Consider the following 1,153,433-nt stretch of genomic DNA (forward strand, 5'->3'; position numbering starts at 1 on the left):
GAAGCCTGGGTCTGGAGTTCTCCACTTTGCAGTATATCATTTCTGTAAACTTCTTACTTAAGACTGTATGGAAATGCAGAGTGAGACAGAACTAAAGCTCACTAGTCTTAGTCCATAGGGGAGTAGTAACTACCCAGGGCTTGGTAAGTGCTCAGTAACGTTTGTTGAAAGATGAATCAATATTTCAATGCTGGGGCAAAGCAGTGAGAAACTGGGGTATGTCCAGGAACCAGCCATCAGGATAAGGCAGAACTAGAATGAATGCAACAGTCCTCACTGGTCCACCAAGTCAACAACAGAAAAATCCAAAGCTAAGATGGCTCTTGTTTGATCAAGGACCTCTAGTACACCGACCTGTTAGGCTGTGGCACAGTCAACATGGGAGTTGTAGACAAGCTACTTGAGAGGTTAATGGTAGCAGTCAGGCATTTGGAGCTGGAGACAAGGCTGATTCTCCTCAGCTAGTATTATATTGAGCGGGGCCTTAAAGCTTCAGAAGTCTGAGCAGAAAAGCTGAGACCAGGCTCCTTGGGACAGGCTGTTGATATGCATGATTGCGTTTCAGTGATGAGTCTCAGAAGGAAAAAGTTTATGCATGTTTTCCTTAAAAATATATTCACTTATATTTAGAGAATCCTTCAGATATCTAACCTAAATATGTCTGTACAATTTAGTCTCATTCTTTTTATGACATTATTATTATAATAATGTGAATAATTCCCAGTGGACTTACTTCCACACTTCCTTCAAGGATTCTCCATTTTATTTCATACTTGAAGACTGTTAATAAATCACTCTCTAGCTAAGAACAAGTCAATGCTAAAGCACTTAGCTTATCTGACCTTCACATTAATTATTTTTATGACAGCAGCAGGAACTTTCAGCTGCTTTTCCCCCTTCCTTATGAAGCCATGTGGCCCCAAGCAGACACAGTTCCCTTACTACGCTTAAGGGTGGGCTTCTTAGACCTGTGCATATCTTAAAAGCTTTCCCTTGAATGTGTCAATCCAAACTCCAAGTTTCCTCAGCAGATTTAAGGGGCTTTAAATCTACTTGAGCATGAGTGTTATGAGATGACTTTGAAATTCTTACAAAAACTGAAAGTGAAATGAGGAAGACAGATTGAGCAATCCAATCGGAGGGTAAATGCCAGCAAACCTACTGTACAGTAGGGGTAGAGATGCAGAAAGGCAGAAAGAAGAAAATTCAGGAGAACTCTCCTGAGCGGTGAGCCAAGCCCTGCCATGTAGTGCACGCAGGACATCAACAAACACAGATAACAGGAAATGATCCATTCCCTGTGGTCACTTATTCTAAAGGCCCCAACCTTCAAAGTTCAAGTAGTGATATGGATGACTCCACAGAAAGGGAGCAGTCACGCCTTACTTCTTGCCTTAAGAAAAGAGAAGAAATGAAACTGAAGGAGTGTGTTTCCATCCTCCCACAGAAGGAAAGCCCCTCTGTCCGATCCTCCAAAGACGGAAAGCTGCTGGCTGCAACCTTGCTGCTGGCACTGCTGTCTTGCTGCCTCACCGTGGTGTCTTTCTACCAGGTGGCCGCCCTGCAAGGGGACCTGGCCAGCCTCCGGGCAGAGCTGCAGGGCCACCACGCGGAGAAGCTGCCAGCAGGAGCAGGAGCCCCCAAGGCCGGCCTGGAGGAAGCTCCAGCTCTCACCGCGGGACTGAAAGTGAGTTTGCAGCAGCTGCAAGACACAGGCAAGATCCTGCCTAGACTGCTGCCTCTCCCTCGCCTCAGCTGTCTTTCTAATAACTTGGAGTTTTTCTGTTCATAGATCTTTGAACCACCAGCTCCAGGAGAAGGCAACTCCAGTCAGAGCAGCAGAAATAAGCGTGCCATTCAGGGTCCAGAAGAAACAGGTATGTTTTGGGCACAGACACTTTTAGGAGTCAGGGATTAGAGAAAAACATCCAGTCTGGGGGAGATAGAGGTGAGTATCCCCTCTATGAACCTATTAAATAGAGCCTATGAAATTTGCCATCCAAAGCAGACATTGCTTTAGAGCAAAGCCCCAGCGCTGGCAAATGTAATAGGCTGCGTGGGTGTGCTTTTTCCTCCAATGAGCAGATCGTGTGAATGGAAGCATTTCTCTGTGCATGTGTAAGTATTTATCTGTGCATTAAGCACAGAGGAGATAAGAGGGCCATATGTGTTTCCTCAAGTAGATAATGCCCTCCCATGTGAGAAGCATTATTCATGGCTCCAGAAAAATCAAAAAAAGCATTACATGTTAGAATTAGACTTAGCTTACTACCTGGGTTATAGAAAGTTAAAGACATCTATTTTCTGAATGTGCATTACATGTTGTGAAAGCAGGTAAAGGTTGTAATGAAAGGTCCTGTATGTTGTGCTTTAATTTTGTTTATTTGTTAAAAAGGTTATTTTACACACACACACACACACACAGATTTTAAAGCTTTTCTTTAAGGTATGCTTTTCCAGGAGATCCATGCATTTATCATCTTCTTATAATCGTCCTTTAGTGATTTCTGACTTTCTTCATGTTCTGCTCATTCCACGGAACTTTACAGAGTTGGTGGGGCCTACCAAAATGATCAATTGTAGTTCTTTCATTTGAAGGTGAAAAAAATAATCTTTGTATACATTTATTAAAGTTATAATATAACAGATTCTTAATATTATTGTCCTTTTATTAAATATACTGAATATTTTTTGAGCACCTGGAACGTATCGTACAGCTATAGACCAGAATAGGCATTTTCAAACATACTATTTCATTTAACCTTCACAGTGACTCTATGAAGTCCACAGAATACGTGCAATAATTTATGTATATTTTCACTTCTGAAGAGAATTGCATAAGAAACGTAGTGAGAGACCAGGGACTCTTCTATCACACACACACACACACACACACACACACACGCATGAGGTACCCTGACTATAAACTTATTTTTTGACTATATGCTTTATTCATAAATAATTATTTCTTATTTTATAAAACTGTAATTTTTGGTATCTGGTTATTATATCTTTGTACCAGTTATCAGAAATAACTGGGCTTAAACATTTTTAAATTAGGAAACATGGGCATTTTTATTATTTTAACACATCAATTATTTTTATCGTTTGCATTTTATAGTCTGTATTTCCTACATACTTGAAAATAATACGGAATATATACTATGACATATTTTTTGTTTTGACTTATGCAATAAGGATTTTTCCTATTTCTAAGTATTTTTCATGTGTCTGTATTAATTTATCTAACAATTGTTTTAAATGGTTATTTCCATTCTCTTTGCTATAATACAACATGCAAAACTTTTGCACAGAACTCTTTTATTTCTGTGAAATTATATATTCAATATAAAATTCATCTAGTGAATATCTGAGCTAGGGAGAAGAAACATCTTCATCACCCTTGTTTCCGACTGCCATATTGCTTTCAAAATGAGTTATACATGCAATCAAAAATGTGGCGTTCCGGTTCTCCACATTCTTGCTTGCATGTTATTTTTAAAGTGTATTTTGACTAGTTTAGTAGTTGTAAAACAATATCTCACATTTATTTTGATGTGTTGCTTGTTTCCTAATATGAATAAACTTTCTGCATATTTTGATTATTTATAATTTTATCTTTTGCTAATTTTTATTTATAACTGTCTCCACTTGTCTGTCCCATGTTTTTATAATTTTGGATAAGCTCTTCCTAATTAGACATATTGATTATTGATCAAAAGTTTGATGTAAATATTTTAACGGTTTTGCTGCTTTTTTTACTTGAACATTTTGCATTTCTCTATAGTAAAGCGATAATCTTTAAAAAATTTTCCCTAATATTAAAGCTAAAAATACATTTGTTCATGATTTCTTAAGTAGTTGACTCCCTGCCACTTTGACTTTTTCATAGCTGAGTGTTTTGTTTTAACTTATTAGTCCTTCTGTTGTTTATTTTGATGAATCATCTCACATTGGCTTTAACTTCCCCCTCTCTCTTTTTTCCTTTCAAACTGCTCTCTCAACCAAATGTATTAAATAGTTCTTTTTAACTCCTTGGTGTTGAAAAGCTTACTGTGTTTTATTAGGTTCCTCATAAGAGTTGAATCTATTTGAGACTCTTTTTTTTTCGTTGATTAATTATTCTATTTATATGCTTTAAATAATATTTTTAAGGTAATTTGTATTATAAGAGGCTTCAATAACTAGTAGGGTCAGGATCCTTCAATCTCCTTAACCTTCACTGCTAGTATCCCCGTTTCTAAATATTACTTTTAAAAATTAACTTTACAATAAAAAAAAAAGATGTAGACTCATTTCAGCAGATTTAAGAAGAAAAGAATAATAGAGTAGGAAAGAAATAACTTCTTGGGTCACGTTTTCCCAAAATTCTCCTATTAATACTTTTATGTATTTGTGTTTTAATGGCGTCCAGGAATAGTATACTGATGAGAATCTTTCATCAAATAATTTGCAATTTGTAGATTCTAATAAAGTGAAAAAAAAGATTTGCCCAGATTTCCACAGCCCAGAAGTAGCTACTATTACTATTTCATGGTTTGTCCTAGACATTTTAATAAACCTTAATACAGTGTGCATATAGGTATATATTGCACACAGTTGAGCCTTGAACAACACAAGTTTTAACGGCATGGGTACACTTACAGGTGGATTTTTTTTTCAATAAACCTATTGGAAAATTGCTTGTAGATTTGTGATAATTTGCAAAAACTCATGGAAGAACTGTATATCCTTGAAATGTTGAAAAAATTAAGATTAATTAGCCATGTCATGAATGTATAAAATATATGTAGATACGAGTCTATTTTCTTATTACTATCATAAAATATATACAAAAGTTAAAAATTCTCAAAGCATATGCATACAAACAGACTGTACATAGCACCATTTGTAGTCTAGAGAAATGGAAACAAACAAACATGCAGTATTAAGTCATCACTGCATAAAATTAACCGTGGTACATACTGTACTACTGTAATAATTTCATAGCCACCTCCTGTTGCTACTGCAGTGAGCTCAAGTGCTGTGAGTATCTGCTTAAAACACGATGTGATGCTAATCATCTCTGCGTGAGCCAGTTGTTTCTCCGATCAATTGGGTATTGCAGTAAAAATGATTTCTCATGATTTGTGTGTATTTTTCATCTTGTTTAATGCAATATCATAAACCTTGAATAACACCATGAAACCTATAGAAAGTGTGACTAATGATGCTGGAAATGCTCCCAAGAAGCAAAGAAGAGTCATGACATTATAGTTGACCCTTGAACAACACAGGTTTGAACCGCAAGGGTCCAGTTTTATGTGGATTTTCTTCCACTTTCCTTGAGACAGCAAGACCAACGTCTCCTTTCCCTCCTCCCCCTTAGCTTACTCAAAGTGAAGAATGAAGAACTCTGTAATGATCCACTTCCACTTAATGAATAGTAAATGCATTTTCTCTTCCTTATGATTTTTTAAGTAACATTTTCTTTTCTCTAGCTTACTGTATTGTAAGAATACCCTACATAATACATATAATTTATGAAATACGTATTGATTGAGTTTGTGTTATCAGAAAGGCTTCTGGTCAGCAGTGGGCTGTTAGTAATTAAGATTTGGGAGTCAAAAGTTAAGCACAAATTTTTGACTGCATAGGATCAGTGACCCTAATTCCTGTGTTGTTCAAGGATCAACTGTGTTTGTTCATACATATATATGAACAAATATATATATTTATACAAAAATATATATACATATATATATATAGTGTGCATATATGTTATGTGTATATACTCAAATAGGACATAGTAAACACACTTATAACATTCATAAATCCAAGGTGGGAGGTTTGAAGATAAGAATCTTAATAACAGGTGATGTCTACTATTCCTTGTTAATAAAATTAGGAAATTTATTCAAATGTTGTTCTAGATACTATTCTTTGGTGGAGGGAAAGTTTATTTTATTTAGCATACTCCAAAATTAATGTTTATATTCCCAAAAAAGTTGTCTGTAACACAAGGCCTTTTTTTAGTAGAAATTTTTCGGCATTGAGAAAATTCTATGCAGCTTTCTTTGATTTTTGTTTTCATTCAAGTTCTGATTTATTTTCAGTAGGACTCAAAACCTTAAGTTGTCCTTTTTACTTTTAAAGTGTTTATTTATGTTCATATTTATTAATTGTCTACATGTTTTGGAACCAAGTATTTTTATTGGAACTTCACACAAACTGTAGATGAAGGGAGGGGAATTACCATCAGCCAACATGTCCCGATGATACTCTCTTCCAGGCATCCCATGGGTAAACAGTGGTTTTACTTAATTTTTTAATTTTAGAATTTAGTACTTTGGCTTTAGTTTTGTTTTTCTTGATTACTTTGTGTTTCAAACCAAAATCTCATTAAGCTTAATGTATTTCATAATATCATTTTTGACTGTAGTATAATAAACAGAAATGTGGGGAAATCCAGGATTAAAAAATTGCCAAATAGCTCATATTAGCCAAAAATTCACTTTTAAGCCCATAACTGTGTTTGGAGATATTCCCAATTTAAAAATTAACTAAAACAATATGGCTTTGAAAATATTACATAATAAAATTTATTTACAAATGGAATCATGAAGATCCACATTTTGAACGTCACTTAACTATGATTTTATTAATTTTAAGAACCTAAAGATAAATGTCTTTAGAGTCTATCAAGAAAGTGAATTCTTTCAAATGGGTTATCACTGACCTAAAAAGGTTCATTGTTAAAATTAGGTAACCTTTGTATTTTCTTTCCTGTTAATTAATAACTATTAGAAATTTATGTGTTTTAGGTTACAGAAAGACAAAATTATTTTTATTGATAATGTTTATTATAATTATCTCAATTGTAATAATAAAATAATGGTAAAAATATGAACAATTCAAAGTAATGTAAAGCAAGAATAGAAAAAATTGCCCATATTTCACCTTCCAAATAATTATCGTGACGTTTTTGGTCAATCTACTTTAAGTTGTATTTTTCTTCATTTTTAAGTGAGCTTGGGATTGTTTAAGAATTACACACAGCTTGCAAAGAATACAGTGTGTTGGCATGTACCCCTATCCAGCTTCCCTAATCCTAACATCTTATATGACCATGGTATTTCATTACAAAAAGGAAACCGACATTGAGACTTAACTATTAGCTGAATTCTAGACTTAATTTGAATTTCACGAGTTTTTCTACTAATGATTTTATGTTTTAGGATCCATCAAGATATCACATTGTATTTAACATTTTTTAAATTAAAATTTTGAATGTAGCATATATAAACACCTAATATTATACCTTAAGTTTTCTATAGGATAAACCTTTCTAATTGCTAAAAGTAAAGATATCAATACTATTTTTGAGTCTTTTTTGAAATCCAAAGTCCAACTCCTTTGCAAGGAAAGATGAGATGTTTGACAAGTCTGTACTGTCCAGTCTTTGCCCGGTTGGTATTTCTGGCTTAGCTGTGAGTTCTAGGCTGTAACATGAGTGTTGGAAGCCTGCAATGTAGAACTTGACCATCCAGCCCTTATCAAAATTAGGCTGACTTGAGCCTCTTACCCAGCAAGGGTGTGTTCCTTCTTGGAGCAGAACCAGCTGGCTGCTGCTTAGGCGATCTTTGACCAGAGCTTTCCCTGAGAGTTATTTTTTCTTTCTCCCTGCTTCGATAGTGAGACTTTTTTTCAGTGTTGCAAGAACTGACTTCTGTTCAACTTCTGGAAAAGTATTTAAAATTGAAAACGTTGACCTTCCAATCAAATCTTTGACCTGTTCTTGTTAAGCTTGAGATTTTGGGAAACGGAAGAGCTAGGAAACAAATCAGTCAACACAGCCAAATGTGATATTGTGTCTCTTTTACACAATCTTACATTATTGTGAGTTGAAGACAAATAGAAAAATGATAGTACATGTAGTTAATTAGCAAATTAAAATACACAAAAAAGGTAAATATGTTGAAAAAGTGAAAAGGTTAGGGAAGAGGAATGAGTATCAGGAATGTGAAGGGTGAGGAAGGGAAGGAAATGTGTTTTCATTTTGAATGGAGAGGCCAGGTTCATTAAGCCCTTTTATCTTTTCTTGAAAGCTCAATAATTCTTTATACTTTTGACTTTTTTTTTTTTTACATTACAGGCATGGGTAGGTGATTTTTAAATAAATTCAAAATGTTTATGCCTGTGTTGTTTTTATCAGTAATTCCATATGAATAGAAAATGTTAGTTTTAATGCTTATTCTTTTTATAGATCAACTCCTACTTAAAAGAACTGCATTGAGCAGCTGCATTTTTGTTGTGGTGATATTTTCCTTTAAAAGACATTCCCATTTCTGAAGAGTTAGAGAAAGAGAAGGTTTCTCTTCAAATAGATTTATCACCCACTGTTTCTGCAAATATCTGAGGTAGGCACTCCATAATATACAGAGAAGAGGAGAGCAGAGCTAACAATTATTAGGCGTGTTTCATGTGCATACACTGTGTTGGGCTCTGGGAATGTATGTCATTTACTTTCTCAACAACTCTGTTAGCTGGGCATTATTGTTTTCATTTTAGATGGGAAAACCGCAACCCAGAGAATCAATTGCCTCTCTCAGCAAGCTAATTATTTAATAGTTGGAGAAGTTAAGCCAAATTGATGCAAAATTTAAAAGAACAATAAAATGGATAAGTTATTTACAATTCATAAAACACATCTAAATTATGACTTCAATCTATTTTCGCAACAGTATGAAATGGATATTGCTATTCCCGTTGTTACAGGACCCAACATTTACCCAAAGTTAACCTTTGGGTCAGGGGTTTCTGTACTATATTCCCTTCTGTGGTCGCCAGAGAAATGTTACAGGAAAGGAGTCCCAATCCAGACCCCCAGAGAGGGTTCTTGGATCTCACGCCAGAAAAAAAATTCAGGGCGAATCCACAGAGTAAAGTGAAAGCAAGTTTATTAGGCAAGTAAAGGACTAAAAGAATGCCTAAACCATAGACAGGGCAGCTAGTTGCCCATTTTTATGGCTATTTCTTGATGATATGCTAAACAAGGGGTGGATTATTCATGCCTTCCCTTTTTAGACCATATAGGGTAACTTCCTGATGTTGTCATGGCATCTGTAAACGGTCATGGCGCTGGTGGTAGCGTAGCAGTGAGGACCACCAGAGGTCACTCCTCGCCATCTTGGTTTTGGTGGGTTTTGGTTGGCTTCTTTACTGCAATCTGTTTTGTCAGCAACGCCTTTGTGACCTGTATTTTGTGCTGATCTCCTATCTCATCCTGTGACTTGGAATGCCTTAACCATCTGGAAATGCAGCCCAGCAGGTCTCAGTTATTTTACCTAGCTCCTATTCAAGGAGTTGCTCTGGTTCACATGCCTCTGACATCATTATACAGATTTAAAATGCTTCAAAATTAAGTGTCAAACTCATGGTTTGACAACTAATTGATAGGAGAGGTAAGGTTTGAATTCATTACCTATTGACTATAAATTCTGATTTTTTTCAGTGATAATAGCTGTACATGCTTAATTTTCAAGTGTGACACCAGATTTGAGAAAAAATATTGGTTCTGACAAGGCCCAGGATATTATGATTATTGCCAGTGAGAGAGACATCAAGTTAAGGAATGAGAGAATGTTGTTAGTGGCAGAGATCACAGACTGCGAGACTATCTAGACCGTGGTCAGGAGAGCTGAAGTGGGTTTGAAGATGGAGCCGACTTGGGTAAGAGAACAGAATATCTGAGGTTATGAGGATAAGGTAGAAATAAGAAACAGAAATAATTCAAGAAAAGGCCTTGTTTTAGTAGGCATAGAGGCTTATCTCATGCAAACATCTTTATATTATCCCTTTCCTCTTCTAAATTTGTAAATTTTTGCAAGTGCTGATCTGTTGAAGTGTTTTTGCAAATGCAAACTTTCTTCCTCCCCCCTCCTCTCCTCCTCCTCTTCTCCTCCTCTGCTCCTCTCCTCCTCTTCTTCCTTCTCCCCTTCTTTTCCTCCTTCTCTTCCTCCTCCTCCCCGGCTCTCCTCCTCGCCTCTCCTCCTCCTCTTCCTCCTCCTCGCCTCTCCTCCTCCTCTTCCTCCTCCTCGCCTCTCCTCCCCCTCTTCCTCCTCCTGCCTCTCCTCCTCCTCTTCCTCCTCCTTCCCTTCTCTTCCTCCTCTTTGTCTTCTCTTCCTCCTCCTCCCCTCCTTTCCCTCCTCCTCCTCCTTCCCTCCTCTCCTCTTCCTCTTCCTCCTCCTCCCCTTCTGTTCCTCTTCCTCCCCTTCTCTTCCTCCTCCTCCCTTCTTCTCTTCCTTTTCTCTTCCTCCTCCTCTTCCTTCTCCTTCTCCTCTTCCTCCTCTCCCCTGATCTCCTCCTCCTCTTCCTCCTGCTCCCCTCCCCTTCCTCCTCCTCCCCTTCTCTTCCTCCTCCTCCCCTTCTCTTCCTCCTCCTCTTCCTTCTCCTCCTCTTCCTCCTCTCCCCTCCTCTCCTCCTCCTCTTCCTCCTCCTCCCCTTCTCTTCCTCCTCCTCCGCTTCTCTTCCTCCTCCTCCCCTTCTCTTCCTCCTCCTCCTCCCCTTCTCTTCCTCCTCCTCCCCTTCCTCCTCCTTCTCCCCTTCCTCCTCCTCCCCTTCCTCCTCCTTCTCCCCTTCCTCCTCCTCCCCTTCCTCCTCCTCCCTTTCTCTTCCTCCTCCTCCCCTTCCTCCTCCTCCCCTTCTCTTCCTCCTTCTCCTCTTCCTCCACCTCCCCTCCTCTCCTCCTCCCCTTCCTCCTCCTCCCCTTCTCTTTCTCCTCCTCCTCCCCTCCTCTCCTCCTCCCCTCCTCTCCTCCTCCTCTTCCTCCTCCTCTTCCTCCTCCTTCCCTTCTTTTCCTCCTCCTCCTCCTGATCAGGTTATTTGAGACAGGGAAGGGTAAGAGAAAGGGGAATAACTGCAGTGACAGCTCCTGACAGCAGCTGTGAAGTCTCACTTTCAGGCCTTTTTCTCTTCTATCTGCCCCACTGGAGCCTCTGGAAATTACAAATTAAGACATTTTAGGAAAATGGTGCACAACTACTTACTTTAAAAATATTATAGAGTGCTACACTTCTGTGGATAGAGATTCAAAAATGTATTATTAAGGTTTTGTCTTGTGGAAAGTGTTTCCTGTATAACTGAGGGTTCAAAGCCTATTACGAGAGGGTCCACAATTCATGGAAATTGTTTTGTTTTATGGAACCCCTTTTCCCTCAAGCATTGACTTAATTTGATTTAACATGTTTCATAAAGCTGGATTTAGTGACTGGTTTTTAAGAATTGTTTGGAAAAGTTGAGTGCTATTTTTTATGTAAATTTTGTTTCATATATTATTCCATGGATTTTTTTAAAGTCTGCTGTAAATCAGACACTGAAAATTTGTGAATGATTGTCCTTAATATCAAGTGATTCACAATCTAGGGAGAGAAACAGTTACAGAAACAATTGTGTGTATAGTAACATATATTTCAATAGATGATATGCAAAGTATAGTGGGGTCAAATATTTAGCTAGAAGGATTGTAGAAAAAGTTTGTATTTGATTTGAGTACTGAAGGATGAATGGAGTTCCACTGGATAGAAGGTAAAGTATATTTAGTAGGAGGGAACAGCAGGCATACAGTCGTGGAAGCATGGAAGATGACCTCTCATTCTGAGGTGTGTTTAAGTACAACTGGGTGTGGGTGGGTGACACGCATGAGACTGTGAATGTTGGCTGGGCCGGGGCATGGAGGAACTGGTTTGTATTCCAGGGAGATGCAGTGAGTGAATTATAAGCATTAGAATGAGAAGAACAAATTTGCACTTAGAAAGATAATTCAGGAGGAAATGCAAATGATGGACTAGGAATTGTGGAAAACAGACACAACTTGATAGACTGATGGAATTGTCAAGAATGTTGAGGTAGGGATCTGAATTTAGGCTGCTGTGCTCCTCATCTTCCTCCCTCTCTCCCTCTGTGTCCCTCCCAACATCACCCTCTGCATAGATTCATGAACTGTTAATTTTGTCCGTGATGCTCCTATTGCTCCTCTTTTTTTCTGATTTTAATTGAAGTGTCACCTCCCAGAGAAGCCTTCCTGACTGGATCAAATGCCCGGCGCGGGCACCAAGAATTAAAGTTGAAACTTTAGTTCTGTCTGTGTGATGTTGAGTAATACCCATTTCTTCCACTGGATTGTAAACTCCCTGGGAGCAGGGATGGCGTCCGCTTTTTTTTTTTTTTTTTTTTTTTGGCTGTTCTTAGCACAACACCTGACATAGATTAAGTCCTTAGTAAATTTGTTAAAATGAAATGGATGAGAGACGGAATCTAAATTGAACAAAAGTTAAAAATTTAAACCATTCAAACTTGATTATTAGTTGAACTCCAAGATTGAGAAGGGAGAAATCAGGCACATTTATAAAGTTTGTAGCTTGGGCAACTCAGAGGATAGTTATATATCCACTCAGAGAGAAAATAAGTGTGCATGAGAAAAATAAAGAATTATATTTGAGACATGTTGAATTTGAAGTATCGCTAAGGCATCCAAATGGAAAGGTCCAAGGGGAAGGTGAAGATTTAATTGCTGATTGTGCAATTCATTAGTAACTTTATACAGACATTCAACTGTATTTCTATTTTTGGCTTTATCTTCCTTGACATCAGGTTCGTTTACATGTAATATCATGAAGCTACTGCTCTTCACTGGCAAGTTCCTGAAATTCAGTGCATTCCGAGAATACATTATTAACAAATTGAAATATTCTAACAGAATTCAGTGAAGTCATGGAGAAACACAGATGATTCAAGAATAAAATTATCAATTTAAAATTAAAATATTAGATGAATAGTAAATTGAAGCAGCATTAAGTGATGATAATGCTTTTTTTTTTTTACTCTTAGTGCCTATGAGGCAATGCAAAAGGCTTGCTATTTTACATCTCCTATATTGCTTTAAGCACAAAAAAGTTAAAATATGAGTGGATACGTGACAATGATCAATTAGTGCTTAAGATTCTGTCTATACAGCCACATACACACACACACACACATGCAAGTTATAGAAAATTATCATTTCAGGCTGGGCGTGGTAGCTCACACCTCTAATGCCAGCACTTCAGGAGGCTGAAGTAGGTGGATCACCTGAGGTCAGGAGTTCAAGACCAGCCTGACCAACACAGAGAAACCCTGCCTCTACTAAAAATACAAAATTAGCCAGGTATGGTGGCACATGCCTGTAATCCCAGCTACTCAGAAGGCTGATGCAGGAGAATCATGTGAACCTGGGAGGCGGAGTTTGCAATGAGCCAAGATTGTGCCATTGCACTCCAGCCTGGGCAACAAGAGCAGAACTCTGTCTCAAAAAAAAAAAAAAAAAAAAGAAAAGAAAATTATCATTTGAAGTATTTGTCATTATTCCATCAGCTATGGTTATTTCTATTCTATCAACTCCTTTCCAACACCCCCTTCCAAAAAATACCCAGCACCCCTTTCTTACTTTCTCAGGAACGCTGTAGTGCTATTACCTTTCTGAATTCTCCAAAATTAAAAACTTATTTTTATTATAAACTTTTAATTCTCTTTCAAACACACATAACTATTGGTCACGACTTCAATTTTTCTTCACAATGTATCTTAGATGCTGCATTTACATAACTGCATTTGAGACCAAATCATCCTCACCCTATGTCTTTTCCCAGTAGATGACTGAGACCTTTGCTGCCATCCTCCCTTCACAGGAGCTCGCTTCACACACAGACACGAACACTATTTTCCTCAAGCACAAGGTCTGTCAGGCAGACCCCTCACAAGATTGAGAACTCTACTTACAAGAATTTCTAGTAGGCAAATATGTACTTCTCAATCTAGTTCTCTCAAAATTCAAAGTTCTCAACTTTTACTACTTTAAGCAACCAAAGCAAACTGCTTATCGTTGGTCAAATAACACCTTATAAACTAGCTTCCCTCTTCTAAATTCATGTATTTTAATTTCAGTGAAAATGTTAATTCAATACCATGATTTCCCCATTTTCTTCATAAGTCTATGTCAAATATTAGGTCAATATTGAGATCTTTAAGTGTTTTTTTTCTAGTTAACATTTTTCTGCCACTGATTATTTATTCAAAGCTAGTTCAAGAAAAATTAAATGGCTACATTTGTCATAACTTATGTCTACCAAATGATAAGTTATGCAGAAATGAAAGTGAGGTATTGCTGTCCAAGATCCTCCTTCTTTAAAAACATATGGTGCAATAAATAAGATGATAGGAAAAAAAAACGCACAAAGACGTAAGGGAAGACGCAGGACACACATCTCATCCAGAGTGAAAGCTGGAGGAGGCTTCTTGAATGAGATGAGAAGCACTATGAAGAATCCGTGGGTACACGTGGGATGGATGGGATAAACGTAATGGGAACGCTGTGTGTGTAATGTTTTTCATGGGAGACACATGTAATCTGCAATAATTGCATTATTTATGGTAGTTCATATTAGATTTAGCTTTGTTGAAATAATGTATAATAAACCAGTTTCAAGTTTTAATGGATTCAGTTCTAGTACAGAAAATAGTATAACAGATATTAACAATTCTCTAAACTTTCAAATCACTTTTTCTGATTAAATGGTATTTAGACATTATACTTCAAAAGGTGGCCTTTCAAACTATAAAAATGTTTCCCATATAGTTAGTATTTAAATTACCCTTTAATTGTGAAGTATTGAATTTTATTGTGTCAAATATTGATCAATAGCAAATTATTTTTGTCCTTAAGTTTCTTATTTTGGTAATTTTATTTTGTAAACATTTTTGTCATCATTATAATATTTTGTTTTAGAACTATTTTATGTGAAGTTTATTATGATGAATAATTTTCTTATGCTGTAAAATGGCGTTTTATAAGATTATGTATTTTACACATTATTACGTCATAATCCCCAGAAATGTATATTCAGAAATGTGTCTCCATAGGCTCGGAAAGGTTTTAATGTATATTATTGCCTTGCTTAGTTAAAAGAAAGAACAACAACAAACATAAAAAAAAAAACTAGTCTTAACCTCTTGTGTAATTCCGTTCAATTGTAGTAGAGGGAGAGATGTGTGAAAGGCATTTGAGAACCAAACAATAATCAATTAATATGATAATTGCTATCAAATTGTGTTTCTTATATTAGACTACACATTTTCAAAACTCTTGTGGTTAGATATCTAGGTTACTGGAAGATATTAAAAATAATATTGCCTTTTTTGCTCCTCTGTTTGTGAGGCAAATCTTTAGCTGAGCACTAATCTCCAGCCTAAGACCAGATCTATGTTGAATGAGAAAGAAAGTCTTAAAAGACTGAATAGCAGATAAGTTGATAATAGCTGAAATAGTTGAAATTCGATAATAGCTATCAAATTTCCTAAAGCAAATTGTCTTGGAAAAGCCGAGTAACTTTGTCTGGAACAAGGACAATTGTTCATTCTGCATACATTCTTCATCCCTAGGCAATTTCACCATTGTGCAAACATCAGAGCCTACTTACACAACTTCAGTGGCTGTAATTTAAACCTCATTATTGAAACGTCAATTTTATGTCTTATTTTCTCTTCTGAAGAACAGTTCTTGAAAGAAACTTTTCTCTTTAAAGCACATTTTCTGCTAAATGTTAGATTTCTGCTACTACATGAGAGAATCGACCACTGTTTTTCAACGTGTAGGTTGTGACGAAGTTTTAATTGGGCTGTGGAGACTCAAATGGAGACATATTCATAGTGTCAAGTCATTACTTATTAGGTAAACTTCTCTCTGACTACATAGAGCATCTAAATCTGCCTTAGTTCATTCAAGGCTGTTATAACAAAATACCATAGACTGAGTGGCTTATAAACAATAGAGATTTATTTCTCCCAGTTCAGGGGGCCGGAAGTCCAAGACCAAGATGCCTGAAGATTTCAGTATCTGATGAGGACTTGCTTCCTGGCTTGTAGATGATGCTTCCTCACTGGGTTCTCACTTGGGGGAAAATAGGGCAAGCTAGCTCTCTGGGATCTCTTTTATAAGGATACTAATTCCTTTCATGAGTGCTCTGCCCTCATGGCATAATCACCTCCCCAGAGCCTTGCTTCCTAATACCATCACCTCAGCAGTTAGGTTTCAACATAGGAATTTGGGGGCAACACAGACATTCAGACCATAGCCTTCTCCTACTGTAAGTTTTTGGGAAACAGAGAAAGGGTTTCCTGTCATGGCCGGGCGCGGTGGCTCACGCCTGTAATCCCAACACTTTGGGAGGCCAAGGCGGGCGGATCACGATGTCAGGAGATCCAGACCATCCTGGCTAACATGAAGAAAGCCCGTCTCTACTAAAAATACAAAGAATTAGCCAGGCATGGTGGCAGGCGCCTGCAGTCCCAGCTACTCGGAGAGGCTGAGGCTGGAGAATGGCGTGAACCCAGGAGGCGGAGCTTGCAGTGAACCGAGATCGCGCCACTGCACTCCAGCCTGGGGGACAGAGCAAGACTCCGCCTCAAAAAAAAAAAAAAAAAAAAAAAAAAAGAAATAGGAAGTCATACATTCTGGTATTTCTTTAGCCTTCATCAGCTGCAGTTGGGTGGCATGTTTCCACAGTGTCCTTCCATGATGTTTTCTGAGTTATTTGCCTTTTAAGAACGATAATGCTAACACCACTACTGATACAAATAGCCAAGATGTATTTATTTTGCAGGTGTTATGCACTGAGTATAGCGCAAAGTGCTTCGCATGCATTATGTCATTTACTCTTTACAGCATATGTATAACAAGGGAAAGATGCAAAGTTTGAAAATCTGACTTTGACTTTCATCAACATCCTCCCTTGTTTTTGATGTAGGGGAAGGATGAGAGCTTTGTATGCTCTGATTGAACCTAGTGCCAGTCACAGAAACCTGTCAGGGTGCCTTGTGAATAATAATTACTTAAGAAGGATTTGTTGGAAAAATAAAAACTCTTTTAAAATGGGTTGAATGTGGCTACTACTGTACTACTATAGAGACTGCGCGCTTGGGCTTTAGTTGCCTCCGAAGCTTTGTTATTCCTTTCTTTCATGCTGTCCTCATTCACTACCATTCTTCCTGTTAGGATGCTCTTCCATACTTCCGGCAGAAGAGAGTCTGCCATAGTGACTAACGAATCATGTTTTTCCTGGGGCGCAGGCATGGCTACCTTTCTTGTATAAGATCAATAAAATAATCCTCAGAGTGGACCAAAATGCTCTGTTCCTATCAAAATATCTGAAAATTAACATAAACATGTGTTAGAAAAGCTTTATAGTTATAAAGGAATTATAGTTTTTAACAATATGTTTTCATCTTTAAATACCAAGGGGAATTTCTTAACAGATTTTCTTACGTTACCACACCCTTTAATAGTATATATTTATACAAACTCAAACTTATTTAGTTACTATTATGTTATTTCAAGTTTTAAATACATTCATGTGTTGCTTAATAACAGGCATACAGTCTCAGGGATACATTCTGCATCTTTGGGCAATTTCATCATTGTGCAAACATCAGAGCATACTTACACAAACCTAGGTGGGGTAGCCTTCTACACAACTAGGCTCTGCAGTACAGACCATTGCTCCCAGGCTACCAGCTTTTACAGCATGTTACTGTATTGAATATTGTAGGCAATTGTATAATAGTGCAATGGTAAGTATTTGTGTATCTAAACATAGAAAAGGTACAGTAAAAATTTGGTATTATAAATAATCCTATGGAACCACCATCAGATATGCAGTTTCTCATTGACCTAAATATTATGCAGTGCATGACTGTATTAGAAATTTTTCAGCTAATCTCCATACAATCACCAACTAATCACAATAGAAGTTCCCTACTGTGTCAAGTTCATAAAATGTATACATTGAGAAGCATCTTTAAAAGTATTACTTTAACTCTGAGTAAAATATTTGGTAGATAAAAAACGAAACTAATATTTTCTTAATCTAAAACATGCAAGCTTAGATTTGTGTTTCATATTTTTCACAGACATTTACTGCTTTATTGTATCTTCCCTACAGATCCAGCAGGTGTACTTAATTTGCTTTTGCCTAAAGGCATTTCTCCTTATTTAACGCAATGTCATTTAGTTTCTTAAATATTGACTGGAATATTCTACATGTAATATGTGATGTGAATTGATGATTTCAAGAAGCTTTACTGATTATATGCACTCTCATGGAAGTCTTCCATTTTATTTGTAAAAGATGTTCTATCTCTCTTTCTCTCTTTGGTCCAATATATTTTACTGAAAGCTTGACTTTGAATCCAGAGTGAAACAGGTGGAGTTGAAATTCTGGTCCCATCACTTTCTGTCTCTGATTCCTGAACAAGCTGTTTACACTTTCCAAGCCTTAGTTTCCAATATCTAATTTTTAGGATTCTTGTGAGGACAAAAGGAAGTGATATATGCTGTCTTGGTACACTGTCTGCACTTGAATCTGTTCAATACATATTAGCATTTTTTTTTTTTACTTTCAGAAGTGTCAGAAACAGTATGTTCTGTAGTAGTAAGTCATTATGTAATGTTAGATTTTTTTAAAACCAAAGATTGTTTAGAATGATCTTATAAGGTTAACTGTTTCATGTATTTGGTAGACTTGCAAAACAAATGATTAAACTTGCTTTCTCTTCAGCCATTTCTCAGAGCAAATTAGGTTAAACCGTATGGGTAATATACTTATCATATTTTAACAGCACATAGAGCTTTTCTGAAATGTCATGAATTTCGTATATATATCATATATATAAATCAATGGGTAAATATAAAATAACATTAAGAATAATATCATGTAATCAATGTAAAAAGTATAATTGATGTAGTGTTTCTGGAAGAGTGGGTTTCTAGCTTTGTGTTCTCAGTTTTTTTATTATTTCTACTCAAGTAACTAAAATGATAAATTTTTGCTTTTTAGTCACTCAAGACTGCTTGCAACTGATTGCAGACAGTGAAACACCAACTATACAAAAAGGTAATATAGCAAAGACTTGGAACCAAGCCAAATGTCCATCAATGATACACTGGATTAAGAAAATATGGCACATATACACCATGGAATACTATGCAGCCAAAAAAAATGATGAGTTCATGTCCTTTGTAGGGACATGGATGAAGCTGGAAACCATCATTCTCAGCAAACTATCGCAAGGACAAAAAACCAAACACCGCATGTTCTCACTCACAGGTGGGAACTGAACAATGAGAACACATGGACACAGGAAGGGGAACATCACACACCCGGGACTGTTGTGGGGTGAGGGGAGGGGGGAAGGATAGCATTAAGAGATATACCTACTGTTAAATGACGAGTTAATGGGTGCAGCACACCAACATGGCACATGTATACATATGTAACCTGCACGTTGTGCACATGTACCCTAAAACTTAAAGTATAATAAAAAAATAAAATATCCCCAGTACTTTTCCACTTAGAATTCAGTCCACTCCAAATATTTGTAAGTTTCAGGTCTAAAGACTATTTGAATTGCATCTAAAATCAATCATCCATCTCAAAACTTCTTATAATCAGGTAAAAAATAATAAACTTGCATTTATTCAAAATGACTTGAGAATAAATAATTATTAAGGCTAAAGTAATAATCTAATAAGTAGAATGACCTTAGAGGCACTAATACTTAGAAATGTTAAATAATTAAACTACAGTAAAATAAAAATCAATACTAAATCGAATTTCATTTTTATTATTTAGACAGCATTTTATCTTTTGGAATGACTCAAGACCATCTTCACAAATATGAATTCTCCTGTTATATTCACTTGTAAAAATCATAGAAAGAGGAAAATAAAACTGAACAGATTGTTTAAAAACTATATTTTTAAAATAAATTTCCAATGTCAAATTATTGCTTGATAATTTACCATTTTCTCACAGAGGTAGAATGCTTTACATTTTTCAGTTATTTGAAGATTTTTTTAGTTTTAATTTTAGACAAGTAAGTGTTTTCCGTAATAGTGGCCTGAAACCAGGTTCACAAACAAACAACTTTTAATGTCATTTCCCAATATGTATCCCCCAAATATTAATCCAGAGAAATGGTCCTTGAAATAAGAGTCTCAGTGTCGAATAAGTTTGGAAACACAACATCTTATACAGTTTTCTTTGAGTCACAAGGCACATTAGCAAGTTATTGAATCTAAGTAGTCCTACTTTAAAAACTATTTGTTTAACTTTGTTTCATCCAGCTTTTCACAAATTTTTGTGACTATGCTGCATTATCATGTATCGACCTCTCTCTGAAAGCAAATGGGAATTGCTGCTCTATAGTAGCGTTTGTTTATATAAGATAACTAGTGAACAAAAATGTACTAAAAAAGAACCATTCGTTCACTCACACATTCATTGATTCATTTATTTTACATTTATTAAGAATATATAGGCCGGGTGCGGTGGCTCACGCCTGTAATCCCAGCACTTTGGGAGGCCGAGGCAGGTGGATCATGAGGTCAGAAGATCGAGACCATCTTGGCTAACATGGTGAAACCCCGTCTCTACTAAAAATACAAAAAATTAGTCGGGCGCAGTGGCGGGTGCCTGTAGTCCCAGCTACTCGGAGAGGCTGAGGCAGGAGAATGGCGTGAACCCGGGAGGCAGAGCTTGCAGTGAGCCGAGATAGTGCCACTGCAGTCCAGCCTAGGGGAAAGAGTGAGACTCCGTCTCAAAAAAAAAAAAAAAAAAAAAAAAAAAAAAATATATATATATATATATATATATACACACACAATATTTTAATTACTGTATGTTTACTGGGTTTATCAGTGACTGAAATATGTACAAATGCCCCTTGGCTTACAATGGAGTTATGTCCTGATAAACCCATCATAAGCTGAAAATAATGTACATTGAAAAAAGCAGTTAGGACATCTAACTTACCAAATATCATAGCTTAGTCTAGCCTACCATAAATGTGCTCAGAACACTTACATTAGTCTACAATTGGGCAAAATCATCTAACATGAAGCCCATTTTATAATGAAGTATTGAGTAGCTCATATTATGTTTTGAATACTGGACTGAAGTATGATTTCTCCTGAATGTATGTGGCTTTCACACCTTTGTAAAGTTGAAGAGTCTAAGCCAAACCATCCCAAGTCCATGTGCGTGGTTTTCTGCTTTGAAAGACCTTAACCTCTTGATGAGGAGAAAACAAAGGAAAGATCCAACAACCCACAAATGAACAAGTAAAATGTAAATGAGACGAAATGCTGTGGAGGGCAGCAAAGCAGGCGGGGGCAGGAGGAAGTTTTGTGTTGTGACCCAACTACGAGTTCAGGAGTATCTGGAGGTTAAGCTAGGCAATGAGGAATGAGCAAAACAAAACTAGCACAGATGATGAATGTGAGTTGGCACTGGTAATGATTCCCTGGCATGCTCTTTTCATCTGTGTTTTTTTCTGTGTGACTTTAATTGTCCTAAATGCAACACAAGTACTAAACTACTTGTAAATCTATTATTTATTGCTCAACATTTTCCTAAATCATGTTTGCAACTTTTAATAAGCAGCACACTGTTTCCTAAGAAGTAAAAGAAAGCCAGAAGAAGATCTTAAGGGCCAAAGTTATAGTTTTTAAAAATTCCTTGGAAAAGGTTTACTTTACACATCTCCCCCCCACCCCACAACATGCTATAAATTGCACCAAATTATGCAGCTGCTATACTCCAATGTGTGTGTGAACTGGAGAGTATGCTGTGATCTTCCTGGAGTGGTGACTGCTTCTCACAGATCCAGGGGTGCTGAACTGGGATGCTTACCTGGGATGGTTGCTTGCAGTGCTCCAAACTTTAGGACGAACAGGTTGCCCTTGTGATGTCAGCAAACCCTTGACCAGTATATAAATGTTAGTGTGCATGGGCATTTAGCAGGCAGATAGAGGTAGGTTGCATTTTGTTAAAAAATGTTGTACTCAATGAAGCATTTTACTTGCACAGGTCCATAAGAAGACTTCTGGGAAAAGATAATAATATATTATTAATATTATTAGCATATTAGATATAATTACATACTATATAATATATAATGTATTATAATAATTATATATAATAATTTATTATCTTCTGGGGAAGAAAATATATATAACATGATATATATTATATATCATATAACACATGATATATATTATATGTAATATATGTGATATATTATTTATTATATATAATATATTACATATATTATAATATGATAGATAATATATCACATATATTATAATATGATATATTACATATTACATGTAATATATTATATATAATATATCACATATATAATATATCATATATAATATATCACATATAATATATCACATATATAATATATCACATATATTATATATTATATATCACATATAATATATTATATATCACATATTACATATATATTATATGATACATATATTGCATGTATACATATATTACATACATATATAAATATATTACATATAATACACACATATATAAATAATTACATATAATACATATATTACACATAACATAAAATATAATATATAATATATCATATATATATATATATATATAATATATCATATATATATATATATATATTATAATATATTATTAGCATATTGTATATATTTTCTTATTGTATTATACATAACATCAGGTCTTGAGATGAAATCATATTATGTATTCCGGAGACATGGAGGTTCAAAGGAGCGGGGCTACGTCCATCTGATATTTTGAGTTCCTATGCTTGCTCTGCCCCATACTTCTGTCCAGACAGTGAGGGCAGAGGTAAACTTCACAAAAAAGAAAAAGTCAAGAGGGGTTTATCAGAGTGCAGTCTCATGTCTTTTCTGTTCATTTGTTTTTTTGAGTTTTAATCTAGATTTTGAATAGGTAATGCATTCACATCTTGCAAAAAATAAAGAAGCACAACAAGCGTGGATTGCTCCTTTTCCCATCTGTTCCTGCCCACACTCACCTCACTTTTAGTTTCCTATGTAGACTTCAGACTCCCTCTATGTTAACACAAACAAATGCAAATGTAGCTCTGCTTTCCTCCTTTCTTATAGTAAACACTTAAAAACCATATTTGCAATAGGTATGATTTGAAAATGAGATTGCAACCTGCATTCTTTACCTAACAATGTATATTGCAGACATTTTCATGCCTGTGTACAGAGTTCCTCGTATTAAAAAAAAAGCAGTATAGTATTCCATTGTATGAATTGAATGTATTTAACCAGTCTCCTACCAATAGACTTCTTGGTGTCCATCTTTTGCAATGCAGGTGCTTCAAAAAATAATTGTGTGCATCTGTAACTTCTCATATGTCAGCCTATGTGTGGGACAGATTTTGAATTTTGACAGTTATTGCTAAGTGGTCCTACAGGGGTTGTAAAATGTTATGCTATCACTGGCAGCAGAAGAACATCAGGTGAAAAATAGCATCTCTTAATTTGCTTTCTTTCAAGCCATTCTTTTGTGTGTTTTAAGAACCATTTGTATTTCTGTCTTTACATTCTTCCAATTTTTCATTTCTATTTTTATTTTTTTCTGTGAGCCATCTGTTCATATTTTTTTCCATTTTTTCATTGGACTTGGTCATTTTTAAACTGATTTCTGTGAGCAACTTATATCTCAAGCAGATTAATTCTTTATATTACTAATTGTAAGCATTTCCTCCCATGCTGTCATTTGTCTTAATTTTGCATACATTTTTTTCTGTCAATTTTATCAATTTTTTTAAAGGATTCTGGATTTGGGGTTGTGATTAGAAAGGCCTTTTACACTTAAACGTATTAAGGAAAGATCTCATCTTCCTTCTGAAACCTTTATAGTTATTTTCTACCTTTAAATAATTTATCTATTTGCAACTTATCCTAGTATGTGAGGTATGAAACCAACTTAATTTTCCCCCGTGAGGGCATCACAGTTTTTTTAATCGCCCGTCTTTTCCACACTGCTTGAAGACATTAACTTTAACTTTTATTAAGTTCCCGTGTTTAGTCTATTTTTTTTCTGTTTTTAAATACTTTTCTGTTATATTGACTTAATGTCTATTTATGCACCCCAGTAAAATGACATTTTGGCTACTAGAGCTTTGTATTATTTTCTAGTAAATTTAATTCACTCATTTTTTCTTTTTACTTCTAGAATTTTTCTGTTTTTTATTAAATATAGGAACTGTAGAATCAGCTTACTTAGTTAAAAAGAAAAAGAAAAATGCCTGCTGATATTTTTGTTGGATCTCATATTTATAAATTAAGAAAAATACCCTCATGATGACAGATGTACAAATCCAATCCAATCCAAGAACATGATATATATTTATATTTGTTTAGTCTCCTTTCGTTTCTTTTAGTATGTGTTACAATTTTCTTCAAGAAATTCCTGCATTTTCCTATTAATATCATTACAAGGTGTTTTACCTTTTCAAATGCTATGATAAATAGAAACATTTTCTTTTATTATATTTTCCAGCTGGTTGTTCTTTTTGTGTATAAAAGCCTTGAATTCCATGATATATCTTTTCAATATTAAGGTTGAAATGTTTTCTTTTATTTTTGGATTGCATTTCCCTAGCATGACTTTGCCCAGAATTTTACTTTTAACTTCTCTGAAATAATTTTTCTGTGTTTCCCATGTGTGCAAAACAGAGTTGCTCTTTGTTTTTTGATCTCATCTTAAAATCATTTTCATTTATTGGGTGATATAAATCAATTTCCATTTACTTATTTCAGAAATGTATTTGGCTTTTATTCATCATATTGTGCTATACTGTGTATTGTTTTTTACATTAACAAAAGAGTTTCTATTTTACAGTTTTAAAGAGGTTGCTTACTATGCAGCCTATTTGCTTTGTTTTTTCTGTTAGCGTAGACTTCTAAATGCTAAATACTGGGGTAGCTACCTTTTCAGTTATATCTTTTTATTGAAATTAAATTCATATAACATAAAATTAAATGCACAATTCATTGTCATGTAGTATTCACAATATTTTACAACCACCAACTCTCTTTAGCTCCAAAATATTTTCTTCAGCCCCAGAGAAAATCCTGTATCCATTAAGCAATCAGTCACCATTTCTCTGTTTCCCCACGCCCCTGTACCAGCAATCTGCTTTGTGTCTCTGTGGATTCATCTATTTTAGATGGTTTATATAAATGCAGTCACACAATACGTGACTTTTAGTGCCTGGCTTCTTTCACTTAGCATAATGTTTTGAGGTTCACCCATATTCTAGCATGTATTCATACTTCATTCCTCTGTATGAATGTATATCATTCTATTATATGTAAGCCAGAATTTCATTAATGGGCATTTGGTTTGTTTCCACCTTTTGGCTATTGTGAGTAGTGATCCTGTGAACATTTGCATAAAGTACTTCCTGAGTGCCTCTTTTCAATTATTTGGAGTATACATCGATGAATCGATGAGTAGAATTGCTGAGAAAACGTCAGCCTGTTCACTACAGTACTGCACAATTTTGCATTCCCCCAGCAATGTACGAGTGTTCTAATTTTTCCACATCCTCACCGACACATCTTATTTTCAATGCTCTTATTATTGCCTTCCTATTGGGTGTGAAGCCATATCTCAGTTTGTTATTTATTTGCATTTTCCTTATGACTGATGATGTCGAGCATCTTTTCATGTCCTTTTTGGTGTCTTCTTTGGAAAAATGTCTATTCAAGTACCCTGTCCATTTTTTTAATTGGGTTGTTTGTCTTTTTTGTTGTTGAGTTGTAAAACTTCCTTATATATTATGGATACAAGACCCTTATCAAATATCTGATTTGCAAGTATTTTCTCCTATTTTGTGGATTATCTTCTTACTTTCTTGAGAATGTCATTTGAGGCACAAGAGTATTGTGCCTCAGATAAATGAAGTAAAATTTATCTTTTTATTTGTTTCTTGTGATTTTAGTGTCATCATTGAAGAACTCATTGCCAAATTCAGCATCATGATTCACCCATGTGTTTTTTTCTAAGAGTCTTGTAGTGTTATGTCTTATGTTTAGGTAATCGATCTATTTTAATTCATTTTTGTATATGGTATGAAGCAGAGGTCCAAAGTCATCTTTTAGCATCAGGATATCTAGTTGTCCCAACATCATTTGTTGAAGAAGATGATTTCTTCCATATTGAATGGTCTTGGCACACTTGTTAAAAATGAGTTGGACATAGATGTATGGGTTTATTTCTGTACTCTCAATTTTATTTTGTTTGTTTATACACCCTGCCTTATGCTGGACCACCATACTATTTGGATTACTGTTAATGTTATAGTAAATTTTGAAATTTAGAATAGTGAATCCTTCAATTTTGTTATTTATTTTTAAGATTGTTTTGGCCATTTGATACTCTTTTGCAATAACAAATGAATTGTAAGGCTGGCTTTTTCATTTTGGAGAACAAAAGGTCACTGAAATTTGTATATGGATTAGACTGAATCTGTACATAATACTAGGTATTACTGCTATCTTAAACTAAATCTATCAATCCATGAACACAAGATATCTTCTCTTTTATTTATATGTCCTATCATTTCTTATAGCAATCTTTTGTAGTGTTCAGTGTTAAAGTGTTTTATGTCCTTGGGTAAATTTACTTCTAGGTATTATATTCTTTTTAATGCTGTTTAGTCAGTTCAGTTTGCTATAAAAAATTACAGTAGACTGAGTGGCTTAAACAATAGAAATGTATTTCTCACACTTCTGGAAGCTGGAAAATTCAAGATTAAGGTGCCAACATATTTGGTTTGTGAATGGTGGTCTTTTCATTGTGTTTTCACATGGCTGAGAACAGAGACAAAAGCAAGTTCTTGTGTCTTTTCCTATAAGGACATTAACTCATCATGAAGGCTGTGCCACCACGACCTAATTATTTCCCAAAGGCACCACCCCCTGATACCATCACATTGGAAGTTAGAATTTCAATATATCAATTTTGGGTGACAGAAATATTCAGTCCATAACAGATGCTACTGTAAATGGGATTCTTTTTTAATATTTCATTTTTAGATTATCCATTCCTGGTATATTGAAGCACAACAGATTTTTGAGTGTTGATCTTGTACCCTGCAACTTAACTGAATTCATTGGTTAGTTTTAGTAGATTTTTTTGTAAATTCATGGAATTTTTTTTTTTTTTTGAGATGGAATTTCGCTCTGTTGCCCAGGCTGGAGTGTATTGGCACGATCTCGACTCACAGCAACATCCGCCTCCCGGGTTCAAGTGATTCTAGCACCTCAGCCTCCCGAGTAGCTGGGATTACAGTCGCCTCCCACCACACCCAGCTAATTTTTGTATTTCCAGTAGAAACAGGGTTTCACCATGTTGGCCAGACTGATCTCGAACTTCTGACCTCAAGAGATCTGCCTGCCTCAGCCTCCCAAAGTGTTGGTATTACAGGCGTGAACCACCACACCTGGCTGGAAATTTTCTATATATAGAATTATGATATCTGCAAATAGAGATCATTTTACTACTCTCCTTGCATTTGGATTTGTTTTTAAATTTCCAGTATATGTTGAATAGCAGTGGTAAATGCAGGCATAGTCTTGTTTCTGATGTTAGGGTAATCTTGAGGATTATTACATTTATATTCATGGTTGATTCTGGCCTGTAGTTTGTTGTGGTGTCTTTGTGTGGCACTGGTATCAGTGTAATTCTAGACGTACAGAACAAGTTAGGAATTGTTCCCTTCTGTTTTACTGTTTTTTGGAAGAGTTGGAGAAGATTGATGTTAATTTTTCTTTAAATGTCTAGTAAAATTCACTAGTAAAGCCATCTAGTTATGAATTCTGAGGGAAGACTTGGATTAATTCAAACTCTATACTGGTTATAGGTCTGTTTAGGTCTTTTATTTATTTTTGAGTCAGTTTTGGTAGTTTGTGTGTTTCTAGGTATTTGTCCCTTTCATCTACATTATCTAATTTGTTGGAATACAATTATTATAAATAATAAAAAGGTATAAACATTTTATTTCTAATAGGCCATTAATAATACCTCCATTTTCTTTAATGATTTTATTAATTGGAGTATTTTTTCTTTTATTGGTCAATGTAGCTCAATGATTGTCATTTTTGTTCATATTTTTCAAAAAACCAATTTTCAGTGTTATTGTTTCATCTTTATCTGTTCTATTATTATTATTATTATTATTATTATTATTATTATTATTTTGAGATGGAGTCTCTGTCACCCAGCCTGAAGTGCAATGGTGCGATCTCGGCTCACTGCAACCTTTGCCTCCCAGGTTCAGGTGATTCTCCTGCCTCAGCCTCCCAAGTAGCTGGGACTACAGGCATGTGCCACCATGCCTAGCTATTTTTATTTTTTATTTTTTTCTGTATTTTTAGTAGAGACTGGATTTCACCATGTTGGTCAGACTGATCTCCAACTCCTTACCTCAAATGATTCACCCGCCTTGGCCTCTCAAAGTGCTGGGATTACAGGTGTGAGCCACCGCACCCAGCCCTTTTTCTATTCTTTATTCCATCTACCTTCCTTATTATTACCTTCTTTATTATATTATCTGATCTTTATTATTTTCGTCCATCTGCCAATTTTGGGCTTAGTTTCTTGTTCTATTTCTATTTCCTTAAGCTGAACTTAGAATATTGAATTGAGATCTTTTTTAACACAGGCATTTACAGTTGTACATTTCTTTCTGAGTGCTACTTTCACTGCTTCCTGTGAATATTGCTATGTTGTGTTTTTATTTTCAATCATCTCAAAGTATTTTCTATTTTCTTCTAGGATTTATTCGTAGATCAATTTGTTGTTTAAGAATTTGTTCAATTTTCACTTATTTGTGAGTTTTCCAATTTTCCTTATGTTATTGAAGGTAGCTAGAATCAATGCTTCCTAGAGATTCATTTCAGATTGAAAAACATAAACAGGTTTCAAGGTCAAAGGATGAAAAACATATCTTTTTAAAATACAAGATATTTGTAGAATTCAAATATTTTTAAATTTAATGAGAATTATTTTGTTGCATAACATGGTCTATCTTGGTGAATGTTCATGTGCATTTGAAAATATGTATTCTGCTGATTTTAGGTGGAGTATTTTCTATATGTCTGTTAGGTTCAGTTAGTTTACAGTGTTGTTCAAGTTCACTATTGCCTTACTGATCTCTTACCTAGATGGTCTAGCTATGATTTCAGGTGAGATACTGAAATCTTCAGCTGTTACTATAGAAATGTCTATTTCTCCTTTCAGTTCAGCCAATATCTGCCTATATCCTTGAGGTTCTGTTGAGTGATGTTTATAATTATTAGGTATTCTTGATAAATTGACCCTATTATCAATATTTAATACTCTCTTTGTCTCATAAAAATTTTTGGCTTAACATGTATTTATTCTGATATCAGTATTAGCCATCCCTGTTCTCTTTGGCTGCTATCTGCAAGGAGACATATTTGTCATCCATTGATCTTGAAACCTTGAAACACAAAAACCTGTTTGTGTTTTTGAATCTGAAGTGAGTCTCTAGTAGGCAGAATATAATTAGATCATGAGTTTGGGATTTTAAAAAATTTATTTTGCCAATCTCTGTATTTTAGTTGCCAAATTTAAATTTAGCTCATTTATATTTAAAGTGATTACTGATAAGGAAAGAATTACTTATGTTGCTGTTTGTTCTTTTATAGGTTTTGTTCCTCATTTCTTTTATTACCTCTTTATTTTGTTTTTAATAGACTTTTATAGGTACACCATTTTGTTTTTCTCTTAATTTCTTTTTGTGCATTTTTAAAAGTTATTATCATAGTTGTGATTCTGGTGATTACAGTAAACATCCTAAATTTATAACAATGTGGTTTGAATTGATAACAACTTAGCCTCTCTCTTATGTTGTTATTGTCACAAAATATACACTTATACATTGTAAGCCCTTAACATAAATTAGTAATTATTATTTTATGTATTTGTCTTTTAAATAGTATAGGAAACAAAAAGAGAAGTTAAAAACTAAAAATACACTTACAATGGCTTTTATATTTACCTATGTATGTACCTTTACTTGTATTCTTTATTTCTTCATATGTCTTTCAGTTCTCACTTAGCATTTTTTTTTATTTCTCTGTCCTTTAGTATTTCTCACAGGGTAAGTCTGCTACCAATGAACTCCCTCAGTTTTTCTTTATTTGAGAACACCTAAATTTTTCTTCACATTTTAAGGATATTTTCCCACATATAGAATACATGGTAGACGGTGTTTTTCATTCAGTACTTTAAATATGTAATTCCCCTGCCTTCTGGCCTCTATGGTTTTTGATGACAAATCAGCTATTAATCTTATTGAGCATATTTTACATTTGATGAATTGCCTCTCTTTCTGCTTTCAAGGTCTCCTCTTTGTCATTATCCTTTAATAGCTTGATTTTAATAAGTCTTGGTAGGAATCTTTTGTGTTTACCCTTCTTGGAGTTTACTGAATTTTTTTAGATGTGTACGTTTATGACTTTCTTCAACATTGGAAAGAATTTGGCCATTATTTCTCCAAATATTCTTTTTTCAAATTTTCTCTCTCTTCTCCTTCTGTAACTCTCATAATGCATATGTTCATCTGCTTAATGTCTCCTGGGGGTCTCTTATAATCTGTTCACTTTTCTTTTTTCTTTTAACTTTATTTTTAGAGCCATTTTAGATTCACAGAAAAATTGAGAGGAAGGTACAGAGATATCTCATCGACCTCATATTCCCTACTGATGCATATCCTCCCCCATTATCAAAATCCCCCACCAGAGTGATACATTTGTTACAACTGATAAACCTACACTAATATATCATTATCATCCAGAGTCCACGGTTTACATTAGGGTTCACATTAGTGTTTTACTTTCTATAGGTTAGCACAAATGTATAATGCATGTATCCACCATTGTAATATTAGAGTATTTTCACTGTCCAAAAAATTCTCTGTGCTTCACTCCAACTACCTTTCCCTTTCCGCTGCTTATCCCCTGGAAATGGCATTTTTTAAATGTCTCTATAGTTTTAACTTTGTTCCAGAGTGCCATGTAGTTGGAATTACACAGTATGTAACATTTTTATTTTCACTTCTTTTTTTTAGTAATAGCAACTTAAGTTTCCTCCATGATATATCAGTGTAGGTTTATCAGTTGTAACAAATGTATCACTGGTAGGGGATTCTTATAATGGGGGAGGATATGCATCTGTAGAGAGTATGAGGTCTATGAGATATCGCTGTAACTTCCTCTCAGTTTTTCTGTGAATCTAAAATGGCTGTAAAAATGAAATTAAAAAAGAATAACGAAAAGTGAACAGATTATAAGAGAACCCACAGGATACATTAAACAGATGAACATATGCATTTTGAGAGTCACAGAAGGAGAAGAGAGTTAAAATTTGAAAACAGAATATTTGGAGAAACAATGGCCAAACTCTTTCCAGTGTTGAAGAAAGTCATAAATTTACACATCTAAAAAGTTCAGTAAACTTCAAGGAGGGTAAAGACAAAAAGATTCCAAATCTTATTAAAATCAATTATAGTAAGTCTTGAAGTAGAGTGGTGTTAGTTCTCCCACTTTGTTCTTATCCTTTAATATTATGTTGGCATTTCTGTGTCTTTTGCTTCTCTATATATTCTTTAGACTCAGTTTGTTGATATTCAACTTGCTTTGATTTTGATTAAGATTACATTGAGTCACCTGGGCACGGTGGCTCATGCCTGTAATCCCAGCACTTTGGGAGGCCAAGGTGGGATCACGAGGTCAGGAGTTCGAGACCAGCCTGGCCAATATGGTGAAACCCCTCTCTACTAAAAATACAAAAATTAGCCCGGTGTGGTGGCACGTGCCTGTAGTCCCAGCTACTCAGGAGGCTGAGGCAGGAGAATTGCTTGAACCCAGGAGGCAGAGGTTGCAGTAAGCCAAGATGGCGCCCCTGTCTCCAGCCTGGGCAACAGAGCAAGACTTGGGGAAAACAAAGAAACAAACAAACAACAACAACAAAAAACATTGCATTTAATCTACAGGAAGAACTGACATCTTGACAATATTGATTCTTCCTGTTCATAAACATAGAATAGCTCTCCATTTATTTAGTGCTTTAAATCTTTTACATATTTTGTTGGATTATTCCTAAGTATTTCATTTTTTGAGGTAATCGTCTACATGCCATTATGTTTTTAATTTCAAATTCCACTTGTTTATTACTGGACGAAAAGTGTTAGATCACTGGTAGAAAAGTGATTCGCTATTGAGTATTAATCTTGTAATAATGACTTTATTCTTTTGGTCCACTGAATAGTTCATAATTTTCTCTTTCTTTGTATGCCTTGAAGTTTCTTCTTGAAAATTGAACAGTTAGGATGTTACAATGTAGCAAATCTGAAAATCAAAATTACTCCCATCCTCAGGGTTTTCTGTTGTTAATGGATGTGGACTGCAGTTGTTCACTTCTTTAGTAATTTTTCCAAAATACTTTTTTTTTTTTTTTTGCCTAGACTCTATTCCTTGTCCTGTGTGGACACAGGAGTCCTTCTATTATCTCTTTTATTGGCCTGATAGAGATGATTTTATCGCTAATCCTCATCCTGACAGAGATTTTGTTAAACATTAGAAGTCAAAAAATAAAAATAAAAATCTCTCTTGGTGTTTACAAACAGCCTCTGAACCGGGATATTTCTTCAACCTTTCACTAGGCTGTCTGCAATTAAACTTAGTCTTTACCTCCTGTTTGCAGAGAGCCCGGGTAGGTATGTGGATGTGCATATGTGTGTGTGTGGATGTGGAAGGAATAAAGACAATAAATAAAAATAAGTAAATATGTTCTCTATCACTTTAATAAGATTATTGCCAGAAAGAGATGATAAAATGCCTAAATAAAATATTAAGAGACAGTAAGAATAGAGATCTACTACATACTTGTTTTATTTTCTATGCTGACAATACACCAGTGACATTTACTAAGAAGTGGGTCTTTAATTTTATAGATATAAATTTAATGTAAAAAATCTAACAAATCAATCTAAATTATTATAAAATTTTAGTAAACAAATATCTCTAGCTGGAATGTAGACAAGTCGTTTTAGAAATTTGTATTTTACTTCAATTTAAGAGAATATACTAGCTCTATGATGGAAGGCATTTCATTACCAAGAATTTCAGTAACTTGGTAGCAAAATGCTTTAAAAAAAAGTTGAATACCTGTGATTAATTTTTACAGTACATTGCTATTTTGAATTATATTATGTTTAAATTTGAATTCATTAATTTAATAAATATTTGCTGCATGTCTACTGTGGGTCAGTCATGATGTTAAGCCCTGGGAAAATGACAGGGAACCAAACATAAATGGCCCTTTAGCTCAGAAAATTTAGTATCTCTCAAGTGTATTATTTTTTTAAAAGCTCTCTTCACTCCAAGCATCAAATGAATATCATTAAACTATGAAAGCAACTGCCTTGGTGAAGTCATCAGTTTGTGTTTTACAATAATGACAGTAACTGTATTAACTCTTCCTCACTTTTCAGCACTCCAAAAAGTGCTTTGCATACATTATGTCATTTAAAAAAATTAAAAACTATTTTATTATAATCTTTTCACTGAAATTATATCGTAAAAGAGGTGATGATGATTTTGCATTTGTAATTTGTCATTGAGGTGATCTTGTGTTAACTATTATTATACAAGAGGACTTTTCTTTTAAGGAAAGTGTTCCCTTCTTTGGGAAAAGCCAATTAGACCTGCGTATGTCAAGGCACATTCACCCTTGGTGAGAGACAGTGACAGAGGTGGCTCCTGGGAGTGAGCAAGAATCACAGGCCGACAAAAGCATGTCTGAAGAAGACCTGGGAAGTTTCTTGATCGACCCATAGATCCTCCATCCTTCCTCCCCACTCTCCCTGACATCTTTCCTCCCTCTGTCCATGGTAATAGGAACTCAAAGATCTGACTAAGGAAATGTTATTTATTTCAACTTGAATTTGCAATGTAATTTGCTTTGTTATCACCTAGGATTCTTACTCCTTAGAAACAATCAGAAATGTGTTATTTTATATTCTTCCCTCAAGAATCTTATTTGGAATGGGAATATAAATTAGTGTAGCCATTATGAAAATTAGTATAAAAGTTTCTTTAAAAATTAAAAATAAAATACCATATGAGCCAGCAATCCCACTACCAAGTATATATCCAAAGAAAATGAAATCAGTGTGTCAAAGAGATATCTCTCATCCAAGTACTAACCATGCCCAACCCTGCTTAGCTCCTGAGGTCAGACAAGATAGGGTGCATTCGGAGTGGTGTGACCATAGAAGAGATATCTGTACTTCAATGTTTATTGCAGAATTATTCACAATAGCAGGATATTAAATCAACCTAAGTGTCCATCTGTAGATGAATGGATGAGGAAAATGTGCAATATATACACAGTGGAATACTATTCAGCATAAAAAGAAGGAAACCCTGTTGTTTGCAGTAACATGGATGAACTTGGAGGACATTATAATAACAAGTGAAATAAGCACAGAAAGACAAATACTACATGATCTGACATATATGTGGAATATAAAAAAAGTCAAATTCAAAGAAGTAGAGAGTAGAATGGTGTTGACCAGTGCCTGGGGTGGTGGGAGTGGGGGTGAAAAGACATTGATCAAAGGTTACAAAATCTCAGTTGGACTGGAGGAATACGTTCAAGAGATCTCGTGTACAACATGGTGACTACAGTTAATGAAAATGTATTTTTGAAAAATGCTAAATGAGCAGATATTGTGTTCTCACCACAAAAATGACAACTATACGAGGTAACGTATATTTTAATTTGCTCAACTCAGTCATTGCACAATGCCTATATATTTCAAGACATCATGTTGTACATGACAAATATGTACAATTTTATCTGTCAATTAAAACATAAGATCAAGAAAGAATTTTATTTGGAAAAAGTTTAAATATATTTGGTTTGCCTTGGAAACACTATGTGAAGAAGGCACGTACAGTTGGCAGTTGTATTTACAGAATGTGAACACATTGTTAGCTACCATATCATCCTGTGCCCCTCATGAAGACCCACAGAAAAAAATGTTCTTTAATCTCAATTCTAGAAAGATTGTTATCTTCTTGGGCTTCTAGCCTACTGTCTGTTGTGGACTCTGCATTTTATTATCGATTTTGTTTTCATTTTTGCTGTGATCAGGATGAAATTTGGACACAGGTATGGTCCACCATTACCAATTATATAGGGACATTTGAAGTATGATTTTAGACTAACTTCCATAGCTCTATTTTACTATTTTATCCTTATATTACAGTCCCCCAATCTTCTTTTTATTCATTTTACATCATTTAATTTATACTCCCCAAATTTCCCAATCTCCAGCCTCAGGGCTCACCCTTTACTCGACACACCCATGAGAAATCCAGGGCATGTAAAGTATGAAGTCACAGGAAAGGAGTGTCTCTGCTCTCTTAATGGGTTCTGATGTCCGAACGCACCTACAGGTTCTGGCTCAGCAACGTAGTCCCCCATGTGCCTACTCACTGATAGCTACTGTCTTCTCTCTGTCCCTTTCACCTCACCCTTGAGCACAGTGGCCTCCTTGTCACTCCCCAAGTGACTTTTGATGGGTAATGGAGGAGAATGATCACTGAACTGAACAGAAGCCATTGAAACTCAAATATCATAGATCGTTGTTACAAAGCTCCTTGACCGTTCTTAGTAAAGGTTGTGTCTGAGTCACTTTCTTCTTTCTTCCGTAGGCTCCCTTCTGTTGCCACATTTGGGCCAAGGAATGGAGAGATTTCTTCCTCTGGAAAGCTTTTGCCAAACTCTTCAGATACTCTTTCCTCTCTGGGAATCAAAGGAAAATCTCTACTAGTGTGTTATTCAGAGAAATTTTGTCCACTCTTTGCTTCAAACTCTCTTATCCTGATTAGCCTTTATTATGAAATAGCTGAAATATAGACCAATAAAGGGAAAACCCAGACATTCATATAAAGGGTTAGCTCTCAGGTTCTTGTATCCAATATATTAACCCAGGTTAACATATAAGTGATGGCAAAGAATCCAGTGCAGTAATGTGACTTGTATTCCTTTTTCCTTCTTTTTTTCTTTTTTCTTCCTTTTTTTTTAGGATGGAATTATCTTCTATGTTTCAGAGGTAGCTTAACAACTAAATGGAGGTGAAAACTGCTTTTCTTGGCTTCTTTCCTTATAAATGATTCTTTTCATTGCAGGATCTTACACATTTGTTCCATGGCTTCTCAGCTTTAAAAGGGGAAGTGCCCTAGAAGAAAAAGATAACAAAATATTGGTCAAAGAAACTGGTTACTTTTTTATATATGGTCAGGTAGGTTCAAACCCTAATTCTGGTTTTACTGTTCAAAGCCTCCCATTTTGTGTTCATTTCTGACCAAGTTTTTTGGTTTGTTTCTCAGGTTTTATACACTGATAAGACCTATGCCATGGGACATCTAATTCAGAGGAAAAAGGTCCATGTTTTTGGGGATGAATTGAGTCTGGTGACTTTGTTTCGATGTATTCAAAATATGCCTGAAACACTACCCAATAATTCCTGCTATTCAGCTGGTAAATAATAGTTCTCACACCCTGCTAATTGTGAAATGAAAAGAGTTTGATGAAAAATCTGAGCTGCAAAATGCGAAAATGAAAGGATGGTGCCCTAACATACAAATAGACAGAAAGACATTCCTCAATATATTGTGTTTTTTAAATCTTGAATGATAAGCTAGTCTGTTTTAATTGAGAAAGATGGAATTTTTACTAATAGTTTTACCATTTTTATATGCATTTAGAAAGGGTAGTAATTTCATAGCAACTTCTACATTGTACATAGTACATGGTACGCAGTACTTCTACATAGTAACTTCTACACTGAGAAAAATTCTAATATTTTTTTTCAACACTTAATTACAACAATAATAATATCTGACAAGGATAGAGTGATTACCACTTGCCAGGCACTCTTTTCTGCATTTTATATATGCTTGCTTATTTCCTCTTCCCATTTAAGGGAGTTAGGATCTAGGCACAGAGAAGTAACATAACTTGTCCCAGATTACTTACACAGCTACTAATTTTTAGACTTGGTTTAAACCAGCCAGTCTGGCTCCACACTGGGAGCAACCAAAACTCTTCTTGCATACTGTGGAAGAAATGCCCCGGCCGGGTTTGAGGGGAAGGGAAAGTTGTACAAGGGCTTCTTTCTCATACAGGTGACATCTTGTGTCAATGGACACCAGACAGGTGACTTAGGAATGTGAAAGTGTAGGCGCAAACCTACCTTTGCACCCAGGAGCAGTGAGAGGCAGAGAGCACGGCAGGTTTTTTACACCTTAGGTCCGTTTCAGCTGTAGTTGCCAACATTTCCTTCGTTTTCTTTTTCAAGGGTGATTTAAAATTAATCCAGGCTGGTTTTGAAGAAAAATATTTACCTTAAGCACATTTATTTTCTCTGTTGATTTTGTAAAAATCCAGAACCCTGAGGAACGGCTTCAGTTCCAGATGGTTACCATGAATGACCGTGTGACACACAGGAACGGAGGCTGGCTATGCATTTTGAAAAACTGTATTTCAAAGGCATTTACAAACAAATGCCCAATAAGTCAGTTAGAAACTAAGGAAAATAGTTTCTAATAATAGAAATGACGTCATTCTGGATCTGCAGCCACAGATAGCATTGGTGGGGAGATGAGGAAGTTTATAAAATTAGAATTCCCTAATTTTCATAAAGAGATGTTTCCTTTCACCCAGTGCTGACTAGTAGTTTGGAGCTGCAAAATATTTATAAACGGTAAGACTATTCCAATCTGTTATTTATTTATATTTATTAGCACTCAAAATTTTACAAGTAACTCTTTAAAACGTTTTTCTAGTCATCTGCTCCTCTTACACTTACTTGCTCTTAGAGGACTCTGCTAGATTTCTTAAGGTGTCTTACTTTTTAAGAATAATTCACCGGACTTCAAAAATATTTTTCGTTACTAGTAGCTTACTGTTGCATATGAATACCATCCTCTAGGAAGTTTCAGGTTTGCAATTTTAATCTGTTTTAGGGCAAATTTATTTAAAGCCATTTAAAACCACACATTAGAGTATAAGTACATAAAATGTTTCCATAGTAACCTGAAAAAATGTAAATGGCCAACTTAAGAAACCCAACATAATACCAAAGAACCACTTATATACCTAAAGCTGAATCTTATTATTTATTGTATTAATAAAATGTTTATTAGAAAAATTATACCTGATTGCTGTAATCTGGAAGAATTGAAATAGCCAATAACTTAGTGTTAAAATGTTAAATAGACTCTATCATTGTTCACACCCACCTCATCTTTAGAGTTAACATTACTTAATGCTTTGTGAGCTATGGTCTTTGTCAAAATGTTAGGTCATTTCCAATCTCTATGAAAACGACAAGTCTGTTCAACAAATAAATCTCAATCTTTTTGTTCTTACTACTTAAGGTAGTCCTCAAATACTTTGTCAATTCTAGAAAGTGTACACATAACTTTTAATAAGTCCTAAAAAACTTTCTTTTGTTTGTATTCTGTCTTTGCCCATTACAAAAAAGCATACCCAGTGGGGATGGAAATTTTGTCATCCTTGATCACTGCTGCATGTTTGTCTAGAAGGGTGCCTGGTACGTAGTAAATGTTCAATAAATAAACTCCCCCTGGCTGCTGCCTGAGCAAATTTGTAAGCTTTGGGCTTTAGGTTAGAATAGACATGAACATACATGTGTTTATGTAGGTACATTTTCACTATGCTAATGAAACAATGCAACTATTCTAAAAATAGCCACAAGTATTGACAATTCAGATGACAGTTTTATTGTTTGTTAGTTTCTTTATTTCTTCTCTTCCCCCGTTCCTCTTCTTTCTTCTCCTTCATATTTTTCCTTTGAGGTGGGGTAAAGAATTACCTGATACATTGAGTGTAGTCCCTGAATGTATTTTGTATTACTAATTCACAGATGCATTTGTCCTTGTAAATTAGTTGCACTCTTCATTTTTGAAGAGTTAATTACACTGTTGTTTTTGATTATAAAGACAAACGTGGTCATCTAAGAAAACAAAATATAAGAGGTTGTGAAAAGTTATCCAGCTAATGCTTAAATCCATAGTCTGGACTCTCAAGAAAAACATATTAATGAATGTGGTATGTTAAGAAATGGTGTTTTCTTCAGTTTTTAATATTTATGCTTTGCATTTGTATGTTTAAAACTATAATTAGGAATATCTAGTATGTATATGTGTGTGTAATTTTTCACATTTTTATTTAACATTATTATAAAAACTTTCCTTGTCAACAAAATTAAACAAAACTCATCACTAATCATTTAATATTCTATCAAGGGATGTTCCATGATTTACCTAACTGTTTAAAAAGTTATATATTGGGCTTCTTTTGGGGAACTCCATTTTTTAAAGAGTGGGTGATAAATGCATACATATCTGTTGTAACTCCTTTTGCTTATTTCTTCTAAAGTTTTTTAGGCTAAGATAATTGTAATGGTTTAGAAGTCCGTTGGTGTATTTTGAAGTGTGAATGCCTATGTTAACATTTTTTTTTTTACAGAACAAAATAGTTTTATTTAAGGTTCTTTCCTTTTCTGTTGTATAACCACTTACAGTTCTTGTAAATCATTTTTTCCCAGGCATTGCAAAACTGGAAGAAGGAGATGAACTCCAACTTGCAATACCAAGAGAAAATGCACAAATATCACTGGATGGAGATGTCACATTTTTTGGTGCATTGAAACTGCTGTGACCTACTTACACCATGTCTGTAGCTATTTTCCTCCCTTTCTCTGTACCTCTAAGAAGAAAGAATCTAACTGAAAATACCAAAAAAAAAAAAAAAAAAAAAAAAAAGAAAGAAAGTAGTTGCCATTGCCTTTTCTGTGAGCTATTTGTTTTGGTTTGCGGAAACTAGTCCAAAACAGGAAATTTAACAGACAGCCACAGCCAAAGAGTGTCATGTGAATTACAAGAAATAGAGCCCATTTACGGAAAGATAGAACTAGAAAGGCTTTTCATTATAATTCCATGTTGAACAATTGAGTCATAGCTTCTTATCTTGGAGGAAGGGCACAATTCGAAGGGGCAGTAAGGATTTTGTAAAATGTGGCATCCATAATTTACTATGGAACAAGTGCCCACATCTCTAGGACATTAAGACATTTATGAGAAATCTCAGGAGTCATCTTCTGTTTTTATGTTAAATGCACTCCCTCCTTTTCAGTTAACATTATAAAAAGTAAAAAATAAAAATTTTAGAAATCTTGCATTAGATACATGAAAAAAATAAAAGTTTAAATTTAAATATGAAACAATTTGGCTGAAAATAGTATCCATGTACTATTTAAGTGTTGTATGGTTATTTCAAGTACGCAATTTCTATCTAGAATGTAATATATTACCCACACATTTTTTTCACAGGAGAGAGAGAATATCCTCATTTGTTTATGCTCGTGTGTATTTTCTATAGTGAATTTCAGAAACTTTAATTATCAGGTAATTTCAATTTATGCATATAAAGCATTGATTGAAAAGTAACTGTAATTGTGCATATGTAACAACATAATCTCCAACAGAAGTTACTGAATACATTCATAATAATGTAATGTAATTTCCCTTTATTTCTTGCTCTTCTGTTTCAAACTGCTGCTATTGTAGTTTACATATCCCAACCTTTAAAAATATTCCTCTTATTAGCTTTATATTCACTTTATAGAAGTTGAGTTTTAATTAAAATTCTTGGCATCCTGAAGTATGTCACATACCATGTGCTCCTTATAAATATGTTGATATCTCAGAAGACATCATCCCAGTTTTCATTTTATAAAGTACCATACTTAAGAATGCTGTCATACTTATCTTTTATAACATGTTTCCTTTGCTTTGCTTGTCTTTTATGTCATTGGTTTTAACTGTTTACTTCATTTAACAGTTTACATCATTCAACAGTTTACTTCATTAAACAGTAGGTGGAAAAATAGTTGCCAGTCTACGAAAATGTTCCCATCTATATCAAAATACTTTTCAAGGATATACTTTTCAAAACAAACGATTTAAATTTTATGTTTAAAATCTAAACTTTAGATTTAAACTTTATTTAAATATCTGGTTCCTATGATTTCGACTTCAGTAAGTTCAAATAAAATATATTTTGCAATTCATTTTGTTTTTACATTATCATTTTAAAAGAAGAAGCGATAAGTGGAGTCAGAGTTTTAACGCTAGGCGGGGTGATTAATGATTTTTCTGTTGTTGCTGCTAATGTGGATTAACAAATAAAAACATTCATTGCCTTTTGCCTCATTGTCTGACTGAGTTTGTCTAGCAACATCCACCTTTTGAATTCTCGCTGTGTAATTAAATGTTATTTTTTAAATTGGGTGAAACATGATAAATTAATTTGTGTTAGGATATGATAGTTTGGAAATGTGACTATTTTCCATATCTGAAAAAGGATCTGTTCACATCTGTATCTGTCTAACTACCTAATTTTAAACTATTTAGAAGCAGACATCAGTTATGTTATTACCTTTAGAGTTGAATTTATCCAACAGTACAGTATATTTTGTGAGATTTTTAGTACAATATTAAGTATATATAATTGGTATAATATCAAGTATTTATATATTACTTATAATATTAAGTAGATGTATAACTGAGAAAAGCTAATAGCAGGCCAAGCATTCTTCTCCTAAGGAGCTGACTATGGGGTGGTAAAATTCCACCAGGACAAGCATCTTGTAGGGATCATGAAAGGCATCATCGAGGGCAATCTCATTGGCAGCAACCTCTTATTACATCTTGGGCCCGACCCCCACTCTGCTGTAATTAGAAGGTTGTATTAGTCTGTTTTCACACTGCTGATAAAATCTTACTCAAGATTGGGTAATTTATAAAGAAAAAAGGCTTAATGGACTCACAGATCCACATAGCTGGGGAGGCCTCACAATCATGGTAGAAGGCAAAAGGCACATCTTACATGGTGGCAGGCAAAGAGTGAATGAGAGCCAAATGGAGGAGGAAACCCCTTATAAAACCATCAGATCTCGTGAGACTTATCACTACCACAGGACAATATGGGAGAACCGCCCCCATGACTCAATTATTTCCCACCAGGTCCCTCCCACAACACATGGGAATTATGGGAGCTACAATTCAATATGAGATTTGGGTGGGGACACAGCCAAACCATATCAAAGGTGCAGTGGAGAATTCATAATCCTCACCATTTGAGGTTTGATGATGGTGATGAAAGGAAGACAACAGGTGGGATTATAGATAGAAGGGAGGGAATTCTTTACCATGGAGTTAATCACTTTACATGTTTTTAAAACTTTTTGACTTTTTGTTCTGAAATAATTTCAGACTTTTAAAAATATGGGAAAGAGAAGTGCAATGAAACCCCTTATATTCTTCACTTATATTCCCAGTGTTAACATCTTACCACACAAGGGTAAAAGTCAAGACACTAACATTAAGACAGAAACTAATACACAGACCCTGTGAAGACTGACCACACACTAAGTTATAAAGCAAGATTTAGCACATTTTAAATAGTTGGCCTTATAAAAATTACAGTTCCTCTACAGCGTCATTAGTAAAAGAAATCGGTGATTAAAAAGTAAGGAAAATATGCACGTGGAAATTAAAGTGGAGAGAAATTACTTCTAAATAACTTATGGCTTAAACAGAAAGCATATGGAAATTAGAAAATGTTTACAACTAGATGACAAAATACTTCACAAGAAACCCTGGGGTGTAGGAAAATCAGTGCATACATAGGGTTTATAAACTTAAATACTTATATTATATAAGAAAAATGACTGAAAGTTATGAACTAAGCACCAACAGCAAGAAAAAAACAAAAGCAAGACAAAACAAAAGCAAGGTAAAAACTAAACAAACAAAAAAACCTAAGCCAAAGGAATAGAAGAAAGCAATTAAAGATAAGAGCAGAAATTCAGAAACTGGAAAAGGCAGGTAATTAAAAAGGTCAATAAGACCAAAAAATTTATACAGAGGTAAATATAAATATAGAGATAAACAAATATAATGATACTTTAATCATAAAAATAAAGTATTTTTATTTTATCATATTTAAACCTCAAAGTTTCTTGTGAAATATTTCATTATCAAATTTTCAAACAAAAATACAGCAAGCCAGCATAAGCAATATTAGAATTGAATATGGGGACAAAAGTATAGATGCCAAACAGAAAAATGAAAAAAAAGTACTAGGAACGTTTTGTCAATAAACTTTAACAAATTAGATGACAGACAAATTCCTAGATAGATATAAACTGACAAAACTGATCAGTATAAAAGAGACAAAAATGAATCCATTAGAGATGTTGAAGTAGTCTACAATTTACACACACAAAAAATGGTCAGGCCAAGATGGGAAAATTTTCTCAAATATTCAAGGGGCAGACTACTTCTACATTATGTAAATTATTTTAGAGAACAAGAAAAAGAGAATGCTCCCAAGTTCAACTTGTATTTCCCTCTATAATTTTGATACCAAAACATTCTGAGGGCAGAATTACAAGTAAAAATTACAAGCCAATCTTACTCATGAATGTAGATGCAAACGTCTTAAAACATTAGCGAATTGAACTCAGCAGTATATTGAAAAAGAGCATGCATAATAACCACGTTGGATTTGATCCATATGTGAAAATTTATATTAATAATAGATGTAAGTGATTATAATAAAATATTAAAGGAGACTGTCATGTGATCACCTCAGTAAATCCAAGAAAGAAAGAACAATTCAATATTTATCTATGGTAAACACTTTTAGCAAAGTGAGAATAAAGAAAACTTTAAAAATCTTGTGAACTTGGCAACCAGAACAAGATAATTATCCCTGGATTATTATTACCACTTGTATATTATACTGAAGGGTCTAGACATTTTAGCATTTATTCAAATAATATTTATTGAATGTCTAATATTTACAAGGTGATATTCCTGGTAATTATTTAGTGGGAAGGGGGCAAAAAAAAAAAAAAACAAGCAGGACATATGGTTTGCTAGATGGTAACAAATACTATGGAGTCCAATCAAGTAGCAGACATAAGGCATTACTGGAAGAAGATGTGGTGCATACTTTAATAACAATCATGAATATTTATTAGGTATTTATATTGTGTGAGAGACTCTTTTGGGTGTTAATTTATTTCAATTTTCCAGCAACTCCAAAAGATCAAGCCACTATTAATTTCCTTATTTCATAGATGAGAGTTATTTCATAAACTTAATTCATAAACTCAGAGTCTACATAGATTGCCCGTTTGCTGTAAATGGCAAGGCAAGATCTGAACTCAGGTTCTTTATTTGTAAGTCCTTCAACCTCAGCACTATGCCGTACAGGCTTCAGTCAGGGAAGGCCTCACTGAAGAAGGGCGTGGAGAGGGTAATGTAAGTGATAGGGGTTTGCTGTGTCCCCACCCAAATCTCATCTTGAATTCCCATGTGTTGTGGTAGATCATTGAATGAGAGATAATTGAATCATGGGGGTGGGTCTTTCCCATGCTGTTCTTGTGATAGTGAATTAGTCTCTCGAGACCTGATTGTTTTAAAAAAAGGAGTTCCTCTGCACACGCTCTCTCTCTCTTTGCCTGCTGCCATCCATGTAAGACATAACTTTCTCCTCTTTGCCTTCTTCCATGATTGTGAGGCTTCCTCAGCCATGTGGAACTGTAAGTCTAATTAAATCCCTTTCTTTTGTAAATTGCCCAGTTTTTTTTTTTTTTTTTTTTTTTTTGAGGTTCTCTGTTGGGTAGTCAATTGCTCCCAGTCCTTGGGTAGCTTGCTGCCTGTGATACAGGCCAGCTATTTTTTTTTTTTATAGGTTTCATGTTCTTTGATCGTGATGGTCGGAAGTGGGGGGGAGGCGGGTGTATCAGCAGCGTGAAAATGGACTAATACAGTAAGACTTATGGGGAAGAGTATTTGAGAGAGAGGAAATGGAAAGCAAAATCCCTTCAGTGTGTTTGTCGAGGACAGTGGTCCCAGGATGCCTGGACCACAGTGATCCATGGAGAAAGTAGAAGATGAAGTTGAGAGGTAGGGAGGGGAGGGCACTGAGCCTGCAAGAACTTGCTGTGCATTGGGAGGGAATTGCTTTTAGTCTGAGTGAGAAAAGAAACCCTAGAAAGTTCTGAACAGAGAAGTGATGTGATCTGACTTACTTGTAAAAGAACCACTTTGGATTCTCTACTGTTTAGTCTGCACGGGAGAATGGGTGAAAGCAGGAGACTAACAGGGGTCTGTAGCCATAATCCAGGCAAGGAGTCATGGTAGCTTTGACTAGGGTGGCTGAATTGTGTGTTCTGTGTTTAATAAAATATTCAAGGATAATATCACATGATCACTTCAGTAGATCCAGGAGGCAAAAAGTACAATTCAATATTTACTTATGGTAAACACTTTCAACAAAGCAGGAATAAAGAAAACTTTTTAAATCTAATAAACTTTGCAACCAGGAAAAGATAATTTTATCACTGGATGATTATTATCACTTCTACATTTCCCCCAAATATTTGCTCAAGTCCCAAATCCTGATACCTGTAAAGGTGACCCTTTTTGGAAATAAGGTCTTTGCAGACATAGTTAAGATGTAACTTAAGTGAAGTCATACTGGAGTAGGGTAGGCCCCTAAATCTAATGGCTGTTGTCTTCATAACAGGAGGAGAAGAAACAGAGACATGCACACAGGGAGAAGGCCATGTGAGTATCAAGGCAGAGATGAGAGGGGTGCTTTTACCAGCCAAGAAACACCAAGGATTGCCAGCAACCACCAAATGTTAAAAGAGGCAAGGAAAGATTCTCACCTAGATCTTTCTGAGTAAGCAAAGACCTCCCAACACCTTGACCTCAGACTTCTAGCTTCCAGAACAGTGAGACGTACTTGTTTTCAACCACCCAGTTTGTGACACTTGGTTATGGCAGGTCTAATAATCTAACACAGGTGTTGACAATGAGAATATTGAAAATGGTCATATTCTGTATATCTTTAAAAGTGTAGCCCACAATATTTATTTATTCTCTAAACATGGGAGCAGGAAGATAAAAAGAGAGTCATGAAGGATAACTCCCATGTTTTAGCCAGAGTAACAGGAATAATGAATATCCCCTAACAGAATGAGGAAGACTAGAAGAAGCAGCTTCAGAGTGGGCAGGAAGGGAGTTCAATTTTGAACATATTAAATTTTAGTTGAAAGGTGAACATCGAAATGAGGCGCTGTCTACGAAGTTGGGAATAGAAACCCTGTATGAGATCACCAGGGGTGCAAGTCCAAAGAGCAGAGAAGACAGTGAAAGTAATGGATTCTGAATGTCAACATTCAGGAGTCCATGAGATGAGGAGGAACAAGCAAGGGAGACTAAAAAGAAATTACAATTAAGAAAGAGTAAAAAGCAGGAGTCCTGAAGCCAAGTCAAAAGAAAAAATCATAAGGGAAGTTTCACTCAGCCTGTTAGTGCTGTTAAATTGCATGAAAGAGGGCAGGGAGGGCATGGTCGGGGAGCAGACTGCAATTTGCATAACACCAGGAAATACCCAGATAGGAAAGTGGCCTATATACAAATACTTGATTATATGATTTGGCTGTGTCCCCACCCAAATCTGATCCTGAACTGTAGTTCTCACAATCCCCATGTGTCATGGGAAAGACTTGGTGGGAGTTAATTGAATCATGGAGCTGGTTACCCTCATGCTGTTCTCGTGATAGTGAGTAAGTTCTCATGAGATCTGTTGGTTTTTAAAGGGGCTTTCCCCCTTTTGCTTGGCACTTCTCCTTGCTGGTGCCATGTGAAGAAGGACGTATTTTCTTCCCCTTCCACCATGATTATAAGTTTCCTGAGGCCTTCTCAGCCATGCTGAATGCTGAATCCATTAAGCCTCTTTCCTTTGTAAATTACCCAGTCTCATGTGTGTCTTTATTGGCAGCTTGAGAACAGACTAATACACTTGAGGATGAAGGTGCAACCTCACTGGAGACCTGCCTTACACTAGGGCCACAGAGAGAAGTTGTGAGGGGTGGTCAGGTTCTGTATGCATTTTGAAGGTAAAGGAAGCTATCTTCTAACATAAGGTGTGAGATTCACTCTCAAGTTTTTGGACTCATCAACCGAAAAGGCATTATTAACTGAGATGGGGAGGGTAAGAATTGGAGAAGAAAAAAACATAGATTGTTCTAGCAGGTTTAATTTGGAGATGCCTGTTAGCCATCTGATGGAAATGTTGGGCAAACAGTATTTGGCCAGGGATACAGGCATTGTTTCTTTTTTCCTTTTACAATCAATACTCCTATATGCATTCTTGTATTTGTGTCCTCGTGTGAATATTTAATTCATTCCAGTTCTCATCACTCCTGGGAACATGGTAGAATGGCACAGCCTTGTCACTGAATGTGGCCATGTGACTATTTCTGACTAATCTGTTGTGAATTGAGCCCTATAGAATACTTTTTTCTCTGTGATCCATGACCAAAAAATTTCAAAACAGTGTATGTTTTCCCTCAGCCTGGATCCCTCAGAAACTATATTGAGCAGAGAACTCTCTCCCCCTGCCGCTTGCTCTGTGAGATTCATGATGGAAAGGCAATGTGAACAACAAATACATTTCTATTGTCCAAAGTCACTGACATTACCGGCATGTTTGCTTCTGCAGTGTAATTGAGCCCATCTTGACCGATACTTTCCAGAATTAATTTTATCCTGCCATACTCATTCAACCTCCTATGACTCCCATAAAACAAACACAGCCAGGGCATAGAGCCCATGTATTAATTTCCCCTTAGATAGCCCATTGCCATGCTCTTCCTTGACAACCCTGACGTTATCTTCCATATCAGATACTGCTGATCTGAGCTTTGTTCTCAGTGCCCTTGGGCACTGTGTTCTCCTGGCCAGACGATACCCCTCTTCCTCAGGGACAGCTTTATCTGCCCATGCCCTGCTGCCTGAATGAGCCAAATTACAGTAAAACTCATCCCGTCTTAGGTGTAATAATTCCCTGACTTCCACTGTCACCACACACATACAAACAAAATGTACAGTTAGAAAGGAATGTTTGAAGACACAGCTGGTTTCTTGGTATGCCACCTGTGCCCAAGGACCCACACTCAGAAAGGCTCTGTGCTTACTTTAATGCTCCGCTGTTGCCATCTTGGAAATCTTAAGCATTTTTGAGCAAGGGTGCTGACATGGCTTGGCTGTGTCCCCACCCAAATTTCATCTTCAAATGTAACTTCCACAATTCCCACATTTTGTGGGAGGAACCCAGGGGGAGGTGATTGAATTATGGTGGCAGGTCTCTCCTTTCACTGTCTTCTCTGCTCTTTGGACTTGTACCCCTGGTGATCTCATACAGAGTTTCTATTCCCAACTTCGTAGACAGGGCCTCATTTCGATGTTCACCTTTCAACTAAAATTTAATATGTTCAAAATTGAACTCCCTTCCTGCCCACTCTGAAGCTGCTTCTTCTAGTCTTCCTCATTCTGTTAGGGGATATTCATCATTCATGTTACTCTGGCTAAAACATGGGAGTTATCCTTCATGACTCTCTTTTTATCTTCCTGCTCCCATGTTTAGAGAATAAACAAATATTGTGGGCTACACTTTTAAAGATATACAGAATATGACCATTTTCAATATTCTGAATGAATCTCATGAGATCTGATGGTTTTAAAAAGGGGAGTTTCCCTTGTGAGCTCTCTTCTCTTGTCTGCCGCATGTGAGACATGCCTTTCACCTTCTGTCATGATTGTGAGGCCTCCCCAGCCACGCGGAACTGTGAGTATATTAAACTTCTTTCTTTTGTAAATTGCCCAGTCTCGGGTATGTCTTCATCAGAAGCGTGAAAACAGACTAAGACGGGCACCTACACTTTCGTTTAGTGCTGGGCCCTGAAAATTAGGTAGCAGTTCTATTAGAAGATAGTAGAGAGAAGGAGTAGAGGATAAGTTAAGAGCCTCATGTCTTGTGCCGAAGGCCTAGCATTCAAATCCCAAGTTGTTTCCTAATTTTATAACATTAGTAACACTGAATTTGTGAAAAAAATGCACATGTAAAAACACTCAGAATAGTACCTTGCATATTGTGTGCTAAATGCTTTTGCTTAAAAGATACACGTGCCTATACCCACATACACAGACATAACAAGAGGAATTTGAATTTGAATTCAAAAGAAGGAAAGAGAAGTGTACTGTCTGGCTTCGTTTTAGCAATGAAAACCAATCTGAAAGCTAAATTGGCCGGAAACTGAGGAATATCTGGTTTTGTTATCTTGTATTGTTTTGTTTTAAGATATCTTGGGTAGACAGGAAAAAAAATGAGAGAGAGAGAGAGAAAGAGAAAGAGAGAGAAGGCAGAGCAGCACCCTGGAATTTAGAACACCGCTCTGCTCCATCCATCAGTTCCCAGAATGACACCCAGCAGTGCGAATGAGAAACAAAACAGCTCTGACTATATCCCACCCCACAGGCTACATATTTCCAAGATGTAGACAACTGGGGCAAAGACTTCAGCATGAGAGCAGAAGGCTGCCCTAAATTTAACCTTGCAGGAGTGAAAGGGAGCCAGGATTCAGGAATTGGGTGGGAGCACCAAGAAAACAGAATAAAAGGGAGATGGATGAGGAAGAAAATGTGCAGGAGGAAGATCATTTCTGGGGTCTGGGCATGTCCATATGGGACCATCCTGGAGGTGTTAGCTGGGGATGAGTAGGGAAGACAGGGCTGTTTGGTCTTCACCCCTCAGGCCACTCACACCCCCACCCCACGGCCTCCCTTTACAATGATAAGAAGCTGGTGAACCCTCACAGGGGCTTTTCCAAGGGAGGGAGTATATGGTGGAGGCTCCCGCTTGCCCATGGAACAGGAGACGCTGTATGGAAAGCACCGCATAAGGAGGGATGGTGTAGAGAGTTTGTGAGAATAAAAACACTGCCATGATTGTATTTGCATTTCAGATAAGACTACTGCATAATACATGGCAATCTGACTGTCTTGGAAATTAAGATAAATTGTTTTAATTTTTTCTCAAGCATAAGCCCCAGAATTGACAATCCTTCTAGATAAGAGTCCAAAAATCACAGCGAAAGTGAGTAAGACATTTCTCAAACAACAAACTGCCTAATGAGGAATCCCCTCTACCCCTCTGGAATGTCATCACCCAGTTTCAGAGTGGACATCGCCAGAGGTGACAACCTATCTTCGTGTTTAAAATCTGTGTCTCACGTACATAACTAAGATGTGGTTTGTACACTCAAAACCCCATCTCACCATGTTGTAGGAAAGGAAATCTAGTTCAAAATAAGTTCCATTTAACCTACATTATCTGAGTGGATGCAAGACAAAGAGATAAGTTCCAACCACTCATGAGTTTGAGAGGCTGTAGTCATTTTCATTTATGACACTGTCTAATTGGAATTGTAGTGATTGCCTGAGTATTAACTCCAGGAAGGTACTTGATATCTCACCTCCGCGAAGTGTGGTGAAAGGGACCCTACACTTCTTAATATGAATTACACTTGATGACTTTTCTGCAGGAAGAGGGGTCAACAAACACTGCTGATTACCTGCTCCATTGCCAACACATTCTATTTTAATAACCACGGTTGGTGCAGTGATAAACAAAAGAAGGCTCTTGCCTTCAAAAATTTGCATCACCCATTTGTTAAGCCATATTTGCAAGCCATCCTAGATAATCTCATGCCCATTACTAAGTGCCTCAGCAAATGCCACCACTTGTGTTTCCAAAGTAGACTGTTCTTGTTATTTTTACAAATTAAAGAATTAGAAAAACAATGCAGGCAAAGGACTTCACATATTGATAGTTCATGCTAATTTTGTCCACATATTATAACTACAAATTAAGGCACTATGTTGTAAATAATTCTTTATAGATAGGCAGTAAATTTTAGTTTATAAGAAGACAATGAGCAGAGTGGTTTATTGATTACATCAATGAAAAACAGGTTGCATGTTTGAGATCAGGGTCCTGGGCTTTCTGTTAAATAGTCTTTTTAAAAAAAATTTATAAATTTTCATCAAATCAGTGACAAATTCTGCAATATCTAAATAATTTAATGAATGACAGAATAATCTATTTTTCAGAAGTTTTTTTTTTTACATCATTAACTTTTAAAAAATTTATGACACTTCTGTTGAATATATTGCAGATAATAGTTATCTGTTTTTTTCTTTCCAACTTTTAGGTTCAGTGGCTACATATGCAGGTTTATTGCACGGGGAAATTTCATGTCGCATAGGTTTGGTATGGATTATTTCATCACCCAGGTAATGAGCATAGTACCCAATAGGTATTTTTTCAATCCTTAGCCTCCTCCCTCCATCCACGCTCAAGTAAACCCTAATGTCTATTGTTCTCTTCTTTGTGTCCATGTGTACTCAATGTTTAGCTCCCACAAATAAGCGAGAACATGTAATATAGAGTTTTTTGTTCTTGCATTAGTTTCCTTAAGACAATGGCCTCCAGCTTCATCTATGTTGCTGCAAAGGACATGATTTCATTTTTTATGGCTGTGTAGTATTCCATGGTGTATATGTACCATATTTTCTTTTTTTTTTTCTCTTTTCTTTTCCTAATTTTTTGTTTTTTGTAATGGAGTCTCACACTGTCACCAGAGCTGCAGTGCAGCAGTGTGATCTTGGATCACTACAACCTCTGCCTCCCGGGTTCAAGCAATTCTCCTGCCTCAGCCTACTGAGTAGGTGGGATTACTGGTGCCTGCCACCATGCCTGGATAATTTTTTGTATTTTTAGTAGAGATGGGGTTTCACCATGTTGGCCAGGCTGGTCTCGAACTCCTGACCTCATGATGCACCCGTCTCAGCCTCCCAAAGTGCTGGCATTACATGCATGAGCCACCATGCCCGGCCCCCATATTTTCTTTATTTAATCTGCTGTGGATGGTCATCTAGGTTGATTTCATTTCTTTGCTATTGTGAATGGTGCTGTAATGACCATATGTATGCATATGTCTTTATGGTAGAATGATTTATATTCTTTGAGTGTATATCTAGTGATGGAATTGCTGGGTGGAATGGTAGTTCTGTGTTAAGTTCTTTGAGAAATCTCCAAACTGCTTTACACAGTAGCTGAATTAATTTACATTCTTACTAGCAGTGTATAAGCATCCCTTTTCTCCTCAATCTCACCAGCATCTATTGTTTTTTGACTTTTTAGTAATAGCCATTCTGACTGGTATGAGATGGTATTGTAGCAGGACAAGCCACAGCAAAACCCCTCAGACACCAAGTTAAAGAAGGAAGGGCTTTATTCAGCCAGAACTCACGTCTGTCGGCAAGACTCCAACAACTGAGCTCCCCGAGTGAGCAATTCCTGTCTCTTTTAAGGGCTCACAACTCTAACAGGATCCACGTGAGAGGGTCGTGATCAATTGAGAAAGCAGGGGGTACGTGACTGGGAGCTGCATGCACCAGTAATCAGATCAGAATGGAACAGGGCAGGGATTTTCACAGTGCTTTTCTATACGATGTCTGTCATCTATAGATAACGTAACCGATTAGGTCAGGGGTCGATCTTTAACTAGCAGGCCCAGGGTGTGATGCCGGGCTGTCTGCTTGTGGATTTCATTTCTGCCTTTTAGTTTTTACTTCTTTCTTTGGAGGCAGAAATTGGGCATAAGACAATATGAGGGGTGGTCTCCTCCCTTAGTATCTCATTGTGTTTTGATTTGCTTTTCTCTAATAATTAGTGATGAGGAACATTTTTTCATGTGCTTGTTGAGTACATGTATGTCTTCTTTTGAGAAGTGTCTGTTTATGTCTTTGCCCACTTTTAAATGGGGTTGTTTGTTTTTTTGATTGTGGACTTGTTTAAGATCCTTGTAGATTCTGGATATTAGACCGCTGTCAGATGCATAGCTTGCAAATACTTTCTCGCATTCTGTAGGTTGTCTGTTTACTCTGTTGATGACGTCTTTTGTTGTGCAGAAGATCTATGGTTTAACTAGGTCCTACTTGCCAATTTTTGTTTTCATTGCAATTGTTTTTGGAATATTTGTCAGGAAACCTATGCCAGGCACATGTCCAGAATGACATTCCTTAGTTTTTCTTCTAGGATTTTTACAGTTTTAGGCTTTATATTTAAGTCTTTAATTCATCTGGATTTGCTTTTTGTATATGGTGAAAGAAAGAAGCCCAGTTTTAATCTTCCACATACTCGCAGCACCATTTATTGAATAGGAACTCCTTTTCCCATTGCTTGTTATTGTCAGCTTTGTTGAAGATCAGATGGCTAAAGGTGTGTGGCTTTATTTCTGGGTTCTCTTATTTATTGCTTTGGTCTATGTGTCCATTTTTGTACCAGTATCATGTTATTTTGGTTATTGTAGCCTTGTAGTTTATTTTGAAGTCAGATAATGTGATGTCTCCAGAATTCCTCTTTTTGCCTAGGATTGTTTTGGCTAGTTGGGCTTTTTTTTGTGGTTCCACATGAATGCTATAATAGTTCCTGCTAATTCTGTGAAAAATATCATTGGTAGTTTGATAGGAATAGCATTGAATCTGTAAATTGCTTTGGTTAGTATGGCATTTTAACTGTATTGATGATTCCTATCCGTGAGCATAAGTTTTTCAATTTGTTTGTGTAATCTCTGATTTCTTTCAGCAGTGTTTTGTAATTCTCATTATAGAGATCTTTCACCTACCTGGTTAGCTGTACTCTTAGGTGTTTTGTTTATCTCTGGCTATTGTGAGTGGAATGACATTCTTGATTTGGCTCTTAGCTTGGATGTTATTGGTGTATAGAAATGCTATTGATTTTTTACTTTGATTTTTTATCCTGAAACTTTGCTGAGGTTGTTTATCAGATCTAGGAGCCTTTGGGCAGAGACTATGGGGTTTTCTAGGTATAGAACTGTAAAATCTGCAAAGAGAAATAGGTGACTTCCTCTCTTCCTATTTGGATTCCTTTCATTTCTTTCTCTTGCCTGATTGCCCAGGCTAGAATTTGCAGTACTATATTGAACAGTAGTGGTGAGACTGGGAATCCTTTTCTTGTTCCAATTCACAAGGAAAATCTTTCCAGCTTTTGCCTGTAGATAGGCTGTGGATTTATCATAGGTGGCTCTTGTAATTTTGCAGTATGTTCCTTTGAAGCCTAGTTTGCTGAAGGTTTTCAACGTGAAGAGATGTTGAATTCTATCAAAGGCCTTTTCTGCCTCTATTGAGATAATGATGTGATTTTGTTTTTAGTTCTGTCTATGTGATGAATCACATTTATTGATTTGCATGTGTTGAACCAACCTTGCATCCCAGGGATAAAGCCTAATTGATCGTGGTAGATTAGCTTTCTGATGTGCTGCTGGATATGGATTGCTAGTATTTTGTTGAGGATTTTCGCATCTGTGTTCATCAGGGATATTGGCCTGAAGTTTTCTTTTTTTTATTGTATCTCTGCCAGGTTTTGGTATCAACATAATGCTAGCCTCAAAGTATGAGTTAGAGAGGCCGGGCGCGGTGGCTCACGCTTGTAATCCCAGCACTTTGTGGGGCTGAGGCGGGTGGATCATGAGGTCAGGAGTTCAAGATCAGCCTGGCCAAGATGGTGAAACTCCATCCCTACTAAAAATACAAAAATTAGCTGGGCGTGGTGGCGGCCACCTGTAGTCCCAGTAATTGGGAGGCTGAGGCAGAGAATTGCTTGAATCCGGGAGGCAAAGGTTGTTTTGAAACACTCTTTTTGTAGAATCTGCAAGCAGTGAGCTGAGATCGCGCCACTGCACACTCCAGCCTGGGCAACAGAGTGAGACTTTGTAAAAAAAAAAAAAAAAAAAAAAAAAAAAAGAATGAGTTAGAGAGGGGTCCCTCATCCTAGATTTTCTAGAAGAATTTCAGTAAGATTGGTACCAGTTTTTATTTATACATCTGGTGGAATTTGAGTATGACCCTCTGTGGTCCTGGGCTTTTTACGGTTGGTGGGCTTTTTGTAACTTATTCAATTTTGGAGCCCCATATTGGTCTGTTTATGGTTTCCATTTATTCCTGGTTGAATCTTGGGAGGTCGCATGTTTCCAGAAATTTATCCATTTCTTATATGTTTCCTAGTTTGTGTGCATAGAGGTGTTCATAATAGTCTGTGAAAGTTTTCTTATTTCTGGGAGGTTGGTGGTAATGTCTCTTTTGTCATTTCTGATTATATTCATTTGGATCTTCTTTTTCTTTAGTAGTCTAGCTAGCCATCTATCAATCTTCTTTATTCTTTCAAGAAACCAACTTTTGATTTTGTTGATCTTTTGTATGGCTTTTCTTGTTCCCATTTCATTCAATTTAGCTCTGATTTTGTTTTTTTCTGTTCTTCTACTAGGTTTGGGGTTGGTTTACTCTTGTTTTTCTGGCTCCTCTAAGTGGATGTTAGATTGTTAATTTGAAATCTTTCTAACTTTCTGATGTGGGCATTTAGCATTACAAACTTCCCTCTTAACATGGCTTTAGCTGTGTCCCAGAGATTCTGGTGTATTGTATCTTTGATTTCACTAGTTTTGAAGAATTTCTTGATTCCTACCTTAATTTCATTGTTTCCCCAAAAGTCATTCAGGAGCAGATTGTTTAAATTTCTATGTAGTTTCATGGTTTTTAGTTATCTTCTTGGTATTAATTTCTTTTTTTAACTTTTAAGTTTAGGGGTACATGTACAGGATGTGCATGTTTGTTACATAAATGAACGTATGTTTTGGGGGTTTGTTGTACAGATTATTTCATCACCCAGGTATTAAGCCTAGTATCCATTAGTTATTTTTCTTGATCCTCTCCCTCCTCCCATCCTCTACCTTTCAATAGGTCCCAGTGTGTCTTGTTCCTCTCTATGTGTCCATGTGTTCTCATCATTTGGTTCCTACTTATAAGGGAGAATATGTGGTATTTGATGTTCTGTTCCTGTGTTAGTTTGCTAAGGATAATGGCCTCTAGCTCCATTCATTTCTCTGCAAAGGACATGGTTTCATTCTTTTTATGGCTGCATAGTATTCCATGGTGTATATGTACCACATATTTTTTTTATCCAGTGTATCATTGATGGGCATTTAGGTTGATTGCATGTCTTTGCTATTATGAATAGTGCTGCAAGGAATATATGCATGCACGTGTCTTTATAAGAGAATGATTTATGTTCCTTTAGTTATACCCTATATCCAGTAATGGGACTGCTGGGTCAAATGATAACTCTGTCTTTATGCCTTTGAGGAATTGTCACATGTCTTCCACAGTAGTTGAACTAATTTACACCCCCACCAACAGTGTAAAAGTGTTTCTTTTTTTCTCCACAACCTCACCAGCATCTGTTATTTCTTGACTTTTTAATGTTAGCCATTCTGACTGGTGTGAGATGGTATCCCATTGTTGTTTTGATTTGTATTTCTCGATCAGTGATGTTCAGCTTTTTTTCATATGCCTTTTGGCCACATATAAGTCTTCTTTTGAGAAGTATCTATTTATGCTGCACTGTGGTCTGAAAGTGTGGCCGGTATGATTTGAGTTGTTTTTTTTTTTAATTTGTTGAGGATTGCTTTATGGTAAAGCATGAGGTCAATTTTAGAGTATGTGCCATGTGCAGATAAGAAGAATGTTATTCGGTTTTGTTGGGTGTAGTGTTCTGTAGATGTCTACTAGGACAATTTGCTCAAATGTTTAGATCCTGAATATTTTTATTACTTTTCTGCCTAGAATATCCACCTAATACTATCAGTGGGGTGTTGAAGTTTCCCACGATTATTGTGTGGTTATCCAAGTTTCTTCATAGGTCTCTACGAATTGTTTTGTGAGTCTAGGTGCTCCACTGTTGGATGCATATATGTTTCGGATAGTTAAGTCTTCTTGAATTGAACTCTTTATCATTATGTAATGCCCCTCTTTGTCCTTTTTGATAGTTGTTGGTTTGAAGCCTTTTTGGTCTGAAATAAGAATAGCAACACCTGCTCTTCTTTTTGTTGTTGTTTTCCATTTGCTTGATAGATCTTTCCCCATCCCATACTTTGAGCCTATGGGTGTCATTGCATGTGGAATGGGCATCTTGAAGACAGCATACAGTTAGGTCTTGCTTCTTTATCCAATTGCCACTCTGTGCCTTTTAAATGAGGTGTTTAGCATGTTTACATTCACAGTTAATATTGGTGTGTGTGCATTTGATCCTGTCATTGTGTTGTCAGCTGGTTGGTATGTAGAATTGATTGTGTAGTTGCTTTATAGTGTCGACATACTTAAGTGTGTTTTTGTGATGGCTCCTATTGGTCTTTATTTCCATGATTAGCACTCCTGCAAGGGCCACTTGTAAGGCAGGTCTGGTGTTAATGAATTCCCTTAGCATTTATTTGTCTGAAAAGGTAAATAATCATTTAAGGTAGATGAATAGAAGACATGACCAATAGTAGATAGTAGTATATAAAACCCTGATTTAAAAAAAACCACATGATTTCAAAACCTAGAACCCAGCTTTTTTTTTTTCTAAGTTATTTTTAAAGGTAAGCTTGATCTAAACTTGTGTTAGTCCATTCTTGCATTGCTATGGAGAAATACATGAGGCTGGGCGCGGTGGCTCATGCCTGTAATGCCAGCACTTTGGGAGGCCAAGGTGGGTGGATCATGAGGTCAGGAGATCGAGACCATCCTGGCTAACATGGTGAAACCCCATCTCTACTAAAAATACAAAAACTTAGCTAGGCGTGGTGGCGGGCGCCTGTAGTCCCAGCTACTGGGGAGGCTGAGGCAGGAGAATGGTGTGAACCTGGGAGGCAGGGCTTGCAGTGAGCCGGGATTGTACCACTGTACTCCAGCCTGGGTGACAGAGCGTGACTCCATCTTAGGAAAAAAAAAGAAAAAAAAAAGAAATATGTGATACTGGGTAATTCGTAAAGAAAAGAGGTTTAATTGGCTTACGGCTCTGCAGGCTGTACAGGAAGCATGGTGGCATCTGCTTCTGGTGGGGGGGGGGTGGGGGCGCAGGGCACTTTTATTCATAGCAGAAGGTAAATAAGGAGCAGGCATCTTCCACGGCAGAAGCAAGGGGTGGGAAGGGGCGGTGGTGCTACACACTTTTAAACAACCAGATCTCCTCTGAAAACTCACTTACTATCATGAGCACAGCATCAAGGGGATGGTGCTAAAACATTTATGAGAAACATCTCCTGATCCAGTCACCTCCTACCATGCCCCATTTCCAATATTAGAGGTTCAAATTTGACTTAAGATTTGGTGAGGACACAGATCCAAACCATATCGAGACTCTTACTTTTTCTGAAATAATATAGCAAGTAAATGTTGTGACTTTGAGTCTAAAGGTTAGGCTCAACCTATTGTATTATGTTTCTCCTTCAATTTCTAGCACTGTATTATCAAGAAGGGACAATGTTTTTCTCTTATGTTAGAAATAACATTTGAAACTGAAAATAAGACTTTCACTTTAGAACCAATTGATATATTGCATTCAGAATGGGTCACAGATGTAGATGTTTTTTCAGACTTTGGGACTTGTCTAAGAGATAATGACCTGACAGTGAAAAATACAGAAACTGTTCAAATAATAAAATGTAAAGACTTAAAAATTTCTCTACAAAAAGAAGGACATCCCCCTCTCAAATAAAGAATGCAAAAAAAGAGAAAAAAGATGGAGGGGAATAGTTGTGATATTTAAAGAGCAGCAACATGAGAGGATGAAATTAGAACCAATTGATAGAACTTACAGATTTTAAGACTTTCTTGAGATACAATACACATACTGTAAAATTTTCCTATTTTAAATGTAAAATTAAATGATTTTAATATGTTTACAAAGACGTGCAAGAAGTTACAGAATTTAGTTAAAAATGTTAGGAACTTGATATTAGAATCCTGGGAAGAGAGGACTTAAAGGAATATGCAAAAGAAAGGAAGAATGGAAGAAAGAAAGAAAGAAAGACAGAAAGAGAGGGAGAGAGGGAGAAAGAAAAAAGAAAAGAAAGGAAAGAGAAAGAAAGAAAGAAAAAAGAAAAAGAAAGAAAGAAAGAAAAAGAAAGAAAGGTTGAGAAAAGTCTTGATGCGCCCTTTGAGAGAACATGTCAATTTTAATATCTTTTCAATCTTAGAATATATTTAGATTTACAAAAAGTTACAAAACTGTACAGATAGTACCTATAATTCCTCACCCAGTTTCTCCTATTTTTAATACATTACTCACAAAATATTTGTCACAGCTAAGCAACCAACAATGATACATTCTTATTAACTAAACTCCATACTCTATTTGGATTTTAATAGCCTTTCTACTTATGTTCTCTTTCTGGTCCTGAGTCTAGTCACCTGTACCTCATTGCATTAGCTGACATATCTCCTTAACATCCCCTGGTCTCTGACAGTTTCTAGTCTTTCCTTGTTTTTCATACCTTGACAGTCTTAAGGAGTACCGGGTGTTTTATTGAGTCACTCTCAGTTTGGGTTTATCTGATATTTTTCTTATGGTTAGAAGGGGGTTATATGTCTTTTGGAAAATAGTATCTTACATATTTCATCAAATCAGGATACATGATCACCTGGCCACATAGTATTTGCCAAATTCCCAAGAGATCACTTTGAAATTCAGATTTTTTTCTTTAGTCATGAACTATTTAACTGTACATGCTACATTAATTTGGAAACAAACCCACAAAATATTCAGGTTAGACAATGTAGCCTATTCCTTCTTTCACATTGATGTACGTGTGTATCACCACTAGAGGGAAGCACCTGAACAACTAAAGTGTACAGTCTGGGTTATTCTTAAACGCAATTAAATTAATGATAGGCAAACACCAAAATTTATAAAACCGTAAACTGAAGGAGTATTAAGAGACCAAACAGATACCTTTAGAGTTTCTTCAAACCATATTCCGTGCCTAATGAAAGTTTACGACATGGCAGCTTCTACTTTTTTCCTATTTGTTGGAACCCATGGTTCCAGTTCAGTTCCAAATCAGTTGTGTACCTGAGGACTTGGACACAGTTACAATCTCCAGACCTTGGGGGCAAAGAGAAGGGATGATGGCAGATAGCGGCTGCAGAGAGGGAGGTTAGAGGACAAGGTCTACCCTAAATGGGTTCAGTCTTTCTAAGAATTTCTTACAGTTTTTGACTTTAAACAGCTCCTCCTCATATTAGCCTGGATTTCCCAGGAAATGGTTACTGAGATTTTTCCTCGGTCTGACATAATTTTTTCTGGTTCTTCAATGTCTTGACTTCCTAATCCTTTTCTAGATTGTGAACTCTTTTTTATCTTCAGCCCAAAATATGTACATCCTTGACTGATGTACAATGAGATACATACCTGCCCTTTGACTATTGTTTTTATTGCTATATCCTGACACCTACACACAGCACATACTTGTCTCCTTCTGTTTATGTTTTTAGGCTATTTATGTGTCAGTCACCGCTCTAACACAGTTTCATCTATTATCTAATTTAATTTTTTAAACTTAATTTCTTCAAACTAGTCAACTTTAGTTTTTTAGAGAAGTTTGGGGTTTATAGAAAAATTGAGCAGAAAGCACAGGGTTCCCACATACTCCCTGTTTCCTAACCCCACCATTTCCCCTATTGATGAACTCTTGCATTAGTTTGGTACATTTGCTATAATTGATGAACATTTTTATGTTCATTGAAAAACATTGATGTGTTAACTCAAGTCCATAGTTTGCATTAAGAATCACTTTGTGTTGTACAGTTCTATGAGATTTGACAAGTGCATAAAGTTCTGCATCCACCATTACAGTAATACAGAATATTATCGCTGTTCTAGGTAGCCCCTGAGTTCCACCTCATCATCCTCTCTCCTTGCATTCAAACCCATGGCAATCGCTGATACGTTACCGCCTCCATCATTTTGCTTTTTTCAGGATGTCATACAGTTGCAATAATCGTATGTAGCCTTTTCAGATTGTCTTCTTCCACTTAGCAATCTTCACTTAGTGTTCCTCCATGTCTTTTCACAGTTTGATATCTCATTTCTTTTTATTGCCAAGTAGTATTCCATTGTGTGGATAATCCACAATTTGTTTATCCATTCACCTGTTGAAGGACATCTTGGTTGCTTCTAATTTTCAGCAATTATGAATAAAGCTGCTCTAAAGGTAGGATTTTGTGTGGATGTAAATTTTTGACTTATTTGGACAAATACCTCATACTGTGTAGCACGACTGCTGGGTCAGATGGCCAGACTATGGTTAGCTTTGCAAGAAACTGCCAACTTGCCTTCTAAAGTAGCTGTATCATTTTGCATTCCCACAAGCAAGGAATGAGAGTTCCCACTGCTCCACGTGTTCACCGGCCTTTAATGTTGGTGTTTCAGATTTAAGACATTCTAACAGGTGAAGAGAAGTGTTTTATTGTTGTTTTAATTTGCAATTCTCTAATGACATATGATGTTAGCATCTTTCATATGCTTTTCTGCCATCGGTATATCTTCTTTGGTGAGATACCAGTTTAGATCTTTTACCCACTTTTTCATTGAGTTGTTTTCTTATTGTTAAGTTTTAAGAATTCTTTGTATATTTTGGAGGCAGGTTCTTTGTCAGATATGAGTTTTGCGGACATTTTCTCCTCATTCATGACTTTTTATTGTTTAAATCTAATTTTATTTTTGTAACAACTCATTGGGGCAGATGCTGTTATTAACTGTATTTTACAGATGAGGAAATAGTGCCATAGAGAAGTTATATATCTTGCCCAAAGTCTCAAAAACTAGTGTGAAGTGTATCTAGAATGCAGAGCCAGGCAATCTGAGTGCAGTTTGTTAAGCTTTCTGCTTCATCACCCTTGTCCTAAGCACTCATTAGCTTTGCATCGCAGGCCTCTCACACTCAGCTGGGACCAATTATGATCATGAGCCCCTGATATTGGTCTATTTTCCATTTGTGTTACTCTGGACACTAATACTTACTTAGAAATGCAAGGAAAAAGAAGTGCCATGGGCTAGCCATAGTAAATGCTTAAGAACAGATTTTAAATACTGTAAAATCAGATACAGCCTTAAAAATGTTTGACTGAGACCAATAGGAGGTGATTTTTTACTGTCAGTGAATAATGAGATGGTTTCTCAAAGAATCACATTTTAAAATCTGCTGTAACTTTCACATAGAAAAGAATTTTAGCTTTTTCTTTTGTGGAAGGGAAAATGAAACTTCAGGAGTGAGATCTAGTGTGCAACTATCCTCATTTTAATCACTTTGGCCTAGATATGTTCCACGGAGAGAGAAATAGTGTTCTGTAGTATGCTTAATCAAAGGACACCCACAGAAGAAAAGGTGTATGGGTGACACTGTGGGTGCCTTACCAACGGAGCCAGTCTTTCTCAAAATGTGCTATCACCAACACCTTCTAATATCAAACTATCAAACTGAATGACTTCTTTCAGGCCTTCCCTAGCTTAAATTCTGAAACTTTTCATGATGTTCAGAATCTTCTTACTATTCTTAGGTATACATTAATTTCCAATACATCTAGGTCTAATATAGTGATAGCCATTTAACTATTGATCTGTCTGCCTCTCATCAACTCATCTTTCCGTCTGTCCGTCAACCAATCCATCCATCTGTATGCCATCTGGAGCCTCCCTGCCTTTCAGAAATTGCGTAGCTTTTCCGGAATCTAATTCCATGGTCCCTAACATCCCAGTGCTCTTCCTCATCATGCTTCCTTTTGCTTCTATTTTTCCTTGTCATAACACTCTCTCCTTCTCCTATTGTAGCCTGCATGCAGGGCTTAATCTCACTCATCAAGTTATGTTTCAAATCCACCATTCTTAAGCATTTTGTGATGTCTTGTTTTTTTTTTTTTTTTTTTTGAAAATTCAGAGGATCATGAGCGTTCGTGACATTCCCAGATGACAATCACCTCTACAGACTGGTGACCCACATCTCCCTCTCTTCTTTCCTCACTTTATCTCTCTTCTTTTCCCATTGCCTCCATAGTCTCCAGGGTATCAAGGCAATCACTGGTCTTTTGCTTTGCAGGATATGCCTTTCACCATATCCTGCCCTGTCGGAGTCTCACCAGCCAACGTTTACTTACATTTTTTTCCCACCAAAATATTTTTGTGTTTCTGGCAGTGGTTCTGGGAGGAAAATATTCATACTTACACACACACACACACACACACACACACACACTCCAGTAAGCAAATATCATTGTTGACACTTCCATATCACCATGAATTTGATGTATTAGACAGTTCATCACTTATGGCTACCCTATTTTGCCTTGAAGTGGCACATTTACAGAACTACATAGAGATCAAAAACAGTGTCTGCAGAGTGTTTTAAAACTGTCAAATGCTAACCAAACATAAATTCTTACATTTGTTCTCACAAATGAATTAAATATATGAATAATGATTATATAACATACTCAAATGAAGAAAACAGCTCCCAATTCTAAAAGTGCTTTTAAATTTTTCCTTTTCACATATTATACTATAAGAAACCCTTCTAGGCACTCAGAGATTGTTAATCATTTTTGTTCTGCTGTGGCTGTGAGTTATTTAAAACAGGAAGTATTTTCCACATAGGGCTATAGCAAGGGGGTGGAGGGTGAGAAGCAAAGACATATTTACCTAAGAAGACAAAGCAAGGACACTGCAGTGGCAGCCTCTGCGTGTCGGCCTTTGGTGAGCCTCCTGACGGGATCTGCCGAGTTTCATAGTGTGCTCTGAAGCTTAACGCTTAGTACCAGTTAATCTAATTCCTTAGCCACTCATCAAATTAATTTTAGAATAGCCATGTTCAGTAAAGCTTTTGAGTTGGGGATACAAAGATGGTGAAGACAAGGTCTCCACTCGCAGGCAGTTTGAACTGAGTCTTTCTCACTTCATGTCCATCACCTCTCTTCTCACCTCTTTGGAAATGCAGGCCATATCCTGCTGTTTTTATCCTCCTATTATTATTCACACCAATTAGGAGAAATTTAGGGCCAGAAACTGATGATCATTTAACTGCAGAAACATTCATTCATTGGCAGCTTGCTGGCCAAATGGCTTTGTGAGCTCTATTATAGGGAATTACCTATGTTTTACATCAATGATAACATTCATAATAATTCAAATAGGAAGAAAAAATGCTTGCTTTAATGCCACTCCTTGTTTTCTTGATTGCCCTCATTGTCATGAGTTGCTTTGTAAAATCAGCTAATAAGAGTGCATTGTGTTTATACTGTATTGTATGGTATATGTATTCATCTGCTAATTCTGCCATAACAAAATACCACAAACTGGATGGCTTAACTAAAAGAGACCTATTTTCTTTTTCTTTTCTTTTTTTTTCTTTTTCTTGAAACAGAGTCTCTTGTTTCCCAGGCTGGAGTGCAGTGGCAAGATCTTGATTCAGTGCAACCTCCACCTCCCAGGTTCAAGCAATTCTCATGCCTCAGCCTCCTGAGTAGCTGGGATTATAGGCACCTGCCACCACGCCTGGCTGATTTTCGTATTTTTAGTAGAGACGGCGTTTCACCATGTTGGCCAGCCTGGTCTCAAACTCTTAACCTCAAGTGATACCTGCCTCAGCCTCCCACAGTACTGGGATTACAGGTATGAGCCACCATACTCAGCCAGAGGCTTATTTTGTCATGGTTCTGGAAACCAGATATCTGAACGCAAGGAGTCACCAGGGTTTGTTTTTTTTCTGAGACCTCTCTCCTTGGCTTGCAGATTGCTGTCCTCCTGCTGTGTCCACAAAAGGCTTTTTCTCTGTGCTGTGTCTCTGCTGTCTCTTTCTCGACATTAATCCTATTAGATTAGTGCCCAATCTTATCACCTTTAACCTAAATTACCTCTTTAATATTATCATATTGAGGTTTACAGCTTCAAATACGGATGGGGGCACAAATCGCCCCACAGCAGTATATCCATTCATGTGGGTTCCTGCTGCATACACTCCGGAGTTCTGCTTCTGCTTACAACCTCCAGGGATTTATTTCCTGGCTCCCAATGTCAACCTTGAATATCAGGAGTTTGCAGCCACCACTATGGTTTTATTTAGTGATCTATTATGGATCTACTATCCATTAATTCTTAAATTCTTTGAAGCTCTTTATACTGTCGGCTAATGTTTTCTCTTGGGTAATAAGTTTGACATGTTTTTTTCTAGAGGAAAATGGTGGCTAGGAGGCAGGACTAAATTGCAACTCCCACTCGCATGGAAAAAGCAGCGCGTGGAGACTCACATCGCGAACTTTTGCTCCAATAACTACCACAGGAAAATACCAAGAAAGCCGAGAGAATCCACAGACCCTTTGAAAACAGCAGATTGCTCCTGCAGGCTCCGGGAGGCAGCCCCTAAACTGTGAGTACCCAAAGTGTGAAAGTATAGAAGGGGGCCCGCCCATCCCCAAACATGCACCCTCACTGGGGAACCTGAGGGTCCAGATCACGGAAGAAGGATTTCACCTTTCCTAAAGCTGAGACAATTTCGAGAGCTGAGTGAAATACAAAGGGAGAAGAATCAGCAGAGAGCACCCTGTGGGCTCTCTCGGTCCCCAGGGAAGCCATCTCTGACTTTGTCTCACAGAGGTCTTTGGGGAGGGCTGCAAGAAGAACTGGAAAAGACCACAGGGAGAAGGAAACTTCCAGCTGAACTTTGTAACAATTTCGATGGAATGCAAAGTTTCCTGGACAGAACTCAGGGAAGGGGGTGAATCAGGAGTGCAGACAAAGCGCTGAAGCTGCGGTAGGTGGGGAGACACAAAAGCTGAAAGCCCTGCTTGCTTTCACAGCCAGGAGGCTGGTAGCCTGAGGCAAGTTCTCAGCCCTGCTCACCCACTGTCTGGAAACAAACTCCATGCTGCTGAGGGGAGCACAGTAGGAATGAGACCAGCCTTTTGAGCTGCATGGGGAGCTGGGTGAGGGCTGTAATTGCCAACTTTCCCCACTTCCCCAACAGCCTGCATGACATAAAAGAGGCGGGCAGAATCCCCCTGGGAGCATAACTCCATTGGCCTGAGGAACCACGCCCCCATCCACCACAGCAGCCACAGCAAGCCCCGGTCAAGGACAGTCTGAGCTCAGGCACGCCTAACCCTGCTCCCACCTGTTGGTCTTTCTCTACCTGCCCTGGTAACCAAAGACAAAAGACTTATTCTCTTGGGAGCTCTAGGGCCCCACCCATTGCCTGATCCTCCCTATAGTATCACAGCTGATGCTCTCTTGAAGGCAACACCTACTGGCAGGAGGCCAACCAGCACAAAAATAGTGCAATAAACAAAACTACAACTCACAGTGTCCACTTCATTCCCCTGCCACCTCCACCAGAGCAGGCACTGCTATTCCCAGCTGAGAGACATGAAGACAGTTCACATTACAGGACTCTGTGCAGACACCCCCTAGTGCCAGCCTAGAGCCCGGTGGCTCCTCTGGGTGGTTAGACCAAAAAGAGTCATATCAATTACTACAGTTCAACACGCAGGAAGGCACATCCCTAGGAAAGGGGGAGAGCACTACATCAAGGGAGCACCCTGGCCGGGCGTGACGGCTCACGCCTGTAATCCTAGCACTTTGGGAGGCCGAGGTGGGTGGATCATGAAGTCAGGAGATCAAGACCGTCCTGGCTAACACAGTGAAACCCCATCTCTACTAAAAAAAAAAAAAAAAAAAAAAAAAAAAATACAAAAAATTAGCCTGGTGTGGTGGGGGGCACCTGTAGTCCCAGCTACTCAGGAGGCTGAGGCAGGAGAATGGTGTGAACCTGGGAGGCGGAGCTTGCAGTGAGCAAGATCACGCCACTGCACTCCAGCCTGGGCAATGGAGCGAGACTCTGTCTCAAAAAAAAAAAAAAAAAAAAGAGACAAAGGGAGCATGCTGTTGGAAAAAGAAAACTGAACAGTAGCTCTTGAGCTCCAGATCTGCCCTCTGACGTAGTCTACCCAAATGAGATGAAACCAGAGAAACATTTCTGGGAATATGATGAAACAAGTTCTTTAACACCCCCAAAAGATCACACTAGCTCATCAGCATTGGATCCAAACCAAGAAGAAATCACTGAATTGTCAGAAAAAGAATTCAGAAGATCGAGTATTAAGCTAATCAAAAAGTCACCAGAGAAAGGTGAAGTCCAACCTAATGAAATCAAAGAAAGGATACAAGATGTGAAGGGAAAAATCTTCGGTGAAATTGAGAGCATAAATAAACGGAATCACAACTTCTGGAAATAAAGGGCATGCTTAGAGAAATGCAAAATGCACTGGAAGCACTCAGCAATAGAATCAAACAAACAGAATAAAGAACGCAGAGCTCGAAGACAAGGTTTCCAAATTAACCCAATCCAACAAAGACAAAATAAAAAAGAATTTTAAAACATGAACAAAGCCTCCAAAAAACAACCAGACCTAAGAATAATTGGTGTTCCTGAGGAAGAAGAGAAATGAAAAAGTTCGGAAAACATATTTTCCTTGAATAATCAAGGAAAACTTTGTCAGCTTGGATAGAGATCTAGACATCCAAATACAATAAACTCAAAGAATACCTGGTAAATTTATTGCAAAAAGATCACTGCCTAGGTACATAGTCGTCAGGTTATCTAAAGTCAAGATGAAGAAAAGAATCTTAAGAGCTGTGAGAGAAAAGCACCAGGTAACCTATAAAGGAAAACCTATCAGATTAACAGTGGATTTATCAGCAGTAACCTTACAGGTTAGAAGGGATTGGGGCCCTATCTTCAGCCTCCTCAAACAAAACAATTATCAGCCAAGAATTTTGTATCCAGGAAAACTAAACTTCATAAACGAAGGAAAGATACAGTCTTTTTCAGACAAAAAAAATGCTGAGAGAATTCACCACTACCAAGCCAACACAACAAGAACTACTAAAAGGAGTTCTAAATCTTGAAACAAATCCTCAAAATACATGAAAATAGAACCTCCTTAAAGCATTAATCTCACAGGACCTATAAAAAATACAATAAAAAATAATAAAAAAACCCCCAAGGTGTTCAGGCAACAAATAGCACGATGAATAGAACAGTACCTCACATCTCAATACCAACATTGAATGTAAATGGTCTAAATGCTCCATTTAAAAGATACAGAATAGCAGAATGGATAAGAACTCACCAACCAAGTATCCACTGTCTTCAGTATCTGCTGTCACCTGACACGTAAGGACTCACATAAACTTAAGGTAAAGGGGTGAAAAACGATATTCCATGCAAATGGACACCAAAAGCCAGCAGGAGTAGTCACTCTTGTATCACAAAAAAAAAAACTTTAAAGCAACAGCATTTAAAAAAGACGAAGAGGGAGATAATACAATGATAAAAGAACTAGTCCAACAGGAAAATATCACAATCATAAATTTATGCACCTAACACTGGAGCTCCTAAATTTATAAAACAATTACTACTAGACCTAAGAAATGAGATAGACAGCAACGCAATAATAGTGGGGGACTCCAATACTCCACTGACAGAACTACACAAGCCATCAAGACAGAAAGTCAACGAAGAAACGATGTATTTATACTACACCCAAGAACAAATGGACTTAACAGATATTTACAAAACATTCTACTCAACAACTGCAGAATATACATTCTGTTCATCAGCACATGGAACATTCTCCAAGATAGACCATATAGTAGGCCACAAAACAAGTCTCAATACATTTAAGAAAATTAAAACTACATCAAGTACTCTCTCAGAACACAGTGGAATAAAATTGGAAATAACTCCCAAAGTAACCTTCAAAACCATGCAAATAAATGGAAATTAACCTGCTCCTGAATGATCATTGGGTCAACAATGAAATCAAGATAAAGATTAAAAAATTATTTGAACTAAATGATAATAGTAACACAACCCAGTAAAACCCCTGGGATACAGCAAAAGTGGTGTTAAGAGTAAAGCTTATAGCCTTAAATGCCTACATCAAAAAAAGCACAAATAGACAATATAATGTCACACCCCGAGTAACTAGAGAAATAAGAACAAACCAAACCCAAACCCAGCAGAAGAAAATAGGTAACAAAGATCAGAGCAGAACTGAATGAAATTAAAACAAAACAAAACAAAAAATACCAAAGATACATGAAACAAAAGGCTGGTTCTCTTTATGAATGAAACTGATAGACCATTAGTGAGATTAACAAGTAAAGAAGAGAGGAAATCCAAATAAGCTCATTAGAAATGAAATGAGAGATATTACAACCAATACCACAGAAATACAAAAGATTATTCAGGGCTATTATGAACACCTTTGTGTGCATAAACTAGGAAACCTAGAGGAGATGAATAAATTCCTGGGCATATACTAGCCTCCTAGATTAAATCAGGAAGAAATAGAAAGTCTGAATGGACCAACAGCAAGCAGCGAGATTGAAATGGTAATTTAAAAAATTGCCAATAAAAAAAGTCCAAGACCAGATAGATTCACAGCTGAATTCTGTCAGACATTCAAAGATTAATTGGTGCCAATTCTATTGACACTATTCCAAAGATAGAAAAAGAGGAAATCCTGTCTAAATCATTCTATGAAGCCAGTATCACCCCAATACCAAAACCAGGAGAGGACACAATAAAAAAAGAAAACTACAGACCAACATCCCTGATGAACATAGATGCAAAAATCCTTAACAAATTACTAGCTAACTGAATCCAACAGTATATCGAAAAGATAATCCACCATGATCAAATGGGTTTCATACAAGGGATGCAGGGATGGTTTAACATACACAAATCAATAAATGTGATACACCACATAAACATAATTAAAAACTCAAATGGCATGATTATCTCAGTAGATGCAGACAAAGCCTTTGACAAGATCCAGCATCACTTTATGATTAAAACCCTCAGCAAAATTGGCATAGACGCAACATACCTTAATGTAATAAAAGCCATCTATGACAAACCCCAGCCAACATCATACTGAACAGGGAAAAGTTGAAAGCATTCCCCCTGAGAACTGGAACAAGACAAGGATGCCCGCTGTCGCCACTTCTATTTAACACAGCACTGAAAGTCCTAGCCAGAAAAATCAGACAGGAGAAAGAGGAAGTCAAACTGTTGCTGTTTGCTGATGATGTGATTGTGTACCTAGAAAACCCTAAAGACTCATCCAAAAAGCTCCTAGAACTGATAAGTAAATTCAGCAAAGTTTCAATGTAACAAAATTAATGTGCACCAATCAATAGCTCTACTATACATCAACAGTGACCAAGCTGAGAATCAAATCAAGAACTCAACTCCTTTTATAATGGCTGCAAAAAAAAGTAATAAAATAAAATAAAATACTTACTAGTATAACTAACCAAGGAGGTGAAAGGCCTCTACAAGGAAAACTACAAAACACTGCTGAAAGAAATTGTAGGTGACACAAACAAATGGAAATACATCCCATGCTCATGGATGGATAGAATCAATATTGTGAAAAAGACCGTACTGCCAAAAGCAATCTACAAATTCAATACAATTTCCATCAAAATACCACAAGCGTTCTTCACAGAACTAGAAAAAACAATCCTAAAATTCATATGGAACCAAAAAAGAGCCCACATAGCCAAAGCAAGACTAAGCAAAAAGAACAAATCTGGAGGCATCACATTACCTGACTTCAAACTATATTGTAAGGCCATGGTCACCAAAACAGCATAGTACTAGTATAAAAATAGGCACATAGACCAATGGAACGCAATAGAGAACCCAGAAATAGAGCCAAATGCTTTCAGCTAACTAATCTTCAACAAAGCAAACAAAAACATAAAGTGGGGAAAAGACACGCTATTCAACAAATGGTACTGGGATAATTGGCAAGCCACATGTAGAAGAATGAAATTGGATCCTCATAGCTCACCTTATACAAAAATCAACTCAAGATGGATGAAGATCTTAAACCTAAGACCTGAGACCATAACAATTTTAGAATATAACATCAGAAAAATCCTTCTAGACTTTGGCTTAGGCAAAGACTTCATGACCAAGAATCCAAAAAGCAAATGCAACAAAAACAAAGGTAAATAGCTGAGACTTAAACTAAAAAGCTTCTGCACAGCAAAAGAAACAATCATCAGAGTAAACAGAAAACCTACAGAGGGGGAGAAAATCTTTGCAATCTATACATCCGAAAAAGGAATAATATCCAGAATCTACAATGAACTAAAAGGAATAAGCAAGAAAAAAACAAACAATCCCATCAAAAAGTGGGCTAAGGACATGAATAGACAATTCTCAAAAGAAGATATAAAAATAGCCAACAAACATTTGAAAAAATGTGCAACATAACTAATGATCAGGGAAATGCAAATCAAAACCACAATATGATGCCACTTTATTCCTACAAGAATAGTCATAATCCAAAAATAAAAATAAAAATAAATAGATGTTGGCATAGATGTGGTGAACAGGGAACAATTTTACACCGTTGGTGAGACAACCACTATGGAAAACAATGTGGAGATTCCTTAAAGAACTAAAAGTAGAACTACCACTTGATCCAGCCATCCCACCATGAGTATCCAGAGGAAAAGAAGTCATTATATGATAAAGACACTGGCACAGGCATGTTTATAGCAGCACAATTCACAACTGCAAAAATATAGAACCAGCCCAAATGCCCATCAATCAACGAGTGGATAAAGAAATTGTGGTATATATATATATATATATATATACCACAGAATACTACTCAGCCATGAAAATAAACAAAATAATGACATTCAAGGAAACCTGAATGGAATTGGAGACCATTATTCTAAGTGAAGTAACTCAGGAATGGAGAACCAAACATTATATTTTCTCACTCATAAGTGGGAGCTAAGCTATGAGGATGCAAAGGCATAGAATGATACAATGAACTTTGAGGACTTGGGGGAAAGGGTGGGAGGGAAAGTGAGGGATAAAAAAGTACAAATGAGGTACAGTGTATACTGCTCGGGTGATGCATGCGCCAAAATCTCAGAAATCAGCACTGAAGAACTTATTCATGTAAACAAACACCACCTGTTTCCCAAAAGCCTATGGAAATAAAAAATAAAATAAAGTATGTTTTATTTAGAGAAAAAAAAGTTTGACAGGTTGTTTTCTTCCAAAGATGATAAGCTTAACATTGGAGGATATAGACATTGATGCTGGACTTAGATGCTCACTAATTTAAGGAATCGCCATTAACAAAGAAGGGAAGAGAGAGAAAAGACTTGGGAAATGGGTTTGATGGTTGGTGGAGGAGGCATGGGAGTTATCTTGAATATTTGAAATGCTGTCTTTAAGAAGCAGCATTAGCTTTTTCTGTTCTGTATCTACTAGGCTCAGGTTGAGGCTTTTTTTTTTTTTTTTTTTTTGGACAAGCGGGTTGTTTTTCTAGGAAGTATGGATGAAGTGTAACCAGCTACCTTACCATTAGTCAGAGCATTCTGGTGACATCAGCATTTCCCTCACTAAATATGCTGCAGAGCCCTATCTACCTTCTCAACATTAAGACCCAGCAACGAGGAGAGGAGAGAGGCCTGGGGAAGACAGCCACCACCAAGTGCACAAAGGTTGAAAGAGGACATTTGTGGGAAGTAGACATTTGTGAATGTGGATTTAGAAGATTTTTCCCGTGATGAGCTGAGTCATGGGTGAGAGCTGGAGAAAACAGAGGTAAGGCACATGATTTCAAGTGGTTTGATGGCAAAAGGTAACATTTTTCAACTGATTTGATGATGAAGGAAGTAGGAGCAGTAGCTGGAGGGGCATCTCTGGCACATTAACAGGCTGAAATCAGGAGCCAGAGAAGGGGTTTGAAGATGGAGAAGAGGGAGGCAAGGTGGGGTCCTGGAGGGCTGGAAGGGTGTGGACAGGCAGTGTGAGGACTGCTCTAGCTGAGGCAGGCTGGAAAAATCTCAAGATGGCGCAGAGGTCAAATATAGTGAAGAAAAGTACAATGACCCTGAGACTATTTCCTTTGTAAGGTGTGCTAGATAAGTTTACTGACTGCACAGAGTGTGCTGGATTCAGGGCTAAATGCTCTCATTCTCTTTCGGCTCCTTCCTCCTCATGGAAATTTGCCTCAGATCTCTGTGTTGCTGTCCAGGAATAACTTATGCCATGTGCAGTTTGATTTCTGTTGCCAGCAGTGAGTCCCTTCTCCTCTCTTTCTCCACCCTTTTTCCAGCAACACAGGCAGCCCAGGGGCTGAGCAGGTCCTCCTACCTGATGCATCCCTCTGTCTGCAAACTCTCCTGTCACAAGTGAGTGGCTCACAGCCTCCAGAAAACACCAGTCAGTTACACTGTGATGTGCAGTCTGGCCAGGGCTCAGGGGAGAAGCCCACACCCATTTATCCATCACTGAATGTCGGTTGTGCCTCAGGAAATAGTCTAGTTGCCAGATACAGACTGGCCAAGAAAACGGACGTGATTAGTCCTCTTTTGGTCCGTATAATGTGAAGACAGTTATGTGAGCTAACGTGTGCTGAGCAGAGAGAGGATTTCGATTCTTTTGCTTTGTCGGTCAATCCTCTTCTCCCATTAAATCAATGTGGAAATCAACAGAGTCCCAATGGTCTTCTTTGGTAAAGCCCTTGGTAGTTCTATTTTTAAGCAGTTTAATAAAGACCACAATGAATGAGACTACAGGTAATTAATGATTTAGTGAACTGTTTGCGGTACTATTGAACATGAGCTGCAGAAATTATGAAATGGTAGGTTGGTCCTTCCCTACCTCTCTCCAACACCCCCGCCCACCACCTGAAAACCCTCACTCCGCTGCCTGTGAGCCAGTATGAGAGTTTGGGAGATAGATTTTCAGAGCCTCATTTTCTGCCCTTTGAATGGTGAAAAAGCATTTTCTTTAAACTGAATACTTGCAAGCCTCAACTCATTGAAGTTTTTGGATGAGAAGCCCCGTTTAAGCTTAAATTATTAAGGCCTTCACATTATTTCCTAAACCAGCTGCTTTAACTCAGGGTGGAAAATGCATCTACATTTCTTTCTTTCCATTTCTAATTAGATTTTGAGTTTAATAATGAATTAAGTTTAATAGGCCCCGAGCCCTAGAGGCAGCCTTTTTGAATTTCGCTTGCTTTTGTTTGAACTGGAGTAGCCGTGCATCACCAGGAGTAAACGAATTCATCTGTATTGTGAATTGTATTAATAAAAAGCCATGGAAATGGTAGAATTTTAATGATTAGGTTACTATTATCTAGAAATATTGTAACTTTAATGATTGTGTTATTTTATTTATCTTAAAGTCTCAGATCATCATTTTCTTTTAAATTAATGCACCAGACCAAAACAGTGTGATGAATCAGGGAATATTTGATATTTTAAGGACCATCCACATTTTACACTTTAACTAGAAAAAGCTTTCTGTAAATCTTCACCCACACACTTTTCTTTGAACTTACCAGCTATGAATTTATAATTGCGGAGAAGCATGTATATGTATCTAAAATGGCAGTTGGGGTGGAATAATTAGTATTTGATTTTGATTAATTTCAATTGGACAGGAGTATTTTTGCTTATATAGGAAATTACTTTCTTGGCCATGAAGATTTTGCAAATCTCTCTAATTGGAGTCCTTTAACCCTTCCTCTGAAATGGCACAGGGCTTTACTTTTACATATTTGGTGTATCTTACGTGCTTGAAGAGCAGCTTTCTATCCTGACAGCAGCGTGGGAGCTAGAGTCCAAGGAAACTGGTTTGAATTCCAACTGTGCTCATTTTAGATATGCATACTTGAGCAAGTGCTGAAATTTCCTGGGTCTCAGTTTCCTGATCTGTGAAACAGGGATACTAATTTATAGGAGGGCTGGTGTGCAAATGAGAGACAAGCTGATAAAACACGGAGTTCGCTTCCTGCGTACAGTGGTCAGGCAATTATCGTGCCGATGCATCTGCCTTTGTCACTAGACAGGTGCTGATCAGGGCAAAGGCTATTTCTGTCTTGTTCACTTTTCTGTCCTCATTCCTTAGCACGGTGTTTTACTTATGAAAGAGATCAGTTCATGTTTCTTGATTGAGAAAATTAAATAAAGCCCATCATAAACTCTAACAAGAAAATCTAAAAAGTTGTGAAATTCCTACTTTCTTGCCCTACATCAATTTCTTTCTATATGTGATGCTAGTTTGTAAATAGATGAAGGCACTTACATTATGCATTAGCTAAGGTCTTATCTAGAGGGTAAAATCATTTTCACATCTCAAGTAAACAGAGAGCATTGAAATGGCTTCAAAGAATTTGTTGCGCGTTCTGTGTTGTTTCCTATATCCGTAATTCTCACTGTGTCACATAGTGGTTCAAAAGAGCTTGTCAATAAGCTTAGTAAATACTCCACATAAGTTACAATTCAGAGAACAAAAAGTTTGATGTAAAGATGCTATTTTTTTCATTTCTCACGGGTAGTCATTGAGAGAGATTGTGACTTCTGTTTAAAATGTAAGACTTATTTTCTAATACCATGCCCATATGAATTTAATAAGTACAGTTATTTCTCCCATGCCGGTTCTTGGATTCAAACATCATAGAACATGACTAATTCGTGGAGTAATATAATTAGCTACATGTTTTAATTAAGAAGTGGGGGCACATGCACTTTGCTTTTTTTTCCCCCCATCTATAGTTTATATATTTTTTCCTTTGGAGATGTATGATAGGATGAGAGTTGCCTGTCAGAATGAGAGTTGGAGAACTTCTGCTTACAGAAGTCAATATTAAGTGTCTACTAAAATGGACTAGATCGCTACCAGACAAAGCTTCAGAATAAAATAAGTGATAATAACTACAAAAGCTGGACATGAACAAAAGCCGCAACCAGGAGGCCCTGGAGGGTGAAGAGAAGCAGACAAATCCCCAGGGGAGAGCAGGCTTGCTCAGAGAAGGGGAGGTAGAAACTCCTTAAGTTATGTGGGAGGGTGGCAGGGGGGCTGAGGCTGTAAAATTACCTGTTGGGTGCAATGTTCACTATTGGGGTGACGGGTACTCTCCAAGCTCAGACTTCAATATATCCATGTAACAAAACTGAACTTGGATGTATTTCCTAAATCTATACAATTTTTTATAAAAGAAACTCCCTAAGTAATTTTTCTTTGGGGGTTGTGGGGCACATGTGAAAAAAATCTAGCATCTTTCTGCTAGATAAATAAGAAACCAGAAAAGAGCTATTGAAGAAACTAGGAAATTCTCAAAGGAAACAACCCAAGAATGGATGTCCAAAATCAACCTACCCACAGCTCTGACTGACCCCGAAACATGCATAGGAAGAATAAACTCAAAGTATATCAGCTAAGGACAAAATATCTGGACTCAGACTAGAACTGCTGCCCAAGAAACTGAGTGTGCAGCTCAAACCCAGCTAACAAAACTTTATATAATTACTGAAATATATAAATCCACATACAAAACTGTAGATGCTTTTGTATGTAACTATTACATGTATACAAAAAGAAATAATGAAGGTATGAGGATCATTTAAGTTATAATACTAATTTAAGTATAATTACTAATTTTGTCTATTTTGTAGTTTTACCTATTTTCAACTAATTTAATCTTTTATTTTTTTCAACAAGCAGCCGCAATGTAAAAGCCGTATCATTTTGTCTTTTTAGATTTTCATTGCTAGTTGTTGGTAGATTTAAAATTTGTGAAACCGTCTTATTTCTCTCTGTATATGTATTTTTTGATTTATTTATGATTAGCATAATTGTAAAAAGCATTTAAGCTTTGCTCACTCTCTTAGATTTTGAAGAGCCCTTCAGTATTTTGTGTTGGCATATTCAATCATTTACTTCATCCCTTAATAAATTAAACCTTTCCTGAGATAGATATACATCTGCTGGAAATGGGCCTAAATGAAATTGGCAACTCACATGTGTCATATCGTTTTTTATGCACTTCAGTAGTTACTAACAATTAGAGGTAGGCAGCCCACCCCTGACCCAGCAAACTGTCTACCAGGAGGTGCACTGCAAAGATGAGTATTGCAGTCTGCATACAGACATAAAACCAATTCTCTGTCCTTTTGTGTACTTTGGTAAGTAGTATGTATGAAAGATTTACTAGGTGCAAATTCGAACAGTTCTGAAGGTAGAATATACCAAATTGTTTGAAGTTTTAGGCCAAAGGATTAACCAGAGGTTTAGACCTCTGGCACCATTTTAGAAGGTTAATCTGCTTACTCAACAGGCTTTATACACTTATCAAATGAGCCAAGAGAGATACATAACTATCCTCAGCAATCATATATCATGTACACCACTCATTTCTCCGATGAAATGCGATTTGTACCATCCCTTATGCTAATTAATAATTTCTAGTACACGTACAGATTGAGTTATTCCAAGGGCTTTCTATGACCCTTTAGATGGAATCCTGGCTCTGTCTTTCTCTCGCCTATTATCCGTAGACCATAGACTATGGATAATAGTCCATAGTTTATTGTCCATGGCTGACATGTGATCAAAGGTCCCCCTCCTCAAAAGCAGGAGGTGGAAGGGCAAAGAAAAAGTAAAAGTAGGAGTCTTCACTCTCCTAGTTAAAAATAAGAGAAAAGGTTACTGACCACCCCACCCTCATTGTCTCAGAGCACTTTGTTCAGAAAACTTGTATATTCTTTCTCTGTCTTTTCTAAAGATATGTAAATATTTTTAAAAGCTAACGTGGCCAATTTCACAACCTGGGAGTGTCCTTCTCAAAGACCTAGGAGCCATATCTTGGAAATGTAAACAACAAAGAAGATGGCGACCCTGTCTCTCATTTGCTGTGGTGGGGGGGTAGGAGTTTCATTTACGGGGGTACCTTGTTCCAGGTTGTAAAACTGCTTCCGGTCATAAAGATAAGAGAGTTTATTTTTCCTTTATATAGAGCTAATTAAATAACATAGATGGTCACCCCAAATACCAGGTGATTTAAATGAATTACGTGTAATAAATGCTACCACCGAGCCCTCTTACTTGAAGACTAATGGTTGTTATGCTGGAGAGTATGTAGGTTATGTATCCTTGACTATACAAAAGGGTGAGGTTTCTTTCTGTCTTTGCAATCTCTTAGCAGATTACCTGTCACGTGCATCACTTTCTCAATTAATGCTCATTCAATGATTAAACCTTTTTTTTTTTTTCTCTCTACTAACTTTGTGGAGAGGATTTCTTGGTTGGATTCAATTCTGGCTTTTATATTCCCCAACAAAGGCTAAAGCTTGGGGAACTACATGATTTATTTGTTATTTTTATTGCATCAGGAAGATGACAAGATTTGTTGCTAGAACATTTTTTCTTTGTTTGTAGAAATACAATTTATTTTCTAGTGGAGTGAGTGAGCAAATTAACCCTCTCACCTCTGGTGGAATACTGTAACTCAGTTGCCTCTTTCAGTCACTGTTGAGATCTCCTATCAATCTAATGGTTTTCTCTAGCTGAGCCCTAAGGCTTTTCAGTTCATCCCAGTGTGTCCATAGGTGATTTGATCAATAGTGTTTAGTCAAGTGTAAACTGGGCCCCAAGACAATTTAGTCAAAATAATAACATACGTATATATTCTCTGAATAGTGACTCTTCCGGTGTGTCACTAGAGTTTGTAGCTCTGTATTTAAACAATTTCAACAAATTTCAGATCTTTATCAGTATCTTCAATTTCTTTTTCAAAAAAGAAATTTAAAAAACCGATTTAATTTTAGTTTTTCTAGATTGTAGTAGAGAAATAAAATTATCCACCTCTCAGAAAAACACCCACAGTACTAACTGCCCAGAGATTCATACTTCCCAATATTTGGGCATCTGAGTATTTTTCACAATTTTGTTATTGCAAAGGGAACAAAGCAGCAATAAATGAATATCCATTAAAAATACTTTTAGAAGGAATAAAGTAGAAATCGCTCCCTCCAAATTTTTACTAGCACCTACATATTTTTAAAAAATCATTTTTACAAACACCGTACTTAAAAAAAAAACACACCATTTGAAGAATACTCATTTTCAATTAGGTTTTATGTTGAACATCTTACTATCAGTTCAATTCCAATAAGCCAAATTGCTTTCACTAAATTGCTTTCAGCCTAATCATATGCTATTTCTTAATCCAGCGCTTCTTATAACTAGCACCAATTAATTGGAGTAATCTTAAAGAATTCATTTTCATTATTGGAGTAATCATAAAGAGTTCTTTTTCATTAGAGAGGCTGTATTTTAGGATAAATTAATCATTTGCTTGGGATTTATAAGAAAAGACATTTAGGATTTAAGAACAATTTCCGGATTGCAGGACATTCCCCATATTCTGTTACTTGTTTAAGAAGTGTAAGCCCTTAGCAGCGCCTGAACAAACAATGGGCCCTTAGGCCAAACATCAGTGTCAGTAAAAGGTTACTGAGCAGAAATCTAACTTCCAGTATTACAAAATTGCAGCAAAGATAACTTTTTCTGAGAAGAGGGATGGGGTACAATAAAACGGAAGTAATTATTTATTTAAACTAATTGTGAGCTCTGATGACCTTTGACAATTATCTCTCAACTAATTTTAATATTAGAAGAAGTACTTCCTTGAGCATCGGTCTTGAACTTCACTCACCCAAATTCCAATTGCTTAAAAAATTAATATACTTTTTTATGTGGCTTAATTTTTAACAAAGAGCAACTGAAGGCATGAGAACATTTGGCTTCAATCGCATCCTGATTCTTAATTTTGAACACAAAAGGCTGCTTTATTTCTCTGCAGTGATTACCACTAGATGGGGCAAGCCAGCAGTGACTCTTCCGACTCCTAAGTAGCCCATACCAGAAAGCTTTTTTCTCAGGAACTGCAGTCATCTCAACCACTGATATCATATATTAATTGTCTCTTTAAAAAGAGAAGATGGTAATGTAATTGCGATGAAGCCTAGCCTCATGTTCTACCTGTTTTGTGCTTTGGGTAGCCCTGGGCGGGGTCCCTGTTCCTTCCCTTTCCTGACACACTTGTTTCTTCTAAGGAACTGAAGGAAGTCACCAGGCCTTTGAGGTGGTTAATTTCGGCAGAGCAAGGATAATGTGAGTGCTGATGATTTTGGAAACCAAGGAGTATAGGAGGGTATGTAGTATTAGAATCTTAATATTTTATCTTAAAGGTCAGAGAAGGGAGACCTGAGCTTTCAAAACTCTCCAAGATGAAGATCAATTTTGATATCTTGTCCTTGTTACCTAGGAGAGAAAAGGAAAAATGGAAGCATAGAGGAAGGAACTGAGATTTTGGCTGACAATGTAGAAACAAAAACTGACTTTGCCTTGCTTTTGCTATGACTAAGAACGTCCTGGGCCGCAACAGTCTGAAAAAAAAATACTGTGTACCTTGAGAAAAGCCAAGAGATAACAGATCATTCTTACTGGTTCTGATACCTAAAATAATAAAACCTTGACTATTTTGCATAAATATGGACTTCATGATGAAACATTTTATTCTTGATTTTTTACATATTGATATCCGAATATATATTATGAACTTTGTGAATATCATAACTGCACGAGAAATTGCTTTTTCCGGAAAGTGTAGACTACTATAAACTTACTAAACATTGTGATTTGCAACTGTTAAAAATATTTGTTATGTTTTATATTGTTGAGCCAGGTTTTCTGAAGTCTGACTCCCCTAGAACTCCTTGCAAATAAAACCTTTTCTTTTCTAAGTGACTCTGCCTCTGAGTCTTCCTTTGACAACACTTTCAACACATACACTGCATGCGAAGATGTTCGATAAAGAAGAAATCTTGCTTTCAGAAATAATAATCAGATTTGATGTAACCCTCAGGTTAGACAGTTTTTCCTTTGATTTATTTAAACAACATCTTTTTAGAGTCTTTTTATTGTTACTTCCAATCAAAACTCAGAGACCACAGCCTATAATTCTGGAGTATTTTCAGCCTGGCACATTTTGCTAGGCAACTTCCAATATCCTTTCTCTTCTTCTTTTTTGGTGACAGAAGTTTACACCAGGTTAATTACTTCTCAGAAGGTTACACTGCTCAGTATCCCACCCTGAAGATGGATGTGGCTATTTGATATACTTATAGGCAACAGAAGGTAATGGAAAATGTGAACAGTTTTGGTAAAACTTCCCTAAAAGGTGTCTTGCTCCTGTTCTTTACTGTTTTCTTCTTTGCCCATTACCATTTCCTGGTAGCTGGAATAGCGTCATGGCTGGTGCTGGAGTCATAGTTTTTTTGATTTATGAGATGAATTTGGAAAAGATAACCATGCACAACTAAGAAAAAACAGAGCTTGGCTCTCTGAGCATATTGTAGAACAGTAAACCAGCTGTGGCTATATCCTCCCTGAATTCCATGAGAAAGAATGAATTGAATTAATTTCATTAATTTCTATCTTGTATAAATCACTGTTTTCTGTTTGTTTGTTTGTTTGTTTGTTTTTTTGAGACAGGGTCTCACTTTGTTGCCCAGGCTGGAGTGCAGTGGAGCAATCTGGGCTCACTGCAACCTCCACTGCCTGGGTTCAAGCCATTCTCCTGCCTCAGCCTTCCGAGTAGCTGGAATTACAGGCATGCTCCACTACACCTGGCTAATTTTTGTATTTTTAGTAGAGACGGGGTTTCGCCATGTTGGCCAGGCTGGTCTAGAACTCCTGACCTCAAGTGACTCGCCCGCCTTGGCCTCCCGAAGTGCTGGGATTACAGGCATGAGCCACTGTGCCCGGCCCATTTTAGGCCTTTTATGAGTTGCATTTTATCCCTCCAAAAATGATCTGGTCAAGGTCTTACCCCACTACCTCAAGATGTGCTCTTATTTGGAGATGGGGTCTTTACTGAAGTAACCAAGTTAATGTGAGGTCGTTAGTGTAAGCCCCAATCCAAAAAGACTGATGTCTTTATAGAAGGAGAACTTGGACACAGATGCACACACTGGGAGAATGCCAGGTAAACATGGAAACAGCTCTCTACAAGCCAAGAAGAAAGGCCTGAGACAGAGCCTTCCCACACAGCCCTCAAAAGGGACCACCTTGACACCTCAATCTTGGATTTCTAGCCTCAAGAACTCTGATATAATACATCTCTGTAGTTTAAGCAGCCCAGTCCATACTTTCTTATGGCAGCCCTAGAAAAGTAATACAGGGCCTGAGTATCAATAAGCGTTTTTCAGGAATCATTCTAAGTGCTTCAAGTTGAGAGGATTTAACACATGAAATGGAGGTTAGAAAACTGTCAGAATGCCTGGGAAAGTAGACAGAAAGGAAAATGGCTGCTGGTTTCAGGAAGTCAAGAATCACAGGAACACATGGCTAGCTGATGATCTCGGCTACCTCTGGACCAAGGCAGGTGATCCGCAGGAACCTCCTCGGAAGCTGCAGCTTCCCACACTCCATATCCACTGGCTGTGGAAGCTCACACATCTGCCTGCTCCTGATGGAACCATAGAGGCTGCCACTCCTCTTCTTGCTTCTGATGCCTGAGTGGGTGCCTCTTGGTGGTGCAGTCTAAGTTAAAATCCTGCTGGCAGCTGGAAAATGTAGCTTTCAGGGTTTCAGCCCCTGTAAATACAAAGAAGAATATAGAAGTGGGCAGAAGTATTCCTGTGATGGAAACAGAAAATCCACCACAGCCTCCATGACTCATAAATACAGCTAATGAAACTTAGTAAATATTTTATATCTACAAAAAACTCTGTGTTCCCTTTCTCACTATGTGACCCTTTGGCAGTATTTACAAAGTATAACTGTGAAGTCAATTTCAAAAGTATGCTTCATATCCTCCAGTTCCATGGGCAGGCTTTGTAATCAGCCAAATGAGATCAAACCCAGATCCTTAATTTACCAGCTGCATGACTTGGGAGACTCACTTAAGCTAGGTGTGTCACCGTATCTATAAAATGGTACTACTAACAGTATATATCTTCAATAATTGTGAGGACTGAATGGCATGAAATATGTGGAATAATTTTCAGTGTGGTCCATCCTAAGTGTTCCATAAATGTTGGATCTTTGTGTTATTGCTGTGATTTACTTTATGCCTTTGGTGTGAAATTAGTTGTTTATGTATCAGCCTGTCCGCTGAGACTGTTGAGCTCTCCTAAGGTCGGGAGTCTTACGTTTTATATTTTATCCCAGTGAGTGGTAGGCAGTGTATTATTCTCAAGACACTGAGGTGGTTCTTATCTAATATCTGTAATCCTAAAAGTTTTCAAGATTTTTAAATTAATTCAACCAACCATTCTTTCAACAATGTTGAGGATAAAACTTCTAACATATCCTTGATCACCTCAGTTCTGGTATTTCTATATTCCTGTACAAAAAGAAATTTCTAGACAATGTGGTGAAACTTTACAAAAGATTAAGTGTTGGGATGGGGAAGGGGAGGCATCAAGTAGTAAGAGGGCTTAAATCTGCCTGGAGAAGGTGTTTATTCATTATGTCCTCATATGATATGTTAAGGAGTTCAACCTTACTGGGAGGCAATGGGAATTAAATAAGGGATTTATTTTGAATGATAAAGTGATATTATTACTTTTACTATTTTTTTTATTATACTTTAAGTTTTAGGGTAGATGTGCACAATGTGCAGGTTTGTTACATAGGTATACATTTACTTTTAAGATTACATTGGAATCACTGCCATAGATGGTTTGTAGGGGTGAGAAAGGAAAAGAAAATTAGTTAAGAGTGCTTGAACTTTGGAGGTCATGGAGAGAGAGGGGAGAAGTGAATGGGCTGTGCAGATGCTGAGCAGGCAGAGCTGACAGGAAGGATGGCCCTTGGGCAGGTGCGGCAGACCTGGTGACGCAGAAAGAAATGTGAAAGGGAGGCGTGTAACTCAGAGAGAGAGCAGCCTCGGTGAGGGCCACGGTTTTACTTCTTACAACCCATAACTGGAAAAAAGTAGTAAGTCTTCAGGTCTGGGCTTCCCTGGCTCGTCCAGGAGACCTTGACCATGGAACTCCCTGCATGCCTCCTTGAGGCCTTGGGGAGCAGGAAACATCGTGCCTGCCTGAATCCTTGGCCTTGTTTCTGTATTCAGCAATAGCTTGTTTACTGGCTCCATGGTAAACTCAAGTGGAAACAACCTTACTTCATGTCCCAACTGTTACTCGCATCCTCTTTGAGCCCTGACTGGCTTCGGTCTCTGTGCTACCATGTCAAAACAAGATGGACCAAGAAAAGAATAAGCATCTCCCAATACACTCCAGCAATTAAGACGTCGTGGTTGACCTTCGTGGGGGCAGCTTCAATCCTGCAGGCGTGTAAGGCTGATTGCTGGAGATCAATAAATGCATGGAAGATAAGATAGTGGGGGTATTGAGCAGATTTCACTTCATTCAGTAAGTTTACCTGCAAAAGGAAGAAGAGAGAAAACGCAGCAGTAGCATGAAGATGTGTCTATTTTGTCAGTTGGAGTGTTCTATATATTCCGTTTAATGGATGGCACTTTATTTTACTGCTTAACTATAAAAGCCATTGACTGCATGATTAAGTACATAATGCCAATAAAAATGACCTTCCATCCTGTTGTTTTTTAAATCACCAAATGACTCCCTGGCTGCCAGTAATAATGAATCCATACACACCAACAATAACAAAATGTTTATTTAGGACATGACCTCATGTGAGGCCAGCCTTTCTAAGGAAGTGAACAGTTACCTGCTTTGCTCCTAAGGAAATGTTTGCAAAGGGACCTCCTACCTTATCTCTGACAGACCAAAAACTCCTTTTCAAACAAAAAACCTGGGCATATTTTGCCAGCAACAAATCCGGAAAAATATCTTAGTAGGAACTGGGAGACACTGCATTAGAATCTGAACCCTTCAGTAGCTCCAAGTCACCATGCTTTTTTTTCTTTATAGTATAATTTATTTTTCAGAACAGTTTTACATTTACAGAAAAAAAGAGAAAATAATATAGTTTTTATATACTCTGCACCATGTGTTACAAACACTAAAGCAATGTCGATATATTATTATGAACCTTTTTTGTTTTATTATTATACTTTAAGTTCTAAGGTACATGTGCACAACTTGCAGGCTTGTTACATAGGTATACGTGTGCCACGTTGGTGTGCTGCACCCATCAACTCGTCATTGACATTAGGTATTTCCCCTAATGCTGTCCCTCCGCCAGTCCCCCACCCCCCAACGGGCCCTCCGTGTGATGTTCCCTGCCCTGTGTCCAAGTGTTCTCATTGTTCGGTTCCCACCTATGAGTGAGAACGTGCGGTGTTTGGTTTTCTGTCCTTGTGACAGTTTGCTCAGAATGATGGATTCTGAACCGTATTTCATCTTTCACTCGAATTTCCTTGGTTTCTACCTGCTGTCCTTTTTCTGTTCCAGGATCCTATTCAGGACACCACATGGCATCTGGGTGTCTGTCCCTTCAGGCTCCTTGTGGCTGTGCCAGTTTCCCAGATGTTCCTTGCTCCTTGTGTGCAGTGACTTTAGTGGTTTTGAGGAGTACTGCTCAGGGATTTTGCAGGATGCCTGCTATTGGGATTTGTCTGATGTTTTTCTCATGAGAAGAGTGGGGTGAGGAGTTATTGGGGGGAAGACCACAGAGTAAAAGTCGCACTGTTTTCACGTCCTGTGCAGTGCAGATATTATCAACATGATTTTTAACTCTTAGTGTTGGCCTTCAGCACCAGGAAGGAAGTCACTAAGTGCAGCCCACACCAAGGAGTGCGAAGTTAGACTTCACCTCTTTGCGGGGATGGGGGACCGGTATCTACATACATTACGGGAAATTTTACTGCACGAGAGATTTGTCTCTTCTCCCATATTTATTAATTTATTCAACCATTTATATCCTATGAATCTGTGGATGTTTGTATTTGGGTTATAATCCGACACTACTTACTGCTCAAAGTGTTTCAGCTTTGGCCTTTGTTGATCCTTTCAGCTGGTTCCTGTACTCTTCTGACATGTCCTATTACCCTGACACTTTCTTTTCTTTTCTTTTTTTTTTTTTTTTTTTTTTTTTTTTTTTTTTTTTGAGACGGAGTCTCGCTCTGTCGCCCAGGCTGGAGTGCAGTGGTGCGATCTCGGCTCACTGCAAGCTCCGCGTCCCGGGTTCACGCCATTCTCCTGCCTCAGCCTCTCCGAGTAGCTGGGACTACAGGCGCCCGCCACCACGCCTGGCTAATTTTTTGTATTTTTTTTTAGTAGAGACGGGGTTTCACCGTGGTCTCGATCTCCTGACCTCGTGATCCGCCCGCCTCGGCCTCCCAAAGTGCTGGGATTACAAGTGTGAGCCACCGCGCCCGGCCTTCTTTTCTTTTTTAATGCTTTGTTACTTTCTGCTCATAGTTTATATGGGTGTGTATGTCTCTGTGTGTGTGTGTGTCTCTCTCTCTGTGTGTGTGTGTGTGTGTGTGTGTGTGTGTGTGTGTGTGGTTAAGGGAGGGACTGTCTAGACTTGTACTTGGGGCTCTTTAATACCCTTCCTTATTTTTTGTCCATCTGATATCTCTCGCACCGAGAATATGTTTGTGTCTATCAGTCATCTCTCGTAGTTTCCTCTTTGTGAACAAGTTGATGTGTTACTTGGTGCATAAGTATGAATACCTTCTATATATTAATGTGAAATATTTAAACTGATTAAATGGTGTTTAATTTGTCCCACTTAATGTTTTTACTCAAATTCTCTTCTGTGTGCTCTCAGGACCACCACCCCGACTTTCTCATTGATTCCATTTGCTTTGTGCATTTTGTAGACCCTTTAATCTTTCTGAGTCACTTTGTTTTGGGTGTGTCTCTTGCGTGTAGCATGTGGTTGGCTCTTGCCTTGGGAGCAAAGTTGAAAATGTGGATATGATGGATATGACCGGTTTCAGCTCTGACATATTACTATTGTTGAATTTGCTGTGTTTTCTATTATGTCATTTTTCTGAAGGCATAGTATTAGTGTGGTTTTATTTGTTTTTGCTGGTGATCTATACAGTGTTTTGGAGGATGTGTAAAGTGATTATAGTTAAGTGATTGTCAGCCACCAAGAAATTCCCCACCACTATTTCTTTTTAACATTTATTGTTCTTTCGTTGTTCTCAAAAAGCTATAAAAAGGCAAACGCCCTTAGGATGTCCAGAATGGCTATGATTTGTCATGTCCTTTTGGCAAAAGTATTAGTAAGGCTTTTAATAAAGAAATAATGTATCTGACATTTTCAAAAAGCTAGTCAAGATTCAGAGCATTATTTATACCTCAGCAGTCAATTCCCTCAATATTTATATGTAAATTTAATGAAATTACAATTAAAATCCAGCAGAGTGTGCCTAATTTAGAACTGAATAAAATGACCTTAAAATGCATATGAAAAGTCAAAGCTTTGGGAATAGCCATGACAATGCTTTTTAAAACATATTTAACAGATGTCAGCAAATACTATAAAGCCACTGGAGTCAACTTAATATGACATTGGGATAGATAAATAGATTAGTTTAACCAAGTAGTAAACCAAATAGTTTTAACCAAATAGAAGCAAGGACCAAAGCCCAGTATACATGAAATAAAATATTAGACAAAAAATTGTATTCTAGTTCGGTGGCAATGGGTTGCTTAATTTTTTTTTTTTTTTTTAAGACAGAGTCTCTGTCACCCAGGCTGGAGTGAAGTGGCGAGATCTCAGCTCACTGCAACCTCCACCTCCTGGGTTCAAGCGATTCTCCTGCCTCAGCCTCCTGAGTAGCTGGGATTACAGGCATGTGCCACTATGCCCGGCTAATTTTTTTTGTATTTTTAGTAGAGTCGGGGTTTCACCATGTTGGCCAGGCTGATCTCGAACTCCTGACCTCAGATGATTCGCCTGCCTCTGCCTCCCAAAGTGCTGGGAATACAGGCGTGAGCCACCGTGCCCGGTGAGGGTAGCTTATTTAACAAGCGGTCCTGGCTCACTGACTTTCTATATGAGGGAGACTATTTAAAATCTCAGGCAGGAGTGAAGTCCCATCAGTGGTCCCATGTGTGTGGGTGGTTGGCAAGAACAGAATGCAAAGGGATAGGCTGGTGAGTGAGGTGGCTTTTTGACTGTGACCATCTTTGCATGTCACATAAGGAGTGTAAATTCAACCTTGTGGGGAAAACGGGGAGCCAGTTGTTTTCTGTTTGGCTGAAGGATGACAATTGTCTATATGTTTGAGGAAAAAGTTGGCAGAAATGCAAAGGCTTTGTTGAAGGGGAGAAAAGTAAAAGTGCTGAAGGTAGCTAGGGCGGTAGAGCTTGGGGAGGCAAGGCATGGAAAGACAGGGGGTTCTAAGAACCTGTGAAGAGCTCTGGTTCCTGAGGAGGCAAAAGTTGAGGTCAGGCGTGGCCTGCTTGATCATCTGCCCAGAGCGACCCATGCCTGCCATGTGCATTGCAGATATTAATATGTTCCCGGCCTCATGTTCTTTCCTCTCCTGCTGTACAGTTATAGTGAGGCAAAATGTGCTGTTTGTTTAGCTATCTGTGGTTTTTCTCTCACACCATCGTCCTCCTCTTTCTCAGCTCCTGGCACCAGTGCTCACTGTGTGGACTTTCCATCCTCTGTATGGTAATCTGGTTCACAGTCATCAGCTCTGCAGCTTTATACTCACTCAAGGGAAACTGGAGATCTGTAGCTCAAAACGCAACCCAGAGTGTTCCCAAGTTGATGGAGTAGTCAACAGGGAGTGGCACCAGGGGAGGGGCTGCGTTTCCGGGTGTGCCGTGACCCTCAGCTGCTGCTTGCCTAATGCAGCAGGTGGAGCTCAGCCGGGCCACAGCAGACATACCGCTGTTCAATAAGGATGACTGGGGTGTAAACCTTTTTAAAAACACACGCTAGATTAGCTGTGAAGTCTAATGAAACTGTGTAATGCAACATGTCTTTATTAAAACACAAAACATAGATAAGCCTGAATGCAAGAGTGAAAATAAATGTCTTCACACGACATGTGTTTTAATGAGGATTTCTGTTTTACATTTTACAAGCTCTACATTGACTTGGAAGGTCTAGGAAGCAGTGCCTTGCTTTATTTTTTTTTCCTGAGGCTGTCTGTTATTATGGTTTCTATTGTTATGATTGTATATTATTCTTACCTTAGTTTATGTGGTAAATATTTTGTGCCAGGTATTCCAAGAGGAATATTTATTCTCATTTGATTCTTCATTCTCAAATCATTTTATTTTCAGAGCAATCCTTATTTTATCAACTAGGGCTCTGAGATTTCAGCAAGATTAAATAATTTTCCCAAAGTCACACAACTAGGAAGTCAAAAATATGTAGTTTAACTCAAATGTATATGATTCAGAGGAACCACAGCCTTCCCACATTATATTTCTTCCTGAATAGGGCCAAACAACTAATTTGAATAGAGAGAAGTGAAGGATATTTTGGGATATTTTGGCAATGTATTTTGCCTTTACTACAGTTTGTGTTTGTGCCTATAATCTTTTTCTTTCTTTCTTTCTTTCTTTCTTTCTTTCTTTCTTTCTTTCTTTTTTTCTTCCTTTCTTTTTTTTTTTCTGAGACAGAGTCTTGCTCTGTCACTCAGGCTGGAGTGCAGTGGCGCGATTTCGGCTCACTGCAGCCTCTAACTCCCAAGTTCAAGCAATTCTCCTGCCTCAGCCTCCCAAGTAGCTGGGATTACAGGCGTGCCTCACCATGCTTTTAGTAGGGATGGGGTTTCACCACGTTAGGCAGGCTGGTCTCAAACTCCTGACCTCAGGTGATCCACCTGCCACAGCTTCCCAAAGTACTGGGATTACAGGCGTGAGCCACTGTGCCCAGCCTCTGTGCCTACAATCTTAATTTAATTGGATAATGCAACTCATCATTTTAATGTGAGCACTGAATTTAAAGAGGATGAAGCTGGCTTTTGATCTTTTCCTTATACCCTTAATGACCAGGTTCAGAATCTGATAGTCACTAGATGTTATTTAGGACAAGTTATATAAGTTTTCTAAAGCTCAGTGTACTCGTGTTCCAGATATTAAGTAAAAATAGATGAAAACATATCTAAAGAATAACAACCAGCAAATAAGCAATATCTCCTTCCTGTCTATCACACTCTCTCCCTCACATCTCTAGTGCTTTAGACCCATAAAAGTTTACACTTTAAATTTTAAATAAAACTCCTGTAGTGAGGATAGCGTTTAACCCAAAGGATACATATCTCATAGTGGAATTTTACTATTATGTTAAACAAAGAAAAAAATAATTTTGTGTTTTAGGATCTTCTTGGAATACTCTCAAATCTCAGTAAATTCATGTCTGTTTCTTTAAAATGCGCTCTGAAAATATAAGTTTTGGCTAGCATTCATTGGCAAAGTTAGGCATAAAAAAAAAAAAGGAAGAAGTGTTTGGAATGGAAAGAACAAGACCAGCACACAAAGAAGTTAAGACAATTAAAAAATTTGAAATGAAAACATACAAACATTGTCAGAAAATAATGGAAAATAAATCACTGAATAACCATTTTGATAGAAAGCTTTGAATGTTGTGAATACTCAACATTGCCATTTTTATTCTTATCATGTTAATAATATTTTTTTAAATCCATTTGGTTTGCTATAAATCCAAGCATCACTACAAATTATCTAAGCTGGAGAAGCTAAAGTTGGAGCAAAAATAAAGAATGACCTTCAATACTAAAGAGCAGAAGCTGGCTGCTTTCACTGTTAAAGATGACAGAACAAGAAGAGATTCACAGAGAATGTGGTATTCAAGTTCTATTTTCCCTGAAAGTAACAGATGTGCATTGTGACTGTTTGCTGAGGGAAATTGTGCAATTTTTTCTCTAGAGAGTTTGATATGGCTTTGCCAGAAGACAATGTATTACCTGACTATCACAATTCATCCCCTTGCCTGCGGGAAATATAATTCTTTATTTGAGAGCTCGAATTATCTTCTGTTGTGTTTCAAAGAATCTGGAATTCTATGACCACCATAGAAAAAAGAATGTCATTCATTTCTGGAATTTGTTACACTGGAAATATAACTCAAAGTCTTTGCCAAGAGTACCTTTTTCTGAGCGAATCCTCTGATGGCCGTTACATTTAAAGTGAAAATAGACTTTTAACTTCTCACTGGAGACTCTCAGAGGTCTCTCAGCTGAGGAAGGCACTTATGTCCAAAGTGATATACACAAATGGTCAAAACTATGTAATGTCAACGAAGACAAATTGTTGGAAGTACCTGAAATATTTTGAAACTTGATGTACAGAAAATAGGGTAGTAAAAAATGTCTTGTCATTGAACTAGGTAATTGAAGAATCACTGAGTGGAAGCCTGAACGGAAAGAAAGACAGGAAGATGAATTTAGCTTTCCTCTTCATCAATATAATATTGACAGAGTAACTAACGGTATAGCTCTTGTATGAAGAATTGTAAGTAAGGCTGACAGATATACTGGTGAGGTCTGTTCACTTCCTTTGTTCTAATGGGTTTACTTTGGGGACCCGTCAGCTTCTATTTAAAATATTAAATAGAAAATTGAGATGCAGTAGTTTGTTCTAAAAGCTTTACATATCTCACTCCATAAATGATCATTTTTTTGAGTACATGCAAGACAAATGTCAGACTCACAATATTCAAAGATGGGGAAGATGTGGGGCCTCTTTTCAATAAACTGTCACTCTTCAAGGTTGCTGGAGTCCATCTCTACAGAGGGAAACTGGGTAGATATTAGTTAAATTTTAATCTACCTCTTTACTGTGCATGACCAGCAACTAGGGAGTAATTCCTGCAGTACTGTTTGGCTCCCCTACACATTTATGTTATTTTTTTTTATTTTTATTTTTTTTCTACAGATGAAACCAGAGAAGGGGTCATGCAGATGGTAATAGCCATCCAAGGAGGGCGATGACCCCTTGTTAGTATTTAACCCATCTTCTGAACAACAGGCAGTGTGGTACTCACAAGGTCACCGAACATTTTCTTCAATGTGAGGAATGGTTGCAGCCTAGGGCTCTCAGTAGTGAGGAACTGCATTGTGCTTTTGTATTTTATGACAATGCTATGTTAGCCATCAGAGCTGTCACTGCACATTCATATGTCCAATATCCATATTGGAGAAGCTGGTATTTCTGTTTCTGACCAACAAATGATATTTAAGAGACTCTCATTGATGAGAAGATGACTCTAAGTTCACGTAAGATGATCCATACACTACTTTGCTGTATATGCTTTTGTTATATAAACAGATCATGACTCAGACATGCAAAGGGGCATTTAGTTTATGTCTCCATAAGCTAAGTTAGCTGATCCATGCATGGATTTCAATATGAGAATCAACTTTGTTTCTTTGTTCATTTATTTAATTGAATTTACTTCCTTGATATGCTCTTTCGGTGTTGCATGTGCAAAACCATTATCTTACGCCTTCCTGCCCAGACTGCAATCTTTGAAGACTCATCCCAGAAGGACTGTGCAGAATTGTGAAACAGATTTTAATTGGTGGCTATTATGTTCTGGGTCCTGTTCTAGTTTTAGGAGATGCAGTAAGCAACAAAACATACAAAAATCTCTGCTTAGGGAGCTTACATTTCAGTGGAAGAGATAGAAAACAAATAAAACACACAGCACGCGCAATAATGGCAAGCACTTAGGAGGAAATGTGGAAAATGGAGCAGGCATATGAAACGTCAGAGTTGGGGAGAGGAGTGGGTGTTGACATTGAGGTAGCATGGCCAGAGAAAACACCAAACAGAGGGTGACTTTTGGGTGAAAACTGAAGGAAACGAGGGAGCTATGCATGCAGCTAAGAAGAATGAGGGCAGAAAGGAAGCAGGAAGTAGAAGAGCATTGGGGTGTGGGTGCCCAGCATGTCTGGAGAGCTACAGAGAGGCCAGTGCACCTGGAGTGCAGAAAATGAGGAGGAGGCTGAGAAGTAAAGAGGTCAGGCAATGGGGAGCCTTGTAGAGCCTGGCTTTTAATCGGACATGAGAGTCTCTTGTGGAGTTTTTCACATAGGAGGGATAAGGTACGACATGTGTATAAGGTTCATCCTGACTGCCGTGTTGAGAATGTACTACAGAGAAGCCATGGTAGAATCCGGCAGAAAGTTAGAGCAATACCTAAGGGGAGAGTTCATGGTGGCTTTGATAAAGGAGTTGACCATGAAGATAGTAAGAATATACAGGATGATGTGCTGCTGTAAGGAACGAGGAGGTGAGAGGAAGAGAAGACTCAGGAAAATAGAGTTGCTGTTACTTGAGTTTGGGAAGATTGTGGGATGAGATCGTGTGGGTAGGGATATGTAAATTTGCTTTAGGGCCTAAGTTTTTGGTGCTAGTATGATTCCAAATGTGGGGATCAGTGGACAGGTGGATATATGTTTTCTGGAGTTTGGGGAAAAATCTGAGCTTCAGATATAAATATGAAACTTGTCAACAAACAGGTAATAATTAGAGATATGATACTGAGTGACATTGACTAGACAATTAGTAAGATTTTTTTTTTTTTTTTTTTTTTAAGCCCCATGGAAACAGGCAGAGGGGCAGGACTGGAGCAGAGGCTTGGTCAACGTTTGAGGTTCCTCTTAGGTCTGTGGTGTTTACTAGATGTCAGAGGAATTCCAGTCCCACTTTTGGGAGCAGCTTCCATTCAATGCTCACAATGAATCGCCTGACTTGGTTAAAGTTCAAACTTGAGTCTGAATATTAAATAACCATAAAATCCAAGTCTTCAGTGTGTAAAGAGGAAAAGGGTTGAAGTAGGCAAAAATGAGGTATTTAGTCCTTAGTAATTCTGCTGATACAAATATTGTTATAAAATTAAGTATATATTTATGTATATTAAAATACTAAATTAATATTGAATATATATTTAAAAATTTAAAATTGCAGGCATTGACACAATTTTGGCTAACTTTCTCAAAACACTCTCAGAATAAGCAGAAGTTATCATTCTTTGGCCCTGAAGAAAGTCAACAATGAAAATGCCTTGAGCATCCCCAAGAAACTATTGCCATGACCTTTGCTTTTGACCCGTCTGCTTTTGCTTTGACTGGCCCACTTCCACCTCTCAGTAGCCATTGCTTTGATTATGCTTTGCCTTCAGGATCATACTGGTAAAGCCATGTTTCATCTTCTGTTACAATTCTTCAAAGAAATTCTTCAGGATCTTGATCCCCCTTGTTTAAAATTTCCATTGAAAGCTCTGTTCTTGTCTGCCGCTGATCTGGATGCAAAAATTTTGGTCATTAGGTGGAGAGTTTTCTCAACTTTAATTTTTCGGAAAGAATTGTGAAAGCTGAACCAAGTGAGATGTCGGTGGCATTGGTTTGTGTTTCTGCTGCTAATCGTCAGTCCTCTTCAATTTGGGTAAAACAATAACATTTTTTCTTTGCAAATTGATGTGAATGGTCTGCCCATGCAGGCTTCATCTTCAATATCATCTTGCCCCTTATTTAAAATGAGTTGTCCATGTACAAACTGCTGATTTCTTTGGGACATTGTCCCCATAAACTTTTCATAAAGCACCAGTGATAGCACCATTTTTCCAGAAGCTTCCTCATAAATTTGACATTTGTCCTTGCTTCAATTCGAGCAGAAGCTATGTTCCTCTGATAGAGGATCTTTTCAAAGTGCTTTCTTCTTAGTACTTCAAACTAGATCCTGTTCAGACGTATTATAACAAAGTAGTGCAAGTTTTATTTTAGCACAAAAAAGTTTTGAAATCCATGCATATTTTTTTCATCATACACATTTTCCATGAGCCTTTTGAACACTCTTTGTGTATGTATATATATTTTTGGTACACATATGTATTAAACTAAAATTGACTATTCATCAATATTATATCTGGCATCTTGAAATTATCAATAATCAATGATTGTAAGAACATACATTTGATTCTTAAAATTATTTACCATTCTAGCATATTACTTGGAATTATTGTTAATATCTTATATCTTAAGAATTTTTCTTATAGATCTCAAAATATTATTAATATCTTAAAATGTATTATCAACATTCATATCAAGGTATTTTGGCTGTAACTCAACATGAGCATCTCCTTATGTATTTCATATATTGAGATTTCTTAGTTGAAATATAATTACATACTGTATTTATTATTGCAAAAGTCAAATGCAATAATGTGTGATGATGGTAATTTACGTATAAAATAATTAGGAACTTTCAAGTAACTAACAAATATACATAGAGATTGAAAAGTGAGAGCAAAAGTAACTGCAAATGCATTAGGTAGATATTGCTGGAATGATCATTGTATAATTTATAAGTGGATATAAATTAAAAATTATTTAAATTAAAATTTAAGTAATATTTAAGGCAGGATAATAAACATTAGATAATATCACAAATCCAAACTTTGAAGAAATATAAGTGGTATTTATAACATAAAACAACATAAATTTTAAAAGCTGTATTTTTTTAATCCCTAATTAAATGCTGACTTGATCTTTTTTTAATCCTTCATTAAATGCTGACTTGATCTTTAATTTTTCTAAATAAAAATCCTATCTGGGCATTCTTGACATCTTGTAAAAGTGAAGTAAAGGTAGAATATCCACTTGGTGTCTTCAAAATTTAAAATAAAGAATATATCCAATAACATCAGTGATTACCAATGGAACAACATCAGTGATAACACCACATAAATAACATCAGTGATTACCAATGAAAAATACGTAGATTAAAATCATGGGAAAAATATGTAGATTAAAAATCATGAAAAGCATATTGGAGAGAAATAGGGTACGTGGATATTGCAAAGGTGCAGTACACTGATTGTAGCAGACATCCAATAGCTGAGTGTGCAGAAGGGATTATTCCTGTGGTTCAATGTAAAACCTTTAAAATGAAGCCACTCAAAATGTTAAGAGTAAAATGTTTATACTTTAAAAAATAGATATATTAGATTTATTCCTATATTGAGAAGTTAATGCTATGATGACATTAGTCTTTGGTGGAATAATGATTTTAAGACTCGGCCATTAAGAATCTGGATAAAATATTATTTGAGTGTCTTTTTCTCTATGTATTAATTCATTCATGTGTATTTACATAAATTGTTTTCCTGTCTGTGTGTCCATGTTTCTAGCAATCAGTCTTTGAAACATAATGTAATGTTTTTCAGCACTTCAGATTTTTCACTGCTGAATCCAGGCTGCAGGTGCTTCTTTTTCTCTAACTTTCATTTTCCTTATTTTCCCCATAATTGATAATTTTATTTTGTTCTTAATTGTTTTATTCATTTCAGGCTAGATTACCAACTAGATGGAAAAGTGGCTTGTTTTTTTTTAACAGGGAAAAAGGACCTAGAAAGCACTCAAAAAATACTTTCTTGTTAAGTGATACTAATTTTATAATCATTTCTTTCTTCTCTTGGTGGAAATAGTCATGGTTCTAATTGTAGACTACAGAATTTAAAGGGAGATGAGACTATTGAAAGTACTTTTGTAATTTAAATTTTCAAAAGTGTATCTTTGTGACTACTTATTGACTTTATCATAAAGAGATATTTGTCAACTCCATTAGGATTTAGTTATTTGCCAAAAACAAAAAAAAATTTTAAAGAAGAGAGAAGAAAAGCAATTCCGTTATTAGAATCTCCATAATGGTATCATCTTTTAACTATATTTTGACTACCACCTCCTGTATTTAGAGAGTGTGATGCTAAAAATACCATCTGGGACAGCTGGGTTGTAGATTACAGAAACTACAGCTGTTCTGGGGGTAAACTTTGATCAATGCCATCTGCATGCCAGTTGTTAATTACTACCATAGCAAAGCTTTTCTTTTTCTTTTTAAAAAATGGAAATAAGGCCACAGCATTAGACCTTTCATGCAGCATGGAATTTCTTTCTAAAAATCCTCAGAGTATGGTAACGTAGTGTAATGAAGTATATAAATGATGTGTTTGAATACAGTGCCACTAGAGGGATTGACAGCAAAAGGCCAAATATATGTAGCTTAATTCCATAAACTGCTGGAGATAGATACGAAATCTGCAAGACAGGAGAAAATCTTCATTAGGTTTATAAATTGCATTTACTAAATAGTAAAATACATATGGCCAACACAAGTGATGATCCTTCAAATTCAGCCTTATTGATTTGACCTGGGTCCTGAGTCCAGGTGTTGTGCTAGGCACTTACACATCAAAATCTCATTTAATCCTTGTAACAATCTTTGAAATGCGTATTATTTTTAACCTTTTGTAGGTGTAGGGAATAATGCTTACCCAGGACAAAGTACTTGCCCCAGATCACCCATTGATTCTTGTAGGTTCACAATATAAAATTAAAAGTTAAAATTGGAAAATCAAATCACAAGGAGTGGAAACTAACAAAGGACAATGGAGGTGAAGGAAATGTACATGGGGTGATCTACAAATCCATCCACACTGTCAAAGGACTCCCAGGGCCTACCCTCCCAACAGTAGGTCAGAAATCTCACCTTCATTCCAGAATGGCAGCACATTAAAATGAAAAGACTGCGATTTTAGAATCACAAATGGACTGGCATTACTATTTTTAACCTCTAAGTGGAGGTGACAATGACATCCTCTGTAGCACATTATTCAGAAACTGTTTTTATAACTATGAAAGTATATTCCTTGCAGGCATTTCAACAACTGAAAAAATTAAGAACAGTAACGCTTTTTATAGGGTGCCCATATATCTGCCCTAAATTAATTCCTGCTAATGCTATTTTGCTGAGATGTTAATGAATTCTGCTAAGGTGAAGGTGCAATATAGAATGACACAGTGGCAAGAATTTTCACTGATAGCTCATGACTTCTCTTGTGTTGTCCCTAACTTTGATTGGCCTTTGAGATAATGATGACAAACCTGACAAACATGAAGAAATAGAGAAACAGAAATCACAAAAATGGGTCTTACAGTGAAAAACAAAGCTCATCATTCATAGGTAATCTACGGTTGAGCTATAATGAGGTCTGGGTAGAGGTCGCCACTCTCACTGTCCGCCTTCATGTATGAGAACAAATGTGACCTGGTGGGACATAATGACCTTAAATCGTGAGACTTGACCCCAGTCCCTGCTTTATGTCTGTTAACTGCACAACCCAGTCTTTCTGCTGAAGTTTCTTACTCTGTTAGAAAGAATATTATTTGTCTGACTACTTCTCAAGGACACGGTGAAGGTCAAACGAAGGAGTAAGGGGGTGAGAAAGAACTCTGTGAGCTCTGAGGGGTGATGTGATAGGAAGGCTTTCCTCCCTGGCTACACATTGGAATCATCTCGGGGGAGGTAAAATTGCCAATGCCAGGGCCACACTCAAGAACAATTCAATTATAATCTTTGGGAATAAGACCCAAGCATTAATGCATTAATTTTTATTTAAAGCATCTCAGTGGATTCTCTTTGGTAGCCTAGGTTGAGACCCACAGGATTATGGTGATGTTAAGAATACTGCTAAATGCACAATGTACTTGCTGTCTTCCTCATTCTGAAATTCCCCACACAGCCTCTGTGGCAAGCCTGCTGAGCCCAGAAAGCCACAGTTTAGCGCCTTCGTTACTCACACCCAGTGCTGTAAACCTCCCTCCAATAGTTGGGCTACTGTGAGTAATAGCTCCTAGCTGTGTGCTAACTAGCTATGTGCTAATACAATCCTACAGTTAGATTAGAAAATAGTATGGACTAAATGACAATTTGAGACCTAAGGAAATGAGTTAAAAAGAATTTATAGCATGATGTTATGAGGACAAACACCAATACAGAACACATTTCCCCCCAAGATACAGAGTATCTAAATACAAATTATCTAAATAATGAAATATTTCTGAACCATGGTAGAAATAGTCATTTATTCAATTATACAGGAACATCTCAAGTTGAATTGTTTTTAAATAGGAGAAGTGTTTTTAAATGATATTCCCAAATTACAGTGGAGATATTTGTAATAAATTAAAATGTAGAATTTAGAAACAGATGCGAACTTGCTGATTATAATTATGCTTGCTCTAAGATGAGGAAATTATTCTTTGGATGGATATGGCAAGCTATCTTCATTGGATTAGACGCTTTGAATTTTTATTTCCTGTATTTTTTTGAAGTGTTTATTCACCTAATCCTTGAAGGTCCACATGATCCAAGAATCTTTTAAGAAATGTGTTTGATAAAGACCAACTTATTTTTGCAGAGTCAGCCAACAGTTACTTACTCCTCAATGGAACAATTAACCGTCAGCGGCCCCATCGTACCGCACAGAATTTTAACAATACCATTTCACGGTCACTCTGAATCTCTCCAAAAAGCAATCTTCACTCCAACTTGGCTTTTTCCCTGTCATGGCTTACCAATTCCAGCAACAGTATTCATGGAACTTGTGTATGTAGCATAAACTCAAGCAAAGAAGGTTGTCAATTTTAAGATATCAATTGAGCAGAGGTCTATCATTAATCTTTGAATTTTATTTTTGAGAAGATTGAACCACACGGTAATCATAGTGGTGACCGCTGAGTGCTTGAGACATTGTTTATACACGTCCCATTTAAGAAAAAGCAATGCAGTCTTATGAGCTATGATAAGCCTGTCATATATCTTATACCTGCCTGTCAGCCACACGCCTGACAATTCCTGTTTGCTCTGAAACAATCAGATGACAATTTAGTTGGAAATTATTTAGATAATCCAGATACCAACGATTGAAGAAGGCTCTGTTTCTGAGTCCTGAGTTGTTGTTGTTGTTGTCTAATTATTATTATTACGCTGAGTAAACTGATTCTTTCACAACGCTGATATTATAATTCCCACGGAAGCTTAGGAAAATGAATGAATTGGAACGCCTAGCTTTTATACATCCTGTGGGAGCACGAAGAGGAGGAAGATATTTTTTCCAGGAATTAGTCTGAAAATGTAAAGAGTTAATGCAATTTCTGCTCAACAACAAAATGGTTAGCCACCTTCTCGGGAAGAAGGCAAGGTCAAGAAAATCTGAAACGGAATGAAGCCAACTTCAAGCAGGATCGAAGCCAGCAACGATGTGGGGAAGTAGACAAGTGGGGGCATCGGCTGAGGCACATGTGAACTTCCAGACGTGCTGGAGTGACCGGGTCAAGGCGTTGGCCCTGTGTTAGCAAATCTTGCAGCTGCCAAGCTCAGTGCAGGGTGACAGCACCAGTTGCTTAGGATGACGCGGGGAAAAGATCCAGGCTGAGAGAGGAAACAGGTGCAGGATGGCTCAGGACAAGGCTGGGACGAATGAGTGTCTGTTGTTTGACCGCCATCAGGTCTCTTTGGTATTGTTGTCAGAGTCAAAGGCAGAGCACAGAAAGGAATCAGAATTATTTTATTCTTATTTACCTAACTTCTGTATCCACTGTACTGAAATATTTACAAAAAATGGATATGTGTTTATGCACCAATGAATATTTTAGCCTGTGTGCTAATACAATGCTACAGTTCCATGAAAGGATCCAGGAAATGTTTAATGAACTGCCTCAGCATCACTGTAAAAGCTCATTCAGGTCAGTATCTGGGTTTGAATCCCTGCACACCACTTTCCAGATGTCTGACAATTCCTTCACCTTTCTCTGCCTCAGTTTCCTCCTATGGACCATGGAGATTATTCTAGTCACTACTTGATTCCACTGTTGGGAGGATTAAATACATTTGTTCTTGATAAAAACACTAAAACACTAAAAAATAGCAGCTATTATTTTCTCAAAAGTCTTTTACACAAATAGTCTAAATATACATCCTGGCGAAACCACTGAATTTGTTAAGGTTTTTTGCATCCTGACTCGCTGTGTTGAGTGAATTAGCTTGGAGGCAGAGGTATGACTCTCAGAGCAAACTTCAATTAATGAATTGAATTCATCTCGTTACCAGGAATACAGCAAAAAAATTGAAAAGCTTGAAGTCATTTTTTAAATATAATCAAGAGACTGTCAAACATTTGTACATATGTTTTAAGAAGCAAATAGAGCAGAAGCAATTTTAAAAAACATGAGGTCCTGTTCCATCATTTTCCACTTGGTTTACTGCCCAAAGTGGAAGTTCTTTATGTAATTGAAGAAAAACATATATGTACATAAAAATGCACAACTTATAGATGTACAGGGTGCATTTCTGTAAAGTGAGCCCTTTTATGTAGCCACTGCCTGCATCAAGCTGCAGAGATGTGATGTCCAATGCATGTGGCTGTTTAGCATTTACCATGCAGTTACCAAAACTGGCTATTTTTATGTATTGTATAACTTTTAAGTATATTTGAAACAACTTGAGCATGTGAATTTACTTTTTATCTATAAAATTTATAAAATCTAAGTACACATCAAGAACTTCTGTTGAAAAATTAACATCTGAATTGAGTTGTAAAAGTAAAATACATAACTGATTGGAAAGACTTAGTACCAGAAGTGTAAAATACCTCAATAAATTCTGTATTTATTCCATATTAGGTTAAATAAAATATACAAAATATATGATCTGTATCCTTTTGCATTTTAAAAATGTGGCTACCACTAACCATTTCATCACATGTAGCTTCTATTCTATTAATTTTCAGCCAGAATATTCCTACCCTGATGAGTACTTTGTGCCTGTACCTAGCAGTAGTGGGAATCTTCTTAGTACTCTTTAATTTCCCATGGTTTGAGAATACCACCATTTGTTTATTTACTCATTCTACTGGTCATTTCGTTTATTTTTTTTTCTTTTTCTGCAATTTGGCTCAAGAAACCAAGCTTTTCTAACCCTTCAGAACTCTACTTTGTATGGAATCTCTCTATTCCTAACATTGTTGCATGTGGTGTCTCCAATTCTTTCTTGAGGTCATTTTTTTTCTTATACTGTGTAGTTAAATGCAGCCTACTGGACCAGCACACACTTTAAATTTTTTTATTTTCATAGATCTTAGGAGGTACAAGTGCTGTTTTCCAACCTTTCATCTAGATTCACGGCAACAGAGGCTCTACTCTTACAAATGCTTTCTCATTGCGTCACATGTACTTCCTGCAGTCTACCCTGCAAAATTGTTTGCTGGCTACTACACCCCATTTCAACACCAAGACCACATATTTTAGATTTTTGTTACAGTAGTAGCTCAAGTCAAGGTACCAATTTCCATTTCAGTCAGAGTGTATGATCTGCCAAAAAAAATTACCCAGAATCTCAGCTTAACATAGACACAGTTTATTTCTTGCTCATGTCCCCGTACTGACTTCATAGTGGGTAGCTACTGCTATTCACACATCAGTCATTCATGAACCCAAATTTTCTTCAAATGCCTTAACCATTCCAAACTTCTCAGTATCTGAATGGATCATCTGCATTCAGATGACAAAGGAAGATAGACCTGGGGGGAGAAGAACAGTGTGGCTCTGAAACACAAACATGGTCTGGTGGAATATCCCAGGGAAAAAAGCATAGCATGGGTGATATCCATCCCAGCCCTTCTCCTCTGCAAAGTCCTTTTCAATTTCCTGTGGTGCCTTCCTCGTTAAATTCTTCTGATCTCCAACATTGGAAATTAACATGTATCATCTTTAATAATGTATTTTCCTCATTTTCAGGGGAATCATTATAAATTGTACACTATACCTCCTATATAGATAGTCTACATTGCTCATCTTTTCATGTCATTTTTCTTTTTTTCTCTTTTATTGTTCAATTCATATGCACCTTCCAATTGAAGTTTTGTGGGTTTTGTTGTTGTTGTTTCTTGTTCTTTGACTTGTTTTCCTGGGCCATTTCGTTTGTCTTTGGACTTTCCTCTTCCTGTGACAGAAGTTCTTAAAATGACTTAGGTTTCTTGATTGCTCACATTTAAGAAACAATGACAGAGAAGCTGAATAGGAATTCTGTATGTGTTGGTTAGCCTGTGACCTGGCAGAGTGCACTCTGTGATGATTGGAAATGAGCCAGCCAGTGAGCTGGAGCACCCTTGAATGTGAAAATAAGTCAGTTTTATGCTAAGATTTCGAAGCCATCTCCAATTTCCTTGTGTCCCCCTGAACACGTCTTCGGAGAATACCCCCAGGAGTTTATAGTTGTTTTATTTTGCTTATGTTTTAGGTGTTACCTGGGCACATATGATGCTTGAGAGGTGGTTTTAGAGAGAGGATATGGATCACATTCTCCCATCCTGTCTCTTTTCATGCTTAAAGTCTCTCCTGGGCTCTGCCCAGCAGGTAGGCTCCTGCCTCTACTCTCTAAGACCAATTTTCAGCCTAATTCATCAATAGAGAACTCTGTCTACTTTCTGTCTTCCAAGTACAGTTGACCCTTGAACAACACAAGTTTGAACTTCACGTATCCATTTATACTCAGATTTTCTTCTGCTTCTGCTATCCCTGAGATGTCAAGACTAACTCCTCCTCTTCCTCCTTCTCAGTCTTCGCAATGTGAAGATGATAAGAATGGAGACTTTTATGATGATCCACTTCCACTTAATGAATAGTGAGTGTATTTTCCTTATTTTCTTAATAACATTTTTTTCTCTAGGTTACTTTATTGTAAAAATACAGCATGTAATGCATATAACATACAAAATATGTGTTAGCCTACCATTTATGTTATCAGTAATGTTTCCAGTCAACACTAGGCTATTTATTAGTAGTTAAGTTTTGGGGAAGTCAAAACTCATACGTGGTTTTTCAACTACGTGGCAGTCATCAGCCCTAACCCCCGAGTTCAAGGGTCAACTGTACTTATCTCCAATCACCATCTGATGGCTCTTACGTATCTTTTCCTTTTTATATGCTTGTAGACTTTTTTCTTTATTTTCAATTACATATATCAGATTTGGGAAAGGAGAGAATATTCTTAATCTATCATTTGAACAGAAGTTCCTGGTTGTTACACTTAAATTGAACCAAGAGAGGGTATTGCTTTTTCTGGAGGCCAATTGAACGGTAAAATGCAGTTGCAAAGCAGTCGGCAGCATATTGATTTCACTGGACTATTTAAGGTAAGTGTGTGGGACAGGAGTTCCCTGCTATATTCTGGGGATTTTCAGAGTCATGGCAAGATCTAATCGATGGAGGAGCCAGGAATCTGCTTTATTTTTCTCTCGTAGAACTCAGTATTAGTGTTGTATCAAAAATGTCATTGACATTTCGTTTTTATAGATTTGTTTTTCTTTCCCACTCTCTCTTCCCCTCTCCCCTTCTCAAAGCATCATAAGACATTTCTTCTTGATATATTGATTATATGGAATTCTCCAAAATTTTAATGATTAAAATGTGATCCAAATTTTAATTGATGGTTTAATATAAATTGCTATCAAATAACAAATAGGGAGTATTTACTTAACAAGATACGAAATTTTGTTTTATGTATTCTATGCTAGAAAATATATTTTGGTGTTAGCTCTTCTAGCTAGTGCTTATTGGATGCCAGACAGTTGATTCAGGGTTTTACATGAATTATCTTGTTTAATCCTCTCAATGGTCTTATAAAATAAAAATACTATTAACTCCATTGTAAAGATGGTAAAATTGAGTACTGAAGAGTTTAAGTTTTTTATCTAATGTCTCGTGGCTAACCAATATCAAAAGCAAGATTGAAAAATAGGAATTCTGATTCAAAGTCTTAACACCGAAACGCTTGACAGTTAATGCACATGTTCTTCCACTTTGATCATTTCATACCGTCATTATGATTTCTGCCACGTCCACGCCTCACCAAGCTGTGTCTTCATGGTCTTTGGCCATATTGATGTCCTGCCAAATCTATTGTTTATGTAATATTGGCCTTTTAATGCATTTACTTTTCTATTTCACTTAAATTCATTTTTTTAAAAAAACCTTATATTTCAAACACAAAAGGAAAACCCTCGTTGTTTTCTGTGTTGTACCAGAGTAGTAGTGTGGTGTAAGGGTGAGTGTGCAGTGTGTAGTCTGAAGTGTTACAGAAAGACACTGACAGACATGAATAAAGGAGTGAAATTTTATTAGCTAAAGATTAGAAATTTTATTAAATGTTAAACCAAACAAAAGACAACTCAGCATATTCACAAATGAAGGTACACCAACTTGCTGGCCCTCACAAAATGTCCCAGGGCCTATGAGGATTCTGTCAGGCATTAGAATCTCAGATTTTCTATCCTGGTCAGTCTGATTCCCATGACTGTTTTAATATCCAATTTAGACTTAATCCTCACCATTACTTCATAATTTTAAAGAGAACTGAAGTGGGAAAAACTTCACTTTGCAGTAAAGTGATATTGAACGTCCTATGTGGCTATCACCTACATCAGTTGGAGTATAACCTGTCTTCGACACTTACACTTTGAGAAACTCCACTCAGTGATACTGCTCCTAAATCAATGAAAGTTTTGTTACTAAACCTTTGGCCAGTTTAATTAAGATGCTCTAATTCTTGTTGTAGAGCTCTTTCACCTCCCTGGTTAGCTTTATTCTTGGATACTTTATTTTTTGTGTGTGGCTATTGTGAATGGGATTGTGTTCTTGATTTGGCTCTGAGCTTGGACGTTATTGGTGTACAGAAATGCTACTAATTTTTGTGCATTGGTTTTGTATCCTGAAACATTACTGAAGTTGTTTATCAGTTCTAGAAGTCCTTGGGCAAAGTCTATGGGATTTTCTATATATAGATTCATATTGTCTGCAAAGAGAGATAGTTTGGCTTTCTCTCTTCCTATTGGATGTGATTTATTTCTTTCTCTTGCCTAATTGCTCTGGCTAGTGCTTCCAGTACTACACTGAATAGGAGTGGCAAGAGTGGGCATCCTTGTCTTGTTCTAGTTCTCAAGGGAAACGCTTCCAACTTTTGCCTGTTCAGTATGATGTTGGCTGTGGGTTTGTCATAGATCAATCTTATTATTTTGAATATGTTTCTTCAATGCCTAAATTCCTGAGGGTTTTTAACAGGAAGGGATATTGAATTTTATTAAAGGCCTTTTCTGCATCTATCAAGATGATTGTGTGATTTTTGTTGCTAATTCTATTTATGTGGTGAATCACATTTATTGACTTGCAAATGTTAAACCAACCTTGCATCCTAGGAATAAAGCCTACTTGATCATAGTTCATTAATTTTTTTGATGTGGTGCTGGATTCAGTTTGCTAGCCTTTTGGTTGAGGATTTTTATCAACTAAGATTCCCATCAGCAGTGAACTGGATAAAGATGTGGTACATATACACCACAAATCATGTCCTTTGCAGCAACATGGATGTGCTGGAGGCCATTATCCCAAGCAAATTAATGCAAGAACAGAAAAACAAGTACCATTATGTTCTCACTTATAAGTGGGAGCGAAATATTGAATACACAAGGTTGCAGATATGAGAACAATAGATACTGGGGACTGCTTGACAGGAGAGGATGGGAGGGAGGAATGGGTTAGAAGGCTACCTATATGGTACTATGCTCACTATCTTGGTGATGGAATCATTTGTACACTAAGCCTCAGCAATGTTCAATTTACCCATGTAACAAACCTGCATATGTACCCCTGAACATAAAATAAAAGTAGAAAAAATGAAATTTAGAAATTCTTAATAAGTAAGAAAGGAAGTGAGTAGAAGTGTAAAAAAAAAAGAGAACTGTTGTAATAAAAGGAAGAAGCAAGAACCCACATGCTATTTGCGTAAGATGGCTATGTTGTCTAGGAGACAATGAAGTTTGGTAAACTATTTTATTTAAAACAAAGATACTCTAGCAAGCTGGTTAGGTTATCAAGTTCTTTCCTGATATCCAAAAAAGTAATATTGACTGTTTTATGTGGTTCTATGAGTTTTAACACACATTTAGATTTGTGTTAAAACCACAATAAGGATAAATAACAGTTCCATCACCCCCTAAAACTTACTGATGCTGCTCCTTTGCAGACAAACTTCCCCTTACTCAAATGCCTGGCAATGACTAGCCTGTTCCTTGTCCCTTTAGTTTTTCATTTTCCAGAATGTCATATAAATAAAACCCTACAGTAGGTAATATTTTGAGACTGAATTATTTCATTGGATGTATGTCTTTGAGATTCATCTACATTGTTGAATGTCTCTGTAGTTAATTCATTTTTATTGGTGAATAGTATTCCATCCTATGGATGTACTACTGTCTGTCTATCTATTCAGTAATTTGAGGACTGGAGAACATTTGGTTGTTTTTGTGTGTTTTTTTTTTTTTTGGTCCAGTGTGAATAGAAAGGTTATTAACATTGATATAGTTTGGCTCTGTGTCCCTCCCCAAATCTCACCTTGAATTGTAATGATCCCCACATGTCAAGAATAGCAACAGGTGGAAGTAATTGGATCATGGGGGCAGTTTCCCCCAAGCTGTTCTTGTGATAATGAGTGAGTCTCATGAGATCTGATGGTTTTATAAGAACCTGGCATTTCTCTTGATGGCACTCATTCTCTCTCCTGCAGTCCTGTGAAAAGGTGCCTTCCACGATGATTGCAAGTTTCCTGAGGCCTCCCCAGCCATGCAGAACTGTGAGTCAATTAAACTTCTTTTCTTTATAAATTACCCAGTCTTGGGCATTTCTTCATAGCAGTGTGAGAACAGACTAATACACTCATCACAAGTTTTTGTGTGAATATAATTTTTAATTTCCTTAAAATAAATCCCTAAGAGTAGTATTCTGGTCATAAAGTCAGTGTATGTTAACTTTTTAAAGAAACTTGCAAACAGTTTTTCAGAGAGTGGCTCTGTCATTTTTTTTATTCCCAGGAGGGAATTGTAACTATGCATGTCAGGAGAGCATCTGACACTAATGATGATATTCCACATGCAGAGATTCAGAGATTAAGGTGACTCTTCCAGTGAAGACAGATGAAAGCCATTTGGCATTGTACCTTTGTTGATCTAAACTAACCAAGGATATAGGGGTGTGGGTGTGTGTGTGGGTGTGTGTGTGTGTACACATACATCTATAGGCATGAATGAAACAAAAAGCCACTGACTTGTAGCTCAGGAAACCTAAAGTCAAGTTTTTCTTTTTACTCTGTAGAACTAAAGTGTGTAAAGTTTCAAGTTTTAACTAAAAATCGTCCTAAAAGACCACCAATGTTAAACAAGTGTTTCGCGTATAGTAGATGCGTCTTTAAGCAATAAAAATTCCAAGAGCTGAATAAACGAAAAAAGGGGGGGGGGGTATGAGGATTCCAGGTGCTCTGCATCACCAGCATTTGGGTTTGTCATTGATTACGCCTGTAATCTCAGCACTTTGGGAGGTCGAGGCAGGTGGATCATCTGAGGTCAGGAGTTCCAGACCAGCCTGGTCAACATGGTGAAACCCCGTCTCTACTAGAAACACAAAAATTTAGCTGGACTTGCTGGCAGGTGCCTGTAATTCCAGCTACTCAGGAGGCTGAGGCAGGAGAATCGCTTGAATCCAGGAGGCAGAGGCTGACGTGAGCCGAGATTGTGCCACTGCACTCCAGTCTGGATGACAGAGTGAGACTCCATCTCATAAAATAAAATAAAATAAAATAAAAATAACTGGACATGTGCTGGCTTACACCTGAAGCCAGCACAACAATGGGTCTCACCTAAGGCCTCTGGCAAGTACTATCTGGCTACTGCTTGTGTTTATTCAAGGCCCAAGGGTTCCTTAGTCAGTAGGTGATAGAGCCTACCAGTACTGGATCCTTCCCTTCAAGGCAGCAGGTTCACTTTGGGACCAGGGTGTGTCTAGAAATGTCATCCAGGGGCTAGGACCTGAAATGGGGACCACAGGACTCTGCCTGGTGCCCTATTCTACTGTGGCTGAGCTGGTATCCAAGTTGTAAGGCAAAGGCCCCTTTATTCTCCCCTGACCTCCCCTGAAGCTGGGAGAAGGCGTCTCTCCTGGAGCTGCAAGCTGTGCTATCTGGGGTTGGGGGATGGATGATGCAAGCCAGATAGTACTTGCCACAAGCCTTTGGTAAGACCCAGTGATGTGTTGGCTTCAAGTGTAATCCAGCGCATGCCTAGTTTTGGCGGCTATTGAGAGAGACTCCTTCTGCTTGAAGAAAGGGGAGGGAACAATAAAGGGGACTTTGTCTTGCAAAATGCTTGGCTGCCCTGGCTGGCATCTCACTAGGTTGCATACACCCCAAGTACACTGGCTCTGAGCCCAGCACAGCACTAGGACTTGCCCAGGAATTGCAGTTTTTGTAGCCTAAACTGCCTTTTGTTTACTTAGTACCTCAGAGTACTTTAGCCTGTGGTGGTGGTGCTATCTGGAACTCAGGTTCAGACTGCTGGGACAGATGAATCCCCAGTGACTAGGGCTGGTCTAAATACTCCTTCTGTTGGCACTGGCAGAATTCTGTCCTGACGTGCTTTCCACTGTGACAGGCAGTACTGAGTTCCAATGCAAAGGCCCACAATCACTGTGCTATCCCTTCCCCAACTACATAGATTCTCTCTCCGTGCCACGTGGCTACTACCAGGGGATGGGAGAGGAGAGGTGTTGATAATTCAAGATTGTCTTTTCTTTCCCACCCTCTTCAGTGTCTCTTGCTTTGCCGTGATGTTAAAACAAGGCACTATGATTGCTCATCTGATGTTTGATTCCTCTGAACATGCTTTCTTGCATGGATAGTTGGTCAATGTGGTGTTCCTGTGAGAGGGACAATCTCTGGAGGGTCTTATTCAGCTATCTTGTTTCACCTCTTCTTATAATTTCAGCTATCACTTACCTAATGGCTAGAACTATTGAGCCTTTTTGCACGTGTTTATATATTCATTGGAAAAGTGCCTGTTCAGATCTTTTCTCATTTTTACCGGATTGTTTGTTTTCTTACTCCTGACATTAGCAAGTTCTTTCAATACTCTAAATAAAGTCATTTGCTACATTTGCAATTTGGAAATATTTTCTCCTCATCTATAGCTTGTATTTCCATTCATTTAACCACATCTTTCAGAAAGCAAATATTTTCAGTTTTGATGAAGTTTTATTTTTTCTTTTATCTATTATGGTTTTGGTGTTATATTTAGGAATTCTTTGCCTAACGAAAAGTCATGAAGTTTTTCTCTATGTATTCTTTTAAAAATCAATTTTACCTTTTCAAGTATTTCTATTACATATTTTGAGTTAATGTTTTATATAAGGTGTGAGGTTTATATTGAGGTTCATTTTGTTTGTTTGCACATAGATGTCCAATTGCTCCATTGTCATTTGTTAAAAAGATTATCCTTCCTCCATTGAATCTCCTGGATCTCTATTTTGTTTCATTGATCTATGTGCCTGTTCCTTCACCAATACCATAGTCTTACTTATTGTAGCTTATAATGATAGTTGTAATTGAGTAGTGTGAGTCTTCTATTTTCTTCTTCTTTTTTTTTTTTTGAGACAGAGTCTCGCTTTGTCACCCAGGCTGGAGTGCAGTGGCCCGATCTCGGCTTATTGCAAGCTCCGCCTGCCAGGATCACACCATTCTCCTGCCTCAGCCTCCCGAGTAGCTGGGACTACAGGCGCCAGCCACCACGCCCAGCTAATTTTTTTGTATTTTTAGTAGAGACGGGGTTTCACCATATTAGCCAGGATGATCTCGATCTCCTGACTTCCAGACCATCTCCACCCACCTCAACCTCCCAAAGTGCTGGGATTACAGGCTTGAGCCACTGCACCCGGCCTATTTTCTTCTTTCTTTGCTCAGATTGTTTTGGCTATCACAGTTGCTTTTTATTTTTTTGTAAAAATTTTAGAATCAATTTGTCCATACCTACAAACCAACTCAAGAGCTCAGATCTTCATTTGTGCTTGATCTGCAATGACTTATTCTCAATAACAACTATCTGATTATCCCAAATTTCCAAATGGAAACTCCAGTTTAAATCACAGCCTTTCTTTGGGTTGCCAATATCTTGTATTGAGAAATACCTAATATTTATCTAGAAATATCCTAATGACTAACATCTAGTAAGTTCTATCTGAGAGGGCAGGCCTTCTCCCAAAGTGACTCAGTATTTGGCACCCAGGGGTCTGAGTGTGGCTTTTCAACCTTAGCTTTGCTTGTTTCTTAAAAGGTTTAGAGAGAAGAGTATTTGAAACTTTTTTTTTTTTAACGTTTATGTTCAGGGGTACATGTGCAGGTTTGTTATATGGGTAAACTTGTGTCATGGGGGATTGTAGTACAGATTATTTTGTCAGCCAGGTACTAAGACTAGTACCAAATAGTTATTTTTCTGATCCTCTCCCTCATCCCACCCTTCACCCTCCAATAGGCCCAGGGTGTGTTGTTCCCCTCTATGTGCCCACGTGTCCTCATTGTTTAGCTCCTACTTATAAGCAAGAACATACAATAATTAGTTTGCTAAGGATAATGGCCTCCAGCTCTATCCATGTTCCTACAAAGGACATTATCTTATTCTTTTTTATGGCTGCATAGTATTCCATGGTATATATGTACCACGGTTTTTTTCAGCCAATCTGCCATTGATGGACATTTAGGTTGATTCCGTGTCTTTGGTATTGTGAATAGTGCTGAAATGAACATACACATGCATGTGTCTTCATGGTAGAATGATTTATATTCCATTGCATATATACCCAGTAATGGGATTGCTGGATCAAATAGTAGTCCTGCTTTTAGCTCTTTGAGGAATTGCCAACTGTAAATGGTTGAACTAATTTACACTTCCACCAACACTGTATAAGAATTCCCTTTTTCTGCAGCCTTGCCAGCATCTGTTATTTTTTTGACTTTTTAACAATAGCCATTTTGACTGGTGTGAGATGATATCTAATTGTAGTTTTGATTTGCATTTCTTAAACAATCTGTGATATTGTGCTTTTTTTATATGCTTGTTGGATGCATGCAGGTCTTCTTTTGAAAAGTGTCTGTTCATGTTGTTTGCCTACTTTTAATGGGGTTGTTTTTTGCCTTATATATTTCCTTAAGCTTCTTGTAGATACTGGATATCAGATCTTTGTCAGATGCATAGTTTGCAAATATTTTATCCCATTCTGTAGGTTGTCTGTTTACTCTATTGATGGTGTCTTTTGTTCTGCAGATCTATAGTTCGATTAGGTTCTACTTGCCAATTTTTGTTTTCATCGCAATTGCTTTTGAAGTGTTTGTCATGAAATCTTTGCTAGGCCCTATGTCCAGACTAGTATTTCCTAGGTTTTCTTTTAGAGTTTTAATAGTTTTAGGTTTTATATTTAAGTCTTTAATCCATCTTGATTTGCTTTTTGAATACGGTGAAAAAAGAGGTCCAGTTTCAATCTTCTGCATATGACTAGCCAGTTATTCCAGCACCATTTATTGAATAGGGAGTCCTTTACCCATTTTTTGTTATTATCAGCTTTCAAGATCAGATGGTTGTAGGTCTGTGACCTTATATCTGGGCTGTCTATTCTGTTCCATTGGTCTATGTGTCTGTTTTTGTCCCAGAACCATGCTGTTTTTGCTACTGTAGTCCTATAGTGGAGTTTAAAGTCAGGTAACGTAATGTCTCCAGCTTTATTATGTTTACTTATGATTGCCTTGGCTATTTGGGCTCTGTTTTGGTTCTATATGAATTTTAAAATAGTTTTTTCTAGTTCTGTGAAGAATGTCGTTGGTAATTTGATAGGAATTGCATTGAATCTGTAAATTGCTTTGGGCAGTATGGGATTTTAATGCTATTGATTCTTAAAACTGACAAAGGGGATGTTACCACTGACCCCACAGAAATACAAATAACCATCAGACACTACTGTGAACACCAGAGCACACAAACTACAGAACCTAGAAGGGATGAATAAATTCCTCAACACATACACCCTCCCAAGACTGAACCAAGAAGAAATTGATTCCCTGAAAAGACCAGTAATGCACCATAAAATTAAATCAGTAGTAAATAGCCTACCAGCCAAAAAAAAAAAAAAAAAAAGCCAAGAACCAGGCAGATTAACAGCCAGATTCTACCAGATGTACAAAGAAGAGCTAGTACCATTTCTACTGAAACTGTTCCCAAAAAATTGAGGAAAGATTCTTCTTTCCCAACTCTTTCTATGAGGCCAGCATCATCCTGACACAAAAAGCTGGCAGAGACAGAACAAATAAAAAGAAAACTTCAGGCCAATATTTGTGATGAATATTAATTTAAAAATTCCTCAACAAAATACTTGCAAACTGAATCCAGCCAGCACTTCGACAACCTAATCCACCATGATCAGGTAAGCTTTATCCTTGGGAAACAAGATTGGTTCAACATATGCAAATCAATAAATGTGATGCATCACACAAACAGAACTAAAGACAAAATTACATGGTTTTCTCAATAGATGTAGAAAAGGCTTTCAATAAAATTCAAAATTCCTTCATGTTAATAACTCTCAATAAACTAGGTATTGAAGGAACATACGTCAAAATAATAAGCGCCATCTATGACAAACCCACAGACAACATCATACTGAATGAGCAAAATCTGAAAGCATTTCCCATGAAACCCAGCACAAAACAAGGGTGTCCTGTGTCACCCCTCGTATTCAATATACTATTGGAAGTTCTGGCCAGGCCAATCAGGCAAGAAAAAGAAATAAAGGCATCTAATTAGAAACAGAAGAAGTCAAACTATTCCTGTTTGCTGATGACATGATTCTATATCTAGAAAACCTCATTGTCTTATCCCAAAAGCTCCTTCAGCTAATAAACCACTTCAGCAAAGTTTCAGGATACAAAATCAATATACAAAAATCACTAGCATTTCTATACACCAAGAACAGCCAAGCCTAGAGTCAAATCAGAAACACAATCCCATTCACAACTGCCACAAAAAGAATAAAATACCTAAGAATACAGCTAAGTAGGAAGTTGAAGGATGTCTACAGTGAGAATTACAAAACACTGCTTAAAGAAATCAGAGATGACACAAGCAATAGTTGAAACTATTAATATAAATCACATATTAAATTTACTATGAATTTTAGTTATCCAGGTATCAATGTCTATTTTAGTTACTTATTTTTTTATTTTTATTTTTTTTGAGACAGAGTCTCACTCTGTCAACCAGGCTAGAGTGCAGTGGCACGATGTCAGCTCACTGCAACCTCTGCCTCCCAGGTTCAAGTGATTCTCCTGTCTCAGCCTTTCAAGTAGCTGGGACTACAGGCATGAGCCACCACACTCGGCTAGTCTTTTGTATTTTTAGTAGAAACAGGGTTTCGCCATGTTGACCGGACTGGTCTCTTCTCAAACTCCTGACCTCAGGTGATCCGCCAAACTCAGCCTCCCCAAGTGCTGGGATTACAGACTTGAGCCACCGCGCCCAGCCTATTTTAGTAATTTTTAAAGAATAATTGTTTAACTAATGACTTTATTAAGTCTGAGGAATCAGTGTTGAGGATTTTTGTTTTTGTTGTTTTTTTTAAGTAGCTCTTAGAGTCACACTTGAAATATAGCAAATGGATATTTTGACCAGGAATTCCAAGCTTGTGGATGTAGGAGATAGTACGTCAACAACCAGTTCAACTTTATTTAAACCAATAAAATATGATATCTGTGTTTTTCAAGTTCAGTTTTATTTATTTTTTGTTTATGCTTCTATGGGGATTAGCTCGTTACGATTACTTGTTAATGAGTTAAGCATCCCCCCACCTCCTATTCTACACATTAATCACATATGCATTATGGAAAAAAATACCAATGTGATAACCAAATTTTGTAAATACATCATATTCACACACTCTCTCTCTTTTTTTTTTTTTTTTGAGACGGAGTCTCGCTGTGTCGCCCAGGCTGGAGTGCAGTGGCGTGATCTTGGCTCACTGCAAGCTCCGCCTCCCGGGTTCACGCCATTCTCCTGCCTCAGCCTCCCGAGTAGCTGGGACTACAGGCACCTGCCACCACACCTGGCTAATTTTTTTTTTTTTTTTTTTTTTAGTGGAGATGGGGTTTCACCGTGTTAGCCAGGATGGTCTCGATATCCTGACCTCATGATCCTCCTGCCTCGGCCTCCCAAAGTGCTGGGATTACAGGCAGGAGCCACCACGCCTGGCTAATATTCACACACTCTAAAGTTGGCCTGGGAACAATTTGACCTTCATTTTCAGGTAACCAGATTAGTGTGCTGAAGGCTCTACTGTAGTACAATCTAGGACCAGGTATTTCTGAGAAGCGCCACTTACTGGAAAATCCCCATGGATTATCTGGTTGTCCTCTTTTTCATGCTTGGATACACAGTCATGTTTGCTTGAAAAGAAGCAAGGCCAACATAGGAATCACTTATCTCTAGATTTCATCTGAAGCTCCTCTCGTTGGGGCTCCGGGACTTGTGCCTCCTGGGCTGAGTTGCTATGGCTGTGAATAAAAGTGTCTTTTTATATTGCTGAACTGAATTGTTTCTGCAGCAGTTACTTTAAAGGGAGGACTATTTCACTTCCAGTGAACCACAGGGGCTAGATGATATGAGTCAGAAAATTGGATGTAAAATGCACACAATTTTATTTCCCCAATGACCACATGCTCCTCTAAAATTTTCTCTCTTGGAATCTTTATTGTCTAATTTGCTAAGTAGATATCATGGGTATTTTAACTAAGTCATAGCCTATTAACTGACAATAGAAGAGTTTATATTTTAAGAATTTGAAAGATTTTACACAGTTTCACTTAGGTTTATAATTCAGTTAAATCAGGTTTGCTCAGCTGTGGGAGTGCTGACATTTTGGGTGGATAATTCTTTGCTTTTGTTGGGGGCAGGGGCTGTCCTACATGCTATAGGATGTTTAGCAGCATCCCTGGCCTCTACCCACCAGATGTCAGCAACTCTTTCCCTCTAGCTCCAGTCAGAACAATCACAAATGTCTCCAGACACTGTTACCTGACACTGGGGACTAGGAAAGCAAAACTGTCCCTAGCCGAGAACTACTGAGTTAGAAAACGGTAGCAGTAAGTAGCAATGTATGTTTGCAGTGTTTGTGACTTCAGTTTGGAAATAAAGTCTTAATTTAAAGACCAAAAAAATTATATTTTGGAAAAATTATGTTAAAGCCTTCACAGTGAAGGCGAGCTATAAAATGCATTGGCCTTTATATTAAATGGATGTATTAAAATAGTCCAATGTCATAAATTTCCCAAGTCCCCAATATCTCTTTTCAAGCACGGATGACATAAAATCGTGAGTTGCACGTATGTGTCAAATTCACTTACTTTTGTGATTTAATTTTGCCATAAAATATTTACTTTTCCTTTATAGACAAGTTTATTCTTCTGGCTGTTGGATATTTGTATTTTATGGTGAACTCAATGGACTATAATAGAGCAGCTATTTGTGGAATCGTGTGAAAATATTCATGGCATTTTATTTTAGAATCACACATCTTCATATTTAGTGCTGCAATTTTATGCAATTCACGTATGAAATGAATATGTTTTTCCTGTTTTTAAAACTTATTTTCATCCTTCTAAGTACCTCAGCAGGAGGTCTTTAATAGCTGTGATGTACTATTTTTCTGTTTGACTTTGCTTGTCTCTCTACAGAAGGCTAGTAACTAGTCACCTAATGCTACCTCCTCTTCTCTCTATTGTGTGGTATGTGAAGTCAGACTGATTTTTCTTAGATTTAAAATGGAAGATAGAATTAGTCTCTTGAGACAGTAACTCTAAATATTTTCATTCATACGAGGACTGTTTAAGACTCAAGGATATGAATGAAAGGAAGTAGCATGATTTGTTATGGGGTAATTTTTTATTAGGAAGTAAAACATTTTAAACAATAACATTTATATCACATAATTTAATATTTCTACTCCCAGATAAATAAAACTTAGGTAATTCAGAAGTAGTAAGGAATGTTTCCACAATTTCAAAAAGTGTTATTGTAATATAACTTAATTATATGTAAAATGTAAACATTTTAGTTTGTTCTTTTTAATAATCACTTATTAAAATGGTAAGGAGATCTGGTATTAAAATAAAACATTTATTATACTGAAAATCCAGCTGAAAATGCTCACTTCTTTCTTTGGAAAGCATTGTTTACAGAATTGTAAATAACATAATGACAGTCTAAAATAGCCTTTGCAACTAGAAACATAATCCATCTTTTTCCTGTCTTTGCGAAGGTGACTTTCACCACTGTATTTAGACGCAGACTAGCTAGGTACTGCAAGGGATTACATGTACATATATATGTATATATTTAGAGATGGAGTTTCACTCTTGTTGCCCAGTCTGGAGTGCAAAACTAAACAAAGCACAGACGCAAGAAAATAACGTGACTTTTAATTCCTCTGTAGCTTGAGAGCGTAGTAGTAGCTTCATTCTTTCTGTATGGGTATAAAGCTCACCAAACAAGTCTGTTCCAGGGCTCGGAGTCATGAGACACAGTGGTGAGGCTGCTAACTTTGAAGCCCATGACCCAGGGAGGCATCAAACCATAGGAGGTTGGAGTGGGATGGTTTTTGGGGAAGCACTGCTGGCCAGTTTTGGGAGTAGGGGTAACCAGGAATTTTCAAAGGTTTCTGTTTATTTTCGGCACACTTTACAATACTACTAGTTTTCATGTAAATATCCCAAGGGATTAGCAGACATGAACAAAACTAACTTGGTGCCCAGGGATGACAGCGCACTCACTTACCTTATGTAAGCTCTTAAATCACCCATAAGGCACCCCAAATACACCATTCTGTTACTTGCCTTTCAGTGCTCAGCAGTTTCAGTGGAACTGTTTCCTGCCTTCTCAGTGTTCTCTCATTGACGCCCATGACAAAATTCATGAACGCCCCAGGAGACATGGCCATTCCCAGCCTGCCGCCCCTGAGCTCCCAGCCCACAGCATCAACTCCAGGCCAGCCTCATGAGTTACTCAGCTGAACGCTTGCAGATGCTGTTCTGTATCAGGTGAGCAATGATATTTGCTCGCCCACTGAGCCCTGTGAAGAGGCTCCAAGCCCTTCATCTCATCAAGGGGCAGTGAACATGGATCAGTCCATGAGACAGTGCTCCCTGCCCCATCCCTGCACGTGGCAGTCATTACCAATCCATCGGCACAACAGTCCCAGTGAGTGCTTGGACTTAGTCCTCCCTCACATGTGGCAGACATTACCATTTAACACACTATTCCCAGTGAGTGCTTGGACTGAGTTCTCCCTCACACATGGCAGACATTACCAACTAACACACTATTCTCAGTGAGTGCTTGGACTGAGTCCTTCATCAAATAGCCCAGAGGAAGCCATTGCTAATTTATTAAGTTAGGACTATAGTTGAAAGCTTTATACCATCCTTATTCTGATTCTCTCTTTGTCACTGTGAAGCGGTGTCATCTTTGGCTAACTGCACCTATTGATCTTGAATTTTTCATCGGTAAAATTAAAAGGGACTCATTTTTCAATTCTACCATAATTAGCCTGACTGAAAGAAGGAAGGTGGACTATATAAAATCTGATACTTTTTCCAATTTATTATTCTATCATGAAAAACATATGATGTTAGGTTGCCTGCAAAAATTTGAACACTTCACTTGCTTATTATGACTTATACATTAGCAGGTTACTTTATTATAGTTATTGAGAAACATTTGTAACAATTCTATTTACAAAAGAAACCTAGATTATTACCCAGAAATTATTTTTCAGTGATGACCAAGAATTCTGTAAGTTAAAGCCAAGCAACAGTACAATAAAATGTCTTTTTTCTTAAAGAACACCTTTTTCCAGCATTTTTCTAAAAAGTTTCATGTCTTCGTAATTAACTATAGCTTCCAATTAAACCATTTTTAGCACTCAGTATTCACATGAGAACAATTCAACCCAAATTCACTTAACATATGGAGCTGCGGCTGTTACAGAAGAATGAGCTGAAGAAAGCGCTGAGGTTCTCCCAAGTCCCAGGTGTAGTCACTAAAACACCAAACTGAGGGTTTCAGTCAGCTTCCAGTGATACAGCATGAAAAGAACTACCTTTGCTAGCAATTTGATTATGTAATAAACATTCTCTTTGGAAATGGCTAGCTTTTGGAGGAAGGGGCAGAACCGTACTTATGAGGCATGAGATCACAGTACTTACAACTATAGCCTCTGGAGACAGCTGTCTTGGTGAAGGCAACTTGTGTGACCTTGTGTGACCTTGGGAGGTTATAGGACATCTTTGTACCTTGCTTCTGCATGTGTGAAGAAGGGGTTGCCCTAGGGCGCCGTGTGCTTGTGTGGCTAACTTGGCTAATATATGCACAATGCTCGGGATGCTGTTAACTAGTAATGGTCCACTACATGTAAACCATGATCCTTAACAAAGAAAAGTGTTCCAGGTTGTCAAGTGTCCCTGCTGTGAACAAACACTCAGGAAGCAGCTACAGCGTTCAGAGTTGTTGCCTGTCGGATATGATGAGGTCACAAGCTGGGTCAACGTGGCCTTGGGGTCAGAAAACAAGACTGTGCTGTCAGAGATTTGGACATCCTGAAGCAGGTCAGTGATGCTGAAGCCCATCAACCTTCCATTCCCCTTGAGGATTTTAGGCTCTCAGCCCCAGAGCCTCTCACAGTGCTGAGGACAGGGAGCCAAGGAGATGCCGGCTTTTGGAGACCTGCTCTTGTGTTTCTGGGCTCTCTCAGGTGAGGTCTTTGCTTCCTCACTCACCAGTGAGGAGTCTGCAAAATGAGCCTGCCTCATCTGCCCACGACAGGGCTTGGCACGTCCTCCAAAGTACCGCTGAGTTCACGGCACCATCGCCAGGCACCATTCAGGACCATCCTAATGATGCCTGGTCTCTGGGACAAGTCCTTCACTGCTGCGATTGTCTTCAGGTCCAGGGCCTTCTCCTGAGTTCTGCATCGTCAGGGGAAAGTGGAGATCTTGGTTTATAAATGGGGACCCAAACCCTGGCCACCCAAATACTCAGGCTGCACACCAGACCAATGAAAATTAGAATATCTGGCATTGAACCAGCACATCAGGATTATTTTAACTTCTCAGGTTTATCTGATGAGCAGTCATGGCTGAAGACCACTTCTGCTCCCCCAGGTGTGATCCCAGGCTCCTGTCACCTGGGAGCTTGTTAGACATGCAGACCCTCAGGCCCATCCCATGATACTGAATCAGAATCCACATTTTCATAGGCTCCTCTGATGATTTGTATGCGTATTAAGGTTTGAGAAACTGTGGTTTAGAAATTACACTGTAATTTAGTAGTTCTTGGCCCGCCCTCACATTCAATCATTCCGGAGCGTTAAAAACAAATTTCTGGCTTTCCCATCAGCTTTGATGGGCCTGGAGTGAAGTATGGCATAGATTTCAAAATGCTCCTCCCAAGACTAAGAACCACTACAACTAAACTGTGCTACATCTTTGTATTTTACATCCTTATAAACAGGTATGATTAGTAAGATTGCATTTATAAAACAACATGTTCAAAAAGAAACTTTGAAAACACAAAGAAATATTTTTTACCTTAGACTTCAACCAAGGGCTTCATTTCAAGCCTCAGAGCTGTCTCTTTCTACATTTTAAATGGTGATTAATTACTACCTCACTCAATAATTTATGCTGGACAATACTTAATGAGTTTTGACTTTTGGCTACAATATATACTTTTAGGAAAATGTATCACATAGTTTTTATTTTTCATGTGCCAAGTAATGATATTGATAGGTCCCATAATTGGGGGCTCTAAAATAAATGTTTCTTTTACCTAACAGGAAAATAAATTCACTTAAAATTCTGTTTTATTCGGTACAACCCTAAAGAGAAACTGCACCAGACAGGGTTAAATAGGTAAAGAAGACTTTATTCAAGACTGGTACAATTGACCTAGTACAGTGGCTTCAGCCTACAATATCATCTATGCAGGAGACTGAGGCAGGAGGATCCTTTGAGGTCAGAACTTTGAGACCAGCTTGAGCAATGTAGTGAGACTCTGTCTCTAACAAAATTAAAAAGAAAAATATTTAACTGGGTGTGGTGATGTATGCACACCTGTAATCCCAGCTGCCAGGGAAGCTGAGCCAGGAGGATCCTTTGAGCCCACGAGTTCAAGGCTGCAGTGAGCTGTGATAACACTGCTGCACTCCAGCCTGGGCAGCAGAGCAAGACTCCCTCTCTTAAAAAAAAAAGAGTATTATAAAAGGGAAGAGAGAGATTGAACTGAACTCTGCTGAAACAAAAGATAGAGAGTTTCTTTTTGTTAAATTTTATTGTTTGAGTCGGAGTCTTGCTTTGTCCCCCAGGCTGGAGTGCAATGGTGTGATCTCGGCTCGCTGCAACCTAAGATGGAGAGTTTCTAAGCACTAGAGCGAGCCAGCAGACAGCTGTTGGGGACCTCATGGTCAATGTGATTAGGCCATTCATGTTTAATTGTAAGATAGGCCTGTACTGTCCCACAGAGACTGTGAGATCTGGCCCCCTCTTCTTTGATTATTACATTTCAAAAGGATGGCTCCTAGGTCTTTGAGAAAGACATTGCTGAGTTTTAAAGCTGGCAAAAAGCTTTCAAAGAGATTTACATGCATTTTCAGGTAGGCAAAAAGGTCAGCTTGCTGTGAGTGGTTTGATCTCTGGGCTCTTTTTTAGTCCTGTTGCTGCACAATAGTAATGGGTCCAGTCTAGGACTTGAGCCCTGACAGGAGACTTAGCCAGCCTCCTCCTTTTCTCTTCTTTTTCCATGGGAGAGCTCTCATTGGTGGGGGGTCTGAGCTCTTTGGTACATTGGTGATGGACTGTTTACACGATTTAAATTCAGCTTAGCAGAAAGGAGAGGCTATGTTTAGGCCTTAAAACTAAATTACATCCTCCATTTCTATTGGAACCAAGTATCAGGCACTTGAGTAATGAATGTTAAAGAGAAACTTTTCTATTTTCCATTTTTCTTTACATATGTCATTTTTGGGAACCATGCAGGAAGAAGACCTGATCCTTAGAAAGAAATTCTCACACTCCTAGGTGCATGCTTTTATTACTATTCAATACATTTCAAACACTATAGTCACCATTTAATAAGAAACTAGACTGTAGTGTCAACTGAACAGTAAACTGAATGGGAAATGAGTTAAGGAATTGGCCACAGTGAGTTTAGTCTCGTCTCCCCAGAAGCCCAGCTGGGAGCAAGAGCAATTAGCCTCTTTCAAATGTTCCTTCTAAGGACACCAGTGACTTTTATTTGATACATTTCATCATGATTATCAGTCATTTTACTTCACCTACTGTTGACTAACTGCTTCCCCTTCTCTATATTTTGGGGACTCACCCACATCTTCAAATATAGGAATTTGAAAACCTTCTACATCCCTTTCTTTCTATAGTACCAGCATCCGATCAATTACCCAATGCTGATGACTTCTTATTATAATTACGTGACACATAATATCCTATCCTCCCCTTTTCATCTTCACTAGCACCAGCTTAAGCTATACCCACCTTTTCTCGATCCTGAGTCATCCATCAGCCTCCTAAATGGCTCCATGTCCCATTCTCTCATTGATGTGTCTCACATTATCCACAGACCGATTCTCCTAATGTAAAAACAGTTTTACAAGATGTAGCCTAAAGGGAAACTTGGGGAGGGGGTAAAAGGTACATGGGATCTCTTCATATTATTTCTTTTTTTTTAAATTATACTTTAAGTTCTGGGATATGTGTGCAGAACGTGCAGGTTTGTTACATAAGTATACACGTGCCATGGCGGTTTGCTGCACCCATCAACCCACCATCTACATTAGGTATTTGCCCCATTGCTCTCCCTCCCCTGGCCTCCCTGCTACAGGCCCTGGTGTGTGATGTTGCCCTCCCTGTGTCCATGTGTTTTCATTGTTCAGCTCCCACTTATGAGTGATAACATGAGGTGTTTGGTTTTCTGTTCCTGTGTTAGTTTGCTGAGAATGACGGTTTCCAGCTTCATCCATGTCCCTGCAAAGGACATGAATTCTTAAAATTAAACGTGAATCAACAATTATCTAAAAATTAAAAAGTTTAACTGAGAAAAACCCAGCAACTCCCCTTTTCTTGTCAGGTTCTAAAATATTTTCCTGAGTTTTCACATACCTTTCTAAACTGGTCTCTTGCCTTTTGTCCAGCCTCACTTCCTGGTACATATTGTCATCATCCTTTTTATTTAGCCATATGGAACTACTTATAGATACCAGAATCTTCCACTTTCTCTCACACTACTGTCTTGTAGATGATGTTCCCTTTGACCTGGGTGTCCTCTGCAACCTGTTAAGGGAAAAACTCCTTTTTATTCCACAAACCTCTTCTTAGTTGCTGCTTTCATACTGAGGCCTTTCTAGATGGCCCCAAGCTAACCACAATGTTTCAGTCTAGACTGTAGGCCACATGGGAACCCCTTTTGAACTTGGGGCCTACAGTCCAGTAAGTAGGGAGATATGCAAAAACCAGTTAGTGTCTAACAAGCATTTGTTAGTAAGTATTTGTTACATAAATGCATGTATCTTGCTTTGATTGACAGACGCAATTTAAAATGTATTAATGTCCCCAAATGTCACTGAAATATTTATTATGATATTTCTGATGCTTGTTGTCCACTCTGAAAATTATGTGAAAGTTTGGGAAAAACAAACAATCTTTTGTGCTGAAGATGAAAACGTATTGAAGATTAAAGGGTTGAAAAAATATTATACAATCAGACCACATCTTTCATTCCAAACACCTAAGTCAAATAAATAAGTAATTAAACCATTTTCGTGAATATTTTATTGAAAAAGATGAAAACCATATGCTTTTTAGAGTTTCCATCTTTCACTTAGCTGAAAAATTTTCATATGGAATAATGAAAAGTAAACCAATTTATTTGTAAGTTGTACAAGAGTTAGTGATCAAGGTATTGAGAATTAAATACAAAGAGTGGCGGACAGGTGTGGTGGCTCATACCTGTAATCCCAGCACTTTTGGAGGCCGAGGCGGGCGGATCACGAGGTCAGGAGATACAGACCATCCTGGCTAACATGGTGAAACCCCGTCTCTACTAAAAATACAAAAAAATTAGCCAGGCATGGTGGGGGGCGCCTGTAGTCACAGCTACTCGGGAGGCTGAGGCAGGAGAATGGCGTGAACCCAGGAGGCGGAGCTTGCAGTGAGCAGAGATCGTGCCACTGTGCTCCAGCCTGGGCCACAGAGCGAGACTCCGTCTCAAAAAAAAAAAAAAAAAGTGGCTATGCAAATTACCTTAAAGCATATTTAAGGCATTTAGCAGTATTAAGGAATGTAAGAATATAAGATTTTCACTGTGGATGAAAAAGGACGTGGCCCCTGAATGTGGATATTCAGTGAGTGACTAAGATATAACACTCAAGGAGATGGGCATGGCAAGTGGACCAAAGCCTTGAAGACCATCACCCAACTCCCCTTGTTGTACTGGCTTCCATGAGACCTCATCTATGAGGAAAGGCTGACTTCTGGGGAGCCCAGGCATCTCATCCACTTGGTAGGCGAATTTTCATGAAGGTTTGAATTTCAGCATTGTTTGTATGCTGGACCATGACGACCTCTCACTGCAATAATAACCACATTAATGAGCCTCCAAAAATGAAAACCACACCTGGAATTAGATGATTACACCAGCTTAGCACCACCCTCACATCACCCTTTCTGAGTGTTCAGAAAAGCTTGATTTCTTATCACAAAACTTTTCACAACTCTGATGAGCAGATCACTAATGTGAGGTTTCTACTGAGCAACTAAAATAATGAAAGTGAAATTGAGCAGCTTAAATTAAATCAAATTTTTCCCATCACTTTTAACTCATTACCTTATTGTCCACATACCAGGATATTTGATTACAATTGTTTTCTTCTTTTTCTTCTTAACTTGGACATTTAGAATGAATTATATCGTGCATTAAATTGATATTTTACAACTGAATACTTTGGTTTTTAGAACACATAATTTAATTCAAATTAGTTTATATACAATAATGGCTTTATTTAAACTAATGAAACCTTTATATATGTTTTTAATATAATTTAAAGCCAAACATAATAGCTTAATTGTGTCAGGTTATTACAATAAGTCATTCAAACGAATATAAATGTAACACATTCTTTTTAAACATTATAACTAATTCCTTACAGGCTATATCTGAGTGAGAAACAATTTGATGTATTCCCTATTTATATAAGGGTAATTTCTTATAAACTATTAAAATTATTGGTGGATGTTATTTGCAAGAATGAATTAACTTCTTTTGAGGACAGTGGCATACATATATCTTTAAAAGATGCCTGATTGACAAAACTTCATGAAATTATGTTTGATGGAAGAAATTATTTATTAATGTACATACTATATGTATATTACACACACACACACAAACACACACACAACACACACACACACATCCCTGCGCCATCAGTTCAATGAAGCATGGTGGGTGGATGGTGCTGAGTGTTGGATAATTAGAATAGCTGGTGATCTGAAAAATTAAAACAGATTGTCATCAGCTGAGCTACATGTTTTTATATGCATGCTAGTTAAAAGGAAAACTAGTCAAAATGTCTCGTAAAATAACTGGAAGGTGTTTTGGGAGCTTGATATTCTGAGATAGATTAAGGATTTATTAAAATAGTGAAAAAGTTAAAATTGCTGTTCAATGTTGCAAAAGATGAAAAATCACTATTGGATAATTGTAAAATAGGCATAATATTGACCCTTTCATATATCTGTAGCTTTTTTCAAACTCTTTAATGCATCTGAGTCAGTTTCCTCATCTTTAAAATGGGATAATCAAACTTCAACACCAGAGACAGGCCTCACTTTCAGGGACTCTCCCCACTTGGCAGAGAAAAGTCTCACCATCCTATGTTCTGTATCTTTTGGATTTCTATTATTACACTTAATATTATGCCCACTCAACACAGACACACACACCAAACCCACACACACACACACACAGGCACACACTGAATTTAAGTGTTTTCAAGGGAAGTGTATTTATTGCATTAAACAAAGAGACTAAACATATTTTTGATATCATCCAGTCTCTTTCTAAATAATAAGTATTGGTTCCTTAGGAAAATTACATATATTAAGTGAAATCCTTGACACAAATATATCAAATGATGCTTGACACAATTTAGTGCTCCATAAATTTAGTGTTTCTATTTTAGTTTCCAAATGGTGCAAAATAACCAGATCCCAGCTTCACAAGATTTCAGGCTATGCAAAATTCTCCAAGCCAGACTCAGATAGAGGCATTATGGGCATAAAAAAGTGAAATGCAAAAATGTGAGAAGGAAGAGAAGCAGAGCTTCAGACTCCATGGGAGTTTATGGATGTGTCAGTCCACAAGGTAGTGGTTGGCCCAGAGAAAGTGTTAAATTCATTTCACGAATATCACCAGCATCATCATCGCCTGCCTCATCTTCACCGTTGTCTGGTAACCACCATCAACCTACCAGTAGATACCTATGAAAGACACAGAAAAGTAAACACCCTTTATCACCATGGAGAACTGAGCTGTCAACTCAGAGACAGAATCTGGGAAGAATTAATTTTAATTATAGGGTCTGTGATGGGGGCTGGAGAAAAACTAAGAAGACATGTTGGCTTCTCTTCAGGAAGCGGACAACATCTGAGAAAAGATAGGAAGATATTTTCTGTTATTTGCAACATTTTATTTGTGACTCAGACACCTGACAAGGAGATAATTAAGTGTTTTTTTCAGGCCCAGTAATACAGTCAGAGATACTGTAAATCTTTAAAAATAATGGACAAAATTTAGAGCCCAACTGGCAGTGTTATGGTGCACTCTGAGGGGTGTAGGTCCCCCAGATAAACAACATCTGCAGGGGGCAGACTGGCAAAATCTTGGTAACAGGGATGGCTGTGAATCTCTGTTTGCTTGTGCTCCAATCTATTCCCTGTGCCAGTGGGTGTGGAGGGCTGTGTGGGTTGTGAGGCAAGAAGACACCGTGAGAGAAAATCATAGCCTGTTGCATGTTGGACCTGGGAATCAGACTGAGGGCTTTGCACACCAATCTGCTTTTCAGCAGCAGATATGAGAAGACTCAACCATGATTAGGCAGAACATCAGGGCCAAAAACTAATTTTTTATCCTAACATATGTCAAACATTATGCCTTGTTCAAGGCTGAGTTATGAAATCTCCTGCACGCACGTACACACACACAGCAAATGGCATCTAGAAAGAAGTACTGCAATGTAAGTGCCGACAACGTAGAAGAGTAAATGTATGATGAATATACGCATGTTCGGACTTTTGCTCCAGAGATTACAAACTTTTATACACGAGTCAAAGGATATTGTCAAGGACTGAATGATAATTGGCACTGCAGGAAATGATGGTAACCTGGAGTCCACCTGCTCTATTTTAAAGTGAAACTGGACACCAGCCCCACTGCTTGTTGCTGGGTGGGAAAATGATCCCAGTACCAGCCGGCCCAATTTTTTAAGTAACGCTGAATCTCTAAATTTTTAGGGGTGCCATCCCAATATTTGTAGCATTGTGTGTGCCAGACCAAACATGCCTGTGGGCCCTATGTGCCCCAGCAGAGCCAATATGTTACCTCCTCGGTGCACTGAATGAGAACGCATTAAATAGTGAAGTCTGACAATGTTAGAAACACAAAGGCTTAATTACCATAAATGTAATATTTTACACTGGCACTTTGTCAGATCTGGTAATACTGTTTTAACAAAGTCGGGGCTAGAGTTGGCTCAAAGTGGTCAGGTTATATGAAATCTTCCGGGTGTAAGCCGGAAGGAGGCAAAATACAAATAAGCAAACAAAAAAGTAACAGAACTATACATTTAAGAAATTAGGACACAATGAAGTTTATTTTGGAAATGCAAGTTTAGCTCATCACCAGGACATCATAAGTGATATAAAATTAACTTTTTGACAGCAAAAAAGCAGGTAGTAAAATTCCATATTCATTCTGTTTTTTGAGTATTAAGTAGGAATGATGCTTTTAAGGATACTATCATAAAAATGAAAATAAAATCCATGGAATGCAAGAAAATATTTGCAAGTGATATATCAGATAAAAACCCAGAATGTATACGGAATCTTACAACTCAACGACATAATAAAAAATAATCCAATAAAAATGTAGCCAAATAATTTGAGTAGGCATTTCTCCAAAGGAGATATACAAGTGGTGAATAAGTATTTGGTGACTTAAATTAGTCATCAAATAAATGCAATCCAAACCACAATGACATACCACTTCATACCCTCTAGAATGGATGAAGTTAACAAGGCAGGCAACAAAAAGTGTTAGAAGGAAGGGGAAAAATGGAAACCCTCATATATTGCTGGTGGGAATGTAGAATTCAGCCACTTTGGTAAACAGTTTTGTAGTTTCTCGAAAAGTTAAACAATAAGTTACTATGTGACCCAGAAATTCTACTTCTAGGTATATATCCAAGAAAATTGAAAAACTTTGTTTACACAAAACGTGTACAAAAATGTTCATAGCAGCAATATTCATAATAGCAGTACTCATAAACCCAAATGTTCATCAATAAATGAATGAATAAATAAAATATGGTATATACATACAAGGCAATATTTTTCAACCATAAAAAGAAATGAAAGTGCTGATTCCTGCTCTAACATGGATGAACTTTGAACAAAATTATAAGCAAAAGAAGCCAGACAAAAAACCAGTTACATATTGCACAATTCCATTTACATGACTCTGGATGTAAAATATTCAGAATAGGTAAATTCATAGAGATAAGAATGGGATTGGTGATTCCTGGGGGCTAGAGGGGAGACGAACGGGGAGTGACTGCTAAGGGGATAGAGCTCCTTTTTGGGGTGATGGCAATGTTCTAAACTTAGATCGTGGTAATTTTCGCACAACTATGAATGTACTAAAACCAACAGAACTGTACACTTTAAAACGATGCATTTTATGTATGTAAATCATATCTCAAAAACAAGTTACAAAATAGTAGGAACAGGAAGATTCTTCTGAAATGGTACAGATTCGCAATAGGTTTTCATTGTCTTCTCTTACCAAGCCCCCACTAAAATGATAGAAGAAGGAAACTAACACAGATCAGGTGTTACAGGTGTGGCCCACAAACTACACTGATGAGAGACGTGATAGTTTTAAATGAGAAGAGCATCTCCTAATGTCACGCACTCCCCCACACTGCAAACCCTGGAGGTCCTGGCAGCAGCGGCCCACGTTCTCACGTGGATGCTGTGGCTGGGGCTTGGTGGGCTGCATGGCAGCCACGCCTTCAGGTGGAAGCCTGTGCTCTCCAGTGCACTGCAGTCCCTTTCAATTCCTAGGCTGGTCACCCGGTCCATGTCACTCATGAGCTTTACTTGCTTTATCACATATGTTTATGACTTCTGGCATGAAAGCACAATCCTAGAATGAGTGAGAAGCATGTCTGTAAGCAGCAATTTCTGGAAGTCTGGATGTGGTTGGAGGAGACGTACCTAGTGAACTGGAGAGGAGGAAACTGCAGTCCAGAGCAGCAGCTCTCAAAATTGCTCATTCTTTAAAAACAAACACATGAAAATCACTTTTTAAAACATCACTTCGAGGCACCACCCCCAGAGACTCTGATTCAGTTAGGTCCAGCATAGGGTCAGAGAATGTGGATTTCTATCAGCCTCCTCCATGCTTGACCCGCAGACCACACATGGACCAATGCAGGTCTAGAGTACGTAGGAGGTGGTCATGTCAGAGGAGGGAGACAGCTGCAGAACCCCAAGAGAACACCGGGCCTCAAAACCAGCATTTACAAAAGAGTGCTGGAGAGAGGCTTGGAGTAGAAGATAGGAGGAGTGAACGTTGGAAAGTTGTTTTTAGATTAGCTAATACAATCCCCCCATATGTCCCGGCACCAAAGTGCCCACCCACCAGGCAAAAAATTGTATAGGTCTTTCCTCTAGGACTTTGATCTGGACCAAGATGCTCACATGACAGCCCTCCAAGTTACTTTCCTGCTTCCTTAATCATTACCCTAAAACAAGGCTGCTAGTTGACAAGACTTGACCATACAAACAGAGCTTACAGGCAGCTTTTATTTTTTTCATCTCAAACATAACTGAACCATTGAGACCTCCTTATATTTAGTGATATTCTTGTGATGTAAAAGATACAAAGATTAACAACTAGAACAACTGATCACGGAAGCATCCAAAGATAGATGAAACCCAAAGGGTAAACCAGTGTCTACTGAGATATTCAAGAAAACAGTTCATCCATAAAATAAGAACAAGATACTTTTAAAAAATGAAAGCAAAAAGCACACTCAGACAATTAAAACTATGATTTGAGAAATTTTAGAATATTTAATCACTGGTAGGAATTTAAAATCAAAGAAATAGCCTAGAAAGTGGAACAAGAATCAATGGGAATGAAAAATATGAGTGGAAAGAAGAGATATGCAAGATTATTCCAAGAAATTGAAATTCAACTATTTCTAACTAATAAAAATTATTGAAAGAAAGAACGGAGAAAGTAGATGGGGAAATGGTCAATAATCTAACAAAATTATTTTCCTAGAGTCAATGGCCAGGGGTCTATAGATGAAGTAAGCTTAACAAATCTCCAACGAAATGATTGAGAATAGATGCATGTTAAGTATGCCGTTGTAATAATTGAGAACAGAAAATTTAAAGAGAAGTTCCTAAAATTTCCAGAATAATAATAACCACAAAAGGATAAGAACCAGAAAGGCATCAGACCCTCCAGAAATAACAGGGAGAACTGCAAGTCAGAGGAATTATGTCTATAGAATTTTAAGTCATACAATTTTTTACTTAGAATTTTGTTGCAGCAAGACTTTCCGTGAAGTAAAAATAAATAAAAAATTTGGATTACAAGGAATCAGAAAATTTATTTCTACTCATCTTTGTGTTATGGTGTGCACTGTGAAAATAAAGGATAGTTCCTAAAAATGGAATTGATAATTGAATTCAAGCATGAGTAAAAAACATCTTAGAGTAATAATGTAGGAACATAAAATAAAAACAGATGGAGAGTAGACACAGATAATTTAGAAAGTAACGGGAGCGCAGAACACTCGCAGAAAGTTAGAGTGAAAAAGGGCAATCCGAGATGTGAGATTTTTGACACTGTATTTGGAATATCTAATAAACAGTAAAGGCAGATGATACCAGGAAGAAAAAGTAACCAAGCTTGAAAGATATCATAGTTATAGAAATAAAGATTGTTCTGGAGAAACAAACAATTGTATACACAGTAACTAAAGATGAAAACTCTCTTCATAGATAGATAATGATACATAGATAGACAGATGAAAGATAGACGAACAGATGATACATACAAACAGATGATAGATGTAGATAGATAGGTAGGTGGATGGATGATAGATAGATGATAGATAGATAGATAGATAGATAGATAGATAGATAGATAGATAAAATAGACAAACAGATGACAGATAGACAAACAGACAAACAGGTGATAGGTAGACAAACTGATGATTGATAAATAGATAAATAGACAAACATGATAGATGATAGATAGATAATAGATAGATGATAGATAAATAGATGATAGATACATGATAGAGAGATACACAGAAAAATAGATTTCTTAAATAATGTTCGGATCTTCAATTCCACAACTTAGGATTTTTTTCTGTAGAGACATAATTTCCAACTTTGTAACGCCATTCAATTTACTGAGCTAAGTATTGAATTGTAGATTGTCAGCAGTAAAGTATTTTTGAAGGAAAAGGTTATCATATAGAAAGTGGATTGTCCTTTCTTTAAGAGACCTTGTTTTTCTTTAGTTTTATATTTCTCATCTTTCCAGATAATGAGAACTTTTGTCCATAACATTTTTGATTTTTGTGACATCACCAGATTTTTTTCACTGCCTCTTCTCAGGAGAACAGCTAGCCAATTTAACAATGTGAAAACCCAACTTCTAGTTGAAAGGTATTCATACAGCTTCAGTCATATAATAAAAGGTCATGGTTTAAAATGTTGGTTACTACCAATTTGGTCAGTTCAATAGAACAATGGTAGAACTGACTTTAAAAATATCCTGTTGTTAAATTGCTTAGCACTGTGATGAGCAGTAACCTCATTGTATTACTGATTTCTCATCTCTAAATTTTACATTAATGTCATGTTTTCTTAGTCATAGAAAAGTTTAGATCAGTTGAGCTTTATGTTTAGGATACATTCATACCACATTTGTGTGTACACCATCAAAGAAGAAGAATTATAATAATTCAAAGATATTAAATATACATTCAAATGGCTAAGGAGTTGAGTTTTCAGTAGTCAGAAAATCTGGGATGAAATTTGCCTAATTGGTAGTCATTTGTTTATACTTGTAAAAAAATATTGTAAATATAAAGTGACATGCATTAGAGTCAGAAAGAAGATCTGGCCAAGAATATACTGATGCAATTTTAATAAAGTAATTTTTTAGAATTTCTTCTGTTTCTCTTCCAACTAGAGTTACACACACACACACACACACACACACACACACACACGTGTTTTCATGTTTAGGAGCTTTGTGAGGTCATACTATGCATATTATTCTATAATTTTAGGCAAATTCAGCAGTGACAAACACCCCAACACTATAAAAACAAGGCCCCATAACACCTGCCTCATCCTAGAATCTTACAAAATATCACATTGTCCAACAGAAATGCCACCAGTTTGTAACCTCTGCTATATAATGAAAGATCAAGTTTGACTCCATAAAAATTTACAACCTGTCTATAGAAAGTACATGAGACAAAGTAAACAGACAGGTGAGATTTCTAATTCTAACATATGGCCAATCAGAAAAGGTTAACAACCTTTCCACTAAAAAATGCTGAAAATGTGCTGGATAATAATTTCAAACATCTTCTTAAATGCATGACTAAAAAGATAGGTAAATATGGAAATTTCTTAATTATCAAAATTGGGCAAGGACAGAAATCCAGAAGTCTAAGCCAGCATCGATCCTGCCAGCTGCCCAGGAGCCAGGAGGGAGGAGGGGCAGAGCCTCCGGTGTTGGCAGGAGGGCAGATGAATGAGGGGCTCTACAGGGAGCAGGACCCCAGAGGGCCACTTGCTCAGGAAGGGTGGGTGTGGTGATGTCCACAACTGAACACCTACTCACGAAGGGTCCTGACTTGCCTTGGGAAAAGTTCACCCCCGACATTTCCCCCTGACTGCATCTGCAACTACAGGTTGCTCCTCCCGTTGCAGTCGGGCCTGGATCCACACCACCTGTGTGCTTTTAAATTCGTGTTCCTGAGGAGCATACACTGAGCTCATTTTATGGAGGTTGATTTGGCAAAAGCAATTAAAATGAAAAATGTATCTTTGAGCCAGGAATTCCACTTCTAGATTTATCTATTCACATAGGTGCACACACGAGACAATATCTTCAATGATGTTTTTAAAAGTGAAAAACAAAGAAAAGAAACAACTATATGCCCACCAATAAGGGTATACGACAATTATTTTAAACAGTAATAAATAATAAGCCACTAATAAAAAACAACTAAAATAATCAAAATAAAATACGACTGCAGTTATCAGTGAACAGTTTTTAACATCTTTGAATAGATCAAGATAAATGATGGAAGTCACTGTGTTCCTTGTCCCTCATTCTGATTTCTGTTATCTGAGAAAGATGCACTGAAAATTACACTCCATTTAGGAAGATAATTCTGGAGAAAACCTGCCTGTAGCCTAAAAAAGTGGAAGTGAGGAATAAAACAGTACAAATAAGTAGAATGTTGAGGGCAGAAATCAACAAAATTCAATACTTTTTATAAATATAGCTGATATAAATCTCAATCCACAAACTCAGGTCGGCAAGGTATATATATTTATAAAACTTGGGCATCCAAAAGTTTTGACTCCGAGCAGAAAATAGAAAATTCAACTTTATTTTCAGGCCCTGAAAGGTACGGTCCAGGGCCGTACTGAACATCAGGCAGTGGGAAGCCGTTCTCCTTGGACCGCCCAAACCACGGCGACCACGCTTCTTTCAGGCCCACGTGTGCCCGTGCCATGCTAGCTTGCTGGGTGACACTGGGGACCTGCATTCTTGCCTCTGCAGGTGCACAGCTGGAATTTCCAATGGGAGTCTTGCTGCCTGAAGGAGCTCCCAGAATCACCTCAAGTCCCATAGCTCAATCAAGGAGATCTAGAAGCAGCAGAGCCCCTCCGCCGAGAGACCCTGCTCTCAGGGCCCTGCTTAAACGCCCACCTCCCCTTCTTGGTGTCCTAGGATTTACCCCCATCCCTTTCCTGGCTCCCAGGACTTTTCTCCTGCACAGACCCTCCAGAAAACCCAGGGTAATCTCTACAGGGGGTGTAGGCCTTTACAAAAGACAGGGAGAGACAGACTGCTTTCATCCCAGCCAAAAACCCCAGAGGAGTGGGGGTGGAGGGGGGATTTCTAAAAGAATTACAAATCCTGGCTACTTGCTTGAAATGAGAAGGAGAAAATTCCGGGAAGTACAGAAACAATGTACTATTTCAGTAACGTATCTTGGCCACACAAAGAAAGAGGATTTAAGCATGTCCAATTTAAACCGCAATGAAAATGCTTACGGCAAGAAAGCATCAGAGAAAACAGAGGCTTATTGTCTAGTTTAAAATCAAATTTTAAATAAAGTTGTAACATCAAATTCAAAGACAAAGGCAAACAAGTCTTTGGAAGCTATGAAAGCAAACTAACATAGACGGTTTAAAACCTGCAGCTTAGCAGTGTTGCTTCTCTGAATACAAAGGTGCCTGGTCCACGATCTCTGTTCTGAAGGGGCTGACACAGAAGACACAACACCCAAAAAAGGAGAACAGGAGTTCTCCAGTCTGCTTATTCAGCCCTGGGGGAAGTTGTCCTCACAGCAGCTAGAGATGTCCTGGCTTTCACAGTGAGGCCACTTGCTCAAACAGATCAAATTCACCAAGATGCCCCTGCAAATAGACATTGTTCCCTTCAGATTCCTGGCTAAATAGAGAGCAGGTGGTAGTGGTTCTCGTCTTCTAAATCAAGCTCATTTTCAAGAGCAATCGTATTTATCCTTGCATTTTCCCTACATTGTAAAATGTTAACTGGAATATGTAAGATGATTTTCTCTCACATTTCACCATCCTGATTAACATTTGCTAGTAAACAAACCAACAAAATGTATAAATGCATTACTGGGAGATAATGAATGAAAATATCTCCTAGAGTTTTGTTGTGAGAAGAAACAGAAAACTGGGTTGGTTGTTGGAGATGGAAAAACTACAAGTAGAGATTTGTGGTTTTTTGTTTGTTTTATTTTTGCCTCTTTGGGGGAATTGATGTGTAAGCGAATGGGTATGATACCATGAAAGAGGAAATGATGAAGCAAAAGAGGCAAGAATTGCTAGCCCCATCTTTGAGGAGAGGAGAGGGAGTAATTCCCAGTGGGTTCCTGGAGTAGTTGGCCTTAGCCAGGATCATGTTGGTTCATGTAGGAACTGAAGGATGCGGAAGATGAACACTGATGCTGGACACTGACGGAGGGCATCATGGGGTCCAAGAAGTCTTCTAGTTTCTCTTTGTGAATGACAAGCAAGAGCATCAGATGCCTCCCAGCACTTCCATAGATGCCATTGCTTCTCCTTTTGTGTGAGTTACTTCTGAAAAACTCCTTTCTCCTACATCTTTAACCTCTTTCTCTCCATTGACTTCTTCTCTTCCATTTAATGGCATTTTTTAAGTTTGCCCAATCTTAAACAATAACAACAATTCTCCAAATTTTCTCCACTTTGGCTACTGTCATTCAACAAATTCTTACTAAACAGCTGCTGTTTGCCAGATCCTGAGCTGATGCTAGGAATCAGAGACAAATACAAGGAGATTCTGTTTCTTGGGAACACTAACCAGCTACAAGGCGTGTCCTCTCTTTCTCCCTTCATAGAGAGGAATCCGAGGATAGTTGTTTATAATTTCTGTCTCCATTTTCTCACTTCTCATTCTATCTTCTGCTTATTGGAATTTGTTTCCTGCCTCAGGAATTCACTGAGATTCTTCTAGGGTCCAGTGATCTAATGACAAAGCAATCCCTGAGTCATTTTCATGCCATATTGAATGTTGTGTGCACACTCTACGGGAACCCTCAATGATTTCCACCTCCCAACATTCACATTCTTCTGTAACCCACTCCCTTAACTGCAGAACCTGTGACTTGCTTCTAACCAACAGAATATGGCAATGGTGATGGGATGTCTCTCCATAGTTATGTTAGAATATGTAAGACTCCATTTGGCAGACTGGAGTGAGAGATTCTCTTTGTCAGTTTGATAAAGTAAGCAGACGTGGAGAGGAAGGCCACGCAACAAGAAACTGTGGGTTTCCTCTAGGACCTAACAGTGGCTCCAGCCAACACTTAGCAAAAAGTGGGCCATTCAGTCATATAGACACAAGGAATTATTAGGCTGATGCAAAAGGAATTGTGGTTTTGCCATTACTTTTAAAAATCACAGTTCCTTTTGCACCAACCTAATGTATACCATGACCTGAATGAGCTCAGAAGTGAATCTTCCCTAGTCAAGCTGAGAACACAGCCCAGCCAACACCTTGGTTGCAGCATCCTGAGATCCTGGGCAGAAGGCCCAGATAGGTGATACCCAGACTCCTGACCCATGGAAACTGTGAGAGAACGAATAGATGTTGTTTTACGCTTCTCTGTTTGTGATAATTTGTTAGGCAGAATCAGAACATTACTGCATTGTATGAGTTAAGAAACATTTGTTAACAGTTTACCATTTTCTCCCTCTAGAAAATTTCTTCATCCTCTTTTATCTGTATCATTTCTTTCTGATTTTACTGTTTATTCTGCAAAAATTTATTCCTACTCTGGTATGTGAGCTAATCTCCTCTCAGCTCACGTTCCCCTTAACGCTAACATTCCTCAGGGCTGCTCTCTCTGCACACGGTGGTGGCTTCCGGATTTGCATCTCTAACTCCAATTTCTTAAAAGCCAAAGACACATATTTGTGATTTTTTAATGAACTCAACAATTCAACCTGAACATACCTAAACCCTGATATGCCTCCTGTACAACCTAACTAGAAATTAGACATCATCACTTAGTTAATCCGCCAGGCCAAATTTCCATAAGCAACCCTCTAGTTCACTCCCTCTCTCTAACGTGCCTCATCCAAAAATTCTGATTAGCCATGAGTTCGTTGATTTTAAGGTGTAAGTGTCTCCATATCTTTCCCTCCTCCCTATCTCTACTGATAATATCTTGGTGTGGAAAGTCATTCTTTCCTGGACTATTTCAACAGCACCATAATGGGTCACAATATTCTCAGCTTGTTCCCAGTCAATGGTCAGCCCAGTATTTCTTGAGCATATACCATGTGATGCGGTCAGGGCTGAGAGTAGCTGTGGAGTACAAGACACATCTGATGACACCCTTATGGAGCTCACTTCTCTACCATCCAAAGACACTTATTGCTCATCAGGGAACTATAGTCTCACCTCTAAGCAGTGCTACCCAAGGTACTGGTCTACAAAGAGATGAGGAGCTTGAGTCAGGTTGTAAATTAATGCATTACTATCTTCTTCAACAAAGTGTATTTTTTAGAAATCAGCTGAGCTAAATGAAGTGCACTTCATGAAGTAGTTGATTGACATTCTGGAGCAAGGTTCTTAATGTGTCTGAGGCCAGAACAAATGGCCTGCAGACTGGAAGAGGATTCAGAGACAACATTTGGGTAGGAATGGTTCCGTGCATCCCTCACTGTTGTTAAAATAACTTCTGTAAGAATGAATGATTTTCAATGCCTTTCTCTATAATTGGATTCAATGGCTCTCTTTCACTTATTAGATAATCTACAAAGTCCTATTATTAGCACAGAAAAGACCTTAATGAAATAACCATTGCCTCCCTCTCTATTCCTAACTTTATACAGTTTATTATGCGTCTAGCATACGAAGCAATTTGTATCTTTTTTTTTACTTTGACATATTCTCTCCATTACATTGTAAATTATTTCTTCTATATAAAAAGTCTTTCACTTTCTTATCTCTTTGCTAAATGCTACCTCATTCTTCAAGATTCAGGCCTGATGCCAGCATTTCTGTGAACTACATTTTGCCTCATACTATTTTGTATATACCTCCAGTTTATATTTTATGCTATCTTTGAGGATAATTTTCACCATTCACTAGATTGAGTTCTTCAGAGGTGATGATGATTTTGTTGGAGTCATACATGTATACCCAGAGCATAGGACAATCCCTGGAGCTTGAAATATATGTGCAAAACAAAGCAAATTAGTCTTCATCTCAATATCTTCACCCTTGGAGCTATTTGTTTTCTAGGTATTCAGTGCTGTCATCTGGTAGTTAGCAGCAAAACATCCCATATATGTCTGTCTTTGAAAATTTATTTGTCTCAGAGATACTACATTAATGTAATAATAACAATAAAACCTAATTATTGAAATTGCAATGTTGTGGCACACTACTGGGAATGATATTTTTGTGGCTGATAGAATCTCATAAGTTACTTAAGCTATTGACTCATATCTGCCTGGCCCGTCCTGCCCATAGGGAAAGTTTACTTGGGTAATAGAAAGAGTAAAAAAAAATAGAGAGAGAAAGGAATAGATTTGGAGCAGAGGTGAGGACTCATTTGTCTCTGGTGTTTATTTTTCTTTCTTTTTTTTTCTTCTGGAGGCACTGCTTTTTTTTTAGTTCTTTTTTATTATTATACTTTTAGTTCTGGGTACACGTGTACAACGTGCAGTTTTGTTACATAGGTATACATGCTGGAGGCACTGCTTTTACCTTTTCTCTGTTTACATCAGTAGGTTCTAGGTTGAAGAGTTTGAATTTCCCCAGATAAGGTGAACGACACTTCTGATGAGAAGGCAGTTGCATACAAGGAGGTGTTTCTTCCTTTCTTGGTGTGTAGGGATTATTGCTGCATGGGGTTTCATTTATTGATAACGTACTCACCCCAATCACACTTGTTATGACCACACTTTTCTTTCTCAGTATAAGTAGAGTGAGTCTACCATTTTGTAACGACTATTCCACTATAATCGTTACCTACTTCCTCCTTTTGCACTGTGAAACTTTCATGCTTCTCATATATCACTTCTCCCCTCTACCAGGCAGAATAAATTGCTTTCTTCCAGTAATTAGTCTCAGTGGAGACAGAATAAACACTGTCTTTAAACAGAATACTTTGCAGCCTAACATTTTGTAGTAATTTGTTTTACTGATTTTGGTTACCTATGCATACCCTTAAACAGCTAGTCAATTGAATCGATTTGATGAGAAATATTAGTCAACCTAATTGTCTTTGAGTCACTAGCATCACAGTGGAATGCTTTAGATTATTTGGTTTTAAAAGAAAGGAATGAAATAAGAATGTCAATCAATAACCAGATATCTTTTCACTTCTGTGAATTGATTCACTTTACCCAATTGATCCACAGATCTCTTATTCATGAACTAACTTATAATGTTTTAAAAGAAATTAATACTATGACAGTGAACTAAAGCTAAATGACACCTTTCTTTTATTCGGGATTAAATCCATTTGAAAGAATAAAATTTATGGCCACATATTTTATGATTTCGTTTCTATGAAATGTCCGGAATGGATAAATCTACAGAGACAGAAAGTAGATTAGTGTTTGTGTGGAGCTTAGGGAAGAAGGAAATAGGGAATCACTGCTAATGGGTGGGGTGTTTCTTTGGGATAATGAGAATGTTCTGGAATTGGATTGTGGTGATGGTCGCAAAGCTCTAAATGTACCAAAACTACTGAATCCTATATGTTAAAAGGGTGAATTTTATGGTGTGTGAATTATATCTCCATAAAAAATAATATATACAGATGGTGTTATCTATATTGTATTTTAATTTCAATGTACCTCTGTATTGAAAGCACAGTATTTTTTTTTCTGATTACTCCCGTTGTTTCAAGAACAGAAACACTGACATTTTCTAGTTGATGAGATATCTTTAATTCATGGAGTATCAGATTTAGGAGTTCTTTATTGGCTAATACTTTAATTTTTACTTTTTAATGGGGATATCTCTCCCTGAATAAATTTGCTAAGATTTCCCCTGACTGGCTGCACATCCTGGCTCAGCTTCCTGCCCCTCCCTGCAGCTGCACGGGCAGCTCTGGCTGGTCTCAGAGCAGAGGAGTAGGGTCTGCAAGGCACTGAGAGACACCATCAGAGGCTCAGACCCTCCTCCTCCTCTGAGAGAAACATAGCCCATTCATGCATGCCTACTTAAAGTAGTAGTGTATCCCTGATGTTCTACTTACTGCTCATGCAGTGTCTACAACTACAGAAGGAACTCCATTCGGTCTCCCAGTCACTTATTGAATGACTTTCCTCAGTCTTAACAATAATAAGTAACACTGAGGCAGGAGGCTCATTTGGAGGCCAGGAGTTCAAGACCACCCTGGGCCACATAGCGAGACCCCATCTCTACAAAAACTTAAAGCAATTTAAAAAATTAAACAACAATAAATAAATATTACACAAAGAAACATAAAAACCGAGAAACCTCTCATGGGCAATTTTACTGTGCTGCTTTCACATGATTCACCACCTACGTCATGCGAGCAGCTGATTCTGGTATAAATCAAGTCTTATAGTGCAGATATCCTGGTAACAATGATTATTTTTAAAAAGTGAAAAGACTTTTGAGCCCAAATTAATTGCACAACTCACTTATTTTTAGCCTTTCTCGAATCAATAAACTTCTATTTAATGATCACTTAGACATTTTCTTTAAAAGATTATTTAACAAGGGCTTATCTATACTTACAACCTGCATTTGCAATCAGTTTATGAAAAGATGTGGTGAGCGGCCCAGTAGCCCCTGATTAGTGGCTGGCGAGTCCAGCAGGTTTGTGCTGTTGTACACAGATAAACAAGACCAAGAACAAACGACATGTTCAGATTTTTCTCTCCTCTAAAGGCAACATAAAAGATTCAATGAGCCTGTTTTGTCTGTTACTAATAAATATCTTGATTATAAATTTTTAAAAATGTGTTGTACAAAAATTGTAAAATTCTTATACCTAAGTACTTTAACGGGAGGGATAGCATTAGGAGATACACCTAATGCTAAATGACGAGTTAATGGGTGCAGCACACCAACATGGCACATGTATACATATGTAACAAACCTGCACATTGTGCACATGTACCCTAAAACTTAAAGTATAATAATAATAAAATTAAAAAAAACAAAAAAAAACAAGCCAGGCATTTGAAATATTAATTACAAAATATTTTTTAAAAGAATATGATAAAAAAGAGACACTTTAAACATTAGTATGTTCCTACTACTAGATAAGATCTTTTTGGTTTCCTGTTCACTTGAATTTAAAAGGAGACTTTAAAATAAATATAAAACATGCACACGAGAAGTTCTTGCTACTATAATGAAATCAGCTCCTTTTTATGTAGAAACTGATAAGTCTTTTGCTACAGTGTCTGTACCTGCTATCTTATGTGAATTATATTTTAGTTCAGCATTCTTTATAAGCTGCAGGAAAAAATGGGCATTTTATCATAATCTGTGTTGGCCGTAGCTATTAGTTTTTTTTGTAAACCTGAATCCAGGACTTAGCATATATTTCATCATCTGATGAAAAATGTTTAAAAAAGATAAGAAAATGAAAAGAAATGTAAATTAGATTTATTGTGTGAAAGACAATTATTCTTTTATTTTTATAATATATTCAGACTCTGCGTGGAGAGGAAACTAATTTTAGCTGAATTCTTAAGAGAGAAAAGGCACCAGCAAAGCTTCTTAAATTAGAAAAAATCCTAAAATATACAACTTCTTTCTCTAATCCAGAATTTGTTAGACTTATTTGAATATTAATACCAACTGATGGTCTTAATCAATACTTGCATACTCTTTTCATTTTTAAATGGTTTTACTCCTTTGTTCTGCTTATGGTTGTCTCTGAATTAAAATTTTAGAAATATTCTACAGAGATGCACTATTTCCCTGCTATTTATGTATTTATTAAGGCCAAACATTAATCAATCCATCCTAGCAGAGCAAAGGAACTTACTTGTTCTCAGAAACACAGCACCAGCAGGGCATGTGTCTTCTAACACAGCAGTCCCCAGCCTTTTTGGGACCAGAGACCAGTTTGGGGGAGGGCAATTTTTCCACGGACTGGGGGTTGTGGGGATGGTTTCACAATGATTTAAGTGCATTGCATTTATTGTGCACTTTATTTCTATTATTATTACATTGTAATATATAGTGAAACAATTATACAACTCACCAGAATGTAGAACCAATGGAAGATTCTATACAGTTCTAGAATGTAGAAGCCCTGAGTTTGTTTTCCTGCAACTAGATGGTCTTATCTCAGGATGAGAGGAGACAATGATAGATAATCAGGCATTAGATTCTCACAAGTGGCATGAAACCTAAATCCCTCACACATGCAGTTGACATCAGAATTTCAGCTCCTGTGAGAATCGAATGCCAGGGCGGATCTCACAGGTGGTGGAGCTCAGGCGGTTACATGAGCAATGGGGAGCGGCTGTAAAGACAGATGACGCTTGCCTCGCTGGCCTGCCACTCACCTCCTGCTGTGTGGCCTGGTTCCTAGTAGGCCATGGAACTATACCAGTTCATGGCCTGGGTGCTAGGGATCCCTGTCCTAATGGGTGTTCCAAGAGACATAAAATAGTTGCTTCTTAGGAGCAAAAGATTCAGAGATCAACTCTGCCAGGAACTGTGGAGCTCAAGAGTGAATCAGATGCACTTTGCAGAGGGCTTGGACAGCAATGGGGTCACGAGGGAGCAGCAGCAGAGGCTAAGACACTCCTCCAAGAGAATGGGGGAGTTGTGAGGAAAGATCGTGTCTCATTAACTCCTGCATCCTCAGTGCCTAGAAAACTGTTTGGAACATATCAGGTGCTCAGTAAATATTCATGGAATTAATAGTATCTTTGGGCAAATTATATTTTTGAAAAGATTAAGAAAATCTTTGGTGTGCTATTATTTAAATACATAATGGAATCATTTGATAGAGAACTGACATCAAAATTCCCTATGCTAGAAATGTGGGACAAAGCTGTCTTTTTCTCTGGGAGCTCTTTTTTTCTTGTTTATGTAATGGTTCTTTGGGTGGTTTTATGATTGCTAAGACTCACAGGAAAAAGCAGTTGCCTAATGATTACCCATAGTTTTCCTCATTTGGGGGCTAATATTACTAAAAACCATGTTGTTTTGAGGTGTTTTTAACCTAATCTTTTTTTTTACAAAAACAACTCTTTTTGCCACTCCAGTGTGTGGTTTTATTTGTGTCTATGGGAAATCAACAGGAAGTGAAAACCCCGTTTCTGCTGTGGTATCTATTCACCTTTTAGAACTATTGAATCAAATGATTTTTTCTATTCATTAAAAAATAAATGGATGGTTAACCCTTTTAAAGATAATTCTGGTTGCAGAAGCATATCAAAGATGTATGCAGTTAAATACCATTTAATACTAGTTGCATTCAAATGGCCATTTGACTTGGGGATATATATGGTTCATTGGTTCTGATTATGCTGACTTTTAATATTTCCTAATTCAGCCTTAGTGTACTCTACTAAGTACTAGACTTTTAATATTTCCTAATTCACCCTTAGCACGCCCTACTGAGTACTAGACTTTTAACATTTCTTAATTCAGCATTAGTGCATTGTATTAAGTACTAGTCTAATTGGTGGAGGCAAATTTGCATGCAGGACACACCTTCAAGGGATTCTGGAAAATGTGATTTTAGCCTTCTTACCTTTCTAAAAAGAAGTTTGGAATGGAGTTTCAAAGAGCCAATCCAGTCATCAAACACATTCATCATTAACTGATTGAGAGACAATTGCCTCCAACTCCAGGCATCACCTCTGTGTCCAAGGCAAGATGAAAGTGCAAGGCCCAGTGAAGTTCCACTTGTCATTTGTCTTTCCCTGATACCACATCCTGCTTCCCAGCAGTGTCCTGCCTGTAATTCATTACTCGTAAAGGTCTCATAAGGCCACATCTAGCTGCAAAGGAGGAAGACAGAGGGCAGGAGCTCTGAAATGCCTTGACCAGCCAATATGTAGTGCCTGCTTTATCCACTCAAGTGTCATTCAAGAATCAAAATAAAGAATACTTTCAAGAACTCATGCTTTTAGGGACCACACAGTCTTACTGAAAAAAGAGCACTTGATAATAAAATCAGGTATTTAAGAGCTGAATGAAGATGCTCGGCTTACAGGATTAATGGTACGTGTTGAATCCAGTATTAAAGAAAGGTATGGAGCAGGAAATAAATGGTGTAAATATCGTAACACCAAATCAACTCAGGCGGCAGTAGGAAAGGGAAGAGGAGTAGAAGAGAGAAGTGTAAATATTTGTATCTCTCATTGTGAGGGGTCAACAGAATCACCTAAAGATAATAACTTAATTGAAGTTTAAGAGCATAGATAAATTAAAAAACAAATTGTAGTAACATAATCAAATATATTACTGATATAGGGAAGATGAAAGGAAAAAAGAATAATTTATAATTTTTTAATGACTCCATCTGGAACTTAAAGAAAAGCAGAGGTGAATATATCTTTATTTTTTACTTTTGTTCACCAGTGTCCACTGCTGTTTTTTTTTTACTTTAAGTTCTGGGACACATATGCAGAATGCGCAGGTTTGTTACATAGGTATACATGTGCCATGGTGGTTTGCTGCACCTATCAATCTGTCATGTAGGTTTTAAGCCTCATATGCATTAGGTATTTGTCCTAATGCTCTTCCTCCACTTGTCCGCCACCTCTCAACAGGCCCTTGTGTGTGATGTTCCCCTCCCTGTGTCCATGTGTTCTCATTGTTCAACTCGCACTTATGAGTGAGAGCAGTGTTTAGTTTCCTGTTCCTGTGTTAGTTTGCTGAGGATGGCTTTCAGCTTCATCTATGTCCCTGCATGGAACATGAACTTATTTTTTGGTTGTGTAATATTTGTATGGTTGCATAATATTCCACGGTGTGTATGTGCCACATTTTCTTCATCCAGTCTATCACTGATGGGCATTTGGGTTGTTTCTAAGTCTTTGCTATTGCAAATAGTGCTGCAATAAACATACGTGTGCAGTGTCTGTATAGAATGATTTATAATCCTTTGGGTATATGCCCAGTAAGAGGATTGCTGGATCAAATGGTATTTCTGGTTCTAGATCCTGGAGGAATTGCCACGCTGTCTTCCACAATGGTTGAACTAATTTACACTCCCACTAACAATGTAAAAGCATTTCTATTTCTCCACAGCCTTGCCAGCATCTGTTGTTGCTTGACTCTTAAATAATCGCCATTCTAACTGGTATTAGATGGTATCGCATTGTGGTTTTGATTCGCATTTCTGTAATGACCAGTGATGATGAGCTTTTTTTCATCCATTTGTTGGTCACATAAATGTCTTCTTTTGAGAAGTGTCCGTTCATATCCTTCACCCACTTTTTGATGGGGTTATTTATTTTTTTCTTGTAAATTTGTTTAAGTTCCTTATAGATTCTGGATTTTTTAAAAGAATTGCACACATATTATTAATATTTAAAAAGAAATTTTTAAGACAAAATAAATCCAGACTATCATCCTTCTAAACACATAGAAGGAAGGCACAGACACAAGCCCCAAATTAAAAACATAGAGAAAAATGGAGAAAAAGAGAAAAATTGGAATAATTAATAAAAACGAAATGGCTTTGGGAACCCAAGGGCAGAGGATCACTTGAGGCCAGGAGTTGAAGAGCAGCCTGGGCAATATAGCAAGACCCTGTCTCTACAAAAAATTAAAAAAGAACTTATGGAGGTGTGGTAGCCCTACGTGCAGTGCCAACTACTTGGGAGACTGAGGCAGGAGGATCACTTGAGCCCAGGAGTTTGAGGCTGCGGTGAGATGTGATGGTGCCACTGCACTCTATCCTGGATGACAAAGCAAGGCTCTGTCTAAGAAAAAAAAAAGAACGAAACAAAAATAGGAAATGAAAAAATATATAATGAAGAAGACAAAGCTGAGATCAAAGTCACTTGTCATATCCATAAATGTAGATGAGATAAGACAAAAAAATTAGAGGAAAACTTTTCTGACTTTATCAAATATAGAAGCCAAACATTTGCACACAAAACAATGAATTCTAGAACATAGTTATAAATAAATACTGAGGATAAGAGGAAAGAAAAAGAATTAACAGATAAATGTATACAAAATGAATTCAGGTATTATAAGATTAAGTCATGCACGGTTAAATACAAGGCAAAAATATTAAAAGACATAAAGAGATACTTTATGTTGATTAATGTTCAATATAAGATAAAGATTTACAACCATCCTGAATCCAGTGCCATCAATATTGTGCATGTTGTACACTGAATTCCAAGAAAACGTCTCTTTCAAGTGTTCTGCTGTGGGCTCTGATATATGTGAGATTTTATTTTGGCTACTGCATACAGTGAGAGAGCCAGAAGACAGGAGACTTAACCTAGGGCCATCAAGGGTTGGAAGTCTCGTGGGAACTCCTTGAATAGAGCTGGTCCTAAAGACTTAGCACTACTCTTTGTACAGGAAAGCAATAAATAAACCTGCTGAACAAAAGGGTGCAGGAAGGAAACTCACCTGTCATAACTTCAGCATTGAGTGATCACATAATTTATCCTCCAAACTGGGACACTTCTGAAGGGAAAGACACACTTCTTATAATTGCACTACAACAAAGTCTGGGATAGGAACAGAAATAGTCTGAGAATTCATAACCACAATACAGTTCTTAAGCCACTTTTCAACACAAATTCACATGACCTGCATGTCTGTGCTGTGAAAAATCTATGCAAACAATTTAACTTAAAGTAGTCTCAAGGAGGTAGTAATCCTTGGAGCCTGGTAAAACAAATACCATTCCTCTTTGAGGAATACAACTTTAAAACAGGCCTAAAAGGATTTTAGAAAAAGTTGAATATGAGCTTAAGTATCAGGAAACATGCAAGGAATAAAATACAATTTGAGTGAAAGCAGCAGAAATCCCAACTGTAGAATGAGACCCTTATTCGAACAATTAAATAATTCCACAGAATTCAAGACAAAGAGGCAAATATAAAAGCTTCAATTAATTACCAAACTCTATAACATACAATTTAATAACTGGTCATTTGTGTAGCTACAATTAAGTAATTAGCTTAAACACAATAGATGAAAAAATACATAAAATAAAAACAATGGCAAATAAATACAAAAATAAATGAAAATAGTTATATGTGATTACACTGCTAAACCCTAAGCTAACAATTTGAAAATCAGATTAAATGATAATTATTAGGAAAGATTAAATGTCTAAAATTGATCTTGAAAATATTTAAAATCTGTACACTCTATCATTGATGGGCCTTTGGGTTGATTCCATGTTCCTGCTATTGTGAATAGTGCTGCAATGAACATACATGTGCATGTATCTTTGTAACAGAATGATTTATATTCCTTTGGGTAGATACCCAGTAATGGGATTGCTGAGTCAAATGGTATTTCTGGTTCTTGCTCTTTGAGGAATCACCACACCATCTTCCACAATGGTTGAGCTAATTTTTATTCCCACCAACAGTGTAAAAGCATTCCCATTTCTCCTCAATCTTGCCAGCATCTGTTGTTTCTTGACTTTTTAATGATGGCCGTTCTGACTGCCATAAGATGATATCTCACTGTGGTTTTGATTTGCATTTCTCTAATGATAAGTGATTGTATTAGTCAATTTTCACGCTGATAAAGACATACTCAAGACTGGGCAATTTACAAAGGAAAGAGATTTAATTGGACTTACAGTTCCACTTAGCTGGGGAAGCCTCACACTCATGGCAGAAGGCAAGGAGGAGCAAATCACATCTTACATAGATGGCAGTAGGCAAAGAGAGTTTGTGCAGGGGAACTCCTCTTTTTAAAACCATCAGATCTTGTGAGACTTACTCACTACCACAAGCACAGTATGGAAAAACCACCCCCATGATTCAGTGATGTCCCACCTGGTCCCTTCCATAACATGTGGGAATTACAGGAGTACAATTCAAGATGATATTTGGGTGGAGACACAGCCAATCTATGTCAATGATGTTGAGCTTTTTTTCATATGTTTGCTGGCTGCATGAGTGTCATCTTATGAGAAGTGTCTGTTCATGTCCTTTGCCCACTTTTTAATGGGGTTATTTGCTTTTTTCTTGTAAATTTGAGTTCCTTGTAGATTCTGGATATTAGACTTTTGTCCAGTGAATGGATTGCAAAGATTTTCTCCCACTCTCGAGGTTTTCTGTTCACTCTGATAATAGTTTCTTTTGCTGTGCAGAAGCTCTTTAGTTTAATTAGATCCCATTTGTCAATTTCTGCTTTTGTTGCAATTGCTGTTAGAGATTTCATCATGAAATTTTTGCCTGTTCCTATGTCTTGAATGGTATTGCCTAGATTTTCTTCTAGGGTTTTTATAGTTTTGTGTTTTACATTTAAGTCTTTAATCCATCTTGAGTTAATTTTTGTATAAAGTGTGATGAAGGGGTCCAGTTTCAATTTTCTGCAAATGTATAGCCAGTTATCCCAGTACCATTTGTTGAATAGGAAATCCTTTCCCCATTGCTTGTTTTTGTCAGGTTTGTTGAAGATCAGATGGTTGTGGATGTGCAATCTTATTTCTGAGTTCTCTATTCTGTTCCATTGGTCTATGTGTCTGTTTTTGTACAAGTACCATGCTCTTTTGGTTATTAGAGCCTTATAGTATAGTTTGAAGTCCAGTAGGGTGATACCTTCAGCTTTGTTCTTTTTGCTTAGACACCACAGAATATTATGTAGCCATAAAAAAGGAATTAGATTATGTCCTTTGCAGGGACATGGATGAAGCTGCAAGCCATTATTCTCAGCAAATTAACACAGGAAAAGAAAAGCAAACACTGCATGTTCTCACATATAAGTGGGAGCTGAACGATAGGATTACATGGACACGGGGAGGGGAACAACACACACTAGGGCCTGTCGGGGGATGTGGTAGGGGGAGTGAGAGTATTAGAAAGGATGGCTAATGCATGTGGGGCTTAATACTTAGGTGATGGATTGATAGTGCAGTAAACCACTATGGCACACATTTACCTATTTAACAAACCTGCACATCCTGCACATGTACCCAGAACTAAAAATAATAAGAAGAAAGAAAATATTAAAAATCTAAAAAAGAAATGACCAAAAAAATGTTTTGAACTTTTATTTTAGGTTCAGGGCTACCTGTGCAGGTTTGTTATGCAGGTAAATTGTGTGTCCCACAAGTTTGCTGTACAGATTATTTAATCACCTGGCATACTTCAGTATTGTGTGAAGGCAATAAGCATAGTACCTTGTAAGTAGTTTCTTGTTGCTTATGCTCCACCCACCCTCCACCCTCAAGCAGGTCCCAGTGTCTGTTGTACCTTTCTTTGTGTCCACATGGGCTCAATGTTCAGCTCCCATTTGAGAGTGAGAGCATATGGTATTTGTTTTTTTGTTCTGCATTAGTTTGTTTAGGAAAATGGCCTCCAGCTCCACCTGTGTTCCTGCAAAGGACATGATTTTCTTTTTCTTATGGCTGTGTAGTATTCTATGGTGTATATGTACCACATAGACAAATAGCTTTCTTTTAGAAGTAAACGAATACATTGTAACTATTAATATATCAAAGGAGAAAAAGTAATATCTTGATAGAAGCTGAAAATCTAATTGATAAAATTCTACTTCATTCATGAAAAAAGTTATTAACAAATTAAGAATTTAGGAGTACTTATATTGAATCAAAACCTAGCATAATGATTAATGGTAAAAGACAAGAGCCATTTTTATTAAAGTCAGAAAATAATCAAGAGCACCAATTGTTCTTTATCACGGTTTGGGACAACTAGCTAAAGTATTGCAGCAGCTGGAAAAAAGTGCAATAACATTTTAAAGCAGGAGCACACAAGATCATTTGAAAATAATGAGGAAAAATCCAAGAGAATGAACTGAATGTATTTAATGAAATGAAAAATAAGGAAGCTTAATAAGCTGACTGGTTGAAAAATTAATATATGAAATTGATAGACTGCAAATATACAAACACCATCCATTTAGAAATATAATGGTTTAGAATAATTACTTCCAAAAGCAACATGAAAGAGAGAAGAACAGGAAGAAGCACTTTTCCTTCTCACTCAAGGTTGGACTGTAAGTAATTTTAACAACTCCTGTCTGCCCCACGCCTTTAGACAACAGCAATTTGCAGCTCTAGGGCTGCTTACGTTGCAAAGTTCTCTATTCTCTTCCATCCCAGAGACAAACTCTCCTGTCAGTGTGGCTTTGCTGAGAGAAATTAATTAATGTGTCTATTAAAAGACTGCATACAAATTTTCAAAGCATCCTTATTTATGAGAGCCCCAAAATGGAAATTAGCCCAGTGTGCATCACTGGGAGAATGGATAAAAACTTGTGGGATGTGATACAATGGAAGGCTCTTCAGCAATAACAGAAAAAGGAAATCGTGATTGTGACATGTGCCATGGCTGAATTTCATAGCAACAAGGATGAGAGAAATGCTAAACATAAGAGAATGCTGCTCCAAGTTTGAATCTGAACTTCTTGCTTGCTTTGTTTACCAAGCCATTTTTGCCCACATCCAATCTCCAATATCGTTCTCTATTTCTTAAGCCTTAGTCTTTTCCAAGTGGAATGACATGCTCAAATCAGTTTTCCAAATATGGTTAATACACTCATATTGGTGACTATGGCTATTCATTAACTTAGAAACATTTGAATGTCTGTGCTAGCCATCATACTGATACAATGGTGATATCATAGTGAAGAAGAAAACGCAGTCTTATGGAACTCTGGGAGGGATGAAGGTAGAAGCTATGGGTCATGCATCTTATGCATTGCTGGATCTCTAGTCCCTGAATCGTTGTAGACAATTGATAGACTTGTTGAATTGATACATGAGTGCATTGATAAGCAAATTCATTTGAACAGAGCAAAAGATTGAGATTGATTCGGTTATTCAGTTGAAAACAATTGAAAGGCTCTCTGTGTGGCAGTGAAAGACATAGAACAGTCCCTCCTGCCAGGGAACTGCCTTCAGTTGTGCCGAGCCAGACAATAAATAAATAGGCGATGTGTCAGAAAGGGAGGAACACCATAAGGTAGGGAGGAGGAAGGTGGAGTGATGGAGATGGGGATGCTATTTCATATGAGTGTCCAGAAAAAAACTCTCTGACAAAGTGTCATTTGAGCAGAAATCAAAGAAAGGGAGGGACGGATCCCTGCAGGTATCTGGTGGAAAAGCATTCCAGGCAGAAGGAACTGCAAGAGTGAAGGCCATGGGGTGACAGATGAGGCTGATGTGTTTTAGGAACAGGAAGCCGGGCAAGAGCTAGAGTCAAGTGAGCAAGGAAATGGTGAGCGGATGGGCCAGAGAAACAATGGGCAGCCCAGTCATGAGGAGTCTGAGGCCATGGTGATGGGGCTGGTTTTCCCATGTAGCCAGCAGAGCCCACCACTGCCATCAGCCTGACCTGAGGCTGGTCCGCTCTCTGCTGTAGTGTTCGGTTACCTGCAGCCAATGTCGTTCCTGCAGCCTCGCCAAGAACAACTGGACATCTCCCAGCATGTGTGCCTGGGTTCCTCTGACAGTGGTTATCACCTATAAACACACTATCGTGACACTTTTCCTGGCTGCAGTCTGGGATTCTCCTGCTTAAGTTAATGTCAAGGGGTCTTCTCACAGTGATAGACGATGGTTATTGGAGCTGGCTTGGGTGGCTCACTAGAAGCGACTATCAGTGTTCACCCCAACTTGGTGTTCACTGGTGTCAAACTGACAGAAATCAACCACAGTGGAAATATAAATCACTGCTTTCTCCCCTCTCCCTGAGAGTTGGTTGTTAAACCTTTACTAGCACGTGACCAACAATATGTCTAAACAACAATATGTCTGCATTCCTCCCAATCTGCCGTCTCTTGATCCCCAGAATACTTTTTTTTTTTTTTTTTTTTTTTAGAAGGAATCTCACTCTGTTACCAGCTGGAGTGCAGTGGTGCCATCTCGGCTCCCTGCAACCTCTGCAACCTCTGCTTCCTGGGTTCAAGTGATTCTCATGCCTCAGCCTCCGAAGTAGCTGGGACTACAGGCACACGCCACCATGCCTGGCTAATTTTTGTATTTTCAGTAGAGACAGGGTTTCACCATGTTGGCCAGGCTGGTCTTGAACTCCTGACCTCAGGTGATCTGCCTGCCTCAGCCTCCCTAAGCGCTGGGATTACAGGCGTGAGCCACTGCAACCACCCTTGAACCCCAGAATACTTTTAAACATACCATTTGGTAAATGTGACCAAGATAATAAAGCTCTGACTGACAAAAGGCTCACCAGAAGCAAGGGAGATTTCCATTCCTCTGGGAATAGATGGGGATGGATTCCTCCTTGCTTCAAGAGGAATTCTTTCCTTGGAACTTTTGCCTGCTCTGGGGCCTATCCCACTCTTCAGTTGCTTGCAGATGCTGAAACTCAGTGGTGTCGTTTGTCCCTAGAAAAATAAGCCTGATGTTTTATTTTATGCTTTCTCCTCCCAGTGTCGATCCAAGTATCTCTCATGCCACACATGACATATGTAATCCTTAAGAGAACCACAGTATGCAAAATTGCACAGTAAAAACCACAGGGCTAGGGGAAAAAATTAGGTTAGGGATACAACACTCAAAAACTTTGTCAGTGACACAGCAAGGAAAAAAAAGATAAGAGCCTAACAAGAATGAAAGCACAATTTTCACATGTTAAATGGTCAGGACTAACACAATCAGTATGACACATTAAACTGGAAAAGACCCCAGGTTGCTTGTGGAAGGGGTGTAGAAACCACCTCAGCTTGTGAGATACTGCGAAGTCGTTGCAGTATAGGGTTATTTGAAACTGGAAGAAAGTTGTAACAACTGATGTGATAGGTGCGGCTCATCACATAAGACAAACTGAGGTTGCTGGTAGATTTATGAAGTGTGTGCATTTTGTGTATTTCTACAGAGCTCTGTATCTGGGTGCAGTTTTTTACATACATCTAATATTTCTTGCAGACAAAATCAGGCATAAACAAAACAAAATTCACATTGAGCACAAATTGTTTTCAAATACATTAGTCGTATAGGAACAAACTTGAGTTTTTCTCAACAAATGTTACAGCAGAATTGACTGCTCTTAATAATCTTTAATCGTCTTGACATACACTTGAATATATGGCACGACATCTGTTTAGACTAGTGATTCTCGACCTTGGCTATCTATTAGGTCACCTAGGGACCTTAAGAAAAATATCAATGCCTGTGTCCCCTCCTCGATGACTTAGAGCTGTCTCTTAGTATGTTGGTCCGAGTACATTGTTTTATGCTTCGATAATCCTAATGTCTAGTTAGATTAGACATTAAGATTAGACTAGTTAGATTAGACATTATGTAAATTATAAATATAAACACATGACACTATGTAATTTCCTAACTCATATATGTATTTATGCTTTCTCCTCCCAGTGTCAGTCCAACTATCTCTCATGCCACATGAGAAATTGTTGATTTAGAAAATTATATATAGTGTATGATTTAGAAAATTATATATAGTGTATGATTTAGAAAATTATATATAGTGGCCAGGCGCGGTGGCTCACGCCTGTAATCCCAGCACTTTGGGAGACCGAGGCGGACGGATCACGAGGTCAGGACCATCCTGGCTAACAGGGTGAAACCCCGTCTCTAATAAAAATACAAAAAATTAGCCAGGTGTGGTGGCGGGCGCCTGTAGTCCCAGCTACTCGGGAGGCTGAGGCAGGAGAATGGCATGAACCCAGGAGGCAGAGCTTGCAGTGAGCCGAGATTGCGCCACTGCACTCCAGCCTGGGCGACAGAGCGAGACTCCGTCTCAAAAAAAAAAAAAAAAAAAAAAAGAAAATTATATATAATGTTATATTATGTGTTTACATTTATAATTTACATAAATCGTATTGACTATAAATCTCATGGTTTTTTCTTTTCATTTATACTATATCTGATTGCTCTCCGTGTTTCTATCTAATGAAGTACTCATGAATGTTTTACTTATAGTAACCCCTTGTATGCATCTCCTAAATTTTGCTTATCTATTACAGTAGTGAACATCAAGTCACCTCAACACTTATGATCACAAAAGGAGCTGGGTTCCTCTCTCCAATCTCCCAAGGAGTGAGGTTCCTGGTTCACGGAGTCCCACAACTCAATTTCACTATAGGTGTCAGATTGTTCTCTGGAGTGGCTACATGTGTCTACATCCCTACCTGTTAAAAATGCCCAAAGGGTGTCTGCAGCTTTGGAATCAGGGGCAAACTTGACATCCTAACTTCGTTACTTTTTTTTTTTTTTTCACCTCTGTCAATTTTGTCCACTTTCTTAGGAGCCATAGGTATGTATTTAAAGATTTACTTCAATTTATCCCACATTTCCAGTTAGACAGTGGGATTGAATTTTAGAATATCCAGGCCTCCATATTGCTGGAAGTAAAATTTTAGAAACAGTTTGTCCATTGCCTTTGAAAATTCTGTTAGGATTTGCATTGCATTGAGGCCTTAATTACGGAAGAATTCACATCTTTACCACACTTCCTCCTACGAAGTGGAAAACCCCTTCATCTGTTCAGGTTTTATTTTTTGTCCTTTAGTCTAATTTTAGGGTTATTTTCATAAAGGATTTCTTCAGGGTTTGGTAGATTCATTCCTAGACATTTTTAAGTTTCTGAAGCTACTCCAAATGTCCTCTGAGTTCCTGTTTTATTTTCTAATTGATTATGGCTGCTTTAGTGAAACACAGCTTATTTTGAATGTCGTTCATGCCTCTGGCAATCTTGCTCAAGTTTGATAATAGTTCTAGAGGTTTGTTCGTTAATGCTTCTGGGTTTTCAAGGTAAATATTTACATGATACCATCTGCATATATGAGGGGACTTTAATCTCTTTCCTTTAAGGGCGTCAGTCTCTTCCTTCATTTTCTTATAATGTGTTGCACATTATTCACCTGTAAGAGGAGCGTTTACTTTCCTTCAATCTTAGGGGGAGTATTTAATATTTATCCAGTGTTTTCATTAAATGTAATGTTTGCTTTATGTTTTGAAATTTTTATATATCGTATCACAAGTTTAGAGGGAGTTCTATATTTGGCCCCCTAAAAACACGTTGTTTCCCACTTTAATAATGAAGTGAAGATTATCAAATTCCTTTTTGACAATATCAAGATGGTAATTTTTTTTCTGTTTGAATTCATTATTGATATATGTACAATGTGAAACCATCTTCATTTCTAGCAAAAACCCTATTTGATTGTAATATCATTTTTGATAGAGTATACATTTGCTTTTGGGTATCAAATATATTTTTGGTAGCTAATATTTGACGTAAAATTGTTTCACCTATACAAATATACCAACATCAACTAGGATTTTCTTTACTTTTTACCACCCTTGTTTATTTTTGGTGTTGGCATTCTGTCTTTTCCCTCATTTTCTATTCTCTGGACCATTTTATCTTCTTTGCCATTTTCTGTAGCCACTTGCATAATATAGGAATTTCTTAAAACTTTGGCAGAATTCATTTGTAAAAACACATATGCCTGTAACTATCATGCACACACATGTGAGTGTGTATGTGACAGAGAGAGGAGAGATGCATGCATGTTCATGTGTGCAGGCTATTAGAAGGAAAAGATTGGCGGGGCACAGTACCTCACGCCTGTAGTTCCAGCACTTTGGAAGGCCAAGGCCGGGGGATGTCTTGAGGTCAGGAGTTCGAGACCAGCCTGGCCAAAATAATGAAACCCCGTCTCTACTAAAAATACAAAAATTAGCTGGGCGTGGTGGTGGGTGCCTGTAATCCCAGGTACTCGGGAGGCTGAGGCAGGAGAATCACTTGAACTCGGGGGGCAGAGATTGCAGTGAGCTGAGATGGTGCCATTGCACTCCAGCCTGGGCAACGAAAGTGAAACTCCACCTCAAAATAATAAATGAATAAGTAAAAATCACACACACACACACACACACACACAAATAAAATAAAAATAAAAATAAAATATTTTGAACAGCATTATAAAATTATAAATTATTATTGACCATGCCACATTTCTTTATTTCTCATTATGCTGTTATATATTTTATGTTTTTGAAAAATTTCACCATGTAATTTAGGTTTTCAAATTCATTGGGGGTATCATTGTACAGAAATTTCAGACTATATTTTGAATCTTTAAAATTTTGAGTCATTTTGATAATTTTACCCTGTAAAATCTGTTTCCTGCTTATTCGCATAAAATTTAAAAATCAGTAGGTAGAATACTTTTTCCTATATCATTAGTCTTCTATAAGAAACATTTTTTTCCAGTTTGGTAATTGAATTTATTGTATTTCTATTGTATTTCATTTTTGTCTTCTCTTTAGTATTTTCTTTCTTGGTTTGTTTCTTTATGTTTAATCTGTTGACATTTTTCTTGCTTCTGAGTTCAAGATGAGTTTATTTCCTGATAAATGTTTTAGAAGCTGTATATCATCCTCTGAATTCTGTCTGCATTCCACGCATTTTGATACCAGGAACTCACACTTGATGTCTGATGCTTGATTGCTAGTTATCGGGGGCCATCACTCCAGAGCCTTGAAGCGCAGTCTCCCTTTAGATTTCCTCCTTGCTGTGTGATGTGTCATATGTCACTGCCTGTCAAGAGCCAAGCTCTCATTCCAAGGAGACATAACTAATGGTGAAGTAATGAAGCGCTGAAACAAACAGTCACATTAAATACCAAGCCCCACATTTCCTCAAAATTTACCTACCTTTTTCTTCATCCATTCAGGCTAATATAACAAAATACCATAGACTGGGTAGCTAATAATCTAAAGGAGTTTATTTCTCACAGTTCTGGAGGCTGTGAAGTCCAAGATCATGGTGCCAGGAGGTTTGGTTTCTGGTGAGGAGGGCCCACTTTCTGGTTCATAGGGGGCACTTTCTAGGCATTCCCTCACATGGTGTAAGGAGCAAGGGAGTTCTCTGGGGTCTCTATTATTATTATTATTATTATTATTATTATTTTGAGAGAGAGTCTTGCTCTTGCCTAGGTTGGAGTACAGTGGCGCGATCTTGGCTCACTGCAACCTCCGCCTCCCAGGTTCAAGTGATTCTCCTGCCTCAGTGTCCTGAGTAGCTGGGACTACAGGCACGTGCCACCATGCCCAGCTAATTTTTGTATTTTTAGTAGGGATGGGGTTTCACTTTGTCGACCAGGCTGGTCTTGAACTCCTGACCTCGGGTGATCCACCAGCCTCAGCCTCCCAAAGTACTAGGATTACAGGTGTGAGCCACCGTGCCTAGATGGGGGGTCTTTCTTATAAGAGCACTAATCTCAGCCATAAGAGATCCACCCTCATGACCTAATCACCTCCCAAAGTCCTCATCCTCCTAATACCATCATCTTGGGAGTTAGGATTTCAACATAAGAATTTGGTGGGGACACAAACATGCAGACCATAGCACCTTTTCACCCCTCAGGGCTTTATGGTAGCAAAAACATTCATTAATTCCTCAGCTATAGAGTGAGGGTACACCAGGTACAAATCTACCACAACGAGCTTTCAAGATAAACAATCAGTGGTTCCTTCCCCTTGAACCACACAGTACTTGTATTCACAGTAGGAACAGTAGGGACAGAGAATAAGGGTTCTAACATGACCTAGCAAAATTAGGCCACCATATTAGTAGTCACATTAACCTAAGAAAAGTTGTCTTCTAATGTAAGTGCTATTATGACATCTAATGTACATTCTAGGTGCCACATTCAATCAGGAATTTAATTGATATTTTCAGTTAAGAAATGTATTTTTCTGCCTTGTGGATTGACTGATCATCCTGTTCCTCTTTGATTCCAATTACATGATGTTTTCCACACTAGTGTTTTCACTAACTGATAGCTAGTAGTCTGATTTTTGTATTATTTTATCTTTAACACAGTAAATCGTAGGCAAGATTTTAAAGAGAATAAATAATCTTAGATATTACACAAAACTCTAATTGGGAACTTTTGCTGGTGCACATGATGTTATGGGTTAACTATTGAATTAATATATTTCTGATGATAGTTTTGCTTTCTTTGATGTATTTGTTCATTCTCTCAATTAAATGATGAAATACTATGCATGTTCACCTAAGTTGTACATTGCAATAACTTGACAACCGTGGCCTGTGTTGTCGTCTTGTTTATGGTATTGGCAATCCAGATGTGTGGAAGGTTAATCAGGGAACATCACAGGATATTTTGAGACTCTCAAAGAAAAGTCAAAAAGACAGTAAGCATGCTTAAGGATAAGTACTCCCAAAGAAGTTTAAAGAGCCAGGGTATTTAGAATACTGTAACCACAAAGCAAGAAAGAACTCAAACAGAAAACTTGGGGCATGTCAAAAGGACCCAGCAGCCAGCCTGAAGGGGCTCCCACTGGCCAAATTTAGGACTGCACTCTCGACTGAAGGGCAAATCAAACAAAATAAAAAGTTCTGCAAAGAACATTGTTGAGATATCTGACACATTTGGAATGTGGATGTTAAAGTATCATACCAAGGGTAAACCTTCTGATTTTGATAACTGTACTGTGGTCACATAAAATAAGGGGAATGCCTCACTCTTAGGAAATACACATTGATGTATTAAAGGATTGAGGAGAATGATATATCCAACCTACCCTCAAGGAGCTCTGAAGAAGCAAAAACAAACTGTGGCAAATGTTTAAAAAAATGGTGGATCTGGCTAAAGATGATTTGGAGGTTCTTTACACTGTTTTCTAATTTTCCTAAAAGTAACGATTTCAAAATAAAACCAAAACAAAAAATTGGGAAAATTGCCTTACCTTCTTTTTCCATGGTATGAAAAGCAAGTCACAGAATCCTCACCAAGGGAGCTGAGTTCACAGTTTGCTGAGTCAACGTGTGAGTGTCACCAACATGACACATCTGCCCATGCACAGGAGAGAGGCGGGAAGCTGGCAACTGCTGCAGGGGATCCAAGGCTTCTTTATGCTTTATGTACCAGCAGAAACGCTGTTCTGCTGACAGACACAGCCTTTATTTAGTTCTTGCATGATTGGTGAAATTGATCAAAAAGTCTTTAGTTTTTAGATAAAGTGAAGCTAAATAAAATAGTATAGATCCCTACTATGCAAAACACGTGTGAGTGAGTGTATCTGGGTAATGCTCTTCCTATATCTTTCTGGCGTGCTCTTGCTAACTGTATAGGTAATTTGGTTAGATGTCACCTTAATCTGGTTGACAACCAGTTGTTGCCTGATGGTAGCTAACCAGAGATGAAGACAGTGTAAGGAAAAGAGCTTAACCAGCTTTTCTAGGCCTCCTGGACAAAAGACAACTCTTTAGCTGGTAATGATAGGTCCTAGTGATTTCTCAGAATCAAAGACTTTTCTTTTAAATTCTTAACCCCCAACTTTATGTGTTACCCCAGTGTATTTGCAGCAGGTCCTTGTATTTGCAGCAGGTGGTTTCCGGGTTTTGGCAGGGGCTCTAATCTCCAAGCTTAATGTAAGAACAATGGTGGTAAAAACATGCATATCCTAATAGCAATGCTAGAGATGGAAAAATTGTTCCGCCAGCCCATCACCCACTTTGTAGATAAGAAATTGAACTGGAAGGTACAAGAAAGCAATAAAATTGTGAGAGTGTTATGGTGTTTCTATCTTGTGTGAAAGGTGGGGGGGCGGTTTCCTCCCAGAAAGCAAATGAGAAAGGGCTCTAAGAGCGTCTTCGGAGGGCTTGGCGCATGTCCCTAGACTGAGAGACATGGAGACCGATATTTGACTCACAGTTAAAAGTCTAAAGGCAAGCAGCTAAGACCAGAGCTGCCGCCTGAATGCTTGAAAAGCAAAGCAAAGGGCTATGTGGGGACCAGCTACACTTCACAGTAACAGGAAATGTTTGAGTTTTGGGGGAACCAAGTATGACCCTTCTGAGGGAGGCTGGCTTGAAGTTTGCTTAAAAGGGATTCCACTCACGATAGGTGGAACAAAGAGACCCCCACAGAAGGATGGACTGTCCAGAGGCTAAAGGGTGAGTTGGAAGCAATCAGTAATAGAAACTTGTGCCAAACTAACTGCAGTGGGAGGATCCCAGCTAAAGGTAGCACAGCCAGCAAAGGGCAGCCAAAGAGAGGGTGAGCTGCAGAAACATCCCTCGTGTTTGCTGAGCAAGGTCACAACTCCTGACTGCATAAGATGGTGCCATGCCCCCCAAGCTGTTCCCCATCTGGGCCTCATCCTGGGGCAGTCAAAAGTGGAAATCAGAAGACCAGGAAGGAGAAAACTGTGAAGAAAGAAGGGGGCCATCCCGCCTTCCTCCTCTACGGACTTCCTGAAGCGGGACAGAACTGGGGCAGGGAGCAGTTTACACTGGACCAGAACCTGGGATTCTGATTGTATACTAGGGAGAGCTCTTTAAAAGCTGAAATGCACTTGTGACCAAAAGAAACTGGGAAAGCTAGAAAGCCTGCCTGAATTTTCTCCTGGCAGCCTGGGAGAATGGTTCTGCTGGGTGAATTAACGGGGAGGGGTGAGAGAGTAGAGCGGCTTTCTGCTTCCAGCCTTTGGGATCCAGCATGTTCCATAAAGTGGTTTAATAGTTAATATCTTCATTTGGAGAGTCCCACAGAAAATTCAACATCAGGATTCCCAGGACTGAGCTCTTCACTATCTAATCTTATCCTCCTTTTGTAATCCCTGTCTCGGCAAACAGGACCATATCCCAAGCCAGCACGGGATGCTCCATTGCACCCCCTGGTGTTTCCACCTCCAGCCTCATGAAACTCACCAGAGTTATCTTGCATACCACTGAAAGGCCATACAAAGAAATGAGTTCATACACATTCTTTTTAATGTATCACCTGCGTTTTAGCCTAGGACATGGTACCCTTCATGCCAAGTTTCTACACAGCTGTCTCATGTAAACTCTCCTCCTGCTTGAACCATAGGCATCTACACTCTGAGAGAGGCATTGTACAGCCACTCTGAACTACTAAGGGATCGCCCAAAGATACCGTTTTTCATCACTCTGAGGCATCATCTCTTCTGTTGGCATTATCTAAAATGGTATCTCCTTCTCCAAATTATATTTTGTCCTACAAAACTCAGGTTAAACATCACTATTTCATAAACTCTTCTCCTTGCACATTCTAATTTATGTGATCTGCCTTAGTCCTCCCCTCATAATCTGCAGTTTACTGTATCAAAGCCCTTATCATACTTGGCCAGGAGAGCTGACTTATTTATTTTCTCTTCCTTACTGTACTTCGCACTCTTGTATGTCTTGTTTGAGATTACATTTCAGCACAATACCTGACGCCAATTACGTGTTTACATATTGTTTGTTGGATAGATAGAAAAAGAAATAATAGGTGAATGGCTGTCTTAATGCAGTATATTATTATTATTTAAACCAAAAGCTTATGTTCAATAATGCTTTGCAGTTTGCAAATTGTTTCCTATGTATTATCCTATTTGTGTCTTACTTTACCCTATACAAAAAGAGAATCCAAAGTTAAGAGAAGTTAGAAAACTTCGACAGGTATCAAACAGTATTTCTTTTCTTACTTTTCTAACAATTGCAACTTGACAAAAGAGTTGGAATTGAAGTACAACATCTTTTTTTTTTCCAGAACTACTTGAAAGTCAGTGGCCAATCCATTGCCCATGAACACCAAATACTTTAGTGTTCTAATAAGGAAAATACAAGGCAAAGCACAACCGTCAAAATCAGGAATTAATATGGATAGATGACTACCTTATAATCCTCAGACCCCGTACAACTTTTGCCACTTGTACCAATGATATCTTTTATATCAAAGGGTCAGAGGTAAGCATTGCAGTTGGTCTCTTCAGGCTTTTTCAATCTGGAAGAATCCCTCAGTGCCGCCATCCCTTGTATGTCATGATCTTGATGCCTTTGCGCAGCAAGTAGGGTATTTCTCAGTTTGGACTTTTATGCTGCTTACACGATTTGGTTAAGATTATGCATCTTTGGCAGAAGTGTCACAGAAGTTGCACTGTTTTCTTCTCATCCGTTTTTGGGTGGTACATGTTGTTGATTTGTCCACATGGATGATGTTCACTTTAATCATGGATGAAGGTGTTGTCTTCCAGGATTTTACATGGCGAGGCTATATTTTCTGCTTTATAATTAATACATATTTTGTGGAGCTATATTCTGAAACTATGTAAATATCCTGTTTCTCATCATGCCTTCAAATTATTAATTTATTTTCATCTGTATGAACTCAGGATTTCATTTTCTAGTCAATGGGTCATAATTTTTTACTCTCATTATTTGCTTTGACTCTCATTATTTACTTTGATGCTCCAGTTGTCTTTGAGTTAACCAGGGCACTTGTTCAAACTGACATGAGTTCTTTTGACATTTCCATCATACTTGGAGCATTTCTTTGTCTTTTGGCAAAACAAGATATTTCAGACTCACACCCGCTGCACCCCAACCCCAGCCTTGAGGCTTTCTCCTTGGTTCTTTAGTAGAAAATAGCTGCTAAGTCTGCTTATTTCTTTGAGGGTGTCATACCTTCAGTCTCTCTCAGTAGACCGAGCTAGTGGAACGCATATGTACACACACATTTACACTTATATTTATGTCTATATCTATCTACATACTCCAAAAACCACCAGTTCTCACCAGTACATCCAACTCCAATCCAACATCACAAGAAGTTTATTCTCATCTTCTCCTTTCCCATTTTTTTGTAACACTTTTCTGTGACATTAAAAAAAACCTACTTTGAATCATCCTTAAGATACTTACTTTTTTTATTATTCTCCCTGTATATAATCAACTTCTCCACTCCACGGCCACCTGCTGCTTCCCTACACCAAACTGCTAGGGCTTCAACATCTGGGCAGGCCGCCCCTCAGAGGGTAATTTCTTCGCACTGCTGGGGCTTTGTCTGACACTGTGACAGCCAGGCCCTCCCAGGTGAGCTTCCCCCAACCTCAGGCTCCCACAGCTGCCCGTTCTCCGCTGTCACAACAGGCACCTGCCTTGCTTTAGCTCACAGTGGTGTAGAATTAGGCTTGAGTTATTCAGCACAGGAAGGACAGGGAGGAGGAAGAGAAAGAGGAGAAGCAAGACCTATTGGGCAGTTTTAAGTAGGAGGACAAATTAAGAAATGTGGAGCTTTCAGTTCCAATTTGATTGCTCCTCAAACAACTCCTTGGTATCTCTTTGGTTGTAGAAGCTGAAGGGCTACAGCTGACTTCAGCTGGTGGAGCATGAAATGGCCTCTTTCTTCCTAATGGGCTGAGGGGCTAGGATCAGGTACAACAAAAGACTACTTGGGTTTCTCTTAAAGGGATGTGGATATTGAAGAGGTTCAAAGCATTAGTTACTTATGTTCTTTCCAATTTTTCTTTGATAAGTAATGCTTCAATGAACATTCCTGTAAAAAATATATGATCGTTTCCTTAGGATCAATTTCTAGAATTGAAATAAATTGCTGGTTCAAACACTGAATAATTTTAAAGCTACACATATACATGCAGATACATACATACACACACGCACATAAAACTGTCCTAAAAATAAACTAGCTTTTTACCATATGTAATATAGATCGTAAAGCAAAGAAATACAAGAACCATCTTATAACACAAAGAGAAGAATCATGTACCTATATATCTGTACCTCTACATATCCCATAAATAGATTTACTCAGGATATCTAGAAGCAGGCCTAACACAGAGTAGACATCCCCAAAATTTACTAAAGAAATGGTGCTTTCAAATGTATCTGTATCTATATTCTTTTCTGGTTATTTGAATATTTTCTTTAGATAATTTGATATAGATGATTTTTGTTCATTTTCTATCTTTTAATGAATTGAAAGAGCTTTAAATTTATTAAGTATTAATTAACTTTTTCTTACATATGATGTAAATATGTTTTTATTTGCTTATTACTGGTTTTCTTTGCAATGATAGACATAGAAAAAGGAGTTTAAATGTTTAAATGCTAAAGTCTGTCAACCTTGTGCAGTGTTTAAATGGCCTTTTTTCTTTCCAAAATAGTATATAAATATCGACCTATTTTTTCCAAACAATTTTGTAGCAATTTTGGTATAAAGACGATGATATATATAGCCAATTTCCCTCCAAATTGCCAGCTGGTTTTGACAACTCTGTTTACAATCCATCTTTTCCCTATGGATTTGAAGTGACACTTTTATTATATACTAATTTTTTCAACATGCTCAAAGCCACTTTTGAATATCATCTCTGTTCCAGTAATCCAGTGTGTTATCTAGTCCAGGCTTTAATTATAACATACCATAATATATTTTGATGTCTTATAGGATATTCATCTTATTTATTTTTATCTTTTCTCATGTGTGTTGTTTTAGAGAATCTTTAGAACCATTTCTAAAAAAAATGACACTGGTATTTTTATTGGAATTGTGGGAAATGTATATGTTTTATTAAGGTTTATAGAGGTATCCTTTATTTTTAATATTCTTTTATGCCTAATAAATTCTCATACAAAAATGTAATCAGTCACACAATATTAGTCAGACATTTTTATGTTAATATTGTTTATGGTTAATTTATATATAGTGTGTATATATATATTTAAATTCATATATTTTTTTCTATTCTAACTGAGCCTCTTGTGCTGAATATGTGTATTGTTGGTATAAGTAAAACTACTGATTATATGTATATACATTTTTCACTAGTCTCCTTACTGAACTCAGGCATTACTTTATGCATGTTTAATTAGATTCTTTGGGTTTTACAGGTAGCAACTATTCCTATGTATAATGTAACTTATCTCCTTATTTCAAATATTATATATTACAATGATGAATGCTAGTAATCTGCTCACTGTCCATACCTCTCCTCCACCCCATATTTTTTAGCACTACGACACTGATTTTTGTTAGGAATGACAAGTCGAAAATACACAGCTTCTGAGATGAAAAGACAAAATTCTAGAAGTGGAAACATGTAGGAAAGTTCCATACACCCTTTTGGCTTTATTGGCTATGAAGCTTTAGCAAGTTATAACATTGTCTAAGGAGACCCCGGGGACACTAGGTGACAAGAGAGAAAACACGGAAAACCTAAACTTCTGCAAGAGTTGTCTCTTGGGGAAACCAAAGGCATTTAATAAGCTGGGATGCATGTGAATTCTAACAATGCAGCAGTTGACATGTTGATACATGTTTTCCACCTCCTGGTGGAATCTTGAGAGGCAGGGATGAAGGGTGTTTCACTACCATGAAAACAACCCTCGTGGTCTAGAGCTGTTCCATAATGCAACTGCTTACAGCCTAGACTAGAAAAGCATCCCATACCTTGGAAGAACCTTGGAGAAAATGCCACACCATAGTTTTCCACACTCGTGAATAAAATGGATGCCTTCTAAGCCAAAAACTATGGTCCTGTTTCTTAAAATGTTGTTATGTAAGTTTCAAAGTTTTATTAATTTTATGAGTGACTAATATGGTTTGGCTGTGCCCTGCCCAAATCTCATCTTAAATTGTAGTTCCTATAATCCTCATGGGTCGCGAGAGGGACCCAGTGGGAGGAAATTGAATCAAGGGGGTGGTTCCCCCGTGCTAGTCTTGTGATCGTAAGTTCTCATGAGATTTGACAGTTTTGTAATGGGCTTTCCCCTTTGCTCGGCCTCACTCTTCTCCTTGCTACTACCATGTGAAAAAAGACGTGTTTGCTTCCCCTTCCACTATGATTGTAAGTTTCCAGAGGCCTTCCCGGTCATGCTAAACTGTGAGTCAATTAAACCTCTTTCCTTTATAAATTACCCAGTCTCAGATATTTATTCATAGCAACCTGGAAACAGACGAATACAATGACAAAATACAAAAATTATCTATATTAGAATATAAAACAGACTTTTTTTTTATTATTATACTTTAGGTTTTAGGGTACATGTGCACAATGTGCAGGTTTGTTACATATGTATCCATGTGCCATGTTGTTTTGCTGCACCCATTAACTCGTCATTTAGCATTAGGTATATCTCCTAATGCTGTCCCTCCCCCCTCCTCCCACCCCACAACGGTGTGATGTTCCCCTACCTGTGTCCATGAGTTCTCATTGTTCAATTCCCACCTATGAGTGAGAACATGCAGTGTTTGGTTTTCTGTCCTTGCGATAGTTTGCTGAGAATGATGTTTTCCAGTTTCATCCATGTCCCTACAAAGGACATGAACTCATCATTTTTTATGGCTGCATAGTATTCCATGGCATATATGTGCCACATTTTCTTAATCCAGTCTATCGTTGTTGGACATTTGGGTTGGCTCCAAGTCTTTGCTATTGTGAATAGTGCCGCAATAAACACACGTGTGCATGTGTCTTTATAGCAGCATGATTTATAGTCCTTTGGGTATATACCCAGTAATGGGATGGCTGGGTCAAATGGTATTTCTAGTTCTAGATCCCTGAAGAATCGCCACACTGACTTCCACAATGGTTGAACTAGTTTACAGTCCCACCAACAGTGTAAAAGTGTTCCTATTTCTCCACATCCTCTCCAGCACCTGTTGTTTCCTGACTTTTTAATGATGGCCATTCTAACTGGTGTGAGATGGAATCTCACTGTGGTTTTGATTTGCATTTCTCTGATGGCCAGTGATGATGAGCATTTTTTCATGTGTTTTTTGGCTGCATAAATGTCTTCTTTTGAGAAGTGTCTGTTCATGTCCTTTGCCCACTTTTTGATGGGGTTGTTTGTTTTTTTCTTGTAAATTTGTTTGAGTTCATTGTAGATTCTGGATATTAGCCCTTTGTCAGATGAGTAGGTTGCAAAAATTTTCTCCCATTCTTTAGGTTGCCTGTTCACTCTGATGGTAGTTTCTTTTGCTGTGCAGAAGCTCTTTAGTTTAATTAGATCCCATTTGTCAATTTTGGCTTTTGTTGCCATTGCTTTTGGTGTTTTAGACAGAGCAATCAGGCAGGAGAAGGAAATAAAGGGTATTCAATTAGGAAAAGAGGAAGTCAAGTTGTCCCTGTTTGCAGATGACATGATTGTATATCTAGAAAACCCCATTGTCTCGGCCCAAAATCTCCTTAAGCTGATTAGCAACTTCAGCAAAGTCTCAGGATACAAAATCAATGTGCAAAAATCACAAGCATTCTTGTACACCAATCACAGACAAACAGAGAGCCAAATCATGAGTGAACTCCCATTCACAATTGCTTCAAAGAGAATAAAATACCAAGGAATCCAACTTACAAGGGATGTGAAGGACCTCTTCAAGGAGAACTACAAACCACTGCTCAATGAAATAAAAGAGGATACAAACAAATGGAAGAACATTCCATGCTCATGGGTTGGAAGAATCAATATCGTGAAAATGGCCATACTGCCCAAGGTAATTTATAGATTCAATGCCATCCCCATCAAGCTACCAATGACTTTCTTCACAGAATTGGAAAAAACTACTTTAAAGTTCATATGGAACCAAAAAAGAGCCTGCGTCACCAAGTCAATCCTAAGCCAAAAGAACAAAGCTGGAGGCATCATGCTACCTGACTTCAAACTATACTACAAGGCTACAGTAACCAAAACAGTATGGTACTGGTACCACAACAGAGACATAGATCAATGGAACAGAACAGAGCCCTCAGAAATGATGCCGCATATCTACAACTATCTGATCTTTGACAAACCTGACAAAAACAAGCAATGGGGAAAGGATTCCCTATTTAATAAATGGTGCTGGGAAAACTGGCTAGCCATATGTAGAAAGCTGAAACTGGATCCCTTCCTTACACCTTATACAAAAATTAATTCAAGATGGATTAAAGACTTAAATGTTAGACCTAAAACCATTAAAATCCTACAAGAAAACCTAGGCAATACCATTCAGGACATAGGCCTGGGCAAGGACTTCATGTCTAAAACAGACTTTTTAACCAATGTAACTACAAAAAATGGGAAATGTGATCCATGTGTAAACCAATCACACCACCTGATGCTCACAACAAATTAAGTCAATGGCCTAAGACAGAAATATACGTTAGGATTTCTGCCATTATTCAAACTTAAAACTGGACTCAGTCAAAGGTGAGCAAGTATTTTTCTTACCAAAAAAATCAGGATATGTGATTTCAATCTGAATATTTATATCAGCATCTCTCAATGACTGTCATCAGACGATAGAGAACTGATGCTAGAATCATATTCCCCTTTCTGCCTTATTCAACCATCCCCTCCCTGACTCCTAAATTGGGTAGCTTCCCATAACAAATAAATGTTTATATTTTCCATATTAGTAGAACTCATATGTTTCTATTTTGCTTTAATTGAAAATAAGACAGATGCATGAAATATAAGAATTTAATAAAAGGAATGCAGTTAGTACATAACGATACCAGTAGATACTGGGAAGAATTTAGAAAAGCCAAGAATGTAAGTATCCTGGAGCAAAACTAATAAGAATCTATCTCAACCGTGATGCTGTGTGATTAGGAGTGGGACATCGCCCAACTTGAACTTCTGCCATTGGTAGAGAAGACTGGAACAGTTTGAGATAGAATGACATTGGCTCAGCCCTAAGTTTTTGTGGAATAAATTGTCAATGAGTGGATTCAGTTCTCATCCTCATCCAGAGGCTTTGATGAACAAAACTGATTTGTCAGCACATGAGCTACTTGTTCTGTTTGTCTTTCAAGTATATCGCAAGTTTTTCTGTATTGCTTGGCAATGCTAGCAACTCTCTATTTTTGCCAAGTTTCTGCCTTTTTAAAAAAAAAAAACTAGCACATTTGTTTTGTAAACATAATTGTGTATTATTGTAGATCTAGCTACTTATTAGTTTCTGTCTATCTTATATTTGAATTCTAGATGGGAGTGGAAGCCACAGCCCTAGAAGAAGGTGTCTTTCGGAGTAGATCAGCTCCTGGCTGAAATTTCTATTACAACGGAATGAGATTAAGCCCACAATGAATTTGTACTGAGATAACCTTGTCGCTTCTCATTACCTAATTCTAAACAGTTATGAATAAGTGAAAGCTCCCATTGTCCTTCCTGGATTATGTCAATGTCAGAGAAATAAACACAGTATCTATACCAAATTGTGCCATTATCACAGTGCCTTCAGCAGTTAACAGATTCTATTTCAACAAGATTGATAAGCTATTCTCAGATTTTCTGTGGGACCAAAAATAACCAGTCTTCTTTGTTGTCAGATAGGTTGGAATCCACTCTTCTAATTAATCTGCAGTTGGAAAATTTAAAATTTTCATTCACTCTAATGAAATGATGATTTTCTTAACTGCACAGCACAGATGCTAACACTCAACACAGCAGCTCTAGGAGCCAAGGCAGTGGTATGATAGACATGTAGGCTGTAAACAAGAGGCTGAAGCCTACCTTACCGTCAGAGTAGTTAATGCAAATCATGGCCATCCTCAGTCAGCTCTGGGGATGTGTCTTTTAAAATCCCCTTTTCAGCAGTATGTTCATTGGATATTCTAATCATTGAAAATTATTTATTAGCTTTGAATATTGAGAACAGTCATATAATGCCCAAAAACTATCTTTAATGAAGGCAGCAGTTTCTTAACATACTAGATTGGGAGTCAGCAAACTGTAACCCATAAGCCAAATCTCAATGCCTATTTTGTACAGCCCTATTTTGTATATGAGCTCTGAATGGTTTTTACATGTTAAAATGGTCAGAAGAAAATCAAAAGAAGAATAGCAGTTTATGATACATAAAAATTATGTGAAATTCAAGTTTCAATGTTTGTAACTAAAGCTTTATTAGCATGCAGCCATGCTCACTTGTTTACATATCTGTGGCGGCTTTCGGGCTACAAAGGTAGAGGGTTCCAACCAAGCGACTGAACCAGTCTAGAAACAGAATAAACCTTCTGAGGTTGTCCCCATCCAAGCTTTGCCAAAAGACATCTGATCATCATCGTTGCTGTCTCTATGATGAGCTGAGCTTCAGGACCATTTCAGGTGATGGTTAATTAATTATAGGTGTTCCTGTGTGTTCTGAAACTTGAAAAATGTTATTAGGTGCTGCCACCCTGGTGACCCACACATCCCCGAGATAGAACTGTTGACTGGGAAGGAGGCAATGGTGGCTACTATCTTCAGAAACTCTCTTTAAGCAATTTTTTTCTTACAACCAGATCATTTTGTTATGGCCAGATGAATAGTACATAAGATCAAAATTCATGTTTGCACCTTTGTTTCAAGAAGCAGTTACCTCTGACTTACGAATCTTTTCTCAGAGTTGCAGATGCATTCGTCACCGCCACACGTCTGCACAGTGGTTTTCAATTTGCATAGTTGCTGATAATCATGATCCAGTGTTGACTCCACCAATGCGTTCAGCTAGTCTTTGGTTCATTTCCTAACTCATGTAAAACCGTGGACTAGTTTTCAGGGGAAGGAGCTGAGCAGAGATGGGCATATGTTTGGTTTATGACACAACACAGCAATTCATGAAAAATTGCAAATCTAGGACATACCAACTCCTTTTCCTTCTGTCCTTTTCCAGTGCTTGTTACTGTCCGTGTTTCTATGTACGTGAACTCCAGGTCTTTTTATAATTTTCTAAACTCCAAATCAGAGACGAAGCAATAATGAATCATTCCAGAGATAGCACGACCCCCACACCTTACCCACCCAATGTGAACAGGAGCTCGGGGACCTCCACATGCCTCTATTTGGTTATCTGTGGATGACAGACAGTTAACGGCCTGACAAAGAAGTCCGTCCCAGTTTGGTTGTCTTTAATTATTAGATGCCCTCCCCACACTTTTTGTGGAACCTCATAGGTTTCTACTTCTGGACCCTGAAATGACCCGTGATTAAACATGATCCCTTGTCCACAACATGCTCCGCCATCATATGTGAGGCGATTGTTTCTCTCAATTCCCACTTCAAGTTCAGAATTCCCTGCTTCCTTCAGCTCTTCCTAGTAAAGACCCCCTTTCAGTTCCTTCAGCAGCTGGTCTCCCTGCCTTTGGACACAGGGCAGACTTCACATGTAATATGAGTGGTTTAGATCACAACTCCCTGAACAATAATTATGCTGACACTCCTTCAATGCAGCATTAAGGATTTTTCTTAACTACATACCTTCTCAGCACCTATTTTCTTGGCAAAACACTAAAAATAAACACAAAGACCAATAAAGCTAGTGCTTTTTGGCATGGAAGTTTTCTCATAAACTCTTTGCTCACTTACAGAGAAAGCTGACTTTGAACTCATTCTTTTACTATCTCATGAAAACGTGGTACAAAGTATAATTCAAGGTAAAAACAAAATTCTTATTTTCAAAATATTTCATCAATGTTAGGTCCATTTTGTGTAAGAAGATAGATTAAAAAAGTGAAATTGGTTCACCACTACTTAGTATTGGAGAGTCAAAACCTGAAAAATTCAACGGAGTTGTGGTGTTCTGATTTCAGGATAGCTTACTATTGAAGACCCACAGGGAAACACTAAACTGAATTTATTATGCATATTTATTTTTGGCTTGGAAAATGAGGACAAACGGCAATTCCTTCACTATTTCTGAACCAATTCCAATTTAGAAAGTGTTGTAAACATCACCAAGCTTAAAATGCACATGGGAAATAACAAGGTAATGTTTAGCCTGGATAATTTGAGGTAATAGATCTAGAGAGTAGCAATCCTGAGCACAGCCAGTCAACTGGGAGCTGCTGAGAAAGCCATCAATGTTAGTGCTCGAAAAGACCTTTTAGATTGCAAAACAGATACGGTTTGCAATAGGAGACAGGCAAATCCAGAGTGACTTCAGCTATAACCAAGGAATCATCATACCCTGAGGTATAATCTTTCTATCTGTCATACCAACGAAGCTGGAAAATTCTAAGTGCAAAGAATGAACTCTGTGACATTCAGTGCACCTCAATGACATGAAGATATGATAAAATTTGAGAGGATACAGGAAAGTATTCGAGGAAAAGATAATTTTTTCCAAAAGTATTTTAAACTAATAGGAATCTGTATGAATATTCTAGCCTCATGCTTTATGTGTGATTAAAAACATAGTGAAAATTGTGATTTTTGGGGGGTATGTTTATACAAATGCATATTATGTGAATCATGTAATTCCATGCAAATAATAGAGACAGACTCAGAGCATAAGCAATTTCAATTCCTGTCTCTAGATGTGAGGCTTCTACTTGGAAATACTGGAAAGATGTCAACAGGAAGGAGGAAAAAGGGTTGATTCAAAGACGTACAGGCAGAATCAGTCTGAAATTCAGAAATGGCGACATATTGAGATTGTATGTTTTGGGATACATGGTTTTAGCATCCTGCCTCATTTCAAATATATAGCAGCTTGTTCCCATTCCCCTTTAATATCAAGAGGAGCAGAGTGCAAGACAGATGGCCCTAATGGCCTGTAATGCCAGTATTCGAAATTCCCTGCCCAACTGTAACAATAATGTCCTTTCAGATTTTAATAACACCTGTCACCCAAGGGACTCATGACCCTCCTCGAATTTCATTATATGCAATGTTTCCATTAGGTTGGTTGTTTGTTATTTTATACCAGGGAAGAATCATATTTGGGGTGTGAAAATCGGCTAATGTTGTGATTCAGATTGGTTAATACATTTTTAAAGTCTCGTATAATAATTGGACTCACAATTTCCTTCACATTGGTTTACAGCATACCTAATTGCTGTATTAATTTTAGCTGAACTGCACCTTGAAAATTAATGTGTTTGGAGAAGATGAAATTTAAATGTGTGTTAAGTATCAAACATAAGTAAAAAGTAGTTTCTTCTTGACATATTTACTCCTTCTCATGTATCTTCTTGCATTTGAGAGACAAAGGAAATGAGGACTAAGTAGATTACTCACATGGGGATATTTAATAGGATTGCAGGTCCATGGATTCATTGAACAAAAACGTTTCTATTGAAAGTTAGAGAGAGCAGCGCGGTCTCCACAGCACTGTCTGCTTTTGTCAAGTGTACTTTCCCATTCCCTTGTCACCTGCCTCACCCTTACTCCAAAGACCCCAGGGTTGATTCCTTTCTACTTTCAGGAGAGTCTGTTGTTGTTTCAATGGCAAAATGAACGTCTATCTACATTCCACTGATATTGTAAATTTCAAGTTTTCACTGCCTTAAATATTAATATGTGTGTATGTGATTTATCTAGGAAGCATTCAACCAACTGCTCAAATCAGTCATTTCATTGAAAATGTAAAAGGTAACCTCCTGTCTTTGACTGATTTTGTCACTTTTACATGTGCAGCTTGGTGATTGAGGAGTGTTGGTGACAGGATTTTTGGCAGCTTAGACTGGATTAATTTTTCCTAACAGTTCAACAATAATAGCAACAACAACAATAACAGTAGCTAACACTTATGCTGTGGTTATCCTGTGCCGGCTCTGGGATCAGCACTCTGCACACTTCAGTGTATCGAAATCCAATGAAGCAGGCTCTATCACCACCCCATTTTAGAGATGACGAGGCAGAGGCCCAGAGAAGCTAAGAAACATGCGCAAACCATACAGGCAGAAGGTGGTACAGCCAGCGGAGCTCTTAACCCCTCTGCTAAAACAACCACAGAAAGAACATTCACCCAGGCCCCTCTTTATTGATCATTACATTTTGTGGGACCCCTCTATGCAGAATTGACTGCAAAATTTGCAGGGCCCAGTGCAAAATGCAGTGAAGGGCCCCTGTTCAAAACTTACTAAGAATTTTGTGGCAGTGATAGCAGAGCATTAAGTTAAGCATGGAGTCCTTCTAAGTGTGCCCTGTACAACAGCATAGCTCTCTCCCCCATGAAGCCAGCTCTGCCCATAGGCTTCAGTTTCTCCAGCTAGAAGATGAAGATGTTGACATAGGGTAAGACCCTCTTACATTCAGTGATTTTGTAGCGGTGAGCACTTTCTTACCTGAACCCATACCTGTCATTAACTCAGGAGAAAAGAGGGTCTGCATTTCCTGAATCAACAGATACTTCAACTAGTTTTATTCATTTAGATAAAATTTGGCTTCACAGGTAAGTTATATCCTTAATCCCTATGCAACCTTGAAATTACCTTGGTTGATCCTTTCTCTGTATGCACACTCACAAACATAATCACTTTTATCAGTGTAGATTGTCATTATCAAAATGAATCTGCGGCTTCTTTCCCTAAGTATGAAGACATGCACCTTCCTAAGGAGTATGACAGTAAAAAATCTCCAGTGCTGGTAAGTCCCCAAAGAATTAAACCCACAAATCCTTTGTTCCAGAGCTTTCAACCGTTATCCTTTTCAGGAACATCAGTGACAGGGAACTGATAGTTGTATATTTTGATAAATGCAATTTATAATGTTTCTCATGAAAAATGTCTATTTATATTGAATGGTACTGTTTGTGCCTGACATCTCATTCAGACCTCACATCCAGAAAGTTAAAAGTGAAAATTGACCCAGACTCTTCACTTTCCATGTCATTTCATTGAATCATGAATTCTCCATCTGTCCCCTTAAACTCAGAATCTAGGAAGTATAACCCTAAGCACTTATCACCCAGCTTAATTGCTCCTGTCTTCACTACTACAAATAAGAAATTTCACCTGCCTTATAAGGGTGTGTTTATGCTTGGATTTGCTTAGATAATTTATATGTCAAATAGGCTTTAAACAATGTTTTATACCTTATTCTGTCAAAGTGAAAAAAAAATAGTGTTTTTCCCATCTTTCCTTCACTTTCCCCTACTATAGTAGAATGCTAAAACTGGGTTCTCGCCTGTGGATACTTTTAATTCTCATACTTATATGAACTACTCCTCATATTTATTCTGGTCTTAAAATTTCACTTAGAGAATTACAAAAGTAGCTCATTTTACTTGACAAACTTCAAGATATTTCAAACACTCAACTCAAAATTAATTCCACAAAAGAAGATATTTAAACAACATACAAAACTCCCAAGTTAATTTAACCTTGAGCTATTTTTATAATGAAAAGAGACAGATGAAGTATGTTCACCTTGATAATATAAAGGACACATTTCAGTCTAATATTGACAAAAGCTAACATTTTTAAAAGAAGAAACATATCTTTATGGTTGGCTATAGGTCTTAGTCCATTGGTGCTGCTATAACAATACTTGAGACAGGTTAATTTATAAAAAACAGAAATTTATTTCTTATAGTTCTAGAGGCTGGGAAGATCAAGGTGATGGCATCTGGTGAGGACCTTCTTGCTGCATCCTCACATAACAGAAAGTGAAATGACTGAACTTGCCCTCTTATAATGGCATTATTCCTACTTGTAAGGATGAAGCCCTCATGGCCTAATTTCCTCCAAAAGGTCTCACCTCTTAACACCACTGCATGGGAGTACAATTTCAGCATGAGTTTTAGGAGAAACAAACATTCAAACTACAGCACTGAGGCAGTCAGCTTCCAAGATGGGCTCCAGTTGGTCTGCAGAACACTCTTCTGTTGTCCACATCCTCATGTTGAGTATGGGCTGAATTTCTTGACCTCTTCCTAATATTAGAATAAAATACAGGTGAGTGTGACCCAGAGACTAGGTGGTACATGGCAGAGTGTACTCTTTCTTTCTCCCACCTCACTTCCTGTGGTGGAAGCCAGTGGCCATCTTGCTGCACATGCTGGCAGACTATGGTGAGACTCCCATGGCAAGAACAGAGATCTCCAGCCAAAGAAGGAGAGAGACAAGGGCCTCCTCACACCATGTTAGGAGTTTACAAGCAGGTCCTTCAGCCCAGTTGAGCCATAAGATGACTGCAGCCTCCTGAGCAATTCCCAACTCTCAGATACTATGTGAGATAATAAATGTTTGTTGTTTTAAACTGCTCAGTGTCAGGGCTAATTTGTTGCATATCAATAGCTCACTAATACACTGGCCCAATATGATTATACACAGAAACTAAAGAGAATAACATCATAGCCAGATATAAATACCACAACCAATAATTTTATTTCATGTTCCTTATTTGGGATGGTTTATTTTTATTATTAGAAAATATATAAATCAAGAATAAACAAATTGATGTAGAGATAATTACATATATGACTTAGATATCATTTTCTTCATTACAGCAAAACCCATCTGCTAAGATTTTAAGGTCTTTTTTAATCTGGTCCTGTCTTACCTGTTTAACTTTATTTTCTACCACTTTTTAGCAGAATCTAGGGTCTAGCCTGGCTTCATTCTATACCAGGAAGATAATGCAGTCATCCCCCTTCTCCATAGGGGATGTGTTTCAAGACTGCCAGCAGATGCCTGAAATGTCAGATAGTACTGAATCCTATGTATACTCTATTTTTCCTATGCATACATGCTTAAAATGATGTTTAATTTATAAATTAGGGACAGGGAGAGATGACAACAGCTAATAATAAAGTAGAACAACTATAACAGCATACGGTGACAAAAGTTACTTGACTGTGGTCTCTCTCTCTCTCTTTCTAAATATCTTATTGTACTGAACCATGGGTTACTGACACCACAGCAAGGGAAGCCACAGATAAGGGGGACTACTGTTTGTGATATAATGTTCTCACTTCTTTGTTCCCCTGGTATAAAATTTGAATTCTCCTTTAATGCACTGTTCTGATGTCATCTTGCCCACTTTAGTTGGGGCTCCCTTCTTTTGACTGAATTACTAAATATTGTACTTGTTTCAAAACTTTTGATGATAAACTTCGTCCTGTGCACTTAAATTTTATGTCAAGATTTTTGCTGAAAATGTCCATGTTTCAATTTCCGGTGAAAGCAGTTTAATTTTGATCACCTGAAATTCTTGTCACTTTCAACAAGAAACTTTGTTCGTGCAAGTCAATGGCAGACTTTTCAAAATAATGTGTTACAGCCATTTAAAAATGTCGAAGTGTTAAAATTACACTGTAGAAATGGAAATGTATTTAAAATTCAAGAAAACTTTCAAGTGAAGTACTTTGAAATAATGAAGAATTTATTTATAGAAAGCACAACCTAGCTTGGATACTACTAAATGGGCTCATTACCTGTAAATCGGCAGCAGTGTCTGATTTAAAGACCAAAGCCCCCTCCTCATCTCCTAGATGTAATTCACTTGTTGACTTCTGCTAAACAGCTCCATCAGGCTACCCAGAGGGCTAAAGGTATCACTATTTTAAGACACATGTGTAATCCATTTACGGAACACTCCCTTTAAAGTTTCTCATTAGCTATATGAATAAAAATTGATCTAAGAAAAGTCAATCCAAATTTTTAGGATCTTAATTCACTATCCTCTTGTCAAAGGAAAACCATACTTTACTGATAGATCATTGTGAAGCCTCTGCCTCCATTGCACCTGGATCTCCTCAAAGGCTGACGTTCAGAATCCTCTGACAAGCACACCCTCACCTGTGGCTGATATCATGTGCCAAGGCTTGTCCACCTGGTCATGTTCCTGTCTCAGCCTGCCCTCTGCCTTTGGACTTGAGTCTTAGTGTACTCTTCCTTCCTACAGCCATGTCCCTGTCCTGGAGGTGTCCTTGTTTCTGTTGTCCATTCCCTCTCCTATCAGCTTCCATTTGATAATAATCTTTTAGACTGCTGAGGCTTCAGCAGAAGGTTTAGGAACATCACTAATACTGATGGGATTGTTTCTTATATTGATGACAGGACTAGTAAAAGCAGGGTGAAAGGAAAGCAAAACGAAAGTCAATCCATCAGAGACAATGTCCAAATCAATTGTCAAAATAAAAAGGATATAGAGAAGCAGAAACCAATAGAGACAGTTGGAATAGAGGGTCATGGGACTGGGCAGTTGGGGGAGTGGGTTACTGTTAAATAGGAGAGTAGCCTGGGACTTCAGGTTGGATGGTTGACAGCCTCTAGCACTGACTTCCAAGTGGCTCTGGGACATTTGGAGCACAGTATGGAAGGGTTCCCTGTGTTTCAAAGGCTAAGAAAGGGACAGGCAATTTCCTGCTTCTTGACCTACAACTTAAGGAGAGCTAAAACTTATTCCTGCACCTTGAGAGCAGACATTTTTCTTCCTATTTCCAGTTTGTAAAAAATATCCCTTTTCTCATTCACTCATAAATTCATTTGTTTACCAAAAATCCGTTAAACAGATAATAAATGCCAGCCACTTAGGCTACAGTGGTGACTTGGATAAAGTCTGTGTCTTTAAAGAGTTTCCAGTCTAGTGAGATGTACAAGGAGATTCACAATTTCCATGCAAAATAATGTATTGAGAAATTATACTGAACTTGAGATAAATTGATAAGAGAAAATGTTTGCACTAAAGGCATTCTTAGTTGTATCAGTTATCTATGCTATAATAATTGCTGAGTAATAATTGACTCTGAAATTTAATGACTTTAATTAGTGTGCATTTAGCTCATGAGCCCGTAGGTTGGTGGTTTTGACTGGTTTCAGCTGGTGGTACTTCTGATCTCAGCTTGTCTCGCTCACATCTGTGGCTGATCCACGGTGGCCTTATTTGAATTGACTCCATGTGTCTCTTATTCTCCAGTGATCTAGCCTAGGTATGTAGTCTGCCATGGCAACGGCAGAAGTGAGAAAGATTCAACACACTGAGCTTTTCAAGCCTCTGTTTGCACCACTTTGCTAAACACCATCAGCCAGGACATGTGGCCAAGCCAAGAGTGAGAGTGGGAGGACCTTACAAAGTTATATGGCAAAGGGTATTAAATTGGGCCATTGAAGCAATCAGCGTACCCCACCATCCTGCGAGGCAGCAGGCCACTGTCTTGTTCCTCTCATCAGCTCCCAGAATGAAGAGGCGTTTTCGTTTACGCTATCAACGAATAAGATACTTTAAAACTTCCTAACAAAACAGATACAGGTCTAAAACCTAAAATGGTTTGGCTCTATGCCCCCACCCAAATCTCATGTTGAATTGTAATCCTCATTGTTGGGGGAGGGACCTGGTGGGCGGTGATTGGAGCATGGGGGTGGGTTTCCCCCTTGTTATTCTGGTGCTAGAGTTCTCACGAGATCTGATTGTTTGAAAGTGTGTGGCAATTCCCCGTTTGCGCTCTCTCTCTCTCCTGCTCCACCATGGTAGGACGTGTTTGCTTCCCTTTTGCCTTCTGCCATGCTTGTAGGTTCCTGAGGCCTCCCAGCCATGCTTCCTGTACAGCCTGCAGAACTGTGAGTCAATTAAACCTCTTTTCGTTATAAATTACCAGTCTCAAGTAGTTGTTTATAGCAATGCAAGAAAGGACTGATACAGGACCTGAAGTGTTCATTCTTTATTCAGCAAAGCCTAGGATGTATCGTTTAAGCTGAAGTGTCTTCCTGGAAGTTCTGATAATCTACTGTTTCATGCGGACTTACCCTTTGCCACACGATTGAACTCCGCTGCGTATCACAAGGGGCGGAGCAAGGGCTTTTACTGGGCAAGTGGGATGGAGCAGTGGACAGAAAGGACCCAGCCACAGCTTCCAGGCGTCCCCATCATTGACTTATCTCATGCTATCTTTGAATCATGCAAGGCACTGATAAGAAACAGATCCTTGCCACCCTAGGAGAATTAGCGCAGCTGCTTCTCTGCAACCAAGAAAAGACCACTGCCATGACAACACCACACTAAATGGGTCTCCTGGAAAGGAGGGAGCCCTTTACTGTCGGTCTGCAGATACCACAATTAGCTCAAATGAGATAGAGAGTGACAGGACCGTGGAATCCCAGATGGGTCTTTTGTCATCTGCGGAGAGGCTAAGCTGACTAATTATCTGTGAATGGAGAGCAAAGGTAGTGCCTGCCCCCTCCTAGATTCAAAACCACATCCATCCTTGAAGGAGAATAAGCATCTCAGTTGCAACTATTCAGTAGTGTAATTATCCATCTCAGCCCCATTGCATATTTTCTACTGCTTAAAAAAATTTAGTTTATTCAGAGATTCACTTTTTCTCTCTCTATAAGTTCAATCGAATTAACCCATGATTCTTATAAATATCTTTTAATAATTGGGCAAATAAACTGAACTGACTGGACTGATTTACCTAAAGGAAAGTATGTTTTTTTCTCTTTCTCATTTCTTAAAAAGAAAGCAGATTAATGCAATTAGGGAAAAATCTATTGCCAATATATAACTTCCATAAGTAGACAGCATGGTAGTTAAGATGACACGATCAGTTGTATGTATTTTGACAAGTTACTTTTATTTCTAATTCTCATATGGCAGTCTAAAACATGGTGATATTAATTATACTCATGCAGATGGTTATTTTGAGAATTAAATAAGTTAATGCCTGTAAAAAGCTTAACATAATTCCCAAAACATTGCACTGAAAATCACTGTTGTAATTAAGAATCTTCTATTAACTTGATAGTTCTGAGGTTGGAAGTCCCAATCTTTAATTTTGAAAAGATTAAGTATCTCCTCCATGCAAAAAAATTCTACCAGATTCTGGAGGGATATAAAAATGAAAGCAATATATACTTTGCTTTTAAGGAACTTATAAGCCAATAGAGGTTGCTGTCACATATGTGGAAAAGAATATAATGAAATAATGTAATGAAACAAAAACCTATGAAACTAGACAGAAATAAGGGTGGGCATCTGAGAGGAGGTGGGGCTTTGAGTTTTCTTGCAGGGAAAAGGGGGATTTTGAATAGTGAAAGGATTCCAGGCAGAAGACTACTAAGCAGATTTAGTGAAGCCGGAAAAATCAAGGTGCATTTATATTTCAATAACCTACTGAAATGTCAGAGAAATGTATTATATGACATTATTATAATTCACATTATGTAATTCACATTGTGTAATTCACATATAATTACACAACTATATTAAATATAAGACCTTACAAGATCATGATTATTTAAGGGTCAACACATACTTCTATGGTTGCATAATGTCTTCATTAATACTGAATATTGACCATAGTAAATGAATCCAAACACCATTTCTTCATTCATTTAATTAACATTTATATTGTGCTTACTATTTGCCAGGAGCTGCAAGTAGGACTAAGAACACAAATCAAGTAAGATTCACATTGAGTTCTCAGGAAGTGTGAGTAGATGGAGGGAAGAGTTGACTTAACAGGCCGTTACAGTGTCATGAAGCAGTGGCTGCCCTGGAGCCCCGAGAGCTCCTAGGAGGGCGATACAGCTCACACTGTGGGAAGGGGAGTGAGGAGGAGAGTGGCAGAGTTTCTGGAAGAGGTGACACGTGGGCCTGATTGTGCAGGATGACTAAGAATTAGATAAGATTAGATAAGAAAGGAGGGGTGGTTCATATCAGAGGCATTTTTTTCCCTACATATTAACCAGAATTTTAATTTCTTTTTCTATGTATTATTTGTTCATATACTTTGCTAGTTTATATTGTGTTGTGTATATATAAAAATGCATACATACACACAGTCAATTTTGTAAATACTTTTTTAAAAATTTTATTTTAAGAAGAGTCCCAGGCCTTGCGCAGGGCTCACACCTGTAATCCTGCACTTTGGAAGGCCAAGGCAGGTGGATTTCTTGAGCCCAGGAGTTCAAGAGCAATCTGGGCAGCATGGTGAGACTCTGTCTCTACCAAAAATACAAAAAAAAAAAAAAAATTAGCTGGGTGTGGTGGTGCGTGCCTGTAGTCCCAGCTACTCAGGAGGCTGAGATAAGAGGATGACTTGAACCTGGGAGGCACAGGTTGCAGTGATCTGAGATCACACCACCGTACTCCAGCCTCAGTGAGAGTGAGAGCTCATCTCAAAAAAAAAAAAGTGCCATTTTCTCTCATATTAGCTGCAAGTATTTGTTTTTGTCCTTTTCATCTTTTACTCTATATAAGTATAGTTAAATTTATCAATTTTTTCCATATTTATTTATTAAATAGATGTATAAAGTTGTATGTGTTTATCAACAGATGAAAGGATAAACAAATGTGGTATAGAATACACAATGGAAAATTATTCAGCCATAAAAAAGAAGGAAATCCTGTCATTTGCAGCAGTGTGGATGGAACTGATGGTTATTATGTTAAGTGAAATAAGCCAGGCACAGAAAGACAAATATGGTGCCTTCTCACTCATATATGGGAGCTAAAAAGGAGGATCTCATGATGGTAGAGAGTAGTTTAGTGGTTACCAGAGGTGAGGAAAGGGGAAAATGGGGCAGGGGGGGAATAGAAGTTGGTTAATGAGTAAAATAATACTGTTAGAAGGGTTAAGATTTAGTGTTAGGTAGTTCAGTTGGATGAATAGTTATCTAACTATAACTACTGTTATAGTTAACAATAATTTATGGCATGTTTCAAAATAGCTAGGAGAAAAAAGTTTGAATGCTTCTAACATAAAGATAAAAGTTTGAGATGAAGAATATCCCAATTAACCTGATTTGCTCATTACAAATTGTACACATGTATCGAGGTATCACATGTAACCAAATATGTGTAAACTATTAGGTATCAATGATAAAGTAAAAATATACATACTTATCATGTACAGCATAATGTTTTGAAGTATGTATACTTCAAGTGGTTATGTCTAACAAATGCATTACCTCACACAGTTATTTTTTGTAACAAGAACACTTAACATCTACCCCTAGCATTTTTCATGGATACAATCTATTGTCATAAACTACTCACCATGTTGTACAATAGATCTCTTGAACTTATCCTTCTTCTCTAACTGTACTTACATATTCTTTGACAAACATCTCCCCTAACTACTACTACTTCAAACCATACCACCCTCTGGTAGCACTTATTTCACTTAACATACCATCCTCCACGTTCGTGTTCATCCATGTTAGCAATAAATGACGGGGTCTCCTTTTCTATGGTTGGCTAGTATTCTACTGTGGATATATGCCACATTTTCATTATCTATTCTTACAACGAACACTGAACGTGGATTCCACATCTCGGCTATTGTGAATAGCACTGCAATAAACATGGGGGTACAGATATCTCTTTGACATACTATCAAGATACTATAACTTCCCTTTTTGGGGATATTATACATCTGGTATTTTCTTTTAATTAAAGATAAAAAGAGTAAGAATTGCTTCTGTGTGGCTGTATTAATGGAACCGATCTCTTTCTGACTTGTATTTAATGGTTTTTATTGTATTTGGTGTATTTGTATGTTTTATTTGATTTTGTTGGATTTAGGTATAGAATTATTTCACCTACAAATGATAATTTTTCCATGTCATTTCTCATTTTACAATTTCTTTCTTTCTTTTTTATTTTTTTTATTTGTCCGCTTGCTCTGGCTAGTCCTTCTGAAAAGACTTCTAAGTGCTGATGCTAGCAGTGAGCCTTCCTACCTTGATCTGGCCTACACAGAACCACTTTTAGCGTTTCTCCTCTAAGTATCATACATGGCTTGATTTTACCGTTTTTTTTTTTAATCAAGTAAAGAAATATTTAACTGTTCCTATTTTATACAAATGGTTTTTTTTTTCTGTTATCAGGAAGGGTATTGAGATTTTTCAAATGTTATTTCTTCATCAAACAAAATGATAATATTTTTGTTTTATTTAAATTTATAGTTTACCTAATCTTTAACTATAATTGCATTCCTGTAATAAATCTGTTTTGTGTAGGCTGTTATTTTTTTAATGTGTGTTGGGTTCTATTTTGTTTTGCAAAAAAATCAAAATTTGATGTGTTTCCTTTTTTATGCCATCTTGAGGCTTATTCAGACCTTACTTTGCTCTGGTATGGCTGCCAATTTACAGTAGAAAAAAATTGCCCCCCTCCATCCCCTGCCTACCTCCTCCATGCTCCCAACCTCTCTCCTTCCTTTCAAATCTAGAGTGAGACCCTCTTACTGATAGGCTCTAAAATCTGAAATCATATTTAGGAGAGTATCTTGGAAAATGTAGCTTTCGTATTCTTTCTGCAGTGGAGACAAGAATTATTTATTTATTTATGAAATGGAGTCTCACTCTGTCCCCCAGACTCGGCCCACTACAACCTCTGCCTCCTGGGTTCAAGCGATTGTCATGCTTCAGCCATGGGAGTAGCTGGGATTATGGGCACCTGCCACAACACCCATCTAATTTTTGTATTTTTAATAGAGATGGGGGTTTCACTATGTTGGCCAGGCTGGTCTTGAACTCCTGACTTCAAGTGATCCCCTGCCTTGGCCTCCCAAAGTTCAGGGATTACAGGCACCAGCCACCATGCCTACCAGGAGACAAGGCTTTAGAACATGATGGTGAAACCCCTGGGGTAGACAAGAGGCAGTCTATCAGGGTTGTCAGAGAATAAATTTTTTACTTTACTTCTCTGGTATGCCTTATGCCCCATTTTAACTTCGAATTTCTAACATACTTATTTTGGTTTTATATCATTACTTCTTTTCTTCTCCTTTGTTTTATTTTGGCATGCTTTCACTAAATTCCCAGGATATACGTTTGTTTAATTTAATTCATTCTTTTTTTAGTGACACAAATATTTAGTTTCATGTATTTGACCTGAGTACTGTCTTACCCACATCTTAAATTACTGCCATATAGCCAAATATATGTATTTTCCTCTCCTACTACGAAGACTACATGGCTTCCAAATTTCGTCACAGTAAAACCAGTTCCTATGAAAGACATAATGGTAAATATTTTTAGTCTATGTCAGTGGGAGTGTGACTTGAGAAAACCTTTATTTATAAAAAATGTTGGCTAGACATATAAAACGCATTTAAAACTTTCATGTGTTTTAACTCAATAATCAAACTTCTAGTTTGTCCTAAGGAGATCATTAGTGATACACAAAAAGCTTTATGTGCAATGACGTCAACCCCAGTTCTATTTACAAAACTTCAAAACAGCAACAATGTCAAATAATAGAGCAGTGGTTAAATATGAGTTTTGGTATATTTATGTGATGGAATATTCTGCATCCAGTTTTTTTACTCTAAAAATATTAAACCATTAAAAGTGATTTTCTTGGAGAATATTTAAAGACACAGGAAAATTCTTATTATTATATTTTGTAGTATAAAAAAAACACATCTAGTAGGAGCAATATGTCTTTAATTTTGTGAGAGAATCATTTGCAAAATACATGCCAAAATGTTTATAATGATGATTTCTGGGTGGTAGAGATATAGATAACTTATATTTTTAATCTTTTTTCCTTCAAATTCTCCATATTATGCATGCATTGCCTTTATAATAATAGAGAAAGAAATGATAAACATTAATATACTACATGGGAGATAAAGAATCCCAATTTAGGAAGTAGCCTGGGCATACAGCTCATCATATAAAAGTATCTGAAAAGCAGCCTGGTGCTACTTTTGTTCCAGAATATAAACTTTTAAAATTTTCTGGATCTCAAGCAGTGATCAAATATTTTGACTTCCAAAATTATTCCTCAGCACACACATTTAATTGTTAACAGAAAGTGTGCCAAATAAAGAGAACATTTCTGGACTCATGTTTATAAGAAAGAGCAGATGTACTTGCTTAGAAGCAGGAGAAATGGAGCTGCTATCCTCCTTTATCATTAGCTGGACAAGCTTCTCTAATACGTCCATAGAAAGTATTCAGACATTCATATGGCTTGGATATTTGTCCCCTTCAAATCTCATGTTGAATTGTGATCCCCAGAATTGAAGGTGGGGTCTTAATGGGAGGTGTTTGGATCATGGGGATGGATCCCTCATGAATGGCTTTTTGCTGTTCTTGCAATAATGAGTGAGTTCTCATTCTATTAGTTCAAGAGAGATCTGGTGGTTTAAAAGAGACTGACACCTCCTTCCTTCTCTCTTGCTCCTTCTCACCATGGGCTATGCCCTCTGTATTAGCCCATTTTCATACTGCTGATAAACAGATACCCAATACTGGGCAATTTACAAAGAAAAGAGGTGTAATTGAACTTGCAGTTCCAGTGGCTAGGGAAGCCTCACAATCATGGTGGAAGGCAAGTAGGAGCAAGTCACTTCTTACATGGATGGCAGCAGGCAAAGAGAGCTTGTGCAGGAAAACTCCCCTTATAATAACCATCAGATCTCATGAGACTTACTTTCATGAGAACAGCACAGGAAAGACCTGCCCCCATGATTCAATTACCTCCCACTGGGTTTCTCCCACAACAAGCAGGAACTCAAGATGAGATTTGGGTGGGGACACAGCCAAAGCATATCACCTCCCTTCACCTTTCACCGTGATTGGAAGCTTCCTGAGGCCCTCACCAGAAGCAGATGCCAGCACCATGCCTCTTGTACAGCTTGCAGAAGTGTAAGCCCAATAAATCTCTTTTCTTTACAAATTACCCAGCCTCTGGGATTTATAGCATTGCAAACCAACTAATGCAGGGACCCAAATTATTGACAGGTAAGGTTATAACTATGGACCCAGGTTAGGGTTGTTAAATACTTTATTTAAATACAAGAAACCAGAAAAGTACTTAATGTTGAATCAAAGCTGTTCTCATGAATACTATGCACAACACATCACCAACAAAGAGTGAGTCAGTGCTTCTTTAGGATTTAAGTTGGTGGATGGGGTTTCTTTTAGATATCTTTTAATGAAGCATTCTGAGCAGGAAAAGGCAAAACAAAGACCTATTTTAAAGTGTGTTTTGATCCTGTTTTGGAGACTATGTGGGAATTACTGATGTTTGGAAACTATTTCTGTAAATCAAAACTAGACCATACAAATGAAATTTATTTTTCTCATTAGAAAGGTAAGATATATTTCATAATCCAGTTGCAAATAGAGCTGGCCTTCCCCAACCAACCTATCCAAAGAAGGTCTGTGTTGATAATGTTCAGTTTCTTTCTTTCATCATCCTGTTCTTTCTCTCTCACTCTCTCTCCCTTCCTTCCTTTATTGCTCTTTCTCCCTTCCGTCTTTCCTTTCATTGCTTTCTTTCTTCCCCCCTTCCCTCTCTTGCTCCCTCCCTCTCTTGCTCCCTCCCTCTCTTGCTCCCTCCCTCTCTTGCTCCCTCCCTCTCTTGCTCCTCCCCTCTCTTCCCCCCTCCCCTCTCTTCCCCGCTCCCCTCTCTTCCCCGCTCCCCTCTCTTCCCCGCTCCCCTCTCTTCCCCTCTCTTCCCGCTCCCCTCTCTTCCCCAGTCCCCTCTCTCCCCCCTCCCCTCTCTGTCCCCCTCCCCTCTTTGCCCCCCTCCCCTCTCTGCCCCCTTCCACCTTCGAGCCCTCTCTCGCCTGCACTCCTGTCCTCACTCTTTCTTTCCCTCCCTCCCTTTTTTCCTTCCTTCCTTCCTTCCTTCCTTCCTTCCTTCCTTCCTTCCTTCTTCTTGCTCTCTCACACTCTCCTGCTCACTTGCTTGCTCTCTCTCCCCCTCCCAAGATGTTCCTTGATAAAGGCAGCTTCTCTACCTCATAGGTTGTGATTATGTATCTGTTCAACGAATGAAGACACGAATGAATAATTGGGTTATGCAGTAAGCAACATTTAAAGTCTGTTCAGATAATTACATGTATAACTGGATTATTTTCAATAACAAGAAAAAACTGGTTTTGAAGTATGTGATTGGAGAGTAATAACCTTATTTCATTTTTTTATGACAATCTCAGACAAAAGACGTTGCATTTTTCCTTAAGTGGGGTTTAAAATTAAGTGCTGGGGGATTGTTTATGATCCAAAATAGCTTCTCTTATACTACTGAATGTAATATTACTTTCTACAATATATTTTAGAGGTGATAATGACAAAGAAAGTAGGGGTGTGCAATTCCATTATTTTTTACTTTGAAACATAAAGTCTATTCTAAACTCTGATTCTTTTCTTTTTATGAAACAAGTACCAAGGCATGACAATGAAATTGTTGCTTCTAAATACGGCTTAAACGTACCTTCAAATTTTACTTTAGTTAGAAGGCTAAGCACTGTGTGCACAGAAGCACTCTGTCATGAGATTTGTTTCTCCATCAGTGACTCTACGATTTTGATGAAAATTCCTGCTGTGTCTCTCAATTCCAAGTACTTACTGAGAGTGAGTTTGTGGTATTGTTTAAGATGAACTTCATGTCACATTCCTGCAGTTGGAAGCTGTGTGACCTTGAGCAATTTCTATGTAAGTTTCAACTATAATATGAGAATTAGCAATAGTGCCTGCTACTATTACTTTCAATGGTGAAGACTACCAATACTATGGCACCAACCTAATATTTTGATTAAGTGTGGAGTACATTTGTTGGTATAGTTAGAACTATGCCAGTTACATGGCAACACTGCTCCTGCTACAGTTATTTTTATCATTAACATTATTTAATGGTCTAGGAAGCCACCATTGACCTTGAGAGCTGACTAGATGATCAAAGAACACACGAGCTGAGCTATCTTTAGGACCTGTTCTTAGCATTTGCTTTTAGGATTTCCCAACTCATTGCTGGTTTCCATTCTCTTGCATCAGAATGTTCCCAAACCTGTAACTACTCAGTCATGTTACCTCTTCTCCCACTAGACACTACAGCAGCCAGGACTCACAGTGAGGAGATTAAGTGAGTTGTTTTCACTTAATGTGTATTTCAAAAAGAAAGAGCTAAGAAGAGTGAAACTGTCTCATTGACAATCACAATGTTTTCTGTGCTGGATAAACAGCAGTAGAATTTAGCATGAATTTATGGAGGTTAAAGGATCATTTTGTAATGTCTAGGAATCCTGCAATAATCATAACATAATACTAGTTTCCATATTTAACTTTCACAGGCATGCTCTGAGGGCTTTACATTGATTAATTCATTTGACTCTCTTAACAAATTTACAAAATATTAAGTTGCTATTATTCTGCCCATTTTACAGATGAGCAAACGAGGCACGGGTGATTTAAGCCACTTGCACCAGAACACACTGACCTTTGGTACTGTAACTGTGGAGCCACAGAGCATATCCATAACCAGTACATTGCAGCCAAAGGCATGCACTTACAAAAACTTTAAAATGTGTTAATTTGGGATATTTATCTGCTTAAACTATCTCAGGAGCATTATGACGTTTATTGAACACTTGTGCTACCTTACTCTTCTTCCCAAAGAAAGTTGGAAATCTCATGCAATGCTTTTCCTCTGTCTCTCTATTGTGTGCAGTGTCTGCCTTTTAGATGTATTCTGACAGCTTCATAACTAGTAGTTTAACTTATTTCTCGGTTTTAAAATTAATAGTGATTTGAAGTATTTCCTTTGAGTATTATGCCTATCACAGGCCACACCCAGACTCTTTCCTCTGACAATGAAAAAGGACTGAAGACACAGTAAGGAAGGAAACTCTGAAGTAACCAGGTTGTGCCAATGTGGCAAGCAGGAAGGCAGTGGGTGCTACACTAACTGCCATCTGTCCTAAACGCCCTTGGCTAAAAAGCAGTGGCACCTGCAGTACCCACCTCACTCTGGACTGGGGGATTCCCCAATGCATCAGGAAGGAATTTATCAGGAAGGAGGAAACCTCGGGGAAGCCCACACATGGCACCATATATTCGAGACCTCCCAGGGGTTCTTTGCACTGTGAATTAACACATTTGATTATGATACTAAGTGGAAGTGACACTAGCCAAGTTTGAGTTTTCCCGTTGGTCCTTGAGCTGAAACTAGGCTTTGTGGTTTGGCTTTGCTCAAAGGTATTACTACTTATTTTCACTCTGAGCTGAATATAGTTAAGTGTTTTGAAAGGTAAAAAAATATATATGGCAGGTCTTTATCATACATTATTGATTATCTCCTTAAAATATTACTGAACCGAATTTGTTTTCATCAAGTAAAACAAATCGCACACTCCCCCAAATGATGGTTGTGTACAAATGTGAAATAATCAAGCTCTATCATTGTGAAACTAGAATCATTGCAACTGGGTCACTGAAGCCCTTTTAAATTGTTCCACATTAAAATTAAATGATCATTAAGTGTAAAACTGCATTGAATTGTAGTATATTATCTGGAGAGAAGTTAGGGCCTGACTAATCCAGCAAGTTGATCTTAAGTTTAGAAGAGTCATTACATTTTCAGTTTTTTAAAAATGGATAACTCCAAATATGTAGTTGTATGAGTTCTTACATTAAATATACTCTATGTGTGTGTGTGTAGGGGGTGTGTGTGTGGGTGTGTGTGTGTGTGACTAAAGTATAAAGATTATGGCCTTTCCTCATTCCTCACAAAAATGTTTCAATTGGTTAATTGTAAACTGAATTTCTTTTTTTTTTTGAGAAGGAGACTTGCTCTGTTGCCCAGGCTGGAGTGAAGTGGCATGACCTCGGCTCACCGCAACCTCCGCCTCCTGGGTTCAAGCAATTCTCCTGTCTCAGCCTCCTGAGTAGCTGGGATTACAGGTGTGCACCACCATACCCAGCTAATTTTTGTATTTTTAGTAGAGATGCGGTCTCACCATGTTGGCCAGGCTGGTCTGAAACTCCCGACCTCAGGTGATCCACCCACCTCGGCCTCCCAAAAGTGCTGGGATTATAGGCATGAGCCACCATGCCTGGCTGCAAACTGAATACATTTCTAAAGAAAATGTGATGCCTGATCCTCTTTTCTAATCCAGTAATATCCATATGAATAGAGATACTTCTGAAACCACTCAGAAGCATTGATTTGTGGTTTTCTACTTCACTTTCCTTCACTGAACCATTAGCTAGAGTGTGGTGGAAAAATAGAAGATTCTACATTCTCCCAAGTTTTGAGTAATCGCCAAGTCCAGAGCAATGAGATGGCCCCCCAGACATTGGGGCCTCTAGAGGAATCAGAAAACCTTTGAGTAGGTCCTGCTTGGGTTCTGCAGATCTGCTTGTCTGTTGCCACCCATCAGGTATCACCAGGTATTACTGCCAATATTGTTGGCATTATCAACACTCTGGTCTTCTTACTAGAGACCCAATGTGTGGCCTGCACCCTGAAAAATGCGGGCTTAACCTGCTGCAAGCATCACAGAGCCAGAAATTCCTACCCAAACTAGGACTTGGGAGTTTCATTCATAAATCTCATATGACAGACTTAAATGCTTTCCTGAAAAAATACCTTGCTAAAATGAATATACAGTATATGGTTTGGGTCTACACTATCCATATCACATTATGAAGAAAGGAACTATGGCCAGTTTGGGTTATCTTGGTTTTAGAGAACCTATTTTGGTTCTGGTTCCCAGCAATTATTTCCCTTTTCAAGTAATTTGCTCACAGGGAAGTAATTGATCCTCTTCTCCATGCTGAGATAAAGTCTACATCTCACCATATAAGACCAGATTGGTCATTTTAATAGTCTTCTGTTATTTTGTTTCAGAGTAGTTTTTGAAAAAGAGTGGTGATAAACAACTTAATAATTAGTGGGAGCCAAATCATTTTAATTGTGTACATTTAAAGTCTTAAAAAAATATGTAGAGAAAATGGCTGTGCAATAAAACATTGTGCTTTTCAGCCAAATATAATTAATAACTAACAAATTTATAAATTACCAGAAAAGAAAATTTGCTGATTTTTCAGTGAAAATGAACATGAAGTGGAGTTGAACCCTAGTAGGGAACTTTCACTTTGGTGTTTAGGCTAAGAAATCCTGTGAACCTGTTGAAAATATGGGTTCCAAGAAATAAAGAATAAAAAGACAAAAAAGCTAAGCTCTGAAAATGAGTGCTAACACTTTTGTAAATCTGCCAAGAATCTCAATACAACTGCCAAAGTTTTGATTTTCAGAAAAACACAGTGGAATTAACTAACATGCATGCTGTATAAATGACTATTCATTGAATGAATGCTGTAGCTTATATGTGACTGCTTTCCCTGGCTGACTAATATATCAAGCATGGTACTTGTTTTGTGCTCTGAAAAACTTTCTCCATTACCATAGTAACCTCTTACATGTTGGCGGAAGCTGATGTCATTCAAGGTATTATTCATTCTTAGTGGATTGATACTCAGAGTGCTAATAAGTCTCAGAATGATAAAAAGAACTAAGTATACATACCGGTTAAACATTACTTAACCCTTTCACCCCATGAAGTCCCCAGATGTCCACTGAGACCATTACCGAGAATAGTTTAGAATGCTTTCTGTACTCAAGATGGTTATTTAGCAAGAGTCACTGTTAAATTATAGCTTACTTTGCTCAGTATATTTGCATCATTGTATTCATCTGCTAGGGCTGCCATAACAAAATATCACAGACTATGTGGCTTAGGTAACAGAAACTTATTTTATCACAGTTCTGGAAGCGAAAAGTCTAAGATTAAGGTTCTGGAAAACTTGCTTCCTGGTGGGGCTCTCTTCCCTGGCTTGCAAACAGCTACCTTCTCACTGTGCCCTAACATGGGAACCAGCAAATGGAGCTGTTATCAAGAACAAGTGGAAAGAAATCTTCAGAGGAGGAAGGGCTCACTGGTCTGTTGAACATCACGTAAAATAAGCAGAAAAAGCATTTCTTGGATTTGGCAATTTAGAGATTATTGGTGACCTTGGAAAGTGACATTTTAATAAAGGGGTGGTAGAGATGAAACCATATTTCAATTGCTTGAGGAATGCACAGGAATGAGGTAGGAGATAGAGAGTTTAATTTCCAGTGAGTAAAAATGGCATACAATGATAACTTAGAGCGGTGGCCAGAGACTGGAAGATAATTTCATGGGACATATTGGAGTATATTTATAGGCAGACAGAAAATAGCAAGTAGAAAAGAAGTAGAAAAGACAGAGACCTTCACGGAGCAAGGTCACAGTGAAGGCAAGATGGAACAGATTCTCCAGCAAAGAAGGAGGTGACAGTCTCAGAAAGGCACAGGATGGAAAAGCAATATGCAGAGTTCTCAAATAACTAAAATCAGAACTAATATCCAAGCCATCAGTTCCATTACTAGGTATCCAGCCAAAGGAAATTAAATCACTATATGAAAAAACACACCTGCACCTGTGTGTTCATCGCAGCACTATACATAACAGCAAAGTCATAGAACACGTCTATCAGTGGTTGACTGGATGAAGAAAACGTGGTATCTATACACCACAAATACAATGCAGCCACAAGAACAATGAAATCATGTCTTTTTCAGCATGTGGATGCAGGTGGAGAATATTATCTTAAGTAAAATAAGTCAGTACAGAAAACTACCACATTTTTTCACTTATAAGTAGAAGCTAAACAGTGTGTACACATGGACATAAAGACAAAAATAATAGACACTAGGGTCTCCAGAAAGAAGGAGGGTAAGAGGCGGGGGGTGAGAGTTGATAAATAACCTGTCAGGTACAATGTTTACTATTTGAATAATGGGTACAATAGAAGCCCCGTCCCCATCAGTATGCAATATACCCATGTCATGAACATGCACAGTTACCCCTGGAATCCAAAGTAAAATTAAATTTGAAAAAACGGCAGGAGCATTCTCAAGAGGCATCTGCTATATTTAGCCACTGGGACTCCCATCAAGTTGTAGAGGTTTTGCCCTGCATGAGGGTGCCTTGCAGCTCAGGGAGTTGGACAGGTAAGCTCTATTTGCCAAGCTTTGTGCTTTGGGGTGCTGGTGTATCCCCAAACCAGGGCTTTTAGTAATTCAGATATTATATATGTGTGTGTGTGTATGTATGTGTGTGTGTGTATGTGTGTATATATACGTGTGTGTGTGTATATATATATATATATATATATATCCAGAAAAGGTGCTTTTTAAGTCCTCTCAAAGTAAAAGTATGCATGTAATCCTACACACAATAAAATTTTACTTTCTACTTCTTAAAGAATTCCTATATCTATTATATCATTTGATCTTCATAATTTCCCTGGCCCAAACCCATATTTTTACTGCTATAATGTTGCAAATTTACAAATGAGGAAAATGAGACTCAGAGAAGTTCAAAGATATCATCAAGGCCATACAATTACAAAGTGGAAAAACAGAATGAAGCCCACCATCTATTAATATTAAATGTACTTTAAGTGATATTTTACTATACTAGGTGTAAATACTACTTAATAGCAATATTTGCTGAAGAATTTTGAACTTCTGTGACTGTCTTTCTATTCCCTTTTCCATTCATATTGGAAGGAGAGGAGAACATTAGGCATGAGAAAACGAATTTTGAAATTAAAACTCGTCTAATCTTGAGCACTTTTGTATCCCATAAGAAAAAAATAGGGTCAAGGTATTATTTAGATTACACAGTACTGCAATGAAAAAAAAAATAGTTGTATTAAGTTGGAAGCTGATAAAGTTTTTGGAAAACATTGAATCTTTAAGCTGAAAATCATCCAGTGTCAATTATGGGTGGGGGTGACAGTCACATTTTGCTTACACTTTGAGCTTAGGTTTTGAGCTTTACTCTTAATCCTTCAAAAAACTGATGAAGTAAAGGGAATAAGGTCTTTTCTATATTCTCTACAGATGTGTGGTGGTGATGGCACTGAAATAAATGTTTAAAAAATTTCAGGAAATTGGAGCGCAGCCTTTAATTTTCAAGAAGAGATGTTTCATGATAGTGGAGTGAATGAGAGGGAAAGTCCCTGGGTGCATGACTCATTCATTCAAAAAATAATTGAGCAACAATTAGGAGCACCAGTCACAGCAGCCATAGCAATGAACAAAAGGAATCATATTCCTGCTTTTATGGAACTACTTTTTCTTATGGGAGATGGAAATCCAAAGAGTTAATGGATAATACACCAGGTGAGGATACTCATCTTGAAATATAGCAGGGAAAAGGAGAAGTGCTGAGCACGGCATGCTGTTTTAGTAGATGGGCAGGAAGCCTCTTTGGTAAGTGGCATTTGGAAAGGCACCCAATGGAAGTGAGGAGATAAACCTTGTGCATATGGGGGAAAGGCAGAGAGAGAGCTCAAGGGACTGCCAGGAGACCAACAAAGGAGGGAAGGAGGGAGGTAGGTGATGAGCATGAGGAGGTCCATCCAGCAATGCTCATGAAAGATTCAAAATAGGCAGGAAACATCGGAGAAAATGCGAAACAAGCCCTCCTTGGGATTTTAAAAGGATCATTCTAGCTACTGTGTAAAAGAAGTACAGTCATGAGGGCAAAAGTACAGAAATTCCAGTGCAAGGGCTAATCTAACAGCCCAGCTCATAGATGACGATGACTTGATCCAAGATAACAGCAGTGGAGGTGATAAGAAGTTATTGGATTTGGTGTGTAATTTGCAGGTAGACCCAATCGAATCTGCTCATGGATTATCTGTGCAAAAGAGGGAAGACCCTAGGTTGACTCTAAGGTTTTTGGCCCAAACAAGTGGGAAAAATAGAGTTCCCCTATTTTTGATGGGTAAGACTAGAGGATGATAGAAAACAGCCTTGGACAAATTGGTAACTAAGAAGTAGGTCTGAGATAAACACTTATCACTAAACAAAAGTAGAATTAAATCATAGTATTTAAATTACTGGGAAAATATTAGTGTACTTTATTAAACACAATATTAAATTAGCCAGGAAACTGTTCTCACAGTGTTAGATAACAGACATCATGGAACAGATTGAGTCTTGAAGAGTTCCCATCCCAAACTACCCACTATTTCGTTTGTTTGTTTTAATTTAATTTAATTTTTTTTTTTTTAAATGGAGTTGCACTCTTGTTGACCAGGCTGGAGTGCAGTGGCAAGATCTTGGCTCCCGGCAACCTCCGCCTCCCAGGCTCAACCAGTTCTCCTACCTCAGCCTCCCAAATAGCTGGGATTACAGGCATGACCCACAATGCCCGGCCAATTTTTGTATTTTTAGTAGAGACAGGGCTTCACCGTGTTGACCAGGCTGGTCTTGAACTCCTGACCTCAAGTGATCCACCCACCCAAAGTGCTAGGACTACAGGCACGAGCCACCGCGCTAGGCCCACACTATGTTTTTAAATTACCATCCACAGAAAAAAAAAGTTTCACCTAAACATGAGTGTACATTCAATTTGTAAACCAAATTTTCTGGCTTAAATTTTAACAGCCATGTAAGAAACAGTTTTAAAGGCAACTTGGGAGCATCATCATATGCCCGCAATACCTAAACATTCTGGCAGAGACTTTCTCCCTGCACTGTACTGTGTCCCTTTCTCCTCTGTGGAGAGTTACCAGTCACTCAAACAAGTATCCCCGCATTGATTCTGCTTCCTGGGAGCCTGACCTAAATACATAAACACACAGAAGGCCTTACCAAGAGTTTATGCATCTGATTGCCTCAGAAATAAAGCACTGATTTTTCTTGTATGAAATAAAGATGACAAAAATTCACTTTTGCACTCACCACCACAGATAGCTACTATTAGCATAGTTGTATGCACTATAAATCTTTTCAATGTATAAAAATATGTATATGATTAAATTTCAGTACTAGCTATACAATTCTACATTTGCTTTTTCACTAAACAATATAAGCTTTTCCAACCTTCCCTGCCATTACACATTCTTTTCAAACTTAATTGATAAGGGCTGCGTAGAATTCTATGATTTGGACAATTGAAATAGCAACTGGGGTCACCCTACTTCCTAAGCTGTAGATAAGATTGCCTCAAAATCCCACATATAATAGATTGTAGAAAGTTCAATGCCCTCACTAGGATTATTATACATTACTGGAGATGTTCTTTTTCTCACCATCAGTCCTGGCTCTCTGTTCAGGCTTCCATTAAATTAGTTTTCTCTTAGAATCTTCTTACTATCTCACATAAAATTTCCTTGTCTGTACCAGACTGACCTAGGTATGAATTTTGGGTATTTTCCTTAATAAAAATCACAGAAGACATTTGTGTGTGAGACTGAAGGTTTGGCGAGAAGAAGGGGTTTACTTTGCTGCAATGCAAATAATCTAAAAACTAGCATTAGACGTCACTCAATCCATTTTTTGGTGGAGGAATTTTTTAGAGGCTTCTATTTTATGCTTTGTTCTCAGCATGTGTCTCCCTCTTTCCCCTGCGCTTCCTTTCATGCATGTGTGTTCGCTTTTCTGCCCCTTTCTTCTCCAGAGGTAAACTGAATTATTCCTTTACATTTAGAAAACAGTGTGGCTTTCAGTAGTATCTGTCCTTGAGCTGAGTTCTGGCCCTTTGATTCTCTTAGAAGAGAAACTTCCCATTTTCTTCTCTTAGTTACCATGGGGTAAGAGGTGGAGAGACTGACATTTTTCTGTTTACAGAGGGATATGCTATAATTCCTCTAATGTTTGATATTTTCAATGTTTCCATTTTTTTGCTGATATAAATAATAATTCTGTGATAAATAAAACAATTTAATAATAATTTATTTTAATAATTCCGTGATAAATATCTTTGTGGCTAAATTTACATCTATATTTGATGCCTTGTTCTAGATGTCTAGAATTACGATTTCTGAAGTCTGTGGACATTTTCTAAAGCGTGTCATACTTATTGGTAACTTGTTTCTAGAAAAGCTATACCAAGTTTTATTCCTATTAGCGGTGTATGTGGACACATTTGTCTTCTCTGGTGGCTATAATTCTTTTTAATTTTTACCTACATGATATTTGAACATATATTCTCACTTTCTAATTTGCATTTCTTTAACTGCAAGTATAGTTGAATATTTTTTCTGTATGATTGGAAGAAATGTGAATTTCTTTTTTTCTAAATTGGCCCTTAGTCTCCTGGAAGCTCTTTTTAAAAATTTAATTATTTTTCTTAAATTGATTTTAAGGGCTGTTTGCATATTTAGAGTACTAACCATTTCCTCATCAACTGTTTTATTTCTTTAGTCTGTTAAGTATCCTACAGTTTTAAAACCTGCAGATGCATAAGTGTTCTAAGTAGCACCTTGAGAAGTTCACATTTCCTTTATGCTTCCGCCTTTGAGATGTGATAGGAAGCTTTCAAGAGGACCCTGAGGAACACCAGTAAGAACCACCAAGCTAAGCCCTTCCCAGTTCCTGACCTATAGAAACAGATAATACATATTTATTATTTTATGCTGCTAAATTTGGAAGCAATTTGTTATACATCAATAGATAACTAAAACAGTGGTTATCCTAAGTCTTTCAACCAAGTATTATGTAGAAAGTTACCCTCTATGTTATCCTAGTTATGTTATTGTTTAATTTTAACAGTTGAATGTTTAACCCATTTGCCATGTACTATTGTGATATGGTTTGGCTGAGCCCCCACCTAAATCTCATCTTGAATTCCCACCTGTTGTGGGAGGAACCTGTTGGCAGGTAATTGAATCATGGGGGTGGGTCTTTCCTGTGCTGTTTTCATGATAGTGAATAAGTCTCATGAGATCTGATGGTTTTAAAAATGGGAATTTCCCTGCACAAGCGCTTCTCTTGTCTGCTGCCATGTGAGACGTGCCTTTCATCTTCCGCCATGATTGTGAGGCCTCCCCAGCCACGTGGAACCTCTTTCTTTCGTAAATTGTCCGGTCTTGGGTATGTCTTTATCAGCAGCATGAAAATGGATTAATATAGTAAACATGAGGAGAATTACATTAAAAAAGATGTTTTTTTCTTTATTTCGTAAAATGAGGATTACGCATCTCTATCTTCCTTGTAGGAATTTGCATTGATCAAGAGAAAAGTTATTTGTGAAAATGCTTTGTAATTATAATTTTGAAACACATTATTGTGGTTATAGACAATCAAAGAGCCTTTTACATAAATGCTTTCATTTATCTATACTGTATTAATCATGCCTTTTTATTTTCTATATTTTTAATTCTTTGACATCTTGGAGCTCTGCTGACCTGGAAAGACTGCCTTTCTCAGGAGATACAATGATGGTACAGGCGTTAAGCAAAAATTTACATTCCAAAAGGGAGAAATTGGCTAAAAGAAAGTATTTTGATCACAACCATTTAACCAGTCTCTAAGAAATTACAAACTTTCCTTCATCTTCCTGTTTTTTTCTGAGACCTGAAAACTCTTCCAAACTCTGCATGTTACCCAGTTCCAAACCATGTCCACATCTTCAGGTATCTTCAGAGCAACACCTCACTTTTTGGTAGCAGTTTTCTGTGTTAGTTCATTTGCATTGCTATCCAGGAACACCTAAGACAAATTTTTAAAGAAATGAGGTTTATTTGGCTGACAATTCTTCAGGCTGTACAAGAAACATGGTGCCAGCATTGGCTTCTGCTGAAGACCTCGGAAAGCTTCCAGTCATGGTGGAATGTGAAGATAGAGCAGGCACATCCCATGACAAAAGAAGGGAGCAAGAGAGATATCAGGCTCTTTAAACAACTAGCTGTTATGTGAACTCATTACTGTGGTGAGGACACCAAACCATTCATGAATGATCTGTACCTGTGACCCAAACACATCCCACCCAACCCCACTTCCAACAGTAAGGATGATATTTCAACCCGAGATTTGGAGGGGACAAATATCCAAACCATGTCAATATGTATGAATGTGTATATGTATATATATTTGTAAACTATATAGTTGCTTGTAATTTTAATAAAATTATATTTTGGACAGGGAATTTTGTTATTATTGTTTTGTACCTTCAACGCCCATTATACTTTTTGATCAGATGAACAAATAGCTGAGGAAATAAAAGACAGTTTTTGTAGTACATGATATTTCTGTATAAATCTTCTTTGATGAGGACAGACCTTGTTTGTAAGCTGTGTTTCTTTAATTACATTACTTACGGACATCAAGTGATACTCACCAGATTTACAGTGTGGGCGTATGAGAAGAGCTTTACTACTCTTCACTGAACTACCACCTTGCTATCATTGAATACCATTGCAGTTTTTTCTCACTAAGATTTACAGTGATTCTTCTGCTAACGGTTGCCAGTCATACCTTTTCAGCTTATCATGAAATAATACTTTCACCATCATTACCATCTTGCAACATTTATGGATATGCAATGTGCAGATGGCACCTTGAAGGACAGTTTTTAGCTGAATAATCAGCCAAATATAAAATATTCTTGCTACCATGATGAAGGCAATTTTCTAAAAAAAAAAAAAAAATGACCATGGTGGTAAAGTTTAAAACAGGAGATTAAAGAACAAACACATTTTTTAAAACCCTGACAAATTGCATTTCTCTCAAAAAGAAAAGAAACTACACATAATTATATATTTTCTACCACTCTTCTAACCATATAGAAAATTATCCTCTTATATAACTTTAATACAGGAAAAAGGAGGTGAAATCAAAGTTAGATTAAAAGATAAGGAAGGACTGAGATTGTAGTTAAATGGCAGCCAGGAAACAGATGAAGTTGAATGAAGTCTAAATGAAGAGTGACAGGAGAGAGAAATGCATGCAATGAGTGAAGAGCAGCTGCTCCTCCAGCCATCAACTGAGACATGGGCTCAGAGCAATGAGCCAAGACCTAGCACAAATCTAACTTACTCTTGGGCTGCTAAGGGAGAACATACCCAGAAAGCAGCACCCAGCCAGGTGGTGCCATTGCAGGTTTGTCTTGCAGGGAAATGAACTGGAGCTTGTGTAGCAGGAGCTAGGAGATGCTTCTGAGCCTTTTTGGCTTACAACTGCACCACTTTGCCAACTCCTGCATTTGCTGATGCACAGTGTCCTGGTATAATAGTGTAAGATAAAGTATCATAGCACTTTTTCTAAGGCAGTGGTGAGATGGTGGAAAGAGCTTTCAAATCAGAAAACCAGCCATTAATGTGAATTTGTAATTGCCTTTCTAGCAGCTGAATGGTTCTGAGTACTCACTGACCTCTTTGAAAGACTCAGTTTTATTGGTAAAATGAGATCAATAATAGCAATTCATAGCTCACACACTAAACAAGGTTGCTGTGAAATTCTCCAAGGTAACATTTTATACTGAAATCTGTAAATTGAAAAGAAGTTGGGAACTACGCAAACCTACGGAGAGGGAAGCTCCAGAGATCAACTTGGCATTATGGAAAATGCAATGAGAGATGCTGGTGCCTGGCACCACCCCCCAGCTGCCAAATCAGAATCTGTATCTAACAAAATCCCTGGGTGATTCATATATACATGAAAGATAAGAAATGATATTTTAAGTCACCTTGGTGAATGCAAGAAACTCAACTTATTTTTCATACTCAAGGGAACTCCTTAAGTAAAATTTACCTACTAGTTGATATGGTTTGGCTCTGTGTCCTCACCCAAACCTCATCTCAAATTGTAATTCCCACGTGTCGAGGAAGGGACCAGTAATCCCCACGTGTTGAAGGAGGGAGGTTATTGGATCATAGGAGCAGTTTCCCCCATGCTGTTTTTCCTCACAAGATCATCTTTTTTTTTTTTCTAACATTTTTCTAGATTTATTTAGCAGTGTCACAATTTCAATTTTATATTTGAGTATATGATTATTTGATTAATATTTTCTTTTTTATTTTATTTTTTTTTTTTTATTATTATACTTTAAGTTTTAGGGTACATGTGCACAATGTGCAGGTTTGTTACATAGGTATCCATGTGCCATGTTGGTGTGCTGCCCCCATTAACTCGTCATTTAGCATTAGGTATATCTCCTAATGCTGTCCCTCCCCCCTCCCCCTACCCCACAACAGTCCCCGGAGTGTGATGTTCCCCTTCCTGTGTCCATGTGTTCTCATTGTTCAATTCCCACCTGTGAGTGAGAACATGCAGTGTTTGGCTTTTTATCCTTGTGATAGTTTGCTGAGAATGATGTTTTCTAGTTTCATCCATGTCCCTACAAAGGACATGAACTCGTCATTTTTTATGGCTGCATAGTATTCCATGGTGTATATGTGCCACATTTTCTTAATCCAGTCTATCGTTGCTGGACATTTGGGTTGGTTCCAAGTCTTTGCTATTGTGAATAGTGCCGCAATAAACATACGTGTGCATGTGTCTTTATAGCAGCATGATTTATAGTCCTTTGGGTATATACCCAGTAATGGGATGGCTGGATCAAATGGTATTTCTAGTTCTAGATCCCTGAGGAATTGCCACACTGACTTCCACAATGGTTGAACTAGTTTACAGTCCCACCAACAGTGTAAAAGTGTTCCTATTTCTCCACATCCTCTCCAGCACCTGTTGTTTCCTGACTTTTTAATGATGGCCATTCTAACTGGTGTGAGATGGTATCTCGTTGTTTTGATTTGCATTTCTCTGATGGCCAGTGATGATGAGCATTTTTTCATGTGTTTTTTGGCTGCATAAATGTCTTCTTTTGAGAAGTGTCTGTTCATATCCTTCGCCCACTTTTTGATGGGGTTGTTTGTTTTTTTCTTGTAAATTTGTTTGAGTTCATTGTAGATTCTGGATATTAGCCCTTTGTCAGATGAGTAGGTTGTGAAAATTTTCTCCCATTTTGTAGGTTGCCTGTTCACTCTGATGGTACTTTCTTTTGCTGTGCAGAATCTCTTTAGTTTAATTAGATCCCATTTGTCAATTTTGGATTTTGTTGCCATTGCTTTTGGTGTTTTAGACGTGAAGTCCTTGCCCATGCCTATGTCCTGAATGGTATTGCCTAGGTTTTCTTCTAGGGTTTTTATGGTTTTAGGTCTAACATTTAAGTCTTTAATCCATGTTGAATTAATTTTTGTATAAGGTGTAAGGAAGGGATCCAGTTTCAGCTTTGTACATATGGCTAGCCAGTTTTCCCAGCACCATTTATTAAATAGGGAATCCTTTCCCCATTGCTTGTTTTTGTCAGGTTTGTCAAAGATCAGATAGTTGTAGATATGCGGCATCATTTCTGAGGGCTCTGTTCTGTTCCATTGATCTATGTCTCTGTTGTGGTACCAGTACCATGCTGTTTTGGTTACTGTAGCCTTGTAGTATAGTTTGAAGTCAGGTAGCGTGATGCCTCCAGCTTTGTTCTTTTGGCTTAGGATTGACTTGGCAATGCGGGCTCTTTTTTGGTTCCATATGAACTTTACAGTAGTTTTTTCCAATTCTGTGAAGAAAGTCATTGGTAGCTTGATGGGGATGGCATTGAATCTATAAATTACCTTGGGCAGTATGGCCATTTTCACAATATTGATTCTTCCAACCCATGAGCATGGAATGTTCTTCCATTTGTTTGTATCCTCTTTTATTTCATTGAGCAGTGGTTTGTAGTCTTAACAAGATCTGATGGTTTTGTAAGTATTTGGAAGTTCCTCCTTTGCTCTTCTCTCTCCTGATGCCTTGTGATGAAGGTGCCTCCTTTCTGTTCCACCATGATTTTAAGTTTCCCGAGACCTCCCCAGCCATGTGGAACTGTGACTCAATTAAGCCTCTTTCCTTTATAAATTACCAGTCTCAGGAAAATTCTTTATAGCAGTGTGAAAATGGACTAATACAATAAATTGGTACCAGGAGTCGGGTACTGCCATAAAGATAACCTGAAAATGTGGGAGCAACTTTGGAACTGGGTAACAGGCAGAGGTTGGAACAACTTGGAGGGCTCAGAAGAAGACAGGCAGATATGGGAAAGCTTGGAACTTCCTAGAGACTTGTTGAATGGCTTTGGCCAAAATGCTGATAATGATGTAAACAATAAAATTCAGGCTCAGATGGTCTCAGATGGAGATAAGGAACTTCTTGGGAACTGGAGCAAAGATCACTCTTGCTTTGCTTGAGCAAAGAGACTGATGGCATTTTGCCCCTGCCCTAGAGAGCTACGGAACTTTGAACTCAAGAAAGATGATATGAAATTGGAACTGATATTTAAAAGAGAAGCAGAGCATAAAAGTTTGGAAAATTTGCAGCCTAGTGATAATGATAGAAAAAAAAATTTCTGGGGAGAAATTCAAGGAGGCTGCAGAAATTTGCATAAGTAATGAGGAGCCAAATGTTACTAGCCAAGACAATGGAGAAAATGTCTCCAGGGCATGTCAGAGATCTTGGTAGCAGACCTTCCCATCATAGGCCTGAGACCTAGGAGAAAAAATGGTTTCATGGGCCAGGCCAGGGCCCTGCTGCTGTGTGCAGCCTTGGGACTTGGTGCCCTGCATCCCAGTCACTCCAACTCCAGCCATGGCTGAAAGGAGACAATATACAGCTCAAGCCATTGCTTCAGAAGGTGCAAGCCACAAGACTTGGCAGCTTCCACATGGTGTTGAGCCTGCAGATGCACAGAAGTCAAGAACTGACGTTTGGGAACCTCCAACTAGATTTCATGGGATGTATGGAAACACCTAGATGTCTAGGCAGAAGTCTGTTGCAGGGGTAGAGCCCTCATGGAGAACCTCTTCTGGTGTGGAAGGGAAATGTGAGGCTTGGGCCCCCACACAGAGTCACTACCAGGCCACTGCTTAGTGGAGCTGTGAGAAGAGGGCCACCATCCTCCAGAACCCAGAATGGTAGATCCACCAACAGCGTGCACTGTGCACCTGGAAGAGCCACAAGCACTCAATGCCAGCCTGTGAAGGAGCTGTCCAAGGCCATGGGAGTCCACTCCTTGCATCAGCATGCCCAGGATGTGAGACATGGAGTCAAAGGAGATTATTTTGGAGCTTTAAGATTTAATGACTGCCACTGGATTTTGCTCGTACATGGGGCCTGTAGCCCCTTTGTTTTGGCAAATTTCTCCCATTTGGGATGGGAGCATTTACCCAATGCCTGTACCCCCATTGCATCTAGGAAGTAACTAACTTGCTTTTGATTTTACACACTCATAGGTGGAAGGGACTTGCCTTGTCTCTGATGAGACTTTGGACTATGGACTTTTGAGTTAATGCTGAAATGAGTTAAGACTTTGGGGAGACTGTTAGGAAGACATGATTGGTTTTCAAATGTGAAAAGACATGAGATTTGGGAGGGTTCAGGGCAGAATGACATGGTTTGGCTCTGTGTTGTCACCCAAACCTCATCTTGAATTCTAATCCTCACATGTCAAGAGGGGACCTGTAATCCCCACATGTCAAGGGAGGGAGGTGATTGGATCATGGAGGCAGTTTCCCCCATGCTGTTCTAGTGAGTTTTCACGAGATCTGATGGTTCTATAAGTGTTTGGAAGTTCTTCTTCGCTCTTCTCTCTCTCTTGCTGCCTTGTGAAGAAGGTGGCTGCTTCCCCTTCTGCCATGATTGTAAGTTTCCTGGGCACTCCCAAGCCATGTGGAGCTGTGAGTCGATTAAACCTCTTTCCTTTATAAATTACCCAGTCTCAGGGAAGTTCTTTATAGCAGTGTGAAAATGGACAAATACACTAGTTATATCCATCTCAATGCACTAAGACCTACTTACTTACGATCAAAATTCAGAAGAAAAATTTTTCAATGTAAACTAAAAACATAAGTGACATGCTCAGGATAAAAATATAACATCCCAAATTCAAGAGAGTTAAATGAAAATGTTATATGCAATCATGAAATCTGAATTTGAGTCCTAAATGTTTCCCTCACCGGATTTGGGAAAGAGCTATGTTCAGTAATCTCAGACATTAAATTGAAGTAATGAAATTAATGGTTTCCAAGAACCTTAAGATTACAAGAACTATTTTATATAGAAGTTATTTTAAGCTATATAGCAATTTACAAATGTTAATTATTTCTGTTTAATTATTTCTTAAAGGGTTTAACATCTTCTACACCAGAGTATCATGATAGGTAAAATTAGCTGCAATCATTCTGTAAACACTCACTTTGACAACCTGGTTGTGTGTGCCTATAAATAAAAGGCTTCATTGGAAAATATTTTTCGCAGACCAAAATAACAAGAAAAGAAAGCATGCCATTGCCACAGCAAGTAGCACACATTTGTCTTGTGAAAGATGCAAATGTTGAGATATATGCTTACACTCACTTTTACTGTTGATCATTTCTGAAACAACTGTGAGGTCCAAATTTAGTGGCCATCTATGCTTACTATATTTTAAATCAGTCATTTATTATAGATGCCATTTTATAAGACTTCAATACATATGCTATACATCAATTAATTCTCTCATCTTAATGTTCTACCTCTATTTGTCTTTTGCTTTCATTTCTATGCCTATTCACTTCTTTCTACAGCTGCTCTTTGAACAACAAAAGTTTTGAACTGTGTAGGTCAACTTATATGCAGATTGTTTGCAATCAAATGAAGCTTGAAAATACAGTATTCACGGGATACAAAACCTGCCTATACCAAGGGCAGACTCTTCAGATACACAGGTTTCACGTGGCTGACGTGGGGACTTGCGTATGGACAGATCTTGGTGTACTCAGGGATCCTGGAACCAATTCTGTGTATAACAAAGGACAACTGCACTTTATATCTCTCCTCCTCTGCTGTCTTATATTCTTTCAGAAAAGAATTAAAAACAGATATTGTGGAATGCTATTCATAAGCAAATTCTGTTTGAAATGTACATTATATACCTGTATATACATGATATATATGTATATGTATAATTTATATTTTAAGATTTAAAAATGCATTTTATGTTGGAACCAAATTTAAGAATGTTAAGGAATAATCATATATAACAATTGTACTCAATATTGTTAGACAAGATGTCATTGTTAAAAATTGCAGTTTTGAACATTGTGTTTTCAGAGACCAATGATATTTTTGTTTTTACTCTTGGTAATTTTTTAAAACACAGGAATAAGAACAACCACATGAAAATTTAATGGCTAACATAAACCACTTCAGCCTCTAGAGATTTATTTGAAATGGCGACTCATTTTTTTAGGCAAATATATTCCGGTACAAAGAAATTTCTAAAATGCCCAGAGGTGATGCATTTAGGCAGCTGATTTGAAACAAGGCAAAAAGATTAATTGCAGAGATTTCAACATTGAGATAAATGGAGTCAAAGTGGCAAACTGGCATTCGCATTTAAGATGTAGGCTGACTGAAGAGGGATCTGATCTTCGTTGGTAATTCAACTTCTAGTGTCTCAGTCTTCAGGCAGAAGGTGGCCCTCCGAGATTCACAGGGGTGGAAGTGCTTCCATGACGAGCATCTATTTGCCCTATTCTCTTGACTGAGAATAAACTAGTAAATTATAAAATCAGAAAGGCTGGTCTGGGGAATCTCCATTCTTTATTTGGCTTCCTTCCATCCTTGCATTGTATCTTGTCTCTTCCATCCCCAATAAGTGTATCTCATGACTTTCTAGCAAATGGAAAATATGCTGTATCATCATTTCAACAGACTAAAAACGCATTCTCTGTCCTAGGTCAGCTCCACCTCTCTCAAATATTTTTATTTTTAAATATTTTCATGTCTATAAAGAAAGAATTTGTTGCTAAAAATTTCAGATAATATAAAAGTTAGATGTTTTTCCTAATAGAAAGAGGATGATATTCTTACTTAAGATATACTTAAGCCCTGGCCTGACATTGAACCTGCTTCTTTATTTTCATGGCTCTGTAAGGAGGAAGCAGAATCAAAACGGTGTGCAACTGACCACGAGAGTCCTGGGGCTTTACTTCTCCTTCTTCTGCCTTGAAATGATCCACTCACTTCACTTCTCCCAGACCCTCTTCAGATACTTAGTTTCAGAATCAGTTCTCAGAGTGGCCTCTCCTTTATCTGGAGCCTTAGCTTCCCTTCTGTGCCACGTGGCAATTATGCCGTCATTTCCCAGCATGCTATTTCTGCCCTCTCGGTGCCCACAGTTTCTGAGATACATGACATGACCACAGAGACCAGGAACAATAGCTTAAGTGTCTATCAGTGTTTGGGGGGGCTTGAGAGAAGATTGTGTAGATGCTTGCAGATGAGCATCTATGATCATCTAAGACTCTAAGATCAAGATAGAGGTAGGTTCGGGACAGAAGACACGATATTGAAGAATAAATAGGGCCGGGCATGGTGGTTCACACCTGTAATCCCAGCACTTTGTGGGGACGAGGCAGGTGGATCATGAGGTCAAGAGATCGAGACCAGCCTGGCCAACATGGTGAAACCCCGGCTCTACTAAAAGTATAAAAATTAGCCAGGCGTGGTGGCGTGCACCTGTAGTTACAGCTACTTGGGCGGCTGAGGTAGGAGAATCGCTTGAACCTGGGAGGCAGAGGTTGCCGTGAGCCAAGATCGTGCCACTGCACTCCAGCCTGGGTGACAGAGCAAGACTCCATCTCAAAAAAAATAAAATAAAATAAATATCAGCCAGGTGTGGTGACAGGTGTTTGTAATCCCAGCTACTGTGGAGGCTGAGGCAGGAGAATCGCTTGAACCCGGGAGGCAGAGGTTGAAGTTGGCCAAGGTCTTGCCACTGCACTGCAGCCTGGGTGACAGAGCAAGACTCTGTCTCAATCAATCAATCAATAAATAACATAAAATCTAATTGATATGCCTTTCCTCCTATTAATCTGTCTTTTGGCTGGGCACAGTGGCTCATGCCTATAATCCCAGCACATTGGGAGGCCGAGGTGGGTGGATCAGCTGAGGTCAGGAGTTTGAGACCAGCCTGGCCAACATGGTGAAACCCCATCTCTACTAAAAAAAAAAAGTACAAAAACTTAGCCAGGCATTATGGCAGGTGCCTGTAATCCCAGCTACTGAGGAGGCTGAGGCAGGAGAATCCCTTGAACCCAGGAGGTGGAGGTTGCAGCGAACCAATATCATACCATTGCACTCCAGCCTGAGCAACAAGAGTGAAACTTCATCTCAAAAAAAAGAACAAAAAAAAGAATATCTAAAACCTTTTTCTTTTAATGTCTAGTGTGTCTAGTGGTGATAATTTTAAATAGAAGACTGTAGCTATTATAAAAAATCCTATTTAACTCATTTATAAACGTAAGATTTTTTTTAAAACAGAGAAAAATTAAAACTGCTTTGGTCGTTAGAAAATACTGTTAATGACAACAATGTAAAACAATGACTTACCTTTCTGATCTAATTAGTACAAAGCATAATAATAATTACATAAATTATTAAATACATCAGATTCAGCTGGCTGAAAGTGTTTATTGCAATAATAAAGTCAATATACCATATTATAAATTCTCAAGAATTGTGAAATTGTAATAGAGCTGCATGCTCACTTATCCTAGTTTTCTAACCATACCTGTAAAAATATGTAGCTAGCACTAATGAGAAATGGAAAAGCATCTTGCCATCTAGTGTAGGCTGGCAATAGAATAACAGTTAAGGTGCTAGTGTCAGAGCAGATATGACACAGAGAGTTAGAGCTTAAGCAGACAGAATAATGTTGGAGACAGAATCGGTTTCAATATGACAGCATTGATCTAGGGAGGAAGTTTTACTACAAATGAAGACAGGGCTCAGAGACTTAGGCTTGGGAAATGAATTTCATTTTAAATCAGGGTGTAAAAATTCTACTTTTATGAAAAGTTACTGATAACTGGGGGAGTAATTAAACTGGAATCAAAGTCCACATAGCCATAAAGCCTACGTGGGACTAAGCCTAAAGTAATAAGACCCAGGAGACTCGTATGTGGAACACAACAAGGATCCAGGGAGGAGAAGGAGCCAGTGCTGCTTGTGTGAAACGCGTCCTAACTTCAGAGCTCCTGTAATAAAAGTACTGTGGGGATATCATGGTTGTAAAAGTTTGATGCTCACACTGGGAAAGTAACCTGACATTTGTCTGATAAAGTGACAAGCTGCTCAGTCATTAATCCTTTGATACAGCTGAAGTAGTTTTTATTTTTATGCAAAAGTATTCCACATTTTGTAGCACTGCTAAATTACATTCTTCCGACAATAGAATTTAGCAGAAATATGTTTCCCTTTTTTCTTTTCTTTCCCTTTCTTTTTTCTTTTCTTTTTCCTTTGCTTTCCAATCTGTTCTGTTCCGTTCCATTATTTCTTTTTTTCCTTTTCAGAGACAGAGTCTTTCCCTGTCTCCGAGGCTGGAATGCGTGGCACAATCATAATCTTCTTTCCTTCAGGGGTTTTCAAGGCCATTAGTCATTGCTTTATACTGATGTTAGAAACTGATATGAGTGAGTGAACAATGATAATTGGTAATTACATTAAAGATAAAACATATTCAAATCAAAGTGAAGCAGTTATGCTCTAGAAAGTAAGAATATTTTAAAACAGAAAATGTTCCAGATCATTCTTAAGCTTATAAAATTGTAAACATGAAAAACTCATAGATTTATAAATAGATTTCACACTACATATGTGGACTCAATAATTGCTACACAATATTTAAACTTTTCTAAATCACATCTTACTTGTCCTTAAGCTTGTCATATACAAATGACATTAGTGTATCCATGATAACCAAACAAATTAAAGAGGTAAATAGCTTAAAATCAGAGTGAAACTGAAAAGGTAAAAAAACATGTATTAAAAAAAAAACTATAAAGCCTGTAAGGTAGTACCCAGTGCTTTTGTGAAGAAGCGAAGATAAATTTTTACAATTTAGGAGAAAATGGAAACTTTACAAATGTTGAACCTTGGGGTTCAGAGAATTTGAAAGCATCTTTTATCTCTTACTCGTATATGGCACAGTCTTTGAAATGACTTATTAAATTTCAAAATTGTCTAAACTTCGGGTGATTGTCTACTATGAAGGAAAATATTAATTTCAGATTAGTTTGAACTGAAATTTAGAATGCCTCTTAGTTGATTATGTTTACAAGATGATGTTGACAATCGTCTTATAATTTACTCTGGGTATTTTCCTATGAGATACACTTGAAGTAATTCTTTTTAAAATACATATATGTATATATATGAATTTCTTTGCTCATTTTGCTTTATAAGAAGTTTTCACATTTGAATCAATTTCCTTTATTTCCCTTAATATCTTTGAAATAGCCATGGGTGGTTAGTGATTTTTTAAAGAAATTCTTACAAGTGATTTGATGATAGCATTAAAGAATACATAAGCAAAGATTTTCACTTCTTAGAATTTAGAATTTTTGCCATTGAATGTAATGGCAAAACTGCAATTATTTTTGCTCCAAGCTATCGTATATATTTTCCACATTTTAAAAGTTCAATGTTGGCTGGGCGCGGTGACTCACGCCTGTAATCCCAGCACTTTGGGAGGCCGAGGCGGGTGGATCATGAGGTCAGGAGATCGAGGCGGGCGGATCACGAAGTCAGGAGATCGAGACGGCAGTGAAACCCTGTCTCTACTAAAAATACAAAAAAAAAAAAAAATTAGCTAGGCCTCATGGTTGGCACCTGTAGTCCCAGCTACTCGGGAGGCTGAGGCAGGAGAATGGCGTGAACCTGGATGCTGAGCTTGCAGTGAGCTGAGATGGCGCCACTGCACTCCAGCCTGGGCGACAGAGTGAGACTCCGTCCCCCCAAAAAATAAAAAAATAAAAAATAAATAAAAAATAAAAGTTCAATGTTTAGGTATGTTCTCTAACCTTGTTTCATATAAACAGTGGTCTCTAGCAGCCATTTTTTATTGGATAATATATGTTATACTAGTTTTATTGGCCACCTGATTTTATTCCTTGTAAAATTATTTCTAGTTAGTACAGAGCTTAAGAAATATTTTAAAAGAAGAAAGTTCAGAAGTTTTGCTTTTGAGTTTCTATGATTTTCTAAGAATCATAGCAAAATACAAATTAGTAATAAATCTTATTGATTCTTGCCAGACCAATATATTTGAATAAATTTATAGTTAATTCATGTGATTTATGTGGCCCTCAGTCTCTTCGTTAATAAAATACCTTACATTTATACATTTTCAGAATTATAATTCTGTGTTTTTGTGAAATATGAAAATTTTCATGAGCTATTAAATTGAATTCTTCATAAGTTAAAATTCAAAATTAAAGCATTATGTTATACTATTGCAAAAAAGCATTTTAACAGCATACAAGTTTTAAAATAGTGCTTTAATTACTTGTAAGACTTTGTAAATGTTTTAAATGTTTCATTTTCACAGAATTTATTTCAAAATTGTATAAGCTTACTTACTTCCAAAATATAAATACTGTACAACTTACTGAAGCTCCATTACGACCTTGAAGATGTAGAGAGACATCAGCATGTGCTACAGATAACTTTATTAGAAATGCTGTAATTTTTCTGCCTATTCAAATCTGGGCTGAATGTGCAGAACAATAATTGCAGAATAGACATTTAGAACTAAGAGCTGAAGTAATTTCATAGGCTCAGGTCTCTATTTTTTACACACATACCCTTTTGCCAATTTAATTTAACTGAGTAGCTGTGTTCCCACAATTCATGCACAAAAGTGAAACAAAGGTGAATTTGTTTGTGCAGGGTTGATACGTACAGGTGTTGTAGTTACTAATTTAAGATATATAGTATGGCTCATATATAGTTTTTGTAAAGAAATTATATTTTTATACCACAGTATTTGTCATTAATATGTTATATTCTTTTGAAGAAAATATGCAAATGGTTAGGTGCATAATGAATGTTTTCGTAACTCTAAGTGCACTGCCACAGTGTGGCTAGAACACCTTTCTGTGGTTATATCAATCCTAGAGCTTTGAATGTGCACTTTACATGCAGTGTTGACAAAGAGTATTGTTGGCTTGCTCCGCCAGCATCTGAGTGAGTCCTGCATTCTGCATTTGTTGAACTCATATGTTTTGCCTTCAGCTTATGACTGCTTTTCTAACTGATAAAATTTTAACTTACCTCGTTATTATGTTTTAAAATCATTTACATAGACACATTTAATCAAACTAATAAACTAATAACTAAGACATATGCTAACACATTTAATGAAATGTGTCTATGTAAATACACTGATATATACTAAACAAACACTTCGCCAAAGTTAAAATAAATGGCATAGCGATCAAGTTTGTACATACTAAATGCTAACCCTTGTCAAGTGCATAGTTGCATTTAGATTAAAAATATGAATGTAAAGTTGTAGTAAGTATATGTTTGAAGAACAATGATTTTAGTCACCTATTTTTATTGGAGAAAGACTGAATATGTAATACCTTATTCTTCTTAAAAAGCAAGAAACTAAACCATATCACCAAAGAAAATAGCCTTCCCTAAAAGCAAGACAGGAAAGAAGAAAGAGAAGACCACAAAACAACCAATCAATGTGATCAATTGTATGAACAGAATGAAGGACGAAACCATGCAATCATTTCAGGTGCTGAAAAAGCATTTGATAAAGGTCAACATCCCTTCACAATAATAAAAAAAAAAAACTGCATATAGAAGGAACATACCTCAACACAATAAAAGCCATATGTGACAGACCCCCAGCTAGTATCCACCGAATGGAGAAAATCTAAAAGCCTTTCCTTTAAGATCTGAAACACATCAAGGATACCCAGTTTCATTGCTGTTATTCGACATAGTATTGGAAGTCTTAGCTAGAGCAACAAGCCAAGAGAAAAAATATAAAGGACCTCTAAATTGGAAAGGAAAAAGTTGAATTATCCCTGTTTGTAGATTCTATAATCTTATATTTGGAGAAATTTAAGGGCTCCACAAGAAAACTATTAGAACTAAGAAACAAATTCAGTAAAGTTTCAGGATACAAAATCAACATACAAAAACCAGTAGCATTTCTATATGTCAACAGTGAACATTTCTGGAAAAAAAATCCAAAAGTCATCCTATTTACAATAGCCATATATAGAATTAAGTACCTAGGAATTAACTTCATCAGAGAATCTAAAGATCTCTTCAATGAAAACTATAACACACTGATGAAAGAAATTGAAGAGGACACACAAAAATGGAAAGATATTCCATACTCAGGCATTGGAAGAATCAATATCGTTAAAATGTCCATACTACTGAACACAATCTATAGATTCAATGCAATACTATCAAAATATCAATGACATTCTTCACAGAAAGACAAAAACCATCCTAAAATTTATAGATAACTTCAAAAGACTGGGATTAGCAAAAAAGCTATCCTAAGCAAAAAGAACAAAATTGGAGGAATCACATTACCTGACTTCAAATTATACTACAGAGCTATAGAACCAAAGCAGCATGGTACTGGCATAAAAAGACATATAGATCAATAGAACAGAATAGAGAACCCAGAAACAAATCCATACATCTACAGTAAGCACATTTTTGAGAAAGTTGCCAAGAACATGCACTGCGGAAACGACAGTCTCTTCAATAAATGGTGCTGGAAAAACTGGACATCCATATGCAGAAGAATGAAACTAGACCCCTATCTCTCACCATACACAAAAATCAAAATGGGTTAATGGCTTAAATATAAGACCTCAAACTCTGAAACTAATACAAGAAAACATTGGCAAAAATCTCCAGGACATTGGACTGGGCAAAGATTTTTTGAGTAATACCCACAAGCACAGGCAACCAAAGCAAAAAATGGACAAATTGGATGACATCAAGTTAAAAACCTTCTGCAAACCAAAGGAAACAATCAACAAATAAAGAGATTACCAACAGAATGAAATAAAATATTTGCAAACTACCTGACAAGGAATTAATAACCAGAATATATGAGGTGCTCAATCAACTATATAGGAGAAGAATCTAATAGTCTGAATTAAAAATGGGCAAAAGATTTGAATAGACATTTCTCAAAAGAAGACACACAAATGGCAAACAGGCATATGAAAAAGGACTTTGCATCATTGATCATCAAAACAATCATGCCACTACACTCCAGCCTGAGCAAGAGCACAAGACTCTGTCTCAAAAAAAAAAAAAAAAATGTAATGAGATGTCATCTCACCCCAGTTAAAATGGCTTTTATCCCAAAGACAGGCAGTGGCAAATGCTACAAGGATGTGGAGAAAGGGGAACTTTCATACACTTTGGTGGGAATGTAAATTAGTATAACCACTATGGAGAACAGTTTGGAGAATCCTCCAAAAACTAAAAATAATGCTACCATATGATCCAGCAACCGCACTGCTGGGTATATACCCGAAAGAAAGAAAAGGAGTGTATCAGAGAAATGTCTGCACTCTCATGTTTGTTGCATCACTGTTCACAATAGCCAAGATTTGGAAGCAACCTAAGGAGCCTTCAACAGATGAATGGATAAAGAAAATGGTGCATATACACAAAGGAGTACTATTCAGCCATGAAAAAGAATGTGATCTTGTCATTTGCAGCAACACAAATGGAACTGGAGTTCATTATGTTAAGTGAAATAAGTCAGGCAAAGACAAACTTTGGATCTTCACTTTTATCAACGTGGGAAGCTAAAAACCAAAACAATTAAACTCATGCAGATAGAGAGTAGAAGGGTGATTACAAGAGGCTGGGAAAGATAGCAGACAGGTTGTGAGGAGGTGGTTAATGTGTACAAAACAATAATTAGAAAGAATGAATAAGATCTAGTATTTGATAGAACAATAAGGTGACTAAAGTCAATAATAATTTAATTGTACATTTTAAAATAACTTAAAAAGTATAATAGGATTGTTTGTAACATAAAGAATCAATGCTTGAAGGGATGAATACCCTATTTTCATGATGTGATTATTACACATTGCATGCCTATATCAAAGTAACTCATGTACCGCATAAATACATACACCTATGTATCCACAAAATTAAATATTGAATTTAAAATTTACAAAGGAAGTATGTAACAATTTAAAATATTTCTGCACTGAAAAGGGAAATTTTCAATACAAAAGTAAAAACTGATTGCATTTTATATTCCTCCAAGGAGGAATATAAAAATTCACAATTACAGCTGGAGATTTTAACACCCCATTTTCATTTCTAATTGATAAAATAGACAATAGGTATATAAAAGACTTTAATAACTCTATCAACCATCAACATAATTAACATTTATAGTAACTCCAGCTATAAACAGCAGAATGTGCATTTCCTTTAAGTGCATTTGTCATATGGTTTGGCTCTGTGTCCCCACGCAAATCTCACCTTCAATTGTAATAATCCCCACGTGTCAAAGAACAAGGTGGAGATAATTGAATCATGGGGGTGGTTTCTGCCATGCCTTTCTCATGATAGTGAGTTCACACAAAATCTCATGGTTTAACAAGGGGCCTCCGCATTTCCTCCACCCTCATTCTCTCTCCTGCCACCCTTTGAAAAGGTGCCTTCTGCCGTGATTTTAAGTTTCTTGAGGCATCCCCAGCCATGCGGAACTGTGAGTCAATTAAACCTCTATTAAACCTCTTTTCTTTATAACTTATCCAGTCTTGGGTATTTCTTCATAGCAGCTGTGAGAAGGAACTAATACAGTAAATTGGTACCAGTACAGTGGGGCACTGCTGTAAAGATTCCTGAAAATGTGGAAGAAACATATATATATATATATATACATATATATATATATATATATATATATATATATGCAGAATAGAGTATATATATGTATATGCAGGATATATATATGCAGAATAGATTATGAGTGTAATATATACAAATAATTCACTTTACACATGTTTCCATTAGATGAACTTAATATTTTGTTTCTAAAACTGATACAAACTTCAATTCAGAATGTTGTTATAGCCATCTTCTTTGAGGTTTCTATTTTAGGTAATCCTCTTTTACTATAATATACCTCATATGGCTGCCAAAACTGGATAATACATGCTTCTATCCTAGTAAAAAATTACTATTTCAGAATTTGATGTCTACAAGTAAACAGAAATTACCAATGACAAATGAGCATTCATATCTCACTTTAAAAAGAAAAATTACCTTTGGGAACTGAACCAATATTGACATTCTTAATAATATATTGTCCATATGCTTAGGTTGCCTAGTGATTTTTTCACACCTTGTCAATTTCAATTGTGTATTTCAGCCCACTGTAATCACTACCTGATGCAGAATGTAACGGAAAAGCTAGAATGCAAACATGATTTTCTACTTATGACTTTTGCTATTTTCTTTACATGTTTCGTCTTATCACCTGCTAATACAGAAACTTAGATATATGATATGAACATATATCCAATATATAACCCATATTTGAGAAACGTGCACTGTAGCAATACAAAGCCTGAACTCTCCTGCTGACCACATTAGGATTTTATCAGGCACCTCTACCGTTTGATGTCTGTAGAGCTTTAAAGATTGGTTACCAGAGCTTAACTTCTGGTGAGCTAAATATGTGCAAGCTTCTTCTATACAAATCTTACAATATAAAGAGAAACAGAATGATTTCAAGTATTATGCAACACGATAAACATAAAAATGGGTAATATGGCCGGGCGCAATGGCTCATGCCAGTAATCCCAGCACCTTGGGAAGCCGAGGTGAGTGGATCACCTGAGGTCAGGAGTTGAAGACTAGCCTGACCAACACCGCAAAACTCCATCTCTTCTAAAAATACAAAATTAGCCAGGCATGGTGGTGGGCACCTGTAATCCCAGCTACTCGGGAGGCTGAGGCAGGAGAATTGCTTGAACCTGGGAGGCAGAGGTTGCAGTGAGCCAAGATCATGCCACTGCACTCCAGTCTGGGTGACAGAGCAAGAATCTGTCTCAAAAAAAAAAAAGGGTAATATTCCTCATATCACATTTATATACATTTATATTTGTCTGGCACTAAATGTGTAAAATGCCAGGAAAACAATAAGGTGCTGAAATAATTACTTTTAATTCATAGTCAATCTTGTTAGCCTTCATTATTTTATTATGATTTTGTAAATTAATAAAAACGAACTCTGACGTAGACTCCATTACATTATATATGGAAAACATCATCATATAGTTTCATGTTTAAGCTCAATTAGTTTAATTAAGCCCATCTTAAAAATCACAATACATTTCAAATCACCTAAGATATAATATAAATGGCAATCAAAAAGAAATATAAATGGCAATTAAAAAGCGGTATCTCAAGTCATTATTTAATCCATACTTGAAAATGCAGCCTTATAATGTCACCTAAGTATGAAGTTTGAATTTCATGCAGAAAACTAGCTATAGAGTCTCTGTTTTTCATATATCCATGTATCATACAATTTATCCAGACATATCCAATAATTAATATGGTAGTAAACTCATCTGAAGAAAGTTACTGAGTGTGTACTATGTTCAAGAACCTCTGCTATCATGTATATGTATATGTATACATACACACATTATGTGATTATATATAATCACATATATAATATATAATTACAGTATATACATACGTTATATAATCACATTATATATTATTTTATATATACATTACATAGATGATATATAATATATATTAATGTGTACAATATGTATATATATAATCACCTATACAGTCATTTACTGCATAAGGATGTTTGGGTCAACAACTGACCGCATGTAGGAAGGTGGTCCCATGAGATTATAATACCATGTTTCTATTGTACCTTTTTCACGTTTACATAGGTTTAGATATACAAATACTTACCATTGTGTTATAATTGCCTTTGGTATTTGGCACAGGAACACGCTTTACAGGTTTGTAGCCTAAGAGCAATAGGTTATGTACCATATGTCATGTGTGTGGGTGAGGGGCGCGGAGTCTCCTGTCTCCCAGGCTGGAGTGCATTGGCGCAATCTCGGATTTAGATTCACTGCAACCTCTGCCTCCAGGGCTCAAGTGATTCTCCCACCTCAGCCTCCTGAGTAGCTGGGACCACAGGCCGTGCCACCACACCCAGTTAATTTTTGTATTGTTGGTACAGACGGGTTCTCGCCATGTTGCCCAGGCTTGTCTCGAACTCCTGAGCTCAGGAGATCCCCCCGCTTTGGCCACCCAAAGTGCTGGGATTACAGATGTGAGCCACCGCGCCCCGCCTGTACACATGTCCTAGGTGTGGAGTAGGCTACACCAGTGAGTTCTGTGTAAGTCCATCCACCCTATGATGCTCGCACAGCCACACAATCGCTAAGGACACATTTCTCAGTACCCCTCATTTCTCAGAGCGCACCTCTCTGGTAAAGCAACCTATGACTGCATGTCTTCATTAACCGCAGAATTAATACAGCAAATAGCCCTCCTGGCGAAATGTGGACAGGGAACGCGTTTACACAGCCACCCAAGAACAAAATTGGGGGCGGGAGTAAGCCTTCCATTTTATCACACTGAATGCACTGGAATTGTCTGACAACTGTGACGGAGGAATCTCCTGCAGACAGGCTTTTTCTGGCACATGTTCTCTGGTCCAAGGCTGAAGTTGATTTTTGGAGCCCAATTCAGAAGGCTCTTGAATTACCAGAGAGGGCGAAGGACTGTTATGGCCTCTGTAGCTTTAAAAAGGGTCATTCGTTTCATCTGGTAACCACTGCCACAATCCCTGCGATGGCCTTTGTTCTGTTCGGACTGCCCAGGGGGACCTAGGCTCCAGGTCACAGCTCTGGGCACTCCCTTCCCCTCCTGCTCCCAGGATCTTGCTAAAGTGGAGACGGAAAAGTTTCAGGAGTGGGCTACGTTCTTAGAATTGTAGCAGAGAGAGAGGCGGGAGAGAGCAGAGAGGATCGGAGGGCAGGAGAGGAGAGAGGCGCGGTCTCCTGGAACGCGCGGGGGACCCGGAGGGCTGCCCCAGCGGGGATTAGAAGTGAGGCGGGTTCAGCGTCCTGGGCGCGGCAGGAAAGTGACCCGCAGAGCGAGGCGCGGCGCCCCGGGAGCTGGAGCTCAGCCCCACGACCCGCGCTGCGGCGGGCACCACGCGGGGGGCGCGCGGGGAGGGGAGAGGCGGGGCTGGCGGGGACTGTGTCGCCGCCGACGCCGCGGCTGCGGGTCGCAGAGGCGGGCAGAGAGAGCCGCTGCCGAGCGGGTGGCGGAGCCGTCCCCATCCTCCAGCCGGCCTGGCTGCGCGCAACCGCGCCGGCCCCGGGCACAGGGGTAACTGCCGACCCCTCTCAACCCGCCGCGCGGGGCTGGTCTCTGAGCCGAGTCCCGGCCATCGCCGCGTTGCCTGGCTCCCGGCTCCGGCGGACCCTTCTCCGGCAGGTAGGGGCGTCGGCGGGGCGCTGCGCGCGGTCCCAGCGCGGGGAACGCGGCGGGGCAGCTTCTCAGAGTCTGGAGGCACGCGGGGCGCAAAGGCTGTTCTGCACCGCCGGGCTGGGGACGCCGGGAGGGTGCCCGGGGTCGGACCTGCGGCGCTGGGTCCCCACCCAGAGGTCCCGCACGACGAGGGCTGGACGCGCCTGGGGGGCGTGGAGAGGAGGCTTGTCGGTCCCTTCCTGGGAAAGGAATCGCGGGGACTTCCCAACCGCTAGGACGCGTAAGCCGAGGCCGGGAGTAGAAGCCTTCTGAACTCTGGACCTACCCCAGAAGGAGGGGGCGAAACTGGCCATATCGAGGGACGCGGAAGCCCGGTTGCTAGGGGAGATGGGGGAAGCGGCGTGGTCACCTACACAACCGCTCCCAGGCGCGGTGGGGGCTCTGCTTCCTCCTCCTCTGTTTCTTTGGGGATGGAAAAGAGAGCAGAACAAAGATGTAGGGTGAAGGAGGGCTCCCCAGCTGTTGCCTCTTCCGCGGATCCTGCTGACCCCTCTGCGCGACCCCCCTGGGCAATGTCAGCTCCATTGTCTCAGAGGCCGGCGGCCAAGTGAGGGACCGGTCTCACCCGGCGGGCGTCGAGCCTCAGCGCATCGCCCCGTCTTCCCTGGCTGCAGAAAACCACTAGGCCGGTGGAAATGCTCCCTTTAATTGGTCCCTAGTACGCCCCCGAAAGGAAATGGAGACGATTTCCGTCAAGTTCTCTTAGTATTTCTGTCATTTACAGAAAAGCAGTAGCTACTCACATGTGGCTCAGATGTCTGTGTGGGGTTGTGAGCCAGTGCACTAAAATTGGGTGTTAACCGTTTGCCACTCGGAAGAATTATTAGCCATTGGAGGAGCGGTTTCTCTTGCTAAGCAGGGTCGAGTGAAACTTGGCTGCTCTGAATTGGCCAGAGGAGTAAATGAGCAGAGGGCTGACCTGCGTCTTCCAAAGGCAAAAGCGCAGGGGAAGCCCGGAGCCTCTTCTGAGTTAGTGGCTTTCTCTGCGAATCTCATGCAGTCTCTGGAGTCTGTGTTGGGATGAAGGTTAAAGCATTTACAACACGCGTTTGCCATGTGTTCTTGGGAGTATTTCTGACGCTCCTGCGGTCTATCCATGCATCTCCCAGTGCTTTTCACTTAGAATCTAGAGGAAGAACAAGGGATCCCAAAGTCGTCAATGAGATCCTGAGATCAAAGCCACATGACTGAGGAGGGGCCAACCACAGATCCGCTGGGACAACCAGCTTCTTTCTTGTGGGATTATTGCATAGCTACCAGAATAAATTACATTTTCCTCTTAGTATTTTTAATTTGTAGAAGCCTCGAAGGTAATTTGTCATCTGTGGATTAAGGGTGCTCTAAAACACGTCTATTGTTCTTTTTGAAGTTATTTTAGTTTGTTAATATTAAACAAGCATATGTGACATATACTTAACACTGTCACATGTGATTAACGTTTGTAAGCATATGAGGTTTACATTTGATGGACGTTTTGAAAACAGTATATACAGCAATGCATTATAGAGAGCATATGTTCCAGGGACTATACTACTTGCTATAAAAATCACCCAGAGTGTGATATTTATTTACTGAAGGAAAAATATATGTAACCAATACAATTTTATCTAGAGGGCAGAATGCTATGGTTGGGTTTATCTGTGTACTATGAGAATTGGGAGGGGAAATTTAATATAGTAAAATGTTTTGTGTACATTAAAATAGCTCAAATATTTTGCACATCCAATTAATACTATAAAGGTTTCTGCCCCTCTCCTCCACCCCCCTGGCCTGAGAATGCTTGAAGATACAAGCCCTACCTGCTGCTGTGCTGGGTCATGAATGTAATCTGTGGGTAAGTTAGTTGCCTGTGGATAAAGGAAAGTGTACAAGTTGGCTGCAGAACCCCAGTGTTCTTGAAGAAGACTGAATAAAAATAGAAATATTGCCTTCTCCTTGAGAAATCAGAAAATAAAATCTGTTGGGTAAAGCCACAATCATACATAGAATCATATATGATCCAAATATATATGTATATGTGTGTATCTCTATGTGTGTACATAACTTGCAGATCTTAAATGTGTTAAAACATTTGCATAAGTGAGAAGAGATACGGCATTGGAACTGTGATATTTGAAAATGATACTTTAAGCCTGTGCTCAGCTGAGCACCTCAAAAATGTGTCTGCCCTTTCTGGATCTCATCACCAGGGCAAATCCAGGCCAATAAAAACACATGTTCATAGAACGAGAAAATGCTGGGGTAGAACGGTACTTTCAAAATGTTCTGTTCAAGCTTGCTCTACTCCAAGTGAAGGCAAAGAGGTCCAGAAGACTTAGGTAATTTTTTTTTTCAAGATCACACAGCTAGATATTGGCAAGGATGTTGGGTCTTGCTGTCTCCACCAGACTGGAGTGGTAGATGTGTAGGGAGAGAGAGTGATTTGATTACTTTCTCCTGAGAAAAGGGCTGGCCAGTGAAACCTGCCATAGACGTAATGCCTCGCTCTCCTCTCCTTACTCCCTCCCTGTGTGATTCTCTGCCCAGCAACCTTTCTTCTACATTCTGCTCTGTACTAGAAATAACTCATTGTTCTTTGAGATTTCCAGAGAGCAAAGAGTGAGCATATGAAGAGAACAAGAAAAAAACTTACTGAGATTAAAATGCATACAATTTAACCAGGTGGACTTTAAAAATTTAAAAAGCCAGGCAGTAAAAGCAGAGGATTTTCACCTGAATTCCACTGAGGCAAGGACACAGTCCTAGAGGGAGAAATGTCATCACTCTCAGAAACTGAAAAGCTCACAGTAACAACACCTTACCTGTCCCGAAGTTGCTTTTCCATTTAATATCTCATTTGAGCCTCACAAGTGCCCTGTCTAGATGTAGGGCAGGCACACTCATTCCACATTGCCAATTTCCTGTGACTGAATTCTGGTCCTTCTCCTTCACACAGGTGTCCCTAGGCAAAATTAGGGGCTCCTCTGGGGCTAGGATACCTGTGGGTGATTAGCACCTTGTAAAATCTATTGTCTTAATTTAAGTCTATTTTCATCTTTGTATCCTAATAGCCTGCCCTGGATGTGCTGTTCAGCAGGGATTCAGTCAGTGCTTCCAGAACGTGGTTGACTCATGAGTTAACTGAGATCAAACATTTATACTCAACTTGCCTGTTTTAAGCATGGGCTTTTTTTCAAGAGAATGTGCTAAATAATTTTCAGACAATGTAAAATTATAAAAATTTATTAACAATTCTGTAGTGACATTTCCTGAAAATGAGTAGTCATTCAGGTATGCAGGACCTTGACTTTGAAGATTGTAAACTTCTAAGGACTGGCGAGGTGCGCTCCTTGGGATGCCAACTCTAGATGTTCTGGAGGTGCCCAATAGGAAGTAGATTCCCCGGCCTGTCCCAGGCCTACAGAATCAGAATCTGCGGCTGGGACCACAACCTTCCCCTGAGTCATTTACAGGAGCACGCTGCGTTTGAGAACACAGTGGATGGTTTTTCAAAAATGTACGCTGGGCACACCCCCAACCCCCCATCTAGCTAGAGCCACTTCTCTTTCCCATTTATATAGGAATCTGCAAAGATTTTCTTCCTTGGTTAGTTTCATGTTATTATAATAACTAGGCAGACGTGACAATAAACCAGGCCATTAATTCCAAGGAAGTTTAGGTTTACATTCTCAACTGTGACTGAAAGTAAACACGGATGAAATGTTGGTAAACTTTAAGTGGTAGGATCAAATCAGCTCATTTCTTATATATCCCACACAGGATTACAATTCTTTGTATATAATTATGTTTCTAAAAATAACTATGTTAAGTGACTTGTTCTTTATAATTTCTGTGATGTGCTTATTTCTGTGGCCAGAGAAGAAGCCTGGGCAGAGGTGTCTCTGTTCCCTCCCTCCACTTCATGGAAGTCCATTCCTGAGCTCTCCTCAGCCTGGCTTCTCTGACCCCCTCCCTGGCATGGCCCCTCTCTCCCTCTGCTCTGGTGGGCCCTCTGTGGCCTCGCTTTGGCCCCTCTCTTCCTTTCTTTCCTGTGCTCTCAAGTCCCTCCTGCACCTCTTGGTGGGTGCATGTGCCTGGGCATCACATCTGCATCTCCAGTCCTGACCTGGAGGTTCCATACCACAGCTGACTCCTCACATCCACACTGGAATCCTAATCTCGATTGTTCTCTCTAGGCTGGCCTCTGTTATTCCCGTTGATTCCTGTTTTTTGTTTTTTTTTTTTGTGAGATGGAGTCCATCACCCTGGCTGGAGTGCAGTGGCACAATCTCATCTCACTGCAACCTCTGCCTCCCAGGTTCAAGCGATTCTCCTGCCTCAGCCTCCCGAGTAGCTGGGATTACAGGTGCCTGCCACCATGCCCAGCTAATTTTTGTATTTTTAGCAGAGATGGGGTTTCACTGTGTGGGCCAGGCTGGTCTCGAACTCCTGACCTCGTGATCCGCTCGCCTCCGCCTCCCAAAGTGCTGGGATTACAAGCATGAGCCACCACGCCCGGACTTGATTACTGTTTGTTGGTTTATTTCCTGCTGTTTTTCTCCTTCTTCCTTTCCCTCCCCCACATCCCATTTTCCATTAGTCATCAAGTCTTTACAATGTGTCTTATAAATATGACTGAGATGAGTCTTCTTTATTCTGACCTTTGAGGACTGCCCCGGATCCAATCTTCATCATGCCCTGCCAGGGCTAAGGGACCAGGCCCTAATTCATCGTCCTGCTCCAGTCTTACAGTTGCCAGAGTGATTTATCTTAAATGCAAATTTAGCCATGAAACCTGTGGCTTCAAAGACTTGAATGATTTCCTATCATCTGCAGCATAAAGTGCCTGCTCCTCCCCATGACAGACACCTTCTTGACCCGCTCCCTGCCCAGCTCCTGCCTCCGCTGACACCTCTCCCGACTCACATCCCTGCGTTTCACAACACCGAAGTGCTTGTTCTCTACGTGAAACTTAGCATTTCTGAATACACTGACTTTATTCATCCCCCTGCACACTGGGCATGAGCTGCTTCTAGCTTTGTTCAGCTTGAATCGAATCCAGATCATCTTCCCCCAAACACCCCACTTCACAGAGCTCCCTCTTCTGCCTCTTTTGCTGCCTGCCCATCTTCGCTGTTAACCCTGAGTGTATCGCACTTGTTGAAACGCTGAACTTTCCCTGGCACTGTGGTTACTGCTTCTTACTCACCTCTGTGTGTCTGGATTGGATTGGTGTTACACGAGGGATATGAGCACAGCAGAAGTAAAAGCGAGCTGCCCTAGAGGCAAGAGTGCCTGGGGGAGATTCTAACTTCAACAGCTCCCTAAAGCTCTGCCTAGGGACCCTCTCTCTCACCTGTTACTGTGTCTCTCCTCTGCCGGTAACCCCGGATCCCACCATATTCATCCTCTGACTCTCTCTCATCTGCTTCTCCCTTCCATAAAAGACATCTGCTCCTTCTACAGATGAGGAAAAGAAAACTCGGAGAGACTGAATCATTTATTCAGAGTTACACTGCTAGCTTAACAGAGGTCCAGACTTGCAAAAAGGGCTGATTATTTACCCTGTGCTCTTAGCACCTTTTAAAAGAAGAAAACTGGCTTTTTAAACAAGCGCCATATAGAAAACCATCTATAGCTGGAAACAAGAAGCCACCACCACCAGTGGGCCAGTTCCAACCTTGGCCTGTTGTGTACAGCCTGTAAGCTAAACATGTTCTTTGCACTTTTAAAGTATGGAAAAAACCCAAACCAAATAAAGTGTGACCAACTGAGACTCTGCAGCCCATACAGCCTGAAGTATTTACTCTCTGGCCTTTTACAGAACATGTTTGCTGAACCCTGATCATTGGAATAATGAGACCTGAACATGATGTGTAGTATAATTTATGAGGTAGCTGACTTAGGCAAATAATTGTGATGCCAGAAAAGACTGGACATATAAAAATAAGTTGTAATCCCAGCACTTTGGGAGGCCGAGGCGGGCGGATCACGAGGTCAGGAGATCAAGACCATCCTGGCTAACCGGGTGAAACCCCGTCTCTACTAAAAATACAAAAAATTGGCCGGGTGTGGTGGCACGTGTCTGTAGTCCCAGCTACTCGGGAGGCTGAGGCAGGAGAATTGTTTGAACCCGGGAGGTGGAGGTTGCAGTGAGCCGAGATTGAGCCACTACATTCCAGCCTGGGTGACAGAACAAGACTCCATCTCAAAAAACAACAACAACAAAAAAAATAAAATAAATTGTAGATTTATTGAATTTTAAGAAAAAAATGAAGGGAAAACCCATAGTATATTTAAATACTTGATGTCATATTTATTTCTTATTTTTGATGCTTATTATTTATCTACAACTATTTAGCATGATCGACTTAATTTTAAGTAATGTAAATAAAGTTAATTCCTCATCAAATCACTCTGGGTATTTTTGGTTAAAAATGCTTGAAGGTGTAGATAACAGTGAGTTTGATGTTCAAATTATCATAAGCTGAATTGAATTATACATAAAAATTGATATTTGAATATCCTCTTTTTCTATAACCAAAATGTTGAAAGCATTTTAATGTCATTTTTATTACTGAAATTAGTTGATATTTTAAAAATAAACCCAGGAGGCTAAAAACTATAGCATGTGGTACTGTGTGCCTTTAATGAACACATTTGAAATATTAAATAATTTCTTTAAGAATGATAAAGTCTTATTCAAGCTTACTGGTTTTTTTCTAATTTAGATTATTGGTTATAAGCAGCTGAGTAATATGTGGTTGGAGTCCCTGGGTTGAAATCATTTCATGAGCTCTCAAATCTTCTTTTGAAAAGTCTATTAATATACCTTTTATCTTTATTATTTGGAACAGAGCGCCATTAACTTTACATTCATTTCAGAGATTTAAATCTATATGCAAGAGCAAGACAAATGAAATTTGGCCTAAGAAATAAAGAAACTTAGTAGAACAGAATACTGAGAGTATATTTTTATATTGGGTGTAGCTCGCTATTTTCATTTTATAGTGTGTAGAAACAAGTTTTCTGGAGTGAACCTAAGATATGTTATTTCTAAGGAAGGGAGTTTGCTAAAGCTATAGATGTATAAGCATTCAGATCAGGATGATATATGGGGTTTCGCTAATATATACTATAAAACAGACATTGAGGCAGGAAATTGCAATATAGTATAATATGGTCAATAAGAAGGTAAACATGAGGTGGAGAAGATTCCTGTTCTGCATCTAAATTCTCTGAGATGGTGAATATGTGGAAAACCCTTCCTAGGCCTCATTTGTGAAATGGTACAGGCACAGTGCAAGCAATAAGAGCTGCAAGGCAGGGGCCAGCCTCTGCCGGGAGCCAATGATATAAAAACCATAAAGATGATTTCAAAGCGGAACTGTTCTTCATAATTTTGGCCCCAATTTTCTTCATCAAGGAGAAAAAGCTCAAAAAAGGTTATTTTGTTTGTTTGTTTTGTTTTAAATAAAAGGTCAGAATCTTGGATTAAAGCCAAAGATAGGTGAGGAAATTAAAACAAAAATTCATTTAGCTCTTTGAAGATCATTCAAGTGAGGCTCAAGTTAATCCCATGCCAGGAGACTGAAAGAATTGCAAATGTGCCTTTGCAGGTGCTACTTGTAATCTTTGGGACATGATGGAGAATTATAGAAATGCCAGAAAACAGGGTAGGTCAGATGAGCTGCATTAAGAAGCATCCTCAATGATAGGAGGTGTTACATAGAATCACATCAAAAATAAATTATATATGTAATATATATGTGCACATCACAAATACTTTTTAAACCTTTAAAACATGAGGAGCTAGAATATATCACAAAAGTAAATCATTGCAAAGTAACCTGATACCTAGTCTTTAAAAAAAGCCAGATGAAATTGATGTGAGAGTTTGCTTATCTATAACATTAGAGATCCGAGCTAATTAATTTCCAGGGTTCCTATGTTTTAAGAATTTATCATAGGTTTTACTATTTTTTTTTGCCTTTACTTGATGTCAGTTTTTTTTTTTAAGTCCAAGTTTAAAACCTTGAATCTTTTTTTTAAATTGTACTTGAAGTTTTAGGGTACATGTGCACAATGTGCAGGTTTGTTACATATGTATCCATGTGCCATGTTGTGCTACTTGGTGTCAGTTTTTTTAAATTGTGGTAAAAAACACAACAAAATGTATCATTTTAATCATTTCTAAGTGCACAGTACAGTGATGTTAACTATACAGGCATTGTTGAGCTACAGATCTCTAGAAGTTGTTGTTTTTTTGTTTTTTTTTTTTTTTTTTTTTTTGAGATGGAGTCTTGCTCTGTCACCCAGGCTGGAGTGCAGTGGCACGATCTCAGCTCACTGCAACCTTTGCCTCCCAGGTTTAAGTGATTTTCCTGCCTCAGCCTCCCGAGTAGCTGGGACTACAGGCTCATGCCACCATGCCCAGCTAATTTTTGTATTTTAGTAGACTAGAGATGGGGTTTTGCCAAGTTGGCCAGGCTGGTCTCGAACTCTGACCTCCGGTGATCCACCCACCTCAGCCTCCCAAAGTGCTGGGATTGTAGGCGTGAGCCACCGCGCCCAGCCCAGATCTCTAGAAGTGTTAATCTTGCAAAGCTGAAACTCTGCACCCATTGAACAACAACTCTGTATTTCCCTTATAACTCAGCCCCTGGTAACCACATTCTCTCTCTCTCTCTCTCTCTTTTTTTTTTTTTTTCCCTTGAGATGGAATCTCTCTCTGTCACCAGGTCTGGAGTGCAGTGGCGCGATCTCGGCTCACTGCAACCTCTGCCTCCTGGGTTCAAGTGAGTCTCCTGCCTCAGCCTCCCAAGTCGCTGGGACTACTACCGGCGCACACCAACGCGCCCAGCTAATTTTTGTATTTTTAGTAGAGATGGGGTTTCACCATGTTGGCCGGGATGGTCTGGATCTCTTGACCTTGTGATGTACCCACCTCAGCCTCCCAAAGTGCTGGGATTACAGGCATGAGCCACCACGCCCTGCCGATAACCACATTCTATTTGCTGTTTCTATGAGTTGACTCTTCTAGGTACTTCACATAAGTGGAATAATGCAGTATTTGATATTTTGTAACTATTTTTTTCATTTAGCATAATGTTCTCAAGATTCATCTATGTTCTAGTCTATGACTAGATTTCCTTTACTTTTACAGCTGAATAATACTCCATTGTTGTGGGTAGGCTACATGTTCTTCATCCATTTATTTGTTGAGGGAAATTTAAGTTGCTTTCACCTTGGCTTTTGTGAATAATGCTGCGATGAACATGGGTGTGCAAGTATCCCTTCAAGATCCTGTTTTCAATTCTTTTGGATTAAAACCCAAAGAAGTAGGATTCCTGGATTATATGGTAATTCTACTTTTAATGTTTTGAGGAACCCCTAAACTGTTTCCCACAGTGGCTGTACCATTTTACATCCCCACTAAAAGTGCACAAGAGTTCCAGTTTCTCCATATCCTCACCAGCACTTGTTATTTTCTGTTTTTTGTTTGCTTGTTTGTTTGATAGTGGCCATCCTAACAAGTGTAAGGTCATATGTCATTGTGGTTTTAATTTGCATTTTCCTGATGATTAATGATGTCAAGCATCTTTTCATAAACTTTTTGTTCATTTGTATATCTTCTTTAGAGAAAGGTTATTCAAATCCTTCGTCTGTTTTTTAATCAGGTCATTTTGTTTTTTTTGTTACTGAGTTGTGAGAGCTCTTTATATATACTTGATATTAAATTTTTATCGGATATATGGTTTGAAAATATTTTCTCCCATTCTATATGCTTTTTTTTAGTCTTTTGATCATCTCCTTTGCTGCACAGATTTTTGGTTTGATGTAGTCCTATTTGTCAATTTTTGCTTTTGTTGCCTGTGCTTTTGGTGTCATCAAGAAATCATTGCCAAATCAAAGTCACAAGGTTTTCTTCATATGTTTTTTTCTAGATGTGTATGGTTTCAGATCCTCCATTTGGCCTTTAATCCATTTTGAGTTGTTTTTTGTAGCATAAGGTAAAGATCAAATGTCATTGTCTTGCAAGTGGATATCTATTTTTCCAACACCATTTGTTGAAGATTCTGTTCTTTCCCCATTGTGTAGTCTTGGCACTTTTGTTGAAGATCATTTGACTTTATACACAAGGATTTATTCTGGGCTCTCTGTTCTGTTCCATTGGTCTTTATGTCTGTTTTTATGCCAGTGCCATACTGTCTTGATTACTGTAGCTTTTAACATGTTTTAAAAACAGAAGGTATAAGGCCTCCAGCTTTATTCTTTTTTCCTCAGTATTGTTTCGGATCTTCGGGGTCCTTTGAGATCCCATGTAAATTTTAGAATTTCTTTTCAATTTTTGCCAAAAAATGCCTTTGGGATTCTAATAGAATTATGTTGAATTTGTGTCTTACTTTGGATATTACTTGCATCTTAACAATATTAAGTCTTCCAATCCATGAATACAGGATATCTTTCCATTTATTTCTGTCTTCATAAATTTCTTTCAGGGATGTTTTGTAGATTTTAGTGTATAGGTCTTTTACCTCTCTGGTTGAGTTTATTCCTAAGCATTTTATTCTTTTTTGATGTTATTGCAAGTGGCATCATTTTTTAAATTTCATTTTTGGATTCTTCATTGTTAATATATAAAAAGCAACTTCTTTTTGCATGCTAATTCTGGATCCTGCAACTTTAGTGATTTCATTTATTAGTTCTAACAGTTTGCAGATGTATGTGTGTATGTGTGTGTGTTTGTGCATAGTCTAGAATTTTCTACATACAGAATTATATGTTAAAGGAGATAAGTTTACTTCTTCCTTCACAATTTTAATGTCTTTAGTTTCTTTTCCTTGCCTAGTTTCTCTGGTTAGGACTTCTAGTACTATGTTGAATAGAAGTGGCAAGAGTGGGCATCTTACCTTGTTCCTGATCTCAAAGAAAACACATTCAGTTTTTCACTGTTTTCTGCATTGAGTATGATGTTAGCTGAAGGCTTTTCATATATGACCTTTATTATGTTGAGGTATTTCCTTTCTAGTTTGTTGAATTTTTTTTACCATGAAAAGGTGTTGAATTTTGCCAAATGCTTTTTCTTTATCAATTGAGATCATGTAATTTTTTATATCTCATTCTGATAATGTGATGTTTTACACTGATTTATGTTTGTACGTTGAACCAACCTTACATTACAGGAATTAATCCCACTTGATCATGGTGTATGACCTAATCCTAACCCTAACCATTCTTCTCTTGTCATGTTGGGCAGCAGCAGTGAGCCACAGTTCTTAGCCATGAATCCTTGACTTAAAATATTTTCGACTTACAGTGGGTTTATGGGACTATCATAAACCAAGGAGCATCTGTGTATTTAACTTTGCCAGAGAGCTTTATATTTTTATAGGCTTTCATATTGCTATCTAACACCTTTGCATTTCAGCTTGAAGGGACTCCCTTTAATGTTTCTCTTAAGGCGGTCTGGTGGTGATGAACTCCTTTAGCTTTCTGTTCTGTAGGAAAGTTTTTATTTCTCCCTCATTTTTGAAGGGCAGTTTTGCCACATATAATATTCTTCCTTGCTAGGTTTTTTTTTAAAAACCTTTGAATATATCGTTCCTCTCTCTTCTGGCCTGTAAGATTTCTGCTGAGAAACCCACTGATAATCTTCTGGGAGCTCCCTTTGATGTACCAAGTCACATTTTCTTTCTGCTTTCAAGATTCTTTCTGTCTTTGACTACTGAAGTTTGATTATAATGTGTCTCTGTGTCATGTTGGATTTATCAGAGTTGTAGTATGTTTAACTTCTTAAATTTGGATGTCTATTTTCATCCTCAGATTAGAGAAGTTTCCAGCCATTATTTATTCAGATAAGCTGTGCCCCTTTCTCTTTCTCTTTTCTTCTGGGTCTCTCATAATGCATATGTTGGCCCAGTCAATGATGTCTCATAAGTATCTTACGATTTCTTCATTTCTATCTGATTGTTATTATAAAAAGTAATATCACTTATATTATTATCTACCTTCTGATTAGATAACTTCAAATGACTTGTTTTCAAGTTCAGCATTTTTTTTTCTTTTGCTTGGCCAAGTCTGTTGTTGAACATTTATAGTGAATTTTTCAGTTCAGTTGTTATATACTTAAAGTCCAGAAGTTTTTTTTTTAAATGTCTAATTCCTATCTCTTTGTTAATATTCTCTTTTTGTTCACACATACGTTTCTGGATTTTTTTCTTATTTGTCTATCTGTGTCTTATTTAAACTCATTAAGCTGCTATAAGATAGTTATTTCAAATTATTTGTTACATAATTCATAGATCTCGACTTCTTTCAGGTTGAATTTTGGAGACTTATTTTGTTCTTTTGATTGGGCCAAGTTTCCCTTTTTCTTTGTATGCCTTGTAATTTTTTGCTGAGACTTGGGCATTTGAAGAAAAAAAAAAAAAGCTATCTTTCTTAGCCTTTATGGAGTAGCTTTATACTGAGGAAAACTTTCTCTAGTCAGCCCAGCTAGAGATTCTGGAGGCCTCTCAAAGCTTTTTTGGGGATGGACTTTCTCTGGCTAGTATGTGTAATTTTCCAGAGAGATTTGCTTGTTTCTTTTCTAGGAGTTTGTAATCTCCTGCTCCCTCTGGTGTTTATCTTTGTTGCTGCTTCAGCAAGCCAACAGTTCTCTTTTGTTCTCAGTGGCTCCCAGGGATCTAAAGTATGCAAGTTTTGTCAGTATTCTAAATCAGGTTAAAGAGAAATCAGTGTCTTGGTATCTCCTGAAAGCCCTAACGTTGGATGCACTTTTCTTCCTTTTCGTTCCCTCCTGAGTGAGAAGCTATGAGTTGAGAGTTTTCTCCCAGCTGTGCTGAGCTCTGCTAGCTTGGGGTAGAGGGAGGGAGGGTAGAATGTAAAGGCTTTTCTTACTCATTTCAGTGCAGATATTCTTGAAGTTGCATTCCCTGAGGGTACTGCAGCTTCTTCACTGGTTTCTGGATTTCTCGTAAAGGTGTTTTGGCTCATATGCTGCTTTTTAGACAGTGTCTTTTTGGGAGAGTGAGGGATGGAACTTACTATTTAGTTATCTTGTTATCATCCCATAGACTGGAGTTTAGTCTAATTTTAACCAGATGTTCTGCAAACTTTCCTGGATTTTCCAGAGGACACCATTGCTCTCATCAGCTGTCATTCCTATTTGTGGACAGGAGAAACTGAGTAAGATGAGGAACGTTGAGCTAAACCAAGTTGCTTTAAAACAAAATACTTAATAAACCAGTGTTAGCCTTAGACCATCAAAGATTAATTTTAGTAAAAGATAGTTAAAAGAACAGGCAGAGAGATCTGAAACCTTCAGGGAGTAATATAAGTAGAGGATTGATCAAGTTCAAATAATGAAAGAGCAACAGAAACGGAATTGGAATCCCAGGTAAACATCAAGACCAGTATGATACTTGCACAATCTGAAGAGTATTTTTAAGTGGAGATTTCTCTCATACAGAAACTAGAGAAAGGGTTGTTGGTGGTTAATAGAAACATTACAAAGTACAAGTAATTCAAAAGAAAAAAATGAAAGAATTCATAATCCTACTACTCTATGGAAAGCTACACTTTACACTTTGCTGTACATCTTTCCCTAAGGTCGACTGTAGGATTGTGTATACATGTGTGTGTATGTGTGAGAATATACAAGTTAGCATTAATTCCACTCTTTCCCCATAATGCAGTAACCACATGGTTTGAATGAGATTGGTCCAACTCAAGCTCTAAAAGTGGGCTATGATTGGCTTAAGTTGATCAGCATAATCTTGCTTGCTCTGATGACTTTATTTTACCTTTGATAATTTTTCAAGTTTAAGAATAGCATTAGGAGATATACCTAATGTTAAAAGGCAAGTTAATGGGTGCAGCACACCAACATGGCACATGTATACATATGTAACAAACCTGCACGTTGTGCACATGTAGCCTAAAACTTAAAGTATAATAATAAAAAAAGAATGTGACCCACCTGAGTGTGGCCCAGGACTTTTCCTGCATCATGGACTCTCTCTTTGTTTTCCCCCACAAACCCCAACATTGTTTTGCTACAGTCATGTTGCTGTCATCCCAGAAGCCGTTTTATTACTGTCATTGGTACAAGATACAGCAGAAGTTGACTAGGTTGAGTGAGAAGAGAAAGGGGCTAAAGCCATGGTCAAGTAACACCTGAAATAATCCCCAATATTAGTTCTGCCTTAGAATGCTTGTGGATTGCAGAAGGATAGTCATGATAGTTAATTTTTATTTTTCGTTTGTTTGTTTTCGTTTTTTGTTTTTTGAGACAGAGTCTTGCTCTGTTGCCCAGGCTGGAGTGCAGTGGCGCAATCTTGGCTCACTGCAAGCTCCGCCTCCCAGGTTCACACCATTCTCCTGCCTCAGCCTCCCGAGTAGCTGGGACTACAGGCGCCTGCCACCACGCCCGACTAATTTTTCTGTGTTTTTAGTAGAGATGGAGTTTCACCGTGTTAGCCAGGATGGGCCCAATCTCCTGACCTCGTGATCCATCCGCCTCGGCCTCCCAAAGTTCTGGGAATACAGGCGTGAGCCACCGCGCCCGATAAATAATTTTTGAGAATTGATCTTAGTCTTTTGATTGAGAACTATAACACATACAGAGAAAAATGCAGGTAATATACAGGCAAACGCAAGAAATTAGTATAAGGTAAACATGTATCAAGAAATAGACTATTATAAACCATTCCACCATCCAGCAACCTCACTTTCATAGTATTTATTTATTTAGTTTGTTTTTCTCTATTGTTTTGTCACCTAAGTACACATGTCTAAATGCTATAATTTTGTTTTGTGTGATTGTGAACTTTATGTGAATAGAATTATTCATTTTTGCTGTATAGTCTGCAGGTTATTCAGTTTTGCTGCTGGGTACATTTATTCTTGTAAGTATACCAGAATGTATTTAATCATTCTGTTACTGGGATTTTGTTTTCTTTTTTTTCTGCCATTTGAGTAATTGTTTTGTTTTGTTTTGTTTTGTATTGTTTTGTTTTGTTTTGTTTTTAGAGACAAAATCTCACTCTGTTTCCCAGGCTGTAGTGCAGTGGTGTAATTGTAGCTTCAAATTCGTGGGTTCAAGCAGTCCTCCCACCTCACCTTCTGAGCAGCTGGGACTGTAGGCATGCACCACTATGTCCAGTTATTTAAAAATATTTTTGGAAAGATGAGATTTCACTATATTTCTCAGGCTGGTCTTAACCTTCTGGCTTCAAGTGATTCTCTCACCTTGGCCTTCCAAAGTGCTGGGATTACACACATGAGCCACTGCATGTGGCTGCGTGTTGTGAATAATGCTGCAATGCGGTGTCCTGGAATGCCCCCTGGATACATATGTGTACATGTGTCTGTAAGGAGTGTGCCTAGAAAGGGAGGGTGAAATCATATAAATGAATATCCTAGAATGTAAACCTTGGTTCTAAAAGTCCTGACAGGTTAACATTTCAAGCCAAGAATAACAAGAGGAAATTTATTAGGGAGAACTGTAAGCCCTGCCGGTGAATTCAAAATATCAGTGGCACATGTTCAGAATGTCAAGGACCTGTCTTTACAACAGACACTTGGAAAAATATGTGGGTATTAGTTAACTAATATTCAACATAATAAGAGCAGCCTCACCACAATTAATGTAGATATACTATTGAAATTGAAATACAATGTCTAATATCCCAAGTTAATGATTTTACTTTTGGAATAATATATTCATGTCGGGGAGCCATCTGTAGTTAAGAATTTTATAAACTGGAATACTGCCTCAGTATTTTGTTTGCTGCTCAGTATTTTGTTTGTTATTATTGTTTGCTGGCTGCTGTAACCAGAATACCTTAGACTTGCTAATTTATAGACAACATAACTTTAGCTCTGGGGGCTGGGAAGCTCAAGAAAAGGCACCAGCAGATTTGGTGTCTGGTGGGGGCTCTCTGCTTCATATGTGGTGCCTCGATACTGTGTCACTGGTACAAAAGGCAAGGGAGCTCGCTCCAGCCTCTGTTATGAGGCACTAAACCTCTTCATGAGAGTGGAACCCTCATGACTTAATCACTTCCCAAAGGTCTCACCTCCTAATGTTATCCTGTTGGGTATTAGATGCCAACCTATGAATTCTGGGGGGACACCAACATTCAGACTGTAACAAGTATATACAGAGGAAATAAACTAGAATGGCTAACGTCCAGAAAGAATAATGTGAAAAGTTTATCCTGGGAAGGTTTACCCTGTAAAAGGGTAGAAAAATGTGGTAGCTTTCACATAGAAAAATGATTGTGCATAATTTTTTGTCTATACAGTTGACCTCTGACCAATGGGTGGGGTTGGAGATGGTTGCATTAAGGCATCCTTAATATGACTCATAATTTAACATAAATTGGATTCTAATAATTCCAAGAAAAGGAAAATGAGATCTTACAACACATTTTGATACATCAAAAAGATGTTCCAACAGAAACAGGAATAGCATCTGCCTGAGATGTCTAAGATGTCCTGAGTTTAGTTGATGATTTTTTAGGGTCTTCTAAATATGTCTCCCTTTCCAGGAAGGCAGGAAGAATTTACAGCCTCAAATAGCAAAATCCTGGGTAACCTTTAAAATATCCCACTGGAAGCATTTTTAAACTTTTTGAACAGAGAAGTGTTTCTTAGTCCTAAATTATAGCTTCCATTCACCATGCGTAATGAGACTTAGACAATTGCACCAGTTTTCCATACAAATAATTACTACTTGAAGAAGTGATAAAGTCAAAACAAAGGAAAAAGTAAACTCTAAGGACAGATATTTAAAAAAATGTTGGGCAAAATCACATGCCATAGTGAATAACTCTTAGTGTGGTCTGCTATATAGTTCTAGATTACCTCATTAAAACAATTTTAATGAGTAGAAAGAAATATGGTGTGGAGGGGTACTTATTGAGAAAAAAAGAATATCAGAAATAAAAATGCTTTAGAAATTCATGATTATTTTAATTTTCTAAGATAATGGAATTATAAATCTCTATCATGCCAAAGGATGCACATAAATTTAGTAATGTGATCTCAAATTAACATACTTTTTCAAAAGAATAAAGACACCAACTTTAGGCATCTTGGAATAGATGCTGCTTTAAAAGTGTTGAAAATAGAAAAAAAAAGAAATTCTATTATGTGGATATTTCCATAATTTTAAAAGATCAGTAGCATAAACACATTTCTTGAGTCTGAATCTTGGTCATCTTACCAGAGGCAAGAAGTCCAAATTTCACACAGGTGAGCACAGAATAGTTTAATCTTGCATCACAGATGGCTCCAGGTCAGTGGCCAATAATGATTTGTAACATGCCAATGATGGTGTAGGAAAGCCAGCTCTCTCCACGGAGTGCAACCTGTTTTATAAAGTAAAACAGGCTGGTGACTTTTTCTGAAGGGTGGAACTCAAAGTTCCCTTTTCTCTCTTTCTTTGTACTCCCACCCCTCTGTTTTTTCTCTTTCTTTCTCTGTTTGTTTCTTCCTTTTTTCTATTTCTGTCTTCTAATTTGTGGAATTGACTGCATTTAGTGGTTCTGTTCTCTTGATTCTGTAAAAGTACTGCATGTATAAGCCAATTGGAAACTTATATAGATATCATACATAAATTTGAACACTGGAAATAATGGAAACAAACACAAGATTTGCTTGGCCAAAATAAGCAATATGCAAAATATACACACACACACATACACACACACACACAACACCAGAAAAAAAACAAACTTTTGCACTAAGTCCACACATTCTTAAGAGTTTACAAAGGCTATCTAAGCATTATGCAAAAATAATGATAGGAAGACCATTTGTAAGAGTCAAAGTAAATGGACCAGGGAATGACTCCTTTATGTCTTGTTTGCCTTAGGAAAAGGAATTGAAATTAGTGACATTATATAAAAAAACTGAAAACATAAGTTTTGAGAAGTTGAGTACTTGTACAGTTGAATACTGTTCATGTTTTAAAGAAAAAATTGTTTTAATATCATATCTAGAGGAAGCTTATTTTTTGACCCTGAGACTATAACCCTGGGGCCATCAGTTTACAAGATAGCAACTTACTAGAATTATTTTTGAGTATATTTTCACTGAGAAAATAATAAATGTGAAGATAAAACTTTTAACATTCATTTTCTCTAGTTATACTTTCTTGTCTCCTTCCCTCTCTCCTCTCCTTTTTCTCTCTCCTTCTATGTGACCATCATTTAATATCACCATCATGGTGTTCTAATTTGTAAATTGTATGTCATAAGATCTGTCTGGTCTGCTTCAGTTTTAGTGAGAATCAAATTATGCATGTGAAATTATTTACAAAACGATAATATGCACACTATAATAGATGCATGCACAATTATATATCTCTGAAGGTAAAATATGCAACTGAAATGGCAATGAAACCCCATGTCATTTTATTTGAAAAAAAAATCCAATTTTTGTGTGATTAAAGATATAATCAGACCATATCTGGTTTTTAGATATTAGAGAATATTTTATCCCTTCATTGTGAATTTTAATCTCTCAGTTTAGGACTTTGCAAATAACTACTCACTTGGGGAATTATTAATCTTGATTCATTGCATTAATAAAATATGGCACATTGAACAAAATTGCCATTTGTCAAGGAGAAAATTGGTTAGTTAAATCTATTGACAATCTGATACATTTTTACAATTTATTAAGTTAATACATTGAAATTTTTATCAGTCTCAGATACATTCAAGCCAGTAAACTTTTAACACACCCTGACACACCCTGTAGTATGGATGCATACAATTTAAAAGCATAGAAGACAAATGAGATTACAATAGAATCAAAGTGTGCAGTGATCACATTGAACTAAATTCCATATGTATAGACAGTAAGCTTTCTCTTCCAATGATAACTCACAGTGGATGTTGCCGATGCTTCTCTTCTCAGTCAGTAGAGGATTGGCATTAATTACAATTTAGGCTAAAGGGCCTCAAATGAGTCTGTGCAATGGGTAATTCCCATCTTCCACGTGTTCTTTCCTCCCACGTCCCCATCCCTCTTTTTCCTTCTTTCCTTCCTTCCTTTCTCCCTCTTTCCCTCCTTTGCTCTTCTTCCTTCACTTCCTCCATTTCCTTTCTTCTTCCTTTTATCCAAAGTGTATATAGTTCTATTTTGCTAGGTATGAGATGAAAGCAGCACAAGCTATATTCTCCAACCTTCTGCAGTCAAACTGGAGAGGCTGGAAATGAACAGCCTATCTCAGGACGGGGAGACAACAGAAAGTGTTAGAGAAATTTAGGAAGAAGCAGATTAGTGAGACTAGAATAGATAAGGAGACTTCACGAGGGTGTTGTACTTCTTAAAGGATGCCTGAAAGACAGATACAATTAAGTGATATAAGTAATCAATACAGATTATATAAGATTTTATGGTTTATTAAATATTATTTTGCAAGTCAGCACTGAGTAGCAAGGAGAGCAAACAATGGAAACTTTAAAAATGAATTCCAACTTATTTTAATTATCTACAAGGTCTATTTCCAAAACAGCTATCTGTTAGAGGAGAAGAGTCTTGTTTTTTAATTCTTTTGATCTCAAACATAATTGCCTATAATATAAATGTATTAGGTGCCTGCATACTCCTTACTGCGGCCACTTTTTGTGCAGCTGCCTGGTAAATAGCACTATTCAAACTGATAAGTGTGCTCTTTATGTCTGATAATCTACCTCTGAATCTGACATTTGGGACCTTAAGTAGTTTTGCTTGTAAATGTAATTATATTTAATGACCTGTTTTGTAAATAGAATGACTTTTCTTTCCCGTGACTAGTCAACTAAATCTGAATGTGGAAAAAAGTAACAGAAGAAATGGAGCATTAGATATTTCAGAAAAGTTCCTATTTTTTATACATTTTATACTTTCTCTAGATGTGCATTAAGTACAGTTTCATCATTATTAACCTGCAATGATAGAAATATGACTTGAATTTATCTAAACATTGGTTGGAGGCAGACTGAATTTGTTGACTTTGCAATTTTCCCAGTCTTTCTTCTCAATAGAATATTTCTAGTATTGTGTACACAGGTTTCCCAATAGTTATTAATTATCTTCCAAATGTGAAAAACAAATTCAAGGTCAGGAAGGGAAGATTAAGTACAAAGACTGTTTTGCACAGCTATTGTTCATGTCTTGGAAAGGAATCTTTTTACCATGCTTTGACGTAGCCCAGAACTGGGCCAGAATCTTGGAGACCCCCAAATTCTTTCTTGTTCAGAAAGCAATGACTTCTATGAATTATAAGATTCAACTAATATGCTAAAAAGAAAATCTGGCAAGTCTATTGCTATTTGTTTACTGAATAATGAACAAATAACTATATAACTAAATTACATTTAACATGTTCCTTTTTTTCCCACATGGATTTACAATTGTATTTCAGCGAAGAGTCCAGTTCTTGAATCCTATACTTTCTAAGAACATAGCAATATCTCACTTTTCATGAGTATATAATTTTCCTAGGGCTAGCATGACAAAATCCGCCAAACTGGGTGGCTTTAACAACATAAATTTACTGTCTCACAATAAATTGACTCCAATAAATGTGGAGATTTATTGATTCCCATGAATCTTGGCATCTAGAAGTCCAAGATCAAGATGTCAGCAGGGTTGAGTCCTCCTGAGGGTGGTGAGGGAAAATCTACCCCATGCCTCTTTCCTACCTTCTGGTGACTGCCTGGCAATCTTTGATGTTCCTCGGCTTATAGATCTCTGCTTTGTCTTCACAGGATGCTTACCGTGTGTGTGTGTGTGTGTGTGTGTGTGTGTGTGTCTGTCTGTCTCAATGTCTAAATTTCCACATTTCATAAGGACAAAAGCCCACTCTCATAACCTCATCTTAACGAGGTATATCTGCAATGACCCTACTTGGAAATAATTCCAGATAGGGTCATATTCTGAGGTACTGGGAGTTAGGTCTTCAATATATAAACTTGGGGCAGGGACACACACTTTAATCCATAACAAAGAATGCCATAGAAAAGCCTCAATCCTTTCTACATAGAGCGATTTAGACAGAAGATAACATTAAATATGGAAATAGACAATACAGGGACTTAGTGAAATGAAACGAATGCCGGGGTGGATGAGGTCTCACGTGCAGTGGCCCCAGTGACAGTGAAATAGATGCATCTGCTTGGTGCAAATCAGGGTTCCCAGGGACCTACCAGGGAGGAGACAGCTTGAGAGTGAAAAGCATGTGGACCTTGCTCAACTCCAACCTATCTAAGAGGAAACAGATTTCCGAATAAACTTGCACTTTTCCTGAATTCCCTGGAGCCAGTGGAACCTGATTCTGCCCTCCTCCATCATATCTGTTTCCATTGCCACTGCCCAGCTTCGGGCCTTAGTTTCAGATGCCAGTGCCCTGGCCAGCAGTCTCCCATGACGTTTCTGGCAGTAGCATCTTCCCTTTATCATCCTTCCTGCACATCACTACCTGATTCATCTCTTTAGCACCAGTTTGTTCATTATTCTGCAGACCACAAACCTTCAATGTCTTCCCACCACCTTCCCATCTTATTCAATCTTATTCAAGCTCTTGACCCCAGCAGTCAAATCTTTTCAAAACCTGGCCTGAGCCTCCATTTCCCATGTCAACATTCAGTAAAGTTAAAGGGTCTCAGGTCTGGAAGACTTTAGAGGTCATCTGGTTTAACCCTGCACCACATGCACCAACCCTACAACATCCCAGCCAAGTGTGCGTGTCTTATTTCTGCCTCCTGTTCCAGGAACTTTGCCTTGTTACCCCACTGACCTGTGTGCATGACATTTCAAGTGTTGATATAGTGTAGATATCTGTCCCCACCCAAATCTCACATTGAGTTGTAATTTCCAGTATTAGAGGTGAGGCCCGTTGGGAGATGGACTGAATCCTAGGCGTGGATTTCTCATGAATGGTTTAGCGCCATCCTTTTGGTGCTGTCCTCATGATAGTGAATGAGTTCTTGCAAGATCTGGTCATTTATAAGTGTGTGGCACTGGCCGGGTGCGGAGGCTCACGCCTGTAATCCTAGCACTTTGGGAGGCTGAGATGGGCGGATTGCCTGAGCTCAGTTGGAAACCAGCCTGGGCAACACAGTGAAACCCCGTCTCTACTAAAAATACAAAAAAATTAGCCTGGGATGGCAGTGTGCGCCTGTAGTCCCAGCTACTCGGGAGGCTGAGGCAGGAGAATAGCTTGAACCTGGGAAGCGGAGGTTGCAGTGAGCCGAGATCGCGCCGCAGCACTACACTCCAGCCTCGGCAACAGAGCGAGACTCTGTCTCCAAAAATAAATAAATAAATAAAAAATAAAAAATAAACTGTGTGGCATTTCCCCTGACTCACTCTCTCTCTCTTCTGTTTTCGCCATGTGAATTGCCTGCTTCCCCTTCACCTATCACCATGATTGAAAGCTCCTTGAAGCTTCACCAGAAGCTGAGCAGATGCCAGCACCTTGCTTCTTGTAAAGCCTGTAGAACTGTGAGCCAGTTAAACTTCTTCTTTCTAAAAATAAATTATCCAATCTCAGGTATTTCTTTATAGCAATGTAAGAACTGTAAGAGCAGCCTAATACAAGTGTGTGAGCGTGCTTTCTCATTTCTGTGTCTTTGTGCCATGATCCTCTTTGAAACACCTTCACCTCTGCCTTACCTCACCAGTGGATTTTACCCCCATCATTCTCCACTATGAAAAATGATTATAACCTCTGGAGCATGGATTGGGATTGTGTCTGATGACAGGGGTAATGACATATATGAGATAAATGATTAAGAGTGAGATGTTAATAGAAATAAGAGAAAAAAAACAAATGGAATTTGGATATGCAGGTTTGTTTTGAAGGGTTGGATGTTTTACATAAAATTTATTTTTGAAAATATAAAGATGGGCTTTTAAAATCATTTGCTTATTTAATATTATTTCTGATTTCAAGTTAAAATGATTGCCCTATAATTTGTATTTTTAAAACTCTTTTAAGAAAATCAAACTGTTGTAAAATAATAGTTCATATTCAGAACTGAAATAAGAGAGTGAAGAGTCTGGGAGTGTGGGGACTAGAGTCCACTCAACACACAGACTTGACCTCTGATTCCCAGCGAGAACAACCATTCAAAATCACCTAGGACACCACGAGATAACGTGTGATGAGTGCTTACAGGGGAAACCAAACTTACTCACCTCAAAAACACATTTGATAGTAGTGCATCATTGCCTCAAAAATAATTTTGTTTTATGTATAGACTAGGATGCAATAAAATCCATAGCTAAATTATTTAGCTCTCCCCAGTTTGAAGTGCACGTCGGGTGTTAGGCACCTAATGAAAATAATTGAATTAATGAAATGACGGATACCATTCACTAAGCATTGTGAAGCTGCACTCTGCTCACAGTCCTCGAGCCATGTGGGGAGGTTGCTGTGTTTTATTATTTCACTTAAATGTGCATTTATTTGCTGTGGGGATGACCCTGTGCATCTGGCCTTTCCCCTAGATGATAGAAGCACACACTACCCCCCGGTTTTGATAACTAAAAATGTCTTCAGACATTGCTACAATGTTTAGGGGGCAAAATCACCTGAAGTTAAAAACCACTGATCTTGATAGTTAGCACCAACTGCATAATCTACTTTTCGCTTAACCGAGTGACCGAACTCTTTGTGGACACTTCCTCAGTGGCCCACTGGCTGGTGGCCTAGCGTGCCAGGTAGGTGTATGAGCTGGAAGAGGGTTTCACGAGAATCCTAAAAAGAAAACCCACACATTTTGGATTTCTTTAATGAATGTATTGCACTTAACTCCAATGATCAAGAATTCATTAACTTTTACTCATTTTACACATTGTGTGTGCTTGAGCAAATGATCCTTTTTTTTTTTCTTGTTTTAAGTGTGGCAACAGATGCTGCTCTTCATCTTCCTAGGTCTGATTTTTTTTTTTTTTTTCTGGGGAGAGGATAGGGAGGAGAGATGGGAAAGACACCAGCTGGTGAATGCAGAATTAATTACAGATTGTTTCCCTCAAAAAACACATACATGGATGACCAACCTCTAATGACTTTGGCAGCTGTTTCTGCCCTTTTAAGATTACTAGTAGCTGGACAGATACTCTATTCTTTTTCTTGGAAGCGTATGTTGCAATTCTGGGGAATTTGGAACAGTAGAAGGTTTGTTACAGATACTATATCTGATGAAAAATTTAGACTATGCATGCATTTGCTTGCAAAATCAATTATAAAACTTACTAATTTACTAACTTTTGGTAGAACTTGAATTTTTGTGACATAAAAATGAATAAATACATTTCATAAAAAGGCTACCTTGGAAGTCACCATATATGCCTTAAGAGAAGAAAACTTTCAGAGAAGTAAAAAATGATTTTTTATATTGTATTTGAAAAATAATGACCTCAACAATATTTAAGTGATCCTTAAGATTTGTTGTTTCCATGGCAGCAGTTTTGTGGGGGCATCTTTTTTCCCCAAATGCTGATTTGTTAATGGTTTAAGCGCATTGAAATAGAGCCTTTCAGGAAATGCTTGGGCAAAACAAACAGGATTATTACCGAACGAATAGTGCTAGAATCTTTACAAACGAAATCATTTTAATTTAAACTATAGTTAAAAAGAAGAATTTTAATAGTCTCAAAAATACAATTTACATATGTTCTCCAATTTCTTGCTTTCCATTTATTCCTCAACCTACCAAATTTGAACTTTTGTCAAAGTATGTCATTAGTAAATACATTGTATCTTCCTGTGAATATTCTGTTATTTCTGCCTTTTTCTGTTGGTCACTACGTCTGCTGATTCTACTGCTAATATTTCTCTGTAGTCTATTACTTACTTTTTATGCAGAAGCAGAGTACTGTCAGGGTTAAAAGCACAGACTTTTAGACAAATTGCCTAGGTTTGAATCTTAGTTCTGCAATAGGCTGATCTTGTGGAAAGGCAATAGAATCTGCTATCTTTTTCTTTCACTAACAAATAAGGTCAAGTCATTAAATTTGGATGAAGTTACAAAATACTGTGTGATCACAGATGGTGAGTTAATTATCATGAGGTTGGTGGATAAAATCAACTTTCTATGACAAAATGGTTCATAACTCTAAGTGAACAAGCATGGCTTTCTAAGACAAATTTCTAACAAATGTAGCTTTTTGCAATAAACAATCATAAACAGAGTCCCTGGAACTTATACATTATTAAAACAGATTTTTCAATATTTATAGGAAGGGTTTTTTTTCTCTTAGCAAAGGGATTTCATTTAGAAACTCAAGTTCATAATGACAAGCGGCAGATTAACTGTAGAGTCAAGTTTGATCATATCTACTAGGTATATATTGCCAAAATTTTTCTTGTTTTTTAATAAGATGTAATGGTTAAGTGCATACTTTGATTTAACAAATTCCTCATATCAACAGTCTCCAAATTATTTGCATGACTCCTTATTAAACTGTTAATGAAGGCTTGTAATCTCTGGCTTCAGTTATAGTTTATTGTAATGGCTGAGTCAAATAATATGAGGCTTATAATTTTCTCTTTCTGTGCATACTCATTAAATAAATCATTTTGCAAGGATTCCTGTAGCTGCTCAAAATTGTTTGGTAATTTGAATAATATGAGTGATCATTTTATATACAGCTGCCTTTCTAAAATCTCTGTGGTAATGGTATATGCCAATAAAAGGATTCTTTGAAAATAATAGGTTAGTTTCATAACTTATTTATTTAATTTGTAAGGATTATTAATGTAGGAATTTCAGTTCAGTAATAACTCTGTTTGTTTTGTCTACCTTATTTTTGAAAGTGCATTTTTTTTTCCAATTGGCCTTTCTAACATTTCTAAGTTAGCAGTATGCCAATGAAAGGATTCTTTGAAAGTGAGGGTGTTAGTTTTCTATTTAACAAGGACTTTCCAAATGTGCCCCTTGTTTCATGATCTGGTATCTGCGTATCTCTGGTGTAAACATGTCACTTCAGTGACAGTTCACTCTCTGAAACCTGATTCCATTCAGTTTGACACTGGAAAATTGGTAACTGAAGGATCTCCAGGCATTTACTGAAACATGAGGAAGTAAGATTATGGAAAATAAGATAGATACAGAAAATAGTGACAGGCGTCTACAGAGGTGAAGCTTTAAGCAATTAAGTGGGATGAATGCTTCATGAAAACAGATTAGCACTTGTATTTACAGTATCTGACAGCCTTTTGTTTATATGGCATTTTAAACCAAAGCATTGTGAATGAGCTGAAGGACAAAATCTCAAAAAGGAGCAGACCCCATCAACAGTTTACCTTTTGGCCAGATGGCATAACTTAGGGCTATTTATCTGGCTGTGAGGATAGAATTTGGGATGACGAACATTAGGTCTGATGCCAAAAATAGGACAGGAAACTAACACAGTGAAGAGACATGGAACTATCTGTTCTAAGTTAATATAGCATGATTTAAAGTGCAAATTCTTGTATTAACTAGAAAATATTAGTTCCCTAAACTGTACTTGAAAAATGAGAGTAGTTTCATTTTATTTTGTCTCTCTTCTCTCCTCTCCTCTCCTCTCCTCTCCTCTCCCCTCTCCTCTTCTCTCCTTTCCCGTCCTCTCCCCTCACCTCCCCTCCGCCTCATCTCCTCTCTTCTCTTCTCCTCTCCTCTCCTGTCCTCTCCTCTCCTCTCCTCTCCCCTCACCTCCCTTCCCTTCACCTCCCCTCACCTCCCCTTTGCCTCCCCTCTCCCCTCCCCTCTCCCCTCCTCTCTCCTCCCTCTTCTCTCTTCTCTCTCTTTATTTTTTCTAAAAATGAAGTTTTTAGCTTTTGACGATGTGAGAGGAAGAAAAACTGACAATAACTGAGACAAATGAAGGAGTGGGGAGGAAAAAAGGTAAAGGTTTAGACCAGTGTAGGGTTTAACTTTCCCCAGGTTGGAAGTGATTACTTGATAGCAACATTTCAGGTCCCAGAAAACTGCATACTCCTTTTAACATTCCCTTTCATCTCTCTCTTTACATTTCCAAATCTTTCAGAACATAACCTAAGTATCATTTCCTCCAGAAAGACTTTCTTACTAATTCACCCCAACTTGGAATAATCTCCCGCCTTCCAAACACCAGTACTAACCACCAATTGTCCTTATGGTTTTAACTATATATTTCCTTATATTTGTTATTGTTAGCATAAATATTTTCTTATGTATTGTTTTCTGATCTTTGATTCTCATCTCTCTACTGGAGCATGAGGATTACTAGGGCATTCAGAGCACGTAGAGCTACATGCATGCTTTTCTCACTCCAGAACCTAGCATGAGCCTTGAGGAGAGTATACTCTTCATTGAACACTTTACTTCTTCATTTGCTGAACTGCCAATCTGGATATCATGTATTCATACTTTAAAGCCATGTTTTTTTATCTTACTAAAGTGGTCTGTTTTGAAAGCACACAGGTCTTCCAGTGTTTTGGATTTGTGTTTTCTCTATTAAAACCCCACCAGGGCAAGCTTTGCGAGAGCTACCGATGTTCCCCGTGCACATGAACTAAAAATGTTGGGTAACATAAGATGAAAAACATAATCAGAGGCAGACTGGGGACCCGAGTCTGGGTTATCTTCAGGATCAATTCCCCTTGAACCTGACGTTAATTACGAAGTGCATAACTGGGTGGCAGAGTAAGTTACAATGATCTTTCCCAAAATTACAGCCTCATCTTGAAGAGTGTTTCTTTAATTAATGCTGATTTGGTTAACCACAAGGGTTCTCATTTACAAATCCTTGGGAATGCTGAACATCTCTTACGATCATCCTTGGTGCAATAGAACCAATTTTATTGTGACTTCAGCTATGTTGAGCTGGTAACCCACTTGGGTGCCACTGCCATTGCCTTTGATCCACTCTGTTAGAGCACAGGGGCAAAGTGAGGGATTTGACTGAAGAATATTCATTTGATTTATCTCTCACTAGGGTTTTCTAGAACCCCAAATAGTTCCCACCAATTTCCTGCCATTCCCACAGTAAACCTCCCACCTGGCCAGGTGGGTCCGTGTGCATTCCCAATTCCTTCTGCTCCCAAGTGAGCTCAGGGCTGATGTCTCTCTGCATTTTCTGCTGCTCAGACTTTCTAGACACTTCTGTAGTCCTTCCATTTCTGCTACTTCCAAGTCACTTCTGAGTTCTATGGGGGAAATCTAGAGAGAGAAGAACTGGGAGGGTGAGAGTCCACTCTACTAACAACCAGGTATCAGAGTCAGTCGAAGGATGAATTACTGGGAATCAAAAGCAAAAGAGCAGATGTAGCATTAAGGATGCTGACAAAATGAGAGACTAAAAGGATAAACAGGGCTAAAAGCTGCAAAGAAGAATGGGATGATGATTATTTCAATGTTTGGTGTGACAGGATAACACCAGTTGTTGATTTCTAGAATTATTTCTTTCAGAGAAGACAGATTTGAATAGATCAAACATTCACCTAGGTTACTTCCTTTAATAATAGCACTGCAATTAAAAAACCAGCTCTTTAGTTTCATTATGTTACTAACATATTAATTCCATGTGATTATTTGGTTAATGGATCTTGCTTCGCTAAAGTATAGGCTCTGTGGAGACAGAATATGTCTGTTTTGATCACTGCCATATTCACATTTAGCTAAGTGCCTAGCTTATGGTAAAAACTTAAGTTTTACTTGTGTTTATGTTCAAAATATAACAAAATGTATCATATATACAATATAATGTTATGTTATGCTTTTAATTACTATTGAGATTTGAGATTGTTAATGACTATTAATCACTATATTTCCTATTTTGGATAATTATCTTTACCCATTTATTATTTTGGTTTTAAAATTTTTTTATTGATTCACATGATGCTATCAACTCTATCATGAGAAATCTTGTCAATGTTTTCTAAGTTTTTGTTGCTTTTGTTTATGGTGTTTTTTTCAAATGGAGACAATTTAATTGTATTACCTTCATAGTTATGGTTCTTTTCTTTCATGACTTTTTTTCACTGCATTTAGGTTTAGAAAGTATTCAGGATGCAAAAATCAACCTTGCTGGTAGAGAGAATAGCATTTGTGCAAACGTGGAGTTGGCCTGGTGAGGTGGTGTCCAGGAAGTAAAAGAAAGTCAGTGAGACTGAAATTCACAGTGGAGAAGAGGATAGTTTAAGGTGAGGTTGGAAAGGTTAGTCCGAGGTCAGAGTATGCAGGGCTTTGAAGCTGTATTAAGGATTAGTGTCTTTGTCCTTAGAGAAATGTGTAGCCCTTGAAGGGTTTTACACATAAGACATTAAGAGCAATGTAAAGACCACTCTGGAGGAGGAGGAAGAACATCGGGAGGAAGCAGAACAAGGACAGTGTGCAATGAAGATAGTCTTAGCAGTTTCTACTGAAGTGAGTGCTTTGCGGACCAGGTGGCAGAAGTGGATGCATTTCAGAGATCTATTTTAGAGGTAGATTTAGACTTGAGATAGGTTTAAAGTGGGCTTTGGGGGAAGAGGAAGATAGGAATGAAGATGACCCTGTTTCTGATATGAGCAGCTGGTGGGTGGACATACTCATTACTGAGACAGGAAACATGGAAGAAGATACAGCTGAGCCTAGAACGTGCTTTCTTATTTTTTTTTTTTTGAGAAAACTATGAGATATTCAAATGAAATGTGAGTCAGACAGTTGACATATGCTTTACAAAGCTCACACAAGGGACAGGGCCTGGAAATAAAATATTAGAAGTCACTGGCTAACAATTAATGAATATAAATATGGATGGGCTCACTTAGGGATAGAGAAGAATGAGAAGAGAAAGACTGGTTCTAGACATTGAAGAACCCCTACATTTAAAGATCCAACTAACAGCACAATTAGGCCAGAAGAGTCAAGGGATATGTAAAAGAGTGTGAGGTCATCAAAAGCAGAAGGCCAGGCCTGGTGGCTCACGCCTGTAATCCTAGCACTTTAGGAGGCCAAGAAGGGCAGATCACTTGAGGTTAGGAGTTCGAGACCAGCCTGCTCAACATGGTGAAACCCTGTCTTACTGAAAATACAAAATTTAGCCAGGCATAGTGGTGCACACCTGTAATCTCAGCTACTTGGGAGGCTGAGGCAGGAGAATCGCTTAAACCCAGGAGACAGAGGTTGTTGTGAGCCAAGATTGTGCCAGTGCACTCCAGCCTGGGTGACAGAGTGAGACTCTGTCTCAAAAAAAGTAAATAAATAAAATAAAAATAAATAAATGAAAAATAAGAGCAGAAGAAGCAACTACTTCAAGAAGAGGGGTAATTAGCTGTGTAAGATCCCACTATGTGGTAAAGTCAAATGGGGAACAGTATTAACAACATGGAATTTATTGGTTATCTTCAAAGGAGCTGTTTGAACAGAGTAGTGATATTAGGAGAAAAAGAGGGATGAGGAGTGAGAAAATAACCATCTTCTGCTTGTTTTTGAGAAGAGAGAGTGTGGTAACTAAAAGAGATGGGAGAAATGAGTGTTTTTAAAACAAAAGAGGCCGGGTGTCATGGCTCATGCCTGTAATCCCAGCACTTTGGGAGGCTGAGGTGGGAGGATTGCTTGAGCCCAGGAATTGAAAACCGGCTTGGGCAACATGGCGAGACCCTATCTCTACACAGTTAAAAAATTATTTGGGCACGGTGGCACGTGTCTGTGGTTCCAGCTACTTAGGAGGCTAGGGCAGGAACATCACTTAAACCTGGGAGGTCGAGACTGCAGTGAATTATGATTGCATCACTGCACTCCAGACTGGATGATGGAGCAAGGCCCTGTATCAAAATAAAAAAATATTACAAAATAAAATGTTTTAGAGAAGGTTTGGATATGAGAGGACACATCCAGTGTGAAGGATTGCATGACAATGCAAGAGAAAGAGGCCCCTACCTTAGAAAGTGAGGTCCCTAACAAAATGGAAGAGAATGGCACCCAGGACAGCAAAAGCCAGCTGGCCTCCACTGTGAGAAGAGATACCTGCTTCATTTAGATGGAAGGATGAAAAGGTGTGGTTTGTTGATGGAAAGACGAGTGGATTCCCATCTGATGACTTCTGTTTTCCTTTCAAGTTATGAAGCATGGTTACTGGTGAAACTGATTTGGAGTGGTAGTGAGGGGAGACCACATTGTGTCACAGAGAGGACCATTCATGTTAGGCTAAGGGGGTTTACATAGGTATTAGCAACCTGTGTAGTCAAGGATTTGGCTTCATCCAAAGAGAAGTTACCTCCTGAGAGGTAACTATTTAAGTGTTGGGATTTCTGAAGTGATAGAAGTGTCTTTGTTGTACATGGTATGCCTCTGGGACCATACCTGATAGTTTAAGGCTAACAAGATGACTCAGAGTGGGGCTGGCCCAACCTCATAATCTAGGGGTGGGAGTTGTCCATGCCATCATATGATTAGGTTACATGATATAATTTGACCTAAAGACCGAGTTCAGCCATGTGGACAATGCATCATCAATCATGCTTTTTTAGTGAAGCCTCAATAGAAACTCTGGACACTGAAGCTTGGGTGAACTTTCTGGATTGGCAGTGCTCTTTGTGTGTATGCCACACATTGATGCTGGGAGTGCAGTGTCTTCGAGGACAATAGAAGCTCTGCACTGGGATTCTCCCAGACTCTGTTATATGTATTTATCACTTTTTCTGGTTCTAATTTGTATGCTTTCCTTGAAATAAGCACAGCAAATATGTATTTAGTCAGAAAAAAACAAAGATTTCCATTTGGGATGACATTCTATTTCTCATATAAATAAATTATTATTAAATGAATTAAAATGGCCTTGAAGGGAAAAATGCAGATGTTCTTTTTTAGTGATTTCATCTGCATATATTCAGTTGAACATATATAGCACCCTGCAGATGGTTCTCTGATTTTAATACTGGAACATTTTTCCTTACTGGAAATTTTATATCACCTTCCTCTGCCCCCTTAGTTTTGCATAGTTGTGAAAGCAGATTTTTTTTATGTTTGCTCAGATAGGCTGGATATTACTGGAAGTGTTACAGCTCAAGCTAATTACTATAATCATTACGCAAGAATTGAAATGGTGCTTGTTCTGGTTCTAAGAGGTTATTTTCTTGCTTTCAAGTTCTGGTTTAACATTTTATTTATCCTTTAATTGTACTTGTGTCTAAAAATTGTTTTTATTGCATCAGCTACATTAATGGGAAATTTAGAAGAAAGCCTTCAAACAAGAATATTATTTTAGTCATCTTTTAGGATCATTCTTAGAAACCATTTCTCTCCCTTGGACCACCATTTCTACATATTGTTATTGAAAGTGGAAAGTTTCATCTTGACTATCCTAAAGCTTCTAGGGAAAGTTATCTTTAGTTTTGACGTAATATTCATTAGCCCCAGAAGAAACCCAGTGCTCAGAGAATCCCAAATTTACTTGATTGTTCTTAGGTTTGGTAGACACAGCAAGAAAAATGGGTCATGCTGCTGTCAAAGTAGCTGAATCCTGGTGCTTTTCCTGAATGTCCACACATAAGATACTAAACCTTTTACGAAAAAATTGCAGTTTTTTTTTCCAATTCCACCCAGGAAGGGTGAAAGTGGGAAACACAGAATCTCTACTCACTCTGCTTCTACATTTAAAAAAAACACTCAAAGAGGAATCTCTGCTCCTCATTGGCTCGTTTTGTTGACTCTGTAGCCAACTAATCTCTATAGGTGAAAAGTAATACCTGACAGTTCCTTACTACTGCTACTACGACTCCTCCTCCTCCTCCTCCTCTTCTTCCTTCTTCTTCCTCCTTCTTTCTTCTTCTTCTTCTTCCTTTCTCCTCCTTCTCCTCTTCTTCCTTCTTCTTCCTCCTTCTTTCTTCTTCTTCTTCTTCCTTCCTTCCTCCTCCTCCTCTTCTTCCTTTTCTTCTCCTCCTCCTCTTCCTCCTCCTCCTTCTCCTCTTTCTTCTTCTCCTCCTTCTCCTTCCTCTCTCCCTTCTTCCTCTCTTCTTTCTTCTTCCTTTTTTTCTTCTTTCTTCTCTTCTTTCTTCTCCCCTTCCTTCCTTCCTCTTCTTCTTTCCTCTTCCTCCTCTCCTTCTCCTCCTTCCTCTTCTTCTTCCTCCTCTTGTTCTTCTTCCTCTTCTTCTTCCTCTCTTCCTCTTCCTTCCCTCCTTCTCCTCCTCCTTTTTCTTCCTCCTCTTCCTCTTGTTCTTTCTTGCTCTTCTCTTTTTAAAATGTTTTTTTTAGCAAAGAGGAAACTCTTTGAATTGGGAAATAATCTGCCAAACATCAACAGCTCTCAGTTCTGTTCACTTGTATTACTTAAGTACAGGCTTGGATAATGTGACAAACAAACAAACAAAAAAACACAACATCTAAAATACCAATTGTCTCAATAATATAGATGCTTATTTTTCTTTCTTATCTGTTGACTGACATGCACAGCTTGGGGCTGGCATGGTGGTCCCATGATCATTCTGGACCAGAATCCTTCTATCTGGTGGCTTCCCATAGTTCAATATGTTAGCTGCAGCTCCAATGAACATTCTCACATTTTAACTTTCAAGGTTAACACTATTAACACTATGAAACACTATTATTTGAAAAATATTATTGGAAAAATAACAAAATATGCCATTTCCCTTTCAGAGAATAGTGTTTAATATAATAATTCCCTGTCAGGGAATCTGTGGAAAATTGCATTCATCACATTCCCTTGAACCCCGTAGAATGAAATTTACTCTATGGCTTTACTTAGCCATAGAGTACTACATAATGGAATATGTAGTTTTTTTTCTTAGGAGTCCACATGTCAAACCAGAATTCAAGAGTGGTATTACTTCAATGTAGTTTCAATAGGCTAGAACCATGCCTTGTGCTTTAACTATAGACCCAGCCGATTCCAAAATACTAAGTACTTTTCAGTATTTTACTTAATGTTGATCATTTTATTTGTCTTAATACCCTTTCTTCTGAAAATCTGGAGTGGGGATATTTTAGGAGATGTCCAGCTGATAAAAGAAAACTTCACTTTTGTGGAACTCCACATGTTTAGCCTTTCTGTGTTTTATGTCTGTGTGTATATGCGCATACGTGTGTGTGTGTGCCTCTGTGTGTGCACGTGTGTGAGTGTGCTTACTTTGGTTGGATACAGGAACATTGCTAGATGCGGTAATTTTTAAAAATCAATGCCATTAGAATATATAGTGTAGGTTAAGTGAGAGTATTTATTAATTCCCTAGTGATCTGCTTCAGCTCAGCCTTAACTGAGTCACTTGGAGAAGAGAGAAACAATTTCAGTTTTGATGTGATCTCTTTAGGACCAGTCATCAGAGAGCTACAGATTTACAACTGACTCCTTCTCAGGGATTTAGTTTTGCAGTGACTACCCTGGACATTCACAGTGGAATAAGTTTATTAGATTATTAAAGCTGAGGAGGGGACAAGTTGAAAATGATGTCGCAAGAGAGAGAAAACAGCTTAAGTTATGAAATACATGTTTCTTATGAAATACATGTTTCTTATGAAATACGTGTTTCTTATGAAATACATGTTTCTTGAAGCTGTATTTCATGTATTCAGGAGTCAGGGTGGGGGTGGGGGTTGAATTTAACAATAACAGTAACAAGCTCTGTAACCTTAGACAAGTTACATAACCTGTCTATATCTTAGTTTTCTCATCCACATATAGGGAAAATGAACGTATTATACACTCATCACTTAATAATGAGACTCTCAGAAGTGAATCAGTCAATTTAATGACGTGACAATAACTTTGGAAATGTTAATGAAGGAAAATCTAAAACTTTTAGTATAAACTAGATTTGAAGACTTTTCTTATTTCTCACCTTTTCTGTGTGAGAAATAAGATATGTCTATGCAATAAGACATTCAATAGTTGAATGTCTTAATGTATTATTATAAAAATGGAGGGAGTAAGAAATATTTAAAATCTAAACCTGTCATTTTACTAAGGAGACGGAACAGGATACCAGATAAATCCAACCTTAAGTCCATCATGACAAATAGTGTTGTTGAGATTACTGGAACTAATGTCTGGGGTTTCTGATGTCAAGTATTGTGCTCTTTTTTTATTTTTATAGATGAAAGAGGGCACATGTGCAGGTTTCTTACATGGATACCTTGGAAAATGGTGAGGTTTGGGCTTCCAGTGTACCCATCAACTGAATAATGAATAGAGTACCAGTTGAATAATGAACCATGTACCTAATAATGAACAGAATAGGTAATTTTTCAACCCTCACCCACCTCTGCATTTTGGAGTTCCCAGTATCTATTATTTCCATCTTTATGTCCACGTGTACCCATCGTTTACTTCCCACTTATAAGTGAAAACATGTGGTATTTGATTTTTTGTTTCTGAGTTATCTCACTTAGGATAATGGCCTCCAGCTCCGTTCATGTTGCTGCAAATGACATAATTTTATTTCCTTTTTATGGCTGCATAGTATTCCATGATGTATATTTTCCACAGTTTCTTTATTCAGTCATCAGTTGATGGACACTTAGGTTGATTCCATGACTTTGCTATTGTGGATAATGCTGTGATAAACATATGACTACAGGTGTCTTTTAGATATAACAATTCTTTTCCTTTGGGTAGACATCCAACAGAAAGATTACTGGGTTGAGAAGTAGTTTTATGTTTAGTTTCTTGAGAAATTTCCGTACTGTTTTCCATAGAAGTTGTACTAATTTACATTAACATTAACAGTGGGTAAGCATTTCCTTTTCTCTGCATCCTTACCAACATCTGTTTTTTTTTTTTTTTTGATGTTTAATAGTAGCCATTGTGACTGGTGTGAAATAATATCTCATTGTGATTTTAATTTGTATTTCTTTGATGATTAGTGATGTTGATAATTTTTTCATGTACTTTCCACTTGTATGTCTTCTTTTGAGAAATGGCTGTTCATATCCTTTGCCCACTTTTTAATGGGATTATTTATTTATTTATTTATTTATTTTTCTTGTTGAGTTGTTTAAATTCCTAGTAGATTCTGGGTATTAATCCTTTGTCAGACACATAGTTTGCAAATATTTTCTCCCATTCTGTAGTCTGTCTGTTCATTCTGTTGCTTGTTTCTTTTGCTGTGCAGAAGCACTTCAGTTTAAGCCCATTTGTCTATTTTTGTTTTTGCTGCGTTTGCTTTTGAGATCTTAGTAGTAAATTCTTTGCTGAGGCCAAGGACCAGAAGAGTTTTTTCTAGGTTTTCTTCTAGAATGAGCACTTTCTTTTTCTATTAGCACAAAATATATTTATATATGGGAGATAATCCATGAAAGTAGATAGACTAATAAAGAGAATGTCACAGAAAGAAAGGTTCAAGGTAGGATCAGAACAAACAAGAATATTTAAAGGGTACAGAGAGTAGAAAAACTATGCAGATAGGAGAAGTAATCAGAGACTAGAAAGATCACTGAGGAATTATAATATCGTGAGAAGGAAAACCAATGTTAAACAAGGCAAGTGAGCAAGATTTTTCACTTTCGAAATTAATTGATTATTAGTGACTTCATCAAGAGAAATTCCACTGGTGGTTGTGGATATGGGATAGAGGGATCAAATCCAGAACATAGTGGGTCTGAGAGTGAATGTTGGGGTGACAAAGTGAAGACAGCAAATCCTGCAAATCCTGATTATTCCTCACCAAAGCTGAGCTCTGAATGGAATGAAAGTCAAGAGGTAGAGGAACCTATGGGTGATTTTTTTCAGGGAGGCTTATCATTCTGGAGAGGTAGGTGCTAAGATTAATCCCTACTGGTGTAGTATCCCTGCCTCCCTCCAACTTCACTCTGAAATATTACACAACAGGTGCTCTTTTTATTTATTTCTGTGTCCATAGTGTTTAGCACTGTGGCTAGAAAACTCAAAATCTGGTTGTGGAATGAATAAAAAATTCTCACATGGCACTCTAACATAAAGTTAGTTTTTGTACCATGCCAGGCACCAGTTGCAAACTTGGATCTGGCACCTGGTGTCTGTAAGAATATTCAAGTTAGGTTTGAAAAGAAGCAACAGAAGTTTTAAATCTTCCTTTTTTGAGTTCTCCCAACTGAATAGGGTGTACCACTCAGTCTTGTCTATTGCATTTTTCTCCTGTGTTCACCTCTGCCTTCACCTAGTGCTTTTCCCTATGAGATGCATCACCCGCAGCTTTCTTGCTGCAGCACCAGATTTAAAAAATAGACTGCCTGAGTTGTTATTTATCAGAAAAATTGCTTTCCAGTGTTTCATGTCCTGTATGCGAGTTAAGAGGGATGGTTTTTATCAGTGTTTTCCAAAAATTCTGTCAAAGGAAATATCCTTTTTAACGTTAATAATTTACTGCTCAGACACATGGTGTTCAATATCTGCTTTGCAGAAGAGTAAGCTGTTTTTATAAACCCAAGAACTCTTCACCACTGTACATTGCAAAGCAGGACAGGGCCCACATTTCAATGGTATTGGTCAAATATCAATCTGCATGGATGCCCTCTCCATTCAGTTTTCAGTTCTTAGAGAGCTGGCATTTCATTCTTTGAGCAAATGAATGATGAAAGATCTAAAACATCTATTACACTTCATAGTTTGTCTAGGAAACCAGGGGAAGAAGGTGTGAATTGATGATGAACCTGCCTGTGGGACAAATAACTTATGGTCTGCCAAATAGTAGATAGAAGGCTATGGCTAAGAAGTAATATTACAGTAGTTGTGTGCAGATATTTCTTGCATTGAAAAATGGGTTGATTAATGGCATGCTTATGGAGAAAGCTCTAATCTGGGATTCTGTTACTGTATTTAATTAACTAGTCAATGATTGAAGATCCATGAAGCTTAGGTCTACAAGTGAGAGATAATCAATTTCTGATTTTGCTCTGTCCACAGCTGAGGAGAAGATGGTTGCAAACCTGAGAAAGCTCAGCCAAAAGAGTAGATCAATATTTCATTTTGTCATTGTTACAGGTCATCTAATGGGAGGAAATGCACTTATCTTTTCCTTACTTTTTCCTTGGCTCTACGCTTGCACAATTTTCAAGGAGCTTAGAAATGTGAGTTGGAAAAAGAGTATTAAATTATTAGTGTCATTGCAAATGATGGTTACATGCCAAGGTTATGCAGTCAATGTTTGTCACTAAAATTAAAATTAATAATGTAATAGGAGAAGTATATTATCAGCAAACCTTAAGAGAATGATTCAAGATTTTTAGGGATGATCAGCTTGATTTCTGTAATTATATGACTAGCTTCTCACTTTTCTTATGCAACTATTGAATGAGTGAGAACCGGAACAAACTATACTGTAATGAAGGACACTGGTGGGAAAATATTTGTTATTATAGTAATATATGCATATTCATGCCATGAGCAATGTAAATGGTAGAAATGTCAAAGGCTATGCCATATGAATTTTAAATGACTTATTGTTATAGGTTTTACTTTGTCACAAAGGTTGTATTTTGTAGAACTGTAAAAGAACAGTGGCTCTTGTGTCAAATGAGAATATTGGAAAAAACTTTTTTTGGCCCATATGGATCAAGCCTTTATTTTACTCGCAGTGGCACTTTAAGATGCCATCCAGAAGAAGTGAATCTGGTGTGACTCAGGAACACACTGAATGATTGTATGGTGTAACTGATACTGCCTTTTCACAAGGAAGAAATTATTTAGAACTTGGGTGATTATACATAACGATTTTCATAGGTTCAGTCTGTTAAAGCCTGGAACGTTAGAGATCTCTTTGCCACTCACAGAAAATAAACAAATAATATGAATAATTTTTGTTGGAGTATAAGTTCCTTAGGTAGGAATACAGCACACCAATTTCTTCAACTGCTTCCATATTCACCGTAACATGAGTGCTGCAAAGAGCCCATTTCTGAAGAGCCACTCTCACAAGGCACAGTTTGAAGAGCTTAGTTGGATCAGAAGTGCAAAGCTTCATGTTTTTCTATAGGCAGAACTATTTTGAGACAGTAACCTCAATGTCAGCCAAAAAAGAGAAAGTCCTGTCTTATTCACAAATATATAGCAAAATTTTAATTTCTAAGATGTTGAAAATTATAAAACTTTATTACATTGATCAGAATGCACATGCTAAGTGTTGATTTAAAGATTCGGAAATACTCTTAGGTGACATAAATATTGGGACAGAATGAACGTTGTTTTCATTTGACATGACCTGAGACTTTCCTTGCAGGAAGACCACAACAGTTTCATAGGGCAGTTGGCTGTTACTGAATGTTTATTACTCAATATGCCTCAGTAGCCCTGGATAACCCCTTAATATTGGCTATTTGTGACAATATTTTTTCAAATCAATATGGGGAAATTGAACTAAAAATTTACATATTCTCTGTAACTGACTTTAGAGACATAATTTATATATTACATTATACAGCTAAATTATGTATAAATGTGTATATATAACATCTATATTATATAGATGCATGTATTAATTCATAGATATAGGTATAATTATGCATCTATTTATATATTTGTTTTATATATACATTATTTTTTATATTTTATAAATATTAAAATAAAAATATGTATTCACAATATTCTATAAGAAATACACTTTTTGATGCACTACAATATTGAATAGATAATTGATTTTAACTTACAGACTATTATATTTCACTCTTTAGTTTTTGTGCTTTAAAGATTATGGGTCCAGCATTTCTTTTCATCTTTCTTTTAAACATTTTACCATAAAAAGTTTTCATTATACTGAAAATTTAATATAATAGCAGGATAAAACTTCAGATACTCTAGATTCAACAATATTTATTCAAAAGAAGACCTACATGTGGCCAAAACAAGCATATAAAAATGCTCAATATCACTAATCATTAGAGACATGCAAGTCAAAACCACAATGAGATCCCATCTCTCAACAGTCAAATGGCTATTATTAAAAAGTCAAAAAACAACAGAAGCTAGTGAGCTTGTGGAGAAATAAGAACCCTTATACATTGCTGGTAGGAATGCAAATTAGTTCAGCCGTTGTGGAAAGCAGTGTGGTGATTCCTCAAAGGACAAAAAACAGAGCTACCATTTGACTCGGCAATCCCACTACTGGGTATTTACTCAAAGGAATACAAATCATCTTATTATAAAGACACATGCATGCTTATGTTCATTGCAGCACTATTGACAATAGCAAAGACATGGAATCAACCTAAATTCCCATCAACACTAGACTGGATAAAGAAAATGTGGTACATATACACCATGGACCATGGAATACTATATAGCCGTAAGAAAGAATGAGATCATGCCCTTTGCAGGAATGTGGATGGAACTGAAGGCCATCATCCTTAGCAAACTAACACAGAAACAAACAAAAAATATCTCATGGTCTCACAAGTGGGAACTAAATAATGAGAACACAGCGACAGAAAGAGGGGAACAGAAAAAACTGGGGCTTACTTAAGGGAAGAAGTTGGGAGGAGAGAGAAGTTTAGAAAAAAAACTGTCAGGTAATATGCTTAGTATCTGCATGATGAAATAATCTGTACACCAACCCCCAACCCTCGTCACAAGCTTACCTTTATAACAAACCTGCATCTGTACCCCTGAACCTAAAATAAAAGTTAAAATATTTTTAAAAAGAAATAGACTGGGGTTTTTGCTTTTGTGACTTTCTTTGGTGTCTCAAAATCCTATGGTATTTATTGAAATGAGTTAGACATGCAAATTTATCCTTGAGATTAGCCTTTATTTGGAAATCTTACATACAAATTCTCAGGAAGTAATAAATGCACTGGCATTTATATAAATGTAGCTATTGATATATGGACTAGGTATTGGAGGATTTTCCATAACAACAGAAAAAAAATTGATTTTCCCTATAGTTTTGAAGAGTGTTCTTGAGAAACAGAGTTTTCTGTAACTGGAATAAAGCCATGAATCAGAGAAAATGTGAGAAAGCCCATCTGCATTTTATTCTATTATTAATTTTAAATAAACCATGTTCATTTATGGTTTGTTTATATTTATTTATAATAATTTATTTTGTAATTGATTATAATAATATGATTTTATTATTATGCTACAGTTATGGTTTTTTAAATGAATATGTCAACATCAACCTGAAATTGAATACAGATAAGACACAGTTTTGTATTCCACAGAAATTAGGTATTTGATTTCACCTCAAAATATTCTGCTTATTTATTTTAATAAAACACATTTTCAATATCAAATATAACAAGTCTTTCGCTAAAGAAAATATCAAATAAATATTTGGGAGGGATAAGGAATGTAATTTTTAAGTGAGTAAAATAAAGAATAATTCTTTGATGGTTTGTTTGAAAAAGAGGTATTTCCAAGTATTCAAGTTTGATTATAATAATTTATGTTCACTATGATTGTAAAATGCACAGTAATATCCAATAGGTAATTTCACATATTTTAAGGATAATATACCTTTATGAAACAAGATTTTATCCTGGTAAAATAGAATCCCAGGCCGGGCGCAGTGGATCACGCCTGTAATACCAGCACTTTGGGAGGCCGAGGGGGGGTGGATCATGAGGTCAGGAGATCGAGACCATCCTGGCTAACACGGTGAAACCCGTCCCTACTAAAAATACAAAAAAAAAAAAAAAAATTAGCCTGGCGTGGTGGCGGGCACCTGCAGTCCCAGCTACTCGGGAGTCTGAGGCAGGAGAATGACGTGAACCCGGGAGGTGGAGCTTGCAGTGAGCTGAGACCGTGCCACTGCACTCCAGCCTGGGCGACAGAGCGAGACTCCATCTCAAAAAAAAGAAAAAAATCCCAGATTCTCTTATTTGACCAAAGTTAAGGTACTAGGCAAATCAATTACTTTCCCTTAATTGTTTTCTTTTTTTAAAATCACACAATTAAAGAGCATGATAAGGCTGAGTACGGTGGCTCACGCTTGTAATCCCAGCCCTTTGGGAGGCCGGGGCGGGTGGATCACCTGAGGTCAGGAGTTTGAGACCAGCCTGACCAACATGGAGAAACCCCCTCTCTACTAAAAATGCAAAATTAGCTGGGTGTGGTGGCACATGCTTGTAATCCCAGCTACAAGGGAGGCTAAGGCAGGAGAATCGCTTGATCTTGGGAGGGGGAGGTTGTGGTGAGCCGAGATCGCACCATTGCACTCCAGTCTGGGCAACAAGAGAGAAACTCCGTCTCAAAAAAAAAAAAGCACGATAATTTATTTTGTTTTTTATTTATATCCCGTACTATACAATGTTGGATATTTACTGCTTTTAAGCTCTCATGTCTTAATATGTTTAAATTAATATTCCAAGTTGTGACCTAATTTATTCTAGGTGGAATATAGCCATCAGTTCTCACTCTCAATTGATCTTCGTTTAATCAGGAACAGTCACCAGATGTTGTACAATCACATAAAACCTTAGATATCAGATGAGAAGTGAAAGAATTCATTGAGCCATATTTTACTTTTTTATTCACTAATTTGTTTAACTTTTTAAATTTTTAATTTCTGTGGGCACATCTTAGGTGTATATATTTATGGGCTATGTGAGATATTTTGTTCAGGCATGCAATGCATTAATAATCACACCATGGAAAGTGGGGTATTCATCCCTTCAAGCGTTTATCCTTTGTGTTACAAACAATCCAATTATACTCTTTCAGTTATTAAAAGAGTTATATAGTTATAAAAGGTTATATAGTTATACCTATCTAACTTTCTATACCTATATAAAGAGCTAAATATACAATTAAATTATTATTGATTTTAGACCCCCATTATACTATCAGTTACTAGGACTTATTTATTCTTTAAAATTTCTGATACCCATTAACCATTGCTAACTCCCACCTACCCCACCAGCATGCTTCCCAGACTCTGGGAGCCATCTTTCTGCTCTCTATCTCCATGGGTTCAATTGTGATGATTTTTAGATTTCACAGTTAAGAGAGAACATGCCATGCAATGTTTGTCTTTCTGTACCTGGCTTATTCCACTTAACATAATGACCTCCAGTTCCATCTATGCTGCTGCAAATGATAGAATCTCACTTGTTTTTAATGGCTGAATAGTACTCCATTGTGTATAAGTACCACATTTTCTTCTCTTTTTTTTTTTTTTAAATTTTACCTTTTATTTTAGGTTCAGGGGTACACGTACAGGTTTCTGATACAGGTAAATTATGTGTCACGAGTGTTTGGTGTGCAGATTCTTTTGTCCCCCAGGTAATATGCCTACTGCCCAATTCATGTTTTTTCAGTGCTCACCTGCCTCCCGTCCTCTACCTTCAGGGATGCCCCATGTCTGTTGTTCCCTTCTTTGTGTCCATATGTACTGGATGTTTAGCTTCCATTTATAAGTGAAAATGGAAAGTATTTTGTTTTTTATTCCTGTGTTAGTTTGCCTACAATAATCGCCTTCATTTCCATCCACGTTGCTGCATAGGACATAATCTTGTTTTTTTATGGCTGCATAGTATTCCATGGTGTATATGTACTACATTTTGTTTATCCAGTCTACCATTGATGGGGATTTAGGTTGATTCCATGTCTTTGCTATTGTGAATAGTGTTGTGATGAACATATGAGTACATGTACCTTTATGGTAGAATGATTTCTATTTCTTTGGGTATACACCCAGTAATTGGATTGCTGACTTAAATGGTACTTCTATTTGAAGTTCTTTCACAAATTGCCAAACTGCTTTCCACAATGGCTGAACTAATTTGCATTCCCACCAGCAGTGTATATGCATTTTCTTTTCCTCACAACCTCACCAACATCTGTTATTTTTTTTTTTACTTTTTAATAATAACCATTCTGGCTGGTGTGAGATGGCATATCATTGTGGGCTTGATGTTAAATCAAAGGAGCAGGGAAGAGGGATGGAGTTTGACTTATACCTTGAGGGAGTATTTGGTAACAATGAAGACCTTGGCATGTTGGAATCAGAACAAGGCTTAGTTTCTGCTTTTGATATTTACTGTGTGCTTGGACAACCTCTCCTATCTTCAGTGAAATGGAGATAACTCACTCACAGTTTCTGTGAGGACCACATTTGAAAACTGTGGATAGGGTCTGCCACATCACAATCTCTCAGTCTATACTACTGACTTGCTGGTAAATTTGCCATCAGGTTGGGTCAGTGACCTTTGGCCATGTGGTCCAACTTCTGTTCTAGCTGGCCTGTGGCTGCACTGTTCTGCATGAGTGCAGACCCTCAGGGATATAAGACCCCCAGTTCTCAGTGTGTTTTGACGGTCTATGATACAGGAGAGACAGACAAAAGTGAGGTCAGGGGCTACGTAGCACAGCCTAGAAGTGGCCTTGGATAACTGGGGTTTCCAGAGACGTCAATAGCTGCTTCTGCCAGAGGCCCTTAGGGTTGCGTTCTGAGCACATCATTTCCAGAAGGCTGCTATCCATTTTGTTATAAGTGAACTGAAACTAGGGAGCTTTTCTGAAAATAGGCTCTTCTAGGGCAGTTGGTTTTAAGGGTATTGAAACAAGATCAAGAGGACCCTGAAGGTGCATGTTGGCAGTTTAAAGTGTGTAATGTGGCAGTGCAATGTCTCTGGAGAAGAGATTTATCTTTAGAGAATCTATTTCTCTCTCCTCGTGACACACACCTTCCACTATATATATATATATATATATAGCTTATGACAAAGCTTGGCTGGCACTTTATGTTTAATTTCCGCAGTTGCTCTCTGAATGTTTATTGTCCTCATTCACTTTCTGAATTTTTTTTTTGCTGAGAAAATACTCACTACAATAGCATTTGAGGGATACCTGAGGTCCAGAGTGCATCATTATAGAGAGTGCCACGGTCCTCACTCTTCCCATCACAGCATAGATGCAACACAGAACCCCCCAGTGGGGCACAGAAACCCTGTGTTTCCTCTTCTCACTTCATTCTTGTTTGTCAGTGTAGTCAAAATAATAACATTTTGTATTTGCACAACATATTTCAGAACAGATCTTCAAATCACTGCACAGAAAATCATATGAGGTTGATAAGTGATGAATGGTAACCATTATCCTTCCTCCAGGAGAAAGGCATAGAACAGAATCAAAGCTGTCTCAGAATCAGCTTGTATCAGCGCTAAGAATAAAACTCAGGGCTGGGCGCGGTGGCTCACGCCTGTAATCCCAGCACTTTGGGAGGACAAGGCGGGTGGATCACGAGGTCAGGAGATAGAGATCATCCTGGCTAACACGGTGAAACCCCGTCTCTACTAAAAATTCAAAACATTAGCTGGGCGTGGTGGCGGGCGCCTGTAGTCCCAGCTACTCAGGAGGCTGAGGCAGGAGAATGGCGTGAACCCGGGAGGCAGAGCTTGCAGTGAGCCGAGATAGCGCCACTGCACTCCAGCCTGGGAGACAGAGCGAGACTCCGTCTCAAAAAAAAGAAAGAAAGAAAGAATAAAACTCAGGACTGTTGAGCACTGAGCCCACTGTCAATTCACTGGTACCCACAAGCAGTGTGCACAAATAATGTTTAACACTGACTTTAATGAGGTTGGGTGTGGGGCCCCTGATTGTGACATTTCCTGGTGTCTGCAGTGTGAACATGCCCTTCATGGCTGATTTCAAGCTACCAACATGATGTCACTGAACAGAGTTGGGAGAGATGTGTACCACTGGGTTTTGACAGCGCACACCACTCTGTATACTACTAAGCACATCTTCTTGGATATTTAGTTAAAATTTATTGGATCATTATTAGGCTATTTCTAAGTGCAACATAATGTACTATGGCAGTTACAAAGAAATAGGCTATAGGCCATTTATCTAAGAGCTTACAGATAAAAATGATGGATGAGATGCTGTTAGGCATTGGTTGTATAACAATTGCCATGGAAGTGCCAAGTGAGTAAGATCACTTAAGACTGGAGGAGTAGGGTTTTGACTAATAGTATGTAAATAAAGGAAATCTTCAGTGTGCATACTGATTAATGAAGGCAGTCCCTATCCTCTTATTCTAATATGGACCATTCTTTTGAATTTGTCATCCCTTCCCTCTAGTTAAGATACAACATTTTGTATACTTTCCAAAAGACAGTGCGGTTTGGTGGAAAAAGCCATGATTCATCAAAAAGTTCTAGGTTTAAGAGCCAATGTGTTACCTTCTAATACAAGGTGTTGGGAAAGTCTCCTAAATGCCCTGACATATCTGAGTCCATGTTTTCTTCTTATATGAAATATATGAGATAATACTTTAAAATCTTTTGATCTACTTAGCTAGTTTTTTTAAGGATAAATGATGTATTCAAAAGGTAAAAATTAGTTTACAAGTGTACCATGGTGTATTACCGCTGCTGCATATGATGCTGCTGATGGTAATGGTGGTGGTGGTGGGAATGAGGGTTAGGATGATGATGCTGGTGGTGGTTAGGATGATAAAAATGGTGATGATGGTTGTTGTGGTGGTGATGATGAGAATGATGATGCTGACGATGATGATGGTGGTAGCAGTCGTGGCAATAATGGTGAGGATGATAGTGATGGTGAGGAGGAGGATGATGATGGTGGTGATGGTGAGAATGATGGTGGTGGTGGTCTTGATGGTGAAGACAATGATGATGCTGGTGGTAGTTGTGTTGGTAATAAGGGTGAGGATGATGATGGTGGTGATGGTGAGAATGATGGTGGTGGTGGTCTCGATGGTGAAGACAATGATGATGCTGGTGGTAGTTGTGTTGGTAATAAGGGTGAGGATGACGATGGTGGTGGTGGTGAGAATGATGGTGGTGGTGGTCTCGATGGTGAAGACAATGATGATGCTGGTGGTAGTTGTGTTGGTAATAAGGGTGAGGATGATGATGGTGGTGGTGGTGGTAGTGTTGAGGATTATGATGGTTGTGGTAGTGATGATGATGAGGAGGATGATGCAGTGGTGAGGATGATGATGATTATGCTGGTGATGATGAGGATATGATGATGGTGGTGATAAGGATATGATGATGGTGGTGATGAGGATATGATGATGGTGGTGATGAGGATATGATGATGGTGGTGATGAGGATATGATGATGGTGATGATGAGGATATGATGATGGTGGTGATGAGGATATGATGATGGTAGTGATGAGAATGATGATGGTGGTGATTGTAGTGGTGAGGAGGAGGATGAGGTGGTGAGGATGATGATGATTATGATGGTGGTGAGGATAATGTGGTGAGGAGGAGGAGGAGGATGCGATGGTCAGGATGATGATTATGATAGTGAGGACAATGATTTTGATTGTGTTGAGGATGATGATGGTGGTGGTGCTGAGAATGATGATGGTGACTGTAGTAGTGGTGAGGAGGGGGAGGATGATGTAGTGGTAAAGATGATGATGATTATGATGGTGGTGAGGATAATGATGATGATGGTGATGAGGATGATAATGGTGGTGAGGATGATGATGACGGTGATAGAATAGGGGTGAGGAGGATAATTATGATGGTGGTGGTGGTGGTGGTGATAGTGAAGATAATGGTGTGGATGATGATGATAGGGTGATGATTATGTTAGTGTGATGGTTTGGTGGTGTTGATGAAGGCAGTTTTGATGGTGGTAATGATGATTATGATGATGAATGGTGATGATGATAGATATATCAATAAATACACTCATTTCAGCTGCTCACTTCAGTATTTTAGGTTCAAGATTAGCAAATAGGGTTTGCTAAGAATTCATTAATTATTGCAACTAGCCTTACTAGTAAGAATCAGTAAAATGAGAAAAGTCAATGAATGCCAACACAGACATTTATCCTTGTGCACAATTAATGAGTCCTTTTTCTCCATTTTGGGGAGGATGGATAGATATATCTATAGATATACAGATCGATAAAGAAAAGAGAGAATCCCACAGCACTGTGTTCAGATTGCACTGAACATACATGAGGACAGGGATTTGGAGAGAGTCTTACTGATTGTTAGATTCCCATATGTCGTAGGCAGAATAATGCTTCTTGAAGATGTCCATGTCTTGATGTCCAGAAACTTTGAGTATATTACCTCACATTGCAAAGGTGACTTTGCAAATGAAATTAAATTAGGAATCTTGAGATGGGGAGATTATTTTGGGTCATCTGGATGATCCCATATGATCCTACGAGAGAGAGATTATAAGATACTACACAGCTGGTTTTGAAGGGGAAAAAGGGGCTACAAGCCAACAAATGCAGGCACATCCAGACGCTGGAAAATGCTGGAGAACAGAGTTTCCTCTGGATGCTCTCAAAGGAGCACAGTGCTGCTGACACCCTGTTTCTGTATTTTTTTTCCAGTAACACCTATTTTGGACTTCTGACCACTGTAACTGTAAAATAATAAATTTGTGTTGTCTTAAGGCACTGTTTGTGATAATTTGTTACAGTAACAATGGAAAACCAATGCAACATAAATAGAGGAAGGAGTTAGTAAATATCTAATGTGTAAGTAAATGAAAGATAGAATGAAGCTTATTAGATTTTATGTTAAATGCATGGGTGAAAGTCAGTCCTATGGAGATGGAAAGACAGTTATATTTGGTGGGTTAGTGGGAGTGGGGAGAGTGGTCCTGGTAGCTATTTGAGATGAACAACTTTCAGATTATGGTAATAATATAAATAATCAGAAAAAGAAAAACAAACCCAGCTCCTCCTGCACGAGTAGACATTAAAAAGTGATTAAAAGTTTAAAAGACCCTAATATGTTTCACTTAAAATGGAAGCTAATTTTGGTAATAATGCAGAGCAGAAGGAGTCATAATGAATTCTAATTGTCTGAACTGTGGTGCAGACTTTCTGGCCCCTGCATGGGCAAGATACTTTGGATTTCTGTCCTCCATGATCTGCCATACGGCTGGCACTGAATCCAGCTCTATTTCATCTCCATAATGTTGATAGGGACAGCTGGCTGGCAGACCACACAACTGCCTTTGTGGACCCATGGCCTGGATTGCAGATGGGCAAGAAGTGAAGCATCTGAGCAATGCAGAGAGACAGTGGGCCTCAGAGACACTTCGGCCACTGGCGACATGATTCCTCACCCATCTGCTCTTTGACACAGCTGCTGGGGGTGCTACTGCTACAGCGTCAGCCATTTGGCAGCTGAGCACAGAGTCTTGGAAAGAACGACAACCTTTGCAATTGTCTGGTAGTCCTAGCCATGCTGTACCCCTGAGCTTTTAACTTGAATATCACTTGTGGGTAAAACAAAGGACAAGCATGCTCAAGTCATGTCAGAAACTCAGCCTCCAAGTAGCGTTGATGCTTTACTTAGACACCTTGGACTTGAATCTACAGTCTTTTGTTCCTTAAAGAAAGTATGAAAGTAGTTTCTCTTTTACCTGCTGGAGTACAAACAAAATTAAAAATAGAGAAGCAAGCTGGTGATGTTTGTTTTCTGGTTTGTATTCCTTGGTGATTTTTAACTAACGCAAATAATACGGAATGATTTATAGCACTTTGAGACTGATTTAAGTTATAATGTCTGTGGATCTGCAATAGAAATAAACTAAATTGAAAAAGAAAAGTAATGATTATCATTTGTCTTTTATTTTCCTATACCTACCAAAGCTATCCCTCTCTTTTGGGAAAAAACAAAAAACAAAAAACATGTATTGAATCCCTGCTAATATTTTGGAACTGAATTATTGCATTTGGGAGAAAAGCATTATATATTTTATTTTTTCTTCTTTGCTAGCAATGGTAACTTGCTCTTTGACAGTGTGTCTTCAAAAGAAATATCCACAGGCATAATGCATGATTAAAAATGCACCTAATATTTTACACTTTTGATAAACATTAAGGTCAGGAAATCAAAGTTTTGCGGCACTTGGTATTATGCCTCGTGCCTTTTTATAGAAACTTCTTCCTTTGTTTTTATGATACTGAAACAACATCGTTGCCTCCGATATAGCATGTCCTCCTTGCTTTCCTTCACATGCACATTATAATCTATACTTTTCTTAAATACGGGGGTTCTAAAAAACTCCATCTGTTCTATCTCCATTTGTTTTCATGCTACACAATCTCCCTCAGTAATTCCTTCCTGTGCCCTTGGCTACGTCTTTCAGGTATACCTGGTAACTTCCTTATTTACACCTTCAGCCCCGGTCTTTCCCCCACGTTTCAGATGTAGCCACACAACTGAAGAGTCCCTCTTCCTGTAGCTTGCTCCCTAAGTCTAAAGTTGAACTGGCTCCCGAAACTGAGGCTGCTTCTTCAGTCTGCACACAAGTGACTGGTCCTGCCTGGCTATGTCTCTAAGCCTCATTTTTATTTCTGACATTACCTTGACTTGTCCACTTGCCATTTCTTGAACCTGTTTGCATCTCACCAGTCCTACAGTGAAGCCTCTGGTTTAGCCTTCTTTTATTTGTTACTTGAATTGTGCAGTCCTATCTTAACTGTCCTATCTACGTATCTCTAGAATGCTTCCTCTCCAATTCATTATCACAGTATTTCCAGAATTATTCCAAACATGATCATATTTTTTTTGCTCCATCAAAATCTTACGAGGATTCTGCATTGCCCAGGGGATAAATTTTCACTCCCAAGATTTATAGGAAAGGCCTTTCATGATTTAATCCATGTCTATTTCTCTCAACTTGTCTCTTATCACTTCACAACTAACATCTAATATTCCCGGCATACTAAAGTTCCTGTGGTTTTCTCATGGTAACTGTTGTCTGGGAAATAATCCTGAGGCAATGGTAGCTTCCAAATACACTACCAGTCAGGCTGTTCTAGAGGTTGAAAGACAGAAAATATCACACACCAAATTAAAACGAATGAGTCACTCTATCTACTAACTTAAACACATAGGAAGAAGCAATGGGAAAGAAATGGGCAAGTTAACTTTTACAGAGCAGGCTTCAGGCTGGCAGAAGGACCATATCTCCCTGAGTCTAGGGACACTGATGATGACGATATGGTTATGAGGACCCTGACTGAGGTTTGAGTGAGGGGCCCATGGATAGAAGGTGTTTTGGGCCAATGATACATGCTTTCTCTATGGGAAAACAAGGTCATCTGGCTACAGGCATCCCTTGCACCTTAGCCTCCTGGACAGCCATGGTTTTCGTGTACTTTTCTTGGATCGTGCATACGTGGGACCAAAATGGAGAATATGCTGAGTGTTACCAGTGGATGGCTAAATTTGGGTGACAGAGCTGTCAGCCTGGAGGTGGCAAGATCATGACTTGGTGCTTCTGTCCTTTCTGTCTATAAACATTTCTTTTTTTGTTGAAATGTGTTTTATTTTATTTATTCTGTCTCTCCTTGGCATGTCTTACAGCTCACTCACTCTCTTCTAAGCTCTGCATGAGGTGCAGGAGCTCCCTGTTTACGCATCATCCATACTGAACATTTTCCCTATATCTTGCAAACTACCAGCTTACCTACAGCTTATGTTCAACCCTTTTTATGAGTGCATCCAACCTGTTTGTGTACCTTGCCTTTAAGCAGAATTAAATATTCTCAAATACATTCTCAGATGAGTATCATCAAATTTATACATGTGTTACAGTTATGTGCTGTGATATACCCCATGACTTCACTCCTTCCTCCTGTTGTATCTGTCTCAGTCTGTTCTGTGTAACTACAACAGAATACCTGAGACTGGGTACTCTGCCCCAGAAATTTACTGGATCACAGTTCTGGGGGCTAGGAAGCCCAAGGTCAAGGTAGTGCATCTGTGGAGGGCCTTCTTGCTGTACCATCACATGGTAGAGTAAGAGAGGATGAGAGAGAGCTACAGGGGACTGAACTTGCCCCTTTTAGAGCAGCACAAATCCCACTTATGAGGGTGGAGCCCCCGGTTTAATCCTCTCTGAAAGGTCCCAACTCTTAATACTCTTTAATACTCTTTTTTTTTTTTTTTGTTTGAGACAGAGTCTTGCTCTGTCGCCCAGGCTGGAGTGCAGTGGCCCAGTCTCAACCCATTGCAACCTCTGCCTCCTGGGTTCAACCGATTCTCCTGCCTCAGCCTCCTGAGTAGCTGGGATTACAGGCGTGTGCCACCACGCCCAACTAATTTTTGTATTTTTAGTAGAGACGGGGTTTCACCGTGTTGGTCAGGCTGGTCTTGAACTCCTGACCTCATGATCCACCTGCTTCGGCCTCCCAAAGTGCTGGGATTACAGGTGTGAGCCACCGTGCCTGGCGTTAATATTCTTACAATGACAATTAAGCTTCAACGTGAGTTTTACAGGGGACAAACATTCAAACCAAAGCAGCATCTATCAGCCTTCCCTTTGATAGGCTCTTTTATATTTACCCTTCAAGACCCAATTCTCGCATCCCTGGGAAACTTCCCTGACCCTACCAGTCTGGGTGAGAAGCCCCAGAGATGATGTTTATTTTGTCTACATCTGTCATGGTATTTAATCATACTTTACTGTAACTTCATGTTTACTGTTTCATTATCTCACATTACACTGGGAACAGCTTTGAGTGGAAATTCTGGTAGAATCTTTTATGTGTTGTTCCTCTTAGTTATCCCAGGCTGAGTTATTCCCACGGTTGAAATATGAGGTTATGATGTTGACAACAAATAGTATATTTCCAGTTTTGCCTTCACTTTGGATTGCAAATATTCTGGTGCCACTTCAAGACTGTGTCTTCCCCCCGGTATTTTAAGAAATCTCAAATGGATGTTTCCTGTGTCTTCTTAGCACAGCCTTCTCAGCTCCCACCTGGGGTCAGTCATCAAACTTCTTCTCTTCCCTTACCTCCTCATGTTATCTGCTGCTGCCGATGCCAGTGCCCCAAGCGAGAAGAGAAAAGTGTGTTGGAAGCGTGTGCCTGTTCTGTAGCCTGTCTTCCCCTGTGCTGCTTCTGAAGTCAGCAGGCATCCTCACCAGTGCACTCGGATGGCCCAAAGCCAGGCGCTGTCTCCACGTTGCTAAACCGTGTGTGTTCCTTGATGTGCCATACGTAGCACCTCGGGTTCTCTGATATTTAGGGCAAATACTCTGTCTTCATTTTATACTCTGTTTCATGGACCAAGTTAATTCTGCCTTAACTTAACAACAAATTACAGAAATTGTACACTGTGGAATTGCTTTTCTTCCTGAAATTTTTCTAGTCTGAATTCTGTGTTACTCTGCCTTAAAAAAAAACAAACAAAAAAAAAAAAAAAAAAAACTGGCTTCCTTCCCTGAGTCTTTTTCTTGTGCTTTTATCATCAACAAAAAACAGAAATCCAAGGTCAGCACTGGCCTGCCAATCGTTTCTATAAATACCTGTTTGAGAGTGTTCATACATTCATTTCCCTTGAGTTACTACCTTTATGATGTTGGCTCCAAATGCTTAAACCTTTAGCTTTGCCATCTCATTCAAGCACTGGCCATGTTCTTATCCTTGTCAACTTCAGCACAGAAGTTCTGATGTTTGCCTGGTTCCGTGAATTTCTCAAATCCACATTTATAATATTTTATTTGAAAACCATCTGTCTCAGCTGGGCGTGGTAGCTCACGCCTGTGATCCCAGCACTTTGGGAGGCCCAGATGGGCAGATCACAAGGTCAGGAGATCCAGACCATCCTGGCTAACACGGTGAAACCCTGTCTCTACTAAAAATACAAAAAAATTAGCCAGGCGTGGTGGAGGGCGCCTGTAGTCCCAGCTACTCGGGAGGCTGAGGCAGGAGAATGGCGTGAACCCGGGAGGCGAAGCTTGCAGTGAGCTGAGATGGAGCCACTGCACTCCAGCCTGGGCGACAGAGAGAGACTCTGTCTCAAAAAAAAAAAAAGAAAAGAAAATCATCTGTCTCTACCCATCTTTTAGTAGTGGTCTTCTGTAAACTTGGAAGAGATCTGGATATAATCTAACCAATGCAAACTTCTCAGATTATACAGAAACCTGATTTATTTATTTATTCTATTTTACCTGTTAGCATTGGAAATCTAGCAGGTATTTAATAAGTAGTCATTAATTGGCTAGTCTCAAAATAGAATTATTAAATATTTGGGGCTGTGTGTCTTCTTTAAAGCAATTATTTATCATTTTATCTAATCAGTTAACAAGGTTTTATTAGGTGCTCATTGTGAGCTGGGCAAAGAACTGAAAGTAAAGAATCACAGGCACACAGGTAAGCTGAACTCAGATGATATCTGCCAGTGTACATGCGAGATGCAATAGATCCCCAAAGGCCACTGGCTTTCTGATTTTTAAAACAGTTTTTAACGTTTATTTTCTAAATTGACAAATAAAAATTGAATGTGTTCATTGTGTACAATATGATGTTTTGAAATAGAATTTGGAGCCAACATCATAAAGTAGTAATTCAAGGGAAATGAATGTATGAACACCCTCTAACAGGTATTTATAGGAAAGATTGGGAGGCCAGTGCTGACCTTGGATTTCTGTTTTTCATTGATGAGAAAAGCACAAGAAAAATATGCATTGTGAAATGGCTAAATCGAGCTAATTAACATAAGCATTGCCTCACATAGTTATCTTTTTTGGTGTGTGTTGAGAACACCAAGTCTACTGTCTTAGCAATTTTCAAGAATACTATAATTTGTCATTAACTGTAATTACCATGTTGTGTAGTAGATCTGTTGAATATATTCTTTCTACCTAACTGAAGTTTCACATCTTTTGACTGACATCCTCCCAACTCCCTCCTCCTCCTCCCCTTACCACGCCTTCCACTGGTCATTATTCTACTCTCTACTCCAGTAAATTCAACTTGTTTTGATTCCACATATAAGTGAGATCATGTGGTGTTTGTCTTTTTGTTCCTGGTATATTTCACATACCATAATGTGGTCCAAGTTCATTCACATTGTTGCAAATGACAGAATTTCCTTCTTTGTTGTTGAATAGTATCCCATTGTGTAGATATATCATATTTTCTTGTATCCATTCATCTGTTGATGGACACTTAGGTTGATCTATATTCTGGCTATTATGAATAATGCTAATGGATACTTAGGTTGATAATATATCTTGGCTATTACGAATAATGATGCAATGAATGTGTTAGTGCAGATCTGTCTTTGACACACTGACTTTATTTCTTTTGGATATATATCTGGTAGTAAGACTGCCAGATCATATGGTGGTTCTATTTTTAATATTTTCAGAAACTTGCACACTGTTCTCCATAATGGGTGTACTAATTTGTATTCCCACCAACCATGTGCAAGACTTCCCTTTTCTCCACATCTTTTCTGTCACTCTTTTGATAATAGCCATTTTAACGGGTATGAGGTGATATCTCATTATGGTTTTAATTTGAACCTGATGATTAGTGAGTTTGAGCCTTTTTTTGTATACCCGTTGGCCATTTGTATGAATTCTTTTGAGAAATGTCTGTTCAGATCCTTTGCCCATTTTAAACCAGGTTATTTGTTTTCTTGCTATTGAATTGTTTGAGTTCCTTATGTATTTTGGATAATAATCTCTCATCAGATATATGGGTTGCTAATATATTCTCCCATTCCATAGGTTTTCTCTTCACTCTATTGATTGTTTCCTTTTCTATGAAGAAGTTTTTTAATTTGACACAATCCCATTTGTCTAGTTCTGCCTTTTTGGCCTCTGCGTTTGGAAATCATTGCCCATGTCAGTGTCATGGTGTTTCCTCTATATTTTCTTCTAGTTGCTTTACAGTTTCAGATCTTGAGTTGAAGTATTTCATCCATTTTGAGTTTTTTTCTTTTTGTATGTGTTGTTCGGTAATATCCATAGCTTCATTCTTCTGCATATGGATATTCAGTTGTCCCAACACCACCTACTGACGGGACTTTTCTTTCTCCATTGTGTGTTGGCGCCTTTGTCAATAATCAATTGACTGTTATTGTGTGGATTTATTTCTGGGTTCTCTATTTTGTTCCATTAGCCTATGCATCTGTTTTTATGCTGCTACCATGGTATTTTAATTACCATAGCCTTCTATTATGTTGTGAAGTCAAGTAGTGTGATGCCTCCAGCTTTGTTTTATTTGACCAAGATTGCTTTGGCAATTTGGGGTCTTCCGTGGTTTCACAAAAATTTTAGGATTGTGTTTTCTATTTCTATGAAAAATATTGGAATTTTGATAGGGATTGCACTGAATATGTAGATTACTTTCAGTAGTATGAACAACTTAACAATATTAATTTTTCCAACCCATAAACATAGGATTCTTTTTATTTATTTGTGTCTTTTCCAATTTCTTTTATCAAAATGTTACATTTTCAATGCACAGGTCTTTCATCTATTTGGTTAAGTTTTAGGTTTTTAGATTGTAATGCACATTAAATAATGCATTTAACAGGGCAGCAAACATTTTGTTGGTGCACAAACCACATAAACATCCACACACTTGTAACTGAAAAAACCGTATAACATATAACTGAAACAAAAGTTTCACAAAGCAGTATTTGTCTTATTGTATGAGATAGATTTTGAGACTTTTAAGCCTAAAAACAATGCTAGTTGTTATCCTCTGAACTGGATCCTTGAACCACAGTTTGAACAGAATTGCTGTGGTTTACTTGAAGACAATTGGCATTTATTTCTTTCCTCAACATAGGAAATGGTATGTGTATTATAAAACCTTAAAAGAAAATAAACATTTTAATTATATAAATATAATGAGTGAAAAGAGGTCAATATTTAGTTCAAAAGAAAGAATTGAAATACTCATTTTAGCACTAGACCTTTTAAAGGCAAAAAGGGGTTATACAAATAAAAATGAACATTACATATGCATTTCCTTTTTTATTAAATTATATTGTGCTATAGTTATAGAAAATGTATAACATTATATACATATAGATATGTAGGTGATAGATACACACACATACACATATACATTATCACATAGTGAGGCTACATAATAATTGGAATTAAGCAACCATTATCAAGGAGCCCTGAGAATAATTAAGGTAATCCTTTATGAAAATTTTATTTTCAATTTTCTTAAAGAAAGATTAAAAATTTGAGGGGCCTTACAGTAAAATGAAAAACAAAATTAAATATCAATTTTCTACAAACAGTGCTTGAATTTTTCTCCTAGCAAAGATAAAGGTGCCAGAGCTTCAGACACATGCAGATTCTCCCCTTTTTATACAAGGTATTCACTGTGCCAAAGTGTGGCCTGCTTTACATGGAAGTCGCATTGGCTTTGGTGATGCCTGCTGGCTTCCCCACTTCCACTGAATTTTGCCTTGGGAAATGTCTCCTTGTCTTTTTGCCTCTCATGTTTCCAGGAGGGCTTGGCACATCAAGAGGCATCATCTTTGCCATGCTTCCTTAGGTCTGCTTTGAATCAAGGGGTAAGACATTGATGACTGACAGTTGAGTGTCCTGAGTGTGGGCACCTCGACTGGGTCTTTTCACAGAACATTTGCAACTGTGGTGATGAGCATACAGTGTAGGGCTCTATCAGGTGTTTGAAGATGAAATCTCCCTGAGGGAAGTGAGAAGAGGATGAGGCCTTTGCTGTCTCGCAGCAGAAGCCTCCTCCACTCACCTCAGCTCCTACGAATGGATTATAAACCCAGGTAGGCCTTGGAAGTTTTTCCAGCACCAGCTAGCAGAGTTGTCTGCCCTTGCTCCTGCCGCCCCCTGTAACTTACACATGAGCACCTGCCACAGAAAGTCCAGGGTTATGACCTTGGCTACAAGGATCTGCAAGAGAGCAGTTCAAACTCTAGGCAGGTGTAATATCCCTTCCTTGGGTATCTGTGTGGAGAGACATTGACCTTTTGTATTATTTTCATGTCAAAATTCGTTTCAAAAACCCACCATTTTTGTCATTCGCTCATGTATTGGTGAGCACAGCTCAGTATTTGTGGATGCCTCTTCACACAGATGAATGAAGCAGTGAACTGATGAGCTGTTGATTTTTTTTTTTTAAGTTTTGTAGATACATTTCCTCAATAGCACTGTAATGGGTTGAACTGTGTCTGGAAAATGTTGAAGTACTAACCCCTGTACCTGTGAATGTGACTTTATTTGAAATTAGACCTTTACAGATGTAATCAAGTTGAGTTCATTAGGGTGAGCCCTAATCCCGTATGACCATTGTCCCTACCAGAAGAGACACAGAGATGTACACAGAGAGGGAAGAGTGTGTGAAGATACATAGGGAGCACTCTGCGTGGCCACAGAGGCAGAGACTAGAGTGACTGACATATCTATATGCCAAGGATTGCCGGGAGCCCCAGAAACAAATGCACGGAGCAGGTTTTCCCCTAGAGTCTGCAGAGAGAGCATGCCCTGCCAACATCTTGACTTCCATTTCCGGTCCCCAGAACTGTGGATGATTACATTTCTGCGTTTTAAGCGACCCAGTTTGAGGTATTTTTTCTTTTTTCTTTTTTCTTTCTTTTTTTTTTTTTTTTTTGAGATGGAGTCTCGCTGTGTTGCCCAGGCTGGAGTGCAGTGGCGTGATCTCGGCTCACTGCAAGCTCTGCCTCCCGGGTTCACGCCATTCTCCTGCCTCAGCCTCCCGAGTGGCTGGGACTATAGGCGCCCGCAACCACGCCCAGCTAATTTTTTGTATTTTTAGTAGAGACAGGGTTTCACCATGTTAGCACGGATGGTCTCGATCTCCTGACCTCGTGATCCGCCCGCTTCAGCCTTCCAAAGTGCTGGGATTACAGGCGTGAGCCACTGCGCCCGGCCTTGAGGTCCTTTTCTATAGCAGCCCTAAAAACTCATGCAAGTGCACAATCACTGTGCCTGTAAAGATTCTATAAGGAAAACAAGGTGCAGGAACACTGAATTTTCCATACCTAGAAATCAGAAGCTTTAATTTTAGACAACTTCCCTGTATTTAAAAGTATAGCACTGTGACCAGATATTCAGCCTGGAAATTAGTTACTTAAAAATTGTTATGGTAGACTAAAGCCCCTCTAACACCCTTCCTAATGGTACTGCAGGTGGGCTCATGTTTTTTTCTTTAGAGCTTTTAGAAAATGTTAGATATGCACCTGCAGTGTTCTCTTCAACAGCAAGAATTAACCAGAGATTTTCTTTTCTAATGTTGAATTATCGTTGCTTGCAATTAATATTTCAGGCTAAGAGTAAGCTAAGATAAAAGAACTCCTATCTATGAAGGCACATTGCTGTCTATTCATATGATGCAGTTCACCATACACTGGGACTTGAGCAGCAGAGCTTAGCTGGCGTGTTACCATGTTGCAGAGTTGCCATGGCAATATCAAACCAATGAATGGACCACCTCCCAGAGACCGGGTGGTGAGTAAGTGTGAAATTGATTCAGTTGTACACAAGGATACGCTCAAGCCAAATTTGTCAAGATAAAATTTCTGGTAGGAAACTGCGTTTTAAAATAGACATTATGAGTATGATATTAAATATTTACTTTGGATATTCCAGTAAAACGGTACTTGAAAATTAAGTGTATTATGCTAATTTTATGCTTTTCAACATACTGTCTACTTTGTACTTATTTCAGATAACACTGATTTTCTTTCCACTTATTTAAATTTGGATATCTAAAGAAGAATTTTACACTTTACATTAATATTTTAACTTATGTGTCTTTGAAATTAAACTGGTGTTATTTGCTTATTTTATATTAATGTGCTCAGGGAAATGAATTTTTAGGAAATACAAACAAAAGTTATGCATATACATTTATTTTTAGATAACATTTAAAATTACATTTTGCATTGAATAGTATAAATATTATAAGTAGTTCAAATCAGACAAAAATAACCAAGTTTTAATATTTTAGTACTTAAGGAGCCTACGGTTAGGCTTTACAAAAATAATGTATTCACGTATTTTATTGTTTTCAGAACTTATTTTTAGCACTCCATTGTTATAGAGTTATTAGATATTAAGTAAGTCTTGAACTTGGTCACCATAATTTTATGATAAATTTTTATTTTGAGCTACTTGATAAAATAGATGTTATTTGCTTCCTGTCTTTTCTTACTTATGATACATATACAAGGCTTTGTCTGTCCCATAAGGTTGCTGAACCACTGAAGAACAGGACGGGTCTGTCGGTGATGTGTCAGTTACCGAAATGCCTCTCTCAGATATTAAATGCGGTTTATATTAACAAAATACATTGATCAAGTATTATCAGTTTGAAATTAGAAGATGACTAATCTCAGGAGACCCTTACATACTAAGGACTGTCTCTTTCCCATTAGTTCAACTTGTAGAACAGAAGAGCATGACTTGTTTATGTAACAGAAACCAATATTTACTCTCTTTTATTCTCTTGGCATAGACTTCCAAGGGCAACGTTTGCCAGATCCTGGCAAAACCCTTGCTGACAATGCATTTCTTCTTGGGTAATTAAATGGAACTCTCTAAACTGAAGCAATGCTGCTTGAATATTTTTATAACTTTCTAATAGTTACATGTGAAAACCTTGATTTTTTTCTTATAAAAAGTACTAATGTTTTTAACTGAAACTGAGGTTAGGAATTATAAAGTGTGTTCCATTTTGTGTCTTAATCTAAAACTGTGGTTTTACATTAATGTTTATTTTAAGGCACTAGCACACTAAACTGATGCTATAGCTTAAATCAGACTTTCTATTCAATCACACAGATATCTACTTGTAGCAAATGCTATTATGTATTCTTATTTGTAAGCCCATTATTTCTTATTTGTAAACCATTCTTAAGGGAGAAAAATGCATATTCAAAACCATAAATGAGATGAGCTTCTCAAGTGAGTAAATCAAATAAATCCTCTTGCTACAAAGTATTTTTAGAAGTAATGGTCTATCGTATGACGTTAGTAAGCCTATTCAAACTGGACTCTCAGTAGACAAGGAGAATGTTTATAAGGACATCATTCCATCAATACATTTAGGTATTTATGAGCCCGCACTCTGTAGCCAATCAAACCTTCGAGTTTTACTTTCCCAAGTAAGCTTTTTCACAGCAGGTATCTGTCTTAGCTTGGGCTGCTCAACAACGTATTGCAGATTTTGTTTATGGACTTTATAGTCAACACAAAATAAAAAGTCATTTCTCATGGTTCTGGAGATTGGAATCTGAGATCAGATGCCAGCATAGTCCATTTCTGGTGAGGGTCCTTTTCAGGGCTGCAGCCAACCACCTCCGCAAAATCATCTCACATGACAGAAATAAAGCATTCTGGAGTCTCTTTTTAGAAGGGCCCTGATCCCATTCATGAGGGTTCTACCCTGGTGACTTAATCACTTCCCCAAGGCTCCACCTCCAAATACCATCACACTGGGGTTAGTATTTCAACACAGGAATTTTTAGGGGGTACGAACATTTAGTCCTTTGCAGAATCCCAGCTGTTGGAGAATATAAGAAAATGTAGGAAGAGTAGAAAAAGGGATGATTCATTTTAGAATCACTGTAACATGCACACTGGTACACCATTGGATGCAGGTTTTAAGGATGACATATTTACATAACAGAGTCCCACTTCTGGGAAACTTACTATGCAAACTGCTTAGGGTATTTCCATTTAAAATGGCTTTATACACAATTGTGATATGATTTTGGCATAGATGCAGTCACATGCCACATAATGATGTTCTGGTCAACAATGGTGGTCCCATGAGATTATAATACCATATTTTTACTCTACCTTTTATATGTTTAGAAATACAAACACTTTTCATTTTGTTACAGTTGCCTAAAGTATTTAGTATAGTGCATGTTGTACAGGTTTGTAGCCTAGGAGCAACAGGCTATACCATATGGCTTGGGTGTGTAGGAGGCTGTCACATTTAGGTTTGTGTACGTGTTTAATGACACTTTTTCAGAATGTATCCTCATTGTTAACAGACACATGACCGTGTTTGTGATATCCATATGTATACATATGTATAAATATGTATATGAACCAGTGTTGATCTGTGAAATTTTGTTATTAATCTCTAATGAGTACAGGCATTGACAGGATGTATCCAGAAGTATTTAGACCAATCTGACATTGCCGTGACATCCAAGTGCCTGACTAGAAAACTCATTTCACTGACGTGGACCAGATAAGGGAAATGCTTTCTGTGTTTTGTTACTGGAGTTTTAAAAAAAAATCTTACTTTTTTAATGTGAAATATTTTATAACAATGTAAGTATTTTTAAAATTGTTTATTTTTAATTTTGTGGGTACACAGTAGGTGTGTCTATTTATGGGGTTTTGATACAGGCATGCAATGCATATAATCACATCATGGAAAGTTAGGTCTCCATCCCCTCAAGCACTTATCCTTTGTGTTTCAAACAATCCAATTATACTATTTAGTTATTTTAAAATGTACAATGAAATTATTATTGACTATAGTCCCTCTATTAGGCGATTAAATACTATGTCTTATTCATTCCTTCTAACTATTTTTTGTACCCACTAACTCTCACAACCTCCCCCACACACACTCTCCCACCACCCTTCCCAGCCTCTGGTAACCATCCTTCTAATCTGTATGTCCATGAGTTCAATTGTTTTGATTTTTAGATTCCACAAATCAGTTAGAACATTTGATGTTTGTCTCTCTGTATCTGGCTTATTTCACTTAACATAATGATCTCCACTTCCATCCATATTATTGCAAATGACAGGATTTCATTCTTTTTTATGGCTTGAAGAGTACTCCATTTTTTATAACTACCACATTTTCTTTACCCATTCATCTGTTGATGGACACTTAGGTTGCTTCCAAATTCTGGCTATTATGAGCAGTGCTATAACAAACATGGGAGTGCAGATATCTTTTCAATATACTGATTTCCTTTCTTTTGGGGTATATACCCAGCAGTGGGATTGCTGATTCATATGGTAGTTCTATTTTTAGTTTTCTGAAGAAGCTCCACACTGCTCTCCATAGTGGTCGTACTAATTTACGTTCCCACCAACAGTGAACTAGGGTTCTCTTTTCTCTACATTCTTGCCAGCATTTGTTATTACCTGTCTTTTGGATAAAAGCCATTTTAACTGGGGTGAGATGATATCTCAATGTAGTTTTCATTTACATCTCTAATGATCAATAGTGTTGAGCAATTTTTCATATGCCTGTTTCATTTGTCTATCTTCTTTTCAGAAATGTTTATCCAAATCTATTGCCTTTTTTTTTTTTTTTTTTTTTTTTTTTGAGAGAGTCTCACTCCGTTGCCCAGGCTGGAGTGCAGTGGCACCATCTCGGCTCACCACAACCTCCATCTCCTGGGTTCAAGCGATTCTCCTGCTTCAGCATCCCAAGTAGCTGGGATTAAAGGCACCCACCACTATACCTGGCTAATTTTTGTATTTTTAGTAGAGACGGGGTTTCGCCATGCTGGTCAGGCTGGTTTCCAACTCCTGACCTCATGATCTGCCCATCTTGGCCTCCTAAAGTTCTGGGATTACAGGTGTGAGCCACTGCACCCGGCCCCTATTGCCCATTTTTAAATCAGGTGATTAGATTTGTTTTTCTATAGAGTTGTTTGAGCTCTTTATGTATTCTGGTTATTTATCTCTTGTCAGACGGGTAGTTTGAAAATGTTTTTTCTCATTCTATGGGTTGTCTCTTCACTTGGTTGATTGTTTTCTTTGCTATGCAGAAGGCTTTTTAACTTGATGTGATCCTATTTGCCCATTTTTGCTTTGGTTGCTTATGCTTGTGGAATATTACTCAAGAAATTTTTGCCCAGACCAATGTCCTAGAGAGTTTCCCCAATGTTTTATTTTGGTAATTTCATAGTTTGAGGTCTTATATTTAAGTCTTTAATCTGTTTTGTATTGATTTTTGTATAAGGCAAAGATGGGGGTCAAGTTTCATTCTTCATTCATATGGATATCCAGTTTTCCCAGCACCACTTTTGAAGAGACTGTCTTTTCCCCAATGTATGTCCTTTGCACCTTTGCTGAAAATGAGTTCACTCTAGGTGCCTAGATTTGTTTCTGCATTCTCTATGCTCTTCCATTGGTCTATGTGTCTGTTTTTATGCCACTACCATAAAGTGGCATACAGCATGTATGCCACTAGCAAACACATGCTGTTTTGGTTATGATGCCATTGTAGTATAATTTGAAGTCATGTAATATGATTACTCCAGCTTTATTCTTTTTCCTCAGGATTCTCTTGGCTATTCTGTATATTTTGTTACTCCATATAAGTTTTAGAATCTTCTAATTCTTCCAAGGATCTTCTATTTAGATTCTTCTTTTTCTCTGAAGAGTGTCTTTGGTATTTGGACAAATATTACATTGAATCTATTGGTTACTTTCAGTAGTAGGGACATTTTAACAATATTAATTATTACAATCCATGAACATGGAATATCTTTTAATTTTTTGTGTCCTCTTCAGTTTTTTCATCAGTGTTTTATAGTTTTCATTGCAGAGATATTTCATTCATTGGTTAAGTTTACTCCTGGGTATTTAATTCTATTTGTGGTTATTGCAAATGACATTACTTTTTAATTTCTTTTTCAAATTTCTCACTCTTGGCATATAGAAATGTAACTGATTTTTGTTTGTTGATTTTGAATCCTGCAACTTTACTGAATTTGTTTATCAGTTCTAGTCGTTTTGTTTGGTGGAGTTCTTTAGGTGTTTTCAAATGTCAGATCGCATTATCTGCAAACAAGGATAACTTGAATTTTTCCTTTTCAATTTTGATACGCTTTATTTCTTTTCTCGTGTCTGATTGCTCTAGCTAGACCTTCCAGTAATACATTGAATAACAGTGGTGACAGTTGGCATCCTGTTATGTTTCAGATTGAAGAGAAAAGGCTTTTAGTTTTCCCCCATTTGGTATAATATTAGCTGTGGGTCTGTCATGTACAGCTTTTATTATGTTGAGGTTATGTTCCTTCTATACCCAGTTTTTTGATGGTTTTTATCATGAAGGGATGTGGAACTTTATCAAATGTATTGTTGAATTTGGTTTGCTAATGCTTTGTTGAGGATTTTTGCATCAATATTTGTCAGAGATATTGGCCTGTAGCTTTTTTTTTTAATGTGTCTTTGACTAGTTTTGTTATCAGAGTAATACTGGCTTCATAGAATGAGTTTGGAAGTATTCCCTCCTCTATCTTTTGAGAAAGTTTGAGTAGGATTAATATTAGTTCTTTAAATATTTGCTAGAATTCAGCAGTGAAGCCATCAGGTCCTGGGTTTTTCTTTACTTGGAGAGTTTTTATTATGGCTTCAATCTCGTTGCTTGTCATTGGTCTGTTCAGATAACAGATTTCTTCATGGTTGAATATTGGTAGATTGTGTGTATCTAGAAATTTATTTGTTTATTCTAAATGTTCTAATCTATTGTTATATAGTCTCTGATAGTAGCCACTAATGTTCCTTTGAATTTCTGCAGTATCAGTTTTAATGTATCTGTTTTAATCTTTGATTTTCTTTATTTGAGTTTTTTCTCTGTTTCTTAGTTTGGGTAAGGGTTTATCAATTGTATTTATCTTTTCAAATAGCCAACTTTTTTTAGCCAGGCATGGTGGTGGGTGCCTATAGTCCCAGCTATTCAGGAGACTGAGGCAGGAGAATTGCTGAAGCCTGGGAGGCAGAGGTTGCAGTGAGCCGAGATCACACTGTTGCACTCCAGCCTGGGTAATAGAGTGAAACTGTGTCAGAAGGAAGGAAGGAAGGAAGGGAGGGAGGGAGGGAAGGAAGGAAGGAAGGAAGGAAGGAAGGAAGGAAGGAAGGAAGGAAGGAAGGAAGGGAAAGAAAGAAAGGAGGGAGGGAGGGAGGGAGGAAGGAAGGAAGGAAAGAGGTACTTAATTGAGTGGGTGTTTAACTTTTGATAAGTAAGTAGGTGATAACAAGGAAAAATAAACTTCCAAGTGGAAGCAAAATGTTTTCTACAGGCTATCAGCTGTGTTTTGGGTTGATAATTAGAACAATTTGACTAGAATAGAAGCATAATGAATGTTGAGTACTTGAAAGTAACATGGACAAATGTGGGAATGTGACCAGTAGATGGAGATTTTTAAATGTCAAAAGATTGAATATAATCTTGTAGGAGGTGAAGATCTATTGAATATCTTTGAGCTGAAACATTCCACAGAAAACAACAAACTGTAGGAATTTGTTTGCCATATAAGTTGGAGAGAGGAAGAACTGTAGGCAGGATAAAAGGTTTGGAGGATATTGAAGTAGTTTAGCCTGGAGATAACAAAGTAAAGAATCAGGGTGATAGAAGTAGAAATAGGAAGGGAAGAGCAGTTAAGGGAAGTGTCAAAAGAATGAATAAAACTTGATGCCTGGTTATGAAGGGAGAGAGAAATATAGATACTAACTTTAGAGCTTGGAGCACATATGCTTGGAGAAAAGAAGATTTCTTGACTGATAATTGAAGTTGATAAGGGAGAATGACTTTGTTAGCCCAGGTGATAAGATTTCATCATACCCGATTTGAGATACAGCAAATAAAAATGGCCAACAGATAGTTGAAAACATGAGGAAATATGGGAGTGCAGAAAGAATTCAAAGATACATTGCAATTACCTGAAAATTACTAAGAGAACCACAAAGAGGATACTCACGGCATCTCTTTGCTTTGTGTAATAAAATGAAGAGAACTTGGTGATGTAATGATGTTTTTGAAACGATGTCATGCAGCACATTAAAATGTGAATGAGCATGGCAAAGTCAACTTCAGTTTTAACATCTTTATTGAGATATAGTTCACAAAGTATAAAATTCATCTTATTAAAGCATACAATTCAATAATTTTGAGTACATTCAGAGTTGTGCAACAATCACCACAATCATCACCCCACAACCCACCCCCCTAAAAATACTCTCTGTACTCATTAACAGTTACTTCCTATTTCAACTCACCTGCTCCACCAGCTCCTGGCAACCATGAATACGTTTTTTCTGTCTCTTTAGATTTCCTTGCCTATACTGAACATTTAATAAAAATAGAATTATACCTGTGTGTCCTTTTGCGTCTGGCTTTGTTCACTTAGTATAATGTTTTCAAGGTTTATCCATGTTGTGGAATGGATCAGTACTTCATTTCTTTTTAACACTGTACTCAGTATTCCATTGTAGAGATATAGCATATTTTATTTTCCATTTATCAGTTGATGGACATTTGTGTTGTTTCTACTTTTTGGTTATAATGAATAATGTTGTGAGCATTCATGTATAAGTTTTTTATAAATGTAGATTTTCATTTATTTTGCATCTATGAGTGCAATTCTTGGGTCATATGATAACTCCAATTTTAACATTTTGAGAAGCTATCAAACTTTTTCAAGTGACAGTGATACTTTAAATTCCACCAGCAATGCGTAAGCGTTCCACTTTCTTCTTATCTTCATCAACACTTGTAATTGTCTGAGTTTTGATTATAGCCCTCCTAGTGAGTGTAAAGTATCTCATTGTGGTTGTACTTCGCATTTTCCTAATAACTATATATTCAGCATTTTTTATGTGCTTATTGGCTGTTTGTATATCTTCTTTGAATAATGATCTACCCAAATTCCTTGACCATTATTTACTTGGGTTGTCCGATTGTTGAGTTGTGAAAGTTCTTTATATATCCTGGAGAGCAGACCCTTATAAGAAATGTTTTGAAAATATTTTCTTCCATGGTGTGAGTTGTCTTCTCACTTTATTGGTTTTATCAACTCCATGACAAAAGTTTTAAATTTGGATATAGTTCAGTTTATCTACTTTATTATTATTATTATTATTTTTTGCTACTTGTGCGTTTGATGTCATATCTAAAAAACCATTACCTAATCCAAGGCCACAGAGATTTACCCCTATATTTTCTTCAAAGAGTTTGTGGTTTTATCCTTTAGAATTGGGTCTGGGACCTATTTTGACATAATTTTTCTGTCCAATTTTCTCCTTGTACATATGGATACCCAGTTGTTCCAGCACTAATTCCTGAAAACCTATTATTTTCCTAGTTATACTTTTTTTTTTTTCAAATTTAATTGACCATAAATGTGAGTGTTTATTTTTGGAATTTAAATTCTATTCTTTTGATCTGTATGTCTGATTTTATGCCAACATCTCACTGTTTTGATTATTGTAGCTGTTCAGTAAGTTTTGAAATTAAAATGTGAGCTGTTGTCCAACACTGTTATTACTTTCAAGATTATTTTGGCTAGTTTTGGTTCCTTGCATTTTCATATACATTTTATGATCAGCTTGCTAAATTTATCACAAAAGTCAGCTGGAATTTTGATAGGGTTTGTATTATGTCTGTAAATCAATCTGAAGAGTACTGCCTTCTTCACACTTTTGAGGCTTCCAGTCCATGAATGTGTAATGTCTTTTATTTATTTTGATATTCAATTTCTTTTAGCAATGTTCCATTGGTTTTAGGATACAAATCTTCTACTTCTTTTGTTAAATTTATTCTTAAATGTTTCATTAGTTTTGATGCTGTTGCCAATGGAATTGCTTTTTTAATTTTACTTTTTATTTATTGTTAGCATATAAAAATACAATTGATTTTTTAATATTGATCTGGTAATTTACAAACTTGCTAAACTCAATTATTAGTTCTGATAGATTTATGGTGTATAAATTTCTAGTATTTTCTATGTACAAGATTATGTCTTGTTTGAATAGAGATAATTTTACTTCTCCCTTTCCTCTAGATACCCTTTATTCTTTATATTATCTAATTGTCCTGGCTAGAAACTCCCTTCAAATGTTAAATAGATGTGGTAAAAGCAGATGTCCTTATCTTGTTCTGATTTTAACGATAATATTTTTAGGCTTTCGCTATTAAGTATTATATTAGCTCTGGGTTTTGTGTAGATGTCCTTTATTGGGTTGAGAAATTTCTCTTTCCAGTTTATTGGGTGTTTTTAACATGTACTATTATTGTCTATTGAAATAATTGTGTGTTTTCTGTTCTTAATACTATAAATATGGTATGTTTGATTTTCATAAATTAATTGTTGATTGATTTTCACATATTAAGCCAATTTCACATTCCTAGGATAAATCCTAATTGGCCATGTTGTATACTACTTCTCAAATGTTCCTGGATTTCGTATCCTTGTATTTTATTGAAGATTTTTGCTTTTCTAATCATGAAAATTATCTATATATAGTATTATTATGATCTCTGCCTGATTTTGGAAATACTTGCCTCAAATAATTACTTAGGGTGTGTTTTATTTTGTCCTGCACTTTGGAAGTGTTTGTGAAGGGCTGGTCTTTCTTGCTTGCTTGCTTCCTTCCTTCTGTTCTTTCTTTTCCTTTTTTTCTTTCTTTCTTTATCCTTTTTTTTTAATCTTGTTCTATCACCCAGGCTGGAGTACAGCGGTACAATCATAGCTCACTGCAGACTCAAACCCCTGGGCTCAAGTGATCCTCCTGCCTCAGCCTCCCTTGTAGCTGAGACTACAGGTGTGCACCACCATATCTGGCTAATTTTTAAATTTTTCATAGAGATGGGGTTCCTACTATTTTGCCCAGCCTGATCTCAGACTCCTGGCCTTAAGCAGTCCTCCCACCTTTGCCTCTCAAAGTGCTGAAATTATAGATGTAAGCCATCATGTCCAGCCTATTTCTTAAATGTCTGTGGTAACACACCAATGAAGCCATCTGGGCCTGAGAAGTAAACATTTAAAAGTAGCATTTCTTACCTGTTTGCTTACTCTGGGTACAAGTGTCTGAAATACCTTATACTTTCTACTAAATCCATGCATATTTCTGAGTTAATAATTCAAGACGTCTTTTTTTTCAGAACTGTATACAGATTTAAAAGACTACACTGAGATTGAGCAAATCAGTTCATGATTATGAATGCCATGGTGTAGCCAAAAGCCCTGCCTCTTTGCTGGCCAGCAATACTATGATTCTGTTTTTGAGCTATGCTGTTTAGTGGTTCTGTAGAGAGATTAATGCTTGCCTTTGGGATGGCCATTATTTTGAATTAAAACATCTCTTGAGTCTATTAGGCACTTACTGAAAGTTAGCTTTAAGGACAAGTAATTATCAAAAACATCCTAAGAAAATCTAAAGTAAGACTCACAGGTTATTGTAAATCTGGGTTTTTGGTATAGGTAAGTTTGAGTAAATACAGATCAGATTATTTTAGGTTTTGATATTACAGAAGGAAAAAGATAACAGAAGTTAAGCAGTTTGTTCTGCAGTTGCCATTATTATTTTTTTCTTCGGACTCTAAGAAAATACCTTTTTGATGACTGAATCTCTGTGAACTGTGGAAACTTAGGAATTGGTTCACTGGTTAAGGATAAGAGGATACAGTGAAGATAAAAGCAAGGGATCAGAGGATGGCTCAGGACTGAGGATTAGCCCCGGGATGAAAAAAAAATAAAAGACAAAATTGTCAAGATTTGTGGACCTTTGAGAATAGAAAAAATAATACAAGTGGTGCTGAAGTTGGCAAGGACTACAGGTGTTTATGTCATGATGTTGATAACTGATTTTAGAAATTTCTAAAATCATAAGAGGCTAATCATGAGTATTGGAGAGAATTCTAACGTAAGGTTTTTGTTAGTTGTATACCAATATTAAAATGTATTTTTTAAAATGTCAAATGTGGCAAATGTGGAAGAAGAAATGAGAGTGCAGCCACTGCTACCTGGAGCCACTCTCTTTGAGTGAAAGAAGCCTTGTGAGCAGGAAGTCTGCAGGTCTCGTGGGTTCTCTGGCTGCAAATGGCGTTTTTTAGGGTGTTAGCCTTGCCCCTGTGTGTGCATGACCTTGCATATGTGTGTGTGTGTGTGTCTGGATAGTTCGAAACAAAACCAAGTAATGGGTCAAGGGCTTTTCTATATTTGAAAAAAAAGTTGGCTGACTGTGAGTTCCCATGTATGTTTTGCATGTAAGTCTTCCTGGAATTGACTGGAGAAAAGTTTCCATGAAAGCAATCACTGACACAATCCCCGCATCAAGTTTTGTTGTTGTTTTTGTGTTGTTTTTTCTTTTTTTTTTTTTAAACAGGGTCTTACTCTATTGCCCAGGCTGGAGTTCAGAGGTGCAATCACCCTCACTGCAGCCTTGACCTCCCAGGCTCCAGCAGTCTTCCTGCCTCAGCCTCCTGAGTAGCTGGGACTACAGGTGCATGCCACCATGCCCAGCTGATTATTAAAAATATATATATATATTGTAGAGTTGGAGTCTGGCTATGTTGCCCAGGCTGATCTCAAACTCCTGCCCTCAAGTGACCCTCCTGCCTTGGCCTCCCAAACTGCTGGGATTACAGGTGTGAGCCATCACATCTGGCCCCTCCATTTATTTTACTACCTTTTTCTTAATGTTGGCATTGAGCTTTACAAACACTGAAGTTTTACTAAGGCCTATTGTCTATAGCCCTCTCCCACTAGCCGTTGGGTATAATCTTTATCATTTAAATAACTTAAAATCCAAGCGGTACTTGTTTTATTTGGAAAAAAATACGATTTCTAATTTTCAATGTATTATAATAAGTAAAGCATGGAAACCTGGGATGTGGAGGGCCATCAAGATTATCTGCTCCAGCCTTCTGAACAGTGAGTGAATGCTTGTAATAAAAAGTGGTCATCTAGTCGCCAGGTGAATCCATCTTATTTTGGTAGATCACAATCTAGGAAGACAGTGCATTCTATATTTTTGCAGCCAAAACTGTTGCCTTGCTTTAGGTCCTTCCCTCTCCATTTTAAAAACGTCAAGTTCCTTTATCGTATTTATGTGACATAGGTTACTGAAAATGTTACTCTTCTGATTATATTCCTCATGATTTGAACTTGGTGACCTCTACTTAATGGTATGCTTTAAACATAGATCTATAGGTATATTTGAAAATACTGTTAAATTAAATGGTGAGGGGAGCATGTTAATAGTGGTTTTGTTAACCAGTTTTTGCTATAGCAACAGGCAACACAAGAATATTCTGTCCAACCATAACAAGTGCTAATTGCTGAATGACCTTGCGTGAGGACAGTGGGTGTCCGCTACAGATAAACTGGTTCAGCCTCATGGGTCTTTCATTCTGGGACTCAGGCAGAAGGAGGAGCTACTATCTGGGGCCACTCTTCCTGGGATGAGACAGAAGCCTAAGTGGACACGCAGAATCTCTCAACGCCTCCTCCACTCTCTGGCTGTAACTAGCATGCTTTTCATCCCACCCATATTCCATGAGTCAAAGCAAATGACATGGTCAAGGGTAAAAGGCCTGTACTTGTTGAAGCAGAGGTCCAAGAGAGAAGATGCAGATGCAGAAACCAGCAACAAGGGGGAGGGATGGTTGTGTGCTTTCACCCAGTGCAGTGGTTATCTTAGATGCAGATTATAGGTGATTTTTCTTTTCTCAGCTTTTCAGTTTCATTAACATTTTTGCAATAAATATAGGTTACTTTAGAAGTTGGAATATAATGTCATTTTTTTAAAAATAAAATTTTTAAAATGTCGGACTTTAAAAAATGCTACTTAAGCTCGAATATCTGTATATTTAAAAATTAATTGATATATAATTTGCATATACAACATTTATACTGTTTTGATACTTCTAGCTTATTAACTGAATTATTACCTGCATAGCAAAATTATCATGGTAGGAAATGGGAATCAGAGAGACCAGGGATAGACGCGTGATCGATTCTAAACAAGAAATACAATAGGATAAGGAGGTCAGTTTTCTCCGTTGTGGTCTGGGAGTAGGGGGAGGTTAGAGATGACACCGAGCAGTTTGATCTCCTCACCTGACTTCACGGGCTCAGAGAAAGTGTAGCAGCCTCTCAGACTTTCATATTCTGCTCCTCATCCAGATGCACTGTTTTCCTATTTAAAAGTCAAACTAATAAATACAGTCATTTACAGTCTTAGAAGGTCAGGTTCAGTATTTTTCATGAGCCCTGACGGTTGGATTTCTTATTTATTTATTTATGTTTAAGGCAGGGTCTCACTCCATTGCCCAGGCTGGAGTCCAGTGGCACAATCATGACTCACTGTAGCCTGAACCTCCTGGGCTCAAGTGATCCTCCCACCTCAGCCTCCCAAGTAGCTGGGACCACAGCACATGCCAGCACACCCAGCTAATTTTTTTTATTATTATTTTTGTAAAGACGCGGTCTCCCTGTGTTACCCAGGCTGGTCTCAAACTCCTGGCTTCAAGCCATCCTCCTGCCTCAGCCTCCTAAAGTGCTGCGATTATAGGCATGCGCCATTGCACCCAGCTTAATTGGTCAAGCTTCTCTTGCTTGGATTTGTCCTGAATACGTCAACAGCTGGCTGGGCTTGCTAATGACGTCCTTCATGGCTTGTGTCTCTTGTTGGCATCCAGCTTTCTGTAGTCCTAGGGGAAAGTCAGGAAACTGTCTAAAAGCTCCATGGTTATATAAAGTAAGGAAATGGGATGAAGATCTATTACCTTTCCTTTCAATGAGCTTTTTCTAGTTGCAAGAGACAAGCATACCTGTGGTATCAAGAGTCTATTGGTATATGGGTTTCTTGATAGAAAATCATGAAATAAATTTTAAAATAAACTTTATTTCTTATAGAACCCATTAAACATGCTCAGCGAAGATGGCACTAACTTTTATGTAATAAGAAGAACTCTTATCTCTTTAATTCTCAATAAAGCTTCAACTCAATAACTTGAAACGTCCAGTGTCTGAAAATCCTCAATGTTTCTAATATGATTTAAAGTTAAAATCTTCTCCCTTTCTACAGCAGGGGCCCTACCAATAACAATTTGTGTGTGTGTGTGTGTGTGTGTGCTTGTGTGTATTTGTATATGTATGAGTGACAGAATAAGAGATTCTTTCTTATCCTACCAAGCATTTCCTCTCCCTCAGATTGTTAAACACAGTTGTTAATCACAACAGGGTCAAAGTTAGGTTAGGAAAAAAAGGAAAACTAGATGGGGACGTTCTCACTTGACTAGTTCTAGTAGAAGGTGTACTCACACACTCCAGTGTGACTAGTTCTAGTATAAAGTGTACTCGCACACTCCAGTGTGACTAGTTCTAGTAGAAGGTGTACTTGCACACTCCAGTGTGACTAGTTCTAGTAGAAGGTGTACTCGCCGGCTCCAGTGTGACTAGTTCTAGTATAAGGTGTACTCGCACCCTCCAGTGTGACTAGTTCTAGTAGAAGGTGTACTTGCCGGCTCCAGCGTGACTAGTTCTAGTAGAAGGTGTACTCGCCGGCTCCAGTGTGACTAGTTCTAGTAGAAGGTGTACTTGCCGGCTCCAGTGTGACTAGTTCTAGTAGAAGGTGTACTCACCACCAGCTCCAGTGAAGGTGTACTCCAGTGTGACTAGTTCTAGTAGAAGGTGTACTCACCGGCTCCAGTGTGACTAGTTCTAGTAGAAGGTGTACTCGCCGGCTCTGGTGTGACTAGTTCTAGTAGAAGGTGTACTCGCCAGCTCCAGTGTGACTAGTTCTAGTAGAAGGTGTACTCGCACACTCCGGTGTGACTAGTTCTAGTAGAAGGTGTACTCACCGGCTCCAGTGTGACTAGTTCTAGTAGAAGGTATACTTGCCGGCTCCAGTGTGACTAGTTCTAGTAGAAGGTGTACTCACCGGCTCCAGTGTGACTAGTTCTAGTAGAAGGTGTACTAGCACATTCCAGTGTGTAGAGCTAACGCTGTCACACCTGAAGTGTTCATGTGTTTATCAGATGCCCTCTATCCTACGATGACCTTTGAATCCTTAGACATATTGAACAGTCTCTATTCCTGGGTTCACTTCTGCAGCCCCAAGAATCTGGTGATTCCAGTCCTAGCTTTTCATCTGCTTAGAGCTTGTACATCTCTCCAGGCTGCATAGAGAATGAGATTCAAGATGACCAACTCACCAGCTCTGTTTCCTTCTTGACCCGTGCGGGTCCTAGGACGACATCATACATCCTTTGCCTGCACAGCTCTAGGGAGGCTGATAGGTCTCAGTGTTGCAGACCTCAGGCCCTTCTCTGCGGCCAAAGGGACAGCTAGTCCTTTTTTTGCATTCTAGATGGCTGAAGGAAAAGCCGAGGCTGAGCCCCAACATCCGTTAACTCTGTGAAATACAACAAGCTCTCGGTCCCACAAAAGCCTTTTGAACCTTTCTCCCTTAGGGGAGAGAGGCACAGACCCATAGCACACTAGCGGTTTTATCCTAATAAACTCTCTTCTGAAATTTTCTCTCCCCTGCCGATACCGCCCTATGTCCTTTTGATGTGAGATTTACCAGTTATTGGTATTCTGCTTTCACTTTGGTTACGAAGGTATGCAGTGGTCCCGTGCCCGCTCGCGTATGCATTTCCTCTCTCTGTTCATTGTTTCTGGCCGCGGTGTGGTGCCTACACGCTGGTTAATTCTGTCTTTCCCAGCCCTGTACCCAGAAAGGCTAATAATACCTTAGGAAGTGCAGGTGTTGCAGAAAGATTCCAACCTCATTTCCAGCAGGTGAGTGGATATGCCACAGAGTTTAAATCCTTCTAGGCAGACCCTTTCAAGTCTCAGCAACTGAGGGCCTACAAGATAATGTCTAATATCAAATCCAGCTGGGGCTGGAAGGGATAGAGAAAGGCCAGGCCAAAAAGCTGATTGGCAAGCACTCAGGGCTAGCACCCTAAGACTAAAGAGAAAGGCAAATCTGGAGACCGGATTTGAACATGTAGGTCATGCTCAGAGAAGCTGGTAAGCCGACCTGCCAAAACTACAGAAAGGACTTACACATATGAGAGTGCAAGATAATGAAACAGGTGGCAGATATAGCACTAGAGACAGGTCAGATGTGGAAATTCTGCATATTGGACCTAGAATGAATCCTGGCTCCTAGAAGGAGGAATCCTCACTTAGCCACTGCAGTCTTTGAAATGCAGCCCTGTACATCCCTGGAAGGATGACCTTGGGGCTTCCACATTGTAAGGTTCTTTTGGGAGGTACTGAAGCCTGAGAGTTGGTGCATTGGCCACTGTCACACTGAGGAACAACCAGCCGGTAATATTGTCTTCTGCTATGAACTGAAGGAGTAAAATGGAAGAGTAAAATGTGGGATGGAAAACAATAGTAATTATATAAAGCATTGTTATTTATTCAACAAACAAAATGTAAGAATCTATGCTATCCGAAAAATAACATCTTTTAGCTAATTCTTTTTAATTTTGAAAGTAACTGCTCTTAGTTATAAGAGATTTTATTCAAATAATCCATTGAATTATGAATATAAAAGTTATTGTCCTTTTGGCAAAATTGACTGTAACATATTTTTAGTAATTTTAGGGGCATTTCAGCTTTAAGTTGAATTCCCAGTGAACTTTGCAGTGTTTTTCCTTTCTTTCTTTCTTTCTTTTTTTTTTTTTGAGACAGGATCTCGCTGTGTTGCCCAGGCTGGAGTGCAGTGGTGCAATCACAGTTCACTGCAGCCCCAACTCCTGGACTCAAGTGATCCTTCCACCTCAGCCTCCTGAGTAGCTGGGACTATAGGCATGCACCACCACATCTGGCTAATTTTTAAATTTTGTATAGAGACAGGGCCTTGCTATGTTGCCTAGGCTGGTCTTGCACTCCTGACCTCAAGCACTCCTCCTGCCTCAGCCTCTCAAGGTGTTGGGATTACAGGCGACGGCCACTGTGCCCAGCTTGCAGTACCTTTCCATTTGATTCAAGTTTTCTAAAATTCCCCACCATACAATTTTCTTGAATTGTCCTTTTCATGAGGCGTTTGGTCATTTTTTGTTTAATGCAATGTGACGTCTCACTAACTTTTAACAGCTGGACAAAAATGAGTGAGAAATGCCACACTGATGTAATTAACCTGTCCTTGGAGTGTGCCTTCAGGAGAGTAGTGACTTAGGGGAGGGAATGGCTAAAGGCTGGATTCTCGAGGCAGATGGCCAAATCTGGCTATTAGGGAGCCTCAATGTCTCATATACAGGACAAGGATAATGAGAGATCTCCCTACCATGTTGTTGTGTGCATATAATACACACAGTAGAAGCTCTCTCTGTGCTCCAGCACCGGGCACCAGCACAGCGTGGTCTGGTTTATTATCTTCCTGCCTTCATGCCTTTTATTTCTGCCTCTCTCCTCCATCTGGAACACCACATCCAACTCTTCCTGCCAGCATCAATTCTGCCCTACCCTTCAAGGTCTCACTCATGTCCCATTCTTCCTGGAATGCTTCCAACCCACTGTGTGCTACATGATCACTTTTAATATCTATTCCTGAAATAGTGTTTTCTCTCCATCACTTGGTATTAAAGTTGTCAGACACCTTGCACTGACTACAAGACGTACTTGTAGTCCCATTTACATTGTAATCATTTTGACGTTAGAAAAGGGGATCCAGAAGTCTTTTATTGACAAGATATTTAGTAACAGTTTTTTAAATGACTAATTAACAAGAAAACTGTGTATCCATATATTGATAAAAATCCCCAAATTGCCCCTTTTACCCCACTCTGATATCTCCTTCTGATCATCTAATTCTATTTTCATTCTACTTGAGGAGTTTTATTTGAGTAGCTTAATCTAAGAGATAAAATAGCCCAATCAGTGATCTTTTATCCCTTTGCGTTTTGATCAAAAGATTAGTTTTTAAGCAGATCTGGAAAATAAAATTTTCAGGATTAAATTACTTCTATTTCTTTGTTTTTTTACCTGGCTTGAGAAGCAGTTACCAATATTAAGTTTGGCTTTAAGGTAAGTATTTGACTTAATATTTATTCGACACATAAATAGCTGCCGTCAGTTGCCAGAATTTGTGCATTTGTCGGAAATGACTTAGTAAAGCTGGGAAATCTGTGTAGGCTTTTCCCATGTTTAATTCAATAATTAAAATACTAAAAATGTTATGTAAACTGCCATTTGAAGAGTGAAAACCAGATAATGAGAAACGTGTTTATACAACAAAATATCTAATTGCAATCCATTTCACAGTTCCTATTTTAAACCCAAATGGGAGCAATTATGCAAAATTAAATATCGAGGTAATGGCAGTGCCAGATGCCCATTTGAGGACTTTAAGACTAGAAATGACCACTTAGAAAAGGCATGTTATAAACAAGGCATCTGGCCCAGGATTCCATATCCCTTTTTGTGTGGTGGGTGCTGTGTATTTATAAAGACTCTCCTTTTGCAGAAAGCCGCCAGTGTCCTTGCCGGGAGTCCCACTCTTCCCTCCTTGCCTCATCTTCCCCACTGGGATGTCTAGCTGGAAAAAAAAACCCTGGCATCCCGGTGCCCATACATTTCTCATGTTCAACTTCAGAATACGGGTACTGTTGGTCGAGATACACATCACTAAGAGCACTGCGACATTTTCACATCCCCAGGTCCTTTTCTTTCTAATTGGTCTTGTGGTGTGTTCATAACTATGGACTGCACGTGGACCGTAATAATTATTGGGAATACATTTTTAGCTCACATATATATTTATTATATTATATATGTATTATGTATTTATGTATTATTACATATCTTTATTATTATATAATAAATACATATTTATTTTATATATACAGTTATATTCGAGTGTCAGAACATTGTAAATATAATGGCTGGGAAATTATATCTTTAAAGTCTTATTATATTTAGGACCATGGAAAATTTGAAAGGGGTTAAGAATATGATATTTTTTCTTTGTAGGGGATGTTGGGTTGAAAGACCAATGGCATCTTCAAAGGCTGCTTGGCCTCTTGTGGAAACTTGGACAGAGCGGTGGCCCACGCCCCGTGTAGTTATTTGCAGTTAAGGTCGTGTGTCCTTACCAATGTGGAAGTAACTTGTATCTTTTGCCTGAGTCTCTTGCAGTTTTCCCACCAGTCACCATTGCCTTTGCAATAACCTCAGTAACTAAAATGAAAAGCTGTTAGAAATTTAGTATCTAGAAGGATCATCCCAAATATGACTGAGTTAGAGCCTGGAAGAGAAATCTGTTTGAATGCATTCAGGTCTGAAGCATTAATGCTGATCATTGAATTTCTATAAATGCTAAAGGCAAGTTTTTTTTTTTTTTTTTTTTTTGAGACAGAGTCTCGCTCTTTCACCCAGGCTGGAGTGCAGTGGCGCGATCTCTGCTCACTGCAACTTCCACCTTCCGGGTTCAAGCAATTCTTCTGCCTCAGCCTCCTGAGTAGCTGGGGTTACAGGCACCCGCCACCACGCCCAGCTAATTTTTTTGTTTTCAGTAGAAACGGGGTTTCACCATGTTGGCCAGGCTGGTCTCAAACTCCTGACCTCGTGATCCACCTGCCTCGGCCTCCCAAAGTGCTGCGATACAGGTGTGAGCCACCATGGCCGGCCAAGGCAAGCTTTCTTTTTTTTTCTTTTTTCTTTTTTTTTTTTTTTTTTTGGTATCTCCAAGTTAAGATAATTCTGTAGAAAAATAAAGAGCCATGCCTATTGTTTGGGCATTTTAATTAATACATATAGCTGGCCACTTCCTAAATAATATTTCAAACTGCTATTTACAATGACTGCTATCTGTTAAGTAAGAAACCATTTGTTAGGTGATTTGTGATCAGCTGTTTTGAAATTCATGATAATTTATAGATCCAGGGATTCCTATGACATTGACTAATTGACTACATTTTCCTGAGTGGCAAATAATATGATTAAGATACATAATAAATCAGTGTTTGATACTTAAAAATATAGATGATAAAAATAAATTTAAAAATGAAGTCAATAAAAGAGTTCTAATTAATGCCATGGTTTGCACATACTGAAATACTTAAATGTGAACATAAACAGAAGCGTTTTGATGTACAGCATCTCTGGATAAACATCTACAGATTAGAGGTCCAGTGTCTTTCTTTACTAAATCATATCCATAATGCAAACCCTGAGATTTCTATGCTTAAAATTCTTCAGGTTAACCTAGAACCAAAAGATAGAGGTGCAAGAATTTGAGTGCAGAATCATGCTATGTTTTTCTCGACTTACCAACCTCAAACATTTAAAGTTGTTTATCCTCCAACTAATTGGACAGTTCTTTTAAGCCACTTAGTGTTTACGAAGCATTAATCTTAGTGTTCCTAGTAACAACTCTCTCTTTTTGCACTCAATTTATCTGTTTATTTGGTTAAATTTAAACTGTAACAAGTAAAACTGGCATATCCATGTTTGGGACTACCGGAGAGTGCACTCTTGGTAAGCTCACATCTCTACAGGTGGAAGTGGAATGCCCCACTCACCTGGAGATGAGCCCAGTGGCTGGCTGTGCTGGGGATGTCACTCACACTGCTCAGAGTACTTTACGTGGGACTGGAGGACAGCCAGTAAATAGAAGTCAGTTGAAAACTTTTGGAGTAGCTACTTGTTTTGCATAATTTAGCAATTCAGAAAATAGCATATATAAATACATGTATCACTTAGACTGAATAGACCGTCTAAGAATATTGAGAAAAATGAAAGTACATTAATTGTTTTAGAAGCCTTCAGCAAGCATGTTTCTTTCTATAATGAAATGTAAAATTATGTTTTTTTCTTCTGTATGGAAGAAGATGTGAATGGTGATTTAATTACATTAACTTCAAATACATTGAATGAATACATGCTGCCACGTGCATGCATACGATTACTACAGTACATGTAAACATTTTAGGATAATATTTTTTGAGTACCCATTTTAGAAAAGTGAAAAGCGATATAAGAACTTATTAAGATGATTTATGATTCACTAAAGTCATACAGCAAAAAGAACAAAGTATGTTACCTAATACAGAATTTCTAAATGTAGAACCATATCCTGGTAATGTGAATATGATTAGAGATTCCAGGTGGAAATCGTTTTTGACTGTCAGAATCTTAAATCATACCCAGATGATATAGATGTGTAATATGCAAGCTACATTGAACATCCAAACTCTATTACTGTCTAATTCTTTTTCAAGGATGTTCGCTAATAATTGAGGTATCTTTTTTTCTACTAATATCCCTCACCCTTCTTCTTGCCCTTTTTTTTTTTTTTTTTTTTTTTGTATCTTGCCTGTATTTCTCTTCATTGTGGTTCCATTAGGGTTTACTCTATTCCTGCTCTCTAACATTGGATAGCCCTACGCAATGTTACAAAGTAGGGGAAGTGGCCAGGTGCAGTGGCTCATGCCTGTAATCCCAGCACTTTGGGAGGTGGAGGCAGGCGGATCACCTGAGGTCAAAAGTTTGAGGCCAGCCTGGGCAACAGAGTGAAACCCCACCTCTACTAAAAATACAAAAATTAGCCAGGCATGGTGGTGGGCACCTGTAATTCCAGCTACTCGGGAGACTAAGGCAGGAGAATCACTTGAACCCAGGAGGTTGCAGTGAGCTGAGATCGTGCCATTGCACTCCAGCCCGGGCAACAGAAGTGAAACTCTGTCTCAAAAAAAAAAAAAAAAAAGAAAAAGAAAAAGTAGGGGAAGCAGTGAAACAATCTGGATTTTTACACATTGGGAATGTGTTTATTGAGCTAATGTATATTCATTGCTTCATTTGAGAGACTGCGTATTATTTAGGTACATTCAATAATGTATTTTCTATGTATCATTAAAGCCATTTTGCAGAAATATGAAGAAAAGATTTTCCTAATTTGAAAATATTTTTATGTCAATTAGTTCAGATTCCCCAGTACTTTTCATTGTGATTGTTTGATTTTTGGGACCTTCTCTTGACAGTTTGTGACTGTTTCAGGTTTGCAGAGGTAATGAGAGTTCTGTGAAAGTATATTGAGCTGGATGATGAAACACCACCAAGTCATTTACTTTTTTCCTCTTGACTTTGCATCTTGATTTGGTACAAGTCTGCCCAGTTCCACATGTATGTGTTCAGTCCATTCCATATGACACATTCTCTCAGGTAATGGAAACACAAAGTAAAAATACACACACTTCTAAACCTGAGATCTTTAAGTAAAGGATTTTCTGACCAAGAGTGGCAGGTAGCACAACCCAGCTGAGCACCCAGCTCACCCAAACCCAGCCAGGGGAACCAGAAAGATATCTAAGCAGAGTATTTGAATTCATAGTGTAAGTTCCCGGAAGCAGTGCTGCAGGAAGAGAAAACAGGGCAATTACCAAATGGTCTTGTGTCTGTTTTGGAAATGGCTTCCATGTTAGGTGAAGATTGAGTTGAATCTTGAGAAGACTGGATATATGAGTAGGGACTGGACAGATTGAGGCTGTGGGTGTGTGTTTTGGAGATGGGGTGGGGTTTAGGATGAAGATGAAGACCCTCTCTCACAAAAGGAAGACAAAGTATTGCAGTTAGGAAGTGTTAAGGCACATGGGCTGGGTTATTGTTTAAAAGTTTCCGAATACTCCTGGAAGGTGGAGAATGATAAAAGTATTATCTTCTTTGCTGACCTCTGAGGATTATAAGGCCATTCAGCCCAAATTGGGGTTATGAATGGAAAATCAATTTAAAGTCACAAAATTGTAATATTATTATAATATTCAACTTTAGCACTGATATTTTAGATTCAGAGAATGCAACAGATAAAGTTTATGAGTAAATATTAGAATATTTAAAAATAGATTCTATCAAAGAGAAATAATATTTGTAGATTTATAAAATTACATGGAGTGCATTTTGGCTGTTACAGTTTATATAAAATCATAGGAGCAAGAATGATTATCTTGTTTTCATTTCTACTTAAAAAAACAAGCTATGTAGAATTTTTTTGTACGCATTTATTTTCTTTATATTTTTGATTAACAAAGGCACTCAGGCTGTGATATAAAAACTACTTTTTGGAACATATACGTAAATCATGCTGGGGATGGAATAAAGACGCACGCATCAAGTAGACAGGGTTGATGGCATTATCCACACAGAATTCCTGCATTCGGATGCAAAGGGTGCTAGAAGAGACTTTGCTTAGACAGAAAATCTTCCCTCGTACGTGATTCTAATATGCTTTTGGGTTGCTAACATGGAGTATTTTAGTACATTGCTAAACCTCATATTTCGATAGTAGGAATACCACAAGTATGCATAGAGGACTTGGAATATTATAATCCAGTGATATATTATTTTTTAATAATTTTAGAATTATTTAAAATGAAATCATAGCATGTATTATTGCATTTATATGGGTAATTCTGGGAGGAGATTTCAATGCATCCATTGACAAAGTGCTGGAATGATAAATGATAATAATTTGCTCATTTTTGAATTTTGTATTACTCAGTGATTTTTCTAACTTACAAAGCTGATTCTGGCACAAGGTAGAATATTTGGAAAGCAAGATAAGCAAAATGAAGGAATTAAATCCACCTTCAATATCATCAGGCAGAAAACAATAACTCCTAACTTTCTAATTCCTACCTACTCAGTCTTTTAAAACTCTTTTGGAAAGACATTATCAAAAGATTAAAAATTAAGAATCCAAAGCAAGGCGTCTATCTTTAAGATTTACCGGTTAAAGTAGTTTTTTGCTTTTTGTTTTTGAGATGGAATCTCACTCTGTCACCCAGGCTGGAGTGCAGTGGCGCGATCTCGGCTCACTGCAAGCTCTGCCTGCCATGTTCACACCATTCTCCTGCCTCAGCCTCCCGAGTAGCTGGGACTACAGGCGCCTGCCACCACGCCTGGCTAATTTTTTGTACTTTTAGTAGAGATGGGTTTTCACCATTTTTAGCCAGGATGGTCTCAATCTCCTGACCTCGTGACCCCCCCACCTCGGCCTCCCAAAATGCTGGATTACAGGCGTGAGCCACCACACCTGGCCTAAAGTAGTCTTTGAACCAATTTTAATTTATGTAATTGGATAAAGTTATTTGCATTATCTATGATTTCTGGTCAAATGCTATTGAAATCAGGTATTTTTTATTGGTACATAAAAATTGTACACATCTATGGATACATGTGATGTTTTGACACATGCATACAATGTGTAATCAGAGTAACTGGAATATCCATTACCTCAAACATTTATCTTTCTTTGTGTTGGGAAACTTCCAAATCTTTCTTATAATTATTTTGAAAAATACAATTTTTTTTTATTAACTATAGTTACCCTACTGTGCTGTAGAACACCAGAACTCATTCCTTCCATCTCACTGTATGTTTTTGCCCAGTAACCAGCCACTCTTCATCCCCTTCACTTGCACCCCTGTCAGCCTCCAGGATCCAACATTCTACTCTCTACCTCCATGAGTTACACTTTTTTAGCTCCCACATATGAGTGAGAACATGAGATATCTGTTTTTCTGTGCCTGGTTTATAAAATCAGGTACATGTCTGTTAGAGCAACTTTGGACCAAATATTTTGATGTACAACAGTTATTACCATTACACATAATTAGATTTAATACCTTTAAAGTTGTATTTTTACAGAATAATTATAAATTGAAATCTGATCTTAGAGTTGGCCCAATAGAAGTATAATTTATCAATATGATTAAGACAAAGTTGGAAATTCAATGGCTTTCCTCTTTTTAGGCCCATAACGAAAGTGTAATTTAGTTATGAGCAAGATCTTATTTTCTTGTGTAGTTAACTGAGAGTAATAGTGAATTATTGGGAAGATATTCTAAGTACTATCATTCATTATATTTACTAATTCTCAGATTTTGTTGACGAAAGAGTCAAACTCTGTAAAATATTTTAAGAGATTTATTCTGAGCCAAATATGAGTGACCATGGCCCGTGACACAGCCCTCAGGAGGCCCTGAGAACATGCACCCAAGGTGGCTGGGGTACAGCTTGGTCTTATATATTTTAGCAAGGCATGAGACATCAATCAAATACATTTAATAAATACGTTAGTTTGGTTCAGAAAGGCGAGACAACTCAAAGAGGCAGCTTCTAGGGATCTGGGATCCATAGAAAGGAATGCTCAGGGCGAAGATAAAGGATTGTGGAGACCAAGTTTTATTGTGCAGAGGGAGATCTCAGCTGACCTCAGAGAGAACAGTTGTAAATTGTTTCTTATCAGACTTCAAAGGGTGCCTGGCTCTTAGCTGATTCTCTCCTGGATCTGGAAAGAAAGGAAGGAAAACAAAGGGGGAAGGGGATTCTCTGTAGAATGTGGGTTTTTCCCACAAGAGACTTTGCAGGGCAATTTCAAGCTATGGCAAGGAAATATATTTTGGGGTTAAATATTTTTTTCCTTGTTTCATAATGTCATGCTAGAGTCAGATTGAAAAGTAAGTCACAATATGTAAGGTCAAATAAAACCCATCTGATGAGAATTTGTGGTTTATAGGGCATAACTCCCTAGACCCCTTAGGTAGGAATTTGGGCAAGAAAAAAAATCAGAGCTTAGTCCTCAATTTATATGTAGATAAAAATATAAATAATGGTTTTCCAAAATTATAAGAAATTAAAAGATGGAGAAATAACTTGTTTGCTATTTATTACAATGTTCAATCTTTAGCAAAATATTTTAACCTCCCCAAGATTTGATCTGTAAACTAAGATGGATGAATTATTAGAAGTTTCAGTAAGTTACCATATAAATGTTTTTAGAATAGATCTTGACACAGAGTAGGCATTCAATTAGCATTAATAATTTTAAATGATATTATATTTATGAGATGCATACATTATATACATTCATGTAATTTATGCATCACACACACACACATACACACATGTATCCCAGATAAAAAATGAAGAGATCATTAGAAAAACATGCTAACTTAAAATAAATGAATACAGGAAAAATACACAGATTTTAGCTGAATTAATATTAACAAATAATATTTATAAATGATAATTTTACACTGAATATAGAGAAATCACCTTTTTGTATGAAATATCCTTATTCGACTATTTTTTAAGAAATATTTTTCTTCAGAACCTTCCCTCATCTTTATAATATATTAAGTTTAAAAAAATGTATAATGGGCTGGGTACTACTGAAGGTCCATTTGGTAGGCTGAGGTTCAGATATGCTAAGTAGTGTATCCAAAGAAAAACAGCATCTAGAGATTTTTATTGCTGCTAACTGAATCTCAGCTCCTTCCCTGGAGATGAAGGCAGGTCACTGCAGGGCAGATGCAAAGTGGTCACTTTTAAGGGGCTGTATTTGTCCATTCAAGGTAATCCTTTTAAGCATCAAATGTCATGTAGGTGAAAAATGGGTCAGGTACTTTAGAAAATGGTGGAGTAAAGCAACTGCCAAATTCAGGTAAGAGATACTGGTTATTACGATTTAACAAGTGGCAGGATTCTTATGCTGACTCTCAGAGCAGACAACAGCTTCTTCTCCAGCTTGTCTGTCCTTAACCCCTCAGTCTGGAGTTACTTTCAATTTCTATAAGGACCCTTTATACCCTGTGATTGCATTATTGTTCCACAATATTCTGAAAAGTGCCAATTTTCCTATCTTTCAAATGAGATCCCCAGGAAATTTGAAGGCAGGAGTTTTCTTGGTTACCAAAAACACCAGGGGTTCACTCTAGGTTCTGCAGCTTGCTGCACAGAAAGCCAATCACTGAGACAGCAAGTGTTGCTAAGGAGGAAGGCTTTATTGGGTGCTGCAGCTGAGGAGATGGGAGATCAGTCTCAAATCCGTCTCCCTGACCAACTGAAATTAGGGGTTTATATAGCAGGGAAGAAATGTAATCTTGTGTGGGAAAACAGGAATTAGGGAGCCGTGAGGAAGAGGAGTTGGTCAACAGGAAGCAGGTGGTCAGTTAAGTGATTATGACCATGACAGTGAGGAGTCTGGCATCTCATTGTCCAGATGCAGTGATTTGGTGGGTTTCAGCTTATTGATATTATCTGGGTGGACTGCTGGCTTTCTGAGAAAGGAATTCAGATAAGACAACTGTAAGTTTCTCAGGTTTTAAGGCTAACAGTGTCAATTTCTATGTTTATCAAAGGAACCATAAACATCAGTTCTATGAGACAATTGGGCTAGTTTCATTATCAGGGGCCATATGATATTTCACCACCTTAAACTACCACACAATGTTATGTCAGAAATGTTATTCACATTTTGAATTCAACAGCAAGTTTTAGCAACAAATTTTGATATTCTATAAATTAGGAATATGATTTTAATTGAGATTGACAAGGTATATTTTATGAAAGATTATAGGATGAGGTTAGCATTTGCTAATTTTTGGCACCACTGAGAAGAAAAATTCACATGAAATATTTTTCCACCACATAGCGTTATATATATATAACAAACATTTTTCACATGAAGATTCTCCTCAAGAAGGGGAATGACCTCCCAAGGCATCAAACTCTACTTCTAAAACACCAGCTTATTATAGCCATACAATCAAGTAGTGTTCTAAGAGTGACCTAAAGTTATAATACATCAGTGAGCAGAAGCTAACATCTGGGTCATAAGTTACCTTCTCAGAAAAGACAAATACATCTGAATATAGCCATTACATGAAGCACTTAGTTCCTTTTCCCCAAAATAATATTTTTTTCTGTTTGCAAATGTAATGCAAGTTTACTGCAGAGTATCTGGAAAACAAAGAAAATACCTAAATAAGGAAATATGTTTTTAAAAATGAACTCTAATACTATTTCTTAGGAATAACACCCTTTAAAATATTTTTTCAGAGTTTTTTATTATTATAAACACATCTTCAGTTAATGTTGTAGAGATCATCCAATATATTGAATTTTGTGTGTGCCCTCTACTTGTGAGAGTATTAAATGCAATCTACTGGTATTTCTGTGTCTTGAAAGAAACTATATCTATATGCCACAATCAATGCTGCCTATGTGGGAAAGGGAAGTTTCCCTTATTTGTACTTTGACAAATGTGGCTATTTCCTAGGCTGTACTGGTCACAGAGACTGTGCCAAGGACCTGCATCATTACTTGCTCAGCGCTAGGTAGAGAGGGTAGTATGGAAAGTGGGGCATACGTAAAACATGGTTTCCTCTGCAGCATCTTTGAAACCAAGAGCAGATTTAGAAACAGTTTTTAATAGACTTCCCCTCCTCAAAATAGAAAAGGAAAAATACCAAGGAAGGTATTTATTAAGAGCCAGGTTCCAGAAGACATTGAGTTATGAAGTTATTTTTATGGTAAACATTCATTATACTTGTAAATATTTCCACTTACCCCTTTCAGAACTTAGGTAGGATTGCATTTGGGAGTCTTTTCATGGTTGAGTAGTACTGTGTGATTAGTTATGGTGAATTGGATATGAAAGAATGTGTTATGTGTCATTGCCAAGGCGTGACACACACTGTTGGTGAGAGGCCTTGGACATCCTTTCATTTTCCTCGGGTTCCATGATTGCCAAAGTTCCAGGCTAGGCTGAACAGAGACCCCTGCCTAACCATGATGGGCAGGTAACCTGAGAGATAAATATACTTTGTTTTCAGCCACCGAGATTTGGGGGCTGATTTTTACTGCTGTATAGTTTAGCCTGTTTTTACTCTTAATAATAATTGAGTATTTGTGGACCGTGTGTACCACACATTGGAATCGGTGTTGAATAAATGAGTACTCCTTCCTATTTGATCGTGGAAAAGACATTAGAATGGTATTTCAAAGACTAAAGCAGTGGCACAGGCAAAGGTGAGCTGAGAGCAGTGGTGGGGTGGACTAAATTCATAGTGGCTGGCAACAGTCTCTGCTTACACCTATTGTGCTGGAATAATTTTTAATAGCAACTTATTTTTTCTCAAGGGCCCTGGTTTGGAAGATAAATTATGTCTTAGTTTTACATAAACCACATGTTGACTTCTTTATCCTTACCCTTTCCTACCGAACAGATTTTATGATCTGATTATCATTATTAACCTGATTGCTGTGTTTTGGTATATTTTCATATTACAATTTAACTTCTCACATTTTATTGTGCTACATTTCCCAGTATAGCCCTTGATGTTTTCATTAATGTGTTTTCCTTTCCCCTGGATTATAAAATATCGTATTAATTTAGCTCTCTACACTATCTTGTAATAAACACAGTGAAATTTATTGTTTCATGAAATTGTTATTACTGTTGATTCAGTACTCACAGAAACAACAAAGCAAATACCAACGCAGAACTGTCTTCAATCCAAAAAAGAAAATGACATCTGATGCCCCAATATTACTTATTTTACCTTTTCCAAAGTCTTGTTTAGGGCTCCAGGTATAACCATATATATATTGAATGGCTCATTATTGTCTTCTCTCTCTCCCTCTCACTGTCTGTCTCTCTCTCTCTCTCAAGCAAGTAGTGGCATCAATCTGTTTGAAAATTTAGAGACCATTAGCAAATGTTTCCTGGAATCATGTGTCTGGAAAATTGGTGGCAATTGGAGAGAATAGTTCAAAAACAGTTCGATTTTCTAGTTCCTTCGGAGCAAAATTACACATATATCACCATGGGCAAGTCTTAAGAAAGGTGTTAAGATGTCATTAATTTATTCTGATTGACTTTCCTGGCTCAAATTTCCTCAGTTTAATTCTTTCATATGTACTTTCCTGTTTAACCCTTTGCCTTTATTTCTAAATGTGTGCAGTGATATATATAGGAATAAATATTTCATAATCCATATTATACTCCTTTTTTTAAAAATCAAATTTTTATAATCACCTCAATGAGAAGAAACTTTTGTTTTCTTGAAAACCATTATCAAAATCCTGTTTTCTAAACAGCATAATTCTAGCATAGATTAAATTACCAGTATATTTGCATACTAAAAAAGCAGACATTCCATTTGGAAGTACTACACATATTCACCAAGCTCTGTAAAATCTGAGTCTTATGCAGTGGTTCTCAAACCTTGGTATGCACTATAATTATTTGGGAAGTTTTAAAGAGTAGTAATGCCTGAGTTTAACCCTAGAATCAGATTTAATTGGTTGTAGCTGAGTATTGATATAATTGTGAGTTCCTCGGATGATTCTAAAGTGCAGTCAGTATGAAGAAGTACTGTCTCAGTGGATCCCAGGCTTTGCTGTGCACATTTTGGGTTGAACTGTATCCCCCAGAAAGATATGTTGAACCTGTAATCAATGAGACCTGCAAATGTGACCTTATTTGGAAACAGGGCTTTGCAGATATAATCTAGTTAAGATCAAGTCATATTGGAGTAGGGTTGGCCCTAAGCCAATGACTGACATTCTTATGAGAGGAGGGGAGTTTGGACACAGACACACACACAGAGAAAACACCATGTGAAGACACAAGGGTATAGAAGACACAAAAGAGAGAAGGCCTTGTGAAGACAGAGGTGGAGATCGGAGTGATGCATCCACAAGTCATAGACCACCAAGGATTGCTAGCCACCACCAGAAACTGGAAGAGGAGAGGAAGAATATTTCCTTACAGCTTTCAGAAGGAGCACAACCTCACCCCCTTGATTTCAGAGATGCAGCCTCCAGCACCATGAGAGAATATATTTCTGCTGTTGTAAGCCACCATGTTTGTGTTACTTAGTCACGGCAGTCCTAGGAAATTAAAACAGTGCATTATGATCCTTTGTTGAATACACAAAAGCCAAAGAAGTTCAGTCCTTGTGACACGCAGACTTAACTGAGTTTCTGGGAGTAGGTCATGGGCGGGCTGTTGAAATTCCATGCAGCTCTGTAGGCCCTTGTGGTCCCCAGCCTTGCATCCTTAGAAGTCCCAGGTCCCTCACCTGATCTCCTGACTCTTACCTACGTTCGAAAAGGATCACCAGGTGACTCCCAGGAGTCTGTCCTGCAGGCTGAGAAGCCCTGTCTCCGGGGTATCAGGAGGTGCCCCAGGGGTGAGCTTGTTTGCTGCAGCCAAGAAAATAATTTGTAAGATGTGTAAGAGCTTCAGTCTCCCAGAAATGGAGTTAGTTGTTAAAAACACAAGTTTTTCCTAAACATGAAAGAGGAGCATTCAGTGTTTCTTTGAAAATCTAGTTGAAAATTGAGTTCAACACAAAATATTAATTCACTTGCTCTTTAAAATAAAAAAGAGTCAGGCTTATAAATGGTTAATGTCTCCATCCTTTCATTTTGAGTGCCAGGCTTTGGTTCTTTTCTTCTTTCTTTTCCATTTTTAGCTTACAGTCAATGGGTTTTCATAATGATTGGAAGGAAACACAACAAAAATCAATTTCATGACTTATTTTTCCTAACAATAGTGGACAATGTGCTTTAGAAAAAAAAGTATTTGAAATAGGGTTTTACTGTTGTTGAGCCTTCATTTTTATGTTAACTGTTTTCTCTCTTTTCTTCCTTGTCCTTTTCACTGTGTAAATGACCTACTTTGAAGTTTCAAATAAAAAGAAGTTAAATAGGCTTTTATTTGGCCCTTGATTCTTTTTCTAGCAAATTTGGAAAAGGTCCTGACTTTGAGTATAACATGGCTGAGTGTAGAGAAGGAAAGAAAGAGCTTACCCTGACTTGTCTCTTTTTCCTGGTATGCTCAGGAGAACTTTTCTAGCGTGGAGACTAAGCAACTAACCTGCCAATATTTGCACTCTATGAATAGAAGCATTTGGGTAAAAAGATACAAAATAGAGGATGTTTATCTGCTTTTAAAGACATAAGATAAAAAAAATTTAATTATATTGTGTGTGGGATGTGTGGGGGGGTGGGGGTGGAGGTGCGGGGGGCTGTGGGGAGGGTTTGGGGTATGTATGGGAGTGAGTGTGGGGGGCTGTGTGTGGAGTGTGTTTGGGGTATGGAGGGGTGTGTGGGGTGTGGAGGGGTGTGGGGGGTTATGGGGGAGTGTGGGGGTGGGGGGAGCTGTGTGTGTGGGAGTGTGGGTTGTGTGAGGTACGTGTGGGTGTGGGGGCTGTGTGTGGAGTGTGTGGGGGGGAGTTGTAGGGGGTGTGGGGCATGTTGGGGACTGTGTGTGTGATGTGTGTGGGATTGTAGGGGGTGTGGGCGGCTATGTGTGGTGTGTGGGGTTATGAGGATGTGTGTGGGATGTGTGTGTGGCGGGTATGTTGGGGGTATGAGGGTGTGGGGGGCTGTATGTGGGGCTTTAGGCGTGGGTGTGTGGGGGCTGTGGGGTGTGGGGGTTGTACAGGGGATGGTGGGTGGGGGAGATGTGGGGGTGTGGGGGTTGTACAGGGGATGGTGGGTGGGGGAGATGTGGGGGTGTGGGGTGTGGAGTGAGGTGGAGGCTGTGGAGTGGGTAAGGTGTGGTGTGTGGGGGTGTGGAGGGGCTGTGTGTGTGGTGTGTGGAGCTGTGTAAGAGGGAGTGTGGAGTGGGGTGGGGCTGTGGGAGGCTGTGTAGGGTTTGTGTGGTGTGTGTGGTGTGTGTGAGGGTGGCTGTGTGTGTGGGTGTACACGTGTGTGTGTGTGTGTGTATAGTTAGGGACCTGGTGTGTGGGGGGGTGTGTGTGTGTGTGTGTGTGTGTGTGTGTATGGTTAGGGACCTGACATTCATTCTCTCTTAGAAGCTTTGATACCAGCACAGGGCCATTCTCAATAGTATATGATGACAATTATTGCTTTCTAATTAAAAAAAAAATTATATGCAACTCCTGAAATAAATTTTTGGTGTAATTATTTGTTAAAATTTGTATGACATTGTACTCTTCTCCACAGAAAATTGCAATCACGGTTCCTTCCAAATAAAATTCCCTCTGCCACCACACAGTTTGGTGAACGCCTCTCTAGTGTTCGTCCCTAGGAGTGCAGGTGGAAGCACCTCGCTGGCCTTGGGTCACCAGGAAATGAACACTTGTACTGCCATTTCAATGTCATCTATGAGGGGCCTGTTTTCTCTCTTGAAAGCGATGAGTAAATGAAGCGTAGTGAAGCGGGGGTGAATATCATGCTTCAGAAATGGAAAATTTGTTAGCAGTCATTTAGTATGAACACATAGCGGCATTAAAATAAACTAAAATACTCAAATGGCTCTTCTAAGAGGAATTTAAGATGGAAACGTAAGCGTCAATGCTCATGTGAGTTAACCTGTATAAAAGGTGCAGAAGGCAGGCTGGAGTTGGGTTAATCCAACAGAACAGAGGTTTCTGGCAAAGGATTCTGGGAATCAGTTCCCGGATTCTGGCAAAGGATTCTGGGAATCAGTTCCCGGATTCTGGCAAAGGATTCTGGGAATCAGTTCCCGGATTCTGGCAAAGGATTCTGGGAATCAGTTCCCGGAGGGAGCTGCCAGTAGGGGCAGGAGCTGCTCTCAAGACTGCAGTGTTTCCTTCACCTGGACGCACCTGAGACACCACCTATGGCAGGACGGTGCAGTCTGTGCTTCAGAGTACGAAGCCCCACAGACGAATCATTTTCCTGTGTATTTTGAAAGTGGGAAATAAAGACTATGGTTTACATAGTGGTGTATCTCAACCCATGACATTAGGAAGCTGTTACCTGGAAAACTAGACATGAACAGATGTGACCAGCTACTGAGGGTGTGGATACGTTTAGCCCCAGGCTCTGCCTTTTTCAGAGCCTCACCTATGAATCCACTAAACACACCTTTCTCCAAGGCCGAGGTCAACACGCCAGCTCAGATACCCGTGATGAAGTCGCACTTAGAGTCTCCTCTGTCTCTCCCAAGCCCTGTTAGCATATCACACCCTCTGTCCCGGCAATAATACCTCACCTGCTGTCCTCCTCTGAGAAGCGCAGAACAGCCCCTGACACCCAGGATGGTGCAGCTGGCAGACACAGCTGGCCCATGGCGTTCCACTGAACATAAACAATTTTTCCAAACCTCAACCGTCAGACCAGGCGTCTCTATGCTCCTGATGGAACAAGACCCCTCTGTAACATACGAACACAGACAAAATGTGATTATTATTCAAGCCACCCAAACACGGGCTGCCCAAGACACCCTTGCTGGCTAACCTGAGTGATGCTGCCTCTTGACCAGTTCCAGCCTTAGCCTGGCTCTTGTCCTCACTCCTTAGAGATAAGATTTACCATGAGGCCAATCATAGAAATAATCCATGTCCTGACAGCATCCAACCCACAGAATATCCCACTTCCTTGAACATCCTCTAAAATTACCCAACACAAGTCCACATCCTGTAAGTCCCTCTTGCTGAGATGCCCCACAATGCCTCACTGCCTGCATTCTCCCTCATTGCAGCCATGGTAACCCTAACTTGTTTAGCCTCAGGTGTCCCTGCAGGTCGCAGGTAGTGGTGGAGAGCACTGGCACTCTTTCCCGCCTTCGCAATGCCTGCTTCCCTCATTCTTTGCCTAATAAGTCTTTCTTGAATCCCAGCTGGTTATTCTAGCTCTTGCCAGCTGCTCTCCTCCCTAGCCGGTGATTATTATGTTGCCATCTTTTAACAAATATTTTGGAAACCGTATACTGGAGGACGGGCCTCAACTGACCTACACTGGAATTCCTCAGTTCCCCTGATGCGGCACTTTGGTGCTGGACAGTCGCAAACATCCTGAAAGCGCTACGCAGGGAAATTTCTTTGCATCCTTTGTTGCAATCCCTGGAGCTGGCTAGGTTCTTGTAGCCCCCACAGCCCAGTGTTGTTGAGCGAATGACAGGTCTTGTACCATTGCCCGCTTGATATGTGACATTCTTAGAAATATTCAGGCATACATTTGCTGGATCTCTGCATTGGGAAATGAGTGTGAACCAGTCGTCAGCAGCACTCTTGTAAATAGAAGTTTCTCTGATGATACGATTCACAGAAGCTGAGGGAGAGGAATAATTTTTTGCCTCTTTATCATCAGTTATGGATAACTTTTGCTGAAGGGTTAAGACACAGTGAATTCTGGCTCATACATATCAAAAGCGAATTTATTCCTTTCCTGACTTTAAATTATTAAATATATTCAGTCTACATATTGCATGAGTATTTTGACTGTCTGAACTCTAAAGTGAAAATGTCAAAATCTTGAATTCTGTGGTGAGTACATGGTGTCTCTCTTCTTAAATTAGCTCTAATTGTTTTATAGATACGTATGGATTTCTTTCAGGGGCCAGTCACAGAAGCCTGGAATATCCAGATTGGAAATTCACAGTTTATATTGGCTTTATTAGTTTTGCTCCAGTTTTCTTGGTAGTAGTAGGCTTATTTAATTCATTCCACCAAATTGAATGGATTATGGAATCAGGTCAAATCTCCCCACCCCACATGGCTGGAAGAGTCTGACTCTGATATGTTTTATAAAGAGCCCGACTTACAGCTTGCTCTTGAGTTAAAAAAAAAAAAAAGTTCAGAAACAGTTTTGCATATTATATAAGGTTACATCCTTAAGTGATCAACTAGTGCAGTGAAGGTAGTTCCGTTCTTTTAGTGGAAGGCTAATCAGGTCTCTAATACCCCAGGCAGCCGCTCCCCTGCAGATGCTCAAGTCCCTCTTGGCTCTCTAATCACTGGACAGTCAGCCCCCTCTCCACCTGCTGGGAGTGTTTTGACAGAAAGCAAGGACTTGGCCCTAAGCAGCCTCTGATCCCTCCAATAAATAACGCTGCTGATCTTCACGCCTCCTCTTCCGTCTGCCCAGCTTTAACTCCAGTCCTTCTGTGTAAACCTTTAACTTTTTTTATTGTATGGATTTTAATGTTCATTGTGGTGGCTACTTTGAGTGGTTTTACAGATAAAAAGGAGTGCACATGTCAGAGTTCAATGCGAATTCAGAAATTAAGTCTTTTTTTTTTTTTTTTTTTTTTTTTACCTTGAGCAGGCTAAGGCTTCCCTGTTAATTAAAGAGCTGCACTCCAGCTCTCCGGTCATAAAAGGACAGCAGCCAACCGCTGTGGGCTGAATTCGGGGCTGCCTTTGAGTCAACCTGAGCTTATGTGTTTTCTGGAATGACTTTTTCTTTTTTGAAGTCGATCTACAGGAATCGGCCTCATCAGCTGTGTGTGTTGAGAGGTGGGGACGGGGGAGGGATGTGTCAGACTCTGAGCGTGGACCAGAACTGCGCTCGGAGACTTTCAGTGAAAGCAGAGGAGAGATTTCCAAAGGTTGTATTTTCCTTCTGGCTGGAGCCTCTCATCCACATTGTGGTAAGTGGGTCAGCTCTGGTTCACTCTTCCTTTTAGAAGAACAGGAGAAATCCATGCAGGATTAACTCTGCATTTTCCACAAGTGAATTTAAGTTCGCTTGTTTTAACTTTAAAATGTGCATATGTCAGTATCAAAACCTTTTTCTTTGCTTTGGTTTTTGTTTTCGCTTTCTGATAGCTAGATTCAGCTCAGCCTAATTCAATCATTCTCTTTAAAATTTTAGCTCTAATTAAAGCTAAAAAAAGTCCAAATTCTGAAAGTCTTCGTGAGTGAAGAGGAAATATTGAAAAGTTTTGAAAGACAGACAAAAAAAGTGATTTTTTTCAGGTATAAATGTTTTAGCAAAGTCTTGTGTACAATTTAAGATTGAAGCTCATAATAGAAAATAGCATTTTTTCTTATTCAAGAACACATACACATACATTTTAAATGCCTGTATGGTATGTGTCATACAATTAAAACTGACACCTTTTTTTTACAATATGTGATGTGTTTTGCGTATATCATATTTCACAAAACATAATGTACTTTTGGTAAAAACAGTGTATCTAGGTTGTCTGAATCTTTCAGCCTTGACATTTTATTTCTACAAAACAATCACTACCATTTGATAGAAGAAATAAAACCTAGTGTTAGATAGATCAGCAGGGTGACTAAGGTTACAACAATCTGTACATTTCAAAACAGAAGAGAATAATTAAATGTTTCTAGCATAGAGAAAAGACAAATTCTTAAAGTGATGGATCCTAAGTACAGTGATTTGGTTTGTAAAAATTAGATGAATGTACTAAATTATCACATGTACCCTGAAACCATATACATCTATTATGCATCAATACAAATTTTTTAAGTTAAAAAATAACAGCCATCATTTATGAATGCTTCCTTTACTCAGATGTTAGTTCTTCATATGCATTATTTCACTACATGCTTACAACAAGCTCATGACTTAGACATTTTTGTTGCTCTCTTAAGATATATATTTATAGCAAAGTGATAAATACACATGGTTAAAATAAACCAAATGATACTGAAGGTTCATAAGGAAAACTTACAATCTCCCTGTAGCTATTCTTACCTAGTTTTGCACCCCAGAGCAAAACATTTAACTATTTATGTTAGATTTGGGAGGATTTATCTCCAGATTCCTAAATAATATGTCAAGTCTGCAATTTTTTTAGGTGTTGTCTTATTGATATCCTGCTATTATGGATAGGGATTCAGCTCATCCTACACCACTCTCCATCTCCTATCACCCCGTTGTGTTTAATATATACACGTAACTTTTAGTTTTTCTCTTGTCAGTCACCTTGGTAACTTCAAAAACCCTTAAGCCTATATTTATTGTTCTATCAACTATAGACAGTATTTCTCAACTCATTTTATAAAATGCAATTGGTAGTTCTTCTGTCTTCTCCTGCCCTGCTGTTCCCCTCTACTTTCTAATCTCTGTCAGCCATGGTTTGCTTTTGATCAGCTTGAAACATACAAAATTGCCCATGTGTGATTACTGGTGGTTTCATGCGGTCATGGTCAAGGTAAAGAACATTAGGTTGTGTTTCATAACCATTGTAAGGTCTTCTATATCTATGGGATGGTTTCAAGATGGAAAACCAATTCATATTATTTATAATCTTGTAACTCTATATGTGTGTTTAGAAACAGGGATATGCAATAGAAAAAGATAACTTTTCCTGCTTTACCAGCCCTTATTGCAAGCGAGAAGTTGCCTTAGAATAATTCTGCTTTTGAGTGGTCCACCATTCCCTATCCACAGCTGCTCCACTGCTGAAAATACCATTAGTACTGAAAAGGTGAATCACCAGCACCTTGGAGATAGCTGCTTTAGTGAGACATATGGGAAAGGGGGCAGAGATCAATATCAGCATTACTTTCATTTGTTTATTCCACAAATATTTATTGAGCACCTGCCATGAGCCGGAGATTGTGCAACAGGGCACAGAACAAATCACACAGCGAATCTCATTCCTGCCTTCAAGTTGCTGACACTCTAGTGGTAGTAATTTGCATGTGGCTTTCCACAAATAAACATTGGAGTGATAGAGAGAGAGACAGACAGACAGAGAGACAACACTAAACTTCTCCCCTCTAATACAGAAATAGTAAAATTCTTATTTGTGTTAAGTGATCTGGAAGATTTTTCATTTCCATATTTTTAAGAATTAAATTGAAATTCATATAACAAGCCAAAAGCGAATTGTCTTTCCATGGTAGAACAGTATTTTTAAAGGTTGTTATTCAAGTGATAGGTTGAGACTTTTTGTTTTGTTTGTTTTTTAGCTGCTACTGACAAATATGAGTTGAAAGTGTCCACTTCCTGTTACTGGGCTTGCTACTTCATAGAAAAAAATCGTTTCAACGGTGGAATAGGCAGGAATGAATAAGTACGTGTTGAATTCTTATGTAATTCATAAGGATAGGTATGATCTCCTCTTGCACCATTTTTATTCATTGGAACATAAAACTGCTTTGATTGAGATCAAGTGCAAGAAATCCATGTGTATGAACAACTGGTGTGCTGAACAAAATTACCTGTGGTTTATTTCTCCTTGTGTAGGTATTCTTTTTCATAAATACCTTGGGAAAACAAGAGTTGTGTTCACTCTAGGCTGTTACTTTGTAATTCAAGTATCAGTCATAGGTCACAGTCTGCTTATAGCAAAGAAGGATATGTACCATATAGAAGAGGGCCTGGGTCATAGCCCTCCATCCGTATGTTTAGAATCAGTGAAGAATTAGAACTATCTCAAATGTATTAAAAAAAAAATTCAAATGCCCGCTGTGAGGTTTCTGTGAATTCCTAGGGAGCTAAAAATTTTTATGATTCCTTTTGGCTCTAAATTACTCCTCCACCAATTACTACAATTTTCTGTCTGTCTCACAAAACTCACATGCTTTCCCAGTTTTGGGTTGAGAGAGCTCGGACATGAAATGAGGTCCTTTCTTTGTACCCTTGTACAGGCATGGAAAGAAAAGTAAACAACCGAAAATCCATTCACAAAGGCCATTTGTGAGCATAGCAGATTTTATTCAAAGTTTGGGAAAATTTTCTTCAGTTCCACGTCCAGTAATTTGGCCATCCATTTGCACAGTCATCCATTGTATTTTTAGACACACCCCCAGGACTTATTTGTACAAACAAAATTATTCAGCTGAAAAAAATCAGCAGTACTTCTCTAATTACTCCTATTTACCTAATCCTTGACTTTTTAAGATTACATTTTCTTGGACTCTGATTCTGATGCAAACCTTTTGCCAACACTGCTCTGAGAGAGTGTAAGGGTAGGGGAAACTGATGAACAAAGGTTGTTCAAGAGTTTCTGATTATGTCAGACAAAACTGCATTTGTACTTTGGCTCTGATATTTACTGATCATTGGCATGGCTTAATTTGCTGAACTTCTCTCTAAGCTGCAGCCTTTTTGTATGAAATGTGGGTAATTATAACATTTTACCTACTACATAGAGCTATGAGCATTGAAATAACACAATGCATCAAAGGTGCTTAGCATAGTGTCCAGTACCTTGTAAGAAGCCAGTAACTTTCCTTTGTTAACATTCTATTATTAACGCTGCTACTTTTGACCCTTATACATTCAGAAGACTTTAAGTTCCATCAATCATCTTTAGAAATTTTCACTACTATAGAATTTACTACATTTAAAAATAGTTCCCTAGGAGAGAAGCAAAACTAAAAAACAAAAGGTAAATGGTGGGGAAAACCATACCCTAGAGCTAGTGTCACGACTGAACTATTTCACTTTCTGTTAGAAATTCTAGGATTTTGAAGTGAAAATGCTTTGAAACTTAGCAACCATGGTATGAACAAGAACAGTATTTTTTATTTCATTTTACGGTTGCTTTTGCAAAATTTAGTAAATGTGGCCCATAACAGACCTGTTAGTGATAACGGTCTTGCCTTAAATGCCAACCATTTATTTATTTTACTATGGTTTTTTAAAAGTAAGTTTTTCCTACTTTATATTTTCCAGCAGGTCTTATTGAAAATGGGCTTATTTTTATGTCACTTTTCCTCATGAAGATTTTTTTTTAATTTTACAGAAAGAAATATGAAGAGAGAGAGAAAAAAGTAATCCCAGGTCCTTTTTACTTGAGGGCTTCTTGTGTGGCTTTGAAGTCAGCAGGTAGGGTGTTTTGACCCATATAAAAGCCTTACAAAGGGGCCACTTTTTTGCGAGGTAGACAGAGATCACGGTGGATGTGCTTCATTCAGTGCATCGTTTCCCTTTGCAGATTTGTGTCCCATGGAGCACCGCAACTGAATTTTAAGCTTTCAAAAGTAACATCTAGTATTTGATGAATTTGGACTGTGTTGTGAGAAAGTAGAAAATTAGAGAGCTTCCTGAAACCTGTTAGAGAATTTCCTGTTGTTTATTTTAGCTGTACACCACTAGCAGAGTAATTATTTGAACTTTCAATAGGTTCATCCCAATAGATATTTAAAAAAATGAGAAGGAACATAATTTTAAATCACATATATATATATAAATTATATGCAGAGGAAACCAAGGGGAAAACCAAATTAGTTCTTCTCTACTTAAAGAACTATATATGGTCATCTAAAAGTCAGATTGGGGACTAGACAGTTTATTTCTTTTTAAAGATGGCAATACAGTAATTTTTTTTCAAATGTCAAGATGATTCTAAATTCTTCCATGCAGGGTATAGGAGGAGGCTGTGTCCAGAGAAGTTATAAGATAATCCTAGGGACCCAGAGGCTATGCACATTCACCTGCATCCCAGACCTTTGTCCTAATCTCCAACCCTGCCCTGAGCCTAGTCCTTCATATTTCTAGTCCTTGTATTTAGAATAAGGCAAGGCAGGCAGTGGGTGAACACTGCTGTGTGTTTGTTTATGTGACCTTTATGTTGTCTGGAAGCAGTTTACCAAGACGTTCAGGAGCCTACAACATTTCCTCAGGCCTCTCAATTTGGGGGAGTGTGACTTTGAAATTGGTGCTCTCAATTCTTTCAACCTGCTGTGGACTGAATGTTTGTGATGCGACCAAATTCATACGTTGAACTGAAATCCTCAGTATGGTCATATTAGGAGGTTGGGCCACTGGGAGGTGAGGAAGTCATAATGGTGGGGCCCTCATGATGAGATTAGTGCCCTTATAAGAAGACACACTAGAGTTTTCTCTCTCTCTCTCATTGTTATGTGAGGATATGATAAAAAAAAAAAAACAACAAAAAACAGCCCAGGAAGAATTCCATCACTGGACACCAGGTCTGCTGGTGCCTTGATCCCGGACTTTCTAGCCTCACAACTCTGAGAAGTAGATGTCTGTGATTTAAGCCACGTGGCCTCAGGCATTCTCTTTTAGGCCTCTGAATGGACTGAGGCACCACCCACACAGGCATACAGCATTTCATCAGTTTTTATAAGATGTAGACCTCTTGCACCTTTGGTTCTTCATAGGCTATTTTTCCTTTCCTTAACTCTTGCCTCTCGGATGCACTCTTTGCTAGTCATTTTCTATATAATTGCGATCTTAAAAGAACATGTGTAGATTTTTAAGATATTGGTAGGAGTTTTGAAGATGTTTTGACAGTAATTTAATTTCTTCTTCCAAGGGAATTTTTTGAAAATCAACATAGTCATAGAATATGTCACTAATAAATGAAAACATTAAAATGTAACCAAATATGGGGAAAAATCACATGGTATGTTGCAACTGTGGCCCAGAGCCTTGCTTTTGAGAAATCAATCTGTCTTGACTTTGAAATATTAAATAAAGGCTATGTTGGAAGTGGGTTGTTTGGTCCTGCAATACTCTGGACAATACTGAGGAATATTTTCACTCCAGAAAATAGTTCGATATTTGTAGAAGAATCTTCATTTTTAAACTACCACCAATGGAATCCATTTTCCTTCCCTGCTCCTGCAGCTTTCTCTTATTGACTAAAAAGTTTCTCATGAATTTAGGGCAAAACTAGAGAAAATATAACACTTGCTATGAAGTAGTGGAACAGGTATGGAAAAGCATATCCTGAATTGAGGGAACATTCCTGGAGAAAGAACCTGGAAAAGTGTCCAGTTTCCATTTAAGCCCGGGTTAAGCAGTATGTGGTTTGAAAGTGAAATAATGAGCATATTGAAAAGTATGTAATAAATGAGTATTTAGACTCAAAATCTAAAATGAATTGTAAAGTATTTGCTCTTTGTTTTAAAAAATATATTCCAAGGGAATATTTTGAGATATCATGAAACACGTGTCTCGCCTAAAAACCAACTGAGAATTAGATTTGATGTGTGTCATGATTGTGTTGGGGATGAACGGACAGCGGGAGAAGCCAGTTTTGCTAATTAGGAAAATCCTTGGACATATTTACATCATCTTACAATGTTTTGATCAATCTTAGAGGCATTAAATTGACTACTTTTCCTAATAGCAATAGTGCATGTGTTCCGAGTTGTTAATTGGCTCTAAAATTAGTTATAATTTATTTCTAAATTGAACCAAAGGTGGGAAAAATTCATGGACTTAATCTGAAATATGTTATTCATCAATTTCATATACAACTTTGGTTTTTTATGATTTTAGATGTCGAATCTTTGAAATAATATTTATATTATCTAATGATAATGTCTGATATTTGGATAGGTCGTTGTCTTTACATTTTAAATTTAAGCGACTTTTTTTGCTTTCAATTCATGTGATTAACTTCTTTGGATGAACTTGTTAATTTTCTCTTACTCCGAGTTTACTTGAATGGCTTATTTTGTCACTTATAGCACTATCTATATTTTGCTATATTTAGCAGTTTGGTGGCTGTGATTGTATCAGGTTAAATGAACAAAGGCAGTTCAATTAATCATCCTGTTACAGCTGACACATATGCTTATGTTATTTTCCTGTCTCTCAGTCAAGTCTTAATGGGTTACTCTTTTCCAAATCTTTTTTTCTTAAACACTAATGATCCTTGATCAATAACAAATACATTCAATAAATATATTGAGTGCCTGTATTAGTCTGCTATTACACTGGTACAAATAAATAGCTGAGACCAGGTAATATATAAAGAAAGATTTAATTAACTCACAGTTCTGCTTGGCTAGGGGGGCCTCAGGAAACTTACAATCATGGCAGAAGGGGAAGCAAATATGTCCTTCTTCACAAGGCAGCAGGTGAAAGAAATGCAAAGCTAAGGAGGAAAAGCCCCTCCTAAAACCATCAGATCTTGTAAGAACTCGCTCACTCTCACAAGAACAGCGTGGGGGAACTACCCCCATGATTAATCACCCCCATGAGGTCCCTCCCCCAACAGTGGGGATTACAATTTGGATTGCAATTTAAGATGAGATTTGGGTGGGGATACAGACCATATCAGTGCCTATACTGTATATAACCTAATGAGGCATACTAGGATATTTTGGTGAAAAAGACATCCCTGCACCAAAGAACTAAATCTGAAACTTCCTTTTGGGAAGCCCAGGCAAGGACTAAAATACTGACTTGTAGTATTTGAAAAAAAGAATGCAGTAGTAAGACCAAGAGAATGAAGTAACATTTAGAGAAGTATAGACAAAAATCATAGTGAATGGGGCCATTTTTTGCAATGGAAATAGCACAAAAGAACTAGCAGAATGATCAAACCAAAGTTGAGATGCTAGTGGAGAAATTCTTGACAATACTAGCTCAAATATTAACATTGAAGTTGACTTAAAGTTTTGAATTATTGAAGTCATCTTTAATGTATAAGTTCAGGTCCTGGATTCTGAACTTTTCTATTGTAAATGTTAGTGTAATGCTTGATTTTTCTGACTTCGATGAATATTCCTTTAGCTGATTTTTATTTTATGGAAGGGTTTTAAATAAGCACTTACCAACTTAATTGCAACTATGTTTCTGTTTTCCTCACTACATTGTCAGCCTTAGAGGGCAGGTACAATGTCTGTTTTTCCACTTGTATACCTCTGCACAGTTCATGGTAATGGGTACCACATTATTGAATAAATGGCTGGATGCATAGATGGATGGATGGATTTGTGGTTGTCTAGATGGATGAATAGATTTGGAATGCCCCAGCAGGATGATCCACTTTTGAAATACTCTATCCACGTGTAAATATTTCTACTTTTTCGGGAATTATCAGTGGAGTGTTCTGTGGGAAACAAGCCATATCTGGTAGTGGCAATGGGTTCTGATAATAAGCAAAGCCCTTATATCTTTTATCATAGTTCTGTATCACAGTTACATGCTTGTTCAGTTTTATATGATCATTTCTTAAAGGACTGACTCTTAGACATAGTATGGACTCCTGTGAAAGAACTATATTTGAAGCTAAATACAGCCATGAGTGCCAAAAATATAATTACCTCTGCTTTTAAGGAGCCCGTCTTAGTAATCTATCTTTGTTTATCTTACAGGAATACTCATCATCTGATTTGCTTCATGTGAAAAAAAAATCCCTTCCAATGTCCAAGTATCCTGCAATGTTGTAGGGTACTGATATGGTCTCGCTCTGTGTCCCCACCCAAATCTCATCTTGAATTGGAATCCAAATTGTAATCCCCACATGTTGAGTGAGGGTCCACGTGGGAAGTGATTGGATCATGGGGGCGGTTCCCCCATGCTCTTTTCGTGATGGTGGGTGAGTTCTCATGAGATTGATGGTTTTATAAGGGGCTATTTCTCCTGCACTTTGCGCTTTTCTCACATGCCATCATGTGAAGAAAGACTTGTTTCTTTCCCCTTCTGCCATGATGGTTAAGCTTCCTGAGGACTCCCCAGCCAGGCAGAACTGTGAGTTAATTAAACCTCTTTCCTTTATCAATTTCCCAGTTTGGGGTATTTCTTCATAGTATCGTGAAAATGAACTAATACAGTAAATTTGTACCAGGGTAGTGGGGTGCTACTATAAAGTTACCTGAAAACGTGGAAGTGACTTTGGAACTGGGTAACGGACAAAGGTCGAAACAGTTGGGAGGGCTCAGAAAAATACTGGAAAATGTGAATTGTTCTGACCAAAATTCTGATAATGATATGGACAATGAAGTCCAGGCTGAGGTAGTCTTAGATGCAAATGAGGAACTTCTTGGGAACTGGAGCAAAGGTCACTCTTACTATACGTTAGAAAGGAGACTGATGGCATTTTTCCCCTGCCCTAGAGATCTGTGGAACTTGAACTTGAGAGAGATTATCTGAAATTGGCACTTATGTTTAAAAGGGAAGCAGAGCATAAAAGTTTGGAAAATTTGCAGCCTAATGTTGTGATAGAAAAGAAAAATCAATTTTCTGGAGAGAAATTCAAGTCTTCTGCATAAATTTGCATAGGTAATGAGGAGTCAAATGTTAATCACCAAGACAATGGGGAATTTGTCTCCAAGGCATGTCAGAGACCTTCTCAGCCCCTCTCATTACAGGCCCAGAGGCCTAGGAGGGAAAAATGGTTTTGTGGGTCAGCCTCAGGGCCCCCTTACTCTGTGCAGTCTCAGGACATGGCACTAGATGTCCCAGCTGCTTCAGCTCCAGCCATGGGTAAAGACCAAGGTACAGCTCGGGCCTTTGTTTTAGAGGGTGGAAGTCCCAAGCCTTGACAGCTTCTGCATGATATTGGTCCTCTGGGTACACGGAAGTCAAGAATTGAGGTTTTGGAACCTCCACCTTGATTTCAGAGGATGTATGGAAATGCCTGGATATCCAGGTAGAAGTCTGATGCAGGGGTAGAGCCCTTGTGGAGAACCTCTGCTAGGGCAGTGTGGAAGGGAAATATGGGGTTGGAGTCCCCACACACAGTCCGCATTGGGGCACTGTCTAGTGGAGCTATGAGAAGAGGGCCACCATCCTCCAGACCCCAGAATGGTAGATCCACCGATAGCTTGCACAGTGCATCTGAAAAAGCAACAGACACTCAATGCCAGCCCATGAAAGCAGGGAGTGGAAGGGGTGGAGGGAGCTGTACCCTGCAAAGCCACAGGGGTGGAGCAGCCCAAGGCCATGGAAGCATCAGTGTGACCTGCATGTGAGACAGGGAGTCAAAGTATACTGTTTTGTAACTTTAAAGTTTAATGATTACCCCGTTGGACTTTAGACTTTCATGGGATCTGTAGCCCCTTTGTTTTGGCCAACTTCTGCCATTGGAACTGGTGTACTTACCCAATGCCTGTATCCCCATGGTATCTAGGAAGTAATTAACTTGCTTTTGGTTTTACAGGCTCATAGGAGGAAGGGACTTGCCTTGTCTTGGATGAGACTGTGGACTTGGACTTTGGGTTAATGCTGGAAACAGTTTAAACTTTGGGGAACTGTTGGGAAAGCATAACTGTGTTTTGAAACGTGAGAAATATGAGATTTGGGAGGAGCCAGGAGTGGAATCATATGGTCTGGGTATGTGTCCCCACCCAACTCTCATCTTGAATTTTAACCTGGATTGTAATCCCTACATGTTGGGGGAGGGACCATGTGGGAGGTGATTAAATCATGGGGATGGTTCCCCTATGCAGTTCTCATGATAGTGAGTTATGAGATCTGATGATTTTATAAGGGGCTTTTCCTGCTTCTCTTAGCACTTCTCCTGTGCCATACGAAGAAGGACATGTTTCCTTCCCCTTCTGCCATCATTGTACATTTCCTGAGGCCTCCCTAGCCATGCACAACTGTGTGTAAATTAAACCTCTTTCCTTTATAAATTACCCAGTCTTGGGTATGTCTTCATAGCAGCAGGGAAATAAACTAATACAGTAAATAACAAACTAATACATGTACTTGCTCCCAGACTCTTAGTGGGGTAGCGTTGGTATAGAAAGAATGGAACCTCCACACCATTGTCTTTTGTGGAGCTTTTTGGGACTGAACTCAGTGTGCTCACACTTTCTCCAAAGCCAGCCAATAACACAAGGGAGCTACGTACCTTGTTACCCTCTACAGTCCTTCCAGCTGCCATGCTTCTGCTAAATCTTAACTACTGGTTGTTCTCTTAGGGCTTCACCCCTCTCTTCTCTCTTGTTCCTGTTCTCTGATCCTACAATGCTTTCCCTCAGCTCAATCTCAGCATGTCTAAAAACTGCCCATTTTAAAAATAGGCAGTGTAAACATCATCAAGCTTCCCTTGATTTTCTCAGCTAGTTGGGATCTCTTTCCCACAGCACTTTGTAATTCTAATGATCGATAATTATCACTTTCAGTTTTGCAGATTTCTGGAAACTCTGATTTTAGTTTCCGTCACTGTTTTGGAAGCTTCACATGATCATTTTAGTTGTGCAGATAGGCCTAGGGTGGCATCTAAATGTGACCTTTACTGCATGCATCAGGGGCCTGTTATCCAGCCTTTGTAGCTCCTGGTAGCATGGCTTCTGCCTTTGCCCTGCTCCCCTGTAGCTATATGGGTGTTTTCTTGGTTCCTCCACTAATAATTTGCCATTATATACAAGTGACCCATGCTGCACGCTGTGCCTAGGAGCCTTCCCCAACTAATGCTGATTCATCGTGTACACCTCGTCTTAAAGCTTTCTGATCAGACCTAGCCAGAACCCTCCCTCGCACCCCCACAGCTAAATTACAACTTTCCTGTTCTTCTCTTTCATCTTAACCTATTCCTGACTTTGATGGTATTTTTCACAATTGCTATATGTACGTTAAACATAATAAATACACACACATGTATATACACACACATAAATATATATCTGTGCAGAAACAAATAAATATCTGAACCCACTTACCCACAAATGATTTTTTTTTCTTTTTTGAGACAGTCCTGCTCTGTCGCCCAGGCTAGAGTGTGGTGGCACGATCTCAGCTCACTGCAACCTCCGCCTCCCCTTAAAGCGATTCTCCTGCCTTGGCCCCCTGAATAGCTAGAATTACAGGCATGCACCACCATGCCCAGCTAATTTTTTGTGTTTTTAGTAGAGATGGGGTTTCACCATGGTGGCCAGGTTGGTCCCAAACTCCTGACCTCAGGGGATCCACCCACCTCAGCCTCCCAAAGTGCAGAGATTACAGGTGTGAGCCACCCCACAATGATGTTTTTGAAACTAAATCCTTGTAACCAAAATCAATGTAAAACTTTTTTTAATCTTTATTTCTCAAAGGACATTGAAAGGGACCCAATGTGTGACCCCAGCAATACTCTTCACAATCTCTCTTCCTCACTGCCTTATTTTCCAGAGGCGGGTTCAGCACCTCTCACTGGCCGACAACCCAAGCCTCTCTGTAGGCCAGCCCAGGAAGCTATGGAGTCCCTGGAAGGTTCCTCCTCATTCTTCTCATGGCCTTCTCCTGTGCTTTCTCCTTGATCTGCCCAGCCTTTCTTCTTATTCTGTATCACACACAGCTGGGGCTGCAGGCTTTGTACTGGGGAGAAAGGGCTAGAAATGGGTGCAAAGACAACGGGGGCTTCAGAAAAAGGGAAGACAGTGGGAGTGCTCTCAGGTCCCTGGGCCACCATGGTTCCTTAATGCTTAGCCTTTCTCTAGACTGTGAGTCCCACGAGGGCAGGGCCCAGGTCTGTTCTGTTCACGGCACATACACCAGTGAGGTGCCTGGTCCCAAACAGGTGCTCAATGATATCAGCCAAGTGAATGAATGAATGAACAATTTTGAAGTCATTAAGCTGATGAGTAAATGTAGTACTGAACGAAAGACACTAGAGGGAGATCAGAGAAGGACTTTAGCAACATGAGCTCAGCAGAAGCCAAGATTCAGCTGTGTTTGATAGTGTGGAAATTTCATTTCTGCCTCTTTGTCTTCAATTTTAAAAGTTTTAAAAATAAAATAAAAGTAAATTTTATATATAGAGAGATTTATTTATTTATCTGAACTGAATCCGACACAAATCCTTTCTGTTTTTAATATAGGTCATGATGGCCCTACCATTTGTAGAATAATGTTAAGACTGTAGATAGACATTCTAAAAAGATACTTATTTGAGTAAAAGCCTCATGGAATGGCCCTGCATAAACAGATTGGCTAGAAGGAACACCACTAACAGTCATCTGAAAGGATGAATCATGGACACTTGAAAGAGCTCTGGGGAGGAAAACATTGGGCCCAAAAGGGAATTGTCAGACCGTCCTGACAATTTCATAAGTATATAAGAGAAACAGGAAATTATTTAGGAATAAACAGAATAAAGTTCATGTGAAGCTCTGGGACTGACTGACTGTTACATCTGAAATGGGTATCCAGGCTTACTCTTTCTTCAACCTTGACAATCCCCTCTCTAGACATTGTTTGTCCATCTGTAAAATGGACTAACAGTAGTACAGAGTTTGTAGGATGAGGAGGTGGCAAGGATTAAAGGAGAGAGTGCACATAAGGACTAACACAGGGACTGGACCAGCACACACATAGTCAGAATGTACTGTGTGTGCTCCGTCGATGCTTTTCCATGAAATTGATGAAGTCTACTAACATTTGCCTGCCTCAGCCATTTCCTTTCTTGGGCTCTTTTTTAACAATTACGCTGCACTAGACATTTTTTCTTGGACTGTACTTCAAAATATTTGGCACTGGAGTGCTTTGTGGGCAAAGGTACTCTTCTCTTATTGTTGAAATCCTCCTGCGTGTTGGTTCATCTGGAGAAATAGAAAGACAAGGGCCCCGCCCTTGATTATGAAGAAGCATAGAGCACGGTGCTACTCTAAAATCATTTCAAATTGCATGCATAGGTGCTGATGGAAGCGTGCGATGTCGAAGTTATACAAGCATTTTAAGTTCAGCCACATTCACGCTGCCATTTATAGTAAATCCTCCTTCTTATATTTGCTTTATTCTTGGCTGCAGTATTGCTGAATCTGGCAGAGGCTCTGATAAGCAAATGGCCAAGAGCTGTCTTGACAAGGAAGAGGTGACCTTGAGGCAGAAGAGAGGAGGAGAGCTGAGAGAAACAAGTAGATAGAATTGCAGAATGGTTAAAAAGAAAAAAAGGAGCTTTTGCCTTTACTTTCAGCTTGTCTGTGTTAGTGCTCTTTTTCCTCTGGATACATAAGTCTACCGGAAGTTCATTTCCAGATGCTTCAGCAAAAAATTAAGTTGACTCATAGTAATAAAAGAGATGACAGGAAAGTCTTCAGTGGGTGCAAAAGCCATAATGTTTTGAATGATGAATTCTTATATGAACTTTAAAAATTAAAGATCTCCATTAGTTATCACATATATCATTTTGAAAATGATGCCATGTATTCTGCCTAAATTTGAAAGAGGTGAGGTATCACTTCAAAGATTTGAGTCCATGTAATTTAGCTTTCCATAAACAAGAGTAAATCAACATAAAATATAAGGAGACAATGGCATAGTAAGATCTTACAGCCTTTTAATTTTAAAGACCTGGGTGGTGGACCTGCTCTATTGTTTTCAGTTGCGTTACATCATAATAAAAAGAGAAAAAAAGGACCTTAAAAAGTGAATCAAATTAATCATTTTAAAAAGTTCTAAATTGGAAGTCACACTGAAACAAATGAAAAAGGAATTAATTTGGAACTACTAGAAAAATAACATGTAGCCAGTATTGGATTCAATTCAATTTCAAATCAGAACAACTTTTATGTTTTACCATCTGCCTCACCAAGAGCCTTATAAAACTTGAACACTACAGTCTTTAGAGATTCACATATGAGGAAAGCTTTTTAAAGACCATTTGATGAATATAAAACCAGAATAAATAATGTTGGTTCTTGTCCATAAATAGAGTTAGTAATTAGTGATTACTAAAAAGATAAGTCACATCTGTCATATCATGGGCTCAGATATTCCATTTGAACTTCTGCCTTCTACACAATCCCACAGTCGTCCAGTTTAATGGTCTTCTGACCCATGGTAGGTAAGCAAATTGAGACTCAGAGAAGACAAGCCAGGGGACTGTGCTCCTCCAACTTGTAAATTGAAAAAAAAAATTGAATTGAAGCTATGGCTCTAAACTGTTGGATTTAGGCATAATACTTATTTTTAAAAATAGGCAAGGAGCATGAAACAGAAACAACTTATTTCTGCAAAATGCTTGTGTTCCAGTTGTGTATTGAGATGAGCTAGACGGAAGGCAGGTAATATTCTGATAAAGTAGACTCTTTACTTTCTTCACATATACATGCATGCACGTGCGTATTTGTAGAGACTTGAATCGCTTGTTGGCTTTACTTTATGGATAAGATATGAACATTTTATTTGCCCATTTAGTTGACTCTTCTGCAGCTCCTCTGGACATATACCGTAACATATGTGCCTTTACAGTCCTGTGTCTTGCACGTTGCCTGCTTAATGAGTTAGTGAATGCTTAAGGAAAGGAATCCTCAACAAGACAAAAGGAAAAAGAGAGACAAGATGCTAATACTAGAAAAGAGTAATAATATCATTGAATCAAGGTTTTACCAAAGCTAATCATTTTAAGAAAATATAAGATTCTACAGGAGACAGGATGCTTGGGTGGTAGACACTAATAAAACAGATCCAGCTACTGTCTGCACAGTCTTGACAGAAATGCCTTCAGGTTTAAAAATACTAAATCACTAACTGTTTATTGATTTAACATTTAACATGTGCCAAGTACTCTGACTAGGTTAAAATGTCAAACAAGACGTGGTCCTTGCCCAAATGGAGTTCACAGGAAACACTCGAGGAAATAAATAAATGGACTATAAAGTGACAGGTGCTGAGATAGTCCCTGCACTACACAAAGCAGGGCTCGGAGGAAGGGGCACCATCTATCAGGGTGGAGTTGGGAGGGGTAGGCTCTGACTTTTGACAACCCATTCCCATTACCTCCTTTCAGACCGTGAGAAAGGTAACTCATCAAGAGTGATACCTAGTTTACACTCTTGCTGCCCTGTTAGTAGAGCCTGCCTTCCCTGCTAAATGAGAAAATAAACCAAGAAAATTATTTCAAGAACTAGGTTTTGAAATTAAACCAGTATGCAACTCGGGGAGATGTAGCCAGGTTAAGGAGAAGGGGTTATTCCAACACAAAGACTCTGAAGCACGAAACAGCACTTCATGTTTGAAGATGATATAGTGTTTAGGGGAGTGGAGCTGAGATGAAAGAGACAAAAGGTAAAGCTAACTGAACTTGTAAAATAAAGTTTATGGCTTGGAAAGATGGGATTGATTATGGCCACACTTTAAGGTCAAGAAAACAAATTGGGCATATTGTCTTAAGAGGGCTAAAGTTTAATTAAATTTGATTAAAATATAAAAAAAAGAATTGATTTCAGCGTTTTCTGAATATGGTAGGGCTCATTTGTGTGTCTGGGAAATCTACATAATCTTTCTGGATTTGACATTCTGTCTGCCTGTAAAAACATTGGAAATATGTAAATGAGTGATTGTATCTAAATGTGTCCTCAATTCTGGATATGCTTAAGACATTCTAAAATTTATCTTTACTTGTCTCCTCTTTTTATTTCTTAATATCTAGTTAGGCAACATGCCCTCCTGGTTATGCTCATGGAAGTTATCCTTTCATGTGTAAGAAGCCACCTTCAAAACTTACTGTCATAATAGATGAAGAAGGAACACTTCCCAATAATTCTATGCAGCCAGAATGCCCTTATCCCCAAACCAAAGACATTCCATAGAATCTCCAGACAAAAGTCTCTTATGAATATAAAAAGCAAAGTATTCAACAAAATACTAGCAAACCCTATGCAGAAATATGTAGAAAGATTTATTCTCTGTGACCAAGTTGGACTTATGCCAGGAGTATCAGGTTGGTCCAAGGCATGAAAATCACTGAATATAATATATCATATTAACAGGAAAAGTATTACAAAAGACAAATTAATAGGTAAAGTAACACAAAAGCCAAATGATCATCACAGTAGACTCAGAAAAATCACTTGACAAAATATAACTCCCTTTTATGATAAAAACACTCAGTAAATGAGAAACAGAAGATGCTTCCTGAACCTAATAGAACTTTATTCCTAAGATGAGGAACAAGACAATAATCTCTGCTCTCAACACTTCAATTCCATAATGTACTGAATGTTCTAGCCAGGGCACTTACATAACAAAATGAAATAAAAGTAATTTCAGATTAAAAAATAAGAAGCAAAATTATCTATTCTTAGACAATATGATCTTGCATATAGAAAATTGTAAGAAATCCATATAAAATGTAGAACCAATAAATGAGTTCTGAATGTTTACAGGATACAATATCCACAAACAAAAATCCATTGTGTTTCTACAAACCAGCAATGAACAACTTAAAAATGAACTTACAAAAACAATTCTAAATGCAAATAGCATCAAAAAGAATAAAGTGCTTAGGGATAAATTAACAGAACAAGTGCACGATTTGTACATTTAAAACTATGAACTATTGTTGAGAGAAATTAAAGAAGCCCTCAAAGGGAAAGGCATTCTTTTCCATGGATTGGAAGACATTATACTGGAAAGATGGCAATACTCCCCCAAAGTGGCCTACAGATAAAATGTAATCCCTATTAAAATTATAGCTGGACTTTTTGCAGAAATCGACAATCTGAGCCTAGAATTAACACATAAATGCAAGATATCCAGATAACTAAAAACTATCTTTAAAAAGAAAACAAAATTATAAGACTGACATATCCCAATTACGAAATTACTACAAAGCTACAAAATAATCAAAACAATGTGATACTGGCATAAGGCTGGATATATAAATCAATGAGATATAATTAAGAGTCCAGAAATAAACACTTACACTTATGATCAATCAATTTTGACAACGGTTCCAAGACTATTCTATGGGAAAAGAAGAGTCTATTCAACAAATGTTGCTGAAACAACAGAATATCCATATGCAAAAGAATGAACTTGGACCCATACTTCATACCATATACACAAATTAACAAAAAAATAGGCCATGGAACTAAATGTAGTTGCTACAATTGTAAAATTCTTAAAAGAAAACACAGGAGTAAATTTTTGTGACCTTGGATTAGGCAATGGTTTCTTAGATATCATGCCAAAATCACAGTGACAAAAATGGTAATTTGACCTACCTTAAAATTGATAACTATTATGTTTTATAGGTCGTCATCAGAACAGTGAAAACACAACATATAGAATGGGAGAAAACATTCAAAAATTTTATATCTGATATGGGACTTTTTTCTAAAATATTTAAAGTGACTCTTGCAATATAACAATAAAAAGACAACACAATAATAAAGAGTAAAGGATGTGAATCGTATGTTTCCAAACAACATAAACAATTGATCAATAAGGAGAGAAAAAGATGATCCAAATCATTAGTAATTAAGAAAATGCAAATCAAACCTACAATGAGATAAACTTCATACCCATAACTGGCTAAAATAAAATGTCAATCTGACAATAATAAGTGTTGACAAGGATATGAAGAAATTGAAACCCTAATACATTGGTAGTAGAATTGTAAAATAGTAAGCCCTCTTTGGAAAAGTTTGGCAGTTCTGCAAAATTTTAAATGTAGTGTTATAACATGATCCAGAATTCTACTCCTATGTATGGACCCAGGAGAACTGAAAACATATGTCCACACAAAAACCTGAACATGAATGAATATTCATAGCATTTTCATAATAGCAAAAAGCCTAGAAACAACCTAAATGTCCATCTACTGAAAGAAACAAACAAAATGTGGTATACCCATGCAATTGAATATTATTCAATATTAAAAGGAAGGACATATTGATCCATGCTGTCAGATGTATAAACCATGAAAACATGCTAAGTGAAAACAGTTAGACACAAAAGGCCACATATGGTATAACCTCATTTGTATGAAATGTCCAGAATTGGTAAATCCCAGAAACAGAAAGCAGATTAATGATTTCCAGAGGCCTTCAGATTGTTCTGGGTTTTGTTTCCAAACTAGCTCATCTACAACTGTCTACCTCCATACTAAACAATCCATTAGTATAAAAGTGAAATATGCATTTTTTTCTTTCCTGACCTGTTTATACCATTCTATATTGTGAATTTTCTTGCACACCTTCCTTTCTCTGCACAAATGCAGTCCCTTATATCCTGAAGTAGAATGCATCACCCGGTATTCACTGCTCCCATGGCACTGCAGAAACACTTTGATTTGGCATAAACACTTATGTTTACATGTGGTTGATGATTTTCACAACCGCCCCCCTTTCTCCGGGAAACTATAAGTTACTTGAGAGTGGGATGCATGCATTTTTCTTCATTATCTTATCCAAGTCAACTTTTATGAAAACATTTTGTACACACTAGTCTTTCTATAACTATTTATTAAATTGAATATTTGAAGAGTAGCATTTTCAAGTAAAAATGTATATATAGTAGACATTAAGGAGAAAACATGTTCACTTTCTTCGTATTTTGTGCCTAAGTACAAAAAAAGTTAAGACTCCTTCAGAGCGAAATGCAATGTTCTGAGTAAGTGCAATCCCCAGCTTTCTTGGGGATTTGAATTCATTCACCATCTTGGTCCATGCTTGAAATCGTCGAGAAAACTGTGGATGGCATCAACTCCATGTTCTCTTTTAGCTCTTACTCGGCCATTTAGCGATGGGTCATATGACGATTACTTGGGAACTGAACCATGGGCAGTAATCCTTTTTCCCTTGTTCATGTGTAAACCACTCTGTCAGTGAATCAAGCTGAAGATTTCTCTCCGTGCCCTTGAGATATGCTTCTAGGGAATTATGGCATTCTTGGTCTGGAATTTGAATTCCTTACTTACTGTTCTAAGTGCATTAAATGTTGCAGTATTTTAGAAACTACTTATTGTTTTAAGAAAGTTGTTAGAATCCATCAGTAACTCAAAGCAGTACAAAAGTGTAGAAAGAAAGGAGTTGTTAGGACCTATTCATTTATCTCCCTATGTCTTAATTGAATATGAAAAGATAGGAAAATGTTAGAGGAAAGATAAAGTATTGTGTACATTGTCCACACTATAACAAAAGTGATCTGCCTATAATTTCATTTCATTCTGGGGCTTGAAACCTGCCAGTGGCTCCCTCCCCAGTATCGCCAAGATAAAATTCAAATTGCTCCAAACCATTTCGTGACCTGATCTCTGATTCCATCTCAGCATCCTCTCTCATCTGTTTGCTCATCCTTCACTCCAGACTCCAGCCATCCCTGAACGTCTTCATTTACACAAAAGAAAGCCGTTTTCCATTCTTTCTTGCCACAGAGTGTGCCATTTTCTTCAGGTTTTTGTTTTCCTAGAGCAGTGATTCTCAGACTGTGTTTAACAGAGAGCCATCTGGAGGGCCTGTGAGATCCCCAAGAGCTCTGGACCTACCCCAGAGATTTGGATGCAGCACCGTTTGATGGGAGCACAGAATCAAACAAGTTATCTGGGGAGGCTGCTGCTGGTCCAGGGGCCACCGTTAAAACCACAGGACTGCATCACTCTTTCATATGCCCTCGTTCCCTCATTCCTTCTATGCATTCTACAGATTTCAGCTATGATAGCTCATTTCAGCCAATCTTATTTGATCCCCAGCAGTTGGGCAGAGGCTTTTCTGTGTATACCTGAGTAGTTTTACTCCTCCTCACTATAGCACTGAACAACGTGTTGTTGTAAATGCCTAAATAATGTCATTGAAATAGTAAGCTCTTCACAGGCACGGGCTTTCATCTGTGCCGTGTCTGTCTCTCAGGGCCTAGCGCCTGCCTGATAGTACAGGCTCCATAAACAAAATTACCAAAGGAAAATAAAGAAGAAATAAATGGAGACTAGGATCCATGTTCAGTCCATCTTGTGTTCTCTCTAATACCAGCAAAGGCTGTACATAGCAGAAGCCCTGCACACATAACAAGGGATGGTTTTACAGGGATCCAAGGACAAGACTTATTGAGTACCCACTAAACGTACTTATTTATTCTATTAACGTTTCCTAGATATATCATACCCAGGTAATAATTGATTGTCTTTCCCTTAAACCATCCCCTTCCTTTTCCACTCTGCTTCTTCCTCCGCCACTCTCCAACCTCACCAGATAGGCAGATGGCCTCACCAAACACCCAAGCACCTGGAAACCTGGTCTCCTCTCTCATTTCCCGATCCTGCCAGTCTCCAAGCTATTGCTTCCTGAGAATTTACCCAGTCTACTCTGTCTTCACTACCATGACTCCATTTCAAGCCCTCATGCTCTCTCCCCTGGACTATTATAGGAGATTTTTAAATAAGTTTCCTTGCTGTCCATCTTGTCTCCCTCAAATCTGTTCTTCACAGAGCATCACGATTTAACTCCTCTGTTTAAAATCTGCTATCCACTCCCCATCTGCTGCAAGAGTGGTCTTAATTTTTCAGGTCAGGGATCCCTTTGAGTAACTACAGACTCTCTCCCAAGATTCTGTGGAAGAGATGCATGTAATTCAGGACAGAAGAGTACCTGCAAAAAGAGGAGAAAAGACTTCCCAGCAGGAAACACCTCCTGCAAGGCATTGTGCATTACGGTTGTGGTGGCAGTAGGTGTCCTGGAACATTTGCATTGCAGATGAGAAGCAGCTAGAGTTGAGCCTGTAGAGACAGACAGGAGCACCTCACAGAGGACATTGTATATGGTATGAAGGAGCCATTGCCTGGGCCAGCCACCACCTCTTCTATGCCTCCATCTTGCTTTGTCTAAGCTTACCTTTGCATTTTCCACACTGTGTTATAGTGGCTGATTTGCTATGCTAGGAAATCACTTTAAGGGCAGTGACTGCCCCTTATTTGTATCCATATGCAAAAGTACAGTAGCCTGTCAGTCAATAGTTGTTGAATGAATGAATGTAGAATGAACCAATGCTTCTGAGTTAGCTTAGTTTTACACCCTTGGAAATCCTTTTCTCACTGTGTCTGTTGCTGCTATGTTAGGAACTCTGTCACTATTTACAACACTTAAACAATAGATTATAATTTGCATATGGCAAAACACATATATATTACATGTACAATTCAACCAATCTTAATGTATCTCTCTATATTTATACCTGTGCAACCACCACCAGATCAAAATATGAAACATTTCCATTTGTTCTAGAAAGTTCCCTAGAGCCTTTTTCCTATCAATAGCCCATTTCCCTGACTTCTGTTATCATAATTTTTCTCTGTTTTTGGATTTTATGTAAACAAACAGAGTCATAAATTTGACACTCTCAAAATATCCCTCATCAGACTCATGTAAGACTTTTGGTGATATTTCTCCACAACCATCGCACTACAACTTACCTTAATCCACTCAACCAACACCTACATATTTGGCTTTAGAGATGTACATCAATATCTTCTGTGGTCTGGAAATAATTCTTATCATATTAGCACCTTAGATGTAATTGCCAGTGTTCATATGTTAAAAGATTATTAAATGTCTACTAAATTTGCTACAGCTTAGCTACTTCACGAGAATCTAAAATTCGATTCCCTGCTATACTCTTAAATTTCAAATATAAACATATCTACCTCTTCCCTTGATAAAGGCTTACTTCCGATGTGTATCTTTTCTTGATACTTTCCTTCTCTTGACACTTTTGGTTGACTAGGTCTGTATGTTGCAATGTCTGCCTTGATAGATACTGGAGGGTGTAAAAGTAAACATCATTGTAGCAGCGTCATGTCAGCATTTTGAGAGAAAGCCCATGCAGGATGTAAATCGGCAGTAATAGGATGTAGCATCAGGAGGTATCACAGCGATACATCAGTGCAGCTAACCTGACCAAGAAGAAAGGGGAAGGGGCTGAGCGGGAGGCACTTTGCCCGCTGTGACCCTCGAACACTTATTTCCTACCCATTTTACACAATCCCTTCCCTTCTCCGCCTTCTCCCCTCCAGATGTCTCTCCTATGTGTGTCTTCCCTTCTCCCTCTCTCTCCCTATGTACACAACACCAACATGTAGGGTTGAAGTTCATCAGGCAAGGGATGATGCGCAGTGAGGAAGGTAGAAAAAATGTGACAGACAGAAGAAAGGCCTATGCTAGGGGTTGAGGGCAAATGGCATACTGGAAACCTAAGCCTAAACCACCCAGCAGGAGGGGTATTGCCCCATGATGAAAGGTATGGTAGACTCTGTAGCCTGAATGACTTCGTCAACAGACTCATGTTCCTTTATGGCCGAATGATCTTGGACATCTTGCTTAGTCTTTGTGCCTCAATTTCCTCATCTGTTAAAAAAGTATTAGTACCCACTACATTGTTCTGATTCTTAAATGAATCGATGCCTATGAAGATATTATAATAATGCTTACCACATAATAAGCACTTTTTAATTGTTTGCTGTGTAAGTTGGAGGTCATTTCCTAGAAATATTCACTTAGAAGCTTATTTATGACTTTCTTACTTTTTGAATAATAAATCTGAATATTTATTCTGGAAAGGGAATAACACTAACATATTTATTTTTTGACTACCTGAGTTTTAGGGCTGCTCTTATGTTTGAAGTTGAAGCCACGCTGAAGAAGAGGGGAAGCAGGGATGAACCATACTAAGAGCATGCATTCATGTTACTGTTTTCAGGCATCCCAGACTCATTCTCTTGATGTGAAGTCTATGGGTGGAACTTCTAGATTTTTGGGCTTCTAGGGATGAGATGTTTCCAGTATTGGCAACATTAGATAAATTAAGGAAATATTGCATTGGGTCCGATCAAGTCCGCCTTTATGAGGAAACTGTGGAAAGAAGGAAGCAGAGATAGGGATGGAGATTTCAAGACAGGAAGAGGAGTACTTACCTTTTGGTCAATGATGGGATGTGCTGTCCACTTCCCACTTGTCACTGCCTCTGCTCTGGCCCCAGTGCCTCGTCCTTGGGGGACTTAAGTGGCCTCCACTTCCCAAACACACTATCCTCTTTATTTCTCCTGCTCCAATAATTTCCTGTGATATTTATGCATTCCAGATCTAATCATCCCACTCCTCTGCATTAAAAGTTTCCTTGTCTCTATATGACTCATGAGAAGGAACAGAGCCTCCCACCCCCACCCCGCAGCCTGGCCTCTACTTACCTCTCTAACTCACCCCTCAGCTGGCTGTGCCAGGTACTATCCTGTAGCCTTGCCAAACATTTCTGTTTATTTCTTGAAGATGTCATGAAGACACCACACACCTCTCTTCTGCCCACCTGCTTTGCCTGATCTCTTCCTACTCATCCTCTGGTGTCTGCTAGGCACCACATCTTCAGAAACACACTGCAAACCCTCAAGCTTTGGGTGCCTGCTCCATGATGCCATACATTTTCTAGTGTAGTCTCTGTAATTCTGTTTCCCAGTGTATAATCTTTGTAAGCTCCACAGGGTGGGGTCTAGGTCTGATTCATGCCTGTTGCACGTCAAGTGCTCAACAAAGACTTCCAGGGCTGATAGAATTCTATGGTAGTCACCCCACTTATTTGCAGTTTTGCTCTCTGCAGTTTCAGTTAACCATGGCCACCTGCAGTCTGAAATATTAAATGGAAATGTCTAGAAATTTCCATTTAATATTTGTATTCTATTTCTAGAAATTCATTAATTTTAAATATCATGCTGTTCCATGCATGGAGTAACATGATGAAGTCTCATGCCATCCAGCTTCATTTCTTTCTGGACATGAATCATCCTTTTGTCCATTTTATAAACACAACATGCTTCCTGCTCGTTAATCATCCACATCGTCTACTCCTGCCATCCAGTCATCGACATTGTCATGGCTCAGTGATCCTGGGCCATCTGAAGCGGATGATCCTCTCTTGGCTGCGGTGTTAGGTCAATAGTAGCCTGCTCCGTACTAAAGCCTATGTCATTCCCCTCACATCAGGCATCAGTAGGCATTTTATCATCTCACATCATCACAAGAAGAAGAGTGAGTACAGTACAGTAAGATATTGTGAGAGAGAGAGAGACAATGAAAGACAGCACATTCACCTAACTTTTATTATAGTATTTTGCTATAATTGTCCTGTTTTATCATTGTTGCTGTTAATCTCTAAATTAGGCTGTGCCTAATTTATAAACTAAACTTTATCATAGGAATAGCATAGAAATGTATAGAAAAAAAAAACAGTGTATATAGGGCTCCATATTATCTGTGGTTTCAGGCATCCACTGGGGATCTTGGAAAGTGTCCGCTGCAGATTGGGAGGAGACTGTATAATGTTTAGTTGTTTAGTACCTGGTTCATGGGTAAACATGGCATAATTACTGTGAAGGGGTTTCTATCAGTCATTGATACCTGCAAGACTGTACTAAAGGCAGTGATGTCTTCAAGGCAGATCACGTAATAAATATTTTCATGAATATAAAGATAGCATTAGATCAATACAACATCAGGGGTGTGTGAAATAGTTACATCGTGATGGTTGGAATTTTACTTGTTGAGCACCTAGCTTGTACGGAAGAACCCTGGGCACTTGGCATTATTGCTGCCATTTCTCATCACAGGAATTTGAACCTCAACGAGGTGACCTGACCTTTAGGGAGTGACAGATACAGGATTCATATCCAAGGAAGTTTACTGATGTAGAAGTAAGGACCCACTAGAGGAGCCTTGGTCAGGGAAAGGATGTCCCAGGCTTCTAGGGTTTCATTAGCCTCATGCACCGTGGCCAGAATTTACCTGTGTCTGTTGCTTTACTCTGAGAAGTCCTTCCAGTTATTTATAGGAGTGTTAAGTAAGGAGAGAGAGACAGGGAGAGGAGGAAGAGAAAAGGAGGAAGGGGGAAAGCAGCAGATGGTGGGGGATGGAGGGGAGGAAGAGGAGGTAAGAGGAGAGGACAAAAGAGGCTAAGAGAGATTCTGATGGGAAACACGAAGTCGTGGATCATGAATCAGAGGCGTGGATCATGAATCAGAGGCATGGATCAGAGCACGGACCACACTCACAGAGCATCCTGGCACTGGTTTCCAAAGCCCCACTATTCAAAAAGCAATGGACGGAAAGCCTGATATTACCCTACAAGGGTAGTGGAATTGTAACACAGGAGAGGAACTAACGAGTTCAAGGACTCTAAGCTTTTATAAGCTGTACATATGCCCATTTGAGAGAAAGAGTGAGAGAGAGAAAAGGAAACAAATTTTCTCTTGGAGAAGAAAAGAGAAAGTCTCCAGGCTTATCACCCTGAAATATAAGCCCATGGGCCTGGGAGGTAATTCTCCAAATTGCTTCAGAGCTACACACACGATGTCCAGCTTCCAAGGCATGCTTTTATGTAATCACCATTGAACCAAGGTTGCCAATGCTCTTTCCTCTGACAGCCCAAACTTTGTAGATGGGATAAAATATTTATGGAGAACAATATCCTAACAATGAGGGCTATTGAAACTTATCCAAAAGGCCTGAGACTTCAGTTTGGAGAAATAATTTAATGTCATTTGTGAATCTGGATATTTCAGTGTACATTTCTTTTTCTAGAACACCTTAAAATATTGTTAAATTTGGGGAACCTCTCTAGTGACTATATTGTATCCATTGTCACTCAAAGAAAATTAGCAACAATGGAATTCATTTAGAAGAAGAAAGTCAAACTTGCACCCAGATCTCCCTATGATCCGTTTTAATGGCGCCTTCATGGGGAATATTGAAAAACAATATATACTCAGTCTACTTGTACCTACATGTTTGAATGAAGAAGGGGCTATACTTCACTTCATTTCTCCCTTCTTCTCCTGTCATGTATGATAAGTTATGTTTACTTAAGTGTTCAATAATCCTGCCTTTAATGAAATATTCCTCAAGACATTCTATGTCATGCACCGGAAAATGCTTTAGAGCAATTCTAATTCTCTGGCTCTCCATTTATTGATCTCTGAATGTTCACTAATATTTTGGACTTCATAGGAAATAGGAAAAGTAGAAGGTTTGAGACTCAAATAATGAGTTACCTACCTAGGAAGAGCCTTCCATATGATCCTAGTTAAGAAAAATGCAAAGCATTGCATTATAAATGCTGGATTGACTGGTACATGAAAAAATGAATATAGGGTTTAGAGAAGGTCAGGAATAATTTAAGCAATAAAAAAATCAAGAAGAGTTTGTAGATTAAATGGGCTTGAAGTAAATTTGAAGAATGCATGGAATTTGAATAGGTAACTTAGTGTGATTAAATTGTAAGTAAGAGCATGATTCAACTAAAGAGGCATATTTTGCTTAAAAATATGTATATCAATGGGAAAAGTATATGAGGAAAAGTATGAAGGAGAGGCTTCTTATTTAATTGCCTCACAATTCGTTTCATGCTTTTCAGGAAAATTAAGAATATCTTTTAGGTCATCAAAAAACCTTCAGATATTGCCTTCTAAATGACAAATTTATAGAGATCTGTTCAAACATTTCAGCCTGGTGTCCCAGCTGCCTTATTTAGGCCATCAGTAATCTCTAAACTTGCTTCATCATCAATAAAAGTTTTTTTATCTGCCTATTCCTGGTAACTGGTTGCAGTATACTATTTATTCCCTCAAACTGATTGAAGAACAAGGCAAAGAATACTTAATTATTCATGTGCTCATATCCATCCATATCACACACGTGCACACAAACCTAGGTAGAGTCATACAGACATGAAACAAAACTGTCTGTTTCTTATTCACCATTAAGATATGCAAACTTTTGTTCAAGGTCAAACATCTGAAATGGAAAAGTCCTCCTAGATAGTTGTAACACATATGCTGGAAAGATTTCAAAGTGGTTGTTCGTATTCAAGTGAAAAACCTTACAAATGCTTTACAAATGTCCTGCTTTAGATACCCAGTTTAACTGGTCCTCACTAGAATTTAAAACATTTCATTTTGATTAGGGAAAAAAATCACCAAAGGAAGTGGGTGGCCAAATGCCCTTAAGGAGCAATTAGAACATCCCATATAGCCTGTGTGTGTGTGTGTGTGTGTGTGTATATTCATATAGCCATATCAATGCACATGCATGTATTTGCTATTATATTAATCTATCTTGTATTACAGAGAGTAATTTTCAGTCTTTTTGAAGCAGTTTTTAAAATTGCATTTCTTTTCTACGTCAGTACTCTATGAAAGTATTTGAATAATCAGGGATATTTTCTAGCCGTTATATGACAAATTCACTTTTAGTCACTAAAGCAGTGCTCAGCTGGGTTAGCCCTCACTGCCCTCTGACATGGACAGGGCAGTTCCTATTAACCCCTACTTCTTTCCAACTGTGCAAGTCTGTATTGTAAATTTCTTCTTGTTTACTTCACAATTGCCCACATCTAACTTGAATGTCCATTTGTTCTGGTTGGAGAAATGTGAGACTATGTGAAGCTGAAGTGAACACACAGCCCTATGGAGTCCTGAGTCTGAGAGCTAGTGGTTTCATAGGCAGGCCAAAATCAGGAACAACCTCCACAGTCACTAGACTGAGATCAGGTACTTTATCAGAGAGTCAAGGATGTTCAGTCATTCAAGGTAGGCTTGATCCTGGTCCTGAGGCACCAGAGGTTGACCAGAGGCTGATTCTATAGCAAGAGCTGAGTGTATTTATGCCTTATATTTTGACAACTCGGATATTTTCTCCTCTGTAGCCTTCAGCCTCAAAGGGCCCTAAATTATTAGACCAGAGTTATGTTCCCAGGAGAGGTCTTGACTCCATTCACCCAGAAGCAGTCAATATTTATGATAGACGACATTATAAATTTAGCTCTCAGCCATTGTGTGTGAGACGCTTGTGGCTCAAGGTCTCTAAATGTGTGTAATTTACTTCATCAAAGGCTAATATTTACAAGCCCCAACCTATTCACAGGGCAGAGGCAATGATGCCCCATCACAGAGCTTAAATTTGCTTTACAAAAAACTGTTGTGATTTATATCTTCATTTAGAATTTTTGTCATGACCTACTGTTAATATGTACCTTTCCTAAACTGATGATGTTTGCAAACTTTAGTTTTAATTTCTTCATGTAATAAAGCATGACAATGCAGGAACAATTAGATTAGGAATTATCTGTCAGCAGACTGGCATTATGAAACTGCAGGTTTTACATTGTCCAAATAGGGTTTTAAATGAAAACATGAAGTAGTATCTCACCTGGAGCCTTTTTGGAGCTGTGTCTCATGTATCCCATTTTAAAAGATATTTACTAAGCAATTTCTAACTTTTGAATGCTTATCTCTCATTAGAATCATTGAAGTTTCATTTTTTGTTTTTGGCTGGGAAATAATTTCGCCTTATTTGAAAAAATCTGGTGTATAATAATGCTAACATTTAAGAGAAAAAAAGTCATGTGTTCATATCAGAAATAGTGTGAATAATGAGCAGCTGTATGGTGTATAAAAGAGAAAAAGGGGTTTCTTGATTATTCAAAAATGAGTTTGAAATATTATGCATTCGTATTTGGAAAGAACAATAGTTCATTGTAATAATTCTGAAAAATAATAAAATAATTGTGCTTTATTTGTTTGAAAATTTTCTGGAAATGAAAAACAATACCCTCTTTCAAACCCATGGATTTAATTTTGTTCTTAATGACCATATTCTGCAAAATAGATAAATTGCTAACAATATATTTAATTTAGGCTTGGTCATTTCCTGCTACTGTCATCAACTCTGATACCATATTTAAAATACAAGATTCAGCCGGGCATGGTGGCTCATGCCTGTAATCCCAGCTCTTTGGGAAGCCAAGGCGGGTGGATCACCTGAGGTCAAGAGTTTGAGACCAGCCTGACCAACATGGTGAAACCCCATGTCTACTAAAACTACAAAAATTAGCTGGGCATGGTAGTGGGTGCCTGTAATCCCAGCTACTTGGGAGGCTAAAACAGGGGAATTGCTTGAAACCGGGAGGCAGAGGGTTGCAGTGAGCCAAGATCGCGCCATTGCACTCCAGCCTGGGTGACAGAGCGAAACTCCATCTCAAAAAAGAAAATAAAAGAAAAGAAAAAAATATATACGTGTATATATATGTATATTATATATGTATATTTTATGTATATATGTATATTATATATGTGTTTATATATGTATATTATATATATATATATATATATATATATATATATATATATGATTCAAGGAGTCCTGAAATAATTGTTCTGACAACCCAACATTAAGTTGAGTTTATCAAGGATGGATATAGATGAGGAAATTTTAATCAACTTCAAGTTACCATTTTTAAAAAATTTTATGAAGGAAGTAAAGTTAATGGAGCCAAAATTATTTTCCTCAGTATTAATGCCTGCATTAGAAATTAATTTTTGTTTTGTAGTGATGAAATATATAAATAAGTTTAAACATAGTTCTACCAGTGTTTAGAGCATGAATATGTGGTTTCAAAGACAAAAGGGCTTCTTAATCTGGGGAAATTATATGTAGATACAGTTTATACATAGGAAGCACATTCTAAATAGTTTAAGAAATCTGTGAATACATTTCTCAGTGTATCCTCCTTCAGCTCCTCGAAGTGGATTAGATGTTGGCCCTTGTTGTTTTAGAGGTCTACGTTTGCAGTCTTAACAATTTCTAGAACACCGCACTGTGCTGTCTTGATTGTCTCTATTTCATCTGACGATAAGCACTTTGAGGTCAGGGAGTCATGTTTCTCTTTTAGCACAAAGAGTTGCCAAATGTTTATGGAATGCATGAGTAGATGAAAAATAAACACATTTGAAAATGAGCCCCTGGAGATGAGATGTTAATTCTCACAGGGTACCTTGGTTAAAGTTCTTATAAGAAATGCCTTAAGTTATTAAAAAAATGTAGGGCTCAAATCAATTATATTTTTAATAACATATTTTCTTTGTCAAGTGCACAGCATGCCCCTCTGAGTGTTATGCTTTTTTTCAGTTTAAAGAGTGAATGGTATCATTAAACTCAATTGTCTTAAGATGTTTGCTGAGTTTGTATATATGCAGAGGCATGCAATTTGCAGAAAATTAAGACATTCAGACATTTAAGGAAGGTATATAGGCAACATACTATTTATCTGGCATTGTATTAACAGAAGGGGGTAGGGACATCTACATGGATACAACCTTACCTGAGGATACATTAGATAACATTCACATAAACTCACAGTTATTTTATGCACATGTAAAGATTTGTATTGATTTAAAGAGGAGAGAGCTTTACTTCCTGTGTTGGAAACAGATATAGTTGTCTCTTACAGTTTTATTGAAACATTACAAAACATCCAAGAAACCCTTTAAAAATACATTATAGATTCCTGGTATATAAAGGCTCTGTTTTAGACATATTTTATTCCTGAAAAGCACCCAAAATGGTGACTTTTGCGACAGTGATTCTCAATAATTAATTGTGGAATCAATGAATAAATGAGGAATCAGCATTCCTGATGAAGGCTGCAAATCCTCATTCTAATTTTTGGAAAAACCAAGTTAAAGTGTCCATAATCATCATTTGGTACATAAATAAATTTTTTTCCTTGTTAATGTTGTGACAACTTTTCATTGAACACCAACAACAGAAACCAGAAATTTTATGTGTATTATTTCTAACCTTCAGAATAAAGATTAGGAATTATATTTCACATGCATAGATGAGGAAACTGAGGCTTTAGCAGGTTAAATAATGTGTTTACATTGATACTCTGGTAAGTGGTAGAACCTGGATTTGAAATCAGGCTGTTCTGCGTGAAATCTTTAACTTATTATTTTACATCACGCTACTAAAATGTGTTAGAATATTATTCAGTGAAAATTTAATAGTCATGGCCCCTTGTATAGATTTGAATTTCATAATTTTCTAGTTTAATAAAAGCACTGCTCTTTGAGTTTTGCTCAGTAAGGAATACAAAATTATGTTACTGCCATGGAAGGATGGTGCACTTAGCATATTGTTCATGTTTACCTTTCCAATAACCTCAAACCTGAAACATAAATTCTAGACTATGTCAACTTGTCTTTGGAGGAGATCATCATAAAAATGTATCAATTTGCAAAAAAATGTATCACTTTGAATTTGTAAACAACTTAAAATATAACCTTTTGGTTTGCTACCATGGCAATTGCATTATGAGTATGATATTCACTTTTATAACAATAAACCCTAGCAGACCATGTATTTCTTTCTGATTCCAATTCAGTCAGATTTACTCCATCCAATTGGGTTGTACAGTTAAATTCATTGCAGTCTGCAGAGGTAGGAGAATCCTAAATTTTAAAGCTATGCAAACCAAAAGCTTTTTGTGGATAATTTAAGTTTTACATTCTGCACAGAAAAGCAGAAAGATGTGTTCTGAAATATAATGCAATTTTTTCATTACTAGGGACAGATCAAAGATCTCTGATTCTAAGAGGTGGCTATTTTAAGCTCCTGCTATCAATTTCCTATTCACACACAGCAACTGGTGGCAACTAAAAATAATCTGCTTTACTACCAGCTAAGAATCTGGTCATATGTGGCTGATGGACAATGTGCACGAAGAAGATTTAGGATCCCTCTATCCGTGGCTTCTCTCCAGCCCACTCATCAGCTTAGTTTGCTGCCATTTGAAAGCTATTGAAAAGCCATTAACAGGCAGGACCGGGAGAGCCGCACTGCAGCACACCTCCGTGCAGCAGAATGTGGCTGCATGTGAACACCAATTAGAGCTGACTATTCCCGGGATTGTGGTACTCGGGGCTGTGTCAATCAAGGGTGTTACAATAGCACGTGCAGCAGTGGTGCCTCAAGACCCACCGGGGAGAGGCTTATCTTAACTCCAGCTGCCGAATGAGAATGAGTTTGAAGCTTTTTGCAGGATCATGGAACAGAGCCTCCATGCAATAGTGCATCCTGAGGTAAACTGTTACCTGAGCAAGGGCTTTAAGTAATGCATTTCCTGGGAACGACAGTTGTGACAGAAGAGAATGCTGGAACCCGTAGAAAGATTCCTGCCTGAGATGGAAAGATGTCTCACTATCATTTTATCAAGTGCTGTAAGTAAGCTTGATGTTTTGCTCATGTGGTTATTTGTCTTGTTGAAGTATTATTTTGTGCAGATGCCAAAACTAAGGCAGGTCTCCTGGTATACCACATTCAGATGAGTGGCATAGACTGGTGACTTAGAAGAATATTTTATAGGCTGGATATATTTCCTTTTGATTTCAGATTGTGAAATAATTCCAGTGTGATCCAAATGCTAACAGCACAGAGATCTTTAAAACTTTAGCTTTTCAAAAAAAATGATTCATAGACACAGAAAAAAAAAAACCAGAAACACATGGAAAGAAATTACAAAAGCATATGTTTGCTCATTGGCACATGTTAATAAAGTACATAAAAACTAAGTTTATTAATATATGGCTGAGGTCATTTAGCTAGTATTTTAGTCTCAAGTTTTACTGCTTAAGCCTCTATTCAATGCTTTTTTAAGTGTGATCTTTAGGGTTTTCCTTGACTGTAAACTTTTGTCCTTGTATCATTCACCTTGCGGTGCTTAGGGACTCCAGGGACTCTGTACCAAATGCTCTCCACTGATGTTCATATGGTGAAATTTAGTTTGTCACCAGCTACTCTGATGGGCTTATCAAGGGTTTCGTTAGTGTCTGAAATTTTGGCAGAATTTTCTGAGCTAGAGAATACTTTCATCTAAACCAACTCTGGATGGTAATAATGAAGAGGAAGACATATTTATCCAAAAATGGCTTGCTGGATATACATTTTTGTCCCCTGCAGCACTTCTGAAAACTTCCGTACATATATATCATGATCTTAAAGTGACAGATGACATTTGTAGAAAATGGTTTTCTTTTAGGCTTAAGGTTTTGCAGCCAAAGGACATCACAATGTTAAGTTGAAGCAGCATATTAAGGGAACACATGTGTTGAATGAATCTTGAGCTTTGCACTAAAGGAGACTGAAAAAATAATGATGATTGAGACAGTGAAAATATTTACCTTTCTCTTATTTTTGGTAGAGAATGTATACAGGAATTAAAACTATGATTAATGGAAATAAAAATGCCTTACTCTTAAGCATTGCCAAGAATGTCATGCTTTCATGTTGCGGAACAATTTTAATTCCCAAAAGTATTCACTGGTCATCTCGTAAGTTTGCAGATCAGCTCTTTAACTAATAAGAATTAGAGGCATGCAGCATGTTTAAGAATTTTGAGAATAGTCTTCTGTTTTAATCTGTTAAATCTTGGGGTTATTTTCTTGGAGAAATAGACATAGGGCAGTACTCTGACTGGTTTTTGTATTGCCTCTCATGTTTTACTGCACTAGCAGAATGTCATTATTTTCCTTTCTGTGCCTCTGCAGAGGAAAAACTCTGCATCTTTCCTACAAGGAACCTGGATGCTCATTAGACACATTGCACACACCTGGTGGAGGGCAGCCATGGAGCACGGGCGGAAGCACAAAGGGACAGTGACATGGACGTGAGAGATTCAGGGAGCAGTTGGTCACCAAACACAATACGAGTCTGCCCTTTCCTGCCTTTTGTTCTGTTTTAGTTGAATTTTTTGATTGTAGAATTTTGGAAAATTATAGACATTTCAGAAAATTGATGATGTCAATGGGAGCCTGTGAGATATTTATTTTAGCATGCTAGTATAAAAGATGAAATCTAAAATTAATGAATTTAAACATTCCTGATGCATTTCTGAAAGTAATTAGCAACTACTTACTAAAGATCTGACTGCTTTCTAAGCTTTGAGTGTGACAGTCTATAAAATGGAAAGGAAGCATGAATATTATGAAATGCTAACTTTACTGGAGAAATGGTGCGATGTGTTAAGGAGTTCAGAAATTATACTGCATTCTGTGCTAGTGAAGGGTGTTTTATGAAAAGAATGCATCTTGAGCTATATCTTGGAAGGATGAACAAAATATAGAAGAAGGCCGGGCGCGATGTCTCACGCTTGTAATCCCAGAACATTGGGAGGCCAAAGCAGATGGATCACCTGAGGTCAGGAGTTTGAGACCAGCCTGGGCAACGTAGTGAAACCCTGTTTCTACTAAAAATGCAAAATTTTGCTGGGTGTGGTGGTAGGAGCCTGTAATCCCAGCTACTCGGGAGGTTGAGGCAGGAGAATTGCTTGAACCCAGGAGGCGGAGGTTGTGGTGCGCTGAGATCGCGCCATTGCACTCCAGCCTGGGCGAAAAGAGCGAAACCCCGTCTCAAAAAAAAAAAAAGTGAATGCCTTCATGGTATCCTAAGGGTTTATTAATAAGGATCATAATTCATGGTTTAGTGGTTGTTCCTGATGCGTAAGCTTTTCCCAAATTGTTGTCTCCCATATTGGGCTGATCTGCTGGCGAGGTTCATTGGCCTTTGTCACACTCCATTCCTTCTTTGCCTGTCCTGCATTTCTACCACATATCTGTCTTTCATTCTGAGCCAGATTTATCACCATAGCATGTTCACTTTCAAGCCAGGCAGCAGTGCAGGAAGTGAATGAATTCCAGGGCAGGAGCAGGATCTTCTGAAATGCACAACATTAGCATCCCATGTGCTCCTAGTGAATCACAGGAAGCCTTCAGGTGGGATGTTGGGTGACCAATAACTAATGCTCGACAGGAACTTTTAGTCACCTGGGAAAACACTCATCATCTAAGGTGAAAAAGTTATACACTTCAAGGTCGAAACTTAATCTAACAATTGTTATCTCCAGTTTATGATATTATCTGTTACTTTGTAAAAATTTTTTACCTTATTTTAGAGAAGGGTTAAAAACTAGAGTATAAAAATTTACTGTGGAAGCAGGATGTAGCAGGAAAGTGTAGGAACACCACAGCAAAAAGTGCGGCCATTTCATGTATCTTGGTAGCTGAGAAGTAGCTTTAGACAGATCTGCAGTGAGAGCCAGTCTCAGAGCCCCATGCCTCTTGAGAGGTAACACGTGAACATGACCAGGCCCCAGCTGAGGAGCAAGCAGGAATGAGAAATGGAACTCGAGGGAGTAATGCATTCACAGAACTTTAAGGCCATGTGAGACTTGAAACTACTTTTGTTTTAATGAACTGAAGCGGAGGCTTGAGGTCTACCTGTGCAGTTCCCTTCACGTGCCTCTAGGGGTGAAGCGTTGCAATAACTACACCTGGCCTATTTCTCTCCTGGTTCAGCTCTTCTCTAAGCATACGGGTTTGGGGCAGCATTGTTTGCAGCAGGAGGAAGGGTAAAGTTATTTAAAATAAATATTCTCCAGAGCTGCGGATTCATTTACAACACCTAAGAATGAATTGTATCAGAAAATCTGTTACTTTATATGTTGTATTAGTCAGGGCTTTCTTGAGGGACAGAACTAATAAGATAGATGTATATATAAAGCGGAGTTTATTAAGGAGAATTAACTCACACAATCACAAGGTGAGGTCCCACAATAGGCCATCTGCAAGCTGAGGAGCAAGGAAGCCAGTCAGAGTCCCAAAACATCAAAAGTAGGAAAGCTGACAGTGCAGCCTTTAGTCTATGGTCAAAGGTCCAAGAGTCCAAAAGCAGAAGAACTTGGAGTCTGATGTTCAAGGGCAGGAAGTAACCAGCATGAGAGAAAGATGTAGGCTGGAAGACTCAGCCAGCCTGGTTCTTCATGTTCCTCTGCCTGCTTTTATCCTAGCTGCACTGGCAGCTGACAGATGGTGTCCACCCAGATTGAGGGTGGGTCTGCCTCTCCCAGTCCACTGACTCAAATGTTCATCTCCTTTGACATCACCCTCACAGACACACCCAGGAACCATACTTTGCATCCTTCAGTCCAACCAAGTTGACACTCAGTATTCATGATCACACATATTAAACATGTTTTATGATACCAAGGTTAAAACCCATTTTTTTCCTCAAGCCACTCATGCTCATGAACACCACCTCCAGCAAAATGCTTTCCTGACTTTTCTAGCTATTGCACACGCTGTTCACTCATTCAAGAACTTTCACTGAAGTGGTTCTGCAATGCACTAACACACCCAGAAGCTGCTCCCTCCATGTCCTCACTCTCCCATATCCTGCTCTCTGCCTGGTCCAGCGCCCACAGTCCATTGCTGAAGCCACTTCACTCCTTGCCCTCACCTCCCTCTGTTCCACTCGAGTGACGAATACCTACCCAAGGTGGAACCCCCCTTTCCAGCATGTCTGTCCTTGTCCCAGTGGAGCTGGATGACCCTTGAAGGAGGACATCAGAGCAAAACCTGACTGATTTCGTTTAACATCATGATCAAACATCTCGCCCAGGCAGGCAATACTCTTCTGTACCCTCGTCATGTTTCTATGGTAGGCATGACTGCTCATGCCTAGAGACCCCTTCCTCTAACTCCAATCTCCCAGGCTGAGGAGTTACAAACCTACCCTCCCACCATTAAATCTGCAAAGTGTCTGCACATGTATTCCTCTTTGCCCACTTCTCACCTGCAGTCCTGAATTTCCTCTTATGTGTCCAAGGCCAGTGTGCTTGCAATTCTGGCTCCTTCTGCCTCCTCAAAGCTTGCATTTCCCTTCAGCTCTCCCCTTTCTCTCCTGCATCAACTTCCATCAGAGTGAATATGTGGCCAATCCATCCATCTTCCAATCAAGCAAACGTCCCCCCCGTTCTCTCTTCCTTCGGGCCACCACCTCATTTCCTTGTTTGCAGGTCATACCTTGAAATGATTGCCCATGCCCGTGGCCTCCGACCCTCATCTCCTTGTCTCCTCTTCCATGACTGCATCCCACTGCTTTCCTTTCCCACTCAATGGAATCCACTTTACTTAAACCACCTTTATGTGGCAAAACCCAATGGACACTAGACCTGCCTCATGTTCCTTAACTTCTGATGTGATTACCACCTCTTCTTCTGCAGCTCTTGGGGGATTTCTCCTAATTCACTAGCAGCTTTTCCTCCACCCCAGTTGCTGGCTTTCTCTTCTGCTTCGGGCATGGCCCTAACACTTTCTTTTGACAACCTCATCCATTCTCATGGCTTTAAACATCATCTATATTTTCCCACATATGAACCTTTAGCCCAGATGTCCCCTTAGGCAGCCCTCCCTTCTGTCCCTTAACAACATGGACATCTTTTCTGGAAAATTATATATCTAGGCATTGTTTCTTGATAGCTAAGTATTGTAATAGTCTATAGCATTTATTAAACCATTTATTTATTAAACTCTTCTTTTTTGACAGGCATTAAGACATTTTGTTTAAGTATTTTGCCTCATAGGAATATTGATTCACAAGAGCAGTAACACTGAATCAAATGGTATGTGTAGTTTAAGGTTTTGTAGAAACTGCTAGATTTCTTTCCAGTGAGGAGTAGCACTTCAGATTACCACAACCAGCAAGCAAACAACATGCATCCCTGCACCTCAGTCAACCCGGAAACGTGCCTTCCTCACAAAAGGATGTCAACTCCATCGTCGAAATATGGTTTCCTGTGAGGCTGTCCATTTTGTGTAATAAGTAGTTAAGGGTGTTCCCCCATTTTTAACTAGTCCAATTTCTTCATGTCTGTTTTCATTATTTACATTGGGTTTTTAATCCTTTTACTGATCAATTTCATGTAAACTTTTATGTAAGGAAATATTAATGTTTCTCTTGATATGAATGTGGCGAAGACGGTTTTCCTATTTTTTTTTTTTTTTTGAGGGAGTCTCACTCTGTCATCTAGGCTAGAGTGCAGTGGCGTGATCCTGGCTCACTGCAACCTCCGCCTCCCTGGTTCAAGCGATTCTCCTGCCTCAGCCTCCCAAGTAGCTGAGACTACAGGCACGTGCCAACACACCTGGCTAATTTTTTATTTTTAGTAGAGATGGGTTTTCACCATGTTGGTCAGGCTGGTCTCGAACTTCTGACCTCAGGGGATCCACCCACCTCAGCCTCCCAAAGTGCTGGGATTACAGGCGTGAGCCACTGTGCGCAGCCAGTTTTCCTGTTTTTGACTTTTGCCTTTGTTTTGGGTGTTTGATGGTGTCTAATTTTTTACTAATTGTGTAGAAAAATATGTGTCTGTTTTATGGATTTTGGTTTCATTTATTGCTTTGGGTAGCCTATTTATTCTAAAGCTAAATTAGTTTTCTACATCTTAATCTAAACTTTTATTTTTGTATTTTAAATTTTAATTCATGTGGAATTAAGGTGTATGTGTGAACAAGAGTTACTTCTTTCTGCCTTTCATTTCTGCATGCACAATACCTACTGAATTGAAATTTGCCTTTATCATATTCTAAATTTCTAAATATATTTGCATCCATTTCTGGTCTATGTTTTGTTACACTGATCCATTGATTTAGTTTAAGGTTATACTGTATTCATTATCTTAGCTCTTGATAACTTTTGAGATATGACAAGGTAAATCTCTCCTGATTAGTGTTCATGACATTCTTATTCTCAAATATTTACTTTTCTCTTCAATATTAAAATAATTTCAACTAGTCTTAAATGAAAAAATATTTCCCAATTTGTGTGTGTGTGTGTGTGTGTCTTGTTCTCTCACCAGGCTGGAATGCAGTGGCACAATCTCAGCTCACTGCAACCTCCACCTCCCAGGTTCAAGCAATTCTCCTGCCTCAGCCTCCCGAGTAGCTGGGACTACAAGTGCATACCACCACACCCAGCTAATTTTTGTATTTTTAGTAGAGACAGGGTTTCACAATGTTGGCCAGGATGGTCTCGATCTCTTGACCCCTTGATCTGCTTGCCTCAGCCTCCCAAAGTGCTGGGATTACAGGCGTGAGCCACCGTGCCCAGCCTCAAGTTGTTTTTTTTTGTTGTTGTTGTTGTTTTTGTTTTTTTTTTTTTTTTACAAATGAACCCAGTGTTTAAAAATGTATTATAATAAGATCTAGAGATTTATAGTACCTATATTCTACTAAATAAATTAGTTTCAATACATAGCGTGATGACTCCAAACTGAGACTAATCTTTATGACACTGTATCTCTAATTATAGGAATCTTATATTACTCTTACACACACTGTTTTATAAATAGTGTTCAAATAAATGATGTCCTCTACTAGTATGAGGTCTAGGATGTATAAACATAATGCAATTAAGAGAAAGATAGAAATCATTAAATATGCTGCTAAGGGAAATCTTTAACCTCAGATATCCATATCTGTGTCCATATCCAGATCTATTCTATGCCTCCCTCTCTATGTATGTATGCATATATACACACATATATGATATATAAAATCATAAACTTATAGTATATGTCTCTTGTTCAGCCTTTATACATTTGACTTTTATACAGACTTCCAAGAACATCATGGGCTGCTTGCGTGCTGATGACCTAACGATATATCTTTGTGTTTTGCTGCGTGTTGACGTTGCATTATTTAAGGCTTGCCATTATATCTGGAGGGTTTCACACTAACATCCTTACTCAGCATCTGTTGTTCTACTTGGATACCCTACCTTTTAGGTGGTTTGGTGAATGGGAGAGGATTCCTTATGCTTTCAATGGTTGGCCCAGACTCAGTATCACATTAGAGACATAAACATGCCACAGTAACTTAACTTATAGATCTGGATAGACTAAGTCAATTTTAGTTTCCTTTTATTTTATTCATTTATTCAGTCTTTAATTCATGTATTTATTTATTCATGACTTCAAGAAATAGTATTTAACTTCTGGTCCTTTTCAAGGACTAATCTAAGGGCTAAAGATACAAAGATGGCCGGGCACAGGGGTTCACGCTTGTAATCCCAGCACTTTGGGAGGCCGAGGCAGGCAGATCACTTGAGGCCAGGAGTTTGAGACCAGCCTGACCAACATGGCAAAACTCCATCTCTACCAAAAATACAAAAATTAGCTGGGGGCTATGGCACATGCCTGTAATCCTAGCCACTTGGGAGGCTGAGGCAGGAGAATTGCTTGAACCCAGGAGGTAAAGGTGGCAGTGAGCTGAGATCACAACATTGCACTCGAGCCTAGGCAGCACAGTGAGACTCTGTCTCAAAAATAAATAGATAAATAAATAATTAAAACTAAAGATACAAAGATGAACAAGCAAGCTAACGTTCCTACGCTCTTGAAATCACCATACCAGTGTGTGAGACAGAGTAGGTAAGTAAAGAGATGTTATAAGAACTTTTGATGGCATCAACTAATGTGAGAAAAATCAAGGTGTTTAATGAAGTACTAAGTGACCCGGAAGCAGAATGGACTTGAGGGGTCATTTTCAATAGGTTGTTAAGGGAAAATCACTCTCAAGAAGTGGTCTCTAAGTTACTGAAAGGAGTGAGTGAGTCAGCAACTTGAAGACCTGTGGGAACAGTGTGCCACACAGAGGGAACAGCAAGTTCAAAGACCCTGAGGCAGGAATGAGCATGTTCCACATCGTTAAGCCAGAAAATCTAGGCTGTCAAAAGTTACGTTTTTTGTTTCACTTTTTGTTAATTCTTCCCAAACTAATAGGTCAATACTACTTTTTATTTCGGAGTTACTTACTCAAGCTAATATCCCCGGGCTCCACTTACCTTTACTTCCAAACTTTTTAAAAAATTCATTGCTTCATGCTCCTCAAATACCTTTCCACTCAAATATAGCATTTTATCTCCCACACTGTTACTGTAATGAAACATCAAACTCTTTTTTTGGTTCCAATTTATCTCAAATTATTTGCACATTTTCACTCAGTGACCATCTCTAACTTCTTAACCTCCGCTGCTTGCTTTTCTAAAAATAATTGTCCTTGTAACACTGACTTGTTTCTGTCCCTCTCACTTTTCCCACCTACACCCATGTTTTAAGTTTTTTAATCATTCACTCACGCCAGACATTCTGCTATGCACTCAGTCTAGATGTATAAATAGAATTTTTTTCTACAAGAAATTCACAGTCTAGAGGAAAAATTGAAAATGAATAATGAATTTTCAATTTCTATCTGTAAGTCAGTATTATGAGACAAGACAGAGAAAGGCACCCAGTTGTGCCCTGAGGAAGGTGTGCGCGGAGCCGGGGCAAGCTCCTCAGAGTGGGCAGAAGGCATTTCAGGACGAGGAGGCATTTACTGAAGATCAGTGGGTGAGGAACCCAGGGAGGGAAGAAGGCCTGCACAAAGCACCGTGTTGTGACCGCGTGCTGCGTTCAAAGCAAAGAGATGGAGAAAGAAGAACAATGTGCCGTAGTTGGACAAGTCTGATGTGTTTCTGTGTTACTCATTATGCAAGGGAGGGAGTTCCTTGAATGATTTTCAAGAGTGAGAGATGTGATCAGCTTTGCATTTTAGATCTGTCACTCCGATGGTACCGTAGAGTGTGGATTAAAGGAGAGACTGAAAACGGGAGAAGCCTTGAAATAGCCAGGTGACAGCTTAAACCAGGAGGGTGGGGCGGGGATGGAGAGGCACGGTTGGACTAGAGAGGTATTTATAAGGTGGAATTATCAGAATTTATTGTCTGATTGGTGAAAAATTCTGTGTGTTGCTTTGCTCTTTTAAAAACATACATATCCTATGTAGGGTAATTATTTCATCTCCAACATCTTTGTGGCTGGGCTCCAGGAAAATCTATCAGGCTGTGCCCTTCATTGGGATCTCCTGATTGGCACTATTCAAACCCAAGCAGACCCTGTATCCTATCAGCACTTCAAACCTGCACTGTCCAGACTGAATCTATGCTCTTCCTTCCTCAACCTGAATGTCTTGACCCTCAATGACATAGGAGCCATAGGTCAGGTTTAGAATTTTCTAAGGACTTTTTCTGAAAGCAACTGGAATCCACTAAGATGGAATTCTTAGGAATTCCTAAAAGTGCAAAGTAAAGATTTGTGTTAGAAAGATCGACTATAGAGAAGAAATGGGAGGGAGCAGTGGTGCAGTCTGGGAGGCCAGGTAGGTGGCTCTTAGGATGACCCACATGAGTGAAGAGTTTGTGTTGGTGATTGGCCTGAGCATGGAGAAAACTGGAGGAATTTGAAAAAGACTTCAGTACCAGGACCTTAAGGCCTTGGGACAACTTAGGCATTGTGGAGTATACAATAAACGGAGTATTCAAGGCACTTAGGTTTGTATGTGAACAGCTATGTGTGTGGTGTTACTAAGCTTCAGATGGGAAGGACAGGCTTGGGCATGCCGAGTCCCATGATATCCAAGAAGAGCTGTCCAGTATGTAGCCATAGACACACACCAGCAGCTCAGGTGAGAGACGTCTATTTGAAATAGGCATGGGAGTTGTTAGCATACTGGTTTCATTTAAGCCACAGGAAGAGTGGAAATAGGTGACAAGGAAACAGATGGCTCAGGTCAGAAATTTTAGAAGGGCAGATAAAGGATAGGTGGTTCGCAAAGGAGTTAAGATGTCTTCAATCAACAGCTCAGGTAACACTATTTCAAGAGGCAGGGTCTGCTAAGCAGCCTGGCATGAAGTGAGAAGATCACAGTGCAGGCTGGAGCAGCATCCTCTGGAGTAATCGATGTGGAGGCCATTAGTGATGTGGACACAGAGCAGGGCCCGGGGAGAGGAGGGCGGAGTTCTTGCAATGACTTGAGCTGCAATTGGAAGGGAATGAAGAGTATAGAACACATATAAGCTTTGGCTACTAAAAGGAAAAATACACAGGGCAGTTGGTGGAGGAGATTGTGCCACTCCAAAATGCTTTTTTTTTTTTTGAGAGGAAACGCATGAGCAGTTTTAAATTTACTGTAGCAAAAGTAGGTCTCATGTGTTGATATGTGCATCTTCTTCCTCATCTTTGGAAAGTGAAACCCACCTATCCTTTCACATTCACCCTCTGCCTGTGGTCCAAAGCCCTCAACAATTTGTCCTATATTTACAGAGAGTGAACAAAAAATCATCAAAGGCCACGCGTTGGGTCTGGGTTTTGTTTTTAAAACCTTTGGCATCCTACAATGATTTGAGAAACTAGAATAATGGTAACAACAACCATAAGAACAACAAGACAGGTTTGGTTGAGGTTTGACATAAAGGAAACTTTGTTTTTCACTAATTTTCATAAATTAATGCTAGAATAGAACACACAACATCATGGTTTAAGAGTGACTGTTCTGTCAAAATGAGCCTTCTTGGCAGTACTATGAAAACCTGTTCCAAACCACAGTTCAATGATGCTTTGCCTTCTAAGGAGAAAGCTTCATACTGTGGAGTCCGTTTAAATAATTCTTAAACTGGAGTTTTAAATTGACTTGTGCATTCAGAAAATGCTCAAGAGGTCACTGTTGAAATTTCAGTCAATATGTCATCTCCACATATATTTGTGGTTGCAAAAGCTTATTGGACGCTGCTCAATACTTTAAAACAAGATAAGAATGCAAATGGAAATTGGAGACAACCTTGTGTGAATCAATGATGCATTCTAACTACTCTACCTTTTTGGTTAGTTCAGCTTAACACAGTCTTTTGCTAATAGAAAGGGGTTGAGAGAAGGATAACTAAAGGCAAATAGCTTCAGAGTCTTCTGAATAAGGAAAGGTGAAAGAGACTTGAGTTATTGATTATCTGGAAATGAGACGTGACAGGAAAGACAGGCACAAATTAGCGAATGGTTTTGTGGAAATCAATTGGCCGTTCTCCATTCAAGTTATTAGCAGAAAAAGAGGAAGAGAGTCGTTGAAGTGGGCCAGCAACAAATATAAGGTTAATGAAAGACATTCCTCCTGCTGCCTCCTATTTTAACTACATTAAAGTCATTGCTGCAAAGTATTATTGGGGGGAAAATGCCATTCAAAGGTTAAATTATTTCCTACATGTCTAGTTCATTATTCTCTACTCTGAACAGCTTTACTTATTAGGTTTATCTTTGGAGAACCGAGTTGAGATTGAACCCCTTCCACACAGCACTCATGAGCTGAATTTATGCAGGGCAACATTTTGCTTCACCTTTTCCATTCTTAGGGAATCCTAAACAAGTCTTAATTTCCCTTTCATCTCACAGTGATACCTAAAGCACATCACCTGTGATGTACCCACAAAATCAGTTGAAGTGAAATTCAGTAAATCATGGCCTGGCATACTTGGCCAGTGTGAGCTGTGATAACAAAGGCAGTCATGTAGGTTGGACAGGGAGGCAGCACATCCCTCCATGATCATTAGGGGAGACTCCACTGCTACTTATGGGACCACAGGGCCAATCCTAGGGTCTCTTAGCTACTTTGCAATTTTTATCATCACTTAACTCTTCTAGGGCTTGGTACTTGATTTCCTTATTTGAAAAAGGAGGCCAATGATAGCATACCAATTCATTTCTTAGGTAGCTGTGAAAGTCAATCAATTTATTAATAACTTCTCCCTACCTTTATTCTTTCCTTTATCCATTATGCGGTCACCCAACTATGCAGTCAGCTCTTACTGAGCCACTGCAGGATACAGTGCAGGCACAGGCACTGCCCGTGGCATGAGACTGTGGATGTGAAAGGACGTATTTTTTGACTGAACCCCAGTCTGCAGTCTAGTGACAACATGTGAAAGCTCTTGGAAATGTGTGATGCACCATACAGATTGAGAGACTAGGGCAGGAATGGAGTTACTATGCTCTTCCCCACTTTAATCAGACACCTTGGTAACTTTGGGTGTTTTTTGCTTGTTTGTTTTTGGAGATGAAGTCTCGCTCTGTCACCCAGACTGGAGTGGAGTGGCGTGACCTTGGTTCAAGCGATTTTCATGCCTCAGCCTCCCGAGTAGCTGGGATTACAGGCATGCACCACCACGCCCAGCTAATTTTTGTATTTTTAGTAGAGACAGGGTTTCACCATGTTGGCCAGGCTGGTCTCAAACTCCTGACCTCAGGTGATCTGCCCGCCCAGGCCTCCCAAAGTGCTGGGATTACAGGTGTGAGCCACCACGCCCGGCCTTTGGGTGTTTCTTTTATCTGACTCCTCTGATTTATAGCAAGTGACAGAGGCTGGCATCTGTTCACAAGACTTCTTTTCCATCATTTAAAAAATAATTAGTTTTATTTACTAATCATACCCCCCAAATTTTGTCTTATTAAAAATGTTCATTGTGACAGCACATAACTGAATCCCCTCAGTATTTTGTAGATTTATTTCAACACTTCGCCTTTTAACTTTCTGAAAGTCTGGTTCTAAATGTAACTATTCCATTATTGTTTTGGTCCATTTTGTTAAGTCAGGTTTATGGAGGTATAATTTACATACATAACTTATTTTTAGGTGTGTAGTTAAAAAAAATTTTGACAAATGAAAACCACCAAGTAAGTGACCCACATTGAACGTATAGAATATTTTTCTCATTCCAAAGAGTTCCATTGTGTCCTTTATATTCAATCTCCTTCCATAATCACTAGCCTCTGCCAATCACAGATCTGATTTCTGTTTTTATAGCTTTGCCTTTTCCAGAATGTCATGTAAATGAAGTTGTACAATATGTGATCTTCTGAGATTGGCTTTTAAAATTCAACATCATGCCCTTGAGATCCAGCCAAGTTGTTGTCTACCAATGCTTCTTCCTTTTAATTACTGAGTAGTGTTCGGTGGATGCACCATGGCTTGTTGAACTATTCACCTATTGAAAGACATTCTGGTTGATTGTAGCTTTTGTCTATTACAAGTAAAGTTACTATGAAGAATCCTGTACTGGTTGTTGTGTGGACATGAGTTTTCATTTCCTTTAGTAAATGTTCAAGAGTGCAATTGCTGGGTATGGCAAGTGTGTTGTTTAAAGAGACTGGCTTTCATTCCTTAGCATGATGCATCTGGCAATCACCCATGTTGATGGGTATCACAGGTTTATTCCTTTTTATTGTTGAGTAGGATTCTCTCTTATGGATATATCACAGTGTGTGCACCCCATTCACTAGTTTGTGGGCATTTATTTGTTTCCAGTTTGGGACTATTATGAGTAGAGCCTTTATAAATATTCAAAGACAAGTTTGTTTGTTTTGCATGGGCGCGTGGTTTTATTTGCCTCAGGTAAAAACTACTTAGGACTGGGATTTTCCTTTATCTTGACACACTGAAATGCCTGGCCTGCCATGGAGGATTTCACTAGCAGAAATCATAAAAATGCTGTACTCAAACCACTGTGATTTAATTATTAAGCCATGGGATGGGAAATATTAGATAAACCATTCTACTTTCAAAAAATCTCAACTGGGCAAGTTCAACACAGAATATTTCTGGGCTTTCTCCTTCCACTGCGTCCATTATGTCCTGGGCCCAGTTTCCTAGGTCCAGCCTGGGGTTCCTCTTTCTTTACCTGGCTCTTGAGTTTCGGATCCTCAGCTCTGAGACTGGGAGAAATTCCTGAGCTCATTCTGCTTACATAATAGGCTTCTGGTTTCCATGGCTGTGTGGTCTTGCAGTGTCAGCCCAGGGATGCTCCCACAGTGTCACTTTTGATGTCTTCCAGTTTCTGATTTCCAGGGTTCTTGCACTCCCACCACTCCACTCCCTTTCCAGATACCTGGTCTAAAACGGTTGGAGCATTTATTCTACCATCTATCTGTCTGTCTGTCTGTCTGTCTGTCTATCTATCTATCTATGTATCTATCATCTATCTAGCATCTGTTTAAATGACTGCAACCCATGAGCTGAAATAATAAACCTTAGTCCTATTTAACTCTGTTAACACAATGAGAAAGCTTTGCTCTTTAAATAGTTAGTAGCAATGGTGTTTTTTAATGGAAGACCCATAGTCTGTTTACATCTCAAACTGCTTTGTAAAGAAGAAATTCTTAGTGAACTCAAGCTCCAAATTTTAATTAACAGTCTCTAAAATGCATAGCATTTAACATCTTTTTTTTTCTCATTTTCTTACCTTACATTACCCTTATCTTCATCATTGATTCAAGCATAAATGACATTTCAAAAGTATATTTAAATAATTGGTTTTCGGTAGTGTCAATGAAGGCCATAGAAAGACAAATCTGTGTTCAACCCTCACACCCATGAACAGGCCAGAAGACACTGGTTTAAAAATATAGTCTGGAGTATAGTCTGAAAATATTTTTAGGATGTTTGGTTAATAATGTTTAATGAAGTTAATAGTGGCAATTTTATTCCAAGAGTATAAGTAGGATAATACCAGAAGCATTCTTTACTGGTTTTCTGAAAATTTAGATGTTCCAGAGTGTTGTTTTGGGCTGGTTTCTAGCAGTTCTGTGCCTTATCCCTGTAACCCCAGGAAACAGTAGCAGAGACATCAGGGGTAGGGACAAGAGAAGAGGCAGTGGCCATGACAGGTCTCCTGAGTCTTCCTCACTCATGATGAGGGCTTACTTTGGACCAGATCTAAGCTAGGTCTGGGCCGTCAGGCCAAGACTGATCATACAATAAAGCTGGTTTGGAGTTAAAACCAAACTTACATTGATAAGATCTGACACATTTTCATGCTACTTAACAATAGTATTTGGTAAAAGAGATTGAGTCATCAATAGTAATCAGTACACATAAAAGACGGTCATAAATGTTCTTTAATGAAGTCATGTTTCAGCAGTTCTTTTCTTGATTCCCCAGTGTCTACGATAGTTTGCGGTGTTAAAAATGACCCCCACACCTTGTAAGTTTGGTATGTACACTGTCTCCTGTAGCTTTAAAAAGGCTCTTAATGTGATTCCTAACATTCAGAGAACTCAAACTTGCCTACTCTGTGCCCCGATCTCCTTCCACCAACCTCATTCCACCTCCCACAAAATAAGGAATATGGTCTCATTCACCTACAAGGATTCTGGGGAAAAGATCGCCAGTGGTTTTCCCCTTACCAGCTGTGACTTTGCTGAGGAAACACACTGAGTTGCAGAAGATGATGGATCAATGTTGGCTGGAATTGCATGGAGGGTGATAGATCAGGAGGAGGCTATGAGTGTCTGAAAGGAATGCATATGGCCTCAGGTAGTATTACTGCCCAACACTGCCCATCCCACCTGTTTTATCCTCCACATCTACCTTGTACATCCTCCTCCTTTCCCTATGCCAAAGAGTTGATGCTTGATCCACAGAGGAAGTGGAATCAGTACCTCCAAGTTTCCCAGCTTAGACTAAACAGAGCATAAGTAGCCCTGCCCCAGGGCGCGAGAAGGTGGGGACTCAAGAGCCAGGCGGGAAACCCTCTTAGAAGTGCTTACAAGGTCATGCACTTACTCCCAGCCCTGCCTCAGCTCTGCCCAAAGTTCAGGCTGACTGTAGGTTGCCCCTGTCCCCTGAGACACTACATTTTCCCTGGTTCCTTAGTTTGTGATCAAATGTCTGCATAAGGAGAAAGTGGTAGCTCCCACGAAAGGAAAGTAAGAAAAAGGAGGGCTGTTTTTGTTTGTTAGTTTGGTTTTCTTTTTTTCCCTTTTTAAAATTTTCTTAATATATCTGGATTATATCATCCATGATGTAGTTTTTAGCATGCTTTTCTTTCTGTGTTATTCAATTAATTTTTAACACATGACCAAAGATTTTAGAGGCACACAGATGAACCACATAACCCCATTTTATTAATATATTTGGAAAAATATTTTAGTTGACTCTTGATTCAAAATCAGCTATGAAATTGTTGTATTAAAGGATAGTAATCAAAGTTATGGAAAAAAATCTGTTATACATTAAGATAATTCCTCATGTCTCTCTTCAACTCATGATTAAGCAATTTATGTCATTCTGTAGAATTTGTAAATTGGCATTAAGCATTCATCTTTGATTTCAAAATTTTAGCCTTTATCAACTTTCAAATCAAAAGGCATGAAATCTAACTTGACCTTCTCCAAGCACTAAATTTTCCTTCCATCTGAGTGAACTGAGCACTATATCTAGTCCTCTCCTTTAGATATAGGTATATTTAGGCCATTGTGCTATGAAAGTATTCTGTGACTAATATAATCTGTCAAAAAGAGACAATATTGGTAATTTTGACTTTATTTAGAAATAATTAAATGCATCCCTTTGAAAATCACATATTGCAATATTTTCTCATTTTTAGAGCTTTAAAATATATAATAGGACTTCTGCTTGTGTGTATAAACTTACAGCTAGTTTAAAGAAATTGTATGCAGCTAATATCTGTAAAATATTCCAGTTGCTTGATAGACATTTCCTACTTGAAGCATTGTCAGCGAACACTGTATATATATGTATTCTGATACATATGAATTGATAATTGATACATTAGTATCACAGTCATATGCATGCATATATTTGCTCCTCTTCTAAATCCATGGCATTTTCTCTTGTTATTGATGGTTTTGCCTTTATTCTTGTCACTGCAGTTTGAAAGTTCAGAGACCTTTCTTTCTCTACCTTCTGACTCCACTTTCTCCCTTGTCACCCAGTAGGGCAATTCACCATCTCTCAAAGGCTCTTCCTCTTCATAATCCCTATCATTTACCCTGGCATTGCATGTTTTTTATTCTAACTCAGACTCTCCTAACTTTCACCCAGAATTAGTGCATATGCTTCAGGAAGATACTCCCCACCGTGTCTCTCTATCAGCTGCTCTAGAAGCCTCCAGATTTTTGATGGACTCCACTATTTTTTTGTAATGCTGTTTGCAAATATTTAATGGTTCCCTGTGGCAGAACTAAAAATGATGAAACTCTTTTTATTCTCTCAGAAATGTGGAGATTCCAATTCTTGTTTTAGCTTTATTTTCAACTTTTCACCCTTATGTATCTTCGCTTCTGCCAAACTGATAAGTGTTTGAAATTATCCTATAACTTCTGCCTTTCTTCCATTTTTTTCTCAACTTAACATTGAGAAATTTTTTCTCATCTTTGAATTTAAAATTTTTAGCTGTGATTAAATTTCAGATCAAAAGGCACAGAATCTCTAAGTACTAAATTCTCTCTATATCTGAGTTAACTTAGCACTTTATCCATTCCTCTTCTTTAGATATAGGTATATTTCAGTAACTATCTTCTTTATCCTACTTGGTGAACAATATCAATGCAAAGTAACTGATTAAACTTGTAACCATCAAATGTCTAAATACAAAGGTTTGCATATAGCAAATTCTGAATAATAGATTTGAATGATTGAATACATTAGCAGATGAATGAATGAATGAGTGCCTTTAACATGACAGGACCCTTGATACACTCTGTAAATGCAACTGTAACCAAAATAGAGATGGCCCCTGTATTCATGAAGTTTATGGTCTATAGGGCAGAGGAAAAGGAAGAATACTAATTAAAGTCTCCCTTTCATCATAAGAGCATAATTATGTGGTGAGCCAACAGCTTTACATCAACTTTTCAGGCACATTCAGATATTAAAAGGAGTACAGTGCAAGAATTGGGCTCAATGGGCCATAATGGGACAAAGACGGTTAAACTTAACTTTCATGCTCCAGGAATACGCTCTCTGGTCCTTCTCTGGCTTTAACATTCCCTGGGCATGGTCAGTGGTGTCTCCATATCCCAGGAGGAGAAGCAATGAATACTGATTTTCATTGCCTCTCAACTCTTTCTTACATGTGTGCACACTCAACCCAATGGTTATGTCTTCATGACCAGGGATTTTATCTTCTACATTTTTATGTCTTAGTTCACAGCCAAGTGCAGAGAGGACATTCAATGATTTTTTGTTTATGAAGAATCGAGTGACTGAAGGGAATTGTTGTTCTCATTGTAAGCACAGCACATACTGAACACAAAATGTGAAGCTTTCTGCTATTAGAAAATGTATTATTTAAAAATAAATAATATATAATAAATATTCTATATAATACAAAATATAAACTCTTGTTCTACTTGTGGAAACAAGCTATACATTCAAAAGAGGACAGAACTAGTTATGCCAAAGACATATGTCCTTTGGCACGAAGAAATCGATCATTATGGATTTTTATATTACATGAGTCACTTGGTTGCCACTGACGGAAATCAACTCATAATGGTTTAAATATAAAGGGGAATGTATTGGCTTTTATATTTGGAAAATGGCCCCTATACTCATAAAATCTGAATGCCAATGGCTTCATGTATTGCTGGATCAGGGGTCAGGGGATTTGACTGATATTTTCCACTCTAATTCTCTCTCTTTCTCTCTCTCTCTCTGCATCTGTTTCTCTCCCTTTTTCTGTCTCAGAAGAGATTGACCTTGACAGCAAATGGCTATATCCTCATGGGCTGATATTAAAACAACAGAGAGGGCATTAAAAGAATATTCCAGTGTCCATTTATCAAACTCAAAGGAAAGATCCTGAATTGCCCCACTAGGGCCATGCCCTACACTGGAATCAGTCATTGGTTGTCAGTATCAGAGCCATTATGGTGGGCCCAGCCCACTTCAGATTTCCAGTCCTGTGGGCAGCTGACTTGGACAACGTTTCTACTAACTCTCAGGACCACATGGAGGGACAGATATGAGGTGATTCTCTAGGGGAAGGATGCTCCCAGAAAAAATAATGGACCACTCTAGACGGTTAATGAAAATGGCAGAATCTGTATAATGGAGTAGCAGGAAAATAGGAATAAGGATGGAAGATATATGGAAAAAGCTGACTTTATTTGGAATACAAATTAGTATTAACCTTCAATAAGCAAGGTAGAACCATTGACTATTTCTATACCATTTCTGTACCATTATTTGCATACCATTATTCTGAATTAGTATAATAGCAAACATGTTTTTGAAGTCTACCTAGTAGAGTGAAGTGGTGAGAGAATAAAGCCAAGGGTGTTTAATGCAATAATTAAGACTTGTGATGAGAAGCGTTCTTATGTTGGACACAGAAAAATTTATCTGTGAATTGGTTTCTGTGTTCTCGCATTGATCTTTAAATTGACCTTGCAGAATTTCTTTCATCTGAATGTGTCTTAGAAATTAATAAAAAGGGCAATGAAAATCATTAAAAACTACAAAATATATGTAAAACCTAAAAATGACAATAGAGATTTTAGCATCTGATTTTTCCCAAATGTATTTACAGTGAAAAGGAAAATAAAACAGGCATTGTAAAGCCAAAATGTAATATTAAATGTGAACTTTAGTTTTGTCTCAGGCCTGAAAATGTTTTGTATCAAAAAATTATATAGCAAATATTTTATATCAAAATAATATTTTAAATAAAGTTATTGTCAAGACACAGGAAAATCATGATTTTTTTTCAATTTTACTTGCAATCATGAAATTTAAGTTACATACATACATACATACTTTTAAATTAAAAACAAAGGAATTTAAGAGAAATTATTAATATAAAGTATATGCTCGTTAGTCTTGTATCTAAAATGTGTAATGTTCATTTTGCAATGTTGCTTCAGACTCAGACTAAAGGCATCCAGGAAGCTGCCTGAATGCAGCCAGCAAGGGCTTCTGTTTCTAGAGGAGGGAATCCTGTCTGAGACTGTCTGAGCACCAGAGAATTTGTCTATTAAATACCTTTCTGGCAGGAACAGTGAGCTGAGTCTCTTCCAACCGGAATTGAAGATGTTGATTAAAGATGAAATATGTAGATATGGATTCAGAGCAGAAGATTGTTCAACATTTGAGGGCTCAAAAATGTATATTTGGGGTAATGCATCTAAATTTATTTTATTGAGTATAAAACCAAAGAGAACTTCTCTTTTGGGATATAGCCTGTTTGGGCGAGGAATCCAAGCTTGTCTGAGACTGTCTTAATTCCAAAGCATCATCCTCTCTTGGAAGAAACAGAGCAACAATTTGAGCTCTTAAATCTTGAAAACACGCAGTAGTGGAAGCAGGGTGTTTAGAATGACAGGGGCATTTAGGAAAAGACAGGTTCTGCTGTCCAGCATATGACGCTTCATCCGAAGGCATCTGGAAACAGCCATAGGAGGCAGTTCTGATCTTAAATGGGCCAGATTTTTTAGAGAAATTGTCATCTGATAAGTCAATAGCTATGACGGGATGTGCCAGACCCTTGGCTGATGCTTCACATGCATTTTATCATTGGATCATCCCTGTGAGGTAGACATGAGACACAGAGAGGAAAAGGAATCTGTCCAAAGTCACACAAGCAATAAATGGTTGAGTGAAGATTTGACACCATGCAGTTGGTTCCCAGGGCAGGGCTTCAAATCAGCAGGCTCTCCAGAGTCTGGATGTAGCTGGCTGGTCTCTGCAGGGAACCTGGCTGGTGGGTGCCCTGCAGCATTCTTTGCACTGGGGCCTTAGCACTTGGATATGACTTTGGAGCTGTCTGTGGCACAACCTGCAGGGCATAGTACACTCCGTCAGCCATAGGTTTGACTGGACATTTGGGTCTACTGGGATAATGAAGCAGAAACATCACATCACGAGGAGAACCTTCAGTTTTATTATTACCCTGAAACGAACCCTAGAAAGAATTATGACTGTAAATCTATATCCACTGAAAGCTTTTTATCATAATCAAATCACTTGTTATTTAAGAAATATGGTAAAGGAAATATTAAGTGTCGGAAAGCATAGATGGATGTGCAAAAAGTAAATATACCTTACATTATACAGTAATTTTTATGTCATGTGTATTTGTGTTATTTCCATTGTAAAGAGAAAATACTTATTACATTCTCTCACTAGATAAACATGCCCAAATAATTGGATGGAAACACAAGAAATGGCCTCTTGATACATGATTTAAAGAATTAAGAGATAGCTGTAAACTAGCGAAGTGAAAAATATTGTTGACTTTCTTGAGAAGAATTTAAATTATTTAAGTTTATTTCTCTGTCTTTCAGAGAAGTGTTTAAATGCAGGATTACGTGTGGACCTAAATCCTCAAATATTTTAGGGCATAGCATCTATATCTTGCACAAATGTAATTTCTTTCAACTATTTTTTGCTCTATAAAGAGGGATATAGACCTGCATCTTGATTACAAAGATGGTAAAATCCAACACATTTTAAAGACTTCAGTGCTTAAGGAGGCTTTTTTTTTTTTTTTTTTTTTTTTTTTTAGGCTCTGGGGGAGTGGGTTGAAATTGATTATACTCTTGTCTTTGAGAATCCACATTGTTCCTTTGTTTCATTGCCATTGTATATGCAGTAAAAAAAAAAAAGTCTTTGGAAGAGTGTTATAACAATGGATTCTGAGAAGAAAACTTCTGCTAGAGGAGTTGTTAGGAGCACAAATACCAAAGTGTGTGTGCGTGTGTGTGCATGTGTGTGTGTGTGTGCATGTGTGTGTGTGTGTGACTGTGTCTGTGTGTCTACAGCACCTGCATGTAAGCATGCAAATTCCTGAACAACTATCTTTTAGCCTCTCAGAATTCCTAACAAACACTTCTATAAAATAGGGTAAACAATAAGTTTGTGCTTACATTATTTGTGAAATGCTTCAGATATGTATGTATGTTTTTAAAGCCCCATAATGTAGCTGCTTGTGTCTTATCACTTTCTTTCATGTTCCTATAGTGGTAAAAACACATAACATAAAATGTACCATTGTAACCATTTTTAAGTGTACAGTTCAGGAATGTTAAGTATATTCTCATTGTTATGAAACAGATTTCCTGAACATTTCATTTTGTCATTCTGAAGCTCTGTACCCATTCAACGTCAACTCTCATTTTCCCTCAGTCCCTGGCAACCATCATTCTACTTTCTGCTTCTGAGTTTGACCTCTTTAGAAGCCTCATATAAGTGGAATCCTACAGTATTTATCTTTTAATGATCAGTTTATTTCACTTAAAAAGTGTCTTCAATATCTATCCATGTTGTGGCATGTACAAAGAACCTCTTCCACTGTAGGCTGAATAATATTCCATTATACATGTATACCATGTTTTGTTTATCCATTCATCTCTGGACATCTGCTTTCACTTCTTGGCAATTTTGAATGGAGCTCTTGTGAACGTGGGTATACAAATATCTCTCCAAAACCCTGCTTTCAATTATTTTGATGTATACCCAGAAGCAGCATTGTCAGATCATGTGATAGTTTAATTTTTCATTTTTTGAGAATACTCCAAGCTGTTTTTCACAGTGGCTGCACCACTTTACAATCCCAACAGTGATCAAGTGTTACAATTTCTCTACATCCTCACCAATGCTTTGTATTTTCTGTTTCTTTGATAGTAGCTATTCTCTCAGATATGAGGTCATAACTTGTTGTGGTTTTGACTTGCATTTCTCTGATGATCGATGATGTTGAGCATATCTCTATATGCTTGTTGGGAATTTGTATATCATCTTTGGAAAAATATCTGTTCAAGTCCTTTCCCATTTGTAATCAGATTATTTTGAGTTTTTGTTGCTGAGTTCTAAGAGTTCTTTATGTGTTCTAGAGATTAATCTCCTATTAGTTATATATGGGTAAATATTTTCTCCCATTCTGTAAGTTGCCTTTTCACTGTGATGCTTATGTACTTTTATGCACAGAAGTTTTTAAGTTTGATGTAGTCTCATTTGTCTATTTCTGCTTTTTATGTCTGTGCTTTTGGTGTCATATCTAGAATTCATTGCCAAGTCCAATGTCATAAATGTCATAAAGATTTTTTCCCTGTATTTTTTTCTAAGAGTTTTACAATTTTAGGTCTTCATTTTGAATTAATTTTGTATATAATATAAAATAAGTCCAATTTTATTTTTTTGCATGTATCTTATTTTTGTTCTTTTTTTTTTTGAGATGGAGTCTTGCTCTGTCGCCCAGGCTGGAGTGCAGTGGCGCAATCTCGGCTCACTGCAAGCTCCGCCTCCCGGGTTCACGCCATTCTCATGCCTCAGCCTCTCCGAGTAGCTGGGACTACAGGCGCCCGCCATCACGCCCGGCTAATTTTTTTGTATTTTTTAGTAGAGACGGGGTTTCACCGTGGTCTCGATCTCCTGACCTCGTGATCCGCCCGCCTCGGCCTCCCAAAGTGCTGGGATTACAAGCGTGAGCCGCCGCGCCCGGCCTATTTTTGTTCTTTTATTAAAACTGGTATTATTTGGTATGTTCAATCTTTGATAACATTTGTATGTATTAAAATATATTCTTCCCCCTGGTGTAAAACATGAATGTTATTAGAAAATGGAAGAGGATATATATGCTTATATGCGCGCACACACACACATGCATATACATACATATATATACACATATATATACACATATATATACACATATATACACATATATATATATATATATATATGTATTCTTATATAGATTGTGTCCCCTAGAAGCAGAGAATGAGGAGTCAGGTGCACATTCCTATGTATTGAGACAGCTCAACAGAGAAAACCCATAAGGGAGTGAAGGAAGCAGGGCATAGAACAGAAAAGAGCAGAAAAGCTATGCAGTCTTTGGCAGAGTCTATTATTCCAATCCACTTTGCTTTAGGGTACAAATCACAGCATGGAGTGTCTCTGCTTGAGTCAAGGGGACATGTTTTTGTATCCTTGTGTAGGTCTCTCAGTGACTACGGCTTATGGGATGGGGTTAGGATATTCCACTCCCTGGGAGGCTGAGGCTGACAGGGCAGTTGTCTAGAGGAGGGGAAAGCTGTGAATTCTTCCAGCCAGTACCGAGGTGATATGGTTTGGCTCTGGGTTCCCACCCAATTCTCATCTTGAATTGTATTCCCATAATTCCCACGTGTTGTGGGAGGGACCCAGTGGGAGATAATTTGAATCGTGGGGGCGGTTTCCCCCATACTGTTCTTGTGCTAGTAAGTCTCACAAGATCTGATGGTTTTATCAGGGGTTTGCATTTTTGCGTCTTCCTCATTTTGTCTTGCTGCTGCCATGTAAGAAGTGCCTTTTGCCTTCCGCCATGATTCTAAGGCCTCCCCAGCCATGTGGAATTGTATGTCCAGTTAAACCTCTTTTCCTTCCCAGTCTCAGATATGTCTTTATCAGCAGCATGAAAACCGACTAATACAGTAAACTGGTATCAGTAGAGTGGGGTGTTGCTGAAAACATACCCGAAAAAGTGGAAGTAACTTTGGAACTGCATAACAGGCAGAGGTTTGAACAGTTTGGAGGGCTCAGAAGAAGACAGGAAAATGTGGGAAAGTTTGGAACTTCCTAGAGACTTGTTGAATGGCTTTGACAAAAATGCTGATAGTGATATGAACAATAAGGTCCAGGCTGAGGTGGTCTCAGATGGAGATGAAGAACTTGTTGGGAACTGGAGCAAAGGTGACTCTTGCTATGTTTTAGCAAAGAGAATGGTGGCATTTTGCCCCTACCCTAGAGAATTGTGGAACTTTGAACTCGATAGAGGTGATTTAGCCCATCTGGTGGAAGAAATTTCTAAGCAGCAAAGCGTTCAATAGGTGACTTGGGTGCTGTTAAAATCATTCCATTTTAAAAGGGAAACAGAGCATAAAAGTTCAGAAAGTGTGCAGCCTGATGATGCGTAGAAAAGAAAAACCCATTTTCTGAGGAGAAATTCAAGCCGACTGCAGAAATTTGCATAAGTAACAAGCAGCCAAATGTTAATACCCAAGACAATGGAGAAAATGTCTCCAGGGCATGTCATAGGTCTTTATGGTAGCCCCTCCCCTCACAGACCCAGAAGCATAGGAGAAAACAATGGTTTCATGGGCCAGGCCCAGGGTCCCCATGCTGTGTGCAGCCTAGAGACTTGGTGTCCTGCGTCCCAGCTGCTCCAGCTATTGCTAAAATGGGCCAAGGTCCAGCTGGGCTCATGGTTTCAGGGAGTGCAAGCCGCAAACCTTGGCAGCTTCCACATGATGTTGAGCCTGCAGGTACACAGAAGTCAAAAATTGGAGTTTGGGAACCTCCACCTATATTTGAGAAGATGTATGGAAATGCCTGGATGCCCAGGCAAAAGTCTGTGGCAGGGGTGGGGCCCTCATGGAGAACCTCGGCTAGGGCAGTGTGGAAGGGAAATGTGGGGTCAGAGCCTCCACTGGGGCACTGCCTAGTGGAGCTGTGAGAAGAGGGCCACCATCTTCCAGACCCCAGAATGGTAGATCCATCAACAGCTCGCACCACACACCTGGAAAAGTTGCAGGCACTCAATGCCAGCCCATAAAAGCAGCCAGGAGGGGAGTTATACCCTGCAAAGCCACAGGGGGTGGAGCTGCCCAAGACTATGGGAACCTACCTCTTGCATCAATGTGATGTGGATGTGAGAACTGGAGTCAAAGGAGATCATTTTGGAGCTTTAAAATGTGACTGCCCCACTGGATTTTAGACTTGCATGGGTTCTGTAACCCCTTTGTTTTGGCCAGTTTCTCTCATTTGGAATGGCTGTATTTACCCAATACCTGGTACCAGCATTGTATCTAGGAGGTAACTAGCTTGCTTTTGATTTCACAGGCTAATAGGCAGAAGGGACTTGCCTTGTTTCAGATGAGACTTTGGACTGTGGACCTTTGGGTTAATGCTGAAATGAATTAAGACTTTGGGGGATTGTTGGGAAGGCATGATTTGTTTTGAAATGTGAGGACATGAGATTTGGAGGGGCTAGGGGCAGAATGATATGGTTTGGCTGTGTCCCCACCCAAATCTCATCTTGAATTGTTCTCCCATAACTCCCACATGTTGTGGGAGGCACCCAGTTGGAGATAATTTGAATCATGGGAGCAGTTTCCCCATACTATTCTCATGGTAGTGATTAATCTCAGGAGATCTGATGGTTTTATCAGGGGTTTCCATTTTTGCATCTTCCTCATTTTCTCTCACCACTGCCATGTTAAGAAGTGGCTTTTGCCTCCTGCCATGATTCTGAGGCCTCTCCAACCATAATAAACTGTAAGTCCAATTAAACCTCTTTTTCTTCTCAGTCTTGTGTATGTCCTTATCAGCAGCATGAAAATGGACTAATATACCAGGTTAGCGGGGGATGGGTAAAGGGCATTGGGCAGCACATCAATAGCATCCACTTCCATATTCCAAATGTCTGAGGTCTTTGATATAAAGCATCTCTGAAATTGAAAATATAAGGAGAAGTGATTGAAACATAATTCATCCACATCAGATAAATAAATATACATTCTTACTCATAAATGATAAAGTCAATTTTATTTTCCTTTACAGAAAATATTCCAACAGTTATTTTATTTCCTTCTGTTGATTCATTTTCCTTTTGGAAAAAAAGCAGGGCAATAAGCAGTTTATTTTCATTCATGCCCATAATATATTGAACCTTTCACCAGAATCTGCTTCATTCTCAGCTTTTTGAGTTCTACTCATAAAGGGTGAATAATAACCAATAAAATCCAGTACAAAAATTAAAGAAAAAGCAATCAGTGAAAACAGGTACTCCATTCTAATTGTCCTGCTTCCTTGGTGCTCCATGGAGACAGCTGACTCAGCAGCAGACAGCAGGCTGCCAGTGTCCACCACACATCCCTCTAAGAGGCTCACCTAAGAAGGCACATACGCCTGCTGCAGCTGAAGCTTCCAGGCCTCCTATGTTGAATATCATCTTGAACGGTCTTAATGAACCACATAATTTCATCTAGAAATGTTACTATATACTGTAGCTAAAGAAATCACCAAACCATTTTTCTCAATAGCTGTAATATTTTAATTGTAATCCTAATCTGAATATGCTCCCCCCATTGGCTAGCTCTTTGGACCTCTGTCACCAGACAGGTGGCTGTGTTTGTGTAGAGCTTTTGCTTTGTTCTGTGTTCCGTTCCATTGGTCTAAGTGTCTATTCCTCTACCAAAGCCACAGTTAGGAAATATTGAAGAGAGAAGGTGACCTAATAGATTTATATCCTCCAAAAATAGAGGAGAAGTTATTTGAAAGGTTTATTTTTGTTATCTGTAATTTTTTTAATGAATGCTATATTATTTTGTGTTTGTTTAATTTTATCTGTAGCATATTTCAAGAGGTGGAAGAAATATATATCTTGGTTGTAGGAAAGATGGTTCTACATGTTACTAAATATTTCCAGTTTGCTTTTTAATTGTAATGACATTTGTAAACTTAATCAATGATTTTTTTATTTTCTTACATTTTCCTATACGTTAATAAGGTGGAACATCTTTTGTTAGGTTTGAAAATGTAGCTCTCTTCTTCTGTGTGTATTTTGACTTGCATTCAGCAAAGTTCCGGACTATCACTCCTAATAGCTGACTCATAGGGTGTATTGGTTTCTCTATGTAGCTAACAGTATTTACAATAATAACTGATTTTTTTCCTCTTCCTACCCACATTTCATGTTCCTTATTTATTTTTCTATTTTTTTCTACGGTAAGACCTTCATTTTGAGGTAGAATAGAAGCAGCAATAAAGGGCCTTATTTTTCTAAATTTTAAACACAATTTAATGTTTTAAAATAAGCCACCCTTTCATTCTGCTGACAAACTATACACTCATGGGTTCATTTTGCTAATATGTATGCACTTAGGCTATTTGCATGTGTTTATACAAGAGATTGACCTGTAATCTCCTTTTTGGGATGGCCTCATTTTGGTATCAAGCTTATGCTTGTCTCAGAAAATGAACTGAGGTAATTTTCTTCTTTTTCTATTGTACGAAAGAACTGGATGAAAATGCAGGTTATCTCTTCCTTAAAGACAGGTTAAATCATTTGGGTCATTTTGTTTGTTTGTTTTTATTTCTGGTCTATAGATTGTTAAAAACTGATTTAATTTATACAATGATTGCATAAATTGGTTCATTTTCCACTTCTTCTTGAGTCACTTTTTGTGAGTTACATTGTTCTAGAAATTGTCAATTTCTCACATCTTTCTTCGCCTTTCCTCTTTTCTTGTTTCATTTCTATTAATGAATAGCATCATTTTCTTTTCTTCTTTCTTTTTTTGTTTCAACTATTTGTGTGTGTGTGTGTTTTCTAAATTCATGTGCCAGATACTTCACTTATTGACTTTAAAACTATATTCTTTTCTAAAATGTATTTAAAGTTATTAATTTATTTCTGTGAATTGCTTTAGTTTTATCCACAAAATTGTGATGGATCTCCTTTCATCAATGGTTAATTCTAAAAATTTATTATTTCTGTGATGTTTTCTTCTCTGAAACATGCTTTATGTAGAATTGGCTTTATAATTTTCTGAACATATGGGGAGGTATGGTTTCATTTCTGTAGTTGATATATCATTTTCAATTATGTTAAGAAAACGCCTGTGTAATTTTGGTTCCTCAGAATTTATTGAGATTTGCTTTGCTTTATGGCCTAAGACACAGTTAATATCATAAATCATCTATGAATTCTTGGAAAAGAATATTTCCTGCAAATTGTCTACAAGTTTTTATAAATGTACTTAGATCAAATTTTCTGTGCTCTTAGTAATGTTTTTCCTCTTTAGCAATCACAGAGAGATTTGCTTAAAAATCTTGAACACTGAGTGCACCATGCCACAGGAAGATTTTTATTCTAGATGACATGGGGCATTTCTGGTAGTTGTACAGCAGAATAATTTTATGCATTCTTTTTTTTTAGTTCGTTTTCCTCTTCACTTTACTCTGTATATATACACACACACACACACACACACATCTATTAAGATGTCTAGGTATAGATATATATGTGTGTATATATATATATAAGTGTATATATATGTGTGTATATATATATAACTAGATGTCAGATAATTGCTGGCTTTCAAGTTTAGTCCTACAGAGATACACATTCGCTGAGCAGGGGCTTCTGGCTGTAAACTTTTATCTGGAATTGCAGGATAACTATATATGTAGGATCCCTGCCACCTCCCTTGCCCCACTAAAAAAGTGTAACACTGGAGATAAAGAAATCCAATACAAAGATGAGCTTGATGACACTGCCTCAGGCCAGATAATTCTGTAAGGAAGAGCAGTTAGATGAGAACACGGTGTCATCTTGCATTTCTGTAAGAGCAGGACTAAGCATTTATCTGCCGTGTGTTAAGTGCTGGATTCGGTCCTAATAAAGTGTGATATTTCTGCCATCAATGTAATTGTCCATTCTGCAATTTCATCCAATAACAACAACACAACTATTGACTACATCCTGTTCCAGATGCTGAAAGTAAGCAGGGGAAGAAACAGCCCAAGTTCCTGCCTTTATGGGGCTTACAGAGCAATAAGAAAATATATAGAATTTTATTTTAGGAAATTGACTAGTATAGATATTAGTATAATATACAGTTGAAGCATAGTAATTGATATTGTAGGAGAGCCAAGTGTGGTGGTAAATGCCTGCAGTCCCAGCTACTTGGGAGGCTGAAGTGGGAGAATCGCTTGAGGCCAGGAGTTGGAGGCTGCAGTGAGCTATGGTTATGCCACTGCACTCTAGCCTGGGCAACAGAGTGAGACCCCATCTCTAAAATAAATAAATAATTAGATAGATAGCTACTGTAGAAGTATAAGAGTGATAAATACTAAGGAGAAAAATAAAGCAAGCAATAGGAATTGAAGTGTTTTTCAGGGGACATTTGCCTTGTTAAAAAGGGATTTTGAGTGACCACCATGAGGAAGGGTATCTGTTGACCAGTCTTAAGCTGTCAGAAGTCCATTTGTTCCAAGGTATAGTTTAAATCCATTGTTTCTTTGTTGACTTTCTGTCTTGATGACCTATCTAGTGCTGTCAATGGAGTATTGGAGTCCCCCACTATTATTGTGTTGCTGTCTAATTTCTTAGGTCTATTAGTAATTATTTTATAGATTTGGGAACTCCAGTGTTAGGTACATATATGTTTAGGATTGTGATATTTTCCTGTTGGACAAGGCCTTTTACCATTATATAATGTCTCTCTTTGTCTCTTTTAACTACTGTTGCTTTATAGTTTGTTTTTTCTCAGATATAAGAATAGCTACCCCTGCTTCCTTTTGGTGTCCATTTGCACGAAATGCCTTTTTCCACCCCTTTACTTTAAGTTTATGTGAGTCCTTATATGTTAGGTGAGTCTCTTGAAGGCAGCAGATAGTTGGTTGGTGAGTTATTCTACATTCTGTAGTTCTGTATCTTTTAAGTGGAGCAATTAGGCCATTTACATTCAATGTTAGAAATGTGAGGTACCATTGCTTTCATCATGCTCGTTGTTGCCTGTGTACTTCGGTTTTTTTTTTGTTTTTGCTTTTTAACTTGTATTTTTGTTTTATAGATCCTGTGTGCTTTATGCTTTAAAGAGGTCCTGTTTTGATGTATTTCCATGATTTAAAGCTCCTTTTAGCAGTTCTTACAGTGGTGGTTTGGTTATGGCAAATTCTCTCAGCATTTGTTTGTCTGAAAACAACTGTGTCCTTCCTTCATATATGATGCTTGATTTCTCTGGATACAAAATTCCTGGCTGACAGTTGTTTTGTTTGAGGAGGCTCAAGATAGGTCCCCAATCCCTTGTAGCTTGCAGGATTTCTGCTGAGAAATCTGCTGTTAATCTGATAGGTTTTCTTTCTTAGGTTACCTGGTGCTTCTGTCTCAGAGCGCTCAAGATTCTTTACTTCATCTTTAGATAACCTGATGACAATGTGCCTAGGCGATCTTTTTTGTGATTAATTTCCCAGGTGCTCTTTGTGCTTCTTCTATTTAGACATCTAGGTCTCTCTCAAGGCTGGGGAAATTTTCATCAATTATTCCTCCAAATATGTTTTCCAGGCTTTCAGAATTTTCTTCTTCCTCAGGTACACTGATTATTCTTAGTTTGGTCATTTAACATAATCCCAGACTTCTTGGAGGCTCTGTTCATATTTTCTTATTCTGTTTTCTTTGTCTTTGTTGGATTGGGTTAATTTGAAGACTTTGTCTTCAAGCTCTGAATTTCTTTCTTCTACTTGTTCACTTCTATTGCTGAGACTTTCCTGAGCATTTTGCATTTCTAAAAGCATGTCTAAAGTTTCCTAAATTTTTTATTGTTTTTCCTTTAAGTTATCTATTTTCATGAATATTTCCCCTTTCATTTCTCATATCAGTTTTTGGATTTCCTTGCATTGGGCTTTGACTTTTTCTGGTCTCTCCCTGATTAGCTTAATAACTATCCTTCTGATTTCTTTTTCAGGTAAATCAGAGATTTCTTCTTGGTTTGGATCCATTGCTGGCGAACTAATGTGATTTTTTTGGGATATTGAAGAGCCTTGTTTTGTCATATTACCAGGGTTGGTTTTCTGGTTCATTCTCATTTGGGTAGGCTCTGTCAGAGGGAAGGTCTGGGGCTGAAGGCTGTTGTTCAGATTCTTCTGTCCTATGGGGTGTTCCTTTGATGTAGTACTCTCCCCATTTTCCTATGGATCTGACTTCCTATGTGCCAAACTGCAGTGATTGTTGTCTCCCTTCTGGGTCTAGCCACCCAGTGAGTCTACCCAGCTCCAGACTGGTACTGGGGGTTGTCTGCACAGAGTCCTATTACGTGAACCGTCTATGTGTCTCTCAGCTGTGGATACCAGTACCTGTTCTGGTGGAAGTGGTGAAGGCTGCAATGGACTGCATAAGTGTCCTTAGCTTTTGTCGTTTAATGTTCTATTTTTGTGCTGGTTGGCCTCCTGCCAGGAGGTGGCATTTTCCAGAAAGCATCAGCTGTAGTAGTGTGGAGAGGGACTGACAGTGGACGGAACCCTAGAACTTCCAAGATTAATGCCCTTTGTTTGCCACTACCAGGGTGGAGAGGGAAGGATCATTAAGTGGGAGCAGGGCTAGGTGTGACTGAGCTTAGACTCTCCTTGGTTGGGTCTTGCTGTGGCTGCTGTGGGTGATGGTGGTGAGATTCCCAGGTCACTGGAGTTGTATACCTAGGAGGATTACAGCTGCCTCTGTTGAGTCATGCAGGTTGTCAGGGAAGTGGGGGAAAGCCAGCAGTCATGGGCCAGGCAAACCTAAGGGCCGATCTCACTCCCACCGTGCCCCACAAACCAACAGCCCTGAGTCTGTTCCCAGGTGGAGGGCAAGATGGGTTTGAAAACTTGCTCGAGGCTATCCAACTTCCAGCTGCAAGAGAAAAGGGCTTGAGTTGTTTCTCCGCCTGTGAAGTCTGCATGCCTGATTCACACCCTCCCTCGAGTTCTGGCCAGGATGCTTCTCATCCTGTTCAAAAATGTTACAAAGTTCAGCTAGAGAATTCCTTCTCCCTCTGGCCACCCTCCCAATGGATCCCTGTGGTGCCAGGCAGGAATGGGCTGCTTGGGGACCCAGTGAGCCCCAGGGCCTTTCTGCTGCTTCCTCTACCCATGTATTTTGCTCAGCTCTCTAACTTGACTCAGCCCCAGGTAAAGTTGGAAAATTCTCCCACAGGCAGACCTTCACCTTCTCCAGTGGGGGTGTGTGTTTGGGAGAGGAGGGTCTCTCTTTCCCACTTCTGCAGCTGGGGCACTCATAGTATTTGAGGTTTCTCCCAGGTCCTGCAGGAGCAGTCCACTTCTTTCAGAGGATCTGTGGGTCCTCTCGGGATTGCTGGTTTCTTCTTGAAGTAGATCTGGAGCTAAAATTCACAATGCAAGCCTCTACATGCTGCTCTGTCTGCAGCTGCAATCCAGTCCTGCCTCCCGTCCACCATGATCCCCTGAATCCCTGTGTTATCTTATAGATTCTTTATTTTTTTCTTTTTTTGAGATCAACTGGTCGCATCACATATCTTATTGATTCATATACATATACATACATGACACAGCTGACCCACTTGGACTTAGATTAAAAGAAAGTCAAAATGCCCAGTAAATTTTCAGATTACAAAAGAATCAATTTATAAACTAATGTTTTAGATCCAAACATGGGGAATTATTTAACAAAAATGCATTAAAAATCAAGATTTGAGACATGAATGGATTTAAAATTTAGCAATCATGGCCTTTGAATTTTCCAAATCATAAAGGAAAATAAGAAAATTAATTTAAGAGCCACCTTCTACATTCCCTTTTGACAGCCTGTGAGGGATAACTCAATGAATCATGATCTGTCACTGTGGATTCCTTAAAAGTTAATTGAAAATTTCACCAAGAGACCCTTCTTAAGAGTTACAAACTAGAGGACTGCTGTGTTTATTCGATTATCCTCAGCCATCAACTGCTGGCTAATCAACACATGGCACTCTGCAATGTTATTTGTTTTAATTCTTTAGGCTTTTTTTTTGTGTGGCCCTGTTGATCCCCTGAGCACCTAACGACAAGCCAGGAAAGTCACAGAAGTCGAAGTGTCACAAGTATCAAAGTCAATCAATCAAGCCCTGTGCAGTTTTCTACACAGATGTGAAAGCAGAAGACTTTTATGGTTCTTTATTAATGAGCTTTCTCATACAATCTGTTTCTGGCAGTGATCATAGCTTTTATCAATAAGTGTACTCCAGAGCAATTTGTCATCATTTCAGAACCGCTGTTGTCTATTTGTGTTTAGGTCACTGGAAAGGGAATCTTTTATGTATAGCTAGTTGATATTTCTCACATCACTTTTATGAATACTTATGAAGAATCTTATGAAAACGTATGATACTAAAACGTATAGCTTTTGTCAAATGCAAATAAATGAACACAAAATCCCCCAACACGGCTTCTTTTTCTTCCTACATCTTATGTAAAAGTACTTATATATTCAATACCTGGCATTAGAGAATCATGGTGCTTTGGTTTGTTTCTTCTCTATGGAGAATTTTTTATTCTGTTTGTCTAATTGTCTCTTTAATCTTAGACAAGTCACAGCCTCTCTCATCTTGGTTTTCTTTATATGCTAAACAGGGATGTTTATGCTGGTGCACCTGGGGGCTGTGAGAATAAAGACTTGGAAAGTGTCACAAGAAACAGAAGTGGAAATAGTGTTGTCATGACTTGTTGTTCCTTCAAAGGACCAGGGCATCCTTCCAAAGATGAACTATACCCTTAGTATATAATCTTCTCAGATATGGCATATGATCAACCACATTTTGTGCATGCATAGTTACTTTAACCTCCTTGAGACCTGATATCATAAATAGCTTAAGAATATATAAACACATCTGAATCTGTGTTTGCAAGCCAGCTTCTAGAATTTTTAGTGCTTTAACATTGATTTTCTGCCAATAGTAATATTTCAACCTGGTAGTAAATATAAGTGTTTGTACAATTCCATTACAGGTAATTTGACTGGTGTTTATAGGAAGTAGCCTTTTGAAACAAGGGGGATATTTTAAGTTTCAGAAATGGGAATTCAGTTTGTTAATCACTATATAAATAAAACAAGAACCGTAGCAGCCAAAATTCTCTCCACAATTTTGAGAAATATCCCTGTGCCAACCCTCAGTCTTTATACTTAACCACAGGTTTCTTGGAAATGAATGTCACTGATTACGAGAAAAAGAGTTTAGCAATAAATTAATGAAAAATGTCCACTGTATCATATAAGGAGTTGATAGCACATATATTCTCCTTTTTTCCCCACTCTGTTGCCCAGACTGGAGTGCAGTGGTGCAATCCTAGCTCACTGCAAACTTAAACTCCTGGGCTTATGTGATACCCCACCTCAGCCTCCAAGTAGTCGGGACTACAGCCACATGCCACATGCCTAGCTAACTTAAAAGTTTATTACTTATTTATTTATATATTTATTTATTTATTTTTGGAGAGATGGGGTCTTCCTATGTTGCCCAGGCAAGTCTTAAACTCCTGGCTTCAAGTGATCCTCCCGTCTCAACCTCTCAAAACACTGGGATTACAGGCTTCAACCATTGTACTTGGCAGCATATACATTCTATTACATTAAATTAACAGCGTCATGATTAGTCACCATGATATGCAAACGCAATTCTATTAGGTTGTTCTGAAAAAGTTAGAATGATTTTATGCCAACATTTAACATGTAAAATTAGTATTATTTAATTAGACAGAAGGAGCTTGACACAGTGGTGAAATCTGGAGACTTTTGGTATGGATTGAAAGAAACAGGAAGGGATGGATGGTTAGTAATTGTGTTGAGCTTAACTACATATGCATGTCTAATTATATCATTTGTTTTATTACCACAGAATCTTGAGGAACACACGAACTATTTTTCCCCAATCTATAAAAAGGGCTTTGGATTTGCAATATCAAGTGCAAGGAGAATTGTTGCATTTATGACCTGTGCAATGGACAATATAAAATCAAGTGTGCTGTGGTGCACACTTATAGTGGTTATAATAATAGGTCTGGTGACGCTCCCCTTGCATTTCTTCCAGGTTGCTTTCAGCTATGTAACGTTTTTCGATCCCATGAGATGGAAATCGACCAGTGCTTGCTAGAGTCCCTTCCCCTTGGCCAACGGCAGCGTCTAGTGAAGCGCATGCGCTGTGAGCAAATCAAAGCCTACTATGAGCGTGAGAAGGCTTTTCAGAAGCAGGAAGGGTTCCTGAAAAGGCTGAAGCATGCGAAGAATCCGAAAGTTCACTTCAACCTCACGGACATGATACAGGACGCGATTATCCACCACAATGACAAAGAAGGTACATGATAAAGAAGGACCCGTTTTCTGATGTGTTTTTCATGATTGATTTTAGTTGGTTTGTTGTTTTTTTTTGATGGAGAGATGGGGCAGAAAAGTCCTTTTAAATATTGGAGGCTACTATCTTTTAACTGTTTGAATTATTCAAGAAAAAAACGCTCTTTGCAAAGAACATCATTAAAAGTCCTGCCACCTAGTAAGATAAAAAAATGTAAAAATTGTGGTGAAATTGTATTTTTTTTTTTTTTAAAGAATTACCTATCAGTAAAGCAAGTGAGTTCCTTTCAAATTGTTTAATTCTAATTGTTAGGGAAACTTTTTATCAATGAATTTTTTTTTCTATTTAGAAAATTTTTATTGAGACAGGGTCCCACTATGTTGACCAGGCTGGTCTCGAAATCCAGGGCTCAAGCAGTCCTCCAGCCTCAGCCTCCCAGAGTGCAGGAATTACAGAGAATTGTTTTTCCTGATGATGATTTGGGAATGTGGAATTTGTTAATCCTTAGCTCATGCTTTGATAGATGCAGCAGTAATGTCACTTTCCCCGACTCTCAGGAGTCAATTTCTTTCTCCCTTAAAGTTGTTTGGCTTGTGGTATCACATTTTTCTAAGATTACCCAATGCAAATCTCAATTGTCTTCACAAGACTGTTAAATTTGTTCACTTTTTATATATTCTTGTATGTGAATTTTTCTGTTTTCCTATATAGAACCCACTTTCCCAGTTCAAATGTGAGATAAATGTTCCAGCTCTGGATGTAATTGTTGTAATTGTACAAGGCTTCAAAGAAACCAATATAAATCAGTTTACCTTGACTGGTTCTCAAATCAGTTTTGAATGAGTCTAAAATGAGCATCTTCACAATTCATTATTCACAATTTGAATCCAAAAATCCAAAAAGCTCGGAAGCTTTTGATAGCTTATTTAGTGGCAAAACTTTCACTAACCTATTTATGGTTTATAACCTGTTCAGTTTGGAAAAATAATAAATTCAATAACATATGTGCTTTGAAGGCTTTCAAATGAGGATTGTGACTCTATAGCTAAGAAAACCTATAGCACATTATATACAATAATAGTTATACATGGTAAGAAGACTCAAGTCGTTTTTTTCATGGTTTTGTGTGGGCTTTTTCTAGTTAAACTGTAATACTCTGAGAATTTCTGATTTTTTTTTTTTTTTTGTCTTAAACCGCAATGCTAGTAACAGTGAATCTTTGAGCTGGAAAGTACCTAAAAACATTTGGTGTGATCCACATACTTTATCCATGAAGGAATTGAAATTCAGCCATCGTATCATATTTTCTGGAAAGCTGTCCGGAGCACTCTGACCTTTCATTTTATTATTCTCTTCTCACCTATGGCTGTTCATTTAATGGCCATCTCCTCTGTGAGTCTGTGAGCACATTGAAGGTAGGGACAATTTCCATTAGGGTCATTGCTCCCTCCTGCCCATCTCATACCTTCCAGCAGCATTGAGCAAAAGAGAGTAAAGTGATCAGTTCTTGTTCAACACATAGTAGTTGTTACAACAAACTTAAATGAGAAAGCAGATCTTAAAATTTAAGCCCTATTTTGATTTAAAAGTAACAAAACTCAAAAAATAATTGGTGCCAGGTGTGATGGCTCATACCTGTAATCCCAACACTTTGGGAGGCATAGGTGGAAGACTATCCTGAGGCCAGGAGTTTGAGACAAGCCTGGGCAACATAGCAAGACCCCATCTCTACAAAATATTTTTTAAAATTAGCTGGACCTGGTGGTGCATGCCCAGCTACTCAAGGAGCTGAGGTGAGAGGATTGTTTGAGCCTGGGGGTTAAGACTATAGTGAGCCATGATGGTGAACTGCACTCCAATCTGTGAAAGAGGGCAAGACCCTGTCTCAAAAACACTTCTTTTAATGTATTGGAAATGTTTTAAAATTTCTTGTACCAAATACCTACAGTGCACCATTATGTTTAGGTTAGGGTTAAAAGAAAATTCATAGTAGTAAATTACTAACTAAAAAGCCAAGAAGCAGTCATTACATAAGTTACGTTTCCCCAAACACTCATGTCATACAATCTGAATTAATGCTTTCTAAGCAGATGTTGTAGGTGTGAAACTATGCAACCTAGTTTCTAGTGGCAAGCTAGGCGAGAGATGATGGTGGCTTGGACCCAATGGAGCAAGGGTGTGGTGAGAAATAGTCAATTTTAGGATTTATTTTTAAGATAGAGCTGACAGGAAATGCTGATTACCTGGCTATAGGGAGTGTATTGATTTTCTATTGTTACCAAAACAAATTATCACGAATTTAATAGTGGCAAACAGCATAAGTATTATCTTACAGTTCTGTAGGTCAGAGGTGAGGTATGGGCTTCAGTGAGACGAAAACAAGGTGTCATCAGCACTGGTTCAACAATTCTAGCTTCCAGAGGCCACCTGCCTTCCTTGGATCAGAGCCCCCTCCTCCGTCTCCAACATCAACAGTGATGGATATGGGGCAGGGACAGTGCTCCTTCTCATGCTTCAGTTTGCCTGTTTCTTTGTCCATCCTTGTATCTGACTGAATCTTCTGCCTCCCTCTTGCACCTTTAGGGGCCTATGTGATGACACTGGGCTCTCCTGGGCTATGCAGGTTCACCTCCTGTTCCAGAGGCAGCTCACTAGTAACCATACATCCCTTAGTAACCATGCATCCCTTTCTCCAGATATCTTGCATAGTCGCAGGTGTAACTCCAGAGGGTGAAATTGGGACTGCCAAAATACGCCCTACTACAGGGAGTGAGAATTCCAGGATAAGATCAAGCTTTTGGGGCCTCAACAACTAAAGAATGAAATGCCATTAGCCACAGTAGGAGTGCCTCTAGGAGTTGTGAATGAGATGGGGTGGCATCCTGGCTGGAGACGTAAATTCAAAACTCATGAGCATATAGATGATACCAAAAACCCCAAAAGTGGTTAAAGTGATGTAGAGGAAGAGTTTAGGTAAAACGATAAGAAGTCTAAGAACTGAGTCCCAAGGAATTCCAATATTAAGAATTCAGTGAAATGAGGTCCAACCACAAGGAATGACCAGGAAGAAAGGATGAAAATGAGGGAGGGTGCTTTCTTGGGAGCCAAGATGAGAAGTTTTCAAGGAGGAGAAATTTTTATTGATCAAGCAGGAGGAAGCCTGAGAACTGACCATTGCATTTAGGAGTATGGAGGTGATTAGTTTTCTTGACTTGTTGGGAGCAAGAATTTTAATGGATTAGGTTCTGAACAGAGTAGGAAAACAGGAATGGACACAGAAAGTATAAAGAGCTCTTTAAAGGAGATTTCTGTAAAGAGGAGAGAAATGGGAAGACTGCTGAAGAGGGAACAGACATTAAGAGCTTTTTTTAATGATGGGAGAATTAACAGCAAGTGTAGGTGCTGATAAAAATAATTCATTTGCATTTCTCTAATGACCAGTGATGATGAGCTTTGTAGGCCACAAAAATGTCTTCTTTTGAGAAGTGTCTGTTCATATCCCTCACCCATTTGTTGATGGGGTTGTTTTTTATTGTAAATTTGTTTAAGTTCCTTGTAGATTCTGGATATTAAATGTGGTACGTATACACCATGGAATACTATGCTGCCAGAAAATAGAATGAGTTCATGTCCTTTGCAGGGACCTGGATAAAGCTGGAAACCATCATTCTCAGCAAACTAACACAGGAACGGAAAGCCAAACACCACATGTTGTCACTCATAAGTGGGAGTTGAACAATGACAACACAAGGACACAGGGAGGGGAACATTACACACCAGGGCCTGTCGGGGGATGGGGGATAATGGGAGGGAGAGCATCAGGACAAACACCTAATGTACATGGGGCTTAAAACCTAGATGATGGGTTGATAGGTGCAGCAAACCACCATGGCATATGTATAACTATGTAACAAACCTGCACTTTCCACACACATATCTCAGAACTTGAAGTAAAATTAAAAATAAAATAAAAATAATTCATGTGAGAGAGAAAATCTGGTGACACTAGAGTAAGAGAAGGCAATTGATGGAGCAAGCCTGTGTACATGCATAATGTGATGAGTTCAGCTGCCCACTGGAAGGGCTTGGCTTCAGCTGGGATCACCTCTAGCAGTCATTCTGAATCCTGGCTGTATAACAGAATCACTGGGAAGATTTTATTTTTTAATTTCCATGTCTAGGACCTGCCCATAAAGATGCTGACGTAATCAGTCTTATGTGGCACCGGGATGGTTTTTAATGGTGCCTAGGAGACTATGGTGTACAGAGAGAGCTGAGAACTTCTAATCTAGGGAATGGCAGATGTGGTATGAACCTGTGGTTATTCTCCTCCTGGTTTTGACACTAATCAATGAAAGAACCATGGCCCTTGGCTAACAGTGAGGGTGTGGAAGATGAACTGAAAGTAAAGCAAAGAAGTGAACATGCAAGTATGGGAGAACAAATGGACCAAGGCAAATACTGTATATTTTTAAATGGGACCTATAGAAAAAAAGATATAAAAAATAAGAACAACAAAGAAGGATCAAATATGATTCAAGAGTTTCAGTAATGGTTTGGCATGGACTCACTGCTCCTTTGTCCTTATTCTTAGAACATGAAGAATTTCCCATCCTGAAACTTCCTATAGTTTCTAGAATACATCTGTCCTTGATTTGCCTTCCCAGAAATTATTTCACATGTATATATGGATGCCATTTTGGTGGAATATAATATAATCTTATCAATAGGGAGTCAATATTTGTTACATAATTAAAATCTGTTGATAACCACAGATGCCTGGCAAGGATTTCTTAATATGTATTTTTAAGTGTAATAAATGGATAAGTGTATTATGTATAGCAGTTTGTATTATGAATATTGGTATAGAGACACTAAAATCTAAGCAAGCAGTCAGATCTGATTTTTCAATTCAAAAGAAGCAAAGAGTAATTTTTTATTTGAATTAATACATGATTAACTTTTAGTTGTGTTTTATTTTATTTAAAAAATTGCTTTTTTGTGTGTTTCTTTTTTGAATGGCAAAGGAGAGAAAGGACTGGATAGGAAAGTCTCACATTTTGCATGGTGTAATGATCATGTTATGGTGCTCAAAGTGATAGGAACAACAGGAAGCAGACAAACATAATCACCCACACACAAACATACACATGTGCACACACACAATGTGTTTTGCATGCTTTCTCTGTGTACACAGCAAACTGTATACACCCTTCCTATATGCTGTATTGTTAATGCCTTGTGAGAGGAATAACACAAAAATTTCTGAAGATATTGGAGGGAAATATCCTCAGCAAGGCAACCTATATAATTTCATCTCTTTTAGTGAATAGTTTCCATTACTAATGGAAGCAAAAGTGATGGACTATAGTGAAGGTCATCTTCAGCATCAAATGATGAAGAAATAGTTGACTCCTAGAACTCAGTGAAAGAGTCTGAATATGTAACAATTATTATAATTTCAAATGCATTCTTGCAATGTAAAAATTAAAATATTTGGCTCTAGAGGGTGTCTGTTCAGCTCAGTCTGCTATATCAAAATATCATTGACTAAACGGCTTACACAGCAGACATTTATTTCTCACAGTTCTGAAGACAGGGAAGTCCAAGATCAACGTACCCAGCTTGCTGACAGCCACCTTCTTGCTGTGTCCTCACATGGTGAAGAGGAAGCTCTGATTTCTCTTCTTTTAAGAGCACTAACCTTATCATGGGACTTCATCTCATAAACTCATCGAACCTAATTCCCTCCCAAAGGCTATAACTCCTAATACCATCACATGAGGGTTAGGGCTTCTACGTAGGATTTTTGAGGGAAAGGAACATTTAGTCTGTAATAGGGCATATTTATTTGGTACTTGGAGCTGACCCAAGTATAAAATAATGGATATACATGTATTACTTCCCTTGAGTTTCTCATCTACCTTGGAAATACCCTTGTGAGTACTCATGTACCTCACTGTGCTAGGGGAAAAATATGAATTTCTTACAATTTAAGAAATTTGGATTGCAAATGAAAGTAATCTCTTTAGAAACAGTATAACGTCTCTAGCATATGTATTACTTCTCCCAAAAATGCATATAAGAAAAAGTTTTCACTTCATAGTGGTGATATTTGTATTTATCTTTAAGCTATTGAAATAGTCAAATGCACTTGTTTATGCAATTGAGAAAGTAAAAAAAAAATTGCCATAAGAAAAAAGTTTCCATTTAAATTACTGTTTAAACTTGCAGATTGTGTATTTGTATGAATAATTTTATCTCTTATTTCCAAGTACTTTTATTGGCTGGCTGAGTATAAGGAATCAAATATACTTTTTCAAAGGACAACATGTCTGTGGTTTTTTTTATGTTAAGGTTTGTAGTATGTCATTTAAAAGTAATTTAGGATTTTTTTTTGCTTTATAAATGTTGTATTTTTTTGTCAGTGTAAATTTAGCGTCTTCGATGTTTTTATTGTTCTCTTCTGGGAGTTGGTGATATTTCAGTGTGCAATTTGTCATTTTAATATGCTGCATCAATCTAAAATGTGTTCAACAACTCTTTTTCCCTCTAAAAAGAAAACTGTCCTAAATTTTCTTTTCAGGCTGTTAATTCAACTCTATTTGAGTTACACCACATGAAACAAAAGGGAAGTCTGAAGGAGAGAGAGATAGAGAAATAGAGTGAGTGGGTGACTTAAAAATCAGAGAGGAAGTACATAGGGAAAATTTAAGAAGAAATGTGAATTCCCCTATTGGAATTGCCACTCCCAAATATTGCTTCATACTAATTAGTCCACAATGTGTTTCCATTAAAAGTAATTGCTGATGTTATTATCTGGTGCCTTGCAGGTGTGTTCTGTACTCTCTGAGCTTTACATGCCTTGACTTACTCCTTTCAATAACATATGTAGTAGGACATATGCTATTGAAAGTAGGTAGGACAGGCACCCCACTTGGTGGGTGAAGCAATGGAGTCTTTGAAGAAGAAACTGCTACCTCAGGGCTTCCTGAGTTGAGAGACCATGTTTTTATAGACAACATCGTACTGCGAACTGATTTATGTGATATAGTTAGAGAAACTTTTATCTTCACAGGTTGATTTACATTCCTTGCCATTTGAAATTCTTTCTTCCTTCTTTCTAGTGGAGCTCTCTGCCTGCTGTCAAGGGAATGTCCAAAGGCCAGGAGAAGTATTCTTTATGCTTTGGGGTTTTCCATCTTCTTTCCCTGATCAATCCCTCCCCGTTCTTCTTCCTTTTTTTTTTTTTCAAAAGCAATGCTATTTATTTACTACTTAATATGCCAAATGTTTACTAAGGGCCTGTTTCAGTCCAGTCACACAAAGAACTTGTAAGCATATTTACAGAACTATAATATCATACTTTATTTATATCTCCATTTTATCACAAAATTCTAAGTAATCTATTAGGAAAATTGAAAAATATCAAAATATAGCACTGGGATACCTCTGTTTTCTTCTCCTACTCCTCAGATCCTTGTACCAGCTTCCTTGGTTGGTTACCTCTTCTATTGATCTCAGACCCTGATTCTAACTCTCTTTCTACCTATCTTCCCTGGAAGATCTCATTTTCCCCCATTGCATCCACCTCACCCACTCTAATTATCCTAAATCTGTATCCAGACCTTTTTCCTGAGTTCCAGTCTTAACTTTTCTGGTGATGTTGCCTTTATTAATTGTCATGTTCAAAGCTGAACATATCCACCCTCATCTTCTTCCCAAACCAAAACTTCCTCTGTGATTCTCCATTGATGTTGCCATCACTCCCCTCGTCTTCCAGGACAGAAACCTTGAAGTCACTTTGATTTTTGGTGCAATTTTGTAAAGTATTGATGGCTTTACCTCTTCTGAATAATCTACAGGAAATATCAACTGTCTGCATGTCATTCAGAGCCCTCTAAATAGATGCCTAAAATATGTCGATGATCAATATACGTTGGATGATGTATTCATTGATAGGCTGGACATCTCTTCATTTAGAAGTTCGTAGGTAAATCATTAGGACCAAGCTTTCTCTCCCCTATGTACCCCATTCCCAAAAGTGTAGGCTGAGGTCAAAGAACAAATTTCATATATGCCTTAAGTGTTTTATACATAAAAAAGTGAAATAAGACTGCTCATTTAATTGTGATTTTTTAGTCCAGCTGTTTCCTTGTATTTACTAGATTGTCTCAGAAGTTAAAATTCTACAGTAGTTGGTTATCAAGTAAGCTTATTTAAAAAAAAAATTATCTCCTAGTATCTAGGGTATAAAGATAGAAGGAGCCTGTTATAATTTTCACAACTAGCATTTACTGAGTGCTGTTTTTATGAGTGTGACCCATCTGGGCTGGCACTGCTTCCACAGGGGTGGTGATGGCGTTTTATTGGATGCAGCTTTACCCTCTCTCCCTGACCTCTCACAACCAGCTACATAAATTGGCACTTTGAAAATGTAACGCTCGATAAGCGGATTTAAGCTGACACCTCAGAAATTGAAATCAGAACCCTGACACCTTTAGAATCCGTCAAATCTACTAGGAACATGACCAAGCCTGGATTCATATATGCATTTTTAAATGAACATTACTGGATGCGATGTATGTGAAGTACTCTGCAAGGATGACTATTTCTCCAACTCAAAATTAGGAGTATATTTGACATGGAATATATGTAGACTCTCCCCAAAAGAGTCAGATTTAACCACTACGAATGTCTCCTATATTAGATACTTCGGGTTGTAGAGCAAATATAAAACATCAGCCTGTCCTAAGGAAGAAATGGGGAGGCAACATTCCCAGCGAAAAAGCATTGACAACACGGTGCCGTCTGCATCTTCCCTGTTCCAGAGTGGCACCAAGCCTCACAGAGAGAGGGAAGTGGCAGCTTCATCAGCGTCACTCCCATTTCATTAACTGCTCAATAGGATGGGAACATACCACCCTCTGAATGTGAAGCTGTGGATTCATCCTTTCCTCTAACTTAGCACAGGAGGGGAAGGATGCAGGAAGAAGTAGCTCAGATAAGATGTTTGCCGGGGCAGCTACGAGGTACAAAAGAATGACTTCTGGATTTTAGACAAAAAGGGTGAGTTTTCCAACTCCACATACATACCTACATCAGAGATTTATATGGTTAAATATGTAGAGTGCAGGCACATGCTGACTGTAGCCCTCCCGGGCAGGTTAGAATTTCACATAGATACATTCAGTGCGTTATGATGCCTTCAATTAATAGGTAACAGCTGCTAGGTAATTAAAGGTGCCCATTTCCAAATCAGATATAAAATTACAAAAGGTTGCAAATTAATTACATTTAAATTCTGAAGGATTCTGTGTGAAGTGAATGTATGGCTTAATATTTCATGAACACAAATTCATATTTCTGAGAAGTATTATTTTAATTGTCTGCTATATAGTCACAACTTTCATAGGTGTTGTGAGAATAATTGAAAAAAGAGGAAAAAAATATATCTAGATGGAAAGATGCACCATTCATTAAAAGGGAGTTGCTGTGGGCATTCACTGGGGTGAGGTAGGATGACATGAATCTGAAACCGTGCTCTCTTCAACATTTTATGAGTTTGGTAGGAAGAGAGAAAGGGACTTTTTGGCTGTAATCAATAGCGTGAGGGCAGCGATGGAGCCAGAGGAAAGCAGATTTCTGATATGAGAACATCATAATAGAAGCAGCACTACTTAGGTTTAGCATCAAGGGTCTAACTCTGGAGTTCAGTCTCCGGGTTGATCTGTACTCTGATACTTAAGAGCTGTCTGTCCCCAGCCAGGGCACTTTCTGCACCTCATATTTCTGCAAATAAGGTTATGAGGTAAGTGGTCATGAAGGTTAGTTGGTTAGATAATACATGCAAATACCTGCAAATGGAATCTGCCATGTATTGCCACATGCATAATAAATGTTAGCTACTATTATGATTTGAATTAAGAGATATTATCAGAGTAGTAAAGTGGCTAAATAATGACATTGTTATATAATCAGTGATCGTCACTGTGAGTGTAAATTATAGGAATAACAACATAGCTTTAGGAATGTTTCAGGCAATCATATTTTAAATTATAATAAAATGGAAAAAGGCTGAAGATAGACACTTAAGCTAAGGGCACTGATGTAGACAAGATAATGAGAAACAGGAATTTGATAGCACCTTTGGAAATGTATTAAAAGGGAAAAATTTACATTATTAAGGAGCACTGAGCAATATTTTTATTCATTGTTTTCTGCTAATGTGTGATTATATGTACGCGCGTGTGTGTGTGTGTGCGCGCGTGCGCCAGCCATCTCTCTAAACACTTTATACATATTGTCTCATTTAATATGAAAATAATCCTATAAGGCACTGTACTGGGTTAAAAATTTATGTCTACTGAGAACTTATATGATGTTATTTGGAAATGGAGTATTTGCAGATGTAATCAAGTTCAGATAAGACATCTGGATCAGGGTGGGTCCTCATCCAGGGACTTGTGTCCATTGAAAAGAAGGGGAGAATGTGGGCACTCACAGAGGGAGGACAGTGGGAGAATATGGACCAAAGCCCATGTGGAGTGAGTGACACTGCTGCAAGTCATGGGACAAACCTCAGCAGCCCCAGAAGCCAGAGGAGAGGCGTGCTTGATTTCTCTGGTAGTCCCAGGGTCAGCAGTTCCCAGAATGGGAAATGTACTTGCTTTCTGCTGTGTCTACTGTGTCTTTGCTCCAGGGATTCCCCAACCTGTCCGGAGCACCCTTCCTGCATTCCTTGCAGATGTACCTCTCCTCTCCCCTGAGGAGCCCTCCCCAACATTCTCAGGTGAAACACACAAAGCCCTTCCCCTGCAGCATTGCCAACACGAATTCCTTGATGTGTAGTCTCTTGTTTGCGAGCCCATATCTTTCACTAAAATGTGTGTTATGCAAAGAAGGGGATCAGGATTCCTTCTTCATTCATTCATTCATTCATGTAGCAAATGTTTATTGAATCCTTGTCATCTTCCATGTACTGTTCTAAGTGCTGGGGATGTGCAGAAGGAGGAGGGGATTCAGGGAAGAAAGAAAAGCTTGAGCAAAGGAACAGTGAGAAAGAATTTTTTTTCCTGCCCTAATGAACTTCATAATATTTCTATCTCTATTCTTAGCACAGAGACCATGTGTGAGTCAGAGTTCTCCAGAGAACTAGAACTAATAAGGTGCACATGCATGAGTGTGTGTGTGTGTGTATAAATGCATATATATATATATATATATACAGGTATATATATATACAGGTATATATACAGTGTATACATATATATTCAGGTATATGTGTGTATATGTAGGTACAGATACATATATACATATATGCACCTATGTATATATGATATATATGTATATATACTTACATATACCTGTGTGTATTTATACATGTACATATATATTTATTTTAACCCAGTATTTTTGTATATTTTAGGGAAGGGGGAAGGAAGGAATGAATAATGGGCTCTGCTCTTTATAATTAAAAAATTGTCTCCCGATTTTGTAGTGTCACTTCCTCTGTGTCAATTTCTTGCACCACACAAAATTATTTCTTAGAGCTGCTCCCTTCTCATAAGCCAGATGTCTAATAAGGATTAATGGCAGAACATGAAATCTGTCATTTCTGTCTCTTCACCGTCAAGTTTTGATTAAATTGAAACTGAAAAAAAGCAAACATTTTAGTTAGCTGAATGAATGCTACAGCTCAGGTCTCCGATCCATCAAGTTTTAGACAGTATTGCCGTAGCTAGTATAAACCTAGAGTTCTCTGATTTATTGTGCTCACAACAGTCTATGAGAAAGAAGAAGAAATGACTGGTAATTTTCATAGGAAAAAGGCACAATCTGTCAGCAGCCCGGACTGCTGCTTAGTGTACAAGTGCAGCTGGAAAACAGTCTGTAGATGATCGCCGCCTCTGACAGTGCCACCACAGTACACACAGAAGTAAAATGTTCTACAGGGAAGATGTCGATGTGCCATTTATAAGATCAGAGAAATCACTTACTGAGTGCAAGAATGGACAGAACGGAATATATTTTCTGGGTTTTTTTCTGAGCCTTTTCAATACACAGAGAATTTCTAAAACCGGACATGCATAAACACTGCTTCATAAAGCAGCATTTGCAAACAGTGTGAAAACTGCCCCGCTGGAGTGAATGCCTCTGACCTTTTCAAGATCATTATGTTTTCAGCCTTTCATGATCCGCAGAACAGAATCATATCCACAGAAGGGGAAAAGAATTTTAATGTTTCCCAAAGTAGAAAGAAAAGAAAACCAAGCCACCTCCCCTTCATTTCAGTTTCCCTCATAACCAACACGCCTCAGAAGGTGTCTGTCCTCATGAGTTCGACATTCTCTCTTCCATTGTCTCTTGAAAACACCCCTACCAGGCTTTTCCCCGGTGATTCCACCAAACCTGCCTGTAGCAACATCTCCTCGTTGGCAGGCTCAGAGGGTACATTTTTAGTCCTTGTCATATTCATCTGCAAGCATCATTGACTCCATTATTTCTTCCTTTTCCACCGACTTCTTTCACTCTGTTTTCTTCAGTTGACTTTCCTTGGTTTTTCATCTGCTTCACTGATCCTTCCTTCTCAGTCTCCCATGCAGGTTACTCTTCACCTCTGCAAATTCTAGAGATGGTACCTGTATTGGTTTGCTAGGGCTGATGTAACAAAATGCCACAGGCCCAGTGGCTTAAACAATAGCAATTCATGATCTCAAAGAGCTGCAGGCTGGGAAGTCCAAGGCTGGGGGTCTGGCAAGTTTGATGTCTGGTGAGGGTCTGCTTTCCAGTTCATCGATGGCAGCTTCTCACTAGGTACTCACAGGATGGAAAGGGCAAGGGAGCATTCTGTGGTCTCTTTTATAAAAGCATGAATCCCATTGATGAGGATTCTACCCACACCAGGTAATCACCTCCCAGAGACCCCACCTCCTAGTACCATCACATTGGGAATTGGGCTTCAACATAAGAATATTTTCTTTAAATACCTCTAGCTTGCTCCTGCCTTGGGGTCTTTGTACTTGTTGACCCAGATTCTGCATGGATCACCATTTGCATCTGTCAGCTCTCCACTCAAATGTTGCCTAATCAGTGAGGCTTGTATTACTGACCTACATCAACCCAACCCTCTCACTGTCTCCACTCACCCGCTTCCTTCTTTTTCATTGCACTTATAACCTTGAAGCAAATTCTTTATTTCCTTGATTTTTTATTGTCTATCCCCTCCCAGTAGACTGTAGGTTTACATGAGTAAGAGCTTTCTTTGCTTAGTTTAGTACTGTTCCCTGGCTTCTAGAACAATGACTTGCACAAAGTAGGTGATCAATAATATTTGCTCAGTGAGCAAATAAGTAAAGGGAGCCTCTTCCTAAGCATCTTTATTATACGGGGACCCTCAGTCCCCGCTGTCATGACATGGTTGTGGCCACCATAATTTTGCATCTGGTTTATTGCAACTGCCCCTAAACTGATCACATTATCTTCAGTCTTGTCCTCCCTTAGATCCATTCTTCTCTCTCTAAAGAAGATAATCCTAAATGTACTGTTCTTGGTTCTGCAAAATAATATAATAATAAATAAACAAATAAAAATAAATAAAAAATCTGGTAATAATGCTTAGTTTCCAAACTTCTCTTCAAGAGAGTAGTCCTTGTTGATCTTTAATCTTTCCAGAATGATTGTTGACATAACCAGACTTCACCCTTCCCATTTCACACCCAGCCCACCTCTCACACCAGCACTTCCCATTGTACCTAGGCTCATTCAGCTCCTCAAGCCTCTTCTGCCATCCCCTATCTAGAACTTTGTATGTTCTAGTCCCAATTCTTGCAGCTCTTTCTGTGTGGATAATCCCCATTCATCACTTAGATCCCAGTTTCTGTCTGAGCTCTGAACCTAGAGCACTTCTTCAGAGAAGGCTTTGCTGCCTCCCAGGTTGGTCCCACAGTGCCTGGAGCTGCTCCCATCCCAGCGGATGTCACAGAGTGTATCAGGGCATTGAACATTTGCTTCATTGGATCCAGAACTCACAGCGGGCTCCATGAGAGCAGGGCCTGGCTCTTATCCAAGTGGCTGGATCCCAGTGCCTGGCGAGTGTAGTTGCTCACATATTACAGATATTTCAATTACTGCCCATGTTATTTTTTGCATATTTGTTTTGCAAATTAACATAAGATGTCAATTTCTAGATAGCTAGCAACGGTTTCTACAATGCAAAAAAAAAAAAACACCAATGAGTTTTTTCCATTCATCTTATTGAATATCAGATTGCCAGCTGTCTAGTCTATTATTTGCCCACATATCCAAGGTGTCTGGATTTACCTTTCCAAAACTCTATAATGCAGGCTTTGCATAGAGTTTGGCATGTTTTAAAAATCATCCACATAGAGAAGCAAAATTAGCTCTATGAGCACAATCAAGAATGCCACTTTTTAAAACACCTTGAGGCACTTTTTAATCCATAGCGTATGTTTCTAGTTATTATACACACGTGGAGAAATTGGTCTTACTACTATGCCATAGGACAAGGACGCATAAGGTTGGTAAGAACCCAAGTTTCTTCATTGCATATCTCCTCTCACCATTGTGGACCCCCAGTGGATCCAGCCTACAGATGGGGAGATGAGGGAGTGCATGGGAGAGGTTCAGGGCTTTATTAGGACCCCAGATTTCATGCATGAACAATGGTGTTATAGCTTATATTTTGCATTTGCGTAGTGACTTCTTATACATATATAGTGATTTTATTAAAATCTCAATGGCTATTAACAAATTCTTGCCAATATGATTTTTGAGTCAAACATGTTAAATGTCCTTCTCATGGTCTTGGTCTCTTTCACGGGATCATATCCAAACTTTATTTTTCCAGAGTCTGGTCACTGCTCTAAAATTTCCTCTTGCATTTTTAATCAAAAACCATGCAGGCATGTAAAACCATTTATGTCTAACGTGAATGTGTTTTTCCACACACCCACTCTTCCTTCCGCACAAAAATATGCTTCTCTTTCCCAGATGTGTGTGTGTCAATAATATGGCCATTTTTTTCTAGAAACTTCAGTCTGAAATCTAATAGTTATATTTGATATTCTCTGTGTAAACTGACCATGAGTCTTTCACATCTCCCTTCCAGACTCCACTAAGGAGTTTCAGTAAAAGGCTAGGTGGGAACTGAACAATGAGAACTCATGGACACAGGAAGGGGAGCATCACACTCCTCCGGGGACTGTTGTGGGGAGGGGGGAGGGGGGAGGGGGGAGGGACAGCATTAGGAGATATACCTAATGCTAAATGACGAGTTAGTGGGTGCAGCAAAACAACATGGCAATGGATACATATGTAACAAACCTGCACATTGTGCACATGTACCCTAAAACCTAAAGCATAATAAAAAAAAATTCCAAAAAAAAAAGGCTTTGCCCTTCACCCTGCATGTGACTTTGTGCCTGAAGTGATGTTTCTAACTTTTACATCATCCTTCTCCATCGCCTACTCTTCACTTCCAATGTTGTTTCAGCTCTCATTCATTCATTCGTTTGCCAAATATGTTTTCTGTGGCATATATGTGCCCAGAATTGTGTTGTATGTGGGAGGTTGTACTGGGCCAAGGCAGGTGAGGTTCTTGATTCGTGGAGCTTATGGTCCAGAATAAACACCCATCCCATTGGTCTTGTTTTCTCATCTTCCTCATCTTTCTTTTTTTTCATCAAGAAAGTGAACATGTGCTCCTTGTTATTACTCTGCTAGTAGCACTGTTCCACAGCTATGGGGGGGTAAATAAAGAGAGACAGAGCCAGAATTTTTTTCTCTCCTAAGAGATTTCTAAAGCCATCCATGTTTCTCTTTTATGTTTCTCTCTAAGTCTTGAATGGAATGGTAGAAATGCAGTTAGGCATTTGACCTCAGAGACTCCTTATCCCTATAACTACATTGGTATTCATGGTCCTCCGCAATCTTATTATTCCAATATGACTTTCCATTTCTCTATGTTATACTCCATAAACAGTGGTGCCCCAAGACTGTTCCCAGGACAGCGGCATCCTCCTCATCTGAGAACTTGTTAGAAATGTAAATGATCAGGCCCCACACAGACCTGCTAAATCAGAAACTGGAGGGTGGGGCCAGGAATCTGTTTCAGTAACTCCCACCACGCTCCAATTTGAGTTAGATTCTAGTGGTTTTCAACTTGACATATTTGCTAAATTACTCTTGGATACCACTGATATTATCTGTTCAGGGGATAGACATGCTAAAAATTGTGCAGTCTATGGTACAATGCTAAACAAAAAATGCTTGCCCCATTCCAAATGCCTCAGTCATCTCTGTTGAGAAACACGATGAACACGATCTAATAGGGACCTTGCCATTCCTTGAATACAGTGGTTGATTTTCTGCCTATTGTGAGCAGTGCAATGTCAGAGATAACAAGAGGCCCAGGTTTGTGTCTTCCCACAATGTCAGGCTTTTATTGACGTTACTTCAATCACGGGCTGCATGGAATTCCCAAGGAGACAATTCTCGGTGGTGCTTCCCATTCACTCATAGTCAGAGCCGCGGGCACACAGGCTCAAGCCACTCCACACATCAATCAAGATTGCAAACCATATATACTAGTATATTTAATCAATAGATAAATGCTATAGATTAAATATTCCACAACAAACAAAGTGACATTTAACATCAAGGGGAAAGAAAAAGGGTTAAGGACCCAGTCCAGGGAGAGAGATATAGACAAAAAGAATATCCTGGTCTGGCCTGGGCAGACCATGAGTCGTGCATGGAAGGGTCAGTGATGTGGGCAGAGCCTTCGGTGGTAGATTCTGGGTGCTTATCACGAGGGACAGTAAGATAGTGTCTGTTAAGAGGCTGTTTTGAGCTGCTGAAGTCTGTCTCTTTTTATGGGCGAGAGTCTTCTGGTTAGGACTGATAGTGGAAGAATGTGCTTGGTCATGTCTTTATCTGGCTGGATGCATCTTTATTGATCAGGCAAAATATCTGATCCCTGCTGGCAACGTGCCTTATGAAATGTAAGGTAGAGTCTTTTTCTAAGATGGAGCCACTTACGTCGAGGGTGCTGTATAAATGGCCTCTGTGTGTTTCCTCTTTCTGTTTCTCATCCTTACCCCCATCTCAAAATATCTAAATTCTATTCATCTTAATGCCTGAATTAAATAGTACCTCCTTCAGAAATCTCCCCTGGTTTCCTCAGCTGAAAGAGTTATATTTCTCTTCTGTACACCCACAGGCGTTTTATCTGTGGATCTATAATTCACTTATTTATACAATTATGATTCAATTCTCGACATAAGTGCCTTATCCTTCCCACTTTAAGCAACTCAGATGTGAGATTATGTCCTCAATCATTTACAATCTCCAAGCAGAGTTGCTGGCTTGTGATAGGCTCACAGGAGAAGCTTTCCTTTCCTTCCTTCCTCCTGTTCTATAGTACTTTGACCACAGACAGTAAGAATTACTGATTCATTTAGCAATTTGCCAAAAAAAAAAAAAAAAAAAGAAAGAAAAAAAATACCCAAACCTTATAGTCCATGACCTAACTCTCATGGGAAGCATTTACAAGCAGGAAATCTGTGTCTGATAAATGAGCCACTTTATGCAGAATTGGCGTGTGATCTAAGAAGCTGTAACTGGGCTAAGCACTGCTGCGTGATTGTGGAAGCCATTTTTGAATACCCTAGGGCAACATAGATTTGACAACTGCCTCTGTTTCCTTCTCAATTGAAAATTATTCTATAAAGAAAAAGAATTACCTTCTTGTTCTAATAAAAATAAAGATCACAAACACAATTTTACATCCCATTTGAATCGTAGAAAGATAAGGTTTAGCGTTAAGCCTGAGAATCCGGGGCCCTGGTGTATGTCCCATGAACTTCTTTTTTGAGTGGGACAGATGATAGGAAGAAACATGTTTTATGCCTCTGGCGATTCTGGAGAAGTAAGATGTGTTGCCTTCTTTTTGTTTTTAGAAACAGAGTCTTGCTCTGTCGCCAGGCTGGAGTGCAGTGGCGCGATCTCGGCTCACAGCAACCTCCGCCTCCCGGGTTTAAGCGATTATCCTGCCTCAGCCTCCTGAGTAGCTGGGATTACAGGCACGCACCACCACACCCAGCTAATTTTTGTAATTTTAGTAGAGACGGGGTTTCATCATGTTGGCCAAGATGGCCTCGAGCTCCTTATGAACTGCCCACCTGTGCTGGGATTACAGGCGTGAGCCACAGCGCCTTGTCAGATGTGTTGCCTTCTTAGATGCCACAGGAGGGGTGTGCAGGCTGGATTCCAAGCAGGGGCAACTCCTAGGGCATTCTCTTCTCTTTTCATCTTATGAAATTATTTCAAGCATGAAAGGTGTGTTTTGGCTTGTGTCTCCTTTTGGCAAGCCTGGGTTAGTTTGGATTCACTGAGAAGTGAACACCAAGGGGAGGTTAGATATACAAGAGATTTGTGAGGGCAACACCAGCAAGAGGAAAGGGGGTATGTGTTATTGTGATAGAATAAGATATATATCTCTTATTGTGTGTGTATATATCTATATCTATGTCTATTTGTGGATCTGTGGATCTGTATATATATTTGATCTCTGCCCTTAGTTTCTGACACAGAGTTCCTACCTGAGGCAGCGTTCCTAATCCCTTGGAATTTCCTGGGTGATAGGGACATGTTTTGTTCTAATAAGGTAAGCCCTGGTGACTCCTGGCTGGGGGCCGGTCACCCAGCCATGATTACGAGCTTGGAATTCTCAACCCCAACCCTTAACCTTTGGAGGAGGAAGAAAAGTTGGATGTTGAGTTTATAAGCGATCATGCCTATGTAATGATGACTCCATAAAAACCTCTGAACTATGGGGTTTAGAGAGTTCCCAGATTGCTGAACACACTGGGGAGCTGTGAGGGCTGCCTGGTGAGCCTGGAAGCTCCACACCTGGCCCCAGACCTGCCTTATGTGCCTCTTTGCTAGCCGTTCCTCACTCTGTGTTTTAGTACCCTTTATAGTAAATGGTAAACGTTAAGTCAAGTGTTTCCCTGAGTTCTGGGAGTTGTCATAAAAAATTATTGAACCCAAGAAGAGGGTCATGGGAACCACCCCAATTTTTTTTTGTTGTTGTTGTTGAGATGGAGTCTCAGTCTGTTACCAGGCTGGAGTGCAGTGACACAATCTTGGCTCACTGCAACCTCCACCTCCCGGGTTCAAGCGATTCTCCTGCCTCAGCCTCCTGAGTAGTTGGGACTACAGGCATGCACCACCATGCCCAGCTAATTTTTGTATTTTTAGTAGAGATGGGGTTTCACCACGTTGGCCAGGATGGTCTTGATCTCTTGACCTCGTGATCCACCTGCCTCAGCCTCCCAAAGTCCTGGGATTACAGGTGTGAGCCACTGCACCCAGCCGGGAACCCCAATTTATAGCTGGTTGGTCAGAAGTACAGGCCACAACCTGGGGCTCAGAACTGGCATCTGAAATGGGAAGAGTCTTCTGGGACTGAGCCCTTACCTGTGTATTTACCTGTGTTAAATTGAATGGAATTGCTGGTGTCCACTGGATGATTGCTTGGTGTGGTGAAAACACATACACATGTGATCACAGAAGTGTTTGTGTTGAGTGTTTTGGGTGTAGTAGAAGGAAAACCAGTTGTTTGTTCTTGTTATACAAGGAAGGTCCCTGATGAGGCTGGGAGGGCCTTCAAATGCCCCATTCTGGTGTGATCCTCGCTGACGGTCTATATGGCTGTGCAGACTGCTATCACGAAATACCACATCCTGGGCAGCTTATACAGCAGGCATTTATTTTCTAACAGTTCTGAAGGCAAGAAGTCCAAGATCTAGGTGCCATGTCAGGAAGTTTGGTTTCTTCTGAGACCTGTGTCCTTGGCTTGCAGGCAGTAGTCTTCTCACTCTGTCTTCACTTGTGCATCCTCCGTCCTTGTGTGTCTGTGTCCTAACCTCCTTATTTGTGAGGGCACCAGGTATATTGATTGGATTACAGCCCATCCTAACGACCTCAGTGAATTCTCATGAACCTCCTTAAAGACCTTCTCTTTGAATACGGTCACATTCTGAAGTTGCTTCAATGTAGGAATTTTGGGAGACACAGGTCAGCCCATAGAGCAGGAGAGAAGAAAGCAGCAGACGTGGTAGGAAATGTTTCAGGACATAGAGCTCTAAGAATTCTCCAGTAGGCTGAGAGGTAGTCCTCATCCAGGCAGAATTGGCTATGGGAGGATCCCACACCTGGCAGGAGTGGGGCTGTGTTGATGAGCATCCCTGTTATACTCAGTCGAGAGGGCTGGGAGCAGCTGGTGATGTGTGGCCAATGTGTGACTTGCACAGCAGCTGGGGCCTGGGCCACTCACACTTTTTGCTACAGGAGATTTAAGTAGGCCTTTCCATGAGCAATGCAATCCTTTTTGTCATATTTTAAAAATACTTTAAAGATATCACACGTATTAAAATATCAAAGTATTTTAAAGACAAAGGCCTGTAATATTTACACTGAGAACTGAGATCCAGGTAGGAATATAAGGGCAGGAACTGCAATCGGCACATCCAGCGAAGGAAGCTGTGATGACACCAGGCCAGAACAGGGTCAGGGTCCCAGCCAGGGGCTATGGAGGTGATCACACATCAGCTCTGAATACTCTGATTCAGAGTCACAAAGAAGAGACAGGCAATGATTGTTCCTAAAACTAGTTGAGGGCTTAAACCAGAGGACCGAATGTCTGAACCAAAATAATTCCCTAAATTTTTATTTTTACTCATAGGAAGTCCTAACTTCCTGAAATGTTACAAAATTGGTGCTGGAAATCATGACGAAGAGAAAAGACAACAATTTTCCTGGTAGATCTGGATGTTCAGCAGCCTGACAACAATGTGGCAGCAGTGGGAAGAGGGGTGGTGTGTTAACTGGGGAGTGAGATGCTTCCTGGAAAGTAGTTTATTTGCTGTGAAGGGAGTGCAAGGCATGGGTCATGGGTGGTACAGCCAACAGCTGCAGCCCAGGCCTAACAGGGTCCTGGAACAATGGCTGCTTACCCCATCAGTCCCCTAGGATTCCACCATGGTCAAGAATAATTATCAAGTTCATATGGTTCTGCTTTGGTTTGGCTGCCTATTCTAAAATTTAAAAGGGAGCTATATAACTTTGCATTGTTTTCAGATAACCAGGATTTGCATATAATGACTGATTCCACACAATGGAAGAAGATTATGCAGTTATTAAATATGGATTTATGTTAAGCATAAATATATGCACAGCAAAGTATAATTAGAATATAAATCTCACTTCTCTGTAGATTAGTAGACTAATTGCAGTGCAGTGTCTTCTCACCAGGGATTTGATAAATAACACTGGCAGAAATGGTATGGATAAGCCCCTGGTTCTGGCCTCGTGATTTTCAGTATCCTACATAATTATAATCACACAGTCTCTCCTGTGTGTTCCAGGCTGACGTTTTCTTCACCTTAAACCAGACCAGGCTTGTCACTTCTCCCTCCAAAGCTGATCTACCAACTGCAGAAAAATCACAGCCTCTCATAGTTGCACAAATTCTTTAAGGTTCAAAATTCCTGTAGCTTCCTGGGTTCTTGCTCTGCATTCGTTTTAAACCACTCATTTCTGGGCTATATACATTTTCTAAGTCTGTAGCTGGAAGAAGTGGAAAACACGTTGAATGTAGAAGGAGAATCTAAAAAGAACTTGATTTATTTGAGCAATGCACTTAACCCACGATAGAAAAATGAACAAGGGCAAATGTGAATTCCAAAATACTGATTACTTAAATAATTTACAAAGTGTGATTTTTTGGGAACAGTGTAATATGAGTGCTACCCTTTCCCAATAAATAAATCCAAAGTTTTCATTGGTAGAAGTACATTATCTAAAACAAGGGAGGTGGAAGGACTGGGACAATAAAATGTAATTTGAGAGCCTTGGTGCATCTAGCTTTAGAAAGGAGATTCTAGGACAAAGGACATTTGGACTATGAGAAAGATGAGGAGCCTAAAACCATGTTACGTGAGGAAGAGGCAGAGTGACTATGGGTTTTTCACTCAAAGAAGAGAAAAGCTCAAAGCAAAATAGCTTTGAGTATCTGAAGCATTTGCCATGTAGGGTTTACTCTTATAGCTTATTCTTCTTATTGCGACTTGGTTTGTTCGGTACTGGAGCTGGGTAAAAGAAGGCCCTTGTAATTCTTTCTCTTGTAAAAAAATAGGAAATTATAAGACCCTAATTACAAGGGCCCTAATTATAAGGGGCTTGTAATTTTTTTCCCTTGTAAAAAATTACAAGAGAAACAGAATGTAGCTCCATGCAAGGAAGCAGATTTACACATAGAGAACAGGATGCCCTAGGAGGTCATGAGCAAGTCAGAAACGTTAACTAAACTTCCTAAACTTTCTCATCGGTAGGAATAGTACCGATGTGATAGATCATATGAATATGAATTTGAGGCTTTAAAACTAGAAGTTATAATTCTCATTATTATTTTATTATTTTGTACATAACTGAATTAGTTCATCTTTAAAATTCCACCTGCTATCATCGCCATCCTATTCTCCACGTTCTTTATACTCAAATGATTACATGCTCGAACTGGAACTGCAGGTTGAGCTAGAGCTGCTCCACAGTTCCTGAGTCTGTCAGGAACAGACTTCCCATAGGTTTCATCATAAATAGACGTTATTTTCAGTGCAGAAGTAGGAGTTAATTTAGGCAGCAAACAGACTTCCTATGAATGCTTCCTTCTTTTCTCCTGAACTTTTTATGCAGGTGGGCATTTGAAGGGCCGTGGATTAAAGAATACACAGTTGTATAAACTTATTAAAGTGCTTCATGAAAATATATTTTAGAAAGATCGTCAATTTTGGAAGCAGTGATGTATGAGTTACAAGTGTCACACAGTGTTTTTATGTGTCCTAATGGCATCATGCAAGTCAAGTTAATGTCTTTGAACCTTGGTTTCCTTACTAACTAAGTGGAGTTAGTACTGGTTCATCAGCTTGTTATAAAGATTTGACATCAGCTAGATAATTGTTAAATGGTAGCTTTCTTATGAATAAACTGTCAAAGGATCACTGTAAGTATGTATTATCTTTATGTTTAATACAAATTATAATTATTACAAGGAAGAGATGATTAAACTATTGCTGTAAAATACTGTGACAATTTTAAAACTTTAGGCGATAATCTTTAATAACATACATTGTTGATATGACAACAATTTACTTTTCAAATTGAATTTTATTTTCATAGTTCAAATGGGTTTCAAATCTGCTAATCGTAAGAAATAGTTTGTATTTTGAATTTTCCAGTTTTTTAATATACCATTATTTTTATCACAAAGAACCTTCAAAAATGCGTTGTGGACATTAAAATACATTAAATAGTATAATTATTTAGCTACATTAAATAATTGTACCTTTAGTTATCTATGTCCAGGTTTGCCTTTAAATACATATACAGACATTTTTAATCATACTTGCTAATTAAACTAATAATTGTAAAGGAACCCATTTTATTATGATATTGTATTATAATAGTTAAATCATCTTACTTGAATGACCCATAAGGATTTCTAAGTGAATAATAGACTTTTTTATTATCTTTGCAATTATCATATTTAGTAAGAATTCAATTAACTTTCATTGTCAAAACTTAGCTATGTTGAACTCAGACAAATAATCTATTTCCTTGCCTAATTTTATTAACTGCCATTTTGTAGAAAGGTAATAATGTGCAAATAGAGTCTCTGAAATATAAAAGATAAAAAAAAAAATAGCAGCAAAGAAGTTACAGCTGAAAAGCTCAAACAATACCAAACCAGACTTTTAAACTTCACCACAGCCTACATTTTTCTAGTTGTTTCATTTCCAGCAGAAAATAATCAATTAATCAAGGAATGATATGTTATAGAAATAGTATTCAAAACGAGATTCTACATCTAACAATTTGTAATGGGAACTGTGGTGTGTCACTTGCTTTTCATATAATACAATGAGTTGTATATGTACCTAAGTTATTTTTTTATTTATTTTTATTAATTTTTTTTGCACACAAAACAAACATTTTCTGAAAATACATACAAACAAAAAGATGCATATCAAACATATTAGGAAGGTTGCACATGGGAAGACGGGGAATAGAAATGGGGGGTGGGAATTAAAGAAAATAAATGAGAGAGGGACTATGTATGGATCAATGATAATAACTCAATCCTCTATTTGACAAAGAAGAAGGAGAAGGAAGAGGATGAAAAAGAAAGTGGGATAAAGGATCAGAAAGGGAGGAAAATAGAAAAAATTAGAGGATGACTCCAGGGTAGACCTGTTTTGTTGTTGCAGGGTTGGTTGGTTGGTTTGTCTGTTGTATTTTTCATATGTTTCGCCATGTTGGCCAGGCTGGTCTTGATCACTTGAGGCTAGGAGTACCTAAGTTATTTTACCAAACATGTATATGAACCAGCTCTCATCTGATGTCCCACTACTTTTCCCACTTACTGTATAAAAATCCTCATTTCTCACATAAGTAAGCCCAATGCCTTCCGCCAGATACTCTCAAATTCTGTTTAGCATGAAGGTCGAACTCAGTGATTCAGAGGGTGGATACCATGCAAAACAAAACAAAAATGCACTTGTGCAAGCTTTTGTGAATCCTTCAGACTTCAGTGGGAAGATTTGGGAGCTGCAACCATCAACAACTGAACAGCCATCCTTTATTCTTTTCTCACCTTTTCCTTCTTTTCTTTATTGTCCTTTGCACAAAATTAAAATTCCTGCTATTTTCTTTTGCAAGTTATTTCCAACTTTTCATCTTACTGCCCAACTCATTTCCTACTTAAGAAGAGGAAGGGCTTGCATATAAATGACTGATTGAATTTTTAGCCAGGGTCTTTTCTTTTTCATCAGCTTCTGTTTAGTGGAGATTATTCTTTCAGAATATACATGATCTCATTGATTCTTCTAATTAATGTCTTCATTTCGAAGTCTGAACTTAATGAATCTCAATGAAAACTTGATTAATGAGTCACAACTATATTGACTTAACGTTTATGTTTGAACGATACTTGTTCAGGACTGATTGAGTTGGGCAGACCAGAGTTTTCACCAAGTTGGTGAAATGTATTAATCCTCTACCTGGTGTTTCTACCTTTAAAGTTTCTTTTTTCCAATCTGTCATACCCAGCAGCGTATTAACACTATTTTAAGAAATATCATTTTTACCATATTATTCTCATTCTATCTGTCTTCCTTTGCCCAGCACGATGAGGGATCCTTTCTACATTGCTTAGTTTCAAGATTTTTGTAAGTTGACTTTACCATATTTTTCATCCTCTCTGATTTTACTACAATGAATGTTCCTGCTCTAGTTCCTCTGTCTGTAGTTCTTCAAATGTATTTGCCTTTTCTTGTTCCATGGCTTTCTTAATAATATTAGTTCCACTCAAAAGGCTTTCTTCAATCCTCTCAACCTCTGCTCTGAATGCCCTGTAAAGAAAAGGTCTGTAACTAAAGCTTTCCAAAAACCTCTCTACTCTCCTGTCTCTCTCTCCCTTTTCCTCCAGACATAGTAAAAATTACCCCACAGATTCTCAAAACTTATGACAGTATTTTTTTCTTGATTTATATACTTGTTTTTATGAATTGCTTTAGTCTACTTTAGTTTTCTATTGTCCTATAGTAACTTAGCATGTGCCTTCAAATGCACATTTATCACCTCAGTTCTCATGGGTCCAGAGTCTGACGGTGGCTTAGCTGAGCCCTGTGCTGAAGGTCTCAAAAGGCTGCAGTGAAGGTGTTGGGGCGGCTGTGTTCTCACTTCGGAGGCATCAGGGGAGAAGAATCCACTTCTATTTTTTTTTTTTCATAAGAAAGAAAATTTTTAATATGATATCACAGTTTCATACTTCACAATAGGAAAAATATATTTTGGGTTGTTAAAATACTTCGATTTTATCAAGATGAGAACAAGGAAATGAGACTGAATTTTTTTTTCTTTTGGGGAAATAAACTTCTACTTGCCTACAAAATCCACTTCTAAACTGACTAGGTTGATGATAGAATTCTTTTCTCCATGGTTCAGGACTGAGGGCTCTGGCTTCCTGCTGGCCATAGGCCACCCTCAGCTCCCTGCACCCCGGGCCGTGCAGTGTGGCTGATTACAAGGCCAGACCCTAACAGAGAGGCTCCAGTGTGAGTCCGCCAGCAAGACTGCGTCCTGGGACCAACGTCCCACTACCTTTGCTACGTTCTGTTGGTTAGAAATAGGTCACAGGTTCTGCTAGCACCCAAGGGGAAGGGATCATAGAAGAACATGAACACCAGGAGGTAGGACCCTGAGGAGGGGCACGCGCATGCGTATCCACCTCCTGCACTAGTCTGTCTTCTCTGTGACTGAAGCCTGGTGGAGAAGAACTGCACAGTGTCCCCTCTTATCTGAGGAACATACATTCCAAACCCCCAGTGGATGCCTGAACCCGAGGACAGCACCGATCTGATCACCGTCAATCAAAACACATTTCTATTCATGTCTTTGACCCACAAATGTAATGCCTTTTCTATCTTGACTAAGCACTTATTACACATCGTGGCTGTAACTTTTGCAGGTTGAAATGTAACCGCCAAACTAGAATGAATTTCTTTCTCCTTCTTCGCATTGTCACAGATAGAAGATTCATTTCCATTGTTGGTCTTAGCTACCTCTCAGCATATGGGTTTTTTCCTGTAGTCGAGAACTCTCACCTTTCCACTTAAAGGAAGCGCTTTACAGCTTCTCTTTGGCATAGTTGAATTGCCAGCATCACTACTCTTGCACGTACTCTTAACACAAGCACTGAGATACGACAGTCAATCTGATTGTCGCGGTGGCTCCTCATTGACTAATGGGTAGATACTGCAGAGTGTGGACAAAGGAACAATTCCCATCCCAGGAGGGACAGAAGGGAGCTGCTCTGGATGGCGCAAGATTTCATCATGCTACTCAGAATGACACACAATTGAAAACTTATAAATTGTTTATTTCGGGAAGATTTCATTTAATATTTTCAAACTGTGGCTGACATCAAGTAACTGAAACTTTGAAAAGTGAAACCTCAGACATGGTTTTATGAATCTAAAGCCTTCTTTATAATTAAAGTTCTTTAAATTCATTTTATGTCAACTGTCCTTAATTGCTAAATAGTTTTTAAAAGATCCTTCAGATTTAAGTGAATTAAGTATGATTCACGGCATTTTAACTTATTATAAAATGGTTAGAGTATAGGTGCGATAGCTCATGCCTGCAGTCCCAGCACTTTAGAAGGCTCAAGTGGGAGGATTGTTTGAGCCCAGGAGTTCCAGACCAGCCTGGTCGACATAGTGAAACCCCGTGTCTACAACTTTTTTCTAATTAGCCATGGGTGGTGGTACACACCTGTAGTCCAGCCACTGGGGAAGCTGAGGTGGAAGGATCTCTTGAGTCCAGGAGTTCGAGGCTGCAGTGAGCACTACCCTCCAGGCTGGGCCACAGAGACCCTGTCTATAAAATAAAAATAAATTAAAAAATACTTAGCATATAAACTTTGAAAGAAAGTTCCATTACCCAGTATAAACCATTTCCAGTGGACAAAATTGTGCATGTATGCACTGCATTATTTTTCATTTTTATTTTAATAGGTAAATATAATTTGGAAAATTCAAATTAGATAATTGACACAGTTTACCACAAAGGATTTACAACTATTATCTATTATCCATGCTATTTTTAACCCGGGCTATGGTTATAGTCTTCTTATACCAAAATACTTTAAATAAACAGTTATTTTGATGTTGATTCAGAATCACCTTTTTACTATTTTAGATCTGTATTATAAAACTAAAGGAAAAAGTTCCATTGAAAGTAACAATTACAGGATACTATGTGTGATCAAGTTAGAAGATTAAACAAAAACTCTTTGGGAAGAAAAAGGAAAATTTGAAAATATTTTAAAGTATAGGCAAGATAGGTAAGACTGGAATATTACACATGTATGCCAAGGATCTCCTTAACATATAAAATCTATTGACCCAATTAGCTAATCTGTATGATAGAATATAATCACCTTTTGTTCGGCATAAATTTTGTTCTGCATGTGCTCCCTAAACTTTGTTCTGTGTGTAATCACACCAATTTTCTAATTAAATAACTTGAACTGATTGCTTTGATAATCAGGAGCGATTGTAATCAGTGAAATTAAGATAATCATATCAGGACAAAACACTGCATGCCTCTCCCTCTCCCTCTCTTTCTCTCTCTGACACACATACACACACACTCACACATGCACACACACACATTCTGTCTCTCTCTCTTTCAATTATGCTCTGAAATACCATGATTGGACTTCTGTGCTAGGAGATTTTATCTTCAGAGATTTCTTCCATCATTGTCCTTTGTCATCTGTGGTTGACTTTGCTGGTGGAGTACCCATTACTTCCTCTCCTCCATGGAAGCTCTATCTGGTGATCCTATCACTTGGCTCACCTATCCTGCTATTGTACATCTTCCTCTATCTCTATATCTCATTGCTTCCCTGATATCATCTTGGTCCTTTAATTCTGTAGGGATGTTGCTTGCCTGTTTCCTTTCAACTCATTCTTTAGTCCCTTACTCTTCTAGTCAACCGTCTATCTTAACTGTCAGCTGTGGTCTAGACTACAGCTTCCAGTGCATTAAATGTTTCAAAGTTAAGTCTTTTTGATCTAATCAAAATCAAAATCATTATCTTCTTCTTACTTTGGTGCTTAAACATTTTTTACACATATAGAAACCATGGATACATTTTTATTATAAATTCCTTTTTACATAAGCTTGGGTAGGTGATTATAGTCTAAAAAGGTTTTTTGATTATTTGAAAATTCAAGGTTCTAGCTTAGTACAAAAATGAAACCTTTCATAATTCCTGGAGCTAAGCTTTAAATGTAGCACACAAGTATATAAAATAATGATAAACTAGATGGGTAAAAATTGTGAACATTGTTTAAGTAATTATTATGAAATGGTGTTTATTAGACCTGAATATATGATAAAGAATTTACAATACAGGAAAAGTGAGATGGGGTTAGTTAACAAATGGAGCAGGATAATGGACTAATTTGGAAAAAATAAATCAATTTGTGGTGATATTTTTTGATTACTCAAATAGCAAAGGGGAATATGTTGTGTAAGAATTTCTTACGAGTTTTTTTCAAAGTACCCATTCCCTCCTTTCTGGAATTTTGTGATGTCTCCTTGGTGTTGCGGTACTCAACGTCATGCTGCCACCATGAGCTATGGGGGTGTTCTGGAGCAGAAACAACATTGAGAATCACAGTACATTTTATGTCATGCTATGGCCTTAATTAAGTTGCAGCTGTATTCATAAGTTTAATGTAAAAAGGACTTTTAAATATAGATGTTTAACTGACTTTCAGAAGGGCAAAATCTTCCTAAATAAAATTGAATAAATGCTATTTATTTATTTTACTTAAATTTCTATTTTAAAGTTGGCGGTGAGTCTAATATTTATGCAACCATTTGTCTCCAGCACATTTTTAGGTAATAAACATCAGTGTGGCCAAATGTCACCTCATTCCACTTGTGTGTCAGTGACAAATATTGATAATAGACAATGTTACTGAAGAAAGTATAAGACTTTTCTTATAATTATTTTGTTTCTAAAATAAAACACTATTTTAAAAATAGTATCATAGCCCCACAAGACACATTCCAAAAGGTATGAAATTTGTGGAGATGGCAGGTAGGGGAAGAGTTTCGGTTCAAGTATATTAATTCCTCAGATTGCTAAGGATCATACCTTAATACCTAACTGTGATGCAACTAAGCTTCTTCATGTTCTGAGTCACCATTCTCTCCTGTTTTAAAAATTATGATTCTTATGGTAGAGGTAGATTTTGATTAATTTTAACATGGCAACAGATTAATAAATCATTATTGATATGGGCTTTTCAATTTGCTCTTTCATGTGTCCCAATTAGAATTAGCCTCAAATCTTCACAGCATGTAGCCTTGCAAGGCATTGGCCAAAGGTCTGTTTTTTTATTGAATGGAATATATGCTTATGTAGCCTAAGTACGTATGAAGCTCGTGAAAGTGTCTCGGTGCCACTTCATTTACTTCACTTACTCTTTACACAAAGGTTTTATTTTATGAGCAATCTGCCCGGTTTTTGCCTATTAGATTGTATTTTAAATAACAAGAAAACCCAGAAAACCAGGGTCATCTGAGTCCTGTAGATAAATTAGAGGTGTTCGGGTGTGTTTGTGTCTGTGTGTGTGTTTGTGTGTGTGTGAGGGAGAGATAGAGAGAAATATTAAGAGAGGAGAAAGAGAGAGAAAAAGAGTGAGACATTTATACTAGAAACAATTATTTCCTAGCACAAATGTACTGTTTACTTGCTTTTATGTTTTGTTTTGTTGTTTTCTTTAGAGACAGGGTCTCACTGTCCTGCCCAGCCTGGAGTACAGTTACGGATCATAGCTTACTGCCACCTCGAACTCCTGGGCTCAAGCGAGCCTCCTGCCTCAGCCTCTCATGTTGACTTGTAAAATAAGGATTCTTTCCATCTGAATTCAAAGGGATACAGGATGTACTTATTCAGTAATACTTGTCACTTGCTTAGTCACTCTGATTTCTAGCTCAACCAGTTCTTTTGGGTTTAAAGCAAGATGACTTTTTCAGTCCAAACTAATAGTTGATGATATATTTGATGAACAGAGGTAAGCCAGAAAAATAGCTGGGACTATTAAAATGGTCATATTTCTGAATCTTTAGGAAACCATTCTCTATATGGGGCAAGACCTTGGTTTAGAGGTCACAGCTTGGTGACAACACAGGAAGCGCCCCCTTTCCCAACAAAAGCAGATGCATTTTTACTGTCCTTAAGTTGACTGAAAGACTTCAGTTCCAATAACAATATTCTGAAATCTTCCTAAAGTCTGACTCATTCCCTCTGATGTTTTTGACTTACTGTTTACATTTAATCGTGAACTTTAGAAAAAAGACGTCATGCATCAAATGTACATCTTCAGTATATTTAAGCTAATCAGACTTGGGCACCAGGAAAATATTGCTCTTGAACCAGCACTGGCTCTTTAAAGGATGATCTTTATTGTGCAAGCTTTCTATTTCCTTGATTTTTCATGAAACAGAAATGTCCTCAGCACTTCTGAGACTGACTGAGGTATTTGGTATTCATCAGTATAACCTAGCTGGTTCACACAAAATGGGATTTTAAGAAATGTTTCAGGTAAAAACTGAAAGTGAGTAAATTAAAATAAAATACTCTTCATTCAAGGACATCAAATACTGTTGATTTTGCCTTTGTGGGTCAGTTCTCTCCTGTCAAGGCCTAACTCTGACAGATAGATTGTTCCTGCAGCTTCTGCGGTCTTGAGCAGCCTGGGAAGGAGTAGTCTCTGGCAGTTTTGTTGAATCCTGAAGCCCCTGGCAAACGTTGCAATTGGAATTGATAGTGTCCTAAGGGCCAGCATTTATCTCTCTTCCTTAATGTGTCACATAGTGCATGTCTTTTTACATGAGCTTCTCTCGGGACAACAGTTATGAATGCTTAGTGGGGCATATGTCTGAGGGTTGAAAGAAAAATGTGCTTATGAATGAAGTACAAAAAGAAGGATAGTTGTTGAACTAGGAACCTGGGAAATAACTGGGTCAATTGTCAACTTCCGATAATGTGACTTATCTGACTCTGAGTAGAGACCCTTAAAAGCTGATGTGCACACTGTGGATGAGATGTGAACTAGCTCCATCTCCATGGCGTCATTCTAAGGTGATCAGAAACCATAGCAATGAACTTAAAACCACTCTCACGACTACATGTACATATATTTTGCATGTCAGAAAAGAATTCCAAATGAATATTATACAGATAAGAAGGCTTAAGTATCTCCAAAGTTGCTGTCTTTATACCTCAGAATTACTAAAAAACACGAACAGGATTTATGCAAATAAAATTATTTAACACTAGATTTTCTATACAGATAGTCTTATAAAATACAATGATAATAAATAATATATGGCTTAAGAATTTTATAAAGTTTAAGAACATCAGTGTCAGGGAATTGTGGCTCTTTATGGTGGTAAAAGACACCTAACATAAAACTCATCACTTTGACCATTTTGAAGTGTATAATTCAGTGGCATTACTACATGGAGAATGTTGTGCATCCGTCACCACTATCTGGCCCCAGGACATTTTCATAGCCCCAAGTAGATATATTGTGCCCAGCAATTAGTCGCTTTTCATCTCCCCACTTCCTCTAGCTTTTGACAACCACTGATCTGCTTCCTGTCTCTGTGAATTTCCCTACTTTTGATACTTTATGTAAGAGAAATTACACCATATATAACCTTTGTATCTGGCTTATTTCACTCAGCATATTTTTAAGGTTCATTCATGTTGGAGCCTGCACTGGTACTTCATTGTTTTCTTGTAATAACGTTCCATTGCATAGATACAAAAAACTTGGTTGATGCATTGATCAGTTCATGGGAATTTGGTTTGTTTCCACTTTTGGCTGCTGTTGATAGGGCTTCTATAAATGTAAGTCTTTGTTGGACTACCTGGTTTTCTTAACTTTTAAGTTCAGTGGTCCGTGTGCAGGTTCGTTATATAGGTGAACACATGTCATGGGGGTTTGTTATACAGATTATTTCACCATCCAGGTATAAAGCCTAGTAGCTGTTTTTTTTATTCTGTCCCTCTTCCCACCCTACACCCTCCAGTTGGCCCCAGTGTCTGTTGTTCCCCACTATGTGTCCATGTGTTCTCATCATTTAGCTCCCAGTTATAAGTGAGAATATGTAGTATTTGGTTTTCTGTTCCTGCGTTAGTTTGCTAAGAATAATGGCCCTCAGCTCCATCTATGTCCCTGCAAAGGATACAGTCTCATCCATTTTTATGGCCACATAGTATTTCATGGTGTACATGTACCATATTTTCTCTATCTATTCTACCAGGATGAGCATTTAGGTTGAAGCTATATCTTTGCTATTGTGAATAGTGCTGCAGTGAAAATGTTCCTTTTTCTCCCCAACCTCACCAGCACCTGTTATTTTTGACTTTTTAATAATAGCCATACTGAGTGGTGTGAGATGGCATCTCATTGCTGACTGCCAGTTTTTAATTATTTTCAATTTATAGCCAAAAGTGGGATTTCTTTTCATATGGTAATTGTATGTTTAATGTTTTTAATAACTACTAAACTGTTTTCTACAGTGGTGAAACCATTTTACATTCTCTCCTGCAATGTAAGAAGGTTCCAATTCCTTCACATCCTCACCAACACTTAATGTTCTTTTAAAAAATTTATTTATTATAATCATCCCATTTCCCAAACATCTTTCATGTCTTGTTGGTCGATTTTATCTCTTCTTTAGAGAGAAGTATTTTGTCTATTTTTGGTTGACTTTTTGTTCTGCAGTTCTAAGAGTTCTTGGTATACACATTTTATATACTAGACCTCTATCAAATATATGCTTTGCAAATATTTTATCTCATTCTGTGGGTTTTTAAAATTCTTTTGATAGTGTCCTTTAATGCAAATTTTTTAAAAAGTTTTGATGAAGTCCGATTTATACATTTGTGTTCTTTTGTGCTTCCGTTGTTGGTATCATATCTAAGGAACGATTACCAAACTCAAGGCCATGAGGGTTTCCTTCTAAGAGTATTAGAGTGGGCCAGGTGCCATGGCTCACGCCTGTAATCCCAGCACTTTGGGAGGCCGAGGCGGGTGGATCACCTGAGGTCGGGAGTTTGAGACCAGCCTGATCAACGTGGAGAAACCCTGTCTCTACTAAAAATACAAAATTAGCCGGGCGTGGTGGCACATTTCTGTAGTCCCAGCTACTTGGAAGGCTGAGGCAGGAGAATCTCTTGAACCCAGGAGGCGGAGGTTGCAGTGAGCTGAGATCGCACCATTGCACTCCAGCCTGGGCAACAAGAGTGAAACTCTGTTTCAAAAAACAAACAAACAAATAAACAAAAAACAGAGTATTAGAGTTTAAGGTGTTATATTTATGTCCTTCATCCTCTTTGAGTTATTAGTTTTATATATGTTGTGAGGCAACATCCCACCTTCATTATTTTGCATGTGGATATCCAGTTGTCCCAGCACCATTTGTTGAAGACACACTTCCTTCCTCATTGAATGATCTTGGAACCCTTGTTGAAAATCTGTTGAACATTGACATATGGGTGTATCAGTTCTGAATTCCTGATTCCATTTCATTGGTCTATAGGTTTATTCTATTTCAGTACCACACTGTTTTCATTAATGTAGCTTTACAATAAGTTTTGAAATCACGACGAGTAAGTCCTTAACTCTATCTGTCTTTTTCGAGATTGTTTTGGTTATTCAGCATCCCTTGCAATCACATATGAATTTTAGGGTCAGCTTTTTAATTTCTGCAAAAAAACGAAAAGTTGTGGGGATTTTGATAGGGTGGATCATGGCTTTTTTCATGGTAAGCAAAATATATTAGTTATTGTAGGTCAATTTACCAAAAAATGGTATTACTTAGTAAGCAGTTACTTACTAAAATATTAGTACTCATTATTTTAACAGTAATATAGCAAAAAATTTTATATTCACTTGGTATAAATAAAACACATCAAAAATTCACCAAAAATGTGTAACTATGATTTATCAGGAAGTGAACATCATATAACCACCACTGAGGAAACAAAGTAGAACACTGCCAGGATCCTTGGAATGAAAGGTTGATTTAACAGTTGAAAACGAATGTGATTTTCTATGTTAACCACATAAAGGAGAAACAACCATGTGCAACTGATGCAGAACTTCTAAAAATCAGAAAGAAAAACAACTACTAAAATGTTCCATAAAATATTTAACTGCGTGTTAAAACCACAGAGTGGCTTTTTCAATTATTCGAATTTTAAAAAATAAGTATGGCTTCATTAAATAATCAATAATCAATGGACAATAGCATTGCTGTGAATGTGTAGCAACTGAAATTCTCTTGTATTGCTGGTGGGAGTATAAAACAATACAGCCACTTTGGAAAGCTGTTTGGCAGTTTCTAATACATTTTAATTTATACCTATGTTCCAGCAATTCCACATCTAAGAATGTGTCTATACAAATGATTGCATGATTTTACAAAAAGACTTGTGCAGAATGTTAATAGCAACTTTATTTAGAATAGACAAAAACTAGAAACAACACAAATGTCTACCAGTGGGGAATTGGATGCACAAAGTATGGTATACTTATATAATGGAATCCTACACAGCCAAAAGAGGAAGACAAACTATTGCTACATAGAACAATATGGATAGATTTCACAAACATGAGACTGAAAGAGGCCAGACACTCCAAAGAGGACATGCTGCATTTTTCTCTTTAAATGAAATTCCAGTGTAGGCAAAACTATTATCATTGATGGTGGATTTCTTCAGAATAATGGCTTGTCCCTGGGGATACCTGCGGGGAAGGACCAGGAGGGAACTTCCTGGGATGGTGGAGATTTCCTTTTATCTTGAGCTGAATGATAGTTACACAGGTGTATATACAGATAAACATTATTTAGATATATGTTTAGGATTTGTACATTTTACTAAGTATAAATTACACTGTACCCCAATTGAAAAACAAAAGACTGCTTTTCGACTACATGGAACTGCATAGTTGCAGGAAGTCAGAAGACCCTACCTGTGTGGGCCTCTTTCTGGACCTAATTGTTTCTTTCTTCTAGTTGTCTGTTCTTGGGTCAGTGCCTAAAAGTTTCAATTGCTGTAGCTTTCTAATAAATCTGATTTCTGGCCATGTAATACTTTGCTCTATTTTTAACTCACGGATGAATTCGAGCATTAAAAAAAAAAAAAATTACCCTGCCCTTCTACTCATCTTCCATGAATCAGTTGACACAAAGCATGTAGTCTGGCAGGGCAAACTTTGCTCCTATGAAATTTCAGTTTTAAAATGAATTTAAATGAGTGAATATCTGTGATGTATCCTATACTCAGTGTTGTGTCTGTCCATTTACCTGGTGAGGAAGACTTGAGGACAACAATAAAAGAAAAGTAAACCAAACAAGAAGTACTCCAACAACAACAAATCCATGAACGTTCAATACATTATCCACGTGGCTCTCCTCCCTTCATTCTCTCTTGCTGCCAGATGCCCTTTCTTTACTTCCAGGACCACCCACTCCCCTCGACAGTGCTTCTGTTTACCTCCCACTGTAATCACGAGGTTGGCTAAAGTCCTACCCCCAGCTATCTGCAGAATTCCACCCAAAAGAGGTCTAGAGATTACTCAGCATGGGAGGCCATTTCTTTTCCAGGAATTTCAGTTACATCTTGAATTGAAGTTCAACTGTGTCATTGATTGTGACACAAAGTTCTAATGTAGAACAAAGGCATTAGCTCACATGAAAACTGTATAGAAGTTTTGATTTAAATTTATGCCTATCACTGTTGCTGATGAAATAAAAAGGAAAATAAGAGTATTTTTAAGTATCAATTTGTATGTTTTTACTTTTAGTGTCTGATTTATGATCAGTTATATTGAACTTTATTTACAAAGGGATGTGTATTATTCTTTTTTTTTTCTTTTTCTTTTTTCTTTTTTTTGAGACAGGACCTCACTTTGTCACCCAGGCTGGAGTGCAGTGGTGTGATCCCAGCTAACTGCAACCTCTGCCTCCAGGGTTCAAGCAATTCTCCTGCCTCAGCCTCCCGAGTAGCTGGGACTACAGGCGTGCACCACCACACCTGGCTAATTTTTGTATTTTTAGTACAAACAGAGTTTTGGTATGTTGCCCAGGCTGGTCTTGAACTCCTGGCCTCAAGTGATCCACCTGCCTTGGCCTCCCAAAGTGCTGGGATTACAGGGGTGAGCCACCGTGCCCAGCCAGGATGTATGCCACTCTCATACCAGATTAGTATCTATGTCACTCTACTTGCTCTTGAATAATATTTTTTATTAATTTGTGCCAAGTGTGAAAAATGGACGGAACAGTTTATATAACCTAATAAGGTAATATATTATTCTCACTTTTATCAAGAGACTAGAGCTATAAAATTCTTATTACTAGTTTTTTAATCAGGATTTTAAACATTTTTTCTTCTTACAAGAAACAAGAATATCTTCATTTTATTTTGTTACTATTTGGATGAGTCATAACTATAGTAAAGGTAAGTGTGTATATTTTATAACAAATGAAAAGGAAATGGATAAAATTAACAAAAGTTATGGTTTGATAAATATAAATGTTTGATGTGCCACAACTTTCATGTATTTCATCATTTACTTAACAAAGTTGCTCTAAATAAAACATTCACTTCCATAAAAGATACCCCTTTAGATTTTATTGTGATATTTTTTTAATATAGTAAAACCAAAAAATGATTACATTAAACTATATTATACATATTGCACATTTGGCCTCATCATGCTCACTCATATCATAGAAGTGGCTGCTGTGACATTTCAAACCCACTGCAAGGTAGTGAATTTTCGAAAAGTAACTCCCACTGAAGGGATTTAAAGCACATCAGCCTGTTTTTTGCCACTCCTACCATTGAGGCTTGGAGTCTACATCCTTTCTCCTTGCACTTTGGCAGGTCTTTTTGGTTGCCAATATACAAAACAGAACACAGCCCATAGGTGCTGCAAGACTTCCAGACTCCATCAGAATCTGGGCCATTTGCTCTGTGAGGTTCCAGTTGCTGTGCAAGAAGTCCTGACTGCCTAGAATCACTGTGTGGAAACTGCATAGGTAAAAACAGGTAGAGAGGCCAAGGCGGGTGGATTGCTTGAGCTCAGGAGTTCGAGACCAGCCTGGGCAACATGATGAAACTATGTCTCTACCCAAAATACAAAAATTAGTTGGGTGTGGTGGTGTGTACCTGTAGTCTCAGCTACTCGGGTGGCTGAGGTGGGAGAACTTCTGGAGCTCAAGAGGCAGAGGTTGCAGTGAGCTGAGATAGCGCCACTGCACTTCCAGCCTGGGTGACAGAGCCGGATCCTGTATTAAAAAAAAAAAAGAAAAAAAAGTAGAGGTGACAGATTGTAGATGGATAGATAAAGAGATGATAGATAGATTAGATAGATAGATAGATAGATAGATAGATAGATAGATAAACAGATGAAAGATAGATGATAGATAATAGACAGATGGTAGGTGATAGATGATAGGCAGGTAGGTAGGTAGGTAGCTAGGTTGATAGATACATGATGATAGATAGATAGATAGATAGATAGATAGATAGATAGACAGACAGATAGATAAAAGAAAATCTCTATCTCTCTTGTGTTCATGGGGCCTCAGCTATTCTAGTCCCTAAGTTTTCTCAGGCCAGCCTGTAATTGAAGAAACATTCACAGTGACCCATCCCCAGCCACCATCTGACCACACCACATAGAAGACCTTAAACCAGATCTGGTCAACATAACCCCATCAAGCCCCAGATGTGTGAGCAAAGTAAATGATTTTAATTTCAGCCACTGTATGGGGGTCATAAATTACATAGCAACAGATAACCTACTGTGACCCATCTAAATTGAAAGCTCTTTCACAATCATCTCCCAGTTCAGAGCCTTCACATCAGTGTTTGAACAATGCAAGATGGCTCTGCAACCAGTTACCTAAACATATGGCTCAGTTATAATGAGAAAGTCGGCTTTGATCTCCACATTATCCTGGCTTGGGCAATGAGTTATATGGCTACGCTAGGAATTAACTACAGATGTATTGCCTGAGTCAGGGAGGGTTTTGTTTTTAAAAAACAAACCAACTCATGTTTACTAAAGTGTACCACTTAAGAATAAGGGAGTATCCCACTAATTTAAATAAAAAATATGAAGTGAGACCACCCATGAAACTGAACATAAAACCCAGGAACTGGAATGTAGGTAGGACATCTGCTTCACTTTCTTTCTGCTCTTCATGCCCTCGAGTGAGGAGGCTCACTTTTGTTGTTGTTGTTGTTATTGTTGTTGTTGTTTGAGACAGAGGCTCGCTCTGTCTGCCAGGCTGGAATGCAGTGGCGCCATCTTGTCTCACTGCAAGCTCTGCCTCCCAGGTTCACGCCATTCTCCTGCCTCAGCCTCCCGAGTAGCTGGGACTACAGGTGTCTGCCACCATGCCGGGCTAATTTATTTGTATTTTTCGTAGAGAGGAGTTTCGCTGTGTTAGCCAAATGGTCTTGATCTCTTGACCTCATGATCCACCCACCTTGGCCTCCCAAAGTGCTGGGATTACAGGTGTGAGCCACCGGGCCCAACCTCGCTCTTTTCATTCTCCCTCTGCCTTCATTCCTTCTCTGCAGATTGGGCTCTCATTTGCATGTAAGCTATTATGGCACTTAGGTCACCTTCCATGTCCAGCACCCATAATTACGTAACTAGTCTCTGCGTCCCAGTTCCAAATTTCCAGCTGGAAAATCCATCATGCCCAACTGGGGTCAGATGCCCAGATCCACTCAGTGGTATTCGGAGAATAAAGATGCTAGATATGCATTAGGACCCCTCTCTGAACAGCTGAAGGAGGTAATGTTCAGAAAAGGAGTATGGACAGATATATACTGTGGTTATTAGAGAATAAATGAGATAAATAAAACTTGAGATGTGATTTCTGTTCCCAATTTGAAATGTATCCTTTGGTAATTCACATGGTGATTGTATCTTATTCCTGACAGATTGGGAAATCTTGTGATCTATGGATTTTTCTCAAATCTCACAACAGACAAACACACAAAGTCTATATGAGCACTAAGACTCCCCGATTAATTAAAACCTGACTAGATAAGGATGTCATAGAATTATCTAAGATAAAAGGAAATGCATGATGAAACTGCAGGGTGGGGTGTGACCTCAGTTCCATAATGACATTTTTCAGATAGGACTAAAAGACATGTTTGAATGGAAAGGAGAGTGAGAAACAACCAGTCTAACCTGCAAGTTCTATTTGAGATTTCTACCACAGAAGCTTTGCTTCCAAAGCCACATGCTCAATAACTCTCACCTTTTTGAAAAGCTTTCTCAAAGAGTGTCTACTGCCTCCTTTAAGCTTTCGTCCTGTCCCCAAAATTGACTAAGCAATAATCATCCATAATATTTATATGGTACCTCATTTATCACAATAATATAGTGCTTTCATCACAGTTTCACAAATGAGGGAACTGAGGCCCACCCAAAAAGTCAAAGAGCATAGTAAGTCCCACAAACAGCACTATGATACAGCCCTTTTGATTCCCAGGTTAGCTTTAAGGAGTGGGCAGTGACATACTGAGATATTTCTGTCCCAGTTGACTTATTTTAAAAGACTCTCTCTATCTCTCTCTCTCTATATATATATACACACACATATATAGTTATTGCATATATATGTGTATGTATACCATATATACATATATATACACATATGTATATAAGTATATATACTATATATACACACACATACTATATATACATACACATATACATATATATACTATATATACACATATACATATATATACTATATATACACATGTACATATATACTATATATACACTATATATACATATACATATGTCTATGTGTATTTATAGTATATATATACACATGTATAGTATATATACACTATATATATACTATATATACTATATATGTGTGTATATATGGTATATATACTATATATGTGTGTATATATGGTATATATACACAGACATATGTATATGTATATATAGTTGTTACATATATACATATATATGTATTTATGTATATATAGTTATTACATATGTATATATAGCTATTACCAATAACATTTTACTCGCATTTTAGTAACTTCCACAGATATTGGCATGGTGTTCTTTATTTTTGTGTTTATTATCTCAAGATACAAACAAAATTCCAGATTAGTAGTTATGTCAGTTCTTTTTGTTTATTTGTAAAAGTGAGTCATTTTTTGAAACTGTTTATTTCTAAAATTCGGCATAAAAAAGAGCAATTTAAACTTACATAACATAAATTGTCAGAGAATTACATAGAGAGAAAATAAGAAGTGAAGCATGTATTCATATTGCATGCATCCTGGATTTACAACTTCTACATGAAGAGCTAAGGAAATATGCTATCAAGTTTATGATGTTATAATACTGTCACTTTACATCTGTTCTGGAATATATAGAGTCAATGATTTATATGACTGGTTTTGGTAAGCAGACCATTCCTGATTCCCGCCAGACAATTTGTACCACAACTGGGTATGTTAAAAGTTCTGTAGAACATGTAAGTTTGACAATAGCCTTTTGAATATTGTTTCTATCTTACAGAAACTTGGAAATTTCATCTTTAGCAAAAAAATAATAATTATTACTATCAATCTAATGTTAGCTAATTTCTTCTTCTCAATGAGAGATACATATTTTTAGGGATTCTTCTGTTAGTTTTAAGATAATGGGGGAGACTGCTCCTGGAGTTACAGAGAGACGACCACTGAAAAACGTGTCCGTCATAAAGCACTGAGAACACTGGCACTATCAACTTTTTCAGGACTTTGGAGATTAATCAAAGGCTTCCAACAATCTAAGAAGCATTTATAGGCCGGGCGTGGTGGCTCACACCTATAATCCCAGCACTTTGGGAGGCTAAGGTGGGTGGATCACTTGAGGTCAGGAGTTTGAGACCAGCCTGGCCAACATGGTGAAACCCTTTCTCTACTAAAAATAAAAAAAATTAGCCGGGCGTGGGGGCAGACTCCTGTAATCCCAGCTACTCAGAGGCTGAGACAGGAGAATCTTTTGAACCTGGGAGGCAGAGGTTGCAGTGAGCTGAGATTGTGCCATTGCACTCCAGCTTGGGAAACAAGAGCGAAACTCTGTCTCAAAAAAAAAAAAAAAAAAAAAAAGAAGAAGGATTTATTCAGGAACAAATGGTTGAACTTCGGCAATAGCAGTGTTTTGTGGTCCTTTGACTTTTGTAGCCACATCCTGTCTTCCCCAGCTCTATAGGAGCCCTAAAACCCAGCAGCCTTGCAATCTTGGCAGCCACGGAAACCAGCAGCCTCGGAGCCACTGGAGGCTGCAGACTGGGTTTGGATCTCCTCCAAAAACACCATTCTTAAGAGAATTATCATTTGACATATCTGGCAACTTCCACTCACAAGATTTGTTTTTACATAAAGCGACTCAGAATAAGCTCACTACAAACCTTTCCTCTGGGGCATTTGTAGAAAACAACCAGCAGGAATCCTTTAGCATTGCAACAATTGGTACAAAACAGGAAGCTGGCCAAAAACACTTAGAAGGAAAACCTGGAAAATGAGAGGTCCATAGAGTACTTCGAAAAACTGCAATGTGTTCCTCAGGATCTAGAAGGCTATGCACATGTTCAGAGCTGTGGGTATGCTCATAAGATACCTGGGAAGACCCCAATTTCTCTCCTAGGACTGACCTTAAGGCTTTGCACAAGTAGGAAGTGCAGACTAAGGAAAACTGCAATGTAAACTGTCTCCAAGAGCACCACAGGAATGCCCCAGCACAGAAGCGCCCCAGCACAGAAGCCCAGCTCTTAAGCGAAGGCTGAGAGGTTTATTGTTTCAAGCCATTTAAGGAAATATGTTTACTCATTGACTACTACAATAAATGAGCAGAGATTTCAGTGGCTACACATGACACACAATATAGACGTTGCCGATTCAGTTAAGAAAAGTAATGAAACAAATAAACAACAATTACAAGCAGAAACAATCTATCCTGGAGCGGAGAGTGAATCTGATTTTCAAAGTCTCCACATTTTATTATTTATCATGTTTAGTGCTATGTTTGGAATGTTTGTCACCCCCTGCAAACTCATGTTAAAATTTAATTGCCATTGTAATAGTAATAAGAGGTGATTAGGCCATGAGGACTCTGCTCTCATGAGTGGTTTAATGCTGTTATCACTGGAGTAGGTTTGTTATCGTGGGAGTGGCTCCCTTCTAAAAGGATGAGTTTGGTCCCTTTTGCCCTCCCCTTCTTCCTACCTTACACCATTGGATGACCCAGCAAGAAAGTTCTCACAATATGCTGGCCCCTTGATTTTGAACTTCTCTGGATATAGAACAGTTAGAAAATAAACTACCATTTTTAAAAATAAACTAACCAGTCTGTGCATTCTTTTATAGCAGCACAAACCAAACTAAAAAACATAGTTGTCAACAAAAAATTATGAGACATTCAAATAAACAAGAAAGTGTGTTCCACAGAGAGAGAAAAAAGGAGTCAACAGAATCTGTGTCTGAGAGAGCCCAGATATTAGATTTACTGGAGAGGGATTTTAAATAAACGATCATAAAAATGTTCAAATAACTAAAGAAAATTATGTCTAAATTGCTAAAGGAAAGTATGAAAGTGGTATCTCCCCACATAGAGAAGAACAACTATAAAAACAAACAAATGGAAATTCTGAAGTTGAAAAGCACAGTAACTAAATTAAATATACATTAGCAGAAGTAAAGTGTATTTAAGCTGGCAAAACAAGCAGTGAATTTAAAGATAGATCAATTACAATGATCCAATCTGAGGTAGAGAAGAAAAAAACAATGAAGAAAAATGAGCACAGCCTAAGGGGTCTGTAGAGCACCATCAAGTGTACCAACGTACATAATGGAGTCACAGATGAGAGGAGAAAGACAAGGCAGAAAGAATATTGGAGGTACTAATTGGTGAAAACTTGCTGAATTTGGTGGAAAATATTAATCGACACATCTAAGAAGCTTCTTATATCCCAGGTCAGATAAACTGAAACAAATCCATACCTAGATAAAAAATAATCTAACCGTGAAAAGCCAAAGGCAAAAAATATCTTGAAAGCATAAATACAGAGGTTATGCTTCATGTACAAGCGTTCCTCAACATTAACAGCTGACTTCTAATCAGAAACCATGGAAGCCAAAAGGCAGAAAGATGACAAATTCAAACAGCTAAAAAGGAAGACTGCCAGCCAAGAATTCTATATCCATGAAAATGACTTTTCAAAAATGGAGTAATATTAAGACATTCATGACAAACAGAAACTAAGAGAATTTTTTACTAACAGATCTGCCCTTCATGAAATAGCAAAGGGAAGCTTTCAGGCTGAAATGAAAGACATTAGACTTGAATTCACATAAAAGATAAACAGCACTTGGAAGTTAAACACATAAGTAAATATAAAAAAACAGTATTGCCTATTTTTGTTACTCTAATTTTTAATTATATTTAAAATATAATTACAGAAATAAATGAATATAAGTCTGTTACAAATGAGAACACAATGCATAAAGATGTAATTTGTTTAAGCATAATGACCCAAAGTTAGAAGGGTAGTAGTGGTAGACGGCACAGCTGGCTATATAAGAGCGAAGTTTTTGTACACTCTTGAAATTTAGTTGGCATTAATCTGAACTAAATTATAAATTAATATATTAATTGTAATCCCTAGGGAAATTCTGGGAAAATAAATAATATATGAAAATAAATGCTTGAGAATCAAAATGACATGTAAATTAGTACCTATTTACACAAAAGAAGGCAGCAATGGGGGCATAGAAGAATGAAACAGGTATAATACACATAACAAACAAAAAGCAAAATGGTAGGCATAAATCCTACTTTACCAGTAATTGCATTAATATAAATGGATTTAATACTGAAAAGGCAGAGATTAGTGGAATTGATTAAAAAGTCATCCAGCTATATTTTTGCCTGTAAGAGACATCTGTTGGATTCAAAGACACACATTGTTTGAAAGTCAAACATGGGAAATCATATACCATTCAAAAAGTAACCCAAAAAGAGCTAGAGTACTTATGTTAATATCAGGTAACTCAACTTTAATGTAAAAATTGTTATTAAAGCAAAAATAAGGACATTACATAGTGATAAAGGAATTATTCTATCATGAAGACATACAAATTGTAAATATATATGTGCCTAACAACAGGGTTCCAAAATACATGAAGCAAAACTGACAGAATTAAAAGGAAAAATAGAGCATTCATAGATATTTGAATATTTCAGTACCTTTCACAGCAATGGATGGAACTAGACAAAAGTTGAACAAGAAAAAGAAGGCTTGAACAACCATATACAGCAGAAATTTATCAAACATACTATTCCACAACAGCAGAACACTCCTTCTTCTGAAGAGTGCATGAAACATTCTCCAGGACAGACCACATGCAAAGCCATAAAACAAGTGTCAATGAATTTTAAAAGAATTAAAATATTACAAAGTATGTTCTCTCACCATAATGGAATGAAAATAAAAATACTTAATAGATGGAATGTTATAAAATTCACTAATATACAAAAATTATCTATTATGGGCTAAATTTTGTCCTCAATTCATATGTTGAACCCTTAGCCCCCAGTAACTCAGAATGTGACTGTATTTGGGAACAGGGCATTTAAGGAGGCCAATAATTTAAAAAGAGGTCATTAGGGTGGGTTCAAATCTAATATGACTGGTGTTTTAAGGAGAACAAATTTGGACACGCACAGTGTGTGCCATCAGAGAGCCACATGTGAGGACACAGTGATGACACAGTGAGAAGGCAGCCATCCGCAAGCCAAGAAGAGAGGCCTCAGAGGAAATCAAACTGCCAACACCTTGATCTTGGACTTCTAGTTTCCAGAACTATGAGAAAAGAAATTTCCATTATGTAAACTACCCATCCAAGGTATCTTGTTATGGTAGCCCTAGCAAACTACTACATTAACCAGAATACTCCTAAATAACCAACATATCAAAAAATAAATCACAATAGATATTATAAAATAATGCTAGATAAATGAAATGAAAATACTACATACTAAAAGATGTAAGGTATAACTAAAGCAGTTCTTAAAGAGAGTTTTATAGCTGTAAACATTCATCTTTCTTTAAGAATTTCGTTTTTGCTGAGAATGATGGTTTCCATGATGAGTTAATGGGTGCAGCACACCAACATGGCATATGTATACATATGTAACAAACCTGCACGTTGTGCACATGTACCCTAGAACTTAAAGTATAATAAAAATATATTTTAAAAAAAGAATTTCGTTTTTAAGAAAAGCTTTAGATTCACAGCAAAATTAAGGGGAAGGTACAGAGATTTTCCTATAGCCCCTGCTCTGACACATGCGTAGCCTCCCCTGTTGTTAATCTCCCCCACCTGAATGGTACACGTTTTACAATTGATAAACCTACATTGACACAACCTAATCACCCAAAGTCCATAGTAATAAATGCCTATATTTAAATAAATAAAAGTATCTTAAATTAACCTAATTTTTTATATTCAAAAATGAGAAAAAGTAGTAAACAATATCCAATGCCAATAAAAGGAATGGTATAATAAAGGTTTGAGTAGAAATAAAAGAAATACAGAGGAAAACAATAGAGAAATCAATAAAGCCAAAACTTGGTTCTTTGAAAAGATCAACACAATGAAAAACCTTAGCTAAACTGACAAAAAAAACCCAAAAAAACCTGACCAAACCAAACCAAAACAAAAATTACTAAAATCAGGAATGAAAGAGGATACAATAGTGCCCCCTTACCCATGATTTTGATTTCCATGGTTTTAGGTACCTATGATCAATCCTGATCCAAAAATAAAAAATAGAAAATTCCAGAAATAAATAATTCCAAAAAGGTTAAATTGCACAACATTCTGAATAGCATAGTGAAACCCTGTGCCATCTCATTCCCTTCCATCTGGGACATAAATCAACTCTTTGTCCAGCATATACACTGTGTACACTACCTGCATGTTAATCATCAATATCATCTGCTCTTGTCATCTAACCATTGACGTCATCATGGCTCAGTGATCCGGGATCACCTGGAACACAGGAACCTTTTCTGACCTATCATCAGAAGGTCAGTTGTAGCCTAATGCAACATCGCAGTGTCTCTTGTCATACAGGCATATTATTATCTTACATCATCACAAGAAGAGTAAGAGTGAGTACAATACAATAAGATATTTTGAAGAGAGAAAGAGACTACATTCATATAACTTTTATTACAGTATATTGTTATAATTGTCTATTGTAGTATTGTTGTTAATCTTTTGCTGTGCCTAATTTATGAATTAAATTTTATCATAAGTATGTGTGTATAGGAAAATCATAGCATATATAAAATTTTGTTCTATCTGCAGTTTCAGGCGTACACTGGAGATCTTGGACGGTATCCCACAGAGAAAAGGGAAGTATACTCTATATTAGAATCAAACTTAAAATGGGTTAAAAGGTAATACTAGTAAAATTATATGCCAAAAAGTTAGATAACCCACATGAAACGAAAAAATTCCTAGAAAGACACAAATCGTGATAGGCTTATATCGAATGGATTTAATTAACAAAATCTTTCCACAAAGGAAAGCCCAGGCACACGATGGCTTCATGGAGGATTTCTTCCAAATGATTAAAGAAGAATTAATACTAGTTTTCATAAATGTTTTTAAAAATGTGAACAGGAAGGAGTACAGCCTAACACGCTCTATATGACCAATCAAATAATAATAATATCAGTAACAACAGGCATACCGAAATATAAGATCAAGAGAAACCATAGAAAATTGAAACTGACTCCCAGGTGATGCACATGATGTAGTTATCAGAGTTGATTTCATAATAACTCCAACCAACATGAACAAGAAATAATGATAAAACCTTCTACCACGTAATTAAAATCTATATGAAAGTATCAAATGGAAAGTGTAGGACTAAAAAATAATGTGACAAATTAAAATTGAATTGATGGGTTGAACAGTTGATTGTACATGGCTGAAAAGGATTTCATATTGTGGCAGGGCAGTAGAAAATATCCAGGGTAATATATTGAGAGAAAGCAAAGAAAGGCCTGAGAGATATAAGGAACAAGATGATAATGCTAAACATATATCTCAGTGTGATCCTTGAGGAGGAGAAAGAATGACATGGTTTACAAGTAACATTTGAAGGGAAAAATGGTAATTCAGTTTTCAGAACAAATTCAAGATATTTAGCCAGTGATTCAAGAAGCACAGCAAATCCTTCTAATATGTGATTGTGATCCCTTTTGTCCTCTGTCTTCTCTAGTACCAGTGTCAACTAGCTTATACACTCTATGAAGGTAAGATTGTTTTCTATTTCTTCTCTGTACATCTACACCTCTTGGGATAGTGCTAACTATTAATACACAAAGGACGCTCACTAAATATTTGTTTCACTTGTCATAACTACACACTGGATTGGGATTGGAGAATCTGGGTCAACCTGGCCGTGAAGACCTTGAACTTGGCTTACAGTCTTCAGGATTTAGTCAGGTCCAGTTTTGATCAAGTTGAGTGGGAAAAAAGAAATCTGAAAGCCATGGCCAAAGTGACATGAAACGAATTTTAACTGGTTGAAGACTATGAGGTCTCTGGGGCTAAGGTGGGTCTCAGCTACTGCTTGATTCCAGGGTGCTTCAAGCTAATTGGCCCATAATTCCCTTGCCAAGGCTGGAACCTAATGCAGCCTTGACTTCATGCCCAGCCCTCATGGGTCTCCTTGACCAGGAGGGTGGCTGGTAACAGTCTTGAGCATCCTGTGAGTGCATGTGGATCTGAGTCAAATCAGAAGTAACCAGGAAAGGTATGATTGAGCAGCTTACTTGAATAAAGACTTCAGGCAGAGCCCACCAAAGCTGTTAACAACCTGGCTAGACCCTCTTATCATGACCCTATTGTTTCCAGGCTGGACGGAAACAAGCTAAACAGTCCTTGGCTGCTGATTCCCATGGCTGTCTATGCTTCTCAGTATTATAGGAACTTAGGGATCAATGGAACATTGGGATCAATGATCTAGGGATCAATCAATGACATCAAAGAACATAGGGATCAATGGACACATCTTTGACTGCCTGAATTTAATAACCTGGTGACAGAACAATTTGTATCTTTACGAAGTTTGGGTAAGGATCTAAAGCATAGTGAGGGTCAAGGGTCATTGCCCAGACTCAGTCTCTGACTGCAGGCCTCCCCATCCACTGCGGCCTGAGACCCTCCTGTGAGCTCACCCTGATTATTCCGGATCCACGTAATGGAGGTCTAGCTTAATATGCATGTATTGAGAATACTGTGTGTCCTGAGGGATCCTGTGGGATATGTGGCACTAGGGGCCAAAGTCTCAATGGCAAATTAATGGGAAAGGATCTTCTGTCAAGTCTTTGCCTCTTACTAATTCTGTCTCTTCCAAATGAGGCGTTCAGAGGTAATTTCCTGAGATTGTAAAATCTTAGCAGTTTTTCTCAGAATGTCTTTAAGGGACCATCTGCACCAGAATCTCCTGCAGTGTGTGTGCATGTGTTTTTTTAAAAACACAATTTTAGATCCCACAACAAAGCTCCTAAATCAAAGGATTGAAGAGATGGGACCTAGGGCCTGATTCTAATGGGGGCAGAAATAGCTCCCAAAGGTGCAAAAATGGGATTTTGGAGGACAAAAACTCTTAGCTAAAGCAGTGGTTTTGTGACCCTCCATCCGGCCACATTCCATAAGCAGATATCCCAGCCTGTGTGTATTATTACAATTTCACAGAGGGTGATAATAAAAAACAGATTGAGAAGCCCGGAACTAGGAACGTTCATCTTAATAAAATCCTCAAGTTATTCTTATACGTCCTAAAGTTTGAGCTCTACTTAGGAAAGGAAATCTGTATTTCAGCAGCATTGCTGTGCAAATAGATGTTTCTGTGGTGTTGATAACATAATTTCTATATTCCTGCTTCTTGCTTCTCTTCTTGATTGACATGTTAATGAGATAAGATACAATTTTCAAAGGCTTTCTCAAAGGACTATCAACTGTATGGAAATTCTCAGGCATGTGTTTTCAGAAGTCTTCACATTGATGTTTTCATTATCATTTCAGGAGGAAAAAAATGGCACTGGCTTGGTACTTTGTTGTTATTCGTGAAACTTCTTTATTTAGAAATAAAATCAAACTTACAGAAAACTTTCCCAGGTAACACAAGAACTCCCATATACCCTCTAACCAGGTTTACCAATTGCTAACTTCTTACCACGTATGATCGTCCTTCCTCTGTCTGGAAACCATCTTCTGCAGGGCTTATAACAGGAACAGAATTGAGAAGCCAGGTATGCTTAGTTGTATCTTCCTTTCCTCCGTTGATGTTAAATGTAACACCTTTGTGAATACAACAGCCACTGTGGTGGAGATTGTGTGAGAGTAGCTATAGACTGCTATGCAGTCACATGGCCACACTAGCTAATGGGGTCTCCAAAGACCTTACAGATAAATGGTTGCAATACAGTATCTGGAAACACAAAATAAATGCTGACAACCAGGTGGACTATTGTGTTTCGTTATTGTTGGTGATGGTGGGAACCAGCTGCGTAGTCTATTAAAGCCACTTAGCAAATTTTATGATATATTTTAGTCCATTTTTTACCCTAATAGCTGAAAATTTGGAGAATGAATGTTTCTTTTTAAATATCAAATCATGCCCCCCGCCCCCTCCCACAGGCATCTCGATGGAGTTCTGCTGCAGCTTGATGATGAAGCCACAAATATACAATAAATGCTGAATCCCTTCCAAGCGGCAACACTATAAAAGGAAGCCTGCACTTCGTTATTCTATTTGGTCCCCAGATGGCTGTTTTCCTTAGGCTTTTTCCTTGCAGATTTTGTCATAACAGAAAGATTCAGAGTGGTGCTGCCGTTTCACTTGACTGGCCGCTCCAATCATGTTATTGCAAGGTTGCCATGAACCCGTACCTTTTTGGATAAAGTATTTTAACAGAAATTTGGGTAATTCCCCACACAATTAGTAAATCTGAGGCCAATAAAATGGACCTTGATCCTGGCTGTGATTCTGAAGTTTTACTCTCTGATGCAGTTTGGGGCTAAGGGCACAATCACTGGAGTCCTGTCACTACACTTAAGTTCTAGCTCCATCATGTACCTACAGCTTCAGGGAACCGAGTAATATAACAGAGCCTCAGCTTCCTTGTTAGTAAAAGAAAGAGTGACCATTATAGTGCCTGTATTATAGAGGTGTGGAGAGAATTAAAGTAATTCTTACATGTAAGGTACTTAGTACAGGGTTACACCAAAGATGTTCAACATGTATTCGTTTCATAATTTTCTTCTCAAAATTGTTATAAACTAATTATTACGCAAATGATATTTTCTTCATTATGTCTTCACATTTAGGTCCCTTACAATTCCAGTTTTTAACCCTTAGCAGAGTCATAGAATTTAGCTCACACTACTATCTGTATGTGCAAAGAATAACCCATTTCTCTAATTGGCCAGTAGTTGATTTTGTCTTATTCTTGAGTCCTTACTCATGGTAATGATGGGCAAGCCAGTTAATATCGAGTCTATCATTCTAATATGGTTCTATCTTGATCATGCAAACAGCCCTCTCAAAAAAACTGTCCTATCTAGGACAAACAAAACACAGATTGCCCTTTTCTCACTAGGATGATGCCTGGCTGGATGGAGGAAGAAGCTTGTCTTCCTCGCCTGTTTCCCTGTGATGAAAAGGACCTTCCGAGAGCTTGAGTGTAGCCCTGCTCTCATTCCCGGGCCTTCCTGGGCAATGTTCTTTATGAGTTTCACGATTGCCCACTGGAGTGATCTGGGGCTCTCCCTTGCCAGCTGGTGAGAGCCGACTGGTAACATTTCAGGAATTTTGTGAGTTGGTTGTGAAACAGTTAAATAGTACCTATATTAACAATTAAATGACATGACCTTACAATGCAGTAGATCGTATTTAAAGCAAAGGTAATAAAGATTCACTTTCTCCATGCTCAGCATTCTCTTTTGCCTTGTATATTTCCCCCTTTGTTCTACTTTTGTTTGATAAATTATACACTCATCCTCCAGGTTAATATGCTAAATTTGCCTCACGTATATTCTGCATTTAAATTCAACATTTAGTAACCAGAAAGTTTGGAAAACATTCAGAATAGATCTTAAAGTGTGGATTCTATTATATGTTATTGTGGGGTTTTATTGCATGTAGTCATTCCAGTCATTTATTGATCCTTAAGAAGTGCCGGGAGCATGCTACATATGTTGTCTCATTTAATTCTCACAAGCCCCCATGAAGTGAGTACAACTGTCCATTGTTTTACTGACAAAAAACTGAGACATAAAATTCAGTAGCTTTCCAGGTCTCATGCTGAAACCTGTGTAACCCCAAACCCAAAGAATGTGGATCACTGATTTCTTTTATGTATAATTCACTGTGTATCTGCATAAAAATCTGATTGCATTTTACTAATATTATAACATGATACAATCTACTTCACACTATCTTTGTAGTGAGATCACACTTGTGCTATTTCTTTGCAGAATATAAAAAATCAATATTAGTTAATTCATGATGGATAATTTCATTTGCTAAAAGGATAAATACTAGAGTAAAAGTGCTATCTATCACCTGAGGAAACCATTGGCAAATATATGAAATGAACTTTCTATCATCATGAAAGGGATTTTAAACACTAAGAGTAGTGAGTACATGAGTTTGCAAGAGGTGCCTTCATTTATTCTATATATATATATGTGTATATACATATGTGTATATGTGTGTGTATGTATGTGTGTGTGTATATATATATATATATATAGAGAGAGAGAGAGAGAGAGAGAGAGGCAGAGAAAGGGCGGGAGGAAGAGCATCTCCATACCATGAAACAGGACCATTCTTAGAAATACAGTGAAGAACAAGAGAAAAATGGCCTTGGCCTCCTCAACTTCTTGTAACAGCACAGAAAGAAGATAACCCAGTTGGCAAATGAATACGACACGAGCTGTCAGGTTACAGCTGATCCTACAAGTTTGCCACCTTTGAGAATGTTTTTGTAACACACTACTCAATGTTAGCAGATTCTAGGCTATGAAAATAATTAAATCCTTGATTGCAGAAAGAGCATCATCAAAAGAAAGTCCCTTGGCAATGAATAGATGTGAACATGCTTCTATTTAGGAACTTCCTCTGGATGTACTCCAAGGGTGCACTGATGTAAGGAAAGGGTGGCCGGGACACACGGGGCAGGGCAGGCTGACCTGGCTCACAGGTGGAGGCCTCTCTCCCTCATCACACCCACTGCACCCACCGTCAAAGAGCTTGGCCTTCCTGGAGAGGAAGCTTCACATAGTCACGATATCTGCCAAGACTCATGCTGCCTTCTGTGATATGCAGTTAGATCTGGGGAAGATAGTCATAGACTAGACATTGAAACACGTAAAAGAATTGGAGTGCCATAGGAAAGAAGGCCCCTTCAGACAACATTTCACGTTACAGATAAAGTTAATGGGAAGACAGTATGCCTCGGTGAGGTATGAGTTTGAACCTGAGCCATTTGTACAGTTCCGTGTAATAATGAAATAAAAGAGTAACTGTTGCTTTAATTTTGTGTGTGTGGAAAATGCATTCATGATATTTTATTAAAAGTATGATATTGCTATTAGTAGTGGAAACCATTATAGTGCCTTGGGGGATTGAAGAACCTTTCTATGGGGCTTGTCTTACAGCTTCATTTTAAGTAGCAGAGAATGGAAAGCAATCAATCAATCTCTTAATACTCTGTGGCATTCTGTGTACTAATGAATTCACCTTTGCTGTTCAAATGGAAATACAGGTCACCTTTCAACTGTGGATTTATTCTAGTAATTGGTGTATAGTTTGATGTATTTGACTTAACTAATTTGGATATATGTGGCTTTGTTCTGAAGTGCTTTGTGAGAATGGTGGAAACATTGCCAAGGACTAATGGCACCAGTGGAAGGTTAATGTGCAAAAGTAAAGTTTTATTGCTTTAAGCCAATGGGCCTTAATGAATTAAACAATAAACATAAAAATTCAGTGACCTAATGCCCATGTGAACCTAGCGAAGTAATTTCTTTCATTTTGCTTTTTTGTTCTACAATGGATGCATACACCAGACACTTGGAAACAGTAAACTTCAAAAAATCTGTTTCACTTTCTCATTAATTTGCATGGTTGTAATAGGAAATTATGTTGCCCAACCATGGAATAAGTTTGAAGATGACAAGAAACACCACCAATCATCATAATAAAATAGGGTCAGATGGCACAGAAGCTGTAGTCTTTGGTTTTCACAGCTGTTTGCATTTTAGATATTAACGAAAGGCTACACATTTGGTTCCACACGTGGAAGAAGGACTCTCTGTAACTCCATTCTCCTCTCTGTTGTTTTCAGTGCTTCGGCTCCTCAAGGAGGGGGCAGACCCCCACACCCTCGTCTCCTCGGGAGGGTCCCTGCTCCATCTGGTAAGAACCGCGACAATCAGTGCCAGTGCATGGGGACACCCGGGGGAGAGTACATTACAGGTTCAAACCCAGGAACGAAATGTACATCTCACAGATGATGATCAGAAAGATGATGTGTTTCTAATTAACAGGCTTGGAAAATAAGCTGCAATTATTATTAATTACGGTATTGAAGTTTGTAAAAAATCTTTAATCAATGAAGTTAGAGTTTCTGCCCTAAAGAAATCACTTTTAAAAAACTAATAGCATTCAAAATAAGTGAAATAATATTGTATCAATTATACAGTATTAGGCAATCATCCTTTCTTTTTACCTACAAATTGTCCTTATTCCTCTAATGAAATTTTACTATACTTTGCTCATGATCCAGCTCTTATAAATGCAAATACAGCCTGCCTTGTAGTATTTTAGAAACAAAGTAGGGGGTAAGTGAATAAACAAATAACTACATTAAAAAATATTATATTATAAATAACTACATTTAAAATATATTAGGTTCGTGTGCAAGAAATTTTTGCTGGTTCTGTTTGGGGCAAAAATAAAGTAAAAGTCAACAAGTATTTGATTTGGTGGTGTTTACAACTAATTTAAAGGTAGAAACTTAATTTTGAAAAATGTGGAAATTAATGTAAGATATCAATCTAATTTATGATTGTCTGTCAAGACAAAAAATAATAATGTTATTTCTTCACATTATAGCAAACTGTAGTAGAGGGGGTCATGCCCTTAACTTCCAGAAGCTCCTTATCATCACATAAATTTTCAACCTTGATTGCACCTGGGAATCACGTGGGTGTTATTAAAATACAGACACCTGACTCCCAACCTGAGTTGAACCCACAAAGATTCTTACTTACTTTTTCCGGGATGTAGCTTGACTGCTGGGAGTTGTTAAGACTTCCCAGGTTATTCTAATTTATGGCCAACATTGGAGAAAAACTGCATGAAAGAGAAACGGGTGTATACCAAAGGCTCAAGAGATCCGGAACGCAAGTTATTATATAGTCAGCAGAGCAGAAAAAGAACAGAGAATACTGTGATAGAAGACAGTTTGCCAAAGAATATAGGCGTTTTCTCTCTAGCATTGGAAATGGATACAAAGAGAGGTTTCCAGGTAACGTTTTATTCTCTGGAATGTTTTGGTTCTGAAATGTCTCTCTCTTACACTCAGATCCTTATATGGCTTCCATGATATTTTCAAGGAGCCATGCCTCATTAGTCCCTAGATCCTGGGTTTAATTTTAAGCAATCCTAGACTAGGCACAGTCTGCTAAGAGTCTTCCATAGATTAATATGCTCTTCATGGCAAATATCATAAGCCTTTTTTTTGTTTGTTTGTTTTTGTTGCTGTTGTTGAGACAGGGGCTCACTCTGTCGCCCAGGCTGGAGTGCAGTGGCGCAATCTCAGCTCACTGCAAGCTCTGCCTCCTGGGTTCACGCCATTCTCCTGCCTCAGCCTCCCCCCAAGTAGCTGGGACTACAGGCACCCGCCACCACGCCCAGCTAATTTTTTGTATTTTTAGTAGAGATGGGGTTTCACCATGTTCGCTAGGATGGTCTCAATCTCCGGACCTTGTGATCCACCCACCTCAGCCTCCCGAAGTGCTGGGATTACAGGCGTGAGCCACCACACCCGGCCCATAAGCCCGTTTTTCAGGAGGTCTAGTTATCAGCATGTTTGCACATCCCAGTAGAAAACAGACCTCTTCCATGAACAAATCAGTGCAAGTCATTGTTGCTGTTACTAGGAAAGTGTTATTTCTGTGTATTTATGTGTGAGAGAGAAAGAGGAAGGAAAGGAGAAGGAAGAGGAGAGGGAAGGGAAACAAGGGGCACAGGGAACAAGGAGACACTGTCACTTCATGTATGTGTGTCTGTGTGTGTGTGTATATATATATATAGAGAGAGAGAGAGATTAGATTGATATCTTATGTTAATTCTGATATTTTTCAAAATTAAGTTCCTATCTTTAAATTAGTTGTAAAGAGCACCAAATCAAATACTTGTTGACTTTTACTTTATTTTTGTCCCTAACAGATATATATCTATATATAGATATAGATATAGATAGTATCTGACTTTTAATGAACACATACGTCACTATGCTCCCAATCAACAAATCAGCAGTTGCTTTCTTGATCTTTGAAATACAGCCACACCACCACCATCTCTCATCCCCTCGACAGCTGCCAGCTGGTTTTAAACCACCATCCCTCTTTTCTGGATAAACAGCTTTCTCACTCTTCTCCCAGGTTCCATCTTTGCCTACACTATACTGTTTCCCATTCACAGCCAGGTCATGTCACTTCTGTATCTGAAATGCTCCAACAACTTTCCTTCTCTCATAAGTAAAAGCCAAAGTCCTGCTTATGGCCACACCATGATCTGTCTCAAGCCCCAGCCCACAGCCATTGCAGCTTCTCCAGTCACTTTCCCTCTGCACCCTGCTCTGCTGACACCGGCCACCTTGCGGCTCCTTCAGCGCTGGCTCCTGCTCTGTGTGCTCTTGCCGGGTTTCCACCCAGCACATGCCTCCCAGATGTACACGGCTCACTGGCTGACTCGCTGTGGGTCTCTGCTCAATGTGATCTAAAGGAGAATCCCTCCCTGGCTTGCCTTATGGGCTATAGTAACTCACCACTGATGCCCCACAAGCAACTCCACTTCCATCCCTTTATCTTGTTCTTTCCCATCTTTTATAGCACACTTGTCACCAAACCCATCATAGGTTCCTGTGACTATTTTCTATTCCTAGAATGTTAGCTCCATGAGAGACAAGACTTGTCATATTTTCGTGAATATTATAATGCCCAGGAGAGTGCCTGATACTCGGAGATTCTCAGTAGATTTGTTAAGGAGATAAGCTAATTAATTAATGTTACTACTTAATTAATATCTGACACTGTGATAGATATTGGGGTGAAAAGATGCAAAATGCATATTCTGTGTCATCTGAGGGAGACAAAAAATAAACCACTGATTGCAGTGGACTGGAGAGGGATAAGCAGGTGACAGTGAAGGAGGCGAACAATGGGGCCACACGGCTGCTTCCGGGCATCAGTTACAAAGGCTTTTCTCACTCTCCTGGTCTGGCTTAATAACCCTTTTGTCCAAGCTCTCATAACATACACTCCTTGCTTCTCTGTAGGTATTGCCACAGTGGGGTATAATTAATGGAATATGTAGCTTCTTCTCTCTGCTAGACTGAAATCTCAAAAACTGTGACTGTCTTGGATACTTTTCTTAGCAGGTGATGCATAGTGAATACTTGTCCAAGGTCTCATAACATACACTCGTTGCTTATCCGTAGATCTTGTCACAATGGATTATAATTAATGGGATATGTGGCTTTTTCTCTCTGCTAGACTGAAATCTCAAAAACTGCAGCTGTCTTGGATACTTTTCTGTTCTTAGCATGTGATGCATAGTGAATACTCAATACATAGTCAATGAATGAATGAATGAGCTCTAAGGATATAAGGGTCTCTTTGGGTGAAGACCTAGATAAAAGTATACAGAGTATAATCTAAGCCTAGGTGACAGAGTATAAAGATTCAGAAAGGGTAGCATCTGCAGGAAAAAGAAATGAGAAGATTAAACTGATGAGGTAGATGGAAAGCACTTTATTAACTCCCAACCCAGTGCAAGGATATTGTATTTTTATGTTGTTATGCAAAGGTTGTGAGACTAAGACAAAGTGGAGGATGAATCTGGAGGATGGATAAGGAAACCTCGTGGCAGCTGAAGGAGGAGGTGCTCAGTGCTGAAGTCTCCTTTTCCTGGGGTTACCAAGTAAATAAAAACAAATGAAAAATTGCAGCTTGCTGGAGAGATGAAATTACAGGGTTTCAAAATGTCTTAGGTACTGTAAAAGGCAATTTAGCCATCTAAAATGTCAAGTGTGAGTATCTGTGCTGTTTGCCTCACCTTTTGGGTGTCCCATATTACGGAGCCTGATGCTTCATCAGCACTGAGCTCTAATTATAGACAATCGGCGACTTTGAGGGAAAGGCAGAATGCATTTGTGGGCATCAAGAATCAGCTGCAGAAATTACTGAGTTGTGTTTAACTCAATTGTTAGTAAAGGTGGATATTTGAGAAGCTTATTTTAATGTTTTGGCCATATAACATCTTTAGTTTTATCTTATTTTTAATAAAATTTCAACAAATACATCTGAATTAATCTTTTTACCCCACCATTTATTGAATGTGTGTGTTAAACATATGGCAGGTATCGGGTACTCTGACAGACAGAAGGGGAATCATAGCAAAAAGTAACAATGTCTGTATCCCAGGCAGTTGGTCTCATGAGGCCAGTATAGAAGAAACGTTAGACTTAACTCTTTGCAAAAAACAAATTACATTTATGAAGTAAAAAAACAGTATTACATAGGCTTTGCTAAAATGTTGTCCAGGGTTTTGTTATTACCTTTATTTGATGAGCAATTGAGAAGGAGCTCCCAATGATAACTGAACCCTCAGCCTCAGACTATGGCCAAGTTCGGGTGAAATATTTTAGAAATAAGAAATACTCTTTCTTTGATCAAGTGAATTCTAGCTGTAACATAGATATAGGAATTTAAACAGCGGAATTCATGTAGCTGTTAAAAATATTGAGCCGGCCAGGTGCGGTGGCTCACGCCTGTTATCCCAACACTTAAGGCGGCCAAGGCGGGCAGATCACGAGGTCAGGAAATCAACACTATCCTGGCTAACACGGTGAAACCCCGTCTCTACTAAAAATACAAAAAATTAGCTGGGCGTGGTGGCGGGCGCCTGTAATCCCAGCTACTGGGGAGGCTGAGGCAGGAGAATGGTGTGAACCCGGGAGGCAGAGCTTGCAGTGAGCTGTGATCGTGCCACTGCACTCCAGCCTGAGCGACAGAGCGAGACTCCGCCTCAAAAAAAAAAAAATATTGAGCCATAATATATCTGAAATTATGTCCAAGACATGTTATACATGCCCAAAGCAGGTTACAGAATAGTGCATATAGCACAATCGGATCTATGAGAGAGAAAGAGAGAATCCTTTTAATAGCCAACAGGAAGACCAGATAAGCAGTTTTCAACAGTGACTCAGGTTGGGCAAAGGGGACCAGGTTTTTAAATTATTTTCTGTTTCCTTTTACAAATGACTTGAACATTTTAAATAAGAAACGTGTGTTTCATATAATAAAACCAACATATAAAACTAGTTAAGACTATTTTTATTCAAAGTTTAAATTTTAAATAATTTAATAATTTTGCTACTCAAACAAGAAAATGTGCTGCCCAAAACCGAGCTGCTCTTTGCTCTTCACCATCAGTTTCTCTAAAGGCTTGGATGCTATAAGAAGCAGATAATAAGCAACTTACTACAGTAGAGGTGGTTCAACAGCCTACTGTCTTCAAAGTCTAGCAGAAAATAATGTATTTTGTAAAGAGGCAGAATATCAGGATTCTAGAGAAAATGCCTAGAGAAATATCTTATTTTTTAAAATGTCTAGGTGTTAAAGAACAAAAATAGTTGGTGTGTGGAAGTTGCCCACCAGTGACCCTGCCCACCCACCTGGACATTGGCCATTGAACTCCAAGCCCCTGTTTTGCTTTCCTAGAAGAAAAAGAGCAAGAGCTACAAGGGCAGACTCTAGCAAGAACATCGATCACAGCAGAAGACAATATCCCCTCTGCACAGGAAGGTATTCCACACGGGGCCCCCACTCCACATCCTCCAAGGACCTCACAAGGGCTGTTCCTGCATGTTCCTTGGAGGATGTGGAATGGAGGCTGCACGGAGGATGCAGCAGCAGGAAGCAGGAGACAGGCGAGGGGCAGGGAAGAGAGCGGGCACAGCCAGGCGAGTTGGGTGATTCTCATGTCTGAGGGTGAGCGCTGCAGGGTGTTGCCTGGCACTGGCAAACAGGCAATGGAGGGGCCACAGACTGTGAACTAGAGACTCTTCACATAACCCCAGGAGTGCAATTCAAGATTCAAAATCCTGGCTGGATGTGGCTTTTTTTCAAATTCAATGTCTTTTGGGTCCTTGAGAACCATCACATCCATAATTGGAAATTCCCTGGTTCCGAATTTTAGATCATTAGTGAAATAGCCAGCTGAATCTTGGATGAGAATCGTAACCTTGAGCTGCCTGCTGGCGTATTTTTATCATGACTCCCTGCATGCATGACTTAGGGGGCAAAAGGGCAACAGAAGAGCACATTGTGATGATGCTTTAAATGCTACCAGAAACCCAATGGATGAGTTTTCCATTTTTTAGGAATACACCACACGGGCCTGATTTGCTCCGCATCAAATGATCTAAGAAAGGCCCCAGTGAAGTTAGCAGCTAGATTTTGTGTTTCGTTTTGTTTTTATATCTTTGTAATAAGGATCTCAAATTATTAAGGATCAGAACTCTTTCCTGACAGGGTGAATGCAGATAACAAGGCATTTTTCACAGACGTCTTATAGAATTATAGCTCCCCTAAGGAAACTTGCAGACATCCACCTTCAAAGCCACTGGTAACAAAATCTTTCCTGGAGAAACTAGAGTTTTGTATCGAGAAAGCGTTTCCTTACTTATCAGCCTGAAACTCACCTACTTAGAAAGTCCTTCTTTAAGCAACCCTAATAATTTATATTACTCTCTAGATGTACCAAACTGCTTATAATTCCACAAATGGCTGATCTCATTCCTCCTCAATATAGCTCAGGCCCTTTCTTACTTTGGGGAGCTCTACCAAGACAGGCCAGCAGCTCACCACGGTCCCATCTCAGCTTTCTGCCTGCATCATCCCCCAATTGTAGGTTGTTGGTCCAGAGGTGAGTTCTTGTTTATAATATCAGCCCTCTGGCTTAGCACAGCACTGGGCGCATAGTAGTTCCTCAATGAATATGTACGTTTAACTAACAGATATATGAATGTCTCACCCCAGGCCACACCCACCTGCTCAATGCCTCCTGATCCTTCAAGACTAGCTCCTGTGTTCCCATATTCAATTATCCAATTCCTATCAGGTTGTTAGGTACCTTCTGCTGTGACTCTGTAGAGTGCTATGCATACCCTTTATCATAAACTTCACAATATCAAACAGCGCTATTTCTTAAGAGTAGTTACTATGTAATTCACCTTTATATATACCTTGCCAAGTACAGCTGGAATATAGTGTTGCCTAATAAAATCTAGAGAATTTAAAATGCAGCAAACCACTGCTGCTGATGAAGGAGAAGGGTTTACATTCACTTAAAAGGATAACAGTTTTTAGGATTTTAAAATTTCTGGATGTGGTTCAGTGTTTAGGGACTGGTTCAATTGGCTGGAAGCTGTGGCTTTCTGCAGCGCAAATAGAAATAATAAATATGATTCAACTCACAGCATTCTGGGTAGTTTATCTACGGCAAGATAATCTGGAGGATAACATTTGCCAGAGAGAAGATCATGAAAAGCAAAAATAAGTATGTTCAAGATGACACTACAGTGAATATGATCCTTCAGTGTGACATAGTGGCGGAGAAGTGGACGTGAGTTTGCACAGATGCAAGCACAGGCTGAAAGGGCCAGTCTGCGGTATTGCTGTTGAATACAAACGAGCGTATGGAAGTTCCAGAATGATGTTAGATTTTGAGAAATTGCAATAAATTTTAATTTATTTTGCTACTGGTATAAATTTCTCTCTTTTGTCCCCCACTTGTCTTCTCTCTCTGTCACTGTTTCTGACTTTCATTATAGAAATGTTCTTTGAACTACTGAGAACTCATAAACATAGGACAAAAACATGGACTAGATCTCATTCAAATTGTGCACCTCACATCGCTGCTTCTTCCCCCATAGCTACCTAAAAGTTCAGAGTTGGTTTTTTTTTTTTTTAATTTACTGGTAGAATTGCGCCTGGCACATGACATTCACCAAGACAACCCTGGATCAAACTGGATGCTTTCCTAGTAATTATTTCTCTACTCCCCTCTGCCATGACTGCTCCATAATCACTACAGAGAAGAGAAGGGGAAGCTTGCATCGTAAAACGTGTAGACTTATGAAAAGTCATGTTAAAATAGATCCAACACTCATTTTAAAAACTGGCGAAAGATAACTCTTATGTATGAACCACAGAATTTGATTTGAATCTTCAGACTTGATGTGTGATTTGTAAATATTTGTAATGATTTTCTGATTTACTGAGTGATAGATTTCAGGGTCATTCATGATATGTTCATTAGCCAATCAGAAGGGCCAGAATCCAGAAACCACCCGTTACACCAAGACAGAAAAAAAAAAAAAAAAAAAAAGGACAACACATTTTAAGTTCCAAGTTCCCTTTGCTTGCTTGTCATTTGGTTCCTGTGATTTTCAGTACTTTCAGATGAATCAATAATGTGCATTGTGATGAGTTTGTATATTAAGACATATTACCTTTGTTTAGAAAGTTACAAATGAGTGAAATAGTGCAGTATAAGAGAAGCTGTGAACTGCTGATGCTGTGTTGAAAAGATTTGTTGACACATTCTAACCACACAGTCAAAGGTTTGGACAGCCTTTGAGGAAGGACTTGCTCTCTCATCACTTTGCTCTCTCAGTTTGTCTTAGGAGGCAGAATGAGGTATTGTTGTCATAGATTGGGATGCCAGAATTTAATATTTCAGAGTGAAGCCAGTCTTGCTAATACAAACCAGAGGGGTGGATAAAGATTGGTGGAGTCCAGGAGGGATGACATTTTGGGGTTCTTACGTGGAGTAAGTGGTATTGTTAATGCTTCCTCGGTTGATGGTGTTCAGGAGGGATGACATTTTGGGGCTCTTATGTGAAGTAAGTGATGTCGTTAATGCTTCCTGTGTTGATGGTGTTGTAAGTGGAGAGAAGGCTGCCATCATGGTCCCCAAGTCTTCCATGACAGAGAAGAGTGACCAGGTTGGGAGATGAGGTAGTACGTAAGGATTGGGTAAATCTTAGAAAGAAGCACATCAGTGTAAGCGTTCAGTGATCCCAGAAGAATCAATGATAAGCTCAGAAGATAGCCAAGCTTTTTTAGTGCTCTGTGGAAGAATAAGTTTCCCTACACTGGACAAGGCTGCAGGAGAGGTGGTGTTTCCAGGGAGACTGACTTCCATTTAGGTTCTCTGGACATTTCCAGAAGTGGAAATTGGGCTGGGTTCCCATCATTCCGTAGAGGGGAGTAATCTGTGGCCATGAAGGAATCTAGGAGCTTAGTCGATTAAAGGGCTTGGTAATTCAGGGCAGGTGTCACAGGCAGGTTACCCATTATAGTTACACGGGGCCTTCTTTTCAGAAAGATACCATGCTTGGTTTCACCCTCTGATATCACTATCTTGAAACTGTCAATAATTTTAAAACTAGAAGCCACGAATTTTCATTTTGCACTGGGTCCCACCTTAACTAGCTCTTCTTGGCATTTTGAGAGGTAAATGAAGGTGACAGCAGGTGCTTGGGGACCTGGCTCCAGGCTGCAGGTGGAGGACCTGGTGGTGGTGGAGTTCTGCTGGGCATGACAGAATGTGAGTTCAGTCACTTTCTTGGTGCCATAAAGTGTCACCAGAAAGTGCCTGACATAAGGAAGAACAACCTGAATTGGGAGGAAGATTTCCTGGCTTGAAGAAAATTCTTTCTAGGGAAATAGATTTACTACATAACAATATTATAAGAACATTGTAACAGGAATGTTCCACCATCATAATCTTTTCAGACAAGAGTGACTAGAAAGTGTTTATTGCTGTCAAATTATTATTCATAATCCTCTGAAGTGTGATTCCCAAAATTATATCACTTGAGAGGGGCTGATAACACTTTCAACACTGGATCTAATTAACTCTGTTTGGTGAAAGACAGTGAAAATCCAAGCTTCAGGTATCTGAATATAAATGTAGATTCCTGAGGTGCAGGTCGAGGATATCTTGACAGGCACAGAAGGAGGAGGTCGCATCTTTATTGATTATACGCTGAGCTATCACAAAGCTAAAGAGAGTAGAAAAGGAATTACTTGCATATGAATCTCCTAAAATGAACTGGATCCGGGCCTCACATTCTAACATCAATTTATTGAACTTTCATACTGTGCCACTCACCTTCTGTGTCCTTGTACCCAAACCTGAAGCTCCAGGGGATGGGGCCTCAGTTCATATGGTCAGGGCACTGAGTCTAGTGACCGTTTTTTTATTGCTACGCATCACCCAGAACATCAGATACAGAAAGACCTTAGTTCAAACTCAAAATTATTCTGTAAGAATTCACATATTTCATTGCACCTATTGCTTACTTGAATCCTAATAATGATGTCTGCTAATACATTCCTCCATACTCTTCAGGGACCTCACATCGTGCTTTTTCACTGTGGTTGTTGTACACTCTTGAGACGATCTGATAATAGGGGATGCTATGAGTATTCAGTTAGTGTATCATGATTGTGAACCATAATTTGAACAGCCATTTGTTTGGTGAAGTGAGAGTTTAAATATTTTGCCGAATCTTTGAAGCTGTTTGTTTCTTTTTAAATACTGAATTTTGAGAGTTCTTTGTATATTCTTGATAAATGTCTTTCAACAGATGGGTGTTTTGTGAATATTTTGTCTTAGGTTATGGCTTGTCTTTATATTCACTGAGAAGTATCTTCTGAAGAATAGAGGATTTTTGTTTTAATTAAATTCAATTTGCTAATATTTCCCCTGATAGGATGCATTTTTAGTATCATCACTAAGATTTTCTGTTATGTTCTTTTTAGAACTTTTGTAACTTTTGGTTTTACATTTTTTGCAATTTTACATTATGAGTAATATTTGTATATAGGACAAAATATAGGTCAAAAGTATTTTTATACATGTGTACCCAATTGTTTCAGTATAATTGACTGAAAGAACATTCTTTCTTCACTGCATTGCCCTTGCCACTTTCTTGAAAATTAGTTGTCTATACATGAATTGATCTATTTCTAAATTCTCTATGGTGTTTCATTGATTAATTTGATTTTATGCCAACACCACACTGCTTTGATTGCTATAACTTCATAATGAGTCTTGAAATTAGTTAGCTTTAGTCCATTAATTTTGGGTTTCACCACCCTAAAGTTTTTTGGGCAATTTTAGGTCCTTTGCATTAACTTATGAATTTTAGATTCAGCTTTTCAATATCTATTTTAAAAACCCTTCTGGAATTATGACACATTTGGATTGAATCTACAGATCAATTTGGGAAGGACTGGTTTCTTAACAATATTGCATCTTCTGACCCAAGAACACACTAAATTTCCATTTATTTGGGTTTAAAAAATTATCTCACTAAGGTTTTGTTGATTTTGGTGTGCAGGTCTTACTGATATTTTGTCAGATTTATCCCTAAGTATTTCAATATTTGTAATGCTATTTTAATTTAAAAATTATTTTTCAAAGGCTTACCACTAGAATATAGGAATATCTTTGTTTTTTGTATAGTGATCTTGTATCTTTCAACTTTGCTATCTTAATTATTGGTTCTAATAACTTTGTATATTCCATTATATTTTCTACATAGATGATCATGTCATATGTGAAGAGTGGCAGTTTTAATTTTTGCTTTTCAATCTAGATGAATTTGGTTGCTTATTCATTCCTTTTTGCCATGGCTGGAACTGCCAGTGGAATGTTGAACGGAAGTGGTAAAAGTGAACATGCTTGTCATCTTCTTGGTTTCAATGGAAAGGGTGGAGGGTTTCTTGGAGACAATTATTAGCTCTTGCTTTGTTATCCAGTCTAATACTCCCTGCCTTTTAACTGTGTCATTTAGAATATTTGCACTTATTTATATGGTTACTTATATGTTTAGGTTGAAATCTACCATCTTCCTTTTTTTTTTTAGTACTTCTGTCATTTGTTTTTCTTTCCTCTTTTTCTGCCTTCTTTAGGTTTGAGTATTTTTCGTGATTCAATTTTCTCTCTTTAGTGGTATTACACACGTGCATGTTATTTTGGTGGTTGCTTTAGTATTTTTAGGATACATCTTTGACTTAACCCTCTCTCGTTTCAAGTGGCATCCTATCCATTCGCATGTAGCATAAAAACATTACAATATTATGTTTTCATCTCTCCCCTTCCTGCCTTTGTTTTATTGCTGTGACATATTTTAATCTGTATATATTATAAGGCTTATACTCTCTTGTGATTTTTAAACAATTATATTGTAAATATACTAAATGAGAAAATATATGTAACTCACATAGTCACAATTCTCAGTGCTCTTCATTCTGATATAATCTTTTAAAAAGATCTCTCACAGATCACTGATGCTCTGCCATTTTTAAAAAATCATTTTTCCTTGCAATAGTTTACTGAGAATGATGATTTCCAAACCAAACACCACATGTTCTCACTCATAGGTGGGAATTGAACAATGAGAACACATGAACACAGGAAGAAGAACGTCACACTCCAGGGACTGTTGTGGGGTGGGGGGAGGGGGGAGGGATAGCATTAGGAGATATGCCTAATACTAAATGACAAGTTAATGGCTGCAGCACATCAACATGGCACATGTATACATATGTAACAAACCTGCACATTGTGCACATGTACCCTAAAACTTCAAGTATAATAATAATAAAATAAAATAAAATCATTTTTCTTTTCTTGTCATATTTTGTTTAATTTATGTTGCTGCTTTGAAGTTCATTAATCTTTTCTTCTGAAATATCTAGTCTGCTGTTGATCCCATCTAAGCCATTAAAGGTCTCATCTCTGAAAGTTAAATTTGAGTCTTTTTAATATCTTTCATGTATGTACTTAACATCTTCAATAGATCCCCTCACTTTTTGAACATAGGGAATATAGTTATAAATATGGTTTTAACACCTGATTTGCTCATTCTGACAGGTGTATCTCTTCTTGGTTTGTTTCCATTATCAATTTTTCTGTTCATTGTGGATCCTATTTTCCTGCTTTTTTGTATACTTGGCAATTTTTTTGTTGGATTCTAGACACAGTAAATTTTGCCTTGTTGGGTATTCAATATTTTTGTAAATAATCTTGAACACTTTGGGGGGCTACTAAGTTATTTGGAAACAGTTTCATCTTTTCAGGGCCTGAATTTGAAATTTTTTAGTTGGGAACAGAACAGCATTTAGTTTAGGACTCATATTTCCCTCTACTGAAGCAAAACACATCTAGTACCCTACCCAGTGCCCTGTCAGTTAGGCGGTTTTCAGTCTGCCTGGCAGGAACAGGCACCATTTCTTGTAATTTATGAGCCCTGAGTCCTCTTTCTTTTCAGGCAGTTCTTTGCCTGACCTTGGGCAGTTTCCTAGAGTGCATGTGCTGATCATTATTCAGCTGAGCACTTGAGGGAGGCATTCTTTAGAACTTTAAAGTTTTTCTCTGTGCAGCTTTGTCCTCTCTGCTACTCTGCTCTGTGAAATTTAGCCACCCTGGTCTCTCAAGACATTTCAAGAGCCGGCTCTGGTCAAGCCAGGTTCTTCTCCCTGTGCTGTAGCTTGGGAACTCTCTCAAGGTAGGAGGCTGGAACAATAGCAGGGCTTATCTTGTTTGCTGCCCGTCATTCAGAGGTCATATATTTTGTTTTTCTTTTTCAGTTGATTCAAGCAGAAAGGTACATCTGGTCTCTGTTACAGGGAAGCAGAAATTCTGCAAAGATTTGTTTTTAATGGTACTATCCAGTAAATTGGTGGGTGAATTTGTGTGACAGTGCTTCCAGTGGGATATTGATTGGCATTCCTTTGGGGAGAGAAATCTGTTCTATACATACACATCACAGAAAAAGTATCTCATAACCCAGAAATTTTGCTGACCTATTTAATAATAGGTTTTTAAAAACTAATTGTACTAATATGCATTTAGCATTGTGTAACTTATAGACGTAAATATGAAAAATACTCCTAAGGCCGGGTGCGGTGGCTCTTGCTTGTAATCTCAGCACTTTGAGAGGCCGAGGTGGGCGGATAACGACATCAAGAGATTGAGACCATCCTGGCCAACATGGTGAAACCCCATCTCTACTAAAAATACAAAAGTTAGCTGGGTGTGGTGGCATACACCTGTAGTCCCAGCTACTCAGGAGGCTGAGGCAGGAGAATTACTTGAACCTGGGAAGTGGAGGTTGCAGTGAGCCGAGATCGCGCCACTGCACTCCAGCCTGGTGACAAAGTGAGATTCTGTCTCAAAAAAAAAAAAAAAAAAAAAAAAAAAAAAAAAAAAAAAAAAAACAAGAAAAGAAAAAGAAAAGTACTCATAAAAGGACTGGATGATTTGAAAAGGCCAATGCAAATAAATATGTGGGACTTTTCAAAAATTAAAAATTCACGATGGTAAAGGCAGAACATCAAGGTACAGGACTCATTTAAGTGCAGTTGCATAGATTGTACACCCGTGATGCCAGCCCTGACTTATATATACAATATTTACCTGAGCTTGAACTATAAATAGCAAATAAAGTTAGGTTGCTAGATGGTTTGATTTAGTAAATTATTAAACATATATAAAATGGAATATTATAAAATCATTAAAATTCATTTTAGGAGACTTAAATTTCAGCTGTTAACTCTTACAATATGACATGCTGTGAAACGTGACTAGGGTAAAGGTTACAGATGGGAATGTTGAGGAATTAAGTTAGAGGGATTCTGAAGGGCCTTCTCTATCTTGTATGCAATTAAATAGTTACACTTTATTCTTTTGATAGTGACAAACAATGCATGTTTTAGAGTAGATGGGTCCTATGATCAACTCTGTATTTTTAGAAAGATAATTATTGTAAATGGTTCAAGTTTTTTGTTTAATAATCCTATCTACAAATGAAATAAAAACCAGTAAGTGAAGTACTTTTTTGGACCTTCCTACTATCTACCCTGATTTTCTTCTTTCTGTCTGCTGTTCCTTGACCCAGTTCCCCAGAAGTCTTGCGTATGTTCTTTTCCTTGTTGGTTAGTTGGGGAAATACATCTTTTCTCAGGTTAGCTTCACCTCTCAACTCCCAAAATTGGCATTGAAGTTTTTTTTTAAATCTGTGGACATTTGAAATAAGCCATATCACAGTTTGTAATCATTTGATATTTCCTTGTATTCTTTCTTTTAGTGTGCTCGGTATGATAATGCCTTCATTGCAGAAATTCTGATTGACAGAGGAGTCAATGTCAACCACCAGGACGAAGACTTCTGGACGCCCATGCACATTGCCTGTGCGTGCGATAACCCTGATATCGTCCTGCTTCTTGTATTAGTAAGTAAAGCAATTCAGTTTACCATTTGAAGATCTGATGGCATGTAAAAGGCTATATATTTAACTGATGATATTTTATAATATGTAATATTTTGGTTGAGAAAAAATCTGCATATGTTATCATGTATCTCCCTAGAATACAAGATAATTAGAGACTAAGGTTGTGGGTCACATAGTTTATAAAACAAATTGTGCAGATACTATGCCAAATGCAACTTCTCTTGGCTTTCCTTGGGAATGATATGCCTTGATACAAGTCAGTTTCAACTAAAACGGTTTGATAATTTTGCTTTTCAATTCATTCTCATTTTTAAATTTTTAGCCAAAGAGGCATAACATTATATGGAGATATGGTTTATATTGAATCCTTTTTTTTTTCTTGGTTACATCTAGTAAATAAGTGTCTACAATGTTTGTTTACAGAGAAAACAAGAACTTTAAATATAAAAAGCATTGGAGTTTGTTGTTTTGGTTGTTATTTTCAGTTAATCTTACATCCAGACGTTGATCCTCACACATACTTTATTTTGGAATAGTGATCTCTAGAAAGTATTTCAAGAAACTGCTTACAATTTTTAGAAAACACACTGGAATATATGAGTAAGAATGATTTGCTTTTAGTTTATTTATTTAAAAAATTAACTTCTTAATGGCTTGCTATTATGCACCTGGATTTTCACATTTTTTATGTAAGCTCTCAAGAATTTACACAAAAGCGAACCGATGCTCAAATATATTAAACAACTTGCCCTAAGCCAAAAGCAAACTATAGTTAAGAACTCAAGTTCATTGTCAGAAGTCCATTTTTTGTCACTGAGCCATGCTAACAATATTAGATTCCCGTGCCTGCCATACCAATTACCACATAGCTGGTGGCTGAACACAAGCACAGTTGTGGAGGTTAGAAGTCTGAAGTCAAGGTGTGGACAGAGTCGTGCTCCCCCTGTAGGTCCTTTCCTTGGTGCTTCCTAGTTACAGTGGCCCCTGCAGTCCCTGATGTTCCTCAGATTATAGCAGCATCACTCCAGTCTCTGCCTCCATCAGCACATGACTTTCTTCTGTGTCAGTGTGTCCAAATCTCTCATTCTTTCCTTTCAGAAGACACCAGTCATAGGATTTAGGGCCCACCCTAAGACAGGTGGCCTCATTTAACTTGATTACATCTCCAAAGACCTTATTCCCCAATAAGGTCACATCTACAGTACTAGGGAGCGTAGCATTTTCTGGAAAACATTTTAAATATGCCATACACCCCCTTCCCCTCTTTTTAAAATTATGAACAAAAATATTTTGGGATTAAAGGCTGTACATGGGGACCGTCTTAATCTTGTATGAGGTTGAATTTTGTCTAGTTTTCTCTGATTTGTCCTTCAAGAATATGTATACTTTTTTTTTTACAGAAGAAATATATGTCACTAAAAAATGTATTTCTTTCAAATTCTGGAAGATGGAGGGTATATTAATAAGGAAAGACAAAGGAAATAAAGATTATTTAGCTTAAAATATAAATTTTTAGAGGGCTAGTACTGCACATAAAAAGGCATGAAAAGCTACCTGACTCATTTATAAAACAAGATTTTTTTTTGTAGATACAGAGCCTAAGAGGCACTAAATTGCCAGTTCACCATAAAAGCCATAGAATTTCTCCAGAATTGAAAAAAACTATAAAATATATTACAGAAAGGAACCAAATCACCTTTCGAGTAATGCTGTGACCTGATCAACTTTAGACATCTTTAGAATGCTGACAACTCATAGAGCACTCAGCTGGGTCATTTAAGGAGGAACTACGTTCATAGTAGTTGTTTGATACATTTTTTGATAGTTCAACTAGCTGCTTTAATTATAAAAGAATGAGATAGAAAGGCTTGATTCATGGCTTTTGCCGTTTTTCTATGTTCTGATTTCTTTTTTTCTAAATACTAGTTTTAATTTTTTTCAAAGCCCATCCCTATTGCTTTTCTCTAATTATTATTAATTACATTAAGCCGTGCCAAAAGAAGCTCTTTCTTCCTGCACGCAGAATGGCCATACTTATTCTCACAAATGAATATTCATGTGGTTGTGCTTAAAATTTTAAAATCCTTCTTCCATTTCCTCAATGCAAATGTCTGGACACAGGCGTCAGTTTCTTGCGTTCGGACGGGTTTGTGAGATCTCAGTTTCACTGCCAGCCAGGATTCCCTTCCTCCATTCTGAATGTAGCAGTTTCTTATTTCTGATGGGAAAGAGCAAGAGGACCTGCTTTCTTTCTATAGTCTCTGCTGAGTCTAGATCTTGGTATCTCACATGATACTCACAATTAAATATTGCAGGAACAGCCCTGAATTGATGAACCAAATTATGACAAAGAAAAGAAGAGTTAGATCTGAGTTACATTTCAAGCAAAATAGCTCATAAAATAACAGTGTAGTGACTCAGGTGCAGTATCTGTAACTACATGAAATGACTCCCCTTCAGCATCTAGGAGACTGGTATCACAGATAGCACATGATAAGATTCGGCTATGTCCCCACTCCAATCTCATCTTGTAGTTCCCATAATCCCCACATGTCATGAGAGGGGCCCAGTGGGAGGTAACTGAATCATGGGCGTAGTTTCACCCATGCTATTCTCGTGACAGTGAGTTCTCATGAGATCCTATGGTTTCATATGGGGCTTTCTCCGTCGCTGGGTTCTCATTATTTCTCCTGCTGCTCTATCAAGTGGTGCCTTCCACCATGATTGTAAGTTTGCTGAGGCCTCCCCAGCCATGCAGAACTGTGAGTCAGTTAAATTTCTTTTCTTTGTAAATTACCCAGTCTTGGGTATTTCTTCATAGCAGTGTGAGAACAGGCTAATACAGCATGATTGTCAGAACTAGCATTTATAGTCTAGAGGTAGCAAAACACTTAGACCACCCTGAGCACAAGAAGGAGGCATGTTTATAACCAGAGCTAGGATTGGGGCAGGCCACCAGGACTGGTATCTGGGGTAACAACATAATTATAAGAATAAATTAGATATACTGGCAAGTTACTCAGCCCTTTCCTGTGACTCCTTGTGTGACTGAGGTAATAGACATTAGCCTTCTTCATGTTGAGGCTAAGCAGCATCTTCCAAAGGAAATTTGATTAAAAAAATGGCACCAATCCTGGTTTCCTAAATGAATGTTTAGAAAAAGGGTAACAATTTGGGGAAGTGTTATATTATTGTCCTAATTAGGAATACCCTCACGTCATTGTCAGACTCAGCGCTAAGTTCATTGGGATGTGGAGAGTTCTAGACACTCCTTCTCTATACTTTTATTTTATCTTCCTATTCTTTGATACATGCCCACATTTACTGTTAAGATGACCAGTACATTATCTGTGTTCCTTGATATTTCATCCCATTATGAATATTATACCCGTTTAAATAATGACTTATTTTTCTCTTTGTTCTTATGAGATACAGTTTCTGTAACTCCTATTTGTTCCCATGGCAACAACCCAATCGCAATAATGGCCAGTTGCCTTTAAAATAAACATCTCTTCTGCCTGGAACAATTTGATGTATATTCAGTAATTCTTTATCTAACTAACACCAGCTTCAGGTTAGGCATTTAATAAATAGTTAGCTTCTAGCAAGTCACAGAAGTAGTTAGCACATGCATGCATTGCTGTTTGTTAAAACAGTGCTAGCACTTGATAGATGCTTAGTGTATGCTTGAATATCATCTCTCAAGCTAAATGTATGAATCAACAAATGAACGAAAGAAAGCAGGCCAGTTTTTTGGAATTCAGCCTGAAAAATATTGACAACATTAACTCATATGTAATAAAAGCTGTTGTATAACCACATCCATCCTTTTACATATTCTAGACTTCTTTACCTCACAAGTGTATTCTACACTTGTATTACGAGTGCTTGCTTTAGCACACAAATTATCTCAATATCTGATGAGTTTGCTTTTCCTTACCAAACAGAATTGAGGGGGAAAAAAACTAGTTGTGTTTCATGGATGATCATAGAGTTAAATCTATAATTTTCAAATTATTAGCAATATTTTCATGGCTCAGCAATGCCCTGTTTCTCACAATGTAGAATAATCCAACCTAATATACAAAGTAATACATCTGTTAGTTGCTCTCATTCAGTGACTTCCACTAACCAATCATCATCTTCATTCACTTAATAAATATAAATTATCACCAATTATGTGTGAACATAAGGCCTGCCCTAAGGGAAATTACAGTTTGTTAATTCATTCATTCATTTACTAAATATTTATTGAATGACTACTATGTTTGAAATGCTGCACAGTGAATGAGAAGATATTTTATACTCTACAGTAATGGCGAAAACAAACAACTCAATTAATCAAATGAACCCTTGGGAAATTTGATTAATGGATTAAGCAAATCTGAGTAGCTGTATTCATACCGTGTTACAGCCAGCCTAAGTATCCATCCACAGAAGCAATTTACTCTAAATAAATGTTGATAAAATATGTTGTCATAAAAATTCTAATTACTGTAAAAATACATTCCTGCCAATAACCTCAAAAGATAAATGTATTTTACTTGCCAGATGAAATGCTATTGTCCAATGTGGAAGGCTGCATGCTCCATCTTCTTTCCATTTTCCAGAGCTTGATGATGGGCCAGAGAGACTGTGCAGCATTGATTCATTTATCAAATCTATGGCAGTCGCCTGTGTGTACTCAAGGGAGTCAGCAGTGAGCACAAGCAGAAAAAGCCCTGCCTTTTAGAGCTTACATTCTATTAAGGAAAAGCAGATAAAACACACAAATGACTAAAATTTATAGTATATCAACTAGTAAGAGGTTTTGGAAAGGTCAGGAAGAAAGGAACAGAGTATTAAGGATGGCTTCATGAAAAAGGTGACGTGTGAGCTGGGAGCTACGTGGATATGTGGGCCAGAGGGGACGGTACATAGAAAGCTATGTGGCAGGGTCTATGCATTGGAGGGACAGCAAGGAGACCAGCACAGCTGCAGTGAAGTGACAGGGGCCAGGGGATAGATGTACTCAGAATGGCAGGGTGAGGTCAAGCCTTTGCAAGGACTTGAGAATCTACTTTCAACTAGGTGACTAGGGAAGCCTTGGGGAGAAGGAGGTGAGGAAAGAAGTGACGTGATGGCTTAAGTTTAAGAGGATCACATTTGCTGCTCTGTTGAAATTCTACAACTGAGAAGAACAGGGAACATTTAGGTATCTATTGTCCAGACTGGAAGTGGTGGAGGTGGCAAGAAGTGGTTGACATCTGGATATACAGGATTTTGAAGGCAGGGTTGTGGGGGCAGAGGGTGGAGAGAAAGGAGTCACAGATGACTTCCACTTTTTTGGCCTGAAATCTGAAAAGTTGACATTGTAATTTTTGTTTGCTGAGATAGAGAAAGTTAGAATAGAGTGAATGGCAGAAGATTGGGTTTAAAAATGAATGAAAGATATATTCAAACCACATTTTTCAAGTTCTTCAGGAAGTCATCTATAAAAATAATTTTATTGATGTGTGAGATGATTTATTGTGAGTTGCTAAGGAGAGACATGTGAGTGTGTGTGGAGAGGGGGCATCATCTACTTAACAGCACTAGAACAGTGCTACTTGAATTGAGCCACAAATGTGTTTTGTTTTGGAGGAGGCTTAGCTACTGAGAATGAAAACTCTAGCGGATACTAACAATTAACTTTTATGCAGCCCTCCCTGTGCAGCAGGCATTTTTCACATGCTTTATAATTAGTAACTCCCCTGATTCTCACAGAATTCTATTACGAAAGTGCCAGCATTTTCTGCTTTATGTAGCTGAGGCTACTGATTCAAAAATGAGACAAATCTACATGCTGAAGGCCAGATAGTATTAGTCATAGGGACAAGATTTGATCCCATAAAGGCCAGCATCAGAACTTGGACCGCTGACCACTCTGATCTGGTGCTATATTGCTTATAATTCATTCAGAGCTAAGAGTCCCTAAGCAGGCTAATAATATCATGATCTTCACTGTAATATTATCATACATTTATTTTTAAAACACAGCTTTTTAACTTGATTATTTAAAATTGGGGAAGAATATTAAGAAATATTACACAGTAGAGGGCCGGGCACGGTGGATCACGTGTGTAATCCCAGCACTTTGGGAGGCCGAGGTGGGCAGATCACGAGGTCAGGAGATCGAGACCATCCACCATCCTGGCTAACATGGTGAAACCCCATCTCTACTAAAAATACAAAAAATTAGCTGGGCATGGTGGCAGGCACCTGTAGTCCCAGCTACTCGGGAGGCTGAGGCAGGAGAATGGTGTGAACATGGGAGGCGGAGCCTGCAGTGAGCCGAGATCGTGCCATTGCACTCCAGCCTGGGTGACAGAATGAGACTCCATCTCAAAAAATAAATAAATAAATAAATAACAGAGTAGATTCTTCTTATTTAAGGTAGTTTGTTCTATGGAGTCATTATGAGCACAGATACTTAGCAAATACTGAGCTTCGCTCCTAGAGGAAATACAAGGTTAGGTTCCTTCAAATCTCTGGTCATATTTTCATAAACAGATCAGCATATCACCAAATTTTATGTGTCTGTTTACAGGCACCTTATTTAATATACACTATTGCTTTTTTTTAGCACTTATACATATATTTGTTAAAAATCTTTGATGCAATAAGACAAAGGCAGCATAGTAAATAAAGACAAAAGCATTGGCATGTTATACATCATACATTTGTAATAGGAGGAAGTTTGCAATTAATTTCCATTTACCATCCCTTCTTCTTTAGAAAAATTGATATCGCTTCCTCACAATTTCAGCAAGATGCTTGTAAATTCCCTTGGCTTGCTTATAGAGCATGTTTAAAGATAATCATATTTTCGACATATTTTCATCTCTAGGAGCTCCTCATGCCATGGGCTCCCCACCTATGTTGGACAGAGTTTTTACTAGTAGGCAACAAAATCCATACTAGTTAGAATAATTGGAAAGGGAATTTAAAAATCATATTAGTTTGCTTATAGGATCTCCAGGGAAACCAGGGAATGAACTTGGCTGCCACACAGCCAAGAAAATTGCCCAAGCATACACAGAACTGTTCTAGCAAAATATCAATGCTGCCACCACCCACTGCTTGGCCGCATGGCACCAGGGCACTCAGAATTCCATCTCAGCTGCTGAGAAGAGTCAGTTGCTTCTGCAATCAAGCTTTCTGGAAGGTACCATGTCCCATGGTGTGGCCAGGGCCTCTTGCTCTTCACTTCATTTTCCAGTGTGTCAGCTTGGTGGCCACTAGGTCACGTGTGGAATTCTGTCTGTAGTGGAGCCTGGGAAATGCAGTTTCTAGCCTCCTAGAAAGTCCAGTGATAAGGAAGTTGGCTACAAACTGCACACATGATAGGAGAAAGGTAGTTATTAGCTAGAACCCCATGCCACTACTCAGCTGTGACTTTTTGGATTAATGTGTTCTTGTGTCCCTAGCAGGACAATAGTCTTGAGAGCCAAGATGTGTAGAGAGAGAAAGTATCTTATAAGTTCTTTTTTATTTATTTATTTTTTATTATACTTTAAGTTTTAGGGTACATGTGCACAACCTTCAGGTTTGTTACATATGTATACATGTGATATGTTGGTGTGCTGCACCCATTAACTCGTCATTTAACATTAGGTATATCTCCTAATGCTATCTCTCCCTCCTGCTCCCACCCCACAACAGGCCCCAGTGTGTGATGTTCCCCTTCCTGTGTCCAAGTGTTCTCATTGTTCAGTTCCCACCTATGAGTGAGAACATGTGGTGTTTGGTTTTCTGTCCTTGTGATAATTTGCTCAGAATGATCATTTCCAGCTTCATCCATGTCCCTACAAAGGACATGAACTCATCCTTTTTTATGGATGCATAGTATTCCATGGTGTATATGTGCCACATTTTCTTAATCCAATCTATCATTGATGGACATTTGGGTTGGTTCCAAGTCTTTGCTATTGTGAATAGTGCTGCAATAAGCATACATGTGCATGTGTCTTTATAGCAGCATGATTTATAGTCCTTTGGGTATATACCCAGTAATGGGATGGCTGGGTCAAATGGTATTTCTAGTTCCAGATCCATGAAAAATCGCCACACTGTCTTCCACAATGGTTGAACTAGTTTACAGTCCCACTAACAGTGTAAAAGTGTTCCCATTTCTCCACATCCTCTCCAGCACCTGTGGTTTCCTGACATTTTTTAATGATTGCCATTCTAATTGGTGTGAGATGGTATCTCATTGTGGTTTTGATTTGGATTTCTCTGATGGCCAGTGATGATGAGCATTTGTTCATGTGTCTATTAGCTGCATAAATGTCTTCTTTAGAGAAGTGTCTGTTCATATCCTTCACCCACTTTTCGATGGGGTTGTTTGTTTTTTTCTTGTAAATTTGTTGGGGTTCTTTGTAGATCCTGGATATTAGCCCTTTGTCAGATGAGTAGATTGCAAAAATTTTCTCCCATTGTGTAGGTTGCCTGTTCACTCTGACGTTAGTTTCTTTTGCTGTGCAGAAGCTCTTTTGTTTAATTAGATCCCATTTGTCAATTTTGGCTTCTGTTGCCATTGCTTTCGGTGTTTTAGACATGAAGTCCTTGCCCATGCCTATGTCCTGAATGGTATTGCCTAGATTTTCTTCTAGGATTTTTATGGTTTTAGGTCTAACATTTAAGTCTTTAATTCATCTTGAATTAATTTTTGTATAAGGTGTAAGGAAGGGATCCAGTTTCAGCTTTCTACATATGGCTAGCCAGTTTTCCCAGCACCATTTATTAAATAGGGAATCCTTTCTCCATTTCCTGTTTTTCTCAGGTTTGTCAAAGATCAGATGGCTGTAGGTGTGTGGTGTTATTTCTAAGGGCTCTGTTCTGTTCCATTGGTCTATATCTCTGTTTTGGTACCAGTACCATCCTGTTTTGGTTACTATAGCCTTGTAGTATAGTTTGAAGTCAGGTAGCGTGATGCCTCCAGCTTTGTTCTTTTTGCTTAGGATTGTCTTGGCAATGCGGGCTGTTTTTTGGTTCCATATGAACTTTAAAGTAGTTTTTTCCAATTCTCTGAAGAAAGTAATTGGTAGCTCAATGGGGATGGCATTGAATCTATAAATTGCCCTGGGCAGTATGGCCATTTTCACGATATTGATTCTTCCTATCCATGAGCATGGAATGTTCTTCCATTTGTTTGTCTCCTCTTATTTCATTGAGCAGTGGTTTGTAGTTCTCCTTGAAGAGATCCTTCACATCCCTTGTAAGCTGGATTCCTAGGTATTTTATTCTCTTTGAGGCAATTGTGAATGAGAGTTCCCTCATGATTTGGTTGTTTGTCTGTTATTCATATATAAGAATGCTTGAGATTTTTGCACATTGATTTTGTATCCTGAGACTTTGCTGAAGTTGCTTATCAGCTAAAGGAGATTTTGGGCTGAGATGATGGGGTTTTCTAGATATACAATCATGTCATCGGCAAACAGTGACAATTTGACTTCCTCTTTTCCTAATTGAATACCCTTTATTTCTTTCTCCTGCCTGATTGTCCTGGCCAGAACTTCCAACACTATGTTGAATAGGAGTGGTGAGAGAGGGCATCCCTGTCTTGTGCCAGTTTTCAAAGGGAATGCTTCCAGTTTTTGCCCATTCAATCTGATATTGGCTGTGGGTTTGTCATAAATAGCTCTTATTATTTTGAGATACAACCCATCAATACCGAATTTATTGAGAGTTTTTAGCATGAAGGGCTGTTGAATTTTTTCAAAGGCCTTTTATGCATCTATTGAGATAATCATGTGGTTTTTGTCTTTGGTTCTTTTTATACTGTGGATTACATTTATTGATTTGTGTATGTTGAACCAGCCTTGCATCCCAGGGATGAAGGCCATTTGATCATGGTGGATAAGCTTTTTGATGTGCTGCTGGATTCGGTTTGCCAGTATTTTATTGAGGATTTTTGCATGAATGTTCATCAAGGATATTGGTCTAAAATTCTCTTTTTTTGTTGTATCTCTGCCAGGCTTTGGTATCAGGATGATGTTGGCCTCATAAAATGAGTTAGGGAGGATTCCCTGTTTTTCTATTGATTGGAATAGTTTCAGAAGGAATGGCACCAGCTCTTCCTTGTACCTCTGGTAGAATTCAGCTGTGAATCCTTCTAGTCCTGGACTTTTTTTGGTTGGTAGGCTATTAATTATTGCCTCAATTTCAGAGCCTCTTATTGGTCTATTCAGAGATTCAACTTATTCCTGGTTTAATTTTGGGAGGGTGTATGTGTCCAGGAATTTATCCATTTCTTCTAGATTTTCTAGTTTATTTGCAAAGAGTTGTTTATAATATTCTCTGATGGTAGTTTGTATTTCTGTGGGATTGGTCGTGATATCCCCTTTATAATTTTTTATTGCATCTATTTGATTCTTCTCTCTTCTTCTTTATTAGTCTTGCTAGTGGTCTATCAATTTTGTTGATCTTTTAAAAAAACCAGCTCCTGGATTCATTGATATTTTGAAGGGTTTTTTATGTCTCTATTTCCTTCAGTTCTGCTCTGATCTTAGTTATTTCTTGCCTTCTGCTAGCTTTTGAATGTGTTTGCTCTTGCTTCTCTAGTTCTTTTAATTGAGATCTTAGGGTGTCAATTTTAGATCTTTCCTGCTTTCTCTTGTGGGCATTTAGTGCTATAAATTTCCCTCTACACACTGCTTTGAATGTGTCCCAGAGATTCTGGTATGTTGTGTCTTTGTTCTCATTGGTTTCAAAGAACATCTTTATTTCTGCCTTCATTTCGTTATACACCCAGTAGTCATTCAGGAGCAGGTTGTTCAGTTTCCATGTAGTTGAGCAGTTTCGAGTGAGTTTCTCAATCCTGAGTTCTAGTTTGATTGCACTATGGTCTGAGAGACAGTTTGTTTTAATTTCTGTTCTTTTACATTTGCTGAGGAGAGCTTTACTTCCAACTGTGTGGTCAGTTTTGGAATAAGTGTGATGTGGTGCTGAGAAGAATGTATATTCTGTTGATTTGGGGTGGAGAGTTCTGTAGATGTCTATTAGGTTTGCTTGATCCAGAGCTGAGTTCAAGTCCTGGATATCTTTGTTAACTTTCTGTCTCATTGATCTGTGTAATATTGACAGTGGGGTATTAAAATCTCCCATTATTATTGTGTGGGAGTCTAAGTTTCTTTGTAAGTCTCTAAGGACTTGCTTTATGAATCCGGGTGCTCCTGTATTGGGTGCATATATATTTAGGATAGTTAGCTCTTCTTGTTGAATTGATCCCTTTACCGTTATGTAATGGCCTTCTTTGTCTCTTTTGATCTTTATTGGTTTAAGGTCTGTTTTATCAGAGACTAGGATTGCAACCCCTGCCTTTTTTTGTTTTCCATTTGCTTGGTAGATCTTCCTGCATCCCTTTCTTTTGAGCCTATGTGTGTCTCTGCACATGAGATGGGTCTCCTGTATACAGCACACTGATGGGTCTTGACTCTTTATCCAATTTGCCAGTCTGTGTCTTTTAATTTGAGCATTTAGTCCATTTACATTTAAGGTTAATATTGTTATGTGTGAATTTGATCCTGTCATTATGATGTTAGCTGGTTATTTTGCTCGTTAGTTGATGCAGTTTCTTCCTAGCATTGATGGTCTTTACATTTTGGCATGTTTTTTCAGTGGCTGGTACCGGTTGTTCCTTTCCATGTTTAGTGCTTCCTTCAGGAGCTCTTTTAGGGCAGGCCTGGTGGTGACAAAATCTCTCAGTATTTGCTTGTCTGTAAAGGATTTTATTTCTCCTTTACTTATGAAGCTTAGTTTGGCTGGATATGAAATTCTGGGTTGAAAATTCTTTTCTTTAAGAATGTTGAATATTGGCCCCCACTCTCTTCTGGCTTGTAGAGTTGCTGCCGAGAGATCAGCTGTTAGTCTGATGGGCTTCCCTTTGTGAGTAACCTGACATTTCTCTCTGGCTGCCCTAAACATTTTTTCCTTCATTTCAACTTTGGTGAATCTGCCAATTATGTGTCTTGGAGTTGCTCTTCTCGAGGAGTATCTTTGTGGCATTTTCTGTATTTCCTGAATTTGAATGTTGGCCTGCCTTGCTAGGTTGGGGAAGTTCTCCTGGATAATATCCTGCAGGGTGTTTTCCAACTTGGTTCCATTCTCCCCGTCACTTTCAGGTACACCAATCAGATATAGATTTGGTCTTTTCACGTAGTCCCATATTTCTTGGAGGATTTGTTCATTTCTTTTTACTCTTTTTTCTCTAAAATTCTCACTTCATTGCATTCATTTGATCTTCAGTCACTGATACCCTTTCTTCCAGTTGATCAAATCGGTTACTGAAGCTTGTGCATTTGTCACGTAGTTCTTGTGCCATGGTTTTCAGCTCTATCAGGTCATTTAAGGACTTCTTTACACTGGTTATTCTTGTTAGCCATTCGTCTAATCTTTCTTCGAGGGTTTTAGCTTCTTTGTGATGGGTTCAAACTTCCTCCTTTAGCTTGGAGAAGTTTGATTGTCTGAAGCCCTCTTCTCTCAGCTCGACAAAGTCATTCTCTGTCCATCTTTGTTCCATTGCTGGCAAGGAGCTGTGTTCCTTTGGAGGGGGAGAGGCGCTCTGATATTTAGAATTTTCAGCTTTTTGACTCTGTTTTTTCCTCGTCTTTGTGGTTTTATCTACCTTTGGTCTTTGATGATGGTGACATACAGATGGGGTTTTGGTTTGGATGTCCTTTCTGTTTGCTAGTTTTCCTTCTAACAGTCAGGACCCTCAGTTGTTGGTCTGTTGGAGTTTGCTGGAGGTCCACTCCAGACCCTATTTGCCTGGGTATCAGCAGTGGAGGCTGCAGAACAGCGAATATTGCTGAACAGCAAATGTTGCTGCCTGATCATTCCTCTGGAAGCTTCATCTCAGAGGGGTACCCAGCCTTGTGAGATGTCAGTCTGCCCCTACTGGGGGGTGCCTCCCAGTTAGGCTACTTGGGGGTCAGGGACTCACTTGTGGAGGCAGTCTGTCCGTTCTCAGATCTCAAACTCCATGCTGGGAGAACCACTACTCTCTTCAAAGCTGTCAGACAGGGATATTTAAATCTGCAGAGGTTTCTGCTGCCTTTTGTTCAGCTATGTCCTGCTCCCAGAGGTGGAGTCTACAGAGGCAGGCAGGCCTCCTTGAGCTGCGGTGAGCTCCACCCAGTTCAAGCTTCCTGGCTGCTTTGTTTACCTACTCAAGCCTCAGCAATGGCGGACGCCCCTCCCCCAGCCTCGCTGCCATCTTGCAGTTAGATCTCAGGCTGCTGTGCTAGCAATAAGTGAGGCTCTGTGGGCATGGGACCCTCTGAGCCAGGTGCGGGATATAATCTCCTGGTGTGCCGTTTGCTAAGACTCTTGGAAAAGCGCAGTATTAGGGTGGGAGTGACCTGATTTTCCAGGTGCTGTCTGTCATGGCTTCCCTTGGCTAGGAAAGGGAATTCCCTGACCCCTTGTGCTTCCCCAGTGAAGCAATGCCTCGCCCTGCTTCAGCTCTTGCTCAGTGGGCTGCACCCGCTGTCCTGCACCCACCATCCAACACGCCCCAGTGAGGTGAACCTGGTACCTCAGTTGGAAATGCGGAAATCACCCATCTTCTGCGTCACTCACACTAGGAGCTGTAGACTGGAGCTGTTCCTATTTGGCCATCTTGGAACCACCCCCTATACTATTGCTTTTTTAACATTGAACTCATTAAGTGAGTGCTATGACTCACTCCGAATGAAGACTAACGTGTAGTTTCTTCATTAAAGCACATCAAAGCCTTCTCAATTAGGAACACTGGATAGCACCTTAGCAGTACACTTGGGGGCCACCTTTAAAAGCTCAAAGATGTGGAAAAAAATGGCACTACAAAGACCACAGAAAGGATACTTGTTTATTCTATGAGAGCTGAAACAACAGGCAGTTTTTTAACCTCAAAAAAGGTGTATTATTGGATGTCAGCTGTGGATGTGAACCCTGGCTGACTAAAATTTTTCATCATTCTGTTCAGGCTAACAAATTACCACAAAAGTGCCATGAGAAATTATTTTGGGGTTACAAATAAATATTACCAAGTAAGTAAATCTGCAAATATGGAATGCATGAAGAATGAGAATCAACTGTATTTATTATTAAACAAAACTATTGACACTTTTCTGAGTTTTAAGTATGAAATAGAAGTCATTGAAGCCCAATATACTTTAGGAATTGGAGTGGGCCAAAAAGTGAGGGTTTCTACAATACATTTTCACAATTTGAGCAAAAGTGGGCCTCATTATAATTTACATCATATTGTTGAATAGGGCTTTGCAGATTGCCAGCTATATTATCTCATTGGGTATGAAGAATGCTTCTGTGCCATAAGCAATAAACTTATAATCCTTATTGTTTCCTTGTCTGTTTGTTTTTGAGACAGATTCTTACTTTGTTGCTAAGCTGGAGTGCAGTGGCATGATCTTGGCTCACTGAAACCTCCGTCCCCTGGGTACAAGCAATTTTTGGGTCTCAGCTGCCTGAAGAGCTGGGACTACAGGCGCATGTCACCACGCCCAGCTAGTTTTTTGTATTTTTAGTAGAGACGGGTTTTCACCATGTTGGCCAGGCTGGTCTTGAACTCCTGACCTCATGTGACCCAGCCAACTCAGCCTCCCAAAGTGCTGGGATTACAGATGTTTGCCACCACACCTGGCCCTAATCCTTATTGTTATAAAGAATCTAATATCGGAGAGATTGGCAGTGGTGTGAAATCCCAAATACAAATGTTTTGGCCCCTCGAAAACAATATTTTAATGCATGATAATTTTTATATGTACTTAGTTATATGATTATATAATTATATAAAATTTGTCCAATAAGAATTTTTTCACTTACATTTTTATTATTTGAGCATCTCAAATACATAATTTTTATTCTACAGTTTATATAATTTAATTTTTAAAATATTCTCCAACTTGCACCACATCCAAGCACCAATGCTCTATAACTCAAATGTGTTTTTCTGGTTTTTAAAAAAACAATTCCAAGGTATTTTACTTATTCTCAGATTGAGAAGCCTTTTTGTTATTCAAGATTAAATTCACAAAGCTGAAAGTGATTTATTCTCTTACAAATCTTGACTTCATGTTTATTTCAGCATGTACATATTTATATGTATTTATTTCTAAGATGCTGAATCAATGAAGCTATGCCCTGAGTTAAATGCTTGTAAAATATCATCAGAATCTGCTCAGTCACTTGCTTGCTGAGAGGAACAATGGACTTTTCTTTGTTATTTTGGATCATGTGGTTTTTATAGGGAATGGTCTCTGAATAGCATTGCTCAATTCTCACTTCTTTTCTGATACAATTTTAGATAAAAGGTTTCCATTTTGTCTTCAGCATGCCAGATCTAAATTTTCACATTTAATTTTACGAAGTGGCCACAGTTGCTAAGCTATTCAGTACAGTTAGCAATTCTAAAGCTGTGACAAATATGCACATTTCAATAGTTGCATTTCAAACCATAAGAAACAAAATACTTTTATGTTGGTATTAATTACTTTAAAGGGGTATTAATTTCTTTAAATTGCGTAAACCACCTTATGATGCTTGTATTTAGGAAAATGGTCACCAATGTTACCGACTCACCTTCTCAGGCCTTTTCCTTTTTCTTATTGAAAAAAAAAATTGGGGGTGGCAGTAATTTGATACTTCATGTGTCCTGGAGTCATTCACTAAATTTTTCTATAAAAATCTATCATACATAATTTCAAAAAATTGATACTAGAGAACTAAAGGACAAAATATAATTTTAAGTAGTTTTGTTTTTGAAAAGGGTGATAGGGAATATCAGATTACTGAATTCTTACTATTACATACAATGAGAAGCTCTTTAAAGATTTTTTCACTGCTTGAAATCAGAAGTTGTAGGAGGAAATATTAGCCAATGTATAGTCATTTGCTGAGTGAGGTTCAGCAGTGACATTAGCACTCTCTTACTTCAGTAACAATGGATTGATTACTGGAAATTGCAGGGAACATTTTCTTAATCCTTGGCCTTTTGTGTTTGAACATCTGATATTAGTAACGTCTTTGCCTGTAGGGTGGAGTGTGCCCTGTTCTGTAAGTAATGGACAACATGGAACTAGATCATTTTAACAGGTACTGCAGGCAACTAATGGAACCAAAGCATTCTGTCATAGCTACACATTTTGTACACATATGGCTTACTCTATATGAAGTGGCTTACATTGATAGATCAAAATCCAATCATTCCAAAACTTGACTCATTAGTTGTTTAGACAATTCCTAGGTTAAATACTACTACATAAAATTGTTTACAGTTTGGTTATAAATTACCCTTTTCATCACTTCAATTTCTTACCTATCAAGACACAAGCTGCCCTTGCTATGTCAGGTGATACCCTTTCGTAGAAAATAAGTATACATTTAAATGGTTCAAGGTAAGTCTAATTTTCCTGTGAACTGTGGTAGAAAATCCTGGCCAAGCACCTGAATATCGATTTTTCATGTAAATGTCCACACATACAATATTTAATATCTTTCTCATCAGTTGATCTTGCCTTTGACTGCGCTGAGAAAATTGAAGTCTTCAGGCTTGAATGCCTTCAACTTCCTACTAAGAAACGATTGATTTTTTCCTATTTATTTGCTGCCTTTTTTCCATTCTTAAAGAGGTATTTATTATCCTTTTAAGCTGAATGTTTTCACGTACTTGCTAAATTCTACTCACAGTCACCTCTCCAAGGATTTCCCCTTGTTCCTCCCTTGTTTTCAGTCATTCTATTAGTCTTTTTCTTTAAAGTCATATTTATGTCCCAGTATCTTTCATTAAGTTAAAAAAAGAAAAAATAAACTTTTTCTTTAGTTGTTGCTTTATTGTTCCTCTCACGTTTATACTGAAGCTTCTCTGAAGAACAGTATGACTCTGCTGACCCCAGTTAGCAGCTCCCAGACAGTTCTCAATCCAGACAATCTGACTTCAGCCCACTGGAGCCTTTCAAACGGCCTCGGCCATGGACACTTTCGATACTTTTGTGGTGAAATCGGTGACTGCATCTTCATTTCATTGTTTATCTTCATATATCTCACTTGATCTTAAGGCAAGTTGACCATAGAAGGAAACTGGGCAAACGTCCCATTTTTTACCCACATTCATATATTTTGGCATGAACAGTAAAAATTTGAAAGAGGCTATTCAGTCTCCTATGCTGTTAGTGGTCTTTGATGACAAGAGCCTTTTGGTTTTTAGTTTTTGATTTTATAAATCTGCTGCTACTGAAACCTTACCATCACTAGAATCTATAGTGGAAAATTATTTTATCTTTGGTGAAAATGCTTACTTAATATTAACAATGATTAGAACCATAATATTAGATTTTAGAAGATAAGCAATAAAGTGTCACTGAAAAAAAATAAATCTGTAAGATTTCTAATTTCAAACCAGCTTCTAATTGTCACTCCTGTCTTAACAACAAGAACAAATCTGAACTGATTGAAAATCGGTGACGTTTCTTGGACCTGTCAGAGAACTAAGTTTGTAAGAAAAATCCTAACAACTCTAAAATCTGAGGGGATGCAGGTGGTCTGGAGGGGAAGCACAGGAGCCCTATACTGGTAGGAATATTTAAATGGCAATGTGTTGACTTGATGGAGGCTGAGTGCAGACTAGTATGGTGTGAGGAAACCCTGGGGGCCACAGTCTTAGGGGGCCCCACATTTTCATGGATTTTACCTCTAGGTAAAACAATAGAGGTTCTCTCAAGGAACTCACCAGGTTCCCACAAGGAAGATCTGAGAGAGGTCCTTTTATGGATAAAAGGATTTTATCCATAAAACAGATGTTTTGCAGAAAAGTACCTGGAAGCACAAAGTCAAGAGAGAGACAAAAACAAAGAACTATTGGAAGCCTCTGGCTCCTAGAGTTACAACAAACATTAAACACAGCTCAGGTACTAGCCAGATCAAAATAGACTCTCACTTCCTAGAGCTAATGACCTCAGTTATACCTAATATCTGGCTTTCAATGAAAAATTAAAAGGCATGTCAAAAGGCAAGGAAAACACAGTTTGAAGATACAAAAAAAGCATCAGAACCAGTCACAGATATGACACAGATATTAAAATTATCAGACAGGAGATTTAAAAGAACTATTATTAATATGCAGAGGATTCTAATGAGAAAAAGTAGACAACTTACAAAACAGATGGACAATGTAAGCAAGAGATGGACAACGTAAGCAAAAGATGGAAACTCTACTAAACAAACCAAAGGAAACTCTATAAATCAAAAGCACTGCAATAAAAATGAAGAATGCCTTTGATGGGATCCTCAGTAGACTGGACATAGGCGAGGAACAGTGAGCCACCTCTGACAGCCAGCAGGACTTTCTAAACTGAAATGCAAAAAGAACCAAGTGGTAAGAAACAACAGAACTGTAGAGTAATTTCAAAAGGTTTGACACGTGTAATGGGAGTACCAGAAGAGGAAGAGAGTAAGTATACACTTTGATAGAAGAAATAAAATGTAGGCTGGGCACGGTGGCTCACGCTTGTAATCCCAGCACTTTGGGAGGCCGAGGCGGGCAGATCACTAGGTCAGGAGATCGAGACCACGGTGAAACCCCGTCTCTACTAAAAATACAAAAAATTAGCCGGGCGTGGTGGCAGGCGCCTGTAGTCCCAGCTACTCGGAGAGGCTGAGGCAGGAGAATGGCGTGAACCCGGGAGGCGGAGCTTGCAGTGAGCCGAGATTGCGCCACTGCACTCCAGCCTGGGCGACAGAGCAAGACTCTGTCTCAAAAAAAAAAAAAAAAAAAAGAAAAAAGAAATAAGATGTAGTATTTAATAGATTAGTAGGGTGACTGTAATTTGCAATAATCTATTGTATATAACAAAATAGCTAAAAGAGAAGAATTAGAATGTTTCCAGCATAAAGAAAAGATGATATTTAAGATGATGGATATCCCAATATACTGATATGATCCTTACAAATTATATAAATTTATTAAATTGTCACATATACTCCCAAAATATGTACATCTATTTTGTATCAATTAAAAAAATAAAATTTAGAAACAAAAGAAAAAGGCAGAAGACATATTTGGTTTAGTAATGGCCAAAAGCTTTCTGAAATTCATGGCAGACACCAAGCCACACAGATCCAGGATGCTCAGAGAACACCAAGCAAGATAAACATAAAAAACAAACAATGAAAAACCAAAAAACAGCTATACTTAAGTATAGCATATTTGAAATGATGAATACCAAACAAAAAGAGAAAATCTTGAAAAATGCTAGGCAGGAAAAAGTACCTTATTTATAGAAAAAAAAAAAAGATAAGAATCACAATGGACTTCTCTCTAGAAATCATGAAAGCAAGAAGAGTGGAGTGAAATACTTAAAATGCTAAAAAGAAACACTGCCAACATGGAATTTTATTCCCAGTAAAATTATCCTTCACATGTGAAAAGGAATAAAGTTTTCTCAGACAAACAAAAGTTGAGCCAATATATTGCCAGCAGACCTCCAACCTTGCAAGAAATGTTAAAATAAGTTGTTAAAAAACATAAACAGGAAAATTGTGTAGGTCAGAATCTTTGACTACATGAAGAATAGAGAACATTGAAGAAGAAATAAAGACAAAAAATAAATCTACATGACTTTTGTTTTTCTTATTCTAAATTCATCTAAAAATGACTATTTAAAGTAATGATAACAATATATTGGGTTATTATAGCATAAGGATAAGTAAAACGAATGACTGTAATATCATAGTGGGTAGGGAGGAGGGTGTGGGAATGCCGTGTTATAAGATAACTGTACTACATGTGAATTTATATAGTGTCATTTGAAGGTAGATTTGGATTAGTTAAAAATGTATATTGGAAACTTTAGAACAACCAGTAAAAATTTTTCAGAAGTATAATTGTCGTGCTAAGACAGGATATAAAATGGAATCATATAATATGTTCAATTAAATCAATGGTGGCAGAAGAAGAAGAGAAAATAGAAACAAAGGGCAAATGTAGTGCATGGAAAATATTTACAAACACATGGATTAACACAGCTATGTCAATAATTGCTTTAAATTGAGTAGTCTAAACACACCAATTAAAAGACACAGATCATTGGTATTGATAAATATAGATGACCCAACTCTAGGCCATCTACTTGAAAACCACATTGAATATAAAGATGCAGACAGGATAAATGTAAATGAAAAAAGATCTATGATGCCAATATTAATCAAAAGAGTAGCTATATTAATTTTAGGAGAAATAGTCAAACCCACTATTATAATGATAGACTTCACTACCCTTTTTTCAGGAACTGATAGATCAAACCGTCAAAAAGTGAGTAAATGTCCACTTTCATGAACAACAGCAGAAGTCAACTCTACTGAATTAACATTTACAGAATATTCCAGCCAACTGCAGCAAAACACATTCTTCTCAATCTCACAGGAATAATTCATGTCAAGATAGATTCTCCTGAGCAATAAAACACATCTTAAAAATTTTAAAGCAGAACAAATGTACAAAATATGTTCTCAGACCACAGCGAAGTTAACTAGAAGTCAGTAATAGAAAGGTTTCTGGAAAATTGTCAAATATTTGGAGATTAAACAGCACACTTAAAAATTAAATGTAGCCCAAAGAAGTCTCAGGATTATTTAAAATATATTTTCAGCTAAATAAAAACAGAAGTACAACTTATCAAAATGAATGGGATGCAGCAAAATCAAAGCTTAGAGAGAAATTTATAGCATTAAATACATGTATTAGAGAAGAAGACAGATATAAAAGCAATAATCTAAGCTTCCCCCTTTGGAAACTAGAGAAAGAAGAGCAATTAAAGCCTAAATCAAACAGAAGAAATAATAATAATTGGAGCATAAATAAAAATAGGAAAAAATAAAGACATTAAATCAATGAAACCACAAGCAACATTAAAAATGCTTATTATAAAACTACGGTAATCAACATAGGTTTTCCTGAAAGAATAGAAGGTTTTCATAGAGATCAATGAAACAAGGGAGAAAGCCCACACGTAGACCAATATAAATATAGTCCAGTGATCACTGATGAAGAACAGCAATGCAAAAGAGAAAAAGTAGATTTTTAAATAAACAGTCCTGGAACAATTAGTCTTCTCTATGCAAAAGAATGAACCTGGAAACACATCTTAAATCTTTCACAAAATTAACTCAAAATGGGTCATGGACTTAAATGTAAAATATAAAACTTTAAAATTTCCAGAAGAAATTACATGCAAAATCTATGCGACCTGTGATTTGGTGATGAGTTTTTATATATATGTTAATATCAAAATTGTAACCCATGAAGGAAACATTGATAAGTTGGACTATGATATGTAAAATAAGTATCTGGTAATATTCTTTTTGGGGTTTGGCAGGGCTTTTTTGACATATAAAATTGTATATATTTATAGTGTACAACATGACGTTTTGATATATGCATACATTACAGAATGGCTAAATCAAGCTAATTAACATATGCATTCCCTCACATACTTATTATTTTTTGCGGTGAGAACACTGAAAATATTAGCAATCCTCAACCATACAATATATTGTTATTAACAATATATAGTCACATGATATGTAATCAGTCTCTTGAATTTATTCCTCCTATCTGGCTAAAGTTTTTTGTCCTTTGACCAACATCTCAATTCCCCCAACTCTCAGCCTCCAATAACCACTACTTTACTCTCTGTTCCTACGAATTTATCTCAGAAAGAACTTATAGCTAAAATATACAAAGAACTCGTAAACCTCAACAATAAGAAAACAAACAACCCAATTAAGAATGGACAAAAGATCTTAACAGACACCTCACCAAAGAAGATACACGGTGGCAACTAAGCATACAAAAAGATGCTCAGTAGCATTTGTTATTAGACAGTTGTAAATTAAAACAAGATCCAGCACCACCATATACCCATTCCAGTGGCTAAAAGACAAAACAAAGCCAAACCAAACCTAGTAAGACATTCAGAGGCAACGACATGGAGCAACAGGAGCTCTCATTCACTGCTGGTGGAAACAAAATGGCACAGCCACTTTGGAGACACTTGGCAGTTCGTAACAAAGTTAAATATAGTCTTACAATGCAATCCAGCAATCATGTTCCCGGGTTTTTACACAAATGAGTTGAAAACTTATGTCCATTTAAAAGCCTATACTCAAATATTTATAGCAGCTTTATTCATAATTGCCAAAACTTGGAAGCAGCCAAGATGTCCTTCTGTAAACAAGTGGATACACAAACTGTGGATCATCCATGTAATGGAACAGGAGTCAGCGATAAAACAGGACTGGCTAACAAGCCATGAGCAGACATGGATAAATCTTAAATGCATATGCCATCCAAGTGAAAGAAACCAGTTTTAAAAGGCTTCTGGAAAAGGCAAAAGCTATAGAGAGAGTAAAAAATGTCAGTGGTTGCCAGGGATTTGGAGATCAAAGAGGAAGGGCGAATAGGTGAATGAAGCTTAGGGGATTTTTTAGGGCAGTAAAACTAGTCTGTATGATATTGTGATAGCGGATACACAACACCCTGCCTTTGTGAACAAAAAAGAAACTTATAGCACAAAATGTGAACCTTAATGTATGTAAACAAAAACAATCATTTAGGCTGTCCTGGGATCCAAAGGTGGAATACAGAATTTGACAAGATAATTTAAATGTATTGCAAACCTATGAAACAATTTTGCTGAAGAGGATGGAAAAAAGAAAGATGCCAATAATGAGTGGGCTCTGTAAGACTAAAGCCAAACGTCTTTATGTAGCATTCTACTTCAATCCACAAAGTTACTTCTCGTGGAGGTATGAGTTAACAAATCTGGGCAGGGCACAGTGGCTCACGCTTATATTCCCAGCACTTTGGGAGACCGAGGTGGGCTGATCACTTGAGGTCAGGAGTTCGAGACCAGCCTGGCCAATACAGTGATATGCCATCTCTACTAAAACTACACAAAAAAAAGAAAAAGAAAAGAAAATTAGCATGGTGGCTCGCACCTATAATCCCAGCTATTCAGGAGGCTGAGGTGGGGGAATCACTTGAATCTAGGAAGCAGAGGTTGCAGTGAGCTGAGATTGCACGACTGCACTCCAGCCTGGGTGACAGAGCAAGACTCCATCTCAAACAACAACAAAAGAATTCTGATACTGCCACACATGTATACTGGAAGTGGACAATTACATAAATGGAAGTTGGGAGCCAGCTTTCTCATTGATGCAGTGGGAATTTGCAAATAAGCAAGGGGAGGAGGCTAGAGTGACTCATATGGTGATGGATTAGAGTTGACAATATCAGTATGAACTCATGTTTAGCTTAATAGGGTTACAGATGGTTACGCATAGAAATATGTATGTATATATATATATATGTGTTATATATATATATGTGACATATATATATATATGTATGTGTTAACAAACACACACACAGACATACATTTCCCTCCCCTGTCAGTTGAGAGAGGCCAAATCCATGACACTTTCATAGCGATAAGCACACTGACCTCCAAAATCTTGGTTCCCCATATAATTCTCCAATTAAAAAACAAACAAAAACAGGGATTTTTGGAGAAATGACTGAATCTAGGTCTTGCATGAAATTTACAAGACGAGCCTGCATCAGCTTGTAGTGCTTGAAACTTGGGAGGGGATTTTTTTTTTTTTTTTTTTTTTAAGGAGTACATCAAAGAAACTCAGAGCCAATTGAAAGACCAATGGCTCACACTGGAACGATTTAAGCAACATGATAAAATAGTAGTATTGGATTATTACTTAAATATGAAATAAATATTAATCCACAAATAATACAAAGAAATGCGGTAGAATACACAAATCTACTGTGCTGAAGATTTCCAAATAAGTATGTAGCTTCTACATCCTCAGAGAATTTTAGTATAAACCCCCACTCCTGAAATAGGGGCTGCTCCAAGTGACTTGTTTCCAGAGTTTACAGTATGGAAAGGGAGAAAAACAAGTGACTTTTCAGGGGAGAGGCTTGATAAAGACTACGTCAGTCAGGCCTCAAGAGTGGCGAGCCATACCGATACTACATACCCTTCATGTGATGTCACGGAAATGGCATTCTACCTCTGTGGGACACCTCCAAAATCACACAGGCACAGTCTGACTGTAAGAAAAAGTCATCAATACCCCAACTGAGGGTCAGTCTTCAAAATTCATCACTAGGGCTCCTCAAAAGTGTCAATGTCATAAAAAACAAGGTCAATCTGAGAAACTGTCACAGCCTAAAGGAACCCAATGAGACAGGACTAAGAGATGTAATGTAGTATCCTGATGAGGTCCTGGGACAGATATAAGATAAGATGTAAACCTAGAGGGATTTGCATGTAGTCAACACTTCGGTTCATGATAATGTATCTGTAGCAGTTCATTAATTATAAGAATTATACCATACTAATGTAAGAATTGGGAATTGAGGACACTGGTGTGAGGTATATAGGAACACTCTGTGGTATCTTCACAATTTCTTTTCAAGTTTAAAACTCTCCTCAAATAAAATATTAATTTAAAATATTTTTTAAATGTGGGTTTTCCAAGAAAAATTACATATAATTTTATGTTTCAGGAGACCAAGAAAGACCAAGTCTCATTGTGACTTGAAGAAAATATTATTGAAGTCACTATCTGTAATTTATGTTCTTTTTCAGAAAAATTCTATGAAAATATCTGTACTAGGTTTCCCTATATAAACAGTCACCTACAAGCTATTACGTATGTTTATATCTATTTGTTAGTAAGGGGCACAGATTCGTACAAAGGTTATACTTAATTTCATGAAGCAGCTATAAAGACAGGACTATTAAAATTCCTGGGATAATCTGTAAGTGCAAATGTTATAGTCATTCGTCACTGGCAGAAATCCTAAGAGACATTTCATTAACCCACTGCTCATCGACATTAAGAAAGCATATGCCATTAAACTTTTATGAGACTGGAGATTACCCTTTTGTTTTGAAAGATTATATGTTCTTAACTTTTTTTTTCTTTTCTTTCTTTTTTTTTTTTTTAAGACAGAGTCTCACTCTGTTGCCTAGGCTTGAGTACAGTGGCATGATCTCAGCTCACTGCAATCTCTGCCACCAGGGTTCAAGCGATTCTCCTGCCTCAGCCTCCTGAGTAGCTGAGATTATAGGCACCTGCCACTGTGCCCAGCTAATTTTTGTAGTGGGTTTTTTTTTTTTAGTAGAGACGGGGTTTCACCATGTTAGGCTGGTTTTGAACTCCTGACTTCATGATCCACCCATATATGGCCTTAACTTACAGATGAAAATGATTATGTAAAACACTATTAAGTTTTTGTATATCAGAAATGTATTAAATATGTTAATAAGGTTGATGTAAGAGATAGGATAGATTGGACATTGCATTCATATTTATACTCAAAAAGATAATAATGAAAATTTAGTAACAATAAAATATCCTGTTTCTTGGGAGGATTATATGTTTTTTGTATTTGTTAAAAGGAGTCTGTCTCTTTATGAGGGTTTCTTTTTGGGAATGGCTTTATTGACTCATTCCGTAACCAAAAACATTAAGAGGATTCTACAAGAGATATGATCTTGGTAATAATATCAATTCATATGCACTCAAGGAAGCAAAATTGATTTTGACCTAGATATTAATTAAAATGTATTTGCTTTTTAAATTCTAAGAAAATATAGAAAGTATACGATGTGTTTAAGTCTGCTACTGAGGTGCTTCTGGAGGTGCTCTTAAGGTGCATTTCGAAAAATAAATTATTTCTGGGCCATCAGAATGAACTTATAAAATGACAATTAGCTGGAAAAGAATCAAGACCTACACTAACTTGCACAAAGTAGGAGTTAGCACCTTTTAAATTCTGCTACCTAAATAAGTGGTCACTACAAAACATATATAAAAAAAGAGGCTATACTTTGAGGATTTGGCAGATCTCAGACAGTTGATGATGTGTGTGTGTTGATATTACAATAGATTTCATATCACCTTCTCACATCACCCGCATTTATATAATAAATAAGTGAAGAGATCAACAGTGATTTCTGGTAAAGCAGTCATTGCGTTCTAGTAGAACCGTTGCTGTCACAGCACTCTGCTGTAGCATGCAGGACAAGCTGTAGCATGCAGGACAAGCTGTAGCATGCAGGACAAGCTCTAGCATGCAGGACAAGCTGTAGCATGCAGAACAAGCTGTAGCATGCAGGACAAGCAGAGAATATCTAAGAGATTGCTTAGGGAGAGGAAATGAGTGTTTACAAGCTGGCCCAGCCAATAGTAAGGAATAAATTAATGCACAGATTATTGACGTACATAGCTCTCTGACGGAAAACTATATTGACATACTGAACAACATTTTTGAGCATGAATAAAACTGCTAGTTACAGGTCTTGGCCTGTGTGTGTGTGTAATAAAAATGATAAAGTCTTAAAGTAAAAGAAATAGATTAAAAAATGGTTTCTTGACCTTAAGGTGGAAGTAAAACATTGTGGCAAATGGCAAAGATTCTAGAGTTGTATCCTCCTTAGTATAAATCCCAAATAGTCCTCTTCCCAGCTGTGGGGCTTTGGTAAATTATGTTCTTATAAATAAGCTTCAAAAAATCAAGAACTTTCTTGTCTGCCTGGTTCTGCCCCTGCATCCTCCGGCAGTGGAATGTCACGTGAACTCCACTATCCCTTTCCTCAATAAGCATTTACAGTGTACATGATATTAGTTTGGTATTACACTCTGCAACTTTAGTAAAGAATAAAAAATATAAAGAACATTCCTGTGTTAGGAAAACACAGGAGGACCATATACACTGTAAATATGTAATAAGTATGATGAATATATATAGAAAGAGACAGACAGAGAGAATATGTGGTTAATGTCATAAAAAGTTATAAAAAGTATAAAGTCTTGATGACAATAAATGTGAGACAGCATTCAGGAGAGAGGGGACTCATGCATACAAGTGATCTAGAGCAGACATAGATTGGGAGAGAGGGGACTCATAATTTAAGTGAACAGATCAACAGTGATTTCTGGTAAAGCAGTCATTGTGTCCCAGTAGAACTGTTGCTGTCACAGCACTCTGTGGTGTAGCATGCAGAACAAGCAGAGAATATGTGAGAGATTGCTTAGGGAGAGGAAATCAGTGTTTCCAAGCTGAGCCCAGGGGACTCATGCACCACAAATGATCTAGAGCAGACATAGATTGAAATTTTGCTGAATAAATAAATGTGCAGCATTGAACATAGTGCAAATCATTCTACAACTCCTAAAAGATTTCATTTTTATGAGATAATTCCCAATACAATCTTAGATCCTTTCACCTTACTACCAGTATATTTTTGAGTAAGAAAACACACGATTTTATCTTAAATTTAACATAATTATTAACAACAAATAGATGTCTTGCTAATCTGTGAATTTTCAAATTGCCAAAAAAAAAATTCAAAGGAATAGATCCTAAAAAATATAATTGTTTTAGTAATATTTATGATTGGTGTTTTGTTCAAATGTAGTGACACTATATTTAACTTCAGAAAAATGAAGTAATTTTAAAGAATGGCTGGATTTTATATTCTTCAAATCTGCTTTTTTGATCATTTATTATGATTGCCAACATATTTTTACTTAAGTTACTACGTGAAGTGGTTTGTGGCTAATGACACGTCAGTGCACTCGGTAGTGACTCAGCAGTGAACTCAAGATGTTCTTAAAGTGCTGTAGAATAAAAACTTCAAATAGACCATCTTGTAAAGATGTATTAAATATTCAGGCATTTTCTTTTTTTTTTTTTTTTTTTTGAGACGGAGTCTCGCTCTGTCACCCAGGCTGGAGTGCAGTGGTGCAATCTCGGCTCACTGCAAGCTCCGCCTCCCAGGTTCACGCCATTCTCCTGCCTCAGCCTCTCCGAGTAGCTGGGACTACAGGCGCCCGCCACCACGCCCGGCTAATTTTTTTTTTTGTATTTTTAGTAGAGACGGGGTTTCACCATGGTCTCGATCTCCTGACCTCGTGATCCGCCCGCCTCGGCCTCCCAAAGTGCTGGGATTACAAGCGTGAGCCACCGCGCCCGGCCATTGATCGCCAGGGTTGATTCGGCTGATCTGGCTGGCTAGGCGGGTGTCCCCTTCCTCCCTCACTGCTCCATGTGCGTCCCTCCCGAAGCTGCGCGCTCGGTCGAAGAGGACGACCATCCCCGATAGAGGAGGACCGGTCTCTTCGGTCAAGGGTATACGAGTAGCTGCGCTCCCCTGCTAGAACCTCCAAACAAGCTCTCAGGCATTTTCTTAATCATGGTTGCCAATGTTAGAGTAGTAATACATTTTGAAGTGCTTCCGTTGCTTCTGTGTTATATTTGTGGCACAAAACTTAGCATTATAGTCACGATACTTTAAGAGGAAAATTGTCTTATTTTGTCCATGATTTTTTATTGTCACTGAGTTCTCTAATTTTATTTTTCTACTCAATGTAAGGTGTTTACACATGAAAATAAAAGGCTTGTATTTTCACATAGCATATGAGTTAATTTATTATAACATTATTCACATTTTTAAAGACTTCCAATATTTATGGTTAAGATTTTCTTTTCTAGGCTTATTTTTCAGTAGAAAAAAATGCTCTTTAAATATAAGAGCATACAATTCAAAAATATGTACTTTATGAAGCTTCTATAATTTTACATAAAATCCTTTGAATTATATATGTATGAGAAATGTCTACATTGCAGCATTTCATGGGCATCTGATACAAATGTGGGCAAATGACATTTTTACCTGGGTTTAATAAGTTTGAGAAACACATCTGTACCATCTATGCCCAAGGTCTAAGAAAAACTTTCTGTGATTTACTGTTTATTTATTTATGCTTTTATCTTTAATAAATAATATTCCTTCTTAAAAAGTGTTTTTCAAGATAATAGTTTTCATTTATATTTTCTTAGAGGAAACTTTAAAATTTGAATCATTTATGTTAATATTGTAAAACACTTACATTTAATTTTTGAAAATTCTTTTTGTAAGATGTTTTGCTTTCCCAACTACAGAAGGAATTCACATTTATTTTAAAAGCATTGCAAAATATAGAAAAAAACAAAGGAAAATGAAAAGATGAGGGCATTCTGTACTCAGTCTATGGATCTGAATGCTAATCTCCCCAGAATCACTCTCATAGACACAACCAGAAACAACGTTTTACCAACTCTCTTGGCATCCGTAGCCCAGTCAAGTTGACAAGAAATTAACCATCATGTATTCTATGGATAATTTTATAGAGTTTATATATGGTATCTATACTGTTTTACAACACAGTCTGTGGGATGGCTTAATATGACAACTTGCTGTACTAAAATTTATTCAGTAGCCCTTGGTGTATCTATTCTTTAAATCACAACGAAGATGTTGAAATAGAATGACATGATTGCTTTTGATATTTTTGCAAATTTCTAAAACAATGATGATTACAAATATAATGATAAATTTAACTTTTAATACTAACTTCAAAAGTTCTCAGGAACCTAGAGTGCAAAAGGCAAATTCTACCTATTGAACAAAAATGAACATTTTATCATGGTTCATAAAAGCATTTTAATAGGATATTTATTGCCAGGAAAATTCTGAGAGAAATATATTTATTCACTTCCGAGCACGTTATGTCGGTGATAAATTCACCATGAGAGGAGTGCTTTGAAGTTTTGATCTTTGAGTTGTCTACGGAATATTTTATTCCTAATGCAGGAGAATCATTTATAACAGGAGTTTCTAACACGTCCTTGATGGTTTGAAGGTAGAGATAGGTCAGAAATACCTTTCATCTGAAGACTTACAGTCATACTTAAAGTTGTTTTTATGACCAAGCTAGTTTTGTTTTAATTATACTTTAAGTTTTAGGGTACATGTGCACAACGTGCAGGTTTATTACATATGTATACATGTGCCATGTTGGTGTACTGCACCCAGTAACTCGTCATTTAACATTAGGTATATCTCCTAATGCTATCCCTCCCCCCTCTCCCCCATCTCACAACAGGCCCCGGTGTGTGATGTTCCCCTTCCTGTGTCCAAGTGTTCTCATTGTTCAATTCCCACCTATGAGTGAGAACATGCGGTGTGTTTAGTTTTTTGTCCTTACGATAGTTTGCTGAGCTAGTTTTAAAGTTTGATTATTTTTCAGTGTTTCATTTAGTTATAGTAACATATTCACTGCACCGTCAGACCACGTAGCTACGTCATATGAGGGCAGTGCTACAAACAGAGTCCTGCAGATATGTATGCGACACAATGCCTGGATGCCATGGTCTGAATGTTTGTGTCCCTAAAAATTCATAGGTTGCAATTCTAAGCTCCAAGGTGATGGTATTAGGAGAGCCTTTTGGGGGGTGATAGTCGTGAGGATAGAGGCCTTCTAATTGAGACTATTAGTACCCTCATACAGAGACTACAGAGAGCTAGCTGGCCCCTTCTGCCATGCAAAGATGCAGCAAAAGGTGCTAACTGTGAACCAAAAAGCCCTCACCAGACACCAAATCTTCAGGCGATTTGGTCTTGGACATCCAGCCTCCAGAGCTGTGAGAAATAAATTTCTGTTGTTTATAAGCCACCCAGTCTAAGGTATTTTGCTATAGTAGTCCGAATAAACTAAAACACTTGACTATTGGGGTTTTTTTGGTTCAAATTGTATTTTTTACATTTATGTTTCCTATGTCAATAACCAGAGTCACGTGTGGATTTGCCCAAGGTATGTGTCCCCTAGGTAGAAGTTTTTTTTCATAGCATATTTTACCACCAGTGACTTTTTATTGAAACATATCTGTAAGAGATCACTGTTATCAGGACTATCAGGACTGTTCAGTTCTAATATTGCTTGATTTTCACACATTGTTTTCAGCTAAAGGGAAGAGAAAGGGAGCAAGTCATTCCCACGTGCACAGGCAGATGGAGAAATGCTGGTCTTTCAATTTCAGTCATCAATGATCTCTCCTTTATCTTTTGACTCCATTAGAAGAACAGACATGACTGTCACGCTAGCTGTTAGAGTAGATGAGAGTGTATGTTTTATTCAATTTAGAACTCATCCTGGGGAGTTGAGTGGCATGTTTGTTAATAGATCAAGCTACACAAAATACGATGTTCATACACATTTAAATTCAAAGAATCATTTCATCTGAAAGCCATATTCGAAAAGCATGTTATAATATCAGAATATTACATTTCGAGGACTCAGAAAAATATCTGATACTGAATAGTGGACATTCCTGATGTACGATTTAGTGTAATATCTTTTCCTTCTTTCAGAATTCTTGACATCCTTATTTCTTTTAAAATATTGTATCTATTAAAACTGCTACATTTTGGTACTTTAATATTAATAGAAATGTTAGGTAATTTATTTTTTAGCTTTTTATCATTTTCAATGAAGATATTATGAAATCTGAACTTTTCAGTAATTTACTTTAGAAAGCCTGAGCCAAATGAAAGGACTTGTGAAATGAAAATCACTCTTTGACAAAGATTTTGTGGACTATCTTCTTTTAATTATTGTAGTCTGTTAAAAAAAAAAAGAGTAACATCTACACCTTCTAAAGATTTCTACTTTAAGAACTGTATAACTAGAGCAGATGTTTCAACAGAATTATGGAATTCTGTGTTAAAGTGTGAATAGTTATCAGTTGTGTTTATGTAGATGCGAGAGGAATTACTGTTTTACAAAACACACACATCATTCTGCTGTATTTATAATACTATTCCTGTACTTTTGGTATTTTGTCTTGTTGGCATGTGTTATTATGTACTGTTTGTTAAATCATTGGCAAGTTAAGACGTGACTCAGGAGAAACGTAGCAATTCCTATCTTCTTTGAGATAGGAAATGAGAGAGTATTATATGAAAGAAATGAGGTGAACAAAGTGTGATAAAGAACATATTTGGGCTGGGCGTGGTGGCCCACACCTGTAATCCCAGCACTTTGGGAGGCTGAGGTGGGTGGATCACAAGGTCAGGAGATCAAGACCATCCTGGCTAACATGGTGAAACCCCGTCTCTACTAAAAATACAAAAATTTAGCCAGGCGTGGGGGCAGGCGCCTGTAGTCCCAGCTACTCGGGAGGCTGACGCAGGAGAAGGGCATGAACCCAGGAGGCGGAGCTTGCAGTGAGCCGAGATTGCACCACTGCACTCCAGCCTGGGCGGCAAAGCGAGACTCCATCTCAAAAAAAAAAAAAAAAAAAAAAGTATCTGAATTCAATTTAATTGGACTGCTCTAGGGATATGGAATATAAAAGTCAACAGTTTGGAAATAATTTGGTAGACAAAAGGGCTTATACTTTTTTATTGACATATAGTAGTTGTTCTTATTCTGGGGATGCATGCGATGTTTTGATTCATGTATACGATGTTTAATGATCAGATCAGGGTAACTGGGGTATCTGTCACCTCAAACATTTATCTTTTATTGTGTGGGGGAGATTGAAATTCTTCTCTTCTAGCTATTTTGAAATATACAGTAAAGCATTGCTGACTATAATTTCCCTGCTACACTGTCGAATACTAGAATGTACTCCTTCTACCTAACTGTATTTTTGTACCCAAATCTGTTGGTTCTGAGAAACAGTTAAAGGGTGAAACAGCAGCAATTTAGGCTGGACCTATTTCTCACAGCTCCTTAAGAGAGCTCTATGGTGGGCACTCTTACAGGTATTTTATCTCCTTTGTCTTGTGTTTCCTGGCAGAGTTATCTTATTTCTACCACTAACCTTATAGTCACATTGACAACACCATCATATGCCTCTTGCTTCTGTTACTTTTAGAAAACTTATAAATCTATTCCATATCTGCTTCTTCTTGGCTGACAGTAAATCCTTAATGATAACTTGGGTTTGTTTGTTTGTTTTTTTTATCATTTTGGCTTTTTAAATTTCATTTACTTTCTGGGGCAGTAAAAATATTTTTACTAGAAATATTCTTTATTTATGTGTTCATTTCCACCTGACATATAATCTTTGAAGTTCTAACCCAAAGTTTTTACTAAAAGTCCTTTAGTCATTACAGAAAGAAGTATAAGTACTTTTAATGCCATATGTTCTCACTCATATGTGGGGACTAAAAAAGTGAAACTCCCGGAGGCAGACAGTAGATTGGTGGTTCACAGAGGCTGGGAAGGGGAAGAGGAAGGAGGAGGTGGCATGAGAACTGTTTGTTTGTACCTATTAATCAATCTCTTTTTATCTTCTCTCCCACCCTTCCCAGCCTCTGGTAGCCACTATTCTACTCTATACCTCCTTTAAGATCAACGTTTTTAGCTCCCACCTATGAGTGAGAACATGTGATATTTGTCTTTCTGTGTCTGGCTTATTTCACCTAATAATTTCACCCAATATAATGACCTGTAGTTCCATCCATGTTACTGCAAATGACAGGATTTCATTCTTTTTTGTGGTTGAATAATATTCCATTGTGCACGTGTGCACACATGCACCACACACACCATTTTTTTCCATTTTATCTGTTGATGGATACTTAAATAAGGAAACCAATAAATGAGAGAGATAGTAAAGGGTTTCAGGGCTCCAGGCCAAGTGCATTCTATAGTGACCTTTACAGACTGTGCCTAGAACTTGCCTGCTGAGCCCAGCATTGCCCAGAGCATTTGGATAAGCTCATCTGACCTTGACCCTTCCCAAAATACAGAGACGCGGCAGTGATCTGATGTCTTATGCAGTCCTAAGAGACACCTAGAGTACACAAGATTCCGCAAACAGATTTGATCATGGACACTAAAAAAGAAAAAGAAAAAAAAAAAAAAACTCTCTTACAAAGATGGTGTACCAGAAAATGCAGATAAAAGCTGAGAAAACTTATTAGTGAAGCCCAGGGGGGAGAAAGAACACCTGTTATCATTTCTGTTGCCATCTATGCACAGGGTTTAATAGGTAGTGAAAGTATAGGAGGGCAGCATGTTGGAGACTTTCAAACTGAGATTGGGAAGAATGACATGGAAGGTCACCAGTAAAAGGAATATCTTCACAAAAACAGGTTTCAAGAAGGCATCCGCTTGAGTCTCATTTCAAAGCGAAATGACATTTGACCTGAATATTATTACCCAAGTTTACACAGGTAGTAAAATGTGAGGGCTGGGATTCACCGAGGGATCGTCTATTTCCAAAGGTCATGTTTGTCCCCACCTCCACCTTCTCTCTGTTTCTGTTGCCTTCCTTTTGCTGGTTGATACTGATGGGGATTATTCTGTAAATTTAACTAGACTCTTCTGGTAAGCTGTAAACATTTTTTAATTGTATACATTTATGGAGTACAAGTACAGTTTTGTTACATACGTTGATTTCATAGTGGTGAAGTTGTGGCTTTTAGGGTATCCATCACCTAAATAGTTTAAGCTGTTATTCGTTAAGTACTTTCCTATCACCTAGTCCATACCTTCACAAGCCCCCAATGTCTATCATTCTGTACTATATGTCCATATGTACACATGAATTAGCTCCCATTTATAAGTGAGAACTTGTAGTTTTTGACTTTGTTTCTGATTTGTTTCACTTAAGGTAGTGGCCTCCAGTTCCATCCATGTTGCCACAAAAGACACGATTTCATTATTTTTGTGGCTGTAGTAGTATCCCATGGTCTATAAATACCACATTTTCTTTATCCAACAGTCCAGCGATGGACACTCAGGTTGATTCCATGTCTTCGCTATTGTGAATGGTGCTGCAATAAACATATGAGGGCAGGCATCTTTTTGATATAATGATTTGTTTTCCTTTGGGAAGATACCAAGTAGTGGGATTTTTGGATCAAATCGTAGTTCTGTTTTTAGTTCTTTGAGAAATATCCATACTGTTTTCCATAAAAGTCGTACTAACTTGCATTCCCACCAACAAGGTGTAAAAATTCCCTTATCTCTGCATCCTCACCAACATTTTTTTAAACAGTAGCCATTCTGACAGGAGTAAGATGATATCTCTTTGTGGTTTTGACTTGCATTTCTCTGATGATTAGTGATGTTGGGCATTTAAAACTGAAAATATCTCGAAGGTGGCATCTTTGACTTAGAGTTCTTATACCATGTTTGCATTCTCATTTGAAAACAGCTGATAATAAAATGTGGAAGAAAACCTCAAAAAATGCAATAACCTTCTGGAATTTTAGAATTTGGCAGGGATCTTGTCCTGTTTTCTCATTTAAAGAGAGACTTGAACTGTCCCAGTTAAAACAATGTTTAGGGGCTAGGTTTGGAGAAGAGCCGACGTGGTAACCTACGAGAACACCATTGGTAGATGTGGTCTTTGCATTCTGAGGGGTTTACCTTTTTCCCATGGCAGTCAAATTTACCTGCTTTTCAAAAGTCCCAACTTCTGAATTAACATAAACACCAATTAATGTTTTAGAATAAGAAATTCGTCCACAATGCATTGTAAGAAAGTCTCTAATCTTTCTCTCAAATTCAGGACAATACTGGGAATATTATTTTCCCAAATAACTCCAGTTAAATTATGATATGAATTCTTTAATTTATTTATTCTTTTAACATCACATATTCTTTATTGAGGGTCTGCTATGAGCCAGGAACGATGCTTGCTCATGAGAGCACAAGAGTAACCAGGGAACATGGTGCCTGTCTTAAACATTGATATACTTATGTGGTATACTAGTTCATGGAATGGTATATACGCACTAATGCATTTCTACAAATATTTTTATGCATGTCATGCATAAAATCTTAGCTTTCAGTGAGTTCTGTGATGGAGTAAGTAAACAATACTATAGAAACTCACATGCGGGATGCCTCGCCTAGTCTAACAGACCCTGAGAGCAGTGTGGAGTAAGATTGCAGGGGGAATCTGCAGGTTCCGTCCTTGCAAGAACACTGCATAAAATCCCGGAAAGGGACTGTGGTGTTCAGAATGGTGATGAAGGAAATGAAGAAAATATTCATGATAGAATTTGGAGTTGAAACCAGTAGTAATATTGATATTTTAATATAGATGTTAAAGAAGATGGAGGGCAAGTTTAAGAATGACTCCCAGCTGGGAAGGATGGTGCAGTTTACCAAGAAAGCAAACACCAGTAACGAAATCTTTTTATGTGAGAGGGCCACGAGTTCCTTTTAGGATGTGTTAGGGTCAGGGTCCCTAGAAGACATCCACTTTGAGAAGTCTAAGAGGCAGCTGGTCCTGGAACTCAGGGGAGAGAGAAAAGGCATTGTGTGTGTGTGTGTGTGTGTGTGTGTGTGTGTGTGTGTGTGTGTGTGTGTGTGTGGTGTATATATAGTGACAGAAGTCCTGGAGTAAATCAGATTAACCCATGAAAATGTGTAATCTGAAATAAGAAAGAAAATTTGAGATGGTCCAAAGCAAACCAATTAAGAGATTTTTCAAGAAAAAGATAGGCTACAAAAAAGACCGATAAGGAGAAACTCGATTCAAAAGGAAAGCCAGATGTTTGTATTGTCATGAAAGTCAAGAGAAAAATAATTTGAGAGTTTCTTTGTGGAAATGGGAGTGATATCATTCCAGGAGAAGCTAGCCATTCCAGCGCAGAGACACAAACTCTAAAATAAAGTTGCGAACTGCAGCCTCAGCACAAACATGAAGACAGATTCAACTTTGTGTGCTTTCTCCCTCCTATGTACATACATTTTACTGTGTGAAACATTATAATAGGAAAAGAATGTTTTAGACTAAAGAAAGCAAAGGAAATATAGGTGTTGGTGCCATAATGTGGTAGAGATAAAGTACACATTCAGGACATCAATGTGAGACACTGAGAGACAGGAAATATCAACTGCTCATATTTTTAATTTGTTGGTAAACAGACCTGGAAAAGGCTGTATATCCTCAGAGCAGATATAGAGTGTCCATATTAGAAAAATATGCTTTGTAAAAAGCATAGTAAACAGACTGCTATTGAAGAATAATTAAATGAATTATTAATAAGGTAAGTGGGCACTGGCTGGTTTCATTCAAGGCTTTAGTCAATAAATAAATAAATACCAAATACTTACCTGTGGTGCGTATCAGGGGAGATGACTGGCTTGGTAGGAAATGCAATATAAGTGACTCAAAATTATGTTGAATTTAGCCTAACCGTATGCAGCTCTTTACTAGCCCTGGAACCCATGATTTCTTTTCTTAGCTTTTTCTCAGAAGTACTTACTCTGTAGACTTCCTCGTGAAATTGTATATTTTAATTGGATAGTTGACCTTTAATTATATTCTGGCCATTAATTGATTCAAATGTCACTCAAACTGGCTCCCCAGACAATCCTTCGCTTGTCTAAAGTTTTACTCCTCACCTCTGAATTTAGTAGATTTGAAACTTGAAACTATAGACACAACAGAACAGTCATACACTTTCATCTTGTTTCAGTTTTGTTCATTTTGAGAAATATTTTCTCAATATAAATATAACATGTTTATTACAGAAAATTGAAAAATACCTAAACATGTAAATAATACAATTTAGAATCACACATAATTTCATCACATAGAGATAATTATTGAATCTTTTGATGTATTTCTTAATCAGTCTCTCTCCGCTCTTCCTCTTCCACACACATATAGGTAAATCGTACAAAAAGTAGGTATCATGCATATCTGTATAGCCTATCCTTTCATATGCATTTTCTGCACTTCTCCAGGCCTTAAGATTTTCTTCTCAACACGATTTTTAATGGTATGCAGTTGCATTATATAAATATCATTAAGTATTGTTAATTAATAATTTTTCACTTTTATATACATTTTTACTACTTTTTTCCTAATGTCATTACACTATTCTATTATGACAAAACTATTTTCACACATGGTGTTATTGCTTTTCACTTCAGATTTTTATCTGTCATGCACACCCACGTTCTAAAAGTTAGGTCATCCCCAGAGCTTGTTGGAAAATAGCAATACTCCCTTCAGTGCTTCCCTTCTGAATTTTGTTTCTAGATACAGTAACTTTCAACTCTTTTAGAGGGTTCTCCTGGGTTTTTTGCTCATTTTACACTAAATAATTATGCTTCTGTTGCTACACCATGACTTTCTGTCTGCAGCATGGAGGATGGGATGGCTCTGTTCACACATCTCATCCCCATCAGATACACACGCTTTGCCCGGGGACCCATCCTCCCCTTTTCACCATGGCAAACGTTTTACTGTCAATATGTGGGGACTTCTGAGTATGACTGTAAATCCTCTTTGCACCCTACTCACTTAGGATTATTCCCTTTTGTTACCTTTTCTTTCTTACACATTTAGTTTTGTTATTTAATGTGGCAGCGTGTCCCACATCAGTATTTATGTTTCCTGAGGTCGTAAGTACTGACCTCCGGAAGTTTACGAAGGGAGCTTTAGGAGTGTGTTCAATATATAATTCAACTGTTATAACATTTTAAATGGCTGTAATAAAGGTTTTACATTTTTATGACCATAAAAATGTGTAGTCACAAACATCTCAAAGTATATTTTAGCCATTTATTATGGATAAAATTATTATTTATTAGGGCTTGGTACATGGTTCCTTAATGAATAAATGGACTCCCCAACCATATAACCTCCTCCATTTTCTGCCAAAAATCTAGAACCTAAAGGAATACTGTGTGCTTCTAGTTTTTTCTCTGTAGAAACAGTGGGAACCTGCGGGAAGTCTCTGTTAGAGACCAGAGAGGCATGACTTTGCTCACTCCCTTGTGCTTCTGGATCACGAACAGATGGAAGCTTAGCAGTTATCTGGTTGATTTGACTGAAGTACGATAGAGATAGCCTGTCCTGAGATGTTCATTCACTGCTGGTTGTCAAGAATAATTCCCTCGATTTTTTTCTGCAGGTGCACATGCTACCTGGCAGCCTCTCCCCTGACTACCATGGGGCATTCAACTGTGACATGTCATCTGAGCTTTGGGAAAAGAGATAGCAGTTCAATGGCTTTGGGTAGAGAGGTTTAAGCATTTCTTTACCAGTTCCACTTAGTGGCTTAAATTTCAGAGCAAGGGGGGGTGCTTTCGGAATGACCCTTATAAAATTGCATTCATACCAATTGCCTACATCGACAACAATAAAGAATGTAACATTTTACAAGGCAGAGGGGATAAATAGCACCCAAGAAGATGTGCGTCTGTTATTCCTTACTGCATTTGGTTGCCTTTTGGGGTCTTTGTCTAATATACATTTTCAGTCATTTCAGGGTTTTTCTTTTAAAGACTCATGGGTTTGCTTGTCTTTTTATGAAAACAGTTTGCTGGCTTTGGCCTGATTCATTTGAAGGTTTAACAGCTCTTTGGAGTTTGTCCTTGAAGATAAAGGGCAGAGCTGTGAAAAATGCTCTTTTCATTCTCACAGATTTGGTTGTAAGCAATAGAGAAAGCTCTGCAGTGCTTTTCTGGGTGAGTAGCTGTGATACACACTTTAAAAACTAAGTAGGGAATTGCTTAGAAATAGATAAATTGAATACATGTTTTGGAGATGTCCTTCAGAGGTACCTGCAGGTTTCTACTTGAACTTTCGTAAATATATTTTGTTCTTGTTGTATCTGGGTTTTTTGTTTTTTTGTTTTTTTGTTTTTTGAGATGGAGTCTCAATCTGTTGCCCAGGCTGGAGTGCAGTGGCGGGATCTCGGCTCACTGCAAGCTCCGCCTCTCAAGTTCACGCCATTCTCCTGCCTCAGCCTCCCTAGTAGCTGGGACTACAGGCGCCCGCCACCACGCCCAGCTAATTTTTTGTATTTTTAGTAGAGACAGGGTTTCACCATGTTAGCCAGGATGGTCTCGATCTGCTGACCTCGTGATCCACCTGCCTCAGCCTCCCAAAGTGCTGGGGTTACAGGCGTGAGCCACCACACCCAGCCATATCTGGGTATTTTAAGAAACAGATTTATAAAGGGCTCTTTTATACATCTCAGGACATGGTGCATTTTTTTCAATAAAGGTAGTGATAGAGGGCGTGCTGTTATTTGTTCTGGTCTGCTGTAAACACTGCACTAGAAATTGTTAACATGGTTGGGCCTCAGTATTCTGGGAATACCATTTTACAAGCATTTCTTGCCTTTAACTGAAATTATGTTATTTCCCCATTGCCAGTTTTTTTAAATGCATTGCATGGTAAGAGTGAAGGGAAGAAGGCAGGTAATCAAACTAAATCTACTGCCTTCAACATTTCCTAGAGCCCCAGGCTGAACATTTTCCATTCTCCCTTCCTGTTTTATTCCAATACGTGTTTTTCAGAATATGAATTTTTACGCTTAGCCCCAAAGTGTGCAGTCAGAGAGGAATGTGTGGTTTAATATATTAGTTCATGATTGTCTTTGCAAAAATACGCTTTAATATGGTATTCTTTCCTTTACCACTGTTTTATTCATGTAGCAACAATTTGTTAGCTGTGTACTGTATTGCCAAGTAATGGGCTGGGTATTTCATGGGCTTATACTGACGATTTACTGCAATATGCATTAAATACTAACAGTTGTCTGTAGTTTGCAAATGGAAGCATAGAGTGAAGTGATTTTCTCCGATTGCAGAACCAGTGAGTAATAAACGTGAGATTCCAGCCCAGGCTTCTCAGACTCCAAGCCTTATTTCTTTTCACTATGCCACGTGGCATCTTCTCCCTCTTGTCCGTTTGAATCTTTTCCTATCGCCCCTGGCTCCAGCACTCCTCAGCTCCTTTGTGTTCCTATTACTCAGTTCTTGGAGTTTCAATATTCCATTTTCTAATGGTTTCATCAGCCTACTGCCTTGATAAATGCAAGGTCGTAGAAAATACAAGATGAAACTGTTATGAGCTGCTTCCATGGAGGAAGCTCACTTAGACTTCTTGCTGTCTTCTAAATAGCTGTTCCTTTCTTTGGGGTCTGCATTTCTTATAGAATGGCAACATTTGTTGTTTAATTAATGAGACTCCCTGAATAGCTGAACAGTGAACATTGTTGCATTTCCAAAACACAGAATAATTTTGGTCAAATTAATTTGAAAATATAATATTTGAAAATATCTTAAACTACTTTTGTAAGTTCAGGGCTTCTGAGACCTTAATATGCTAACATGCCCCAAAACCTTATAGGACACGGACATAGTGTAAAATATTTTCCAATATAGATCTTTGAATGAGTTTTAATAAAACAATTAATGTGATGCATTTGATGATCATATTTGAGGAAAACATAATGAAAATGAAGTTAAATTATATTCGTCTTTTATGGTTTATAATGTTTGAACACTCAGCCATTCCAAACAGCTTGGGCTAAAAGTTGACAAGTACTTTTTAATATTAGTAACAAGCACAACCCTAATGTTTAAATAAATAGCCAAAACCCTTGAACAGATAATTTGTGAAAGAAGAAATCAAATGGCCATGAACATGTGAAGAAATAGGTAGCTTTTCCTGGAATTAAAGATGCTAACTAAAAACTGTTCTAATATATTATCAGTAATAGAAATATAATATTTAATATTATTAATAATGTATTCACTTACAGTTATTTCCTCACCACCCAAAGGATATTCTCTCACAGATCTTGCAATCCAGGAGGGTATATTATCAGTTAGTAAACATATGTGTGTTTAAAACATTGAATAGTAACCATCGCAGGGAGGAAATGAGAATGGTAAGGGAATATGAAGTGAGGTGTGAGGGAAAGAAGCTCTTGGACAAGTGGTTCTAGGAAGAAGCTGTAAAGGAACAAGCCATTCCAAGACACCCTTGGTGGCACCAGGATGGCCTAGAGAGGTTGGGACAGAAGGGACAAAGTCACTGGGAGCCACGTGTGTGAGGGACAGGAGAAGATCTGTGTGGCCAGAATGGAGCGCACTAGAGGCTGGTGGAAGTGTGAAGCTCAGAGAGAGGGTTGGGAGCAGAAGGCTGAATCCACAGGGAAACTTAGAAATCAAGGGAAAGAGGGGAGCTTTCATTGTGGGGATCATGGTGGATTTTGACTGAGAGAGGGAGTCTTTTAAAAATCCCTCTGGCTATTCTGTGAAGAATTAACTCTGCAAAAGATTTTGAGGTGGGGCTGTGGTTTTCATAAACTAGAAGCAAGTAAACCTGTTAAGCGACCACTAGAGCAATCTGAGCAAGAACGGGTAGTTCTGGAATAACGGATTAGAAAGACAGTTGGTGAGAACGGTCAGATATGATTCATCAAGAAGGAAAGAGGCGGCCAAACTCGCCAATTGATTTGACAAGTATGGCAAGAGAGAAATGAAGAATTTCCTTATTTGGGGTAAGTAACTAGGTAGTTAATAAGTCAGTGAGGCGGAGTCACTGGAGCACTTAAGCAGAATGTATTAAGTACCCTAATAATTTTATATGATTTGGTATAATAGTAATTCTAGTGATGCAAACGCTTTAAATGTGGTAAAGGGAACTCTTGCCTAGATTTATGTATAATAATGTTATTTATAATAGTGATGTGTAAAAATAAAATGGCTAAGTGAATTGGTATATAAATGGAATGGAATGTGGCGTAGTAATTTAGGTACTGCCTAGTGACACAGGAAAGAAAATGTTGATGATAAACTACTAAAAAATGATGATACAAACTATAGGCATGTAATGTTCTCTGTTTTTAATAAATGCACTCATTTAATGAATATGCATTGAATGCTTACAGCATGTCTCTGAACATATAAAAAATAAACTCATTGAAATATTAATAGTATTTACCTTTGATTGGAGAGATTGCAAATTTATTTTATTTTATTTTTACTGTCTTTAAATTTTCAGAGAACTGTATTAATGTAAGAATTTTAAAAGCTTTAAAAAAGCAATATTTCAATAAAAGCAAATTATATAAACTGGTAATTTTTCTAAACCTTCTGTAAAATATATATGAAATACATAATTTCCTCATCTGGATGTTTTTAAATTAACAGACATTCGTGCCTTTTTAAAAATCTGTGAACTCTTCCTCAGCAATATCTCCCAAACGGTCACTTTGGCCTCTCTGATCACGGCTGCCTGCATTTTCCAGTTCATATCTTAAAGCTCAAAGTTACCACCTCATAACACTCCGTGGGGGCATGTACATGGGAAAATGAAGCCACTGAGGAAAGAGAGCCCAGGTGAGAAAGTAAGAACCATTTCCAATATAAATTCCAACATAAAGAACTTTTCTCACATAATGACAACCACTACGCATTCGAATGTGGTGAGATCAGCCCCTACCTAGACAACAAGTGTAGGTCATCCACTGACCAAAGACCACTCTCATTGGTCACGAAACAAGTTTTCGAGAATAGAGTGAGCTATAGGCTAGTGGAAATGATGAGGTTGGAGAGAGTCGGGTCCAGATGATGTGCGTACTTGTAAACCTCTAGTATCACAGTGCAATTCCCCGTGTTATTAACATAAAAGCTTGCAAAATGCTAATGGCATATTTTCTGATCTAAAGTGTATATATTTAGGACTATAAACAAACGAGAGGACTGTAAAAAAAAGAGGACTGTCCTCTCAGTGGGGAGAGGTAGGGCGTAGAGGATAGTTCTCACTTTAACAGTCTATATCTATATAGATATATACACGAGGGGAGAGGGTAGTCCTCACTTTTTTCTACTAGCACATGAATACAAAATTTGCTGTGGAGAGAAAAAAACTATATAAACATAAAACATCCACTTATAGGGCTTATTTTCTACTTTCCCTTTTATGTGAAATGCCAGCATTTATTTAGACATTTTTTTAGAGCAGTTTTAGGTTCACAGCAAAATTTGAGAGAATGATACAGAGATTTCACACGTACTCCCTGACCCCACACATGCACAGCCTCACCAGTTCCCAGCATCCCCACCAGAGTAGTTCATTTGTTACAACTGATGAACCTACCCTGACCTATCGTTATCACCCCAAGTTCATAGTTAACATTAGGGTTCATTCTTGGTGGTGCATATTCTATGGATTTGGACAGATACAATGACATGGATCCAGCCATACAGAAATTTGCGGAGTGTTTTTACTGTCCTAACAACCCTCTGTGCTCTGTCCGTTGATCACCACCCAACCCATCTCCTGACAATTACCAAGCGATCTTTCTATTGTCTCCATAGTTTTATCTTTTCCAGAATGCTATGTACTTGGAATCATACAATGTTTAGACTTTTCAGATTGGCTTTTTTTTTCACTTGGTAATATGCATTTAAGGTTTCTCCATGTCTTCTCGTGGCTTCATAGCTCATTTTTGTATAGCTGTGAATACTATTCTAATGTCTGGATGTACCACAGTTTTATTCATTTAGCTACTAAAGGATTTCTTGGTTGCTTCTAAGTTTTGGCAGTTATAAATAAAGCTGACACAGACATCTGTGCGTAGGTGTTTGTGTGGATGTAAGTTTTCAACTCCTTTGGGCAAATACCAAGGGGCATGATTGCTGGGTCATGTAGTAAGAGTAGGTTTACTTTGTAAGAGATTACCAGGCTGGTGTGGTGGCTCATGCCTGTAGTCCAGCACTTTGGGAAGATGAGGAAGGGATTGCTTGAGCCCAGGAATTAGAGACCACCTGGGGCAACATGGTGAGACTCAGTTTCTGCAAAAAAAATATTACAAAGAAATAGCCGAGCATTGGTGGTGCACACCTGTGGTCCCAGCTACTTGGGAGGCTGAGGCAGGAGAGCCTGGGAGGTTTAGCCTGCAGTAAACCATGATAGCTCCACTGCACTCCAGCCCGGGAACAGAGCAAGACCCTGTCTCAAAAGAAAGAAAAAAGAAAAGAAAAGAAAAGAAATTGCCAAACTGTCTTCCAGAGTGCCTGTACCATTTTGCATTCCCACAGGCAATGAAAAAGAGCATCTGTTGCTCCCCATCCTCACAAGCATTTGGTGCCATCAGTGTTCTATATTTTGGCCATGTTAATAGGTATGTGGTGTTGAAGGAGACTAAAGAGAAAGGACCTTGAATGCAATGGGTGATCCTGAATTACACCCTAAGCCTTGGGAAAAAAAATGCTATCAAGGGCATACTTGGAAAAAAAATAATGAAATTTGAATATTAACTGTGGTTTAAGTAATTCAACATGCTAATGTTGAATTTTCTGGTTTTGATAACTGTTGTGTGAGAGAATATGCTTGTTCTTATACGTACTAAAATATTTAGGGATAAAGAAGCACGATGCCTGTAACCCACTTTCAAGTGGTTCAAAAATTGCGCGTGTGTGTCGGGGGAGGATAAAAAAGAAAAGAGAGGAGGAGAGAGAGCATGAACAAAAATAGGGGAAAATATAAATGATGGGTGAGTTTGGATGTCTTAGTCTGTTTGGGCTGTTATAACAAAACATTATAAACTGGGTGGCTTATAAACAACAGAGTCTTATTTCTCACAGTTCTGAAGGCTGGGAAATCCAAGATCAAGGTGCCAGATTTGATGTTTGGTGAGAGCCCACTTCCTGGTCTTCAGAGTTGGCTATCTTCATACTGTATCCTTACATGGTAGAAAGGGTAAGGGCACCCTTTAGGAGCTCTTTTATAAAGGCACCAGTCCCAATCCTGAGAGCTTCACCCTCATGACTTGACCATCTTCCAAAGGCCCCACCTTCTGACATCATAATCCTGGAAGTTAAAATGTTAGCATGTAAATTTGGGGCAGTATCTCTATATATGTAAACATATAGTCCATTGTATTAAATAAAGAGTATTGTGATAGTTTCTTAAGGTTGCCATAATAGAATACCACAAACTAGGTGGCTTCAAACAATAGAAATTTATTCTCTTATAGTTTTGGAGGCTAGAAGTCTGAAATCAAGGTGTCAGCACTGTGATTCCTCTAAAATCTCTAGGGGGACTCCCTCTCTCACATCTTCAAGATCCTGGTAGCCCCAGGTCTTCCTCAGCTTGTGACGGCCTCACCCCAATCTCTGCCTCCATCCCCACGTGGCTGCCTCCCTTCTGTGTGTGTGTCCATTTTCAAATTTCTCTCTTCTTACAAGGATACTAGTCAGATAGGATTAAGACCCATCCTACTCCGCCGTGACTCATCTTAACTAATTACATCTGCAGTGACACTATTTCCAAATAAAGCCACATTCACAGGTACTTGGGGGTAAGGCTTAAATATATCTTTCTGGGGGAAACACAGTTCAAACCATAACAGGTACATAGGGGTTCTTTGCATTACTCTTGCAACTTTTCATAAATTTGAAATTATATTTTAAAAAGTTACCAAAATGTGTTAGCATGTAAAAAAAAGAGTAGCCTTTGTTTACTAAAATGCCATTAGATAGATAACTCCCACTTAAAATGTGATTATTCCAGCCTGGCCAACATAGCAAAACCCTGTCTCTACTAAAAAATACAAAAATTAGCTGGGGGTGGTGGTGAGTGCCTGTAATCCCAGCCCTTGGGAGTCTGTGGCAGGAGAATCGCTTTCACCTGGGAGGAGGAGGTTGTAGTGACCCGAGGTTGCGCCACTGCACTCCAGTCTGGGTGACAGAGCGAGACTCTGTCTCAAAAAAAAATAAAAATAAATTACAATAAAATAACATGTGAGTATTAATGTGTTAGAGAACTATAAATAAATGAAACAATTGACAAGTATATTCTTTGAGATTAAATTGTTATGTAACATAAACCAATAAATTCTTGGGGAAATATACACCTCTTGGTTCATATGCCATATGGCATGTGGTAAATTAAATTTCCGTTTGTAGGGAATGATATATTTGAGTTTCATGTGGGGAATGATATATTTGAGTTTCATCTCCAACACTCCAGAAACATAGTTTAGGACAAATTGGATGTTAAGCAGTCTTCCACTTTCAATAATTAGACAAGAAATTTGCTCAGGGCTCCCTGTAGGAACTATGCAGCCTTCGACTGCAGAAAGTATTTGAGGGGTTGCATTGATTTTGCACATATAACATTGATTAATTTTATTTCTCTGCTGAAAATCAATTATGATGTGATTGATTTTCTTTTTCGGGGCCAAACTTAGAGACGTGCCTTACAGTCCATGTTGTACAAATACAACATTTTTTGTTGAGCTGCATATGATTTTTCTTAATTTGGAATTCTTTCACTAAGACAAAGGCTAATAAGTACTGTCAGTATGAGAAATTTCACATCTAGTGATTAGATGTAAGAATATATATTATGAAGATATTACATGTACGTTCACATGCACGTGCACAAACCCTTAAGGATTAGGCTGTTAGTGGGCACCAAATATCAATATGTTCTCTTACATCAAGAGAAAGTATATATGTTTTTCATTTATTCTCACTTTCAGTATCCTTTTCACACACCCCCTTCCTAATCCATATGTTCGTATAAAGTACAGCATTTAGTCGTTTAAAAATATTACTTAAGATTTAGAAAATGTAGAGTGATTGCTAACGCTGTTTTTCCTGTATTATGAAGTAAGTTTAGGCTTGGATATTTGTTTTATATTTGAAAATCTTCTCTAAAACCCTCAACTCCCCCTGCTTCTCATCCTCTGAAGTAAAACAACCACGTGTACAGTCGAATACACACACCAATACGTGAAATTAACATCAGTGTGAATGTTTAGTGTGGCTCTTCATTCTGCACAGAAAATATTGATCCATTTACTCAAGGAATCAATATGGACAGTGATTCAGGATCATTTTTCTCTCACTTTTTTTATTCATAGCTGAAAAATTATATGCTGGAGTCTTTCTTCAGAGGAATGAAATTTGAAATGTAAAAAGAACATTTTTAAAAGATATTTTAAAATATCAAGTTTGTATTTTGGAAGAGAAAAATTATATTGTAGAACACATAGATTTTTTAATTCTCATTATAAATGGGCAATGTCAAAAGGAATTATCGAATTTGATTGTTTTCATTTCACAAAATTTAGTAAATAGGTTTGCTATGCCCGAGTGGTTCAAAATGGAGTTTTTTTTTTTTAAATAAAAGCTAACATAATACCTTATAAATGCTACTGATTCCTAATCTCGTGGGTCATATCACTTGAGTGGTTCAAAATGGAGTTTTTTTTTTTAAATAAAAGCTAACATAATACCTTATAAATGCTACTTATAAATGATTCCTAATCTCGTGGGTCATATCACTTTTGATATGCTGAAAACTAGATTTTCTGAGGTTTCCTGACATTTTGATGAAGTCTTGCTTTGCAACTCATCAGCTCCTTAGTTCCAGTGGGATCCATTACCAACTAAAATTGCACATTTACTTCTAAGTTAGATGGACTGATGATAAAAATCAGCTGAGTCTTCTCAGTGGTGTACACAGTAATCTTAATGTGCAGTAAAAGTAAGGAATCCTGAAATGAAATTAATTCATTCAAAAGGAAGAATTATGGTGTTTGCACGTTTGTGAGTGTGAGACACTAATCAAGTTTTCTAGGGCTCTTTGGAGTATTCGAAGCACATCACCTTAGCTTTGTCCTCTATCATGCCTTCTTCCAGTGCAAAACTGGGTTTGAAATCCCTGAGTCTCACAGGGGCAGGTTTTGCCTATAGAATTTCCGTGAATTGTTATAATCTGAGAAGCAGCAAAAGCTTCACTTGCTAAAATATTTTACTCTAGCCTGCCAAGGAATCTACATTCCCAGCTTCAAAGAATCCCCTTTGTATCAAGGTGTTATCTCCAAATGCAAGTATTTTACACAATCGTGGGAAATACCATGGCCAGCTTTCCTAAGGACACTTACCTTTTTCACAACAGGTCATGGGAAGAGTCTGTTTTTATTCATGGAGGCGAGACAGAGGACTCTGCACATAGCATGAATTGGGAAGTCAGGGGCATCCAGAAAAAAGCATGGGAAATCTAGCAGAAACAGGGGGTAGTTATGGTGGGACTAGAAGAAAATAAGTAGCCTCTTTCGAGGCATTTTATCCAGGTGAAGTCATCACAGTTTTTAAGTAACAATGGGACATCTCCTCAATCACAGGAGGTCAAGCTGCTTCCCCTGGCGGGGAAGACTCAAGGTGACTTGAGGGCTCAAGATTGTCTGTTTCTAGGCCGGGCGCAGTGGCTCACGCTTGTAATCCCAGCACTTTGGGAGGCCGAGGCGGGCGCATCACCAGGTCAGGAGATCGAGGCCACGGTGAAACCCCGTCTCTACTAAAAAAATACAAAAAATTAGCCGGGCGTGGTGGCGGGCGCGCCTGTAGTCCCAGCTACTCGGAGAGGCTGAGGCAGGAGAATGGCGTGAACCCGGGAGGCGGAGCTTGCAGGGAGCCGAGGTTGCGCCACTGCACTCCAGCCTGGGTGAGAGAGCGAGACTCCGTCTCAAAAAAAAAAAAATTGTCTGTTTCACAGCCAGGCGCAGTGGCTCATGCCTGTAATCCCAACACTTGGGAGGCCAAGGCAAGCGGATCACTTGAGGTCAGGAGTTCAAGACCAGCCTGGCCAACATGGTGAAACCCCATCTCTACTAAAAATACAAAAATTAGCCGGGCGTAGTGGTACGCACCTGTAGTCCCAGCTACTTGGGAGGCTGAGGCAGGAGAATCGCTTGAACCCGGGAGGCGAAGGTTGGCAGCCGAGATCACGCCACTGCACTCCAGCCTGAGCGACAGGGTGAGACTCCATCTAAAAAAAAAAAAAAAAAAAAAAAAAAAATTTCTGTTTCACTGGAGTCTAACCAGGTATTGCCATTTCAGGTCTCAGGACACTAGTCCGTCGCAATTAACGAGAACTTTCAGAAAATAATTTGATAAGACAATGAATTCACCAGACATTGTACTTCAGCAACCTATACAATTACATTAAATTTTGTGTTGAACAGTCAGCAATATGAACTCTCAATATGAAAAATTCTTCCAAGGCTGGCATAGAACCTCTCTGGTTCTCTGGTTCTCCTATTATGACTTGAGCTTATGGTTAAAGGACTTGGCCTTAGCTTATTTGTTGTTTCTTTGTTGTTTGTAAGACTTCCCCTGCGCTCGTGGGGGGGATTCCATGACACACCACAGTCCTTGTCATCATTATTTCTGCCGTAGTGGCCAAGTGCCAGAGTCTTGGCCACTACGGCAGAAATAACTCCCGAGACACTTGTTTCAGTTTACCCTTCAGGACGGTCAACCACAGGTAACAGCTTGATTACCTTGATTATTTTAGTAATCCAAGCTGGGGTTCCCAAGATCCTGTTTCCCACTGACATGCGTCTCAGCAGTGTACCCACACTAGGCTAACCACACCCCTCGCCACATCCTATCATTGAGGGCCTGGAACCACCCCGTTCTTGAAAGGTGTCTTATTAGCATCCAGCCAGGATCCAGAATTGCCACCAATCATTTGAAAAAGAAAGATTGACTATAAATAACTACTAACTAGTAAAAAAACAAACAAAACTACTTAATGTGATCAAGATAACTGAAGAATGCAGGAATAGCAGATTCAGGGAGCAGATACTGCTTCTGGGGCTGAAGGAGACAACTTGGTGGAGGAGCCTTCTTGGAAGTGACCGCTGCCCCAAGGCTGAGAGTCAGACCTCACTGGAGAGGCTGCAGCTGTGACCACAGGGTGGCCAGAAGCTTCGGGAGGTGGCTCAGGCCTAGGCTGCAAGCAGGGAACAGGTACCAGCAAAATATGCTAGGAAGCTTCTCGCTGGGAGACTAATATAAATGGGTGGGCCATTTGCTAGGATACAAGAGAAACTTGGCATTGGGCTGCTAGGGAAACTCGCCCAGGGACGTGCACCCCTGGGTCTCCCACACGCCAGTGACGAGGAGACCTTGGGGCTCTCTGGCAAGAACCACAGGAAGCCCCTTCCTCCTGCTGTGTCCCTCCAGGGCCCTCTACTGACAGATCCAACACTGTTCCAGCTGGTAAAGGAGGGCCCTCCAGAGGCCCAGCCCCAGGATCACCAACACAGAGCAAAACATGGGTGGACCTGGAGTTGATCCTTAATTGATGATGGGAACAACATGGAGCCTGAAATCATTTATTTCATTTTCAAGGTTTCAGGCTTTCTGACAGAGGCAAAGCACCTAGCCATAAATTGCAGAAAGGCTTCATTGACCACGGATTACCATGGTGTGGGGTAAGAAGAGCAAAGCGTCCTCTCCTTTTGTTTAAGTGTCATGTGTGGCAGCTCAAATAAACAGCAGCAACATTATTTTTCATTTTTTGTTTGGCCAAAGTTTGTGCCATCACAAAGGCAGTATGAGAACCAACTCCCTGCACTTAAAATTTAGAAGAAAAATGAAGATACTTTAAAGTTAATGTGTATAGTTTAAAGAATGAAAGCAAGGCATTTTTTTTTTCAATGTTTGGAAAGTTAATAATTACAGAAGATTGAAGAACATGAGCTCTCAGGTATGTTAGTCCTAAAATTACTGACATCTGAGTTAAATAAAAAACAAAACTGCCCAGTGACCGACTCAGACATTAGGCTTTTTGCATCTCTTCAATTAAACAAAGAAAGGGAAAAAGAAAAAGGAAGAAGAAAAAGAAAGAGAGGAAGGAAGGGAGGGAGAGAAGGAAAGAAGGAGTCTCTCACAAATATCATCTATCTGGAATGATTGAAGGTAGGTAAGATAAGTAGGAGTATAGTGATTTTGTAACTATATAATCCCTTGAAAATAAAGGTCAGAAAATTTAGTTTAAAAGAATTGCTATACAAATTATAATTCTTTGCCTCTATTTCTAATGCTTAGTTTAAGTTCAGTTTTTGACTATTTTTGAATTTGTTTCAGTAAATCTTTTCTAGCACCTCATATGCACCAGGCACTGTGGTAGGTGTTGCGAGGAGAAAGGAGATGAAAACATGATCTGTGAGCAAGAAAGTTAGCAACTCTCAGAAAGGCCGGCTTCTATATTGGGAATAATACCAGGTAACTTAGCAGCACAGAAGAGTGAGTGACTCATGAGTTGAAATTTCAGTAATTGACCCCAGCTAAATTATTCAACCCCACGCTTCAGGTGCAGAATTTCTCTGAAAGAGCCTGATGACTTCTTTAAGTACAGACAATATTCTTTCTAATTATGCATCTCTTTCAATGCCAAGTTACTTTTCTATTTGTTTTGTTGTAATTAAGAATACATGACTCCTAATTGTATTCACTAGCACCTGTGCCCAGGTGTTTCACATACATAGGATTTCACTGGGAACATTTATGAATTGGGAAGGATTCTCTACCACTGATAAGTGGAGTGCAGTAGATTTTACAATTAATTATTGGAAACAGTAATGGCATCCCTGCAGTTCTGTCTGTTGTTAATTGATTGTTTAGCAGTTGATATTTGAACAGGAACTGTCAAGTTTAAGTCCGGGTTCCAGCCCATGCCGAGGTTTGAAGGGAGTGGGTAGATGAATGGCAGATAGCTAAAAGAACACTAGGGAGGAGGGGCAGCGTAGGTAGGTGAAATATGGCTTTATTCAGCAGCACTCTCAGCAGTAGCTCTCTTACAGTTTGCTCTGTCTCAGCTGCTTGGTCCAGCCAACTCCCATGCACAGCTGCACGGCCGGTTCTCCCTTGCCTTCAGGGTCAGCAGCTTAACTCTTTCTCTATCTGGGCATGAGTGAGCCAAACTTGGTCCTGGCTCCCCTCTGTTCGTCTCCAAAGACAGAGAGCTCTGGCTCTTTTTCTGTCTTTCTCTGGGAGCAAGCATGCCTGATATGGTTTGGCTGTGTCCCCACCCAAAGCTCAATTTGAATTGTATCTCACAGAATTCTCACTTGTTGTGGGGGGGGACCCAGGGGGAGGTAATTGAATCCTGGGGGCTGGTCTTTCCTGTGCTGGTCTCATGATAGTGAAGAAGTCTCATGAGATTTGATGGGTTTATCAGGGATTTCCGTTTTTGCTTCATCCTCATTTTCTCTTGCCACTGCCATGTGCCTTTTACCTCCTGCCATGATTCTGAGGCCTTCCCAGCCATATGGAACTGTAAGTTCAATTAAACCTCCTTTTGTTCCCAGTTTCAGGTATGTCTTTATTAGCAGCATAAAAACGAACTGATACAGTAAATTGGTACCAGTAGAGTGGGGCATTGCTGAAAAGATACCCAAAAATGTGGAAGCAGCTTTGGAACTGCATAACAGGCAGAGGTTGGAGCAATTTGGAGGGCTCAGAAGAAGACAGGAAAATGTGGGAAAGTTTGGAACTTCCTAGAGACTTGTTGAATGGCTTTGACAAAAATGCTGATAGTGATATAAACAATAAGGTCCAGGCTGAGGTGGCTTCAGATGGAGTTGAGGAATTTATTGGGAACTGGAGCAAAGGTGACTCTTGTTATGTTTTAGCAAAGAGACTGGTGGTATTTTGCCCCTGCCCTAGAAATCTGTGGGACTTTAAACTTGAGAGAGATGATTTAGGGTCTCTGGTGGAAGAAATGTCTAAGCTTCAAAGCATTCAAGAGGTGACTTGGGTAATGTTAAAAGCATTTCATTTTAAAAGGGAAACAGATCATAAAGGTTCAGAAAATTTGCAGCCTGATGATGTGGTAGAAAAGAATAAACCATATTTTGAGGAGAAATTCAAGCTGGCTGCAGAAATTTGCATAAGTGGCAAGAAGCCTAATGTTAATCCCCAATACAATGGGGAAAATTCCTCCAGGCCATGTCAGAGACCTTCACGGCAGTCCCTCCCATCATAGGCCCAGAGACCCAGGAGGAAAAAATGGTTTCATGGGCCAGGCTTAGGGTCTTCGTGCTGTTTGCAGCCTAGGGACTTGGTGCCATGTGTCCCAGTTGCTCCAGCCGTGGCTGAATGGGGCCAATGTAGAGCTTGGGCCATGGCTTCAGAGGGTGGAAGCCCCAAGCCTTGGCAGCTTCCATGTGGTATTTGAGCCTGCGGGTACCCAGAAGTCAAGAATTGAGGTTTAGGAACCTCCACCTAGATTTCAGAAGATGTATGGAAACACCTGGATGCCCAAGCAAAAGTTTGCTGCAGGAGTGGAGCCCTCATGGAGAACCTCTACAGCAGTGTGAGAGGGAAATATGGAGCTGGAGCCCCCACACAGAGTCTCTACTGGGCCACTGCCTAGTGGAGCTGTGAGAAGAGGGCCACCATCCTCCAGAACCCAGAATGGTAGGTCCACTGACAGCTTGCACCTTGATCCTGGAAAAGCCACAGACACTCAACACCAGCTGGTGAAAGCAGCCAGGAGGGAGGCTGAACCCTGCAAAGCCACAGGGTGGAGCTGCCCAAGACCATGGGAACCCACCTTTTGCATCAGCATGACCTGGATGTCAGATGTGGAGTCAAAGGAGATCATTCTGGAGCTTTAAAATGTGACTGCCCCACTGGATTTTAGACTTTCATGGGTCCTGTAACCCCTTTGTTTTGGCCAATTTCTCCCATTTGGAATGGTTGTATTTACACAATGCCTGTACCAGCATTATATCTAGGAAGTAACTAGCTTGCTTTTGATTTTACAGGCTCATAGGCAGAAGGGACTTGCCTTGTCTCAGATGAAACTTTGGACTGTGAAATTTTGGGTTAATGCTGAAATGAGTTAAGACTTTGGGGGGACTGTTGAGAAGGCATGATTGGTTTTGAAATGTGAGGACATGAGATTTGTAGGGGCCAGGGGCAGAATGATGTGGTTTGGCTGTGTCCTCACCCAAATCTCAACTTGAATTGTATCTGCCAGAATTCCCACATGTTGTGGGACAGACCCAGGGAGAGGTCATTCAATCACGGGGGTTGGTCTTTCCCATGCTATTCTCATGGTAGTGAATAAGTCTCATGAGATCTGATGGGTTTATCAGGGGTTTCCGCTTTTGCTTCCTCCTCATTTTACTGACACTTGTAAGAAATACCTTTCACCTCCTGCCATGATTCTGAGGCCTCCCCAGGCATGTGAAACTGTGAGCCCAATTAAACCTCCTTTTGTTCCCAGTTTTGGGTGTGTCTCTATCAGCAGTGTGAAAATGACCAAATACAGTGCAGCAGGGCAATTATATGTTCTACAGACAATAGTGATGTGGGGCCAAGGCATGGCCTTCCCATGTTATGGCTACATGGCTGTGATAACAAGCAGAGTTATATGCCTGTGCTGTGCTCTAAACTCACTGAGTCACTCTCGATGTTTACCTCGGCCTGCCTATCCTTGACCAAAGCACTGCCATGTTTCTTACAGGAATGCAAAATCTTATTCTTGTAGCTTGGAGACTAAAGGAAAAGAATCATTAGCAAAGTCTACTGAAGAATATCCCTGAAGTAAGGTTTTTTTTTTTTTTTCGAACTCTGAATAATTAAAATAAAACTAAATGCACTAACGAGATAATTTGAATCTTGAGGATCTTAAAATTATAAAGGTCCTTAGATAAGTAAAACATCTGAAATATATGACTTGCTTTGTTCAGATAAAGTAATATCTTTACATGGTTATAGAAAATATAACATAGTACACTCAGTATAATGAGGTAAGAAACTCAACTTATCTTGGGGGAAAATGATAAGATATGGAATATTTTACCACTTTAAGCTACTTTTTTGTTTGTTTTGGGTTTTTAAAAATAATATATTTAGAGCCGTTCTTTGGAAATCTGTGCAGACTTGCTAAAGTATAGAAAATCTCTTTGCAAATAAAGAATAATAGAAAAAACTCTAAATATTAACATAAAATTTTAAACGTGAATCATATTTTATGTAAAGTTATAAATTGGGATATAAGAACTATGCTAGTGTTACAACACAGAATGCTATTTTGTAAAAGGAACAGGGAAAATCTTTCCTTTGTCTGGCCTGAGTTTAATGACATGTTACTGGGAGGTGTGTGGGAAATCTTGGACAATGGGCATATGTTCACGCCATGCCCTAGAAGAAGTGTTGTTAGCCATGCCTGATAAATTTTTATGGAGCTCATTAGGGAATGTGGGGCAATGGAGACAATTCATGTGACTGATTTCTGAAGAGTGCAAGCAAATCTCGCATTGTATTGAAGCTGAGATGGGCAACGGGTGAAACAGGAGTGCTCAGAGGTGCTGGGCTGATGAAGGGACCTTGGAGGCTAAAACATGGAATAGCCATGCTTAATACAGTCAGCCCACTGAGGTTTACAGATCATGCCTTTTGTTAGAAAATAGTTGCTGTAAATAGAAAAATCAGCCTGTAGTCATTAACACAGGCCTTGATTCAAATGTAGTGTGAGAAGAGCTCCCAGATGAGTTTCTGTGGAGAAAAAGGAGGTTAAAGATTTGATAGGACAGATTGGGGAACTTTGGCCAAAGTTCAGCTTGCTCCTTGAAGAGTTCCTTTAGAATCTTTGAAGGCATCAGACACCTCTATTATATTAGAAACAAGACAGGATATAGGGAAGCCAGCACAGAGGCATGGGTTTGCAGCCACACACTAGAGATGCTGGGTTTAGCAAAGGGGTGAGGAGAGGCAGCTGGGGCCAAAGTTTTGCAAGAGTCAGTGGAAGGTTTTCAGAACATTAGTCTCCACAAGTTATTTAATATATTTGTCTTAAAAGATAATTCGAGCTTCCTACCTGATTCTTCAGGGTGATACCTACCGTAGACTATTTCTGCATCTGTTTCCCAACTAAGATTGAAGTGCAATTCCTAATCTGCTTTTAATTTGAACAGTATATATGATGTTATATTTTTTTTCTTTTTATCTAGGCTGGAGCCAATGTCCTTCTCCAGGATGTGAATGGAAATATCCCATTAGATTATGCTGTAGAAGGGACAGAATCCAGCTCTATCCTGTTGACCTATCTGGATGAAAATGGTAGGCAAAACTTTTAAAACCATAGAAAAAAATAGATTGGGAGAATTGTAAGTGCGTTTTCATTTTCACAGGTTTGCTTACATGATTTCCGACGGATGTAGTTTCCCCACGTGGTGTAGAAGATGGTATTTCTTCCCCTCAGCTTTCCATTGCTCTCACTGCACTGCATTGTGGTTTAGTCAATGCTGGTGTTTTTTGCAAGTCAGCAGAAATCTAGAGGCCAACAATGAAGGGACATTTTAACAGCCATCTGAAGTCCATAATTAGTGGGACTGGGTTTGTAATTATAATCTATTCTCCCCTGGGAGGGGAAGGGAAGTCAACCAGCACAGCTGAATTTTGAGCTAATGAGAACAAGGTCATCTGAAGTATATTCTCTTAGAAGCAGGTGGTCCTAGCTGGAATTAGAGGCAAGGAAGTGAGGGCTTAAGTCAAGGACCCTCGTCTGCAAATCGACCCTTTGTGACACTTAGAAGACAAAGGTCATCAGAAGAAAGCCCTATGGTCATGATGCTAGCCTGTAAAGATGAGGCTGAGCCCCTAAATGCATTCACTGACAAAGGATGTTTAATTATACAGGTCCAGCATATAATTTCATCAGTAAGTGCAGCCTTGGGAAAGTGGGAGGTATGAGAATCCCTGAGCCCAATATAGTATTAAACTAAAGAATTATGCCCCTCCTTTTTTCCCCTGCTGTTTAGGTGTAAATAACAATAAAGAAATTCCAATCCCTTCAAAATGACCCTTGGCCAGAGAAAAGTTTACAGTTTTTAAGAGCCACACGGAGCTTATGCAGGTACTCTTTTTGCCTCTAAGAAAACCTCACATCTGCCGCATTGTTCCCTTGTGCTCTCTGCCTCCTCCAGATGGCTTTTATGAAAAAGGTTTATTCTGAGGATGGCTTAGAATAATAATAATTAGCACTTAGCAGCAATGAGTTCTCAGCTAAAATAGTCTCATTAGTTGTGAAAGCAAGGTAGGTGTGGTTACCATGACAGGGGATGATGTGAGCATGGCCGTGCTGCTGAAGGTCACCAAGTGGAGGTCTCAGGCAGAAGCAGGCCAGGTCAGGCTAGCAGTGCATTCCGTTGACCACTCTGCAGCTCAGTCGTGCCTGGGCACTGTCACCTGTGGGAACGCTCACTCACTTTCTCCAAGTCTTGTTAACTGTGCCTTGTGGGAGGCAGATTCCATTACTTCTAAAGGGACTGAAGCTTGAAGTTACACAGACTTCCTTGTTGGAAAGTTAATTATTTGGATCTTTGCCAGACTTCACATGTAGCCTGCAATTCTGAATTTACATGAAAAACTTGGCACAATGGTGCCTATAGTTAATAATACTGTATTGCATACTTTGAAATTTGCTGAGATCACAGTTTGTATGTTAAGTGTTCTTATCACCAAATAATAGTAAAAATAACAGTAAATAAAGAGTGTGGGAGGAAATTTGGAGGTGATGGATGTATTTATGGCATATAATGTGGTGATGGTTTCAGGGATGTATACTTATCTACAAACATCAAGTTGTATAAAATAAATATGTGCAGCTTTGGTATGTTGATCACACTGCAATAAATGGTTTAAAAAAAAAACAGTGATGCCAAATTTTTAAAAAGTACTTGACCATGTTTTGTTCAGCTGTGCCAGTTCTACATTATTATTTCCTGCTTTTTCTGTTGTTCTGAATTTTTAAAAGCTACAATAATAAATGGTTCTTTTAGAAAATAAAATGACATTTATTTGCCAATGCATTCATATTGCTTATGAACCTCTCTAACTCATTACACCATTTTGTTTGATAGGAAATTTTGGTATTGCAAGGTCAGTGTTTTATATCCTATGTAAAGAATAAAAATAAATGTGTTCCTTTGAGAGGTTGATATTAAAAAGGAGTATGCAAAAACAAAACAAGAGGAAAGTACTAACTCTTAAATGGCTAGTAGAAAATCTGTCACTTCTACGGGTGTCATAGTCAGTTTGTTAAATACATGTTTGCTGGAACAAACTCAATTTAATATCTCTTAAATTTTTAATTCTGTTTGCCATTTGTCACTGCAGTCACTCTGGCCCATGCCTTCACATCCATCTGCCCTTCCTTCAGCTCATTCACAATCTGATTCTGCTTATGTTGGTCTTCCTCCCACTACCTCCATCATCTGCCGCCATTCCCGGTAAATACTGTCTAATTTGATTTGACCCTCTGCTTGGTATACTTCTACAGTTATCTACTGTGACAGCATGGGCTGATGTCTTTAGAAATTCCTACTATTTCAAGATGAGATTTTTATTATTATTTGGCTCTGGGTATTTCAGCATCACCTTTTTATAACCAGGTGGTTGCAATCCTAGAATTTTCATTTTGCGTTGTGCACTTTCGCATCCGAGTACTTATCACCTGTCACATCAGGATGCAAGTGGCAGAGGAGGCCGGCAACGTCTTGAATAAGTTGATTACATGGAAACTCGCTGGTCACAAGTCCTAATTGTGCTGTCACCACCAACTTACACTGTAAACTCGGGGACAGCAATTAACCTCGGCTCACCGCCTGAGCCTGCCAGGCTGTAAAATGAGACAACCACGGAGAGCTGATTGAGCATTTGATGAATATTAGATCTCCAGTGCAAGCAGAACCAGCTGGCATGCAAGGAAGGCAGTCGATCAGAAAGTGAGCCAGCATGGAAAGAGAGCACTGATGGGAGAGTCCGAGGAGCACCCAGGACAAAAGATCCGCATAATGGATGCATTATACACACACACACAGAAATGTTCATGTCCCTAAAAGACACCAAAAGCTTTCATTGGCTCTGCATGCATCACCATTCACTGTCTTTTCTTCTTTCAAACCCATTCTTCTAACAATCATAGCTCACATTTATTTTCTTGAGTTCCTAGTATCCTGTTTTTCAGCCCACTGAAGTTCAGTTTCTAAACCTGCAAACCCACTGGACATGCCCTTGCAACAATTGCTATTACCTTCCTTAGTTCTCTATCCAGTGATAGCTTTCTTTCCTTCTTTATTACCTTCTCTCCCTTTGACATTCAATGACCTTGGTGACACTCTCTTAGGAACATTCTCTCTCCTGCCATCTTCCCACAGTTTTCCTTCCTCTCCGAGCTTCTACTCAGGTTTCCTTCAAATGCTTCCTGTGTCTGTCCAGATTGCTAAATGTTGGTCCCTCCTGGGGCTTTGTCTTTGAGAATCTTCCATCTCCTCCCACGCTGTTACTGGGTTATCTCACCCTTTTGCTTATGTTGTTACCACTTGCTGGTTCTCAAGAATACCCCTGTAGCTTAATTATCTTTCAAGACCTTCACTCCTATATATGCAATTTTATTAAGTATCTCGACTTGAGTGTCAGATAGTTTGAAATAACATGTCTGTATGGAATGTATTATTGTCCTTTCACTGTCTATATTTCATATTTTGCCATTATCACCAGGAACATCACTTTTGTTCTCCCATATCATCATGTCTGATTGTTGCCAATTCTTACAGATGCTACTTATCTGATATCTTTCTAATATGTCCACCCAGATCACAAACCATGCTGTCACTGCCTTAATTAACATGCTGGTCCTTCTTTTTACATTACTACAGTAGCTTCCAAAACTGGCCTTCTTGCCCCCAGTCTTAACCCTCCCCCTTCATTTTTCAGAGGACTCCCAGGTGAATCAGTTCATGAATGTCATGTGTTTTTCTTTTGTTTAAGGCAGTTTATTTGAAATGCTGTCCCTGCACCAGCCTCTTGAAAATCATACATAGTTGGGGTTACAGTCTGCATGACTACGTAAGATGGTCACAAGTCATGCTTGCTGTTAGGGTTGGGAGAAGGGAATGGGTGGAGGGTAGCAGCACCCTTCCTGTTTATTTCTCTTTGCTGGAACTACTTTATTTGCCTGCTCAACTCTTTTACTTCTGTGCATCTCTTGGAAAACTTACAATGAAGATATAAATTTGGGTTAGTGGCACTTCTATGAGCTTAGAAGATCCCATGCTAAAATCACGGGATAGGTCATATTATAGTGAATTGCAAATGTCTGTTTCCTTTTTGAGGGCAAAAATGATGTTTTATGTATGACCAAATGATGATACAATGGCATATGATAATGAATAAAAATAAGGCATATGCAGATCTTATAAAAACACCAAGGAGGAAGGATATGATTTTCCTTACAAGTACTACAGAAGGCATCACAGAAGTGTCACCTACACTAAGCTGAAGGTGAGGGGCTGGGTTACCCTAGGGAAACCAAGCAGGGTAGCAAAAGCAAAGGCAAGAAGGTTGGAAAGGCCACGGAAGAGAGGCGGCACAGATCCTCCCACGACTCGGTAGAGTGCACAGCTGTGCAGCTCAGCATGGTCATAAAACCATCATAAAAGCAGCAGAGAGTAGCCATAATATCATCGGAGGAAGGAAAAGCTGAATTCTTACAAAAACAATATTACCTTAAGAGGGACGGTTAAGGGAAGTTAAGTTAGGGTTCAGATTGACTTCGGGTGTTGATGTAATTTCAGTTTTGCACAAGTATCCAGATTAAACCAGGCAGTAATAATATCACAAGTAATAATGTGTGGATTTCAGGTAAACTATTTTGTTTCTAAATTCTTATATTAAAATAAATTACTAAATTTCTTTCAAAATAATAAATCTAAACAGACCTTCCATTAATCTGTTTTCAAAAAACAATATGAAAATCTGTATTTTGTACATAAATGAGAATGGACCTGTTATCCATTACAAAATAGACTTATGGGCTATATCCATCTTGGTTGGTTTTATCCAGGAGCATTAAAGAAATGTGTTTGACAACGAAGAGAGGGAGTTTCTGTTGTGTTGTATTAACCAAAAGTGATTTGGGCTACTTTCTTGAATATATATTAAAAAAAGAAATCTAAAATTCACATTTTAATTGGCATCATATCTGATTCAAAATTAAGTTTTCAAATATTAGGATACAATGTAATAATATTCCCCTGTGATATCTTCACAACAGGGACCAGAAATAGATATTTTTTTCTTAATAAAATGAGTCTGCAGTTAGTGATGTCTTATCTCTGTTTTAATTTGTTACTTGTTTTTAATGTTGTGTTTTTATCACTCCATTTTAAATACATAATTATATAAAAGATACATACAACTTTAGTAGACATTGTAACATCCTAAAAGTTAACAAAGTAACTTTAGAGTGACTATCAGATTCTTGTGCTACTTTAGCATGCAAAACTGAAGGCTGACATCTGAGAAATGATATTTGCCAAAATAAAATCACACATGAAATTCCATAATCCTAAAAGTCAGAATAAGTGACAGTTTTAGCTGGTTCATAACAGACCTCAAATGACTCTATAAGGGAAATGTTAGTTCTAAAATGGCGTGTCCATGATTCAGAAGCTGAGGAATGGTCACGGGTGTTTCTATTTCATGTTTCTACTAAAATGGACTAGCTTTGAACAGAATATTTGAACCAAGATACATTATTCAAATACTGCATTTTGCTTTATTTTGTTTGGTTACTCCATGCCTCCTAGATGGCCAAATGATAGTATATGATACACCTAAACGATAGGCATGAAAAACACATGTCAGAAAGCTGACTGATAATCATAGATCACTTTTATTTAGTGCTTACTGAAAGCTAAATACATGTTATATGTTTTGTGTGTTTTAACACACTATCAAGCAATGGACAAATCAAATACTATCAACACTATTTTGCAGTTGAAGAAGCAGAGGCAGAGGATAAGTTACTTGCCCACACTGGCACAAGCAGTCATTGATACACACAGCACTAACACCCAAGCGGGTTGAGTCCAGAGCGCCTCTTCTCTATTGCTCATCTAGACTTGGAGAAGCAGCTGTGGCATGAGGCAGAGTTGAAGTGCCCCAAGGGGAGAAAAGATACCAGATATGCAACACGCTTGATGTGGTTTCTGCTATAGAGCTACATCTTAAAAGTATGAACTATTATCTGAGGGACTAAGCACATTGAAGCCCACACAGATTAAATAACTTTTGCAGAGTCAGCCTGAGGAAGGAAACTACAGACAGGCATGTCCAGGAGCATCAATCCAGGGTGTATTCTTGGGTCTGCTGTGCTAGGCTTTCTTTTGACGTTTGCTGCCAGGATGCAATCAGATAAGAGACAAAGTGCTCAGAAGAGTGGCTGGTTCATAGCAAACACTTGCTGTGAGGGAGGTATCACCATCATTATCATTTTTCCCTTGGAAGAAGATGAATTAATTCTCCTTAGTAAATACATATTTTGTTCAGGAACCAATGCTAGGAATAGGGGACACATCAATGAAGAGGCACAGCCACAGATGATACATCATGAAATTTCAGGTTAAAATATGCTGAATAGAGGTATAGACAGGAATTCAGCAGACCTGAGCCTTCTGTGCACCACCTACTCACCTGGGTAAAGTCAGACTGTGGATTCCACATTCAATGTTAGTTATCTTTATTAACATTAGTTGTCATGAAATGTTCAATTGATGCATCATTTTTAAAAACCTATTTTAAAATCATTTTAGATTACAAGAAAGTCTAAAGACAGCGCAGAGTTCCCAAATGCCCTCCACAGAGCTTCCCCTAATGTTAACACTTGTGTAGCCATGGTACACTTATCAAAACTAAAAAGTTAACATTGGGACAATATTAACTGTACTAAACTATAGAATTTATTCATAGTTTTCCAGTTTTTATACTAAAGTCTTTTTTTGGGGGATGGAGTTTTGCTCTTGATGCCCAGGCTGGAGTGCAGTGGTGCATTCTTGGCTCACTGCAACCTCCGCCTCCTGGGTTCAAGCGATTCTTCTGCCTCAGCCTCTTGAGTAGCTGGGATTATAGGCACTTGCCACCATATCCAGCTAATTTTTGTACTTTTATTAGAGATGCGGTTTTGCCATGTTGGCCAGGCTGCTCTTCAACTCTTGACCTCGGGTGATCTGCCCACCGTGGCCTCCTTAAAGTGCTGGGATTACAGGTGTAACCCACAGTGCCCAGCCTAAAGTCTTTTCTTCTATTCCAGGATACTAGATTGCTTTCAGGAGCAACTATTTTGGCCAGAAAAACCATAGAGATCAAAAACAGTATCTTTGTTATTTGTTTCCATCTAAGTACTTTAAAATACTTTGAGTAATGTATGTTGATGTTTTATACTAAAACCGATATTAATTGAAAACCTGCCATTGTAAGGCATCATATCATACTTTAGAACATAACAACCCCGCACTTTGGGAGGCCGAGGTGGGAGGATCATGAGGTCAGGAGATCGAGACCATCCTGGCTAACATGGTGAAACCCCGTCTCTACTAAAAATACAAAAAAAAAAAAAAAATTAGCCGGGCGTGGTGGCGGGCACCTGTAGTCCCAGCTACTCAGGAGGCTGAGGCAGGAGAATTGTGTGAACCCGGGAGGCAGAGCTTGCAGTGAGCCAAGATCGCGCCACTGCACTCCAGCCTGGGCGACAGAGTGAGACTGTGTCTCAAAAAAAAGAATATAACAAAGGTTAATTTTATATTTTTTAAAGGCTATAGTTGGAAATAGAATATATACAAAGATAAACAATCAATTCTTTGAATGAGTGTTGAAAGTGGAAGAGGAGCTTCAAAGAAAAACACGTTGAAAGAATAGATGACAAAGCCAGGCTTTGACCCCCAGGAACTGAGGAGTATCTCTCCATTCTGGTTGAAAGGCTCTTTCTCCCCACAGGAGTGGATTTGACCTCACTGCGCCAGATGAAGCTTCAGAGACCAATGAGTATGTTAACAGATGTCAAACACTTCTTATCATCTGGAGGAAATGTCAATGAGAAAAACGATGAAGGAGTAACCCTGGTAAGTTCATGTATTTGACCCAGAAACTATTTGAATAGACAATTTAAGTTGATTTATAAAATATAGCATTCATTACAATTAACCTTTAAATAATTGTTGTGATTGTAAAGTAATACATGTCAATTGTAGAAATTTTGGAAAACATCTAAGTAGGCAAAGAAGAAAATGCAGACCCAGCAGTCCCATTACTGGTTGTCTACCCAAGGAATATAAATCATTCTACCATAGAAACATGCATGCCTATGTTCATCCCAGTGCTGTTTATAATAGCAAAGACACGGAATCAACCTAGATGTCCATCAAGGTGGACTGGATAAAGAAAACATCATACGTATACACCATGGAATACTACACAGCCGGAAAAAGAGCAAAACCGTGTCCTTCATAGCCACATGGATGCAGCTGAAGGCCATTACCTAAGAGAATTACCATAAGAACAGAAAACCAAATATCACATTTTCTTACTCATAAGTGGGAGTTAAACACTGAGTCCACATGGACACAAAGAAGGAAACGAGACACCGGGGCCCACTTGAGGGTGGGGGGGGGGAGGAGGGTGAGAATGACAAACCCCCTAAGGGGTACTATGCTCATTACCTGGGTAATGAAATAATCTGTATATCAAGCCCCTAAAACACACAATTTACCCATGTAACAACATACACATGTATCCCACTGATCCTAAAATAAAAGTTGGAAGGAAAAAATGCAAAATACTTATGCCACTACCCAGGGAAAACCAATGCCTCTAGGTTGGTATATTTTCTTTGAGCCTTCCTCCTATGTATGTTTTTCCTAAGAATTTAAAATAATTTTTATGCATTACTTAGTCCATGTAGTTTTTGAAATGTAACTTATAGGAGCATGCTTTCATTTTAGCGTTCAGTAAAACAAACTATGGATGACTTTGGTGAGTGAATTTCTAAATTCAAGCAAACTCCTGTCTACTTTTTATTGCTCTCAAGTACTGTTACAGTAAATTATTAAAAGATCAAATAAATTTGGATTAATAATTTGTATATATTTGATGTCTAATCACCGAAATAAGAACATTTTGCCCTACTGACCCATAAAACTTACCTGGGTTAGTGTGAGTTAAAATTAATGGTGACAGAAAGAAATGTAAGACCCATGGGAAAAAAATTTGAGAGAAAGTAAACTAGAATAGGAGAAGGGAGTTTGGAGTTCTGAAGTGTGAATTGCATAGAAATGCTTCAAATCAGTGATTCATTTCTCCCATGAAAAAAATATGGTGTGACATTGAAGACAGTTGATAAGGAAAGTGATTTAACTGAATAGGTAAAAGTTTTGTTGTCTGAAAAGTTTCCTTGAGTAATAAATGTACATCTATTTTTTACATTTATTAAATGCAGATTAAGTGCCTGCGACCTCTAGGTGGTCACATTCTAAAAATGCGTTGTTTTCTTATGACTTAGAGTTACATTGTTATAGTCTCCTAAAGTTTATAAATTTATAAATATTGATTCTGGAAGATAAAATTTAGAAAACTCTAACTTTAAAATGTTATAATTGTATAGGCTTCCAAACTTTTCCTTTTCTCTCTTTCTTTCTTTTTTTTTTTAAATGGAGTCTTGCTCTGTCGCCCAGGCTGGAGTACAGTGGCAAGGTCTTGGCTCACTGCAACGTCCACCTCCCAGGTTCAAGTGATTCTCGTGTCCAGGTGATTTTCCTGCCTCAGCCTCCCAAGTAGCTGGGACTACAGGCACGTGTCACCATGCCCAGCTAATTTTTTGTATTTTTATTAGAGACGGAGTTTCACTGTGTTAGCCAGGCTGGTCTCAATCTCCTGACCTCGTGATCCACCCACCTCGGCCTCCCACAATGCTGGGATTACAGGTGTGAGTCACCGTGCCTGGCTAGCTTCTAAAATTTTTAAATTATACTTTCCTAAATTTTGTCTCCCAAAATCAATATTTATAAATTTGTAAATTTTAGAAGACTATAACAACGTAGCTCTGTCATAAGAAAAGAAAGCAAAGCATATTTAGAGTGTTTTGAAAAATAACACATTCAAATGGCAAAAGCATTCTAAATTAATGAAGAAATATAATTGGCCACATGCTATGAACAAAATAATAGTGACCAAAATTCTTTTGTCATAGATCCACATTTCAGTTGGGAAAGTGGGTAATACACACTATAAATGAGCTAAATATATAGTATCCTAGTAATAAGTGCAAGGGAAAAAACAATACAGGGACATGTTGGTCATATTGTGGCCACTTTGGATAGATAGAGAGGAAAGATCTAACCAACAAGGGTGTTTTGAATAATGACTTCAAAGAGAGAGCACAGTGGGGCTGTGAAGGGACAGCATTCCAGGCTGAGAGTGAGAAGTGCAAACCACAAACTCCTACAGTGTCAGGGGCGAGTGTGGTGTGCTTGAGAAACAGCAAGGAGCCCATATGGCTGAAGCAGTGTCAGCAGGGAGGGAGAGGCGCTGGGACCAGATCACACAAGCTTTTATGGGCCTATATGAGGACGATGGCTATGACTCTGCATGGGATGAGAAGACAGTGGGAAGTTCAGAAGAGAGGAGGGGCATGAGCCTGCTCCATTTTAAAAGGATCACCTACTCTGGCTGTTGTGTTAAGAACTGACTGAAAAGGACAGGGGTGAACCTGAGAGTTTGTTTAGGAGGCTTTTCCAGTAGTCTAGGCAATCAGTGATGTGGCTCAGACAACAGGGGTAGAATGGTAGTGCAATTGGACCTCCTAAAACATGTGTGAGATACAGTGAAGGCTTTAGAATGACTCCAAGCATTTTTAGCTTAAACTGCCAGTGTGATGGAGATGGCATCAAATGAGATGAGACTGAAGAAAACACAAACCTAAAGCAGGAAAGATCACATCAGTTTTGGAGATATTCAGTTTGAAGTGTCTCTTAGCCGTCTTCATGGAACTGTTGGATTTGTGGTTGGACATTGGAGTCTGGAACTCAGATCTCTAGATGAAAGAATTTGGGGAACATTAGCATTTATGTGATATTGAAAGCTTTGATACTGGATGAAGTCACTACTTGTGTGCAGAAGGAAAGAAATTTGGGACCAAGCCATGGAGGTGAAGAAGAGGAGGCTCCAGAAAGCAGATGAGAAGGAGCAAGCACTGAGGAAGGAGGAAAACCAAGAGGACGAAGTGTCCTCGGAGCCAAGTGAAAAGTTTGAGGAAGCGGGAGGAATGATAGACTACCAAATACTGCTGAGTGGTCAGTTAAATGGGAATTGTGAATTGCTTATTGGACTTAGTAACTTGGAGGTCATTGACTTTCTCTTGGAGGACAGTTTCAGTGGACTAGTAGGATCAAAAGTCTGATTTGAGTGAGCTATTTAATTAATTCATTTATTACACGTAATGAATTAATGCCTAACACATAATAGAAACACAATAGAGCCTTTGTTTCTTTGTATGGTAGACTATATTACAACTTCATATTTAAAAAAAAAACGCTGCTAAGTAAAAACAAAATGCATACTTCAACCACTGCTAAATAAAAGAGCATACACACTTCAGTGGAGAAGCTATTGAAACAATCAATACAGAGCAATAAATTGCTATCATTTTCAACCATTTTCAATTTTTACTTTCCTTGTGACCTTCTTTTTATTGAACAGAGAGCATAAATATTGCAAATAATTGTTCTAAAATAACCAAATCTTGTGGTCATTATCTTTGAGCTTTTAACAAGAAAGTAACAAAGAACAAAGGCTAGGATGCTGTCCCTTGAAGATTACAGCATTTAACAGCTGGTGGTTTGGTTTGATTCACCTGTCTGAATTGGTTAGTCTGTATATGTTAATGACTGTCATTTCCTTGTGTCTTCTTTTCTGTAAGGTATATAGTGTATTTATCTATTGTGGAGATAAGGAGAAGAAGACATTTTTGTTCACAGATTGATTTCCATATCTGAGTTGGAATGTCAGTTGTGGTTCAAAATTAGGTATAATTTTTAGTGTTAAATTGTTATGTACAAAAGAGATGAAACTAACAACAAAAGGCTCAATGGGAATAAAATTCTAATAAGACGGGTTTGGAGTTGCCTTTACCTTCTTTATTAGAATTGCAACAAAATAGCTAAATATAACATATCTCTATTTAAAATGGATCTTTTAGTTTACATTATCTTGTTAAATAGGAGGCTCAGAAAATGATACAATTTTGATAAACACATGTTACAGAGTATATGAAGATGAATTCATCAGTTTGAGAATATAGTCTTTGAAAATATTAATGTGGTAACTGGCATATATATTAGGAAGACATTGTTGTTTTATTATTTACTGTGTTAGCACATAATTTGATATATCACATCTGGCCCCAAGGCTTATTTATTTGGTTTGTTAGGAAAGAATTATTCAGGAGAGGCAAGTATCAAGCAATTTTATTTTCGTCACCTTTATTTCAGTAATGCTGGTTCATCCCTTACTTATGGATGGAGACAGCCATTGATTTTATGGTCATTTTTAAAGAATACAACTTCTGTGGTCACTTTATGTCACAAACCAACCTCAAATTAAAGTGTCCAATCCCACATTATAATTAAAACTCTCAAGTCAGGAGTTGTAGAATTTTTGTGCCATACTTCCCAGTGACCCTTGGGTGTAGCCCATGGATCGCCTTTCAAAATAATGTTTAAAATGTAATAAAAAAATGGTGCCTAGGAAACAAATTATGTTGAAATATAGTCATCATAATATTAAAAGTAAAGTGTGATATATAATGCATGTGCTTTTTTATCATTCCACTAAGCAACAGGTCTAGTAATTACCATGATTTTAAGGTGGCATTGACCATGAATGCTATCTTGAGGTATTTGCTGCAACAGAACAGTGATATGAAAATGTCAGGACTTTTATTGATGATGACATCAAGGGTTTGCTTTTTGTGCTCATTGTTGAAGAATTTGCTAAACTTCAATTAAGGAGTGGAAGAAAATAAAGATATTTTCTCACCCAAGTTTTCACCTCCACCCCACCCCGAATTTTATCCACAAATCCTACAGAGGTCAGTGGGCCCAGGTGTTAGGGACTGTGAGTTTAGTTAAATATTAAATCCATTCCCAACTTAGTGCTGTACCAGGTTGGGAAGTCCATAGAAGGGAAGGTGGACATGGGTTACTATTTTTCCTCTTGCCACTTTTTTTCATCCCTCACTCCCTTATTAAACTCCACTGAAGTTAAGAGGAAGAAGAAGGGAGGATGGAGCAGATAGGGAAGAGGAGAGGCAACAAGAGCAAGGTTTTTGACTGAGCCTTCTTTAGATGGTATCTAGCTCTCTGACCAAGAATTTGAGTCTTCTTTTTGTGAGAATTTGGGGATGTATTAGATCCCACCCACCCACCATCATCATGGGGAAGCCTTAGCCTGTACCAGGTCTGGGTGATGTGCACTTCCACATGGTCCTTTATGCTCACTCGGCTTTCGGGAATTTGGGGACACTCCAGATTCTCTCCGCTAAGCTGTGCTTGCTCCATGAGGCACCCCCTAAAATAGAACCAGAAATGATCACAGCTTCATGGGTAAAACAGCCCATCTCTTGCCCTTTACTTTGTGCATGCAAGAATCAAAACCAGTTTATTCTATGTCCACCAAATGACTCAGGATATGTAGCTTCTCAGGGTGGTCTCTACAGCCTCACTCTGCCATAAAATTGGGAGGAACTCTCATCCACCTTGATACCTACACACAGCGGGAAGGGAAAGTGGCCTCCTAACACACTAAGAGTGCTCTTTAAAAATTGTTCAACACTTTTTCTCCTTTTGTCTTTAATTTGTGACCTAGTGTGCCCTGAGTCTCGAGGTAGAGTTCAAAAGTCATCTGAGCAGTTTTAGGGCAACTATATTCCAATTTACATATATAGTCTCACTTTGGGATATGATTTATAGTATTTTCATACTTCTGTCAAAGCTGAGATAGTAAAAATCCTGTGTTAGTGTTATAATGCAGTAGATGAAGAAGACCTGAAATTATTGGCCAACAATCCTGACTGGACCTAAGAGGTATTTGAATGGTCCTCAAGATTAGTTTTCGTTTCTTCCTAACATAGTTTTTATTAAAATATAGCATTAGCCTCAGCATGATCTTCTGGCTTCAGAGTGGCAGGGGTCACAGAGCTTCAGTAAGAACAGATCCAGTGGGAATATATCATAATATTTAACATTTTACATACAGATTAGTAAAAACTCAGATGCACAAATACAAGGGTAAGATAATTAAAAACAATTAACAGATATTTTCCAAGTTATACATGTGGAAAAGACTTAAGCCTCTGGCAAAGACACTTACAATGTAAAAATATGATGAAGAAACACAGAAATGTTAATATATTTGATTATGTCAGAAATTATAATTAATATTTTGCATTAAAGAGTGAGCAAAATTAAGGGGCAACAGGTAATTTGCTGAGAGTAATATTTGCAACAGGTTTCCCAAAATTTTAATATCTTCAAAATATGCAGAGTTCATAGAAATTAACTTTAAAAACCACCTCTTACTAGAAAATAAACAATAACAAGAGTCAATTCACAAAAGAAAAATATCCAACTAGCCTATATATATGAAAAGAGGACCACCGTTGGGAATTAAGTAAATGCAAATTATTTGAAATCATTTTAGAAATAAATAATAGTGAAGACCAGAAAAGCTAAGGGTCTGTGCAAATGGATTCTTTCATACGCTGCTGGACTGTGGGTAAACTGGTACATTCTAGAACTCTGCAAGGCAGCATACCACAGGAACTTGAAAAAATGCTCATTATTTTAGAATTAGGATGTGTCAAAAGGAAATCACTACAGACATATATAATAATCACCAACAAAATCATTTTTAAAAACAATATCAAAAATGGTAACTACATAAATATCTAACAATTAGGAATTAGCCCAGTCAATGAAAATGTGTCTGTATGATTGTATACTATGCTTTCCTAAAAATCTAGGGTTTAGAAGCCCAACAGCACCATGATGAAGAGGCCAGATAGACCCAACTCGGTGCTCATCCTGGAAGGCTCCATCACTTCCAAGCTGTGACTTGTGCTGGCTTCTTAAATTCTGGGTTATCATCTTCTCATCTTTTAAACTGGAATAGTAAGAGTGCCACATTATAAGATAACCAGGCCCAAGGAGACTGTGCATGTAAATCACTCAGCTTATTGTCTAGTTCGTACACAGTGAGCTCTCGATCAAAGTTAGCCTTTAAGTGATCCAAACATTCAACATCATGGAAAATATTAACTATATTTGAATAAAATAAATTGCTAGGTACACAGTGATTCTAACTTTATTTAATATTATTTTAAATTGACAAGTCATACTTATATGCATTTATGGGGTACAATGGGAATTTTTGATACATGTATACAGTGTGAAATGATTAAATCACACTAAGTTAACCTATCCACCACTTTTCTTACCATTTTTGTGTTGAGACATTTGAAATACATTCTTAGTTATTTTAAAATGTATAATACATTTTTCATTGACAATAGTCATCCTGCTTTGCAACCGATCTCAAAACATATTTCTCCTGTCTAGTTGAAACATTGAACCTTTCGAGCAACAACTCATCATTTTCTCTCTTCCCCTCCCGCAGTCCCTGGCAACCATCATTCTTCTCTCTACTTTTATGAGTTTGATTTAGATTTCACTTAGAAGTGAGATCATGCAGTATTTGTCTTTCTGTGCCTGACTTATTTCACTTAACGTAATGTCCTTCAGTTTCATCCACATTGTTGCAAATGACAGAGTTTCTTTCTTTTTTAAGGGTGAATAGTATTCCATTATGTATATATACTACATTTTCTTTATATATTTACCTGTTGATGAACACTGAACTTGGCTATTATGAATAGTGCTGCAGTGAGCATGGGAGTATGAATATCCCTATGACATAGCAACTTCCGTTCCTTAGGATATATACCAGAGTGGGGTTTCTGGATCATAAGGTAGCTGTATTTTTAGTTTTTTGAGGAATATCTATACCATTTTCCATAATGGCTGTACTAACTTACATTTCTACCAGTAACATACAGATATTCCCCTTTCTCTGTGTCCTTGCCCACACTTACTTGTCATCTCTTTGAACAGCCATCCAAACAGGTATGCGGTGATATTTCGTTGTAGTTTTAATTTGCAGATCCCTAATGATTAGTAATGCTGAGCATTTTTTCATGAGCCCATTAGCCAATTATATATCTTCTTTTGATAAATGTCTGTTCAAGTCCTTTGGCCATTTTTAAATTGGGTTATTTGTTTTCTTGTTATTCAGCTGTTTGAGGGTCGTACTTTTATCAAGGGAGTGGCATCGTTAAATAGAAATAAATGACCAGAATCTGAAAAGCGAAGCATTTATCTAGAAAGTCCAATTGTCAGTATCTTTAATGTCTTTTTATATTTTACATATCTTAAACTCTGAAAAATAAATACAAAGTAATTTAAAGTTAGAAAAACCTTTCTGGATTTTACCTGAATACATGCTTGAAAGGGCCCAAGAGTGTTTTGCTCTTAAAACCAGGCAGGGCCATCTTGGTATTCATCTGTGGACGTTTGCTCTGTGCTGCCTTCAACCCTGTCCGGAGCAATTGATTCATCTGAGAACCAACATTGAAAACAATGATAATGCTACTTGTTTTAATTTCTATAAATATTGGGTTGAGGTACTATTTTTCAAATATTAGAACTATCTTTTATTTGGGAAAATAAATGGAAAATCTCAAACTGCAGAAATAATTGGTAGTCTATAGTATATTTTCTAGCAATTAACTCTACCAGTAAATGAAATGAACAGGCTGTCAAAGACTGAGATGCTGTAATATGAAGTGGGCACAGTGCTGGGGGCTTTGACCAGATGCAGTGAAAACTTATCCTTATATGGGATCATAAAAAGAGAAGACGTTCTAATGACCAAATGACCCTGTTGTCTGTTTTGACCCAGGCCTGCATCACACTGGATATGTGTGTGTTAGGGTGCAGGTTTAGAGGAGATCCCTTCTAGAGTGGACTCAGACTCCCAAATGTGGAGCCTGGGATGCTCCTGTGCTTTCATAGCTGAAAACCCTAGGACTTGGTGATGGTTTCGCAAAGCGTACCAGGAGGCAATATGCCACATTTCCCAAACAAGACTGTGCCTGCACTGATGGAGAGTCATGGGAAAGCCGAAGCAAGCGTATAGATATTGTGTATCATCCAGAGACTAAAATGTTAATATAAAATTAGTATGTGGAAGGGTGAGGGACATGGAAGTGGTTTACAGAAATAAGAAAACAATTATATTAACATACAAAGATGATGGTAGGAATGCAAGATGTATTAGGAGCCTCAGTCTGTTAGTGTTATCCTCATGGCTTGACCTCACTGCGTGTCCACGCTTCTGTGCTATTTCAAATCTGAGTGCTGGAGGCTGCAGAGTGTGGCCTCGGATCTCAGTGACCATGCTTCGTCCTTGGGCCAGTTACCTAAACTCCAAACCACTGCTTCTTCATCTGCAAAATAAAGGCAACAGTCATATCACAGATGGTAAAGATTAGAAGAAATAACTTATGGCTTTTATACCTAATGTTTTAAAAGCCACTCCAACCACCTGTCCTGCTTTGTAGCTAGATAGGTGATTTCCAAATTGTAATTTTTCATGGTAACTGTGTTTGCTAATATGCTGCTGCTAGTTCACAGCAGAAATGATAACCACCTCTGTGTTTGTCACAAGACCCTTAAAGTAGCAGGAGAGGAATGCTCTGAGACACCATAGGGATCAACACCGTTACAGTTGGGCACCTGATATCCTCCAGTTGTAGTCAGGACAAGTAGTAGGAGCATAAATTCCATTTCATAAATAGACATTTTTGTTGTTGTTGTTGTTGTTGTTTTTGTTGTTGTTGCTTTTAATCTTTTAACTCTAGATCTAACATGTCCTTAGTGATGAGAAACTATATCCCATAGAGGCTAGCTGTTTGCTTATGGATTCAGAAGTTGATTGCCAGTAGACAAGATAATGCTCTTAACTCCTGCTATTATATTATGATAATGGAAAAGTTAGTTATCTCATGTGATTAAGTAGAAGTATTCAATTAGGGTTTTCATTTATTTGTTTATTTTGGTTTTGGAATTACCTGGAAGTAAACTTGCCAGAAGTGACCACAAAGGTCACTGGTAGTAACACCTTGGATAGAGCTTGTGAGTGAGCCGGTACTTCTAGTCTTCCTTCCCAGATGTGTGCTTGCGATAACTGGCCCAGGGCTGGACTAAGTTCTAAATGGTGAGAGCCAATTTTTGCTGTATGGAAAGCAAATCTAATCCTGCAGGGATTGGCCCTGTGAACTTGACGTCGTTAGTATCAATTGCTAACCAGAAAATGGATTCATTCTTGATTCCATTTGTAGACTCCGCTTTATGCTAAAAATTAGTATCTTCTGAGATTCAGATTATTGCATATAGCACAGAGTAACTGCCAATCATTTACTGATTATTCAAATAATGTAGAATCAATTTAGAAGCAGATGAATAGATCAATTCTCTAGGTTAGCAAGTATGTAAAATTATATTTTCTAAAATACTTGTGGATATATCATTTTGGGGACTGTTTCCTAGAATATTAATAAGATTAATTCTGTATGTAGCAAGCGTGGGAAAATCTATGTGAAATAGTGTCTTAATTTAGATGAATATATTTATTCTAATGCAGCTGAGTTACAAGAAATAAGCATATATTTACAATCTGTAGATTGAAGAGCCTAATTAGGTCCAAAGATATATAAATAAATGTTTTTGTTAAATGTTATCAAAATGTACACATTTAATAAGCCTTTTTGACTTTAATTTTGTCTTTGTAATAAAAATACAATGGAACAGAGCTACAAAATTCCATGCTATCAAACCTAGAAGACGGCTTTGATTTTACTACTTTTAAGGTTTTCTTTTCTTTCTTTTCTGATAGTTTCTTCTTCCTAATTCTTATGTTTATAAAATAAATCATGTAGTTGCTTAGTAACGTCATTTGAGTGTGATGATAGTTTATATAGAAATAAAGCTGCTACCTTAGAAACAGGAATTCCCTCACCTGAAAAATGTAAAAAATTCTCCAAACCCTGATCTCATCATTATTGTTCCAAAGGCCTTATTTCTAAACTTAAGATTCCATTAAAAAACTAATCTGGGGCCAGATGTGGTAGCTCATGCCTGTAACCCCAGCACTTTGGGAAGCCAAGCCAGATGGATTGCTTGACCCCAGGAGTTCAAGACTAGTCTGGGTAACACACAACATGGTTAAAACTAGTCTCTACCAAAAAATAAATAAATAAAATTAGCGGGGTTTAGTGGCATGCACTTGTATTCCCAGCTACTTAGTAGGGTGAGGTGGAAGGATCACTTGAGCCCTGGAGATTAAGGCTGCAGTAAGACATGATTCCACCACTGCACTCCAGCCTAGGTGACAGAGAGAGACCATGTCTCAAAAATATAATTAAAAAAGAAAAACTAAAACTGGGAGAATGTTACAATGGTAGCTACACAATCACTTTTAAGCCGCCAGGATTAGTTAATCCTTTTTAGTGTTTCTGTGCCTTTTACACATACAGAAGCATCACAATGATCACATTTCCTGTTTTTAGTTATTCTTTGAATCACTTTCTATAGCACCAAGTACAATGCCTGGAATATAGAGCTGATCAGCGAATATTTTACCTTTGGGCAAGAAGTGGTAAGCTTTTCAATTATTGCATTCTATATTTTAAAATATTCAGATTGCATTGAAATGGAACTCTTGGAGGGGGATGGGAGTTACATGAAAAAGTGCACACTATGAAAGTCGGAAGGAAAATTATTAAACATAAGCATCCCTTCAAAGACTGATAATTACACCCGTTTATACCAAATAAATAAAATTACATGTATGTTCTTTTGTTTTTATGGTCTCTATTTTAGATCCACCACTTCATTAAGTAGTTCTCTTTAAACCATTGAGTGAACTGCTTGAGTATCACTACTTTATAAAAATGAATAATAAGATGTCTCTTCACTGCAGTTACACATGGCGTGTGCAAGTGGCTACAAGGAGGTGGTGTCTCTTATCCTGGAACATGGTGGAGACCTCAACATAGTAGATGATCAGTACTGGACTCCCCTCCACTTGGCAGCCAAATACGGCCAGGTAGAGTGATTTTCTGAATTCTTTAAAAAATAATTTTATATAATTAATGAATAACTTCATATTCAATTTTGATTTGATTTTAAATTATGTACTAACCATGATTGTAATATGACTTTTAATAGTACCTTCTTACTGAACAAATATTTTTGTGGTTAAAGGAAAATGCTTTTATAAGAGCACACAAAAACATGTTCCTTATGTATTTGAATATTGTAGCCAAATCACTGAAGAAATAATCAAAATCTGTAAACATTTGTCATAATATGGAGTTAAAATGTTCTTCATATTATATAGATTTCATATGCTTGCAGTTTCATGAATCTGTAATAATTATGTGTTTTCTACGGCTAATATTTTATTCATGGCAATAGTAGGAAAAGCAACTTAGTTTTACACATATATGGAGATTTAAGTTAATGTGTTCATTTCAGAACATTACTTTGGGGTAACAATCACATCTAGTAAACTTGTAGTAAGTTAGATCTCTAAGACACTAATCATTATGTAAAATAATCTATCATAAATTTCAGTGGTGTAACTATCAAAAGAATGGAAAGAGTTTGCATTTCACATATTTTAGAAAAAAATCATATTGCATGGGGAAGTTCTTTCAAACAAACAAGAACACGTTTGTTTTGACAGCACTTCCTGTAAAGAAAGATCCATTTATTCAATAAATATATTTAAGGGTCTACTAAATATCCCTGAATTGTGCTTCTATGGTGATTCAGTGTCCTTATTTGTTGCTGGTCTGTTCCAGCTTTTTATTTCTCCTTGATTGAGTCTTGATGTATTGTATGTTTTTAGGAATGTATCAGTTTCTTTGAGGCTATCCCATTGGTTCAATATATTTGCTCATAATATTCCATCATGATGCTTTTAAATTTCTGAGCCGTCCATTGTACCGTCTCCTTTACCAGTTCTTTTTGAGTTGGTTGCTCTTCCCAGGGCTATTGTCATAATTAATGGGGAGGAGCAGGAAGGAAAGTCTAAGTAGGTGAATTTTAAAACAGCTGTTTCTTCTTCTAAAAATACTAATTTCTTAAAGTCTTGTAAAACTTGGTAAAGAATGGTAAAATTTATCATTTTTTCACATGAAAGCCACCTGAAAAGCAGGGAAATGAGTATTCATTTCTGCAACTGTTCTATTATAAAGTATCTATTGCAATCTTTGGCTCTACATGTTGAGGGTGTCTAAATGTAATCAATTTTTCCTGACTCATAAGGAGAATCTAGATATTTATTTTCCACCTCCTGGAAGCTGGAATGACCAAGGCAGAAAGAATTAGATTCTGATTAGAATCCAAAATTCTGATTAGAATCAGAAATTTTATCCCTCAAGCCATTAGATGAAGCTATTGACCTTTTTCTCAGAAATGCATAGACACAAAAAGTATCCCTACAATTTCAGAGATTGAGTCCTTTATGAAAAGCAGGCATAGATCTTCCAGAGGCCCATAAGAAACCCTGCTCTGCAGAAATAGAACCTTCTTTTTTTTTTTTTTTTTTTTTTTTTTTCAGTGAAGGAGTCTCACTCTTTCGCCCAGGCTGTAGTGCAGTGGTGCGATCTCAGCTCACTGCAACCTCTGCCTCCTGAGTTCAAGCAGTTCTTGTGCCTTAGCTTCCCAAGTAGCTGGGACTACCGGCACTCACCACCACGCCCAGCTAATTTCTTCTATTTTGAGTGGAGACAGGGTTTTGCCATGTTGGCCAGGCTGATCTCGAACTCCTGACCTCAGGTGATCCACCTGCCTTGGCCTCCCAAAGTGCTGGGTTTATAGGTGTGAGCCATCGTGCCCTGCCAGAAATGGAAGCTTCTGTTCAGGAAATTATGCTTCCAATAAAGCTATACTATATAGTAGGAACTGAGAGACAAGATCAGCCAAATAAAATTTGTGTTATGTGGTAAAAAAAAAAATCTGTAATTAGTTTGAGTGATGAAAATGGATTTTTAAATGTTAATTTATATAGTTAGATTTAACAATAAAAAAAACCCTTTAATGATAAACATATATGCCACGCATGATACATGCCATGCATCAGTGGTAGAGGAAACATAAGCCCAATCTAATTGTCACTTCTTTCAGAAACCTTCCTAGAGATTCCTGTCCCTCAAAAGTCATAAGACACAGGAATCACCAAATGATAAGGCAGAGAGAATTAGTGGCTCTCAGTGTTATTACCTGCCTTTACTTGTCACATTCCAAAAACTTCCCAAACTTTTTTTAATCTGTTCTTTCAAATTAGAGAAACACAGTCATGAACTTACATGAGAACTATGCTTCAGAAGCCATGTTGACTTTGTCAGATACAAAGGAATTAAGATTGTTTTTATTACTCCCTCTCCAGTGTGCCCGCTAGGTTTTCAACATTCATCATTTATTCATGATAAGTCAATTAAGAAACACTTCCCAACTGCTTCATTTCTTCAAAACCAGCTACAAAACAGTTGACCTGAAAATTTAAGCACACCCTAGCTTTCATATACTTCCTTTTGTTTTCTCATGCATTTGATTCTACTTATTTAAGGGATTGCGTTAGGTAGTTTTTGCATTGTTATAAATTCCTGAGACTGGGTAATTTACAAAGAAAGCAGGTTTAATTGGCTCACAGTCTGCAGACTGTACAAGCATGGCACTGGCATCTGCTGGGCTTCTGGGGAGGCCTCAGGGAGCTTTGACTCATTGCAGAATGCGAAGCAGGAATGCGTACATCACACGGTGGAAGCAGGAGCAGAAAGAGAGTTGGGGGATGTGTGCATTGGGTGGGGGGCGTATGCCACACACTTAACGAGATCTTATGAGAACTCACTCATTATCGTGAGGACAGCTCCGAGCCAAGAGACATCTGCCCCATGACCCAATCACCCCCGACCAGGCCAGACTTCCAACACTGGGGGTTGCAATTCAACATGAGATTTGGTGCAGACAAATATCCAAACTATATCGGGCATTATGCCAGCTTCGTTTAGAGGCCTCCATGGCCTTCTCACTGGAATAGAAAGGACCAGCGCTGGGTACCAGCCCTACCACTCACTGACTGTGAACTCAACAAGCCTTGATTGTTCTTTTTCCACAGAGCCCAACCTTGGGGCCACCAATTATTGAGAACCATAAACATCTATAGAAAGGGGGAGACTTTTACTTAGTTCAGCAGATTTTTGCGAGTCGTGAAGGTGAATGCCTTGTGTGTGTATGGATCATCAGTCAGCATGTGTCCTGATCCACTGATGGTTGCTAGATTGGTACAGACAGATATCTTACTCAAAGGTTTCCAGAAATGGCCATTTACAATGTGCAGATGAGGCAGATTTTTAAAACACATTATTTTTATCCTCTGCTTCGCTAGACTTGCCTTTAATTTTCTAACTTCTGATACATTTTAGTACTAAGGAAAGTGTCTGAAGATCATATGTCTTTATTACTTTGTTCCATTAAGTCTAATCAAGTAGCGTCTCCACTCGAATGCGTGCTCCAGAAAAAGAGACTTTGAGTTGCCCACTGTGCTAGCCCATTGTCCAGCAGAGTGACCGAAAGACGAAGGCAACCGACCCAGAATTAGGTGCAAAATTGGAAATACTGAGTGTAGATGAGGCTTTTTTTTCAGAATATAAGGCATCAAAACTAAGATACTCTTCTTTTACTCAGACTGAAAAAACAACTGAGAGATTTATGATAATAGAAGATTTTGAGTAAATTACATCTCAATTATTTCACCAAGAAAAATAGTATATGACATCTAGAATTATTCTAAAAAATTGTTCTCCCAAAAAGATGTCATTTAGTATGCACTTTGGAAATTATATTTTAGAAACAGGTTTATTTGAATATCAATTTATATGCATGGAAGATTTATAACTCTGAAGAAATTTGCTGTAAATATATATTGTATCTGTGTTTAGGGGAAAAAGCTTTAGCAATGTGAACATTTTAGAGAGACTAATGGCATTTTTAGAGACAGTCACAGTAATTTCACTCTTATAAAGACCTTATAAATGTAAATACCTTTATGGGGAAGGAGGAAGCTCACAATCTGTAACTGTACTTATTATTTACGTTTATAGTGGGATGATGTACATATTTTAAAACTGCCTTTTATAAATATATTAACTTTTGCAGTGGAAAAAAAAAAGAGATGCTTGTTCTTGTCAAAAACTAGGAACTGAATAAATTATGTGAGCAATAAGTCTTTTGGTTTTACAACTCTTTCATGAGTTGTACGTGAAGTAAAATTTCATTCTAGTCTTGTATGTATTTACTGGATTTAGTATTTACAACAGAATTGGCAATACTGCAACCAAAGATAAGAAAATATTTGTACAAATGCTGGAATCTAAATATTTTTGTCTCCCAAAGTATTTTGTATGACATAACTCACACATCTTAATGTTTAAAAAGCCATTTTTATTCTCAAATACAGTTTTACCCAAGTATATAAAAATTAAGATATATTCAGAGCTTTAAATTTTTTTGTATATTTATTTCTTCTTTGCTGTGGAGAAAACAGTCTGGTTATGCCCCTACCCTCCGACCTTGGAGTATTGACAAGCTTCATGTGCCATCCTAGGCTCCTATTTGATGTTTCCATGTCTTTGAGAAATATTCTCATGCCCTCAGCTTCAAATGCTGTCTACATGCTCATGACTACCCAAGCCTCCTCTCTGTCCCTCTCCCAAATTCTGCATCTGTGTATACCCAGGAGCTGTCTCTTTCTTTCTGTCCTCTAACACCCCTTGTTTAAAAAAAAAAACATCTTCTCTTTCCCGTCTCCATCTGTTGCTCTTCTCTTTTATCATTTGTTCACCACAAAACTAGTCCTTTGCCATTTTCCTGCCTCTCTCTCCTCTCTCATGCCTAACAGAACACTGAGTCTACAAACTCCTACCCAGCGGACTGTGTTGAAATATTTAAGCTATAATCACCACCAGTCAATCTGTGCCTCCTCACTGCCTCTCCCCTTGCCCAGGACACTAGCATCTCTACACCTGGGTTAACCCATCAGCCTCTAACAAGTTTTTATCCCCCTCCCCACTCTTCTCTCAATGACGAGGCTACAGTAATCATTCTACATGCAGGCATAATCACACTGTGTCAACACAGCATCCTTTCCGTTGCTGTTGAAATAAATACTTATTCCTTAGCACCATTTATAAGTCCCCATGCGTCAGAGGTCCTGCTTAAGTCTCGTCTTTTATTTCTCCTGCCTCATCCCACCACATCTGAGGGTAAAGCTATACTGAATGCATCTCCATTTCTACAATGCACCACCACATATAACCTATTCTTTGCTCTTCCTGAAATCGTTAAATTTTACCTTGCACGGATACATTGAGATGTCACTTCACTGGCCGTCTCTCCTAATGCTCGGAATTTGCATATGACGGTTCCTCTCCTGTCCCTGTACAAGCACCCTGCATATCCCGTATCATAAACAACTTGCCGTAGTTGTCGGTTCATTCATCTGTATCACCTTTTAGTCTGTAAGAAGTGAATGCAGGAACATGTGTTTGGCTTATCAAAATATCATGATATCTCAGACAGGAGCCAACACAGAATACCGGCTAAGTTACTATTTAATGAGAGAATCAATAAATGCCCTAATGTAATACATACTGGCCTTTATCAATGGGTCACTGAATAAATGTGTGAGCGGTAGGAGAGTGGACGCGCCCCTTGAGACTGGTTCTTGCAGGGAGTCGTCCTGGAGATTTCCAAGAGAAACTGGGGCACAGGCAAGGGCCTTGGCAGCACTGGAGATAATTTGCCTTTGGGATGTATTACCAAAAGAAATCCCGCACAAATGAAAGGGATTTCAACCAAGGGCAATGTCTTCTGAGCAACACCATATTTAATGGTTGCTATGTGTCCCCCCAAAATTAGTGTGTTTCAAGATTAATCCCCAGTGCAGCAAAATTAGGACGTGAGGCCTAATAAGGGGTGTTTAGGTCATGAGGGTTTCACCCTCATGAAAGGATTAATACGACTATAAAAAGAAATTGCAGGAGTGTTTCTCTCTCCTGGTTTTCCACCGTGTGAGGATATAATGATCTTTCCCTCTGGAGGGTGCAACATTTAATGGGGCATCTTAAAAGAAGAGAGACTAAGGCCTGCTGGCACTTTGATCTTAGACTTCCCAACCTCCAGAACTGTAAACAATAAGTTTCTGTTCATTATAAATTACCCAGTCTCAGATATTCTGTTATAGCCACACAAATACAACTATGACAACTGTATAAAAGGAAAGTTCCATAAAAGGAGACTGAGGAGGGGTTGGACACAGGCAGAGGAGGATTATGAGGTTTGCGAATGGAAATAAAAGAGGAGTGTTTCAGAAAAGAAATACAAGGACAATTACATGGAAAACTGCAGTGCTTAGAAAGTATTTATTTTGTGGTATGAGGGCAGGATTGTTTGGTTAATAAGAAATCATAGTTGAATCATTAAAAGTGGTAATGTATTAGACTTTCTAAAATATTATATCTGAAATAGTTCACACGGTTCTCAGAGTTAGAGACATTTACTCATTGCAATGTAGAGTATGCACCATTGAGCTTAGGTATATGTAATTCAACTGGGGTATGCAAGTGCTGAGTTTCTGAGAGACTTTAACATGATATTTTCCTCTTTATTAAGTTAAATCAATCATTTTTAGCTTCTGAACTAGGAAGGGATGAGTGCTGGCTCCAAACACTCACTGCTATATTTTAACTTTTTAAAGAGATATTTTGACTCTCAAGAAATTAATCTTAATAAATTTAGCCACACTGAAATACAACCATTTGAAGAATAAGTAAAGTCTATATTCAGTAACTAATATTAATTCAAATTTCAGCAAAAATGCACTTTCTTTTTTAGTCACTTAGTGTTTCCTTTTATACAGACACACAACACATACACACACTCTCTCTCTCTATTAGTCACCTTAACCTCTGATAACTTTGCTGATTATGAAATTCTTTTAATAGTGAAGATGAGTTGCACTTGAACAGCACACTCTTCCTGCTCACATTTCAGGTAATTTACCTAAAGATGTTTTATGAGGTTAAAACAGATGTTCCAGAGTAGAGTAATTGGAATTAGCCCTGGCCTGCTTAATTCAGTTTTGTGAAGTGCCTCAGTGATTTCTAATTGGAAGCACATAGGAAATATTGACTTTACAAAAAGAAAGGAATTCCCCAAGTAGGAGAAACTTCCTTGTTTCACGCATGAATGTTTATTTTTACAGGCCTGAAATAAAATGGAATTACTTTTATTGTTAAAGATTTTCTTGTAGGAAACATTTACTTTTATGACTTAAATGCTTTCCGCAGTTGAAGCTGTAGAGAAGAGTAGTTTGTTGGGAGATTGCACATGATTTTATTTGGAGTTCTATAAAGAGCAAATTGAATTTAGTATTGCAACAAATTATTAGACTCTCTGATACTCTGACATTTTTGCAAAGATATAAAGGCTTTAGCCTTATTGCCATTCTTTCAAATTTGGGGAAAACAAAGGCAATCTTAACTAATTTTTGACTTCCATTGTTTTTCTTTTCTTTCTGAATTTCTCTTTCCCTTCCTCCTGTCTTCATTTTTCCCTACCTTACTCCATATTTTATTTGTTTTGTTCTTTCATTTTCTTTCTTCTTGCCTTCCTTCCTTCATTTCTGACATATGATATAAAAGCAAGAAAATGCCTCGAATCTTTAATATAAAGCAATACTCATTCTTGCAACTATTTTAATGTCCTGGGAACCTACAATATATATTTTATCTTTCAGATTTAAAGATAGCTTCTCTTTCTTTAGCAAATGATATATTTGGAAATCAAAATAAAACTTCTAAATATAAGCACCCTGCTATAACATGAATAAGTACTACTGAAATAATTTGTGTTCTGCAAAACCAAACACTAATTTTGAATGGGCCTGTAGGAAATCTAGCAATAGGACATACTATTGAAAACCTAATTAATTTTATAGTGAGAACACTGGCAAGAGCCATAATTATTTAAGGAGATCTCTTGGAATGCCTGGGCAAAATGCTCTGCATGAATGAAAAATGTCACAGAAAAATGTTACAAAACCAAACAAACAAACCCCACTGCAGATTGAAGAAACTATTGTCATTCTAACAAGTCAAATAATGCAAGAAATGAAAATGAAAGGCAAGGTTAGGAAAGGAGAAAGGATAATAAAAATACCAAAGAATCTCCAAAAAACTTTAAAAATTAGAACCATTAAGTGAATTTGTCAATTTTTTTACAGTAGTAGTGTGACAAGCATAACATAGATAGTAATATGTTTAGCAAATAATGTGCAATATTTGTACACTTCACACTACAAAACATTGCAGTGACAATTGAAAACTTATGCAAATAGAGAGGTAAGCCACACTCATTGATATGCAGTTGTCATTGAGACACTGAATATTGTTAAGGTATCTGGGAAGGCAGAATAGTGCCCCCAATGATGTCCATGCCCTAATCCCCAGAACCTGTCAATATATTACAAGGCTAAATAAAGAACTTGGCATTGTAACTAAGCTAAGGATCATAAGCTGGAAAGATTTTCCTGGATTCTCTAGATGGGCCCAGTGTAATCACATGGGCCCTTAGAAGCAGAGACTTGTTCTTGGCTGAGAGACAGAGGGGGTATGACTGTGGGAAAATGGCCAGAGACGTGCAATATTGCTGCTTTGAAGATGGTGGAAGGGGAGGGACCATTAACCAAGGAATGTGGGTGACCTCAAAACGGAGAAGCCAGAAACAAATTCTCCCTTATAACCAGAAGGGAACATGCTACCAGAGCCCTGGTGTCAGCCCAGTGATACCTGTGTCAGACTTCTGACCTATGGAATTGTAAGACAATACATTTTTATTGTTTAAGCCATGAAACTTGCGGTGATTTGTTAAGGCATATCAAACTGATATAGTAGCTACCTATTTAAAACAATCCCAACCTAAAGCCTGGCAGTCTTTTTTTGTGGAAATTGGAAAATTCATCCTAAAAATTATGGAATGCAAAGTACCTATAATAGACAAAATGTTCGTGAAGGAATAAGACACAGACTTTTTTCAGGACTTACTATAAGTCCTTCACTTGTAAGATTTCAGAACTTTCTATAAATCTATACGCATAAAGTTGTTAGGTAATACAGCAAGGATAGACCAGTAGATCAATGGAACCTAAAATATAGTGGCTACAAATGAACATAACAAGCCAGCTGATTTCCTATGAAGGTCTCAAGGCAGTTCGATAAGAAAAAATGGTCTTTTCCACAAATGTTGCTGAAAAACATGTTGCTGGACCATCCTGGCCTTTACATGGCATTCACAAAAACTCACTTGAAATGGACCACAAATATAAAAGTTAAAATTATAAAGCTTTCAGAAGAAACTATAGTAGAATATTATTATGAACTTTGAGTAGATAAAAATAGGTACAGATATTGTACTTAAAAGAAATAAAAGTGTCTTTCTGCTCATCAAAAGACATTTTTAAGAATATGACGAGGCAAGCCATAGAATGGGAGGAAATATATGTAATACTAAAGTTGAAAAATTAAAAGAAATTAAATTTACGGTTTAAGTTTATACTAGAATGGGCATGAAGTAGCGCCTCCCCCCACCCACCCCAAGTAAGAGTTAAGAAAGAATATTAACTGCTCCTCTGTAAGGTCTGTGCAGCATTAACCGTATGTCTCCCCAGCATATTTTGTAAGTTCTGTAAGCTCCTGTTTTTCTTGCTGTGCAACTAGAAGGTCACACGATCCATAAGCATGAGTTGCAAGACATGTTTCCCAAGATGTAAGCTGAGTCCTAAGAATGTCACCTGATAATTAACTGCTTTGTTCTCGCTTTTGTAAGCCAGCTTCCTGCATCATGTAATTCCTGCCTCAAGGTGCATAAAAGGTGTTCATTTTCTGTGTTTGCTGCTCAGACTTTCAGGATGCATGTCTGCTGAGCCAGTGTACACCTAAAATATACCCTCCTGAACGCCACTTGGTCTCTCCAGTCCCTAATTTCCCACTACAATACATATATCTGAAAAATGCATCCAGATCATATAAAAATGCAGATAGACTAATAGTAAAAGGTTAAACAATGCAGTAATAAATGGACAAGAAATTACTGCGTAGACAATTCACAAAAGACAGTCATTAAGCACATGAAAGTGTTCAATGTCACTAGTCATCAGGGAAATGTAAATTAACCTACAATGAGATAGTACTTCAGTGGCTAAAATTGTTTTACTATGACAATATCAAGTGTTGGAGAACATGTGGCAAAATTGCCAGTGAGGATAAAAAAATAGTAAAACCACTTGGTAAATTTTTCTGGAAATTTCTTATAAAGTTAAATATACACTTACCAGGTTACCCAGAATTCTATTTTAGAAAAGAGAAAAATGAGAATCTACATTGACTAAAATGACCTATGTCCATAGTAGCCTTATTCAAAAAGCCAGAAACAAATGGATCAACTCTCAAGAAGAAAACGATGAACTATTGTAATGTAGTTGTACAATGGGCTACAACTCAACAATGAAGAGAGAAAGTGTCAATGCATGCACAAACACAGATGAATCTCAAGAATACTATATTGGGCGAACATATATATTTCTGTGTTTTATTTATGTGAAGTTTAAGAGTAGACGAAACTAATCTGGGGTGCTATAAATCACACTGTGTTTTCTTGTATGGGATGAAGATTGACCACAGTGGGACAGGGGGAACTGTTGGTGATGAGAAATGTTCTATATCTTATTTGTGGTGCTGATTACACAGGTACACATATTTGCCCAAATTTTATAACTGTGCGCTTATTATTGTCCATTTTATTGCCTTTAAATTACTTCATTGTTTAAAAAAAGGATATTCGTAGAAATATAGCTAAGACGGCTTCAGTTTTCAGCACAACACAGTTGAGGTCTTTTAATTTTATGATTTGACTTCCGTTGTTTTGACTCCTCTTGCCTAGGAAAAAAATAGTACCTACCAACATTTATCAACTGAGTATGAGCTACTTTGTATTATAGAAATACACATTATTTCAGGACTTACTATTCTCTATAAATCAAAAAGACATACAATGACCATTTTAAAATATTTGGAACAGAATCATAATAAAAAATTGCATTTTCTCTGTCCCTATTTGAGACATAAAGAAAGTGGTGGTAATTTTCATTTGATGAAAATGTACAGCCTTTAAGGTTGCATAGCAACCTTAAATGTCTATATTGTAAAAGACAAGTTTGAAAAATAATGTTACAATTTACAAAGTTTTTAAGACATTAATAAAACAGGCCAGCTTCGGTGGCTCACGCCTGTAATCTCAGCACTTTGGGAGACCAAGTCAGGGCTGATCACTTGAGGTTAGGAGTTCAAGACCAGCCTGGCCAACATGATGAAACCCCATCTCTATTAAAAATATAAAAATTATCTAGGTGTGGTGGTGCATGCTGGCAATCCCAGCTACTCGGGAGGCTGAGACACGAGAATCGCTTGAACCTGGGAGAAGGCGGTTGCGGTGAGCCGAGATGGTGTCACTGCACTCCAGCTTGGGTGAGAAAGTGAAACAATATCTCAAAAAAATAAAAAATAAAAAAGAGAGACATTAATAAACATAGAATGCATAAATGAGAATATAAAACAGATAAAAGTCAAAGTGATTGAACTGTTAAGCAAAAATAACATAGAAAAAATCAATAATACCTCAAATTGGTTCTTGCAATGAGATGAACCAAGTTTTGGAAATATTGGTCAGAAAGATGACGGATAGTGTGCATGCAAATGGAAACATAACTATACAAACAGCACAGCTATTAAAAAGACAACAAAAGAAAAAGCACAATAAGAAGATATAACCAACAACATCATGCCAGCACATTTGGAAACTCAGGCAAAACTGGCAAATCCCTAGAAAGTAATAACTTTAAAAAGCATTATATAAAATCATACCAAAAAGAAAGCCAGGAGAGTCCTGCTCCATTTTCAAAGCAATACACCATAAACCACAATGATCTATTCTTTTACACCCAAGAATTTAACAACAAGTAAATGCCTGGTAATATTATTAAGTAGAAAGTAGAGCAACAGAAAGCCTTGTTAGGAGTAGGAGTGTAAATCTGAGCAATCTCTTGAAAAAAAATATATTGGCACTGTCTAGTCACTTTGATGCTGTCCAAACTGACAATTTCATTTCTGAGTACATATATCCTGAAGAAAGTCTTGTATGTGTGCACCAAGAGCTATAAATGAGACTACTTATAGGAACATTATTTGTAAAAACAAATAAATGACTGCAAATGGCTTGAATATTCACTGGGAGAAAGGTGGATCAATTGTGATATATTTGTACAATACAATTCCATGCAGCCAAGAAAAAGAATGAGCCTGGGTTAAACCCATCAAGTCTGATGACTCAAAAATTTCATGGTAAGCCATGAAAACAAGGCATGCAAGAATCTATACAATAGGATTTCATTTCTATAAATGGCACAACCAGATTAAGCAATATGTTGCTTAGGGATACTTCCATATATGTGTGCTAAGCATATAGAGAAGATATTAATGGTTAGCTGAAAAGTCATGATAGTGGCCAGCTCTGGGAAATAGAGAGAGGCATAGTTTTGGGGAGAAACACACGAAGATATCATTAAAAAAAATGTCGAGTACGTATTTTTAAAAGTGGAGTATACTGAAATTTATTTCATTATTGCCCTTTCAATAACACATGTATATTATATATACCCTTTATATGTGTGATATATTATAATAATTTAAAATATATATTTATCAAGTCACTTCACTCTTATAACTTGAGATTGCATTTTTCTAATGGTCCAATGTGACTTTAGGTTCCCACTGCCCACGTTGCTGTCATAGAGGAACAATGCCAACAAGTTAGACTTCAATGAATTGCTCAATTAAAACAGAACAAAACACACTATACCATTTAACTCCTCACATAAGGAGTATAGCGTATGTACCTTCAGGTTATATTATGGCATATAGTCTACGCTGTCCTGTTGTACTTTGTTGTATTTTGCCTTTCATGTTTTAAAGTTTCAGTGTAGTGATTCATTCAGCGTAACTTACTTTAAAATACATTTTTACTGTTACGTACCTAGTTTCTCATCCTAGAAATAGGTATAATATAAACCTGAAAGTTATAAAGTGTCCTTTTCAAATCTCCAGTGATTAAATCCTTTTTGGATAAATAATTTTTGTTCTGAATCCAGAAAGGGCTGAAATAATTTGAGTATCTGACATTTTTAGAAAAGGCACTGGGGAAGGGGACAGGAAGGACTTCTGAGTGGGAATGCTCATACCGTCTCATGCCAGCTGCTAGCTGGACAGCACAGTGTCTGACTTACTGATGAATCCTAGCTTCTGCCATGGTGGTTCCTATTTCAATTATCTTTAATATTTCAGACAAACCTGGTGAAACTTCTTTTGATGCATCAGGCAAACCCACACCTTGTGAACTGTAATGAGGAGAAGCCATCAGGTAGGTTAGGAGCATCCCAGGACCATTGAGCAGGTACTGTTTTCCTCCTTTCATATCGGAGTATCCATCCATCTTCAGCACAGCTACAAAGTGAGAGCTGGACATGCCTGTGAAGCTGTGTAACAACCAGCCCAGTTCAAGCACAATTCATCATCGCCTATGTACGGCTCCATTGCAGAGGCTATTCACAGTTTAATCCACACTGTACTGTTGTACTTTGATGTATTTTGCCTTTCATGTTTTAAACTTTCAGGATAGTGATTCATTCAGTGTAACTTACTTTAAAATACATTCTTACTGTTATTTAACTAGTATCTCATCCTGCCAAATACATGCTTATCCGTTAAGGTATTTTTGAAAAATAACAGCGTTATTATCTGTGCAGATATTTAAACTACAAGAAAAATACAGAGGCTGACATTCTCATGCAAATTTAAAACTTTGAAAATCTTGACTTAATGTTGCTTATTTTTTAATAAATATATTTTTGAAGATTTCTAAAATTATTTTAGTCACTGCCCTTTTGTATATTCATATACTTATTTAATAAATGGATGCTACATTAATTTTGTAGCTTTCAAAATTTAACAGAAAGTTACTACTCATAATTATTTGTGCAGTAGGAAAAAGAGTTCAGAATAACAAAGAGAAAAATCTAGCATAAGTAATACCATAATATCAAAATTTCGAAGACTGTAATTGATCTGAATAACAATAAATATATTCTTTCTCTTGCTATACCTCTGCTAACTTAAACGTACTTTACTTTTGAGATTTGTCATTTGATATACTTTCAGGAGTATGAATTTCTAATAAATCTCCAGTTAAAGCCAGAGAAGGGATTTTTCTCTATTTGTTATTTATTGGAATTAAGTATCATTGTCTAATGTTTATTACCTCATCTTCTCTGCTAAACTGAAGATTTACCAAACAGAAATTTTAGACAGCTTAATAGTCACAAACTTGAGAATCAAGCTAATATTACTTATAGTCTAGTAATTTTAACATTAACTACGTTAGTATGCTAATGATAAATATCAAAAAAACAAATAGAAATTTTTAGGTGTTTTCTTTTTGAAACTGTGTTTACTGTGAATACAAGTCACATCCTCTGTTAACTCTCATCTGGTTCTAACAGTAGCTCACATTTTTCAAGTTCGTATTCCTGGCTCATTTCCCAGACAAGGGAGGATATGACTGACCTTTGACTGCATGGACTCCCATGCCATACTCTCACCATTTAGGTCTAGTGTCGTGTCAAACAGATGTCCAGGCATGGCAGTTGACAATCTTAGGAACGGAGGCAATGAATGAACTTCTGGTCTAGACTCAGCACTGGTCATCTCAGCACAGTGCATGAGGACTCTCTCAGGCAACTTTTACCACACTGGTCATGCAAAATCGACCAGCAACCTAGCACCTTATTCATGGCCTGTTGGCAATACGAGACACAGTGCTGGGCCCATAATAGATCCTCAGTGAAGATTTGCTAGTTGAATAAAAATACTTTTATCACATGCAAAAAGCAAAGAGTTGTAATGCAGTGAGAGGTTTCAGCTAAAGCGGATATGCCAATAATCTAGGCAGCAAGAAGATAAAACTAGATAAAACCAGATGCAAGAATAGAGCAGAGAACAGTAAACCGGAAACCCATGCTACAACTGAGCAAAGGAAAGTCGTCATCAGTACTATAGTATATTGCTGTTATTTTATGTTTCTTGAATGTGGAATGGATTCATAAAAAAATATTTGCAGGAAAAACAATTTGTTAGGTGGGACAGAAATTTAATCTCCCAAAGTAAGAAAGCTGAGCACTGACCTACTTTTTACACGTATATAATTTAATCTGAGGCAAATAATGATAAAATCTTTACATAAATATCTTCTTGTGGCAGCCACATTACTGTGACCAGCCCAGAAAGCCACATAACTCTAATTTATAGACACAGGTGGTCACACAGTCTGGTCCTGACGATTGAGAAGAAGCAGCTGCCTCCAGTAGGTGCTTAATTGATATGAATGTAGATTTTTTCCTCATGATCTATATCAGTTTCTCTATCAGTAATTGTTGTTAGTGTAAACTTGATTGACACATAGCTATGTTGCTGCCCAAACATGTTCAGATGTTACTGTTATGTGTAATTTGTAAGGAAATATATTTACTTATATTTGCGATTGATAAAGGTAAAAATACTATGGCTAGAGGGCAGACCCCTTGTTTAAATAATACAACTGAGTATTTACTTGTACAACTACCCATTTAGTAGAATGTTTATAGAATGCCAGTTACACGCTTTATAACCCAGTCGGTGGGAAAGTGTAACTATTTCTGTAATTTTGGTTCATAGTCACCAAGATGCAGGGCAAGTTTTACTGAAAATGAAATGACATTAACTTTGTTCAAGCTTAGATTCTCAATGATTTTTTCTTTTACATATCACCATCCCGTGTATACTATTTTCTATTTCATTTATAATTAAATATGTCACTGATGTAAAACAAAATAGTCTTTTAAAATGACAGTACTTCAATTTTATCCCAGCCATAAACTTTTAAGGTTTTTTGTTTTGATTCATACATTGATAAATTTTTGGCATTTTAAGCATATCAGAATTATTAAAAGTAAATAGATTTATGTGCTATCATCACCCATCATTTTTCTGATTTTCTTCCTTTTTTCTTGTAGATATTGCTGCCTCTGAGTTTATTGAGGAAATGCTGCTGAAAGCCGAAATTGCCTGGGAAGAAAAAATGAAAGAACCTTTATCTGCTTCTACCTTGGCACAAGAAGAGCCCTATGAAGAGATAATTCACGATCTCCCCGTCATGTCGAGTAAGCTGTAAGTGGCTTCCTGCTTATTCTCATTTGCCATCTTCTCTACCTGCTGGTCACTTTAGAGCCAATATGAAGTCTGACTCTCAGCCAAAAGAGTTAGAACAATTAAAATGGCTTATCAATGCATGTACCAAACAATAGTTGTTTACAGTGATGAGTTAAACATAATTTTATAAAAACCCTCTGATTTAAAAACAGTATGACTATATCAGTTATTAAGTCAGTTTCGTGTGCCATGAGACCAAATAATATTTTAAACACGTTCCAAGATTTTAGCTAAACTGATAGTGAGGTTTCCAGTGGTTATCATTATGGCTAACTTTCCTGAAATAGAAAATACTGATATATGTTTTTTTTCCTCTCATAAGCATAAATCTAATCATTTATTGTTGTGTATGTTATCTCCTAAAAATAACTTTCCTGTTGCACTGAAAATATAAAATGGATTGACATCATTTTCAAGGTCTGAAAAAGGGACACAAAGTGTGACTAATAAGAATGACAAATAACAACTCACATTCGAATTAATGTTAAATTTACTGAAGAATAAGTGTTCATCTAACTCATAAAATAATGCTTATGTTTCCAGAGTTTCTCTTTGCCAGCATATGGATATACAAACACAGGTGTTATGTATATAACTTAGGTGTGCTTACATATTCATTCATTTTTAAATATTTTAAATATTTGTTCAGAATCTACTGACTGTGGTGCTTGGAATATATAACAAAAGAGATAGCAAACATTGTCAGGTAGAGATGGACGGTGAATATCTAAATCAATAAGTAAATCTCTATGAATAAATAACATTGCATGTAATCTGTGGGACCTTTTAAAGTCTGTCACATCATTTTAAAGGCCTTCATTAACAGCAGTCAGGTAAAGAAATTGTGTATCCAGAGCAATATTATAAAAAATTGATAGCACCTATAAAATTACTGAAAGATAAATTATTAAACATTGGAAAGCTTGTTACCTCCAGAATGCTACTGCTAAAATATGCATTAAAAGAAGTAAGACAAACATGGAAAACTTTATGAATGTTTTAACATGATATACAAGTTCATTTAAAAGCATAGAAATACCCATGGTGAAAATGTACAAAAAGCAAATATATGAAAATCTGGATATTCTAATATAACCCCTCTAAAATAGATCTCTATGAATTTATATATTCGTATTCTTCAGAGGTAGTGTTGTGGTTGCTGGAAAGAGCTTTGCCTTATGGCTAATATTTAGTTTGAATGGTTAAAGATGTTAATGCCCAACTTTCAAAAACAAATAGAACAAGTAGGCAATATATCAACAAGGGAATAGAAGACTTAAATAACACTATAAACCAACCAGATCTAACAGACATATTTAGAGCACTTCATCCCGAAATACTGGAATACATATTCTTTTCAATTGCACATGGAACATTCTTTTACTAAAATCAGAAATGAAAGAGGAACATTACTCCTGAATTTACAGAAACAAAAATAATTAAGAGGAAATATTATGAACAATTGTATACCAAAATATTAGGTAACCTAGATGAAACTGATGAATTCCAAGAAAACACCAAGAAACAAAACTAACTCAAGAAGGAAGAGAACATCGGAATAGACCTACAGCAAGTAAAGAGATTGAATTAGTCATCAAAAACTTCTCACAAAGAAAAGCTAATATCCACATGGCTTCAAGGCTGAATTCTTCCAAATGTTTAAAGAATTAACACCAATCTGTCACAAACACTTTCAAAAACAGAAGAGCAGGGAATTGTTTTTGACTCATTCTATCAGGTCAGAATTACCCGGATACAAAAATCAAATAAAAATGTCAGATAAAAAGAAAACAACAACCTTATGAATATAGCCTTAAGACGTCTAAATAAAACACCAGCAAATCAGGTTGAGCCACATATAAAAAGGATTTCACAATATGTCTTTGTAAGATTTATGACAAGAAAGCAAGGCTGAGCATTCAAAAATCAGAAAATATGGTATATCATGTTAATAGAATAAAGAACAAAATCACATGATTATCTCAATAGATGCAGAAAAAGCATTTGACAAAGCCCAACACCCTTTTATGAGAAAAAAGTAAGTAAACTAAGAATGGCAGGAAATTTTCTCAGCCTGATATGGGGCAAGAACCAAAAAATAAAAAGAAAACAAAAACAAAAACAAAACAGGGCTAACGTCATACTCAGTGGTGACTGATCACTTACCCCATAAGATGAGGACAAAGGCAAGAGTGTCTGCTGTCACCAGCTCTGTTCAACATTGTATTGGTGGTTTTAGCTCGAGCAACCTAGCAAGAAAATGAATGAATAAATAAATAAATAGTATCCAAACTGGAAATTAAGAAGTAAAACTATCTCTATGTTCAGATGACATACTCTTGTGTATAGAAAATTCTAAGGAATTTACAAAATAATCCTATTTGAATTAAGAATATAGTTCAGGAAGATGGCAATACCCATGATCAAGCCACAGAAACAATCTGTATTTCTATACACAGCAATTCATAATTCAAAAATGAGACTGAAAACAAGCTTACCCAGTAGGGTGGAAAAAAAGGAAAAATTAAAAATAATTTACAACAACATAAGAAAAATAAAATGCAAGAAAATTTAAGAAAAGAACTGCAAGTTTTTACACTGAAAACTACAAAACATCACTAAAAGAAATTAAAGAGCCTAAATATATGGAAAGAAATATTAAATGCATGGATTAGAAGACTTAATATTGTTAACACAATCTCTGTAAAAATACCAGATGACTTTTTGCAAAAATTGATAGGCCAATTTTTAAAATCACATAACAATTCAAGGACCCAGAATTCCTAAAATAATTATGTGAAAAAAGAACAAAGTTGGAGAACTCACACAACCCTATTTCAAAACTTACTTAAAATCTATGGTAACTAAGACATTGTGATACTGGCATAGGATGGAAATGTATCAACAGAATTGAACTGAGAATCCAAAAAGAATTCCTTACATTTCTGGTTAACTGATTTTTGCAAAGAATGCCAAGATGATTATATGGGAAAGAATAGCCTTTTACAATAAACAGTACTGAGACAACTGGATATTCACATGCAAAATAGTGAGTTGGATCTGAACTTTATATTATACATAAAAATTAACTCAAAATGGATCATTGACCTAATGTAAGAGCTAAAACTATAAAACTGTCTTTAAAAAATGTAAATCTTTCTGACTTTGGATAAGGCAATGGTTTCTTACATATGACACTGAAAGATAAGCAATAAAAGCAAAAATAGATAAAGATTTTAGTGGTTTCAAAGACAGTAATAAGAAAGTGAAAAAAAAGACACACAATGGGAGAAAATTTCTTCAGTGCTATATCTAACAAAATGTAAAAGGGTGCTTACAACTCAACAATAAAAAGACAAATAACTCCCTTAAAAATGGGCAATGCATTTGAATAGATGTTTCTTCCAAGAAGATACAATCATAGCCCATAAGCACACACAAAAATACTCTATTTATCAGGAAAATCCAAATGGAAACCACCATGAGATACCACTTTATACTTCCTAGAATGGCGATTAATAAAGAACAAAAAAAATAAAGGCAAATCAGTGTTGGCAAGGACGAGGAGGATCTGCCACTCTCGTATGGTGGTAGTGGGAATGTCAAATGGTGAGGCAGTGATGAAAAACAATTTGACAGTTCTCAAACAGTTAAACGTAGATTTACCACAGACCCATAAACTCTTCTCTTAGGGACATTGTTTATCTCCCAGATAATGAAAATGTATGTCTACACAAAAACCTGTACATAAATATTCATAGGAGTTTTATCTATAAGAACAATTAAAAAAGGGGGAAAAACTGTCCATGACTTCACCATGTATTCTGTCACCTGAATCATGGCTGCTCATTTTTCTTCATCATTTTTAACCCCAACTTCCTATTCCTTTGCATTCTAAAGGTGATTTTTTTCCCCAGAATATATTTTGCTGCAATTGCAAGACAGAATGGAATAGTTCATTTTTCTGTTATCTCAGGATACAAGTCAAATTTCTGCTTTACAATAAACTCATATTTATTGTTTCGGTGAGCATTTTGTGCAGTAAATCATGATATAGTAAGGTTAAGGACATCACTTCCACTATAGCCTGCTGTCAGTAAACACTTCCTGTCTTTAAATATTGGATGAATTGGAAATGCCTATGCTATTGGATTATCCCATATTTCAGGTTTTCTAAGGTGTCTCCTATCCAATCAGCATTCCTAAGTTTTCCCCGTGTTGCCTGACTTTCAAGCTCATGTCTAAAAATGTGCAGCTTTAATTTCAAAGGCCCTTCCACCTGTAACATTCTGTATCTGTAAGGTCAGATCCCTGTAAGCTTGCTTTCTCTTCTTTCCATACTCGACTGCTCTTCACTCTGCTCCTCTATTCCTTCTGACTGGGCGCCTCCTCTCTGTGTTGCCTTTCTGTCTTTAGATGTATTTAAGTGCCTCACTTGCTGTTATTGCCACTAACGAAACAGCTGCTGCTGAATATGCCCTTTAGCGTCTGAGCATGGACGTGCTCACCCAGGATTTTCATCACTGAGCAGTTTGGATATGTGCCAACTTGCATCTCTAATATTCTAGTTCATAGAGCCCGTGAGAAAAAGCCCACAGAAATTCTACATGTTGCCTAAGTGGAGTAGTTCATTGATGAAAGGGTTTTTTTTACTTATTATTTGTAATAATAACAACAACAATTTTGACAACTGATATTTTTTACTACAGTTACCAGGTGTTGAATCTTGAGCAAACTAGATTGGATAATTTCATTTAACTCTCAAAACAACACCTGGTTGCATGTCCTGTTACATAGCCATTTGATACACACCTAGCTAAGGCTTGGAGCTTCAAGAACACGACTCATGCCACACGTGTGCTAAATCTGTTATTGTTTCAGCAAGGAGGTCATTTTTATTTGTAACCAAAGCTTATCATTTGCTTTAAAAAGGAAATTGATAGTGCCTGAAGTCCCTCTCTGAGTGTTCCTGGTGAGGCCCGGTGGTGTGGTGCTTTTGGGCAGAGATTCCAGAGCCACTATCCAGCTTCAGATCCTGGCTCTGCCATTTACTGGCTCTATGACTTTAAGCAATTCAGTCAACTTCTTTGTGACATTTTTACTCAAGTGCAAAATGTGGGTGTTGTTTGTAAAGAATCTGGCTGATTTTTGTCCTTGGTTTCTGGGGGAGAACCAAATCCTTGGAATTTCCCATGGAATAACAGTGCCCTTGTTGCTCATGAGCCCTTTGGATCGCATCTGAGTTTATCCTACCAGGTGAGATGACTCAGGATAGGGGCCTAGTCATGCCAGAAAAACCAACAATGTGATTAAAGACCAACCATGTGATTAAAACCGGCCCAACCTCCAGGAGGAGCAGGACAGGCTAGAGATGGAGTTCAAACATGTGGCCAATGATGGCATCACTAATGCCTATGCGACGAGACACCAGTAAAAACTGTGGACATTGAGATGGAGTTCAAACATGTGGCCAGTGATGGCATCACTGATGCCTACGTGACGAGACACCAATAAAAACTGTGGACATTGAAGCTCTGTGGAGACTCCAAATTGGTGAGCACATCAGTGGGCTGGACTTTGATGTGCCCTGCATCCTTGGGGAGGGGGCTCAGAAGCTCTGCATTTGGGACCCTCTCAGACTTTTTCATATGTATTTGTTTGCTGGTCTTGTCTTAATTTGTATCCTTTATAATAAAGTTGTATTAGTACTTTGCTGAGTTTTGTGAGCCATTCTAGTAGATTGTCAAACCTGGGGGGCTCGTGAGAATCTCAGAATTTGTAGCTCGTTGCTCAAAAGTTCAAGTGGCCTGGGGACCCCCAAACTTTTGGCTGGAATCTAAAATGGGGGCAGTCTTGCTGAGGACTGTGCCCTTAACCTGTAGGCTCCGGGCTAACCCTTGGCGGTTAGCATAATTGTATTGCAGGACATCAGAGTCTGATGATGATAGTAATAATAACTGTATCATAGGGTTGTTCTTCATAATTGAGTTAATATTTATAGAGCATTTAGAGCAATATCTGCCTCATTGTAAGTACTAAATAATTGCTTAAGAAATGACCAAAAAAAGATGTTCTTCACTTATCTTTGAAGTGGCAGCAAAAGCCTCTAAAGAAGAATGGCTTTGTAGCTATAGGCTGAGACAAAAACAGTGGTAGGCCTTCCGCTGGGTGTTTTTAAACTGATTATAATCATATGGAGAAAATCTTATTTTCTAAGCAGCTGGAAAGAAAATCTAGTATCAGGAAAGACCAGCTTTGGTTGGGTGAATACTCTGATGAGGTTGTGTGGGGGCTGAGTCTCCAGAGTTTCTGAGTTATCTGTGACCTGGGATAGAGAAGAAATGTCACTTTCCTAGGGATGAGAAAAGACTATGAGGAGGGGACCTAAGCAGGGCCGAGGGCCACAGGAAAAGGGACTGCTTGGAGTTGATCCCAGGGTGGCCTCAGCCAAGTGGCTCTTGGGGAGGAGAAATACCCCATGGGGATTTTTGAATGAAATAATATATCATGCAGTGTGCCCCTTTTGACCTTAGTAAAAGGATAAGACTCACAATAGATTTGGGGGAAGGTCTTAAAAATGTCAGATATTAATATTAATCCTTGGATCTTTATCTTATTTTATAAAAGCAGAAAAAAAAAGGTTCATTGTATTTTCTACAGTGAACAATTTATGTAGCTCTGTTTCTAGTATTAACATTGAGAACTGTCTATTCAGTCCATTATTTTAAGTGCCAAAATAACCAGATCACATATGCCATATCTTTACATCTGTTTCTGTTAGTAGTAATATTTTATTACAAATTCAAATTTAGCTGGACCCGTTTCTCATGGATGGTGCCTTGACAGTGTCCTCACATGGTGGAAGAGGGACAGTGATCTCGGGACAGTTTTATAGAGGCTTTAATCCTCCTGAGGGTTCCACCCTCATGACTTAGTCACCTCTAAAACCCCTACTTCTTAATGCTATCACTTTCAATAGATACATGTAGGGGCCACGCAACATACCAGCCACTGTCCTGGCCACTAAAACACATGCAGAAGTCTACCGGGCATAGAGTTGCCAGGTAAAATGCAAGAAATGCAGCTAAATTTGAATTTGTAATAAAAAAATCATTTATTATTTGTAATTGTCAAAGATTTTTTATTTGCTAAATCTAGCAAGCCTTTAACAGGATAGGGCTTCAAGGAATTAAAAAGGACAGATTTCTCTGGTAAGCATCATTATTTCTTTCCTTCTATTTCCTGCCTTCTTGGTATAGAACTGTGTGATCTGGTAATGCCAAGTAATCTTGCAACCAAAAAATGAAAGTTACTCTCTTTTTTCCAGACAGAGTTTCGCTCTTGTTGCCCAGGCTGGAGTGCCATGGCACAATCTCAGCTGACTGCAACCTCTGCTTCCTGGGTTCAAGCAGTTCTCCTGCCTCACCCTCCTGAGTAGCTAGGATTACAGGCGCCCACCACCACACCCAGCTAATTTTTGTATTTTTACTAGAGACGGGGTTTTACCACCTTGGCCAGGCTGGTCTCGAACTCCTGACCTCAGGTCATCCACCTGCCTTGGCATTCCAAAGTGCTGAGATTACAGGCGTGAGCCACCGCGCCCAGCCAAAAGTTACTTTCTAAGAATAAGAGAGCAGGAAGCTAGAACAAATCAAAGGCCCAGAAGATCTGGAGAAGGTTACCATACCTGGGCTGCCTATTTCTGCTTTTCTTGTTATGTGAGAAAAATCAATGTCCATTTCCTTAAGATACTATTCTTAGTTTCTGAGGTGGGCAGCCTAAAGGAATATTGACTGGTGCTATAGCTGCTGTAACCTTGGGGTATCATGCTCTTGGGGTATCTTGCTTCTTGTGCCAAAGTTTTAGGACTCCAAAGATTTAGAAGTTGTGGAAATGATACTACTTTGACTTTCCAGTGTGTTTCAATGTTCCATATGGTTTTTTTTGTTTGTTTGTTTTTGTTTTTTTTTTGAGACAGAGTCTCGCTCTACCACCCAGGCTGGAGGGCAATGGCACAATCTTGGCTTACTGCGAACTCCGCCTCCCAGGCTCAAGAGATTCTCCTGCCTCAGCCTCCTGAGTAGCTGGGATTATAGGCGTGCACCACCGCGCCCAGCTAATTTTTGTATTTTTAGTAGAGACAGGGTTTCACCATGTTTGCCAGGCTGGTCTTGAACTCCTGACCTCAGGTGATCCACCCACCTCAGCCTCCCAAAGTGCTGGGATTACAGGCATGAGCCACCGTGCCCAGCCCCATATGGATTTGTATGTCCTGAATACCTCTTTTTCACAAGCAGAAGAAATTTTTCATAACTAGAGTGGCCATGGGTGCCCATTTGTTCCAGTCTGGTTTCTGCTTGTTTCCTCGGCATGATGATGAATAAAATCCTCTTTCAGTATTAAAATGTCCCAGTTGGCACCTTAAGTTCTACTTTTGCAGAATCAGAAAACTGTGGCATAAAATTTCTTGTATAGTTTCACTTCACATTAATATATTAAAGAATATTAATGCATAGTATTTAAGCAATAATAAATCATATTTGTATATAGTCTTTTAGATTACAAATGACTTTTATATCAAATAAGTCATTTGATATGTATGTATAATTTTTTAATTTAGTAATCTATAAAACATCAAGCCTTTTTAATCAAATATTACAACTACATTGTTAAATTCTACAGAATGTGTTTACAAAGTATTGATAAACCTGTGAATGAGTTCCCTAATTATTTTCACTTAGGTATTCTGAAGTCCAGTAGTGCACAAAGAGAAATGTCATAGAATACAGGGACAGAATGATACATTCAGGGAGCATTCCTAGCAAAGCTAACACTTGGAACTTTCAGAATCTTCCTTCATATATACATAAAACTACTAAATTATACTTAATTTACAGATTTTCCCTTAAACGAGCTATTAAAAATTTTTTTGCATATATCTGTTGAGAGCTGTTAGATTAATACATCTCAAAAACAATACAAACTCCAGGTCAGCCAATGACACATTGAAAGTTTTATTTGCTTTTTAGACACAGGTAATATTTTACCATAATGGTCTTTAAATTGTAAAAAAAAAAAAAAAAAAAAAAAAAAACTTACAAAAATTAATTTTTGGGAGGACCAAACATACAGCAATTAATTCAAATCTCTCCAAGAGCTCTTTCATTTAATATTAATCTTTGGATCTTATTTTCTAGAAGCAGAAAAAAAACAAAAATGTGATTGAATTTTCTATGGTGAAAAATTGATGTAGCTATGTCTGTAGGAGTAATGTTGAGAACTGTCTATTCAGTCAATTATTTTAAGCACCAAAATAACCAAGTCACCTATGCCATATCTTTACATCTATTTCTTAGTTTTTTGTTGTTGTTGCTGTTGTCGTCATGTATCTCAATATATTCCATTTTATTTCATCTCTATGGTTTTCTAAAATTGCTTTAGTTGTAATGGGCGATAATCGTTGTCTTTGTTGGTTTCATTTTATTACATTCCTGTTTCCGTTTTCAGAAATAAAATCCTATTTCCTGTAGGCACATTTTCTCTGCATGAAGTTACTTTGATGTTTGTCAAAATAAGTAAGTCTGGCATAAATCCAGTAGAGTTCAGAAATTGGTTGTCTGCTGGTATATTCTCATCTATTTTTTTTCACAGTCAGAGTTAAATCTGTCTCTACTGTATTAATCTAAGCTACCCTTGGATGGTACTGATTTTCTTTTTTAAAATGTTTATGGGATCTGTCTTACCAATAGAAAATATACTATCTCATTTCCATTTTTTCTCACCAAATAAAGTTCTATTACTAGTAATTTCTTTTTCATAATCAGAATAAGAATTTCTTGTTGAAGAAAGTTTGGAAAGTGCAGAAAAACCTATAGAAACATGAAAAAAAAAAAGACTAATTTGCTTCAAAGAAAAATTGCACCAGGGAAGTTACACAGGAAAGAAAGACTTTACTAAAAACTATTGCACTAAGGGAGAATGATTGAGCTCAACTCTACTGAACAAAAAGTGGGAGAGTTTCTAAGTGCTGGGGTGAGCTAGGGGGAAAGTACTGTAGCACTTTAGGAAGGAGTTTCGTCAAGGTGACTAAGCCATGGGCATTTGCTGATCGTCCTTTATAGGCTCCTGTGCTCCACAAAAACTGGGAAATATGTGGGCTATGTTCTTCTCTGTTTAGATTTCAAAGGGATGACTCCCAAGTCATAAAGACATTCCTGGGTTGTAAAACTGGCCAGAGGCTGGGAGAAGATATACATCTCAAAGGGGAAGAGAAAAAAAATTGCAGTTCAGTTTTCTAAAGACATTGCTCCAAGAAAAGGGAGTTCAGAGGACTAGAGATAGTCCAAAATTTAGCTGAGAGAAGAAGGTTAAGGCCTTCTGGGTCACTACTCAGCCTTTGTGATGAAACTGCTATTAACTTGGAATTTTTCCTTTTGCCCTTTATGTTTCCTGTTTTATTCAGTCTTGTACTATATATATATATATATTCACATCCTATTTTAAAACATAATCTGATAAATATTTTTCCAATCAATAAACATTTAATGAGTATTAAGAAAATACCAATGATTAAAATTATTTCTTTTTTTTTAACAAATAGCATTTTACTATATGTGTCCTTAAATTCTATGAATGCATAGTAAATGAAAATTTAAATATATTGAAGTTAAATATTCTGAATGCTATTATTAATCACAATGATTATAGATAAAATGTTTTATTCTAAAAGAAAGAGAGAAACCTAAACAACTGTTCTATGGAAATTTAAAATATTGTATGCCTTCAGCCTAGCTGTACAATTTGCACTTTTCTTGTAGAAAATAACTGCATAACTAATTAATATACTGCCTTTCAAAACAATTATGTTACTTAGAATTGTTTTTTTTTCCTATAGGAATAAGAGAGTGATATGGCTTAGATGTGTCCCCACCCAAATCTTATCTTGAATTATAGTTCCCATAATCCCCACATGTCCTGGGAGGGACCTGATGGGAGGTAATTGAATCATAAGGGCAGTTTCCCCCATGCTGTTCCCTTGATAGTGAGTGAGTTCTCACAAGATCTGATGGTTTTATAAGCATCTGGCATTTCCCCCTGCTGGCACTCATTCTCTCTCCTGTCACCTTGTGAAGAGATTCCTTCTGCAATTATTGTAATTTTCCTGAGGCCTCTTCAGCCATGTGGAACTTCGAATCAATTAAACCTCTTTCCTTTATAAATTACCCAGTCTCAGGTATGTCCTTGTAGCAGCATGAGAACAGACTAATACAGTAAATATGTACTGGGAGTGGGGTGCTGCTGTAAAGATGCCCGGAAGTGTGTAAGCAACTTTGTAACTGGGTAACAGGCAGAGGCTGGAACAGTTCGAAGGGCTGAGAAGAAGACAGGAAGATGTGGGAAAGTTTGGAACTTCTGAGAGACTTGTTGAATAGCTTTGACCAAAATGCAGATAGTGATACGGACAATGAAGTCCAGGCTGAGGTGGTCTCAGATGGAGATGAGGAACTTGTTGGGAACTGGAACAAAGGTGACACTTGCTATGCTTTAGCAAGTGACTGTCAGCATTTTGCCACTGCCCTAGAGAACTGTGAAACGTTGAACTTGAGAGAGATGATTTAGGGTATCTGGCAGAATAAATTTCTAAGCAGCAAAGTGTTCAAAAGGAAACAGAGCATGAAAGTTTGGAAAATTTGCAGCCTGATGATGCAGTAGAAAAGAAAAATCTATTTCTTGGGGAAAAATTCAAGCCTGCTGCAGAAATTTGCATAAGTAACAAGGAGCCAAGTGTTAATCACCAAGACAATGGGGAAAATGTCTCCAGGGCATGTCAGAGACCTTCACAGCAGCCCCTCTCATCACAGGCCAGGAAGTCTGGGAGGCAAAAATGGTTTTGTTGGCTGAGCCCAGGACCTCACTGCTGTGTGCTGCTGAGGGACTTGGTGTCCTGCACCCCAGCAACTTCAGCCTCAGCTGCAGCTCAAAGGGGCCAAAGTATTGCTCGGGCCTTGCTTCAGAGGGTGCAAGCCCCAAGCCTTGGTGGAATACATGTGGTGTTGGGCCTGTGGGTGCTCAGAAGTCAAGAATTGAGATTTGGGAAACTTAGCCTAGACTTCAGAGGATGTATGGAAACATCTGGATTTCCAGGCAGATGTTTGCTACAGGAGCAGAGCCCTCATTGGAGAAGCCCTGCTAGGGCAGTGTGGAAGGGAAATGTGGGGTTGGAGCCTCCACACAGAGTCCCCACTGGGGCACTGCTTAATGGAGCTGTGAGAAGTGGGCCATGTTCTTCCAGACCCCGGAATGGTAGAACCACTGAAAGCTTGCACCATGCACCTGGAAAAGCTGCAGACCCTCAATGCCAGCCCATGAAAGCAGCCAGGTGCTGGGCCATACCCAGCAAAGCCACAGGGACAGAGCAACCCAAGGCCATGGGCGCCCACCTCTTGCATCAGTGTAACCTGGATGTGAGACATGGAGTCAAAGGAGAATCATTATGGAACGTTAAGGTTTAATGACTACCCTATTGTATTTTGGACTCACATGGGGCCTGTACCCCTTAGTTCTGGCAAATTTCTCCCATTTGGAATGGGGTTGTTTAACCAATGCCTGTACCCCTAGTGTATCTAGGAAGTAACTAACTTGCTTTCAATTTTACAGGCTCATAGACAGTAGCGACTTGCCTTGACTCAGATGAGACTTTGGACTTGGACTTTTGCGCTAACACTGGAACGAGTTAAGACTTTGGGGGACTGTTGGAAAGGCATGATGTTTGAAATGTGAGGACATAAGATTCAGGAGTGGCCGGAGTGGAATGATATGGTTTCCCTGCGTCACCACCCAAACGTCATCTTGAATTGTAGTTCCCATAATCCCCATGTGTGGTGGGAGGTAATTGAATGATCGGGGTGGTTTCCCCCATGCTGTTCTCATGATAGTGAGTGGAGTGCTCATGAGATCTGCCGGTTTTATAAGCATCTGGCATTTCCCCTGTTGGCAGTCATTCTTCCTCCTGCCGACTTGTGAAGAGGTGCCTTCTGCCATGACTGTAAGTTTCCTGAGGCCTCCCCAGCCATGTGGAACTGTGAGTGAATTAAACCTCTTTCCTTTATAAATACCCAGTCTCAAGTATGTCCTTATAGCAGCATGCAAACGGACTAATATAGAGAGTCTTTGTAACTATTTATTTGCAATTATTGTTAGTGATATATCTTATATAACCTATGATATAATTGAGTGAGTTAGTGACTTATTTTTGAGATGCAGGTGAAAAGTTCTATGAGGAGAGATTATTTACTACAAATGCAAAACTGTAGGGCTTGATATATGCTTTGATATTACCTAGTTTAACTCTTGCATTTTGCAAAGGTGAAGCTGTGACCCAGAGATTTCAAAGGCCTTAAAAGTTCAGGTGGTAGCCAACTCGAGGTAAAATCTGATTTAAAATGATGTGTCCATAGTCTTAAGCCAATCTTTTTTTCAACCATAGCTCTCATGGAGTCTGCTAGTGATACTGCAATTAGATTTGAGATATGAAACGAATATTTCAACTATTTTACTAAACTCAGTACTTCTTCTAAAGAAAAGTATTTATTCTAAAGAAATCTTTATAATTGGTGATTTTTTTTTTGCATTTCATAAACTGTCTTCTTTGTTTGTACCTTGACCAATCTACTCTTTTTTTAATCACCCTAGACTCAAAAAATGTGGTATATTGCAAACCCTCTCTTTAGTTTATAAAACTCTCTGACAAAGAAGGAAAAAAATGTGATTGATAGATGAAAGAAAAATAAATACAGAAAATATTTTTATGATATGAGAGTAGATGTAGACAGTGTGGCCTGGTGGGGAAGCACACAGGTTCTGGCGCTTAGAACTGACAGATTCAAACCTCAGTTTCAGTAGCACCTGCTGTGTGTCCAGAGCAAGTTCTTCTCTGTGCCCTCAGTTTACTCATTCATAAAACAAATAGACATTGTAAAATAATGAACACTTTATAACGTTGTTGTGAAAATGAAAAAATTTAATACGCGTAGAGTGTTTAGAAGACTATCACGTTAAATATCATATAATTAATATAACATTTTGCAGATAGTTCACTCAAAGTATAGAAAAAATAGGGAAAGGCCAAGAATGGTGGCTTACGCCTGTAATCCCAGCACTTTGGGAGGCCAAGGCAGGTGGATCACTTGAGGACAGGAGTTTGAGACCAGCCTGGCCTCAGAATTTCATAATGAAACCCTGTCTCTAGTAAAAATAATAATAAAAATAAATTAGCTTCGCATGGTGGTTCATGCCTGTAGTCCCAGCTGTTCAGGAGGCTGAGGCAGGAGAATGACTTGAACCTGGGAGGCAGAGGTTGCAATGAGCCAATATCACACCACTGCACTCCAGCTTGAGTGACAGAGTGAGACTCTGTCTCAAAAAAAAAAAAAAATATATATATATATATGTATGTATATACACACACATACACACACACACACACACACACACACACACACACACCATAACAACTATTTTAAAATATGTGAAGGAGCTTTATTTCAAAGAAGCATAGAGCATATTCTTGGGAACTCTATGACTGATGAATGAAGTTACAGCAGACAGGCATTGTCCCAGTGGCACTTGTGGAAGAAAGAAGGTCTCTTTGGAAGTAATATTTTATCATTTGATGGTATTTGTCTTAGTTCATTTTTTGTTGCCTATAACAGGATACCTAAAACTGCATAATTTATAAGAAACAAAAGGTATTTCTTATGGTTCTGGAGGCTGAGAAGTCCAAGGTTGAGGGGTGACATCTCGTGAGTGCCTTCTTGCTAAGGGGACTGTCTGCAGAGTCCCGAGGTGGCACAGCATATCTCATGATGAGGGGCTGAGAGTGCTAGCTCAGGTCTCTCTTCCTCTTCTTATAAAGCCATCAGTCCCTCTCCCATTAATCCATTAACCCAATAATCTGTTAATCTATGAATGGATTAACTTATTCATGGAGGCAGAGGCCTCATTACCTAATCACCTCCTAAAGGTTCCACCTCTCAATACTGCCTCACTGGGGACAAAGATTCAAATCACAGCAGTATCAAGCAGATCTGCCTATGGAATTTTTATGAGCTTTATAAGCCTTTTCATAGTAAACTTTTTTCAATTAATAACTATGCTATTGGGAAGAACAGTCTACCTTGGTCCATGAGCATCCTTCACATTCTTGCTCAGTTTGTCAGTCTGTAAGGCATATGTAGATAACTACATAGGCAACTGCGTAAATCTAAAGAACCACATCATTCACTCCCAAAAGGAGGGGACTGACTTATTTGCTCCTTGATACAGTGTTTGTTGCTTGCTCAAAAGATACTTGATATCTAGCTGGCTTTCTCTCCTGTAACAGCACTTTCTCTAGTGTTGGCATCTGTTAAGATCTAACTGTATTGCGTTCTTCCTACTTCCCCCTCCCTACTACATGGAACAGAAGATAAAGGAGAACTGATATAAACATAAAGCTGCGTGTCTTCCGTGAGTAATAAAGTCTTCTATCTCTCCTCCAGGGAACTCTTGTCTTCTGCAACCAACCATGGAATAGTAACAAGCTAACTTATCAGATTGTAAGTAGGGTGAAATCTCAGAAGCTTGACAGTTCTAGACACATAAAAACAGCAGCTGATTTATTCCCTGCTTATGGCCATAGTCATGACGCCAATCCCTTTATGTGCATTATGTTGTTAATCCTTCACTATAGTCCTTTTGCAATTTGGTTTTGCAGAATGGCTACATAACTCACCCAAAGTGGTAGAACCAGACATCAAACATGGTAGTTTTACTGACTTGAAAATGTATGCCCATACATCTGTACTATACCATGCTATCTCATATTAATATATGATCCTCTGTCCCCTCACCTACTTGCAAGTATTTTCATTGGCTAAAACACTATAAAACATCATTATCCAGAGTTCAAACTAAGGAAAACTGACCTTGCATTTCTGTAAACTTATTTCTTAATATTCCTGACTTTCCATCAGGCCTGACCTATTTGGTAGTCTCCTTTTTTATTCATGCTTTCCTAGGTTCTATGGCTCAGTTGGAAGGCAGGGCATAGAGATGGGCTGCAAAGTGGTGACACTGTGGTGGTTACTGAAAGCAACCCTTCAATTTACTCTCTTCTTGCTATGTCAAGGTTAATGTACAAAATCATTTGTGTATTTATATACTAAAATTCAATAAATGGAAATTGGAATTTTATTCTTATTTATTCATTTGTTTCATTATTTTTTGAGACCAGGTATCACTCTGTCACTCAGGCTGGCATGTACTGATGCAATCACAGTTCACTGCAGCCTCGACCTCATGGGCCCAAGTGATCCTCCCACCTCAGCCTCCTGAGTAGCTGGGACTGCAGGCATGCACCACCACAGCTGGCTAACTTTTCACTTTTTGTAGAGAAGGGGCTCACTATGTTGCCCAGGCTAGTCTCAATCTCCTAGACTTAAGCAATCCTTCTACAGTCAGCCTTGGCATTTTAAAATACATTCTTAAAACCATAAAACGGAATAAATCTAAAAATTATTTGGAAGATTTTCATTCTGAAAGCTAAAACATATTGATGAAGGAAATTGACAAAGATCAAAATAAAGGTACTTGTTTTCATGCATGACACAAGTTGGCATTGTCAGTATTTCAATTCTCACCAAACTGATTTATCAGTTGAATGCAATGCTAATCAAATCACAACAGGTGTTCTTGTAAAAATTCATAAACAAATTCAAAATATATATGAAAATGCTAAAGATCTCTAATTGCCAGACAATTTTCAAAGTGAAAACAAAGTTGGATGACTCACATGACTGGTTTCAAGGCTAAATGAGGAGATACATGAATCAAGACAGTGTAGTATTGATTTAAGAATGAATGATTATATCAATGAATGACAATGAATGATTATATCAATGAAACACGCTGGAGAGTCCCAAAATAAACCCACACAGATATGGTCAATTGATTTTTAACAAATATGTCCCGCTAAATGGAAATGAAGGTAATTTTTTAAAAAACAATGCTGAAACATTTGGACATCCATATGAGAAAATAATGTACTTCAACTCATATACAGCACTGTATACAAAAAGCAACTCACAGTGGATCGTAGATCAAAGTGTAAAGTTTAAAATTGTACAAATCCTAGAGTAAGACCCAGGAGAAATTTTTGGTGACATTGGGTTATGAAAGGAACTTAGATAAGTCACAGAAGCACAAACTGTAAGAGAATTTTTTTCTTTGAAACACAATTATACAAATAAAACTACAAAGATGCTGAGTGGGAGAGAATATTTGCCAAGAGCTTATCTGATAAATGAGTTGGATACAGAATATATAAAGTCAATAATCTGAAAACGAAGAAACCAATACAAATAGTCAAAAGATTTGAGCCCACATTTTACCAAAGGAAGAGAAACTTTGTATGGAACTACAAAAACTCTAAATAGCAAAAGCTATTTATTTCAGAAGGAGCAAAGTTGAAAGCATCACATCCGCTGATTTCCAACTATATTACAAAGCTATAGTAATCAAAATAGTATGATAATGGCCATAAAACAGACACATAGACCATTGGAACAGAATGGAAAGTAGAGAAATAAACCCAAGCGTACATTGTCAACTGATCTTTGACAGGAGTGCCAAGACGCAATAGGGAAAAGAAAGTTACTTTAATAATTGGTACTAGGAAAACTGGATATTCACATACAAAAGAATGAAAGTTGACCCTTTTCTTACACCATGTAGAAAAATTAAGTCAAAATGGATAAAAGACTTAAATATAAAAACCATAAACCTCAAAAAAAAAATCAAGAAGCTCCTCAACAACTTTTGTGGCAGTGAGTTTTATGGATATGACACCAGAAGAAAAAAGCACAGATGACAAAAGAAAAAATAAGTCAGTTACATCAGACTGTAAGGCTTCTGCACAGCAAAGAAAACAATAAAATCAACAAAATGAAAAAGTAGCATGTTGAATGGGAGAAAATAATTGCAAACCATATACTTAGGTATATATACATATATGTGCATATGTATGTGCAAATATATATGATAAGGGGTAAATATCTAAAGTATGTAATGAACTCACACAGCTCACTGTAAAAAAAAAAAAAAAACTCTAAGTTTTTAAAATGAGCGAAGAACCTGAATAGACATTTTTCCAAAGAAGATATACAATTTTGTCCAACAGGTATATGAAAAGGTACTCAACATCACTAGTCATCAGAGAAATTTAAATTCAAAGCACAACAAAATACCACCTCACACCTGTAAGGATGACAATGATCAAAAAGACAACAGATAACCAGTGTTGACGAGGGTGTGGAGGAAAGGGGCCCCTTGAACGCTGTGGGGATGCAAAGTGGTATAGTCACTATGGAAACAAGTATGGAGTTTCCTCAAAAAATTAAAAAATAGAACTACCACATGATCCAGTATTGCAATTCTGGATATTTTATTCAAAAGAAATGAAATCAAGATCTCAAAGAAGTATGTACTGTCCCACGTTCATTTCAGCATTATTCACGATAGTGATAATATGGAAACAATCTAAGGCCCATGAACAGATGAAAGGATAAAGAAATTGTGGTACATATCTACAGAATATTATTCCGTTACAAAAAAAAGAAATTCTATCATTTGCAGTGGATCAACATGGAAGACATTAGGCCAAGTGAAGTAAGCCAGACACAGACAGACAAATATTACATGATCTTGCTTATGTGTGGACTCTTAAAAACCTGAAAACCACAGAAGCAGAGAGTAGAACAGTGGCTGCCAGTTATTGGAGAGTGGGAGCAAGGGAAGGTGTCAGTCACAGAGCACACACTTTAAGTCGTAAGATGAGCAAATTTTGGAGATCTAGTGTGGTATGTTAATTGATAGAATTGTAGTTGCCTTTACAAAATGTATATCAAATCACATTATACACCTTAAATATATTCCATTTTTCTTTAATAAGTATTTTAAAATGAGAAAATGAAATTCAAGTAAAAATCACAGTGTGAGAAGCCACTAACACATCTAATAATAATTGACTCCAAGGGGCACAAAGGGTCTCTTGGAGGTGATAAAGTATTCTACACATTGCTGGTTATTTTGCCTATGCAACTATGTATATCAGTCCAATCTCATTGAACTAAACAACAAAGGGTGAATTTTACTGTATGTAAACTAGACCTCAAATAAATAGAAGTTTAAAAGAGGCAAAAAAAAATTGCACTTAGCTCTTATTAGAATCACAGTGACTATGGTAGACTACATGAAATAGTTATGTTTACATAGATTGCACTTGATTAAATACACATGCATTTCTGCTTATAAGGTAACAATTCAGGAGGCACATTTTTAAATCTTAGTGATACAATGCAACATTTATCATATATTTTCTATTTATTTTTAATAAACATTATAAAATAATGGCTGTATTTTGGCAATAAAGTCAATAGAAGAATAAAAAGTTAAGTATCTTTTATTTTTTGGCTTTGAGCTGTGTAGAATTAACAAAAGTTACTCTGCTTGTAATATTGCAGTCCTTAAAGATATTATTATTTTTAATTCTCATTCCATTGCAAACTTGAAATTTTGCCCATGATCTTGTATTTTAAATCCTAAATGAGTAACTTTAAAACTAATTATACAATTATGTCTTTATTTGGTTGTTTGCAATCCATTTTTGCATTTAAATGTTAAATCTCATCTAGTTCAGCCATGCATTTCAATTCCAGCTCTTAAGTTGTTTATTGATTCATCTATTATAGTCAGATATATATTTGTAAACATTTTCCTCTGGAGTTCAAATAAGTATATATTTTTTTCTTTTAAAGTTAAAATTGAATAAAGCTTGGAATTAATTGTTTTAAAAGTTTACAGATTTCTTACTAATTTTTTTTCCTGCAGTTTATAAGAAATATTTCTTATCTGAATAAAACCACCGTCTATAGTCCAACTATCCTGTATTGGTAATTTTCAATTGATAAAACATTAGAAAGAGACTAATTGTAGTATTGACTTTTTTCCCTGTAGCAGTCCCCTGGTGTTACCAATTGCCAAGCAAGACAGTTTGTTGGAAAAAGACATTATGTTCAAAGATGCAACAAAAGGTCTGTGTAAGCAGCAATCTCAGGACAGCATCCCTGAAAACCCCACGATGAGCAGTTCCACCAAACCCGAGCAGGTAATCATACCCTTACTGCGTGTCTGCCAGTACTTTTTCATATCAAGTAATGTATTAAAATCCAACATACTTCAAAAACAAATGTGCGCTAATTTCCATTCAAAGACAAATTAATTAATGCATAGATTAATATTTTGCTCACAGTTTTCATAATCAGTTAATGCATTCTGCTGATCAACAAACATAATCGCTATTGTGCTTTACAATTTGAATTTTGGTTTTGACTTATATACCAGGAATGTAAGCTCAGCCAGCGCATTACTTCTTGAATATTTCCAGTTGAGTCATTTGTCATTATTTTGATTTTTATGTATTCTGTGTTTTCTTGGTTTATTTCAATGATCCAAATATTTTACGAACAAGAAGGGCAAACCAGTCACTGAATCATTTATCCTTAAAAGTAACTGTGGTCATGCATTGCATGTATATCTGTGTGTGTTTGTGTGTGTGTGTGTGTTTATGTTGTGTGTGTGTGTGTGCATATGTGTACTTGTCTGGTGCCTAACTTATGGGAGGTGATTTTGGATTTGAAGGGGGAGAAGGGAATGAGCTTGGAGTTATGGAAATTAATGTATTTTATTATGGCCACAGAAATAAATGATTTTGTATATTTCTGTTTTATAAGTGGCAGAATAACTTGCATCCTTGAATATAGCTTTCTTCAGTGTATCTAATTTGTAATATTTTATAGATATTTTGGCCAGGTTTTCTAAAGATCTTCTTCTTAAAATTTAATTTTAATTTTATTAATTTTTGTTATTTCAAGTAACTAAAGCAGATAAGCAAAACATCTGAAACACTTTTAAATTTTAGCAGGTGTATTCATCTGCTCAAGCTGCCATGACAAAACACCACAGTCTGTGTGGCTTGGACAACAGAAATGCATTTCTCACAGTCGTGGAGGCATCTGGATTCTGAGGGTCCAAGGTCAAGGTGCAGGTTGACTGAAGGTGCAGGGCGCCTTCTCACTGCTGTGTCCTTGCAGGGTGGACAGCAGGAGGCAGGGAGAATGGGAAGGAGGGAGAGGCAGGGAGGAGCAGGGAGAGGGCGCTCTCTGGAGTAATCTCGCAGGCTCAGGATCCCACCCTTATGATGTCATTTAACCTAAATCACTTCCTTATAGGCTCTATCTCCAAATACAGTTGCATTAGGGATGGGGGCTTCCACATATGAATTTGGAGAAATACAATTAGTCCACAGTACTAGACAAATCAAAGGTTAGGTAAAATTTAAGAGAAAATATGTATATATTTTTTGAGACAGAAGATTGCTGTGTCACTCAGGCTGGAGTGCAGTGTCACAATCATGGCTCATTGCAGCCTCAACCTCCCAGGCTCTAGTGATGCTTCTCCCTCAGCTTCAGAGAGCCAGGACTAGGGTGTGTGCCAACCATGCTCTGCCTTTTTTTTCTTGTAAAGAGATAGGATATCACTGTGTTGCCCAGGTTGGTCTTGACTTCCTGAGCTCAGGTGATCCTCTCACCTCAGCCTCCCAAAGTGCTTGGATTATAGGTGTGAGCCACCACACCTGGCAAAAGAGTCTTAACTTTCTTAAGGATCCTATTAACTTCTGTTGACACTCCAAGTGTTTCTGAGCCATATAGTTTGTGTACTTTAATGTCTGACATAACTTTCCATTTCCAGTTATGATTTAATACTATCCTGTAATTGGTATCCTGTATAGAGGAAAAATGACTATTAATTAACTAGTGTCTAACACCCCTTACCCCTCATACATTTTAACACTTATGCCCATAAATTTAGTAATTTAAAAGCTTGGTTTTTGTTTTCATTACAGATATTTAAGACTCAAATTAGTTTGCAGTGAGTGTTGAGGAAACAAATTTCTGAGTTATTTTACAACAGTCGAAACTCAAGAATGAATTCTGTTTCCTAATTTTCATGGGAAGCCACTTTGAATAAAGTCTTATGGGTGCTTTCACTTGTTATATATAAACCGATTACTGCTCACCTTTAGCTTTTACAAAATAATATCATTATATATATATAATATACATATATATACACATATATGTGTGTATATACATGTATCCTTTGGGGAAGGGAATATTTTATTTTTAATAACTTGTTTATTGATTAAAATATTACATTGTAGGATTCTAATAGAATAGTTATGGGAGCAAAGATATTGAGTATGACTGACAATTCAACACTATTTTTAAACTTACAGAGTTATTTTCCTCATAGTTTAATTTGTTATTAAGAATGGGAATATTAATGTTATTTATTACATAACCTGGAAAAATTAAAGATAACTTTAAAATATATTTTTGTTTTTACTGGCATTGTTTTGAAGTATTTTTTCTTAATTCATTTATATAAATGTGTGGGAAATCTCAGGCTAATTGATTTCCTACTGTTCAAATTAACTACCATTTAAAAACTTTTGAATGCAATTATTGATATGGCATGACTTTTAGTCAATGTGTATATGTGAAATTATTGTACATTTCTATTAATTTGCTTTCAAGCTGTATTAATTAGGTGTTTGAGTTTAGCAGTAGTAAGCACAATGATAATCATTTATTTAATTAAAGAAGAGCAAACTAGGTCAACCATTTCATCAAGGTACTGAGATTTCTCCCTCTGTGGAGTTAAAACAATTTCTGATTAGCAGATTGATTGCTTTTTAAGTGGTAATTTAATAAGATGTTTCTAAAAGACATAAAGTATTCTTCAAATATAAGACATTCACGACATGAGAATATCAAGTGTAATCTTCACAGGATAACTTTTCTGTTTTAATGTAGACTTTTTATAATTGTATCCTAGACATAAAAGAGAATTGTAACCATGCTCTGTTTATGCATTATTAGAGAGGAAATGGCAGCTACAGAGGCTTTATGCTCCTGTGTATTTATGTCCTAATATTCACCCAGTAATATGTCGCACGGTATCCATCATGTTCTCATACGTTCTTACCCACAAGGTGCTAGCTGGATGGTTCTCTCCAGGGAAGAGCCACGTGATAAACTGAGTGGATTATATATTCACATTTCACAGGAAAGCTTTCCAAAACACTTTTCAAAGCCATAAAGCTCTAATTAACATTTTAGAGATAAGTACATCGTGTGGAAAATTTTTAAAAATTAAAATAAAAACTACTTTGCATCTCTCTTTCCAGATTTTTATAAAGTGTAGGTCTTATCAAATGATACTGTGTAAATGAATACTAAAGGCTTGATTTGACATTTTATTTTTTTAATTTCCGAGAACCACTAAAATTAGCATTTGTTTTTATAATATCTCTGAGAACACAGAATGTTTCTTAAATTGATGATTCTCTTCCCTTTCCCTCCTGGTTTCCTTTCCCATCCCATCCCTCCCTGACCTGCTGGGTTTTTGCATTCTTTTCTTGGTTCCCTAACTTCTTATTTTCCCTCTTTCCTCCCTCTCTCCCTTCAGACATTTTTATTTAAATTAGGTTTAAGGTTGAAATTGAAGTCAGGTCTTTATTCCATTTAGTGAAGTCATGATAGCCCGGAGTAGAGAGAAAGCGGGAAAGAGGCATGCAGCTTTGCTGTGGTTCAGGTCTGCAGCTCCGGTGCTCTGTGGAAGTCCCATAGCCTCACTGAGCCTCATGTGTAAAATGGGTACATAGGACTGGCCTCATATGGTTGGTATGAAGATGACAGTAGATGGATGTATTATTTGTACTGTTATTATTGTATAGACTGACTGTACATTACTGACTGGAATTGCATACTCCGGTTTTGTCAGAGCAGTAGTCTTCTACTCCCTGCATGGATCTGTTCTAAATTCATGTAGTTCCACTCAACATATCCACAGGACTTTATACTTTTCAAGTAAATGTAGATTATTTTAGAAAATAATAATGCAAAATAATGTGTTATGTTGGTTAACATTTCAAAGCTTAGAAATGCGTTCACCTGCATTATCTTAATCCTCAAAATGTCATTATGAGCAGGTTATTATCTGCTTTCACTACATAACTTAAACTCAAGTTTCAAACTGAGTTTCAAGCTGACCAAACTTAAACTCAAGAAAGTTAAGCAGGCTGGGAGTGGTGGCTTACTCCAATGATCCCAGCACTTTCAGAGGCCAAGGTGGGAGGATTGCTTGAGGCCAGCAGTTCAAGACCAGCCCGGGCAACGTGGAAAAACCCCAACTCTACAAAATATTTAAAACTTAGCAGGGCATGGTGGCACACACCTGTTGTCATGCCCACTCAGCAGGCTGAGGTAGGAGGATTGCTTGAGGCCAGCAGTTCAAGACCAGCCCGGGCAACATAGCAAAACCCCATCTCTACAAAATATTCAAAACTTAGCAGGGTTTGGTGGCGCAGGGCCTGGTGGCACACACCTGTGGTCCCACCAACTCAAGAGGCTGAGATAGGAGGATTGCTTGAGCTCAGAGGGTGGAGGCTGCAGTGAGTTAGGACATCATCACTGCACTCCAGCATGGACTAGAGAGTGCGACCCTGTCTTGACAAAAAAAAAGTTAAGTAAATTGTCTATAATCACAAATGTTTCTTTTATTTTGTATCCAGTGCTCTTTTGGGGGCACCACAGCAGGTTTCTAAGATCCGCTAAAACTTTCTTCCTGTAGTCCACAGAGACACAAGCACATGTGTACACCAGCACATAGATCTGCAGCCAGGGAAAGGGAAAGGGCCTGGTAGACTTCACTATTTAAGAAACACCTGGCAGAATACCAAAAGGAGGGCAAAACTACACAGGACTGTCCAGGCATGGCATGGGTGGAAGCCTTGGGAAGCGAAGTAAAGTATGTGTCACATGATCACCCTTTCCTAATCTGGTCATTCAGGTCAACACGAAGTTTTGTTTTGTTTTTTTTTCTGTGATGGCGTCTTACTCTGTCGCCCAGGCTGGAGTACAATGGTGCCATCTCGGCTCACTGCAACCTCCACCTCCCGGGTTCAAGCAATTCTCCTGCCTGAGCCTTCCAAGTAGCTGGGATTATAGGTGCCCCCCACCACGCCCAGCTAATTTTTGTATTTTTAGTAGAGACAGTTTCACCATGTTAGTCAGGCTGGTCTTAAACTGCTGACCTCAGGTGATCTGCCTGCCTCTGCCTCCCAAAGTGCTGGGATGACAGGCATGAGCCACTGCGTCCATCCAACACATAGTCTTTTTTTTTTTTTTAATTTCCTTTTTTTTTTTTTTTTTTTTTTACTTATCCATACTGGGTTATTTGCCCCTAGACTGCCTTCCTCCAAATCCTGTTGCCCTGATCCCACAGGTCAGATCATCTCTGTTGCCCCTGGGCTTCTACTCCCTGGGCATGTGCTACCAACCTCCCAGAGAGAAATCACAAACAAGCAAACGCAAGACAACATGGTAAAGCCCACGGTGCTCAAAACAGCGTCCACACAATGGAGACGAGGGATCAGCAAATTCAGAATACTTTCAAAACTTAAATTAGCTTTGGATCGCAAAACAGTTCTCAAGGTGTTTCCCCTGAATTCTTCCTTATCTTCTAAATTATGCCTATCTTGTGTTTTAGATCTCTCCTTTTCGAAATATATAGAATAAAAACCATAATGGTCAATTTTGGAGAGGACAGGCAATCTTTTGTACTTATCTGGTAATTATTGTTATAATTGTTTGATAGACATTGGTGGTGCCCACTTTTCAGCTTACAACTGCAACATAAAAACATTCACAGACATATTTTTTACTTTTCTTTCTACTTGTCAGCTGTCACAATGCTTTTGAAATCTATAAAGAATCTGCTCCTTTGATAGCCTTGCTTAAGATTGATTATCAAAGCTTCCTTTCGGGTCATTTTGGAATCTTGATGTGAGAAATGCAAGGAACTCTTCCCTTGATCTGCTCTCACACTGGATCTGCCCCACTGTGTAACTATAAACAGGCTAGGGAGTAGTCACATTTTTAGTGTCAGCCTAGTGCTTTCTCTGACCCATGTAACAGCTGTGCCACTGAAGATGAGAATCCCCAGGAATACCAATGAGATGTCTGTGATAGCTGTTCCAGGCTTGCTGGAACAAATGCAGAACTTCTGTTAGTACTATTCATGTTTTTGCTAAATGTGCACACAGAAATTTGCATTGAAATTGTTAGCATCGTGACTGTAAGAGGGATCTTGTTATCTTAGCATAAATCATTACTCCTGAAGAAAACACAAATCTTACTCTTGATTTTCCTCCTTTTTATGATTTCTTTAGGAGTTAAAGATGTATGCTAACTTGCTGGAGAGTTTTGCCTTCGTTTTGCATTACTCAAAGTTATTGCAATCATTTATTGATTTACATCAAATTATGTACATATATGAATATGCATATGGATTAATTTTTGTACATGCATACATGCATGCCTACATAGTTTTTGGGGTTGTCTATATGTGTGTGTAAGTTTATGTACTTTGGAGAAATGTTGCAAAGATATTAAAAAGAAAATATATTTACATCCATCCCTAAACTGATGGTGAAAGTTCCCTTTCATGTGTCTCTCTACATAAGGACTTTTGCCACAAGTTATTTCACCTCTGGAAAATACATTCTTACCTAATTACACGTGTTTTCTAGATTCCTTTTATATCCAAGGGCAAGCATTCCAGTCCGTGTTCCTGGAATGTGTAAAATTATCCATCTCTATAAGAAAAGCTTCAATCTTGTCTAAATCAATTCTAGTTAGGAAATCAAGTGCAATTTAGTTGCATACAGTTGCATATGGCAGCTCCTCTTTTTCTTAAATTAATCGAAGTCCAATCCATTCCTCCTCCTCTTTGGCCTCTTCCTTGGGCCACCTTTTTCTAGAGCTTGCTAGCTGGTCTCACCACTCCCGCCTTTTCTCTGCTGCAGCTGCCAGGGTGTCATCTTAGCACCGTGAAACTGGTCTTGTGGTCCCCAGGCTCAGTCCCCTCCATGATTTTCACTAATTCCTGGAATGTGGCAGCTCTTCCTCAGGGCCCAGGAAGCTTTTCCAGCTCTTTCAATATCCCCTGCTGCTGCCTCCTCCCACCTCCTCCACACCAGGGCAGGTTCTAGGGCCTCCCACACACCCATCTCCTCCCGACCTTACAGCCCTCACCGTGTCCTTCCCTCTCCCTGAGACATCTCTCCCCATATCCCACAGGACTGCCTTTTAAAATTATGTCGAATTTCAGTGTCAACATGACCTCTTCAAAGAGGACTTCTCGGATCATCTAAAGTGAAATTTTTCTCTTTTCAAACATCCTGTTTTTCCCTTCACGTACATTTTGTACTTGTCATTTCTTATTTCTGTCCTAACTTCTCCCCCAGATAGGGGAGGTCACAAACATCATTCCTTTTTTCCTCTTTGTGATAAACCTCTAGCACAATGGCCAACAAAGAAGGTAAGCAAGGGAAATTTGGCCCATTATCGAACAGATGTCATCAAATGTTTCCGTTATCCACTGGAATTCCACCTGTTCCCCAGTGGTTATCATGCCAGCTTTTGCTTCTGACTTATCAGCTGGGTGACCCTAGAAAAACTACATGTCCTCTGTGGGCCTCAAGTTCTTCATCCATTAAATAAGGATGCTATAACAATGAATGCCAAAATTTTTTTAAAATGTTATTCAGCAGAAGAACCTTCCTCAGAAAGAAATACGTGAACGAGAACTCTGATTCCTAGAGCAAAGGAAAGCTGAGCGTCTTTGCTGAGAACAGCGCAGACAGACCCAGGGCCCCCCACACTCACCCACATCCCTCCCTCCCCCAGCTCCAAGGGAAGCTGGTAGGAAGTTACAGGGTCTCCGTGGCCCCTAAATGTGTTACTAAGACCACTAATGAGGCACACTTAGCTGCAGAGGAGGCACTGGGCCAGATTTTCCTCGTATATTGAATTCCCTCAACCACGCTATGAAGTATAGACTACCTTTCATCACATAGAGAATGAAAAGCAGCTTCATGATGTTAAGGCAGAAAACTTTTCAAGAACTCACAGATTGGAAGATATACAACTGGGGTTTAAACACTGTTGTCCATACAGCTGAATACAAATAATTGATGTTTCGGAGGTAGATGAGTTCGCATTTTCTAACATTTGAAGTAGGGAAGCTCAAATTCATGTCTAAGATATTTACCTGAATTTGCATGACCCATAAAAGCAGAATTAAAAACTGCCTGGATCAAGACCACCAGTTCCTTCGCCTAAGAGCTATGCCGAAGGCAGCATCACTTCCATTGTCACGCCTCTCTCTCTAAGAGCTGTCAGTCTAGGTAGCGCTTGGTGCCTATGAGACTCTGCAAAGTGGAACTCAGTGTATAATGTTAAAAAGTTGATATCAAACAATTTCAAAATTGTTTTGACAACCCAGGAAACACTGGCATAGCTGGAACATTATGACTTCTATTTTTATCAACAAAAAGTACCAGTTTTTGGATGCAACTCTTGAACGATTCAAGTAGATAATTCTGACAGCATCAAAGCCTTAAAGCTATGCCTCTAACCCAACATTAAATAACTAATTTTAGTAAAACTATATTATATGCTTGGTGTAGGTTAATGCTGAAAGGTATTTGGAAATATGTTTCCTTCAAATGTTGCAAAGTAGTTAAAATAATGAACTCAGGGTGTTTGAGTTTGTGCATCTTGGTGGGAAAGGGTACAGGCTTCTTATTGATATTTCTGAGATCTAGATTTTTTTTTTTTTGAGACAGGGCCTAGCTCTGTCACCCAGGCTGGAGTGTAGTGGCACTATCATGGCTCACTGCAGCCTCAAACCCAAACCCCTAGGTTTAAATAACGCAAACCCCTCAGTCTTCCAAGTAGTTGGGACTACAGGGCACATCACCATGCCCAGCTAATGGAATATTTTACAAATCAGTTTTTAATAAACATGCATCTATTGGAATATTGTGTTTCCTGCTTATAGAAATGGTTTGAACTCCAGTGCCATAAAGCTTGCTGCCATGCCACCGTTCTAACTAGAGTTCATAAAAAAACATGTTCTGACCTTTCAGCATGCCCACTACTCAATTTGTGTTTCTATTATTGTGTGTGTGTGTGTGTGTGTGTCTGTATGTGTGTATTTTTGTTTATTTGGTTTTGAGACAGAGTCTTGCTCTGTTGTCCAGGCTGGAGTGCAGTGGCTGGATTTCGGCTCACTGCAACCTGCACCTCCTGGGTTCAAGCAATTCTCGTGCCTCAGCTTCCTGAGTAGCTGAGATTACAGGTATGTGCCACCATGCCCGGCTAATTTTTTTTGTATTTTTAGTAGAGGTGGGGTTTCGCCATGTTGGTCAGGCTGCTCTCAAACTCCTGACCTCAAGTGATCCACCCTCCATAGCCTCCCTGTGCTGGGATTACATGTGTGAGCCACCACACTGGCCTATGTTTCTATTATTAATGCATGAGGTTTAGAAAGCCTGGGGAGAAAATAAACCAACTTTATGAACTCATGGGGAAGATTTTACTTTGTGAAATATCCACTAATATCAGAAAAAATAGTCCTAAATTTAGTTTTATTAAAAATGTTTTTTTTAGTATTTTTTACACTACATTGACTTGATAAGCAGAAATATTTATGTTCAAATTATTTAACAATGGTATATACTATTAATAATATATAATACAGATACAAATACAAAATGCAAATATAGACTACAAACATGAATACAAATGATAATTATTAAAAATTTACTAGGAGTATCAAAGAACTCACACTGATAAGAATATTCTTTTGCTCCTCTGTGTGTGATATTAAAAAAACACTATACCACACTGCATCGAATGGCTACTTTTCTGAGCATATTCTGTGTACGTAAAATTAAAATTGCCCATTTCTAATTTGAAAATAATGGATTTTCATTTAATTGAAGAATCAAAATTTATCTTTTTTATTTGAAATGTTGCAGTCTTTAAACATTCATGGCATATTAAATTGAATAGGAAAGTATTTTTTCTTTATGACAGTTATTTTAATCTCATAGCTACCTTAATCTTAAAAGTAATGTAGAGCAGAATAGAAAGATCTGAAGTCTGCCTTTAAAACCTGGCCTCATCCTACTTGAATGCAGCATCTAAATTCCATACACATTTCTTCCTTACCATGCCAACGATGGTAACATGAAAAGTTTTGCTTTAGCTTACGGAACACTACAAATATATGAGGTGTTCCACTGCCTATCTTTCAGAGAACTGAGAACAGTACAGAGCTGTCTAAGTTATCAGTAGGGAATAAGAAGAGTCAACATGCTGAACTCATCTTGACAGACCTAATGCCTGGGCTAACAGACAGGGTGTGTGCACCTGCACACTGGGGAGTATAGCACAAAAATTCTCATCTGAATACATTCCTCTGTGGCTTTGGAGTTTTTTTCCCTTTTTCATTGAACCATTTCATCTCTTAATAACAGTTCCTAACTCAGGTTGTCTTCAAATTTCTGACAGGTAATTGAAAATGGAACATCCAACTGTGAAGAAAGTTGACTGGAAAGCAATTAGAATTGATCGTACTTTCGGTTCTTCCCCAGGTCAAGCTAATGCCTCCTGCCCCAAACGATGACCTGGCAACGCTCAGCGAGCTCAATGACGGCAGCCTGCTCTATGAGATTCAGAAGCGCTTCGGGAACAATCAGATCTATGTGAGTGCCCTGGAAATTGCCTTTTGCACTGCTTTTCTCTTGCTGCATATTTTTATCACCCTTCAGTGCTTCAAATGTTGCACGTAAAGGGCTCATTGGAGCTTCTGGTCATGGTGATAGCTGAAGTTGAATTTCTTAAGGTGAGTTTAGCTTCATTCTGGCTCAGTTATAAGGCAAATTCAGCACAGTTCCAAATTTTGGAGCTAAGTATAAACTAATACCCTGTGGACAGACACAAGTACTGCTATTAAACTTTCCTGTTGTCATGATTGCTGTGGAAGATCTTGCTAGAACCAGCAGGATCTGCATATGACTTATAAAATTGCTGTCTGTCTCCTCTACTTTTCTTGAACCTGCTAGATCAGGAACAGGAAGCGAAAGAGCATACATTGACTATGCAGGGAAGACTGCCTCTCTATTTGCATGAGAAAAGAAACTGTTGTGGCTCAGAATTACCAGGAAATGTCTTTGTAAATTAAACAATTTATACACAGATTCCTGATAATAGAATCCAAAAATATTACTCAAATGACAGCACGGAGAATTTATTTACTGTGGTTCTATCCTCATTGGTGTGTTACTTTCCCAAGACTGATAACAGTTTAGACACCTTGTAATATCAAAATCAATCTCTTTCTCTTTCTTTTTCTCTCCCACTCTCTGATTTTGTTATATTCTACACAGAGCACAGAGTAATTCAATCAGAATGTCTATAAAGAAATCTGATTATGCATATACCAGCTATCCCTTTTTGATAACACTGGTTTTTTTTCTAGTCTACTGAGAAACTGATTAAGTAATTTTCATGTAAATGTGAAGTCTGAGATTTCCTTACAAGTAATAAATTGTCAAATGCTGATTAGCCTATGAAAATGCAATGTAGCATCTTAATGCTTAGAAAAATTGCCTGCCACTGTAAATACACTTAAAATTGAGTGCTTCTGTCAAAATTAATGAAATCATGTCATTGGCATAAAGTGGCGAGAGCTGATTACTTTGGTCTCTGTTATCACCCTGTTACTTTTGTAAAGTGTGTATTTTTATTCCATTTTTTCATCTTTTTCCCAGTATTGTGTTGATTTTTTTTGTCTTAATTATAGAAGCCTGGAAGACCATTGCCTAAATTGGTTTGTCTTTCTTTACCCATTTGTGCCTTTAATGTGACATTTCATCTAAATATGCATTTAATCTGGTTCTCTCCACCCCGGTGGTAAGCACCCTCATCAAAGCCATCACCTTCCCTTCTCTAACAGCCTCCTAACTTTCTAGGGGAGCCTTCATCATTCTTTTTCAATACAATCTCACAATGAACTAGAGTAAATTTTATAAAGCACAAATGTCATCTCAAAACTCCCAGTCTTGAATCTTCTTTATGGCCCACGACTTTTCATGGAACAAAGACCGCAACCCTTATTCCAGAGACTAGAATCCTCACGGTCTGCCCTGAACAGTCACTGATGACTCTTTCTCGCTTACATCTAAATTATTTGATTATCGCCTGCTGTCCTGCATCAAGGACTTTCCTTAGACTGTTTTTTTGTTTGTTTGTTTGTTTGTTTGTTTCTCCTAGAGTTATCTTTATGCTCCATAAAATAGTTAGCTTTATAAACTCCCACTCAAATAACCCCACTCTTTAAGTAAACCTTCCCAGAGCTTCTATATTACATCATCATGGACTATCTGTCTTTAGAGAATTTATCACAGTTGGTTATTCTGTAACTCATTGGTAGTTTGTTAACATCTGGTTCCTGGGCTGCTCAAAAGCCAAACACCACAGACAAGGTTGATGGGAGGAAAGACAGATTTATTTGGAAAGCCAGCAAAACTGAGAAGATGATAAACTAGTGTTCTAACGTACCTTCTACAATTTTTCAGGCTGGCCAGAGAGTGTTTATGGGAGGGACATATGCAGAAGAGGAGGGTGTTGGTATCAAAAGGTGAATAAGGACTATAGATACCTGGGGACTGGGGAGGGTCTAAGGACTTAGGAACTTTGTCCTTGTCAGGCTACAACTTTCCTAGAAATCTTTGACAAAACATAGTTGTTTATGCACTTCTCCTTTAATCCCAGAGTAAAAACTACACGATTACTATTTTTGCATTATTATCTCAGTGCCTTAAGATGATCCTAGCCCACGTGCAAGAATAGGTAAAGCCACTTAACAAAATGGAGTTAGTTATGTGAGTTTTTCTGCTGTTTCCCTCTTAAGCAGCAAATACTTCCTACGTTTTTATCAAACTCCTGCCTCTAGCTCCTCCACACAGTGGACTATCTTCTTAAATAATTTTTATCTAGTCAGTTTCTCTCTCTTTCTTGATCACCTGAACTATTAATACTACTCTCTGCTTTCCAAATGTTCATATAACATAAATTTGCCATGGTGTGAGGTATGGGTTTCTTCTGCTCAATTCCTAAAACACAGAAAAACTCAATCGATTAGGATCAATTTTGTAATAGGAATGCTGTACATTATGGGGTCTGAAATCACCTCTAATGGGTAGACAAGCAATTTAAACATTATGGATTAAATGATAATATGTGCTTCCCAATGTGTTGTCTGTGGACTAGTAGATATATCAATTTTTTATGACCAGTGTGTAATGAAAATAAGTGTTTTTACAGAAACTCTTCCAGCAGTTTGTTGGTTTAATCCCTATCTGTTGGAGTTAATAAGAATCAGAGCTTGAACTTCATATGTCTCTTAATCACATTTTTTAGTAATTCTTTTTATTATGTTTTACAAAGGTATCAGTCCATGATTAATTGGGACTAAAAGCAAGAGATCTTTCCCCACAAATAGAAAATCACTAGTGTAGTAGAAATCTCAAAATTCAAATACCCGAATCTGGTCATTTGAGCTCTTCCAACCTGCACGTCTCATGGCCTTTCCTCCCTGGCTCATGGCAGCCCCACTCTTGTCGCTTCTTGGGCCAACACACTTGGTGAGACTGTTGATGCTGGTTTTCCTTCCACACCCCACATCTGATTTCCCTGCAAATGTCACTGGCTCTACCTTCAAGTTATACACAGAAGACCACCCCCACTGCTGCCTCCAGGCTCACATCTTCCTGCAGCAATTGCGTTTTGCACTTGCATTTTGTCCTGCAAATAAACGTCTGGGCTTCTCTTGACCTCCCCTCTGTCCATTCTCAACACAAAAAGCCAGAGTAACAGTGTTAGAATGTACATTGCATTATGACACTTCTCTGCTAAAAGGATGCCCAATTCACTCAGTAAAGGCAGAGTCTGAGGAAAGGCTCATAAAGCCGCAACGCTTTCCCCCTACCTTTTGAATTTCTGACGTCAGATGCTGGCACCCTCCCCTGGGTGCCTCTACCCTGGCCACATTGCTGGCCTTGGTGTCTCATGAGTGTGGGCAGCACTTTGGTGCAGGCCTTTGCCTGAGTAATTTGACCACCATATGCCCATTCCTCCCTCCCTTCAGGTCTTCATATCAGCGTCATTGCTTCTGGAGGCCAGCCCCCTAGTCTATTTTAAATCGCAAAATGCACTTCCTATCCTTCTGCCTTCATATGTTCTCCTCCACAAACTTACCACTCTCTAACATACTGTATATTTTTCTTATTTAGATTCTTATAAATACCATGTGCTGATTCTCCCTACATACACAGACTGTCTCTCTCTTTCTCTCATGCCCATACCCACTGGAATGCAAGTTCTATAAGGAAAATAATTCTTGTTTTGTTCACTGCTATGTATGACCCATAACAGGTTCCCAATCAATATTGAATAAATGAGTAGACTTCCTCAACCAAATCCCTAATTTTAGACGAGAGAAAGAAGTTAATATTTACTTATCCATACCAAATAACTGAGGGTTGAGCAATGATATTTTTTCAGAGCCAAGATAAAATAGTTTAGCTGACTTAATCATTTGACCAGGATTTTCATCTCTTTTTGCTACAGTCTGATTTGTTTTATAGTATGATCTTTCAAAACAGATTGTAAATTGCCTTTTTACTAAGTATATAACCTTCTATTTGGACGTCAGATTAGGGAGTTTCCACAGTCTGCAGTATTAGGGAGTTCTCAAACCTTCAAACAGAAAATGAAATGCGTGTGATGAGACACATGCCCACCAGGAAATGCACAGAACACAAGCATTGCATTCTCTGAATACTTACTGCCAGCAGCACCAGAGAGAACAGAATATGCAGTCAAATTCCTTTATGGACAGCCAAGAAGTTTGCTGGAAGTATTTATTTTACAAGCACATTAGTGGGACTTGAGACTCAAAAAAACCCCACAAAATAAACACAAAACCTCCTGTAACATCTGGTTAGCCAAGAGAATTCTGAAACAAATACATTGTAATTGGATAAAAGCAAACCAGAGCAATAAAGCATTGCATGACAGCTCCTAGTACACAGCCTCGCTCATTTCAGCCACTTAACATGCCACTCAGGGTGACCCAGGTTAACGTAGCAGAGCCTCTTTTTTTTTTTAACTTTTATTTTAGGTTTGGGTTGTAAAGGTTTGTTATACAGGTAAAAACATGTCATGGAGGTTTGTTGTACAGATTATTTTATAACCCAGGTATTAAGTCCAGTACCCAATAGTTATGTTTTCTGCTCCTCTCCCCCATTCCAGCCTCCTTGCTTAAGTAGACCCTAGTGACTTCTTTCTTCTTGTTTCCTTCTTTGCCTTCATAAGTTCTTATCATTCACCTCCCATCCTTCTTTGCCTTCATAAGTTCTTATCATTTACCTCCCACTTATAAGGACAACATGAGTTTGGTTTTCTGTTCCTGTGTTAGTTTGCTAACGATAATAGCCTCCAGCTCCATCCGTGTTTCCATAAAAGACATGATCTTGTTCTTTTTTATGGCTGTGTAGTACTCTATGATGCACATGTACCATTCTTTCTTTATCCAATCTGTCATTTATGGGCATTTGAATTGATTCTGTCTTTGCTATTGAGAATAGTGCTGCCATGAACATTCATGTGCCTGTATGTTTACGGTAGAGTGATTTATAATTCTTTGGGTATATACCCAGTAATGGGATTGCTGGGTTGGGTAGTAATTCTGCTTTTAGCTCTTTGAGGTATCACAATACTGTTTCCAGAATGTTTGAACTAATTGACACTCCCAACAACAGTGCAGTGCTGCACATGTGTGACCATCTGTTCTTGGACAGAGCTCATAAAAACCAGCAATGAGGAAAAGACTCCCTCGTCAATAAATGGTGCTGGGACAACTGGCTAACCATAAGCAGAAGAGTGAAGCTAGACCCCTTCCTTGCCCCATATACAAAAATTAACTCAAGATAGATTGAAGACATAAATGTAAAACCCAAAACTATAAAAACCCGGGAAGACAACCTAGGCAGTAGCATTCTGGACATCTTTCTTAATCAACAGATTTCTAAATTCACTCACAATCTGCTTTCTAGCTCCATTTTTCTTCTCTGGAATTTAACAGGAGTTTTCAGATACTACACTAGTAAGGTCCTCTGCAGATGTATTATTTCACTTGTATTTATTTTCTTATTGACTTGGGTATAGAATACCGAGAAATACTTTTTTTTCCCATAAATGTTGTATTAAATAACAACACATAAACAAGGTAATATACAACTCATTCATATATGGCTTAATGAACTTTTACTTCATGAACACACCCACATAACCTGCAGCTTCATAATTTGATAGAAGACAGAAGTCCTCCCCCAATCCACACTTAGTCATTACAAAATATTCTGACATTTACAGCTATCGATTGGCTTTGTCTGTGTTTTTTAACTTTATATAAATGCAATTTGTTTTGTAGTATTCCTCTCATTATGTTTCTAATATTCAGCTATACTGTTGCTTGTAAAAGCATTTACTAATTTTTGTTTATGTACAATAAACTACTGTATGAGTATATTCTAATTTATCCACTCTATACTTGAGGAAACTTTGAGTTGTTTCCACTTTTTTAGTAATTATGAATAATATAAACAGTTTTGCACTTTTTATTTTTTGGCCCACATAAGTACTTCTGTGGGGTCTTTACCTAGGAGTGGAATGCCAGCATCATAAAATATGTTCAGCTTTGGTAGATACAACCCAATTGCTTTTGACATAAATGGTATTTTTGTTGCACTAACAGTTTTTCAAATTCCAGCTATTCTGGCAGTTGTGGGGTGGCAGCTTATTGTGGTTCCAATTTCTATTTCTCTGATTTAACAAATGAAAATATTAATATGTGTTTTTTGTTCATTTAATTATCTTCTTTTGTGAATTGCCCGTTCAGTTATGGTGCCATTAAAATTGGGTTTTCTTTCTTCTTCTTGATATATAGGAGTTTTTATATATTCACGATATTCTTTTTGTTATGAAACATACATATTGAGAACATTTTCTTCCAGTTTATGGCTTGTATTGTATCTTCAAATAGCGTATTTAAAAGAAGCAAAGTGTACAATTTCACAGATTCTTTAGGGTTCATACTTTTTGTGACCTGTTTAAGAAAGCTTGGCGTTAGTTATGGAAATGTTTTCCTACTTTTTCTTTGTAACATTTGATTATTTTAGCATTTACAGTTAAGATATTTTGGTACTGATCATAATCCTGAAAGACACAATCCCCAATGCCATAATTCAGAATGTTGAAATCTCAAAAGATCGAAATCCCCAAAAATCAAAATCCCCAAAGTCTGAAATGCCAAACATCTGTAATCCTGCAAATCACAATCCTGAAACAATAAAATTCTGAGTGTTAAAATCCTGAAAGCTGAATTCTAGGGAAAGGATTATTGTGTTTTTGTTGTATGCAGAAGAGTTGCATCATGATTTTGACTTGCAGGGTTTTGGACTTCAGGTATTTCACTCTCTTGGGATTTCAGCATCCAGGATTATGTTGTTTAGGATGGTGTCTTTTGGGATTACGGCCCAAGCCCAAGGCTATCCTATTACCCACGTGGAAAAGATTTCACAATGGTAAAAGAGGAGGATCCAGATTAAAACTGTTCCCACATGTGTCTCCCTGCTGCATGGCCACAGCACCTTTGTCCTAAACAGGTGACCCCAGGGAGTGGGTGCATTTTCTAGGATCTGTTTTCTTTTGTATTGGTCCATGTGTTCCTAAACAAATCCCCAAATATCTGGATCATTACAGCTATATAGTCAATCCTGACAAATAGAAAGTCCCCTAAGTTTGTTCTTAAACATGTATTAGCTAATCACGACCTTTGGTTCATGTATACTTTAAAGTTAATTTAACAATTTCAGTTGGATTTGTATTGGTATTGCGTTGGATATATACATTAAGTGGAAATAATGGAGATTTTTACAATATTTGATTTTTCATTTCACAAAATGTTATAGCCCTTTTATTGCCATCTTTAATTTCTCTGGAGGAATTTTTATTGTTTGGTATAGAAGTCTTTCCCATAGTATTAAATTTGCTTGTCGGCATTCTTCATGTTTTGAGGACAGTAAGTGTTTGCTTGTTTGTTTGTTTTATGGAAAATAAGAAGAAAAAATTATTTTCTAATTGTTCACGGGTAATATATAGAGAATACAATTTTGATTTTTTCATATTCATTTTTAATCCATCAAACTTGCTAAAGTTATATGTCAGTATTAATTTACATAAACAGTCCATTGGTTTTCTGCATCAATGCCATACAGTCTGCAAATCATGACTTTTATTTCCTTTTTACAAAAATATCATACCTTTTTTTCTTGCATCATTTCATGGGATAGAACTTCACTAAAAAGACTGGAAGTGTCGATAATAAGTGCCCTATCCATTGCCAATCCCAGAAAAAAAGCTTTGAATGTTTCATCATCAAGAAAGTTATTTGCGGTAGCTATGCCATAAGTATCATTCCTTTTCATTAGATTAAGGAAGTCCCATTATATTCATGGTTTTCAAAATTATTTTTTAGTCAATAATGAGCATTGGATATTATTAAATGCTTTCTCTCTGTTTATGCAGATGATATGTCTTTTTAAGTTTTTTTAAATATTATTAGTTACAAGTATTGATCTTCAATTAGAAATCAACCCTGCATTTCTAGAATAAAGCTATTTGAGATGTATTATCTTTATTACTAAATTGCTGGATTCAATTTGCTAATATTTTGCTTAGGATTTTTACATGTATTTTAATGAGAGTTCAGCCTGTAATTTTCCTTTATTGCAATATCCCTATTAGATTCTAATGTCAATTTTATGTGGTGTTCTTAAAATGGGAAGTGTTCCCTTTTCTGTTATCCTCTGAAATAATTTGCAGAATATTTGTTTATTTTATACATCAATGTTGGGAAGAATTCACCTGTGAAGCTTAAGTTTTCTTTGTGGAAAAATATTTTAGACATAGATTCATCTCACTTTATAGGGAAATAACTAATTAGAATTTCTGTTTCTTATTGTGTTAGCTTCAGTATGATGTATTTTCCTCGGATTGTTGTCTACTTGACCTAAATTTCTAAATTTAGTGGCTACAATATGGTTCATAATACCGTCTTCATCTGTTTTCATGTCCATAGGATCTGTCTTGATGTCATATCACTGACTGCTATTGGTAGTTGATGCCTTTCCTCTTCTTTTCTGAATCAATTTTGCTGGGGTAAATTGTACATTTTTCAAAGGATCACCTTTTGGCTTTTTTCACCCTATTCCATTGATTTCTGCTTTGATATTTTATTTATTTTACTCATGTATTTCTTTATAATTGATGTAATTTTTTAAACTCCTTGAAGTCGATACTTAGATCATTAATTATCACTCCTTTTTTCCTTTTCTAACATGTATTCTAGGCTATAATTTTTATCTTCAGTAGACCTTTAGTTGCATCCCACAAGTTATGATATGTTGTAATAGAAATAGTTTTATTTGGTGATTTTCTAGGTATCTACTAGTGACTTCAGTATCTTTTTAATTAAAATAACCTTTTTTAAAATTGTATTTTTTAAGGGATACAACATGAGTTTTGTCTGTTTGGATTTTTGTTTTTGTTTTGTGTTTTTGAGGCAGGATCTCACTCTTTCACCCAGGCTGGAATACATTGGTGAGATATCAGCTTACTGTAGCCTCAACCTTCCAGGATCAAGTGATCCTCCTGCCTCAGTTTCCTGAGTAGCTGGGACAACAGGCATGCACCACCATGCCCAGCTAATTAAAAAAAAAAATGTAGAGATGGCATCTCACTATGTTACCCAGGCTGGTCTTGAACTCCAGGGCTCAAACAATCCTCCTATCCTCCTTCCTCATCCTCCCAAAGTGCTGGGATTATAGGCCTGAGCCACTGCACCTGCCCATGATGCTTTGATGTATATACACTTAGTGAAATGAGTTCTACAGTCCAGCACATTAACATACCCATCACCTCACATAGTTATCTTTTTCTGTTGTAGTAAGAGCACCAAAACTCTACTCTCTTAGGTAATTTTTAACACACAATACAATATTCTTTTTTTTTTTAAGGGAAAGCATTTATTTGGATTTAGTTTTATGGTAGGTGACATTAAGGCCCTTCACACAGAGTTCAGGAGACAATATTCTATCCTAATTCTACCGTAATAGAACATACGCTGTGTGACTCAAATCTTTTAAGTTTAATGAAACAAGCCAGTGTTCAACTTGTCAGTAACAGTGTTTTATATAAATAAATTGGTCAATGTGGTAATTATTACTTTAAAATTTTGTGTTCTTGTTCCATGAATTACTGAGAAAAATGGTTAAAATGTTCCACTATAATTGTGAACTCCTGTTTTTCTCCTTATATGTTATTTCTTTATATATGTGATGCTAGATTTTAGTTTTCTAGAAATTTAGAAATGTTGTTTCTTCCTGATTGATTTATCATTTTACTGTGAAATGTTTCTTTTTATTTCTGGTACTGCTTCCAAAAGCACATTTTTTATAAATTAATTATTTCCATAGTCACCTTCTTTGCTGTTATTATTGTTTGCATGCATACCTTGCTTCATTCTTTCCCCCCTTTTTTTTTTAGTCTATATGTTTAGGATATTTCTCTTTAAAGTAGTCATCTTTCATATTTTAATACAATTTATAATCTTTGTATTTTAATTGTAGTATTTGGTACCTTTACAATTGATATAGTTGCTGGTGTTTGGGTTTAAATCTATCATTTTATTATTTTTATTTGTTCCATCTGTACTTTGTGCCTTTGTATCTCATTGTCACTTTTTAATTGAAACAAAGTATTTTATTTGATTATTGTGCTTTACTAACTTCTCACTTATGCAGTTTATTATTCTGTAGCAGAATAACAGAATTTGTTACCCCACTGACTTTTTCGTAGGCATTTTGTCATATGTTTTAAGTCTATATTTTTTCATTGTTTGGTTTCTCACAGAATCTTTTAAGAAAAGAAATTCTTAGAATTTATTTCATTTCTCATATGTTCAGTGAAATAAAGCCTGTTTTATTTAATTTGAATTATTTAATTCATTTAATATTTTAAATTCAAAACTTTAAAACTGCAAAATATTAAAAAATTACAAAATATTAAAGTAGATTTTTTCTTATTTTTTATATTTCATACAATGGTTTTTAAATTGTATGATTTTTATTGTTTAAAGATGCTATTTATATGACTCATGAACTGTTTGCCTCCCTTTTTTCACAGACATTCATTGGGAACATTCTTTTGCTTGTTAACCCATACAAGGAGCTTCCAATTTATTCTTCCATGGTGAGTACAAAATTTTAAATATCATTGAATAATGTAGAGTAGTACACTCTAGTCATACACATTTGTATCAAATGACTGAAAAAAACAGTAAGGCAAACTTCTAAAAAACTTTTTTAAATTCTGAATTGAATGATTGCATTCTAGTGACTAATTCATTTTGAGGCAACTTTGAAAATCGGAATTATTTTATCAAAATGTTTCTTTGCACTTAAAATATTGTCATTTGTTTATGACTATAGCCATTCGACTTCTAAAATTAAATAATATATAAATATATTTTCCATACATTCTTGACTGACTCAAGATCATTTGGCTTAGAGCCCTTATTTGGACATGTGACTTGTTTCTGAAGAGTTCTATGATGTTAAGGCAATGGGAATAAAAAAAAGATAATATCGCATGTTTATATTTTCCCAAATGACTTGCCAGGTTTAATTATGAGGCTCTAAAAATTAAAAGAGAAATTACTTGTAGAAAATTATTCCAGTCAATTGAAAATGCAATGTGATTTTTGAGTAGAAATGGGTCAAAAATACTATATCATAGGAGCTATTTTTTGTGTAACAACAAGGCTGGTTCCACTAATAGAGAACAGGAGACTGCCCGAAACCAGCAGGCAGGGAGTGGGTATATGTTTCTGAAGCCGGGGCTCACTCATAGATGTTACGGGCAGGGAGGACAGACAGAGGAGAGAGAAAAAGAGAAATTCCTAGGAAACTCCTAGGAACTCAGACTCCTAGGAAATCAAACATGTATTTTCACAGAAATAGTTCATGAGAACAAGAGAGCATCCACCACCCCACCCTCCACCCATGTTATCAAAAGTCAATTCTGGCTGGACTCGGTGGTTCATGCCTGTAATTCTAGCACTTTGGAGGACCAAGCCTGGTGGATCACTTGAGGCCAGGAGTTTGAGACCATCCTGGGCAACATAATGAGAGATCCATCTCTGCAAAAAACAAAACAAAACAAAACAAAACAAACAACAAAAAAAAACAATTAGCCAGCCATGGTGGTACGTGTCTGTGGTTACAGCTACTCAGGAGGCTGAGGCAGGAGGATCACTTGGGCCCAAGAAGTTGAAGCTACAGTGAGCTGTGATTGTATCACTGCACTCCAGCCTGGGAGACAGATTGAGATCCCGTCTCTAAATAGAATAAAGTAAAATTAAATTAAATTAAAAAGTCAGTGCCACAGCTACTTTAAAGCTGTGTTGAAACCTGCCTACCCTCCTCATTCCGCCCAATCCTATGCCAGCCTCATCCTGTGCAATCTCAGGGTGAGCATGAGACGCTAGAGCAAGGGAATCACCCATGATCATTTCAGGAGTTTCGTCCAAGGACTGAAATTAATCTGACATGTGGTTATTAAATGGTTTTGAGAAAAACCTCAGTTCTGTATCTTTCACTTTGTGAGTCCTAATTAATATTTATGTGAATATGTGTATTGACGTATAATATAAATATTGCATAGCATACAAATATTAAATCTTCTGTTCAACTAATTTATAAAAGTCATGACACTCTAAAAACCATCATGCAGATGAAGAACTAGAGCATTAGTAGGGTCATAGATGTCTCCCATGCCCTGTCTCAAACATGACATACCTCCCCAAGAGACAGTACAGTTCCGACTACTCTCGCCCTCGCCCTCCGCTTTGCATGGTTGAACTTTATATGGGTGAAATCTTGCAGACTATCTTTCTCTGTACCTGGCTGCTTCCTTTCAATATTATGGAAGGTAGATTCACCCATGTTTTTGTGTGTAGCAATACAATAAGTACAATAGGTTATTTTATTTTGTACGGCTGTATAAAATTTCCTTTTGTGGATAAATGGCAGTTTAATTAACTATTAACGGAGATTTCGTCTTTTGAAGCAAGAATATTACTGCTATGAACATCCTCACAAATTTTTTTTGATAACATAGGTACTTCTTTTGTTGGAAAGAGTGGAATTGGTACATGAAAGTGTATACATACAATCAGTTTTGATAAATACCGACAGTTTTCTGAGTGGTTGTACTAAGGTATATCTACAACTTAATACAGAAATTCTAGTTGCTTCTCTTCCTTGATCAAATTTCATTTGTTTGCTTATCATTCTGCTGGGTATATATATAGTGGAATCTTATTGCTCTAATTTGTGTTTCTCTGACAAACAATGATATTAACCACATTTTCATATAGTTACTGTACAGTTATATCCTGTTTTGTGATGCATCTATTCCAGGATTTTATCCTGCTTAAAAATTAAAAACTTTAAAACTGGTTCATCTACCTTTTTTATTGACTTGAAAGATCTTTAAGCATTCTGGATTCTCAATGCATATTGAAAACATCTTGCAAGAAGTAGGGGTCAAGATTCATTTTTAAAAAATGTATATTAACCTGAAACAGTACTGTTTATTAAAAAGACCATCTTTCGGCTGGGTGAGGTGGCTCACGCCTGTAATCTCAGCACTTTGAGAGGCCAAGGCAGGTGGATCATGTGGTAAGGAGTTCAAGACCAGCCTGGCCAAGAAGATGAAACCCCGTTTCTCCTAAAAATACAAAAATTAGCCAGGCGTGGTGGCAGGTGCCTGTAAACCCAGCTACTTGGGAGGCTGAGGCAGGACAATCGCTTGAACCTGGGTGGCAGAGGTTGCAGTGAGCCGAGATCGCGCCACTGCATTCCAGGCTGGGCAACAGAGTGAGACTCTGTCAAAAAAAAAAAAAAAAAAAAAAAATCCTTTCTCCAGGACATTGTGTTGGCACTTTTGCATAAAACTGGTAACTATATATAAATGGATATAGAATTTCCATTCAGTTTGATTGGTCTATTATAATACATTTTTATGCCTTGTACTCTAAGTCATCCACCTTTGGTCTTCAAATTTGCCCTAGCAATTAATTACTGGCCTTTTCCTTTAAGGTTTAGAATCAGCTTGTCAATCTGGGGGTCGCTGAGGGGGACTCCCCCTAGGATTTTGAATTTGATTGCATTATATTTACAATTCAATTTAGAAACAGACAAAAAATGTTAGAAGTACTGAGTCTTTTAACTATATTCATTTATTGAGGTCTTTAAAATGTGAAATTCCTCTCAGTGTATCATCCCGTGTGCTCCTTTGGAGAGTGTAGTGCATAGTATTCATTAAATGTTTTTAAATGCTGTTATTAAGAACCATTTAAAAGTTTTATTTTCCACTGGCGTGTTCTCCATATATGTATAAAAACACAATTTAAAAAGTCTTACCTTAAACTAGCAGTTTGTAAAATTTATCAGCCATAAAATTATCTAGTATGTTTTAAAATACTCTGTGTACACAATCTTATTGCCTGAAACAATAATAATTTTCTTTCTTTAAAATCCTATTATTAATCTGTTCTTATGTTATTGGATTGGATCACCAGAATAATGTCAGATACTATTAATAATTTCATTTAAAAATATATATATATATTAGGAGAAATCTTTAGGAATTAAACCTTAAGTATAAAAACCATTATAAATTTTACATAGATACCAGTTATCAGATTAAGGAAATTTCATTTTATTGCTATTTTAAGAAGTCTTTATCATAGAAAACATATTGAATTTTATCAAATGTAAGTATTCTTTCTGTACCAATTGTTGATATGAATATTTTTCTCCTTTATTTTGTTTGTGAATTATAATTCCTGATTTTGAAATATTAAACCTACCTTACATTTTTGATGTTTTATCCTTTTCTTTATATTACTGAAGTCTATTAAATAATATTTTGCTTAGGGCATCTATGTTCATGAAAAAGATAAACCTCTAATTTTTCTTTTTTTATTAAAAAAATCTTCTGTATCAAAATAATGCTGATTTCATAAAGAGAATTGGAAGGTGTACTCTGTTTTCTAGTCCCTGAAAGAGTTTGTAAATTTGGTGTTGTTTCTCTCTTAAATGTTTAGAAGAATTCACAACTGAAACCATTCAGACCTGGTATTTTCTTTGCGAGAAGGTTTTAGTTCTGGATTTAATTTCTTTGACATACATAGGACAGTTCATATTCTTTCCATGCTAGTTTTTAATGATTGCATTTTTTAAAAATTATGTTATATTTAATCTTCAAACGTTTTTTGGCATAGAATTATTCATGGTTCTATTTATCTTTTTAAAATTTGTAGAATTTTGAGCGGCTTCTTTTTATTCCATATGTTGGTAATTTGTGACTTTTCTGAGTTTTTAAAATTTCCATCTTTCTAATTTATTTGGATATAATTTGATTATTGTTTATGTTGTATAGATATATCCTTGACTTCCTGCCTTTCCTAAAATAAGTATTTGGGGCTTTTAAATTTTACTTTAAATGTAGCTTTACTGAATTCTACATGTTTGCTATTTTCTAAATTCATTATCAATTAGTTTAAGGTATTATCTGTTTCTATTTGTGATTTCTTTCTATAAAAAATATATGTATGTATATATGTAGAAAGTCTATAAAAATATAAACCGAATTAATCTTTGTTTTCTACTTTTGTTTCTCTTTGACCACAGTCTGGATAATTGCTTGGCCATATTTTAAATTCTCTTTTCTGTTGTTTTGAATCTGCTGATAAAATCATTCCTTAAAATGCTGATGTCTGTTATGTGATTTTTTTCAATGCTAACGTTTTTATTTTAAACTCTTAGGGTTTCCAGGTTTCTGGTGAAATTCTTTGTCTTCATCATGCCACTTATTTTCTTGAACATGTTATTTTTAATCCTGTGTCTTATGACTCTAATATGGAGGTCTGTTTCTACTATGTGACTGTGTGTGTGTGTGTGTGTGTGTGTGTGTGTGTGTGTGTGTGTGTGTGTGTGTTGGTTTTACATATATGGATATATTTACTGACATTCATGGGGATTTTTGATGGAATATTGAACTTTCCATATAAAAAAGCCATAGGACCCAGGAAGACGTTATCTTCCTCCCAAGAAGATTTGACTTTTCCTCCTAGCGGGCACATAAGTTGTAGACAAACCGCCTTGACCTTGTGAAGTCTCGTTTAATTTTTTTATTTGCTCCCTTCAAAAAGGTGAGCCCCCTCACGGGTCTCAGGTGGAAAGTTGGGCTGATACTCATTTGGCTTTCCTCTGTTTCTGAACCCTGAACTTGGATTTGTGTCTCCCCAGTACTGTGTGATGCTGCTCAAATCTCTGCTGAGCGTGAGACACTTAGGGTGACTTTCTGTGGTGCCACTGAGAGACACTCAGCACAGCGACACTGTGTGCTGGGAGGAGGGGATGGAAAAGATCCCGTGTGGCCCGGTGCGTCCTGATTTTCTTCAAGATCTTAGCTCCCTAAGACATTGCTGCTTTGGTGATTTTACTATCCCTGCCATTAGATGCTTGATTTGTATTTTATCCAGTCTTTTAACTGTTCATGGTTAGGAGAATTTGACTGATACTAGCTGCTTCATTACAGCTATAGGGTAAAGGAGACTACATCTGTTCTTATTGCATTGGTGTCAGAAGATCATTTGCCCTCAGATACCTAGGTTAGTTTGGCATTTCATGCCTTTAATTTTTTAATTCTGTGTGCACCAAGGGGTGGGAGGGGAAAGAGAGAGAGAAACGCACCCTATTTGAAGTTACTATTGATGATATTATTTCTGGCTTATGTTTATGGTAACAGTTGATTGTAGAGTTAACAAGAATTAACAGTGAGACAAAAGTCAGCTTTGAATAATTGAATGAAAAGTTAAAAAATGACTCTTATTTGGATGCTTCTATGGATCTAGAGGTAAAGTTTTAAGTATTAGCCAAAATTTAACATAATATTTTTTATAGTATGACACAGTTTGTCATACTACATTGTATCTTGTGATGGGAAAAAACTGTTAATTGTGGTGTGTTTGTTTTTAAAGTGTTGACACTATAGTAGTATTATGGCTTCAAATAATACATGGTATTTGCAGTTTTTTCAGAAATACACATTCATAGAGAAAAGGAGAAACATATTAAGAGACATGTGTTTATTAATGTAAGAATAAGATCTAATACATTGAGATCATTACCAGAATAGTTTATTAAAACCGAAAATGGCTAATGCAACTTATAATTTATATAATTATTAATATAAAATCTATATGTTTCTATATATGAATTAAGTATTTAATATATTAATTATTTTATATATAAGTATTATGATTTTATAAAATGAATTTGCATATATATATACACATACCACCTCTTATATTCATCATTTCTAAATCTGTCATAAAATAAAAATGGAAAATAAATACAAAAAATATATCAGGTAAAAGATGCACTGATATAAAGCTTACAATAAAATTACCTGCTTTTTATAAGTCATGAGAAAAGGTGAAAATGTCTAGTCCTTCTGGACTTGACATCCATATTTGTGCTCTCCTTGCCTACAGGTAACAACCCATAAAATTATAGATATTAGGTTGCTACAAGGACATACATTTTACATTGAATTAGTGGTTATTCCCTGTAGTAATATTAGTGCCTAGTAAATAATATCAAGTAGTCACCTATCAGGTATTCATTAAAACGATCTTGTTGTCCTCAAGCCACACAACAAAAATTTATTTCTTTTTGTTTCTAGTTATTATCATTGTAGTATGTCTGTTGTTTTAAATGACAAATTTTGTTCAAATATTTGGGTTTCTTCCCATGTCAATTAGTTTACAAGAAAAAAATAAAACATTAAATATGATTATATCTGTAAAGATTATAAAGACCGGAGAATGACTTCTCCATTTCATATTTAAAAAGAAATTCACATATAACATCTGCATTTTAGTTTTATTTCGTTATCATTAACTCTGTTCTATTAAGCCTTTGCATAACATTCATTTTTATTTCTAGCAAGTTATTAATCATGGACGTAGAACACTCTTGAGGCAAACTTCCTTTCGAGACTGACGTCTATACAAGGCAGCAGGCAGGACTCCCAGTTAGATTGCTTTCTGCCACAGCAGTGCTGATCTGACGCTAACAACCACTGCCCAGATGCGGGTCACAGTGGCCGAGTCAGCAGGCAGTTCCACAGGAAGTCCGACCAACCAGGACAGGGTCCATGATTGTGCTGCCTATTTATGTTGAAGACATGTAATATCATTCATTTTAAACATGTTACATGTAGGGGAGAAACAGAAAATAGAAAGGAGCCAGATCTTCCTGCATGGGCTTTACAAAAAAGCAACCTTAAAATCAGAAACAAAAATGCATCATCAAGCCAACAAACATCTGTTGACTCTATAAGAAAATACATTGCCTTAGATACTTACAGTGTCCTCATCCTTGAGCACTGTGTAGACATGCTAGAGACAAAACACAAATAACAATGAAAAAATCACATACTTCACTTCTAGCTGAGAACAACAATTAAATAGCTGTATTGAGGGTGTGTAGCCCTAACTGGCAAGTCAAGAGGTTAGAAGGGAATAAATCCTATCAGGTTTTTTTTAAAAAAGCATCACAATAAAAAAGAAATATGATCGGGCAAATCTTAAAAAGTTAGTAAGATTCTGAAGAGCAGAAGAATGGACTAGAGCCACATTATGGGGTTTAAAAAATATATAGGACTATTTAGAGAAATGCACCATGCAATTTGATATGAGCAAGTTAAAAAAATTATAATATTTGAAATTCTAGGAAATGAAAAGAGCTGCCATTGTTGAGTGCTTCTTACATGGCAGAACTGCCTCAAATGGCTTTACATTTATTATCACATCTCATCTCAAAAGGCAAGCAAATCAGTATCAGAATTGTTATTTCTACTCTGCAGTTGAATAAGCTGAGACTTGAGGTTCAGCAGATTTTCTGAAATCTTCCCATGAGTGGCAGAGCTAGCATTAAAGTCCAGGTCATGCAACTCCAGAGTGAATGCTTGGCAGGCTTCTCTCAGCAGCACAAGTGCTGCGCCCAGAGGCAGACAGTTTCATTATTATTATCATTATCATTATTATTATTATTATTATTATTTGTGATCTTTTGTAAACACAAACACATACTTTCTCAAAATACGTCACCTATACATAGGTATATAGTTAGCAAATAGGACACCTACACAGGCCGACAGAGTGAGATGTTCATAGCATAGTGCGAAACCAGCAGCCCAGGATACTTGGAGCCTTTGGCATCTGGGAGGTGCCACAAAGTTTCTAGGCTCCCCAGAGACGGAGGCCAGTGGCTCAATGGCTCTCATAAGCTGTGGAAGCGTTAGTGGCTTTAGAAATTAACATGGCAGGATTCTGCAATCTGCTGGTGGTTTATGGAGAAGTATAATGACCAGTGAAGAAAAGGAGGGACTTTGTCCATTAAGAAGGAAGGAACTTATTCTCTAGAACTAGAGTCCATCAAAGATTAGCAAGGCTGAGCTCTTGTCATCTCACCTATGAGCTAAAATGGAGTGCTTGACCAAGAATCCTCTTGTTTCAAATGATACAAATAAGGAAGGAAGACAGTGAAGAGAAGAGAAAAGACAGGTGGTGAAGGAAGTGTCTGGCCCTGATGATATTCGCTGGACCCTATGAGAACGTGCAATTTTAACAATGAGAATGGTAACCAATAAAAAATTTAAATGGCTTGTCAGTCACTCAGAAAACAGGGACTGCATAGCGGAAATCCTCAAGGGTTTATAGAATTACACTGTCGTTATTATTTCCATAATTGTATTATGTATAAAGCATAGAATCAGCATCAGGTAATGTGTTGCCAGGTGGTAGCAATGGACTATTCCACAACATGAACTGTAACACTGCATGGGAAAGAGATTTACAAGAAAGGGGAGGTGAGAGAGGTTATGAGTTTATCAGGAAATAACTTTCTTTAGACACTCAAGGCTCATCACCTACATATACTCTCTAGTAAAATTTGGCATAAAGAGAATATCTAAGCCCAAATAGATTTAAATAAATAAAATTTAAAAACCCTATCCAGCCGTGGTGGTGTGCACCTGCAGTCCTAGCTACTTGGGAGGCCAAGGCAGCAGAATTGCTTGACCCTAGGGGATGCAGTCTGCAGTGATCTGTACTTGGGCCACTGCACTCCAGCCTGGGCAGCTGAGCGAGACTCTGTCTCAAAAAAACGAAAACGAAAAAATATATAGTTAGAGAAATGAACTCCATGTACACACAGATGGATACATGATCCAGGCTGTCTCTTGTGTCTGTTGAACATCTAATGAAACTCTCATTTACAAAATAGAAAGTTGAAAAACATTTTGTCAAATTGGAGCCTAAGTCTGTGTTGGACTTGGGGAGAAGTGAAATAGTGTTAGTACAAGTTTTCAAACAAGAACAGAAATTAGATCTGTTGGACAATGAAGCTAGACTAAAACTCCTTAGTTTTATAAATTATAATGTGTATATCACTATCATTTAATTGTTCTTAATATTCATTGCAACTTCTGGAATAATTAAAAATGAAAAAAGTTCAAACAGAATGCAGCAGACAGTTGTGTGCCCACCACCCATATTGGTTTCATATCTCTTTTAAAAACATTTAAAATTAAAAGTGCTGTATTTTTTTTTTCACATGTACTTTTGTGATTGGGATGCAGTTTTAAGGGTGTGGTAAGAAAACACTGTCCTAATTTAATTGTAACATTTATTTTCTGAGTGGTACAAAAATAACAGCATGTTTTAATTATATGATGTCTTAGATTAGATAGATGACATATTGTTCTATAAACACAGGGTAAGCACCACTTCAACTTCAACCTACTTATTTTCATAAGCAGTGATAATGGTTATCTTGAAGTTATTATCCTTCCATCCAGTGTTTTACATGTTTACTATATACATGAACACACACATACATTCAAAAAATGGGTATACCACTATTTTCTATATTTTAATTAACTCATAACATAGTAACTATATTCTTTTTTTTTGATATGGGGTCTTACTCTGTTGCCCAGGCTGGAGTGCAGTGGCACGATCTTGGCTCCCTGCAACCTCCTCCTCCCGGGTTCAAGCGATTCTCCTGCTTCAGCCTCCCAAGTAGCTGGAACTACAGGCATGTGCCACCACACCCACCTAATTTTTTGTAGTTTTGGTAGAGATGGGGTTTTCCTGAGTTAGCCAGGATGGTCTCAATCTCCTGACCTCATGATCTGCCCACCTCGGCCTCCCAAAGTGCTGGGATTACAGGTGTGAGCCACTGTGCCCAGCCATTAACTGTATTCTTTTATAAAAAAGCTGTTGATCAGCCCTCATGCTTTCAAAAATTTTCCACCTTGAAAATTTTAGACTTAATTTATTCTAAAGTCCCTCTAGAATTTTCTTGTAATGACACACAACCGGTTATATTTATCTATTAATTATAGACTTTTAACTTATTTCTGTATTTTCTGCTCTTACAAAGAGTCCTAAGAATTGTTTTATAAATGCTCTTTTTGCTCATGTTTGAGAGTTTCAACAGAGATATTCCCAGTTGAACATGAATCTTCAAATTTAGAAGATATTGCCAGATGATTCTTCCAATTAGTTAAAACTACAACACTCAGTAGTATAGACATGTTTTCCCAGCCCAAGAGACAACTTCATTTGGAAATCAAGCTCTGCCACCCACTAGCCCTGTCCCCTTGGGCCAGTCACTGACTTCTGTTGGCACCAATTCTCTTGCCCGTAAACATAAAAATACTTCTCTGACTCCAGTCCTAGGTTCTGGAGGACTGTATGAGTGAGTGCCTGTGAGGTGCTGAGGACAGCACCATGCACAGAGTGCCTGTAAGCTATTATTACCATTATGACTAAACTATGATTAATTCTGCTAGGATTTTGTGTGTAATATAGCATCTTATAGTTTGAAATAGCACGAGAGCTTTCCATCCTTTGTCATATTTATTTTCCATCTTTTTAGTTTGTATTTTTGCCCAAATTTGTATTATTGTTTCTTTTTTTTTTTTTTTTTTTGAGACAGCATCTCACTCTGTTGCCCCAGCTAGAGTACAGTGGCGGGATCTCGGCTCACTGCAACCTCTGCCTCCCAGGTTCAAGCAATTATCCTGCCTCAGCCTCCTGAGTACCTGGGACTACATGCACACGCCACCACGCCTGGCTAATTTTTGTATTTATAGTAGAGATGGGGTTTCACCATATTGGCCAGGCTGGTCTCGAACTCCTGACCTCGTGCTCCACCCACCTCAGCCTTCCAAAGTGCTGGGATAACAGGCGTCAGCCACTGCGCCCTGCTTATAGTTCCATTTTTTAATTGATTTGTAGGAATATGTTTTAAATTGCTGCTAATCTATTGATTATATGCACAGCTTATACACCTCTCTGTCTTTGCTTATTTTCTATTATTTTCTATTATTATATGGTTGACAAGAGCTTGTTAAATTTAATGTAGTGAGATCGCTCCATCATTCTCATTATAGTTTGTATTTTTGAATCCTATTTCCTTGTTTACATACAAATCATGAGAGTACCATTCTATATGCTTGTCTAAATGCTTTAAACTTTGCTGCTTATATTCGGGATTTAAATTCACTTGTAAGTAAGTTTTACACATGCTATAGAATAGAGATTAACACTTGTTTTCTTTACAAATAGATGATCAGCCCTCTCAGCAGCACCCTTTACCACTGATAAGTGGTGCAGCCTGGTTGGTTATACACTGTGTCTTTGATATGAACAGGAGGCAGGGAGAGACCGGGTAGAAGAGAGCAGTTCCCTGGCAAAGGCCCCACCCTCAAGCCTGGTAACCCACAGCCCTAAATGGGAACAGATATTCCTGTTTTCATGCCAAAAAGTTGCCTTTGGCCCACCATGTCCCCCATCCTGTACCCCCAAACACCAGACTCCACAAGCAGATGAACAGAAGAGTAGAAGAGTGGCAGAGAAGGACAGAAGAGAAGGAGCATCTGAATGTTGAGAGGAGTTCAGCTGGGGATGGTTGAAGAGATTGGCCACTGGATGGCCAAACTCCAGGGAAGATCATCTTCTCACTCTATCTGCTTTCCAGCTCCCCATCCATCCCACTGAGAACCACCTCCACCACTCAATAAAATCCCTGCATTCACCATCCTTCAAGTCCGTGTGTGATCTGATTTTTCCTGGATGCCAGAAAAGAGCTTAGGATACAGAAAGCTGTCACACTGGCCCTCTGCCCTTGCAAAAAAGGCAGAAGGTCCACTGAATTGTTTAACACTTAAGCTGTCCATGTGCAGCAAAGCTAAAAGAGTGCACTGTAACACATGCCCACTTGGGCTTCAGAAGTTGCAGACACCCACCCCTAGACGCTACTATGGGGCCAGAGCCTGAAGGTGCTGGCCCAGGCTCCTGTACCTGCCCATCTGCATGCTCCCCCTCCCATAAGGGGTTTGAGCACACACAGTGGCCAAACAGATGAGCCACACCCTGTCACACATCCTGCGAGCAGGGTTAGGGAACTCTCCCATTTCATCTTCACCAACATGTAGGGTTGCACTGAATTATCTAGTCTGTTTCAAGTGATCTGTGATCCATTTATCTAGTCTTTGCACCAGCACCACACTGTGTGATGACTTCAGCTTTTGTAGTTTTGGTTGAGGTGTAATGTTTGTAGGAAAGTGCTTATGTTGCTGAGCGTGCAGGTGGGTATTACTCAGCTCCAGAACATTATCAACACTCCAGAAGCCCCTTAAACATTAGCACTTCCCCTGCTACTGCCAACTTCACTTCTAACAGCAAGGATTGGTTACCTGTGTTTGTACTCGATGTAAGTGAAGACATACAGTGTGTTCTTTTATGTATCTGACCACTCACACTCAACATTGTGAGATTCATCCAGTTAACTCTAATTGCGGATCATTTATTCTACTTTAAAAATTATTTTTGCTATAATTTTAAATGTGTGTAAAATGTGTAGATAAATTTTACAAGCAACTTTTAACATCAACCTTTTTTTTATTATTATACTTTAAGTTCTAGGGTACATGTGCACAATGTGCAGGTTTATTACATATGTATATATGTGCCATGTTGGTGTGCTGCACCCATTAACTCATCATTTACATTAGGTATATCTCCTAATGCTATCCCTCCCCACTCCCCCAACCTCAGACAGGCCCCAGTGTGTGATGTTCCCCACCCTGTGTCCAAGTGTTCTCATTGTTCAATTCCCACTTATGAGTGAGAATACGCGGTGTTTGGTTTTCTGTCCTTGCAATTGTTTGCTCAGAAAGATGGCTTCCAGCTTCATCTATGTCGCTCCAAAGGACATGAACTCATCCTTTTTTATGGCTGCATAGTATTCCATGGTGTATATGTGCCACATTTTCTTAATTCAGTCTATCATTGATGGACATTTGGGTTGGTTCCAAGTCTTTGCTATCGTGAATAGTGCCGCAATAAACATACGTGTGCATGTGTCTTTATAGTAGTATGATTTATAATCCTTTGGGTATATGCCCAGTAATGGGATGGCTGGGTCAAATGGTATTTCTAGTTCTAGATCCCTGAGGAATCACCACAATGTCTTCCATAATGGTTGAACGAGTTTACAGTCCCACCAACAGTGTAAAAGTGTTCCTATTTCTCCACATCCTCTCCAGCACCTGTTGTTTCCTGACTTTTTAATGATCACCATTCTAACTGGTGTGAGATGGTATCTCATTGTGGTTTTGATTTGCATTTCTCTGATGGCCAGTGATGATGACCATTTTTTCATGTGTCTGTTGGCTGCATAAATGTCTTCTTTTGAGAAGTGTCTGTTCATATCCTTTGCCCACTTTTTGATGGGGTTATTTGATTTTTTCTTGTAAATTTGTTTGAGTTCTTTGTAGATTCTGGATATTAGCCCTTTGTCGGATGGGTAGATTGCAAAAATTTTCTCCCATTTTGTAGGCTGCCTGTTCACTCTGATGATAGTTTCTTTTGCTGTGCAGAAGCTCTTTAGTTTAATTAGATCCCATTTGTCAATTTTGACTTTTGTTGCCATTGCTTTTGGTGTTTTAGTCATGAAGTCTTTGCCCATGCCTATGACCTGAATGGTATTGCCTAGGTTTTCTCCTAGGGTTTTTATGGTTTTAGGTCTAACATTTAAGTCTTTAATCCATCTTGAATTAATTTTTGTATAAGGTGTAAGGAAGGGATCCAGTTTCAGCTTTCTACATATGGCTAGCCAGTTTTCCCAGCACCATTTATTAAATGGGGAATCCTTTCCCCATTTCTTGTTCTTGTCAGGTTTGTCAAAGGTCAGATGGTTGTAGATGTGTGGTGTTATTTCCAAGGGCTCTGTTCTGTTCCATTGGTCTATATCTCTGTTTTGTTACCAGTACCATGCTGTTTTGGTCACTGTAGCCTTGTAGTATAGTTTGAAGTCAGGTAGCATGATGCCTCCAGCTTTGTTGTTTTGGCTTAGGATTGTCTTGGCAATGTAGGCTCTTTTTTGGTTCCATATGAGCTTTAAAGTAGTTTTTTCCAATTCTGTGAAGAAAGTCATTGGTAGCTTGATGAGGATGGCATTGAATCTATAATTATCTTGGGCATGGAGTTTGAGATCTGAGAACAGACAGACTGACTCCCCAAGTGGGTCCCTGACCCCCGAGTAGCCTAACTGGCAGACACCACCCAGTAGGGGCTGACTGACACCTCATACAGCCAGGTGCCCCTCTGAGACGAAGCTTCCAGAGGAAGGATCAGGCAGCAACATTTGCCGTTCTGTAATATTTGCTTTTCTGCAGCCTCTACTGGTGATACCCATGTAAACACGGTCTGGAGTGGACCTCCAGCAAATTTCAACAGACCTGAAGCTGAGGGTCCTGACTGTTAGAAGGAAACTAACAAACAGAAAGGACATCCACACCAAAACCCCATCTGTACATCACTATCATCAAAGACCAAAGGTAGATAAAACCACAAAGATGGGGAGAAACCAGAGCAGAAAAGCTGAAAATTCTAAAAATCAGAGCACCTCTTCTCCTTCAAAGGAACGCAGCTACTTGCCAGAAATGGAACAAAGCTGGATGGAGAATGACTTTGATGAGTTGAGAGAAGAAGGCTTCAGATGATCGTTAATAACAAACTTCTCTGAGCTAAACGAGGATGTTCGAACCCATTGCAAAGAAGCTAAAAACCTCGAAAGAAGATTAGACAAATGGCTAACTAGAATAAACAGCATAGACAAGACCTTAAACGACCTGATGGAGCTGAAAACCATGGCACGAGAACTACGTGATGCATGCACAAGCTTCAGTAGCCAATTTGATCAAGTGGAAGAAAGGGTATCAGTGATTGAAGATCAAATGAATGAAATGAAGCAAGAAGAGAAGTTTAGAGAAAAAAGAGTAAAAAGAAATGAACAAAGCCTCCAAGAAATATGGGACTATGTGAAAAGACCAAATCTATGTCTGATTGGTGTACCTGAAAGTGATGGGGAGAATGGAACCAAGTTGGAAAACACTCTTCAGGATATTATCCAGGAGAACTTCCCCAACATAGCGAGTCAGGCCAACATTCAAATTCAGGAAATACAAAAAACGCCACAAAGATACTCCTCAAGAAGAGCAACTCCAAGACACATAATTGTCAGATTCACCAAAGTTGAAATGAAGGAAAAACTGTTAAGGGCAGCCAGAGAGAAAGGTCGGGTTATCCACAAAGAGAAGCCCATCAGACTAACAGCAGATCCCTCAGCATCAACCATTTTAAAATACTTTTCTGGCATGTGGTCCCATCAACCTAAAATATGTTTACTGTGTATTTAAACAAAGGTATTCTCCTGTGTAATCTCCATACTGTCACCAAAATGGGAAAATTATTACTGATACACTGGTGTCACTGAATCAAGAGACCTCGTTCAGGATTTCCCATTGTCCCAGTAATGCCCACAGAGCTAGAGATTCAGGCCAGCATTGCGTGTTGCATTTTGAACCACCATGCCCTTGACTCTCCTTCAGTATGGACCAGTTCTGCAATCTTCTTTTGACTTTTCTGACCTTGACATCTTTGAAGATACAGGCCAGTTATTTTGTAAAATAAAAATAACTTTGATTTCTTCACAACTAAGAAGTCTTCCTACTCTTGAGTTTTTATTCTAAAGTAATGAAATTTACTAGAAATTCAAAAGGACTAAAAATACTGGAAACTAATCATTATGGCAATAATTATAAATCACTGTTTCTCTAAAATTAATTAATTTTTGTTTTTCTGAGAAATTTGTAAACATATGCATTTCAGCTGCAACTGTCTCTCACATTCAAATTTAAAACCTGGGCTATCTTATGGTGTTGAAATTAAATACTGCTGAGAGAAATTGTATTTGGTGTAAATTACCACAGTTTCAGCTTACTGCACAGATATCTGTTAAACAACATTTTTTGTGAGTTGCTCTTCTTAAAGACAGCAGAATAATTAAAGCCTGTGGACCAAGTAATGAAGGATAAAGTATAAGCCTCCATTTTGTCATTATGCATGCTGAAAATGTGCTGAGAAGGGTGTGATTTTACAAATGTTTTTACATACCAATGAGATTCAGAATTAGAGATTCATTCACTTCTGCATCTTGGACATAAGTCACTCTCATTATGGGATGAGGAATCCTGGCGCCTTTTCACTGAGGTTTTCCCCTTGCTGCTGCCCTGTTTTCCAGGTGTCCCAGCTGTATTTCAGCTCCTCGGGGAAGCTGTGTTCCTCGCTGCCTCCTCACCTCTTCTCCTGTGTGGAGAGAGCCTTTCACCAGCTCTTCCAGGAGCAGCGACCTCAGTGTTTCATCCTCAGGTGAGTTCTCCCTCAACCTTGTCTGCCACGCTCAGGTTTGCCACGGGGCTTGGCAGTAAAGATGTACTCATTTCCCATAGTTTACCTTTATGTACTTTTTTTTTTTTTTTTTTTTTTTTGAGACGGAGTCTCGCTCTGTCGCCCCGGCTGGAGTGCAGTGGTGCAATCTCGGCTCACTGCAACCTCCACCTCCCGGGTTCACGCCATTCTCCTGCCTCAGCCTCTCCGAGTAGCTGGGACTACAGGCGCCCGCCACCACGACCGGCTAATTTTTCGTATTTTTAGTAGAGATGGGGTTTCACCGTGGTCTCGATCTCCTGACCTCGTGATCCGCCCGCCGCAGCCTCCCAAAGTGCTGGGATTACAAGCGTGAGCCACCGCGCCCGGCCTACCTTTATTTACTTTCTCAGCACTTTGAGGTCCAGTATATCTTTGCAATAAGTACATTTGACTCGTTACAAAGGAGAAACATCTTGGCTGTTAGGAATAGCCCCAAGTGTAGCTGGATCAATATTAACAAACTTAACCTGAAACTCATTTCCTTTTGAAGATTTAAAGCTTAGATAAAAAGTTTTTGCTTTTGAACCTAAGAAAACATGGAGAAAGAAAAACTTCCAATTTTAGTGAACCTAAGCCACTGTTCTTCAAAATCCAGGGCTGCCCCAAATATCATTTTCTTTCTTTCCAAAGATATGTGTTCTCAGCCTGTTTCTTGTTATTTACCTTTGCCCACACTTCACTGAATTCTACTTCCTTTTTTTTTTTTTTTTTTTTTTTTTTTGAGACAGGGTCTCGCTCTGTCACCCAGGCCGGAATTTAGTGGCATGATCACAACTCACTACAGCCAACCTCCCAGGCTCAAGTGATCCTCCCACCTCAGACTCCCAAGTAGCTGGGACTACAGGCACATGCCACCACACTTGGCTGATTTTTTAATTTTTATAGATATGAGATCTTACTATATTGCCCAGGCTGGTCTCAAACTCCTGGGCTCAAGCGATCCTCTTGTCACAGCCTCTCAAAGTGCTGGGATTACAGACCTGGGCCACTGCATTTGGCCCAAAATATTTTTTGAATTTGAAACCCATTCTAGACTCATTTGAATTTGAAACCCATTCTAGACTCATTTGAATTTGAAACCCATTCTAGACTCAAGGATGAGAAAGGCACCGAGGCAGGGGCTTCCATCCATTCTTTCTTTTGATACGGAGTTTTGTTCTTGTTGCCCAGGCTGGAGTGCAATGGCACGATCTCAGCTCACTGCTGCCTCCGCCTCCTGGGTTCAAGTGATTCTCCTGCCTCAGCCTCCTGAGTAGCTGGGATTACAGGCATGTGCCACCACACCCAGCTAATTTTGTATTTTTAGTAGAGTTGGGGTGTCACCATGTTGGTCAGGCTGGTCTCAAACTCCTGAGCTCAGGCGATCCACCTGCCTCGGCCTCCCAAAGTGCTGGGATTACAGGTGTGAGCTACTGCACCTGGCCACTCATTCTAGACTCAAGGATGAGAAAGACACAGAGATGGGGGCTTCCACCCATTCTAGACTCAGGCAACCCTATTTTTACCTGCTTTGTCTGTCTAGTTTCCTGGTCTTCATTTGATAAATAGGGAAAAACTTTTTAAAAGTTGCTTAGAAAAAGCACTGTCAATTGGTGAGATAGGGAGGGTATAACACTGTTGACAATAACAACTAATGTTTATTGAGAATTTACTGGGTGCCAGACCCTTGACTAGATTATTTCTATGTATTATTTATTTCTTTAGAATTTACATAAATTTTGAGTGCTTCCACTTAATTCTAGGATGATCATTGCAGCTGTTATAGGTCAGTGTTTGAAAGTGTGGGTCCTGAGCAAGGCTCTGAGGGGAGAAAAGAGCCAGCAGGCCCATGCGCTTCGGGAGTCCGCCTGGGAGAGAGCACACAGCGGCCAGCAAGTTTTCTCAGTGAAGAACCCCGTTTATCTTAGTTTAACCCAACAGTTTTGACATGTATTTGCTCGTGGAACTTTTTATCCAGTATATATTCTGCAGAACTAGTTCTCCTTTGGGTCATTTTTTTTTTTTTTTGAGATGGAGTCTCGAGTCTCGCTCTGTCGCCCAGGCTGGAGTGCAGTGGCGCCATCTCAGCTCACTGCAAGCTCCGCCTCCCGGGTTCATGCCATTCTCCTGCCTCAGCCTCCCGAATAGCTGGGACTACAGGCGCCCGCCATCACGCCCAGCTAATTTTTTGTATTTTTAGTAGAGACAGGGTTTCACCGTGTTAGCCAGGATGGTCTCTATCTCCTGACCTCGTGATCCGCACTCCTCGGCCTCCCAAAGTGCTGGGATTACAGGCATGAGCCACCGTGCCTGGCCCATAAAGGATATTTTCTCTGCCTCTAAGAAAGTCCTTGCCTAAAACATATGAAACATCAAAAAACATCCTGGATGATATCAGAGAGAAAGAGCATCAGCAAGTGTTTGCTGGCATTAGCAGGTACTATGATAATATATAGGCCAAGTCGGTTATGCCTTCTCAGCCTGACACCTTTCTGGCATAATTCACCTACACTAGGTGGTTCTACCCTGTGAGATACTGAATGGCAGAACTTGTGTCATATTCATTTGTAATGCCAGCATCTGAAACACCATAAGGGACATGACACAGTAAACATATACTGTGTATTTCAGACAAATGAATCAAATTGAAGTGTCAACGGAGACCACAAATTCATTGCAAGTTGATGTGCCATTCCCTCCTCATTTCTGTGTCTGAAAAATATCTCCAGTTAATTTTTTTACTTGTTCCTTCAAAGTAGCTTCAAAGGAACAAAGGAACAAGCTTTGAAGCAAAGTTTCTTCAAACTTATGTTTTTCCTCTCTGTTTTCCTTAGTGGAGAAAGGGGATCAGGAAAGTCTGAAGCCAGCAAACAAATCATAAGACACCTCACCTGCAGGGCTGGCTCCAGCAGGGCCACACTGGATTCCAGATTCAAACATGTAAGTTTTTTGTTTTGGTTGGCAAATATGTGAATGAAGATGTTCAGCCAATTGTCATTTACAGTAGGGGAGGGGACATCATAATAGACACAAGGGGGTCAAAATTTGTGGAAATAAAGAATAAAAAATTGTTGAGCTTGGGTTCAAATTAATATTGTTCAAGTGAATATTTATTTATTTTACATATTTAAAATATTTTGTACATACTTTCTTTTTGTATTTGCTCTGAATAGTTGGATCTAAAACACGTAATATAGGTAGATGTTGTTGTTCACAAAGAAAGTGCACTTTGAGGCTGGGCGCAGGGCTCACGACTGTAATCCCAGCACTTTGGGAGGCCGAGGCATGTGAATCACCTGAGGTCAGGAGTTCGAGATCAGCCTGGCCAACATTGTGAAACCTCGTCTCTACTAAAAATACAAAAATTAGCCAGGAGTGGTGGCTGGTGCCTGTAATCCCAGCTACTCAGGAGGCTGAGGCAGGAGAATTGCTTGAACCCAGGAGGCAGAGGTTGCAGTGAGCCGAGATCACACCACTGCACTCCAGCTGGACAAGAGCAAAATTCTGTCTCAAAAAAGAAAAGAAAAGAAAAGAGAAAGTGCACTTTGGTGTGTTAGGACATTTTGAGGAGCTGGCCAGAAATGAAATTATCGTGAAGGGTCACTGAGGGCTGATAATAAATCTTTAGTGTATCTGAAGGAATTGGCAATAGTTAGCCTTAAAGACTTTGATGGGCAGGCCATGCAACTTTGGGGCCGAAACAGATTTTAAACTCTATTCGGAAACATTCGAAGTGTTAACTGTCCCGCTAATTCATCATTCTAAAATATCACCATGATTGAAGGAGGAAGCAAAAAGACCTGTTAGCAGCTAAGATAAAGCTAAAAACATCCCACACAATCAAACTCAGAAATTTTACTCAAGGAGGCCACCACAGGTGCTTATCCATAGACTGATTCTGTTGTTTATACATAGTTCTAGCAAGTTTCGTTAAAAGGTTTGTTCAGACCATAGCAGATCAGAAGAAGACATTGAAAGGCCACTGGAAGGAACGGCTAACAGTGGGGAGAACAGACAGGACAGGAACCAATAACCAATCCAAAAGAATGGAAATCAACAGTCTGCTCTCTAGGGGCCTCTACCTAGAGATGGAACCCTCTCCATGTCTAGATTTCTTTTGGAAATCACTCCAGATGCCTGGAAGTTCTTGATGATTGTCCTAAGGTTGAAATAAAATATTATTTTAGAGGATACTCCACCCTTGCTTATGCTGATCAACATGACTCAGTGCCATGGGTACACCAGCAGCTCCCAACCCTAATCTCCACACTGCCTCTCACTCTTAAGATGCAGACCTGCCTCTCCAACGAACTTCCTGGACATGCCACAGTGTACTGCAAAGATGTGGCCAAAATTGAAGTCTTTCTTTTTTATTTTTATTTATTTATTTACTGTTATTTATTTTTGAGACAGGGTCTCGCTCTGTCACCCAGGCTGGAGTGCAGTGATACGATCACCACTCACCTCAGCCTCAACTTCCTGGGCTCAAGCGATCCTCCCACCTCATCCTTGCAAGTAGCTGGGACCACAGGCATCTGTCTCTATGCCTAGCTAATTTTTGTGGTTTTTTTTTTCTTGTGGAGACTGGGTCTCCCATGTTTCCCAAGCTGGTCTCGAACTGCTGGGCTCAAGTGATCCACCTGCCTCAGCCTCCCAAAGTGCTGGGATTACAGGCGTGAACCACTGCATCATACTAAGTTTCTCTATTTCCAACACATTCTGAATATCCTATCACTCCTAGCTCTTTAGTCTGTCCAGTTTCCTTCAGGCCCACAGTCATTGCTGCTGTGGAGTCATCTTCTCACATGGCATTATCTTTGAGACTGTTCTAAGTTGCTCTCTTTCTTTTTCCATTCTTGGCCGTCCTCTAGTGCATGTCCCTGTGGCAGGCCATGGTTGGTAGCTCTGCTCCCCAGGGTCAGGTAGGGCCCAGGCCCTGTCGCTCCCCAGACACTTTCTCATCTGCTCAGAGAAAGGGAGCAGCAAGCCCCAGTCCAGGGAGAAGGCTCATCATGTGCAGAGGGGCTACCTGTCTTCTCATCACAGTTATGGGCTTGAACTTAGTCATGCTGCTGTCTAGTTAGGACTCATTGCTAACTAGGCAGCCATGTATTCAACTTCAGCCGGTACATGGAAGAAGAGGAGAGTTGATGCTGGTGAACTGCCATCAGCCTGTATCACCAGAGACTCCTTTGCTCAAAGCCCTTGAGTGAGTCTCTGTTCCCTTTACATCAACGCCAGTAAATCGGCATGGCTTGGCATTCTTTCTGGCAATGTTACGTTTGTTGTCGTCTTTATTTTCTTGTCTAATCTTAGAACACTGTATCCGCTTCCTCTTGCTCTATGCCGAAGCCACCTTTGAGCATGTATCCCTCTCAGCCTGGCCCGTGCAGTCTCATTCATTTGCTTTCTCACTCCACAAGCATCCATTAATATAAAGGGCTACCCAGTGCCTGTCCCTGGAATTCAGAGCTGCTGTCTCAACAGCACGGTAGGAGCTCAGTTTCTATGTGGGGAATAAATAAACTGAAATAAGTGGGGGAATAAACGGAAATAAGTTTCTATGTGGGGAATAAACTGAAATAAGTATTGTGACGGTATCGGAGAAACATTTAATCACCCCCAGTTTCCTAAGTTAAGTTCCTTAGTTAACTGTACATTATCAAATACATTTACTGTGGACAACCCGTTTGTATGTCATCAGGAGGCTGTACATTTGGCCTGTGTGTGTGTCCTTATATGTGATTTATAGAACTAACATTGACATTTTCTTCAATTTGTCTTAACTGCCCTGCTTTTGTTAGATAGTGGGATTTTTCTACCTCTCTTCCTTTTTATACAACCTTTTATTTTTCTTTCCATTGTAGGAAAGACACATTTGTTAAAAAAAAATTCTTATTATCTCGCAGGTCAAGAGAACACTAAATGCATATATGGAAAATCATGTTCAATTCCACATATACACTAACAGAACATAAGATTTTCTATAAATAAATCAATATTCTATTTATAACTTTCAAGAAATAATGTACATATGTGCTATATCATTGCCTTGACAAAAAATAATGCATATACACATCATAGGCCATGTTACAATAGTATAAAACTTTCTATTGGCACTTATTTCAAGTGTGATATTGATGCAGTGTGAAATTTCCACTGAGGTGCCTCTGATGCTGACATGTGTCTGGTCGTACACACATTTACAGAAGGATACCTGCATTTCAGTCATAATTTTATATTTAAAAGTGTCTGATTATATTCGTGCAAGACAGCTGCACTTATATCGTTTCCTAAATCGATGCCATCTAAAGGTTCAAAAGTTAAAAATATGGAAATATACTGCACAACGATTATTGTGCTATTTGTGTTGGTTTCTGTGTCACCTGCTTTTTTGTCTGGCTGCTACAGTGTAGAGTGATTTCTACCATGGTGGCGGTTAGTTGGCATGTTCTGGAAATTTACAGTATCTGATTCTTCATTTAGAAATGAGAATAACTGATTTTTAATTAATAAATTAGTATTATTTTGCATATTTTATACTTGTGAATTATAAGTAATTTTAAAATTTATTCTGCTCTAATAGATCCCTAAGCTTATGTCTGATTCTGTAGACTCTTCTCTTTAAAAAGAATGCATAATTAATTAGTTTTTTGAATATCTGTGGTATCATGTGTGTTCATTAATGACTTTAATTTATAACCATTTATTAAGCTCATACTGTACTGAGCATCTGCATAATTCTACAGCAAGCTCAAAATAATTTTTTTTTTTTTGAAATAGAGTCTTGCTCTGTCGCCCAGGCTGGAGTGCAGTGGTGTGATCTCGGCTCACTGCAATCTCCATCTCCTAGGTTCAAACAATTCTCCTGCCTCAGCCTCCCAAGTAGCTGGGATTACAGGTGTGTGCCACCACACCTGCCTAATTTTTGTATTTTTTAGTAGAGATGGGGTTTCACCATGTTGGCCAGGCTGGTCTCGAACTCCTGACCTCAAGTGATCTACCCGCCTCGGCCTTCCAAAGTGCTGGGATTACAGGCATGAGCCACTGCATCTGGCCGCTCAAAATAATTTAACATTGAGAGTCAACTTGGGAAAATATCATAGCCCATCTTCTTTGTTCAAATACGTTAATATCTTAACAACTGACACTTAAGAGTTAGAGTATGTGTAAAACAACATGGTTATAAAAGTCTCAAGTTAACTAACAGAAATAACAGAAACTGATGATTTAATCATAATAACAAGGAACAATAGTTTCCCCTCTAAATTACAAACAATCATCTATTAAAATGATCATTTGGGAGACAGCAGGCTGTATAATTTCTACAATGCATTCTCTACTATCTTATGTAAATTGGCTTTAAATTTTAGTTCAAACGAATACATTCTAAAATGCATTCCTTTGGATCAGGTCGATATAACCCTCCCAAATCAATTAGCATCTGGGAGTCCAGATTATAATATCAGTGCATATTTCAAGTAAAACTAATTCTAGTTAACTTGTTTGTTTTATTCACTCCTCATGACAAATAAAAAATGTCGTAAATAAATGACTTCTAGTCTCATAAAAAAATATTGCCCAATATTTAAATTCCATGTCAGCTATGGTTTGTTTCCCTTTAAATTATTATCCATATGAATATCATTCAGTGTCCAAGATGTTCATGAAAATCATCAGCCATCATATCTGTAAATCATCCGAGTATATGTGCAGGAATTAAATACAAGCATTGAATACATTTTTTAATTTACTGTAAATCCTTATAAAATTAGAGGGTTTCGTGAAATTAAGTATATTTAAGAGACGAACCAGTACAATAAATCTTCACAATGTCATTGATGGGTTCTTGGAAACTGTGACTTTAAGCAAAACTATTTCCTGTCTGCTGTAAGAACTCTTGTTTATATCAATTAGTCTGTGATAAAATTGGTTGCATTAGAAGGAACGTTGTTTTGCTTAAAGTAGAAATTTCCAAGAACCTATTGATGATAATAAGTGAGCTCTTCCTATACTTCCTGAAAGGAAAATCTGATTAAGGAAATGAGTAGAAAAGAACATCCTTGAACAGCCTTGATCTATGGAGCTATCTAGTAGAAAGTTTGAAGGTCAGGATAAGATGAAAGGAAAGTTCAGTAGGTGGCCGTAGGAGGAGAGGACAATGAGCTGATTAGAGACACGGTTTAGCCATATTTGGTTGTGAGACTCCACTCTGGAATATCACACGGACCAACATGGGGAGTGCTGGCAGGTGGGATCAGGTGTGTAGCAAGCACACAAACTGTACATTCCACTGAGAGAGCCTGGTTCATTGTAAAGGAGAGAATTTTGCCTCGAATCCTAGGAAAATACTCATTGGAGATCATTTGGATTAGCAGTTACCAAATAATGTGTAGTAAAAGAATGATAGAGAAATAAAAGTCAGTGTACTAGTCTGTTCTCATACTGCCATAAAGATACTACGTGAGACTAGGAAATTTATTAAAAAAAAAAAAAAAGGAGGTTTAATTGACTCACAGTTCTGCATGGCTGGGGAAGCCTCAGGAAACTTACAGTCATGGCAGGAGGTGAAGAAGAAAGAAGCAAGGCACGTCTTACATGATGGCAGGAGAGAGAGCATGCGCAGGGGAAACTGCCAGTTTTAAACCATAGATCTCATGAGAATGCCCTCATGATCATGAGAACAGCATGGGGAAAACTGCCCCCATGATTCAATCACCCCCCACCAGGTCTCTCCTTGGACATGTGGGGATTACAATTCGACTGGAGATTTGGGTGGGGACACAGAGCCAAACCATGTCAGTCAGGATGTATTGGGGTGGTCTTCAGTGTAGTACTGTGCAGACACTGAGGAGTAGAGAAAGTGTTCCTGTGGTTGACAATAATGGCATCATTGTTAAAATTAAAGATGGCCATCTCAGTGGAGTATGGGAAGCCAGAGAACCCAAAATGAAAGGGTTTGGGTGGAAACTGTAAGTTTCACACTGTCACAGCACACAGTACTCTCCCTGAAGGAGGTTTTGGGAGAAGAGAGGGAAAGAGGAAGATTTAGTTGGTAACAACTAGAAAGTGAGAAAGTGCAGCATTGAGGTCCAGAAATGACTTTTGGCGATTATATGCAGGTCAAACCCTTATTCTTATGAGACGTGACTGAAATACTTCTCAGTCTTACACCTCATTTGGCCCATCTTAAAAGCCTCCATGAGCTCACCTGCCTTTGTCCTGTGCTTCAAGTGCACTTTACCCACTGGGTAGATGGATGGAACCCGATCACCACAGACGTGGCTTTGTTCTCCCATTGAGTTTCAGAGCAGCTAAGAGCAGTTAGGAAGGGCTGTTTTGTTTCTAACCCCTGCATTTGAATTTCAAACATTGGAAGCAGGGGATTTTCCATGACATTAAATTTATTGGAACAGAAAAGTCATGTTTCAGGAAGAAACTACCTGGAACCTTCACCAACTCTGGTCCAAATGAATTTCAACTTTAAGAATTTTCAATTCCGTTGAAATCACTTAAATAGGCATTCACTATGCAATAGCTTTCAGAGAGCAGAGTGATGGGCTGATACCGATTGAGTTAATATTTTTTATAGAGGATGCCACAAGTTTTTCCTTTTAGAAAATACAGTAGATTAATTCCTACCATAATAGTCCACAACTTATAGGGACATAAATTGATAGAAAAAATACCATACATTATAAATAGAAAAAAAAGTCAATAAAATTTGAATAAGTAAATATTGAGGAAAATATATATATATTTAATTTTCTTTGTTTATATTTTTATTTAAATTTTGTTACTGTGCAAAATGGTCATTATTGTTTTTGAAATCAAGGTGAGCAGCGGAATAATGACAGTTTTGTTTCGCTCAGTATTTCTCTTAATACATTTATTTAGTGCCACCTATTGGCCAAGTGGGCTAATTAAAGATAAAAAACTGGTTATTGAATAGTTTATTTAGCATTTTAATCTTGACTCGTGGATGACAACGTACAGTGAAAGAACGCCATGGGGTATTTACATTTTGTTAAGTAGTTGTGGTTTTATATTCATTTCATGCCTTCTATGTCTCTATTGGTACTTCAGCACTAATTACGGCATAGCGCAGTGGTTAAGTGTGTGATTCTGAAAGCCAGCTCACCTGGGTTCAACTCCCAGCTTCATTGCTGACAACCTTTGAGCCTTGGGAAAACTACTTGGTCTATATCCTTTTTTCTGTAAAGCAGTGTAAAATATACACTGGTCCCGAGAGTTAACAGAGAACACACATGCACACACACATCACCCGTTAGAACACGGCCTGGCACATAGTGAGCATGACAGGAACGTTGTCTATTGCTATTCACAGAAGTAAAATTCACTGTTGTTATTTGCTGAATGTTTTCTTTGTGCCAGACATAAAGCTGAGTGCTTTACACAGCGGACACTGACAAACACTGAAGGAGTTATTCCTGCGTGAGAATTAAGGAAAATGAGGTTTGAGGAATTCAGGGGACCTCCTCTGTGCTACATAATTTCTCATTAGCAGTGTTGGGGTGTGGGGGTAACTCCTTCTCACTCCCAGGCACATGTGTTTAACCATTTCCCTATATTGACTGTTTGGGGAACAAGTTATTAATTACCTGTCATGTCCTTTTTCCAAGAATAATCAAAACATTACTTATCAGACACAACACCAGAATAACTAGAAGCAAAATATTTTTAAAGATTATCCTATTTTTATGACTTTTAAAATAATTGTTTAATGTAATATTAATATTTAAAATATGCTATCATAACGCTCTTATTTTCATAGTATGTATATCACTACATATTTCATATTATGAAATATGAAATACAAAAACGAACAGTTACTAAGTACTATTTCATTTTTTTTCCAGAAAACATTGCTATCATCACTGCTATCAATTTACTTTTATCATCTTTAAAATTAGGTTATTATATATAGACCTAAACCATAAAGTTTTTGTAAGGAATTAATATATGTTTGTCTCCAAAATTCAAACTTCTAACACAGAAGTTTTAACATACTTCACTATTACAACTTGTAGCATTTCTTAATTTGTGGTTAGCGTCAAACTATTTTACAATCTTTCACAGTATAAAATACTTCCAGGTTAATTCAACACCTTAATGTAGCAGATGCCAGGAAATTTAAAAGTGGGATCAAAGCGGCCAAGCGCGGTGGCTCATGCCTGTAATCCCAGCACTTTGGGAGGCCGAGGTGGGCGGATCACCTGAGGTCAGGAGTTTGAGACCAGCCTGGCCAACATGGCGAAACCCTGTCTCTACTACTAAAAATACAAAAATTAGCTGGGCGTAGCAGCATGCCCCTGTAATCCCAGCTACTCCAGAGGCTGAGGCAGGAGAATTGCTTGAATCCAGGAGGTAGAGGTTGCAGTAAGCCGAGATCACACCACTGCAGTGAGCTGAGATCGCATGACTGCACTCCAGCCTGGATGACAGTGTGAGATTCTGTCTCAAAAAATAAAATAAAAAATAAAAAATAAAAGTGGGATCAAAGCACTTAAAAAAAAATAGGATAGCGTTATCAAAAAACACTATTAGAAACACTAGGGAACAGGAACACTAGTCCATGTATCAATAAGGTGTTACTGCACTCCCTCCTGTGGCCGATGCAGAAACCGCATGGAACATAACTGTCATGCAAGAGACACCCTTGAACCCTCCAGATTTTCATACATTTTGGAGAATTGCTTGGTCCCCATCACCTTCACAGCCAGAGTCAATTGATGAAGAAGCAGTGACTTTTATTCTACTGTTAATGCTCAAGGAAACATGTCAAGGAAGAATTTCAGCTCCCAGGGTTGGCCTGAGGAGCTTTATCATAGCATTGCAAAGCCACAGACTTGCCAGTCTGCAACAAAGCACAGGGCAGTGAGAGAAGGTGGCACGGCAGCTCAGCTGGGAGTTTCACCGCTGCCCTGTGGGAGAGAATAGTTGGTGTGAGGCAAAAGCACGGTACAGGGAGGATAAACGGGGGTCAGGGTTGAAAAGAGGATGAGTGGAAAGTAAATAAGTATTCAAGGGAATGTTCTATGCCGATGTTTAAATAAATGTATTATTGTAAAATAAATTCTGGCTTTTGCTTATATTAATTCAAATGACTCCTTCCCTTCCAAAATGCAAACGCTATTTTACTGTTCTATTCAGGTTTGAAATCTCGGTAACATTTGTTAAGCTTGGGGCTGTGTGTGAAGAGAATGGCTTTCCTTCTCTTATGTACAGGGAGAGTGCAGGGTCGTGAAGCAATCTGTCTATTATTGCTTCATGAACAGTAGCCACAATTTGAGACATAAGATGCTAGTGGCTTGCCTTTGAGGAAAAAGGAGTCTTAAAAATTCAATGTAGCATTATATGAGCAGGATAGAAACTTTCAGACCAAGAAGTATTATTCGCTGCATCGTCGCTATTACTCATCAATTTTATTTTTTAAAATATGAGCAGTTCAGTAAAATATTCTCCTCTCCCACAGGTCATGTGCATCTTAGAAGCCTTTGGACATGCCAAGACCACACTTAATGATTTGTCCAGTTGCTTCATCAAGTATTTCGAACTGCAGTTCTGTGAGAGGAAACGACAGCTAACTGGAGGTAAATGCAGTATTTGACAATGTGGATTTCCTGTGCCGAGCCAGCGTGCGGCCACGTCACACACGGGCACGCGATGAAGACACCATGTATGAAGCAATGCTGGGAGAGAAAACCTGTTCTTCTTCATGACCGTGTCTGTAAACAGCTTAAGATACTTCTGGAAAGTTTGTATTACATTAGAAAAAGGATCAATACTCAGGCACTCAGTTGAGGGTGTGTGAGTGAGTGAGTGAGTGTGTGTGTGTGTGTGTGTGTGTGTGTACATACCTGGGATATCAGGTGATAAGTGCTGAAGTTATTGTGAATTAAAAAATATTCTCAAATGCAAGCTGGACCTTTTCAAGATGATTTTTGTATAGGCTATATAATGAGAAACCAAACCCAAACCAAACATAGCTGAATTATCCTTGCTGAACATAGAAACAAACTCAAATACTTTAATTAAATAAATAATACCTTAGTATTATATATCATTTCTTCACATAATACACATTGAAATCTATTTGAAATAAAACTGAATCCATATAGTTAAATGATTGAATTAAATCTAAACATCAAAATTATTGCCAAACTAAACCCAAACAGACACTGTTTCGTATTTGATTTAAATACTTAAAGTATATTTTATGAAAACTCCTTATTTAAAATTCAGCTGATTTAGAATTCACCTAGGATTTTACATCTTTCCAATTAAAACAGATTATTAATGCAAATTAATAATATAAATACAATTGTAGGTAGAATTTTTGATATACTTGAAGTAATCGAATATTTTTAAAAGCTTTTACAACAGCTGTCAGCACATAAACATTTGCCAATTATTATAAAAGATTTCTGAAAGAGCTTAATTTTCTTTGGCTTTTTAAAGTTACCATATTTTCCCTTCAGGAAAAAAAAAGTTAGTTTTGGCCGTAATCTAGAAACAAAAACATTGTATTTTGCAGCAAATCTATGTCAGAATCAGATTTCTACTAATGAAATGTGATAAATAACATGCATAAAAACAGTATGAGCCTGGCGTGGTGGCTCACGCCTGAAATCCCAGCACTTTGGGAGGCCGAGGTGGGTGGATTTCCTGAGGTCAGGAGTTTGAGACCAGCCTGACCAACATAGAGAAACCCCGTCTCTACTAAAAATACAAAATTATCCAGGTGTGGTGGTGCATGCCTGTAATCCCAGCTACTCGAGAGGCTGAGACGGGACAATCATTTGAACCCAGGAGGCGGAGGTTGCCGTGAGGAGAGATCACACTATTGCACTCCAGCCTGGGCAACGAGAGCGAAACTCCATCTCAAAAATAAATAAATAAATAAATAAATAAATAAATAAATGAAAGAAAAGATGTTTTTAGATGTTTAGATGTTGAAGTTACAAGGTTAAATGCAAATGCAGTAGCAAATGAACACCAATGTGGTGGCTGGAAACAACAGAAATTAATTGTCTCACAGTCCTGGAGGTTAGAAGTCTGGAATTCGGGTGTCTGTAGACGCACGAGCTCTTGACTTCTCTGGGGGGACCTCCCCTGCCCATTCCTAGCTCTGATGGTTGCTGCTCATCTTTAGTGTTCCTTGGCTTGGAGATGCATTGCTCCAGTCTCTGCCTCTATTGACTGATGACCTTCTCCCTGTGCCTATTGTCTTCTCCAAAGGACACTGGTCACCTTGGATTAGGACACACCCCACTCCAGTATGACCTTATTGTAACTTGAGTATAGTAGTTTCACCCTAAACTAAGGTTTTGCTTTCTATGGTTTCAGTTACCGGAGTTCAACTGTGGCCCAAAAATTTTAAATAGAAAATTCTCAAAATAAACAGTTCATAAGTGTTCAATTGCATGTTATTCCGAGTAATGTGATGAAATCTCCTGCCCTTCAGCTCCATCCAGGCTGGGAAGTGAATCACCCCTTTGTTCAGTGTATCCACGATGTCTCCGCTACCCACCTGTTAATCACTTAGAAGCTCTCTCAGTTATCAGATGGTGCCAGTTTCCTGGTGCTTGTGTTCAAGTAACTCTTATTTTACTTAATAATGGCCTCAGCTTCCTTTTAATGAAAAGGTGAAAGTTCTCAACTTAATAAGGAAAGAAAACAAATTGTATGCTGAGGTTGCTAAGATCCATGGTAGGAAACAATCTCCTACCCCTGGAATTGTGAACAGCATATTGTTATAATTGTTCTGTTGCATTATTAGTTGCTGTGTTAATTTCTTGCTGTGCCAAATTTATAAGTTAAATTTTATCATAGATGTGTATGTATAGGAAAAACATCGTGTATACAGGGTTTGGTAGTATCCTCAGTTTCAGGGTTCCACTGGGGATCTTAGAATGTATCAACTGAAGATAAGGGGTGACTACTGTATCTCTGCATTGATGCTATTCCCAAAGAAGGTTTCATTCCAAGGTATTAAGGAGGAAGACTTCAATATGTATATATATTTTTTTGTAGGACAAAATCCATCCTGCAACAAAGAGTAATGGAGATCTATTATATGAATTTTTACTTTAAAATGATTTTCAATTTAAGAACAAAATCATCACTGCCCAAAAAAATAGGCACTGAACACTTTAAGGAGCTATCAGTAAATGATACTTTCGTTATACGTTAGTGATACTTTTAAATAATTCCATCTGCTGCCAAGACTCTTTATAAAAGAAAAAAACATAAACTACTTCACATACATTGTAAAGAGAGCTGAGGCATTCAGGTCAGTCCCCTGTAAAAGCATTCTGAATTGTAAATGTTCACTAAAATAGTTAATCAAATTGGAGTGAGGCTACTCTACCTCAAACCAGGTCAAATAAGTGTTGATTACAGATTAAGTTTATCCTTTATGGTAGATTGTTTTTCTTTAAATTACCAGCATTGATGAAATAGTTGTTACCATTTTATTGGACAGTGAGTATCATTATACTAACTTGAAGGTTGCTAGATGCTGTTACTTTCATTGTTACTATTAGTTACACTTTTATAATTTAATGTCAAATCTTTCTTCAGAGATGTAACCACAAATAATAATGTAAAAAATACCACGCTCAGCTTTATGAAACATGAACTATAGATAAGTAAGGACTGTTTCTTGTTTGGGGGAAAATGTAATTTATAAATAACATTCTAGTCTGGCTTCTAGTCCAGTATTTTCCCCCATCTGATTATTTATTTTAGAATATAATTATTGAGGTTCCCTGGTGTAAGTGTCACTCTCCCTCAGGATTGAGTGACTTATAAAACATTGTACTATCACCGCACGGACAAGTTTATAAAAAGTTACTGTGTAAGTAAAAGGAAAACTTTGCCAACAATGACTTGGTTTTAGCCATACAGTACCTTTTATTTGAGACTTGAGGTAATTTGCTAATATCATTGCCTGAATCCCTACCAATTTGTATTTTTCATCTGAGCATGCAAAGAGATTTACATTGTGTGACATACAAGTCAATTTATGATATTAATGGCATATTCATGTATGTTTTCCAAAAAGTTTTGGTCCTGAAAATATGTGTTTACAAATTGAATGTAACATAATATGCAATGAAGTATTTTGTAGGGCTATACAGTTTTTGTTCATTATGAAAAAATAAGTGGGGGAAATAAACTTTCTTCTCCCTCAAGAAAGAAAAGTTCCTGCCCTTGTCCTTCCCATGGACTTCCAGAAACTTCCAACACCCACCCTCATCCTGTTGCATCCATCTCCTTATGGGTACATGACCACTTAGGGCCTGTTCCTGGAAAGGGAATGACAATTCTTTCTCTTCTGCACAAGATCATTCCTTGTCTTTTAAGGGTACAAAACTATAAAGTTTTCATTCACTTTAGAGTGTATGCAGTTTTTTATATAGTACACAAAACTGTCTCACCAAACATATGCAGATAAAGTAAAATAATATACTGTCTTCATTCTTATCAAATAATCACTTTATTTTTTTCGATCTTCAAAAATAAGTGATAGCAACATTTTTAATTAGCTCTTTCTTTTTCTAATTTACTCGCAAGTCACCTGTTTTCTGGGAGCAACAAATCAAGTTGTAAAACCATCTTCATGCAAGGTAGCTGGGCACATGAAAAAGGGCCTTCTAGATCGAATTGCAGGTTGGCCATTGGTTTGTAAACTCAGGTGAATAGGTGAATGTCACTGATTCTCTTTACCCGGCTGTAAAATTAGGGGACCAGACTCCATGGTCTCCTGTGTTCCTTTCAGCTGCTTTTCATGTAATTGGAAATAAACCACTTTTGAAGTTGACTATTTCTAGTATCATGATGGAGCTATTCATGGTTTAATCGGGCTGCCTCTGCAAAGGAGCCAGTGCTAATAAAGGGGTGCCAAGAACACTGTCCTTAGTGCATCTTCATGAATCTTATTTGGCTGAGGGGGCTTGTGAAAAGAGCATAGGACCAGCCATGTCCCAAATCTCACTTAGCAGCTAGATATTCAAAACGGAGTCATTCTGTTTATCCAAGGTAAATCTTAGCTATTGACCAGATAAGTTCTCAAACAAGAAAATGATCTCCTCTTCTGGAATATTCATTATTGAAGAGAATTCTGTTCACCAAAAACAGGTTGAAGGACTTTTAGAAGATCACCACCTTCCAGGAAATACAGTATTTTATGGCCTCATATGGCTACTGTGGGTTAGGGGGTGGTTTCTTTTGATGATACTGTTTTCTTTTCTTACACTTTCCTCAAGAGCTTACTTTTCTTTTCTTACACTTTCCTCAAGAGCTTACTTGTAAAGGACTGGAAGACATTGAGAGTCCATAAGGCCATGCTTTTAACTGCACCCAGAATGTGCAGAGGGCCAAATTCATCACCATCAGCAATGCGTTCGGCAAGCTCAAAAGGCAGATGTTGGCTTGATTCTAAGCTCTGAGTTCCCTCTGCAGTCCTTACGAGCCACAAGGCCTGGGGTTGAGTCCTGGCTCATTTACTTTGTGCCCGCTGGTCTTGGGCAGCTCACTGGATCTTCCATGCCTCATTTTCTTCTTCTGTCCAAGAGGGATAGCCATCACCCCAAACTCTTAGCGTTCCCATGCATATTCAGTAGGTTAACATTGCTCTTTAAATCACTCACTGTTTTCTTTTTCTTTCACTTTTATTTCAAGTCTTAGATTCTCCCTTTCCCAGAAATAAGTGGGAGGAACTCAAAAGGGAGGGAGGTCTAGAGTCCCCCTGAGGAATGTCAAGAATACTTGCCTTTTGATGTTTGTGCCCTGGAGGTGTCCAAGGGTACTTAAGTTGAAATTGAAATTTCCTAACTATAGAAAATATCTTCCAGTAAATATAGCCAGGCTATGTGTTCTGTTTAGGAAATTTAAACCTTAAAGTTACTGCAAATGAAATGGAAAATATATTAAGGCCTTTGCTTTGTGTTTTTTTCCCCAAATCCTGATGTTAAATAGAGGCATAATAACAGATGAATAATCATCTTTGTTACCATCATCAATTAGTCTTAGAATTATATACTTAGCAGGACATTCTTTTAAAAGTTTTGAAATGCTTTAGTTGATCTTATGTGAAGAGCAGCATCCTTTATTGCAAACAGCCTGGGCTTAGGAGACAAGACAGTTGGGCTTAAATGTGAAAAGGCCTGCAACATAATTTAAATGAGGCAATGTTAGAAGGACACTGGAATAGTGTGTGGTACACGGTAGGTCCTTTAAGTGGTAGCACCTTCCTCTTGGAGTCCAGAGGGACCTTGGGACCTTCGCGTCTTTTCTTCTTCATATTACAGATAGGAAAAATGAAGCCCAGAGGGCTGCGGGGATTGGCAGCATCAGACTCCAGAGCAGGGTCCGTCCATTTGACTCCTGTGGGAGGCACTTGCACTCAGGTTATACCACCAAAGTGATGACCACCCTGATCATGAATAATGAGATGGAAAGAAATGCATAGGTGTGAAAGAGAAAATATTTGGCTATCCTAATTCGTTGATAGTATGTTTTTGGTGCTTGCTAATTGAAGGCATGACAATACTTTCTGGAAACAGGCCCTACGTGGTCATGTACCCATAACTAGATGGGTGAGACATGGTGAGAGTGGGTGTTGGAAGTTTCTGGAAGTCAATGGGAAGAACAAAGGCAGGAATTTTTCTTTCTTGAAAGAGGGAAGTTTATTTCTGCCACTTTTTTTTATATAATGAACAAAAGCTGTATAGCCCTATGAAATACTTTGCATTTTATGTTACATGTAATCTGCAAACATATATATTTTTCAACACCAAAACTTTTTGAAATGCATATATGAATATGTGGACACTTGTAGAGAATTATAAGCATGTTTCTAGTCAAAAGTATTTCTGACATAAAAGAGCTTTTAAAACATAGAAGTCTTGAGAAGTCAAGAACTCGGTTAGTAGAATGTTTCTTTCTGTGTACGAACACTTACATGAATGCATCCTGAAACCTTTTTAACTTAGAAGCCCATCATACTCCTTCCATTTTTACCGTTTCATTTCAGACAGAACAGAAAGTCTGCATTTCTCCATTTGAAAGAATATTAGAGTTTCATGGCAATTTGAATTTTGGGCTGTCTTGTGTTTGCTTCCATCTAAAAGCTCACTCAAGATGTATACATATTTTGAAACCCTGCTGATCAGAATTCCGCTAATCCACAGCAATTTTATTCACTGCTGGAGATGAGCTAACCAGGTTGATTAATAATTACACTGTTTTTGAATTTAGATGAAACGTATTGAAGTGACTCCATGATGTGGAATTTGATTAGTTTTGAACACTGCTTCAAGCAAAGCTTGCATATTGGCTGGGATAGGTGGGGGTTAGCCAACCATTTCTCCAAGAATGGTAGCAAGATGATTAGTTCGTTCTCCCTTCTCATCTGATATTTCATGCCTAAAGGCTAGGAGAAAATGGAAGATAATTTTATTTAAAATGTCTTTAAAAAATATCCTCTTGAGTAGTAAATTAATTCAAGATGAATGTTATTATTATTAAACAGAAAATATTTTCAGCAAAGAATTTAAGGGGGAAAAAAAGAAAAAAATATTTAAAACTTAACTTGAAATTGCCACCTAATTGATTCTCATGGAGACCTGTGCACACACATTCAAGCACACATGCTCATCCACTGAGGTTTATTGCTAATTCAGGGCTCCACAGCACCCCTGTTCTAATTTTACCATCACCTTTGGGCTTTACTGTCACCAGTGAAAGGGATATTTTGAAAGACCTGTTCTTTATGCACTCTTGGCAACTTTTCCCAAAGTTGTCTCTTCAGACAACTTTTCATACTAAGGGATATTAATTTTGAAATTTTTAAAAACTCTGATATCTGATTAGCTAAACTGACCACTTACTAAATGCATTGGAAGGCACTGTAAATAGTGGTTCTAGTTGTGAGAACAGATTTACTGCAGACAATTAAATTGGGAGACATCACATTTTTGCTTTTAGTGGCTGGACTTTAGAATAATTCTGAGCAAATTCATTACATGAGATTTTTTTTAAAGTTCAAATGTATGAGATAATTACAACCATTTATTTGCCTTTCTAAGAACTGCCGTTCTTTAACACCCCTCACCCAAATAATACTGATAATGGATTCTTACTTCAAAGAGGAAAACTGTAATAATTCACATCTGCATTTAAAATTGAAATACAGGTCTGGCTTGGTGGCTAACCCCTGTAATTCCTGGGAGGCCGAGGTGGGCAGATCACTTGAGGTCAGGAGTTCAAGACCAGCCTGGCCAATATGGCAAAAGCCCGTCTCTACTAAAAATACAAAAATTAGCCAGTGTGGTGGCGCACACCTGTGGTCCCAGCTACTCAGGAGGCTGAGGCGGGAGAATCACTTGAACCAGAGAGGCAGAGGTTACAGTGAGCCAAGATCATGCCACTGCGCTCTAGCCTGGGCAACAGAGTGAGACTGTGTCTCAATAAATACATAAATAAATAAAACTATAATTGAAATACATAATCTGATTATTCATAATGATAAAAATAAACCTATATTAATATTTTAAATGCTCCAGAAACAATGAAATTTGTAGCATGCCAAACATACAGTCGTAATTTTGACAAATGCTAGCTTCCAAATTGTTGATCTTCATATGTAAAGCAAAATTGAGGCTGTGATTACCATATTGCATCTTTTTGGCATTGTTAATCAACTACTATCAAATAAATTTCAACACCTTGTATTTGTGTATTGGGTTATATTTTATTTTATTTTGTAAAGTTTTGAAAATAGAGGACTAAATAAACATTAGATAGTAGTCCTATTACCACACATGTGTGGTGAGAATAAAAGGAGAAGGTGACTACACACTGTTCACACTGGACATGTGTTACTTTCCAGACACCTCATCCACCTCATCCTCAAATACATTCTGTATATTAAACTAGATCTGTGTGAATTCAAATTGCATTTTCCTTTGCTGCAGTGGGTTTCCTCCAGTGTTTCTGGCAGTGAGGGACCATGGTCTGTCTCCCTGGGCCTTCATAGTGTGGCTATATATAATTCTGATCTGGTTGCTGGGAATGCTTGTCAGTGCCTTTAGTGGAGCACTTTTTGAACAGTGTAAGTTAATATCCATCATATCAACACTGCCGGGACTCTCAAACAGTGGGATATTAATGAGGAAGATTCCAAAGCTTATTTCAAAGACTTCGTTACAGACAAGAGCAAATCTTCTTTCAGATTACATTTATGCACCAAGTTCTTTGTTGCATATGGGACAAGGAAGGATGTCCCCTTAAACCACGTCTTTTCAGCATCATATTGAAAGTTGTAGCTAATGCAAAAAGACAATAAAATAAAATGTAAATAGATGGGAAAGGGAGAAATTAACAGTCCGTGTACTCTTGTAATTCATTAATATGTGTTAATTTATGAAAATGAATACTGCCATTTAACAGAATCACTTTTCTTTTCCCAACCAGCCAGAATTTATACATATTTGCTAGAGAAATCCAGACTTGTTTCACAACCTCTTGGCCAGAGCAATTTTCTCATTTTCTACTTGTTGATGGATGGGTTATCTGCTGAAGAAAAACATGGACTTCATCTTAATAATTTATGTGCACACCGGTGAGTAAGTATTTTGTATCTAAAAGCTGTGCCTTCAAATTGTGATTGCAATTTGGTAGTCTTAAATTATCTTCTTACTTTTCAGAGACAAAATGGTGAGTAAAAGATAACTGTTGGATACTGTTAGGTTGAAACCATCCACATAACAAGGTTCCAACTGTTTACTGAATGGGTGAAGTTGTATGTGTGAGAACAAACTTATATTTTACTAGTTTTCAGATCAGAAAAAAACTTGTGCATATATAAACTCCTGTACTCCTTTTAAGTATTTTGGCTATAACATTAGTTATGCATTCCTAATCCATGGTCCTGTTTTGAGATAATGGGCAATATTATTTGAGTAAGTATGATTATTCATTGGTGTTGGATGAAGGTACATCATGGATTAAGATGCACAGCACACATAACCTGAGGGGCTGATTTCCTTTAATGGAGGCAGAAAGCACTTGTGTTAAAATTAGGATGCCTTGGTCATAGGAGAATGATGGGAATGACAGGCCGTATAGACAGTGAGTGAAGAATGTTTTCTCAATGTTTGCACTTCTGCTAACTGCCTGGCTTAGTGTGTCTCCGTCACAGGGATTGGTCCAGATTTGCATTAGGGTGAGAACAAGAAACAGTATGGGAAATGAATCCTGTTCAGATGAGAAGTTGGTGGGAGAAGAGTGCAAGAGAGAATTGGATTCTGATCCAAACTCAATTCAGTGGCAGGGGGTGTGGGAACTAGACTCTGAGGATATGTGGATTGACTTCAGATACCTGCTGATACCTGATTTATGGCTTATTGAGTGTTTATTATTAGATCTAGAAGAATGGTGTGAGTTTGCACAATTTTAGGAGAACTTTTGTGAGAAAAATAAAGGATGCTCTAGGAGAAAACACACACACACACACACACACACACAGAAGGGTTGCTTCACTCACCTGCATGTAGTCAAGACAGTGGTTAAGGCCAAGTGCTTATTGAGAGAACAAATTGGTCGGGGGAGGGGTGGGAGGGAAACTTCCCCAACAAGCCCTCCTCTTGAGTACGCAAGGAGGCTGATTGAAGCCAGCAAAAAAAAATACCTCCAGTTCTCTCTGCTTTGCTGTGCTATTTCTCCATCTGAAGCCATTACATTCTGGTTGGGGAGACATTAACAAACAGGTTGGTAATAGTTGAGGTGATATGATGAAAAATAAATCAGGGTTGGGGAACAGAGGAGTAGGTGGGTGTCCTGCTTTTAGATAGGTTAATCGAGAGCCTCCTACCAGGTGGTACCTGTGGTAGAGACACCAGAGAAGGCCATTCACAGATCTGATGTGGTGTCCAAGGGAGATGGAAGTGTACAAGGGGCCTGAGGAAACATACTCGATGTTTGAGGGACAACATGAAAGCCAGGAGCTGAGATTAGAGTTGTATGGGAAAGAAGGAGGATAATAGAGACAGCGTGAAAAAAACAGCCATGCTCAGAAATTTAGATTTCCTTCAGAGTTGTCTGGAAGTGATTGGGGGTTTTAAGTATGCAAGAGAATTGGTTTTCACTTTAAAGGTGACTTGCGTCTGTGGAGATGTCCCTACGGTATTCCCAGCTGGAAGCAGAGAGCTAAATTCCTGGTATGGTAGTGGGGAGGTGGTGATGGCACTCATGGTAATGGTGGTGCAGGCGATGAGGAATGGGAAAACATGGGTTATGCTCTGAAGGTAGGAAGGTCGGGATTGAAGGATGCACTGAACAAGGGATATGAGGTAAAGAGATCAAGAATGATTCCTGTGACTGTGGCCTGAGCAACACATGGTGTCATTGTGCCATTTACATCGTGACAAGGCTAGGAGGGAACCAGGGTGCTGGGGAGGAGAAGAGTGGTCAGAGAACCAGTCCTGCTGGTTTTAAGACAGCAAGGTGGAGATGCAGGAGTGTCAGGAGCGTACTGGAGAGAGGGTACAGGAGGGTCCAGCGTGATGGAGCCAGTGTGAGGCTGAACTTCTAGAACTGCTTGGAGAAATCACAGGACAACCTCTGTCCCGCCACTGCTGTGAGGGGTGAGTGATGGTGCAGGTGGGCTCAGGGGAAGAGAATGAATTGGCCTAATTTACAATCGCATTACTAATTGCTATCATTAAATTTCAGTGAAGACATCCAGGGCTATGGATATGGTTTGTCATGTTGTGTAGGTAGAAAGTAGTCAAGAAGTGTAAAAGGCCTTATCAAAATTGTGTTTTATTTACAAAGAAAGACTATTTTAGGGTTTTCTGTTCGCAAAATACAATAGAAGTTTAGAAGAAAATGCTAATATTAAAGTATGGTAACCCAGGCAAAAGTGATAGAAATATAAAAATTCCAAGCTTCTAGGATATTAGAAATACTTTAAATCAAATCCCTTCATATTATAAAGGAGGAAATCAAAGCCAGAGACACGAAGACACTTGTACTCAAGTGAATACCTTTTATGCAACAGCAGTATTGACAAAAGCCACCACCTGAGATTAACTGTGATTTTCTACCTTGAACATCGCTAACTGAACATGTTGACCCTGGGGGGAAGCACCTAACTGGATTCTAGGATTGCATGTTGAGAGATGGCCTGTGAGGAAGAGAAGAGTTTTGGGTTTCTCTGTTCCCAATCCCTTCTAAGGAGCAAAAGCTCAAAGCCTCAAGCAGATACGTAGCTTAGAGTGCATCTGTGTCTATGTGTGTGTCTGTGTGTGTGCATGTGTGTGCACGTGGGTATGTGCTTGGCATTGCAGACGTATGGCCACTGATGAAGAAAAAGGAATAATCTAATCTATAATTTAAATAAACAATTTAACTTCTTGATCTGTGGTTTGGATGAGTCTGTTGAAGTGTGTGAGTGTGTGGGAGAAAACAAGGATTTCTGTATTGAGCTTCAATTCTGACATTCATTTCTCTTTGCAAAAACGAGTTTGGAGTCACTTAGGCTATTTAGAAAGTCAAACAGTCAGGGGTGACTTTATGAGGAGTTCCAACAGGAAAGAACTTAGGAAGATCATGAATAATTCAATTCTCTTGAACAAAGCAGTTATTTTATTAAAATGTATCATAAATATCTAATGGGTGCAAAACAACATTTTCCATGAAAATATTCACCACCCACCACCTTCCAGCTTCATGAATACATCAGTTGGAGCATTTGTACAATGACAATTTCACAGGAAAACTTTAACGGTAAAGCAAGCTGTTTTTCAAGTTATAGCATAGTGTGTATACAGTATTTTTTGTGGTTTATGTTATGCGGGTCTTCTCACGTTTATAATGTTGGTGGATCTTCTCACTTTTGCAATGTCGGTTGGGTTTGAGAAGTTCATATTCGTTTAATGTTTGGATTTAGGTTGGTATCTAACCTTTGTTTGGTAATTATGAGTATTAATTTCCATAGTTTTGGAAACTGTTTGGCTTGCTCACACTTAGAAATGTAAATCTGAATTTGCGAGCTTTCTAACCTTTCACAAACTGATGGTCCTTCTGAATCCCTTCCTTAAAATTGGTACTCGTAGGTAAAGATATTGCTATTTGTAAAATGCTTAATACCATATGTTAAAGCAAACTAAATATGGCTGGAGGAGGACTCTGTGCTTCTATATTTGAGTGCTTGTGGACGAACTATAACCTAGCTTAATAGGCAGACGAGATTGAAAACCCAACTTAGGCGTATGTGCCTGTAGCAATAGCTGAGTCTTGGCCAATCCCAGCGGCCATACTTCAACCACTGATAGACTGCTGAGTGTTCAGTTGTTCAAATAAAGCAAACACCAACCTGTAACCAATCTGGCTGTTTCTATACCTTACTGCCGATTTCTTTACGGCACTTCCCTTTTTTTGTCTATAAATTTGTTCTGACCACGAGGCATCCCTGGAGTCTCTCTGAATCTGCTGTGATTCTGGGGGCTCCCTGATTCTACATATATGTAGTATATCTACTAAGTAGATAATTATATCTACTATTGTTAATAATTAGTGTTTCTACTATTGTTAATATATGTATTATATATACTATATTATACGTAGTATATCTACTATTATTAAGAATGGCATTATTATTGTCACATCTACTTGTCTGATTTTTTTCAAAATAATATTGCTATTCCTATGATGTAGAATAAACCAGCCTACATGTGACCACATGAACACAGCATCTCTTTGCTCACTCACTTACTCCACAGTGCAGCTTTCAGTGGAATTTGGATGAAGTACACCAAGTCCTAAAGCAAACACTACAAAAATTGCAAGTCTTCTTCCTTCAAATTCATTCTCTCTCTTCTTTGTTCATAACAACTCACTAGATACATGAATCAAAATAAAATATACATGCATCAGTAACTGTGAGCTAAAGGCATATTCAATACTTATCATATCTTATGTGATTAGACCTCCAGAGAGAAGAAAACATTGCTGTAATTCCCTTTTTTTTCTTTTTTTTGAGACGGAGTCTTGCTCTGTCACCCAGGCTGGAGTGCAGTGGTGCTATCTCGGCTTACTGCAACCTCCGCCTCCCTGGCCCAAGCGATTCTTCTGTCTTAGCCTCCCGAATAGCTGGGATTACAGGTACACGCCACCCCATCTGGCTAATTTTTGTATTTTTAGTAGGGACGGGGTTTCACCATGTTGGCCAGGCTGGTCTCGAACTCCTGACCTCAAGTGATCCACCTGCCTCAGCCTCCCAAAGTGCCAGGATCACAAGCATGAACCACTGTGCCCGGCCTGTAATTCTCTTTCATCATTAAAGCTACAAAAGTGCTCTTTAGCTTTGACACTGTTTTTAGAACTATAAATGTTGAAAGTATCACATGAAAATTTATGGAGGTTTATTTCAGCATAAAATGAATGTAAAACTACTTTCCTGTTTGTAACATAGGAATGATATCTAGAAACAGCAGAAAGGACGTGTGCCTAACTTTAGAATATAAGTGATACAGATATAGACATCACCTCCTAAGGCTTAGCTGCATGAAAACAGTATTTATAACACTTTGCATAAGCATCTTCCTCCACAGATTATTAAAACAACAAGAAAAAAAGTCTGTAGGTTTCTATATTTTGAGCTGTGGCAGTCTTCTGGAATTCCACAAGATGGCGAGCTCTCCATAAAGTCAGACGAGAGAAACAAAACAAGACAAAAATCCAAACCAAGAAATTAAAATAAAAACAGAAACATGAAGAAACACAAACACAAATGCTTGTTACCAAAAGTTTCTTTTTCACTTATGGTTCTTCCTATATTGACTGCTTCCCCCTAACCCCCTCACCACCAGCTGTTTGTTTCACAAGGACTCTTTCAATTTTCCTTATCCTATGTATATTATACAAACCTTACATTTGGGGAACGAATGTAATTTCTGCTTTTGGGAATTGAGATTTAATGAAAGCCAGAAATAGTCATTCATTGTTTATCTTCAGCATACTTTAAATAGCTTAGATGGGTTCAGTCCCAGAAAAGCTAGATTCCTAAATCCAAAAAGTTATTCCGAATCTCTTTTTGTATTGATTAATGGTGGAAATGATTGTGGTGCTGCAGGATAACATTTGTGAGTAAAGGTCAAATTTTGAATGCTAAGTTGAAAGCAAGCAGTGTTTGACTCAGAGCATGTGACCTGTTTCTAACCCGCGTGGCCACGAAAGGAAAAGCTGAGTCACCGCGAGCTTGAACTTGTGATCCTTCTGGGAGCCGTACCTGTCACGGGGAAGCCACGACAAGCAGCTCCCGTGAAGGTTTGATTTCTGCTAAGGGCTTATTATGAACAGTGAGCCTAATCTGAGAGTGTCACGTAATGTTTAAAAAGAGGTAAGGGAAAACTTAAATACTATTTGGAGGTGAGTCTTCATAATTATGTGATATAATAAGCTATTTACTTAATAAGTAGCTTGAAGGTCCTCCCAAGACAAAAGTTGAAGACAGGAGGTGCTTTCATCAGATTCTCACAGACTCCATTATTAATCACCTAAGTGACAGTCACAGTCATGATCAGCGCAGTTCATGGGGCACTTCCCATGTGCCAGGCACTCTCTGAAGTGTTCGTCTCTGTTTACTCACTGAATCCTCATCCACAGCTAAGCAGAGGGTGCAAGGCTGTGTCTGTATTGTATAGTGAGGTGTCACCCAGGAGCCAAGATCTGAATCCAGGCCCTGCTGACTTTATGCCTAAATTGTCTCCACAACAGTGCTGCCTACAAAATGGCAATACTGTCTTTATCTCCTTGTGTCACTGAGATTTTAAGGGAAATGAAAGAGAAAGCAGAAAGTCAAAGTCTGCATGTCTGTCTGTATTTTGAATTGCTTAAGCAAAACTAACTTATGACGTTCTAGGGATTGCCACCTCTAATGACTATGAAAACAAACTACGCTAGGTCTTTATTTTAATCTAGAAAATCATAAGAATTTTAGAACTAACAGAGCTTTTGTTACCCTAGGTGGACAGTGTAGCCATTATATGAGTGGTCAGACTACCTATGTAAGTTAGCAAGGAAATTTCACTTTGAAAGGAGAATGAGAGGAATTGGGTCAGTGGCTTCCATCCTGCCTTCTGTTCTTGATGTTATATATAATAAATCGGAAGCCAGATATGTCACTTGTTCAAGGATATTTGGCTGGAATATTTGGTAAATGACAGAGGTGGATTTCAAACTAAGGTACGTTTGGTTTCAAATTTCTGTTCATCGGAACTTTTTGATTGGTGGTGTTAGATTCCCAACTCTAACACATTTAAAGAAAAAAGGAAAAGGGGGAGTGTTGAGATGATGGCATAGCTGAAGAGAGCAGAGGTTGTGTTTGCCACAGGGACGTGAGATGCAGGAACTCGGGAAATGTGGCTTCTCTCTGTCTGTCACACTCATGCACATGGCACATGCACGCATGCACACACACACATCAGTTTTACTTTGTATGTGTTTTCTAACACAGCAGAGAAAGTGATCACATGCTGCCCTAGGCTCCCCTAACTTAAGAGCAACTTGTCTCTCTGCCAAAAGGCCATCTTGGTGGCTCAGCCCAGGTCTTAGGCCCATCCCAGGCCCCTAAGTTAAGGACAGAAGAAAGAAGTACATTTGGCTCCTGCTTAGGGATGGGAGCTATTTAACAGAAGGAAGGGGAAGGGAGAGCTGAGCACTAATCAACAAGGAGCAACATGAGGCCCTGTGCTTTCCCCTGCATGGCATTCCAACTACCTGAAAGACTCCCAGGCCGGCAGGCGAAGGTCAGAATGCAATTGTCGGTAAGTCTGGCACCAGTTATTCAGCACTCTCTGCTAATGACTCTGGCCAAACTTATCACCTTGATTTCCAGCTGCTCATACAGGACCAACAATAGTGTAGATCTATTGCATGAAGCCTATGGATGAATATTGCAATGTATTTCCACATGACTTTGATTTGTATAGATGTTTTCAAAAAATATTGTATGAGGTTAAGACAGCAGTATGATCTGCCTAATCCACAATGTCATTAAACAGCTAGCATAAGAGAATTTTGGCCAGAGGCCCTTTATTTGTGGTCTGAATATATCTCAAAAATTCAGACTTCTACATTACTTTTAAATGCTTAAATTTATTATGTGATGACACATTGTTTTGGCTGCTGCTGTTGGTTTTGTTGTCACCCTTGTGATACTTCTGAAGCTAATAACAGCTGTCATTGAGCACTTCTCATAGATTTTCTCTTTGTCTACTCATGATACTTGTGGAAGATTATAATTGATTTCCCCATGTTGCAGACGAAGTGACTGAGAACTATGGTTGCTTTGTTAACTAACCAGCATGGGGCAGAATTGATGTTTGAACTTCAATCTGTTCGATTCTCAATTATTTGTATGAATGGTTTTCAAATGATTCCATATAGTAAAGGAATTTGCATCACAGATAAATTTAACTGCCTCTACTTCAGCAAGAGAACTGTTTGCTAAAATCAGCATCTTAACCCTTCCCCTTTCTTTTTCATATTTTTGACTATAGTAGCATCATTATGATTTTTATTATGAAAATAGACCATCATTAAGCCAAATATAAATATACCAAATACACCGTCATTAAGATGGTGTATTCACATAATAAACACGTAAATAAACATGCACACACAACTGCACATGCATATAAAATTCAGGAAGAAACTACCTTCACTAAAATTTTGAGTGTCAGGCACAATACTCGGTAATTAATTCTCACTTAATTCTTCTAATAACTCTATGAGACTGTTACTAATATTGTCCCTGTTTGATGAATGAGGACACTGAGTCCTAGAGGTTAAGTAGCAGCCTGCTCAAAGCCAGGCAAGGCAGGAGGCTGGAGATGGTGCCCAGTGGCCCATCTCCCAGCAGAGAGGGAGGGCCTATCTCCAGCAGTCCTGGCCACTGACTGCTGATGCTGTTTGTCCTTGAGGAGGTGATGGCCAGCTGTATTGTTTAGAAACTTACCCTTGGCCGGGTGTTGTGGCTCACGCCCGTAATTGCAGTACTTTGGGAGGCCGAGGTGGGCAGATCACCAGAGGTCCAGAGTTCGAGACCAACCTGGCCAACATGGTGAAACCCCCATCTCTACTAAAAATACAAAAATTAGCCAGAAGTGGAGGCAGGTGCCTGTAGTCCCAGCTACTCGGGAGGCTGAGGCAAGAGAATCGCGGGAACCTGGGAGGTGGCGGTTGCAGTGAGCCGAGATCACACCACTGCACTCCAGCCTGGGCGACAAGAGCAAGACTCCGTCTCAGGAAAAAAAAAAAAAAAACTTACACTCAAACTTATACTCTCTGTTTTGACATAAAAACCTAAGGCCAATGTCCAGGTAGTCACGGTTTGGAGAAAACAGCTGGAAATAGACTTTTTCTCCAGATACTCAGGCTCTTTTCAAAGTTTTGTTTCTGGCCCTTGCACTTCCTATTTGATCCAGGCTGTTTTCCCAGTCATGTGTATAAAAAGAGGTGCCACGAGCATTGTGGCTATCGTGTCTCTTTCTCTCGAGGCAGGGCAGGTGCTGGCATATTGCCATGCAGTCCCATGGCCCGGGTTGGGCCCTTCCTGCCCCACCTTCCCTCACTGCACAGCATCTTACCTTGGTGCCTCTTCAATCTCACCCTTTAATCTCAGGTCAGATTAACATATTTTAAATTTCAGTTTAACTAGAAAACCTCCTAACTCAAAAATCTTTAATAAATATTGCTTTTCTGTCACATCCAATAAAGTCTCCTTGATGATGCAAGGTGACAGAGATGGCTGGGCCTTGGGGAATTTGACATGAGCGGTTGTAGTTAACCGGTTCTTTGACATCTTCTCCATTCCTTGTCTCAGCACTTCCTTTAGGGGTGGAGTTGGTTATCAGTGAGGTGACACAGTTCTTTCCTGAGTAAAGATGTTTGCTTGATGCTAGATGTGCAAGCAGTGTATTTACCTTCAGGGTATAAAAGAGAAAGTCCTTCTTGTGTTGGGAGAGGGTCAAACACTCCAGCCTCACTTCTGCAGTCAGTCAATTAAACGTCATAAACATTCTCAGGGTTGTTATGAGTAAATAAAATTATGAATTTAAAGCATGTTGGTCTACGTCCTTGATTGCTTACTTATAATTTCAAATTCCCAAAAGTTCTGAAAACCAAACATTCACGTATGACTCATGTGCTCATAAAAAACATGACCCAACCTGAACTTATGTAGCAACAAAATCTAAACTCGATTGATGTAAGTGTATTTATAATCCTTAAATATTTCTCTGACTGTGAATATTCATATGGGGTTCTCCCCAAATTAAAATATTTGACTGGGGACACTGCTTCAAACATATAAACACTACATTCACTTTTTTAAAATCTGGATTTCAGAACATATTTGTCTTCAGAAGTTTAGGGGAAGGAGCTGTAAGCTGTGTAATCCAGCTTGTTGAGGACTGAAAACATGGCAGTCATTATGTTTCTCACCAAGTTAAGGACTTACCTTACCTTGAAGGACCACGAGGCACATGTTTGCTAAAAATGATCAATAAACCTCCTTCTGTGTCTGGACAAGGAGGCTCTGAATTCACTTCCAAAATAGACCTCTGCCTCTCGTTCCACCCCTTTTTTTCTCTTTCTTTCTCTTTCCTTCCTTCCTTCCTTCCTTCTTTCCCTCCCTTCTTTCTCTTTCTTTCTTTTTTCTTTTTTTCTTTCTTTCTCTCTCTCTCTTTCCTTCTCTCTCTCTCCTTCCTTCCTCCCTCCCTCCCTCCCTTCCTTCTCTCTCTCTTTCTTTCTTTCCCTGTCATCTCTTTCTGTCTCTGTCTCTCTCTCTCTCTTTTTTTTTTTTTAAGACAGAGTTTCACTATTGTCACCCAGGCTGGAATACAATGGTGTGATCTCAGCTCACTGCAATCTCCATCTCCCAGGTTCAAGTGATTCTCCAGCCTCAGCCTCCCAAGTAGCTGGGATTACAGGTGCCCACCACCAAGCTCGGCTAATTTTTGTATTTTTAGTAGAGACGGGGTTTCACCATGTTGGCCAGGCTGGTCTCGAACTCCTTACCTCCGGTGATCTGCCCACCTTGGCCTCCCAAAGTGCTGAGATTACAGGCGTGAGCCACTATGCCCGGCCATCTGTCTCTGTCTCTTTAACATTGTTTATTCCTTATAAATAAAATAAATTTATTTTTTGCATCTTAAATAATGAACCATATGGAGACGTGAAAGAGGCTCGGATTTGAGAGGACACTTGCTTGACTTTGCCAGTGTTTGTGATGTCGCTGGTCACTGGAGGTGTGGCCCTCATGGACCAATGAAGTTTGCAGAGCGTGGCTCAAACGTCTGCTTGGAGACCCCACTGCCATTTGAGAGGGACACCTGCACAGTTCCACGTGTGTGTGTGAACCTGTCTCCTTCTTTCCCAAACCCGCCCACGTGGCTGTAGCAAACAGCATCACACCCTGGACCAAGCCCGTCTGCCTCGCCAGTGTAGTCACTGTTCAGCTGATGTAGTCGGTGTTTCTTGTTCTCTCAACCTCTCCTGCCAGTCTCTTCCCACCTGGGAGGACATCCTGCCGCTTGCACTGGGCAACCCCAAACCGCCTTGTCCACCGGGCCTTCCTCTGGGTCTGGAGCGACCACCTCTTTCTGACAGACCTGCTGGGTGAGTTGGCCTGAGCTCCTAGGAACCTGGGTGGATCATGGTCCATGTCCCAGTCCAAATCTACTCCAGCCTGGCCTTGTCCCCTTGCTGACACAGTGAAGGACCATTGGTGACCATTCTTACACATGATACATAAAACGCTCTCTTATCAGTGCGTTCCATATGCACTCCCCATCTTTGAAGTTTCCTTTGTAGCGTGCAGGACATATAGGATACACGTGGCACAGTTGAAGATAAAATGCTTTTCTTTGTCCTATTGATATAGGACATTGCAAAAATCAATTGATATACATCAATAGCCGTTAGCAAAATCATAGCTTTTAGGTGTGTAGGCCTATAAAATCGAATCTTCCATGACTGCTGCCATTTAGAGAGATTATATCCTCAATATAGGGTGACTGACTGTCTTTTGCAATTTATGAGTATTCATCAATAACTATGCTTGAACTGTTCAAAGCAGCAGGCTTATTAGTTGAAGGCACAGAGTTTACTTAATTCAGGATCTACATCTCCCTGGCTAGGGCATTTGGGAAAATCATGCTTCCCTTTGCTCATCTGTAGGCCAGGAGTAGCCTCAGAGTATGGTTGTGAGTGACGGAGCGAGTGCAGTGGAAGCGTTGGCTAGTATCGTCACTATTAGTGTAGAAGGCTCCTTCCCATTGGAGTCATGTGAGAATAACTGAAATAATAATTGTTATGCAAAAGTTATGATTTGGAGTTAGAGGTTTAAAATACGTAGAATAAGTGGGGTCTGGTCTTGCTCCTAGTGTCTGTCTCTGCCTCTGTGCAGCTCTGCCCAGAGCTGTGTCCACCCTCTCTTGTTGGACATCAACTGGGGTCTGGACTTGGATTCATCAAGCTGTGAGGAATTATGAATTTAAATGATTTAAAACCTAATGATGAAAATCAACCCAGCATTTTGAAGTGAGGGTGGCTGAGAATGGACAAGGAGAGGAAAGAGGAGGAAAGAGGACTGCAGAGCCCTCGGAGGCCTGTTGGGTGGGGCAGCCAGAGCCTGGTTACGTGCCAGCCCAAGGCTCAGCTTCTGTGTGTCCCTCATGGCACAGGAACAGAGAGGACCATGATGCTGAAAGATATCTTTAAAAAGGCAGCAATCGAACACTTCTGTAAAACTTCCTCTTTCACATCTTCCCTGGTACAGAAAAATTCCATTCTTATGGCTTAAAATGCTTTGATTTTCTGTACCAGCTAGAGGAGGAAAAAAGAGAGACTTTCTTTACGTCTAAAATCCAGTGCTTATGTAATCAGAGATGGCGAAGTCAATAAGATTTGGAATGTGCGACTTGCTGTCATCTGTCAAACTCTTCAGGTGGAGCCTATCAGGTTCAAACCAGACATATGTCGTAGGAGTTACGGGTGGTTTTGGAGTTGATGACATATTGTGGATATTTAGGTAGAATCCTATGATAAAAACAAAATGTGTGTTTATGTGTGTGCACAGGAATCTAAAATGACCTTCTATGCCATAATAGGAATTAGCACTTTGAATCTAATACTTCAAATCATGTAATTAAAATGACAATAACCAACATTTGTTCAGCACTGAGTTTAGGAAGGAGACTATACCAAAACCTTGACATATGTCATCTCCCCCTATCCACAGACCAGTCTAGAAGCAGGTTCCTCCCCTTGCTACTCATGAAGAAGCAAACACAAAGAGAGGTTCTATGAACCTCCCAGTCACATGCTAGGAGCGTGGGAGCCACGGTTTTGTCTGGGCTTCTCTTAAGCCCTTCACAATTTGCCTTTCCAACCCTGATTTGTAAAAACAGGTGAAAGATTTTGTGGCGGTATTTGCAATGACCCACAAAAAGACAGGAGCACCTAGAATAAGGGCCACTCACAGGGAAGGAGAGGCCTGAGCCCTTGAAGACATGGGGGCTGCATGTATCCATCTTGCATCCCGGTCCAAGTTGTCACTCTCACAAGACGCGGGATGACCTCAGAACATGGTTGAAAACAGATAGGAATGGGAAATTCAGACACAGGAGAGAAGGGAGCAGTTACAGGAACTTGTAATAAGGTGAAGGCAGTACAGCTCAGTCATTGCTTTTGCTAGCAGTTACTGATACTAGGAGAGTTATTTCAGAGGAAGGGGACAGGTGAAGCCAGCACTGTTTGGAGCAGTGGAGGGATCTGTCCAGGCAGACTGGTAATGGCAGTGGGGTTTCTCACACAGCAGGCGCTACCTGGACAGCGAGGAAGGAGAAACGAGAGGGAACCCCCAGCTCAGGCTGGTGTGGCCAACCTGCTGGCCAGCGCCTCACCACCCACCTCGGTCTGGGGCACTCGCCTTCCTGCTTTCACTGCCCCAGTGCGGCCGGGGTGCTTTGGGTCAGGAGCCCCCAGCCTGCAGACCTCTCTTCCCCCTCTGCTTCTTAGTGTCTCCTTTTTCTTGCAGATTCAGGATTCTCATAATTCAGACTGAGCACTTTTGGCTTTTCTGTCTTTGGCTTGTTTGTGTGATTCTGCAACACTGTGACTTCACAGTAAACCTTATCAACAAGCATGCATAGATTTTGCATTTTACGTGAATTATTCTTAGATCAGCATTTTTTCCCAGCCAGCATTTGCATACTGTGATTTTGGAACTGACATATTGGCATTGTTATATAGACCGTTACATTTCATGTTGTTAATTTCTTCCGTTTTGACATTGGTATCTTTTTACTATTGAACTCTTTGGGCCATGAAGCTTCCTCATAAAATCTTAGAGACAGAAAAGAGTTTCTGCCATCTTCCACCATCAGTTTAGGGCCATAAAGTCCAAAATACATTAAAATATGCCCAGTAATCTCTATGTTTATATACATTAAAAATTCATTTGAGTAGGATACTTGGCCCATCCATTTGCCCAGCTGGACATAACAGAATATGTGCAAAGTGTCACGAGATATTGTAGCCATGTAAATAGTGATGTGATGTAGTCATGTGAATGTGTGTGAGACCATTCTTCCTGGGACTCCAATCTAAACGAAGCTTCCAAAACAGCTCAGAGCTGAGCTCCTGCTTTTGTGAGTCATGGGAAAGTCATTAACTGTGCTTCCCACCTTCCGACTCTCCAGAGTAGCTTCCCCTTTGCAAGTACAACCTGCTGAGCAATCATCCTAATAAAGCACTCCAGAGAGCCACCCTCACCCGGTGTTGTTGGAATGGTCGATGGTGCTTGAACTTCAGTAGGAAGAAATTATCATTATTCAAGTCAGGTACTTGAATACATGATTCCTGAGTACGAATGGAATCGCTTAGATTCAGATTCAGTAGAACCATATTCCCAGACGTACCCCGCTTACTGATTTATAAGTGCTGCGGTTTGTTTCATTACTTTAGTCTCTGTATTGCTAGCTAGGGCACTTCCTTGTTATACAAAGGAAGACAGTGGGAGTTGCCTGTGCACACCCACGGGGGTCTTCCCAGCAGCACAGCACGGCATGGCGACTCACTCCTGATGTCACATCTTCTGCTATCAGTGCAGGCTAAAGGGTTTTGTTCAGCTTACGTCTGTTGGCCACACCCTGACATATTCAGTTTAACCTTTTCACGTTAATTCATGGCAGCAAATAAATGATTTCTGAATTTTGTTGCTCTGAATGTGTCATCTCTTTTAAATATATTTTGGTGTCTAAAACAAACCCATTTTCAACATAGGAAAGGGCTGTACTTGTCTTTCTGGGAATAGAAGGTGGGAGTTCATGGGCCCATGTGTTTTCCTGCCACTGTGTTCAGAATTAAGTACACACAGTCATTTTTTTGGATTTAGCTGAGCATCATCCAGAGGCACCCACAGCCGAGGGAAGTTGAAGGTGGAGTGACTTGGGTGTCCTTGATTCTGAAAGGGCGGCACTCTCTCACTAGTCCCAGCGTCTCTCTGTGGGCATCCTTTAAGATGTTTAACTTATCTTTTAAAACAATGAAGTCATTGTGGTGTGTTTGCTTTCAGGAGTGACAATGGGGCAATTGGGGAGAGTGTCACAGAGATGAACTAGAGTTAAACCGAGCTCTGCCACCCCTATTCCTGTGCTGCTGAGCACATTGCAGGCTCTCTCTGAACCTCACCTTTTACTTATTGGTGGAGGTAGTATGGATGGTCTTAAATTATTGATGGTGGGGCCAGAGATAAGTAAGTATAATATGATTTATAAATGCAAGTAATTAAATAGTGGTATAATATTTTATTGTGAATCTTTAATAGCTTTGGGTTGGACATTTTGACTTTCTCACCTAAAGAACCTGTTTCCCCCACCAAGTCTTCCCTGTCCCAGTAAATGGCATCCCCACTGACGCTAAAATCTGGAATGTTATTCTTGGCTCTCATCCTACCTCTCACACCAGCCCATCGGCAAGTCCTTCTGGCTCTGCCTCCTGAACATGTAACAAACATGTCTACGTCTCTCTGTCTCTCTGCTGCAGTACAGAACTTTGCTCCCATCATCTCCCACCTGAAATTCTTCAAGCCTTTCTGTTGGACTCCCTGACACTGACTGGCCCCCATGAAAAGTCATGCCCCACTGAGTGGTTCAGAGTGTGCTTTCTAAAGTAGAAGTTTGATCCTCTCACTGACCCCTTCCTGCCCCCATTAAAGGCTTCCAGTGTTTGCCTTGGACAGTAGAACAGAATTCATCCTCGTCCCTTGGGCCCTTGGAGCCTCCCATCCAGTCTCTGCCACTGTCCCCGGGATGCCACTGCAGCCACCTTGTTCTGACCCCACAAAGACTCAGAGCCACCTGCTCCGTGGCTCGCCAGCCAGACCTCCATTTGGAAACCTCCTTAATTTTCAGCTCTCTACTCAGACATCCTGTGTTGACAGAGGCCTTCCCAGAATGAAATACACTGACGTGTTTCAATGTGTGTATTGACCGGAGAAAGGGAGGTGTCTAGAAGACCAGCCATCCAAGAGGCTGCGGAGGCGACCAATACCAAGGAGTCTGTTGCACAGAGTCGCAGTCTTCACTCTTTCTATCTCTGATTCAAAGAGTAGCTATTATCTATTGCATTTGAAGTACGATGCTCCTTTCTGAAGATGAAAAAATGAGAGATGGTCCCCACTCTTAAGTTGCTCAAAGTCAAATTGTTCAAAGTCTAAGTCATAGCAATGTGAGAAATGTCCCCAACATATAACTGAAGAATCTCGGGTGCACTCAAGGAGGCATCGTGCTCAGGTGCAAGAGAAGTGAAAAGCAGGGGTCGGGATCCGGCCAGAGAGAGATGAACACACAGGACTCTGCAGAGGGCTGCATGAAAAGGTCACCAGGAACAGGAGGGCATGAGTGGAACCGAACCTGTCATCTAGAGACCAGCAGGCTAACATGGAAAAGGAGAAGTAGGAGTGATGTTTTCTCAAGCAGTTTTTGGAGAGAAGTAAGAGCAGTGCCATCAACATTCACCAGGGGTGGTGGGTTCATTCCAGAAAGGCTCTTTCCTTACTGAAAGAATAAATCATCAACAGTGAAAACACTGATGAAGTTGATCCAATTCACAATCCATGCTCCTTTTGAATAGATGGTGTTAAACAACAACTTTAAAAAAAACATACCACAGAAATAATTTATTTTCAGATTGCACGTAGTTCTGTTTAGGCTACAGGCACTGTCAAGTGTTATAAATACTAAAATGAATTTCTAGAGCCCTGGTATGGGAAAGGCCCCTGGCACGGGAAAGGCCCCTGGCACGGTGCAGATCTCAGAGTGTAGCGTGACAAAAAGTACACGCGTGGCCCTCGGTCAAGAGCCATGTCTTGGATAGCATGACTCCCAAGTGAACAGAGGAGAAGCCATCTATCAACAACTGAAAGAGAGAGAGAGAGAGAGACTGTCCCAGATGAAGATATAGCACAGGAAAAAATACGCCTAGAGAAAATGAGTGTGCCAGCCCCAAATACCGGTGATTCTCCTAAGGGAGTTGGTAGTAAATAATGCATTATATTTGTATTTTCGGCATTTAGTATCTTTTCTCCTATTTGCCTTCCTCCACCCAACAGCAAGGATGATCTTTCTAAATGAGTGATTTTTCAACATCTCTTGGCGAGTGTCACACATCTGAGGGCTTCGACTTCCTGATGCCTCTGGTATAACGGGCCTGGGGCATGAGCCAGGCATGGGGACTCGCCACCCATGATTCTCACATGCCCTGCTGAGGACCCCTGCTGCAGGCCAATTAGGTGCAGTTGGAGCCACCCTTCTAGAGCTTCCCAGAAAACCCAAAGAAACCCCAAGATTACTGGATTGATTTTCAAATAAGGCTTTCTGACATGGAAGTATATTTATATTTTACATGATTTTTGAAATTTCACAAAGTTTTCTCTGAGTCAAGGGAGGAGACATGCCACATGCTCTGCAGTGTGTGAAAATGCCAAGCGAATGGAGAGACATGGCCCTGTCCGTGCCCATGCCCTGGAGGTGTGGAGTCCTGTACAGGAATTCAACTAACCCGAGCCGTCATGACAGTTCCAGGAGGCAGGCATTTCCTGCCCTCTCCACGGATAAGGAAATAAATGCAAGGCAGAGAGATCTGCACTCTGAAGTGCCCGAGGTCACCGGGCCAACACATGCACCTGACCTGGAGCCTGAGCATGTGCTCTAGGCTGCACCACATCGCGCCACCACACTGATTTCCACCAGACACAGTTCAGTAAAGGGGCCAGGAATTGCCCAGCAATGGCTCTGCCTGAAGTACTAGGGTGGGGTTTCTAGAACCTTCTACCCTTTCATCTCCAGCCTATCTCCTGCTCTGCTCTGCGTTTCACAGTCATCTTCCAACAGATGCCGATGCGCTTGCCTTCTGGGGATTTTCTCCTTTCTGCACAAGGAGAGAGGGATGGGAGCAGCTTCCGTGAAAGAGAGGAAGCTGGGCCACAGGGAGAGATGGGCGGAGATGATGGGACCAGCCTGGAGGTGAGGAAGTGTGTACCGAGGACAGAGGGGCAGAAAGGTCATCACAAGTGCCAGACGCCCATCACGTGTCTGGTAAATGCAGGCGTCCATTCAGCTACTGGCAATATGGTTACAGCACTCTGTCATTATATTACATGACGTAGTCTATTAGCTAGGGATCTACGGCAATGTTATATAGAATATTATATGTTATGGCATGGGATATATAATTACATATAATAAAATGGTAATTAATATTCATAATGCCATGTGTTTTATCTCTGAGGAGCAACATGGAATTCTTGCATTTGAATAAGTCATGTCCAGTGGATGTCAATGTATACGAAACGACTAACTTCTGATACACATAAAGAAGTAAATATACAAATGACTGAAAGAGAAAAGAATGGAGTCTTTTGTTAGGTAAAAGGAGTGTGTGTGAACTCATGTGTACATTTACAATTTATGTCAAGGACCACATGCAATACTATAAAATAAAAATTCATAGAAAGGGAATGGGCCTAAAGCTGTATTTTCTTTTGAGCTTAAAATGCCTAAAAGTAAAATAATGAGCAAAGATATGGCAGGTAAGCCAATGATAGCTTCATACCAAAATCTGTACTTTTCATATTAAACTATATTTCAGACACATGCAGTACACTTATTTTAAAAATGGCCATATTTAGGTCATAGATTATAGTTTAAGAAATTTACAAAATCAGAAATTGTGCAGGGCATATTTTCCCTCCACAATGTAATAAAATTAGAAACTAAATACAGAAGTAAAGGTAAACAAAGTCACCAGAAAACTAAATGTTGATAATTGGTAATGAAAACAAAAGGTATAGCCACATATACAGTGATACTAAATAAATAAAAATGCTTTGTGCAGATCTAAAATGTGCATCACACACCATCATACATATGATGGTTGATCTTACTCCACGGAGCACACCTGGCAATGTCTGGAGACATTTTTAGCTGTCACAGCTCAGGAGAAAGGATTCTGGAACCTAGTGGGTAGAGTCAAATTCCAGAATCTAGTGGGTGGAGCACAAGGTCCCGCCTTCCATGAGGGGACCCGACTGCAAAGAGCTATCTGGCCTCACATGGCCGCTGCACAGTGTTTGAGAAATCCTGGCACAGAGAAACTCACACATGAATTTAAAAAAAAATGTACATAGCTCTTCATTGACACGTCTCCTGAACGTGCAAGTAAAAGGAAAAAAAGTAAATGATCGTAACTAGGGAAATGAATAAATTAATCTGATTATAATTGTGGCACTTTAAAATAGTTTAAATAAATGAACCTAAACTATATGCGTGAATAAGAATAGATTTATAAACCTAAAGTCAACAAAAAAAACTTGCTGAATGATGCATGCACTATAAATAACATTTTCATAATTTTAAATGCCCATAATCTTATTTATTTTATAGGTATGTATACATATAATGTGAAAACAATTTGAATAGACTGAAAGCATACTGCAAAACTGATCATTCTTATTTCACCAAATAAGGGGATAAGAGTATATAGATGGATTGTTAACTTTATCTGTGAAGTTTATTTGTAAAAAGCAAAACTGAAGTAAATATGGCTCAGTGTTGCTATTTTCACACTATTGGAGAATGACATTGGCCATCTCTATAGTTCTCTGTATTTTTAAATTGTTCTCACTATCAATTTTTTAATTTAAAAAATCCAGCATATCTATGACACCATGAAATGAAGAGATATATCAATAATAGATGGTTATTTGACTTATAAAGATAGAGGCATAATTAAAACAGCAGCAAATATAATCTAGCAGTCCATTAAATACTCAATGATCAATCACAGGAAATTTAAGTCTTAGTATATATTACATCAATAAGTAAAAAAAGAAAAGTCAATTGACCATTTCAAAAGGTGCCAAAAGGATGATAAACACCACTTCCCGAATCTTATTTTAAATTAGAAGTAAAAGGAGTATTTCACACACACAAAAATTATGCTAAGTTCCCAAGGAGATATCACCTTTAGTTGTGAAGTAAACCCAGTATCTTTTTAGCGTTGATCCTTAAGTTTTAATCAACATAAGAAAAGAAATGAATAAAAATTACCAAGAAAGTTAAGACTATAAATACCACTATTTGTAAATAATATGTTTGTCCACCTAGAAAAATCAAATATAAATAAACCAATGGGAAAGCATTTGCTCTGTATTGTATTTTAGTAAAGTTGGAGTTATAAAGTAAACATATGCAAAAATGAAAATATCACATATATATGAGCCGTAACAGTTTAGATTAAATAGATAAATAGAAATAGTTCTTTTAAAGATACTGCTGAAGTATAAAATATCTGTGAATGAAAATGAATCCAATAAAGACACTCCCAGAGAAACGGCAGTCATGAGAGGAGGATGTCTGACTCGCTGGGCTCCCCTGTAAATACACCCTTACACACGTGTACACTTACACACCTGCTCTTCCATCTGAACAGCTGTTTTACCTGTTAGAATTCATATGATTCATATTTAAACTTTTTATGATGGAAAAAATTCTAAAACCATTGCTCTCAGGCATTCCTGTCTGCCTAACAATTCTTTGTGTCTATCTCTGTCTATTCTCATTCAAGTTAATCCCCTACCAGTTCCCAGAAGCCTTCTGCCCTCCAATAGCAATGCACTCCATGCATGTCGCCAAACACGTTTGTGAATGAAGGACCAAAGGAATGCCTTGGTGTACTCTTTCTTTTGCTTGGATTCTCCTGCTCCACCAAGAAAACATTCTCATTCTGAAAACTCATCTTGAGGACCTTCTTTTATTTGTAGCTCTCTCCAACGCCTTTCCCTGTCCTTTGTAGGCACATGTAGTCCCCCCACCCCACTTCTGAATGTCAGCATCTTCTGTGTGTATCTGTACTGTGGAATTCATCGGGGGGTATATGTTATTCGTTACATTCCTGGTATCCCCAGTAAAGCACAAATTATAAGATTTGGGACCCTGACTTAAGCTACATTGTGCCCATAAGTCCTGGCACCATCATTCACACATAATAGGTATGTGATAAAATGGGTGAATAAATGTTGCTCTGTGCATCTGTGTACATGGGGGTTGGTAGGCTTATATTTCTAGTTTTACCACAGTAACCCCAGATATTAGTTTTTAAAAATTAATCCTGCTTAAGGCTTCTTCTGATTTGCAAATCATCTGATGCATTTACTTTACCAGCTTGAAAAATTACTGGCCATGATCCTTGTGAATGTTCCCCCTTCTTCATTTTTTTCTTCCTTTCTTTTGAGATTCCTTTTAGATACATGCTGTCCTTTCTGATTCTCTCTGCTCCTCTAATTTCTGTTTTACATTTTCCATTTCTGTATCACTCTGTGCTTCATTCCGGATAATTTCTGAAGCGCTTTCTTACACTTCATTCCTTTGTGAACAGTGATTAATGTGAAGTTTAACTCATGCATTGCATTTTAATTTCAACGACTTTTGTTCACTTCTAAGAGTTCCACTTTGTTCTTTTTCAAATCTGTTTTTTTCTCAAATACTGTTTCTTGTTCTTTTCTTGTATTTCTAGTTCTTTTTATAGCCATAGTTATTTTGTTAAAACCTGCTTATTACATAATCTATAAGCAATCATCATATATGTGAAGTAATTGAGCTTCTCCTACTGCTGCTTGTTCTGCCTGCCAGTGGTTGCTCACTGAGATTATTTCTCCACGTTTTGTGGTTTGGGGGGTGTGACTTGGTATTCCTCACTGGCTTGGCTGAGAGGGTCTTGTGTGGCCTAGGTCAAGGGTTAGCTCTCTAGAGATGATTGCCTTGGCATTGGCCAAGGCCTCCGGAGTGTCACCAACCAAGGACTATTCTTATGTTAATTCCATAAATACGTTCATTACATTCATTCATTAAAATGATCAGGTGACGTGTGCAGTCTATGTTGAAACCTCTCAAACCAAGAGAGGGCTGGCTGTGGCCATGATTTCTCCAGGGATAGACATTTATTTTCCCACCCAGTATCTACCCAAGGTAAGTTTCCTTGTTGTCTGGCTGTGCATCTATGGGCAGAGATTTCATGGTATACCTTCCCACTGAGATAGTGACTTGTTGATCATCAGGCTTACATAGTTTCTAGGGCCAATAATGTGCCCCCTTTCCGCATTGGTCCTTTGAAACAGAACTTCTTGATTAATAAAATAAGCCAAAGTTCCCACAGACACTGAGAATCAGGTGGCAGTCTGTGGGTGGGCTGTCCTTTCTTCCTGAGATGTCAGCTCTCCTTTTGAGTTGACAATATCTACCCCATGATGAATTCTGCAGTAGAGATACCCTTGGAGGATGTTGACATTCAGAAGGTGGAGGGTGTGCCTGCGAAGGACAGAGAAAGGCATCAGAGGGAGCTACAAATAACAGAAGGTCCTCATGATGAATTTTCAGAATGAGAATGTTCTCTTGGTGGAGCAGGAGAATTCAAGCAAAAGAAAGAGTATACCAAGGCATTCCTTCTGTCTTTCATTCACTGACTGTGTGTGGCAAGATGCATGGAGTGCATCGCTATTGGAGGACAGAAGACTTCTGGGAATTGGTAGATTAACTTCAATGAGAATAGACAGAGATAGAAACAAAGAATTGTTATGCAGACAGGAATGCCTGAGAGCGTGCTTTCAGCTGATCTGATCCACATGGTCTCAGAAGTGGACTAACAAGTTGTTCTTTCCTAATAATATATTTCCTATTTGAAGAAATGAAGAAGCTCTTTGTTTCTCTTCATTATAAGTCCAGAGTATACAGTGGTCTTAGGTTATTTTAAGATATATTCGATATCGATAATGTAAGATCGATTATTTGGATGTGCGTGCGTGTGTGTGTGTGTGTGTGTGTGATTAAAAGCATCCCTGTAATAACCCCAGGAAATAGATATTGCTAAATTTTATTTTATTTTTATTTTTCAACTTTTATTTTGGATTTGTGGAGTACCTATGCAGGTTTTTTTATCTGAGTATATTATGTGATGCTGAGGTTTGTGGTACGAATGATCCCTTTACCCAGGTACTGAGCATAGTACCCAACAGCTATTTTTTCAGCCCTTTCCCCTATACCTTCCTCCCACCTCTGGTAGTCTCTAGTGGCTACCATTGCCATTTTTATTTCCATGAGCCCAATGTTTAGCTCCCTCTTATAAGTAACAATGTGTGATATTTGGATTTCTGTTTCTGACTTATTTCACTTAGGATAATGTCCTCCAGCTACATTTATGTTGCTGCAAAGGCCATGATTTCATTCTTTTTTATGTCCGTATAGTATTCCATGGTGTATATGTACCACATTTTCTTTATTGAACTCACTGTTGATGGGCACCTAGGTTGATTTCAGATCTTTGCTGTTGAGAATAATGCTGCAAAGAACATGTGAGTGCATATGCCTTTTTGGTAGAATGATTTCTTTTCCTTTGGATAACAAAGGAAGTGGTGTTATCAATGGTGAATGGTGTTCTGAGTTTCTTGAGAACTCTCCAAACTGCTTTCCACAGTGGCTGAACTAATTTACATTCTCACCAACAGGGTATAAGCAAGCCCTTTTCTCCTCAGCCTCACCAATGTCTATTGTTTTTTGACTTTTTAATAATAGCCATTCTGATTGGTATGAAATGGTAGCTAATTGAGGTTTTCATTTACATTTCTCTGATGATTAATGATGATGAGCATTTTTTCTTATGATTGTTGGCTGCTTGGGTGCTATCATTTGTGAAGTGTCTGTTGATGTCTTTTGCTCATTTTTCACTGGGGTTATTTGTTTTTTGCTTGTTCAATTGTTTAAGTTCCTTATAGATTCTGAATATTAGACTTTTGTCAAATGCATAGTTTGTAAATATATTCTTCCATTCTGTAGGTTTCTTTTGTTGTTTAGAAGCTCTTTAATAGGTCTCTCTCACTTGTCAATTTTTGTTTTTGTTGCAGTTGCTTTTGAGGATTTAATAATAAATTCTATCTCAAGGTCCATGCGCAGAATGGCATTTCCTAGGTTTTCACCTAGGATTCTTATTGCTGCAGGTATTACATTTATGAATTACCAGGTATTATAAAATGAATCTTTAATTCATTTTCAGTTAATTTTTATATATGGTGAAAGATAGGGGTCCATTGTAATTTTTCTGAGTATGGCTAGCCAGGTATCCCCCTACTATTTATTGAATTGGGAGTCCTTTCTCCATTGTTTACTTTTGCTGACTTTGTTGAGATTAGATGACGGTGAGTTAGTGGCTATATTTCTGGGCTGTCTATTCTGTTCCATTGGTCTATGTGTCTGTTTTTGTACCAGTACCATAATGTTTGGGTTACTCTATCCTTAGAGTATAGTGTGAACTTGGGTAATGTGATGCTTCTGGCTTTGTTCTTTTGGTTAGCATTGCTTTGGCTATTCGTGCTCTTTTTTGTTTCATATGAATTTTAAACAGTTTTTTCCAATTCCGTAAAAAGTGACATTGGTCATTTAATAGGAATAGAATTGAATCTGTTGGTTGTTTGGGGCAGTATGGTCATTTTAATGATATTGATTCTTTTAATCCATGAACATGGAATGTTTTCCCATTTGTTTGTGTCATCTGTAATTCCTTCTGGCAGTGTTTTGTAGTCACCCTTGGAGAGATCTTTCACCTCCTTGGTTATATATATTCCTAGGTATTTGCATGTGGCTTTTGTAAATGGGATTGCACTCTTGATTTGGCTCTCTGCTTGAATATTATTGGTGTATATAAATGCTACAGATTTTTCTACATAACTTTCATATCCTGAAACTTTGCTAAAGTCTGTCGTTTATCAGTTTCAGGAGCCTTTTGATGGAGTCTTCAGGGTTTTCAAGGCATAGAATCAAATTGTCAATAAAGAGAGATAGTTTGACTTCTTCTTTTTCAACTTGAATGCCTTTTCTTTCTCTTTCCTGATTTCTCTGGCTACGACTTCCGGTACTATGAAGTCCTAGTGAATAGAAGTGTTGAGAGTGGGCATCATTGGCTTGTTCCAGTTCTCAAAAGGAATGCTTCCAACTTTTGCCTGTGCAGTACGATGTTGGCTGTAGGTTTGTCATAGATGGCTCCTATTATTTTGAAGTGTATTCCTTTGATGCCTAGTTTCTTGAGGGTTTTTTTTTATCATGAAGGGATGTTGGATTTTATCAGAAGCTTTTTTTCACATCTATTTAGATGATTATATAATTTTTGTTTTTAATTTTGTTTATGTGGTTAGCCATGTATTGATTTGTGTATGTTGAACCAAATTTTCATCCTAGGAATGAAGCTTATTTGATCATGGTGAATTAACTTTTTGATGTACTATTGAATTTGTTTTACTAGTATTTCATTGAGATTTTTGTGTCTATCTTCATCAGGGATATTGGCTGTAGTTTCCTTCCTTCCTTCCTTTCTCTCTCTCTCTTTCTTTCTTTCTTTCTAAAATTCTGTCTTTGTCAGCTTTTGTTATCAGGGTGCTGCTGACTTTGTAGAATGAATTAGAAAGAAGTCCTTCCTTGACAATTTTTTCTATAGTTTCATTAGAATTGATACCAGCTCTTCTTTGTATTTTGTATGGTAAATATTTACTGTGAATCAGTCTGGTCCAGTGGTTTTTTTTGGTTGGTAGATTTTTTATTATAGATTTAATGGCAGAAGTTGGTATTGGTCCGTTCAGTGTTTCAGTTTCTCCCTGATTCAATGTTGGATGATTGTATGTTTCCAAGAATTTTTCTATTTCCTCTAGATTTTCTAGTTTGTGCACATAGAGCTATTTATAACAGTCTCTGAGGATCATTTGTATTTCTGTAGGAGTGCTTATAATGACTTCTTTGTCCTTTTTTTACTGTTACTGGTTTAAAATCTATTTTATCTAATATAAGAATAGTGATCCCTGCTTTTTGCTTTGTTTTGCTTTATTTTCCGTTTGCCTGGTAGATCTTTCTCCCACAATTTACTTTGATTCTATAGCTGTTGTTACATATGAGGAGGATCTCTTAAAGACAGTAGATGGATGGGTCTTGTGTTTTTATACAACTTGCCACTCTGTGCCTTTTAAATTCTTACATTTAAGAGTGTAAATTGTGTTTAGACTATTTACATTCAAGGTTAATATTGATGTGTGAGGTTTTAATTCTGTCATGAAGCTGTTAGCTCTATGCTTTGCCATTTCTATTGTGTTCTTGCTTTATAGTGTCTGTGAGCTATGTACTTAAGTGTGCTTTTATGGTATCAGATATTGTTCTTTTGTCTGCATGTTTAGAACTCCCTTAAGGGTCTCTTATAAGGCTGGCCTATGTGTAATGAATTCCCTTAATGCTTGCTTGTCTGGCAAATATTTTATTTCCCCTTTGCTAATGTAGCTTAATTGGGCAGGATATGAAATTTTTGGTTGGAATTTCTTTTCTTTAAAAATGCTGAAAACAGACCCCCAGTTTTTCCTGGCTTGTAAAGTTTCTGCTGAGAAGTCTGCCATTAGCCTGATAGGGTTCCCCTTTGTATATGATCTGCTTTTTTTTCCTCTCTCTCTCTCTCTCTCTCTCTCTCTAGCTGGCTTTCAGATTTTTTTTCTTTAGTATTGATTTTGGATAGTCTGGTAACTATATGCCTTGGTGTTGTTCATTTTGTATAATATCTCACAGGTTTTCTCTAGATTTCTTGTATCTAGATGTCCACCTCTCTAGCCAAATTAAGGAATTTTTCTTGAACTATTCCTTCAAATATATTTTTCGACTTGTTTACTTTATATTCTTTTCTTTCAGAAATGCCAGTAATTCATAAGTTTAGTTGGTTTACATAATCCCATATTTCTCAAAGACTTTGCTCATTTTTTAAAATTCTTTTTTAATTTTTGTCAGCTGTGTTAGCTCAAAAGACTGGCTTTCAAGCTCTGAAATTATTCTGCTTGCTTCAATCTATTGATAAAGCTTTCAGTTGTATTTTGACTTTCCTTAAGTAAGCTTTTAAATTTCAGAACCTCTGATACTCTGATTGATTTTAGAATCTCTGATTGATTTCTTTAAGATGTTTATCTCTTCTTTCACTTCCTTGATTGTTTTGGAAGTTTCTTTGTGTTGATTTTCAACCTTGTCTTGAATCTCAATAAACTTCCTTGCAATCCATGCTTTGAATTATTTACCTGTCATTTCTGACTTTGCATTTTTGTTAGAGACCACTGATGGAGAGCTAACGCAATCCTTTGGTGGTGTCACTGCATTCAGATTTGTTATGGTAGCAGAATTATTGCAGTGGTTTCTTCTGATGTGGAAAAATTGGCACTTCTAATTTTTGTAATTATTTTTATGCATGTGTTTTTTTTTCTTTTTCTTTCTTTCCCTATAATGTTGTTGTTGTTAATTATTATTACTATTATTATTATTGTGTTTTCTTTTCCTCTCCCTTTTCCCCCTCTCTAGGGGTGTGACTATAGAGAATGTTGGGTACAGTATTTTGGCTTTGCCTCTATACACTATGCACTTTTTTTTGGCAGATTTTGTGCTGAACTTTGCAGTTCATCCTACAAGCCTGTAGCTGGTGCTTATAGCTAAGAGCTGTCTGAGGCCAACATGACTGCATATATACTTGCTTATCGTTTGTTGGCTGAAGCTCTCTGTTGCCTCAGGCACTGGGCTGATCCATAGAATGCACAGTGGTCTGAGCTCACTGCTCAGCCCTGGGGGTCATGAGCCAGGAAGGGCTGGACTGGGCAGTTCCACCCACAGGTCCCCTCTTGGCAGGCACAAACCCCAGTGCTAAGGGAGAATCCGGTGGATGGCCACCAAGTGCTCAGTGCCTAGACATGGCGCTGGGAAACGACCTAGCCCCCAAATTCTCTGCAGAGAGATGTGGGGGTGGCCTAACGTCCTACTCTAGGAGAGTGGATGCTCCAGATGCCTGGAGATCTGCCTGGGCATGGAGCAGAGAGGGACCCCCTGCACAAAGATCTCTGAATAGGCATTCTCCAGGCAAGCAGGTGCTGTGAATGCCTAAAGATCAGCCTGGGCATGGAGCAGAGAGGATCTCACTGCACCACCATCTATGTTCAGGTAAGGGGCAACAGCTCAGACTGCTGAACAGGTGAATAAGTGTTCCACATGTACAGAGATCTGCCTGTGCATAGAGCAGAGAGAGCCTTGCTGCACCACGATCTCAGGGGAGTAGGCTAGTGAACCCATCAATGGCACACACACAGCAGATCCAGGTCACCAGGCTGGCCATGGCTGCAAGACTCACCGCTTAGGAGAGACTTCAGCTGTAGCAGCTCCCCTCTTGCCCCAGGCCTGTGGAGAGAGCACAAAGCACCTACTGCTGAGGTACTTTACACAGTTCTGGCTGTGGAGGCCCTTACCCCACGCCACAGCAGGCTCTCCAATCTCAGGCCCAAGACTAATATGCCTGCACAGCCGCAGTGCAAGGTTGTTCAAGAATGGCTGCCTTTGTAGGTGCCTGGATTAAAAACGGCATCCTGCTCCCAGTCCTGGGTCTGGGAAATGTCTGAGTTTTTCCCAGTATCTTTTCCTCAGAGCATCTTTCCAAGCCTCTCCGCCAGGTAACTCCCCGAGTTAACTTCAGGGCTTGGGAAAAACAAAGTGCTCTCCCTTGGCCAGGGTTGCTGGGGTCCCCGGTGGAAAGGGGAGTCACAGAGGGATGTTTTCTGCCTCTCTCATGCACTGGGGCTTCGCTCGCTTTTATTAGTCACATGCCATCACGGAGGCTGTTTGCTGGTACCCTCCTCTCCAGGATTTGGGGTGTCTTCACAATTCTGCTAGACTCCTGTTTTCCTTCCTGAATTAAAATGGGGTTTTAATTGGGTTGATCTTTCTGTACTATCTTGCTATTTCTAGGTGGCTGAGGCACGCTGAATGCCTCTAATGTGTCAACTTGGAAATAAAAATCTAAATTTTATTACAGCCAAATATTTTGATTCTAACCACTTTTCTCTTATTTAAGAATATTATTAGAGATAATAATAACAAAACATATTCCTAATGTCTCTAATTCAGAGTTTTAGCTATTAAACAGATTAACACATTTATCAGAGAAAAGTACAGAAAACATCAATATCAATATAAGACACTGGGTGGTACTACCCATATTGTTGTCATACTATCATAGGTGATGCATCATGTATATTTTATATATATATATATACACACACACACACACTTCATATAATATATTATCTTTACTGTATCTGTGTGTGTGATATCTAAGTAGAGGAGAATTTGTCCTAGGCATGTTGCAATATCTCACCTGGTTAAATATTTCCTGGTAAACAGAACAACATGCAATAATGACTGATTATTTTTCTTGATTGTCTCTTACACCAAATACATTACCATGGTAGAATAATTCACATGTTGTACCTGTAAACTCTCCCCATGAAATTTCTGCTTGCTGATAATCTTAGAAAAATAAAAATTTAAAGAGACCCTAACCACAAAGAACAGCAGAGAACACTTAGGAGTAGTTGAGAAGTTAAGGGGACAAGATTCAGATCTCACATTGAGTAGCTCTTCAGTGAGCCCTGGGAGATAAGATAAAATTCAGGTATTTTGGCCTATGTTGCCCAATAGGATGCTTCCTATTTCTCATAAGAAAGATTATTTGTACTATGTTCTGCTAAATGTGGGCCACTTCCCTGTCACAGAAACCTGACAGGGTCCCCTGTTCTAATAACAATTGACTTGATCAGAAACTCTCTATGTGCATTCCAATTAGTAACGGAGTAAAACGTTAACAATTCTGCAAATGCACTTACTCTCATCAGCACATTTTCTAAGGGGCTTTATGATCTTGGGAATTCTTCAAACATATTAACACAATGCCTTGTCTAAGGGAAGTCCATTTAGAAGTAACACAGATGCTTAGAGTAAATGTGCTTATAATAATAATTATATTATGTAATATGGAGAAAAAATAGTCAAACAACAGGATTACTATTTGAAACAATAGATGAAGGATTAAAAAAGCAAGTCTTTAATCACAGGAGAGTGAAATGAAGTACCAGCCGCACTATCACAATCAACTATCAAATGCAGGCCTGTTAGCCTCTCTGGTATTCTCTGGAAGTGCAGAATTGTATATACTATAGTGCAAATACAAAACACATTGTATTCGTGCCAATTAATCCACAAAATAGTTTACTGTATGTATGCATAATTAAATTAACCCTTAGGCATTTAAGAAAATTCAAAGTCAATTAAACAAAACAAAATTTGCTTTGAGTCAAGGAGTATAATATGTCTGTAGTAACCAAAGCAGCAAAACATGTTAATTTTTAATTAATTTGAACTTTCATTGCTGCAGTGAGGTTTTCACACCAACAACAAAAACGAGTGAGCCACAGGCTGGAAACAAACAAAAACGAGTGAGCCACAGGCTGGAAAGGCTCAGCATGCCCCAGCTTCCCAGAGAGAAGCTGCTCTGGGCAAGGCCTTCTGTGCCCGATGAGTGGTGTTGGTAGAATCTGAAAGAGCATAAATCCGTTTCCAGTAAGAAGCAGCCAGACGGGAGAGGTCACTGGGAGTCAGTTTCAGGAGACAGGTCCAGGGGATGCTGACACTGACATTAGCCTTCCACCAGGGGCCTGCTTCTTGCCACGCCCCAAAGCATTCTGGAGTGAAGACAGATCCTGCCCCATGGAATAAAATCACTCCAAGAATGAGCTATTAAAGTGCATGAAGGACTTTGGGAGGCTGAGGCAGGCAGACCATTTGAGGTCAGGAGTTCAAGACCAGCCTGGCCAACATGGTGAAACCCTGTCTCTATTCCCAGTTGGTGTGGTGGCGTGCACCTGTAATCCCAGCTAACTGGGAGGCTGAGGCACGAGAATCGCTTGAACCTGGGAGGCAGAGGTTGTAGTGAGCCGAGATCGCACCACTGCATTCCAGCCTAGGCAATAGAGCGAGACTCGGTCTCAGGAAAAAAAAAAAAAAAATAAGAAAGTGCATAAGGGGGCCAGAAAATGGCTATGGCTGTCCATTTGCTCATTTGTTTTCTTAAAGAGTTTTCCTGAAACATTGATTCAATCAAGAGAAATGCTCTTTCGTGTTTGTTGTTGGTGTGAAAACCTCACTGCGGCAATGAAAGTTCAAATTAATTAAAAATTAACATGTTTTGCTGCTTTGGTTACTACAGACACATTATACTCCTTGACTCAAAGCAAATTTTGTTTTGTTTAATTGACTTTGAATTTTCTTAAATGCCTAAGAGTTGATTTAATTATGCATACATACAGTAAACTATTTTGTGGATTAATTGGCACAAATATAACGTGTTTTGTATTTGCACTATAGTATATACAATTCTGCACTTCCAGAGAATACCAGAGAGGCTAACAGGCCTGCATTTGATAGTTGATTGTGATAGTGCGGCTGGTACTTCATTTAACTCTTCTGTGATTAAAGACTTGCTTTTTAATCCTTCATCTATTGTTTCAAATAGTAATCCTATTGTTTGACTATTTTTTCTCCATATTACATAATATAATTATTACAAGCACATTTACTCTAAGCATCTGTGTTACTTCTAAATGGACTTCCCTTAGACAAGGGATTGTGTTAATAATGTTTGAAGAATTCCCAAGATCATAAAGCCCCTTAGAAAATGTGCTGATGAGAGTAAGTGCATTTGCAGAATTGTTAACATTTTACTCCATTACTAATCGGAATGCACATAGAGAGTTTCTGATCAAGTCAATTGTTATTAGAACAAGCAGCAGCATTTCAGTGTTTAAAAAAAACTCATATTTTAAATATTAGTTTGCCTTCTCTGAATTAATAAATGATCATTGATATTGTGCATACCACTATTCTGCATAATATATAATAAAATGTGGCATATGTATATCTTATTGTAATTTCATCTTTACAGATCTGTTCCCTTGGCTGATTTGTTTGATGTCTCTGGCTAAGCACTGAGTCGCATTCCTCTTTGAATTCCCCAGTAATCTCAGTTCTTGGCACGTGCAGAAACCCAGTATTTTTGTTTCCTTGACTGAGGACTTACTATCTTAAATCAGCCGTTTATAATAACAAAACCACAAAACACTGTCTGTCACAAGTATACAATTTGTTCAAGTCGATCTTTATAAAGCTAATCCCCTTCCCCCAAGCAGCTTGGAGTACTATAGCCATTACCTCTATTCTGGCAATTTCCAGTCTAAAATTTAACATCTTCTATGAGTAACAGGAGGGTAGGAACCTTGCTTTATTCAGGTCTATGACTCCAGTAAGGAAGCATGATTGGTATCGAATTAAACATTTATAAAGAAATCAATTGGTGAATGAGAAACATTTGAATTTGCTGTGATGATACGAATGTCCATCTAATGAAAGAAATTAATATTCTGGCCCAAAAGAGGAAAGGTATGAAACATTTCTGGCAGTACCCATTGCCCAAACATAAACACTGTATCTTTACCTTTCCACACTAGGAAAATTAATTGGTGTTTGATAAACTGGTGCCTTCAACTTGCTGCTTTAACTTCAAGAATATTGTTTACCAGGACCACATCCTTATTATATACAGTTTTTGCTGAAATGCAAAATGAGTTCTGTAACATTTCATTAGACCGTACGACGAGTTCCTGATCTAGATCATTATATAGACGTAGTACTTTTGTTTAAGTGTGATATCATCAACATTTTTAAAACGTCAAATGGAACTTGTTTCCTCTTTTTTTTTTTGAGACGGCGTCTCGCTTTGTCGCCCAGGCTGGAGTGTAGTCGCACGATCTCGGCTCACTGCAACCTCTGCCTCCCGGGTTCAAGCAATTCTCCTGCTTCAGCCTCCCAAGTAGCTGGGATTACAGGTGTGAGTCACCACACCCAGCTAATTTAGTATTTTTAGTAGAGACGAGGTTTCACCATGTTGGCCAGGCTGGTCTTGAACTCCTGATCTCAAGTGATCCGCCTGCCTCGGCCTCCCAAAGTGCTGGGATTACAGGCGTGAGCCACCACGCCTGGCTAATTTTTTGTATTTTTAGTAGAGATGGGGTTTCACCATGTTAGCCAGAATGGTCTCAATCTCCTGACCTCGTGATCCGCCTGCGTCGGCCTCCCAGGTTGCTGGGATTACAGACGTGAGCCACCGCCACCGGCTTCGTTTCCTCTTTAGCTAAAATGTGTCATCGATTCCAGTTAGCGGTGATTTCAGTTTCCGCAGGAAGAGATGTCCTCTCTGAAAATGGAACTTAGTGGGAAGTGAGAAGGACATTTAGAACAGTTGCTTTAGCAAATCAGCTGATCGGGGTTCCAGCCCCGAATAATCCGAACACAGCGCAGCACATGAGGCTGAACTGTACTACAGGATATTGCACTTCTGACTCTGTCTCTTCTAGATTTCTTCTTTCTCTGCTGTGACCACATATAGAGTTAATGCTTTTGAGCAGTGCTTGTTGTAAGAACATTCTTCTGGGAGATAAAAAAAAAAATTTAGATTGGAGCAAAAGCAATTGCAGTTTTTGTCATTACTTTTAATTACTTTTGCACCAACCTAATAGTAATAAAAGAAAGTAGCCCACCTTATTCTTAAATAAAACTTTTTAGGATCACCTGTTAAGATTGAAGAGGAAAAGGGAAAAAGGGAAGGGCACTCCCAACTGCATTTGATAATGACAACATTAAGACTACTTTTTCACTTTATTAGTTCATTTGTGTAATTTAATTTCCACCCCCACTTTAAGTTTTTAATTCCCTAACAAATCAGAAGTCAATGTCTACTGATATAAATCTTGCTAATTTAGTTTTTATTTTCAGAAACGTTGAGATTTGTTGTTAACTATTTGAAGTATTTGATACCTTAAATATAAGTATTGCAGTTAAGGCATTAAAAGCAGAAAATTGGGCGGAAAGATAGTATGAGAGCAATTACTAAAGAATAATGTCTAAAGAGCCTGCAATATCATAATTCCATTTCAATTTATTTCTAAGGAAATATGTACTTTTGCATGTTTTAAAATTGAAGATAAATTTGTCAGAGATGAAACACCTGAGTTTAATCATATTTTCCTTGTAACACTTTTATTAGTATTTTTAATGGGTGTAATTGGTTTAGACAACTGTAGAGTTGTTTTCTAAATATGAACAATATTGCAAAATGGCAGTAGTAATAGTAAAGGAGTAATCCAGTTTTTGCTAGGTCATAATATTGCTTCATTTCCTAAGTGCATGAGAAAGATATAACAGAATGCTAATTATTTCTCTGAGTCAACAAACATTATTAAACCCAGTATAGTCATGCCTGCTTGTCTTGAAGTTTCCAGAATCCATCTTTTGTAAACCAGGTTTTAAATATTTAGTATTGATTCAGTATCTTTCTATGTAACTGATTGCTTCACGATATCCGTGTGTAACTTACTTCGATTTCTCACACTAACATCTCCAAATTAGAATATTACAACTGGAGCTGCAGCACATCAGTCCAAACTTTACTAATAATTAGTTTCAGAATTTTTCACTTTCCATTAATTTTTTTAATGTAAATGTATGATGACATTTAGACAATGTGATTGGGTCTTTCTGGAAAATTTCTTTAACGTAGAAGTGATTGTGACCTGAAAGCACAATTCATGGCCAGGGACCACTTATTTGGAGGGTTATTCATTATTTGAACTTTGTTATTTCATAACTAGTGTTTCTTATTGAAAATATGTAGCATATAAGTAATCACAACAATGGTTCTGAAACACATCCTTGACTAGAAATTATTTAAAAAATAGGAACCAAATCCTATGCAATAGAACAGTAGGTGTCAAAATGGAACCCTATTTCTATTCTTTTTTATCTTGACTTATTAGGATTAATTATAATTAAATAGGCATTTTTACTCAGCTTTTACATTTAGCAGAAAAGAAAATTTAGATTATTTAGTTTTATTTACTTTATGAATCTATTCTGAAATAGCCAGATCCAATATCCTATTACTGATGTCATTTAGTTACATACACTGTTTTGGATAAGTTTACCTTAGTAGGTACAGCCTATGTTTGAATACATTTTCATGGTTGAAAAAAAATCTTCCTGAATTTTACTTTTAAAGATTGTCTATAGAGTATGCATGTTTTACTCATTTTAAGTTCTTCATTAAAATCTCAATTTTAATGAATCTTTAAAGCTAGATGTGCTGATGTTTCTAATTAATATGTCAGAAATGTTTTTAGCATGCTTGCCCCATGATATCCTGAAGCCAGCCTCCTGAGCTGTGTACCTGGAATGTGCGTCTGTGTGCCTGGGGGTAGACATGCCATTTTTTGAAGATTAAATTTGTTGTTTGTCTAATTATCTTATCAGTAAAGGCAATCAGACTAAATAAGTGGAGTATTTAAATTTCTGTTTGTCAGTATTTTATTGTATCTCCATCCCTTCCCTCCTCCCCATTTTGTCATACTTCCTTCCAGAGCGTCTCTGATCAATATTTGTATGTTTGTTTCTTATACTAAACACTTTTTACTAGATAACTTTTCCTAATACATTCTTCATTTGAGTATTTGTTTCTTTCGATTTTGGCAAAAAAAAAAGGGGGGGGTTGACTTCTATGGCATAAATTTGAAACTTATTTTGACAACCTTTGACCAAAGGAAATGCATAGAGCTGGTGTTCACGATGGACTTATCAGCCAGCTACGTATGGCACTTCCAGATATACTGGGAACCTATGGGGTAAAAATGTAACCAACTAGATATACATATGGAAACTTTGAAATACATATGGAAACTTCCGGGTGTATATAAACCTTCTGTACACCCAATATTAATTTACATTTTATGAGAATCCACTAGGAATTTTAAAACCTTCTGTACACCCAATATTAATTTACATTTTATGAGAATCCACTAGGAATTTTAAGACATGATCTTTATCCGTAAACAAGTTCATGACATTTAATTTTTTGTTAAATGGGAGCTATTAAATATTTAAATGTATGAATAAGTGAAATGGGGAGAAGAGAGTGTATTGGTCAGGGTTCTCCAGGAAAACAGAGCCAATAGCCAAGAGGGTATGGATCTATACAGAGATAGAGATGGATTTTTTTTTTATTGAGATATAGTCTCGTTCTGTCACCCAGGCTTGAGTGCAGTGGCACGATCACAGCTCACTGCAGCCCCAGCCACCTGAGCCCAAGTGATCCTCCCAGCTCAGCCTCCAAAATGGCAGGCACTACAGTTACAGGCCACTATGCCCAGCTAATTTTTGTATTTCTTGTAAAGACTGGGTAATTAAAATTTTCTTTTAGTAAAAGAGGTTGCTTGATACATCGGTGGGTTACGTTCAGTGCGACGTTCACACCATTGACACCATACTTTATCAACATCTGACGAAGGTCGGGGTGGGCCCGGATGAACCTGCCTAAGAATACCTTTGTCAGTAGTAACTATCTGTACATGGTCATGTGTCTGAATCAAATAAACTATAATATTTGCATATTACTGAAGTTTTGGTGAAGATGCCTATGTTAGTCGGTATTTAAGACACAGGGTTGGGTTGAAGTTTATCCTTCCTGTTTGTGCTGTGGGCATGGCCTTACACATGCTTTCTGGTCACCTTCTCCCATGAGGAGGACGTCGGCACCTGTTCAGCCTCGCCTGCGGCATATTTCTGTGTGCATGCGCGCTGCCCTCTTCCTGTACAGAGCCCTCCCTAGGCTGAGGATGTCTTGGTGTGAGTTAGAGAAAGTTCTGTCCACCTCTCCCTCCAGTCAGATGCAGCTCCCCAGGCCTTGACGTGTTAAACGAATCCTACCATCTTCAAGGCCAGGCCAACCCACACTTTCTGAGCAAAAACGTATTTTTCTCTCCATTTCACAACTTCACTCATTGAAATAGCAGCTCTGGGTGTGTGTTTCTGGCTGTGTTTGTGCTGGACACAAGGCTCGGGGATGAGTTCAGGCCGGGGTCAGCCCCTTAACCGTTGTCCGGGGCCTTCTGTGCAAGACACAGCCACCCTGTCTTTCTCCACGCCCCGGCTCTTCCAACTAGACATTTCCAAGAAACAAATAATTGGCCATACGATCATCCACTATGTGTAAGGTGGCAAGAGTTTTGAATTTGTTTCACCAGATGTTTTGAAATATTTCAACTGATTAGAAAAATGTGGATGAACTATTCTGGGAATGTCACAAGACCCAAAGACTTTGTGAATGTGTAATTTGTTAAAAGGATTCTGTTCTTTTCCTGAATTTATTAGATTCTGTTCTTTTCCTGGAGACCACTGACAAGATTTTCTCTTTCCAAACAAAACAGTTTGTGACTCATATATTAATACTTTCCAGGTGGAGATGTATGTATCTGAACGCATGGTTAATAAAAAGTTGTTCTCATATTCCTTGAGGAGGGGGAGACTTAAAATTTTAAATTAGTTAATATGTTTCAGATAGTTCAAAAACAATACAGAAATGAATTTCTGTTTTAGGAGCAAAGTGAGGGCAGATGGGCAAAAAGCAGCACTTGGCCATCGTCATTAGCAAAGTGTGCTGTCTTTATTGATACCAACTGTTTAATTTTGCCTTATTTGGCTTCTATTTATATATTAAACATCACCAAGTAAAAGATAGCTCTGCCCACAATAGAGAAGACACTGTTCCTTTATATTCGCACAGCAGATAAAAAAAACGGAGCAGCACGTTGTGTTTGTACTCTGTGAGTCCCTGACTTGGTGAATGGACTAAACAAGTTTGTTTTTAAGTAGTAACATTTTTATTTATACTTGAACCTTCAATCCCAGCATGCCTTGAGTACACAAGTAGGCACACAAGGACTGTTCCATGCGCACTGATCTCTGCACCTGCTGAGTGGGGCCACACCTGCACCCTGGAGACACAGTAGGTGCGGCCACAGGGAGAGCACACAGGCCTTTGAAGTTCCATGGGGATGTCTTTGGCAAACAGTCAATGTTTGTGTTTGATTTTTGTCTGTGCCTCCACATAGCACTTCTTGAAAGAAATGGCCAGTGTGGACTCCTGTTCAAAAGGAAAACCCGCCTGTGGTTTAGTCCATGGCTTAATCTTACTTATGCATTCTCAGATGACACAAGAAACTTATTCCAGGACTAGTTTTACTTTGCCTCAAAGCAAAAGTATTAGCACACACACCCACACTCACACGTCACATATATACACAAATTATTTTGGCTGTGTTATGGACTCACTTTGGAAGACATAGCATCAGCCTGCTCTTTGTTGTCAGGACAATAAACAAATTGGTTAAATGGATGAGTTAATTAGAAATAGCACATAGTCAACAGCTGTTGTTACTGACTTATTTGCAATAAATTTAACTTGTAATGAAAACCATTTCTTGTCCAAAGCACAAGTCGAATTTTATACAATTGTAACACATATTCATCTGGTTTGCCACTGTTTCTTCTGTAAGAACGAAGATAACTGTATTGCTGGAGAAGGTTTGCTTTTTTCATACTGATTGATACAGTTTTAATTTAGAAACGTAGTCTAAAGAAGGCACCATCAGGCTTTGTGAAGAAGGGCAGTGGGAAGAACCAAGGAGCTTAAAAAACAAAAGATCTCCTAAAACTAGTAAGTGAGTTCAGCAATTGACAGGATATGAGATCAGTGCACAAAATCAATCACATATATTAATCATTATGTATTAACAGTGAACATGTGAAAACTGCAATTTAAAACATAACACCCTTTCCCATTTCTCCAGGAAAATTAAATACTTAAGTATACACTTAACAAAACATGTACAGAATCTGGAGGCTGAAAATAAAAAAAAATACCAATGAAAGAAAAAGAGGCTTATAATGTTCATTTATTGGAAGATTCAATATAGTAAAAATGCCAATCATCCCTAAGGTGATTTATAGGTTTAGTGTAATTCCTGTTAAAATCTTAACAATATTAAGACTCATATGGAAGCTTATTCTAAAATTTGTATGTAAAGGCACAGAACTTCTAATAGCTAAAAAAAAAAAAATAATGCAAAAGAAGAATAAATCAGAGAAACTACTCTACCCATTTAAGGCCTACCATGCAGCTAGAGTAATCCAGACATTATGGTATTGGTAGACAGACAGACACAAAGATCAAAGGAAGAGAAGGGAGAATACAGAAATAGACTCAGACAAATACACTCACACACCAAAAGGTGATTTTTTGATGAACATACAAAACAATCGAGTGGAGGAAAAATCAACTTCAACAAAAGGTGCTGGACAACTGGGCATCCATAGGCAAAACAAGCAAACAAAAATAGTAAAGCAAAGCCAAAATCTCACATATTATGGAAAAAATCAAGATGATGAGAGAACTAAATGTAAAGCATAAAGCAATACAATTTTTAGGGAACAAAAGAAGGAAATATTTGGGATCCATGACTAGGCAAAAAGAACTTAAGCTTGACACAAAAATCATAATCCACATTAGGAAAAATTGATAAATTTTATGACATCAAAATTTTAAACTCTTATTCAGAAGACTTCATTAAAAATATTATAAGACAAGGTTCAGGCTGGGAGAAAATATTGCAACCTTCATATCCAACAAAGGACTAATATTTAGAATATATAAACAGCACTCCAAATTAACAGTAGGAAAATAAAAATTGTTCTAGTTCAATTAGAGATGGGCAAAAGACATGAAGAGAGATTTCACCAAATGTGAATATATGGATAGCACATAAGCATGTGAAAAGGTGTTGAGTGTTATTAACCATTAGATAAATGCACATTAAAACCCTGATAAGATACCAGCACATACCTATCAGAACAGCTCATGAAAAAAATTGTGACAGCATCAAATGCTGGTGAGGGTGGGAAGAAACTCACTGTCCCCTGCATTGCTGGTGGGAATGTAAAATAGTGTACAGCTGTGCTTTTGACAGTTTCTTATAAAACTATAGATGCAACTACCCTATGACCCAGGTATTGCACTTCTCAGCATCTGACCAAGAGAAATGAAGGTGTATGTTTACATAAACACCTCTTATGTAAATGTTCATAGTAGCCTTATTCATAAAAGCCCCAGTAGAAACACTCTAGATGTTTCTCAGACGGCTAAGTGGCTAGACCCACTGCCGTGTGTTATCACTGGAACACTGCTCAGCGGAGTGGAACAGTTTAGCCGTACACAGCATGAATCCACAGAAAACTGCTCCCAGTGTTTGATTCATAGTTTGGTAGAGCTTCTTTATTTTTCCCTTTAGAAAAATTTTTATGAGAACTTTATAAACTTGATAACAGATGTAGGGATGACTTAAAAGCATTACCTTCCTCAAAACATTTTGTTTTTTACTTTAAGTTCTGGGATACATGTGCAGAGCTTCTTTTTCTTATGATTATGTATAATACTTTTTGATATTTATAAAGACTGGGGAATGTGGAAAAGAACAAAAAAGAAGAAAATGATTGGTATGCACCACGAACACCTGTCTTGGAGAAACCCCTGTAGATGGGTGCTCAGATTCTTCCAGCTGCTGTCTATTCCTTCCTTTTAGTTGCACTTGGTTTTCTTGGGACTCTTGTGGCTAGCTCATGGGGAGACAGAAAAAACAACCAAAACCTCATGATATGAAGTTAATCAATGGAAAGTGAATGATGCATCAACCTAGAGGCCGCGGAGAGCTGGGAAGAGTGGATGTCTGATGATGAACACGGTGAGGGCAAAGGCTGTGCCACTGCGCTCCAGCCTGGGTGACAAGAGTGAAACTCCGTCTCAAAAAAAATAAAATAAAATAAAATACATGAATCACTTGTGACCTTCTCCTGTCACAAGGAAAGGTGCAGCTAAGATGAAAACCGAGTAAAGCAATGTAAATATGGCCTGGTACAACAAGAACTCATGTTTTCCTTTCCTGAGACATCATGTGCTGTGATGCACCAAATGCTTTAAAAACACGTGGGGACGCCATGTCCAGGTGATTCCCATCATTTTAGAGATCAAATACGGCAGAAGTGACTTTTAACCACAGAAGTCTGACCGGAAGCCAGGCGATAACGTTACGCGCCTTGTCTCCTAACAGGTATTTGAACCAGACCATACAGGACGATGCGTCCCCAGGGGAGCGTTCTCTGAACAGGGAGAAATTAGCTGTTTTGAAACAAGCCCTGAATGTAGCTGGCTTCAGCAACTTGGTGAGTCATGTCATAAATATTTCACTGAGAAAATCAACCTTCTACTAATTTAAAAAAGTTATTCATTCAAAAGCATTTACTGAGCCCCTATGACATTCCAGATGTTGCCGAGGACACTGATGATTTGGCAGACAGTAAGCCCCAGTCAGTCCCTGTCTCCTAGAGCTGGCGTGCTAGTGGGGGCAGGGGGCAGGACTTAATCCACATGTTGAGGAAGAAAGGAACTAGGAAGAAAACAGAGCGGTCAGCAGAGAGTGGCAAGAGAAGGTGCAGTTTCCAAGAGGGTGGACAAGGAGCCCTTTCCCAAAATGAATATAATATATACATTACATGTATTGTTTAAATGTGTATTTTATAATATATAGTTTTAAAATATTTAAAATATATTTTAATAGATCATAAATTTATAAATTATATTTATAAAATATAATTTAATATTTAAATATATAATATTCAAAATATATATTATATATGTATCCAAAACAGATCAAATAACTTTATACTTGATCAACCCATGAAAAAACTGATAAACCTGAAGTAACTCTTCATGTTAAGAATCACTTGAAAATCAACATAATCACCTTGTTAAAACATCTTCTTGAACAATATAAATGTTTTAATATTGTTATATTTAATTGCACAGAATTGCCAAATACCGGCAAGCATTATGAAGCTGAAAAATACCTCCAGGCATTATGAAGCTGAAAAATTACACTTTAAAACTTTTAGACCATGACCGTGCAGTGGAAACATCTATGATGATGGAAAAGTCAGTGACCTGTACTGTGCTGTGCAACAGGGCACTTTCCAGCCATGTGTGGCTCCTGGATGCTTGAAGTGTGGCTAGTGGACTGAAGAAATAAATGTTTAATATTTCCTTATTTTAATTAATGTAAATTGACACAGCCGTGTGTGGTCAGTGGTTACTGAATTAAACAGCACCCATCCAATGAATAAGACATAAGAAATGGTCTAAGACTTGAGAGAAACCTCTCAGAATTCCCTTCAATCTCTATTTCCCAGAGGCATTATCTCTGCCTCCATTCAACATGGTGGTGTTTTGGATTATGGTCAATTTACGTCCAATTCCTCATGAATATTTAATATAATATCACAGAGATAACTTGGACATGCCACTAGTTCACAAGCCCAGATTAGGTCACAGATTTAAATCTGTTCTTTTTATTTTTCTGAAGCCAATACATGGATGGATTTGGGTCTGTGTTTATTTCCCTGCCCACACCGTGATGGCTGAGGGGGCAGTGAGTAGGTGGGGAGGGTGGAGAGGTCCACAGGAGGAAGGGGAAGGAAGTGAGGCTCACCCTAAAACAGTGAATTCAGGGGCATCTTGCTGCACCCACCCTTGCTGTGTTGAGAGACTGGAACTCCAGGAGCCTGCAATCGCATGGCGTCTCGTTCTTTTTGGCTCTGATTACCTGGCCTCTGTTTTTCTCCTTTACTGAGTCCTACCCGCTGGCACTGTTCTGTCTTTGCACTTGCTGCCGTGGTACTTTTTTGTTTTGATTTTTTTCCCTCCTTCCATGCCTGAAATGTCTGCTTCCTCATAGGAAGTGAAGCTAGAGATATGGATAGAAACCATTCTGCCAAAATACCAGTTGCCTGGAAACAGGGCTTTGAAAATTCATGACTGATCCTCAAAGGCAGGGCAAGCAAAGTACACTTTCTGACTAAGGTAACCCAGGGAGACTCTCATAGCCTTCTTGGTAAAAGAAGTATGTACACCCTAGCAAAAAACATGAAATTAATTTCTTCATCCTGACCCTGGGAATGACTTGAATGGTGAGTTTAGTCCACTTTAGAGGGATAGATTATGTCCAGTAAGATTCAAAGGAAGGTATTTCTGGGCCAGTGAAGTCCTTGAATCAACACTCGTGATTGTGGTCCTGACAGATCTGTTCATGACAATGCCTCCAGCTCTCCCGTCGAGTCTAGCAGGGTGGCAGGGATGGCTGCTCACTACACAGAGATGCAGAATCACAGCCTCCTTTCTGCTCAGGAAGGAGTTTATTTTTACTTTTGTCATAGGATCCACCACACTGTAATGCACATTAATTTTCACAGCTCTGTAAATTGTGAGGTTCTTGAGGACAGCACAGATTCTTCGGCTGTCTATCCAGAGGTGCCTATCTTGCAGGTACCAGAACCTTTCATGAAGACTAATTGATTTAAATAATAAAAAAAAAAAAAACTGGGCGTGGTGGTGCACGCCTGTAATCCCAGCACTTTGGGAGGCCAAGATGAGCGGATTGCTTGAGGCCAGGAGTTCAAGACCAACCTGAACAGCATAGTGAGACCCCCCGTCTCTACAATTTTTTTCAAAAAACATCAGCTGGACGCTAATTTTTGCCTATAGTCCCAGCTACTCAAGAGGCTGAAGTGGGAGGATCACTTGAGCCCAGGAGGTCCAGGCTGTAGTAAGCTATGATTGCACCACGACACTCCAGCCTGGGCAACAGAGTGAGACCCTGTCTCAAAAAAAAAAAAAAAAAAAGGAAAAAAGTAAGCTGACAAGCACTTAAGTAATTTGAGAGGCTTGAATAATGCCATTTTATACAGCATAAGTAAATTAAATTTGAAAAACAAATTTATGATTTAGGGGTTAACCAAAAACATTTTATATGTCTATCACCTTCATAAAGTATTATTATACCTGAAAATTAGAGATCATTCTTTTCAATGCTCTCACTTTAAAATTGGTAAAATCATACCTTATTATGAAAACTGCAAGCTCTGGAGAAAATCACGGAAGTCTCAAGTAGCGTATTGTTTCCACTGTGTATTTATAAAGCACATCAGCATTGTTCGTAGAACAGCTTCCACAGTAGTTATGGAAAGAGTTTTTGTTCTCAAATTACAGATTAGGAGACTGAGAACAGAACAGGCTATGCCACTTGCCCTTCACGGGGCTCAACCTGTTTTACTGTTGATATCATCATGCTAAACATTTGACATTCTAGAAAAGTACAGTTTAACTTGCAGCTTTTTCTTGATTTTTCATTCTTGCCAAAAAATGGCTATCCAAAATCAAATTTAAGGTCTCATTTATTTTTTTATGCAGTGTTCCAGATTCTCTTTCAGCATTCTCTTACTTCCTGCTACCCTCTGCTCAAAGATAGCTCTTGCCAACATCCATTTTTTTCTGTTTTCCTTAAAATACAATTAGCATTTTGTGAGTCTAGGCACAGGTGTTTTCATTAGGCCTCCTTTAGTTTTTCCAGGAGAAGTAAACAATTCTGTAATCATCATGTTAATTTATCTCATAAGAGAGATAGCGAAGAAATGAACACCACGATGTAGGTTCTTGAATGAAGCGGCCACAGCAACTGTAAAGTCTAAATAGCATCCAACGTGAGCCTGGAGAGGAGGGGGAGTGAAGTCTAACCTTACAAGTGAAGCCCAGCCAGTCAAACCCTCAGCACACAATTATTCATTTTTGTTATGACAATTATCTACAAGCTGTTAATTTATATCAGAATATTATTTCCTGACTCTCTTATATTTCAGGAGCAGACACATTGATTTAGAGAAAATCTGTTTTGAATTATGAGGTTTTGATGTTGAGGTAGAGACTGGTAGTCTTCTTGCCATATCTAACATTTGGGATCTGCAAACTCACAACCTTATTAATAGGGTCATCATTTTTGTAACTTACTTTTAGATATTTTAAAATTTTGCCTTTTAATCTTTCTTCTAAGCACCCTATTCATTCTCTCTGTTTGTAAAATGCATAGGAGGTGGAGAATCTGTTCGTAATTCTAGCAGCAATATTGCACCTCGGAGACATTGGGTTTACTGCCCTGAATGAGGGGAACTCTGCCTTCGTTTCTGACCTCCAGCTCCTGGAACAAGGTCAGTGGAACATGACCTTCTGACATTAACCACATTGATGTGCAATTTTGCAGATCAACCAGTAGATGGCGACATAGTACAGAAAAGCCAGTTGGCTTAAACCCTTTCCTCTATAGTAGAATTCAGTGAGGGGGGAAAATTCTCTCCTTTGTTTTTTCTTATAATCTGTTGTGGAAATGAGTAGCAAGATGTACTTTTATGTTCTCATTCTGTGCACCACATTAACAACGCTGATTCTTTAGCACATACTTGTGTTTATTTATATTGTTCTAAGTACCCTTCACCCCACCACCCAGTGTATTTTGGGGGCATGTTATTAGCTAAACATTTTAAACAGAATGTAATTACTTCCCTTTCAAAGATCTTACCAAGAATCTCTCTCTTTGGAGTTGCCTCGTTAGTCGCTCCCAGATTTTAAAAATTACCTTAAAACCACAGATTGTCAGTAAACAACATATCTTCACCTATATCAAAGAGATGTAACCAGGAACCTGGAAAAAAAACAATTCCATACCATCTGTGAGGACAGGGAGGAAAAAAACCTGCTGTGAGTTAATGCACAGAACTGTAAGAACTCATTAATATTTTGATTACTGTAAGATGTTTCTCAAGTTGAATTTGACAATTACAGTGGTAATGACTTTTTAAAATACTCATGTTTTGTAATGTGCCTATATAAAACTTATCAATTATGGCCATAAAATTCAATGTTCTTGGTATCAAAAAATATACTAACTTGTTTATAATGCTGATTTAATTTTAGTGGCTGGAATGTTACAAGTATCAACAGATGAATTGGCATCTGCCTTAACAACTGATATTCAATATTTTAAAGGTAATTTTTTTATACTCTAACATCTTGGTGCAATTTAGAATCAAATACGAAAATTAAATACAGTTTGACCTGTCCCCGCTTAGTGAAACTATTTCTATGAATTGAATGCCAAATCAGAGAAGTATTATGAGCCTGTTTGGCCATTTGACATGACTATAGTGTAGACTCTTTATGCTCCTGAGAGGCCATTTTGCCTAACTGGTCACCCTTTCTAGATAATCTGTCACCTTAGAAAAACAAAACCATCAATCCAAGAGGGTTTCTTCAAAGAAAAGATTGGATCCATTTGCATGTGTGGTGCCATGCTGCACTCTTCAATGAAGGACCAACCTTTTCCTGCTACCTCATTGGTTAGAACAGCTGTCATTTATTGGACATATATAAACTGATAGGCATTGTGCCAAGTCCTATAAAAATTATAGTGTTTGAATTCTCACAGATTGCTCTGATGTGGGCATTACTATTTCCATTTTAACAGAGGGGAAAACTAAAATTCAAATAAGTTAAATAACTTTGAACCTCAAATCACTAGTAAGTGACATGTTTGGAATTAGAATCTAGCGCTGTCTGACTCCCAGATGACATGCTTAATCTCTATGCTGCATGCGTCTCTACTCAGTGAACAAAGAGAGTGGTTTTCCCACATGATCTTCAAGTACTCACTCTGAATGATGGCCTTACGATTTTCCTCTTTATTATGATTGTGAGAACTCACCATTCATCTAATCTTTTTTCTCTAAATCGCTACTATTCTTCCTCTATGGCCTTTTGGGCCTACGTGCAGGTATTTAGGTAGGTGAGTCATTATTCCTGCCTCACTTCTACTCTCAGAATATCCCCAAACTTAATGAATCTCCCCATTGTTCACTCAGTTGCCCAAAAGTTATCCTTGATAGCTCTTTATCTTCTACCTCCTCCATGCATAGGTCAGACACACGCCATAAATATCTCCCATTCCTACTGCCTTCCCTTCATTTTCATCAGCACTGCTGAATTTATCATTCTTTCCCTGCATTACAGCAAGACACTCCTGGTTCCTCTTTTATCTGGCCTTAACTCAACTTGCCCTCCTTCCACACCACTTCTGAAATAATCTTTCTGAAATGCAATAGGCATTTCAGGAATAAGGCCAACGGTCTTTCAAAGATACTCCAGTTCGTCACTTTAGATGGCTTAGGAGGCCCCACTGGCACCCTTGCCTCCAGCCACACTAAGCATCTTGAAGACATTGTTCTTCTTCGCACCTTCTTTTGAGAAACATTGAGGTCACCATTAGTATCTATGATTTCCTCTGCTTACACCACCCTCACTTGCTACCACCACCCTGTGGGTGACCCACCTGCCCTCCTCAGTTGCATGGCTCTAGGAACGTCAGTTTCACAATGTCATAAATGGCCACAACTGCTTTCGCTGCCCCTTCCCCTTGTGTTGTTCCATCTCGATGGCCTTGAACTTGCAGCTCTCTGACTACATTTTCTGCCAGTATCAGTAGGTATCCTTCCTCACCCGTGCTTCTAACAGATTGAAAACGCTTCAACCCGCATTGCACGTGGACCTCACCCTGTTCCTAGTCTCCTGCTCTGCCTGAGACACAATGGTCAGCAAGTTTGGCCAAGGCCATAGAATATGAATTCTAGGCTCACATTCACACTCAGCCCTCCTGCAACGGTGATGGGATAGGCTCAATGCCAAACCACCGTTGCTCTTTTTTCCTTGGCCCCATCCCTATTCTAGTCTCTTCCACAAACCTATCACTCAAGAGTTCAATCACTGTCTCTTTGAGAATGACGTAGAAATTCCTACCTAAGGCCCAGTCTTCTTTCCAAACTCCAGAACCACATTCTGGTTGATGAGATCATGCCTTTGAAAATATTTAAAATATATCTGATTTTCCAAAAAGCCTGTTTCCACATGCCTTAGGATGATTCAGTATCCAAACCAGTGAGTTGTTATCAAAAGCCTTGCCAAGAGGGACCCTGTGAAGAACTGTTTCCCTAACTGAGGTGAAATTACACAACCTATACAATAAAGGTGGAACACTGTGGTCAACCATTCTAACAAAGACGATGGCAATGTACATGACTTTTGTTTTAGTAAACATTTTGCATAGTAACTGACAAAGACCTTCTCATTTATTAGAATCAGTATAATTTTTATGCATCACTTGTCATATGGACGTGTGAGGAATTAATAAGAGGTGTGGAGTTTTGGTTGGCTTCTAAGTGAGGGAACCCTTGTGCTCACTCCTCCTTTTCTTTCTACCATTTTAGGGGATATGATAATACGACGACATACCATACAGATTGCTGAGTTTTTCCGAGACCTCTTGGCCAAGTCCCTGTACAGTCGTTTGTTCAGCTTTTTGGTGAATACCATGAATTCTTGCCTCCACAGTCAAGATGAACAGAAAAGGTAGGAGTTGATGGATGTTAAGTTCTGTTGTTATTACTGTAATAAATAACTTAAAGGCTCAACTCCAAAAGCAGCTTCATATTACAGGGTGACCAATAAGTTAAACTTCATTAATATATTTTATTTTAACAAGGTAATCTGACTCGATGGGTTTAATTATTATTCTTTAGAAAGTGAAACCCTCTCCCTGGGGTACCCTCAGGTAATTACACTGATGAATTAATAATCTCCTATGCATAGATATGCAAATGCATACTTTATGGACTGAAGGTAGATGTGGCCTTTTGTGTACCAGTAAATATAAAAATTTTATAAATCCAGGAAGAAGACACTCTAAGAACAGGTAAGGCACTGGAATTTGTGGAGTAGCTCATGCCTCCTTTGGAACCGATTTCATGATGGGTTTTGGATCAGTAATTCTTCATCTTATTTCTTCACTTACTTCGTGGATTATGTGACAGAGGGTCTCTATGGTAATCATTTTGGTTCATATCCCTAATCTTTTTTTCTTTTTCTGAGATGGAGTTTCGCTCTTGTTGCCCAGGCGGGAGTGCAATGGCATGATCTTGACTCACTGCAACCTCTGCCTCCCAGGTTCAGGCGATTCTCCTACCTCAGCCTCCCGAGTAGCTGGGATTACAGGCATGCGCCACCACACCCGGCTAATTTTGTATTTTTAGTAGAGACGGGGTTTCTCCATGTTGGTCAGGCTGGTCTTGAACTCCTGACCTCAGGTGATCTGCCCGCCTCGGCCTCCCAAAGTGCTGGGATTACAGGCATGAGCCACCGCGCCTGGCCCCTAAACATCTTAAACCGTAGATTTTCAGGGCTATTTCATCATCTAAAAATTATCTCTCTCCATTACATATTATCAGTGGAAAACTTCCTTGTTATTCTTGTCACTAACAGTGACCTTGAGCAGACAATTGAGAGCACAATCATATTCACAAGTCTTCACGTACTTGTCTTCGAATGAAACCTGAGAATTTCCTTGTCATCCGTATAGACTTCTTAAATTTAAATTAAATTCCTGAAAATTGATGCCTTTAGAGGTTTCTTGGAAAACATTAGAACTAATATCTATTAATGGGAAAGTTCTTAAATAAATATAGACATCTCAGAAGATTTCAAAGACAAGAGGATACTGAAATTCTTATTAAAATGTACACATCTCAAATCCCACTGAACATTGATCAGCACATTCAATAGTCTGTGATTTGAGAGTAGCTATGGTATAATCCATCTTTCAGCAGAAATATTGTAGTATTTACTATGATGAGGACTCTTGATTTTGCTGTTGTTTATTGTTATCAGTTAATTTATTAATTTCCTGTAAGTATAAAGACGATTCACAGAATGATACTAATATGCTAAGTCTACCAGATTAACTATGTATAAAATTATTGACAGCTCTGCTGAAGTTGACACTGAAAAAATGAATATAAAGTCCAGCTGTACATAGAAACTTCTAGAAAATTTTCATTTGACATTTAAATTTTACAGAGCCTTAAGTTTATATAATTGGAAATACTTATATAATGGTCTACAGTTTTCGCTACAAACACACACACAGAGAAAAACTACAAACATAAACTGTGGAAAACACATGATTTGTCTTTTCATGGGAATATTGCCACTGTGGCCATGTGTAAATTCATAAGGATGGTCTTATCTTTTAAAACTTATTACTAAGCATATGAATGAGAACAGGGATTAATGGGAAATTAGAGGTGAATCAACATATTAGAAGTTTGACTTAGACAGTATTCTCATTTCTGTCATAACTCCCATATTTTCTTCTCTATTTCTCCCATGAGTCACCCAAACCTGAATTTAAATCCCCAAATAATGCAAGAAAAGGTTATATTTGCAGTATTTCTAATTCATTTAAATTCATGGAAAGCTTATGGTTTTGCAGATTTATAGGCCCATTTCCTCAGTCACAGAAAAGTCTCAAAAACTTGAATAACCTTAGCATAGGCTCTGGTTGTTTACCAGTCTTGTGTTTTTGAAATGTTGTAATCATGTCAAAAAAGATTATATAAAGAAATAATATCCTTATGGTCAAAGTTGTAGAGCACATTGATTGTGATAGAATAGACATATTTTTCACAGTATATATGTATTTATTACTGTATATATATATATATATATATATATACACACACACAGTAAATATACCTTGTGATAGAATAGACATACTTTTCATCCAGACATGTATATACATACAATATACAGACATGTATACTGACTATATATATATGTGTGTGTGTGTGTGTGTATATATATATGTATTTGAAAATTTGGCAAGAGAGAATAAATATCACTACAATTTACTCTAACAAGTTATAAAGGGAAAATTAGTGAAATTGAAGCTGGTGAATGTCTATTTGTTACATGATGGATTCATTTCTTGGATTACAGTAAAATAGGTCCAGTATTAATCATATAGCATATTAAAATAATTCTACTTTCTCTACCTGGATCCAAATAGGTTTTGCTTCTAAACAAAAACCCCGGGTATCTTGCAGGTGAGGTTGATGCGATTAATTAAAATCAGCAGAAGTGTTTGCCACGTTTGCTGGATCAGAATCCAGTCTACGATTAATGTGTGGCTGCCTACTGGGGTGTTGTCCTCTGTGAGCCTGACTGCTGTGCAGTGCTTGGCCCCGACCCTGTGGGCTGGGGACCACTGAGGGCCACACTTAGTGGCACTTTAAATATTGAAACACTGAAATTTTATTTATTAGGCTTAGCTGAAAATGATTTGGTCCAAACAGGTAAAATAATAACAGTAATAAAAAATAGCAATAATATAATGCCCTATATTTGCTTAAAACTTTGTTGTTCATCAACCATGTACATATAAATTACCTTGGGAAAAAATGTTGTTAAATAGCTAAAAACGACACGTTTTATTTTTAAACGATGACTCTAGGAAAATGTGAAGCACTGCTCACAGTTGTGACCACAGTCTGCTTCCTCACATCTCCTTCCAGTGCCCTTCCTCTGGAGAAACTCATGTAAAAACCAAAGGCTTACTATTTTCATCATTTTCTGAGGCATTTCTTTTTCTAAACTATAATTTTATGACTTCTAAAATAAAGGATATTGCATATCATTTAAATTTGTATGCGAATGTCATTATTACAAAACTCATGATTACAGTCTCCGGTAATGCAAGCACAGTTTCGCTCAGTCCACTCCACCTTGATCTCCCAAACACAGACAGAGCATCAGCCTCTTATGGCAGTACCTGTGCTCTCCTCACCATGTCTTCACCTCTCGTGTGTTCTTGCTGCATCAGACACTCATGTGCTCAACTTTGCTCAGTGCTATCATGGTCTTTCGATGGGGGGGGCGATTACTTAATAGCACCCATTTCCATCTCTGATTCTTAATTGATTGAGGAATAAGACAATGTAGTAAGAGGCCAGGCGCGGTGGCTCATGCCTGTAATCCCAGCACTTTGGGAGGCCAATGCGGGTGGATCACCTGAGGTCAGGAGTTCAAGACCTGGCTGACCAACATGGCAAAACCCCATCTCTACTAAAAACACAAAAATACAAAAAATTAGCCAGGCGTGGTGGTGTATCCCTGTAGTCCCAGCTACTCGGGAGGCTGAGGCAGGAGAATCACTTGAACCTGGGAGGCGGAGGTTGCAGTGAGCCGAGATCATGCCACTGTACTCCCACCTGGGCAACAAGAGCAAAATTCCATCTCAAAAAAAAAAAAAAAAAGACAATGGAGTAAGGCATTTGGGAGTCAAAATAGCAATTTGATGAGTGACACAGCAGACATGAGAAGATGCCATTTACACCGTGAACCAGTTGCTTCTGCCTGCTGCGCCCCTGACTCAGATCGACTTCACCACCAGTTCCAGGAAGCCCTGAAGTGTCCAGTGCCCTCTTAGAGCTTGGAGGAGCAGAGGCCATGACGTGCTCCCCGCAAGCGCAGGAAAACTGCCCTGAGCTCTCCTTGTCCAGGCTTCCTCCTAGACTCGAAGGGAACAAGTCTGTCTTCAGAAGCCGAGAGACTTACAGCTAAAGGGGCTTCCTTTTCCTGTAAGGAAACCTCAAGACTGTGAATAAGCATCTCCACCTAGCACATGTGGGTCGAGAAACTTGAAAGATTGAGGGACAGTCTAATGCACAAAGGTGTGTAGGCTTTGAGACTCCCATATTGAGTGAGTTGGATCTTTTTTAGCTATTGTTCTCTAGTGTTTTCGAGAGCGTAGACCTGAACTTGTCTGGCCACTAGGCATATGGAAGACCCGTGTGTAGTTTATTCATAACTTGCCATCAGTTCACATTAAATTGATCATATTTAGCAATGAAAATATAATCTTAAATTACATCAAATTATTTCTAAAGAAAAACTAATAAAGTTGCTAAGTTTATTTTGACTTTTCTAGAACTGTTTGGCCTCCGCACCTCTGTGAATTGTCAGCTGACACCCAATGACCACCAAAGGTATTAACAAAGTCCTTGTTTAAACCATCTGGAGAACCCATACATAGATTCCCATAATTTCACATGTAGAAAATTGGCACCCACTGATGGACAGGGATGCCATGGATCTTCCATTCCATTCTCCTCACTGTCCACTTTTCCCCCAGTGGATCCAAAGGCATGTGGCCCTCTCTTCCCACAGATAACAGCCATTCTCCCCAAGGAGGCATCACCTCCACTCGGGTGTTTCATGAATTCCACTCAGACCAAAGCCATGCTCTGCTCATTCTTTTTAGGAATTGTGAGGTTGCCAGGGCTTCTTTTACAGTGCTAGCACGTTTGAGCGGCAAATAGCAGCATCGTAGGGCTTCCCAAGTGAGCTCAATCACCTCTCTGCCCGGCTACAGCAATCGCATCGAGAACTGCGGATTGTTAAAGATTTTCTTTTCTATAGCTCTGAATAGGTTTCTACCCAGGGCTTCACCGCTGTGATTTAGAGCATCATCTTAAGAACACACCTTGTGAGACAGAGAGGATTTGGTGTAGAATTTTCTTAACACTTCTACTCTTTCATGGTCTATTTTGCCTCATTACTGAAGAAACCCTTTTCCATTTTGTGATACGAGCTGGCTGTTTCTAATACAATATTGAAAGGCTTCCATTAAGTATTTGCCATTCTTTTGCTTAAGAAAATTGCAAACCTTTGAACCAGATAGCTGGGGGGACATGCTAGAATTACTGTTGATCTGAAAGGGCAGCATTATGGATAATATTATGGTGGCTGCCAGAAATATGTCTGTTTTATGGTGGTCAACATTATAAGCAGAATTGTTCACAACTTTTCAAACTCAGTTGCCTTATACTTATTTCAGTGTAACCAAATTAACCATTATATGAAACTATTCTCACTTGTTTTGGTGTAACGCTATTAAAAAAGCATGACTTGTGGTATAATGAAAACATATTTTCTAATGTCCCACCTCCCTTTCACATTTATTCAATGGGGGTAATATTTTTCAGACTCTGAGATAAAACTTAATCAGGTCCCAAGACTTTTCTGGTCACTTTTAAATAAATCACAGTTCTATGGACGCTTTAATCCGGAAATAGCCAGCATTGGAGCAGAAATTAAGTATGTTCAAAGGTGAGAGTTCCCCTCCCTCTCCCACAGGTGAGGCCTGCGGGGGCAGCTGTCAGCCTCCTGGGAAGGGTGTGAGGTGGGCTGCTGCACCCCAGTGTCAGGTAAAATGGGGACAGGAGCAAGGAGGTGAGGGATTTCTTGGCTTGCTGATTGACATCTTAAGGCTTTCCTGGCCACGAAGACGGCTATCACTGACCCTCTCTCTTCAAATCCTCATAAATTCTCATCACTGGGATTCCTTTCCCTGCAATCCTCAAGACTTGCAAAATGCATCCATGTGTATGCTGGTTGCTCCCACCCCCTCCAATGGTCCAGGACAGCTCTTTAGACTCAGGTTCACCTGGCTAGTCGATTGAGGCCCCACACTTTCCCAAGTGTGCCTCTTAGACAAGAATTCTTGGGGTTGAAGGTAGAGAGGGGCTAGAGAAGGGGAAAGTGCCTCGAGGAGTTGTACATACTCCAGTTGCTCACTTTTGATAAACAAAGTCCGTGATCTAAAGTGTATTTAATTTTTATAAAGGATATCATCCATAGGATTCTGAAATGAGGTACATGATTGGAGCTACCAAAGTATAATGAAAAATAACTTTTAAAAAAAGATCAATAATTTTTGCAGTGTCTAAAATTGGGCCTATTTTGTAACGCAGCACTTACATCCCCAAGATTGAATTAGCAAATGTGAAATTCAATGTTAAATTTAAAATTACTGTTTTCCCTCATTTGAATCCTTCTTCAGGGTTTTGCAAGCTAATAGAAGTTTGGGCAAGTACAAGGTTATAGAAACTTTGGAGAGTTCTCCAATGTCTTCAAACATCAAAACCTATCATTTATTTCAACATAAGTTCTGAATAAAATGGTGTGTGTGTGTGTTGATTTTATATATATATATATATATATATAATCTACATGTATGTGGATATATTATCTATATCTGTCTATCTATCTATCAGTCATCTCTCTATCTATCTAGTCTACAGTAATCCTGTAGAGGGTTATTTGAGTGTACTTTTATTCATTCATTCTTGTCAACTTGATACGAAATCCACTTTTTTGGGCAGCACAACTGGACTAATATATTATTAATGTTAAATATTATGTATATTAATACATTAAAATAAGTTGAGTTTCTAACATATATATGGAGATCATTTTTTCACTGAGCCTTTGGTTTCTTATGAATTCTTATATTACATTCTTATGGTATTTTAGTTGACCTAAACGTAAACATTTAAAAACATTATGATTAATCACATTCGTTTCTCATGAGTTAGTTATTTGATTATCCAAGCCTGTTTCTTTGACACCCAGGTTGCAAGGACTTGTTTATTTTTCAGGGTTATTTGAAGGTTAAATGAGGTGGTGCATATTAAGTTGTCATCAGAGTATCTGGCACAATGGGAATGGTTGCTGTAATCATAATAGTGATGGGACTAGGTGTGGTAGCTCACGCCTGTAATCCCAGCATTTTGGAAGACTGAGGTGGGTGGATCACTTCGGTGTTTGAGACCATGTTAGGCAACATGGTAAAGCCCCATCTCTACCCCACCCCCCAAAAAAATACAAAAAAATTAGCCAGGTGTGGTGGCACATACCTGTGGTCCCAGCTACTTGGGAGGCTGAGGTGGGAGAATTGCTTCAGCCCAGGATGGCGAGGCTGCAGTGAGTCATGATTGCACCACTGCACTCCAGCCTGGATGACAGACTGAGACCCTGTGTCTCTCTCTCTCTCTCTTTCTCTCTGTCTCTCTCTCTCTCTCTCTTTATTTCTCTCTCTCTCTCTCTCTCTATATATATATATGTATATTTTACCAGCCACAGCCATCACTATTGTATGTGTGTGTGTATATATATATATATTACCAGCCACAGCCATCACTATATGTATGTGTGTGTGTATATATATATATATTACCAGCCACAGCCATCACTATATGTATGTGTATATATATGGCCATCACTATATATATATATATATATGTATATATCTATATATATATATAGTGATGGCTGTGGCTGGTAAGAAAGCATCTTACTTTATATTAGCTTATTTATGGGGAAGGGGAGAGTTGTAGAAAACAATGCAGATGACTCACATGGTGGACGCCCAAGATACAGCCCAGTCTTCCTTTTACATTTCACTCGTGATCTTTTTGTTTCACAGAGTAGCAGATAAGGGAGATATTTTGTTCTTGGGAAATAGAAATATCAGGATTCACAGAACACTATTAGAGAGAGGGGTGTTGTTTTTTAGTGTTTTGCTCAGGTTTGACTTGTGGTAAGCAAGGATCATTGATTTGCATTGCTCAACTGCCACTCTTTCTCTTAGGGCACAGGTCTGACATGTTTGTAACATGCCTGTCTAGAGTCCAGAGTGGTTTGCGGTTTTTTAGTATTGCAAAAATAAGATCCACATGGGTTAGAAACAGTGATGTTTCCTAAACAGTAGGGATTTTTTGTGGGGTTTTTTTGTTTGTTTTTTGGTGTTTTTCTTTTAAGAAAAATAGGATATGGAATGACAAGGTCCTGCCAGTGGACAGGGGCTCACGCAGTGCCTGAACTAAGGAACTGGCATGCTGAGGTGGGGAAGATGTTGGGAACAGGGGACAGGTGCTCTGTAGAGATGGGGATCCCATGGAGAATCTGGGAGCAGGTGGGAGAATGAAGTGAAACAGGAATGAAGGCTCAAGGATTTAAGTATAAAAGTAGCAATGTCTTTCACCGAGAAGCAATGGGATCTCATTTCAGTATCTGTCTGGAGCCTTAGTTTTTTTGTTGAAATTGATTATGGAGGAAAAAAATGAAGGCTTTTGACAATAATATCACTTGTGAAATTTCTCAAACTATTAAATCTTCTCTTTGCTACCCATTGTAATTGTATTATGGGTTTAAATAACAGAGGGAAGTATTGAACAGATCCTATACCAATGAAAAAGAGAGAATGTTTCAAAGAGAGGTGGAAGCCATTTTCTCTTAAGGTTATTATTTGTTTAATTCACATGTTAATCCAATGATTCAATTCCTGAAATCATCAGCAGGATAATTTTTGCATCTTACCACATTTCTAAATTCACATATTTTGATAATAAGGGAAATGATTTTTAAGGCAGTGTAAGTTTCCTAGAGATCCAGATTTTCATCAGCACATTCACAACATTGCCCCCGTGTCCCCAACTCCAACTGAGGTGATCTGTAGAAGGTGGCACTATTGACAGTGAATCACAGCTTCCCAAGGTCTCAAAACTAATGACTCCACTCAGAAAAGAGAAAGAAGAACACATCCAGTAGGATGTAAATTGAAGGTGGTATCAGTGTGTTAGGTGAGTACATTCATCCCTAGCATCTGACAACACCTAAGAGAATGTTAGTGTCTAAATGAACGTAGAGAATCTGTACTAATAAGATTGTAACAAGCAATTTAATATTCTTCAGAAAAATTGTACTTCTTCATTAGGTGAGACTTGTTATCTTTACTTAATTAGAGGGAAAAATATTCCATATAGAGAAAACATAATTATAGCTTTGAAGAATTCTGCTGGCTGATTTAAAAAAAAAAACTCCCAGTGGCATTTTGGATAATCCATGTTTGGTCTGAAGACTGTCTAACCGAATGACAGAAAAGGCTGATCTTTACCTTGATGCTGTGAAAGTGAGGTGAATTAATTGGTTTAAGTGGATTAAGTTAAATTGGCTTACGTTCTCATTTCCTAATTCTACATTTTGGTTTTCTTCTACTAAGAATTCAGTTTGCATACTATTAGTTTTTAATATGTATAGGTGTATCTTAATGTGCTTTTGGGGTATCCAACGATTTCAAATATAAGAGAATATTTTTTGCTGTTCATATTAAGTGATAGAATTTTCTATGATTTCATATGTCTCTGATTGATACAATCAGGTAGCACTTAATATACTTATGAAACTTTATAGTGTATCTCAACATCTTCTAGGTCAAAGTCTAATGTGGGAATTCAACGAATGCCATAAACATACACAAACAAACATGCACACACACATAAATACAGTTTTCCATATAACTTCTGGGGATTCATTGTTCCTCCTCCCCCAAAAATCCATAAAATTGGATTATAATAATTTCTTAGTTTATTGATTAGAAAATTAATACATTCTGAATTAATATCCTCAATGTTGTTCATGGTTTCCTTTTAGTTCTTGAGGATTTTTAAGGCTAAGTCTTTTGTATAATGATTTTGTTGTAGACTTTTTGTAAATTGAAGAATTCTATTTTTGTATTTTAGGTAAAATTTGTGATTTTAAAAACACATTCTGAGATACCTCCTAATAGATGGATAACATAATTTTTTAAACAGTAAAATGACACTAAGCATGTTAAGCCTATTTTATAAGATTATTATTATTATTTTTTTTTATTATACTTTAGGTTTTAGGGTACATGTGCACAATGTGCAGGTTTGTTACATATGTATCCATGTGCCATGTTGATTTCCTGCACCCATTAACTCCTCATTTAGCATTAGGTATATCTCCTAATGCTGTCCCTCCCCCCTCCCCCCACCCCACAACAGTCCCTGGAATGTGATGTTCCCCTTCCTGTGTCCATGAGTTCTCATTGTTCAATTCCCACCTATGAGTGAGAACATGTGGTGTTCGGTTTTTTGTCCTTGCGATAGTTTACTGAGAATGATGTTTTCCAGTGTCATCCATGTCCCTACAAAGGACACGAACTCATCATTTTTTATGGCTGCATAGTATTCCATGGTGTATATGTGCCACATTTTCTTAATCCAGTCTATCGTTGTTGGACATTTGGGTTGGTTCCAAGTCTTTGCTATTGTGAATAGTGCCGCAATAAACATAAGTGTGCATGTGTCTTTATAGCAGCATGATTTATAGTCCTTTGGGTATATACCCAGTAATGGGATGGCTGGGTCAAATGGTATTTCTAGTTCTAGATCCCTGAGGAATCGCCACACTGACTTCCACAATGGTTGAACTAGTTTACAGTCCCACCAACAATGTAAAAGTGTTCCTGTTTCTCGACATCCTCTCCAGCACCTGTTGTTTCCTGTTTTTTTAATGATGGCCATTCCAACTGGTGTGAGATGGTATCTCACTGTGGTTTTGATTTGCATTTCTCTGATGGCCAGTGATGATGAGCATTTCTTCATGTGTTTTTTGGCTGCACATTTGTAAGATTATTTTTAATGGATTTGATTTTCAGTTCTAAGAGAGTATTTCTCAAGGATCTTGGTCATTAGGGACAGTAAACCAGAACTTTGTTTATAAAATATTCTCTGAGCCTGAAGATGGAGCTAAGGAGGGAATCTTTTAGCTGCACTGTAGGCAAGCTATTAAAATACCTTTTGGATTACAGTTTACATCTATACTATTTGTACAGATCACTTATGAAAACTTTACCTAGCATCTCACGACTGTTTTCAAATTTCATCTCATAGGTTTATTCATGTATTTATTTATTTGCTTTCTATGCAGGGTGGGTTGCCATTACTTCTGCAGAAAAATTACCCATCTTTACTGTAAAATCCTTGGTATGCTTGCTAAGTGCAATAGCATTTGGAGATATATCAATATGCTTTTAGCTTTGGGATACTGTTTTTTATTATTATTAAAAAGGCCACTATTGCGGTCTTCAGGGTTCACCATTTTCTTGTGTTTTGCTGGATTAAGCATAGGCCCCCAAATCCAGTCAAGTGTGTGTGTGCTTGGGGCTCTATGTGTAAATGCTTGTGATTATTTTATTCTCAAATTATTCAACAAAAAGGTTTTTTATAAAATAAATCAGATGCAATTTATGACTTTTTAAAGACTGGAATGTAGCCATACAAGCAATTAATTGTTGTTACAAAGCATAAATAGTAGTTTGCAAGTAATTGAGGTCAACTTGGGCAGGTTAAATCTTTGAGTTAAAACTTTGAAGATTAATCTCTTTCAAGGGATGCAGCCATCAGGAGCATCTCAGGTATGATGAGGGAATTTATTGTTTTGGAAAATCTCAAAAGGGTGTAAACACCTCATTTTCCCAGCCATGCTTCCTTATAGACACGTCTCCTTTGCTTTACATGAAGGCTTGCCAGTATTCCCTCTACCAGAAGCCTAAAGTGGAGAGTACACCCTCCTTTTTGAGGCAGGTGGTTGGGAAATATTTTAATGAAAATAAAGCAGCATGATTTTTTAGAATGTATATGCCTTCCACCCTCCATGTGAAATGGAACTTGTATAATAAACATCACCTAGCTTCACATTTAAGTGTTTTCTGCCCTTTGGGACTATCCATGTCATTAACTAGATGATCTATAGTGATTGTTAGTAGTATGGAGTGCGGTGAGATCAGTGGCTATTCATTACAAAGCAGAGACATCTTAAAATTAAGTATTTTTTGTCAACCCACATACAATTCACCCTTAACATTCCAGGAATCATGGTGAGAGAGAATATGCGTTGTTTCTCAGTTTTCTGAGGATGAAGTAAGTTAAAAAACAATCTAAATGGTAGACTAGATGATAGAAAGAGCAATAAGGAAACATCTAGAAACTGCAAAGTAATAAGAAAACTTCCAGAAATTAAACTTTTTTCACTTTTTGATAATAATATTGGAAATTAATGTTCCCAGGAAAATATCTGACCATATGACATATTTAACACCTCCTAAGTGAAGTTTTCTATCTCTCTCTTTCTCTCTGATGTGATCTGTATTTTATCAATTGCTGTTAAACATTTGGAAAAGGACAAGAGATCATCTATTTTCATTTAACAGGGACAAAAACTGGGAAAAAATTGAAACTTGCTTCTGAAGCAGGGATTGAACACAGATAAATGAATCTGATTAAAACCAAATGTTTTTTATGTATGTTTCCACTTTCCTTTCCTTGTATCAATCATTTTATTGAAATGATTATCAACATTCAAACTCTTTGGTGGGAATTACAAATCAAAAGGATGTGTGTAAGAAAGATAAGAATCCCAAAATCTAGAGCATCCATTTATTAGTAATTGGGTGTTGGTATGAAATATATTTTATGCATTACTTTATCAATTATAATGAAAGTACTTAATTCATAATAAATGAATTTATGTTTATAATTTTCAAATGCATTATAAAATAATAACATTTCCTGTGCATTTGTGAGAAAATAAAAATACGCTTATCCCGACTTTTCTTTGTCCATTTCATGATAAAAGCCTCTTTTTTTTTTTTTTTTTGAGACGGAGTCTCGCTCTGTCACCCAGGCTGGAGTGCAGTGGTGTGATCTCCGCTCACTGCAAGCTCCGCCTCCTGGGTTCACGCCATTCTCCTGCCTCAGTCTCTCGAGTAGCTGGGACTACAGGTGCCCGCCACGACGCCCGGCTAATTTTTTTGTATTTTTAGTAGAGACGGGGTTTCGCTGTGTTAGCCAGGATGGTCTCGATTTCCTGACCTCGCGATCCGCCCGCCTTGGCCTCCCAAAGTGCTGGGATTACAGGCGTGAGCCACCGCGCCCAGCCAGCCTCTTTTATTGTATGCTATCTTTTTTGGGAAACATTCAGTAGTCAAGAAGAGTACAAAAGGAATCAGGGCAAGCCACCCATTTACCTACTACCTTGAATTAATACCATTAACATTTTTCAACTTTTGCCTCAGGTTTTCGTTATCATAAAAGACGTAGATGATTACAACTAAAAGCCAAGATTCCTTTTGTTTTCCTATAGAGATACATTTTTCTCCTTCCCTCCCCAGAGACAACAATATTATCAAATACATGTAATCTTCCACATTTTTAAATTTTCTCTAGCCATTGGTTTTTCATAACAAATATGTAACATTGTGAGTAACTAAGAACTACAGAAATGCTATCCTACGGTATATTTTATTCTGTACATCCTTTGCTAACTTCACATGGTTTTTGAAATTTAACTATATTGATACCTGGAGACCTAGTTTATTCTTTTTAACTGCTGCACTACTTGTGGATGACGAAATCTCAGTATACTCATTTATTTCACTATTGATGGACACTGAAGTCTCTTTTCATTTTTTTTCTCAGTTACAAACAGCACTTATCCTCATACTTGTCTCTTGAGATATATGTTTAGAATTTTCCCCGAGGTGTATATTTAGTGGCAGAATTGCGAGGAGAGCGATTATTTGCATTTTCTTGATTGCAAGCAAAGTCGATGTCTTCTGGCAAGACGAGTTGTGCCCTGCACCCTGGCACATGCCCACGGATGTTCACTGGGCTTTATGCAATCATAGACCATGCTCCAGCTTTAGGCCTTATCATAGACATTCTGTTCCTACCGCAAGGTCATCTTATATTTAAAAAAAAAAAAAAAAAAAACCTTTAAATTTTCAGCACAGCAAGAAAATTATTGTGTATGTAAGGAGTTGATAGTTTCATTTTTAGTTGAATATTCGATGATCCCCTCCCTGTTTACTAGCAATGTTTCTTTACCCCTCTCTAGATTTTTAATCTATTTTACTAAAACTGTATCAATGATATATTGCTTTAATTACTTCTCACAAGTTCTATTTTTCTTATGTGTTTTGGTTATTTTGGGGCCTCTATTTTCACATATTAATTTTATAATCAGTTTGACTCTATCCATAAAACAATTCTTCTGGGATGTTAACTACAAATTAATTTATAGATTAATATGGGAAAAATTATACCATTTAGGCTATTGATTTTTTTCTTCCACAAATATATTTCAACATTTATTATTGTATTCCCTAAATAATATTTGATTTTTTCTATCAATTTCATGCACACCTTTATTTTATTTCTTTTTCTGTGAATCTTTTTTTTGTGTGGCTATAATGAGTTCTATTCTATTATACATTAATTTATTGGAATACTGAACCTTGAGTTTCTTATGTTGGTCTTATATGTAGAAATCCTGCTGACTTTTCTTATTAGTTCTAATAAATTTCCTGTGAAATGGCTTACTGCTTTCTTATGTAAATGATCGTGATTATCTTTTTTTCTTTATGTATCTTACTTCTTCTTATTTTATTGCATTGGCTAGCACTGCCAATACATGTGGGAAATTTGTGATGATAATGGATCTTATTGTTTAGTTTACAAAATAATGGCAACTAAATATTTGCCATCAAGTAATACATTTACTTAGCGTTCCAGTAAATAACCTCTGCCTAGTGTTTTCAATCATGGATGGATACAAATATTTTCTAATGGTTTTCTTTCTTTATTAGGAAGATCATAGCAATTTCCTTCTTTCCTTTGCTCTTGTGACACATTGCATTGATGTTTATTTTTTTATGTTGAATCATTCTTCATTTATACTGCAAACCCTATTTGCTCATGATATACTAGATTCTATTTTCTAGTCTTTATTTATGTTTGCATTTATTTTCATTAGTGAGATGAGATTCTTTTGTTTTTTTCTTATACAATCTGTTGCTATCAAATTTACATTAAAGAGTGGGTTGGATAGCTTTCTCTTTTCTTCCTCTCTCTGTTTTTTCTCTCCAAAACATTTTGTACTAAATGAAGATCACATACTCCTTTAATGTCTGGTGAGATCTCCCTAAAATCTTCTGAGCATTTGAAAGGAGAGTTGGCTTTTGGATACTGATTATTTTAAAATGTATATTATAGTTTCAGATGATTTTCTTTCTTTTTTGAGTCACACATATTTTCTGGAATTTCACCCACTTTGATACTTTTAATTTATTCACCAGCTAAATCATAGCTAGCTTTGTTTAGTAATCTTTTAATCTCCATTTCAACTGTAGTTTGACATTTACATTCCTGATACTGTTTGTTTATGCATTGTCCCCACGATCATTGATAATTCTTGCTCAAGAATCTGCCTATACAAATTATTTTCAAGAATCATATTTTCATTTAGTCACTTTCACATTTATATTATTTTAATTAATTTCTGAAGTTTCAAAAATATATTTTCTGTAGTTTTATGATATCCTTCTTTTTCCTTTCTTTGAATTTTGACTTTTTGGGTGATTTTTTTTCCTGAATTCATGAGCTGAATATTTGTTTCATAGTTTCCAATGATGTTTTTTTACCCTGAGTCTATAAAGTATCATCTCCTAAATACCTCTTAGTGTATTCCAGAAGTTTTATCTGTAGTGTTACCTTTGTTGTTTAGTTCTAAATATTTTGTCTTTATGTTCTTTCAGAGATAAAATAACAAGCAGTTTGTCAGAAAAATAAATTTGACACACCATTTTTTTTCCCTTCTTCATCCAAACCGGGGATTTTTTTTTTTTACCATTAAATAATGAGATTTCTTTGATTCTTATGAATATAGTATGAGTGACTTCTATTTCTGTGTAGACTTATTTAAATCATGTTGCTTATTACCATGACAACCCAAACTACACAATTTAGCAAATATCGGAGACAAACCTGCTTTCTAAATAATCCCCCTTCTGCTCCATTTCCTTACCAAAATACCCATATGTATAATGATTTCCTCAAGAGCTAAAAACCTTTTCTCTGCAATTGTACATTTGTTTTTTCATTACTTTGTGAGACCATTTTTATTTTCAAATAGAAGAATCTAGAGGAATAAAAAAGTATTGGGGTTTTACCAAAGTATCATACAGATTATAATACTTAAAAATAACTTTAAATCATCAGATAATAAATACAACATAATGGTTAAAATTTTGCCACTCATTATTTTTAAAAAAGTATGCTGTCAACAAAATAGTGGTTAAATTTAAATATTAATCATGATATCTATGATAAATTGCTTCAACAATAGTTTAGCTTATTGACCCAATAAAGAACTATGTATTTTGCTCTAAGTACATGTTTTCAGGAGATGGAGAGGAAAGTAGATTTATCAGATCTAGGAGAATATGTCATTTTTAATATTAAACATTAGTTTTTTTCTGATAATGGCTAATATGTTATTACAAATATTGAGAGCCACATAGTTTTAATAATAAAATGTATATACGAAATGCAATGATTTAAAAGGCCAAAAAATCCGTTCAGCATTTTGTTTTGCTAGCTCTTTCTTGAGCCAAGAGTGCAGAGGCTAAAGCTTGTATATTTTATATAAAGGAAAAAATTCATTGCACTCTTAGCTATTCCTGCTCTCTTGTTTCATTTCTAACTGGGGAAATGCATTTGGCCTCTTTTCAACCCCTGATAACTGTCCTGCTCAATAGAGTTAGCCGAATCTTTGTTTATTATACTCTCTGTGCCTGTCATTTGAGCATAGTGGCAGTTCTGCCAGAATAAATAACACTGCAGTGCCGCAAAGAAAGGAGAGCAGAATGTCCCTTTTTGGCTCTCCATGACCCTGTCTGTCCTCGAAAAAAACACCAGGAAGGAAATGTCAGTACCACTAGTTAAATATCGTTTGCCTTTTTCGAATGTAATTTTCTAATTGAGGAAGATGTGCTTTGCAACTAAAGGACATTTTCAGTTTTTGTCAGCCTCAAACTTTGAACTATTCTCTCTTCACTTACTGTCTAGTGGAAAATACATTTTCCAAGCCTGGCGTCTTTATGTGTGGAGATGTGAGAAGTTGTGAAGGTACGATTATTGTGGTTATTATTTTTTGAATATTACCTGTAAATGAGACAGTCTTGGAGCAGCTGATTATTACAGTTTACATTGACATTAGCTATGAGGTTGGTATTCTTGTCTCCCTTTTACAGATAAAGAAACTGGAACTCAGAGAGGTTAAGTAAATGGCCCAAGTCACACAGCCAGAATGTGATGGGCTTGGGATATGAACCCTAGTATGTCAGACTTAAAAGCCTGAGTTTTTGCAAAAATGCCTCCCATGTTGATGACCATCAAAATGGTGATAAAAAAGATTAGTTTTAAAGCTCAAATGTTTTCTAAATAACCCTTTAAAATATAGGTAATTTCTTTTTTTTTTTTTTTTTTTTTTTTTTTTTTGAGACGGAGTCTTGCTCTGTCACCCAGGCTGGAGTGCAGTGGCGCGATCTCGGCTCACTTCAAGCTCCGCCTCCCGGGGTTCACGCCATTCTCCTGCCTCAGCCTCTCCTGGTAGCTGGGACTACAGGTGCCCGCCACCATGCCTGGCTAATTTTTTGTATTTTTAGTAGAGACGGGGTTTCACTGTGGTCTCCATCTCCTGACCTCGTGATCTGCCTGCCTCGGCCTCCCAAAGTGCTGGGATTACAAGCGTGAGCCACCGCGCCCGGCCGGTAATTTCTTTATTTCAAATGAAATTGTTACGAAAGTTAAATCCGTGTGAATATGGACATGCCCCGCAGGCGAGGCTATCCTGTATTCCTTTCTATCTGGATCTCCAGCACGCAGCACAGTGCTTTCCCAATCGAGGTGCTCAATATGTATGTACTGAAATGATGAATGAACTCATACAATAGTTAAATAAAGCCTAGCTTAAATGCCATCATCAAGAGAAGTGTCATGTGGTAAACTGCAAAAAAGTGATCCCAATTTTTATTAGTCTCTGCATCCATGCCATGAACAATATAAGTTTGATGCTTCTCTTATAAGAGGTTAATTCTTTTTCCTTTCCCTTTGAATTCGAGCTGGCCTTGTGACTTGCTTTAGCCAACAGAATACAGCAGAAATGATGGTGTGCCAATCCCAATGCCTTGCATGATTCTGCTTCCTCTGACCCCTGTTACTGCCTTGTGAATAAGGCCAGGCTGGCCTGCTGGAAGATGAGACACACACTCAAGTTGCTCCAGCCTTTAGCCGGCCAGTTGCAGGGCCTCTGGGTTAGGTCATCCTGAACCTGCTAACGTCTGCCAGGCGGCCCAAGGTGACACACACAATTATGAACAATAGTAACTACTAACTGTTTTAAGTCACTGAGTTTTGTGGTGCTTGGTTATCTAGAAACATCGACTTGCTACAAGTCTCTAATTCAATGTTCGTGGCTGTTACTTGGAACCACACATTTTTTGTATGTACATTTGAAGGTCATTATTGAAAAGACAGCTCTCCATTTTATGAGTGGTTTGGGAGATCCTGAGATTATCTGCCTTCTCAAGTGTTTTCAGACTCTTTGGTCTGTCATCTTCTGGGCCATTAAAATCCCAAACCTTCAGGTAATGAAGACTGTTGGTTTTTAGTCCTTGTACTAGATTGCAGAAAGATCCAGAAGTGCTTTGTAAAACACTTGGTAGCCAGAAGCCCTTGGAGGAAATGAAATAAGGAGATGGAGACAGAAGGATACAAAGTAGCGAGTATGTAGGATGAACAAGTGAAAGGACTAATATAGGACATGAGGACTATGGTTAATACCAGCATGTTGTATTCAGGATTTTTGCTCAATGAGTAGATTACACCTGCTCTTGCCATGAGGCAGGGGCGTGGCTAACTATGTGTGGTGATGGATGTGTTAATTACTTCCACTCTAATAACCATTTACTATAGATGTGTATCTCATAGCATCATATTATCTACTTTAACATACACTTTATTTTTACTTTAACATACAATTTATTTAAAAAAAAACAAAATAAAAAATAAAAAGGAGCATTTGGGCTGGGAAATAATTAAGGGAGAAAAGGAACTCTACTAATAAAAGCATAATAAGTTAAAAAAAAGTGAACAGCACGTTTACTGTAGCCCTTAGCTACTAGGTTGAAATGGTATGCAGCTTTCAAATTTTGTCTACATGCATATACAGTAATTTTATCTTTTAACTGGGTTTTAATTTTTTAAAGGGTAATAGGAAGCAAAAGATCTGGATTCCTATTCTGAGCCTACTACTTAACATTGATGAAATCTTTAGTTAAACATTTATGTGTTGTGAATCTTAATTTTCTTCATCCCTAAAATTGTGATAATCATATCCCATCTGCCTACAGATGGAGGTTTAGCCTACATATCTCTTTGGCTTGTTTTTGATCTTAAGACCTATGAGTCTATAATTCCTAGTTAGGATAAGTTTGAAATTGTCAGTAACACTCAAATATCCTATGCTCTTAAAATACATTTTGGATACATCAGACCAATCCATACATTATAGCACTCCAAGACACAGTCAGTTTTCTGATTGGGATGGCTAAAATTGGAATGATTTAGTGCCACACTTCCTTTCATTTTTAATTAAAAAAACCTTTTCAATTGATATCCATCTCCCGACTGCCAGTAATATTTGAACATTTTATTGATAATATGCGTGAGCTCTAAGGCTGAAGACTAAATCAAAACAAGAAAGGTAGATTGTAATTCTCTAATTGGTTTGAAGTACAAAATAAATATACCATGCAAAGTAAAATCAAAATTATATTTCTGGAAACAAATACCATCTGTACCATTGATTTCATCTCTCCATTCTCCTCTTTCTCTCTCCTGTCTTCCTCCTTCTCTCTTACCAATGCATTTCTCCATCTGAATCTCACATGAGAACCGTGGGAGGAAGAAAGTGATCAGGCCCAGGACAGTGTTTCCCAGAGAACATTCTGTGGGATATTCATCCAAGATTTCCATGAAACAAGTTTTAAAATTCAAGAAAGGAAGTGCCTGTTGTCCAAAAAAAGAGTTGCACATTCTCTTGAAACAGCACAAAGTCCAATGGACTGAAAAGCTTTGAACGTAAGATAAAGAGTAGCCAGGTTTAGTTGGCCATAGAACTGAGGACACACTTGAAAAACTCTTCAATAGCCTATTTAAAAATATTTAGGAACATTGGAGCCCAAAATGCTATGTGCCTTAGGAGACTGCTGCTTTCTGCGAGTGGAAGCAGCCAAGCAATTCAACGTTACTAACAGTGAAGATGGCCTCTCCCAGCTTGTTGCTCTCCAAATGGACTGAACGCCGCCTGAGGATAGGTTCCACGCCTTCCGTTCTTAATTGTTGAGACTGAAGGGCATGGTGAGGCTTTACAGTACTTCCTCATTGACAGGTTGAAATTGTGAGGAAGTGCCCATAGGCTTCTGCTTCCATTTGCAAAACAGTTTTGTTGAGTCCTCCCTCACCTCTCATTAGTAAAAGTTGACCCAGCTACCTATAGCACTCCTACTATACTGATCTAACATCAGGAAAAGGCAAAATAGAATTAATCAGCCTGGAAAGGTTTTCACCCCTGAGAAGAGCTAGTTATTCTGTGAATGCTTCTAAAATATTCACGGAGCTCAATAAGCCACCCTTAAGGCTCAGCCAGCAGCTGTACAAAGTCTTCACTCTGCTCTATCACAAAACTTTCTTTCTGCAAATGCATTCTCACTACTTTCTACCATAATGAATGACCTCTGAATTGGCCTTCCTCAACCCAAATTATGCTAAAAATGCATCCAATTCCGTGGATCCTGAGGTCTTAGGAGAACTGGCAGTGCCACTATTAATGGGTGAATTTTGAAGGCTGCAAATCAGAAGATCACTCTTAGAAATCCTCATACCCATGACCTGGATTAGCTTGCCTCTCCCACTGCATCGACCTTAACAAGTCCAAGTCCCAGAGAAGCACTAGAACTCCGTAGACAGCCTGGATTCCTGCCTTTCCTGCAGTCACCATCCATATACATTTGCCATGGCTGGCTTTCTTTTGCAGAGAAGCTTGTGCCTGCTAGAACTCGTTCATTCATTCACACAAGGGATTCAGACATAGGGGAAACTCTCTTTTTGATGGTTGGTCATCATACCTTTTCTTTGACGATCACAGAAATCTTCCACCCCACCTATCTGGATTACTCCTGCTGGGGTCCCAGCGTTGTCTCTGTCTTCCTGAATCGCTGGCCTCTAACCCAGACCCATGTACTTAGGTTTTGGGCTTTTTGAGTTTCCTTACAATTTTCCTAAGCACTCCTGGACAGACCTTGGTCATATCCTCTGACTCACCGTCTTCTCTGTGACCCTCAGGTTTGTCAAAAACCAACACATAAACTTCAAATACACCTCAGAGCTCAGTCTCCTTTCAAGCCTATTCTTTTTTTTTTTTTTTTTTTGAGACGGAGTCTCGCTCTGTCGCTCAGGCTGGAGTGCAGTGGCGCAATCTCGGCTCACTGCAAGCTGCGCCTCCCGGTTCACGCCATTCTCCTGCCTCAGCCTCTCCGAGTAGCTGGACTACAGCGCCCGCCCACGCCCGGCTAATTTTTGTATTTTTAGTAGAGACGGGGTTTCAGCGTGGTCTCGATCTCCTGACCTCGTGATCCGCCCGCCTCGGCTTCCCAAAGTGCTGGGATTACAAGCGTGAGCCACCGCGCCCAGCCTCAAGCCTATTCTTATGTTGATGTGCGTGTATCCTTTTGTGGCATGAAATCTCTCAAATATCACTGGCCTAACTTGATTCCAAGTCCTGAATCCTGATGCTGAACCTTGCCCCACAGTCATCTACAAACTGACACAGACAGAAAGGAAAGAAGTCTCTTATTGATATAATACTGACATTAATATTTCCTTGAAAAGACAAATAAGCTGCAGATTTCCTGCATCTTCATGTAAGTTTTCATTTTGACTTCACCATTCTACCAAAGGTTGTCCAAATACAATGATACAGACTCATTTTTATAGAAGAACGTAGATATAACCACTCTGTTATTGTATGGGATGCAGAATAATAGAGTCGGTCACTGACTTTGAGATAGCAAGTACAAACCACACGTAGTGGACGCTGAGTTGACTTCACGTGCTGCTGTTGTTTGGGTTTTTTAAAGCTTTTATTCATGCTGTGCTTCTTTAGTTGACGTGCATCGTCAGGAAATCCATCCCTCCTTGACCACGTACATCAGCAGCAAGCAGCCTCCCTCTAGTTTGTCTCGCTGACTCACATCCACATAATTGCTTGAACACAAGCAACTATCATTTTTGTGGGAGGGAGTAAAGTCATTATCCTGAAGATACCCCCAAGAAGTGGATCTCCGCTTTGACAGAGTAGTGTGTAGCTGGCATGTCAGCAGATATGGGAGGAGAACAGATATAACTCTTAACCATCAGTGAAAACACTAGTGGGAGAAATACTGCGGTCAGTGTATTTAACTTCATGAAGAATGTATTTTCAGTTCTTCCTTAAGTTCTGGGCCACTCAAACATCTTGCTGGTAATTTGCTTCCCTGCTGATATCTTTCTACTAATAGGGGATGCTTGAGCTTCTTGTAGTAGCCAGAGCCAACCATAATAATTTCACTATTCTAGCATCATGTTTGATTTGGCAGTGCCAAAATAAATCTGCATTTAAGTGCTTCTCATTTAGCAAATATTTATCCAATAATCTCTCTCACAGTGTGTGGTTGTGATCCAAGTGAGCATACATTTTGTTTGTTTTTTACTGTTTTTTTTTGTTTTTTTTGAGACGGAGTCTCGCTCTGTCGCCCAGGCTGGAGTGCAGTGGCGCGATCTCGGCTCACTGCAAGCTCTGCCTCCCGGGTTCACGCCATTCTCCTGTCTCAGCCTCCGGAGTAGCTGGGACTACAGGCGCCCGCCACCGCGCCTGGCTAATTTTTTGTGTTTTTAGTAGAGACGGGGTTTCACCGTGGTCTCGATCTCCTGACCTCGTGATCCACCCACCTCAGCCTCCCAAAATGCTAGGATTACAGGCGTGAGCCACTGCGCCCGGCTGTGTTTTACTGTTTTATTGAGGTGTGTATTAGTCTGTTTTCATGCTGTTGTTAAGGACATACCCCAGACTGCGTAATTTATAAAGAAAAAGAGGTTTAATGGAATCACAGTTCCACATGGCTAGGGAGGCCTCACAATCATGGCAGAAGGCGAAGGAGGAGCAGAGGCACGTCTTACATAGCAGCAGGCAAGACAGCATGTGCAAAAGGAACCACCTTTTATAAAACCATCAGATCTCGTGCAACTTATTCACTATCGTGAGATTATCATGAGAAAAACCTGTCCCCGTGATTCAATTACCTCCCAGGGGGTCCTTCCCATGACACATGGGGATAACGGGAGCTACAATTCAAGATGAGATTTGGGTGGCAACACAGCCAAACCATATCAAGGTAGAACATAGCTAAAGTGCACGTTATGCGTACAGTTCAGTATATTTTTATACATGTAACACAACATGTAATCTCCATAAAGACTAAGATGTAGTCTGGGCATGGTGGCTCATGGCTGTAATCCCAGCACTTTGGGAGGCTGAGGTGGATGAATTGGTCACCTGAAGTCAGGAGTTCGAGACCAGCCTGGCCAACATGGAGAAACCCTGTCTCTACTAAAAATACAAAATTAGCCGTGTGTGGTGGCACATGCTTTTAATCCCAGCTACTCAGGAGGCTGAGGCAGGAAAATCACTTGAACCCGGGAGGCAGAGGTTGTGGTGAGCCGAGATGGTGCCATTGCACTCCAGCATGGGCAACAAGAGTGAAACTCCGTCTCAAAAAAAAGAAAAAAAAAAAGATAGTAAGTATTCAGGCTTTTAAAGTGTGAGTGTGGCTTTCACTAATATGAAGGATATAAGTGATCTGTTATTATGTATACCCTTATCACTACTACAGTTATTGACGAACTGATCACTTTCTTATCCCAAAGGCAGACAGTGCCCTTTTTGGTTTCTGAGGAGAACAGAATTAGACTCAGATGTAAGACCAGCAGTTGGAAATAGTTTTCTGCAGAGCTTCATAGAACTTACATGCACAGGCCCTACAGCTAGATGGCCAAGTTCAAATGCTTGGTCTGTCTAACACTCATCTGTGTTTGGGGGCAGCTTACTTCACCATTCTGTATCTCAGTATTCCCTAGGATTAAATGAGGAGAGGCATTTTTAAATGCTCCTCACAGTGCTTTGTGCACGGGACTCCAGTGTTTACCTGCATCCTGGATTTTCTCTAAGTCTAATTAACTGCAACGTTCCTCGCGAGGGGGCCACAGTTCTGTACTTCCTAACGTATATTTCTGTGGGGAAAGGTGCAGGGAATGACTGCGTCTAGGAAGATGCTAGTTTGTACAATACCATACAGGATAGAGAAGGCCAGATGGCCTCTCTGGTTATTCCCAGCTTCTAGTGCAACTGTCCGAATTGCAAAGGCGTTCCATAATTTCTGGCATGGTGGCAGAAAGTGAGAAGTCTCAAGTACTTTCTTCAAAGAATGAAAGAGAGGAACCCCCAAAAGTATGCAATCCTAGAGTCCCACTTCTTCCCCCTAAGTTTCTCTCATAGACTAAAGAACACCCTGAGAGGTTGAAATAAGGTAAGATTTAAGCAGGGTTCACCTCCACAGCGAGGCATCATGCCAGCTAAGGAAAGCAAAACTTATTGTAAATGAATAAATCAGCATATTGACAGGGCAGTTGGTGAATGCCATAGCATCGCTCGGCATCTCCAGGGACTTTCCGGCACTAGCCTCTATGTACGTGCAGCCGATCCCAAGGGCAGTCAGTCTGGACAAGATTGCTCACGTCTGGAATGTGTTTATATGTAATTCTTGCCCCATCTGGGGTCCTACTGGTCTAACTCAGTCTAAGGGTTTTTGTGCCAAGCAGGGTTAAGCTACTTCCTAAACTGACTACTTGGATAACTCTCTAGGGAATCTCCTTGCCTGAGGATAATTGAGGACAAAAGCTGCTTTGTACACACCATCAGATTGTTCTGCTCAGATGAAGTGAGTTTACCCATGTTCTAAGATAGACCTTCTCTTTAATTCAGTCCTTTCTCCACTCTATACCTATCTACATAAAAGGTAAAATGAAAACCAGACTGATGTCTTGCCGTTTAATATTTTGTCTGATGTAAAGGGTGTTGCATTTTACTAATATGTCAATGCAAGCTGACAGTTTTGTTAACTATCAGGAAAGCTCTCAGGAGAATTCTAAGGCAGAATTTGAACTGAAACGGATCATCTAATTCATATGTTAATTTTGCCTATAGGAGTGAGTCTTGGCTGGATCACATGACATCTCTGCTCCCGCTTGTCAGAAATTGAATGTTAAGTTAAATACCTGTGGAATAGGAGTCAGCTATCAATAAGGGGAATGACAGTCAGGTGGACTGCTACATAGTATGGGCGTTTTGCTGGCTGAATGTTTTTATTACTATCCTGCCAAGGTTGCTATTGCAGTAACAGACACATATTTCAGTCATAAATGATGAAATAAATTATTTTAAATGATCATGTTACGCCTGTCAGTAATTGCAAAAGTCATCCTTAAAATGCTTTAAACTTGCATTTAATTTTTCTCCTGAAAATGGAATTTTCTTTTTTTTTTAAACCAAATATGTTTGGATTCAGTATCTATAAAATGTGAAAAAAAAAGCATTTAAGAGGAATACCCTTCCAATCAAATGTATGCCACTCTAAATTACCAATTAATAATTCACTCTCCCCAATGTGAGCCCATCCTTTAATCATGTTGCCCATCCACACGTGCCACAGTGGCCAAATATCCCTTCTCTGTGTGTTGATGCAATTTGCCATCCTTGTAAGGGAGGGAGGTATGTATGCAGTGACATGGGGTCACTGGTATCTGCTGCTCTTTTCCCTAAATTCTATCAAAACAATATGCCATGATTATAGGGTCTCTTCTGCCAAGGTCAACTGGGAAGCAAGGAGGGTAACCGGACCTGAGAGCCCGACATGGGGACCCTGATGTCAGTGGACAGCGAGGCATCTGTGCTTGGGACGAGCACCCGGCCTTCAGGGGAGAGACCCAGTGCCTTTTCTCCTTACTCCTGAAGCTGTCCCTGCATCGGCAGCATCTCTTATCACTGGCAAAACCAGATACTTTTCTCCTACCATGACGGGGCTCTAGTATCCCCTCTCTGCCCTTAGGGTTATTGGTGTCAATTTTCTCTACAAAATTAGAAAATGCCCAAATATATATATATATATTTTTTGTTTGTTTGTTTATGAATACTTTCTTTTTTGCTATTTTTTTATTATTATTATTATTTTTTATTATACTTTAGGTTTTAGGGTACATGTGCACAATGTGCAGGTTTGTTACATATGTATCCATGTGCCATGTTGATTTCCTGCACCCATTAACTCGTCATTTAGCATTAGGTATATCTCCTAATGCTGTCCCTCCCCTCTCCCCCCACCCCACAACAGTCCCCGGAATGTGATGTTCCCCTTCCTGTGTCCATGAGTTCTCATTGTTCAATTCCCACCTATGAGTGAGAACATGCGGTGTTTGGTTTTTTGTCCTTGCAATAGTTTACTGAGAATGATGTTTTCCAGTTTCATCCATGTCCCTACAAAGGACACGAGAAAACCTAGGCAATACCATTCAGGACATAGGCGTGGGCAAGGACTTCATGTCTAAAACACCAAAAGCAATGGCAACAAAAGCCAAAATTGACAAATGGGATCTAATGAAACTAAAGAGCTTCTGCACAGCAAAAGAAACTACCATCAGAGTGAACATGCAACCTACAGAATTGGAGAAAATTTTTGCAACCTACTCATCTGACAAAGGGCTAATATCCAGAATCTACAATGAACTCAAACAAATTTACGAGAAAAAAACAAACAACCCCATCAAAAAGTGGGCAAAGGACATGAATAGACACTTCTCAAAAGAAGACATATATGCAGCCAAAAAACACATGAAGAAATGTTCATCATCACTGGCCATCAGAGAAATGCAAATCAAAACCACAGTGAGATACCATCTCACACCAGTTAGAATGGCCATCATTAAAAAATCAGGAAACAACAGGTGCTGGAGAGGATGTGGAGAAATAGGAACACTTTTACACTGTTGGTGGGACTGTAAACTAGTTCAACCATTGTGGAAGTCAGTGTGGCGATTCCTCAGGGATCTAGAACTAGAAATACCATTTGACCCAGCCATCCCATTACTGGGTATATACCCAAAGGACTATAAATCATGCTGCTATAAAGACACATGCACACGTATGTTTACTGCAGCACTATTCACAATAGCAAAGAGTTGGAACCAACCCAAATGTCCAACAACGATAGACTGGATTAAGAAAATGTGGCACATATACACCATGGAATACTATGCAGCCATAAAAAAAATATTTTTTAAATAAGGTTAAAGATAAATAGTCTTATAATACTCAGTATAGAACATTTAAGAAATTAAGAAATCACCTCCAGGTCTACCATCTTATTACATGTACTGTTAGCATAGACTATTTTTCCTGTGTCTTAGGTTTATTTAACATAGTTCAAATTATACTTTAAGTATACTAAAGGTATACATTTTGGTTCTGGCTTTTGTTTTGGGACTAATGTTGTTCATGAACATTTCCTATGTTTTCATGTTACCTTTATATACACATCAATGAAATATTTGCTGGTTATAAAAATAAATGTTTCAATATAGAAACCTTAGAAAATGGGGCATAGTTAAAAGAAGTAAACAAAGCAATATCTCCATTTCCGCTTTCAAGGCTCACTCTATTTCTTTCCAGGCCTTCTGGATATATAATTGGGGTTATTATTTATACAGAATTTATATATTGCTTTTTTAATTTATCATAGGGTTCATGCTATTTAATTAATTGTGTTTTTAGTGTGGGATATAAATAAATATTTCTTTTTGTAGTTATAGTAATTAAGATAACAATGAACATCCTTGTTGATAAGTCTTTAAAAGCATTTCTGATAATCTTCTTGGAATAGGTTCCTATATATGGAAGTACTGTTCAAAAGATATAAATATTGCAAAGCTTTATAACTAAATTTTTTTTGAGGAAGGCTCTACAAACTATCAGAAAAAGTATATAGGAAAATATCTTTCTCATTCTAATTTTTTTCAAATTGTATTTCTTTGTAATTTTAATAAGATCGATACTTTTAAAAAACTTATTTTTTAAAAAAGAGGCAACTTTTTGTAAACACTATATAACAGCTATTTGTTTTAGAACTTTGTGTCACCTCTAATTCTGGCAATGATCTAGGTGGACAAAATTTACTTGGTCTCCTGTTTGTATACATGATGAAACTCCAGTTAAAAATATTCAAGTAACTTGTCTAAAGTTAACTAACCAAAAAGTATTTAAACCTACCCCAAGACTGAACATCTCCAAAGTCTGACAAACTTTATCACCAAACTGCTTTAAGAAAGACGATGCAGCTCATCACACAGACAACACACACACACACACACGACCAAAACAAACAAAAAGTCACCCTAAGCCTCAGCATCATTGTTAGCACTGAATGAACATCATTCCAAACATCTCTTTGTGAGTATCATAAGGAGAGCAGGATGGAGAGGAGGATGCATGGATGCTGGATGGTGAACAGAAAACTGGAGAGACGTATCAGCAGATTGAAAAATAGCCATCAAAACGAATGACACAATACATTTTTACATAACACTTACCTATAACAGAAACAGTTTTATTTATATTACTTATCCTGCAAAGGAGTTTAATAGTTGAAAAAGTGTTCAATAGTTTAAAACACTTATTTTGAGTTTTCCCAAAACTGAAATCAGAAAAAAAGAATCGCATTTGTTTTCTTATACCATTTTAATTTCTTGTTCTAACATTTAATCCACGTAGAGTTTATTTGGACACACTATGGGTTATAAAGCCATTTTTATTCCTTCTTGTTATAAACTAAGTCAATTAGGAAAATACATTGAATCATTTCTTTTTTTCTGTCACTGTATTATAGTCTTTAATGTGAAATTTGTACGAAGGCTTTTAAAGAATTCTCTCCCTCCTACTTATGAAGCTTATATTCTACCATATATAACAAAAAATATTACAGACAGGATATTATAGAATTATGACTACATTTTTAGAGAAAAAATGGTCATTGAAGCGATGTATTATAGACCCTCATGGATTATAATTATGTACTGTATGTGAAAAACAAAATACAATGCAAAGACCGAGGTGTTTGCCAGTTTGGTTCTGCAGTTTGGAAAAAGCAAGGAAATAACAATTTAGCAACCAACCAAACAATGGATATTGATCCTATAAGAACTATAATAATAACATAACAGTGTACCCATTGGCAGAAAATTACGCCAGCAGTTGTCCCATTCATACTATTTGTCAATGATGTGAAAGAGGTGGGGTATGTGCCCTCCCAGAAATTCCGGAATTATCTCTGGGCTTCCTTGCAAGAAGCAAGTTCATGCCGACGTCCCCATGCTACCCTTCCCTGCCTCCCATGCAACCCTCTTCACCGGATCACCATTGCTAGAGTGGCTGTCACTGACTTGGGCCTGTCTTACATCTTTCCTTGCTGACCAAGTGGGCTCAGACATTTGAGATTTTTATCATCTGTAACTGTAGAAAATTCTATTTCCAAGAGTGATAGTTCATATTGAATAAAAAGATTGATTTCTTTAAATTATCCTTCAAAAGTTCTGCTTTTTTCATTCTTCTTTTATAAGAATTACTTCTGGAAGAACTTTTAAAGTGACTAAATTTGATCCATCAAAGAACATGCGTGTGACTTAATTGTGTTTTACCTTACATCGCACTTGGGTATGATGAAAAAATTCTGACTTACTGCTTGCATAGCCTGAGAAGACACAAGTACAGCTAGTGAGGACTACTCAACGTGTAGGCTCAGTTCCTTAAGGGAAAAGAAGTCCAACCTAAGGAGATAGCCACAAGAACTATTTCAGAGAAGCAAATATTAAATCACCCACATAGTGTTATATTTTTAATTTAAAATCAATGTGGTTTTCGGTTTTTTTGGCCTCAAATTCTTGTTTTTTAAAATTTTTAAGTTTAATGGTGCATATACACATTTGTTACATAGGTAAACTTGCATCATGGGAGTTTGTCATACAGATTATTAAAAGATACTATCAACAGAGTAAATCGACAGCCTACTGAATGGGAGAAAAATTTTGCAAACTATGCATTGGACAAAGGTCTAATATCCAGCATCTATAAGGAACTTAAACAGATTTACAAGACGATGTGTTTTTATAAATGTGCATGTGTTTGAATCTAAGCATTAAAATAACAGTTTTGGGGGGAGCCAACTTTCAGAGTTTTTTAAATGAGACTCTAAAATAATTATTTCATAATTTTAGTCCAAATTGGCAGCAATGTGCTAAGTGGCTGGATTCTTCTGACCTGAAGAATGAGCAGAGGGTCATGAAGGAGTTTTAAGGATGCCCATTTATCCTGGTGTATTGTTTTGTTTCAGCATGCAGACATTGGATATTGGAATATTGGACATTTTTGGTTTTGAAGAGTTTCAAAAGAATGAATTTGAGCAAGTAAGTAGTCTTTCTTTTAAAATTGTGTGAACTTGAATGGCTTTTTAAAACTAAGTTCTTTTTTTAATTCTGTAAAGAGTGTAACTACTTACAAATATGGAATTAAAATAAGTACTTTACTCTCATGTTTTAAAATTAATATCTCTGGTTTATCAATATATTAATCATTTTATGTGGTCTTGTAAACAACTGGCATAGTCACACATTGAAAGCAGAATCGCTCGTTTTAAAAGACAATGCAAGATGAAGACCAGAGTTGTGCTAATGGAAATGCTGTTTCAACTAGGTCAGAGAGAAGGGAGAACATGAATATTTGAAATAAGGCAAAGGCTTTCAAAAACCTTGGCCAAACATCAGAATGAAAATGCTCTATTATGCTACATGCTGTTATTTGTAGATTCATCTGCATATGACATTCATACATAGGACTATTGGAAAATCATAAAAATACATTAGAGAGGCATGGGTTGTTTTTAATCCATCTATAATTTGGGGCATTTTAAAAGTATGAAATTATGTAGGCATCTTAATAGCACTGCATGAATAGTTTTATTAAGTATACCTAAAAACTAAGTGTTAATAAAGACAGTAGAAATACAACTGTCCTTATCAAACAGAGGGGAAAAGTCAACCTGTAGGAAGGTAAACATGAAAAAATAGGAAACCAAGCTACATTATAGTACAGGAAGAATTACAACTCCATAGCATTTGGGAGGAATTTTCATAACTATGTAGTTTGTGTAGCTTTATTTACTTATGGTGGGTAGTGTGGTAGGATAAACAATTAAATAGAATGTATTTGAGATGCAAGTCTGTGACTTTTACCAGCGTCGATTTCTTGGCCAAGATGAAGACTCTATAGTGAACTTTGGTTTTCTTGTTTGTAAAATCAGGTTAATAGACTTACAGAGTTCTGAGATTAAACATAATTAAACAGAGGTTCTCCTGTCAGTTACTCTCATACTGTATATGATTAAGAAATGATGGATACCTACCCATTACTGTTGCAAATGGGAACACTTTAGAAACTTAAAAATTGGCCAATTTTATTTTTAGAAAAGCTCTGCATCATCTTGTGTTTAGATCTTAGTTATGCTGACTTACCTAATCCAGGGTGAGTCAGCATGAACCATGTTCTTTACAAAACTTCACAAAATGTCTAGTTTGAACTGGAACTATAGAGGCAATAGATCTCTTCTCCTTTCATAGTTTTCTGTGGATTAATAGAAAAGGAAATACTTCCTGTGTTTATTTTTATTGCTTACTGTGAGAAAAGTAGTGATGACCATAAGGAAGAAAGCAGTTAAGTGTGACTGATAGAATATATGACAATATATGTGGGTCTGCAGGGTGCTTAAGAAGATGCATCTCTCAGCTCAAGGTTTTGAAGCTGTCTGGCATCAGTAGAGATTCCTTATGTTATTATCTTAGAAAACAGGCAAGCTTTCATGTCTGCAATGAAGTCACTGGTTTATCCATCTCCTGGTAAGCAACATGTAGAAATTACAGATGGAATGATGTCCTCTAACGTCTGCCAGGGGACTTGCCTCACAAGCTACAACTCCACACCCAGACATAATTATCAATAGAGTGTGCTAATGACGAATACGTGCAAAACATTTAAGTTGTTTTCTTACTGAAACATATTTATTTTACAATTATGTAAATCCCTTATTAGTCCTTCTTTTGCTAAATATTTTTATGATTTATTTTGGAATACATTTACAGCCTGAGATTTCTGTATAATAGGAATGGCATTTTTTTCACATCTAAAGAGTCAGTTTCTATTAAATGCCAAAAGCTACCTTTAGGCATTTATGGGTAAAAATCTCAAGAACAATTCTGGGACTTAAATTTTGAAAAAAAATTTGAAATGCACACACACACACACACACATATAATTTTTAAAAGATTTGCTTTGCTATTGTGTACAAAAGCAACTAGGAGTCATTTAGAAGAATAAAATTATTTCCATTGTGGTGAGTGCAAATCTCATCTTATGATAAGTACAAATCTCATCTTTTGACGAGTGCAAATTTGCATGTAATTTTTTTAAGACCATTGGTTTGAGCGATACATGTTAGATTTCTGTGTTGCTAACAGAAGCTGGACTTTCTTGTCGTTTATTCCACTACAAACTTGCAACAAAATGCTTAACAAATCAATGCTGTATTCAGAATCAAACCTAGAAGAATATTAGTGCTTTTATAATATGTTTTTTATTCTGTTTTGAGCTTATTGACCCATTCATCAGTTCTTCACTCGAATGTCAACTCCTGCAGAGCTGAAATTGTGTCTGTGCTTTGTATGTAATAGAAGTTCGACGAGCATGTTTTCAATTGAAGTTTAAAGAAGAATAAACTCATAAGAAAAATGTCTTCATAGTGGATTTCATAGTGGTTCTTCTCGTTCAGGAATAAATGACAATTGTTCCTCCACTGGAAGCTTGACAATTGTTTAGAGTAGGGACACATTTGAGGAGATGTTAAGAAACACTCCAAAACTTCAGCATCTCCAACCTCAGTCCCCTCCAGTAGCTCCAAAAGATTAAATGGATTCTCATCTAAAAGATGAGATACTTCGGCTAATAGGAAATTCTAATCCCATTTTCTCTGACTTTATCTTAGTCAATTCAGGCAGCTAGAACACAATACATTAGAGGAGGTAATTGGTAAACAGCAGAAATTTATTGCTCACAGTTCTGGAGGCCAGGAAATGTAAGATCAAGATGGCAGTGGACTTGGTGTCTGGTGAGGGCTCTCTGCTTCAGAGATGCTGCCTTCTTGCCACATCCACTCATGACGGAGGATCAAGGCAGCTCTCTGGCGCTTCTTTTATTAAGGGCACTAATCTCACTGGGGATGATGGCAACATTATGACCTAAATCGCCTCCCAAAGGCCCCACCTTCTAATCCCATCACTTTGGCAAATCGTGGAGGAACACATTCAGACCATAGCAGAATTAGCTAATCATTTCTATTCAAAATTATTTCTTATAATAAGTACAATACTAGTGTAAAAAATATAGTTGACATAGCTCAGCAGTAATTTGATACTTCCAGTGGTACTTTTCAGTGTGTGGAAAACTGTACAGGACAAACAACTGACTTCTTCACCATATAAAATGCAGAGAAAAATTGTGAAAGGAGGGCACCTGTAGATTAATTCAATAATTTTAATTATTAAAATAAAATTAATTAAAATTTAATTAAAATTAAAATTGTAAAAGGAGGGTACCTGTTGTACATATCTAAGACATGTACAACAGCTGAATGTGTGGGCATTCTTGGGCCCTAATGTGCTAAATTATGTACAACAGTTATAATTAAAGTAATGTGAAATCTGGACAGTTGATGAAATTTTTAAAAATTATTATTTATTGGATTATGTGTGATAAAGATACTAAAAAATGTGTTTCTCTAAGTTCTTGTATCTCAGAGAATTATACTAAAGTATTTACTGATTTAAGGACATACCATCTGCAAATTGCTTCAAATGAGTCCACCTTTGAGGACAATAAGGAAATGGAAAAAGCAGAATTGGCCATAGGTTGGTACTTATTGATGATTGTTGAAGTTAGTTGGTGGTTGATGGAGGTTATTACATTATTCCCTTCATGATTGAATATGTTTAAAATAGTTCATCATATGCCATTTGTAATCAATGAAAAAAGTTTAAGATTATATAAGTGTTACTATAATAAATGATAGAATGTTTTCTCTCTAAACATGTTATTACAGAGCTCTGCAAATCTGCACCAATGAGCAAAGTCATGGAAACAAATCATTTAACCTACAAATAATTTCCCTACATTCTCCCACTAAACACATACATGCAAAGGCATGTAGTGAATCTCTTAAAGCCATGATGTCTAGTAAAATTACATATTAACAATATGCTGGAATGACAGGTACAGTGGCTCGTGTCTGTAATCCCAGCACTTTGGGAGGCCAAGGCAGGTGGATTACTTGAGGCCAGGAGTTCAAGACCAGCCTGGTCAATATGGCAAAACCCTGTCTCCACTAAAAATACAAAAATTACCCACACGTGGTGGTACATGCCTGTAGTCCCAGCCACTTGGGAGGATGAGACATGAATATCGTTTAAACCTGGGAGGTTAAGGCTGCAGTGAGCCGAAATTGCGCTACTGCACTCCCATCTGGGTGACAGAACAGGACCATGCCTCAAAAAAGAAAGAAAGAAAGAAAAAGAAAAATGCTGGAAGAATTTAGAGAATTGGAGAATTGGAGACAGAGCACATTTATTCAAAATAAAAGCTCCCTTTGCAGAAGATAGAATTGTGATATATAGGCCGGGCCCAGTGGCTCACACCTGTAATCCCAGCACATTGGGAGGTCAAGGTGGTCGGATCACTTGAAGTCAGGAGTTCAAGACCAGCCTGGCCAATATGGTGAAACCCCATCTCTACTAAAAATACAAAAATTAGCCAGCGTGGTGGTGGGTGCCTGTATTCCCAGCTACTCGGGAGGCTGAGGCAGGAGAATCACTTGAAACCAGAAGGTGGAGGTTGCAGTGAGCGGAGATCGCACCACTGCACTCCAGCCTGGGCAACAAGAGTGAAAATCCATCTCAAAAAAAGAAGAAAAAAGAATTGTGATATATAATTTATCTTCAAGCCAGGCTTTATCTAAATCGATTTCATCAGACTTGTCAAGAATTCAAATCATTTCCCTACTTACAGACTGTTTTCTGACAACTGAAATTTACTGAACACTTCAGATGACCTGGGCTTGGGCTATGTACTCAGAGTTTGGAAAAATTGAGATACTTTGACTTCTAAAGTTTTATGAAATGATACGATATAATTTGGCAGTCTCAACCTCAAGAAATATTTTAACGCCCTTCATTGTGAAATCATGATGCTAGAGATGATAGAAAGAAAAATGGAATAGTAAATTAACTTCTCTTAATTGGACTCTTCCCACATACTCTTCACATGCATTATCACATTTCACAGATGAGAAAACTGAGACTGCTGCGCTCTGTGCTTTGTAAGTGAGTGGTAGCAGTACCTAGCAGGATTCATTTTTCTGGCTTAGTTGCATCAGTAATCTAGGGTTCATTCATTTAATAAACCTATATTGTATATGCCCCAAGTTCCAGACCCTGTTCTAGGCACTAAAGTTTGCATACACATTATGGTATGGCAGGTACGGTACAAATGTTAAAAGGGCAAATTCCTTTTTTACAAATTAGATTTTCTCTAGCCAGATACTATGTTCCCACTTCTGCACCAATTCTTCTCTTTTCCAGTCCTACATATTTTTTAGTGTTCCAGCATTTATGATTATATAATGAATTACCTGAAAACTTAATGACACACATAAACATTTATTATGCTCACCAATTCTTTGGGTCAAGTATTTGAACAGGGCATACGGAGACAGATTGTCTCTGGTCCCTCATATCTGGGGCCTTAGCTAGATAACTGGAGTGTTGGAGGCAAATGCCATGTGAAGCTTCCATCAATCACGAGTCTAGAGGGTGACACTGGCTGTTGGCTGGGGGCCTCAGTTCCTCTCTGCATGAGTCTCTCCACGTTGGTCTCTCCATGTTGGTCTCTCCCTGTGGCTTCTATGTACATGCTGGTTGGGGCTTTCTTGCAGTTTGTTGGATGATTTTTCTAGAGTGGCTTCCCCAAAGGAGAAATACATATGGAAGCTGGATGCTTTTTTTGATAACCTAGCTTCAGAGTCACGTGGTATTACTTCCTCTGTAGGTTGGAGCAATCACAAGCATGCCCAGGTTCATGGAGGTGGGTAAATTGAGTCTAGCTCTTGATAATGAAAGACCGATTTTAATTGGACGTCATGGGAAAAGGACTGGGGATGTTTCAATGGGGAAAGGTTGCTATATTAGTCTAAGTATGGGACAGGATCCATGTAATTTTACTCACGCTGTATCATGTGATAGCTATTAGATATCAATATTGGTTTGTCCACTGATCAATTGATACACACATATGATAAAATATTATTTTCAGTTGTTTCACACATAGATTTCAAAATCATACATGTGTTAAATATCTACCTCTATCTTAAAGCATCTTCTACTCCATGTATCTCCTTCTCACAATGATGCTGAACTTTCCAAAATCATTTCAGGGACTTGCCAGCTGTTGATCTGATATTTTTAAAAATTTGAACAAGGAAATGCATTTATTTTTGCTACATATCAGAACTCTAGCATAATACTATTCAGGTTTCTACAGAAAAACAAATAGAATCATTAAATAATGAGATGCTAGTATAATATACCTCTTACAATGATACTGGATTCTGTGTTTATAGATAGCATGAGTATTGGTCTTCTTTAAATAACAGTCTTCAAAAACCTGTTTTGGGGAAATAAAATGGGGAGCGGCAACATAATTAAGAATTTTGAGCATATAAACTATACATTTAATGACTTTTCCCTCAAAATCTGTCAGTTAAGTAATATCACTCTGAGATTAAATAATTTAAGTAGCTCATAGAAGTTCACACAAAACCAGGGTCTGAATTCAGGTTTAATAACGAGCTATTTTCAGTTCCAAAGGTTCTTAGAAAGCTAAGCTTAAAATTTTATTAGTATATATTTTCTAAACTTCACTGGATGCCCCTTTTGTTTGCATTTCTCTTAGGACTCAATGTTATTTATTCTGTTATGTTTAGAAACAATAAACTCTTCATAAATTTTACGTGCCATTATTTTTTCCATAGTGGAATTTATCACCAAATCCATTGAATATAAATAAATAAGCTTCATAATGCAGGTGTATCTTTTTCATTGTAGAGTACCAGGATGATTAAAAGGAAATGTTACAAAGCTTAATAAGGAGAATTAATGCATTTGAAACCATCTATCAGATTACTTTAGAGAAGAGTGAATGGAGTAATTTTAATGACCAGGAAAAGGCTTAAATTAGTCATTGTGGCTGTCCAGCTATAAAGCTCCAATCCCAGATACGTAAACTAAGAAAATGCTTTCATGTAGTTTTCTGCTAATAATTGATAATGGCTACAATTTCTTCAGCTCCTACTATTAGTCAGATTATTTTTCTATATAATTTTTAACTCTTACAACAGCTTTTTCGGAAAATGAAGAGTTATCCCCACAAGTTTTATGAGGCCCAGTGGGAATCCAGAGGCAGATGTGTGAGGCCCCAGGAGCTGCTCCAGCCCAGGCCATGCTGTCAGTTTGTCAGAAGCTCTAAACTTTGCATTTCATTCTGAATCATTACAACTACTTGAAAAAGCCTTATTATTTTGGTAGAAATTATACATTAATCATTGGTTTTTGACTATATGAATAATTTTATATGAAAAAAGAAAGCATATTGATTAGAAGTTTATTACTAAACAAGAAAACAAACTTTTTTTTGAAAAATATTGAACAATTTGATAGAGTGACTGAAGCTCTAAAATAAGAGCATTTTAACCAGAGGTTATGTTTCTAACTCTTGGGCATGGCTTCTATTTAAATTGAGGGTTATATTTTATGTACAAGGTATCATACAAAATATCTAAAAATAATTTTTTAATTTCTGTTTTTCAATCCTGATCTTAGCATATTATTATATAAGATTTGTCAATAAATTTAGCCAGTTAGTTTGAGGCGGATAGACTCCTTTTTGAAGACCAATTCTTCAAATCCCAAAGTAGTAATTATTTACATTAAAGGAGAATATAGTCATGAATTAAACCCATCAAAATACTAGATTTTTTTGTTCCGAGTAACAGAATAAAAGTTGTAAAAAGAGAAAGTGTTTTTTATTTGTGTAAAACAATGTATTCATACATGTGAAGTAACTGAAATTTATATTTGCTTAAAATTTGCTATATCTACTTTAATTTTAAAATATCTAAGGGAAGCCAGAGAAGGAAAGATGATTGATTCCTTTAAGAAATAGTAACTTAACAAAATAAGAAATTTAAAAAAAAAAAGGAAGAGAAGGGGAAAGGGAAATAGAAGGGTGAAAAAAGAAATACAAACAAAAACAAATACAGCAGCCTGGGCCAGGTGGTAGCTGTGGGTGGTAGCGACTTCCTGATTGCTGACTGTGGGTCCTGATGTGGGGCTCCGGTAAAGAAAGCAACCCTTCTCTGCTGTGGCTACCAAGCACCCAAGTCCTCTATTTTTAAAATAAGATTAGCTTATCGGCAGAGGTAGTATCCTCTTATCAAGGTAAGAGTCATGGTGCTAGCAAAAGAGTAAACATGACCTTTCCCAAACAAGAATGGTAGGAAAGAAAGGCCTCTACAATTATAGGTTCTGAGAAGACAAAATAAACTAGACTTTTAAAACTGAAGTAAACAGGAGAGATGCTATCCCCTCACCAACCTCCTGTACCTGCCATTTCATAGGCAACATATGGAAATCAGGGACAACTGATTTGTCGGAGAACCACTTGGAGCAGTCTGGTGAGCCTGGAGGTAATCTTCAAATAGTTGAGGTTTATAGTATGCTTGAAGTGTTCAAGTCCCAAAGAAGTCCTGCAGAGAAGCCTATTAACTTAACTCCGTATTTCCCCAATGGGCTTCTGCTTACATAGGGTTTTTAGACAACAGCTATTAAAGTCTCATACAATTAGTGTTCTGCTGAACATATTTAAGGAATGCTGAATATCTAAAATCTAACACTATTCCTTCTCTCTCTCTGTGTGTGTGTGTCTGTCTCATGTGAACACACACATGTTAATATCTTATATCTACACATATATATTAACTAATGAGCAAATTAGTTAATGCATAGTGCATTCTCAGTTCTGTGATGTATCTCAGTGTGTTCAACCATATCTACCCATTAGAATCACCTGGAAAGCTTTTTAAATATTTCGATGCCTGCACCCCACTCCAATTTAATTGGTTTGGGGTCAGGCCCAGACATTAGCCTTTCTTAAAGAGCTCCTCAGTTAATTCCAATGTGCAGATAGGATTGAGAGTCACTGCCCGGGGCTCTGCCTTCAGCTGGAGTCAGCTTTAATTAATCTCCTACTTTAATTCTGTGATGTATATGCCAAGCTCTATTATATTTTTGTTTCAGATATGTTTCACTGAGTAATAAAAATAAAGGGAGAACAGCTGGTGAAGATTTACTCAAGAAATTGTTTGTCATTAATACAAATGATGAGCCATCTGGATAAGCAATAAGGTTCCGTTCCTAAAGAGTGTGTTCCAGGGGTGCATAAGTTTTATTAGTAAACCACTTAGCAGCGGCACTTCACGTACAAAGCATGTATTTTAATTAGAGAAGAGCAAATACTATCTAAGCAGTTACTTGATAATTATTCATGAGCATTTATGAATACTCACCTTTCACCCACATTCATGTCTACTCTGAGGAATACCCGGAGATCTAATTGAACCCCAAAACAACTCTACAATAGGTAGATTTGAAAAAGTAATGGTTGTTTTGCAATTATGCCAATGATTGATGCAGATTTATGCATCTAGGTATACGAACTAATTTGCCTGTAAAAATCTTCACTCTATCTTTCTCTGATTGTGTTGAACACATGCCCACATATGCACATTCACATACACATACAGAGTTTAGTGAAAATAAATCAAGAATAAGGTTCTGTCCACGACTTTGGCAAAACCATTTGGTTTGTGGGGTACATTTTTTTAAAGTTTCACTGAGGTATCCGATATTGAATGATATGTTCCTCTTGTTAACCTTAGCTACATGTTCTAGTGGTTTTGAATTTCATGCCACAGTACTTCTATATTTTAACTTTGGTTCAAACAATGAGTGCTTTGAACAGTTTAGAATGAAGGCAAACTTTAAGTAAAACATTTTAATGGACACATTACACCAAAATTATTTTGAAAAACATTCTACTTTAAACTACATATGTTTCCAGTGACTCACTACCACTCCACATCATTCTCCGCTGTTGGAAACACAAATATAGATTTAGTTCCAGAAGGCACCTTCATAATAAAAGGTAAAAACTGGAATTCAGTCCACAGGCTACTTGGTTTTACACATTAAGCTGGAATTTTCTCTATGGGATTTTAATAATTTACTTTAAGATTTTTTTCCCCCAGATCACAAAGAACATGATGTTCAATAAAAGGTTCAGGTGTATTGTAAAGATCACCCTATGCCACAAAAAGAACTCTCAGCTGACGCTGCAGCTTAACAATGCTAGAAGTCCAGCGAGACGCTGTAGGTTTTATCAATCATTTTGACCAGGAGAGGAATAAATTGGGTTGCTCTATCCAGAGACACAGGCCACATCCATTTCTGTTACCCAAAGTTCAGTAGATTGCTGTAGACCTTTGTGGAAAAAAGGAAGAAACCTGAGACCTGGCTTCTTCCCGTCCTTGTATTTGCCATGGTTTCATTTACATGCACACTTGGTTTCACTGCTTTGATTAAACCAGGGGATCAATTCAGTGAAGCCAATATTCAATTCAGTAAAATATTAGTAAGAAAAAAACAATTATAGTATCTGTTTTCTATTATGAGAAGCCTCAGGTCAGTCAAAACAAGACAGAGGTTGTGTTCTGTAAGGCAGTCAAGGCCAGGAGAATGCACTCAGGTTGTGATCGAAAGCAGTTTTTGTACCTACAGAGCTGCAACCTATTCTGAATGCAAAGTAACAAAAGAATTGTATTAAGTATGTTAGAGTCATCCATGTCCATCTAAGTATTTTCAATTAGAAAAGCTCAAAAGGAGAGGAAAACAAAATGTCATATAATGTGGGTATGTCTTGTAAATAATCAGCCACTGAGTTTTTAAAGTTTGGAATCCTGTTTATCAAACTTCTTATCGTTTCACACAGTAATAGACATTACCTTATTTCATGGATTCAATATGGTTTCTCCGCAATTTGTTCCCTAAAATGTATTCCACTTACCCACACTATCCATAAACAGTTTCAAGTCAAATTATTGAGGTAAATGACCTATTTGTGTTAATTTTTAAATGATTCAATGTATTTTTAATAATAAAAAACTTGAGAAGTTACAATTGTATATATCATATAGTCAAAGAGGATATTTTCCAATGGTTTCATTCCATAAGAGAAGTCATTAATTTCTGTATATTTTCAGTGAATATCTCACCCCAAACTTTAATAATTTTATAGCATTTATTATTCCTGTATAACAAAATTACCTTATTATTGGAGTTTAACAAATTATTAAAGGAATGCATCAAAATATTATTTCTGAAGCAAAGTGAAATAGTTTAAACAGTTTTTATTTCTCTTTAACAATTTTTATTTTTTATTTATGATTGAAAGGAAAGTGAAATAGTTTAAACAGTTTTTATTTCTCTTTAACAATTTTTATTTTTTATTTATGATTGAAATGAAAGTGACAAGTAGATGTATTGCTTGAACAGTAGGGATGCAATTGTGGACAGATGCTACATAGTTGCATGGAAAATGGTTTTTCTTTCCAAAACCATTACTGGAGATTTATGCCCTGTAGGATAAGATAAACATAGAAACTGATCATGAAGATCCGGATTCCCTGGCATCACTTGGTTTTGATGGAATAATTCAAGAGGATAAATGTGCTAGACTGTATCAGTTACAAGAAAGAAAATATTTTTCATATGATATTTAGATACTGAATGCCACTCCTCCCTCTGCCAGCTATAATGTGCAGAATTTGTTGGTCTGTGTCCATATTCAAATCGTATTTGCCTTAACAACAACGCCTTTAAAATTCAATGTTTTATATGGTATGTTCTCATCCGAAGCGACTATTTTAATTAAGAGAAATGATCACAGCAGTGTGAGTTTACCTAAGAAACACTTAAAGGTTTAAAAGGTAAAGAACTTCCAGCTTTGTGCATTTCTCTTGATCTAGTCAGAAGACAGAGAGGAAAAGTTCTAGTTACTTACTGGGCAAATAATATACAAGGAAGAAAATCCAGTAACCACAGAGGGAATGCTGGGGGAAGAAGATGATACCAGGAGAGTCTCCTGGTTTATACAAATCCTCTCAAGTTCTTTAGGTTTAAAATGACTTCTATGACAACCACAACATGGCAGGTTCTTCTTTAATTTTTAATTTAGATTTCATGTTGTAATAGAATGTTTTAGGGAAACTTCTTCTATCTACAGAAATTAATTTATCACTGAATTTAAGGAACTATCTTTTACCATGAAGGCAGAGAGACAAGAAAAACCATCGGGAAGGGTGGTAGTCATGGAGCACCATTTTTTGACCTGAATCTAAGAATTATTTTTGTTATTATTTGAGTGTCAATATGTGATATTCAGATCTTATTTTAATATGGTTATTACTTTAATATTTTGTTTGGTATATGTCTACTGTACTGTTATTCTCCACCTGTCATATTAATAATAATAAAGACCATGTGCATTCATCGTTAAAATAACTCCATCAGGTTGTAAGAACCTCTGCACTTTGAGCTCTCCCACCTCTGCTTCAGTCAAGGACCCCCTTGCCTGCCACCCTCTCATGCTCTAATCACCCCGTTTCTGAAGATGTTGGAGCTAGCTACACCCACGCACAACATTCTAACCCTGGCAAGAAGGGTTAGAATGACAGCAAATCCACCCAGTCCCACGCCACACTCCCTTCTGTGTTCACACCAGTGTTCTGCTCTTTGATATGTTTGTTTCTTCTCTGAAGAAATTTCCCCCTGAGACTTCTTCATGCCCTACAATGTCATAAATCTCCATTCTCCCAACTAACTGGATTTTTGAGAAAATGCCCTTTTCCATCTAGGTGCATGTAATTCTCAATTCATTACTAGCCACACCCTTAAGGGTAAGTGGGAGCTCCCTTTGGGAGAATATGGAGTGAGCTGGTGCTGGTCACTTGAGAAGGTAGTTTGTCTTGCTCATTGGAAGCTGTCCTTATATGGGCTAGAAGGAGGACATGAATGCCCATTAGCAGGACCAGAACATCTAGAAGGAGCTCCTACTTCCCAGGTGTTGTGATGACATCAGACTTGGAGAAGATTGGGGATATGTGGAAAAGAGGAACCCAGGAAGTTTGTTCTTTTCTGCGCTCTTTTTTCCAGTCTTTCTTATTTATTTAATTTATTTATTTGAGACAGAGTCTTGCTCTGTCACCCAGTCTGGAGTGCAGTGGTGCGATCTCGGCTCACTGCAACCTTTGCCTCCCGGGTTCAAGCGATTCTCCTGTCTCAGCCTCCTGAGTAGCTAGGACTACAGGCACCCACCACCACACCAGGCTAATTTTTGTATTTTTAGTAGAGATGGGGTTTCACCATATTGGTCAGACTGGTCTCGAACTCCTGACCTCAGGTGATCCACCCGCCTCAGCCTCCCAGAGTGCTGGGATTACAGGTGTGAGGCACCACACCTGGCTAATATTTTGTTATTTTTTAACAAAAGCTTTCACATTTCTTTATATTAATACAGGATATTTCTCATTAAATATTATCTTAGATATTATTCCCCTTGTAGATGAGATCTAATTTTCTTTCAAATGTTTTATCAATTGTTTCCATCTATATAAATATTGATGTGTAATTATTTTTAGTTACTGAGCACTAAATATTTCTAACCGGCTTTAAATTTGGTCTAGTATAACATAGTGGTTTAGGGTGCAGATGAGGGAACATGAGGGTCAGTAAGACTGAGTGAGCTCACAAAAGAAGTGGGTGTAGACAGAGAAGAGACAAGGCCCACAGGCAGAGCCCCTGGACACTTCAATATGAGCAGACCGGGAGTCCATGAAGAGTCGGGAAAGGAGATAGGGAGGAAGCAGCCAGTGAGCTAGAAAGCCAAGAGAGTGTGGTGTCCCGGAGGACAGGCGAGAAAGTGCTCTGTGGAAGAAAAGAAACTGACTCAGTCAAATAACGCTGGGGTGGGGATGGGTCAAGAGAAACAAATGTGAGAGTTGAACATTGGATTTAGAAATGCGGACACTGCTGGCCAGGCGCGGTGGCTCATGCCTGTAATCCCAGCACTTTGGGAGGCCAAGGCGGGTGGATCACGAGGTCAGGAGATCGAGACCAACCTGGCTAACGTGGTGAAACCCCATCTCTACTAAAAATACAAAAAATTAGCCAGGTGAGGTGGCGGGCACCTGTAGTCCCAGCTACTCGGGAGGCTGAGGCAGGAGAATGGTGTGAACCCAGGAAGCAGAGCTTGCAGTGAACCAAGATGGCGCCATTGCACTCCATCCTGGGCAACAGAGCGAGACTCCATCTCAAAAAAAAAAAAAGAAAAAGAAACGAAATGTGCACATTGCTGATGACTTCTACAAAAGCAATTTTGATGGCGCCATGGTGTCAAAAGTTTTATTAGAGTGGTTTCAAGAGGGAATGGAAAGATAAGAATTTGAGATAATAAGTAGAACTCAGCCGTGTGTGTGTGTGTGTGTGTGTGTGTGTGTGTTGATAGGAAGTGGAGAAGTAGAAGAGTAGCCTAGAGGGGAAGTCAGATTTTACGCTGGTTAGATTTGAGTTATGGTTTAGCTTTTTAAATACTTTAAGATAAATAAAGGTTTTTTTTTTTAAGATTAAGAAATAACATATTTGTTTCCCGATGGGAATGTCTTGTGGAAAGAGAAAAATTGACAGTTGCAGGAATGTGGAAAATTTTCTGATAAAGAAAATAATTTTTTCAATATAATGATTTGACTGGTGATTACTATTTCTGAAAGAAACCCCACATTCATTCTTGCACATCACTAATATGCAATCAGAAATGAGGCCCTCGAGAAATGCTTCTCTTTTCTCTGGGATCTCATGGTAAACCCAGCTTTATCTTCTTTTCCTGATGAGAGCTCAAATATATTTTCCTTTTGGAAATATTTTAAATGTTCAAATATATTTGAGACTCAACATTTGTGATATTATAATCATACTTTTTGTCATTTTTAGCTTACTTTGAATAGTTAGATGATATGGTATCAGATATACTTGACTTGTGAAATATGTACAAGTCCATTACTGGACTTCAGTTGAAACTCTGACTTCCCAGGCAACATTGTCATGCTTTATTTTGGTAGACTAACTGTTTGGAAACTCCCTGAGTCAATACTTTACCAATCTGAAACTGTGTCATTGAACAAGTGAATATGCACTACTGTACTATCTTGTGAAATGTTTTCTTGTTTTCTCCACAATAGCTTTGTGTCAACATGACCAATGAGAAGATGCACCACTATATCAATGAAGTGCTTTTTCTCCACGAGCAAGTGGAATGTGTACAAGAGGGAGTTACCATGGAAACAGCATATTCTCCTGGTAACCAGAATGGAGTTTTGGACTTTTTTTTCCAGGTATTCATATAATATAATTAGATACTTAACAGGATATATGGATTTAAATATACTGGAGACAAAGAATTTTCTTTCAGGAGGCCTTATTTTTGAGATATCTTTATATGTGAGATTCTGCAATAATTTTTCAAAATCTATTGAGGTGCACAAGTTATCTTTTCATGAATGGGCATTTGAAGGATGACCAATGCATTAAAAGGACAAGAAATATCAGATCATTTTGATATACAAATATTCAACACTGTTTATTCAACATCACTAAAACTCTCCTTTTGGCAATTATAAATGCCTATTGTAAAAAAACGGACATTTTATAAAATAATACCTAAGATTAATCATACCATAAAAAAAGGTTCAACAGAATCTTTTTTGTCAATTTATCTTCAAAGTTTCTAAGATTTAAATTTGGAAAAATTGGCAGGAAAAACTTATAAACACATATATAATATTGGTTAAATTAAGAGTCTCACGGCATCTGCAGGTGTTTATAGTTTTATTTTTTCTACTTTACAATGAAAAACAATTTGACTCTGTGTCTCTATCATATAAGCCAAAATCTATCACATAAACAGCAATTGCAATGTACTAATATAAGAAAACAATATATGGATTTACTCACAATATCTCCAAGACACATGGACATTGTTGAAAACAGACACAATTCAGCTATTTGGAGAATATGTCATTCTTTACTCTCTCTTTCCATACAGATAGATTTCTAAATTATTTTATTTTATGAATTTTTCTGATTAACACATTCTTGTTCTTGCTTCTAACTTGTCAGCATTCTTCTTTTTTAAAATTACAGCCCTCTTCCTCCAGAAAGCCCTCATAGTGACATACACAGCCTATAATTATTTAAGGTTTAAAAATGTCTTCAAACTGGCAGGACTGTATACTTAATTGTACATGGGAAGCCTCAGGCATCTGGCACCTTCTCTCTAGCTTGCCATGTTCTCTTCCACTGCTAACCAGGGGTCATCAGAATGAAAACTTGCATAGGCCATATTTATATTTCAAGGATTACCTATTTGTCTCTGGCCCTGAGGGGAGGGGTTGATCCAGATTTTTACCAAATACTCTGAGTGTCTAGTACATTTTGTTGCACTGTGTAGTATTTGATGAAGGTGAAACTATGACAGCCTTTCACATGGAGTAGAGCCATGCAATCCCTTCTAAGCCTTTACTACTAAAGGAATTGGAGGTCATTAATCCCTTTCTTATGGCTTATTTCCCCAGGTTTCTGTTTTTGTCTTTCGGGACTTCCACAAGTTTTCAAAGTCTAAAAGGTGAATTGCCCCTTTCTTTTATTGCTTTATTTCAGACATCCAGAAAACATAACACACAAGATTTTGTTTTTAATTTGAAGACAATACAAATAATAATGCTTAAAAAATGTTGCTAGTAATCAACCACCTTATCCATGGAGAATATCATCTTGATTTTTGGAGTAGAATCAGTTAGCTCTCTGAATGTCTATCTCCTTTATACTGATTTGGGGACGTCTTTGAGTTACTGCAATACCCATTGACAGCTTTACCAAACAAGTGAATATTTTCACCCCAGAGAAGAGGTCTGTCACTGCCCTTGAAACAGAAACAGACTTGCAGACAACCTTGCAATGGCTCATTTGTCCTTGTGCTGTGTGTCTTGTGTATGTTTGTATGTGAATCTGTAACAGCATTTACAGAAATATGGTGACCTGATGCTCAGATCAATAGATGAAGGAATGATGGATAATATTGTAATATCAACATTTTACTTACTCTTCAGAAATAGCTTGCTATTAGTTGAAATAAGGAATTGTTTGATTTTGAAAACATCACAGATGGAACCAGTCCTTGGTAAGCTTCTCACATAGACCGTTTTCTTCTAGGGCTGCTCTCTATTATATATATTACATATAATATTATCTATATATATAATATATATACATATATATAACATATGTATGTTATATATACATATATAATATACGTATATATAATATATACGTATATTATATATGTATATATATTTCTTCACCTCCAGCCTCTTCAGAGGACTCGTCATGGGGGCCCCTGGCCACCCTGAGCTTGCAATGTACTCTGTGGGACTTCCTGTTGAGCCAGCACTCCCAGTAAGGGGCTTTCTTCTTCAAATTCCTTTCTCTAAAAACACTTTTGTGTTGGCAACAGCAGTCTCCCCAGGCATTGCTGACCTCAGGTAACTTGCTGAGGTGGGGGAGCTTGCTTTTGCAGGCATTCCTACTTCCTTCCTAGTGCCATTCTCCACCGCATTAAGTCTTCTTCTCTTTCTTTCCTTCCCAGGGAGGTTATTTGGCTTCTCAAAGAAGGTGGCTGTCATTATTGCCGAGTATCTTCAAGAAGCACGCTCTGCTGTGTGAGCCCCACCAGGGGTGTGCGTGTCCCATGGCTGGCATTAGTAGCTTTCATTCCCTTTGGCTGGCAAGGGAGTGATCTCACCATTACAGCTCTCAGGCAATTGCAGTCTGGTTTTTTTGTTTTTTTTTTTTTTTTGCTTTTTGCTTTTTTTTCTTTCTTTCTTTCTTTTTTTTTTTTTGTTGTTTGTTTGTTTGTTTGTTTGAGACAGAGTCTCGCGCTGTCACCCAGGTTGGAGTGCAGTGGCACGATCTCGGCTCACTGCAGCCTCTGCCTCCTGGGTTCAAGCGATTCTCCTGCCTCAGCGACCTGAGTAGCTGGAACTACAGGTGTGTGCCACCACACCTGGCTAATTTTTGTAGTTTTAGTAGAGACGGGGTTTCACCATGTTGGCCAGGACGGTCTGGATGTCCTGACCTCGTAATCCGCCTGCCTCACCTCCCAAAGTGCTGGGATTACAGGTGTGAGCCACTGTGCCTGGCCTGGATTTTCTTTAGTAGGAGCAGGAGATTCTGAAAGGCCTACAACAATTAAAATATTTAAGACACAAAGAAATGGCCTTTAGTAGCCAAATAAATAACATTTTGAGTTGCCTGTAGTGGTATGGTTTGGTAACCTCAGGTCAAAATACAAACTGAATTCACAATAGGGGTCAATATATATCTCTTTACTTCCTGAGAAGAATTAGAGTATCTACACATTTAAAAGTACAGTGAGAACAATTAAGATATATTAGGGAGAATAATGTGAAGAAGTTTCATAAATTACCTTATTTTGAAAGGTAGATTTGAAATGTCAACAAAAACTAAACTTTCCTAGGGGACATAATAGAAAGAAAAGATAAACAGCACTAGGGAAGAAGTTATTCAATAGTCGTCTAAACCAGGGGTCCCAACCCCTGGGGCACAGACCAGTACTGGTCCATGGCCTGTGAGGAAAAAGGCTGCACAGCAGGAGGTGAGCAGCAGGTGAGGGAGCAAAGCTTCATCTGTATTGACAGCCACTCCCCATCACTGGCATCTCACCGCTTGAGCACCACCTCCTGTCAAATCAGTGGCAGCATTAGATTCTCAAAGCAACAGGAACCTATGAGAGGGATCTAGCTGTGCACTCCTTATGAGAATCGAATGCCTGATTCTACATTATGGTGACTGTATCATTGTTTCATTATGTATTACAATGTAATAATCATAGAAATAAAGGGCACAATTAATGTAATGCACTTGAATCATCCTGAAACCATCCCCCCACCCCTGGTCCGTGGAAAAATTGTCTTCCACAAAACCGGTCCCTCATGTCAAAAAGATTGGAGCCCTCTAGTCTAAACCATGTGGTCAGAAGGTATTCCATATGTGGGGTATGGAAGATTAGAGGTTGGGAAGTGATTTAAGCAGCCTTTGCTCTCAGATGAAATTTATTGCAAATTGTTGTTTTATATATATATATATATATACATATATATATATATATATATGATTTTAGTTTTATTGTTCAGTAGTTATAAACAGTCAGACTTCTAATTTAAGTTTTATAAGTCATAGCTTCAAACTTTCTTCTAGGTCTAAAGATTGGAATATCACAGTCACTTCTTCCTGTTGAGTAGGATTTTGCCGCCTTGTTTTTTTTGTTTTGTTTTGTTTTTTATACTTTAAGTTCTAGGGTACACGTGCACAACATGCAGGTTTGTTACATGTGTATACATGTGCCGTGTTGGTTTGCTGCACCCATTAACTCATCATTTACATTAGGTATTTCTCCTAATGCTATCCCTCCCCCACCCCCCAACCCCACCACAGGCCCTGGTGTGTGATGTTCCCTGCCCTGTGTCCAAGTGTTCTCATTGTTGAGTTCCCACCTATGAGTGAGAACATGCGGTGTTTGGTTTTCTGTCCTTGTGATAGTTTGCTCAGAATGATAGTTTCCAGATTCATCCATGTCCCTACAAAGGACATGAACTCATCCTTTTTTATGGCTGCATAGTATTCCATGGTATATATGTGCCACATTTTCTTAATCCATTCTATCATTGGTGGACATTTGGGTTGGTTCCAAGTCTTTGTATTGTGAATAGTGCCACAATAAACATACGTGTGCATGTGTCTTTATAGTAGCATGGTTTATAATACTTTGGGGATATACCCAGTGATGGGATCGCTGGTTCAAATGGTATTTCTAGTTCTAGATCCTTGAGGAATCGCCACACTGTCTTCCACAATGGTTGAACTAGTTTATAGTCCCACCAACAGTGTAAAAGCGTTCCTGTTTCTCCACATCCTCTCTAGCACCTGTTGTTTCCTGACTTTTTAATGATTGCCATTCTAACTGGTGTGAGATGGTATCTCATTGTGGTTTTGATTTGCATTTCTCTGATGACCAGTGGTGATGAGCATTTTTTCATGTGTCTGTTGGTTGCATAAATATCTTCTTTTGAAAAGCATCTGTTCTTATCCTTTGTCCACTTTTTGATGGGGTTGTTTGATTTTTTCATGTAAATTTGTTTAAGTTCTTTGTAGATTCTGGATAGTAGCCCTTTGTCAGAGAGGTAGATTGCAAAAATTTTCTCCAATTCTGTAGGTGGTCTGTTCACTCTGAAGGTAGTTTCTTTTACTGTGCAGAAGCTCTTCAGTTTAATTAGATTCCATTTGTCTATTTTGGCTTTTGTTGCCATTGCTTTTGGTGTTTTACTCATGAAGTCTTTGCCCATGCCTATGTCCTGAATGGTATTGCCTAAGTTTTCTTAGGGTTTTTATGGTTTTAGGTCTAACATTTAAGTCTTTAATCCATCTTGAATTAAATTTTGTAAAAGGTGTAAGGAAGGGATCCAGTTTCAGCTTTCTACATATGGCTAGCCAGTTTTCCTCAGCACCATTTATTAAATAGGGAATCCTTTCCCCATTTCTTGTTTTTGCCACATTTGTCAAAGATCAGATGGTTGTAAATGTGTGGTGTTATTTCTGAGCCTCTATTCTGTTCCATTGGTCTATCTCTCTGTTTTGGTACCAGTACCATGTTGTTTTGGTTACTGTAGCCTTGTAGTATACTTTGAAGTCAGGTAGCATGATGCCTCCAGCTTTGTTCTTTTTGCTTAGGGTTGTCTTGGCAATGTGAGCTCTTTTTTGTTTCCATATGAACTTTAAAGTAGTTTTTTCCAATTCTGTGAAGAAAGTCATTGGTAGCTTGATGAAGATGGCATTGAATCTATAAATTACCTTGGGCAGTATGGCCATTTTCACAATATTGATTCTTCCTATCCATGAGCATTGGAATGTTCTTCCATTTGTTTGTGTCCTCTTTTATTTCACTGAGCAGTGGTTTGTAGTTCTCCTTGAAGAGGTCCTTCACATCCCTTGTAAGTTGGATTCCTAGGTATTTTATTCTCTTTGTAGAAATTGTGAATAGGAGTTCACTGATGATTTGGCTCTCTGTTTGTTATTGGTGTATAAGAATGCTTGTGATTTTTGCACATTGATTTTTGTATCCTGAGGCTTTGCTGAAATTGCTTATCAGCTTAAGGAGATTTTTGGCTGAGACAATGGGGTTTTCTAAATATACAGTCATGTCATCTGCAAACAAGGACAATTTGACTTCCTCTTTTCCTAATTGAATACCCTTTATTTCTTTCCCTTGCCTGATTGCCCTGGCCAGAACTTCCAACAATATGTTGAATAGGAGTGATGAGAGAGAGCATCCCTGTCTCGTGCCAGTTTTCAAAGGGAATGTTTCCAGTTATTGCCCATTCAGTATGATACTGGCTTTGGGTTTGTCATAAATAGCTCTCATTATTTTGAGATACGTTCCATCAATACCTAGTTTATTGAGAGTTTTTAGCATGAAGGGCTGTTGAATTTTGTTGAAGGCATTTTCTGCATCTATTGAGATAATCATGTGGTTTTTGTTTTGGTTCTGTTTATGTGATGGATTACGTTTATTGATTTGTGTATGTTGAACCAGCCTCGAATTGGAGGGATGAAGCCCATTTGATCATGGTGGATAAGCTTTTTGATGTGCTGCTGGATTAGGTTTGCCAGTATTTTATTGAGGATTTTTGCATCGATGTTCATCAGGGGTATTGGTCTAAAATTGTCCTTTTTTGTTGTGTCTCTGCCAGGCTTTGGTGTCCGGATGATGCTGGCCTCATAAAATGAATTAGGGTGGATTCCCTCTTTTTCTATTCATTGGAATAGTTTCAGAAGGAATGGTACCAGCTCCTCTTTGTACCTCTGGTAGAATTTGGTTGTGAATCCATCTGGTCCTGGAATTTTTTTGGTTAGTAGGCTATTAATTATTGCCTCAATTTCAGTGCCTGCTGTCGGTCTATTCAGTGATCCAACTTCTTCCTGGTTTAGTCTTGGAAGGTGTATGTGTCCAGGAATTTATCCATTTCTTCTAGATTTTCTAGTTTATTTGCATAGAGGTATTTATAGTATTCTCTGATGGTAGTTTGTATTTCTGTGGGATCAGTGGTGATATCCCCTTTATCATTTTTTATCGTGTCTATTATATTCTTCTCTCTTTTCTTCTTTATTATTCTTGCTAGCGGTCTATCAATTTTGTTGATCTTTTCAAAAAACCAGCTCCTGGATTCATTGATTTTTTTGAAGGGTTTTTTGTGTTTCTATCTCCTTGACTTCTGCTCTGATCTTAGTTATTTCTTGCCTTCTGATAGCTTTTGAATTTGTTTGCTCTTGCTTCTCCAGTTCTTTTAATTATGATGTTAGGATGTCGATTTTAGATCATTCCTGCTTTCTCTTGTGGGCATTTATTGCTGTAAATTTCCCTCTACACACTGATTTAAAAATGTCCCAGAGATTCTGGTACGTAGTGTCTTTGTTCTCTTTGGTTTCAAAGAACATCTTTATTTCTGCCTTCATTTCGTGATTTACCCAGTAGTCATTCAAGAGCAAGTTGTTCAGTTTCCATGTAGTTGAGCGGTTTTGAGTGAGTTTCTTAATCCTGAGTTCTAATTTGATTGCACTGTGGTCTGAGAGACAGTTTGTTGTGATTTCTGTTATTTTACATTTGCTGAGGAGTGCTTTACTTCCAACTATGTGGTCAATTTTGGAATAAGTGTGATGTGGTGCTGAGAAGAATGTATATTCTGTTGATTTGGGGTGGAGAGTTCTGTAGATGTGTATTAGTTCTGCTTGGTGCAGAGCTGAGTTCAAGTCCTGGATATCCTTGTTAACTTTCTGTCTCGTTCATCTAATATTGACAATGGGGTGTTAAAGTCTCCCATTATTATTGTGTGGGAGTCTAAGTCTCTTTGTAGGTCTCTAAGGACTTGCTTTATGAGTCCTTAGACTCATAAAGGTGCTCCTGTATTGGGTGCATATATATTTAGGATACTTAGCTCTTCTTGTTGAATTGATCACTTTACCATTATGTAATGGCCTTCTTTGTCTCTTTTCATCTTTGTTGGTTTAAATTCTGTTTTATGAGAGACTGGGATTGCAACCCCTGCTTTTTTTTTTGTTTTGCATTTGTTTGGTAGATCTTCCTCCATCTCTTTATTTTGAGCCTATGTGTGTCTCTGCATGTGAGATGGGTCTCCTGAATACAGCACACTGATGGGTCTTGAATCTTTATCCAGTTTGCCAGTCTGTGTCTTTTAATTGGGGCATTTAGCCCATTTACATTTAAGGTTCATATTGTTATGTGTGAATTTGATCCTGTCATTATGCTGTTAGCTGGTTATTTTGCCCATTAGTTGATGCAGTTTCTTCCTAGCATTGATGGTCTTTACAATTTGGCATGTTTTAGCAGTGGCTGGTACCGGTTCTTCCTTTCCATGTTTAGTGCTTCCTTCATGAGCTCTTGTAAGGCAGGCCTGGTGGTGACAAAATCTGTCAGCATTTGCTTGTCTGTAAAGGATTTTATTTCTCCTTCACTTATGAAGCTTAGTTTGGCTGGATATGAAATTCTGGGTTGAAAATTCTTTTCTTTAAGAATGTTGAATATTGACCCCCACTCTCTTCTGGCTTTTAGTGTGTCTGCCAAGAGATCCACTGTTAGTCTGATGGGCTTTCCTTTGTGGGTCTCTGGCTGCCCTTAGCATTTTTTCCTTCATTTCAACCTTGGTGAATCTGACAATTATGTGTCTTGGGGTTGCTTTTCTTGAGGAATATCTTTATGGTGTTCTCTCTATTTCCTGAATTTGAATGTTGGCCTGCCTTGCAAGGTTAGGGAAGTTCTGGATAATATCCTGAAGAGTGTTTTCCATTTTGGTTCCATTCTCCCCGTCACTTTCAGGTATGCCAATCAAACGTAGATTTGGTCTTTTCACATAGTCCCGTATTTCTTGGAGGCTTTGTTCACTTCTTTTTACTAATTTTTCTCTAAACTTCTCTTCTTACTTCATTTGATTAATTTGATCTTCAATCACTGACACCCATTCTTCCAGTTGATTGAATCAGCTACTGAAGCTTGTGCAAGTGTCACATAGTTCTCGTGCCATGGTTTTCAGCTCCATCAGGTCATTTAAGGTCTTCTCTACACTGTTTATTCTAGTTAGCCATTCATCTAATCTTTTTTCAAGGCTTTTAGCTTCCTTATGATGGGTTCGAATATCCTCCTTTCGCTTGGAGAAGTTTGTTAATACCGACTTTCTGAAGGCTACCTCTGTCAGCTCATCAAAGTCATTCTCCGTCCTGCTTTGTTCCATTGCTGGTGAGGAGCTGCAATCCTTTGGAGAAGAAGGGGCACTCTGGTTTTTAGAATTTTCAGCTTTTCTGCTGTGGTTTCTCCCCATCTTTGTGGTTTTATCTACCTTTGGTCTTTGATGATGGTGACCTACATAAGGAGTTTTGGTGTGGATGCCCTTTTTGTTCATGTTGATGCAATTATTTTCTGTTTGTTAGTTTTTCTTCTAACAGTCAGGTCCCTCAGCTGCAGGTCTGTTGGAGTTTGTTGGAGGTCCATCCAGACCCTGTTTCCCTGGGTATCACCAGCAGAGGCTGCAGAACAGCCAATATTGCTGCCTGATCCTTCCTCTGGAAGCTTTGTCTCAGAGGGGTACCCGGCTGTATGAGGTGTCAGTCAGCCCCTACTGGGAGGTGTCTCCAAGTTAGTCTACACGGGGGTCAGGGACCCACTTGAGGTTGTGGCCCATCCATTCTCAGAGCTCAAACAACGTGCTGGGAGAACCACCGCTCTCTTCAGAGCTGTCAGACAGGGATGTTTAAGTCTGCAGAAGTTTCTGCTGCCTTTTGTTCAGCTATGCCCTGCCCCCAGAGGTGGAGTCTACAGAGGCAGGTGGGCCTCGTTGAGCTGCGGTGGGCTCCACCTAGTTTGAATTTCCCGGCTGCTTTGTTTACCTACTCAAGCCTCAGCAATGGCAGACACCCCTCCCCCAGCCAGGCTTGCTGCCTTGCAGTTTGATCTCGGACTAGCAGTGAGCAAGGCTCTGTGGGCATTGGATCCATTGATCCAAGCATGGGATATAATCTCCTGGTGTGCCGTTTGCTAAGACCATTGGAAAAGCACAATATTTGGGCAGGAGAAACCCGATTTTCCTGGTGCTGTCTGTCACGGCTTCACTTGGCTAGGAAAAGGAAATCCCCTGACCCCTTGCACTTCCTGGGTGATGCGATGCCCCACTCTGCTTCAGCTCACCCTCCATGGGCTGCACCCACTGTCCAACCAGTTCGAGTGAGATGAACCAGGTACCTCAGTTGGAAATGCAGAAATCACCTGTCTTCTGCATCGATCACGTTGGGAGATGCAGGCCAGAGCTGTTCCTATTTGGCCATCTTGGACATACTCTCTTTTTTTTTTTGAGGCAGAGTTGCATCTGTTGTCCAGGATGGAGTGCAGTAACATGATCATGGCTCACTGCAACCTCCACCTCTTGGGCTCTAGTGATCCTCTCACCTCATTCTCCTGAGAAACTGGGACTACAGGCACACATCACCATGCCCAGCTAATTTCTGTATTATTATTATTTTTAAATAGAGATGAGGTCTTACCGTGTTGCCCAGGCTGGTCTCAAACTCCTGAGCTCAAGTGACCTGGCTGCGTTGGCCTCCCAAAGGGCTTGGATTATAGGCCTTAGCCACTGCACCCAGCTTTGCCATAATTTTTGACTTAACATCATGGTGAGCTTTATTTTTTGATAAGTTTCTTGTCTCATCATAGATATGGAACATTTTACATGGATTCTAAGTCAAGAAAAATGATAATTTTCCTGTAGTCTGAAATTTTATTTTTCTTATTAAGATGAAAATTTACATTTTAAATAACTACAGTATTTTAATGACCTTACAATGCATTTTTTACTTATTTGTTCATTAATTTGATAAATATTATTGGGGGCCTACTTTACATCAGACCCCTGCTAGGTGGTGGGGCAGGAACAGAAATGTATTAAGGTAAAGACTGATTTATTTTCTGAGTGTCTGTATGAATCTTAACAAAAATATAAACAAGCATGCTTGAATAATAACAAAAATATCAAACTAAGTAATAGACAAAACAACTCCCCATCTCTTCTTAACTCTCAGAAGCCATCTGGATTTCTCACCTTATTGGATGAAGAAAGTCAAATGATTTGGTCAGTGGAATCAAATTTTCCAAAAAAGCTACAAAGTCTCCTAGAATCCTCAAACACAAATGCGGTGTACTCCCCCATGAAGGATGGGAATGGGAATGTTGCCCGCAAAGACCACAGTACAGCCTTCACCATCATGCACTACGCAGGAAGGGTAAGTGGCCAGAACTGCATAATTTTTCATGTGCACTAATGATCAAAGGTCCTTGGGACAAGCTCTAGAGTTATTGATATTTTAAGGTGTATTATTTGGATAAATGGAAGCTGGATGAACAACCCACAACATGTACTTTTCTAAGTGATTTTCTTTTAGCCTGATGAGGAATTAACATCTTCAGAATGATGACGCATGCTGTGTGGGCCTTCTCATAATGTTTCTAGAATTATAACTTTATATGAGCAAAGGATCCCTGGGTTTAATACAAAGAGCTCTGCTATAAACTTTGGAATATTATACGTAATACAGATGAACATTGGACATCTGAGTTTTCTTACCTTGAATATGGTTTTTAGTATTAAAGTATTTTTTATTAAAGCATGTCAACTTAAGGAAGAAAGAAAGCCACTCTCTCAGATCTTTCCCAATTCTCTAACCAGGTTTGTAAAACATGCTTCTTACTTCAACACCTTCAAGGACTTCCTCTTACTTGTATAAAAATGATCATTCTCCTTAGTCCAGGCTAATATCAGGTTTCTCCAAGCTGATCATAATTTTTTTTCCATATCTTACCTGTCAGAACTCCCCTGTGCAAGATCTCTGTTAGGTTATTTTTCTAATCCACTCACTGTTTCTGCATTTTCAGCCTCCTTTAAACTCCTTTACATTAAACTTGATATATCCTGTCTTCTTAACAAGATCAAATTTTATCCAACTTTCAGTATTAAATCCATGTTCCTTTATCCTCAGTCCAAATCCCAGCTGTAGTTAGTGTCTTCCGCTTTTGCATGTACAGCTCTCTGTCTCCTACTCTTACTCCTTTGACCCCACTTAGTACAGATGGTGTGCTAGAGGGTAAAATCTCTCACTGCTGTCTTACAGTGTATTTCAGTTCATTTTGACCAGTGTTTCCAGACTCTGCCTTATGCCAAAGAAGGGGCATTTGAGAATCAAAGATGAGCAAAGCCTATTCCTTGCCTTCAAATATCTCAGCTTCGAAAAGGGAAAGGCAAATGAACAAATATTAATATGAATAATGTATTACATTGATATAATAATATCAACAAATGTATATATTACAATAGGGAAGGAAGCAATTCGTGGCTTAAAAAATGTGTAGATGCTTTCCAAACCCAGACCTTCAAGGGTGATTGAGAGCTCACTAATTATAAAGGAGAGGGGGGACATTCTCGTAAAGACGTAGAATTTTGATTCAGGATTCAGTTGTATAGGACAGAATCCACTCTGCCTATTTAAGTAGAAAATAATATAGTTTGAGAAAATAATCATTGGGAGACTCTAAGTTGAACTTTCAGGAATGGCATTAAAAGCACACCACAGAACAGAGTTACTAAGGCAGGTTACAGCCTTATCTTAGGTCAGGAAGCCTCTAGCCAAATTAAGAAGCTGCTGATACAGTTACTGTTACTGCTCCCACCTGCACAAGTGGCGTGTGCAAACCTTAGCACTCAACATCAAAGGAGTGAGGGACTAGACCTGGAGATTCCCACTGCAAGGGAAAATCATCTTCATGGAGGCTCACAAGGTAACACAGCAGAAGCAGCAGCAGCGTGGTTCTCACTACATCTACTTCTGAGTCTTGTGCCATCACAACAGACTGGTGGAAGCTAAAGAGCAACTGGATCCCAGTGCAAGGCTATGTGGAAGGCAGGCTTCTCCTTTTCAGCCTCGGCGGTACAGGCAGCAACCAGGATGGATGGGCAATGCCATTCCAACACAGCACCTACCTAGTATTCGGGAAGTTGTGTCAGAAGTTCAGTTCAGGGTAGAAAGGGCGGTAGGTGACATGTCTAAAAAGATTGGGTTAGGCCAAATCATTAGTAAATATGCATGTACAACCAAGGGCTTTGTCCTCTTGACACTGTTAACTCATGAAGTATTTTTAGACAAAGTAGGAAGATGAAGCAATAAAAACAAAAAAGCAGAGGGCCTGATACAGGAGATATTGGTATCATAGAAACCAAGGGAAAGGAAGAAAAGTGGTCAATAGGAAATGCACCTGGGTGATGCGGTAGTTAGGCGAAAGAGGAGCTTTGAGAGGCATTAGAGTGGCATGGTCTCAGAAGAAGGCTGGGGTGGTGAGTGGCTCGTCGGAAGGAAATACATGCAGGATTTTATATGTATATAAAATGTATATGTATATATATGTATACTATATATATAAAAAACATATTTATATATACAAATATAAATATATGTATATATTTATCTATTATATACAGACAAATATATGTATATATTTATATATTATATACACAAACATAAATGTATATATTTATATATTATATATACAAACATAAATATATGTATATATTTATATATTATATATACAAACATAAATATATGTATATATTTATATATTATATATACAAACATAAATATATGTATATATTTATATATTATATATACAAACATATATGTATACATTCGTATATTACATTTACACATATAAATACATGTATACATTCGTATATTACATATACACATATAAATATAATTATATACACATATAAATATGTGTATATTTATTGTATACACATATAGATATGTGTATATTTATTGTATACACATATAGATATGTGTATATTTATTGTATACACATATAGATATGTGTATATATTATATATGTATATATTATATATACACATAAATATGTGTATATATTATATATACACATAAATATGTGTATATATTATATATACACATAAATATGTGTATATATAATATATACACATAAATAAATGTATATATTTATTATATATACAAATACACGTATATATTTATACAAATATAAATGTATATGTTTATATATACAAATATATAGACAAATATATATACAAATTTATGTATATATTTATATATACAAATATATATACAGATATATGTATATATTTATATACAAACATATAGATATATGTGTATATTTATATAGACCAATATATACATATATACAAATATATATGTATATATATTTATATATACAAATATACACGTACATATATTTATATATACAAATATACGCATATATATTTATATATACATATACACGTGTATATTTATATAAACAAATATATGTATATATTTATATACATATTATATGCATATTCTACATTTCTATACATATATTTATGTTTTATATTTGCATTTATTAAATATTTATATATTCAATAAATATAAAATTTATTAAATTTTGTTAAATACTTATATATTTAATCAATACATATATAAATATAAAACATAAATACAAAATATAAATATATGTATATAAATATATACTATATATTTCTATATATATGTATTTCTATATGTATATATAGAAATATTATATATATACAATGCATATGTATATATTTATATATAAGTTCTCATATATTTAAATATAAATTTATATACATAAACTATAAAAATATATCCATTTGAAATATAATTACATATAATTCATGTTCTTTGAATTTGAGGGATTTCACTATTACAAATTCTTTAGGAAAACAGCAATCTTAGACTTGTATTTCAATTTTTCAGGCTATATTTTCTTCATAGTAAATATTTGTTGAATTCATAGGGAGTATTTTACAATTTACAATGAGGTATGATCATTTCAGGAGATTACTTTTCCTAAGGTTTCATGGAAGTGATTGTAAGCGGATATGTACTTGAAGTGCCTTCTGAGTCTGTTTGCGTCGTGTATTGGAGATGCACTAGATGTTCAATAAATGCTAATTGCATTAAAGTCAGTGGAAATGTGCTTTAGAATAATAGTTTTTAAATTATTTTATGTTCAGTTTAAAAAATTGTTGTACATTCACTTAAAATTTCCATTTTTAGTTTCAAATATTTTTAGAAAATTTTTGGGAAAACAACTAAGTTTAAGTCAATGTAATTATTTTGCTTAGTTCTGATAGAAATAAAGCAAAACAGAGAAAACCAATCGATTAATTGGTGCACAGCCTAAACCCCTGTGAAAACATGAATGTTCCTGTAAAATCACCTTTATTTTTTAAGCAAGATTTTTATCATGGGAGTCAGTTTTGTGGTTTTATAAAAATCTTTTATTGTACTGAGATGTACTAATGAGTCTTAGCCAAAAGACTCCCTGAGGACTCATTCACATATTCAGTATAGATTATATGTAATTTGTGGCAATATGTCAAGCCATATGCCATTTGAATAATCAAGTGTAGACACATACACCTAAATTTTGAGCTATTGCAGTTTCAAAAAAAGCAGCAGCACATTCCGAATTTTATAAATCAAGACATGTAGAAAAAGTTAACTGATTTGAAATCAACATGCAAGGTCTGGTTTGGACAATAGGAGGAACATTGCTAAATAGCTCTCTGATAGTAAAGTTGGCCCCAAGCAAGAGCTCAATGGCCCTGGGGTTCTTGGCTTTGTTGCCACTGTTTTGGCCAGACTGATGGGGTAGAACGTACCTCCTTCATCACCACTTGCTCCTCCATGATGGGATTACCTGGTCTTTTTACTGGAAATTCATTACATTTCAGAGGAAGGATAATTATTACTCCTGGATGATACTGGCATCCAGCCCCACCTGGAGGGACTCACCTATCCTGAAAACTCTGACCGGGAAGACCGGCCATGCTTCAGAGTCTTGTTTGGAACAGAGGCTCTGAGGTGCTTTTAGAAATGTTTAAGCGACATTATTTAAATTATAGCTGAAGATCTTTTCTAAACACATTTGAATTTTTCATTACTCATAGGAGCACAGTATATTTTCCAATCACCATTACAGAATTATTTTAAAGTAAATGGGAAGAGGCTGTACATGAAATATTAACACGGTCTCATTAATGAGCATGAATCTGAATTAAAGAAGGCTTGTATGGTTTTTTGGCTAGATATTTGTTTTAGCAAATATTAAATCATATATGGGATTATCACTTATAGGGGCTGCTCTTAAAAGTCTGATGATTTACATGATGGATAAGCATTAAATTCAGAAATGTGTCTAATTTTATTGGCTATTAAAATTAAGAATCTTGAAGGAAGAAAGAATTATGGTTTGGCGAAAGACATTGGCTCTCAGGAAAGTTAAACTTCCATTAAGGTGATTCTAAACTAACTCTAGTAAGAAATAGTATTTTTAAGTTCCTAAATTTTGATGTGAGATGAGTAAATAGATTAGGAGATAGTAAAACAACATTAAGTAATGAAAATTGCATTAATGAAAATGTAGGTCAAAAGTAATAGTTATACAATATATGACACCTACCTATATGAGCCTTGTTTGTTGTCTGCTCATAGGATCTTTGTCTGAAAGTTGTTTTTTATGAAAATTTATATTAGCATGAAGTGAATCTCTTTGGATCTCAGATAAGCATCCCATTGTGATTGGCCTGAATGGTTTATAGGCAACAAGTTGGTGATATTGTTCTTACACCTAAGATGATGCATCCCTGTTTCAGCTCCTTCTCCCCACGAATGCTTATGCATTATAATGGGCTGATCTAAATTTCCTTGATCTCATTTTGCTCTAATCAATAATGATTCCTGAAGCTTGCATGACATTTTCCAGTTTACAAAATACTTTTGTGACATTGTCACCACGTTCTTGGATATAGATATTACTATTTCTGTTTTCCAGGTAAATAAGCCTTGGTGAAGTTCAGTGATTCACCAAAGATTGTACAGCTGCGTATTAATTTCCTAGGCCTGCCAGAACCAAGTACCATAGACTGGGTGGCTTAAAACAACAGAGATTTATTTTTTCACAGTGCTGGAGGATAGAAGTTCAAAGTCAAGTATTGGCAGGGTTGGTTACTTCAGGAGACTCTGAGGGAGAGGCTGTTCCAAGCCTCTCTCCCAGCTTGTGGTGGTAGCCAGCCATTGGCATTCCTGCCTTACAGGCCCCCATTCCTGGCTTGCAAACCTGTCACCCCAATCTGTGCCTCCCTCACATGGCCCTGTCCCTCTGTGTGTTCTTTCCTCTTCTCACAAAGATTTGATCCAGCCGGACCGCATCTTAATTTAGCTAATTTCATCTGCAAAGACCCTATTGCCAAATAGGTCGTATTCTGTTGATCTGGGTGGACGTGAATTTTAGGGTACACTATGCAAGCCACTACAGGCTAGCAGTGACAACACTGTCTTATTTTCCCCAAGTTCCCTGTGCTTTTCTCTCTTCACCACATCATGGGGTGACATTCCTAACGTGTTTATTGTCTGTACTCATAGAATTCATGTGGCATAGTGGAAGGAGGATGGAAAGGGCAGGATCCCTACCTGGGGCCCAGCTGGCCAGGGTTTGATTTCCAGCTCCATTCCTCTGTGCCTTTGAGGAGGATAAGGACCCTCAGTTGCCACACCATGATATTTATCATTAAAGAAAATATAATTATGAACCTCATAAACTTGTCCTGAAGGTTAAGTACAGGACAAACAATAAATGCAGGTACAATTATTTTTACTCATTTTTTCAAGTATGTGAGTCATCTATTTCCCCAACAATGGCTGAATTTCTTCAGTGCAGGAATACAACAGTACTTCATAACATTTTGAACTCATCAATCACAGACATTGAAGACCAGAAAATATTGCAGGGGTTACCGAGTCAACTTTTGCCTTGTATTCAGAGGAGAATATTGGTGGCCCCATTGAGTTGCTTAAATAAAGTAAGTGGTAAAGTGTCCTTGATTTGTTTAAAAAAAACAGAGTCAATTCTTTTATCTTATAAAAGTGCTCAGATTATATAAAGTAATATTTTGAAAGTCATGTTAGAATGTTTATTTTTATATACATACGGTTACTGGTATCACTTTAGTAGATGATAGGAAAGGTATAACCACTCCTATTATATTACGGTATTTTCTGGCCCTTCTTATGACACTTGAAAGACTTCAGTGGAAGATATGTACAGAAAATTGAGATATTTCTCTAACTATAGTATTAAATTAAATATATAAAAATATATAATATAAAAAATATATAAAAATATAGTATAATATAAAATTAAATTCTCTAAATATAGTATTAAATACAGAAAATTGAGATATTTCTCGACTACAATATTAAAAGAGAAAACAGAAAACAAAATGTTTTAGTTTATGTTAATGTAACATTTTGTTTTTCACAATATTTGGGATGCTTTGTGATGAGTAGCTCCCTTTGAAGGGAATTTTGTAAAAAAAATATATTCTTTACCATTTAGTTTTATAACTAATACTTTAATCAGGCATACAGATGTGTGAAGTGTTACTGCACATCTTAAAAGATCCTTTCCATATGATTTCCCATTATAAAATTAAAACATTCTCTACAATTTATATACATACTCTGAGTTGTAATTTTGTGATGGCATAAAAACTTACAGCCACCTTATCTAGTGTGCTTGCAAATGCATCTTTCTGTGGGTGGATTTTGATTGTATTTGTTAGGATTCCTTCGTTGTAGCTCTGAAGCACAACCCTACAGATAAAATTGTAATCTCAGACGCGTAGGCCCTGATCATTACTGTTCATGTCACTGATTTCCACAGGCGTTTATGGGAATCATATCACTAAAACGTTGATGGAAATGACGTGAGGAAAAGAATGAAGTCACTGATTTGTAGCCCGTCTGTAAAATACGTAGATTTTTTTCTTCTCTTTAAAAATAGTGTATCTCTATCTTTGAGTAAACTAAGTTTGAAATGTTCCTATTGTTTAGATTTATGCTGTTATGCAGGTCCCCGAGTAGAGATCTTTGTCTCATTGATGCTGCGGTCGATTCTAGATGATCTAGTGATGAAAGCCAACCTCTTTGTCCTTAAACATTTTTTCTTTTCTTTTCTTTTTTTTTTTTTTTGAGATGGAGTTTTGTTCTTGTTGCCCAGGCTAGAGTGCAAAGACACAATCTCGGCTCACTGCAACCTCCACCTCCCGGGTTCAAGTGATTCTCCTGCCTCAGCTTCCCAAGTAGCTGGGATTATAGGTGTCCACCATGGTGCCCAGCTAATTTTTTGTATTTTTAGTAGGGACAGGGTTTCACCATGGTCTGGAACTCCTGACCTCAGGTGATCCACTCTCCTCGGCCTCCCACCTTAAACATTTTTATATAACGTGCTTGTGGGATCTCTGTCTGTTGAGCTTCTCAGTTCCACCTGTGTCAGGAACACCTTTCATAACATGTCCTTTACCTCCCCGGAGATTTGTGGGGGACGCATTGTACCCAAGAAGACTCTGAGAGTGAACTTTTAAATTAAAAAACAAAGAACATGGACTAATCAACAGGGCAGTTTTCATTTGTTTCTTTCCTTTTCTCCAGGCAGAATCCCCAGACATAACAATCAAGTCTGTCTGGTCTAAGCCAAACTGATACTCTTAAAAGCTATTTAACAAAGGTATTTTGACCTGCACAGAAAGAACTTAATTTACATCTGTGTTTGTTCACCTCTTGAGCAGACGTTTTGAAAAATAAAAAGTAGCTCTACGAGGCTTCTGGTGTTCCACTGCTGACATGAATTTCACCTTTGGCAGTATTGTGTTATTGTGTGGGAGGCATGATCCACCTTTTCTTACCTAGGTTTTGTTAAGACAAAATGTAGTATCTCATTTAGAGAATCTTCTGCTTCTTCACATATTTAATATATTCTTTTATCTTCATGAGCTGACAGAAAGTTATAAAACTTTAGATTTTTCAGAATATTGATAGTTTATGGCTAGTTGGTATATTTTTTCATAAAGGAACCAATGAGGCACATTCATAAATTTCAGCTGTGTCAATTTCAAGGGACTATCCATATACAGATTTCTAGATATCTAGATGGGACTCTTAACAACATTACTATATGTTCCTAATAACCTTCTTTGTTAATTAGTATTCATCAACTTAAAGTTAATCAGAAGGAAAGCAAAAAAAAAAAAAAACTAGTGGATAGAATCACTTAATAGGAAAGTAAAAGAATAGAAGCTGTTGCTTATAAATATTGACGATATATAGACATCAGTTTACTACTACAGAAGAAATTGAGACTCTTTTCCGCAAACCTCAGATAGAAAGCTGTAACCAGGCAGGGAAAATAATTGGACACATTTATATTTGCTGAAAATGATCACTTATTTATTTAGCTAAAATCCAGTCTTCACATATATTCTGTGATATATTGAATTCAAGGGTTTATCTCAAAACTTTGCATTTTAAATTATCACCACTTCCAACACCAGAAAAGTGGTTTAATTAAAAATTTAATTCCAACCACTTCTTTCCTAAGGATTATCTTTTGCATCATATAAATAACATGATAGAGGAAGGGATTATAAATTTGATGGATGTATGAATTTACTTTCATTTTGTGAATATTGATGATGTTTCTCAGAGCAGGGAGCTTATCGATTCTCAAGATTCAGTTGCATATACATGATGATTCCCAGATCTCCACTCTATTTCTGCTGTGGGCTGCATATTGACTTTTTAATATCTCTATTAGTATAGCATGTTAAATTCAACAGAAGCAAAGTCAACTAAACTCCTTACCCATCTCCCACTCCCACTCTTTCTCTCTCAACTCACCTCAAAGAAGTAAAAAAGAAAATAAAACTGATTTTTTGTATTTGTCCCCCCTTTCAATTAATGGCAAAACCAGACACCCAATTAATTACCAAGTACAAGCTACTGTCTTTCTTATTTAACTCTCAATCCAAATACTCCACTTCTTATCTCAGTACCCTAGTTCACATCACCCTCCTTGTTCTCTGGACTACTTCAGTAGTCCCTCAACACTAATTGATGGAATGAGTACTAATTATCATTAAAGAATAAAGGGATGAACGAATTTTGTTTTGTTTTGATTTGATTTTTGAGACGAAGTCTCGTTGTTGCCCAGGCTGGAGTGCAATGGTGCGATCTCGGCTCACTGAAACCTCTGCCTCCCAGATTCAAGTGATTCTCCAGCCTCAGCCTCCTGAGTAGCTGGGACCACAGGCACCCACCACCACACCCGGCTAATTTTTGTAGTTTTAATAGGGACGGGGTTTCACCGTATTGGTCAGGTTGGTCTCAAACTCCTGATCTCAGGTGATCCAGCCGCCTTGGCCCCCCAAACTGCTAGTGAATGAATATTTTTACTTAAAGGAATATTAACTGCCTCTAATTCATTTAGTTTTTTTGTTTCTCTGATAACTCTCTTCAAAATTAAATGTGATTACTTTGATTTGATTTGTTAATAATAGACCTAAACTATTGGCACTGATGGATGCTCTACTGATCAATTGGGCATAAATGACCCCTTTAAAAATTTCTATCCCCAAGCTTATTTCTCATAGCTGAAGAATAAATTTTGCTTTCTCTCTTCAAAACCAGAACTTCCAAATTATTTTCACATTTTTGTTTTTCACCTACCTGGTAGTAGAACAGACACAATTCCGAAGATGTAATTGAGATTCCTTAATATTTGGGGCTTATATTGCTTTTTAAAATATATTCAGCAAGATTAGTTTTTTCCTTGTAACCAGATAAAAACTTGGGCAGCTCCAGTGATATTTCTGGTCTCTCTCTAGTCATACAATGTCACTTATTTGCTTTCCTTGGCACTCACAGACCCAATTCAGTCATTAAGAACTGTAATCATCAAAACAACAGACTTAATGGAAAGTGAAGTCTCCTCATGGCTCAGATACTGCCTAGACATTGTACGGTGGCCTAGAAAGTCCCTTCTTCTTCCTTTTCATGCCACGCTTTGCCTCTTCTGATGTGCATTGTTTCAGTATGGTTTCCCACACACTGTGCTTCATGTGTGCAAAGCTAACACTCAGGTGCTTTTCTGGGCTTCTTAGAGGGACCGACTTGCCCAGGTGTGGGTGATGCTCATCTTTGGCTGGCTGCTCCCCCTCGACCCTGGTTTTGGGGTTGATTCCACATAGACCCTCTCTACTGGACTCCATGATTTCCAACTTCCCATGTGTCTCTTGGCAGGATTTAACACAGCCCTGGCTTGTGTTAATTAGTATTCATCAACTTAAAGTGAATTAAAGATGAAGCCCTACCACCATATCCTTTGCTATCAAAACCTCCATCTGTGGTGTGGTCTTTGTTTTCATGTGTTGGCCCAGAACAGCTCAGGCTGCTGCAGCAGAAGCCGTTATCCCTCCCGCATCGTTGCACACATCCCCATCCTTTGTGCTTCTTCCCAGGGCCAAAGGCCAGTGCACAGTATCTCCCTAGCCAGTGGAACAAGGCAAAGGTGTAAGAAGGTTCCCATGAAGCCTCCCTTCTCTTGACTTAGAGGACAAAGGAAGAAACTGTGGAAACACACTTATGTCCACATTTGGATGTTATTAAAGCAATAAAGCAATCACTATTGTGTACTCAAATTGAGCACAAGATCAATAGATTGATAGATGTAGACTTTGGTGTATGAATTAAATACAGTAGAGAGCTAAATAGATGGGCAGGCACACACATAAATCAGATACCACTACTGACAGACACACATGCATATTAGCCATGCTGTAGTCTTGGATATTCTTAAATGTCTAACCTGAGGGTAGCTTTGTTAGAGGAACTTTAACTTTTAGCACTTTAACTACATGGAAATGTAGATTTCAATATCAGAAATATATTTAAGACATATGTGAGATACTGTAATTAGCATTTGATTTGACCTTAACATACCTAACAAGGTAGCCTGTGCAAGCTTTAGAAAAGTCTCTAATTTTAATGCAGAGAATTACATATAATTCTCTAATTTACATGTAAGTTATGGATAATCTTAGCTAGGTAAGTGTAATAGGGAAGGAAAATTAAGGCGTATTTATAAGAGAACTAAGTAGTGAATCTCTACACAATGCCCCTAAAGGCCCACCTAGGGACATAACACCATGGTTTTGCTCTTCAGAGGCGTTGGTGTGTGCACTTACTGAATTACGGGGAGCTGAAGAGTGGCAACATCCATGTTTTCACCCTTTGCCCAGGGCTCCGTTTCCTCTCTCTCGTCTCTCCGTTCTGTAGCCTGTGAGGCAGTGCACCACTGACAAGCATGCTGAGACCCATTGGGCTCTGTGCACAATACTCATTTTGCAGTTCAGATGGCTTCTCCTTTCACATACAGTTCTCCTACATGGATGATTCTCATCCCTTTGCCTCGATCTGTCAGACTTCGTTGCCCCACATCATTCTCTTTGCTTTCCTTTATACCTTCAAGAGCTCCATTATCTTTCTTTAGGAGTCTTAAACAGTGCTGTGCAGCATCTATCCCTGTCTTTTCCTGAGCTACGTGGCAGGAAGGAGCTTCTCAGCTGTGAGCAACAAGGCAGAGTAGACAAAACAAGAAAATGGAAAATCATTGAGGTCCATCAGGATTCCATCTCAGGAATAAACTGTACTAAATTTTCAAGGAGCAGAAAATGATTACAGGGAATAGATTCCCCAGGAAAAGTTAAGCAGACAGACAAGGGATGCTGAAGTGATCTAGAGATTATCCACAGCAGAAAGTAGCTGCATTACCTAAGGCTAAAGGATTATGGGAGGAGAAGTTACCTCTGGACCCCAGGAGCTGAGGGTAGGAGGTAGAAGCCACATGTTTCTACAAGGCCACTACTCTGGAAGAATTGGGCTGTGAAAAGTGGGCTGCAAGACAAAAATGGAATCAGGGAGGAAATTCAGCCCTTGTAGGAGAGGAAGATAATTACCAAAACTTGGACCCTCCTCCTGCTTTGTCATTTTCTGCAGTGCTTTTAGGGGTGTAGCCCTATCTGGAAGGCCAGGCTGAGAACCCCATTGCCTCAATGCATCTTAGGGCAGAAAAGGACACAGATTCATCCGAGAGCAAATGGGTGTACCTTGAAGAAGAAAGACATCACAAAGCACAATTTGTGGCAGAGTCCAGGTCTCTTGAAAGTGTATACCTAGACAAAGTTAGAGTTGATAGATACATACATATAAGTTAAGGTTGGCTACCTCTGAAAAAAGGAATTAGAGATAACTTTTAATTTTGTTACTTTTAGTACATTCCAAATTTTATAAATGTATATGATATGCTTAGGCTTTAGGTCCCCACCCAAATCTCATCTTGAATTGTAATCTCCATAATCCCCAAAGGAGAGACCAGGTGGAGGTGATTGAATCACGGGGGTGGTTTGCCCTGTGCTGGTCTCGTGACAGTGAGTTCTAACAAGATCTGATGGTTTTATAAGGGGCTCTTTCCCCTTTGCTCAGCACTTCTCCTTCCTGCCGCCTTGTGAAGAAGGCACCTTGCTTCCCCTTTGCCTTCTGCCATGATTGTAAGTTCCCTGCAGCCTCCCTAGCCATGCTGAACTGTGAGGCAATTAAGCCTCTTTCCTTTATAAATTACTCAGTCTCAGGTAGTTCTTTACAGCTGTGTGAAAACAGATGAATACAACATGTAACATATTTTACAAAATATTTTTAAAAGGTTAGCCCCTGCTGTTTTCCTTGGCTTACTAAAAATTTAGTCTTTTAACCCTGATAACCTCCTCAATCCAATGATGATATTTTAATAACCTTTGATATTAGCCATATCAAAGGCAATCTGAAAATCTAAATAGATGCCCATTTATTAAATTTACATATAAACCATTCCTAGCCCCTAAAATAATAATTTTGTTGATGGATTATGCTAATCAATAAAATCATTAAAATTTAGTGTGAAGTGGCCAGAGATCAAAACTCAATTAAATAGATAAGAAACTGTGGTTCAGAGAAGCTGACTATCATGTTCCCACAATTAATTACCCCAGCACGTGGCCCATGAGTGTTTCTATAGGTTGAGAAGCAGAAACTATGATAGAATGAGAATCCCTTCTTCTTAACCCTTGGTCTATTGTCCCTTCTGCTTTACCACGCTCTCATTTTTATATCATTTTCTCCAGAATTCCAACACCATATATGGCATATATAGGGTACCACAATAACCAGGGATTTTTGAAAAATACTGCACTTTATAGCTACCCTCTTAGATGAAAGTATTTGAAAGTTTTTTTTCCTCTACAAGAACTTTTCAAAAAATGCTAACTCCCCTAAGAAAATAGCTTAGCCTTTAATATAGTTATAGTGTAATCTCATCTTAAACTTATCAGCAATTTAAAAATATGTCAATATCTGCTCTAATGGCTGTTCTCAGAAGGACTGTGTTTCTTTATTTAAAATGCGCTGTAGGCCGGGCATGGTCGTTCATGCCTATAATCCCAACACTTTGGGAGGCTGAGGCGGGTGAATCACTTGAAGTCGGGAGTTCAAGTTCAGCCTGGCCAACATGGCAAAACCCTGTTTCTACTAAAAATACAAAAATTAGCCGGGCGTGGTGGTATATGCTTGCAATTCCAGCTACTCAGGAGGCTGAGGCACGAGAATCGCCTGAACCTGGGAGGCGGAGGTTGCAGTGAGCAGAGATCATGCCACTGCACTCCAGCCTGGGTGACAAAGTGAGACTCTGCTTCAAAAAAATTAAATAAATGAAATAAAATGCACTGTGAACAGTTACTTCCTGCAAACCCTGCTCCCATGCTCCTTTCTCACCTGCCAGCACCACACAGAAGGACTGAGTTAACAGAGCATCCTAAGCTCCTAGTAGCTGGAGCTGTGATTCTCATACGTAACGTTCATCCAGCTTAACTGGGGAGCAAGTTTAAAAATGTGGCTTCCTGGATTCCTCTCCAATAAATAATGACTAAAGAGGTCTAGGGTGAAGTTGAAAGCATTTGCATTTTTATTAAACACTGGAGGATATTCTCCTTTAGGGAATCTGGAAAGCACATTTTGAGAGACATTAAAATTATTAGCCACATAGTAGGTGCTCACATTTCACAGTTTTGCATTGTTCTCTCACTCGGTACAAGGCACAGTGAGGAATGAGGCTGCAGACATAAAGAACTCACTATTCCCCAGCTCCGGCCAACCCTTGGACCTTCCTTAACAAGGTGAAGTAAGCCAATTGCTCTTGCTTTCAGTTCAGGGAATTAAAATCTAGTGTTGGTGGATAGAGCTATTTCTGTGGCGCTCTCTTGCCTTTGGATTTCAGTTGCCTTGGTGATTAGCCAAGCATGAGCCTGACACCCTTCAGTTAGGAAGAAAATCCATGTGGTTTGGCATTTTGTAACTTTTGTTCTTTGTGGAGCCAGGAAACTCAGTATCTTGATGAATTTTGAGTCACAGAAATGGTGAAAGTTTTATACCCCTTTTTCATATATAGATGACATAATTTATCTTTTAATTGTATTTATTGCAGTGCTGGAGTGTTACAGCAAGTACTTCCAAAAAAGCCGCATACTGTCACTGCTCTCAAGTTTATATTGCACCCCTCATTTGGCATCCACACTGGAGCATTTAAATGAGGATTGCTAACTGCCGCAGCATAAGCAAAATGCTAAGTTTTCTTTTGAGTTATTTTATTGAACAGAATCATTCCAAAGGAAATTTTGAATACATGACAATTTCCTTAAAGATCCATATTGAGTTGCATGAATATAAATTTCTCTATTACATGCATGAGAGACGCTGCCATGTACTGCATGAATCCTGTCTTCCAATCTTGAGAAGGAAAAATAAATACATAAAGCCTGAAGATCAGTTATGTAAAGAGAGTGGGGAAAAGGAAGGCAGAAACCCAGCCTCTATCTTTGGCTACTTTCATGCTTTTCTCCTTTCATCCCACAAATAATAAACCAAAAAAGATGAGCAAGGCCCTGAGCCAAGCAGCTGCCCTGAGTGACCCTGGAGAGCCTTCGACCTAAAATCTTCTCTCTGCTGCTCCAGCAGCACCAACCTGGTCTCCCCAGTGGCACAGCAGAGAGCAGACCTTTGTCTGTCAGCAGACCTGACACTCCAGACTCACAAAGCTCTAGGTGAATTCTAATACAGGCTGAGTTTCTCCTTAGTGCTTTTTCTTTCCTAGAAATGCTTCCATCTCACTAGGCTCTGAGGCTCACTTTCCTTTGAATTGCCCAGGAGCCCACTGGCCTTGTCTGCACTGTTTTGCAGCTTGTCTTTGTTTCTTCTCTATGCAAAGTTATTGCCCCTTCCTGGTGCTGGAGGCGGTGGCCCTCAGCGAAGTCCAGGTGCTGCGTATAGATGCTGATGAGTTTACTGGGCTCTCCTTTCTAGGGAGACTTCTTTTCTTAGGAAGCATTTCCTTCATAAGTTGTCAGTGAATTTCACCTGAGACAATTATGGGTCTAGAATGAGAAGCTTTTTATTGGGAGGCAGTCTATTTAGCAGCCTCAAGACAGATTACCTAGGTAATGCCATGAGTCCTTCTCAAGTAAGTCATGTATAAAACTCTGGAAAACGGCAAAGAAGAAGGTACAGGTGAGCATTAGAAACATCAATTAGGGATATTCATGAGAAAACTGTAGTAAAAACTATGCAAAGGTAGGTAGGAACAAGCCTTTTTATTTATCTCCAAAGCCACCGAGAGACAGAGAGAGAGAAAGAGAGAGAATGGGAAAGAGAGAAAGAAAGAGCTAGAGAGAGAGGTCAGCATTACTGCCTATGTGTTGTAGATGAGAAGGCTTGGAAACTCAGTAACTTGCCCTGGTTATCCAGGCCCTGGGGCTTGTTGAAGCTGGACTCCAGAAGGTATGTCACTGAGCAAGGCCAATGCACTTTTCACAACAGCTTGATGCCTCTCAGAGACTTGGGCCTAGAAAGGCAGAGTTGGCCTTGGTTGCTGGAGAAGCTGGAAAGGAGTTTATTGAAAGGAAAGGCAGCGTGATGGCAAGGGAAGAATTTGTGATTAGGGTAGAGGAAAGTGAAGAGCAGAGTACAATGGGGAAAATGGGAAAATGCTATAAAGCGAATGACTTAATTAGGCAAAATGTACATTTTTCTGTAGACAGTGAGGATTTATCAGGGATCCAACATGATCGTTCATCAAGTTAGATTTTTTTGTTTTCCATTTCCATCTTTTCTTCAGAATTAACTCCCAGGTTGTGATGGTTAACTTATGTGTCAGTTTCACTGGGCCATGGGATGCCCAGATGGCTGGCTGAACATCATTTCTGAGGGTGTCTTCGAAGGCATTTTGGGAAGAGATTAGCATTTGATCAGTAGACTGATTAAGCTGTTGCCCTCCCCAGCTTCAAGTGGGTGGGTGGGCACCACCCAATCCCTTGAGGGCCTGAATAGCACAAACAGGTGGAGGAAGGTTGAAATCTCTCTGCCTGACTGCTTGAGCTACAATATCAGTCTCCTGCCCTTGGTGCTCCTGGATTTCGGGCCCTCTGACTTAGACTGGATTCTACACTATTGGCTCTCTGGCTCTCAGGCTTTTGAACTACATCGTCGACTTTCCTGGGTCTCCAGCTTGCAGGTGGCAGATTGTGGGACTTCTCAGCCCCCATAATTATGTGAGCCAATAACTCAGACTATATATATATTATACTATACTACTGGTTCTATTCATTTGGAGAACGCTGATGAATACCAAGCTTTTGTATTCATTTAAGACAAAAAGAAAACACTTGGGCTGTCTTAGTCCAGATTATAATTTTTTTTATAATCACATTTGTTATATTTTTTAATCAAAAATTTAAAGAATCTTTTTAGTTATATTTATTGAAATTACAGTTTTCCTTTTAGTGTGCACAATTTCTTAATGCATAGGTTTATTTAGGATCTTAATACTATGCTAAGATTCTAAATGGATATTTGTCTCCTAGCTCCCTGCCACTGTGGTAATATCAAAGGAGGCTTGGTAGGGGGTTAGGACTTCCAGCACTCTGCAAAGGTAATACCCCACTACCCAATTTATGAAGGCTATGTAGGAAGCAGTAAAGAAGTGTTTCAGCCCCTTCCACTGCTCATCCCACAGCCAGGGAAGAATGACTGGAGGCTTAGTGGAGAGGGAGACCCTTTATCTTCACCCAGCAATAATGAGGATTCATTCTTCTTGCATATCAGAGGAGGCTGGGTAGGGACCTAGATATCCACTCTGACAAGGCAGTAGTGAGGCTGTGCCTTCCTTCTCTTGCCAAGTGCTGGAAGAAGCCAGCTAGACAGAAAGTGATGCTGGAAACTTCAACACCCTCCTCTCAACAGTTGGTAAAACAATGACATAGGCAATCAGCAAGGGTACAGGAGAACTGGACAACACCATCACCAACAGGATCTACTCAATATTTACAAACACATCCGCCAGCAAAAGCAGAATTCATATTCTTTTTGAGTACCCCTGGGACATGTGTCCAGATGGACTATCTGCTCGGCCGTAAAGCAAAACTAAGCAAACTCAAAAGAATTGAAATTATACAGAGTAGGTTTGCCTACCACAATGGAATCAACCCAGAAATCAATAACAGAAAGATAACAGCCAAATCTCCATATACTTGGAAACTTAACAGTGCCCTTCCAAATAATCCATGGATAAAAGGGGAAATCTTGACAGAATTAAAAATAATATGCTGAACCTAATGAAAATGAAAGTACAACATGTCAAACTTGTGTGGCACAGCTAAAATAGTATTGAATAAGAAATGTATATCACTAAATGCATATGTTAGAAAATAGGGAAAATCTCAAATCAGTGATCTAAGCTCCCATCTCAGGAACCTAGGAGCAAAATAAACCACAGTAAGCAAATGGAAACCAATGACAAAAAAAAAAAAGCAGAAATCAATGGAATTAGAAAAAAAAGGAGAAAATCAATGAAACGAAGAGCTGGTTCTTTGAAAATACCAATAAAAATTATAAACCTATAATATGAGTGATGAAAAGAGAAAATACATAAATAACCAATATCAGTAATAAAACAAGGAAAATCATTATAGGCCCTGTAGACATCAAAAAGATACAAAGGGAATATTACAAACAGCTCTCACACATAAATTCTATGACTTCAATGAATGGATCAATTCCTCAAAAGACACAAGCTACTTCAATTCATCCAATATGAAATAGACAATGTGAATAGCCCCATAACTTTTAAGAAATGAATTTGTAATTTAAAGTCTCTCAAAAAAGCTTCCTATTCCAGATTGTTTCACTGGAGAATTCTACCAAATGTTTTAAGGAAAATTAAAGCCAACTTTACACAATCTTTTCTAGAAAATAGAAAAGAATACTCTCTAATTCATTTGATAAAGCAACTATTATCCTAACACCAAAAACTACACAGACAGTAGCACACACACACACACACACATACACACAGACACACACACAGACACACACACACACACATACAGACACACACACAGACACACACACACAGAGAGAGAGAGAGAGAGACAAAATTAAAAACAAAAAACATCCCTCATGAATATAGGTGAAAAAATGTTTAAAATATTAGCAGATAGAATTTAGCAATATAAAAAATGGTATTGGTTTTTGTTTTCTTTTTCTGGGGGTGCACAGCTGATTCAATATCTAAAAATCTATCAAGGTAATCCATCACATCAGCAGGTCAAAGAAGAAAAACTACATGATTATATCAGAGGATGAAGAAAAAGCATTTGATAAAATTTAACATCCAGTCATAAAAATCAACTCCCAGACAAATAGGAATGGAAAAGATAACCTGAACTTGATAAAGTTTCTCCAAAAATCCTACAGCCAATATTATATTTAAGGGTGAAATCTGGATGTTTTACTTCTATGATCAGAAACAAGACAAGGATGTCTGCTCTCACCACTCTTAACATAGGCTGCTGGAAGTTCTAGCAAGTGTAATAAAGCAAGAAAGGACATAAAAGGCAAACAGATTGGAAAGGAGGAAATAAACCCGTGCCTATTTATATGTGACATAATTGCCTTTGTGTAAAATCCCAAGAAGTCTACCATAAAAAAAGAAAGGAAAGACTCAAAGAACTAATAAGTGAGTTTAGCAAGGTCACAAGACACAAGATAAACATTCAAAAAAATCAGTTGTATTTCTGTATACTAGCAATGGGCATTGAAGTGAACAATACAATTACATTTACAATTGCTCATAAAAATGCATTACTTAGGTGTAAATCTAACAAAATATGTAGGGAACTTGTGTGGCAAAAACCATAAAATGCTGATAAAATAAATTAAAGATCTAGATAAAAAGAAAGACGTTTCGTGTTTATATATTTGAAGACAATATAGTGTCAATTTAATAGTAATCAGCATAGTAGTAGTCAGTTCTCCCCAGACTGACATATAGGCTAATGTATTCCTATCAAAATCACAGTAAAATTTTTGTAGATATAAAGGTATAGATGATACCATTCTAAAATTTACAATGAAAGGTAAAGAAGATAGAATAGCTAAAACAATGTTTATAAAGAAGAATGAAGTGGGAGGGATTAACCTTCTCCATCTAACATCCTTAAAGCATGTTACACATAGGTCAGTGGAACGGAATAAGGATGCAGAAATAGAACCACACAAAGGGACTCAACTGATTTTGGGGAAGTGAAATTGTTTATAAATTGGCAACATGCAGGATCCGTGTGGTGATGTAAATATTCTATATTTTCACTGCACTAACGTCAATATCCTGGTTGTGATAGTTTTGCAGGATGTTACTATTGAAAGAAATTAAGTAAAGAGTACACAAGATTTATCTGTATCATTTCTTTTTTTTTAAATTTTATTAGTATTATACCTTAAGTTTTAGGGTACATGTGCACAATGTGCAGGTTTGTTACATATGTATACACGTGCCATGTTGGTGTGCTGCACCAAACTCGTCATTTAGCATTAGGTATATCTCCTAATGCTATCCCTCCCCCTCCCCCCACCCCACATTACTTACAACTGTATGCAAATCTAAACTTATTTCAAAATTAAAACTTTAAAAATATTTAAAGGTAATAGAAACAGGATACATGTAGACATAATAAAGGGCATAAATGGACAGCATTTATTTCGATTTTCAAATTGCCTTTTTTTTCTGAGACTAGAGTGTCACTCTGTTGCCCAGGCTGGAGTGCAGCGGTGGCGTGATCTCGGCTCACTGCAGTCTCCACCTCCTGGATTCAAGCAATTCTCCTGCCTCAGCCTCCCGAGTAGCTGGGATTGCAGGCGTATACCACCACACCTGGCTAGTTTTTTTATTTTTAGTTGAGACAGGGTTTTGCCATGTTGACCAGGCTGATCTCGAACTCTTGACCTCAAGTGATCCACCTGCCTCAGCCTCCAAAAGTGTTGAGATTACAGGCATGAGCCACTGGGCTGGGCCCTCAAATTGCCTTTGACAAGGCCAATATGAAACTTCACTGATGAAGGAAAGTATCACAGTTAAAAGACCTAATTTGGAATCGGGTAGTATTTTATCTTTAAATGGAAAAGGAAAGTATTTGTGCATACTTGTGTGTGCATGTTTATGTTGTGTATTTAAATGACTTGGCTCTGTCCACTAACCTAGAAACGTTGGTTGATCCAATGCTCAATCACACAGTGTGCGATTGTGAATCCTCACAGTTCAGATGGTCTCCATGTCATTTCTCTTCACAAAAATTTGCAAGATGTCCCGAAGGGAATACTTGATTCCAAATTTAGCACCAGGAAAAGACAGCCACAACAACAACAACAACAAAACACTGTTTGCAACCATCTGTTAACAATCCACAAATGCCAATTTTATGTAATATATTATCAATTATTTGCATTATTGTGAAAAAATGCATAAGCTATTTGCATAGTCTCTAATATTTGTGTTCATCTGTCAACTCAAATCCTGTCAGTACTGGTCATCTATATCTTATGGATAGGGTCAAAGGCTTTTAAAGTTGGAGGGCCCTTAGGTAATATTATTTAACACATTAAGAAAGACTCAAAGAATTTAAAGAGCTTGTCTAATATCACAAAAATAATTAAGCTCACCTGCTTCACAATTCATTAACTTCATACAAATGTCCTTTTAGCAATAAAAAAAGTTACTAAACACTATGCTTCCTACAAAAATCAAACTGCCATCAGCAAATGTTTGTCGTTGTATGTGGATGTTAAGTGCATTTTCCCAGGTAACAGTGAATTGAAGTCTCCAAATGGGAGTTGTTTTACTTTAGTTTGAATGGAAGACCTTCAGCATCTTCTCTAAATATCCACGTAAACCAGGTGCCATGTATGAGAACTTTCCAAAGAACATTATCTTGTGCTGATGAAAGATTAGTTAGCATTATCTTGAATAAAAATGACAGCACAATGTTATGCTATATTTAGTTACAGTATAACCAAAACTTGCTGTCCATTTCACCAAATGATTATTGATTGCATCCAATAGACAAGGCATTGTGCTGGCTGCTGCAGAGACAGAACTGAGAAATGCCTAGTCATTGCCCTCAAGACACTTGGTAGCAGTTTTACCAGGGAAGTTTGGAAGCACCATCAAAAAACAAGCCCATAGCATGAACAAAGATAGGCAAGACATGTATTTAATGAACTTCTGATTGTCCAGTTGTGCGTGTGTGTGCATGTGTGTGCGTGTGTGTGTGTTTCATTTGAAATCATCGGATTTCCATGCAGAGACTAAGCTAGAATTGTAGATTGTGACTATATAGAGGAGGACTCTATATGACCGGGTCAGAGGTTCTGAACAGGAGAAATGACATTCTCAGTTTAATATGTGCATCAAATAGCAGTGTTGCATTAAAGTGAGGATGTAAAAAGGCCAGTACTTAGGCTTTTTGACTATTTGTCTGTCAAAATAATAAGTGATGGTTTTTACTCGTGTGAAGGTAGTAAATAAAGCAGGGATTGAAGGGAAAATGAGGGGAAAGCTGCAGCCATTGGCAGATGACAGGGAGCCGTCCTGGGGGAGGGGATCCCAGATGGCACCGTGGTTTCTAATCTACATAACGTGCAGCAGTGAACATGAGGAAGGAGAGAAGGACGAATGAATGATTCAGAGATTTCAAGTGAGAGAGTATTGAATTTTTAAGTAAGAAATATGGCCATCTTCTGAGAATGAGCCAATCTGGGCTGGGGCTGGAAGCTTGAAAAGAGGCAAAAAGATTTCTAACAGTTACTGTGAGGATTGTAATGTGGCATTATCAAGGGGTGAATCGGGGAACGACTTAGCAGCCAGACAGGGTCCATCTGAGATGTCAGAATGAATTTGTGGCAGATGCAAATGATACCGAATTACAGTCAGATCCAATGATTGACCATGTCATTCACTACAATTAGGAATGACTGACTATGATGGAAAAAAAAAAATGGTGGCAGCTTATCAGTGGCTTTTGCCACTTAAATGCTAAGCCCTAAGTTTCAGGTTTTCTTGAGACCTGAAAGAAGTCAAAATAGGCCGTTGCTTTAGAAACTATGGATGAATTGAAGGAGGGGAGATGCCAGTGGGAATGAAAAGCATGTTTAGAAAGTGGAAGAGAATAACATTAATAGGCTATTAGAGATGAGAGTCATGATTTGAATATCTTGGAGGTAGGGTACTTCCAAATATTTGCACCAGAAATACTCAAAGTCATGGAGAAGGATATGATTGGAGGCATTTGGACAAGATCTTTAGTAAATGCATAGTCCTTTTTGATGTAACTGAAATGACATTTGAGGAAGCTAGGAAGAAAGTGAAAAACGAATCACTGATACTCACAGAATTTGATGATCATACCTGTTATATAGTATGCCAGAAGAAATTATCTCAACTTCCATTAATTTTCTAGAAGTGAATTGGAATAACTACTAAAGTCATGAGCATGGTTGGGTAAGAACACAACACAGTAGGACTTTGTAGAGATTAGCCACACTGTTTGTAACCCCTTATACTTCAAATAACTTGTTTTTGGTCTACAAAGCAATGGCACGATCTCGGCTCACTGCAGCTTCCGCCTCCCAGGTTCAAGCAATTCTCCTGCCTCAGCCTCCCAAGTACCTGGGATTACAGGCGTCCGTCACCACACCCAGCTAACTTTTGTATTTTTAGTAGAGATGGGGTTTCACTGTATTGGTCAGGCTGGTCTCAAATTCCTGACCTGGTGATCTGTCCACCTCGGCCTCCCAAAGTGCTGGGATTACAAGCGTGAGCCACCGCGCCTGGCCCTAAGAAATTTCATGTATGTTACATCACAATATTAACAGCGTGGTAATGCATTTTTACTCTCATTTTACCAAGTAAGAAACTGCAGCACTGGAACATTGAATGACTTGCCTAATTCCACATAGCTCTGGGTGGCTTCTGAAGATGTGTTGACTTCCTCCAAGGTTTTGCTGGGCACTGCTGTTCCTAACTCAGGAGGGCACAGGGAAGCCAAGCCTCTAGATGGAGGTTTCTTGACCTCAGCACTATGAACATTTATGGCCAGATAACTCCATGCTGTGGGAGCTTCTCTGTGCACACAAGGATGTGTAGCAACATCTCTGCCCAACTATCACCCCCAGTTGTGACAGGAAAAATGTCTCCAGAAACGACCAAGTGTCCCCTGGAGGGTATGATTGAGAACCATTGCTCTAGATTGTATAAATTGTTCACATTCAACAATGTATGGTGTGTCACATCATATGTAGCTCACATTTCAGTATCACTAAGCCAGGTGGTGGCACAAGTGCAAACTGGATAATTAGGTAATGGTTTACTTGTACCTGAAAGTAGTTTAAGATTTTGGCATTGTCCCCCAGCTCAACTGGTCTTCTGACCCAAATTTATTGGAAAACCTGGGAATGTGTGGGATGCCTTATTACTTCTGTTTTATTTAGGACCTTGTAACAGCAAAGAATAAAAACTCAGCCTTTATGGGAAAGGTGGAGATAATCAGGCATCCATTGTGGCAGATGCAAATATAAAAGCCTGTAGAAAGGAAGTTGCATCAGGGATCACCCACATTTTCCAGGTCCTTCCACAGACTGCACAGCCCTTTCTTCATAGTTTCTTCTGCTGTCTCTGTCTAATATCCATTCAGTGCAAAGAATCCAGTCCTCTCTGGGCTCTCTAGACAAAATTCTCAAAGAACTCAGATTAGCCATCCATACTACCTCATGGGTGACACTCAAATGTCCACGGGCGTAACTCATACTCCAGCATGGGCGAGGCGCACTCTCCCTCAGGCAAGATGCAAATTCTCCCTCATGGCGGATCCCCGCCCTCCCTCGTGGCGGAAGCTCGCCTTCCCTCCTGGCGGATGCTCACTCCCTTTCTTGGTTGTTGCTCACTCTTGCTCAGGAGTAAAGAGGTCTCATTGGTGTTGTGTCTCCCCTTATCCACTCCGGGTCCACATAGGGCAGAGAATAGACTATGACACACTGACCATGGTCTATGCCCCAAGGTACATTTTCAAAGGTAAGCCTTTTAAAGAGTGTATGGCTGATCAGCTTCCCATGACCACTGAGATTTCACACTTACTTGACACTAAGAGAGACAACAAACCATTTCAGTCTTCAAAGATCAAGTTTCTCAGCCTCTACTAGTATGCTGATAAAATTATAACATCCTTCTAATTGATTCATAAGTCACCTATGGTGAAGAAAATTGCCCTTTAGAAATCCAGAGTTAATTGTTTCCTATGTGTCCTTAATTGTAAAGACTTAAGAGTACTAATTCTTTAAGTGTTCAAGCAAAACTTTTTAAATTAGGAGACTATTAAATTTTTCAAACTGAAATCACACTTCATTCCCAAAGTTTCGCAAGTATGTTTACTTGGTTTAGTGAGTTTTCTGAGCAAGTTGGAGTCCTTAAGAATAAAGGAGACTACGTGAATGTGAACCGTCACTATTTGCTCTTAAACTTGGCGATCAAAGGAGACCTTCACAAAATAGAACAGAAGAGGGTTCCGTTGTTTAATGTACAGAATGAGAACAGGCAGATTATAGCTTTGAACTTGCATGTAACATGAACTGTAAGACCTGAAGACACTCATTTTATGAATATTTTAAAACTTCAGCTGGGTCAAGTTATCCTTTAAAGGAATTTATTTTCACAGTCATGTTTAATCATTAGTAATTATGCTACTTTCTTTTATTCTAGGTAATGTATGATGTTGTTGGGGCAATTGAAAAAAATAAAGACTCCCTTTCACAGAATCTTCTATTTGTAATGAAAAGTAAGTTGATTTTTTTTTCCTGCCCTACACTGGTTAAAATGCCATGCATCCGTTATTTCTTTATCTCTGAATATTTTCCTATAAAATATGCTACCAGCTAAAGCATAATCGAAATGCCTTTTGCATTCTAATGCCCAGAATAATAAGAAATGGGTCTTGCTGTACTATATGTTGGCTACAATGTAATTTGGAGTCCGATGGAAACCATAATTTAACTAAGCTTTTAGCAGATAGAAATGTAAAATACCTTTACTACTTTAGTGCGTTGAATATAGAAAAGCTTTTCTGTGAAGACTAATGAAGATGAGTATGGCTTCCAACGTTATTTAAGCCACAAGAGGGAGAATTTCATTACTTAAGATGACTCTGGAGCACAGCTAAGGGTGGTATTTTATTCTTATGTACTTTCAGTTATAAAATATTAATGCTCACTATGTAGGAGGAGTAGAAATAGAAGGAGTATATATATATATATATTTATATATACATATACATACACACGTAAGTTTAAATTTATAGGACCCTTCTACTTAGTGAGCATTAATACTTTATATGCATATATCTACTACAATTCTACACTATATACAAGACTATACAAAATGTATATATGTGATAATTAAATGTATATTCATACATATATACATAATCTGTCTCTAGTAATTATTTTCTTAACAGCAGTTCTGCAGTGATTCACATTTTTCTAATAATCTTTTTAGCGAACTAAAACATTGCGTCTTGCATGCTTTAAGTTGCTATAAATGAAATAGTCATTCATCTTTAAAAGAAGTACAGGACAGCTTTTCATGAAATAGTTGAATGCTCTAGCATTGAAAATAAGAAATCTATATCACTTCTGGTTTGAGAAACATATTTGCCTCAAATTACAGCGGCACAGCTGTAATACACTGTTTTTCACTGAAGTTTATTCTGCTTGCTTCTCAGAACTTATGTTTATTGTGAGTTCTCTTTGCTAAAACTAACAAAAAAAAGGAATAACATTATGAAGATGGAAAAGAATTGGTCTTATTTATTATCGTTGGAAAATCTTCCTTTTAGTGTGCTATTATTTGCACTTTTATTTATAATGCACTTCTCTATCTTTTATGAAGATCTAATATATAGCATGTATTTAAAAGTTTACACAATGCTTTTTTACTTTTGTATTTCATGGTAATAGGATATGTGTTTGTGTGTGTATATGTATATATATTTAGAATGAAAATATGATGGCTAGTCTGCTTATCTTAATAGAGTCCCTATATTTTAAAATCATTCTTTTATCTAAATTTGTACAAAAAAAAGTTCCAGGAAAAAAAACAATTCAGTCTTTTTTTTAATTCTTTAGGAGGTAGGTGCTTCTGACAAAAGGACAGAATTTACAATGTACACTTTTGTATTTATACAGGAGGTGTCAGATTTTTTTTTGTAAAGGGCTAGAGAATAAATATTTTAGACCTTGTGCACCATAAGATCCTTATTGCAGTTACTCACCTCTGCTGTTATAATGTGAAAAACAGCTGTAGACAGTACAAATGGATGTGGCTGTGTTCTGATAAAATTTTATTTACAAAAACAGGCAGTGGGCCATGTTTGGCTCAGGAACCGTGACTGCTCACTCACTCTATCATAAAAGCGAAATATTTGTGGTTGCCGTCACGTTTTATGAATCTGTGAAATACTTTGATGCTTGTACATATTTATTAAAAGCAAGTGTAATTCATAAATAATAATTTTTATTTGCATGTACTTTGCTTATAGTATCTAATTCAATTTTCATAGCATCAAAAAGCTCCCAGTTGAGGAAGATAGTGAGGTCTGTTGTAGAATGTACCCAAGCAGAGCCCTGTCTCTGAGACTGCTAACCAGGTACAGTCAGGGAGCTTGGACACAGCTCATAGAGACACGCAGCAAATACACTCATTCGTGCCTAAGATTAGAAGTAAAGTCTACTTCACTCAAAAGGAGGCAAAAAAAAAAAAAGAAAAAAAACCAAACTCCAGACTTTTAATTCTGCTCACAGGAATAGAAAATTTTACGATTTAGGAAAATTTAGGATTTACCGTCAATTATGTTCATAATTATTGAGTTTTTTTTGTTTTTTTTTTTTTGCTGTGTGTCTCTGTACACTTGCTTATAAGTTAGGTTATCCCACTTTACAGTTAGAAAGACCCTGTACAATGATGGTAGACCCCAGTGAGGGACACTTCCGCTGTCAGTATTTACATAGAGTGACATGAAGAAAATGGTTTGTGGTCAGTGACTCCTTGTAATCCCAATAAGAGAAATATGCCTCTTCACCAGGAGTTCCTTTGCTGGGTTTTATGAGGCAAATGGATAGTAGAGCTCTCCTTTAAGTCCTGGAGGAACTTGCTGTCTCCTGCCATGTGCTCAGCTGTGGTCAGGGCTCTCCCGTTAGGGTCCCAAAGCATGATGGCATCTCCCTGTGTCTGTAGAATGACATGGGTCTTGCTATATCTTCATGCAGCCTGACCACATGATTCAGGGAAAATATAAAACTGGGTCAGTTACATATTTTGGACCATATTTATGTCTCATGTTTTCAGCTTTTTAAATCTTTTTTATTTTTCTTTTTAATTTTTTTTGCACTACCTTCCTTCTCAGTAATGTTTTCAGTTTTATTAGAGGCATTTTCTCAATTATAAGAATAAAATGTTGCATTGCTTATCTGTGGGTTCACTTAGACATGGACCTGCTATAAATATAAATAATAATTGTTTATTTATTTAAATTGGCTATACTATTATGTATTTATCATTTAACTTTTTATTTTGAAGTGGGTTTAAACTTAAAGTGACAAAATTATTATAAAGTACTCCCAGGTATCCTCTTCCCAGATTCATTTTTTTCATTGCCTTTTACTGTCTCGGTATCTTTCTTTCTATTTCCTTCCATCTTTTGTTCTCCTCTTTCCTTCCTTTGTCCCGTGTGTGTGTGTGTGTGTGTGTGTGTGTGTACCTTCTGAATCATTTGAAAGTAAGTTGCTTTTCTCTTCTTGTCTAAATACTTTGGTGTCCACCCTGAGACGGGCCATTATCTTACATAACTTCAGTAAATTATCAGAATATTCAACAGTGATGTACTACTCTTATCTAATCCAGAATTCATATAAACTTTTACCAATTGTCCCACTAATATTAGTCTTTTATGGTCATTTTCTCCTAATTCAGGATCATTGATTGCATTTAGTTATCATTTTTCCTTTAAATCTGAGACAGTTCTTCAGCTTTTCTCTCTCTTTCATGACATTTTTTTAATGCCAGTTAATTCGTAGAAATCGCTCTGTTTGAGTTTGTTTGCTATTTCTTTATATTAGAAGCAGGTTATGAATTTTGGGCCAGGAGTCCCAGCAGGTAGTGGGGTATCCTTGGCACATCACATTCGGAGGCAGTCACGCTTTGAAACAAGTTCACCATGAGCACTGTGATAAGGTGGTGCTCTTCAGCTTCTTCTAACATAAAGCTTGCTGTTTTCCCTTTGTTATTAATGAGTAATTTGTAAGAAAGTACTTTGAGACTATGTAAATATTCTGTTCCTCATCAGACTTTTACCCATTAGTTTTACATACATTCATGATTCTTGCCTAAATCAATTATTTCTCACGATTGCAAAATTTTGATTTTCTTACCCCATCTTTCCATAAACAGTGGCATTCTACTATAATAATTCCCACTTCTTTATTAATTATTTATTTATGAGTGTACGCTCATGGATTCTTATGTTATTCAATGAATAATGATTCATTACTATTGTTACACTGATGCTAAAATTGTTTAAGACTTGACCAGTAAGAACCTCTTCAAGCTAGTTCCTATTTCTTTTTGACATAGTCTCTTGACTTTTTTTTTTTTTTTTACACTGCCTTACTTTCTGGCCTTCCAAAAATGTTCCAGAATCATTCACCTTGCCTCAAATCTAAAATCAGACATTTGTTCAGGAAGCCTTGATTTATCTTAGAAAAGAATGGTATTCAGAAACTCCAAGATCTGGAGGCTGGGTGAGCTCATTGCTACTGGTGTATGATTGCTTTTAGGACCTTTTGGAATTTGAACATTTAAGATTTAAGTATAGATAACATATAGGTATATAGATCTGTAACTCTGTATTAAGAATCGTGGATTTCTCTTGCTATCTCTAGTTTCATCCCAACATGACAGGGCCCCTTTTGCATTGCATAATTCTATCTCCTTTTCCTGACAGTTCTTCCTGCTTCCCTGTTCGTTTATTACCTAATGTAGGGATTTGTTTTTAATGGAAAGCATTACAGATAATTATGTCCCCCGCATTTTGCACCTGGGCAGGCAAAATAATTTGAGTGTGGAAAAGGCAGAAACTAAACACTTTGCCACCAAACATTGCCAACTGTCTGATTGGCTAAGTGTGATCCTAGTGATTTATGTTCATTATTTCACATTTTAATTTTGCAGTGATTCTCAAAGTAGGTACTGTCATCATTATTTTATAGGAAAGGACAGTTAGGCTTAAAAACTGCCTCCATTCAGATATAAGTAACACAAGAAACATTCCTTTTGACCCTTAACCACCACATACATTGTTTTCCCTGTGATTTTTAAATTTTTAATCCAAAATCCACTCATCTGAGCTCTGATTTCTCCCTGAGGTGTCAAGAAAGGAATATGGACTCAGAATTATTTGATTTTTATGACTTAAACATAAAAATATATCATTTTGCTTTTACCTTTTCAGCTTAACTGTGTTTTTTGTTATTTGTTTTGTTTTGTTTTGTTTTTTAAATAAAAGGACACTTCTTTTCCCTTCTTTCACCTAGCAACTGGTGCACCAAGTAAGGCAGGTCCTCTCACAGGTACTTACAGACAGCTCTGAGACAAGTGAGTTAGGTCCTGGGGAAACATTTTCTGGAGTAGTTATTTTCCTGGAATAGGGCATTTCTAATAGAGACCATAAGTCTTCATGATTTGACAAGTGCACAAAAGCCCCTTAGGTCTGAGCAGGTAAGATTTGGTTCTGAAAACTAGGATAGAAGTGTTACTCAGTCAGAGAGCAAGGCCCAGTTGGGATCAAGACTCCTGGTCAAGGGTAGTGAATATCAGAATTTGTCAATGATATTAAATAGTGGAGGAAATAAAATAAGGATACAGGAAAAGGTAGACTCCTCAATCTGCTGAACGAATGACATCTTGCACCCAGAATGTATCAGTGGCTAAAGCTCTTGTATGAAGAATAAGTTCAATGCTTAAGTAATAATTTTAGTGCCACTTACGATATTCATTTATTTATTTCCTAGCTAGTGAAAATGTCGTGATCAATCACTTGTTCCAGTCGAAATTGTCGCAAACAGGATCCCTCGTATCTTCCTATCCTTCCTTTAAATTCCGAGGACGTAAGTCTGCCCTGCTCAGTAAGAAAATGACAGCTTCTTCAATTATTGGAGAAAACAAGAATTATCTAGAACTTAGTAAGGTAGGAGTTTTTGTGATTATTGTTGGGTTATTTTTAATTTTGATAAGTATATTTGCTTCTTTTTTTTTAAAAAAAGCACAATTTTAAATATCAAGGAAATAGATATTCTAATAGAAAGTATTAAGGAAAAGAATGCCTATCTGACGTATAACCATCAGAATGAAGGAAGAGTAGAGGAAGGTGCAGCAGAGTGACAATTTTAATAGTAAGTATAGTCCGAGTCATTTTATTGGTTGTCTGTGCAACATCCCAGTTCTGTTTCATCTCTGACTGCCTTTTTGATGAATAGAAGGTAACTTCAGATACTGTAGGCTTAGAGGGAGTAAACGTAGCTATCTTATTCTGTTGATATTAATCACTTCAGATAACTGAGGTCTCTAAATGATAAATTGTTGTTCCTCTTATAGAAGTAGGGTATTGTTCAGGTGCTAGGATGTTTTTACTGCATATTTGTAGATTTTTAATTTTATTGTATTATACTAATTTGTAATGTATATTTGTCTCACAAAGGTTTGGTTGTATATACAACCTCAAGATTCTATGTGCCAAAAGAGAACTAAAACTCAGTGAAGAATTGTTTCAAACTGATAGGAAACATGTATGGAATGTTTTAGGTTTCTTCAGAATCCAGTGCCAGATGGTATTCCAGAGTGTTTTGCTTATGTCTACCAAAACTATAAAAGATGAGGAATATATTTGGGAAGGTGTTCAGGACAATCAATTTTAGAAATGCAATTGTTGCAGCTTCTGGAATACATTTTAGCTTACCAATTAAAATAAAAGCATAATTAAATTCAATTCTATTTTAGAAGAGTCGCCAAAATGTGTAATATGAGTGTGAGTGAGTGTGTGAGTGTGTGTCTCCAGCCAGTGGATTCTAGAATAAAAGATCCTTTGATGTAGTTGTTTAGAACTAAATGATCATGAGAATTAGTCTCTGCCACATAGAAAATGGCATTTTTTACATTAAAAAAAAAACTCAAGCTTATCCTTATAAGAAAGATCTCTATGCCTGGAGGTCTTCCTGAACCTTCTGGCCCTTCTTTTCTCAATCATCCTAAAAATCAACAACAAAAACCATCACACACTGCTAACCTCAATTATTAAACATTACGAAGCCTAGGTGCCATTACTCTTTTCCCTAAAGGACTGCAGAAGGGAGGTAATTCACAGTAGTTCCTCCACCCAGAAAGGGAACTGGAGTGTTCCATTTCAAGGGACAGACAGCTATTTATTATGATTATTCCTTCAATGTTCTATTTCTCACTTCCCTTCAAACTGCCTTCATCCATGCACAGCCACCCCTGTGGCCAGGAAAATAGGATTTTCCCTACTCTTTAACTGAGCATGACACCTTGTATTGTGTTTGTGGAAAATGGGTTGATCTTCGCCCAATCACTTCATTTTACGTTCACTTGTCAGTTCCAATGAATCACTTTAGATTGACAGTACATCTTAACAGAAGAAAATGAGCTATTGTCATAATAGCAAAAGCACTAAATCCACAAGAATGTTATCTCAGATTTCCTTCTTGTATCAAGACCTTTTTTAAGAAAAACGATTTTAGATCAATAAGTCCATTAGTCTAATATATAATTTTGTGAAATGTAATAGTAGGTTAGCGGCTGAGGTTCCTTTTAACCCTGGGTGGAATTTAATTAATTACCTTCTGCCCTTTATTTCTGCCCTTTATTTCGTTTTGGCCTCACTTTCACTGATTTTATGTCTCCATCATCATGTAATCTTTGCTACGTATGATTTTTTTTTTTCTTTTCAGGGCTGTACATATTTACTTATTTGAAAAAAAAAATAGAGTCTATTACCATTTTTTACCGATAGGTAATTTAGTAACCTTTTTTTAGTAGTTATAAAATGAGGAAGAGGAGGAAAGGGAAGAAAAACATGGTAAGAAAGCATCAGACCATTCATTCATTCAATTCCTGAGCATAGTTAAATTTAAGGGAACAAACCAATGACAACTGAAACATAAAATCTTTGTAACATAAAATAGCATCATTTTGCCCCAGAGTGAACTACATTTCATGATAAATATGAACAGTTAGTAGCATAACCAGGATATGATGGTGAGTTTATTGTACCACCAAGCAAATGAGGATCTATGTTTATTTTCCCACTAAAATGAGTGCAGGATGGTGATAGATCTGATTTACACAACAGCCCTGTACTTGAAAGGTTGGCAGTAACAGTTGTTATTTTACAAATAGTTGCCCATTTCCTCAACTTATACACCATTACAAAAATCACTTGGCACTGATTTGTATAAACTATGTTTTAAATCCACATTTGCCTGTAAGTGAGTGTACATGGATGTGAGACTTAATATTTTGCTCGTCTGAACTGAAATTTAGTAAAATAAATTTGCTCACTTTTTCTTTTTCTCCATTCTTTCTTCTTTCCTTCCTTTCTTCCTCCCTCTTTTCTTCTTCCTTCCTTCTTTCTCTTTTTTCCTTTCTCTCTTCCCTTCCCTCCCTTCCCTTCCCCTTCCTCCCTCCCTTTCCTCCTTCTTCCTTTCCTTTCGTTTCCTTCCTCCTGTCCTTCTTTTCTTTCTTTTTATTACAGTTATTAAAAAAGAAAGAAACTTCTACATTTCTTCAAAGATTGGAACGAGGAGATCCAGTCACCATAGCATCACAACTCAGGGTTAGTGACGTTTTCAGATTTCAAAAACTTAATGTATGTTTATAGCAACCAAAGAGGGTTTATGTAGACTTTTTTTTCCCATTTTTGACAACTTAAATATCTTCAGAAAAAAAAGTAAACATACACATACACACACACACACACAGTGTAAATGCATAATGAGATTTAAAGATGTAAAGACTTTTTGTTTAAAAACTGCTTTATATTTTTAGCTAGTGTCTCCTTTGGAGAATCAGTTGGGTTTTACTTCTCTCCTTAGAAATCACTAACGGATATTATTGGAAAACTTCAGAAGTGCACTCCACACTTCATTCATTGCATCAGGCCCAATAACTCAAAGCTGCCAGATACTTTTGATAATTTTTACGTGTCTGCTCAGCTACAATATATTGGGGTCCTGGAGATGGTGAAGATCTTCCGATATGGATACCCTGTTCGCCTTTCCTTCTCGGATTTCCTGTCAAGGTAAATTCTTCTGCTCTTAAAATCGTCGTTCTAGCTGCTGTTCAGTGCAGTATACTGACACTGACACTGTTGTAGCCAGGGTCTTCTGTTGTCTTTTTTGGCATTGCTTTTGTTGTTTACGTTTTTCTATCTCCAATAAACGAAATATTCTGGGAAACAAACACACTGACAAAGCTCACATAAAAAAATAATTAAACTGTACTGTGGACAGTATCTTGGAAACCATTCTCATGTTCCTTTCAAAGTGTGGCTTTCCTTGGACTAAGTTTTTATAAAATGATTGCATACGATATTTCTATTTATTATTTAAAAGGAGAATATATGTAAGTGATTATTTCCCCTTTTATATATGAACAAAATATTATTTAGATCAGTGGTTGGCAAACTACACTCATGGGCCAGCCAAATCCAGCCTACCACCTGTTTTTGTAAATAAAGTTTTGTTGGAACATGAACACAATCATTTCTTCGCATATTGTCTGTAACCACTTTTGCACTGCAGTAGAGATAGACAGTGTCCCATGGTGTAAAATATTTGTAAAATGTTTGTTATCTGCCCCTTTAGAACAGAAGATTGTTGACCTCTGTTTTCAGTAAATTCAGCTGAAAAATACACGGTGCACAAGACAGTGCACTCATTCCCAGGATAAACTCTTGTCACGTCTCCTCATCTTCGTGTCTGTATTAGCCCTTCTCCCATGGTAGCCTTATCCCAGCCATTTGCAAGAAGCACCTAAACTCACCAAAAGCAACATCATCCCCTCAGGCTGCATATTTGTTCATTTGTATTTTATTTGATCAGAAACTTTAGTCTCATTTTAAGTGAATTATAATCCTCACTGATGAATCCATTTTAAATAAATTGGTTGATGGGTAGTAATTTACAGATGTATGCTACTAAGCACTATTCCAGGCCTCATCTTTAGCTACATTGTTGGGCTATACACTCTAGCTTGATGAATGTCCCAGTTTAGACAGGTAAATGCATATGCAAATAATAGCCATTCAGTGCTTGTAATATCACAAAGGGTTGGAATGTTACATGGTTTGGAATATTACAAAGTGTTACAGAAGCATAGTAAAGGAGGTAATTTGGGATCAGAGATGGCTTTCAAAGATATTTGAAACATATTACAATCCTGGTGAAAATAATGAGACAATCTGTTTTTAAGCATTTAAAAAATAAAACAGGGGTGGGCAAAAAGGAAATCAGAAGACATTTGGTAATTCTATATAAAATAAAATGAGATCTTAAAATAATACTGATGTAAACTAATATAAGTATTGTAAGTGTGAAATCTCGCATTTGTGTTTAAAAATTAACTATACAACTACAGTATGAAAAAGTCTGTTTGATAAACCATTCATCCAAAAAAAAGAGATTTTAAGACTTTTGTTGACTAGTTCAATGTGAGCCACTATTTTGAGGAAGCTGTGAAACAAAAACAAAATAAGCAAGCCAACAAACTTAAATAACTACATTTGAAATATTTAATTCACAACAAAGGGAATAATATTTAAACGATGACTAAAATTCTGTGTTTAACTTTTATAACGTTTGTTTTCCCAGAGGAAAGAAGCCACATTTACTTATTGTGCATTTTGGTAAATTTTATAAAGACACATAGAAGAAAATAAACAACATATGAGTTCAGCTTGAGCCTTCCATTTTAAAGGGGTAGTAGAATATCTTTAGAAGATAGAAGATAAGCAGAACCACATGGGGATAGATGTATTTAAACTGTAGAATGTGTATTTCAGATAGACAAGATATTTGTGTGTAAAATTTAAAAGGTGCTCGTAAATGAGGTAATTGACATGTTGCCTCTTAATTTATAAGGAATAACTACAAAGTTGGGCTTACATAGAAATAAACCGAAGCTGGATATAACAGTTCTGGGGGTTGTTTTGGACAGGAGTCGTGGTAACTATCACTGACTGTTGCGGGGCTTTGGAAACGACAGCTCCTGAGCCGTCTCTTTCTGGTCCCTCGGTGGAAATCCCTTCATAGTCTTCAGAGATGCTGAGCCTGTTAGGAGCTGATATTTCTTACATTTTATAGTGTGTGCATTAAAGGTCAGCCCTCCCACCTTCTTAAGTATAGCTGGTCTTTGGTTTGAGTTTAAAAACTGTTCTTGTGTAAGTTTAAAACAATAGATTCCTCAAATTTATCCCAAACTTTCTGAATCAGAATCAACAGGGAGTAGGGACCCGGCTCCCCCTGGTTTGTAGCTCCAGAGATGATTCAATATGAAATAGAAGGGAGAGTGTCAGTCCTAAGGCTGAGGTCTCAGGAAGTGATCTGCGGGGGCCTCAGAGGGTGATGAGCCTTGAGACTTTACAATTTGTTTAACTGTAGTAACTCCCTCTTTAGTGTTACCCAAAACAGCAGTTCTCTGACATGAGTGCACATCAGAATCACCTGGAGGCTTCTCAAAATATGGATTCCTGGGCTCCCCACCCCGAGTTCAGGTTCAGTAGGTCTAGCGGAGGCCTGTGAATTTGCATTCTTAAAAAGTTTCCAGCTGATGTTAACGTTGTTGGCATGTGGACGGCACTTTGAGAACCCCTGGCATGGAATCTCTAGTCATCTGGGGACAATGTTTTTGTTTTGTTTTGCTTCCCCCCAGTCAAATGTTGAAAGGGTGCCAGTGCCTTGGTGATCAAAGCAAACTTGTGGGGAATGTATAATCTCCAGCCTCACCCCAGGTTCACTCAATCAAAGTCTGCAACTTCATCAAAATTCCTCAGTGACTGGTATGCAGTTGAAGTTTGAGAAGCACTATCCAGGCAGACCTTGGAGATGTAGTAGGTTCAGTTATGTACCACCATAATAAAGCTAATAAATACCATAATAACGCAAATCACATGAAGTTTTTGGTTTCCCGCTGCATATAAAAGTTATATTTGCACTATCCTATAGTCTGTTATGTGCAATAGCATTACATCTAAACACAATATGATACCTTAATTTTAAAATATTTTTTGCTAACTAATGCTAACAATGATCTGAGTCTTTGGCAAGTCATAATCTTTTTGCTGGTGGAGGATTTTGCCTTGATGTTCATGGCCGCTGACCCATCGGGGTGGTGGTTGCTGAAGGCTAGGGTGGCTGTAGTAATCTCTTAAAATGAGCCAATCAAGTTTGCTACATCCATGGACTCCCTTTCATGAAAAATGTCTCTGTAGCATGCGATGCCACAGCAGCATTTTACCCAGAGTAGAACATCTTTCAAAATTCAAGTCAATCTTCTGAAATCTTACCACTGCTTTATCAACTAAGTTTATGGAATTTCTAAATCCTTTGTTGTCATTTCAACAATGTTCACAGCATCTTCACCAGTAGTAGATTCCATCTCAAGAAAACACTTTGTTCATCCATAAGCAGCAACTCCTCACCCATTAATATTTGATCATGAGGTTGCCGCAGTTCAGTCACATCTCCAGGCTTCACTTCTAATTTTGGTTCTATTGTTGTTTCCACCACATCTGCAGTTGCTTTCTCCACTGGCGTAGTGGACCCCTCAAAGTCATCCATGAAGGTGAGAATCAGTTGCTTCCAAATCCCATTCATGTTGATATTTTTACCTACCATAAATCACAAATATTCTTAGGAGCATTTAGAATGGTGAACACTTTCCAGAAGGTTTCCAGTTTACTTTGCCCGAATTCATCAGAAAAATCACTATCTGTGGCAGCTATATCCTTAGAGAATCTATTTCTTACATAATTCCTCCTTGATCCATGGGCTGCTGAATGGATACTATGTTAGCAGGCATGAAAACAACATTCAATTCCTTCAGCAGTTTTTGGGTGACCAGGTGCATTGTCAATAAGCAGCAGTATTTTGCAAGAACTTTTTTCTGAGCAGTAGTTCTCAACAGTGAACTTCAAATATTTAGTAAACCATGCTGTAAATTGATGTGTTTTTTTTTCATATGTTTGTTGGCCACATAAATGTCTTCTTTTGAGAAGTATCTGTTCATATCATTCACCCACTTTTGGATGGTTTTTTTTTTTTTCTTGTAAGTTTGTTTAAGTTCCTTATAGGTTCTGGATGTTAGACCTTTGTGAGATGGATGGATTGCAAAAATTTTGCCCCATTCTGTAGGTTGCTGGTTCATTCTGATGATAGTTTCTTTTGCTCTGCAGAAGTTCTTTAGTTTATTTAGATCCCATCTATCAATTTTGGCTTTTGTCACAAATACTTTTGGTGTTTTAGTCATGAAGTCCTTGCCCATGCCTGTGTCCTGAATGGTATTGCCTAGGTTTTCTTCTAGGGTTTTTATGGGTTTGGCTTTTACATTTAAGTCTTTAATCCGTCTTGTGTCAAAACCACAATGCGATACCATCTCAGTTAGAATGGTGATCATTAAAAAGTCAGAAAACAACAGATGCTGGAGAGGATGTGGAGAAATAGGAATGCTTTTACACTGTTGGTGGCAGCGTAAATTAGTTCAACCATTGTGGAAGACAATGTGGCAATTCCTCAAGGATCTAGAACCAGAAATACCATTTGACCCAGCAATCCCATTACTGGGTATATACCCAAATGATTATAAATCATTCTATTATAAAGACACATGCACACGTATGTTTATTTCAGCACTATTTACATTAGCAAAGACTTGGAACCAACCCAAATGCCCATCAATGATAGACTGGATAAAGAAATTGTGGCACATATACACCGTGGAATACTATGCAGCCATAAAAAGAATGAGCTCATGTCCTTTGTGGGGACATGGATGAAGCTGGAACCCATCATTATCAGCAAACTAACACAGGAGCAGAAAACCAAACACTGCGTGTTCTCACTCATAAGTGAGAGTTGAACGAGATCACATGGACACAGGGAGGGGAGCATCACACACTGGGGCCTGTCAGGGGCTGGGGGCAAGGGGATGGAGAGCATTAGGGCAAATACCTAATGCATGTGGGGCTTAAAACCTAGATGACGGGTTCATAGGTGCAGCAAACCACCATGGCACACGTATACCTGTGGAACAAACCTGCACATTCTGCCCATGTATCCCAGAAATTGAAGTAAAATTGTTTTTTAAAAATGATGGATGTGCTGTCATCCATGCTTTGTTATTCCATTTGTATAGCAAAGGGAGAGTAGACTTAGCATAATTCTTGAAGGTCCTGGGATTTTTGGAATTACAAATGATAATTGGCTTCAACTTAAAATTGCCAGCTATATTAGCCCCTAACAAGAGAGTCAGCCTGGACTTCGAAGCTTTGAAGCCAGGTATTGTCCCCTCTCTAGCTGTGAGATTCCTAGATGGCCTCTCCTTCCAATCGAAGGCTATTTCACCTACATTGAAAATCTGTTGTTTGCTGTAGCCACCTTTATCAATTATTTTAGCTAGCTGTTCTAGATAACTTGCTGCAGCTTTGCATCGAATGTGCTGTTTCTCCTCACCCCGTCATGTTACGGAGACGGTTTCTTTCCTCAAATCTCATGAATCAACCTCTGTTACCTTCCAGCATTTTTCCTGCGGTTTCCTCACCTCTCTCAGGCTTCATAAAATTGAAGGGTTAGGGCCTTTCTCTGGATTAGGCTTTGGCTTAAGGGAATATTGCGGCTGATCTTATCTTCTGTCCGGACCACTCAGACTTTCTCCATATCAGCAATAAGGCAGTTTCACCTTCTTATCATTCGTGTGCCCACAAGAATAGCACTTTGAGTTTCCTTCAATTAACATTTCTTTTGCATTCACAGCTTGGCTGTTTGGTGCAAGAGATCTAGCTTTTGGCCCATCTTGACTTTTGACATGCTTTCTCTCCTAAGCTTAATCATTTCCAGCTTCTGATTAAAAGTGAGAGATGTGCATCTCTTCCTTTCATGTAAACACTTTGTGACAATTGCAAGTTTATTAATTGGCCTGATTTTAATAATTCTGTGTTTTGGTGAATAGGGAGGTTCAAGAAGAGGGAGAGAGAGGTGGGGGGACACTTGGTAGGTGGAACAGTGAGAACACACATGACACTTATTGATTAAGTTTGTTTTCTTATATCAGTGTGGTTTGTGGCACCCCAAAACAATTACAGTAGTAACAGCAATGATCACTGACCACAGGTCACCATAACAGATATAATAGTAATGAAAAGGTTTTAAATATGACAAGGATTACCCCATGCAAAACAGAGAAGTGAAGTGTGAACACGATGGAAAAACTATGCTTCAATTTGTGAAAAATGCAATCTTTGCAAAGCATAGTAAAGCAAAGCTCAACAAAATGAGGTGCACCTGTGCAGGATGTGAAATGGCGTTTATCTCACTCAGCCAATAATAGAAAAGTGCATTTAGTGTATTTTTTTCTGTTTCTTCATGTCGTTAGAGTTCCTTAGATCTGTGACATCAAAGATTCTCTTCATTAAAGGGACCCTTAGTGGTTGTCCAGCGTAACCTTTGTTAGCTACGTGAATATTTCTAACCATTATTCCAATAGTTATCCAAATTGCTCTATTTCCCTAGAAGAGAGTGGAGGGAGAGAGAGAGAGATATCATAAAATTAGAAAATTATTTTTACCTTTGCTTTTGTATATTTCCAAGTCAGTTTTATATACACTCTATTAGGATTACTCTTTTGCTAAAATAGTAAGTGCAATTAATACTTAAAAATTGAGTATAATTTTTATATGTATGCAATAGACTATAACTTCTTCTAAATGAGGATTGTATTGTATTCATTCACAATGCTTGTGCATTGTCGGTGTTTCAAATGTTTTCAAAATGAACTTGGCATTGGAGATTAAATGGTCCTTCATTTTAAAGTAATATTTCTGCATAACAGAGACGATAGGTGTACTGTAAAAAGTACAGTGAGTAAAAAGGAATAGTGAGGATGGGAAACAATACTTTTAGGTAATTCTTTGCATTTCTTTTAGCATTCCCTTATTTAAAATAAGATGTGATTTCTTTCTTATCTTTATCTGTAATGGCATATCAGTGGAAATGGAATTATGAATTTATTTTAGAGGAAATCTGCCCTATCTCTCTTGCATTTAGGATGCCAGTCTGAAATAATATTACAAAAATTATTGATTCATAGAGAGATTATCAGTTTCTGTAGAGACTGAAGAATTTAAGATACAATCAATATACTGTTACATCAAGAAATAGCATACTTTAATATTTCTTGAGTATTTGAGAAGCTCATCAAGTCTTTGAAATGCCTCCAGGCAATGGAAACATCATTATAAAAAACAAAGCCTAGAGGTGTAATTTAATAGAAATTTTTGGTTGTTTGTTTGGTTACCAAATTTTCAGGTAACAGAATGTATTATCCCTATGCAAACTATTTATTTTCTATTTATATCACCTTGTTTTAACTGTCAGAGAATAAAAATCTGTCAAAACAAATGACTTCATTAAGTATACAAGAAAGAATATGCCACAAAAATCTTGAACAACAACAACAAAAAGTCCGGTTTTGCCGTTGGGAAGTAAGCAACCACTGATTTGAACAGGATGTATTGTTTCTGAAATCTGACATGACAATAAATGTGGATAATGGACATTTCTTGGACTTGGTAGGTAGACATGAGGTTGTAAAGTTGCATCATGGTATCTTGGCTTTAATAACTGTCCATCATTCCGAGTCTTTCTAATTGAAACTGGAGGATCGCTTTAGTTGAGAGGATACTATTTTGATTAAATGTAGAAAAGTATGCTTGTCAATATTTTTTTTCTGTATCTTCCTTGTGTAATACAGCTTCAGTTTGGGATGATAAAGACTTAAGGACTCTGTCTCCAATGGCAAGAGACTTCACAAGTTTGGAGACGGGAGGAACAGTAAAAGAAGCAGCAAGAAAATTATATGCAAATTATGGTACATAATTGGATTGCCTACAGCTGTAGATTTACTGTGTCCTCCACTAAATTCATATGTGACTTTATTTGGAGGTGGAGCCTCTAAGAAGGTAATTAAAGTTGAATGAGGGCATAAGAATGTGGCTGGCAAAAGAATGTGGCTGGCACCTTGACCTCAGCCTTCTCAGCCTCCAGAACTGTGAGAAACAGATTTCTGTTGTTTAAGCTGCTCAATCTATAGTATGTTGTTATAGCAGCCCACCCCAACTAAAACAGCCGTGTTTGTGTGTTCATTTGGTGTCAATAGGCAGCAAAGTTATATATATTGTGTTTGGAAGTTTTAGAATTAAGTTTATGTTACTTGATACTTGTTGTTCTGATAGAAGGAAATATGGCTTACCTGAACATACCATGTGGTTTCAAAGATTTTGAGGCATCGTACCTGTCAATCCCATCATCTTTTCTACCTTGTTTCCTTCGTTGCTATTCAAGGTTCACTCAGGCATCCTCTCCTTTGGAAGACATTTTATAAAATCCCAGATAAGTTGGTGTCTCTAAGGTTCAAACTGTGTTGTATAATACAATTATCACATGCCTATTAGATCATGCTGGAAATATCCATGTATGTGCTCATTTCAACCACTAGACCAGAGGTTAGACAATGACAGCCACTGAGCCAAATCTGGCCTGCCATCTGCTTTCATGTGGCCTGAGAGCTAAGAATATTTTTTTACATTTTTAAATGGTTACATTTAAACAGTTATATAAGTACCTATATAATATCCTCAGTTTTGCCTCTTAGCATGCAAAGCCTAAAATATTTACTCTCTGGCCCTTTACAGGAAAAGTTTGCTTATCTCTGCCTTAGACCATAAAAGGGGTTTGTTTGCCTGGCCTCCAGCAAGAGGCTGGTCACCCTTCCTGCCTCTGCAACCAAACTCCATGCAACTGAAGGAAAAAGTCTGATCTACTCTTCAGTAGATCTCAATAATGTTCTCTAATGTCGGTCTCATTCTTCGGTTTATGAGCTCTTTTAGTGATGGCACTAAAAGCCAAGTTCCACCACTATGTTCTGTAGAACAAAAAAATCCTAAGTCAGTGGCTTGCCACAGCAAATGTTTATTTCTGTCTTGCATTGCATTTGAGTGTGGTTTAGAAGTAGCATACCTAAGCTCAAACCAGCTCCAGTCTTTGTTGTTGTTGTTATTCCTGTTTTTGTTTTTAATGGGATTCAGGTTTAAAGACTAGCCCAGATCTAGGATATGCTCTTCCTGGGTCACAGGGAGGAACAAACAAAAGGCTGAATGAGCGTTACAGAGGCTACTGAAGTGTGGCCTGTGTCATTCCCAAGTATCCCATTGGTTAAAACCAGTCGCTTGGCCAAGACCAACATAGACAGGGTGGAGAAGTGCCCTCCTCGTAGGGATGTACTGCAAAACACATAAAAAAGGGTTGGAAATGCATCAAATTCTGGCTGAATTATCTGTTATTGTATATTGGACCATCCCCAAACTCAGTGGCATAAAACAGCAATTTATTTTTTTCTCTCACTGCTGTGAGCTAACTGGGATTAGTGGGCAATGCTTGCTTGGGGTCTCTTCCCCAGTTGCAGCCATATGGCTGAAGAGGTGGGTGTTAGCTAAGGCCTGGCTGGGCTGGGGGATGCACATGATGGTCCCTTCACTCCTATGCCTGGTGCCTCTGTTCCTCCAGGTGACTCTCTCTCTAGCAGAATAGCCCAGACTTTTTACCCACTGGGTCAAGTTTCCATGGACAAGGAAAGAAGCTTGCAGCCTTCTTAAAAGCTAGGCCTGGACTTGGCATAGCATCACTCTCCTTGTATTCTATTCATCAAAGCACTTGAAACCAACCCAGATATGTTCAATGGGGAGCATCCGCGTATAGCACCAATTTGAGACAAGCTACTATCCTTTAAAAGACAGAACTTACAAGTAATGGGAAACAACAAAAACCCTTCCACAGCCATGTCTATACATATTAATTATTATTTTCATCTCTCTCCAATATGTATATGTTAGTTTGATATGTTGAATAATATAAAACCATTTATTTTTTTTCAAAATTGTAGAATTGAGAGAAAGGGTAATAGGAGGCCATGCTGAAAAAAAAAAAAAAGAAAGAAAAAAACAGCGTTGAAAAGTCCCTACAGGAGATGAAAGGTCTCAGCCACCTTTCCCAAAGCTGCATTTATCACCCTGTATGCTTGTGGCATTCTCATCTGTACATCTTTGTTTCCAATGGTCATCGAGGGCTGTGCCAGAATTGTGGTCCTATGGCTCTCTCTCAAGGTGTCGTCACTCCTCTCCATCTTCATCCCGGCTTACGAGGAGCAAACATCGGAGTCTTAACTCCAGATCCCGGGTGGCAAGCTTGCATAGGTCACATCCATCATTCATTTAAAGGATTATTTATGGTTGGCAGAGAAGAGTAGGGTAACTAAATGGAGAAGTTTACTATTTAATGAGGATAACTTATTTGGAAAAGACATAAGGACTTGTCAATGAAAGCACCAGAGGGTTGGCTATTATGCTTGGCATGGTGAGGGACCGTGAGCTGTGTTTTTAGATTGTTACTGGATGAAATCCCTCTCAGAAATAGCCCGAACCATTTAGCTTGCCTAAATGACACAGTTGTTGCTGAAAAGCCTCACTGTGAAAGGTCACAGCCATGACGTTAAATTGGGTGTTCGGAGAGGGATGAAAGAAGACACACTTCCATGTATTGGATTAAAGCTAACGGACAGTGGCTACCCAATGAGGCAGACCCTCGCTAGAGAAACAGCCTGTGCTGGAGTCTTTTAAAAGTCTGCCTTGTTACATGTTGGAGATGCCAACTATTGTCAATGCATCCTTTAGAGAAGTGTGAATTAATAAGGTCAGGAGATGTTAAATATTCTTAACAGATTGAATTGGCAGAGGATAAACTTTCTCCAAGGTAATTTTGCCAAATCTAACCATTTCTTTCTGCTGAAACTGTTCTTGAGTGTTGGCTGTTTGTTTAAGGTTTAATGAAGTTTGAGAGGAAAGAGGACCTGTAACTTTTCAATGAAATGTAAAAGATGACAGAAGCTTAAACAACGCTTCCAGAAGTCACTTCAGCTTAAACGTAATAAAGTATATCTTTACTGAGAATTCGTTATGCTGCTCAGTGCATTATGGATCATAAGGCTTCCCATATTCTACTTCAAGGAGCTGCACACGTTTTGTATAAAGGACCAAATAGTAGGTATTGTAAACTTTATGGCCATGTGGTCTCTGATCCAGCTGCTCAACTGGGCCTCTCCACAGAAAGCAGCGGTTAACAGTATTTAAACTAATGGGTCAAGTGGTGTTCCAGTAAACTGACAAAAACAGGAGGTGGCTGGTTTTGACTCAAGGGCAACTAAACCTTGATCTAGTCACACTCATCTTCTTTCTAATATAGTTGGGGAAAATGTTTTAGGAAAACGGACAATATGAAAGGCAAGTTTGCTGTTTTGTTTCATAATCTGGCTCGGATCCTAATTTCTACCCTACCAAGTGGTATGATCCCCCATAACAGCATCCACTCATTCATTCATCATTCATTTCTTCATTCCTTATTTGCTCACTCTTATTTCATACAAGCAGTTTACTAAACCAGAATGTCGGTGTAACTTAGGAGTCCGCATAAGTGCAGCATCACAGTCATCATCATGGGTCACTGCTGTGTACCCCCTGGGAGTCGGGCTCCACACTCTTCACTGTGTACTCACTATCCTTCTCCTTATAATAACCATTTAGAGTAACTACTCTCATTATGTAGACATTTGTTATTGTGTAATTAATATTTGCCATAGCTTTGATTTAATGTTTTTCCGAGTAACATTTATCAGTATTTACTAGGCAATGGGCACTGCGCTAAGCCCTTCACAAGCATCATCTCATTTAATCCTCATAGCACTCGTGTAAAGTTGGTGATTATTGCCGTCATTCCTATTTTACAGCTGAGAAAACTGCAGTTCCCAGGAGGTAGGTCCAGAGTCTCACATCTCATCCCTAAGGGTGTCTCTAGCCACTACAGGACATGAGATTTGTACTGATATTGGCCCTGTTCCAAAGTAGTTGTTGGTCCCACTTCTTCCACAATGGCATGCTGTTTCTGAGGCTTGACTGTCATTAGCATCCACCCTCAACTGCACAGGCACAGCAGAACGGCACTGTGACATCAGGTGAAAAGAAGGCCTTGGAGAGTTCTAAAATTCAGCCGTGGGCCTTACACTCTGCATTGCCTTTGGTTGGCTTCCTAAAAAACAACCCAGTTAATTTTGTAGAGTTTCCTGGACTGCAGCCAGTCCCATACCTCTCACCAGCCATCCTCCAGACTCATTCGTGGCTTAAGGCAGCTGGGTATGAAATAAGGCTGAATCAGTCACAACCTTTGGAAAATCAGCTCAAAGAACAATAAGAAAAGCGATGTTTACAAATGAAGGATTGTACATTTTCACTTAAAACAATGTGAAAATGAAAATAAATCTTCAATAACTTCCTAACAACCTAACAACCTCTGAAACAAATACGCAAAGCTGACCAGCCCAAATGATTTAAAACGAATATATAATTCCACCGAGCAAACATTCAATACCACACAAATGAAACGAAGGTGATTATTCCAGGAAAATAAACAGAGATCTATTTGCAACCCTAATTCAATATTTTGAGAGCAATGTACTTTTAATACAATTGTGAGGTCCAAAAAAAATTCAGTCCCAGAATTCTGAATATTTTTATTAAAAAATGCAATATCAGATTTTGAATCTTGGAGCTTGAAGAAGCAGAGGGAAACAACTGTTTCTTTGCAAGCAGTTTGTTCACAAGTTTTCTTCCCTAGGTTAACGATTAGATTAGTCCAGCACTTCACCTTCCTTTAGGAAGTGGGAAAGGTTAGAGAGTAGCCCAGCAGTTCACTCTACCTCCATCTCTAAGGAAACATCAGACTAGAAGTTTCTCTGTCTAGCGTTCTGCCGTGTTTTGCTTTCTGGAACTACTGGTCTCATCCAGTAAGCTTATAATAATGGGTGTAGCTGTACCCCGGGGTGATATTTAGTCTTTAAGAATATTCTTTCTCTCGTCTTCATGAGCACACCACTGCTTCATTGTGTATCCTTCTGGGACGACTGATAAGCAACGAATTTTTTTTTTTTTTGAGGTGGAGTTTCGCTCTTTATTGCCCAAGCTGGAGTACAATGGCACAATCTTGGCTCACTGCAACCTCTGCCTCCCAAGTTCAAGCTATTCTCCGGCCTCAGCCTCCGGAGTAGCTGAGATTACAGGCATGTGCCACCATGCTCAGCTAATTTTGTATTTTTAATAGAGAAGGGGTTTCACCATGTTGGTCAGGCTGGTCTCAAACTCCTGACCTCAGGTGATCCGCCCACCTTGGCCTCCCAAAGTGCTGGAATTACAGACAAGACCCGCCATGCCCAGCCCAGCAATGTAAATTTTGTACCCAAAGAAACTGAAATGTACCCATTTCAGTAAATTTTGTACCCAAAGAAACTGAAATGGGTCAACAGACAACAATGTGCTACTTTATCAATCTCCTTGAATGTCACTCTACATTCAAGGCTGTGAATTCATTCTATTTCGCATCCCAAACCTTGCCCTGACACATTGTCCAATGTAGTTCATCAGGGATCCTGTAACCAGAATAAATGAAAATGTTAAAATAAAACAAAAGAGCAGTTCTAATAATAAAATCCCAATAGCCTCGATATCCCTCCATATTTGACTGCAAGTCTGCTTCCATTATTAAGTTCCCAGTGAGAAAGGAAAGTTCAAAGATTAATATGCTTTGTAAATTAAAGTCCAGAGATATTCAATTCCAATGGAATTGAAATCCCAAATCTGATTATCTTGCCTTTCTGAGTTAAATGTCCAAAATTTCATATGCATAAGTTAAATTATTGTCCCCAAATCATCCTTTGCATTTTCTTATTTTACTCAGTCTTAGCTAAAGAGGTTCCAGACATCTTGGTAGAGCTGAGACACGTCAGCATTGCAGTCTAAGCTGTCAGTCATTGTATTAGCCTGCTTGGGCTGCCATGTCAAAATAACAGACTAGATGGCTTAAAAAGCATTTATTTTCTCACAGTCTGGAGGCTAAAAGTCCAAGATTAAGGCACCAGCAAGCAAGCTGGCATCTAGTGTGTGCTTGCCCCTCAGTTGTAGAGGTCCGCCTTCTCACTGTGTGCTCATATGACCTCATGGCTTTTCTTTGGTACTTGCATGCCATGGGAAGTCAAGAAGGAGGTCAGGGGAGTGCTAGCTCTCTCATGTCTCTTCTTATAAGGACACTAATCCTTTTGAATCAGGGCCCCACCCTTATGACCTAATTTAGCCTTAATTACCTCTCAAGGGATCTATCTCCAAATCCAGTCACATTGGGGATTTGGGAACTTCAAAATATGAATTTTAAGAGGTCGCAAGCATTTAGTCCATAACACTCATCTCAATAGATGTGGCTAATCCAGGGCCTCACTTGTCTTAATTCAGTGCCAAGTCTCTCATGATCTTTACATTGAGAGTCCAATGAATAAATAGCAGGCACAACTACTAGGGCGCTAATCTCACACACAATTAATTTAGAAATCTGTCTCTAGTCTTCAGAGCAGCATATTGCCAGTAGAATTATTCTAGAATCTAATACTGTATGTGGCTAAAGACAATGGTGATTTTATAGTGTATGGACCAAACCAAGACATATTTTATAGTAAAACAAGGAACAATTAATAATTTTACCAGGAATATAGGTATTAAACTGGGACTGTCCTGACAAAGCAGGACATACAGTCGTCCTATCTTTATACTGCTCCATCTTCCCATAAGTCTCATTGGATTTCATCACCAGGATTCTGTATTCTGTAATTCCCAATGGACTCTAAGCTTCATTAAGGAAGGTCTTCCACTGTATGCCCATTGCCTGGCACTAGTGGGTGACCAACAGGTATTTGTTGAATGGACTAACACACAAATGATTAATGTTTTAGTTTTCTGTATAGTTTTATAGTTGAGCTCTAAATTTTGTGTCTTAGATATAATGTTTATTGATATCCCATACAAGACATATCAATAGGCCTAAATAGTTGTTATCATCTTACCAGCTTAAAAAGTTTGGGTTAACTATGAGTAAATGTTTCCATTTTAGGGTAGCCATTTATACTTTAGAGTGAGATAATGATCCCAGGTTTTGACATTGGGTGGGTTAATAATAGTCTTTCTCCCCAAAAAAGCACCCTGAGTCATTTTCTGAAATATCTACCCATGTAGTAACTATGAAATGAGGAATAGATTAGTACTTCTATTTTATCTTTTAAAGGTTACATTTCATTGTTCTTTCTTAGGTCTTTGAAATGCTTTGTTAACTGACAGCATTCTTTGTAATATTCCCAAGGTGAGGCATCAATTTATACACAGAAATATGTTTAGGGATAAAAACATCAAATCACAATAGACACTGTATTGGTGATCTCATGTTTAGGTGAGAAGCTATTTTTAACTAAGAAAAATTCAGTCAGAGCTGACCCACTTTACAGTATTTCCACAGAATACTCATGGAATGCTCTACTACCAACTACATCATTGTGAGACCCTAGCACTTAAACTTGAAAACTTAGTTTTGTGGCAACTTAAGTACTAAATACTTATATGACATAAAGATGTCCACTTTTAGCAGAATCTATTCTGAAATAAAAATAATTTGTTTTATTGTCCAGAAATCCATATTTTTTTAAAAAACACATCATTGCTAAAGAATGAAAAGGATGATGACAACATATTTTTCAACTTTAAAATAGTATTGTCATAAATATTTTCATATTTATGACAAAACATCTATTTTTTATAAGTTCTCAACTACTGTCTCTACAGTTATCAAAACTTGGATAACTTTATATTAGAAAGAAACTTTTTATATATTCAAAACAATGGAATTTGCAGAAGAATGAATGCTATTACAAAGTGTCCTGAAAATTAGCAATGCATATAGTGAGGGAATGAGGAAAATTCTTTAATAGGAAATATGAGAGCCACCTCAATCACTGATGAATATTGAGAGACAAGGACAATGTGACCTTTTTCCAGCTCTGATCATTATGACACTAAAAATCAGAGTCCCATTCACAAATCAGAATACAGCATGTGGCATTCATCAAAATTATGTTCTCTGTTTTGAAAGAACTTCTTCTATTAAGTCTCTACAAGGCTAAGAAATAGAAGTTACCATTTATACATTAGATTTGGTAAATCAGTGATTATTTAACAATAGAGTAAAACATGAAAATTATACCTATACTTTTTCTTAATTAATGATGACCTACACATCATTTAAAGATTGACTTTCATAGAATTACCAGGAAGAGACTTTTAAAGAGGAATCGTCACAGGAACTAGTAAAATATCTATTGGTCTTGTCTTAGTGAAAGATACATTTGAGGCGAGTATACACTCAGGTAATCCATTTTCTATGCCCAACACACCCCCTGGCTAAGACCAATGTTAATGTCATAATCACCTTCCCACACTTGAATGAAAAACTTCAGCACTCAATTGCGTATTTTATAATTGGCTTTAGTTCTTTATTGTACTATGATTATGCTGCCAATAAAGCATACACATTCTGATAACAAGAAATGTATCACCACTGTGCTGGGTGTTGAGAAGATACAGACCTTGATTGAAGGCTCATCTCAAAACAGCTTCTGTGCTCTAGCTGTGTTTCTTGTTTCAGAAGCTCATCAGCTTCACAATCCAGGTTAGGTCCTCTTGGTAAATCTCTCAAGGCGCATGTTCACTCTCAATTTTTATGATAGATGTTACAAAGTACCTTGGAAATGCAGTGGTAGCAATGTCTTTTCCCATTCTGGGTCTTTGTCATTGGAATAGAAAATATTTGGAATAAAGATTTGCTCTTCCTTCTATCCCATCATATCTTCTCACAATCTTATCTAGATGCAAGCTGAGTGATATTTACAAGCATCCCATTCTACATTGTGTCCCCTCACCTTTCCCTGGGCCTGGTACAGAGTTACTTCCTCATTAATTATCATTTTGCTCTTGAAATAATTAATACAGATTTCAACTTATAATTGGAAATTTTCCAGGGAATCTTCTTTCTTCTTTTGCTACTCCTAATGGTTATACAATCTGTGGCATTAAACACACACACACACACACACACACACACTCTCTCTCTCTCTCTCTCTCAGCCCAAGCATTCTTCAGACCAAATTATTTAAATCAGTGCCTCTCAACCACGGCTGCTCACTAGACGTACCAGGGCATTTTGCAACATGGATGGTGGAGTTGGGCCTGTGCAGTAGGTAAGATTGTGATAAGACATAGAATATTTCAGATAAACAACAAATGTCAAAGACTAAAAAAACAAGATTATGTCTTAAGGATGCCGTGACATTTCCTGGTTGAGAATTTGAAGCATTCCTCACCCCTTTGTCTTTTGTTTCCTTCTATCCTTTACTCCCATCTTCTTTCCTTTCTTCCTTCAACAAATATTTATGGATTGTCTGCTATGTGCAAGGAATTCTTAACTACAACAGCTAATTGAGTGCCCTTGCAGTTCTTATAGACTACATTAGGATATTCAAATCCATTATTTTTATAAGATACATTTCAATTTTCTATTTGATTTATGTTAATTATTGTTAAATATTGAGTATAGAGTGAAATTATGGAATATCGTTGTTTTTTTTTTTTTGAGATAGAGTTTTGTCCTGTCACCCAGGCTGGAGTGTAGTGGCGCGATCTCAGCTCACTGCAACCTCCTCCTCCTGGGTTCAAGCAATTCTCCTGACTCAGCATCCCAAGTAGCTAGGATTACAGGCACATGTGACCACTCTTGGCTAAATTTTTTTTTGTATCTTTTTAGTAGAGACAGAGTTTCACCATGTTGGCCAGATGGGTCTTGAACTCCTGACCTCATGATCCACCCACCTTGACCTCCCAAAGTTCTGTGATTACAGGCATGAGCCACTGCACCCGGCCTATGGAATATCTTTATAGTAGTGATCTGCATTCAAGTTGTTAAAAAGCATAAAGAAAAAGATGAATTCCTTCATTTAGTGTGCATTTTCATCTTTGTCCCATTATTTAGAAATAAGGGGTATCTAAGCCTAAAACACATACAGAAATACATGCTTTTAACCAATAGACAAGTACCTGCTGATGTAGAAATAGGGTGATTTGGTGTGTGAGTTTATTATTAGGCTACTAACTGCCTGTGCTATGTATTATCAATTTTTTTCTGAAAATGTTATATACATTGACCAAATAACAGATGTTCTTCTGCCCTTCAGCATATCCTAGTGAGACTAATCCTCACCGGTTAAATATATTCATAACTGTAACATCCAGAATGTAGCACTTATCCAATACAAGTGACTAATATGAGTAGTTTTGCTGTTGGCCAGACACTGTGAAAGCATGCGTTATGTAATCTCATCTGCCTAGCAGTTTGGTGAGCTACGCTGTGATTCCTGTCAAGATCTCAAGCTCGGTTCACCTGAGTCCATTTTCTTTGCTTTTTCCACCACAGGAAGATACTCCTTCAGTGTTTACTTTTGTGCAAACTATATATCAGAAGTAGAAAGCATTTTGGTTTTGATGGTAGTCATCCAGGACAGATTTTTTAAGTTTCTCTGAATTATTTTCATGAACAGACATTTAATTTATTTATTTTTAACAATTTTAACAGTTTTATTGAGATGTAAATGACCTACCTTCACCTTGTTTTTGGTAAAGAAAAAAATTGTGTTTTTACAGAAACACACACCCATGAGCCCAAGATGGTAACATCCATCACCCCCCAAATATGCTTCCAGCCCTTTTATAGTGTCACTTTCTTACCTGTCACCAAGTTCTCATCCACAGACTAGCATTGATAGCTTTTGCCTCCTGTATTAGTCCATTTTCACACTGCTTTAAAGAACTACCTGAGACTGGACAATTTGTAAAGAAAGTAAGTTTAATTGACTCTCAGTTCTGCATGGCTTGGGAGGCCTCAGGAAACTTACAATCACGGCAGAAGGCAAAGGAGAAGCAGGCATGTCTTATGTGGTGGCAGGAGACAGAGAGCAAGGGGGGAAGTGCCACACTTAAGCCCTCAGATCTTGTGAGAACTCTCTATCACGAGAACAGCATGGGGGAACATCCACACTTACACCCTGAGATCTCATGAGAACTCACTATCATGAGAACAGCATGGGGGAACCGCCACACTTACACCATCAGATCTCATGAGAACTCACTATCATGGGAACAGCATGGGGGAACCGCCACACTTACACCATCAGATCTCATGAGAACTCACTATCATGGGAACAGCATGGGGGAACCGCCACACTTACACCATCAGATCTCATGAGAACTCACCATCAGGAGAACAGCACGGGGGAACCACCCCATGATCCAAACACTTTCAACCAGGTGCCTTCCCCAACATGTAGGGATTACAATTCCACATGAGATTTGGGTGGGAACACAGAGCCAAACTATGTCACCTCCTATAAATTAATTTCATTTTCTATTTTTTAAATGCACCGTAAATTGTTTACTCTTGCGTCTGGTTTCCTTCACTCAGCAACATAATTACGACATTATGTTGTTGTAGTCCATTCCTTTTTATTGCTGAGTTGTCTTAATTTTGTATATTTACACACCCGTTGATAGATATTTGGGTTTTCTCAGTTTTAGGTTATTACAAATAGAGCTTCTATGAACCGCTGATGTACAGGTGTTTATATAGACATGTTCTCACTTTCTGAGGGAGTGGGAAAATTACAGGAGTGGAATGGCTGAGGCATAGCGTTAGTGTATGGTTATGGTTTTTAAAAACTGCCAAACTGTTTTCCAAATTGGTTGTTCCCTTTTGTCTTCCCATCTCCTCTCCAACACGTGGTTTGATCAGTCTTTTACATTTTTGGCGTTAAAATGAATTTACACCAGCATTTCCTTGTGATTTTTCTTTGCATTTCTCTAATGACTAATGTTGAGCATCTTTTTTTTTTCGAGATAGAGTCTCACTCTGTCACCCAGGCTAGAGTGCAACAGCATGGTCTTGGCTCACTGCAACCTCCACCTCCTAGGTTCAAGCGATTCTCCCGCCTCAGCCTCCTGAGTAGCTGGTACTACAGGCGTTGCTAATTTTTGGATTTTTAGTAGAAACAGGGTTTCACTATGTTGGCCAGGCTGGTCTCAAACTCCTGACCTCGTGATCTGCCTGCCTCACCCTCCCAAAGTGCTAGGATTACAGGCATGAGCCACTGCACCCAGCCTGAAAATCTTTTTATGGGCTTATTTGCCATCCATACATCTTCTTTGGTGAATTTTCTGTTCAGGTACATTGCATAAATAGTATCATGTTGATTGCTTTTTCGAGTTCTTTATATATTCTGAAGACACATGTGTATTGGATATTCAACTGGCAAACGTTTTCTCCAAGTCAGTGGCCTGTCTTCTACCCTGTGAAAAAGACTGTGCAGAATTGGTATTAATTTTTTCTTAACTGTTTGATAGAATTTATCAGAGAAGCCACTTGGGTATGAAGATGTCTTATCTGGAAGGATTTTGAACATGAATTCAGTATCTTTAATGATCTATTTGTAGTTTGTAGTTTCTGAGGAATTGGTCTATTTCATCTAAGTTGTGAATTTATGTGAGTGGGTACCGGTACTCCCTTATTATCCTTTCAGTGTCTGCAGGGGCTCCAGTGATAGCCTCTTCTCTGTTCTCTATCTTTTTTTCTTTGCCAGTCTTGGTAGAGTTGTATTATGTTATTTATTTATTGAAAGAAAAAGCTTTTGATGTATTTTCTCTGTTGTTTTCTGTTCAAACAATTAGTAAATCGGTTTCATTAATTTCAGCTCTTATCTTGATTATTTCCTTCCTTCTTCTTCTTCTTAGGTTTATTTAGTTCTTTTCTTTCCTAGTCTAAAAGTAGAAGCTTAGATTAGTGATAGGAAATCTTTCTTCTAATATAAACATTTAATGGAAACTTCCCTGTATTTGTTGAAACAGCACAGAGTTGATGGTGTGTTCACCATGGCCTGGTGTCCAGGCAGCTTTGCACCCCGAAGTGGGCATTAATGCAAACAGACACAGCTCCAGGAGAAGCCTCTACTTCAGGCTCAAGGGGCAGGACATGAAACTCTTGATGCTCCCAGTGTATGGGAATACCATTTCTTATTTCCTACATTCTTCCATGCTCCATCTCAAGAAATCCCGTAGCAGAGGGCCCAGAGACACCTAACACTCCGCGAGAGTGGAACCTTCCTCTTCCATCAGCAAGGAAATGGTCCTAAGAGAGTGGGGTGGACCTCTGGGGCTGTTTTCCTCTTCAAGTGAGCCTGCAGCATGGCCCCAGATGCACATGCAGTCCAGATGAATGCACAGCAGAGATGGAAAATGCAGCCCAGATTTCAGGCTGGAGGGCAGAAAAGAGGAGAATCTAAAAGTAAGACTGGGAAAGAGAAGACGCTGTGGAAACTGACCCTCTCTGTATATTTTAACAAACTCATAGGCTTGCCTCCAAGCTGCAGTGGCTGGATCTTATATTATTTTACCTACATTCTTTTCAGCTCAATTTATTTATTTGTTTTCACTTTTTTTTTTTTTTTTCTGGAGATGGAGTCTTGCTGTGTCGCCCAGGCTGAAGTAGTCTTGCTCTGTCACCCAGGCTGAAGTACACTGGCACAATCTCAGCTCACTGCAACCTCCATCTCCTGGGTGCAAATGATTCTCCTGCTTCAGCCTCCCAACTAGCTGAGACTACAGACATGCACAACCATGCCTAGCTAATTTTTGTATTTTTAGTAGAGACAGGATTTTGCCATGTTGGCCAGGCTGGTCTTGAACTCCTGAACTTGAGTGATTTGCCTGCCTTGGCTTCCCAAAATGCTGTGATTACAGGTGTGAGCCACTGTGCCCGGCCTGTATAGACATTTTTAGAGCAATTGCAGATACATAACAGGACTGAGTGAAGGTACAGAGATTTCTCCGAGACCTTCCCCTTCCCTCAAACCCACAGCCTCCCCTGCTCTCAAAAATCCCCTACCAGAGGGTTAGGTTTACTATAATTGATGAACTTGCATTGACACATTATTATCACACAGAATCTGTGGTTTGCATGAGCGTTTACTCCTGGTGCTGTACATTCTCACGTCATTTAGGGAAGGTATTTTTATGAGAAAGGCATTTTAGGTCAACATATTTTTCTTTTAGTATTTTTAAGGTTTTACTCTTCTGTCTTGCACTTTTTCCAAGAAGAAAGCTGCTGTCCGTCTTAACTTTGTTCTTCTGTACACAGTATGTCTTTATTTCCATATGCTTTTAAGATTTTCTGTATGTTACTATGTTTGAGTAAGCACTTTGGTGTAGTTCCTTCATGCTTCTTGTGCTTAAGCTTCATCAGGCTTCTTGGATCTTTGATTTTACAGTTTTTGTAAAATTTGGAAAATTTTTCAAATATTTTTTCTATTCTCTTTTTTATTGTTTCTCCTTTAGAAGTTACAATTTCATGTGTATTAGGTATTTGAAGTCCTCCCACATATCACAATGCTCTGTTGATGTTTCTTAGTCTTTTTTTCTCTGTGTTCATTTGGGGTAGTTTCTATTACTATCTCTTCAGGTCCACCAATCTTCTCTTCTGCAGTGTTTAATCTTCTGTTCATCCAATTCAATGCATTTTTTTGGTTTAAGTTATTGTAGTTTTTGTTTCTAGAAGTTTAATTTGGATCCCTTAAAATTCTGCATGTCTTTAGGCTAGGTGCAGTGGCTCACGCCTGGAATCCCAGCATTTTGGAAGGGCAGGGCAGGCAAATTGCCTGAGCTGAGTTTGAGATCAGCCTGGGCAACATGGCAAAACCCCATCTCTACTAAAAATACAAAAAGAAAAAATGGCTAGGCATGGTGGTGCACACCTGTAGTACCAGCTATTCAGGAGGCTGAGGCAGGAGTATTGCTTGAACCCGGGAGGTGGAGGTTGCAGTGAGCTGAGATCTCATGCTGCTGCGCTCCAGTCTGGGCAACAGAGCAAAACTCTTTAAAAAAAATTCTGCATGTCTTTAACATATTTAATTTTTCTTCTAGTATCTATTACTATACTAATTCCATTATCTGTGTAATTTCTGGGTCAGTGTTAATTGATTAATTTTTCTCCTTATTATAGATTGTATATTTCCACTTCTTTGCATGCCTGGTAATTTTTGAATAGTACCAGAGTTTTAATTTGTCCAGTGGTGTACATTTTTGTACTTCTATTAATATTCTAGAGTTTGATTTGGGATACAAGTAAGTCCCTTGGAAACAGTTTGATGTTTGGGGGTTTTGCTTTTCAGCTTTGTCACGTGGAGCCAGAGAAGAATTTAACCAAGGGCCAATTATACCTTAGTACTGATGCAGAACAATCAAGTTTTGTACGCAGTGCCCATGAGTTACAGAGTTTTTTACTCTGGCAGATGGGAACAGCCCTTCTTCCTTCTGTCCCTGCCCTGGGGATGGCTCCCTCTAATCCACTCTGGTGGTCCTTTTCTGGGACTTAGGTAGTCTATTCACATGTACGTACTGATCTGTGTTCTGCTCATGACTTGAGAGGGAGGCTCTGAAAATCTCTGGAAATTCCTATCTGTGCAGCTGTCTCCATTTTGATTCTCTGCCCTGAAACTGTAACTGGTTGGTATGCCTCATCTCTCATCTCTTCCACTCAGAGAGATCTCCAGATTTCACTTTGGTTCCCCTCTCTGTGTCAAAGCCCAGAAACTTCCATGAAGTCAGCTGGGGCAGAGTTAGGGATTAATTCGTTTGTTTTCTGTCTCTCAGGAGTCACCGACTTCATTGTCTGGTGTCAGATAACCTGGGAGCCATTGCCTCCTATTTATTGTCCAGTTTCAGTTGTCTCAGGAGGGAGGGCAAATCGGTGACTCTTGCTCCATCTTGGCTGCAAGCAGAAATCTGGGATTTATTTATTTTCTATATGAGTTCCCTACTGTATGGGTTTTTTTTTAAACTATTAAATTGCTCCCGGAACACTATGCAGCCATAAAATTGAATGAAATAATGTCCTTTGTGGCAACATGGATGCAGCTGGAGGTCATTATCCTAAGCGAATTCACGCAGGAACAGAAAACCAAATACCATGTATTACCACTTATAAGCGGAAGCTAAACATTGAGCACACATGGACATAAATGTGGGAACAACATGCACCACAGGCTAGGGACAGGGGGCATGAGTGGAAAAACTACCTATCATGTAGTATGCTCACTACCTGGGGGACAGGATCCATACCCCAAACCTCAGCATCACACAGTATACCCATGTCACAAACCTGCACATGTACCCTTGTATCTAAAATAAAAGTTAAAGTAAAATTGCATAAAATAAATTGCCCGTGGGGTATCTTGTGAGCACCTACAATTCTTATTATGGAGAACTTTCTACAATGATGGTTTTGTTTGAACACTTTTATTTCTTTTTTTTTTTTTTTTTTTTTTTGAGATGGAGTCTCACTCTGTCACCCAAACTGGAGTGCAGTGGTGTGATCTTAGCTCACTGCAACTTCCACCTCCCGGGTTCAAGTGATTCTCCTGCCTTAGCCTCCTGAGTAGCTAGGATTACAGGTGCCTGCCACCACAGCCAGCAGATTTTTGTGTTTTTAGTAGAGACGGGGTTTCACCATGTTAGTCAGGCTGGTCTCGAGCTCCTGACCTCGTGATCCACCTGCCTCGGCTTCCCAAAGTGCTGGGATTACAGGCATGAGCCACCATGCCCAGCCTGAACACTCGTATTTCTTAAGATAATTTTTGATAATGTGGATAATATTTTTCTATGTGGATAGCTGTTTTCCTGCTTTGATTATTTAGATTATGTATACCACCTTTTCCTAAACAGACATATCTCTGTACAAAAATTAACATAGAGCAGCTGGTATTTCATAAAATGATGATGCTAGACGTGAGTTTTGGATAGGAAGTGGAGGCGAGTCCTATATTTGTTTGAATGTGCATGGATTTTAATTAAGTTAAAATTAAGCATACTAGAAATTGTCCAGGAAGCTGATGACTTTTATTCTTTTTCTTAGGAATAACTTGGGTTGGGAGCTTTAATGACCACATGGTTAAAAATGCATTTATTTCTGTAGAGTTCTGAACAGAATTCTGAACATTCTGTGCCCCTCTTCAAAAAAAAAGGTGTTTTGGCTCAGGACAAACTGCCACCTTCTTTGTCCACAATAGAATGTAGGAGTTAGCAGGAAATCCTCCATTCTCTTATTGATGATCTACCGGTGCTTTAACCCGGAGAACTCTGAGACATGAAAAAAAATTCTTAAGATATTTAAGAATTTATAAATAATGAGCGTAGAGGGATATGCTTTTTAAAAACTACCTTTCACTTACATTTCCCATATATTATCTCAAAAGTTTTGGCAGCAACCATTGCTTGTAAGTACTGTATGACCATTTATCAGGTCAGGAATGAGGCTTAAAAAATTAGGATTTTAGCAAATGCCTCTGGCCTTTATTATGTGCTCTTACCATTCAATTTCAGTGATCAGAGAAATTATACATAATATCATACTAACAATATTTGTCTATTTCAAGCAAACAAAAAACATATTAAGACAGACTTGAAAGGTATAAGTCATATGTAAACATATATTTTATTTATATGTTATAGATACATACACATACATAGACATATATATGTGAGTCCTTTTTTTTTTTTTTTTTTTTTTGAGACGGAGTCTTGCTCTGTCGCCCAGGCTGGAGTGCAGTGGCGTGGTCTCGGCTCACTGCAAGCTCCGCCTCCCAGGTTCACGCCATTCTCCTGCCTCAGCCTCTCCGAGTAGCTGGGACTACAGGCACCCGCCACCACGCCCGGCTAAGTTTTTGTATTTTTAGTAGAGACGGGGTTTCACCGTGGTCTCGATCTCCTGACCTCGTGATCCACCCGCCTCGGCCTCCCAAAGTGCTGGGATTACAAGCGTGAGCCACCGCGCCCGGCCATATGTGAGTCTTATACATTCTGTCCTCAGAATTCTCATACATTATTTATTCACTTGGTTAAAACTGTAAATTCTTCATATGAAGCTACACATATACTTTCTCAACATAATTCATTGAAATATTTAAAATTAAGAAGTCATCTCAAAATCTAACAAAGTAAAATACTGCATGATGCCTTTATTCTAAATATTTATTTATTGCCAAAATGTTCTCTGAAGACCTAAAAGCTTGAAAACTCAAAGACATCTCCATAAAAGTTATGCATTAAGATGAATATCGAGTCCCACAAACTGCCTGATGTTATTCTACATGTTGAGGATACAAAGATGAGTAGGTCATGCTTAAACCCATTATCTCAAGGGAAAGTTGGGGTGACAGACACCCCACACTGTGGCGGGGGTCAGCAGAGCCTAGGAGAACTGCATGATACTTCCAGGAAGAAGAGCACATAAGTGCTCCTGCAGGGGCCTTGAGCAACGATGAGAGATGGACACATCCAAAAATGCAAAAGAGGTGCTCCCAGACTTAGAACTGGACCTGAGTGTAAGGGTAGTTGAGTTTAATATGAAAAAGAGATGGGCATGAACAGCATCTTAAGGTGTACAGGAAAAGACGCCACCATTGCAGTGGCATAAGAACAGGTGGAAAAGATGAGAAAATGAGAGAAAGGTGGAACCTTTGTATTTTTGCGTACAAAACTTGGACTTTATGCTGTCACTAATAGGCATTGAACATTTCCTGCAATGCTAATAACGTGATTGTATTTTTCTTTAAGCTAGATCAGGGGTTGGCAAACTTCAGCTGATGGGCCAAATCCACCCAGCAGCCTGTTTTTTAAATAAAATCTCACTGTTACACATCCATATCCATTTGTTTTCATATCATTTTCAAAGCAGACTTGATTGTTGCAATACAGACTGTATGGCCCACAAAGCCTAAAGTAGTTGCTATCTGGCTCTTTCGAGAAAATGCTGACTTCTGAGCTGGATTGCTGTACACAGAGCTTCTCAACTTGGCATTTGATATTTGTGGCCTGATAATTCACCATCGTCGTAGACTGACCAGTGATTTATAGAATATTATCAGCATACCTAGTCTCTATTCACTGAATGCAGGAGCAGCACCCCGTTCCCATCATGAGAACAAAAACCTCTCCAGACACTGCCAGATGCCCTTGAGGAAGGTAACATCACTCCTCTTTAAAAAACACTTTCAGCAGCTAAGTAGAGTTTAGTTTACGATGGTAGCTGAAGTTAAAACAGTGGTAATTTTAATGAACTGAGGGGCTAGTTGTGAAAAAATATATTTTGAATCTAAAAATATAACAATTATAAATATGGGGCTTAACAAAGATGAAAATTGAAGATAATTTCTGAAGGTCTAGCTTAGGTTACAGGAAGAGTAATGATGCCCTTCACTGAGATAAGTAATAATGGAAAAAAGCAGGCTAGGTGCAGTGGCCCATGCCTTTAATCCCAGCGCTTTGGGAGGCCGAGGTGAGTGGATCACTTGAGGCCAGGAGTTTGAGACCAGCCTGGCCAACATGGCAAAACCCCGTCTCTACTAAAAATATGAAAATTAGCTGGGCCTGGTGGCACTCGCCTGTAATCCCAGCTACTTAGAAGGCTGAGGCAGGAGAATCACTTGAACCTGGGAGGCGGAGGTTGCAGTAACTCCATCTCAAAAAAGAAAAAGAAAAAGAAAAAAAAGCAGGTACCAAGCAGAAGATAATGGGTTTAGCTTTAGATGAAGCAGGTTCTAGGTACCTGTGAGATGCTAAGGCAGAGGCGCTCTAAGATTATATGCGTATGAATATAAGAATATATATTCATGTATCTATAAGACAATTCTGGCAGAAGACATATATTTGAATATCACCAGAATATGGCTAGTATTTAAAACCAGGGTAATAAATGGAAACCAGATTGCAGTGTTAGAAAGGCCAAGGGAATATAAAGCTTATGCAAATGAGAATCAAGAGTTTCTGCAGATCGGGCGCGGTAGCTCACACCTGTAATCCCAGCCCTTTGGGAGGCTGAGGCAGGCAGATCACCAGAAGTCAGGAGTTTGAGACCAGCCTGGCCAACATGGCGAAACCCTGTCTCTACTAAAAATACAAAAATTAGCTGGGCGTGGTGGTGGGCGCCTGTAATCCCAGCTACTCAGGAGGCTGAGGCTGGATAATCGCTTGAACCTGGGAGGCAGAGGTTGCAGTGGCCCGAGATCGCACCACTGTACTCCAGCCTGGACAAAAAGAGCGAAACTCTGTCTCAAAAAAAAAAAAAAAACAAACTTCTGCAGTAGAGAGGATCAAAAAGCAAGGGTTATTATGAATTGTCCATTGGGTCTATGAGTTAGGGAAAGGTGTAGTGAGGATGCTGGGTAGAAGAAAAATGATGTAGATTGAGGCATGAATGGTAGTCAAGAACTTACGAAACATAATGAGAAAAAGACAAAAAGAAGGTAGAATACGAAGAGTCAAAAGCTCCATGGCCTCTAAGATGTACTCTAAGTGGGAGTCATACTTAATGCTGGCTGGATACGTTTCCAGTAATCCTGAAGGTGAGCAAGACACAGTGTTTCAATGTTTATAAGGGCGGTTTCCTTGTAAATCTCTAAAGTGTGCAGGTAATTGCACTTGGTGGGTGGCAATCAGGACAGCATGAGAGCGTTTTCAAGGTCCCCAGCATCATACCAAATATTTGCAACAGTCTGTCAAAGAGATGGAGTGTCTAGGAATGAAGCTTTTGTGAAGTCATAGCTTGCATCTATTTCTATTCCATAATATAGATCTGTGGTCATATGCAGTATGTATCTTTCTATTGCAACACACATATAATGCATTATGTATAAAGACAGGCTTAAAGTTGATCCATTTTGTCATTTTTACTGAAGTTAATCCACTCAGCAGTTCCTGTTTCTAAATGTATTTTAGATGTTTAAAATTGATGTTAAGCAAATTGTCATAGTCTTCTTTTAATACCATCCAATCTAAAAGTGTAGAAGAAGACACATCTAAAGAAAACCTGGGTACTTATAAATTTTTTAAAATAATCCAGATGAATAAGAGGAAAAGAGAACGATTAGATAACAATCATGTAGGGTGCAGTAGCCTAGAGAACCAATGATAGCATTGCCAATTCATCCTAATGACTGCATCTGTTCCCTATGTGTGGAATTGATGGCACCAACACAACTGCCGCCTCCTCAGTATGAAAGAGCAGGTTGATGACAGACTTGATGATGACTTTGACCTCAGAGATGGTGACCAGGTGCCAATTAAAGTTACATTGTTGATACCCTTTAATATAATTAGAAATGAAAATAAGAAATGAATGGCTATGAAATTGCACTTTTACCTTGACAGCTAATGAAATAGGCTGTATGCTATACATCACTCATGTATATGTATTTGTTTAAGGGGACGGTCACTAGCATGATCATATCCATGAATTATTATTAGAATAATATTAAATAATACTTAAGTTTACTCACTTTATTAAGTATGCATATATGTAAACACTATATGTTAATTATGTTAAGAAATAAAATAATATTTCAGTAATTATTAAAAATTTTTCTCCCACCTCTTCTCATTTCTCCTTCCTTCCCTTCCTTCCTTTTTTTTATTCATGCAGCAATAGTTTGTGAATGTCTGCAACATGCCAGATACTGTGGGACACTTTGGGGATAAAAATATGGAATGCACAAAAAAGCCCCTATCTTCAAAGCCAGAGAAAACAGAAAAATGACCATTTGGAGTGATAAAGTAGAAGGGAGCCCAGAAAGGAAGCATCTAGATCAGTCAGTGTGGGTTTATGGGTAGAGCTTTATAGGACATCCTGCAGTAGCTGACATGGAGTTGAGTCTTTAAGATCACTTGAAATGAGCCCGAAAGGGTTGTCCACACAAGCAGGTGCAGAAGTGCAACACTGAGGGAGCATGTGAGTTCGGCAGGTTCAGCTTCGGGGAGAGCAGATCCCGATGGCCAGGGAGACGTTGAACTAGGGAAAGACACAGCAAGGACTGCCGCATGAAGGGTCCTGGTGCCAAACTAAAAGCTAGGACTGGATGCAGGAGGTGGGGAGTCACTGCAGGATAGTAAGCAAGACCATGCAACAAATTAACTAGATAGGGCATGAGAGTTGCATTTTGGAGACTATTGATGAGAGTAATTGAGGAAGATTTAGTTGAAGTTGTAGAGAGAAAACTTCATTGAGCTGAAGAAAACGACATAAACTTTCGAGATGTTTAGGATGTGGAAGGATCGCAAGTTGATGAACCAGCAGAGCCCAGGTCTGCAGGTAGGGAGGCGGAGACAGGGCGGACCCAGTGGAATAGGAGCGAATGATTGGGGATGTGAGAGGATGGATGGAGACAGCAACTTGTCTTGAGGTCTCCTTGGGAGATGGAAGCTGTGCTGTCCAGAAGGAAATTCAATACATAGGTGTGAAGGTCAAGAAAGGGAGGATTGCATTTGAGTACGTAACATTTTTAAGTCATTCATTCCTAAATGATAGTTTTAAACTTGAATGTGTTTGTGATTGCTAAAGAAAGACATGCTGGGAGAGCCAAGAAGCAGATGCTGAGGAGCGCATACACTTAGTGGGAGTGTGGACAGAACAGGCTCTATAAGGGATACTGACAATGTGTAAGGCAGGTAACAGGGAACAACCAAGTGTGGATGATAGTCAGTGATAAGGCGATTTCAGTGAGGGAGAAGTCAACAGATCCATAAACTATGGAAACAGAAATGTGTGACAGAGAGAAACTTTGAAATATCATTATTAAATTTGACCTATAACATGTTAACTATCTTGATACGGGATGCTTTGATAAAGTGGTGTGCCCAAAACTCCAGTCTCTGTTTGCAGCAGAGACTAGAGAAAATATGTTAAAACAAGTTCAAATGAAAAATAGATTTATAGAGATTTGTATTCTCTGCTGACAAAATTTATCTGTGCTGCCCAAGATAGACATAATTTGTGCTGCTTTGGAATGGAATTATTTGCATTGCTAGAAGTTTTCTATATCCACAGAGCTATAAAATAACCTTCTCACAAGCAATGGAAGGTCACACTTCTGTAGAATTAGGTAATTACCAGAGGGCCCACTGGACACTGTCCAGCATTTCTGTTCAAAGGATACTCCAAGATAGGATTCTCTGCTTCACTGTGGTTTCCCCAGTACCAAGCACGATGCTATATTTGTGTTTGTCTCAATGGGTAGTTATCAAAAGAGGTAACTTCCAGGTAGAAAGCTTAGATAGGATCCAGCCTTTGAGATATGTGTTGTGTCAAAGGCATGTGATATATTAGTGAATATTAAGAGATGAACCATTTTATATAATATTAATTTCTTTAGGGTTCTAGCTAATGCCAATTTGAATCATGAGTTTTTTTGAATTTAGATCTTCATTGCCATTATTAGTGCCTGTCAGTGAATGATAATATACCTTAATTTCCATGACATTTCAAATGTCATGCATCTTTTCTTATCATTTGGACCTATCCATCCAATATTTACAAATAGTGAAAGTAAGTCATCAAAATACAATATGACAATTTGGTGCACAAATTATTTTCCCTCAGAATATGTGTCTGGGACTCTGATTCTTAATGTTGCTAATTACCCCTCACTATTATCCAGTCATCTTTGTTGTATCACTCAAAGGCAACAGATCTGTATTTAAAGTGTCTCACTGAAGAGAAATAGGAAGTCCATTATTTATATTAAATTGATCATTATGATATGTTCTGAAAATGTATATATCTGTTGCATTTCTTGGCTCAATGTGGCGTAATAGAGCCAAATGACGTAAAAATTCACTGCTACTAATGTTTAATACCTCACTGGCCAAATGTTTATTTTGTCTTTATAATAAATATTGATTGGCTGTATTTTTAAAGTGATATTTTTCCAAATTAACAAACGTAATTCAGTTCAGATGCCAAACTCTAGCTCTTACTTCAACCCTTGCCACACTTTCCGAAGGAGGTGTGCAGAGGAAAGTGCCTTGCTGTAGAAGCAGTCATGTGGTCTCAGCACCAGGCTGCTCCTTTGGAGATAATTGTAATTTCAATCTTAACTTCTCAATGATGTGCTAATCAATTGCACTGGCAATGATATTCTGAACAGTAGATTCATATGGTAGTGAGTAACTCAACTTAATATCTGAAATAGGCATAAACTTGTTTAAATACTAAAATTATTGGCATTAGCCACGAAACTCCACAACACCAACCAGGCGAAGTGGTTCATGCCTGTAATCCAAGCACTTTGGAAGGCCGAGGTGGGCTGATCAACTGAGGTCAGGAGTTCGAGACCAGCCTGGCCAACATGACAAAACCCTGTCTCTACTAAAAATACAAAAATTAGCCGGGCATAGTGGTAGGTGCCTGTAATCCCAGCTACTTGGGAAGCTGAGGCAGCAGAATCGCCTGAACCCAGGAGGTGGAGGTTGCAGTGAGCCGAGATTGTGCCACTGCACTCCAGCCTGCGTGACAAAAGTGTGGTCTGCCTCAAACAAACAAACTAAAAACTCCACAACGCTTTTTAGCCAGTTTCAAGTACAGCCTTCTCTCTTCAGTAAGAGGAGAAAAACACTGGAATAACAAATATCTCGAACAACTAAATCTACCTGTTTAGTTTTCTGTCCCTGCTGAAAGATAGGAGGTCAGACTGACCTTGGTGAATATTTGATTAAGGAGCAAATTGCTTTAGGAATGGGATAATTTTACTTAAACCTCAGAGCTTAAACAGGTCTTTTATTTAGGCTTAAACAACAAATGAACATCTGTTCTTTTCAGTTTAACGAAACAAGCTGTTCTTGTACCTGATAAATACAAGCCATGGCTCAGCCAGTGAGTTATAAAATGCATGAAGGATAAAGATATAGATTTGAATGTACAGAACAGGCCGGGCTCAGTGTCCTCCTGGGCATGCGTGATCAAATCAGAGAACAGTGTGGTTGGTTCCTCTGCCTGCGACCATTATTTCAACTCCATCGCAGTCTGGGTTCTCCAAGAGGGCACAGTTTTAAATTAAATGTCCCCTTTGGTAGATGGTGCTGAGTATTAGGTATGCACGGGTGTGGAGTCTGTGTAGAAAAACATCCTAGGGCTGTATGGGAAGCAAGTACAAACCTGGCTAAAATAAACGTTACGTGTGGGAAAGGCTGCTCAGGAAATGGAGCTTGGTGTATGTCTCATGCTGAGACATTTCTAATTTAGTGTTTCACTTTCATCCATTTATTGAATAAATACAATGTTGTTATATGGCACAATTAAAATGAAATGGTGGGACCAGCTTTGAGTAAGAGAACCTCAGAGTATTGTCATGTAAGTTCTTAGCAGATGCTCTGAATTCATTTTTTATCTGCTTTCTGGTATTGCCTAATCCCAGGGGCTGAAGTATAATTCAGCATTCTTTTTTGATTATTCAGCTCCCATATTGTCTGGGAGGAGAGACCCCCTGGCTTAATCACATAAAGTACATGAATGAATCCCTGGGATTAAGACTGTGTTGGGGATGCGGTGCCTGAGAGGCGGCGGTTGCGGGGAAGTGAGCTCAGCGGGCCGCAGTCCTTCATGCTCGGCACCGCCACAGGCCGCCCTTCCGCATCGCTCCAGAAGACACAGCGCCTTTAGACAGAAGCACACAGAGGAGGAGAGGCCACAGCAGCCTGGTCATTTCCAGACGATGGTGAACAGCCCTGCTGAGGGCCTCAGGTGGTCCTGTAACCGCTCAGCAGGGCGGGCAGCCCCTCACTCCTCCAGGCCCACTCCTTTCCCTTCCTCTGGGTTTCTGCCAACAGCGTTGGGAGAGTCAGAAACTGAGTCTCGTTTCAGATGCTGTTTTAGAATCTTAAGAGATTAATTCCTAATAAATTTGGCCATAAGGACATTAAAATACTAGTAACAAAATCAACCACCACCACAATGAGAGAGGGTGAGGGAGAGGGGGAATATGACCCTGATTTAGAAGACTTGGAATTGAAGGCAAAAGCAATCATAGAATTTAAGAGAATAGCATAGAGTCTTGCCTTTTTTGTTTTCTGTATTATTATTATTATTATTATTTGAGATGCAGTCTCGCCCTGTCCCCCGGGCTGGAGTGCAGTGGCATGATCTTGACTCACTGCAGCCTCCGCCTCCTGGGTTCCAGCAATTCTCCTGACTCAGCCTCCTGAGTAGCTGGAATTACAGGTGCCCACCACCATGCCCAGCTAATTTTTGTATTTTTAGGAGAGACGGGGTTTCGCCATTTTTGGCCAAGCTGGTCTTGAATTCCTGACCTCAAGTGATCCACCCGCCTCAGCCTCCCAAAGTGCTGGGATTACAGGCATGAGCCACTGCACCTGGCTGTTTTCTGTGTTACTAATATGCTTCATTTGTACATTATTCTGTATGTTGGTTGTCTTTATCCTTTCAAACACTAAAACAATAGGGATGAACATCTATCATCCCATCTCCCATATTGATTTAGCAACTACATTTGACTCAAGATCCTACGGTCCAGATTAAGATGCTAGCTTTGCAATAAACTGACTGTCTTATGACATAATGTCTTAAAATGTCATTCTGGAGTTGTTGTGAGAAGTCAGTGATGATGTGGAATCGTCTCTTATCACACCTGGAATTTATGGGCACTCTGTAAATCTTCCTTTGTTTTCCTGTTTCCCTGTTTCTCCCTCCCGTCTGTTTTTCGCTCACACTCCATTTTCAACTGCAGAAAGCTGCATGTAGAATTTAGGGAAGTCCCTCACCATACCAGTCCCCCAGACTGCAAGAGAGACCTCCTGGGGCTGCGGGGCAGCCCTTCCCTACGGTTCCAAGGAGGCTCCCAAGAACTGCATAGGAAAGACGTTTGCAGCAATGCGAAGTGTCACAATGTCTTCGTTTGAATGGTGCATCTGTGTTCCTAAAAGATGATAGCAGCCTGTTCTCCCTAGTATGGAAGTAGAAGGGAAATCCCTGTTAGCCAGCCCCAGAAGCAGTAGCCCTGGAATTGTCATAGTGATAATGCAAAGACTTCTTCCTCCCTTAGCAGAGCCATGTGCAGACCATGGTGAGAAATGAGAAGCCTCATACGGGTCCCTGGAGATGTGAAAATAAACTCAAGACCAAATTCGAAGCCTCAGCACTCAGGAGGGGCAAAAGCCATGGCAAGATATAGCTGAAGTCCCCTTTCCATCTTTCTTGTAAATACGCAGGGCGGGGTCATGGGAACTGAGGGAAAAGACTGGTGAGCTCTATGGCTGTGCGTCCACATGTCTGCTGACAGGCTCCAGTTCAAGGGCACGGCAAGTGCCGGGGACTGTGGGGAGATGGGAGGTGATGTGACCGGTCCTGATGCAGAGGAACCTCAGGAAGGGGCAGAAGGCAAGAAGGGGTGGGCAGGAGTGCATGGTGAAAGGGGGCCCTGCCCTGCAGTGTGGGTGTGCAGAGGCTGCAGCATAGCAGAAGAGACCCACAGCAGGACAGACAGAACTAAACTGCAATGATGGGTAGGATATTTCCTGTCAGAACGATGGGAAGGAGGGAAAAAATGTGCATGTGTAGAGAACAAAATACATTTCTGTGTGAACTAGAACGTTTTGACAACTTTGTCTCTGCTTTCATATCCTTTTCCTTAAAAGAAAAAATAACTAGTCCTCCCTCCTTACGGGAAAAGCACTTCTGCAGTCCCCACCCCTCCCCATCCCATTTCTCTTTCTTATCCTTCCCGGCTCTCCACATTGAAGCAGGTTTTATATCTCTCTCAAGCCCACTTGTGCTCCTTTTTCTTCATAATCCTCTCTGTTTTCATGATGTATGTCAGTCTTGTTGCTAGGCAGCTGTTATGTTCAACCCACCATGCAGCCTTCTGAATGCTGGAAATTAGCCCCAAATAGCTTGAAAATCACCCTTCAGCACCTGCTCTGTGTTTACCGTGAGAGCAGGAATATGATTATAAGTTCATAGAATGGGGGAAATGCATCCATATGTAGCCATGGGCAGACAGCCACGTTTGTGGTGTGCATGGCAGGTACAGACACCATGCAATGCCTCTGGGAAAATGCCCAGGAGTGGTTCTAGAAGAAAGGGGACATCCTCATTCTATTAGAGCTAAAATTTCTAAATAAGATAATCTGGTGGAAAATGGAAACACACAAAAATAAATATGAATAGAATGTAGACATTGCGTGTATTTCTACAAATGTTGCTGCCTGCAAACTTAATCAGTTTTCCCTTGCCTCTGAAAAACAAAAAGCACTCATTGATTCTATTTCACCCCCCAGCTATTGGTCTTTTCTTTGATTGATGTTAAGAACCACCAGCTGCTAGCATCTTGATGCCATCGTAATCTAGTTTCTGCCATGTCTGACGTTGCCATTGACGCCACAGTCACCAAATCCCACAGCCCCCTCAGCGTGCATCTGCCTCTCTTCCTCTGCAGTGTTCAGCACTGCCGACCGCATTTCCAACTTTGCCTTCCCTTGGCTGCTCCGCAATTGGACGGCTCGCATCCAGTCCTTTCTTTTCTGGTCCTCCTCTCCCCTCCCCTTCACCACTCTCTTTCTCTGTCAATCCTCCAATAGGTAGCTCCTACGACATTCCATTTTTCTCCTAGAGTTTTTCTCTTTCTATTGATTATTCAGTCTTTCTGAAAGAGCACGAGGTTAATGGTTCTCCCCAAATATTATTTTGTTGTTCACAATTAAGTAATTGGAATATAACCATAATAAGATAAATAGTATAATATCTTGAAATAAGAAAACCACATCTTTTCTGAGGTATAATTTTGGTCCAAAAAAGTCTTGCTTTATATTTGACCATGTGCAGTAAAATTAGAATATTGCTTTACACATCTTAGTGATCTTGGCATTTCTTGGCAGAATATGTTGCTCGTAGTAAGTGTTCAATAAATACTTCTCAAACAGAATTAAATTTCCAAGGGGTTTCAGGACACTGAAACAACATAAGTTTTACTTTCATAACAAAATTTTCCTTGAGAATGAAGCGGTAAAGCCAATATTTAACAAACAGAGACATTTTCAGAAAAACTGCGTCTGAGGTTAATAGACATTAGCTTGATAAACATACATTATATTTTCTAAAAAAATGATTCTCCTACTTCCTGATAGTCTTTTTAAGTAATCAATTAAAATTCACTATGTTTTAAAATCAACCTAAATGCCCATCAATGACAGATTGGATAAAGAAAACGTGGTACATATATACCATGTAATACTATGCAGCCATAAAAAAGAATGAGGTCATGTCGTTTGTGGAACATGGATAGAGCTGGAAGCCGTTATGCTTAGCAAACCAACAGAGGAACAGAAAACCAAATACTGCATGTTCTCACTTATAAGTGGGAGTTAAATGATAAGAACTCATGAACACAGAGAAGGGAACCACAGACACTTGAGGGAGAAAGGTGGGAAGAGGGAGAGGAACAGAAAAGATAACTATTGGGTACTGGGCTTAATAGCTGGGTGTTGAAATAATATGTACAACAAACCCATGACACATGTTTACCTATGTAACAAACCTTCACATATATCCCCAAATCTAAAATAAAAGTTAAAATAAAGTCACCATGTTTAATCTGAATCCTGTGGTGACTGCATAAGCTGTTTTTATCTCTAGGTCCATGATACATAGGATGCCAAAGTTCCGGTTTATACTGGAAGGAACAATCACTTTTGAAGAGAGAAACACTATTTCATCACTTTCCTTAGGTTCTTTACACCTTTTACTAGTTAGATTTTCTCTGCCTCTTCATTTCAGCCTGTCCTTTTAAAAATATAGACTCCAAAATGAAGACTATCTATGATGTGGCTCTTTCACTTATAATTTTGTAAGATACTATGATTTCTGTTTTTTTTAGTGTTATAGTCACAATACGTGAATGTATGGAAGCATGTTTTTATGCTTGAGTCCTTGATGTTGAGAATGTACTTGATGAATGGGGCTCATGTTAGATAAATTTTCATTTAACTATGATAGAATTTTTTTGAAACCCCACACTTAGTATACACTGGCAACTTAGGACGCAGACTGACAAGAAGAAGGGGAAGTTGAAAGTGGTCAGAAACCCATCACAAGAAAAGTGAGGCAAATGGAGCGTCTAACAGAACACAGCTTGAGGTTGGAACCCTATGAGGGCATGAGCATTCTGCACCATCACAGAAGCTGCATCCGTTTCCCAAACGCTCAGTACTGCCCCGTCCAGTCAGACAGAGGTGTATGGCAGTAAAGAAAGCAGCCACAGATAAGTAATTGGCAACCAGCAAGGTGATAATCTAGTGTGGGGCACTGGCCGACGTTTGGTCAATGTCTCCTTCCGAAGCTCCACCCGAATTTCTCCTTTTTGCTTCAGTCACAGTATTTCCCTCCTGTTAAATAGCATTAGTCTGGGGAATAAATGCTCTTCCCTGTCTACTACACTGTGGGAAACGTCAGCCACAGCCTCCAGTTTGTTAGGTCAAAAACCTTGAAGTCATCCTCTCTTCCTGTCATAGCCATTGATCCATTCACCAGAAAATCCTGCTGGGCCTACCCAAATATGTAGAGAGCCCAGCACGTTTTTAGCTCTTCCGTCGCCATTGCCTTGGACCAGTGCCTCTCACCTGGACTATAGGAAGGGCCTCCACGTGGCAGCCCTGACTCTTTCCTGCCCCTCTCCAGCCCCACTCAGCCTCACAGTATCAATGATGATTTTCTTCAAAGTCAAGGAACAGAGCTCCTGTGCTGAAACCTCACACCCAGGTATCAGAGTCTGAGCCGAGGTCCTGACAGTCACCTGCAGGATTCTGATCCTTACCCCATTGCACTGACCTTTCTAAACTCATCTCCTACAACTTTCCTCTCCCTTCCTCTTCTCCAGCCACATTCGCCTCCTTGATATTCCCAGAGCAGCCATGCACCGCCACCACTCCACCGGGACTACAATTCCCCCAGAGAAGCCACAGCTTCCTCCCTCATTGTCAGGTGTCTGCTCACAGTGAAAGCTTTCCTGCTTCTTCTTTCTCCACATTTCTCATTCTATTTGGCACACTTCCTTATTCACTTTATTTTTTTAAGAGTTGGGGTTTCTGTCATCCAGGCTGGAGTACAATGGTGTGATCATAGCTCACTGCAAGCTCAACTTCCTGGGCTCAATCCATCCTCCTGCCTCAGCCTCCTGAGTGGCTGGCAATATAGGTTTGTGCCACCATGTCTGCTTAATTTTTAAAATTTTTTGTACAGATGGGGTCTTGCTGTGTTCCTCAGAGTGGTCTCATACTCTTGGCCTCAAGCCATCCTCCTGCCTTAGCCTCCCAAGTTGCTAGGACAACAGGCGTGAGCCACTGTTCCTGGCCCTTATTTACTTTTCTTTAAATTATTATTATTATACTTTAAGTTCTGGGATACATGTGCAGAAAGTACAGGTTTGTTCCATAGGTATACACATGCCATGGTGGTTTGCTGCACCTATCAACCGGTCATCTACATTAGGTATTTCTCCTAATGCTGTCCCTCCCCTAGCCCCCCATCCCTCGACAGGCCCCAGTGTGTTCTCATTGTTCAACTCCTACTTATGAGTGAGAACATGCGGTGCTTGGTTTTCTGTTCCTGTGTTAGTTTGCTGCGAATGATGGTTTCCAGCTTCATCCATGTCCCTGCAAAGGACATGAACTCATGCTTTTGTTATGGCTGCACAGTATTCCATGGTGTATATGTGCCACATTTTCTTTATCCAGACTGTCACTGATGGGCATTTGGGTTGGTTCCAAGATTGCTTTTTAATTCTAGCTCTCTCTACCATAAAGGGCTTTGGCTGCTTATTCCCTGCTACACTCCCAGCACCTAGGAGCATCCCCAGCACAGACTTTGTGCTCAGTCAATACTGGTGAATTGATTGATTGATCCTGAGTAAGTGAACCACAAACGCTGATTCTAGATATGAAAGTAGATAACAGTTGTTCCCCTCATCCCAAACCAGGATAAGACAGGAAGAGCAGGCTGGCTGGAAAGGCTCATGTTTACTTTTTACAGTCCATTGGTTTGCCCCAGACACAGAGCAAGCAAAGCCTAAATATAGGTGTCTTCAGTGGATTGAGGTGACCTGTCTGTCTTGGATGACAGATGCTGGGACAGTGTGGGGAGTGAGAGTGGATAAGTCCCTCTCCAGTTGCTCCTGCGCTCAGGACTAATGTCCTGCTCCAGGCTCACAAACCGTATGGCCTCAGATCAAAGTTACTGGGGGAATGTGTTTTAGCTCGGGAATGGAATGTGACCCTGTCTTTCTATCCTGTGACACCACCTATAGAAAGCACTCACATTCCAAAAGACAAGATGTTTTACATAACACTAACATAGAGTATCTCATCCTGTCTGAGGTGATCTTTTTCTTTAGTTGAAATGTCAGAATTATACATTTTAAGTGTCAAAAAAATATAAAATGAGAAAAAAGCATCAGGTGCATGATTTTTCATTCTGACTTAATACTATATTCAGATGCTTGAATTATATCAATTAAATTCTTGGTTATAATTAACAAATTTCCAGAATGAGACAATTATGAGAGAGAAGAAAAAAATAACTTGAGTGATTTCATTTCAGTGTATTACTCTGGCTAAATACTAGAAACACATGGCTTTCCTGAGGGCATGAATGAGTTCACTATTAAAGAGCCTCCAGGCACCGAAGGCCAGCAAACCAAGACTTCTTATTCCTACACATCCAATATCATAGTCGTCACTGTTGAGTTTTACTTTTTCCATTTTTAAGGGTAAATCTTATCCTTTTCCACTCTAGAACCATCTAGGGTTAGGACTTGTTAGTTGTCATGAAAACTGTAGCAATGGCAGTGAAGAGCGTGGCCCTGGAGTTAGATCGTCCTGGGTTCAATTCCAGCTCAGCCGCTTTCCTCATCTGTGTCAGCTTCCCAGAGCTGCTGTAACCAAGTACCACAAACTCCATGGCTTAAAGCAGTAGACACTTCCTCTCCCAGCTCTGGAAGTGAGAAGTTCAACACTGAGTTGTCAGCAGGGCTTCCTCTGAAACTCTGGGTGGCATTCGCCCTGGCCTCTTCCTGGTCTCTGGTGGCGGCCACAGATCCTCAGTGTTCCTTGGCTTGCAGCTGTGTCACTGACGCCTCTGCCTCCATCACGTAGCCCTCTGCTATGTGTCTCCCATGGCGTTTCCCTCTTCTTTACAGGACATGAGTCATATTGGATTAGGCCCTACCCTAATGATCTCACCTTAACTTGAGTACTCTACAAAGACCGTAAACATCACATTCACTTATCTTTGGCGGGTGGGGGGGGCGTGGTGGACACAGTTCAGCCCATAACAGCATCCCTGTGAATTTGGGTAAGTGAATGAATGTCTACGACCATTATCTGTCTCACTATCAAAAGACGATTGTCATCCAGGCCTGTGTCTGTGAGGAGGATGTGAGGTGATATGAAAAGCCCTTTGCCTTCATTCAGGGCTCAAGAAATGCGACTTACTATCTCCTGCTCCACAGCCCCATTTCTTGGCTATCAATCATTTAAACTTGCTACATTCAAAGGCAAGCTAGGAGACACCATAAAATGTACAAAGATGTCCCCTTACTCTGGGCAAGCTCACACACTTTGAGGAGAGGTCAGAGTTTGTAACACAGAATAGAATTTATGTCTTGTCCAGAGACACGCAAACAGGCAGCTCTGAGGGAGGGCAGAGCGTTGCTTGTTAGGTGACTTGCCAAGGGCATCATAGCAAACTGGTTACAAAGTGGGAATCAAAATCTCAGTTTTCAGATTCCCAATTCAGTTTCTTTCCTATTTGAACACACTGTACAGTTATATCACTCACCACCTTTTAACCACTCACACATTATCAAACCTAACCCATGTTTGTTCATAAGAGGCACTGACGTCAGCTGGGCACAGTGGCTCACACCTGTGAGTAATCCCAGCACTTTGGGAGGCCAAGGCGGGTAGATCACCTGAGGTCAGCAGTTCGAGACTAGCCTGGCCAACATGGTGAAACCCTGTCTCTACTAAAAATACAAAAATTAGTCGAGCGTGGTGGCAGGCACCTTTAATCCCATCTACTCAGGAGGCTGAGGCAGGACAATTGCTTGAACCCAGGAGGCAGAGGTTGCAGTCAGCCGAGATCACACCATTGCACTCCAGCCTGGGCAACAAGAGTGAAACTCTGTTAAAAAAAATAAATAAATAAAAGAGGTACTGATATCATGTGAGAGAATCACTAGGGGATGCCCATAACCTTCTGGGTGGTCCATATGCACTGCCCTTTGCACAGCTTACTCCCGGTTCACAACCCTCTACATATCCCCCATCATACCCATTTGCCCTGCTCTGTTGTACAGGAGAAATTCCCTTTCTTCTTCTGCAGAAACCCCAATAAAAATTAATAAAGTAAAATAAAATAAAACACACAGCTACCAACTTCAGTACACGGCGTGTAAGAAATCACATTCTTGTCACCTATCAAAAGCAAAACAATTCCTGAATACTTCACCCATCGACAAATCACTGAAGTCCATTTAGTGTGAGCCAAATAATGAGCCACCTTTTTCATATCCTTGCCTCTGGCACTGCAATTTCAGTCCCAGTTACTTCAGGCTCAGTCTCTGTTACTTACCATTTTTTGTATTTTTATGCTTTCCTATACACTAAGTTTGATACATGAGCAAAAATCCATCTATGAGAACGAAGGGTGGTTGCTGATACTGATAGATTCATTCTGGTTTATGGCTAGCAAGATTATGAGGTTTCTTAATCCAGGAAAAGTCATACACTGACTTTTCAGTGAGAATGCTGAGGATTTAAGAAAGGAAATAAGAAATGTCTTCAGCTGAGAAGGTAACTGGGTACTGTCTTGGTCAGTTCAATCTGCTTTCCCAAATTACCATAGACTATGTGGCTCATGAGCAACAGAAAGTTCTCATAGTCCTGGAGGGTGGAAAGTCCAAGATCAAATTGTCCGCAAATTCAGTATTCAGTGGAAGCTCGCTTCCTGGTTTGGAGAGAGAGCCTTCTTATACTCTTTATGAACTGTGTTCTCACATGGTGTTAGGTTAGTGCAAAAGTAATTGCAGTTTCGGGCATGAATATTAAATCATTATAACTAGAATCAAACACATCTTTATTAATCAAAATAGGAACCATTACAGTCAACACATTTTTGCCAATGAGAAGTAAGTTTTGTTTATCCCTGTAGTGTAAAATTGTGTGCTTTGAGAATCAACAAACTCTTGGATAGCATTTTCTGCATCCCGCCACTTGCAGAAGGATTTTCCCTGCAAAAAGTTGTCGAGATGCTTGCAGAAGTGGTAGATGGTTGGCGAGAGGTCAGGCAAATATGGTGGATGAGGCAAAACTTCGTAGCCCAAGTCTTTCCACTTTGGTTGTGTGACTTGCGGTTGGGCGTTGTCATGGAGAAGAATTGGGCCCTTCCTGTTGACCAATACCGGCTGCAGGCATTGCAGTTTTCCGTGCATCTCATCGATTTGCTGAGCATACTTCTCAGATGTAATGGTTTCGCTGGGATTCAGAAAGCTGCAGTGGATCAGACCAGCAGCAGATCACCAAACAGTGACATGACCTCTTTTTTGGTGCAAGTTTGGCTTTAGGAAGTGCTTTGGAGCTGCTTTTTGGTCCAACCACTGAGCTGGTCATCGCCGGTTGTCATATAATATCCACTTTTGTCGTACATCATAATCTGAGGAAGAAAGGGTTCGTTGTTGTTGCATAGAATAAGAGAAAATAATACTTTGAAACTACATTTTTTGATTCTCATTTCCTCATGAGTCACCCACTTATCGAGCTTTTTCACCTTTCCAATTTGCTTCAAATGCCAAATGACCCTAGAATGTTCGGCCTTGAGCTCTTTGCAACTTCTCATGTAGTTGTAAGATGATCAGCTTCGATGATTGCTCTCAGTTGGTCATTGTCAACTTCCAATGGTCAGCCACTACACTCCTTATCTTCAAGGCTCTCGTCTCTTTAGCAAAACTCCTTGAACCACCACTGCACTGTATGTTCGTTAGCAGCTCCTGGGCCAAGTGCACTGTTGACGTTCTAAGTTGCCTCTGCTCTTTTACGACCCATTTTGAACCCACATAAGAAAATCACTGGAATTTGCTTTTCATCTAATATTATTCTCATAGTCTAAAATAAATATAAAATAAACAGCAAGTAATAAGTCATTAGCAAAAAACATAAAGCAAGAAATGCACACTAACATGATGTATAACATAACCACGTTTATTTAAGAATGTATTCCAGTATCAAACGGCAAATTTCAACAATGTGAAAACCACAATTACATTTACACTGACCTAATAGGAATAAGTCTGTTCTCTTCAGCCTCCTCTAAGCGCACTAATCCCATTCATGAAAGCTCCACCCTCATGACTTAATCACCTGTCAAAGGCCCCACCTCTTAATATCATCATATTGGGGGTTAAGATTTGAACGTAGGGACTTTGAGATACATTCTATCCATGGCAGGTGTGTTTCCCAGCCTATGTTACACACCAGACTGTACTGCCGCCCATGTGAGCCCTCGTTTACCCACAGTACCTGCCAAAATAAGACACACGTGTGATTCCCGTGTGGCTGTCCATGAGACATGTCCCATACTCCCACTACTTGCTCCGAGGAAAGCAAGTAAATAAAGATGTGTAGGCAAAACACTCCCTCCCTTAATTGCACTAAGGAAACTGAATAAACTCATTTTAGAAGATCCCAAATTTACTGCAGTGAACTTTAGATGAAACACTAAGGTATTAAACAGAAAATAACAGAAAACTGATGACTTCAGCTTTGGCATTGCGTTTCCTTCAGCTTGCAGAACAGCCTAACATGAGAATCATAAACACAGAAGGCAACAGGATGCAACTGCATAGATCTTTGCTCATTTCCTTTTTGGTTTTCTCCTCTTCCTCCTCCTCCATTGCCACCTTGCCTATATCTCAGGTTAACCACTGTAAGTGCAAAGGGAATTTTACATAGATTTTTTTAAATGGGTGATGTAATTTTAAAAGTCATTTTTGAAAAACCTGTAGGAAACTATTATATTGCCATGAATTTCAGCTAGGGAATGGAAGTCAATTGCTCACTGATACTTTACAAAATAAAAATGTCCCAGAATATTTAAAATATTCAATATATAATATATGGGGAAGAAGCGATTCTACCTCTCAAATAAGTATTCGGAATGGACGTTTTGGTATTCCATTATTATGGACTCTAGTTACATCTGAATTCCCTCTTAAGTGGCCATAAAGAATGCTCAAATTTCTTAAAAGGTATGTTTTTAAAGAGCATGCCAAATGTTTAAAAATGGCTACTGGATTAATTTTCATTCCCTTCAAATTTCCTTTGGTTAAATGGTTTGAAGTGCTCCATGACAGTGCTCAACATATATTAGAGGACTGAAAAATATATTTGACGCATTGTAAAAACCATTTTCCTTATAAAAGATAAGGATTCTTTCCAGTTCCCTAGTAAATGCACAATGGACAGGTATTTGGGTATTCCTGGGATAAAGAAAGACGGGGAAACTTTTGGGAAATGATGTGACAAAGACAGCCCTGTTGAATGTGATTATGTGCTTGGCAAATGCAGTCATTGCTTTCGGTCTCTGCTGCTTTTCACAGGTATAAGCCACTGGCTGATACGTTCCTGCGTGAGAAGAAGGAACAGTCGGCTGCCACGCGATGTCGACTTGTTCTCCAGCAGTGTCAATTACAAGGCTGGCAGGTTGGTGACCTACAAGCTATGAAAATAACACTTTAGGATTTTAAATAAATGAGCTGAGTCATTGCAGGGAGCCACCAGCATCTTCCTGGCAAAAACAAATTCCTTTGATGTGTTTGGCAAGGCGTGACATTAAGTGTATTCCCTGGAAATTTGTCATTCTTTATGACTTACCGATTTTAACATCTTGCTGCCAACATGAGAGGAAATCTAACAGGCTCCCTTTACAACCATGACAGAAGCTCATGAGCCCCATTCTGCTTGCCTGTGTGTCAGATTCATACCTTGTCACTAAAGCATTTTGTCATATTTACCCATAGTAGGAGTCAGAGGAGCCAAAATTGAAGAACTAAGGTTGATTTCTCTGTGCAGAGTTGGTCTCTCATAAGTGCATGTTCGATCTGGACTTCCCCAGCTCGTTCAAGTCTCAGCCAGCTCCCTTTTTTTCTGTTTCTCTTTGCCCTGCTTCTCACCTGCCATACAGTGAAAATGTCACTATCCTTTGAAGCCCATTTATTGGCAAAAGCTTCATAATTGGAAACACTTTATTATAGTCGGTGATCCATTTGAATGGCAGACCCTAGGGGCCAATGAAAGCTACGGCTAGACTTGCAGAAAAAGAAAATAACCTGAGACAAAATTACAGGCAAATGTTTACCAGAAACAAGAGAAGATGGTTCCAGATTTTGTTAAATACCTTCAACAGCATCAGAGTCCATCCTTCACTCATTTGAAGAAGAAGAGGTTTGAAGTGAGAAGGGCAGATTAGAACAACAATAGGAAACCATGCAGTCCATGACACCAGGAATTATTTGGAAGTTTCTCGCTGTAAAACCACCAAAAGTGCATAGGTGGCAAAAACAACGGTAGCTAAAAGCTTTGGTAAAAATATGACGATTACTGGAAAGTAGACATAAATTGCATCTTTAAAAAATGATAGGGAGAATATCTGTGAGTAAAAATATATGATAATTGATGAGTCCAAGGATGAGGACTTGGCTTTGGAAATGACATGAGCTGATGATTCAGAATTGCCAAATAGGTCCAAAAGTGGCCCAGTCTAAGTAAAACAGGGAGGGAAGACTGGATTGACACTCGCACACTCACCTGTCTATGACAAAGAACAAAGAACCTAGAATTTTGGCACTGATGAGTAATGATTTAATTGTCTGTGCCACCCAATCTTTTTCTTTGTTATCTTTTTTCCTTTTCTTTTTTTTTTTTTAACTAATAATGAAATTTGAACTTTAAATAACAATCTGAAGGAGGAAGCTTACTCAGTCTGAAGTTGTCAGTGATGCACATCAGTGCCAAAAGATTGGATAAAAAGGGAAGGAGGAGGAAGGAGGAATTACTAACCAAAACTGATGTCCGCCAACCCCTCCAGAGTCAGTGACATAGGGGTGGGATTCACATATATCAGTGTTTATTCCATCTATAGGTAACTGAAGTCAGTTCAATGGAATCATTACTGAGATTTTGAATAAGTAATTATATAGTAGTAGTCCACGGATGATGTAACACTAAGATATTCTTATTGTATTCTTTTGCTTGTAAAGAATACTTATAGATAATGATATACATATATGTATATACGTATATGTATGTGTGTATATGTATATGTGTGTGTGTATATATATGTGTGTATATATATATATATATATATCTGTGAGATAGATGTGTGTGTAAGAGGGAGAGAGAGAGGGAGAATTTTTATTTGTAGAAGAAAGCAAGGGAATCTGTAATAATTATTTCACTAAGAGAGTGATTGGCAGTAACCACAATACCTGAGCAGTGGTCCCTCTGATAGACCACTGTAAAGTACAGGTCAAATATGAGAGGAGACTGGAAGACAAATCGGTAAGCCCTGCCAGCCATCATTTCTTCTATATCGGTGCTTTTGCTAGGATACTTGAAATTGCAGCTGAGGATAGCATTAAATTGAAACATACATTGGGACTTTCAACAAGACCATTAAAATTTATTTTAAACGGGAAAGGGATCCCATTTCATGGCCCTAATCTATTTTCTCCACACTTTTCACCTGCCTAAAAAGAAGCTGAAAACACAAGACAAAAAAAATTAAAAGGAAAGAGAAATAAATGTGCTCATTCACTGAGCATATTTGCTTATGAGTTCCCTGTTGTCTAGTCAGAAAAGACAGTATTTCTTCAGCTTCTTCAAGATGTAACCTATGATATACTTTACACTACCAGACAAATAATCAACTTCACAGAAATGAAGCTTATTCATACTTCACTTTTATATTGGTCTGACAAAGGAAAAAAAGCTTTTGTTAAAAAATAAATAAATAAAAAACACTCATTCCTAACCTGGAAAGTTAGACTCCTCAGTTTCAAAAGCAAAGCATTTTTTAGATATGTGTTGCTAATTACAGAAAGAATTCCTCCTAGTCAATTCTGTTTTTAATTAATACAGGGATTCAATCAGAAGCTGTTAGGCTGCAGGGACAACAAGGTTGTATGGGATGGTTATTGTCTCTGTAGCATTATTTCCGAATTGCTGAGAGTTACAATGTGTGTTTTCATTAACCAGTCAGTTCATCCTTTAGTCCTGAGTGGTTAGCATGAAATGAATGGTTACTCTTTTCCATATTTTTAAAAGCAGTGCTGGAGGACGGAAGAGATTAGAATTATGTTTTGCTGTGTTAAGTTGTATACAGTGTTAGCTAGAAATTCATTTCTTTTAACTGAAAATGGTAATTTCATTGTCATTCTAATGCGTCTTGGAGATCTGGCAGGTTTTGTCTTCTCTCTTTAACTTTAATCAGACCCTGTAGAAGGAAAGCCTTGCATCATCAATATGAGATTGTAACTCTGTAATTCTTATACTCTCCAACATTGTAGCAATTCAGTAAGCCTTGGTGCACATTTGATTTCCTTCTGTTTCAGATGAGGATAGAGATGTGGTATCTTCAGTACTATTACTTTTGTATGCCGATCTATGCACCTGTGTCTGCTTTTCATGCTTTAGGTAGTCACAGGTTTGTAGTCTGCACATGAGGTACTGGAATTTTTAATATTTAATAAATAATAATTCCTCTCATCTACAGAGTATATTACAACTATTCATAGTTTTTATTTTATTTTATTTAAGCCTAATAACTCGATGCAGAAAAGGAAAGTAGACAGCATGTACAGGAGTGACCTTATTTTAGATTTGAGGAAATGGAACCGCACAGAGAGCCCTTGTCTTAATTAGAGATCAGTGTACTGATCAAAATACTAGGTGCAGTTAATATTCAGTTTCCGTGGGAGCGCCACTTTGCTGAGACCAACGTCTAGCTTTTCCCATGTCATGTTCTTTCCACTGCGTTTAACTCAATCTGTATCTTTTAATATAACTATCTGAAGTCATTTTGCTCATATTACAGGACTTGGAAGGGATAGGTTATGCAGCACAGTGCGAACTTTGATCAAAGGCACTTATACCCTTTATTCGTCTGAGCAGCCTGCCCGTTGTACATAGTGTCTTGTTTTATGTTTATAATTCACCCAGCAAATGAAGGAAAAACAAGCAGACTACTTCCCATTACAGGGTGACTCTGATCAGAATCCTTTTCAACCCAAACTGTCAACCAGAATGACCCTGAAATAGCACAATGCATTTGCACCCTCATTCCCAACTACATCTTGAAAACAAGAGAAGGAAAAGGAGGAGTAAGGAAAGGAGAAGATAGAGAAAGAGAAGAACTGGAATCAAGTGAAGAGTCTCAGGAAGCATTTGATATCAATTCTAATTCTGAGGGTTAAGACCTAGATGTGACTCAGGCCATCCAGAGGAAAGGACAGGGGTGGGGGCAACTCATGGGCGGTGCTGGTGGAAATGCATGTCAAAGGAGCATCGCTGCACCTTCGCAGCTAGAGCAAAGACAGTTTGAAAACAGTTTATGAGGCTATTCCACAGATCCGCACAGTTTACAGTATACCGAGTTTTGCTCACCTGCCAATTCTCAGCGAGGCATTCCCTGGCTACTAGATTTTAAATTCTCACTATCCTTGACCTTCCTACTGTGTCTTCTCGTCGTCTTCTCTGCTTTGTTCTTTTCCATGGTGCCTAGGACCTTCTGTTACGCTTCACATTGCAATCCATGCTGTTCACCATCTTTCCTCCATGGCATGGGAGCTCCATCACAAGGGCTTTGTGTCTGCAGCTCACTGCTGCATCCCCAGCATAGAAGCCAGAGAAAGACACAGGACAGACACTCTGTGCCTGGATGCTGGGCCAAGAAATGAGTTTCTGTAAATAAGAAACTACCAAACAATACAGTACACTTGATATGGATGCAAAGACATGTAAGAACTTTTATAGGCTGGGCGCAGTGGCTCACACCTGTAATCCCAGCACTTTGAGAGGCCGAGGCGAGTGGATCACCTGGGGTCAGGAGTTCGAGACCAGCCTGGCCAACATGGTGAAACCCTGTCTCTACTAAAAATACAAAAAATTAGCCAGGCATGGTGGTGGGCGCCTGTAATTCCAGCTACTTGGGAGGCTGAGGCAGGAGAATTACTTGAACCTGGGAGGTGGACGTTGTAGTGAGCAGAGATTGTGCCATTGCACTCCAGCCTGGACAACAAGAGTGAAACTCCATCTCAAAACAAACAAACAAAAAACTTCTTAAAATTTATTGTTTTGAAATGAAATAAGAATCTAATGGATTTTTAGCTTTATATCTACGTGTATAAGATACATGTATTAATGCATTAATTCTATAATTAAAAATAATTTTAAAAATTTGAAACTACTACATAAATGTAATTTCAGCATAGAATACTATATAGGGTCAAATTAATTATATTAAACATTTGTGAGAAAGCTCTAAGTCACACTGCATTTTGCACCAAAGCATTTTTGTTTTCCAATATATAATTTCTGTTACGTCTTTTATACCACTAGCCTATACTTCTCAAAGGAATCTTGTGCCCTCTTTCATAGAATTTGAACTGGTCACCATAAGTTTTGGCAAACTCATGCATGTTGCTGTTTCCTTAACATACTCAAAATTGCTACTTTTACATAATGTGGCTTGATTTTGAAGAAAGGAAAATCAGGAGGTAGTGGTGGCTAGAAGGGAATCTTTCACGTTGGTGGCTTCTTATGTTTACAGTGAAATGACATATTTTAAAAACATGGTGGACTAGTCAGAGCCACATCCTTATTTGCAAAGTGGGATTTATGTAACTTGTTTGCAAAAAGGAATGGAAGTATTTTGAAATGATTTGAATAAGACCTGCATGACTAACTTCTAGTGCTGTTTTCTGTCTCAGCAGATATAGTTTTCTTTATGAAACAAAGAGTTCATGCATTACTTCACTATGGAAAAATATCCAAATAGTTTGAATTAACTCCTAGTTTGAAAACAAGTTAAATTAAGCCAGTAGTTATTAACCATCTGCTATTTGTTTTATTATTGTTATTATTCAGTTATTTTACTTATCTAAATATATGCATTTTAAATTCAGCGCTATCTTAAGGTAACTTGGAAAGGACCCCTCTGGAACTGTGTATAGTTAATCAAAGACTATTTGCCCGAATTTCTCCAAGCCACAGGAGAGTGACTGGACAGCAATTAGGCCCCTGTGGGACATGCTTGTTTTTTGTATTATATCATTTATGTAAAATGAAAACCTTTGAAGCTGATTCTAAGTGGAAAAATAAGTGGTATAATCTGATTTTCACACATTTTATATGCATCAACTGGTTATAGGATGATTTCTTCTGTGTAGTTATTTGAATGCTATATTCATTTTAAAGCCATCTGGAGGGATGACGAATGAAGAAACAAATCTGTCAGAGTCGGTCCACGTGACACCAGGGGTGCTGCTTCGGAACACAGGCACTCACACAGCACCGGGAGAGTCGAGAGGGGAACTGCACGGATGTGGCTCTGTGCAGAAAGGCTTTCCCAGTGGTACTTTTCACTGATAGTTCAAGCAGATGTCGAGAACTTTGGGGTGAAAGAAGTTTTGTGGGTAGGCAAAGAAGAGTGGCCTGTGTGTCCCGTTTGAGGCAGGAACTTGTGATACCTGTTACTGGAAATTGTGGAAGGAGACGTTGAGATCTTAACCTTAGAGATAACATATCGTCTATGATTTTAAGGATGAGGAGTCAGACACACAGATCCTTCTGGTGGCTTACTCAAGATTATACAGACAGGAAGAAAGAAACAAAATTAGAACACCAACTTCATCCCAAGTACCGGCATGATACGATACTTACTCTAGTGTGTGTGCATGCGTGTATGTGAAAGAGACAGAGAGAGAGGCTCTGAAAGAAATAGCAAAGGGTACTCACAGAAAACATACTCCGAATTGTAATGAGATGTACTTTTCCTATTTGTGTTTATTCGTGAACAAAGAAATTCACAATCTTTTTTTTAATCACATTTTCTAATGTAATGTTTATGGAATAGTCTAGATTTTATTACCCAAATAGTTTGAAATAAGTCATAGTTTGAAAATGAGTTAAATTAAGTTATGATCTTTGAAGGATTTGCTCTTATATTGCCAAGAATTGCAACAGTAACATTTTACCATAACATTACATAAAATCCGTTGGATGAGGGTTTTATTATTTCATTAATCTGCAATAGTATAGTAGAGAAAATAAAGTAGAAGAGCAAGGAACTGTTAAAGTTTTAACTACCTCTCACTTTTTTTTACATTCTCTATGATGAGACAATTGTATTAGGGCCCTTGCTTCTTATTAGTACGATAAATTAATGGTTTATAACCTTTGTTTTACTACTCAGGGAGCACTCCATAAATCAACTATAATTACAAGCTAGAAAATAGCCATAAAATGATTCTTTCTTTTGTATCCTTTCTCCTTCTCTGGAATTATAAATGTTGAAAATAATAAGCATTAGGAATCTAAGAGTACATCTTGAAACTATGTACATTCTATTGGGAATCACCATATATATTATATTATATTATATCATATCATGTCATATCATATCATATTATATGTGTGTGTCTATGTGCATGTATTTCCTTTCTTCCTTTGTGCCAAACACATGCATACACACACACCACATACATATATGACACATTTTTATTATGAAAGTAGTATGTATCCTTGATAGGGAAATTTGAAAAAGAAAAAAACTGAGGAAGAAAATACAATCTACCAGAATTGAACTACCTAAAGGTAACTACTGAAAATATTTGTTGCGTATTCATTCACTTTGTTTTTAAAAAGGATATTACATATATGTGGTCCTCACTCGGTGTGTCTTTCTCTCTTTCCACACTTAACTTCCTGAGGACAGTTGTCATGTCGCCGTGTTCTTTTGTATTTTTACGTGTGCGCACGTGTGTGTGTGTGCGTGTGTGTGTTTCACTATGGCATCTCTTACGGGGTCTGGCATATAGTGTGTATGCAACTTGTGTTTGTTCAATGAATGAATGAATGAATAAATGAATGAACCTCCTACTGATGACCACATCTTTCCTTTGCAAATGAAGGTATCTGCAGTGAGTTTGGGTGATATGTGTGACAGTTTCTGCCTTTAGAGTAATTTTACATTTTTTCACTCAGCTTCATTATGCATGAAGAGTAATATCTTAGAGTACTATCTGGCACTTACTAATTGCTGATTAAAACTGACTAGGCCTGTGCTTAATCCAACTTTGATCACTTAGAAATCCATCTGTTTTCCTCTACTTCAAGTTTATTGATTGACTGATTCAACAAGCATTGACTGATCACCGTGTGAGTTCCCCCAAATTAGGCAAGGCAATTGTGATGGCTCACAGTCTGCTGGGGGAGAAACAGTCAGCTTTAAACTAATAAATAATCAGAGGTTAGGATCCACATGCAAAGAGAGCAAAACTACACTGCAGTAGTGAACTGGAGGGTTCCTGACCTAGACAGGGCAGTTGCCATGCAGGGCATTTCTGGGAGGGTCACATGTAGGCCCAGATCCGAAGGGTGAGAAGGAGCTGGGGACGTGCTGAGGCAGGACCAAGGGGTCCAGGGTGAGGGGCCCAAGTGTGCTGAGCCCCTGAGGTGAGGACATCCTGGGAGAACTGACAGGAGAGCAGGAAGGCTGGAGACAGAACCAGATGAGAACGGGAGACAGGGATGCTACAAAGCCGTGTTTCTCAACCTTTATGTTTTCATTATTGCCCCCACTAAGGAGAAAAACTGAGAGAATTAATAAATAATTTAGTTCTGGGGAGGCAAAAATAACTTTGCTATTACAACAGTTTCTGACCTTCAAAGCTCAGTCCTGCTGGTTAATATGAGGCCCCTGACAACTACTGAAAGAGGGGCGTTTGTGCCTGTTCCTACTGAGAGATCCAACTCCATCTCTTCTATGTCAATATAAATTTCCCCAACTTCAAGATTATTTAGTCATTCGATAAACATTTACTGAGCGCGTATTATATGCCAGAAGCCTTGTAATTGCTAACACATTTTTCTTCTCAAGAACTGGTCGCACCCACTGGACAGGATCACCACAAGGAGAAGGTGTGTTTAGAGCTAAATGGGTCGGAACCGGTGGGACTTTGTGTGTCAAAGTGCAGCATTCTATTTTAGGTTCAATGCACACTGCTGATAAGTTTTAGAGAGGGTAGAACATGACCTGATTTATGCTTTAAATGTAAAAAAGTGTTATTAGAGAGCAAGAACAGAGCCGGGAAACAAGTTCCCAAGCCAATGTGGCAGCTCAAACAAGAGAGAGCCGTGGTGGATGGGACAAGGGAGGAAGCCGAGAACATGAAGGGAGGGGAGAGGACCTCACTGTGGCGACGATGAAGGTGCTTGTTAAGTTACATTGACTTGAAGAGTGGAATCTCTTTTAAAACCAAAATATTAATGTAGATCAGGAATGTACTCAAGCTCTTTTTAAAAACGAACTTGCTCCATAAAATATGTTTGGAGCTCTAGATGATGGAAAAGACTCAGCACTTTAGGGCTGAAAACAGAAGACAGTTCACAAAATTAAATGGGATTCTCAAAGCAAACATGAGCACACCACAGGGCAGACATATGCGGAATTAGGAAAGCAATGCCAGAACTTTTGAATATCTGCAAATAGTCCTAAAGATGCACTACATAAGATCAGATGTGCAGGATAAAAAACCACGGTATCATGTTTTTAGAAGAAAAGCACACATCAAAATATATAAATGCCATCAACTTGGCAGATGACGGTAGGACAAGGGCTCCCACACCCCAGGGAGTGCCAAAGGCCATGACCATGTTTGTGTTGCTGTTTGGCCATTTATGACATAACAGTCCCATGGGGCAAACCATTATTGACATGATTTAGGCCGTTTTGTTAAAAAGAAAGATCAAATGTGTGCTCTGACTGAATACATTAACTTATCAAGTACACTCTCCTCTGTGCTTTTGAAGCGAATTACCTTTGTTTGGGTGTGGCTTTGGTTTGCTTTTTCACAATGTGTCTCTTTGGGAGAAGTGATTTTTTTAAGCACTCTTGACCGTATCAATATGATTTCCATAATGAAATAACATATAGAATTACATAGTGAGTCATTCACTAGTAAGCTCAAAATCGTAGCTTTTATTCATCACTGCCTGCTATGCAGGTCATACTGTTCTAGGTAAGAATAATTAATTTTTCTTAAACTATAATTATATGTAATTCAAGCCAAACCACCTTCTTCAAATGCCAGAAGATACTGTGCTCTATTAGATGTGTGTGGCTGTAATTATCTTTTCTGTGTTGAAGTTAAACTTCAGGAATAGTCTATTTATAACAAAGAGAACATGTATTTTCATATAAATGTATCCTTCGAGAACGTTTAAAAGTACGTTCAGACATTCAGAGCCAGGCTGAACATTAGAATTTTTCTATTTAGTAGCTTTTCAAAGCAACCATGAAAATGTAGAATGTGGAGGTATTAATAGTAAAATATTCACACACGAAAAAAGTAATGGTCATTCTTAGAAATTTAATGAATGAAATGGGGGAAATGTGAATTCAGCCTGGAGAGGATGCATTTAGTTCAATGGTTTCCTTACTGAGCTTGTTGAAAGGATAGACAATATTCTACTCATCCTTGTGGTCCCAGCGTCTGTACCCTGCTGGTATAAAGAAGGTGCTTGGCAAACATTTGATTTACGAATGGATACATGAATGAATGAATGAAGGTGAATGAATGAATGAACTAATGAGTGAATGGATGTTCAGAGTAGACAGATGGTAGGATGACGGATGAACAAATGTGAGAAAAGGAACATCAGGAAAAATATAAATATAATGCAAATGAGTGTTATGAGAAAATGATATTGATCCAGCAATGAATTATAGGTAAAGGCCTTTTCATGGCACACATGTAGAAATGTTGGGATTTTGAGATTTGTTTCCCTTGGAAGAGATGACCTGGTAGGCACAGAAACTGTTTCACATAGCAAAAATAGAACAGGGTTGTGAAGGAGCACAATGACATTCTGAGATCAGCAGGAAGGAAGGCAAATCGAGGGGAGAACTCTGCAGACATCAGAACACATGAAAAGATTGTGTTGTTCGTATCACCATCAATAAAGCTATTCTTAACAAACTGGGAACAGATTTACATTGCTGGGCACTTTAAAAAATACTAGGGCATTTTTCCAGAATACTGATATGTGAAAGATGTGACTACTTTTGATGCAACTACGATAGTACATATCCTTTGAAAAAGCTGGAAGTATTTACTAGACTAGGGCTGTTTTTAGAGCAAGAGGGGTTAACATTTTTAAAGATTAATTTTGTATGAAAATAAAGCATTTTATTTGCAGAAAAGAAGCTAGCATTCACAATAAAACCTTTCTCATTAAAATATAATCTATGTTAATAAAATATTCCAATGATTATAGACTTTTTTTTTGAGACAGAGTCTTGCTCTGAAAAGAAAGAAAGAAAGAAAGAAAAAGAAGGAAGGAAGGAAGGAAGGAGAGAAAGAAAAGAAAAAATAAAAAAAAGAAAAGGAAAAAAAAGAAAGGAAAAAAATAAGCCTGCTAATGACTATAGTGTTGTTTAGACTACTCTGCCAGGGTTCATTCATTTCAATTAAGAAACTTTACTATATTCCAAAAGAAAATTATTAATTCTTAATTTCAATAATGCAAAAAGGCCTTCAAATGACCGTTTTTTTGGTCTTGAGAAAAGATTATTCCCATATATCAGACCTCACCAGGCTTTGACTTTAAAATGAGAGTATATATTCTTTTCTATCCAAGTTTTTTTTTTTTTTTTTTTTTTTTTTTATGAGATGGAGTCTTGCTCTGTGGTCCAGGCTGGAGTGCAGTGGCGCAATCTCAGCTCACTGCAAGCTCCACCTCCCCGGGTTCAAGCAATTCTCCTGCCTCAGCCTCCCAAGTAGCTGGGACTACAGGCACGTGCCACCATGCCCGGCTAATTTTTTGTATTTTTAGTAGAGACAGGGTTTCACCATGTTAGCCAGGACGGTCTCGATCTCCTGACCTCATGATCTGCCCACCTCAGCCTCCCAAAGTGCTGGGATTACAGGCGTGAGCCACCATGCCCGGCCGATTGTAGACTTAGAAATAAAGGGATAGCATCTAACCCAACCCTGACAACAGTAATGACATTATTCAGTGAAAACTCCATTCGTAAGAATGCTATGGGCCCTGTACAATATATAAAGAAGGTTCACGTTGGTTTTCTGCTTCAGGAGAGTATATGGGAAGCTAAAATAATAGTAAATGGCATCTCTTTTAAAGAAATAAAAAAGGGTTAGCTCATATTAGGGAGGGCTTTATAGGCAACATAAAATCATTGAAGTTTCTAGAAGACTAATAAATTGAAGTCAGTGTGCAAGATGAGTTAAAAAGCAGATAAAGGAGAGATGACGAGTTAAATTCTAGATTTTAGTCGGTAATAATCCTATATCAGAGGTGATGGCACTGGAAATACGAAACTCAGCATCTTTGTTTCTTTAATCCTATTAGATGTATTTTAATAAAATACATCAAATAGTTTTAAAAAGTTGAAAATGTTTAAGATTTAATTTTTGACGGCCGGGCGTGGTGGCTCATGCCTATAATCCTAGCACTTTGGGAGGCCGAGGCGGGTGGATCACCTGGGGTCAGGAGTTCGAGACCAGCCTGACCAACAGGGAGAAACCCTGTTTCCAATAAAAATACAAAATTAGCCAGGCACGGTGGCGCATGCCTGTAATCCCAGCTACTCAGTAGGCTGAAGGCAGGAGAATCGCTTGAACCTGGGAGGCGGAGGTTGCGGTGAGCTGAGATCATGCCATTGCACTCCAGCCTGGGTGAAACTCCGCCAAAAAAAAATAATAATAATTTTTGTAGACAAATGAAATTTTAAATATCTGAGGTCATGTTATAGCAAGTGCTTATTCAAAGCATTTTTTAAAATTCTGCCTTCTCCATTGTACGCATCCATTTACTTTCATTTCAAACTTCACTTTAATACATGTGAATTAGGAGCTTTATACTTTTCCAGCATTATCTGAGTTTATAAATATCTCACAGTTAAGTTGAATAGTCAGACAGATACACAAATAAGAAGAAAACCAGGACTTCAGTGCTACTGTAGAGATGTATACAAGGTACGCTAGTGACATGGATGTACTATTGTAATTGATTTATTATTATAAGGTACACACTAAACAGGAGAAAAATGAATTCCCACTTTGGATCAGAAAGCAATATGATATAGTTGGAGAGTAAGCAAGCTTGAATGTATTGAATAAGTTCTAGAAGCCTACTGTACAACATTTCACTGCTATTTAACAACACTGCATTATACGCTTAAAATTTTATTAAGAGGCTAGATATCAGGCTAAGTGTTCTTACCACAAATTTTAGAGGGAAGGTGAGGGAGGGAGGGATGGAGAGAGGGAAGAAGGAAGGGAGGAAGGAAGGACAAAAGGAAGGAAGGAAGAGAGGGAGGAAGGGAGGGAGGAGACTAAAAGGGCCATACAATAAAAAAGTCTAATAAACCTTTCAAAGGCATTTGAACATCATCCTGAAAATCATTACAGGCCACTTAATAATTTTAGACAAGAAAGTAACATAATGAGATTGATGATCACTCTGAATATAGTTAAAAAAATGGATGCATGTAGACCCATGATAATTTATGGAGCTACTGAAATTATTCATAGAAGTAAACAGGAAGTGGGTTCTAGAAACCTCAGTAGAACTTATGACTAAATGGGGCCTGGGGGAAAGGCTGTAAACATACTTAGGTGATGCTTGGGGTTCTGGCTTGGGTGATGAGGTGATGACGATTCCATTAGCCTAGAAAGGCAAGAGTGAGTAGGGATGGATGAGATGGGAAAGTGTGTGAGAAATGACCTGTGGAAATCTCTAGGGCTCCAGGTGCTCAGGGAACACCCAGGAAGATGGTCCTTTTGGTCACTGAGCTAGAGAATACAGGATAAGAGGGAAACACATGAGTGAGGCTAGGGTGCCTATGAAACATCGACATAAATGTGTGCACAAGGAGATGAGCTCCATAGGTACGGACTCAGGGATGCAGTGAGCTCTCACGAGCAGTCTGTAGTGAAAGCTTTTGGAATAATGAACTTACCAGGAAGATGATGAAAAGTAAGAGGAGAATTCAGTGGAGAACTCTGAGGATAGCTAACTTTTCACTGGGGAGCAGCAGCATAGCAGCTTCAGACAAACGTTGGAACAGAGATGACAGACACACAGAGCAGGGGACCAGGTGAGCTTGTCAGAGAAGTTAAGCTTCAAGAAAAGAGAATGACTCAGGGTCTCACCCCTGAAAATGTGGTCCACAAACCACCGTCACCGACATCATTTAGGAACGTGTTAGAAATGCAGAATGAATCACTGGCCCCATCCCAACCTACTGGAAGAGAATCTACATTTTGACAAGATCTCCAAGTGATTAATATGCATTTTTCAGTTTGAGACTTCATAGGGTCAAGGGTGTGTGCTTCTTTTAGTCTGGAGCCTAGAGAGCTCTGATTCATCTTATCTCTGGCACTAACTTTCTGTATGGACTGTGTGAATGTCATATGTCTTCTCTAAAACATATCTTTTTCTCTTGAAAACTGAAGAGGTTGATCAAGGTGGTTTCTAAGATCTAATTAGAACAGGGTGGGTTGTGGGCACTCTGTTCCTTTGCCCCTCCTTTGTAGATGATGAATCCTACTAGTATAGTCTAGTGTGGATATCACAAGTGCACATTTCCTTAGAGGAAATTGTACTATTATTCCAAAATAAATTTTATCCAATTTTCTATGTCTCCATAAGTAACTGAAGTGTTTTATGTTGTTTTAATTGACGTGTCCTTCTGTCAAAGCAGAACCATGTGACCTGAGCTTTCTCCTTTACTTTACCTGCATGGGAAACAATTACTGATTGTATTTTTTAATAGCAGTAAATGAGTAAACTAAATTAAGTGACACATAGAATACAAATAATATATGCTTCTTCAACTCCCAAAGAATTCATAGATAGAACAAAATGGGAGATGTCACTATTTTCCTAAACTACCAATATGTAAGAAGGGTTCTACATTAGATGTTTTTCACAATTTCATTAATACAGAGAGAAATGTGCATCGTAGAAAAATATCAAAGGATAATAGCTGTATTTTTTCTTTGTAAATGCTATTTCAAAAGTACTGCCAGAAACACTCAGCGCTCCTAAAAATTGTTTTTAAAAAAAAAAAAAGAAGTGCTCTACAGGTTCCCTTGAAGTCTCTACTAACACAGCTTCCGTGCCACCTACACTCTAGCACAACCACCGTTCCAGCATTTGTCTGTACCTCCACAGCCTACACCTCCCAAAAAAAAAAAAAAAACACCTAAAAATTGTAGCAGTAATTGGAGCTTTGGAAGTCATCAATGACAATTTTGTTTAATCTTTTAAAATCTGTCACTTAACAAGAAAAAAATCCTAATGGTTTTCTAATAAAAATAGCGATGACTGTTATTCACAGATGGTTTACTTTTACAGGAGTCAGAATGACATTAACATTTTAATCTCAGTAGGAACACTCTGCATCTAGCAGTGCACAGGGGGAGGGCTCAGTTGGAGAACATTTTAACCTCTCCTTTTCTCTGCTTAGTGAGAAACATTCTTTGATGTGAGAATGCCACCAAAATGAAAAACGTAGGTGATCTGAACCTTTGGCCTAATTTTAATGAATCTTAATTTATTGGATTTGATATAACACTGTAAGACTGATTATACAGTAGCATTCATTCCATAGGAAAAAAAAAAAACAAAAAAATGGTCAATAATTTTCTTTCGGTCAATGTCATTAATAGACAATGTAAATCCATGAAAATTCAGAATATATGTGATCTTATCTGTGTTTCCCTGCTAAAGAAGGATTCTTAAATTTGTATCTTCATTAATCCCCAGCATCAGTGAAAGTAGAGAGCTGTAAAGACTACATTCAGAATGGTTTCTGAGGAAGAACTGCAAAGTATTACTTAACTGCTAATTTCATTGTTTTCAGAAAGGCCAAACATTTACTACAAGTATAGCATCTCAAAAAAAAAATCAGCAAAGTCAAACAAATGCTAAAACATCCCACGAGTATCTCCAAATATTGCCAACCCACAAATAAATTATATAGTACAAAACTATATGAAATAAAATGGCCCATTGGATACCCATAAAATATGCCCAAGTAGTTGATTGAAGAAGTTTTTACAAAATAATCTGAATGTAATAGCAGCAAGCACAATACCCAGGCGTTGCAGCAAAGTCTTTAGCCATGTCTTGATAGAGTGCTTGTATAGTGACTTCAGATCTCCAACCTCCACCAAGTGAATCTGAAGCCCAGAAGCCCCTCATACCTTACAAAGCCCTTGGGTGTACCTCAGCAGTGCAGATTTGCATAGGCTACATGAAAAACCCACCAGGGGATTGGAGAGCAGATCCACCCTTCCAACTCCTACCATTGCACATGTCTGCCTTCCTCTCATTTGTGCTTCGATTGCAACCCAGCTCCTTCCCAGCCATTGTCCCAATCCGTGGCTCCCAGAAAGAAGTCCTTTTCTCCACCTCCAAACCTGACCTAACAGGCAGATCTGCCCTGTGAAACCATCAATCCACTTCTCAACTACCCACCATCAAGAACTTCATGAAATATCTAGTACATTACAAGAAAAGTTCACTTCAACCTCTGTGTCTACTCTTCCTATAATTTACCCTCCATATCTGAACCAAAACTATTTCCTGAATATACTCTATCCTGAGCTTCCCCTTTTCCCTACTTCCTTTGTCTGAGAGGAGGAGATGACAGGGTCAGCTAGTTCCTGGTTCCCCAGCCTATGGCTGCACCTAGCCATGGCTTGAGATAATGGGGATAATGGCTGGGAAGGAGCAGGGTTGGCAGCAGAAGCACAAATGAGAGGAAGGCAGACACTTGCAATGGTAGGAGTTGGAAGGGTGGACCTGTTCTCCAGTCCCCTGGTGGGTTTTTGATGTAGTGATGCCTATGCAAATCTGCACTGCTGAGGTACAACCAAGGGCTTTGTAAGTTACAACGGGCTTCTGGGCTTCAGATTGACTCGATGGAGGTTGGAGATCTGAAGTCACAATACAAACTGGTAGGCCAGTTTCACCCCATGTTTCTTTTTCCTTTTACTTGCTCCATGACTTATTCTATCACCTGCCACCTTCTGTGACTTACTTCTGGATTGCTGAATGACTCTAGGATCTGACTTAAGTTTTCATTTGTCATCTTATCTCATTTTCACCCTAGAAGCTATCATCTGTCTCTGTGACTCACTTTATGCAAGGGCTTCACAATTCTTTATCTTCTGTTCCTTTTTTCTAATCTGAATTCATCCTGCCCACATCCCTGCCACTTGTGCATTTCAAGAATATATGTCCATATTCTTCAGGAGATGCAAATATATATAATATGTGTGTGTGTGTGTGTGTATATACACGTATATATATAATGGTAAATATATACAAAGCACTATAATAGGATAAATAATCATTTATAGGGTGCTCTGGGAACACAAATAGAAGGTGTCAAAGCCCTAAAGGAAGTGGAAAGGTGGATACCAAAACCCTAGTCATGGAGATGAGGTTTGATTTCAGTTGTAAAGGATAAAGAGGAGTTGGTCAACAGAGAAGCAGCAGTTGCAGAATCTTCCAAACCTAAATGATTAATTGGAGTATTTTGCCCTGCCCTGCCAATGACCAGCTCAATAATCCATTCTTAGACAGTTTTCAGAATTCAAGACAAATTTCAAAAAATATTTTTATAAAATTTAGATCTGGTCCTCTTTACATTTCTCAGCATATCCAAATTGCTCCCGGGAGAATATCCGTGTTTTTCCTATAGTACTCTTCATGATGTAGCCACCAATTACAGATGTAGCCTCTTCCCTCATCTGTGTCCACATAACTGTACCCTCAGATGGTTTGCTGTCTTCTGGTTCTTGCCTTTCACATGCTAGTTTCTCTGTCTCACACCCATCATCTCAAGATGCCCTGGGAAATTGCTGCTTATCCCTCAAGACCAAATGGCTTCGAAAACATGCTTCTCACTGAACCCTGCCTGATCACACCTTGATCACTCTCTTTTCTCGAAAGCTGTTTCTTGGACATAACTCTATGTCCTGAGCATGGACAATTACCAGAATCTGCTCACTGCTGACCTTCCCCAGTACACTATGTGCTCCACGAGGACGGAGGCCTCCTTTGTATCCCCAAATTTAGCACAATGCTCAAGATAAACCTCCTTTGGGTTTTTGAATGGCTGTTACAAATGCCACTGTAAGAGATCATACTCACTTTGTCCACCTCCTCTCCTGCTGAGGGTTTCCACTGAATTAAGAGAAGGGAACTAGAATCCTGTTCTCCTGTTTCCCTTCCACAGGTCTTTTAGGCATGTTGCTCTCCTTCCATGTTAATTCCCCTAATGATCATTATTGATTCCATCCATTGTGGAGTATCACCAGCCATCATTCCTCTGGAGTTTTGTTTTGGAACCCAGGTTTGGATGAATTTTGTCTTTGGGAGTTAGTCTCCCACAATGAGTTACATCCCACAATCAATGCTGAACAGAGAGGTGACATGTTCCCTCCTTTCCAATGCCTGTCTCACAGATTTGTTCTGCAGAGCTCACAGACAGGACCAACTGTTCTTCCTGTCGACTGCCAAAATAAGTCAGCAGTTGGGAGGGAGAAAAAAAAGACTATGAATTATGGAAAATAACTGGGAAGATAAAATGGCAATACAATGAAAAAAAAGTAACAATCTCAGTAGCCACCCACTCATGTTACTGTCTCAAATTTCAACCAAAAGAAACTAAACTAAATGAAGAAGAACATCTAGTCAACCAGAAGGCTTTGAAGTAGACCAGTAGTTAAGCGCTTTCCCCGTTGATCTAACTAATTAGGCTGACTGGCATAATGCATGATTCAGTCAAAATCTTTGGCAAAACTGTGTTTTATTAAGACAACAGATCATGTAAGGGAAGAGTTAGGTGGAAAGGGGTAAAGTCACAAAGTGTGTTTGGAATAAACTCCATTTTCATATGAAATGGCTCATAAAACATCTCTGGCCAACCATTCTGAAGACAAGGCTGACCTATAAACCTTTCCCATATCTAATGGCGTGTACACACGTGCCAGCGTCTGGTGGTACTGTGATGTATGTCATAGGCTGGGGGTGTTATCATTTTAATGCCCCCGGTTCATGCTTGAGAGCACACATGTTAGACTTCCACTTTAATGGTGTTTGTCTCAAGTGCTAAGAATATGATTATAAACTTATTGCAAGTAATACTTTCCCTTTATCTAAAAGAATATCATCTCAGAGCTTCCTTGGCACACCACATTAGGATTCACCAGGCTTTCCTGCAGTTACTTATGTCTGCTTCTCCTAAGAGACTATGAGTGCCTTCTATGTGAGGGGTATTCCTCACACCTACCTCGGTTCTGTGAATTCTTCAAATAAGCACAACACACAAGAGAATTACTTAAAAAGTGTATGAATGTGGCTTACAGCTATGTGTTAAGGATTTTCTTTGGCAGCTGTCTTTATCAGTATCAGTACGTTTGGATAAGTTCTCATGCCACTAGAGCTTGTCATAGAAACCGATTTCATGTCATGCTAAAATTTCTTTTTAAAAATTCTGGAAAAGTATGTTCATCCCTACTACTGTTTGTGCAAACATCCAGAAGATTGTTGCTCAAAGATGACTTTCTCATCTTTCTTGAGACTTTTAAACTTTAGTTCTGAAGTTCTATAATTGCAGTTGTACAAACATTTGATTTATATTAATATGTGGCATAGTGGGAAAAATTATAGAAGTAAAACAATTTTATGCATCAGCTTTATGTTTCGTTTGGTCTTTTGAGCGTTTGTTTTTCTTTTTGTAAACTCAAACTCCCTGCTATGAGAAGAGGAAGGAAAGATAAGGGTCTAGCTCTAGAATGGGAGAATCCATTCATGGTGATGCTCTTATCTTCTGACTAATAGTTAAGGCCAGTGTTTCTCTTTTGCACCACATGGTACAACCCACATCAGTAGTGTGTAACCATTTGCAAACAATGTGACACATGCAGCAAACATACTTATTACAACAAAGCCTTTGGGATTTTGATTAAATGTAATAGAGTTTAAGAATCAGAGACATGTACTCTAATTTTCTTAGTTTGTTTCTTCTAATCCTCTGCTGGAAAAATCTTTTGTCTGATTATTTTTCCATCATCATTTTGGTATCTTCATGCTGTTAAATGTTTCCCTGCTGTTTGCATTTTAGATGGGAGTCCGAAAAGTGTTTCTAAAATACTGGCATGCTGACCAACTCAATGATTTGTGCCTACAGTTGCAGAGAAAAATTATAACCTGCCAAAAAGGTAACATTGATATGCCAACATTTCTGAATTTATTTGAGTTGTGAAATGCAAAATATTTTAGTGCATCCCCAAGTTTAAATGTCAATGGGGTCTGCACCCTAGTGGACCACTCTCTCGATTCCTGGATGCTATCTTCAGGCAAATGGTTTTCGGGTGTTTAGGAAGCATTGTGGCTTAGTTTGCTATGCAACCATCTCAAAATCAACATTTGCAGACATTGTTCATGTTTTAATTAGATATCCTTTTGTACAAAATTTTATATTGAATTTCCCTAAATCACAATTTGGAAGAGGGAATATACATCTCTTACTATTTATGCATCCATTACCCTGCAAATACTCAGGCTTTTAAATTCTTTCCAAAAGCACAGGACAATGAGAATATAACATTAACTCTGCAGCAGGAAAAACTTCTCACCTGGCATGTAGGTGCAGCTATGCACCAAATTCCTTTGCCATTTCAGTAGCACCACAGGGACACCAGAGTTTGGAGAACCAGAAAAAGCCAATGAGCCAAACAACATTTTCTGTAATTCACATGCGCCTTGGAAAAAGTATTGACTTCATTTTCCCTTTATGAAGTGACAATAATATTTGGAGTGCTATCTTTGAAAGCAGATAGAATCTATTCATTTTAACTTCAGAAGAGATTCCACTTGGAATTGTTTTTTCTATCAAAATCCAAGTGACAATTGAAAATGGGTACATTTTGAAAAAGATAACTGTGCCTCACATAAGATGTAGATGTGTAATAGATTATTTTTAATTTGCTTAATAATTTATATATATATATATATATATATATATATATTCCTGAAAGAATACTAAAAGAGGGAGAAATGATCTATATGCTAGCTTTTAGTGAGATATAGTGAACTCGATTCTAATATATTTGAAACTGTTACTCTAACAAGGAAACCTAATAGGATCCCAAAATCACTTTTATTCCTCTCAAGCCTCTGTCCACTTTTTCTGTGGGACTCATTCGGATATGCCCCTGTGTGAATCTCTAATGGGTCTTTTCATTTTCTGATAATAAAAAGTCCACCTATAATCCCAGTTACTCAGGAGGCTGAGGCAGGAGGATCCCTTGAGGCCAGTTCAAGACCAGCCTGGGCAACATAGTGAGATCCCCATCTCTCAAAAAATGTCTTAATTAGTCAAGCATGGTGGGACGCAACAAGAGTCCCAGCTACTCAGGAGACTGAAGTGAAGAATTCCTTGAGGTCAGGAGTTCCAGGCTGCAGTGAGCTGTGTTTCTACCATTGCACAGCAACCTGGGTGCCAGCGCGAGATCCCACCTCTAAAAGAAAAAAAAAATCAAAATTAAAAAAAATAAATAAAATAAGAAGCCCTGTTACATGCTAGTCCCTTGAACAGTCTCTGTTCAGATTTTAACACATCCAGCTCAAATAATGATCAAAATTCAGAACTTCATTCTAAGTTAAAACATCCTTCTTGGCTGTTCCAGGCCTGTCCCATCCTTACTGGGCATGGGACTGATCCCTACCAACTCAGGTTGCCTCTGGGTCTTCCAGGGTTAATGAGGAGGGGAAGAGGTAAGGAGGTGTCTTCTGATGAAGATAAAAAGTCTTCTAAAGATAAAAAGACCTGCTTCTGGCAGGTGTTCTGATGACACAGGTGTACTATGGCGCTGGTCTCCTCCAGCTGGAGCAGACTTCAACAGCTCTCCACATATTCAAGAGCACTTCAGGGACTTCCTTCTCTAACTGGCAACATCCTCCTTTGGCCGGTCATTTGTAACTCACCCCTCAGCCCCTGGGCACCTTGCAGACCCACTGTTGGCATCTCGTTGTTCTCTCAGTACGCATTCTTTGTGAAAACCACATCTGGTGCCCAAGAAACAAACTCTTAGATGGCTTCCTAGGTGTGGCTTTTCTCTAACAGAGCCTGTGTTTCATGCAGGTGCCTGGCAGGAGCCATTGCCACAGCCGTGGCCTCTGAGATATCACAGTGCACAGTGGCCCCAAACCCCCAGGAGCCACATGCCAAGATCTCTGGGTGGCCTCCTGAAACCACTTTCACCAGACTGAGGCAAGGGGGAGCCTTGGACATGAGAGGGCCAACTGCTACCTCTTGGCAAAGGAAGCATTGTTTTTCTAGTGTGTGATGACCTGGCCTTCTTCACTTCAACCTTCATCAGTGCAGGGGAGAGGGTGGGCCACAGGTCTGTTTTGGATCTCCCCCTTGCAAGTCCTATTTGCATGTTTGGCCCTGCCCCAACCCATGTGTCCCTGGAACACCAGCAGCACCAATATCGCCAGGGATCTGGCTAGCAAAGCAATGCCTCAGGCCCCACCCAGGACCTATGGCATCCAGAGCTTTATCTGCAGCCTCAGCTGAAACTGGGACAGGGAAAGTCTCATTTAATATAATGCTAAAAACAGAACAGGGTATCACAAATTCTCCTGAAAACTCCCCTCAAATATAATGATAAGAAATTTTGCCCGATTAGAAATTTCTATTTAACAAATATTAAATTGCTGTACCCTATTGACCTGGAACAGAAAAAATGAACAGAACTGTAGTTACTTGTTCACTTTTCTAAAGATAAAAATTAAGAATGGTCTTAAAAGGTCAGGCACAGTGGCTCTCGCCTGTAATCTCAGCACTTTGGGAGGCTGAGGCAGGCGGGTCACCTGAGGTTAGGAGTTTGAGACCAGCCTGGCCAACATAGTGAAACCCTGTCTCTACTAAAAATACAAAAATTGCCTGGTGTGGTAGCGCATGCCTGTAATCCCAGCTACTTGGGAGGCTGAGGCAGGAGAACCGCTTGAACCCAGGAGGCAGAGGTTGCAGTGAGCCAAGATCGCGGAGATCGTGCCATTGCACTCCAGCCTGGGCAACAAGAGTGAAACTCTGTTTCAAAAAAAAAAAAATTGGTCTTAAAAAATTACATCAAGATAGAAACCATAATCTCATATTGCATAAATGAAATAATGGTTATGAGTATTTTTTAATTACAGGCTTTTAAATGCAAAGCATTAATTATTGATTTTTATTTTCGTAGCTCTTAAAACAGTTCCCTCAATGCTTTTTGCTAATATTAAATTTACTCAAAATTTATATAATCTGGAACCATTTCCAGTTTTTGTTTTAAGAATTCTATATTTTTCTTTAAAAATGTCCAGGGGAAAGAAAGCTGTAACTTTTAGTTTTAAATTTAATCATTTTAATTTAAAATTATTCCTACCAGAAGTTTTTTCTCTGACTCTATATGCTCATTTTATCCTGGATGAAAAATATCTGTAAATTAAGACCTTACACGGGCGGTATCTTAGAAGCAGTCTTCTGAATTTGTCTGAAAGACAACAAACATCAACATCCATTAGTGGCAATTTTATTTTTACCTGTTCCCCTTATTGAAGATATCAATATTTAGCAACTGGTGTAACATTTTTAAAGAATTTTAAAAGGCTTGGGGGGTGAAGTGTGAGAAAATGAGGTCTTCCGGAGGCGGGACAATAGACTCCGGGTGAATGTGAATCCAGTGAATAGCTGTGCTGTAGTGGGAGGTCAGGAGATGTCTGGCACATCCATATTAATCTTCTCTTTATTCCAAGAGATTAAACATCTTGAATATAATCTCCCTTTCACCCTTCCGAAAGCCAATGTCTCCCCTTTTTTTGTAGTGTAACAAGAAAGAACGAGTGAACGGGCCAATTTCAAGTCTTCTGCCTTTTTCTCACTCAAGGTGCCCATCACATGGTTCATACGTCTCCACTTTATTCCACATTTTATAGTCCTGGAAGTCTGATTGTACCTCATACTGTTTAACATTTTTCCTTTAGGTTACTTCAGAATGACTGTTTTACAGTTAACTTAATGCAACTGCATTCCAACGTAACTAAACCTTTAGTAGTGCCATCTGAAAAAAACGCTTTCGGCATTTCAGATATCCACATATTATTTTCCTGTTCAGCCATCATAGTAGAACGTTCCGTTCAACTTTCCACCAGCTACTCAAGTAAAGACATCAAAGTCAGTATCATAGGTACCCCTCATATTTGTTATTTTATAGCCATGAACTATTTTAAAGCACTTAATATTTTATAGGCTTCTTCCTTTCCCAAGGGCAAGAATAAAGTGTCTTTGCTGCAGACATTGGCTTTCCTGAAATTATAACTCTTCTATAATCTTAACCAACTCCTTATAATCCTAGAAACTTTTAAAATTGGGAAAGACAGAATCATAAAGTTTGAAAAGACTCTAATCAGACTTCCTCCACCTGCACTTGTCTACTTCACCCATGAGAAGGCGTCACTGTGCTGGCCTCGTACACACTCAGGGCCCAGGAAGCAACTCTTTTATGAGGCAGCCTGATCCACTTCCACCCTGTGCTAATTGTTAGAAAGTTCTTTCTAACACTGATTGCAAATATGCTTCCCTGTGACTTTCTTGGTTGGTGATCTGCCCCCTGGAGAGTTAGAGATTATGTCCCTGTAACTGCAGGCTAAGGAAATGTAGTTTGACCTCCTAAGCTTGGGGACATATGAGCCCTGGCTATACTATTCCTTGGTTGTGTTGACCTGGAGGAACTTTCTTCGTTTCAGTAAGAGAAGTGCCATTGTGTCTGAAATTGAGATAGCAGTATATTTTGTCATTGAGTTTCAGAATTGAATGATGCAGTAGAGTGTCTTACTCACAGAAGTCCCTTTAAATGGTGGTCTTTTATTTTTAATTCTTGTATTTGTTACTGACATATTGATTTCAAAGCATTTTCACTCATTTCCCCCAACTTTTACACATTTTTCTAGCCGTCCTTTCCCAGAGAGCAGGATGGATGTCCTATATTTATACACAATCTTTTTCCAGAGTCTTAAATATAGTGTTAATTTCTCTAAGAATTAAATCATAATCTTAGAAACAATATATGCATGATATTTCCAAAGACAAACCCCATAAGCCTTAGGTGTTTATGTAATAATGTGATGTAATGAAAGACGATTCACGCATCCCAAGCATCCCAAAATGCTGCAGTTGGAGGCACACCCCGAAATTCTGTGGGATTTAGACCTAGTTCTTTCCCATTGATTTAACTCCAGTCCATCAAAGTCCAGCTTGTGTTACCAAAAACAATGCGGAGGCCGTTATCATCAGTATATTGCCTGCAAGATCTCATTCAGGTCAAAGAGCTTTCCCTTCAGTGTTATCACTGCTGATTTAGATAAATTCTTCTTCTGGGTTAAATGTACCTTATTTTGTAACTGCTCAGAGATGAGTATATTGTGATTTTTGTTTGTGCATGTCTGAGTTTTTTACTTTTCCTCCGTTTACTGACCCATGATTCTTCCATAAAAGTTATCAGAGGATTTTTAGCACGCCAGCACCTGCTTCAGAAAATGAACATCAGGCAACAAGAGGTGACTTCTATCAATAGCTTTCTGCAGAACACAGAGGACATGGGGCTGAAAACCTACGATGCCCTGGTCATTCAGAATGCTTCAGACATTGCCCGGGAAAATGACCGGCTCCGTAGTGAAATGAACGCTCCCTACCATAAAGAGAAGTTAGAGGTCAGGAACATGCAAGAGGAAGGAAGCAAAAGGTAAAGGCAGAGAGCATGCAACTTTAATTACCTTTGTGATTGATTCAATGGAGTCATGAAAATTCAAATAGCCCTTAATGCAGAGTTCAATCAAATATGACAGGAGTTACAGGAACAGGCATGCGTGGTTTGTTATTTGAAATGGCAGCAGTCTAAAAAGATGCTTTCCTGTGCGGTCTTCTCATGAGTTCAAGGCTGTCTGTGTTCCGCCATTCATATGTGATGATGACTGCCTCACCTGCCGTGCTTGTGTCGCTCAACTACCTCGAGCACACTCTAGTTCTGAAGCATTTACTGTTTCTGTATTAGCAAAAATATATAGCTTGGCTGTTGACATTTTTACACAAGTGTTACGGATAAAAGGCTGGCTTATAGAAACTTCTGGAAATCTGACCCAAAAAATGGAGATACCACTCTGAAAACATGAAAGAAGTGAACTCAACAGACAGATTGTAAGTGTATTATATATCCCTGTGTAAACTGTCACATCTCTCTACCAATAAGGCAAGCTTTGGGGAAAGCTTTTTATTTAAAAGTTCACTTTAGATGCTTAGCTTAAAACAGAAACGTGAAGATCACCTGGTCCTTCTCCATTTGATCATTCTCTTCTCTCTGTGAACGATGAAGACACCGGTGAATCACAACACCCCTAAGAGGGAGGGCAAGGAGCTGCTTCCTTTGGACCTTAATCCATTGTCAGGGAGATGTTTATTTTGCTATAGGAACTCGGTAATATCTTGTTGTTTCTCAGTGAAAATGACTCTCCTTTCCCATTTCTGCCGATGTCAATTTTTTTTTATTAAAGTGGAAATGGCAATGTGTATCTTGTTAATTAGCTTCAAATATCTCAGTGATTAAATACTGAAAAAAAATCCCCTTTGTACAGAAAAAAAGACTGTAATTAAACATTACAGGAAAAACAAATTATCCACTGAGTGCCATGCTTTCATCTTCAGCTATTTCATTTTCTACATGGGCGGCTGGCTCTGCCTTGTGGTAGATTCTAGCCCTGTTGGTGTTCTGCCACAGAAAGATATAATTATAAAAACAAACGCTTGGAAACTCCTTGTAGAGTGAATGCATTGGCATCTTGCTAGCACATGATTACGTTGACATGTGAAGCCAGAAGAAATTTTTTTTAAGCAAGATAACTATTAATTTTATATGACTTCCGAAATAATATTTATTATTTTCTCTGCTGGAACTAAACGGCCACCCCAATTTCTCAATTTGATTATGTATGTATTTTCCTGATACAAAATTAAGTGAAGAAGTATTTGTCTGTTTATTTACTGAATACCAGCAGTTTACTTGGCACTGGCCAACTATACGGAGTCAAGGAAGAGAAATAATAGCTCTGCACATAATTAAACAATTTCTGGGAGAATTTAAATGGCAAGAAAGAGAGTGATGGGGAGAAAGAGGACACTGAAATGTAAATTTCTGAGAGTCTGTCCTCCTTTTGCGAGGGGAAATGGTGATGAACTCCCAGCATTTGATGCATCAGTAACTCTCTATCTATTAAGATGGATTTGCCAGAAATTATCATTCAGATTGAAATTCTGGTTTTTTGATTTGCTTAATAATCAGAGTGTGAAGAATTCATTCAGTGAGTGCCTGATGGAAAATGCGAAGGCCCTTAAGTAGTGTTGCGTTTGTGTGAGAATGTTTAAAAAGTAATCATGATGGATATCCCGCGGGCTCATGTGCTTTTCATCACAAAGCCGAAGCCAGAGGACGGGTGGCCTTCTCTGGACCAACTGGTCACCAGAGGGCTGCACACGTCCTCCAGCCACAGCAGGAAGGGCTGCTTGCCAAAAAGCCGTCATTATGTCTGCTTGAGCAGGTTCCTTGTTACCGGAATAATGCATCTGGGCCTCTCTGGCGTGGTGCTGTTTGTGTTTTGTTTCCCCCTAAGAACCGAAGACAAGATTGGACCCAGGCATTTCCACCCCAGCTCCATGTCAGTCTGCACGGCCGTGGATGGCCTGGGCCAGTGCCTCGCTGGCCCGTCCATCTGGTCTCCTTCGCTGCACTCGATGTTCAGCATGGATGACAGCAGCAGCCTCCCGTCTCCACGGAAACAGCCCCCGCCCAAGCCAAAGAGGGACCCCAACACCCGGCTGAGTGCTTCCTATGAGGCTGTGAGCGCCTGTCTCTCCGCGGCCAGGGAAGCGGCCAGCGAAGGTCAGCCCTGGGGAGGGAGCCGGCCTCGTGTTCCGGGCTCGCGTATGCTCTGACTTCGCCTTGGGGCGCCCAAGGCAGTACTGTGGCCCTAATGTATTCTTAATAGAAATAAATCCAATTGTTGGCTTGCCAGCAGCTCTTAATCATTAAATATAAATAATATTTATTCAAATCTCTAAGCCTCTTAGGGAAAAGCTACTTACATGGCATTTCCTTAACTCCCATCCCCTCCGCTGCCTCCAAAGAGCAGGATCAAATCAATTCAGAAAGTCGACAGCTAGTCCATGTAAGGGTTCACCAATGAGAAAGTAAAAAAACAAAAAAAAACTGCATCAGGCATTCCAGTGATCACAATCTAATAAAAAATTAAGACTGCTTCATCATATGATAAGTGAAATTATTTACCCATAGGAGAGTCATCGTGCAGGAAACTTCTGTTAGGAAAACTTTCGAGACTAGATTATAAAAGTTTCTGCATCCATTTTCTAGAAACAGGGATGCTCAAAAGGGAACATAGCAGTTTCTTCTCAGCCAGATCTCATAGATCAGTAATGAGACAATTACTGTTTAAATATTAATTTTAAGAATTGTGAAAAATAAAGGAAGTGCTTCTTAGCGGAACACTTAGAATGTGACAGATTTTACTGATCACCTGCTATGCATCAGGCTCTATGCTAGGCATGTCTATATCTTTCATCATGGAGTTTACATTCTAGTGTGGCAAAACAGCTGGGTAAACATAATAAAACAGTAAATACTTTAGAAGTGGATTGTTGCTGCTGAGAGAAATACATAGACCCAGGGTAGTAGGACAGGGTGGAAGAGAGGTTCAGATTCTAAATGAAACGGCTGGGTAGAACTCGCTAGAAAATCATATCCAGGCCGGGCGCGGTGGCTCACGCTTGTAATCCCAGCACTTTGGGAGGCCGAGGCGGGCGGATCACAAGGTCAGGAGATCGAGACCACGGTGAAACCCCGTCTCTACTAAAAATACAAAAAAAAAAAATTAGCCGGGCGTGGTGGCGGCGCCTGTAGTCCCAGCTACTCGGAGAGGCTGAGGCAGGAGAATGGCGGGAACCCGGGAGGCAGAGCTTGCAGTGAGCCGAGATTGGCCACTGCACTCCAGCCTGGGCGACAGAGCGAGACTCCGTCTCAAAAAAAAAAAAAAAAAAAAGAAAATCATATCCAAGAGCACAGGATGAAACACAGTTCCTTCAGCAAATAAATGACCCCAAATACAAAAACACAGCAAATCCATAAGCTCAAACGTTGGGATGACTGACACCAAGAAGATGGTGGGAAGGCATGGGGCAGAGGACTGAAGCAGTAAGTCCATCCTAGCCAACTTCTTTTATTTTTTTTTTTAATTTATTTTTAATTGACATAAAATTGTATGTTTTTGTCACGAACAACATGTTGTTTTGAAGTATATGTACATTGTGGAATGGTTAAATCTAGCAAATTAACAAATCCATGCCTCACACAGCTGTCATTTCTGTGTCGAGAGCACTTAGTGTCCACTTTTTTAGTTTTCTTTTTCTTTTTTTTTTTTTTTTGAGACAGACTTTCACTCTTGTTGCTCAGGCTGGAGTGCAATGGCACAATCTCAGCTCACTGCAACCTCCGCCTCTGGGGTTCAAGTGATTCTCCTGCCTCGGGGCTACAGATGCCTGCCACCACACCCGGCTAATTTTTGTATTTTTAGTAGAGACGGGATCTCACCATGTTGGCCAGGCTGGTCTTGAACTCCTGACCTCAAGTGATCTGCCTGCCTTGGCCTCCCAAAGTGCCGAGATTACAGGCATGAGCCACTGCACCAGGCCTTTTTTTTTTTTTTTTTTTTTAGCATTTTTTAAGAATACAATATATTGTCATTAACTATTGTCACCATGCTGTACACTCTTCAAAGTGTTTTTTATTAGTGGCATTAAGAAAGAATAGACCTTTAGGATATTTTTTACTTACAAAAAGTTACTGTCTTAGTATATGAGCCATGTTTCAACAATGCTTAGATCAAAGTAGAGGAGAAATTCCTAAGACTTTGGGGAGGAGAGTCCAAATGTGTGTCCTTAGAGTCCGGGTGATAAGGACAACAAGAAAATCTGTAAAATGACATTAGATGAGATCATCCATAGGAAAGTCTTCAAAGAGGACATTGATGTGGGCTTAGATATAAATGAGAACAGGACCTCCAAAGATATGAGGCATTCTCCCCCGGTGCCACACAGACCAGGAGAAGCCCAGGATCTGAGGGAGCCACCAGCACCCTCTCTGAGAAAGCGGGTAGTGTCCCATTGCCGCTGTTCCTACTTTCAGGCCTCCATGTTAGATTTGCGGCCCATATCTCAAAAAGGTGTGATTAGAATAACAAGAAAGATTTTTGGCAGCTTGAGTGAGGAAGATGGTATCTAAAATGCGAAGACCGATGAGATGGAGAGGGTGGGAAATCAAGACTCCAGATAGTATCAGACATTGAAAAAACAGTAATGAAATGTGATGGAAAATTGCAGCAAATACAGAATGGAGCCCCATCCAAGCTTGAACCCTGCAAACAGGCTCTAGAAAGTTGCATAAATAGGCTTCAGAATACCTTGTAACATCTAGAAACAGCTAAAGGTTTGTGTGCACCTTAAAACACCACTGCCCTGGAGTAATGAGGGGACCACTTTGTCACATGTTATGAAGGGAGATCAAATAATGAGGAAGAAGCTGACCCCAGAGCTCTCTCCTATGGGCAGCAAAAAAAAAAAAAAAAAAAAAAAGTCAATTAAAATAAAAGTTAGGAACCATAGGAGATATATATATACATGTGTGTATATATATACATATGTATATATATATACACATGTATATATATACACACATATATATATATCTACACACACATAATATGAAAGCAAAGTGACCCCAAAAAAGATTAATAAAGAAGACAGCTGTCATAACTCTTAAATTCCTTATTACATGCTATCAAAATACATCATGTGATAGCATTAGGCATGCAAGATATTTATGTAAAATTTAGTTTCTTGGATCCTAATTTTGTCTCATATGTGACTATAAGGTACTTAGAGATGCATTTGGTCCACTGCGTCCCACCCTGGTGAGCAGACCTTTCAGAAGCTTGTCAAAGGGCAAGTGTATACATTGTTTCCTTTTTACCATCTACATTATCTGTTCTTTCTTACAATACATAATTCTTCATGCTGGTTACTTTACAACCACCACCACAAAAAGAAAGTCTTTGATCTCCTGCAACTAGAAATGTATTTCTGCATTCTGGCATGCGCTCTCAATACTGTATATTTTTAAGAATAAGACAATTAACCAGCTTAATCTGCTTGAGCATGCTTGCTGATTAGTTTTTACAGCATTAGGGAGTCAGAGAGGGCCAGCGCAGAAGCTTAGCCACTTAGTCTGCCAGTGGTCTGAGTTTCTAATCCATGATCTCAAAGGTAGCTCCACCCACACACGATAAGCCAGCTGTCAGACAGGGTTCTGGTCCCTTCTGTGCCATTATGTCAGGAGCTGAAGGTGGTTGAATTAGGACAGTGATGAAATTGATCCTAGCATGTTAAGACATCTCCCTCAGTCCAACACAATCCGAGTATAATCTAAGTCTTTGTTGTTCAATGCAGTAGCCACTAGGCACATGTGGCCAATTAAGTTTAGAGTAAATAAAATTAAATACAATTTTAAATTTCATTCCTCCATCATCAGTCACTTTCCAAGTACTCAGTAGCCACAGGTGTAGAATTTTTCCATCATCACAGAAGCTTCTCTTAGACCACCCTGATTCTAAATCCCTTTGTGTCTACCAAGCGGTGATACTGAATTTTTTGCACCTAGTAACATGTCACAAAATTATTCTCCTTTCTGTCAAAAGATAGGAAGAAAATTTGATCACTATTCTAAAATGCTTGGTGAACCTTGGTTTCACAGGATCGAGGACTACAGCTGAAATTGGTTTTGCACGTGAGCCATCCTTTTTGGCATGTTAAAAAATCAAGTTCAAGTTCTTTCCCTTTACAAATAAAGCTGCAAATCAATTCAGATGGTTATAGAGTGAAAGGAGATCTGATTGGAGACCAAGGGCCAAGGATTGTGGGGTGACCAGCACCAAAGTCACTTCAAAGTTGTCTTTGTATTTATTCTTGTTCTTATTAGCACATGTCTTTCCTGGTAGGTCTTCACCCAATAAAAATGGTTGTGGTGAAGGAAAACAGTATAGAGAGCAATTTTTTCTCATTTCCTTTGTGCCTCGAAAGCGTGAAACAATTTTGCAGGCCAATAAATGTTAACACTTCTTTGCAAACTATCAGTAAGCTAGAGACAACTTTTTTTTTTATTATACTTTAAGTTTTAGGGTACATGTGCACAACGTGCAGGTTTGTTACATATGTATGCACGTGCCATGTTGGTGAGACAACTTTTTAAAAGTACCACGTTTTTGTTAGGTCGGTGCAAAAGGAATTGTGGTTTTTGCCATTGAATAAAAGCCTGCAGTTGCTCTTTGCAAATAGTGGCTAGGAAAGGAAAGACAGGGCCTTGTTTTCACTTCCTCTTGGCTGGGGCCTCCCAGCTGGAGTGCTGTTCTGCAGAGTTCATTCCTCACACACCGGGTGCAGCCTTTCTCCCAAAGACGGTTAACATTCTCTCGAATTGTCTCTTGACTGAAGTTAAATTTAAGCCTGCATTTCATGCGTGTGAGTTTGAAGAAGTGACTCAGTCTTTCCAAGCCCATGTATATCAAGTAGCAGCAACAGCAGATACATGGCAAGGGCTGTTTCTGGGGAGTTAAGAAGCAAAGGACTCTAAAGCCTCATTGCCCAGGACATAGCAAGTGCTCAGCAAAGTTACGTGCGTATAACTTTGTTGTTGATGAAGCCTCTGACAGTCAGTTTCCTCATCTGTGAAATGGATACTAAATCCTAAAATGTGGGACTTGCAATTAAGTCGTGATGTCAGTGGTGCTGTGCCTGGCTTGGAGTGACAGTTGCTCAAGGTGAAACTGCAGAAGCAAGCTTTTCTCAGGCAGCTCTAGTCCTCACTGTTCACCGTTCTATGTTGACGCTTCAACACTCACCCCCACTTCAGACTCCAGCTGTCCCCTCCTTGGGAATCATACCTTAATGAACCCATAATTGTTTTTTCAAAAATTGATGTACAACTCCATTCTCCACAAAATGCAGTTTACATGTGTAGACACAATGATGGCTCAGCTCTGTGGCTTAATTTGGAAATAAGTTTATGTCTTTTCTTTACTCTCTTGTTTCTGTCTTCATTCTAGAACAACATGTGTCACATAGTAAGCACTCATCAAATACTTACCAAGTGAATACCTGTTACAGAAATCTATTTCTCTACACTCTCTTCATTAAAAGAGAAATTGCTTCCTATCAGTATATCAGAGGGAGCACAGTTTGGCAAGGTTCGAGAAGTACCCTTGAAATGTGTCAAGGCTGGATTTGTCTGCATATTTTTAACAGGAGCCCTTTAAAAAAATTTTGTTTTCGCCGGGCGCGGTGGCTCACGCCTGTAATCCCAGCACTTTGGGAGGTCGAGGTGGGCGGATCACGAAGTCAGGAGATCGAGACCGTCCTGGCTAACACAGTGAAATCCCATCTCTACTAAAAAAATACAAAACATTAGCCAGGCATGGTGGCGGGCACCTGTAGTCCCAGCTACTCGGGAGGCTGAGGCAGGAGAATGGTGTGAACCCGGGAGGCGTAGCTTGTAATGAGCCGAGATAGCGCCACTGCACTCTGGCCTGGGCGAAAGAGCGAGACTCCCTCTCAAAAAAAAAAAAAAAAAAATTTGTTTTCTATTGCCTGAAAATGGACAGAAATTAGGTCTTCTGTGAATGCTCTTCTGAGAAATGTGTTACTGGGAATAACAGAACACAATTGCACCGTTCACCACCTATGACGCAGTTGTACATCCAACAAATAGTAATTGTCTTCCATGAGCCTGGCTTCTCCCCGAGAATCTGACAGACCAGTGGGAGAGATAAGTGGTCAAACAAATTACAGAGGAAGCACAACCACAGCAGTGAGGACGTGATGGGTGCACACTGGGCCGCAGAGTGCCTTGCCGTCCATGGAAACTGCGAAAGGATCAGGAAGGGCATGCCAACAGCATCGAGGGCAGTAGTGCAGTCGAGAGGGTAAAGATGGGGGCATGGAAGGCAATGGTATTGCCTGAACTGCTCCTCCCATCAGGAAAGAAAAGTTATAACAAGGGTGAGATATATGACAGCTCAGTAGAAGTCCTTTCTGTCCATTTTGCAGCTGGTTGTAAATCCATCCTACATCCACTCATGTGTGCAGCCTGAGCAGTCAGCTAGCAGGCACTTAATTTAGCATCTTTTTTGTCCTAGGTCCTGTGCTCTGTGCTACGTTTGCTTTTGCTCTGAAACTAAGCACAGTCACACTAGAAGTGTTGGAAAATGGAGGAGAGTTACACACGCAGACACTTTATTTTGGATGAACAAGCATCTCATTCCTCCTTTTTCTCATAGATTAACTATGCAGGTACTTTGTTCTTGTGAGAGTGGGGCCAAATAACTCATGCACAGAAGATGACTTAAAAGTCACCGACATGCCCTAGCAAAAATACCAAATGGAAAATATTTTATAGGAGAAAATGTTGATCTCCTAACGTGACACACATGTCTGTATCATTCTGCAGCAGTTCAGATAAGAGGCAACTTTATGATGTAATGAGATGGCTTCAGAATGTAGTCTAATTCCTAAGCTCCTGTTAGGATCTCAGAACCTGCCCTAAAAGTATTCTGTGATCGTGGACTGTCTTCCCTACTCCATTTCATTGACTTTATCAAGTAGTTGCAAACATTTTATGCATCGATATTAGAACAAAAAAATAAGAAAACTCTTGATGTAAATTCATTTTTAATAACCCTCTAACCAGTATTTGCAAATGAACTTTTAGCACGTGTACACATGCACACACACCCAGAAGTAGCCACAAACCAAATTAGACTTTAATTTGTTAACTGTGGTTTTCTAATTTCAGTTTATAAAGAATGAATATTTCCAGTTCTGATCTCCAGAGGTTCCATTTTAATTGTTAAGGAGTAGAACAGGATAATGCACTCTAGTGATCTGATGTTACTGAACCCCAGACCACACTTTAAGGAACAGTTCTATCTCTCACAGTAAGTTTCTGGTTGTGTAGTGGTGATAATGTCGATCATGATGGATACTTAGTGATGTTTATCATGTGCAGGCATTAAGCTAAGTATCTTTCATCTGTAGAATAGCCCTACCTAGCAGGGTTGTCATCATGACCCTATGTAGAGAAGGGCATTAAGTCACTGATCAATGATGTAACTTGTCCTGTGTCACATAGGCAAGCTTTGGACCCTTGAGTCAGGTTCTCAACAGCCTCCTAACAAACATGCTACTTTTATTTATAATTGTTTAATGCAAAAATGCTCTTCACCACATCTGAAGCAAACTTTGAGGGAATACTATACCAGTTATGTGTTGTTGCATAACAACCCACCCAGAACTTACAGGTTTACATAAAGTAGTGATTGTTTTACTATCCCTCTGAGGCTCTGGGTGTCAACAGAGATCACTGGAGCAGTTGTCATTCACGGTCCTTCATGCAGCAAGGTGGCTGGAATCATCTGAAAGCCCGTCACGGGCATGTCTGCTGCCTCAGCCGTCTGAGGACTGTGACTCCTTGGGTGTCTCTCTCTGTCTGTGTGGTCTCTCTGCATTGCTTGGGCAGCATGACAGCTTCAGGGTATCCAACTTCTTACAGGGAGAGTCAGTGCTTCAGGGGCATGTGCTTTGGGAGAGAGAAAGCAATAGATGCAGCATCGCTTTGAGGGAGCCAGCTTTGGGAGGTGAGCAAACTCCCTTCTGCCATGTTCCCTCCATCACCTCAGTCCCAAACACCGAGCCAGGTTTAGGAAAGGAGAAACAGATTCTACCTGTGGAAAGGATATACTGTGGTGGCCAAGGTGTTGCAAAGTACCATCTGTATCAGTCCACCCTCTGGACAAAACAATTTATATCCCTCTGTCATACAAACTATACTCACCCCTCCCCCACACTCCCTAAAGCCTCCTTCATTATCACATCTGGCTCAGGTTCAAGGGCCAGATCGCATCGTCTAAACCAGATCCACATGTACAGGTGCCTCCGGTACGATTTCCTGAGAGAGACAACGCCTCAAGTGTGTCCTCTTCCACCTGAAGACTTGTGGCCTAAACAGACAAGTTGCCTGATCCCCCACGCAACCAAAATGCACCAGAGGGACAGGTAGAGAATAACTGTGGTGCCTGCTTCTGCTCAGACACGGGAGGAAGATCAGGTGACACACAGTGGTCATTGGTGGGTAGCAGTTGTGAACAAGAGCTGGATGCATGTTGCTTATGCCTTCATGAGGATTTAGTTCGGTTCCCAGGCTGGAAATAATTTTCCGTAGCTCTTAGGTCTATGTTCTGGAATCTTGGTTCCCCACTTTTTGACGAATAATTCCCAATCCACAAGAGGTGACTTATGTTTGGGGCTGGTAGTTTTTTCAGCCTGCTTCTTCCTTATCAGGGTTGTGTTGTTGCTGTTGTTTAGAGGTGAGGTCTTGCTATGTTGTCCAAGCTGGAGTGCAGTGGCTATTCACAGGTATGAGCATAGTGCACTGCAGCCTTGAGCTCCTAGCCTGAAGTGATTCTCTTGCTCAGCTTCTGGAGTAGTTGGGACTGCAGGCTCACATTGCACCTGGCCAAAATTTTGAGAGACCAACGTTTCTTCATTTTTGTGTTCACGCTGCTCCTTTCAGTGTAAACTGATACAATTCATTTAAAAGCTTTGTGACTTTCTTGTGAATCAATTCATAATCCACCTCATTCGTCAAAAGCCACACCCACAAATCTTTTTGAGATAATCTCTTCTCTATCTGGAAGCTCACTGAGTATTTCCGTGGGTCAATGTCCTTGATATTCTTAGAAGACCTGCGGTTTTGCTTCCTTGAAAAGACCTATGAAGCCCCTCCTTGAATTTTTCTGTGTACTTCATGAAGGGTCTCATAAGTGTGTGTTGACTTCATCTTTAGATCATGTTTTTCTGAAAATTCTCTGAATTTTATTTCTGCTTGGAAGTCATTTCTTTTCTTTCTTTCTCCTTCCTTCCTTCCTTCCTTCCTTCCTTCCTTCCTTTCTTCCTTCCTTTCTTCCTTCCTTCCTTCCTTTCTTCCTTCCTTCCTTTCTTTTTTGTTTTTGAGATAGAGTCTCACTCTGTTGCCCAGGCTGGAATGCAGTGGCGCAATCTTGGTTCTCTGCAACCTCCACCTCCCAGGATCAAGTGATTCTCTTGCCTCAGCCTCCCAAGTAGCTGAGACCACAGGCGCGCGCCACCATACCCGGCTAATTTGTGTATTTTTAGTAGAGACAGTTTTCAACATATTGTTGAAAGGCTGGTCTTGAACTCCTGACCTTGTGATCTGCCCGCCTCGGCCTCCCGAAGTGATGAGATTACAGGCATGAGTCACTGTGCCTGGCTGGAAGTCATTTCTTAACATTCAAATTATTTGTCATCTGAAGAGCCTGGCAGTGAGAACCATTTTATTTTTAAACTTAGAAGGTTCTTGTTCCTTTATAGTGAATAGTTCTTTCTTTACTTTATCTCTGTATCCTCATGATTTACTCTAGGCAGCTAGAAGAATCCAGGAGGCAACTTTAACACTGCCTGGAAATCTCCTTAGCTACATCACCCTGTTTATTTTCTGTTTTCTATTTTCCACATGACTGCAGGTGAGATAGTATTGCTAAACTTTGTACTGTGGCTGAAGTGTTCTGTTCCCTTCAGCTTCCAGCATCTTCCTCACTGTTCTTTAGGCCTCATCAAGAGCTTTCTTGAGGCCACCAGGCTTCCCTGATGGTCCCTTCAAAGCTCCTCCCATGTCCCAAAGCAACTTCAATGAGTTTAAGGTTTTTTTGTTTTTGTTTTTGTTCGTACAGCAGCAGTCCACTTCCAGGTACCAATGTTTTTATGAGTTGCCTATTGTTATGTAACAAACCTCTCCAACTTAGTAACTTGAGACACCGAAAAAAAAGGTCATTATATCTTTCACGGTTCTAGTATTTTGCTGGGCTCTGCCGAGCAGTTCTCAAGGAGCCTCTCTCATCGCTGCAGTCAGATAGTGGCTGTGGCTGTGATCACTGGAAGTCATAGTTAATTACATGTCTGGTGTCTGGGATGGGAAACCAGACAGCTGAGGGCTGGAGCAGATAAGAGTCCTCTGGCTCTCCCTCACCTCCAGGTAGCCTCTCTGCAGTTCCCACAGCATGACTGCTTCAGGGTATACAGACCTGAAGTGGAAGTCAGGGCTCCCTAGACATGTGTCCAAGGGAAGGAGGGGCCAGGCAGAGGCTGCATTGTCATTGTCCCAGCCCTAGAAAGCAGGCAACATTATCTTCCATTGTATTCACTGGGGCAGACACAGAGACCCTCCCAGATTCCAGGTTCTGGAAGAGCATGTGGTGCTGAAAATATTATTGAAGCCAGCTTTGGAAAATACAGTCTCTCACAAATCCTTTAAATTATTCCTATCTTCAGAGCAACTCTGTAATCTTAAGGTTAAAAATTGGGTTGCTTCATTCACTTTCTAGAAGCTCAGGGGCTGCTATGTTTTAGCCCACTGAAAGTCACTGGAATAATGCTTATTAATTATAGAACTGCACACTTTGGGTACTTTCTATTCTTAAAAGTTGGCTGCTTTGGGGAACCCTGTATAATACTGACTTAGAAAGATGTCCATTGAGTTCAAAAATTACCTTCGTTCTTTTCCATTCCCATTCAAATGATTCCCGTTGTTTTCTGGTGACAGTGTGTCGAGAACTGAGCGAAGCACTTTCCCTACAATATCTATTTTATTCCTTCGAGATACATACTCATATCACCATTTTATGCATGACAACCCTGAGGCTCAGAGAGCTTCGCCCAGGAGCTCTTCTAAAATTACAACCCTGCCCCACCAACCCCAGCACAAACACACACAGTTCTGTGACCCTCAGCCTGGCCTATTGGTTCTCATCTTCAAGGCCTGTTTCACATTCTAACATACTGTAGAACTCACTCATTTGGTGTATTTCCTTTTTTTGTTGTTGTATGACTGTTTCCACTAGGGTAGAGGAGGGCAGGGAACTTCTCTTTATTCATGAATTTATCTCAGTAAATACTGGTTGAATGCATATGACTGAATGAATGAATAAAAGGTCATGCTGAGATTTGAACCCAGGTCCCTCTGATTCCAAAGCTTTAATTTTAACCATTAGACTTCATTGCCTCCCAGAAACTGGGGACAGAGACTGATGTCAAAATGTACAGTCATAGAGAGGGAAGAATACAGCTGCCTCAGTTAAATAATTCAAGAACTCAACAAAGGCAGATGTGCCTCTATCAAGAATTCCTACAGATACAGAAAATACCAAATTAGTAAAATAATTGAAGATTTGGGAGTTTGGGTATTTCTAAGACTCGAGGTAATTTTTCCAAAATTAACATCTCTGTTATCAGAGAAATTATATTTATTTAATAAAACATTATTATAATTTACAGTAAAAGCATTAGAAAAAGAAGTCTTGTGGAATTTCTTTTTTGACTTAATTTGCAATAATCGGTTTAAACTTATATTTCAGTAGTTTTGTTCCAACTCTTTTGAAATTCACTCTTGTAATAATATTATGCTTATTTGTTTTTCTGAGTATGGCTTCTTTTTTCAACTTCAGAAGTTTCCCCTTGAAAAGTTCTTAGGGAAATGTTATTCTCTTGGTTTCCCTGTTAAGTATGTGTTTTTGTTAAGGATTGAAATGTACTGATTGTAAAACCTGTCCTCCCTGACATTTGAACAAAGTCCTTTTTTAAAGTCTCTCCATCCACACAAGTGTTTTTGTTTTGCCCATGTTACATCATTTATTTAATTTAATTAATTTAATTTAATTTATTTATTTAATTTGAGACCAAGTCTCACTCTGTCACCAGGCTGGAGTGCAGTGGTACGATCTCAGCTCACTGCATCCTCCGCCTCCTGGGTTCAAGCGATTCTCCTACCTCAGCCTCCTAAGTAGCTGGGACTACAGGTGTGCGCCACCTCGCCCAGCTAATTTTTTGTATTTTTAGTAGAGATTGGGTTTCACCATGTTGGCCAGGTTGGTCTCAAACTCCTGACCTCAGGTGATCTGCCCACCTCAGCCTCCCGAAGTGCTGGGACTACAGGTGCCTGCCACCACTCCCTGCTAATTGTTGTATTTTTGGTAGAGACAGGTTTTCACCATGTTGGCCACGATGGTCTCTATCTCTTGACCTCATGATCCGACCACCTAGGCTTCCCAAAGAGCTGGGATTACAGGCGTGAGCCACCACACCCAGCCCATTTTACATCATTTAAATAATCACGCATACCCATTTCCAACAGTAAGCTTCCATATGCCACTATTAATAGTTAATTGGCCAGGTCTCCTGGGTTTCAAATCATAAAGACCAGTTCAACCCATGCCTTATTTCACACCTGTTAGGTACTAAGAATCCACACCTAAGTGTGTTCCACCACCTGATCCCTGAGTGTCCCTTCCCCACTGCGTCTCCAGGGACCACACCTCCGCGGCCTCCGTGGGTGGCTGACATCCTAGTGTAGCAGGACGAGCCACAGACAAAACTCCTCAGATACCAGGCTAAAGAAGGAAGTGGCTTTATTCGGCCCGGAGCTTCCACAGACTTGTGTCTTAAGAGCTGAGCTCTCCAAAAAATAAATTCTTGGCCCTTTTAAGGGCTTACAAGTTTAAGGGGTCTACATGAAAGGGTCGTAATAGATAGAGCAAGGGTGGGGAACGTGATTATTATTTTATTATTTTATCCACCAGGGCCGGGTGGTGGCACCAAGGTCGTCTGGCTATTTATTTTACTTTTGTTACTTTTTAACTTTTTGCTTTCTCCTTTTTCTCCTGTCTTATAAACTAGGCAAGGGGGGTGGGTGGGTAGCAGCAGAAGGGGTGGTCTCCTTCCTCACTGGAACCCCTTGACGTTCCACTGGACACCCTCCTCCGAGGGTGCGAGTCTTCTTCCCTCTCCAAGATCAAAACTCTCTTTTCGCCGGGGTGGTCTCGGGAGTTCGGGTTCAGCCAGGGAGCCGAGTGGGTGGAGGAATATGCAGGCCCCGGTCCCTTGAGATTCTCGGGGCGCGGGGGCAGTGGCTCCAAGGCGAGCCCCGGGCGAGGTGGGCACCCGTGGGCCTGGCCTGGCACCCACTGACCACGTCCTTTCTTGCCGCAGCTCTGGCCCGGCCCAGACCGCACAGCGACGACTACAGCACCATGAAGAAGATTCCTCCTCGAAAGCCCAAACGCAGCCCCAACACCAAGCTCAGCGGCTCCTACGAGGAGATATCGGGATCCCGGCCCGGGGACGCGAGGCCCACGGGCGCCCCGGGGACAGCAGCGCGCGTTCTGACCCCCGGGACTCCGCAGTGCGCGCTGCCCCCGGCCGCGCCCCCGGGCGACGAGGACGACGGCGAACCTGTGTACATCGAGATGCTGGGGCACGCGGCCAGGCCGGATAGCCCAGACCCCGGGGAGTCCGTGTACGAGGAGATGAAGTGTTGCCTGCCCGACGACGGCGGCCCGGGCGCGGGCTCCTTCCTGCTCCACGGCGCATCGCCGCCCCTGTTCCACCGCGCGCCGCAGGACGAGGCGGCGGGGCCCCCCGGGGACGCGTGCGACATCCCGCCGCCCTTCCCCAACCTGCTGCCGCACCGGCCGCCCCTGCTGGTGTTCCCCCCGACCCCCGTCACCTGCTCCCCCGCCTCCGACGAGTCGCCCCTGACACCCCTGGAGGTGAAGAAGCTGCCCGTCCTGGAGACCAACCTCAAGTACCCCGTGCAGTCGGAGGGGTCGAGCCCGCTGTCCCCGCAGTACTCCAAGAGCCAGAAGGGCGACGGCGACAGGCCCGCGTCCCCCGGCCTGGCGCTGTTCAACGGGTCCGGCCGAGCCTCCCCGCCGTCCACGCCGCCCCCACCCCCGCCCGGGCCGCCCCCCGCGCCCTTCAGGCCCTGCGCGCACTTGGCCTTCCCGCCGGAGCCCGCCCCGGTGAGCGCGGGGAAAGCGGGGCCGAGCGCAGAGGCGCCCAAGGTCCACCCAAAGCCAAACTCTGCCCCCGGGGCCGGGACCTGCAGCTCCTTCCCCAAGATCCCATATTCCCCCGTGAAGGCCGCCAGGGCCGACGCCAGGAAGGCCGGCTCCAGTGCCTCGCCCCCCGCGCCCTACAGCCCTCCCAGCTCCAGGCCTCTCAGCAGCCCCCTGGACGAGCTCGCCAGCCTCTTCAACTCGGGTAGGAGTGTGCTTCGGAAATCCGCGGCGGGAAGAAAAATCAGGGAAGCCGAAGGTAAGCGGAGCAGACATCCCCCCACTCCTTTTGCATGGACGCTGTGCTTGCGTGCACCTGTGTACATCCGTGTCCGCACAGATGTGAAATAGTAAAGTTTCAGGTGATGGCCGTGGTCGTTCAGAGCAGATATCAGCCTTAAAAAAAATCGTATACACCCACTGTGACCAAATAGGTAGGAATTAATATTTCCATGTTGCAGAATATGATAGGAAAGGCTCGTGATATAGAAAGACACAGACCGCAACTGGATTTAATAAATTATAACTTGATAAATGTTCGACAGAACAAGGTTAAATGTTAGCTACTAATTTCTTTTTTTAAAAAAATATTTTTTCCTTATAACATGAAAGTGGTATTTTGTGTAAGTTTCTATTGCCGATTTCCGTTTGATGTACAGTTCACGGCTAACCCCCGAGTGTGCAGTTTGCCATCCATCTAGCTTTGCCTGGCAGTGTCTGGGATGTTGCCCTATCCAGTTACTACCCAGCGCTTAATGCCACTCGGCTGTGGGCTGTTTGGGATGAACTGCTTTTCTCTCTGGTCATATGCCATCCAAGGAACACTCTAACGCAGCCCCGTTATCTGTGTTTTCTCATCCAGCGACTCAGCCCACAGTGGGCTTTGCAGGTGGAAATCAGTCCACTCAAGTGCGCTCCATGACAGGCTGTTGCCTGCATTAAAAAACATTTATTTTGTGTCCCTGTAGAAGAATGTAGCTGGCAAAATAAGATTTTCATGACGACGTTTTTTGCCAGTCTTTTGTAACTGGCTAACCACATGGCTCTTCCTTCAGATGACACGACCTCAGTGCCAAAGGCACTGCTTTTGCACAGATTCCTTTAATAATCACAAAGAATGTCTTCATCTTCCAAAAGACATGTTAAGGTTTGTATACAAAACCAAAATGTTTTCTCAATGGTGTGTATTTTGGGGAAGAAGTTCATTGATGAAAAGGATCTTCTCCTTAAGGAGAATTATAACCAGTCTCCTCCATCATGATGGCACTGGATTCCCCCACTCCCCTCCAGGTGAGGCAGGAGGATAGGGTCTGGAGGCAAGGAACCTAAGGCCCTTTCATGTCGACTCCCGATAACTACATTGAAAGGAAAACCGTAACTTTCCATGTCTAAGTAACAAAAGGACCCGAGGCTACTCCCTCTGCAAACCCCCACCTTTTCTGCACCACGGATGGGAAATTGGCTGTCCGCAACCGGTCAGACTTACTGCAGGCAGAGTCTTCCTTTGTGTAGAAATGCAACTCTATAACTTCACCTTAGCCTATGTTCCATCGCTTTTTGCAACCAATCAGATGTTTGCACAGGAGTGTGATCTTTTAACTTCACTTCAGCCTCTGATTGGAGGCCACCACTTTATTTACATGAGGTGAGCATGAAGTGGCCAATGGGAAACCTCTAGGGGGTATTTGGACCCCAGAAGATTTCTGTATCTGGGCCCTTGAGCTGTTGCCCAGCCCAATCCCACACTGTGGAGTGTACTTTTGTTTTAGTTAAATCCCTGCTTTGATTCTTTCGTTGCTTCCTTCTTTCTTTGCTTTGCTGGGTGTTTTTTCCAATTCTTTGTTCAAAACGCCAAGAACCTGGACAACTTGCAGTCAAGACCCTCTACTGGTAACACAGGGTAGATGGCAACTGTGGGCATTCTCATTTTATACTTGGAAAACTTCACGGTGGAGAGGTTAAATATCTTCTTTAGAGTTAAGTGGTAGGATTGGAAGTAAACTTTGACCTACAGTGTAGTAACATTTTATGCATGCATTAACCTGCTCCTTCACCAAAAGAAAATACATAAATGTGTAAGCATTCATCATTTGATTAGCGAAATTACTTTAGGTACAAAAACTAGAACATCTAGAAAGCAATCTGAACAAGTGAAAAGTAGGTCAAGGCTCAGAACCTTTAACAATGAATGAATAACCTTCTCCCTATTTATTCTTCAGACAAATAAGCTAATTGTTTGTTTAGCTAACAAATTCTTCTTAATTATAGGCCATTAATAAATGAAATTGTACTTCTAAATAGCAGAATGTTTGAATTTCACAAATCGTGTTTCATTCCAAGGAACAAAATGGATAAGAGAAAACCATTAAATGAACAAATTAATATTTGCTTTTAGAGCTAAAAGTTTATTAAAACCTCATGAACCTCATTTTACTAGACAATGGAACAGGGTGAATTCTTCTTGACTCTATTCAAGGAAGTGAAATTAATGAATTTCTAGGCAAACCTCATCATTTGGAAATCCCAAAGTCTACTCCTCAGAGGATAGTGAGAATTATAGTGAGCCCTCCAGGCACAGTGTGTAAATTTGCTAATTATATTTCCCTGTGGTGGTATTAACCAGTATTTGGGAACACACATCAAAATCTCAAGTACAACATAGTTCAACTATAATTATAAGACATCTATTTTCTTATTGTGGGCTTTTCTGAAATACTTTTTCATTTGAAAACATTGGATTGAGCCACTTATGACTTTCTAAAAAATACGTGAATTGGCAACTTTGGCCACTGGCACAGTTGCTGTAGTAATAGAAAACTTAGCAATACCAGACCAGGTCATCCCCGCACACCAGATTACGGGAGTCCTAACTACACAGTTGAGAAGTGTATAATAATTTTTTTTTGATGGAGTTTTGCTCTTCCTGGAGGGCAATGGCACAATCTTGGCTCACTGCAACCTCTGCCTCCCAAGTTCAAGCAATTGTTCTGCCTCAGCCTCCCGAGTACCTGGAATTACAAACGCCCGCTACCATGCTGCCCGGCTAATTTTTGTATTTTTAGTAGGGATGGGGTTTCACCATGTTAGCCAGGCTGGTCTCAAACTCTTGACCTCAGGTGATCTGCCCGCCTCAGCCTCCCAAAGTGCTGGGATTACAGATGTGAACCACCATGCCTGGTCAAGTGTGTAATTCTTTATGGGCTGTGATGAGTGAAATAAGTTTACAAGTTTGGATGTCATGTTCTCATGGGATAGTTCAGGCCATTCTTTTAGAATGTCAGAGAGGTTAAACATAAGCTATGGAAGGAAAAGCATTCAGTGCTGGTACTCAGCACGGGGGCTGCTTATATGACTATTAAAGTTTACATAGTTTGATCCTGAGGTCAGTAATCCATTTTCTTCTGAATGAATTCAATGACTTTTTTGGAATTTCTTTTAAGTTTTAAATCTTTTACTTTACCTTCTTTATGCTTAAAGACATTTTTATTTTCACCATGAAATAGCTTTCTTACCAAATAATACAGTGTGTGGCTAATTTACCCTTCAGGGTTCTTAAATTAACTAAAGTTCAGTTTTTGTTCAATTTTCACAGGGGAAAATTATTGCACAAATTTTGCAGAAGGGTTCAAAATGTTCTCCTTGGCTGTTTGAAACAGTAACATCGAGGAGATTAAACCACTCAGTAATTCACTACTTTAGTTATTTCTGGTTGAAATATAATGTGCTATAATGTACGGTGGAGTTGTGTATAGGAAGCAAGGTTGTTTCTTGTGTAATTCTACTCCATTACTATTCCGTAGCCTTATATGTAGGATTTCACAAATTCTGTGTTGCCCAAACCAGTTCATTTTCTATAGATTCTTGGATATGCAATTTGAAGTATACAAAGCCATGCAGATTCTAAGAGTGGTGGACACACATATAGGAAAGATATGATTGTGCAGATGATGGATGTGACTGCAGTCTGAGAAGAAATATTTGCAGCAAGGAATCGTAGTGCTTCCTGTGTGCCCGGCATTGTCTGAATAATCTAATTCTCACAACACTATAAGGCATCTGCTCCACGTATCTCCATTTTACAGGTGGAAAAACTGGGGCACAGGGAGATTAATCTACTTGCTCAAAGCTACTGTGCTCATGCCGGACAGAGAATGACTTGAGTGCAGTACCTCTGTCTCTAGAATCTCTTGCCCTAGCTACCTATGCAGTGCTGCTCAAATAGCAAGAGAAAAGAGACAGAAAAAAAAAAGTCTTTTAAAATTAATATTTGTTCACTGAGGGGCAACCAGTAATAGTCATAAGAGTTTAGTTGAAGAGAATTGTCCCATAAACTCAAGAATGCCAAACGAACTTTATACTGATTATGGGTAGGTATAATTCTGGGATACAGTGTCTAGGCTACTTGGCCCTTAAAATTAATATTGACTAAATGTTTAATTGTCTATTCCATTCTGGACATAAAGATCCCATTAATTCACAACATTTTTTTCCATCTCATGTGATGATGTGGCTAATATTATTATGCTAATTATTTCTAGTTGCTTGGTTTCAAAAACTATGAGACCCGATTCAAATGGTGAATGAGAGTCCTTGGCTCCTTTAGGCCACTAGGGTGCTCCATTGCTCTGAATGGCATCTCAGCATCTGGTTGAGTTTATCCAGAATAAAGTGAAATCACATGAGCATGTTATTCTCTACTCACTGAAAAAGATCAGGAAGATAGGGTCTTGACAAAAATCTCAGAAATCTGGAGAAGAAAGTGGAAGACAGCCAGGCCGAATTAACGAAAATCAGACTCAAAATATTTTTTAAAAATTCAGTTTTATTACATTCTGATACAGTGCATCCTTAGCTTATAAGTTTTAAACAGGTACTTAAAAATGATGTCAACAAAAAAGCTGTAATGTACAGTATTTCTTTGCATATAGTAGGTGGCGATTAAATAGTTGTTTGAGGTAAAATTTACCTATGAAAAGCAGTCTGACATATAAATCTATTTGATAGAACTAGCTCTTGTGGCATTTTGACTTAATAATGATCACATAAGCTAAATGGAAGTCACTATTAATTTCAAATATTTTATTTGATTACATAAATATTCTGAATAAGAACATTTTGAGTTTGGAGTCAGAGTATTTTATAAACAATTTTTTTACAATATACTTTTATTCCATAGGGCCATTTGTTTAACAAAATAATTGTTTTTCAAGTTTTCCTTATGGAAAATTTCAAACATAGACAAAAATATAAAGAACAGATTAATGAACTTTCTCTGTGGCCCATCCTATTTCATCTCTACTCCTGCCCATTTCCCTCCTCTGGCACTGGATCATTTTTAAGTGCATCTGAATGTCAAATCAGCCAGGCATGGTGGTTCATGCCTATAATCCAAGCCCTTTGGGAGGTTGAGGTGGGAGGATCACTTGAGCCCAGGTGTTCAGGACTAGCCCTGGCAAAGTAGCTAACCAGGTCTTGTCTCTACAAAAAAAAAACAATAATGATAAAATAGCCAGGCATGGTGGCATGCGCCTATTGTCCTAGCTACTTGAGAGGCTGAGGCTGGGCAGATCGCTTGAGCCTGGGAGGTTGAAGCTGGGCAGATCGCTTGAGCCTGGGAGGTTGAGGCTGGGCAGATCGCTTGAGCCTGGGAGGTTGAGGCTGGGCAGATCGCTTGAGCCTGGGAGGTTGAGGCTGGGCAGATCGCTTGAGCCTGGGAGGTTGAGGCTGGGCAGATCGCTTGAGCCTGGGAGGTTGAGGCTGGGCAGATCGCTTGAGCCTGGGAGGTTGAGGCTGGGCAGATCGCTTAAGCCTGGGAGGGTGTAGCCTCAACAGTGTCTGTGGTTGCTCCACTACACTCCAGGTTAGACCACAGAGCAATACACTGCCAAGAAAGAAAGAAAGAAAGAAAGAGAGAAAGAGAGAAGGAGAGAAAGAGAGAAAGAGAGAGAGAGAAAGAGAGAAAGAGAAAAAGAGAGAGAGAGAAAGGGAAAAAGGAAGAGAAAAAAGAAAACCAATGTCAAACTGTTTAAATAATATATATTTAAATATTTATAAATATTTTATCATAGATGTTCTTTAGGAAGAAAAAAGCATTTATTCTTCAGGCACTTTAATAAGTACTCAAACCAATCAATCCATTTCAGTCTTCACAAGCATGAAGCTGCTATTCATGACAAAAGCCTGATTTTCGAAGCCAGGGCATCATTTTTCACGATCTAAATAAAATAATTCTTGGGCTAGCATTCCACCAAGCAATGCGACTCTGCAAATTTCTCCAAGGGAACACTTGCAGACAGCCCCTTCTACTACAACAACAAAAAAAGATTCTAGATATTATATCAGGTAGAACTAACTGTGAAAGATCAAAATTCAAAGACACGCAATTGCATCCTAAGTCAATATCGTATGGGTTTCAGATGTTTCTATGCCAAATCAAGTGCAGTTACCCATTCATTGTTTAGCGACAAGACGCAGGATGCTTTAGAATGACTCAAATGCCCCTGAATTACTCATGGAAACCTGGGATGTGCTCCAGGACGGTGTTTGCAAATTGCTATTCTCTGCTCCTGATGTTTGAAACAGAAGTTCCAACATTATCGTCATTTAATCTCTGACACATTGAAACGAGACTGAAGTATGAGACATTAGTCTGCCTTATGCAAATCTTGACATCCCATAATGGGATGCAGAGCTTAGCTTCCCCTAGGCTTCTTGCCTATGTGCAGGTCTTGTAGTGTTTTATCCTGTCTGAAGCAGTTAAATCTTTTTCACTCCCCTTGATGATTTCTCCCCATGGTGATTTATTTGTGTGTGGGGAGTTGGGGGCGGGAGTGCTCATAAAAATTAGAAAAAGTGTGGAAGATAGTTTACTGATGTGCTCTTCTGCTGATGATCTGCGACTGTCTGAATTCTTGTCTCATACAAAGTGAGGTGCTCCTCTGCATTCCAGAACCATTTTAAATCAATGCAAAATTTTCCTCATTTTCCAAACGAGTAAGTCCTTTGGGGAAACTAGATTAACATCCCCAGAGAAGGGGGGGCCTCCATTTATCACTAAGTGGACATTAAGCAAGCAGGAGCTGTGTGAAGTTTCTTCCTTTGCCATGTTAATAAACCTGGGCTTGACAAGAAGAGAATATGTCTCTTTGGAAGAAAAGGATTTTTTTTCTAATTTCTTTGCCTCTCTGCAGTAGCCAAGAGAGCCTGTGCCTGAGACTTGCAGCTATATATTTCATTGTTTTTAATCCCCTAAATGTCTAGTAGAAATAATACTGTGTTCATCTACACTTCGAAATGAACTTTCAATGTTAATAAATGTATCAGTAACCAAATTTATCTATGTTAAGAGCACAAAGCTCTTTTTTCCCTATATTAATTAGAAATATATATTTTTAATGCCTAAGGATTTGCCGTGAATGTTTGTGACATTTTTCTCACAACTTACAGCACTTTCTCTGTATAAATGCCCAATAATTCATACAGGGAAATTGTGCAAGCAGGAGGCCTATAAACCAGACTTGCATTAACTTGTGGAGCTAATTCCCTTACAGTCATCCCATAAGCATGTACTTAATGTAAGCACAGGGATTGCTACTGGAAATCCAAAACACTGATAAACAAATCTGGCATTGCCTCTGCCCTCTCACAGACCATATAAGAGACAGAAGGTGCATCCACTTTCAGTGAAAGAAATTCCAAAGAGGAGAGAATTTCTAACCTGAGGGCCATAAACCACTCATGGATTCATAGTTGAGCTCCAAGTGGCCCATGAGCCCCCATGGTATACATGCCACTTGTTTGGGCAGAGGCTTCATAAGCTTCATTGAATCCTCCCAAAATGTCAGTGACGTGGGAAAAGTGAGGAGCCGCTGCAGGAGATGTGCACACATGGCATTTTCTGCAGTCAGAAGAAGAAGGAGGTAAATGCCTGAAAGAATCTGCGGGCCTTGCAGCCAGAGGTGGCAGAAGGGCAGGAGGAATGCTAGAAGCGGATGATGGGTGGATGGAGCTCTCTAGGTGCAGAAGTCAGGGTAATAGACACTGCAGGCTGATGGGTGAATATGGGGTGAGACATGAAACTTCAGGGTGTGTGGTTCCTTTAGAATATAGCCATGCATTTTGAGGAAGAAGGAGGAGAAAATGACTTTCTTTGCATGGAATCAGAGCTGGATAAGCTTTGTACCTGGAAGCTCCTCGTTAGCTTGATGACAAGGCTCTGAATTATCTCCGTTGTTTCTCTTCTGTCACGTAGGAATTCAGCATTAACTCTTAGGATCTTTCCTACAAAGTGCAAAGAACCAGAGGAAGAAAGTGAACAAAAACCATAGCAGCACTTCTAGGTGCATACGTATAATGGGAAATACTCAGATATACACTGTGACGTGTTAGTGGCATCCTGGTCATAGTATAAACAGCTATTTGTAAGTGGCTCTCTCCTGTTGACCAAGCACATTGATGTCTCCTTTCTCCCCCTGGACCCTTGCGTCTCAGTGAGGCGGGTGAAGCAGGTGTTACCATCCCTATTTATTAATGAGCAATCAGAGACTTTGAGGGATTAAGTGATTTTCCCATAATCACAAAAACTAATCAGTCTCAAAGTCAGGAATCAAACACGTCTCCTTTCTCCAAACCCTGGATTCTTTCTATTATGTCCTTCATAGTCTCTGAAAACAATAAAATTAAAATAATGATACAAGGTCTCTGTTTGAGAAAGGAATTCCCCTCTGAAGTTAAACACAAACTCATTGCCAGGAAAACATGTGGGAGGCAGACAGATAAAACTGTTTTGCCCGTTGTCAATGTCCCACCAGACATCACTTTTGAAACAGAGCATGTTCTTCCTGTGCCCCCTGCCTCCTCCTCCTCCTCTTTTTCTCCCCTTTCCTGGAAAATCCTTTCTACCCACCTGCCATAAGGTATCTTCTGCAGTACCAGGGATGCACAGCACATGTGATAGACTAGGATTATTCCTCACATCCAAAACTCCTGTCTCCTCACTTTCCATTTCTCTTTTTCTTGACCTCTTTAAAGTTTTACTTGGGACTGAGTTTCTAATTACTGAAAAGAAATTCACACTGAAATTGTACTGACATGCAGAGTGGCCCAGCATATTTTTTGTAGGACACATATGACTTGCTGGGGATGTGGACTTCAACCTCATAAGTGGGGTGTCAGATGCCTGCCCCAGACCCACCAGAAATTAAATAGGTTCTAGCACCAGGAACCATGCTAAGAACTGTACAGACAGATGATCAGCAGTGATTCTCAATAGCGACCATGATTGGAACAGGGGAAAGACAGACAATCAAAAAGGCTTCATCGTCTGTCTCTACAGCAACTTTCTTTAAACAGGCAAAAATCCATTCCTTTCTCAGTGATGTGAATGTAGAAACCGACATCGGTAATGGCAAAGTGAGAAACATGACTGAATAAAGCCAGGGCTATACTCACAGCCCCTCAATAAATATTTGTTGGGAGAATATAAAGCTCATTGCTCTCATGACTATGCTGTTCCTGCTAGGTCATGCCACTTCGTTATTCTTTGAAATCGAGGAGCAAAACCAAGCAGAAGGTTATGACTATTAAACATTTAGATCAATCTGATCAAAAAGGTACCCTTTGAATTGCGTGAACTATCCTGAGAAATTACCTTAACATACTAGCTGTAAATCTGCAGCAGCTAGCGTGTCAGTCAGACCAGAGATACGTATCTAGCATAAAGAGGTTTTCATTTTTTAGATTAGCCAAATGCAGCAAAGAAGCCTTTACAACCAGGATGCTCTATAATGCACCATCAGTGGGGAAAGGATCTATTGCACCTGAAATTCTGAAAATAAGGCAGACTTCTCAGAAGTGGATTATCTTTCATAACCAGTAAATATTTTTCATACTATCCATCCATTAAAGCAAGCAGCTATTGTGTATTGTGCCTCCACACTGGATTGCAAATTAAACTCCCACTGGGGGCCCTAAAGAGAAATCCAGCCCTTTATCCTCTAAGCCACTCAGCAGCTCTCTTTAAGCAAGTTAATAAAGACCTTCCTGACTATCTGCATCTCATTATTGCCACATAATACTATATCCTGGGGTTTTCTTCCTTTTGTGAAGAAATGCTTAGAAGCAACATGGTGCATGGAATATTGTCCTAAAGAGAGACTGGGCAGGTGCCATGCTCTCTCTGTCCTGAAGAGTATTGGAAGAGAAAAACCTATTTCCTAATTACCCAGCAGTGTTTAGGCTCCTTATGCCTGACTTGAGTCATTTTTATGATTAATCCCCAGATTAGCCTAGAAAATTTCACGCCATCGAGAGTGAGCTATATTCAATATCATTTCACCCCGTGCTTCATTCCATGAATCAACACAGTCGTCCACCGTGTACTCTGTGCAGAGCTTCTCAGGCCTTTACCGACTCCAGGCTGGTTTCTCCTTGAAATCTTCAGTTTTCATACTTGGACCCTGTACATGGGCAATTAGTGGCCATTTGCAAATTTAATAACATGTTAATTATGACAATAAACAATATGATTCATTTCTCTCCTCCATGCAAATGACTAAGTCCTAAACTATGCAGAGCCCAAACAAGGTCAGACATGAGCTAGATCCGAGACTTGCACTGATTTACAGCAGAACACTGACTGCGAGAGACACCTGAGAATTTGTGCATTACCCAAAGTCCTAAAAGCCCACCAAAGAGCTTCTTCATACTGAAAACTCTGGCTCAAAATCAAACATAACCCTTCAAAAGAAATCTCCATTTTAAAGCAAGGAAGAACTGATATATGCACAATTGGTACATCAGGGTGTGTCCCTGAAAAATATATATGTTTGGATTTTGGCTTTACTATTTTCCTTTTATGTGAAAAGCTGGATAAACTGGGAAGAAGTAAGTGAAAATGAGAAGACTTAGGCAAAGCAATGAGTGAAAACTTTCGCCATACAGGCCTTTCCATGTTACTAAAAAGCAAACCAAAGCTCGCAGCTATGAAGTTACTTGCTGAGGTCACATCCATTTGGTGACGTTACGTTCCTTTAACTTTAGCTCTCAGGTGAGATGACGTGCTGAAGGGGGTCAAATTGGCTTTAACACCAGGATGGAGGGGACATACAGGAGTGCAAACAACCAACTTAAAGTAGGTGGCCTCCATCGTACTTCTGCCAGTTCACAGATCGTTTCTTAAGTAAATAACCAGTGCCCAGCAGCAGATCCTATAAAGCAAAATAGCATATATTTTTAAAAATTTTTATGAGAATTTGATTGACTCTGTCTCTTGGTATTTAACTACCTTTGTATATATTACTAGTAATAAAATCCCCTTAGTAACAAAGTCCCCTTAGATTTTTAATCGATAAATTGCCTTTTGAGTAACTATTTCAGTCTTTAAGGAAAGAGAAGCTAGGGGGCCTTGATTTCGGAGACAGGAGCACACTCTTGGTGTTGTTCTAGTTCCTTCTAATCACACCCTATTTGCACCACATAAACATTAGCACAACTAGAGATTTGGTTGAATCACTTACATGTCATTCCAGACAGTAAAACTCTAATCGTGAACATTAATTTCACTGATGCAGTTGCAGCTTAGTAGGGGGTCGCCACCGTTCACTTACCCAGGCTTGAAATTATCTCTAATTTAGAGGTTAGGGACAGTGACACAGGAAAGAGGCTCTGTGCTGTATATCTGGAGATGGGGGATCATAAAAATGTCTTTTTAATCTGATGATCATTAAAACACCCAGTGATGTGGCGCAGCTGCTAATCAGAATGCATTTCCATTTCTGTGGGGATCGAGCATGTCTTTGGAACCCTCTGCAATGGCTTTAGAAACAAACGTTCCTTTTATCAGGTGAGAAAACTACCCTATGGCATGCCTCAAGATATGTAGTTCTTCCTAGGCTACAAAATATCAGAGGTTAACTTCAGGCAAAATGATAAAACTAGCAGTAGTATGTCCTATTACTATCTGCAGTTTGCTTCAAAATTTCAAAAAGGTCTCGGAAAATCACTAAATACGAAGGGCACACTTCATTCATTTATTCCAAGGAATCTATTTGGTGCCAGACATTGCATGGAATTGTATGGATTTTTAAAATGAAATGTGGGCTCTCTCTCAAGCAGACCATGGCAGGGAAACTTGAAAACTCCGACGCCTCCAAGGAACGAGAATCACATTTTACATAGAGATACTACTCGGGATTCACAAAACACTACTTAGCCATGACGCTTGTTCAACACTGCATTTTTACTCGTGGTATTCTGTTCTCTTTCATTTTAAAATGTGTGTTGTGACCCACTAAATTGATTTCTCAGCTCACAAATATGTCCTCTGAAACACTGGTCTAGAAGGGAGGATTTATACGGGCAAATAGGAGACAAAATCTGCGAAGAGAAAATGTCAGAACAAGAGGAGAATGTCCTCTCGTGTGCTAGAAGCCACTGTGTGCCTTATCCTGCACATTAAAGGGATTTTTCAAAGGGCGTGATCAAATTATGTTTTGGAGTAACTGTGTCAGAATAGCTATAGATATATAGATATAGATATAGAAAGGATAGATTTTTTTCTTGCTATTTCTGTGTTCGTTTACATGTGAACCTATATACTTTAGAAATGATTAATCTGGCTGGGCAAGGTGGCTCATCTCAGCACTTTGGGAAGCCGAGACAGTCCGATCACCTGAGGTCAGGAGTTCGTGATCAGCCTGGCCAACATGGTGAAACCCCATCTCTACTAAAAATACAAAAAGTAGCCAGGCATGGTGGTGTGCGCCTGTAGTCCCAGCTACTTGGGAGGCTAAGGCAGGAGAATCACTTGAACCCTGGAGGTAGAGGTTGTGGTAAGCCGAGATTGCAGCACTGCACTCCAGCCTGGGCAACAGGGCGAGACTCTGTCTCAAAAAAAAAAAAAAAAGTGATTAATCTGGGCTGATTAATTACTTAAGAAATTAAGAGCTAGGACAGGAGAAGGGAAACTCCACCACCGACCTGCCTGGCTGGCCACCTCATGGTGTCTTCCTGTGGTCCCTGGTGAAGTGTGAATCCACTGGACGCTTAGGTTCAGCCTTTCTCTACTGCGTCCCAGTCATTTGTCCTTCCTGAGTGACTGGCACCTGCCCTGTGGCCCATCAAGGGAAATTGGGTCACGTGAACACATAAAGAATTAGTCACTCCAGCCAATCTACCACCAGGAAGAGATGCAACCGCTACGGCTATCAAAGACACAGTCCATGTGGCTCTTCCAGAATTTCAAGAAGAATTTGAATCTCCATAGATATTTTAAATTTATTTTTCAAGGCCTCAGAGCTCCTGGCTGGGAGCCAGCGAGTGTGGGCAGGTGGGCTCTGCTTCAGCTGGTGTCCACAGGTGCTGCCACACTCTTACTAAAATATGGAAATGTCTTGATGCCAGCTGGTGCAGGGCTGCTGCCCTGAGCTCTCAAGGTCCCCACGTCCATCCCACCCCCTTGGGTGGCCTGGCCCGGGCCTGCAGCGTTTCTCCTTCGTGAAATGTTGACACAGCAAAATGCTCAAGGTCGATGACTGATGCTTGTTGCTATTGGCCCTGGTCTGTGTCTTTTTTGTTATTAAGTACTTTAGATGGGTAAATTTGTAATGAGTTCTGAGCAAGGGATTTGAAAAGACCTCACATCCACCACTGCTATAATTTTTCTTTTCCTGTTTTAATTTTTGCTGTTTCTTTTTTAGCGGATGACAGGCACCACTAGCTTACCATCCAGGCTGTAGGTGTCACCAACACAAAACACTCCCAACAGAAGAGCAGGGACGTTATCTCGTCACCTTTGCCTTCTGGGGAAAGTGAGGAGGAACCATTTCCCTCCAGGAAAACATATGTTGCTGATACCAACTGCGTACTTGGCCACACATCGTGGCTCAGGACTCCTGGATTTACATTCCCACCTGGCATTGAGGAAATGTAAAAATAACAGCAATGTAAATAACCTCATGACCTATAAAAGTATGCATGAGGAACGGGGCTCTGGGCCAAGCAGGCTTGTGGTTTAGGTATTGCATACTCGGCTAATTATGAAAAAAAAAAAAAAAAAAAAAAAAAGGCTACCCAAGTACAAGAAAAGGAAAGGGATTGAAATGATTTTTTCCCCTTTATGGCAGGGACAGAATAAATGGGCAAAAAAGGATTCAGTTAGTTAAATTTAAAAGAAAATTGGCACAACTTAATTTTCTGTGCATTTTTGGGTACTGAAAACCTTATTTATACTGACAGTCATTTTTTAGCTTTACTATCAATGCATTCTTCCCTTGCTCAGCACATATGTTGTTGAAGACATCGCTGTGTTTCCTACTTCAGTTGGTGTTTTCTAGCACAAACCATCTCCTTCGACTTGGCAGGGGGGTGGGTGACAAGAGTTAGGAGTGAAAGAGGAGCAGACATCTCCATTCCTCCCTGCTTAACCTGGAGGATAAGTATTTGCAGCACTCGCTACCAGAGAAGAATGCTTACAACATAAGTTCAAGAGGAATTTCCATCTACTCCAGGGTGGTGATTTCATAAGGGGTTATTAACAAGTAGGAAGGAATGTCGGGAGCCCAGCCCGAGACATTTAAGGTCAGTAGAGGGCCGGGCAAATCCAGTTTCTCAGCACACGCAACCCTTCCAAGGTCTGCAGTGATGTATTTTTCTGTTTCTTAAGTAATCAATGTTTATAGAAATATAACCTGTCCACATAGTGTGGGTAACAGCTGTGTCACAAGAGTAACTGCCTGGGAACCCAGTTCTCTTCCCAGATCTCCATCACCACTAGATTCGGATGCCCTCTCTTGATATATTTCTGCAAGCATTCACAAAGGGATGATCAAATCTGTTCCACGTTTTCAAAAGGCAATTAGAATTGTGCTGTTCAAAACATACATAATTGCAGTGTGTCACCTCCATGAGTTTAACACATTTCCCCTTTAACAGTCTCCACTCTCATCACATCCACCCATCTCCACATAAACTCTCTCTTCTTGAGTTTCAGATTAGCTTCTGTGGTTCTTTACATCTGAAATTCGTCTTTCTGAGAGGCAATAACACAAATATTTGGATTATGCTATCATGGAAAGGAAATTCTATCATGTAAAAGAAAACAAAACACTTCCTAGAAGCTTACAAAGTAGAATGCAGATCGACTTGAGAGGGGTGTCGAAGCCCTCTTTGCATTTCTTCCTCACGTGCAGTAATACAGGCTTTCAGAGAAATCTATATTTTAGAGATTTAAAAGGAGTCGCCCTGTGTAACACAAACTAGATTTGGTTTAACACAAGCTAGACGCCAATTTCAGGTCGAAGTGCTTGTCTCCAAATTTAATTACGCACCATCTATGTGTATCTGCGAGCACTGTCGAGCTGCGACTTCTAAATTTTACAAACGAGAACTTGAGAAGTGGTGGGAGCCTGCCAGGCACCTCTCTCTGCATTTGTACTTTTCCTTAATGCCAAGTAGGAAAAAACAAGCACATTCCCTTCATGCAATAGCCTTTCTGAAGAGGAATTTTCCTATAGAGTTTCAGAATGAGTTATAGCCAGTATGAGTAATGAGTTTAAAATGTATTTTCACATTTTTTATGCCTTACATAGCACTCTCAGTATTAAGTCAGCCAAACAGCTATAGTTTGTTTTTCTCCTGCGTTACTGAAACCCGGATCCCATCTCATAGGATTCTAAAATACACTCCAATCTGATCTCTAGCGCAGGTACCTAAGAGAAAAACGGTGTTTTCAGCATCTTGTTGGGGAAACATTCCATGGCTCCTTTCTCTCCCCTGCTTCCTGGCCTTTCCCCAGCGCTGACACTGTCAGTCGCCCTGGGCACCACACAGTCCTGCCTCTGCCAAGGCTCCCGGCCTGCAGCCCCTCCTGCAAGCCCACATCTGCCCCCCTGCAGGGCAGTCACCTGGGCGTCCCCTCCTGCTGCCTCCTCGCACTCCGGAGTGTCTCTTCCTTGAAAATTTCTCCTTCCTGAGAGATTTTTAAGTCTCTCCTAGCTGTTTCCTTTTCAGTCCTAATAAATGCTCTTCTTCAAAAAATTGCCACTCAATTTAATCCTCAGGCCTGCGGCTGTCACTTCAAAGTCAACAAGTACAACCCCAGATGCACCCTGCTCTTCAGGTGGGAGCTGCTGCTCTGAACCACGCCCCAGCTGCGGTCCCCATCGGGTCCCAGTTCTCCCACTCAGAGGGATTGAACTCAGCTTCCTCCTGCCTTCCCACTCCTCCCTCTGCTTCCTCAGCCTCTCCCCTGACTCTCTTTCTATTTCTGATCTCTCCTCAAGGTCCATTCAGCTGTATACTTTCTTTGCTAGATTAGTATTTACAAAAAAAACAAAAAACCACCTTCTTCACAGCATGCCCTTGCTCAAAATACTTGCTGGAACCCAGTCCTGTGATGCTCATAGACTCCAAAGCTCTCTGCTCCCACTCCCCAGTGCGGAGGTGTGGGCAGAGCCAGCCTCCCCTCCCTCACGAGTGCAGTCAGCTCTGCCTCTGCGGCATTCCCTTCCTTTTCCCTCCCCCTCTCCACATTCCGTCCTCAACTCAAAATCCACTGCTTCTTTCTCCTGCCTACACAACGAAGGCTCACCTGGCTGCTCCAGCCCACTCTGACTTCTCCTAAGAATTCCTAGAGCATTTTGCAGAGCTCCCATCCCAGCCCCTGGCCTTTTGCAACCTTAACACACGCCTTGAAGGCACCTTGAAAACAGTCCCCCTTAGAGCTGAGTCACCACAGAGAAGCCTGGGGAAAAGCACCCCTTAGAATGCACCCTGGGTGTCCCTGTCACGTGGGTTGGCATTATAAGTGTCAAAGGCTTTAACAAGTGAATAAAACCGTCAAAATTAGCTCAGCTGAGCAGGATGCGAGTCCCACAGTGATGCGTCAGATTATTCATTCTTCTCTACCCCTCAGGATGGATGTAGTGCCTTTTCTTCTTGCACTTACCCGGTTGTCATAAATTCTTGTCATCTGCCATGCTCCATAACCCCTCTAAAATGTAGGCACTCAGCCTACATTACAGAAAGAAACAATCAATGGATTGTTTCTTTCAGATGAATATTTCTTTAAGTTCTAAAGTAAATCTTAGTACCAGGTTTGGACCTTGTAGGACGTGAATACCTGTTGAATCAATGGAGAACTCCCTAGCTTGGGGGAGGAATATGGTTTGCTCATGGCCACCCCTCTTCCTTTCTTCTTCATTCAGCTCTCATGTTCCCCAGAGTGGCCACTGCGCTCCAGGGCATCTCCTTGCCTTCCCAGGGCTGAACCACGCACTGTCCATTCTGCCAGGTTTCTTGTCACTCTCAGTTTGGAGCAAGGACTCATCTCAACCCCCATTATGCTCCCTGTCTTTCTCCAGCTCTCCCAGAATTATTCAAGGACATTTCTCTCTCCCCAGTAAGAAACGTCTCTCCACTCTTGCAGAGTTTTTGCATTCTTCCTTAAGAGAAGTTCCTCTTCTCACCTTCCATCCTACCTCCCCCTCCCTCCACAAAATCCTTCCTGTGTCTGCTCTCCCAGACACACATCCCTGATGTTAACTTATTCATGCCTCTCCTGTCATGGCAAACTTATAAAACAGTCTTGTTACTGCATGAGGAGTTCGGCTTTTCTCGGAAAACATTTCCGAGGTGAGCCAGAGGTGATGTTGCCTTTGTAGTCTCATCCAGTGACCTCACACCTATTTCTCCTCCCAGCCTGTGAATTACCCAAGGGTAAAGATTTCATCATGTAGTTGATGGCTAGAGGCTCTATGCCTGAGACCCATTTTGTTTTTTGTCCAGAGATTGAAGCATATACAATTGGGGAAAGGTGAGCTTTTTAAAAAAAAAAAAAATAAAGATGAAAAATGAACATTTAGAGAGTTAAGTGGGCATTTATTCAAAATGAGAAAATAAATCAAAGTATGCGTTTACAAAGTATTACAAATGTTAACTGTTTGCACATTGCTTGAGTCCCTCCCTCAGCCTTGGAAGAGGCCTGGGGAAGATAGGGGTGCATGGAAGCCCCCCTCACTTAACTACAGGTCAACCCACTGTGCCCACTCCAGTCACCAGGATTCCAGAGTCACACTCAGCACAGCCAAAGCATGCCAACATTTATCAAATTGATTTTTATCTCCTGATATTACAAATTGCAAAGCAATGTAAAGTATGATTTTAAAAAACTATGTATGGACCTTGTGTCTTTGAATTCTCAAACCATGGGTCAGGAATCAATTTCAAACAACCATAGGTCTTTTCTCTCATAAGTTAACAAGCTTAGGTAGAAAACAAACAGCTCCACTCCATTGCATAAAAGAAAATATTCACCTCATGCAGTGAGATATTTTCCTTATAATTTTAAATAAGTAAAGATCAGCACTCAAAGGTGGAGTCACACTGAAAGTGCTTCCACAAGTTGTCAATCTTGTGTGAATGGGGAGAAATGATCATTGTGGTGCGTGGCTTTGCTGTACTTATTTGCATAAAATTTTCATTTAGTAAATGTGCAAGCTATTTTACAGGTATGGAAAGCGTAGCTCCTTTCAGAAAGAAAATTTCTATAGCAACATTATTAAAACTAATTTATCGTTCATTCATCTTTTTTCTTTTTCAACAAATATTAATTGAGTGCCATCTGCGTGCCGGGCTCTATTCTAGGCACTGAAAATACAACACACATTGTATTTGTCCACATTCCAGAGGAAGGAGACACAAAGCAAACAATTGGGCTGTTCTGTGTCATGCAGTGAGAAGGACTGTGTAGAAAACTAAAGCAAGGAGTGGGGACAGGAACTGACCTGGCGAGGAAGACAGGTGCTGTTTTTCAGAAGGTCATCCAGAAGGCCTGAACACAGTGCAGCTGCCATGCCCTGCTGGACGCTGGAGAAGGAGAGAGAGGCCGGGAGGCTGACAGGGCTGGGAAGGCAAGACCCGAGGCCAAGGCCTAAGGCATGTAGGGGGGGCTGGGGCCCAAGGCCAGCAGGAGTCAGGGCATGCAAGGTCCTCTCAGCCTCAGGAAGCCTTTGGATCTTAATGTGAATCAACTCAGAAACCAGCAGAGAGGCGGGAGTCGGGAATGACATGATCCGACTTATGTTTTAAAGCAAGGTTTCTCGGCCTCAGTACAACGGACATTCTGAGCTGGATACTATAATTCTAGGTTGGGGGACTGTCCTGTGTATTATATGATGTTTTGCAGCATTTCTGGCCTCTGCTCACCAGACGCCAGTAGCACACTCCATCGCCCGGTTGTGACAACTAAAAATGTCTCCAGACATTGCTGAATGTCCCCTGGGTGTCAGAAAGCACCTCCTATCAAGAGCCACAGTTTAAAACAGAATCACATTGACTGGGAGTGATATTCCAGTTATATAAAAACTAGCACAAGACAGCCGAATTTTTTGTATTAACATTTAGGCATTTGCTCTCACTGGATTAAAATTCAACTTAAATGTACCTACACTGCCTGCTTGTAGTGAATAATCATATCTTAATGCAAAGGCCAATACTTTATTTTTGAGTCAGATCCTGATGTGATTCAATTCTCTTGTACCTGTAAAAATAGCACCAAGCCCGAGGTCACAGAGAAATCTTGTTAATAGGCTAAAAGAAAACACTGCAGGTGTCCAAACCAACCCGTGTTATCACGGACCCAACCACAGGATGCCACTGAACTACACAAGTCCTTACTTCACCAGATGCAGAGGCACAAAAATGTCTCAGACACACCTTTAAATATTATACAGGATTTACAGTATTCACCTCCTTACTTGTTTAACTAAATTCACTGAGAGTTTCAAATATTTTCTTTTGATGTGACTTGTCTTCATTCTCAGAACTCTGCTGGCCACTGCTTGAAGGCATGAAAAGGCTTGATGACTTTGTTTGCACTGTATTATTTCTAAAATTCCCCTGAAAGCATGCATCGTGTATATGCACTTTTAACAAAGACCTCTCCAGACTTAATGCCATTGTCCTCTGGATTTCTGATTGTTGTAATTCCCTCAGTGCTGAAGTGCTGGGTAACGGGAGTGCTTTTGACAAGGAATGTTGTGTGCTAAGCTACCACTTTACAGGAGAACCCAACCATCTAGAGTTTCTGCATTCAACCCTCAGTGTGTTGAATCTAGAAATTAACAAGTCAGGGCACGGCTGCTTTCACGTGTTTGGATCTAACTGGGAGGAGGATGTTTATGAGCGGAGACTGATGCATAATTCAGTAGAATGCCCCGGCTACTACAAGCAGAGGAGAACCCCACAGTGGGGATGTCGATACTGAAGCCGCAGCACTATTGCAGCTGCCAGAGTGCAGCTTTGCAACCTACAGTATTCAGTTCCTTACCACTGAGGCCTGGGTGGTAAACTCGTCACAGGAAAGAAGCTGCCATATCCTATCCTTTACATCAGCAAATGAAACAGTGAAGGAAAACTTTACATAGAGGAGCCAAGAGTAAAAGGATGAGTGTGGGGGGACTGCTGAGCCCTCTGGGCCTCAGTCGGAATCCGGCTGCCATGCCATGAGTTGTGAAATGTTTACACGGAGATTAACCTCCCCAAGCCTCAATGACCTCATCTCGAAAATAGGTGTAATAGCGACAACTCTTCAGAGTTTTCATGAGAACAGAGCTAAACCAAGCATCCTCTCTCTCCTAAAAAATACAAAAATTAGCCGGGCATGGTGGCATGCACCTGTAATCATAGCTACTCTGGAGGCTGAGGCAGGAGAATCTCCCTAGCAGGGAATTGGCACCTACTATACGCCCGGGTGATGGTAACTATTGTAAGAGCAATGTGAGGAAGTATCATGCTGACCGTTAATTCTTATGCCTTACGTTAAGAAGGGCCTCTTCCCTTATTCCCATCCAGAGCCAGCCTTAAGTAGATAAATGTTTTTAAGATTTAAAAAATTAAAATTTAATTTTAAATTAAGATTTAAAAAATTAAAATGTAGGAGATAATTTAAGGATTTAAGCCTAACCGATGTGACCATCTAAAAGCATATCATGGTGGCTGAAATCCCAGCACTATGGGAAGCCAGGGAATGCAGATCACTTGAAGTTTGAGACCAACGTGACCAACATGGTGAAGAATCTCTCCTAAAAAATACAAAATTTAGCTGGGCATGGTGGCATGCACCTGTAATCATAGCTACTCTGGAGGCTGAGGCAGGAGAATCTCCCAGGAGGCAGAGGTTGCGGTGAGCTGAGATCGTGCCACTGCACTCCAGCCTGGGCGACAGAGTGAGAGACTCTGTCTCAAAAAACAAAAACAAAAAACAAAAAACATGTCTTGGCTACAGTTTAATCTGCCAATTGAAAAATAGAAATACATTTAAACTTTAATTGCAAAAATGAGAATTTTGGCTGTAATTTAAATACATCAGTTGATGAGATAGAAATCAGCTGTGAGGGAGGCCAGCCTGAAGTACTCAGACCGAGAGTCAGCAAGTGCCTCAGAGGAGTCGCTTATTGCCACCAGGTGTAAGAGGACTGTGCTCATTCAAAGCCTTGGGGAAGCCCTCACTGCACTGAGAATAAAACCTCTCAGTTCCTCTTTGGTGGTTGCCCAGGCCCTGACTCATTAGTACCCGGTTCCTTGAGCATGGTGAGCTCTTTCCTGTTTTGGGGTGTTTACACATGGTGTGGAGCTTGCCTTTCTAAAATCACGAGCTGAAATGCGACCTCATGGACCTCACCCACCTTGCCTGGCTGCCCACCAGTGTTTTCCGCTTACTAGGTTTTCCACGAAGCTGTGAGTCCACCACGTTTAATTATCTGCTTGTGTATCTGCTTGTTTATTGCCAATCACCTTTTTGGGAGAGAAGCTCCCAGGTACCAGGCAGTGGTATTCATTATGTATCTCTCGCACTCAGTGAGTATCTGGCACATAGTAGGCGTTCAATAAATAACTGAATTAAAGAATGCAAAAATAAAATAGGTGAAAGAAACATAAAAGCAGGTGAGTACATCTTGAGCCAGTTTTAAAACAGAACCTGTTTTACTGGCATTTAGAAGCTTAAGAAAAATAAAAGCCAAACTAGAGTTGACCACATTGAGTAAGTATTCTTTCAGTTTCAGCCCGTTCAATAATTGCTCATTGTCAAGAGCTAAAACAGTTAAGATCACCTGACTTTCACTTTTGTTGCCATTCTTGTACATGCTAACTTGACTGAAGGTCTTTGTTTTTTATGTATAATGGAGTCAGGAGCCACAGTGCCTCACTGGATCATTTAAATTTAAACTCTTCTGCCTAGTTTTCAAAATGCCGATAGTTTTGCGTTTATTCCATCTATCCAGCATTTCCTGCTCATAAATCTTGACCTGCTTTCCTTTCTGGGCAGAACAGGCTGTGCTCTGTGCTTGTAAAGGAGAGGTCTCTGCGGGTGATCTGACTGGTGGGTAGGAAGACTTGGGGCGGGAGAGGGCTCAAGTGCACCAAAGCAAGAAAACAGGAGTCAGTATGGAGAATTTGGATAAACATGCATTGCTTGTGGTGCTATTTGAGGGTATGTCTCGAGAGGCAAGAGGAGATAATGTCAAGGAAGGAGTTAGAAAGGACCAAGTCAAGACCAGCCTTGAGAGATGAGCTCTGGAGAGCTGGAGCCTTCCCTCTCTCCCTCTCTCCCTTCCTTCTCTCCTCCCTCCCTCCCTCCCTTCCTCCCTTCCTCCCTCCCTCCCTCCCTTCCTCCCTTCCTCCCTCCTCCCTCCCTTCCTCCCTTCCTTCCCTCCCTCCCTCCCTCCCTTCCTCCCTTCCTTCCCTCCCTCCCTCCCTCCCCACTCCCTCCTTCCCTCCCTCCCTCCCTTCTTTCCTTTTTTCCTTTCTTTCATTGTTTTTCTGTCTTCCTCCCTCCTTCCCTCCCTGTCTCCCTCTTACCTTCTTTCTGTAGATTGTAACCAACAGCAGTTTATCCAAAAGTTTTCAGCATGGAAATGACATAATCCAATTTGTCTTTTAATGAAAAATAAAGACTGAATAATAGTCAGTACATACAGGTTAAAGTTCCATTCCATCTCTTTCCAACTGCATGACTCTGAGTAACCCTAATTCCTTCTTCAGCAAAATAAGGATAACATGTCTGCCTGTGGAGGTGCTGGTGATTGGGATTGGGGTGGTAATACACCGTTCTGCCATATTTAAAGTATAATAAAGCAAATGATGCGTGTTGTCCCATTCAAATAATTTGTTAGTCTAAATCTTTAGAAAGGCCTAACTTTAAGACAGTCAGAATCAACTGTGTCCCAACAGAAAAGAACCAAAGTCTCACACATATCCTAGATGCTGAATCAAAAGTCTCCAATAGGTTGCAGCTTTTTTGAGGTTCCTTAGGAAGCAAGAGCCAATCCCAGGTGCACCTGTGAAGTCAGAGAAAGGGAACTTGGCAGAGATGGTGATGGGGGGATGTCTGGCCCCTTAATGGGCAGTTGTGCCTGATTTGCAAAGTCTGATTGTGTGCCTAAGGGTAATGTAGTGACCGTGGGGAAACCTACCTCTGTTAGACATTGCTCCAAAGAGCAAGCATTTGCTGTGTTTCACTTTATCAATATTACATCACTTTAAAAAGTCTTCATTAGGCCCTTCAGCGGAATTTGAACAGTGGCTTCTGTGTTCGTACCTCTCAAAACACTTAATATAGGACAAGCATTACATATTTAAGTAATTATCTTAGTGTGCAGAATGCAGAAGTCGAGTATTGAAGTTTAGTATTCCAATATGGACACTAAAAATGTTTATAATGATGTTAAAAATATCACTATAGTGTTTCTTATCACTCAAGTGTTTCTTATTTTTTCCAAAGCTGTAAGATTGCCTAAATTTATTTAAATGTAATCATTCAGAAAACTCCTGAAACATGAACTCATTGCTTTCTCATGACAGGCAATACTATAATGACAAGTTATTTGATCTATGACATCAAAAATTCTTTATAAATATGTCTGAATGCAACAAATTATTTTTACCACTTAACATTTTCCTTTTTGTTTAACAGTGTTGTGGCAAAACTTGGTGAATATTATATAGGCCACAAATTTTATTAAAGATTATTATTATTTTAAATGTAATGAATGTTTGATTTGATGTTTTATTATTTTCTCCAAATGTTTTATTCAGTATATTCAGTACATGTTATCAGAAAATAATTATGTTTTCTAAAATTTATTTTAGGTTTTGAAACTAACATGAACATAAGTAGCCGAGATGACCCTAGTACATCAGAAACTGCTTCTGAGACTCAAGACAGAAATGCAAATAACCATGGAATTCAGTTATCTAATTCACTATCTAGTGCTATAACTGCTGAAAATGGAAATTCCATCTCAAACGGTAAGCACTTTTTAAACTCAGAAGTAAATGTGTAAAAGTTTTAGGCTGTATCAATTTTCTAGGAGGAATGGATTTAAAATATGAAAATGAAGTAGGGTTAAGAACTGGAAAGTAGAATATAAACCATGAAACTCCCCTGCAGGTATTATTGTCAGCATATGATCGCTTCAGTTAAAGAACTGGAATTGTATTCACTCTTGGTTGACTTTTCCGAAATTTTATGGAGTATTAATCTAAAAGAACTGGTCCAAAATTAGTTTTATACTGAGCAGAAGAAGGCAATAGATTCTCTACCAATATTTTTAATTAAAAAATTATTCTGGAAACTAAGAAATGTGAAGGAAAATGGTATTAAAGAAATGATAAGTGCCAGACTGGCTTCAGGTATTTTAAGTACATCAATGAGTGCCATGTTTAGAAAGTGGCTTGGTTGCAGGTACAAAAGCTGAGGATCATGCAAGTATTTTCTCCCACAAATAAAAGAAGACAAAGGCTTCTGGGAATAACTGATGGGAAGACTCAGACCAACTATTCCTGAGAGCCTCCCGCAAGGCTGGGAAAAGCTTGTTTGTTTAGTCTAATTAGAGGCATGGGAGAACCATCACTATGCTGAAATGCTGGGAAGCAGCTGAAGACCTGGGAGTGGGGTGCAAGGTGAGCCGAAGCAAGGAAGCCCACACTTGAGGCTTGGCTCAGGTGGACATAAGGGTACCCACATTGTTCAGAGAAGGCAGCTAAGAAGTCGAGTTGTGCTTCAGACTGCCTTCTCAAATTACAGGGCAAGAAACTGAGTTGTAGCCCCACCAAGGCCTTGGGGTGGGGCCTTCAAGTGTTATTCCCAAGAGTTAGAGTGAACCAGAACCAAGAACCATGTTGAATTGTCCAGAAGTAACCAGGCCTACAGGTACCTGGGAGAAACACGTGTAAATCTTCCCCAAAGGACAGTAATAGCATCCTAGGCTTCAAAACATTCTTAGAAACCATTTTTCAAATGCAAAGTCCAACACAGTTAGAAATAACCAGGCACAGGAGCACACAAAATAAGATGAAAAATTAAAAGCAGAGACAGCAGCCAATTGCAATATGTCCACAGGGATTCAAAATATTGGAATTCAAAGACACATGCCTTAAAATAAGTATGTTTACTCAGCCCCCCACAAAATAAAACAATGAGAATTTCAGCAGAAATAGGAAACTATAAGGAAATCATCAAATGGAAATTCTGAAATTGGAAAATGCAGTAATAAAATTGAGTACAGCAGAGGATAAAGTTAAATTTAATTAGATATAGTTGTTTAAAAACAAAACAAATAAAAAATAACTGGGGAAGTGGAAGATAACTCAGAAGATCTCCAGAATGAAACAGACTGAAGCAAAAGAGAAGAATGGGAACTCCAGGTTTAGAGATACAAAGGACAATAAGAAGGATGATTGAAGTCTTAGGGAAGGAAGAGGGAGTGCATGAGCAGAAGAAAGACTTGGTGAGAAATGTTAGCACATCTCCCAACACTGACGAAAGAGCATCAGGAAACAGATTTAAGTTGGCAGGTTTTTATAACGTTCAACATACATTCTTCATGGGATCCAGCAATCTGACTCCTCAGTATCTTCCCAAGAGAAATGACAGCAGTGTCCACACAAACACCTGTATGCAAATGCATATGGTGACATTATTCATAATCACATAAAAGTGGAAATAAATTCAACTGGTGACTGGCTTGTATTAGTGATCCATCACTGTGCAAAATATTACTCCCAAAACCTGGAGGCTTATGTAAGAAATGGTTATTATTTCATAGTTTCTGTGGGCCAGGAAGCTGTGTGTGGCTTAGCACGGTGCCTTTGGTTTAAGGTCCCCCGTGAGACAGCAATCAAGCTGTGAGCCAAGACCACAGTCATCTTGAGACTTGAGTGAAGGCTGATCCATTTTCAAGGTCACTCACATGGCTATTGGCAGGCCGCAAAAGGTTCACATCCAAGTCAACTCACATGGGCCTCTCCACAGGGCAGCCTCCCAGCACGGCAGCTCTCCCTACATCCCTGAGCAAGCAAACCAAGAGAGAGCACCGCAGATGGAGGCCGCAGTCTTCACATAACCCAGTCTTGAAAGTGATACCCCAGCACTCTGTCACATTTGATTGAGTCACTAAATCCAGGCCACACTCAATGGGTGGGGAGTCCCTGAGTGCCTGGAGGTGGGCTCACCAGCATCTCACAGGCTGAACTAGCACATGGATGAAGTCTTCACTAAATAAGAGCGATCAACTGTAACGATCATCAAAAGGGATGGCTAAAGCATTGTGTTGAGGTAAAAAAAAAAAAAAAAATCAAAAGACTAAGTGTGATCCTGCTTATATGACATTTGGGGAAAAGCAAAGCTGGAGACAGAAAACAGCTGAGTGGTTGCTGGAGGCTGGGCGTAATGGCAGGAGGTGAAGTTCAGAAGGACACGTGGTGTTACAGACAACCGGGAGTGCTCATGTCTGCAGATGCACAGATGGGTATGTCTAAAAAAGGTGAATCTCACTGTCTCTAAATTACACCATAATCAATCCAACTTTTGTAAAAATGAAACAGAAACCTTTGCAAAGCCTGAGTAGGATACATAAAACTTTCCTAGGTGTATCATAATAAAACACCTATAAAATAAAGACCAAGAATTAATTTTAAAAGCAGCTAGAGGTAAAAATATGTACTATCTTCGAAAAGCAGCAACTGAAGTCCAAAGACAATGAAATAACACAGTTAACATGCTCAAATAAAATAACTGCCCCCCAAAAATTCCTGTAATAATGAAAGGGAGTTAAGGATATTTTTAGGAAAAAAATAAAAATGAAAGGAATTAAACATTGACAGACTCAGAATGCTTAGAGATAAAGGAAAGAATAAAGAATAACTAAAAAGGCAAGTAAAATTTGGAGGGGTAAAATAATATTTAATATTATACACTGAAAAACCTACCTTGCCAGTTGTAACCTCAAAGGTAACCCCTGAAAGAATATTAGTGGGGTAGATAATATCCAAACTAGTAAAGAGAGAAAAATAAAATCATAAAAAGTCAACTCAAAAGATGAAAAAAGGGGATAAAATAGGAAAAATAGGGCAAGGAGAAGGTTCTGAGACAGTAGATATAAAAACACATATGAAAATAAACCTTATTTAATTACAATAAACTTTAAAAGACTTATTTAATGTAAATTTATAGGAAAAATGATTAGCAGAATATTTTAAAAACTAAGATTTCTGAAAACAGTAAAACATAAGGATTCTGAAAGAGTTAATGTAATTTATATGAAAAATGATTAGCAGAATATTTTAAAAACTAAGATTTCTGAAAACAGTAAAACATAAGGATTCTGAAAGAGTAAATGTAAAGGGATAGAAAAGAAAAAGATACAACGTGCAGATATTAAAAAGCAGCAAAAACAGTGCTTATATACTTGAACGTCAAAAATTACATCTCCAGGCCAGGCGCGGTGGCTCACGCTTGCAGTCCCAGCACTTTGGGAGGCTGAGGCAGGCAGATCACCTGAGGTCAGGAGTTCGAGACCAGCCTGGCCAACATGGTGAAACCCCATCTCTACTAAAAATACAAATATCAGCTGGGCGTGATGGTATATGCCTTTAATTCCAGCTACTCGGAGAGCTGAGGTAGGAGAATCGCTTGAACCCAGGAGGTGGAGTTTGCAATGAGCCGAGATCGCGCCTCTGCAATCCTGCTTGGGCAGCAGAGCCAGACTTCATCTAAAAAATAAAATAAAATAAAATCTCTAAGTAATCAATGTATTCCAGAAGAAATCACAAAATAAGTTCAAAACCAAAACATTTTAACTAATGACAATGCAAGTATGACAATAGAACTTTTAGGACATGACTAATGTCTTTTGTGTATGACTAGAAGGGGTTCGGGTGCAGTGTCGGCATGGTCAATATGTGGCTGTATGGCGTCGTGGCCATGGCTGGGCTTTTAGTGTCCACATCAACTGAATAGTATGTATTGTCCTGATTAAGTCGTTTCATACGCTTCATTCCATCCCATCCTCCCACCTTGCCACCCTTCTGAGTCTCCAGTGTCTATTTTTCCATACTCTATGCCCAAGTGTACACGTTATTTAGCTCCCACTTATAAGTGAGAACACGTAGCATTTGTCATTCTGTGTCTTAGTTATTTCACCTAAGATAATGGCCTCCAGTTCCATCCATGTTACCACAAAAGATTAAGAAATGGAAATGTGTGGCTTCAAACATCTGCATCACAAAAGAACAAATATGATGAGTGTTAAAAGTATCTAGAAATTAGCAACAGAACAAAAACTAAATACTAGGAAAATAGAAGGAAAGATGATAGTGATAATAAGAACATAAGTTACTGAAATATAAAACAAATAACAAAATAATGCAAAGGGATAGGAAGGAAAGAGCAAGTTGTTTATCTTTTAAAAAATTATCTTTGAAAACATTAATAAGATTGAAAATTTTCTTGCAAGGGGATAGAGAAATAGAGAAAATTGGCACAAATAACAGATTTTAGATTGAAAAGGGGACATCAATACAGATCTGGCTGAAATTAAAAATAGTAAGAGAATATTACAAAGTTTTACGCCAAGATAAATTTGCAAATTTACATAAACAAATACATTCTTAAAAAAATAGAACTAACGAAAATGACTAAAGAAGTAGGAAAGCTAAATAACACCGTAAATGTTAAATTAATGGAATGTAATTGAATGCCTTCCTACAAGGAAAACTCCAGAATCAGATGGTTTCTCCACTAAATTTTTCCAAAACTCTAAGGATGAAATAACTCCAATGTCACATACATGCTTTCAGAGAATAGGAAGGAAGGAGAAAGAAAATAATATTACTCCAGCTTGCTTAATTAGCCACTTAATTTATGACAAAATTGGCATGTTAGGGCACTGGAGAAAAATAATTGATTGCTATCCATGTGGAGCGAACAGTGAAACTTGACCCTGCCTAATGCTATACACACACAACAATCCCTGATAGATAATAGATCTGTATGTCAAATGTCAAATAATAAAATGGATAGAAGAAACAGTAGAAGCGTATCTTTCTTACTTCATAAAAGGAAAGAAGGGCTTCTTAAGCAAGACACAAAAGTTTTAACCATAAAGAAAAAAGAAAAAAAAACATAAACAGGGAGAAAATATTTTCAATACATTTACCCAACAAAGGCTAATATTCAACGTTTATTTAAATTAAAAACAAAAGACAGCTGAAAAGAAAATTGGACAGAATATGTGAATACCACTTAGAAAAACATTTTTAATGGAGTCCAGCCTCAGTAGTAACTAGAGAAATGTAACTGAAGACTCCAGAGTGATACTGCCACACACACTCTAGAATGACAGACCTGCCTGACAAGGAAGAGGTGCCCGGAGAACGGACTGCCACAAAGTGAGGACGGCGATTTCATTCGGAGGAGAAGGCCAGTAGCGATCTGGAGAGATGACCACAGGAGCTTCTGCAGAGCTGCCAGTGTTCTATTTATTTTATTTGTGTGGTTGCCACAATTCTGCAACTTAAAAAAAAAAAAAAAAAAAAAAAGAGATGGAGAAAGGGAACTTCTCTTCACCAAAATATTCAAGTTTTCCGTGTTTTGAGGCAAAAGGCAAAAACTACAGCTTCGGAAATGATCCCAAAAAATTTAATAATAATAAAAAAACTGCAAGTCTTACTCTAACTATCAAAACATAACCAAAAACCAAGGAAACAAACAGAAACCCTCTAGACCAAAATGGAGATGTTTGTGGAATAGGCTCCATGAAATTAATAATATAAATTCTTAGGAGTATCAGGGTTCTAAACTTCAGCATGTGTGCATGGCCAAAGCCTGCCACACAGATTTCTGTCTTCTCCCTTAACATGCTTACAGATTTTAAAATAAAGTTGGTTCTATGCTGTCATTAAGTAAAAACCACTTGAAAATCTCAGGAGTTATGCGTACAAAAGGAAAATTATTTCAATTGGAAATTCAATCTTTCAAAGCAACTTGACACATTTATGCTGAGCGCCATGAATTTCTGGGGGCCTGGAACTTTCCCCATGATTTTTAAAACATCCAGCACAATACCCTTTATACTTAGGCCCTCAGTAAGCATTTGCTGATTGAAACAATGTTGTTTGTTACAGAGGAACCAGTAAATCCCATACAGAGGGCAGAGTCAGAAAAACTGCCTAGTCAGTATTATAGAAATGGAACAAATATTACACATGTGCAGAATGTGATATATACATGAGCATGATAACTCTTAAAGCAATTATTAGTACAGGTTCATAACTTACAAAGTGCAGCCAATGCACTTTCTAAATAAGGGCACAAGATGAAAATAAATGTTTAAAATAACTTAAAGTTCTAATTGAATCAGAAACAGTGTTATTTTCTAGGAAACATTTCTCTTTTGAATGCCAGTTATCTGCATGCTACCTCTGCTTCCCAGAAATAATTATGTTTGTTCATTTGTTGAAATATAGTTATGCGTGGGTAATTATAGCTATCACTTACTTTAATTGCCATCCTTTTACTGATGTGAACGCAGACTTGGATCTTTTTTTGTGTACTTAATTATTCCCTGGACTTGTGGTTATTTATCGTTCGATTAGAGAGCAGTTTTTAGTGTTAGAGCGTTTTAGCTTTATCAAACAAAATATTGTGAACATAAAGATGTTTATTTTGTGGGGACACACAGATATAAAAAATTCCAACTAGGGCATTTTATGTTCAGTATTATTTTCTTTCTTGCTATTCAGTGAATATACATAATATGGCTGGGTATCAGGAAAAATTGCAATTAAAGAATACAGTCATTGCGTTTGCATTTACATTTATCATTCTGTACAAGTTGTCTATTTTTAATTTGCATTATGTTCATCCTCAATGCACAATAAGGGTTATTTGTGTTGAATAAAGGCTTCCTAAGGCAAAAGGTTGGGGGACATCATTTGCAGGACCAGGAAATCTGCATTCTGTGCTCCGACTCCAGTGCCTTGTTGAACTTAGGCCATTAGGGCGCCAAACCACACCAGTTCTGGGAACATCTAAGAAGGGCTTCCATCAGCCACACCTCGAAATCAATCCAAACCACCAGCCAAGGAGCCTTTGGTTGGAACCCATAAATATCTTTAATATGTATTTTACAACACCACTTTCTTTATGGAGATTGTACACCCTCTTTGGAATGCATACTCTTGTCTGACTGAAAGCCTAACAGCCAGAGAAAAGGAAGCAAGCGTCACTTGACAATCTGGAATATGTTGCAATCATCTATTTTAAGCAACAGAAGTTACCTTTGCAAAGAAAGAAAACTCCTGGGGCATCGAGTAAGCCCTGCCCCACTCATCCTTCTAGTTAAAAGCATTTTAAAGTCACATTAAATAATTTCTAATTTGGATATTATTTAATTACATTTTCTCCACTGCAGTTGAGAAGTCAGTGTTGAAAAGGAATAGATTGAAATGCTCACTCTGCTATTTCCTAGCAGTGGAATATTGTTCCCAGTGCTTAAGGCGTCATTCTGCCTGGGTTTGAAGCTCAGCTCTGATGCTTATTAACTCCCCGACCATGGGCAAGTTACTTAACCTCTCTCGTTTTCAATTTTCTAATCTTAAAAATGGGAATAAAAAAAGCACCTACTTCATGGATTGCTGTATTTTATATGATGATATTTAGCAGTAAGTTAATACTCAAGAAATATTACCTATACACAGTTATTCATAAAATATTATGTGTTTTAGAGCTAGAAGAGTCGTGAGGGTTTATCCAACAGAAACAACAATTACATGAATGAGGTAGATAAGGTGCAAGGCAGTGAATTCGTTTCTCTGAAACCATACAGGCTATAATAGGAGATCAATGCTTTATGATATTTTCTTAGACACAAATGCCCACATGTACAGCCAAGTACACAATATTACTTTGATGGCTTGTGCTGGTATTCAGGGCAAAGACAGACATTACAATTTGGAATCTCTGGGATGAATAGAAGCAGGAATATCTGGGTGGAGTTCAGGGGAAGAGTCTATTTAATATGTAGGTTGGAGGATTCAAAATAATATGAAGGGCAGGATGGCAAGAGGAAACCCAGAAGAGAGAGGTGCACATCAGTCAATCAAAACACTTACCAAGTGCACCTGTCACATGCAGGCATTGTGTTGTGCCTGGGAGCTCTATGATACCTAAGCAACACAAGATGACCTCTTTGTGTGAACAGTGAAAATACGGAGCACATTGAAAATACATACCAAGGAGACTGCAAAATAGGGCAGTCAGCAATAAATGTCAAATGAATCCCATAAATAATGATTACTCTGTTACTTTCCGCATAGATAAAAGAGATGATTCTGGTGGGCTGGGATTGCTAAGGATGCTTCATAGAGAAGGTTGGGATTTTCAAAGTGAGTTTAATTCAGAAAAGAAAGAAGCACATTTCCATGAATTTGCTGCACAATGTATTGTGGCAGGAATGTGAATCAGCTTCTCTGGTAGAATAGGTGAGTACAGAACAGAGGAAAGAAACAATTATGTAGGAGTCCACAGAGCCATGAATGCCAATTTAAAGAGTGTCTTGGCCGGGCGCGGTGGCTCACGCCTGTAATCCCAGCACTTTGGGAGGCCGGGGCAGGTGGATCACAAGGTCAGGAGATAGAGACCATCCTGGCTAACACGGTGAAACCCTGTCTCTACTAAAAATACAAGAAATTAGCCAGGCATGGTGGTAGGTGCCTGTAGTCCCAGCTACTTGGGAGGCTGAGGCAGGAGCAAACCTGGGAGGCAGAGCTTGCAGTGAACCGAGATGGCACCACTGCACTCCAGCCTGGGTGACAGAGCAAGACTCCATCTCAAAAAAAAAAAAAAAAGTGTCTCTGAAAGGGTTGTCCTTATTTTGAGGAGGGGGTACTCTCTGCTGTTTTGGAGAAGTGTACCTTATTGTACTATCCAGGGTGAACAATAGAATTGGAAACTGAGTTTGGGGGTGCCAATTTTGAATTCATTACTTAAGCCTTGGTAGGTTTTGTACATGAAGAAACAGTATTAAAGACTGTATTGGTATAGGAGTCGAGAAGAGGAAGGTGTCAGGAACGACTCCAAGAATTTGAGACAAATGATGGGAGAATACAGCACTCTTTAGAAGGGAAGGGCAATTCCCAAAGGAGGTTAATTCCATAAGCGGATTTGGAGCTCAAGAGAGAAGGACTTCTGATTTTGGATGATTTTTCCATAAATGATGATTACAGGTTTGGAGTTTAGGCCAGCGTTCCAGGATAGAAAGAGAAAAGCTAGAATGTTCAAAGAAGCTGGAGACATGGTGGTTATTTATAGCATCAGAGGAACAATCATAAAGAGGAGTAAGAAAAGAAATATGACCACTAAACCACGTAGCATGCCAAACTTTGAGAAATTTACACTGAGAAGGGCGGAAATGGAGACATACAATAGGTGCTCAAGAAATAGAAGACAGATGTCCAATTTCACGGAAATCAAGAAGGGAGTGGATTTAAAGGTAATGAAATACTTGGAAAGCTGGACAGATGTAAAAGGAGAATTCAAACCCTCTTTCCATTGACTAAACAAGTTTGGGTCCCTACAAATGACAGATTTGACTAACAGATTCTAACTGGTTATCCGTGTAAAATTCAGTGCCATACTGCCCTTGAAAGTCACTTTCTCATTCTTGTCTTGTCTTTTTTTTTTTTTTTTTTTTTTTTTTTTTTTTTTTTGAGATGGAGTCTCGCTCTGTCACCCAGGCTGGAGTGCAGTGGCACGATCTCAACTCACTGCAACCTCTGCCTCCCAGGTTGAAGTGATTCTTCAGCCTCAGCCTCCCGAGTAGCTGGGATTACAGGCGTGTGCCACCACATCCGGCTATTTTTTTTTTTAATTCTTTTTAGTAGAGGCAGGGTTTCACCGTGTTAGCCAGAATGGTCTTGATCTGCTGACCTCGTGATCCGCCCGCCTCGGCCTCTCAAAGTGCTGGGATTACAGGCGTGAGCCACTGCACCCGGACGCATTCTTTTCTTCTTATAAGAATTTACCTGAACCCACTGGGCTCTGCATGTAGACCTCATGGCCCCAGAGTCTCTCACTTTTCAAAATTACTTAAAAAATCACACAGAACTCCAGGGACCAGGTCTACACCACAATGATGAGGAGGATGTCCTAAAAGCCATTCCTCTTTGTGTCCTGGAGGAAGGTTTAACTTTCAGTGCTCTGAGTAGCCTCCAATTCAGGAGGAGAGGGAGAGCAGAGGCTGCTTCTTCCTGCTAAACCTTCAATCAAGGCCAAAGCCTTTTTGACTTTTGCCCACCCAAGTTTAAAGAACAGCAGCAGGTTCTATGGAGTGTCCACAGCGTATCCATTATGCCCTGGAGATCAGGTTTGGGGAATTCCTTCCCCTGAGCATCTGCATGTTTGCTTTGAGCAGAGGGGCTGGATATCTGGAGGGCAGCATAGGATGGATGCAGTTTCAGAAGACCTTGATTTGCTGTCATTTGGGCAAGAACGGCTTTTTGAAATAGTTTGGTATCAAATGGACCAAAAGCTCAACTTTTTGAAGCACACGATTGCTTCAAAAAGATTGCTGGAAAGAATATGTTCAGCAAGGGACACATGAATCTCTAAACTGGGAATTGTTAACCCCAAGCCTGGTCTGGGGAGAAGGCCGCTACAGTAAGAGGAGCAGTGGGGGCTTCTCAGAATGTGCAGAAGCTCCTTCTCGGACAGAACTCCACCTTTTAATGAAGGCACAGATAAAGAGCTCCACCTTCACTTTAAATGTTCCTCCAACACGATTGCAGTCTTCACCCTGGTTAAAATGCGCCGTGGGATTCTCTACCCACGCAAGACTGTGGGACTTCTCTGGGGGCCTTTGCTTAGCAATGTTCCCGTTAGCTGCGTGAGAAAATTCTTGCTATGTTAAAAAAAAAAAAAAAAGTTCTTGTCAGTTAGGGATACATGTACAAATATTTACAGCTGAAATGACATGATTTCTGGGATTTAAGTGAAAAATGAATAAAAAATGGATAAAAATGGATAAAATTGACAGCCCCAAGGCTTGGAATGGGTGCGTGGAGTTTCACTGCATACTCTCTTTATGTCTGAAATGTTTGTAATAAAAAGTTTTAAAACTGTGTTATTTTGATAGATAGAATGTAGTCTCATATCCATTACTTGGAATTCTTAATGAAATTGAATATGTATATTACTTATTAGTCATTCATATTTTTTCTCCTTTATTTTCTAAACTTATTCTTTGTCCATTTTTTAATATCTGGGATCTGTAGGACGTTTTAAGAATTAAAAAAGCCTCTTATTTAATATATTTCAATGTTCTACATTGTTCTTTTAAAATACACATTTTATTTTTAGGGCATGGTCAATGTGTTTATTTTTAATGTTTATATAGAGACATGAATCCGTTTTTTTTTTTTAATTCGTGGTTTGTGCGCTTGGTGTCACTTTAAAATAATTTGCCTTAAAAAGGTACTGCTTCTTATACGGCAGCTAAATAAAATATTGTGCTGGTAAAACAACAACAACAACAAAAAAACCTCCTGCCGTGTAACCTCCTTTGCACCTTTGGCGCTTCCTGGCTGTCACTCTGTCCCTTCCAGTTCTCACAGCGTTGATGCATTGGCCGTGATGAGGACCCTCAGCCTGTTTGCTACAACCTTCAAAAATCCCCTTCCCTCTGACTTCTGGGGCCCAGTCGCTTGTCCCACCCCTTCCTCCACATGCCTGTCTCCCCCAGCACCCACTCACCTGCCTCCCTCCCCGCTGTCCTCACCTGGCCCTCCACCTGCATGCGACTTTTGCCCACCCAAGTTTAAAGAACAGCAGCAGGTTCTATGGAGTGTCCACAGCGTATCCATTATGCCCTGGAGATCAGGTTTGGGGAATTCCTTCCCCTGAGCATCTGCATGTTTTCTTTGAGCAGAGGAGCTGGCTATCTGGAGGGCAGCATAGGATGGATGCAGTTTCAGAAGACCTTGATTTGCTGTCATTTGGGCAAGAATGGCTTTTTGAAATAGTTTGGTATCAAATGGACCAAAAGCTCAACTTTTTGAAGCACACGATTGCTTCAAAAAGATTGCTGGAAAGAATATGTTCAGCAAGGGACACATGAATCTGTAAACTGGGAATTGTTACACGTCCATGCTGGACACATTGGCTGGACCTGCCCACGCTGCCATCTGTCCCTGTCTGTGGAGCCCTGACACAGGTTCTGGGACCCATGCTTTCTTTAGTCAACAGTTATGAATGAAATACCTTTGAACTCATTCCTTAGATAAAATGGTGTCACTTCTCTTCCGGGAAGTCTGCAGTGCTACCTATCGTCTCCAAAGTGTGGTCACATTTCCGCGAAGCGTCCTTGTGTTTTGTTGCCTTATCGCATTTGTGCTCTCAGCCAGGCATGTCCTTCTCGACTTTGTTCGCCCTCCACAATTCTCCTCCTCCTGGAAGGCCCAGGTCCTTTAGCAACACTGCATGAAGTTTACTCTAGTCCCTTCCATCAGAATGAATCCTTACCCTCTCCAAGACCCTGTTCAGCGTGACCTGTACTCCTCTTAATCCTGAAATCGTGCTGCTGTGTGTTTGGCCTCAGTGCCATTCTCACTGAAGTATGACTTTCTCAAGGGCGGGGACTTTTCTTCATTCCTCATTGTATTTCTCAGCGCCTTATGCAGAGGTTGCTCATAAATGTTTTTGACTTTAATTGACTCTATGCAGTGCTCAGCAGGCTAGCGATTCGGCTCTGAGCTTATACCCTTTCAATTGAGTTTCTGTTTTGATTCTGAGATCCAACTTCTAATTTTATTTATTATTTATTTATTTATTTATTTATTTATTTTTATTTTGGGATGGAGTCTCACTCTGTCACCCAGGCTGGGGTGCAATGGAGCAACCTTGGCTCACTGCAACTCTCCCTCCTGGGTTCAAGCGATTCTCCTGCCTCAGCCTCCCGAGTAGCTGAGACTACAGGTGTGCACCACCATGCCTGGGTAATTTTGTATTTTTAGTAGAGATGGGATTTCACCATGTTGGCCGGGCTGGTCTCGATCTCCTGACCTCAGGTGATCCGCCACCTCAGCCTCCCAAAGTACTGGGATTACAGGTGTGAGCCACTGCACCCAGCCCTGACTTCTAATTTATAATTTAGGTTTGAAAAATGAATCACAGTTGTCTCCTCCTGCCACAGATCCCCTGTCTTAGTAAGATATCTGGCGAACTGGTTTCTCTATGGTTCCTATAGAAGTGAAGTTTTGTCTTGCTTATCAATCAGCCCCTTCCTCCCAGCATCCCATCCTTTATTCCCCTCTAAGAGGTGGTCCTTCACATGAATCCCACGCCCTTTGTTGTGCCCTCCTACCTGGAAACACATTTTTTTTCCAACTATCTGCTTTATCTAGTTTCCTGAAATTTCATATCGTTCCTGATCTTGGATTGACACACTCCCTTCCGCCTGTGTGCATTTCAGGCTGCTCCGACACTCACTGTGATTGGAGCCTTTCCTGTGTCCTGCCACCACAGTGTCTAAGGACACTATTCCCACATAGCACCTGAGGCTACTGCTGCTGCCTGTGGCTGAGATCTGTTCTCCAGCAAGAGACCCCCCCCACCCACTGGCCATTGTCTGCCCAGTCTTCATGAAGTTAGCTCTTCCATACCAAGGTATCTGGACATGTAACAAGATCACCTGGAAGGCCTTGTTATGTGTTGACAGGATTGTGTAGACTTCCCTGAGGAACTCTCTCCTATAATTGGAAAAGCGTGCACTGATTGTCTAATGATTTTTAATTTAGGAATTATGTATATGTTTAATCAATTACGCTGTGCTAGTTAATTATGCTTTCAGAGGAGAGTAGTAATCACTTCAGTATTTAAAGTTCTCTGAGTTGAATTCATTTTGTTGGGTTCTTCTCTTTTTGTCTATTCATGTTTATTAATCTAAGTCACTTGCGGTGATGCATGGTGCCTGTATCACAGTGGTTCTCAGCCTGTGTAGGAGGGGATGACTTTGCCCTCCAAGGAACTTTTGGCAATGTCTGGGAACATTTCTGAGTGCCACAAATGGGGGTGCTGCTGGCATCTAGTGGGTGGAGGTCAGGGATGCTGTTAAACATCCTGCAATGCATGGGGCAGACCCCATGGCAAAGAATTATACAGGCCAAAATGCCAACAGTGCGAAGGTTGGGAAACTGCTTTGATCATAAAGGATAATTAATAGAATCATTTGGTGCCTCATAGCGACTTCGTGTTGTTGGGGGACATGTAAAGTTTCATAAACCTACAACTTACTCTGTGTGGTTGCTCATGAATTGGTGTGTTGTGAATCGGCAGCTCTCCCCACCTTTTCCTCATGGAAATTCAGCCGATCTCTTTGCTTCCTTGTGCACAAAATGAACTACAGCCAGTGGAATTCATCGGACACACAGGCTTAGTTATGCTCTGATTTTCAATCCCTTCCTCGCCTCCCTGCAATCCTATGAATGGCAGCCACAGTCTGCTGTCTGCAGTCACCCCAGCAACTCAGTGGGCCCGTCACCGACCCCGGATGCTTCTTCAAACCTTTTCAGTCTCTGGAAGTTTCCCTTCTCCCCTCCAATACTTATCTGCTCACTTTTGTGCTATTATCACATATTTCCTTAGTATCATTGTATCTCCTTTGGCAGGATATGTCCTCTTTTCCTAAATGAAGCTGCCACAATGCTGTTCGTGCCCATGTTTCATTGCAAAATTTAGTATTTAGTTTGTGTTTAAGGATCATCATTTCAATTCGTAAAAGACAACAATTCTAGTTTGTTGTAATGAGTGCATGACTTACTTTATTTGGAACAAGGAGACACTGCTTAACTCCAGATTTGTGTTGACCTCAACAGGTTTACCTGAAGAAGATGGATACTCACGGTTGTCTATAAGTGGCACAGGGACTTCGACATTTCAGAGACACAGGGACAGTCACACCACTCAGGTAATAACGTCTATCTGTTCACATGTGCAGTGACAAATGGAATTCAGTTATGACAAGGCATTCATTAACTTGTTACCAATAGATGCTCTGTGTGGACTGGAGAGCTCAGCTGTTCTCACCTCTGCCCTGCACTCCTTCAGCTGAACGGTCTTCTCTCTCCACCTCAGCTGACTACAATTTTTTGCTTGTTTCCAAAATAATGATGTCCAAAACAACTAAAACATAATAGTTTTAAATGAAATATTGTAGATTTAATTTACATTGTGGTACTTTAAAATTATTCTCGGGTGAAGATGGTATTAAACCTGCTGAATGAAGTTGCTATGCGTTTGACCTTGGCTAAAATAGGATGACTCTTAGTGACCACACCTGGGAAGACAATGCTTGAACCACCTGTGGTTTCATGGCATGCATCTTATCTCAGTTATGACATTCACTTCCATGTAATTCATATTCATTTAAAATATGACATATGATGAGAACATAGTAAAATCAAAATGAGATTGCAGCCCACAAAACTGGAGGTGTATTACTAATTCCATGTAAATGTTTTATGTGTCTCTTCCTAACAATTTCACCAAAATAAACAAGATTATCACTTCAAGAAGAAGAAAAAAAGAACCCATTTGTGCTTTTAGAAAGTAAAAGAATTTATATTATAGAATTTACTGTTTTATTTTCCTTTTATGTTGAATTTTAAAATATACTTTAAATAATTATCTTTAAAATATATAATGTTGCATTCAAGACGATGCACAAACCACTAATTAGAGAGATTTTGTTATCAATATATTAACAGACTATTGCTTGAGCAACAGGATTCTCGTTTTATCTAAAGTTACAGCACAATTTTTATGTCAAACATCTACATAAAAGTCTAAAATAACCTCAGCCAAGTATCCAGATGTTTCCATGAAATCAACTATCCAGCTAATGATCATCTTTCCTTGGAATATTTAGCATTATAGAGGCATGGCCATATTATCAGCTGAGATTTTTCTAAATAACACTGATGAGGTAGTGAGAAAAATCAATAATTTGAATCTTAAGAATAAATCTTACAGTAGGCAATCTTCTGAAATCACTTGCACTGATATCCAGGCGCTGAAATAGACAGAAAATGCTGCTTGGTTGCAATAATAGATTGTCCTAATCTCCCCTCTATTCCTTAGAGATGCATCTACTTTACCTTGTAAGCATCACAGATGCTTCCTCTGAGATCATGCACAGGGGAACCTCCTGGTCATGAACACTGGTTTGATTTTTATATCGGAGGCCTGACTCCTGTACATTACAACACAACACTGGGCCATCTGACATCCTTTCCAGGCCTGCCCCCTGTACATTACAACACAACGCTAGGCCATCTGACATCCTTTCCAGGCCTGCCCCTACAATGTGGTTCTTAGACAAAGGGAGTCATTTGAAAGAAGGTATATATAGTAGGCTGCTTTGTGACTTTTCCTCTGTGTTTGGCTAAGAATCAAAGAGAGATGAGAAAGGTTGTCAGGAATCATTTTCCATTCTCAGATTTCAAAGAGGCCTTGTTTTCAAATGCAGACATCCCTGATGAGGCAGGAACTGCCAGTCATCTTGGGGTACATTCTTTTTCTCAAGGAAACTGAAAACCATGCTTATTTTCTTCCATGCAAATTGTGGGCACTCATGTGATGAGACAGATTCCTTACTGGTGAGAAGCCATAAGAGTTATGTGAAACTATGTGTTTAATGGCTTTCAGAATTTATCACTCATGTGACATTTATACAAGAAGTATGGACACATACGGGGAAGCAGCTTTTTAGCTTTTCTACTAATGCAATTAAATAGAAATTCTATAAAATCCAGTCCCCGACAGATTGGGCATGTAGCAGTAAAATTAAATGGTGACCAAAAATGAAATTTCTCTTTAAGGATGTCTATATTTTCATTAGCCTCATCAGCAGTTTTAATAAACTCCCTTCAAGGAAGATAAAATGTCTGGGCATTATGGTAGATAAAGAAAAGAGAAAATAGAGTCAGTAATTTGTCAAAGATCATATGGAAAATTCAATGAGTCCACAGTTTGAATGGAAATCAAGATCATATGTTCCATTTCTGAGAATGAACTTATCATAACCCATTAAAAGAAATGGAGGAGTCATTCAACTGTTTCATAAAATTTATTTATTTATTATTTATTTATTTTGAGACAGAGTTTAACTCTTGTTGCCCAGGCTGGAGTGCAATGGGATGATCTCAGCTCACTGCAAACTCCACCTCCCAGTTCAACTGATTCTCCTACGTCAGCCTCCCAAGTAGCTGAGATTACAGGTGTGCACCACCACACCTGGCTAATTTTGTATTTTTAGTAGAGATGGAGTTTCATCATGTTGGTCAGGCTGGTCTCAAACTCCTGACCTCAGTGATCCATCTGCCTCGGCCTCCCAAAGTGCTGGGATTACAGGCGTGAGCCACTGCACCTGGCCTGTTTCATAAAACATGAAGAATTTTTGGTTCAATAATAAAAGTCTTCAGTAGCTATAGTGGACATTCGTGATTTGGCTTTTTCCCGCCAGTCTCACATTTAAGTTTCACACCTACCATGATGAAAATACAAGGGAAGGGACTCCCTCTTCCTCCCCTGCTTTGACAGCTGGACAAACACATGTAAGATGGGCTCAGTTAACCTACCTACGATGGATGCAGACTGAGGGACATATAATGGAAGGGACAACAACTGACCTGGCCCCATGGGGTGACATTGGGCAGTAGTGGCTCCATGCAGCACCAGCAGAAGAATATTAGTCAGAGAAGAACTTTGCTCAGAGCACGCCAGCCATCAGCCCCTGCATCCACCTCACCCACTCGCCAGACCTTTTTGTCGAAGTTCATGTCCTTCCTTAGCCTTCCAATGAAGCCTCTACCTGCCTGAGATGTCTGAGGTTAGTTTCCTGTGCTTAGAAATCAGAATTTTGACTAATATACGCATTTAATTTTATTGTTACTATCTATAAAGTTTTACATCCAAACAAGTGTTTTTTTCACTAAGTGTACAAACTCTTCATTTGTTCTCAAAATAGATGCAAAACATTTTCTGATAGGGCTGGAGCCTTAATAGATGGTGGTTGTTTATGTAAAAAAAAGAATATCGAAAATGTAGTTGATGTTGTACTCCATTATAACTTTTTATTAATTTGAAAACTATAATGGCTTTACATAAAAGTAGTGAAAATTAATTTTACATAAAATGTTTGAAAATAGCAAAAGCCGGGACATTTGCTGCGCTGTGCATGGGGCTGTGTTCCTTTGCACTTCCCAAGCACTGGGCATGAATAAAACCGGCTATGAAACATGATACCATGGAATTCCACACACTGGCCCTTGAGGGAGCTTTGTGGCAGTTCCCAGGACTCAAATCTAGAATTTCGTAGCTTATAGTATTTTAAATTAGCTTTGGAATTAAACAGCATTTATGAAAAGAATATGACATTTATCTACTTACCATTTTATGGGATTTTACTTTTTTTAAAAGTTTATGCTATTTGGCGTGATGCAATCCTTTAGAAGTAACCCCGTGGTGAGGAGCTAAGCAGTGGGGGAAATGCTGAGAGCATCATCCAGCCGAGAATGACTTCTTCCATTTTTTGCCATGATGGCAATCCTCTGCTGACTCAGAGGGCCAGGTAACCTGACACAGGAAGCCCACAATTTATAAATAGAGCAAAAGCATGAAAGTCACAGGGAGGTGGGAGGACGGCCTGAAGGCAGAATGATGGCAGAAGGGGACACAGAAACAAAAATGCTTGGTGCTTGCCCTTGGCATAAAAATTTCTAGTTAAACATCTGTTTAGGGGTCCACACTTGACATTGAGAAATGAGCTGTTTAATTGTTTCATTAAGCATAGGCTATCTCTATTTATGTTGCTATTTTAACTCTACCACCTTTTTTTCATGCCTTCTTCTTCTTCTCAGCAGTCTGCTCTCCACAGTAATATCAGGTGCTTTATGTTCTTTTATTTTCATTATGGGCATTTATCATATTTCTTGCCAAGTTTTTAAAAATATTCTTTTGTTTTTGTAAAGAACATAAAAAGTTATTATGCATATTGATCATATTCAGGTATTCATTGTAAGAAACCATTCATGGTCTTTGATAAAATAATGGCAGTCTGGGACCCAAGATCTTAAATATCCAGCTCACTCCTGCCATAGCTGCCGATGAAAGCCATAATGAGATCAATATGCAATTGATTCACATCAAAAAGCAAGTTGTTATGTGGTTTGCTTTACTGAGTGATCAAATAAACCTTTTTGTAATGTCATATAGCAACAAAGTTAAGAGTTGCAGAGCACTAAATAAATCCAATGCCTTCTTTCTATATTCATTGTATTTGTTATATAGACTGAAATATATTATAGCGTGGAATTAAAACAAACTGTGTGTTAGATAAAATAATGAAATGTGGAAATATTTAGTTTAATCATTAAACAGTAATTCTAAAGATATGTCAGGGAACATAAGCAACCCTTTCAAAAGGAAACATATATAAATATATATTTTATATAACCACATATGAGCTACAAAGAGAAGGAGATCTAGCACACAAAGCTCTTTCACACAGCTAAGGTTCAGGGAATCCGTACTCACCACTCGTGACTTACAGATTATGTGCAAAAAAATGAAGGTAGTAAATTAAGTTGATGTGTGAAATGGCAGCATTTTCAACAGGGAAAGGTCATGTCCAGTAAAGATAAATAGAAATTTGGAAAATATAAAACAAAAACATATCCTGTATTTTGTATTTTTCCATCATAAAATTGCACTGTATTTATTAATACAACATAAGTGTATATACATGCATAGTTTTTTCTGATTAAGACATTATTTATTATCAATGAGGAGGATTTAATTGCCATAAATTTTAAGAGAATAAGAAGTCAGAGTAGTGACTACGTTTTTTTGTTTGCTTGTGCGTTTGAGATAGAGTCTCCCTCTGTCCCAGGCTAGAGTTCAGTGGCGCAATCTCAGCTCACTGCAACCTCCACCTCCCAGGTTCAAGTGATTCTTCTGCCTCAGCCTCCCAAGTAGTTGGGATTACAGGCTTGTGCCACCACACCTGGCTAATTTTTTTTTTTTTTTTTTTTGAGATGGAGCCTCACTCTGTTGCCCAGGCTGGAGTGCAGTGGCACGATCTCAGCTCACTGCAACGTGCACCTCCCAGGTTCAAGTGATTCTCCTGCCTCAGCCTCCTGAGTAGCTGGGGCTACGGTCACATGCCATCATGCTCAGCTAATTTTTTATATATTTTTTTCAGTAGAGACGGGGTTTCACCATGTTAGGATGGTCTCAATCTCCTGATCTCATGATCTGCCTCCCTCGGCCTCCCAAAGAGCTGGGATTACAGGTGTGAACCACCGCACCCCGGCCTAATTTTTTTTTTTATTGTTATTTCTAGTAGAGACTGGGTTTCACCATGTTGGTCAGGCTGGTCTCGAACTCCTGACCTCAAATGATCCGCCCCCGCCCCTCCCTCCCAAAGTGTTATTACAGGAGTGAGCCACCGCACCTGGCTGTGACTATGTTTTTAAAGAGGAAAAAGTCTTGTGATATTTCTGCAAGCTCACCTTCTAGATGGGAAATCTGCAGTTAGCAATATTATTGTATAGTGGAGGAGTAACAAAGTAATTGGAAACATTTGGCTAACTATAAATTCTAGGTAACAACAATTTCAATATTAATTTAATTGGTTGTTAAAGTGAAGAAAGTAAGAAAAGAACTAGATAAGAATCCCAGATTCATTATTCATCACGTAAGTAAGTGCACAAAAAGCTAAGTTTGGGGGTCAGTTAGAGAAAATGTATGGACCTGCCTAGCATGCTGCCTGGAATACTGTAGGTGCAAAAAAAAAAAAAGCTAAAAGCTTGCTTGCTCTTATTATTATGATATCCCTTTCTTTGCAGGGTCAATATTCTGAAAACCAGTTCTGATTTTCACATTGTAGATGCTATCCAAAATATGTAGGACGTTAGATTGGATCAAGAGAACCCAATATTTTTCTGGGATTTTGGTAAAATCTATTATATGTGTGATTTTAAAAATATGATTTATTATGGAATAGTATAAACTTAGAAAGAAACAGTGATTAATGAAACACCCACCTTTAATAAGTCTTAACATTTTGCATTATTTACTTTAGAGCTACATTTTTGGAAAAACATGTATCCTAGTTCTCAATCTCATCCCTGCCTACCACACCAGAAGTGAATCATCACAATGAAGTTTGCACGTAGCCCTTCATCCATGTTTGCACCTTTACTGAGCATAGGTATACTCATAAATCATATAATATTCACAAGTAATAACCAATGCTATTCATGCTTTTAAAGTGTAAAAAAAACTCACTTTCTACAGATTATTCTGCAAACAGCTTCTTGTTGTTGCTGCGGTGGGACTTTTTTTTTTCCATTTTGGTACATGCATCTCCCACTTGTTATTTTATTCTAAGTATTAGCTCCAGGTGGAATGTACAGACTTTAGGGTTGACACCTGTATTCCCTGCTACTTGGGAGGCTGAGGCAGGAGGATCACTTGAGCTCAGGAGATTGAGGCTGCAGTGAGCTGTCTTCACACCATTGCACTCCAGCCTAAGCAACAGAGACCTTGTCTCAAAAAAAAAAAATTAAATTAAAAAACAACTTCAGGGCTGAGGTATCGATACAATAACAAACGATTGATGGCCGGCACATACTTAGTGCAAAATTATACTCATATTCCTTCAACAAGCATGGCAGGGAGCAAGCTCAGGAGGAGAGGAAAGCATTATGGACTGAAGGACAGGTGTCACATGACCTGCTGCTGCTGGCCCTAGGGTGCTGTGGTGCCTTGGGGGGACAGATGAGCACAAGGCACATGGTGTTTTCCTGTGGTCTGTTGTGTTGTGGTCCACAGAAAGCCTAATTCAGTGATCTCCACGAAAGATGCAGGGAGATCGATGATGCTCTGTGCTCAGTGCCAATATGCAGGTCATATTGTAGTTTACAACTTCACTAGAGGGCTAGAAGTTACAGCACCCAAGGATGTGAGCATACATTCTTGCCAGTGCCTCTATAAGCTTTTCAACACACACACACACACACAATCATATTGCTTTTTAGGTGCAAACATGCCCCCTCCATTGGAAACTTTTCTGAGAAACAAGTTCCATATAAATGTGGTCATGGCATTTCTTAAGAACATGTTTACAGTTTGACCAAAGTGAGTGGAAAACTTACATCAAAATCATTTCCAAGTTATCAATGTTACAAGCCATGCTACAATTAACATCACTGAAAATGCCCTAACTTACAATTGAGAAAAAAAAAATTGCCCAAATTTCCCTAGAAATGGAAGTGCTAAGTTTCTGCTCACAGACATTTTCAACTGTGGTGGTTATTGCAAAATTACTCCCCTAAAAGCTTAAATCGATGTATATACTTCTAAAAGGGAGTAAAGTTTTCCATCTCTCCTGGTAAACACTTGGTTTAATTATTCATTTTATTTTTCGCCAATATGATAAATGTAAAATGGATCGTATTGTGGTTTTATTATATTTCCCGGTTGCCAAGCAGTATTTTCACATATTCTCAGACTCGTTAATCCAAATACATCCTTTTCTTATTTCCCAACTTGTTTGCATGATTTTCTTGATGATGTTAGGAATTTTCCACGTATTCTGGATAATATTCCTTGCCAGTTTCATGCATGGCAAACATTTTGCTTATTGTGTTTTCTTGGTCTGTTTAGCTAGAAGTTTATCACTTTTATTGATTTTTTTAAAGTAGCTTTTGATCTCATTGATTTTCTCTATTGTTTTACTGTTTTATTGATTTCTGTTGTTTTTTATTTTCTTTTCTTTTGCTTGCTTTGGGTTTAATTTTCTCTATTTCTGCTTTCTTAAATAGGTAGCATAGATCACTGACTTGAAGTGTTCCTTTTCTTCCTAATAAAAGCATTTAATAGAGTTATAAATTTCCATCTCAACACTGTAATAGCTGCATCCCACAAATTTTAATTTGTTTTGTTTCCGTTTTCATTCAGTTCAAAATATTTTCTAATTTCCCATGGGACTTTCTCTTTGGCTAATACGCTTTCCAAGTATTTGGGGTTTTCCAGGTACCTTTCTTCTGCTGAATTCTAGTTTAATTCCCCTGTGATCTGAGGGTATGCCTCGTATGATTTCAGTTCTCTTAAATCTACTAAAATGTTTTTATGGCCCAGGATATGACCCGTCTGGGTGAAATTTCCTTGGGCACTTGAACAAAAATATGTATTCTGCTTCCATTGGGTGATGTCGTCTGGAAGTGTGGATTGTGTCTGGTTGGTTACTTGTGTCCACATCCACGTCTCTGCTGGCTTTCTTTGTTCATTTTTCATCTATTCCTGAGAGAAGAGCACAGAAGTCTCCAACTATACTGTAGCTTTGTCCACACCTCTCAGTTTCATCAGTTTTTGTCTCATGCATTTGGAAGCTATATTTTAGATACAAAGACTTTTAAAATTATTGCATCTTTTTTGGTGAAGATCTATTCATCATTATACAATTTCATTTTTTATTTGTATTTCTTTGTCTTAAGTCTACTTTGTCTGAAATTAATATAGCCACTCCATTATTTTGTTCATTGTCTGTAAGGTATATTTTTTCATTTCATCCTTTACTTTTTAAAAATAGCTTTATCAAGATATAATTCACATACCACACAACCCATGCCTTTAAGTTATGAACATTCAGTGTTTCTTTGTAACTTCTTAATGTTGTGCAACAATCTCTACAATGTAATTTTAGAACTTTTTGCCTTCTCCCCACAAAAAATTCACCCCTTTAATGTATTCATCTTTCTATATTTGACATGAGATTTCTGTAGGCAACATAACAGATGAGTCTTATTTATTTTTATCCAATCTGACAACCTTTCATGAGACCATTTCTATTAATGTAATTATTGATATGGTTAGATTTAGGTATGTGTTAGATTCTCTGGAGGGACAGAACTAACATGATAGATGAATATATAAACGGGAGTTTGTTAGGGAGAATTGACTCACACCGTCACAAGGTGAAGTCCCACGATAGGCCATCTGCAAGCTGAGGAGCAAAGAAGCCAGTCCAAGTCCCAAAACCTCAAAAGTAGGGAAGCCGACAGTGCAGTCTTTTATCTGTGACCAAAGGCCCGAGAGCCCCTGGCAAACCACTGATGTAAGTCCAAGAGTCCAAAAGCTGAAGAACTTGGAGTCCATTGTTCAAGAGAAGGAAGCAGGGCCGTTTGCAGTGGCTCACTCCTGTAATCCCAGCACTTTGGGAGGCCGACACGGGTGGATCATCTAAGGTCCGGAGCTCGAGACCACCCTGGCCAACATGGTGAAAACCCGTCTCTACTAAAAATACAAAAATTAGCTGGGCGTGGTGGTGCATGCCTGTAATCCCAGCTACTCGGGAGGCTGAGGCAGGAGAATTGCTTGAACCTGGGAGGCGAAGACTGCAGTGAGCAGATAGCTCCATTGTACTTCAGCCTGGGCGACAAGAGTAAAAACTCTGTCTAAAAAAATAAAAATAAAAATAAAAAAAAGGACACATCCAGCATAGGAGAAAGATGAAGGCCGGAAAACTCAGCAAGTCAAGTCCTTCCATGTTCTTCCCTCTGCTTTATTCTAGCCATGCTGGCACCTGATTAGATGGTGCCCACACAGATCAAGGGTGGATCTGCCTCTCCCAGTCCACTGACTCAAATGTTAATCTCTTTTGGCAACACCCTCACAGACACACCCAGGAACAATACTTTGCATCCTTCAATCCAACCAAGTTGACACTCAATATTCACCATCACAAGGTATATTAGTTTTATTATGTGTTTTTCTGATTGTCCCTGCTGTTTTCATTCTTCTGTTTCCTTATGATGACTTCTTTCAGATTATTTGGATATTTTTAAAATTCCATTTTACATTACCTATTGGTAAATTAAAATTGTGATATATGCACATCTAATTTCAGTCTACCCTGGTCAACCGTCTTGGTCCCTTCACCCTCTGTCACCCATCTTTACTTAGCAGTTGAACCATGTGCTACATCTGTGTACATTGAAACTCCCCAGGCCATGTTGTAACTTTTCCTTTCAACAGTCATACAAGGAGAAAATAGTGGGGAAAAAAAAATCGTCTTTTATGTTAACTCAATATTTACAATTTCTGTTGCTCTCCTTCATTTCTGAAGTTCTGAGTTTCCTTCTGGTATCATTTTATGTCAGCTTAAAGATCTCCATTTAGCATTTCATTTAGAGTAGGCCCAAGAAATCTTAGTTTTCTTTACCTGAGCATGCCATTATTCTGCCTTCCTTCATTCTCTATGTTTTGATTCCCTACCACGATTTGTTTGTTTGTGTTTTGTTGTTGTTTTAACTTTCCCAATTCCTCAGATAGATGTTTTGTGTTTTATACAAAGTTTTAGTTGTAATCAGTGAGAGAATTAGACTGTAGTGGGCTTACCAGTGTGTGTGTTTATCCCACATAAAGTTTTAATGTTATTATGGTCAAATTGATTAATCCTTACCTTTAGGGTTTGTACTTTTGTTGTTCTGCTTAAGAAAATCTTTCTTATACATTTTTTTTTCTCCTGATTACTTTCTTTTTTTTTTTTATTATTATACTTTAGGTTTTAGGGTACATGTGCACAATGTGCAGGTTTGTTACATATGTATCCATGTGCCATGTTGTTTTGCTGCACCCACTAACTCGTCGTTTAGCATTAGGTATATCTCCTAATGCTGTCCCTCCCCCTCCCCCCACCCCACAACAGTCCCCAGTGTGTGATGTTCCCCTTCCTGTGTCCATGAGTTCTCATTGTTCAATTCTCACCTATGAGTGAGAACATGTGGTGTTTGGTTTTTTGTCCTTGCGATAGTTTACTGAGAATGATGTTTTCCAGTTTCATCCATGTCCCTACAAAGGATATGAACTCATCATTTTTTATGGCTGCATAGTATTCCATGGTGTATATGTGCCACATTTTCTTAATCCAGTCTATCGTTGTTGGACATTTGGGTTGGTTTCAATTCTTTGCTATTGTGAATAGTGCCGCAATAAACATACATGTGCATGTGTCTTTATAGCAGCATGATTTATAGGCCTTTGGGTATATACCCAGTAATGGGATGGCTGGGTCAAATGGTATTTCTAGTTCTAGATCCCTGAGGAATCGCCACACTGACTTCCACAATGGTTGAACTAGTTTACAGTCCCACCAACAGTGTAAAAGTGTTCCTATTTCTCCACATCCTCTCCAGCACCTGTTGTTTCCTGACTTTTTAATGATGGCCATTCTAACTGGTGTAAGATGGTATCTCACTGTGGTTTTGATTTGCATTTCTCTGATGGCCAGTGATGATGAGCATTTCTTCATGTGTTTTTTGGCTGCATAAATGTCTTCTTTTGAGAAGTGTCTGTTCATGTCCTTCGCCCACTTTTTGATGAGGTTGTTTATTTTTTTCCTTGTAAATTTGTTTGAGTTCAATGTAGATTCTGGATATTAGCCCTTTGTCAGATGAGTAGGTTGCAAAAATTTTCTCCCTTATACATTTTTTAAGGAAAAAAAATATTTTACTGCTGCCTGCCATAAAGATATTATCCTATTATATTTTTGTAAAGTTTAGGTTTGTTTTTTACATTTAGGGGTTTAAGCTACCTGGACTTTGTTTTGAGAATGGTGTGAGTAGGAATGTAATTTTACATTTTTTTCTGTACAGATAACAATTGTTGCACACTTTTTACAACATAGGACATGCTTCTGGCTTCCTCCTAATACTGGGTATGACACCTCAGTGACATATAATCAGTCAGTGTAATATAATCATTTGTGTGCGTGCGTGTGCGCCTTGATAGACTTGTGAGCTTATGGAGAGTGCATTAAATGCATCTTAATCACTTTTGAATTCCAAACACAAAGCACGATAATTTGCCAGCTCAATGTAATTGTTAACCAGTAGCAGCCCCAGAAGAATTAAGAGAAGTGAGTGATATATTATTCCCTAACTTTATTAGATATTTTAAATTTAATTCCATGTTAAAAATGTATCAATAAACTTGGTAATTAGGATCACAGGCAGTTGTTTCACTGGTTGGAGGAAATTAAAGTGAAGTCACATTTTATACAGTGATTGGCTTCTAAAATTATATAATTTGAAAGTGACATATGATGAAAATCACTCTAGAACATCCTTGCATTACCTATCAAGAATAATATGCAAGGTTTGTAACTCCATTCAATTATGTGCATCCATGTATAAGCAATGCACAAAGCAACTTAAAGCATATAATAATATACATTTAGCATTTTGAGTTCCAAGTGAGTGGATTGCATAAAATTGAATTTTCAGGCTGGGTGCGGTGGCTCATGTCTGTAATTCCAGCACTTTGGGAGGCTGAGGAGGGCAGATCACCTGTGGTCAAGAGTTCGAGACAAGCCTGGCCAAAATGGAGAAACCCCATCTCTACTAAAAATACAAAAATTAGCCGGGCGTCGTGGCAGGCACTTGTAATCCCAGCTACACGGGAGGCTGAGGCAGGAGAATCACTTGAACTCCAGAGGCAGAGGTTGCAGTGAGCCAAGATCGCGCCACCACACTCCAGCCTGGGGGACAAGAGCGAAACTCCGTCTCAAAAAAAAAAACAACAAATTGAATTTTTGAAGGCTCATTCATTGATCAAAAGATGTTTATTGAGGTTCTGCTTGTACTAGGCACAGGTCTAGGCACATGGGATACTTTGTCTAAAAAGCAAACTTGCTTGCCCTCATAGAAGTTAAATTCTAGCATGGAAAAATAGGCAACATTTAGATAAAATGTGTAATATACTAAAAGGAAAAAATATGGAAAAAAGAAAATGTTCAACAGGGTAAGCAGGATTGGGAGGGTCAGACTGGAGAGTGGTGAGGAAGAAGGTTGGGCTGAGTTGCAATTGTAAATCAGGGATCAAAAAAAGCCTCCCTGAGCAAAGATATGGAAGTCAGGGAGAGACCAGTGCTGACGTCAGGGCAGACTGTTCCAGGCAAAGGGAGCAGCCAAGGCCCTGAGGTAGGAGCACGCGTGCATCGCAAAAAGGCCGGTGTGGTTGCGGTGAGGTTACTCTACTTGTCACTAGATGTTCAAGTGGGGTTGAAATTACCATAAGTGTTAATTCTAGGAAAGGGATACTTTCTAGTTATGAACTACAGCAAGAGGCTAAATATAAAATACCAATTATGACTATATTATATTACAACTTTCTTTAAAATCATTTTACTCGGTTTGGAAACTTTAATCTGTTCAGAGTATAAGTAAAGGTTAAATGCTTGCCTTTTTTTTTGTAAGTGGAAAATATTAGACATATAGCTCTGTTTCTGCCCAAGATATCAGAGAATTGGAAGAGAGACTCCAGGGAATCTGGACCCCGTATTTTCTGATAATTTTGAAAGCGAAATTCAGGTTAAAATAATAGAAGGATTTCCATTATGCTGAAATAGGGTCAGCTAACACTGATGAAGGTTGTATTTTATGACCTCAGTAGACCTAGTAGACCTGATTTTTCTCTGATTTTTATTATTGCATTATTATTTGAAACTGTCATTTTGTATTTCTGACTCTGTTTCTAAAACAGATGAGCTGTGATATTGGAAAGAAGTGTCATGCAGTCAATGATATAAAAAGCCTAGATTTTGAAGCCCAAGTGGATTTAAATTAATTTTATACACTTGCAGGTGATTTTTACTATCTATCTGTTTCTGGAAACGAATATTAATTTTAAAAATTTGCTTTTATATTTTGCCTACTTTAGCAGAGTCTTGTCTCTTTTCCTTCCTAATCCTTCCTGACATCTGTTTTTCTTTCCTCTAGCATTTGTACCCACATTATTTGCTCTGACAGTATCTTAAGGGCACTGTAATTGAGCCCAGAGTCATAGTGGCAGATGCTGTGCCTGCCAAATTCATGCCTTCTTAATCACAAAGCTAAACTACATGTCCCAGTATCCCTTGTGGTTAGGGGTAGTCATCTGACTGAAACTAGCCAATGGAATGAGAACCATAGTGAGGGGCACCACTTACAAGCGTAGCCCATGCAAACCAACCTTTACTGTCTTCTATGACCTTTCTCACCCCAAAGCTGGATACAGAATCCTCCAAGACTCAGGTTCACTTATGGTGACATGAAAGGTCATCCACTCATCGGATTCTGGCCTCATTATGAGCAAGAAATATCCTTCTTTTGTGCCAAGCCACTGATATTTATGATTTATCTGTTACAGCATCTTGAGTAACCTAACTGGGACCTCTTCATCATTTATTTGCTTAATATTTTATTGTTGCTGTTAGGCATTAATATTTGTAGTACCTAACTAAGTTTAGCTTCCATTATTCAATAATCTTCATTCTTTAAGATAGCCAAAATCATGCCTTTTCATATCTTCCAATGATAGAATTATAGGAATATTGCTAATAAGAAATTGTAATACAAAATAATGATCAGTTGGTGATCCACCAAGCCACGCTTCATACATACTGTCCTTCTCTCTCTCCCTCTCTCTCTCACACACACACACACACAGTGTTCTGTATGGGTATATAAAGTTTGTAACTCCTGAAAATTCTTCAAAAATAAATGAACTTAATTTTGCTGAAGGAAAAAGTCAATTCCCTGTAATAAATTGGGCACCCTGAGAAATAGAAATATTTTAATAGGTTCAACACTTTTTGAGTGCATTTAGTAATGATACAGAAGTGCCTCTCTTACCTCCAGTTCCCAAGTGGGTGACTCTAACAGGTCACTGCATTTTGGAGTTGCTAATGGATCCCATTGATTTGCTAATCTGTGCCCCTTTCCAATTACAGCTGATGTTTTAAAATCTGGTTGGATTGGGATATGTTACAATCCAGCTTCATAAAATTATTTTCTTCATTCATATTTAATATGATAACACATGATTAAATAACATGATTATTTCTGGGAAAAATATTTTGAGAAATTACTAAATGAATAGTTAAACTGTGTCCTGCAAAACAATGTAAATTAAGATACTGGCTAATGTAACAGATTACGGGAAGTATCCTTCTACTTGACTCCTCTCACCTCTGAAGGCTATGGGTGCCATGCTACCATGATTTTGACCCTTGTTTTCCTCACCTTTATTCCTAGGCCTTACCTCCTTTCTTAGTTATTCACGACTATTGCTACTCCAAAGCCAACTGTCAAATCCTATACCCACATGTCACAGGGCTTTTCTCTGTCTTGGTTTTATAATAATTATATGCATGTAAGCACAATATGAATACCATTTGTTCTGCCACTCAACTCAATTGGCCTTTCTTCTTCTTGTGTCCTAGTCATCCTTTCAGTCCAGATCAAATCACACATCCCAGTGGCCATACTGCCTTTAAATGAGTTGTTTCTCCTCTGTATTCCAACAGCAGTAATCATATGCATGTTATTAATCAATTAATGCTATCCTGCCTTGTGAAATTTTTGTACTCGTGTCTTGTCTAAGCATCTTTATTCATATAATTTTTATGCATTTATGTCTTGTTGCTCAATTTGAATGAAAGCCCCTTGATGGAGTTGGTCAGATTGTGTGCATCTGGCTTAGTCCTATAGAACCCACCACAGTTCCTTGCATTTTCATAAACATTTGAAGCACATTTATTAATTGATTGATAGGGAACCCTTTCTTGGAAGGCAATGTAATTAATGCATATAAAAGTTGACTAAACTCAATTGTACCTGAAATGGCGTTTTGACTCTACCACTTCTTAGCCAAGTGACTTTAGGCTTGAAAGTTGACTTTCTGCATCTGTGAAATGAGGATAATGATATTGAACCTGCATATTTCACACAGTTGTGAGTGTCTACTAGAGTACTAACATGTGAAAATGCTTTAAGGATATAAATGATATCCTTAAAGTATCATTTATATCATTTATAGAGATATACATGATATCTCTAGTATCATCAAGATGTTACTAGAGATGGGCCTTAGAAAGCTTGAGGGGGCATCTATCAGGCAGGGAATTTTAATTCAGACATACAAACCAGGACGATTGTAGGCAAGAAAAATAGAATTCCAGGGTGTGTGTTCCACATATATCTGGTTGGGTTGAAATATAGAGACTGTGTCAGAATGGATGATGACAAGGCTAGAATAATTCAGTGTGGCCAGAAAATACAGAACTTTCTCAAAGCATATGGGCTTGATTCTTTCTTTAGGCTAGGGGGAAGGCAATGGCATTAAAGATTTTTGAGCATTCAAATTATATAGACAGATTTTTTTTCTCTCTAAAGAAAGTGGCAAGAGAACAGAGTTCATACAAGATCCTTATCATAAATGTCACAAATTAATTATATTGCATGATTTGTTGTAAAATGTTTAAGTTTCTATTTTATAACTTTCAGTTATAAATGTATAATGTATAACATATACATTCACTCATCAGAGTCCATTTTTACTCATAACTATGTGTGGAGAGGTTAAAATCAGCTGCCAAATGCAAAAAAAAAAAGTATTTAAATTATACTGTGTGTTCCAATATAATGTTACTTATTATAAAAGTAAAGAATAGTTGTTGATTTTTTTTAAGAAATTAAAGCATCCAGATAAGGTAAAAAATGCAAATCCTCTCTCTTGCTTCCCTCCCTCACTATTGTCCAGATATAGCTCCCCTTGTTTCCGATAAAACTTTTAAGGTGCCTTTTAAAGGATATTTTCCCCCTTTGTTTAAACCTTAAGCAACAAAGGAAACAAAATCCCAAGAATGAATTTAATTGTATTGCTATATAAATGAATATTTCTGAATTAGGAAGGACCAACTCTTTTAAAAACCACAAGTGCTATTTTGACTTTCAGATATTTTTCTTGGTTCTTTAGAAGCATAGATATTTGTAAGGTTTTAATCAAAGACTTTTTAAAAATCACACTTTGTGCTATATCTTTAGGATTTATTTAAGTAGACTTTGGTTTTATAGACTCTGTTTTTTCAAATTTCATTTTTCACATTTTTTATTCTTCAACATCTTGTTAGCACCAAGTAGAAATGCGATTTGCATTTGAAACACTAATATTCACTATTCAGTCAGCCAAGACATTTCCTTCTTTTAATTTCCATAAATGTCAGTAAATGCCTCTTTTCACCTTTGGGTGCATAGTCAATAGAAAAATCAATTCTGTGACAAATGAACAGCAACATGATTTTACATATGAATTATTTAACAAAGACTATTTTTATCCTTGAAGGGAAAGACTTAAGTTAAAAATCAGCAGCAAATTATTAATTTACATTTATTAATATGATCCACAGGAATGCATATCCATAGAAAGTGAAGAAATTTTACATCTTATGTTTAATTAGTTCATGCCCTAGACCTCGTAATTGTCCAATAGGAAATTATTGAAAATTAGTAAATATATAAATAAGCAATAAACCTCATTAAGCCTATAGATCATGTTGTATTTTCACCCAGGTTGTGAGAGATTTAGTGTTTCATAACGCCTGAAAATAAGTGAACTAATTACAAGTGTCTCACTTTAGAGAAAAGACTGGCATAACCTCTGTTTTTACATCACTTTATCAAACTCCATCTTCTTATCTAATTGATATCTCCTGGATGTTGGGAGACACAAGATACTTTACAGTAAAGTACAGAAATGGAAAGTAGATTCATGTCTTGAATGTCTAAATTTCAAATCACCAAGGTTTTCTCAATAACAGAAAAAAATCATTTTTTAAATCCCCGTACTGAGTTGTCGAGTTAGTAATCACTAGTATCTTAAGTAGCATCGTAATTTTCTAAGAATTACCATTTCTATGAAGGAATCTTCTTGTTGAAAACTGAATGAATGGAAGGGAATTTGTTTGAGGGTGAGTATCCCAACCCATAGGGAAATGGGTCTGGACCATGATCATTTATGTATCTGTTTGCACATCCTAGGAGCTTGTTCAGAGGCACAGACATTCATTGAATGTAAATGACTTAGCTTTTACCTTACATAATCCTTTCTTAAGAGCAGAAAGGAGAACATAGGGGTGTTAGAGGTTTAACCCAGGCCACATTTTAGGTGGTCTAAACTGACAGGAGCTTGTTTATGAGAAATGCTGGCCTCACCCTAAGGGCTCCAGTAATACTGCCTTGGCCACCAATGTTTGTGGAATGGATCCCTTTGTCAATTTCTTTGGACGTCAGGTTTTCCTAGCTCCCTATAAACTGTGACTTTGCTCTCTCATTACAGAACTGCAAGTGGCCCCCAAACTTTGAAGCTTTCAGCTCTCTTTTGAATGTCAACTTTAAAAATAAAAATTACAGAATAACTAGCAAGTGTCTTATTAGCTTATTCACCAAACAATTTTGTTTTCAAAGACATCAAACTGTCAGGGAGCCTGTGCACTTTTCTAAATGCCTGGATTTTGTACCTGTTATAGAACAGTACGATTTTTTCCATGCCATCCCAAAATAATAATTTTGGACATGTTAGCTTATTTGATCCCTTAACCCTAAGGCACTGCGTTCTTTGGCCACCAGGAGTCTGTGGTGACTGTCCCCCTCTCCTTCAGCAGCTCCACCCACTAGCCATTCAGATCTATTTAGGCATGTTGAATTCACAGCAAGAAACGAGCATGGGACCACCCACACCCTGTGTGATTTCAGAGCAGCCGAGCATTTTTAATAAGTTCCCAGAGCTTTCTAGTGTTTGAAAAACCCTTCGCTGAATCTGTGAATGTGAACTACAACTCACGTGTAAGAACGCGTTCAGGGGAAGCCTGGCGTTGCTTGAAGGCACTCTCTTCTGTTCTATTTCCTGGACTTGATGGAGCTGAGTTGCCCATTTACCCCCAAGATTTTTTTTTAAAAGGACCCACGCATTTAATACTGTGTGATCATGTTTCTCCCTTCTCTCAAACGTGGGCCGTGCATTCATACACTCACTCCCTTTAAACCCTCTAAGCAAGTACACTGGATACTCTGTGCTGGGTAGAGATTAATTTACTCACTTTGGGCTCCAAGGACACCATAGTCTTGTGAATCAGTAACTAATTCTACCCACATGCAATAGATCAACATTACTCCGACTCTTGTAATCTGCATGATACTTTTTAAATGAAAGAAAAACATCCCCTTGACCCTTAAAGTTTCTTAAATTATTTTACAATGTTAATTAAATGTATAGTGTTACAAATAATCTCTTTATTCTTTGAGTTTTCATTTCAGCTATAAAACCAAGGCAAATTGACCACTTCGGTAGAATAAAAGTCTACAAAAGCAAAATAAAAGTAAAATTCACAACATTGATGTTAGGCATGAGATTTTGTTTAGCTGAAATGACATGACTGTTGGAAACGTGTGCTGACTATTCTATTCATCAAGTTCCGTCAAGCTTTGTGCATTTTTCCCACTTTATGCCACTGGCTAACCAAGCCCCTACCACTATTTCTATTTGAACTGACAGCCAGCTTTTGAACTTACCCTACTTTGCAATATCACACAGCTTTTCTTGCAGGAAAAAGAAAATGTATTACATATTAAATCCATGTGCTCTTTTCTCATTAACCTACAACAGTATAAATAATATTACTTCTGTCATCCTACTTGTAAATAAAATACAAAGACAGAAAAAAATCTCATTGAGTACTAGCTTGAAATACAGATATTCAGGATGATACAAAGCACAATTACTTTAAAAAGATATCATGAATATATAAATGCAAATAAATTTTAAATTGTTGAAGGAATTTGAGGACTCCTGAAAATACAATACCCTAACTTCAGAAGCTTGCATTTAATAACTGTTTAAATAGGTCCTAGAATCTCTTTATACTCTTTTTTATCTTACCCCTAAAATTCAAAAAAGCTGTGTTTTCTAATTTTCTTCCTGTAGAACTTTATTTAGTTTTGAGTCATATATAAATCATAGTTATGTTTTAAATCTAATGTGTTGCTCAGTATTTTCTGGGTTGCTTTTTAGTAATAAAAGAATAAATTATGTTATATTTATAAAAGGCCATAAATCGTGAGAAGTGCACCTATTTAGCATTACTTAACTGAGTCATCAGGATAATCATAATTCAGCAGTGTTTAGGGATTTTGTTCAAGTCAAGGAGCTAACCATGGCACAGTCGTAACAGCTCATATTTAAACAGCACTCACTACTTTTGTGAGGCTTTAAGACACCTGCATATGTGACTCATATAATCCACATCAAGTTGTTACAAGGTAGGTAATTTCTTGTGGGCCCACTTTACAGGTGACGAAGCCAGTGAATGCTTGCTCAGCATTGCACAAGTAGCTCGCAAAGTCGGGTTCCATCCCAGGCATTCCGGCTCCAGAGGCCGGGTTTTTCAGCCACGCTGACTGTGCTCAAAACCATCCTCCAATTCCACATGGGTCTGTCATTTCATGTTAGAAAACGAAGTTTAATGTCATTCCTGTCACTTGTCTACATCAAATCCTGTGGAAACCCTTCTCCTTGCATGTTCTTCTCCCCTTTTCTAACTGGTTAGGTGTCCATCTCAGTTCTCAATATTCAGATCAAAGGTTAATTAACTTGTGAAGCCTCCTCAGACTTTCCTCCATAAAGCTCCCTTTCTCAAGTAAATGGTTTAATAAAAAAGGGCAAGGACTTCATGTCTAAAACACCAAAAGCAATGGCAACAAAAGCCAAAATTGACAAATGGGATCTCATTAAACTAAAGAGCTTCTGCACAGCAAAAGAAACTACCATCAGAGTGAACAGGCAACCTACAGAATGGGAGAAAATTTTTGCAACCTACTCATCTGACAAAGGGCTAATATCCAGAATCTACAATGAACTCAAACAAATTTACAAGAAAAAAACAAACAACCCCATCAAAAAGTGGGTGAAGGACATGAACAGACACTTCTCAAAAGAAGACATTTATGCAGCCAAAAAACACATGAAAAAATGCTCATCATCACTGGCCATCAGAGAAATGCAAATCAAAACCACAGTGAGATACCATCTCACACCAGTTAGAATGGCCATCATTAAAAAGTCAGGAAACAACAGGTGCTGGAGAGGATGTGGAGAAATAGGAACACTTTTACACTGTTGGTGGGACTGTAAACTAGTTCAACCATTGTGGAAGTCAGTGTGGCCGATTCCTCAGGGATCTAGAACTAGAAATACCATTTGACCCAGCCATCCCATTACTGGGTATATACCCAAAGGACTATAAATCATGCTGCTATAAAGACACATGCACACGTATGTTTATTGCGGCACTATTCACAATAGCAAAGAACTGGAACCAACCCAAATGTCCAACAACGATAGACTGGATTAAGAAAATGTGGCACATATACACCATGGAATACTATGCAGCCATAAAAAATGATGAGTTCATGTCCTTTGTAGGGACATGGATGAAACTGGAAAACATTACTCTCAGTAAACTATCGCAAGGACAAAAAACCAAACACCACATGTTCTCACTCATAGGTGAGAATTGAACAATGAGAACTCATGGACACAGGAAGGGGAACATCACACACTGGGGACTGTTGTGGGGTGGGGGGAGGGGGAGGGACAGCCTTAGGAGATATACCTAATGCTAAATGACGAGTTAATGGGTGCAGCAAAACAACATGGCACATGGATACATATGTAACAAACCTGTACATTGTGCACATGTACCCTAAAACCTAAAGTATAATTAAAAAAAAAAAGGTTTTTTTTTAAAAAAAAATATATATATATATATGTGTATACCGTCATTTTGCCTCGCTCCGTCTCCGTGCCATGTGTAACACTTTAAGACACGTGTTTTGTTTGTCTAAAAGCTCCTTGAAAAGCAGCTCATTTGTCCCATTCATGAAGCAGGGAGCTCCTAGAGCAGAGGCATACGATGCAAGCGTGAAGGTTTGCAGATGTGGAGCCCTTTGTACTTTCCCAGTCATAACACTTGCCTTCTGGTTCTAAAAGATAATGATTCTGTGTACAAAGACTGTTATAAAAAGTTCCAGAAAAGAAAATAAATAAGTGACTCGTTATCTGAAGCAGTGATACGGGGTGAAGATAATAAATCTTTTAAAGCAATGGAAAATGAGCTTTAAGTTAAAAGATACCACTATGGCATCCTTTAGATTGTACAAACAAATCAGGATAAATTATACTCCGTGTGAAGCCAGCTGACTCCAACCTCACACTGCCAGCAGCATCCTTAATCCCCAGAGGCATTTTTTCTCTTTCCAAAAAGAAATGGTATCAAAACTAAAGCTTTTTGTTACAAAATCACTATTGCTTTTTTAATGATAATATTTAATTTACTGTGAATATCAAATAATGGCAAAGGAAGACATGAGTGTTTTTGTTGTTACCAATAGGACATAAAGTTTAAAGAATGGATAAACACTGATTTACATGATTTTACAGCATTGAATATTTTAAATGCTTTGTATTGTTTATATAGTACTGGACTGCCATTTAGATAGCATTCATGATTGTATTTGTTTGCTATTCTAAACTTCTTTTCAAGCTTTTTCTCTATGAGAAACGTAATTCTTGTGTTTCAGAATCTAATAAATAAATAGAAATAAAGCAGATTAAATATTGTTAAGGAGTACTGGCCTTCTCTTCTGATCTTCTATTCCTTGGCTCACAGATGATAATTTTAAAATGCCCTCTCAGCTAGGTTGAAGGTAGTGGCCTATCATACAGTCTTACATAGAATTATAACCTTCATTATAACATAACCTATGAAAATTCTTTGGTTTCATTTTAAATCAAGATCAATAAAATAAGATGTTAGCATCTTATTTCAGCCATTCTGGCAATTCTTATATACCTAGTAGATTTTACTCAATAGCTATTAGTGTCTGTAATAGAAAAGAAGAAAATTTCCATGAAATCCCTCAATAAAGGGGTTTATTCTGAATGTTAATTGGTTATTGTAAACATCAGTCAAATTTTTGCTTATCAGAGAACTATGCAAAGTTCTTGTTTGTTGATTCAAATATGGTGTCCTGTACTCACTACATTATTCAAGACATCAATACCCTCATTAAGAAAGGACTTTCAAAGGGTTTATGTGCATAAGTTTCACCTTTTATAAGGTACTTGGGAATTCAGATATTTTTAGTAAACACTGAGAAGCTTTGAAAGGGTAAGACAGCATTTTTTTTTTTCCAAAAAGAGAAGCAATGACTCAGGGGATCCGGGACTTTCTTTTTTTTTTTTTTTTGTCGAAATCCTTCCCGACAAGCCTAATTCAGATGAGCAGCCGCTGAAAGTCACTCTCAGCAGATTGACACTGCTGCTATGCTTCTATAGAGTGACTCAAATCTTTAAGTCTGTTCCTATTATGAAGGTTAAGCAGAGGGTCACATCTAGTATATTTTTGGTCACTACGAAACACTGCTGAAAAGAGTTTAGGATTTAGGGGAAATCTGGAGTGGATGTATTTTGTGCTTGGTGTAAGCACAGAGTTGTATGGTCTATCAAACACTAGCATTGAGATAAATACAGCATATGCCATAAGGAGATGGAAGAGTAACACCAACTGCTGGGTAGAGATTTGGATTCTGTTTGTTTGTCTAGTTTTTATGCTTTACTTTGTCTTGTTAGGAATTAGTCTCTATTTTCATATCCTTTTCTCTACAGTTCTTGCGTTCTTTTAGATTAATTGGAGATTTATTATTTCACTGTTATATTAACTTTGATTAAATATTATATTATTCTTTTAATAGTTTCACAAGAGGAGACAACACGCATCCTTGACTCATTGCTTCCTAACAGATCTGATCACTTTGACCTCTTTTCTAATACTGCTAGAACCTTAAGACCTCGAAACTCTACCTAATCCCAATAACAAGGTTTTGCAGTTATTGATGGCATGCGCTTGTGTTATTCATGTAATTTAAAGTCTATAAACATTTCAAGCATATAATTTATATTTACCCGTGGGTTTACTAATTCCAGTGTTGTTAATTCCCTCTTACATTTCCATTTTTTCCATCTGGAATCATCTTCTTTTACGAAAAAAAAAAAATCTTATTTCTTTCTATTAATGTGAGAGGTTTGATGACAAATTCCCTCATTTTTGTTTGCCCAAAAACATCTTTATTTCACTTTCTTTTAAAATTTCTATTTCCATAGGTTTTTGGTGAGCAGGTGATATTTGGTTACATCAGTAAGTTCTTTAGTGGTGATTTGTGAGATTTTGATGCACCCATCACCCAAGCAGTATACACCGAAACCAATTTGTAGTCTTTTATCCATCATCCCCTCCCACCCTTTCCTTCCAAACCCAAAGTCCATTCTGTCATTCTTATGCCTTTGCATCCTCATAGCTTAGCCCCTGCTTATAAGTGAGAACATACAATGTTTGGTTTCCCATTCCCAAGTTAGTTCACTTAGAACAATAGTCTCCAATCCCATCCAGGTTGCTGCAAATGCTATTAATTATTTTTTATGGCAGAGTAGTATTCCATCATATATATATATATACACACACATATCATATATCTATGCATCATATATATCATATATATGATCAGACATATGATAATATATGGGGTATATATATACCACATATATCATCATATACCACAGCTTCTTTATCCACTCGTTGATGGATGGGCATTTGGGCTGGTTCCACATTTTTGCAATTGCAAATTGTGCTGCTATAAACATGCAGGTGCATGTATATTTTTTTTTGTATAATGACTTACTTTCCTCCGAGTAGATACTCAGTAGTGGGATTGCTGAGTCAAATGGTAATTCTACTTTTAGTTTCTTATGGAATCTCCATGCCGTTTTCCATAGTGGTTTTACTAGTTTACTTTCCCACCAGCAGTGTAGAAGTGTTCCCGTTTCGCTGCATCTATGCCAACATTTATTATTTTTTGATTTTTTGATAATGGCTATTCTTGCAGGAGTAAGGTGGTATCACACTGTGGTTTCAATTAGCATTTCCCTCACCAGTAGTGATGTTGAGCATTTTTTCGTATGTTTGTTGGGCATTTGTATATCTTCTTTTGAGAATTGTCTACTCAAGTCCTTAGCCCACTTTGAAAGAAATTATAGATGATGCGAACAAATGGAAACATATCCCATGCTCTTTGATGGGTAGAATCAATATTGTGAAAATGACCATACTGCCAAAAGCAATCTACAAATTCAATGTAATTCCCATCAAAATACCACTATCATTCTTCACAGAACTAGAAAAAGCAGTCCTAAAACTCATATGGAACCAAAAAGCCCACATAGCCAAAGCAAGACTAAGCAACAAGAAAAGATCTGGAGACATCACATTATCTGGTTTCAAACTATACCATAAGGCCATAGTCAAACAACATGGTACTAGTATAAAATAGGCAGATAGACCAATGGAACAGAATAGAGAACCCAGAAATACACCCAAACACTTACAGCCAACTGATTTTCAACAAAGCAAACAAAAACATAAAGTGGGGAAAGGACGCCCTATTCAACAAATGGTGCTTGGATAACTGGCAAGCCACATAGAGGAGAATGAAACTGGATCCTCATCTCTCACCTTATTCAAAAATCAACTCCAGATAGATCAAGGACTTAAATCTAAGACCTGAAATTATAAAAATTCTAAAAGATCACATCAGAAAAACTGTTCTAGACATCGGCTTAGGCAAAGACTTTATGATCAAGAACCCCAGAACAAATACAACAAAAACAAACACAAATAGGTGGGACTTAATTGAACTAAAGAACTTTTGTATGGCAAAAGAAACGGTCAGCAGCGTAAACAGACAACCCACAGTGTGGGAGAAAATCTTCACAATCTATACGTCCGACAAAGGACAAATATTCAGAATCTACAAGGAGTTCAAACAAATTAGCAAGAAAAAAAACAGACAATCTTATCACTTTCATTTTGGAGGGGTATTTTTTATTCAGTGTAGAATTTTATGTTGGCTTTTTTTTTTTTTTTTTCTCAGTAATTTAACCAGGAACGTGTTGGCTTCTGGCTTCCAGTGTTTCTATGAAGACATCAGCTTTCACTCTTACTGTAGTTCCTCGCTGGGCTGTGCTGGAGAACCAGTCTACCCCGGTTCTCTCCTAATCCTCAGGCTTGATCCGCCTGTGCCTTTGATTGAGAGGTCTTTGTTCCTTAGCTCTGAAAGATGACAGCAAATCTAGCCCTGTGTTTCAGAGCTCCCAACCTGGCTTTGCAGCCTTGTGCCCCACACAATTTCAAAATCCAGAAAATGTTTTAAGATGAGACTGGCCACATGCTGGAGGCCATCATCACCCCTGCCAGGGTTTTACTTCTGAAGCACCTCTGTCATTGTAGGAGATTTCATTCTGCTTTCTATAAACTTTGGCCTAGGGCACCCATCACCCATGCAGGTGAACAGCTAAATGAGTGTCCCTTGTGGACGACGGCTGTGCATTTGAGGACCTATAAGTTTCCAATTTGTTTCCTTAGTCCCATGCAACTCCAAAATATCATGTGGTTTATCTTTCTTCCAGAAAAAAAACTCTCTGGATCTGGGGAAATGCTCAGAATTGGCAAATGTGCCCGGGAGGAGAAAAGCAGCTGGTAATTATCAGTTCACCTCAAAAAGCTTCACTCCATCTGGAATTCTCTCCATTTGTCAGAATTTCCTGATGTTTTAGAAAAATGACTCTTTTTTGAAATTTTTACAACGGGAACAATAACATGCTATAGCTATCCAGAAGTGAATGTTCCTGTTTGTTTTCTAAATAAATGAATATGAAGTTGTGTCATTTAGGAAACATGGTGTCTTAAGAAAACTTGGAGAAAATAATCAGTTGACATGGTAGCGATATTCTTCCATCAGTTAAATGTTGTTTCCTAATCTGGTGACATTGTTTTCAGAGATCACTACTGTATGCTGAGTGTGTGCCAAGGAACAGAATTTGAATGTTCCATGTCCACACTAATGAGACTGAAGGGAACGTAACCAGCACAGCACACACTGGTCGAGGATGACGGAGGAGCTGGCACACACTCCCGGACAAACATAGAGAGATGACTGTGGTCCCATTCAGAAAAAGAAGGGAAGAGAAACATGGTACGGGGGACTCTGATTCTTAGCCTGTATCAGATCCTAGACCACAATAGTTGCATTAAGCACAGTAGACTCACAGCTAAAAGCATATCTTCTTTTGAGAATTGTCTACTCACGTCCTTAGCCCACTTTGAAAGAAATTATAGATGATGCGAACAAATGGAGACACATCCCATGGACTCTTGGGCCAGGCTACCAGGATCTGTCATTTTCCATGTGGCTTTGGGCAGATTACCTGACTGCCCTGTTCCTGTTTCCTCATCTGCAAAATAGGAGTACCCACTTTACAGGGCTCTTAAGAGCTGACGAGTTAATGCCTGGAAGGTGCTTACGAAAGCACGTAGCACATGTGTAGCCACAGTGTTCACTAAATAACCTGATTTTATGCAAGCTCCCACCACCCTGCTTTCTTGGCTCACTCCGCTGAGAGTAGAAGCAGTCTGGCTTCCACAAGCATCTGCCCAACAGAATTTCTCATTTCCAGGCCATTCTGATGCAGCCCCAAAGACTAAAAAAAATACCCTTTTAAGGGGCCCACTCTGCTCTGCAGCTCACTCTCTGTTATGTCTAGAAATTGCTTTAGGGACTAAGTAACCATAGTCCTCTTTTCTACCCTTAAGCTCTTCTTTCCTCTGGTTGTCTGTAAATTCAATTAGGCAGGCTCCTTTTACTAATAACCAGCTCCAGAACTCTAGTTACAGACTCTGAATATGGGTTTGACCTTCATGCTGTAAACATCATCTCGTTGATCCCAGCCTTTAAAATCCTCTTTCTGGGGGAAACAGTAGGCTCAGGTGTTGGTGTTAGAATTGCGCCTGGAACACTCACTCCCTTTGCTGCTTTCAAGTGACTGTTTTCTACATAAGTGCATAACCACTTGTGTTCTGTTTTGTTTTATTTTCTCTCATTTTAATGGAGAGGGTTGTGATGAGATAGACAAAGTGCTGGAACAAAGTAGTTAGTGCTTTGGAGGTAGGATGAGTCATCTCATTTCCTCTGAATTCTCCCCAGTATCCCTATTCGGATTTCCAGAATCTCATTTTTTTTAAAACCAGTATACTTCCTTAGAATTGCCAGAAAAATTGATATCTGCAATGTCCAGCTGCTACAGACTTCTAGCAGCTGGCAGAAGAAGGGTGACCACAGCTACATAGCCAGCTTGTCTTGTACCCTAGCTGAAGTCAGGGGGTAAGCTTGGTCTGCAGGGTGTCTCTCTTCGGGGGCCACAGTGACGCAAGATGATGCAGCCTATACAGTTACATGTTTTGATGCTTTCCTGCAAAGGCGCATAATGTTCCCATCTTTGAGGGCTCAGCGTCTGAGAGTACACAGTTGCTAATTTAGCTCATTGCTTTCTCTCACTGCCACCAAATAGAGCAAGCAGGTAGATACCCCAAAGAGCCTTCAAATATTCTCAAGCACAGCTAGCGATGCCTTGAATGAGCTCATTGGATATTTTAATGACTGCCTTTTGTAACACCTAATGCTTGAAGACATTTTCTACATGAGTATGGTGTGACTGTGTATTGTCTATGAACGGACCCTCATAAGTAGAGGTCCATCTTTGGGCCCATGCCTTACGGTTGGAAGTGAGGTCATGTAACCCTAATAGTCATGTTTGACTATTAACTATGTGGGCAGATGGAGGAGCAGCTCCGAGGATGGAGTGAAGCCTGAGGAAGCTCTGTTAATAGGAGAACATCTATTATGGATAGAAATTACATGAAGAGAAAGTACAAGATGCCATAAGAATGTACACAATAATCGAGGGCATAGGTCAAGCAGACATTTGATTCTTTCTTGTAGCCTCTGGAGGTGCAGCACACATCAACACTCTACCTAGTTCCCAATGGTGTTGCAGTCATCGCCTTAACAAAGCAATTCACAGCCTCCCTAGCCCAGTGCTGTTTCCAGAGGCAGCGGTGCATGGAGATTGAGGAAAGAGGCTGCCTCTTTCAGCGCCAGCCCTGCCCCTTTGTATCCACGTGTTGCTATCACACTTCATACTCATTCACAATATTTGGTGCTACCTGTTTTTTCTCCCCCACTTCCACAGGTAATCCATCAGCTGAGGCTCTCAGAGAATGAAAGTGTGGCCCTGCAGGAACTCTTGGACTGGAGGAGAAAGCTCTGTGAGGAAGGACAAGACTGGCAGCAGATCCTGCACCACGCTGAGCCCAGGGTGCCTCCCCCACCACCTTGCAAGAAGCCGAGCCTTCTGAAGAAGCCGGAAGGGGCCTCCTGCAACAGGCTGCCGTCTGAGCTCTGGGACAGCACCATTTGATGCGGCCTGAACTTCAGACTCACAAGATAGAACTGCCCACTGATTCCAGGCTGCAACAGAAGGCTGCCTTCTGACATGCGCTGGGTCTTCTCTCCACACATTTAGACAAAAAAAGCACAGGACACATACACTAAATATATGAGACCCCTGTGTGTGTGTGTGTGTGTGTGTGTGTGTGTGTGTGTGTGTGTGTGTGTGTTTGTGTGTGTGTGTGTTCTTTCTTATCCATCTCCTGGTGATACACTCTGATTTTCAGGCTCCTCATTTACGGCTCTGTGCTACCCCTAGGTAGCAGGAGAGAGGCTGGGAGAAGTGTGGACGTGGCCAGAGAGAGAGAGTAGCGGAGGAAAGGAGCAATCCATGCACACTCTGTACAGTTGTTTTTCTACGGTTCAACAGTCTGTTTATTGTACTTCCAATGGTTTTATTATAATATAGTATACGGGACATATATTTTATTTCTTTGTAGGTATTTGTGTTTTATTGATATTATAAACCTGATAATTATTTACATGTTTATTACTGTAATTTTATAACTTTATGCAATTGGTGGTGCTTCCTTTCTTCAAAATACAGATTTTAAAAAATCATTTCTAGATTATTTTTTTCCTCCACAGTCCTTTTTTTTCACCTAACACACCTAAAATCTTGAAACTACATTGTTGTTTTAGCTTCGCCAGTGTCACCCCTTGCAAAACTATGAATTGAGTCCCATGTTTTAGATGTTACTCATGGATGAGGAGGCTGTTCTTTCCTGTGCCCTGTATTTCTGGATAAGTGGATTGTGCACCCTTTAGTTAAATTTCACCTCCCGACTTCAGCATAGATCACAGGAAATCACATGGCACTCGGTTAAACACGTATGGCTTCAAATCCATAGCTGGTGGTGTAAAATGATCATATTCATTCAAAGGCCTACACAGTACAAATGAGAACGCTGCCATGTACTGGTTTGAGCGGTAGGGGCTGCATCGCACAACGCTCGTCCCCCGGGACTTACACTGCATGATTCCCTCGCTGTATATCCTCAACCCTCCCATAATGCAAGGCTTTGTTCATTGATGTGCTTGCGTCGGCTGTCGGAAAGTTCTGAGCAGTGGCTCCAGACCACCTTGTCTTGCTACTTGGAACTTTTTATTCATACCAGCCTTTGAAAAGTTACTGTGCCAATAAAGAGGTACAACTGTGTTCTTCTATTGCTTTTGTTGTTGTTATTATTGTCTCCCATGAACTCTTGTGTTTTCTGGTCAGAGAAGTAGGGGCAATGAAGTGATCTCACCCAGACTCCCTTAATGTGGGGGCCATAGCATTGTGCACACTTTAGACACTAATGATGTGTTTTAAAATATAGGCTTTATGATGATTCCAGTGTGGTGAGACCAACAGGTCTGGAAGGGAGTCCCATTGAAAAGACGGCTTGTCATCCTCAGAAATCCCAGAGAAGGGGACACATAGTGCCATCAGAGGGCCACACCAAGGCCAGCCAGGAAGCAAAGGGCATAAGGGGAGCCCTTTAGTTTGCACAACACTAGGAAAGGACAAGGCAGGATAAGCAGGCATAGAACTGGCTGCTTTGAGAAATGTCAGTGGGTTCTGGGGTGGAGGAGCCATCCCTACCTGTCTGGGACCTGGCCTTGAGGTGATTAGGGTGGGTGGAGAGTGGCCTGGAATGACAGCCCTATGAGAGCCCACAGGGGAGACTTACTAGGGATGTGGGCTCTAGATTGGTTGACTTGTCTTTGAAAATCATGTTCTGGGGTGAGTCATCACTATCTTTTGGACGTGGCTAACCCTGGAAATGGCAATTCCTCCAAGGTGAGCAGGGCCTCAGATGCCAGAGTATCAGAACACAGCAAATAAAAGCACACGGTCAATATGTAGTTACTGCAATGTTGCTGCAGCCGCCCAGCGACCACAAGGAAGGGTTCTGCCTGACCTCCAGCCTGATGACAGCTGAGCCCCACTCCCTGCCTATTTCTCTCTCATCTTTGCCCCTTCTGACTTCCCACCCCAGCCAAGAAGCAATGGAAGGAGCCAACTTTCCCTTGATACATGGCTTCTTGGGCCATACTATGGACATAGTAGGCACTTAATGATCTTAGTTGAATTAAAACTTTGAACTGCATTCTCCTCCCCACACTATATTTAGGCCAGGGTGAAAAATAAACTGTTCAAGCATTGCACGTTGCAAGAACTTGCTTCAAATGTTCACTGAGCATTGTGCTGACTGTGCAAGGTGCTCAGCCCATATGATTCCTAAACTGGCTATTTTGGTTAGGGCTGCTGTAACAAATTGACATCGGTGGGGTGGCTTCAACAACAAGCATGTATTCCCACAGTTCTGAAGCCTGGGAAGTCCAAGGTTAAAGCTTCCACAGATCCCGTGTCTGATGAGGGCCTGCTTCCTGGATTGCAGATGGCCATCTTCTCATCGTACCCTCGCATGTTCAGAGAAGAAGGGGAGGAAGCACCCTCTCCGGTGTCTCTTCTTATAAGGGCATGAATTCCATCACGAGGACTCTGCCCTCATGACCTAATCATATCCCAAATACCCTGCCTCCAAATTTGATCATACTGGGGATCAGCGTTTCAGCATAGGAATTCTGGGAAGACATAGTTCAGTCCACAGCACTGACATATGCCTACAAGGTAACTTTTATCATTTTTGTATTGATACTGAAATTGAAGCTTATAGCTTTAAGTAGCCCATCAGAATATAAACTCTCATCTTTATGATTCCAGTGTTCATGCCATTTTAATTTGATATACAGAAATTGCCAACTTACTTTATGAAAATATATCTGAAATGATGACGCATGACCATTGTAGGTCATTCCTTACATGAAGTAAGGAAGTCACAAGCCACATGTGTGTCCAAACCACACAACTCCCTACTAACCCAAGTCGAAGCACTGGGGCCTGTGTCGTCGCTAGGTAAACCTCACAGTCACCTACTAGGGTACTATGAGCATCATGAACATGAAATATTTAACCTCTCAGTAGTCCCTCTGCCTCATTTAAGGTTTGTTGACCTTCAGACACTAGAAGCCCAACCGCTTGTAGATAGATTCTTTAAACACAGTCTTCTAAATCAGTATAGACAGATTCTTTAAACACAGTCTTCTAAATCAGTGTAGACAGACCCTTTAAACACAATCTCCTTAATCAGTAAGTAAGCCCTTTTGTGTTTAGTTGTTTGGATTCTCTGCTGTGGAAAGAGATTGCAGGTGTGTGTTAATCACTACATTAGGACCATCTGATTGTGCCTGTTCTAATTACATGATATGAAAATCAGCAGAGGCTCAAAAGCATTAATAGCCATGACAGTAGTAACAGTATTAATAGTCACAATAATACGAAGTCCAAGCCTTCGTGTGGATTAAAGTTACTCTCAGAATAGCTCTCTAATGATTATACTTTGTCAAGAAAATAAAGAGGTACTATTCTGGGTAATAAAGCACTGAATATTATTCTATATAAGCAAGATTTCAGCTTTTATGTGTGTTTGCAAAATATTTAGTGGTGGTATTTTAATTGACATCAGACCATAAGGTATGAATTAGGATATATTATTGAGGCTTCAAACTTATGTTCAGCAATATAATTGGTATGAATTATTACCCTGTGTTCAAACACTGCCCACTTCTATTGCTTTTTTTAAAAAATTATTTATGAGAGCTCTCTAAAAACCACTATCCAAATGTTTATAATGAGTTAAAATGATTTAAAATGTATTTTCCAGGATGGAAAAATATATCATCACTATTCTTAAATAGTGGTATCTAATTTAGTAGAATTATGCTTATATAAATCTACTCAATAAAAGCAACAACCAATTAAAATCTAAGATTTATGAATGGACTTCACAAATAAACATTACACAACTTGGACAAAAGGTATATTATGAATTCCAGAGTCTAAAAGGATGGATGAACTTTTGTTCAAAATTCTATTGCTGTCAGTTTCCAGCCAGACATCAAACTCAACTCATATCACAATAAAGGGCATGAGGGTATTAAATAATAACGTTCTTCAATAGGACACATTTCACCCATTGACCATCACTCAGAACTGCTCATTTTTTTCTAATCATTTAAATGTAGTTTTTGATGAGAAATGAATGGAATTGATTTCTATTTCTCATCAGGAAACTTTCAATAAAAAAGATTCTTAAATTAGCTGGAGGAAAAAATACTCTGTTCCAAGTAAACATTTAGTGTAATTTTATTACATTTTTCAAATTGTTTTTAGCTGCACATAAAAATCCATATAATGAAGATGAAAGCAATTAAATTTCTATTTACTGTGGAATAGTGAGTTCTGTGTGATACTCATGGGTTCCCAAAACAGTAGCACTGCTTTCAAAAAACTAAAAATATCATCTCCACCCCCATTTTTCTTCCTTTACATCTTATTCATAAGCAATGACTTCATAAAACAAATTCTACTACCAACAGTGCTCTGTGCTGCAAGGCGTCCACGTGAGTTACAAAGATACCCATTAGATAGCAAAAGGTTGTAGCATGCTGAGTTACAGACTAGGAAGAATAATCTTTGTAGTTTTTTTCACTTTACCTAAGTACTCCAAACCCCTGGGATGTTCTATTATTGTGGTTTCAGTAAGTTTCTCTAAAATCCAGGATGCTTTATGAACTTTAAAGATGATATTTTTCAAAGGGTATGTCTTAATAGGTGCCTATAATTCATCTCTATCACCTGTTCTAATTTCTCAGATCATTTTCCAGGCTTTTTGAAATGTACTTATACTTTAAATATCATTCTTGTGTGCTTCAACATCAGCATAATATAATCTGAATTTTATGTAGTTTACCAGATCATTATAATGGCAGAAGAAAATGTTGATGTCCTCTCATAAGAAAATAATTAAAGGTGAATAAATCTATGCATTCGTTTCTATTGTTGTTTTATAATAGGAATGTATCAAATGTGTCTTTTCTTTCCTTTGAATTAGTCATGGGACAGACACCCTGCATATCTGCCAGCTTGCCTTTCCCTGTAGCCCCAGGGAACAAGCGCTGCTTCAAAGGAAGGCCAGCGAGCCTGCTCAGATGACATTTTCCTGATGTCACCATTTGGCTTCTGAAGTCTAAAGAAAATGAAAGAGAATGAAACTATTGATAAATTCCAAGGGAGGGGGGAATCAAAGCTCTAAAGAAAAATGGAATAAAACCAAATTCAATTTGAGTTTTTGATCTTTTAAGATTTCAACAAAGGGGTTGGAGGTCCGTGATCTAAAACAATTAATTGAAAAATGTATACATTCTGTCATATTTGAAGAGAGGTTTTCTTTCCGAACTTAATGTTTAGGACAAATTGCATTAGACTTTTGTGTGGCAATAAGAAGAGCATAGCCACCCGACCAACTCCCTATTACTCTTCATCAATATTATTGTTGAATAAGATAATTACATTTAATATCACAAAGCTAGTGTTTTGGACACTTTTTAATACAAATAGGTCATCTATATACACGCGTTTTGTAGGGAAACTAGTTCTTCAGACAATTATAACTGCATTTTATGGTTGGAGAACTATTGTCATTCCCTTGGGCTTAGAAACTGTTACATAAAAGGATGACCGTCTATATTTTTAAAAGCAAGAAAGTTTTCCCAGCAAAAGAAAAAAAGAGGCCACAAGAAATCCACTGAGTCACAGCCTCAGATGCTCAGGGTGTCAAGAGTAAGGAATTGGGAAATCAGAGGTGACACTGTCTCATTACCGACGTGTTTTTATCCCATGCCAAGAACGCTTATTTTTCAGCCTCAGAAGGAAAGGCAAACCCTACAAAGGTTTGCTGCCCACAGCCTTCATAAGCCAAAACTTTGCCCACAGGGACTCAATGAGAAAATTCATTAAAGGTACAAGTCACCCCACCTCCCAGTTTTGCTCCTGACAGTTGGTAGGTGGCACTTGTGGGCAGTTTTCTTATTTGTCTTCACTTCCCACTCCTATCTATGTTTGTTACTCAAGTTGGTTGTTTTAACAACCACAGGCTCTAGTGGTTTCACACAATAAAGCTGTCCTTCTATTTTAGTGTTCTCTCTTAAGTCACAGTTGACACAGTCATTCAAAGATCAAGGGTCCATCCCTCTCATGGCTCAGCCTCCTCTAGGCCTTTGTGGGTGCTCCTTGCTTAGCCAGTAGATGCGGATTAGAGCACGGGGAACAGACCCAGGAGGAATTCATAGCCTGCATGCCTCCACATTCCATGGGCCAGAACTCAGCCATGGAGCTGCACCTGGCAGAAGGGGCCTGGGGCATGTAGAGCTACTCTTTGACTAGGGGGAAATGGATGCAACTTGGCTGATGATCCGCCTGTATACATCACGTTATGTGAGGTAGGGAAGTCCTACCTATAACTACCTAAAAGCAATTTTATATTTCCTTCCGTGTTCAGAAGGTGCACAGAGCCACTAGCCTTCTGCCAACCATGAGATGCAGAAAATTCCCTACATCAGCAGCCGCCAGCCCACCTTCCCAATGGGCCCTTGTAAGTCTTCCTGTACCCAGCGCTGGAGGGTAACGAGGTAAGCATGGGTGGGAGGAGAGGGGGGAAATAGGGGAGTCCCTCACTTCCCTGGAAAGCTTCCCCTCTCCAGGCCTGGCAGCAGTTCAAGCAAGGAGCACTGGGAGGGCCTCGTGGAGGAGCAAGCTGACTCTTCTCTTAGAAGACGCAGTGGGCTCTGGAGACTATCTATTAGGTCCTCTCTCACACAAGCCCTGGGCAGACAGATGTCTCTCTGTTCCTAGAGCTCCTGAGGCTCCTTCCTGAATTCGTGGACATCAGGAGGAGTCTTTGTCCTCTTTCTCTGAAGTCTCTTCAGTCTCTGCCACACGCAGTACTCTGTGCCCTTCAAAGCGTGGTCCAGTGACCAGCAGCAATGGTATCGCCTGGGAAACTCACCATCCCAACCCTAGACCTGCCAAGTTAGAATCTGCAGGTGAGCCATGTGCACATGGGCGTTTGAGAAGCCCTGCTCTGGAGGTCCCCAAGTGGCACCCACCAAGCAGCCCACATGCAGTTGTTGGGAACGCCCTCCTGCAGTGCTTGCCCCACAGAGCAGGCTGAGACCCGAGCAGGAGCACTCAGCCCCGCCTCCAAAGCGAGTCAGCAGTCTTCGTCATGGGCCAGGTACTAGTTCTTTGGATCTCCCCAGTGCAGTAAACACATTTTTCAGTGCTCCCTGGGGACTTCGGGGGAGCGCCCTCGTTAGGCTCAGCACTAAGAGCAAATGCACTCTCCAAACCCCTCCCGAAAGGGCAGGATGGAACTTACAGTTGGCCAAATAAATATTTTCATCAATTTTTCCCAGTCCTCTCTCTGACCACTTTTTGTATCTTTAATCCTGCCGAAGGGTCCAAGAGATAGGAGCAGGTTTCCTTCCTTCCCCTTGTAAAGTCTGCATCTGACATATACAGGGCCACCTGTCTGATACTCCCTTCGTATCCCAATCACCACCATTTAGAAATCAGTGGAAATTGAGGCAAAAGATTCTCAATCTGACATCCTTTTATAACTATATCCTGGAAAGTATATAAAATATGAAATGTATTTAAAAGTCCCATAATTCTTCACTAATTCAGACAGGCCTTACTCTAATAACACAGCTTGAAAAAAAGTTGCTGTCAATGGCAGTGAACATGCCTCTTTAAAGATTTTCTGCTTTTATCACTCTACAGCTAAAGAAAGCATGACTCAGGTTTGAATCCATCTTCTACACTTTGCTGGCAGAATGATACTACTAAGATGAAAACTTACTGATGAGAGGATTTCTCTATTTGAGTGCATTCCTAGTGCTAGACAAATAGCTTGGGCAAAAAATGTTGGTGACGTTGTGCCCAACAGAGAACTTCCAGAGAAAAGGTTCAGAAATTGTATTAGTCCATTCAAACACTGCTATAAAGAACTATGTGAGACTGGGTAATTTATTTTTTGAAAGAGAGTTTTAATTGGTTTATGGTTCTGTAGGTTGTGTAGGAAACATGGCTGGGGGAGCCCCAGGAAACTTACAATCATGGTGGAAGGTGAAGAGGAAGGAAGTATTTCTTACATGGCAAGAGCTGGAGGAAGAGAGAGGGGGGAGGTGCCACACACTTTTCAACACCCAGATCTCATGAGAACTTAGTATCATGAGAACGAGGGGGAAGCCCGCCCCCGTGATCCAGTCAGCTCCCAGCAGGCCTCTCCTCCAATGCTGGGGATTGCAATTTGACATGAGATTTGGGAGGGGGCACAAATTCAAATCACATCAGAAATTAAGAATTGACTACCATGCAATCAAGGGACATGGTCACATTTGATACTCTAGATGCCAGCCAGCAGCACTCTAATTAGAGACCAGAGAGCTTTCATTCAGGGCAGTTCCTCCTTTTGTTTCAACTCCTTGTAAGGATTGGGGAGCAAAGGTTGGAAAACCTGTAGACTTGGGTTTTAGCTCAAACATTGCGCCCATTGAGCTATCCTCATGAATAATTTCACTGAGTCTGTCTCCTTGTAGATAAGATGCAATCATGTCACCCATGGTGTCACCACTCTCATTGGGTTGTTAGAAATATCAAAATAAAATTAAGTGTGGGAAAACTCTTGGGAATCTACAAAGGGCTAAGCAGAATGAGGTGTTGGCATCCTCCCTGGGGAGGAAGGTGAGGTAATGATAGGAAGATGAGAGCGGCAGGACATAAGCTAAAGGGTCTCAGGACTGGCTCATCCCAGCTAAGCCCTAGCAGGCAGTACAGGGCAGTCTCAGGCTCCCTGCACCTTCCCCGTGCTGACAGGGGCAGTTTGTGACCTCTGAGAGACATGAGACCTTCTTTCTTTCCATATCAGAGAAGGAGAAATTAGATTTCTGACTCACTGCCTTCCTTTTAGGGGAGAAGAGGGCTTAGAGGAAAATATCAGCTCCTCTGCTGTGATTCTAGGTCTCCCTTCCTCCCAGAGTCTCAGGATGTGCCTCCACAGCAGCCACCATGGAAATGACATGTGTTTTTCCACTTAGCTAAGCATGTGTACGTGATTCCATTTAATTAATTATTGATATTTATTAAAATACAACATGTAGATTTCTATTTTCATTTTGCTGCCACTACACTGAAACAAAGATATGGTTAAGTTCCCATGACAGAAACATATGTCAATATATAAATCAACTATTTGTTGAGTTGAGTATTACATGAAGACCTACCATGTTGCAGTGTGTGGCAGAGAAACCATACTTTCCTGAATATCATCACAAACCTGCGAATCAGATAGATTGCTCCTCTAGGCAGATGCAGTATCTGATGAAGTCAAAGGTTCCTGCCACTCTTCACCTTAGTTTTCTGGCTAAAAACAGCCTGGAAACATTTCTACAGAGGACCAATGTCAGCCATAGGATCTCAAAGATGAAAACAATTTCCTGAAGACAAAGGTTCTTTTCTATGCAATTATTACTGCTGATGCCAGCGTTGCCCCTGGCAAGAAAGATGATAATATTGGTGAATATGATAGCTAAAATTTACTCAGCGCTTACTATGTGCCAAGAATTTTGCTAGGAGCTCCTCATATATTTACATGGTCTGCATTTAACTCATTCAATCTTAAAGGAAATGTATGAAATATGTTCTGTTATTGTCGCTGTAAGTGATGGCTTGAGAATATGTCTGCAATCTCTTAACAGTTAATGCTTTTTTTTTTTTTTTGGAAACAGTCTCTCTCTGTTACCCAGGCTGGAGTTCAATGGGGTGATCTCAGTTAACTGCAGCCTCTGCCTCCCAGGTTCAAGGGATTCTCCTGCCTCAGCCTCCCGAGTAGCTAGGACTACAGGCAGCACCACCATGCCTGGATAATTTTTTAATTTTTAGTAGAGATGGGTGTCTTAGCTAGGGTTCTCTAGAGGGACAGAACTAATTGAATATATATATTATTATATATATAATTAATACATATATAATTTATATATATATACACACATATATAATTTATATATATATATATATATAAAGGGCAGTTTATTAAGTATTAACCTACACGATCACAAGGTCCTGCAATAGGCCGTCTGCAGGCTGAGGAGCAAGGAGAGCCAGTCTGAGTTTCAAAACTGAACTTGGAGTCCAATGTTCCAGGGCAGGAAGCATCCAGCACGGTAGAAAGATGTAAGCTGGGAGGCTAGGCCAGTCTCTCTTTTCATATTTTTCTGCCTGCTTATAGTCTAGCTGCACCGGCAGCTGATTAGATTGTGCACACCCAGCTTAAGGTTGGGTCTGCCTTCCCCAGCCCACTGACTCAAATGTTAATCTCCTTTGGCAACACCCCCACAGACACACCCAGAATCAATACTTTGTATCCTTCAATCCAATCAAATTGACACTCACTATTAAAAGTTCACTCCTTGTCAACTTGAACCCATACACATATCCTGAGATCATACATAATATTCAAATAAAGCCAGTAATAAGGTCATAATTATCCCTAACATAATACAGCTATCCTTCTTACAACCGGAAACACATCAATCCCCAACCCAAATACTGTCACATAAAGTTAACAATACTTAAATGCTGATGTGAAGTCAATAAATCTTATGTCACATGATAAAGGAGAAAGGAAATAAATTGAAGATATTTTCTTAGTACAACTGTATACATGCACAAACATGTTTTTAACAAAAGAAGGAGGAAATACTTATGACAATTACAGTCCTCATTTCTGCAGCTGGTCAGGTGGTGGTAGCTGATATTGATGACTACCGTCTTCTACTACCCATTCTGTATTCCCCGTGCCTTCAGCGAGCACCTCAGCAGGTCATGTTTTTTATTTTTTCATGGTGGAGTGACCCCAAACCTTTATTCCTGAAGGGTCTGGGTCATTTGTAGTCCCTCTTAGATTGGGCTGTTGTAGTTTCCTAGTGACCTTAATCACAGGTCATGGTAATACTAAGAGACGCCTTAATGGATCTCCTGTACTCCATGGATACTCTTCATTACCTCCATTGTGGAGTAGTAGACTGATTTTACCTTGATAGTCTGGGTCAGTCACCCCAGCCAACACTGTAACTCCCTTCTCCTTCACTTATGAAGCTTAGTTTGGCTGGATATGAAATTCTGGGTTGAAAATTCTTTTCTTTAAGAATGTTGAATATCAGCCCCCACTCTCTTCTGGCTTGTAGAGTTGCTGCCGAGAGATCAGCTGTTAATCTGACGGGCTTCCCTTTGTGGGTAACCCGACCTTTCTCTCTGGCCACCCTTAACATTTTTTCCTTCATTTCAACTTTGGTGAATCTGACAATTATGTGTCTTGGAGTTGCTCTTCTCGAGGAGTATCTTTTTGGCGTTCTCTGTATTTCCTGAATCTGAATGTTGGCCTGCCTTGCTAGATTGGGGAAGTTCTCCTGGATAATATCTTGCAGGGTGTTTTCCAACTTGGTTCCATCCTCCCCGTCACTTTCAGGTACACCCATCAGATGTAGGTTTGGTCTTTTCACATAGTCCCAAATTTCTTGGAGGCTTTTTTCATTTCTTTTTATTCTTTTTTCTCTAAACTTCCCTTCTCACTTCATTTCATTCATTTCATCTTCCATCACTGATACCCTTTCTTCCAGTTGATCACATCGGCTGCCAAGACTTCTGCAATCTTTGCGTAGTTCTTGATACTTGGCTTTCAGCTCCATCAGCTCCTTTAAGCCCTTCCCTCCATTGGTTATTCTAGTTATCCAGTCATCTAATTTTTTTTCAAAGTTTTTAACTTTTTTGCTATTGTTTTGAATTTCCTCCCGTAGCTCGGAGTAGTTTGATTGTCTGAAGCCTTCTTCTCTCAACTCATCAAAGTCATTCTCCGTCCAGCTTTGTTCCGTTGCTGGTGAGGAACTGTGTTCCTTTGGAGGAGGAGAGGTGCTCTGCTTTTTAGAGTTTCCAGTTTTTCTGCTCTGTTTTTTCCCCATCTTTGTAGTTTTATCTACTTTTGGTCTTTGATGATGGTGATGTACAGATGGGTTTTTGGTGTTGATGTCCTTTCTGTTTGTTAGTTTTCCTTCTACCAGACAGGACCCTCAGCTGCAGGTCTGTTGGTGTTTGCTAGAGGTCCACTCCATACCCTGTTTGGCTGGGTGTCAGCAGCAGTGGCTGCAGAACAGCAGATTTTCGTGAGACCACAAATTCAGCTGTCTGATAGTTCCTCTGGAAGTTTTGTCTCAGAGGAGTACCTGGCCGAGTGAGGTGTCAGTCTGTCCTAACTCCCTTCTTAGTTGACTTAAAAGTAGTAGAAGCCCAGAGAGTCCACATGGCAATCTTAACTTCTAGTTTAATGGAACCATTGCTGTGACTCCTGGTGGCAGCATTCCTCCCTCTGGAACTAAGACCTCTAGGCCAGCAGAACGTAGTGTTGTGGGAACAAGAAGCAAAAATTTTGCTAGTGGATCACTACGGGTGACGGTGAGTGGTGCCACTTCCACTTCCATCCCTTGATTTCTGGACCCATGAATCTTAGCTTTGGGAGAAACAGTACCATATATTGGACACTGATTCAGAGAATACAGGGCCTTCTGGAGAACTCTGCCCTGGCCTTGCAAAGTATTGTCACTTAGTTGGCCTTGGAATTGTGACTTCAAAAGGCCATTCTGTCATTCTATCAATCCAGCTGCTTCAGGATGATGGGGACATGGTAAGACCAGTGAATTCCATGAGCATGAGCCTAGTGATGCACTGCTTTAGCCACCAAGTGAGTGCCTTGGTCAGAGGCAATGCTTTGTGTAATACCGTGATGGTGGATAAGACATTCTGTGAGTCCAAAGATGGTAGTCTTGGCAGAAGCATTGTGTGCAGGATAGGCAAACCCATATCTGGAGTAAGTGTCTATTCCAGTGAGGACAAACCTCTGTCCTTTCCATGATGGAAGTGGTCCAATATAATCAACCAGCCACCAGGTAGCTGGCTGATCACCCTGAAGAATGGTGCCATATCAAGGGTTCAGTGTTATTCTCTGCTACTGGCAAATTGGACACTCAGCAGTGGCCACAGCCATGTCAGCCTTGGTGAGTGGAAGCCCATATTCCTGAACCCATGCATAACTTCCATCCTTGCCACCATAGCCACTTTGTTCATGGGCCCATTGGGCAATCATAGGGGTAGCTGGGGAAAGAGGCTGAGTGGTGTCCATAGAATGGGTCATCCTATCCACTTGATTATTAAAATCCTCCTCAGCTGAGATCACCCACTGGCAAGCACTCACATGGGATACAAATATCTTCAGTTTTTGACCATTCAGAGAGGTCCATCCACATACCTCTTCCCCAAATTTCTTTTTCCAGTCATGCTTATTCCAAGTCCCTGACCATCCAGCCAAACCACTGGCTGCAGCCCGTGAATCAGTATATCATCGCACATCTGGCCATTTCTCCTGCCATGCAAGGTACACAACCGGGTGCACTCCTGGAAGTTCTGCCCACTGAGAAGATTTCCCTTCATCTCTGTCCTTCAGGCATGTCCTAAAAAGGGGCTGTAGTGCCGCAGCTGTCCACTTTTTGGTGGTGCCTGCATATTGTGCAGAACCATCTGTGAACCAGGTCCAAGTCTTCTCCTCCTCTGTCAACTGATCATAGGGAACTCCTGAAGAGGCCATTGGTACAGGCTGGGGGAGAGAAGGCAGGGTGCCACAAGTGGAGACCATGGGCATTTGAGCCACTTCTTCATATAACCTACTTGTGCCTTCAGGACCTGCTTGAGCCTGATCACATATATACCACTTCCATTTATGATGGAAAGCTGCTGTGCTTGACCCACTTTATGGCTAGATGGGTCAGAAAGCACCCAGTTCATGATAGGCAGTTCAGGTCACATGGTGACTTGATGACCCATAGTCAAACATTCAGTTTCCACTAAAGCCCAGTAATAGGTCAAGAGCTGTCTCTCCAAAGGAGAGTCATTATCTGCAGAAGGTGGCAGGGCCTTGCCCCAAAATCCTAGAGGCCTCCGCTGTGATTCACCTATGGGGGCCTGTCAAAGGCTCCAAACAGCATCCCTATCTGCCACTGATACCTCAAGCACCTTTGGATCTGCTGGGTTATATGGCCCAAGTGGCAGAGCAGATTGCACAGCAGCCTGGACCTGTTGCAGAACCTCCTCCTGTTCTGGACCCCACACAAAACTGACAGCCTTTTGAGTCACTTGATAAATGGGCCACAGAAACACACCCAAATGAGGACTGTGTTGCCTCCAAAATCCAAATAGGCCCAATAGGCATTGTACCTCTTTCTTGGTTGTAGCAGGGGCCAAATGCAACAACTTATTCTTCACCTTAGAAGGAATATCTCGACAGGCTCCACATCACTGGACCTCTGCAAATTTTACTGAAGTAGAAGTTCCCCAAATTTTAGTCAGATTTATTTCACATCCTCTGGCGTGCAAATGTCTCACCAATAAGTCCACTGTGTTTGCTACCTCTTGCTCACTGAATCCAATCAGCATAATGTCATCAATGTAATGGACCAGCGTGATATCTTGCAGAAGTGAAAAGTGATCAAGATCCTCTGAATAAGATTATGACACAAACCTGGAGAGTTGATATACCTTTAAGGTAGGACAGTAAAGGTATATTGCTGGCCTTGCCAGCTGAAGGCACCTGCTGGGCCTTATGGACAGGAATGAAGAAAAAGGCATTTGCCAGGTCAATGGCTGCATACCAAGTACCAGGAGATGGTTAATTTGGTCAAGCAATGAAACCACATCTGGTACAGCAGCTGCAATTGGAGTCACCACTTGGTTAAGCTTACAATAATCCACTGTCATTCTCCAAGATCCTTCTGTCTTCTGCCCAAGCCAAATGGGAGAGTTGAATGGGATATGGTGGGAATCACCACCCCTGCATCTTTCAAATCATTTATGGTGGCACTAATCTCCACAATCCCACCAGGGATGTGATATTGTTTTTTATTTACTATTTTTTCTAGGTAGAGGCAGCTCTAATGGCTTCCATTTGGCCTTTCCTACCTTAGTAGCCCTCACCCTTCCAGTCAGGGAGCCAAGGTGGGGGTTCTGCCAGCTGCTAATTAAGTCTATACCAGTTATGCTTTCTGGCACTGGGCAAATGACCATAGGATGAATCTGGGGGCCCACTGGACCCACTTAAGTCAGACCTGAGCTAAAACTCCATTAATGACTTCACCTCCATAAGTCCCTACTTTAACTGGAGGACCACAGTGATGTTTTGGGTCACCTGGAATCACCGTCAGCTCAGAGCCAGTGTCCAGTAGTCCCCAAAAGTTCTGATCATTTCCCTTTCCCCAATCCACAGTTACCCTGTCCTTAAAAGGCCAGAGGTGGGGGTGGAGCCAAGATGGCCAAATAGGAACAGCTCCGGTCTACAGCTCCCAGTGTGAGCGACACAGAAGATGGGTGATTTCTGCATTTCCGTTTGAGGTACCAGGTTCACTTCACTAGGGAGTGACAAAGAGTGGGTGCAGGACAGTCGGTGCAGCGCACTGTGCACAAGCCAAAGCAGGGTGAGGCATTGCCTCACTCGGGAAGCGCAAGAGGTCAGGGAGTTCCCCTTCCCAGTCAAAGAAGGGGGTAACAGACAGCACCTGGAAAATCTGGTCAGTCCCACCCTAATACTGCGCTTTTCCAACGGGCTTGGAAAACGGCACACCAGGAGATTGTGTCCTGCACCTGGCTTGGAGGGTCCTATGCCCACGGAGTCTCACTGATTGCTAGCACAGCAATCTGAGATCAAACTGCAAGGCGGCAGGAAGGCTGGGGGGAGGGGCGCCCACCATTGCCCAGGCCTGATTAGGTAAATAAAGCAGCTAGGAAGCTTGAACTGGGTGGAGCCCACCACAGCTCAAGGAGGCCTGCCTGCCTCTGTAGGCTCCACCTCTGGGGGCAGGGCACAGACAAACAAAAATTCAGCAGGAACCTCTGTAGACTTAAATGTCCCTGTCTGACAGCTTTGAAGAGAGTTGTGGTTCTCCCAGCACGCAGCTGGAGATCTAAGAACGGATAGACTGCCTCCTACAGTGGGTCCCTGACCACCGAGCAGCCTAACTGGGAGGCACCCCCAGTAGGGACAGACTGACACCTCACTCGGCCAGGTACTCCTCTGAGACAAAACTTCCAGAGGAACCATCAGACAGCTGAATTTGTGGTCTCATGAAAATCCACTGTTCTGCAGCCACTGCTGCTGACACCCAGCCAAACAGGGTATGGAGTGGACCTCTAGCAAACTCCAACAGACCTGCAGCTGAGGGTCCTGTCTGGTAGAAGGAAAGCTAACAAACAGAAAGGACATCAACACCAAAAACCCATCTGTACATCAGCATCATCAAAGACCAAAAGTAGATAAAATCACAAAGATGGGGAAAAAACAGAGCAGAAAAACTGGAAACTCTAAAAAGCAGAGCACCTCTCCTCCTCCAAAGGAACACAGTTCCTCACCAGCAACGGAACAAAGCTGGATGGAGAATGACATTGATGAGTTGAGAGAAAAAGGCTTCAGATGATCAAACTACTCCGAGCTACGGGAGGAAATTCAAAACCATAGCAAAGAAGTTAAAAACTTTGAAAAAAAATTAGATGAATGGATAACTAGAATAACCAATGGAGGGAAGGGCTTAAAGGAGCTGATGGAGCTGAAAGCCAAGTATCGAGAACTATGCAAAGATTGCAGAAGCCTCAGTAGCAGATGCGATCAACTGGAAGAAAGGGTATCAGTGATGGAAGATGAAATGAATGAAATGAAGTGAGAAGGGAAGTTTAGAGAAAAAAGAATAAAAAGAAATGAAAAAAGCCTCCAAGAAATTTGGGACTATGTGAAAAGACCAAACCTACGTCTGATTGGTGTACCTGAAAATGACGGGGAGAATGGAACCAAGTTGGAAAACACTCTGCAAGATACTATCCAGGAGAACTTCCCCAATCTAGCAAGGCAGGCCAACATTCAGATTCAGGAAATACAGAGAATGCCACAAAGATACTCCTCGAGAAGAGCAACTCCAAGACACATAATTGTCAGATTCACCAAAGTTGAAATGAAGGAAAAAATGTTAAGGGTGGCCAGAGAGAAAGGTCGGGTTACCCACAAAGGGAAGCCCGTCAGACTAACAGCTGATCTCTCGGCAGAAACTCTACAAGCCAGAAGAGAGTGGGGGCTGATATCCAACATTCGTAAAGAAAAGAATTTTCAACCCAGAATTTCATATCCAGCCAAACTAAGCTTCATAAATGAAGGAGAAATAAAACACTTTACAGACAAGCAAATGCTGAGTGATTTTGTCACCACCAGGCCTGCCCTGAAAGAGCTCCTGAAGGAAGCACTAAACATGGAAAGGAAAAACCAGTACCAGCCACTACAAAAACATGCCAAATTGTAAAGACCATCGAGGCTAGGAAGAAACTGCATCAACTAACGAGCAAAATAACCAACTAACATCATAATGACAGGATCAAATTCACACATAACAATATTAACTTTAAATGTAAATGGGCTAAATGCTCCAATTAAAAGACACAGACTGGCAAACTGTATAAGGAGTCAAGACCCATCAGTGTGCTGTATTCAGGAAACCCACCTCACGTGCAGAGACACACATAGACTCAAAATAAAGGGATGGAGGAAGATCTATCAAGCAAATGGAAAACAAAAAAAGGCAGAGGTTGCAATCCTAGTCTCTGATAAAATAGACTTTAAACCAACAAAGATCAAAAGAGACAAAGAAGGCCATTACATAATGGTAAAGGGATCAATTCAACAAGAAGAGCTAACTATCCTAAATATATATGCACCCAACACAGGAGCACCCAGATTCATAAAGCAAGTCCTGAGTGACTTACAAGGGGACTTAAACTCCCACACAATAATGGGAGATTTTAACACCCGACTGTCAACATTAGACAGATCAATGAGACAGAAAGTTAACAAGGATATCCAGGAATTGAACTCAGCTCTGCACAAAGTGGACCTAATAGACATCTACAGAACTCTCCACCCCAAATCAACAGAATATACATGTTTTTCAGCACCACATCACACCTATTCCAAAATTGACCACATAGTTGGAAGTAAAGCTCTCCTCAGCAAATGTAAAAGAACAGAAATTATAACAAACTGTCTCTCAGACCATAGTGCAATCAAACTAGAACTCAGGGTTAAGAAACTCACTCAAAACCACTCAACTACATGGAAACTGAACAACCTTCTCCAGAATGACTACTGGGTACATAATGAAATGAAAGCAGAAATAAAGATGTTCTTTGAAACCAATGGGAACAAAGACACAACATACCAGAATCTCTGGGACACATTCAAAGCAGTATGTAGAGGGAAATTTATAGCACTAAATGCCCACAAGAGAAAGCAGGAAAGATCCAAAATTGACACCCTAACATCACAATTAAAAGAACTAGAAAAGCAAGAGCAAACACATTCAAAAGCTAGCAGAAGGCTAGAAATAACTAAAATCAGAGCAGAACTGAAGGCAATAGAGACACAAAAAACCCTTCAAAAAATTAATGAATCTAGGAGCTGGTTTTTTGAAAAGATCAACAAAATTGATAGACCCCTAGCAAGACTAATAAGAAAAGAGAGAAGAATCAAATAGATGCAATAAAAAATGAAAAAGGGGATATCACCACCGATCCCACAGAAATACAAACTGCCATCAGAGAATACTACAAACACCTCTATGCAAATAAACTAGAAAATCTAGAAGAAATGGATAAATTCCTCAACAAATACACCCTCCCAAGACTAAACCAGGAAGAAATTGAATCTCTGAATAGACCAACAACAGGCTCTGAAATTGTGGCAATAATCAATAGCTTACCAACAAAAAGAGTCCAGGACCTGATGGATTCACAGCCGAATTCTACCAAAGGTACAAGGAGGAACTGGTACCATTCCTTCTGAAACTATTCCAATTGATAGAAAAAGAGGGAATCCTCCCTAACTCATTTTATGAGGCCAGCATCGTCCTGATACCAAAGCCTGGCAGAGACATAACCAAAAAAGAGAATTTCAAACCAATATCCTTGATGAACATTGATGCAAAAATCCTCAATAAAATACTGGCAAACTGAAGCCAGCAGCACATCAAAAAGCTTATCCACCATGATCATGTGGGCTTCATCCCTGGGATGCAAGGCTGGTTCAACATATGCAAATCAATAAATGTAATTCAGCATATAAACAGAACCAAAGACAAAAACCACATGATTATCTCAATAGATGCAGAAAAGGCCTTTGACAAAATTCAACAACCTTCATGCTAAAAACTCTCAATAAATTAGGTATTGATGGGACGTATCTCAAAATAATAAGAGCTATCTACGACAAACCCACAGCCAATATCATAAAGAATGGGCAAAAACTGGAAGCATTCCCTTTGAAAACTGGCACAAGACAGGGATGTCCTCTCCCACCACTCCTATTCAACATAGTGCTGGAAGTTCTGGCCAGGGCAAACAGGCAGGAGAAGGAAATAAGGGGCATTCAATTAGGAAAAGAGGAAGTCAAATTGTCCCTGTTTGCAGATGACATGATTGTATATTTAGAAAACCCCATTGTCTCTGATTAGCAACTTCAGCAAAGTCTCAGGATATAAAATCAACGTACAAAAATCACAAGCATTCTTGTACATCAATCACAGACAAACAGAGAGCCAAATCATGAGTGAACTCCCATTCACAATTGCTTCAAAGAGAATAAAATACCTAGGAATCCAACTTACAAGGGATGTGAAGGACCTCTTCAAGGAGAACTACAAACCACTGTTCAATGAAATAAAAGAGAATACAAACAAATGGAAGAACATTCCATGCTCATGGGTTGGAAGAATCAATATTGTGAAAATGGCCATACTGCCCAAGGTAATTTATAGATTCAATGCCATCCCCATCAAGCTACCAATGACTTTCTTCACAGAATTGGAAAAAACTACTTTAAAGTTCATATGGAACCAAAAAAGAGCCCGCATCACCAAGTCAATCCTAAGCCAAAAGAACAAAGCTGGAGGCATCACGCTACCTGACTTCAAACTATACTACAAGGCTACAGTAACCAAAACAGCATGGTACTGGTACCACAACAGAGACATAGATCAATGGAACAAAACAGAGCCCTCAGAAATAATGCCACATATCTACAACTATCTGATCTTTGACAAACCTGACAAAAACAAGAAATGGGGAAAGGATTCCCTATTTAATAAATGGTGCTGGGAAAACTGGCTAGCCATATGTAGAAAGCTGAAACTGGATCCCTTCCTTACACCTTATACAAAAATTAATTCAAGATGGATTAAAGACTTAAATGTTAGACCTAAAACCATAAAAACCCTAGAAGAAAACCTAGGCAATACCATTCAGGACATAGGCGTGGGCAAGGACTTCATGTCTAAAACATCAAAAGCAATGGCAACAAAAGCCAAAATTGACAAATGGGATCTCATTAAACTAAAGAGCTTCTGCACAGCAAAAGAAACTACCATCAGAGTGAACAGGCAACCTACAGAATGGGAGAAAATTTTTGCAACTTACTCATCTGACAAAGGGCTAATATCCAGAATCTACAATGAACTCAAACAAATTTACAAGAAAAAAACAAACAACCCCATCAAAAAGTGGGCAAAGGACATGAACAGACACTTCTCAAAAGAAGACATTTATGCAGCCAAAAAACACATGAAAAAATGCTCATTATCACTGGCCATCAGAGAAATGCAAATCAAAACCACAATGAGATACCATCTCACACCAGTTAGAATGGCCATCATTAAAAAGTCAGGAAACAACAGGTGCTGGAGAGGATGTGGAGAAATAGGAACACTTTTACACTGTTGGTGGGACTGTAAACTAGTTCAACCATTGTGGAAGTCAGTGTGGCAATTCCTCAGAGATCTAGTACTAGAAATACCATTTGACCCAGCCATCCCATTACTGGGTATATACCTAAAGGACTATAAATCATGCTGCTATAAAGACACATGCACACGTATGTTTACTGCGGCACTATTCACAATAGCAAAGACTTGGAACCAACCCAAATGTCCAACAACGATAGACTGGATTAAGAAAACGTGGCACATATACACCATGGAATACTATGCAGCCATAAAAAATGATGAGTTCATGTCCTTTGTAGGGACATGGATGAAACTGGAAACCATCATTCTCAGCAAACTATCGCAAGGACAGAAAACCAAACACCGCATGTTCTCACTCATAGGTGGGAATTGAACAATGAGAACTCATGGACACAGGAAGGGGAACATCACACTCCGGGGACTGTTGTGGGGTGGGGAGAGGGGGGAGGGACAGCTTTAGGAGATATACCTAATGCTAAATGATGAGTTAATGGGTGCAGCACACCAACATGGCACATGGATACATATGTTAACAAACCTGCACATGGTGCACATGTACCCTAAAACTTAAAGTATAAAAAAAAAAAAAAAAACAAAGGCCAGAGGTTTCCTTGGGGAAGGATGGGAGAAATATTCACCGCATAAATTGTCAGAAACGTAGTGGGGTCCTTCCTCAAGGGGACCCATCTTCCCCTTCATTCAAGGGTTTCTGGGTCTGTAAACTGGCTTAAGTCTGAAAATTGATTGAGGGGCTGTGATTTTCTGTTTTTATAATTCAAATTAATCTTTTGTCCTTTCAACCTAGAAGTTTTCTGCTTATATAAATTAAATAGGAATGCAGTAGGCTTCTTATAAATTTCACTTCAAGGGACACCATGATTGATTAGCCAATGCCAGAGCTCTACATGGATCAGACTATTCTGATTGCAGCTTTGCTTCTGCTGTCTGTTATGGTAGCTATGCCCACCTTGCCTTTGATGGTTAAGTGCCGCTACTTGGCCCCTGCCCCTCAGGATCCAATTATTCCCATTGTATTTAAATTTTGTACTTGAGTGACTATGGTTCTGCTGTTAGATCTAACATACAGAAAAGAGCAATTACAGGGCTTTTCAAAGATGTAGGTGCTGCCCTCACAAATCTATTTCAGAAGACACTGGTCAAGAGTACATCTTCTGGACCCTCTCAGCTGGTGTGAATAGGTCTGAAGTGACTAATCCACTCCACCATCCCAATGCCCCTAAGCCTTTGGACCCCTTCCTCAACATTAAACCAAGGGAGATCAGACATTTCCAGCCCACTCACAGTGGGCCATATTATAGTGCATATTTCAGCTAACCAAGCAAAAAAACTATTAGAACCTTTTCTAACTCCCCAAGCTGCAGCATTAAATGTAGAGTTACTACATAGTGGGCACAAATCAATAAATTCACCTCATCCAACTGTTTCTTCCACCATTTTCCCACACCCTTAATATCCACTCCCATACCTCTTCTCCAGATTTCTGTTTATATAAATTAGAAAACTCAAGCAGTTCTTTTTGAGTATAGCACACCTCCCTCATGGGTCGCACTCTCAACCTCACCTCTTGGAGCCCACTGGGACTTTAGTCTAGTTATAGGTCTAGAAGCAAAAAGGGTATTGGGGGTGGCTCCTGAGGAGATTCACCATTATCTTGCGTGACAGCTGCCTCAGGGGAGGCCATCACTGTTGCCTCAGGCATTGCAGGGTTTATCTCCTCAGACAAAGGTGGAGAGGCTGATGGCAGCATGAGTCAGGGAGGGAATGTTGCCACTACTGGCGATAGGGAAGCTGTTTCTTCTGGCAAAAAGGGTCCATCAGAGTTTACAAACTCAGTGTCCCCAGCTTCATCAGGGTCCTCCCACACATTCCCATTCCAAGTTGCAGGGTCCCATTCTTTTCCAATCATTGCCCTCACTTTAACAGTAGACACCTGGCAAGGCTGTGCATGCACCTTTTGTTGCAGGTCAGCCACTCGCATGATAAGAGCTTATGTCTATTTTTCCACAATTTCAGCTCTTTCTCTGCAAGAGATAAGACTCTCACTCAGGGCAATCTTAACAGATTTGAAGCTCAATATCTGCTTCTGAAGCCAGGAGACAGAATCCTTGAGTTCAAAATTTTCTTTAATCACTTTGTCCATTGAACTTAGGAGCAACCAACCAGCTTCATTATATTCCTTGGTTCTCCAAATATGGTCAAAGGTATTATGTACAGAGTCACTAAACTCCTTGCCCCTTATGAGCAATGAATCAGAAGTGTAAAATGCATTTATTTTGCATAACTCTCTGAGCAGTTCATGCCAAGGACTATCAGTGTTCTCCATACTATTAGAAGTAGAGTCCCTAGCATTTTTTGGTCTAATCATGTTAAGAAGCCAACTCCCGAAAACCAAAAACCGACAAAAGAACTCCATCCTTAATATTCTGTTCCTCTAGAACAACTCCTGGTACCAAAATCTGTATTAGTCAGGGTTCTCTAGAGGGACAGAACTAATATATATATATAGGGGAGCTTTTAAAGTATTAACTCACATGATCACAAGGCCCCACAATAAGCTGTCTGCAGGCCGAAGAGCAAAGAGAGCCAGTCCAAGTTCCAAAACTGAAGAACTTGGAGTCCAATGTTCGAGGGCCAGAAGCATTCAGAACTGGAGAAAGATGTAGGCTGGGAGGCTAAGTCAGTCTCTCTTTTCATGTTTTTCTGCCTGCTTATATTCTAGCCACATTGGCAGCTGATTAGATTGTGCCCACTCAGCTTAAGGGTGGGTCTGCCTTTCCCAGCCTACTGACTCAAATGTTAATCCCCTTTGGCAACATCCTTACAGGATTAATGCTTTGTATCCTTTGTTCCAATCAAGTTGACACTCAGTATTAACCATCACACAGGGTTTCTCCATGTTGGCCAGGCTGGTCTTGAACTCCTGACCTCAGGTGACATGCCCTCCTTACCTCCGAAAATGCAGGATTACAGGTGTGAGCCACCACACCTGGCCTTAACATACTTTCTATTGAGAGATGGAGCATAGTCTGCTCCTTTTCAATATAGCCTTACCTTATTGACTTGCTAATAACATATTGATGCTGCCTGACTTCTGAGGTTGGGTCATAAAAGGTGACACTGCTTCCATTCAGCCCTCTTGAGATGCTCATCTCTGGAATCCAGATACCATGGTGGAAAGAACTCTTGGCCACATGGAGAGGATACATGGAGGTGCTTCCGTCAACAGTCCCCACTGAAGTCCTAGTTAACATCCCACATCAGCTGCCAGCTAGGCATGTGAGGAAGCTTTGCTGTGACACCAGCCTTGGTCACCACCTGACTGCAACTGCATAAGAGGCCATGAACACAAACTGTCTAGCTGAGGCCAGTCTCCCCTAGAACTCAGAGGGTGGGGTGGTGATGGTAATACATGACCATTGTTTACACCAGTGCTTTAGGGTTCCCCAGAGGAGTGGAACCAATAGAATACTAGTAATGTAAAATTCCTGCTTAAGTATGATTATTGCTAAAGAGTTATAATTTGACACCACGAAAGCATTCCAGGCAGTCACTCAGAGGGTCCCAGCCTAATGGAGCTCAGGCCCCTTTGACACATGGCCCCCATACAGAACTCAGGCTCCTTGGGCACACAGCCCCATACAGAGCCCAGGCTCCTTGGGCACAAGGCCCCCATGCCAGCATGACTTTCACTTCCCAGTCAGAGGAATGTGAGGGGCCCTGGGAAGCACATATGGGAGGTTTCTATGGGCCAGACCTGCAAACAGCAGGCAGTAAGTTTGTCATTTCATTGGTGACAGCTAAGTCCCAGGACCATGAATAACAGGAAGGGAGACTGAGAAAAATGGGTCAGACAAGCCAGCCCAGGAAAAAAGAAAATGGCGTTGGCTAAAGGGAGCCACTGTCTGTCACAATATTAGGAAACAAATGGAATTCTACCCCTATCATGATTGTAGGCTGAGACAGGAGGGTGTGGCAGCATTGTTTTGTGGAGGTCTAGACCTGGCAGCTGGTGAAAAATCAGTCTTGAACCAGGAGAATACAGAAAGAGGAAAATACTTCAAATGAATGATTTCCCTTTGGAAAACATTGATGTTGAGGTATTGAGAGGTATTGAGTGAAACTATCTAAAGGTTGTTGAAAATATGGATCTTGAATTCTAGAAAGAAGTCCAAGCTATAGATAGAGACATTCAGCCAAGGATAACTCAACCTTCCTTGGCAGCAGTACGGGAGTTTTAACAACTCTGCTGGATATCATTAAGCTGTGGCAGCGAAATCACCAGAATAAAGCCAAACCTCTTCTTTCTCATGGCTTGCTGTGGTCAGCAGATAGGCATTCCTACATCTAAACTTTTGAAGTTGCTCACATGCATTTTGAAAGCCAGGAGCCACAGATAATTAGAAGACTTTGTGAACCTCTGCAAGCACTTTTTTTCTAGAAAATGATTTAGTGAAATATTCAGGAAAAAAAAACTTTTACCAATTATGTTATCTAAAAATAATTGTTCTGTTCAAAAGACCAGTATGATGCCCCTTCTTCCAGATGTCGAGTAGATGATGAAGTGAGATGTATTGGTTATCTATTGCTGTGTAACAACTTATTCCAACACTTAACTGCTTGAAGAAGCAGGTAGTATCTCATACTTTCTATGGGTCAAGATTGTGGGAGTGGCTTTGTTAGGGTCTCTGGTTCCAGATCTCTCCCAAGGTTGCAAGCAAGATGTCATTCAGGAAACTTAAAATCATGGCAGAAGGAGAAGGAGAAGCAGTCATTTCAAGGTCAGGCTTGGGGAGATCTATTTCCAGGCTCACTCATGCAGCTGCTGGCAGGATTGCATTCCTTTTGGGTTGTTGGATTTTGGGGGCCTCAATTCCTTGTTGGCTGCTGGCTGGAAGCACCCTGAGTTCCCTCCACATGGGCTTCTCCATAGGGCAGCTTGCAACATGGCAGCTGGCTTCCATCTAAGGGAGCGAGTGAGAAGCACCACAGAGCAGGAAAGTGAGGGGCACTCTATTAATCCTGCCATGTTATATTTGTCAGAAACAAGTAACCAGTTCCACCCCACATTCAAGGAGAGGAGACACAGGTCCTGGATGAAGACGTAGTAATTATTGGGAACCATCTGAGGCCCTAGTGGGGTCCTGGTAAAGCAACCACTATAAATAGAAAGTCCTTGCAGCAGCTAACTCCAATTCCCACATCCTGGAGTGACTTCTGTTTCAGTGAGTTCATAAATCCATTGAAGTTTTCTCAGTTGAATGTCAGAGAGGATGAAGGAATTCCATCTCTGTTTCTCTCTACTGATGATGCTTGCCAATGCAGAGATGGTGTATTAGTCTGTTCTCACAGTGCTATAAAGACATACCTGAGACTGGGTAATTTATAAAGAAGACAGGTTTAATCAGTTCATTTTTCTGCAGACTGTACAGGCTTCTGCCTCTGGGGAGGCCTTAGGAAACTTACAATCATAGCAGAAGGAGAAGGAGAAGCAGGCACTGTCTTCACATGGCCAGCAGGAGTAGGCGAGGAGGTGCCACACACTTTCAAACAACCAGATCTCATGAGAACTCTATCATGGGACAGCACTATGGGGATGGTGCTAAATCATTAGAAACTGCCCCCATGATGCAATCACCTCCCACCAGCCCTCACCTCCAACATTGGGAATGACAATTCAACATGAGATTTTGATGGGGACAGAGCCAAACCATATCATTCTGCCCCTGCCCCCTGCCAAATCTCATGTCCTTTGCATATTTCAAAACACAATCATGCCTTTCCAACAGTCCCCCAAAATCTTAACTCATTCCAGCATTAACTCAAAAGTCCAAGTCCAAAGTCTCATCTGAGAAAGGCAATTCCCTTTGGCCTATGAGCCTGTAAAATCAAATATAAGTTAGTTACTTCCAGGATACTATAGGGGTATAGGCATTGAGTAAATACACTCATTCCAAGAGGGAGAAATCAGCTGAAACAAAGGAGTTACAGGCCCCATGCAAATCTGAAACCCAGCAGGGCAGTCATTAAATTGTAAAGCTCCAAAAGAATATCCTTTGACCCCACGTATCACATCCAGGCTACAGTGTTGGAAGGGGTGAGCTTCCAAGGCCTTGGGAAGCTCCACCCATGTTGCTTTTCAGGGAACAGCCCCCACAGCTGCTTTCATGGGCTGGGATTGCGTGCCTGTGGCTTTGGCACATGGTGTAAACTGTTGGTAGAGCTACCATTGTGGCATTTGGAGGACAGTGGCCCTCTTCTCACAGCTCCACTAGACAGTTCCCCAGTGAGGTAGGTCTCTGTGCAGGGACTCTAACACCACATTTCCCCTCCACCCTGCTCTAGTAGAGGTAATCTGTGAGGTTTCTGCCCCTGCACCAGACTTCTGCCTATACATCCAGGTGTTTCTATACTTCCTCTGAAATCTAAGCAGAGGCTACCAAGCCTCAATTCTTGTCCTCTGCACATCCACAGGCTTAACACCACATGGAAGCCACCAAGGCTTGGGGCTTGCACCTTCTGAAGCAACATCCTGAGCTGTTCTTTGGCCTCTTTTAGCCATGACTGGAGCTGGAACTGGAGTCGCCACGATGCAGGGTGCCTTTTCTGGAGGTTGTGCAGGGCAGTGGGGCTCTGGGTAAGGTCCATGAAAACATTCTTTTCTCCTAGGCCTCTGGGCCTGTGAAGGGAGGGGCTACCATGAAGAGCTCTGAAATGCCTTGGGGGCATTTTCTTCATTGTCTTGGCTATTAACACTTGGCTCCTCTTTACTTATGCAAATTTCTGCAGCCAGCTTGAATCCCTCCCCAGAAAATAGGTTCTTCTTTTCTACCACATGACTAGGCTGCAAATTTTCCTAACTTTTATGCTCTGCTTTCTTTTTAAATAAAGTTCCAGTTTTAGAACATCTCTTCATTTATGCAGATGAGCACTGGCTTTTAGAAGCAGCCAAGCCACATCTTGAATGCTTTGTTGCTTAGAAATTTCTTCCACCAAATACCCTAAATCATCTCTGTCAAGTGCAAATTTCCACAGGTCTCTAGAATGGGGCAGAATGCTGCCAGTCTCTTTGCTTAAGCATAGCAAGAGTGACCTTTGCTCAAGCTCCCAATAAGTTCCTCATCTCCAGCTGAGACCACCTCATCCTGGACTTCATTATCCATATCACTATCAGCATTTTGGTCACAACAATTTAACAAGTGTCTACAAAGTTCCAAACTTTCCTTCATCTTCCTTTCATGTTCTGAGCCCTCCAAACTGTTCCAACTTCTGTCTGTTACCCAGTTCCAAAGTTGCTTCTACATTTTCAGGTATTTTATAGCAATGGTCCACTTCCCTGGTACCAATTTTATGTATTCGTCCATTCTTGCACTGCTATAAAGACACACCTGAGACTGGGTAACCTATAAAGAAGAGGGGTTTAATCAGCTCACGATTCTGCAGGCTGTACAGGCTTCTGCTTCTGGGGAGGCTTCAGGAAACTTACAATCATGGTGGAAAGTGAAGGGGAAGCAAGTGCATCTTCACATGGCCAGCAGGAAAGTGGGGGTTGGGGGAGGTGCCACACACTTTCAAACAACCAGATCTCATGAGAACTGTATCATGAGACAGCACTAGGGGAATGGTGCTAAATCATTTGAAACCACCCCCATGATCCAATCACCTTCCACCAGGCCCTGCCTCCAACATTGGGAATTACAATTCAACTTGAAATCTGGTGGGGACACAGAGCCAAACCGTATCAAATGGGATACTCTTGAATTGAGTGGAGTGAAGGAATGGAGACTCAAACTCAGGTAACTAGATGGCCAAATTAGAAAAGCTAGCAATGTTTCAGGGAGAAAATAGAACAGAAGCAGCAACATGCAACAGGGGGTAGTATATTTTGGGCAAGCACAAATGTGTCCTGACCGTTGGATGGTTTCCAGGTGTGGCCTATTCCACTCCTGTGTCCTGAAGGAAAATATGGCAAGTGATGGAGACTTTGATGGGATGGAAGAGGGGGTGGTGTTGGAAATATGAGCAGGAAGGAAGCAAAACAGAAATGAAGGCAGGGTCTGATGTGCATCAGCCATACAGAACAGTGTCTCCAAGACAAGGCTGAAGAGAGGGAAATGGGATCCAACCCTGCAAATGTGGTGAAGGAACAAGCTAGAAAACCATCCCCATGAAGCTGACTCATAAACAGAGGTCCCAACTAGTGCCTGCAAATTGGAGCACAGCCATAAGGTGAAGGACCTAGGAAACCTTAGTACCTTTAAGTCTTTTGAAAGGGGGACCAGACAAGTAATCTATCTTCTTAGCTGAGGGAGATGTGACTCTTCCCACTTTATTTTTTTCTGATAAAACCAACGCAGTGTATATAAAAATACTTTTGGGCCTCCTTTTTTTTTTTTTTTTGAGAGTCTTGCTGTGTTACCCAGGCTGGAGTGCAATGGCGCAATCTCAGCTCACTGTAAACTCCTCCTACCAAGTCCAAGTGATTCTCCTGACTCTGCCTCCTGAGTAGCTGGGATTACAGGCACGCACCACCAGGCCAGGCTAATTTTTGTATTTTTAGTAGAGATGGGGTTTCACCATGTTGGTCAGGCTGGTCTCGAACTCCTGATCTCGTGATCTGCCCACCTCAGCCTCCCAAAATGCTGGCATTACAAGCATGAGCCACTGTGCCTAGCCCTAAAAAGCCATTTTTCTAATAATTGAGTTAATAAACGTTTACATCATGACTTGAAGGAGCAAAACAGATAGTCTTGCAATTGAGCATGTAAAGAAAGATTTTTGCAGAAGAAAGGGTAGCAATATGACAGTCAGCAGATGCAGGTTCCATTAATGTGCCTGAAACACACACAGGACAATGTTAACATAGTAAAGCAAACACTGTAGACCTTAAAGTGAGGAGGCTGAGTTCCATGTGCATGTGTGTTACCAATAAGCCTTCTGACCTTAGACAAGTCACTGCATCTTTCTGCTGCCTTAATAAAATGAACAGTTTTACTACCTCAACATTTCTTTCAGTTTTAAGTATTCTAACCAACAAGCAAAGTTTTTTAAACTTTCTCCACATTAACTTTCATATTGAAATCTGTAAGATGGAGTAAATGAACGTGCATGTCCTTCTAAATGATAAACTCAGTGGGATGCACATAAGGGTAGTTTGGAGAGGTCACTGGATGCAGCAGATCTGAGGCTTAGTGTGCATGGGGCACTGCTTTGCATCCAACCACCCTACACTTGCACCCTAATATGCTTTTGTCTGTTTTTTTAATTGAATTTATCTCATTTATTCCCCTCAAACATAATGCTTTAATCCTTCTTCTATAGTTGAGAAAATTGAGGCTAAGAAAGGACAAGGCAGAGGTCACCCAGCATGAAGTTCGATCCAGGGCTCTCTGTTTCCAAACTTTCCACTTCTCTGTATAAAGACCAGTTGCCAAACCTCTGCCCCACAGGCAGCACTCACAGCACTGTCTGTGCACGGAGGTTTAGCAGCCTCTCTGAAAATAGCACATCTATATGATTTCTATGTTTCCTAAAGAAATTACTATTTGGTGAATCATGCTAATGGAGAAAAGACAGTTGAGACAACCTCTAGAAGGAGTCAACTGTTCATGGGATTTCGGCATTCTAGAAGGTAGGAATAACCAGCCATGGAATGAGACTCCAAAAGCATCCTGAGTGTGGCCTCCCATGGCTCCCTTCTGAGAGGCAACTCATCTTCCTGTAGACTGCAGAGCACATGCACATTGGAACAGGTTACAAAGACTGGTGTGAAAATTCCCCCATGTCCCTTAATATGATACCAAACTCCACTTGCTTGAAATAACGTGGAGTGGTCTCACCTAAGGACAAAGGCAAAAAAGAAAAACGAAACAAAACAAGTTCTCATCCATCTCAAAGGGATAAATGGGATAAGGGTTATTCATTTGTTTTTGTTTTGCCTTATTTTGTTGAAAATCCATTTGGGGAAATAAGTTAAAAATGACACTAGAAAAAATGCTGTGAATTCTAAAGGTCATTAATTTCTCTTCTCCCTGGGCTTGCATTTTCACTCTAATTTTGTGAGGTTGTGACAGTATTGCAGGCTAGAAATTGTACAGATAAAATTCATGTCTTTTTTTCGTTTTCTGCACAACTCGCAGAATTTCAGTAATAGTTTGTTCTATGCTAGTCTCAAGTCATACTGATATTTTCATGTGTAACTATTCCTGGTTCAAAATTTCGATCTAAAATTTGTTTACAAGTTTTTATGTTATACCTAATGTGGACTTGGTTTGAATTTCCATGCCTTAATCAAGAATAAATCTTCCCATGGCTCCTGTCAAGCCATTAGTGCCAGGTGAAATGAAGTAAAAACAAATTTGCTACCAATGAATTAGGTTGACATGTGGCTCATGCTTTCAATGTAATCTCTAAATAAGAAAACATATTGCAATATATTACCTTGAGAAGCATACCACTGGAAAATAAATCAAAGAAAAGAATATTTCAAAATGCAGTAGTTTGCTTTCAGCTATCAGATCCATGTTTACTTTTTGGATGCTTTCTTGCTTCCTGTGGTTTATTGTTGGGTGTTTTTGTTGTTGTTGTTGTTGGTTTTCTTTCTTTTTCTTTTTTTTTTTTAACTTTACCTCTATTCATGGCCTCTTTATATCCTCTCCTTTTTATGGCAGTTACAAGAGTGCTGTTCACATATCAAAAAAATGTTTGCTCACTCAGAACAGTGACCCGGATCATTCATTGGATGAGAAGTGACGCTCCAGGACTGGGTAGCTGTTGAATGAAGGGGTCCCTACCCCCTTGCTGAATGGCTATCTGTGGTGGGCCTGCCAGAAGCTGGTGGAGCTGGGATGTGGCTGGGACTACTTGTTCCTCTCTTCAGCCAGATGAAGAGGGCAAAGAGAAAGCAGTGAAAAGAAATGCAGTTTCACCTTCACCGTGGATTAGTCATTTGTATGAGAATGAGACTAAGTTAGTGAATGCATTCTCCTTGCATTCTTCAACTGAGAAATAGGACTGATACTTTGGTATGAAATTCACAGAGAAGCCCCCTGAAGTTTTCTCTGTGCATATCCTTATCCTTTATGTATGGATCACCTAGTGCAAGTTCATTTATTCACATTTAAACACAGATTTCTGAAACCCTGCCTCTGCACATTTGGCATGGAATACATGTTGATGTTACAGTAGGGAGAAAAACAGAATAATTCCACATGTAACCATTTAAAAAGTGGTGTTGTCAAGCACTATGAAGGAAAAAGTACAGGCATAATAAAAATTTAAAGAATAAATCTGGTTTGCTTAAAGGAGTCATGGAAGTATTTTCCAAAGTGGAGTTTTATACTGAGACATAAGAATCAGTGAAAACTGGCAGGTGAAAAATGAAGTGAAGGTAAGACTCCATTACCATGCTGGACGTAGAGAGTCCCAGAAATGGGAAGCTCAGATGTACTCTCTTCTTCCAAATGACCCATCCCTTCTAAGTTCTCAAAAATCCTCTGCATACACCTTCACTGCAGCACCTGCCAGCTGGTGTCATGATTTCTGTCATTCTCACTCAACTGTGGGGAAGTAAGAAACCTTCGTATGTCTCAGATTCCAGAACACTCCTTGGCACACAGAGAACAGCAATATACTATTAATGGATGAATAAACTAAAGGGTGCATAAATGAATGAACGAGAACCTCATAAAGAGTTTTCAAGATATCAGGCTGTGACACTTATGGTATCACTTATGATATCCGCATCATCCCAAATTTCTAAAAACAATGTAACAAATATTTGTTTAACCTGTAAATCATTACATAGGACTTTTGATGGATCAGAAAATGTGGGGGAAAATCCCTTAAATGTGGAATATAGTGGCAATAGAATTGCAAAGGAAATCACAGCATAACATGCATGCAGGAGAGCCATGGCCAATGGGGGGGCAGATCCCACAGCACTCCATGGACACGAAGGGGTCCCAGGACTCCCTGAAGGTGCTTAACTGGGATACCCTCATAGGAAAAGCCAGGTGTGCAACACAGACATCTCCCCTTTCTACTATTAGCCAAGCAGAATATATAGGCTCAGCACATGTCAAAAGGCTCATTCAGAGAGAATGGCAGGATCCCGGTGCTGTGTTCTGAATGTCGGTGTCCCCCGAAAACCATATGTTGAAACCTAATATCATATTAAAACATGGGACTTTTGGGAACTGAGTAAGTCATGAGGGCTCCACCCTCATGAATGAGATTAGCGCCCTTAAAAAGGGGGCATGCATGAGGTCCCTTGCCCTTCCTGACACATGAGGATGCAGTGAGAATGCACCGTCTTCAAAGCAGAGAGCTGTCACCAGACACCAAACCTGCTGGTGCCTTGATCTGGGACTTCTCAGCCTCTAGAGCTGAGCAATGCATTTTTGTGGCTTATAAATTGCCCAGTCTATGGTATTTTGTTATAGCAGCCTGATATGGTTTGGCTCTGTGTCCTCACCCAAATCTCATCTTCAGTTGCACTCCCATAATCCCCATGTGTTGTGGGAGGGACCTGGTGGGAGATAATTTGAATCATGGGGGCAGTTTCCGATACTGTTCTCGTGGTAGTGAATAAGTCTCACAATATTTGTTGGCTTTATCAGGGGTTTCCACTTTTGCATCTTTCTCATTTTCTCTTGCTGCCTCCATGTAAGAAGTGCCTTTTACCTCCTGCCGTGATTCTGAGACCTCCCCAGCCATGTGGGACTGTTTAAGTCCAATTAAACCTCTTTTTCTTCCCAGTCTCGCGTATGTCTTTATCAGCAGTGTGAAAACGAACTAATACCCAGCCCTAAGAACTAAGGCACTTGGGTATCCAGGCCCCTCTGTCCACTAAGACTTGTCAAAAGGCAATGTTCAGCCCTCGCATCTCTCAGTGAAAACAATGTCAAATGGAAACCACAGCTGCACATTCCACCCCTTCCCTGAGGTGGCAGCACAAACAAATTCAGCACAAAGTCTAACTGCCTCGGCACAAACCTGAAAGCACCAGCAAGGGTCACCAGGTACTGGAGGGAAAAAAAAAAAAAGAAAAAAAAAAGACAATAACTTCAACACAAGCATGAGATTCTGCCTAAAGCATCATCATTAGAGCAGCAGAACACTATTGACACAGCATGTGGTCAGTAATTTTGGTGACAGCTTTCCAATTTGGCAGGGGAGGAGCTGGCCCTGGATCTGGCTTCCTTGTTATGCAGGCATCTTCCTGATTTTGTCCAATTCAACACCTCTTATGGCAGTCTGGGCTTGTAGTACAGGGATCTTTCCATAAGGCTCAGTCTGGAGACTCTTCTTCAGCCCCACTTAAAGACTCTGTAAGCCATTGAATATCCTGTAAAAAAAGTGGCTAAACTAGCTAGAGTTGACTGTTTCTTCACCTGGACTTTCCTCGATACAGTAATTGGTACCTGAGGTAGCTGGAGACAATAGACTGTCGGGGAAATGGGAATCTGAAATGTGTCCGAACTAGTTAGATTTGAAGGCAGTAAAGTTTCTGCCAGCATTGAAGGATGAGACACTGGCAGTCCACAGTATCTGGTGGTGAAAGAGATACTTAAATTATCCCCTGTGCTTGTGGGAAATAAAGTGCCCATTGAAGGAAGGCTTTGGCAGGCTACATGTCTACTGTTGAGAGCAAGTATGGCAAAAATGAGAAGCACAATTACTATGGAGTATGTCTGGCTGTATTCAACTGTGTTCAAAATCTTAAAGTCAGAAAATGAAACACTCAGGACTTTTCATTCTCAGCTTATGACGCAGTCAGTGGACCAGGTAACATTTGTGGCTTTAAGGCTATCTTATCTCTCTTAGCTATGAGGCAAGAACAAAAATAAAAATTAAAAAAATTAGCATCTGATCCTACGTGTGGAGTTTGCAGACTCACAGGGCTTTTAAGATTAAGACATTGGTTGCCAAAGGGCTAGGCGTGGTGGCTCACACCTGTAACCCCAGCACTTTGGGAGGCCAAGGCAGGTGGGTCACCCTGAGGTCAGAAGTTCAAGACCAGCCTGGTCAACATGGTGGAACCCTGTCTCTACTAAATATACAAAAATTAGCCAGGCATGGTGGCGGGTGCCTGTAATCCCAGATACTCAGGAGGCTGAGGCAGGAGAATCGCTTGAACCTGGGAGGTGGAGCTTGCAGTAAGCTGAGATTGCTCTATTGTGCTCCAGCCTGGGCAACAAGAGCAAAACTTCCTCAAAAAAAAAAAAAAAAAAAAAAAAAAGACATTGGTTGCAAAAACTTGGAGCCCAAAGAATTGGGGCAGGGACTAGTGGGCAAATTTAATTACTCTGAATACCCAAAGATCTCCACAACCTTGAACTTCTCCAGCCACCGAGAGATGCTCTTTCTTTCTTTTCTCATGGTCCTATTCCTGCCTTATCTAAAGACCATAGAATTAACTCATCTCAGTGAATTTCCCAGGGCTGCAGAGATCCTTGGCCTTAGCAGCAGATTAAAATCACCTGGGATCTTTCAAAAATTCTAGTGCCCAAACTACACCTCAGACTAATCAAGTTAGAATCTCTGAATGTGAAACCCAGACATCAGCATTTGTATAGTTCCACAGGTAATTACAAGATGCAGCCAAAATTGAGAATCCCTGTTGTGAGGGGGTTCAGTTGATCCTACATCATCCTCTACCAACCGCTATTTTTTACTATCTTCCCTTAATAGCCTTCTTGGGCCAAACTAAGCATGATTACAATTTTTCCACACTGCCTATTTACCGTCTATGCATTATTTTCTCTGTGACATTTATAGCCATCTGACATATATTTCCATGCTTGCTTTTCTAGTATATCTTCTATGTTTCTATGGTAGAATATAAGATACATTCTACTGGGGTTGCTAAATCCATTCTAGTGAGCAAACAAATTTTGTTTACTCTCCTATGTAAGAAGGAACTAGGGAGGTAGGTGAATTCACAAACAAAGGCTAATGCTTTGTCTAGATAGTCTGAGACCTGGAAAAAACAAAATCAGAAGACTGGTGAAAGGAAAATGTTTGTGAAAGAATGATGAGACTGGAGCTTTCAAAATTGAGTCACATGTGAATATTCTCCAAAGAACTCATTTTGGAGGATGTTGTGCAAACCAAGCCCACTCTATGGATGTCAGTCAGCCTCATTTTTTAGCTACCCCAAAGACATTCTCAAAAAGACTTGAACAAAGTGGCCATAGCAATGGTGATGGAGATCAGCCATGGCTTAACATATGTACTGCTGGTTAGAAGGTCTTACGAGGTTGCTGAAACTTCTAAATGCCCAATCTTCCAAAAGATGAGACGAAGAATGAATACCTGTTATGACCTCAGGGTTATACTTGTTATAACCCACACGCACCAGCTATAATGTTTAATTGACCATGATGGGTTAATGAAAATGAACCTCTGCAATCATGGGGGAAAAGATGAATCCTCACTAGCACTGACACATTCTGGTGGTGAACCTGTCATCCCTTCTTGCCGAGCTTTTTCCAGCAATACCATCCATAAAGTTACAGAATGCCTTACAACCATCTTAGTATCACATAAAATTCTTCTGACCTAAAGCCTCATTTTATAGAGAAGTAAGGATGCTGATGACTGATGCTCATGGTATCCACTGGCTTTCATTACCCAGGAGCATTTTGGCCTTGAAAAATGATGACATGGCCCACTGAAGACCTAGTTATAGCACCAGCTGGTATTCAACGACGTGTAAAGAAGGTGTGTTGTCCAATAAATTGAAGTTTACTTCCTCAAACAGAGACAATATATGGTACTAATTCTTCCATAGCCAGCACAGATGAGTAAGGGATCCAAGGATGGGAAATGAGAAGAACAGCTCATTCTCACACTGAGTAGCATGCTCACACAATCTATGTGATTTCAACATTGGACTCTACAAATATAATGGCTTGAGATCCAAGGAAGAAGTCCTTCCATTGACACCCAGGTCACATGTTCATGGTGGGTCCCTTATAACCCTAGACCAACAGTGGATACTGTGTAAAGAGTCATTTGTCTTTATCATCAAGGGAAAATGCAATGTAGGAGGAATATGTATGGCTTGAATTAAAGGGATTCTATAGTTTATATCCTGCTAAACACATGTCCTGTAGTATCAATTAAATAATAGAGTACAGTAGGTCTGCAATAATTAAGGTTGGGGTGCTTCACAAGGGAAGAATCCTCTTTGTCCAGAGCAATGGAGCATGGAAGAGATCATGGAAAAAGCAAGTCATAAACCCCAGTGCAGAAGTGCCACATTAGCTCAAAACAAGAACGGAAGCTGCTATCCTTATAGTTTGCTTGTTTTACTATTTGTGTGTACATATATGCACATAAGGAGGAATACAGAGCAAAACATATAGGAGGATAAAATAGAGGACTGAAAGATAGATGATGACTGGTAGATAGATGAATAGATACTGGAACACAAATTGGAAAACTACAGTTTTCCTTATTTTTTCTATTTTCTTTCCTGTACTCCTTTTATGTAGATGTATAGTAAGTCCAGGTGTCAGTAATATTTACAATCAAATTCATAAGTTGTAGGATATTGAATCATGTTGTGATTTAAATGGAAGAAGAATAAAAATCTTCTGTAGGTACACTACAAGGCTCATGAAATGTTGGGTCTACTTTCTGAAGAAAGAGAGAATTGGTCTCTAGACAGGAACATGCTGTTGTTACTACCGTTGCTTCAAATTTAAGAGTATGAAAGATACCAATTTCTTACCTTTCAGGTTTATAAACATTCAAAAGTTCACTAACATGTTCTGATGGCCAACACAAAATGCTACAAATACTATGTAAGGCAATTTCATCACATCTAACAAAATTACATGTGCATTTGACCCTGCAATCTCATTTCTACTCATTTCTGTTGAAGGGCGCCTTTTCAAATCTAAGACAACATATGCACATGGTCAACCACTGCAGCATTATCTGCAACAGCAAAATATTGGTGACAATATTCAATAATAGGAAACTGATGGAATAAACTATGATATCTCCACACAGTGTCGTACTATATGCATCTGTTTAAAAAGAAGAAATGAAGATCCTACAGCTTGATAGGGAGTGATTTCAAACATCCATTGTTTATTGAAAAAAAGGAAATTGGAAAAGAATATATGACATATGCTATACTTTATGTCAGAAAAAAGGAAAACTAAAAAGACTATAAATCCAAACCTCATGAAATGTTATAGAGGATCAGTGAAAATGGGGTCGAAGTAATATAATTGGGAATAAGAAATCTGAGTATCATTTTTTACACAATTTTTGACTTTTGATGCACCTAAATGTCTTATATATTAAAAAGTACAAGTTAATCAAAATAATAAATAAACTCTAAAACTAAATAAAAACAGATACAAGTGAACCAAGATTTGAATCAAATTATTAATCATATCACATATAATAAAAAAATTAATTCAAATAGCTTTTGAACACGTGTTTTAACTATACATCTTTACTAGAATATAGTTTAAAGAAATCTTGAACACGTTGACACCATGGTATTATTAAAATTATTCTGAAGCTATTTTGTATCTATTTCAGGGTTGAACAAATGAGTTTCTATGTTGATGTTAGGTATCTCCATTCTCACTGTAGGAGAAGGGAGACACAAATATAGAATGAGGAGAGATGAGGAAGAAGCCCGTGGTTTCAGATTTGATTTGAAGGTTTCAGAATAAAGCATAAAAACATCCCTTGCTCTAGCCTCTGAACGCACCTGGAAATCACAAACCCCATCAGCAGTGCATGCACCTCGCACACAGAGAGCTAGGTTGCTAAATGGTAGATTTCACCTCTGGAGCAGAAAGAATATGCGGTAAGCCTGGACTAGCTTGTTGACTCAGAAAGCAAGGGAGTAGTCATGTCAACAGAAAACAGGAGCTGGCTTGAAAGGGCTCCCATTGGCCAAACCGAGGGCCCTTCATATTAAATTTTTAAGAGGAACACAAAATAACTGATATTGACAGTTTACATTTCAAGCAAGTAGAGAAAAAAATTAAAAACTGAAAATCTAACCCGACTAAATAACAAAGAGGCAGGAATTAAAACATGGGTACACAATTTAGGAGCAATGTAGATTAAAAGCGAGAATACCAGAATTCTTTGAACACACAAGAAATCATAGCAAATGTGAGTAGATACTCACTTATGAAAAGGTGATGAAGCTTAAATTGTATTTTGAAAAGAAGGAAGAAAAGAAGGAAAGGGAAAGGATAAAACAAACAGCTGAAATAGAATTTAATGTCAGAACATGGTATAATTTCCTTCCCATACACTGAGTGTTTGAGCATGAAATATTTATTGCACTGACATGACCCTCAGTATGCCCAACAATAAATGAAGGGTAATATTTATATCTGCCATAGGAAGTAAAAATGAGTAGTAAATGAAATGGTACAGGTGCAAGTAGTAAACTGTGCAAACATTAATTATCATTATTCTATCTAGAGTTACTACTACTTTGTTACTTAACTATTTGTGGCTCTCTAATAGCAAAAGAATACTTAACTTTTGCTTTTCTTAAGTGATTTAAGACAGCCCTGAGATAAAGAAGACAAAAGAATAAATACGCATCCCATTTGCTCTCCTATTTTACTTCAGGAAAAGGTAAAATTAATAGACCAGTCATCATGATGAGCAAAGAAGTCTGATATGCATTCATCCATAGTGAACACGGACAGGAGCTATAGGAATCTGGATGCTACTTTTGGCTTAGTAGTTAGCTTGCTATTTTTGGAAAGAGAGAAAGAGTAAGAGAGACAGTTGGGGACAAGGAGGTGAAAGGCTGTGTAGTACATTTCTAAACAATAGCTTTAAAATGTTATGATTCTTATCATAAGGGGATCATAAGGGGATAATTGATGCTTTTGAAAAAAATGAGATAGAATAGCCAAAAGATTGTTTTGTCCCAATCAGAAAGTATAAAAGATAGAGAAGACAAGTCTCTAATCAGAGGGAAGAATGAAACTTACTCAAAGTAAAATAGTAAGTTTTATGAATATATACATAAGTTTACAGAAAAAAATACCAGAAAAGTGACTTCAAGAATCAGCTGAGATAGAAACATATGCCCATCATCTTCAAAGTACGCACTGACACTTATCCCCTAGAGAGCCATTTCTTTTTGAATGATGACAATAAAAATGATTTGAAATTGGGAATAAAGCCCTCCCCCTAATGATTTGACAGTGTTAGACCTTGCCTAGGGCAAGCCTAAGGAAAAAGACAAAGAAACACAATGAATTCAGAGTGCCAGAATTTATCAAAGTCAAAATAGTATCTTCTTAAAAATGTAAGTAAGGCTTAAAAGATGATATAATAGAAATGAACATCTAATCTGACCAAGTGGGGAATTAAGGGGGAGGTATGGAATCTGTGAATGCATATTTATTCCAGGATGGAGCCACACCAGTGAAGGTGTCAAAAATATACTTTGAAATCTAAAATTAAGGCAATAACTGTAAAATGAAATTTAAGACATTGGTATATGAGACTTTATAAAATCTAGGAAAATCATGAAATCAAAGCAATTAAAATGGCCCTTAGATGCTGCTGCATTGCACATTTTAAAAACACAGACTGCCATTAAAACCATTCTAATTAGACAGTGTCACTTTTTTCAAGTTTATTTGTTATGTACTTGTTTCAACATGTATGTATTTTTCAACATGTATGTATGTTTCAACATGTTATGTACTTGTTTCATAACAAAGAAAAACATGGCTTCTTGATGCAATCAATTAATCCATATTTTGAGCACTTATGACATGGTAGATTACACGGTTTGGCTCTGTGTCCCCACCCACATATCATCTCAAATTGTAATCCCCATGTGTTGAGAGCAGGACCTGGTGGGAGGTGATTGGATCATGGGGGCAGTTCCCCCATGCTATTTTCATGATACTGAGTGAGTTCTCACAAGATCTGATGGTCTTATAAGCAGCTCTTCTCCCTTCACTCATTTGCTCTCTCTCTCTCACCTGCTACCATGTAACACGTGCCTTTGCTCCTCTCTCACCTTCCTCCGCAATTGTAAGTTTCCTGAGGCTTCTCCAACAGTGTGAAACTGTGAGTCAATTAAACCTTTTTTCCTTATAAATTACCCAGTCTCAGGTATTTATTTATAATACAGTGTGAAAACGGACTAACACAGTAGACTTGCAGGAGTCCTGCGGTTCACAAAACCAAGAAGTCCAGAGCTCCAGATCATGGGCACGTAACAATCTGGACTGCTGAGTAAAAGAATAATAGCAGGAAGGCTATTGTTCTAGACCGAAATCTAGCCATTATGAGAACATGTTGCTTGGAGATGAGATTAAACAACTGATAGAACACAGAGGAGGAGGAAGGGTACATCCCAGCTTGCCATGTGCCATGAAAACTTCGGAGAAGTGGAGATGAATTATGACTGATGAGATAATTTAATGCAAAGAGCCAGGTAAAACGTCTGCAAGCATTTTAAAACTGTGTATGTGGGACACCAAAGAAGAAATAATGTCCCTTTCAATAAGCAATTAGAGAAATGCATTAACAACTAATGAAGGAGTGAATTATTTTGTGCGAGCTCAGATGTTTTTTAAGCTAACTTTGGTGGTTTTCATCCATCTCCCCATTTAATCTCACCTCAAGGTACCAAGTGTGTTTCTGTGCTCGTCCCCTGGCTTTGTCTGAGAGGACAAGTGAGCCTGATTCACCCAGATATGAACTCCCCTTTTTGCACTAATCCCAACCCCAGTAGCAACAAAAATGCTTTCTTTTTGACCAGATGGAAATCTGAGGCTAGCCTAGGACATGACATGCATTTTAATCCAATGACTCAGCATAGGAGGACTGGATCAACCCAACTCTAGTGAAACCAGGTCTCTCTTCCCTGCTGTATACATTGGGAGGGTGATCAAAATCTGCTCACCTTATTTTAAATCAGCTGTGGGTCACCACCACACTGTTTCCATAAGGTCATTTCTTGTTCATCATCCACTAAGGTGTTTGCCATGAGCAGCAGTAAAAAGCACAAAGGACAGAAAGCCCTCTAAAGGAGAAAATGAAATGCAACACAGCCAGCTCACATACTTTCCATGCCACAATCCCCACTGCCTAACATTCCGTTCTCCTCGATGAGGAAACAATAGAATGTACAGCCCTGTCACTGTCGCTATTAATAACTTGGAGGGCTTCCAGAACCACACGGGTTCAGGGGAATATGCTGTCCTTAGCAGTCACATCAGTGCTTAGGTATCTCTTCATGAGACTGTGCCTCTGTGTCTCCTGCCTGCCACGTGTGAAAGTTCTAATTTTCAAGTCACACATAAGCCCTGATTAGTGGTGATAAGGCAATAAGGAGGACCAGTTTTTTTGAGACTATGAAACCACAAAGAACTCTGAGTTCCAAAACACTCTATTAGCACTTTCCAGTCCTATTTTAGAAAACCAATGGGAAAAATGTAAAATGGAGTGGGCTGGGAAATTTTTTCATCAAAGTATAATTGTAATTTTAAGTAGGAGTTTTGTATTTAAAGCCCTTAATGGCAAGCGTGATTAAGAGAAGCTTGGCTTCACTGTTTACAGCAAACCTTGATTAAATACAAACAAGCAAATGAAACAAAAAAGAAAAGAAAAGAAAAATGAAAAGAAAAAAATCTGTCTGGAGTGTCCTGGGGTCCTTAGCCAGGAGAATTATCTTGGAGGGGAAAAAAAAAAATCCATAGAGTCAGCCATCTGTCTCCATCCCCTTCCTTCCTATTTTCTTCAATTCTTTGTCCATCTGTATGATTTGCCTACACTGGTCTGTCTTTTGAATTTCAGCTTTTCAAAAAGCAGATACCACACCAGCTTATTTTATTTTCAGCATCTATCACTGCAGGCTTTATTAAATGTTAAGGAATAATAAGACCTATTATTGCACTGCGACTCCCTGGGATTTTTTGTAAGTCAGTAAGGCCCAGTGTCATGTGTTTGCATTTTCTCTGGGCTGTAGATGCCAGGAGACCAGGACCATTAAAAGAGGAGGGAGAGAAAGGGAAGGTTGGCAGGTTATTATGTACTCTTGGGGGTTTCTTTCCTACAACGCTTTCCCCTGCTCCCTTCTGTTCCCGCTTCTATAAAAGGAGTAAGCACACAACAACCGTCATATAAACCAACATCAGAAAAGCAAAAAGAATTCATCTGTCAAGAAGAAAGAGAAAATCTGTTACGGTTACAAATGGTTATAGCAAAGTGAGTAAGGAGAAGAATGTTGGCAATAAATGGGAACTGATTTTATGGCAGAGAGTCCAGCTCCATGCTAAGGGAAAATCTGCAAAGTCTTAAAGAAGCAGAAGCATGATGGAGTGAGTAGGTAACACTTACCTGACAGCCTAACACATAGCAGGTGGTATTTGGGGAATGAGTCTGTAGACAGGCAAGGCTACAGAGAGCAAACTCAATGTCGCCACATGAATTGGAGAAGGGTCTGTGGGAAAGTTCGCTCTCATGGAAAACAGTTCTTATAATTATGAAATAGTTTCATTGTTCTGATTGAAATTGAGCTGAGTTTACTGCCTCCCCCTTCTCATTTTCTTTCTTCATCTTTCTCCCACTTCTCTTCCTCCGTTCCCTTCCCTTTCTTCTTCTTCCTGACTGCACATACAAGTAGCCATCATCTGCTGCATAATATCATTAATTCAAAATGATCTTTCTTATTTCAAATAGGAAATGTCACTTTAAATTAATGTGAACTATGTCTCCTATCATCCTTTTTACCTGACAATAATATAAGGCCATGTGTGACTCTCTTTATTTTCTTATGTTCATGGCTTTTAAATAAATTCTGTTTCTCTCTTAGAAAACCATCTGCTGGAGGGTGGTATCAGGTTCTCCCTAGTTTTGCACTTTGCTTCTTACCACCTCTTCCTCACCTATCTTTGATTTTGTTTACTATTTAAAAACAATTTGACTGCCTCCTTCTCTGGTGATTTTCCAACACATATCTTTTCCCCACCTCTAGACCATGTGAGGTGCATCAATATGTATCAATTATTGCACTTAGCATGTGAGATTACAATCTATTCATTTGTTTTGTATTTTGGTGAGTAGAGGCGTTGTAACACTGGATTATACAATTAGGAGGGAGGGGTACTTTTAAGAAAAGGAATACAAAATTATTAATGCAAAATTTGATATATGACAGAGATTTCTGCTTCTGTCCAAGATGGAGTAGAAAGACTGGATTTATCCTCTTGCCTGAATAAAAACAAATGACAAAATATATACAACAAAGGTTTTCAAGACACAGGATATGAGGCAGCTGTCCTTTCGAGAGAGAAAACAAATGAAATAAGCTCCAAAGACTGTCCAGTTTCCGGCCTTGAGAATTTTACAAACCACAGATCAGGAAAGGGGAGCTGAGGTGTGTACTGGTGGACCCTCTGAGTTGAGTAGGAGGAGCTGGAAGACCACGGTAACTACAGTTCACCGGAGAGGCCTGCAAGGAGGAAGCTCTTCAGGGTTGCAGAGGGCACCCTGGGGTCCTCAGATGATTAAGGACATGTTTCTGCATGTGAGAAAGCCACCCAAGGCTGGGAAAGAATCACCCAAAGGATTAGTGGTAACATTATCTGACACTCACAAAGGTCAGAGAACAATGCCTCTTCCCTTGAGCTAGACTTGACAATGTCCTGATTCTCAGGGCACTGGGTAGAGTGCATAGAAGTGTCTTGTCTGAGTGAAGGGGGTAATTAGCCTAAACCGAGGACTACTCCAACCCCTCCCAACAATTCTTAACAGGAAGAATCAGTTGCCTAGATAATTAACTGTATACTAGAACCAAAATGAAGAATATTTATATAAATACACAAGTTTATAGCACCCAACAAGATACAATTCATAATATCTGACAGTCAATCAAAAATTACCAGGCAGAAAATATAATCATTAAAGAATAGAAAAATCAGTCAACTGACATTGATCCAGAAATGACACAGATGTAAGAATTAGCAGGCAAGAATATTAATACAATTATTATAACTATACATTCAAAAAGTTAAGCAGATATATGGGAGACATAAAAAAAAGAACCAGTTCCTAATTCTACAAATGAAAGCTGCAATATGTAGGATGAAAAATACACTGAATGAAATTAATAGCAGTTATGTATTTAGAAGAAAAGTTAGTGAGTTTTAAGAAATAGGAATACAAACCATTCAATATGAAATATAGAATAGAATTTTTTAAAAGTATGTTAAAAAGTACCCATGAGCTCTGAGAAAACTCCAAGCAGCTTAAAACACATGAAATTTAACCCCCTAAAAGGGAGGGAGGGGGACATACTGGAAGACAGAATACTTGAACATTCTCTACATTTGATGAAAATGAGAAATTTGCAGGTACAAGACGCTCAACATACTCAAAGCATAAGAATCATGATGAAAACTGTACCAAGGCAAATCAGAATTGAATTGTGCAAAAACAGTGATAAAGAAAAAAAATTAATAGCAACCAAAGGAAAAAGATTCCATGTAGAGGAACAGAAATAAAGATGATTGCAGATTTCTCATAAGAAGCAATGCAAGTGACAAAAGAGCTGGGAAACATCTTCAAAATGCTGAAAAAAAGTCAGTTTAGAATTCTGTAACCAGCAAAACACCTTTCAAAAGGAAGCAGAAATACTTTTCCAGACATACAGAATCTGAAAGAATTTGTCACTAGCAGAATGTTAAAGGAAGTCCTTCAGGCAGAAGATAAATAATACAAAATTGCTATATGAATCTACAAAACTAGATGAAGATCACTGGAAATAACTACATGGAAAAAATCTAGAAGATATTTTTATTTCAAAAATCTCTTTAAAAGAAAATTGAATTTTTTTTAAATGCTATAGTATTGTGGGATTTATAACACCTGTATAATGTATAAAAACAATAACACAGGCCTGGAGAGGAAAAATGGAAATATACTATGGTAAGATTCTCTTGGTATGTGTAAAGTGCCATCATATCATGGATGTTAGACTGTGATACATTAAAATGCATACCATACACCCTAAATATACCAGTAAAATAAATAAAATGTTATATTTATATAACATTACACATATTATCACATCATTATATATATAACATTATTATATCTATATAACATACCAGATAAAGTAGAATTATAAAAAAATGCTCAATCTAAAAGAAGGCAGGAGAAAAATGAAAAATTAAAAAAAGAACAGATGGGACAAGTAGAAACAAGTAGCAAGATGGTTAGTTTAAACCTAACCATGCCAATAATCACACTAAATGTAAATGCTCTAAATATCCCAATTAAAAGATGGAAATGATCAGATTAGGCAAAAAACCAAGACCCAACTCTATGCTGCATGAAACAAACACACATTAAACATAGAGAGTAAAAAGTTTAAAAGTATAAAATATACATTATACTATAACCAATAAAAATAAAACTGGAGTGATGGCATTAGTATCGGATAATGTAGAATTCAGAGCAAAGAATATCAAGGATAAAGAAAGTCATTTAATCAAAGGCTCAATTCATTACGAATAAGTAATAATCATAAAACTTTATGCACATAGCAATAGAGATTATAAATATACAAAAGCTGCAAATTACATACTGACAAAGGTGTTAAAAGAAAAACTTTAGGCAAATTAACAGTCTAAGTGAGCAAAGAACAATTTACGATTGGGCACTACCCAAACCAGGATAGGTTCAGAGGAACTCCAGGGTAGCCACATAGTCAGATAATATTCACAGACAGAAAAGAAAAGTGATGTACAGAAAACAGAAGTGCAGTCCAGAAACAACTGGATTGGTTCCAGCTCCTAACATTTGCTTGTTTGAATATGGTTTGAACAGCTGGCTGCCCGTGAGTGGCTGAAACTCTGTGATTGTACAAGAGTAGGTTACAGTCTGTTTACACATCCAGTTAGGTTGCAGCTTACTATGTGCAAGCTTTAGTGCCAAACTTAAAATATGTAAGCAGGCGACTTCAGGCTAAATTTAATTTAACAAGGACATGCATCCAGAATATGTGTGGAACTCAAACTCAGTAATAAGAAATCAAACAGCCCAATTAAAAAACTGGAAAAAAGATTTGAGCAGATACCTCGCCACAGAAGATATGTAAGTTGCAAATAAACACACAAAAAGATATTCAACATCAATAGCCCTTAGGAAAAGAAAAATTAGAACCCCAATCTGATGCCACTACACATCCATTTGAATGAGTAAAATTACAGATTGTTAATATCAATTATTGGTGAGAATGTGACAAACTTAAATGTTCATACACTGGTGTAAGCTGTGTAAAATGGTAAATTACTTTGGAAAACAATTTAGAAGTTTCTGAAAAATGTAAACATACATCTGTCAAGTGATCCAACCATCCCTCTCCTTCATATTTACCCAAGAAAAATGAAAGCAGATGTCTATACAAAGAGTTGTAAGTGAATGTTAATAGTGGCTTTTTTTGGTAATAGCTCAAAACTGAAAACAATTTAAATGTCCATCAAAAGGTAAATGAATAAACAAATGGCTGTCCATCCATATAATGGAGAGCTACTCAGCAGTAAAAATGAATGAACCATTGATACACACTACCATGTGGTGACTCTCAAAAAAACGAGGCTGTGGGAAGAAAAATAGACCTGAAACAGTACAGACTCTATTATTCCATTTATATGCATTTTTAGAAATTGCAAACTAATCTATAACGACATACATTGGAACAGTGGTAGCCTGAGGACAGGGAAGGGGTGGATTGAATTACAATGGGACCTGAGGAAACTTGGGGGCTGATGAATGTGCTTTTTCCTTTGATTGTTTTGGTAGTTTTATAGGCATGTACACATGTCAAAACATATCAAATGATATACTTTAAATATATGCACTTTATTACGTGTCAATTATATTTAATTAATGCTCTTGGAAAAAGAAAGGGAAAGATTAACTACAGGGCTTAGGAAAGAGCTATTGCAGGTGACAAGGCATAGAACTTAAATTTTAGAAGCTTAATAATAAACATTTCTGTTTACATATCTGTCTATCTTGTTAGTAAAGCTTCTAAAACATTCATCTTTGTATCTCTGGGCCTAGCAGAGTTCAGAGTGGCTTTATTTGTACCTTCCCAAAACTGAAAACAGTTTAAATGTCCATCAAAAGTTAAACAATAAACAAATGTTAGACTATCCATTTTGTCACATGGTAATTGTTCCATTAATTCTTCTAACTGACTGGTTGACCAAAGAAACCAATGCTTAATCTCTGGGTGGTATCCAAGGTCCTGAGACAACACCAGACAGAAAGTGAATGCAGGGTTGTAGAAGAGACCTAGAGATTGAATGAGTCAGCTTTTTATCAAAGAAGCAGAGCCAGTAGAATATAATAAACCCCTCTCTATGAAAAAGAATTTGATTTAGTTATTTAATCTTGGGTAACTGTAGGGCTGGTTAAATGTTTATTAAGAGACCATTTCTCAGATTTCTGGTGCTGCAGGTTGAAGTCAGCAGGCAGGCAGTCAAGAAAGGAAAGCATCGGTGGAGTGGGGAAGACAAGACCAACAGGAAACACCCAGGGTGAGTGGCCTCCACAAAAACGGATGGGAAACCTCCAATTTCTCACTGCCCCTAATCCTCCACCCTTAATGATAGAGATGTCTTTCAGGAGAAAGTAATCCCTTTGTCGTGGAGAAGAAAAGAAAGGTAATGACAATGGTCTTAACACACATTCCTTGTTTCACTTGTAAAGTTTTGAAAAATACATTCATTGGCTGGGCACAGTGGCTCATGCCTGTAATCCCAGCACCTTGGGAGGCTGAGGCAGGCTGATCACAAAGTGAGGAGTTCGAGATCAGCCTGGCCAATATGGTGAAATTCCATCTCTACTAAAAATACAAAAATTAGCATGGTGGCGGGCACCTGTACTCCCAGCTACTCAGGAGGCTGAGGCAGGAGAATCGCTTGAACCCAGGAGGCAGAGACTGAGCAAATATCGCGCCACTGCACTCCAGCCTGGGCGACAGAGTGAGTGAGACCCCATCTCAAAAAAAAAACAAAAATGCATTCATCTAGTTAGCACCTTGTCTATCTCATTATTATCCAACATTGATCTTTTACTCAACTGCTTTTCTTATCATTATTTTCAACTCTCTCAAAGTTTAGCTCTAATGCTCCTTTAGCATGTAAGTGTCCAGGCACAGTATGACTTTGTAATTTTTATATGCTACACAGTAATGCTTATAGTTCTGTGGCCCAAAATCTGCCTTTTGTTTGGGATATTTATTTAAAGAGTGAAAGCCCAATAGACACTTTTCATCTGACTGATTGACTAAAGGCTCTAAGGAGTGTATTGGGTCTACAGAGCAGCCTCAAGTCCTATTACTATTTGAGTAGTTGCCAAATTTAGTTTGACTCCCCTATCTGTGGAGTCAATGAGATTTATTCAAAGTAATATTGGGAGTTTTCTGGATCAATATTGCTAAGTGTTCAATGTCAAGAATCCGTGGAATACCACTTGGAAATAGGTTGATTTGAGGAAGCTAATTGGTTTCTTCTAAGCTCCTTGAATTAATGCTGCCATTATTTTTCAACTAAAATTCCAGTTTTAATACTTCACAAGGGCATTTTATGAGCTCATTACAAGACATAGGGTAAGTGCAACACATGAGAGATCATTTGAATGAGTGAAAAGATGTAACAAGAAACACCTGAAAAGTCAGAATGACCAGATGACATTGTATTTTCTTCTCTAACATTAGTTTTTTTTTTTTTAATCATATTCGTGATACAATGAATATCCAGTTGGAAAGAATCACAGTATATTGAAATATGTATTCCCTCTACTGAAACATATTCAAAATAGTTTTTCTCATATTAAATGCATAATTTGCTTTTCAATTAAAGGGCCTGAAATATGATGCAATGACCAAGTGCTGCTTATTAGGAAACTGATCAAATTTTAAAAGGTGGGGTGTGGGAGAGACAAATTCAATTTGGAAAGGAAAACTGGTAGCTTTTGGTCTGATTAAAACTATGAGCTGTAACTTTATAAATCTTTTTTCTCCTTTACCCAAAGTGCCAAAAACAAAGCTGTATTCCTTTGATAAAGATTTCTGAAGACAAAAATAGCAATGTTGTTTCTTCGGAAAGTCAATAGTTTCTCCTAATTGGGACTTCGGAGCTTACTGTCAAGGAGATCACAATGTCTGCACCGAGAATTTTCTAGGTAATCTTTTGTGGCTAAGTCTCAAGAGCTTCAGAACTGGCAACAAGACTCAAAATGCTGTGAGAAGAATATCTCCCATAATTGGATTAGCACAATTTTCTAAGTTAGGATTAAAAGAAATTTTTCTTAAATATGGAGGTTCTGTTAAGTTTGCTAAGCTAAATCATTTAATACTTTTTCCAGAAAATGGCCATTTGTTATTAGGGAACTTTATCTCTTTTGAAGAAGCATGAAAATTCAAGGAAGGAATTCCAGAAGTGATGAATGGGGATATTTGTTAACCACTTTCTGTTCTGGCAATCCATTGAATGTCAATTTCACACCCCAAGATTCTCAGGACATTAGTGATTCTTTACGTTGGCAGGCTCCGACATGGGTAAAACCTCCATGTTCTGTTGCATACACTCGTTTTGACACAACGTCTTTGATCTGTACCAAAATTATTGAGGTTAAGTTTGATGAAACAGTATCTGATGTGAAAAGTTGAAACTTTTTATAAAAAAGTAAAATAAGCAGGAAATGAAATATAGATATTGAAAAGGAGACAATGAATTCAGAGTAAAAATAAAAATAATTTCATGATAAGAAGATAGCATACATTTTTGTTTTAAATTTTTTAATTACACAAAATGGCAAACATAAATAGACAGGATAGTAAAACAAAGCCTCATACACCCATACCCTAGCTTCAAAAATTACCAACTGAAGGTGAGTCTGGTTTTGTTCCCACCCCACCCACTGCTCTCCTTTACTATTTTGAAGAAAATCCTAGTCAGTGTATCATTTCAGTTGTAAATACTTCAGTATTTCTTAAATGGATAAAAGCTTATGAAAAAGAAATGACCATAATATAATTGTCACATCTAAAAGTTGGTAATTCCTTATATCATCAAAGACTAAATTACTGTTCAAATTTCTAAACGTCTCATAAATCTCATATGTTTTATAGTTTGAGTGAAAATCTAAATAAGATCAACAATTACAATTAGTTGATAAGTCAAATGTTTTATAATGTATTTAGTCTCTTCCCTCCATTAGGTTTTTCTTGTTAATTATATTTTGAAGGAACCAAGTTGTGTACCTCCTAAAGTTTTCTTGGTCTGAAACATGACATTTTTTAAAGGTAGTACATCTAAGAAGAAGTCATATCAATGCCCACTGTTGAATTTTAGGTGCCTGCTCAATTTTGAGTTCACTAATGGTATTATGAGAAATTTTATTTGTCATTAAATAATTATTTTTACAACATTCCTGCTATCTTGTTAGATCATCTCAATTATTTTGTTTTTGGTCAATTTTGTGACCCATGAAGAAAATCACATAGTTGTCAATTATCTCTTGAGAGTTACTGTCACGGAGTAGCATGCTAAATTTAAATAAGGTATTGTGGCAGACACAATGCCATGTTTTCATGAAACTCTATCCCATTTTTAACTCCATGGGCACACAAGGCCTACAATATCTAGCCTCCATTCTAATGTGATGCTATATGACCAGCTCCCGGCCACTGGGTGTGGGCAGAAGCCACGTCCTAGCCTGGCTATAAAAGCCTCTGCACATCTGCCAGCGGTCTGGCTCCCACATGGTTAAGACAGTAAGATCAGTGTCTTTAATACACACTAGGAAGGCAGCTGCCTGACCCACATCAGACTGGAACAGGAGTGAAATGTAAAGCTCTGTGCTGCAGCAGTTGAGTCTGGGGATCGTTAGCACAGCATAGTCCAGCCTCATCTATCTCAACTGATACTAAGATGGTTAGACTGAAATAGAGACTGCATCATTTCCAGTCTGGTTGAGAACATTTCCAAACTCCTATTTGAGTATGACTCTCCATATAAGTCTCATTTGGACTTAAATGAGCCAAAACAGAGATTGAAAATAGACAATACATATATAGGCTATAGAGGTTTTTTTTATTTATTTTATTTTTTAAACATAGTAAAATCCTTAAATATTTTCATCACATTTACTTTAAAATCTAAATGCTTATTTGACATCAATATATTGAAAGGGAATAAAATGGATACTGGAAATAGGAGTGACCACTCCTTCAGTTTAATATCAGCTCAGCATAGAAGAAAACATCTTAGCTAAATGTTTGATTTGAATGCAATTATTTTTCAGCATTGAGAGGAGTTTTTGGCCAAATAATCTACCACTTTGAAAAAGATAGCCAGAACCTACTTTTCAATAGAAGTTCTTTCAAAAAGCCAGAAAGAAAAAGTGTAGGAGTCATTGATGGCAGTAGAATTTTGAGTCCATCCCCGTATAACCCAGGGCCTCTCTGTCACCTGAAGGGATTTTCTGAGACACCAGGAGTGCCCTCTGGGCCACTCTTTAAAAGTCCATTCTTATGCCCACCACAGGTCAATCTCCATAAATCCCACTACGTTATTTAACCAAACCTGTTCTTATCCTATCTTGTTGATGGTCAAGTAGACAGGCAATAGAGATGAAAAGATAATAAGCATTTTACCCAAATGAAACAGCATAGGTTCATAGGAGTTTAGCATGGGAAGTCATAGAGATCATGTGACCTAATTCCTTTATTACACAGACAAAGAACCTATGTCACAGAAAGCCTAAGGGGCTTATCCAAGGACAGAACACAGTCAGGCTGAGATAGACAAAGGCAGCTAGATCCAGTTTCCTGACTCCTGCTTCTGAACCCTTTTCCTCTCCCCTTAATGGAGCCTCACTTTAACGCAACTTACATATGCTAAATAAACTGACTTATTACAAACCTGACAGGAAGATTCTTGGGACTTGAAATAAATATTCTTTTCACTGACAGACATAAGAAACCAACCTTTTTTTTTTTTTTTTTTTTTGAGACACAGTCTTGCCCTGTTGCCCAGGCTGAAGTGCAGTGGTGCAATCTCGGCTCACTGCAACCTCTGCCTCACAGGTTCAAGTGATTCTCCTGCCTCAGCCTCCTGAGTAGCTGGGACTACAGGCACGTGCCACCACGCCCAGCTAATTTTTGTATTTTTAGTAGAGACAGGGTTTCACCATGTTATCCGGGATGGTCTTGAACGCCTGACGTCAGGTGATCCACCTGCCTCAGCCTACTAAAGTGCTGGGATTACAGACGTGAGCCACTGCACCTGGCCAAAACCACCTTTTTTAAAAAATGTAGAATGACCTAGTGAGAGGCAGATTATTAAAATGGAGAGAATGGGTTTTGAAGGTTTTGTTCTAATCTTATCTCTACTGTTCTAACCTTGGAAAAATTACTTACACTGTATGAACCTCAGATTCCTCATTTGTAAAATGGGGAAAATAATAACCCCACACAGAATTAGTGCCACAGTTACCAAGTCCTCGGCATCAGGCAGGCACCACAAGGCAGTGGAGCTTGCACTCAGTGAGGCATACATGTGTGCCTTGTGTTACCAAAGATCGTGGAAAATCTCAATTTAAGATTTGGGGACACATGTCTTTGCTAAATTTATTACAAGTTTCAACTTTCAATTTTGAGCATCCTGGCAAACAAACCCACAATAACCTATTTAGTATACCACTGACATAAATATGTTTTCTAGTGAAATCAACACTGTATATTTTTAAGGAACACAAGTCTATAAAATCGTATCTTGCTTTCATGCCTAATTGCCACAACTAGCTCTAAGACTCCATTTTAAACCTAATTGCTTCAAGGTGGCAAGAAACATATAGAACTTTATTTGTTTAGGCTATTTGCAAAAGGCAATACGGCCTGTCACCATGAACATTCTATTGATGTGGTATGTGGTTGTTCGCTGTGAAAACAGAACCATTTAAAATTGTGTAGCACTAAACACACCCTGGTATGATGAAGTGTGAGAGAAAGGAAACACAGAACTCAAACACCAGGAGAAATGAACACTCTCATTGCAGGGAAACATTGGTATGATATTGGCACAAGGGCAAAAGGAATTCAGAAATGACACAACAAACTTACTCTTTTTCTTACTCTTAGTCATTTAACCCTTACTTTCACCTTCTAGTAACAAGCATACATTTTTTTACATAGAAAGAAAAACACAGTTATAAAAGATTATTTCACCCCTACTAAAATGAATAGTATATATAAAGGGCAATGATACACAAAGGTTACAGCATATGAATATGAAATTTACATATGCAAATGAAATTTGCTTTTCCTTTGAAAACAACACAAGTTTAATCATGTTATTAAGCAGAATTTTAACAAGCAATTATGAGTGCTACTCTGAAGAGTGTAAATGATGAGTGCTACTATTCACAATAGCAAAGACATGGAATCAACCTAAATGCCCATCAATGATCAACTGGATAAAGCAAAATGTGGTACATATACACCATGGAATACTATTCAGCCATAATAAAGAACAAAATCATGTTCTCTGCAGGGACATGGATGGAGCTCGAGGCCATTATTCTTAGCAAACTAACACAGGAACAGAAAACCAAATACCACATACTCTCACTTATAAGTGGGAGCCAAATGATGAGAACACATGGACACTAGAGGGGAAAAACACACACAGGGGCCTATCAGAGGGGAGACTGAGAGGAAGGAGAGGATCCAGAAAATAATTAATGGGTACTAGGCTTAATACCTGGATGATGAAATAATCTGTAAAACAAGCCCCCATGACACAAATTTACTTATGTAACAAACCTGCACTTGTACTCCTGAACTTAAGGGTTTAAAAAAAGATGCCTGGTACAGTCCCAAACACAACAGAGGCTGCAATTCAAAATATTGCTATTAAATTACTTTAAAATGAGCTTTCCTTAATAGTTTTAAATTGCAAATGAGAAAACAGATATGTACAGGAAAGACCGTTAATAAAAGTTTAGGTTTTTCAAGGTGTTATTTGTTTGTTTGTTAATTCATGTGTTTGCTTTTGTTTCAGTTGTTGTTGATTGTGTGTTTGGGGGTGAGGCTGGGGATATTTGTTTCCTGAGGACCTCTTTATTTTCTGAGTTTTATTTGAATGTGCTAAGGCAAACTGAGAAAATTCAAAATTGTGTCCAACTGTTTGACTTCTCAAGTCACATACCAAAACAAAAACTATGGGATTACATCAAAGGGCATGGTAGGGATTCCTGGGTTAAGGAGAAAAAAGTGTGTAACATTCCTAACTAGAATGATGGAGTGTGAACTATATAAGGAAAGCTATCATCACCATTGACAAATATTTGTTATGTTAGGCACTAGCCTCCCTGTCAAGGAAGACAATACCAATGAATTCAGAATGTAAGCGACCTAGAGCCCGATACTGAAGTTATCCTGGACTTTCCTGCCTGTGTCCACACAGATAGGAATCCTAGTCATGATGAAACTGAACATCCACACTGGCAGCTAGCTCCATGATAGGACATGTGAGCACAAATAGTTCAAATTGCTCAGAGGGAGAAAGTCAAAAGCACATTGTGCAATCTGACTCTTTGGAATGTCAATGTGAGGCATGAATCACCTGACAGAATTTGCCTCAGTCCATTTAAAGACATTATTCAAAGAAACTCATCTACACATCACTGCCCAACAAGGAGACGTTTCTATTTCAAAATTAAATAAGATCCTCAGACAATTTTTTCACAGCAGTTATCAGGATTACTGAATATGTGATAATCCACAATGTGTTCAATCCTTGTGGATTACAAAGGACACATTGTAGAAAACTGTAGATTTGGTGACAGCGTGGCACTAAGAGTCAGAAATTCCAGATTCTAGACCATGCCAAACCACTTCCCAGACAGGTGACCTTGGACAGGTACCTTCATCTTGCTAAAACGTTTTTTTCTTCTTTGTTAAAAATAGTAGTAAGAGTTACTGCATTTTTCATCACACAGAGGTTGCACAGGAATCAAAAGAAAGTCTATAACAATATTTGATAAAGTGTAATGCATATGGACATAATAATCATAATTACTAAAATATTTTTATTATACAAGCAAAAACTTATAAAAAGAAAATGTTTAATTCAAGTCATGGGAATAAATGAGACTCTTCAGAGAACTTGTAATATAAGTCAGAAAGAAGTAAAGGAAAAGAAAAGAAAAGCCATGAGGAACACTAATACTTAGAAATAAGGCAGACAGCTGGGCACGGTGGCTCATGCCTGTAACCCCAGCACTTTGGGAGGCCGAGGTGGGTGGATCATGAGGTCAGGAGATCGAGACCATCCTGTCTAACATGGTGAAAGCCTGTATCTACTAAAAATACGAAAAATTAGCCAGGCATGGTGGCAGGCACCTGTAGTCCCAGCTACTCAGGAGGCTGAGGCAGGAGAATGGTGTGAATCCAGGGGGCGGAGCTTGCAGTGAGCCAAGATCACACCACTGCACTCCAGTCTGGGTGACAGAACGAGACTCCGACTCAAAAAAAAAAAAGAAAAAGAAAAAGAGAAATAAGGCAGACACAAGAGCCAATAAAGAAGTGAGAAGGTGAGTTTGTAGAAATGTCAGGGAACTAGGGATGTTCTGTGTTACGGATGCCAAGAGAGGGGAAGAGTAATCATCAGCAAAGTACCTCCCAAATGGGTCAAATAGGATGATGACAACTAAATTAAAATCATTAGCTTTGGTAACTAGAAAGTCACTGCTCTGTTTCTATCAACTGATTTTTTTTCTTGGTAGGGTCCCATTTCCTTGCCTCTCCACATGTCTAGTAATTTTAATTGGATATTTGACATCAGCACTGTTGTTCAATGTCTGGATTCCTGTCTTCCTTTAAAATACTCTGTACTTTGTTCTGGAAGGAGATTAATCTCTTTGAGGATCAGTTTGACCTTTACAAGTCTTTCTTAAGATGTTTTTAAGTTTGTTAGAGAAGGTTTAGAATAGCTTTTGCTCCAGGGCTAAGTGAGCCCTGCACTTAAGATGTGGCCTTTGTGGAGCCTCTACTGAATGCCCTGGTCTTTCCATTCAGGCTAGCTGGAGCCCAAATGTCTCCCAGCTCTACATGAGCTCCAGTAGTTTGTGTCTGTAGTTCCATGACAGTTATCTTTTCTTGATAGTTGTTCTGTACCCTACACAAGTTCAGGTTACTATTCAGACAAAGACTCAAGGAAAACTCTAAGTAGGTTCTGAAGCTCCTTCTCTGCTTGGCCCTTTCTCTCTAGTACCCTGCCCCAAAAATTTCAACTGTGCATTTCCTGTGCAAGTACCTTTATTCTCAGTGTTTCTGAACTTTGATCTCTATCACCTCATCTCAGTGAGACTCCAAGTTCTGCTTAGGCTGCCTCTTCAGGGGCCTTGGTCCAGAAGTACTATCCAGGCAGAAAGCCAAGGCATACAGGGCCCACCACATTAGTTTTTTTCCTGCCATGGATTATATTCCTATGCTGCCTTTTTTTTTAAATGTCTAAAAAACATTTCTTTTTCAGTTTCTCTGGCTCTTTATGTCCAGAGGACTAGTTCCGTACCAGTTACTACGTTTTAGCCAGAATCAGAAGCCCACTGGAGATCTTAGGGAAAGCATTTTCAGTGGATTTAGGCATAAATGAAAGAAAGTAATGAGCCAGCACATATAAGCAACTCTTCAACAAAGAGACAGAGGTAGACTGAAGAGTGACTTGTGCAGAGATCTTCATCCAAATTATTGCTATTTTGTTATTTATGACTTAATCTCAATAGTATTTCTTAATGTTTGACTCTACATGGGTAATAACTGTGTCTACTTTGGTTAGTCTTGTATCTTCAGTTAACACAATTCCCATAACACTGGCCCATAATTGAGACTTAAAAATACTTAAAAAATACTTGCTGAATAAATAAATAAATAACAAATAAATGAATGAATGACTGGAAGAACCAGTCTCCACTTTCCAAATGCTTACAAGTGTAATGTTATGTGAATATAACACTTGTATGTCATAACTCTATCAAGCCTCCTTTAAAAACAATTTACTGTGTTTTCTAGCGGAATGTGTCCTGCTTGAATCTAGAACATGACCCTTTTGTGAAATTGGTTGTCATTTTGTGAACTTTGAGGAATGCCAACCAGGAAGGAACAGTTTGCATTCTGAGAAATTTGAGTAGGTACACCAATCAAATGACAGCCATACTTCAGAAACACATCTTAAAATAAATGAACAGTTCTACCTGGCCAAACATAACCTCAACAAACGACTGTTCCAGGCATCTTAACAACATACATGAGAAAAAATGAATTCAGACTCATCATACAAAATAACTAAAATGTTTTTACCTGCAAGACATATTTTGTAAGTGAAGGCAAGTAGCTTTTGCCTTTACTGGATGATACCAGATTACTAATTGATCATGTGAGATATTGCTAGATCAGACTTCTAATGAGTGACTTTCAGAGTCTGATGATGAAAAAGTTAAAAGCTTTAGTGATGCTTTCTGCACATATTGTCTTCTTCGCAAGAGACAATTGAGGATTTATAGGTTCTGTTAGAATGAGAAGTTTTCTCAACTCAACATATTGTGATACTTATTCTCCCTGATTTTGTGATGCCATACTCCTCCTCTACACTAGCAAAATAAGAGAAAACTAAACAAAATAGCTGGAGAAAAACAGACAATCTCATACATTGATAGAAATACAAAATGACCTTATCTTATAGAAAGGGAATTTGGAACTGTGTAACAGGATGACGTAAGCATTTATCTTGGACCCAGCAATCTCATTTCCAGAGATCTATCCTAAAAGTACATGGCAAAAATATGAAAAATAGAGGTGTGCAAGTATATTCCTTGCAGCATTATGACTAATAGGAAGGGTGCAAGAACAATGTTTTCTATTATTTCAATAAACTATGCTATGTCCTCACAACAGAGTACTATAGAGCTGTACAAAATAAAAGATGAATACTTCTAGAAGCTTCAATGTGTAGAATATTTAAATAAGAAGAGTATGTGTATATATATACATACATATCTACAGAAAACGTTTTATTTCAATAACTTAAAAAAATTGTACCTACAGAGGGTTGAATACATACAAGAGAAAGGAATAGAAGCAAGCCTTCCCTGAATATACATTGTTTTGTACATTTGACAAATAACTCATGTAAATGCTTAACATTATATTAAATAAAGTTAAAATTACAGAGGCCATTCTTAAAATCAAAAGCAAATCAAAAATAATAAACCTGTTTATCAGGTTAGTAGCATATTCACAAAAAGAGAAAAATTTCAAGTAACTTTAAAGAATATTGATTTACTATACTCCCTATTGGGTTAGATACTAAAGACCTGAAGAACAATCTTCAACTCTTTTCAATAATCACATTATTTGTGACAGAAGTGATACAACTATTCTGAGAATATATCATTATTTTCTGTATGTAATGAGTAATTATTGTGAGATAAATCAAATGAGCTATTATCATTGAGGATTGGCGTTTTCACCATGAAAGGAATGAGATACGGATGTAAGGTTGATGAGATGAATAAAAACCTGTAGTCTTAAATTGTATTTAAAATTAGCAATCAATATGAACTCACATTGTATATCACCTTTACGAATACATTGTGTGTGGGCATGTGTGTGTGTGTTTCTTAGCTTTGTCCTCTAGAAAAGTCTAGAAACAGTGACTAACTCGGTAGCAATTAGCACCTCTAGCACGAAGATCATGGTCTCTAAATATGATTTCCCACTGCAAGGAACCAGAATTCCTTGGTGAAATAATTGCTTTCAAATTGAGAAAGAAAATGTTAAAGATGAGTCTGAAATGTCTGCTCTTTCCAGACAGTAAGAAGCTAACAAAGTCTATTGAAATCATGAGCAAATAATTCAACAGCCACATTCAAGAGTTTTTCATTAGCCAATGAAGTGCAAATTTGGCCACAAATAAGATTAATAAATGAAATAAATTACATTAAGCATGTAAATTCATGTGTTTATAATAATACTGTAATAGTCTGTTCTCATGCTCCTAATAAAGACATACCCAAGACGAGGTTATTTATAAAGAAGAGAGGTTTAATGGACTCACAGTTACATAATCATGGCAGAAGTCAAAGGAGAACAAAGACATGTCTTACCTGGTGGCAGGCAAGAGGCCATGTGCAGGTGAACTCCCCTTTATAAAACCATCAGATGTCATGAGACTTACTATCACTAGAACAGCATGGGAAAAACTTGCCCCCATGATTCAATTAACTCCCACCAGGTCACTCCCACAACATGTGGGGATTATTACAATTCAAGATAAGATTTGGTTGGTGACACAGAGCCAAACCATATCAAATACTTCAGTCAAATTTCAGTGATCATCTTCAGAGAGTGAAAGGAAAACAATTTATTGTTTTGAAAACTAGTGGATAAGAGGATATAACCAAGAACTTACATTGTTTTTCCTATAATAATTCTACCACAAAGTAAACATATAATATACAATGGAAAGGCATTGTTTGTAGATACACTACAGACAATAAATTTAAAAGAAATGATCACATTAAGACATCACCATTTTGTAACTCTCTTTTTTTTTATGTATTTAGTCAGATTAGTCATCTACCTTTACAAAAAAAGAGAAGGCTAGACAATGTACACCTCCTAATAACAAATATAATTCTGCCTACAAGTGTTTTTGAATACAAAGTAAAATATAGTAAATAAAACCCAAATCCTACTAAAAGTTTAGGTTTACTAGTTTATAAGAAATTCAGGTTTCAAAGGAATTACACAACACAATCTGGACTGTAAAAATCTCTTTAGGACAAATAACCTGTTTCTTCGACAAATAAAATGCAAGGAAAAAGCCAACAAGGTCTATATCTTAAAAGAGGTTTAGGCCAGGTGCGGTGGCTCACGCCTGTAATCCCAGAATTTTGGGAGGCCGAGGCAGGTGGATCACAAGTTCAGGAGATCCAGACCATCCTGGCTAACATGGTGAAACCTCATCTCTACTAAAAATACAAAAAATTAGCCAGGTGTGGTGGTGGGTGCCTGTAGTCCCAGCTACTTGGGAGGCTAAGGCAGGAGAATGGTGTGAACCCGGGAGGTGGAACTTGCAGTGAGCGGAGATCGCGCCACTGCACTCCAGCCTGGGTGACAGAGTGAGACTCCATCTCAAAAAAAAAAAAAAAAAAAAAAAAAAAAAAGGTTTAAAAGATAAATCAATCAATTGCAAGGTATAGATCTCTTTGGGACTTCTGAGTCAGGCAAATTGTAAAAGAAGAAAAGAGAATTAGGAAAATTAGAACACTTACTAGATATTTAATAGTATTAAGGGGCTCGGCGTAGTGGCTCATACCTGTAATCTCAGCATTTTGGGAGGCCGAGGCAGGTGGATCACTTGAGGTCAGGAGTTCAAGACCAGCCTGGGCAACATAGTGAAACCCCATTTCTACCAAAAATACAAAAATTAGCCAACCACGTGGTGTGCACCTGTAATCCCATCTACTTGGGAGGCTGAGGCAGGAGAATCACTTGAACCTGGGAAGCAGAGATGCAGTGAGCCAAGAGTGCCCCCACTGCACTCTAACTTGGGCAACAAAGCAAGACTTCATCTTAAAAAAAAATAGTATTAAGTAATAATTTTTTTTTTTTTTTTGAGACAGAGTCTCGCACTGTCATCTGGGCTTTCGTACAGTGGTACGATCTCAGCTCACTGCAACCTCTGCCTTCCTGGTCCAAGTGATTCTTTTGCCTCAGCCTCCCTAGTAACGGGAATTACAGGCACCCACCACCACACCTGGCTAATTTTTTGTATTTTTAGTAGAGATGGGGTATCATTATGTTGGCCAGGCTGGTCTTGAATGCCTGACCTCGTGATCCACCTGCCTCGGCCTCCCAAAGTGCTGGGATTACAGGCGTGAGCCACCACGCCCTGCCTAAGGAATAATTTTTAATTTTTAAGTATGATAATCATGTGGAAATTAACCTTTTGAAAGAGGTCTAAACTTTCATAGATGTATATTGAAATATTTGTGGAGGAAATTATATGATGTCTGGGATTTGCTTCAAAATATTTGGTGAGGGACAGGGTGCAAGATAGGGATATAGAGGACACAAGACTTGAACTTTTTCACCCTATTTGGTTGTACTTTCTGAAGTTCTATGGACTAGATAGTCACACAGGGCTTAAGCTGTGTGCTGTGGCTCATGCCCGTAATCCCAGCACTTTTGGAGACTGAGGCAGGCTCATGGCTTGAGCCCAAGAGTTTGAGACCAGCCTGGACAACATGAAGAAACCCCATCTGTACAAAAAATTAGCTGGGCATGGTAGTGCATGCTGGTAGTCCCAGATACTCGGAAGGCTAAGGTAGGAGGATCGCCTGAGCCCAGGAGGTGGAGGTTGCAGTTAGTTGACATCGCACCACTGCACTCCAGCCAGGGCAACAGAGCAAGAGACTCTGTCTCCAAAAAAAAAAAAAAAAAAAAAAAAAAAAAAAAAAAAAGGTGGAAATAATATCTCTTGGCTCCATTATAGAAAACCACCTCAGTCAAGGTATCTACCCTTCTGGTCATCAGTTTGTTCTCTTATTTTAAAAGGGCCAAATCCCTTGCCTACTTCTTAAAGCAAGGAAATGTTATCATAGGAACTCTGAAACACTCTCTATACGCATAATGTTGAGGGGTGGATAAAAGGAAGGTAAGAAGTACTCAGTTATTATTTAATGAGTGCTTTTGATGAGAGCTAATTTTATTGAGCAATTACTATGTGGTAGGCGTTATTAGCAGGGTTTCATGTGCATTAACTCATTTAATCCTCGAACAACCCTGTGAGACAAGTATGAACATCTTTTTATAGATGGGAATACTGAGTCAATCAAAGGTTAGTTAAGTTGCCCTAAATTACACCATTTAGGTATTACAGTGATTTAGGTATCACTGGCAGGCAATGGAGTCAGGATTCACAGCCAAGCAGCCCTATACTCTTAAGCACCACATTCTGCTACATATTTATTTGATGTATTTTTGCTTATTGATATTTGTTATCAATCAATATTGATTATTGCTATTTATTTGAAGGCTCCGATAGGAAAGATAAAGGAACAGAAAGGCCTATATGGAAACATTTGGACACCTGGTCAGGCTAATAATTTAGTTCCTCAGAATAAACATATTTGTGAAATGTATATTAAGAGGAGCTAAGCACTGAAGAGGGAAGAACAGAATGGAGGAATTAAAAGACCACCGAGTCAGTGCTTTGATCACCTTATTGTCCTAAGCCCTTGATATCCCCACACTCATATGCCCCCTCAGCCGAATAAAGCCCATGAAGTTACCAGAATAGTTAACTATTATGTATTATTCCCCAAGCATTCCCCTTGAAGGAATCACTCCCATAACCAACCAAGGGGCTTATCAAGATATAATTCCCAATCATGTACACTAAGTCATCTTTCAAAGATAACTTGTGGAGAACACGATTTCTTCATCTAATGATTATCCAGGGGCCTTTGGCATTTCTTACCAACTCCCCTCCCTGGCAACTGCCTCCCTTCACATGGCTTCAGAGAATTTTCCTGCTAACAGAGATGGCTCAGGAAATAGCTATAAACACCTACTATCTCCCTTCCCAGAGCTTTCTTTAACAATAAGACCCTTCTCTTGGCCATCATTTCCATCATTATTTTGACTTCTCCCTTGTCCCTTATGTCCAATTAGCTGATTGAAAACCTTCCCACATAATCTGCCATTCTTGCTTCCTTTCCATTCGCAATGCCATTGGATTTGGCTGGACCCCATAGTGAGCGAGGAAGCAAAAAGAGAATAGCTAGGCAGATAGCTAGGGCAAAAATTCCTCAGTAGATCTTCCTTTCTAACAAAAAGCAGCCCAAGAAAACACGTGTCTTCTAACAAAGAGCAGCCTGGAAGATTGTGCTGCAAACATAGATAAGGAAGCTGGAAGCTTGCAGCCGGGAGCTGCCGCACTAGAAAGGGGTACCTGGGGCCAGTCATGTCCACCATGAGGGCTCCGTCTCCCACTTTTTTTTTCTTTTCCTTTTTTTTGCACATACACAGTAGGAAAGCAATGTGGAGTAGCTCAGGCAAAGGACCCACCTCCATAATAAAAGGCTGGGATGGGGGCTGCCAGAGATTCGCACTCTATGCAGATGGCACACCTGGTCTTAACTGTTTTTTCACACCCTATGTAGGTAAAATACTGCCTCCCCTCTAGGTCACTTATAAATACCCTTTCATTTTACTGTGGGACGGCAACCCTTTTTGGGACCCCTGTCTGCAACAGAGAGCTGTTCTCTTTCTTTCACCTATTAAACTTCTGCTTCTGCTCTGATGTCATCCTTGGTGTGTCTGCATCCTCGATTTCCTCAGCCGTGGGACCAACAACTTGGGCACCCACCCAGGCAACAAGGCCTTTTCAATAAGGGAAGTAGTAAAGTGTTTTCAATCCCTGTTGCCAAAAATTGGCCTAAGCCTTCCCTCTAAAAAAGTAACCCAAAGCAGACATGACAAATATTTGCTATATTTGATAATAAGCCAATAAATTATCTGCTAATAAGTGACTGAAATATTTAGCACACATCTGCCTTATTCTGATGACTGATCACATTTCTAGCTCCCCTGCGGACTAAAACAATATGCTTTCCTTCTCTACAAAAGCAACGCTTTCTGCAAAGGCACAAACTTTACATCTGAATACAAATGCAGCACATTTTAATTCTGCCTCTCATTCTCCAGCAAAATCATTGGGAAGAAGGAAAGCATCCTTAGTCAAAAGGGGTACAGGGACTTAGAACCTCACCATGCTGCAGTCATGCAGGCAATAGAGAAAGATGGCGGTGGTTCCCCGGGGCAGTGAACAAGTTTCCCTCTCAAGCAAGGAGACAGGGGCAGCACTCCTACCATCTCCCCAGGTGTATAGGAGTTAAGAAGGAATTGCTTAGGCAGATAGCAAGGGCATGGGAGTCCTGGGTAAGGCTTTTCTTTTTAATGAAAAGCAGCCCCAAATCATTTTCTAACAAAGAGCAGCCAGCCTGCAAGCTGCAAGCTTGCATAGGTGAATGCTAGCAGGAACTAAGGACTAGACATTTTCAAACTGGTGGCTCCATCTTCCCTTCCCTGCCAGCCAAGTGTATTGTAAGGAGCAGACAAGATGGCTCTGATCAACTGGAAAGCCTATTTGCATAGTAAAATTAGGGTGGGGCAACCAGCCTTCCCCGCACACTATGTAGACGTCATATCTGATGGAACCAGTCTGTGAGCCCTATGTAAATCAGACACCGCCTTCTCCAACCTATCTGTTATATCTGTTTTGGTCCACTGCCTCCCCACTTTTCAGATGTCTCTCTCTCTCTCTCTCTAAGAGCTGCTCTCCTCTCTCCTTTCTTCTATCTATTGAACTTTCCACTCCCTAACCCATCCACATGTGTCTATGTCCTGAATTCTTGGCGTGTGACAATGAACCCCAGGGTGTACACCGCAGACAGCACAGCCACTTCACCAGCAGGGATAGCAGCTGTCACATGAACTGGATGGGAACTGGAGGTGAGTCTGATGTCTTGGAATTTTGAGGAAAGTGGGTAGAAAGTTGCCAAGCAAGCTGAAGAGACAAGCAAAAGGGATCATGTTCCAGAAGAATCCTTAGCAAGACAACAGTCAGAACTTCAATCAAGGTGATTGGTCTGAAAGGGGGAATAGAATGTAAATAAAATACAACCATGCGAAACCACACGTATGTTGTTGAACCTTATCTAGACACCAACTGTGAAAAAGTCAGCTTAGATTATTGATGAAGGACATTCAGAAAACCACAATTTTGCCATGCTTATTTAGAGAACAGAGACGGTGGTGTTATCTTCCTATAGCTCAATTGTAAAACTGGGATGACTAGATATCCCGAGACCATTCTATCCCTCAGCCCTCTCGACACTCACCTAAGAAGCTTCCAAATTTACCACTTCTCAGTCATTGTAAGGATGCTGCATGTCGTAAGAATGACTATGGATGATTATGGGCATGTTCTACATAGAGAACATGAAAAGTCACAATATTTTCTTTTATAAATTAATATTTTGGCATTTATATTAGTTCCCCTAAATCTAAATAACCATGGGAATATTAACAAATTTGATTTTCCAGAACTTTAAAGCCGAGGCTAGACACTAACCACAGTGACTTTATCTATGTAGTACCACGCTCTACCAGCTGGGATGTCTGGATAACAGGTTCCCCAGACTGCAGCCTCCCTCCAGCACCAAGTAGGATTACGAGTCTGTTTGGTTTCATTTCAGCTACGTAGATTTGCCAAATTTTGTCACCTCTGGACTTTAGTTTTCTCATACGTAATATGATACGTTGGCCTGAATGTTTTCGGAGAACCTTCAGTCTCTGTGAGTCTCTTCACTGAAAAAACTGTTGACTTTCTTTTTTTTATTGTTCTGTTTTTCTTTTCAATGTCAAAAAAGCACTATGGTAAAAGTCTTTCAGTAAAACTTGAACCTTGGGGCTTGTTCCTGACTTTGACATGTTAAACAAATGAAAGAACTGTTTTCAACTGATTAGTCATATCCTTCAATTCCTACGGGAATATGGGTTAGTTGTGCATGAGAAAGTCAGCCAACTTTGGCATGAAGATGTCTTTCAGGTAGGTAGGCCACCTGTGATGAAGTGAATCATGGAAGCAAGTCTCTTTTCTCGTGGCATAAATACAAGCCTGAAGACTACACATAAGCTGTCATACACGTACCTCCTAAATGCAATTCCTCAGAAGTGACATGCCGTCATCATTCACATTAATGTCTATTTGTGCAACTACATTGTTTGAAATAATCAACCAATTTATCACAATAGATATTTGGGAGGAGTGAGGGAGCGTTCTCTGTACTAATGAAAGAAATGACATTTCTGTTTACCATTTGTCAGTTTTAAGTAGTTAATAAATGTCTGTAATGATTTTCATATTTTGATATGGTATTCACTTGTAAGGGTATGCAATTTTTAGAAGTTATGGTGAGAATGTTTCTTCCATAACATTCAGCTTTGAAAAGTTTTAGGAAACTATTCATTATGTCTCAAAAGTTAAATGCATGATCAATGAAATGCCTCTTATTGGTTGCAGTTTTCTAAATGTAAGTAATGCTTATTACTTTGATATTTAACTCAAATATATTAACAATAATTGAAAGCTTTTGAGTGCTACAGGTTAATAACAAGCCTGAAAGTATAGAATAATCATCTGTATGTTAAAATTTTTATTCTTAAAGCCAAAAAAACAAAGTAAGAATTATGTCAGTGTTTCTAACTGCCCTACCCAGATCTAGCTCCTGATTGATAATTGTCAATAGAGTCAAACACGCCTTCCTAAGGCCAGCTCCACTGCTCCAAAGCAAGCTCCTCTCACTTTGCCACCCAGAAACCACACTGGAACCTGGAATCTAAAGAATGTGTTTGCATTATCAAAGAACTCTCCCTCTCCCAAAGGGTCCACCCTGGGATTCCATTCTAGTGACTTTACAAAATGCTTCTAATTACTCCTTAGTTAGTTCCCATAATCCGCTTAAGGACTTGTTTACTTGTTAACAGAGAGGGTAGGAATTTAGCCTTAGAAGTCTGTGTCAGTGCAACATCATAAATAAGATAAACATTACCTGAAGTGATCACAATGTTCTTGAGCATCTGAGGCAGACAGAATAAAACGTGCGTCATCTTCCTTCTGATTTTCCAAATGAGCACACAGGAGAGGCCACTCTAAAGTCACCCTGGGAATGTGTCTGCCTCCAGCCCCATTCACAGCCCCTGGCACTGGCTTGTCATTAGATGGTGTTCAATGAATGCTTGTGGAATTGAATTAATACAACGTGGATTTACACCCTTTCCTGTCAAATAGCTACTTCTAAAAAATATACAGACCTGCACTTCAGCCATGCAATGCCTTTAAGTTGTTTCATACTCTGATGCAGAGGAAGATGTCTCTTGCCATTACAGAACCACACTGAGAAAGATCAAACAAAATCACACCAAGAAAATTCATTTGCAATTATTGCAGCATGCACCAAGTCCAAAACATTTCAACCCACACTTTATTAGCAAAAAAGAAAACTGTCAGGCCTCTGAGCTCTGAGCCTAAGCTAAGCCATCATATCCCCTGTGGCCTGCACGTACACATCCAGATGGCCAGTTCCTGCCTTAACTGATGACATTGTCTTGGGAAATTCCTTCTCCTGGCTCATCCTGGCTCAAAAGCTCCTCTGCTGAGCACCTTGTGACCCCCACTCTGCCCGCCAAAGAACAACCCCCTTTGACTGTAATTTTCCTTTACCTGCCCAAATCCTATAAAACGGCCCCACCCCATCTCCCTTCCCTGACTCTCTTTTCGGACTCAGCCCACCTGCACCCAAGTGAAATAAACAGCCATGTTGCTGACACAAAGCCTGTTTGGTGGTCTCTTCACAGGGACGCGCATGAAATTTGGTGCCGTGACTCGGTCTGAGGTGCCTGACATCCAGGCATTCTTTTACACATCGGTCCCTTCCTAGTCTCTGTGCCCAATGCAACTCATACCAAATCTTCCTCCTTTCCCTCCCGCCTGTCCCCTCAGTCCCAACCCGAAGCGTCGCTGAGTCTTTCTAATCTTCCTTTTCTACAGACCCATCTGACATCTCCCCTCCTCCCCAGGCGGAGCTAGGTCCCAATTCTTCCTCAGCCTCCACTCCTCCACCCTATAATCCTTTTATCACCTCCCCTCCTCACACCTGGTCCGGTTTACAGTTTCATTCCCTGAGTAGCCCTCCCCCACCTGCTCTGCAATTTCCTCTTAAAAAGGTGGCTGGAGCTAAAGGCATAGTCAAGGTTAATGCTCCTTTTTCTTTATCAGACCTCTCCCAAATCAGTGAGCGTTTAGGCTCTTTTTCATCAAATATGAAAAACCCAGCCCAGTTCATGGCTCGTTCGGCAGCAACCCTGAGACACTTTACAGCCCTAGATCCTAAAAGGTCAAAAGGCCGTCTTATTCTCAATATACATTTTATTACCCAATCTGCTCCCGACATTAAATAAAACTCCAAAAATTAAATTCCGGCCCTCAAACCCCACAACAGGATTTAATTAACCTCACCTTCAAGGTGTACAATAATAGAAAAAAGTTGCAATTCCTTGCCTCCACTGTGAGACAAACCCCAGCCACATCTCCAGCACACAAGAACTTCCAAACGCCTGAACCGCAGCGGCCAGGCGTTCCTCCAGAACCTCCTCCCCCAGGAGCTTCCTACAAGTGCCAGAAATCTGACCACCAGGCCAAGGAATGCCTGCAGCCCAGGATTCCTCCTAAGCTGTGTCCCATCTGTGCGGGACCCCACTGGAAATGGGACTGTTCAACTTACCTGGCAGCCATTCCCGGAGCCCCTGGAACTCTGGCCCAAGGCTCTCTGACTGACTCCTTCTCAGCTTAGCAGCTGAAGATTGATGCTGCCTGATTGCCTCAGAAGCCCCCTGGACCATCACGGACGCCGAGCTTTGGGTAACTCTCACAGTGGAGGGTGAATCCATCCCCTGTTTAGTCAATACGGAGGCTACCCACTCCACATTACCTTCTTTTCAAGGGCATGTTTCCCTCGCCCCGATAACTGTTGTGGGTATTGATGGCCAAGCTTCAAAACCCCTGAAAACTCCCCCACTCTGGTGCCAACTTGGACAATACTCTTTTAAGCACTTCTTTTTAGTTATCCCCACCTGCCCTGTTCCCTTATTAGGCTGAGACACTTTAACTAAATTATCTGCTTCCCTGACTACTCCTGGGCTACAGCCACATCTCATTGCTGCCCTTCTTCCCAACCCAAAGCCTCCCTCGTGTCTTCCTCTCGTATCCACCCAACTTAACCCACAAGTATAGGACATCTCTACTCCTTCCCTGGCAACTGATCACATGTCCGTTACCATCCCATTAAAACCTAATCACCCTTACCCTGCTCAACGCCAATATCCCATCCCACAGCATGCTTTAAAAGGATTAAAGCCTGTTATCACTCGCCTGCTACAGCATGGCCTTTTAAAGCCTATAAACTCTCCTTACCATTCCCCCATTTTACCTGTCCTAAAACCAGACAAGCCTTACAAGTTAGTTCAGGATCTATGCCTTATCAACTAAATTGTTTTGCCTATCCACCCCATGATGCCAAACCCATATACTCTCCTATCCTCAATACCTCCCTCTACTACCCACTATTCTGTTCTGGATCTCAAACATGCTTTCTTTACTATTCCTTTACACCCTTAATCCCAGCCTCTCTTTGCTTTCACTTAGACTGACCCTGACACCCATTAGGCTCAGCAAATTACCTGGGCTGTACTGCCGCAAGGCTTCACAGACAGCCCCCATTACTTCAGTCAAGCCCCAATTTCATCCTCATCTGTTACCTATCTCGGCATAATTCTCATAAAAACACACGTGCTCTCCCTGCTGATCGTGTCCAATTAATCTCCCAAACCTCAATCCCTTACAAAACAACAACTCTTTTCCTTCCTAGGCATGGTTAGTGCGGTCAGAATTCTTACACAAGAGCTAGGACTGCACCCTGTAGACTTTCTGTCCAAACAACTTGACCTTGCTGTTTTAGCCTAGCCCTCATGTCTGCGTGCAGTGGCTGCTGCTGCCCTAATACTTTTAGAGGCCCTCAAAATCACAAACTATGCTCAACTTACTCTCTACATTTCTCATAACTTCCAAAATCTATTTTCTTCCTTATACCTGATGCATATACTTTCTGGTCCCTGGCTCCTTCAGCTGTACTCACTCTTTGTTAAGTCTCACAATTACCATTGTTCCTGGCCCAGACTTCAATCCCGCCTCCCACATTATTCCTGATACCACACCTGACCCTCATGACTGCAACTCTCTGATCCACCTGACGTTCACCCCATTTCCCCATATTTCCTTCTTTCCTGTTCCTCACCCTGATCACGCTTGATTTGTTGATGGCAGTTCCACCAGGCCTAATCGCCACACAACAGCAAAGGCAGGCTATGCTATAGTACAAGCCACTAGCCCGCCTCTTAGAACCTCTCATTTCCTTTCCATCATGGAAATTTATCCTCAAGGAAATAACTTCTCAGTGTTCCATCTGCTATTCTACTACTCCTCAGGGATTATTCAGGCCCCCTCCCTCCCCTACACATCAAGCTCGAGGACTTGCCTCCACCCAGGACTGGCAAATTAGCTTTACTCAACATGCCCTGAGTAAGATAACTAAAATACCTCTTAGTCTAGGTAGACACTTTCACTGGATAGGTACAGGCCTTTCCTACAGGGTCTGAGAAGGCCACTGCAGTCATTTCTTCTCTTCTGTCAGGCGTAATTCCTCAGTTTAGCCTTCCCACCTCTATACAGTCTGATAACAGACCAGCCTTTATTACTCAAATCAGCCAAGCAGTTTTTCAGGCTCTTAGGATATTCAGTGAAACCTTTATATCCCTTACAGTCCTCCGTCTTCAGGAAAAGTAGAATGGACTAAAGGTCTTTTAAAAACACACCTCACCAAGCTCAGCCACCAACTTAAAAAGGACTGGATGATACTTTTACCACTTTCCCTTCTCAGAAGTCAGACCTGTCCTCAGAATGCTACAGGGTACAGCCCATTTGAGCTCCTGTATAAACGCTCTTTTTTATTAGGCCTCAGTCTCATTCCAGACACCAGACCAACTTAGATTGTGCCCCAAAAAAACTTGCCATCCCTACTATCTTCTGTCTAGTCATACTCCTATTCACCGTTCTCAACTGCTCATACATGCCCTGCTCTTGTTTACACTGCCAGTTTACACTGTTTCTCCAAGCCATCACAGCTGATATCTCCTGGTGCTATCCCCAACCTGCCACTCTTAACTCTTGAAGTAAATAAATAATCTTTGCTGACAGGACTATGCTGAATCTCCTTAGGCATGCTCTAATTAGATGTCCTAGGTCCTCCCAATTATTAGACCTTTAATACCTGTTTTTCTCCTTCTCTTATTCCGTTTAGTTTTTCAATTCATACAAAACCCTATCTAGGCCATCACCAATAATTCTAAATGACAAATGTGTCTTCTAACAGTCCCACAATATCACCCCTTACCACAAAATCTTCCTTCAGCTTAATCTCTCCAACTCTAGGTTCCCACGCCGCCCCTAATCCCGCTTGAAGCAGCCCTGAGAAACATCGCCCATTCTCTCTCCCTACCATCCCCCCAAATTTTCACTGTCCCAACGCTTTACCACTATTTCATTTTATTTTTCTTATTAATATAAGAAGACAGGAATGTCAGGCCTCTGAGCCCAAGCTAAGCCATCATATTCCCTGTGACCTGCACGTACACATCCAGATGGCCGGTTCCTGCCCTAGCTGATGACATTCCACCACAAAAGAAGTGAAAATGGCCTGTTCCTGCCTTAACTGAAGACATTGTCTTGTGAAATTCCTTCTCCTGGCTCATCCTGGCTCAAAAGCTCCTCTACTGAGCACCTTGTGACCCCCAGTCTGCCTGCCAGAGAACAACCCCCTTTGACTGTAATTTTCCTTTATCCACCCAAATCCTATAAAACGGCCCCACCCCTATCTCCCTTCCCTGACTCTCTTTTCGGAGTCAGCCCGCCTGCACCCAGGTGAAATAAACAGCCATGTTGCTCACACAATGCCTGTTTGGTGGTCTCTTCACACGGACGCGCATGAAAAAAACACCTGAGGGTCAGCACCTTCTCTAGGTCCCAGCACAGGACTACCTGAGCCATGGAGATGTTCAGTGGGTTGTGTAAATGACATTCCTTACATGGAGATGAATTGGCACATGGGGTCTAAAAGCCATTCTGTAAGACATATTACAAAAATAATTGTTTTGGTACCTTTTCAGACTGTGCATTTAAAAAAAAAAAAAAAAAAAAAAGCCTTTGGCCGCTGGGTCACATGTTCCAAACAGTAGTTCATTACTATGCAATAAGGCCCCGCCACACTTACTAATTTTATACCAAGAGGATGAAATGATGTTGTCTAGGGAACAGGATAAGAGGAAAGGGGTTTAGGAACTCAGAATTTTATTCTGGCTCTGATGCTAATTTTCCTGTGACCTCAGCCAAGTCCTATAAATTGTTACTATCTGCAAAGTGAAGATAATGGACAAGTCTCACAGGATAGTTGTGGAGATTAATTAGGCAGCTCATTTGAGATTCAAAGTGCTGTGAGCCCACAAGAAAAGTCCTGGGGAAGAACAAAGGCGGGGCCCACGCTTCGTTTCAGCAGGCCGGGGACCACACCAAAGGCACTTCAGGGATGCATTTGGTGGCACCCCGGTATTTGTTAATTAACTGGTATTAGGAAGTCATTATGGTTACCAGGGGTTAATGGAAAGATTGAACTTGCTAAAATGGGCCATAGAGGCGTAAATCGAGGGCTCCTTTGTTCAAAGGAGGATTGGGCCCTTCAGCATTAAGCCTAACTGGAGTGTGCTTCCTGGCCTCGCAGATATCTTTTGGAAATCCAAAGCAGGCTGTTGGTAGCATGAACATTTTATTTTTCAGTGAAAAATGAAATTTTTTACTTCTCAATATGTCCAAGACAAAAATTATTTCAGAGAAAAAAAAAGAGAACAAGTTAATTAGTATGCCTTTAGTGATCCTCTGATGGAAGAGTTCCATGCCTGCATCCCTTACACCTGCAGCTAGGTGGTGAATGCTCACATGTGTGCACACACACACGCACACACACACACACACGCACGGAGCTGAATGAGAAATCTAGGAAGAAGCCAGCATAACACTCAGGGAAGGAGCCCAGGGGAGTCTCCAGCTTGCACAGAAGGAACTCACGTGAAGTGCACAGCATATAGAATGAAATAAATCCCAGAGTTTTCAAAGCGAGGCTCAGCTTTGCAAGAGAAGCTCAAATGAATACAAACCAGTCAGGGAAGTTATAGAAGGAAGTGAGATGTTTGACTCTTTATGAAAGGTGTCTTTTGAGGGCAAATTTTGTGACAGTTGTAAGAGGGAGGGAGGAGTATGGATAAAGATCAAAAGTACTACATTCCCTAGGCCTGTTTCCATGTCCCTCTCTTGGTGGAGGCCAGAGTGTGCATTTCAGTAGGTGCACTAAAATCCTGACATCTCTAACCAGCCCCAGTCGTCCTATTTGAATATGGCTCTATATAGATGACAGGCATGAAAAGCCATACATACTGCAACAGCCATTCAGTCCTTGAAAGTGCACTGCAATTCTACCTTGCCAGGAGAATCCACTTTGTAAAGAAGAAAGGAAAGAGGGAGAAAGATAACAGCAAGCCATAAATAAAGCCGGACTAAGAAATGAAGCAGGAAGATGCCCCTTGAAGGACAATACAAGATGAGTAACAGGGACCAGAACACGCTACCCTAGAATATGACATGCTGGTATTTAAGGAGACAGCAGAAGCAGGAAGGTCTCTCTGACCTTCTTCCACCATTCTCTCCTGAAGCAGGCCATGAAAGAATTCTCTGGCCTTTCTCTAAAATAAGTCATAAGACTCTCATTACAGAAGACTGCTCCCTATATTGGGAGGAAAGGAATGAAGACACAAAGACACCAAGATGAATCTGAACAAAGGCCTTGCTAAGTTCCCCTCATTTTATAACCATTAGGTCACATCCACTTGGTCCAATCATATTTCTGCGTGACTATCCAAGTCTTCATCAAACCTAAACATCCAGAGATTCCCTGTTTCTTTGGACCTTCGTTTCTGAAGGCTCCCATGTTACATAAAACTTACATTAAACACATGTATGTGCTTTCTTCTTGTGCGTCTGTCTTCTGATATAGTGAGTCTCAGCCAGGCATCTGCCATGGCTGAGAAGCGTAGTCTTTTCTCCTCTAGGCCCCCTTTCTGCCCACTCCACTGGCTCGCACAAAGTATTGGAATACTTATCGAAGTGTCGAGTTCTAGTCACAGGGCAGTAGCTACCTTCTAGGTGGGCATCCATTATTTCCACTTAATTCTCAGGGCTTGAAGACACACAGTATGGTCTTGAAATGGATTAATGTCTGGAAAAGCCGATGGTGGGCCTGACGCTATGCTCGGCACAACACGGATATTCTGTATCTAGACCTAAGTGCCCTCCAGAGGGAAAAGACTCATTTTTCAAGATTACTATCTCTGACATTAAGAACACTGAGCTGGGGTTTAAGGTTGCTTTCTCTCTGGTCTTGGAATTTCTGTGGGTTAAGCTGACAAACCCTGCCAGTTGTTAGGGGCAGGGTAAGGGGCAACCATTTTTCTTTAAAAATGCCTTGCAGGAGCCTTGGTTGTCTAAGGGGAGTAACCTGGGGAAAGATCCTAAGTGCAGGATTTATCATCACAACCACAATGGAAAGGGAAGCCAGCTCCCACACACCCAAGGCAGCACCAAGCCTGTTCTTCAGAAGGAGCCCTGCCCTCTCTCGGCTCCAGTGTCTCTGTGGGAAGCTCTGGGCTCCCCAGCAGTGTCCACTGTCCCTGTAACTGCAGCCCACCCAGTCTTGTCTTCTCTAAAGAAGAGCATCACTGTGTCATGCAAAATCCTCCAACACTTTGACTACGTCCTACCACAACAAACCTACAACGCACATACTTGGCTTTCCAGATTTCTCATAGCATAGCTCTGCCCTGCCTATTCGGAAGCATTTCCCACTATTTCCCCAAACCCACTGGGGCCACTTGGGCTTGGCAGCGCATTGTCTTCCCCATGATCACGCCCTGACGCACCTGCCTGAATGTCTCCCAGCAAGTGGCTTGCATTTCCCGAGGGATCAGACTCGTCCTGTCTCCCTACTGAAATCCTTCCCCAAAGGCCTTCACTGACATTGCCATGACCCAGGGAACTCCCTCGGCATGGAATTTCTTGGCCATTTGTATTTTTGACTTCAGGGCTTCATGCTAAGTCACTGTGTTTGCTCATCACCTTTTTTAAAGAAGACCCTGCCCATCACCCTTTCTACCTCCACCTTGCTTAATTTGTCTTCATAGCATTTATCATTAACTGAAATTAAGTTACATAGTTATTTAATAATTTTCCCATGATCCTGGTGATAGATATATCCCATGATGGCCTGTACTTTGTTTATATTGTAAACACAATATGTCCCCATTGTCTATATCTGCACAGAAAACAAGAACGCAATCAACCACAAATGTTTGCATGGCACCTGTGTTGGAGCACACCATTCTAAAAGCTTTCTTTATTTTATTAATTTAATCCCCACAATAATCCGATGAGGTGAGTGTAATTCTTTCTTTCCTTTTTTTTTTGAGACAAAGTCTCACTCTTGTCCCCCAGGCTGGAGTGCAGTGGCATGATCTTGGCTCACTGCAATCTCCCCTCCCTGGTTGAAGTGATTTTCCTGCCTCAGCCTCCCAAGTAGCTGGGACTACAGGTGTGCACCACCACATCTGGCTAATTTTTTTGTATTTTTAGTAGAGATGGCATTTCACCATGTTCGCCAGGCTGGTCTCGAACTCCTGACCTCAGGTGATCCGGCCACCTTGGCATCCCAAAGTGCTGGGATTACAGGCGTGAGCCACCACGCCTAGCCAAGGTAAGTATAATTATTACCCCACTGACAGATGAGAGAACTGAATAACAGAGGGTGTGTATAAAACCCTTATGCACACTGCCAGTATGTGGCCGAGCCAAGACTCAAATGCAAGAGGGTTGGGTCCAGAGCTCGAGAGTTTAGCTGATGGGTGCTACATCATGCGTACTCAATAATTACTTTGAATGGTCAGAATAGTAAAAATCATTTTCTATCAGCTGTAGGTTCCTTATGGCATGGAAGCACACATGCATTTTCTAACCCCACCCCCATCTCAGATCTAAGCAGGTAACACGACCCTTAGTAAATTCAGTGCCCCAGGACGAGCCAGTAGCACAGACCCTGTATCTGTGCACATGACTACCTGCACACGGCTGAGAAAACTCTTCACCAGCTCTTCAATCTCTGCTCCATACATCAAGGAACACTTGGGAATTACTTTGCAGAAAGAACTTTAAAAACAAAAATGATGCCTATTAATATGTAAGTCTCTTATCAAGAAGTGCTCAGGCACATGACCTGTAGAAACCTGAGGGTAACTTGGATTTAAAGGGGCCTGGATCCCAATGCCATTATCTTGCCAAATGACCTTGAAAAAGCCTTTAGTCATGTGCACCTCAGTTTCATCACCTGTACAATTATGATGACACTGGTATCTCCTTCCTAAAGTCTATGTGCCTCAAACACAGTAAGCATGAAAAGGCATTAACTATCATCATTATTAAATATCATCCACAACTCACATCCTACTTGGATGGGAGGGAAGGGAGAGTTCTGACCATGAGACAAGTGGACATAATACAGACTGTCTAGGATTTTTTAACCCTAAGGTTGTATGAAGATTTTTACCTACAATATTAAATAATGCCATTTGTATGTTATTCCACAAACAGTTATTGAGTGGCTAGGATGAGAAGGGATGACCTACAGTGGTAGATCTTAATCCTAATTCCTCCTTTATCATGATTTTGATACTACAGTGTTTTGAAACCCAGGGGAACACCATTGACATCCCTAGGAGTTAAGAAAAGGAGCCGTCAGTCACAGGGGCCAGGACTGAGGCATTCAGAAACAAAAGGTGGGCTGGGCGCAGTGGCTCACACCTGGAATCCCAACACTTTGGGAGGCTGAGGTGGGTGGATCACTTGAGGTCAGGCCAACATGGTGAAACCCCATCTCTACTTAAAAAAAAAAAAATTAGATGGGCATGGTGGCATATACCTGTAATCCAGCTACTTGGGAGGCTGAGACAGGAGAATCACTTGAACCCGGGAGGTGGAGGTTGCATTGAGCCGAGATCATGCCATTGCAGTCTAGCCTGGCTGACAGAACAAGACTTCATCTCAAAATAAAATATATTAAAAAAAGGAAAGAAACAAAGGCAAAGTGATACACCAGAGGGCTATTGAAAGCAGAAGGGGATTCCCCAAATTTAGGGCTATGGTAACAATGCATCCACAATCACATCAAAGTGGTCCTAATCTTACAAAGGACAGAATCTATAGAATAGATAATGAACAGCTTCAGAGTACCTTTCTTCTGAGGTGATAAGAGAACATGGGACAGGGTGTTGAAGGTGTAACAACAGTAAGGGTCATGGCTTCATGCTAGCCAGGGCTGGAATCTAAAGAAGAAGAAGACCAAAGACTGGAGAAAAGAGCTGAGTTTAGGTATTGCCTGAATCACAGAGAAGAATAAAACTAACCTCTCCTGCCATAGTGATACTGGCATTAGGGTTGCCAAATAAAATACAGGATGCTCAGTTCAGTTTGAATTGCAGATAAACAATGATTTTTTTTCAGTATAAGTATATCCCAAATATTGCATGTGATTTACTTATATTAAAAATATTTCTTGTATATCTGAAATTCAAACTTAACTCGGCGTCCTGTATTTGTATTTGCTAAATCTGGTATGACCACTCTATCCGAGATGTCTACCTGGAGTCTCTAAAAAGAAAAGCAAGAAATGGCAGATTATAAGGTGGCAGGTGGGTTCTTTAGAGCAACAGAGTCAACAGGATGAATACATTGTGTGTGCATGCACGTGTGTGTGTGTAGCGAGAGAGAAAGACAGAGAGAGAGAAAAACAAAAAACAAGAGAGGGAGAGAGAGAGAGAGAGATTTATTTGAAGGATTGGCTCATGCAATTACGGGGACTGTTAAGTCCAAAATTTTCAGGGTGTACCAGCAGGCTGAAGACCAGGGAATTGTTGACATTGCAGCTCACAGTCAAAGGCAGTCAGCTGGCAGAATTCCCTCTTCTCGTGGCATTCAGGCTTTTTTCTATTCAGGCCTTCTACTGATTGGATGAGGCCCACCCACACCACACAGGGTATTCTGCTTTACTCGAAGTCTGCTGATTTAAATTTTAAAATTAAAATGTAATTTAATTGAACTTAAATTTTAAAAATACCTTCACAGAAACATCATTTGACCAGCTATCTGGGTACTGTGGCCTAGCCAAGTTGACACATAAAAATAACTAACACATTAGGGAAGACAGCTGGCTTCCCTAATCTGGTGAATTTGAAGCAATTAACAACATATTCACGGGAATCTCATCACAGAAGGACGTGTTAAATCATAAAGCAAAACAGCAAACACATATACTGCAACAGCACAAGTGCTCTGGGCATATGCCTTGCTAACGGGAACCTTTTTTCTTTTTTGAACCGGTTGCCTAGAGATGCTTTGTTTTGCTTTGCTTTTTTTCCTTTTTTAAAACATTGATCCTTGGATGAAAGGAAGTGAAGGTTACTATTTGTTTTATCTCCTGCTCACAACAGAATGGCTGTGAGAGAAATAGTGAATTTGAAAGGGCTTAGCTTGCTGAAGCCAAGCAGAATTCGAAGTCTCTCTAGATCACTGTAGACAAAACAAGTCGTATGGCCAACGCTTACTCATTTGGCCATATAGGCACTTGCTTGGACTCCCAGTCTATGGCTAAATTTAGCAGAACTGTCAGCCAGCTTCCCTGTTTGAAGGTGAGAGCTCACGGGGAGAGCAAGCTCCCAGCTGGTCTTCGTTTACTGCTTCATGGCAAGAGGTTCCATGCTGACAGCATCTGGGGAACCTCGCTGGGCCTCGGAGGTCCTTCCTATGGGTGATATGCCACCCACCCTGGGTCAAGAGTCAGAGAAGGGCGGCCAGTCCCACTGCTGGCTTCGCCTGCCTGTTTCCCACAGCTTCCCTCTAGTCATCCACCTACACCTGCTGCCCAGTTCCTAGTGTAACCTGCCTAGTGTAAAAGGAAGCAACTCTGGAGAACAGAATCAGAAATCAGAAAGCAAGGCCCTGTCCTCCAAGTTCTCTCCAGGATGGGGACCGAGGAAGGTAAGCCCAAGCAGGGAGTGCTTCTGCCACACCCCGGTTGTGTTTATTTGTCTCTTCTGTAGATTGAGAAAAACATCTCCCTTAGCCTCCAGAGGGAGAAAACAGGGCCATATTTCCCCGAGCCATATGAGGAAAGTGGGTGATTTTGAGCTCTAATTAGAGCTGGCTCTAAGAAAACACACCATGTGCGTGAGAGCTGCTGCTTCTCACATAACCCAATTGAGGAAATTTCCCCAATTAGATCTTGTTTCTTGTCTCTTTTAATCAGCAAGACTTTATACAATGATGCTCCTACTATACTCTCATCCAATTTGCAGATCCATGTATAAATAACAATGAGCATAGTGGGAAGTGTTTTATTCTTATTTATTGAGCACTCGTCAACTTCCAGATACTGTCTTGAGGAATTCACACTGACTAACATACTTACTTCTGGAGGTAGGGACTACCATGGTATCTGGTTTCAAAGCTCACTCTGTTCCTCAAGGGAAATCATTTTTTGGACATTTCATAGTAATAACTATTGACATATTAAGTCTTATAAAGCTTTTAAAGGTGTTTTTACGAACTCATCTTCTTTCCTCTTTATTACTACTTCTGAGATAAGGTGGGTTTTTTTGTTTTGTTTTGTTTTTTGTTTTTTTTAACATCCTCATCACCTCCATTGGAAAAGTGAGAGAGAACAGACTGGGAGAGGTAGAGGGATTAGCCAGGCCTCCCCTGGGTGTGCAGGTGAGCTGTGTGACTGTACTAGATGCTCTGTCTGCCGAGGCACAGGTCCCCTTGCCTGCAGTCATCCAATGTAGTATCAGAAATCCAGTTCCCATCTTAGTGTCAAAGTCTTCCCAAATGCAACCATAAGCCAAAAATACATGTGCACCTTCCCTCCATAAACCATTATTCCAAATTCTTCTGCTGTTGCCAGTGACAATCATCTGCCTTCTGGTCTTCCAAAGGAAGAATCAAAACCTAAGAATCATCACTGGTAATCTCCTCCTTCTTCCTCTCACAAGCAAACCAGGCATTCAACATGATATTTGAAGTGCCTGTGTCCAGTTGGTTAAACAACTGCTAACCTAGCAGTACCACATCCAGCTATGATGGGGCAGGTGCAAAGATGGATGAAGAAAGATGGCCCCAGAGATCATGGTTTTGTAAAGTCATGAAGGAGATAACTGGAACATGAATCATTATCAACTGAGATAAGAAATAAGAGGACACAAAAGAAGTAACATAAAACATCCTTACTTATGTGAGGGACCTCACAGGAGGGTATGTTTACTTCCAAGGGTAGCAGAGAAGAAACAGAAAAGGCATATAGCATCTGAGCTGAAACTGGAAGGACTCAGGTCCTACAAAAATAGGGCAAGGCTGATGCTCAGAAGTCGGAGTGAAAAGACAAAGCAATGAATGTTGTATTTTGGCTGATTTTTAGGAGGGAATGAAACTGAAGAAACTAGGGCATAAAGCTAATTTTTAAAAAAACACTCCATTCTTCTTCTCTGTCTGCGCCATCGTCACTGGGTCCAGGCCTTCATCACCTAAAGCTTAAAATGATGCATAGCCTCCCACCTGTACCGAACTGTGCGGGCAACATTGACGCCATCCAGCCCTGGTGCACCCTCAGAAATATTCATAATTTATTGTTGGTCAATGTGGACTGTTCCCAGCACTTCACGTGCTCTCTTCCTTCGCTCTTGTTGCCTAGAAGAAATATTCTACTGAATTGAAAGCCACCACTTTCCTGTGTGCTCCCATCCCAGTTCTTCTCACCTGCTCAGTCATCATAGAGTATGAGTGTCTGTTCTCTGTCTTGTGTAGTCAACATTTTCCTTACTCCTGGATTCTTTCCCTCTTCATTTAAGTATCTCCAAGTCTCTCTCATTAAAAAATATATCTTCCTTGGGCCCCCTGAGTCCCCGACCTCACCATTCTCATATTCCCCCCCTCTTCCACCCCACTTCCCAACATCCGTCTGTCAGGATTCTTTCTGCTTCTTCTAATACACGGTATTCTTGTGCATACAGAGAATGCTGTTAATTTATCTTCTTGGCTTACTTTTATTAACTCTTTGGGTTTTAGGTTAATGATGAATCTCTGTAAGGGTGCTTAGCTAACTTGGTCCACATTCCCAGTTTTCCCTTAAGTTTCTGTAGAATAACATTAGCTAGGGACTCCAATAGAAGCAAGCATCACGCATGCAATGTTGATTAATTGTCAATAACATAACCGCATAGTTTCAGAAGTGTATTGTTGGGAGAGACAGACATAGTGTTCACATTACAGGTGTAAATACTTGCTAACTACCACATTTCACTGAACAAAATATGAACATTTTTTACATGCTAATATCTCTGAAGTTAGTCTTTCAATAAGTGGCATTTTATATTGCTAATAGGCAGCATTTTAATAGTACATATATCTTATAGTTGATAATAGCTCAGATTTGATTGATTATATCATGTAACCTTAGGCAAATTACTTTATTTTTCACTGCCTAAGTTCTTACTAAATTGTACAATCTGGTAATACCCAGATCTCAGGGTGGTTATGGTAATTAAAGAAATATTTTATACATAAAGTGCCTTAAACAATAATGTCTGGCATGCAGCAATTGCTCACTAAATGTTAATTATAATTATTGCCTTTTGTAGTATTCAGGGACATGAAATGAATTGAACAATATCTGATCTTTCTCAATAGACCATGCAAGAACTGGATCTATTTTATCCTCCTGTATCTCTAGTTCTTAGATATCTGTCCTATCCTTCTTTTTTTTGAGACAGAGTCTTGCTCTGTTGCCCAGGCTGGAGTGCAGTGGCACAATCTTGGCTCACTGCAAGCTCTGCTTCCCAGGTTCATGCCATTCTGCTGCCTCAGCCTCCCGAGTAGCTGGGATGACAGGCGCCCACCACCACACCCGGCTAATCTTTTGTATTTTTAGTAGAGCCGGGTTTTCACCGTGTTAGCCAGGATGGTCTCGATCTCCTGACCTCGTGAACCGCCCACCTCAACCTCCCAACGTGCTGGGATTACAGGTGTGAGCCACTGCACCCAGCCTATATATTTGTCTAGTGTGGAGTTTACGAGGGAAAATGAATACAGTATGATCATCCCTACCCGTGTGACTAATTTTTATTCCTGATTTTTCAATAAGAGATTTTTTTGTTTGTATTTCTATTTTTTCCAACAAGAAGTTTCCCTATCGTCAACCTACAATAACTCCACCATCAAAAATCCAGTCCATTCAATCAACAAATACTTCATTTAATATATAAAAATCACAACATCCCAAATACACTTTAAAATACTTCAATAGCACTTTAAAAAATTAAACACAAAATTACCTTTGCCCCTCCAATGTCACCCTCCAAAATCATTATTTATTTAGTATGAATCTTCCCCAACTATTTTTGAGATACTTTTACAAGCAAGTAGTATGCACTGAGTAAAACAGTGATTGTGCAAGAAGATGTTTAAGCTGTTATGAGCAATGTCACACAAAATCAGGACAAAATCTCACCTGGCCAGTGGCAAAACTACCCAGTCTCCCAGGCCACACTGCACCCAGCCTTCTGCCCTCATGGCTTCCTCCTCCTGATGAGGATGAAATCTGGAGAAAGTTAGGTGCACTTATTGCGTACTTCCTCCAGGGGTGAAAGCTCTGGAAAAGGCAGAGATATTCTTGAGAGCTCAGAAGGGTCAGTGCAGCCAAAGCACACTCCAGAGGCTCAAGCTCCCCACCATGTATAAAATTTTAAATGCTGTCTTCTCCCATCTGCCTGGGATTAACATCAGGCACGCTCTTCTTTACGGAACTACAATTTTTTCAACCTCTCTAGATGGCCATCTGGCAAAATGAATCAAAATTCAAATGTCAACAACTTTTGATCCAGTAACTGCACAGGCAGAAATTGATCTAAAGAAATAAAAAGACAAGTGCAGGATTGTGTATGTAAGAATGTTCAGAGCGTTGCTTTTTATTTTTTTAACATTATTTACTTATTTATTTTAATTAACAAATTAAAATTGTATATATTTATCATGTACAACAGGTGGTTTTGAAATATGTATAGATTGCGAAATGGCGCAACTGAGCTAATTAACACATGCATTACTCCACAGACATCTTTTTTTTGTGGTGAGAACGCCGAAAATCTACTCTCTTGTCAAGTTACAAGAATACAATACATTGTTATTATCTATAGTCGCCATGTTGTACAATAGATCTCTTGTACTTAGCCGCTTGACTGACATTTTATATCCTTCTACCAAATTCTCCCCAATCCCCACCCCATCCCAGCCCGTCCTAACCACCATTCTACTCTCTACTTCTGAGTTCAACTTTCCACAGCATCACTGCTAAATAAGAGATATCAAAAGCTGAATTAACCACTGGTAGGGGTGTTATTAAATTATTGTAGATTTATGCAAAGACCATTATGTATCATTTAAAAACAATGAAAAAAGGCCAGGCATAGTGGTTGGCATATGCTTGTGATCCCAGCACTTTGGGAGGCCCAGGTGGGTGGATCTCTTGAGGTCAGGGGTTTGAGACCAGCCTGGCCTACGTAGTGAAACCGTGTCTCTACTAAAAATACAAAAATTAGCTAGGTGTGGTGGCACATGCTTGTAGTCCCAGCTACTGTGAAGGCTGAGATAGGAGAATCGCTTGAACTGGGAGGTGGAGGTTGCAGTGAGCCGAGATGGTGCCCCTCCAACCTGGGTGACAGAGATTCCATCTCAAAAATTAAATAAATGAACAAAATTTAAAAATAAAATAAAAAATGATGAAACCGGTCTATATTTATTGGTATGAATTTGTTTAATGTTAAGATTTTTTTTGTTTTGAATTACAGATTGTCCTTTTCAGAATTATATACACAAATATGCAAACATGAAGTAAATTATGGAAACAGATTTCAAAATGTAGCAGTGGTGGTCTCTAAGAGATTACTAAGTGATTTTTTTCTTCTTTATAATTCACAGTGTTGTCTGCTTTTTTAAATGGTCATATTATCACTTTTATAATAAAATAAACTATTTTAATTTGGGAAAGTGTAAAGTCTGTCTTCACTGTATTTTCTCTTATCTCCCAGTTTTATGTGGTCCAGAGAGGCTGCATCAGCCTCAGGCCCCTAAGCCCTGCCTGGTTCAACAGGATTATTTCACTCACGCTGGCCATCCCGTTGTTAGAAAGAGCAAGGAAAGAAGGATGAGAAAGGAAGAGAGGGAGGGAGAAAATTGTCCCCAAGAAAAGGAAACTATTGCCTGGTAAGATTCAGCCCACTTATCTTGTTAAACGATGTGAATTCAAATTGTTGATACATATCACCAACATGACATGTGAAACTATTATCTCAAAGCATATTATAAAATACTATATATGAAAACATTGACAAATATACTGTAGTTGATGAGTACCAGATATGATTATTGTGCTTTTCGTGTGTGATTAAAGGTGACGGACAGATGGTTTCCTCAACTTACATAATTTAAGATACAGATCATTCCCAATACAACTTAGAATCTCATTAGTCAGTACAATTTTCTGAAGGTAAGACTGTTAGTGTCACTCTTTCCTGTTTAAGTGGAAAGGGGTGATTGATTTCTGGCAGACTTGTTTTATACAGTTTGCAAAATCTATTCTGGATTGGTTTCTGTGTTCCTGTGTTTTGTAAGGTTGTTACTATCACTTGGAGAAAAAAGTCCCAAAAGAAAAGCCTTGTAGAATCTAAAATGTAGGATGGTTTTTATTCTCAGATTTTGCCCATTTCTGTCTCATATTGCTGATAGGCAACAGAGAGGCCCTGAAGGCAGGGTGTTCTAAAAAAAAAAGTTGTTCTTCCCCCAAATCTATGACAGCTGAAAGAAAACCCACTTTCTACCTATATCCCAGCATGGGAGAATGACAACTCCACCTTGACAGAAAGGCCAGGATTCTATTAAAAACTAAATAGCTTAATATCTTCAGCTATTTCAACTCTGTCCTTCCTACACATTTGGCTGTTTGTTTATTTTTGTCAGAAAGACAGACTCAGTCTTTTGCCAGGGAATTTTCTAACATCCTGCCACCAACATCTGCACAGAATAGAATGCTTTGGAAGTTTAGATGAAAAGAAAAAAAAAAACTCTCTCTGAAAGGGGTGAGAAAGATACTAGTGTTTCTGTTCGAAGCAACAGAATGTGTAGAGTAAGTGCCAACTAAACCATATCAATGAACCCTTGTGCCTGGCCAAAGCTTCAGCCTGCAAAGGAATATGAGGCCGCTTCACAAAGGTGAAGGAGACATGAAGTGAATTCCTGCTCCGGCCATGCAGAGCGCATTCTGGATAGAGCAACCGTTCTGCGGGCACTCACTCTTCTCCTTACGTAAAATACTCTGGAATTGCACTTTAAAGCGTTTCTCACTTTTTATTGTTTTTCTTCTCCATCAGATTATAAATTCTAGAAAACAGAAAATATGGCTAATATATTCTCCAATATAGACTCAATATCTGCCACAGAGTAAATACTAAACAATACTTGAAGGAAAGAGGAAAGGAAGGAGGAAGGGAGGGAGGAAGGAGGAAAAGAAGAAAAGGGGAAGGGGAGAAGGAAAGGATTTGTGTATTTATCCAATTATATTTCCTCTGCCATCCACACTAGATTGCTTGCTTTCTGAAAATGCATCACGTTGACAAGGTGCAGTGGCTCACGCCTGTAATCCCAACACTTCGGGAGGCCGAGGCAGGCAGATCACGAGGTCAGGAGTTTGAGACCAGCCTGGCCAACATAGCAAAACCCCATCTCTACTAAAAATATAAATTAGCCGGGTGTGGTGGTGGGTGCCTATAGTCCCAGCTACTGGGGAGGCTGAGGCAGGAGAATCGCTTGAACCCAGGAGGCAGAGGTTGCAGTGAGCCGAGACCACACCATTGTACTCCAGCCTGGGTGACAGAGTGAGACTCCATCTAAAAAATAAAAATGAAAAAAAAATTAAAAAATGCATCATGTCATTCTATGCAGCACCTAGCACAATGCCTGGCAGGGAGTAAAATAGTCAATAAATGTCTGCTGAATTCAGCAGATTCTTTAGTGCTCATTAGGTTAACAATAGACTAAAATTGATATCATGGTTTAAAAGAATGCTAATATAGACATGCTTATAAATAAGCACTTTAAATGAATTAGTTTCATAAAAAGAAGTTTTTGAATCCATTCTGATAGCTAATTATTTCTGTCACTAAATCTACATGCCAGGCATATTTCTAAGGCTGGAGTAAGTGGCCGTCAACATGCCAGGATTGGATGGGTCAGTTTTGCACAGGCAGGCCGACTTCCTGTTCCAATCGGATTCACTCTAGGCGTATCAGTTAGGAGAACACTTGGAGGGCTAGTTCCAGTGGCCTAGAAAGATTATGCCTCAACTCAGCTGTTGTGATACTTCAAGATTATTCTGTTGTCAGAGGTAGAATGACCTGCTCCCACAGTCCCCTCCTGGGAGGGCAAACCCATATGAAAATGCTGTGGGAGAGGAAAGATGGGAAACCAGTATCAGACCCTATCTCTAAGCTACAGCGTGGATGAGAACTGTCCAGGTTCAGATCTCAGCTTCACCCGGCTAGATGAGTGATTTGAGCAGGCCAGAGTGTCTTTCTGAGTTTTCCAATCTGCAAAATGGGGATAAGTAATCCCTGTCTCAAGAATAATAGTTGCAGTGATTAAATTAAAGTGAGCTCCAGCATTGTCTCATGCAGCATTAATCACTGTGTACATGCGTTGCTGCTAGATGTCTCCAACAAGTCCTTATTGAGTGTCAAGAATTTTGCTAAGCACTTGAAGTGTATCTAAAATCCACAACAAACCCATAAAGAAGGTCATAGTGCTAGTAGTAGTACCTTCTACAGATGTGGAAATTCATAGACAGATGTGAAAGACACGTGATCCACACGGGTAAGGTGGTGATTTTATTCTGGTGACTGAAATCAGGAGAATGACTCAGAAATAGCTCAAAGGAAAGAAAGGAGTCTGAGATCCCACACAAGCAGGTAGACGTGAGTCCTATGGGAATCTGGAGGAAGGGTGGACCAGGGACCTATCACTGAGGAGAAGTACAGGAGGGGGACATTTGGAATATATGGTGAGCCATTTCCTGGCACACAAAAGTGGTGGAAGTTCTCACTGGCGCTGTTTTCCCGGAAGCACAAGACTGAGGTAAAATCCAATGTTAAAATTCATGGATCTGTAATCCTAGAACTTTGGAAGGCCGAGGCGGGCAGATCACTTGAGTTCAGGAGTCTGAGACCAGCCTGGCCAACATGGTGAAAACCCATCTCTACCAAAAATAAAAAAATTACCCAGGTGTGGTGGCACGTGCCTGTAATCCCAGCTATTCAGGAGGCTGCAGCAGGAGAATCTCTTGACACAAAAGGTGGAGGTTGCAGTGAGCCAAGATGGTGCCACTGCACTCTAGCGGTTTTGGCAAAACAGCAACTACTTGTTCACCCCAGTCTGATAGTAGTGATAGTAAATAGAATCTTAACAATGATGGCGGTGCTAATAGGACACAGTTATTGATGGTTTGCTGTGTGACATGTCCCTCATACACTAAAATCTTTACATGCTTTACATGTACAATAACCCTATAGGGAAATTTCCTAACTGATTTTTCTGTTTTACAGGTCAAGATGTCAGCTTTCACAGAGATCAGATGAAACTCATCCAAGTAAAACTGACTCGAAGTGGAAGCATTGGCTTTGCACCTGGGCTCTGACTTCGCATCGGATTCGCGCTGGACAACACAGAAGAGTTTCCATGCAATGAGACCTCTTTATATGTTCAGCAATGAAACAACTCTCTTGATGAGAACAAGAGAGTTGTTTCATTGCTGCAGTTCTGTTTCTTTTCTTTTCTTTTCTTTTTCTCTTTTCTTTTTTTTTTTTTTTTTTGAGATGGAGTCTCGCTCTGTCACCCAGGCTGGTGTGCAGCGACGTGATCTCGGCTCACTGTAACTCCGCCTCCCGGGTTTGAGCGATTCTCCTGCCTCAGCCTCCTATGTAGCTGGGATTACAGGCACCCATCATCATGCCCGGCTAATTTTTGTATTTTTGTAGAGATGGGGTTTCACCATGTTGGCCAGACTGGTCTTGATCTCCTGACCTCAGGTGATCCGTGCACCTCAGCATCTCAAAGTGCTGAGATTACAGGTGTGAGCCACCGTGCTTGGCCAGTTCTGTTTCTTTTCTTTCCATTTTCTTGTTTTAACTTACAGCATCACACGACGTGCCTGAGTCTTCCAAGACCCCTAAGTCTTCCAAGATCTCTGGTTAGGGATGAAAACTTACATAATAGTGACTTTAAAGATTAAGATGATTGTAGTATTAATTTTTTAAAACGGCTAGAAAAAGAGGTCAAATGTACAGGAAAGTCAATCTAGAGAAAATCTTTACATTGACTTCCTGATGCGCTACATATCACTGCATCCATTGAAACCTGGGATACACAAAACAGTTATGCTGAGGTATCATCTCTAAGAATTCAATACAGGAGTGAGATCGAGATTGCCTTTTGAGAGTAAATCCAGAAGCAAACTTCATAGATCAGAGCAGAATTAAGGCAAAATTACTTTAAGATAATGGAAGGTCTCCCTGCCCAAAGCAAACCTGAACTGAAGGAATTAGCTTATTAAAGAAACAACGTGTCTTGTAAAAAGAGAAGGAAGTAGAGAATAGTTAGAGCAAAGTGAAAAGGCAAACACAGACCGGTTGCACCCAAGCCTCCTTCGGGGAAAGAATGTGGTTTTCTATAGGTAGATGAAGTTCATGCCCTTCAACATCTGACGCCAACCAGTTAAACCTTCTCTATTTCATGCTCACTATGCATATTAAAGGCCATCAATAAAAATCTTACTGTCAGCCAGGGGCGGTGGCTCACACCTGTAATCCCAGTACTTTGGGAGGCCAAGGTGGGCGGATTACCTGAGGTCAGGAGTTCGAGACCAGCCTGGCTAAAATAGTAAAACTCCATTTCTACTAAAAATACAAAAAATTAGCCGGGCATGGTGGCACATGCCTGTAGCGCCTGTAATCCCAGCTACTCGGGAGGCTGAGGCAGGAGAACAACTTGAACCCGGGAGGCAGAGGTTGCAGTGAGCCGAGATCTTGCCATTGCATTCCAGCTTGGGCAACGAGAGCGAAATTCCATCTTAGAAAAAAAAAAATCACTGCAGGTAATTACACAAATGATTTGTACATATCTTAAATATTTTCTTCAAACGCATTAAAACATATAAATGTATATTCATTTACACTGAAGTTTTCATCAATGGTTGCACTAGCTGGATCTTGTCATAGTATTTCTTGCATTAACACACAGATGACAAATGATAAATGCTCTGTTTCTTCCTGTTTTGGCTTTAAGTCAGAGTAAAAATTTATTAACTCCTGTGAAACAATTTAATTCAGAAAAGGTAGTTCTAGAGTTTTCTCCTTAGTATTTCTTGTTGTCTCATCAACATTAATTTGGAAAAAAGAAAAGTTTTAAAGATTAAACTATTTTGTGTGAGAGTATGAACTGCTGTATTTAGAATTTTGTTGTAAACCCACCTTTAACAGTGTTTATGATTAGAAGGAGATTGTTAAGACGTCATCCCACCCCTACACAACCCAGGGTGGGCACTGCCTGCGAGTTCCCATTGGCAGTGAAGCGCTGGTGCCACGTCTCCTGGCATCTGTTTTGGAAGAACTTCATACCCTAAGCCAAGAACGCAGGGTGTGCTGGGGTCCTTACACTCCCCTATCCCTGGGAATGGGGTGAGGCACTCCAGGGGCCCTAGGACAAAGGTTCACTGAGTCAAGAAATGCCCTTAGAATCCTCCAGCAGCAGCGCCCCTCTTTCAGGCAAGCAAGGGGTGGCCTGTCTGGGGTCCTGCACTGTAGAGTGACTCATATCATACACATGTACCCCCCTATACACACACCTACACACACACACACCCCTACACACACACCCTAACACACACCCTACACACACACATCTACACATACCCTACATACACACTCCCCTAACACACACCCGATGCACACACATCCCAACACACACACCTATACACACGCACATACCCTTACACACACTCCCTAATCACATACCCTACACACACCCACACCCCATGCACATACCTACACACACATACCCTTACACACACACCCTACACACACACTACACAACCCTACACACACTCTAACACACACCTATGCACACACACCCAAACACATACACCTATACATACATCCATACACACACACACCCCTACACACACTCCCTAACCACACACCCTACACACACACCTCTATGCACACACCCACACCCCTATACACATACCTACACACACACACCCTTACACACACATTCTACATACACACATCTACACACACCCTACACACACATTCCTAACACACACCCTATGCATGCACACCCCAACACACACACCTATACATACACCTATTCACACACACACCCCTACACACACTCCCTAACCACATGCCCTACCCACACACCCTACACACAAACCCACACCCCTATACACACATCTACACACACACAGATACCCCTATACATACACACTCCCCTAACACACACCCTACACAGCACCTCTACACACACACCTACACACACACCTACACACACAATCCTCTACACATATACCCTAACACACACCCTACACACACAGCAACACACTCCCCTAACACACACCCTATGCCCACACACCCCTACACACACACACCCATACACACACCTACACACACACCCCTATACACACACCCTACACACACACCAACACACACACTCCCCTAACACACACCCTATGCCCACACACCCCTACACACACACCCATACACACACCTACACACACACCTATACACACACCTACACACACACCTCTATACACACACCCTACACACACACCAACACACACACTCCCCTAACACACACCCTATACACACACCTACACACACACATAGCTCTACACACCCCAATACACAACCATACACACATACACCCCTACATACATACTCATCTACACACATACACATCTACACACACATACCTATGCAGGCACATCTACATATATACACACCTATTGTATTAGTCTGCTTTCACACTGCTGAAAAAGACACACCTGAGACTGGGCAATTTAAAAAAGAAAGAGAGGTTTAATGAACTTACAGTTTCATGTGGCTGGGGAGGCCTCACAATCATGGTGGAAGGCAAGGAGGAGTAGGCAGCAGGCAGAGAGAGAGCTTGTGCAGGGAAACTCCTCTTTATAAAACCATCAGCTCTCATGAGACTTATTCACTATGATGAGAACAGCACAGGAAAGACCTGCCCCCAGGAGGAGCAAATCATGTCTTACATGGTTGGCAGCAAGCAAAGAGAGAGGGCTTGTGCAGGGAAATTCCCCCTTATAAAACCATCAAATCTTGTGAGACTTATTCACTATCACAAGAATAGCATGGGAAAGACCTGCCCCCATGATTCAATTGCCTCCCACCAGGTCCCTGTCACAACACATGGGAATTCAAGATGAGATTTGGATGGGGACACGGCCAAACTGTATCACCTACACAAATGCACAGCCCCCACCTCACAACCCCACACACACAACCCTACAGGCACATCCCTACACACACACACACACATTCACACAAACGAAGTTATACCTGAGAACATGAGCATCCCTGCCCCTGAAAACCCAACATTCTGTGCCGGGGCAGTGCTGCCTGTGACCTTCCACATTCATTCTCATGAAAAAGGCTGCACAGACAAAATTCAACTCTTGCCCACATCTCTTTCCCTAATGTCCTCTAAACAAGAAGAGATCATGTCCAGATGAAGAAAAAATTTGTGTTGTGTCCCTGTCATGTCAGACACGGGTCTTGCTTAGATGTGCAGCATGATTTAAGTGGCCCTTGGATGAGAGAAATGACAAATTTGCCAGCCACACCTGGCTGCTGCAAGGTTGCTGCAAACCTGCATAGTGGAGCCTTCTTCTCCAAGAGTGCTGACTGTCTTTCTTCCTGCTGCTCCATTTTGTGGGTCTAAAGGGCCTCAAGCCCTTGCCCAGTCTTCCCAGCAGCTGCAGAGGACAGCTGCAGAGGAAAAATAGTTTGCAATACTAAAAAAATTCACATTACTATTCAATTTATATGCTATGCATTTTTAATTTTTAGTCATCTAAATATTGCCATCCATGAAGAGAATACTGTATTAGTTTGTTCTCATGCTGTTAATAAAGACACACCCAAGACTGGGTAATTTATAAAGGAAAGAGGTTTAATGGACTCACAATTCCACATGGCTGGGGAGGACTCACAATCATGGTGGAAGGCAAAGGAGGAGCAAAGGCATGTCTTACATGGCAGAAGGCAAGATAGCTTGTGTAGGGGAACTCCCACTTAAAAAACCATCAGATCTCATGAGACTTACTCACTATCACAAGAACAGCATGGGAAAGACCTGTCCCCTTGATTTAATTACCTCCCACTGGGTCCTCCACACAACACATGGGAATTATGAGAGCTACAATTCAAGATGACATTTTGATGGGGATACAGCCAAAGCATATCAAACAAGCAGACATTCGCAGTGCTAAAGAAATTACATTGTCTTCAGTAGCTTGCTGACATCATTAATATTGTAGATTTGCATATGCTGTTTACTTTGTGACTATGAAAATATATTTGTGAGGGAATGGGGGATAGAATATTTTTTACTCAATGAAATTTTGGTACATAACCTGAAATTATTAAATGTACAATATGTGGGCCCTCACTGCTACTTTTGCCCTGTATCTGCAAAGCCCATCTGTGATGATGATGACTTTTAGAAGCAGAGCATTCCCACTTCTCTGTTTGCAGTGTTTGCTGCTAGAACCTTTCAACTTGCTCTTACATTAAGGTAGTTGTTGATATGTCTTTATTTCCCCCTAAGATTATTTTCTTTATAATTGAAAGAAGTGCTCTCAAACACAGCCCTCACAGAGCTACACAGAGCAGATGACCATTAGACCAGATGCAGCTGTCATATGTATGAAGTCTGGCCCTTTTTTTATGGAGGAAAAAGCAAGTCGAAGTTACTAATATTTACAAATTGGAAAAGTTCACAACAACACTAGAACATTAGATGATCTGAAAATCCTGGCATTTCTTCAGAGCAATGATAGGCAAAGCTGAGTCTCAACTGACTCTGTCTGAAGAAGGGACCTGCCATTTTTCACAGACTCCACTGCTTCCTTTTTCCAGACACTAAGACCATTGCTGTTTCTCACCATTCTTTCATTGCTGTTCATCAAACAACAGGTTCAATCTTTCATTTCTATTCTCTACCCTGGCAAGAACATTGGAGCTTACCATCATAAGTGACAGGAATGAACATTGGAGCTTACCATCATAAGTGACGGGAATAGCATTATCTCCAAACCTGAGACCCTTCCAATGGGAATTCTACAACTCCTGGGAGTTTACAATTCACACGTGTAGACAATGTCTACCTATACTCAGAGATGTAGACTGGCCTCAATAGAGTTCATTGAGCTAAAACGATACTAGGTAAACAATGGAATTTATTTTCAAGACTGAACTCAGTTCTCATCAATTCAAGGTTAACCTCAACAAAATGAATCCAAAAACGGGAAGAAAATGAAAAAAAAAAACAAAATGAAATGCCTGCACTACGTATTTAGGCCCAGCTGACAGAATCTCAACACTGAATGATACTGATAAACAGGTTTCCTTGTGTATCCAGTGTGAAGTCTTGGTTGTTATTCATTTTCCAACAAACATTAAAGTCATCTTTGGATTCTCTGCATTTCTAAAGTCTGGATGTGTTTTTTTCCTCTCAGTGGCAAAGCACATCTCAGCTATTGAGTGTTTGCGTCTGAGATCTGGAGTAAGCAGAACTGTGGTCTGTGCGCTTGCATCTGGGAAATGAATCAGAGTTCCTATTAGACATGATTGCCCTTATTAGAGGATGTGACTTTTCAGCCAGGCCTTTGGGGGTTTTATGACTAACAGGATTGCATGGAAATTGCTCAGGAAAACAAAAGATCTTATTCTAGCAATCTGAATGAAAAAGAAATAATGCAAAATAATACTGACATTTTGATGACAAAAAGGAGAGAAAGTTTAGGCTGAGGTTGCCATGTGACGTTATTGGATGTGATTTTGCAAAGCATGCGACCAGCTTTATGTTGAATAAACCCTGGAAGTTTAACACTTACTGATCTTTGGCAAGGCTCAGCAAACTGCAGTCAGTGTTTCTAGCCATTGTTTTTGCTGAAATGCAGTTATCCTCATTCATTTACCTATTGTCTATAACTGCTTTCACACCACAATGGCAGAATTGAGTAGTTGCCACAGAAACCGGCTTAACATATTTACTACAGAGCCTTTGACAGAAACATTTTGTCAATCCCTGCCCTAGACAGAAGTTTCTGCCTAGATTCCAAATGATTATTTAAAATTTGACTTTGCAGCCGTGTCCCCAAGAACATGTGTGTTCTCTAGAGGTAGATGGACCTGGATATAAAACCTGGTCTATGTGTTCAGTGAATGTTTTGGAAATGTCCAGTCTGTGCTAGGTACCAGTCTAGGTGATGAGGATCAAAGGGGGCACGAGGCAGGACCCTCCACTCTCAGAGACCTTACATTCCAACAGTCCTGTCAACTAATATCAGAAACTGCAGGAAAAGTATTTCTCAGAAAACCTATTTCTTCAGTAGTAGGGTGTATTAGGATGTTATTTATAGAGTTACAATGGCAATTACAAGGTAAAATATGTAAAATTGCCAATACAGTGTCTGGCGTGAAGAAATCGTGCAATAAATATTATTTTACTCTTAATAAACAGGTGGGTGAAAAACTACTTTATTTTGTTATTTCAGGGTCAATTCAGCTAATAAGTAGTTTAAGTTAGGGTCATGTTGTGCTCAAGCTGATTACGTTGCTTTGATGAATCCTTGGAAGTGAGGTGGGTGAGGTGGGGTTGGGCCCACCATGACACTTGGATGTGTAGCTAACGAAATTGAACTTCACAGATGAGGGCCAGGGAGTACTTTGAGAACAACTGTTAAGATGGGTGGATGATAATCAGAGCCATGTTTTAGAAAGATAGTTACGGCACATGTTTGGATAATAGGTTGATTTGATAGTTCTGATTTTGTAAAAGATACATAATTTAGACCTATGCTGTCGATACAATAGTTAGTAGTCAACAAGGCTACTGAAATTCAAATAAACTAAAATTTAAAAAGATAAAAAAGGGTCCTCCAGCAGAGTAGTCACATTTCAAGTGCTGAACAGCCACCTGGAGCTAGTTGTAACTACAGATATTGGATATTCCCATTATCACAGGAAAGTCTACCTGGTAATGCTCAGTACACTTTGGAAAACATGTAAGTTAATGCTTTTCAAACAAATGATATACCGTAATTGTTTGGAGTTTATAAATCTGGCTGAATGGCTCTAGAAATTTTGGTAGGTAATGAGGGAGATTGTTGAATGAGAATAAAGGAAATTCCTCTTCTCATTGGGACCTATGATTTGGGCCCAGACCATACAATATAGAGCAGCATGGAGTGATTCCAACAATGAGAGTGTTCTGTCCTGAACTTGTGGATTCAGACCAGGAGCAAGTGCTAAATCCAGTGCCATTGTGATTGACACTAGCTCCAGCCTCTAAAGGCAGTTCTGTGAACTCAGCATCTTCTACGACAGCCAATATCCAAGACAACAAAGCAGTTATCCTCATTCATTTACCTATTGTCTATAACTGCTTTCACACCACAATGGCAGAATTGAGTAGTTGCCACAGAAACCGGCTTAACATATTTACTACAGAGCCTTTGACAGAAACATGAAGATCACCACAACCCTGCGTTCTCCCCTCCTTTGAAGGTGACACTTTTGAAGGTGTACATGCCTCTAATAGAGAATGAGAGATTCCCCCAGAGAATATGGGTCATTGGCAACTGGGTTTTGACTCGGTAAGGCATGTGCACACCCAGGGTAAAAAAGCTCCCAAAATCTGGAGACTTTCGGCTTTAATTGGACACATCTGAGCTGTAAATGTATTGCTGCAATCAATATTGGCAATAAGGATCCACATTGGTCACCAAAATTAGTAGTACACTCTTTATGAGGTCCAGCGGGACAACACTGGTCCCCAGCCCATGCAGCCACACACAGCAGACCAGCAATCTCAGACAGTCACCAGCTATTGAGGCAGCAGCTACTGACAAGAGGAAAGCCTGGAAGGGAAGAACATGCAGAATGCTTTCTGGATGACAACTTATCAAAAACTTGCAAAAGTACCTGGGAAACATTTTGAGGCAAGCTAATATCTATCAAGTGAACAGGTTATATTGCATACTACAAAAACTTGGATGTAACTGCCAGATGCTGTGACCACATGCAGTCCCAGCTACTTGGGAGGCTGAGGTAGGGGATCATCTGAGCCCAGGAGCGAGCAGTGAGCAGTGATCTGTAATCACACCAGACTGGGAAGGTGACAGAGTGAGACCTCAACTCTTAAAATTAAAAAAAAAAAAAAAAAAAAAAAAAAGCCGGGTGCGGTGGCTCAAGCCTGTAATCCCAGCACTTTCGGAGGCTGAGGTGGGCGGATCACGAGGTCAGGAGATCGAGACCATCCTGGCTAACATGGTGAAACCCCGTCTCTATCAAAAATACAAAAATTAGCCGGGTGTGGTGGCGGGTGCCTGTAGTCCCAGCTACTTGGGAGGCTGAGGCAGGAGAACGGCATGAACCCGGGGAGGCGGAGCTTGCAGTGAGCTGAGATTGCACCACTGCACTCCAGCCTGGGCCACAGAGTGAGACTCCATCTCATAAAAACAAAACAAAACAAAACAAAACAAAAAAAAAACACTTGGATAGAAAAGAATATACACTCTCATTTTAAAGTCAAAGCCTGGTGAGGTCTGATATATGGGAATAATCTTTTCTCAAGACCAAAAGAAACAGTCATCTGAAGGCCTTTTTGCATTATTGAAATTAAGAATTAATAATTTTCTTTTGGAATATAGTAAAGTTTCTTAACTGAAATGAATGAACCCTGGCAGAGTAGTCTAAACAACACTATAGTCATTAGCAGGCTTCTTTTTTCTTTTTTTTTCCTTTTCTTTTTTTTATTTTTTCTTTTCTTTCCTTCCTTCCTTCCTTTTCTTCTTTCTTTCTTTCTTTCTTCTTTCTCTCTCTTTTTCTTTCTTTTCTTTGTTCTTTCTTTCCTGCTTTTTTCTTTCCTTCTGTCTTGCTTTTTCTTTCTTCCCTTTTTCTTTCTTTATTCCCTCCTTCCTTCTTTATTTTTGATTTCTTGAATCAGAAAAAGAAAATGGGTTATTTTTCAAGTTCTTCTTCATTTCTCTGCTAGACAGTTACAGATTTACAAAGTTTTATTTATTTAATGGGATCTTCTAAATATGTTGTAGGGCTTAATGCTGGACAGAATGAAAGTCATCCTCTCCTTACATATGTGAGAATGTGCATGTGACCTGCATGTAGGTAGTTTTTCAAAGGCCCCTGGATGATTTGAATGTGCAGCCAGGATTGAGAGTCACTGTGGAATAGGATAGAGATCCACTAGAGAACTGTGGGCAAGATCATGATGCCTTTTGAGGTGTACTTTTGAAAGTTTATTCTCATGGTAGTGCAGAGGAAGGAACAGGAGCAGGTGAATTCTGGTGGCTTGTCTATAGTTATTGTCAAGAAACTGAACTAAAATCATGAGACAATTTAAATAATCTTTGGACAGAAGAAGCTATAAATTGGAAAAGAAGTGAGCTCCACCTTGTTTTAAAAGCTGAGCCTTGATCATCTCAGCTCAGGTGAGAGAGACATGATTCTTGTTGGATCCCTGGCGCCCCGCCTCTGGGGAGCTGGATTGACGGTGAGCTGGTGGCTAGCTCCAGGGAACTGGCAGTGAGTTGTGCAGGTGTTGATGTGCTGGTAACAGGCCATGAAGATCACCACAGCCCTGCGTTCTCCCCTCTTTTGAAGGTGACACTTTTGAAGGTGTACTTGCCTCTAATAGAGAATGAGAGATTCCTCCAGAGAATATGGGTCATTGGCAACTGGGCTTTGCCTCGGTAAGGCATGTGCACACCTAGGGTAAAAAAGCTCCCAAAATCTGTGTTAAGAATGGATTAAAGACTTACATGTTAGACCTAAAACCATAAAAACCCTAGAAGAAAACCTAGGCAATACCATTCAGGACATAGGCATGGGCAAGGACTTCATGTCTAAAACACCAAAAGCAATGGCAACAAAAGCCAAAATTGACAAATGGGATCTAATTAAACTAAAGAGTTTCTGCACAGCAAAAGAAACTTCCATCAGAGTGAACAGGCAACCTACAAAATGGGAGAAAATTTTTGCAACCTACTCATCTGACAAAGGGCTAATATCCAGAATCTACAACGAACTCAAACAAATTTACAAGGAAAAAAACAAACAACCCCATCAAAAAGTGGGTGAAGGATATGAACAGACACTTCTCAAAAGAAGACATTTATGCAGCCAAAAAACACATGAAAAAATGCTCATCATCACTGGCCATCAGAGAAATGCAAATCAAAACCACAATGAGATACCATCTCACACCAGTTAGAATGGCCATCATTCAAAAGTCAGGAAACAACAGGTGCTGGAGAGGATGTGGAGAAATAGGAACACTTTTACACTGTTGGTGGGACTGTAAACTAGTTCAACCATTGCGGAAGTCAGTGTGGCGATTCCTCAGGGATCTAGAACTAGAAATACCATTTGACCCAGCCATCCCATTACTGGGTATATACCCAAAGGATTCTAAATCATGCTGCTATAAAGACACATGCACATGTATGTTTATTGTGGCACTATTCAGAATAGCAAAGACTTGGAACTGACCCAAATGTCCAACAACGATAGACTGGATTAAGAAAATGTGGCACATATACACCATGGAATACTATGCAGCCATAAAAAATGAAGAGTTCATGTCCTTTGTAGGGACATGGATGAAACTGGAAACCATCATTCTCAGCAAACTATCGCAAGGACAAAAAACCAAATACCGCATGTTCTCACTCATAGGTGGGAATTGAACAATGAGAACTCATGGACACAGGAAGGGGAACATCACACTCCGGGGACTGCTGTGGGGTGGGGGGGAGCGGGGAGGGATAGCATTAGGAGATATATCTAATGCTAAATGACGAGTTAATGGGTGCAGCACACCAACGTGGCACATGTATACACATGTAACAAACCTGCACATGGTGCACATGTACCCTAAAACTTAAAGTATAATAATAATAAAATTTAAAAAAAAAAAGAGAATGCAACTGTGCGCTGGAAATCAGGCTCTGAGTTCCAGCAGCAGCTGTCTTGGGGCTGCAGGCTCCTGCTGAGCAGCCCTTGTCCTGTGTGACTGGGATTGGTGTCATTTGCCTCCCCCAGGAGAGCTCCTGGCATCTGTTCAGAACCTGCTCTGGGAGCCATGAAAGGCTTGCTTGCGATCTGAGCCTCCTATTAGGAGATGACAATACTCGTGGTGCTAGACTCAGAAATCACCATATGTGCCACCATCTTGCAACCATCTGTGGCCAAAAGCAATATAATTCTGACCAGACGCAAGGGCCAGACTTCCAGCCAGCTACTCTGTTTTGATCAAATGAACTCTCCTACCAACCTCAGGAAGTTTGCCGACCATTTGTGTTTTGCACAGGCCACTTTGAGTGAAAGATGGCACTGATCTACCCTGGATTGTTGAAGTAAGTCCCTCAGTCCCCCTGGCCTCAGCAGGGTCTTGGCTTTGAGTCAGCTCTCCCGGGAGTCTTGATTTCTCCTAAGAGGAGTCCCAGACTCCAAGCCTGCACAGGTTTACTGTCTGCTCACATGTGTTTTTGCTTGGATCCAGACAAAGCTCATATTGGGCTTTAGCACTGAAAATCCAAGATGGGTTTCAGGGGATATGAAAGGGAGGTATCAATGGTAAAGAAATTCTCCTGTAAAAAAATAAAACAACTGTATTTCTACTTTATAAATGCTGTATTTGTAAAGACAATGCGGAATCATGTTATCTTTGTGAGTACTCAGTATTAGTCTAATAAAGACCTACAGAAATCTAAATTATCTTCTCAATGATAAAGAAATTCTCCTGTAAAAAAAAATAATTTTTTTAAATAATTTATAGAAATGTAGAAACTTAAAAGTTCTAAATTATAAGTGCTGTATTTGTAAGGACAATGTGGAATTATGTTATTTTTGTGAGTAATCAATATTAGTCTAATAAAGACCTACAGAAATCTAAATTATCTTCTACATAGTCAGTCATCACAGCTACCCTCTTTCATAGAACCATTACTTCCAAAACTATACACACATCTATAATACATAGTTTTATCATTTTGCTACAAACCATTAAGGTTTTACGAGATATTGAACTGTCATTGAGTAGTAAGAGTTTTTAAATGCATTTGTAGAGCTAAGATTTAAGCAAAGTTAGATATACTACTGTGACAAATATTTATAAAACAGAAATATTTTTATAATAAAGCTTTAAAGACACCTTGAATATATCTGTTTCTTTCCCTTTTGGTCTAGTTAGGTGGGAAAAATTACAGTCCTTGGCATCTTAATTAAAATAATATTATAATGTTAGCAAAACAAACAAAACAGTCATTCAACATATTCATGTGGTAATTACATTAAAAAAAGATTACTCTCCATTATTCTTCCTGATTGTACTAAGCCATCTGTGCTTGTAAAAATAATAATAGACCATGAATATCATATGCCATATGTACTATGTTGTTTAATACTAATTAAGCAATAATCCTAAAGCAATCACTTGTTAACAGTGATCATTGCCTAAAGATAATTATTTTGTAATAAATGATAATCAATTATTTATAATATTAACAATAGTTTTATTGAGTTTTTTACCTTTAAAAATTGCTGGTGGCCATCGCCTGTCTCAGCAGCCATGTCGTAAATTAGTAATTCTATTCTGTTAATGACAGGTTTTCCATGAATCAAAATTCTAGTTACGGTCTACTATATTTGTAGTATGTGTATATTGTATTCTCAAAAATAAGACTGCTATAAATAGCTCATCTACCTTATTATTAAAGATAAATGGCTTTAGTAAAACTTGTAGTGAATGTGAAATGTGGAGGGATCGATATCAAGAAGCACAACATAAACTTGAAAATAGCAGAGTGTTATGGCCCCAGTACGAATATGTTGATAGAAAGCCACATAATTGAATTTAATTTGGGGAAGGTGGGAAAACTAAACTATAACTGCCTATTCCAGTTATTTATTTTCCAAATATATTACTACTGATTTTAGCTTTAGACAGCCTACTAAGTCATTTTGAGAAATGATGTATAATCTTAAAGTGGGGCATCCCTTTTAACAGAGGGGTGACTAACTAAACAATGAAAAAATTTAGAATGCTTATGATTCAAAGCAAGTATTTTGTTTTACTTTTAATATGGCAAAAAAAAATGTGTTGGAGTATGCTTTGGGAATTTCGTATTTAAGGAACAAAGCACTTGGTACAGTCTCTTTATTCTGAGTTGCTGTCCTGACAATAAAATGCCCAGTAGAACACGTTCAACCATCTCTAGATCAGTGTTTCTCAACTGAGAGTGATGTTGTCCACTGGGGGGATTTGCCAGCATCTGGGGACATTTTTGGTTGTCATAGATGGGGAGGGTGCTCATCGCATCCAGCAGGTAGAGCCCAGGGATGCTGCCCAACACCTGCTAGGCACAGCGCAGCCCACCACAAGGAATCATTTGCATAAGATGTCAATAACACTGAGGTGGAGAAAGCCTCATTTAGATGATTGTTTTGCAGTTCAGTAATTCACAAAGGAATTAAAGCATTTCAACTTTGAAAGTTTCAAAGCAGAATGGAAATACCTAGCTTCCAGGAACACTGTCCCTCTTTCTTTCCACCAGAGGAAAGAAGTAGTAACTCAGGGACAAAAATTCTCCCTTCAAGATAGGATATTAAGCTGCAAGTAGGAAAGTAAGATCAAAATCTCCTCTGGCTATTTTATACAAAAAAAAAAACTTTATTAAAGAAAATTAGGTAGCTCAAGAAATCATCACTAGGGCTGCCTTAAGAGGATGGCAGCTAAGCTTCTTCCAATGATGCTGTGAACCACATCACAGAAACTCCATTTCTGCAGCGGCTGCCAATGCCAGCACATCTGGTACCTGGGACTGCAGCCTCTATCATCACCCAGAGAAAGAGAGACCCCTTCAGAGGCTTCATGCTTTCTTTGAGTTTTGCAAAACCAAGAGCAGTTATCTCTTATGGAGGACCGCGGGCATGTGTAGACACCGCGGCTTCAAGGGGGCAGCAGAAGAACTCGTGTGCCTTCTGGAGACAGGATTCGTGATACAAGAGTCTATCTGAGTGTGTGGTGCTGTTCAAAGGATGACTTGCGGCCACAGACGGTGCTTTCTCCTGATCTGGGGGCCACACAGAGGAAACAAAAGAAATCTGATCGATTTGCTTTTGGAAATAATAGAGCTGGAATGATTGCATCTCAGCACTTTAGGGTTGTAAAGGATAGAAGATATTATTTATTCTGAATATGATTCCTCTTCACCTCCAGCCTCTGCTTCCATCGATGTTCAGTTTATCTCTCTTATTTTTTCCCTTTCTTCCTTTGGTCCACCAATAAATACCTATTGAATGATTACTTTGTGCAAGGCTGTTCTAAAGGACATTGCAGGAAGCAAAAGAGGCATCATCCTTGCATGTGTTTTTCAGATCTGGGGAGAGAAATAAAAAAAAATAAGCGAAGTTTTTAAAGTATCTCCAGCTGTTCAAACTTGGGAACTAAACACATACACGTACACGTTTGAATAAATCTCTTGTTATCCAAATTCTTGTTACTTGCTGTCCAAAATTCCAGCACCAAGCAAATTCGGATAATGTATTATCTCCTACTCAAACTCGGTATCCCAACTCAGGAATCAAATAGAACTGAGATGTGAAGGAAACTCACAGTTTTTCAGATGGTTTTCAGATGGTGATAAATGCCATAGAGAAAAGTGAAACGATGTGGCCGGGGGTGATAGTGATAGTCATGGCAGGGAGGGGAGAACTGCAGCTGTAAATAGTGTGCATGGCCACACTGAAAAGGTGATGCTATGGAGGAGTTCCAAGCAGAGAGAGAAGCAGGTGCAATCATTTAGGAGAGGGAGACTTCTGCTGGGCCTGAAGCACTGCAAGGCAGCCAGGAAGTTTAGGGGACAAGAGGAGACAGAAGATATCAGAGAAGTAGCTGAGCTCAGATCAGGAAAGCTTTGTAGACCTTTCTAGGAATTTTGGTTTCAGAGATGAATGAAGACTCATTGAAGGGTTTTCAGCAAAGAAATGGTGAAAGTGTGGGGACATGTATTTAGAGGGATCACTGTGTTGAAAAGGTACCGTAGGAACACGAGAATTAATGCTGGGAGCCAGTTAGAAGGTGAGTGCAATAATCTCTGTGTGCCCTGATGGTGGCTGAGACCAGCCAATGGAATTGGTAAAGTCAGATTCTGAATATATTTTGAAGATAGAGCCAAATCAACTTCCTGGTGGATTAGAAAGATAATGTGAGGAAAAAAAAAGTCATAGATGACTCCAAGAATTATGATTAGAGAAACTAGAAAGATGATAGAAAACACCAAAGCAAGGAAAGGACATGTGTGCCTGTGCGTGTGTGTGTGTGTGTGTGTGTGTGCTCATGTTAAGAGGCAGTGGTTCTGTTTTGCACATGCTGCACTGGACGTACCTCTTAGACATTCAAGTTTAAATATTGAAGGAAATATGCATCTGTGATTTAGGGGGGAGTTTTGAACTGAAGATAGGCATTTGGGAGTCCTCAGAATAGGGGTGTTATTTAAAGGAGTGCCTGAAGTCACCAGGGGAATTCATGAGGATAAAGAAGGGAACCAGGCCCAGAATCCTGGCGTGCCCCGGTGCTGGGAAGTTGGTAGTGATGTGGAGGAATCATCGAAGGAGACCGAGATGCAGCAACTGAGAAGCAGAAGAAAACAGAGAACGTCTTTTTGGTTTTTCATAGATTTACAAATTAAATATGTGAGGCACTGCTGAAAACTCAAAGAGAGGAAGGCTTGGAATTGCTTATTGTGAGCAGCAACATGGAAGCCATCAGCGCCGGTCCAGAGTGGCTTCAGCAGAAGGGAGAGTGAGAGCGGAAGAAAGTGTGAGACAGGATGGAGGGGGATGGGAGATAACAGAAGAGAAAGTGTAGGAAGCTTTGCCATCGAGGGAGAAGAGAAATGAGCAAGCAGTCGGAGCAGTGGGATGCAGAAAATAACTGCACATTTAGATGGTGATAAGAATGATTCCGTGGAGAACGAGAGTGGACGATGGAGAAGAACGAACTTCTAATTAGCCATAGGAAGGTCCTATGGGATGAACTGGGTTTTACCCTTAATAGGTCACTTGCCACCTTTGACTAAGCCCTTAAGCATCTTGAAAAGTCTGAGTCTCTCTCCCTGCAATGCAAGTTCTCTCCAGCTCTGGTCTTGACCTTCTGTGCTAGGCCTTCAACCTCAAAAGTGGGGTCACCAGTTAATTTCCTGAGTTCTCAGAGAGCACTTCTACTTCTGCTTCTATAACCAGAAGTGGGACGAAACCCCTTATTTCACTGATACTAAATTATCTTAAAATTATTCATAAAATTTGTTGACCAAATACCTGCTCCCATGGCTACTTCTCCTATTATTTCCTGTAAACCCCTCACTCTCTCTGCACCATTCACACAACCATTCACAACCCATGGTCTGGAAGCTCTCTAACCTAGGATGTGTTGCAGGTGCTGGAAAGCTTTACCAGCAGGAGACTGCATATGACTCTTATCTAGACACAAATATGCCACTCCCTCCTGTCAGGTCTTCCCAAGGTCTGAGGCCCTCAACCCTTTGCTTTTTGAATGCAGCTGACTTTTCAGACACATTCACAGCATTTTCATCCACCCTTTGTCATGCACAGTCCACCACAATCCTACACTCAAAGGAGCGCACTCACCTCTTAGGGACCCACTCATTAGCTCACAGATGTAGCAAATCTGAGGAGGAGCTGACTGGCCTCCTTAGGGCTGGGTTGCTGTGGTGCTGGTTGAAATGCTTACACTGGGCGGGCGGGGAGTGGGGCCTTTCAGGAGTCCCTCATTGTCCTCTGGTGCTCTACAGACTCCCATGGGCAGTGTAGGAGGCACTGCCCAAGCGGCCCTGGGAACACCTGCAAGCTCCTTCACAGCCTGAACTGCTCCCCAACTGTTCAGACATCCTCAAAGCATAACTGAGTTCTAGATACTCTGGAGTGTTAAACTAATACTGTTTTTCTTTCCTGAGGAGCAACGTGGATGAACAGAGACTAGATTCCAGAGCCCAGAGACGTTAATGGATGTGCAGGAGATGGAGAAATAGAATCTACAAGGAAAATGAAACGAACAAGCTTGGAAAGCGGGAACACTTCAGGAATTTGATGTACAGCAAGATGGTTATTTATCAAAAAGAGAAAAGGGCAAGAAAAAATTGGGGAAGCCAAGTCCAAATGTGCTTTACTTATTTGGTTATTCCTCAGTAATAAATTCATAGCAATAACCAGTGGTGTGTTGATAAATGTTTGGCAAACAGCTGTCCAGGAAAATAAAGAAGCCCTGATTAGCAGCAGTTGCCAATTTCTATGGTGTAACTGATCACATCATGGCCATTTTCCAGCTACCAAGATGATACCCCCTCACTGAAGAGGGTTAAGACATGATGTGCACAATTAGCTTTTGTGAGCTGGTCAAAGCTGGCTTCAGCATACCCTGAAATAACTAGTATTTATTATGATTTTATGTCGCAGGGCAGGACTTTGCAGGGTGGACCCTGAGTCTATGATTTGGATGCACTTGATTTATTAAGGGCATATTTCCATGGGGTCTTGTGAGGCAGGGAGAGAGCAGGACAGAGATGGGAAGGCAGGCAGGCAGGGGTGTGATGCCGAAGGTTGCTTCCTTTGGGAGACTTGGGAGGACAAACTATGCCTCTGGGTTTTCCCAGGTCTTGCACAGAAAGTTCTTCAGGATGTCACCTATTCTGGTTGGGAGGTAATGGTGTGGCAGCTGAATGCTGTATTGCCTTCTCCAGCTCAAGATGCAGAGGGAAGCGTGACCCCCTCACCAGCAGCTTGGGAGGCGGGGGGAGCAGAGCCTTTATTGCAAAGGTTAACCCTGTGGTGGGTTTTGTAGGATTAACAGGGGCTATAAAAGACAAAAATTGTGGGGAGGGAATTTCAAGGACAGAGCAGAGCATGTGATTACCCAAAATGATGGGTTTCAAGCCTGACTGCACCTTAGAATCACATGGGAAGCCCTAAAAATGTAGATCCTGAGCTCTGCCACCAAAATCTAAGATTGATTACTTTACACATGGGTAATTTGTTTTTTCTTTGAGACGGAGTCTCACTCCATCACCCAAGCTGGAGTGCAGTGGCGTGATCTCAGTTCACTGCAACCTCTGCCTCCTGGGTTCAAGTGATTCTCCTCCTTCAGCCTCCCAAGTAGCTGGGACTACAGGCGCCTGCCACCACGCCCGGCTAATTTTTTTTTGTATTTTTAGTAGAGATGGGGTTTCACCATGTTAGCCAGGATGGTCTTGATCTCCTGACCTCATGATCCGCCCACCTCAGCCTCTCAAAGTGCTCGGATTAGAAGTGTGAGCCACTGCACCTGTCCACATTGGTAATTGTTAAAGCTCTCAATGATTTGTCTGTGTTGTCAAGCTTGAGGATCGGTATAACAAAACTCTGAGGCAACAGAGCATTTTTTGAAAACTAAAATAGTTTAGCAGTGAAGCACATGGTGGTGGTGGTGGTGTGTGCATGTGTGCGTGTGTGTTTATGCGTGTCCATAACGGAATACCTTGCATGGTACTGTTTAATATGTTATATTCGGTTGCATTTTGTACATAAATAATTTTGGCAGAGCTACCCATATATATACAGAATAAAAGTATTTCAAATCCAATTCAATTTTTATGTTTTTTTTCAAAAAGGCTATTCTTTTATTCAACACTCATTAAACTCCTCCTTTCATAAATCTGGTCATATTTATACTCCGTTAAGTACTTGACTACTAAATTGTATTATTCTCTTATTACTTCTTGCCCATAAATCTTCTTGTTCAGGTTATAAGTTCTATTAGAGAAGCACGACGCCATCATATTTTTCTTGAGTTCTCCATGACCAGGCCCTCAAATGAGGGAGGGAGGCACCCTCTTTCCTGGGGGCCAGTGAGGAGTCTGACAGGTTGTAGATCTACCTAAGATTTCCAGTCTGTAATTTAGCATATTGCATCCAAATAAAGTATCTCATTTCAGAAAAAGACATCATTTTAGGAAAAAGATGGCAGCAATTTGATGATTGGCCTCCTTCATTTTAAAATAATTTATAAGTTTTAGGTGAAAAGCTAGAGGTCCTAGTTGCTTTAGTATGACAGCTATAAAACCCTGCTTATCTGGACAACATTAAAGACACAACTGTGGCTGTCTGTGTTTTGGTCAATCACTTTTTCTGGTAGTGTCAAACCTGTGTTATTATCTACCACATGCCCCATGTTGTAGAGCTGTGTTTACATTGTGCTAAATTAAGCAGCAGTTGGGCAAATACTTGGACAATATCATCAATAACAATACTTAATACAGTCACTACTTGGTAATATTGTCAGAAAATTTAATTTGTTCTTAGCAGAAGAAAATAATTGGCTTTGCCATATTGCCTGGCATAATTTGGAAGAAAGTGTGCAGGTGTAGTTAGCAAGCTATGCAGAATGATCAATCAGACTCACAGCTGAAGGACCTTGGTGAGATGATGTCATTGTACAGATCCAAAACGCTGTACGAGACGACCTTGGTTCCCATCATTTTCCAGCCCTAGTGGTGTGCTCTAAAGAGCTAAGGTTTATCTTAACTGTTTTGAATTCGGCTCAGTAGGAGGTCTCACTGAAGGAACAGGCAAACAGCGCAACTTCCCCTGATAAGGTAAATATTGTGTTAAGATAATTGTTAACTTCGGAATGAGCACCACTGCAGAGTATGTTTAACCACTAGCCCAAACTGCACACACCTCTCATTAAGCAAACCTCCCCTCCTCACAACACAAGGCTGCTGAGAGCAAACGAAGTACAAGTAGGCCTGATTCCATGTTAGAGTAAAGCCCTGGATCATATTCAGGATGAAGTGAGGGAAATTTTTCACCTTAGTACCAAAAGTGTCCCCAACGGTTTAAAGAATATTTAATTAATAATAACAACCATTATTTGAGGACTTACAGTCTGCCAGGCCTGTCCTGCCCTTTACAAATAGCTTACATTTTACTTCTCACAAAAATCACAAACATAAAAGTCCTGAGAGAATACATACCGGGTCAAATGCCTCCTGCGCCAAGAAGTCTCCTAGGATGTTCCACAGATCAGACAGGCTGCCCCTGTTGGGACATTTCATGCCCCTGTCACCCTTCTCATGCACTGACTGCATCTGTGACCATACTTCTACCCTGAATTATTTGTCTTTCATCATTATAATTGAAACTCCAGGAGGCAGGTGATTGCATCTTTTTGAGAGTCAGATGTTACTTTTGAAGTCTGCCTGGAGACTTTCCTTCAAGAATTGCCATAGATTACCTAGATCATAGATAGATAGATAGATAGATGGCCAGATAAACAGATAGATATATATAGATGGACAGATAGGCAGATAGATAGATAGATAGATAGATAGATAGATAGATAGACATGCAGATAGACAGACAGATAGATGATTGATTGATTGATAAATAGATAGACAGATTGACAGACAGGGTGACAATAGACAGATGGACAGATAGACAGACAGATAGATACATAGATACATAGATAGATGATAGATAGATATGCAGATAGACAAACTGACAGATGATAAATAGACTGACAGACATATAAATAGAGAGATGATAGATAAATGACAGAAAGATAGATATATAGATAGATAGATAGCAGATATATAGACTGATAGATAGACAGATAGATATGAAGATAGATATATAGACAGACAGACAGACAGACAGATGGCAGACAGATATAGATATAGGCCATGTTCTGTAAAGATCTATGCATCACGTGATTGTTCCGTAATTGTAAAAATAAGACCCCCCAGCTCAGAAATGTGGAATTGTGGCTTTTGTTGTTTATTTATCTGCATGCAGGGAAAAGTGAGGGGGACTGACCACCAGCCACAAATAGGAGATTCTCACATCTTCTTTACACATTGGGTTTCCAAGTTCTTTATATGCTTAAATACAGCCTAAGACCCTACCACTAGCCCCCAACCGGCTCTCACATTTCCAAGAATTACTGTGGGTTCATAGGAGAGGAAGACGCTTATACTCAAAAGTAAACCAACATGATAATATGCACTTTAAAAGTTATTCAAGCATACATTTTGGAACACAGAAAAAAACTGGAAACAAAATAAAATACATATTTGAAAAGAGGTTCAAATATACATTTAAAAAATATGCATAGTACAATAAACTAGGCAAATCCATCCATCCATCCATCCATCCATTTGTCTATCTGTCTGTCTGTCTGTGTAAAAGGAGATGGAGAAATGCATTTTAAAGGAAAGGTCAATGTTAAGAAGAACAAAGAAGAGAATGACATCAACGGAGTGTAATAATGAAGGGTTGTTTTTGTTCCACCTGACACATGATACAATAATCTTAATCATGGGAGGGACTATTTTCCCCATCAGCACGCCCTAGTCCAAGCAGATGCTTGAGCACTGCACACCCCTAAAGACAGCGACTGCTACGGGAGAGGGACTATCTCTTCTTTTGCTGAGATAGAAACAAGAAAGTCATGTGATTCTAGAATTCCCAGGACATGTTTCTGCTATGTTGAGAATGTCTACCAAGAATAAAGCCAACTTGAAAACCCGAGACCCAGAGACTGGGTGCCTTTAGTTGAGGGTCTGGATTCACCTGTTCTAGAACACGTTACCAACAGAACTTTTCAGTGATGTAAATAGAATATTTCCATTTTTGCTCAAGTTAGTTTGACTTGTGGTTTTTGATTACATATTTTAAAATGTTGCTACCCAAAGCCTAGGAAGTGTCTGGAACACTAAGGATACTAAAAAAAAAAAAAAAAAAAAAAAAAAGCCAGGTAAATAAATTAATTAATTAATTGACTTCACCCTCTGGTGAACTCACTCTCACTGGCTCGCAAGTGCCATGCACAGCCCTGGTTCCCGCCCACACCTCTCCTTCCACACCTCCCTGCAAGCAGATGGAGCTGGCTCCGGCCTCGGCCAGCCCAGAGAAGGGCTCCCACAGTGCAAGGGCAGGCTGAAGGGCTCCTCAAGCACGGCCAGAGTGGACGCCGAGGCTGAGGAGGCGCTGAGAGTGAGTGAGGGTTGCTAGCACATTGTCACCTCTCAGCGGCAACTCCCAGCAGGAGGCCAGCCCGCATAAAATAGAACATTAAACCACCAAATCTAAGAACTCTTACAGAGTCCGTTTCACCACCCTGCCACTTCCACTGGAACAGGTGCTGGTATCCATAGCTGAGAGACCCACAGATGGTTCACATCACAGGACTCTGTGCACATAACCCCCAGTACCAGCCCCGAGCAGGGTAGACTTGCTGGGTGGCTAGACCCAGAAGATAGATAGCAATCATTGAGCTCAGCTTACAGGAAGCCACATCCATAGGAAAAGGGGGAGAGTATTATAACAATGGAACACTCTGCGGGACAAAAGAATCTGAATAAAAGCCTTCAGCCCTAGACTTTCCCTCTGACAGAGTCCACCCAAATGAGAAGGAACCAGAAAAACAACTCTGGTAATATGACAAGACAAGGCTCTTTAACACCCCAAAAAGTCACACTAGCTCACCAGCAATGGATCCAAACCAAGAAGAGATCTCTGGTTTACCTGAAAAAGAATTCAGGAGGTTAGCTATTAAGCTAATCAGGGAGGCACCAGAGAAAGGCAAAGCTCAATGTAAGGAAATCCAAAAAATGATACAAGAAGTGAAGAGAGAAATAATCAAGGAAACAGAGATCATAAAGAAAAAATAAACAATCAAAACTTCAGGAAACATTTGACACACTTATAGAAATGCAAAATGATCTGGAAAGTCTCAGCAATTATAATTGACAAGTAGAAGAAAGAAATTCAGAGCTCAAAGACAAGGTCTTTGAAATAACTCAATCCAACGAAGACGAAGAAAAAAAGAATAAGACAATATGAACAAACCCTCCAATAAATCTGGGATTATATAAACAACCAAACCTAAGATTAATTGGTTTTCCTGAAGCAGCAAGATTGAAATGGTAATTTAAAAATTACCAACAAAAAAAGTTCAGGACCAGATGGATTTACAGTAGAATTCTACCAGATATTCAAAGAAGAATTGGTACCAATCTTTTTGATACTATTCCCCAAGATAGGGAAAGAGGAAACCCTCCCTAATTCATTCTATGAAGCCAGCATCACCCTTATACCAAAACGAGGAAAGGACATAACAAAAAAAGAAAACTGCAGACCAATATTCTTGATGAACATAGATACTAAAATCCTTACCAAAATACTATCTAACTGAATCCAACAACATATCAAAAAGATTATCCACCATAATCATGTGAGTTTCATACCAGGGATGCAGGGATGGTTTAACATACACAAGTCAATAAATGTGATACACCACATAAGCAGAATTAAAAACAAAAATCGCATTATCATCCTAATCAATGCAGAAAAAGCATTTGACAAAATCCAGCATTGCTTTATGATTAAAACTCTTAGCAAAATTGGCATACAAAGGACATACCTTAATGTAATGAAAGCCATCTATGACAAACCCACAGCCAACACAATACCGAATGCAGAAAAGTTGAAAGCATGCTCTCTGAGAACTGGAACAAGACAATGATGCACACTCTCTCCACTCCTCTTCAACATAGTACTGGAATTCCTAGCCAAAACAATCAGACCAGAGAAAGAAATAAAGGGCATCCAGGTCGGTAAAGAGGAAGTCAAACTGTCACTGTTTGCTGACAATATGGTTGATTACCTAAAAGACCCTAAAGACTTCTCCAGAAAGCTCCTAGAACTGACGACATAATTCAGCAAAGTTTCCGGATACAAGATTAATGTACACAAATCAGTAGTTCTTCTAGACACCAACAGCAACCAAGCAGAGAATCAAATCAAGAACTCCATCCCTTTTACAATAGCTGCAAAATAAATAAATAAGTAAATAAATTAAACTACTTAGGAATATACCTAACCAAGGAGGCAAAAGACCTCTACAAAGAAAACTACAAAACACTGCTGAAAGAAATCCCAGGCAACACAAACAAATGGAAACACATCCCATGCTCACGGATGGGTAGAATCAACATTGTGCAAATGACCATAATGCCAAAAGCAATCTACAAATTTAATGCAATCTTCATCAAAATACCACCATAATTCTTCACAGAATTAGAAAAAAAAAATTCTAAAATTCATGTGGAACCAAAAAACAGCATGCATAGCCAAAGCAAGACTAAGCAAAATGAACAAATCTGGAGGCATCACACTACATGATTTCAAACTATACTATAAGGCCATAGTCATCAATACACTATGGTGCTGGTATAAAAAAAGGCATATAGACCAATGGAACAGAATAGAGAACCCAGAAATAAACCCAAATACTTGCAGCCAACTGATCTTCAACAAAGCAAACAAAAACATAAAGTGGGAAAAGGACACCCTTTTCAACAAATGGTACTGGGATAATTGGCTAGCTACATGTAGGAGAATGAAACTGAATCCTCGTCTCTCACCTCATACAAAAATCAACTCCAGATGGATTAAGGACTTAAATCTAAGAGGTGAAACTACAAAAATTCTAGAAGATAACATTGGAAAACCCCTTCTAGACATTGGCTTAGGCAAGGATTTCATGACCAATAACCCCAAAGGAAATGCAATAAAAACAAATATAACTAGTTAGGATTTAATTAAACTAAAGAGTTTTGCACAGCAAAAGGAACAGTCAGCAGAGTAAACAGACAACCCACAGGATAGGAGACAATCTTCACAATCTATACATCAGACAAAGGACTAATATTCAGAATCTACAACAAACTCAAACAAATCAGTAGGAAAAAAACAAACAATCCCATCAAAAAGTGGGGTAAGGACATGAACAGACAATTCTCAAAAGAAGATATACAAATGACCAACAAACATGTGAAAAAATGCTCAACATCACTAATGATCAGGGAAATGCAAATCAAAACCACAATGCAATACCAACTTACTCCTGCAAGAATGGCCATGATAAAAAAAATCAAGAAATAGTAGATGTTGGCATGGATGTCGTTCTCAGGGAACACTTCTACACTTCTGGTGGGAATGGAAACTAGTATAGCCACTGTGGAAAACAGTGTGGAGATTCCTTAAAGAACTAAAAGTAGAACTACCATTTGATCCAGCAATCCCACCACTGGGTCTCTACCCAGAGGAAAAGAAGTCATTATATGAAGAAGATACATGCACATGCATGTTTATAGCAGCACAATTCGCAATTGCAAAATGGTGAAACCAACCCAAATGCCCATCAATCAACAAGTGGATAAAGAAACTGTGAGATATATATGGAATACTAGAATACTACTCAGCCATAAAAAGGAATGAATTGCCGGGTGAGGTGGCTCACACCTGTAATCCTAGCACTTTGGGAGGCAGAGGCAGGCGGATCACCTGAGGTGAGGGGTTTGAGACCAGCCTGACTAACATAGAGAAACCCTGTCTCTTCTAAAAATACAAAATTAGCCAGGCATGGTGATGCATGCCTGTAATCCCAGCTACTCGGGAGGCTGAGGCAGGAGAATTGCTTGAACCGGGGAGGCGGAGGTTGTGGTGAGCCGAGATCGCACCATTGCACTCCATCCTGGGTGACAAGAGTGAAACTCCACCTCGAAAAAAAAAAAAAGGAATGAATTAACTCCATTTGCAGCGACCTGGATGAGATTGGAGACTATTACTCTAAGTGAAATAGCTCAGGAATGGAAAAACCAAACATGATATGTTCTCAATGATATGTGGGAGCTAAGCTATGAGGATGCAAATGCATAAGAATGATACAATGGACTTTGGGGACTTGGGGGAAGAAGGAGAGGGGGACCAGGGATAAAAGACTACAAATAGGGTGCAGTGTATACTGCTTGAGTGATGGGTGCACCAAAATCTCACAAGCTACCACTAAAGAACTTATGGCAGGGGTTGAGGCTATGCTCGTGCTCAGTACATGAGCTTTCACACAAGAATGTTAATCTGATTCCAACCACTGCTGAGTGCCCACCCTGGCAGCACTCCAAACCTGAGTCTCCAATATGGCACCATCCACTTTCTGGAAAGCTGATTAAAATAAGAAGCTTCCCTCATGAAATGAAGTCACTTTGTTCTCATTACCTGAAATGCTTTGCCAAAGTCACTGTCTGTGAGTTTATCAAATGCGTCATTCACTATTGTGGTATAACATCCATCATTGCTTCTGATTAGGAAATACCTTTTGCTATAAATGAAGTGCAGCAATTATCTCTTGCTCATGGATGTATTCATCTTAGCATGTACCTCATCACCTTGAAGCAGCTGACCTGATAAGACAGATACACAGCTTGTGAATGGATAGTTACAGTGCAACCATGGAGGCAACACATTATGGTACTGGGCTCATGTCTTACAGGCTATGATGCTCTCTGAGATGGCAGTGAAGATGTAGTGATGCTTCTCGTTTAACCCAGCTTTAGACCTGAGAATCCAGGTGGAATTCATTCCCTAATTCCCTTCTTCTCACTAATACCCTAGTGATACAATTTTATTTTCTTGTTCTTGCAATTTTGGACTCTGTTGATTGATAGGTTTTTGTTCCCAAGGGAGGAATGCTTTCATCCAAGCCCACATTTAATTGTTCTATTAAATGGGAAGGTGAGAGTGAGCACCTCTGCTTCTCATACCAGTGGGTCAATAGGCAAAGAATGGGGTGACTCTACTGACTGGGGCAATCAATTCTGATTATTAAGGAGAAATCGAGCTTTTACTCCACAATAAGGGCAGGGAAGAGGGTGTCCTGGATATCTCTTAATTCTCCTGTGTCCTGTCATGAAAGTTAATGGAAAGCTACAACCATCTCATACACATAGGGCTGTTAATGTCCCAAGCCCTTTAGAAATGAATGCCCAGGTTACCCCACCAGGCAAGGAACCATGATAAGCTGAAGTTCTTGCTGAGATTAAAGGAATATGAACTGAGTATTGGGAAAACCAATGTATAAATACAAGCTATGACTCTGTGTCTAGATGCAGAAAGAGGATTGTCACCCTTGCGAGCATTTTCTCCTTAATTTTATATAAATATATTTGTGTGTATCTATATTTAGAACAATATACCAGTTTTCTTCTTTCACTTTTCCCATTCCCATACTATCTAACATGAGATGTGATATTAGAAGTTAAGCTATTATCTTAGTGTTTATTTTATAAAATATCAATAGAGGAGTATGACAGCAAGAAAAGAAATGAACACAACGAAAAATTTTAAATTAAAAAATGAGGCTTTTTGAATCTGACTTGGGGGAGAAGACTAGCATGCTTTTGGCTGTGTGATACACAGTTGTATCATGTCAGTCTGACAGTTTTTAAATTATCTTTGCTTGGACAAATACCCAATATTCACGTAGGTGGATGTGGACAAGTGGACAAGGTGTGCACTCTCTGGTTATTTATCATCAGCTTTGTCAAGCTGGGAACTTTGGCCCTCAGTATCCCTTTCCTTGCATGGCCCTGCACTGGAGTTGGCCATAAGTGGACTTTGCAAGATTGGGAGGCAAAAGTGAAGCCACAGATGTTGCTCTGTAAGTGAAGGATAGACAGAGGTGCTTGGTGGATTCTAGACGATGCTAATTCTCCTCCAATCTGTGCACAAGGACCCTCCCTGCCTGCTGGTTCTGATATATCCTCCTCTAAATATCCTCTCTCTTTATATCTCTCCTCTCTTTTTCTCTCTCTCCCCACATATATATGTGTGTCTACACACACATACTCACACAAACACACACACACACACACACACACACACATTCTTTAGGTTTGGTTTCTCTGGAAAACCTTGACTAATAAAGAGAGGAAAATAATGTCTTAGTATTAAATAAATTCTACTTAATATTACACTGTGGCCCTTTAAATATAATAGCCATCTTGTCAACAGATTGAATTCAGACTACAACTAAATTTAATGTCATTTCCAGAGAGTTAGTCAAATAGCTATTCTGTGATTTTAAAAGTTCACAATGACTAATAAGTTGCCTATGCTTGAGTAACGAGCATATTAATTAATAAGTATTAATTAATTAAGGATATTAATTTCTTGGTCATACAGTGAATAGGTTCTCTGTGGAATACTAAAACCTTTTGTCTAATTTAGGAAGAAATCTAGTAAATGTGGGGCAATAATAGATCACATCAGTTGTTTAGAGTCACGTTGAGTCAAGCGGCCACCAGAGTGAAGACACATTTCATTGTTTCCAGCTTTTGTAGACACAGCCAGTGCTCTTAGGTGCTTTTCATATCTATCTGTAACTGAGGAAGGCCTCTGGGATGACCAGACAGAGGTAATCAAGATGATAAGAAAAAATTTTCCCTGTGGTATACAACAATGGCTAATAAAGACAATTAAAAACACCAAAACTTTTCTATTTGGTAGAAGCCAATGTTCTGAAAACAAGGTGGAATTTTGGGTGAAATCAAAAGACACCAGTGCATTCTATGTCAGAACACCATTGTTTGTCTATACAGAGATGCCAAAAATGTGTTTGCTGTCATGCAGATTAACCTGGTGCACTGCCTGGTCCCCAGAAGTGCCTCATTCATTACCAAAATGAAGGGAGAGACAGGGAGAAACATTGAACATTTAATCAGGTGATGTTTCCTGTAGCAGGGAGCTATTCTTGTAGAAACCAGTTCTTAGGAAATTAGGCATTATCTATGGTAGAGGAGGATGGAATGTCAAAATCATCTAAAATATTCTTAAACTCTGCCCCTTTACCCCACCCAGATTCTGATAAGCTGGAGATAGCTGTATGTGTTTTCCAGTGAGAGATGAGGAAATGGCAAGAGGTCGTTATTGATAGGTGCATATCTTATTCTTTATGTTATGTCGAGATAGGAAAAAATACTGACTTTGAAATATTTGAAAGCAAAGGAAAATTGTGATACACTTAGTCATCACATACTTTACCTAGGGGAGGGCACAATGGGTAAAATTGAGGTACATCTACATTGTATATTCTGTTAGTAGAAGGTAGAGAACTCCTTTTTCTGAAATTTGGAAACTATTATCGTTTTTGAAAAATAGAGCAAAAAGTATGTGTTGGGTAGAAGCTGGCTCTAAGCTGTTTAGCTGTCTAAAGTGACCTAAATTATCATTCATAAACGTCAACTCCCTTGCTGAGCTTGATGCAAGGCATGCTTAGTTTCTATCACTCTGCTTGGGTAAGGTAGTCAGTCAGAAAGAATATAGCATTTAGCAGAAATAGCCATGCATGACAACCTGACACGTGGCCCCTGGAGGTGTGTTCGGCTCCCCATGCTTCATCCATGAGCCGCCAGGCTCAGACTGATTCGATTCCCACTTCTGCATCACTAAACGTAATTTTCAATTGAAACATATTTTCCTGAGAAAAATATGGTATATCCTCAACGTAACCTCTGGTTAGTCAAGGAGAGACTCAGAAAAGCGATCAGTTTTCTCTCTTTCAAAGCACTGAATGCCAATTGTTACCATCGGTGGCACACAAATGAATGTTGTTCTCTCACTGAAGACTGTGAGATGGAGCACAAGCTTGAAAAATGAATCCCTTCCCTCAATAAACTATATCGATGAGCAAGTCTTCACAGACCTAACAAAACTGCCTCCCAAATTTCAGAAGTCTAGTATTCATTCTGTTTCTCTAATGAGTTAGTCCCACAGCAACTGGTAATTGGCTGGGCATCCTCTATTTAGCATGGGGGTGAGGTAGAGAGTGTTCAGGCTTCATTCTCCCCTTTGTAGGAATTGGGGGCTCAGGAGAGCAGAGCCCGGATATGGAGCGTTCGACTCCGTAGCAATCCTCAGGGCACAGCTGGGCCAAGAGCCGATGGGGGCTGGAGGCCTCTGCACCCTCCACTGTAGAATTTTCCTCCAGTGTAGAAATTTATTCTTATGATATTATCTCAGGAGACAATGAAAATAGACACATGACCCTGAAAATCAGCCTTGGATCGGGAATGGGCTGAGATCGCTGTTGCGCTTCAGCTGGCTGCTCTGTTCTGTTCCGGCTACCGCTTGGCTTAGAGGAACACCACTGCCATTTGGGCTACAGGTTGAAAGTGCCCATTACTGATGCCTAAAGTGAATTAGATAGAATGACTTCAGAGAAAATAATATGCCACTGATGATCACTAACAAGTATAGTCATATGGGCTATTATTTTTGAGAATGGCGTCGGGTGAGTCTAAAATTATTCCAGCTTTTGGAAAGAACATGAAGTTCCTATGCCCAGAACCATATTTTGCACATATATAACCTCTTGCAAAAATTAGATTTTATCATTTAATAAAAATTCTCCATTTATTTGTAAATTTATGGGGAACACTAAAACACAACACTCTTGGTGAAAGAAAAAAATAAGAATGTGGCTTGAATATCAGCTATGCATGTGCATCTTCAAATTCAGAAACAGAGTATGATGGTATAGGTTTTGGTTCAGCGTCTATGCTTTAAAGGAACCAACTCTGTCTGCCTCATAGAGTAGTTGGTCTATTCAGCACACTCCCATAACCAATTGTCTATTAATATAATAAACCATTTTGAATACAAAAGCAATTGAATAAACTTTCTCCTTCCCACTCAGTCACATCCCTCTCCTGCCATTATTGCTGAATTAAATTTCCCGGTAACAAAGCTTGGAGAGAATGATACTAGTAATAACTCTGGGTAACTTCAGAAACTCTTGGGAAGGTTGGGACTTCCAGATGCAGCTCCCCTTCCCACATCTGTGAAGTGTCAGGTTCCTACGTGGGTCCTTAGAACAGGAACTGATTGCGTTCAAGTGGATCTGGATTCCAAACCCACCACTCCTATTTGCCTGCCGTAGAACCTTGGGCAACTCGCTGGCCCCACTGAGGCCCAGTTTCCTCATCTGTGAAATGAGATCGATACTGACTCCTGCCTCACAGCCTATTATGAGGGTTCCATGGCTCATGGGAAGCTCTCCATTCAGTGCCCACCACATAGGAGACACTCAGAGAATGTTAACTCTGATTATATCAGTATATTTGGATAAACCCATTATAAAATGTACATGTTTTCTACTTGATGCATTGACAAAAACACTTCTTCCTCCCAAAATCTAGTTCCTCAGAGAAGCAGCTGCAGTAGGGAATGCAGCCTTATAGAAAGGAGCTGCAGGTGAGAGAATAGCACGTGAATATTCACGTCCACATGTCAGGAAGCATGAATTGTACGGAGTGGGTTAATTGGGACCTGAAAATCCACTGAAACTTTTGCAGACCTTTAACATCAAAGACCACCAATCATCTTAAGGTCTCTTCTGCATTTATTATTATGTGACACTTTCTTGTAGAAAAATTACTGGTGAAAACTAAGAAACCAGTACATGGACTGCATATTTTTTTGTTATTTGTTTGTTTGTTTTTGTTTTGTTTTTGTTGGCATCAAGTACTCTTAAAATTAAAAAACTCCAATTTGTATTTAGCTTTTTAGAGTAGCATATATCAAACTCTTAGTTAAAAAAGGCAGAAATTCACACCAAAAATAGAAATGAGAGCAGAGACACTGATAATGCACTAGACTTTTGTAAGACTGAAATAGTTGATAGTTGGCTGGTATATAGTCTAAGACCACCACAGAATCTGCATCAGGCAGTGTCTACTCAGTTATGCTGCAGTAACAAACACCCCCAAAGCCTCTGAGCCTTAAAAGCATCAGGGTTTCTTTCTGGCTCCACTGACCTTGCATCACCAACCATCTGGGGCTCTCCACTCACAGATCATCCCCATCCATGATGGAAACACAGAGAGCAGGACAGTGGCTTATGAAGGTGCAGAACGGAGGTGTGTTCTGGAGGGAGTTTCCTAACATCAGTGGAATATTCAATGCGATAAGGACATGTGGGCCATAACTCACTGGCTAGTGCTGATCGCATAGCACTGCTCCATGATGGGAAACAGGAATTGTGATCCTTCCAGGTACTCAGATGTGGGGAGAATAGGAAGATTCAGCAAACAGCACAGATGAGGCTGTATCATTTTCCTTTAGAATGTTTCTCCTAGCCTCAAAGCTGGTGCTGTAGGCTAAAAGATGAACCAGGGACAAGAGTGGGAATCATGGCAAGAAAACCAAATGTCTCTGCCAGTTCTTGCTATGACGTGGGCAGTAATAACTCAGGGCCTCAGTGGACAGGTCATGGGCATTGTAGAAAAGATCCACAGATTCTGCAATTGTGGATAATTCCTCTTTCCGGTGATGCGGTCAGCTAAATAGCACTAGGGGAGAGAAAATGATTCCAGTGCCCTGAATCCATCATTTCAGCCTGGGACAAAAACTCAGAACAATGAAACAGTGCTAACAATGGTTTATTTACAGCGTCTAAATTATCTCAGTATGGCTCAAACTATTCCAAGCATAGATGGAATAACATTGCTACTCAGTGAGTATGTTTCAGAGTTGACCAGAAATTAAAGGTAGAACAGTGAGGCTTAAGGGCTACCCTCCAGATACCTCCAGAGAGAACTCACAACACCTTATTACCAACTGGACTGTGTCACCATCAGCCAATTACAGACATGCAATCATCTGATTTGGGGGTCTGTAGTGGAAATTCACTGGGTTGTAAAATTGCAAAACCAAACTCTCACATGTTATTAAATTATATAATTGATTTGTGTTTTACATTAAGATGTATATTTTTGTACAAACATACCATAGCGAAGTGGTTCTCAAAGTCTAGTCCCTGGATAGCAGCATTAGTACAACTCAAGAACTTGTTAGGAATGCAGGTATTCAGGTCGCAACCCAGGCCTACAGAATCAGAAGCTCTGAAAGGCCGGAGCTGAGCGATCTGTGGTTTAACGAGTACTCCAGGTGATTCCCATGCACGCTCAAGTGTGATACCCACCGCCCTAGAACACGCTATTTTAAGGTTAAAGGAAATCTTAAGAGGTCATCCAGTGCAGTAATTATCAATCCTGGGTGCAATTAGAAATATCTGGAGCATTTATTATTTTTATTTTAAAAACGTTTTTAGAGACATGCTCGTGCTGTCGCCCAGGCTGGAGCACAGTGGTGTGATCATAGCTCACTGCAGCCTCATACTCATGGGCTCAAGGGATCCTCCTGCCTCAATCTTCAAAGTAATTGAGGCTACAGGGGCACACCACCATGCCCAGGTAATTTTTTTTAAAAATTGCCTAGGCTGGTCTTGAACTCCTGGCCCCAAGCCATCCTCTTGCCTTGGCCCCCCAAAGTGCTGGGATTACAGATGTGAGTCACCACACCCGGCCCTGGCACATTTATTAAAATGCACAGATGCTTGGGGCTCACTCCCAGAAGTTCTATTACTTTTAATGGCAAAAACCACCATAACTTTTGCACCAAACTAATAATTCAATTTGTCTGAGATGGGACCCCAGCATCATGTTTTAAAAAATACTTGCCAGGTGGTTCTAATGTGCAATGGAGGTTGAAAATCACTGATGTTAAACCCATCATTTCACTGATGTGCACGAGGAGGCCCTGGCAGGCTGAGTGGCCCAAAACCCAAAGCCAGTCAGCATGCACTCAAGCACAGTGAACTGTCTGTGTGGCATTGGTGGAACCCCATGTGCTGCATTATCACACAAAATCAAATAATCAATGCATAGTTTCAAGATTCATAATCTGTTTTTGACCTGGATGAGTCACAAGCAGGCATCTCTGTTACTGCTTCAACTCTGAATTCACAATCTCTCTGCTTTCGCAATGATCTTAGATGTTTAAAAATATACATAGAAAAATGGTTCACCTTGCAAGATGAAAAAACCTTTGACGTAATATTGATGTAAGCAATGGACCAACAGGTCATCATTTTCTTGTTAAATTTAATTAGGATCCTTTCCTCCTTGTATCTTACAAATCAACAATAATACAGATTATATTTCAAGGACAGGATATGTATGATCCTTTAGAGTAAAAGACTGGATCTATTTTTGTACTGGATGGCTCAACCATAAGTGTAATGCTGTTAATTTCTGAGTCAATTTAATTTTCAAAGCAGTAGTGCATAACTTTTGCTTTGATCTAAATATCAGTGTGGCCATTAAAGTGCCATGTGGAGACCATCGATGAAGCTCAGCATCCCTTTCTCCGGTTGACTTTTCCTCCCTGCACCTCCCTGGAATTGCAGGCCATGCCAGCAGCTGGACGACTGATGAGACTTTAGCTGCTTCAGGCTGTATGCTAGAAACTGCCATGCAAAGAAGCAGATGGAAAATGAAGGCAGTGGTTTTCAGCCACGATGTCTATTTTTCCATTTATATACAAAAGAATAATTTCACAGATTGTACTTTTTTTATTTCCGACATCTACCATTAAGGATGATAGTTGTGGAGAATATGGAATTGATTCCACACCTCGGGGAGACAAAAGCACAATTCCAACACAATTGTTTGATGATGTTTGCGATCAATATTTGCAAACTGGTGCTGTCTGTGACGTGATGTTTCTCCACCCCACCTTCCCGAGTGGCAGAAACCACACTCTCTGCTGGGAAATTGGATGTTCGTCACACAGGATGTTTGACAGTGGCATCTGCCCTTGTAACCTGAGATTTTCTTCACTATCATGTGCTCAGTAATCACCGGCATATCATAAAACAGGCTAGAGGTTACTATAGCAACGCTAACCAAACCAACGTAGGGAAGGAGGCTTGTGGACCGGGAAATGTTTTCTTTGCAACCCCTGACGTTCAGGGTTTGGAATATGACTCTATACTGACATATCACAATACAAGACATGCAGCTTTTCAGAAAGCATGGAGCTGCGGGGTGTTAAGTTTCCAGATAGGACTTGAAACCTCTTGTATAAATCAGCTCATTACAGAGGCCATGAAAAACATGAAAAACATTTTCTATATCAGTCATAATTTGTAAAAACAGGTGTCTGACCTCTACTTTCAAAACCTCTTGATAGTCTAGGCCAGAGGAGTTTGGAAACAGCAAACGGGTCTGGTGAAGCAGAGCCCCCACCCTTTGCTGATGCAGCAGCCCTTTGAGGAGAGCTTGGGGGTCTTGCAGAACAGCACCTAGAAGTGAAGCCTGAGCGCCATTTTCACTCTGGCCAAGGTGACTTAACTGTTCTAAGAAGATGCCCGCCGGGAGTCCTGACTCTCCCATGCTGTACTTTCCTTTGTAGACTATTAGCAGAATCAACAGCAGGCTTTCAGTCACACCCCTTCCGCCTTTACTTCATTTTTACTAAGTCCACCCGACCTGCCGGTGTAGCAGAGAGCAGGAGGGAGTGGGCTGTTCTCACGTGCGGCTGCTGGGAACCCTCACTCTGGCACTCACTCACCGCACCAGCAGGGACACGCTGCTTATCTCCTCCAAGTCGCTTTCTTTGCTCGGAATGATACCCACCTTGCGGGGTTTGTAAGGAGGAAATGAGAAGAGAAATATGAAGGGTGTAACGAGAGTGCAACCTTGCAGCCAGAGTCGTTCTTAGAGCTACACGATCCTCACACAAGAGAGCTGGCCATGTGGGGCTCACTCCTTGGCCTAGGTCAGGGAGGGTCCTGTCCTGGGCTGTATGCTATAGAGGCCCCCATTTCCGGTCCTCCTCTGGCCTTGCACTTTTAACGATCAAGGGGACAGTGCCCCCTAGAGCTCATGCTTCCTTTTCCAGTCCCCTGGCTGCATGCCCGGAACCTGGACGTCCCAAGGAAACAGTCTCCAGTTTACATCCGATGCCTGCAGGCACGCGTTCCCCATCTACCTTCCTGAGGAGGACTCCGGAGTCCTAGGTAGCCAAGGGGTGGAGGTTTGTGGGGGAGTGAATAGAAACCAGACTCAAGGGCCAGGACACACCTGCACACACCCAGGGCCCAGCGTGGGAAGAGGGGCCAGGCAAGCAGAGTCAACACTCCTTGCCTCTCCACATTCTAGCCTGGAAATTGGAGGAGTCTGAGAATTGTCAGCTCCAACCTGGACTTTTAGATCAGTATCTGGATATGTGTGTCAAGGTAGGTGGACAGAATATATCATATTTAACCATTTTCTGGCTGGATTATTACTTTATAATGTTTCTACAGATATTATGAAGGCTCCATTTGTGTTGTTCAATTAGCCTTTGCAGGGGTCAGGGGCAGATTTTACACGTATAATACATGCACTGTATGTAACATAGGATGCACACGAACACCAAGAGACTATTGCATATGCAACCCTTCAATTTGCTCATTGAAAATTCAAAACGATTTTTATAGCGATTGACCAGGTAACCTTTGAAGGGACACACGACGCACACAATAAGAGGAAAATCGGAAAAGAATTCAGAATGGAGGTAAAAATAACAAAAATTTGCTCCTGGTAAAAAAATCCCATTTAAGCATCCCTCTTCCCTTCTTCCTAATGAGTTGTCTACAATTGGTAATTCCACAGGAAACATGATAGCAATGCAAAGAACTAAATATCCATGGTTGAACCAGAACATAAAGGTGGTATAGTTTGGGAGGGAGGGGTGGTAAAAATGTTCTGTTTTATATCAGAATTCATTTGAACCATTTTTCCGCCCTGACCTTAGATTGTCTACTTGTGATATGGATTCACCCGGCAGAGATGAATTAAGTTGTGCCAGGGACAGATTTTACAGACAGAAAGAGCAGGTGGTTGCCTAGGGCAGTAAAATGTTTTAGTGACTCTATTATGGGAGGGTCTGTAAGCTGTGAGGGGGCAGTGGGGGTTTGTGGCTTCTTTTCCCCATCTTGCCTAGGGCAGAAAAATCCCAGCAGCACCCTAGGGTGGTATCAGGCAGAACATTTGAATATATTTACATCTCTAATTGAATCTGGGGCAGAGAGGGGGGAGGAGAGAGCTTGCTTACTATTTCACGCGCTTCTGATGAGCATTTAACTTTGCACAGCTCCTGTGACACCTCGTGGCTGGAAGAGACGCTCACCGAGCCAGTCTTTGGTATAGGTGACATGAAGGTCACATCAGGATGTGCCGACCCAGCAGACCAGAGGCGCGGCTGGCACTCCTGCATTCCTCCTTCTTCCCCTGCCCCTCTCTGGAGAGGGAGTGTGTAGCAGCAGGACAATACGGTAGACCTCCGCTGACACCGGTCCAACTCCACACCTGGTTCCCCCAGCTGCCAACACCATCTGTTCAGGTTGTCTAATCCTGAGGAAGACTCCAGGACAAGAGCACATTCTGAAAGCAAGCTGGTTCTTCCGTGGTGCTTATGCACTTTATGAAGGAAGCTGCTCGTGTGTTTTAGTCAAACCTAAGAGTTCATGAAATGCAAATGAAGTGCAAGGTGACATAATGTGCCATACAAGGAACGGGATGAGCCCAAGTAGATGCTGGTCAGAAACTGATGCTGTGTTCTGTGGATGGTGCTATGTGAAATTATGAAATTATCATTCACAAGTTCAAGTTCATCATAGGAGACAGAACAGGGCGGGATAATAAGCTGTCCAGAGGAAGCCTGGAGGCTTGATCTGCTGAGATCTAATACATTTTAGGAACCACTGAAGAAGGGCATCTTCGATTAGTCAAGACACTTGGAAAAGTCTCCAGAGTCAATTCAAGGCCACAAAGAGAAGTCTTCTGACTGAAGAGACTCCGTGGACATGAGACCATAGCTAGTCACATTTGTGTCCCTAGGAGGGTGCTGTACAGCCAGTACATGACATTCCCCTTTCCATCACAGGCAGCGCAGCTACAAACAGAACGACTTTAGATGGTGAGACTATGGCAAGGAAAGCTAATGACAGGATTCTTTCCAAATGTCTCTCACTGGGGGAAGCATTCCATCATACTCGGGAACTATAGTTTGGCATCATCTCAAACCAGATCCTTCCCTAAGTCAGCAGAATATTTTTCCTCTCTTTTTTCAAAGTAATTTTATTTTATTTTTCTGATTTGCTGGGTATATTTGTTTGGTTTCTTTTAAAGTACTTCCCAATTAACAAAATGTACTCTACACACAGAGCCCAAGGGACCTATTCTTATGTCAATATGTCCACATAATTCACTCTTATTACCATTAATGGGAACTAAATATGCACATCAAAGGAAGAAAAGATCCCTGCATAACCTAAATGAATAAGCTTCATTAATGCAACGTTATGGCTTATTTTTTTCTGAGAAAATGCATTTAAACCTAAAGGTTAAAACAAATCTGCCAGCAGACAGAGGAGTCAAAGTCAACCCAAAGAGCCTGAAAAGATGAAGTGTGTCAGGACTGCGAGACTGCATTGGAGCTCGAGGTCCAAGGCTTCAGGGGGAAATGTGGGACCTTAAGGGAACTGCAAAATGCTCTGTGGCCACAGGCAGTTGTCCATGGGTCCAGGAAGAGGTGGTAAGGAGCTGCACCTTGAAGACAGAGGTAGACACTTAACAAAATGCTTAATTTTTCTGCAATAAAAAGTAACAAAACCCACAATATAAAATACATAAAACATATAAAACAAAGCCCAGAAAAAAAAATAAAAAGTAACAAAGCCCACAATAACTCAGTTATGGCACAATTTCTGTGCCATAACAGGGTAAATGTGTTTTCTTTATGCCTGTGTAAAACATGGTCTTGCGCATACTTGTTCATTATTATTATTAAAATCCTGGTGCTATTGTGAAAAGACAAAAATCAAATTTGGACTACATTTATTTGTATGTTCATAAATATACCAGGTCAATGACACAGGAAGAAAACAAAAATATCACATTAGGGATGCCGTGCCTTCTTTCTGGATTGCTTGTTACTGCATACCTTGTCTGGCACTTTTTATTGGTGTTTTCTTAGACAATTGATAAAAGCTGAGACGTATTACCAGACAATGAGAAAAACTGGGTTTTGGTTTCATGAATAAAAATGTCTATGCCTATTTCAAGAGTGAAGGCAATATAATCAAATCCTCACAGGAAAAAGCAAATCATGGTGCTTGCAGGTTTAATGCACCTGTTGAATTTAAGCCTGCGCAAAGTTAGCCTTGAAGATGAGCCTACCATGGGCTAAGAAACAGGTGAAAGTATTAACATGAGCCACTTGCTTCATGTGTGCTCACTCTCGTTTTATCAATTTCAGTTGCAGGGATTCTATTATTAGAATTCAATTCATAAAAAGGAACTTTTCATCCTCCGTACTGACTCCTTTACCAATGGAGAAAAGAAAAACAAAGAAAAACAAACCATATAGTTTATCTGTCAAATATATTCTAATTTCTGTAAACCTTGGTAATTCACAAGAAATAAAGAAAACACACGCAAGATAATTTGATAAAATCTCAGTAGTCTTTATTGCCAAATCCTTCTTTCATGTGAGCATTTGCTCATGCCCAGTATCTCCATAATGATTGACTGACTTCTCCAAATAGTTCGATCTTGAAGATATCTTTACCATTTTTTTTAAGTCTCCAGTTGAGTAATGAGCTTGGCTTGTTATGTGAGAACTCTGTTAAGGGAATCTCATCATAAAATTCCTGAAATGACTTTGAGAGGTAGCTGGCCATGAACAAGGGCCATGAAGTACAGGCTTTCATTCTGACTGTAACCCAAACAAACATTTGTGTTAACCTTTGCAGAAATACCTCTATTCACATATAAAATACAGGAGGAAGAGTGGAGTCAACAGGCTCATGGTTTCTTAAAGTGTGTCCATTGGAACACAAGTTCTGGAAGATCACTTTTGAAAAAAAAAGTTTCTTAAATGAGGAAATACCATTTGTTATATTGTCTTAATGATTCTTTTTCAACTAAAATATGTGAGATATCTTTAGTTCAAAAAATTGTTTAGAATTTTAACTCATTTTTCTTTCCAGTCTCCATACATGCTAAAAAAGCCTTTAACAAAATTCAACATCCATTCATGATTAAAACCACTCAAGGGAATAGTAACTGAGAGTTGTTTTCTTAGCAAGGATGTGCATACCACACACACAGATAGATAGATGTGTCTATCTATGTGTGTATACGCATAGATGTGTATATGCATATACATATATATGCATATACACACATACATATATATATAATATCCCTAAATTTACCATGTTATTCAATAGAGAAATATTACAGATACTAAAGACATTTCCAGTAAGATAGGAAAAAGGCAAAGATTCTCACTATCTGTGCAACCCATGCATATTCTAACAGAGGTAATAGCTAATGCAATTGTATAAGAAAAATCAGCTAGAGGCATGAGAATGGATTTTTAAAAGTTCCTCTACTTGTAGATAATATGATAGTATACTTGTAAATCTCCAGAGAATGAATGATAAAATTAATTCAATGAAAGAATGCAGTGATGTAATAAGATATAAAACTAACAGATAAATATCAACAGAGTTCATATATAAAAACAATAAGCAGTTAGAGAAATTTTCATTTACAATAGCAATAAGAAATACTACTTAGAAATAAATGTGACAGAAAACGTGCAAAACTTTTATGAGGAAAATTTGAAAGTACTTGTGAAAATTGGAAAAGTAGACATGACCAAATAAATGGAAAGTCAGTCCAGTTTTGGGGTCAGGAAGACTCAGCATTTTAAAGATGTATCTTCCCCCAGGGTGATTTACAAAATCAATGCAATCCCAATAAAAATGCCAATGAGCTACTTTATGGTATTAGACAACTTGATTGTAAAATTCATATGGAAAAACTAGCATGCAAATATACCTGGAAAAACACTAAAACCCAAAAAATCGAAGAAGGGGGAGTTGCTTTTACAGGTATTAAAACATGTAATATGTCTCGTATCATTAAAACAGTGTGAGGCTGAAACATGAATAGACAAATAGATAAGTGGAAAAAAAACTCTATAACGTCTAGAATTAGACCCAAGTACATATGGAAATTTAGTATATTACAAAGATGGCATCTCAAATCACTGAAGTAATGGTGGACATTTTAATAAGTTTGGCTAGGACAAATGAATAGCCATTTGGTAAGAGGTAAAATTAGATTCATGTCTTGTATCTAAGAATATACTCTAAATTGATTAGAAATAAATGTATTAAATAAATCAAACAATTAGTAGAAGAAAATGTATAAATTCTCCCTAACATTGGTGTAGAGAAAAGCTTTCTAACTATGACTCAAAATTTGTAGGCAATAAAACAAAAGATTAATACATTTTACTAAATAAAAAATATACCTCTTGAAATTTTACATGACAAAATCTCATAGCAAAATCAAAAGGCAATTGAAAACTAAGAGAAAATATTCTCAACAAATACCTCAGAAAAGTGGCTGATATCTCAAATATAGAAAAATATATTAAAATTCAGAGACAAAGGCAAAATATTATAGGTAAGTATGAAAAAGACATGAACAGACCTCTTAGATCTCCTTCTCTCTCTTGCTAGAGGTTTGCCAAATTTTATCTTTTCAAAAAGCTAGCTTTTCTTTCAATAATTATTTCTCATTTTGTATTTTATTAAAATAAAATATTAATCTTAATAAATGAAAATAAAATACACAATGAGAAAAAATCTTTTGTTAGTTCATTCTGCATTTTATTAATTTCCATCCTCTCTTAATTCCTTATTCTACCATTTCTCCTATTTTGGTTTTGATTTGATCTTCTTTTTATCTTCTTAGGATGGAAGTTTAGATAACTGCTTTTGAGTCTTCCTTCCCTTCTTATGTAATCATTTAAAGCTAAAAAATTTCCTTCTAAGCATTGCTTCAGCTGCATCCCAGGGGTTTTGGTATGTTGTGATTTTCATTTTTTCCCATCCCCTTAATTTTAGTAAATTTTATTTTTGGAACAGTGCTAGAAATACATGAATATTGAAAAGATACTAGAGAGAGTTGCCATACACCACACAGTAAGTTCCCTTATCAACACCTATAATATTGCGTGTGGTGCACTTGTTACAATTGATGATCCAATGTTGATTCATCATTATTAACTATGCCCATAGTTCTTCAAATTTTCTTATTTTACCTCATGTATTTTTCTGTTCTAGGATCCCATCCAGGATCCCACGTTACATTTAGTCACCACGTCTCCTTAGTCTCCTCTTGGCTTTTGGAGTTTCTCAGACAGTCCTTGTTTTTGATGACTCTGGACAGTTTTGAGGACAACTGGTCAGGTCTTTCGGAGAAGGCCTCTCTATGGAACTGCTCGTGATTAGAGTGGGCTTATGGCTTTTTAGAATGAAAATCACAAAGATAAAGTGTCATTTCTATCGCATTATATCCGGGGTGCATACTGTCAACATTACTCCTTTCTGCGTTGACCTTGATCACCTGGTGAAGGGGGTCTTGGTCAGGTTTCTCCACCGTAAAGTTGCCCCTTTCTTCTGGTGCTGTACGATCAGAAGCATGTCACTGTTTGCATATTACACTTAGTGAGTGGGGAGTTATGCTCCCCCTCCTTGAGAATGAAGCATCCGCATACATCATTTGGAGTTCTTCTGCATGGGAGATTTGTCTATTCTCTCTGTTTCTTTATTTAGTCAGTCATTTCTATCAGCATAGAACAATTGGTATGTATTTTAAATTTGGGTTATAATCTGACAACACTTTAAGTATTTTGTTTCTCATATCGTCTTGTCAACATGTACGTATATTAGTAGAATAAATTTCTGGAAGTGGAATTATTGAATCAAAGATTATATACATTTTAAATTTTGATAAATGATCAGATTGCTCACCTTAAAAGTTATTCACATCTACTCTCCCCCAAGAAAAGCCTGAAAACATCTGCTTCATGATACCCTTGTTAATACATTGTGTTATAAAATGTGATGAGCATTGCCAGACTGGAATCTCAGTATGGTTTTAAGCATTTATGTCTTTGCTTTTTATTTAATTATGTATCACTTACTAAAATGAAATTTAATTTCTAATATTGTTCTATGGAGATATTCTATGTAATTACTTATTTCCAAAACCTATCATAGGCTGAAAGAATTCTATACTTGTTTTTATCTATAATTCTCATGATTTCATTTTTATCTAGATTTGCTTTCCTATGTTAATAATATGTTATTTAATGCATAAAATTTCATGCCTTCAGTCTTCACTGTGGATAGCAACAGTTAACATGTAAAATGCCTTTGTCTTTTTTATTCATTTTTTTGTTTGTTTGTTTTATGCTTTTTTTTTTCCAGAATGCAACCCTATCTGATATTAAGATTCTGACCCTTTACGTCTTGGCATTTTCATAGTATGCCATTCTCATCATTTTAACTTAAATATTTCTGAATTACAACTTTTCAGTTTGTCTCTTATATATGTGCTGATTTCTTGCTTTTTTTCCCAGTTTTATTGGGGCATGATTGACAAATCAACCTGGTATATATTTAAGGTGCACAACATGATGACTTGATACATGTGCACATCCTGAAATGATTCTCCCAATCAAGCTAACTGAGTCTTTTTCTTTTGCTAGTTAAGATGATGTCAGACATATAGATCACTTTTACATAGAAAGCTTTCTTTCTGTTCTAGCATTTTATGCATTTTTTGCTATTATAAATCTTTCACTACAGAATACTTCACTACATGCCTTCTATTTATTTTTTTCTGTTGATCTGAATTTGTTTTTTTAGTTTTCAGACTAACTTTACCCGTAACTTTATATAGTATACTTCATCAAATACGTATGTATTTTTGGTAACAGCCTTACTGAGATAAGAGTTCATATACACTATATATACCATAAAATTTACAGTGCACATTCACTGTTTTTCAAATTTATATGTTTACAGAAATGTACCACCATGACCACACTCAGAACATTTTCATTATCCCCAAAGAAACCCACACCTTCTGTCATCTCTCAGCCCTGCCGGTCCCCTCTCCAGCCTTAAGCTACCCACGAATCTACTTTCTGTGTCTATAGATTTGCCTCTTGTGGGCATTTCATACAAATGCAGTGTGAGGTCCGTTGAGCCTCACTTCTAACAAACAGGGCAGGACAGAAATGATGACATGAGTTCCAAGGCCTGCCTCTTGTTCTCCTGGGTCTCATTCTGGAGGAAGCCAATTGCCGCACTGCGACTGTAGAAGACGCCCAAGCAGCCTCACTGATGCTGGCACTGCCTTCCATCCTGTGAGAAGGCACCATGGACACAGACCCTCTGGCCCAGACAGCCTCAGATGCCTGGAGTCCCAGCTGCCATCCTGATGGCAACCTCACTAGGCACCCTGAGCCAGAACTGCCCTTAAACTGCTCCCAAATTCTTCACCTGCAGAAAAGATATGGATAATATGTCGTTTTTGGTGTGTTATTGACACTAAGTTTTTGAGTAATTTGTTAGGCAGCACAAATAATGAATACAAATATTTTCCATTATTTCCCTGCCACTGTGGAAAAATCTATAAAGTTTAGTTTTTCTTTCCTTCTACCTTCTAGACGAACTTTTCATTTGCCTTTTGTGGTTGGCAGAATAATTCCACCCTCTCTCCAAGCTGTCCTTCACCTAATCCCTGAAAACTGTGGATATGCTACCTTAAAGTGGTAGAAGGGACTCTTCAGATGAGATTAATTTACTGATACTGGAGTGGGAAGATGATTATGAATTATCTGGGTCTGTTTAAGGGCCTTGATAAGAAAAAGGCAGGAGCATTAGAGGCAGAAAAAGAGCTGTGAGGACAGAAGCAGAGGTCAGACAGATTTGCAGAGGCTGGCTTTAAAGGTGGAGGGAGGAGCCGTGAGGAAGGAAGTATAGATGCTGGGCAAGGTGAAGAGATGGATCCCCTCTAGAGCCTGCAGGAGGAATGCAAGTGTGTTAGCACCCTGATTTCAGCCCCAGAAGACTAACTGGACTGCCGATCTCCAGAACTGTGAGATCATAAATTTGCAGTATTTTCAGTTACTAAGTTTGTGTATTTTTCTACAGTAGCAATGGCAAACAAATACATCTTCTAACCTCAGGGTCCTTTAAGGTTCAGAAAGTTTACTAGCCATATCTGATGGTTGTCTTTTCTACATGGATTTTCCTCGGGACATAAGATACCCTCTCAAACTGGAAATGTAAGTATTTGTTTTTTGAAGTTTTTTAAAATAATGTTTATTGAATATTTTACTCTTTTGTTATCTTGATATCCTATGTGATGGTTAATACTGAGTGTCAGTTTGAATGGACTGAAGGATGCAAAGTACTGATCCTGGGTGTGTCTGTGAGGGTGTTGCCAAAAGAGATGAACATTTGAGTAAGTGGGCTGGAAAAGGCAGACCCATATCCTTAATTTGGGTGGGCACCATCTAATCAGCTGCCAGCCTGGCCAGGATATTAAGCAGGCAGAAAAACGTGAAAAGGCTAGGTTGGCCTAGCCTCCCAGCCTACATCTCTCTCCCGTTCTGGATGCTTCCTGCCCTCAAACATAGCAATCCCAAGTTCTTTAGTTTGGGGACTCAGACTGGGCTTCCTTGCTCCTCAGCTTGTAGACGGCCTATTGTGAGACCTTGTGATCAGGTGAGTTAATACTTAATAAACTCTGCGCTATATATATATATATATGTATATCCTATTAGTGTATATATATAGATACACACACTATATATATATATCCTATACTATATATGTAGTATATATATACATATATATGTGTATATATCTATAGTGTGTGTATCTATATATCCTATTAGTTCTGGCCTTCTAGAGAACCCTGACTAATACATCCTACTTAGGTAAATCCATCACACTTTCTAGATTTTACTTGCCTTGTTCCATAACTACTGGTTTTCACTGTAATCCCATTAACTCTTTGCTCCTTTTCTTTATGTTTTGCATGTTTTTCTCGGTACAGTCCCTTATGTGCAGAGCTGTATTTTTATAGTATTTCTCCTTAGTGCTGCTTCCCATGTAGCTCTCATTTTTCCTGTGCATTTATATTTTTCACATTTCTTCCTGAGCTACACCAGCTCACTAGCACCTTCTTCTGAGGTCCCAATATATCACCCATGAACTAATGTGTCTCTGCTGTGTGTTTTGTTTATAGAGATGATGCTTTCATTTTGTTGGTAATTTGTGAAGATAGGTTGGATCATAACCTCTCTTTGTGCTAGCGTTTGTCTAATTCAGGTTTTTGTCTGGAAATTAATTTCTCGGTTCTTTCTTCCCATTTGTAGAATTGTACAATCTTTGTATATTTTGCTTATTCCTTTTAAATTATTTTCGAATATTTCTCATGTTTGAACAAGACAAGCTTTCCACATATTGACTGTATGTAGGAAGTCCATGCGGGACCTGGGGCAGCGTGTGCTTCAGGATGTTAGGAATTCTCAGAATGACTCAGGACTGTGGAGTGCAGATGAGCTTCTGGACTCTCATTTCCTTTCATCCAAGCAGGATCCACATTCCAGGGGCTCCCAGTGGAACTTCTCCTTGCCTTACCACCTGCCTCATGTTGTCACCAAAGACAACCTTCTGAAGACACTTTGGCACGGTGCTCTCTCAGCCACTTTTCCTCAACTTTCCTTCAGAGCCAGACTCACTCTGGAGATGCTCTCAGGGCCGGGCAGAACTCACCCCCATCTTGTGATCCGAGCTTAGATCTAACCTGCATGGCTGCCATCTACCTCGAACAAGTGGACTTCGATGGCCTTTTCTGAGGTCTGGGACCATAGGTGTCCACCCTCGATGGTTTCCATGTTTGATTGTCATTGTTTTTGAGAGACTAGCCTTCTGTTTTATTCTTTCTTTCCTTCATTTTTATTTTTCTTTTTTAAAAATTAAAGGTGAAGTTCATTTGTTTGTTTTGCTTCTTATTTTGGAGTTAGTTCCTAGAGGAGGAGGAAAAGAAGCCAAATTTTATTCACCAAATTCAATTCAAAATTAAATTCAAGTCAAAAGCAGAAATTCTTACCAGCTCTGGCTTGATGAGGGATCTATCTTGTTTCAAAGGATTTCTCAGGGGGAAATTTCCAACACCTTCTTTTGTGCTTCATACTGGCATCCCCAGATTATGTAAATCTTGATACAGTCATTTGCTATAGCAGACATTCCCACAATCATTAGATTACCCACTTATTTCAGAAGCATGTTTTCCATGCCTTCAAGTAAGTGAATGATAAAAGCATTTGACTGGATTTAATCATATCAGAACCTTTTGGCTTGCTGCTAATGACTTCCTTTCAGGTTGATATCAGTACATTAATCACCACTTTTTTAAAAAATAGTTATTCACTGCTTTACATTGCATCCGATTTTGCTATCAGTTCATTCATGTCATCTTGCTGTGCTTCCGTGAACATATTAAACAGAACTCTGTCACATACTTTGATGGAACCCAGCTACCCCACATCCATGTCATCTTCCGAGCTGCCAGTCCAGTCAAATATCAGAAAGCAAATGAGGTGTGACTCGCCATTAGTGAGCCCATGCTGACTCCTGGAAATCATGACTGCTTTTTCTAAAGGGCTTATAAGTCTGTAGCACAATAGTCCATTCCACAGGTTTACCAGAAAATACCACCAAGTACGACTATTTGAGGTTTCCAGGACTCGTGGCTTTGCCCTTTCACTTTCTTTGTGATTCTTCAAAGATAGTTGAAATTGGGTTCTGCACACGTTGGAGTAAAATCCAGCTGTACCTGGAACCTCAGCCTCATGCACGCCAGCTGCTCTTATTGCCTCTGAGCTCTGGGACCCCACTTCCCATTGCACCCATTTGTTCTCCCTGCTGCCCCTAAAGATTGATCTTAAAGGAGAAAGTTGCGGGGGGGAAAGGAGCAGAGGAGCAGCTTTGTCCTCTCTCATCTCTCTTATCTGCTCATTGATCCCAGACTGTGGGCTCATGCAGTTCTCCCTAGGGCTGCCTTTTCAGAGCAGTCCTGAAAGGAACTCCTGGCCATCAGTCCTGTGGCATATCATGAATCCTCTCGGAGCTAGATCTCACCCTTTTGTAAGTGGGGACAATCAGCCCTGCCTGATAGGACTTCTCAATGGCTGAGATAACACACAGAACAGCGTATAATGCCTGACACCTGGGAAGCACAGAATAAATATTAAGTCTCTTATTGTGATCATCATTCTCCATGGCAGATTAAAGGGTAGGCTCATTACTCATTAGTTTAATGGCAAAAGCTGCAATTACTTTTGCACCAACATAATACAACAACTATGGAAAACAGTGTGGAGATTCCTTAAAGAACTAAAAGTAGATCTATCATTTGATCCAGCAATCCCACACTCCTGTGTATCTACCCGGAAGAAAAGAAGTCATTGTGTGAAAAAGATACCTGCACGTACATGTTTATAGCAGCACAATTTGAAATTGCAAAAATACACAACCAGCCAGATGCCCATTAATCAATGAGTGGATAAAGAAAATGTGATATATACATATATATCACATGTATATATATATGTGTGTGTGTATATATATATACATACACATACACATAGACACATGGAATACTACTCAGCCATGAAAAGGAACGAGATAATGGCATTTGCAGCAACCTGGGTGGAATTGGAGACCATTATTCTAAGAGAAGTAACTCAGGAATGGAAAACCAAACATCACATGTTCCCACTCATAAGTGGGAGCTAAGCTATGAGGATGCAAAGGCATAAGAATGACACAGTGGACTTTGGGGACTCAAGAGAAAGGGTTGGAGGGAGGTGAGGGATAAAAGACTACACACTGGGTACAGTGTACACTGCTAGGGTGATGGGTGCACCAAAATTTCAGAAATCAACACTAAAGAACTTATTCATGTAACTAAACACCACCTGTTTCCCCAAAACCTATTGAAATAATAAAACTGAATTTTTCGGAGAGATCCCTTTAGAAAAAGCATTTTATTATCAGCCTTCCAATTCTTTTTTTCACCAAGTTCACTGGTGATATAATAATTAGGATTTTTAAAAATTACTTATGTGTTTTAAAGTGATGCCCTCTTTCAGAGTCTCTGACCATGGATTATTCCCATTTCATCATTGCTCCCACCTTTGGCCTTTCCCAAACCAGGTCCTCCCTGAATTCCTTTCTGGAAAGACCTGGGGTAGAATTGACCAAGCCATCTTTCACTTTCTTTATTTTCTCTTCTTCCGCATAGCTAACAGATCTATCAAGTTCTGCTGATTTTACTTCCATGCACTTGTTGAATCTGCCTTGTTCTCTTCATCACTCTTGCTACCACCTCACACCGTTTCCTTGCTTGTGCCCTTTCTGTGAGTTGGTCATAGTCCCTGCCACCAGATCTGCTCTCTGCTGCCAGAGGGGTATTTCCAAGACCCTATTTTAATAGCACTACCAGATTGATAAACATTCTGTAACATACTGAAAATTTTTCTAGGTCAGGCATGGTGGCTCATGCCTATAATCTCAGCCCTTTGGGAGAGTGCAGCAGACGGATTGCTTGAACCCAAAAGTTCAAGACCAGCCTGGACAACATAGTGAGACCTCATTTCTACAAATAATAATAATTTAAAAAATAGCAGCCGGGTCAATAATTACTTGAGCAAGATACATAATAGACATGGATACATGGTGGCTCTACAAAAATAGCCCTGTAGTCCCAGCTACTATGAGGGAGGCTGAGGGAGCTGGTGAGGGCCATTGCACAGTCTGGGAAAAAAAAAAAAAAAAAAAAAAAAAAAAAAAAAAAAAAAAAAAAAAAAAAGCTGGTGGTCATGTAGTCCAGCTACTTGGGAGGCTGAGGTGGGAAGGCCACTTTAGTCTGAGAGGTCAAGGCTGCAGGAGCCATGACTGTGCCACTGCATTCCAGCCTAGGCAACAGAGTGAGACCCTAAAAAAAGAAAGAAAGAAAGAAAGAAAGAAAGAAAGAAAGAAAGAAAGAAAATTCTTCTAAATCAATAATCAAGAAATGTAATTGCCAATTTAAAAACCAAATATTATGATTATGTCATGTTTAGATTTATCTCACATATCAGCAATTAATACACAAACATGATAAATGTAACAAAGTGACTCTTCTATAAGCATTAACAAATTTTTTTCAATTAAATTTAGAACTTTGAAGGACAGTGATCCTAATAAATAATTATTATAAACTTATAAAAAGGGAATAGTTTTTTTTTACCCATTGATGTTTCCTGTAGTTGCCTTAATTCATGAATCTACCTGAAAAACTGTGGGTTAATTTTACTTCTTATTCTGGCTTGAAAATTTTTAATGGAACTGTTTTGGTGGTGTAACCCATTAAATGGTCATCAAAATGCATGAGCGAAGAAAAATGCTAGATGAACTATGAGTCATTGGTACTTACTAATTCTTCCATCAAAGCTTTAAAAGTGTTTACTCTCGTTTGAATAAAATCTACTATGTGTAAGAAAAATTTAAGTAGGATGTTTGTCCAGAGAAATTTGAGTCTAAATGCACAATTAAATTACCACTTAGTAGCAAAATTTTTTATTTGAAATATCTTCCAAATATCAGTGAAAATGAGTGACAAATCTTATCACATTCTAACTACCAATGATTTTTTAATAGCACGTTTGAGATATAATCACTGTTTGAAGTTGTAATCTAAATGCTTTTAACTTTGTCATTACTGTTGTAGTTTCACCGACTTGAAAAAAATACTTTAAAATAATGACTAAGGAGATTCTTCACTCCTACTATTTCCCTGCAAGGAATAAGGACACGGTGCTTGGTGCAATCACTCAGTAGATAAATTCTTGTTACATTAACAGTTTAAGTGAATAAAAGGAGACCCATATAGCAGAAGCAAAGTGACTCATAGAATTAGAATTTCCTAAGATCTACAAATTGATCCTATACTTTGAATAATACCATACCAATTTTTTGCATTTGTTTCAGGAACTTTAAAAATTGAACTACTAATGTAAAAATAAGCCAGGAAAAAAACCAAGAGGAATGAAGAAGGGAGAAGTACCCAGAAACCACATGAAAATGTCCAAATATAGAAGCGGATGTGACCAAAAGTGAATTTATTGAATTTATCCAGAAAAATGAAGCATGTATTTCTGGCACCGTACCAAACTTGTGTAGGTGTTACTCTGTTTGCCATTTTTGGTTGTATATATCTTAACAATTCTTTTAAAGAAAGTTCCATCCTCAAATAGGATAATTACTAAATAGATGCTACATTCAGAGGATGTTATACAGGAAAAAAAAATGACAGAAATGCCTGGTATACCAGTGTAGCATAAAGAAAAGGGGATAAGTCTCTAGGGGAGGGAATGAGGCTGTTAGAGAAGAAAAGGTGAGTTAGCTGTGTTGTATTGAAGAGTGAGCTCAATATTGTATGCAGACAAAGAGCTAGGGAAGGCCTGTTAAGCAGGGACCACATCCGATGCAAAGGCCCAGAAGCAACAGTACAGGCTGCTTAGCAAGCTGCAATGTTTGCTGTGGATGGAGCACAGAGTCTGGAAGGAACATGGAGTACAGATTGAAGCTGGAAGCCACAGAGGTAAAAGAAGGCATCATGTTTGGTACAGAAGGTTGTTTCAGTAAATGTCCTATTACATTAAGACCACCCTCAATAAGGGGCAGAGATTCTAAGATTTTAAAAAATCACCTGAAACCCATAAATACACATCAGTAATTACAAACACATGTCAAACACTGAATTAATAAATATGTTTTCAGGGTGCAAAGAGATGGTGTCACGAATAGCTTTCTCCTGGAGCATGACCTGGATCCTGTCCCAGTCATGCTGCCGATACATTGGCAAACCAAACAAAAGTTTCTAGTTTTCTTACTCTCTGTAAGTCACAGTGCTCTCTGCAGAAAGAAAGAATAATAATTGTAAACTTGGAGAAATAGCTTAAATGCTAAGCACATAATTATTATTTCTCTAAAAACCTTTGCAAGCAAGAGTAATCACCCAGATATTGGCAAATCTGAACAGTTCTGCCATTTCCAACGGTGTGATAGTGTTTAGCATCATAATTACAAGATTTTTAGAGATGTATAAAGGAATAGTAATTACAAATTTTAAAAATATACTATACATAATTAAAAGTCAACACACTGTTGTTCATTCACATTTACTGTAATAATAGAGTACGCACAGACAATATAATTGGGTCAAAAGGGATGTTCTCTGAGAGTTAGCACATCTGGAATGAAGTCTTGGTTGATGGCCTTCTAGCGTATAACGATAAGGTGGCAAGTGCTGGGTACATATGTCTTCAAATCACAGGGACTGAGTAGATGCCATCCTTTACCACGTACAACCAGTCACCTTGGATCATGGCTGATAGGCATGAAAAATTCTTCTAAATCCCTGATTTTCTCTAGTGTTCCATAATTAAATCACATAAAATCAGGCATGAGAAAATTTAATACATTTCTAAGGAATATAATTGACTTGGAGAAACAATAAAAAAACTGAATATGGTAGTCTCTGCCCTAGAACTTAGACTGTAGGCATTGCCATGGGCTACAGAGTATTGAACGTGTGTACCCAGCTCAAGAATAACGGATCGGGATTCAGCGATGAGATACCTGTGGGGAGTGGTAGATGATAAGAGATGTTGAATCCAACTCTTACGCTTCATTTTTATGATCCTAGCCAATTTTTTTTTTCAGCTTATGTTCTTATGCATTGACACGCTGATGTAGGCCGCCATAATAAAGCCTGTTAACTATCTGGAATTTTATTCCAGGAAATACTGGTCTGTGTTTTTGGAAGTCACTTCTGTCCCTAAGACCTCTTGCAATCAGGATTAAATCTTCCCACATTAAAGATTATCATTGTCCAGAGGCAAACAGTTGGTGTTATTTAAAGGGAATACTAATTATTGACCTCAAAATATGAGCTCACCACACTCAAAGACAGCCAGAATATTAGGTTTCAGATTACAGAGAGGCTTTTAAGAGGAATGTTTTGCAGCATGCATTTCAACAATCACCCATCCCCTAGGATCCTCCTGTGTTTGGCTGAGTTCAGAGATTCTGCTCATTAGTTTGTGAAGACATGTGTTATAGGTCGGTGCAAAAGTTATTGCGGTTTTTACTGTTGAAAGTAATGGCAAAAAACACAATTACTTTTGCACCAACCTAATAATTTAGTATATATACTATATATGTATGTCTTCATATATAGTATATATACAAAATATATTGTGTTATATATGATTAAGGATAAATATATATTATATAGTATACGTACCATATTATACATAGCATACGTAATATATACTACTATATCTAGTATTATACAATTATTACAAATTATATAAATATACAACATATATTACATACATAAGTTACAAACATGTCACTATAATTTAAAGAAAAGAAAAACTGTGTTTCAAAAGATTATTTTAAAATGTACTGCTATAATCAATAATAATATCAACGATAATAGATAACATTTTGAGTTTTTCTTCTATGCCATATACTCGTCTAAGCTTTTTGAGTATTTTATTTTCACCTTAAAAACAAACCTGTTTACATTTGCCAAAACCCATCAACACCAGGAGTGAACTCTAATGTAAACTGTGAATTTGGGTGATGATGATGAGTCAATTTAGGTTAATTGATTGTAACAAATGCACCCCCTGGCAAGGGATGGGGGTAATGATGAGGGAGGCAGTGTGTGTGTGTGTGTGTGTGTGTGTGTGTGTGTGTGTGGAGCTGAGGGTGGGAGGTGTATGGAAGTCTCTGTACCTTTTGCTCAGTTTTGCTGAGAACATAAAGCTGCTCTAAAAAAATAAAGTCAATTTAAAACCAGAACACACCATAAGAAGTTACTCTCACCATCTCTATTTTACAGATGAGTAAAATGAGGCAGGGGAATGCCCACCATTTTCCCTGGGTTCACACAACAAGTACATGGTAAAGTTAAGATTCAAACTGGCACAGCCAGCTGCAGAGCCCACACTGGTCTGTATAAAGTAAGAAAAGACATCTATTCCAGTTGATATGGTTTGGCTGTGTCCCCACCCAAATCTCATCTTGAATTGTAGCTCCCGTAATTCCCATGTGTCATGGGAGGGACCTGGTGGGAGGTAATTGAATCATGGGGATGGGTCTTTCCCATGCTGTTCTCGTGATAGTGAGTAAGCCTCACGATATCTGGTGATTTTATAAAAGATAGTTCCCCCGCACACACCCTCATGCCTGCCCCCATGTAAGATGTGGCTTTGCTCCTCCTTTGCCTTCTACCATGATTGTGAGGCTTCCTCAGCCATGTGGAACTGTGAGTCCATTAAACTTCTTTTCTTTATAAATTACCCAGTGTTGAATATGTCTTTACTAGCAGCATGAGAACAGACTAATACACCAATCTAAAAAAATCTATATCACTACACCCTTTCCTTATGTGTTTGTTTTAAAAATAATGGAGATGGGCTGAGGGCAGTGGTTCACACTTGTAACCCCAGCACTTTGGGAGGCTGAGGGAGGAGGATCACATGAGCCCAGGAGTTCGAGACCAATCTGGGCAACATAATGAGACCTCATCTCTACAAAAAAATTTTAAAAATTGCTGGGCATGGTGGTGTGCACCTGTGGTCACAGCTATTCAGGAGGCTTGAACCTGAGAAGTCAAGGCTGCATTGAGCTGTGATCACACCACTGCACTCCAGGCTGGGCAACAGAGCAAACCCTGTCTCAAAAACAGAAGAAACAAACAAAAAACATGATAAAAAATAAAAATAGTTGTGATGCTGACGATTAAAAATAATGCCTAGCAGTTATTGAATATTTGTCTTGAACTTCGAGAGTTCACAGATAAATGCCAAGTAAAAGACCCCTGTTTTAAAGAAATAGTCTGATGAAAGATTTTCAGGTTTTGCAACTCCCTTTTCTCTTTCTCTCTCTTTATCACTCTTTCAATGCCACATCATCCTTCCAAAGAGCACCCTACTATATCCTGAAACCAGTAGCTTAAATAACTGCTTAAATAACTACATATAATTTTTTCATGAATCTGTATCTTAATAAATGTACCCCCTTTTCATACTGTTTGTCTTTTTATTAGAATTACATGCCAATCACTATTTTATCTTCATTTGATTTTCCAGGTGTTTTTCTCAGATAGTTATCTTTCTTGGAATGTTGTCTTCCTCTCCAAGTTGCCAAATCCTAACCATCATACAATCCCATTTCCTCCAAAACATCTTTTTCAATGATCTTGATAGGAAAAGGTGGCGCTCTTCTCTAAAATAAGGCAGCACTGATTGTGTGCCTCTGCCATCAAAAGCAACTTTTCATATTTCTCGCATCTCCAGGTTGATGGTCTTGTATTTTTTTATGTATGATATACTCTTGACTCCACAGAGCTAGGTGAAGCAGGGAGCATATACAAAGTAGCCAATGTTTTAATATTGATTGAAAAGACTTCCTTTGGCAGTCACCAACAGGAAATAGGTATAGTGAAATTGCCAGGTAAACCAGGAGAAAGGAGGTTTCTGGGCAGCGTATTCATGTAATTCTAAAAAATTATATTAGATTTAGATGGAAACATAGAGTAGTAAAAACAAATTATATCTTTTATAATTTAGTCATAGTACATACAAAAAATATTTCCAGATGTTTGACTAATTAAAGGTACTGTGAATAAAACTTCATTTTACTGCTCTAGGTTGCTTAATTTCCATAAGCAACAAAAATAAATAGTGAAAAATACTTTATCCCCCCATATGGAAAATCTAAATTGTCTTACATCTGTGGAAACCTTCAGCTAGATGCAGGTATTTCTATTCTGCCGAAATCCTTTTCATTAGTGAAATTCATCCCTAACGCATTCAGATAAGTCTTACTCTTTTTTAAAAAAAGTTTATATTTTAGCACTGACAACTAATTCAAACTTTAGAAAATCAAGGCTCAAAAGCAGTAAAATATTTAACCTATTTTAGAGAAGTATAATGGTAAACAACAGTTTATCTAAAGAAGCAGAATTGCATTTTTTTAAATCATTGCCTTACAATTTCTCACGTGAGAATGGAAGTAAACACTTCCCCAGGTTCAGCGCCATCCAGGGTGGAAGCCATGAACCCATCAGTCCACTGAGTTCTTGAAATGTGGGTAGTGAAGAGTTGCAAGTGGAAAACACAAAAGGAGAAAGTAAAATAGGTCATTAATGATATTTATGTTGATTATATGTTCATAGAGTATTATTTGGATATACTGGTTTAACTGAAACATACATAAATATTTGAGATGGAATCTTGCTCTGTCACCTAGGCTGGAGTGCAGTGGTGTGATCTCGGCTCACTGCAACCTCTGCCTCTCGGGTTCAAGCGATTCTCCTGCCTCAGCCTCCTGAGTAGCTGGGATTACGGGCACCCACCACCACGCCCGGCTAATTCTTTGGTAATTTAGTAGAGACAGGGTTTCACCATGTGGGTCAGGCTGGTCTCGAACTCCTGACCTCCCGCCTCGGCCTCCCAAAGTGCTGGGATTTCAGGCTTGAGCGACCGCGTCTGGCCTGAAACATATTATTAGAACTAATTTCTCTTTACTTTAAAAAATGTAGCTATTAGAAAACTTAAAATTACACGTCCGTCTCGCCTTCTGTTTGTCCTGCACAATGCTGCTTAAGGCGGGAACTTCTAGGACGATTTCATTAATCCCTCAACAAAATGTTGGAATTAACGTTGGTCACAAAAGAACTCGATTTTTGCTGAAATGTACTAGCGCAAGGTTTCCCTCCATCTGATAACAAGAAACAAGAATGATTTATATTAGTTCAAACAGGAAAAAAAAATAGAAAAAGAAGGAAAAAAGTAATTAGGGTTTAACCTTCAAATTACTTTTAATATATGATTTTTAAAACATACCCACAAACACCAAGGCTTTCAGCTTTGGGTGGAAAAACTGATTTGGGGGCAAGATTGATCCCTTGTCCACCAACACGACAAGAGCGATAGTTAATAGAGGAAGCAGATCAGCTCATAAGAATGCGCCTCCATGGGCACTCCAGAGCAGATGTTTCCTTCTGTGCCATGTTGATAGAAAACTGACAGGGGACATTTAAAATTCATTGCTGGGAGACCCTATATTATAATGAATCTCATTAATAGTAATTAGAATTTTTCTTTTCTCCCAGGCTACCACGGTCGATCCCTTCCCTTTTATAGGTCAAAAGAGTTTAAATGCTCTATAGTCCCTAAGAACTGGCAACATCATTCTGTTTCTTAAAAATATGTCATATATTTAAGCAAGTTTTACTCAGAAAGTGTTGATTTTATTCTTGCCCGAGTGTCCACATTGGCCAGACATAGGCACATTGCAGGTTTTTTAAAGTCATGACTGGGAATGGAAAAGCATACTTGTCACAAAGTCACCAGTGACTTTTCATCATGGTTACAGGCAGGTGATAGGTCAAAACAGGCAGTTCTCTTTGCTTGTCTGAGGAGCTCTCTTGGAATTCATTATGGAACATCATGACCCCTGCCCTGGGAACAATGCTGCGTAAAAATGGTGGAATGTTTATGAACGTAAATGGACGATACGGACTGTTTTCTTGCACTAGGTTCAGCCTGGAACACTGCAGTCTAATTACTCTTTGCTTGCTTTATAAATGCAGACATTTGCTTCTGAGGCAGGGGAAGCTGAATCTTTTGGCAGGGACCTCGCAAGGTGGAACCCTTCCGTATCCACAGACTAGTAACAGGACGGGTATGCTGGCACCATGACGGGGCACGGGAGAGCACACGGGAGGGCACGGTACTAGAAAAGGGTTTCTGCTACATTACCCAGACAGCCTGCCCTTCACGCGTGTCCCTGCCATTGTGTTGCTCCGAAACCGCACGGCTCTCGAATGTTAATGCCTACCTAATTACATATTTTGGCTTCCGTTTTGGCAATAGGCTGTACTTAAGCAAAATTTAGTACTGTCTTATGTGTTCCTACAGCTGGATAATTACAAGGCATTTCAGTTTTCAGAGCAGGAAATTAATGATACGAAGATCAGCAGCTATTTAAAGGCAGTTGTTCTCTGCACTTACAGGAACCTGCTACTGGAAACCACGTCAGACTCTGCAGAAGACAGCCCCGAGGTGGAGGGGACAGGCGCAGTTTTGATTCAACTTCAGCATCAAAAGTTTTTTTTTTTTTTGTATGCTTTAGGTGGGTCAATGTAGGTGTCAAAGACAGTCTCTACAAAAAAACATTTCCCATAAAAATTCTACTGAATCCTCCCTAATACATTGAGCAAATAAATTGAGTTCTTCAGTGGGGGATTGGCTAGGTAAGATTCTGGCAAGGCTAAAAGCCAGGAAAGTGTTAACTCGCAGTATTCAAAATCTCCTGATTGAGGGAACAGATTATAAAACATTAAAGACTGAAACATATAATAGAGGAGTTATTAAAATGTTTCACTTCTGACAATAAATAACTCTAAGCAGAGATGATGTAAAATCCTGTAAATCAGTGACATTTGGGGCTGCCCTGGGTCCCTGGTTGCTCTCAGTAATCTTATGGTATGAAAATCCCAGAGTTGGTACACTCAGGACTTTTTGTAACATAGAAAACTGGCTTTTTAGACGTAATTATTATATTATCAATATTCTGTATATCAAAACCTTTAATATGTAAGTTGAAACTCTTAGCTAATGCCCAGCACAGAAAAAAAGAAAAGAGAGAGAGAGAAGGAGCTCATCTGAGTCACAAATTGTGCTCCACCTTGCAATTCCATTTCAGGTCAGCAACTGAAATAGATTGCTTGGCCTTGATACTAAACCTTTAGAAAATGAGACCTGTTTGTATTGAAAATGCTTTACATTTCGCAGGTCAGAATCAGGATCATGAAATACTCCATATGGTCACAGGTGAAAATATTCTGAAAGAAAGCCTGTATTAGGCAAAATAAAGTTCGCATATGAATAAAGATCCTTGAACTTAGCAGAGGAAGGCAAACACATGATTATAAATAAATGTATTCATATTCTTTCTGAATGAAGAAGCGACTTGGCCTTTGTCATTTTGCATTTGGCCTTGACATCCACGGAAGGAGAGACAATGGTTATTACTGCAAATTCTTCCAAAGCAATGAAAGAAGGCCTGGCTCTGCAGAGGGTAATAGATCCTCGCAGGGCTCCCCTGGGCCTTCTGCTTTTGGACGAGGAGAGCAACAGTGCCCAAAGCTGTCCCTTGCCTATCTCAAAATGCTTCCTTCCTTTCTTTTATTAAAAAGACATGTGTTCAGATGGGAGTCTGTGTGTTTGTGTGTGAGTATGTGAGTGTACCCAGCTTTTGATTCAGAGGGATATGAATCCACGTCATAGCTCCATCCCCGCTAGGTCTGTCTAGATCCTCAGAGATCACACTTCATGCTGTGTTAGCCTCTCCGGGAGGGCTTGTTACACTACAATTGTTGGGCCCACCTGCAGAGTTTCTGATTCACTAGGTCTGGGGAGGGTCTGAGAATTCGAATTTCTGGAAATTTGCCAGTTGATGCTAATGCCGCTGGCATGGGACAACGGAAACTCTGTCTTTCGTCAAATGGGAGACCCTGTCCCCCCTGGTAGAGTGGTTGTCAGGAATAAGGTATGTAAAGGCTCCAGCACAGTACCAGATAAAATAAATAAGTGAATAACCACCAGCTATTTGTATCAGTTTCCTAGCACTGCCAAAACAAAGGATCACAAACTGGATGGCTTGAAAAACAGGAATTCACTCCCTCTCGGCTCCTGAAGCCACAAGTCCAAAGCCAAGGTGCTGCAGGCCCAGGCTGTCTCCACGCTCCTGGCGCTCACCACAGACCTTGCTGTTTGGGGCTTGTGGTTGCGTCACTCCACTCTCCACCTCCGTCACCATTTGGTGATCACCATGTGTCCATACTTTCACAGGGCACGTTCCTCTTCTGTAACGACATTGGTAATATTGGATCAAGCCCTGCCTGATGACCTCATCTTGATTACGTCGGCAATGACCCCGTACTTAGAAAGAAGGCCATATTCACAGCTTAGGAGTTGAGCAGATCTTTTTGGGGGACACGACAAGACCTATAAGGCTGCTACTATTTACGAAACCAAGGAACATAAAATGTGTGTAGGTGTCTTCTCTACACACCACCTTCTCTTTCACTCCCCTTGAGAGTGTCATCAACAGAGAGCAGCCTCGGCCTGACGTGAGGCATTGGTCTAACCTGCTTTTGTTCTGTGCTCACTGGGGTCTCTGATGAGTCAGGAAGAAAAGATAAACACACCATCGTGCATTGGTATCCGTGTGTTTAAAGGGTGCTGCTTTCCATCTAAAGTTATATCACAACAAAGAAAATTAGGCCAATTTTGAAGGGTGCCAAACCATATTCCATGGAAATGGGATATCTAGGAATTCTGTTGTTTTTTTTTTTTATTATACTTTAGGTTTTAGGGTACATGTGCACAATGTGCAGGTTTGTTACATATGTATCCATGTGCCATGTTGATTTCCTGCACCCATTAACTCGTCATTTAGCATTAGGTATATCTCCTAATGCTGTCCCTCTCCCCTCCCCCTACCCCACAACAGTCCCCAGAGTGTGATGTTCCCCTTCCTGTGTCCATGAGTTCTCATTGTTCAATTCCCACCTATGAGTGAGAACATGTAGTGTTTGGTTTTTTGTCCTTGCGATAGTTTACTGAGAATGATGTTTTCCAGTTTCATCCATGTCCCTACAAAGGACATGAACTCATCATTTTTTATGGCTGCATAGTATTCCATGGTGTATATGTGCCACATTTTCTTAATCCAGTCTATCGTTGTTGGACATTTGGGTTGGTTCCAAGTCTTTGCTATTGTGAATAGTGCCGCAGTAAACATACGTGTGCATGTGTCTTTATAGCAGCATGATTTATAGTCCTTTGGGTATATACCCAGTAATGGGATGGCTGGGTCAAATGGTATTTCTAGTTCTAGATCCCTGAGGAATCGCCACACGGACTTCCACAATGGTTGAACTAGTTTACAGTCCCACCAACAGTGTCAAAGTGTTCCTATTTCTCCACATCCTCCCCAGCACCTGTTGTATCCTGATTTTTTAATGATGGCCATTCTAACTGGTGTGAGATGGTATCTCACTGTGGTTTTGATTTGCATTTCTCTGATGGCCAGTGATGATGAGCATTTCTTCATGTGTTTTTTGGCTGCATAAATATCTTCTTTTGAGAAGTGTCTGTTCATGTCCTTTGCCCACTTGTTGATGGGGTTGTTTGTTTTTTTCTTGCAAATTTGTTTGAGTTCATTGTAGATTCTGGATATTAGCCCTTTGTCAGATGAGTAAGTTGTAAAAATTTTCTCCCATTCTGTAGGTTGCCTGTTCACTCTGATGGTAGTTTCTTTTGCTGTGCAGAAGCTCTTTAGTTTAATGAGATCCCATTTGTCAATTTTGGCTTTTGTTGCCATTGCTTTTGGTGTTTTAGACATGAAGTCCTTGCCCACGCCTATGTCCTGAATGGTATTGCCTAGGTTTTCTTGTAGGATTTTAATGGTTTTAGGTCTAACATGTAAGTCTTTAATCCATCTTGAATTAATTTTTGTATAAGGTGTAAGGAAGGGATCCAGTTTCAGCTTTCTACATATGGCTAGCCAGTTTTCCCAGCACCATTTATTAAATAGGGAATCCTTTTACTGGTACCACAACAGAGACATAGATCAATGGAACAGAACAGAGCCCTCAGAAATGATGCCGCATATCTACAACTATCTGATCTTTGGGATTCTGTTTTTTATTACAAACCAGAGAAATAGTTTGAAAAGCAATTTCAGGTCATTTCTGAGACTTAAACGTTCTGATGAAGCTGTTTCAATGATTGTTTTCAATAGGTACAAATTACTTAGTTCTACTCTATATGAGGACATAGGTAGCATTTTCTGAAAGCTCGTACGATAGTTTCTTTCCATTCATAATGAGGTTCAGTAGTTTGTGTACCAGTTCAAGTTTCAGAACAAAGACATAGATAGATCCATAGATAGTTACACAGATCAATAGCTGGATAGTTTTGGTCTTTTATATGATGGTATTCAATTACACTGATTCCATTTTAAATGTCTCTTTACTATAGGAATTATCAGTCTTTAACTTTCCAACAAGCAAATAAGACATACTATGTAGTATTTTCCCAAATTATTTCATCATGGAATCCCTTTGTATAGTCTCATGTAAAGACAAGAAGTCTTTAGGCCTTAAATTGGAAGACGGCTGCAAACTGAACTGGATACAAGGGTGTTGCACCCTACCGCCATCCTTCAGTACTCATACTAAATCTAGAATTCAATATGTTGGCTTTAAAAACAATTCAGAAAAAAATGTGTTCAAAACGTAAAATTATCATTATCATAGTTCTCCATCTTTGTACTTGGCACTGCACTGTGTCTTTGTTGTTCACTAGTGATCTATTTGAGAAAGCAGAGAAAATAAACAGTTGACAACTTTGCTCTTCATCTGCCACACGAAAAATACTTTCAGGTTTAAGATTAAGATTTCCAATCATGGGAGCCTAATATTTTAAGATTCATCTAAGTTCTTTTGAATATTTCAATAGTACTGGTTTAAAATCCAATGTAAGTACTTGTCTTTTCTTGTGCAAAAAAAAAAAAAGAAAAAAAGAAAAAAAAACAATCTTTCACAGTAACGGCCTCACAGGCATGAAATATTGTAGCCCTTGATTAAATTTCTTAGCCTCTGATTGCATTAGAGCTATGAAATATGGCTCACTCACTAGCTGCCAATGGATAGGTTGTTAATATATCTATACTGCTACTGTATTTAGGTATATCCAGATCTCTCTGTCTACTCAGAGGTAGATAAATGAGGAACAGTGCAATGACCATATAATACAGATGTGTCAAAAAAAACTAAAAAAGAGAAATTCAATTACTTCCATAATCCTTCTTACATTTCTACTTTACATAATTCTTCATCATTACAAGAGGCCACCGGTTCCTTAATTCAGTTTTCATTATCGACTGTCTTGCCATTGCCTGCTCATAATACTCCCAACGCAGGCTACATACTTGGCTGCAAAATTCTAACACTTTCAAATAGAAGCTTTAGACTCTGCTTTCTACATAATTAACATGACCCAGATCCATCAGAATCTTTCCCTTTATTTGTAGCTCTAACCTGAACTACTGTAAGAAATAACTAAAGCCATGCCCAGCAGGCAAGATATTACTTAAGGTACAGACTTCATAGTGTTCAGATCCTCATATTCCAGGTGCCAGGCACTTACCCAGTTGAAATGAACTGGTTTAATGAACATATGAAAAGTAAATTAGAGTTAATGCAGTTATCCCAGCCATTGGGGGTAGCCCTCTGTACTTCCAGATGACATATAAACATACTCACAGAAAAAAAAAAAAATTGATGTGCTGTAATGATAGATGGAATTTAAGTTTCAGATTTATCATAAAATATCTGCTATATTGTCACATACTTATTAAGTCTAATTTTCCTGTGGCCTTGTCCCTGATCCCTGTTTCAATTTTTTGCTCACCTGGCCCTGGACTCCTATTTCTGCTCAGACCCATTAAGTCAGTATTTCACACAAAGTGGTAAAGGATGGGACTCATGCTACAAGGACACGTCAGCATCCATGTTTACCCCAAGCACACACCCAAGGCCTGTTTCAGCAAGATTAATGCCACTCACAGCCTGAAATGGGAACGCATGCCTAGCACTTCCTTCAAGAGACCAAGAAACTATCCCCAAGATATCCATTGGTTGGTAGGGAGTTCAAGGCAGAAAGCAGAAATCAAAGGTGTTGCAACATGAAGGCAGGCCACAGCATCCCTTGCCTTTTTAAACTTGTAATCTATGCATTCCACTCAGTAGCATCAACTGAGAGCAAACAAGCTGAAATCTCTGTTGATTTTGGGAAAAAAGGGAAGGAAAGATCCAATCACGTGTAACTTCCATCCAAGGGAAGGATGTCAGCCAGCACTCACAGGGTCTTGTTCCTGTCCTCTGCAACAGGTGATTGTCTCCCCTTATGCCACCGAAAGTTCCTCACATGGCAGTCTTTCTCCATGACAAACAACACTCTGCTTTCCAGGGTTTCCTTCTGTTGTCTCTTCTTAGAAAGCATTTGTGATGTTTCTAACAATCTTACTGATGAAATTATGGCTCGTTGTGGTGCAGTTTTCCGCTTTAGGGATATCAACAGAGTTGTCCTCTGCAGCTAACGAGCAATTAGCATAGCCCAGATCTCCATTTTGCATTCTTGCCCCCACACTATCCACAACCCTGATTAGAGGAGCAAACACGTGTGCACTGAGTGTCTGCTGGAGTGAGCATTATGATGGGCCCTTAGGATCTGCCTGCAGGTACCTCATATCCTGGAAAAGTACCTCTTGCAGGAGCAGCCTGGGAAAGGCCAGCGGTCTCCTTAAAACTTCTTAGAAAGTTAAAATCATGATTCCAGTTCTACCTTTCTCACCAGGTAGCTGAAATAATCGACCACGAGAAAGATAATTACATTTAAAACAAGTACTTTATAATCTATAAACTATTTCACTAATTGAATGTAACACTTGTTGATATTGATCAGCAAAGCCAAAAAAAAATGTGAAATGATAAGTGAGATTTGACTAGAACTTGGCCTTGAAGGAATTGGTAGGGAAAAAAAAGGAAATAAAAAGAGGGAAGACCCTAACCCTTTTGGCCAACTTTCAATTACGGGCCTTTTTCTGTGTTACTTAACAGAGCAGTGCCAGAGAGTAGACCCACAGACACGAAACTACACAGGCTGTCCGCACCACTAAACATAAATGGATGTGTGACCTGCAGCTGATCCATCAAACAGAACACTGCCTGAAGACAGAAAGCCGGAGAGTGTCTGCAAAATGTTACCCCACCCCCGCCATTCATTACCCCATAAGTCACACACAGGAGAGGACAAGATTCACAGTTTGTATTAAACCATGATCAGTTTGTCATTCCTAGAAATCGCTAGGAAAACAAAAGAACAAAATTGATGAAATAAATAAATGAAATAACCCAAGTCACACAGTATTAGAAAGATACATCTTCATACGTGGAGTCACAAAAATTGATTGCCCTTTCGGCGTGCAGCACACCACATAACCGTATATTATCATGTATTTTACTGTCTTGTCTTTGCAGTGCTATCATACGTGGAATGCATAAAACTTGTATCCATGTGTTGATGTTAAGCTGCCTCAAATCCATGCTGAATGTAGATGGGATATCAATCAAAAATAAACGAGATATGTAAGAACTGTTGGCTTTTATGTGGGTGAATGGAGGTGAGTGCAGTCAGGGGTGCCCCCATGCTAGTTTTTTTTTTTTTTTTTTTTTTTTTTTTTGAGACGGAGTCTCGCTCTGTCGCCCAGGCTGGAGTGCAGTGGTGTGATCTCGGCTCACTGCAAGCTCCGCCTCCCGGGTTCACGCCATTCTCCTGCCTCAGCCTCCCGAGTAGCTGGACTACAGGCGCCCGCCACTGCGCCCAGCTAATTTTTTGTATTTTTAGTAGAGACGGGGTTTCACCATGGTCTCGATCTCCTGACCTCGTGATCCGCCCGTCTCGGCCTCCCAAAGTGCTGGGATTACAGGCGTGAGCCACAGCGCCCGGCCTGCTAGTTTTAATAAAGAGAAAAGTAGGAACAAGTTAGTTGCAAAATGGACACAAAGACCAATCTATTGCTGTTTTACTAAACGAATTACCTGTGCTTAGAAGAGGAAACATAGGGCAGAATACACATTAATTTAATGAGGATTTGCTTTTAACTTTTGTTAATGGTTTTTAAGTAGGACTGATTATTCTCATTTTTTAAATGAGGATCTACGGCTTGGAGAACTCACAAGAATTGCAGTGTATCAGTTCTCAGCACTGCCATAACAAAGTACTGCAAGCTGGGTGGCTTAAAACCACAGAAACCTATTCTCTCACAGTTCCAGAGGCTGGAAGTCTGAAATCAAGGTGTCTACAGGGCATATTCTCACTAAAATCTGTAGGAAAATCCTTCTTCACCTTGTCCAACTTCCAGGAGGCCCAGGCGTTCCTTGGCTTGATGCCAGTCTCTGCATCCCTCTGACCTGTGCTCTCAGCATCCCTTGGTGCTTTCCCTGTGGCTGTCTGTCATCACATGGCTGTCTTCTTCAAAGGACTCCAGTTATTCTGCATTAGGGACCCACCCTGCTCCAGTATGACCTCATCTTAACTAATGACATCTGCAACAACCCTATTCCAAATATGGTCACTTTCTGAGGCATGGGGTGGGGGGTGGTTAGGACCTCAGCCTATGTCTTTGGGAAAGACACAGTTCAAGCCATAGTACTTACCTAAAAGAACCAGGAAATTTAATGACATGATTGTGATCTTGCATTTCAGTATTCCCACTCCCTTTACAGGCACAGCAGAAAAAATATTTGAAGAAAAGGAAGGAGGGCAGGAGAGGGTGGATACACTCATGCATTTCTGCATGGGAGCAGCCGCTTCCAAAATGCCAGGCACTGTTGCAATTGTGGCAGAGACAAGAGTGAGTGAGAGGATGTTGGTCCTAATGTCATGGAGGTTCTATTTTGTGGATGATGGAGAGAAGCAAAGCAAGTGGCCAGCCCATCAGACAATAAATAACAATGCAAATTAACAAGAGAAGTATAAGTCCATGTTAAGTACTATGCAGAGAAAAGGCTAACCTCATACAATGCGGTCAGTCTGGCAGCTGCTATAGCGTGGGCATGCCAGCATGACTGATTTGGTTGAGGTTTGCAGCTTTCCACACCGGATGGCACACACAGCCTCTCTTTAAGTTTCTCTGGCCCATTTGCTAGTTTTTCACTGTCACAATTTACAAATTGCAGATCCCACTTACCTTTTGTTACAAAATTCCACGTACCCTATTGCACAGAGTTCCACTGTGACCCCCTCTCCACAGCCCACAGGACCCACCCACAGCTGTGCTGCACTTGTGCTCAACCCAGTTCCACCGAGCACATTCTAACGTGGGAGGTGTGGACTGTGCTCGGGATGTTGCTGGGTGTTTGTGTTACGTGACTGAAAATTAACATCCGAACTCAACATGCCCTAAACCTGCATGTCCTTTACAGAAGGGACATGAAACAGGACCTATAATCCAAGACCTTGCCTCCATGATTGCTCCACTCTCAGAGACAGAGTCAACCCTTCACTGTCTGGTATGTTCTGTGTGTGTGTGTGTGTGTGTGCAAAACTTTCCAGAATTGCCCCTTCTAAACACGACCCTCTGGGGTGTCAAGCTAAGGTCAGTTAAAAACAAAGACAATGTTAGCTCGAAGGCCCCTAGGAAAGTGTGCCAGCTTCATGGGTGTTCTCCACAGCATGGAAAGTAAGCAGTCTCCTGGGCCAGGACTGACTCAGAGACAGGCCTTGACAGGGCTTTGTAGAAATCAAAACGGCAAGAAATTCTCATCCGTTTTTTCCAATTCAACCTTCTCCTCGGCACATGAGTTCAGTTACCCCACATTTCAGGGTTGAGTGGTGCTGGGAGGACCTTACTAGTGGGCTCCTTTGCCTTGAAGTTTGTCCTCTACATGCAAGTCCACTAACTTCGGGCCTCCCAATGTCCCCTGCTGAGCCTTAGCTGAAGAGGAAAGCATTTGTTCTCCACTTCTCCCATCCATAGGCCCGTCAAAGTCCGAAGCATGGTGGCGTGCTTCACCAGAATACTCTAGGCCCATTAAAAAGGAAGAGAAGGCAAAGCCCCAATCATAGCAGTATGCAGATGTGTGCACTGTTAAAACCCAACTGACTTGAAGAAACTTCTAGCATCAAACAGGGAAGGGATGAAGTAAGGAAGGATTCTACACATCAAGCTTACCACAAGATGACCTAGCCATTGTCCCATTCCCCGCTTCATTTTACGAACCTATTTCTTGATTGTCACCACCCTCACTTAGATGGCAGGAATCTTCTTTCTGTTCTTGTTAAAACACGGGAGCTCCTCACTGGAGATCTCCCAAAAACCCATTGTCTACCGGATGCTCTATTGCCTTTGGCAGCCAACACCATTCTCACCCAGCAAAATGCTTCCTTTTGATCTGGGATCACATTAATTTGCCTCTTATCTCTCACACTGATCCTTCTCAGTTTCTTTCCTAGGCCTTTGTGTTTGACTTCTCAGAAGCCTGTGTCTTCCAAGGACATTTTCTCTTTTCAACTTGCTGGCCTGGGAGTGAAATCCTGGCAACCTATGAGCTATATGACCTTGGGGAACTCACTTTCCCTCCTTCAGCCTCTACGTATTCAGTGACAAAATGGAGACGATTATGGCATCAGCTTCAGTGGACTGTTATGAGGATCAAATAAGGCAATGTCTGCACACTGCTTAGTACATCAACAGCACGTGGCCAGCAAGGAGGAAGCGTGCAGCTGTCACTTGCATTCGTGCCTTTGCAAGAGCAGCTCTTCTTTGGAAAAAAAAAATATTCTTCCGTAAGTTAATGGGGTACAGATGGTATTTGGACTGCCATCTCCTTGCTGGTCAGCTTGTAGAACTTCAACTCATCTTTAAACGTCCCCTCAGTCACTGTTCCTCAGAGAAATGGGGTTAGCTTCCTTTCTCCCACCATAGAACTGAGTGAACTGCCCTCTCCCCAAGTCTCCAATGGCATTTTGCCCATCTCTCTAGTAACATGATTATTTTATTGTTTTTGAGCTCCACTACTTTATTGTATTTGTTGATTTTCTTCCGTAGACTGCAATATTCTTTTTTCTGATACAGAGTCTTGCTCTGTTGCCCAGGCTGGAATGCAGTGGTGTGACCTAGGCTCACTACAGCCTTGACCTCCAAGGCTCAAGGGATCCTCCCACCTCAGCCTCCCGAGTATCTGGAACTACAGGTGCACGCCACCAGGACCGACACATTTTTGTGTTCTTTTTTGTAGAGATGGGGTTTTGCCATGTGGCCTAGGCTGGTCTCAAACTTGTGGCCTGAAGTGATCCACCTGTCTCAGCCTCCCAAAGTGCTAGGATTACAGGTGAGAGCCATCATGCTCTGCTGAGTGTAAGATTCTTAAAGACCAGAGACTTTGTCTTGCCCCCAGCTCAGGGTAAATGGAAAATTGATGCATGTTGATGACTGTATTAGCTATCTATAGCTGTGTAACAAATTACCCCAAAACTTAGCAGCTTGTATTAGTCCGATAGAGCTACCACAACAAAATACCACTGATTGTCTGGCTTAAACAACAGGAATTAATTTTCTGGTGGTTTTTGAGGCTGAAAGTTCAAGATAAGGGGTTAGCAGGTTTGGCTTCTCCTGAGGACTCTCTCCTTGGCTTACAGACAGTTGCCTTCTGGCTGTGTCCTCACATGGGCTCTGTGTACAGATCCGTACCCTAATCCCCTCTTCTTATAAAGACACCAGCTCCATTGCATCAGGGCCCCACACTTATGACTGCATTTAACCTTAACTATCTCCTTAAACACACTCTCTCAAATACAGTCCCATTGAGGGGTAGGGCTTCCACATAGGAATTCGGGGGGGACAGAATTCAGTCTGTAAAGTGGCTCGAACAACACGTATTACTTCAATTCTCATGGATCAGAAATCTGGCCATGACTTAGGTGGTCCTTGGGCTCAGAGCCTTTCCCAGGCTGGGACCAGGTTGTCATCCAGGCTGGTGTCACCTCAGTGCTCCACTGGAGAGAGCCACCTCCAGGCTCACTAATGTGGCTTCATCAGGCTTCACTTTCACTTCAGGGCAATGAGCTGAGGGTCTCAGTTGGGGACTGGCTGGAGGCTGCCCTCAGCCTTTTGTCATGTGAGCTTTCTAGCTGCATCTGTCAAGGCAAGCATTTGGGAAGAGACAAGTGGAGGGGAGGACTGAGAGAGAGAAAGAGAAAGAGAGAAGAGAGGCAGGGGGCAGGCAAGCCAGCAACACAAAAGTCCCAGTCCTCTGTGACATGATCTCAGAAGTGAATCCATTTCTCCTGCCGCACATACTCTATTCCTCAGAAGCAAGTCACTAGCTCCAGCCCACACTGGAGGGAAGAGGATTATGTAATGCTGTGAAAGCCAGAGATGGGAATCCCTGGGACTCACTGTGGAATGCCACCCATCACAAACATTGGCCCCTCCTGGCCTGGGGACGAGACTACACACAAAACAAGGAGGCGCTGCTTGCAGTGTTGAAACAGGTGGTGATGATGATGTTGGCATGACAGTTCCACTTGTGACGCAGTTAAACATGTACAAGGTACTTTCTTAGAGAATGTTTCTGAGAGATTAGACTTTTGACAGAAGACATTGCCCCCATCTCAGGAGCCCTGAGTGAAGCTGGGAATCATGGTTAGGTCTGCGCCAGCAGCACTCACACCTGCCACCTGTTTGAAGCGGCAAGCGCGTCATTCCTCCTTTCGGGCGTGTGTGAGCAAGCTCGGGCAGCAGGCTGTAGGGACGCTTAGAAAGGAGCCTCTTAGGGGGTAGGGGGTCCCCTGCAGGCTTAGGTGCAAAGGGCCAGAGGTCGGCTTGCTCTGTTTAAGATTAAAGTGACAGGCACACGCTTGCTCAGAGCGTCCTTTCTAACAGAGGCACACTCTGAGCCCAGGGTTGTAGATTCTGTGGCCAAGAACTGTATGTAGTTAGTTTGAGTTATTAAATATTTGTTATGAAATATTTAATATTTACCAGAATTGTTCTTTTCATATGAACTAACTATATACAACATCTTTGATTGCCAAGAACTATATGCTGGTAAAGCTACTAGCATCACAATAACTGCCCCTCGTGTAAGAAGGGTTATGAAAGATCAGGATAAATATTTAATTTTAATGCTGTTTGTGAGCTTTCTGTGACTATACAGGAAGCTGTGTCCAGGGGTCTTAGGAGCTCCTGACAATAAACAAGTTCCATAGAACATGTCACCCAGGTAAAGCCTGATTTGGCAGAGCAGAGCTTTCTTCCATACCTGTTGTGGGGTAGCTTGGGTCCCCGCAATGCATGCTGGAGTCCTAACCCCCATGACCTCAGAATGTGGCCTTATTTGGAAATAGTCTTTGCAGAGGGGATCAAGTACAGATGAGGCCATGAGTATGGGCCCTAACCCCTCATGACTAGAGTATCTAGAAGGAGGAATTTGAACCTAAATGCACACAGGGAGAATGGCATGTGGAGACAGAGGTGCAGCTCAGGGTGATGCTTCCCTGAGCCAAGGAGCCCACAGATGGCCGGCAGACCCCCAGAAGCTGGGGAGGGGAGTGGAACGGATGCTTCCTGCAGCCCCTTGCTCTTGGACTTTTGCCCCCTGGAGCTGGGAGGCAATCGCTTCCATGGCTCAGGCCCCTCGGGTGGCACTTTGGCTGCAGCAGCCCAGGGAGCATCAGCACCTCTGCTTTCAGCCACTGGGCGTGACTCTGGAATTGAGGGCTGCACTTACTTTGGGACAATCTCTTTAGCCCTTTGACTCCTCCCTTGTTTATTAAATCCCTCACAGACCCCATCTGCAGAACCCTGCTGTGGGCCTCCAATTCATTATGTGGTTTCATTCCCAGAATTAAGGAGAGTAAATCTTCAAGGATTCGGCCTTTAAATTGGCTTCTTTTTTTTTTTCCTTCACACTCATCTAATATTGCTTGCAGCTTCTTACTTAGGCTGCCGTTTAGTGTTAGGATGACCCCACATGAAGGAATTTATAGTAACGCCAAGTCCTTCTAACCATGCCTTAAGTGAAATAAAGATTAAATGAGAAAAAGAAAACGTCATGCAAATGTTTGCACTGATGTCATAACAGACTGAAACAAAGAAAACTTCTCTAAAAATAAAAAGCAAGAAAAAGACAAGAAAAAACAAAGAAATGTATTGATTGATTGATTGACTCACTGTATAAGCATAGTTTTAGTACACATTTTTGACCAGATATTGTACTAGGTATTGAAGATAGGAAGAAAATTGGAAGATTCTCAGCTGAGTATTTCTGATTTGTCTTTTGCCTCCTCAATCATTTAATTTTTAGAGGCTTCTGCTCCAGAGCAGCTGCCCTGGGACACCAAGAAGACACTGGGTCTCCCTCAGGGATCCAGGGTTGCTTGGATGCTGGGAGCCGACCTGCATCCGCTGAAGGAAGTGGAGCCCAGACCTCATGACAGATAATTCCAGCAAAACCAGTACCTCGCCTACTGAAAAATTACCTTCGCTCATCATCTACCTTGCTTAAACTCATCGGACATTTCTCAGTTTTCTACTCCCTGGTGTGCTTTGAGCTTTGCTATAAAGCATCAATATCTATCATCACCCTAACTTCTTAAATCAATTTTAGTGCCTATTAAAAGTTGCCATCAAAAAAGACTATAGTTAATAACAATGTGTTGCATATTTGAAAATTGCTAACAAGGCAGATTTTGAGTGTTTTCACCACAAAACCTACGTGAGATGATACATATGTTAATTAGCTTGATTTAGCCATTTCCTCATGGACACATATTTCAAGACATCATGTTGTACACCATAAATACATTATATACAATTTGATTTGTCAATTAAAACAAATAAAAAGGTCTCTGTGTGTGTTCGCATGTGTGTGTCTGTCCTCATATACTTGTCCCTTATGTGAAACTTCTGCAACCGATGTTTTAGGGCAAGAGCAGGCTGAGTTTTTAAGATCTTTGTCATAGCAATAAGTTACCAGAATGCTAATTGATAGTAAAGAAGTCCCTGCCAGTGGCATGACAAAGAGCCACGGGCTGGCAGAGAGCAGATAGCATGCTGCAGAGGGATACTGTGTCTCTCCTTTGTTCCAGTTTCTCTGGTGCCCTGATTTTTCACAGCCTTGGCCCAGCGTGTGTTGTTTTTGTCTCCATCCAGGCAGCAAGCGCTGTAAAGAGTCGAAAATGCCAGAATCTGTCGGCGGCAGCAGAGGCAGTGGCAAAAATAGAAAAATCCATTCAAAGCATGTGGGTCACCGGTCTCAGAATTCCCAAATGGGAGCAGGCTGAAAGGAGGGATTCAACAAAGCTCCACGCCCTCCCCACCCTCCACCTCCCGAGTGGGAAGCCGGGCACCTGTGCCCGGTGGGTTCCCCTTGGTGCAGCCGCTGTGCCTTGCCACCATCCTGATGGAAGCTCACTCACTCTTTCCCTGCTTGTTCATTCCGCAGCCTCCCCAGGGCCCTGGGGATCTAAGCAGGGTATGAGTGTGCCGCCTTATCAGGCACGAGGGCTCCTATCTCTTCCAGGCACCTGCACCCAAGAGGGAGAGGAGCCCATGATGCGCATCACCTCCTGGCCCAGAAAAGGGCTTCCTGGGGATTCCCGGCCCTTCGAAAATCCAGAGGGAAAAGTTCTCCCTTTTCTGTGCTCTCCCTGCTTGACTCTGTAAGCCCGTGAGCCTCTGGCAGTGTACTGAGCGTGAATGGCGCTCCGTCCTAACCATGCCACCCTCTGCTGAAGTGATGCCTCAGCTTGCAGGCCAAAGGCACAGAAATCTGAGTTTCCCGAGGTGGCCCAGGACTCCCTTCGTCGTCTCATGAGGGAGAAAGCTCCTGTAGAATATTGGAGAAGCAGCTACAAGTGCAATGCCCAGACAGAAGCCAACATGCTGCTCCAAGTGGTGTTATTCCTGTGCCCCCCAAACTGGGGGAAATCCAGGAAGTCATTGGAGGGAAGGGACAGTGTCTCCCGCTGTACTTAGCTTGTCCTCAGCCAGAAGCGTTTCCCAGTTCCTGGGGCTGCTATTGCAACTTGCACACTTTCCTCCTATACTCACCCCACTGTTTTCCAAAAATCACTTCCCAGGATAATGGGAGGCCAAGGGAACACTGCTTCGATTCCACCCCCACTCAGTCTCCTGATTCAGCAATAGCCCACCCATGTTCCCCTCATTCCTCTCCACCTCCATCTCATAGGAAGGGGGACGGGGAAGAAAACTCACACAGGTCACACACCTGCGAGGTGCCAGGCACCTGTCACCGGCCACGTGTGCCTTTCTCCAGTCTTCACCATGACTCAGGGACAGGTTGTTCTGTGACTGCATCACAGCTGTGCCTCACAAAGGCCTTCCAGAGCACTGGCTGTGTTCAAGCCAGCCCTCAGTAACTGCAAATACGGGCATACCAGCCCCGGCACACCGTCTCCCTCCAACCCCAGCAGGCTGATGCGCTCTCACACCACGCATCCCACTCTCCTTTTCTTTGTCATCTTCCTGTCCTGTCCTCTGAGGTCATGCTGCCAGCCTCCCAGCACCTCCCCCAGCATTTGCATCCAGCGGAGCTTGTTCACATTCACCCATGAACTGGACCTGAAAAGCAGGACCTTTGCTGAAACAGGGGATGAGAAGCCACAGAGAGGACCCACCGGAAGTGTCTCTAGTGGGGAAAGGGGTTGCAGGGAAAAGCACCCTCAGCCCTGCACTAACTCAGAAGTTAAGCTACCAGAGGCTGCAGCTCCAGGAGAGGCTGACCTGTCTGACTCTCAAGCCCTCTGTGGGTCGGGTTCATGTCACTTCTTCTGTGAAATACTTCTGTAAAACAAATTAACACAGGCAGCCCCTGTAGTGCATAACCCGCTGAAACCCCTGCACTCCTCCCCAGGGAAGCTGTGCCCATCTGCCCTTTGGAAAATTCACCCCTCTGGGCAGGAGGAAATGGAAACAGGGCTGTCCCTCGGGGCTGGATTTGAGCCCTGAAGACATCTCAGCCTGGAACTGTTTGTGCAGGGCACATGACTGTGATATATATATATATATCATATATATCATGGTAAGAGTGTAGCACACTTAGTAATTTACACTCATATTTTATTCAGAAAAATATTTCAGAAACCATGTTTTATGGAGCCAATTGTACACAGGGAAATATTAAACTATGCAGCACTTAAAACAGTTCCAGCTTCTAGTGTAACAGAAGAACTGTGTCTACACTGATTGACGCAGCCTTCCATTTTTAAGCAAACATTTTACAAGCTTGTACTCATTCTCTCTACACTGTATTAAGTTTTATATTTGACACTGTATTTAAAGCATTTACCATATTATTTCAATAGTATTTTCTACCAATATTTCCAAATAATTACAAAGTTTCCACAATCATTAAATAGCTAGCTTATTATTCTGCTGAATAGATAGATACACGTGGTTATGATAGTTCCTCCACTGTTTTCCCTTTTGGTCTTGTAAACAACCCCATTCAACATATTTCTTCATCTATATACGGCTATAATAGTTCCTCTACTACTTTTCTTTTTCCTTTTGTAAACAATTTTATTCAACATATTTCTTCATCAAGCTTTTCTTCATATTTAGATATATTACATGAGGATGCATCCCCAGAAAAGTAATAATAAATCAAAGAATGGCGCTACTAAATTGCCAACTAAAAAATTATACCAACCCAGGCTCCCATGAATGGGAGGGAGGCCTATTTCACAGAACTCTCATCTGTATTAAGTATTATTGTTTTTAAAATTTGGATATTTGAAAAGTGGAAAAAACAGCCCTTCATGGTTTATTTTCATTTATTTGGCATTTAAACTTAAATATCTTCTCAAGTATTTGCCAATTTTCACTTGCTGTGTAACCTGTGCCCCTGTCCCCACCAAAAGGCCCGCATGCTTTTAAATAATGGAATGATTTTACACCTGCATTGCCTTGTCCAGGTGGCCATCCCACCCCAGGACCCCCAATCTCCAGTCTGGAGTGACCCCTCTCTGGTGGCTGTTGCCCGGCATGCCTCTCTGTCCGGGCATCTGTAGCTAAACACTGGGGCCAGGTCCCCCGCGGGGTCGTGATTCCTCTCCTCCTGGAATCTTGGCATGAGGCACTGGGGGGAAACCATGGCTTCAGAAGGAGTGAGAACCTCTTCCGGTGGAAACACCCCTCTGAGCCTAGAGTCTCCAGCCTCCAGAGCCCCAAGCCACAGGCCTGGAACATAGCTCCCCAGGGGAGTGGTGAGGGTCGACTCCTACTTCTGACACTTGGTTCCCAGATCATCATCAGCTGGTCCTCCACAGCACATCACTCCTCTGAAGCTTTGTTCTTCTCTTTTCCTCTGCCACGGCAGTTCTAGCATTTTCAGTTCGCTGAGTGAGACCCCTCATCTTCTCTAGGCATCCACAAGCCCTGACAGCCTCAGCACCATTTCCCGGGGTCCTTGCTAAGGCATTAACTTTGTAGAACAGGAGCCTCCCGTATCAGTGGACTTCCCTCTCTTACCCTGTGTCTGGCCCCCATATGTTTGAACACCCTCGGAATCCAACCCCACCTCCAGCCTCCTGGCTCCTGCTGTGAAGATTGGCTAGTCCTGTCTCTCCCTCAGTGTAAAGTCTCTTCCTCCCTTTGCAGATGCTGTCCTTTCCTCATTGGTGCCTGTTATGACCTGGAGGAGTTGGGGGATGGATTCTGCATGTACGTGGTGGGCATACCTTGCAAGGTCTCCAAGCAATGCAAATGTTAGCCCTTAATGGGACACACAGGCCACTCCTGTAGGCTCAGTGGGTTGGAGACATCTAGGGAGTCAAGATTTCCATGTTCACTGGCCCCGGTATCCTGGCCCTGGTGTTCAGAGACCTGAGCTTGCCACGGCAGATCTGCTGAGGTTACGAATCCAGTCTTCTCTGGGGCCCCACGACCCTTGCAAGAAAGTACTACCTCCACTTCTCAGCTCCTTCTGTCCTCCGGTCAAAGTAGAGAATAATCCTGAGATTTTGCCAAGGAGGGTGTCTTAGTCAGCTCAGGCCACCGTAACACATTGCTGTAAGCTGGGTGGCTTCAACAACAGATGAAGTCCAGGATCAAGGGGGAAGCCAGTTTGTTTCCTGGTGACGGCCGTCTTCTTGGTTGGGGGTGGGGGCAGCCACCTTCCTGCTGTGTCCTCACACTGTTGAAAGAGAGAGAGAGAGAGCACGCGCTCTGGTGTCTCCTCCTCTTCTTTATCAGGGCACTGCCCATCACACAGTCTCCACCTTCATGACCTCATCTAAACCTAGTCGCCTCCCAAAGGCCCCTCCTCCCAATACCATCATATTGAGGGTCAGGGCTTCAACATATAAATTGTGTGTGGGGGGGTGCGGGGTGAGGACACATTCAGTCCCTGATAGAGGTCCCAATTTGCCTGAGATTAAACACTCTCAGCTTTCATTATCTCTCTCCAATGCAAGGTTTCTCAATTATGGCACTATGGGTATTGGAGCCTGAACATTCTTTGTTTGAGGGGCTGTCCTGTGCACTGTAAGGCGTTTAGCAGCATCTCTGGTCTCTACCCACCAGATGCCAGTAGCAACTCTCCCACTCGGTTGTCACAACCAAAATGCCCCCAGACATTGCCATATATCCCCTGAGGAGCACAATGCACCTTTGATGAGAACCATTGCTCTATTTCATCAACAGCCCTCAGAAAGCAACACTGGCAACACCCAGATAATGCCTGTGCCTATGGGTTCCCTTCCACTCCCCTCTCACACCAGGTCACCTGGAAGTTTTGACAGTTGCAACACTACGGCATTCCAGAGGCCATCTATTCTCTGAGTAGCATGAGCAATGGTTCTCACAGCTAGACCACTGGCTGCTTCTGCCGGCTGCCTTGGCGGTAGGTCTTTCAGGTCAAGTTCCACAGGAAGCAGCAGACTGTGAGATGAATATCTGCATATAGAAAGGATACTGGGGACTGTAGCTGGAACAGCACCTCTTGGGAGTCAGGAAGCAGGACTACACAGAAGCTGTTGAACTGTAATGCCGGTAAGTCGGAGGCTTCCACTGATTTCACTGGGAGCACAGAGCTGGGACGGTCCTTGATAGTTGTTGGAATTAAGGCAAGGGCTCGGTTTTTCTGTGACTACATCAACCAGTCACCGGACGGGGCTACCGTGAGGAGGGATAAAGTCTTGCCCATGGCAGCTCCCTTCAGCTCAGGCAAGTACCAGAGAGGGACTCAGCGGTAACGCTGCAACAGCCAGTGCTCTGGGGAGCAGGGAAAGGAGCGCCTGCCCTGGAGAGGGGATTTGGGCAGCTACACCATGGTGGCCATCTCTTCTACATCTAGTTATATAAGCTATGCTAAAATAAACCCCTGTTCTATTTGCAGGACCCGTTTTTCCGTCTTTCTCACTGAACTCTGTGCTCCTGGAAGGCAGAGGCCAGGTCTGTCTTACCACAACCACCTCAGCTGCCAGCAAAATCCTTGGCCCTGGTTCAATTCAATTTATGTTTGTTTTAAGAGTAAGTGAATGAACCAATTTAACAACACGATTTTCAAGCAAAATACAACACCTTCCATATTTACAAAGGCTAATGTTGAAAGACGAAAAACATGTGTTCTCCTCTTGTAAAATCTCTCCTGAGTTTAGAGCCACTTTTAGCATCTTTCGTTTGTGGATAGTTTCCTGTTGTGCGTTGCTACTGATTTGCTGCAGGGAATGGGACCACGTGGGAAGGCTTCTTCCGAGGTGCTCTGTGCCTTTCAGTAGCGTCTTGGGACAGATTCCTTCGGCACCATATGCCAGATCCAATTGTGAATTGGACTTAAAGGTACAGCATGAACACATTATCTAATTAATTAACATTTAAAAGGCTCTCTGAAGAAGAAATCACTGGGCAGACGATGTGATACCAGAATGTGTAAATGATTAAACTCCAGATTTGGGGAAATTAAAATATTTTAATGGGCACCTAAATGTATATCCTGTGCATATCTGCTCAGCAGAGCTTCAGATTTGGGGGATATTACAAGCAGGTGCCCGATTTATAGTTTAAGTTGGAAACCTTGAACTACTCAACTAAATCCTTAAGAATGTATTTTTATCACTAATTAAATAAGTTGTTGGCCTGTTTTCTCTTACCAAAAGGTCTTCTTGTAAGAAAATGAAAACATTATGATAATGAGCCCTCTGTGCTCAGTGACAGTACCAGGAGAAAGGCACTAACAGCCATTATCACAGCACACAGAGGATGATTCTCAGAGTGTTTCCCGCCTATTTTCACCCTTCCGAATTTGTTCTCACTAAAACAAGCCAACAGTGTGGGTAATGAAAAGATATATATTAAGGAACTTAATGTGAGTGACTGAGAAGTTTTCAATTGCATAAGGAAAAGAAATTGTCTCTTTTTTATTCTGGGAGCCAGTTACTCCAGGAGCGAGCTGCCCTCTGTCTGCATTTAGTTGAGTCATGACACTAACTTTTTGGTTTGCAGTGTGGGCGGTAGGGTGAACTCGGGACTGAGCAAATACTCTCCACTGTTTTCCCCTTAGATAACCCCAGCAACATCATTTCATTGCCAGCATTTATTTATTTATTTATTTATTTATTTAGAGACAGGGTCTCATTCTGTGTTACCTTGGCTGTATTGCAAATGTGCTATCAGGGCTCACTGCAGCCTCAACCTCCCAGGCTCAAGTGATCCTCCTGCCTTCGCCTCCCTCCTGAGTAGCTAGGACTACAGACACACACCACCATGCTCAGGCATTTTATTATTATTCTTAGTAGATACAGGGTCTTACTACGTTGCCCAGGCTAATCTTTTAAACTCCTTAAGTCAATTGATCCTCCTGCCTTGGCCTCCCGAAGTGCTGGGATTATATGTGTGGGCCAGCAAGCCTAACCTAATCTCTAGATTTTAAGATTTTTTTTTTTTTTTTGCTACTTTTTCACTTTCCAAGCATGTAGCAATAAGACCTTTTCCAACCACCTGCTGAAATGTCTGTAGGAAATAAAATCTGAGGCACCAGAAAAGCTCTTACACCCCTGTTGGATTGTTTAAAGCTGCCATACGGCCAGTTGGTGAATGTGCCCAGTGAAAAATACTAAAGCCAGGGACAGGTTTCCTGTGAAAGGTGTCTTAACTGTGTATTTTCCCACAAAGTGCAGTGGAAAATAAGGCCTTTTATCTTGTTAATGCAAAAGGGGAAAAATATTTTCTCTTAATTTTCCTAAAATTTTCCAAAAAATTTTCCTTTTAGAGTAGTTCACCTTAACTCTCAACTTGACTGTGCCTGGGTGAATTTCCTTATTCCCAGCTCGGAGAGCAGTAATACTTAGCTGTCCATCCTCAGAAAAAGCATAATGGACATTTTGAAATTGCACACAAATGCTACAGGTAGGAAGCTGATAGGCTTCTTTAACAGTACTTAAAACAGATCAACCATTTCACTCTTCTTTAAAGGCAGAAAAGGGCAGGAGAGTTATTGCTGTCATTAGCTCTTTAATAGCCTCTCCACTGAAACCAATAAGTACCAGCAATAGAATCAGATCCAAATAGCCATAATATAATATAATATATAATCTTTAAGCTGAAGGAAGTTTCCAAATATAAAATCCCAATCACCTGCTAAGCCTTCATCTTACCCCTTTGATCAGGAAAAGAGGAAGGACTCCAGAGGCTCCTCCATGTACTGATGGAAGAAAAGAGTCGTGCTCTCACCCTGGTGGAAAATGCCCGATGAGATAACAATACGTCTTTGATACTAGACAGGGATATTGATCTGGGTGCATCTATCTCAATCAGCAGCTGAAAATGACACCACATGTAGGTGACTTCCTGCGACTGAAGCCCAGAGGCTTTGCAGGGGCCAGGGCTCAGCCGGGCCAGCCCACTGCCCTCAGCAACTTGGAAGCCAGGTCCCTTTTGCCTCAGCAGACACACCCGGAGTCCTGCTGCCTAGCACTGTAAACAACTTGTTTACCTCTTTCTCAGGGTCATTTGCTTTATTTCCATTGGCTGTTGGAGCATACACGGAATATTTTTTAATAAATAAAACTCTTACAAAATAAACAATCAGAAAGAAGACAGCCTTGAAGGAAAGCAGTCTTTCTAAAGCCTTGATCCTCAGAGTGAGTGACATTATTTATATCTGTTGTTTTCATTTCCAGTCAACAGTATTGTAATGATGCAGAATACATTATAGCTTAAAGAAAAATAAAATACCATCAGCCCCATTCATACACGTTGCCTGGTAGGGAACACAAATTAAACAATGCAGAAGGCACCCTGAACTTTGAAAACCCATAAAGAATCTTGGACAGATAAAATCTTACGTTAACATTTTATTTGATTGTACCTAAGCAATGTGTCTTCAGCAACATGATTGTCCTCCAGGAAATTCATGTCTTTGGTAATTATTACTTTTACTCAGTGATTTAAAAATATTTTATACATGCTAAGTGAGTATGTTATTTTGGATTGGAAAGTTAAATGCTTAGGGTTGAAAATATAATTATTTTAAGAGACATCGATTTCATTCATGTTTCTTTTCTCTATGTTTTAACATGCAGTGCTATGTGTATTTCCCTTTAGACGAACCATAATTGGATTTATTCTGTGGTGATAATAGGAAGATAAGAGTAAGAAGAAAAAGAACAGCAATGAAAGTAACACTCATCTTTAAAGTCTGAATTATAGAGCCACAAAGCTAAAAGGGGCCTCAGAGATCTTCTTTGTCAAACATTAACATTTTGTAGACAAGGACATAAGGCACCATTATTGGTTGAACCTGTCCCCAAAATGATACGTTCAAGTCCTAACTCCCTGTATATGTGATGTTCCTATATAGGAAATAGAGTCTTCGAATTTGTTATTGAGGTAAGATGAGGTCATAGGGTCGGCCCTAATCCAACGACTGTTGTCTTTAAAAGTGGAGGCAAGCTGGGCGCGGTGGCTCACGCCTGCAATCCCAGCACTTTGGGAGGCCAAGGTGGGCAGATCACGAGGTCAGGAGATCGAGATCATCCTGGCTAACACGGTGAAACCCCGTCTCTACTAAAATGTGAAAAATCAGCTGGGCATGGTGGCAGGCACCTGTAGTCCCAGCTACTCGGGAGGCTGAGGCAGGAGAATGGCGTGAACCCAGCAGGTGGAGCTTGCGGTGAGCCGAAATCGTGCCACTGCACTCCAGCATGGGCAACAGAGCGAGACTCCATCTCAAAAAAAAAAAAAAAAAGTGGAGGCAAAAAGGCACTCAGCTCCAAAGGCGCTGACACACAGGGAGAGTGCCAGGTAAGTTAGAGACAGAGATTAGAGTGGCACATCTACAAGCTGGCCACACCAAAGGCTAAGAACAAAAGCTCTCTCAGAGCCTTCAGAGAGAGCACCACTCTGCTCTCACCTGCATTTCAGACCTCTGCCTTCAGAACTGTGAAAGAATAAATTTTCATTGTTTTAAGCAACCCAATTGAAGTAATTTGTTCTAACATCTAAAGGGAACTAAGACAGGCAGCTAGGAATCAAGTGATGGCAGAACAGAGGCTGAAATCCAGTGGGGGACTCTTTTCAGTCCACCCCATTGTGTCTCTAAGCTGGAAGCTCAAACAAGTCTCTAGAATTGCAAGTTGTTGCAGTAGGATTTGCAGAGAAAATTATTTTTACTTTAGTTTGAGCTACCATAAAAGCAGAACTTGAGAAGTGTCTGTTCATATCCTTCACCCACTTTTTGATGGGATTATTTTTTTTTCCTGTAGATTCTGGATATTAGCCCATTGTCAGATGGATAGATTGCAAAAATTTTCTCCCATTCTCTAGGTTGCCTGTTCACTCTGATGATAGTTTCTTTTGCTGTGCACAATCTCTTTAGTTTAATTAGATCCCATTTGTCAATTTTGGCTTTTGTTGCAATTGCTTTTGGTGTTTTAGTCATGAAGTCTTTGCCCATGCCTATGTCCTGAATGATATTGCCTAGGTTTTCTTCTAGGGGTTTTTATGGTTTGGGGTTTTACACTTAAGTCTTTAATCCATCTTAGCCAGAAAAAAAAATCATGTCCTTTGCAGGGACATGGATGAAGCTGGAAGCCATCATTCCCAGCAAACTAACACAGGAACAGAAAACCAAACATCGCATATTCTCACTCATAAGTGGGAGGTGAACAATGAGAACACATGGACACAGGGAAGGGAACATTACACTCTGGGGCCTGTTGGGGGTTGGGGGACAAGGAGAGGGAGAGCATTAGGACAAATACCTAATGCATGCGGGGCTTAAAACCTAGATGATGGGTTGATAGGTTCAGCAAACCACCATGGCACCTGTATACCTACGTAACAAATCTGCACGTTTATTTTACTTTAAGTTCCAGGATACATGCAGAGCTTGATTCAATGATTTGAATAAACAGAGTGCATGTGAGAGGCAATCTGTAGAGTAGGGTTTTGAGGCAGGAAAGTTGGTAATCAATAGTGGAGCAGGACTGAGCAGGTGCCTGTTGTGGGCAATATGGTACAATCCTACTAGGTCTTCTAGCATACTACATGGAACCTGCTTCAGAACTTTCCCACTGTGGGGTATGAGCTGGAGTACTCAATTACTCTTCATGCATTAAGTTGCGCTCGCTTCTTGTCTGCCCTGGTGTGTCTAGCATATTCTTTTGAACAGAGAATGTTTTCAGGCCAAAAAACAAAGAAAGCTTCAAGCACGTCTGCAAATTCTATTGAGGGTGGGTTGGGCGAAGGTGGGCAGGGTACAGACAGCATCTGCTACAGCTTCTTTTCCATTGCTTAATTTATATGTTAACAGCAGCAACACATGTGATCCTTTGTGAATTCAAGGGTGAGTACAAAGAGTATCAACCAAGAAAAACTTTTATACATTTCAAAGGATTTTTCTAAAAAGAGAAAGTTACATAAGGAAGACTGAGAATATTCAGAAGTGACAGTATTGGTATTGGCAAAATAATATTTTAGTACAGGATAGAAATGCTTTCAATGATCCTTTCAGAAGTGCAATCAATCTTTATTATTCACAGATCCTGTATCTGCAAACTTGCCTCCTCATTAAAATGTATTTGTAACCCCCAAGTCAATACTCATCGTGCTTTCAAGGTCATTCATGGACATGTGCAGAGTGGCCAAAATTCGAGTCACCAGCTGAGGTTGAACAAGGCGACATTTTGCCTTCTTGTTTCAGCTCTCATAATGTAAACAAGTGTCCTTATTTTGGTCCATTTAGGGGCACATTGTCCACTTTTGTGATTTTTGTTGATGATCTTGCTATTTAAAATGGCTCCCAAGCTAGTGCAAAAGTGTTGTCAAACGTGTCTAAATGCAAGAAGGCTGTGATGTGTCTGAGACAGAAAACACACCTGTTAGAGAGGCTTCATTCAGGCACCCAGTTAGAATGCTACTGGCTATGAGTTCAGTGTTGATGAATAACAATATATATTAAACAAGGTGTCTTTAAACAGAAACACACATAAAACAAGTTTACATGTTGATCAGCTGACAAAAATATTGTGACCAGAGTCTTGAAGGAAACGAACTCTGGCTTTCCCCTAGGAGAAATGGTTCAGTATTTGCTAATTCTGGGTTTGTGTCGATTTTACAAAACATAACTACAGCTAATAATAAGAATCATTTATACTATAAAACTTTTGATCAATTATTTATATATTGTAAACTCCGTCTACTTTTACATATTTTAAACTCTCTTTCTCCAAAATATGACAACAACTGGCTTTTCAGTAAAGACAATACTATCTAAAATATCATTTCTTCATTTTATTTTGTTGGACTATTGAGTTTAGGTACAGTAAAAGGGTGAGAATATTTTTGTTTCATTTTGCTTAACCTCCCTCATCAAATTGGTGAGGTCCTTGGGATTGAGAATAAATAAATACATACACACATGCATACATAATATTATTCACTTTTGTTTCTAAGCACAAGGAAACATAGGTTAAATTAAAGTCATATGTTCATTTATTCCAGTTAAGACTAAAACTGGAAAAACCATAAATTAATGAAAAGTAACTGAGCAAAAACGATTGTTTGTGGAGATTATTGCATCAGAGAGCTAAACTAATAAACTGAGGTGGGGAAGTTTAGAAAGAATTTATTGTAGACCGTTGATGATAAAGAGAGGATTAGGAAACTTAAAACCAAGTCTATGTTTAATTACCGATTTCAAGTCTTTTAGATATTTTAGCTCAAACCCCTAATTCCTCTCAAGGCAAAGTATTGGTGTTTACTGTTCTTGATGGCTGATTTTAGCAATTCTTCAAAGAATGAAGGAAAATGTGTGGGTGCCCAGCAAGTTGGAATTCATGTGTGTTCCATAATCTTTGTCATGTTTTCCCAATGATGACTCGAACCACATGCTTTTTAAATTCCATCTGGTTAGAGAAATTAAGAGCAGAGACTTTCTCCATTATTTCAGTTTCCCAGCTTGAGAAAAACAGAGCATTATTGTTCAAAAGAGTGAGTTTTTCTAACTGACTTACCAAGGAGAATATTCATATTGTTTAACAAGTTCTCAAAATGCATGAGAATCTTGAGATTTTTGAGATTCTGACTCAGCCAGCCGTTCTCGTTTTTGTTCTTGTTTTTGTTGTCTTCCCTAAATTGTTCATAAAAACTTCCTGTCTAGAAGGCACGTTTGTGTAGGATTCCAGATTGCTTGGGTGGCTGTGGTAAGAACTGAATGTGGGCTTTAAAGTATGCCTATGCAACCAGAAGAATGAAGTCTTTGTTCAACGTTTCCCTCTGTAAATCAAAAACCGCTCCCTGTCCCAGGAAAAGGCACCCCTTGTTAGGTACATAATATCCTTTTTTCTGCCCCCAAAAGCCCATAACATCTGACTCTGCTCTTCACTCCCTGCAGCTCTTCCCCATCCCTTGGCCTAAGCAACCCCAATGCAAACTCCTGTAAGTTTGCTGAGACAAACAGGGCAGTGCCTGAGTCAGCTAAAGGTTCCGTTCACTGCTAAAAAGTGTAGGCCGGATGCAGTGGCTCACACCTGTAATCCCAGCATTTTGCGAGGCCGAGGCAGGCAAATAACGAAGTCAAGAGATCGAGACCATCTTGGCCAATATGATGAAACCCCATCTCTACTAAAAATACAAAAATTACCTGGGTGTGGTGATGCGCACCTGTAGTCTCAGCTACTTAGGAGGCTGAGGCAGGAGAATCGCTTGGACCCAAGAGGCGGAGGTTGCAGTCAGCCGAGATTGCGCCACTGCACTCCAGCCTGGTGACAGAGTGAGACTCTGTCTAAATATATATATATATATATATATGTATATATACATATATATATATGTATATATACATATATATATAGAGAGAGAGAGAGTAGGTCATCACCATGGACTTGTGGAGTAGAGCTGTGAAAAATGAACATCTTTTCATATTTCTGCGATACCAGAAAGAAAAAAGAGTAGAGAAGATGATTGTTAACAAAACGTGACTAAAAGTGGAGAGCTGAGTAAAGAATCCATTAGAAAGGAGAAAATACAAGAAACAGGATAATAAGAAAGAGAAGAATTTTAAGAGAGGTTGAAGCATTGGCTGGAGAATCAGAAAGCCGGGCTCAACACTGTTCCACTTAAGTCACGTGACCTCAGCATCACTGCTGCTAAAGAAAAAATGACAGTACCTATCTCATAGGATGGTTGGGAGGATTGGGTAGGTGATGGTGGGAAGTACCTGTCTCATAGGGTGAGTCTTACTGCAGACCCTGGAATGCACCCATTTCTCACCTGGGCACTAACAGGGGGACAGCCCTCTCTGCTGGAGCATACAATGCAGGACATCACATTCCAAAGATATGTTAGAAAACCCAGGTGATTTCAGGGAGAAGTGACTCATATACTGAAAGGAAACAGAACTGTGGCAGTGGGAAATGAGACCCAGAATGCATAGCCTAATAATGAAGCAAGAAGTTAGACCACGCACATTTTATATAACCCAAAGGCATGAAACCTAGACCAATGGGTGTCAATTCTAGGCAGGTAGATTCTAGCTAGAGATAAAACAAAACAAAAACAAACAAATAAGCACAACTACAGCAAGGACCTTGGGGGCTAAACACAACTCTCTAAATGTGTAAGCGATCTGTTATCAGAGCTAGTAAATTCACAATTCAGGGATTAAGATAAGCAGTTTAAATAATCTGCAAGGAAGAGGTAGAGGCAATTGAAGCCTTGGATACAGCTTGGAGTATTATTTCCATGTAGCACATATTGGCATAGAGTAGACCTGAGACGTTTTCCCTTTTGGTGGAAGCCTGACCTGGGCCTCAGAGGTGCCTGCCGTCATTTGCAGACTCCAGTCCATGTGAGGATTTGTCTTGTTAAAGCAAACTGAATATGGCCTCAGAAGGACTCCTACGTCTATATTTGAGTCCTCATGACCGAACAGTAACCTAGCTTAATAAAGGCAGACAAGATTGAAAACCTAACATAATAGTATGCACCTGTAACAATAGCTGAGCGTTGGCCAATCCCAGCGGCTATACTTCAACCGCTCACAGACTGCTGTGTGTTCAAACTCTTCAAATAAGGCAAATGCCAAGGTGCAACCAAACTCACTGCTTCTGTACCTCACTGCCAATTCCTATAGGTCACTTTACTTTTTTTGTCTATAAATTTGTTCTGACCACAAGGCACTGCTGGAGTTTCTCTGCACCTGTTGTGATTCTGGAGGCTGCCTGATTCGTGAATCATTTCTTCTTTTTTTTTTCTCAGTTAAACTCTATCAAATTTAACTTGTCCGAAGTTTTCTTTTCTTTTCTGTTTTGTTTGTTTGTTTGTTTCTTTGAGACAGAGTTTCACTCTCTCACTCAGGCTGGAATGCAATGTTGCAATCTCGGCTCACTGCAACCTCTGCCTCCCAGGTTCAAGTGATTCTCCTGCCTCAGCCTCCTAAGTAGCTGGGACTAAATGTGCCAGGTGCCAGGTGTATTTTTAGTAGAGACAGCGTTTCACCATGTTGGACAGGCTGGTCTCGAACTCCTGACCTCAGGTGATCCACCCGCCTCGGCCTCGCAAAGTGCTGGAATTACAGGCGTGAGCCACCACACCCGGCTTTTGAAGTTTTCTAACAGTCTGCAATGCCTCTGCTGTGCTAGCACCATGCACATCCTCAAGGCAGAATGAAAAGACACTGTGTCTCTCTTCTCACAAAATAAACTTCTATATAGCTTCCTTTGTGGCCTCATAGTAAGTTTTAAAACTCCTGCGGAGAGTAGATGATCCAAATCAATAGCATTCCTTCAGTTCCTGGGAGTGTTTAACGACATAATAGAGGAGGACCAGGTATCTTCCTGATGCGAACGTCCACAAACCCAAGGCAGCCTGAACTATTCAGGACATGGGAAGTGGGGGCCTCATGGTCTCCTTCGGGGTGAGCAATTGCTACGAGTTGGCCAAGATCCCAGGATCCCGGGGAACCACACAGCGTATAATGGCGGTCGGCAGCTCTTGCACTCTCTTTACTGCTCTGGACACTGTAACTGTTGCAAATATGCAGATCACACACACCGCCTCGGTCAAGGACCAAAGTGGGCTCCTCTAATGTATGTGGCCTTCTGCGCTCCCTGGCTCAGCTTCCCTGGGTCAAATCTCCCCAGAATGGTTTCTTGGTTTTTACTTGGAATCACAAGGTATGTCACAGGGGATTTTATAGAAACCAAAATTCTATTAATTTGTCCTTTTCTTTTTCCTGGCTATAAGTGTTGTCTCTATTATAAATAATGATTACTAAGAATTTGTTAGTGACACTGAAAATGTGCACACTCTATGTTAAGGGAAATAGCCCTGATGTAAACTTGGAAGTTCTATGTACAGCGTTGGGAGAATTGAGTGAAAAATAACTACTGCACACAAATTAGATAGCATAATACCAGACACATACAGTTTAATAAAGACCACCTCTTACTATCTTACCATATTCTAGCCATAAACATTCTTCCATATTTGAATTGGCTGTTGCTGCTATTAATGCTGGCTAAGACACGTTTCACATCCATCGCCTGTGGTTATGATGATGCCAGCACCTCACCCATAGTGTTAACGCATTTCTCGCTGGCCCCACAAGGGAAGAGACAGAGGCTCAGCCTGGGATAAACTGTACATCGTGGAAAGTAGCGTAAATTAAAGGCCAGCGGTGGATTAGTGCTTGTGTTTTGCCTTCCTCGTAGCATCTCAGTGTTAAGAGTAAGACATGCTGTCAACAGTGCTTCTTCAAATCATAAGGAGCAACGATGTCACAGAAAAATTCATTGACTTGGTGGAGGGAGAAAAGAGCTCATACTGTTACAGGAATCATTTTTTTTCTCTTACGGAGCCTTAATAAATATGAATTTAAGAGCCATAATATCTGTTTAAAAATTAATTGCTTTGGTGGAATACTACTCAGCAATGACAGGGAATGAACGATTGTTTGCCACCAAAACATGAATGGATCTTAAAATAATTCTGTGGGGAAAAAGCAGCCAGGCAAAAGTGACCATGCATGGCATTATTCCATTTATATACAATTCTAGAACATGCAAAGTAATCAGTGGTGACAGAAAGCTGAACAGTAGTTGCCTGGGGAGGGGGTTGAGCAAAGGCAGGGCAGGAGAGATTACAAAGGGGTGAGAGGAACAGCTGGGGGACTGGGTTATGCATTTCCTTCAGCACAGAAGGGCTTATTGGTGTGCACATATGCCAAAGCTTATCCACTTGCACACCCTGGTTATGTGCCATTTATTATATGTAATTCATACTTCAATCAAACTGTTAAAGAGTAAATCTATATTTTTCTTCTCATAGAATGGGTTGGGTGTTGACATACACTCATGGTTTGAATATTTCTCCAAATATTCAAAATATTTTGCCAAATTGGCCTCACAGATGGTTAGTTATCCCCAAACTCAGAGAGTTGTATATACTAAATTTGTACAGCTTTCCATGTCAATCAAACCTCGACGAAACGGTTTAAAAATAGTTTACCAAACCTAAAATCTTGCCAAGATTTTTTCCTACCACTGCACTTTCAGATCAGAGTGAATTTTGTCCTACTTCTCCTTGTGCCCTTTCATGGGTTCCACATCACTGAACCAGTTTTTCTTCACTGATGTTGCAATTAATTCAGGATTCAGTGATATATCCTCAAGTTTACTCAATATTTTAGGTACTTCTCATAAGTGTGAAGTGGGATAAAATGATAAAGACTGTTTTCTAAGTTTGCTTATGAAGTCTAATATCCTTCTTTTTGGTTTCTCAAATGGAGGCTTATAGCATGTAGTTAAGTTTATAACACCTTCCTATATTAAACAATCAAGCGCCTACCTTCAAAAAAGAGAAGGAAGACAATGTTGTTAGCAACCTACCAAGTCAGGGACTTTACATGTGGCCCCAAAACCAGCTCTCCTTACGTTGAAGGCACTCTCAAGTCAGAGAGATTCTCTCAGATGTTGACTGAACGCTGCCAGCGTTGGTTGCTCTAATGGGAACGGGCCTGGGAAAACTGTCCTCCTGGGTGGTGAGTGCAGTGTTTGCACGCACTCGGCAGCCCCAGTGTGGCTTCCAGACACCCATGCAGGGTTTGTGCACAGCTTCCTCTCTGCAGGGATCTGATGAAACCTTCTGCGGCACTGGCACCACCAAAACGGCCACTGACCGAGGAAGACTCAGCCCACTGCCTTCCCACTCCACAGGGCAAGAGACAGCCTTGGCCAGCCTTGGATATCTGAGACGGCCAGAACGACGCGCACTCTCTGTAGTCTTTTTCACTTTCCAGAGGGAACTTAAATTTGACTAGAGGCAAATATCCAATTGACTGAGGGCTCCACATCACTCAGCTTGCCTGTCTGGGGAGAAGTCTGTATAATGAACTAATTTTAGTTCTTAACTTGCATGTCCATGAATGCAAGTTAAAGAAAGGCAAATCTGGTCTAAGTAAAATATCTTTGCTATGAAAATTCTTCAGAAAATACTGTCTACATAAAGTGTTCCTAGGCTTTATCCCTACATTTCACTTCTGAGAATGTATTTTAACCCTACAACCAAAAACACATACAAGCATTCATATCAAAGATGTAGCTGTTTATAATTTCATAATTATAACAGTATTTGTAAGACAAAGTGAAAATATTTACATTATTTATACTAACAAAAAATTGGAAACATCCAATTGTTTATGAGTTACATAAACCTGAAATGCTACATCCATCCGACAAAATATGCAGGCATTAAAAATAACATTTACTAAGAATTTTAATGATATGGAGAAGAATATACAGTAAGAAGCTAAAGGAACACAATAAAAAATTGCATAGTTAATGTAAAGTTGTCATGAGAATTAAATGTACAAATCAGATAATGAAATTTCAGTATATACCACAGTGCCAGTACAGGGTGTTCAGTCAGTGCTATTATTTCAAATAATATACATCTGTGCATAAGAAAAAATCCAGAATATGAAACAAAATTTTCATACAGTATTTCAGGTAAATTTATTTTTATATCCTTATGCATATTCTAAATTTTCTGCAGTGAGTTTTAGATGCATTATTAATTGAAACAAACTTATTTACAGATAGGAGAGAAACTGATATCTGAATAGTCACAACTTAGGCCAGGCACGGTGGTGCACTCCTGTAATCCCAGCACTTTGGGAGGCCGGGGTGGGCGGATCACCTGAGGTCAGGAGTTTGGGACCAGCCTGACCAACATGGTGAAACCCTGTCTCTACTAAAAATACAAAATTAGTTGGGTGTGGTGGCGCGTGCCTGTAATCCAAGCTACTCGGGAGGCTGAGGCAGGAAAATTGCTTGAACCCTGGAGGTGGAGGTTGCAGTGAGCTGAGACTGTGCCATTGCACTCCAGTCTGGGCAATAAGAGCGAAACTCCATGCCAAAAAAAAAAAAAATATTGTCACAACTTTTCTTAAAATGGCAAATAGTTAATCCTGGCATCCACAAAATGAGATGGAAAAATAAAGTAATCATGCGGGGAGGTGGAATATAATATAACCTCTAAATCGACCTATTTTTCACAGAAGTAGCTGTTATTCGTTTTATTGAATGACACAGTTATTCTGATAATTGTTGAGTCACTTAAATTTGCTGATTAGTAAACAGGAACTTAATGGCAAAAGAGTTTTGGCTTTCCAAAATTCATTGTTGAAAGTGTAGCGTTGGGGAGAGGTGAGAGAGAGGGAGAATGCATACATTTATGTGTTTTTTTAAATCATGTATTTTACCATGTTCCAGGAAACTTTTAAGGTGAATCGATTTGTGATGGGCTATCAACAGTCATATGTAAGTGAAAAATAAAGCGACCTACTGGAATAAAACTGCATCCTTCCACCCCTCTCAGGAGACCACCTCCTGTATCTTTAAAGTCCACTGACTGCGTACTACAACTGATTCACAATTTCATGTTCACTGTAGACCTGTAGTGAGCTTGCGGGCCTTCTTCATTGCTTGATGAAGGTGGCTTTTGTTCCTGAGAATGTCACTATTCAAAATGCTGAATGAGCACTTGAAATTAGGAATAAATTATGAATTCTTTAGGGAACATTGTTCTCAGCAGCCCATTTATGGTGGCCTGAATGCATTTTTGTTTCGTTTGTCACAAAGCCTGGTTTTCTGACTACAGACCTCTCTTCCCCTGGGCTTCCGAACCACCATGGAATGTGTCACCTGGAATTGAGTCCACTCCTCAGTTATTACTTAGTTAAGCATAAAACGTCTGATTTGACTAGCCACTCTCCATTCCCGTAATTTGTAATGGAGCTGTTTTTCTATGTTCATTTCCTAATACTTATAAAGAGCACTAAATCAATTGATAAACCGCCCATAATAATTAACCAAACAAAGTGAAATCATTTGTTCCTCAGAACATCTTAATCAAACCTGCATTATGACACAGGAGAAAAACCCACTACCCTTTGACAGTTATTGCTACACGATTGCAAAAGAGCAAGTGGGTGAAAGTTGTAATTTTTTTTTCAGACACTATATTTGCCAGAGAACATAGATTGCACCATTCCTGTTGCTCATACTTGTAACTCCATAATATGGGCTGTTTTCATAGGCAAATGAATTTGCAAAATCAGACCTACCCTTCCGGCCTACGCTGCCTTCGCTACAAATATCAACAAGGTCAGCAAATAAACAATTCTCAAAGGAGCCTTCCAGCAAGTTCTGCTAGCATCATTGGATTCCTTTGGGAAGAATTATGCAACTGTTGTTTATCCATCTACCCCGTTAACCAAATCAATGAATATGTATTGAGCACCAACTGTGAGCAAGGTGCTGTGTTGGGTGGGGAAGAAGACACAATGATGTGTAAAACACAGTCCTACTGCGGTGGCATTTAACTGTAGTACAGAAGGTAAATTATGTATGCAAGTATATAAAAAATATAGGAGAAGGTAAATTACATCTAAGCAAATCTAAATGAAACCAGAAGCCCCACCCTCCCTTATCCTCCATGCAGAACTCACAGCAGGAAAGGCAGGCTTCACCTCCCGGGTAGATTTCAAGCTTGCCAACTTCTTGACATTCCTCCTCCCTGCTGGAGCAAATGGCACTGGGCTAACCTTGGCTAACCTCCTTGATAGCCTTCCTGTATCTACTCTTGTCCACCTGCAAGAAGTTCTCCCTAATGCAATAAGCAAGATGTTTTAAAAGTCCAGACCCGATCACTGAAATACCTGCATAAAACTCTTCAATCGCTTTGCATTTATTTTTATTTTTATATTATTATTGTTACTTTTCTTTGAGACAGAGTTTCACTCTGTCACCCAGGCTGGAGTGCAGTGGCACGATCTTAGCTCACTGCAACCTCCGCCTCCCAGGTTCAAACAATTCTCCTGCCTCAACCTCCTGAGTAGCTGGGACTACAGGCGCCCGCCACCACACCCAGCTAATTTTTGTATTTTTGGTAGAAACAGGGTTTCACCATGTTAGCCAGGCTTGTCTCCAACTCCCAACCTCAAGTGATCTGCCCATCTCAGCCTCCCAAACTGTTGGGATTACAGGTGTGAGCCACCGTATCCACCTCTAGTTTTTTGTAGAACAAAGAACAACATTCCCACCCTGGTCTACAGTGTCACAGGTAATCTGGCCCCTGCCTGCCTCTCTAGACATATGCTGGGCCACTCTTTTCCTACTTTACTCTGCTGAAGCCACAGTTTTGGGACCTTTGAAGTGCCACATTCTCCTGTTTTAGGGTCTTTGAAATGCTGTTCCCTCCACCTGGACTTTACTGTTCCCTCCTTCTATCACTTTATTGAACTCCAAACCTTCCCTATGATCTAAACTTGAAGTCTACTACTCTGGAAAACCTCCTCTAAGTCCCTTGACTGAATCGTATTGCATGTTCTTAGAGCCCCCTACATTTTTTGGTTGGTAGCCTTTATTTTAGTTAGACCAAATGTGCATAACAGGATACTTGAAATACCAGTGGCTTAAAACAACAAGGCTCTACTTTCTTATTGAAAAAGAGCAGGGCTGAGTAGAGCCACATGGGCTTGGAAGGTGCCAAGAACCCAGGGTCCTTCTAGGATCTCACTTGAATCAGACTCAAATTTGGCTTCCACTGCACTGTCCACAATGACTAATTCAGCTCCATCCAGCAGTGAAAGCTACATTCCAAATGGCAGGATAAGGAAATTGAAAAAAAAAATTTTAAAGGCATTTCTCCTCACTTCAATACTACATCTCATAAACTGTACATGACATTTCAACTCACAAGCTGTTGGTTAAAACTTAATCACATGCCACATCTAGCTGCAAAAAAATCAAAAAATGTCGTCTATGATAGGTAGTCATTGTCCAGCTAAAAATAGTGGAATGAAGAGGTTGGAGTTACTACTGGAAGTACTGTCTCTGCCACAGTGCTTTTTCTAGGTGGTGACTGCTTGTAGGCAAGGCCCACGTCAAATTGCTCACCACTGTATTCCTGGAAACTACATGCCTACTCGCAACACATTGTAGATAATTTATAAAAACCTGTTGAATAAGCACGTGGATGAATGAATAAATCAATGTTCCATGGGTATCCCTAGAGAGAACATTCCGAATGGAGGGAGGTGAAGGAGGTCGTCAGAAATGTGCCATTTTAAAGGTATAATTTGAACTGGGTGAAAAGAATTGGCTTATTTCCCCTGTGGAAGTGGGATGTGAATATTCCTGCCAGGAAAATGTTGTGAGCACTGGCCCAGAAAGAGTGAAGCTCCAGAGAAGACTGGAGAGCAGTAAGAAAGCCATGGCGGGTTGGGCGCTGTGGCTCACGCCTGTAATCCCAACACTTTGTCAGATGGGAGTGGGCAGATCACTTGAGGTCAGGAGTTTGAGACCAACTTGGCTAACACGGTGAAACCCTGTCTTTACTAAAAATACAAAAACTAGCTGAGTGTGGTGGTGCACACCTGTAACCCCAGCAACTTGGAAGGCTGAGGCAAGAGAGTCTTTTAAATCCAGGAGGCAGAGGTTGCAGTAAGCTGAGATCACACCACTGTACTCCAGCCTGGGTGACAGAGCGAGACCCTGTCAAGAAAGAGAGAGAGAGAAAGGAAGGAAGGAAGGAAGGAAGGAAGGAAGGAAGGAAGGAAGGAAGGAAGGAAGGAAGGAGAGAAGGGAAGGAAGGAGAGAAGGGAAGGAAGGAAGGAAGGAAAGAAGGAAGGAAGGAAGGAGAGAAGGGAAGGAAGGAAGGAAGGAAAGAAGGAAGGAAGGAAGGAAGGAAGGAAGGAAGGAAGGAAGGAAGGAAGAAGGAAGGAAGGAAGGAAGGAAGGGCAAAGTGGAGAAATATGAGAAAATGTCAGAATTGTAGATGGGACCGAAACTACAGAGCATAATTTAGTGAGCACACTAACATCTAGGCAAAGCACCACTACGCTCAGTGACCATCAGGGGTTCTGATGATGAGAGCACAGCACACAGGGCCACTAGCTGAGTGTGGTGGTGCACACCTGTAATCCCAGCAACTTGGGAGGCTGAGGCAGGAGAGTCTTTTGAATCTGGGAGGCAGAGTTTGCAGTAAGCTGAGATCACACCACTGCACTCCAGGCTGGGTAACAGAGTGAGACCCTGTCAAGAAAGAAAGAGAGAAAGCAAGAGACAGAGAGAGAGGAAGGAAGGAAGGAAGGAAGGAAGGAAGGAAGGAAGGAAGAAGGAAGGAAGGAAGGAAGGAAGGAAGGAAGGGTGGGCAAAGTGGAGAAATATGAGAAAATGTCAGAATTGTAGATGGGGCCAAAACTGCAGAGAATAATTTAGTGAGCACACTAACATCTGGGCAAAGCACCACTAAGCTCAGTGACCATCAGGGGTTCTGATGATGAGAGCACAGCACGCAGGGCCACTTGTCCCATCAGTCCTGGAATATAGACATCTTAGGATGTGCAGATCACAGACAGATCAAAATAGTCCCTGTGGAGGGTCCACCACGTTACCACACAGCACTTCCTAACCATTGCATCTATTCATCTTGCCTCATCCCAGGTTAAGAAAATATAAAGAAACAGAGAGGAACTCATCTTACTGCCACCAGCTCTACCAGCCTAACAGCTGTGGGGTTTTCCTAGATCTCAGCTTTGCCTGAGGTTTCAGAGGATGGCATGTCTTTTTTCCTATCAAAGGTCAACCAAGCATTTCTGCTCTGCTCCTATCACCTCTCTCCTCACACAGTCATCACCCCTGTCTTCCACACCACCCTCTCCCTCTACTGGGCCGTTTCTATCTGCATACAAGCATGCTCTGGAGTAGACTTTTGTTTTCTTAAAAAATGCTGCTGTTTTGACTTCCTATTTCTTTTTTTCTTTTCTTCTTTTTTTTTTTTTTTCTGGAGGTGGAGTCTCGCGCTGTCACCCAGGCTGGAGTGCAGTGGCATGATCTCAGCTCACTGCAACCTCTGCCTCCCGGGTTTAAGCAATTCTCCTGCCTCTATCACCCAGGCTGGAGTGCAGTGGTACGATCTCAGCTCACTACAACCTCTGCCTCCTGGGTTCAAGCAATTCTCCTGCCTCAACCTCCTGAGTAGCTGGGACTACAGGCGCATGCCGCTACGCCCGGCTAATTTTTGTATTTTTAGTAGAGACGGGGTTTCACCATGTTGCCCAGGCTGGTCTCGAACTCCTGAGCTCAGGCAATCTGCCCTCCTTGGCCTCCCAAAGTGCTAGGGTTATACGCGTGAGCCACCACGCCCAGCCTTAATTTCCTATTTCTATGCAATAAATGCCTTGTTTCTTTGCTCCTCTGGACGACAGAAGTTCTTGAAAGCATCTGAAGCTGCACCTCTGCGTTTTCCCCTCTTGCTATGTCTCACACTCTCTCTCACCAGGCTCTTCCCACTTCATTCCCCAGAAGCCAAAGCCATTCTTTTCCAACTCACTTGGAAAGTGACTACCAGACCCAGATCTCACCTCCCTCTGGCCTCTCCAGTTCTCCCAGTAGCTGTTAGCACGCATAGATACACACCACCTCCCAGGACACATTTTCTCTCAGCTTCCATGGACCTCACGCTCATGCTCTTTCTACATCACAGTCTCCTTTACTGAACCCTAAATGGTGGGTCTGGATGGGATTCCTCTGCTATATGTTCTAGATTGTCCATTTTTATCCAGTGGCTTTAAACACAGTCTATATACCAATGACCCTCTTGTTCGTATCTCTAGCTGTGACCTCTACCCTGAATTCCTGGCTTGTACACCAAACGTGCAGCTCTTCATTTGTCATTTCCCCTTGGAAATCTAATGGGCTACTAAACTTAACCTGACAACACAAAACTTTTCATTTTTTCCCCAACATTATCTGCCTGTTAGTTGACCCTACAGTCTACCCGAGTGTTCCAGCCAGTTCTTTGGATAAATCCTCCATTCATTGTCTTTACTGACCTTCTCCACCCAGTTCATTGGCAAGTCATAATGACTACATCCAAAAGACATCCCAGAGACTGTCCCTTCTCCCTCTCTGCTATATCTACCCAGCCACAGCCTCTATCATTTTACTCTTGGCGTGTGTAAGAGACATCTAAGTGGGCTCTGCCTTTTGCTTTTTTATTTGCCTTTCTTGCTGTTTTCTGCACATCATAGTGAGGATATTTTTTAATGTACATCGCTGCATGTCAGTATCCCGTGCCGCATACCCCACTTACAGGCCCGTCTGAACCCTTGGCCATGTCCACCACTCCTGATGACCTGGCCCCGTCCATCTCTCTGACCTTTGCATATTGACGTGTCCTCTCTCCCATGACAACCATCCTCACTTCCCTTCTTTCCATGCCTCGAACGTGCCACGTTTCCTTCTCCTTAGGACACTTGCTTTCATTGTTTCCTCTACCTGAGATGTCTTTTCCATACATCCTGCATGACTGGGACTGACTTATCATTTATTTCTTTTCACAAATGTCTCCTCCTTTGAGAGGATGTTCTTGATCTTTCATTCTAAGTTACTTTGTAAAAACTCAGGTTTTGTCACACCACTTTTTTTCAACAAGACTTGACATTATCTGGTTTTTTGTTTATTTAATTTTCCCTTGTGTGAGTCTGCCTCCCCCCACCTCCCCAGTGTAAGCACTAAGGTGGCAGGAGTTTATCTGATGTGCTCGCTGAGCAGCCTCGCACACAGCACCGTGCTTGGTATGCAGCATGTGCAAACGTGTGCAATATGTGCTGGAGAAATGAGGACAATAACGAGGACAGTGATCATTGCTGGCAAGTGCAGAGTTAGCCACAGATTCTGAGTAAATACCAATGACCAGAAAAGTTTAGAGGACTTTTAAATGTCTCTCCCACCCTGTCTGTCATTTAGATTTATCCTGTTAGGACTCACTTACTGGTGGGTGTTATGCTCAGGGTCTGCCCCTGCAACGGGCTCAATGTTTATGTTCCCCTGCCCCAAACCCCATCCCCAAGGTGATGTTATATGGAGGTGGAGCCTGTGGGAGGTGATTAGGTCATGAGGGAGGAGGGCTCATGAAATCTCATTCCAATTTTAGAACACGTGCTGCAGAAGCAAACACATCATGAAATCTCATATGTTGAAATGTCATCCTCCAGGTGATGTTACATGGAGGTGGCACCTGTGGAAAGTGATTAGGCCATGAGGGAGGAGGTCTCATGAATGGGGTTCATGAGCTTAAGAAAGAGGCCCAAGAAATCTCGCGCACTTGCGTCTTCCACCATGTAAAGACACAGTGAGAAGACGGCCCTCTAGGAACCAGGAAGCAGGCTCTCACCAGACACCAAGTCAGTGATTTTCTCCTGGATTTCCCAAACTCCAGAACTGTGAGGAATCAATTTCTGTTGTTAGAAACGACCCAGCTTACGGAGTTTTGTTATAGCACCCAAATGGACTTAGGCCTTGTTTTATGATTTCAAACACGATAGGAACAGGTTGATCTACATTAATTGACCCACCTAATTAGTCTTTTCCTGGAATAAAGTTTCTCAGAAAGTGGATATAAAATCTTAGAGAAGTGATTACTTTATGGGTAAATAGGCAAATATAATTTTCATTTCAACCCAGTTACTTTTCAGGGTGAAGTTGGCTACTATTGATAATGACTACAGGACTACAGATAGAAAACCAGGATTGTCCTGGGCACCATGGAAAGTTCTGTAAAGGAAATTAGAAACAAGATGAACAGAGAAAAGAAGGACACAAGGATATAGTGAAACATTTTGAAACAACGTTACAATGAAATGACTAGTAGAGGAACATACTAGTATGTAGTAAACAAACTTAAGCTCACTGAAAGAGATGGAGTAAAAACATAAGCCTAGGAAATGGCCAGTCTCTGGAACAGTAAACATCCCTGTAAATAGGCCACTGCCGTGACCACAGGGCAGGAGGGCAAACAAACAGTTGCATGTATCCGCACTGTAGAAAGAACATCAGGTTCAGAATGGTTCATTCATACAACTCTGTCTCCGCATGAAGGATTCACACATATACACAGACAAGAAGACAGGGGACGGCCAGGCGCGGTGGCTCACGCCTGTAATCCCAGCACTTTGGGAGGCCAAGATGGGCGGATCATGAGGTCAGGAAATCGAGACCATCCTGGCTAACACGGTGAAACCCTGTCTCTACTAAAAAAAATACAAAAAATTAGCCGGGCATGGTGGCAGGTGCCTATAGTCCCAGCTACTCGGGAGGCTGAGGCAGGAGAATGGTGTGAACGTGGGAGGCAGAGCTTGCAGTGAACCCAGATCATGCCACTGCACTCCAGCCTGGGTGACACAGCAAGACTCTGTCTCAAAAAAGAAAAAAAAAAAGAAGATAGAAGATGTCTCAGCAGCACCATGGACAAGCCTCTCCAGGCATAATCTTCAGTTTATCCTGAGAATATATTAACCGGCAACTTGTTTTCTGATTACTCACTAAAGTCAACTCAGTTATAAAACAACAGACAGTTTCCAAAGATAAGGATCATAGAGTGATAGGAGGGGAAGTCACCTAAACAAGGCATTAATGATCAAGGATAGGAAATTGCAAAGCAGATACAGAGGGGTCAAGGAATATTATATCTTGCGTACAGTAAAGGGGGGTGGATGAGTTATAATTCCATCTTGCTGCCCTCAGCTCTATTGATTCTTCGGCTCCTTAAATATGAAAATAGAAGAAAGGCAAAGGGAAACACTTAACAGATATTTTTAAAAATCTGGATGGTCTAAGCTAAATCCATATGGGCCATTCCACTTGATATGCAGGTGAGCACACAGTCCTTTCGCAGCAATGGCAAAGGTGAAGTTACACCCGTATTGCTTTCTTGGAGCCCTGGGAAATATTGGTCACCTGAACTCCTTAAAAACAAGTGTGGAGAAAGGGAAGTGTGCAACAAGGTACCTGGTGTCATTGTCCTGGCAAAAGCACTGCGGGGAGGAGTCCTGCAAGTTGCAATCAGCTGAGTCAGGGAAGGACAGGACAGAGGCCCTGGCCAAATTTCCTTTAAGAAAATAGCAATTTTCTCCCACAAGTAACATGACATTCAATTTCACCCAATATCCACACCTGACTTTTGAAGGTCAGAGAACTGACAGTGCGTTTTATTTTGTCAGCAGTCGAAGAACACAGGGAATGTGGGAGAGTACTACTATGCCTGGTTTTTTTGTTTTGTTTTATTTTGTTTTGTTTTGTTTTTTAGACTGAGTCTCAGTCTGTTGCCCAGGCTGGGGTGCAATGGTGCAATCTCAGCTCACTGCAACCTCTGCCTCCTGGGTTCAAGCTATTTTCCTGCCTTAGCCTCCTGAGTAACTGGGATTATAAGCATGAACCACCACACTGGCTAATTTTTTTGTGTTTTTAGTAGAGGTGCGGTTTCACCATGTTGGCTAAGCTGGTCTAACCTCAGGTGATCTGCCCACCTGGGCCTCCCAAAGTGCTGCTGGGATTACAGTGTGAGCCAACCCACCCAGCCGATTATTAGGCCTGTTTTATGATGTGCAATTTGATTTAAGAAATCTTAAGGAAAAACAGCAACTGTAAGAATATTTAATGCAAAGCAGAGATAGTTTTCCTTTAGTAGAATTGTCTTAACAATCATTGTTAGGTAACATGGGGTACCTTAAAATGGCGCCGTACCTTAAGATGGGGCCAGTTCCAGGTTCTTCTCCCCTCCTTGACCGGGCACTGTCTGAACCCGCCAAAGGAGGGCCAATCAGAAAGAAGCATCTCCCGCCTTCCCTTGGGCCCGCCCCTAGCCCAATCCAAGTAGGCCCAAGGGATATAAAACCCAGCACACCAGCAGCCCTCTCTCTCTTCTCTTCCTTCTCCGCTTGATACCTCCAATAAAGATCTCTTGATCACGACCGGTGTAGTTTGGTCTCTGCCCGGCCCCTTTCATTGGTGCCATGACTCGGATCGGGACTCCCCACCCCCCTTGGTGGGACCCCGATCCCTTTTGGGCTCAGTCCAGACCCCGGCCGGTCTTCGCTCATTTTCCCGTTCCCCGACCTCTACACCCAACACCGGCCTCATCTCGGTAAGTCTCCCCTTCCGGTGTCCGACACCAGTCGACCGGCTCCCGCCTCGGCCGCCCACACAGCTGCCGTAAATCCTATTTTAGACTCGGCCTCCAGGGAGCAGGGCTCCCTCCTTTTCCTCCTCACTCGCCAGGCCTGGGCCCCTTCCCCTTTCTCGCTCCAAAAATCCTGGTACCAAGTGGCCCACGGCCCTCGGCCTCCTAGAGGCCCTCAGTCCTTTCGTTTCGGGGACGACCGACTCGAAGGGTCTGACTCACAGCATGGTCATCGGCTGGTAGGGGACACCCTGCCCAGCCCTTTCCCATATATTTCCGTAAACCCCCCTCTTCTCATAATGGGAGCCTCTGCATCCCTGCCAGCCGACTCTCCCTTACAATGCCTTTTAAATAACTTATCAGCCCTTGGTTTGGCTGCTGATCTCAAACCTACACGCCTCATTAAATTGTGCACTCAAAACTGGCCCACCTACCCCCTAGACAACCAAAACAGATGGCCCACTTATGGGTCCTTTGATCCCAACCTTCTCCGGGATCTCTACAACAATTGTGAGTGAACAGGAAAATGGGCAGAGATCCCCTACATTCATGGCTTCTTTCTTCTACGGGACAAACCCAACCTCTGCCTCCCTTGCAAGCCGCAACACCTTATCGCTGCTCTCAAGCTACCAACCTCTCCTTCCACTCCCGACTTTGCCGACGAACTCCCCCCATACCACCACCCTCCACCTCATCTTCCGGTCGCCGCTGAACTGGCTTCAACCAGCTACCAACCCGGACCACACGAAGAACCAAACTGCTCACGACCCGCTCTCATGCATCTCCTAAGTCCTCTTCCCTGGCTTTCCGCCTCTCACATCTTTACACTTTCCTCCACCGGCGGGCCCTCTTCCCAGCCCTATTCTCACTATGATAGAAAACGGCTGGGACCCTCTCTTCCACATGTTCACTTCGCCATCTGGCTCCCACATCAACAAACACACCCCCTTCCTATATTATACCACTAAAAACAACGCCTCCTCCCGAGCCATACATATCGACAACCCTGCCGACCCGGTCTGGGGCCAGTCAGTTACAGGAGGCATATATCCCAGCAATGCCTGGGCATATCCAACTCAAACCATAACTATTTCCCGTTCCCTCAAAGAGTCCATCTCTAACCAAACCTTTAACCAGCTTCTCCTCAGAAACTACCAGCTCCTAGCGACTTGTGAAGACATGGCAGACTCCAGAGACAGTCTCACACCCTGCTGACCTCTTAAATGGCCAATGACCGGCAACAGATACCTAGGATTGGGGGAGAGGGAGGGGGTAGGCCTGCCCTCGCACCTTAAATTAACTACCATCTTCTTTTCTCTTCAGGCAGACCAAACTCTACCCCTAGTACCCCAGATGGCTACAGCAAGCTTAAACACCCTTCGCTCAGACAGCTGGCTCATCGCCAACCCATCCCTGCCCCTCAACTGGCTCACGGCACTGGAGAACAAGGAACATTCATGGACTTCTTGGCCTCATATTCATACTGTACCCCATGCACAACCCTGACAGTTCTCCCTGTGCCCCCTCCCCACAGTGCCCCCACTCAGCACGAAGCAGCCAGATGAACCACGACGCCCGTTTTCCCCCATTTAAGAAAACAAAATGGGAGGAATGTTAGGTAACATGGGGTACCTTAAAATGGCGCCATACCTTAAGATGGGGCCGGTTCTGGGTTCTTCTCCCCTCCTTGACTGGACACTGTCTGAACCTGCCAAAGGAGGGCCAATCAGAAAGAAGCATCTCCCGCCTTCCCTTGGGCCTGCCCCTAGCCCAATCCACACAGGCCCAAGGGATATAAAACCCAGCACACCAGCAGCCCTCTCTCTCCTCTTCCTTCTCCGCTCGATACCTCCAATAAAGACCTCTTGACCGCGACTGGTGTAGTTTGGTCTCTGCCCGGCCCCTTTCAATCATCATATTGTTTTCCACAATAATTGAGCTAATTTACATTCCCACCAACAGCATCAACACGTTCCTATTTCTCCACATCCTCTCCAGCATCTGTTGTTTCCTGACTTTTTAATGATCACCATTCTAACTTGTGCCATTCTAACTGGTGAGATGGTATCTCACTGTGGTTTTGATTTGCATTTCTCTAACGACCAGTGATAATGAGCATTTTTCATGTTTGTTGGCCGCATAAATGTCTTCTTTTGAGAAGTGGTTGTTCATATCCTTTGTCCACTTTTTGATGGGTTGTTTTATTCTTGTAAATTTGTTTAAGTTCCTTGTATATTCTGGATATTAGCCCTTCGTTAGATGGATAGATTGCAAAAATTTTCTCCCATTCTGTAGGTTGTGTGTTCACTCTGATGGTAGTTCTTTTTGCTGTGCAGAAGCTCTTTAGTTTAATTAGATCTCATTTGTCAATTTTGGCTTTTGTTGCCATTACTTTTGGTGTTTTAATCATGAAGTCTTTGCCCATGCCTATGTCCTGAAAGGTATTGCCTAGGTTTTCTTCTAGGCTTTTTATGGTTTTAGGTCTTACATTTAAGTCTGTAACACCATGGAATACTACGCAGCCATAAAAACAGATGAGTTTATGTCTTTTGCAGGGACATGTATAAAGCTGGAAACCATCATTCTCAGCAAACTAACACAGGAACAGAAAACCAAACACTGTATGTTCTCACTCATAAGTGGGAGTTGAACAATGAGAACACATAGAAACAGGGAGGGGAACATCACACACCTGGGCCTATTGAGGGGAAGAATAGCATTAGGAGAAACACCTAATGTAGATGACAGGTTGATAGATGCAGCAAGCTACCATGGCACATGTATACCTATGTAACAAACCTGCACGTTCTGCATATGTATCCCAGAACTTAAACTATAATAATAATTTTAAAAATCACTAAACAACAACAACAACTAAAAACCATTCATCACATTATGTCTGGGATTGGTTCCTTCCAGTGGGTTCTTGGTCTCGCTGACTTCAAGAATGAAGCCGCAGACCCTCGCTGTGAGCGTTACAGTTCTTAAAGATGGTGTGTCTGGAGTTTGTTCCTTTAGATGTTCAAATGTGTCCAGAGTTTCTTCCTTCTAGTGGGTTCGTGGTCTCGCTGACTTCAGGAGTGAAGCCGCAGACCTTCGCGGTGAGTGTTACAGCTCTTAAGGGTGGTGCAGACCCAAAGAATGACCAGCAGCAAGATTTATTGTGAAGAGCGAAAGAACAAAGCTTCCACAGCGTGGAAGGGGTTGTTGCTGGTGGCTCGGGTGGCGAGCTTTTATTCCCTTATTTGGCCCTGCCCACGTCCTGCTGATTGGTCCATTTTACAGAGCGCCGATTGGTCCATTTTACAGAGTGCTGATTGGTCCATTTTTACAGCTTGCTGATCTGTGCGTTTACAAACCTTTAGCTAGACACAGAGCACTGATTGGTGCGTTTTTACAGAGTGCTGATTGGTGTGTTTCCAATCCTTTAGCTAGACAGAAAAGTTGTTCAAGCCCCTACTCGACCCAGGAAGTCCAGCTGGCTTCACCTCTCAATATTATATCCCCTAGCCAACCAAAAACGTTTAGGGTACCAGATATGGTAGCTCACTCCTGTAATCCCAACATTTTGGGAGGCTGAGGCCGGCAAATTGCTTGATCTCAGGAGTTTTAGACCAGCCTGGGCAACATGGCAAAACCCTGTCTCAAAAAAAAAAAAAGAATTGCAGGGTGTGATGGCCTGTGCCTGTAGTCTGGCTCCTTGGGGGTAGGGGACTGAGGTGAGGGTTTCTCTCGAGGCCCAGAATTCGAGGCTGCAGTGAGCTATGATTATGCCATTCCACTCCAGCCTGGGCGACAAAGTGAGACCCAGTCTTGAAAAAAATAAAATAAATAAAATAAAAGGTTTAGGGCACTATTATTTCCTAAATTTAATTATAAATTAAATTCCTTGGAAATATTCATCTGAATTGACTAAAACATGATAATATGTCAATTTACGTTTCTAAATGCATTTTTATTATTTTCATCCTTATTAGATTATTTCCTAGCTGCTTTCAAATTAGTAATCATAATTATGCAAAAACAAACGTAAGTCATCAAAAGGTAGGCATGTCAGCATTAAACCTGCTATTTTTAGGATAAGATCCACTTTCCATGAAGTTTGTTTTATTGCTTCCTAGTTCTCTGTGCAGAAATGTGCTCCGGGAGCCAGCCCTGCTCCGCCCAGCTGTAAATCTGGGGCGCGTTTCCCTCCCCAGCTACTGCTTCCTCCTGGGCCTCCCGGCATTCACCAGCCAGGAGGCAGATCTTGGCCTCCTTTAATCCTGAACAGGCATGCAGGGTTCTATGCTAGACACAAAGGAAGCCACAGCCCACAGAAGGCGAGCCGACAAGAACAAGGAAATGGTTCTGCCGTCATGTCCCCTGGAATCTCTGTGCCTTGGTGTCTCCGCTGGTAAAGACAGGATGTCCTAGATCTCCAAGGTTTCTTGAAAAACTAAAACCCATTATTGTTTAATGCCTTCTAGAAGTTGCCTAGGAAACACTTCTTCTTAGAAAAGATTCACAAACAGACCTGGAATGAATCCTTCTCGCTCTTCATACACTGAGAAAGGATCAAATCTAAGACCGTGGCAGGGAGAAGCCGCACGCGGAGTCGCACTGTCAGGATCCAGGATCGGTAGGAAACAGGCTCTATGCGCTGCTCTGGCACCAGCCGGGCTGGCCCTTATCTGAATCCATTCCAAATGCTTGACTTTACCTTAAGCCACAGAACTCAGAATTAGATATAATAGGCGAGGCAAATGCTCACTATTCATGATACAAGATAAATCCTGATAAGGATAATAAAATTAGAAGTTATCTGTGATTAGCTTTAAACAAAACTTTGCTGCCTTGAAAACACTTTCTTTTCTCATATCTATATCATTTTCTCCCACGGTAATTTCAAATCATGACCTTTTATTTGGAATTTGAGCTCTGTACTTTCCGCTCTAAATGAACTATCCTTAGAAACATTAATTATCTTTGAAAGTATAATTTCAGTAGCAGCAAAAGAACTCACTGTAATTTAAAAATTCTAGTATTGGTTATTTCTATATTTTACTAATACAACTAACGCTGTCATAAGCACCTTAGTGAAAACCCCTTGCTTCAAGACTATTTCTTATGTTAAATTACCACAATTTTTTTTTTTAATTCATACATTCAGATCTTAATCGGATTGCAAGTTCTTCAGGCTTGGAACCATATCACCACAATGAACCGCCAAGTATAAAGGGGTCCTTGGAGAAACTCCTACCGGCCTGCGCGCTGGGAGAATGGGGTGGAGCCACGGAAGTTCACGCGCTTTGCAGAGGGGAGGGGCCTGGCCTCTCCTGATCCTGGATAGTACCTGAGATTCAATCCCTGAGGCGGGAAAACCTGCTAGCAGGACTGTTGCTTTGCTGAGAGTCCCTGTTTCCCTTTTTTTCTTTTTGGCCCAATAAATTCCATTTTTCTCACTCTTCAAAATCTCTGTGACCCTAATCTCTCATGGCCGTGTGACAAGGGCCCTAAAGAGAAAGTCCTTCAAGAATAGCTTTCATATGATAATATCAGTGATAAGTTGTAGTTTATAATGGACTCCTCTCAGGAAGGTGTCCCTCAATAACTTGAACATTTAAAAAATTAAAAGATTGATTGTAGAGAGTCCACCTATGAAATGAGCACATATTAGAGCAGAGCTAGAAAATCAACGTAAAGAAACAGAGCAGCTGGCATGTCTACAAAACTCAACTTGACATAGTGGGGGATATATTAGCATAACTGAAGAAAACCGCTGTCAACAGTTTGGGAGGGAAGGACTGGGTCTGAACACACAGACAAATTATAGCAAGAGCCACCAAGGTGGACGTCTCTTACCCAGTGCTCATGGAGTCAGAGCTCTGTTCACACATTCCAAAGTATTCTTCCCCTGAGCAAAGCCATCTCTATTGTCAGATACAGAGGCCCCAGCCAGGGGCCCAGAGAAGCTGGATTCTTCTAACTCCTGCAGGTCTTCAAAGCCTCTTCCAACTGTGATTGAGTTTCCCGTGTAGGTGCTGAGGGAAGAGAAAGCTCGGTTATTGTGACTTTCAGTCTCCTGGACTTTGTAGAATGATTTCTCATTGAATTTAAGAAATAACACACAGTCATCCAATTAGCAAAGCTTTAGCATGCAGCAGCTGTTCGCCAGGTCTTATGCCAGGCCCTGGGGATAAAAGGACGAACAAGATAACCCTACCCTCAGGGAGCTTCCAGTCCAAAGAAACCCAGGAGGCTCAACACAATGTGATGATTTCTGTGACGTGGTTAAGTCCAGGGGGCCATAAAAGGAGGGGCCCCTAACCAGGCCTGTGTGCAGGCAAGCACTGGAGAAAGTTTCTATGAAGAGACAGCGTATCTGGATGAAAGCACACAGAAGAGCGTAAATTAGTAAGGTAAATGAATGAGGGTTAGAGACCAGGGCTACGCAGTGAGGAAAAAGTGGCTTCCAGGTAGAAAACAGGTGTGAGCCATTTTGTCTTCAAGAAGCTACAAACTGTTGTGTGTGGACGGGGCACAGGTATGAAGTTATAGACCAGTAAGAGATGGGGCTAGACACACAGGCATGGAGACTCCTCCCCAGCCATGTGCAGGAGCTCACTCTAAGGTCTGTGAGCAAAGAAGTCACTTATGATTTACTTCTGCAAACGTCTCTATCATTACAGCATGCCCACTCTGCCCAGCGCTATTGTAAATACTTCCCATACATTGAGCTGCACACTGGGGCTTATTATCCTCATTTTACTGCTGAGAAACTGAGTCCCTACCTCTTGGGCCCTTGCCCAGAGCCACACATGTGGCAGCTGTAGAGCTGGTGCCTTGACTTGGGTCCCCTGAGCCTGGAGTCTTGTGCACACAACTGTCCTCATGCTACACTGCCAGCGGGCAGCTAGACTGAAACCAGGGCATGGCCCCTCATCTGCATGCAAGCAAGTCTGTTTCTCTGTGTGGGTGATGCTGGTAGGGTTTCCTAACCCAGGCCAACAATGAAAACATTAAGTAACACTGGGTTCAGGGCCACCCATTGCAAAATACTGTTGGTAAGATCCTGTTAGGTCTAAATTGATCTGTTTTTTAATGGCTCAGTTTCAGCTCCAGGCTTCAGCAGATGTGTCATTGAGGCGGTGTAAGATGAAAGTACATATGGCCGAGGCCATGAGCTAAATGCAGCAGTGGGCTGTGTCTGGAGAAGAGAGCCTTTTGAAGTGTGTTGAAGAATAATTAATGGCAAGAGAGAGTGCTTTGGACACACTGTTCGGTTTTTAAAAAGGCTATAAAATTGATATGCTGTATAGTGGACATTGTGTTTCACATGTACACACCCCATGTATAAATAGAAAAACACAGGAAAAGATTATATCAAAATACAGAGTAGCAGACTTATACATGATTTTAGCTTTCTCCTATTTTCCACATTTTTTATGATAAACGCACATTGTTTTGTATATTCAGGAATATTTTATTTTTTCTCCACGAAGTTGTCACCAGAAACTTAAGAAAAAGGCTTTTTATTGAAATACTCATGTAAAAAGTGCACAGATGAAAATTTTACAGCTTGACAAGGCCCCAGAGTCAGCCCATGATGTAGCCGGTGCCCGGGTCTACCTAGGAGGAGAATATTACCACCCTTTCCAGAAGCTTCGGGCTCTGCAAAGATAACTTCTGATGCCACAAATAGTTTGCCTGTTTCTGAAGTTTATATAAGTGGAGTGCTGTGCAGTGTGTACCCTTTTGGCACGTAGCTGATTTAGATCAACACTGTGCTTATGAGGATTCTCCTATGTTCCTGCATGTGGCAATCATGTTTCCTTCTCTTTGCTACATCATGCTCCATTGTATAAACATGCTGCATTGAGATTGTTCCAGCCATGACTAGCTGGGCCCAGTTAATGCAAGTGCTCCACTTTAGTAAGATTTTCAGAGTTTTTCAAAATGATTCTACCACATTACACCCTTGCTAACCATGCAGGTGAGTACTACTTGCTCCACATTTTTAGACACCTGTGTTCATTTTGCTCTTTCTGGTGGGTATGTAACGGTATTGTAATGTGATTTCAATTTGCAATTTCTTCATGACAAACAAAGTTATGCACCTTTTCATATTGATGGCAGTGGCCATCACACCAGTTGCAGCAGGGAGGCGCAACTAGGGTTGCACACTCCATGGGGCCAGTGGACCCTGCCCCTTCTGAGTTGGGGCGGGAACTCCCTGGGTGCTGTTGCAGCCACTCAAACTGCAGCTGCAGACCCAGGCCTCCTGATCTACAGAGTAGGCAGGAGCTGGGGACTAGCAGGAACCCTGCCCCTTTAGAGTTGGTGGGGGTAGGGAGCTCCTGGGTGCAGCCCAGGCACAGGACCCAGGCGTCTCTGCAGCCTGTATCCATGGGGTCCCCAGGAAGGAACCCCCCATGTCCCTGCAGTCTCAGGAGTATCTGCCCCCACTGCATGGCCTCTCTTTGTGCCACGAGCCTGCTCCCATCTCTGAGCGGGGATTGGGGTCAAGCCCCAAAGGCTGTGAATGGCAATGGGAGGCAGATTGATTCCTGAATGGAAATGGGCAGGTCCCCATGAAGGCCCCCTTTCAGGCCAAGGAGGGCCTGAAGGCTGGAGTGGGGACTCATGGTGCCTCTTCCAGCCCACTCATGGCTGCCCATGGACCAATCAGCACGCATTTCCACCCCTGTGAGGTCCATAAAAGCCCTGGGCTCAGCCAGAGCAGGGCAGAGGATGGCCAGAGGACCAAGAGGGCAGAGAGAGGAGATGACCAGCTGCAGAGAGGAGTACCCTCTCTGCTGATAGTTGGAGATGATGTGACAACCAGTTGCAGAGAGCAGCTACCATCTCTGATGAGAGCTGCTGCGGGCAGAGATAAGCCACCCTCTCCAGGGCCTCCTCTCCACTGAGAGCTGCAGACATCTGGAGGACTAGTTGAGAGGAGCTACCCTCTCCAGGGCCTCCTCTCTGCTGGGAACTGAACACTCAACAGATGGCCTGCCTGCAGAGAGGAGCTACCCACTGCAAGTCTCCTCTGAGCTATTCTAACACTCAATAAAGTTCATCATCGTCTTGTGCACCCTTCACTTGTCTGCATACCTCCCTCTTCCTGGACACAGGACAAGAGCTTGGGTAAAGGTGCTACGGCCACAGAGGTTTCTGGCCAGAAAAATCGACACCCCAAACATCCCATAACAATATGGTTAATGGCTATGTGGATATTATCTTTTGTAATGTGACTTGAAGGTTTTTTTTTAAACCAATCTTTCCATTGACTTAATTGTCTGTGTCTTACTGACTTGTAGATCTTGTTTATATCTTCCAGATGCAAGTTTTTTTGTATAATATAGGTAATTGCAAATACCTTCTGCTCTGTTGATTGCCATTTCACCCTCTTACTGGTCTATTTTGATGAACTGAGTTTATTCATTTTAATGCATTCCAATTTATCATTTTTGTAGAAGATTCATGTTTTGGGGATCCTATTTAATAAATCGTTTTCTACTCAAAGTCATAAAGATATTCTATGTTTTACTCTAAAAAGTGTTTTGTTTCGCCTTTTACATTATTATATATTATCCATCAGGAATTGATATTTATCTATAATGTGATGTATGGGTCATGATATGTTTGTTCACTTTTCAAGTCTTCCAAATTAATTACCTAAAAATAATGTTTAAATTCTATACAGCACTCCCCCTCTCAAAAGACAATGGCCCTTCCTGAAAAAATAGTGTATAATAGCAAACCAAAGAAGAGTCCCTGATTAGGAAAGAAGGAGGCAGAAGCCATCAGGTATTGGACAGCAGTCATATATGCTTTCACATACATCTCTCTATATAGATATAGATATGTATGTACTTATATATTCTGTGAGCTGTGTCTTTGTATTCCCATTTTATAGATGAAAATAATAAAATGATAATAACAGAAATAAAGCAACGTGCCCATGGTCATACAGTTTGTAAATGGCAGAGACAGGATTCAAATTCCCATCTTATCTCACTCCAACAGCAATGCCCTTTCACTATTCCACACGCACGTAGCAAGGGAAACAGGTAATGATTATTCACTAGGATTCAGTTCCAAACCTACTTTCTCCAAGACTATCAGTTGCAGTCCCACTGGCTGGGCACCATTAATTTTGTGCTTCCAATCCTCCAGATCAATAGGCAGGCAACTGAATGGATGGAATATATCCAATCTGATTTATTTTCTAAAATGGCTACAGTAACTGGATTGATTCTGCTGTGGTCCAGTTATTTCAGATATAAAGACAGTCCCTAGGAATGGATTATCTAGCCTGAAATGTCTCTCTGATAAATAAATTAACACTGCATTTGTCACTAACACCATTTGCATTTGAATGAACTTCTCAGACATCTCCGCAAGAAAAGATCCCATACATAACCCAGCCTCTGGGACCCCTTTTGCAACACACTGCAAAGAATAATTTCTCTGAAAGTGACCCTGATGAAAAAGCATCACTTGCCTAATTGTTGTGAAAATGAAAGCTTTATCTTGTGTTTTTCTATGCCCTCTTTCCACAAACACATTAGGAGGCAATTGCTACTTTATGGTCTAATGCATTTAAGAGGGAAGAAAGCTGGAGCAGCTCAGCATTGCATGAGGCAAGCTGGGTGCAAAGAGGCTCATGGCACACGGTACAGGGCATGAGTGTCTCCTTGAACCACACTGGAAATCAGGCTGATGGCTGGCATTAGAGCTCAGGCAGTTCTTCAGCACATCACATCTACCTGCTGGAATACATTTGCTCTTCTCATGATGTTAATATTCTAAACAAACAAACGTATACGTCAATCCAATCAATACATTCTGAAACTCATGACCATCAAAGTTATGGAAATGTATTTTTTACATCTTCAATGTTCAGCTAAAAATCAATAAAAATCCATTATTTAATATTTCAACTGCTACACACTAGAGAAACAATTAGAAATAAATCTCTGTAAAGAAAACAGTAAACTGTCTTACACAATTACTAACTATTGATATTTATTTGTTATAATAGTATACTTGGTGGGCACTTACTGGTAATTAAATCTATGTATAGTAGATAGCCTTAAAGGAAACAAAATGTTAAATTGTTAGATTGAGACTTTGCATATATATTGTGACCATTTCAGTGAATATTAAGATGCTAAGAGATGGACACTGGTTCAATATTCTTGGTTACTGCTCTAAATACTGATTTAGTTTTACAATGTTTATTTAGGCACCACAGATAATTAATATTAAGCGAACAAAATGAAATATTGTAACAATATAAAACTATGCTAGATTTAGTAACTAAGAAAAGGTAAGACGATGAAAATGAGCTTTGCTGTTTGAAGAATAACACCCAACAAAACATGTTTGGTGAAACTGAGAATCTAGAAAGAAGTTGAGACCCAATGAATTAATACTGATTCGAAACCAGAAATTTCAATGCTGCGAATAGCTACAATCAGATGCTGACTTCTTTAAAGCACTCCATGCCCCCACCCAAAGAGATGGCCATATAAGGTAGACTTTTTTTTTGTTTTTGAGATGGAGTCTCGCTGTGTCACCCAGGCTGGAGTGCAGTGGCATGATCTTGGCTCACTGCAACCTCCGCCTCCCAGGTTCAAGCGATTCTCCTACATCAGCATCCTGAGTAGCTGGGATTACAGGTGCTGGCTACCACGCGTGGCTAATTTTTGTATTTTCAGTAGAGTCAGTGTTTTGCCATGTTGGCCAGGCTGGTCTGGAACTCCTGACCTCAGGTGATCCACCGCCTTGGCCTCCCAAGGTGCTGGGATTACAGGCGTGAGCCACCATGCCCGGCTAAGGCAGGCATTTGATAGAACAAGCATGTGTTTTGGATAAAGAAACTGAGGCTGAAAGAATGATCTGATTGATGTTACTGAGTCAGTCAAGGCTGCAACTTGAGTCCAGGCTTGTGTCACTCTCAAGACCTGTTCATTCCCATTCACAGGGGGACTTCCCTGTCCAACAATTCCATCTAAATTTATTTGCATTTTTTTAATCATTTATTTTCTTAGGCCTGAGCCTCTTTAAATAGGGTACACCTTCTTAGAAAGCAAAACTTTACAAAAAAATATGGCATATCCTAAATGTCACAATGAAGAATTATTTTTGGTACCTCAATGGTTCAAAAATCTGTTTATACATAGTCATAAACTTTAGCGGGGGGGGGGCCCTATCCATTCATTCTCTTAACAAACATTTTTTGAGTATCTACTATGTGCCACGTGCCATGCAGAGCACTGGGAATACCAGAATGAGTGAAAATCATGCCCGCCTATGAGAGTTCAAGAAGCAGTGCAGAAAGCAGTGGCTAAAGGAAATGGCATTCACCCTGGATTGCTCATAACTCAGCTGGGGGTGCTCAAGGGAGTTTTTTGGGGGCAGGTGAACACAGATCTGAGTTTTGTGTGACAGGTAGGAGTTTTGTCTGGGTAGTCTGGGAAGCCAGGACTGGATGTAGACCTCAGAAAGGCTTGAAAACGTGGGACAGGAGTCACTAAAGAAATAAGTCTTTTTTCAGTCCAGCAGTTCAGAGGTGTAGTATTAGAAGACTGGGAAAGATTGCAGATTGTGAAATTTGCTGGCCAAGCTATGAAGTTCAATTTAACTCAGGGCAATAGGGAGCCACTGACAGGTCTGAAGCAGAGGAATAACATACTCACATTTGGTTTTTTAAAAAAATACTCTGACTTCAAACTATACTACAAGGCTACAGTAACCAAAACAGCATGGTACTGGTACCACAACAGAGACATAGATCAATGGAACAGAACAGAGCCCTCAGAAATGATGCCGCATATCTACCACTATCTGATCTTTGACAAACCTGACAAAAACAAGAAATGGGGAAAGGATTCCCTATTTAATAAATGGTGCTGGGAAAACTGGCTAGCCATATGTAGAAATCTGAAACTGGATCCCTTCCTTACACCTTATACAAAAGTTAATTCAAGATGGATTAAAGACTTACATGTTAGACCTAAAACCATTAAAATCCTACAAGAAAACCTAGGCAATACCATTCAGGACATAGGCGTGGGCAAAGACTTCATGTCTAAAACACCAAAAGCAATGGCAACAAAAGCCAAAATTGACAAATGGGATCTCATTAAACTAAAGAGCTTCTGCACAGCAAAAGAAACTACCATCAGAGTGAACAGGCAACCTACAGAATGGGAGAAAATTTTTGCAACCTACTCATCTGACAAAGGGCTAATATCCAGAATCTACAATGAACTCAAACAAATTTACAAGAAAAAAACAAACAACCCCATCAAAAAGTGGGTGAAGGACATGAACAGACACTTCTCAAAAGAAGATATTTATGCAGCCAAAAAACACATGAAGAAATGCTCATCATCACTGGCCATCAGAGAAATGCAAATCAAAACCACAGTGAGATACCATCTCACACCAGTTAGAATGGCCATCATTAAAAAATCAGGAAACAACAGGCGCTGGAGAGGATGTGGAGAAACAGGAACACTTTTACACTGTTGGTGGGACTCTAAACTAGTTCAACCACTGTGGAAATCAGTGTGGCGATTCCTCGGGGATCTAGAACTAGAAATACCATTTGACCCAGCCATCCCATTACTGGGTATATACCCAAAGGACTATAAATCATGCTGCTATAAAGACACATGCACACGTATGTTTATTGCGGCACTATTCACAATAGCAAAGACTTGGAACCAACCCAAATGTCCAACAACGATAGACTGGATTAAGAAAATGTGGCACATATACACCATGGAATACTATGCAGCCATAAAAAATGATGAGTTCATGTCCTTTGTAGGGACATGGATGAAACTGGAAAACATCATTCTCAGTAAACTATCGCAAGGACAAAAAACCAAACACTGCATGTTCTCACTCATAGGTGGGAATTGAACAATGAGAACTCATGGACACAGGAAGGGGAACATCACACTCCGGGGACTGTTGTGGGGTAGGGGTAGGGGGGAGGGACAGCATTAGGAGATATACCTAATGCTAAATGACGAGTTAATGGGTGCAGGAAATCAACATGGCACATGGATACATATGTAACAAACCTGCACATTGTGCACATGTACCCTAAAACCTAAAGTATAAGAAAAAAAAAAATTAAAAAAAAAATTACTCTGGCTGCTTTGAAAGGGGATAAATCGGAAGGGAATGAGGATGAGAACGACGTCTAGGGAAAGCAGTCACGAGGTTCTCAACCATGGAAAAGTGAGAGGCACAGCGCAGACAATGAACAGGTTGGAACCAGCAGACCAGCAGTGGCTGATGCCTGATGACACAGGGTGAGGGCAGAGGTGGAATCACAGAAAGTCGCGAGTTTCTTGTTGAAGTCCCCACTGGGTATGTTAAAGCAAGGTTAGCCTCAAGCTGCCTCCTTCCGTGTGTGACATTTGGCCAAAAGGTTTCTTGGTACATCGTGAACTATAACCTAAATAGAGCTGTAAACAGACTGTGGCCTACTCTTGTGCCAATCACCGAGTGTTGGCCTATCAAAGGTGGCCAACTTTTCAAATAAAGCGAACGCAGAGCTGTAGCAATCTGGCCATTTCTGCCCCTCACTTCCGAGTTCTGTCCATAAATCTTCTTCCACCCAGTGGCTGTGCTGCCAGAAGACTGCCCAATTTGCCAGTCGTTCTTTGCTCAATTAAAGGCCCTTACATTTAATTCGGCTAAAGTTTTTCTTTTAACAGATGGAAACCTCAGTGTGTGAAGACTGGGAATCCAGGAGAAAAAGAAGGTTGGTGGGTAGATGGATTCAGCTTGGAAAGTGAAGTTGAAGGTGCTTGTGTGAAATGCCTCAGGTGACTCCACAAACAGGCTGACTGTGCAGGAGGCCAGCCTGAGGACTCAGCTGCGGCGGTCAGGAGAGTGTAGACAGCAAGCCACATATGCCAGCGCGTGCGGGGGACAGCCACAAAGCGAAGAGTCCCCAAATGGACTCAGAGAACTGGAAACACCTGAGCAGCAAGAAAACACAGCCTGAGAGGGAATTTGAGAAGGAGCTCCAGGGAGGATTGGAGCAGCTCTAGCCCCAGAAACCAAGGGAATGATGCAGGCAGGGGGCCGCGTCCTCTCCGGCCCATCAGCACATCATCTCCCCGTTTACTTACCGTACTTTTTTTTTTTTTTTTTTTTGAGACAGAGTCTCATTCTGTCACTCTGTCAGACTGGAGTGCAGTGGCGCAATCTCGGCTCACTTCAACCTCTGCCTCCTGGGTTCAAGCAATTCTCCTGCCTCAGCCTCAGGAGTAGCCGGGATTATAGGTGCCTGCAACTATGCCTGGCTAATTTTTGTACTTTTTAGTAGAGATGGTGTTTCACCATGTTGGCCAGGCTGGTCTTGAACTCCTGGCCTCAGGTGATCCAACTGTCTCAGCCTCCAAAAGTGCTGGGATTACAGGTGTGAGCCACTGCGCCCCATTGGTATTTTTATTATTTAAAAATTAACGTGGTTTATTGGTTAAAACCTAGACAATGGAAAACCTCATAAGAAAATATAATTTTTCCATAATTCCATCTCTGCAAAATAACCACTTTTCACATGTCTTTCAATTATATGCCTTTATAATGCTCTTACCCTAGCTACCTTGAAAAAAATACTAGAAGATCAAAGTTGAGAAATCATTGCTTTTTTAGTTTTTCTGCAGTTGACTTTTGTTCTTTTATGTACAATGATATCCACTTTTAGCTTTTTGAGAAAAATTCATTGATTATTTTGATGTTGAAGATAAAGGAGCAATAAACTTTTCCATGGGACTACGTGGTAAATGAATTTTATTTTCTTTCCGTAGGAAATAGTTTTTATGATGGATTTTTATAAATATTTTTTAAATTCTTAAATATATAGCCACCGAAAAATGTAGTTTAAAATTATTCTAGTCCAAAATCCAAAGGAAACAATTTTTTAGCTTTCTTAACTCAGAAGGTTTATAGCACTCTAACCAGTATTTGAAGGACCCATTTCAGTACAACTGTTTTTTCCTGTGCTTGGTGCAAAGTACCTATTATTTGGGGTCTTTCAATGTTTTGAATATTTTGTTTTCACATTTTCCCCATTCTAGTGACTTATCTCTAGGCTTTTGATTAAAGACAATGTTAGATAATATGTCAGGCATAAAACCAAGTGCTGGCCATATGTCCTGAGTCTACAAAAATAGACTAAAATAGATGCGCTGTCCATGGCCATCTGCAGCTCGGGCAACCTTTGGTGTGTTTGGCTGCGTGCGAGCAAACCTTTGACTTTTCCTTGGCCAGGCTCCATAAGGACAGGGGAACAGGACCAGAACCAAGGATAAAGGTAGGCCCAGCTTGACTTTCCAACTCCTGCCAGCTCCTCCATGTTTTGCACCGTGTTGCCTCCATGTCTGAAGATGAGTTCATCTGCAGATTCCAAGACTGTCGAGAGGGTGGAGATCACCTGCCCACAGAACATGACTCTGTCTTGTTTCCGTAGACTGAAGAACTGGGCAGCAGAATGGCACAATGCCCACCTCTACTGCTGCTCACACCTTCTTCGCCAGCGGTATAACTTTTAAGTAAAGACAAGTTCTGAAAGATTTCCTATGCGATATCTTTCAGAAAACTCCCGTACTCATTAAGTTTTTTAATTGCACCTTGAAATCACTGTGGCAGAAATAGCCACATTCTTATATTTTAAAATTCTGCAATGTTTTGAGCGAAGCAGTGAACATCTTCAAGATTCTGGCTAAATTCCATAGCCATATCTCAGACAGTGTTTCTCAAATCTGTGTCGTCTCTAGACAAAGGCAATTAATTGCACTAGTCTGTAAGCAGAGGAAACCATTTTCATCCTTTAATAGGCACCAACTGGAATGAACCCTGAGATACACTGAGGATTTTTTTTCTCCATGTGCAAATCAGCACGTGGTACAAGTTGTTCTTAGCCAGGTACATTTTGCTATGTCACTTGGTGCAGAATAAATCATACCAGAAAAGGCACAATATTACTTTCCCTGCAGTCTTCAACAAGGGATGTATCCAGGAGTAAATTAGGATTCTTGCACCCAAAATTAACACAGGTTGTAGTTTTGCATCTAATAACAACCAACAGCTACTTAGAACAACAAATGTGTTCTCCTGTCAGACAAGGTAGAAGGAGAGCCAGGCACCCTGAGCAGGGAAGCCACATCGCCATCTTTTGTAGCTGTGAAATCAGGTTGAAAAATGGAGAGAAATGTTTTAAAAGTGTCAAATTTACCAAGTCAAGTTTTAAAAACCTGCACCCTCCTAATAACATTTTATATGCTTTCTTTGAAACACAAAATCCATGGAAACTTAGGTGTGGCCTACATAATTGTTTAAATTCTGAGTTTTTGCATTTTTGAATTCTGAGGTTGAAAACTGATTTTAAAATAAAATATCAAAACAGAATTTTCCTTTCCATGACAAGTAACGTCAGGCTCAAAATAATTTGCTATTTGCAGTTGTGTCATTAAAAAATCTAGGTGGCATGTTCTTGTATTGAACCTGTGTTTAAATTTGAGGTCAAGAGCCTAAGCCTCATTCGTCTCATACAGGGAACTGCACACTTCTGTGCACACAAATACATGCATGCTCTAGGGTGCGCGCGCGCGCACACACACACACACACACACACACAGCAGACACACACACACAGCAGACACACACACACAGCAGACACTACTGGCTCATCCGTCCTGCTAATTATCCCTGGCCCTTGCAGTTGTTTCCCTGTTCCCCTCCCTCACACTGGGGTGTCTTGGAGCCCTTAGCAGCGTGGTGCTACATGGACTGTCTGGCCTGTGGAGACCTTTCTGTCTGGGACAGTACCATTCTGTCTAGACGAGGAGGGACCATATGTTTTGGTTGTTATTATCAACACCAAAAGCACCTCTCTACAACCCTTTGCTGAGACTCCTTTAAAAAAATTTTTAATTCCAGAAGCGCTTGTTGCAGAAACCCTGGAAGGTCAAACCCTGATTCAACAGCATTGCCTCTCTTCCTTGATTCTGCAGAACAGTCTGCCCTCCCCCGTGGCGAGTGGCTGCAGCCGCTGCAGTTATCTGTGCACGAGGGCCGTTTTGCTTGCAAACGATGAACACAATTCTGCCTGGTTGGGAAGGCGAGTGAGCCTGGCCACGCAGACAGGCAGAGCTGGGTTTAAAACGCTGCTGGTTTAGAGGAGCTCAGCAGTTCACAGCTCCCAATTAGGCTGGCTGTAAATGCACAGGCTTTAACCTCCAAAGGCAAAAGCTTAGATGTGCAGGGCGATTCCAAGAAATATTAAACATCAAATAGAAATATCATAATCCACACAAAGCTTATTACTATGCAGGTGTTAGCCCAGTAGTTCAAAGGTACTCCTTACATTTAATGAAGGGAATTAGTTCAATAAAAGTTTATATGCTGCATGTTTTCCATATTGTACATGCATTCTTTACATTATGTGTTATTCTACTTGCCATAATGAAATCTTCAAAGAACTAAAATGCCCCGTGGCTAACAGACTTTACAGATCAGACACCACGGGACAAGTAACTTTTGCACTTTTGATTGTACCTAGTGAAAGAGGTTTTATTTTGTTTTTCATTGTACTCAGACAAAAATCCAGAACTCCATTTCTGAGACATTTTAAAGGATCCATCAGTAAAAGGAAGAAGTAGCCTGTTCACTTTGAACTTGTCCTAAGTTTCTTTGTCATAGAACTGCTATTCCCCAAAAGGTATGCTTTGAAGAGATATTTTGCGTTTGTTTGTAAAGGAGTCTTACTATAGCTCATACTGAACTAAAACCCCGACAGCATAGAACTTCATTTTTCTCAAAAAATGCATCTTAAAGAATTGTCTTATTTATTTATTTAGGAAAAATAAGGCAACAATATCGTTTTATGTCAGGAAAGTAGAAAAAGCTGGGTGCAGTCTGTTCTAGTGCATCGAATTCCTCTTCTACATTTGCAAAACTAATTTGGAAAATTCAGACTGCTACTAGCCCAGCTCGGGGTCCATGCGGATATGTTTTAATACCCCACGCACTTCTCAGCAGTAGGGACTCCTCCTGCTGCTGATCCTGCCAGTTTTCTCATCTCAGCTTGTCCCCTGCACATACGTTAAGTGAGTCACCAGAGGTTTGATAAAATATTCCAGGTTTATTAAATATTTGATCCTTACAGACATTAAAGTGAAGTCATTTCATTTTTTGGCTTCCATCTGACTGATTAAAATACTCCTCCTCCTCCCACTCCTCCTACTAATAATATTACTACAGAGAAGATATGGCTAGTACCCAAGATCATGTAGCATGTTAGGAATAATAGGAAAAACTTTTGCTTTTTTGTTCAGACCCTAAACTTATTAAGCATCTTTGTTTCTAACAAATCTGAAAAATAGGCATATCAAATACTATAATTATTTTGCACTTTGATGTCATTAAATTGTAATAATAAATAAAAAATAAAGCAAGAGAAAGAGAAAAAAAGACAAAAAGAACAAGAACAAGCTCTTTAGTTTAATTAGATCCCATTTGTCAATTTTTGCTTTTGTTGCAATTGCTCTCGGCATCTTGGTGATGAAATATTTGCCTGTGTCTATGTCCTGAATGGTATTGCCCTAGGTTGTCTTCCAGGGTTTTTATAGTTTTGGGTTTTACATTTAAGCCTTTAATCCATCTTGAGTTAATTTTGTATATAGTGTAAAGAAGGGTTCCAGTTTCAGCCTTCTGCATGTGGCTAGCCAGTTCTCCCAGCACCATTTATTAAATAGGGAATCCTTTCCCCATTGTTTGTTTTTGTCAGGTTTATTGAAGATCAGATGGTTGTAGGTGTGCAGCCTTATTTCTGGGTTGTCTGTTCTGTTCCATTGGTCTATGTATCTGCTGGGGTGGGAGGAGGGAGAGAATCAGGAAAAATAACTAATGGGTACTGGGCTTAATACCTGGGTGATGCAATAATCTGTACAACAAACCCCCATGACACGAGTTTTTCTGTGTAACAAACCTGTGCTTGTATCCCTGAACTTAAAATAAAAGTTAAAAAAAAGTAGGATGCTGGGGGAACAATGAGAAAAAGAAAGAATATTTAATAACAACTGCAGCCCAGGCCACTCAGTTCCTCCAAATGCTGAGCTTCTGGGTCTCTGCTCTAATTCCTGTCAAATAACATGAAAGCTGGAGGATCCAGAGCCGTTCCTTGCAGAAACTGACTTTCAATTTGGCACCTCTTATGCTGTCTTAAAGAAAATATCAATTTAACTGACAGTTTTTGAAGGAAAGTGGATATCGTAATGTTTTAAAATTTCCAAATATTAGCTCATGCTCATGACTGTCTTAGAACATGTTGTACTCAACTTAATCTCACATCCCAAGAAACTGAGGCAAAAAGTGGGCTCTAGTTATTTGCATAAAGGCATGTAAACTTAAAGAAAAAGTCATTTCAGAATCTCCGTGTTAAAGGGGACACTATCTCTTAATCATGCCTTATACACCATAATTTCCATAGTTTATCTTGAGATTTCTTTTCTTCCCCCTGTTTTAATAAAAAATTTCCCAGGAAATTGCCCAATAACTGCCACATAAGGGAGACAGATGTTCTAAGAAAAGAGCAATTTTATTTTATAAGGTATCTTTTAACATATGCATGTGAAGTCTCATAAATTGTCTAAGAGTAACAACATTCAATAAAAGGTAAGGCTATAACGGAATTTTAAAAATGATTCTGCAAAAAGCTAATCTAATATAATTATGTGCGTCTAAAGATAAAAATGTATCAAGGAAAAAAATTCTGAGTATCTAGGGTAGTGATGGGTAATGTGCTTCTTAGGCTTACCTCATTTTTCCCAAGTATAACTTCTCCAACTCTAGTTTTCTTTCACCCCATATGACTATGATAACTTCCGGAAAAGGGTATTTTTTTTTCCTTATTATAAAAGCAAATAATAACTACTGTGAACATTTTAGAAAGAAAGAAAAATATGAAAGACAAAACTAAGAACTCCCCACAACACGATTACCTGGATGAAACTGATGTTAATTTGTCTTATTTATTTCTAGCTCTGTTTTTTCCTGTGCAAGGGAAATAGGAGAAATATATTGAAAAACACATGAATACAAATGTGTTGCGTTTCTTTCATTTTCATTTATGAGATGGTCTCCGTAGTCATCTCAAATACACAACTGCCTTGAGGAAATTAAGATTTTATCTCAGAGATACCCAGAGAAATATTCCGCTTCTGACATTCAAAATGGGCATTTTTCCCCCAGAAGACGCTGCTGCAAAAGACAAGGATTTGGTTTCTTTGGATCTCAGGCTCAGAGGTGTCAGTCACTCACACTTCTCGGTTCATGGAACATTTTCGTAATTGTTTTGAGCTGGGAAAGGGTTTTGTAAATTCCACCGTCTCTTCCTTTCACAGGTCAAAATGTCCTTGTCCGTTGAATCAGCCAATGAGGATCAGGAGACCAGAGAGGGCGGAGCGAGGCTGGAGGAGGTGTTCCTGGCTCCTCCCCTGCCATTCCGAGCTGGCCTTCACTGCAGACCCGGGCTCCTCTCAGGCTCTAGAGAGTTGCCCTTCTCAGGTGCTGGAAGCCACCCCCTCCTCTTCACCCGCCCATCCAGGGACCATGGAGGCATTCTGCAGTTGCTAGCCTCAGACCCACTTTCCACACTTCGGTAGTTTGTGAGTAAGCCGTTTGTTTTCTGGGGGCGATCTTGGCTGATACAGAGTGACATGCAAGTCCCAATTTCCCCTACAAAAGGCAAACCCCTAAGACAGGGCAGTGGAATAGAAAAGTGAGGGGACACCAGAGGCAGAAAGAAGACACTTGTCCACCTTCCTGAGTGAACCTTTTGGGAGAAATCTGCGTGCAAAGTCAACTTGACCTAGTGAAGAAATCAAAGGACTGGACTCAGGCCACCAGGGAATCAACTTTCACTCAGTTCTCCTGGCTCCTCAACTCCCAGGGCAGTGTGGTGTGGCTCTGTCTGTCTGTCCGTCTCTCCATCTGTCATCTGTCTGTCTATCTACCTATCTATCTATCCATCTATCTGTTAATTTATCTCTCCATCTGACATCTATCCATCTGTCTTCTATCTATCCCTCCATCCATTAGCTATCCATCTATCATCTATCCGTCATCCATCTATGTCTCATCTATCCATCTATCATCTGTCCATCATCTGTCTATGTCTCATCTATCCATCATCTGTTTATCTCTCCATCTATCATCTATCCATCTATCATCTATCTGTCTCTTTTTATCTCTCATCTAGCCATAATCTGTTCACCTTTCCAACTATCATCTATCTATCATGTCTATCTCTTTCTCTCCACCTATCATCTGTTCCAATCTGTCAATCGATCTCTCCTTTATCTATCGTCTATCTATCTATCTATCTAATCTATCTATCTGTCTCCTATCCATCTCTTATCTATCATATCTATTTTCTATCTACCTTTCTATTTATCATCTACGTATCTATTATCTAGCTATACTCTATCTATCTTTCCATCATCTATCGATCCATCCTCTATCTATCTATACTTTATCTTTCTCTTCATCAACACAAAATATTCAAGTGTCATGTATACTGTAACCATATTGCTATAAAACTTTGATTTCTATTTTTTCACCACAAATTATGAAACTTTTTCTTGTATAATGGCTGTGAACTAGTTCAGTTTTAATTTGTTGAACAGCATAGTGATGATCAAGCTCACAGCCTTATTAGCATACACAATTACTTTGCTTAGAAGCGGGGGATAGAGAGCTCTAAAAACAAAAACAATTCTTAGAAAATTCAGAGAAGCCCCCAATGTTCTGAAAGCTCCAAATAGATGCTGTGAGGTTTGATCAACTGTCTTTTCTCTTTTCTAGGTGTGTGATACCTATTAAAGTTACAAGACTCATCAAACACATCAACTTAACAGTAACATGCTTAATAACAAAGTATATTTAAACACTTTCAACTTATTGTCCTTTTTGGGCTTTTGGTCTAGTTTGGGCTTGTCCTGCATATAGAGCCCCAGCTGGCTTTCCAATATCATATCACCAAATAATATATAAATACAATTCTTTTGTTGCTTGTACTGCAGGCATTATATAAATATACTGCCCTTATACATAAATTAAAATGCTGTTCTGAAAATTTTTATAATATATATTTTTGCATACAACTCTGATTATTTCTTTCATTATCCAGAAGTGTGACATAGAAAAAATGGTGAAACACTGTTAAGTTTCTTGGGGTATATCAATAAGCTGTCTTCAAAAGGAGCACGTGATTATAGAGTCCCACCACACTCACAATACACACTTTTTTCCACTCTAAATTTTTGTGTTTAATTTTTAATTTTAAAGTAATTACTTTTAAAAAGTTGCAAAAATAGTACAAAGAATCTTCACCTTCACCCCAGTTATCCCAGTGATAACATCTTAAATAGCCACAGTAAAGATAGAAACATTAGAAAAAAACAACATTGGTACAATACTGTTATCTAATCCACACGCTTCATGTCAGTTTCACCAGTTGTTCCATTAATGTGCATTTTTTTTTGGCCCAGGATATAATTCAAAATCACATGTTGATTGCACTTAGTTTCCATTTCACAATAATCTTTAATCTGGGTATTTCCTCAGTCTGTCTTTCAAGACTTTATGCTTTTGAGGACTGCTGGCCAGTTATTTTATATAATGTTCCCTATTTCAGCTTGCCTGACATTTCTTCATGACTGAATTTCAGTATTTTGTATTGGTGACAAAAGAGATGTATTCCTGACACATTGCACTGGTGATGTTAACTTTTTAGATCATTTGATTAATGTAGTTTTTGGCTTGTTTTTCTAATGGTCAGGAAATCTGCCTTTACAATGTAATTCTAATTAAAATGTGGAGAAGGAATGATAGAAATAGAAAATCATTTGGTAGACACCATAGGTGGTGGTGTCTGAAGGTCATCCCCATCAACAGAGAAGTCTGAATCTTCAGGAGAATTCCAATTAATAAACATAGAAAGAAGGACATAAAAAATAGAAAATAAAATTTGGCAAACTCCACAGTAATTATTGTTTCAAGCAAAACTCATCACTGGATGCTTAAAGTAGTACCCAAAATGTGAGAAACAAGGCATTTACAACCTCAAAGTATCTCTCTACATGATACGTATTAATTATAAAGGGGAAATAGTAACTTTACAGCAAAAAACTTAGCAAACACCATGATATATTTTATAAGCATCTTCAGTGGGGAGAAGCCATTAGCATGATAAAAAAGTTGTTTAATTTGAAAAGAGAGAAAGATATATTTACCATATATGCTAGTTACATGTTGTTTTTTTTTTTTTTTTTTTTTTTAATAAATTGTCCCTTATCATTCTTTGCAAACATTTCTCTTTGGTCTTTCATGGTTTCACCAACTGACTTATACTCTGTTTTTATGCATGAAGTACATTCATCTATTTTTTGTCATGTTTGTTGCAGTTTTCACTAGGTGGTTTTTTCCCTTTTAATATTCCTTATGCCGACTTAAGAAATAAAGAAGCTTTTTATGTAGTTGACTGCATTGATTGTTTCCATCATTCTCTCTTCCATTATTTCTGTGATTATACAATTTTTCAACATTCTTGAGGAGAGAAAAATATTCCCTCTGAATTTTCCACCATATGTAATGTTCTTTTTTTCTCAAAGGATAATACGTTGTTTCAGAAAAAAAAAATGTAATTCGTAATCCTTCTGTTTTCACAATTTTGTGACACTGCCCTTATCATTTATTGTTTCCAAAGTATGATAGTGTGTTTCTAATTCATTTATTTAATCCATCAATCCATTCGCCAGGCACAAAGTGATCTACCCATTGAAGTTTTATGTCTGGACAAAAATGGCCCTTGTTTCTTCTCTTCTCAAGATGTTGCCCTTTAATTTCATATGATTGATCTTCCTGGCAAACTTTGGTGGAATTTCTGTGCCAACAACCTCCACCTTCCAAATTTCCCATGAGCATTTTGATTGAAATTGCACTAAGTCTACAATATTGGCTAAGTTTGAAAGGAAATAAGATCCTTCTAGTAATCGATTTGCTGTATTTTCAGCTTTCATTTATTTAAGTTTTCTTGATGTCCTTTTGGGAAAAATGGTAGTTTTGTGACACTAAAATTTTTGACAACTGGTATGATAATAAACTATATTAATATATTTTCATATAAATTAATTAAATATATGCCTCAAAAGTAAAATATACCCTCCTTTATCCATTAACTGACTGAATTAAACTATATATATATATATTTTTAAATGCTTACCATATGATACGTTTAGCACCATTTTCTCTAAAATCATCAATTTCCGAATTATTTGTTTATAAATGAAAAACTGTTTTTGTCATTTGTCACTACTCTCACCAGCTAAATGCAGTGAGTGTAATGATTTGACTGAGGGAACTGCACCAAAGTCTTCCCAAGACGACTTATTGAATGGGTGGACGTTAGATAACTTGTAGTTTAAGGAGAAAATGTGTGTCATCGATGTCATCCATCATGCTGCTGATTGCTCTCTCACGTTCTTTTGCACAAAAAGATATTATACTCAAAATATTTGCTAGCCTCAGTATAAAATCTGAGATTCATATATACTAAATATCTCTGTTATCAAAGTCACACATGTTGCTTATTGGCATGTTCGATTCCTCTGTTGACTTAGCTTTATTCATTAGGTCATTTTGAATCCAAGGAGATTTGCAAGAATGGACCAACCTGAATCACAGAAAACAGGTCTCTATTGTTTTTTCTCAGAATGAGTTTTATTAAAGTAAAATTTCCGAAAGAATTATTTTCTCATGGCTGTTTCCCCACTGAATTACTATTGTACATTTTGATATAATTTTTAAACTTTTCTTGCTGCCCTGGCACTCTTGTCCTATACTACTATGCCACTATTGACACTTCTATATTCTTCTGGTTTTTCTTATTTCAATCTCTATCACTTCAGACATACGGTTTAATTTTCTTTAGTATTTATTTGGCACGTACTTAAAACATGAGATTTATCGAAACTAGTGGTAAAGTGATTTATTCAATTTATATTGTTTATAGCACACCCATAGATTGGTATCATGACTTAGATGTTGCCACATTTAAATATGTACAAATGTTTCTAAATTTTGACTAAAACTTCAGACTTTCTCCATAGATTTATCCTAATGTAATCTGTACAAAATCTAATCAGATTTTATTGTAAATCTTTCTCTTTGAAATATTTTTCTCTAAATATATTCACCTACTATATAATCCCCCAAGTTTAAAATAGAATAAAAAATAAAATATTTTTCTCATGTACCAAAAATAAGGTCTAATGTTTTTCAGATGACATTCCTTTCAGCTCCCTGAGATCATCAAAATACATTACTAACTTCAGAAAAATGGCATTTTACCTTTTCAGTAAATTATTAAAACAGCTTGATGTGAAATACTTATCAAAAATAGTAATTGAAATTTTAGTGCCCTGATTTTTAAGTTTTTTCAAAAAGTTACTATTTTATTTGGATAGATAAAATTCTTGTGATACTCAAAAATCTAATTTTCAAAATAGTATCTATTCTGATGTTAATCTTTTTAAAGTTCTATTTAATATTTAGTGTCCAAAATGCTCAATATTTTCTTATTTATTTGTTTGTATTGTAGATTCAGGGGTACCTTTGCATATTTGTTGCACAGGTATTTTGCACGATGGTGGGGACTGGTCTCCGGTGTACCCATCACTCAAATATTGAACACTGTATCGAATATGAAATTTCCCAACCCTCAGCCCCCTGGCCCGCCTCATTGCTCCCAGTGTCCGTTATAAAATGCTCAATATTTCCTAAATGTTGAATAGTGTTTAAAGTTATGGTAGCACGTTCTAAATATTTTCTTTTGCTTTATCAGCACCCTTTTGGTTTTCAAGAGTTTTTGTTTTTCAAATGCTTTATAAGAACTAAATGATTCATAATGTTATCTTAATTTTCACCTTATTGATTATAATAAGTTTTCTTTATTTGAACCATAAAAATAAATTGTATGTGACTGTTATGAAGAAATAAAAATTTGCCATATCCCACTTTTAATGATAAAAGTTGTGAACAATATTTGCATTCAATATTTATACCAGAAGTGATAATAAGCACACATTATTTTGTTGTTGAAAACAGTCATTGCTTTTCCTTAACGAATGCAAATTATTTATGTTGATTCTTGTGCCATCAAAAGACGTCCTGGGCTGTTCAGGTTTTTACACACTATCAGCAGATGTTTGCGATAACATTTCATTATTGAATAAATGTCTTTTTAAATTTTTTTTTGCAATCTAGAATATTTATGTTCATTATATTTAAAAGGAATGTTTACAATTATTTAAATATTGTCACCAATTCTTCCTGGGTGTTTTAAGTGTTTTTATAGATGAAAACACCCCACCTGTGAGCCCTTCCTGCGTTCTTGCTAGTTTTCAACCCTTTAATGAACTGTACATTTTAGTATCAGTGTCTCAATATCTTTAAAAGTCCTCTCTATGATCATGGTATATTCTTAGGTGTTTTAATAAAATATTACTTTCTGCAAAAAGGACTTGCACATTTAAGTTTTTTGCTTAATGTATTCGTTTGCTAGAGCTGCCATAACAAAACCACATAGACCAGGAGGCTTCACCCACAGACACTGATCATCTCACAGTGCTGGAGGCTGAAAGATCAAGGTGTCAGCAGAACTGGTTCCTTCTGAGGCTGAGGGAAGGATCCGTTTCGGGGCCTCTCCCCTTGGCTTGCAGGTGACTCTGTTTTCTCTGTGTGTTCACGTCATCTTCCCTCTGTCTGGGTGTGCTACAATTTCCTCTTCTTGTAAGGACACCCGTTGTGTTGCATTAGGGGCCACGCTAATAACCTTCACTCTAACTGAATCACCTCTCTAAAGACCTTATCTCTAAATAAAGTCACATGCTGAGATCCTGGGTTTAGGTCTTCCATATGGGAATTTTTCTAGGGACACCATTCAGCCCATAACTAAATAATTTATATTCTGGGTGTAATTTAAAACATCCTTTTAAATTTCATTTTGTAGAATTTTGGTGTTGCTGTATTTTGAAATTATACCTGGGAAACTTGTAGACTCATGAATCTGAAAAGTTTTTATATTTATTAAGGATTTTCTGTGTAGATATTCATATCATTTGTCAATCATGATAATGTTGATCTTTTTTTTTTTTTTTTGGAGTCTCACTCTATCACCCAGGCTACAGTGCAGTGGCAAAATCCCAGCTCACTGCAACCTCTACCTCCTGGATTCAAGAGATTCTTCTGCCTCAGCCTCCCGAGTAGCTGGGATTACAGGCATGCACCACTACGCCCAGCCAATTTTTGAGTTTTTAGTAGAGATGGGGTTTCACCATGTTGACTAGGCTGGTCTCGAACTCCTGACCTCAAGTGATCTGCCCGCCTTGGCCTCCCAAAGTGCTGGGATCACAGGTGTGAGCCCTCGTGCCTGGCCAATGTTGCTCTTTTCTTTCCAATTTTATTTGACCTTAATTTCCTTTTTTCCTATGGTGCTAACCGGTACTTTTTTTCAGAAGTGGGGCTCATAGGGACCTTTGCTGCTTCTTCTCATTTGCCACCATCCTCAGCACTTTCCCATGATAATTTACATCTCAAAATACACTAAACCATCATGATTGTAATTATATTTAGATGACTTGCTTTACAGGGAGCTTTTCACTAGCAAACGCAGGTGAAAGGTAGTTTGAGAGAAGGGTGAGCAGGAATCATTGGCCACTCCCCAGCTGAGTTCACTGCTCTACTCCAGTGACATCAGCCTTGGGTCATCAGATACATTCTGTATTTTCAGAAATATCACCACATCACATATCCTTGTGAGTCTTTGTGCATGCGCATGTGTTTGTGTTGGATGCTTATTTGGATTTATTTCTGTTGAATAAATCTGACAAAATAGCATTAAATAATTCATTAGTTATCCAACCATGGTAAAATCTCTAGTGAGAGCCTCAGAATTCTGAACTTGACCCTGTTCTGTCTGATATATATTTTCCATAACAGCTTTATTGAGATATAATTCACACGCCATAAAATCCACTCTTTTTAAGTGCACAATTTGTGATGCCTAGTATATTCAGAGTCATGTAACCATCACAACTGTCTAATTTTCATCACCACATCAATAAAATCTGTACCCCTACCAGTCACTCTGCAAATCCCCTCTCCCTCATCCCTTGGCAACCAAGAATCTACTTTCTGCCTGTGGACTTGCCTATTGTAGGCATTTCCCATAAATGGGATCATACAATATGTGACCTTTTGTAACTGGCTTCTTTCACTCAGCATAATGTGTTCAAGGTTCACACATGTTGTGGCATGTGTTTGTAATTCATTCCTTTTTATTACCTAATATACTCCAGTGCTTTTATAAATTTTCAGTGGGGAGGTGGTTGCAAAGGTTACAGTAGATCAGCTATTGCTGGCTAGCCTCCAAATTGGTCTCTAATTTGTCTCTGTTGACTGTTGCAAAATGGTTCAGACACAAACTCTCCAACACATTGTTTCCCTTTTTTGTTTACCAGAAGCACAGGATTCAATTCAATACTTTTATTTATGTCACTAAAATGAAAATAAGTTGAAAAAGAAGTAATGTAAATACTAGCTAACATTTATTGAGTGGTTACTATGCACCCAGCACTGTGATTTATATACACAGCTCATATAAATGAAAGTGTAACAACATACACAGGAAGTAGGAACTATGACTGTCTTTATTCCACAGCTGAAGAAAATGAAGCTTAGAGATTTTAAATACCTTGCCCAAAGTCAAACACAGCTAGTAAATGATGAAGCTGGAATCTCAACCCCTATCTCACAGACTTTGCAGAAGGAAGAAAAAAAGGGAGAAGGCGAGAAGGGAAGAAAAGGTGAGAGAAAGAACAGGAGAAATCTGGTTCACTGTTCATGTATTAACCTCCAGGTAACTGTGGTTTTTTAAGTCTTCTTGCATAGATTTACATGCAAGTACTTTGTCTCTTTAAGCACACAACCAACAAATTTATCTTCTATAACAAAGGTTATTCTTTCTATTTCTTTTCAGTGTCTTCACAAGCCCTAATAGAACACTCTTCTTGGTGCAGATAAATAAATGATGTTGACAAACACCCAAGGTAAACAATTCCAAGTAGACATGTGTAGTCTCCAGGGTGTTATATTGGAAATGACAGCCACACTAGGATGAAATGCTCAAGCATTTAAAACAATATTCTGGAATTTATGAGTCAGTGCTTAAAAATAATGGCCCCAAAATGCCTCAAAATATGCGCACACCAAACAGAACCTCACCTCTGTATTTATTGTTAAGTAATAAAAATGTGTAGCAAAAGGATTTGACGGTAAATAGTCTTATTAAACCTAGGAGCCATGCACACAGCTACAATGGAGCATTGGGCCAAATAATGCCCACTGAGCTATAATTCTGTCAAGAAGGGACACATAAACGCCCCGATGGAATTAGAGGCTTATACTGGATGGTAAATGTACCTTCTTGTTTATAAATATAATGTCAGATTAAACTGTGGCAGTAGCCATTGTATCATTACTTCTCAGAAGCAAAACAATGTATGGAATCCTTTAGTTTTTCTTAAGAAAACTGAAAATGAGACTCTACACATGGGTAAGGTGAAGGGGGCACACTGCTGACTGGAATGAACATGGCAGGAAAATTCTCTTTAAGGAAAATATATAAACAATACAAAATGGTGAGCATTAAAAAAGATTAGCTCTGACATGGGGTGGGGATTTTTTTTCTTTGTCATTGTTCAAAGCTGAATAGCAATAAGATTGCAAACTGCAGCACTTCATAATAGAATTAAACCTCCTTGTATAATGAGGTTCATTATAAATGACATGCATAATTCCAATTCTATTCTGTGTTGACTCCATCTTTTGTTGCTGAGACAGACTGCTTTAATGGGCAAAGGAACCAGGCCACACTTAAAACACACTCAGTATTTTGCGGAGTGTTTTGTTTCCTTTCTTGTTTCAATAAGTCAGGTATGCTTTACACAAAAATATCCATTTGGGTGTAGCATTCTTATGTAATAACATGTACACCATTCAGGAGAGTATTTTAAAAATCTTCAGTGATGAAATAGTGTATGTAAAGATGTATTTTCTGGTGAGTCAATTTCATCTGCTGTTAACCAAAAAATGCAAACAACATAGGAAAATTGTTTGATTAGTGTGGATTTTCAAGCCTGTATACTTATTACTGCCAGCCCACCAGCACCACCCTCACTACTCAAATCTTTTGAGAAAATCAAACATAGTAAGACACGATGGAATCTCTGAGGAGAAATATAAAGGAAACAGAACTATACAGGATAAATAAAAACAAAGACAATGCAGGTAAAAGATACATGTAGTCACCTTAACAATGGATTTTAAAACTCCACTGAGTTAAACATGCGACAATGACAAGGTGAATCCACTGCTAGAATGTCCACCACCTCACTCAGCCCCTGCCCTTTCCCTCCCTCCCTCCGTCCCTCCCTCTCCTTCCTTTCTTCCTTCCTTCCTTCCTTCCTTCCTTCCTTCCTTCCTTCCTTCCCTCCCTCCCTCCTTCATTCCTTCCCCCCACATCACGGCTTTCCTACAAAGCCCTGGAGAGCATAGAGAAACACATTTCCAGGGATCTGGTCTCTAGGACATTGCACACCTGGGGAGTCTGCAACCTGATGTCAGCTATTTTATCTGTCCGCTCTGTTCTCTTCTTGCTGTTTGATTAGAGAGAAGAGAAGAACGAAGTGCCCAGGCTTGAGAAGTTCTCTTCCAAGTGTGGTATCTTGGGCTAAGCTTATCTACTCTAAGAGAATTTTAAATTTGCACATGATTTCCCCACACACTTGCCCCAATCCAAGTGCAAGCCAGAGAACACTGTGGTTTGCGTGGTTCTTTCTGGCACCATTCTTCAAATCATTTTGAAGTTTCTTGAATTTCAATAGGAAGCAAAAGGCCACCAAAAGTCTTAGGTCCAGAATATATTCCATCCTTGCTGCAATAACAGTAGATGATTTCATAAACAGTCATGTGAATGTGATATACCACATCCAGTCAGGACCAATGAAGAGAATCATGGATTCCATGGAGAAATCAACACATTCCTTTGGCCCTAGGTTCTGTATCATTTCCCTCTATTTACCCATAATAAGTTTTAAATGTACATCACAGAAAAAGAGTTCTACCTGGGATTTCTTCCTTCTCTGTTAAATGCACAATGGTGCTTCAGAGAAGTCTGCAGTTTACAAGTAGTTTCCTGAAAGGGTTGACATCAAACACTGAGAAAAGTCCCAAGAGAAAGTTGCTATGGCAGAGTGGAGGAAGAGATGCTGGGTCACAAGTGCAGCACATTTGTGTGGGCAGATGAGAACAACCACAGGAATGAAAAGGAGGCCATAATTAGAATCATATAAATTAGACATAAAAGAAACCTATTAGTTCATCTCAATCATCCCTAAAGGGGCCAGCATAAGGCCGTTCCCTGCAGAGCATTTTCAATACTTTGTCTATATCATTTTTAACAGGCTTATGAGATGATGTGCTTTCATTATCTGGGTGGAACGGGGCTGTAATTCTTTTAAATAATAAGGAATCTTTAATCTTAGCGTGAACATTTTAACAAGGAGTTAATGTTTGCAAGACATGTACGGAAAGCAGGGTTGTCCACGTGTTTATGTTTTCAAGTACACATGAAACGTCCCTCAACACAGTCATTTCACAAATATTACCCAACGGCACTCTCAGGTACATGTGAATATTTGCTCTTTTTTCAAGAATCTTGCAATCGATCGTCCAAGGAAATAATCCATTATCTGTGAAAAGGCTAAAATCAGTAAAAAATAAGAAATGATTTCCTTGAATTATTGTTCCCAGAATTCTTAACAAAAAACAAAAGAGCAAGATGGGAGACAGGTGGGTTTGGTTTCTCTTCCTGAAGATGGCAGCACTTGACTCAGCAAGTTCGAACAAACTTTTAGTTCTAGATCAATTGCCCTAATGTCACTTACAGAGAGAGTGCACGATCTTCTACAATACATGGAGGTAGGGGCGAGACTGTAGGTGAAATCCTAAAACACCTCATAAAAGGGGTAGTCAGCCCTAAAAATGGAAACAGTGACCTTGAAAGCTTGGAATAAGTCAAGTGGGTGGCCCACAACCAATACGGAGAAGCTAAATCAAAGATGTTTTTACCAGCAGCTCTGCAGAGGGCAGATTGAGATGCTCTTTTACTTACCAGCTGCATGAACTCTGGCAATTATGTGATCTCTCTAAAGCCACAGTTGTTTCATTTGTAAAAGTTTTTATTTTTTCTTTCAAGAAATACTAAGCATCTACTATGTGCCAGGCCCTCCACCGGATGCTGAGATTACAACTCTACACAAATCCAGCAATGTCTTCTTCCACGCATGTAATGAGGGTGCCAACTCAAGGCTGTGGTGAGGACTGAATTAGGTCATGCTATGGAGCTTATGTTTGGCACACGGAAAGTGCTTAGTGAGTATTAGCTTGATTGCTGCTATGATAATATCTGGAATTGAGTAAGCCACTTTTATAAGATTTCTGGATACTTATTGACATGGTTTGGCTTTGTGTCTCCATCCAAATCTCACCTTGAATTGTAATAATCCCTGCTTGTCAAGGGAGGGATCAGGTGGAGCTAACTGAACCATGGGGTTAGTTTCTCCCATGCTGTTCTCATGATAGTGAGTGAGTTGTCACGAGATCTGATGGTTTTATAAGTGTCTGGCATTTTCCTTGCTGGCACTCATTCTCTCTGCTTCCACCCTGTGAAGAAGTGCCTTCTGCTGTGATTGTAAGTTTCCTGAGGCCTTCCCAGTCATGTGGAACCGTGAGTCCATTAAACCTCTTTTCTTTATAAATTACTCAGTCTCGGGTACTTCTTCATGGCAGTGTGAGAATGGACTAATACACTTACCTCTGAGGAACAGATGACAACGTATGCACTGTATAGTAACATATTTTGGAAAACTGGTATCTTAACATTTTTATTTTCTTAAATAATAACACTTTCAGAAAGAAGAGTTCACTTTTGCTTTCTCGAATTCCTTCCCTCTGAGTCATCCCTCAATGAATGTGGGTTCTCTGCCCACCACTACTTTCAGTTTAGCAATTCCTTTTTGTGCACCTACTGCATGCCAGGTGCTATGACAATATGGGAAACTGCAATAGGGACTCAGGAACCTCTGGGAGGAACTCCCGCAGGTGATGAGCAGGAAGTATCAGGCCAAGAGGCAGCACAACCAAGGAAGGAGCACCAGCACATGACAGTAATGGCGTCTGGGGCCCCCAAAGAGGTGCCACCATTCACCCAGTTGGTCTTTTCAGAAACATTTGCTCTGTAGCTCATGCCTAATAGGTTCCAAACTCTGTAGAGTCTACCCCTTAAACATTTTTGAAAATTCAGCCATTACTCTTTATCTCCATTTTCATGTTTTCAATTCAGACATGTGTCCTCTCTCAATCATTGCCATGACTCAGGACTTGAAACTCATTTTGCTACTGAAACACTAGGGGTTCAGTCTTGGTCCTGCTGCTTGCTGCACAGAAAGCCAATCACTGAGATGATGAGTATTGCCAGGGAAGAAGGCTTTAATTGGGTGCTGCAGCCAAGAAGATGGGAGATCAGTCTCAAATCCCTTTCCCTGACTGACTAAAATTAGGCATTTATATAGAAGAGAAGAAATGTAACCTTGTGTAGTAAAACAGGAAGTAGGGAGGAGTGAGGAAGAGGAGTTGGTCAACAGGAGGCAGGCTATCAGTTTGGCTATTATGATCGTGATGATGAGGGGTCTGGAATCTCATTGTCCAGATGTGGTGATCTGGTGGGTTTCAGCTCCTGATACTACCTGGGAGCCCTGATGGTTGTTTTTTTGAGAAAAGAACTCAGATAAGAAAAATGTATCCTTCTCAAGTTTTAAGATGGGAGGATCAGTTTCTACGTTTATTCGAAGAAACCATAAACATCAGTTCTGTGAGATAATTGGGTCAGTTTCAGATTCACCCTGTAGAATTCCTCAACCTTGGCATTGTTGACATGTGGGGATGGATAATTCTTTGTTTTGTGGAAAGTGCCCTGTGCATTGTAGAATGTTTAGCAACATCCCTAAGATCTACCTACTAGATAGCAGCAGCAACTGCCTCCCTCACTGTGAGAGCCAAAAATGTCTCCAGATACTGCCAGAAGTCCCGTAGGAGGTAAAACATCCCCATATAAGAACAACTGCAAAGCTCTTCAGGAAATTCATGCATGTTTTGTTCACTCACCTGCCTCTGGTCTTTGCTCAAATGTCCCTGAATTGGTAGGGCCACACTTGGCCATCCTATTAAAATTGCAGCTCGTACCACACCTCTGCTCTACCTCCACCTGGCCACTCCTTCTCATTGATCACCTTTATTTAGATCCTTAACATTATCACCACCTGATGTATTTTGCCTCTTTAATTGGCTTAGTGTCTGTCTCTCCTTCCGCATTAATAAGAGTAAGCTCCATCTCCATCTTTTTTGTTATTTGTCCACCTCATGCCTTCTTAGTAGTGTCTTGGCTTTGGTATCACCTCCCTATGTTCCTTTTTCCCCAGTCTAACTCCCAGATATCAAAACATCTCTAATAATCACTGAATCATGAAATCATGATAGCATCATCCTACTCACAATTTCCCATTGCACCTGTCAACAATGGATAATGTTCTGAAATTGCTCACGTGACCAGCTGGGGCCCGTGCTCAGCTATTCAGCCTCTGCTTCTGTCTCTCTCTCCTCCAACTCATGCTATAATCCAGGATACAGTCAGATCAGCTTCCAGTGACTTCTGGCTTGTGTGCCTCTTTTCTGTCTGTCCTAAATGCTCTCACTACATCTTTCCACCAGGTAAATAACTGCATCCTTCATGGATCACCTCAGGTGTTAACTATTGGATAAATCCTTTTATGATTCTCACACAGAGCTTGGTTCTCCTTTTCCATGCTTCTGTACATTGTTCCTACCTCCATAAACATACATATTTAATTCTATGAGGAAAATGGACTGCATCTTAGGTTCTTTACAAGTTTGTTTTCAGAACAACGTATCTTTACATCCTGGGCTACCAGTACAGCACTGAGCATGGAGCAGAACTCATAAGTGCCTGCCAAATACCCAAATGAACCTTACTTTGTATATTGTCTTGTTTCATGGATGTCCATGAAACCTTGTATTACCCTAAAGCTATTGTTATCAAACTGCATGCTGAAGTGCCCCAAGGGGTCACAGAGAACATGCAGGGGACCATGGAATATTTTGTATATTTAAGAGAGATACAACCACATTCAACATCTGTTGGCCATCCCATGAACCAGTTCCAGGTAATCCACAGTCTCAATATTAGGTCATGTGACACTTCATTTGATGACATCATATCTTGGTAAAAAACTGGATTTTTTACTATTACTGTGATGAAAAGCAAGTCCCACATGAACGACAGTGTGAATAGGAATTAAAGGTGTTGTATTCAATCTGATCTAAGATTTGTCCAATTATAAAGTTCCCAACAGATATACATATGCTCTTACTAATTATTTAAAAGTGAAATATTTTTTCATTCAATATATCTATATTATTTTTTAAATGACTACATTTTAGGATATAAGCCTTATTAAGATGTTCAAACCTAACTGCTTAGTAAGTATTGTATTAGCCAGTTCTCATGCTGCTAATAAAGACATATCTAGGACTGAGTAATTTATAAAGGAAAGAGGCTTAATGGACTCACAGTTCTAGATGGCTGGGGGGGCCTCACAATCATGGCAGAAGACGAAGGAAGGGTAAAGGGATGTCTTACATAGTGGCAGGCAAGAGGGCATGTGTAGGGAAACTCCCCTTTATAAAACCATCAGATCGTGTGAGATTTATTCACTATCATGAGAACAGCATGGGAAAGACCCACCCCCATGATTAAATTACCTCCCACTGGGTCCCTCCCATGACACATGAGAATTATGTGAAAATTATGGGAGCTACAATTCATGATGAGATTTGGGTGGGGTCACAGCCAAACCATATCATTCCATGCTGGCCCCTCCCAAATCTCATGTGCCCACATTTCAAAACCAATCATGACTTCCTAACAGTCCCACAAAGTCTTAACTCATTTCAGTATTAACTTCAAAGTTCATAGTCCAAAGTCTCATTTAAAACAAGGCAAGTCCCTTTTGCCTATGAGCTTGTAAAAACAAATGCAAGTTAGTTACTTCCTAGATATGATGGGGATACAGGCACTGGGTAAATACACCCATTCCAAATGAAAGAAATTGGCAAAAATGAAGGGGCTACAGGCCCTGTGAAAGCCCAAAATCCAATGGGGCAGTCAAATTCTAAGGGTCCAGAATGTTTCCCTTTGCTTCCATGTCTCACATCCAAGTCATGCTCATGCAACAGGTGGGCTTCCATGGCCTTGGGCAGCTCCACCCCTGTGGCTTTGCAGAGTACAGCCCTCCTCCTGGATACTTTCATAGGGTGGCATTGTCTGTGGCTTTTCCAGACACATGGTACAAGCTGTCAGTGGATCTACCATTCTGGGGTCTGGAGGACGGTGGCCCTCTTCTCACAGCTCCACTAAGCAGTGCCCCAGTAAGGACTCCATATGGGGGCTCTGACCCCACATTTTCCTTCTGCATGTCCTAGCAGAGGTTTTCTGTGAGGGCTCCACTCCTGCAGCATACCTCTGCCTGGACATCCAGGTGTTTCCATACCTCCTCTGCAATCTAGGTGGAGGTTCCCAAACCTCATTTCTTGACTTCTGTGCACCCACAGGCTCAACAGCACATGGAAGCTGCCAAGGCTTGGAGCTTGCACCCTCTGAAGCCATAGCTGGAGCTGTAACTTTGCCCCTTTTAGCCATGGCTGGAGCAGGTGGGACACAGGGCACGAAGTCCTTAGGCTGCACACTGCGAGGGGGCCCTGGGCCCAGCCTAGGATATCACTTTTTCCTCTTGAACCTCTAGGCCCATGATGGGAAGGGATGCTGTGAAGTTCTCTTACATGCCCTGGAGATATTCTGCCCATTATCTTGGTGATTAACATTCAGCTCCTCATTACTTAGGCAAATTTCTGCAGCCAGCTTAAATTTTTCTCCGGAAGTGGGTTTTTCTTTTATATTACATCATTAGGCTGAAAATTTTTCAAACTTGTATGCTCTGTTTCTTCTTGAATGCCTCGCTGCTTAGAAATTTCTTCCCCCAGATACCCTAAATTATCTCTCTCAAGTTCAAAGTCCCACAGATCTCTAGGGCAGGGCCAAATGCCACCAGTCTCTTTCCATAGCAAGAGTGACCTTCACTCCAGTTTCCAACAAGTTTCTTGTCTCCATCTCAGACCACCTCAGCCTGGACCTTATTGTCCATATCACTATCACCATTTTGATCAAAGCCATTCAACAAGTCTCTAGGAAGTTCCAAACTTTCCCACATTTTCCTGTCTTCTTCTGAGCCCTCCAAACTGTTCCAACCACTGTCTGTTACCCAGTTCCAAAGTTGCTTCCACATTTTCAGGTATCTTTATAGCAGTATCCCACCACCTGGTACCAATTTACTGTATTAGTCAGTTCTCATGCTGCTAATAAAGACATACCCAAGACTGGGTAATTTATAAAGGAAAGCGTTTTAATGGACTCACAGCTCCACATGACTGCTGAGGTCTCACAATCATGTCAAAAGACAAAGGAAGAGCAAAGGCACACCTTATCTGGCAGCAGGCAAGAGGGCATGTGTAGGGGAACTTTCCTTTATAAAACCATCAGATCTTGTGAGACTTATTCACTATCATGAGAACAGCATGGGAAAGACCCATCCCCATGATTCAATTACCTCCCACCAGGTCCCTCCCACAATACATGGGAATTATGGGGGCTACAATTCAAGATGAGATGTGAGTGATACACAGTCGAACTATATCAAGTATAAATAAGTATTTAATAAACATATACTGTTACGTAGTTGTTTTGGCCTAAGCATGCTAGGGGAAAAAAAAGAGCTGAGGCACTAAGGGTCAGAGAGTTTAGAAACCTCTTCCCTGAAGAAGGAATTACTGGTTAGAGTCCTTATTGGCAAGCAATAGATGCTGATACTGGCTGACTTCTGCAAAAGAAATACGTTTATTAAAATAGTATTATGGAGTTTTCAGAATCACTGAAATAGCTTTAAGATGAAGCTTGGAGCCAAAACTTCCAGGAACAATGCCCACAACTACAACCTCCAGACCTGACAAGAGAGAAATTGTAAACGTGCTTCTCTGTGTTGGAAACTCAATATTGCTCTGGAAATAGAGAACAGGGAGACAGAGAGAGGAGAGAGAAATACAGAGAGAGAAATACCGAAAGAGAAAGAAAGATTGAGGATACATTGAGAAAGGGAGATAAAGATGTATTGAGAGAGAGAGAAAGAGAGAGAGATTGAGGCAGGAAGAGAGGAGAGACAGGCAGAGAGAGATTGGGAGAGACAGGAAGAGAGGGATCGAGAGAGACAGATTAGGAGAGAGAAGTAAAGGCATATTGAGAGAGAAAGAGAGAGAAAGAATTATTCGGTAAATTGGTATAAATACTTTAACAATAGAGTTTTTTTATTATTATACTTTAAGTTCTGGGATACATGTGCAGAATGTGCAGGCTTGTTACATAGGTATATATGTGCCATGGTGGTTTGCTGCACCCATCAACCCATCATCTACATTAGGTGTTTCTCCTAATGTTATCCCTCCCCTAGCCCCCCACGCCCTGACAGGCCCCATTGTGTGATGTTCCGCTCTCTGTGTCCATGTGTTCTCACTGTTCAACTTCCACTTATGAGTGAGAACATGTGGTGTTTGGTTTTCTGTTTCTGTGTTAGTTTGCTGGGAATGATGGTTTCCAGCTTCATCCATGGAGAAAACTTTTGCAGTCTATCCATCTGACAAAGGGCTAATATCCAGAATCTACAAGGAACTTAAACAAATTTACAAGAAAAAAAAAAAAAAGCAACCCCATCAGAAAGTAGGCGAACAATATGAACAGACATTTCTCAAAAGAAGACACTTATGTGCCAACAAACATATGAAAAAAAGCTCATCATCACTGGTCATTACAGAAATGCAAATCAAAACCACAATGAGATACCATCTCATGCCAGTTGGAATGGTGATCATTAAAAAGTCAGGAAACAATAGATTCTGGAGATGTAAAGAAATAGGAATGCTTTTACCTTGTTGGTGGGAGTGTAAATTAGTTCAACCATCGTGGAAGACAGTGTGGCGACTACTCAAGGATCTAGAACCAGAAATTCCATCTGACCCAGAAATCCCATTACTGGATATATACCCAAAGGATTATAAATCATTATACTATAAAGACATTTGCACACATATGCTTATTGCAGCACTATTCACAATAGCAAAGACTTGGTGCCAACCCAAATGCCCATCAATGATAGTCTGGATAAAGAAAATGTGGCACATATACACCATGGAATAGAACGCAGCCATAAAAAAGGATGAGTTCATGTCCTTTGCAGGGACATGGAGTTTATTTTTTAATAAAGTTAACACGAGATTATTAAGTAAACTATTACTATTTTAAAATATAAATAGCATATTGAGGTAAACCCTCCATGTATTAAAATAAACATTTTTCAGTATTTTTATATATACTGCAAAAAAATATGAATTATTTTTAAGATAAAAGAGGAATAGAATTTGACTTTCCGTATTATAAATAACATCAATAAAAAAGTGCACAATGAATGAGTCAAAGTATTCCTGTAGGTTATAAAAATCATGAAATTCCGAAAAGATGAAAAGAAGTATATTTTAAAACAAACTGAACTCCCAGTCAGAATAATGATGGCGGCTGAAACTCTTTATGGTAGCTGCCACTTAAAAAGGATGGTTTCCACGTCCAGGAGAAATTGGGTTCATACATGCAAGGACTCCTTCCAGTCTGTGCTAAACAAAATAATAAA

The 1,153,433-nt window shown here is 39.0% G+C and overlaps 2 protein-coding genes and 2 long non-coding RNA genes across 4 annotated transcripts; 3 read left to right on the plus strand and 1 right to left on the minus strand.

The window, feature by feature from the left end:
• Nucleotides 1–767: 767 nt before the first annotated feature.
• On the plus strand, nucleotides 768–39,808 carry TNFSF13B (TNF superfamily member 13b). The gene is made up of 6 exons (XM_003270174.3): nucleotides 768–1,687; nucleotides 1,793–1,877; nucleotides 18,906–18,962; nucleotides 36,182–36,294; nucleotides 36,383–36,533; nucleotides 39,628–39,808. The coding sequence occupies exons 1-6, from the start codon at nucleotides 1,349–1,351 to the stop codon at nucleotides 39,738–39,740; spliced, it is 858 nt and encodes a 285-aa protein (XP_003270222.1). The 5' UTR covers nucleotides 768–1,348; the 3' UTR covers nucleotides 39,741–39,808.
• A 307,568-nt stretch (nucleotides 39,809–347,376) lies between these two features.
• MYO16 (myosin XVI) lies at nucleotides 347,377–922,845 on the plus strand. Its single transcript, XM_030813681.1, has 35 exons — nucleotides 347,377–347,640; nucleotides 383,481–383,744; nucleotides 437,970–438,040; nucleotides 453,084–453,227; nucleotides 509,711–509,819; nucleotides 517,536–517,660; nucleotides 529,689–529,814; nucleotides 543,229–543,304; nucleotides 545,991–546,144; nucleotides 566,239–566,389; nucleotides 576,854–576,964; nucleotides 587,571–587,636; nucleotides 604,181–604,308; nucleotides 607,182–607,287; nucleotides 616,844–616,961; nucleotides 625,852–625,999; nucleotides 666,929–667,040; nucleotides 670,793–670,910; nucleotides 671,674–671,745; nucleotides 674,016–674,157; nucleotides 704,723–704,795; nucleotides 719,894–720,046; nucleotides 730,926–731,126; nucleotides 756,982–757,057; nucleotides 762,342–762,517; nucleotides 765,098–765,178; nucleotides 765,438–765,643; nucleotides 811,168–811,270; nucleotides 831,015–831,111; nucleotides 836,433–836,679; nucleotides 838,598–838,866; nucleotides 852,162–853,268; nucleotides 877,157–877,315; nucleotides 892,217–892,308; nucleotides 921,420–922,845. The coding sequence occupies exons 1-35, from the start codon at nucleotides 347,613–347,615 to the stop codon at nucleotides 921,645–921,647; spliced, it is 5,637 nt and encodes a 1,878-aa protein (XP_030669541.1). The 5' UTR covers nucleotides 347,377–347,612; the 3' UTR covers nucleotides 921,648–922,845.
• LOC105739787 lies at nucleotides 876,159–879,556 on the minus strand. Its single transcript, XR_001115755.1, has 3 exons — nucleotides 879,259–879,556; nucleotides 878,886–878,960; nucleotides 876,159–876,345 (listed from the first exon to the last, which is right to left on the minus strand). It is a non-coding gene; the product is annotated as an uncharacterized LOC105739787 (long non-coding RNA).
• A 194,027-nt stretch (nucleotides 922,846–1,116,872) lies between the features above and the next one.
• LOC105739821 lies at nucleotides 1,116,873–1,117,818 on the plus strand. Its single transcript, XR_001115803.1, has 2 exons — nucleotides 1,116,873–1,116,985; nucleotides 1,117,517–1,117,818. It is a non-coding gene; the product is annotated as an uncharacterized LOC105739821 (long non-coding RNA).
• The last annotated feature ends 35,615 nt before the right edge of the window (nucleotides 1,117,819–1,153,433 follow it).

Source organism: Nomascus leucogenys, chromosome 5 (assembly GCF_006542625.1).
Source record: "Nomascus leucogenys isolate Asia chromosome 5, Asia_NLE_v1, whole genome shotgun sequence".
Lineage (NCBI taxonomy): Eukaryota > Metazoa > Chordata > Mammalia > Primates > Hylobatidae > Nomascus > Nomascus leucogenys.

Bases quoted from the DNA above. Each gene is read 5' to 3' on its own strand.
- TNFSF13B (XM_003270174.3), top strand. From the start codon at position 1,349: ATGGATGACTCCACAGAAAGGGAGCAGTCACGCCTTACTTCTTGCCTT. The intron at 1,878-18,905 runs GTATGTTTTGGG...TTTGCTTTTTAG, and splicing joins TCAGGGTCCAGAAGAAACAG to TCACTCAAGACTGCTTGCAA. The intron at 18,963-36,181 runs GTAATATAGCAA...TTTTCATTGCAG, and splicing joins AACACCAACTATACAAAAAG to GATCTTACACATTTGTTCCA.
- MYO16 (XM_030813681.1), top strand. From the start codon at position 347,613: ATGTCTCACTATCATTTTATCAAGTGCT. The intron at 604,309-607,181 runs GTGAGTTCTCCC...TGTTTTCCTTAG, and splicing joins CCTCAGTGTTTCATCCTCAG to TGGAGAAAGGGGATCAGGAA. The intron at 877,316-892,216 runs GTAAGCACTTTT...TGACCTCAACAG, and splicing joins TGGAAATTCCATCTCAAACG to GTTTACCTGAAGAAGATGGA.